This window comes from Triturus cristatus, chromosome 2_2, assembly GCF_964204655.1.
Source record: "Triturus cristatus chromosome 2_2, aTriCri1.1, whole genome shotgun sequence".
NCBI lineage: Eukaryota > Metazoa > Chordata > Amphibia > Caudata > Salamandridae > Triturus > Triturus cristatus.
The window spans coordinates 476,123,117-477,276,549 of record NC_140582.1 but is presented as its reverse complement, the minus strand read 5'-3'; the positions used below and the strand labels follow the sequence as shown (position 1 = coordinate 477,276,549).

The window sequence follows — 1,153,433 nt, the reverse complement described above, 5'->3', positions numbered from 1 at the left end:
CGGAGGAAATCACACTATCTACAATAAATCAGACCATCATGGCCCATCGTGAGGAGACTAGAGCTGAGAGTTCCCGGACTCTGGGTGCGTGTCGTAAACTTCAGAACGCTATACGTAGGATCGCCAAGATGTGCTCTGATTTTTCTACAAGGATTGGGGAAGCAGAGACCAGAATCTTTCAGTTGGAGGTCAAGTTGGCTAAACAGAAAAATCTGACTGAGTCTATGAAATCTACAAAAGATGATACATTGTGGAAATTGACTGACCTTGAAAATCGCTCAAGGAGAAACAATTTGCGGATTCTGGGTATTCCTGAGGGCAAGGAGGGTGCAGATGTCCGCCAGTTTGTGATTTAACTTTTCGTGGAGGCATTTCCAGAACTTCAACATTGGGACTAGAAAACTCAACTGCAGAAGGCTCACCGATTCCCTTTTAATCAGCGCAGAAAAGGGGGTCAAGTCGATAATCGACCACGTGCTATTCTTATTTGCCTCAATAACTTCTTGGCCAGGGAGGCCCTCTACGACTTAGCTAGACCAGATAGGAAAAGGGTTGGTAAAGTCTGTGACTTTTTTGTGCGGTCTGACTACTGCCAGATAACAGTTGAAAAGAGATGGGCATTACATCAATTAATCCTGCTATTTCAGGCTAAGGGAGTTCAGGTTTTCTTGCTTAACCCTGCAAAACTGAAAGTGGTCTTCCAGGGTCAAACACAGTATTTTCAGTCCGAGATTCAAGCAAAACGATTTATGCCTACATTGTAGACATCTAAGGGATACGTGAGCCGAGTGTGTTCTGTATTTCATCTGCCTGGGATGATTAAACAGCCTGATCTGAACATTAAAGATGGCCTCTGGGCACAATGACTTGGCAGTGACTCTTTTTTGTTGTTGATCTTGTTCACAGTTTGGCACAATACCTTATGGAGGGGTAGGTTCAGTCCAGTGGAAGGGATGGAGGGTTAGCTCAGCATCACCAGGGACCGAAGGTTCCCATGCCTCAGGTAGTGGGAGGTTGGGCGGGAGGGGTGGGGGGCTTCTGGTAGAAGGAGTGGGGGGGTTGGGTTTTTGGGGTGGGGAAGAGGGGTGAGGGGGTCCACAATTGTCACTTTTTATGCACAGGCATGGCAATTATTACTATCGAGAAGGGAACATTTTTGTATTATGGTGTGAACTGTTTCGACATATTGGTACCCTACAAGGATGATGGATAGGAAGAGTAAAGTTCGAATTTGCTCCCTGAATTGTTGTGGTCTTAACGATAGGAAAAAAAGAGGCTTACTAGCCAAACTTATTAGGTTTATGCAGATAGATGTAATTTGCTTGCAGGAAATCCACATTCCCTGGAACAATCGTGAATGGTTAAAGGATTTGGGCCTCAATCTTCTTGCATGCTCCTGCCAGGGTACGACTATACGGGGGGTTGATATTTTGGCCAGGCATGGGGTAATAAATTGCAAACGAACCAAGGAGGGCAATCTAGGGTGATGGGTAATAATTGAAGCAGCAATTAAGGGCAATCTGGCCACTATTTGTTCCTTGTATGGATCAAACTTACATGATCCAGAAGCCCTGAACTTGCTAAATATAGAGTTGGCTTTATGGCCATCTCCGCTAGTCCTCTGCTGTGATTTTAACATCCATCTGAGCAGTAGTTTCAATCTTAGCAACTCTCTGTATCAGGGAAGAAAGGGCAACACCTTTAGGGCACTACAGGGACTTGTTAGGGAACATGGGTTGGTTGATATCTGAAACATACATAAGCAGGCTGAGCCAGGGTTTACATACTTTTCAGCTCCTCACTGTAAATTTGTCCAGCTGGACTATTTTTCTGTCTCCGACCAAACCACTGAAAAGGCTAATATTGAGCTTTTTCTGAGGTTAATTTCTGATCACAATCCATTAGGAGTCGAACTCCCACTGATTGGTCTCCTGCAACCTCCTACAACTTGGACGTTTGACAGGAAGCTACTACTCGATCAATCATATTGTTCCCATATGACTAAATGGATTGTAGAATTTTTCAACATGAATAAGGGTACCGCATCTGAAACAATAATCTGTGATGCTTTTAAAGCGTCTGTGCGGGGTGAGACCCTCAGGTTCTCTATTTATCGACAGAGGATGGTAAAAGAAATGATTAGTGTTGGGGGGATCAGCTCCGGAAGGCGGAGGAAGAGCTTATACGGGGAATTGGTGAGCCACAGAAAATTGAAGATTGTCAGCAGCTCATTGAGGTTATAAAAGCCAGAATACACCAACACTATGGGGATGAATTGGCTGTTAAACATATACAACACCGGGCGGACATATACGAATTTGGGGAAAGCTCGGGTAGACTGTTGGCCAAACGTATACAGCAGACGGTAGTTGCTAACAGAATTTGCCGGATTAAGGATCAATCGGGCCAGATTCAGGACTCTCCGGAAGAGCTTCTGAAGGTCTTTCAGGACTTTTATCAGGATCTCTATGCTGATGATAGGATTGATACAGCGTCATCTCTAGAGGAATTTTTCCAGGATTATGAGACCCCAAAGGTCACCCCGGAACAAAATGAGCTGTTGTCCGCCCCGATTACGGGGGACGAAGTTGAGTATGCTATAACTTCATTGGCAGCTGGCAAAGCTGTGGGGCCAGATGCATTACCCCTAGAATTTTACCGGTCATTCCGGCAAGTTCTTCGCAGAGAGTTTGAATCTTTATTCCAACTTGCTCAGAAGGGTCAGAACCCCGACTCCTGGCGGAAAACCACAATAGTAGTTTTTTTTAAAAAAAGGACATACCCGAGCTCAACCCCTCATCTTACAGAGCTATTTCCCTGATTTGTGCTGATAGTAAAATGTATTCTACAATTATGGCCCTAAGGCTGGGCAAGGTCATCACCCCATTGGTCACCATTCGCCAACATGGGTTTATCCCTGGTCAGGATACATCGGACAACATTAGACGTGCTATAGCTCTGTTTGATCGGGCCCAGGCTATGAAGATACCTCTCGGGATGATCCTGTTGGACGCAGAGAAAGCGTTCAACAGGGTCTCCTGGGGGTTTCTCTGGGCAGCCTTACAATCAAAGGGCCTATCCAATGATTTTATCCTGGCACTACAGGCACTCTATGTACACCCTGAGGCTCGTATCCGCATATCCGGGCAGGAATCCAATTTATTTAGCATTAGCAGAGTAGCCCAGCAGGGATGCCCCTGTTCCCCTTTATTATTTCCATTATATATTGACCCTTTTCTTAAACAATTGGATGAAAATGAGAAGAATAAATCTGTTATGGTCAATGGTGTTGCATACAAAACATTACCGTATGCTGATGATATTGCTGTATTTAAGACCATATAAGATCAGCTATTTTGGCAGTAAAAGAATCAGCGGAACAATATGGCTATGTATCGGGGTACAAATTAAATATTGACAAAACCCAGATTTTACACTCGGATATCGCACTTCCGGGATACATTCCTACGGTTGCCATAGCAACTTATTTGGGAATGAAGATTGCGGCCGCAGTTGAGCTTATACCAGAGCTAAACATCCTGCTAATAATCGGGAACATCAATAAAACACTTGAGAGATTAGACCATCTACATTTATCAATGCATGGATGATGCAATGTCATTAAAATGATGATTTTTCCCTAACTTTTGTATCTGTTCCAGACCATACCTCTAAAATTTCCGGCATTTTGTATCTCCAGAGCAGAAAGGGCTTGTGTCAGATTCTTGTGGGGGTACCGCAGATCTAGAAGGGCAGCCAAATGGATAACTTTACCAAGACTCAGGGGGAGATGGGGATTACCCAGCCTTCTCCTCTATCATTGGGCAGCACTTCTACAGCATTTGGCGATATTACTGGTTGGGGCTAAGGCAGAAGTTCTCGTGGCCGCTAGACCAACTATCTACGAAATGGCATTAGGTGAGGATGCTGGGCAGTGTTTAGTTAAAATACTAGACCCGAGCCATTATAAAAAAAAAAAATTTAAATCATGCAGTCAACTTATTCTATCTGAAGAAAGATACGACAGAGACTCGGTATTGCGAATATTAATGCTTATACCCCTTTTTCGGCTCATGGGCTTTTACCACCAATTTTCCAAGATTTAATTACCTCTGAATGGGTGGGTATAGGAATCAAAACCCTGGGGGACGTCTGCTGTGGTGGCCAAATCGTATTGTTTGATTATTTGCAAGAGAAGTTTGGACTCTCTATGAGACATTTCTTTAAGTTTTTACAGATTAGGAGTTTTCTGGGCAAGATCGTGCTACAACCTGGTGACAACCTGGGGAGCATACCCCTGGTTGATATAATTTGGAACAGTTCCCGTAATGGGAAGTTATATCAAACATTAATGGCAGGTCTTCCTGATGATCTGAGTCTGCAGAATGATAGATGGGAGAGAAAATTTGGCGAGGAAGGTATTGACTTAGAGGCTTCTCTGGAAATAGCTAATCAAATCCTAACAACTGGTAGCCTGAGGACTCAACATTTTATGTCCACTTTTGATTATTACTATACTCCGGGGAAGGTTTCTAAATGGACGGGTCCACAAGGTAATTCGTGCAGCAGATGTGGCGCTTGGGCTGCTAACACGATTCATATGTTTTTTGCCTGTCCCAATCTTGCCAAATACCTACAGGATGTCGAATCCTTTTTGAATCAGATCTTTGTCATGCCGGTATCAATAGCATCTGATCTAATCATTCTGGGGATAGAAGAGAATCGGGAGTAATACCCGGACTAACCCCAAGACTAGGCTTTTATTTATTGCAATGGCTATTTTAATATTAGGTATTACTTCCCAGTGGATTAGCCTTGATCCTCCCACATTCATAAGCTAGCGAGCAAGGCTGCTAGCCACAAACAATATGGAATCGGCTGTATGCAAGCTTAAAGGGCGCAGGAGACGAGAAATGGGGAGGACAATGTGGGCTCCAATCATAAGCTGGATCGGCTAAGTATGTTCTGAACCTTGTCTTTGCATGCTACCCAGATTTTCCATGTTCAATGCTACCAATATCCTTGGATGCTAGAAATTTGCTGCTGTCGTGATTTCCTTTTCCTTTATTTTTTAATTTTTTTTAGTGATTATGTATTACGACCTGTCAATTTATGTTAAGCTGTTAATCCTTTGTCGTATTTGACTACTTTTTTCTTCTTGTTGCTTAGTGTAACATGTGTTAAGTCTTCTCAGAACGTGAACGTATTATTCGGTGCTGCATTTGCCATGTCTAACTGTTTTTGATAAATAAAAAATTAAAAAAACAAAAACATAAAAAAAGAGATCGATAGGCCCATGCGTATGCTGGTGCTTATTATGAAATGAAGTTACTCTTAGACAGAGAGGCTCAGTTTCAATGACTGTGGCGGGTGTTACACGAAGTAATCGTCTGGATTTTGTTCTTTCCCCAGCTTGGCGGCCATCACATGGTAATGTTCCTGAAGGTATATTCCCCATCTTTTGATCAACGGGGCAAAAATATTTCTCCTATCCTCTTTGTAAAGCAGAATATATATGTTCAAATGTTTCTCTCTGGCATAGTGTACTTGAGAACTTTTTCTAGAACTTCTGTCCTTATTTAAAGTACTTCATAAACCCCCCCTTGGAATAGTTTGCACTTTATAAAATGAAGAAATATTCTACTGGATCTTAGCGTGACATTCCTTCTTCTTGGTGATGAAAGGGGTAATGAAGAAAAAAGCATTCTTGCAACAGAAATGTATAACACTCAGTATCTGCTTACTTGCAGTGATGGTTGCATGTTTGGCCCATAGCAAGAGCGAGAAAGGCAGAAATTTTAAAAAGAACGAGGAACAGAAAGTCAGGAAATCATGGCAAGGGGTAAGGAGAGGTGAAAAAGAACATGCAAGAGTGGAAGAGAAAGATGGGAGGGTGGATTAAAGAGATCTGAGTTGGAAACAGGAATATGTCAATTTAGGAATGGGTGAACTTCATTCAAGAACGCCAGTAGCAGTTTCTAAGAACCATTTTGGTCCTCTGCACCTGTGTCTTTTTTTTTTTTTTTAAACAAACTTCGGGGCATATCAACAAGGGCTTCATCTCTGCTTTTTTGGCTTTAAAAGCCAAAAAAGCAGAGATAAAACTAGCGCCCTATCAGCAACAGGGTGCTAACACGCAAATTCGCATGTTAGCACCCTTTTACTCTACGCTTCCCCTTGCATCTCTAATGAGAGGGAAAGGGGGCGATCCAGAGTAAAATAATAGGAGAAATGTCGCTAAGCGACATTTCACCTAGTATCAATGATATCGCTAACCCTGTTAGAGATAAAAAAGCAGCGCTAACCGCGGTTAACGCTGCTTTTTTACGTCTGGTATTTTTCTAACTTAGCCATGATATCCTATATAAGGTGGATATCATGGCTAAGTAGGTCTATCCCTATCAGCAAGCTGTCGCCAAACCTAGTGGGATTATCGCTGTATTTCCAGCGATAATCTCACAGTTGACAGCTTGCGCTCTGAATTTTATCGCTTTGTAGCTAAGCGTTGCTAATAGCACGCTATCTCCACGATATAATTCAGAGTTGTCCGGCGATAATTATCCTCACGCTAAGAGCGCTGAGCGATAATTATCGCCGGCCCTTGCTGATATACCCCTATGTATTGTTACTCAATAACCACCCTCTTTAAATGGCCAGTCTTCTTCTGTGGATGTCTATAGATGGTATTTCATAACCACTCTCTTGTGGACAGTGTGTTAATTGAAAATCTCTCAAATTATAACGTTTGGAGCCATACCATGCACATAAATAGGACAGCCTCTCCCAAATCACTCGTTGGTGCTGAGTTTACTTCAGTTTAAGTCCACTGAGACTTTAAATCAACGCATGCAGTTTTCTTTACATCCACAGCTTTTCAAAATCCACGACACACCGAACAGTAATTCAGTTCCCACTAACAGTGGGAACATGTTAGCGCCTAAGTGGACACAGCCTGTTAACTTGAAAACGGGTGACTGTCAAAGACGGTCATTGATGCTGCGGTCTCCCCAGTAAACGTGTGGAGCAGGTCGCCTTTTCCACACGAGCAGCGCAGATGAAAACGAGCAGCCATCCCTAGGTGCCGCCCGCGCGGCCTGCTTCTCAAAAGTCTGCATCCATTACTGTCACTGGTTTGTCAGCGGTGATGCGTGATTAATTAGAGAGATCCCCATTTCTGCATGTCTTCTGTCACACATACCTTTTTTCCCCATCTGTTTTTTAACTGCTACTATAGGCCAAAATGTTCCACTTCACGTAACTTGTCAAAGCCGTGTTTGCCGTTTCATGGCGAGTTCACGCCGGGGAAGGGGCGGCCTTTCACCCCCTCTCCTGCCGCAGCATTACCTAACGTGGAGGAAACACTGACGGAAGAATGAGCCTTTGAGGGAATGACTGAGTGAAAGCGCAAGACGAGAAGGAAGCCGTGGGTGGAATATTGCATGCAATGTTTGTTCTCTGAAATGAAAAACTTGAACAATACACGACAAGGGGCCGCTCTGTCATCGCCGCAATATACTGTAATAACGCGCGCGGGCTTCTGCTCTGAGCGCAAGGAGCTGGTTAATAACCGGATAGATAATGTTGCCAGCGCTCTCTTCAAAATATTAGCACAGCATCTGAACTGTTACATGACAGGCAGTCTTTTTATCTACGTATTTATTTAATTGGGGAATAGGCTGGGTTGACCGGCCAAGTGTGAAGAGCATGTTGGGATGCCTGACAACCATTTTACCAGAAATAGACTTTGATTTGAGGTTTAGTCTTTCTGCTTTTTATTATGTGCTCCTGGCAAACATTTGTAAATACCGGCCTGTTTTTAGATTCTCTGTTTGTGTTCTCCGTTCAACATAAAACAAACAAGAATCAAAACGGTGACCTGTCCAAGGGTGCCCGTATGGACTTCTGGGAGGAACATAGAATGCTTTTGAAGACATCTGGCTGGTCACCTACAACAAAACAGAAACCTTTCCCAGGCATGTTGCTGTTTTGGTAATTTCATTTTGAAGAGGCCATCCAGTGTAGAACAAAAGACAATTCTTTACCAGGTCCTGCAACAATCACTAGCAATAGGCAGTCTGAAATGTTGCTTTGTTTGATGGTGACTGCTTCTGTTTTAATATCTGATCTTGCATAACTTACCATATAGCTCCTGTAAGTAGGGGTTACAGAAATTATATAATTTTTTACTGATATTTCAGGATACTTTTGTGAAACGATGTGAAATTAAACTTTTAGCTGGGAGAAATGTTTTCCCAGAATCTTGGCCGACTCTTTTACGCTAGATCACACTTTAAAGAAAATAGTCATACAAGATACAAGCAGGAGAATGTTTCAACAGAAAATCTCTCAGCATGACATTTTCTGCACAAACCAGTCTCCTGTGGGCGGCGCGTGAAAAGGAAATATAGAGCTGCATGTACTCACCATACCGAAGTACTGGTTTGATACACAGAAAAGGCAGTCCTCTCCCATTTAACAGTATTTGTACCTCTGCTGAGAAGTGCAGGTACTCTGCACTTTCAAATCAAAGAAGTGCAGGTACTAAGTACCTGATACTACCTGGCCATTTAAAGCACTGCTCACAGACGGAAATTAAGTGAAATGGCATAATGCAAAAGTTCGAGAAAACTCACAATTTCCTCAACACCTACGATTTGGCTACTTTGTAAATTTTATTATTTCAGCCTTCCAATACTTTTCAAGAGTAACACATTTTTTACGTCACTTAGAGACCAATGTGCAATGTGGCAGATTTACTAAGGACTTGTGTTGTACTTGTGTGACGCGTGTGCGACTTTGCGTTGTGTAGACGTTACATGGGGGAAGTAAGGCCATCCCCATACATCCTCCCATGTATTTAGACTCAAACCCAGATTTAAAAAGACTCATAAACCCGGGTTTCCGCCAAAATTGTGTGCCTACACAACAGAGGCATAACATGGAGGAAATACCTTTATAAATCCTCTTTGCGTGAGGAATATGCATCTAAGGATTGCTTTTCTGCAGGAAAGCGTCGCTGCACAAAAACAATGCTGCTTGTAACGCAGGCACCCTTGCACTATGGTGCAAGGGTGCCTGCGTTGATGCTAGGCAGCCTCAAGTGCTCCAGCGCAGGGAGAGAGCTGGAGAGTGTCAAATCTTAGATATGGCGCTTTTCAGCACTCTCCCATCCATGCAACGCAGCACAGCACAGCAACTTGCCTTGCTGCACTGCATTGCATGAATTCTAACTAAATCTACCCCTTAATGTTCACAGGTTGCATCTCAGTCTCAATTTGTGTGCAGCATTTGCAGGTGACTGGAAGATATTTTTTCACTGCACCAGATGAACTAGACCATTACCGAACAAAAATTACATATTGTGGGAATCGGGGAATCTCTTCCCTATCAATGAGCCAGGATTCCATTGGAGAATACTACAGTATGACTGCAAATAGAGGCTGGAGACCTGCAAGGGAAATCAGACATTCAGCATTGAATTTGCATTAGCAGAATTTCAACATGACAATTCCTGTACCTTTAAGAGACAGGTGCCACAATGTTTTAAAACACTGGCACAATGAAATGTTTTTTTGCGTTTGGGGCGAGCATGCAGTGGCTCTCTGGACTGCCCTCTAATTTCCCCAATGCTGACATGTCACATTCACAACGTGGAAGTTGTACACCATGGGCTGCTTCCGCATTACAAATGGATACCACTCCTTTAGAGTAGTTGATATCCAATCTATAGTTTGTGACTGCAATTACAATTGCAAAACTAGGAAGGGGGCACGCTCCTTTAATTTCTGTACTCCCTACGAATCGGAAAGAGTTGCAGTGTGGACATTGTTAGAAATATCTGACTCCACAGAAGTCCTAGTTCACTACCTGTATTACCACCTTTCATACTTAATCTGGTTCTCAAACTCACTTGAGTTGTGAAATAGAAGCAGCGTGACATGTTGGAGTGTTACGAAGTAATGGATTCCATGAATTGACAGGTGCTCACTAAAACCCCAGATTCCTATTCTATTGCAGAGGTGAATCTCCAACATTTCTGAATAAGTATTTGAGACAATAAAACAGGAAATTTGCCAACCTGACAGAAAACAGATAGTGCTCAGAAATCTTCGACTTCTATGCACATTCCTGACTACACCCTCAGTATTCAGAGATCTACTAATGTCACATAACTTCCCACTTCTCCTTGATGCTCCACTTGCTCATCAAATGACCGTGATTATACGGTCCTCTCCTCAGAGGCACCTGGCATAAATTGTTTTCACACTAGTGGACTGATTCAGTAGGTCGACCACGAAACGCACCAGCCTGCTGTACTAACCCAGACCTCACAATTGCAGAGCAACACAGCACTTCTCATAATCCAGAAAAGTGCCTTTAGCTCATATGTAAACAGAAACTAATACATATGTGCCGATTCCGATCCTGGAAAAACCGGGTACGGGTACGGTTCGTACCCGGTCGGTCGGAGGGTTTTCTCCATCTGACTCGTACCCGGTAAAATAACCCTACAAACTTGCAAGTACGATTCGTACGGAAACACCATTTCCGTACGAGTCGGAAAAAACACCGACCGACTGTAAAAACACATACCAATGTGATCCGGGACAGCGCCGACGTGACGTCGGGACGCATGCAGGCTGCATTTCACGAACCAGGAAGTACGAATCGTACCAACACCAGTCCGGACGGCAATATTTTTACGGCACCCAAAAAGTGCCGGAAAAGCGAAGTACGGCGCGATGCGAGCGGAATTGGGGGCCCGGTACGCGCCGATCCCCCCCAGACCCCGCGGATGTACGTGCCGTACCCCCACCTGTGTATGTATGAGTCGTACCCCCACCCGTGTATGTACGAGACGTACCCCCACCCGTGTATGTACGAGACGTACCCCCACCCGTGTATGTACGAGACGTACCCCCACCCGTGTATGTACGAGTCGTACCCCCACCCGTGTATGTACGAGACGTACCCCCACCCGTGTACCCCCACCCGTGTATGTACGAGATGTACCCCCACCCGTGTATGTACGAGACGTACCCCCACCCGTGTATGTACAAGTCGTACCCCCACCCGTGTACCCCCACCCGTGTATGTACGAGTCGTACCCCCACCCGTGTATGTACGAGTCGTACCCCCACCCCTGTACCCCCACCCGTGTATGTACGAGTCGTACCCCCACCCGTGTACCCCCACCCGTGTATGTACGAGATGTACCCCCACCCGTGTATGTACGAGTCGTACCCCCACCCGTGTATGTACGAGTCGTACCCCCACCCGTGTACCCCCACCCGTGTATGTACGAGATGTACGCGCTGGGGGTCCGCACCGTACATACACGGGTGGGGGTACGTCTCGTACATACACGGGTGGGGGTACGACTCGTACATACACGGGTGGGGGTACACGGGTGGGGGTACAACTCGTACATACACGGGTGGGGGTACGTCTCGTACATACACGGGTGGGGGTACGACTCATACATACACGGGTGGGGGTACGTCTCGTACATACACGGGCGGGGGTACACTGGTGGGGGTACGACTCGTACATACACTACACGGGTGGGGGTACGTCTCGTACTTATGCGGGCACATGTCTCCATGGTTGGTATTGAAGTTCGCTCCGGACGGTCTTTTTTCCATACGGGTGTACATTCGGACGGACGGGACAGATCGTACTTGCGCGCTCGGACTTCATTTTTCCGATTCGTACGGATAATCGTCCGGGGACGTGTCGGACACTTTTTCCGACCCGAGGACGTGTGGGGGAATTTTCCCAATGCGATTCGTATGGACTTTTTCCCATGCAAATCGTACTTGCCAGTTTGTACGGTACTTGTACGATTCGTACGGAACAAAATTCGGATACGATTCGTACGCGGAAATTTTTTTCCAGGATCGGAATCGGCCCCTTAATGTCGATTTTATTGAAAGACACCCAATTCTTGCTAGAATCCCCCCTCGGATCTCGTTGTTTAAGGAATCCAGAGATTTTTTAGCCCCAGCTTATAAAGTCTGGCAAGAGCTATCATACAAACTGTGCGGCGATCATAACATTTCTCTAAAAAAAGCCACTCACCCAATATGATATCACTTCCCAGGTCTGAAGAGCTCCATTTCATACTGAGCACTTCCAAATTGTACAGAGGCAGATAGCAGACAAGCAGGTGTACCACCACAAGAAGACAGTCAAAGGCACCCCAACCAAGAAGGTACCTCTGTTTAACATAGCCTCACAATGACCATGACATATGTATTTGATATAACAACTATGCCATCCCAACCATAAAGTATGCCTCTCCACTTGATTTTAGAATTTCCCACTTCCACTTAGCACCTAAAGACCCACTTCCTGACTGATAAGATGGAGGACTGTAACCACCGTTCCACCTGCACTTTACAAACATAGTACACAAGGTATACCATACTTCCTACCTTTTACCCCAAAAAATGGAGGACAGTGACTCTTTCTGGCATTTGCCCCTGTCTACTAAGGGTGGGCGGAATTTGCAAAATTGACTTTCGCAAATTATCATGAAATTGCGCAAAATCTCCACGAGCATGCAAAACTTTCGCGAAGATGCGGAGATTGCTTTTCCCGCCCGTTCGCGATGTGTTTTTGCGTGCTCGCGGGGAAATATATCTCCAACTTGCCCATGCGGTCGCTAATGGGCGCGGCCATCTTGCTCTCGATGCTTATTTCCTGTTCGCAATCGCAATGACGTGTTCGCGATCGCAAATTCTCGCTGGATAGCGCAACCGGCTACCAACAATCCAACAATGTTGTGGCGCGCGCGAATGGATAGGAAAACTCATCGGCGAACGCAGGGACCCGGTAAGTCGCGACCGTGCGCGCGAGAATGCATTTTTAAAGCACGAACAAGAAAAATGGAACGCGAAAATGTCAAAATATCGCAAATTCCGCGAGCGGAACGAAATTTACCACCCAGGCCTACTGTCTACATGTTCCTTGCTCATGAATGGGTCAGTCTTATCATTTATTTAAAGAATTTGTGAAAGTTTGCTGACAACTGCAGCTTATGGATACAGGCTATACCAGCCAAAATAACAAACCACTCGACTGTAACCAGACAGGCATGCAAAGACCAGAGAGTTCTGGCACACATCGCTAATTATGGGAGGACTCTAGCACAATACACCTTGCTGGTCCAGAGATGTCACATGGTCTGATCCCTTAAATTCTATATTATCAATGATAAAATGAATGAATATAATATAGTGCCTATTAGCAACCTACTTGATTGATGTCTCAAAATCGAAATCATATGGAGAATGACTTTCTAATTTTCCTCACTCCCTCTCTACTCCTGCTACCTCCCCCAGATCCATAATATCTCAGAGTGGATGACCTCTTGTCACAGCCCACACAGTATACAAAAAAGCAATGCATGAAAAGCTTCAATTTATGTCAACCACCGGTAAATATTCAAGCTGCATACTAATCCATTATTATGAGGTGGCATGGTGGGCAAAAAAATATGAATTGGAATCCAGCCCGAGAACCTGCCAGTGGCTGAGATTAAATCAAGCATTCCATCCATTGCCTTGTTGGTTTGGATTGAATCACTTAAGTGCACCGGGTATGCCCATATGTTGGTCCAGGGCTCACTGTGCCACTGGAACTAAGCTATACCCAACTGAAGAGCCTATAATTAGGGGGAAAACAGTCCTGTGCTGCTTGTGTTCTGGTTCAGGGAGGACCTGGCCTGGCATTTTGGACTGGACTGTTACCATGAGGAACAGTGTCAACACTGATTTGCATATATCATGGTGTAAACTGAGGTGGCATGGTGGGCAAAAATTGATGGATTGGGATGCGGCCCAAGCAATTTTCAGTGGCTGAGATTAATTCAGGCATTCCATCCATCACCTTGTTGTTTTTGCATTTGGTCTCAGCCAGAATGGGAAATCGGATTGAGAACATAAAAGAAAAAATACCAACAAACTAAAGAGACAGGCAGAGCTAATCAGAGATACCAACATATCAAAATTAATGAAACTATAGGTCTATCTCTCACAAGAACTTTTTTCCCATTACTCTATAACCACACTACTGTGGTTCTTGCACACAAATGCAAACACTTCCCAGGAGCACTGACAAAATATCAAAATCAAAAAATATCATGATATAGAAATTTTATGTCAAAAATATCGCTCACAAAAGTATAATTTTTTAATACATATAATGGTGCAAATACATAAAAACAAATATTGTTTTACACTAATATTGATAACAATATTGTTTTTAATAAAATTGTTTTAAAGTATATAGATATATGTAAATATATATATATATATTTAAGTACAGTAAATATTAAATATTTTAACATAGAACAATTAATATAATGTAAATTTGATATGTTTAAGTAACATTTAAATATATATATATATATATATATATATATATATATATATATATATATATTACCTACTGGCGGTCGCCAGTAGGTAGATATAGTTAGGACCCTGTTTCCATAGGAAATCCGCAACATTCTATTTGGAATAACTTTGGCGCCGGTCGACGAATCCTCGCGGAATTTTCAAAATAGGTGGGGCGCTACGCTCCGCTCCTACCCTGAAAGTCTCGGGGGGATTCGTCAAGCAGGGGCCGAGAAAAAAGGGGGGTCCCAAAACGCGTTTTCCCCATGCATTTTTCCATAGGACCTTTAGACACAGCTACAGCCCGAACGGCTGAACAGAATTACTTGACATTTGGCAGAGAGGTAGCCATAAGGTCAAGGAAGTGCCTTTTGCAGGTCTGGTGTAAATCTGTTCAGTATTTCCTGAGAAAATAGCATTTAAAAGCATATATATATGTGGGCGGAGCCTAACCACACATCTCATCCTGAGATCTGATTGGCTGTCAGCACTTCATCCAAGAAGTGTTGGCAGCCATCTTGGGACCAATATACATGATAGCACCTCATTAAAAAGCATTGCAGTTAATAGAAGGTTTTAAGACTTTAGTTACATTATAAATCATTTGTTGATGGTACCATACTCATTTTAGGAATTGTGGTATGTTCTAAGGTGATTTCACCATGTGAAAAAGCCTTCTGCTGGGATATCATGATTGAGAGAAAAATATTTTCTCATGCTTTTACCACAGAGGTTTGGAAGGTGATCTATAGGCTAAACTGAGAGCTTATTTTCTGTAAATTCACATTATCTTTCTCAGTCATGTGAGAATGAAGTCTGACATTCTCAGTAAAACATGTACATCCAACAAGGGCAGAGACTGTCAGTTGATTCCTTTGTGTTCTACTGCAGCTTCCCAGAGTGTTCCAAAGAACTACTAGAGCGCTAACAGTCCTACTTATGATAAACGTATGGCACACCTGAAGCCATCTTGCTTGGATTAAAGTGGTAACTCTTAAAACATTTAATTTAAAAAGGAACAAAATGAGGGGGTTCATTTTTCCATAAAAAGTATGATTAGTGCTGCAGAAAGAAAAATTAGGGCACATTTTGAGTGACTTCTCAAATCCTCTTCTATTTCATTAAAAAATTCTGACATGCAGACTGAAACATGCACTTTCAATACCAGCAGCAGTTTTCCCTGGTGAGCAGTAGCTTTACTACAGTGATCTAATGAGCAAAAAGAGTGCTAACATTCTGAATTTATGGCAAATGTGTGACACATCTGAATGCCTTCTTGATGGAATCAAAGTAAAAAACTGAAAGTATTTCCTACTGAGGAGACTGCAGTAAATGAGGAAATTAGGAAACTTCATAACAAATAAGTCTCCCAAGATGGCCACCAGAGACAAAAGAGCCCAAATGTAGCCCAAATATCACCCAGATGTAGCCCAAGTATAGCCCAATGACAGAATGTCCCAGAATGTTCTTAAAAACAACTAGAGCGCTTACTGTCTTCATTATGACAAAAGTAAGGCACACCTGAAGCCATCTTGATTGGAATAAACTGGTAACACTTAAAACATTTAATTTAAAAAGGAACACAATGAGGAGGTTCATTTTGCCATAGAAATTATGATTAATGCTGAAGAAAGAAAATGAGGGCACATTTTGAGTGACTTCTCAAATCCTCTTCTATTTCATTAAAAAATTCTGACATGCAGACTGAAACATGCACTTTTAATACCAGGAGCAGACTTCCATGGTGCAGTAGTTTTACTACAGTGATCTAATGAGCAACTAGAGTGCTAACATTCAGAATTTATGGCAAATGTGTGACATATCTGAATACCTTCATGATGGAATCAAAGTAAAAAACTGAAAGCATTTCCTACTGAGGAGACTGCAGTACATGAGGAAATTAGGAAACTTCATAACAAATAAATCTCCCAAGATGGCCACCGGAGACAAAAGAGCCCAAATGTAGCCCAAAATCACCCAGATGTAGCCCAAATATAGCCCAATGACAGAAGTGTGCAAAACACTTATTATTTTGTGTTTTTGCAGTGTTATATAGTGCAGACTTGTCAGGTATTGGAGTGCTTTACATGAGCATTGGTTACATCACACAAGAACAAATTCATTTTGGTTGTAGACATGGGGAGACTAAGTGATTTGACCAGAATCACAGAATGTCGAGCTGAAGCAGAAACTTCAACCTGGTTCCCCAGTTGCAAAGTCTGCAGTTCTGGAAGTAACACCACATCCTCTCCCCTAAGTGCAACATTTAATCAAGTGGTCAACTGGATAAAAAAACATAAAGATAACAAATAATTTAAAAGTGCTTTGTCGCTATTTGAAAACTCAGAAAATATGTCCTTATTTTAGTCTTTTAGAGCACTAACCATAATTTTGATGCCAATAAGACCCTCTCATATATGTAATTTCTAAAGGAAATGCTCTAGGTATTACAGTTTTGATTACATCAAGATGATGTCAGGCGTTCCACACTTTTGTAATAAATATAGAATGTTAGCAATCTAGTTGTTCATTAGGATACTGTTGAGAGGCAGAGGCCAGGGGCACGGACTCTGAAAATTGAAGGCAGGTAGGAGGGTGCAAAGGCAACAATTTAACCACACTGAGCAGGCAGGAAGGGCCGTGGAAGCACAACAGACTATGGAGGGCAGTGGAAAGGGGGGCAGGGGCAACAAACCAACAATACAGGACTTGCAAGAGAGGCTGTTGGAGGGAAGATCTATTACGGGTCAAGGAAGCTAGGGGCGGTCCCCAGATCCCCGGGAGCCACCACAGAACTGAGCAGGAGAGTGAGTCAGGGACAAAAGGGGCACCTTAATTTGAGCCGGGGTGCCTAGGAACGCTTGCTCCAAAAATGAAGAAAACAGACATATGAGACATGGAATTGGAGGCAGAATACAATGGCAGTTTAATGAGAAGATGCAACTTCAAAGAAACCGCAGAATAGAGACATAAAGTACAAAATACAGAATCCAGATAATCATACAGCTGTCATAATATTCTCTGTATCTCAATTAATGTACTGACAGAGAGAGAGAGAAAACACATCTATAAATGCATCATGAGAAACAAGTTACACCAAGGAAAATGTTACCTAGGAACACTCACGTTTACTCTTAGAGCAAGCATTCCTGCAATTACAATACAAAATCTTTTAAATGCAAAAGTAAAGAGAACAATGGTTAAACATAACATGACATTTCATATAGGTAAAATAGAATAAGATACTTCAAGCAAAGCAGAGCAAGACATTTTAAGCAAAGGAAGACAAGAGCTCCCAGCTCTTGGGGAAAACCTGCACTGCCTGTTAACCTACATACAGACGGCGAGGTAGTCCGTCGATATCTGTGGGTGCTCCCTTTTTATATCATTTTGTGGGCTCCTTTGCACGCTACATCTACCTACGTATGCTACCCAAAAGCTTCGTCTGCAGATTTTACCAGACATTTCGTCATTTACCCACTTAATGCTGACAATGGACTGGGTGAAAAGGTCAGTCTCTCAGGCCAATCGCTTATCGTAAGTTCCATAGAGCAAGCAGAAAATAATGGGTATTGTACGGGAATTCAATATATTCATGTATAAAATCTCCTCAGTTCTCCTAACTTGACGCTCTGCGGTTGCCACTTCCTTAAAAGCGGGAAACCTGCCCAGGAAGCAAGTACCAGTCCAGGATGCAGCCTACTGTATGTCGACAGCTTCAGGGGGATGTTGAACTTTGATACCGAGCACGGAGCACTCGGGTAGGGTGGGGGCTACTAGTTTGGATCAGAAGGCCTCGCAGACCTGCCTTCAGACTGCTATACACTAAAATTGCAGAGCTATGGTCAATTTAACAAAGAGGCCTACATATTGAACAGAAGGGCCTACACAGGGGTTTTATGCTGGCTGAGTGGTAAGGATGTCTCAGGATAATTATATAGCAACACAGGACCCGCTGGTCAATTTAATACGGCCTACAAATGCAGCTGGCAGGGCAAGGACAAGGGTCTCATACTTCAGGTGTGGACAGAACGGGCCAGGGGCCCCCTGTGATACAAAATCTACCCTCCTTCAAGGCTGTGGCAATGTAATAGACCATTGTGGGCAGAAGGAAGAGGCAATGGTAGTACAACCATACATGCCAACAGACCCGATTCAGCCAGGAAATGTCCAATGTTTTTAAGCTCAAATGGGCTTTATTTGATCTGTCTCCTGTCTACAATATCCTCTTTTTCAATGTAACTCAAAGGGGAAAATCAATACCCCAGTTTTTTTTCAAAATCTCCCTCTTACCAAGTTCAAAATGTTCGCAAGTATGGTACATTGGATCATGGAAGGAAATGGGATAGGGACATGGACTTGGATAACAGAGGACAGGAGGGACATGGAGAGGTGCACCAAACTGACCCTGCAGGGCAGGCATCAGGGTTTGCAGCAGCACAATACACCACACAGGGCATGCAGGACGGGAGTGCAGCACAACAATCCATAGAAAGCAAGAGGGAGGGGACAGGACCATGCACATGGACAACAGAGAACAGAGGGGCAAGAGGCAATGGTAGCTAGCTGACCATAATGGACAGACAGGAGAGAAAGCTGCAATATAACAGACCATAAAGGGCAGGAGGGACAGATCAGGGGCATTACAATGGAACAGACAAGCCAGGAGGGAGGGAGTAGGGCTGGGGGCAAGGGGGCAGGGCAGGAGCAGCAAGATAGCCATGGAGGTCAGGCAGGATGGGCACTAGAAGCAAGACACACCATGAAGAGCAACAGTGAGACTGTGATGGCATACACACAGACCATGGAGGGAAGGTGGGAGGGGGTCAGGGGCAGCTAACTGACCACACAGGGAAGGTGGGAGGGGCCATGGCAGCACAGAAGACCATGCATGGCAAGTGGGAGGGTTAGTGGCAGCACAATGGCTATGATGGGCAAGAAGGAGGGTGGAGGGGCATGCACAAAGGACGATGGAGGATAGAAGGAAGGGTCAGGACCTGTGCACAGACAAGAAAGTTCAGGGGAAGGGACCTCACAACAGACCACACGGGGCAGGCAGGAGGAGCAGTTGCAGCACAACAGACCAGGGAGGGCAGAAGGGTGTGGCAGTACAATGGACCATGTAGGACAGGAGGAAGAGGATAGGGGCATGGCATGTGGACAGGCAGGGTGGAGGTGGCAGGGACAGGTTACAGTCATCTGACAATGCTAGGCAGGTGGGAGGGGAGTGGCAGCTCAACAGAACACTCAGAGTAGATAGGAGTGGCAGGTCCATGGGACATGGTGGGCAAAAAGGATGGAGCAGGGGCATGCACAAAGACATCGGAGGGCAGGGGGAAGGAGAATAGGGGCAGCAAGCTAAGCACAGAGTTTAAGCAGGAGGTCAATGATGGGGCATAGAATTGGGCAATGGAGGGCAGGAGGAGTGGACTGGTACATCATACTAAATTGAGGGCAGTGGCAGCACATCAGACCATGCATGGCAGGAGGGAGGAGGCTAGTCCATGGATTCACACAACAGAGGATAGGGAGGAAGGGGATGGGGCAGCAAGCTAACTGTTCAGAGAAGGCGGGTATTAGGAACTTTATTGTTTTTAAAACATTGTGTCTGTGCGAACTACTTAAAATATGAACAAGTATGCAGCATAATCTCACTTTTATTCAGGAAGAAGAGGACGTTTGTGACTGTGACTCCGGGCTCACTTGGCAGAAACACCCCCTGACCCTCCACCCCCTATCGCAAAATGTAATGCCCGTGAAAAGGGTAGGTGAACACAGTGTTATATAGAACATAGTCCTGAGAGCACGATTGAAAATGAAAACTAGATATAGTGTATGGTATAAACTATGCACCAAAAAGTGTGATATAAGATGAACCGGGCGTGAAATATAATATGCAATACATTGTGCGCAATGACAGATTCATGGGAGAGCGCGAGATAGCACAGGCACTAGCGCGTGCTACGCGATATGCGCCTTGGAGTGTAATATGCACAGGGCAGTGTTGTGTAACCTAACTAGTCTCTAAAGTTGTAATATAAAATATGTGCTGGGGAGTGTAACGTTGCATATGCACTGTGACAAAGATATGGATCCCAGATTGTAATATGTATGGCATAGCACTGTGCGTTATAACATAGGCATCGAGAAAGGCACGTTAGATGGGGCAATATAACCCGTGCGAAGACAAGTGTGGCATGACATATTCACGGGGTGGTGTTACAGTGCACATGGGCTAGAGAGTGTCATAGCATATGCACTAGCTAGTGGAATACAACACAGAGGTGTGTGGCACTCGGCAGGCAATGGTGGGTGTAACACAGCATTGGGCTCTGTCAGGAGCACGCTGTGACTCTCAAGTGATGTTCGTCCCCTTTCCAGAGAGTAAAATAAAAAGTATTACACATCCGGCAGTGGATGTGTGTTTTATTAACCGTGAGGGGGGTTTCTTGCATAGTTTTGGTCGAATTTTTGTCGAATCCCCTTTGAATGGCTTGGTGTGCATGTGTATTAAATGTGCCCGTCAATAGCTACCCATGTTTGTATAAATAAACGACAAGGGTGTCTACCAGGATTAGGCACGGTAGGGCATCAGACATGTCAGAGCTTCACTAGTGGTGTAAATACATTCCACGTGGATTCATTGCATGCATAGTCGCCTTTTAATGAATATCACGCAAATCGTCATGGTGATAGGTACGTACGGTTTGTCCAGCATGTCCTAGGTGTGTCTATAAATATATATTTTTTAAAAATAATAAAAAACAGTGGCCGGCCCTGGGGATTGGGGTCAAAAAAATATACTTAGGAGACTGGCCCTGGGGGATGGGGTCATCAGGGCCAATAAATTAGAATAAGAAGGGGAACCAAACAGCCCCCCTTCTTAAAAAACTAAAATAAATAAAAGACTGGCATCGTGCCGGAGGCCATGCCCCCTCCGTGCAGCACTCTGCAAACGCGCCCCCAACAGGCATCTCCAGTATGCGCCAGGGAGCTGCGCTGCAGCCAGGTGTTCTGAGGCCGAGCCCCTTTTTACACCTCTCTGCAACGCAGCTCTGTGGCGCTTACTGGAGGTACCTAGTGGTCTAGTTTGACCCTAGGGACCCTTAGGATTCAGGGGGACTTAATCTCTCAACTTAGAACAGCCACAGGGCGCGTTTACACAGTGGTGAAGGGAGGGGACGGGGCCTGAGGTGACGTGTGCAAACACGCACTATGGCACGTTTTAAATTGGGGATATAATTTCCCTTCAATACTGAGGGCCCCTGGGGGCTAACTAGCCCACCAAGTGCTTCCAGTAAGCGCCACTGAGCTGCATTGCAGAGAGGTGGTCCAGGCCGTGCCACTTTTTACACCTCTCTGCAACGCAGCTCTGTGGCACTTACTGGAGGTACCTAGTGGGCTAGTTGGACCCTAGGGACCCTCAGGATTCAAATGAACTTAATCTCCCAACTAAAAATGGACACAGGGCGTGTTTACACAGTGGTGAAGGGAGGGGACGGGGCCTGAGTTAACGTGTGCAAAAACGCCCTGTGGCCTGTTTTAAGAGGTAGTTTTAATCCCCATGCCCTATTATACACTAGGGGCTTACAGAGGAGGTCATGCTAATCACAGGGGGACCCCAACGCATAATGTTCCCTAGTGTATGTAGGTGTTTTCACTGTATTCTAAGTGTCTTTTAACATAGCACTGGCTCTAGGACTGGTTAGTCAGACTCAGTTACCACCAGTATCCGTCTGAAAAAGTTGAGGGTACAGGATGATTTTGCAACAAGGCTTCTTTCTGCTCTTCTTTTTGTTCTTTCTGCACGTTATCCTTCTTCCTGCACTTATCTTCGTATTTGAGGACTTCTGTTGCTTCTTTCTGCACTTCTTTTGTTTCTTTCTGTGCATTTTTTCTTCTTTCTTCACATGTCCTATCTCTGTAGGCATAGTTAGAAATTAGCATTTAAAAAACCTTTGAAATTCACAGAAAAAACCATAGGTTTCAGGCACGTTATAGTTAGGAATTAGCATTTAAAAAACCTCAGAAATTCACTGAAAAAACCATAGGTTTCAGGGGTGTTATAGTTAGCTGGACTTTTCACTTGTACAAAACCATTGAAATTCCCCCGTTATAGTTAGTTCAGCTAACTATAACTCGCGCGCCCGCAATGCACTGCTGATGACGTCACATATTACATCACTCATGACATGGTCAGTGACATCACTCATGACATCACTGATGACATCTCAAATGACATCACTGATGACATCACTGATGACATCATCCTTGTGATAGAGTGGCAGACCTCCTCTCACCCTAATATAACCTTTGATACACACATTCAAAAATAGAGACTAAAATTTTCAAAACAATGGACATACCAATACCAGTTACAACAACCTCTTCAGTAATTCTAAGATCCACATACACATCCACTCATTCACCAACAGTCCTATACAGTCACTCATACATGTACTCACTCATCATATGTACTCATACACCTATACATCCTGTTACACAATGCCACTCATCCATAGAGTTACTCACACACATAGTCACTCATGCTAATAAAGAATCAAACATACATTTACTTGCATATACAGTTATACACACACCACCATACTTACTTCTACGGAAACTTACACATACTTAGTCTTTTAAACAATCACTTATAGAAACACATACTTATTCATACAGGAACTCTTTCAATCTCTCACTCTCACATATACTCACATATATACACCAATAGTCACATATACTAGTTTAAAACATATGTAGTTACTCATAAAGACACTATTGAGACAGTCATTCACTCACTAGCACACCCATACACACACTCATCCACCCATACAGTCCTGCACACATGCTGTGTTCAACACATACAAACAGTGAGTCACTCATTCATGCACCTATGCACTACGTAATACCCCCCACCGAACCATGCAGACACTCAGACTGATACTCAAAAAAACAACTAATAACCTATATAGACACCCATGTAGCTACTCACCAACCCATGCAGCCACTTATACACAAAGTGAGAGACTGATACAGATATTTACATATTTAAACATTACTCACTAAGCCATGTATTCACTACGATACACTTAATCAGTCAGTTACACAATCAATTTTTCAAAAACAAATCATCCATTTAGACACTTATATACCCATTTATTCTTCCATCGACCTTGAGATATACATATATAAAACATATTTAATTTTCAGAAAAACACACATTCACTGGATGATGTCATCAGTGATGTCATCAGTGATGTCATTTGAGATGTCATCAGTGATGTCATGAGTGATGTCACTGACCATGTCATGAGTGATATAATATGTGACGTCATCAGCAGTGCATTGCGGGCGCGCGAGTTATAGTTAGCTGAACTAACTATAACGGGGGAATTTCAATGGTTTTGTACAAGTGAAAAGTCCAGCTAACTATAACACCCCTGAAACCTATGGTTTTTTCAGTGAATATATATATATATAAAGATAGATAGATAGATAGATAGATAGATAGATAGATAGATAGATAGATAGATAGATAGATAGATAGATAGATAGATAGATAGATAGATAGATAGATAGATAGATCGATCGATCGATCGATCGATCGATCGATCGATCGATCGATCGATCGATCGATCGATAGATCGATAGATAGATAGATAGATAGATAGATAGATATTTGTTTATATATATATTCACTGAAAAAACCATGGGTTTCACACACGTTATAGTTAGGAATTAGCATTTAAAAAACCTTAGAAATTCAATGAAAAAACCAAAGGTTTCACACATGTTATAGTTAGCTGGACATTTCACTCGTAAAAAACCATTGAAATTCCCCCGTTATAGTTAGTTCAGCTAACTATAACTCGCGCGCCCGCAATGCACTACTGATGACGTCACATATTACATCACTCATGACATGGTCAGTGACATCACTCATGACATCACTGATGACATCTCAAATGACATCACTGATGACATCATCCAGTGAATGTGTGTTTTTCTGAAAATTAAATATGTTTAATATATGTATATCTCAAGGTCGATGGAAGAATAAATGAGTATATAAGTGTCTAAATTGATGATTTGTTTTTGAAAAATTGATTGTATTACTGACTGATTAAGTGTATCTTTTTGAATACATGGCTAAGTGAGTAATGTTTAAATGTGTAAATACCTGTATCAGTCTCTCACTTTGTGTATAAGTGTCTGCATGGGTTGGTGAGTAGCTACATGGGTGTTTATATAGGTTATTATTTGGTTTTTTGAGTCTCAGTATGAGTGTCTGAGTGTCTGAGTGTCTTCATGGTGCGGTGGGGGGTATTACGTAGTGCATAGATGCATGAATGAGTGACTCACTGTTTGTATGTGTTGAAGACAGCATGTGTGCAGGACTGTATGGGTAGATGAGTGTGTGCATGGGTGTGTTAGTGAGTGAATGACTGTCTCAATAGTGTCTTCATAAGTAACTACATATGTTTTAAACTAGTATATGTGACTATTGGTGTTTATAAGTGAGTATATGTGAGAGTGAGAGATTGGAAGAGTTCCTGTATGAATAAGTATGTGTTTCTATAATTGATTGTTTAAAAGACTAAGTATGTGTAAGTTTCTGTAAAAGTAAGTGTGGTGGTGTGTGTATAACTGTATATGCAAGTAAATGGATGTTTGATTCTTTATTAGCATGAGTGACTATGTGTGAGTAACTCTATGGATGAGTGGCATTGTGTTACAGGATGTTTAGGTGTATGAGTACATATGATGTGTGAGTACATGTATGAGTGACTGTATAGGACTGTTGGTGGATGAGTGGATGTGTATGTGGATCTTAGAATTACTGAATGGGTTGTTGTAACTGGTATTGGTATTTCCATTTTTTTAAAAATTTCAGTCTCTTTTTTTGAATGTTTGTATCAAAGGTTATATTAGGGTGAGAGGAGGTCTACCACTCTGTCACAAGGATGATGTCATCAGTGATGTCATTTGAGATGTCATCAGTGATGTCATGAGTTATGTCACTGACCATGTCATGAGTGATGTAATATGTGACGTCATCAGTAGTGCATTGCGGGCGCGCGAGTTATAGTTAGCTGAACTAACTATAACAGGGGAATTTCAATGGTTTTTTACGAGTGAAATGTCCAGCTAACTATAACATGTGTGAAACCTTTGGTTTTTTCATTGAATTTCTAAGGTTTTTTAAATGCTAATTCCTAACTATAACGTGTGTGAAACCCATGGTTTTTTCAGTGAATATATATATATATATATATATATATATATATTCACTGAAAAAACCATGGGTTTCACTCACGTTATAGTTAGGAATTAACATTTAAAAAACCTTGCAAATTCACTGAAAAAACCATGGGTTTCACACACGTTATAGTTAGGAATTAGCGTTTAAAAAACCTTAGAAATTCAATGAAAAAACCAAAGGTTTCACACATGTTATAGTTAGCTGGACATTTCACTCGTAAAAAACCATTGAAATTCCCCCGTTATAGTTAGTTCAGCTAACTATAACTCGCGCGCCCGCAATGCACTACTGATGACGTCACATATTACATCACTCATGACATGGTCAGTGACATCACTCATGACATCACTGATGACATCTCAAATGACATCACTGATGACATCATCCAGTGAATGTGTGTTTTTCTGAAAATTAAATATGTTTAATATATGTATATCTCAAGGTCGATGGAAGAATAAATGGGTATATAAGTGTCTAAATGGATGCTTTGTTTTTGAAAAATTTATTGTGTAACTGACTGATTAAGTGTATCTTAGTGAATACATGGGTTAGTGAGTAATGTTTAAATATGTAAATATCTGTATCAATCTCTCACTTTGTGTATAAGTGGCTGCGTGGGTTGGTGAGTAGCTACATGAGTGTTTATATGGGTTATTAGTTGTTTTTTTGAGTATCAGTCTGAGTGTCTGTATGGTTCGGTGGGGGGTATTACGTAGTGCATAGGTGCATGAATGAGTGACTCACTGTTTGTATGTGTTGAAGACAGCATGTGTGCAGGACTGTATGGGTAGATGAGTGTGTGCATGGGTGTGTTAGTGAGTGATAGACTGTCTCAATAGTGTCTTTATGAGTAACTACATATGTTTTAAACTAGTATATGTGACTATTGGTGTTTATAAGTGAGTATATGTGAGAGTGAGAGATTGGAAGAGTTCCTGTATGAATAAGTATGTGTTTCTATAAGTGATTGTTTAAAAGACTAAGTATGTGTAAGTTTCTGTAAAAGTAAGTGTGGTGGTGTGTGTATAACTGTATATGCAAGTAAATGGATGTTTGATTCTTTATTAGCATGAGTGACTATGTGTGAGTAACTCTATGGATGAGTGGCATTGTGTTACAGGATGTTTAGGTGTATGAGTACATATGATGTGTGAGTACATGTATGAGTGACTGTATAGGACTGTTGGTGAATGAGTGGATGTTTATGTGGATCTTAGAAATATTGAAGAGGATGTTGTAATTGGTATTGGTATGTCCATTTTTTTGAAAATTTCAGTCTCTTTTTTTGAATGTTTGTATCAAAGGTTATATTAGGGTGAGAGGAGGTCCACCACTCTGTCACAAGGATGATGTCATCAGTGATGTCATTTGAGATGTCATCAGTGATGTCATGAGTGATGTCACTGACCATGTCATGAGTGATGTAATATGTGACGTCATCAGTAGTGCATTGCGGGCGCGCGAGTTATAGTTAGCTGAACTAACTATAACGGGGGAATTTCAATGGTTTTTTACGAGTGAAATGTCCAGCTAACTATAACATGTGTGAAACCTTTGGTTTTTTCATTGAATTTCTAAGGTTTTTTAAATGCTAATTCCTAACTATAACGTGTGTGAAACCCATGGTTTTTTCAGTGAATTTGCAAGGTTTTTTAAATGCTAATTCCTAACTATAACGTGAGTGAAACCCATGGTTTTTTCAGTGAATTTGCAAGGTTTTTTAAATGCTAATTTTTTTTTTTTTCTTCTTTTTTTTTTTACATATTTTTATTTTAATTTTTTATCCTTTTTTAAAGACTATGGTTAAATTTTAAAAATTCTACAATATGTTTTTATTTTACCATTTTTTTAAATAAACAGGTAAAATTTATTAGTATTACATATTTTTTTTTTCCTTTTTTTTTTTTTTTTTACCGTGCGCGTACGGTAAGCGCACGTCTTGCTGTAATTACGTTAGATTTCTACGCTGTTTGCGTTCATTCACGCAATTTGCGTAGACGCACGTCACGCGCGCACAGCGCGTAACGCGTACGCTGCACGCGCACGTTACGCGGAAGTGAAGGGGCGTGCCTGTTTTGCGCATGCGCGCGTGTGCGTGTCTTTTTTACGCGCATGCGTACTTTTGCCGTAAGCGCACCGTAAGCGTACGGTGGCTCATGTGATCATGAAACACAACTTTTGATTGGTTGAAACTACTTTCAGTTCTAGAACTCTCCTACACCACACCCATTCCCCTCATTTCTGCTTGTGATCCCTTAGGAGAAGGAGCTGGGTTGTCTTTGTGATACAATGGCAGAACAGCAGAGCCCTTCTGAGAGTGAGGCTAGCAGCACTACCTTGAGGCAGAGAACGAGGAAACAAAAGACCTCTTTCATATGGGAGTATTTTTCTTTTCCAGAGGGCCAGCAAAAGGTAAATGCACCCTTAGTGACTTGTAAGCTGTGTGGCCGTGTACTTTCAAGAGGGAATCCCGACAGGAAGTATTCCTTCGGGAATCACACCATGTTGAGACACCTTAAGGATGTACACAAAAGGACACATGCTCGACATACTGAAGGTAACCCTTCAGTAAGTCAACCAAGCACATCCACAGCAGCTCAGCCTGGACCATCATCTGCAGGGCCGAGTCCTTCTTCTGCAGGTCAGGTGAGCCCTTCATCTGTGGGGGGAGCATCTCTTTTTTCTCGTCCTCAGGAAACCAACCCTCGGTTTCTGAGGGTTGAAATACGGTGCGCCACTTGTCATGGAGACCAGTATTTCCCTAGTGAACAATAAAATAGATCAGCACACGTGTCGTACCGTCTAATATTCCCATTCTTTCTTTCCTCTGTCCCTGCATGAACACAACGGCTCTTTTAAGAGCCACCTTACCTTTCATCTATTTTTTATATATGTTTTTAAAACTTTTTTTTGATTTTTTTTTTACCGTACGCGTACGGTACACGTAATTATTATTTTTTTTTTTTTAAAACACTAAAAATCAATTATCACATTACAAGGTCCTTGAGAGACTACAATGAAAAACTGAAAATGTGATTGTGGAGAAGTGGAAAAAAGGGACCATGATATTTTTGACTTACCATACCCACTCAAAAAAATATTTATTCATTAAAAAATTTTTTTAATTGCTTTAAAAATGGTTCTAGTTTTCGAAAATTTTCTATCTCAATCAAAAAAAAGAAAAAAGTATTAATATTTAATAAAACATTTTATAATACAGTACACATATTTACATATTTTTCAAAAAAAATGTTTGCCTTTTTTTTGCTGTTTTCAGAATATATTGCATTTCACTATAAATTGTGAAAGCAATTGCATTCATCATTTAACAGCGGGCAAAAAAAAAATTAACAATCTCAAAGATTGTTTTAAAAAAGCCCACAATCTCTTTTTGCATAAACATAACTTTATAGAAATGCATAATATTCTTAAAAAATATCATCTAATATCAATACTTATTTCTTTAAAATACCGTCTGATATTTTTGTTTCAGAAGTATAATCACAAAAATATATCTCAAATAACTCCACAATACATCTGGTTCCATTTCCTTTAGGCCAAAATAGTAATTTTAAAATTCTTTTTTGATTAAATTTCCAATGTTAATCCAATAAAAATCTAAAGTTTAAATTTTACAGATCTCACCGATTCTCTGTAACATTTTGGTTTCCGAAAGATTTATTAATAATTAAATAAGTCCACAATAGAATTGTTTACCTTTCCGCATGGCCAAATAGTAATTTTAAAAATCTTTTTTGAATAAATTTCCAATGGCAATCCAATAACATTCCAAAATTTAAATTGTGCAGATGTTACCGAGTTTTTCTAAATTTTTGGTTTTCCAAAGTTTTATTAAAAATTGAAAAAGTCCACATTACAATTGGTTACATTTCCATTAGGCCAAATGGTAATTTGTAAAATCATTTTTTTTGAAAATTCCAATGGTAATCCAATAAAATGGTAAAATTGTTTTGTCCAGATGTTGCCAAATCTCTCTAAAATTTAGGTTTCAGGAAGATTAGATAGGAATTTGCTAAATCAAAAGGCAAACGTTGCTTAAAAATCAATTGGGAATCATTACACAGTGTCCAGCCTTTTTCACATTTAAGATAAACTGTGTAATGACCAGAAGTTACAGTAGGTCCATCATGGAAAATTATTGCAACTGTTACAAAAGTTTTTCCTGAAATTGATAATTGCTGTCCTGTAAACTTCTTTATTAAAGTATCTAATTTTGAACCATCAGCTTTACAGCGTTGCATCATTAAAATTACATACTGTCCGTATTCCTTTAAAATTAACGTTGAAAACATGTCAGATTGACACTCACTGCATTCCATGTTATGATTAGCATCTTTAACTAATTTAGCAAAAGTGACTGTTTTACTTTCTGGCAATGTTAAATAAATAAACCTTTCAGAATCAACATTAGAGCTACATATATTATAACAGTTTTCACAACTATGTTCCCATTTATAAGAGAGACCAAATAAATTTTTAATGGGAACCCCTTCTTCTTCCAGTACCTGAAGAAAAAACATCAAGAATTCCTGTGCGTCTTGCTGTACATTTTGAGAAAACTGTGTTCGTCCTGAAGATACATCTAAAAGTTTTCTAATTTCAGTAGCACTTTCTATTTGAGTTTTATCATTACTCAGCTTTTGAAAAAGGAGACTCAACTCAGAACAGAATCTTTTTCCCTGATTTACTATTATCTGCTCTTGCACACTTGCCAGATAAAATGCAACATTCAGCACTACATTAGCGTAGCAATTGACACCAGAGCTATTTTCAAAATGACATCCTACAACCTGTTCTTCATTTTCCTTTTTCTTTTTGCTTGCAATTACATCACTCCTCTTTTTTTTCCTCCTCTCTACATCTTCATTACAGATATTCTCATTTCTCCTTTTACGAGAAACTACACGTTTCTCCAACACAGGATACTGACCTAAATGAGGAGCATAGCTTCTTCTTAATCTATTATACTCCTTTACACAATTTGCATCAGCACTAACTTTTGAGTCATCAAAGTCTATCATGAATAAACCTGATAATGTTTTCACTCGTGACAACGCAACATATGCCATACCTTCTTTGAACACAGTTGAACCAATGTTCACAAAAGCACAATCTACAGTCAATCCTTGAGACTTGTGAATAGTTACAGCATATGCTAGAGAAAACGGAAACTGCTTCCTACGTACATATAAATCTTTCACAAGCATGAAACGAACTGAACAACGACAAATGTCTTTAACTTCTTCTATCTGATCAAATTTTATTTTTAAACATTCAATTCCATCTTTTTTCTGATAATTAATAAAACCCACAACTCTTCCCATAGCTCCATTAACTAAACCTTTTTCAACATCCAAATTTCTCCTTAAAAATACTCTACAGTTCATGCAAACATATAGATTTTTTTCTAATCCAGCTGTTTTGGAAATGTTCTTCTCTAGTGAATCCAATTTATTTTTCAGTGTGCCTGTTAATGTGACAGTAATTCTTCCATCCTCAATTTTGTCCACTGCTTCCAATTTCCTGATATCTTCCTTTTCCAATTTCAAAAGCTCCTCATTGAATATTGAGCATTCACGTAGAGTTGGCATTAAGCAGATGACACTTTTCTTTTCTGCAATGTTCTTGTATATCTTCTCTGCAACTATTTCTTCCTTTGGAAATAAATTATGTAGCAGCCGACTCTGTAATGCTTTTGTGCCAGCTTCAGTGAGTAGTCCAATTCTGATATCTTTCAGAATACTTCCATATTCTTCATCGTTTGCTTGCCTCATATTAGTAGTAAGTTCCTTGTACTCAAAGAAGGACCAAATATTTGCATTACCGATGCTTCCCAATGACTTCTTCGTGTCTTCATGTGTCACAGTATTAAACACTGGTTGTCCTTTAACTGGAGTAAGTTGCAAAAGATCTCCAAAAACTATGACGTGTTTTCCTCCAAATAACACGTCATAGTCTGTCTTCAGAATTTGCTGCATTCTTAAATGCACAAAGGCAAGCATTAAGTTTGATACCATGCTCACCTCATCAATAATGAGAACTTGCATCTTCTTCAATACTCTTGAAACTTCCAAGCATGCTTCTCCAGTTAGCTTGTTGTATTGTATTTTGTTCTCATGCTCCACTGGTAACATTAGCAAACGATGTAAAGTGATTCCTTTTATGTTATATGCTGCTAACCCAGTTGGAGCAGTAACCACACAAGACAAAGTAGAATCCGTTTTTTGCTGTAGGTAGCTTCTGATGACTTTTATAAGGAAACTTTTTCCAGTTCCAGCTTGTCCGCTTACATACATCCTGATTGGATGAAATGATGTGCATGAGCACTCTTTTTTTTCATGTAGAAATCCGTGATCAATTTTGTTTCTGATCTCTTCATAAATTTGTTGCTGCTCTTCGTTCAGTTGTCTTTCCAAATTTTGTAAGTCTATAAATTCTTCTTGAGCTTGATTCATAGCCGTTTCCACTTCATTCATGGCTATTGATGCTTCATTTTCAACGATTGGTTGTCCTAGGGGATCTTGACTGAGTGTTCCTGAACTTTGGCTGTCCTGAGAACTGTCTCTAGCTATTTCTGCTGCAATTGTAGTTTCCTGTTCAATTTCTTCATTTAACATTTGCAGATAAGTTGAGAATGTACTGCATTGTATGCTGTCTTTGCAAGCATTAAAGGAATCTTCATAGCTTTGAAATTCTCCCAGTAGTTCATCTTCTGTACGCTATGGTAGTAAAATTCCTTTTTGTCAGTAGTGTCGCAACTCAGCTTCCTGTGATTTATCAAACTTCCTTTTGTTTGCTTCACCAAACATCCTTCCTCACCAATGACTTTATATTTTCCATTGTTGATGTCTTCTGTGGCTCTCCGTGAATAAATGTAGTTCTGCAGCACTTCATAGAGACACATGTTCTCCAGATGATGACTTCTCTTGGGATAATATGTGTCCAACATGTTTGATTTCAAAATATCTGTACTTTCTGGGTCATTCTCGGCCAAATATTCAATTTCTCCAACAGATTTCAGTACCCGATTTCTCATTGCTGCAAGGCCTAAACTTGCCCAAATTATTCTTCTTGATTTCGAGTAGAGACTTGCAGAAGATAACCTATCTGAACATTCGTAGGATCCAATTTCTCGATGCGATAACATCTTCAAACTGAAACTGTACAGCTTCTTACTGACAGTCTTCTCGTGAGAAATCTCTTCCCACATTTCCTTCAATTCTGTTTTTTCTGATTTCGTAATGTAAGACGTTACATATCGAGCAACAGCAATGGAATTGTCAGCTACATACTGTATATCCATGTTAGCATTCCACATGGATAAAATGACTGGGTTGTAGTCATTTATATTTTTTGATTCTTCTTTTCTTTTAAGGTTGTAGGTATTCTTAGGTGATTTTCTTGTGATAGTATGTCTCACAGATGACATAAAACTGTTTACTCTTCCATTTGAAAGAACAGGTCTTGGAAATCCAAATCGACATTTAGTGTAGTATTTATCTTTGCTCTTGTATTTCCGTCGACAGTATTTTCCACACCGATGACTTTGGAAACGTAAAACTTGCTCCTTTAACTTTTTCTCTTCTGTGCTTTTTGGTATAGCACATGTTGCATATTCTTCAATGTAAGATAACACTGCTTCATCAGTATCTGTTCCAAACTTTGGGGCATCCTTGATCCACAACAGCATATGAATATGAGGAGCACCTCTTGCCTGGTACTCTTTTCTCCAAAAGAAATCCACTACTTCTCCTAGAGGTGGATTTTTTTTATTGCAGATGAAGGACATCATAGCCTCAAATCTATGATTGAAATATCTGCAAACATTAACCGGATCCAATGAGCATAGTTCTCCTGCTGTCTTGTATTCGATGTTTTTAATGTTTGAATTTGCCTCTCGTAGAAAATCCAGTAAATCATCCCAAGCGTACTCAGCACAGCTTAGGGTAAGGAACCATGTTGGTGTTCCTAAATTTCGTAACATGCATTTTAATTCACCATGGCGTCGGTACCAATATTCATTTGTCCCACGCTGACAAGCCATCAGATTGATCAGTTGTGTTTCCAAATGATCATCTCGGTGCTGCACTTTCTCCATAAAATCCTTAGCAGACACATTTTGTAAATGTACTCCACTTTTTAAAATGTGATTTACTGCATAAGACAGTGCAGACAAGTCGCTTTCAAATAAAAGATGGAACAAATAAGGAATACTTTGTCGAAATCTGGGATCTTCAGCATATAGTCTTGTAGTCCGATACTCAGAAGCTGGAATCTGTTCCGGACGTTCATCATATCGTCCTCCTTTTCCTTTAGGAAACAGCTGGGGAAAACATCGAGCTTCCAAGCTCTCCTCCCATACACTCACGGGAGTTCCTTTTGCTTTCTTCATCTGAAACAGATCAATATTGTCTCCCATAACTTCTTTTGAATGAAGAGGATGTATGCTAAAATGTTCATAAATTTCTTCTTCCTTTGACTTGTCCACTTTTTCAATTTGTCCAGTTGGTGTTTCTGTGTCTTCTTGTAAATCTTCTTCTTCTTCTTCTTCTTCTTCTATATAAATTGATTCATACCATTTGTTATTCCTTTTCAAATACAAATTTGCTCTTTGTACTTTCCGTACATCTACCAGCTCCTGCCAAATCTTCTTATTCTTTGTAGGTACACCATTAACCAGAATAATTAATGGTTCAGTTTCCAAAGTATCCGCATCAATAGTTTCCATATTTTTTTTCAAATCCAAGGGCAAATACACCACTCTACCTTTTAAACCTCTCAGTAAATCTGAAGGAGGTAATTTACCAGTTTTGGGCTCCATACGTACTATGGTCTGGAACGGATGAACACATTGAATGAGTATAGACTCATATGTATTTAATTCAGAAAGTTCAGCAGGAATAGCATCCAATTCTAAATTATTATGTACAGCTCTGGTCGGCATTCTATTTTCTTCTAACTTATTATAACAGTATTTACAAATACGCTGAACTTCACCCAATTCAAAACAATTTTCAAGAAATATATATGTGGCAAAATCCTTCCACTTATAATTATCTTCATTTTCACTTTTTCTATAGAGATCAACATACCTGGTTTGTTTTCTATAATGAGTTCTGCGGCAACAAATACAAGTAATATTTGGTCTTTCATTAGAGATTTTTTCAAATTTTGTTATGTGATCATTAAATGTCTTACTTACAAATGGTTGTACATTCTCTTCCACTTCTTCCTCATTTACTGTGTCCTTTTCTGCACTGTTTTGTTCAGGACCAAAGTAACAAAACTGAATTTCATCAACAACCTTCTCTACATCTGATACTGACCCACGGAACAGAGCCCTATTCAATTCATCTAACTTTATTGCTGGACTTTTAGCAAAATACAACCGTCTCACAAACTTTCTCATTTCAGTATGATGAACAGCCAGCATTCTAAAATGATGGAAAACACTAATACACACTTTTCTAGATAGACAAGCCAGAGAATGACCCTGCAAACCAGTATTCTCTCTCACTCTGCATGGATCTAGACTTTGAAGCACCTTAATCTTCTGTTTTACACTTTTTTTACTATATTCTCTTAGAAACTCACGAAATTTATCAATAGATTCCTGACGCACAGTGCAAATACTACTACAATTCCAAGTGTACACTGGGGCTTTAGGACGTCTCCCCATAGCCTCATCCGCCATCACTTGTACCTCATCTCTTGGAACCATTATCTCCTTCTCCATTATGCAACCATTTTTCACTTCGTAAGCACGACCTCTGGTGTCAACTGCATGCAGCAAACTATTACTTTGAAAATAGCTCTCTTCATTAAAAAAAGGTTCACTACTTGAACTATGCATCCATTATCCTAAAAACACTTTACAAAAGTTTGTTCTGTTCACTACTCTTTTCCTTTTACTTTGTGATTTCAGTACATTAACCATTTTATCTAATGTACGCATCCTATTCAAAATTAAAATGAATAGTTTCCTTTTTAATTCTAATGCCTTTGCTGCAATGGCTTCAATTTCTTTTTTTCTCTTATAAAACTTAGCCTTTTGCTTATATTTCTTCACATCCTTTATCAAATTGGACATAACTCTTCTCTGAATCATTTTTCTACGTATCTCTTTAAACGCTGTTTTTCTGTTTAAGTTAATCTTTTTAGTTGCAGAAGGTATATTTGCATTATCTAAATGCTCAATTTTTTCCTCTCCTTTTCTATTGAAAACATTCTTTCCAGTACAGACATTTTGTAAATTTTTCCTTTTTTTGAATATGTTCTTTAAAAAATCTTTTGTTTGCTTACCAGAAGATTTTTTCTTTTTCCCAACATGAGCATCTCCAACTAACTTAGGTCCTCCAGTTGTCTTCAAATATAGGTTTTTTTGTGGTCTTTCTTTACTCTGGATTTTGTAGGCATCTTAAATTTTGTTCACTGCTCTTCAGCAATACCTGAAAAAAACTAAAAAAAAATTCCTTTATTTAATTTAAATATATTACTACATTTTTTATGTTCTTTAGAAATCTTAAAATACTATAAACCCCTTTCCTATAAATGAAAATCACAATAACACCTTCACAAATTAAATTTCTAAAAAGAATTCCTGTGTGCACACAAAGTCATGCTTTGAAATTAGGCAGAAAACGAAATTTCTTTGCCAATTGCAAAGCATACTTTCTACTACTTTTTAGGCAAGTGAAAAGTACTTTTACAGACTGACACATTATGAATCCACTTTTCAGATTCTGATAAAAGCACATGTCCAAACTGCTTTTTCAGACCAGCACCATGTGTAACCTGGGTAACTGCCTACACTCAAGCAAGGGCAACCAGCCTTAGTGATGCTGAATGTATTTCCATTACTGACTGAAACCTCAAACCCCACTCGCTTGTGAATACTGTGCATGATTCCACAGGGTAAGCAGCTGGGTGTGTGCTAAGAGTCTGCTTCTGCACCAAAAAATGTCTCCCCCTTTCCATCTAATGCAACTGTGAAATCCCCAGAGCAATACGCAATAAATCTCTGCCTGTAATTCCTATTTGCACACAGAGTCATGTTTTCACATTAGTCACAAAACGAAATTTCTTTGCCATTTTGAAAGCACACTTACTACTCTTTTTTTTGGCAAGTGATAAACACTTTTACAGTCTGTCACATTTTGAATCCACTTTTCAGATTCTTAAAAAAGCACATGTCCAAACTGCTTTTTCAGACCAGCACCATGTGTAACCTGGGTGACTGCCTACACTCCAGCAAGGGCAACCAGCCTTAGTGATGCTGAATGTATTTGCATTACTGACTGAAACCTCAAACCCCACTCGCTTGTGAATACTGTGCATGATTCCATAGGGTAAGCAGCTGGGTGTGTGCTAAGAGTCTGCTTCTGCACCAAAAAATGGCTCCCCCTTTCCATCTAATGCAACTGTGAAATCACCAGAGCAATACGCAATAAATCTCTGCCTGTAATTCCTATATGCACACAGAGTCATGTTTTCACATTAGTCACAAAACAAAATTTCTTTGCCATTTTGAAAGCACACTTACTACTCTTTTTTTTGGCAAGTGATAAACACTTTTACAGTCTGTCACATTTTGAATCCACTTTTCAGATTCTTAAAAAAGCACATGTCCAAACTGTTTTTTCAGACCAGCACCATGTGTAACCTGGGTGACTGCCTACACTCCAGCAAGGGCAACCAGCCTTAGTGATGCTGAATGTATTTGCATTACTGACTGAAACCTCAAACCCCACTCGCTTGTGAATACTGTGCATGATTCCACAGGGTAAGCAGCTGGGTGTGTGCTAAGAGTCTGCTTCTGCACCAAAAAATGGCTCCCCCTTTCCATCTAATGCAACTGTGAAATCACCAGAGAAATACGCAATAAATCTCTGCCTGTAATTCCTATATGCACACAGAGTCATGTTTTCACATTAGTCACAAAACGAAATTTCTTTGCCATTTTGAAAGCACACTTACTACTCTTTTTTTGGCAAGTGATAAACACTTTTACAGTCTGTCACATTTTGAATCCACTTTTCAGATTCTTAAAAAAGCACATGTCCAAACTGCTTTTTCAGACCAGCACCATGTGTAACCTGGGTAACTGCCTACACTCAAGCAAGGGCAACCAGCCTTAGTGATGCTGAATGTATTTGCATTACTGACTGAAACCTCAAACCCCACACGCTTGTGAATACTGTGCATGATTCCACAGGGTAAGCAGCTGGGTGTGTGCTAAGAGTCTGCTTCTGCACCAAAAAATGGCTCCCCCTTTCCATCTAATGCAACTGTGAAATCACCAGAGCAATACGCAATAAATCTCTGCCTGTAATTCCTATATGCACACAGAGTCATGTTTTACATTAGTCACAAAACGAAATGTCTTTGCCATTTTGAAAGCACACTTACTACTCTTTTTTTTGGCAAGTGATAAACACTTTTACAGTCTGTCACATTTTGAATCCACTTTTCAGATTCTTAAAAAAGCACATGTCCAAACTGCTTTTTCAGACCAGCACCATGTGTAACTTGGGTAACTGCCTACACTCAAGCAAGGGCAACCAGCCTTAGTGATGCTGAATGTATTTGCATTACTGACTGAAACCTCAAACCCCACTCGCTTGTGAATACTGTGCATGATTCCACAGGGTAAGCAGCTGGGTGTGTGCTAAGAGTCTGCTTCTGCACCAAAAAATGGCTCCCCCTTTCCATCTAATGCAACTGTGAAATCACCAGAGCAATACGCAATAAATCTCTGCCTGTAATTCCTATATGCACACAGAGTCATGTTTTCACATTAGTCACAAAACAAAATTTCTTTGCCATTTTGAAAGCACACTTACTACTCTTTTTTTTGGCAAGTGATAAACACTTTTACAGTCTGTCACATTTTGAATCCACTTTTCAGATTCTTAAAAAAGCACATGTCCAAACTGCTTTTTCAGACCAGCACCATGTGTAACCTGGGTAACTGCCTACACTCCAGCAAGGGCAACCAGCCTTAGTGATGCTGAATGTATTTGCATTACTGACTGAAACCTCAAACCCCACTCGCTTGTGAATACTGTGCATGATTCCACAGGGTAAGCAGCTGGGTGTGTGCTAAGAGTCTGCTTCTGCACCAAAAAATGGCTCCCCCTTTCCATCTAATGCAACTGTGAAATCACCAGAGCAATACGCAATAAATCTCTGCCTGTAATTCCTATTTGCACACAGATTCATGTTTTCACATTAGTCACAAAACGAAATTTCTTTGCCAATTTGAAAGCACACTTACTACTCTTTTTTTTGGCAAGTGATAAACACTTTTACAGACTGACACATTATGAATCCACTTTTCAGATTCTTAAAAAAGCACATGTCCAAACTGCTTTTTCAGACCAGCACCATGTGTAACCTGGGTGACTGCCTACACTCCAGCAAGGGCAACCAGCCTTACTGATGCTGTATGTATTTGCATTACTGAGTCCAACCTCAAACCCTTAAAGTATTCTTTATTTTTACCAGTACACCTTAATTTATGGTGAAAACATAGTCCATATTATTTTACATGTTCCACACATTTAAATTTCTCCCAAAACAAAAAATAATAAACACAACTTCAACAAAAGGAATTCCATTTCTATTATTCATTTCTTAATTTACCATATACATCCCCTCTCAAACTCTAAACTCACCTTTAAAATTAGTTAGCTGTGAAAGAAATGTGGCACTCAAACAGCAGATTATCAGAGCCAGGATCTCTGTTCTTTACACCTCTCTCCTCTCAGCAGAACCAGATAATGGCAAAGTTTCCCTCTCTTTTTCCACACATATACATGTAAGTTTCAAATCTCAGTGCTTCCCCCTTTTTTTCAAATGTAATCACACATTTCTATTGGTTGAAAACCAACCCTTTTCCAAAAGTACCCTTCCCCCAACTTGACTTCTGCCTAGTACCCTTCCCCCAACTTGACTTCTGCCTGCTACCATAGCAACAGCTCATGGAACACTGCTGTGTGGAGTTAGGTCAGAAGTTCACCAAACAATGTTTCAATTCCACAGAGCAAGAGTGCTTGACTTTTCAAACCTAACAGCAAATCCATAGTACTGTTCTTTGGTAACACATTTTTCTGTACCAATACAAAACATGCTTCTATTAATTTACACATACAGCCTAGTTTTTATTCTAGAATGGTATGAAACAGCCAATCAGTTCATTTTTTTATGAAAAAAATATGCATGCCTCCATTTCCAAACTGTCTTTCATTTCTTTTTACCATTCTACTGAATTACACCTCCTGAGTGCATCCAGTTCTCCTTTGAAGATGTTCACAGTGTGGATTGTAGGGCACAGCTATGTCTTCTGGAGTGAAAAGTATGCAGAGAAAACAGGTATGGTGAGAGACCTTGCTTTACCAAATGTAGACATTAAATGGATTGGTCAGAGAGGGTTAAAGTGGCACCAATTGATGCCATTGGTGAAATCCTTCATGCAAATCCAACACCCTGACCTCATAATAGTGCACTGTGGTGGCAATGACCTAGGCACTTTGACTGGGGTAGGTCTGGAAATGCTTATGAAGGAGACCTTTGCACAACTGTTTTCACTTTTCCCAAAAACTGCCTTTGTGTTTTCTAACATATGCCAAAGGCAAAAATGGAACTGGTCCAATCATTTCTGTCCGCAGATTGACAAAGCAAGAAAGCACGTCAACAAATCTGTTTCTGCTTTCCTCCGTGACTATGGTATGGGTTCCATTTACCACAACAACTTGCGTTACGACATGCAAGACATTTATAGAGGAGATGGTGTACACTTCAGTGATGAAGGGAACAGAGTCTTCCTCTTGAACCTTAGACTCTGCATCGGTACTTACTTGTAGGTACCACTAAAAAATAAACACAACGGCTCTTTTTAGAGCCCCCTAATATCTAAACACTTAAATCTGCATTTAATTTCATTTTTAATTTTTTTTTTTACCGTACGCGTACGGTAAGCTTACCGTACGCGTACCCCGCGATTTTTTTTTAAATCAATAAATGTTTTCTTTGTACTTTTCTGTCCTTCTTTGACCCCCTTACAAATGTTAGGGGGTCTGTAACTCTCCTCCTTGCCCCCTTTTCAAGATATCACTCTTTTTTTTCTGAGTGAAACACACGAAATGGCGGCCGCCGCTTCCTGGTTTCGACCGATTCGAATGTTTACTAAGATCTAAGAGCCAATCAGAATCGCGCTCGCGCACGCCACCGTACGCGTACGGTAAGCGCACCGTAAGCGCACCGTAAGCTGGCTCAGATATATATATTGATTTAAAGGCTATTTTCTCAGAATCTACTGAACAGATTTACACCAAACCTACAAAAGGCACTTCCTTGACCTGAGGACTACCTCTCTGCCAAATTTCTAGTAATTCTGTTCAGCCGTTCGGGCTGTAGCTGTGTCTAAAGGTCCTATGGAAAAATGCATGGGAAAAACGCGATTTGGGACCCCCTTTTATCTCAGCCCCCGCTTGACGAATCCCCCCGAGACTTTCAGGGTAGGAGCGGAGCGTAGCGCCCCACCTATTTTGAAATATTCGCGAGGATTCGTCGACCGGCGCCAAAGTTATTCAAAATAGAATGTTGCGGATTTCCTATGGAAACAGGGTCCTAACTATAACTACCTACTGGCGACCGCCAGTAGGTAATATATATATGTATATATATATATATATATAAATACAAACCTTTTAAACACACACACATACACATACACACTCATATATATGAATATGTGTATATTTATATACACATATATAATATAAAACTATAAAAAAAATAGTAATTATAATCTATATTTTAATTATCTAATGTTTTTTAACTATACCAATATAACATATATAAAAACCACAGGTTTCAGGGAAGTTACAGTTAGTTGGACATTTCACTCGCACAAAACCAGAGAAATTCGGCGATTATAGTTAGTTGAGCTAACTGTAAATTGCACCCCCGCAATGCACTGCTGATGACGTCACATATTACATCACTCATGACATGGTCAGTGACATCACTGATGACATCTCAAATGACATCATCCAGTGACCAGGTGATTTTTAAAAGTTTAAGGATGTTAATTATAGATACGAAAAGGTGTATTGAAGAATGAGTGGGAGTTTGAGTGTCTGAATGGATGATTTAGTGGGTGCGTGACTGACTGTTTAAGTGAGAGATTAAACGTGTTTTAGTGAATGCATGGGTGAATGACTAATCTGTGTGAATGTCTGTGTCAGTCTGTCAAGTGGGGTGTAAGTGGCTGCACGGGGTGGTGAGTAGCTACATGAGTGCCTATATGGGATAAAAAACTTGTTGTCTGATTACCTGTATGGGCGCCTGAGTGTCTGTGTGGGTGGGTGGGTAGGGTGTGTGTGTGACTTCCTCCATGGATGTGTGAGTGGGTGATTCAGTGGGTGTATGGGTTCATGCGTGTGTCTGTGAGGGGCTGTATGGGTGAGTGAGTGTGTGTATGGCTGTGTTGGTGAGTGAATGGATGTCTCAGTGGTATATGTGTGAGTAACTACATATTTAAAAAGGCAGTATATGTGAATTTTGGAGTATATACGTGACTATATGTAAGAGTGAGTGATTGTGAGAGCGGCTGTATGGATGTGTATGTGCTTGTGTCAGTGATTGTGTAAGAGAGTAAGTATGTGTTAGTATCTGTATGAATAAGTGAGGTAGTGTGTGTATAACTATATTGGTGAGTAAATGGCAGTGTGATTGAGTTTTGGGTGACTGACTGGGTGTGTGAGTATCTCTGTGGATGAGTGGCAGTATGTGATTGTCTGAATGGGTGTATGAGTGCATATATCAGAGGCAGTATTGATGAGTGACTGTGTGTATGAGTGACTGTATCTATGAGTGAGTGGATGTGTGTAGACCTATACATCAGTGAGTATGTATGTACTAATTGGTATTAGTGTGTGTTAGAAATGGGGGTCTCTAGTTGGCAATGGTTTGCCCCTTTGTCCAAATAGGGACCTTTGGTTCTAGTCAGGGAAAGGGGGATACACTCCTAAAATAACCCCTGCTCACCCCCTTGGAAGTTTGGCACGAGCAGACAGGCTTATCTTAGAAGCAGTGTGTAAAGCATTTTTGAACACATACAGTAACACAGTGAAAACACTACAAATGGAAACCACACCAGTTTAGAAAAATAAGTATCTTTATCTAATCCACAATACAGTATCAAAAACAGGCTCTTCAATGGTAGAAATAGTTCAGTTCAATGCAAGTTGTAAATGCGACACTTTTCCAACAAAGTACCTTAGATGCATCACGCAAAACAAACAAAAGGATCGAAGGGAAGGCAAAGCGTCAGTTCCTTGCTTCGGGGGAGGCGGCGCACCTGTTCCTTACTGCAGCGCAGGGGAGGCGATGAATCAGTTTATTACCGGAGAGGAAGGGATGTGTCAGTTTCTGACTGCGTTCCGGTTACGATGCGACAAGATGGCGCCTCCATATGGCAGTCCCAGACTGCACGAAGGCTCTGCAATGGCAGGACTGAGCTACATTTTGCATGCTGCTTCTGTAGGTCACACAATCAGTGCTGCAAGCCCACCAGCAGCATTTGATTTACAGGCCCTGGGCACACATGGTGCACTGTACTGGGGTCTGACAAGTAAATAAAATAACCAATCATGGAATCACTATTCCATACAACAATTTACAATAGGGAGCACTTGTACTTTGGCACTGAACAGCAGTGGCAAAGTGCCCAAAGCATCTAGACCAGCAAAAACAGATGAGGCAACAGCAAAAAGTGGAAGGGAGACTTACTCCAATGGTGCCAAGTCTAACAGTGTGTCTATGGTTTCGAGAATGGTAGTCTGTATTTTAGAGTTTGTGTATGAAAGGTTATATTAGGGTATGAGGAGGTACATCAGATATTAAAGTGGATGATGTCATCAATGATGTCCTTTGAGATGTCATCAGTGATGTCACTGACTATGTCATGAGTGATGTAATATGTGACGTTATCAGCAGTGCATTGCGTGGGCGCGAGTTATAGTTAGCTCAACTAACTATAACGACCAAATTTCTCTGGTTTTGTATAAAAGAGTGAAATGTCCAACTAACTATAACGTCCTTGAAACCTGTGATTTTTCAGTGAATTTGTAAGGCTTTTTAAATGCTAATTTCTAACTACAACGTCCCTGAAACATATGGTTTTTTAAGTGAATTTCAAAGGTTTTTAAATGCTAATTCCTGATTGTAACGTCCCTGAAACCTCAGTTTTTTTCGGTGAATTTCTAAGGTTTTTTAAATGCTAATTTCTAAATATGCCTACATAGGTAGGACGTGCAGAAAGAGGAAGAAAGGTGCAGAAAGAAGCTAGAGAAGTGCAGAAAGAGACAACATGAGTCCAGAAAGAGGAAGAATGGTACAGAAAGAACAAAGAGAAGTGCAGAAAGAACCAACAGAGGTGCAGAAAGAGGCCTACTGTGACAGTACCTTACAATAGACTCATACAAAGTAGCCTAATCACTAATCCTTCTCCCAAGATGTCTTAAACCTCACTTTTCTCTTGAAGGTTCACATTATTCGACTGCTCAGAATGTTAGGCCTACCTACCAAATATAAAACAGCAATCCTAAGCATATTCCTGTTGTAAGTCTGACAAAGTTTGTGGAGTTATGCATGCATGTCTCTGCTTTTACCAAATGACATGTTACATAAAAATAAACATAGAAATACGTGAATACCTCTGTTTCAAACAGCATACTCTGTAAATATGTATACCAAAAGGTGTATGTATTTCTTTCTGCTCATAATACAGGGCACATGGGTAGTCAATAGTATATTTGAGGGGCTCTATAACACCTATATGCATAAGACATGTCTGCCTGTGCAACTGAATGACAGAGCAGAACCGAGAACATTTAACCACCCATAGAAGAAGCTACCCACTTTTTAAGCTACCATCTTCAGATGCATAATACATGTGAGAATAAATATACAGGTGGACATAAACCTCAGTTACAAGAGTACGCAGACCCTTAAACTTGACAGCTTGCACTTCCCTATATGAGTACATCAAGAGGCAAGAGGAGTACAGAAAGAATCAAGCGATTTGCAGAAATAAACAAAAGAAGTGCACAAAGAAGGGATAGAGGCACAGAAAGAGGCAACAGGGGTGCAGAAAGTGGGAAGAGGGAAGAGAGGTAGAGAAAGAGGCAAGGGGCTGCAGAAAGAAGCAGGAAAGCTGCAGAAAGAAACAAAAGAAGTGCAGAAAGAAGGAACAGAGGTGCAGAAAGAGGCAGGAGGGGTGCAGGAAGAGAGGGGTGCAGAAAGAGGTAAAAGGGGTGCAGAAAGAGGCAAGAGAAGTACAGAAAGAAACAAAAGAAGTACAGAAAGATGGAGCAGAGGTGCAGTAAGAGACAAGAGGAGCACAGAAAGAGGGAAGAGGGGTGCAGAAAGAGGCACATGAGGGGCAGAAATAAGCAAGAGAAGTGCAGAAAGAAGCAACAGAGGTGCAAAAAGACAGATGAGGGGCAGAGAAAGAGGCAAGCGAAGTGCAAAAAGAAGCAACAGAGATTAAAAAGGGGGAAGAGGGGTGGAGAAATTGGAAAGAGGCGTGCAGAAAGAAGCAAGAGAGGTGCGTAAAGAACCAAGAGTAGTGCAGAAATAAGCAACAGAGGTATAGAAAGAGGCAGGTGGGGTGCAAAAAGTGGGAAGAGGGGTGCAGAAAGAGGCACAAGGGGTGCAGAAAGAAGCAAGAGATGTGCAAAAAGAAACAAAAAAGTGCCGAAGATGGAACAGAGGTGCAGAAAGAGGCGACAGGGGTGAAGAAAGAGGGAAGAGGGGTGGAGAAAGAGGCAAGCGGGTACAGAAAGAAGCAAGAGAGCTGCAGAAAGAAACAAAAGAGGTCCAGCAAGAAGGAACAGAGGTGAAGAAAGAGGTAAGAGGGGTAGAGAAAGAAATACAAGTGGTGCAGAAAGAAGCAAGAGGTGCAGAAAGAAACAAAAGAAGTGCAGAAAGAAGGAACAGAGGTGCAGAAAGATACAAGAGGATTGCAGAAAAGGGAAGAGGGGTACAAAAAGAGCTACAAGGGGTGCCAAAAGAGGGAGGACGGGTGCAGAAGAGGCACAAAGGGTACAGAAAGAAGCAAGAGAGATACAGAAACAAGCAAGAGAAGTGCATAAAGAAGCGACAGAGATACAGAAAGGGGGCAGTGGGTTGGAGAAAAAGGCAAGAGTGAGACAGAAAGAAAAAAGAGAGGTGCAGAAAGAAACAAAAGAAGTACAGAAAGAAGGAACAGAGGTGCAGAAAGAGGCCAGATGGGTGCAGAAAGAGGGTAGAGGGGTGTGAAAGAGGCATGAGGGGTACAGAAATAAGCAAGAGGGGTGCAGAAAGAAGCAAGAAAAGTGCATAAAGGAACAACAGAGATGCAGAAAGGGGAAGTGGGTGGACAAAAAAGCAAGAGGGATAAAGAAAGAAACCAGAGAGGTGCAGAAAGAAACAAAAGAAGTGCAGAAATACGGAACAGAGGTGCAGCAAGAGGGAAGAGGGGTGCAGAAAGAGGCACAAGGGGTGCAGAAAGAAGCAAGAGAGGTGCAGAAAGAAGCAAGAGAAGTGCATAAAGAAGCAACAGAGATGCAAAGAGGGAGAACAGGGGTGGAGGAAGTGCATGAAGGGTGCAGAAAGAAGAAAGAGAGGTGCAGAAAGAAACAAAGGAAGTGCAGAAATAAGGAACAGAGGTGCAGAAAGAGGCAAGAGGGGTGCAGAAAGAGGGGTGCAGAAAGATGCATGAGTGGTGCAGAAAGAAGCAAGAGAGGTATAGAAAGAAGGAAGAGGAGTGTAGAAGGAAGCAACATAGGTACATAAAGAGGCAAGAGGGGTGCAAAAAGAGGGAAGGGGTGTAGAAAGAGGCACAAGGGGTACAGAAAGAAGCAAGAGATGTGAAGAAAGAATCAAGAGAGATGCAGAAAGGAGCAAGAGAAGTGCAGAAAGAAGCAACAGAGATGCAGAAAGGGGGAAGTGAGGTAGAGAAAGAGGCAGAGCGGATACATAAAGAAACAAGAGAAGTGCATAAAGAAGCAAAAGAATTGCAGAAAGCGGGAACAGAGGTGTGGAAAGAAGCAACAGGAGTGAAGAAAGAGGGAAAAGGGGTGGAGAAAGACACAAGGTGGTGCAGAAAGAAGCACAGAGGTGCAGAAAGAAAGAGTAGTGCAGAAAGAAGCAACAGAGGTACAACAAGAGGTAAAAGGGGTGAAAAAAGAGAAGAGGGGTACAGAAAGAGGCACAAGGGGCACAGAAAAAAGCAAGAGATGTGCAGAAAGAAACAAAAGAAGTGCAGAAAGAATGAACAGAGGTACAGAAAGAGGCAACAGGGATGAAGAAGGGGGAGAGGGGTAGAGAAAGAGGCAAGGGGTGGAGAAAGAAGCAAGATAGCTGCAGAAAGAAACAAAAGAAGTCCAGAAAGAAGGAACAGAGGTGCATAAAGAGGCAAGAGGGGTGCAGAAAGAAACAAAAGAAGTGCAGAAAGAAGCAACAGAGGTGCAGAAAGAGGCAAGAGTAGGGTAGAAAATGGAAGAGAGGTACAAAAAGAGCCACAAGATGTGCAAAAAGAGGGAGGGTGCAGACAGAGGCACAATGGGTACAGAAAGAAGCAAGAGATGTGCAGAAAGATGCAAGAGAAGTGCAGAAGGAAGCAAGAGAAGAGCACAAAGAAGCAATAGAGATGCTGAAAGGGGGAAGTGGGGTGGAGAAAGAGGAAAGAGGGATACTGAAAGAAACAAGGGAGAAACAAAAGTTTAGAAAGAGGGAAAAGAGGTGCAGAAAGAGGCAAGAATGATGCAGAAAGAGAGAAGAGGGATGTGAAAGAGGTATGAGGGGTGCAGAAAGAAGCAAGTTGGGTACAGAAAGAAGCAAGAGAGCTGCAGAAAGAAACAAAAGAAGTTCAGAAAGAAGGAACAGAGACGCCAAAAGTGGCAAGAGGGGTGCAGAAAGAGGAAATACGTGTGCAGAATGAGGAAAAGGGTTTCAGAAAGCAGGGACAGGGGTGCAGAAAGAATCAAGAGAAGTGCAGAAAGAAGCAACAGAGGTGGAGAAAGATGGAGTGGAGAAAGAGGCAAGAAAAGTATAGAAAGTAGCAATAGAGATGCAAAGAGGGGGAACAGGGGTGGCGAAAGTGGCAAGAGGGCTGCAGAAAGAAGCAAGAGAGGTGTAGAAAGAAACAAAAGATGTGCAGAAAGAAGGCAGAGGTGCAGAAAGAGCCAAGAGAGGTGCAGAAAGAGGGCTGAAGAAAGAAGCATGAGTGGTGCAGAAAGAAGCAAGAGAGGTATAGAAAGAAACAAGAGGAGTGCAGAAAGAAGCAACAGAGGTGCAGAAAGAGGCAAGAGGGGTACAAAAAGCAGAAGAGGGGTGCAGAAAGAGGCACAAAGGGTACATAAAGAAGTGAGAGATGTGCAGAAAGAAACAAGAGAGATGCAGAAAGAAGCAAGAGAAGTGCATAAAGAAGCAACAGAGATGCAGACAGGGGGAAGTGTGGTGGAGTAAGAGGCAAGAGGGATACAGAACGAAACAAGAGAGGTACAGAAAGAAACAAGAGAGGTACATAAAGAAACAAAAGAAGTGTAGAAAGAAGGAATAGAGGTGCAGCAAAAGGCAAGAGGGGTGCAGAAAGAGGGAAGAGGGGTGTGAAAGAGGCACAAGAGGTGCAGAAAGAAGCAAGAGGGGTACAGAAAGAAGCAAGAGAGTTACAGAAAGAAACAAAATATGTGCAGATAAAAGGAACAGAGGTGCTTAAAGAGGCAAGAGGGGTGTAGAAAGAGGGAAGAGGGGTGCAGAAAGAGGCACAGAGTTGCAGAAAAAAGGGACTGAGGTGAGGAAGGCAGCAACAGAGGTGCCGAAAGAGGGATGAGGGGTGTATAAAGAGGCAAGAGAAGTGTAGAAAGAAGCAACAGAGATGCAACAGGGTAAAACAGGGGTGTAGAAAGTGACAAGAAGAGTGCAGAAATAAGTAAGAGAGGATGAGGACGAAACAAATGAAGTGCAGAAAGAAGGATCAGAGGTGCAGGAAGAAGCAAGAGGGGTACAGAAAGAGGAAAGAGGGGTGCATGAGGAAGCATTTGTTGTGCAGAAAGAAGCCAGAGAGGTGTAGAAAGAAGCAAGAGGAGTACAGAAAGAAGCAACAGAGGTGCAGAAAGGGGAAACAGGGGTGCAGAAAGAGGGAAGAGGGGTGGAGAAAGAGGCAAGGGGGTGCAGAAAGAGGCATGAGCGCTGCAGACAGAAGCAAAAGAAGTGCAGAAAGGAACAGAGGAGGAGGGGTGTAGAAAGAGGGAAGAGGGGTGCAGAAAGGAACACAAGTGGTGCAGAAAGTAGCGAAGGGTGCAGAAAGAAGGAACAGAGGTGCAGAAAGAGGCAAGAGGCATGCAGAAAGAGGGAAGAGGGGAGTGAAAGAGGCACAAAGAGTGCAGAAAGAAGCAAGAGGAGTGCAGAAAGAAGCAACAGAGGTGCAGAAAGAGGAAAGAGGGATGCAAAAAGAGGGAATAGAGGTGCAGTGGCATGTGGGGTGCAGAAAGAAGCAAGAGATTTTCAGAAGAAGAAAAAAGAAATGCAGAGAGAAAGAACAGAGGTGCAGAAAGAGGCAACAGGGGTGCAGAAAGAGGATGAATGGGTAGAGAAAGAAACAAAAGAAGTGCAGAAAGAAGGACTAGAGGTGCAGAAATAGGCAATAGGGGTGCAGAAAGAGGGAAGAGGGGTACAGAAAGAGGCAAAGGGGTGCAGAAAGAATTGAGAGGTGCAGAAAGAAACAAAAGAAGTAGAGAAATAAGGAAAAAAGGTGCAGAAAGAGGCAAGAGAGGTGCGGGAAGAGGGGTGTGAAAGATGCATGAGGGATGCAGAAAGAAGCAAGAGAAGTGCAGAAAGAAGGAACAGAGGTGCAGAAAGAGGAAAGAGGGGTGCAGAAAGAGGCACAAGGGTTGCAGAAAGAAGGGACAATGTTGCAGAAAAAAGCAAGAGAAGTGCAGAAAGAAGCAACAGAGGTGCAGAAAGAAGGACGAGTGGTGGGTAAAGAGGCAAGAGAAGTGCAGAAAGAATCAACAGAGATGCAAAAAGGGGGAACAGGGGTGGAGAAAGTGGCAAGAGGGGTGCAGAAAGAAGCAAGAGAGGTGCGGAAAGAAACAAAAGAAGAGCAGAAAAAAGGAACGGAGGTGCAGAAAGAGGCAAGAGGGGTGCAGAAAGAGAGAAGAGGGGTGCAGAAAGAAGCACAAGTGGTGCAGAAACAAGCAAAGAGGTGCAGAAAGAAAGAATAGTGCAGAAAGAGGCACAAAAAGAGGCCTAGGGCTATTCCTCTTTTTTTTTATGGGGAACCCATCCCCGGGGCATGGCCTCTTTGTTGGGGAGCCCCAATGCCCCCGTGGTCCGAGCTGGATCCCTGCCTCCTGCGGGAGCCAGCATTGCTTTTGGACAAGGGGAGCTGCTGACATGCAGCTCCCCTTGTCCAAAAGCAATGTGCTTCGCTTCATGCAAGAAAGAGCAGTTTTTCTGCTCTCGCTTCCATGAGGCAAAGCAGGAGTTTGCAATGACAGGACAGGAGCTATGCTCCCGCCCTGCCATTGCAAATTGCAATGTCCCAGGGTGGGCACCCCGGGAGCACCCCGGGACATTGCTGGAGCCGGCCCTGGGAAGTGGTGGTTCCCAGGGCCATGAAGGGCTCCTTGAGGGGGCCACGCGGCCCCCCTCCAAACATATATGGCCCCGGCGGGTGATGGTACCCGGGGCCGGGGCTCTGCAATAATTAGTGCCCAGGGAGTTGGTGGTCCCTGGAGCAGTGTGGGGCAGGAGCCCCCCCACACTTCTGTAATTGTATTGAAGCCCCGGGGAGGTGCGGTCCCTGGGATTGGGGGACCCACGAGTCCCTACGCCCTATTTCATTTGAAGCCCCAGAGAGGGGGTGGTCTCTGGGGCTGAGTGGGGGAGAAGAAGCCCCCACACATTTCAATAGGAAAGCACTATCATTAAAGCCACAGGGAGGTGGTGGTCCCCTCTGCCCCTAATTTTAGTGTGCATCGGGGAGGTGGTGGTCCCCGGGGCAGTGCACTAATTTACATTATTGAAGCCCCAGGGAGGTCGCGGTCCCTGGGGCTTGGGGAGGCCCGCAAGACACCCCGCCCTATTTAATTTGAAGCCCCAGAGAGGTGGCAGTCCCTGGGGCTGCTTGGGGGGGAAGGAGCCCCCCGCACATTTCAATAAGAAAGCCCTGGGGAGGTGACGGTCCCCGGGGCTGTGGGGGCCCCAAACCATAATAAGACATTGCCCACGGGACCTGACCAACCCGGAGGCTTAAAGAAACAAAGCTTTGGTTTTTTTAGGCCAGATTCGTGCACCCAGCATGAATCCCGCTGAAAATATTGTTTAAAAAAATGCTTTTTTTGGCTCTGGGGGTCCCTGTGGGTTCACCTGAGCAGGCCTAGGGGATCCAGGTATTTCTACCCTGCCCATTTTTCTTGATTTTCAATGTTTTTTTTCCTTTTTTCATGTGACTCAGTTAAACCAAGTCACAAGATGGCTGCCAACACTTTCTGGTTTGGAGTGTTGGCACCCAATCAGAATCAAGCTCGAGCTCGGGAGGGTTTTTGGATCCCCCGCGGTCACCAGATATCAATATTTATTATTTATGAATCTCTCAGGAACTGCTGAGTGGATTTACCCCATTTTTTAAAAAAAGAACGCTTTCTGAACCAAGAGCTACCGTTTTGCCAAATTTGGTGTAATTCTGTTCAGCAGTTCGGGCTGTAGCTTTGTCTAAAGTTTCCTATGTGAATTAAGATGGAGAAAACGTTTTTTTCAGCCTCTGCTTCACAAATCACCCCGAAACTTTCAAGTCAGGAGCTGACCATAGCGCCCCATTAGTTTTGAAATTTTTGCGAAGATTCATCAAATGGCGCCAGAGATATTGGCAAAAGAAAAAACGCTTTTTGAATAGAAAAGAGGTCCTAACACTAACTATCGCCAGTAGGTGAAATATATATGTATATATTCACGAGAGCGGTCTTGCGCTCCAAAAAGGACCATTGTGCACTCTGAAGTCAATTTTAGAGAATTTATTGTATTGAACTGCAATCAGTAACTGACAGACGCGTTCCGGCCCTACCGACCTTTGTCAATGTCAGCATCTCTTGTTTTATGCATGCTTATGTAAAATTACCAATAAAATTGGCAGCAATTTTTTTTTTTAAACAAATGATCAGTCAATCAATCAATCAGGGGCTTGTAAAGTGCATATACTCACCCATGAGGGTTTGAAGGCACTGGGGAGGAAGGTTGCTGGTCCCTCTGGGTATAGGATCATTTGAGCAAGGTCTTGAGGTCCTTCTTGAGTTGGGTCATCAACGCGGATTGCCTGAGGTGGAGGGGCAGGGTGTTCCAGGTCTTGATGGTGAGGTAAGAGAATTAACTTCCACAGGTTCTGGTCTTGTGGATCCTGGGGACGGAGGCTAGGGTGAGTTGGGCAGAACAGAGTTCCCTGGCGGGTATGTGGAATGTGAGGCAGTGGTTCAGGTATGCTTGTCCTTCATTGTGAAGAGCTTTGTAGGCATGTGTGAGGAGCTTGAAGGTAATTCTCTGGTTGACTGGAAGCCCGTGGATTTGTCGGAGGTGTTGCATGATGTGGCTGTGACGGGGATGTCGAAGACCAGTCTGGCTGCGGCGTTTTTAACATTCTGTAGTTTCTTGAACTGTTTCTGGGTGACTCCGGCATAGAGTGCTTAGCCATTGTTGAGTATGCTGGTGATGAGTGCGTGGGTAACTGTCTTTCTGGATTCTGTGGGGATATGGTTGAATGTCTTTCAAAGGAGGCGAACCGTGTGGAAGCAGGCTGAGGAAACTGCATTGATTTGGCGGTTCATTGTGAGTGATGAGTCCAGTATGCTGCAGAGGTTGAGAGCGTGGTCCATCAGGGTGGGCGGGGGATCCAGGGTGGCTGGCCACCAAGAGTCATCCCAGGCTGAATGGAGGGTCCCAGGATGAGCACTTTGATCTTGTCTGAGTTGGACTTGAGTCAGCTATCATTCATCCAGGTGGCAATGGCCTTCATTCCACTGTGGAAGTTGGTTCTGGCAGTTGTGGGTTTATTGTTGAGGGAGAGGATCAGCTGGGTGTTGTCGGCGTAGGAGACGATGTTGAGTCCGTGGCTTCTGATGATGGCTGCAAGGGGGGCCATGTAGACGTTGAAGAGGGTGGGGCTCAGGGAGTAGCCCTGGGGCACCCCTCAGCTGATCTCTGTAGGTTCTGAGAGGAACGGGGTAGTCGAACTCGCTGAGTCCGGCCGGTGAGGAAGGAGTAGATCCAGTCGAGTGCCTTGTTGCAGATCCTGGTGTCGTGTAGTCTCATGATTAGGGTGCGGTGGGAGATGGTGTCCAAGGCAGCTGATAGGTCAAGTAGGATGAGGGCTGCGGTCTCACCCCAGTCTAGGAGGGAGCGGATGTTGTCTGTGTCGGCGATCAGTTAGGTCTCCCTGCTGTGGTTGCTTCGGAAGCTGGATTGGGAGGTGTCCAGGATGTGGCTCACTTCTATGACCGCAGACAGTTGGGTGCTGATGGCCTTCTCAATTACCTTGGCTGGGAAGGGGGGAGTTGAGTCTGAAGTTCTTGAGGTCTGTTGGGTCTGAGGACTGCTTTTTCTACAGGGGATTGATCTTGGTGTGTTTCCAGTCATCAGGGAAGGTGGCAGTTTTGAAGGGGCAGTCGATGGTGCAGGAAAGCTGGGGGGGATGGCGGAAGCTGCCCTGTGGAAGGATCCAACAGAGCTCCTGATTGGATGCTCTTCATGGTCTTGAGTGTATCCTCTGTTGTGAGCGGAGTCCAGCAGAGCACAGTCTGTTTGGGTGCAGCATGGTTGCATGCGGTGGTGGCGGACGTAGTGGCAGGGTCTGAGGTGTTGAAGCTGTTGTAGATCTGTCTGATCTTGGGGCGGAAGAAGGTGCTGTTGTGACCTGGGCACAAGGGCTCTAGGACCCTGTACCCGACCGGTGGGGAGGCGATGAGAACCGGACACCATTTCCGGTCAGGGTAGTGGGGAGGAACTCATACTGCGAGGGTCAGGGGATGAGACCAGACGTGGACCACTGATGGAGTGATCAGCAAAGAATAATAAAGGAATCATATATATCTGCATACCTATCTCCTGTGTATCCCGGGTTAGAAGAACACAACAACTGGCGACGAGTGCGGGATTACGAAGGCAACGCGTGTGCCGCCGATCCCTCATGTTCAAGAAACGGAGCCAGGAGCCCACCTTGGTCCGCCGGCGATCGCAAGAAGAAACGACGCGGGAGCCCACCCCGGCTGCATCAGACACGCGGTAAGAGGCCCCGAACTCTAAGAGGTGTGCACCCATCTGAGCGCATAGGTGTTGCGCGTGAGGAAAAACAAAAGAGGTGCACCAGGTTTCCAATGAAAGCAGCCCGCCACATCAAAGTAAGCATGTGGCATCCGATGCATCAGTGCAAGTGCGGGACATCAAATTCAAACCGCCCGCCACAGAGTGCGAGAGGAAGGCAGCCATTTTGGGGCAAGGCAGGTACAACCAATAAGCATCCCGAACGGTTCGGTGGCCATCTTGGGGTCAGGCAAAGTCAAGTCACCAGAAGACCCGTGATCTCGCGAGACTTGGCGGCCATCTTAGAATCAGGCAGATACAGCCTATAAGCATTGTGGGAGGCCCGGCGGCCATTTTGAAGTCAGGCAACTTCAAGGAAAAAACAAAAGAGCATTGAATAAAGGGATTGCAACACAACCAATGAACAAAAAGTGAAAACTACACCAAAGATAGTAAATAAAGCAAAAACTAAAAGTAAATAAAAGCAAAGAAAAGAAGATAAATAAAAGTAAAGCGACAAATAGATCAAGAGCATACGAGTACACACCAGCACGGTGGTACCAAGAAAAGAAGTACGTCATAACGAGAGATTTGCGCCAGTGCTGCACGCAAAATAATGGCTGACCCCACAAATGACAAGAACAGCACACAAGCAGTATTCCGCAGGCCCCTTCCATTCAAATTTTCTGAGCCACAGCCAGGTATCAGATGGGAATGATGGATTTGCAAGTTTGAAAGATACATGCGTGCCACAGATGTCGCAGAGACCAAGCACATAGATCTTTTTTTAACCCACGTTGGGGATGAAGTGGAAGTCTTACTAGTAACATTTCCTCAAGACCAAACGGCAACCTACAAGGGACTGATCAAGTGCCTCACAGACAAGTTTGACCCGCAAAGAAACATTGATTTCGAAAGATACACCTTCACCATCGCATGCCAACAACCAGAGGAGTCTCTCGATGATTTTGCAACTCGACTGCGGAAACTAGTCACCCACTGCGGATTTGACAACGAACAAGCAATTAGACTGCGCATCATTGAAGGCTGTCAGTCCGTGGAATTTCGCACAAGAATTCTGAAAGAACCGACCTCGTTGGAGAAAATTCTTACCATAGCCCGGGCAGAAGCGAGAGCAACCAAGCAAGCAAAGCAGATGGAACTGGGAAAAGAAAGAAGAATAGAACAAGCCAACCGCATGACCGGAAGTAGCCGCACGACTGTAAGCAACCGGAAGAAAGAAAATACTGAGCACCCACCAAGAAAGCCACATGAAAGAACATGCTACAGATGTGGACTCGAGTTTCCACACGTTGGTGCCTGCCCAGCAATGGGTCAGAGGTGCAGAAAATGTAACAGGGACAGCCATTTTGCCAGTGCCTGCATGGGCGCGCAATTCAAAAGGGAGAGAGGACGACTCGGACGACCATGAACAGCAACAAACAGATATGCCAGACACATGAAGACGGCAATTCGCAGCTCTTCAGCTGAGTCAGATGGGGAGGTGGCACAGGAAGAAGTGGAGCGACTGTATCTGATGTCCGATGCCCCTGCGTAAGACAGAGAGCGCATCCATCTAATGGAAAAGCACCAAGTAAAGAAAACGGCGACCGTGGACATTGATGTGGGAAGACACAGCACACGATTCGTGCTGGACAGCGGTGCCACATGCAACTTAATGTTTGTATCGGAATACGAGAAGATGAGAATCAAGCCAACGTTATCGCCATCAACTGTTGATGTATTCGCCTGGGGCTCGAAGAAACCAGTGATCAACATGGGGAAGTTTACAGAGACACCAATATACAAAGCTCGATCAAGCCAAGAAGAAATACATGTACTGCAGGGTGACATTCTGGCACCATGTCTACTGAGCAACGTCACAGCGCAGGTGATGGGTCTCCTCGCAATGACATACCACATGTCAGAAAAACAGCACATGTCAGAAAAACAGCACATCCTGCGAGAATATCCAGCGATACTACAAGGACTAGGAAAACTAAAAGGATGACAAGTAACACTGCACATCAATGAAGCAGTAAAGCCCAGCATCACCGAAGAGTGCTGATACACCTGCAGCCACAGGTAAAAGAGGAAATACAAAGCCTTTTGAACCAGGACATCATAGACCCTGCGGATGGACCGACCCCATGGGTGTCACCAATAGTGGCGGTTCCAAAGAAGAAAACATCAAAAATTCGCATTTGTGTAGATATGAGGATACCGAATACAGCAATTGAAAGGGAAAGACACCCTGGACCGCACCTAAATTATATGATCAGCTGCCTCACTGGCACCTGCCGGTTTTCAAAGCTGGACCTGTGTAAAGGGTACCATCAGCTGGAGCTTGACCCACAATCAAGATACATTACCACATTTTCCACTGACATGGGTCTGTTTCGCTACAAACGACTGAGTTTTAGTATTTCATCGGCAGCTGAGATATTTCAGGAAACAATACGGCAGGTCATAAGGCCTGTAAAGAACAGCCTAAACTACAGTGACGACATTCTGGTATTTGGTCAATCAGATGAGGAGCATGACAGGGCTCTGCGGGAAATATGTTTGCATCTGGAACAAGCAGGCCTAACACTAAATGAAGACAAGTGCGAAATAGGGAGAAATGAACTGGTATTTTTCGGACACATCTTGTCCAGAAAAGGAATGAGACCGGACCACAGCAAGGTGGAGACGCTGAAAAAAGCGAGTCCTCCAGCAGACGTTGCAGAGGTGAGGTCCTTTCTTGGGCTTGCCAGCTACTGTGCTCAATACATAAAAGACTTTGCCACAGTGAGTACACTGCACAGGGAACTAACGAAGCAGGGTCAAAGATTCAGCTGGACACAAGAATGTAACAAAACATTTGAGGCCAACAGACATGCTGCGATAGCGGTGGACCATCTTGCCTATTTCGATCCACTGCTATGCACGGAACTGACGGTGGATGCCAGCCCGGGAGGACTAGGAGCAATCCTAGCACAACACATGCCAGGAAAGGATTCTCCAAGGAAAATAGTGGCATATGCAAGCAAAAACCTGTCCGACATTGAGAGGGCATACACGCAGCCAGAAAAAGAAAGCCTAGCAGTAGTATGGGTGTGTGAACACTATCACATGTTCATCTATGGGAAACAATTCACCATTATCACAGACCATCAAGCACTAGTAACAATCTATGGAAATCCAAATGTCAAAATACCGCCCCGCATTGAGCGACGGGGCATACGACTGATGTACTATGATTTCAAGATCGTGCACAAACCGGGAAAAGAACATATCCCGGCGGATTACATCACGACATCCCTTATCGCAGACATCTCAGGGAACATCAATAGTGGAGGAATATCTAAACTTTGTGCTAAAACAAAACACTCCGGCATCAATAACAATAGCAGAACTTGAGCAAGAAACGGGGTGGGATGCCACGATGCAAGCGTTGAAAATGGTGATGAGACAACAGAGATGGAGGCATGTCAACAACAACAGCATCATGGAAGAAGGAGTGAGCAGGGAAGAGATGCTGGCATTCAAGAAGATTAATGAAGAACTATCAGAGACTGTAAACGGAATAGTAATGAGAGGAACACGTATAGTCATGCCAAGGGCTCTACGCATACAAACTGTGAATTTGGCACACGAATCCCATAGACGAATGGTCGCGACGAAGAAGCTGCTCCGGGAAAAAGTACGGTTCCCTGGTTTGGACAACATGGTGGAGAATACTATCATAAATTGTCACATCTGCCAAACAACAGGGCAGCCAGCAAAACCTGCACCACTACAAATGTCAGAACTCCCAAGAGCAGTGTGGACAGAACTTGCAGAAGACTTCTATGGACCTCTAGACGGGGGCAACTATTTGCTCGTGGTCATTGGCGAATAATCAAGATTTCCCATTGTGCGCCACGTCTCATCGACATCAGCAAATGCAACACTGCCAATACTAGATGACATATTTGCAGCCTGGGGCTCCCCACAAACACTGAAAACGGACAACGGTCTGCCATTCTCAGGGGAGAAGTTTTGAAAGTTCATGGACTACCTAGGCATTCATCACAGGAAGATAACACCCCTGTGGCCACAAGCGAATGGCATGCTAGAAAGATTCATGAGGAACATAAAAAAGGCTGTTCAAAGAGCAAAATTGGCGCAGATATCAATAGGACAGGCCCTTTGTCAAGTACTAAGCGACTATTGAAACACCCCTCACAGTTCCACGGGAAGATGCCCCGCTGAGCTGGTCCTGGGCAGAACAAGCAGGACAAGGCTACCACAGCTAGAAGCAACGGCGCCACCAGAGCGTAGCAACATTGCTGTCAGAGACCACGAAGTCAAGGAAAAAAATTAAGGCGTCTGCCGACGACTGGAGACATGCCACTCCATCGCACCTCAAGCAAGGGGACGAGGTGTTGGTGGGACAGCGACAGCTGAGGAAATCGGACAGTCCATTCTCAAAGGAACCATTAACGGTGACACAAGTGAAGGGGCCCATGATAACAGCGACAGCAGGCCCCTACCGGATAACAAGGAACAACTCTCCCTTCAAGGGAGTGAAGAGCATGGAGGAGACATAGACACAGACGAGAGACAGGACGAGGAATGGCAGAAGAATAAGGGAGAGTCACATCCAAGAAGACCAAAAAGACTGATCGAAGAAATGTGATGGTGGGGTCAACAAAACGTCTTGTCTACATATCTCTCTCTCTCTCTCTCTCTCTCTCTCTCTCTCTCTCTCTCTCTCTCTCTCTCTCTCTCTCTCTCTCTCTCTGTACCTCTATACCTCTCACCATGTTTTTCAGTCATTTCCCAGCAACAAAGGGGGAGATATCGTGACCTGGGCACTAGGACCCTGTACCTGTGGGGAGGAACTCATACTGTGTGGGTCAGAGGATGAGACCAGACGTGGGCCACTGACGGAGTGATCAGCAAAGAATAATAAAGGAAACATATATATCTGCCTACCTGTCTCCTGTGTATCCCTGGTCAGAAGAACACGACAGGTGCCAAGGTTGTTGCAGAGGTATTGGGAGGGAGGGATGTCTTTGGTCTCACAGTTGGGCCTGACAAACTGCTTGACGATGGCGAAGATTTCTTTGCTGTTGGGTGCATTGGCACTAAATCTGTCTTGGAGGGCCATTTTCTTTGTGGCTTTGAGGAGGAGGTGGTGTGCTTTGATGGCCGATTTGAAGGTAGCAAGGGAGTCTGGGGTTTTATTGTTCCTCCATCTCTTCTTGAGTCGTCTGCAGGTGCATCTGGACTCGTGGAGGGCGGGAGTGAACCAGCTGGCTTTCTTGGAGTGTTGCTTGCCTGGTCTTTCCTTGAGGGGTGCCAGAGTATTGGTGCAGCTGGATATCCATTGGTGGAGGTTGTGTGCTGCAGTGTTGGCATTGGTTGGCATTGTTAGAGTGGTTGTGCTGAGGGAGTCGACGAGCAGTTCTTTGGTGGCCTTGATCCAGCTGTGATGGGAGGAGGTAAGGGTTGTGGTGTACGGTGGGAGTGGCAAAGGCGAAATGCACCACAGTGGTGGTCAGTCCAGGCGAGTTCAGTAGTGTGGCTGTAGCTGATGTTTCCACTGGCAGAGAAGACAGGGTCGAGCATGTGTCCTGCTGTATGATTTGGTGCAGTGACTAGCTGCTTGAGTCCGATGTTGGACTCTAGTGTTAATAAATATTAAAATGCCAGACACCTGTGCAGCCATCTTGGAATGTGTTTGAATACAACAATTGAACCTTTAAAGCATTTTACACATATCATATCATACTCATTCCTTGGTACTGACCATGTCATGAGTGATGTAATATGTGAGTTCATACACAGTGCATTGCAGGTGCGGAAGTAACACTTAGCTCAGGTAACTATAATTGCTGGATTTCACTGGTTTTGTAAGAGTGAAATCTGAGTCTAACTATAATGGCCCTGTAACGTTTGTTTTTTCAGTGAATTTCTAAGGTTTTTTAAATTCTATTTCCTAACTATAACCTCCCTGTAGCCGTTGATTTTTTTAAGTACATTTTAATGGTTTTTTAACTAGCAGTTGCATTTTCAGAGTGGTGGACGAAGGGGGTGGGACCTCAGACCAGCTCTCAGTAGAATTCTGCTCTGTAGGACTTACTGGAGGCAACAGGAGGGCTTCTTGTCCCCCAAGAACCCTCAGCATCCAAGGGGACTGCACCCCCCAACCAGTAGTGCACCAGGAGGTGCATTTGTAGAGTGGTGGAAAAGGGGGTGGTGACTCCAACCAACTCTCATCAATCACAATGTGTGTGACTTACTGGAGGTAACAGGAGGGCTTGTTGGCCCCCAAGGACCCTAAGCAGCCAAGAGGATTTCATACCCCAAACAGTAGTGAGCCAGGAGGTGCGTCTGAAGAGTGGTGGAGAAAGGAGGCATGGGTCCAATGACTTCTCAGCAATCACGCTATTTGGGAATTACTGGGGGTAACAGGAGGGCTTGTTGCCCCCAAGGACCCTCAGCATCCAAGGGGACCACATCCCCCAACCAGCACTATGCCAGGAGTCGTCTTTGCAGAGTGGTGGAGAAAGGGGTGTGGACTCTGAAGTTTGCTCAGAAATCCTGCTGTGTGGGACTTAGTGGAGGCAACAGGAGGGCTTCTTGTCCCCCAAGAACCCTCAGCATCCAAGAGGACTGCACCCCCAATCAGTAGTGCACCAGGAGGTGCATTTGTAGAGAGGGGGAAAAGGGGATTGGGACTCCAACCAACTCTCATCAATCAAGCTGTGTGTGACTTACTGGAGGTAACAGGAGGGCTTGTTGGCCCCCAAGGACCCTAAGTAACCAAGAGGACTTCATCCCCCAAACAGTAGTGAGCCAGGAGGTGCATCTGCAGAGTGGTGGAGAAAGGAGGCGTGGCCTCCAATGACTTCTTACCAATCCCGCTATTTGGGACTTACTGGAGGTAACAGGAGGGCTTGTTGCCCCCAAGGACCCTCAGCATCCATACCCCAACCAGCACTGTGCCAGGAGGAGTGTTTGCAGAGTGGTGGAGAAAGGGGTGTGGCCTGTGAAGTCCGCTCAGAAATCCTGCTGTGTGGGACTTACTGGAGGTAAAAGGAGGGCTTTTTGGCCCCCAAGGACCCTCTGGACCTTAGGGGACTTCATCCCAAAACCAGCGGTGCAACAGGAGGTGCATTTGCAGAGTGGTGGAGAATGGAGGTGGATCCCCCAGTGGCTTAAATGTTTTTTTTTATTTATTGTTTTTTTAAAATTTATTCTGGAAGGATGGCCACGTGCCCCCCCCCCCCTTCACTGGGCCACTTTCGGCCCTGGGGACCCCATCCACAGGACCAGGTCTTTCTTAAACGGGGAAGGTGGCCATGTGGCCCTCTTCCTGAAGCCTGGCTCTTTTAAAAAAAACTGTAGTTTTATTCAGAGAAGGGGGCTATGCGACCTCCTCCCTAGGCTGATTTCAGCCCTGGGGTCCCCATCCCCAGGGGTCCAGCCTACTAGTCATAAGGAAGGGGGCTACTGAAAGGGGTGCCACGTGGCCCCCCTCCATGGGCCGATTTGGACCCCAGGGACCCTATCCCTTAGGGCCAGGCCTTTATTTTCTTTTTGAACCAAGTTACAGAAAAAAGATTTTAAAAAATGAAAAAGGGGGAGGGTAGAAACACCTGATCCCCAAGGCCTCTTGGGGGGGCGGTCCCATAGGGATTCCTCCAGGGCCTAAACAGGACGTGGCACCCCTCCCTTTCATTTTATAAAAAAAATAGGAAAACATTGAAAGGCTGAGTCCCAGGAGATGGTCCCCCTCCCCATTCTTAAAATGCCTGCATGGGGTCCCTGAGGACAAAATCAGCCCCGGGAAGGGGCTACACACCTCTTTCCATAAAAAAAAGTAAAATAAAAAAACTCGTCGGAGGCCCCCTTCCTCCAACACTCTGCAAACGTGACTCCTGAAGCACTACTGGTAGGGGGACAAAGTCCACTTTAATCCTGAGTCCCTCAGGAGAGTAAAGTAGAATTCATCTCCTAACCAGGTGGAGAAAGAGTGTGTACTCTCTAAAGAACTCTCAGCAATCCCCCTGTGTGGAATTTACTGGAGGTAACAGGAAGGCGTGTTGCCCCCAAGGACCCTCTGGAGCCAAGGGCACTTCACCTCCAACTAGCAGTGCACCAGGAGGTGCATTTGCAGAGTGGTGGAGAAAGGGGTGCGTAGCCACCGAAAACCTCTCAGCAAACTCATTGTGTGGGACTTATTATTAGAGGTAACAGGAGAAGTAGTTGGCCCCCAAGGACCCTCAATAGCCAGGAGGACTTCATCCCCCTTATAGTAGTGTACCAGATGGTGTGTTTGCAGAGTGGTGGAGAAAGAGGGCATGCCCTCCGACAACCTCTCAGCAATCCTGCTGTGTCAGACTTACTGGATGTAACAGTATGGGTAGTTGGCCACCAACTATCCCTTCTGTTTCCTCCAGTAAGTCCCACACATGCAGGATTGCTAAGAGGTCTTCAGAGGCTATGCCCCATATCTCCACCACTCTGCAAATGCGCCTCCAGGCAAACTACTGGCTGGGGGATGACGTCCACTTTACTCACGAGGGACCTTGGGGGCCAAGGAGCCCTCCTGATATCTCCTGCAAGTCGTACACAGCGGGATTCCTGAGAGCTGGTAGGAGGCCCAGCCCCCTTTCTCTGAAAACTATGGGAAGGGTAATCTTAGGAAGGCTAGAATCCTGGGCCCAGGAAAAATGCATACTGAAGGAATCACAATATGGGTTCAGGAAAGAAATTGGCACTGTGGAGCAGGGCATAAGCCTGCACCTCATAATTAGAAAATACACAACGGTACGTGAGAGGCACATTTTCCTTTATTTTGCAGATTTAAGTAGCGCATTCGATTTAGTGAATCATGCAAAACTGTGGCAGTCGCTAATTGATTTGGGTGCTCCAACAGATACTGTATGTCATCTTTCACAGCTGTACACCACTCTAACAGCTTGCGTACATTTCATAAAGAATTTCAGGTTACACATGGTATAAGGCAGGGATGTGCCCTTGCACCACTTTTGTTTTCACTGTATATAAATGGAGTGGATAGCCTCCTGCAGAGTATAAAAGTCAATGCCTAGAGTGCGCACCAGTGTTACCTTGATCCTACTATATGCACTTGATGCATTTCTTCTATCTAGCATGGCAAATGGTCTCCAGCAACTGATAAATGACTTTGTAGCTTTTATGGAGCACAGAGACCTAAAACTAAACTTAATCAAAACTTATATCATGGTCTGCGGCAGAAGAATAAAGAAGGGGGAAGCTTCTATGCCCAGGGCCAAAAGTTAGAAGAAGTAAAGACTTTTAGCTATTTAGGAATACTGTTATCACAGAGAGGAGACTGGACATCACATCTGAAAACTGCTAAATAAAAATGTATTAGGGCCATCAATGTAGATTTTAGTTTTGCCAATAAAATAGGCAGCAAACCCATAAGAGAAATGATGGAATTATATAAAAGTAAATGCCTTCCAGTTGCATTATATCGATTCCCAGTTTAGGGTAGGATAAACTGCAACCCATTACAGATACAGAAGAATATATTCTTATGTAGGTTTCTGGCAGTGCCAAGCTCCACCCCTGTCTATATTGTACATATAGAACTTGACATCATGTATATGTAACATGCAATCAATCTTAACTCACTGATTAGGTGGCACAGTATCTGGACCAAAGAAGACACTAAGTTCACTAGGTATATTATAAATGATTGCCTGGCCCTCGATCATCACTAATAAATTCCATGGCTCCAGTATGTGAATGATTAGTACAAGAACTGGGGGAAAGCCTTACCATTTTAGACCCATAAAGTATTTTACCATTTAGTAAAAAGGAAATAAGATGTGTTTTGTAGTTAAAAGGGAGGCCACTAGAGAGTTCCAGGAAAGAATTAATCCCACAGTAGAGAGATACTGCATGGGTCCACTTCAACAAGGGATTCAAAGATACCTGGTAAATGTGAATAACATTCAAGACAGATTCCTGTTAACTAGATTATGCTTAGAGCTGCTCCGCCATCTAGTGGAATTACTCAAATCAGATTTGTGGCTTTTGAATCTACCAAGGTGCCCATGCAATGGAAAGGCCAGACAAACAACAATGAATTTTGTGTTATTTTATAAAGATATTAGATCCAGTATACTACATCCTCTTTTACTGACACACAACCTTATTTGCCATCAGGAGGCCTTCAACAGCTTGAAAAATTTGTCAAACCCCAAATATGTCATACCATTCTTACTTATATAAAAACGACGATCCAAAATGCGTAAATCACTGACACACCTAGAATGCCTACATTAATGAAGAAAGTTGTACTAGAGACTGAAATGCCTTAGCGATTGACTCTGAACTGTATTATTTAGAGCACATTATAGAGCAAATTAATGAAATGTATACTATGAATTTTTAGGAATGCTTCTGTACATGAGATCTTGTGATGTCCCCCTTTCCGCACTTAAGTGCTCCAAATATATGCTGAGTGCCTTTCTTTGAAATCTAATGTGTTTTAATAGAAGGAGATTTTTAATTGGTGCAAAAGGAAAAAGTGGTGATTATATTGTAATATTTACATTGTACTTCTGTACTGCGACTTAGCACTGAACGGTTTGAATATTTCTTTTTAACTGTTTTTATGTGGATATCTGTACTGTAATCCTTTGCACTGAATATATTGGCTGTATGTAAATTACTGTATGTGGATATATTATAAGATTTTCAGCTTTTTTATTTTTGCTTTTATGGAATTGTATATAATGCCAAATAAAGATTTTGAATCGCATCGAATAAGCAAGTCGGGTCTAGTGATTTGTGGGGCAGCATCATATATGAAAAAAGAGCACATGAATAATAGAGAAAGGCCTGAAGGAAAAAACAAAGGACAAAGAATAGATGACCAAAGGGAAAGCGAAAAAAGAAAAAGAATACATTCTATGGTCTCACCTATAGATACTTTAATAATCAAATAAATCATTGAGAGCCAAAAAGGTGCATGCATGTGAATCCTAAAAATGCAAAACAGCATGAGACTTACCAAGAAGATATAGCTAATCAAAAATATGTTGCCAAACTAGTACGTTAATTGATTCCATTTTATATCAGGCGTTGATTTATTTGATTATTAAAGTATCTATAAGTGAGACCACGGAATTTATTTTCCTTTGGTTATCTATTCTTTGTTCTTTGTCTTCTCTTTCTGTCCCTTCCTCATTATTCATGGGCTCTTTTTCATATATAGTGCGGTCTCACAGATCACTGAACTTGACTTGCTTGTTCTGTATTTGCAACCTTAGGTTATAAGCCCATTAAAGTTCTTCACTGAGTATGAATTTCTACTTTCCACAAAAAACCCTTAAGATAAAAATGCATATATATGTTTTTAAATACTCTAAAAATGATAAAATCATAAAATAGAATGTTTATTCTGTCATAAGAATGATTTCATTTAGAATCATATGAGTGGTTTAAAATCAAGTTTTTTGTAATACCATGCACTTTGGTGGATGTTAAATCATAATTGTAAATTTTTGTATTTATATTTTTTGTTTTCAGCCCTGAAGAAGCAGATTCTAATCCGCGAAACACGCGTTGGCAACTTCAGTCTCTGCACAATTTTTAGATTTTTTAACATATTATACCTTACAGACTATATCAATATGTCGTTGAATTGTAATAATTTCTTTGAATTTTACATCACTGAACTGATGAAGTATCTGTTTATATGTTTTAATACATCCTGCTGCTTTTCTGCTCAGGGGCATGGGCATCATTTTGATCCCCGCTAGGTGTGATTATTTTATCTAGGCCTGTCATTTATTTCCATCCTGATACTGGAAGTTTTAATTTCCAGGGATTGAGATAATAGAATTCAAATGGAAAAACAAGGGGTGGGAAGAGCTACCAGAGCTTGAAAAGGGGATATACAGTTTATTGTACACTTGTTTAACTACCCTATGTTTATGTAGACCCTTCTCAGAAGACATATTTTCTCAGTTGAGGAGCGGCCCCGTTGCAACATATGATAATATTTTGCTTGTAAAGCTGAAAGTTAATTTACATACCAAGGACCGGGAACAAACAGTCCTGATTTGGGTGATGAGAGAAAATAACAGAGGTGCAGATGACCTATTAACAAATGATGCTACCAAGAAACTTTCAGATTGATGTGCCATTATCGAGAAGTATTAGCGATGCCAATAGGTCTAGCTTCAAGGGAAGTAAATAACATGGGAATTAATATGTATTTGTCTGTATAACAATTTTTGTGTAGATTAGGTCAGATGAGAGTTGCACTGTCAAGCCAGACTTAAAAATTCATGTAGGTTAATGACTGCCCTCCTCCCATCTCTGCTGCTGCCAGGGAAAGATAAATAGCATAAATGATCTGGGTATCTAAGACGCTTTTATAGGATTACAATGTCATGTGTGTGCCACCGAAAGTAAAATCTCAGCCATCTGGATAAATAAACAAACCAATCCCAGCTGGTGGAGGACAAGCACTTTTTATGTGGAAGTACACAACTTCTGCCTGATCAAAACATGTACTCCTGACTACCAACATGTGGGCAAAGCCAAATCCCCTCTCTAGTGCTGCTCACATAATTGTCTGGCTACAGCTGCGCTGTAATGCCAGACCGTAACAAGGCTAAATGAACAAGAAGCAAACCAATAATTAATTGATTCTCTCATTGCTGTCTAATGGTTTCGAGTCATGCGTCATCCCTGTAGTCAGTTCTTTGGTTTTAGTCAACATTAGCTTGCTGGCATTTCCAGCCCCTACGAATATAAAAAGCATTGGTAAAATCAGTAATGCTGGCCTTGGTAAGCTTGTGCTTTGATGATTATTTTATTTTTTATTTTTTTATTGGGTGCATAAGCCTAAAAAAAAGTTGAAAAAAGTAACAAACGGCCACCTAAACAAGACTGCCATGTGCTTGCTAAAACAATTTAAAATTAAAAACAATTCACTGAAGCAGCTGTTTTACTAATGATTTGGTTTTTTCAATAACTAGTCCATCAGTTGTGTGCCATAAACTTTATCATTATTTGTGAAGGAGACAAAAATATATCAACACCTAAACACAAACACTCAACTGACAGGTAACTTAAACATTTCAATGTCAGTTAAAGACTTTATGACAGCATCTGTGAAAAGAATATTTAAAAAAATCACCATCAAACTGGAGACATGAAATGTTTGCAAAAAAATAACCTATATTAAAAAAAACACAATTTGAACTAGATTTGTCACTGATGAGAAAGTAACTATTTTTAGGTGATGTGTACAATGCGTAAATACTTTGTGCAGACACTGAAAGTGAATGGGGCAAATGAGTAAAGTAGGATGACCCCCTGCCCCATGCTGTGTGTGCATTTATAGATGGACACAAATTATAAATAAAAATTGCTCAGACAAATGGATGAAGATTGCTGACCAAAAGCTCCCCTCTGTGTTTATATAATTGATATAACATGTTTGTGATAAACGACTATTTGTAAAAAACTGAAAGCTGTTGCAAGGGGCAAGGCATACAAAGGGAATTACAAGTCAACAAATGTAAAGTGAATAGACTGCAAATGCTAGGTATTGTCACAAGTAACTTAGGGGCATATTATCAAGCCAGGCGATAAAATTATCGCCGCTTTAGCGGCAGAAAACTACCGCTAAAACGGCGATAATGGGCTTGATAATATGCTCTATGGAATTCCAATTGAAGCCCATGTTAGATGTGAAGGACATCTAACATGGGCTTCAATTGGAATTCCATAGAGCATATTATCAAGCCCATTATCGCCGTTTTAGCTGCAGTTTTCTGCCGCTAAAGCGGCAATAATTTTATCGCCTGGCTTGATAATATGCCCCATAGTGTCATCTGGATTTTCCAGAGTACTCCTTTGTAGCAATTGAACTACAAATGCTTTTCCACATGCCTCTGCTGTAATAAACTATAAGATCAGCCAATAGAGATTAATTTTATTGATGTTGTTTCCTCAAAAAAACGATTTTAAAACGATCCCATTTGTAACAAAATAGGTATGGAAATGGAGCATGATAGCATGTGCTCAAGGATTGCTACTGACACCATGGGCCACCAGATGAGACTGAGCTGTGAAGTGCAAGCCATGTGCCAGAAAGTGGTGACTGCAGAGTGGATAAACAGTGAAATGGAGAAGCTCTTGAGCTCTGAACGCACTGTTGCAGGGTGTTCGAGGCCCTCCTCCACCTGCAGGCTCCTGCCTGCGCCTCATCCCTGGTTGTCCAGTGGGAGAGCACTCTGCCTCTCTTGCCTCTTTCCTCTTGTTCCTCTTTCTATTTTTATTCTCCCTTCTCTTTCTGTCTCCTTTTCTTCAGTTTTGTTTGTGCCTGAGACTTTTTTTACCTGCACTTTTTCCCCGCCGCTGCTGCCCTCAAGGCCCTACCCCCTCCAGTGTGTCCTTCCTGCCTACCAGCTGACCCACCCTCCCCGATCCCTACTTAATGGCGGCCGCTGCATGGTAAGAAGAATCCAGGTGCAAAAACTTAGAAAAGTCTTGGCGTAAATCCCAGTTGGAGACTCACAAATTAAGATTTAAACTGGCCCTTACTAACTATCATAGAAACCTAAAAAAGGCACGTAAAGACCATTATATAACCAAACTTGACCAGGCAGGCAATACGTCAAAAGACCTTTATAAAATTCTTAAAACCCTTACCCATCCTACTGCATGTGTACAGTTGAGCATCCCTTTGCAGGGGCTTTGTGACAATCTAGCCACATATTTTGATGACAAAATCAACTTGATCTATAAACAATTCCCCCAAGAAATGGATCATGGGCTACCGGTCAATTCCGAATTAGTACTGAGATTGGACTCAGGAGATTGTTTGAAACAGCTTAAATATATTGACGTTTCACAAGTGGAAGCCATGCTAAAAAAGGCTAAATCTGGTTCTCCTCTGGATATTATGCCTGCACATAAGTTTGCTCTTTTAGCTTCTTCTCTGGCTGCTCCCATTGCTGAGATCTTAAACTCATCACTATATGAAGGCAGTGTGCCTTTAGACTGGAAGGCCGCTCAAGTAATGCCCATTAAGAAGAAAGATCAGGTGTCCACTGAAGTGCTCCCCAACTACCATCCTATTTCGCTTCTTCCGTTAATTGGTAAGATGGCAGAGAAGTTGCCGGAAAACCCGGACGCACACGAAGTCAGAAACCCACCTAGTAAATATTTCATCTACAGAACTCACCCCACATCAAGTTAGAGATCTTAACAAAGGATTGGGCTTCGTCCCTACATATGATACAAATGTTTTGGAATGTGAAGTATCACTTTTCAAGTTTATGAGAGTCCTACGACTGAGACACTTTTTTACGAATGGTCTACCCACCAGGCCTGACACAGAAGAAACTGAGTTTTTTTTGTGATTCGACCGAAATCCAAATATCAAGCACCCATATCTCACAAAGTACTAGATTCATTCGAACATTTGGTTCGTAAAGATTTTCTCAACATGAATCTAAGAAGAACTAAGACGAAAAATGTATCGAAACAGGATTTAAATTCTCTCTACTCAATTCAGAACAACAATGATATTTGCATTCAAAAAGCTGATAAAGGAGGAGCTATCGTCGTCATGGATCAAACTTTCTATACACTAACAGTTCAAGAACATGTGGCAGATCCTCGAACGTATTTACCTTTGGATACCGATCCTACCAGTGAATTAAAAGCCACTCTTAAGAGTATTTTAGAACATGCACAAGACATGGGTTGGATCTCAGTATCCACTAAACAATTCTTGACTGTTGTTTACCCCAGGAGACCTTTATTTTACATGCTCCCTAAAATACACAAAAATTTACAAAAACCACCAATGCAGCCAATTGTGACAGGTTGTGGTACCATCTTTGAACCTTTAGGGCAATATATTGATCATTTTTTGCAACCATTTGTCCAACAATGGACTTCATATGTGAAAGACACAGAAGACTTTTTTATTAAAATTGGATTCAGTTACACCTACAAGTGAATTTCTATTGCGTACAGTGGACGTCAAGTCGTTATACACTTCTATTCCACATACAGCTGGCATGGAAGCAGTGGAATGGGCACTGCTGCGCCAAACCTCTATCAGAGCAGACAACATTTTCATTCTGGAGATTTTACACTTTTGTTTGTATCACAGTAACTTCTATTGGAACGACCGTTTTTATTTTCAACAACAAGATACTTCTATGTGCTTTGCGGGGGCACCCGCCTATGCCAATACATTTATGGCAAAATTCGAGTCAGAATTTATTTACAGTGATCAAGAATGGACTGACAATCTCCTGCTTTACTGCAGGTATATTGATGACATATTCATGCTTTGGAGTAACACCAAAAAGCAATTAGAACATAAAATTTAACAACTTAATAGGTATGATGATCATATTCAGTTCACTCACATGATTGATGATAGGAAGATCTCATTTTTAGATGTGTCTATCATGATCGAAGAAGGTAAAATTAGAACAGAAGTGCACAGAAAGGCAACTGATGTCGACAATGCTCTTCACTTTTGGAGTTTTCATCCCAAAAAACTGAAACAAAATCTACCTTTTTCTCAGTTTTTAGATATCAAAAGGATATGTTCTGATCAAAGTAGTTTAGAAGAACATCTGAAGCTTCAACAGCAAATGTATTTAGACAGAGGGTATCCTGAAGAAGTCATTGATCAGGCCAAAGAACGGATTTCCAAACATGTACGTAGCAATTTGCTACAATGCACACCAAAAAAGAGTACATCTAGACAAGTGTTCATCTCCAAATTTTCAACAAGCTCACAGAAGATTAAGAGAATTATCGTTAATGGCTGGGAAATGTTACGAAATGAGTCGGATTTCAATGGACTCTTTAATGAGCAACCTTTGTTCGCTTTCACCAGATCTAAAAATCTAAAAGAGATCATAAGGACCCGGAAAAAAAAAAAAACAAGATTAATTTTAAAGGCATGAACAGGTGCTCCAACTGTGTACATTGCAATAATGTCATAATTAGGAATATTTTATATCACCCATTAACTGGAGAAACCATTAAGTTATTTCATGACTCAGATTGTAACTACAACAAATTAATCTATTACATTAAATGCCCATGTGGTATGTTATACGTGGGTAAAACTGAGCAAAAAATTAAAACACGCATATCTGAACATAAAAGTACAATTAGGACTCAAAACAAAAACAGCAGTTTAGCTGCACACTGGATAGAGGCAAGGCACAGCATAGCGCAAATGAAATTTGCGGTTCTAGAAAGAGTTAACCATTACCCTGACATTGATCTTACTAGATCCCTGTTACAAAGGGAAACATTTTGGATTAAACGCCTTGACACTTTAGTGTCAAAAGGAATGAATGACAAAATTGATTACTCATGTTACCTTTAATGTATTTATAATTATGGTATTGTACATACTGTTGTATGCACTATTGACATCAAAGTGATCATGGTGTTGTGTCTTTAAATTACCTTTTAAGTTCGAGCACTTTTTCCTTTTCACGTTTGTGTTAACACTTCTTTTTCCCTGTGCACTAAAAAGAAGTAGGTGTTTTCAGCAGAGCTACGTATGTCTAACGAGACTGCAGTCTAACGTATTCAAAGAGCCATTTAGTACAGTATCTGCTATGTTCATTTTCATGGACAACAGTCGCTTTGCACTTTAATCGGCTAGTTGTTCTAGCAGTTTTTGTGGTATAGGTCGGGATTTCTAGTATCGTGCTCATTCTTCTCAAACATGGCGGCCGTTCTCTTTGAAAGCTCGGTAGTCCTTCGTTTATGTTACCCACGCCGTTCTCGACCTCCGCTCACGGCGTGTTTGGATGTTTAGCGTTTTTATAATCGCCCTGTCTTGGTAGTGCGTTGAGAACAGTGGCAACTGTTTTAGAGAGACTTGGTGTGAACGTAAGGTTTTCAGTCAAGGTAAGCGAGCATTACTGAATAGGCAACTTTCATCCCCAGGCGCTAGAGAATTGTTTGGTGTTCAACTGAAGTCTGGCTTTCTTTGTAGGATTGTTCGTCCATTTTCCGGTGTTTGAGCCACGTTCGTTCAGTAGAAGGTACGAGTGTTTCTATTTAGCTAGCAAGTTGATTTTCATTTTTCGGACTGTGTCTGATAGATTTGTGTGTTTTTTTTCTGTAGATTATTAATCTTGAAGGATTGCGAAGTAAGTATTTTTTTTAGTTCGGTCACGAAGGTGGAGGGTCTCTTTCACTCTTAATTTTTTGAGTTTTACCATGAATCACAAAACAAACTTGGATGGTTTGACAAACAAATATGCAGTTTTACCCTGGTCTGTAACTATGCTTTTCTGAGTGTGGATATTCATCAATTCTCTAAAAAATTGTAATTTTGTTTATTTTCATAGAGTTTTAGTCCCTGAAGAAGGGCCAAGTCAGGCCCGAAATGCATTGGGCGGGTGCTTCAAAAGCAATCGGATTGAATTTTTGAATTGTACTTGATGTGTTTACTCTCTTGGAATGCATTGAATTCCCCCATTACATTTATGTTTTGTGTCCACAATAATGGATGTTCAAGAATAAATCATTGAAATAATGTGAAATCAAATCATAATGTTGCGTGATACTATTGATTTTGAATGTGTTTTAAACTAATGTGTTGACCCAAATACTTGTACCTATGGTAATCTTACCCTAGCAACAGTGCACAGAGGTTTGAGTCGTAGAGACTCTTGATATTGTTAAGATGGCAGAGAGCCATGTTAACACGCAGTTAACGGAATACTTGGAGATTAATGGCATTCTTGACCCTTCGCAGTCAGGATTTAGATCTAACCACTCAACAGAGACAACCCTCATTGGGGTTACGGACTATATTAAAATGGCCTCAGATGAAAATAAAGGAGTGATGCTGGTCCTATTGGACTTAACCGCAGCCTTTGACACAGTCTCTCATCAGAAATTGATACTACGACTGAGAGAGACCGGTCTACAGGAGCTGGCGCTTAAATGGCTTGTTAGTTTTTTGGACCAGCGTATGCAAACTGTCAATCTGGGCCCACTCCGCTCACGTACTGTGAAGCTTAGTAAGGGGGTGCCCCATGGCTCTTGTTTGAGCCCGACTTTATTTAATATCTACATGGCCCCCCTTGCTAAAGTCATCCGAAAGTGTGGCTTCATGCCATTTTCTTATGCAGACGATACTTAATTACTCCTATCCTTTGAAAAAGATAGGGAGTCAGTTGATCAGCATTTTGCTGAAGGCATGTCTGCCATAGCGGAATGGATGACGGATCATTTCCTGCAGTTGAATGCGGCCAAAACCGAAATCCTGTTGTTTAGTCCTGCACTTACCTCCTGGTCGCCTGCATGGTGGCCGACGGTGTTAGGCACCGCCCCCTCTCCTACTTTGGTGGCAAAAAATCTAGGAGTCCAGTAGGATACATGGCTATCAATGAAAGATCAAATAATGACCACCGTTGGGGCCTGTTATCTCACCCTGAGCCTTTTGCGCAGTGTTCATCTGGCTGCCTCTAACAGTATGTAGAACCCTAGTTCAGGCTCTGATAATAGGTCGCCTTGACTATTATAATGCCCTACTGGCATCTGCAAATGAGGCCCTTCTTAGCAGATTAGAGATTGTTGAAAATGTGGCCGCACGCTTAGTCCTTAATAAACCACCTTGTACCACCTCCGGGCCACTTTTGAAGTCGCTTCATTGGCTTCCTATTCACCAGAGAATAAAGTTTAAGCTCTGCTGCTTTGCTCATAGAGCTGTTTTTGACAAATGTCCGAGTTATGTGGCAGATAAGTTTAAATTGTATCGCCCCAACCGGTGTCTTAGATCAGAGAGCAAAAGGTTGCTGGTGGTCCCACGTTTTAAGAAAATTCGACATGGAGGTAAATCAGTTGCCTTCCTGGCCTGTAAACATTGGAACTCCTTGCCAGAGGAGCTTCGAAAATGCTCTAGCTTCACGCGCTTCAGAAAACTCCTGAAGATGGAATTATTCAAGATCTGAGCTACGGAAAGCTATGTCAGTCTGCTCTGTTTTCTATGTTAGCGCGGAGATAGCCCTGTGGGGGTGATTCCTGCACTTTATAAATTCCCTACATACATACATACATACAAGAGCAAGAACACTGACTGGTTATTGCGACTGCTCTCCCCATGCAGCTCCACCACTGAGATCTGCCCTTGAGCCCTGAACGCAATACTGCAGGGTGTTCCAGGCCCTCCTCCACCAGCAGGCTCCTGCCTGCACCTCATTTCTGGTAGTCCAGTGGGAGAGCACTCTGCTCTTATGCTGTTCTGCCTCTCTTCCCCCTTTCTTGCCTCTTTCCCCTTTTTCATCTTTCTATTTTTATTCTTCCTTCTCTTTCTGTCTCCTTTTCTTTGGTTTCCTTTTTGCTTAAGCTGTTTTTCCCCAGTGCTGTTTACCCACTGCTGCTGCCCCCGCGACCCCTCCCCCTTCAGTGTGTCCTTCCCACCAGCCAGCTGACCCGCCCTCTCCCCGAACCCCACTTAATGGCAGCCGCACCACGGCGCGCAAAATGCAAGCCCATCTGCACCTGTCTGTGACCCGCCGAGCAACACCCAAGGACTGCTCTCCAGTCTACACTGCCGCTGCACCTTCACCCACCCCCAGCATCAGCCCCAGCCGCTCACAAACCAGTCAACTGCATCCTCCTCAATGTGCACTCCATACATAAGCACACAACAGAAATCTGCAACCTCTTCAACACCTACTCGCCTGACATCGCCTTCCTCACAGAAACCTGGACCAGCGCCAGCTCTGCGCCGGACATCGCCACCAAAATTCCTGACGGATACAAAATCCTGCACAAGGACTGTCCCATTTGCCTAGGAGGAGGCATCACCATCGTTCACAAAAGCACCCTCCGCATAACGACTACCGACCCAGAAGACATTATGACCCTCATGGAGCAGCTCCACTTCTGGATCGAGACCAACCCTCAAATGGCTATTCGCAAAACCCTCATCTACACTCCGCCCAGGCTGTGCTCCTTTCACCAACACCATCACCGACTTCATTGCACCCCATGCCTCCACAGACTTCACCCTACTCATAGACCTAAACTTCCACCTGAACAACTGGCTACTAGTCACTCCCCTATGCACACAGTGGGGTACACACTATACCCTGTCTTCACAGAAGGAAACAGCATCTTCTACAGCCACATCACAGAGCTCCTCTGGATAGATCACCACTGCATCCACTTCTCCTTCATAAAACCCACTGCAACACAAGCACGCCCACCGCCTCCCCTGAAGAAACTGGAACAAAGTCACCGAAGACCAGCTCACTTCTGCCCTAATCAGCACCCCACCACCAATTACACCTGACGCAAGCACTGCAGCATGCAACCTCCACCTCTGGATCACGTACTACACCAACACACTCGCCGCCCTCAAGAAAGCCACAGGAAGACAAATTAAGAAAGCAAGCTGGTTAACCCCTACACTCCAAGAATCCAAACACTCCTGCAGACGACTCAAAAAGACATGGAGGAACAAGAAAACCTCAGAAATGCACCGCCTGCAGATCAGCCACAACAACACACCACCAACTCATCAAATCCACAAAGAAGAAATCCCCCAAGACAGAATCCTCACCAGTGCTCAGAATACCAATGAACTCTTCTCCATCATCAGGGAATTTGCCAAACCCTGCAGGAAACAACAGATGTCCCACCCTTCCAAGACCTCTGCAACAGACTGAGCACCTTTTTCCACCTCAAGATTAAGAGGATCTATGACAACCAAGACTACCGCACCGCTTCAGGTCCCCCTCCTAGCGAAGCCACCTAACATACCCTGCTCAATTGGACCCCACTCACGACAGAAGACACCTTAAAGACTACGAAGAGCATCCACTCCGGAGCACCCTCAGACCCTTTCCTACCCCACATCCTCCACAGAGCAGCCGCAGCCATCGCACCTGAACTAAGTTGGATAGTCAACTGCTCCCTCGAGACCGCTACATTCCCCAATGTCTGGAAATATGCCAAACTCAACCCCTCCTGAAGAAACCCTCCACAGACCCGAGGGATCTCAAAAACATCAGACCCTTCTCCCTGCTCCCATTTGCAACCAAAGTCATCGAAAAGGCCATCAACACCCAGCTAGCAAACTTCATCAAAGTTAACAATGTCCTGGACATCTCCTAATCTGGATTCCGCAGCAACCACAGCACCGAGACCACCCTACTCGTCGCCAACGAGGACATCGCTCCCTCCTCAACCAGGGCCAAATGGCAGCCCAAATCCTCCTGGACCTCTCGACTTACTTCGACACCACCTCCCACTGCACACCGGCCACCAGACTCCATAACGATGCCATCTGCGGAAAGGCCCTCAACTGGATATGCTCATTTCTCACTGGCAGAACCCAGCGAGTCAGACCTCCACCCTACCTCTCGGAACCAACAGAGACCAACTGTGGAGTGCCCCAGGGATTCTCCCTCAGCCCCATCCTCTTGAACATCTACAAGGCTCCCCTTTCAACCATTGTTAGAAACCACAGGCTCAATACTGTCTCCTATGCAGACGACACCCACCAAACACAACTTCCAAGAAGGGGTGAAAGCAGTCACCACTTGGATGAAGAACAGCTGCCTGAAACTCAACTCCCAAAAAACAGAAGTCCTCATCCTTGGCTCCACCCCCTTCGCATTGGATGACTCCTGGTGGCCCCCCACCCTCAGAAACCCCCCGACCCTGACAGACGAAGCACAAAACCTCGGCATCATACTACACTCCTCGCCCACAATGAACTGCCAGATCAACGCTGTATCCTCAGCCTGCTTCAACACCCTCCACATACTCTGAAAGACGTCCAGATGGATCCCCTCTGAATCCAGAAAAACTGCTACGCATGCTGTTATCAGTAGCATATTGGACTACCGCAACACTCTCTATGCTGGAATCAACAAGCCACTACTTCGCACTAGAACACCACAGCCAGACTGATCCTAGCCATCCCCCGTCGCACCCACATCACCCAAGACCTCCGCAATCTCCACTGGCTCCCAATCGAAAAAAGACTAATCTTCAAACTCCTCCCTCAAGCATACAAAGCCCTCCAGAAAACACCGGACCAATATACCTGAACAACCGCCTCTCCTTCCATGTACCCAAAAGAAACCTCTGATCAGCTGACCTTTCCCTGGCCACCGTTCCACACATCTACAAGACCACAACGAGTGGAAAGCCCTTCTCTTATCTCGCAGTCAAGGCCTGGAATGACCTCCCCCCTCGGCAAGCTCCCACACTGCTCCAGTTCATGGAAGGACCTCAAGACCTGGCTCTTCGGATGACTCTAGCACTTAACAGATCCTCTCCCCCTTCCCCCTGTGCCTTGAGCCCCTCACGGGTGACTAGTTGCACTTTACCAACCCCTTATTGATTGATTGATTGATTGATTGATTGATTAGCAGGGGAGTCTATGGGGAGTGTTGTATAGAGGATATGGCTGATGCTCTCAGGGATGTATGACGATAGAACGCAAACAAAAACAACAAATGCCATTACATCGCATTTTTTACACTGCATGCATTTACCATGCAAACCATGACCTCGCATTCCCCTTCACATTTATGCAAAATACCTCTTCAACGCACACAAATACCACGCATTCAATTATATCACAAAATTCCCCCTAACGACCCCCTAAACACTAATATAGGAACCTACCAAACACAGTACGCCCCCTGACACTACCCTCAACCTTAAGCCTTAAGCCCTAAACACTAAAGCCTACAAAACAACCCTACACTACGATCTCAACCCTAAGCCCTAAACCCTAAAGCCAAAAACAGTACCCTACACCACTCTTAACCCTAAGCCCTAACCCATAAAGCCAAAAACAGTACCCTACACCACTCTTAACCCTAAGCCCTAAAGCCTAAAACACTACCATATACTACTTCCTCAACCCTAACCCCTAAGCCCTAATGCCTAAAGCCTAAAACACTACCATATACTATTTCCTCAACCCTAAGCCCTAAACCCTAATCCCTAAAGCCTAAAATACTGCCCTCCACTACACTCCCCATCAACTACCCTTAACCCTAAAACACTACGAGTCGGGTGTCGTCCTTGCCTGTCTCTCGTCGTGGTTCCAGCGTTGTCTCCCCATCCCGGCGCACGACCTTCCCGAAGCCCGTTCCGGCTCATGACCGGTCGGTGTAAAAGCATGCGATGTAATGTCGCATGCGATGTAATGGCGTGTGTAGTGAACGCACGCGCCGTAACGTCGCGTGCATTGTGACGGCACGCGACATAAATGCATGCGTTGTAACACATGCGTTGAGATGGTTGTTCGCTGCTCTCAGTGCCTTTGGTGAGATCTTTTTTGCAGTTCCCTGTACATGTTTAACCCTCAACAGTCCCAGTCCCCCAGACTCTGACCCCAGCTGCCTGATTCTCTGTCATGATGTTACTATGTCTTGACTTTCCTGGATCTCCTTTGCACATTCCTGATTTTTTGTGCATACTACGTATTATATTTGCATTATTACTGTGGGTATTCCTCTTCATATGAATTGTGGGACAGTGAAAATCATTGTGAGAAGGTCAAAACTCTGCCAGTGGAAGATTAAATGCCTAAGGGAGCTGGGGGTTCTACTAAGGACGCTGCTAATGATTTTACAGCTGGTCTACATATGCTTCATGGTTAAAGTTTCAGCCAGTCATGTGAATCTAGAAATTATTGGGGATCTTAGTAAAACAGGTTAAGCTCCCCAGAGCCCATGCTAAGACTGCCTTCATCTAAGCATAGTTTGACTGCTTCCCAACAACTGATAAAGTGCGCTCTCAGGAGCAGACAGCTAGCTAAGGGCCAAATTTGTAGTTTGGTATATGTTGTACTCTGTTGCAAATGCAATGGAGACCTCTGCCTCCCAAACGTGTGGTCCATCTGCCTCATTGGGAGTCAGGTGGACCTTAAGTATTCCGTTAACAGAGTCCCGTTTGCTCCATCAATGGAATACTTCCTCCAAGGGCACAACAGAGCACGAGCCGTCAGAGGAATGGCATTGCACTGCCTGTACTATTTTGGGTGGCCAGTGCAAAATCTTTTCTTTTTATCTCCATCACCAAAAGGAAAAACCTGGCAGTGAGGGACAGGAACAAAACAATAAAAAGGAAAGCTCTCAGTGTGTGGGGGTCATTTGTTTTTTGTTTTTTTAGACAGTGTGGTTGACAACCGTCAAAACCAATGGAGGTTCACCAACAAACCTCTAGTACATTGAAAGCAACTGCTGTGAACAGTGGTTTCTTTCAATGTGCAGAAATGACCTCTAGTCCGACGATCATCTCTCCAGTTAGCTGAATGAGCATCCTCTGCCCTACCGACAGACACGGCTACATTTGTCAAACACTAAATCAGACTCTCCATTTGAAACTGGTCTGAGTCTGGTCTCTACATACTGTGAGTCCAAGAGACTCACTCCTATGATCTGATAAAGCAGGAATCAAAACACCTGATATGGTAGTATCTGCCCATATTGTGCAGTGCCTGCAGAAAACTAACTTTGACCTCTATGGAAGTCGAATGACAGTCATTGACTCTGACTCCTATGATGGTACTAATGGCAAAGGGACACAGTGGATCTTACGGCAACAGCTGAAGCATTATGCTGTACCCATAGCAAGCTCAGTGGTTGCAGCCCTTACAGCTGAAGAGTTTCATTGGGTTTTGTGATGCTTCACTCTATCAGATTATATGTCAGATGCATGCAGCAGAAGTAAATCATCAAAAATAGACACTCAGTGATATAAAAGCAATGTGGCACCAAATCTGCAGAAGACAAGACCAATGTTGAAAAAGTAAATTAGGTTATCCACTAATCAGGCTGCTACAACCGGTAACATGCAGTTCCAGTTGGATAATGTATGCCTCAGAGCTTCAGGTCAGTCAGTCTTCAAATAAAAAGTTGACTGACTGCATATATGATACCTTATGACATGAATATGGATACAGGTCACTGTTGAAGCGGGGTCAAATGTAGGAGGAATGACCTGCCATATGCAGAACATTATTTCTGTAAATTAGTAATCTGGACAACTGTCAAACTTTTTGCTTTTCAGATTGTTCAGCCTTATCGAAGAATGATCAATCGATTTTAGACAATGAAGCCCTAAACATATTGGCAGATTACAATCATTAATACCAGTGACAAATACGGCATGAAACTGCAACCTTAGGGACCCTTTAACTATATTTTGATGCACTGCAGTGCAGTAAGCCTTCCTGTTGTGCTGCCTAAAAAGGCAGGAATGTACTGTATCTACAAGATACAGTGCATTCCTGTCCTTCTCCCCTGCACCAGCGCACAAACAGCAGCTGTGCGCCAACACAGACACTCGTGCAGCATGGTGCAAAGGTGCCTGCGTTGCAGGGATGATTGCTATTGTGCAGCAAGGTATACCTTGCAGCACAAAAACAATCATTAATGGTGTTTTGCTCCTTCTATGTTTGCTTCAGAAAAATTTCACTTCTCCAGTTTTACTAAGGACACCTTTCCATACAGAACCTTCTGTTAGGACATGCTTTCTCAATCCCCACTCAAAATGTGTCAGATTACTAAAGCACAATAAGACACTGTTCAAGAGCCGTTTTTAATAAATATTATAACCCGCATTCAAGCTTTGGAGGGAGAAAGTTCTTTTTGGATGGGCAACCAATAATGGTCTCTAATTTTGTTTATTTGGGCATACACATAACCAGTAGCAACAAATGGGACAAGCATATAGAGGTAGCCGCCCTGAAGCTTAGGCAAATCTCGGGAACATTAACTAGAGAGCGCAAAACATCTTTTACTAAGCCCATAAAACCTGTGCTCCAAGTTTATGAGGCAAATGCTCTAGGTTCATCTCTGTATGGGGCAGAACTATGGGGGTTCAACCGGCTGGTTCCTTTAACTTCAGCCGAAAATTCATTCCTCCGTAGTATAACAGGCCTCCCCCAGAGCTCCCCTATGGTTCCAGTAAGGTATGAGCTTGGTAGGAAGGCCATCGTGGACATTGCCAGACTTCGCCCGATTTTATACTGGCGAAGGCTCTGGACTACTCCCGAGCTCTCCCTGTATGCCAAAGGGCTTATGGATGTCATAGATTTAGACGTTTTTCACAAGATTGACTGGCTGAGGCAACTCCGCCAGAACTTGACAGTTTTGGGCATGGTGGGGTTATGGAGCCACCCAGCAACTGCACAGTTTCCCTCTAAGAAAACTATAAAAGCTACTTATTGGGAACGAGTTGATCACCAGGTATGGAGTGGAGCAAACTCCAATGGGATGACTGGTCGCTACCTAGAGGTGAAGACCACGCCTGTCCTTGAGCTATATTGGGACTTGATCACGAAACCCAGAGACAGGAAGCTCTACTTCCAGCTTAGAGCAGGTTCATTACCACTCAAATCTCTTACAGGCAGGTGGTCTAGTGTTCGAGAGGAAATTTGCCCTGCTTGTGGGTTACAGACAGAATCTATAGCTCATTTCCTGTTTGTTTGCCCAGTATTAGTCACTCCTAGACGAGTGTGGTTGTCACCTCTGTGTAGAAATTTGGGCACCAGGAGCAGTGCTGTTGCCTTAAGAATCTTATGCACTAGCACTTTGCCAACTGTTTCATTACCTATAGCTAAATGTTTGGGCTGGGCATGGACCCTAAGGGCGCAAGCCTGTGGTAAACACCAGAAACATCCCCTCCATCCAGCCCAAATTGTTGCAACACAGTATGAAATTTCATCAACTGATTCTCCATAACTCTGTTGTTGTTGGGGGTTTATTAATCATGTATTATTAATTTTGATTGTTATCTTGACTTGTTCAATGCTTTTTTAAAAAATGTTTAACGTATTTATTGATGGTTTTCAAAGTTTTAATGGATTTTACATGTTTTGTTTGGACTTATTTTTGTGTCTTTTATGATTTTTTCTTAAATCGAATAAAGACTAATGATGATGATGATGATGATGATGATTACTTTAGTTTCAAACACTGAAGTTTTTGTGGCTTTCTTTCTCAAAGGACAGGCATCTCTTAGGACACAAGATTAAATCATTGATGGCCAGATTTATCATAGTGTTGCTTCGCCCTTGCACCACGCAAGGTGGCGCAAGGGCGACACAACACTAAAGTCATATGTATCAAGCCAATCAAGGCCATCCTGCATGGCCCTGCATGGCTTGATAAATCTGGAGTAATGCAAGGCAGTTCAAATTGCTGTATTCCGTTACTCTGTTCCAGGGAGGCATTCCATGGGTCGAGCATGGGTATTGCCATGCATCCACCCATGGATTTTGGCGCATTCCCAGATTTACCATTAGTGGTAGAACTGAGAATGTATCAAAATGCTACGTCTCCCCAGGGGAGGTGTAAAGAGAAGTATTTTTATTTCTCCTTGTTTTTTCCTCTCTCTACATGTGCTGCATTCTACAGCACAAATAGAAAGATGAAAATGCCTCTGAAGATTATTTTTGTGCAAGAAGATGTCTTTTCCTAACCAGAAACATTCCTCCCTACAACGCAGGCACCCTTGAACAATGACACAAGGGTGGCAGCATTCGCGATAGGCAGCCAAAAGTGCGCCAGTGCAAGAAAAGGACAGGAATGCACTCTACAATGTTAAATACTGCACATTACTGCCCTTTCACTCAGCACAGCAGAGTGGCTTGCACCATTGCGCTGTGAAAGTTTGATAAATGTGGCCCTACATTTCTACCTCTTACTCATGTGGAATCTCTCTTTGTACAGTTTACTCCCAATCTACAGTGGATGCAGGGTTTCCCTACACATTTCTGAAAGTGTGGATGCAAATGTTACCATTATGCAGTCCAGTGTGAAGATATGGAGCCCATGGGATGGTAAAAATGTAGTGGGTTAATGTTCCAAGTTTACAGTAATGGGAGTTGGAGTTCCACTCGGGCAGTTTAGTGAGTTAGTATCTCTAAGTTTTAGTACAGTATAGTTCTTATTAGGAATCAATGTAGTGTATCAAGTCATTGCTTGTAAATGGCATTAGGACTCAGTGCATTGCAACAAGTTAATGATTGTAGGATTCAGTGCAGTATAGTGTATAATGTGTCACTATTAGTAGGATGAAGACCTTTCTCGTGACTTTGGGTCCTTACCTTGTAGTGTAATGTTTCAAGTTAATTTCCATGAGTTCAATAGGTTATAATGGGATAATCTGCAAAAAGTAGAATGCAGTGCGATAAGTAGCTGTTATTTGGATATAGTGGGTTGTAGTCTGGAATATTGAGTAGGGAATATCATTATACCTTAATATTGTAGCCAAAAGATGAAGGCCACAAATATAGAAAGGTAAATACATATTGGGATTTGGGGGACATCTCACAAAAAATGGTCCTTTCTTACATGCGTGAATAATGTTTTGCAATATTTTGCCCTCTGCAATTGATGTGTACTATTTAGCTATGTGACGTGATTACAGTGTTTTTTTAAGTAAAGGCAACAGCTGGATGACGAATTATTGGTTTGATTACTTCTGGTAATGAAGATCATTGGTAAGTAATAGGGCCAGTACTTCTATGCACCTTGTCCTAATGAGGAATAGCGAAACTCACAATGGACTTCCTTCACACAAATGAATAAGCAAACAATATAAAATTTTAAAGCACAACCAGTGATTTCTTGATATCTACAACAAAATATGACAAAGCAGAGCTTAACACGCAAGCATCAAAACTCTTGACTTAGTCTGGTGTCCATGAAGTCTATAATGTTGAGAAAAGGTGTGAGAAATTACCCAGGTAGCATCTCTGCAAATTTAAAAAAGAGTGAATTTTTAAAACTCTGCCAAGAACATTCTAAAAGGCCTGACCTACACTGGGTACTCATGGAGAGATGAATATCAACATTAAAATATGCCATAGGTATAGTAGTTCTGATCAAATGACTAATAATCAAAGAGGAAGCTTTCCTCCTTTGATCCAATCAAGTTTTGTTGACTGATAACCAATGCCAAAGACTTTGTTTCTCTCAATGGTGCCTCTTCGATACCTTGAGCAGCTGCATTTGTTAAAGTTTTCATATTTTTATTTGTGCTTACGGATGTACCGGTGTTTGTAGCTGGTTTTCTACATTATATTTAAAAGACTTCCATTTATCTTGTATCATTCATTGAACTTATAAATTTAAATCACAATAAAAAATGGTGACGGTCTTCTTTTATTCTGTATAACCTATTCCTTACTGCTTCTAGGCTGACAAAGCCAACGTATTCAGAGCTGTAAATGCAAGGAAAGAAGCAGAGAAGGACAAGGGAGGAATGCTCTAAAGAACCTGAGCTACCATGTGATTTCAACAGAGGAAACCCCCCCTTGAACAAAATGGAAGCACCATTATCATCTTCTTTTCCTACACTATAGTAAGGCTAACACCTTTGTAATAAGAGGAAATAAAGGAAAGTCATAGGGACGAGTAAGCGGACAAACTATAAACATAGCATACACCCCCATAAGCATCCCGCATCTGGCTTTTTGCACAGAAGAGGTGAACCTGAGAGCTCAACTTGGTGGCAAAAAAGGTCTATCTCTGCATTCCCAAACCTTCTGCAAATCTTGTGAAAAATGTGGAAAGACAGAACTAAATCCTGGAAGGAGAGTCATTTCCTTCTTTTAGAGTTATACAAAAAATTATCCACTCCCCTGATATGGCCACCTTCAATGAAAGCTGTCCAGAAACCCAGCATCTGTTCCTCTACTCCCAGGAATAATGACCTCAGTCCCCTCAGGTGATTGACATAGGAGAATGTTACTACATTGTTCAATTTTATCATGTTTTGGACAAATCTTTTCATTTTCTTGAACGACTTGAAAACTGCCATCAACTCTCTCCAATAAGAGGAATAGTAGTTTTCTAAGGAGGACCATCGACCCTCTACTAGCCCCTCCCCCAACATTACCCCCATCCAAGACACTGGCATCTCTAGTTATGCTATTTAGGGGATCTGGTTGAAGAGGAAACGTTCTGTTAAGATTATCCTGAAATAAACCACCACATCAAAAGTATTTGGTCGACTGGGAAACTGGAATCATGATATCACAACTCTGGCAGCTGGGGTCCAGAACTTTTTGATTTGATTCATAAGAAGCAACAAATAAAGACAATCAAAAAGAACCTTTAAAATTTGCAATGTCACGTACCCCTGTATTTTCGAACAATAGCTTGCCGGTGCATGATCCATTCCACGCAACATCATCAGCAAATGCTGCATCTTGACAGCCTTTGATTGATTCTAGTAAAAGTACCAAGGGGACATCTGTTCTGAACATTGCAGATGTAAAAGTCATGTCTTTTGATGGAAACAACTGGCATTTTGAAACATTTAGGAGGAATCTGTACTTCATCACAGTTGCACACAGCTTCTAGTCTTTCCTCCATATTGAACTTTGTTGGTGCATTCAGGAGGCAGTCGTCCAAGTCCGGAAAATGAGACCAGCCTTTTAGATGTCCAACAGCGAGTAGGGGTGCCACCATCTTTGTGAACACCTTGGGTGCAGCCCTCAGGGTGAAAGAAAGAACCTGAAGTTGAAAGTGATCCCACGGACACAGAATCTTTGGGAAGGCTGGTGCTTTTTCAGTATCAGAACATGAATGTAGGTATCTCTCAAGCCCAATGTGATCATGAAGCCCCCCCACCCCACTGGATTCAGAGGAATGATCCTCTGTAATGTCTCTAATTAAAAGTGATTTTGCTTACATACTGATTTACTTGTTTCAAGTCTCTAACCATGTGGAAGCCCCTGAAACCTTTGGGAGTAGAAACATCCTTGAGTAAGATCCTTACCCTGCTCATGAAAGGGAACAGGCACTATTGCCTTCTTCTCCATCAGATCATGGATTGCCCGAACAAAGGAAATCGTCTTCTCTGGATCTATTGGCAAGGGAGTTTGTTTGAATCCTAAATCTGGAGTGAGAGAAAGAAATCATATAATAACCTTGATTAATTAACTGGAGAACCCAATATTCAGAAGTGGGTTCCTCCCAGGATTGTTTTAAGAATTATATTCTCCCTCAAACTAGTCACTGGGGGCACCTCTGGAAAAGTCAGGATTTTTGCTCCTTCCTTGATTTTTTGAGGAACTGGGCTCTGGAATCCTTTACCTTCTGATTTAAAGGAGGATTGAATTTGATGCTTTGAAGGTTGGCGATAAGGATAACAAGCATCCAAAACCAACGGAGTAATTTGTTTGACAAAGCAAAAAGATGAGGAATTTTCTTCTCCTTGACTTTTGAGAACAGTCTGTATGCCAGTCTCTTAGGAACACATTATGCCGGGCTGCCATGGAGGTGCAATGCCCTTACAATGTCACATGAAATAACATACAAAAATGTAATCTGTCTCTCCATATTCTACAGGAGTGCTGAGCATTCTGCACCCGTTCCACTTCCAGAAACACATTTTTGTAGTTTGAGATGAGAGACTGGGGCATGAAAGTATCATAAATACCTTCCCTAAAGCCAAATGTGATACAGAATAAAACTTCTTTGGTGAACAATCTATTTTATCTTACAAGCAACATGTCAATTTGATAATGTTTTATTGTCTTATTTTCATTAGGATGCCATCAGTATCGAGATGAATCACATATAGTTCGATAAGTTTTGAATACCTTCTAAGGTATATGTGGTAAACTGAGTAAAGACTTGCCAGAAAATACAGATTTTTAACTGTTGGGAATGAAAGTCTTAATTTCATTAAAGCCATCGGTAAAGATATTATTCATCTCCGGTGTACTTCATTTTTACCAGATCCATTTCATTTTTTCTGCTCTTTGATGTCCCAATTGCTTTACACTTGATTTGAATCGAGTATAGTAGGGGTGTGAGAAATTCAAATAACTTGCTTTCGCGTAATTATGCAAATTTTCTGGAAATGTTCTCAAAATTACACGTAATTTATTCCAATCCGTCAGTTAGCACTATATTTTAACATGAAATACGTTCTTGCATCAATTTTTGATGTGTGCATGTAATCCGTGCTACAAAATTGCATGAAACACCTTACATAAGTTACTGCAATTCTGGTTGTTCGTGTTCCCAAACCCCTGCGCTAAAATCACCCAACTTGATATAATGCAACAACTTCAGGAATTTCGTTTAATGTGAAATTTCCCAAATTGCTAAAATGACATCTTTGTAAATTAAATTTAGTCCAGGTCCAGAGTGGACGAGATCTGGGTAACTGGCTGTTGTTGTCAGAAAATGTTTTTGTACTCTTCCTTTCGACACCAGTGTTGCAGTGAACACAACAGTTTCTGCATCTGACATAGAAGAACATTTAACAGCTACTGATCAGTTTGTTTCATGAGAGACACTGGTTGACTATGTTGACTGTATTTAGTGGTGTGCTCGTATGAAATTTACTGATTAGATACATTGCTGCAATTTCAGTTAAAGAGATGAGGGACCTGCAACACTCTGCCCCTACCTTTAATAAAACAACATGCAGGACTCTCCATTACGGTTTATGAGAAAATCCAAATACACTTCATACTTCAAAATACATTTTCATAGTGCAACAGATATACTATCATATAAACATTTACCATGACTGGCACATGTTCTACAGCAGTGTCACAAAAAGTGATGCAACGGTGGCGTAAGGGCTTCATAAATAAGGCCCACAATCCAGTGACCTGTACAGAAGGCATTGCCTGCTGAAGCCAACTCTGGCTCAAACTGCTGAGCCTTTCGTGTAGGTGGTTTAGTTTCTTCTTTTGGGAGCAACAACACATGCTTGTTTCTTTGCATGTAAGGCAGAGGATTTGTAAAAAGAACCTACTCAGTATCCAGTTCAAGATCAAGTTTCTGGAAGTGCTTTTAAACATTTAAACAAGATGAAACCTAATTCGCGACCCACGTTGGACTTTCTGATGTTTCACCGAAGGTCCAAACAAAGAGAAGTGGCATTACAGTATAATTATAGTGGTTTACTGCCATACAAGGAATTGTTTCTGTTGACTGGTAATCGGGTAAACAGAACCTGATTACAAGGTGCATGCTGCATCATTTAGAGAACTGATGTACGAGCATGATACATTTCCTGTTCAGAAACCTTTGGCCAATTACCTACATCTGAACCTAGGCACTGCTGATGTTTTTGGTTTTCCACTGTTTAATGTTTGTAGAAAGAGTCCAGGTGTGTGGATTTAGGCTTAGAGGACTGGTTCTGCCAGACATACAAACATGCAAAATTAACTCAGTTTACTGTAAAAGCATAATTCCTTAGTTACTCCTGCAAATTGAGATCTGCTGAGACACAATCAATCAATCAATCAATCAGTATTTGGTAAGTGCGACTACTCACCTGCTAGGGTCTGAAGGCTCTGAGGGGGGCTGCAGGTCCTGCTGGGCGCTGAGGTTCAGTAGAAGAGCCAGGTCTTGAGATTCTTCCTGAACTGGGTTAGCGAAGGGGACAGCCTGAGGTGGAGAGGCAGGTTGTTCCAGGTCTTAGTGACAAAGTAGGAGAAGGATCTTCCTCTGGTCCTGGTCTTACATATCTGAGCAGCGGTGGCGAGGGCCAGTTCGGTGGAACGGAGGTGTCTGGTGGCTACGTGGAATGAGAGGTGGTGGTTCAGGTATGCTGGTCCAATGTCGTGAAGGGCTTTGTAGGTGTGTGTGAGTATCTTGAACGTGACTCTTTTGATGACTGGGAGACAGTGTTCTCATAGGTGTTCGGAGATGTGGCTGCAGTGGGAAATGTTGCATACCAGTCTGGCTGCTGTGTTTTGATGGTTTTGTGAGGAGTTTCTGGGTGATGCCTATGTAGAGGGCGTTTCTGTAGTCTTGTCTGCTACTGATAAGTGCATGGATGACCGTCTTTCTGGCCTCAGTGTGGATTCATCTGAAGGTATTTCGGAGCAGGCGCAGGGTGTGGAAGCAAGCATGATGAGGAGATGGTATTGATCTGGTAGTTCATCGAGAGCGCAGAGTCCAGTATGATGCAGAGGTTTCATGCGTGGTCTGTGGGTGTAGGGGGGTGTTCCTAACAGGCATGCCACCAGGTGTCTTCCCAGGCGAAGGTGTTGGGCCCCAGGATGAGTACTTCGGTCTTGTCCGAGTTGAGCTTGAGGCAGCTGTCTCTCATCCAGGTAGTGACGGCCTTCATCCCATCATGGAAGTAGTTCTGTCAATTGTGCGTTCATTGGTGAGGGAGACGATCAGCTTGGTGTCGTCGGCATAGGAGACAATGTTGAGTCAGTGGTTCCTGACTATGTTTGCGAGTGGGCCATGCAGATGTTGAAGAGGGTGGGGCTGAGGGAGGTGCCTTGAGGGACTCTGCAGCTGATCTCCATGGGTTCTGAGAGGAAGGGTGGAAGTCTGACTCACTGTGTTCTACTGGTGAGGTAGGAGCGGATGCAGTCCAGGGCTTTGTCGCGGATACCGGTGTCATGAAGTCTCACGCTTAGGGTGCAGTGGGAGACAGTGTTGAAGGCTGCCGAGAGATCCAGGAGGATGAGGGTTTGCTGTTTCCCCCTGGGTGAGGAGTGAGTGGATGTTGTCGGTGGTGGTGAGGAGGGTGGTCTCAGTGCTATGGTTGCTTCGGAAGACGGATTATAAGGAGTCCAGGACATGGTTGACTTTGAGACTTTGATGAACTCAGAGAGTTGAGAATTGATGGCAGGGGAACAAGTGTTCAAATAAGGTGCATCTGTTTTTTGTTGAGGTGGTAGTTGGCTTTTATGTTCATCAGTTTAATGTAGAGGCCACTCATTAGAGAACTCAGAGGTGCAGAATCTCAGTTTGGTGAGTATTCTCACTGCAGTCTGATAGCATTATAGTTTACTGCTGAGGGCTATATTGGTTGTTAAATGCTCTCCACCCAATTATAGGACTGAGTCACAGGTTAGGGGCAATAATGAGGGCAAGGGCCTTTAACAACTATTAGAACATTGGAATGTTGAGAGCTCAGTTGAAGACAATGGAGTGGCTCAGGGCTTATAATGTCTGGTATAATCCCTCTGCTCCAACATTCCAATGTTTCTCTTTCTGTTTCTCTCTTTTTAATTTAGAACATTCTATCCCAAGTGTGTAAAATATTCTAATTGCCTTATAGTCCTTCTGCTTTGGCTATCTGGTTGTTAAAGGCCCTCTCCCTCATTATAGACCTTTGCCCCAACTCGGGTTTTGGGCAGTGAGCTACAAGGCTATAGTATAGCTTGAGCAGAAGGGCAATGATACTATTTGAAAATTCCAGTCACAGGGGACACTGTGGAGGTGGTCGTAAAAGGCTATTTACCATTGCGGTTGAGCAGCGGCCCAGGAAAATGGTCGCAGCACAAGCTGTCATGGTAAAGAGCATTTTTCAAACATCCATGCACTGTGTGCCAAGCACCATGTGGTGCTTGGATGTTTATGGGGGCACCACCCCAGAACCACATGGCAGAGGCCCACAGTGGACGGGTGCCCTGCAAGGGGCTCACAAATTCCCTTAACAAAACTTTCCATGGCGGCCGGACTGCTCTGGAACGGCTTTCGGAAAGGGACATCTTAATCACTATGGCAGTGCCTATGCAGGCACCACCTTAATTGTAGAAATTACGATCTGACCAACACCCCAACGGGCTCCTTGAGTCTGTTGGAAGCATCAGTCGGTCCCCTCATAATGTGGCAATCGGACCAATATACTGGATGTCGGTGGGACAGCCACCCACGGCCTGTCGGTGGTGGTCCCACCAACATCATAATCAGGCCCAGAGTGTTGAATGTACTAAATTTGAATGGGGAGAAGCATCATGATAAACACTGCTGTGTAGAAGCAGAAGGCCTGTACCAAGCACTATTGATCCTTCATCATTGACAAATCAATGGAAGAGTGCCAAACATTCACATAGTTGAATATAGCCTTGAAGCCTGCTGCATCAGGCTTTTAAGGCTATTACACCCTGTCTAAGAGATAATTGTCAGAGTCTAAATTGAGGACCAATAAAAATGGAGCAGAACTTTAATGACTGGTATAGCCAGCTGCTTTGGGCTAAAAGGCACTTAGAACATTTCACACTAAAAGAGCAGAAGGTTGCAATTGTAAAAAGGCTCAAGGGAGACACAAGTGATTTAACACCCTTGTGCCTCTCAGCTGCTTGTCCCTACCTTCTTGTACAGCTCATGCTGTCCATATTTATCAGTTTCTATGGGGCCCTGGCTATGACGATTTTATTGTAGTATCAAAAGTGTAAACATGTTTATCAATATTTATTTTCAGTGGTAGGGCATTAATGGCTCTTTGACTACTCCGGACTATAAAAGCCATTTTGTACTACACCATATTCGATTAGCTAGAGTACAATGTTGGCTGCAATATTTTTGCTCTACAGTGAGATCATTATATTTTATATGATGAGTCACAGGGGCCTGTGTTATGCCCCATGAAGAGGCCCATGTATGTAAGACTATAAGGCCTGTAATAGAAGCAACCTGTAAACAGCTGTGAGGGCTACAGTTTGTATTGTAAAAAGCTATTTAAGGGAAACAACTGAAATGCTTGCCTTTATAGTTGCAAAGTATACTGTTTACACAAAAGCATGTGCATTACAATGTACCTCCTTCTGAGTGCTGGTCTGGCCTGAAGGGTGCTGAGTCACTCCGGTACTGTCAGATGTGCCAGCTTGAAAGGGACAGTCTGTGGGCTGTTTTATTTACGACAGGCTACCCCAACATGACTTGCTTCCCTTGTACTACATTATTAAATCTAACCTGGAGTGTGAAGATTTGAGCCACCCAAAAGAAACAAACTTTCAAAGTTCACAACCCTGTCCTTGAGTCTATCCATATCAGCATGTGAGAGTTTTTGTGCGTCTCCTTATAGACAATGGACAATCCAAGGAAATGAACCACTGATGAGCTTGAGCTTTGATTCAGGAGGCAATCAAACATTGTACTAGATGAATGCTAGTGTAAAGCTATGAGTGGTAAGACTCTCTGTTGGAGTATGTCATGATACCGCTACAGGAGATTAAGGGCCTGATTACAATATTGGTAGGAAAGCTTCCAACAACCTCCAACTGCAGGTCGGATGCTTTCCAACCGACATTGTAGATTTCATTACAAGACCGGTGGCTACCATTATGCATTAATCTTTTAATGCAACTTCAAGTACAGCCACTTAAAAGTTACATCATAAAGCAAAGCTCTAGAATAAACAAGTGTAACTTGGCAACAGCAGCACAGAGATCTGCCTCTTTTAAATGCGGCTTCAAGACAGATAAATTTTGTTCTTCCTATGCTCTGTCACTGTATCGTTGTTATGTGCTATGTATATATTTATATTCCTGTTTTAAGTGCTTTTTTGCCAATTGTACCCTTACATTTCGTTTTCACGCTCTATTTCCCTGACTTTGCTGAACCTTTTAATTCCTTTTCTTCATTTCAACCACGCTCATACGCGCGACCCCACTCAAGCCCTCCGTGCCTCTCCAACACTTCTCTTATAACACCGCTTCCCCTACCTTTTCTTTCTGGGTCAAGTCTCACCACCACCTGCGTCACGCTCGTCTTTAATCCTTGAGAGACGCCTCTCTCTTGCCTTTGCTGCCGTACGACCACGATCGCCTCAGGTTAAATTTCAACTCGCATCCCGGGTGCGGCGCGGCCGCCCTCGTAGCTCCAATTTACGGATTGCCGCATCACCGTCCTACCTCCGTTATTTTTCCTTCTTGCACATCTCATAACTAATTAAAAGAAATCAATCATCAATAAAAAAATAAATTTAAAAAAAAGTGAGGAACCAACGAGGAAGTCATCGAAGGACTTTCCCACATTAGAGGAAATGGCCTTAGCAATTAGCTATCACGCTAAGACACGTCCTCAACAGCTGATTGCCCGACGGTTGGAAACTCCTTGGCATTTCCTCTGTCCTGGCTTTAATTTATTTTCTCAATCACAGATTCCTGACTCCATTATCTATTACTAACTATCTTAACATTTTAATATAAATTATATATATATATATATATATATATATATATATATATATATACACATACACACATCTTATTCTACTTAACCACCAATTCAAGTTGGAATAAATCCCATTTTTTCTTCTGTAATTCTAATCTACCTAGTGGTCCCTTCCTAAACACTCATCATGTCTGATGCTGAGTCCGATGACTCTCAGGCCCAGGTACCCGCTCCTAATACCCACGAGGAGCTTATAAAGAAAATAATACACAAGGAACTACATTCCTGCATGAGGGAGACCATAAGTAAGATTGTTGCCGGTAAGAGATCTCTTTCCGACCCCACTAACCCATCCGCACTCCTCGGAAGACACTCTGATGACATGAACAAAAGTGGGGGTAAAAAATGAAGAAATGCAACAACTTAGAAAATGAAAGCACTATGGGAGGTCCAAGCACCTCGAATGTATTGGGAGGTCTACGCGCCTCAACAACTGAAGGAGGACTAAGCTCCTCAAATTATACAGGAGGCCTACGCGCCCCAAAAAGACTACGTCTCCACAATGGCACATCCCATTTGGATGCCCTAAGCAGCTCACAATATCAAAGTGCTGATACAGATCCCCTCTTATCCAATGATACTTCTAATGACTTCTTAGGTGAGTACATTTTGGACCTAGACAAAATTGACGATGATATTGACTTTGACTTTGACCTCTCACAGGAGGAACTCCCCTCCTCCTCAAAGGAGATTACATTTGACCCCCTTGGTGGGGAATGTTCTCCCCTGACAACATACAACTTCCCAAGGAGCTCGCAGTGGTGGGCCCAAAAACATGTGGCCAAGTTTATTAAAAGATGGGTCAAGCACCCCCTCAAAAGAGAAGCAAGAAACATCCTGAAGGCAGAATGCCTACGTCCCGTCATCCAGGACAAATACTGCCTTACACCTAACCTGGACCCTGAACTCATCAAGTTTCTTTTCAAATTGGGCAGGAATCCCAGGAAAGGTATGGAACCGTCCCTTAGGTGCTGTCAAGACCGCATGCTTGATATGCTCGGCCCATTGTGCCACATGATTGATTTAATTGAGGAGGGCTGTCTCAAAGGTTTGCATCCCAACATTGACCTCCTACATGGATGGAGCCAGAGGACTCTTATCCGCCTTGGTAATGCCAACGCTTCTCTAAATACCGAGAGAAGGAAAGTGGTACGGTCCAAAATTGACCCCCTAGCTCTGCTACATGACAGAAAAGGAATCTGTAAAGATTCACGTACTCTTTATTCTAGAAGTTCAAGTGAGGTTTATTAATCAACAGCTTACAATCAGAGCATCTCCAGCTAAGCAGTGCTCACTTGCTGTTGTTCTTCAGACTCCCAGATTCTATCCCATGTCATCAATGACCTCATACATTCTATGCTCAGCTTCAAGTCCTTACATATCTTTCCCCTTTTAAAATATTAACACAATTTGAAATAACATAAGGAACAATAATATGGATTAGATAAATACATTTATACTAATAATAAAGGTTCACAAGACTAAGAATAATAACACAACATATTAACCCTGGATCTTGCAGACATCAACCATACTTCTTGTGGCACCATTCTCTAAAACCACCACATTGCGCTTAACTTCTTTGACTTTGTAAGGAGCAGAATATTTACTCTGACTCTTACAAACAAATTCTCTAAACTTCACAACCACCCAATCTCCAGGTTTAAGACAACATCGCTTCACAGCTTTTTTCCATTGTAATACATCATATTTTTGATTTGCGACCTCAAAACATTCTTCTGAATCTCTTCTCCATCAACCTTAACACTAGTCACAACTCCTTTTAGCCATACCGGACACTCTTTTACTCCAGGATTTCTTCCCTTTAAGGAAACAAAAGGAGAAATTCCCGTCACTGAATGGGGAGTTGTTCTATGCGCCCACATCATCCTTCTCAACTCTCTCTTCCATGGAAGATGATTAGCAAGAGACAGTTGTATGTTATCCATAACCAATCGGTTTACTCTTTCTACCAACCCATTGGCTTGAGGTCAGAATAGAGCCACTTTATCATGCACTATCCCCATTCCAGAGAGATAATCATTCAGGGGCATATTAACAACGGCCAGCGATAATCATCGCTGGCCGTACTTAGCGATTATTATATTATCGCAGGCTATCTCTGGCATTTATCGCCCTGGTAACGCGTTATTAACAACGCGTTTCTCCAGGGCGATAAAAATTCCAGAGATAGCGAGGTTATCGCCCTTTTGCAGGGAACATCGCTGGTTTTCCAGCGATGTTCCCTGCAAAAGGGCAATAACCTTGCTGATACCACCCACAGGGTCGTATCAGCATAATCCACCCCCTATGTTAGGGATGGCTAAGTCAGGATTTTAGCAGACGTTAGGTTTTGGCAAAAACTGCCGTTTTCGCCAAAATCTAATGTGTGCTAAAATTTTTGTAAATATCGCAATGTAAACATCAGCGATATTTGCAAGGTAGTCCATCTTGGGTACGCCCAGTAATGCCCACTTTGCATCTCATTGGAGATGCAATGTGAGGTGCTGGGAAAAAGGGTGCTAACATGTGATAATGCATGTAAATAGGGCGCTGGTTTTATCTCCGCTTTTTTGGCTTTGTAAGCCAAGAAAGCGGACATAAAGCCCTTGTAAATATGCCCCTCATTTCACTAGATACAAATTGTACCCCATTATCTGATACAATTTTCTTGGGTATTCCTTCTTCCATAAAAGCTTCTTCCAAGTGTTCACTTCACCAACATCTTTAAACATTAACCACTTCGTATGATAATCTACTAAGACTAAAATAAATCTGCTGTTTGATCCTAACTTAGATACAGGTCCTAAAATATCGGTGGCTAACTTTTCCCAGGGCCTCTCTGGAAAAGTCATGATACCCAAAGGAGGCTCCCTAACTACTTTGATTACTATTGGCACATATCGAGCAATTCTTCATCTTTTCCTCAACATCCCGACCTATGCCAGGCCACCAGTATGATTTCCTGACTTTCCTTTTCATGATACCATGTCCCAGATGACCCTCATGGACAATATTGAGAATTCTAGAGCGAATACCTTTAGGAGGCACAAGCTGATTTCTTCTCATTAACCTTCCATCAATTATTCCTAACTCTTCCTTGACTGTAAAATTCTCACGTAATTCATCATTCATTTCACAACTTTCATTCCAACCATGTACAACTTTCTCTTCAACTTCATCCATTCCAACATCTTCTTCCCTCGCAGCCATCCACTCCTCAGCATTTATAGCCATCTCTCCATTAGTAATCATTCCAATTCTGGAAACTTCTGCAACTTCATCCTCATCGTTTTCAGGTAGTCTTGATAAAAAATCCGCAACCACAGTCTTACTACCTCTCACAAACTCTACCTCAAAGTTATAATCCATTACTGATAGCAACCACCTAGAGATGCGCGGTGTAACATTTCCCTCCAATCCTTTTCCACCTTTAAAAATGAATGTCAACGGTTTGTGATCCGTTCTTAATCTGAAAGGAATTCCCATACATAAAATCTGAACCTATTGATTCCCCAACAACAAGCCAAAGCTTCTCTTTCAATTACAGAATATGTAGATTCCGCTCCTTGCAGTCTCCTAGATGCAAAACCAATTATATTTTCAACGCCATCTTTAACATGTGTGAGTACCGCACCAATTCCGACTTTGCTAGCATCCGTTGTGATATATGTCTTTGCTGTCACCTCAAAATGTCCTAGTGTTGGAGCATGACTAATACCCATTTTTATAAGCAATAACGCATCTTCACATTCTGTACTGCACACAAATTCAACTCCCTTTTTTCACAATTTCCTTAAAGGCTCCACAATTTCTGTGAATCCCTTTACAAATTTAGCACAATATTCTGCTAGACCCAAGAACGATTTTAATGTATCCTTGGTATGTGGTCTATTAGCCCTTTCAATTGCAGTCACAATGCTTTTCTTCTGAGTTATACCTTTAGCACTTATAGGATGTCCCAGATAAGGTACCTCATCCTTTCTGATTTAAAATTTTTCTTTTTTTACTGTCATACCATGTTTGCGTAATCTCAACATCACCTCATCAAACAATCTATCATGTTCACAAAGACTTTTTCCTACAATCAATATATCATCCTGAAAACATAACACATGATTGAGATCCCCAAATATATTTTTCATTATCCTCTGGAATACTGTGGATGCCGATGCTAGGCCAAATCAGACCCCCCAGGATATAGCTGCATGGTTTGGCAAATTTAGCAGCACAAATATGGAAATTTAGCGGCACAAATATGGAAATTTAGCTGCATTTTTGCTGCACTTTATTTTACTCATAATCATTCATTCTCAGCCTTATATCAATGGAAACTGTTTTAGCAGAGTATTCTGCTTTGAAATAGGCAACATGGGATATGGAACAGAGGAATCAGCCCATTGGTGAAGTCTGTTATCCCTTGGAAATGCATTCCTCCATTTGCTTTAGTATAGGTTCTGAGAAGCCCATAAAAGATGGGCTGGTAGCATCCCATGGGAAATGGTATTCCAGAACCTACCTTAGTGAAATACATTTTTTGCCTAAGATCACACAATTTCAGCATGGAAGCCACGATTTTATCCAGATTTTCTGGTTTCTCTCTGTAGTGCGGTGAGAGTCAGTGCCCCCTTTGTGGTGGGGCCAGGGGCCCTGTTGTGCGGTGAGAGGACCCCAGGCTGTGACAGTCAGTGTCTCCTTTGGGGTGGGACCAGGGGCCCTGGTATGCGGTGAGAGGCCCTCTGACCGCCCTTGCAGTGCGACCTTTGTGATTCCGGCTTGCAGGGTTTACTGATCTGTTACTGTTTGTCTTCGAAGATCATTGCACCCCCATGGGCTCGTGCCCGTTTTGCTACCTCCGCTCTTCATGACGCAACCAGGTAGGTTTTGTGGCATGAATATTTCTTCCTAAGGTGGACTCATTGGAGAATGAAGCACTGTGTAGGAGGCATTCAAGGACGTAATCCGAGGAACAAACAAAGCTAGACAATCGGGTATCCTGAAAACTCTCTGAGGCCATTGTGCTATCTTCAAAAAAAGATCCTTTCACATGAATAAACCTTTTTTTGTGGAGCAAGACACAGTGGTGCTGGCTGCGATTCACACTAATCTTGGGGGAAAGAGAGAAATAACGGAAGGAGAGCTCTGTTATTTGGGCATGGGGGCTAGAGCCAGACGATATGGAGAGGGTACGGACAGAGCAGAACCTTGGCACGCTTACTATGCCACTCATGGACCAAGTCTGACGTTATTGAAATGCCCCAGGAAGACAACACCACTGCACATGATGCTGAGGAGATTTTCAACTGGTCTCTCCCCTATATACTGACCTTTACCAATATAAGTCTGACCTCAGGCAGGCACACATCACCTTCCATTTTGACACTATTGTTGAGGGGGCTCACTGTCATTATCTTGACAAGCCCATATCGATTGAGGAGATTGTACAGGTGAATCGGAGCCTTCCCTCTGGCAAGGCCCCGAGGGCAAATGGTTTGATTGTGAAATTCTGGCTCCACAACTCCTAGCAGTCTGTGAGGAATCCAGGGAAACAATCTTTCTGTCTCCCCCCTTGCACTACAAGAAGCGCCAATGGTGACAATTTTGAAGCCTGATAACTGACCCCCCGTCAGCTGTGATCATTTTCATCCTCACTCAATAATTAAAATAGACAATACCATTTTGACTGAAGTGTTAGTGAACAGAATTCTTCCATTAATTCTTAAATTAAGCCGTCTGGATCAATCGGGATTCATCCCAGGGCTCTACCACTCATACACCCCACAAACTATATTCACTCTCCGGCACTAGATAAACCCTCATTTAGACAGTGTGGTGTATTGCTTGACACCACCAAAACTTTTTATTCACTTGAATAGTGCAACCTTTTCAGGGTATTGGAGTGCACAGGCTTCAGCAGGTGAGGGTGATCTATAAAGGGCTGCTTCCTCAACTATTGGGATTACTTGGGAAGCAAGGCAGGGTTTCCTATTGGTACCCACACTATTTGCTTTAGCCATGGAACTCCTGGTGGCTTGGCTCCATCAACATCACTCGGCTACATCAACATCACTCAGAAAGGGGATATAGCGTCATGGCTCAAGCACTTGTGGTGTCATTTTACACTGATGTGTGAAGCTGTATATCTGAGACCGCATCTGGTATCCCTCAAGGATCAGTTACTTATCAGGTATCACTATTAATCGGACATAGTTATTTAAATTTCCCTTCATTGCTGCTGTAGCTAAATGAACTCTGGACTACCTTGTTAAATGGTGCACATCCTCGGTGACAGACCTTGGGATATGGGTGAGCAGAGATATAGAAACCCTGTCACAAAAGTGCCGATTCCGCAGGCACGTTTGTAAAAATCTCGGCATTTTTACAAAAGTGCCGATTTCACGGCAAACTGCGAAATCGTGAAATCGCGAAATCCTGGATGGTCTGCCAAATGGTATCCTTTTGTAACGAAATGTACCTAAGGGCGTCACAAAAGATGTCAAATGCCTTGATTGTGCATGCAAGTCCACCTGGTGATAAGCAGACGACATATCGAGAACACTGAATGAATACGACTCCACCACCAATACTCATTGTCAACATTTCGGATATATTAGGAAGTGGCTGTCTATCCACCCAGATGGATTTGTTTAAATCGCGGAGATCAATACACAGACACATTTTTCCTTCAGGTTTAAGTGCTTCCACAATTGGCGCCAGCCACTCAGAAGCTTCGATGGATTCGATAATTTGTTGTTCTAATAGCTTATCTAATTCTAATTTTAAGAGATCCCTCATGACATTAGGAACATTCCTCACTTTATGTACTACAGGTTTCGCTCCTTCCTTCAATATGATTTTATGTGAAAATCCTTTTAATAATCCCAATTTATCAGAAAATACATCAGGGTACTTTTCAATGAGATTCTCACAATTGGTAATATTCACCTCTTTCACTTCTTCATGTTCAGCTTACATTACAGGTTCAGAAGCATTAGGATTGATGATTATGCCTAAATCACGTTGATGACGCCATCCCAAAAAATTGGAGCCATAGTCAGTAAAGTACGCCCTACCATATACCTCCATACCCTTGAAGTTGATAGTTAACCACTTCATTCCCAAAATCTCAATCTTCGTTCCAGCATACCCCACAGCTTTTATATCTGATTTAAGTAAAGAATTGATATCCCAGCTACTTTCAAACACTACTTTTGACATCAAAGTAAACAAACTTCCAGAGTCTACTAAGACTCGTACAGGCACTCCTTCAAGAAGTACTTGTCAATGGGGATTCTCCAATTTGTCAGTACTCTCAACCTTCACGCCACCTTGACCAGGACTTTTCACGTCCTTTCCCACTTGCATTTCACCATCCACCACGGAAACAATTTCTACAGTAGAAATCAATTCTTGAACATCATCACATAAATCATCCAATTGTGATTCAACCTGTTGAACTCTTTTTGTATTTGTAAACTGTATCCTTGTCTTACACATCTTTGTGAGATGACCTATTTTTCCACACTTCCTACAGATTGAACTTCTAGCACTATATCTTGTACTGGATGCGATATGCCCCGGAGCACCACAACAATAGCATTTTATCTCTCTCCAATCACCGCTAGTGTATTTAACCTGCATTTCTTTTTGCTTCCGTTGTCTCTTTCAAATCACATTTTCCTTTACTATGTACCTTTCCCACTTCAGCAATAAGAGCCTCTTTTTTATCACTGCTTGAATTGTCAATTTCTTTTAACCATACTGCTGTGTGCTCCATCCCTTTTGTAATTTTAATAGTCTCATCTAAATTAGGATCTTTCATTAACAATCTCTCTTTAATTCTTTTGTTATTTGTACACCTGACTATTTGATCTCTGATCAAAGAATCAGTTAACTGCTCAAATTGACATGACAATGCCAAACCCCTTAAGGTAGCGACATAAGATGCTATGTTTTCATCTTGCTTTTGCACTCTAGAGAAGAACTTATGTCGCTCTAATGCTAAATTTGTTGTAGGAGTGAACTGAATATCAAGCATTTGCATAGACATATCATATACATTGTTTGGTTGTCCATCACCCATACCCAAAGATACTTCTGTTAAGTCCTCATATATCCTCCTCCATTCGATCCCAAGATGGTGAAGTAATATAGCCTGTCTTCTAAGAGGTCCATAACGATCACCACCAATAGCTAATAAATAAGTTTTAAAAAGTTTTTTCCATTGTTTCCACCATACAGGTGGTTCCCCAGGCGATGATAAGAAAGATGGAGGTGAAGACATGGACTGATCTCCCATGGTGAAATATAACACAATAAACTAAAATAATAATTTAAAATAAGAATCAATATAATTAACTAACATAATAAATTACAACAAGAAATCCAAGCTCTTATATATTTCTTGTATAATGTTTATGCTTTTGTACAACTTTACTTCCTTGAAATGTTCTTCTCCTCTTTATATTTTTGCACAGCTTTATTTCTTGAATGTTCTTTTCCTCTTTAAGCTTTTGTACAACTTTATTGAAAGAACAAGGTTCTTTCCTCTAATGTTTCCACTTGTTTTGCTGACATCACAGGATAAGGAAATGAAGGAACAGACTTATCGAGAAGATTAAGGTTATTTCCTCTAATGATTCCACTCACGTTGCGAGGAGCTGTCACCGATCAACAATGGTAAATATTTTCTTTCTTCATATGAATCAAGTCCTAATATACGTGCCGGTAAGCTTAATTAGTGAAGCTTTTGTGCATCGATATACGTGCCGGTAACAAGCTTTAGATCATTACAGACGCGCTGAACACATTTGAGGCTATGCGCGCCGATATACGCGCCATCCCACCCTCGTCGCCAATGTAAAGATTCACGTACTCTTTATTCTTGAAGTTCAAGTGAGGTTTATTAATCAACAGCTTACAATCAGAGCATCTCCAGCTGAGCAGTGCTCACTTGCTGTTGTTCTTCAAACTCCCAGATTCTATCCCGTCATCAATGACCTCATACATTCTATGCTCAACATCAAGTCCTTACATAATCCTCATCTTACTCCAATGGCCTCCTCTTCGGGGAGGATATGATTAAAGGCTTGGGAAAATATGTAGCAACTTTTACTGCTCTGGATAAAGCGCAAGCCAACATGGGTAGAGTCTTCCACCCAAGTGTTTTTGCCAGGGCCGGCAGAAGGGGTCGTTCTGCCAGCAGCCTCTTCCAGAGACCCTTCTCAAGACAAAGAGGTTTCAGTCGCCCATTCCAGCCCAACACTTCATTCTTCCCTCAACAAGGTTGATCCTCTCGCTCCAGAGGCTTCAGGACCAGAGGCGCCAACCCCTTCAACACCTCAAGTAAGTATCCTTCCTCCTCATTCTTCCTTTTCAACACAGAGAGTAGGGGGTCACCTAAAACATTTCCTACGTTAGAGACTGTTCAGGGTTTCAGAATAGATTTCATGGAAAAACCCATTCAAGTTTCAACTCCCAAAGTGTTAAACCTGACACTAGAGCAGCAATCTATCGTGGCAGAGGAGGTAAATTCAATGTTAAAAAGGGCGCAATCATAGAAGTCCCTTGGGAACTCAAGAATTTCCTCTGCAACTTTTTCCTAGTGGAAAAAAAGGACAAAGGGTGGAGACCAGTAATAAATCTAAGAGATTTGAACAAGTATCTCACCTACAATCACTTCAAGATGGAAGGTATCCATCTTCTCAGGGACATGCTCTTAGAAAAAGATTGGCTAGTGAAACTAGATTTAAAAGACACCTACTTCATGATTCCAATGGCAGAGGAATAGCAATCCTTCCTTCAATTTGTGTGGAACAACCATCTATATCAGTTCCAAGCTCTTCCCTTCACCAAAGTAATGATGCCCATTACCACGGTCCTGAGAGAAAGCGGTGTCCGCCTCATAATTTATTTAGAAGCAAATTCTGAAAGATTTAAAACACTACTATGGATTTAATGGAGAGTACAGGTTTTATTATAAACAAAGAGAAATCCATCATGACTCCCTCGAGGTCTCTAGAGTTCCTGGGCTTTACGGTAGACACTGTGAAGTCTATGCTCTTACTTCCCATGAAGAAGATATCCAAGATTTGGAAAGAAATACGTCATGTTCTGAAGCTGGATCTCCTAACCTTAAGGGAACTAGCCAGACTTCTGGGCCTCTTATCTTCCATCCAAGCTATCTTTCCGGGCCCTCTACATCACAAGCCCTTCAAAGACTCAAGGGCAGGGCCCTCTGTTCCGGCCATTCACCTAGACACAGAGGCCAAGGCAGAACTGACTTGGTGGTTGGAGAATCTAGATGCATGGAACGGGAAAGCCATTTTTGGGATTACGTAGTGGAATTGGATGACAGCCTTCATGGCTGGGGTGCTTGTTTTCAAAACCAGAACACGGGAGGTTTATGGTCCTATTTGGAGAGTTTGCATCACATAAACTTTCTGGAGTTAACCGCAGGACTTTATGCCCTAATGAGTTTCAAGCAATCCCTTCAGGGGAGGTCGGTCCTCCTCAAGATGGACAACATGTCAGCTGTCGCCTATATTGTGGATGTTCTGTTTGGAACACCAAATTTCGCTGTGAGCAGAATACCTTCTGAGGCTAAAGAATGTCTGTGCGGATTGGAATTCAAGGTTCCTCGTAGATCACACCGATTGGAAATTAAACGCACACGTGTTCAAGAGTCTAGACTGTCTTTGGGGTCCCCTAGAAGTAGACCTCTTTGCGAGCAGACTCACGTCCCAACTTCCCAGATACTTCAGCTGGATGCCAGACTCCTGGTGCTCTGGCAGTGAACGCCTTTCTCCAGCATTGGAAAGACATTCTGGGATATGCTTTTACCTCCCTTGCGATGATCCAATGCGTCCTTCAGAAGTTGAGGACAGAACGATATTCATTAGTCCTAGTAACTCCGTTTTGGCTGTCCCAAGCCTGGTTCCCAACGACTTTGGAATTAGCTTACAAAATACCCTTTCTACTTCCAGCTTCACCAGGCCTCCTAAGAGACATAGACGGTCTGGATCACCCACTTGTTCTGAACGGAACTTTGAATCTTCTTGCCTGGAAAGTGTCAGGCGAGCCAATGAAATCTCTGGGCTTTCAGATCAGGCTTCTTCTCTCCTCCAAGAATCTTGGGCCCCCAGTACACATTATAGATACATACAACTGCATCTGGAAAAGATGGGTTTGTTGGTGCCTGGAAAGGAACCTAGATTCCGTGGAGGCTGCTATTGTGCATGTAGCCAATTTCCTTGTCGAACAATTTGAAAGAGGTCTTTCCTATAGGTCAATTAACTGTTATAGATCTGCCATTTCTGTGGGTCACTCCCTTCTTAATGTTAGAACTATTGGGAAAACCCTATAATTTGCAGAATTATGAAGAGTATCAGGCGTAAAAGACCTCCAGAACCTAAATATGAAACCCTTTGAGGCGTTAAATTGCTTCTTGATCTATTTTGTAACTGGCCGAATAATAACTTGTTAGATAATAAGAGACTCTCCATCAAACTAGCTTCTCTCCATTGCCTAATATCATGCCGTAGAGTTTCGGATGCTAAAGTGTTGGAAAAATCCAACAGATCCTATGAAGCGTTCGGAGTTAGATTTGAAATTATGATTTTTTACCCTAGGTTTGACGCTTGTAAAAAATTATTTGTGGTGGATTGCATGAAGGAATATGATTCAAGGATGGACCCTCGTCGCACCGCTGGAGTAAACCAACTCCTTATATTCTTTGTTAAGCCCTTCAAACCTGTCACTTCTTCTTCCATAGCTAAATGGGTTAACTGGCTATGCAATTGGCAGGCATCGATCTCCTTAGATTTCAGGCACATTCCTTAAGAGGGGCTATGGCTAGCCAGTCTTTTTGGAAAGGAGGTAAGTTGGATGATATCCTCAAAGCAGCAGACTGGTCAAGTTCCTATACCTTTGCAAAACATTACTGCAAACCTGTCGAACACATGTTGGACATAGTTCTACTCAGTGCTTTAAATGGGCCGGTACTCACCGGTACTGAGTACCGGCACTTCTTATTTTTACCGATCTGAGTACCGGCACTTCTCCACTGCCAAGGAGAGTACCGGTTCTCATGACGGTAAGGTCACTGATGCTGGTGCTGCTGAGCTCGAGGGTATCGTAGCGGAGCAGATCTGTACAGCATTCTAACAACCAAAGCGCCTCCCTAGCTCTGAGCTTAGTCACTGTGGAAACATTCAGCAGCGGTTCATTTGCGTTATGCAAGGGATGCCCGGGTGTTGAAAATGTCACCGTCCTGCTGTGTTTGATAGAGCAGGCCCATTCAGGCCCTGCTTTCTCAAGCACATTCACACTGTCCTTGCTGTGAAGTAATGCAGGAATAACCTCAACTGAAACGTTTTTGAAAGTATCTGTGTGCGTGCGTTTGGAGCTCAGACAGGAAGAGAATCAGGACACTCAGGAGGTAGTTTAAAAGAAATGCGTGGAATGCTTTTGTATGTGCATTTCGGCTTGTAATGTGTGAATGTGTGTGTGCACTCTAGAATATATAGGTATTGTGCCAAAATGCAACCAAGTAAGAACAGTATGGTAGTAAGAAGCTGCAAATATTGCAAAACAAGGAAAGATTAACATATTGTGTTTGGCCTTCATTTTGTGCAATGAGTTAACACGTTTTGTGTATATTGAAACATTACTCACATGTTTTGATATGTCCTGCTACTGGTGTAGAACTCATTAGTAATGCTGCTATTCTAAAGTCTCTGTTGTTCTGAGGCACACTGAATTTTAGCCTGAATAGTGCTGTTGATGGTTTGCTTTCATTTAAACGCTCCTTCTATTATGATTTAGGGCCTGTTCCCAGCAGATCTTCACACCACCCTCTATTAGCATATCCAGATGTTAATCTGCAGATATGGGAAGCTTAAAACTACTATCAACAGAAATGTAAGGGCAAAATGAATACTCCATAGGAATGTCTATCACCATGTTTCGTCCTGCCTCTAGCCCCGCCCACTAGTCACGCCCCCTGGCTCAATTTAATGAGTACCTGCACTTATTTTTCCCCATTTAAAGCACTGGTTCTACTTGACTACCAACATGCATAATGGTAGCCTCCGGTCTTGTAATGATGGTGGTTAGAGTTTAAACCAGCTGGGGAATCAGACTCAGTTTTGACGGGCTCAAGGCCCTTCGGCCAGTTGGAATGGCCTCATAATCCCTTAAGGACGGCTTTTCCGCCATCGGGTCTATGATTTTGGTTTCTGACAGCTTTTCCATGTTGGCGGTTCTGACCAGGAAAGGCTGTTGGAAAGGGACTTTGAGCACCCCTCTGCTTGTGAAATTGGGGGGCACCTGCTAAAAACTCCATGCACTGTGTGGCAGGCACCAGTGCAGGGATATTCATAAAATCCCATTTCTCACTAGGAGCTTGTGCTGTGGGTGGCTTCTGCCCGCTGCACAAGCTCCCACTGAGAAATGGGAGTTTGCAACCACACCATGTGCAGTCGCATTGTATTAAGGTGTGCGGAACTGTTGACTTATGGTTGGGCGGTCACACACCGAAACGGTGTCGGACATCGAAATCAGGCCCTGAAACACTGTGTGGTGTTGGACTCTAAACTATGGGACACCACTTCTCTGAAATTTCGCAGCAGCTTGTAAGGTGACATTGTCAATCTCTACATGAGAGTCACCTTTTTTCTTTATCACAGTATGATATTTTATACATTTCTACTATGTAATTGAGTCCTGATGTATCAAGCACACTAGACAAACACTAATGTAAGTGTATGGTATATTTAACCTACTATTACGTATTTTGTATGGGCTCTGTCTTGATGGACTCTTCGCCTAGCTGGGAAAGAATCTGTTAGCATTCTGTAGTGATAGCTCAATGAGATGAACAATTATCACCTGAACAAAATGGTAAGTGCTGTTCACAAGTTGGAGTAAGGCAGACTCGGCTTTCCACTCTGTGAATAAGAAAAGCTGGTTGGTAAGTTTAGAGGCATGCGAACACCCTTTGGCATCAAGTAATAGATGAACCAATCTACCTCTGATTCAAGAAATGTTTCAAAATGTTACTTTCCTGAGTATCAGAACATGTGCAGGTAGTTTTTACCTCATCCTGTTTTACCACAATGATACACTCTTATAATGTATATTGTATCACCTTTCTATGATGTCACCAGAAAGAGTGCTACAAAGTTATTCCAAATGGAACCTATATAAATGAATAAAATGATTTCTAGTGTTGAAGAGAGCCAAGAAGTCAGATTCGCCAAAAGAACTGTTTACCTGATATCTACTGTACAGTGTAGTCCAACCACAATTTAAATTGAGCTGCCTCTTGGATTAGGTAAAACCTGAAACTGCATTGGATGAAACAGTCCATATTGCCAGGAGTAAGGCTCATTGAGAAAAATCATTGCTGCTGTGACAGATCACCAGTTGAATTTCTGGAGATGGAGACAAAACTTTACATTTAAAGTCAGTAAAGTGAGTACCATTAAAATGTTATAGTAACTACTCTTATGTACAACATTTAGACATGGAAAAAGTGTGGTACGCAGGGCCACTGACAAATACGTTTCTACAAATATCTTTGTAGTCTGTTTGCCTACAACTTTGACAAAATCAAAGTGGTAGCTGGTGAACTTTTAAAATAATAGGATGAAAATGTCTGCTTAGATCTGTTAGAAAAATGAAGCGAGTTTGGTCACAACCCCAGTTCCACATTCCCACCAGGTGAGTATAAGGACTGAAATACATTTTGTGAAAATTAAAAGATTTTATAGAGAGTTCTGAAGGACAGACTTGAATTATTTGAATAGTTCATGCTCTGCCAAACAACTCAGATATATCCTAGAGCTTTTTCAGGTGGTTCTCTTACACTAATATTTTGAGAACATTTAAATGAGCTGTTTTTTGCATTTTACATAAGAGAATCCTACAAGATTGGCTCAAATCCATTAGTTCAAAGAAGTTTAAATTAGCAAGATAAAAAATATTTATATGACCAAATATTTTTCAAAATGTACAAGCACCCATCTCCATTTGTACCTTCCACCACCTTACATTTTATGATAATGTCCCTTCCATGTATATTATTGGTAACATAATAAGAAAGTGGGCTTACTTGGAATGAGGAAATAGAAGAATTAAAAAAAACACGCACACATCTCTCTTACTATTTGGACACAACGTTTTTGCATCCAGTAAATACTTTACCAAGCAGACTATGCACAAGTAGGTCAGAATAGAAATTTCAGATGCAAAGTGGATTCCAATTCTACCTTCCTCATAAAGAATCATGAGGTAGGTCGCAAATTGCGACTCACTCCAATTCGAGGTAATCACAAGGATGACAGCCTGCTGGCCGGTGATTGCCTTTCAATAAAGTAAACTTTTTTTTTTTCAAATGTAGCTCATTGTCTGTAGAGAAACCAGGACCACATTTAAAAAGAAAAGTTGCATACTTCCAAACAAACTTTTTTTAATAACATTCACAAGTGAGAATGAGGTCCCAAATAGAACCCTTCCATTTGCAAATGGGTTACTCCAGGAGCATGGGAGTCAGCAACTTTTAAATGTTTTACAACTGCTACTTTGGTCCTAAGCCAACGATGCATAAAGAAAGGAATCACTATTCACTTATTCATTTCAAATCCCATTTTAGGAGTCAGAAAGAAATTTCTAACTCTAAAATGGGTTTAGTACATTGCAAAATGCATTGTTGTGGTTGCCAACTCTACACTGGAGCTTTTGAGACCACATAAAAGCTTTGTACAGCTATCCCGTAATTATCTCTTATGATAGAAAGATTTTACAAGTGTAGAAATCAGAGTTACCATGGCTTCGGAAAACCTTACTCATTCATACCATATACTCTTGTCTTCAGTTGTTCTAATCGTATACGGTCAGCCCTTAGAGAGTAAATATATGTAATGATATTAATCTCATAAAAGGTTGTCAAAATAAATCATGAAATGGCTCCACAAAAGTCGTGAAAAGTTTGCTATCACAGCAGTTATGCGCCTTCTGCCAACACGAAAATGACGTAATAACTCCAGCAATCAGTGACCCCAAATCGACAGTTACTTCTGAGTCTATTTATATGTATTTTAGAGACACAACAATTTTGACCCCAAAGATCCCCTGTCATTTTATGAAAATATATGACATTGGGCCTGACGGACCTGAATTTTCAAAATCTGCAGAGGTGGAGGTAATCTCACTAATAGTGTCCACAGCAGTTTAATCTTCTAACATTGAACCAGATGCATAGGCTACCTGAGGTAAGATGCCATGGGTAAGCGGCTGAGAATGAGATGACTCTGATTGGTTCCAACAACCTGGAAATGCTATCCAGAGAGAAGTCATGAGAGGAATGCATTAAACATAAACAAGACAAATGTAAATCACCACACTTGTACCCTTTCCTTTTTACACTGGTCTATATGTATTATTCTTTTATGTATTTCTCTAGCGGAGACCTAGTGACAAGAGCAGAAGAACACTTTACAGATGACATAAAACATTAAACCATGAAAGAGGGTACATAAATAGTTAATCAGGTAGATAGAGACTGATTGGGTGAGTTGTTATGTGCTTTTGAATACAAGGGGATTGGCATAATTGCCTGATTTAGTGTTTGGAAGAGAGGGTACTCCAACACAGTACTCCTCTTCACCAAACCACCAGCCCTGTTTACAGGTGAGCGGACCTTAAATATTAATAAACAACAAGAGAGGGAGGGTGAGGAACAGGAGCCACTTTTAGACCTCTAGTAAGTAGTACCAAAACAACAAAAGAGTGGGGCCTGAGTTAATGACAACATGTCAAAAAAGGTCACTCTTCTTTGTAAAAAAGAACCCTCACTCACCAACCCAGTTGGTGACATGCTTCATCATTGGGTTCCCACCAGAGAGGCCGAATGCCTCTCTGGTGTGCTTCAATGCCTGGTTACAGCGGAGCAGGTTTTTTGATGATAGTGACAGTGCAAGATGTGAACATGTGATCAGCTAAAACTGTCTTTACCAATCCTAAAGACTTTAATTAGTGGGGTGGTAAGACAAGGTTAAAAAGTGAGGTGGATGCTAGACCGGGTAGATTGGCTAGTCACATCAGTAAATGGTAGTTAGAATGGTCTACATATTTCAGCCTCTAAAATGCCAGTACCGAGGCTTTCTTCAGGACCTTATGCCACGGCGATATGCACTCGCCAAGGTGCACCCTAACCTGGCGGGTGAAAATGACCGCACAACGTACGGTTACAGGACCACCTTCAGAATTGCTGAAAGCGTCGTTACTCTGAAAAACAAAACACACAAGAGACAAATTTGCCAACACACAGAGTACATCTAGACAACAATTTAAATAAACTGTAGTTCGAGTGACACTCTTCATGCCGCTATTAAGTGCTCTTCACCATATAGTCAGAGGAAATAGCTTGCTATCCTGTGGTTTATGGTGCTCAATAATACGTACAAATGGTTGTTTGGAATGCATGTATCTTAATAATGTAAGAGAAAAAAGTTATGCCAGTATAATTGCGTCTTATCGCGTAAATATAACAAAATTATAAATCGCGTAAACGTGTGACTAGTGGCATCTGAATCAAAAGTGCAAAAAAGGGGACTGCCGATGGAGAGCAGCTGAGCTTAGATGCTGGGTGGAATGAACTCACCCAATGAATCCTAGTGGGGGGCCGTGGCTTATAGTCACACACTAGAATAAGAAGTGAAAGTCTTTTAGGGATAAGGCACAAGCTTGAGAATTAACAAAACATCCCCCCTATTCCCCCAACTACTTACTACTCCAAAGTCAAACGCTGTGTGGCACCTGACTAATCCCAACGAAAGGATCCCGAAGAAACCTCGGTCTTGTTCCTGGCTGCTTAAGAAGCAAAGCTCACCGCTACGAGGACGCGGAACCCGTGGCGCCGGGTTGATGACATCACGGCGTTCTCGTCTGCGCCCTCGGCGAGCCTTGAAAAAGCTGAACTGCTAACCGCAGTGGCACCGCGGCTGGTAGTTGACAAAAGAAAACTTTATGTGTCCGGATGGGACCGAGCACACAAGTATACATGCCGCCTACACAACCATGGCCACAGACATTGGCAATATATGGGAAGCAGATTGTCTATTAAAGAAAATCAGTATTACAAAACGTATCTGTGCATTCTAATAAATTCAGACACCCAAGTTCAGACGGTGACCCACTGAAAATCTACCATTGTATGGTGCAGAGAACTACCCATCTGTCTCACAAAGCCTAGAAAAAGGAGGACAAGGATGTGTCACATCGTATTAGCTGTAGTTGAAAATAGGGACTGGTCCTACAACAGGTGACCCTGGTGTACCTTCGATCTCTACCACTCCCATAGCTCGAGGGGCATTGAGAATTGGCACAGTAAAACAGTACATACGCTGTTTGAAGAGTTGGAAATCCCACCTAAATCACAAGGTTACTAGTCTGTTGTTGGGAAATCACTATCACCGAGAGAGGGGACTTATTGGAGTGGAATAATCAGCTCCCCCCAAATTCATCATTTTTAATACAGAACCCCAAGGGATGTTATCATTAAGGCTATGCCTATGTGTAGAGAGGCGGTAGATCCACCAATGCTCTTTCTCAAACAGCACTCTTTGGGTGTTGCTACTTGGTTTTATTTGTTCAATGACCGTACAATGCAAATCATTCATTGTATGATTCATCTGAAGGAAGTGCTCTATCATCTTGGTGATACTTTTCTTGCACCTGATGGTGCTCCTCTGTTCACATATGATCTGTTTAATCTTCCTAGTTGTCATTCACAAATAGCGCAAGCCACATGGGCATGTGATCAAGTAGATCACGTTACTAGAGTTGCAATTTGTATGCGATCTCTGCACCCATGTCTTGTTTGGTTCCAACGCCAAAGTTTTTGTCATGGAGGTCAGGTGGCAAACACTACAATCAGTACAAGGAAAATGGCCTATTATGTTGGGGAAATAGGGGCGATGGTTTGGTTAATTCTCAAGCTTGTGTCTTATCCCTAATAGACTATTACTTCTTATTCTAGTGTGTGACTATAAGCCTCCACTCCCCAACAGGATACATGGTGTGAGTTCATCCCACGCATCATGTAAGCTCAGCTGCTCTCCATCTGCAGTCCCCTTTTTTTCCCCTTTTTTTCGCACTTTTGTTACAGATGCCACTAATCACACGTTTACGTGTGTTTATTTTAATAGTCATTTTCAATTTTGTTATAGTTACGCAATAAGACGCTTCTATACCGGCATAATTCACCATTTTTCTAATACATTATTAAGATATATGCGTTCCAAAAAACCATTTGTACGTATTATTGAGCACCATAACCCACAGGATAGCAAGCTAATTCCTATGGCTACATGGTGAAGAGCACTTAATAGCGGCATGAAGAGTGTCAATCGAACTACAGTTTATTTAAATTGTTGTCTAGATGTACTCTGTGTGTTGACAAATTTGTCTCTATGTGTGTTTTGTTTTTCAGAGTAACAACGCTTTCAGCAATTCTGAAGGTGGTCCTGTAACCGTAAGTGGTGAGGTCATTTTCACGCCACAGGTTAGGGTGCACCTTGGCGAGTGCATACCGCCGTGGCACAAGGTCCTGAAGAAAGCCTCGCTACTGGCATTTTAGAGGCTGAAACATGTAGACCATTCTACCTACCATGTAGTGATGTGACTGGCCAATCTACCCGGTCTAGCATCCACCTCACTTTTTATCCTTGTCTTACCACCCCACTAATTAAAGTCTTTAGGATTGGTAAAGACAATTTTAGCTTATCATATTTTCACATCTTGCACTGTCACTATCATCAAAAAACTCGCTCCGCTGTAACCAGGCATTGAAGCACACCAGAGAGGCATTTGGCCTCTCTGGTGGGATCCCAATGGTGAAGCATGTCACCAACTAGGTTGGTGAGTGAGGGTTCTTTTTTACAAATAAGAGTGACCTTTTCTGCCATTTTGTCATTAACTCAGGCCCTTAAATATGTCAGCGACTGAGCCTACTCCGGCTTGGTTGCTGACATACTCCTCTGACGATCTGACTGCGTGTCGGCCGTCAGAGGTTTACCTGTAACAATAATCGCCTTATTTAGAGTGGATGGGGTTATACTTTTTTGCTGTTTGTCATTGCCAGGTAAAATCTAGTGGTAAGGGACAATAAAAAATAAAAATATCATCCCACACCATGAGAGACAACTGATGGTGGTGGTTGCCATACGTTGTACGTTTTTCAATAACAAACTTCCACTCTGGGAGGTTTTTATGGAAAAATGTAAAACTTTGTAAAAGTTTAAAGGATGGCTATCATCTTTGATGGAGACGTCCTTTTCTTAACATTGACAGGAACCGCCCGCGTGATGGGTGCTCTTGCCAATGTTTACCGTGGTCTGCTTCAGAGACGGTCAACTCTAAATTTGGTGGCTGAAGGATCCTTGGTATGGCAGGGTTAAAGTCATCAGCCATATTGATGGACTTACCTCCACCTTCCAAACTCTAAATCCGTCCCTAAATCTAATTTGTCCACACAACATTTGACCATGTACCAGTGGTCAAAGTTGTGGAGTGTTTCTCTTTTTTTCTATATTATGTAGTTGGGGAATCTAAACATCTCCATGGCATTAAACTGCAATTCTTATTAGAAACCTAAAGTTGTTATGTGTAGGTTTGCCTTTTACATTTTAATCCTTCCTTAGCACAGCCCTTTTCCTTAGTGTTGTAGCATCTTTGCAATCTTGGTTCAAGCATTATTCAATCATGGGCCTTTGATATAAACATACATTATTTGTTTTCTAAGCATGCTAGATGTTTTCCCTTGTCACTGTATCTTTCTTTTTTCTGTCTGTTTTTGTCTTTGACCTAGTTAACCATTACAGTACCTGTAGATAAACTGCTGTTCGCAAACTGTTGAGCCACATTGTTTTTGCATTTTTTTCGTTATGCAGCAGTTTCTCGGAGATTTGGGATCAAACGAAAATCAGATTTGAGAACTGAGAGGCAATGCTAGAGGTCTTCAGCATATAACAATGCACGTGTGAACCACCACTGAGGCAAAGCCTCAGAAGAACTCTCAGTGCAAAACAATACAAGTGAGGTATGTACGAATTTTTAAACTGGGCCATTCTCATCAGTGTTGGTGTACCAGCAACATGTAGGAAGCACTTCTCCCAGACTAAGCCCAGGAAGATTGGGACCATTGACAGGAAGACACCCCTTGGGCCCCACCATTGTTATGGGATTTATATGGATGGCTCTCTTGGCTATGATGGACTTTTTCTTCTTGTATATCTTTTCAGGTTCTTGTGGGCTAAGTCAGATGAGTGCATGTGATTGCCAGGGTCTGGGGCGATTATACAGGGAGTGCATTCTGACAGTCTGCCAGTTTCTCATTTACAGATTATAAATTTATATCGTCCAGATACATTAGCTTTAAGATTACTAAAAAGAAAAATAACAATATTGTCTCAAATTGACAACTTAGAGACTACCATCTGGCAATTTCTAAAAATGTACTTTTGGTCCCCAAATTACAGCTTTTCGTTTATAGCAAATAAACCCTTTTGCCATATGTATAATCTTGTAATTTTCTGAAACATACTAGTGTTCCCCCCAGATAAAATATTTTCCTCTTTGGTAATCAAATACATCTGGCGGTCAAATATCAGCTTGTCATTCAGAAAAATAACTATTTTTTACAAACCAAAGCATTTAATTTTCAGTGATTATGTTTCTTGCATCTTAAATTATCGTTTTCCTTCCTTCTATGACATATTTTCCCCCGAATAACATGTTTGATTTTTTGGTTAACATTCTTGATTTATTTCTACTACCAACACATTTCCATTTTCAGAAAATTCACCAATGTTGTCTAAAAAGACAGCTGTTTGTTTTTGGGAACGTAAACCATTTTGTTCCCAAACATCACCTTTTCTTTCTCTGAGAAAGACTACTATTTTAAGTGTCGAGGCTAGAGTTAAGGGTTAGTATATATCCTTATCTTGTTCCCAAACACCACCTGTTATTTCCTGAAAAAGCACTCTTTGTGGCCAAAAGTGGACGCTGTTCCTATTTTGCGAATACATCAGTTATGTTCCCAAACATCAGGCCGTCATCTTGGGTTCAGACAGTAATCTTGTCAGTTCAGTTTTAGTAAAAAAAAATATATATATATATCTAGAAACCTAATCTAGTAATTTTCTAAAAGTACAGTTATGGCCTCCTCGTGGCATATTTAAAATTTGAGTAAATACACTAATTTTCTACTAAATAGTCTGCAAATTCATGCATTTTCCCTAAATATCTACTATGATTCTCTATAATAAACGTATCTCCGTCCACACCACCTTCTAACTGTCCTCAATTTACAACGTTTCATTTTTTAGTGAATAAAGTATTTTGTTCCTGAACAATTACCTTTCCATCTTCTAGAAAATAAACATTTGTGCCCCAGTACCACACTTTCATTTTGGGTGAATTTTCATATATATTATCCACAAATTTCAAATTGTGATCTTCTAGTAGTATGCCTAATTTGTTCCCAAATCCAAGCTTTTTGGAATTCATTCTATCTCCAAACATTGGCTGGAAATTCACTGATAAAAGACTCATTTAAGGTTAACACCACTTTCATGGTAGTAGATATAGCGTTTGTTTCTGAAAATTCTGTATCATGCCCACAAATGGCAGTTCACTTTTGGTAAATAAATGTATGTTGATTACAAACCCCTGCTCCTACTCCTATTACAAAATGCACGCTTGTCTTTCATTTTTAGTAAATTATTGCAGACTGTTACTTTTTGAAAATTTATTTATTTTATTCCCAAATACCATTGTTTCTTTTTTAGTGAATAAATAATGTATTTCTGTTCTCAAACACCAGATTGTCACTTTTGCAATAAGATACATTTTTACGTGCAAAATAAAATGTCATTATTAGCCAATTTGCTTAAACATCACATTGCTGTTTTGAGACAATAGCTCTCTTCTACCTAAATACTACAATTCGAACATATTTATTAGATCAGTTTGTCACCAAAAAGAAGCTTGTTGTGCATTTGTAAAAATGCACTAATTAGTCCTACATTCCATTTTATTAAAAATAAATGAATAATAGCCTTAAACGTCAGTTTGTCATTTGTTGATAACATCCTCCTCATGTCACAAATGCCTGCTGTTCATGTTCATTGCATACATCATAAGAGGGACAGATTCAATGTCCAGGTTCTGCCTTGCACAACATGTACTAATATTCAAATATGCATTTTATCATTCTGATATTTCCATATCATACACCAGGAACGTCATCACACCTTATGCACATTTATATTTATTGGTTTGTATGGTGCGCACTGCAGAACTGCACTGTTCGTACATACACACACACATATATACACATGACTATTCAAATATACGCCCACAGAGATACAAAAACATCCAAACACATTCACATACACAAACACATATGGACATGTTCAGTACTCTAAGTAATGGGGTTAAAACTTGTGCAAGATGTGAGTCTTGCACAATTAATAGGTCCATAATTGTCTCCATACTGGGAACCAAGTACCCTTTGTAGTACATGACTTTCTCAGGGTAGTGAATCAAAGCAGTCCAAGTCCTACTCCGGAGAGGTGGTGGTGACTAGTAATCTCCATCTACTGGCACACAACAACAACATTCAATAAGTCATTGTACAGTCAGGGCCTTTTCTTTGAAAAAGGAAACATACATGCATTGCACACACACAAACTTCTTAAAATTATGCATTAATTTACAAAATATATATAAGGTACATGGAAAAAACGTAAGTGACATTCTGAAATCCTATTTGACCCCTACTGTGTCATGACCCCCTTAATCAAAATAGCCCACACCTATACCAGATGTAACAGCACAATATAATATGGTTTCCTTTGACATTAAGCAGGCCTATTGTCTTTGTCAAAGGGTCACAAAGTCAAAATATAAAGCAAGCTTATTGACTTTGTCAAGGGGTTATCACAGTATAAGAAAAATAATCACAGTTTAGAAGTCAGCATTATATCAATAGAATAAATAACTATATTTTAATATAATCATTACATTAATAAACGCATTGTAATGTTCATGAGCAAAATTGTCCAAAAAAAAGTTGCATTCAAAACATCATTATACATGTGTTCGAGTTCCTCATTTACCTTTTCAGGCCACATAGTGCAGACATAGGACCAACCACTAGGGATCCCTGCATTGCCAAGCTGAAAGGCACCAAGGCCTAGATCAGGGAGTGATTGAATAATGTTGCAAAGCCTCCCCAGGTCATGTTTCCTATGACATGGGAGGCAAGGGTGAGGGCCTTATACAGATTCCAGTGAGGGTTGCTGTACTTCCTGCAGCCCCCATAACACTCCAAAAGTGGATTGGTGGTGACCCTGCCCCTTCTTGGGGTAACACAATGAAACAAACCTATGTAAAACAGGTGCTTCCTGGACCGGAGTCATGAAAATCTAAGCAGCGGGCCTCCTGCTGCCTTGTTTTTGTTGTGCAGACTCGCATTGCCTGTTTTTTCCCTTTTTTCACATTGGATGGCCAGGTCCCTCCTGGGGCACTCACATCCTTCCATAACCTTGGTACAGTGCGAGGAGCCCACTCCCGGTTGCCCTGCTGATTCCCCATCCAGCTGATCTTGTCTCAGGCTGGCACGAGAGCCGGCATGCTCACTCTCGCATCTGTGTCCTGCGGGAAGGGCTGCTAGTGCTGTGCCTTCCCACTCCCCCAGTCATGACTATAGGGAACAAGTGTCAGCACTGAGACATGGGGGAGAGTGGTGTTACCCTGTCCCCATTTTTCCACAGTGTGTCTACCACAGGGTTTGGTGTCCCTGCGTTAGAAGATAATGTTGAGCTGGCAATGGGGTCAGGAATAGAGTCCCAGGCCACATTCAAAGTTGCGCCAGCCCCCAGGGGTAAGGGGGACCCCAGGTGGGGCAAGTTAGAGTTGGGAAAGGGCCCCCACGAATGCCCACTTCCCAGATGAAAATATTAATCAATTCTGTGCTCACCACCAGGCGCTGCAAAACCTTGGTGTGATGGGAAGAATCATAGCAGAGCCCCATGCACTCTATTTATCTCCATGCATGTTTAAATAGCCATCTTCAAAGGTGCATAAACTGGTAATTCATCTTCGGCTCATTTTACTCCTGAGGTAACCTCTTGGCCTCTAAATTAGCATATTCTGCAGCTAGATAGTTTCAATGGCTGCCTGAGACAGCCATGTCTTCTGCTTTGATCTCAACAGGCCCCATGGCCTTGTGATCATCTTGCAGAGCACCTGGAGCTGTTGGATTCCAAGTCGTCCCACAATGGTCCTCAGGAGCATAAGATGGCCAGCACCATGGGCCATGAAGAGTTCCATATAACCCTGTGGTTCACCAAAGTCCTTAGTCCATCTGCTAATTCAGGCTCTTTTCCATCCAGCTGTCCACGATTCTGGTGTTGTCACTTCCAGACCAGTCTTGCTCTTTGCTGATCCCTTGTGCAGAGGTTTATAACTGTGGGTGGAACATTCAAGTTGGCAGGCACCCCTTGCCAATCCTCGGCTGCCACATCATCTCTCCACCCCTGCCCCAACACACCTGCACAGTATTCCGGGAAAATCCAGTATGGCAGAACCCTTCTTCTCCAGTGCAATACTCCTGTGTCCACCCAGTGGTGAGATTGTGATAATGAACAAACCCTGCCATGTGGTCACCCTAAAAGCAGTTTTGGGACAGTTCCTCCTCCCACTGGCCATGGAATCAGCCTGCCTAGCAGGACAATAGAGTGGGTAGGCCTAGGTGTTAACTACATCTGCTTGTGATGGGAAAGGCCTCTGAATTTAATCTAGTTACTGGGTCCAGCCCCAAGGCCATCGTGTCAAGGATGGAAACTCCATCCCCACACCCAGGGCCCTTTGTCCACTGTCAGGGAGCAATCCGCATCTCATCTCAGGGGAGCCATCCATCTGCTAGTTGACAGTTGAATGCGTACATGCAATGTACGCATCTAGCCTTGCTACAGTGAAAATAGGCACCTTAGTGGACATCAATATTAACACTTATATCCTTCTGTCTTATTTCTTGCTTCTGGAATTCTAGAATAAGGCAAGAATAGTACAAAAGTAAGTCACATCTGCACCCATCCAAATGTTTGTGAATCAGGCTCATAATATTATCAGGTTGTACCCAAATCCAAAATGCTTTTTACATACTGGTGCATAAAAGTGCACCCTATAAATTGCTCACACTGTGGCGCTAGTTTTAACCAGGTCTAATATTACCTCCTTAGGTTTACTGGACTTGATATGAGCCCCAAACAAGGAAATTGAATGGTGTGATATTCCAACCTTCAAAGTAATCAGAAACTAAGTAAGTACTGCATCCCAAAGGAAAGACATGAACTAAGCCTTAAAAAATATGATCAGAGATAAATATCTCTAGAATTTGCCGAGGCACTCACATTGTGATGCTGGTATAACCTACCTGGTGAGCCATCCATATATTGTGCATAGACCACAAGGGCAAGGAAAGGGTTATTGAACATATATGATTCCCAGTCATAAATTGCATGTTAGAAAATGAGGTCTCACATTGCCTCGCGTCAAATGACTGACCAATAAAATAGGCCCAATGCTATCATCTGCAAAGACTATACAGCCAGTTGTATACGATTGGGAATAGTGATTTCCAAATTTTGATTATCTCTAAAGCACACTTAGGAAATCACTATTCCCAATGCATGAAACGTTTCTTTTTTAATTACCGATTCCTAGTGGGCTGAAAATACTAATGAGGGAAGGTCGCAGTTTGTGACCCATGAGGAATGATAGCCATTACAGGGACGGCCACCAGACCACCTAGTCTGTGATTGCTTTAAAATTAATTCAACTTTTTTTACTTAATTCACTTAAAGGAATTGGGCAGTTGACAACCTCAAAAATCCTTTGTACATTTGGCCCTTAATGATCAACCTTCGCTATAGATTCTTCCAGCGCATGGATGGAGGATGCTTTTTGGTGTTCATCTATGAACACTCCTGAAACAAAGTGGATAATAGGGTACAATTCCAAGGGTGACAATTCCCAGGGTATGGTAGCAACCTAGTCATTCAGCATCATCAAGCCATAACAGGGTGACTTCAGTCACATACTGCAGTAAGGGAATTTATTAGAACACTAGACAAAGTACTAGGCATTGCCCAAAAAGAGTGAACTGCTGTAGAACTTGCAATGCTCTGATTCTTGTGGTTATATTATAAATTCCCACCATTTTTTGGACTATTGGTGCTAGAGCTGCAGTTGTAATGGGTAGATCATCATGTAAACCATTGTTGATAATTTGAGGTGGACACCCCAGAACAAGATCTTGATTTTGGGTACAGGCATCACGTTCTGAAAAAGAAAATACGATCATCTGAGGCTGGCATTTCCTCTGACATCCAGTTAGGGACTACATATTCATGAGGGAATTTCATTCAGGCTGTACTTTGGGAATCCTATTTGAGCCATAGCCTCTCTTAGCTACTCACACAGAGGGTACAATGATCAGAGTAGAGCAAAGCCACCTCATGGTTACATACATGGCCTCAGGTGTCAAAAATACAGGGATGTCATGCAAGTTGAGCGGACGGGGGCTGCTGGACCGTTCTGAGAAGGAGGTCAGGAGCTTCTGCTGTCCCTTGGGATCCCACGCCTCTAGTAGAGCCATATCATGGCCCACCTCTTTGTGGAGCAGACTGTTTATCTCGGAGATACCAACTTCACCTGAACTGAAAGAAGAAAAATTAACAGAATATGATATTTCCTGAATTCAAATTTACAATGTTTAATTAAATGTTATCCTAAATATGATTTCTTTTCAAATGTTGAGCAAGCATTGAGCAAGGGCTGATAAGTATCAATTTTAGGTAAAATGTCAAAAGTAGTGTAGTCAAGAAACATTTAATTTCAACCTATAATAACAGTTAGTTTAATAAGAAATGCTCAATATTGTTCTAAACTTTTAACCGAAACAAACATATTCTCCTGTTTCTCTCATTTTTTTGGTACTTTCCATCTTAGATCAATTCTAGATTTTAATCTTAACAATTTATTTTGTAGCTTAGGGGTAAGCATACATCGAAGACGCATTAAAATTGCTCTATCTTCCAGACAGCCTTGAAATAACCTACTCCGTTTTGGAGATAGTTATGCATTTAGGATTATTTAATACAGCCAAATGCTTCAGAAATGGTAAGTTAAATTATATTTAGAAATAGTAACTCAGACATTAGCTCTGAGGAGGTGAGCCCTAACTCAGCATATAGGCTTGTAGCACTTCACTGCGTGAAAGAGCAAGGCCTTGCATTAAACAGTTGCCATTAGGTAAATCATCTAATTTTCAGAGACATGTACACCACAGCTGTAATGCATGAGTGTGATAATATTCCCTTAAAAGGTATGGTGCAGTGTTTCCGATTGTATTTTATACAACGCAACATGACAGCTATAGCATGTAAAGCTAGACATTCTAATGACAGCATTCTACTAAACTCAATACCCAAGTACCATGATTTTACTTTAGTCTATGTTTACCAGCTACTATCACAGCTGTTATACCTGGCCCTCTCAGCCCACAAACCTTTAGCCTTCACCACTCCTGTTTTCTGAACCAGTTTATTTTGGCTTTTAGGACCTTGTGCACTTTACTACTGCTAACCAGTGCTAAAGTACTTGTGCTCTCTCCTTTAAACTTGGTAAAATTGGCCAACACCCAATCGGCACATTTAATTTACTTGTAAGTTCCTCGTACAGTGGTACTACATGTATCCAGGGCCTGTAAGTTGAATGCTACTAGTGGCCCTAAAATACTTATTGTGCCTTCCACTTGAGTAGCCTTTTTTTAACACGTTTCAGGTCTGCAATTGTGTCTGTGTGTGCAGTTTTAATCTACCATTTTCACATGACAAAATACACCTTTTGAAAAGCCTACAACCCCCTTTTTAGTCCAATAGGTCACCCCTAAGGTAGGCCCTAAACAGGCAATAGGGCAGGGTGTATTTGATTTAAAAAGCTGGACCTGTATTTGTAGTTTTTTTTATATCCTGATAGGCAAAAACTTCCAAATTCTTTTTTCCACTAATGTGAGGCCAACCTAGCCCATAGGGCAACATTGGATTACCTTATTAAAATTAATAAGTGATAACTTGTGTTTGGGAGCAGGTAGAAATATAATTTTTGGGGTCTGAGGAACTGTAATTTACATTTGGATTTTAAGTCACAATTCTGAAAATTCCACTTTTAGAAAGTTGTCATTTTCTTGTCCTTACCATTTGATGCCTGCAGCCTGTTTCTTGGGTCACGTGACTAGGTGTAGCTGGCAATTGGCCTTTATGTATTCCTCCCAGACAGCACCAAAATAGAGGGTTTGGATGTTGGCAGAATGGGCCATTGCGGATTTAGGAGAGGGGTGGAGCTGACACCTTTCTTACTTGTATTTCAAAGAAACTTTCTTAGCTCGTACAAAAAGAACTTCACTACAGCCTATTTTGATTGCAGACAGACTGAGACAAGGGCAGAGAAGCAGTACATTTCAGACACCTCTGTGGGAGAAAAACTCCAGAAGCTTCTCCTACTTCAATGCTGGTATCAGGTATAAAGATATGACCCTTAGACTCACTCTTCAATACACTTCTGGACTGTGGATACTACAGAAGAATAACGTCCCTGCTGCCAGAAGACTGTCCTGCTGCCTGAGACCTGCCTTGCTGTCTAAAAAAGAAGACTGAACCTGCTCCCTTCATCCAAGGCTACCTGAATGTCTCCAAGGGCTAGTTAGCTGGCCTCCTGTTCTGAGCTACAAGAACACAACAAGCTCCAGGGGGTCCCTGCAAATGCCCAGCTGACCTGCTTCACTGGAACAGCAACTAGAGCCTGAGCCCTGCTGGCCTCTGCTAGTGTGAGTTCCTAATCCCCAAGAGCTGTCCCCCCAGGTCCTAGACCCTTGGTGTGGCATCACCGGAGCTCCTCTGAGAAAAAAAGTAGAAATTCTGAACTTTTGTGCTCTTCACAACTGTGATTGGGTGCGATCATGCCAAGATTTTGTCACCCATGCCGACCACAAACTCAAGGCTCTGGTGAACCTGACTCTTTGCGGTACATTGATCATCAGCAAAGACCAGCAGTATAAGATCTGTACTTTACGCTACAGCATCTACAGTCTGTAGTGACGACCAACACGAATCTTCAGCAACGACCATCCGTGAAGTACAACAGAATTTGTGTGCTGCATAGATGCTTTACACATTGTCTCTAAATTAAGTTTTACTATTTTGTGGTTCACCCTGACAAAGATTGTGGCTTTTGATGAGAAGGACTCACCCCCCTCCCCCAACAAACTACCAAACTTCTCACAACAGCAGTATTTTCTGAAAAGCTATAATTGTAACCTTGCGAATGCCGAAAGGGCCAAACACATACATTAATGTTTCTGTGTGATGAAACAGCATCTATGAAGCAACATCCTTAGGCTCCCTCAAATGACACTGTAAAGCTGCTAATAAAATACTGACAAGGATCAGTGATTAAAACTATGCGACCTATTTTCAAATTGAGGTAAAGTGTCCCCCTTCCTCTCGTATCTCCTATTTAGGTGATCTCCTATGGAAACTTAGGGGAAGGGAGTCAGCTAAGCACCAGAATTACCTCTGTTGCCAGCAGAAATTCCCAGGCTTTTTAGAGGGCCCTGTGGCCTGTAGGCACTGCCAATTTCAAGGGCCCATGATAATAGGGGACCCTGGGATTAGGAACAACCTTATGGAGCAAAAGGCTAGTGGGCTAAAGTGTATACTATGCAACGTGAGATCACTTGCGAAGCACCCTTTTGAAATCTGGGATATGATTGCATCGCACACCCCAGATATATGCTTTTTCACGGAAACATGGTTAAACCCCACTAATTATCCACTGATAGTAATGGCCATTCCAGAGACGTATACTCTGTTGCATCTGGACAGAGATGGAAAGATAGGTGGTGGGATTGCTATAGCATACAAAAAACACCTTAAAATAAATTGGATAGCCATACTAAGAAATGACAGCATGGAAATAGGTATTTTTTAAATTGTCACCTCCCCCGCCAATAGCTGGAATGGAGCCCTATTATATCATCCACCGGGCTCTAAGACTGGTTTTGCAGACAAATTGATTGAAGTAATTGCTATGCATGTGCTCGCTGCAAACAAGTTCCTCCTATTGGGAGATTTTCATTTCCATGGGGAAGACCTCAAGAGTCAGGAGGTGAATCACCTCATGTCCCCCTTGATTTGCTTGGCCTGACCCATAGAGTGACTGGTCCGACTCACAGTGCTGGTCACATGTTAGATCTTATTTTTGCTAACATAAATAATCTAGCCTGTAGCCCTCCAGAGCCGCTTACATGGTCAGACCACGCGATGGTTAGTTTTGCTGTTGAGCTGTGCTGCCCTAAGCCTACTACCCCTAGCTTGGCGAAGAAACAAATAATGCTTAGATCTTGGCGTAATCTCACAGTTGAACGCTTTGAGGTGGACTTTCACCTAGAGAAAGGGAAATTGGAGATGGGAAATGAGCTAACGTTGGAGGATTTCAACAAGGCGTTTTCTACTGCCTTGGATGCAGTCATTCCCAAAAAGAACATGCTCCAGCAGCCAAACCGCCCATCAGCCCCCTGGTACACCAGCGAGCTTAGGACGGAAAAGTCTAAATGTAAAAGATTAGAGAGAGTTTGGCGTGTCAGCAAATAAATGCAGGATAGAAGGCTGTACAAACATTCCTTGACCTCTTACCATCTCAATTTAAAACTGTCAAGACGCCAATTTATCTTCAATCAAATTGAAGGTGCGGCGAATACCCCTAAGGCGGTTTTTAGTATAGTAAAAGAATTTGTATCTCCTCAGGCCTGCAGGCAATCCCCTGTGGAAACACAGGATTTTTGTAACCAGTTAGCCAGTTATTTTCAAGACAAGATTACTAGAATTTATGCACATTTTCCATCTAAAAATGAGCTACCCCTGATGTTCTCAGTTATAGGGAGCTGGAAAAAAGGACAGGCAGTTCTTTGGAGTGTTTCGCTCCAATTACTCTTGAGGAAGTTTCCAAAGCACTCGCCTCAGCTAAATCTGGCTCACCAACTGATCTATGCCCTCCCAAAACGATGGCTCTTTTAGCTACCACTTGTGCGCCAGTTATTCTCCAACTATATAACTCATCTATTAAATCTGGGAATATTCCAAGAACATGGAAGGAAGCATATGTGCGTCCTATCCTGAAGAAACCAACGGCAGACCCGCAAGAACTTGGTAATTACCGCCCGATCTCTCTTTTACCTTTATTGGGAAAAGCGCTGGAAGGCATGGTAAATAAACAACTAAGCCAATATTTATAATTAAACGAAATATTGGATCCATCACAATCAGGGTTCCGACCGGGCTACAGCACTGAGACTGCAATTTTAGCAGTCACGGATTCGCTTAGGCTACAAATGGATGTAGGGGGCTCAGCAATATTGATTCTGCTGGATCTCTCCGCAGCTTTCGATACCATCTCCCACGAAGTGCTAGTGGAGAGATTGGAATCCTGTGGTATCCAGGGAAGACCCTTAAAATGGTTACGTAACTTTATGACTGGAAGATCTCAGACAGTCATGCTCGGGCCACACTTGTCAGACTCAATCCCTCTAGATAAAGGCGTACCCCAGGGCTCGTGCCTAAGTCCGACGCTATTTAATATCTATATGACCCCGTTAGCGGGGATAGTGGAAAAATTGGGCTTTGAAATCATCTCCTATGCTGATAATACTCAGCTCATATTCCCAGTTGGCTCGGACCTAATAGCAGAGAAAGCTCGGTTTGCCGGAGGAATGCTTGAAATCTCAAATTGGATGACGCGGAACTGCCTCCAGTTAAACCCCGGCAAAACCGAGCTAATGCTGATAGGTAAAGCAACTGTCAGCTGGTCAGATGACTGGTAGCCGACCCAATTGGGAGTTGCCCCTACTCCGACTCTATGTGTTAAAAATCTGGGTCTAAAACTAGATCAGTCTCTATCTATGAGAGACCATACAGCTGCGACAACGAGCTCTTGCTATTATAGCCTGCGTCTGTTGCGTAAAATTCTCCCCTTTCTGCCCACAACCCATCATAAAACCTTGGTTCAGGCAATGGTTATCAGTCGCCTGGACTATGGTAATGCTCTACTGGCTGAGGTAGGAGAGACCTTGTTGAGTAAACTCCAGGTGATCCAAAACACGGCAGCTAGGATGGTAATGAACCACCCAGAAGGCTCTGCATCGGTTCCCTTGTTGCGAAAACTCCACTGGTTGTCAGTGAGGAAAAGATCGTTTTTTAAGATCTGCTGTCTCACGTATTCGGCACTCAGTGGTAGAGGCCCCAAATATCTCCAAAAGAGACTTGTTAAACATGTCCCTATTAGAAATCTGCGGTCCGGTGCGCGGGCTCTCCTACAAGTGCCACGTATCAGGCTATGCCGTTCTGGAGGAAAATCCTTTTCATACTTGGCACCTAAATGAGCTTCCAGACTCTCTTCGCAGAATCACATTGTATAGCACCTTTAGGAAACAGTTAAAAGCCTTCCTTTTTTAAAATGCCCTGTTCCTTCCAGTCTTAGGATAACTAGCAAAGCGCCAAGATGCCCCGGGTGAGTCGCGCGCTATAGAAGCTCAACTAACATAACATTATCTAACATAACAAAGTTAAATAAACACGTGTAAATCTACCACTGGACCTAGGTTTGTATTCACCATTTCTAAATGTAGATTTACACCTGAGTGTAAACTTTCATGTCTTCACACCCTTGTGAAGCCTCCTACAATATTTACTACTTGTAACTTTTCTCACTTAGGTTTGGATCACCACCACCAGAGCAGAGCTCTGCCTTTGGAAAATTCTAAGGAAAATATTGAATTTTATTACTTTTCAAAAACAATTTAACATTTTGTTGATAAAAAATATGAATGTAAAATAATTTAAAATAATTACCATGAACATAGACCAAATGAAATTAAATGTTACAGTACATTTAAGACTTAAATGTTTATTGAAGAATTAATTAATATTCTTATATAATTTATAAATAATATTTCTTAAAGATTAATTTTGAAAAATCCTACCCACAGTACATTTTTATTTTTATTTAATATGGGTTATGTGTAGAATACATTCCCATTGCTTTTCATTTTTAAACAAAGGTTTAAACATTAAATTAAATATTATTTTATTTTTACCTTCAATTTATTATTAACATTTCAATCAATCAATCAGGGGGTTTAAAGCGCGCTGCTCACCAGTGAGGGTCTGAAGGCGCGGGGGCGGGGTGCAGCTCCGAGTCTGCCGAAAAGCCAGGTCTTGAGGCACTTCCTGAAGGTGTGCAGGGTAGGAGAGCGTCTGATGTTGACCGGGAGCTCGTTCTAGTCTTTGGCTGCAGTGTTGGAGAAGGCTCTTCCACCTTCTCTAGTTCTGCGGAAGCTCGGGGTTTCAGCTAGGGCGAGGTCAGAGGAGCGGAGATTTCTTTTGGGTACGTGGAAGGAGACTCTTTTGTTGAGGTATTTGGATCCAGTGTTTTGGTGAGGGCTTTGTAGGCGTGGGTTAGTAGCTTGAGGGTTACTCACTTCTCAACGGGGAGCCAGTGGAGGTCTCGCAGGTGTTGGACGATGTGCTCATGTCGTTGGATGCCGAGGACGGGTCTGGCTGTGGTGTTCTGGATGGTCTTGAGTTTGTGTAGCAGGGAATTGTTGTTTCCAGCGTAAAGGGAATTTCCGTAGTCCAGTCTGCTTGTTATGAGTGCATGGGTGACGGTCTTTCTAGTTTCATTGGGAATCAACTTGAATGTCTTGCAGAGGATGCGGAGGGTGTTGAAGCAGGTGGAGGTGATGGCTTTGATCTGTCGGGTCATGTTGAGGGAGGAGTGGAGTATGATGCCTTGGTTCCAGGCGTGGTCCATGGGGGTGGTGGGGTGCGGGGGGTGGTGGGCCACCAGGTGTTGTCCCATGATGAGACGGTGGGTCCAAGAACAAGGACTTCTGTCTTCTCTAAGTTGAGCTTCAGACAGCTGCTGTTCATCCAAGCTGTGACGTCTTTCATCCGTTCCTGGAAGTTGAGTCTGGTGGTTTTGGGTCCTTCGTGAGGGAGAGGATGAGCCGGGAGATGTTGGTGTAGGATACAATGCTGAGTCCATGCTGTTTAACGATAGCGGCGAGGGGGTCATTTAGATGTTGAAGAGTGTGGGACTGAGCGATGATCCTAGTGGTACTCCACAGTTGATCTCTGTGGGTTCAGAGAGGAAAGGCGGGAGTCTGATCCTTTGGGTTCTGCTGGCGAGGAAGGAGCAGAGCCAGTCGAGGGTGGTTCCCTGTATTCCGGCATCATGGAGTCTGGCTGCGAGGATGCGGTGGGTGACGGTGGTGAAGGCTGCGGAGAGGTCGAGTAGGATGAGGGCTGTGGTGTGGGCTTGGTCTAGAAGCGTGCGGATGCCGTTTGTGGCGGCAAGGATGACCGTGTCAGTGCTGTGGTTGTTGCAGAATCCGGATTGGGAGGGGTTGTGGTTGGAGTTCTCTTTGATGAAGTTTGTCAGCTGGGTGTTGATTATCTTCTCAGTGACATTAGCTGTGAAGGGAAGGAGAGAGATAGGTTGGTAGTTATTCAGGTCCATCGGGTTTGCAGAGGGTTTCTTGAGGAGGAGCTTGACTTCTGGGCGTTTCCACCCGTCGGGGAAAGTGCCGAATTTGAAGGTTTCAAAATAATAAAATAGTTATTGAATATTTATATTATCTTTTTTTTAAATTAAATATATATTTTATAAGTCGAAAATGTTTTATTTATTTAATATTATTTCCTAAAGGGTGTCCCTGCCACTGTTATTTTCTATGGGAGTGTGTTGCTATACCTTTTGAGTGGTCTTGTGTAGTCCTTGACTTACTTAAGTTTATTTACTACCGTTTTGTCACATTTAGGGCTGTAGCAAATTAAAAGTGTCATTTCTGAATAGCAGTGGGTTTACTCTTTTGTGGGCGGGTGTTTGTAGTAGCCTGATCCCCCTTACGCTCCTCTTTAAACCACTCCCATTTTGTAATAAGTATTTTGCCATTTTCCATCAACTCCCTCATGTGTCTCACTCATTTGCTACTAAAATGTAGTATTACAAGTGCAGTAATCTCTGTCCCTGAGGCAGTGATTTCAGCAGAGAAAAGATAGGAGAGACATAGTTGGAGGTCTCCGTCAGTAGGTTAGTAAATAGCTTTTTGTAGTGCTACTGTCAGACTGCTTTATGTGCTATAAAATGCAGTTTGTGAAAAGGCCCTAATTTGCTCCATATTTGTTCCTCCTCAAATACAAACAGTCCATGTGGAGATTTATATCACTGTCTGAATACATTTTTCCATTTATTTGTAGTTTACAAGCTAAATCTCTACCTATACATTTATGTTTTGTTCATGAGTTATGCTCTGTGTGCCGTACGTTGGCCACAAGTTTGCCTCAGTGTACTATATGAATCAAGTTGCACCCTACACACCAGGCTGAAAATGGTCTGTCGCTGCTTGTGTTCAGAGAAGACCTGGCCTGGCAGATCTGTCTGAACTGTTTCTATTGGAAGAGGACAATGACTAATTTGCATATGGCTTGTTCCTGTCTGAGGTAGCTCAATGAGCAAAATACAATGGGCATGATTGGGGCCCAGAGTAATTAACAGTGGCTGTGATTAATTCAAGCAATCCACCCATCACTTTTTTGTTGTCCTCAGGGCGATGCCCTGACTGTGATGGGTTGCCTTGATGTGTGTCCCGTGCTCACTGTGCCATCGGACTCTTACTGCACCCTATTGATAAGGCCTAAATACATCACAACCAGTCTGGTTGCACCTGTGTTCTCATTCAGAGAGGACCTGGACCTGGATGGGCAGTTTGGGTGGGATTGCACCTATTAGCAAGGGACGAAGGCTGATTGCATATGGCTGGTTGAATCGTTGGCTTTACCTTTTAAACATTTCTCAGGCCTGCCATTGCAGCCTGTCTGTGCAGTTTTAAACTGCCATTTCAACCTGGCAAAATGAATCTTTTGCGAGGCCTAAACCTTCCTTTTTTATAGAGATACATTACCTCTAGGATAGGGTCTAAACAGCCCCTAACACAGGGGTGTGCCATGTTATTTTGATTTTTACATGTCCTAGTAGTGAAAACTCTAAAATGTGTTTTTCACTACTGTAAGGCCCATAGGATAGCATTGGGTTACATTATTACATTAAATATGTGATAACTACTGATTGGGAGCAGGTAGAAAAGTCATGTTTGGTGTCTGAGGAACTGCAATTAAAAACCATGTTTAATTCTTGGCCTTCCCACTCAGATTTATACAGCTCAGAAAGGGCCCAGTTATATTCAATAAACATTTTATCTAGTTCTGCTGCATCCTTTGAGTCCTTCTATACCTGAATATTGATGATTCCTCAAATTTGCAAAGCTCGCAAAGGCTCCTTTCATTCCTTTCAGCCATATGTAGGAACCTATTATCTTCTGACTTATAACCAACAAAGGTTTAAGAATTTACTTCAGACTTGATTTTTTACTAGGGGTGGTCAGAACTTGCGGAGTTACCAAAAAACTTAGCGAGGTTCCACGGAGTTCCGTGAGCGGTGGAATTCCGGTCCACACAAAGAAGCAATTTTGTCTGTGTAGCTCCTAGCTATAAGATGTTTCATGAATTACAATAGATAATTGCTCCCCAGAGCTGATTCCGCACATATTGCAAACCTGACTGGTGAAGTCAGCCTCTCGTCCTTCCAGAATGAGAAAATGATCACCAGGGCTTCAGTTCGCACAGTGCCATGAAGCTACCACATCTTAGAAGCACCACATAAAAGCATGTGTTGCTGCTTCATCGAATGTGCTTATTCTGTGTTTTGTGTGATAATCACATTTCTTATATGTAGTGCTGTACCACAGTCAAATTAAGCAAGAATGTATAAATTACAGTGGACCACTACTTGTCCATGATGATACTGAAAAAAAGATAAAGGTATATAGTTGGCTGAAGAAGTAAAACACAATATATACAATACGGTTTGTACTTATAGTGTCTTCTGAATACACTGATTATTAGAAGGAGTGATCAATTAATACATATTAGTACCCTTCTTACATATTTTTTTTATGGGTATATTATTAATGAGAATATATAGTACAATGTCTAGAGGATTGGTCTTTAACGTACTTTCATTTAATTTTGAGGTTTAAAAAGAGTGCCATTTCTCAAGGGACCAGGTGGCACAGCATCAGGAGTCTATGTACCTCTAGGTGATAGCTCTAAAACCGCCTACGTCAGCAAGGAGTGTTTCTATAAAGGTGCTGTAAGAGCAACTCTCACGCATGCATTTGTTGTTTCTGATGTTATCTTTAGCACCCAGAGGCCACTTTGCATGGTTACAAAAGTTAGTGGGCACTAAGTGTTCATGCAAGGAGCAGGACAGTATGGGTGGTGGCAGGATAGAACAAAAGGTAAAGTTTGGAGGTACAGCACTCCTAACTGCTGCCCCACCATAAACACACATGACAATAGCACATGTGGCACCAAAGGGCACATTTCCTTTCTAGAACTTGCGTGAGAGGTCACGTCAAGTTCACAATAATCTCCCATCTTCTGCCGTTCCTCCAGAGCAGGCAGGGGTCAATCCACCAGGCAGCATATAGAAACTCAGAAAGCCCTTTCCACAGTTCACTGCTCATCTTCAAATGCGTGCTATGTGAACGTGCAACTGTCAACAACTTCGATTCTCAGCGTATATCCAGTACTTCACACACTGGGAAATTCAAATCACATGGAAGTGTAGGAAACACAGTTCTGCCAGTGTTAGGTTTATCCTGATTACGTTTTGGGCTGGAAAATGCTTTTTTTCAACATATAATTGTTTCAGTCACTTGCATAATTGTCGATGAATTCTAGATTTCTGTTGAGGGCATTCAGTTCACTTTGAAATATAGCTTCACCGAGATCAATGTTAATACTGCCAGCAGGACAGTATTTTGTTGCACCTTGCTGTTTGAGAGTTCATTCAACAACAGCAAACCTTTTGAACATAAGTTTCATGGACATTTACCAACAATTAATAACACAAACCATGTTGTCACTGCAGAAATATTTGAAATGGAGATTGCGTAGAACTCCAACACACTGGTCTTTCCTCTTATTTCCCCCCACTTTAAACCAGCAACGGTCACTTTTCGGGGACCACACTCCAGGCATCTGTTATGATAACACTAAACATTGCAACAAGGGATTTTGTTGTGATTACTATTTTGTAACGTAGCAGTAGTTCTTTAGTCGTGGATTTTAGCATTCACGATCACTACTTCGAATAAATGCTTTGGTGATGTTTAACTTTGTGGTGCTGGGTAGTTCTCACAAAAGCCTGATTTCTGAGCTGTGTTCTAACACACTGAGTAACACAAAGCTTTTCTAATCGGTTATGGCACATTCCTTATACAGCAAAATAACAATGGCTAACAAAAAAAGCTTATTAAAATTCAAATAACTAAAGCATTTAGGTACTTGAGGTTAATGCTTATGGTCTTGATAGTAAATAAAAATGGTATGATATTTATGTAAGGTAAGATATATTAGCTCGGAGGGTTGAGCGCCTGCTGCTAAACTAATGTAATGTAAAATCTAAAGTTTTGGGGCCCAGCTTTTAATCCTCCCATGGCTGCAACCGTCAGTGCTTGTGACAGGTGATAACATTGCCTGCTTCCCCAGGAAACTCCAAGGGGCTGTCCTATTTGTGACATGACCTAAACAAGAGTCTGCTATTTCTACTGCACTCTGCCATGCTTGCATTTTTGTACTGATAAAAATAAAACATTTCTAAAAGACATTGATGTGTCTGTGTGAATGATTGGCCAAGGTGTAGCTCCTTATGTCTACGTTACTATAACACAAGTCGGCAGCAGTGCATTACTCTTTTTATACAGCAGGATTCTCTTTTCTGGTCTCTGACTTAGGGCGGGGTGGGAGGTAGACTCCTCCACTCGCCCGTTGGTGGCGTTTTGTGCCGAACTCTGCACTCCAAGAGGAGCTTAGAGTGGCAAAACTCCAACGGCAGAGCGGAGTTTACTGGCCACCCATCGTTTTTACCAATACTGGGTAGTCCTCTCCTTTTGTATAGTCATCATTAGTGTCAGCACACCCTGCTTAGTGATCACACACTGTATACATTTGCTTCACTCCGTCAGTCATTCAATCAATAAACAATAAACAAATGTATTCTAACCTCACCAGTCAACAAAGATCCTGGAATTATCAATAAAGTACTACAAGACAAAACAAATGGTAAAATAGCGATATATGAATGCACAAGGCATAGCATAGCATACAAGTAGCATGCGTTGGAATATTTAGCCGATCTAGACTGAGGGGCCTTTTTATGAAAAAGTCACACAGCGCAGTGCAGCAAGTCACCTTCCTGTGCTGCAATACAGTGAAAGGGTAGGAATGCACCGTATTTAACATAATATGGTGCATTCCTGCCTTTTCCCAGTGCTGGGCCACAATGTATTACCTAGTACCAACACAGGCACTCTTGCACCATGGTGCAAGGGTGCCTGCATTGATAGCAGGATTGATTTATTGCAGGAAGAGGCACCTTCTTCCGCACAAAAAAATCCCGAGAAAAAACCTAGGAGAAATAAACATATTACTTCTCATTAAGCCTCACCTGGAGAGAAGTGGCAGTTTTGGCTCATTCACAGGTCTACCACTTAGGTTAAATCTAGGAATGCTTTGAAAGGTGTTGCATGGGAACACCCACGCACCACCCATGGAAAACCTTGTTGGGGCAGAGGAACGCAATGCAGTGATTTGCATTGCATTGCTTTACTCTGGATTTATCAAGCCACTCAGAGCAACACAAGGTAGTCTTGCATGGCTTAATAAATCGCATTTAGTTGTTGCATCGCGCTTGCACGCCATTGTGTTGTGCAAAAAGCGATGCAGCTACATGATAAATATGGCCTTGAATTTCTTAGTGCATGGGATATAGTGGGGCATATTTACAAGCCCCTTTGTGCAATTTCAAATTGAGATTTATCAAGCCACGCAAGGCCACCTGGCATGGCACTACGTGGCTTCATCAATGTAAGTAATGCAACACAGCGTAAATCACTGTGTTGCATTACTCTGCACCAGGAACATGTTTCAATGGGTGTTGCATTGGTGGTCCCAAGCAACAACCATGGATTTTGATGCATACCCAAATTTAACAGAAGTGCTTGACCTGGGAATGCATCAAAAACCTACACTTCCCACTGTGAGGCAGAACAAGGAGAAATAACTTTATTTCTCCTAGTTTTTTTCCTGTTTCTATGTGTGCTGCATTCTGCTGCCCACATAGAACTGCACACATAGACAGAGGAAAAAGCCACAGGGGATTGCTTTTGTGCTGGAAGGTGCCCCTTCCTGCACTAAAACACTCCTCCTTATGATGCAGACACCCTTGCACTGCAGTGCAAGGGTGCCTGTTTTGGCACTAGGCACTAGGCAGCCAAAAGGGCGCCAGCACAGGGCAAATGGCAAGAATGCACAGTATTACCTTAAATATGGGACGGCAATGCCCTTTCCCTGTCACGCAGTGCAGCGCAGCAAGGTGACTTTTCTGCGCTACATCGTGTGACAGTCTTGTAAATATGCCCCCTAGTGTCTCTAACAGAAACAGTTTAACCCAGTATATCGATTTGATTTCCTGCCTGAAATTATTGTTGTAGTTAAAGAGTTATTATTAGTGGTTCAGTGGTGAAGAAAAATTCCGGCTCCAATGTTGTCCTGCTGAAAGTTATTTAAAGCCATTGTGACCACAACTCGAACTTAAATATGATAGATGCATGTGTGTTGTCACCCTACCCAACTTGAACCTTATCTTTATATCATACTGTTTAAAATAGGTTACCTTTGCTGACATGGCGTTGCTAGGCAACTCACTGCATGGCGACCTCATTTCTGTCAGCCTCTCACATGGAGTGATGGAACCTCGCTTTCTAAAAGCTGATCTCTTTGAGTGAAAAAAAAACATCGTTAGATGTCCTTAGTAAAGTCTTCAAAAGATTCAGACAGATCACATATCCACCAACAACTCTTACCATCACCACACAAAAGCGAAATGTATTCTACCTCTTCGCCATTAAGATGTGCTACCTTACAAAGGAAGCCACCAGCTCTCCCTCAGTGCTACAGCTAGTTCAAATCAGGGTGTTAAGGTTAAACCCCAGTGTCAAACATCAAATTAAGGTTGTTTTTGTTTTCATTGCTGCCTCCCTTGAAAAAGGCCAAACTCTTGGCGGGTCCTTTTCCAGTCCTTTGCTTTTGGTGGTGGCTTACCCGGGAAGGGGGGAGGTAGGAGAGGCCCCATGCTGTGTGCAGTAGCCTGGGCTTGTGCCTTAGAATCCTTTCCTCCTGTCGACCACCTCCGGGTGAGAGTGGGAGCATCTGTTCCCTGCAGTCGAGGAAACGAGCTGCCCTTCTCTGTTTTTCTTGCTGGTCTCTTTCGTCATTTGCGCTGTGATGACAGGTTGCCAGTCACTGGGGACGCCTCATCTCACTGTCTGTTGTAACTCGAGCTTTGACCAAGGGTTAAGTGTCAGATTTGGTAGTTTCAAAGATAAATACCACCTGAACAGGAAGGATAAGAGGGTAGTAAAAGCGACAGTAGGGGTGTCAGTTAACACGCTTGCGCCATGATAGCTGTCTGGAAGCTCAATGAATGGGCAAAACGGGAGTGCCAGGGATCACACAATGCTTTACATCCTGAGCACAAGTCCAGATGCTTAGAGCCTTAGTTAGAAAACAATATGACCCCACAAGTACCCTCTTTGCACCTTTCAATAAAATGTCAAACACTTTGAGGGGCATATTTATGAAACAGCGGCACACTGCAGCGCAGCAAGTCACGTCGCTGCGCTGCATTGCTGGGAAAGGGCAGGAATGCAACGAATTTAAGGCATACGGTGCATGCCTGACTATTGCCCCTATGCTGGCGCACAATGGGCTGACTAGTGGCAATGCAGACACCCTTGCACCATGGTGCCAGGCTGCCTGCGTTGGATGCAGGATTGTTTTTCTGCAGGAAGGGACTCCTTTGAATCCTTCATTAAATCACTGCCCTTATTAACTTACAGGGCCCAACGCATCAGATTGATTGTTATGCCCTGCCAATGCCAGCATTGGCTGTCCAGTGGACAAATTGGTATCAATAGACCACTTTCTCTAACCACCAGTATATACCATTCCTTTTAAACCTTATTTTTAACTATTCTGTGTCCAGAATAGTAATTTAAACAATTTTCCCTATATCTCCAGGTCTATTTCTGTCCTGAGGAGACCCTGATGTTGGAAAAATGGTCGAAATGCCATTGGCACCAATAAAGACGAACCATGCTCCTGTGAGAAATTAACACTGGGATTTTACGAGCTGTGTTAGAAATGTATGTAATGCATTTGTCTTGTCACTTTTTTCTCTTTGATGGCTTTGGTTCTTAACACTTGGAGTCCTTACTCAATATCTCTTCACCACTCATTTTACTATTTGTTTTATGACAGCATTTGTTCCTGATGGAATAATAAACTTGGGTTGGGCTAGATCGAATTTACTCTGACATACTGGTTGTTTTTCTCTTTAGGATTGAGCAGTGACAGAATGAATTCTCTTTAAAAAGTTTAGTATTTTGGTACAAGATTAAGTCTATCGAGGATTTCCTGGACTATCATATTTTTGGGTTTAGTAAATGAGTTTCATGTCAACGCCTGTCCCAAGTTATACAATTTCTTCAATTAGGCTCGTTCCCCAGAATCTGTGAATTGGGCACTTAAGAGAACTTTGCACACCCAAATTCTGAAAGGACATGTTTGTCATTGGGGGGTCACCTGGGGTCACAACTGCAACCCTAGACTTGCCCCTTGTCATCCCAGTTACCGGCTTTTTGCGACCTCTGGCCTCACAGGTGGCACAATCAGTGCCAAGAACACTTCATATCTTAAGAATGTTTTACTTTATACCAATGGTGAATAATATTCTATTAGATTCACTATTAAATACGGTGCACAATTTTCCGGGGGGAGGAGCCAAGATGGCGACCGGGACGGCAGCGTAGGCTCCCGGCTCCGTGAACCTCCGCATCCCGCACAGATATCCTGCATGAGATCCTTAGCCTGCGCTATATGCCCGTGTTGGTGAATGAGAGCGGCAACCGATCGTGTGACTCCGAAGTTTCTGGCGGCGGTATCGCCGGAGAAATGTCCATTTAAAGTTTGCGGCCTGTGCAACCCTGGAACCGGGACCTCGAGTGGATAACATGGCCGGGTGGCAGTTCAACAACAGCGGCCTTTGGTGACTGGGTGGAGTCGGACTAACCGGAGCGGTGAGAATATCGGCCTACATTTCGCCGTGGTCGTTCCTACCACTAAGCATAGCGGAACGAGTGCATGCCCGAGGTGGCTAATCCAAGATTCCCCGGTGATTGCCTCAGCCTTCGCCGGTGAGCTGCCCGGCCGCCGCCCGCAACTCGCCCTGATTCTTGCGGACTGCTCCCGGATTTTCGCGGGCGCAGATCCGTGGTGGGGATGACTGCTGCCCGTGACCACACACCGGGTATATTTTTTGCCTGCCCCCGAAACCCTGATTCCAGTGACATGGAACCTGAGGCACTTGTCCCTGAGTCCTGGTCCCAATCTGGGTTGGACCTACCCAGCGGCCATCTTGACAGGACGAAGTCTACCATCCTGTACACTGGGTCGCAGCACGATTGGAAGTGTGCGACTATGAGGAGCGTAGCGGAGCGAGCGCCGAGAGCTGTGCTGGGGTATGGTGATCTTCTCGAGGCTCTCGGTGCCCTTCATTCCACCTTGGTTCACGGCGCCTGGGTAATGGGGAGTAAGCTTGATGGGGTGGCATCAGCGTCGGAACAGTTGCTGCCTGCCTGTCCCCAGGTACACGGGGACTTCCTACACCGCACACAGGAGGACAGTGTTGTGGCCGCCCCTGTGGATAGTGACCAGCTGGAACCTCCGGACAGTATCTTAACGTGTGATCGGCTGGCTGTGGGTCTGGTCTGTTCCGGAGGTCTTGGACCTGAGTGGGGGGTGGTGGCCTTGTCCCGTGCGCGGCCTCCGGCAACCCAGGCAACATTCCAGCAACGGTCGCCTGCTCTGTCTGATTTCGCCTTCTTGGACCTTGTGTGCAGTGCAGATCCTGGGGCAGCACTGGGAAAGACGACTCTCCATACTGCTGACTGTGTTGGTGATCAGAGACTTCCACCCTACCTGTGTGTGTCGCTTCCTGTTCTTTTTTGGACGCCCCTCTTCTTTGTAGCATTGGACATGGCACTGGGTCGATGGGTATGCATGGGTAGATTCGCAAAGAGTGGCCAAGGATAAGGCTGATCCTTCAGAGGTGGTCATCTAATAGGCGGGCGGGCTCAGGGGTTGCGTGCTCTCACGGCATAACTGTTAGTGTAATAGGCGCATAATGCTCCCCATTCTTCTTTGATTTGGTCGATTCTGTGTTGCTTATTGTTTGCTTTGGGGGAAAACAAATTGTGCGGGAGGGAGAAGCCGGGGGCATGTTTTGAAGGCCCTCCTCCAGTTTATTAATATTCTCTCTACCCCCCCGTCTGGTGGGGTTCTTTTCTTACTCCTTTTTCTCTGTTTCTTCTATATTTCGGGTCTGGTTCCGGGGCGACAGGCACGCTGCTGGGGGGGGGGCCGTACTCATCTGCAGAGGTGCAGGGTGGGGGGTTGGGGGAGGGGATCCTTTAGTCTTTAACCCCTTTTTTTCCATGGCCTCCTTTTTCTTCTCTTATACTTCTTTGTCCTTTTTTCTGGGATCAGCGTGGTAGAACTCCTTCGTCGTTAATCGCTGCGTTTTCATGTGTGCCACAATTTCCGTGGTGTTCTCTGGGTTTTAGGGCAGGGGACTGCAGGCGCAAATGGCCGTGATATTCCTCCACATCCTGAACTTTTTGTTTCAGCGCCATTGACTAGATAAATTGCTGTTTATTGTTGACGTTTATTATTCTACCTGCCATTTCTTGCTGCCGGGACACTGTTTGGCACCTGATCCTTCCATCCTCCCTTATTATAAAATGAAAACCTTTTGTATCCTGGTCTCCTACTTGGGCTGTTCAGTGGCCGAGAGTATACCAGCATGGAGATTCTGCTCCCCGAGGTGCTGCATGTGATAAATATTGATTTCTGTTACTCTGACTGCTTAGCGGCCGGCCCCGGGGGTTGTAGGCCCATACTTGTTATTGGTTGAAATGTCAATAAAGGTTTTTCAAAAAAAAAAAAAAAAAAATACGGTGCACACTTATCTGGCTCAGAACCTTTGGTGGCAGCTGTAGTTAGTACAAATATTTTTAAGTGTATGTTGTGTATGTGCTTGCAGGTGAGAGTGTGATTATGTGAGATAAGAGTGTGTGTATGTGTGAGCATGTGTCTGCATGTGTGTGTGAGTCAAAGTGAGTGAGAGTCAGTGACAGGTGGTGAGTGAAACTGTGTGAAATTAGGGCCCAAATTTACTATTCTTTGCCAGAAGGCATATTCTGAATCAAAGATGCTGTGCTGCATTGCATCAAAGGGAAAGAACAGTCCTGTGCACACATACAATTATACAGTCATTGGTCGATACAGGTCAAAGCAATACAACAAAGAAAACATTCATAAGGATTAGAAATTTCCTTTTTTAATGAGCATAACCAGCCGACACGTGTTTCATCGTGGGGAGTGTGAACCACGAATCTTCAGGGCTGGAAAAGATACAAAACGATTTGTGCTAAGACAAGTGCCAAGAACAAGGCGACACTACACAATAATGGTTATTACAAACATGATATGTGAAATCAGTGTGGAAATAACAGAAAGAAAACACCACAACTCCAAAAAGGTGCTGAAGTAGTAATAAGAAAAATATGTCAGAATATTTGCCTAAACCACCAATCGGTGTGAAGTCAAAAAAGAAAAAGGAAGAAAGGAAAGAGCAAATTAGAAATCACCCTGCACCCGAAAATGTGGAGCGACTCAGAACATAGAGTCCCTTAATCATAAAGGAGTACCAAGCAAAAAACCACAAACAACCATACCTGAAGCTAATGCCAAACTAACAGTGGATGCTGTAAGGTAAAACAATACAAACAGCAAATAAACAAAAGGTCTCAGAATAACTAGACAATGGAAAGCGAGGCGTGAGGCACATAAAAAACGGATATCTTACCCCACTACCGGTGATAATTCCAACCCGGTAGGGTCAATACAGGGTCAGGGGAATTTTTAAGAGCACGACGTAACTGTAGTGATGATTTGGAGTTTACTAACTGCATCAAAGATATGAAACATAGGTTTCAAAAAAGAGGCTATCCACCATCAATTCTCAAGAAATCAGAGAATAGAATAGCCAGGGTAAAACGTGCCAACACTTTACTACCTAAGACCACCGCCAGGACTACTACAGAGCGCAACACACGCATGATTACCGAATATAATGCATTAAGTCCAGTCATGAGGAAGAGCCTCAATAAACACTGGGGTATTCTCCATACAGACTCCTCCCTTCGGGAATTTTTGACCAGCCACCCCCAGATTACGTATAGAAGAGGCTTCAATCTTCGTAGTAGACTTAGTCCCACGGTTCCAAAAACACAAAGGAGACAGTCCTGGTTTACACCACTGACATTGGGTTTTCATAAATGTGGCTGTTGTGGAGTTTGTAGATGGGCGAAACACAAGACCACAACTTTCTTTGGACACAATGGTGACACTTACACCATCAAATCCAACATTAATTGCACTACCAAGTTTGTGGTATACATTATAGAGTGTAAGTGTGGTAAACAATATGTGGGTAGTACTATCAGAGCACTCAAGGAGAGAATTGGAGAACACACCAGGGCAATTCATCAAATGGATGCCAGATACCCAGTAGCACTTCACACTGCTAGCTGCTCTGCTCAGGACAGCCGAGTAGGTTTTGAATTCTTTGGGATAGAAACCATTGATGTGGGGGCACGAGGGGGCAACAGAGAACTTCGCCTAAGACAGTGTGAGGCCATGTGGATTATGCGCTTACAAACGGTTGAGCATGGGCTCAATTACGACTCAGAAATGCAATATTTCTTGGGTTGATATTTATAGGTTTCGTATTTTGATGTATCAGTGATTTATTCTGTTGATGTTTCATTTTGCTCTCTGAGCCAGTGCCTTACATGTTTTTTTGTTATCTTGTGTCACACTAATTATGATGTTGTCACAGAATAATGAATCAGGCTTTATCAAATGCCATACTGATGTGGGTCGAATTATGCCTACTAGCTTTTTATATTTCTGCTAGTTGGTGTTCGGGACAAGTACTGTATTTATATTTTTGTCCGGTCCCCACTTCACTATACTTGCCTTTTCCGTTTGGCTTTGAGTCTGTTAAATCGAACCCTCATGTATATTACTGCAAACAATGTATTCTTCAAATATCATTTGTTATTATTATGTATTTCGACATATCTTGACAATTACGTATGTCGAATTCTTCAGTGCTCTACCTTTAGTACACATTCTCTGTGTTGGCGGTCTAACTCATGCAGAGCTTGTAAATGTGATTTTCACATTCTTATACTATCTATAAGTTGTAACTGCTTCCGTCCCTCAGTATTGTCTGATCAAATGTGCTATATACACTAATAATATGAATCACACTAATGTATTAATATACGGTTATCCGCCTTATACTAGGATGACTATTGGACATTTTTTTAACATTTTCTGATCCATTGTGCTAGACTCCTCTTTATTGCATTTATGGATTGACCTGATGTCAGTGAGGACACGTATATTTACTGACCCACCCCCTTCCCTCTTTACGCTGTCGCTCCCTTTTCTTCTTTTTTCCTGTTGCTCTACTATTTACACCTTATTTAGGGGATTAATATTTATATTGTGTTTCTTTTACTTGATAGATTGCTATTTACACCGATAAATTATTAGAGCACACCGTGGTAACGTCAGGTAGCAACACGCATCACTCGCATCTTTCCTAGGCGGGCGTTGACGACAATTTGTTTTTTTTCACTTTCCGTTTCCACGTTTTGTATTGAGGGATTGTTTAACTTGGCGCTTTAACAATGGATTGTTTTTTAGCGAGGGCTTATCGATTTTGTATGCTTAGACTCTTTCTGTGATCACTTTCAATTACGGGACGTCGTCGTGATCGCTGCGAAGTCTGTCTTCTTTGGGTACTTTTCCTTGTATGTTGTCGGTCTAGTGCTCCGGTATTATCCGGCTATTTAAGCACTTCCGGGTCGGGCTTCTGTGACACACCTACACACGCTATTGATGCCGCCAGGCCGCTCGGACAATTTGTCTCCACTGTAAGTACTTAGTCAGTTGATTTTAATACGCGTTTTACATAGGACTTGAGAGAGTACATTTCATTTTGTTATTACCTTCGAGTATATATAATGGTTAATACACGAGTTCGCCTTACGCGTTTGCCGTTGTGATTTACATTGTAGATAATGGATGTCACTTATTTGCCTTGACGTACACGCTGAGTCAGTTGATTTAATTTTGCGTTGTACATAGGACTTGAGAGAATACTTTTCACTTTGTTATTACCTTCGAGTTTATACATTGGGTAATATAGGAGTTCGCCTAACACGATTGCCGTTGTGTTTTATATTGTAGATAATGGATTTCACTTATTTGCCTTGACGTACACGTTGAAAAACTGATTATAACGGGATTCTCCCCCATAAAGATAATTTCCATGCATCTTGGATTTTCACGCGACTGGCGGTACGAGGTTACTCTTTGTACTTGGCTGTTTTTATTTTGAAGGTATGTTTGGTTGATGTGCTATTTCAACAGTGGTTCTTTTGACCCGTAATTACTCGTCCATGCTTCTACTTCATGTCTACATTAGGCACTTTATCACTTTTTATTTACAGAGAGACAATACTTTTCTGTGCATTCCGACTGACCCTGTATTGACCCTACCGGGTTGGAATTATCACCGGTAGTGGGGTAAGATATCCGTTTTTTATGTGCCTCACGCCTCGCTTTCCATTGTCTAGTTATTCTGAGACCTTTTGTTTATTTGCTGTTTGTATTGTTTTACCTTACAGCATCCACTGTTAGTTTGGCATTAGCTTCAGGTATGGTTGTTTGTGGTTTTTTGCTTGGTACTCCTTTATGATTAAGGGACTCTATGTTCTGAGTCGCTCCACATTTTCGGGTGCAGGGTGATTTCTAATTTGCTCTTTCCTTTCTTCCTTTTTCTTTTTTGACTTCACACCGATTGGTGGTTTAGGCAAATATTCTGACATATTTTTCTTATTACTACTTCAGCACCTTTTTGGAGTTGTGGTGTTTTCTTTCTGTTATTTCCACACTGATTTCACATATCATGTTTGTAATAACCATTATTGTGTAGTGTCGCCTTGTTCTTGGCACTTGTCTTAGCACAAATCGTTTTGTATCTTTTCCAGCCCTGAAGATTCGTGGTTCACACTCCCCACGATGAAACACGTGTCGGCTGGTTATGCTCATTAAAAAAGGAAATTTCTAATCCTTATGAATGTTTTCTTTGTTGTATTGCTTTGACCTGTATCGACCAATGACTGTATAATTGTATGTGTGCACAGGACTGTTCTTTTGCTCAGTTTGAGGTCAAAATTCTTTGGCCTTTACATTTTGAGGGGTTTAGGGGTTTCCCCTCCCTGTTTTGCACCATACGGATACTATAACTCAAGATACTTACGTTTACCAGCAGAGCGCCAGTACTTCCTAAACATCTGAATACCCTGTTCTTTAAATTTTGCGATTGCATCAAAGGGAGAACAGAAAAATGTGCCATATCTACTATGACATGAAGCAATGTTTCTCTCAGTGTGCGTTGGGGCACTTTTGTCAGCCATCTGCCAATGCATACACAGTTGCGCTATAATGCAAGGATGTGTGCGTTCTCTGAAGCATAGGTTTTGTATTGGAAGGGATACATTCCAGTACAAAAACTTTGCTTCAAGGCTTTTTCCCCTTTATATGTGTGCTGTACAATGCAGAACACATGCAAAGTTGGAAAAACTAGGGGAAACTTCTCCTCATTATGCCTGCCTTGAGCGGTCATACAATTTTGGTGCAAATTGCTCTCTGCCAATATTTGTAGATATGGATTTACGCAAAAACTATAAGTGGTGACATGGGAATGTCCACACAACATCTATAGAATTGCCACTTAATGCAAAATAATGCAAAGCAGTGCATAGGATAATTTTGCGTTAATTTGGGATACTATCCAGGGCGAATCAGGATTTGTGTTGAATAGTACATCCCACACTAACACTTTGCACCGGGTTTACATCATAAAAGCAATGTAAACATGGTACAAAACGTTAGTAAAGCTGGTCCTGAGTGTCAGTAAGTGTGTATGAGTGATATTAAGAGCAAATGCCCGTGAGTTAATGAGAGTTCATAAGAATGAGTGTAAGTGGGTGTAAGACAGCGTGAGTGTGATTTTGGGGTCATGTGACTTGTGTCCTAGAAACAAATCTGGGTCAAGGGTCATATGATGTCACTTCCTATGATGTCATTAAGGTCAAGGGTGTGTGATGTCACTTCCACTACCCCAGGCATTTTGGTGAACCAGCCTCCATGTGAAACGAAGATGAAAATTTCCTGTCTAATATTTTGCATTCTGGGGGACCCTCTCAAGGTAACGTTCTCTAAAGTCTAATCAGCTATCTATTTATGTCCGGGCCTTCATCAGGAAAATGCTTCTTGTTGTTACATTTTTCTCGAACATTCATCAAGCGTCAATTATAGGATACAGGCGGCATGTTCTGAAGAACGTCATTGTTTGGTAAGATAAAAACATACACGTTTCTCTAAATATTTATTCCCGGTGTATACAAAATTCTCCTACAGGAATAAGGTTAATTCCATCCTGATAGCTTTTTAGTGTTTTTACTGAGAAACATGAGGGAGTACAAAGCAATGACTGTAACTCGACTTCTTAGCCGGATTTCTGGAAAGCATAAGTGCGTTTTCGCTTCCAAAGTGTACATTCCAATGTCAAAAGTAATCAGAACTTTAAAAAACGCAGCGATCCCACCTTGTCTCTTGTAGCAATCCCACATTTGACTGAAGCAAGACAGACCAGGTTTCCTGAATGAGTGATAACCACCCACAAAGAGCGAGGACACCTCCATCAAGTACACCACAGAAAGGCTTTTTTGTGAATTTCCAAGTCCATGATCATCTTCCTTCCCCATTGGGAGTCGACTCGTGTCCAGGGGCAAAGGAGATTGAATTTTCAGTGCAACAAAAATCCATAACCTCACAGACAAGGAGTACTCACAGTCCTCTCTGCGAGAAGGCCCACCAAATACTGAGGCTCAATACAGTGGCGCACCTTTAAAAAATCTGATACCATGAGGATTGAAATTTAAAAGATGCGATAATTATCGCCTAATATAAATTGCACCCTTTAAAATTCGGCATAACATCCAGATGTTGGTGCTTTGCTCACCAAAATCCGCATGTACCTGTATTTACCTGGCATTTTCCTCATAACTTGTAATTCCAATTCCTGTGCAAGCCGCAGTTTGCACGGGGATCGGAAAAGAACGGCCAATCCTAATGAAGTCCTGAGGGTCCAATCGCGAAAAAAATCATGAAAGTTTGAGAACATCATGAACTTTGGAACTAAGGAACAACCGAACTTCCATAAACACACCATTTAGACTACTTTACCAAACAAAAATGCACACTCATGCACACATGGGCGAACATCAAAGGCTCTAAGGCCAACATTTATGGGGATTTGGCAGGGCAGGAATGCACTGTATTTATCCAATATGGTACATTCCTGTCCTCAACCCCTGCGCTGGTGCAGTTTCAGGAGCCTAGCGCCAACACAGGCACCATCACCATGGTTCAAGGGTGCCTGTGTTGTCAACAGGATTGTTTTTGTGCAGGAAGGGGCACCTTCCTGCACCAAAAAGTCTTTGGAGGCGTTTTCCTCTTTCCATTTGTGCTGCAGAATACAGCACACATGGAAAGAGGAAAAAACAATGAGAAATAGAGATATTTATCCTTGTTACGCCTCACCTTGGGAGGCATACAATTTTGATGTATTCCCAGATTTACAAGTCCTGGTAAATCTGGGAATGCATAAAAAAAACATTGGTGTTGCGTGGGAACACCCATCCAAATGCCCACGGAACGCCTCCCTTGCTCAGATTAAGGTGACGCAGCGATTTGACCTGCTTTACCTCACTCAAGATTTATGCGCATGCAAGGTGACTTTGCATGGATTCATAAATCTGACTCAGAGTCTTGCGTCATGCATGTACCACTTTATGTGGTGCAAACGTGACACACAGTACTCGAGGAAGCCGGCATGAGGGGTCTGCACGTTGCACAAAAGGATTTGACATTTTCACAACCATATACTGGAGAGCAAACATCGTAATTTGAACCCTATCACTTTTATTTCCCCACGCCGAAGGACCGTGTGGGTTGGACATATCACCACACATTAACAAATGCATATTGAAGACGATTGAGCCTTGAAAAAGTCACGTGTATATGTCACAGAAGCGACGAAACACCTGTTGGCTCTCGATTTGTCACAGAACTTACGCATGAGAAGAATCTACGTAAAAAATAAAAGATAGATTGCAGAATCTATTTTGACTTGTGTATATACTTGTGTGGACATACAATAGCTACTGCTGTCATTTTTTGTGCTTCTGTAACTTTTACGTGTGCTAGGGACTTCGTAAATACTAGAGTTGCAGCTGAGGCCGCAGAATCTGGGGAGGCAGGTGGTTCTCTCCACCTTTTAGTACCGTACCAATATATGATAAAAATACATACATACAGTGAATATACCCTGTGGCGCTTGTCCTTATGAATAATACCACCAGTCTTTCTTTAGTACACAGCTCTTATAAATATGCCACTCAAACTGATAAGGAAGTGCAAATGCAAATAAAAAACATAGACACCAACATAATCACAGTGCACTTCCAAAGCAGCTGTGAAAACATGCCAACATCCAACTATCCAACGGCATGGCGCAGTTATAAAGAAAAACAAATACCTTTTACAAAGTGAGAACACAATATATAATGTGTCAGATACATACGCTGTGGTAAAATTGGAAAACATCTGATATAGCACATAAATCTCAGTAAGACAGTGCAATACAGAAAGGGTAGAGGATGTGGTATAACGGCCAGAGCTGGCGACTGTGGAACTGGGGGACGAGGTTCTAGTATCAGCGACGGCTCCTCATCCTGTGATCTGAGGCAAATCACTTAATCTCCCAGTGCCTATCAAAAACAAGCATTTGCAATGCAATAGGTCTCGCATTACTGATAGTTTGAGGTATTGGTGTTGCAAATAATAAGGCGACGCCAATAGATCATACTTTCAGTAAAGTGAGACTGAGTGCATTGCAAATGCTTGAGTAGTGAGCCAGGAACCAGCATTGTATGCCTCAGTACAGAACCGCAAGCTGCTCCCAGAGGTCCCTAGTGAGCAAGGCACCAGCACTGCATGTCTAGGTGCAGTACCGCAAGCTGCTCCTAGAGGTCTCTAGCGAGCAAGGCACCAGCACTGCATGTCTACGTGCAGTACCGCAAGCTTCTCCTAGAAGTCTCTAGTGAGCAAGGAACCAGCACTGCATGTCTATGTGCAGTACTGCAAGCTACTCCTAGTGGTTCCTATTATGCAAAGGAACCAGCACCGCACGTCTAGGTGCAGTACCGCAAGCTGCTTCTAGAGGTCCCTAGTGAGGATCATAAACTACCTAAACGAAACAGTACACAGCTGCTTGAAATATGAGCAATTATATGTTTAAAGTCATACAGCCCTGGTGACATCAATGTACAGCTGACGATCCACTATAACAAAACAAGCACACCCATGTTCAGGTAAAAGAAAAGCACGTCCGCCATTATCCCATCTGAGGCGGCCGTGCTGCTTACAGTTTTAAAAAGCGTTGTGCAAGAGAGAGAGCATGTCCTACCTGCAACAGCATTGAGAAATTAGTGCTCCCAGGCTCTAATTAAAGCATACTTGTAACAACCGAAGTAAAAGGACAGTACTCATGGAAGATGACAAATGAAGACAAGGCGGTACTAAGGAGGGACTAAGAAGCTTTTTAATGAATCAGAAGCCAACATTTATGAAGGATAATGACACAAGGCAATTACAAGTATGGGCGGAGAGTGGGCAGGGCTTCAGGTACATACTGCAATAAAGCATGCCTCGCAGCGCATGCGCGTTGACTCTAGGCTCGACCTAATGAATGTGTCCTTGTGTAATGTAACTGGTACTCCTGTAAAGTGCCCCAATACCTACAGGTCCAGGTTGCACAAAAAACAAAATGGAAAATAGAACCTCAATCACTACAAAATATCAGGGAAATAACAACCTAGGCACTATTGGTCCAAGTATACCAGCTATAGATACCGGAGAATGGCGTGTTAATACTCCTATATGTAACATCCCCTGTTTAACACATGATGTCTGTACAACTGACAGCAGGAGACATGCACAAAAGAAAATATACCTTCACAATTTATACACCCAGAATCTGGACTAACCTTCCTAAATCCATCCACACTGTGCCAAACCCAGTCCAATTTAGGTAACAGCGCTAAAGATCACTACATCCGTGTTCTGAATGGTTTCTAGAGCTATGGTTTCTATTGGACAGAGGGCCTAGGGCTAGGGTTCTGATTGGCTTATAGAGCTAGGGTTCTGATTTTTTTTCTAGGGCTAGGCTTTCTATTGGATTTAGGGCTTAGGGTTCTGATTGGCTGATGGAGCTAGAGTTCTAATTGGTTTCTAGGGCTAGGGTTTCTATTGGATTAGGGCATATGGTTCTTATTGGTTGATAGAGCTAGGGTTTTGATTGGTTAATAGGGTCAGGGCTCCCACTGGCTCTAGTGCTTAGGGCTAGGGTTTTGCTTGCTAGTACTAGGGTTTCCATTGGTTTAAGGTCATCTAATCTCTCAGGTTATTTAAATTTAGGGCCCAGGGTGACTCAGCTCGGGTGACGAGGCAAATGGTGGGGAGGACAAGAGCAGTTGCCTGTGTATTCCTGTTCAAACCAGGTTGGGCCTAGGGCCAGAGATGCTACCGCTTTTCATTTATCAGCCACCACCTTAAGTCATCCACTTCTGCAAACAAAATAACACAATCTCAGCAGACACACACTGCTCATTTACAACAAATAAACTCTATCCATATTTCAATGTCTCAACAACGACTACTAAACCCCACAAACCACATTTATATACTCTTCTACCCCTACTTCCACACAATGGCACCTTCACTCTCACACAAACCACCACTTTGTCCTATTTCAGCATCAAATCGCCACATCACCAACACAACAGAAACACACATAAAACATAACTTTAATCCCTTCACACACACACTCTCTGTTCACCTAAAACACTCTACTTACTTCTAACATAACTTACTACCTATTCCTTCCATAACCACTAACCCAATACTCAATTCTCTTTTCTATCATCCACTAACACCACCCTAGTCCACTTTTTTCCAAAAACACACAACCAAACAATCCTTCCACTCCACTCCACCACACATATTTCCTGTTTCTACTACCAAATCTAATACAAACACTCATAACCCCCGTACCTCTGCTCTCATGCACCACATATACTCTCATCCAACTCACATCACCACCCTCTTACCATTCAACTTCCACTCACCAACAGTCCTTCACAGAAATTCACTACATCAATATCTCATCTTACTACACCACAAAAGCAAAACATAACATACACACCAGCACATAAAAATCTCACAAACACACAATGTCATACTACATTCTGTCACAAAATAGAAACAAACACCCACTCCCTCCATCATGACTGCACAAATAATATACATCCTAAACCAACTTTAATCCCAAATCTTCTGTTCTCATCAACACCTACCACAAGCACTCCACACTCATTGACCCGCCTCTCACCCTTTGCACAATTTAGAGCCTTAAAACATGACCCACATGATCCACCACCACCCCTACCCCATGCACCTTCATTCCTAAACAGCCACAAACACAATAAATAACATGCCACTCTTCACAACTTCACATCTCCTTGTCAATTGCACAAGACTACTCAACAAAAACAAAACAGCCCACCAACTCACTCTCAACCACTATATCTACCACCTACATACACAGACCCAAGACAACGCCCTCTAAGCCTGCTGGATGAGGATTACAATATACACAAACAACATTATTGCTATCCTGATAAAGTTAATACCAACACTAATAATACACCTGCTACAAGTTCAAAGAATACTACTCTTCTAGAAAACAAAGTCTTACCACCACCAAAACACAATCTATAGACTGCCTACTAACAAATGTTCGATCACACTCTGAAAATAGACATCACATCTACAGCCTTCTCACTGAAACACTACCTGAATTACTTTTCATAAATTAATCATGGTTGTGAGATGACATGGCTCCAGTGTTGCACCTCCAGGCTATCAAACTGTCACACAAAAATGCATAGGCAAAAGAGGAGGTGGGCTAGCTGTTATATTCAAGAAAACAAAAAATCTCACTAGAGCTGATGACATTTCCATACAAGGTTTTTAGGCACTCATCACTAGATGCAACCTTATGCCAACTTCCTCCTGTAACTTCCCCCTTTTTTACAGACTACCACCTAGCAATACAACATTCCCAGATACATTTCTAGACACAGTTTCAAACTTTATGACACTACACTCCAACCTAAGCATCCTTAGTGACCTAAACATATGGTTTGACAAACCCAATATGCCCCATCCAAGAACTATCATCACTGGCTTAAACACACTGGGCCTCATTCACAAGGAATGTATGCAGCGTGGGGCCGCAAGCCATTTGGCTGCGCCGCGCTGCATTAATTGTAAAGCACAAGGATGCGTCATATATGATATGACGGATCCCTTTGCTCTCCCCTGCGCTGGCACACAATTTGCTGCCAAGTGCTGACACAGGTACACGGTGCCTGCATAGAGGTGAAATATTGATTATGTGCAGGAAGGTGTCCCTTCCTGTACATAAACATCTGAAATGGTGATTTTAAACTTCATGCTTAATGCAGCACAAAGAAGTTGAAAAAATGCATTTATTTCTATGATTGTTTATGTGCCGGAAGGGAAACCTTCCTACACATAAACAATCACAAGGGGGTGATTTCCTCGTTCTTTGTGTGCTGCAGAATGCAGTACACATAGGAAGAGGAAAACAACGGGGAGAAATGAAAACATTTCTCCTCGTTGCGCCTCCTTGCACGGAGGGCGTAGTATTCTTATGCATTTCCAGGTGTACAATTTCTCGTAAATCTGGAAATTTGGCGGAAGGCATGGGTGTTGCGTGGGAGCAGCCACAGCAACACCCTTGGCACGCCCCTTTCACCAAAGTATTGTGTGTACAGGGGCCATATTTACAAGGACAAGAAAAGCAACGCAGGGTAGCTTTACGTGTCCTTGTAAATATGGGGCAGCATGTAGAGCCGCCAGTGCATCACAAAAAGTGACACACCAGCGGCGCAAGGGGCTTGTAAATAAACCCCACTGATCCTACATTAGATCATCCAAAAAACCACACACATTGCTGGACACATCCTAGATGTCATTGTTGCAAATCCAGAACTAGTTACCATTCAAAGAACTACTCCAGGCACATGGTCACGCCAACTTGCATGCAACCACATTTCAACCGTGAAACAAACTCAATTCAGTTCAGTAGTTCTTTATTCGGTTGTTAAAAACACCATAAAAGGATATATATACACAATTCATCATTTAAAAAACAATTAAATCAATATCATAAGAACTCTGATAAGAATGGGAACATATTCACAAAAGTGGTACACGAATTCATAACAATCACAATTTAAATCTGACCTCTGGTTGCTCTTAATCTCAATGCAACTTTGATAAAATTCAATATACAACACAAAGTCAATGGGTCAGCCGTCCGTTGTAAAAAAAATAGCCCAGGTTTAATTTGAGTCAAATTGGCCCTTTTCATAATGTCAATTAAGAATCTCCGTCTCGGCATTGAATAAAAGGAACATAAGAATACAAAATGAAGGGTATCCTGCGGAGACATGTTGTCGCAGCCGCAGGCACCCTTCTGCTCAATCGATACAGTATGGCCTAATGGATCAGCTAATAAATATGGTAAAAGATTGAGCCTAAAACGAGATATTAAAAATCTGTCCTGAGCATTATGCATAAGATAGAGATAAGGTTCCATTCCCTCGGTAGTCTTGACGGAACTATGCGCATTCACTGATCCCTTACTTCCTTCTTTTGTCATTCTGTTTGTGTTTCTTTGGGCCAGGAACAATCTTTTTAACTTTAATTTATCCTGAACTCTAATCACTGATGGTTTATCAAACAAATCTGTATGGCCCAGGTTCTCCAAACTGATCTTGACATACTTGTGCCATGGTATATTCATCCATCTTTCTCTCCCTAAGCAATCTCTCACTATTTGCCTACTTATCTCTGCTTCAGGGTTTGTCCATATATTAAGCCAAGTTAGTATCGGTCTGAGCTTGGCCGTATCTATGATATATGGGCTCCCTAGCTCTCTGTGGGCAATAACAGCTGGAGTACTCTGGGGAATTTTAAGTACTGAGCGCACAATTTTATTTTCCTCCCGCTGCAATTGTTCCATGTCTACGAAGCCCCAGACTTCGGCACCATACAGAGCTTTAGATCAACAAATGGAGCTATAGGGGTTCATTGCTTGTTCTGGGGACCAACGCCCTAACCTCCGCCCATAGCTAGTTATTGCCCCGTTTGATGATATCAATTTCCCACATCTCTCTTCTACCAAGGGGGTACATTTTAACCTCTCATCAAACAGTATACCCAAATAGGAAAAGGTCTGCACCTTTTCCAATATGTGGGTCCCAATTCTGTAGGTAAACTTGGTCCGGGGTTTGTTGCCTGCCATCATAACAAATGATTTGTCAAGATTGACAGAAATATCTAGAGTTCCCATAAACTTCACAAAACCATTGATTAGAGTCTGCAAGCTTTTCGGCGTGCGGGCCAACAGAACCGCATCGTCTGCATAAAGCAGAACTGGAATGTGACGCGTACCAAGTTTTGGGCAATTAGTGTTTAAATTAATCAGGGTTTGCTCTAAATTATTGATGTATAGTGAAAATAAAAAGGGCGCAAGAATGCACCCCTGTCTCACCCTGCTAGAGCATACAAAAGAATCGGTGAGTCCCCCTTCAGTGTTGTAGCGTACCCTGGCTGTGGTGTCCCTGTGCAATTCCCTAAGTATGGTGATCAGGCCTTGGTCAATACCAAGCTGGTTCATCATTAGCCACAGCTTGTCCCTATTTACGTGATCGAAAGCAGCCGCCAAGTCCATGAACCCTAAATGAATGGCTTCATTAGTTGTTTTAGTGTACTTTGCGACTAACATATATAGATTCAAACATTGAGCACTAGTTGACCTCCCTGATCTAAAACCATATTGAATGTCCGATATGATGTTTTTTTCATCGGTCCATTCAATTAATCTATTAAGGATTACCCTTCCCAAAATCTTGGCCGAGACGTCAATCAGTGAAATGGGCCAATAACACTGGGGGTTATCCCTATTGCCCTTCTTAAAGATGGTAACAATGATGGTAGTTGACCAAGATCGTGGTAAACCAAACGCAATTGCTGCGTTTATCACCCTAGTCATAATTGGGGCCCATAACTCCACATTACTAAGAAACAGATCGGGTGGAAACCCGTCTGCGCCGGGTGCCTTGTTTTTAGATAATCCCTCAATGCCCTCTGTTATTTCCGCTAGGGTGAACTCAACCAACTGCGCCTGCAAGGCAGCGCCTTCCTCCGGGTCAGTGGTCTCGGTCCCATGGTTGTACAAGCTCTTGAAGTGGGAGACCCACTGCTCTGGTAGGATATTTACGCCCACCTCCGGGGTGCGGCTATCATGAAAGCAGGGCTTATTAATTATACTCCAAAATTTTGTAAGATCCTTTCTTTCTGCTGCCTCCCTTAAGTCTGCCCATACTTCCCCCTGTAGTGCTTGTTTCCTCCTTTTGACCTCTGCCTTATAGTTTGCTCTACACTGAATTACCCTATTTGGGTCCCGGGGCTTCTGCTTAAGGCAACTTTTTAACTCCCTAAGAGCCCGTGAGCAGTCCCTATCAAACCATCTTGGTTGGTTTGAGATTCTTTTTGGAGTATATGTTGTCAAAAACCCTTCAACCAGGCTAGTTATTCTCCCAAATGCATTAAGTAATTGTGGCCCCTCAATTCCGAGATCTAAACATTCTTCGATGGGCTGCTTCCCTTGCTCCATCAGGGCTCTATAAAATGCAGCACTCTCAATTTTGGCCCATTTAAGTCGCCTTCCTTGATCTGTCGCCCTCTCGACAATGCCCCCCACAGTACATGTCCTAGAAGGTACCTGATACTGGAGTTCCATTATTAGGGGGTTGTGGTCACTAAATGGGCTCCACTCGATCCCAACTCCCACAATCCTACGTTTGAGAGGCCTAGAGACTAAAATATAGTCAATGGTTGACGAACACCCTCTCCCTTTAAAAGACGGGGGGAGGGTCCCATCACTCCCCAAGGCCATCATGTCTATAGTATGTTCCATATCGTGGTTAATCAGGATCTTACTCAGGTCCCTTCCTACTGACGTATGGGCAAAATGAGGACCCTTTTTAGAGGGGCAAAGTGACCAATCTGAATTAATTGGGAGGAGAAAAGGACATAGGTGGGTATTTAAATCACCCATGATTATATTAAATGGGAACATTGCCCCATTTGTATATGGGTATTCTTTCCTCAAACTAGAGTCTAATACCCCCAAAGTGTAATTTTCCTCCCTACCAACTCCCGTGTTGTAAACATTATATAAGATCATTCCAAGACCTTTCCCCGCGAACCTTACAATCTGTACACTGCGGGATGGGCTTGCTATATTAGACCATTTGCCCTGCACCCTTAAATCCACATACAAGGACAAACCACCCATAGCTCTGCCTGAGCTAATTTTTAGGGCTGGAATAAAAAAACATTTATAACCCTGTATGTGGAAGGAGCTGTTGTCAGTCACCCAGGTTTCCTGGAGACTAATTACCTCAAATTGTTCAATCTTTTCCCTCCACTCCTGGTTATTAAATTTGCTTGCTAAGCCTGCTATATTCCAGGAGATCAAATTTAAACCACCTTCTAACTTCTTTGCCTGACCCATACTTTGGGTGTTTTCCTGCACCCCGTTTGACTCTCCTAGAATACTTGACACCCTCCTCATTCCCTCATAGCCCTGGGCAGTGTCACTTCTCTCCATCTCCCTTACCACCCCAGTAGGGTACAAAGTGTCACCAGTAGCTGCAATTAGCTGAACAGCGGTCTCTTCCATTCTTAGACCCCTTGATGTTGCTAATGTCTCTGTATTAACCGTGGGCCGGTAAACTGACGGTGAGAGAGCCTGTGATGGACTCATCCCTCCCTCCCTCAGGGCCGCCTCCTTTTTGATCTTCCCCTTCTTTCTTTGCTGTGACAATGGGGCGGGGTAATGAGTTAGTCAATCATTATCCTCTAGGGATGACAGGGGGGAAAACCTATTTCTCCAACTAGTCGAGCCTCCTTCCCACATCCCTAACCTTTCTCCATAATGTCTCTGGTTTGTGTGAGAGCTTTTGTGGGTTTTCTCCCTTCGTCCTACCTGATGGCATGTTTCCTCATTTTGAGCAAGCTGGCGAGGATAAAAATATTCCAGAGGCAGGGGTTTTATGTGCCCAGTGTAGTTTACTAAATCTTCTCTAAGAATATGTTGGACTACACTACTGTCCCTGAAATTAATAATAACACAGTTTCCTGTAATATGTTTATGCCTATTTCCAAGCCAGTTCACCCTTCTGACCAGGAGGATCTCCCCATCTTTCCCATTTGGCAGTGGTTTGTTATAACTCAACCAGTGTGTAATTTTATTTTTTAATTCCTGATGGGACTCCTTTTGTTCACCTTTTAGTTCTGGGACCCCAGCAAGAATCACCACTAGTGGGCATGCCTCTGGGGGTAAGTTAATCGTTGGAAGGGGAGCAATGGGTGCTACCCTAGGCATACTTGCCGAATGATGAGTCACTTGATTTATCTGGGGTATATTCGAGGTACTTAGTTGAACCCTTGATATTATGAACGGGTCCTGTCCTTGTCCTCCTTTGTGCGGTTCCCTCTCCCTTATGCTGATAGTCTCGGTCTGCTGCATTATATGAGCCTCTTGAGTTAAAATCTGTGGGCCCGATTCACAGAACTAACTTAAGACAAAATCCTAAATTTACTACCATTTTGGTATTCACAGAAGGCACTTACTCATTTTGGTATTCACAGAAGGCACTTACTCATTTCGGTATTCACAGAAGTTAGGAGTCCTAACTTTAGGACTCCTAAATGCCTTCTGTGAATACCGAAAGTCTTAAAATTAGGATTTTTCTCAGTTTAGTAGTAGTATAGTTAGGACTCCTAACTTTAGGACTCCTAAATGCCTTCTGTGAATAGGACTACTAAATTGAGAAAAATCCTAATTTTAAGACTTTCGGTCTTCACAGAAGGCATTTAGGAGTCCTAAAGTTAGGAGTCCTAACTATACTACTACTAAACTGAGAAAAATCCTAATTTTAAGACTTTCGGTATTCACAGAAGGCCTTTAGGAGTCCTAAAGTTAGGAGTCCTAAATTTAGGACTACTAAATTGAGAAAAATCCTAATTTTAAGACTTTCGGTATTCACAGAAGGCATTTAGGAGTCCTAAAGTTAGGAGTCCTAACTATACTACTACTAAACTGAGAAAAATCCTAATTTTAAGACTTTCGGTATTCACAGAAGGCATTTAGGAGTCCTAAAGTTAGGACTCCTAACTTCTGTGAATACCGAAATGAGTAAGTGCCTTCTGTGAATACCAAAATGAGTAAGTGCCATCTGTGAATACCAAAATGGTAGTAAGTTTAGGATTTTGTCTTAAGTTAGTTCTGTGAATCGGGCCCTGTGTGACTGGAACTTGTCCCTCCTCTGAATTACTAGTTTGCCCTACTACTACGGTGCTTGATTATGTCCAGTGACATTAGTTATAGTAGTGTTATCTGTCACTGGCCTGTTGCCCTATCCCTGTTTTTCACTTCATTAATTATTTTATCCAGTCTGCTTACAAGTGGTTTAAACTGACTTACTATAAAAGTTTCTAAGTGTGATTGTAGGTCAGCCACTATTTGCGACATCCAGATAGGTGGGATTGCGTGTTGTTTTAGCTCGCCTTCCCTCCCTACCCCAGATTTGGTTTTTATGGTAGACGGGGCACTGCCGGTTCTAGATCTCTTTGGTCTAGCTTTCGTTGGGCCGGCTTTGCGATTCCTACATACCACTGGTAATGTACCCGTGGTATGAGCCCCCATTTCCCCCTCAGGGTTCTGCTAGGCACAAGGTAGATCCAAGGCACTAGAATCCTGAGCAGGAGAAGTGGAAATATCCACAATATCACAATCGAGCGCCTGAGTTGCAATTGCTGGTTCAATTATTGGGGTAAGAGATAAACGTCTCTCTGCTCTTTCAATTTCACTAGAGACTGCCCCAATAGCTTTTTGTAGCATGCGATCGATTGCCGTTGGTTGTGCAATCTGTGGGGGGTTATACCATCTTCGTGTGGGAACAACTTTAACTGAGTGGGCAGCCTAGATTTGGATTTAGTGGAGCGTGTTATGACTGTGCCTGCCATCCTTTCTATAATTTGACCGCAGGTCTTCAGGCAATATTCAGTTGCTTGTCTTCCCGCCACCCACTCACCACAACCCCAACGGAGAGTTTTTTAATTACGCCCGTGTGGCCCTTCAACACCCCCTCTAGTCGCCGCCTACTTATGATTCACCCAATATCTTTGCCTTCAAGGCCACTTCAACCACGTTCACAGTTGACCTGGAGTCCAAGCCTCCTCTATTGAACCTAGAGGGATTGCCCGACCCAGCCACCGTCGACCCGCCTTATCCTTGCCAGAGACTCAAAGTACAATAGGTGAAACAAGGGGATCATTAATTGCCTAAAGTTTTTGTGCAATTACCGCAAAGGCGTTTGCAAGTCACAGCATGAGTATGAAGATAATGCTTACTGTCAATGGTAGCAGGCAGGGTCCGTTCATCCTTTGTGTACGCACACGATATGTCGAAATTAGGGGGGTGGCCCAGCCCTGCCTCTTCCTGTCGATGACGGGCAAGGACGGGCCCGCCCTTGGCCCGGGCGCTGCCCGCGTGCGTCCCGCGCTGCGGGAGGCTGCAATGGTTTTTAAAGCGCCTCCGGGCGCGCTTGACCTCGTCACTGCTGGCGACCTGCTGGGGCGTCTGGGGGCTGTGGTATCGCTGGCCGTTGCCCTCATGGCGAGATGTGGATTCCCCCTGCTGCTGCCGAGTTAAGGTGAGAGATTTGTCCCGCGCTGCGGGAGGCTGCAATGGTTTTTAAAGCGCCTCCGGGCGCGCTTGACCTCGTCACTGCTGGCGACCTGCTGGGGCGTCTGGGGGCTGTGGTCTCGCTGGCCGTTGCCCTCACGGTGAGATGTGGATTCCCCCTGTTGCTGCCGAGTTAAGGTGAGAGATTTGTCCCGCGCTGCGGGAGGCTGCAATGGTTTTTAAAGTGCCTCTGGGCGCGCTTGACCTCGTCACTGCTGGCGACCTGCTGGGGCGTCTGGGGGCTGTGGTCTCGCTGGCCGTTGCCCTCATGGCGAGATGTGGATTCCCCCTGCTGCTGCCGAGTTAAGGTGAGAGATTTGTCCCGCGCTGCGGGAGGCTGCAATGGTTTTTAAAGCGCCTCCGGGCGCGCTTGACCTCGTCACTGCTGGCGACCTGCTGGGGCGTCTGGGGGCTGTGGTCTCGCTGGCCGTTGCCCTCACGGCGAGATGTGGATTCCCCCTGCTGCTGCCGAGTTAAGGTGAGAGATTTGAATACTCAATATTGAATACTTAGAAACACAACTAACATCAAAAACAGATTTTTACACAATACATTTAGTTCAAACAATTTATGAGTTGCTCCAGGAAGCTTTTGATAATCTAATATCACGAAGAACAACAAAACAGGACAGAAGTTAACAAGCACCTAGGATGAATGCAGAACTAAAATAGATAAAAGAAAAAATTGCAAAGCTGCAATGCACCTGGCTCAAAACAAATAACAATTAAGACGCACTCCACCTACACAAACTTACCAGAATATACAAGTCAGCTATAAAAAAGCACAAAAAAGTAAAATGTTAAATGAGTGAAAGAGAATTTTATAAAATTCTCACATAATTTCATAAACTTAAATGCACGGAAGGAAATGATCTAATTTCTCAACAATTTTCTGACAAACTGGAAAATCCGTACACAACCAAACCAGACATATTGTACTCCTATTTAAAACAAAGGACAACCAACAGCACCAACCCATTCCCAAAATTACCCTCCGGGGGGGGTGCTAATCCAGCATCTACAGTCCTTCAAATTAATATCAGAAACTGAATTTCTGGATCTTGTCAAAGCAAGCAGGCTAGCTGACTCCTCTTCTGACCCTTGTCCACCACAAATCTTAAAGAACCTTCTTTTAACTACCTCTGCTGCCACACCAGACAGTACAATCATCAATAAGTCTTTAACTATAGGAATCTTTCAGAAGACTTAAATAGGCATATATACACCCATTATTAAAGAAAACAAACCTAAACCCACATGACCCAAACAACTACAGACAGATTGCAAATGGACCTTTCCCAGGTAGACTATGAGAAAGAGCAGCATTCACCTAGATGTTTCAATTCAATAAAGATAACGCCATACTTTCCGACTTCCAAACAGGATTCTGTCCAGGAGTATGCGCTAATCTGCCCTCATCGTCATATGGGATGACATTAAAAGCATAGTACACTGGAATGGGCTCACTGCATTTCGTTTCGTGGACCTTTCAGCTGCCTTCAACACAGTTGATCATGACACTCTAGTCCAAAGACTCTACAAAGCTGACATAGAGGGGACCGCTCTCAACTAGATCACATCTTACCTCCAAAACTGAACAAATGTCATCCATACTCCCCCTTTCTCATTCAAACCATACTTCACAAAAACAGGGGTCCCTCAAGGCTCTATGATCTCATCCGTGCTTTTCAATATCTACATGTAGTCATTACCAGCAATGATCAATGAATTTCAGCTTATATGCTATAACTGCCCAGATGACACACAAACACTTCTTAAGCTGGAAAGCCCTAAAAACATCGGAAACTCAAATATTTTCAGTTGCCTCAGAGCTGTTGACCAGTGGATGACATGAAATCATCTCAAGCTGAATGCATCCAAAACTGAAATACTCACATGTGCCTATTGGAAAACTTATTACCCACTCTGCACCTGAACAATGTCCCCATCACACGTAAACAGTATTATATTGGTTAAAATTGCACGTGTGAGAATCAAGTAAAACAAAGTGCGATGATTCTTGTGATTTTCTTTCTTTCATTCCTTTGTTCATCCAAAAGCCGACATGTGTGTCGTCGCACATGGGTAATAAACCCGCCACTTTATCAAGGCTATGTTCTACTTGTAGTCAAATTTGATTTGTGTTGATAATTCCAACCCACAAATAAGGGGTTGCTACGAAGACGACATCTGCAGTCATTCAGTTTATGGGGCTCCAGTAGCGTCCCAAAATTTCTCAGTATCCCTTCCGATCTATTGTATATCCTGGGTCAAGACGTCGCCTCCCGTGCCTTTACGAGTACAAGACACAAACTGCACATGGCTTGACAACCTGGGACCACTTCCTAAAGTATCCAAGGAAGTAAGAAACCTTGGAATTACCATAGACTCCAAGCTGTCAACGAATGCCCCAGCAGATTAATGAGTAAGATCAAGCCTCATTACTATGAAAACTCTGTGACCTCTCATCCCACACCTATGATTTCCACACAAGATCCAAGCTACTATCTCACTTGTACTGTCTAAATTTGATTGCGCCAATGGCCTCTACCATGCATAATCTTTATCAACTATGAAAGACTACAACAAATTCAGAACTCTGCTGCCAGCCTACTCTTACATGTTTAGCCACAAGCCCACGTCTCCCCTGTCTTGATGGCCCTACATTGGTTACCAGTTGTATAGTATCCCCCTTCAAGCTGCTTTGTATTCCCCACAAAGCACTACATGGAACAGGACCACTTTTCATGAGGAACAAAATCACCAAATACACACAACAAAGGAACCTCCACTCCAGAGTGGCAGCTCACCTCAAAACTTTACATACAAGAAAAAACATGAGTGGTACATATTTCTCTGTTCAAGCTGATCAACGATGGAATTCATTACCCCAAACATAAGGTCCACAGATAACTATCTTATCTTCAGAAGGTTACTCAAGAGTTGGCTGTTTCTACATGACCACCATACTCAAAACACACATTTAAAGCATATGCTTGTGTATGTAAACATGTATAATTTGATTATACATATGTATTTAGATATGTGCATTTCTTTGTACAAATATATATACTACTTATGATTTGAAAATATATAGCTATTCGTATAGGTCTGCTTAACAAAGGTATATATTACTTACTGTAAAATAATATATATATATATTATTTATGCATAACATGTATAGAGGTTACTACATAGTTTACAGATAAGTCATTTGATCTAATGCTTATGGGTCTCTGCTTTATTAATTGTATCTATCGCAATGATCGATAAGTTATATAAGTTTTTTTATTAGATGCCTATGGGTCTCTATTTTATTTTATTTTACCTATCATAATATGTAAATATAATCATAACAATTGTACCTATAAGTGCTTCACTATTGAAATATTGGGGAAAATATAAAACATAAATAATAAAGCAAGAAAACGCATAAAATCACCCCCCAGAAAAGCTAAGAGAAATACACAAAAAATGTAACTTTATGTACGGCAACACTTGAAGTCTGAGTTTTTAATTATTTATCTATACATGCACATACGGGACTTTATACAATACAACTTTGCATCTCTTTATTACTTTCCATATACATTTGTACTGTTCTATGTAGGTATGTATCTATATATTTATTGCTTTATTCTTATTGTAGAAATAAAAAAGGCCTCTAACTCTCCAATGCACAGCTCTATTACTCATCCGAAACCTCGATATAACCTCTACCTCCACTCTGACTCAACCCAAACATCATTGTACTACTAAGATCTCCCAAATAACCCTTTCCTGACTCTTCCCTCCTCCATCTTGCCTTTGACTCATCCCATTCCTCCTTTTACTTCAATGATCTTCCAAATTAACACATTTCTACATTCTTCCCTCTTCTATCCCTCCTTTAGCCTACTAAATCCAACAAACAGACTCAGATGGACACCGCTCAAATTAGCAACTTATATTTCTCTATACTAATCCACCACTAATTCATTTTGGGTTTCGGAGTACCGTGCTACTTGTGGAAAAGCACTTCAATGCCTTGTCGGGGGTAATAAGCACTATATAAATACAATTACAAATTACATCACAACAAATAAACAGTCTACATCCACTCTCAGAACCCAGCGTCCCCTGCCTTTGAACCTATACAGACTGAGCTGACTTTTAGCAAGGTTCCTGCTGCACAAATACCACATACATACAAACATACATACAGCCACAATATTTTCAAATAGCAGAGGACGTCATCCTGTCCATAACCATACCACCATGGAAGCATGGCAAGATGAATGCAATTTTTCACAGATCTGTAGGGTAACAATAACAGTGAGGGCCTGATTATGATTTGAGGTGTTATTTATCGCCATTGATAAATAATGATACCACAAGTATGTTATTTATCGGGTGTGATAAATAACACCTAATGCGAGTTTATGGGGAAAAATATGTGGATTTTGGTGATTAATGCAAAAGAAATGGCATGATACAGTAAATACTTTATGCTTCCCCCTGTTAAATTTTGGCAGTTGGACCGGCCGCAGTTTAATGAGGGTTGAGTTATTCAACACATTAGATAATTATGGGATGCATTAAATAACAAACCTATAATTCCGACCCAAGCACAAACAAGGGGTTAATCCATGGGTCAGAATATTACGCAAAACTTATAATCAAGGAATATGGCTGTTATCCACTAAAGTCTCAACCTGAAAAATGTAGCAGAAGGTATATTTGAATCCAGACTGAAAAAGATTCCACCTCAAACTCACAGGAAGTTCTGCCTGCAATTTAACAACCCAAAAAGCTCTTCTAAATTTCAAGTGAAAAGCAAGTTTGGTTTTGTGATAGGCCATTTTGATGTCGCCTCACTACGTTTTGGGCCCTTGCCTGCCGCGGGTACTTGGGCCTCCCACACAAGTGAGGCACCATTTTTACCGGGAGACCTGGGGGAACGCTGGGTGGTGGTAAATTTGTGTAAGCCCAGTGATGCCACAACTTTCCCACACCAAAATGTGTGAAAAAAAGTGATTTTTTCAGCTAAAATTGAGGGTTGCAGGGGATTCTGGGTAAGGAAACGTTGGGGGATCAACGCAAGCCATACCTCCCTGGAAGCCGCCGGGTGTCTAGTTTTCAGAAATGTGTGGGTTTGGTAGGTTTCCCTAGATGGCCGCCGAGCACTGGGCCAAAAAACCCAAGTGACTCCCTTGCAAAACCAGGTGGTTTTGCGATAGGCCATTTTGATGTCGCCTCACTACGTTTTGGGCCCTTGCCTGCCGCGGGCACTTGGGCCTCCCACACAAGTGAGGCACCATTTTTACCGGGAGACCTGGGGGAACGCTGGGTGGTGGTAAATTTGTGTGAGCCCGGTGATGCCACAACTTTCCCACACCAAAATGTGTGAAAAAGGTGATTTTTACAGCTAAAAATGAGGTTTGCAGGGGTTTCTGGGTAAGGAAACGTTGGGGGATCCACGCAAGCCATACCTCTCTGGAAGCCGCCGGGTGTCTAGTTTTCAGAAATGTGTGGGTTTGGTAGTTTTCCCTAGATGGCCGTCGAGCACCGGGCAAAAAACCAAAGTGACCCCCCTTGCAAAACCAGATTGTTTAAACATAACTATTGCTTTGTTCCTACAGCGTGAGAATTTTGGAACAATATTGCAATGAAAATGTGGCAGACATTTTGAGGTTTGCAGGACATTGGGGATAAAAAAACTTTTTGAATTCACAAGAGAGACATCACCATGAACTCCCATGGGTTTTCGACAATATCTACAGTTGGTGGGTTATTCTTACATGGAAAGAACACCTTGGCAGAGAAACTAAAGACAAAGATTCCTGCACAACCATCTATTCCTCAAACACACACACATACTGGTTGGATTTGGCACGAGGGCGAGTCATGGTTCAGTGTATTGAAATTTTATTAACAAGAGATTTCACAAAAATGAAATGCACTGTCAATAATTAAATTCACAAAAAACCAAACCAATGACTCGCAGCTCGTGAGCTGTAAAGCCACGTCAAGGCACCAACCACTTTACAGGCCATTCACACACCTTTCATACGTGATACAAACAAGACCATTCGCACCACCAGGCACAAAAGCAACACATTACAAAATTCACAAAAAGGGACAAGGTACACCCTGCTTCAGAAAGACAAATATTACTGCACAGCCATCTAATCCTCAAGCACACACACATACTGGTTGGATTTGGCACGAGGGTGAGTGATGGTTCAGTAGATACAATTGTATTAGCAAGTGATTTCACAAAAATGAAATGCACTGTTAATAATTGAAAGGGCGAGAAACTGAACCATTGACTCACAGCTCGTGAGCTGTAAAGCCACGACAAGGCACCAACCTCTTTACAGGCCATTCATACATCTTTCATATGCGTGAGACATACAAAACCATTCACACCGCCAGCCGCGGACCCATCACATAACAAAACTCACACCAGCACACAGCGCCATTCAAGGGCCCATCACTTTCACACGCCCACAATCCTGACACAGCAACTACACAGGCTGATGGATTGCGTGGAGTGGCACTCAGCTAGCAGTGTGTGTAGTGACCAGCAGAAAGTCACTACTCACACACAGCCAGCCGAGCGCCAGTCCACACACACACCGCTAGCAGAGCACCAGTCCGCGCACACCGCTAGCCAAACACCAGTTCACGCACACCGCTAGCCAAGCGCCAGTCCAGGCACACCGCCAGCCAATCGCCAGTCCAGGCACACCGGCAGCCAATCGCCAATCCACGCAAACCACCAGCCAAGCTCCAGTCCACGGACACCACCAGCCAAGCACCAGTCCGCACACACCACCAGTCCACGCACACCACCAGCCAAGTACCAGTCCACACACACCGCCAGCCAAGCACCATTCCACGCACACCACCAGCCAAGCTCCAGTCCACGCACACCACCAGCCAAGCACCAGTCCACGCACACCGCCAGTCCATGCACACTGCCAGTCCACGCACACCGCCAGCCAAGCAGCATTCCACGCACACCACCAACCAAGTGCCAGTCCACACACACCAACAGCCAAGCGCCAGCCTACACACACCGCCATCACATTTAGGATTTTTTTAGAAAAAAATAAAAACACAAACAAATCGCAAATAGATACAAATCTTCAAACACAACATCTGCTACTAAATACATTGCACTAACACCAACCTTGAAACAGAATCAAATTATCCAAAGAATACAGACCAGGCAGTTCACTTTACCACTCATGAATGCTCCCAAAAATTATTTTGCGTGTGGTACGCTCTAAAACAAGCAGGGACACACAGTGCAGGTTGAGAAGGACAGTTGGGGCAGTACATACGACTCTCCTTCCGCGTACCTCTTCGCCAACAGACTCTACATCTCCTACTGGGAAAATCTTTTTGCGGGTGTGGGAGGAATGTGATCAGGAAAGTGGCGATCTTTCAATCTAGCAACATCCTCCACCACTCCGACTCTAGGAACACTTGCCTGTTCCACTACAACAAGGCTGCCTATTACAGACTCCTGAAACTTAGCAAAAGTCATCTTTGACTCAGGGCAAGAATCCTGGAACACAACAAAAGCATTAAACATTGCCAAGTGGAAAAGATGGATAGCCAACTTCTTGTACCAAATGTAAGCCTTACGAAGAGCAGTGTAAGGTTCCAACCTCTGATCTACTCTGTCAACACCACCCATGTGCCTATTATAGTCTAAAATGCACACAGGTTTGCGCGCTTCAGCGACCTGACCCCAAACAGTCACAGGTGCAGTGCTTTCATCATGGATGGTAGTCAGCATGTAGACATCTCTCCTGTCTGAAAACTTCACAGCAAGAAGCTCCTCGCAACGCAACGAACTTCACTGTCCCCGCACAAGCTTTTGACAAACAATTTCTTTCGGGAAACCTTTACGGTTAGAGCGGATTGTGCCACAAACAAGAGTGTCCACTTTGGCCAATTCCCTGAACAACCGCACACCAGTGTAGAAGTTATCTACATATAAATGGTGGCTTTTGTTAAAAAATCCTCTACCAAGTTCCCAAACAATTTTCTCAGTCACTCCAAAAGTGGACGGACAACCAGGGAGGTTAATCCTGGATTCCTTACCGGTGTACACCCTGAAATTAGAGACATATCCAGTCCTACTGTCACACAGCATATACAGCTTTATTCCATAGCGTGCCCTCTTACTAGGAATGTATTGCCGAAAAACAAAGCGGCCCTTGAACAACACCAAAGACTCATCCACTGCAATTTCTTTCCCAGGAGCATAAATCTCAGAAAATCGATCAACAAAGTGATCAAGGACAGGCCTAATCTTAAAAAGACGGTCACACTCAGGGTGATCTTGTGGCAACGCTAAACCATTATCAACAAAATGCATCATTCGAAGCAGAAGCCTGTCACGACTCATGACTGCCGGAAAAATAGACATTGCCATCAAGGGACTGCTAGACCAATATGAAGACATTGATGGCTTCCTTAGCAAGCCCATCAAAAAAGTTAAACCCAAGAACTTCTTCATCTCTTCAAGATTTGTGGGAGTCCACCGGGTAGCTCTAGAGTGTGGCTTAAGACTGGCACTGTTGTCCCTCAAAAACTGTTCGGCATACAAATTAGTCTGCTCAACAATCTCTGCCAAAAACACATTGTCCATAAACAACTGAAAAAAGTTTATCGGTAAAATATTTTCAGTATTCACTCTACACCCTGGAACACCAGTAAACTCTGGCAATGCTGGCTGCACCATGCCAGGGGCAACCCAGAGGTCATCACTTTCAAAGGGAAGCCTTGCAGCCCCAGCCTGCAGCCCAGATGCCTCTTGCCGCACTACACCAACGGGAAGCCATGCAGCCGCAGGCTGCAGCCCAGAGGCCTCTTGCCGCACTACACCAACGGGAAGCCTTGCAGTCCCAGGCTGCAGCCCAGATGCCTCTTGCCGCATTATCGGCACATCAGCCTCCTCCTCTAACACAGGCACTTCATCCGCACTAAGAGTATCTTCATCATCCGATGACTCCAAATGGAGAGAAAACTCACTGCCAGAATCGTCCCCTGCCTCCTCTCCCTCAGATGCAGACTCAGTCTCTGAACCATGGTCAGAGGAAGACTCAAACAGCAAACCAACAACCTGCTGAGCAGTAATCCTGCGGCTAGCCATTATACTTACTAAGATAGAAGACTGCACAAACAAGTCAACAACAACCAACAATGTGCAAACCAAGTAAGTAAAGAAATGTGTACCTTTTTCACAAAGATCAATGTACTCAAAAACTATACAATTCAATTACAAGAGACAGCTGCACTCACCAGAACCTACTCTGCAGTGACACAGCAAAAACCAATGATATCCAACTAGAAAGATGAAAAAAAAACAAATTACTCACAAGACAACAAAATACACATCGAGCACCAATGCAAAAAGTTTTTGACACTCAAAAATCAAACATACTGCTATTATTACACCATTTGCAAAAAAAAAAATCATGCAGAGAAATCAAACACATTTACATTGTAAAAAAAAGGCTAATCTGTCGTGGGCGGGGGGTCCAAATACATCATATAAAAAATTGCCCGCTGGAAGCAACCCTTGCCCAAGGGGTCACTTCCATTTTTAATTAAACTAATTCCCTGGTGTCTAGTGGGCTTTTCAGCCCCCCCTGGGACCAGAAACGGCTACACACAAGACCGATCTGCCCCCAGGGGGGGCAGAAAAGTCTTGATAAATAATTGTGCTCCCAGGAAGCGACTCCTGCCCAATGGATCGCTTCCTTTACTCAAAAAATAACATCCCTGGTGTCTAGTGGGCTTTTCTGCCCCCCCCCCCTGTGAGCAGAAATGGCTACATAATCAACCGATCTGCCCCCGGGGGAGCAGAAAAGTCTTAATAAAATGTTTGGCCCCCAGGAAGCGACCCTTGCCCAAGGGGTCACTGCCTAACACTAAAAAATACATCCCTGGTGTCTAGTGGGCTTTTCTGCCCCCCCCCCCCCTGGGAGCAGAAACGGCTAAATAAAAAAATGATCTGCCCCCAGGGGGGGCAGAAAAGTCTATAAAACAAAAGTCACCCCCAGGAAGAGACCCTTGACCAAGGGGTCGCTTCCTAATACTAAAAAAGACATCCCTGGTGTCTAGTGGGCTTTTCTGCCCCCCCCCTGGGAGCAGAAACGGCAAATTATAAGACCGATCTGCCCCCAGGGGGGGCAGAAAAGTCTTAAAAACAAAAATCACCCCCAGGAAGCGACCCTTGCCTAAGGGGTCGCTTCCTAATACTAAAAAATACATCCCTGGTGTCTAGTGGGCTTTTCTGCCCCCCCTGGGAGCAGAAACGGCAAATTATAAGACCGATCTGCCCCTAGGGGGGGGCAGAAAAGTCTTATAAAAAAAAATCACCCCCAGGAAGCGACCCTTGCCTAAGGGGTCGCTTCCGAAAACACAAAAACACATCCCTGGTGTCTAGTGGGGCATCCCTGCTCCACGATCACGACGCTGTGCGCGATCGTGGAGCAGGAATGCCCAGCATTGAGACATCAGGGGAGAGGAAATACTCTTTCCTCTCCCCCAATGCCTCAAGGCATCTCAATTCCCCCCCCCCCCGCCACACCGGAGCGAAAAACCTACCTGCTCCATTGGACGCGCTGGAAGAAATGAATTCCAGCTCGTCCAACGCTTCCCGATGACGTCTGCGCGCACTGTGCGCGCTGACGTCATGGGGAAGCGTGGGGGGGCTTGGGGGTGGCAGCGGAAACTCTTCCGCTGCCATCCCCCTCTGTGGGGGCAGGATCGATGCCCCAGGGGGGGAGCGCCAGCGCTTCCCCCAGGGGCTGTGCTCATGACGGAGCGGTTCCGTCATAAGCACAGCCCAACCGATGCTCATGACGGAACCGTTCCGTCATGAGCATCGAAGGGGTTAAGACAGTGCGGTGGCGCTGACTTCAAGAGGTTAAACACATTGGTTATCGATTCAGTGATGATACGGTTGAGGCCCTGGTGGTATAAGTTGGGGCAGTACATTGTGCTGTTCACAAACGCTTCCCTCAACTGTGATACAGACAGCAGCGTGGCATCGGTGTGAAGCACTGTCTTTGGAGAGGTCAGGGCTGCGGTGCAAGTCGGGCCGGTGCACTGTGCACTTCACAAGCAGTCCCCTTGGCTCCGGTGCAAGCAGTGGCCTCGATGAAAAAGTAGGCCTCGAAAAGCTGCTGTCGTCGGCAACACCTGGGATGCTGTGGAAGTCAAGGCTGTGCGTCATGCTTTTGAGGAACGATGCCCTCAGCTTTGGTGCAGGCAGCAGTTTTGAAGCTGCTTTACTTGAGTTGTAGCACCAGTCACACAATTTGAAAGGACCAGGACCTGGAGTTGGCACCACTTGGCAATCAGGACTGCCAGAGCAGAAGTCTAGGTGCTGTTAGCAAGATGAAATCTTTGATGGCCCTGAGACTTTTTAACAGGAGGCAAACATGCACAATCCCTTGGAGAACATTGGAAGCAGGATTCGGAAAGCAAAGTTCAGTCCTTTCACTCCCAGAATATAAGCGGCAGCCACAGGCCAGTCCAGCAAAGCACCCAGCAAAGTGGCAGAATCTCCTGACAGCATCCAGCTCTTCTTCCTGGCAGAATGCCCTCAGTCCAGAAGTGTTCTGCTGCTGGGGTGTCAGAGGTCCAATACCGATACTCCTTTCTTCCTTTTTAGTAGGCAAACTTCAAAGAAAACGCTTTCTGGTGTACAAGACCCTGACTTTCCCTGAACTGGCTCCAGAAACACTACACGGGGTGGAGACAGCATTGTATGAGGACAGGCACAGCCCTAGTCACGTGTCAGTAACAACCCCTACCACCAGTCTAGCTCAGGAAGGCTCATGAGCCTGGTGATAGCCCAGTAGGATATAAAATACACACCTCAGCTCCTTTTGTGAGACTGTCTAGAGTGAATGCACAATTGCCCAACTGTCAGCCAACCCAGTTGTGGATTCTACAGGCAGGCAGAGGCACAGAATGGTTAAGCAAGACAATGTCCACTTTCTAAAATTGGCATTTTCAAACAAGAAATTTAAAAACCAACTTCTCCAAAAGATGTACTTTTAAATTGTGAGTTCAGACACCAAAAACTCCAAATCTCTATCTGTTCCCAATGGGAAATTACACTTAAAATATAATTCAAGGCAATCCCCATGGAATTGCCTTGAAATTTATTTTATGGGAGAGATGGTTTTTGCACTAGTGAAAAACTAAACTAGCAGTATTTTCGTATTAGGACATGTAAATCACAACAGCACATTTTCTACTTTTTAACTACACTGCACCTTGCCCATTGTGCTGCCTTGGGACTACCTTAGGGGTGACTTACATGTAGCAAACTTGAAGGTTTGAGCCTGGCAAGTGGATGTACATGCCAGGTCGAAATGGCAGTTTAAAACTGCACAAACAAACTCTGCAGTGGCAGGTCTGGGACAGGTTTGCAGGGCTATTCATGCGGGCGGCACAATCAGTGATGCAGGCCCACTAGTGGCATTTGATTTACATGCGCTGGGCATACCAGGTACAGTTTACTAGGTACTTACAAGTAAATCAAATATGCCAATCATGGATAAACCACTCACAATGACAATTTACACAGGTAGCATTTGCACTTTAGCACTGCCCAGCAGTGGTTAAGTGTCCAGAGTCCTAAAACCAGCAAAAATGAAATGCAGCACACAGTAAAAACAAGCATTGAAAATGCAATAGGTCTCGCCCTCATTTAAGTTAAAGCAATTCTGTTTGTAATTAGGTGGCTTTTTAGCTTAGCTTTTATTACCGTTTTTCAAACGTTCATATACATAACATGCATATGTATGCAACGGAAAGAGAAACCACATCCGGAGCTTCGGCAAAGGAAACACGAGTGAAGTCCGGAGGGACTAGGAGTGTCTGACCCCCCTTCAACGAACGATTCAAGTCAAGCCGGAACCGAGCTGTGATCGGTGAAAGCCGGGTCGGAGGACACGACGGAAACCGTGAAACGCAAGGTAGGCGAGACTGCAAGCGGAACGTAAATAAGGGGTTAGCGGTTTTTGCCACGAACGCGAATGGGATCAGACTAACCAAAACAAAGTAAAAGGTACAATCCCAAAACGCGTGATCTAAAATATAAAAATCATGATGTCCGGTGACACGCTCAAGCATAGAGAAGCGGCAGCTTTAAATATGTTCACCGATACAGCAGCTACGGAAGCAATGCCACAAACTAACAATGCAGAAAGTAACAGAAGTGGAAACACTCTCAATGAAAAGTACAGACAACTACAAAAATGTATGCGCCAGGAGCAAAGCAAGTGGTGGGAATCAAAATCTTTACAAGGTTACATCGATGTGGGTCGTATACCACGCGGCCTCAGAATCTTTATTGCTCCAAGTTACGAGAACCCAAACCCAAAAATGATGCCGAAATTGACCGCGCCGTATTATTGGAACAGATTGACAAACTAAATGAGGAGATTTCAAATTACGAGAAAACTGAGGCAAACCAATTACAAATTGATAAATTACGCAAGGAAATGCTGACACGCTTGAAGAAGGAGGAGGACAAAATAAAGGAAAGGAAAGCCTATAAATTCATAAGAGATAAGAAAGACTATGAATTGGGACAGATCTTCACCTTCTCTAGAAAATACGATTCTTTGAGACGTACCAGAGCAAACCAAAAGGAAAATCAAAGGAAAGATACATCAACAAGAGACAAATTGGTTACCCCAACATACAACTCAGATCTAAGCTCCGCAATGGACAGTGGTTCGGACTCCGAATTAAGAGACAAAACAGTGGGATTATCGGAACCGGTACCAGAGCCAGGTGATGAGATCAATTTTTTATGTATGGACAGACGGCAAACCCTGCGCCCACGAGTTCAAACGACAGAAAGTCAAGAAATTACAAACGAAGGCAGAGGCGCAAGGCGAGAATTCGGGCCATCAAATCCCAGAAGGAGAGGCAGGGGAAGATGGATGAGAAAGTGAGTTCAAGCAATGAAACCAAGCAAACAATCATCAATCTATCCGACATTGATCTAACCAAAGCGGAAGAACAAATTCTAAGCCTAGGCCTATCTTTCTGTCCGGAAAGCAACTTTAACTATTCAAGAACCAGGATGGATATATACAGGAGTATAAGAAAATTAAAACTAAAAAAACATTTTTTATTACAAGAAAAAGACAAAACAAAAACAAAAAAAGTGAATCCTGGAAATCCAACAATGACAATAGTAACAGGGGCAACTGTGGCTAATCAAGAAAATGTACTACTGGATACTCTCAATGATCTATGGTGCGAAGGCAATATACAACTCGACAACGAACCAATGATAGAGCCGAACATTAACATCAGAATGGAAGGAGCAGAAATTCCATCACCCTTCAAGCCAAAATCCACATTCGTATCAATCAGTCAAAGAGACTCCATTGATGTTTTCAATGAACACTTAACTGGAGCCATCAAGAAGCTACATCATAGGGTACGAAATGAAAAAATTAGATACAACAAAAGATCAGCGGATTACAATAAACTAATGTCAAAATTGAGTAATGATCGCTCCATAGTCATACGAAATTCGGACAAGGGGGGCAATATTGTTATCTGGAAGAAAACGGAGTACCTTAAGGAAGCATTATCACAACTAAACGATGGTAAATGTTATACAAAAATGAATGGAGCAGATCTAAAAACAATATACCAGCAGTACAATGTCAAATTACTAAATTGGAGAATTAAAGACCTTATAACCAAGGAAGAATATAATTTCCTAAAAAATGATAGCCCAACAACAGCATCCATGTACTTTATTCCCAAGATCCATAAGAATAGAACCCAACCACCTGGCAGACCAATCATATCGGCACGTGGGAGTTTACTAGAACATACCTCGCAATATGTGGACTATTACTTGCAAAGTCATGTACAAGGTTTGAAATCATATGTAAGAGATACAAGTGATTTCCTTCACAAACTCAAAGATATCCAATGGCAGGAGGACTATCTAATGATGGCATTAGATGTAACATTGCTCTATACGAGCATTAAACACTGTGATGGACTACAAGCACTTCGACATTATTTAAGCTGGGGGACGTCAAAATTAACACACCACAGCAAAATGTTAATAGACATGGTTGAATTTTGTTTAAATAACAATGTCTTTATGTTCAATAACATGCATTATCAACAGTTAACGGGAGTGGCTATGGGAGCCAGCTTCTCCCCCAGCTACGCGTGTCTCCACATGGGTTGGTGGGAGGAGCTGGTTCTAGCCAGTGAATTCAAAGAAACCATGAAGAACAACATTATTATCTGGTTAAGATTTATTGATGATCTTTTTATAATATGGAAGGGAGAACAACGGGAGGCAGAAAATTTCCTAACCTCTATCAACAATAACAATTTAAATCTCAAATTTACTGGTACCATTAGCAACTCATCTGTTAACTTTCTTGACACTACCATATACATTGACAAAAACAAAATTGAAACCAAACTTTATCGTAAAAAGACAGCAGGTAATTCAACTCTGCATAATTCTAGTGCCCATCCTCGACACTTAATCAACAGCATTCCCTACGGGGAAATGCTCAGATTAAGACGTATAAACAGTGACGAGATAGTCCTTAAACAGGAACAAAAACTAGCCAAAAATAGATTCCTTGCCAGGGGATATTCTCATAAAACCATAGATGGAGCAATAGCCAAATCCATGAACAGGGATCGCTTAGACTTAATAAAACCTAAATCAAAGTCTTCAGCAGCAAATGCTACGGAGGACAGTGCCAAAAGTGAATTTCGCTTCATTATAGACTACAACAACCAACATAAAGACCTACGTAAAATCATAATGAGTAATTGGCCACTTATCCTAAGCGATCCAGTCCTAGGAGAATCTTTGCCCAACAAAGCATCTATTACGTACAGGAGAGGATTATCCATGAGGGATAAACTTGTATCTACAACCCCCGAAGTAATTGAATCTTGTAGTTGGCTCAAAACACATTATGGTTTTTATAGATGTAAAACATGCAAGGCATGCCAGTTGGGCATAAACAGAACTACATACTCAACACCATTTTGTAAGGAGGAAATCAAAATAAAAAGGCTACTTACTTGCAAGACGGAATAGGTTATTTATGTTCTAATATGTCCTTGTGGGTTACAATACATCGGTAGCACTAAGCTACAAGCACACAAACGGATCCTACAACATATTAGAGCTATCAACAATCATGACAACACATACCCGGTAGCCAGACATTTCCGTGAATACCATAACTCAAAAAGTCAGGATTTAAGATTCTTCCTAATAGACTGTATCCCACAAAGTAGACGGGGTGGAAACAGAGAGGTTAAACTGAGAAAACTAGAAACACAGTACATTTTAAACCTCGACACAAAGACCCCAGGTGGTCTCAATATCACGGAAGATCTATATACTTGCATATGAATAACCTCCTGTCTGTCTAGCATGTAATCTTGGAAACCGAACAATAGTGGTAAAGTTTTATGGAATTTTATGGAATTTTATGAGAAATTTAAAAATATGACATATTTGGAAATTTTAAATATTGGTGTATTTATGTGCTTATTTATATATTTATATATTTATATATTTATTTATGTATTTATATATATGTGAGCATGATTTTGCACCACATATTTGGGATGTATGGTCAAGTACTACTACAATACCCTTTATATGATCCATTATGCATATATACCCATACATTTTTCTAGTCTGTCGATACCTGATACTACTCTGGACAAGATCAGAGAAAAAACAGTTCATGAATATAATATCTTTAAAAGGCAATGCCTTCCAACAGCAATATCGGTGTGGCAATGAGAAATACACATATATTGTCAATTTTTTAAACGCACTTACATATTTTACTTCATATCAATGTAGCACTTTATAGCACTATTTGCACAATTTTGGATACAGGTGTTCTTTAGTTAAATTGTGGGTAATTTATACGACGAATACATTCTGACAAAATACATTTCTAGTATGATTATAAAATACACAGAAACCGCATTCAAGCATGTATTATTTTATAGCATACCATGACAAAATACGTTACTATGATGAGCATTGAAAAATTGTAAATCATAAAAACATCTAAAAACGCAAATTGTTATTGTTAAGAAATGTATATGATTATAGGATAAACGTGACAAAACCACGCAGAATACCTCTACTATGTCCATTGATTTGTGTGAACCAATCACAGAGCACGTTATTACTTTAAAAATGCTTCTGCCGCTAAGAAACGTTACCATGTGAACAAGACTCGAAGGAGTTGAAACGCGTTATGGCGGCATCTGAATAAAGACGATTATTGGCACAAATCTGTGGTCCGTGTCCCTGTGTGGCTGTGAAAAGGCTGAGACGCTGTGGAATCGCAGATGTATGCATATATGTAAATGTATAAGCATGCATTAATTTATATTCCTATTTATATAGATATGCAGATGTATATATATATGGTTATTTTTATTTTATTTTTTTTTTTTTTTACTGCCAATGATGCGGCACACAGGGATTCAGTTTATATGGTTATATGTATGTATATACATACACATACATATATATAAATATATATATATATATTTGCACCGCCGATAAGAGCGCCTATATACTGCCCGAAATTGGACCAAAATCTTTCGCAGCGCAAGCACAAGGGCAGTTGGCAGCCACCAAGGACCGGACTTTGGTCGGATCCCAGCAGAAAGAAAAAATGGTCTGTTGGGACTTACGGCAATAGGGAAGCATAAGACATCGCCCACCGAAGGGTAACAACTGTGAGACTGGCAACGCACTACATGACCCAGCATGCCTGAATTCCATCTATTGAGACGCCCACCAGGGGGCAAACACCTTCAAAAGCTGCAAGTGAGTGCGGGTGTGTTGTTCGGCCTCAAGATGCCTTGGCTCCTCCTCTGAAGAAGGTCAATGTGACCGAAATATATTAGGTAAATGCCAGAATTGCTTCTCTCGCCGCAAGGAGTGCAACTCGTACCCTTCTGTTGCAGAGAGGGTTTGGAGACATATATATATATATATATATATATATATTCACTGAAAAAGACATAGGTTTCAGGGGTGTTATAGTTAGCTGGACATTTCCCTCGTACAAAACCCTAGAAATTCCCCCGTTATAGTTAGTTCAGCTAACTTTAACTCGCGTGCCCCCGCAATGCACTGCTGATGACGTCACATATTACATCACTCATGACATGGCCAGTGACATCACTGATGATGACATCACTGATGACGTCATCCAGTGAGTCTGTGTTTCTGTAGAGTTTTAATATGCTTAATATATATAGGGAAAGACCTATGGAAGAATGAGTGGGTGTATAAGTGTGTGAATGGATGATTTTCTAGGTGTGTGACTGACTCTATAAGTGAGTCATTAAATGTATCTTACTGCAGACTAGTGACTAAACTCTGTGAATGTCTGTATCTGTCTGCCTGTTGGTGTATAACTGGCTGCATGGGTTTGTGAATAGCTATATGAGTGTCTATATGGGTTATTGATTGGTTGTCTGAGTATCTGTATGGATGCCTGGTGTTTGTGTGGGTAGGGTGTGTGTGACTGTGCATAGATGTGTGAGTGGGTGATTCTATGGGTGCATGGTTTTAAGAGTGTATCTGTGATGGACTGTATGGTTGGGTGAGTGTATGTATGGGTGTGTTAGTGATTGAATGTATATCTCAATGGTACATGTGTGAGTAACTACATATGTGAAAGGCAGGGTATATGTGTGTAAGAGTATATAACTGGGTATATGTGAGAGTGTGTAATTGTGAGAGTGGCTGTATGGATGAGTGTGTGCTTGTATCAGTAATTGTATAAGAGCGTAAGAATGTGGTAGTATGTTTATGAGTATGTGAACTTGTGTGTGTATAACTGTATAGGTGAGTAAATTGGAGTGTGATTAATTATTTGCATGATTGACTAGGTGTGTGAGTATGTCTATGGATGATTGGCGGTATCTATATAGGTGTATAAATGCATATGATAGTCCTGTACTGAGTGACTGTAAGTATGAGTGACTCTACAGGTGAGTGAGTGGAGGTGTGTGTAGACCTAAGACTCACTCTACTACTCACTCTCTACTACTCTCTACTTCTCACTCTCTACTACTCACTCTCTTACTACTCGCTATCTACTGCTCACTCTCTACTACTCTCTACTCCTCACTCTCTACTACTCACTCTCTACTACTCACACTCACTCTCTACTACTCACTCTCTGCTACTCTACTACTCACTCTCTACTACTCACTCTCTACTACTCTCTCTCTACACTCTCTACTACTCACTCTCTTCTACTTTCTACTACTCTCTACTACTCTCGACTACTCACTATCTACTACTCTCTACTACTCTCTACTACGCTCTACTACTCACTCCCTACAACTCTCTAATACTCACTCTCCTACTCTCTACTACTAACTACTACTAACTCTCTTCTACTCTCTACTGCTCACTCTCTACTACTCACTCTCTACTACTCTCTACTACTCACTCTACTACTCACTTTCTTCTACTACTCACTCTGTACTTCTCACTCTCTACTACTCTCTACTCTCTACTCCTCACTCTCTACTCCTCACTCTCTACTACTCACACTCACTCTCTACAACTCACTCTCTACTACTCTTCTACTCACTCTCTACTACTCACTCTCTACTACTCTCTACTACTCACTCTCTACACTCTCTACTAATCACTCTCTACTACTCTCTACTAATATATTTACAAGGAATCGTAAACCTGGAAATGCGTCAGTATGCTACGCCACCCGAGGGGTGGCGTAGCGAGGCACAATGAGGAGAAATGTTTTCATTTCTCTTCGTTTTGTTCCTCTTTCAATGCATGCTGCATTGTACAGCACGCATTGAAAGAGAAAAATGCCTGTAGTGATTGTTTTCATGCAGAAAGGTTCCCCTTCCTGCACATATTCAATCTCCCCATGACGCAGGCATCCTTGCAGCATGGCACCTGTTTGTGCATCAGTGCAGGTGAGAGCACAGGAATGCGACATATCATTGTAAATATGTCGCATTCCTGTGCTCTGAAAGTGCAGCAGCGTGGGGCAGCCAAAGCCTTGAAGTTCCGCGCTGCGGCACTTTTTGTAAATCTGCCCCTCAATCGCTCACAAATTTGAAAACTTCAGGACTTTTAATAAACTAATGTTGGGTAATCCCCAAGGACCCGTCGCACCACTTTATTCTATTGATCTGTGTGATTGTGGAACAAACACTTCCAGACCGTTCCCCAACTCAGCACATTATCTGTTATTTATTCGAACACCTGATCTCTCGTTAAACATCAAATGGAAATCTTCCATTTGTAAGATTTGGATAATCCTGACATACTGGGCCTGATTCACAAATAAACTTAGAACAAAAGTCTAAGTTGACGATTTTCGGTATTCACAAAGTTACGTTACTAGTAGTATCTTTACGTCCGCACTCTGGCTGGAATCCTTGCCCCGAGTGTGGAGATTCCACTCTGCCCCTGGAGTGTACTCTCCGCACGCAGAGAGTAAACTCCCAGTGCGGAGTGGACTCTCCACACTCGGGGAGGAGATTCCGGCCCGAGTACAGACGTAAAGATACTGAGCCTGATTCACAAAGGGCCTCTACACTCGTGTTTGAGGCTCTGCAGTCATGGGGGAGTCTCTGCACTCGGGCAGAATCGCCGCAGTGAGAATTCTTATTACAGAGATACAACCCCAAGTACGGAGGCTCCCCCACCACTGTGAGGCCTTCACCGTGACTGCAGAGGCCATTTGTGAATGAGGCCCACAACTCGTAACTTACCTTTGTGAATACCGAAAGTGGTAAACTTAGGGGCATATTATCAAGAATGGCGTTAAAATTATCGCTTCATAATATGCCCTTGAAAATTCCAATAGAAGCCCAGGTTCACACCAGAACACACCAGAACATGGGCTTCTATTGGAATTTTCAAGGGCATATTATCAAGTCCATTATCACCGCTTCTGCTGCAGTTTCCTGCCGCTAAAGCGGCGATAATTTTAACGCTGTTCTTGATAATATGCCCCTAAGACTTTTGGTATAAGTTTTCCTTTGTGAATCGGGCTCCTTGTTTGTGTCAGAAACCTGGCCCACATATGAGTACACCTCCGATATTTTATCTTCTTCCCCGAGGAATACTACCAACTCCACGCTAATATGCAGGTTGGAACATGTAGAGGAGGAGAAGCAGCTATTGTAAAGAAAACATATTTTTTTCTAAATTAACCTGCCACAATATCCCTGGAACTGACACTGGAGTTCACACTTCTGCCCCAAATCTGTATTCTTACTTACTGGCCCGCCAGACTACATGCCTTCCTTCCCCCAAGAATTGTATGTACTAATCTCACCTATTTTAATAGATGACACTAAAATACTGATTTTAGGCTACTTTTATTACTGGGTCAATGACAAGAATAACTGTCAGAAGTCTCTGGACTTCACCAATGATCTAAGCTACCTTAATTTAGAACAACTCTTGTCTGCTTCTACTCACGATAAGGGCCACTCACTAGACCGAGGGGCAAATTTACAAGAACTAATGCATCCGCATCAATGCATCAGATTTTTAATACCTGTCACAAATACCCTTTACAATACAGTGCTCCATGGCGCAAGGATTCACGGATACATCAGAAATTCTGATGCATCTTTAGGCGCAAAAGTGATGCATTGCTGGACATTGATGCAACTCTTTAGCAATGCTTAAGAACACAGAGGTGGGACTCATGTTAAAAGCCCTGTGTCAATCCATACGCCTGGCCTGAGACGACGTGGGGATTTTGATGCAGTCAAGTTGTAGAGTGACGCAGTAAAAAGTTGTAAATTTCACTGTGTCATTTATAAGTGGCTTTTGACGTGGGAAAGCATACCCTGTATACATTATACCAGGCGCAAGTATAATGTGATACAGGTCATTACAAACTGATGCTTTAGGTCCAATGTCTCAATCTGTAAATATTGAGCAGTGTGGAGCTCTGATTGTGCCTCCGTTGCATCAAAAAAAGTTTTGCTGCGGCAGCGTTAGCTCCTTGTAAATATGCCTCCAAATGTAGTCAACTGATCTCCAACTGACCAACCAAATTGTAATTCCCTGTGTCTGGTCACACCATTTTTTCATCTTATTTACTCTTGATGGGTTATTTTATCAACTGAGTGGACCACGGCTGACAAAACCCTTACATAGTTGGTCCTGTGTAGACATGGGACATTACTGTGACTTTCTTGCAGCCTCCACGCTATGCTTGAATCAAGATGCTCATGCTATTGAAAAGGAGCTGGCCCTCAGGTTACGTGCGACCAGCAGCACTCTTGCCCCCTTATGGATGTACAGAGTGGTCAGATAATACAAATCTGCCAAATGGTTTCCTGAGGAATTGAAATCAGCTAAATTAGAATTACATAAAGGTGCATGGAAATGGCAAAAAAGTATGTGCCCTGGAAAAGAGAGAACTTTTTAAAAAGCATATTAATGACAATAAAGCCCTGCTATCACAGTAAAAGTCATCCTTTTTCAAGATTCTTCAATCTACAAATGAATCAAAGAAAATTCTAAAAATGGTGTCAGAATCATCAAATCTTGACAGACTGTCCTTCCCCTTTTCCCTTTCCCAGAATTTCAGTGACACACTCACTGCTTTTTTCATTGATAAGATTAAAACCATAAAGGATGGGATCCCTGCAGACAAAGATAAGAATTTCATCAGCTCGGAGAATAGGAAACCTGTTGCTTTAGCCATACCTTTCCTTCTATAAGTGAAGATCGCCTTTCTGAAATACTGTCTCATAGACCCTTATCCACCCAGGGTTCCTAAAACAGTTTTTTCATTCATTCCTGACCCTGCATTGGTCTTACACAACTCTTTTCTATCTCACAGATGTGTGCAGACATCTTTTAATGATGCAGTTGTGATGGCTCACCAGAGGAAATCTGGTGAAGCTCCCTTTTTGTCAAACAATTATTGTGCCATCTCTCTCTTGCCTATTTTGGCAAATGTTTTAGAAACTCATGTAGCACAGTGTCTTTGCTCTCACTTAGAGGTGACACAATGCTTAGGTCTTTGTCAAGCTGGTTTTAGACCTGCACATTCCACTGAGACAGTCATCTTGTCAGTGGTAGATGATATGTGGCAGGAGTGTGATGAAGGCTCTACTTTGGAGTTGGTTCTCCTGGATTTGTCGGCGGTTTTCCCATGGTCAACCATTATTTATTGGTGGAACGCATCGAAGCTGCTGGGCTTTTCAACTCAGTATTATGCTGGATCAAGTCCTTTCTGGAAAATCAGGTCCAGTCAGTCTGGCTAGCTCCTTTTAGGCCACCAGAAGTACATATGGATTGCAAGGTACCACAAGGCTCCTCTTTATTCCCAAATCTTTTCAACATCTATATCCATCACCTCCTCCAAGCCTCAAGAAACATGACTTGAACAATTTATAACTATGCCTATGATTTGCAGCTACTTTCTAGGCTTCATGGCTCCATGACCTCTAAGAATAACTTTCAAAATACAATGCATTTCATCCGTGATTGGATAAGTGGCAATTATCTCAAACTCAATGCGGATAAAACAGAGATTGTCATCACGAGCAGTAAAGTGGACTACTAGAGTGCCTCCTTTTGGCCCAATGACATGGGGATCCACTGTCCCCAAAGAAGATGGCCAAATGTTTGGGAATTTACATTGACAATAAGCTATCCCTAAGATTTCAGTTAGGAGCAGTATATTGCTTCCTATCTCTGTGAAGGATGGAAAAATTGCTATATTCCTCACCTTCATAGCCCTGACCCAAGTAGTCATGGCATTGGTTATATCTCATCTTGACTTTGCCAACTCTCTCTATATTAGACTACCCAAAACTTGACTTTCTAGACTATAGATTGTTCAGAACCAAGCAGCACATCTTACTGACAAACAGCCTAGACATTGTCACACCACTCCTTTTTCGTGCGACCTCCACTGGCTCCCTATAAAGCAAAGGATTATCCTTAAAAAAGGTTGCATCATTTTCAAGGCTTTTGCTGAGGAAGCTTCCTCTGCAATAAACTCTAGAGTTAAGAAATACATCCCGAGTGGGAGACTCCACTCTTCATCCCAGAATCTTACAAAAAAAAAAGGATGGGTGGTATCTCTGTGTTAGCTCCTCATATCTGGAACTCATTTCTTCTCACAATATGGATACTCCAAACTATTGGAAGTTTAGACAGGCACTAAAGACCTGGTGATTTCGGCAAGCACATAATTAATGCAATCTCACAATGTAGCTCTATTTCATCTCGTTCTTAATAAGCTCTGTTCCATCTCCTTCTTAACAAGTCTCGTTAAAGTAACGTAACATAGGGATCGCTGCTTCTTTCTACACCATGGTGTATCTTTAAATGAGTGCACCTGACATAGAAAAAAGGTCACGGTGCCCTTTTACAAATAATGCATTGCCCCCAGGGACCAGTGCATTTGAAAAAAGACAGATTGGCTTTTTGAAGCCGCCAGTCGATCTTTCACTTTGCAAGTGGCAACTCTGCATGCTATTGAAAGGGGGACGTAGAGACTCATGCAGGTGGTGCAGTGAGGGACTGCACCAACATAGAGGGAGATGTCTGGAGGGGTCAATGGGACCTACTTTTTCACCTTTTAAGGATTCTCCCTTGGGGGAGGGCATGCTGACTGTGCACCGCCTATTTGTGGCACACAGTCAGTACAACCCATGCTAGTTCCTTTGCTTGGCAATGCATCCCATAATGTAGCATGGATACAGAGTGAAAGTATTGAGCCCCCTTGAGATTGTGCCTGCTCATATGTCATGCCTGCACGATCTGCATTACAGAAGGAGCCATTCAACAAGTATCCTCAGGCCGTTCTGAAAAATCCAACTAGGCTGGAGGGTGCAGAATTGGGGCCGTATAAGCAGAGATGTTTCTCACTGCAACAATATCATTTACCAAATAATCATAGAATTTTAGATGTACAGATCAGTGCTTCATTAAAAAAATAGGGCAAAAGAGACAATTCAACAATAGTATAACACTGGACGAGTACATAAGAAGACAAGATATATTAAAAATTGTCTAAAATATTTTATTGAAATAAACACGTGCATTGTTGTTAAGGCACTGTTTTCATTATAAAACTTTTTCTAAGAAAACCTTTTTTTAAATACATGGTATAATTCATTTAAAGTTGTTTTAAAATTCAATATAAACAATGAAAGCACTTTCTACCCAAGTTAAAGTAAGATGTTGTTTTGCATAGTCTCAAGACAATGTGCAGAAAAGAAGTGCTACTGTGCATTTTGTGCAGGTGTTTTCAAAGTTATTGTTCAGTCTCCACTTAGAATATAAAACTTCATATAAACTCCCTACAGGTACACAGAAAAAATAAATTTTAATTACAAATTCAAACATGTACAAAAGAAAGATTTTAATTACGCATATTGCATCAACATTGAAAATATGTGTTTTGTGTTCAATATAAACAATATATATATATATATATATATATATATATATATATATATATATATATATATATATAATGAAAGAGAGAGAGAGTATATTTGCAGCTGTGCAGAGTGTGACATGCTATTTATTATCATTGCTGAGTGTGGGGAGAGTCCATGAGTCCATGTCTCACGAGAGTCCATCCCAGACAACACTATTAACCTCTGCCAGATGATGGGTGTAATGAATTAGATTTATAACGAGATGCTATAGATGAAGGGGCTGCTCACTATTGGTCTCTGTCCAGGTGCTGACACAAATAGAAGTACTGTCTCAGATGCCTCATAAATCTCTGTGGTGATAAGACAAGACATAACAAGACAGTCTTACCTCAGTTACATCACTGTCAGTACCATGTCTGAGCAGAGGTAAATTTGCACTATATCTAGAACTTCCGTGTACTAAGGACATCATTTGAGTGTAAACCCAAATCAGGCATCAACATAACCGGGGACAGCTGTGCCTTTTTTTGTAATTAGTTTGCGTTGTTTTCAGTGTTGTAAAACAAAAGTGAGAGAAAGCTTCAACAAGGTTACATTACGTAAGCTAGGGTAATAGGTTTGTACTTTATCAGAAGAGAAAACCAAAGTGTGAATTATGTTAAACGCATGGCATCTGAGTATGGGATAAGTAGTTGGTTTGCTGCTGGATTTGTATATTTTATATTGAAGTCTTATAAATATAAGAAAGATTAATTTAGAGATCGTCCACCTGAAGGGTACAGTTCTGATGAGGAAAGATCAGAAAACTAACTTCACATTAGAACATTTGTTTTCTTTAGTGAAAACATTGTAGTTTGTCACCTTAACATTTAGGTTCCCCAGAAATTCAGGAAGGTGGTGGAGACCTGGCTATATCCAAGCAGGTTACTCAGTGAGAACTGCAGAATCGACTTCACACAACAATGGAGAAATTTGTTACACACACAAAAGATGGCAGATAATTAGATAAAATATTCAACTGTATCTTTCACTCCTCTTTGCTTCATACCATTCTTAGCTCACCTACAAGACCTGCCACAATCTGAGCACCCTCCAGCCCACACACAACACGAAGACTCTTACACTATAGGGCACAGTTTCAATCCTGCACAATGAATAGATAAATTAGAGAGTGTCTTCAGAGAATGACTATCTAAAATTCCTATTGACTTGTAAAGACGCGATGTAAAAGAGAAATACCTGCAAAAAATGAATGGCTAATGATCCAAGCTTAATTGTGTATCTAGAGTGCATATAATGACTGTGAGGTGCATCTAACCCGGCGTTGGTGCTATCTTGTGGATGTCATGTGACAAAAGGACATTTTTGTTGATAACTGTGGGTCAGCCTGTACAAAACCATGCAGTCTTTTGCCATATCCATCAGGTTCCCATTTCAGAAGAAGCGTTGTATTAATCATACAATGTATCAACTATTCAGCAAATGCAGAGTGGATGGTAAATTACAATGTATGATTGTGCATCAAAGTAAAGCAGAGATGGTTAAGAAACTCGTGTTGTCCTTTCTCACAGTATTGCTTTCTTGAAATGGTTCGAATATTTGTCGCGTAAACATCAATGATGCTTTGAAGAGTCTCTTTGCAAGCGCTCTGCAACTGCACATGGTAAGTCCACACCACTGGAGTTAGCATTATCGAAGACCCCGTTAATTCGGTAGGTGGAGTTTGAAGATATTCTGAGAAGTAGATCGTTACTGCGTGAATTTGTAATTCCGGTCTGATTCGTCCAGTAATTCACAATTGCTCTCTGTAGTTCTCCTTGCTGGTTTTGGTTGTTTTAACAGCCCAAAGTTCCAGTGGAAACAAGACGGATCTGAGATGTTTTCATGGACTTCATTATTTCCAATGGGGTGGTTAACTGGCTACTGGCGACTTTGGAAATCCCCAAGCAGTTGTGATGAGACTCCAAATGTACATTTTGTACACAAAGAAACGATAATAGAAATCAAGTTTTGACACCTTATCTCTGGTTTTATATTTGTGTTGATGGAGTTCACCTGTGCAGCACTCAGCTGTGACATCTACGTGCCTTGATTATTCAAGTATCTACAGAGGAACAGGCTCTAGATGCTGTCTTGATTTCAACCGGATCAGAAAATGCAAACAGAGACATTTTCAGAAATCACTAGTCAGAAAACAATTGTTTTTGCTTACGATTTCTTCTTCTTCTTCTTCTTCTTCTGCTTGAAATTAATATTTGAGAGCAATGCTCAGGCATACAGTAATTCAATGCATGCTTGGCATGTGAATTCCAATATGTATCATTATCGGGAAGTCCATGCTCGATGTGCCAATCTACTAACTCGACCCATTGGAGAAGATGACAGACCATGTCCCGCCAGGCGTCAGCTGTCTGTTTCTCCATGCACGTTCTCCATGTGCACCTTGAGGTAGTCATTCCTTGTAAACTTCTTGTGGCACAACTGGCACTCGGCCATGGGACGATTGGGATTGTGAGTGAGCTTGTGTCGAATAAGCATTTTCTTAAGGCTGAAGGTAAGATCACAGACCTAAAGGGTGACAAAGAAAGAAAACAATATCCATATCACTTTAAGAATGCACAAGCTGGACGGTATGTTTTGTTTTTGGAAAACAAAATTGACATCATGCACTTTTTTTTAAGGAAACACCATGAAACCCTTTATGAGCATTCTTGATTGTTTTGTTATATACCTGGTTTAATTCACAGATACAAACAGCTTACACATAAGTCTAAGGCCTAGCTTCAGAAAGTTAAATTAGATTGAAACTGAATTTTTGACCAATATACTTATTTTATTCTTGCAAGGAATTCTCAAAGCGATTCGTGATAAGTGTAAACTTCTATACTTGTGCAGAGATTCCTGCCATGGGTGCTGTGTTCTCCACTCCCATAAATCCTATCCAAGGGTTGAGAAAATCTGCATTGCAAGGAGTGGTTAGCCTTGGAAGTTTGTGAACCCCCACATGTTCACCAGAATTCACGAGCCCTTGTCCTTCTCCTTTCCAATCTAGAATGGGTCAGAATTGTATTCAAGCCAAGAGATGGTGTAAATCCCTTTCAAATGTGTGAAGTGTAATGGATCACCCCCAGACCTGTTGGGTGTAGGGAAAAGGGTTTATCCATGGGCAAAAAACATATATCTTTTATGAAAAAAACTATGGTCTTCGTAGGAAAAAAAAGATTCATAGAGGGTCCTATTTTACCTATATATTGAACCCCGTTAAGGCGATCTCTGGAAAGCAGGAATAAGATCCTGATGAGAATGTTACATGACCTTTACAGTGCTACACCTTGGATATATTTCTAGGCTTACTTCTGTGAAAGTTTAAGAATTTCAGAAATTCAGAAAATTACAGCGAGGTGGAGATCTCTGCTCATACATTCTTGGTGATTTGGACCTCATATATTAGAGTATTAACTTGCCAAGACCTAGGGCCCGATTATGATATTAGAGGTCTGACCGCCATACCACCATTGTGGTGGTTGGGAGTACGCCACCAAGCAAGCAGCATCCCGACCACTGAATTACGATTTTACTGCTGGGCAGGCAGTGATGTGTTGGCGGTGTCAGGTGGGGGCATGATTTGGCTAAAAGAGTCTGCAGCACATTCCGCCGCCGTTGCACTGCTACTTGCATGTTGGTGCATTGTGTGCTATGCTGAATACACAATATGTGTCCCCATTCATACACCACCCTGGGCATATTTGCCCTGGGGCCCTGTTTCGGCTCCATCCCTGCCTTTCCGCCGACCTTGTCATGGGAGGATCTATACCGTGAAAACCTCAGCGGAAAGGCCTGGTCGTGATCTGCACGGTGTTGCCAGCATCAGCACCGCCACCATAGATCACTGCTTTCCCCACCACTGACACAGTGTGATCCAAGATCCTGGTGGTGTCAGCGGTCTTGCGGTGGTCCGACCACCACGGTCGTGATCGGGTGATCAGATCGCCGAGGAGGAGGCGGTCGGACCGCCACCGCGGGTACAGTGGTCTTGGAACTGCTGTACTCGTAATGAGGCCCATTAGTGTCAAATTAACTTTCCAATATCTGGAAGATCTGGAAATATTCAGAAATCTACATCTCAACTTTGGCCTTCATTAAAAGGGGCCTCTTAATTCCAATTCCAACCAGTTACCAGTCTAATTGGAATTTATGAAATCCACTTGAATTCAACTGATCTGTTGTTTTCACACAGACATTTCACTGCTCAAACCCAGAATTACTGATTCCCCAAAAACATTCTGGATTTTTCACTTGTAATACCCTGGTAACTCTGCTCTGCAGGTGATACCAGTACCTTCAATACTGGTAACTCCTTGAGGCTGCAGTTATCAAGAAACTCAGAATTAAGGCATTAAAAGGGATTCATAATAATTCCCAGGTGTATACATTAAAATGTATATACATCATAAATGTGCTTGCTTACTACTGCAGTCTTACACTTACTCCTGATGATTGTCCTGAGGCAGACAATTCTAAGGATTAATTCTGCCATACATCTGCATTTGAACATTTAACCAATGTCTTTCCTTTCTCCAATTGCAAACTGTCGGTCTGTGTGGGGAAATTCCTCTTGGGTAACCCCAGAAAATACGGGGTTGTTTGCTTTTTTATTACAATAAATGTGCACACCTAAACTAACATTTCTGATAACAACTCAGACCCTCAAAACGAGTTACATGTAATTCATGAGTCAGGAGGAAATGTAAATGTCCGCCCAATGAGCATCAGATGTTCTGTGATAATTCAGCTCCTTTGGGGATTTCCCTGGACATATCCAGCTTGCTAAAGCTGGTGAAATATTGAGGGAAAATGCTCAGACTGTGGAGAAACATGTGTAGGTGTTGTACAAACACACACTTCTGTGTTTATTCCCCACACCATGGCCCAAAATTGATAATGGTGATGTAATCCTGCATCTAGTAAAACCTGCACCCAACAGTATTGTGAATTCTAGGAGCTGTATTACTGCATCAGGATTTATGAGTAGCTCTTAATGAAAGACTTAGCATGGGTTTGGAAATGGGGTGTGAACAAATGGTACTGAGATAGGTACCTGTCCTATTCCTGTTCCTCTACAGCTCACGGTCTCACATAACATCTTAGTGGACCGTTTGGCTGCTGAAGGAGTGGATGGGGTGGTTCTGGCTTGGCTTAGAAATTTCCTTAGGGACAGACGCCAAATCACAGTGCTGGGTCATTACCAATCTGAAGCTAAGGTCCTCAGCTCCGGAGTCCCCCAGGGATCGAGTCTAAGCCCTATACTTTTTAATCTGTATATGGTTCCCCTGGTAAAACTGATCGCTTCTTTTCAGATCAGTACAATCTCATATGCTGACGATACTCAGCTTATCCTAGTACTGGACAGGGAGCGGGCTGGCGCTGAGGAAAATCTTAAAAAGTGCCTAGCAGCAACATTTAATTGGATGACTGACAATCACCTTAAATGTACTGCTGGAGAAACGGAAATTTGTTTTCCCCGAAAATCTGTTGGCCTGATGATGCAGAAGCCCCCCCTAATACCATCACATCGGCCCGTAATTTGAGCATCAAGTTTGATAACCAACTGTCCTTTAAACAACAAGCGGTTGCCGTAGCTGGCACATGTTTCTACATAATAAAAGCTTTAAGGAAGTGTTTTGATCTTCTTCCGTTGCCAGCTAGGAAAACGGTCGCAGTGGCCCTAATCACTTCCAGGTTGGACTATTGTAATAGCTTATATGCTGGAGCCAATAAATCGGTACTTCACAGATTACAAATGGTCCAATATGCAGCGGCCCGCCTAGTACTAAGTTGGCCCCGTAAGTCATCAGCCTCAGCAGCGCTGAATGCGCTTCATTGGCTTTCAATTGGTAAAAGGATTCTTTTTAAGATCCTTTTAATCACTTTCAGGGCTTGCCATCATCAAGGACCTAAATACCTATGTAATGGCTTTAGACGATACCACCCGGTATATTGCCTAAGGTCTGTGGGTCAGAATCTGCTTGTAATCCCTAGATTCAAGCTAACAACTAAAGGCGGCAAATCCCTTTTTGTGTTGGGTGCCAATGCCTGGAATAAGCTTCCTCTCTCCTTACGATCCTTGTCTCATGAAACCCAGTACAGGAAGGCATTAAAAACGTGGGTATTTTCCCTTACCGATGCAGCTTGCACAGCAATGGTGTAAATATGTAGTGTTCAGCGTGAACTGTGTCTATTCCCTCCAACTCGTCCATCTGGGTTGGGTGAGCGCCAAGATACTCCCTGGAGTGATAGTAGCGCTATAGAAGTACATTTTACATTACATTACATTACATTACCTGAGTGTACATTTTGTGTCAGGGCATATGTGGATTTGAAAACAGTAATGTGCCTCCAGTTCATTTAACAAGCAGACACTTGGGAAATAATCTTTAAGGACCAGCTTTGCTGTTTCGACCACTTCTGGGATGTCTAGTGGTACCTGACTTCTACTTTTGACTTCAGCTGGACTATCTATGTGGCTGCTGGCACCAAGCCCTTAATTATACCACATTAATTATGGTGGATTGGCTATGCTTTGTCATGGTATAGGTCTTCAAGACTGGCCATGAAGAACAGGCACTATGGGCACGTTCCACGGCATTCGAATACCCGAAACCCATCTGCAAGCCTGGCTGGTTATGAAGTGCTGCCACTCAATATATTCTTCTGCTAAGGGTCTCTGTGGTACTGATATGGAGCTGGATTTGCACCAGGTCAGGAGACCTCCAGGGTTGGCCAGGAGAGTTGACCCAGAGCCCTTAGAGAAGCTTTTGTTGCCAGGATGAGGAGGTCATGGAGCAGGTGCTGTGAATGGCTGGAGACATCCTCTAACACATAGGTCTGGGAGAAAGTACAGGGGCCTCCCTAGGCTATGGTACGCCCACTTTACTCTTGGTCTTAGAGACCTCTAGCTACTATCCCTGGTGGCTATAAGAGGTTTTCTGTAGCCAAAAACTCCAAACTGTGCAAAGCCAAACAGCAGGGACCATGTTGTGCATTTGGAATCTGTTGCTCAATTGTGGCTTTGTTTCTTTTCCCTACGGGTTCCCCGTTTTTGGAGTCACTTGACAGGGCTGAATCTTCAACATGATTGTGAAGAGGGCTACACCAAAAATTTTCTTATCACTATCATGTGCTGGTCAAATAAGGTTTCAAGGAGCTCAGCCTTGACAAAGAAACCTAAGTGGCGTTGTGCACTAGAGCGAAGCTGTCCTTCTGAACTCTATATCTTCCCATCTTCCAGTGGTGTAACACATGCCCCCGCAGCTCCCGTGTTGTGAGGGGGCCCCCAAGCAGCAGGGGGCACCCTCAGCACAGTACTCTCGCCTGACAGCTCTAGATTAAGTCCAGAGCGGGGGCCCCTCCATGTAACTTGCAGGGGGGCCCCCTCAAGTTTCATTACGCCACTGCCAGCTTGCCAACACTGACGGACTCAACTTTGGATCTCCATCGGCAACCAGTGGCCACAATGGCCTTTCTGCCCTTGAACAGATGGTTGGGGAGATGGGCACACAGTCTCCAGCAGAAACACTGATGGTCAATCTAATCATGAGGTGTGTTAGCATGCTGGGTTATTTATATGTTTCAAATGGATAAAGAAGGCATGCTTCAATGTGCATATCTTTCCACCTGGCTAAAATCAGATAGCGAGATTCAAAAAGGTAAATATACAATTGCAGATTAACTTACATGTATATTTAATACTACTCCTTGGTGTAAATCTAAACTTTTTGCGCTATTCACCATTTCTGAGTAGATTTCCACCTAAGTGAGTAGGGGGTAGGGACATATAATACAGAATTTACGAGTGTGAACAAACTTTTCACACATAGGTAGACATCTGGAAATAAAGTGTATTAATACTTTAAATTATTCAAAGTAACATAAAAAAGTGAACTAAGTCAAAATAAATACTTTAATACTTTAACTAATAAAGACTGCACCACATTAACTTATCTAATTTAATGTTAATAAATAATTAAAATAAATTAATTGAAAAATATATTTGTGTCAAAATTAAAAAAACACCATTACTAGGATTTTACTATGTTATTAATATTTACCAAATGTAATTTAAAGTTATGCAGTTTTGCAATAATGTAATGAATGTTTAAACGTTTAATCACTCTTTCAAAATAAATGAATTATAAATTTCTAAACATATAAACTATATATATATATTTATATATAGCGCTAGCACTTCTCCCCATTAAAAGGAAAATGCTGATGGCAACAACTGGAGTTTTGGTGATATGAAAATAATTTATTTGGCAAAACTAAGCATACTATAAAATCAGGCCCAATGCCTTCAAGAAAGGATCTGCATTATCATCTTGTTAATTGAATCATCAGATTTCATTATTGGTCTACCTGGTCAATCTTATCTATTTTCTGCATGCATTCTGTTTGCATTCTAGTTAATCACTGCTTTGAAAGCTACTGCATTAGGTGTGCTACAAATGTTATACCATATGGAGTAGGAAAGAACAATTTAATTCATCCTGGTGTGAAGCTATAAAGGAAGTCGGCGACAGTAAAGGAAGTACTGGGATAACAATAAGTGAATATATGCTTATTGCCAGATGCTAACATTTTTGCAGCCCTGAATGAAACGTTTTACATGTCTAAATTATAATTCTCTTGATACTTACATGGAAGACTATAAACTTGAGAGTGTAGGAAGGAAATGTCAGCTGTTCATAATGTACTCACTAAGTAACATCTCTTAATAGGATTCGAAGATTTTGCAATAAATGTCTCACATTAGGTGCCGGAGAGGACACATTTCTGTAACACATTATGAGAAAATATGGGAATCATTTCCTACTAATCAATAGACGTCAACGCAATAATATGCAGACTGTCCTTCCACTTTAACTACCAGTTCTGAAATATGTTTGATCTAACATACGGATCCATATCAAGGGGCTAATTTAAATCTTGGTGGCTGGAGTAATTGCCGTCACCATAGCAGAGTACTTTACACCCACCATGGTGTGGATATTCCACCTGCAGGATTTAGAGATGTCTGCTGCCCCTGAGGACATCTCTTGCATGTCCTTGAACGGACACATGGCCAAACCTCCAATGGTCCTTACTTTGTCGGGCCATTGGAGGTGTATGTAGGTGGCAAAGACGGAGTAGTCTCTCGTCTACACACCGAAGGACTGCCTGGCTCTAAATGAAGCAGGCGGACCTTCAAATTTGGCATAAAGGGTCCTCCATCTCTAACGTCTAAATCAGGGCGTAAGAATTTTTCGCTGCTAAGTTGCCTTGATAATTAAGCATGATACAGCAAATTGAAAAATTAATATCATCTCAGCGAGTTCATATTAGAATTTCTAAATACTAGATTACAAAAAATAAAGTCGCCTATCAAAGTCAACTAATAATTCACGCATCCCATCTATTTTTATTGACTGACTGGTTAAACAAGGAATAGTCATGGAGGATTAATACTGCTATAGTATGAAACATGGCTTCGCTTCCATTTTCTGTAACACTGATGATGTCGTTTTTCAGCTGAGCCCCGGATTCCCACTCTACAATGGATGATTTTAGCTCACTAAGTAAAACCCCTGTTTCATTTGTAAAAAAAAATAAAAATAGGAGCAGGGGCCCACGTTTTTCTTAAAGGCTGCCAGCAGCACTGCTGAAGGATGAGGTTTGTGAATACTAAGGCTGTCTTGTTTTGAATCCACTTCATGCCATTTTCCCCCATAACCCTACACCTCCAATCTCTTTATCTTCCTCTTCCTAGTCCTTTTTCATCCCTTCTATCTACTTTTGTGACAATTTTTCCATCTTTTTGTTCCTCCTTATTTCTTCCTCTTCGGTTTTTTAAATCTATTTCTATGGGTCAAAGACTGCTGATGAGAAATACGCCTTGGGCCCCAAAAAAGAGTGCTGCTGCCCAACACCTGCAACCTCCAGATCAAATTAAGCTCTGAATGTGTGCGAATTTAGAAAATATCCCAAAAACAAGGAAACGTTCTTTTATCCGCTGAAACTGAAGCCCAGGGCGACTCTTTGTTACTTCATCTATACAGTTAATTACTTAAGGCACTGCACAAATAATATATATTTCAAAATAAGGGAAAGGGAGTATGGCAGAGAGTTACTAAATTATTCCTGGTCCACAGAGTTATGTTGTGCATGATTTGCAGAGTTATTGTGGCCAAAAACATACCAAAAAGAGCTACTTGTTGATGTTCCTTGAATGAAAATTGTTGGGCTATAATACAAAGAATAAGGTTTGCAAAAAAACATTAACCTTGCACAAAATGTCGGCACTATCTTGTCTTGCAATTACAATTGCAAATAATTCTATTCGACAATCAAGTGGTTACAAATTCATCTACATTGGCACACTGAATTCCCATGTTTAGTCGTTAACCTGTCATAGGGTGGGACACACACAAGACCTGCGGCAAAATATTCATAGCGCACTAAAACCGTGCAAATGACTCTTTCGGGAGTGCAAACATTAAACTGAAATGCATTCGGTAATCTCAGTGGTAAAACAGTAACATAAAATAACCTGAATGAAATCTCATTACGTTTAGTACAGGTTACAAAGCAGCACAAGTCTGCTATAGAACGTAACCACAAATGGGAGCAAAATAACATGTCCACAGCTGCCAAGAAAACCAAATGCCTGTCTGGATATCATTTAAATGTTGAAAATTATAGGAGCTCCAACTTACGTCACACTGGAAGGGTTTTTCTCCGGTGTGGGTCCGCATGTGCTCATCCAGGCCTCGCTTCTGGCTGAAGGCCTTGTTACACTCGGAACACTGGTATGGCTTTTCCTGCAGAAATGACACAGTAAGTGAAAGTGAGTCAACACAGAACACAGGGCCATTTATAGACTGGAATTCCATGCGTATAAGTGCAAATGTTATATTATCTCAAGGGGAATTAGAAAAGTGAAAACAAACATAGTGGTCAATTAAATTGCAGATGGAAAATGCCACTGTTGCAATGCTGACCAAAGTCTTTGCGATATGTTAAATGAGAGAGTAACAGAGAGAGAGAGAGAGAGAGAGAGAGAGAGAGAGAGAGAGAGAGAGAGAGAGAGAGAGAGAAAGAGGGAGAGAGAGACATAGGGGGAGTATTCCTGATTTAACTAAATGAAAAGTGAATTTATTGGAGAATTCTATGGATGGTATAGAATAAACATTGGATCATTGAATTTACATCATTGTTCCTAGTTTATTCTCTTTTACACTCCTGATCAAATATTACATTCGGAAGAGTATGGTTCAAAACGTCTTCTGATGCATATAGCAAGACAGATGAGAATTAATTATTTACTACAAATATTTTAGCACAAAATGTTTGCAGTTATATACACTATTGTACAGATCCATTTCTTCCAAATCACACTTAAATTCTATTTGAGCTGAAGAAAACTGAATTAAAATCTTCCCTGGATTAGATCAATGGCCAAGGATACTCTATTTTTGTTGCAAGCTGTTGACTGATTAGACAGGGCACCTGGCAGGGTTGCCCATTATCCCCACTTCTGTTTTCTCTTTTTATTGAGCCTCTCGCAATTAAAATCCATCCTAATACTTCATTCTTAGCCCCTATAAGGGGGATGGCAAAAATTAAACTTTTAGCGGATGATATAATTTTATACCTTTAGGCCCAGTGTGCAAATATACAGACAGCGCGGGGTGAAATTAAGGCTTTCACAGACTTAGGTGGGTACAAAGTCAACCAGTCAAAAACAGAGCAGCTCTTAATTAACGCTATCAATCATAGTACAACGCTACAGATGCCCAGCTCCCATTAGGGCTGCAAATTTCACCACAACGACCCATAAGATTTCTTGGGTTCTGTATAAAAAGCAATTGTACGCAATTGCTCCATTTAAACTACGGTTATACCCTCACAAAATTAAAAAGGTTATTAGAGAGCTGGACGCTTTTACCTCTGTCATTGGTGGGCCGAGTTTCTTTAGTCAAATTGTCAGTACTCCCCCTGTTTGTATTTTTGTTTCTGAATCTGCCTCCAAGAATGCCGAATACATACTTTAGGGAACTAGATAAAATTGTTTGCCAGTTTATAAGGGCAAAAAACACAAGCTCAGGTAAAACTTTCCACCCTCCAACTAGACACAGAGCATGGGGGATTAGCCCTACCACATTTTCCCACATATTATCAGGCGGCTCTTGTCAATCAGTCAATACAATTAGCAGTAACACCTTCAAAGTATGATAATTTTCTTTTAAATCATATGCTAAAAGAAAGCACAATTAAACTAACTGTTTTTTTTCAGACAATAAAACTGCCTAAGAAAACAAGATATAGGTTTTTAACTACATTAGTTTCACGCACCCAATTGTTTTTCAAGGCATACAATGTACCGGTTATTTTCTCCAAGACTCTTGGTCCTGGGGTCTACAGCTCTCTCAAGGGATCCTTCAGGCCTGGAGCGATCTAGGCTTTCAAAAGCTAGGGGACTTTTATAATCTTAACAACCTGATAACATGGGAACTGCTATTAGAGCAATTTGGGAGCCAAATACAAGCTTTATGGCTAAGTTTTATCCAAATAACCAGTTTAGCGAGAACCATAGACCATAAGATTTTCCAAGATATGGGCTGCAGGTTTAATCTTAAAGAATGGGAGAGAGTTTGGGCACAAAGCCCTAATAGCAGCCAACTTTAAAACAATGTCATTTTTATCTAGATGGTCGGCATATTACACACCTAATAGTCTTCATAAAATGTTTCCTTCATATCTGGATAAATGTTTTCAATGCAAGGCGTATGAAGCGGGTGGATGGGTACAAATATTTTTTTCATGCCCTACCATACAGCATTTTTGGGAGGAGGTTTTAGGAGTATTGGCCACTGCATATCATTACTTATCCTTCCATCAACATCCTTGGTTTTATTTGGTGTTTTGCATATGAGGCCCCAGATATCGAAATATCAGCAGTACTTTATCTATATTGCAATAGCAGTAGCCAGGTCTTCAGTACTGCAGATCTAGAAGTCATCAAAGGTTCCGTCAACAGATCAGTGGCTTACTAAGTTGGCCGGACCTACCAGTTTGAGGAGGCATACGCAAAGAGGGTAGGAGCGTTTAATAGATTTAAGGCTAAGCGGGCGGATTATTCGCCCAACTCTCTTTCTATGTAAGATATAGACTATTAGGTATTAGGTGTTGTATTGTAAGGTAAATATTTTACCTTTGGTGTAAGAAGGTAATGTGCCTCGTTAGTGCTTAGTGCTGGATCTATTCATACTCACTGCAGACAAAAATATTATTGTTTATTGATGCTATGAGGAAGAGGTGGTATATGATATTTGTAAATGTATGAATTAGATGAATATATATTTTTTATAGCTGCCCTATACCTGAGTATTTATTACAAATGTATGAATTTATTGTACTGTCTGTCTTTTTCTCTTGCTCGTAATAAAAAGGGAAAAAAAAATCATCCCTGGATTAACTTTAATAGTGGTATCGATACTGCATATTGTAATAGCTTCATTGAGGGCCAAATTCAGAAACAGGAAATGGGACAAGTCAGAAATTTGCCCTTTTAGGACTTTTCCTATATATATCTATTTTAGAGATTCACAAATAATCAGAGGAGTTCCAGAGAAAATCTACTTTTGTGACTCTTTGGTTTCTTGGAGTATTCTGAAGAATATCTTCTGCGCATCTTGGACTTGCACTAGGCATGGGCAGAATTTCAATTACAATGGAGTAATCGGAGTAATTTCAGTAATTCTGCATTACTCTTTGTCACAAAACTTTCCGATAATCATGAGATTATAAGAGTCATTTGAGGGAAAAAATCCTACAGTGAGAGCACATTTAGTGAGAGCGAGTGGTTGCTCATGCTCGCTATTTATGTTCTGCTGCATTTAGCGCTGTTTCTTAGTGCAAAATACATCCATGCAACCATGTTGTATGCGAGTGTGCATTTTGCACTAAGAAAATAGCACTTAATGGCAGTAATAATTTTGAGAAGAATCCTACCCCAGGAGCACGAGTAGCTGCATTTTACACACAAGAAGGCTTTTGTGCACCGAGATGTAGCGCTAAATGCAGAATTACTCTTCTCACGTAATTAAAGCACCATGTTGTGGAGCTCTTAGGTAATTCCATGTGATTACGCTTTCACCTCTAATCTGCACCAAGTGGGAAATTCGCAATGCATAAACCTCAGACAAATGTGATGCTATACATTTTTGTTTTTTTACTGTTATGTTATGTTAGTAGTGTTTTGTGAAGCGCTCGTTCACCGGTTGGTTTCTTGTCGCTGGATCTAGGAAGTGCCGGAAGGTATGACAGTTCAATTGTAAGCCTGAATGTACAACCAAGTTTTAAGCAATTTTCTGAATTTCAGTAGATCAGTAGAGGACCTGATTTCCAGAGAGATCGAATTCCATAACTTGGGGGCCAGGGCTGCAAACCTGGCTCCTCCTTGCCGCTTTAACTTAAAGGTAGGTGTTGACAGTAGCTGGAGGTGGGCCGAGCGAAGGTTCCGTGAGGGAGTGTATCTGGAAATGAGACTGTCTATGAATCCAGGACCCTGACCGTGCAATGACTTTAATACCAGGCAACCAATCTTGAACACACAGCGTTGGGGCATGGGGAGCCAGTGCAGTTCCCTCAAAAGGGGGGAGACATGATGCCACCTAGGTTGCCGGTAGACCAGTCTAGCCGCCTGGTTTTGGACTATCTGTAGCCATTTCATAAAACCAGCTGGTAATCCAAAGTAGAATACATTGGAAAAATCTAGGCGCGATAAAACCATAGCCATTACAACCAGTACCAGCGCGGCTTGGGTCAACAATCTAATTATCTTTCTGATTTTACGCTGCTGGTAGGCACAAGAAGAGATAACAGATGCCACATGCCTTTTTAGAGACAGGTCATTGGATATTATAACTCCGAGGCTCTTGGCAGATGAAGAAGGCATGGGAGGGGGTCCCAGTTCTCCTGGCCAATAGTGGGAGCCCCAGAATTTCTGTCTGCCACCTGTCAGGATTGATTCAGTTTTTCCTGGGTTTAGTTTTAGATGATTTCTGTCCATCCAGTGACTGATAAACTGCAAGGTTGACTGAAAAACCGAGACTGAATGGGGTGGATTATCAACGGTGAAGAGCAGCTGCAGATCATCAGCATAATTGAAAGTAACCATTTTTCTTTCCTTCAATGACCTGATCAATGGAAGGAGATATAGGTTAAATAAAAGTGGGGAGAGCGAAGATCCCTGTGGCACCCCATACGTGGTTCTTTGCTTGGGAGCCATAAACTGGGCTAGGCGAACTGCCTGGAAGCGATCCTCCAAAAAGGAACATATCCAGCTTAAGGCTGGCCCCTGGATGCCTGCTTCCTTGACACGGTCCACCAGGATGCCATGGTCGACCGTGAAAACTAATTTCGCCTGTGAAGTAATGCCGGATGTTATATTGCTATAATATAAGGAGTCGTCCTCATCCCACAACCATCTGTAAGCACACTTACCCCTGACCTTGACTGGAGAAAATTAACATATGATTACATGGTGGAAAATGTCTTCATAAAGGTATGTGAGTAACCACAAAGTCGCATAATCTTTGGGTATTCCACTGATTCTGTAAATCTGGATTGGGCTTTACAGTTGAAAACAGTCACTTTGTGCACTTAACCTCTACATATACGAGCAAAATGCTATAGGAATTTGTCCTTTTGGGATGAAAGTGCATAGTGTTTTAGACTGATTAATTAATCGTAATGATTTTTAAAAAAATTATATCCTTATGAGGGTTCCATGAAAAGACTTGAATCTGTCCCCATCGGCAAATTTTTGATGGAATTGAAATCACTAACATTAAGCTCAAAGTCTTAAGCTTAGAGAACTGATGTGCATGTTTATGCCAACTTAGTATCTGTTTTCATTACATAAATGTTTGGAATTTGTTCAACTTGATAAGAATTGGAACTGTAAATGAGATTGATAGTAGTTTATGTTTGGGCAGATAAATGTATTTGATTCACACTTTCGGGAATTGAATACAGCCTAGTTGCAATCATTTATAAAGAGGACTGCAAAAAAGGTATTTGAACATTCATAAAGTGCCAAGAGTGTAGAGGATAGATCTATATTCGGTTTAAGACCCTTATGTGAATTCATCATCCTTGTCGGGTGTTAGACAACGTCAAGATCATTAAAGCGTGTTTTGAAACAATTAGATATATATAAAGGGAATACGGTCTTGGGTACCTTGCCTGGACATTTGCACATGTGGTACTGGGCCTTGCTATGAAAAATGTTAGAACCAAGGATTTCAAAGATAATAATTGTATGCACTTTTGAAGAAATCCTTTCACATATGGCCACAGTAATTCTTAATTTAAAACTACTATCTTCTTAATGCAATACTGCAGAAGAAAAAAATAATATTACAGAAAGAGCAAATAAAACCCTAACATACAGTTTCAAAAGCTGTTTTTACCTAATTAATGGTCAAGGAATCAGTCCTTATGAGTTTAGATTAAGAAGTTGGATTTATGAGGAGGAATTTTATAATTCACAGACGTTCAATTTTCTCAAATTTATGCAGGAATTGAGCTCAGAGATCTTTCATTAAGCCGATGCCTATTGAGCTGAAGATTTGTTATCAGTTGCTGGGTGGGTGAAGTACTGACAGTAAAAGTTATAACCAACTGCAATGCCTTCTATGAAACTGAATCGTAAAGCCCAATCATCCAGTTCTTTTGTATTCCATTGCTCTGATTAGGAAGTACATGTAAATATAGAATACATGGTTGAATTAAGATCAGTACAGCAGCCTTTATCTCCATTTTAGTAACCCAGACCCCTATAGAGGGTTACAACAAGCAGAACTGTAGTTATTTGTACTGCTTCCACGCCCTTCCTCTGGCAGCAAAGTGTTACTAGGAATGGCATCATTATTTACTAGGAAATGTGCAGTATTATCATTTCACCTCCTTGTAATTTAAAGACATGTTTGTAATAGTATATGAATGTCAGGTTGTCAGGTTCCAGTTGAAAAGGTAAGGTTGAAATGTTATAATTTTTACAAATATGTTGGAAATACATGAAATTATTCCTCAGTTTAATGGGAATGACAACATTTATAACATTAAAATTAAAGTTTAGTTTCAGGATTCAAGATTAGTGTTCCTATTAGGTTTGAGGTACATGGTTTTGATTTAAGTTTACAATTAAGCTCAGGATCAGAACTGGTGTTATATATAGAATTAGTGTTATCCTGAGGTTTGGCATTAGGTTTAAGGTTGGACTTAAAGTTCAGGATTAAGGGTGAGCATTATGCTTGAGTTTAGTATTAGTTAATTGGCTTTTGTTCATCTGCTTTGTGGTCTGTTTTGTGCAGAAAGCATCTTTACTAGTTGCCATTTTTCCGCTATCTCATTGTCCCACATTAGAGTGATTATCTTGGTTAGTGTGCGCTCTACAATCATGTTCAGACCGCACTCACTTTATTTAAGGAGGGCTGCTTTGTGTACATGCAGCGGATATGTGCAATGAGCAAATCAAAGGTGTGCCAAAGGTAAGTCCATCTACACATGTACGTGTCTTCTCAGTGCCCAGGGACCATTACTCTGCCCATTTTAATCCACATGTATTCAACAAGACATAAGCTGGTATTTCTTTATATCTTTGAGGCACTCATGGCTAAGAAATGTGATGTCACTTTGCCTTAGTATTCTTCCAGATGCTTTGGCCAAAAGAAGCATTATTCTAACTAAACAGAAAAAATGAGCTGCAGTAATACGCTCTGTAATGGGCCTTCACTAACATCTTTTGTCATTTATATCCTAGCTGGGAATATGTTTCAAAAGGGAAAGGACTGCAAATATTCTTCAAACCTTCCACCCTCATTTCTAATATTTTCACTGTGAATAACTTTATAGGTTAGTCCAGCCGGCCTGACTAGAATAGTATGTGTGGCAATCATGTATTTGATTGCATTTTTAAAACGATAACAAAACTTAACTTAACTGCAATGTTTAAATGAGTCTAGACATATTTAAGCATTGCCTATTTAATAGAATAATTGTAAAAAATTCTAAGGGTGGCCCTGATGATTTTTCCACTGGTGAGGCACAGCATTAAAAAGTTTGAAGACCACTCCTCTAGAGGGACATAGGCCTGTAAAACCTACATCCATAATAAAAGTTCATTATTGTGCATGGTCAAAGTCTGCTGCTCAGACACAAAACAATCTTTTGGAAGCAACCGATCATGCTGTGCAGGATGACATCAATGCCTCAACTGACCACTATAACAATTAGATAACGCATGCTCTTAATGACATCCTTCCTATGAAAACTTATAAATTACGTCACTTAACTCCTTTTATCCCCTGGTACTCGTTTACCTGATTATAGACAAACAAATAAGTAAAAAGTTGGAAAGGGCTTGGGGGCTTATGACAATATGGGGAAGTTTTCTATAAACATGAACATAAGGTCAATAAGGTACTTGTTTGGACTGCTCGTTCTAACTATTACCAACACTAAATCATATCTTCTAACCACCATACAGAGAACTATTTGTAGTCTCTAATTCCCTGGCCAGTGGTGATGATTACACACCTAAAACGCTACCCACTCAGAAACTATGTTATGATTTAGCAGGTTTTTTCCATAGCAAATTCTCTCATCTTGTATCTTCTTCTCTGCCTACTTCCCCAAGGTATCTTACCCTGGATACTGGCAATAGTTCTACAGTACCCAGAACCAATTCCGGTTCTCCATTAGACCCTTGTTCTGCTAAGATTTTTAAGATGATAGCTCTCTTTGTTGACCCATGATCACATCTATTTGTAATTATTCCTGAGAAAATGGCTGAGTTCCTTCATTTTTCAAAATCACATTAGTTGTTCGACTCTTGCAGAAGCCTTCTTTGGATCCTGGCAATCTTGCAAACCCGTGATCACAAAGCTATTGGAGAGCTGAGCCAATTCTCAGATATCCCAGCAAATTGAAAACAATAACTTACTCAACTCTTCTCAATAGCCCTTCAGACTGACCTTGAGCACTAAGACCATGTTGACTGTCAACCATATTGACATTCAGATGATTTTAGACAAAGAGATTTTGCGACCATCATGCTTCTTGATATGTTTGCAGCTTGTGACATGGTAATTCACAATACCCTCTTAGATACGGTCCGTCAGGTCGATCTTCAGGGAAAGGTTCTTGCTCCAGATCGCAAGCTGTTCAACTGACACTTTTGTTCTGCTTCCAAAGATTTGGGATGTGGAGTGCTGCAAGAGTCTTCTCTTAGCCCTAATCTTTTTAATTAGTATGTGGCCCATCTACTTGACTAGACTGCCTCCTTTGGCTTCAAATTCTATGCATATGTTGATGACATTCAGATCATCCTGCATTTGGAAGGTGTTTTAAACTAGTCCCAACATCTGTTTTAATGTTGTCTTGCCGCTGTTGCTAAACAGATGAATGCCAATTCGCTTGGACTTAATTTTAACAAAAACCAGGTCCTGGGGTTTGGAACTCCTCATGCTGGTCTCTAAATGGGTGTCCACTCTTCAGAACCTGCCCTATTCCCTCCTCCTCAAATGCATGCAATTTTTGAGTCATTTTTTACTCCCAAATTGTCTCGTCATGGTCATATTCGTAAACCTACTTCTACCTGTAGTATGAAATGTCTAAAAAAGCTTACCACTCATCCCAGAACCTCCAGACCACTTTTGATCCAGTCCTTGATAATTAGCAGACGGTATTATTGTAATGCCTTATTTGTCGGTCTCCACTCCTATCTTCTACAGAAACTGCAACTTATTCAGAACACAGCTGATAGGCTGGTACTGAATATTACCAACCTTGCCAGCATTGCCACACATCTCAAAGACCTGCACTGGCATCTGGCTCATAAGAGATGTATCTTTAAGGAGCTCTGTTTCTGTTACAAGGCATTCTCAACCAGTCGCATAAACTAGATATTTCTGATGTTTTCAAATCAGACCGCTTCGCTCATTGACTTTAAATCTGGTATATGTTCCAAAGCTCCATAAGTCTTGTCTCAGAGGACGTGCGTTCTCCGTGATTACTGCCTAGGCATGGAACAGCCTTTCTCTTGTCATCCGTTCTGAACATAGTCTTTTTAGATTTTCTAACTTTCTTGTTCCAATAATTTCTGTGCTTGGTAACATACAGCTTGTAGTGGCAAGACGCCCACGGGTATTTGTGCACTTTACAAAATTACTATCATTATTGTCAACTTTGTTTTTGTTCTTGTTTCCTAAGGCTTTCTAGATTGTATTTTCAGGATTACTTCAAAAACCATTGGAATCCTAATCTTAAAGTATTTAAAATCCATATGTATTAATCTCAGGTCACAAAACAGTCACTGTTTTTACTCAAGAATTAATTTGTGACCCTTGAATTGTTCAGGCTGTGATGGGTAAAAGAATGCAGGACAAAGCAAAACCTGACATTCATTAGGATTCACAAAAATCTGGCTTCCTTGATGAATGAGCAGGATTCCCTTTGTGAATCTCACAGGATGCCTGCTAATTCAGGGATGGAGTATTGCAGGGATAGTTGATCCGCACTCCTGCACTGACATTCGCAAAGTGCTGAAATTACAACCCCTGACAGTAAAAGACAGAGTAGTTGCAGTATGCTCCCCTAATGCCTGCAGACCACATTCACAAAGATGAAGCTGCCCTATCATGGACAGTTTCCATTTTGCAAATGCATACAATTATCCTTCGGGGTATCAGTATCCAGTCAATGTTTTGTGGCCACAATTACAGTCACAAAACTTTGATGCATGTAATTTCACATTGCTAAGAGGGATAAACGCTCAGTTCACGCCCTATTTTGCTACTGATCCCAAAGGAGTCAAAGTGGCTGCAAGCCACAAAGACATTTGCATCTCATAATGTACCATCATTATTTTGAAACTAAGGCTTTTGTGGTCGCAGAACCGGCAAATTTGCTAAATGTAGGATTTGCAACCATAAAAAAAGTTCATAATATGGACCCTCCAATACTGTATTATTTTTCCAAACAATTGTTTCCGTGCCCTAACAGCCCTTTTTTGCTCTCCGGCAAATAAAAATGACAATGATGATGAGGATGGCACAGGATGTCAAATACATAAATGAAAAGGCAGTCCTGTACATTGCACACTCACTCATTCACTCAAGTACTCACTTCCTCACACTCACTTAATATTCAAACACTCAGTCACACAAATCAAAAACAAGGCGCAATCACATAAGGAGGGTAACAGCTGACCTGTTATCACTCCAGGATGTGCAACTCTGACAGCATGCAGCACACCAGAAATCTATACTTCTCAAGGATCGGAAACAGAGTAATCAGCTAATGCTGAAAAAATAAATACTTATGTCTGATTGGTTCAACTCAGAGGCACAGTGTTTGAAGAAAATGAAGGGATGCATGGCATAGGGAGATTATCAGGTAAATAGTAAGAACCGCAAGATGACTAAAACCTTGCAATTTCTTTTGAAGACTGTGTGTCTTTGTATGCGCTTATCCAGCGGACAGGAATAGAACACGGGAACTGATTGCAAAAAAAAAATGAGTAGATTAGAGGCGTGATAAAATAGTGGAATTTGAGGGCCCAGTCTTAACTAAGCAAGCCTCGGCTTTCTAAAAAGCAAAACAAAAAAAGCGACCAAAGCGGCTTCAAAGATGCCAAAGTTTATGTAGCATCAAATTCAATGTTGTTTGCAAAAGCGCACAAAACCTGGGTGCTTGAAAGCCATAAATAGCTGGAAAAAAATAATAATACAGCAGCCTAAAAAATGCCAGCCTAAGATTAAAGAAAACAAAGATTGATGATGGCTCTCCAAGGTTCAGGGGAAAGTCCAGAGTTTCACGGTTCATGTATGGAACGCCTTGGAACCCTTTGCTCGGTACTTCAAGCAATCAAGTAGGGGCTAAACATGAACTTATTTAAAGAGATTTTAAACTAGCAGCCATGTGGCACCAGAGCGACTTTTCGAGCAATGCCTGGGATCCTCACCCAGTTTCACACCCCACACAAATGTCCTCTTAGGTCGCACAGGAGGCACTCCCCTGATGGTGTGACCAACAGCCGTAGCTGATGCACTCGTTGAGTCCACACTGGGAACTTCGGTGCTTTGTTGTGACATTTGGCAACATGAACGAAAATAATAGCTTACCTCCTGTAGGTGTGCTGTGTACCTTGCCAGGTTGCTACCGAAGCTCCTATAGAACTGACCAGTGTCTCGAGAGTTGCACAGTGTGCTGCTAGACTGATAACAAATATGAAAAGAGTGCTGCTCATTTTGCCATGATGCTGTACAATGTGCCCAGATGTTGTTTCAATGTGTAGCGTGCTTCCCAGTATGCCAGGGTGCTTCCTTATGTGTCACATTGTCTGTAAATGGGCCACACTCTTGTTCATTACGCTGCTGTTCCCATAGACCTTACTGTCTCTCAGTGCTTCAACCTCCATCAACTATGGCTGAGCGTCTACCCATGGGATATGCTCATGATGCCTCCTCTTGGAGCAGGAGTCGGGCTAATTTGCATATGGCTGGTTCTTGTCTGAGGCAGCATGATAGGGAAAAAAATATAGACTTGTTTGCAGAACAGGGAAGTTGCCGATAACGGAGATGATTCGAGCAATCTACCAATCATTTTTTTGTTTTCCTCAGTGTGATAACCTAACTGCCAAAAGTATGCCCAGATGTGGACTCCATGCTTACTCAGCCATAAAACTCAAGCTGTACCCTACTGAAGAGCTCCAAATAGTCCAACAATAGTCTGTGCTTGTTTGTGTTCCTGTTCAGAGAGTACCTGGACTGGAAATTGGTGCTAGATTATTCCTATGTGACTAGGACCAAAACGGATTTGCATATAGCTGTTTCCTGCCTGGGGTCACACAGGGTGCAAAAAAAAAGCAATGGGCTAAATTGTGGTCCAATGTAATTAGTGGCTGGGATTAATTCAAGCTATCCACCCATCTCTTTTTTCTGTTTTCTTACTGTGGCAGGACTCGAGTGTTTATGCAAAGTGCCTATCAATATGCCAGTTTGTTTTAATATGCCACAATACTGTTCAGTCTATCATGGCTCTTTACAAAAACGTGACGTGACTTTATATTTATTTCATTTATTAGTGAGTTTTGGTAAAGCACTAGGAGTATCTTGACACTGAAAAAACACAAAGCAAAAAAATGAAACACAACTGCTGCAAGTAATGACATGTAAGAGATTTGTTATTAGGGAAGTAGCCACGTTTTTAGCATGTTGCAGAACCTGACAGGTTTTCTTGTATGCATAGATACAATGGCAGTCGATTCGAACACCTTGCCACAGCCATTGAAAACGCATGTCCATCCATGGTCTTTAGAAGGAACTTTAGAATCTTAAATAGAAATGTGTCCTATGGGCAGAGGTTTCAGGTAGCAATGTACCATTAAAAGTGCTTTGTGAGAGAAAATGATGAAAATTGAACATTGCCTTATGAATGCAGAACACAGACTTAAAACGAATAATTTATTTACACAAATAGATGCATGCACTCATGCACAGTTGTTTACCCCTGTGGTAATGCTTCCACTGGAATTCCATAGGCAATTCACAAGTTCACCACCTTTGTATAGTGTTATCATGCAGCCGTTAGAGACCTCAGGTGAGATTTACAAGCCCATTGCAACACTTTTGTGCCGTCGTTGCTTCACTTTTGTGACACTGCAGCAGCATAAACAATGCGACCAATTTACAACTTGACGCATCTAGGGAGATGCGTCACATTGGAATGCCCTGCGTCAGAATATACCTTCGTCCGATATAATGTATGCAGGGTGGGCGTTCCCACGGAAAAAGCCATGTAGAACTAACACAGTGAAATTTACAACATATCACTACGTAACTCTCCGTCAAAATCTCTGTGCTTGCTCAGACCAGGCGTAAGGAATGACGCAGGACTTTTTGAATGGAACTCACCTATCTGTTGTGGCGCCTTGCTGGAGTTGTGTCATTTTTATGAGCAACTCCAGAAATGCTTCACTTTTGGGCCAACAGATGCATCGGAATTTCTGACACATCTGTTAATCCATGCATCATGGACCACTGTATTGCAAATACAGCGTATCTATGTTGGTGCAAGGACATTTGGCGCAACGAAACTGACGCCTCTATGCAGAAGCGTCAGTTCCTTGTAAATCTGCCCCTCTATAAGATTGGTGTAACCGGTCTGCACTCACTCATTCTTCCCCCTACTTATCTCACATTCACCCGTTCGTCCATTCAAACTCGATAAATCAGTGAAGATTCACTTTCACTTTCACCTATAAAGTTGTCAGGTTTATCGGATTTGCCAATGCTTGTTTCTCAGGTCTTCACTTGAATCTGTTTACAACATTCGCCAAATCACTAACTGCATGGTAGAGATATTTTCCAGTTAACTGAATGGTAACTCTATGACTTCTGTGACTGGTAATTAGTTAATTCAAGTGGAAAAGCATTTCTTCTTTGAATTCTGAAATTGTGGCATCATGCTCAGCGTTTGTTGCTTATGCCTGCAATTCCCACAGTACATTTGACAGGACTAGCTAAAGAGGGAAAAAAACTCATTCTCTTTTGCCATTATAGATAATCTAAATGATCATTTAGTTTAAAATGTCCAGCTGCACACAATCAAACCGTGGTATACCAAGAACCTGCCACTAATGAGCTGCTTTGCATAAAACCCGGGCTTGGCATGTGTGTTTATAGCTTTTGTGGTACTTTTAATCATTGCCTTATTTTGAAACTGGCGTGATCTTTCAGCATATGATGAAACGAAGCCGCTCCTTTGTAAACAATGCTTTTGAAAGCACATATAATTTCCAAGGAGGGCTATGAATAGCTTTGTGCTATATCCATTTCCTCGGCGCACACCCTCAATAGCGATTATGTGGCATAGTAGCTAATGAAAACCGCCTCTTCCGCCTCAGAATCTGCAAACGAGCTCCACATTCGTGAAACAAGATTTTCGCGTAGAATGATGAAATAATCTAAGTTGTTTACTTATTTAACATTAATCAAAATTCCAGGGTACTTTTTAAATTACCAATACTTTCATTTGTTAAGAGTATTAATCTCGGAGTGGCTTACATTACTAAAAATGACAGCTAGGAATACTACTATTATCAATGACATACACCAGCGATTTTCAAGAGTTCCTTGAAAGCTGCTGCTCAGCTATCTGCATAGGCATGAATACTGCGATACGATGTAAATAAAATGTCCTGGTGGGCTAGATTTGCATTTAGGTGCTTTTTCTCAACAGAGGCAAAATCCAGAGGATTTTAGCTCTATACGTCGGGTTTTAGCGGCGCTCTTCAAAGGTGTGGGATCCAGTCTTATGCTAAGACCGAAACACGTTGATCAGTTGCCTTCACCCTGGCTATGAGTTAAAATAAAATAAAATAAAATAAAAATTGCATAACACCTACGGGAGTGCAACTCTTTTTCCTTCCTACTGGGAAGGATTTGTGACTAATATATATATATATATATATATAGATATATACCTCCTCTAACAGAAAGAGCAGAGGCCGCGATGGGGAAAACTACGGGGACACCTTTATTCACAATAGCTGCGGCGAATGCATTTCGGCCTAGTCGGCCTTCATCAGCGCCCAAGGTGTTCAGGAGGCATTACAAACATCGCTTAAAATGAGTCCCGCCTCATGATGATTGGTCATGGCTCGCTCCACCCCCAGCGTGATCGCTCACCCAAAGCAGGTCACATAATACTCGTGAACTGCAAGTCCCAGAATTCAGTTCAATCCAGGTAGGTAATGCGGGGGCGTTGGTCATACCTTGTGGTTATGCAGGTTTTGGCAGGACAGTTCATGATGTTTGAAGCCATTTCCCTGTGTGACTGCTTGAATTTTGGTGCCTCCTCTGGTCCCCACACCGCATCAACCCCCAGGCTCGGAAATCCTTTCGGCGGGGGCAGAAATGGCAATTCATCCCGCCCAGGGTGAAGTTGGTCACTTCAACACCGCCCCATCTCCTTCCGAACACAGAGGTGTGCCTGGGACCATCCAATACCTTGGAAAATACACAGTCTCTGCCGTAGCAAAAGCCAGTAAAGCCCAGGCCAGCTTGTGATACGGGGGGCTCTGAAACGCGCCCCTGGCCGGCGCGTGCAATATCACCAAGAAACTCCTCCAACAGAAAGAGCAGAGGCCGCGATGGGGAAAACTATGGGGACACCTTTATTCACAATAGCTGCGGCGAATGCATTTCGGCCTAGTCGGCCTTCATCAGCGCCCAAGGTGTTCAGGAGGCATTACAAACATCGCTTAAAATGAATCCCGCCTCATATATATACACACATATCCTTCAATTATGCAAAAAAGCCGAGAACTCTAGGTAGTTCTCAAGTTTAGGTGGAAAACAGCTCCTGCATATAGCACCCTCAAAACCAGCAACACTCTAAATTTGCTCACCTCAAGTGTCTGCTTTTCTATCAAAGTGTTTAAGCATAGGATTAGCACAATGCCATCCATGCCAAGATAGATAGGGACAAGGTCTTTTGCCATTGGTGCAGCAAAGTCTTTCAGCATAGGATTAGCACAATGTTATCCATGTCGAGCTGTATAATGGCCAAAGCCTTTTACCACTCCAGGCACAGTATTACAGCTTTGGATTGGTAAAATACCATCCAAGCCAACCTGAAATGATTAAACGCAACCCCTGGCACATGTTTTGTTCTCATTAGAGCTCTTTAGAGAGGTATAGCCTGGTCCAGACACAATGGAGCACCCAGTATAAGTCAAAAACGTTCCTGTAACCTTCGTTTTTGTCAGTGAATTTCTATGGTTTTTTTAAGTAGTAATGACGTTTATAGGGTGGTGGAGAATGGGGGCGGGGCCTCTGACCAGCTCTCATGAATCCTGCTGTATAGGACTTACAGAAAGTATCAGCAGGGCTTCTTGGCCCCAAAGTCCCTCAGCATCCAAGAGGACTTTATTCACCAGCCAGAAGTGCGCCAGGAGGCACGTTTGCAGAATGGTGGAGAAAGGGGATGTGGCCTCCAAAGACCTCTTAGCAATTCCGCCTTATGGGACTTAGTGAGATAACAGGGGGGGTTGTTCGCCCCCAAGGACGGTCTGCAGCCAAGGGAATTCATCCTCCAACTAGTTGTGCACCAGGAGGTGTGTTTGCAGAGTGGTAGGGAAAGGGGGCGGGCCACGAAACCTGCAGTGTGGAACTTACTGAAGGTAACAGGAGGGGTAGTTGACGTCCTTGGGGGCCCACTACCCCTTCTGCTGAGAGGTTTTTGGTGACCATGCCCCCTTTCTCCAACACTCTGCAAACATGACTCCTAGCACACTAATAGTAGGGGGATGAACCCCCTTGGCTCCTCAGGGTCCTTGGGGGCCAACTACCCGTCCTGTTACCTCCAGTTACACCCATACAGTTGGATGCTGAGAGGTCATCAGAGGCCACACCGCCTTTCTCCACCACTCTGCAAACACTCCTCTTGCTGCACTACTGGTTGGGGGAAGAAGTCCACGTTAGTCCTGAGGCCCTCAGGAGTAAAGTGGAATTCATTTTACAACAAGTAGTATGCAAGAAAGCACATTTGCAGAGTGGTGTAGAAAGGTGGCATTGCCTCCAAAGACCTCTCAGCAATCCCCTTTTGTGGGGCTTACTAGAGGCTTGTTGGCCCCCAAGGACCCTCTGTAGCAAAGTGGACTTCATCCACCAACCAGCAGCGCCCCAGGTGGCACGTTTGCAGAGTGTTGGAGAAAGGGGGCGAGGCCTCCAGGGAGGTACCGGACTTATTTAAAAAACTATTTTTTTTATAGGAAAGGGGGGGCTGCCTAGCCCACCTTCCCTGGGTCGATTTCGGCCCGAGGACCCCATTCCCCAGTGCCTGCTCCTTTATTTATTTATTTTTACTTTTAAAGGAAGGTGGCCACACGGCCCCCCCATCTGGCCGATTTCGGCCCCAGGGATCCCATTCCCTGTGGTCAGGCCTCTACTGTGGGTCCCCTAGTCCCACCCAGGGCAACCACTCTCATCTGTTGGGGCCCGCTGGGGAAGCCCGAAGGCTCCCAACGTCCCTGCTAGCTCCCCGCCACCTGCGATAGCCTGCATTGCTTTTGGACAGAGGGAGCTGCTAAACATGCAACTCCCTCTGTTCAAATGCAATTCTGCTCCGCTTTCAGCAAGCAAGAGCATTTTTAATGATCTCGCTTCCTGAAAGTGGAGAAGAGTTTGCTATGGCTTGGCAGAAACAGTTTTGCTTCCGCCAAGCTATAACAAACTGTAGTTTTCCAGGGTTGGGCCCCCTGGGACATTGCAGAAGCTGGTACTTGGGGATGGTGGTCCTCGGGCCATTTTGACTCAAGGAGTGGGGGCATGCAGCCCCCCTCCATTGCTAGCCACAGCACCAGTGAGGTGGTGGTCCCTGGGCCTATGGGGCCGTGCGGTCCCATCTGTTATTGTTTTATTTGCCCCAGGGAGGTGACTGTCCTCGGGGCTGAGCGGGTGCCAGAGCCCCCATGCATTAATTTTACATTTATCCCCGGGTTAAGCAGGAACCTCCTCATTAATGCATTTGCCCTGGGGAGGTGGCTGTCCCTAGGGAAACCCCTGCATAACTTGTATTGAGTGCTCTGGGAAGCCAGTGGTCCCTTGGGCTGCGTTCTGGGCTGCGCAGACCCCAGAATTAATTTTGACGAAAACCTTGGGGTGGTGAAGGTCCCCAGGGCTGTGGGGGGTATGCAACGCCTCCCTGCATTATTTTTTAAATATTTTGCAGGAAATCTGCGGATTTGTGGCAAATTAAGAAAAAAATGGCTTAATCCCCCGTCGGGGTCCCTGTGGGACCTCCCCAGCATATCTGGAGGGTTAGGGTATTCCTACCATGTCCCTTTTCGCTTTTTTTGTGGGACTCTGCTTCACGCCGAGTCCCAAGGTGACTGCCAACACTTCCTGATTGAATTGTTGACAGCTAATCAACTTTTTGTGGGATCTGCAAGTCCACTGCAAGTACTCGCGTACCAGATATCTATATTTTTTAAACCTAAATATCTTTAAAACTATTGAATGGATTTACAACAGATTACAAAAAGCACACTTTTTGGACCAACATCTATCTTTCTGCCAAATCTGGTGCAATTCAGTTTATTGAGCTGTCGTCGTGTTCAAAAAAAGAAAAATCCTCATAGAGATAATCTGAGGAAAATATGTTTTGGGCCCCCATTTTTTCTCGGCCCCCACTTGACAGATCTCCCCAAAATTTTCAACACAGCACCTGAACGAAAAAGGGGATGTTTTTGAAAAGTTTGTGACGATAAATATATGCCTGGGCATAGAGAAAAGAGCAGCAGACGAACAAGGTGTTGAGGTTTCTTTTTTATTAGTTTTTCCATCCAATAATCACCATAATGTGCAAGTAAAAGACGGCCGACGTGTTTCAGCTGGAGCAACATTTATTTTCATCACAGTTGTTATGCCTTAGAGATCTCCTCTCCAAATCTAGGGGGACAGCATGCCTTTCGGCTGTCCCCTTGTATATCTTTTTTACTTCATTTCCACAACAGGAACTTGCAAGCCCAGCTACCAACTGCCAACTTCCCAACTGCTTACATACAAAATTATTTTTGACCCTTAATATCTCAAAAACTACTGAACAGATTTACAACAAATCACAAAAAACACAATCTGCAGAGTCTAGCCTCCTGCCAAATTTGGTGTAATTCTGTTAGGTAACTTTTGCTAAAACCTGTCTTAAAGAAGTCTATGGAAAATGCATGGTGATTTAAGGTTTTGGGAGCCCCCCACCCCTGTTTCTCTCAGCCCCTGCCTGGCAGATCCCCCTGAAACTTTGCAGGAAGGAGCTGAGGTGGAGGATTTTTTTTTGTGAAGTTTCGTGACTATTCGTCAAATGGAGCTAAAGTTATATTAGCAGACCAAAAAACGCTCAGTCTTTGGCAATGCAGACATAATTATACTTACATATATATATTTATATGAAAACACACCAGTACTGGAGCTCCATGGCCAATTGTTTAGGAAGTCTGAGCAGGGGTTTGTTAGCCCGTAATGTATACACACTGCACACCAGCATAAAGGGCTGGCTCAGAACAATCCTGTGTTCGGCAAAAGCAATATTTATTACATGTCAGGTTTTCCACTTAACTATAACTCATGCCCTAATGTAACTATAACTCGCACTCTTGCCATGTGCTGCTAATTACCCCATATGGTACATCACTCATGACATCTTCTATGACATCATTGATATTATCACTGCAGTATTTTCTGTAAAATTATTGATAAGAAAACTGTGCATGGTAGGAGTGCAAGTTATAGTTATAGTTATGTTAGGGCATGAATTATAGTTACTTGCGATCATTCTAACTATAACTGCTGAATTTCTATGGTTTTGTGTGTGCAAAAATCTGAACCTAATTATAAGGTCCCTATAACCTTTGTTTTTTTAATGAATTGTTAAGGTCTTTTTAATTCTATTTCCTAACTATAATGTCCCCGTAACCTTTGTTTTTTTTATTGAATTTCTACAGTTTTATTGCTATTTCTTAACTATATATATATATATAATGTGATCAAGACCGCGCTGGAGCGGTCGAAATGCGTCATGGACCGCATTTTGCCCTGACAATTTGTTTCATTGGAGAAACTCTGCCTGAATAAAAATCACTTTCAGCATTAATTGGGGTGGAGTGGCTCGTACCCGTCTGGATGCAGCAGTGATCTGTGGGAAGCCAGGAGCGTGGTTCTTATATATATATATATATATATATATATATATATGAAATAGCAATAAAAACAGTAGACATTCACTGAAAAAAACGAAGGTTACACGGACATTATAGGTAGGAAATATATATATATTTGGAGAAGGAGAGAGCATGAGTGAGTGAGAGAGAGAGAGAGATAGATAGGTAGGTAGATATTTTGTTTTCAATGTCAAAGTTAGTTTTATACAGTTGTAGTTAAGCTATTTTAATTCCCTGACCACATTTACTACTGACACGTAGACCTACATGTGCTAAAACCTCCAGTCAGAAATCATAGGAGTGGCAAACGTGGCGATCTCCACCCACAGGCTAGTGAACAGTATTTTGCAGTACATACATTTTTTATGAGTTGTACTATTATAGTAATACTCATGTACTGCAAAATGCAGTTTGTGCACGTATCAACCCATATCGGGGTGAGGAAAATCTGCCCTTATCAGTGTGGTAGGCATGAGCACCGTCTTTCACGTACAAGGTGCAGCTAAAGTCTTGTTGCAGCATGAGATGATGAGATATGACTGTGTTCCAGAGATGTCCGGTTCACATGGGCAACATTTAGTGGGATGTTTTGGGAGAAACTACTCATAATGTAATAGCTTTGGCTGGCCTGGGTGGGTGAGCAAGCAATAGGCCCTTGTTACACATTCATAGTTGGTGTCAATTAAGGTTTGTTATAGTGTAGGGTGTAGGGAATACAGTGAGCAGAACAAGCATTAAAAAATGCAATAGGTCTCGCCTTTGATTAAGTTAAAGCCATTTGCTTTGCTAATGGTATTGTATAGCAAAGCACATGGCTTTAACTTAATTTAAACTTAAGAAAATGCGAGACCTATTGCATTTTTACTGCTTGTTTATATATACACATATATATTTGTGCACATATATACACATAAATCAATGTATATATGTGCATATATATATGTATATGTGTAACCATATATGCATCTGTAAGCATATATATGCATATCTATGCATGTTTTATATGTGCATTTATATTAAAATGCAGATTAATATACATGTATATATATATGTATATATGTGTGTATATTATCTACTGGCGGTCGCCAGTAGATAGTTATAGTTACAACCTAGTTTCCATAGGAAATCTCAAAATTCTATTTTGAATAACTTTGGCGCCGGTTGACGAATCCTCGCGAAATTTTCAAAACTAATGGGGCGCTCCGTTTAGCTCCTACCCTGAAAGTCTCGGGGTGATTCGTCAAGCGGGGGCCGAGAAAAAGGGGGGGTCCCAAAACGCGTTTTCCCCATGCATTTTTCCATAGGACCTTTAGTCGCAGCTACAGCCCGAACGGCTGAACAGAATTACGTGAAATTTGGCAGAGAGGTAGCCATAAGGTCAAGGAAGTGCCTTCTGGTGTAAATCTGTTCAGTATTTCCTGAGAAAATAGCATTTAAAAGCATATCAATATCTATACGCGCGCACCGTGCGCGCACCCTGCCGTGCGCGAGCGCAATTCTGATTGGTTGTTAGATGTCGGTAAACATTCGAATCGGTCGAAACCAGGAAGTGTCTGCCGCCATTTTGTCTCTTGCAGTCTGAGGGGGTGAAAAAAAAATGGTGGAGAACGTGAAAAGGGGGCAGAGTGGACAGTTCGCGAGGTGCGCGCACGGAGCGCGCACGGCGAACCATGGGTGCTCAGTGCGTGAAGCGCACGGAGCGCCCACAGAGTGCGCACGGTGCGCGCACGGTGAAAAACCTGAAAAAAAATAAAAATAATAAATACATAACTTAGGATTTAAAAAAACGTACAAATTCACTGAAAAAACCATAGGTTTCACACACGTTATAGTTACGAATTAGCATTTAAAAAACCTTGCAAATTCACTTAAAAAACCATAGGTTTCACACATGTTATAGTTAGCTGGACATTTCACTCGTAAAAAACCAATGAAATTCCCCCGTTATAGTTAGTGCAGGCAACTATAACTCACGCGACCGCAATCCTCTGCTGATGACGTCAGATATTACATCACTGATGACATATGTGTCTTTATGAAAAATAAATATTTGTAATGTATGTATAGCTAAAGATTAATGGAAGAAGACATGGGTAAATAAGTGTCTAAATACAGTGATGTAATATCTGACGTCATTAGCAGAGGATTGCGGTCGCGTGAGTTATAGTTGCCTGCACTAACTATAACGGGGGAATTTCATTGGTTTTTTACGAGTGAAATGTCCAGCTAACTATAACATGTGTGAAACCTATGGTTTTTTAAGTGAATATAGATATATACATATATAAATGCTATACCAATGCTTTTTTTGTTTTGTTTCTGGCTTATGTGAAAACCTGTGTTAGTTGGTACGTTTGAAACTTGCTGCAAAAAGTTGTGTCGAAGAACAACATCTTGAATAAAAAAGTTAGTTATTTTCTCCTACGCACTCAAAATGTGTATTAAAAGTCCAAATTGCAAAAGTTTATCGCCGGTGCCAGTGTACTGTTAAGAAAATAATCACGCGTATCTAGTTTGAGAAGTGCTTTCAGCTGCAGGTGCTCTCTATGCTGGACAGTATCACCCGCTAAAATAGTCTTGCTAGATTATGGGTTTATTTATTTTGCTTGTGTGAAGTTGAGTAAACATTTTTGCGGAGGACAAAAAATATGGTTGTTTGTCTTTATCGGTGCTTTTTGGTATATATCAATATATCCCCTTTAAATAGGGTTATCGTTGACACTATATTCCAAACTAAGCTTTCTGATCACAAACCTTTAGATTTTTGAACTCGAATCAAATTGCTTCTGCTGAGATGAACCTGAACTACAACTCCCAGAATACAGTCCGTTAAACAAGTGTGTGATGGCACGGTGTTTCCGGGACACTGTGTATCTGAATACCTTCGTTTGTGTAATGTAAGCTTGGCCATGCCTGGCGGAATCCAGCCTCTGCAGTGAGTGGGGCGGTGGATGAAAGCCTCGGTGGCTGGTGTGCTTTTCCAGGCCCTGAGGCACTCCCGGCGTGGGCTGTGGCGGTAGGTACACGCTCTTCTAGTTTTACTCCTTGACGATGGGGGTGAGCGGGCTGTCTGTCGGGTGACATGACAGCTCAGCTTTCTTCTCAGCGGGTGCTCTCGCGGCGCCCGTATTACGCATGCTGCATGGACCTTCTGTGTAACTTTGTGCAGCATCTCTGGTAAGAATGCTTCTGCTCTTCTTGCAACTAAGAAAAAGGTCTGTACAGTGAACAGTAAGAGAAGCGGCTGAGTGGAAAGGGACTATGTACTGGAGACTGGTACACCATCACTTCCTTTCTTTAGTTTTCTTGGAGATTAACGACACACACAGTCACTGAGTCAATAAGAAGTGACAATCGAAGATGAGGTATAGTCAAGGACCAATGGAAATGTAAGAGCTGGAGTTTGAGTGGCATTGCAAAAGCATCTCCCTACAGAGCTGTGGGTCAAATGGGGACATTAGCGAGAGGCTAGGACTGAAAGGTGAGGCCTTCACGTCAAACTTAAGTTGTGACCAGGTGGTATCGAGCCCCTCACAGGTTCAAACAAAACAGGGTAGTTGTGCCACCCTCATCAAATTAACTTCCACCGAAATACTTCACATGACTTTTCAGATACATATTATCTGAGTATGGTAACCTTCCCCAAACATTGAAAAGAAAACAGAAAATCACTCTCAGTATTTCAGAGCTTTACACCAGCACTCCACAACAATATGCATCAGAAAACGAATAAACAGAACTCATAGCATCTCCTCTACACAGTCTGTTAAGCAGGTAAATGGACATCATGCTCACCAACACCAGCCCGAGTTAATACATTCCCGTATCAACCGACTGGCCAATACCCAATCCAAATAACCCATGCAACAGGATGTTACCTACCACGGCTGACAGGCACACCCAGTCAACAGAATGATCAACATCACACACAAACGATAAACTGCCAGGGCCACAAACACACCGATGCTCACAACTACAACTCAGAAATGACTAATCTGTGGTGCAATCCTCAAAACAAGACTCAGTTACTGTTGCAGGGCCATATTAAAGACCGAATATGCATTCAAAGAGAAGCATAACATCTGCAGCCACACCACACATCAGAGGACCACCAAGCCTGAAACTTCCACCCCATCCCAAACAATCTCAAATGCTCTCAAAACGTCAATGTCATTAAAGCAACAGCTGGTCTCCAGCCTTTAAAATGTGTGGAAATGAAACAGATGAAATTCCAAATGTAACATTTAAAGCACTTATAGGAAAAGGTTTTCAAACAGTTGCTTTTTAAATGGCACATAAAATACAATCACGGACATTCTCAATATAGCTGGAGAGGGTCACGTCCCTGTCATTACACAAAGAAAATGGCATATCTCGTCAAGAATTCGGTCCAAAACTAGGATAACGAAGAGAGAAGCGAGGGTGTTCCAAAGCCTTCCACCTCAACCAGCACCAAGAGAAAGAGAAAGTGCAATTTAGCAACCAACCAAGCACCTCAAAATTGAATTAAAACAATCAAGTCAAAAACGCAACACTTGCATTGGTCATTTGGTGCAAATGCCAGGCGGGCAAGTCCATTTAAACCAGAGAGGAAACATCACAGGAGTGCAGGAACAATGTTCGGGGGAGGTCTTTAAAAATATCAAATGTTTCCCAACAGCCGTGCGGTGTTGGGGGAGAGGGGGTATTCAAATTGCACATCCTGGCTCTGGTTTGCACTATAAAAACATCTGCAAATAATGTAAGAAAAAATACTTGAGGAGCCAGTTAAGTATACGCTACTTCACTGTCTGCTTACAGACTGAGAGGAGGCTTCTTTATTGAGCAATATTTCAAATACTATACAGGAGTGTGAGGGAAGCTTGCCCGTAAGGCCATGGAAGAAAATGAAAAAATGATATGAATTTACTAAATCCAAATGGACTGAAATATATGAGCATTAATGATCTGTTTCGATCAACATCAGTTTAAAAATGGGTGTATAGATGTCACCAGGAGTTACATCTTCCCATGGTTTGATTGACATGAGAACCTAAGATGATTATTCTCATGCTATTTTCTAAAAAATAAAAACTTTTCATCGCTACCTACACACAGGCACACACACATAAGCGCAAGCACACAGGCACGCGCAAACCCCAAACAAAGACAGTCACTTAAAGTTAAACACAGAAACACGAACAGATAATCACACGCACACACAGACAAAAGAGCGTACTAAGAAGGACCCCCCCCACACACACAAACACATGCACACAACGCACTAGAACATATGGATACATATACAAACACCTTTATTGTACACGGACAACCAAACATACACATACGCTCACACAGACGTATGCACATATAAAATAACAAACACACACATAGGCACATACAAAGAATCACAGCGACATAGACACACACATGCCACACACCAAAACATGATGACAAGCAGAGATAAACACAGAAACACACACACATCGCCCACATAGAAACAATTTCACAGATAAACACACAACGACGCACGGACATAAAAATATATCACTTGCATACAGCACACAGATAAACACAGACACACAAACACACCCGCATAAAAACATGCTCACAGATTGTTACACACCAAGACTCGCGGGCACTTGGAAACAAAAACACGCATTCGACACACTCAAACATACAGACACACAGGTAAACACAAAACAATTCACAACTAGCGTACACACAAAAGCACAAGCCACACACAAGCCTGGAAGCAAGTTGGCTGTTCGTTCGTGCACATTTGTTCTATAAGATGCTCACAGGACGCATTGGATATATATATAACTGTATGGGGGATCTAATGAGTATTAATGTTCCTTACAGAAAATTCCAGCCCTACCCTCTTCGAACACGGATGCACACTTCCGACTCACATGAAAACAAGATGGCGGCGGACTGTTCACTGTCCCAGTGCCGGCTTCCTTCAACTCTGGGTCCGTCACGCACGCGTGTGCACTGTTTAAAGTGAAAGCACGCCGGAGCCAGAGTTGAAGGAAGCCGGTGTGAACAAGATGACGGCGGACTGTCCACTGTCCCACAGACACGCGCATGCTGTCTGCTTTGGAAAAATGGCGAGAGCAGCCATCTTTGTCCATGCAGGCGCGAGCATGAGACCCCGGGGAGAATCGATTCCAAAATTTCGTCTCTAACGAGTTCAGCGCATGCGCTGCTTTCACCAAGCGAGACCTAAAAAAGCATGTGGTGGACAGTAGGTTGAAAAAGGCATTCTTTTAGGGGGCGGAGCTTGCCTGGCTCTAAGATGGCTCCACGTTAGAATCTCTCTGTTGAATCTGGTCTTATATCCTTCACAATCCTGCTCATTACAGAGTAAATCTTACCGCAAAGTTCAGGGAACTGAAGTTTAAATAAGGGGGAGACCCCAGACCTGGCTACAATGTGCTGCAGTTCCTCGAAGTGCTGAAGAGGTGGGAAGATCAGAACGGGGCCTCCGTGTCTTGCGTCCGGCGACATAAAACACATGACATCATAGTGTGACCTGCCTGTGCACAGGAGTTAATTGTGGGCAGAGAGGTGTTCTGCCGATTTGGGCGTGTCTGCTGCTGCTGGTCGTGAGCGAAGTTCTCCGGGACTGGGTCTGGACAGATAGATGGTCTCTGGTGCCCCTGCGGAGCATCATCACCCAGTCTGGGCCTGTGCGGCTGCTGATAGAAAGAGCACTGGCCGAGACTCTGAGCGCTGGGTGTACTGCCGGGCGCCGTCCTCCCGCAGGGTCGTGGCAATTATCCAGGTGAGAGCAGCGGTCATATTAAGAGTCCCGGCTGAGGCCCTGGTGCCTGTCGCCGCGACCGGAGACTAGAGTGCCCTTTTCCCTCTTCTGGATGGCTGTGTGTGATGGATTTCTACTGCTTGGGAGTCAATCGTGCTTCTGGCCCTATTGGAGTGCTTGGAGAGTACTTGTGGCCCCGCATTCAGGGTTACTGGAGAGCCCCCATGCTGACCCAGCTTCCCCTGTGAAGTGAGGTCCTTTTTATACTTGCTTTCTCAGCCACACGGGGAGACACCTATAGTTGAAGCTGCTGAAAGCACCTTCCTGCCCCATACCACCACTGGGGTTGTTCCGTGAGCGAGCGGGGACCACACATGAAGTTTCCACCTCTATCACCAGAATCAGGTTGAGTTTGATTGTAGCAAGGTTCAGATAGGTGGGAGTGGCCCTCTGCTATTGTCGCACCAGCAAAGTCTACAGCATACTGTGAGGCTACAGCATGGGGAAAACCAAAAAAATCGCATACAAAGCTACAGTTTGAACCAAGAAAACGCAAAGGCAGAATGATCATGAAAAAAATGCCTCAGAATCAGGCTCGGAGTCTGGCGATTCTCCCTCGGTCTTTGATTTAAAACAAATACTTTTAACTATGCAGCACAGTCTGAACAAGATTGATGAGAAAATTGATGCGCTAACTTTCCGGATGGACAGGATGTCTGAAAGGCTAGACAAACATACAGAGCACCTAGACACTGTAGAAAAAAGGGTATCTGACGCCGAGGATGCCTCTCTTTCACACTCCACCATTGACAAACAACTTTGTCTTGTTCAAGCCAGGGCGGAGTGTTTTGAGGCCCACTCAAGATGGAATAACTTGCGCGTGGTGGGTATTGCAGAGTCTATCAAGCCATCGAGCCACTGGTACATCTCGCATAAGCGGAGCACCAATTGGGCATATGTAGAGTCTGCCAAACTTGTGGAATCTGCCGAATTTGTCAATAGCGGGACCCGCATCGGGGGAACGTCCCGCATTTGTTTGAGATCTCCCTTTCACGTTTGAGTGACTATTTTTATTGGGAGCACAGTGCTCTATACCGGCACGATTGGAACGAAATAACATCTCATGAAGGGACCACGCAAAGACGACTTAGACTTGCCCGCTTGAGACTCCGTCGGCCGGAAACACATAGCCATAGTGCAGCAATTATACATAGTCCAGCAATATACTGCATTTCGAATACTCCTTACCAAATGAATGGCATAACGTGCTAATACAGAGAGGGGCTGGCATTTTTCATCTACTCCAGTACATCATACTGTGCATTAATTAAGGTGTTATTCATCATGGCTTCCTGATGAAGGCTGTAGAGCAGAAACGCGCATAGGTCACTATTGGTCACATTTATTAGCCATGCTGTATTTGAACATGTTACAACTTTATTACTCAAGCAGAATTGTATTCACCCCATCTGATTGTGACAAACAACAAAACTGAGAACGTTTGGCTAGCAATACAAAATGAAATAAATTAGTTCTTAAATGGGTTATTGTAATCCAATCCATGAGAAAGTGGATTTGTACATAATATTGTTTATTTAAAAATTTTTTTTTTTTAAATGAAGAAGGATATATATACTTCATAGGTTTGTTTTCCATACAAATTTACAAACCCGTTGTACCCATTCTAGAAGGATGAATGTGGAAGTGTGATTGTATATTTAGGCCCGTTCTATAATTTTTTGGATGGAGGAATATATTGCTCTTTTAAGAATATTCATAACTATAAAATATTTCTTTTGGGTTATGTAATTATTTATGTACATCAATCATGTGTTTTGCGTATTACTTGTCTTTTTGATACCATCAAATTGTTTTTGATACAGATTTGGATCTGGGTTTACATTTTCTTATCTGAATTTCCTTATTTGGTTGCCTAATTTTCCAACAGTTGCCTAAGTATCTATTTATACATTTGTTGGGTATTGCAGAGTCTACAGACATTCCTAACATGGAGTTTTTCGTGGAAAAATTACTCATCACACTGCTGGGGAGGGACTGCTTTTCCTCTATATTTGTGGTGGAGAGGGCACATCGTTTGCTTGCCCCCAGACCGGAACCAGGGGCTCCGCCAGGCCCTATCATAGCAAGGCTTAATAATTATAGGTATTAAGACAGTGCTCTCGCAGAGCCAGAGAATTGCAAGAACTTCCTTATGAGGGAATGTCAGTCTCTCTTTATCCAGACTTTATGCAACAAGTGCAAGACGCAAGACGACTCTTTTCACCAGTCAAGAGGAAGCTTCCCGAGCTGCAACTGGACTACAACATGATGTATCCTGCAAAGTAGCAAGTCAAAGCGGATGGCAAGAGGCACATCTTTACGGATCCAATGCAGGTGATGCAATTTCTTAAATGGAGAGTCCTAACTTTACTACTCCTAAACTGAGAAAAATCCTAACTTTAAGAGTTTCGGTATTCACAGAAGGCATTTAGGAGTCCTAAAGTTAGGAGTTCTAACTTTACTACTCCTAAACTGAGAAAAATCCTAACTTTAAGACTTTTGGTATTCACAGAAGGCATTTAGGAGTCCTAAAGTTAGGACTCCTAACTTCTGTGAATACCGAAATGAGTAAGTGCCTTCTGTGAATACCAAAATGGTAGTAAGCTTAGGATTTTGTCTGAAGTTAGTTCTGTGAACCGGGCCCTACATGCTACCCAAGAGTTATTGCGGGTGAGGACATTTAATAGTCATTTAACTATTCTTAGATCATGAGCTATTATGTATTCCGGAGTGAGGAGAGAATTTAGCTGGGCAACATTTGCCCTAGAGTGTGAACCACAAGGATAGTGAATCATTTGTTGTTTTCTTGATTTAGAATATATTTCTTTTGTGTTATTCATTGTACAAGGGAAATTTAGGGGGTGGGGCAGGGAGTTATCGACTATGCGCAGTTGGGATTCGCATAGCGTGGTTGGGGGAGGGCGGTTGTTTGCTTGGCGAGACAGCAACAGGTTGTGGCGTTCATGTAATTCCATGGTTTCCCTGGATGTATTTAGTCTATGTAGAACGCCAGATGGGGTCAGTAGTCAACTCGACATAACCTGTAGCAATTTCAATAATGGCTAATACAGTGCGTTATTTAACATGGAATGTCAGGGGGCTGAACGATCACACAAAGGTTAACAAGGTTGTTGCATAACTCAAGAGACACCTAATAGATGTGGCTTCATTACAGGAGACTCACCTACCTCTCCAGAGTAATATGCTTACGCAGAAGCTTCTTCAGGGTGTGTTCTATGCATCAGGATTTACGCCGCATTCTAGAGGTGTATTGGTATGGGTGAGCCTACGTTTAGGGATCTCATTACAAGAAATAGAGGTGGATCCAAATGGGAGATATGTCAGTGTGAGATGCCAAAAAGGTGGGTTAATGGTTAAACTGGTGAATGTGTATGGTCCCAACTATGCCGACCTGCAATTCTATCATAGGCTGAGGGTTCATTTGATGCATGATAGGAACACCCCATTAATGTTAGGCGGGGATTTGAATTGTATCCTAGATTCAAGGGCCCCACCCGCTGCTGCCCTGCTACAGCTGGAGCCATCCTTGATCTAATGGAAGAATTGGATCTGTCAGATGTTTGGAGGCAGCTTTTTCCTGACATTGCATGGTTTACCCACTATTAAGCGCCTCAAGACACGCATACACAAATTGATTATTAGTTAATTTCCAAAAGCCTATTCTCCCAGGTTGAAGTGTGCGCCCTCCTCCCGTGCACCTACTCTGACCATGCACCTGTACAACTTGACGTAAAATGCCCCTTTAGACAGGCAATGGTATTTCTCTGGAGGTTTACCCCGTATTCTTTAATGGACCCGATGTTCACTGCTGAAATTGCAACAGCAATAGATGTCTTCTTCGAAAAGAACATACGATCGGTAGAACGTTTTTCCATTATATGTGAGACTTGTAAAGTCTATTTCAGAGGAATAGTAAATTCTAAACATTCGGGGGTGCTTCGGTCACTGAAGAACTGATTATCAAAGCTGGAGAGGGAAATTTCAGCAGTAGAAAAGACCTTCTTAATGACAGGCGATGCAAACACTCTGGGTGATCTAAAAATAGCACTTAAAGAATTTCATGACACTGCAGACAGAGAAGTAAAGCACCTCGGTGAATATGCCACTGCAAGCGTCTATGGTGAGGGGGAGCGAGCAGGGGCCACGTTAGCTGCAGTATTATGTCCCAAACGGGAAGTAGACACAATAACAGAAATACAAAATTAAGATGGGCTCTCCTTGCATGATCACCAAGATATTGCAGATCGATTCCATAGATATTATTCCCAACTGCGCAATCTCTCCCAAATGGCGATGCTATTCAAGACTATTTGGAACACATTCAAATGACATGGTTGTTCAAAACTCACAGAGAATACCTTATGGCCCCACTTACCCCAGGAGAAAGTCAGGGCAGCACTAAAGGCCTTGTTCACTGGAGGGGCCCCGGCAACGGATGGGCTCACAGTTTCTTTTTACAAGGCTTTCCCAGACAAGCTGGTTCCTTACCTAATGCCACTGCACGAGGACATGGTCCAAGTCGGAGTAATACCCCCCTCCAGGAGAGAAGCTTTGATAATTATGCTTCTGAAGCCGGAGACCACCCTAAGCCTGCTCGTCTTACAGACCTCTTTCGTTATTGAATGTTGACAGCAAGATTTTTGCTAAAGTTCTAGGTAATTGTTTAGCCCCACTGGTACCACTTGTAGTTCACCCAGAACAAGCAGGGTTTGTGCGAGGTCGAAATTTGACTTTAAATCTAAGAAATATTTTTGGTACAATTCAAAGACTTGATCCAGAAGTCAAGGCAGCAGCGTTTTTTATAGTCGCTGAAAAGGCGTTTGACTCCGTGGAGGGGGCATTCATGAAGGGGGATGAGGAGGATTGGAGTTGGAGAGGTATTCCTAAAACTAGTCATGACACTGTACATGCTGCCTACTGCTAGGATTTGTCTGGGGAGAACGGTCATAGCCCCTATAACTATTTCAGGAGGAACTCACCAAGGCTGCCCTCGGTAAATTAATAATTTCGGTTTACACTGAAGACACCCTACTATACGTCTGTGATCCTGCTATATACCTTAATCCCATATTATCCAAAGTAGTACAGTTTGGGAGATTATCAGGTCTTAGAATACATTGGACTAAATCAATAGTCTTCCCTCTAATGCCCACGACGACCCCAGTTAGGATAGATTATCTTATTTTTATTTTTTATTTTTTTTAAATCTCTTTTATTGTTTTTACATATTGAACAAATATTAAACTTCGCATCAGGAGTTACATATAATCTAAAAGTGCCAGTCAACTTCAATGTGGAAAAGAAAAAAGATAAATAAAACAACATGTGTATAATATAATGCATCACTTCGTCTAGTCTGTGCAGTACAGTATAACAACCAATTATACTCCACATAGTGCATGCTGTTCGTTGTCCCATGCAGTTTGCACAAGGTTGCCAAAGGTGTATGTTATCTCATGCTGTCTAGTCTGAACAGAGTTCGAGTGAGCCCTACTCTTTATGTCATCTACAAATAAATCACCAGTATAAGTTTCATACATGAGTGAAAAGGAGGGAGCGGGGACAACTGGGATTTTTTTTATATTAAACTGCCTCCGAACAAAGGCAAGATTATCTTATGCAGTGAACTGTAGATCCTGTTCACTACCTTGGAATACGAATTCACACTGATCCTGCCATTGCGCTTGCAGAGAACTATGGGACAGCCATCTCAAGTTAACAGTAAGATATTAATAGGTGGATAAGACTACCTCTCTCCTTGATAGGACGTATCTCCCTGATGAAGATGGTGGTCCTTCCCAGACTCTTATTTCTTTTTTTGAACATTCCATTATACTATCACTACTTGTGTTTGACACCCTGCAAACACTTCTGATTAAGTTAGCTTGGTCTGAGAAGAAGCAGAGGGTCCGATGGGAAATACTGACTGTACTGTACTCGGCAGGGGGCCTGGGGGTGCCTGATCTTGAGTTGTACTACCGGGTGGCACAGGCCTCCCACGCATATAATTGGATACATGGACCACATGACTCAACCAATATAAACATAGAGAGAGCTTCCACAGATCCTATTTAAGCCCCCAACACGACGACGTGGTGTCCAGGACTTCTTCAATTCCACTATACATGCATGGTGTAAACTTCTGGAGACCCAGGCTGGCGCTCTCATGTACTCAAGTGCAGAGCGATTAAGAAAAGTGAATCACTATGTTTTTAAAAGAACCCTCACTCACCAACCTAGTTGGTGACATGCTTCATCATTGGGTTCCCACCGGAGAGACCGAATGTCTCCCCGGTGTGCTGCGATGCCTGAATTACAGCGGAGTATGTAAATATTAAAACATCGTAAAATCCGTTGAAAAAGCCACTCCAGCCGAAAAAGTTGTCACATACACCCGCTTAGCAGGCGGTACGCATAACTCGCACAATGTGATAAGCCTCCCTTCCGTCACATTGAAACCCCCGCCCCCTTTTTTGGCACCAAAACCTCTAAGAGTTGTGCGATTTTCCCGGAAGTCGACCAAGCTTACTGTATTGCCTGACAGGCAGCAGTCTAGCTGTTTCCTCCCACGGTAACGTCTCACGTGACAAGCGCGATGACGTTACGCCTTCTGATTGGTAAACGCCTACTATTTTTTCTTCTCGGCTGCTCCGGACGTCAATATCCGAGTCCGCAGGAGGGCCGAATAGGTGTTGCAGAGGGCTGGTGACTTTGGAGTAGTAAGTAAAGGTTCTGCAGTACGGATTCCCATACCTTTACTCCAACCGTGTAAGTTTTTAACTCTTTTTATTCTTTTCGCTCCCCGTCCAGAGTGTGACTACAAGTCCCGCCTCCCACCCGGACTCATGTAGCGAAACTGAATTGAACATCACGTAAGCACTGTGATCAGCTTTCTCGATGTTCACGAATCCATACGACAGGATAACCCTTCGAAACTCCATCACAAACCAAGCATTTTATTTTCCTTTCGCCTCCTAGAAGCCGGCCAGAGTGCAGTGCTGACCATCAGTGTGAAGGCGATACACTTATGCCGCTTTGCCGTATCACCCCCTAAAAAAAAGGGTGTAGCACTTTCTCCGGCACGATCAGTTATAGCGCTAATGAGCACCACATGATTTTACATTTTGATCACGGGTAAATACTAGTGAATTTTTCCCGTAGGCTCAGAGCAATGGACAATTCCCACCATGTGTGTGCATGAAATACTTCCACAACACTTGTGTGATTAGCCCAAGTCCGTTTTCTTGTGAAAATATATATGTATTATGTGAATCATTGTATGTTTGTTCTGTGTTGTTTCTTTTTACTTTGCCTCAACAGAACTAAAGCTCTCAGAAATTGCTGAAGGGTAATCTTGACCGTAAGTCTCAAGCGGTATCTGACCCCACAGGTTAGGGTACGCCTTAGCGCGCGTATACTGCCGTGGTGGTCTCACTTTAGGTCCTGACGAATGCTTCGTGTATTGACGCCAGAAGCAGAAACATGTTGACCACTTTTATCACTTTGCACTTGATTTAGGACGTAGCTGGCCTAATTATCACCAGTTTCTAACGTCCGCCACACCAATTTTAATTGTGTCCGGTTTACCACTATTAAAATTCCTTATTGGTTGAAACTGTGGCATATTTTAACTTACACTATCACCCTTTGCACTGCATCCACACACAAAAAACCAGCTCCGCTGTAATTCAGGCGTCGCAGCACACCGGGGAGACATTCGGTCTCTCCGGTGGGAACCCAATGATGAAGCATGTCACCAACTAGGTTGGTGAGTGAGGGTTCTTTTAAAAACATAGTGATTCACTTTTCTTAATCGCTCTGCACTTGTTCACATCTGATGGACACACTCTTCTGTTGTTGATCTATACTAGCCCTGGGGGACTAAGAGTGGCTCCAAAAAACTCCCTCTCTCTCCTGTTGTTAATTTATAGCTCTCATGTACTCGCCATTAATGCCACTGGACTGGTGCACTTGGTTGCCAATGGGCAGGGAGAGGGATATGCTTCGTACAATTACACTGTTAGGCATACTCAAGTTGGGCGATTTCTTTCAGGATGAGGTAGTACACAAGTGGGAAGATTTAACTAAAGACAAGCCGAAGCTCTTCCCATTGGATCAGTTTCAGTATTTCAGGGTCCTGCTTGCATGGCATGAATTACTTGGCGATGACATGCAGGAGCCAGCTGCAATGCCCATGCTTACACGCATTATACGTGCAGATTCCCCAGTGAAGGTAGTAACTATACTGTATTCCATGGTGCAATTTTCCAGAAAAACACAATTTATTAAGGCCCGGAAGGAATGGCAGAGAGACCTAGATTTACTTGTAGATGATATGTGCTGGTCATATTGCTGCGAGGTCACGAAATGTATTTCCCTCAATGGCAGACACCGCTTAAACCATTTTAAGTATATCAACAGGGTTTACTACATTCCCAACAGGCTGTTTCGCTATGGGCTATGAGACACTGCCCGATGCGACCGCTGCACCGAGCAGAATGCTGGGTTCCTTCACGTGGCATGGCACTGCCCAGACATTTTGACGTTCTATGATAAGTTCTTCTCTGTACCGGGGGAAGTTACAGGTCAGTGCTTGAAGCCGAGTCCACTGGTCGCACTATTGAGTTATGATAGGGATTATAGAAGCCAGCTGTAGGAGATTACTGGCGATGGGCCTGTTGCTTGCTAAGCGCAGAGTGGCTATGCACTGGGCCAACGGTCCAATTCCTTTGATCACGGATTAGAATGCAAACATGCTTTATTGCAACACCCAGTCAGATACATACAACGAGCTGCTCCCGCCACAATGTTGACCTAAAGGCTTCTGGGGCTTATACCAGAAATATCTGATCGGAAAAGAGACAGGAAAGCCTGAGAGGGGGTGGGGGAGGTTGCACTTAAACTGGATATTTAATGGTATTCTTTGGCTTGCTAAGTCCTCATTTTGCATGACAAGGTCCTCTACCAGTGCCTAATGTAGCGGCCCCTAACGTTAATGTTTGTTTATTCTATAATCTGATTGCCCTAAGATTAATACAGAGTGCACTGAGTCCAATATACATGCCATAATCAGTTTGTGATTAGAAGATGTTGTAACACGTCCAGACAATGATGTTGCGATTACCTTGCCTTGTTAGGTTTTGAATGTTTTTTGTATAAATTCATATTTGAGCACTCATTGTGACACTGCATAATATGCCTTGTAATATGCGATAAACAAATAATTAAAATTCAAAAAAATTAAAAAAGGCATTCTTCATGTTTTGGTTGAAGCGCCTCTTTTTTTGTTAGACCTCGTTGAGAAAGATAATGTTGACATGATCTATGAAACGTTTGAGATGAAGTTGGAGAATTCGGAACCGAATGCTGGTAGTCAATATATGAGACAGAATGCAGTGGTCATGGAGACTGATAGCGTAACATGCCAGGAAAGAAGTTTGGTGGTAATCAATTTTCCATTCCTGGCGGGTTTGACTGGTTAATGTGCTGGATGTGGTTGTCTTGTGGTACTAGGACATCATAGATGTGAGGACGGGGGTGATCCAGATTTCTGTGTCAAGGTAGCATCCAGGATTTTTATTAGTGATAAATAAAGGTTAGGTGGAGCAGCTACCCCATGCACCTGAAGTCTATCTGCCTTAATTTGAGGATATTACTCTGTTTTCAACAGCAAAGACTTAACTGGCTGTGTAATTTGTCACCTATGAGCCAGTGGCCCATTCGCCATTGTGCTGTTGGATCAATGTATTGGAAGGCTTGCCCATTTAGAGTGGAGCTTGCAAAGAAAAGTCTCTCATGCCAAGGACTGCCATGCGAGGAGTGGCAATCTCCATCAGTAAAATGGTCAATGGCCTCCATGTGCAGTGTGAAAATCCCCAGTGTGTCAGGGTCATTAGTTGCTTGTTTATTAGAAAAATGCCAATGATTTGGGGGGTGTTTCTTTGAAAACTTTACGTTCAATATGTTTGCAATCCATGGAGAATAAGGTGTTTTGTGTAGTCTCTTGAGTAGAAGGACTACAGTGAAGGAGAAGGGGAAGGCATAGGTGGTTGGACCAATCTACTAGCATCTGCACTATCTCTTGGCTAGGAATTTACGAGGCTGAGGATGGAGGGAGGCTTTTGTATGAGTCCAAATTTCAATATTTTAAATGGGATGGTACTTGTTCTAAAATAGATACCTGAATTAGTAGAGCTCGTAAATCAACAGAAATAAGTACCAATACATTTGTAACTCTGTGGATATTCACAAACATTTGTAATGCATTTCTTACATTTATCTGGATTTATAAATTTGAAAACAATTGGCTTAAGTGTTGCAAAAAGTGTTAGAATGTGCATCATTTTACTCCAGTCTAACATGGTGGTCTAGCACGATAAGACATGCTGTGGAAAATTATTTGTATGAAGGAAAAAGAAAGTGGTAGGATATTTTTTGAACTTCAGTGCAGTCTTACACTTGAGAATCTCCTCAATGCATTTAGGGAAAAGAGGCCCATGTGAATCTGAAAATGGTGTAATTTGAGGTCAACATTCATCAGTCTCGCTAATGCATAGGCATAGTTCTACACATTCTGGGATGTTTGAGGACCTTGGCAAATTTGGCGCTGGCGGTCTCTTATCTCATTTCACGGTGACTCTAGGTAACAGAACGCTTTCTTAACTAGATGCAGCTTCTTTAGGAAAACGGAGACATCTATCACATCAGTAACAGTACTTCCTTCAGTCTTGACTGTCTGAGCAGCGTGTGTCTCAGGTGAAGCCTAGCCTTGAGTGAAAGGGTCAGGGGCATCTCATACATCTACAGAATATTCCTTTACCTAGGTTTCCTAAGCTCGAGACAAGTGGAAGGTGTATCAGGGGTGCCTGTATCACATATTAGCCTCAGGACTCATCTAGGAGATTGACCGACGTGGTTTTATGACCTTTACCTTCATTAGCATAGGTGAGATGTTCTTGCTTGAAAGGAGGTATCAGAAGCCAACTTAGTTTAAAAAGAATGGGTCTTAGAAGAGTGAAGAAATTTACCAGATCAACCAAAGAGCATGCATTTAGTATAAAGTTCCAGAAGACTATAATTACTGACCTATATCAACAGTGTTTATGGTGTCAAGGGTCCACTATGTGTCATGCTACAGTGAGGGCCAAGGCCCCACTATAGCATAACCAATGGACAACAGCAATATAACTCTAAGCATTGTGGGACAGATTTACTAACACTCAACCAGCACTGTGTCAAACAAAATGATGCAAAAGAGTGCAAAGTCATGGAAGGGTATTTTCTTTTCAGTGGCAAAAGTATTTGGTACTGGAACGGTGCCCTTTTGCCCATGCATATAGCACTTTGACCTACTATGCGGTACTTTTTTTCTATTTCTCCAAACATTTCATATATTGCATGTGTGCTGCACATGTGGGATGCATTCGAATTTGTCTAGGCATAGGATTTTGTACTAGAAGGATATGATACCACTACAAATCTTATACTACACATTGGGTACACACTGCTGCACCATGGAGCAAAGGTTGTGTGTGATGCTAGTCAGCGTATTTGGGTGCCAGTGAAGGGAATAACAGCAGCAGCAGACCTTGTTTAATAAACTTGTGTCTGCACTGCTTTCTGCCCCTTGCACAAGGCAGCACAGCAGCTTTGAAGTTTGAAGTTCCAAATGTCAGCAAATATTTGCTTGATTGATCGACATTCTTAATTTCAACTGCTAAACTCTGAAACTCCCTCCCATCCTGCTTTAAGAATGTTTACTGTCACACTGCCCTTCCTATGCTTAATAAGACCTGGTTATGCCCCTTACACTTAACATTCAGCATCACTCTTAATCTTAAGAACAGTGCAGCTTGTACCCCATATGCACTAGTTATAGCAATATAGTTCTCCCCTAAAATGCCTTAACCTTAGAGCTTTAGCTGAGGATAGATCATTTATTTTTTCATTTATAGACCTGAATACTATTTGTTGCTCTCTTTCACTCTTATGTATCTGGTGCAACCCATCTCATTTAACCTAGCTTTCATTGTTCTCTCTTCCAAACCACCACCTTGGCAATCATTTCAAACACAATGCAAAATATACACACTTGCATCCCTCTGGAAGAATTCCAAATCCACCATTCCATACACACAAACTATTGTCTCACTGTGACCTAATAGGTTGATGGGGCACTGCCAACTATTTACTAATCTCTAGTATCATTATTTAACAGATGCCTCTGGATGGAGACTTTGCCTAATGACCCATTGTCAAATGTAACCTTAATCTTCAGTGAGGTTCAGAAGAAGGCTCACAATTCTCTGTCTCATTGCTCTACACTGGTACTCTATGCACTTAACTAACGTCATTGCCATATTTAAGTACTTTTCACTACTCCATAACTCAGGTACATATGGTGTGACACTTGCTACCTCACACACTCATTGCTGTTCCTAACTTGGTGTGGCATGTCCAAGGCACATCTATTGTCCTAATGCATGACACCTACACACATTTAGCAACCATCTCCAAATTCTTGTAATTGAATGGTAACCGTATCCATTGGTATGTTCTGGATCTACGTGCTCTGATTAGTACTCCTCTCAAAACTTCTTCATGTAATAGCTGTCACCTTCTGTTGTGTAAAAGCCACTGTGATAGTGCTTGAGGGTGTCTTGAATTCTTACAGATATAAATTCTTACAGATATACAGATAATTCTTACAGATATATGGGGCTTCTCAGCTAATCCAATTTCCATCCGTACATGTATATGTCTGTTTACTCTTCCCAGACATGATAACACCCCTATAAAGGCACAATAGTGCCAAAAGTCCACAACATAAATTCGATGAAAATACATCATTTTAAGAGAAAAGTAATATTATACTTTGCTATTTATAGTAGATCCTAGACACCCAAGGCCGTCAGGGGAAAATGCCTCAGGTACCTTCAAAGATTCATTACACACTAATAGGATCTTGCATTCTGCCTCTGCACCTTCAATTACCCAGAAAGTCATCAAGCACATCAAACACATAGTGATCACCCTGGACATTCAGGGCTCTAAACTGTTTAGAGTTTTCTATAGCGCGAACTAGACCTGAGACATTGGGTATCAGAGCACTTTACATGAGCACCAGTTTCGTTACAGATGGACACATTCATTTTTGTTAGGCTCAGGGAGATTAAGTGATTTGCCCAGAATCACAGGATGTCGAGCGTCGTTGCCGAGACTCGAACCCGGGTTCACCAGCTCCGAGGTCGACCGCTCTAGCCGGCTTCATCCTCTCCCTCCAAGCCTGACTTGCAAAGCCAATCCGTTTCCCTAATCAATGAACAAATGAATGCAGACAAGTGGGAGGCACTTGGTTTGAAAATGTTACTGTCGGGAAGATGTTTCAATATTAAAGTGCAACTAGTTACATTTGCATTCCTGTAATGCTTGTGTATAATTAGATTTTATGTTTCAAATTAGAAACACCGTGAGCCCAATGTAGAGTTTGGCGGGCAGAGTACTCAATTTAAAACGAGATGGAGTACCCTGTCCACCAAATCCTTGGTCTGCCCAACTCAATTAAAGGGGGGCAGACCATAGGTTTTCCCTGAACAGAGGGCCCGTTGACGGAAAACTTCCTCTGTCCTAACTAAATAGGGGCCTTCAGAGGAAGGGTATTACACTGCCCGCCCTATTTAGGGTGGACTGTGTAATGTCTGTCACCACCAGAAACAAAATGTGGCAGAGAGACAGAAAATAAATAATGACCCCCCCCATATCTGAGGAGCAATCTCCCAGGATGTGGAAGTCGTTATCTTTTTTGTTTCTCTGAAGCAAACTCCCACTTTGGAAGCTTGTTTCTAAAAAACAAGCAAAATGTTAAACGTTTTGTAAACGGCTATCAAAACTGACAGTGGCAGGTCACCAAATGTTTTGCCACCTGTGATGGTAGTTCCTTTCAATGTACAGCGATAACTGATGGGCTGGTGGTCATTTCTAAGTCTGACGGACAATAGTCCATTAGGATGGCAGGGGTAATGTAGGATGGCAGGGGTAATGTTCCCTGCCACCCTGATGGATGAAATGACGTTCTTCAAACTCTAAAGGCACTTTATTTCTAATATGAAATGGCCAAAGCTTAAGTGATGTGTTAGTATCACGAGAACCCAGAGATTATAATATCTGAGGCCATACTACGTCACCCGTTACATATTTTTTTAGTTACATCTTTATTTTGGGGCAGTTAGCATGCAAAAGGTATTTTTTTCAAACACAGAATACTGGACTATACAGTTTGGTTGACTGTAGAAAAAAAGGTGAGCATGTGTTTGTGTTTATATATGATATATATTCTACATTGGAATACAATCACAGCAGAGTCAGAAATTGACACATCAAATTTAATCAGTATGTCTTTATTCATCCAAAATTTTGAAGAAATGCACGTCTACATTTTTGTAGGTGAGAGCACATATGGCAAACACCCATTCTCTATAATCCTAAATTCCAATTGTGTTTATGTCTCCTGATTAGGAAGCCTACGTACTAAAAGTTCACAGCAGGGGAGGAAATTGAAACAGACGTTTTCCTGCTTCTGGTGAGGTTGCAATAGTTTACCGGCAGTTCACTTAATTTCTTTTCTTTTCTCAGATATGATCACAGTCATTCTCAGATAACTTGCTTCACTTACAAGCCAGAATAATCTGCATAATATGGCTGTCATTCACCCACTGGAGAAACACTTCAACCCCCTCACGACTGAACACTTCCAGCAGGACGTGCCCCCCAGCTGCGAACTGAGCGCTGCTACCCCCGGGAACTAGAAGTTGCAGTCCTGGTTGCAGCCGGGTGAGGGGTGACCGCTCTCTCCTGGCGGCTGATGCCCGTCGGATTCCGGTTGCCGTGCCAGCTTGCGTGTGAGGCTCTCGCCTTCCCTTGTCCTAGGCGTGGACACAGAGCAGCACCCTTCTGCTGACATCCTGCTGCCGTCGCAGCCCCCACGCCACTGTACCTGCCATCAGCCGCAACGCGAGGGGGAAGAAGGGACTGACCGGACCTCGCTCGTCGGAGCCAGGAACCACAAGCCCCAGGATTCCCGGTGCGAGGGCGCCAGGTAGTGAGGTCACCACGTGCCAGGAGGCGCATAAATGGCGGCCCGGTCCCTCGCCCCGGGAGGACGCGTGCGGGACGCGCCGGGAGAAGCCCGGGACAAGGGCGGGACCGTCTGTGGCCGTCAGGGGCAGGCAGAGGCTGGGCTGGGCCCCCTCCCTTCCGCCAGGTAGGGCGTGTGAGCAAGTGTGACTACCTATAGTAGTTTGTTGCTGACAGTTTAGTCACCTAAGGATTAGACTATATATCATTGCCTTCACTACCATATTCGCGCTGTGACTTGTGTTACTTTGGTGGCCAGCTTCCAAGGGGTTTGAAGACAGTGCTTTCCGTTATGCTTCTGTGCACAACTGTGCGTCTGAGTGTCTAGCTCCCCACAAAACAACGTGGCCCTGCTTACGCCTGTTTTCTCTTACATTGACTTTGGGTTGAAAGTCGTAGGAGATATTTTGTGTGTTGAGCTTTTTACCTTACGTTGGATGGAAGGCGAGGGGCGGGGATGCTTGTTGCTCATTCTTCTGAGATAGCTAAGTTCGATTAGTTGTATTGTTTAATTGTGCTTGGCTGCATAAATAATATTTCTTTGTGTTTTATCTAGAACAACAGGGTGATTAATTAACAAATATTAGTATTGGTGAAAGCTGACTCCTGCTGGTTGCACTTTTGCCTAGAGTCACACCGTGTATCATAAGTATATCTATGGCAAAAAATAAATCAACTATGGATAACTACCTTGTGAGGGTAGTAAGTAAAATCAATAACGACAGAAGAAAATCTTTGGGCCGTGATAATAGCACGGAATTAATTTCCCAGTTTAATGATGCAAACACCACCCCAGATATCGTTGTACCCACAGTTATTGACTGTTCACTAACAGAGTCCCCTACACTAATGGTTGCAGACCAGAATGTATTAGACCTGAATCCACTGGACGAATCCAGGGTCGCCCCTACAGCTCGCTCTCCTGTAAAGAGAGCGGTAAGGAAGTGTAGGAAAACACTACCTAAGCGGGGGGTGCAAAGCATAAGTTACTATCCGATTCAGCTCAGAAAAACTCTATTGGTCATAAGGGAATTATGACCAGTAACTGTGGTATTAACACAGATATGAGCATAGAAATTTTGGCCCATATTACCAAGGTATTGGAGGATAAATTGGAAGCTGTCGTTAAACCACTTGTTGAAAAAATAGATCTACTAAAAGCTGAAGTGCTTAGATTGGGTGGCTCTTTACCTAAAATAATTGATGTCCAGAATAATTTACAGAGTGGGATAGTGGAACAACACGGAAATATTGTACAGCTTCCGCTGATAGAGAGTGCTCCCTCACTCAACTTTAGGGTAGGTAGCCAGATGGCGGATACAATTATTCCATCTAAAATGGCTCCAACTAGTCCAGAATGGACGTCGGCTCGAGCAAGGAAAATCCGCCCTATTAACCTACCCCCGGAGTGCGAGCCATATGTTGTTGTTCTTTCAAACGTTCCACCCATAGACTCCTCACAGCCTAGTGCACAAAATGAATCACACGATTCTCTCAAACGGAAAACAGTGTCCTGGTTGAATAAAAATTGTGGGTTCTCCGTTAACTATTCGGATCAGATACTATCGACTAGACGGGTTCCCTGGATTGGGAGTGCCAGGAAAACCTGTAGAGGCGATTGTATAATCATAAACTTCAAACATCCCCAACATGTTGCGACTGTGTTACTTAGAGCAGCATCGTTGGTACTGGGAGAGAATAATGTGGGTGTGCATCCCTTGGGATACTTCTATAGTCATTTAGCCAGGGTTTCCCAGGTCAACATTCCAAGTAGGTCTCAAAATCCCAATCAATGTTCAACATTCCAGATTATTACAAATAATAGGTATCTGGCATTAAGTACACTGGAACAGAATGATTGACTTTTTCCGGTCGATAATTCTGATGCAGGGGCTGTCGTAGCCACTCGGGTTGGGGACGTGAATTCGAGCATTGTAGAGCCTATTGCAGAATCTGAACAAACAAAGATGGAGGCGTCTACATTGCTCCATGGTAATCCGACTGTTAAAGCTGTGGCAATTGCTGAGCTACAAAATAATACGGGAGCTACTAATGCTAGTTTGGGTGAGGCTGGACAATGTGGCACCGGGAATACTGAGAAAGTGGGGATCAACACTGTAATACCCCCAGTTGAGGGAATTATCATCCCAAGTAGCCCTGTAGACGGTGTAGCAAGACTCTCACTTATTAGATTAACATCATGGAACATAGCAGGGCTAGCCAGGAATCTACGGGATGAAGCCTGGTGTTCCTACATTGAGGAGTATGATATTGTTCTCCTACAGGAGACTTGGGCTATAGGAATTCCGCATAGACTGGGATACAAAACATTTTGCTGCAGCGCAATTCCGTCAGTAAGAGGAAGAGCGTCTGGGGGGTTGGTGATATGGGTAAGGGTCACTTTGGAATTAGACATCACCCAATTGACGATCTCTTCCCCCGATCTACTGGGACTAAAAATAGTGACAAGAGGGAAAGAAACTATATATCTGTTAAATATATATAATAGACCACACCCTCTTAACAAGGAATCGAAGGTGGTAGAGCTCTTGGATTCCTTTTTATTATTATGTGTTCTTATATAGCGCTCAACTACCCTTGGGCATCTTGGCGCTTGCCTTGGGAACCCGTCCTGGTTTTTCCCTGTGAGATAACCCGTACTGGGCATCCCCAAGGTGAAAGCCAGGCATCCCGCCGCGGGGGGGGCATTGTGGAGATTAAGCAAGCTATTGCCCAGAGTTGCAGCGTGAGACCCATGATTAGAATAGGCACTGAGGCGAGAATATCCAGTCCGCGGAATTTATAGCCCGAGACCCTGCCGCGACGGGAATCGAACCCTGGTCCCGGACCAGTGCTCTGCATTGAGGTCTGCCGCTCTAACCATTGAGCCACACTTCTCATCTAGACACAGTAAGTCCAGATGAACAGATAATTGTCGGAGGAGATTTTAACTGCAAATATGAACCAGTGTCGGGCTTGGAGATCCTATTTGATGATCAGGATGCTGCTAATAATGTCCTGCCTTTGGAGTCCACTGGGCCAGCTAAAAACTCCATAGCTGCTATGCAGATTTTACAAATGTCAGCGACTCACGAATTAAGGGCGTGTAATGGCCTTTTCCAGTCCGATAGACCATCGGCTCCAACATTTTGCAAAGGAAACTACAGGTCACATATAGACTTTATATTGGTTTCCATGAGCCTATGGTATCTAATAATTGATTTTAAAATAGACCATAGGATAGAGAGTGATCATTTCCCTCTTCAACTATGGTTATACTCAGAGCCTTTTATATCTAACATAACTAAAGAAGCTATGTTAAGCAGCCCCATTGGGGAACTCCAGGTAACAAACAATAGACGTGCTATAAAATGGCCTTATATTCTGGCCAAGGAAGAGACGATGTTAAATATTTATAATACCTTTGCAGATACCATTGAAGCATGCCAGATGCCCCTTTTAGGCACTCAGGATGTTTTAGACCTGCATCTTAAATTAGTGGATGCATTAACTCCTCATTTAAGTAAAATTTATAAAAAGGATTCGAGCCAGAAAGAAAATCATCTAGAGGTAGATAATCAATGGTATAATAAGGATTGCCGTGTAGCCAAGACTAATCTGATTCAGGCTGTTAAATTAAAGAACTCCCAGGGTTTAAAAGATAGTAGACAGGTATACAACAGAAAACTGACCCAAGCAAAAGAAGCATGGGACGATGCCCTATGGGATGATCTCTTAAATGCGGCCAATCGGAAAGATCAGGGTGCATTTTGGAATCTAATCTCAAAAGGAAATAAAAAAGGTAGATCTTCCAGAGATAATTATCTAGACGAAAAAACTTGGTGTGACCATTTTTCCAAATTATATTCTAACATCAATGAGGGGCTGACCATGGGGGATCAGGAGATTAATATAACATCGGATAATCCTCCCTTGTGTTTTAGTCTAGAAGAAACCATTGAGGCGTTACAAGTAGGCCTGGGCGAAGCACTACGCTACGCTCGCGTAGTTTGCGAAGTTCGCGCTACTTCGCGCTACGCGAACTGCACGTAGCACAGTGCGAACACGCGTAGCGTAGTGTTGCGTAGTGCTGCGGTCATTTTTTGCTTGCTCGCGGTCCTCAACGTCAAGTTGGCGACCGCGAGCAAGCAAAATGACATCCTGGCGAGACTTTTTCCTTGTTCGCGATCGCGAGCATGGAAAATAAACCTCCTGGCGAGATTCCCAACGCGAGAAGGTCAGGTTTCTCATTGCGAGGGGTCGCGTATGCTCGCGACCGCTCGCGATGAGAAACTACCAGTTCGCGTTGAGAAAGCTGCAGCTCGAGTAAAAATCTACTCGAGCAGCAGAAAACTACAGCTCGCACTGTGCAAGATGCCATTTTCAATGATTGCACAGTGCCGGTTGCTTGTCCGCACTGTGCAATCATTGAAAACAACATCTTGCACAGTGCGAACATGTTACTTCGCAGTTCGCGAAGTGCTACGCGTAGCTCGCGTAGTGCGAACTTCACTTTGCGTAGCTTCGCGAAGTGCTACTTCGCGAACTACGCCCACCCTTAGTTACAAGCCATTAAAATGGGTAAAGCCCCCGGTCCTGACAAAATCCCTGGTGATTTACTAAAGCACGATGTGGAAGTTTGGGGGCCCTATATTAATTTTCTCTGTAATTCTATAGTGGCCGGAACGCCTATTCCCGAAACCTGGAAATGGGCTGAAATCGTAACAATTTTTAAGAAAGGGGACCGTTATGATCCGGCCAACTACCGCCCTATAAATTTAATAGACCTTTTCCAAAAAGTTTTTGCCAGACATATTTTAAATAGACTTTTAATATGGCTAGAGGGGACCCAGATTTTATCTAAATACCAGGCAGGGTTTAGGTTAAAAACCAGCACGGTTGATCAAGTATTTAGATTTACGTGTATCTGCTGGAAATATATCAACATAAGGAAGGGTAGTTTATACGTAGCATTTATTGACTTGAGGGCCGCCTTTGATCTTGTACCACGCAAATTGCTGTGGTCCACTCTTGAGAATATGGCGGTCCCTAGTGAGTTACTAAAGGAACTCAGTAGGCTACACACAGGGAATTATGCTAAAGTAAGATGGGGTAAGGGAGGCGAAATTTCAAAAGCTATTCCAGTAGGTCGGGGTGTACGTCAAGGCTGTGTGCTGGCGCCTACCCTCTTTTCATTATATGTTAATGATATACCTACCTATCTAAGTGATTGCAAACACGACTCCCCTAAATTAGGAGATGAGGCGATCACGGCATTACTCTTTGCCGATGATACAATTCTCATCTCACAAACCCCACGGGGTCTGCAAAACTTAGTAAACACCTTTAACAACTGCTGTGTGGGGAAGGGGCTAGAAATAAATCTATCTAAAACAAAATACATGTCCATAAATCCCCAGATGTCTTTTAGGAAGAACTTGGCCTTAAACAACCAAAAATTGGAGTATGTGGAGAGTTTTAACTATCTAGGAATTACGCTGGATAGTACGCCTTTTTGGAAGGGGCAGTTGGAAAAAAGTAAATTAATCCTAAAACAAAATTCGATGCCTATCCTAAAGGTGCATGGCAGTAGTTATTCTAAAGCTATTACGCCGGCACTCGAATTATTTAAAGCAAAGGCTCAGTCAGCGGCATTATATGGCGCTGAAGTATGGGGACATTCTTGTAAAAGCAACTTCAAGAAGGAAGAAAATCATTTCATACGCAGGTTGCTCAAAATACCTACAAGAACCCCGATAGTCCCAGTGTTTATGGACAGACCATCAAGCAATACTAAGACCACTATTGTACTGGGTTAGATTATGGACAACTCCTGAGCTGAGCGACTACAAGAATGGTTTGATAGAAATAATCCGAATTGATGGGTTTAAAAAGATTGCGTGGTTGAAGCACATCTCCCAGTGGTTTACCAGGTTAGGGCTCTCCCACTTTTGGGAAGAACCCCAGAACATGTCATCGTTCTCCAAAAAGCTTGTGAAGTCTGCTTTTTGGACATACATTAATGATGAACCACTTTCTAGTTCCTCATTAGGCACATTAACCCAGAGATTTTTGATTATAAAGGATACTCCGGTACTCGAACAATTCATGGACGAGATAAGACCACCCCTAGCAAAAACATTATATTTGCAGTTCAGATATGGGGTCTTGCAGACTTCTGCAGTCACTTGCAGCTGGGGGGGTAAGGAGGCTAGTGGGTTGTGTACCCTTTGTTCGCAAAAAGCAAAAGAAGATGATGCCCACTTATTGTTTTTCTGCCCAGTTTATAAAAAATCAAGGGACCGTTGGATCAAACCCTTATGTAAAAACATGGGGACTGGGTCCTATAAAGAGGCAGAACGCATACTCAAGTCAAACACCTCGCAACCAGTAGTGTTTAGTATAAGCCGATTTTTATTCAATGTGTATCTTATAAGGAAACAGACAGGTTGCAAGTTGTAATGTATCATGCTGGTTGCACCATTTCTGGGCCTGGTTAATTATCATGAATTGTACTGATTCCCCCTTTTTTTTTTTTCTTTTAATATGTATCTAGGAAAAGTTTTAAAACAAAATCTGGCTTTTTAAACTAATTTATAATGTATGTCTTTGTTTTTTAAAGCTGCATACAGCATAAATGAGACGTGATTAATTGTGGTTTTGACCTCCATATGTATTATCTTGAAGATTGGACTGTGTATCTGTATTTGTATATTGGAAATGTTTTATGCATGTTTGCTTATATGGCCATACAAGCCGAAATAAAGCTTAAATAAAGAATAAAGACTGTGTCCATAGATTAACTAGTAATGTGATATTTTCCAAAAGGGTACTATTTTTACCTATAGAATCACCCTACCATCCAATCACCTTTAAAACATCTTACTTTTTGGGAAGATGTAGGTGAAATAATAAGGTACTTTGTATATCTTTGTCTATATATTACATCAAATATGTTGGAAGACGGCTTCCTTTTGTTTGATAATTGCTAACTCTGAACAGGTAAGAGAGTTAGTACGAGTTGAGGTCCTCACCATAATTGCTCTTGTATCATTTGCCTGGCACCCCACTACCTTTGGCCTGGTGCAGTTTTGTCAATGATAAATGAAAAACAAGGTGAAATTCCAGTAAAGTAGACTATTCAGAAAGCAAATTGAAATGTCTGTCTGATTCCCTTAGGTCAGGTCATTATTAATATATCTTCGTAAATAATCCAATGCAAATCAATCTTGCCTTCACAACTGAAGGATAAGTATTGCAAGAGCTGCTAGGTTTTTGTGCCTTGAGTCAAACACTAAGGTCCGAACCAGACTGCACGCAATTCAGATTTGCCTTTAACTAAACTCATGTCTCATTTGAGCTGTAATGAGGTACATAAGAATGGGTCCTGACTCCGTGGCAGCTCCTCGTGGGAGTGCTGCGTGGCAGTGAGGCGGGGCGGGGAAGGGCAGGGTGGGGGGCAGTAAACTCCAGGATACGGCCGAATGGAGTTGAGTAACTAACTAAATAAATACAACAAATTACATTGCGTGTGCTGCAACGCCAAATCGGCGATGCAGGCGCAATATAATTTGTTTTATATACAGCCGCGGCCCGTGGAGGGAGTTCCGTGGGGTGGTAAGGCGGGGCGGGGGAGGGGCAGGGTGGGGGGTTCTAAAAACCGGAATATGGATAATTACAGGTAAGTAAACAATTAAATAAATAAAACGAATTTCGTAGCGTGCGCTGCATCGCATTTTGTGATGCAGCGCGCGCTACGAAATTCGTTTTATTTATTTAATTGTTTACTTACCTGCAATTATCCATATTCCGGTTTTTAGATCCCCCCACCCTGCCCCTCCCCCGCCCCGCCTTACCGCCCCACGGAACTCCCTCCACGGGCCGCAGCTGTTTATATATTTATTTAGTTACTCAACTCCGCTCGGCCGAATTCCAGAGTTTACTACCCCCCATCCTGCCCCTCCCCCGCCTCACTGCCCCGCGGCACTCCCTCGAGGAGCCGCCACTGGTTCCGATTGGATTCAAAACTCCAATTACACCAATTTTACTGTTTTCTGGTCCATCCAAGCGCTCTGAAGTAGCCTCAAGTATACACGCTGAACTTTGGAATACTGTAAACTATAAATAATGCACAATGTCAGGCTCTCATGAAAAAGATATGGACTGGTCTACGAGATTCTTTCTCACCAACCTTGACATAACTGCTGATACAAAAAAGTGTCACCCCTAAAACACACTTAGGTTTATTGACACGATAGTTTGACATGACTTGATCCCGCTAATTACATACGCTGCTGGTGTCTCTGATGCACTCCGGAAAGCAAGATTTTACCATCTGAGCTGAAGAAAAATGTGCTGTATTTTTGTATCCCTCAAAGACACACACTCTTTTTACAACACACCTTTCACAGTAACAGAATTCTTTATAGGAAAACAAATCCTATTTATGGAGTAGTAAGGATCAGTTTTTTTTTTTTATTGGATACACTTTACAGAAATGAAGGCAAAGCTGTCTGAGCATTTTGCATCAATAATTTTCATCCCAAAAAACAAATATTGAATTTTTATTGCACGTCTTCGACAGATATCCTCAAACGGAAGAGATCTTAAAAAAAATGTGTTGAAAGCAGTCTTTGGCTAATTAAAAAAAATAACTCCTGCTTAGCGCTTTCTGCTGGTCCCCACTGCTGTAATCTGTAAACGGCCCTGTTTACAAACTCTGTGTCACTGTCACACATTTTGTAATGTGTACGATATAATCTGTAAACAATGATGTCCCAAAGTGCGCTTTTTTTTTTTTGACTGAAAGTGGAATGAGAGCTGCAGTAGGGCATCCAAATCATCATTTAACATGTTATTGCTTGTGGCAGCGTCTATAATGGGTGTTATGGGGACTTGGAGATATTTTGTAAATGAGATATTTGAGGTCAACACCTAGCACAGCGTGAGAGGGCGAGGGGTGATATTAGGCAAGAATTAACAGCGGTAGCTCCAATTGCACAGCTTCCTTCCTGCATTCTTTCAATTTAGGCGATTGATTTGTCTGCTTCTTAAGTCAAAGCTACTGCACACAATAACCCTTTACTTCAAGAGTTTAAATACAATTCTACCCTCAGTTTAGGACCCTATAGAGTACATGGAACTAATCAAGGCTAACTATGATAAGAAAAAATAAGCCTTTTCTAGCTCTAGCTGTTAAAATTGTGACTACTGTGTCATAATTTTGTCAATTCTTAAATCATAGCTAATCATATACTTGGGGCTATGGCAGCATGCAGCACCATAACATTATACCTATGTTTTGCTGAGGAATGGCTCCTGAATAGTACGAAAAAAATATTACCCGACCACACTATTATAGTCAAAACATCGCCCATGCCTAAATATTGCAGGAAAGAATATAGAGGAAAAGTCGTTGTTTTATTGTTTGAAAATAACACGAATGATAAAATCTAGCAAACTAAAATATATTTCTATGTAATTGTTGTTTATGTATTGTTATTTGTGTATAATATATATAAATATCTGTTTAAATATTGTAATTGTATGTTATCATTTATTTTAATTTGAGTTGTAATATTAGTTTAAAAATATTGTAGAAATATAGTTAAACGTTTAACATTAACCACTTTTAAATTCATAGCTAAAATTTATATTGAATACAAATAAAAAACGTAGGATAGTCAAAACAATTGTTAATGAAATACATATATTCAATCTTTACAACTTTGCTTATTTTGGGTTATGACTGAGAACCAGAAGTCCCCTCTCTTAATATCTGTGTTATCCCTAATGAATGACACAAAGGAGTTAGAAAAGTCTCTACATACTCTTTTCCCAGTGGTAAAAGTATCGGACATAAAATACTAATTTGTCACCTTCCCTCCCTAAAATATAAGCATTTTCCCCAAGGTTTGTGTACTTGAGTTAGAACAGCAAATCGCCCCCAACACAATATATTTTATATAATATGATATTGTACTTCGGATATATATATATTTTGGATATATATATATATATATATATTTGAAGTACAATAGAACGTTAGAAACACACTCTCAGGACGCTGAAGAACTTGCAGCAGCAGAAAGTTTAAATCATCTACCCAGCCGAAACGCGTACTGGGAAGATGAATTAAACTTTCTGCTGTTACAACTTCTTTCACATCCTCTAACATTTGTTTGTACTTCGGAGATTTAATTGTGGTGTGCTCCCCTGACACACGCACCACCTCTTTCAGGTCTGTGGTCGCAGAAGGAATTCTCTTCTGTGTGTGTGTGTGTGTGTGTGTGTGTATATATATATATATGTCAGTGATGTCATTTGAGATGTCATCAGTGATGTCATCAGTGATGTCACTGACCATGTCATGAGTGATGTAATATGTGACATCATCAGCAGTGCATTGTGGGCGCGCGAGTTATAGTTAGCTCAACTAACTAAATTTCTCTGCTTTATATGAGTCAAATGTTCAACTAACTATAACGTCCCTGAAACCTATGTTTTTTTTACTGAATTTCAAAGGTTTTTTAAATGCTAATTCCTAACTATAACACCTGTAAAACCTATGGTTTTTTCAGTGAATTTCAAAGGTTTTTTAAATGTTAATTTCATATATTAATGTTTAAAAAACCTATATTTTTTCTATTATATTTTTAAATATTTTGGAACTCTATTATACTTCTTGTTTTTAACTTTAAAAATCATGTAATGTTTTATATCTTCCCCAAAAAATATGTGTTTTTTTGGGGGGGAGAAAACTGCACTCCCATACCGATAGCGTACTAAGCTCCATCACCACACAAATCCTATCCGCCATATAGCTTAGCTCATAAATGATGCGCATTTTGTATCCGACGAGTTTGTGGCACCGCATCCCGCATAACATCATATACGCATGAAGTCACCCCAGGTACTTCTTTGGTATCCGACGGGTACGCAGTACCAAGCAATGCATTACGTTATGTACGTATTGGGTCGCGCCTCCTGCGCGTTGCGTATTCGACGAGTACACGCTGCCAGGCCCTGTGTTACGTCACAGACGTATAGTATCGCGCCGGGTACGCCATTCCCTTTTTTTTTCGTCTCAAAAGTATATCTAAATAACTTTAAACAGTATATGAGAGCACGCAAAAATCTAAATTATTTTAAACATTTATATATTTCTAACTGTAATAAACTTATATTATGATAAATATATTTTGTCAAAATCGTGTCGGGTGCGGCCTCCTTGCGCGCTCGGTGCGCGATTGCCATGTGACCTTAAAAAAAAGCATTTGATTGGTTCATAACATTTCCCATTGTAACAGTTGTGCGACCCCGCCTATTTTACTCATTCTCTCTACAGCGTTTGATGAGAGACACCTCTTCTGCTGAGAAAGCTTTTTTGAAAAGTGTTTTACTGTTTACACATATCTTATACTACACACAACATGCAATGATCATCTTGATCAATATTCATGCTTTGTACATTAGCCTTCCACGTGAGATTGCCATGCATCTCAAACGTTCCATCAGAAAACAAATATGTGTTACACAATGCCCCTGGTGTGTGTGTCTGCACATTATTGTGCTGCCTTTCGGCCTGGGTATTGCTGGCTCTAAGGAGCATCATCAGCCACGGGCAGACTGCACATCCTAGATCACATGCCATCTCATTAACGATAGTTTCCGCCCTCCTGACACATGCTACACTAATCTAAATTGCACACTCTGCGAGGTCAAAAATACAAAAGAAACACACATAAGAACACTTTCTGGCCAGGCAGGAACTGAACAACGCCCAAGTCCCCGGAATAATTATTCACACCCCTACACTGGCCTGGCATACGCAAGCAGCCCACTTTGCGTACGTATAAATAGGATAACCACAACGTCACACGTCCCTCTTCTTCCACACTTCCTCAAATGATTTGCCACATCCACCTCGCATATCACAATGCGCAATAAAAAAAAGAAATGGATCCATGAGGTGTACTCCATCCTGGCAATCAACACGGGCTCTAAATTGTGACCCCTACTGCCCGTCGTCTATGAAAGGGTTCCATGATGTGTACACTCTCCTGCAATCAACACTCCATCTGAATTGTGAGCACTGCTGCCTGTAGTGTTTGCTCACACAACAATGACAGCAGGTAAGCAGAGCGGCCTGGGTGCACAGGACCTCCAATTGAACGCGCTGCGTCGAGAGGGGTGGGGTGCTTCAGCCTAGCTGTGCAGGACCGAACAAACGATATTACCATGTGTTATGATGTGATCTTTGACCTCATTCAGTCACATCTCTGTCTCATTTTAAAGACCTGCTGGACTGTACTGTAGGCCTGAGCCAGTGGGCAGCGCTGCCCTACAGACACCTCTTCAGCACGGTGCTGCAGGAGGTATGGGATGCATCAGCCAGACTGCGCACGTGTGAATTAGCGATATTGACATGAGTTATGATGTGATCTTTGACCTCATTCAGTCACATCGCTGTCTCATTTTAAATACCTGCTATGCCATAAAGTAGGCCTGAACCTACGGGCAGCGCTGCCCTACAGACACCTGTTGAGGACGGTTCTGAGGGAGGGAAGGGGTGCATCACCCTGAGTGCGCACGTGCAAAAAAGCGATGTTGCAGTGCGTAATGATGTGATCTCTGACCTCATTCAGTCACATCGGTCTAATTTTAAGGACCTGCTGGACCGTACTGTAGGCCTGAGCCAGCGGGCAGTGCTGCCCTACAGACACGTGGCGTTGGCTTTTAGGACACTGTAGTGAGCTCCTTACTAAGTGTACATGCACACAGGCTCCAACCACTGCATTACACGTGCACATTATGCTTCTAGCATGCGCTCTGTTCCTTTGTAAGTGAACGCTGGCATAACATATTATTACTTAACTTTTTGTATTCTTGTGCACTCAAACTCCTCTTTGAACCATGATTACCACTAACAGTTGGTAGATCGTACTTCAAAAACGAAGGATGCACTCAACTCTTATTTTCTATCAAGCTTGAAATAAACCTTCATTTACCTCCAGACGTTTCCACCATTAAATTATTTCTCCCTTTCCAGACATTCCATTGATTGCCACAAGAAGGGCGGAGCGGGAGCTGACCCCGCAATGATGCCCTGGCATTCTGACACCTTCCATCGTGGTATCAAGACACCGTCCCCTACCGGAGACCTGGTCTATCGGACAAACATACCCCGGACTAGGAGCTTGCACCAACACGTCGTGGGACACACCAGTGGTGGCAGGTGAGCAGTGAAGCCTCGGTGTGCAAGACCTACAATTGAGCACAGTGCGGAGGAAGGGGTTGGGGTGCAGCACCCTGGGTGCACAGGTGCATGCAAGCGATTTTCCCGTAGCTAATAATGTAGGACTATATTCTCAAACAACGGCGGTAACATTATCACCACTTTAGCGACAGGAAACTGCCGCTAAAGCGACGATAAGGGGTTGATAATATGCCCTTGTGAATTCCCTTAGAAGAGAACCTGGTCTTCTAAGGGAATTCACAAGGGCATATTATCAACCCCTTATCGCCGCTTTAGCGGCAGTTTCCTGCCGCTAAAGCGGCAATAATGTTATCGCCCTTCCTTCATAATATGGCCCATAATCTCTGGCCTCATGTATTTAATTTTAAGGACTTGCTGAACCACACTCTTTCTCGCAGACCCCAGCGTCCTAGACAAACGGGTGACGGAGGGTAAACACTAAGGGCTGGGTGCAATAGGCTGACGCTCTGTCTCCTCCTCCCTCTCTTCTTTTGACTCTCCCTCCCCTTCTCCCTTCCACCCACTCCCCCTCCCTTCCATTCTCACTATGGTCATTTCATTCGGAATACCTTTCTTTACCTCTTCCACATAGCACACATACTTATGTTTCATTTTTGTCTTGGAGGTTTCCTACGCTGCTTCCACTGGAGTCCAACCCACGTTTTTTTATTATACTGTTCTATTAAAGTTACATTTCTATTTATTTCTGTTTTAATAAAGGTTACTTATTTTTTCAAATAAATAACTGAGTGTATAGGTCTTCTTTTTCTGACAACAGTTGTCTATTGTTTATTGTGAAAATCATCTGTTTATAGGAGATTTTAAGGACAACATTATATAATATTAGAGTACACCTACCAAACATAATCTAACTGACTATTAGACAAATGAAGCCTGGGTAATTGTACAACTGCACGAGTTCTAGGAGTGTATCAATGTATAACATGATAAGTACTGCCCATGAGATTACAGAACAAATAAGGCACTGCCTAGGACAACCGAGGCTTGAGGGACTGCCGAGGCCCAACCTGCATATTTAAATAAAGACCCGGAGTGTGGCGATCCCCGGACTTCAGTTGGCCTCGAACCCCCCGAACAATTAAAGTATTTGTTATCACAGGGTGGAAGCCATGCACCACCCTCTAATAGCAAACACAAATGTCCAGCGAATACACACCCCGGGACATTGTATGAGCTGCACCTGAGAGGTCGCCCTCCCCACTACCATGATGCATTTGTTAGTATAAACGCATACTAACACTACTTACACATGTGTAGTATAGCGACCAGAATGTAGTGAAGAAGCAGAGGAAGTGCAAAATCTAAAAATATAAATCCTACCAGAAGTCGGATGACTTAGTTCAATGAGCCGACGACCCTGGCATGAGTAGAAAGAGCTACACGAACAAAGCGGGTCTTCAGCACAACGCAAACAATTTTGAAATATTGCTGAGTGGTGCCTTCTTTTTGCCTTCCCCCACTCGTCGCCAAATTTATGTAGTGAAGAGGCAGACAGCAGTGAATCCAATACGTAGATTTATTACAAGAAAACAAGACACCTGAAACAACCACCAACAGGAGCAGACAGCAAAGCAACCGTCTAATCCAGCACTGTGTACAAACTCCACAAGGTTCCCCTCATGACAGCCCTACATTCTAACATTACATACTGAGGGTCATATTAGCAAGGAACGGCGTTAAAATTATCGCCGCTTTAGCTGCAGGAAACTGCCGCTAAAACGGTGATAATGGGCTTGATAATATGCCGTAGAGAATTCCAATAGAAGCCCATGTTCTCGTGTTAACATGGGCTTCTATTTGAATTCTCTATGGCATATTATCAAGCCCATTATCGCCGTTTTAGCGGCAGTTTCCTGCTGCTAAAGCGGTGATAATTTTAACGCCGTTCATTGATAATATGCCCCTTAGATTCTAGTAGAATTACATACTAACATTCTACTATGACTTACAATGGAATACTACAAAGAGCACATGACTTTACAGCAATGAGCTCATAGTTTCATCCACAAGTTTTGACACTGGTAGGGTTAAGACTTTCGCTTTCCACTCCCTATATTGTATAAACGTAAACTAACCCTTCTTGCACAAGTATGCTACAGCGCCCAGAGCACATGACTTTACAGCAATGAGCTCACAATTTAGGCTCATGGTTTAATCCCTGAGTCTTCACACCAGTAGGGAAGAGTAGTTCGCTTCTCACTCCCTATATACTATAAACGCATACTAACACTACTTACACACTTAAAACACAGCGGCTACTATTCTACACTTCCCAGAGCCTATCACTTTACAGCAATCAGCTTGGTTTCATCCCGAGTCTTCACACCGGTAGGCGTAACTACTTCGCTTCCCACTTCCGGTATATTATCAACACACAGTAGTGGTCAGTAGTTCGCTTCCCACTCCCTGTATGGTATAAACGCCTACTAACACTACTTGCACAGGTATGTTACAAACACCAGACCATATCACTTTACAGCAATGACCTCACGGTTTAGACTCTCGGTTTCATACCCGAGTGTAGCACCATATCATATCACCACCATGCCACTCTGAGCAACACCACACTTTCAGACCGTTAACAGTGATAACTACCTACTTTCGACCGCCAGTAGGTAATCAAGAACAAATTACAATAGTTCCTTGATTCTTTTAGCTTTCAAAAATTCTCTCTATTACTGTCTTTCTACTTTTCCATATAAATAGTTTTTTTAATATTCAAGTACACATCGAAGTCAGAAATGCAACGTATTCTATCAACACACTTTCTAGAAAATTCTACAACACGTGGAGGTTAAAAGTTCATCATTTTTTTTAAACCTAACGATATTTTTTTGCAACATTTTCTCGAACATTTAACGGCTTGTGCAGGTTAAAAGTTCACGATTGTTTTAAGTTTGAACAGTGCCTTCCAATTGCAAGTAGCAGGTGTGGTTGAGTTGAGAAAATTTTATTCTGTAATATGTGCTATAATATGTACGTGCAAACTGCTTTTTCTTAACCAATCACAAACATACTTTTCCACAAAACGAATGTGCACCCTACTTTTGAAAAGCAATGCTTTTCATCTCCCAATCAGGTACCGTTTTGTATGCGAAAAGAAACTAGTTCCCCATCTTTAAACATATCTCTTATTCTACGAAGGAACTGCATGAGCTACAGACATCTTTCCATACCTTCCAGCCATACCTTCAAAATGCTAGTGTGGATCGTAGGTCATAGCTATGTTTTCTGGTGCAAGAGGTATGCAGAACAGAGACGTATTGACTTAGACCTAGGTTTACTAGGTTTACAAAATGTGGACATTAAATGGTTTGGACAGAGAGGATTGAAGTGGCACCAATTGTTGCCTTTGGTTAAAACCTTTTTGCATCGCCAACACCCTGACCTCATGATTGTGCACTGTGGTGAAAATGACCTAGGCACATTGACTGGGGTAGATTTGGATATGCTTATGAAGGACACCTTTGGACAATTGATGTTACTTTTGCCTCAAACTGTCTTTGTATATTCCAATATATGCCAAAGACAGAAATGGAAATGGTCCAAACAATTTTGTCCTCAGATTGAAAAACCTCGGAAAAAAGTCGACAAAGCTGTCTCTGCATACCTCAGAGACCACAAAATGGGGTCCATATACAACAACAACATACGTTTTGATATGGCGGATATATACAGAAGTGATGGAGTACACTTCACAGATCAGGGAAACCGAGTTTTCCTGAATAACTTGAAGCTGTGCATCCGCACTTATATGTAGCTCCAACTAATGAACACAAGGGCTCTTTTTAGAGCCACCCTATAAATTACAACTTAAGCCCCCTATTTTAGGGCCATATAACGCCAACTCCCACACCCTCGCCAAAATTTTCTCCACACAGCTGTGGCGCAGTGGCCAGACCATCTCACTTTGCAGCACAGACCCATAGGGGCGAGTAGTTTGCGCTCTACAAATACCATTTTGATTTACCTTCGCACTCCCTATACAACACCACCTAAGTACCATACACAAGCTACAATGTTCTAAACAAAAGTTCATCCAAGTACCTATAACTACATGCTGACACTACTTGCACAGATGTGGCACAGCGGCCAGAGCACATGACTTCACAGCATATGACACACAGTTTGGGCTCACGCTTTAATCCCGATTCCGGCAGCAGGTCAGCTTAGCAACATGAGACTCTAGACAATACCTCACATATATTCCGTACCCCAAGACTTTCATACCAGTACGGGTCAGTAATTCATCCTAGTAGTTATAAACACATCCGGACACTACTTCCACAACTGTAGTGCAGTGGCCACGGCACATGACTTCACAGCATAAGACACACAATTTGGGCTCATGCTTTAATCCCCAAGTCCCGCACCAGCTCCCCTTACCCGCATCAGACTCTACCCAATACCTCACTTAATTTCCATAGCCCACCACTTACACACCAGTAGGGGTAAATACTTCGCTTCACACCCCCTCTATAGCACACTCTAAACACCCCCAAAGAGGTTACAGTGCTCCTACCCTCCTATTTCCCACTGTTTCCCCCCTTTTTCCCCCTGTTTTTTCACCTTACTCGCTTCAACAGAATCACAAAATGGCGGCCAACACTTCCTAGTTACAACCACTCGCACTGCTTGCAGCCAATCAGCAACAAGCTTGTGCTTGTAACGCCTCAGCCAATCAGATGGCAGAATTCCCAAATATCGATATCTGTAAAAAACTACTGAACAAATTTACACCAAATAAACAAAAGTGTGTTTTCTAGACCAAGACCCTTCTCCCTGCCAAATTTGGGGTAGTTCCGTTCACCCGTTCGGCCTGTAGCCTTGTCTAAAGTTTCCTATGGAAATTAACATGGAGAAACATGTTTTGGGACCCCCTTTTTTCTCAGCCCCCCCTTGGCGAATTACCCCCAAACTTTCAACATAGGAGCTGATCTCAACAAAGAATTAGTTTTTAAAATGTCATGAAGATTCATCAATCGGCGCCAAAGTTATTGCGAATAGAATGTTACCATTTTCCTTTAGTAACTAGGTCCTAACTATAACTACCTACTGGCAACCGCCAGTAGGTAATAAATATATTACCTACTGGCGGTCGCCAGTAGGTAGTTATAGTTAGAACCTAGTTTCCATAGGGAAAGCGGTTTTTGATTTGCTAACAACTTTGGCTTTGTTTGACGAATATTCGTGAAATTCTCTGAAAACAAGTTCTATCCAGGTCAGCTCCTATCCTGAAAGTTTGGGGGTAATTTGTCAAGCGGAGGCTGAAAAAAGGGGGGTTGCATAAAGTGTTTTCTCCATGTTAATTTCCATAGAAAAGTTTATTACAGGCTACAGCAAGAACTGCTGAACGGAATTACACCAAATTTTGCAAAAAGGTAGAGCTTGGTTCAGAAAGTGACCTTTTTTTTAAATGGTGTAAATCCGCTCAGTAGTTGTTGAGAAATTCAAAAAATAAAAGTCAAAAAATAAATTTCCCATAGGAAACTTTAGCCAAGGCTACAGCCCGAATCACTGAACGGAATTACACCAAATTTGGCAAAAAGGTAGTGCTTGATTCAGAAAGCAACTTTTTTTAAAGGGTGTAAATCCATTCAGTAGTTGCTGAGAAATTCAAAAAATAAAAGTTTCGATATCTGGGGCAGCGGTGGGTTCATGCACCCTCCCGACCACGAGCTTCACTGTGATTGGCTGCCACGACCACGAGCTTCACTGTGATTGGCTGCCAACACTCCAAACCAGGAAGTGTTGTCAGCCATCTTGTGACTCAGTAAATATATATTTTCACTTTCCACAGTGTTTGTGCGACTGGAGCTCGAATAGTAAACTTGATATTCTTCAAATATGATCCCTTTCCCCAATTATTTAGGGAATTGAGTTACAACAGGCACTCAGACTGCCCCCCCCCCCCGAATATATGCAGTTACCCACACTTGGGCTGCATACAGAATCTTAAATCTGACCTCACCCAATATATGTATTTTCCCCAATGTTAGTTGCACTGATATTAGAAAAGTAAAGTTGAACTCCTCAAACATGCATGCCCATTCTAGAATGTTTATTGAATTGAAGTTCAAATAGTAAATCTGTCACCTTTCACAGCAAATAAGCACTTCCTCAATGTTAGTTGGACTGGAGTTAGAATAGTAAATGCCTTCCCATCATATACATTCATGTTCCTCAATTTCTGTTGAGCTGGAGTCTGAATAGTAAATTTGACTACAGCACCCGTTTCCCCAAATGTATGCACTTTCCCCAATTTAAGTAGGACTGCAGTTAAAATAGTGAATCTGATTCTTCAAATAAATGCACTTTCCCCGATTTAAATTTAGATTTAGCTGGAGTTAAAATAATGGATCTGACCCCCCACCACTCCCATACATGTACACTTCCACTTTAATAGCAGGACCGAAGTTTGAATAGTAAATCTGGCAACCAAAATATAGGCACTTTCACCAATTTATTTTGGGTTGCAGTTAGAATAGCGACTTTAACCCTTAGCATAAACACTTTCCTCAGTGTTTTTGGGACTGGAGTAGGTAATGTAAATTTAAAAACAACGCCTCAACAAATATTTCCATTTTCCGCAATTAGTAAGACTGGATTAATAGTACTAAATCTATCCTCCAATAAATATATACACGTTCCTCAATTTATATTGGACTGAACTTAGAATAGTAAATTTGACCCCTCTCATATATATATGCTTTCCCTAATCGCAGTAGCAGAGTTTTCCCCAGATTTATGTTGGTCTGTAGTTGGAATAGTAACTTTCACCCCTCAATATGTATTTTCTCCCCAATATTACTCATTTTGTCTCATTTTTAATAGAGATTTTGGAACTTACTGTACTTCGACTCTCAATATTGTTGCACTCAATCTCTTCATACTTTACATTGGAAGTATGTAAAGCTGTTGGTATTCTATTTGCTATTTTAACAAAATAAAATCCTGATGTGGCAGCACAACCTTTGACACAATCATTTCCAAGCTGAGAACTGACAAGCACTTTAGGTAAACTTTGATTTCACAATAATTTACTTTAGTTGATAGCACCATTTTCCTAACAAGGGCTTTCTTAAAACACTGTACTCATAGGTGCTGAAGTGAAATCAGTATGCTTTATGGAACACATTATCATTTATAACTGGACTAGTAAAGCAGGTTTAGGTTGAATTGGGATCTTTAAAACTCAGTATTATTATAAGGCACAAAACAGATTGGTATTGCATAGTATGGGATAATACGGTACGGTACGGTATGGTATGTAAGAGTGTTTATATTGCTTACTCCCATTGTTAAGGAACTGAAGCATTTTGGATGGGTAGTATGGTACCCTGTGGGATACATGGGGCAAACAATACTTGCACCAGGGCAGTGTTGAAACCAGCCACAAACCACACTGAGGCATATTACGTTTGAACCATAACTTGGGTATCATTCAGAAAAGTTGGTACATTGAGACCTTGGATTTTGCAGTCACAAAGTCAGTGATTTTGTGAATCTATGTCCTTTAATGCTCCCCACAATGTAACATAGTATACCGTTTTATAAAGATTACCACTTGAGCTAAGAGAACAGCTTAGATTTATAATGCATTACATTTGTGAATTATCTGAGGAGACTCATATTCACTTGCTCATTGCATCACAGGAAATAATCTTGTTTATTGGAGCCAGTATCTGGAGGTTGGCCTACATTGTTTTTCCAGATTTCACACTTCTTTGACAGCAGACTGGGAAGGAAAAATACAACATGCAGATGGTGTCATAAGTTTCACATTAAATGATTTAGTTTCATTTGGAAATCAGAGGCACTGGTAGAAAGCCAGGGTTAAACAAAAAATAAACTTCTTTAAATTTGTTTTAATATTTCCCAATCAAGACAGAATTCATTTTCTTGAAACGTTGCAGAGCAAGAGTGGTAGCGGGAATAGCTGGTATCAACATTTTAAAGTTTTCACTTATACCCTCTGGCCATTACCAGCCACGTTTGACCAAGGTCTTCAGGGTTGCTAGTCAATGTTCCTTGCAACATGAGAAAGGAAAGTGGTCTAATCCAATGGTAGGCATGAACTGGTTGGCAGATAGCAGATTTATATTCATCAAGCCCAACACACAGACAGTTTTGAAGTTTCATGGTACGGACCCATGGACTCCGTACATTCAAGTTTTAAACATTAAAGGTGGAGTTAAAATAATCAGAAAGAAACTAGCATGTTTTCAAACATTCACTGTGTTCCTTAAGGACAGCATCCACCCTGCACACAATGTCCAATCCGCACATGTGAAATGCAAAACACACAGCTCAAAATTCAGCACACTGCATTTCTGGACCTGAGAGGATAGAATTGCTTAGCAATACAATGCAATCAACCTTTCTTGTCATCTGTTTGTCTCTCATGACGTTTGAGGTAAGCATCATGTGTGTCTGAGCTATCTTCTTCTTTGCTTGCTCAACATCTGGACCAGCGAAAAATGTTGTCTATTATATATACCAGTCAATGAATTTCTTCTTAAGGTGGAAGCCACCTTCTTTGACAATCATATATATTTCCAACCCTCTCATTAAGGTTCTCAGGGTGTGGATCCTTTTAAAATGAAATTGTGAGGATACAGAAACCCTGATGCCTAATTATGGGGAGCAGAGTTTTTGGTTTATGTTCGATGAATTTGCTATTTTATAGTTTGATTTAATAATAGAAAATAATTTAGTAAAATTCGCAACTCATGTTAAACTTTTGAATAATTTCATGGGGCTGGATCTCCATGATTATTGCTAAAAATCTGTTTTATCAGCTTCTGACTCATTGGACCGAATTAAATAGTCTCTCCATTACACAAGTTGTTTTCTCACACTGTCTCAAAATTTACTGAAGAAATCTTCAGCGGGGGCATTGCCAGACAGCGTAAGATGGCAGCTGTGTTCTAAAAGAGCTTTTTGCCAGCCACAGTGAACTATGTCAGAAACGTGTCCCTACAAAGCAGTAGGCACTCTTGAGAGGCATTATGGAGACAGGATGGGTCCCATAGTGGCTGAACGCTGTATCCACTCACTGTAGACAAAGGAAGCAGGTGACCGCAGGTTTACAAGGTTGACCTGAATGCGCCACACTTGGTGGCCCAGGGAAAAGTGTTGCCATTGGAATCAAATGGAGCACAGTGGCTTGAGGAGGCTGGTGATGGGCTGCCAACCAAGTAATTTGGTGGGTCAAAACGGGCCCATGATATATTCCACTAGCTCCATGACGGAGACGGTGGGGTGCCAGATTGGGAGCAGCCTATGACAAGAAATGGGTGCTGCCGTGTTTGGGCCCATGCAGTACGATTGGGCGTCTATGGGAGATTATTGAACTGAAACTCATTAAACAAATTCTGATATATATGTTAACTAGAGTCCATGCAGCCGGAGAAAGAAGCCTCTGCATGCCTGCCAGACCTACATTCCAGAGGTGCACCTCTCCAACAGCAATATGGGCTCTCTCTTTCACATGATTTCACTAAATGAGGGAAAATGACATGGTTGAAAGAGCAGAAGGTCTTGGGAAGTTCACCTACCCCACCTCAGAGATTAGTCGGGGTCTTATTGCTGCACATCTTTGCTGGATCCCGAGAGGGAAAATCCTATGCCCCAGGCTATTGTTCTCTTGCATGAGCCCAGCCTTCTTCTGTTTTGGTGTTTGAGTTTTCATCCTTGCTGTGGTCACCCAGGGTTCACAACCCTCTCTTTCTGGGTCATTATCTCTGCTTGTGATCTGGGGAGTGATTTATTTTTCACTACCCATTCCCTCACTTACTTAGGGTTCTCATTGAAGAGGGACCTCCCTTGAAACATGCCTTTTAACTTGGCATGGGAAAGCAGCAATCATTGAACTTGCATAGTTCTGGCTTCTTGCTTTACCCAAGGAAGGATTTGAATGGCGCTGCACGTTGTCTGGCAGTATCAGAACATCTGGGTGTTGGCTCGCTATCAGGATAGTGCATCTGTCTGCATAATTTAGTACCTTTATCATTACTGGCGGACAGTGGTGAGTTGGGGGCCCCTAGGGGTCGATGCCCTGGGGGCCAACTCTACAACAAAACATGATGATTGCTCCATAAATAGTAGACATGATTTGAACCAGTTGGTGAAGAATTTCTCATGCCAGTGGCCCTCAGCATCCTCAGGCAACCCACCAGGAAAAGGTTATTTTGGCGCCCTTGGCACATTGCTCAAGGAGATGTTTTAGGTTGCGCATTCTTTTAATTTTATTTGGAGAAGCACCCACCTCTTCCTCCAGCACTGAGATTCTCTGTTCTGCTTCGCTCATGCAGGAGGATACATTGCTCAGTCCTTGGTGGATGAGAAACCCCTCCAACCCCACACCAAAAATGTTCTCATCCAAGTCTTTGTGAGTATCTTTAATAGCTTGAAGTATTTTGTAGAAATAAAATACAAGTATACCTTTTTTTATACTTATCCAATTGGTCTGGATTCAGTCCCTGAGTATGGGTATCAGTCTTGATTGAGTGAATACAATATATGCTTAACACACCCTCTGGATAAGCCTAACTGCTCGGCCACACTACCACAAAGAGCGCTGTTGGTACTTATCTAATTTAGCCTCTGCTATACCTCTGAGGACTCTCTAGACTCTGTGCACACTATACCTTACTTTGGTATAGTATATACAGAGCCAGCTTCCTACAAGGTGACACATACTTCATGTTTGAAAGTGTGAGGAGGCGGGAGTTGGGTATTGGTGGTTCACATCATTTCAAACCACAAAGTACATGCACTTCACACCTTTTTGGGGCTTACTATTCTTCCAGGGAATTTCATCATAAAACACTGACGGAGCAATCCCATCTTATAAACTGGTTTCTTGACATGTAAATTAGTTTAACAACAAAGTCAAGAGGGGCATGATACTGTATCATGTCAGTAACATGGCCCTGACTCCTTCTTCAGTAGACACACATGCTGGGTAGTAGCTGTTACTTTCTGGGATGTTACAGTTTTAACAGAGTATATCACGTGAAATACACACGTGGTTCCAAAGGGTTCGCTATACTGCGGCATAAATCATTAACCCTTGGTGGTCTCAGATGAGAAGGCCAATAGACTGTGCCAATTTGTACAAATAACAGGTTTATTGGGAGGGAAAGTCTTGACGAATCTAAGCATATATGTCCCCCTGCTGTTAATAGAAACCGCAATGACTGAATATACAAAGGTGACTGTAGAGGCTCAGGAAGGCAGAATAATAGTTGGGGGAGACATTAATAATTTGATTACACTTAGAAGCAGACTCCAAAGATGTATCTGAACCCCCTCCCCAGAACTGCGGTCCTTGAGCAAAAACACTGGGGCTCAGTGATGTCTGGAGGGAACCCCACCCTGAGGTATGGGAATTTACATACTTCTCACAGTTCCACAGGTCCTACTCATGACTGGACTACTTTTTTGTCCCAGCCACTAATCTCAAAATTAGGGTCCAAAATACTACCATAGGTACTATCAGATCATTCGCAAGTGAAGCCAGCCCTGAGGAAGCCAGGAGGTGGGCCATGTAAACAATGGAGTCTACACCTCAGTTTGTTATGAGAAGATAAGATCCATGATTACATCAAAGAATATGTAGACGAGTACATCAAAGTAAACACCTTCCCTGAAATATCTCATACAGTATTCTGGGAAGCCATGAAAGCTGTTGTTCGGTTGAAAATTATATCATGCCTGGGAGAACGAAAGAGGAACAGAGAGCGATAAATCGTATCCCCAAGCGGTTGATAATTACTCTTCAACAACGAAAATTAAAACTCTAGGATGAGGAGGGATGGGGGCAACTGAATGCCACCAGGATCAGCCTCAAATAATGATTGATGGACGACACCAACTGGACGTTGTCTGCAGCGCAACATTGGATTTACAAGCTAATGGACCAATCAGGAAAGCTGATCTACTGGTTAGTCAATAAGGAACTAGAATCCAGATTCATATCAAAGATTAGTAGACTGGAAAGCTCTGTAAGAAGCCCAAGACATAGCACTGATATATTGCTCCCTGTGGGCAGGAATCCGGGTAAACCGTGCAGTGAAACAGAACTTCATGATATGCAAGGCACCCATCTGTGATGTTTTCTTTACCCCTTGCTCTTTGCTGTCACTACAGAACCTTTGGCCCAATGAATATGGAGGGATGCACAGATATGCAACTGCCATGGGACAACAACCCTGGATACCATATCATCCTAAATGCTAACAATGCCTTAATATATCCAACACAACAAGATGATGGACGGAGTGCTGAAACTTTTCAACCACCCACCCCCAGTCAAGAGATCTGGGTTTACTCCATCGTTATTTTGCTCACTATGCCACCACAGTTTGGACCCAGCCATTTGCAAATCAGACTTGACCCTGCTCCTCATGGGAACAGTCCAGCCTGAACTGCCAGGCCAGGTCCTCCCTGGACTGGAAACAAGCATCCTGATACCATTTTGAGGGTATCACCCCTCATCAGCCAGGCTAGCTTGAATCCAGTGGCACAGCTAGCAAGGGACCCATGTCTGGGCATAAGAAAAGCTGAAACATCTTATCTTCTGAATATGTTTCCAGTCTGTTCTCTACACCTTCTCACTTGTGCTATAATTTTCTCCTCCAGTCTTCCATACTATTGTCTCATCCCATATTGTTTCCCAACTGCTGCTGCCTCACCTAAAACTACTTAGAGCTATTATCTTGTCATGATCCCTGCTTTGATTATCTTCTTTTGTCCTCCTTTCCAAAATGTTACTTGTTTTATGCTAGCAAGTGTTCCTGTTATTTGAATTCCATTTTGTTACCTTCTGATATTTATTGGTTGACTTCTGTGTACAGTTTTCATTGTTATTGGTGTTGCTGATTGGCTTTCCAATGTAACTGTGTACTTCAGTCTAGCAAAGCAATGTAAAGACTTAAGGCAATGTTCATGCCAAATAAAACTGAAAAAAATCAAATGCTCACGTTTGCAGGCCGAAATGTTCACATCCAGCGCACTAACTTGCGAGTGGGGAGGATGTGAATGTTTCATCCTTCAACTTAAGAGAGAAAATACTTCTAGTACTTGTACCAGAGAGATTTCCTTTTTCTTGACTTCTTTATTCGGCAAATGCTGCCATAAAAGTTCACCTTTTTATAAATATAACTCGACCTGCGAAGGAAAATCTTTCACAGCCCAAAATATATATATATTTTTAAGCAGGGATGCTTAGTGAGCCATGTGCGCGGACATTGTAACTTCAAAAAGGCTCTGGTTGTTTTCACTGTAATCAGTGCTCGGAGGCATATCTCAGTCCCCTGAGCACTGGTCACCAAGGGAGGGCAGATTGTGAGATTTACCCCTCTCTGCTATCACCAGTGGGGAGGTGGGCCAGAGGAGCAGATAGCCCACTAGATACTAGGGCTGTTTTTATTATGGTAACAAAATGGAGTCAGGACCAGTTTGTTCCGGCGTTAAGCCATGCCCCCCACTACTAAAGGCCAAACAGTATTCCTGCCCTTCAGTGGTAGATTGGAGGATTAACTCCCAATTTTCCTCCACGGTAGGAATTCAACTGTATGTCAGAGATTTCTTTCTTTAAAACAGGGGAGGGTGGAGGGTGGCTTGCCCTGCAAACCGGCCATACTGACACCCCTAAAGCCCGAGCAGCCTTTCTAGCTTCCATGGGGCAGAAAACCCTCTGGATACCAGGGACAGATTTGAAAAAAAAATGGGTTGGGAACCTGTCCTGGAACGTGGCCATACCATCAATTCATTTAATCCCCAGCAGTCTTTTTCCTTCCTTGGAAAAAACTGGGGATTTGCCCCCAATCTGAACCCTGGAATACAAACACCCCACTGGATGCCAGTGCTAGTTATTGTCTAAAAAATGGATTTGGAGCCATATATCACACCTCAAAACCCCAACAGTCTTTCTGCCCCACCATGGGGCAGATTGGGGACTTTACCCAATCTGTCCTCTGGAAAAAATGCCCACTATATGGCAGGGAAATATATTTATTTTTTCAACGGTGTGGGGGCTAGCCCGTCTTATCATTGGGCCAATATTTCCACCCTTAAAGCCCTAACAACATCTTTGTTCTATGGGGTACAGAAAGTGCCCTAGATTCTGTGGATGGATTGAAAAAAATAGGGTGGGGTTGGCTCACGATGGCAACAGGATGCCATCAGCCCAAAAGTCTTTCTGTTCTCTGTGGTGGCAGAATGTCCATCTGATGAAGAATGGAACGGGGGCCGTAAAGCCTCAACGGTCTTTCTGCCACGCTGGGGCCTATAGCCTAACACTGCAGGCAGCTCCATGGCAAAGAGAGGAAATGAACATTCTTTCGGGCCTACTTTTGATATATGTACATATGAGCGGACAGAGAAGGTGTAAACTGCTTCAATCTGCCTGAACCCGAGTGGCAAAAAGACTCCTTGGTGGGATCTACAGTGATGTGCCAGAATGGGCAAGCTTTCATTGCATTGTTTCCCACTTTTTTCGCTGATGGACTGTTGGGTTTCTGACCTTCATGGAATGGATAGATAGTTGGTAAACACCCTAGTCTGCCTACCTGGGAAGGGGAGAGCAGAAAGCCCATTAGACTACCAGAACAAAAAGTGAGATAAGTGAGGAGCTGGACCACCTTGGCATCAAGTCCAATTCCTGGGCACCAGATAGTATTTATGCCACCAGCATGAGGCCAGTTGAGGGGGTCTCCCTGTGCCTAAAAGTATGAATGTGACCTTGTGTAATGCAACTGATGCTCTTATAAAGCACTCCCATACATTGGGGTCGAGTTTGCACCATTAAAACTGCAAATAAATGCGCATTACATTAAACTACTAATATAAATAACAACTCTCACATCTATTACTGATGTCCCACTTTACCAGCTTTAATCTCCGCCCTTCCACCTTCCCACTTTCCTAAATAAGACAAGGCCATAACGGCAGGCAATCGCGGGCGATAAGCAGAAATGAAAATGACCATGGTACTGAGGTGAATTAAGAAATCAATTCTGTGCGCATCCTTTACAGTGCAATTTGCATGTATATAGCACTTACTACCCCTGATAAGGCGTTGAAGCTTCAAATAGAAAAGGAAAAAAGTAATACATATGTTTTCTGCTAACCGTAATAAACAGTCTCCTTGGAGAAAGTTATCCTCACATGTGCCAGGCAACAGATGGTGTGCTATCACTTAAATCTTTAAGCACAGCTCAGATTCCTTTTGGATAGGCAACATTAAAATACTAAATGACTGTCAAATGCCGGGGCTGCTTTCTGTTAGACCCCCATCGCCAGTGTAACCTCCCCTGCTGGGAAGAGTAGCCTCGCTGCAGAGCTCGCAGCTGCCAGAGGTCAAGGGGGGGCAAGTTTCACATCCAAGTGTGAAAATTTCAAAAGGACCCAACAACATCCCTCTTTCGCTGATAAGGGGTTGTTTACAGGAGCGCACACGGGCCACCCTACTGGAAACATGGCTGGCATTCTTGCGTCCATTTCACAACATCATGATATACGCGTGGTCGCAAAGCAGCAGGGCGAGCAGAACTAAACAAACGAGCTGTGACCTTCTATAAGTTCTTGATTTTCAACAGAAACATTCTCTAACCTATAGACTGACGTTTCTCTGTCTTTTTGGACGAGGGTGGTTAGAACCACATCCCGCTGCTCTAAGGTGTTTCAAACAATTTACATAAACAAATAACTTATTTTAGATAACACATGGAAGCCTGCATCCCTGTATTAAAGCGTATCCCTAATAACCACTGATTTGTGACATCTTTAGTGACATGTAATCAGAAAACGGGTAGTTGGTTGAATGGGAAAGCTTGTTCCAGTCGAGTTTTGAGGTCATAATGTCTGCAGCCAGAGCCCACAGTCAGGGTGAAAGGCAGCTCATGGAACATTAGCAAAGCTGCACTTTAAACACTTTTTGTTCTTCTGATCTGTTTTTCTAAATGGAAAGTGATGAACGCAAAGGAGAGATGAATATCAACATGTTTATTTTGTGCACCCAGTAGATCATTACAGGAAAAAAGTACCTATGAGAGTTACTACTTACTCATCCGGAGCTATAGTCATTTTTAATCTGCATTACATTAAACTGATTGTATTAATGTTTTTCCAACAAATTACTTGGGGCCTGATAGAAACTGAGGCCCTTATTTACAAGAGGCCTGCGCCGCCAGAGCATCACTTTTTATGACGAAACGGCAGCGCAGACCTCTCAATCATATCTGTGAGGAGACACAAAGCCACCCTGTGGGTCTTTGCATGGCCTCATAGATATGGAGTAAGGCAAGGCAGTGCATCGTGCTGCCCTGCCTTACTCTATGTCAAGGAAGTTTTCCATGGGCGTTGCTGTGGGTGTTACCACTTGGCACCCGTGAATTTTGACACTGCCCCAGATTTACAACATCAAGTAAACCTAGGGCAGCGCCAAAAACGTACGCCTCCCCAGAATAAGAGTAACAAGGAGAAATGTTTACATTTCTCCTCGTTTTTTCCACTTTCCATGTGTGCTGCAGAATGAGGAAAACTCCTCTCATGTTTCTTCCAGGCCCGGCTCTAGGATTCTTGAACAGGGATGGCCATGAACAAGATTGGGTGGGCCACAAAAATGACAATGGGCAGTGGTAAAAAGTATTGCAGAGATCTGATAATTTAGGTACAGACATTGTCGACCTTTGACGTCTTAACACCATAACAACCAACGAGGTTCCTACTTCCCTTTCCCCCTGCGTTTCCGCCTTTGTAGAAAGGGAGAGATGCAACATGTATTTGTTTTTTATTTTTTTATTGTCAGTTTTGCAGTTTGCAAAGCATTGAAGTTTAATAATGTGATGCAGTAAGCCCTATGACAATGTTGCACACCCCTACCTAATACAATAATGCAGACTTCACCATTATTTATCCTCCCTTTCTATGCACATGCTCATTAAACAAAAACACAGTTAAAACTGAGCAATGGTTTTGACAAATGTGCAAAACCAACTCAATTGGGCCTGGGTCCTTCTCCCATCTGTTGTGAGACCATACAAGTTTTTTCTGAAATATTGATGTTTTTGCCCATTGTGGCCTCTAGCAGTCTTCCCTGTGGTGGCAATACTTCCAGCATTCATATCTCCCCCTTAATGAAAGAAGTAACATCATGATTGAACTGCTAGTATTGCATTGTCTGGTTGTTTTGTAGTGTGTATTTGCTTTGCAATGTGTAAATGATAATTAACATGTACCTGAGGAAAAGTGTCCTTCTTGTCGGCACTCATTTTGTGTCAGACTCCCTTATTTTAGCGTTGCCATTTCGTGTCAAACACCTCTGCATGACCCTCCTGGTCGTTTCTGCTGATGCTTGCCAAAGTTCTAACTGTCACGTCCGCCCTGCCCTTCCTGCTCCTTGCGGTTAAGCCAATTCCAAACAGGGAACAGAAAATTGGCCTCTCACCGCCCTCGGACTGGACTCCTGCATGCACCCATCCTGCTTCGCAAGACTTGGTCACGACACTGTCCCAGAACTTGTTTCTTTCACATATCCTGTTTGTCAAGATCTGTTTGATTCTTTCACATACATATCCCGTTTGGCAAGATCTGTCCTAATCGATTGCACCATCTGTTGCAGCACCAGTCCTGCCTGAACGAAGAATGGCGTAACTACAGCCCCATCCGAACTGGTTCCTTAGGGTGGGGAAATATGTATATAAGGCCTGTAAGCTGCGGAGTAAAGCAGCAGCCTCCTCTGTCTTGTCACCGACGAGCTTGGGACTCTGTTCCATAGCCCAGGCAATTCGAATAAAACTTTGTTCCTCCTGCAGATGAAGGCTCCTGTGTCTCCTTTTTACGATATAAGGAGGGTATGGTAGACTTGGGCGGTTCTCCCTCCACCGAGGCCCAGTAAGTGGGTATACCCGGCTCTACAAATGGCACCCGAACAGGGACCCCACGAGCACGAAAGTCAGGCCCGGTGGATGTGAGGAGGTGCACGGAGAGACTCCAACGGAGGTACCCTACCCGGGGGATTCTTGCAGTCCGGTAGCTGAACGACACGCCCGCTGGTCCTCCCCTCTCGGTCTGGGCCACATGACCGCATCCTCGCTGGGGTCCCCTAACAGTGATTTCTGGAACAGGACACGGCCCTACGTCTGCAGAAGAGAACTACCCCTGTCAGGTAAGGGTGGGCTGATCACCCACCGAGTCCGTATGATTGCGCTCTTATTGACTTTTGCAAAAGCCAAGCCAGCGAGGTGAGTTTTTTAAGGCCAGCTGTTGTTTGCATCCTCTGTTTTCGGTCGTTTTCAGTATGCCGGCGAATAGTAAGTTTAAGAAATTATGTTGTTGTATGTGTACGCAGGACTCCCAGCTGGAGGCGGCTTGCTCGCTTCCTCCAGAAGGGACGCCTGGTCACACTATGTACACAAAACACGGCCCATCTGCCATGTTTTCCTCCCTTTGGACTAAGTATACCAAACGAGCCGTTCCCGATTTACAATGGCCCCCTTATGGGTCCTTTGATCCACAGGTTCTTGCAAATCTAGAGGAACAGCTATTTAAACGGAAGGTTCGTCCCTCGATGTTTGAGTCTGTCAGGCTGTGGAGGAAGGAAATTGAGCAGAGAGCAAAGAAGGAAAAGGCACTAGAAAGGAAACGAGAGCGGATGTCAATGGCTGACCATGCTAGGGAGCACTTACAGGACCGAATGGAAAAATCTGTACAGATAGTTGATAGGGAACATAGGGCGCGGGTGCAGAAGTGCTACCCGGCCCGTGAAGAGAAAGGGAAAGGTTTTATGGAAGGGGAGAAGAGGGCGATTTCCTGCTCAATACCATGTTGGAAAGTCCTCCTGCTTATGCCCCCATGTACCCTGCGCTGACCCCCCCTGCCCCGCATGCAGCTGCACCAGCAGTGCTACACACTCCTGCCCCCACGGCCCCTCCTACTGTTCCCCCCGTCACGCCAACCCCCCCTATTTTGACGCCTATAACACCGACTGCGCACGCTACTCCTGCCCTCGCCGCGGGAAGGACAACGAGTCCCCATCCACCCAATACCTGCAGCTTTACCCCTGCCCGCCCCCTACCTTCTTCCCCGTGGTCTACGGTTAAGCTCGATTTATATAGATTATTGAATTCCCCCCGATTGGCTTCCTTGCGCTCTGCAGTCAGCTTTTCGTCCCTTCGAGAAGATGACCTGCAAAGGCAACAATGTGAATGCTGGATAAATAGCAGGAATATTTATCCATTTAAAGAAATATGGTCCAGCTTTTCCCAGTGGATGATTATGGAACAGACCACCTGGGCTGAATACATGTGTACCTTGGTTATACAGAGATTCGAGCAGATACCCGCCGGATTGGTGGACCTCAGGTCACAAATAAAAAGGTGGGGGGTACTAAACACCGGAACATGGATAATTGGAGGTAAGTAAACAATTAAATAAATAAAATGAATTTCGTAGCGCGCCCTGCATCACAAAATGCGGTGCAGCGCGCACTACGAAATTCGTTTTATTTATTTAATTGTTTACTTACCTCCAATTATCCATATTCCGGTGTTTAGTACCCCCCACCCTGCCCCTCCCCCGCCCCGCCTTTCCGCCCCACGGAACTCCCTCCACGGACCGCTGCTGCATGGAAGGTAATAGAGTGGGAGGGACAAAACCGAACGCCGCCATCACAGCCTTGCCTGGCAAAATCATAACATTCATGTAGACGCTGTTGCCAGAAACAGTCATCAATTGGGATAAAATTAACGCCTGTAGAAAGCGTAGGGATGAGAGTGTGGCGGATTTCTTCACCCGTTTTGAAACTGAATACAAGGGACACAGCGGCCTGGACCCTCGGGTCCCAGGAGCCGGCCCGGTATTCGTTGACAAATTTGTCAGCAATTTGCTCCCTGACATTTCTGCCAGACTCAAGAAGGTTGAGAGTACATGGTCCGCTCAGACTATGACAGGTATCTTGGCCATGGCCCAATACCATGAGAATAGGGAAAACGAGGATAAGGAGAAAGAGGTCAAGAGAAATAAAGACCTTAAAACGAAAGTACTTCTGCAATAGGCCTTTTCTCCCAAAGGCCCTAACGCCCGTGGCAATTTCCGGCCGCCCCTCAGCGGCCGCCAAGAGCACGCCAGTCGACTCCCTCCGGCTCCTCCGGGCCTCTCCAGACAGATCAATGTGCCTATTGTAAGGGTTATGGCCACTGGGTGGATGAGTGTACTGTTTTGACAGAAAACATACGGACTGGTAAAACATGGCCTCGTGTTCACAGGGATGGGGTGATTGCTAAAGACCAAAGACAAAACCGCCCTAGTGACCGAGAGTTGCAGTCATTACCTTCCTCCCTCTGGGCATCATCAGACACTGATGTGGGGTGTCTCAACATACCCCCTCATGTGGTACGCATTCAGCCAGGTGCCCTTCTCCCCCGCCTCTGGCAGTATCGACTACCCGCGGAAGGAGAAGTCGCCCTTTTAACAATAATATCTGAATTGAAGGACAAGGGCGTAGTGGAGGAGACACTTGGTAATATCTGTAACAGTACCATTATTCTGGTTCTTAAGAAGACCAATGGAGATGCTCTCTCCCCTAAAATATACAGATTTGTGATTGACCCGAGAGCCCTTAACAAAATAACGATCTCCCAATAACCTGTTGTCCCCGACATTACAGCCCTCTTGACGATGGTCCCTTCTGACGCCACGCACTTTTCTGTCATAGACATGAAAAATGCTTTTTTCAGTATTCCTATACATCCTGACAGCAGACATTTTTTGGGTTTCTCCCTTGGTGAGCGGAGCTTTAGATTTTGCCGCGCCCCTCAAGGCTTCACCGAGAGCCCCAGTATCTATAGTCAAGCTCTCAAAAGTCAACTAGATTCCTTGGAACTCCCTGATAATTCCACACTGCTGCAGTATGTTGATGACCTCCTCATTGCTGCAAATTCTGCCCCGACATGTAAAGAGGCTACTCTCTGTTTGTTACGCCACCTTGCCCTCCATAACAACAAGGTCTCTTTAAAAAAGCTTCAGTTTTGTCAAGAGAAGGTGACCTATTTAGGTCATCTCTCTCGAAGGAGGGAAGGCAGCTCACCGCTGATCGTGTAGCCGTTATCAATGCTATGGCGGACCCACGAACACAAAAGCAGGTACGAGCCTTAATAGGCCTAACCTCATACTGCAGACAGTGGATTTCCAATTTTTCGGCCATGGTCAAACCTCTTCTTGCCCTCACCACTAAAGACATATCAGACAGTTCCTTTCCATGGACTAGAGAGCATACGCAGGCCTTCCAGGATTTAAAAAGAGCTCTGTGTACTGCTCCAGTCCTCGGTACTCCTGATTATAACAAACAATTTTTTATTTTTGTACATGAGACAGACGGTTGTGCATGTGCTGTCTTGATCCAGATGTTCGGAGATCACCTTCGGCCATGTGCCTACTTTTCAGATACCTTAGACCCTGTTGCGAGGGCTCTCCCAGGATGCCTACGGGCGACAGCTGCGGCGGCACTCATGGTCCGTCAGAGTGCGGGGATCGTCATGAACTCCCCCTTAACTCTGATGGTTCCCCATTCTGTGGATACCCTCCTTAATAACACACGGTACCTCACTAGCGCACAACTCACAGGATATGAATTGACACTCTTTTCCAGCCACATTAACATCAAGAGATGCACTGTACTGAATCCCGCCACATTACTCCCACTGGATACTCAGAATGTCCGTTTAGATCCACATGACTGTATATTGAGGACAGAGGAGGAGAGGAAGGGACGGGTTGACTTACAGGATACCCCGATAACAGTTCCAGATGGTACACTGTATGTGGACGGATCATGTCTCAGAGGGCCAGATGGTAACACATCAGCCGCCTACGCCCTCATGACATTGGAGCAAGTAGTAGAAACAGCTCAGATTCTGCCTTGCTCTGCTCAGGCTGCAGAATTAGTGGCCCTCACTAGAGTCTGTGAGTTAAGCAAAGGAATAACGGTTAATATCTACACTGACAGTCAGTATGCTTTTGGGGTGGCTCACAACTTCGAAAGACTGTGGAGAGAAAGGAATTTCCTTACTTCACATGGGATGAAAATTCAACATGGCCCCCTAATTCACCGATTATTAGACTCCCTGACTTTTCACAAAAAGGTAGCCATTATAAAATGTAAAGCGCATAAGAAAGGGACGGATGATGTTGGAAAAGGCAATGCCTTTGCTGACCAGACAGCCAGACAGTCAGCTCTTAAGAAAAAGGAAGGAATGTAAGTGGGAGGTCCCGCCAGGTGGGTGGCAGAAGGGGGCATGGTTGAAGACACAGTACAGAGTGTGATTGATATTCAGTCCCATGCTACCCCTGAGTAGCTGAGGATGTGGACGGAGCATTTGGCGGTAAAGGAAATAGATGGTTGTTGGGCCCGTATCACTATGGAGAGACAATGGATGTTGCCTGACAGTCATGTGCTACCGGTAGTTACAATGGCCCACGGCCCTGCTCACATTAGTACAAAAGGGATATGTAAGCTGTTGGAACCTACCTGGTATAACTCAAAGATACAAGCGTATGCTGAGAAGTTGGTCAAAACATGCATGATTTGCCTTATGTACAACCCGGGTAAAAGTACAGTAACTCCTGAAGGAGGATTCTCTCCTCCTACCTTTCCTTTTGAAGCCCTCCAGATGGATTACATCCAGATGGACAGATGTAACAATTTAAAATATGTCCTGGTGGTGGTCTGTACCTTCAGCCGATGGGTGGAGGCATACCCTCTCAAAGACTGCAACGCTATCACTACCGCCAAAATACTATTGAAAAAATACTTCCCACGATTTGGTTTGCCCTGTTTGATCTGGAGTGACAACGGGACACACTTTATGGCTCAAATAAGTATGTCTGTTCAGCACTGGGTATGAAACAAAAAACTGCCAACCACCCCCAGTCAGCAGGTCTAGTGGAGGTGTACAATGGCATCCTAAAGACTAAAATGGCCAAAATTGTAGCCAAGCCGGGTGTCACTTGGGTTGATGCTCTACCCCTGGCTCTACTGTCTGTCAGGACAACGGCCCATACCAGGATAGGATTATCTCCCCATGAGATTGTGTTTGGGAGGCCTGCCAATGTGTGGGGTGTCCCGCGCCCTAAGAAACTGTCTGATGTTGAATACCCTGTGTTGACTGATTGTCTGTACAGTTTGACTAACACCTTTCGTACTCTTCACCACCAGGTGCATGAGGCCATACCTGATAAAAGCGAGGGCCCAGGACACGCTATCCAACCTGGCGACTGGGTTCTGATTCGCAACTTTCAACGTACTAAGAGCCTCGAGCCCCGCTGGACACAGCCCCGCCAGGTGTTACTGGCCACCTGCACTGCCGTGAACATTGAAGGTCGGAAGAACTGGATACATGCAACACACTGTAAAAGAGTGCCTCTGCCCCTCCCGTATGACCAGTGGGTGAAAGAAGGACTGCCGGACACAGAGACGGAGATAGTACCCACTTTTGTTCCCATCAGTGACGCCCGGCTGCATTCCACCGCCACTGAGGAGGAAAGTTACATGCTACTCAGGGGAACAGCCATTCCTGTGCAGGACTTGGCGGGATAACAAGAGAAGCTGTTTTCAGACCATTCTGTCCCTTCCTCTACTCGTTACAACCTGCGATCCAGGAAAAAGCTTGGCCCTTGACTTCACCTGGCGTCTATAGGCTGTGATCTCTCCGGCTGAGACCGGTGCTGGCATGTCGGACCAGGGCACGTCTTTTGGGCTCTTGGTATCCGCACCTAGTGAAGCAACCACCAATCACAGACAGCCGCTAGTGGCCCAGACTTAGTACAATGGCAGCCATACAGAACTCTCGAGTACACAAGACATATGTCAAGTTGCTGCATAGCCAATGTTTTCTGACAACAGTAGTTGCTCTGTTTTGTTCTCTTATACTACTTGTCATCGGATGGATTCTGTTACTCGCCTATCCACCTGTCACGCCTACACCCATCCCTACTCCAGAGGAATATCAACACTTCACGTTGCCTAGTCATGAATTACCTCGTCGCCGAGAATTCTTTAATAATACCTTTATTTAAATGCTGCATCAACATCAGCTAGTGGTGAATAACTCCGACTGTTGGGTGTGTGGATTACTGCCGCACTCAATGGCATATTCTGTTCCATTTTTTCCTTATCCCTTTTCAATTTCCAGCTCTTGTTTAGCATGGATGATGCTGATACCGTGAATGGAAGTACTAATACAGTCATCGGAGAGTTTAACAAGGTCTTCTGGCGGAACAAGATAAATGACACCAATTACCCCTTTTGCCCGACTAGTGAATCGTCTATACGGTTGTCTCCAGGTGACCTTGAAGAAATGACTTTGTTCAACTCCTCTGCGAGGATTACGTTCTCTAGGTTCCGAGCATGGCGGCAAGTGCCTAATAAAAGATGGCCCTTCAGTGTTATTGCCGCTCAGGGCCGTGTCTGTATCAAGGGTATGGGTAACAAGCCAGTTGGCATCAGTCAATGTAACATGACCAGGTCAATCAATTCTGCATCTCCACCAGCATTGGTTGCATCCCCGAATACGTATTGTGTTTGTGGCACATCTGCTTACACTTGGCTCCCTGGTAACTGGTCCAGCACCAGCTATCTGGCCTTCCTCCTCCCCCCTACATACACTGCTTCTGAGGACCATCACTTATGGGATCACCGTGTCCCATGCCGCCAGCATAGAGGAGTCATTTCTGTGGACTACAATGTTGGCCAGGAGGCTGGGGACTTCTTCAAAGGTTTCCTCCCCCTTTGGGGTCCTGTGGTTAACAGCAGAGCCATACGTGGTCTGACCAGAGTACTGGAGGCAACTATCATTGAGACTATTGGGGCATTGGCTAATATCACTGCAGAGCTTCAAGCGGACCGTCTTGCAACACTTCAATATCGTATGGTCCTTGACATCATCCTCGCTGATCGTGGTGGTGTGTGTAAATTGATTGGCTCCAGCTGCTGTGTGTATATTCCAGATAACGCACCTACAGTATATGATGCCATCCAATGTCTGCATCACCTTTCCTCTGAAATTCATCAGGATGAAGGCAACTGGTCCCTTACAGGCTGGATCTGTGGCTTCCTTTCCCAATGGGGATAGACGGTTCTCATCTTCCTTGCCTTGGGAGTGGCTGTCCTAGTCTCCTGTTTGTGTGTTCAGTGCCTGCCAATGCTCTGTGTAAAGTGTGTCCAGGCTCTTAAGCTCCACCCTCAAATATTCACGACACCAATATGAAGATGATGCTCCAACAAGAAACAGATGATCTCATGAATACAGACATTTCGTAATGGTTTTGCCACTCAATGGCAAAAGTAGGGTCTGAGGAAAAGTGTCCTTCTTGTCGGCATCCATTTTGTGTCAGACTCCATTATTTTAGCATTGCCATTTCGTGTCAAACACTTCTGCATGACCCTCCTGGTCGTTTCTGCTGATGCTTGCCAAAGTTCTAACTGTCACGTCCGCCCTGCCCTTCCTGCTCCTTGTGGTTAAGCCAATTCCAAAAAGGGAACAGAGAATTGGCCTCTCACCGCCCTCGGATTGGAATCCTGCACGCACTCATCTTGTTTCGCGAGACTTGGTCACGACACTGTCCCAGAACTTGTTTCTTTCACATATCCTGTTTGTCAAGATCTGTTTGATTCTTTCACGTACATATCCCGTTTGGCAAGATCTGTCCTAATCGATTGCACCATCTGTTGCAGCACCAGTCCTGCCTGAACGAAGAATGGCGTAACTACAGCCCTATCCGAACCGGTTCCTTAGGGTGGGGAAATATGTATATAAGGTCTGTTAGCTGCGGAGTAAAGCAGCAGCCTCCTCTGTCTTGTCACCGACGAGCTTAGGACTCTGATCCATAGCCCGGGCTATTCGAATATAACTTTGTTCCTCCTGCAGACGAAGGCTCCAGTGTCTCCTTTTTACGATATAAAGAGGGTATGGTAGACTTGGGCGGTTGCGCCGCCACCAAGACCCAGTAAGTGGGTATACCCGGCTCTACATACCGAGTAATAAAATAAGCTTTTTTCAGGATAAAAATACTGCAGTGCCCTATATTAAACAAACATGCTCAGAATTGACAACACTACACTATGCAATACAGAGCTCTGCTTAGCCATTCATATAATAAAAAAAGACTTCCACAGGGGTTAAGGGTACAAAGGGTGTGCACTAGGAATCTTAAAACACCTATCTTTAAGACACTGAAATACATCAGGTGAGGTGCCTTTCAAAAAAATCATAGTGCTATGATGCAAAATAGATTAATTTGGAGCATTTTCCTCATCTGTGAGACAACGTGAGAGTGTTCAGGATATCTGTGCTGTTCATCTGTGTATGCAGCAGCTACCATCAAGGCTGGCATCACACTTGTCCCCGAGCCTGAAAGTAGCCTATGTCCAGGGGTGAATCAGGGCCAAAATAGGCCCGGGCACCCAAAAACAAGTGGCCCACCTTTGCAGATCATAACCTTTCATGAAACATTGCTTGGTGAGTATCATGGAGCTAATCTGGGGACCCATTTGTGGTAAATTAAACTTTTCAAATGTTCTAGGACCATTAACATTACTCATTGCTGGAAACACTGTTATTTCTCTGCAGCACACTCACAAGTCTTTCAACGAATATGTTTCCAAATCAGTTGCTCACTCTTTGATCCTCTAAACCCTTACTCATCCTCCAATTTCTGAATTCTCTGTCAGCAATCCGGTCCTAAAACTCCTAGGAATTCTTATGGATCCTTGCTTGGCCCTGACGCACATGACCCTAGAAGCTCATGTGGATCCTCTTGACTGTAGGATTCTGTTCACACATAAAGTAGGGACTTTAAAGAGCACAGAGGTACTTCCTTCCTGTCCTGGCTTCAGAATCACTACAGAGGTTTAAGCACTCCTTTGTGTGGAGACAGGCCACAGCCTATTCAGGGGTAAGTGTGAGGCTGTGCCCAGCTCCTCCCTCCCATCCTCCCCAGGATGGACCATCAGAATGTGGATGGCACATTGGTCACGCCTAAGCCCCCTTTGTATATGGCTGTCTAGAGGGAATGCACAAGGCCCAGCTATCACTTACACCAGGCATGTATTGTAGACAGGCAGCAGGCACACAGGGCTAAGAGCAGACAAATGAAATCTTTCTAAAAGTGGCATTTTCAGAATTGTAACGATAAATTTGTCTTTACCATTAAAGAAGATTGATCAATATAGTTCCATAAATACTAAACATGACCCCTCTACCTTATTCCAATTGGGAATTACACTTATTAGATGAAACAAGGAATCTCCAATGTTACCCTATTGGAGCGGTAGGCCTCACAGTAGTGAAAAACACATTTGGTAGTTTTTCACTACCAGTACATGCAAAACCTTAACTTTTACTTAACCAGCACCCTGCCCTATGGGATACCTAGGGCCTACCTTATGGATGGCTTATATGTGAGAAACGGGGAGGTTAATGCTTGGTAAAGGGTTTTAAATGCTAATTCGACATGGCAGTGGAAATTGCACACGTGCTGCAGTGCCAAGCCTGATATATGTTTTAACCCCTTCAGTGCCCGCCCCTTTCCCCGCCCTGTGCCGGCCGTTGCATTAGCGGGCGGGGTCTATGACGAGCTGGACTCGTCATGGGCACAGCGCCACCGCGGCCCATGACGAGTCCAGCTCGTCATGGGCACTGAAGGGGTTAAAGGGCTACTTAAGTGTGTGGCACAATCAGTGCTGCAGGCCCAATAGTAGCATTTAATTTATAGGCACTGGACACAGGTAGTGCACTTTAGGAGGGACTTATAAGTAAATTATATATGCCAATTGTGGATGAGTCAATCAAACCATGTTCAGGGGGAATGCACATGCACTGTATCACTGGTTAGCAGTGGTAAAGTACCTAGAGTCCTAAGACAAACAAAACAATATCAGCAAAATTGGAGGCAAGCCGGCAAACGTTTGGGGGAAGACCTCTCTAAGGCTCACACTTCACAAATGTGATGGACAGCCTGTCTGATATTTTACAAGTGCTATAAGATATAATGCATGTGGAATACAGCAGAGGGGATATCCATCACTTTTGTGATGTAGTATCCAATCTACCAAACTCTAAATCTGGCCCTTATTGTTTTTTGGTATATTTAACTTTGAACTACAGGTTACACCTCTTTTTTCATGTGTGGAACTATACCTTTTTTCATATAAAAGAGCAAGACAACAAGGACCAGATTTATCAAGGCTTTGAGCTTAAGCAGAGTCACAAAAAATGATGCAAACCTGCGCAAAGTCTTGCAATGGCATTTACTTTCTAGAGCAAATCGGGATTTGCATTAGAAAGCGCCCCTAAAATAATGCAAAGTAGCACCTTGTGTAAATTTGCACTACTTTGAATCTAGGGGTGTCTCATTGGTGGTACATTGATATTCCCATACAACCACCAATGGTTTAGACACAAAGCCCTAACTACCCAAAAATGTATACATGGCTTTGGCCCAAAAATGTACACCTGCTCTAGGCAGGTGTTTCATTTGAGAAACATTTTATAAAATGTTTTGTTTTTTAAACCTAATTGTATTGGCGTTTACAAAAACCTATACTCTCACAGCTATCATGCAAGCGCACAGCGTTCTATAAGCTTGACTATCAATTAGAGTATTTTAGGGTACCGAATTAAGAAATCCATTTTCAACAAAACAGGGGAGAGGAGTTGGCCTTACGGCTAGGGCGCTCGACCTCGGACCTGGGGAACTGGGTTCGAGTCTCGGTAATGACGCTGAACATCCTGTGATTCTGGGCAAATCACTTAATCTCCCCGTGCCTAACAATGAATGTGTGTCCTCATGTAACGTAACTGGTGCAATGTAAAGCTCTCTGATACCTGATTGGATCGGGCCAAGTTCGTGCTATATAAAACTCTGCAAAAAAAAACAACAACAAAAATAATAATTTCAAATCAAAACTCACCTCCTTTACCCTGCCTTTACCCTTCCAATGTAGTGGAGTCTGAACATCAACTTTCATTGATATACATCATCTCAGTGTTTTAGAGTCCCTAGGACCTCATGCAATACACCTCAACAAATTTTTAACTTTTCATGTGTGCTGCAATGTACAGCACACATACAAGGTTAAACAAGCATTAGTAAATCCAATTGGTCTCACCTATTAGAGCTGGCTATTTAAAAAAAACCACAATGATGCGGCCACTGTATGGTTTTGTAGGCAGGCACACACATGGCCCTAACATGCATGAGGCCACCTCCAAGATGATGTGTGCATTCTTTTGACTTTGTATTTACCGATCCAAGATGAATTGGCTGCATTAAAAAGGAGCACTGTTTTAAAATGCAGCACTAAACCACATACAAAATTTGCAAAAACTTTAAAAGAATGTCAGTGTTGGGGCAGATGAGATGAGTAACATCATGGTGGGTGGGGAAAGAAGCATGGTGAGAGAAAGAGAGCAAAGTGGACCATGGGAAGGAGAAGGGAGCACAACCATAGTATGGGCGGGGGAGATAAGCCTGTGGGGAAAAGAGAGTAATGAGGTTGGGGGAAAAACACACAGCTGGAAAACACATACATCCCATGGGGTGCTTAAACTAAAAGAAAAAAGTAGTTTCCTAAAAGCTCGCAGTGGAAGCATAAAAGTCATCCATTCAACTATGCTGCATGGGAGGAAATAAACACATTATTGACAAACTGTGACACAAATAAGAAGCAGTCAAATAAGAGAGAAAATAAAACCAAATAATGGTAAACAATGGGCCAGCGTCAGGCCCGCATAAGTTCTTAATAAGTGCACAACATGTCTTTCTCAACCAGACAGCTTGCTGGCATGCAGTCCTACAAACGTTTTAAACTATACCTAAGCATGACTATAACTGGTGAATTATTTCAGTGGTTTGTATGTTTAAAATGCCATGTTTAACTGACATTTTCACCTAACTATAACGTCACTACAAAATTTAGCTTTGTCAGTGAACATATGTATATATATTCACTGAAAAAAACTTGGGGCTGATTACGATGGCGGGCAGACTGCCACCGCCGGCCCGGCGGTGGCGACCGTTAAGCCATCGTAGCCTGAAATACCCTCTTCCATATTACGATGGCAGGGATATCGCGGCAGATGGAAAGTCCATCCAACGCTTTTCTGCCAGTCGGCAATCGTTCCGATTGTCGGCTGGGCCGACTAGGACCACTAATATGGTGGCGGTGCCTAGCAGGCACTGCCATCATATTATGATGTGTGCGGAGAAAGGCCTTTCCATGGCAGCGATGTCGCCATGGAAAGGCTGGTGGGGAGTTGCTTTGGGGGCCTGTTGCGGTCCCCTGGGGCATGGGGGGCTGCACTTGGGGGGTACCCCCCTACATTACCATGCACAAGGTGGCAGGTACCGCGCGGTGCCTGCCACTTTGTGCATGGCAATGCACAACATGAAATTTTACCATTGTGGTGGGTGGTGCAACCAGCAGCACCCGCCGCAATGTTAGAATGCGAGATGCGACTGCCGCGGTGGCAGTCGCATCATGATTGGAGTGCCGGGACCGCCGCATGGCAGGTGGGCGGTCCCGTTACAGCTAGAGTGACGGGCGGACTCATCCTAATCACCCCATAAGTTTACAGGGATGTTATACTTAGGCTCAGATTTCACTCGTCCAAAACCAGTTAAATTCAGCAGTTATAGCTAACTATAACTTACACTCCCACAATGAACTGCTTATGACCTCACATATTACATCACTCATGACATGGCCAGTGACATCACTGATGACATCATCCAGTGAGTTTGTTTCGTAAACCTTTCATAGACTTAAAGATATATACTAAGCGACAGCCGAAGGTAAATTACTAGTCTTTCTGCACTAATAGTGAGTGATATTGGTTCTAACATCTGTCATCTGATTGGCCTTGTGAATGTCTTTATCAGTGTGTGAGTGGCTGTATGGGTGTGTGAGTGGCTGTATGGATCTGCCAGTGGGTGTGTGAGTGGCTATTTGGATTTGTGAGTGGTTTGTGTGAGTGGTTTCATAGGTGTGTGACTGGGTGTGTGACTGGTTGTATGGGTGTCTGAGTAGATGTGTGAGTATTTAAGATTGGTGGACAGTCCAGGTCTGCAACTTTACACATGAGCACTGTTTTCAAACTAGGGTGGTGTGTCAGTTCAAGAATGACATCAAAATGGAGTAGCAAGAAGCGAAAATGCTGCTCCATGTTTCCATGCTGTACTGTTGGCAACGCTCATCTGACATGCAGAGTTGGAGAGTTAGCACAGGTACAGGTGACAGAGCAGATTGAATGATGAACCCACTAACAGCCCGGATCGATGCCAGGTGTACCTATGTATAGGAGCAGGCCACGACTGACCTGTGGTCTCTTCTGCCACATTGCATGCAGCAAATAGCAAAGGTAGTATTCAGGCAGCACCATATATATTTACTTTAGTTTGCAATAGATAACGAAGTCCAAACCAGCAGCATACTTACTAAAGGTTTTATACTTATAACCATAAAAGTCATTTTAGCACTACTGATTTGCAGCATCCTCTATTTGAATTTGAAATGTGAAATTCTCTGAATCGGTGACAGATGATGAGTCAAAATCTTCTGTGCAAGGTAGCTTAGGAAGCTAAGGGCTCACTGCTGACAACTGATGTGACTCTCGTTTCAAGAGTTTAAATTGTGGAAATGACAAATTCGCTTTTCATCCTTACCCATAGATAAACCGAGTATTAACACTTGTTATTTACAGCAGGTAGAAATGCCAAAAGTTGTGCTATTAAGCTATCTTTTAAAGTATGGTCTATTTAAAAGGAACAATAGGTGTGCCTAGCAAACTTGAGGACATCGCTCATTCATGCCAGTCTGAGCATGCTGTACAAGGTAATTTAACAGTATGAAGAGACCTTAATTTTCTTGGACGGGAACCTGATCCTTTATTTCCAGTAACTTATTAGATATAAGGTGTCCCTAAATATTTTACACACTGAAGAATGTTTATGTGCTTAAAAACATATTGTAAATGTAAATTAAAATTCAAAGAATCGGGATTGGTTGAACTTTATTTTGGGATAACGTTCTTATGATTGCAGGCATTATCCTCGTATAGCAAAACTGCCCCATTCTTCAGTTTAGGATATGGTATGGGATTGCCAATGTATTTGGGGCGTTGTCAGGTTCGGATTGGGAAGGCGTGCAATTGGCCGGAGCCCGAGGGGCCTGTGGCTGAGAAGAGCTAGTGGGCTGTTTTTTTGTCTGTGGATAAAGCAGCCTCTCATACCTGGGCTGGTGTTTCTAACTAATATGAACACAAAAAAAGACCGGAATACCGGAATAAGAACCTAACTATGGGGGAAAAGAGAGACTTCCACTCATGTGGAGTAGTAAAGTCTACTGACTTGAAAGAAGAATTTATTTCTAGAGTCCCCTCACTTACCAGGGTTTCCCCTTGGTGACATGCTTCATCATAGGGGTCCTCTCAATCCGCCACGGATTGAGGCGTGCTACGACTTGCAAAGTGACATAGGAGCACTTATGTGAAATAAATGTGTAGTGCAGTGGTGTGGAGTGGGAGAAAAGACATCCCTATTATTAGTCGACATGTTTCGAGCCTCCCAAAGCTCTTCCTCAGGACCACACAGGGGCCAGCCCTGTGCGTACCACTCTTAGGTGACCTATAAATCAGGTAAATAGAGAAATATAGTTAGGTTCTAATTCCGGTTTTCCGGTCTTTTTTGTGTTCATAACTGATTAAGGAGGGTGAACCTAGCTGAAACCTCTACCTCCCCCCCATTATTACGGGGTTTAGAAAGCTACCCACATGCTCGTGCTTGTGGTTTTGCTCTTCCCGCCTGGCATTGGCTTGCGCGTGTTTTTTTTTTTTGAAATGGCACGCGATTGGGCAAAGGCGGGACAATGTCCCGCCTTTGAAACGCCCATTCCCGACGGTGGCCAGCACACGCAGCAGCGCGCGTTTCCCTTGCTGTCACTGCCGTGCTCCCCCCCCCTCCTCTGTGGTGCGCGCGCACCACTAGTTGTTGACAATAGCAATCGCGATGCGATCGCTTTCAGTGCCGCTTGTTTTCTTTACTTTTGGTATAATCTCGGCACCCGCGCTTTACTTTTGATGTTATAAGTAAAGCGTGGGTGCCGCAATTATACCAAAAGTAAAGAAATAGAAAAAAACATCTATTTCTTTACTTTCGCTTTAATCGCGGCACCCGCGCTTTACTTTTAACATTAAAAGTAAAGCGCGGGTGCCGTGATTATACCAAAAGTAAAGAAATAGATTTTGTTTTCTATTTCCTTACTTTTGGTATAAGCGCGGCACCCGCGCTTTACTTTTAGTGTTATAAGTAAAGCGCGGGTGCCGCGATTATATCAAAAGTAAAGAAATAGAAAACAAATCTATTTCTTTACTTTTGGTATAATCGCGGCACCCGCGCTTTACTTTTAACACTAAAAGTAAAGTGTCGGTGCTTGTTATTTATGTTTTTGATACAAGGCCTAAATCAGGCGGAGGGGCTGTAACATAGGCAGCAATTTAGCCTTTGTTAGAATGTGTGTTCTTTTAATCTGCCATCGCTTCAGAGTAACAGTGTAGTAACAAAAGCTTGCTGCGCCAGCACTGCCACTGTCACTGTTGGGCCTTAAACTCAGGGCAAACTGCCACGGTCCCTAACCGTGTGAACCGCACGCTCCAGCTTTGCATAACCGCCTCATTTCGGAGGTCTCCCATTAGAGGGAAAACAGTCATCGTCATCACCTCTCCTCAGGCACGCCCCTATCACTTCCGGTATCTCACTGGTCTCTCACCTCAGAACTAGAACAAACTGCTTGTGGCTCTGCTCATGACACCATTACACACTATTACACAATCAGTCAGAACCAGAAGCCTTTCAGGAAGGGATGAGGTGTCATTTTGTCAATGCAACAAAGAAACCGATAGCCTCTCTGGTCAATGTGGCTACCGGTAGAGAGATAAAACATGTCCGCCGTTCGACTTTGGAACAAATAGTGCAGATTGGAGTTAAAAAATATCTGGGAATAACTAATATGAATAGACTTTTAAGATTTAGGCCTTATTACGAAGGGTCCGTTGATTGGGCTGACATTTATCAAACCCGATCAGTGATGAAAGGGGAGAGAGAGAGAGAGAGAGAGAGAGAGAGAGAGAGTGAGAGAGAGAGTGTGAGAGAGAGAGAGAGAGAGAGAGAGAGAGAGAGAGAGATAATGTAATGAGAGACAGGGAGGGGTCTGGAAGAAAAACGGAGGGAGAGGAAAGGTTGAATGTCGGCAAGGGTTGAATGAGGGATTGGTTTAGACAGTGAAGGATGGGAAAGAAAAAATAGAGAGAATGAGATGCCAAATGGAGAAAAATAGTCCACAGCGAATGAGGAAACAAAGCATTGATAAAGAAGAGGGTGTCAGAAATGTCCTGGTTAGTGAGAGTAAGGAACGTGTGGATTAGTGCCTCACACACACTTATTAGTTCTCTGCTGGTCCAGTAGTCTATGACTTGATTTAGAAGCTGGCTGACATCTAGAGGAAGTGCTGCATCCACATTAGAACCCACCAATGGTTCCTTAAAAAACTTGGATAGTATGATAAAGGAAACACCACTAGTCGATTCTCCTCTGGTTTTAACTCTTCCTTCAGAAATAAGTGGCTTTTTTATTACCACCCAAGTCAAAATTAGGCTCTTGGTCTGTTCACTACCAGAGCCAGCACAAAGTCCCTCCACTTCACCGAATCACCTTTGGAACACTGCAGAAACAAAGTACTCACTAAGACCGAAAACCATTCAATTTCTATGGGGAATGGTGGTCTTCTGAAAGTGTTTCGGTTGGCTAAAGCAGGTAGCGACTGACTGCAGGAGCTGTTGGTGCAAACATTTAAGACCTGAAAGTGAGCAAGGTGTAGTGATCAAGTCCACTCAGTTTAGATGTTTCAAAGAGATTTATTTAAAGTTGGTAAAAGATCACAGGTAGATTATAAGTAGATCAAATTAAGACCAAGTCTAGATCAGATAAAGACCCCACCAGGAGCAGCCAGCAGGCAGCTCAGCCCAGTCAACTGTCCCTTCTCTGACAGACTCCCCAACATTCTGTTAGCATCATCACCTTAACATTCCACTTGTGATTGAATAACATTGGATTGACATTAGCAGGATATAACATATCTCCCTTTCTTATACGGGAAACAAAAAAACTAGAAATATCAGAAAACCCCGATAAAGTGAAAACAGAATGATTATACAAACAAAAGGAACAACAATAAAAGAACATCAATCAAAAGAAGAGCAATGTGAGAACAACCATAGAAAGGAGAGCAACCAAGAAACAGAAAATAAATGAAACATACAAACCATCCTCCCTTCTCACACAACACCGAAGAAAAACAACAACGTTAGAGGATATAAGAAAGTACAAAAGACTTCCCCAAAACGCACCCACTGGCCAGAACAGGAATGAAATGGGGCTGAAAACGGAAGACCAACAAGGTAAACTGCCAATTTCGGAGTGTGGTTGGCAGAAACAAAAGGAGGTGAAGAGTCATGTGCCTCAGCCAAACACAAGATGGCGGAACATTTTGCAGGTAGTGTCGGGTGGATCACGACACGTTTATACATCCAAACATCAAGCAGGAGCCGGCGGTCGCGGAGACCTCCCCACATAGAAGACTCCAAAAGAATGACGTCACAAGGGATGCACGGGGTTTCGCTGGAACAGGTAAGACTCAAGGTGCAGAGGCTTTAGCGATGCATCTTTTGAAACAAGGAACGCTCAAGGAGAATGCGCAACAGGTGGCTCGTGAAGAGTTTTCAAACAGGCAGTTGAGCTCCCAAAATGTCGAGAGAACGGCCGGGCCCCCCCAAAAAAAAAAAAAAAAAAAAAATAGGCTTACCCGAAAGCCGTATTGAGACATTCGTAATGTTGTGCGAAGTCACTTCATGTTAAACCGAAACACTGGAAAACCCGTCTCTGGTGTTGTGCATGCCGGTCCGACACTGCACATGAACAGCTGTCCACACTTGTTCGAGGCAAAACAGGACATGTCGCAAAGTGTGACCCTGGTCACACTTCGAACCATAAAGTTCCCATCAAACATTTGACACCGTGCAAAGCAGTTGACATCTTATGGAAACACAGTTTGTGGATTGCCAGAAAATATTGAGTGAAACAAAAAAAAAATCCTAGGCAACACTTCCCCAGTTGTTTTGATGCATAGTAAAACACAGTCCCACCACATACAGCAAAGCTGACAGATTTGTTGATTCTAGGGAAGCACTTTGAGTCAGGCTACCCTCTGGAAGGTGGTAGAAAAGTTGTCTACGATTCCCTTTGATCTTGAATATTTTGGGAACACACTTGAGTTGAAAAATCTGTTATGTACAGGTTAGGGGCGACCAATATAGTGTTTACAAAAACAAAATATTGCCATTTCTTCAGACCGTTTGAACTTGCAAAATGTTGAGGGGATGACTGGGGCCACAATTGAGTAAAAATAAGTTCATAACTGGATAACTGCTTGATTAGAAGTATCAACGTTGTTATTGTGCACAGCTCTGTTACATGCGATGTTTTCCTCGTAGAATATGTTCACAGTTGACAGTATTTTGACAGGTCCGTTTTATTGCAGGACCCTATGTAGAGATTTCTGCTCCTACTGTAGATGCAAGGAGCACTTGAAAACATCATGTAAACACCCCTTTGTAGCGCCCACATCTAGACGTCGTGGCAGCAGGAACTGTCAACCCTTGATTCTTGAAGCAGTTTAACATCGTAGTAAAAGTGAACTTGACTGTGTGCAGACAAAGCTTGTCCAAAAGGTATTGATCACAAACACAGGCAGAGTTATTACCTTGCTTGTGGAGGTAGAAGTTGAGGTACTGTGAGCGCAGCAGGAGGGTGGCAGGAAATAGCAAGAAACAGGAACTGGCAGGTTGAGCAGAAGTCCATTAGTGTAGTGCCGAGACACTGGAGAAATGCCGCTCTGTTGTTGAACACAACTCTTGCCCACACCACTCCAGCACTGCACATAAACAATTTACCACACTTGCTTGGTTGAAGTTGATATGCGCAGAACTTGAACACCTTACTACGCACGGGAGACACACTCAGGCAACCACCAGTTACCTTCCTTGTTGAGGTGGTGCTGTTGTAATGTTGAGGTTATACTACTGGAAATACTACTGGAATGCATGCAACTCGATAAGTGAACTTAGGTACCCATTTCCTACTAAGGAATACATGTACATTGAAATAATTGAGTAATTGAACACATGCAAGTACATTGATAATTGCATAATTTAAATATTGAGAGCTTGAAACTAGGGTCGTATATACCCCTTTAAACTGAATAGAAAGACATAACATGCCATATAGCAAATGTTTGAGCACAAGGTCATGTAATGGTTAACCTTAAACTGCCCTTTTAAAAGAAAAACTGCACTGGACAAACTATGCCCAAGCAGAAAAAATATATATAGCATTTAAAATTGAGCATATTGAACTAAATGAAAGAGAACACAGCGAAGCTCGGTCTTTGACATAGTGCTAGAAACATGAGAAACGCGAGAAAAACTTCCCTTTGAAAAGCACATGAGGAGAGGTTGTGCTCAGGTAAACACGTGTGATCACTAGCTTGAATAAGCACAAGAAAGACATTGAGCTAGAACAGCACGCTCCTTGAAAACCTAGATGACACAGCGCTAGAGCTGTCTTAACACAAAAACACATGAGGAGACCCTGAACAGTTCCAACGATTGCGTAGCATTCAAAATGGAAAAAAGTACCTTCACCGCATAGAAATATTGAAGTAATGAAGTATTGAAATTGGTCGACATGTGTCATGACTGGAGCGCGTCCAAACCAAAGAAAGAGACATGGGGTCCACAAGTATTGACACGTTGTCTGCAGTGATGTAACCATTGCCATCCTTGTCAAATGCTCTAAGGGCCTCACGCATTTCTTCTTTATTGTCCGTGTCTTCATTTTCATTGCCATAAGTCACCGCGATCAGCGAGACAGGCGTCCAGGAACCAAGAGCACTTTGTTGTAAAGAGTAGAATCCACCGACCTAAAATCACTTGGAATAGAAAAGTTCACTCATAGACCAATGCAGGAGGGACAGAACGTTTACCAAAATGAAAAAAAAAGTACCTGCAGTGAAACACGAAGATCTTCTGCACCGATCTAAAGTCATTGAAAGTAATGATAACTTTATTGAAACACCAAGATACGAAGGTGGTTGGCAGAGAACTCTTTAAAACCCATGAAACAGTGTGGCTCCAGGGAATTGGTGGTACCTCCAAACCCAAGATGGTGCCACGTTTGTGACGCTGAGCCGGGTGGCTCACAGCACGTCTTGGCATGTAGACGTCCATAAGCAGCAATGGACATGGAAGAAGAAGAAGAAGGTGCGGGAAACCAACGCTGAGCCGGGTGGCTCACAGCACGTCATGGCATGTAGACGTCCAGAAGCAGCAATGGACATCGAAGAAGAAGAAGAAGGTGCGGGAAACCATGGAGACATCAGAGAACTCTACGAAGAAGGTAAGGCTGCACGCGCTCTGCTTGTAAGCTCGAGGCAAATTTGAAAAGCCAGGCAGCGGTTCAACTGCGATTGAAAAGTTAGAGGCAGAGGCGCAAATGTAAAAAATGGGAAAGTACTGAAGGAATAAATCCATGACACAGGCATGAGTCCTCCCCATATTGAATAAAAGAACCAGATCACCTGGTGGGTTGATTGTGATCCCGTCGAAAGGGGCAACTGGGGAACCCAAAATCAATAAAAATAAATCTACCCCAGAAATCCACAAATACACTTGTAGAAGGTGTAATGATGTTAATTGAGACAATGTCTTTGATGCCGCTGGGACATTGATAACCGCACTTTCCAAAAGTTAGCAGGTTGTAGTAAGTTCACTTGCCTCTACACTGTGAAAACAGGAAAACAGCTTGTGTGCCCTTCAGGATCCCTGGGTTGAAGCAGACCAATTACATTGAAGGGACAGCAAAAACAGACCTTTTAAGAGTTGAGTGGACACTGTTGCTCACTGCATACCTCACTGCTAGCTTATTCCAAAAGTAGAAGTATGTCCACTAGCCTCTGGCACTGTGAAAATAGTCAAAACAGCTTGTGTACGAGTGCACTTCGAATTACACTGCGTAGTGTGAGGCACAGGCAGCAGCTGATTACCTTGCTTGTAGAGGCTCTGTAGACACAGAAGCTTGAATATTGAATGGCGCTTGAAAGTTAGTGGATGACTTGGTTCTTGAGGTGTTTCCGTTGTAGTGCTGAGGTTGAGGAGTAAATGCTTGGAAGAACTCAGCTCTGCTTGATGTTGAAAAAGTTGAGCACAAACTTGAATTGAAGAAAATAGAAAATAGATCTGGCATGGTACCAGAGTTTGTATTTGAAGTTGGATGCAGTGCCAGAGTCTTTGAAGTTGGATGCGGTGCCAGAGTCTTTGAAGTTTGAGGATTGATGAAGCTTTTGAATATCTTCCCTTCTTGAAGATTGAACTTGAGTTGAGCACGTAGAGGGTAAGATCAAATCATCGCACCCTGTGTTATATAGAGTGGAACTGGCACTTTGATTAGAAGACACTCTGTGCTGTGCAGACTGGAAGAGGCACTTTGATTTGAAGACACTCTGCGCTGTGCAGACAGAAACTGGTACATTGGGTTGAAAGCACTCTGTGCTGTGTAAACTGGAACAGGCACTTTGATTTGAAGGCAGCCTGTGTTGTGCAGACAGGAACTGGTACATTGAGTTGAAGTCACTCTGTGCTGTGTAGACTGGAACAGGCACTTTGATTTGAAGGCACTCTGCGCTGTGCAGACAGAAACTGGTACATTGAGTTGAAAGCACTCTGTGCTGTGTAGACTGGAACAGGCACTTTGATTTGAAGGCAGTCTGTGTTGTGCAGACAGGAACTGGTACATTGAGTTGAAGGCAGTCTGTGCTGAGTAGACTGGAACAGGCACTTTGATTGAAGATTGATAATAGACTTGAACTGGCACTTAGCATGGAGGGCGACCGATGGGGGGGTCACTGGTGGGGTCTAGAATGAGAGAATAGAGTGGTGCCAGCTTGAGTTGATTGAAGATTGATGAGGTTGAAGTAGCAGGTTCTTTAAGTTCAAATCGTCGCCAAAATTCTGTAGTGATCAAGTCCACTCAGTTTAGATGTTTCAAAGAGATTTATTTAAAGTTGGTAAAAGATCACAGGTAGATTATAAGTAGATCAAATTAAGACCAAGTCTAGATCAGATAAAGAGCCCACCAGGAGCAGCCAGCAGGCAGCTCAGCCCAGTCAACTGTCCCTTCTCTGACAGACTCCCCAACATTCTGATAGCATCATCACCTTAACATTCCACTTGTGATTGAATAACATTGGATTGACATTAGCAGGATATAACACAAGGCTTTGGGTAACTGTGAGTGAGCATGAACCCCAGAAAGCTGAAAGTGAGTTGCAGGCTGAGTCCTAAATGAAGCAATACCCTTAAGCAAATTATACCCCCCGATGACCAATAAGAGTAAACAGGAGCTCTGGAGATCTGGTGGTAACTATGTGCCAAGCAGTAAGAGAACTACACAGAAATATAAGATATGCAAAATTTCCAGGTAAACATGGTTTTCAGTGAACTGAGGGTATCCTGAAGCTTTTAGGTTTCAGTGAGCAAGAGCTACTGGGCCTAATGGTAAACAGGGAAATAAAGTGGCCAGAAGATAAGCAAAACCAAAAGCTCCTGAGAGTGAGCTGGAGCTTAGGATCCTCAGGGGCCCAAAGAGTGGAAATTAGCTTAAGGGCCCTATTGTAAGTGGGTAGTTTAGGGACCAAATGATAGGAAACATGTCCTTAGGTTTGGTAGAATCCATTGGTCCTTGAGGTGAGCAGAAACATAAAGACTTGAGGATGAGTGTGAACCTCTGAGGCAATGTTGGTTAGACATATGTAAGAATCCCTAAGGATGGACAGACGTTTTAGGTCCTAACGGGGGATCCAGAGATCCAAGGGTGAGCAAGGGCTTGGGGATCTAAGATAGAGCAATACGTTCAGGAACATGATGGTGAGAGCTTTATTGATCTGAAGGTATGTGTCAGAAGATGGTTGTGGTCTGTAATGGAATAACGGTATATCCAGTATTGGCTGATGCTACTGTCGTTTGAAATTTTAAAAAGCATAATTTACCACACATTTCCCCCCAAATAAGCCCCTATCACTAACCACACAATGATTCATGAAAGGTTGCGATCAGCAAATGTGGGCCACTTTTCTTTGGGTGCCCGGGCCAATTTTTAGCCCCAACCCGACCATAGGTGCTGGTGCTTACTGCAGAATTAAATAACCACCCACAATTTCACTATTTTGTAGGTCTTGACAGATCTCTTTCACTTAATTGTCCACCATGGAAAACACAAATTTGCTCCTATAAAGGGAGCAGTAAGAGTGTCTTTATGGTCAGAATTGGGAGGGATATCTCCACTTGGAGAAAATATTTCATGCACAAAAATAAACATTTATATGTAGCCGAAGTTTCAACTCAGTGGATAATCCTTATGAGCAAATTACATCCATTTGAATATTTCAAGAAATGTAATACTCTTATAGTTGTCCTTGAGTAGTTCTGGAGCCCAGTTGAATCTCAAAAAAGCAAAAAAGTCAAAAATCTCCCATCGCAGGAGTAAGAAACAGGAGTAGATTTAGGCATTACTAGCCTAAAGATTTCAGAACTAATCTGTGGGATTGTGGTGAAGCCTGTTTAATCCTGTAAAGATATTTAGAGAGCAACAAATAGGGCAACATTTGCATACTTCTCTATATTCATTGCACACATTAGCCAGCATTATGTCTCATTAATGTGGGTTCTAACAATTGTGCTTTTCCTGAATGGTCGAAGTTTGCATCTCAGTATGGACAGCTCATTATTTCAGCTTTCTGAGGTTGAAAAGCTTATTATGATTTAACTGGAGAATTTGTAGCCATTACAAAAGACTTCCTATTACCTGATATAGATGGGATAAAGTACCCCCTCCATAACCATATAGAGGAACAAAGCTGAAGGCCGAGTTTCTTCATAAGGACATACAACTCCTCTGTGAATTGCAATACCCTTTTATGGTACAGCAGAGTGTATTTTATTGCTCACAACACATGGTCTCACATCACCATTCCCATAAATTGTTTAAGTTCCTGATGTCTTTCTTTTGTGAAGATTAAGTCACTTAGCCTAGGAAGCAAACATTTCGTTAGACAGATACATTTATTTTAACATAACATAATATATTTATTCATAAACACATTTTAACCATTGGGGATATCTTGGTGCAGTATGGCAGATGTTTATTCATACACAAAACCATGCCAATCATTCCATTTGCCTCTGAAGGATGAAAAGCTGAGTGGATCTGCCAGGATAAAAGTCACATTTGCAATCATTGGTAATTTTTGTTAGCATCCTCTGCAACGAAATATATATACCAAGAGTTTAATGCAACAATATGTATGTTGTTACTGAAGAATACCTAGGTAACTAGTTAGATACACTACTGTTTATGAATATGATTTTTTATTTATCTTTAACTTAAACCCAAAAGACCTAGTCCAAAAATGTAGTTTCAGTTTTAAACAACACCAACAAAAAGTGTTCTTAGTGCACATTTTGTTCAAAAGTAGTACAAGCTACGCCACCGTTATCAGAAGAAATGTCAACTTTTTTTGTTAATAATAATGAATACCTGAATCTCATTTAAGGCATTAGATAAATCTCTGGATTGTAAATCGCAAACTAATTTCCAGTATATGTAATGATTACAAGTATTTAAAATAATACAAAGGGTTGCATTCATGAGAAAGTAATCCTACTGTAACTAACTGGTTGATGTCATCACTGATATGTGCACACAATTATTTTACAATGACATGTGATGTTATGAGAAAGTAATTATATTATGACTATCTACCTAGCTGATATCATGACTGATGTCATGTGCTCACATTGATATCACATAAAGTCATGTGATGTCATGGTGCGCACTAAGCCTTTTACCGAATTCTGTAAACTTATGCAACAGCATTTTTGAAAAGGTGTAAAACTATGGCTTCAATCCTCAATGCTCAACATTACAGCATATCAAATATGTTGGTGCATCCTACTGGCCCTTTGTCTCCTTTCCTAGTTCACAGAAAAATATGTGATTGGCCTGCATTACATGTGGAAGCCACAGGGATTTTAGGATTCATAATTGGGTTTGCCAAGAGGTAGCACAAGAGTCACTTATTGATTCATATTTTGATATCTCATGAAAGTACAGTTTGAAGACCATGAGCTTTGTTGAGGCACTATGGCCCCAGGGACTATGGTATCAAGAAGAGTTTTGAAGGATAATGAGATATTTGGACTCACCAGAGTTGCAATTAAGCAACAGTATCACTGAAAGTCTCAGCTTGTTTGTTTGAGATCTGAACATGACAGAATCATCTTGCACTGCTATTGTACAGGCACACGCTCACTATCCCATCTTCTAATGAGGATAGTGAATCTAGCACTTGGATTTGCTGATAGGTTTTAACTTCTTTCTTGTTATTTACAACGAAAAGCAACATAGGTCATTTTCAGAGAGATCTCAAGGAATGAGGTTCTTTACTATCGAATAAGGACTATGCCTTTGCAGTATGTGTAATGAAAAATGATTTGGTGGCAAACAATTCTGCTCTGGATTTCTTGTGATCAGTGGACTGATGCCCTGAGGGTAATGGAATTCAATGATGTCTGTTTCCTGTACAATTATTCTGGTTTTTGCATGAGAACATCACAAGCCTTGGTATTGAAACTGTGTGGCTGCTGCCCCAATGACTTCAAATAATAATATCACAGTACATTGACATCCTTTTGCTTGACAGAGCTTATACTTCTAAAAGTAGTCGTGGTCAAAAGTCATATAAAAGAAGGCTTTTCACTATTTAAAAATAATTTTCTAGAAAAGTGATGGCAATTCATATGTTCCGTTACAAATGTGGGAGCAATGGAGAAAAGAGTTACTGTTGTATGAATTATATGAATTCAAGCAATGGTGCTACAATGGTAAATAACTGAAAGCCACTGAGATCCAAGCTATGTAATTTTTATAGTGATTTGTCAAAGCTACACCCGCCTTCCATCCTTCTGAAGTCATTAAATTGAGTACCATTACATTTGTTTTTTACAGTTCACAAAAGTGACAAAAGTGTGGTGCAAAAAATATGCAATTCTTAATCTTAAAGATAACCAGAATAAGAGGACGTTTAAAAGTGAAAACCCTGTTACTATACATTAGAACCAAGCATCACTGTTTCCTGGTGAATTGTTTTAAAGATTAGAAGCAAAATTTTGTTGCGATCATTGTTTCAATGTGTGATGTGGGAAGATGTTGCAACAATAAATTCAATCCTGAAAAAGTGATTTAAGCCTCGGAAAAATATCAACTGTGAGGAGTTCACACAGAAGGAAGGCACCCATCACCCTGTGTTTTCTTTCAGGCAGAATAACTGTCGAACTGAAAGAGAAAGAAAAAAGTACAGTGCATATAGGGGTTTTCCAGACCCCTGAAGCAGACTTTGTGTTGGAGCTAATGGTAGTGAGCTAATAAACCTAATTTACAGTATCATGCTTCTAGGATTATTTTCAATGAGCGATATGGACATTGCAATTAAAAAAAGCGCAGCACCACCCTTGAGGGACTTTTGGTGTTGGGGGAGGGGGTCTAGGAATAAACACTTAACAAGACTCTTTTGAGGGTGTGATATCTAATTCTACACCAAAATGTATACAAATCATAAAACTGCGCATCATATTCTCAAATAACTCAGGCTTCTGCAGGAAATCACACCAAACCCTAGAAAATCTGTAAACTGTGCAGTCAGCATGCTTACACATGGATTGTCAGCCGTGACACGTTGAAATATACAGCACATTACCTAAAATGTGCACCATTTTCTCTTTACTAAATTAACTAAAAAGTGAAGTTTAAATATATAGGGGTGATACTTTGCATGAAAGGGGGATAAATACATTCCTCGAAATATATTTCCTGTACTTATTTGCCAAATGAATAACATTTCACGAAAATGAATAGCAACTCAACAATATTAATACGCAATAATATTCTTTATGAAAGTGCCAGCATTCTGTTTTTCGGCCTGCCTATGTTAGGTTAGAAGTTAATCACAACAGTGTTCCTGTGTTTGAGTATGGTATGTAAAATTATTAATTTTTTTATTTAATGGAACGTAAATCACAAGAGCATAAATACCCCCAAATTTGCTAAAGAGTAAAATTTAAAATTTCGAAGTGTTCTTAAAGTTGGAGTCTGCCTGAATTTGCAAAGAATGTGTTTCTGATCATGTAAACAAGGAAAAGGTCAAAGCCTAAGATAATTAGATTTTACTTAATTTTCTCCTACCTTGCAAAACCCAAATACTTTCAGCAACAAATGAAGTCTTTGTATGTTCAGGCAGCAGAAGCAAAAAATAACTGCTAGTTTAGTTAGTGTGGAAGTAGCACGTCCGTAGCCCTGGCTAGGACCTTCAGACCTTTGGAACAGGAAAACAGATTGTCTTGGGATAAGGTCAACCATATTGAACCCAGAAGTTATCGCAACAGCTCAGATAATTAAACCCAAACCCAAACATTTGAAGGGCATTATTGTTTTTCATTTTGCATGGCTTCTCATTTGGCATGTGCTTCTTGTTCCTTGCGTATCCGTAACGAACCTCTGAAATCAAAATTGGTCTTTCGTCTACCAATATTTGGAGCAACTGATTGAATTAAAGGTAAATAGGCCTTAATTCCATTATAGAGAAGCATCGGGAATGCATGGGTGCATTGGTTCCATTTCATGAAGGACCAGGGGGTGCTTGGGTAGGAGCACTGTGATGACATCAGGAAACCAATTTGTTTTGATATTTCTCCATCACATATTATTAAGCGCTACTCATTAGATAAAAACTTGCATAGTAAGGTAAGGATTTATTTTTTCAAATATGTCACCATAGGGTAACCTTTTTTTTACAATTTATTTTGTTCAAAAGAGAGTTGTTCATAATCTAATTTTTTTTAAATATCGGATTGGGAGCAATTCATATGTATCATGTTTGTGTTTCAGTGGCATTTCAAGTTACACCCTTCCCAAAGCACTTTTGAGAGTGATTAATTTGTTAAAAGCAACCCCATTCTCATTACCCCAATTTAATGCGGTCAAGTTTTTTCAGTAAGTATGTCAAACATGATTCCATGTTCAGATTCCAAATCTTCGCTTACCCAAGAATCAATATCAGATATGCCACTTTTGCTAAATATCTTTTCTACTTTTGAGAAAAACTGATATAGTTTTTTTTAGGGGAGTGTGTTGAGAAAATAAATGTTTCGTGTTCTCTAGGCTTTAAACACGGAAATGTACCATTTTTTAGGTAGACATGCATTTTCTTATTATATCCAGTTTGGTCTGGCAAATGTTTGACTTTATTTTCTTTATTTACTCATGTCAACTCGCTTTAAGAGCTCCACAACATGAGTGATGTCAAGGTACTTAAGTTACATTACATGTTTTCTTCCTTATTAGCTCCACAACATGAGTGATGTCAAGGTACTTAAGTTACATTACATGTTTTCTTCCTTACTTGCTCACGGCAACGCTTGTTAACACGTGTTATTTCTATAGCCACCCTTCACTTGATTGTTGTCAACACCACTCTGACAGGTATCAACACATGCTGACACTGAAATCAGGGTTCAGTTTGGAGGGCGGGCTTTTGAGAGGTAGAAATAACATTTGACGTGAAATGGTGTGTTTCTAGCACTTGTGCTTTGTTGCCAATGACGCAGTGTGAAGTTTGTCTCAATGTTTAAAGGGAAACTTTCCATTTTCTCTCATAGGCCTATGAGGTTTTACGAAGGTGCATTACTATTAGAGTGATAGGTTTCTATCGCATGAATCATGATAGATGCTGAACGTGCTTTCTTCAAAAACAGTAAACGTCACTGCACTTTAATGAAGTCACAGTAGTATTTTGTGTAGGTAGAGAAACATAGTAGTGTAGAGGGAGACACAGCAAGACAAGTGCTTACAGTGCACAGTTTCCATTCAACTGGTGGATGTGTGCTGTGTTTGAGTGTAAAGTTGAGATCGGGCAGTCACAGGAGTGTTACAAGTTATCCAACGCTACTTATATGGTTGAATTCTTTGAAGAAGAGGATGACATTATGACAAAGAAAAGGTAGTTTGAAGCTACCTGTAGACAGCTGAGTAAACTAAATATTTAAATTTGTAACACATGAATTAAATAGCCATCTGGGCAACTGGAATTTCTCCTGGAACCTGTACAAGGGTTTTAGTTTTTTTCACTGTAGTGCTGAGAAGAGAGCAAAGTCTGTCAGGGGATTTTTGATAACATACGCCAAATGTGGGTTTTTGAGGTTGCAAACCTCCTATTTCGTAAAATACAGGTTTGTGATAATAAAATACCTTTTACATATGAGCTAACCTCATTTTGTGATTAGAAAACCTTTTTCAAATTGCAAAAGGTGTTTAGAAGCCATTAACAAATCCCCATTTGGAAGGTGAATATTAGGGGGGTTCCTTCCAAATTTCGATTTGGTAACCTATGCATAAATGGCTTTCGACTATAATTCCAGTTGCAAACCATTGATCAGTTACTTGCTCCCTAGATGGAGTGGTGACCGATTCAAAAAGAGAAAGGAGTCCATTTTGTGAATCAAGGTGCCAACTTCAAGTGGGTAGGCAGTGGACCCATGGACCACTGCATGCTCTGACTAAACGTTTCTAAAATGTATTATTTTTAAAGTAGAGACAGTTCCTTTAACAAACTTTATATTATTTTTAAAAAGGTTTCCATTTTGGAAAGCGAAACACAGGAATGGTGCTCTGCAGTCTCCTGTAGATCACCATCCCTGTGATTATATCCAATCACAAGAGGTCAGAAATTGTAGCCTACTTAATGAATCTTTATTAGGCAGGTCATTCTGTGACCCCCTGTTATTTCTTTATTTTGCTGAACAGTCTTATTATTGCATAGGTCGTTTCATAAAATAAAGGGGTCACAAAAAGTTGGTGCACAATTTGCAACTACTTTTTGCAAATACTTTTATAGTGCATCTGGCCCTAAATGACTATCCAAGCAGATCCCACACTTCGGTACAGCACCTAAGTGAAAGGATGGGAGAGAAGATTAGAGGTTGCTGAGTTGTTGAACACTAAGGGACAGATTTACAAGCCCCGTGTGCCACCAGTACGTCACTTTTTGTGACGTACTGGAGGCGCATTTCACTTCTCCATATTTACAAGGAGAGGAAAAGCCACCCTGCGTGGCTTTTCCTCTTCTTGTAAATATGGCCCCTTCACACTCAACACTTTGCATGGAAGGGGCGTTCCATGGGTGTTGCTATGGGTGCTCTCACGCAACACCCATGGAACGAGACACATTTCCAGATTTACGAGGAATCGTGAATCTGGAAATGCGTGTCATTGCTACACCTCCCCAGGGGACGCGTAGTGAGGCACAACGAGGAGAAATGTTTTAATTTCTCCTCATTTTTTCCTCTTTTAAAGCGTTCTGCATTCTACAGCACACATTGATAGAGGAAAATGCCAGGAGTGATTGTTTTTGTGCAGGAAGTTGCCCCTTCCTGCACAAAAACAATCTCCCCCATGATGCAGGCATCCTTGCACTATCGTGCAAGGTTGCCTGTGCTGGAGCATTGCTGCAGTTTGTGCGCTAGCACAGGGGGAAGCACAGGAACGCTACATATTATTGTAAATATGTCGCATTTCTGTGCTTTGGAAGTGCCGCACCGTGGCACAGCCAAAGGGCTTGCGTTGCAGCACTTCCTTGTAGATCTGCCCCTAAGTACCAGGGGCGGCTCCTCCACAATGGCAGAATAGAGATGCTCCACTGGGAGAACCAGTAGCTAAAAAGTAAAACAATATTTGATTATTGTTTTATTTTTAAGCAGCCGGCTCAGTCAGCTTGTGCAGTCAGGGGTGAGGCGGGGCATGGGAGGAGTAGGAGGAGTGCTATGTGCACTCTCTAAGTGCACATGTGTGTTCGGCCGGCAATACCAGGATGACCAAAGCACCCAAGCGCTCTTAGGTTTCTTATGCAGCTACGCTAGAGAAACCCCACAGACTCCCTGGTCTGAGCAGGGCATCCTTCTAGCCTGCTCAAGCAGCGCGGGTATTGGACAGTGAGTCTGATGTAGCCACAGTGCCTGCTGAGACACAGAAGAAGAAGCATTCAGAGTGACATGGGATGCGGCCGTCAACTCAAGGTACATTTTTTTCCTTTCTTTTATTCTTCCCCCATGCGCTCCCCTCCCGAGCCCCCTTCCTCCCCACCCCACTACCTTCTGAATGTGGCGGCCGCCACTGTAAATAACCAGGGGTGACTCCAGTCCAGCTTATTTAATAATAAATATCACAGTAGTGAAATATCCTATAAAGGCCAAGGGGTGGGAGGGGGTGTTAGGAGAAGGGACCATCAAGAACTGGGCCGCTGAAAGCTTCTGATGTCAGATCAAGAAACTGCCAAACTCCTCAAAGACATTTGGGTTCACCATGTTTCCTTGATGCCATCTGACACTTTCTCATGTGGTTGTTTGTTAGAATATCATGTACAAAAATATCATCTGTCATAAATATTGAATGTTAAATATTGTTTACTTAAATATCGTCCCTTTGAGTTTAGATTTTCTTTTGAGAACTCAAAAGGGAGATATTTTTGTAGACCATATTTAGTTCACAACAAAGATTTCAGAAGAAATTCCAACTATGATAGTTCCACTCCCCTCATACACGTCCACGGTTAGATAACACGACTGCAAAAGTAGAGACAGAACTTTCCCCAAGTCTTGCAAAAAATCAAAAGTCTTTACAAAATACATTAAAAAACCTGCAGATAGCAAGGTTTAAAACTCATCTGAATAATAGTCCTGGAAAATGTATTGTTTCTTTGAGAGCTATGGATGACTATTTTTTTAAAATAAATGATTAGATGATTTTATATAGGTTGATGATTAGAATGTATATTGAACAGAGGTATGTGTGAAAATGATATTTGAGCTCATTATGGACCCGATTCACAAAGGTAAACTTACACTTTTGTGTAAATTTATGATTTTTTCCTATTCACAAAGGTCTTTAACGAGTAGCATCTATACGACTGCAGAGTCTCTGCACTGCTGGTAAATACTGTGCACATAAAAAGACATGACAGTCTTATCTGTATATGTGGAGTCTACGTCACAAGTGCAGAGCCTCCGCAGTCGTAAAGATACTACTTGTAAAAATACCTTTGTGAATAAGAGAAATTCGTAAACTACGTGTAAGTTTATCTTTGTGAATCGGTCCCGAGTGTTTTGATGCAAATGTTGCAGTATTGACAGCAGATTAAGAGATGGGCAAACTGTGCACACGATGCATTCAGTCCTGAGTCTATAAATGAATTTGAGGAGCGCGGGGATGTGTGGGAAAAGTTAAACGAGCAAACAGACTTAAAAAATCCGTACGGTTGTCTGTGAAGACTGACAATAAACAAATACTTAATGACAAATCATGAAACTAAGACAAAAACATGGTGTCCGCAAACCTAAATGATTAGAAATGAGTGCACATAAGGAGGCGGCATGCGCCATGTCTACAGCAGACCAAGGAAGGAGTAATGGAGGGAGCCTGGCAGGATGGATGTTCAGAAGGCAATCAGTGTCTACTGGCACTGAAGGGGGCAGCAGTAATCACAGTGCTAAACATGTCACGCTCGGGTACTGAGCCCCACTCCAGAGAAATGACAGATTACACCCAAGGGTGCTGTTGCAAACATGCCACTGAGCCATAAACAACCGTGGCTGTTGCTCTATGAAATCACAGCACACTCTGGGAAATATATAAACATACTGACAGCCCGCCAAGTAGAAGTTCAAGTGGATTAGAAGGGCCTGCACACGGCTTCATTGATTTATTTTACTCTGTTAGCAATTATTCATTTATGAAATGTATTTCTGCTGCCCTGCTACATTTACAAATGCAGATGTGCTTAACTGCGCATGTACAACTATGGGATAATTTCTACATACATGCAATAAAAATCCATGTGCACTTCACAAAGTACACCTGTTCATACAAAACCCTACAACAGCCAACTAGTTAAAACACATCAAACAACCAGCATTTATATAATAAGGCTGTAAAGCACAGTTAGAGTCAGCTGACAGTCTGTGAAACCTGTGCGTTTTCCTCCCAGCTGGCACAGCGAATAAATGAGATGCAGTTTTCGGAGATGTGATTCTGTCAGAGCAGATCTTCCATGCTCTCAGTTTTCACCCAGACTCCTATTAATCTGAGCTCTTAGCCTCTCTTTCATTCGGCTCTAGTTTATACAAGAGCTTCAAAGCCGGCTGGCAGGTCTCATAGGTGTTAATGGTGTTTTGCTTCCACTTCACAGTGGCAATATGGAAAGACATGTGGGAAGTCAGTGTCAGCAATGACTTGTGGTATTTTTGAAGGGCCTGCCCAGCTATGTTCTGGAAAAATACATGCAGTACACAACAAAGGACTCCTATGACAGCACACTCGGTGTGCTTGCGGGCACAGGCACAGGGCACGCCATGCTGGAGGCGGGCAGCTCTGTCAAAAGTTCAGGGGTGCATTACAATCACTCCATTCATGAAAAGGTCTCCCAGCTTCAGCCAAGTAGCTAATTGGTGATGTCATTACTTAAATGACACAACAACAAATGCGTTCTGGCATTAATTCAGAGATGGCCAATTTTTAGACATGCAAAGCATTTTGTGGAAACTTACCATTGCCTTCAGTTTCCTTGCTCAAGAATACTTTACAGACCAAAAAGAAAGAAATATACAAACTATGTGGTCAAGCTGAGGTAATAGTACCGTCTGAGATGGAACAGTAGTGCCGTGTGCATCCATGTCCGGTTTTTAGGATGTGAGCGTTTTTGTTTAAACCAGGTTACCAGGTGTTAATACATGAAAAACAAACACAAATTGCGGTCCTGTTCCACTAGGACCCCAATCATGCTTTGAAAAAGCAGCTAAAACTCACTACTGTCACTCTCTATGTACCAAGGGTGTAGGAACATTGGTTGCAACTGTGCACCGGACTTAAACAATGCACTCTCTCTCAGTAGTGTTAATTGTTAAAATTACTTTTCCACAGTTTGGCAGATCAAGGTCCTACAACAAATTGGCAGTGCCAAGTTGGTGGAGGATTCTTCACCAATCTAGCTTCTCTGAATTGAGACAAGCCACTTGGGGGAAGGGGGTGCAGTGGAAATTCCACCAATAATCATGTTGGTTATGGATTTTTCACCACCTATTGTGGACAGTGAAAAATGATTCTACCCAAAGTGGAATTACTTTGTCACTCTCCATCTATCTTGTCTCTCTAATATATGAGGGTGGTGGGAGACGAGGAAGGGACTGATTCCCAGCATATTGTGGACACAAGAATGTTTTGCCAGAAAGTCTGTCACATTTTCCCCCACAGTCTTTGAAGGTGCTAACTCTATCAACAGGGTAGCAGGTCTACTACTGTATATGGTGCAGCTGAACTGCCACCACACGCTGTTGGCCTCAGTGGCAGAGACAGCTGTGTATCCACTGATGAGTTACAAGCTAGTACAAATGTGCAGGTTCCTTCACTATTTTCTAGATCCACTATTACTCAGAGTTTTCAGTTAGGGCCTTCAATTCCCTAGTATGGAAGGGGAGTTATATTCACCTTGCAGATCTCTTAAACTTCTTCCTCCTTTAGACGGTTCAACATCGCCCCCCACTCCAAATGGAATTTATTTATTTGCAGCTTTAAATAGCACAAACAAGACCAATGGATATCTGATCAAGTTACATAAGAACAGTTACGTCCTGGAAAAAACAGTTTACATACCAACGTTTTAAGATTAAGCTTACAGTAGAATTGAGCAAATAGATCAATCAAAGTCTAGACGGTGAAGGCATCTTCCTTCACTAATATGGCTGACCTTGCAAGGTTTGGAGCGAGGTGGAGGTGATGTACAGCGAGATCATCTGATGGGGACAGATTTGAAGAGCAGAGCTACAATGTGGGTAAAATGTATCCCATCAACATCTTGCCATCAATGTCCTGGAGGTCAACGCTCCTGTACGTTACCTCTTGATATGTCTTGTCATATTGCAGGATCAGGTGCATCTGAAGAAGACCAAAGTACATAACGTATGTCAGCATTCCTCCCATGCTGGCCACCACCACATTCTTGATCAGGAGAAAGAACTTGCCTCAATAGTACTTTCACTCCTCATTGTATTTTGGGTTGGGCCCCGGAAGTCTTCACTCTGAGCCTCAGCTCCATCCAGAACGGAGGCCTTGTTCTGTATCCCCAGGCCATTGCCACTATTGACACTATGAATGAATCTTTATTGTTCAATTAACTAAAATTGTTACAATATTCCATCAATAAAACAAAACTTGTTTAAAATCTCACACAGTTAGTTAAGAATAAAAAAGACATTTAAAAGAGATCAAAATAGTAGAAAGAACCATTGCTGAAAATATTGTCCTATCTAGCAGTGAGGTGTTGAATATTGGATTTGATAAAAAGTTTTATCGTAGACTCTCATTGCTTGATGGCCGGCTGAATGCTGTTATGACTCCGTTTTCAGTTTCAGTGTGGCTCGGATTGCATCTGTGAATTTTCCTAGTCGGGCCGCAATTTGAGGTGTTTTAGCGGAGTAGCACAGGTTGGAAACTTCCCTGCAACTTTGTAGGCCATGCAACCTACAGATGGGGAAAACCAAGCGCTGCCGCTCACTGACTAACTTTGGGCAACAGCACAACGGATGGAGCCAGGATTCACGATGGTAGCTGCAGAGTCGGCAAGCCTCTGAATTGTCCTGCCGGGCCCAAGTTGAGTTAAAATCCGTGATAGGCAGAGCAAGAAGTCTCATGTAGGTGATTCTACCCCGAGCCAGGACTGTCAGGGCTTGCTCAAGGTAGGGCTGTGGTTTTCTCATGATATATGAGGAGTCCAGTGAGGAAAGATTGAATTGGTGATGCAGGCTTTCCAGGTCCTTTTCAACAGATATTCTAATGGCCTGAGTATTCACTGTTTTCCTCCAGGCTATTAGTGGAATGTCAGAGTTGTGCAGATTTTGGACATTAATGTCCAATAATCTAGTGCCTGCTGCCAAGTACACCTGCCATGGGGAGCCCTCCTCTTCAAAAAGCATTTTAATTTGTCTTTTTAGTGACAGTTCTGGTGCTCGCGTAGTCCTGATATAGTATTTTATTAAATCACCAAAGCAAGTAATATCCGGACTGGTGAGACCCAACTCCAGCCTTACTCTTGCTCTCCTTGCCTGTCTGGGGAGAGCTAGGACCTTTTTGTAAGCCATCATTTGATAGTTTGCAAGGAATTTGTTGAAGGCACCGGGAAAAACTAAGTGACCATAATTAAGAGAGGGCACTAATTTTGCCTTAAGAACTTTCAAAATGGGTTCAGCAGTTGGACTATGAAGCCGCAGGTTAAGGCTTTATTAAGAAAAAATGATACCTGCCGCTTTCCTTCTCAAATGTTTCAGGTGGGCTAAGGGTTTTGCCCCTTCCGATAGCCAGAAGCCCAGATAGTTGTAGCTCATACTTGTTTTGATTTGCAGGGCCCCAAGTTGCCAATGTGTGGTCTTCTTACGTGGGTACTTCCCGAATATAAGTATCCTAGCTTTCTCCTGGTTCACCAGGAGTTTATTCTGTTGGTTATATCCGTGTAAAGCTTTTAGAGCCTTCTGTAAGCCAATTCTCGTGTGGTCCATTATTACGATATCGTCCACATACTGGAGTATTTGAAGCCGCGTGTTCCCCAGTTTAGAAACAGAAGACTTGCCCCCTCCAGAGCTTTCCCCGGGTCAGCTGTGTATAGATTAAAAAGTATTGGGGCAAGTACGCACCCTTGTTTTAGACCATTTTCAGTTGGTACCTTGGCGGTGACTAATGTTTGACTGATTTTGATACGGACCCAGGTCCCCTGATATAAAGAGATTATGGCCTTTAACTGCTGTTGGGGAATTCCCCAGGAATGCAATTTCTTCCCCAGTTTCCCACGATCGACCCAATCAAAAGCTGCACTATAGTCCACAAAGCAGCAAAAACGTGGTAACTTAGATGTCTGGGTAGCACGGTTAGTCAGGTGGTCCAGTAATAAGATGTTATCTATAGTAGAGCTCTGGGCCCTGAATCCTGTTTGAAAAAGGGGAAGAATGTTGTTATTTGTTGCCCAGGCTTCCAGTTCTTTCAAAAGTATTCTGGCATCTGCCTTCACTTCAACATCTAGTAAGACAATAAGCCGTTAATTTTCGGGTTTTGTGCTGTCCACTTTTTTATAAATTGGGGAAAGTATTGAGCCTTTCCATGATGATGGAACATTAGAAGTAGCAAAAGTATGCTTAAAAAGTGTTGTTAACTGCTCTGCCCAGTATCGCTGCGAAGCTTTAAACACAGATGCGGGAACTACTTTGGGTCCTGGAGCACCTCATATTTTTGATAAGGGTAGTTACCTCGGCCACAGAGATGTTAGTAGTGTTGATGACTTTATCTTTTATTGGAGATTGTTGATGGGAGTAGATTTGAATGATATCCTGTTGGGTAGGGAACAGCTGAGTTGCATGTTTAACCCACTCCAAGGCTGCCACTCAGTTTTCTTTTATCTGACCGTTGTAAGTGAGTTGCTTAATATATCTCCAGAGTTGGATGTGCCCCTTTTCTTTGAGAAAGGTAAATATTTTCAGCCATTCTGTCTCGATTTTCTTGGAGTGTATTTCCCAGGCTTTCTTCCTGTGCGCTGCACGGAGAGCTGTTATTTCCTGAGTTTGAGGATTTTTTATGCCTTTCCTTCTTGCCTTCAGGGCCCTTGAAAGGCTACGTTTTGTGTGAATTAGATCCCTTGATTTTATTCATTGAGGGGGTCCCAGAGAGTGGGTATCCTGCACTTGGGTGCCTCCAGTCCTTACCCCTAGGGCTGATTTTAATTCTACTAGGAGTGCTTCCCAGTGCACCAGGGGAGAGACTAGACTCATGTCTATGAAATTTAATTATTTGTAAGTTATCCACTCCAGGAGTTTGGGGCTAAGGTTAGTGGTCCATTTTATTCTCCTCAGGACTTCGTAACGTTCTTCGCCGGTTGAAACCCCCAGTGTTTCCAGTTGTGTTGCAGATTCCCCATTTAGCTGGATGGTTATCCTCAGTGGCCTGTGATCACTCTCATCCCTGTTGTCCACTTCAAAGTTGTTAAAGTATGGTACTAGATGATCCGAGATAAAGATGTAGTCTATTGTAGACTTATCCCTAAAGGTGGGAAGTGGGAGCCAGAGAGGATCCACGGCTGTTTGGATGGTGTGAACAGATACCAGACTGTGATTTAGAAAAAGCTGATGCAGTAAGGCACCATCAATGTGCGGTAGAACGTGCACTTTCGACTTCCCTAACTCCCGAGTGTTCAGATCACCAGCAATAACGGGGAGGTGTGAAGCATATTTGTTTATAAGCTGGTCCATTTTGTTGCCAGTGTTTTTAGGACATTTTCTTTTGCTGGGAGGCAGGGTTTACATGGCAGTTGATTACCGAGAGACAAATTGGGTTATTATTAATTTTCAGTCCGCTTACTAGGACCGCTTGCATGTCTGGGACGTTGGTTACAATAAAAGTTGTCTCAAGTCTGCGTGCTTGGTTTATGTAAATTGACAGCCCTCCAGAGGCTCTCCCGAAGATGTTATGTTTTATAGCTGTGGTGTGTAATTCATAGAAGCCGTGAAGAATTAATGGTTCGGTGGACCAGGTCTCTTGTAGACACAAGATGTCATTTCCACGGAAGTAATTACTCACTAAGCTGTGCTCAAGAAGTCTTTTTAAGTCAGCTACATTCCAGGAGGTCATGGACAGCTGAGTGTTATTTCTCGGAGTTCTGGTGCTATACGGATGGCGTGCAGGGTTTTTGATGTTAGAGGTGCCATCGTAGTTGTTGCTCTGCTGGACGAGACCTAATACCCATCCAGGGGAATGGTTTGACCTACTTGCGTGCACTGTCCTATGTTCAGAGGTACTTGTAATCCTTAATGTATGGTACGGAATTGACTCTGTGGGTAATTATTTTGCTTGTGGGTTGCACTCTGTCCCCCTTAGGACTGAGTAGACTCCCTTAGTAGGTGATGGTGCCGCTAAAACATGCGGATATTTCTCCTTGACGGGATAAGCAATATCAATGCCCCCATTCTGCCATTTGCGATATTTCTTCTGGAGTTAACCCCACACTGGTGTGACGACTCAGCCCTATCGAGGTTGATTCCCCATGGGTGTCACTAGTAAGACGAAGGAACTTAACCCAGACTAATTCATCAGAGTGTGTTCCTGACAGCGTCGGAATGTGTTTGAATAGACAAAGTATATTGCCCCTGTTTAAGATGTCATGTTGGCCTTTGATGAGGTATCTAGGCATGAGGATTACCTCATGAGTTTTTTTGCAGACTTTTCTTGGATTACTAACTTGCTCTGCGTTATGGTTGGTGTTTAGACCAGTATATAAAGTACTTTGGTTGGCACTTAAGCCTATATCACTTTGAGTGGTCTCTGAGCTGATCCTAGGATTTTGTGTTGGCAGACTGGTCCTCAGAGAAGCCAGTGGGAGAGGGCCCTGGGGGCGCAGATCCCAAGATCAGATCCTTGTTCGTAGGACGGACTTAGTTGATCATTGTGCTCCGACTTCTTGATGTCGATGTTTGGTGAGGGAACTAGTTGAGTATTTATTGCCGGACCTAGTAAACTATGCGAATCCCCCTTTCTGGGAGTTGACTGTGAAGATCTTTCAGTCACTTGCTTTGCTTCTGATGGAATTGATACTGTAGGTTATTCCTCACTCAGAGCGTGTTTTATAGTGAAAATTTGAACATTCTGGGTTTTCCCGTTGTCGGCTTGTGATATTTGTTTACAGGTTGACACGGAGCAGGCAACTTTTTTAATAGCCTTTGTTTTTTTCTCTAATTTCCTTAGGTTTTTTTTTGGCCCTCCTTGAGAGAGGTGCGTCCGTTCTTCCCTGGATGAGAGCCTTGCTCTCAAGTTCTTTGGCTTGGTGTATGGAGCCAGGGCTGGAATTGAAACCTAGTGAGCTGATGTGAACTTTGGTGGATGTGGGTAAAACTTGATTGTCGGACTTTATTAAGGGATTACTTGCGGAAGTTGTAACCAGATTGGCTTGAAGCTCTTCACTGTTTGTTGTAAATGCTGTGCCACTGTTATTTGATTGGCAAGTAATTCCTTCTTTTTGTTCCTTCAATGAGGCTACCAAAGCTGTTAGAATTTTTGGGAGGCTTGCCCATTTATTGATGAGTTCAGCACACGTGCAATACAGTGTAGGTTGTCCTGTGTGTCACTAAGCTTTTTTTCTGTAAAGTTCACCTTGTTGTTTAGCTATACCAAACACTGTGCAATTGTAAATAGCAAATCAATTTGCAGCTCCATTTTATTGGACTGCCATAGTAGTGTCCTTGCCGTTGATTGGTTCGTTTCACTAGTTGAGGTAGGATCAGGGTCTTTTATGAAGCTGCTACTATGTGGACTTTGGCTTTGAAAGCTCTGGGTTGGTGAAGAAGAGAGCCGAGTATCGTTGGGCGTCCTGAGGAGTTTTGGGGGAAGCTCCAAAGTTCTTTGTATCTTTGTTTCCAGATTCTGTAAAAATATAGGTGATAGGAACCCACAGTTTCCTTGTTGTACTGGCGTTTCAGTCTTAGTTGAGCCAAGTCCTAATGGCTCTAGAGAGGACATCAGAATGGGGGACTGCAGGATTGCTTGTTGGTGACAGTGTATTTGAACTGGGACAGCCTGCTCATGTTTTCCAAGAATTTGAGCAGAAGAGGTCCCAGGTTAATCGGATAGATCAGTTGCTTGTTTGTACTCATTTCCTGGCCAAGTACAGGATTTGCACCGGCGTCTCCCAGTTTGAGTGCTCTGGCCTGATATTGGATAGGGTTGAATGTTATGAGATCTCTCCAAGAGGGGGTTCGTGACATTGCTGGATTTAGACCTTACTGGTAGATCGATCAGGAAGAGGGGAGTCCTGTCATTAAAATGGTGTTTATGAAAAAAATTAAGTAATAAGGCCTACTTCAGGTGACTTTAGAAATGACTTCGGATCAGGGACTTTGTTCCGTGAGCTCCTTAAGTATCTGGGTGAGACTTGAGTCGAGGGGTTTGATTTTACAAGGATATTTCTTTGGCGTTGAGAAGCTATTTTTCTTTTAGGTATCCTGTAGTTGAGGTTCAGCTGCCAGGCTTCAGGAAATCAGCAGGTCACCTCACACCCAGGGAGCCAAAGGAAGTCACCCCTCCTTGCCTCGGGCGTACCTTCCTGCAGCCTCCCTGAGTCTCTGCTGCACACAGGGCCCAGCGAGGCACTTCGCTACCTTCGGCGATGAGTCGCACGACCAGGGAGAGTCTCAACGACTAGCAGCATGCCGATTCCCCGCCGATGAGTTGCCTGGGAGCTGGAATGCAGGCAGCCAGGCTCAACGCAACCCCTGGCTCCACCGGCTCAGTCTGCAGCTGCTTGCAAGGGTCACTGGGGTGAAAATGCGGGTCCTGGTTGGTGCCCCAAAAGGGAAACCACTCAAAAAAACCTGGACCATGCAGAAGACCACCAGCAATCCCCGCAGTGGCGATCCTCCAAAAGACATAGCTGCCCCGCAGTTCACCGTGGTTTACAGCGACACCACGACCCAACCGCACCCCCGCAGCTCTCACCTCCGCTCCAGAGTCCACTCCAGGAGAAGAAGCAGTAGAAGGCAGGCAGCAAGCGACAGTGGCGGCGTGTGGCTGCCCTTCTTCCTCCCGCCGGACAACAGGCAACTGGCAGCACAACGGCAGCAAAGTCCTTCTGGGCCAAGAGGCAGCAGTACCGGCAGAACTACCTGCAGAAAGCGATCCGCGGCTCCCACCGTGCTCCACAGGCCCCCTCGCCAATAGGCATCACAGCAGGCAGCATCGTGCACCGCCTCCCTCTCAGAGCCCAGTTCAGGTGAGGAAAGGCCCGGGGAGGGGAGGAGGTTAAGGGGCAACCGGCTCGCAGCCTACGGCTCTCTGGCTTCCTTCTTTCTGTTCTCCAGCGGCTCCCAGCTGCAGCAGTATCCAGCCTTCTTGGCTGAAGCTCCAAACCTGCAGCCTCCGAGGTCTCCCACAGCAACGAGGCTTAGCGACAGCGCAGCAGCACGGGTTCAAACCCACCTTGGGTCAAGCACCGCCGCTGCTGCTCCCGCTCTCTCTCAGTGCTCTCAGCTGGACTGACTCCAGGTGAAACAGTCAGCTTTCCTACTTTTTTCCTCTCTTTTCCTCTCCAAGAGTCATCAAGTGAGAATAGTAGTGTGTGGCAGGGGGTGGCAGGGGGTTGATCTGAGCGGGGGATAAGCAGAGCAAGTTTGAGCAGAGGCTGGTATGTGAAGGGAGGGGTGGTTAGCGTTTGCTATAACTGCTCCGTAGGTTTTCTCCGCAATCACTCTCCCAGGCAGCGGGGCGCCGCACAACAACCCCCTCACCTCTCGTCTATAATCCAGTGTTTTTGGCGTTTAATCCAGTGTTTTTGGCGTTTCAGTCCTGTTCCCCGCGGCTCGCTGCTCCTGCGGCTCCCGCAGCTCGGCTACTCCGTTACTCCGCCTGCTGCTGACACTATTCTACTCACACTGTTTCATATTGTTGGCCCTTACAGCGGCTGTGGCAGGAATTTGGCCCAGAGGAGAGGACAGGGAAGACCCTAAACACGGCTGTCATATATTGTGTACAGCAGGATCCACCTCAGAGGGATGAGTTGAGAAAATAAACCACCCAGAGGAAATAAAACTTGGTAACAGCAAAGGAGCCCAACTTCTCTCTGCACGGACAGCATGAACAACAAACAGCTGTAGCTAAACACGTGGAGAATGTACAGCACTGTCTTTGCAGCTTATGCGGTCTATCTAATGCCAAGGAGAGCACAACTTTGCTGCAGGTACAATCTGCTTGAGACCGCATGCCACCCACACGTGCGGATATGCGAGCATCTTGTTAGTAGGAAGAAGACAAGGCTTTCACTATGATTTCATAATTTAAAATACACTTTATATCATCTTTTTTAGCCGTTGACTTATAATGCATTAATTCAATTTCACCTATTTGGACAATGGTTACCAATCCCACGACAAGCAGTTAGAATAACTATCGTTCAAAAGTCTCAACTCCTCTGATGTTTTGTGTAATATTTGGTATTTGTAACACATATATTGTGAACTGAATTACGTAGAGTTCAGTGAAGCTATTTTGGTCATGCGTGCACAGGGCCATGAATGAACAGCTGCCAATTGAATAGAAATAATGCCTTATATTATTTAGTGCCACCAGCCACAATTGTATGGTCAATGAATTACAGAAATTAAAATCACGAAATTAGTAATATTTGATTTCTTACCGGCGGGGTGGTGAAGGGCTGGGTCAACACTGCCAGTGCAAAGGGTTAGTTTGCTGAGCTCATTTGCGATTTTGCAATACTATCGAAAAAGTGGGTGAGTAAATATTTCATATAGGTTTGATGATCATACCAAAATGTATGTGCTTCATGTGTAAAGTTTCTATCAATGCTCGCATACTTCCACGATGGCACTTTTTTTAGAAGTGTCTGGTGAAGAGTGTGGCCCTGTGTGGCCCCGTGAGGGGTTCAAACTAATATGCCCCACACAGAAACCCCTCACCAGGGAAAGAGTGCGATTCATGAGCCAATGCATTACAATACAATGCATTGTCACATTTTCTAGTGGTACGAAGCATCCAATAAATGTCAAAGCACGCGTCGTTTTCTTGTGTGCATAAGGAATTGCACAATAAATCTGATTCAGATGCATACTGAATGACAAAGGGCAACCCTTATACATGACTAAATCACCAACACTGCTCCGAGGGAGGAACAGGCATCTGCAAAGTGCTTCAGCTCCTCGTCAAGTGTAGTAAGCACTATGTACAGACTCTCACCACACCACACCATGTTGCTACAGTGATTTGTGGGGGCGATATGAGAGGCAGTTGAATGTGCAGAGGAAACTATGGACTTGAGTTTTTAGGTCTCACGCCTAGCGATGCAGTGCGCAGCACTGCTCACGCAGGCGAGAGTCCTATTGTAAGGGATTCCGAAACGGACCCTGGAATCGCAGACGCTCGTGCGTGTGCGATTCCTTTTGGTCCACGGTATTGGCGTTTGCGGTCGTCTTTTTCAGAAAGACAGCACGCAATAGGCCAAAGGCGGTCACGTTGCTGCGCCCATGGCCTATTGGTGTCTGTTACCCGCACGTCGACATCTGTTTTCAATTATCGTGCCCAGACAAGGGCACTATAATTGAAAATAGATCGCTCGATGTGGCGCGAGCGCACCGCTCATTCTGCTTGTGTTAGTCGTGCAACCGAAACGAAAACATTTTAATGGTTGATCTCCGAGTATTTTTAAGTTAATGTGCAACTTTGCTGGGAAGCTATGTAAGTGGCGGTATCAGTTGCTTTTCGGCGCGCTTCCAACTCTGAGGGCCGATCCTGAGGAGACCTGGTGGATTTTAGAAATGTGGAAGTGGACCCTGCCTATAACGTGGTGTCCGCGGAGACAAAAATGACAACAGCGAAAAGCGATTAGACTCGTACTTGCATACGTCACATGAAAAATATTAAACATTTTGCGCACAGCTGGGCAGAAAGGCCCAAATGACAGCAGTAAGTAATTCATCAAATTCGTTCTTTCAGTTGTCCAAAACTCGACATGGTTATCCATCACAACATTTCAACTGATGAGGCGAAAGAGAGTTCTCACGCTCCCTAACCCCATCTTCGGGCGAAAGTCATCGGAGTTCTGCTGCTGGCCGGACGAGACTGGTACATCAGAGTCGACTTGTTTTGATGTTCCAAGTATTTCCAAAGAAGCAGGGATAGGGGATTTAAACAAAACACTCTGTTTTGTTTTAATATCTTTTGAAAGCTCCTGGTTCAAACAGGAGGGCGAAAGATATCTTCCCTTTTTAATGGTTTTATAAAACGTTATTTATTTCATATTTCAGAGAACTGAAAACATCAAGATTAATATCCAAAAAGCGCAAATCTCAGTATTGAGTGTTGGCATGTGTGGTGAGCAGTGTTGCAATGCAATAGTTCTCGCATTTACGAGAGTTTAAGCTATTGACATTGTAAATGACAATGCCTTTTATTTATGTTTTAAAAACCAGCATGTAAATAAAAGGCATTGCCATTTACAAAAATCTCACAACTGCGAGACCTATTGCATTGCAAATGCTTGTTTACTTTACAGACTGCTAGAGTAGTTTCACTGGCCTGCACAGAAATGACTTTTGGGCAGTCTGTAACACTTGCAGATGCTTTAGTAGCTGCTGGCGCACGCCAACATTCAATGCATTTGAGGAGTTCAAATTTGAGGCACAGGTCGGTGGGGCCAATTTACGGAAGGGTTCACAACATGTTTCATGAGAAGGAAGAAGAGCTTATTTTTCACCTGTGCTGATTTGAATTTTTCAATTGAAGGTGCTGCCAAGGTAGACTCTCGTTTTTTTGTGCTAATTATGCAAACAGGAACGTAACCGAAGGAGGAACTGATGGAAAGTCATGTTTTCAGATTAGAATACAAGATGCAAAAGGTTTGCGAATACTCACATGCCTTTTTATGACCACTTTTTGCAGTAGTCCTCACACCATATTGCCTGCAACCTGCCCTGTGAGCATATTTACTTGCGCATATAATTCCACCATACTGCATGGGCGTAAATACATTCACAAGGGCAAAATCCCACCATTCGAGATTCATTGACTCAGGAACAGGATCTTGCCTTCATAATTGATATTATTTTTATACATAAGCAGAAAGCTCAAATATCAGCCCACGTTTGAACTGACCACAGAAATTAAGAGCTATCCTCAGCCCATCACAAGCTGTACACATCTTGGAGTACCACAAAAATCTATCCTTTCACCATGAAATATCTGCTGTTGTAAAAATACCATTCCTTACCTCGGCTAATGAGAAAGACACACACCTGCTGCTTCATTTGTGTTATTACACGAAGGCTACCAGGGTCCAGGTGATGTCGAGACTGGATTTGATAGTATTTTTTGGAGGAAGCCCAAGGAACGAAAGAGATCATGAATCTTCAGAGTCTACAAAACTAGACAGACTATGCATCAAGCATAAGAATTCGAAGCACAGCTCCCCGGCACTCCATCGGCTTGTTTCTCCTGGTGGCTCAGAGAATTACTGTTTTCAAAGGACAGGAGGGAAATGGCCCTATATCCTTAGGGCCACTTTTCCAGAATTATACACCAATGCGTATTCTGAGTTCTATAAATGCCAACATCATCACTCGCGTCAGGTTCAAGAGCAAATAACATGGAGCCAATTCTACTTGACTGCTAGGAGTACAGTTCTGGAATGGAATGCAACCTGATATGAGGTGGCGACTGAATCTGGTTGCTTTCAAGAAAATTTGAAAAATCATAATCAAGAAAAGTCTTTCCTTCCCACTACAATATCACCAGTATAACACCACGCCAAAGAGGGAAAGGGTCCAAATGATTTCAGCTATATCCCAACCGATACCTGAATCTGAAGAACCCTTGCAGACATGGTATTCGTAGAGCCTGGTTTTACTTGTTAATAGTGATCCATCTCTACTACCATTGTTGTAAAGTGGCTTTAGAATTTGTCTCGTTGCAAAATAATTTACATTTTGGTGCATTAGTCATTTGATGAATTTAACACAAGGTTCCATGTAACGAGAAAGGATCTAGAATACTATATGCAACTGGTGGTTTTTATATCCATTGCTTTTTCTCTAGTGTGCTTCTACCCCCCAGCTCCACGTTGTTCTCTCTCACACAAACTTATCTTAAACATGCTCTTATCTCTCTCAACTGTATTATGTACTTCCCTCCCTCATGGGCATCAATTTACCAGAATATCAGGGGTAGTGGAAGTGACATCATATGTTTTGACCCCAATGACATCACAGGAAGTGGTCATATGACTTTTGACAGGCTGTCATTTTCCCCTCAGCTGTTTGTGATGTCTAATTTCTATACTGTCACATGTCTTTCTCACCTGTTGCTGACTCTTGTTCACCCCCTGTTTATCTTAACTGTGTACTTCTCACTTATCTCCTTATAATACACGTTGTCCCTCTCTCACCTAACTTTCTCAACTCTTCTCTCTCTTTTTCCACTCTATTTCATCTTTTCCCCGTCTCTCCTACTTCCTTATCTGTCCTTTCTCACCTGTCTATGTCAAAGTATTATTGGTGTCTCTTTTATTCCTCCTTATCTCTCTCAAACAGACATCCTCCTGTCTTTGTCTCTTGATCTCTCACCCTTCTCGCTGTAGTGTCTTCTTCCTTTCATTTTTTACCCTTATTTAACCTCAAAGTCTTTTACCTTTGCCTCCTCTCTCTCTTTCTCTCTCTCGTTCTCTTCCCTGTATTTCTTTCTGACTCCCTCCACAAGCTCAGGGGCAGCTGGAGGCACGGAGACGATCCACACCACTCGCAACAATCTCCTCCTTCGAGGTCAGGGAGTCTCGGTGACAGTGATGGGGCTTGCAGGAGGAAAGCCAGGTGTCACAGTTGCCAACCCTAAATGACGTCTAAGCTCTCCCTGCCATCCGTGTTGCTCTGGCCACCCTCCATGTTAATTCCTCTACCTGTACCCTTCATGTTGCTTCCCAACACCAGTGCCCTCTCTGTTGCTTCCCCCCACCATTACTCTCCATGTTGCTTTCCCCACCCGCACCCTCTGTTTTGCTTCCTGTCTCAGCTTTTGGAAAAAAAAAGGCTTTCACCCTAATTATTTTTATTTACTGATGCAACTCAGATCAGTAAATAAAATGAAAAAAGTGACTGCATCATTATGCAGGCATGCATGCATGGTAAGCGCACCTATAAAAGGATGCAGCTGCAGCATCATACCACCATTTTCGGACTCGGCTGTAGACAGTGCATGCTCTGTCTCGAAGAGACATGCTGTATCTACTCTGTGAGCTTTAGCCCTCCAATAGGCTTCCCATTTGCTGGCTCCGTCATCATTCTCCTATTCTTTCTTACCATTTGTCAATGGCATGCATTTGTCATGCCTCTTCCTGTGTTTACTCCTCCCGAGAGCAGGAAACAAGGACACTATCGCTCTACTATCCCTCATGTTATGACCAAGTTAGGAACTTAATTTTTCTTGGTTTACAAACCCTACTCAGGAGAGCTGGTGTTTTCATTCGCTTTGAACAGCGTTTTCTTTCTTATTCCATCTCACTTTTCATTCGCTCCGAGCGCCGTATCACTTCCCCCTTATTTTCTTGGTTTACGAGCCTTCTTCAGGAGCACTGCTGTTTTCATTCGCTCCGAGGGCCACTTTTTCTTCTTTTCCCATCCCCCTTTTCATTCATCCAAGTACAGTATCACTTCCCCTTTATTTTCATGGCTTACGAGGCATTCTCAGGAGCACTGCTGTTTCTGGAATTGTTGCTAAGAGGTGGGGAAGTTTGCCAGCAGAGTATCAAGTTTATTACACAACGAGGAAACTGCAATCCTGACAAGGTGAAAGCCCCACCCTGCTTCCAGGCTGTGTGGTTTAATGACGGACTTGCACCCCCTCATAGGCATCTGAGGCACTCTAGTGAGAGTGCGGTCTCTGTGCCCATGGGTGGTGTGTTCAGCGACACTGGCCCCGCCCCTATACACGAGCAGTATTAAATATCGGTCCTTAGCTGCATGGCACTAAATGGGTTCTTTGCTGCCTGTTTGTTAAAAATACAGCAAGATTCACTAAGTCAGTGCTTCAAAAAAAAGAGCCTCACAAGCAAATGTAAGGCGTATCTCATTCTGCAAATCACAATCTTTTCTCACCAATGCACACATCCATTAATTAAAAATCAGAAATAGAAAATCGGCTATGCATAACTAAAATTTCTCTGTGTTGGCTAACTTTTGTTTCCATACATTTTTTAAAATCCAGCTTGACAAGGTAAAAAATAAAGAGAACAAACTATGCTCAGCTACTTACAATTGTAATAAGAGTTGCTAAGTATGTTGACATCATGAGTGACATCTTCTGCTTGTTCCACCTTTTCAATCAAAAGTACACTGCATTCTCGGGCATGCATTTTTCCGTTCTAACTGCACATATAGGTTCAAAACAGCATGCAGGATAATGGCTGGCATACTATAGAGGTGAGTGTTTCCACCTCAATTCTGTGGTATTTGATGACACTTCTAAGCTGTTGAATAAACAACTTAATCAACCTCAGTAATAAATTGATTATACTATACATGATTGCATCAGACCTCAATTAAACTGTAGGAGTGAGCAGACCTTGCGGAGAGAATTCCGAGGAGTTATTAAAAAACTCCCAGAAATTCTGTGCAATTCCGTGAGCGGAAAAAGTATTGCTCGGCCACCCCTAATGAAGCTGAGAGTAGTTGGAGGCCAAGAACCCCTATTGTTGTCACAAGTCCCCAACAGCAGGATTGCTGAGACCTTGTCGGAGGCCCTACCCCCTTTCTCAGCCACTGTGCAAAGGGGCCCCCTGGTGCACTACTGGTTGGGAATGAAGTCCCCTTGGCTGCTAAGGGTCTTTGGGGCCAAGTACCCATATCGGAGCCACTTGTAAGTCTCCCACACCAGGATTGCTGAGCCCTTGTCAGAGGCCCAACCTCATTCTCAAGCACTCTGCAAATGCACTTCCTGGCGCACTAACAGTTGGTGGAAGAACTCCCCTTGGCTTCTGATGTCCGTTAGGGGCCAAGAACCCCTATCACTGCCACAATTAAGTCCCCAGCAGTGGGATTGCTATGACCTCATTGGAGGCCCCGCCCCCTTTCTCAACCAGTCCACAAACACGGCTCCTGGTGCATTACTGGTTGGTAGATCAAGTCATTTTGGTTGCGGAGGGTTGTTGGGTGCCAAGAATCCCTATTTTTGCCACAAGTAAGTCCCCTACAGTGGGGTTGCTGAGACCTCGTTCGAGGCCCCCACCCCCTTTCTCAACATGCCTTCTGGTGTAGTACTGGCTGAAGGATGAACTCCCCTTGGCTGTTGAGGGTCATTGGGGGCCAAGAACCCCTATTGTTACCACAAGTACGTAAGTCCTTCACAGCGAGATTGCTGAGATCTCATCAGAGGCCCTGCCCCCTTTCTCAACCGTACTTCAAACATCCTCATGGAGCACTACTCTTGGGGGATAAAGTTTAGGGGTGAAGGCACCGGTAAACTCCACTTCGCCATCGGTTGGTAGAGTTTTTGTCAACTCCTCGTTCCAAGTGTAATGCGGAGTGGCAAAACTCCAAACTCTGCCGGCGGGGCAGAGTTTAACGCCCACCCTTACTAAACTGTTGATGCTCTTTCCTGATGCTTTCTTCTCAAGAGCGATTTGTAGAGTTGCGAGTTATCAGATGGTGAACTTTCTCTAAACAAGACAGTAATCTTGAGAGTGTAAAACTGATGACTATAGATTAAAAATGCTATTATGTGTTTATACTTTCCATTGAAAGAAAAGGAGCAAGGCCAAAGTACACGTCTAGTATCTACTAGCTACTCTGAAGAGGACTACGTCACTTTCATCCGTTGAATACTTTTTAAAAATGCATTCTAAGGCAATAATCTCATAAACTGTGTAGGGATATGTGTAGACTTTAAGGGGTGAGAGTGGTCAAGGACATGAGGGGATGGCATAACGAAAATGTGTGCATCTTTCTTCATCCATGTTTACTCTCTACACCCCCCCCCAATTCTTGGTTTTACCTCTTTGTGTTGCAAACGTGTTTTGTTTCTATTGTGTTTCTGTCCCTCCTTGGCTGTCATTCGCAGCATGTCATGTGCAGTTTTGTCAGATGGGCAGCTGTGTGTGGTTGTGGAGAGCAGTTTGAAACTGTTTCATCTTATCCATGGGGATATTGGTAGGGTTTCCATTTGCAGTTAGTTATTTTTCCACCTCCCTTCTCCCCATGGCTCACTCCTCTCTCCTATGGCCACTTTATTCCTTCTTCTTGTTGTTTACACTTCCAACTAAAAACGTTTTCAAGGTTCCAGGTTAAGAAAAAACAGCACTCATCCATTGCAGCGTACAATTTTTTAAAAATTATTGTAACATATTTACTAGCCTTTGTCCACAGCATGCATGCTAATTGGTTGATTTCCCGCTAAAATGGCCCTTTTACAGTCTCTGTAATTAGGCACTCCCATTGCCAAGACCTATTGGCTATGCCAATGCTTGTTCTTTTTTGTTCCCCTTTAGCTATGTTGCACACCATCAGTGATGCTGCACAGCGTCGCAAAAAAAATGGAGTAAACCAATGGGTCCCAAATGCGAGAATTTTATGGCATTACCAATACTTGTTTACTGCTGTATAGAATAAATATTCTTATCCAGAATAAAAATGTTGTATGTGAAACTATCAATGTCAAGAATATCAACCTGCATATGTACGAACTCCACAATATTTACTGAAACAATATTGTTTGAGTAAGCATGCATAGGGAAGTATAGTTTTACTCTTCTTAACCTCTTAATTTACTTACTTTGACAGTACTTTCGTAGTCGATATTGAAGATTTGATGTAAGTGTTGCCAGTATTCTAACATCAAATTTGTGACTCCATACCAAAAAGAAACCTGTTTATTGCTACCTATTCTCAATTACATTTATTACATTTATATAATTGTAGTGAAAAAATATGAGCGGTTTTCATGTTCAGGGCAGTTCTAAGACTTTTATAATGGTCAATGTCCTAAACAGTCACCGTCATAATTAGGCCTGGGCGGTGAACTTCGCTCCGTTTGCGGAGTTTGCAGAGTTTTCTGCACTCCGCACTCTGCACCCCGAGGAGCTCGCAGAGTGCAGAAAATTCCGCTTTGCGATGTGCAGCAGAGTTTTTTCCCTGCTCGCGATCGCGAACAGTAAGTTTGTGATCGTGAACAGTAAGTTCATGAGCGCAAACTGCCCCTCGGGTAGAATTTCTACCCGAGCAGCAGGAATACCAGCACACGCCTCTCGCGGAACGTCACAGAGTTTTTTTTTAATTTCGCGGAGTTCCACGTAGCAAAACTACGCGAACTACCGTCAGGCCTAGTCATAATACAGTACTTTCAAACAAACTTATCTCCAACTAAACGCTTGCAGCCTAACCAACAGTTTGACCCTGGTATTAATGAAGCCAACACCCAAATCATCACCCAGATATCTATCACATCCTAGTGAATTCTTCTTCTTCCACCAAGCAGCCTCACCTTCTACAGATCATCAAATTCATAATGGCGAGCGTCCTGAGGTGGCAGAAAACCAATCCAGAAGGACTATTGAAAAATGAAATAACAAATCGGCCAGTGGACCAGGTGATATTCTGTGACTTTGAATGTGTCCCTATGGTGCCCCACAGTTCCTCCTATCTCCCAATCTACTGCAGCCACGTTATCCATCCTCTGTGACATCCCACACTTCCAACATAGTAAGGTGCATATTTAGAAAATGGCATCAGTGTACCAAAACGTTATGCTAAATGGATTCAAAGAAATCGTAGACTGTTGGTTACTCGTTAAACATTCTACTAAAAGGCAAATAGTTTTTTGGGTACTTGGCATTAGCCACTGGGTCTGTACCTGGCAAGCATATAAAAAAATACCCCTTTCACACCTGACATAAATGTGTGCTCTCATTGGTTTGAATACACTGAATGGCAGACCACGCCTTTGTTTGAAAACTGTATTTCACTGTTTTCAGTATATGCAACATTCAGTGCAAGCAAACTCACCATGAAATGACAGGTCAAAACAGTTTCCTCAGCATGCTTCCACAGTCTCTTCATGCTCTGAAGAATCTCAAATGGCTCCCCACAAGCACCAGAAAAACAGTCATGCAAGCCCTAATCACCTGCTGTCTTCACTACGGCAACGCACTGTAAGCAGGAACTACAATGAAACTCATGAGAAGGCTCCAGATACAGAATTACGCAGCCAGACTGATCCTCACCCTTCTCAAAACAGACCCACATCACCTAGCTGCTGAGGAACCTCCACTGGCGCCTCATCCAGAAAAGGGGCAATTCAAACTACTGACACATGCATAAAATGCCCTGGAACAATAATACATGAACCATCACCTGAACTTCCACCATCCATCCAGAAAACTTCGCTCCACCTCCCTCGCCCTGGTACAGACACCGAGCATCCACCGTAGCCACAGCAGAGGACATTCCTTCTCCCAACTCGCCGCCAAGTTCTGGAACACCCTCCACGTCTGAACATCACCCTCGCTGACCAACTTCAGGAAGAAACTCAAGACCTGGCTCTTTGACTAAGCCCAGCAACCCAGGGTCTGGATACCCTTGTGTGTGATCAGTCACGCTTTACAAGTACTGATTGATTGATTGATTGATGCATAAGACAGAATGTTTTTCCCTGATCAGTCCAAGACAAGGTTCTGTGCTACTTTTCAGCATCCCACTCTCATTATTATTGGGATGTCTACCACGTTTTCTATGTTTCATTTAGAAAGTAGAGGTAACTTGCTTTGATACTTTTCTGTGCCCAAGCTAAGCCCAGTTACAAGGTCGTCCCTCCAGAGAGGACATTCACAAGAAGTGGCCCCTCCCTACCTCTCCGCACTGTTGAAGACCCACAGGAGAATGCTTTGGCAATCAAGACGACTAGTACAAGTCTATAACGCTGTTTTAGAACCCCGTCTTCATTTCCTGGAAAATGGGGGAAACTTGGTTAAAGCAAGTTGCTGTTATTGGTTGTAAAACTATATTTTTGTGTCAGCCTGAGATTTCCAAAATATAGACGTCAAATTTTGATCTCATGAAAGGACACTATAAAAAAACGAAATATTTTTCTTTAAAAAGTATCTCAAAAGAGACAAGTCTTATCTAGTGCCAGGAAAAGCCCCCTTGTAACCACATATTTGCACTGGGACAAACGCCAAGCAAACAGCCATAACACAGCAAGCGAAAACATTAACTTGGTGGGAGGGGGAAACCTGTAAAAGCAGGCACTTTTCCAAAGCCCTTTGAACCTTGCAAAGGGATGTAGTTTGATGGAGCTCCTGGGAGTGTCGGATCCAGATGCAGAGAAGGTTTCTCAATTTAAAGTCCACATAACGGAATTTATTTATTCAATAATATGACATTTCGACTAAAATGAGTCAAGGATTATGGAAGAAAGCAGGAAGACTGGTGTTAAGATAATTACCTGAGTATTGAACTATACCACTGTAATCAAAAAAGTGATTTATGGAGCACTAAAGCACGCAGGAAAATTAAAATAAGGTGTTTAATGTAAATGCGAAAAATGCAGTGCTGAGAAAAACTCCCTGTTAAGGCACTAATTATCTCCCACTCACAGCGGTTGCTATTGTAGCCATATGCCAATAAACTTGCTCATCAATGTTTTCACGCGTCCTCAAAATGTTTCCTAGTGATGTTGGCATAGTTTTATGCTTGGAATTAATCATACGGGAGGGGGAAACCGAGCAAAGAAATAAAATGTTGTGCAAACCGGACAGAAAAGTTATTTCACTAAGCTCAGTATTTTCATTCCTGATCTCCCGTGTTACCATAAGGAGTTCTCCAGAGATCAATAAGTAATAATTGCTAGACTTCTATATTTACACTTTGCAATTTTTCTGGTCTCTAGATTCTTTCTTTGTTTCAAGCTGTCTCTGCTCTTTCCATAAAAGCTCCTTTCCTGATATTATTCCTCAACGCCTCACTGCCTGTCTTGAAATGACACTCTGTTTCTGTGAGTTCCGCTCTTCTGAACCCTTATTTCCTCCTGTATGGGGGTTTATTTTTGGTAGGCACGGGTATAATATATTGGGCCTTGAGGGTCCGATCCTTGCCACTTTTTAGACTCATCGATAATTATTTAAATGAGGTTGTTTTAGATGTATTGTTTTGCACTCAGGGCATATCCATGAAACGCACAGTAAGATAAGGATTAATATAGTTAAGATAAGGAATGCCATATCAATCCATGCCCTAATGATATGTTTATGTACCTATTCACCCTAACAGTACATTGCATTGGACACATTTACACATGACATTGACACTACGTGCAGAAATCCTATTTTCCTCTTTGTATTGGTGGCTGTGTGATTTGTGTCATAGTTATAAAGAAGTGTTTTTATCAGAGTAGTGTGCACGTTTGTAAATAACATCGTCATGTGTTAGAAATATTTAATGTAATAGTCCTGAATACATGTGTTAACATGACAGGTCAAGCTTCCTATTGAGGCATTAGTAGCACACAACACTGGTGCTAACCAGCAGAGTGATAAACACGCCTTTACCATGCTGCTGGTACTTTAAATCACCCAATAACAGCCGTGTGACGAAATATGTCTGCCAGCCAAATCTCAGGTCTCAATCTATCAGGATTTGTATAGCGCAGCTGCTTCACCCATGACAGTCTTGAGGCGCTGTGGGGTCCTGCTGCAGGAATGCGCTGCCTGTTTCTAATGGTTGAACATCCAGGTCTTAAGGTACTTCCTGAACTGTTGAAGCAACGGAGCCGCTCTAAGGTGTAGGGGAAGGGTGTTCCAGGTCTTAGCCGCCAGGTGGGAGAAGGAGCAGCCTTCACTGTTCGCCTGGAAGATGCACTGGGTAGCTACTAGGGAGGGGGATCTGGAACGGAATTCCCTGGTAGATTAATGGAAATTCACTCGTTTGTTGATGTTCACTGGTCCTTCGTTGTTTGGTGCCTTGTAAGTGCGGGTGAACAGTTTGAACAGGCATCTCTTCACGACTGGTAGCCAATGGGGTTTCCTGAGGTGAGGGGTGATGTGCGTTTGTCTGGGGAGATCGGGGTGAGTCTGGCTGCTGTGTTGTGAATGGTCTGGAGTTTCCCCAAGAGTTAGGCAGTGATTCCTACAGAGAGTAAGTTGCCATAGTCGAGTCTGCTAGTGACAAGAGCTTACATGACAGCTCGCCTGGTGTTGGGTGGGAGCCACCTGAAGACCTTCCTGAGCATTCGTAGTGTGAGGAAGAATGTGGAGGAGATGCCACTTACTTGCTTTTTCATGGATAGCTGGCTGTTGAGGATGATGCTGAGGTTGCGAATGTGTTTGGTGGGTTTTGGGGTAGGGCCCAGTTTAGGTGGCCACCATTCGTTGTTCCACAGGGTGTCCTTGCCTTTCTCAAAGATGAGAGTTTCTGTCTTGTCTGTGTTGAGTTTGAGTCAGTTGTTGTTCATCCAGATGGGCACATCTTTCATGAATCTTTGAAACCTGCCTTTGATGGTCATTGCGTTGTTTGTCAGGGAGAGGATGAGTTGGATGTCATTGGCACATAGGAGTTGGTGTTGAGTCCGTTGCACCTGACGATGTTGGCCAGTTGTGTCATGCATACATTAAATAGGGTTGGATTGAGGGATGAGGCTTGAGGTACACAGCAGGTGATGTTCTTAGAGAGTTAGGAGTACAGAGGAATGATGATCTTCTGCATCCTTCCTGTGAGGTGGGGCAATCCACTTGAGGGCCGCTCTTTGGATTCCAATGTGGTGGAGAATGTTGATCAGTGTGTGGCGGGAAACTGTGTCAAAGGCTTCTGAGAGGTCGAGCAAGATGAGCGCTGCTGTTTCTCTGTGGTCTAGCAGCATTATGATTTCATCCGTGGCTGCGATTAGAGCTGTCTCAGTGCTGTGGTCTGCTCTGAAGCCAGCTTGGGAGGGGTCCAGAAGGTTGTAGTTCTCCAGATGTCTGGTTAGCTGGATGTTTATAGATTTCTCGATGACCTTGCTGGGTAGGGGAGCAGGGGGATTGGTTGGTAGTTCTTGAGTACTCCCCGGTCCGAGGACGATTTCTTCAGCAACAGCTTCATGTCGGCATGTTTTCTTTTATGGGGGAATTGGACCATGGTGATTGAGGAATTGAGGACCTTGGTAAGTTCTTTGCTGATGGGTTGATTGCTGATGTTGATGGTGTGGTGGGCAGGAGTCTCCTGGAGCTCCAGAGTGATTGGCTCTCATGATGGACGCCGTTTCCTTCTCAATAGGGTGTTCCACGAGGTGAGCTGGTGTGGGGGGGTGTCAGCTGGTGGAGGAGGTTGATGTCCTCGGTGGGTGGCTGAGGTGCAAAGTCTTGGTAGATGGTGTTGATTTGGGTGTGGAGAAAGTCCTAGAGCATGTTGCAGATGGCTTGCAAGGGTGTGATGGTGTTTTTCGTCGCCGATGGGTTGATAAACTCCTTCCAATGTTGAACAGTTCTATGCTGGTGTTGAAGTAGTCATTGATGCAGGTAACTAGGGTGGCCTTCTTACTGTCTTTGAGGAGGTGGTGGTAGTGGTTGAAGGCATCTCTGAATTGTTTTCGCTCCTCAACGGTCTTACTGGCGCACCATCTTCTTTCCTTCTGTCTACAGTTACGTTTCTGGGTTTTCAGTTCTGCCGTGAACCACTTGGGGTGTCATGTTTGTTTCTTGGGTATGGTGGGTTTCCTAAGTGTAACTTTGTCACCACATTCCGTGATCCGGTTCGCAAATTTTACGTCGCTTGTTCTACGTCTCTGGTAGTGGTGGGTAGGTGAGAGTTAAGGGTGTTGGTCCATTTTTGCTCTGATACCTTTGACCAGTTGTACCTTGTTTCGCTGGCAGTGGAGGCAGGGGGTTTGTGGGGTGGTCCGAGATGATGAAATTGACGCATTGATGATCGGTCCAGGTTAGCTGCCTGGTGTGGGTGTATGCTACTCTGTTACTGACTGAGAAGGTTGGGTTGAGCACATGTCCTGTGGAGTGGGTGTGGTCGGTGACAAACAGTTTGAGTCCGAGGTTAGCCATGCTTTCTAGGAGGTTGGCCGTGTTAACATCATTGGTGTTCTCAAGGTGAAAGTTGAGATCTCCTAGGAATATGTACAGATTTGAGTCGATGGCAAAAGGGGCGATAAAGTCAGGGATTGCGTTGCATAAGGCAGAGCGGGGTCCCGGAGGTCTGTAGATGAGGGTGCCACTGATAGTGTATTGCTGTTTGTGCGGAGTAGGAAGTGGAGGTGCTCCATGAAAGGGTTGGAGTCATCTGTGGTGGTAGAGCATTTGAGGTTCTCTTTGTAGATTATGGTGATACCTCTGCCGTTTCTGTTGGATTGGTCCTGGTATACAATCTTGTATCGTTCGGAGGTGGCTGTGGCAATGTCTGGAGCGGCTGCATGGTTCAGCCAAGTTTCTGTGATGAAGGGGTGTGGATCATGATGGTGTCCCAGATTTCTGTGGTGTGTTTTCTGAGTGAGCATCCGTTAATCAGCAGGCAGTTGATCTTTCCAGAGGTGGTGGCATCAACCTTTTTGGTTGGTGGGTGTGATGTAGTGTAGCTGTTTGGAGAGGCATTGGTAGTTTCCTCGGTAACGCAGGTGAAGCTGCAATTCCGCTGGGAGGAAGGGCCGTTGGTGGTCCTGGGGGAGGCAAGTGAGGAGTTGTTGTTGTGGCATCAGGGTTTTGGGGCTCTAAGTTCGTCTGGGGTAAAGCAGGAGGCAACTCGCGGGGACCTCTTCCCCATAGGGTAATGGTGGGGGGGCAGGTGGATTTAAGGGCAGGAGACAGGATCGGGGTCAGAGGCTGGCTGGGCCTGCCCAGGGGATGAGCAGGCTTGGATAAATATGCTTAGTGGGACAGGCTGCCAGGGGTCGGGGGTGCACTGCAGATAGACTAGCAGCTGGGAAAAGAACAGGTGCTGGGGGCAGGCGCTTGGCACGGGTACAGCAAAGGAGGAGTGAGGTAGTGATGAGGGGACTTACCTGAAGGAGTGTGGCAAAGGAGGGGTGGCGCAGCCCATCCTCTTCCGGGCTCTGACAGGCACGGACGGGTCTGCCCTTTGCCCGGGCTTGGCCCATGCGCCTCCCTCACACGCAGTAGCGGCTCGTGGAAGGAGTGCTGTGGGGCGGTGAGGCAGGGCGGGGGAGGAGCAGGGTGGGGGGTAGTAAAGTACGGCATACTGCCGAACAGCGGTAAGTAGACAAATAAATAATTAAAACTAATTTAATTGTGCGCGCTGCATTGCCAAATGCGATGCAGCGTGTGCAACGAAATTCGTTTTATTTATTTATTTGCTTACTTACCTCCGTCCGGCCATATTTTGCAGTTTACTACCCCCACCCTGCTCCTCCAAGCCCCGCCCACCGCTCCGCAGCACTCCCTCCATGAGCCGCTACTGCTCCCACGTCCTGCAATGCGGGAGGAGGTGCCCAGTTAAATGGGCTGCTGGAGAGGACAATCTGGAAAACTGTGGTGAATGGTAGCAGGGCTACTCCCAGTAGCAGAGGATGCTGGTAGTTGTGGTCTTCCAGGGTGAAGGGTCTCTGGCAGTCCCGTGATGCAGGAGGAGGCGCCCAGTTAAGTGGGCTGCTGGAGAGGAAAAGTGGGAAAACGTGGAAAATGGCAGCAGGACTACTCTCAGTAGCTAAGGCTGCTGGGAGTTGTGGTCTTGAGGAGGTGGAGGGTCTCTGGCAGTCCCACGATGCAGGAGGAGGCCCCCAGTTAAATAGGCTTCTAAGAGAACAAGCATTTTCAATGCAATAGGTCTTGCATTTACGCGAGTTTAAGTTATTGGCATTGTAAATAACAATGCCTTTTATTTATGTTTTAAAAACAGAAACAAAAATAAAAGGCATTGTCATTTGCAATGTTAATAGCTCAAACTCACGTCAAAGCGAGACCTATTGCATTGCAAATGCTTTTTTTATTTGTCATCGCCTGGAGGCCAAATCTCCACTGATCTGGCTCTACCTGAGGTGAGAATGTGTGCTTTGTCCTTTGGCAAAACGTAAATTGCTTAAATGTCTTTTGTATTTTGTAAACTAAGGTGGGAATCCCTGCTTCGAAGCCCCAGTTGGACACCAGAGCTAGAAGTCAAACAAAAGCAGCTTTCCCAGGATCAAACAATGTTGTTAAAATGAAAAGCTTGTATCAAAACGTTGGTCTTGTATCCCCAGAATGGCCAAAGTAGCCTCTGGGCTATAACTTGTGCATGCTGAAAACAGCAGTATTTTAACACTGTGTCACTGTTAAAAGACTGAGCACAGGAAGCGTGACATAGTAGCCTGAGGAAGTAGCATGACCTGGGTAGTGGTAAGACAAGGACCTAGACACATTGTCAGAAAGTGATAGGTCTAATGGTCTGCCTAGGTTACTCTGTCTCCCCACAGTGACATGTGGTGCTCGGAGGCGCTGCTTCCGGGAGATTCTGCTCTAGAAGAGGCACTGATCTGCTAAAGATTAGTGTGTGTGATCTAGAAAGCAGGACTCCAAATTGAAATCTCTAGAAAACGAACCAGGGATTTAGGCCACTGGGTGGACCTGCCTAGTCCTTCCCAAATGTTATAATTGTCCTTTCTTTCCACTCAGAAGCACATTCCACCAGTGCCAGCCAATGGGAGGTCAAGAAATCTCTCCCAAATATCCTGTTTTATGGCTGTCAAGTACTGAAGAGGAAGTGATATTGGAGGGGGCAGGTATGCGAGAGCAGAACTCAATAGTGCCCTGTGACCTCACCACCACTCCAGGGCTGTAATGGACCTCCAGGCTCCAGGTAGCTAATATCCTGGTCCTGAAGAATAAACAGGCAAGAAACATGTTGACCTTTTCAGCACATACCCTCATACACTTAAGAGTGAGATCGTGCGTTTCACTTTGGTTTTAATCAGGGTAGTGACCACAATTCATTAAAATAGTTTTGAGTGGATCAGTTACTCCTGTTTTATTTCACCCACCCTACACATCACCTTCACCTACACTAGTTATTATAAGGGCCCTCACACGCACTACACCCATCGGCATTGGAAAAAAGATCTCCGCAAAGAGGACCCCGTCTGGGTGCCTGATCGGGTATTGCACCGCCGACCCGATAAGGAGCTAGACCCGATGATGAAGCAAGACAGTGTATCCTTCTCCTGCTTGCCCCCTGACTTACAACCCGGCACCTCTTGTTTACTAATCACAACCTGCGACACTATTAGGAACTGCATACAAACTCTGTTTCACTGTCTTTTGGGCATGTATGCTGGACCTTAATAATAATTAACATTTATTATTTAAAAGCCCACGATTCCCCCACTTGATTTGGATACACAGGCCACAGGTGCCAGCTCTGGAGCACAGAGGCACACGATGGCTGGCACAATCAGCTGTTTGTCACTTCGCCCTTCTGCGGTTTATGAAGGTGGAACTGGATAATGCTATGGAACAATCGCAAGGTGAACAATAGATAGATAGCTCTGGTGTCTACCACCAAGTGAAGGTCTGTCAACAAGCCACATGTTTTAAAGGCACACATAATTCTACCACCTACTTGTGTTGGTCACTCTCAGCAAACCATACGTGTCATACTCCAAGATATCTGTGCTGTCCAACGAAAAGTGAAACTCCTTGAACAGCTGCTATGCCGCTAAGTGAAGTTTCTCAGAATAGCCCCCAGTGTCACACACCAAGATAGTTTAATCCTCCAATAACAAGTCATAGGTGTTGCATATGTTAAAATGCCGCCTTCCTGGGTGGCAAGCATCTCTCAATAGTCAGGCACATACCCTGACTCTCTCACCAGCCTTAAATGCTTATTTGGTTTCCTCCCTCATTGGTTTCTACATCCTCCCAAAGCCTTGCCCCTTTCCACTGTTTTGCCCCACCCCCCCTTCCATTAGGCTGACTAGACCCATAGTGACAGATTTTCAAAGAGTTTGTGTTGGGTTTGACAAAACCTCAAATCTGTGAGCAATTACATTTTCACTTGGAAACACTTTTTTTGTACTTCACAGCCAAACCAAAAGTTCTGAAAAATGTAATTATTACTGAGGGCATCTCTACTTTGCGTAGAAACCATAGCTGCCGCCTTTGGAATTGGGGAACCGGATTCGAATCTCGGCATTGGCTTAACATCCTGTGACTCTGGACAAATCACTTAATCTCCTGTGCCTACAAAAAATGAATGTGTCCTTGTGTAATGTAACTGGTGCTCATGTAAAGCACTCCAATACCGTTGGGTCAAGTTTGCACTATATAAAGCAGCAAAAAAAAGAATTCCGAGACTGGTTTGAACTGTTTGGGGCTCATCATAGGTATGTTGCAGTTGCCATGCTATGTGATGAAGAATGCGCTAATGTTAAATTACTTCAATCGAGGGAAAACTGGAAAAAATACGAACTTTGTGCAGTACGAAAATATTAATTTCCTTTGACAATTCCCGCTCCTCGAATGTGTTTCAACGCTCTCGTGAAAAATTACAGCACTAAATGAAGGAGCATTGAACTTCGGGTTTAATAACTTTCAAAATCTAAACTACAGACGAATCCTGAAGGCTGAGACTTGCACTGCTGCTATCAAAGAAATCCGTTTAGCAGAGGAAATAAAAGGGATGAAAAAGAAAGTAGGCTACCTGTCCAAGGGGAAGCAGCATCAATAACTGGAAATTCGAATAAAAATGCCACATGAAACATGAGGTGAAAGCGATCATCTCAGCAATCACAGAGAACTGTTTTTAAAAAAAACATTTTGTAACATATTGGCAAAACCTGATCCTGGCGAGGCTTTTATCCTGCAAGTAAGAATCTTTGGCTCCTGCTGACAGGGTGGCAGGCCATTACTTAACTCTTATATTATGGTCAAGGGGCCTGGGCGAACAGCGATAGGGCTGAGACTGCTGCTGGTGGTGTGTTACAGAAGATGATCTCAGTTTGCAGTCAGCAAATATCTGCAGTATCAAAGCTAAAAGTTAAGGCAGCAGGGCCTGTTGTTGGATACGGGTCTAAATAAAAAGCAAATCAAGACGAACAGCATGAGGGCGAGCTTGCCTTCCCTCACCTCCCTGCCATTTGTTTAATGTTTGCAGAGAGAGCGGTGGACGTAGGGAGACCTGCTGGTGGGGCATGGATACGAAAAGAACTTGCTTGACCAGTCGCAGAGGGTGTGGCCTCTCTGAAAAACAAGTCCGGTGAAAGCGTTTAAAACAAACTGGTGGTGTTAACTACCAAAAACAAACCAGCCTAAAGTCCCCATCTTAACGGTAGGTAAGCTAATAGTGTGCTGCACGGTGCCCTTCCCCCTCTGACTCTAGTTCTGACCTCACTCCGCAGCTGCATGTCTCCTTGCTGGATTTCATAGATCTGTGGTACGCCAATGCCCCACGAGTAGTTGCCCAAACAAAACGAGCGGTGCGCGCGCGCGACTGGAAACAGAAGACACATCAGGTAGGGACACGAGTGGTGTGCGTGCGCGGGCGAAGGGAAAAGTGAAAGCAGGCTGACGAGTGGTGTGCGATGTGCGCGCACCATGACGAGAGAGGAAAGCCAGATGGCGCCTCAGCTCGTCATTGTGCAAGTAACCGCATGCTCTATGCCACCCGGTCGGACTTTTGAAAGCCCACTCACTAAATGTCTCGCTAGAGTAGCGCATGCGCTGGCTCAGGCGAGACCTAAAAAGGGGGAAAACTGCAGCGAATGGCAGCAGGACAACTCCCAGTGATAGAGGCTGCTAGATGTTGTGGTCTTGCGGGGGTAGAGGGTCTTTGGCAGCCACTCTACCAGCCACTCCTAAAATCACCCCTGGGTGATAAGTGACGACCATTTGCCACAGGTGAAGGTGTTTTCCACCAAAGGTTTTATGCTAAGTAAGAGTTTGCCTATGAGCGCTCCAAAACTGCAATACCTTCTGGGCCTTAAGACAGTCTGACTTTCATTGTTCTTAGATTAAACTGTGCCATGGTTTGCTTTCCACTGCAGTGTTAACGTGCCTTTGCATCTTTAGGGGGATCTGTGGGTTCCGTAATGCACCGCTGCATGCCCAAAGTTACCATTATCATGAGGTGTGCCTCGTTTGAATGTTTTCATCTGTACTCTTGTGGAGGGCACTAACATCAAAACTTGTATTTTGAGGGTCAGGGGTAAGTGTGCTAATTCTATTTATGTCACTCATGACAAGCTGTCTTTGTTCGAATGTGCTCCTATTTTATGCAAATGTTATATACAGAAAGCTACACGTTTATATTAAAGTACCTATAGGGTTGAAAACAACTTTATTTGATGACAAAGGAAATATATTTGTAAAAACGTTCATTACATACTCATACCCCCATTCTGATGGTTTCTGAGATTATAAAACTTTCCAAACGTTTCTGTAAACTCCACCCTAAATTCTCAGATAAGTCACTTTTTTTAAGCCCAGGAGGGGAGGGGAGCCGAATCCATGATAGGACAGTGCAGCTATTTTTACTCCCTGAGTGGAAATGCAGGACCTTACATTCTCTTCAGTTCGATGAGCGATCATTTTCGAAAATCCTTCCCACTTTCTTTGATATTAGGCAAATCACAGTCTTTCTGTTATGTTTAGAGCAAATCATGCTGTTCTGCTATAGACATAGACTGGTTATTCTCGCAAATCTATTGGTGCAGAGAATATTTAAGGACAGGAGGCTTCACTGCTCTGTGAGGGACTGCTGTAGGGCTTCAAACATTTCAGTGCAATGTAGGGGCCTATCCTTCAAGGTAAATGCTCGAAAAATAAAAAAATTAAGTGGGTGAGAAGGATTTTTTAGTCCTGTCATAAGATTGTGAAAATATTGTGAAGTCCACAATATATTTATGGGTTAATTCTGAGCAACTACTCCAAGGCCTAGTAAAGACCACCACATGGAAGCCCCCTGGTGTGCTGATGAACTCTCTGAATGAACCAATATCTAATTATTTCTCAGAACGAGAGCGAATCCCTTTGACATCCACTGGAGTCTTCTTGATGGATAACCGGTGAAAGCAACTTTATGAATTTTAACCTAAAAAAAGAGCCCATCTGGGCGGATGTTAAAATTCATTATTGAGGGAAGCTATTGCGTTCCCCAAAATACCTCCAGACAAATAAATGCTGTTGAAAGTAAATAATCAAAAGTAAAAACGTTCCTTCTGTGGTCCAATTTTCTACAGCAAATAATCAGTGGAAGAACTTTGGCTACCCCAGGATTACAGCTGGCAAAAGAATTAGTGGTGTTTGCAGGATGCAGATATTTTGAAAATATTGGATTCCTACAGCGAGTCTCTTTTCAACGGAACTCATAGGAAGGTGGTGATTTACTCCATGACATCTGTTGCGTTCATAAAAGAGGATTACACATACTCTGAGTTTTTAATATTCAAAGATCAAACATGCTTTCGAGTCTGAAGATGACAGATTACTTCCAGAAAGGGGCATTTCACTGTTCCTCTTTAAAAAAAACATCACCTTTAAACACTGCTCTGACAATCAAAGCTGTAAATTGCTTCCAAACGGGCCAGCCAGGCCTTACCCTTGTGTGAGTCCGAATGTGCATCTTTAATCCGTCATTCTTGCTGAAAGCCTTGTCACAGTACGGGCACTGGTAGGGGCGCTCACCTGCAAAAGAGATAAGCATCGGAGTCAACACGTGCAGCTGAGAGGAAGGGAGCCCTGCATCTGTGCATCAAGGCTGGAGAGCAGGACCAGGGCAGGGGAGACACATTCTTCTGGCCTCTTGATAGCTTAGGTGTGTTACATCAACCCAAGCCATCCCGGGCCCTACAACCAACCATACACACGCTCCTACTTCTAAATGCTGGAAAAACTCTGCCTATGGATAACGTGCAAATGTCTCCCAACTTTTTAGGTCTCGCCTAGACAGCAAATGCACTATCGCTTCAAGACCTTTTGTAGCTCAGGGGTCACCATTGTGTACAGTTGGTTGGCTGCATTATCAGTCTCATTTCCTTGCTTTTTAGTGGTCAGCTACCATAGGCTTCCATCTTCTTTCAGTATTTGTCCCTCTACTGGTGCATGTATGCATTACTTGTGTCCTTCCACTGTTCATTTCTTTTAGGCACTATTTTTTATTTGTCTTTAAGAACTCTATGAGAGAACATTATTCTTATCTATCTCCTCTGTGTACTTGTCTCCCAGGTGTCTGACCCTCCGCTGTCTGTCTACATGCCCCAGCCCCTCCCTCCCACCCTCTGTTGTTGTTAGTTTGCCACTTGATTTAGGTGGGTTAAAGTGGTGACTAAATCCATTTGAAACGTTGGTGATAACCAGGGGACCTGGAATTATGGAGCAATGAAGGACCAAAGTATGCAGCAAAGACGACTAATTTATGCAGGCAGAAAAAGCAAACAATGTGCCACAGCAAGCGGTATTCGTTAATACAGGTTTATTGCCTCAGTGCATCAAACAGCAACTACAAGCTGACCAGTTACCCTTAACATCATGGACTGTGACTGCATGACACTAGTATAGTGCTTTACATTTTTAATAGCGTTTGATCTATTTGGCAATAAAACCAAAATTGTTTCTTTATTTGCAAATCATGTAGAAAGTGGTGGATATGTGAGTGTGATAAATACATAATTATGTGGAAAAAAGAGCAGCCACAATTCCTGTGTCCATGTTACAACCACACAGTTATGCTAATGAGATAGCAGTTACCCATAAATACACACCAATAGCCCAATAATTACGATGGAAGAAAATCGACCATACAGGATAATATTCTGTTTCAAAAGTGCAATTGACATATGTGAAATTCCACTCATTTAAGTCTGGGAATCACAATCTGACATTTGCAAATAATGATTCATTTTTTTGTGCGCCCAAAAATGTGCATGAATATTTGTTAATAAAGCCACAGGATGACTATACTTTGGAGCTCTGAATTCTTGTGTAGATTTTGTGGTTTGAAATATAACACAACAAAATGAAAATAGTTCCAGCACTGACAATCCAAGGCAGGAAATGACATAGCACTATGTGACCTTCCGTGAAACTGTACGCAGAGAACAAAAGAATGTGTGCTGGTAGCATGCAGTGTTGGATCAAAGCACAATTTTCCAGCTTCTTGATGTTTTCATAACAAGATGTGAATGCATGGCGGAAGATCTTCAGTAAAAATGACAGGCCAAGCAACAACACTTGTTATCAATTCAACCGAAGCCAGGCAAAGTGAGGCCCACTGCATTGTCACTCGCGGCTCTCAAAGCGTGTGAACATCCCTATTCACTACACATCTGTTCGCCATTGCAGTCATCTGGCTGCCTACTTCATACAAAATCACCAAAAATGCATTTCGCCTCGTGTACTGCATGTACCGATGGGGGTACATTTCCAAGCCACTGAAAGGTCATTGTTGAAAAAAATTACAACGTTTATGTTTGAAGGGTTTGTTTCTAGATTGATTTCAACATTTTACTTTATCAGTCAAATTCGTTGCCCTTCCGAAAATGGAGCATGATGCAAAGCTATCAAATCTATTTTCAGTAGCCCAGATATTTTTTTAGTTATCCGTTTTTTAAATTTCGTTCGTACATTAACTGTAAACCAACAATGCAGAGGTTCATCTAATCAGTCTTACATTTCATAGTAAAATACATGCTACCTGTTCATCTAGGACATTTTAAACTTAATCAAACAATGCACATTGGGGGGCGGGGGCTGGTCAAGTGTCTAAAATGGCGGATGCATAACTTGGAGGCTCCCGGACCGGGCCCCGTAATCTGCAACAATAATCTCCTTATTTGCCGCATCGGGCCATGCAACTGCAGCGCTGATGACCCCGGTAGGCTGGTGGACTCAGGTTCATGGTCAGTGCACAGCGGACAGTCTGGCGTGCTGATCTATGCTCCCCCAGGACCCGGGACGAAGATGGCGGCCAGAGGTGTGTGAGGTCCCAGCCTGCAGACAGAGCAGCGGGCTGGGCGCGATACCTACGAGGGCCACCCGGCAATCCGGCAATCTGGCCCCTGCAAGGAGTTGGGACGTGGTCCATACACCCAGATGCTTGTGCCCCCTGTGTCAGCTAAGTTGATGAGTGCTCGGACCCTGCCGGGTAGTGCACGGCTGAGGCCTGGTGGGGTGCCGCTGCGCCCGTCGGCCTGAAGATGCCTTGCAGACACTGTTGAGGAACCGATTGGAGGAGAGAGGAGGCCCTGGATAAGGCCTGCAATTCCTGTATGACCATGAGGCATAAGACCACACAGGCTGAGGGGAGAACAGTGGCAAGTGGGCCCATGAGGCTCGGTGAACTACATTAGCATGTGGGGCACGCCGAGCCCGGGGACGCTGTGACCCATTGACAGTCCGGGAGACCAGTTACACCAGTAGCAAATAAGCAGCGCTTCCACTGGGCACCATCAGAACCCGGGGTCCCAACATCTGGACTCTTGAACTCTATAGGGCCTGAAGGTGCCCCACCAAACAAATCAGTGGTGTCATAGCGATGAATAGAGGGAGGTGCCACTGGAATACTAAGGTGCCCCTGCGGTGCAGATCTGGGTGACAGGAAGCAGCAGCAACCTTTATGAGTCCTGCAATTGTTCTCTTTACAGCAAGGGCTGTCTTGGGGGACTAAACTTGGCTGTGACAACTACACTGGTGCCCTTGGCAGAAGGAGTTCACCTGCTAGCTGCCTAATAAGGGCACACTTGTGTGCAATGTAGAAGATGATGGGGCCAACTGGATGCAACCTTTAAGTCTTGAATTGGGCACCTGTCTCAAGCGTTGTTCACAGGACTAGTTGCAATATAGTGCCACACTATGGCCTGGTAGGTGCGCTCATTTCCCCTCGCTGTGCAGAGTACCTGTGGTCGGAGACTCTGGCGAGTATGGGGGAGCAATGACAGTCGGCCAGTTCGCCACTTGTGGGGCCTGGAGCACAGCCCTTGGCCTGATCCACATTCCTGTTAAGCTGTTCCCCACTGCTCCCTACCCCACAACAAGGTGATTTATGCTACTGCTGAGGACCGTGTCCCCTAACAGCCCAAGGGCCCTCTAGGACTACCTGCGACCCCCACGAACGGCGGTGAAAGCGGAGAGGGGTGTGTGTCTCCCCCTAGGTATTGAGACTGAGGAGCACTGGCAGCAACCATGGGACCCACCAGGAATAAAACTAATAAACCAGTTATCCACTCTCTCTCCCGATCCACCTCCTTGGAGATCTCATTGACTCAGACACCAGAGGACTGTGTTCCCCCCACCATAGTGGCACCCCAAATGGACAAACTGGATGATATTCTTCAGGAAATCCACGATTCTTGCGTGGCTATTGAACAATGTTTGGTGGTCATCACAACTGATATCAGCCTTCTCAAGGATGACCAGCACAAGTTAGCTGATTGGGTCAAAATTAATGAACTGACACTCTCCACCTATCTCCAAGCCAAGTCACAAATTACCCACCTGCACCAACAAGTAGAGCAGCACCAGGGCCGTGTGGATGATGCAGAAGGGAGTGCTTGAACAAATAATTTTGAGTTGCCGGTGTCCTGGAGGACGCGGAGGGTCTCCACGCCACCTGATTCTGAAAGGACTGGCTCCGGGCTGTGGTTGCCCCATGGGGCTTGTCTGACCTGTTTACAGTAGAGAGAGTGCACCGGGTCCCCACAAGGTAGCCTATCCTAGGAGCACCACTGTGTCCCATGGTGGCCAAGATTCTTAACTTTAAAGACTGGGATCCCCTACTATGTGCCATGCATGAACAGGCACCCATTTCTCTGCTCCTGGACTGTATGTTCACTGTTCAACTGCACACTGTTCAATGCAAGCACTCCTCTTTCCAAGAGGGCAAAAAACACCTGTGCACAGCTGGCCACAAGTATGCACTATTATTTCCAACCAGACTCCAGGTGCTCCATGAGCAATGTACTATTTTTTTGACGCTCCAGAAAGAGTGTGGGACAGGCTGGAACACCACATCCTGGAAACCCGAGACAGAGGCCACTCAGACCCGTGCCACCCAAGGCTCAATGAGCTCCACGGCACCCATGACTAGGGGAATCCACTCGAGACGGCTCAGAGGCAGCTTCCTCCCCACAGCAGGCTCAGGAGGGTCAGCAAGAAGTAATTCAATCGGGTGTCACTCTGCGACTAACCAAGAAACCCATCAATTCCAGCTCATCACAGGGCAGTGCCTCAGACCTGGACTCTATTGGCAGCATGGCACTGTTCCCTTCAATTACACTGCGCATGACACATGACCTGTTGGGTTGAATGTCATGAGTAATAAATATATAATGATGTTTTAATTTCAGGTTAATATCTGCAGTTCCGGTATGTTGGATCAATCCTGGCTGCTTGTGTGCTGAACTGGGCTGCTGGTTGAGATGTATGCAACACAATTGTTTGCTTATTATCTCGGATATGGCCCTTATGCATAGATTATTCACTGCTCCTGTTAATGATGTACAAAGTTTTATGATTATGTTTCTTCATCGTGCACTGTACTGGGGGCCTGGGTCCCAATGACCCATAACTGTAGGCACAATTCCACCATCTAATTCCAACATACCCAAATGGTTTGGAACTGCATGTCCCTTCAGCAAAGGCAATTGTTTTTCAATGGTTGATATGCTATTGCTGGTTATATTGTTTGGTCCAACAACAAAATATCACTGGACCGAGTATTCTGGGATGAGGGCTCACTGTTTGACACACACACCTGACTTACCCTTTGGGGGCACTAGAATGTGTGACGTGGGGATGGACTCTGTTAGAGGGGGTGAGGTTTCGCTACAGACAGAATGATAAATGCTTGTAACATCATCACTTGGAATGTGCGGGGCATGAGTTCTGTATATAAGAGACATAGGGTACTGGCACAACTGCATAAATGTATTCAATTCTCCATATTACATAGAGTATAACTCACACCACACAGAATTAATACAATGTTCTCTACTGTCTCCTCCACATCTCCCTGTTGTAAAGCTTTAGATGCTGACCTCCTGCATATGTTATGGACTTCTCCACCTATTGGGAAGGCATCTCAGTCTCACTGTCAGAACTAACCTGCTTAGATCAATGGACCACACCAGCTCAATGTCTTCTGGGTCTGCATCCCTGTCCAAAGGGCTCTACGTTCTAAGGTAATTCTACGTTTTTCCGACTTGGCCGTGCTGCTGGTGAACAGGCTCATAAAGAAATACTGGAAATCTCATAAGGCTCCACAGGTGGATCAATGGCGAGAGTAGATGGCTCACTGGGGGCTCAGCAAAAACAGGGCTCTACGGCAAGAGTATAGGGGTCTATGCAGAAAACTCATATCACTTGAGTGAGATGCCCTAGAGAAGGGATTTAAAGTGCAAGATATGGTGACAGACAGAGGAGACTAAAAACACTTCCTTCTGTCAGGTGCCTTGGAGCACGACCTCTTACTGCAGACCTCAATCATTTCACTTTTCTTTCTCTGCCAAAGACACTGGAGATACCATATTTGTGATCATGGCACATGGGACACAGAGCTCAGACCCCCACACCACAGTAAGAATACCAACACATCTGCATCCCCGCAGTCCTTTTACATGCGCTGCTTTACACATGCGACTTCCCCATTAGGTGACACAGTCAGTTTGTTAGGGTTGGGATGGGTGGGTAATGCTCAAACTGTTTGCTTCTCAAATAATGTTTTTTTGTGGGGCATATTATCAAGCACATGCGATAATTATCGCAAATCGCGCATAGCGCTATTTTCATTATCGCCGTCTATCGCTGGATTTCAGCGCCAGGTTAGCGACGTATTATTAATTCTTTTCACCCATGCGATTTGAAATCCAGCGATAGAGGGTGATAACATGCATTAGCGTGAGAAAAGCAGCGAAAAATTACCTGCGATAATGTAAACCTTGATAATAGGCAGGTGTGGTCTTAGCCCTGAGATCCACCTCCCATGTTACAGATGGCTAAGTCGGATTAATAGCAGGAGTTAAAATCCTGCGATAAAGGCGCCTTAGCGCGACTTAGATCATTGATTCGCGGGTCTGGGGCATCCTTGTAAATATCGCAATGTAGTTTTAGCGATGTTTACCCATGTTGTTCTGTGAGGAATGCCCACTTTGCATGTCATTAGCGATAATAATCGCTGACATGCAAAGTGGAGGAAAGACGGCTGCTAACTCAAGGAAACACGCGTTAGCGTGTCCTTGATAATAGAGCGATATTTAAATCGCCACTTTTTGGCCAAAAACGGCTGATAAAGCGGCAAAATTGGGCTTGATAATATGCCCCTGTATGTTATGATTCATGCATGTTATTTTATGCTATGTTAATACATTTTGTAAAGCACGCATATACCCTAAGAGGCATCTTGGCGCTGTGTCTAGAAACAGAGTCTCATAGCAACCAAAGATGAAAGGACCTAGTTAATGAACAGCAGGGAGCAGCCAAGTCCTTAGGTGCTTTCTTAAGCTAAGCAGGCTGAACTGGGCCCTCAGGTGGTCTGGCAGAGCATGACATAATTTACAGGAAGTATAGGAAAATCTTCTTCCTCCCCAGAGAGCTTTCTCTATCCTGGGAACCACTACCTTGTTGGCAGTAAAGGATCCTAGATTGCACAAAGGTATGTACCATTTGAACATCGATTGAAGGAAGAGAGGGGCAACCTTGTGGAGTGCCTAATGGGACCAACTCAGGGCTTTGAATTTTATCTGCTCTCTAATGCAAAGCCAAGGCAGATTGCGAATACTTTGAAAGATTGGCCTGAATTTAGGGAGATTCGGACAGCCGCATTTTGCAGAATTTGATGTTTATTAAATACATTCTGCAGGGAGCCCGCATTTAATGTGTTACAGTAATCCACCCTTGAGATTACTAGATCAGAGATTACTGTTTTCTTTAGCTCGGGAGGAAGAAATGGAAGGATTTTTTTCAGTGTCTTTAAGGTGAATACGCAGGTTGAGGCTACCTGGTTCACATGATCAACAAGCACTATCTTAGTGTCAAAAGACACCCCTAGATTCCTCACTTTGCGGACTGGTACTAGAAGGGAGCCCAGATTTGAGGTCCACCAGGCTGTGCTCCAGAAAGAAGTATCGTTGCTGAAAAGCATTACCTCTGCTTATTCTGAGTTTATTTTTAGGCAGTATTTCTGCATCCATTCTACAAAATTCGTCATGTAAAGATTAAATCTGCAAGCAACAGTCTCGGGGTTAGAGGAGATCGACACCACAATCTGGGTGTCGTCCGCATATGAGAGGACTGTGAACCCATGAGATCTGATCAGTTTAATAAGGGGGGTGATATAAACATTGAAAAGGGTTGAACTCAGAGAGGTCCCCTGAGGGACCCTGCAAGTGCAAATGGATCAGAGGAAACATTTCCAAGAGCCACCTCCTTCTCCTGATTAGACAAAAATTGATTTGAGTACATTTAGAGCTTGATCCCTGAGGCCAATCTGTATGAGACTGTTGACCAACAACAGCAACAACAATGCATGTAACATCACATCAAAATGTGCCGTAATGCTTTTTCATATGATGTATAATTTCTTGCCCTCATGTTCAAGTGAGCTGGATGTATCGCATATTGATAAAATGCAATCAAGTTTGTGTTAAAAAAAATCGAACAATGCACATTGAAACATATTGCTCCAAGATGTGCCAAAGCAGCAAAGCACACTTGTATTAATTAAAACATGTTCTTTCAGTTAGTTGTATATATTCAGCCTGATCATGCTAATTCCTAAAACAAAGCTTGCTAAAATATGCCTACAGGAAGGAGCATGCATTAATGTTCTTCTAAGGACTTAGCTGATTCAATTTAATGATTTTTCTAATGCTTTGGCTTATTAAAATATGTGTTTATGCATGTAATAATTAAGATATCAAATACACCAGGCTTATCCAGTGAAAGCTGTGTTACAAAGGGGCTCCATTAGAAGATCATAACAGCATACACTGGACTTCTTTCCGCAGATCTGGAAAATATCTGAGGGATTATAAATATTTTTGGAAATGTCAAGTAAGAGAAGAGAGATTAAGTCATCCTAAATGCATAAATGTGCTACTCCTAACAAAATACAGATTATGGGAAGAACGGCCCAACTGAAGCCCCATTCCTTCCTCATCTGGTCACTACTGTGCGGGTTAGAAAGTACTGTCTGGTGGTGGCAATTCGATACTGTCACAGCAATATTACGGCTATATTTGGAGTAGCCCTTAACCAATCTGTGCAAGTCTGTCACCTTGAGTGTAAATAAATATAAGTGTTTACTGCTCTTCATACCACAACTCTGCCATTTCTAAGAGCTGTAACCAGCAGTAGTAAGATACTTCCACTAATGTAGGCCCTTAATACACAATGCAGAGAGTGGTATCCCCTAGTCAGCTCTGACAAGTACTAAGCCTCAGGGATTAGTCTAACGCATTTTAGTGCTGGTGTGTGCATCACCGCACTGGGACCACCAAGTACGAGGTGGGGTGAACTAGGCAGCATTTGATAAAAACAGCCAGCGTGCTAAAAGGGGCTAGCTCTGGATGGTGCCTGCGCTGCTGCTGCTCCGAGCCACTGACAATTTTGTCTCACATTCACAGGAAGCCTTGGAAGAGTGAGAACTGACATCTATTGTTTCTTACGATACTAAATAAGGCTGAGGCTTCTTTTGATCACTCAAGCCTGGCTAGAATATCTCCAGACAGACCACATGGTCAGCATGTGTGGTTGGATAGACATAGATAACAACCTGGCCAGATCATGAATATGCGGATGGCATTGTCTATGCAGCCATAGCGTCTATCCCAGTCAATGGTGACCAAGCAGCAGAGGATTGGCCCTGGCAGACTGAGGGGGCGGGCGGCAGCTTTGTTTTATTTCCTTGCTGCGCCTGCAGCCACAGCATACCAGTGGTGCCTCTGCAGACAAGTGGTGCCTCACACATGCAACCCTCACAGTGCTCTGTAGCAGGATGTTGTTTACTCCTGCTCCTCGTTCCAGTCCAGAGTTCTTCATGAACAAGGATGGACGTACTCGAAGAGCTTCTGTAATCCAAGACTGGTGTCTGTCCAACAGTCGGTATCTGGTAAACATAACCGGAAGTATGGAAACTTGCTGAGAGCTCTGAAAAAAATCACGCCTACTCTGGGCGTGCTCAAACATGCAAACTATAAGTAATCACATGGTAAGGAGGAATGTCCTTTAGATGAGCTCAGAAAATGTTCCTTGATGCAGAAAGAAACAAATCTTTATTGCTTCATTCTTCTCATGAGAAATCCATTTAGTAGAATCCCAAAATTAATGTCCTCTTCAGTGTTCTCGGTGCTCCGAAAACACTGAAAAGGACACACTCTGAGAGAACGAGTTTGCTTACTTCGGGGACCGAACTGATTGCCACTTGGCTGCACTTGGAGCTTAAAGGCCTTCTCTCCACCACTAGCATTGTTTATGGAAGATTTGGTCTTAATATGTAATTGCCCTGGAAAAATACAAGAAATATACAGAATATGGTAATACCACTACACTGCTAATTCAGAACAATCTGAAGAAGTCCCAAGAGGACAAAACGCAGTGGCTTTCTGTTTAGATAATTCTTGTAACATGAGACCGGATTACAGTAACTGAAAGACTGCATGTTGAATGAACCCAGAAAAGGTTAAATCTGCACATCAGATAGATTAATGGTTGCCATCAAAATTTCTTTTTGATCAAGATATGAAACAAACTGAGCTATTGGTTACAGAACAGAGCTTGATGCCTGCTTATGCTATTTTGTCTTGCTACTAGAACTCTCTAGTCTGATCTGAGATTCCTGTGGAACCTTGCTAGAGCTCAATAGTTGTGTTTTGTAGAATACTGTAGCTAGACACCCATTAAAGTGTGTATCATTTCATCTAGCTGTGATAATAACACTCATCTCCTTTTAGTAAGGCAAGCAATGTGCTGGACAATGCATTAGTGTTTCAAGGTGGAATATTATGTAGTATGGATGGGAGGCCTTACCATGCAATATTCCCACAATACACAGAGATGATCCTTGGATTCAACAATAATAATCCTTAGCTCAGTCCTGGTAGTGTGGCAGGGAGCATTCAGGCATTATTGGAGGAGCATATGTATAGCATTTTACAGTATCATTATGGTGCATAAGTAATTGAGACGACTCAAAAGAAATCCAACACCAATTTATGTATTTTTTCTCAATGTAGACACCAAAAGTAACTTTCTATCTTACATATAACTGGATTTATGGTCTTACATATAACTGGAGTTATAGGTTTTCAAACATTAGAAAATAAATACATTAAATACTTTAGACATTTACCATTACAGTCAATGGGAAATGCTAGTGACAAACGGTCACTTAGGGGTCTAATTACCTTTTACACTCTCAAGGTAAAGCTCTTTGGGGGCCCAGGATCAGGTTTCCACAGTCAGATTACTTGTACTCTGATCAGGGACCCCGGGTGAAGAAGTAACTTCTGAACTGTCAGTGGGCTTTAAATTGGGGCTTTTAACATTGAGGTCAATAGGAAAAAGCTCTCTTGTGACAAACAGTCACTTCTCGTGGAATTACTTCTCACCCTCGCAGGGTAGAAGGGTCTTTCGAGTCCCAGGGTTCAACAGCCAGTTCACTTTTACCATGCTTCTTGGTAAGTCCTGGTGCATAGGTAGCTTCGAGCAGTCAATCACTATGAACTGGAGCCACGGGAGCTGTCAATAATGCAGCACTTGACAATCCGTCACTTGGGAGTTGAATTACAGTCTACCTCACAGAGAAGAGGTCTTTGGCGTCCCAGGCTCAGCAGCTGGATTTCTACTATCTTGCTCGGGGATTCTAGGTGCAGAGGTGGCTTCAGCTGTCAATCACCGGTGATGGGTCACGCCAAAGATGTTTTTATCACAATGTTGACATCACCAGTTTAAGGAAGCCTAAACACAGAAGCGGGGTCATTACAGACGTCAGTCGCAGGTGCTGAGTAGTGCCCACTTGCTGAAGATGTAACTTAAGGGGTCAGTTACCGGCCTAGTCACCAACAAGCCTTGATTGCAGAATAGGTAATCCAAGGTTAATTCGGGTGCTGGAGGTTCAAAGGAGTGCAGAAGCAGCACAAAACTTTGTGTGAGCTCAAATAAAACTCCCAGCCTGCATTTCAACACATTTCTTTGGGCTATCTCTCGGCTGGTCCATTAGAGGACAATTCTTCTCGATCAGCATGTCGATTTACCTGCAGTTTGCAGGGGACTGGTCCCACTAATCCAGGGGAGTCTGAATTGATTTCTAGCATCCACAGGATTCCCTCTTGCAGGGAGAGTTGAGTTTCAGCAATGGACCCAAGTTGTGCATGCAGTTCCAGTATATGGTGCCACAAAGACTTAAATATCCCTTCTCGGGCATTGCTGTAGAGCCCAAATCCTGTTGTTGGTGATCACTTGCTTCTTGGCATCCTTCCTCGTAATCTTGGGCAAAACTGAGGTTCTGGTGCCAGAGCAGCCCCTTAAATCCTAGTTTAGGGTGCGTTAAGGGTGTGAGGGACAGTGTCCAATGGGCTACTAGACCCTGTGGCTCTTCCACGCCTGACCAACATCCTGTTGGCGTACATCACCATTCTACCCAGAAGTCTCTACTTTCAGGGTTTTTCTAAATGGCAAACCCGTTCTTTGTCTGTACAGACCTCCTAGCCCACCCTAAAGATGTAGCTAGCCTTTTGGGAGTGTACGCCTCCTGACTGCCTACTTTTTCAGCCAGCCTGCATGCTAATCTGCCTGAGGCAAAGGAAGGGCTTTGTCCTCCATGGGTGGACAAGTTAATTACATATCAAGGGCAGTGAAGATTTTCAGACCACTTTGATTACTGTAAGCACTAGCCATCCTGGAAGGGAGGCGGCGTGAACTCCTTTTTGCCCAGGCCTTTGTCTATGTCCTGGGAAAATGTGTCAATACAACATACCAGGAGGGAAGACTCTTGTCTTGGTGGCAAACGACTCGGGGAAGCCTGCCAAGGCAATGGGTTACTGTTTCCTAAGGAGGCATCCACTCAGGTTGGCACCCCTGTGCATGCCAGCTCACCTTGCAAAAAAAACAATTGATGGACAGAATACAGAACAATGTCATACATTCTCCCCAGTACAGAGATCTGGGCCTAAATCCATAGTTCTTTTGCTCACCATGCCATTCCAGTTTGGACCCAGGCATATGCAAATCAGTCTTGACCCTGCACCCAATGGGGAACAGTCCAGCCGGAACTGCCAGGCCGGGTCCTCCCTGGACTGGAAACAAGCATCCTAGGACCGGTTTTGGGATTTCAGCCCTCATCAGCCAGGATAGCTTGACTCCAGTGGCATGGAGAGCACGGGACCCACGCCTGGGCATACCCGTCCCACTCGGGGGGACAATTGCAAAAAGAACAATTGATGGGCAGAATGCAGAACAATGTCATACATTCACCCCAGTGCATAGATCTGGGCCTAAAACCATTGTTTTTTTTGCTCACCATGCCATTTCAGTTTGGACCCAGCCATATGCAAATCACTCTTGACTCTGCGCCCAATGGGAACAATCCAGCCCGAACTGCCAGGCCAGGTCCTCCCTGGACTGGAAACAAGCATCCTAGGACCAAACACAATCAGGCAGACCTATGGAGATATATCAAAAACAAAACAAGCCAAGAACTTATAAGGAGCAACTCCATCACCGAAGCAATGTGGTCTTTGCATGTAAATAACCTTTATGTAGTTGATCAACCAGGAGTCTCTCAGCTTGAACACTCAGATCTTTCTGATGACTCAGAGGATTGTGCCCCCATATTTACGACCAATAGCATTCAAAAAGTACTAAGCAAAATAAGATCTTCAGGTGCAACTGGTCCAAATGGCCTCCCGGCCCAACTGTTCAAAGAAGACTTGTCATTATGGTCCGCAATACTTTCCTCACTGTTTACAACCTGCGCTAAACTCCATCAAGTGCCCGGCAGCTGGAGAGGTTCAATATTGCACCCAATTTTTAAAAAGGGCGACAGACAGAATCCCTGTAACTATCGGCTGATAGCCTTACTGGACATCGAGGCTAAGACCTACGCAGCTGCACTCCTAAAAGATCTAGAGGCTTGGGCAACAACAAACGCAATAATTCCTTTCTGCCAAACTGGCTTTAGACCCAATTCCTCCACACTGGATAACATAATCACCTTGTCCACCAGGTAAAAAACCAGAAGACATCAGCGCTTTACGCATGCTTTGTGGACTATTCATCTGCTTTCGATCTGGTGGACAAAGGTATCCTCTGGAGAAAACTGCAGGCGTGGGGTATTCCCAGCAGCCTCCTCAACGCCATCATATTGCTATATACAACTACCTGGGTGAGGGTCAAGTTGTCAGACACCTCGCTAACCAAGAAGATTAACCCCACCCAAGGGCTAAAGCAAGGGTGCGTCCTTGCTCCAATGTTGTTTAATTTATATACAGCAGATATGTCCCAGGCACTTATCAACGCTAATCTAATCTCCCCAAATATCGGCAATACAAAGATCACAATATTGCAATACGCGGATGACATTGTCCTCCTAGACAACTCAAAAATAGGACTCCAGTGAGCATTAAATTCCCTTCAATCATACAATAGCATAAACAAGATGAAAGTAAATGAAGCCATAACAAAGGTTTTATCCTTTGGAAGGACGCTACAAAAAATAAATAGTAATTGGTCCCTGGGTCCCTTAAAAATCTCTGGAGCCAAATCTTATAACTATCTGGGCACATGGCTTTCTGCAAACGGCTCATCAACAATACACAAGCATCACTTAAAGAACAAGGCACATTATTAACTACAAGACTTTGTCAACTATATACAGCCCTTGAAAGCCCCTCCTCAGCGCCAATTAGAAAGGTGCTCAGGGCAGTATTACCATCCGCAATTATCTACGGCAGCGAGGCCTTTCCAGGTCAACTCACCAAAACCTTCGAAAAATTACATCTAAAAATATATAAAAGAGTGTTTAAATTGCCCTATCACACCAGGGGACCCTTGGTGAGACTTGAATTTGGCCTGGACGGCATCGTATGGTCTAGTATGGGATCTTTTATAAAGTACTACCACAGATGCATTGCGGCAATGCCGGGTACCCTGAAATACATTTTGCAAGACATTTTCAAATATAAAATCAACCCATGGTCCACTTACTTAAAGACGGCGGTAAAAACTCTACAAATCGACCTGACCACTCTAAACACCTCTTCACTTACGTCCACTGCAATATAAAGCATAATGAAAAAACAGACTAAACTACTTTCCAAGACCACGGACCTGCAAAAAATGAATTCTACATCGCCACTAAGGGCCCTGGCAGCGTCATACAACAATGACAGCCAAGTTGGACTTAGGGCACAACCTTACCTTAACTGCATGATAGGGAAAGCTTGCCTGACTAAAATCTTGGCAGTAAGGATGCTGGCATTACAAATGAAAGATTTTAATCCTAACTGGCCGCTGCTCTCTAAAGTAGTCAAGTGTAGACTCTGCGGCTGCACATCGGAAACTCTTTTACATCTACTGTGCAGCTGTCCGACGTTGCTCGATTGCCGCCGAACCTTATTAAAGCCACTCTTCTTAATTCATGGTATAAAAGCATGCAACCATGCAATGAACTGGATTTTTAGCACCATGGTCCCCCTCAAATTGGCAAGAATAGGCAAAAATGTTAAAGCAGTGCAGGACTTCCTTAAAAACTTCCAATAAAGCACTGAGATGATCATGAACCGTTAACTCTTAGCTCTTGGATCACGGACATTGATGCACAGTAGTTTGAGTTCCCTTTTTAGTTGTAACTTTTTATCCATTTTATGGTGGATTTTTTACTTATTTCTATTTGTTATTCGTAGAAAGCCTGAACACCAAGAGTTTTCTTTTTTCTGGCACAACAAGCCATCTACACTATATGGTCTAGTAAGGAACCATTATTCTCCTCTGCCTTTGAATAATCATGTTTCTTCTTTTTAAATGTTTTCTATTGTCATGGCTTTAAGTAATCTACACAATAAACTTCGTATTGACCATCAGTCCAGCCCGAACTGCCAGGCCAGGTCCTCCCTGGACTGGAAACAAGCATCCTAAGGCCAGTTTCGGGCTTTCAGCTCTCATCAGCCAAGATAGCTTGACTCCAGTGACATAGAGAGCACAGGACCTACGTCTGGGCATACCCAACTCAGGGTGGCAATTACAAAAAGAACAATTGATGGACAGAATGCAGAACAATGTCGTACATTCACCCCAGTACAGAGATCTAGGCCTAAATCCATTGTTTATTTGCTCACCACCATGCCATTCCAGTTTGGACCCAGCCATATGCAAATCAGTCTTCACCCTGCACCCAATTTGAACAATCCAGCTTGAACTACCAGGTCAGGTCCTCCCTGGACTGGAAACAAGCATCCTATTACCAATTTCGGGCTTTCAGCCCTTATTAGTCAGGATAGCTTGACTTCAGTGGCATGAAGAGCACGGGACCCACTGAGTGGGACCTACCTGTCCCACTCGGGGTGACAAATGCAAAAAGAACAATTGATGGACAGAATGCAGAACAATGTCGTACATTCACTTTGGTTTGACTTGTTCTGAATTCCTTCCATCAATTGTGTGTCTTTTGCTTTCTCGCCCTAAGTGCGCCAGGTATGCCCAGACGTCGGTCCTGGGCTCACTGTGCCACTGGAATCAAGCTATCCTGGCTGATGAGGGGTGAAACCCCGAAACCGGTCCTAGGATGCTTGTTTCCGGTCCAGGAAGGACCTGGCTTGGCAGTTCTGACTGGACTGTTCCCATGAGGCACAGGGCCAAGACTGATTTGCTTATGGCCAGGTCTGAATTGGGGTGGCATGGTGAGCAACAGAATGATGGATTTAACCCAGATCTCCTGACTGGGGGTGAATGTTTTGATTTGTTCTGCATTCTGGCCATCAATTGTGTGTCTATTGCTTTCTCGCCCTAAGTGCTCCAGGTATGTCCAGATGTGGGTCATGGGCTCACTGTGCCACTGGAATCAAGCTATCCTGGCGGATGAGAGGTGAAACCCCAAAACTGGTCCTAGGATGCTTGTTTCTGGTCAAGGGAGGACCTGGCTTGGCAGTTCAGGCCAGACTGTTCCCATGAGGCACAGGGTCAAGACTGATTTGCATATGGCCAGGCCTAAACTGGGGTGGCATGGTGAGCAAAAGAATGATGGCTTTAACCCAGATCTCTTGACTGGGGGTGAATGTGTTTTGATTTGTTCTGCATTCCGTCCATCAACTATGTTTCTTTTGCTTTCTCGCCCTAAGTGCTCCAGGTATGTCCAGATGTGGGTCATGGGCTCACTGTGCCACTGGAATCAAGCTATCCTGGCTGAAGAGGGGTGAAACCCCGAAACCGGTCCTAGGATGCTTGTTTTCAGTCCAGGGAGGACCCGGCTTGGCAGTTCGGGCTGGAATGTCCCCATGAGGCACAGGGTCAAGACTGATTTGCATATGGCCAGGTCTAAACTGGGGTGGCACGGTGAGCAAAAGAATGATGGATTTAACCCAGATATCTTGACTGGGGGTGAATGGTTTCATTTGTTCTGCATTCCGTCCATCAATTGTGTGTCTTTTGCTTTCTCGCCCTAAGTGCACCAGGTATGCCCAGACATGGGTCCTGCGCTCACTGTGCCACTGGAATCAAGCTATGCTGGCTGAAGAGGGGTGAAACCCCCGAAACCGGTCCTAGGATGCTTGTTTTCAGTCCAGGGAGGACCTGGCTTGGCAGTTCGGGATGGACTGTTCCCATGAGGCACAAGGTCAAGACTGATTTGCATATGGCCAGGTCTAAATTGGGGTGGCATGGTGAGCAAAAGAATGATGGATTTAACCCAGATCTCTTGACAGGGGGTGAATGGTTTGATTTGTTCTGCATTCTGTCCATCAATTGTGTGTCATTTGGCAGCTCACCCTTGGTGCGAGAATCATGTCAAGGATGAAAAAGCATGGTGTTTGAGGCCAAAAATAACACAATTCGGTGGTAACATAATGAGCTGGCTATCTCGAGTTTGCTTGGTAGCCAGCCCATGCTGTTCTATAGAACACCAGTCACGCACAGTAAATCCAGGCTTTCCAGGGTTACTGTGTGGATATATATGGGTATAAATATATATCCACACCATTAATATAATGCACCCTATCTTCTGGGATAGAGAAGGTTCACCTTAGGGTGACTTATTTATATTAAGGCAGTGGTGTGGCTCTGAGTCACATGGTGTTTGCAGAGCTCTTATTGGGCAGACAGGCTGCTCGTGCAGGGCTTCAGTGGCAGTCCTGCAGCCGTACTTTTACTTGGGTCACACGGGGAGGCACAATAAAATACTGTAGCCCTGGTGACCCCTCGTATTACCCTTGCCTTGGGTACCACTGGTATCATATACTAGGAACTTACAATGAGTGATAAGTGCCTTGCCAATTGGGTATACTAATTCACAGTTACCTTTTGGGGAAAGAGCACTGGCACGGGCCTGGTTAGCAGGTCCCTGTGCACAACCAGAGTCAGAAACCAGCATCTAGCAGGTCGAAACAGGGCAAAAAGTGTGGAGAGGCATCTACAAAGAAGCCCAGTTTCCAACAGTTAGTTTGTCTATTGTTTCACTATTTGAGTTCTGAGTCTCATCCTCCAAAACTACCTTCTTGGGATACCTCTAGCTGCTTTCCCTTTCTACCTGAGAAATAAGTGAGGAAGAAATGTACTTGGCCTTATTTGCAGAGCCACAGTAGGACGAATCCCAGGATATCAGAGGCAAGTGTCCCCTAACCCCTATGGTTTTAGTAATTCAGCCGGAGTGCAATGATATTGTGGCCCCATGACACCAGTGGTTAACAACAATTGTCACAAATGGTGAGTTTTCTATAACTGCCAATGGGTCTCAAGAAAATGCCTTGCAGATACATCAGATATTCACTGGGAAAGCAGTGAATATGGAATATGGAAAGGTGTGTGTGTATGCCCTAATCATCTAATGCCATTTAAAGTAGATTATGGATATAAGTAGGGCCACTGGAATTATGCAGCAGGGGAGCACCAAATCATGTGGCACTGTAGACTAAGTAATGAGGCAAGAAAAAACAAATGATGTGCCGTAATGCAGCAGTTTGTTTATAGGATTACTTCATTATTTTTGTAACTTTTACACTTGGTAATACTGTCTGGGCAAATATTTTGCCTCATTAGCACCAGTTTAACAACCAAAAACAGAAATAAGCAAATGAAAGGTGATCAGTTAACCCTTGCAAGTGGCTTCTCACTGCGTGTGAACACATGTTGCAACGTTGCTACGTTTTGAGTAACTTTTAAACCGTTTGGGCTGGGAACTTTTCGGTTAAAACCTGCAGATTACGCAGGTGACGCTAGATTATGTGGCAAATGCGACAAATCCAACATCATGCAGAAGGATGCAGCAGCTGCGGCACTCCAGTGACCCTTGGTATAAGCCACAATTATATGTCATTTTATCGAGAAATTCCACGCCAAAAAACAAATCATGTCAGCATGTTTAGTGAGCATCAGTGAGGGAAGCCAATCTTTACTTTAAAAAGTCACGTTTTAATTGACTCTCTCCTTAGATTGGATAATTAGTCTCGGCCCTTGCTTGGAGTCAATGCAACCGGTACATTGGCATTCAGATTGATGCACACCCAGCTGGACCTCTTCAGAGTAACAGACCGCGTTCTACAAGTGCACTCATCTCAAGAACTCACCAGCTTCACCTCAATCACCCGCCAGCTTCACCTCAATCACCCGCCAGCTTCACCTCAATCACCCACCAGCTTCCCTCACCTCGTTCACTCACACTTTCCGTCTATGACCTGTTGCTGGATACAAACCTTCCATACAGTGTTTCTATTCTGCTGCGAATATGAGTTCAAATCACTCGGTTTTTGTGGCATCTCACTCTGAGCAGTAGAAGATCAAAGATACGAAACTTTATTAATAACTACGATGTTCGGAGACTTAGGTAATGGCTGTATGGATTGAAGCACTTTGCTTAAAAACACAATCTTAAATTTACATTTTAGAACTTTACAAGTTGGATGCAAGAAGATTTGAGGCCTTCCTCAGTTCAAGCTTAGCAATAGCCATTATTTATTCGGATGCAGTTTATGTTAAATTAGTTGAGAATATTCTGTCCTTTCAGGCAGATGCTACCATTGCAGGAAATGTTTGGACATGCCCCCCCTCTGCTAATTGTAAAGATGATTATTTTCCCAACTTTAAACGTGACACACCCCAGGCTAACCCCATAAACCTGGCGGTTGACTCCAATGAAACCGAATAGTCGCAAACAGCTTCAATTTGTGGCAGAGTATTGCTCACCACAAGAATGGCACTGCTGAAAACTGCAGTTAATAGGGGTTTAGCTGGATGTCCTGTTGTGTTTTAGAGTTTTATGGAGCAGCTCAAACAAAAACCCATATTTGGAACTCTTAAAAAGAAAAACTGTTCACACTCCGAGACATCCTCACCGCAGGTATTACAAAGCAATTACACCTCGAAGAAACGCAAAATAAAAGAAATAACTAACATTTAAAAAATACATTCCTACTCTCTACTGTTCGCTACACGGAAACATGTAAGTGCCGCGTTGGCTGAAAGCGCGGACTTACTTTTATTCCAGATGATCCAGGAAGACACATATGAGCACTTTCAATTGAAAAGATACAGATAATTGTGTGTCATTCACTAGTATAAGTAAAATATCCTTTGATACCAAGTCAATCTCTGTGCCGACGTGCCATGTTGGAGGCTGTGACGGAGTTATACACCACCCGAGGAGTATGACAAAAGGAAACAAGCATTGGCAAATGTTAAATAGCAGCTATACTTTAATGGAGGAGTAAGGGTGCATACACAGATAAAGTAATGGCTGGACTAAATGGATGAATAAACAAAACATATGAGCAGATTGAGGAATAAGTGTGCTGGTCGGTGGATAGCTGTATGATAGTGGGTGTGCAAAAGTGGATAAGTAAATGCATGAGGGTGGATTGTGAATGGACAACTATTATTATTATTATTTATTATTAATGGCATTTGTTAAGCGCATGGTTGCACACGGAACAGTGCGTCCCCGCGCTGACAGTTCCACTAACATCACACAAGCAACAATCATGGCGGTGGAGTGAAGAGCAGGAGAACTATACTAAATTAGGTTTTGGGAAAAAGACGGGTTTTCAGCCTTTGTCTAAACCTCGTTTCAGACGGTTCCATTCTCAGTTCGATGGGAAGGTCATTCCAGCCCTTACTGGCAAGGTATCGGAAGGACCGTCCTCCCATCCTAGCTCTGTGAATCCGTGGAGCAACTAACAACATATTGCCCATTGACCTAAGAGAGCGTGAAGGTCGATAGACTGGAAGCAGTGCTTGTAGATAAGAGGGAGCTTTTAGATGAGCAATGCGATGGGCAATGCACAACATTTTGAATGTAATTCGTTCCCTTATCGGGAGCCAATGTAAGGAATGCAGGGCATTTTTCCCGGAGGCCCTTCTAGGAAGGTTCAGAACAAGCCTAGCAGCTGCACTTTGAACGCGCTGCAACTGCATTAGACCTTTGTTACTTAGTCCGCATAGGAGGGAGTTCCCATAGTCTAAGTGGGAAGTGACCAAGGCATGTATCATTGTTTTTCTGGCGCTAGGAGGCAATAGGTCAAGAATCTTCCTCAGGACCTTTAGAATACCATAGCATTTACCAGCCACATTACCCACATGGTTAGTGTAGGCAAGATTGGAATCAAGGAGTATGCCGAGGTTCTTGACTGTTTCAACCGGGACCGGAACAGAACCCAGTTCTAAGGGCCACCAAGCGGATGTCCAGATGGATGGACAAGGACCAACAATAAGGACTTCCGTCTTATTGCCGTTGAGGCGGAGGTAGTTCAGCTTCATCCACCCATCAAGTGCTACCAAGCATGCCGAAAATTTCTCAGCCTCCACAACTGGGTCACGAGACAGATTGATCACCAGTTGTGTATCGTCTGCGTAAGAAACTATGGCAACACCATATGACTCCACCAGTTTAGCAAGAGGTTCCATGTACAGATTGAATAATGTGGGGCTCAGAATCGAGCCTTGTGAAGTGATTGAAATGGATGGAGGCATGCATGTACGTTAGATGACCACATGGGTGTGGGTGGGTTGTGAGGTACTGGACTCATTTTACAGGAAGCAGTTTGAATGGCGGAATGCTTGTGGTCGAGAGATGAATGCCATGGTGTGGGTAGATGAATTAATGAGGTGAATGGACAACTACATGGGTGGCTCCATGAAAAAATGAGCAAACGGTTTGGGTGGAAGATTTAACATATATATTAACGTTCAGAGGTGTTTACCCTCTTTTTATATTATTCTTCTCCTATTTTTTCAATTTTTCTTTCCTCTCTCCCACACTGACAGGAGCTCCAGAGCCCCTAGGAAGAACATGCATTGGAAAAGCTAATACGTCTTGCCTTTATAATGCGAGTGCTGCACTACTTGCTATGCTAATGTTTGTCTGTAAAATATTGCTTGAAAAATAAAAGAAAAATATTCAAAAATGCAGCAGGAAAAGTAAACACATCCTCTGAACTTTACTTTGACAGCAGTATCGGCAATTTTTAGAAAAGCAATGGCTTATTTTTCAAATACATTTATCTTTGGAAACACTGAAGAGAATTTAAAACAAATAAGGAAGTGTCCTAATATGAAGAGACATTTTTGCCAAGGCCTCATTACCTTCTCACAGATTTCAGCCATTTGAGTCTTTTGGGGGAACCCAGAGAGATGATATATGGGCCTCCTTAAGAAGTTTCATGCTAAGTACACCTTCACCAGTTGAGTGAGTGCAGCAGATGGCCCTTCACCCAGCGCCATAATAGCCTTTGTGTGCCAAAGCTTCTGCTTTCAAGCAATATGTGTAATACAAGAGATTTTAAAAAACAACCCTTAAAGTATGTTCCTCGCCATACCGTTACAAATTTGGGGTATAGATTTTTGAGTGGGTGAAGCGGGACAATAGGGGGAAAGCTAGAAAACACAAGCACTCTCATGGAGTGCAGAATGAAAATTAAAATAGTGGTTGCCTACATGTGAGTGGTGGAAGGATATAAGTCAGCCAATCAAAAGGATGCTAAAGAGGCTATGCCCCAGGAGAGGGACAAACACAAGAACAGGAAGTTAAGCCATCGAAGTAAGTAAGTAATACATTTATTGTATATAGTTGGTTAAAACCTTTACAATTTTTTTGTGCTAACATCTTCCAATTGACATATATATATAAAAAAATAAAAAATGCACAGGCATATTATACAGTCATATTTTAAAAAAAAGATTTATCTTTAGATTCTAAACTATTGTTTGCCCCTCGGTCATTTAATTTTAAAGATTTTGTTCTCATATGCTATTTTTCGATTTTCTGTATTAAGAAACTGACTTTCTGCAAAAATCTGGTGGCCCTGCATGCTACCTGTAATATGTTGCTATTCAATGCTAACATGACTGCTGGCCGACATGATCTAATCTGAAATGTACGGAATGCATGTGATAGATAAAAACGTCTCAAATTATTCAGGGATGGACAAATACACAATAAATGAGTCAGAGTTTCTTCTACTTGACCACATAGTCTGCAGATTGATGTTAGCCATGTTTGTTTCCATGCTGGAACCTGATCTTTTGAGATAAAAGCCCCCATCTGAATTCGAAGTAGCAGTTGTTGGATAGCTGTTGTGATGTGGTTGACTAAATATGGTTGTGGGGAGCATCTCTCATATGTGGCTAATACCGTCCAGCCATGTTTAGGTCTCGCCTGACCCAGCGCGTGCGCTGGTCTGGCGAGACTTATTGAGAGGGCTCCAAAAAGTGCTACCAGGCCAGCCTAGAGCTACAGTGCATGTGCGCGGGCGCACGCCGCACTTTACCGCGATTACTTTCACTTTCGAGGCCGCACGGCCGCTTGTTGATGTTTCTTGGTTGACCTTCATTTAATTTAAGAATGAGCTGTTTGTGTGTTTCCTGTATGTGGCCTAGTATGTATATTATGAAAACTGCCCTGCCTCTCTTGTGGTTTGATTTCTATAAATCCTCTGGCCTTCGTTTTGACGGGAGATAAACAGTACTGCTGTATCGAGTATACTGAATGTTGCTTTTTGTCTGTACCTTCGTGTGTCTGAGGCCAGTTTCAGGTCGAGTTCTGGAGGGTGGTGGCGGTCAAGTTTCTTGTTTTCCATTTTGTCACTGTCCATTGTTTCGCATTTCACTGTTTATTTTCGAAAATAGACATGGCTTTAAATTAGCAGTGTGTGAAATTTGAATAATTTGCTTTTGTCTAAATATTAGAAATTTCTGCACAATTACACATAATTACGTGTAATGCAAATCCGTCATTTCATGCTACGTTTAGGATGAAATGTATCCTTGTACCAATTTGTGACTCAAGATGCATTTAGTGCTAAAACATTGTTCAAATACCAAAATCACCACGAGCAACGGCCTCTCACATTCTGTAATTCTTGTGCTTTCAAAGTAAATTTTTACAGCTGAATGGTGCGTAATTACGCAATGTGGCATAATAGCATTTCAGGAATTTTGAATAAGAGCATTACCTGGAATTCTCAAAATTAGGCAAATTACACCAGTGCAGTGTAAATTTCGTCCAGACCTTCTTTAATGGAAATTGCAAGAAGTGGATGGAAATTTGGGAGTCGTTTGTCGATGTTCCAAAATAGTTTATGCAGAAGTGGGCAAAATTGTGCATAGTTTTGCAGGACAGATTAATAAAAGTATTTACCAAATTCTCTCATGCCCCCCACACAGTATCTTTCAAAACGTAATAATATACACCTCGTTGTCGTTGGTGTCCCGTAATAGTACTGAGGACGTTGGAGATAGCAGACTACTGGAGATAGTGGAGAAAATCGACACTCATACCAGTAGGCAAAGGCCTTAACAGCTGTCTGGCAATAACATTTTGAATCCATAAACATTGTGACTCAAAGCATGATACCTCTCCCCCAAACCTTTTTGTCCAGCTTCTCGCCTGCTCCTTTTTACCATTCACTAATGTGCCCAAATCATTACTATAAACTTCGCTCCCCCCACCGGCATGTGCACCGTTTCTCTCCACCTGCCTTCTCTTTTGTATTTCTCTTGTTATCCTCCATATGTTCTTTGTATAAAATTGTATACATCTCCTGTACGGTGCTCTGTAGTTAGGTTCATACGCACTTACAGATGGTCATCCAGAGGAATTTCTTTGAGTTCTCTGACACTGATTAATTATACTTTGCTGAGATGAAAATATGCAGCTCGTTCTCCATTTATTAAACAAACCACTGAATGCACGGTAGCATTGTTGTCTATGCATCGATCTTATCCTCTTATGTTCATCATAACAGTGTGCGCCTTTGATTTCCCTTTTGTATTACTAATTTATGTTCTTGAAAAATAAAAACACAAATATGGTTGTCTTTCACACTGAAGGAATTTTACATTTACTTCGGATCTCGTAAAAATGCCTTCTACCCATGCATGGATCAAAGAAATGCAGATGGCTAATTTACTACAATTTATGATGTCAATGAACATCCCACCAGTTCTAAAAACTGACGGCTGAAGAACCAATCGTGATGAGGCAATCGTCTTGAGAAACCACACTGTGCATGTATCTCCACTGTTCAATTCCACTGGCTTCCAGTTGCTTATTTTGCATATGTGTTTGCAGGTGGTGGGCACTAGGGGTGGGCGGAATTTGCGGAATTGCATTACGCAAATCTCCGCGAAACGGTAAAAAATCTCCGCGAACACGCAGAAATTCCGCGAACACGCGGAATTGCTTGTTCGCGATGCTTTTTTCCTGTTCGCAATTGCTGTTTGCGTGCTCGAGGAGAAATATCTCGCGAACATGCATTTTTAGAACGCGAACAAGCAAAAATTTCGCGAAATCGCAGAAAGCAGACTTCTGGGCAATTTCGCGTTCTCCGCGGAACGCGAAATTCCGCAAATTCCGCAAATTCCGCGAGCGGAACGGAATTTGCCGCCCAGGCCTAGTGGGCACCTGCACTCATTTTTGGGGACCCGGCTTTCTTGTCATCATCAGAAAGACAAAGGCACGAAAGGTAGATAGAAGGAGAAAGAGAAATGTAGGAAAACAGTGACAAAGGAAACAAGCATTGTCATAGCCAATAGGTCTCGCCTTTTGGGCCTTATAAGTATTTAGTTTTGCAGCACAATATCCTTCCTGCAACAGCATAAACTGTTGCATGGCTAAACACTTATAAGGTCTCAAAGGCGAGACCTATTGGCTATGCCAATGCTTGTTTTTCTTTGCTAATGCGGCTTTATCTGTAATCCAAGCTATTTGTTTTGCCGCATTATTAGCTATTTTTTTTAAAGTTGCAAAGGTGTAATTGGTGTTTCATGCTTCTTGCATTTTGAGGTTTGTCAATGCTTCTTCTAGGGCTGTATTCCAGGCGTTTTTTCCTTTTGTTTGATTCTTTATTTCAATGCAACAGTACCCCATCAACGAATCCTCATGTGCTACTTTTAATTTCCAACACATTTTTACTATTGCTGCTTGTCTTGGTGGGTGCTGATTTAGTAACCCAAATTCCAGACGTACTTGTGCTTGTGATACAAACTTCGGGACCTGAAAAATATATTTCAATAATTCTGATTGTTGAAGATTCAGGAAGTTTGCGTCTTGTCCTCTAAATAATTCCGAGCCGTACGTAAGGGTAGGAAGAAATTTGGCTGTAATTACTTTTAGCAGATATAAGTTAGATGGACACTTCAATTTTGTTTTTAGTAAATTTAGAGCAAAGCGTAGTTTGTTAGCCTGGGCTTTTCTGTACAATAGATGATCTTTTAAAGTCAACCTTGAGTCTACCACTACTCCTAAGTACTTGTATGTAACGCTTTGCTCTATGATGTTTCCTGCCACGTGCCATTTAAATTTTTGCCTCCCTGAACGTGATGCAAAACAGATGACCTTCGTTTTTTTGTAATTGATGAGCAAACCATGTTCCCTGGTGTATTCGTGCAACCTTGTGATGGAGCGCTGTAGGCCCATTGGGGTCTGGCTGCATAGGACGATGTCATCTGCATACTGCATACTGCTTATTATCCGGTGTGCTAGCTTTGGGGGATCACTCTGAATTTCCGATATCCTCTTCTCCAGGTCTGCTGTAAAAATGTTAAAAAGAGTGGGGGCCAGTACACATCCCTGCTTTAGGCCATCGAATAAGAATCAAGCAAATGAGAGTGACAATAAAGCTACTGAATGGCAAGTTCACAATAGGTCTTTCTCAACCAGACAGCTTTTGCTGTTGGTAGGCTCCACCTAAAAAGCGGAAAGAATAGTTGAAACAAATGCCTGAGAGTGGGATGAAAGGGAACCATTGCAATAAATAATAATAAAGCATAAAGATGGAGCCAATGTAAGGTGTGTACCAAGTTAAGCAGCATAGTGAAAGACTGCATTGACCTGGTGCCCGTTGTCTGCAGCCAAGTCTTGATTTTATGTTCCACTCCAATGACCACATCTCCCCTGATCACAAAAAGGTACACATAGTAGTAATCTAAAGTTGGAACTTAGAAATGAAAAGAAAACAAAGCTGAGAGAGGTTTTGACAGACAGATCGTTCGTTCTGAAAACAAGAAGTAGGGTAACTACTAATCACTATTTGTAGAGATAACACGACAAGAAGTTTATTTCGGGTACGAGGTTCCTGAATCTGCCACCCACCATCTGACTCCAAACATAGGGGCAGATTTACAAGGCCCTTGCGCCTCTTTTGCGTCACTTTCCCCATGTTATAAGTGATGCAAAAGTGGCGTAAGGGGCTTGTAAATCTGCCCCATAGGGTCTTTCTTGCGCTCTGCCTTGTTTTTGACTCAGCATTGCATACAAGTCTGAAGACTGGAGGGCTATGAAACATGAGAGTAGGGAGATTACAAAATGGGCAACGAGTCAAAGTACAAAAGACATGGAAACACAAGAAAAACAACAAAAAAGAAAGACAGCCAAGATAAAGGTAAAATAGGAAAGAGTAAAAGGAAAACAGTTTTTACAAAATAACAAACAGCACCGGGATCTCCTTTAACCCCTTGGGTGCCCCGCCCTTTCCACGCCCTGTGCCGGGCGTTTCATTAGCGGGCGGGGCTCATGACGAGATAGTCTCGTCATGGGCACAGCGCAACCGCGGCCCATGACGAGACCATCTCGTCATGGGCACTCAAGGGGTTAAGGTAACATCACTTTTCACATATGTGCATAAAAACACTGATACTTATCATTTGGAGTTCATAAAAAATCTTGAATAAAAAAGAAAACTGATGAAGAAACCAGCGTGTTTCATCGTATATCAAGTGCGCCCTTGTTAGTGAGAAGATTTTCTTTCTTACAACACATTTGCATTGATAAAGACACGCCGGGACTTCGTGTTTCACAAGGTGCGCCGAAACTACATAGTTAAATCGCCCATATACCTTCGAGTGCACGGGGATCACACAGTTATAATTTCATAAAAACACTGTGCCACAAAAAGTTCTGAACTGATTTATAGTTTTAATCATTTCATGAAGGTATGTAAATTCTGTATTTTCTGATTTTGCAAGACTTTGACGTTGTCATCCTTACAGATATCGCTTTCCTTAATTCAGAATCCCTGCAGTGCCGGTTAACAAAAACAGTCCTCGTAAATAAGGATTTATTTAGTATGACGAGAACCCACTTTAGGCTTTCATCAGTTCTTACTCTATTTATTTCAATAGATTTGCCTGAATGAAAGTAACTTTTCTTACTCATACAATTTTATGTAAAAAGAAAATAAGGGCATTTCTCCTCCCCTGCAAGCAATGACAAAGCTAATCATTTTAACTTTTGTATACTTAAACAATTTCTACCAGGGTTCACTAAGAGAGTGCGCAGGCACCACATGGGAAGGTGTTGTGTAGACTTCCTGATACAAAGATCAGGTACAGTACCAACGGACTCTATGTGGATGTAGGAGCTATTGTGGTACCAGCTTCTTCTTTTCCCTGCCGTATCATAGCATTGAGGGGAGGGTATTGGCACTCAAGGGTCACTGAAATGATGAGGGGTTGTTGTGTGGCTCCAAGATATGCCAACTCAAAGCACTACTGGAAAGGATGAAGGCTCAAGAGACAGTGCTGGCATTAGGTGGGCAAAGAGATGGGCAGCACTGCTTGACTCCGGTGGAGGCTGATGTCACCTGAAGCTGGCTGGGACTGGTGAGGTCCATGGATGGAGCAATTAAAGTAAGACAGTATCTGGGCAATGAAGCCCTGAAACATTTATATGAAGATATACTGCCTCAAATTAGTCCATTCAACATTTCCTCTAAAGTTGCCAATGAAGATTGTTTTCCTATAGAAAAGAGCAGTTTGTCCCAAAGTAGCATTTCAATCAATCAAATTGCTTAAAGACGAAGTAATATAACATTTGGTGTCTTCTTGGCTATTGTTGATCTACTAAAGGAGATTTGTAAGTGAAAAAAATATTATATAGTCTCTTCTCAGGTTTGTGTTTTTATTTTAATAAATTTGAAACATGCACAGTCACCTCCAGGGCTGGGAAGAAAGGAGAACTGCTGCAATAACTGCAACTCCGTGGCCTCAGGGACGGTAAACATCGTTTACTGCGCACACAATACAACGCGGTCATTACAACGACTGTGTTGTTACATTGCATACCATTACAATGCAAGTCGTTACAATGACTTGCTGTAGGGGGCGGAAGGTGTTGGATTTAAAAACCAACACCTTCTCTACTGTTGCACAGGCTGCAGTTGGAATAGTAAATTATGCTATTCCAAAATCCAGCGCCCCCCCCCCTACAGCAAGTCATTGTAATAACTTGTGTTGTAATGGAATGGGATGTAACAACGTGGTCATTTTAAGACCGTGCTGTAATAGCACGCGCTGTAAACACATGCAATGTATCGTGGCCTATTCCTCAGGGACATATGAAGTCTCAGATTGATACAACAAGATTCCTTGATTCCCAGAATGGCATTTTCACTGCTGCAGGGTTGGCTGTTCCATAGGATAGCACTGAGATGCAATATTTTAGTTTAATATATGTTATCTCCGCCTAGGAAACAGCTTGCGAAATACTTTAAGGACTCTTATTTTTAAACAAAATCCAATTTAATTGTAAAGTCAAATTGTGTCTAGCTATTAAAAAAGGTTTCCTTATAAAATTTAGTTGCCTGCAGCTTCTAAGGCCTCTTGGTGCTTTCCACCCTGTGGTGAGGTGTGTACTGCTCCCAGGAGTAAATAATAGACTGACTTCAGTGGGCAGAGATGACCATTCTGAACCTGAAAGAATATGAAAGGGAGGCTGGGAGATTCTTTTTGGCATTAAAGTGCCAAGCCCTGATTGACTCTGATTTCCTGCTTGACAGACCTAAGAGGGTATTTCATATTGAAAATGTGGAACACTTCAAAAAATGCCTCCCTAGTCACAGGGAAATGTTAGCAAACACATTGGGATAGGCGCCGTCCTTTTTTGTGGCAGGCAGCCAGGCCTCAATCACATTGGGACTCTCTTTGGTATCACAGTGTGACAGCCTGTTTAACAGGTCTTCTGGGTTCTCATATAACATTTGGGGCACACTTTAAAGGAGGGAAACAGAATGCCAAAACACTTTGAGTGTATCCACTGTCAGATCGCTGAAAGCTCAGCATTGATTTTTATCAGACTTCTGTCTCTGAGTTTGTTGGGACTAAAAGGACTGCCAAAAACTTGATTTTATTATTTGATTTGGGGGGACACGAGGATTACCATAGTGCACCCCCCACACACACAGCTCTCAGAGCTCAAATTTAGTGTGGGTGAAGAAGTCAGACACCCTAAAAATGTCCAAAGTTGGTAGATTTTGTCACGGGAACCTTGCCTTATTTATTGGGGTGTTCCCGGGGGCAATTCCCACCCATTAGCTCATGTCAAGCAGGAATGTGGCACATCCAGGCACCCACCTCAGAACACTCCTGGACCTGAAAAAAGTTCAGAAGAGGACTGAACCTGCTGTCTGCAACCCGAGAAGAGCCCTGGAGGACTGAACCTGCTCTGTCTCTTGTACACAGTACAAAAAAGTGGACACCAAGGGTCATATGGTTGACCTCCAGTTAAAGTTACAGAGGCACAACGAGTCACAAGAGACCTTTTCCGGCAACTCCCAGCTGACCAAAGGCAAGTGGACCTGTACTGGACTCTCCTGTTGGCTTCTGCTTGTCACCTGGTGAATCTCTAAGTACCTCCTCTGGAGAGCTTAGAAATGTACTCCTGTGGTAGACTGAACTTAAAGGACTAAAGTCAGAAGGTAAAATCCTTGACCAGTATGAACAGGGTTAATGTGTTCGATCTGTACACATAGACACTGGATGTAGAGGTGCGGGCTGCTTGAGCACCCCCAAAATAACCATACTAGAGTTCAGAAGGTGAATGAGCTATTAAAGATGCCTTTAAATGTTTTTATCTTTTCATATTTGCTGTGCTTCAAAGACAGAGGTCAAATGTCAGGCTAGGTCATCTGATAAATTGCTGCTTGTTCTTTTAACATGGAGACTGGTATTTACTTTCTCTGAAAGGAGAAGATTTTGTAAAATGAACTATGTGTCAATCTTGCTGATGTACATGGAGTATTTTCTCTAACACATAAGAAAATTTAAATACATATAAATTAACTGTACAATTTCAGAATATCAAATATCAGTAGTTAGGAAAGCACAAATGAAGCAATTCTGAAGTGTGATGGAAACAAATATTTTAGTATGATCGAAGCAAATCAAGGCAATTTACTTGGTATTGCGCAAAAGATAAATACTCGCAGAAACTCAATTTCCACGTAATATTGTTTGTGGGCTATATCATTTAATTAGTAAAACTGTATGCCTGTGCAAATGTTGTGGCCATTTCAATGGAAAGTGTTCCGTTTGTAAATGACACTGCATGACTACACCATGCTTTGGTAATATAAGTGAGATATGGGTATTCCAAGTTCATGCTTGGTGCTAGGCTCCTTAAATTACCCTAGTTACCCCCTACGGGGATTAATGTACAATACAAATAGAACACTCGAGCTGGTGATCAGATATACACACTCAATGTCTTCTTACATTTAACCAAATGTATTATCTAAATCATAGTCCATGTCATATGGATAACAGTATATCAATCAGTCACAGCACACATCAATTGGTGCACAGTAACATTATTTTATTCAATTCACAAAAAAGATACAGCCAACAGGTGTTTCACAGCCTCCATCCAATAACCTTCACATTCTGGAACTTCATTTCAACTAAATGATTATTGATTATAACAGCAACCTCCTCATAAGGATCTGGTCCTCCCAACTGAGATCAAAACTAAATGTTGTCTTATGTTCAATAAGTATCTCTTATCTTATGTTCAATAAGTATTTTTCATCTTATTCAAACATTTAAACCACCATCCTGAATGAGGACCGCCTTTCAACAAGTGCCATTTCCAAACAGCAATAGTAATATATTTGCAACCGTTTTCTCTAAAATGGACAACCAGCTACATACTACACCCTTACCGCTCTCTAGATGAATACAAAAACACTGCTTTTTCTTTGTTTGATACTTAGATTTTTCACAATCCCTCTTGCTTCTGCGTTGTAATATTTATGGCAGCACCGCCACCTTGAAAATTGTTCCAGCACCACTGCCTGCACTCCAATGCAGTCTGTATCAAATTGGTCCTGTCATACAGCGACCCTTGACTATAATTGGAACTTTGTGCTTCTTGGCGCTATATCTAAATAAAAATTTAAAAATCATACCTCTGGTTTCCCCTCATTGGATTTTTGTCATTTTGGTGTCATTTTATTTCTGAAATGTTACTCTAGTTTTCAATTCGTTGTCAGATTTTTATTGTTTTGTATATCGCTTTTATTCCTGTTTAAGTACTACATAAATACTTCACACATTGCCTCTAAGTCAAGCCTGTGAGCTCTGTGTCTTAGCTACCACGGGGGTGAGCTCAGATTTATTTACTGACTTTATTGGTGCACCCTGACAAAGATTGTGATTATTACTTGAGCTGGAAACTTATCACCCTCAACTTATAACCCAGTGTCTTACAGCTGATAATGATAGGTCTCCCTGTCTGCAGTGAAAACTCAAAGGCAATGATGCCACACCAAAGTAAAGCTTGCAAATGAACTTTCTCTTTTAAGATGATGGTGTAATTTCACTAAACGCAAAAGTGAAACCGTGCTCTCATAAAATAAATAAAGGGAAACAAATACCAGCAAACACTTAACATTTTCGGATGCCTCCTGTCCGGAGAGTTACAAGTCCAAGGCACACCAGAGGGGTCCATCCTGGGGAGAGGCTTAACAGCAGGACGTTTGTGATGCAGGAGCAATTGCTGCTCTTACATATCATAAACTCAAACATTTAAAAGCAGCAGATTGTGTAATGTTTTAACAGCCGAAGATTCCTTGCCCATGACTTACTGGTAAATGTCACGAGTCAATGGGGGCTGAGACCTCATCTCAAGTGATGGCGTCAAGCAGCTTAATGACCATCATCCTTCTCTCTCTGGAACTGATCTCAGAGTAATGACTGCTGCGTGTGGTTAGCTTACCAGCATTCTTCTAGGTTCCTGCTTGAGGATCGGTGTATTTTTGTTCAGGGTAACTTGAGTGGAAAGTTAGATGCCAAGAGCATCATTTAGGGGCAGTAAATTAACCCACTGGAATGAAATGTGGGCCCATTTTCAAGTTAAGGCATCCAAAGGTTTAAACATTACTTGGTTCCAGGCGCGGCCGGCACAGGTAACAGTGGTAGGTCGGTGGGGCAGGCCAGGTATCTCCTTCACATAAAATATTGGACGTGCGTTTCAGGCCTCAATATCAATCAGCTCTCTGAGGAGGTTCTCCTTCGTACAGACATCCCACGTTATTAATAATTTGCCTTTATCATACACTTGTATTTGAGAGGTGAGGAATGAAGCTACATTCTAAAGAAGCTCCCTTTGTACAGTAACTGTAAAGCAAACTTAATTAGAGATTGTGGTGCTCTTTTATTTATGGCTTTTTCAAATTTATTGTTGCACGAATGCAGTTCTCTTTCGTGAGTGTGTAGGTACTTCAATACGTTAGTAAGAGAGCTACTACAAACCAAAACAAAGATGGTCTGATCAGTTTATCAATGTCGGAAGGATGAAATTCTGAGTCAGAACACACATGATTCAAATGGGTGGCCTACAAGGAGGCAAGGACGAAGGAATCAGGTGCATTTGCTCACTGAGGCACCTCTCTGATTAAGTAGATTATAATGCCACAACAAAGACTCTCTGAGATTTCAGTCAATGGTAATATGAATGCCAAACTGTGAGCATACCACAAAAAACGGAAACCCTCGGTTTAATGCCAGATGAGATCCCAACAAATATTTTATCACAGTAAACCAGGTGTTGCCGACTTCAACTTCGCCTAAAAATAATTTTTTTAATTGTCAGGCATTCATTAACAGATATGGAGATTCCTACATGCCCTCTAACAGTATTTCCTATTCTCCCCTAACTGGGTAACAGATAGGCCTGGGCAGTACATTTTGTTCCGCTCGCGGAATTTGCGATATTTTGACATTTTCGCGTTCCGCGGAGAGCGCAAAAATGTCAAAACTTTCGCAACCTGCTGCGAAACGGAAGTATTTTTCTTGTTCGCGCATAAAAAATGCATTCTCGCACGCGCGGTCGCAACTTACCGGGTCCCTGCATTCGCCGACGAGTTTGCCTATCCGTTCGCGCGCGCCACAAGATGTTGGATTGTTGGTAGCCTGTCGCGCTATCCCGCGAGGGTTTGTGATAGCGAACACGTCATTGCGATCGCGAGCAGGAAATAAGCATCGCGAGCAAGATGGCCGCGCCCATTAGCGACCGCATGGGCAAGTTGGAGATATATTTCCCAACGTGCACGCAAAAACTCATCGCGAACGGGCGGGAAAAGCAATCTCCGAATGTTTCGCATGCTCGAGGAGAATTTGTGCAATTTCACGATAATTTGCGAAAGTCAATTTCGCAAATTCAGCCCACCCTTAGTAACAGATAGTCGATTCCGTAAGCCTATTAACATAACGTGCTAGAAGTCAATTTGCCCACTAACAGACATTGCCAGCTTTCCATGTCCAATGTGTAGATGGCGTTAGTTTGCAGCTGCCTACCATGCTGGTATTGACAGTTTCCGCGTGAGCGCTACATATGCTGGTTATGTAAACGTTCTCAGTTTCAACGTTCTGCTTATGCAGATTTTGGCAATGTTCAGAAGCCGAACAACCAGAATGTGCAATGCACTTATGACCAGTAACCGCCGTTGCCACACTCCACATGCCCTGGATTGTGGTATTGACAGTTTCCAAGTGAGGTCATTGCCTATTTTAAAAATGCCAATGACCATGTGCCCCACAAAGCATGCTGTCTGCCATGCCTGTGGTCATGTGCCCAGAAAAACATTGCCAGTAATTACAAGACTAGTAAAAGGAATACCATGTTGCCAGTTTTCATATTTTCTGTAACATATATTGGCAGTTTCCACATGCCATGTACAAATATATTCAACTTTTATATACACACTGACCGGCATTGTAAGTATCTCTTTGCTACTAAGAGTCGGTCCCACTTTCCACATACAATATGTTTTACTAATCACACACCTTATACAGTTAACACAAAAAAGATATTATTTTGACATTATGTTTTATGATACGCCTTGTTTATTTGTAGTTGTAGTTTATTTATTTGCCTTCATCCTGTGTTCATTTCTTTGCTGTGAAGGACACGTACACATGTTGGCACAGACTCTCACTGAGCTCAGATTGCAGGCACCCAACAGCAGAGAGGGCCAGCACTCTCACTGCCCACTGTAGGGTTTCACACGCACTGGTAATCTGGCGCTCATCTTCCAGGGCCATGGTACTTCTTGCTTGTATTTGTAGGGGGGAACAACCTTTACAACGCAACTTTTACAACGCACTACACTTACAACGCAATTTTTACAACGCATTCCATTACATCGCATGACACTACAACGCATTTTTAAAAACTACCTTTACAACGCATTCCATTACATTGCATACTACCTTTACAACGCATACCATTACAACGCATAATATTACATTGCATTTAAGGTAAGTATTGGATAGTATAGGGGTAAAACCCCTACACTATCCAACACTTACCCTAATGTTGCACCCCCTGGAGTTAGAATAGTAATTTTTACCCCTACACTATCCAACACTTACCCTACTGTTGCACCCCCTGGAGTTAGAATAGTAATTTTTACCCCTATACTATCCAACACTTACCCTACTGTTGCACCCCCTGGAGTTAGAATAGTAATTTTTACCCCTATACTATCCAACACTTACCCTACTATTGCACCCCCTGGAGTTAGAATAGTAATTTTTACCCCTACACTATCCAACACTTACCCTACTGTTGCACCCCCTGGAGTTAGAATAGTAATGTTTACCCCTATACTATCCAACACTTACCCTACTGTTGCACCCCCTGGAGTTAGAATAGTAATTTTTACCCCTACACTATCCAACACTTACCCTACTGTTGCACCCCCTGGAGTTAGAATAGTCATTTTTACCCCTATACTATCCAACACTTACCCTACTGTTGCACCCCCTGGAGTTAGAATAGTAATTTTTACCCCTATACTATCCAACACTTACCCTACTGTTGCACCCCCTGGAGTTAGAATAGTAATTTTTACCCCTATACTATCCAACACTTACCCTACTGTTGCACCCCCTGGAGTGAGAATAGTAATTTTTACCCCTATACTATCCAACACTTACCTTAAATGCAATGTAATATTATGCGTTGTAATGGTATGCGTTGTAAAGGTAGTATGCGATGTAATGGAATGCGTTGTAAAGGTAGTTTTTAAAAATGCGTTGTAGTGTCATGCGATGTAATGGGATGCGTTGTAGTGGATGTTGCGTTGTAAAAATTGCGTTGTAAGTGCATGCGTTGTAAAAGTATGCGTTGTAACGTCATACATCCATTTGTAGGAGGTGTGTTACTGAGATGATAAAGCCTGACAGCCAAGCAACACCTGAGGTAGTCAGTTCTTAATTATTTCCTGCCTGAGTAAAAAAGAGTCACTCAGGCTCAGGTATAATGTACCACGTGATGAGCACAGATCACGCATCAGTGCTGGGGTAGCCTGTCCTCAAGCAAGAGGGGAGAGAACCCTGAACCCACTGCAGTGCTGCACACCCACACCCATGCCACTGCCTTACATTAGCTTGGTTCAGCTGGCTGATCCGTCTGGGGTGGGTGGGCCATTCACATGATCGGTGCACAGTACCTCTGTCGCCTTACTGCATCACTCCCTGTGCGATATATGGCCATCCCATTCACCCAATCCTGCCTGATCCCAAACTTACCTCAGGAATCAGGATCATTGTCCCTTACCTCGACCGCTCTAAATCAGGTGCTTCTGACCAGTAACCACAGCTGACTAGGCCCAAACCCAGTGGTCAGCAGCATATGTGGTGCTAGTCCAGTGAACTGCAGCTTCGCATGACAATGTTCTATTGCAATTCCGCATTGTTTGCACCGGTTCGGTAAAAGAATGCTATGGGTGGTGTGGCGACACAGCATTGGATGGCTTTGGACCAGTGAAATTCAGTGGCCAGTCTCATGTTCCTAGTTGACCATGGCACATTTGGCTGCAGAGGCAAGCTATAGTGGCAGTGGGCGCCTTTCTTAAACCTTCAAGATACTTTTGTTTTCCAATTCTTCCACGTTACATTGAGTTACATTTCAAACACGTTATACAGGTACCTTTGCACATCTTCCGTTGCATGGCATTTGCTTGTCACCAGGGCTGTCTTTAGCATCAGTGGCTCCCCATGCAACAATGTTTGCTGGCGTCCCCCAATGGCGTCCTTCTTGGCGGATTCTCTCGGACCTCCTTCTCCGTGGATTCCCACACTACCACCCTTTTGCAGTGCCCCTTAAGTCTCCTTAATCACTCTCTCCAACATGCATTTTATTTTGTTTTATAGCGTCACTCGTACGAGTGTAGGGTGTCAGACCACTTTGCATCATACACACATTACACAGAGACAATGAATCATACGTGTGTAAAGCAGTGTATAGGAAATGTTACATAATACAGAGGACTGTAAGGTGTAGGAGTCACACGTAATCCATGCTGGTAGACAGTATGGTTTAAGAGTGCTTGGTTTGAAGAAGCATAAACTCAGAATTTAAAACTAACACCATGGTTGGGGGTTGTCTTTACTAATAAGAATTGATTTCACATTGCTCCATATTAGGATTTTAACCTATAAACTGCAAGTAACAAAAGGATCTCTCAGACAACAACAGTAGCCCTCTGAACTAGCTTCATTATGTGCACTTTGTGATCTGCATGGAACACGCTCTTTGCAGGGAGCATTTGAACCCTCTGCCCTACCTTACCATGAGTTAAAACTCCCGCTACACAAAACTCTGAGCTCTCTCCAGGAAGAACATTCATCACTGGAGTTATCTTGCCATTTTTTTTTGCTGCCAGCAAGGAACACAGCAGCAGGTGCTTTTAAAATCATATTGTACTTAAAAACACAGCGCCTCCTGAAGGCAGCGCCCGGTGCGGTGGAACCGGCCGCACTGCCGAGAGCCGGCCCTGCTTGTCCCTCACATAAGAAGTCAAAAGCAGCTTTAAGCAACAGATACGACAGTATAAAAATAACCCAAATGAACTGAAATTCCCTAGCTGCAGTCCTACTGTGAGCAGGCAGTGATAGCACAGGCTCTTAATGATGAGGGGCCACTTCCCAACAGTGCTGCTGCAGTTGTTCAGGGACATGAGCAGCACTTTTCAGCAGACCTGCTATGATTACACTGGAGGGTAACCAGCAATCCGGATGAGCGATTCTCAGCAGGGCTGCCAGACTCACACCGGGCAGGACCAGCCCTTGTCAGCAGTGATGATGTAAAAGGTAAGATCAGCACTTCTCACTCAGGCTAGTAGAGTTCTAGTGAGTGTAACACACTGCACAGAGGCAAAAGAGACAGAGACAACGAAAAGGTGGAGGGCACAGCTTTCAGCGCAGCAAGGAGCATACCTGGAATATCAAACCCACAGTATTGTGGGGCAGCATATCGAGGAGAAAATTTCAAGAACAATATCAACAGGTAAGTAAGTCTAGATTTGTGTGCCTAGCTCCACATATATGCACCTACGCAGCACATATATATTCAGGTGTGCAGAAATGGAGCTAGGGGTATTAAATCTATGATTCCCTATATGAATTACCTTTCAATATTTGGTCCCTCAATAGTCTGGCCTCGATACTGTGCTACCACGATATTGTTGGTGTCGATATTAGGAAGTACAACCTTGCAGAGCACTGGACCCAGGGGCGTGGGGACCCATTTGACACCAAGTAGTGGTTTTGGTTTACTACCAAACCGAGAGGTCAGGGGCCCAATATCTAGGTTGTATTAGGACCCACTGCGTCCTTGCTACGCCACTGGACCAAGTGTAGCGCCATTACCGACCACTGGCCAGTCACCTATTGACCCTGGGAAGCCAGAGCCGGCGTCGAATTTTGGCCCGCGAGACGTATTTCTCAACAAATTAGCACTTTATCTTACTGTTAAAAGCAAAGTGACCTTAGATTCACTTATGGGTGAAAAGAGAAACTGATGTCTGAGGGGTAGCGTGCTCCCCTCTCTCAGGCACCCCCAAAGCGATGTCCCGCAGCTCCTAAAAAGAACGTTCCTCGCCTCTCCCGTCACTTGCATCAGAGGCCCACCGCCATATTATCACCCCTGCGACTGCCGCACGGAGTTAGCGTGGGTCAGGCTACATATTTCTTAAACAGACTGTAATGCTGAGCTGTATGTTTCGAATTAGCAGTTCCACATCCGTTTGATATACGACACCTCATCCTCCGACCCCATGTTGCCTCGTAATCCCTACCGTCACCCGTGGGGACCCGAGCGGAGACGATGCGGCTCGAGCATTTCATTCAGGCAGTTGACACTTTTACGTTTGCGTGCCTTTGCGCCGTGAAGGCGGGGTTCGGTGCGGTTTGTCAAGCAGGTGATTGGTGCCTACCGAGAGAGCCTTCTTTCTTCCGAGAGCCCTGTCGGGAGGGTCTGGAGCAGCGCGGTCTGAAACCTATTACCAGACCACCGCCTATCAGGACGGTGATGCCAGCTCTTGTAACACTACCGCGGCTTTCAGCAGATTCACGGGAGTGTGCTGCAGTAATCCTGTCTCAGTGCGCCATGTTTGATGAGGCCGACTGTGGTCAACAATCGCAACCACTTGCACGAAAACCACCTCTGCCTGGCACCACCCAGTGCAAAAATATACGAGAAAACACGTACCTGGTCAAACTACAGCAAGGTGTCTATGGGCCCAGAGGTACGCACTGGGCCATGGTACCACTGCACCTGCTGCACTATTGATATGTATGGCCAATTTCATTATTGAAAAACATTCATCTTTAGTACTCGGATTTACTGAATCCTGTGTTTAATCGTTTTAGACAAATGCTTAAAAACCTTCTTAGATGTGAGATGATTTAAAAATAACACATATAGTGAACTAGTGTAATTAAAGCAAGGCAATGAGCCTGGTCGCTGCGACCGGGCGCTGCGCCCATCCCCTGTGCAATGTGTGACGCACACACAAAGTACATTCAGAGAAGTGCATCCCGGTGCAGGTACAGTAGCTCTGATGAGAACTGTCCCGCAGGCAGGAGTGATGGATACATATGTCCTAGAATAATGACTTCCTTTTACCACCGGCGCCTATAGACAAACCAGTTTGTAGAGCGCCATAAAAATAAATAAATGAAGAAGAATAAACAGCGGTGCTCATCCACAAACATTTTGCGATTTACGGATTTAAAACAATTAAATCCTTATACCATATGTTTCTAACTTATAACAAGTGTAGGCATTCAAATGTAGACTTCTGGTTCTATTATGAACAGTATTTCAATGTAAAGATGGATGGCTCATATGTCTGACTGTCAGCTATTCCACCGAAGGGCTCCACATCGGATCCAGCTAGAGCAACCCAGGCAGCAAGCCAACATACAGCAAGCCCAATAAATGCCTCACGCTGTGCAGATTTTGCACATTCGTGTTAAGTAAATCCTGTCAAATGTTGAAAGTAACCCATTATTTCAGTTGCTACATTTGAAACTTTGCACATGACTGATGTAATATGCCATAAAAGACACCTGGATCCCACCACTCTGCAGAAAATAATACAAGCAGAGATTGAATGCTGCACGTGCTCTGCTTTTCCAGTTTGAGTTTAAGATATAGCAATGTAAGTTACATATAAGTGACTTCAGCACTGCCATGCGATTTTTGTGGGACACTCTGGTTTCAACATAAAGAGCCCGATTCCAAGTGCTTAGCAAAATGCCTTCCATTGCACAGGGCTCGGAATCCCTAGTTGTACGGAGTTTATGGCACCCAGTAATTACGGGATGCTATAATTTACGCAATTTATGAGAAATTTCGACAGGTCAAACCTGTTAGAATTTAAGGTCCTTTATTTTTCATAACATGCAGATTTGTGCGCAATAAGCAGTATAATCTGACAAACAATGGACCAAAATGCATGTTTAAGACTCTGTCCATTGGGATTAGTACTTCACAAACTCGACCCAGAAAATATACATATTTTCATAAATTAGAACCAAATAAAATTATCAAGAAGACTTTCTTCCCTTCAGCATTTAATAATTCGAAAGTATGTGGCAATTATCACGAAAAGAGCTTGACTAATTCCAATAAAATTTTCCCTTTTCTCATTTATCAATACTAAATAGTGTGTGGCTATTTAAGAAAAAAAAAAATTGATGTATTTTCCTGGGGGTGAAATACCTGGCAGGATCGTTGAACGCCATGAAAGACAAACTCAGAGGATGGCAAATAGCAGTTAAACCTGAAGGTGGTACAGGGCACTTTCCAGCAATAAGGAGAACCCTGGCTAGATCTTTTCACCACCACTGAGAATGCACAATCTCAAAATGTTTGCACGTTAAGTTCTCAGAGACGCATTTTGGAGTGGAGCCCGGGAATCCTATATGCATTTCTGCTGCTGTGTCTCCTACCCTGAGTTCTGAAGAAATTTAGGAACACCTGGGTCCTAGTCATCATAGTGGATCTGTATTGGGCTAGGAGAGTGTGCTAACTGGAATTTCTGGACACATGTCTTCTGAACAGGCTACTTCTGTGAGAGGATCTCCTGTCACAGCAGCAGCGCAGGGTTCTGCACCTGAACGTGTGTGATCTCCACCTCCATGTGTATAGACTGAGCAGCAACAGTTGACTGCGTACGATCCTCCTCCTGAAGTTGTGGATGTCATCCTTGCTGTCAGGTTTCCCTCTCAAAGTCTGTCTATGCAGGGACCTGGGACGAGTTTGTAGTCTGGCGTGGCACCCACAATACTGACCACTACAGGCAAACCATCAGATGTCTTGATATTTTCAATGGGAATTGATGAAGGTTATTTGTAAGCCCTATTTTGCTTTTTACCCTTACCAGACCAGCTGTCCTTGTTCAAATCACCTGTTGTAATGCAGTTTCTGAATGGTTTCAGTCATTTGTTTTCTCCCAGCCCCTTTGTGATGCCACATGGAATCTTAATTTGATCCATCTGATGTATACACCGTTCGAATCCATGCATAGCTGTCCATCACTCTGAAGACTGTGTTTCTGTTAAAGGCAAGTTTGGCCCATCACATGAGTGAACTCAAAGCTCTCTCGGTTCACCTGCCTTACAACTCCTTTTTCCCAGACAAATTGGTGCTGAGGACCAAAGTGGCCTATTTTCCGAAAGCCGTGGCTGCTTTTCACGTTGGGCAACCCATCACTCTCCCAACTTACTTTTCTCCATCTTATCCTTTGAAAAAGTAGGAGGCTCCATCAGCTGGACCTTAAGAGATCTTTGAGCTTTTACATCAATCATACCAAAGACAAAAAGGGTGGATAATCAGCTCTTTGTGGGGTTCTCTTAGACAAAGAAAGGCAAGGTAGTGCAGAAAAAGGACTTGGTCAAGAACTGCTACACACTGACCAAGAAACAGCTGCCAGAGTTGTTGAGGTTCCAAGAGGTCTACCAGGGTTCATCAGATCCAAGGCAGATACACTGCACAGGCATGCAGAGAGCCTCTCCTTGATATCTATCATGCTTCGAAGTGGGCATCAGTACGCACATCCACAAAGCACTACTGTCTTGACAGCCAGGTTCGACAATAATGGCATTTCTCCCATTCGGTCCTGCAGGATATTTTTGTATGAATCATTGCATATACCCACAACCTTGGGATGTACTATTTTGGTATATAATCTAAAGGTGTGGAATCCGCAGCTAAAAGTATCCATCAGAAGAACAAGTTGCTTACATTCGAAAATGGTCTTTTTGGTTCATACTCTATCTAACTGTAGATTCCTCACTGAGCTTCCTTCTCTTTGTTATGTGGAATGCTGTCTATTTCCTATCTAAAATGGAACCAAATTAGAGACCTGCCTCCTGGAATCTCTGATTATAGTTGAGTTCTGCGTTCTAGGGTGCAGAGTTATGAAAGAAGCTGATGTTGATGCCCGGGTGTGGCACTTATGTGCTGCTCCATTGTCACTTCGCGGGTGGTGCAAAGTCAAGCAAAGACACATGGCACCACCTTCTGGCTTGCTAGAGAATTGCTCTTTGGAGTCTACTGGATCACGTCTGGTGCATGGGGATGTTCTAAGGGTGAGGAATCAGTGGCTAGAGGTTCCACCAGAAAGAGTGTTACTGAAGGTAAGCAACTTGTTTACTTGGCGGAGCCTCAGTTTGGCAGCTTTAGAACTCTTACTCATTTGCACTCCTTGAAACTTGGCCCAACGTCCATCTGTTGGTCTGTTAATTTTTTGATGAATATCTTCTTCTTTTACTGTAGGTTCCCAGCTAGAGCTTTTTGGAGCCTCCTGCAGTACTTTCCTCTCCCCTCCCTTCTACTTGGATCTGAGCTCTATTAGTTAGGGTAACCATAAATTCACACTCATGCACACACATCATTCATTACAAACTAAATACCACAACAAAACTCATAATGCACTAAACCATTTTCCTGCTAGTAGTATGTGGGTGAGGTCAATATGGAGTCCTGTTGAGGATCCACAGTTTCTCTTTACAGTGGGGTGTTGGCTGGGTGTCTGGATTTAGTGTGTTATGAGTTGTGTCTCTTGCCTATTGTAGAAGCCTAAATGCTGGAATCCATAAAATGATTTCCCCAGCTTACAAAATGTTGAGATTAGAAGTTTTTAGAAACAAATAGAACCCATTTTCTTCTACCAAGATATCACTTCACTGGCTTTGTGACGCAGCCCACACAGGTGTAAGGTTGTATAATGTCAGATAATTGATTGGATATGGTGATGCAGAACTATGAGGCTTCACACAGCAGGACAGTCCTTTAGGATACGCATTCACAGGCTCTGGGTTTAGATAGCTGAACTGACACTCAAAGACACAGAACTTTCAGGTGCAGGCTTCACCACAGAGCAATCCTTATCATTACACTGAACTTACAGCCTTTGGCACTAGACATCAGATCTATTTCCTTCCCTACACAGAATTAAAAGAATCAGGCCTTTACACAGAAGACTGACCCCTCTGATGACACTGAGCTGGCAAGCGCAGGACTCAGAGAGCAGAGCTCTTCCAAAAGCTCTAATTTCTCACAGCAGTGTTCTCCCTTAAGTGACTTGCAGCATATATTCGGACATTTTTAACAGCCGAGATATTTATAACACTGCTTGTTTCTTAATGGCTTTTGCTAATAGGTTTAAACATTTTAGCCACAGACAATATAGCAATCTTGGAGGCCACGTGGAATGTACATGCTGGGGCTGTTGCCAGGAGGTCTATATCAAAGGTACCTAGAACATAAATGCTCAGGTCTCAGCAAAGCAATCAAATGCTCAGGTCTCAGATAGCAGAGCTTTCTGACCAATTCAGGCCTCATGTTGATTTAGATACCAGAGCTATCTTTAATAGATATTTTCTTGAGCTAGCTGAGATATACCTCAGGTGACACTGATTTTACAGACTTTAGCAACAAACATCACAGAGATCTCACAGGCTTTAAATAAATTACAACTTCAAGCCACGGATACCAGAACTATCCCTCAGGTGACACAGATTCTGCAAGCTCAGGCCTCTGATAGTAAAGCTACTATACTGGCTCAGGTTTCACACAATAGAGATATGCTTGAACTGGTACATGTCATGTAGACATTCAATATAAACAAGACGACAGTTCTTATGGTACATAAATCAAATAGGAATTTCATTTAGACAGTAAGGGTATGACCAAAGTTACTGTGAACTTTTGGACTTTGGCATTATACAGCACATCTTTCGCTCTTGCTACAAACAATTTATGGGTTCAGTGGTGAGTGGAGCTACCCCTTGGTTGCAACCGCTTTTAGTGAGTCGAGTTACTTCTCTCTCTCTTAATAACAGTCTCTCTCTTTCATCACTTGCTCAGTCTCTTAGTTTCACTCCATTACTCCCTGACTGTCACACTAATCCCGAAATGGTTCATTATAAGATGCTCTTTTCTTTGCAACTGGACCCATTCTCACGCTGGCGGAGAACGCGAAATGGTGGGGGTAGAATGGTGTATGAATATTGTCAATTGCAGATTCCTGGAAGTATTAGGGGTGGTACTTTTTATGCTGTCACTATGGCTGGTGCCTCTGACTTAGAGGGTCTCTCCAAAAAATTCAAATGCAACTATCACTTCCTTGAACTATCCCGAAATATACATACATTTCATCTAAAAAAAAGTCTGATTCCAGATGACTACATCTAGAACATTGCTTATACACATTAATTTCTGCTAACATTAAGTCATGTTTTATTTCTGGTGGGTCTTGAACAGTTCAATGTTGGTCACAATATATTGAGCAGTTGCATCAGAGAGCTTCACTGGGTGATATTGAAGTGGCTGTTTAGGAGTGACCCCAATTCATTGGTAGCTTGATGATACAGTTTAATTATTTTGTAGGTACTCATAGTCTAATCGCATAATATTTAACGGATGTGCATCCATCTCAGCCTTGTGTGGATATCCTGAATGGCATTAATGGCCAAAGCTTATACAATTCCCAACAAGAGGTTAGGATTTACAGCTAAAAAAACTTGCCCAAGAATGATCTAAATAGTTCCACATGAACACAGTGTCAGTACAAGGAGAGTTATCTGTGAGTGGTTTTCATTTCAATACCCCAGCCAGTGAGACTTAGCAATTTATCAGCCATCTACACTGAGCTTCCAGAATTGACTCCTGATTACTAGCTGCTCCCTCTTCATGCCCCGGTGCTGTTGACATTCAGCTGTGTCAGAGTTGGCTTAAGTCGGGAATTCCAGAGGCTAAAGATATGTGTAAAGAACAGTGTGTCTGTAAATTAAATCCATCCTTTTCCATGTACTTGGTCATCAAAGGAACTCAAATCTTAATGTATGGACACATGTGTGGCCAGCATCTGATTGCTGTGAAGTGTTTGTCACTCAGGATTCATACTTAGGCTATCTCTTGAATACATTTCAATACCTATACAAAAATGTCAATACAATTAGGAAGGGTTTGATTACAATCTCTTTTATGAGAAGAGTGGTGTCTGTTGGGTATACAGGTAGATGCTCCAGTACAAGCGACAATGGACAATGGAAGTGCTTTTTTTCTCATGGACCATGTTGTATCTCATTGCATGAACCTGCTTTTCTCATTTTCTACATATGCATCACATGACAAAATATTTGTGGACAGCAGATCAGTTGATAGGAAAAATTCATTTCTGTTACTTATGGTATAAATAAGGGCTATCACTCAGACTTTGCACCACACAAACAGTAATGGTCTTGTTTACCCACAGTAGGAATGGATGTTAATTGGTAGACTGTTTCACCAAAACGCCTAGTGTGTGCTTGAAATAATGTATCTGAATGTTCCATTTTGTCCATTTGTCTATTTCTTCAATTAAGCCTGCAGCTCATGCTAGTAATTTTCATGAAGTTTGAAGTCTTATCCAACCTTTACAATGCACTACCCTATTTCTCATCCTATACCTCTATCAATATATACACTACCTCTACTCTCTCATTCCTCCCAAACCGCATACCACTTCTATGATCCCCAAAATATCCCTTTCTAGACTCTTCCCTACTCTACCCCTCCTTGCATCATCTCATACCTCTTTTACTATTCCGATCTCCCAAAACAAGCCTTTCTAAACCCTTCCCTCTGACTCTTCCCCCTTACTCATGTCAAACCTCCTCCTAACGCTATGAGCTCAAAAAAAAAATCGAAATCCTTCCCTCTTTTATCCCTCCACTATCCTTTTTAATCTAAATAACAGGCTAACGTCCACCACTCAAATTAATTTCCTATTTCACTATACTAATTCATCACTAATCCTTCATGGGTTCCGGAGTAGCGTGGTACTCGCCGAAAAAACCCTTCAACACCTCATCAGGGGTAGCAAGCACTATATAAATGCAAACCTTTTTCCCTCTTCTATCCCTCCACTATGCTTCTCAATCCAAATAACTGACAAACATATCCGCCATTCAAATTACTTTCATATTTCACTATACTAATTTACCACTAATCCTTTACGGATTACGGAGTAGCCTGCTACTCTCTGAAAAAGCGATTTGACACCTCATCAGGGGTAGTAAGCACTATATAAATGCAATTACTATACAATACAATGTCCTAATCCGTAATATCACAGTTTACTAAATGTTTGTTTTATTCTGCTTTATTTCTATAATTTAAGCCCACTTGTAAAGCTTTTACCGACATACTTGCTACAACCAACTCTGTTTCTATGTTAATCTTGCTTCTTTATGTAACAACCAGTCCTGTTCTCCTGATAAAGTTGTGCACTCATTGCATAATCATCAGCCTTGTTGGGCAGCGCATGTATTACATAGACATATTAAGTTGAGTCTTATGCATTTGATCAATAACCCTCTCTTCTTCACAGCCCTAACTTTAAAGGTCCAAACTATCAGTCTAAGGTGTACTTTATGTTAGGCACTGACGTAAGCAGGAAGGGGTTCCAAACTTACAGGGGGGCTGAGAGGAAATATAGGGAGAAGTACACCCTCCCAGGTTATACACTGTTCTACCAGAAGTACTCCCCACCAGCAACTCAAAAATGAGATTGTGAGTTGTATTCGAACAGACCTAGAATTTTCAGATGTTAAGGTCCCTAAATGAAGATGGAAATAAACACCACTACTCAGTGGGAAAGGAGGCAACTCCTTTTGTTTTATATTCCCTCACACACCCTAGTGGTGTCATGCTTCATCATCGGGACACCTCGACGCCTACAAGTCGAGGTGGGCTCGACCATATCTCAGGGAGCTCTTATGAAGATGTTTTTGGCCAGGGGGATAAAGATTAAAAGCCACAGCAGTTCCCAGTATCCCTTTTATTCTTGGAACTGTCAGTGGTGATAATAAAATGAAGTTTAAGGGTCAAATTGGGATATTATGGTCCTAAGACCCTATAGCCAACATGTTTCAGTCCTGCTGGGCCCCATAAAGGGTGCTGGACTTTCTTCAGGGCGGAAAAAATGCCCCCTGGATTGGGTTAGGCAGAAGAATTCCCTGCACTATTTGGGATAAGGGCGACTAACGCTCCTTATCAATTGTCATGGACTAATTAGTCTTGTATGTCACTCCATCTAGGTAGAGAAACAAGGAGACAAAAGAAAAAAAGGAAAGAAAGAGACACCACATATAATTATATATGGAGATGCAGGAAGGTTCATGTCTACAGACGTGCGTCTCAACTCATTCAAGGTGAAGATAACAGACATTTCCGGGTGGCGGGTGAAAAAACACTCTGATTTTCTCACAAGCTCTTATTTGTGTGTTGCCCGGTTTTTGTGGCGGCTGTATGCCGCATCCTATCTCCTTTTATTCATAGGTGTAAGTCTATACATAATGTTCTGACACCCGTGTAATTCTCTTGTGATAAAACACTATAAAATGCTAATAATCGCCGTGGTTTTTTATATATATACACCTGTACATGTAACATGATCACGTGATAACATGCTCACATTTCGCGCTCTTACATACATCTATATTTTCTCTCTCTCTCATACATGCATTCTTACCCCGTTTTGAGAGGGGTATCGACTCCAAGTGGAAGACTACCGTTAGTGGGGTAGCCCTGTAGTCAAACACTTCATAATCGTAAGCGTAAGTATCATCAACCCCATGAGATGTGAGTATCCCGATTTGTCATGGAGTGGGCCATCAAGTAAGCATACACATAAAGAGACACACAAAGACATAAACGAAGGACAAAGTCTGTTAGAGTTATGTTCGGTGCTGGATCCCGCGAGGGGACCAGCTTTCTCCTCATACCTTAGAGTTGTAATCACTCGGCAGCATTTACTCACGCCATCAAGGGTCCTGCCCCTCGTGTCAACCTATTCGGTGGTGGTTCCACTGCTTGGGGTGCTGTTCCGTTTCCTTGTGACGCTTTAAACACACCATTTGCTATTGGTTACTGCCCCGCATACTTCCGCATCCTGTCTCCGACTCTGACGACTGCCAGTGAGAATCATGGGAATTGTAGTGTTGGGCTTAGTGCGTGTCTATTGACGCTTTCTTTAAAAGGTTTTTTTATGCAAACAAAGCTTTATCAATTTACAGACGCATATTTATGGATTCTAAATCCGTGTATATATGCATATCGATCTCACGCCAGTCCGTCAAAAATGACCAATACGATGCTGATACAGACAGCGCATTGATTGGTATAACTTCAGGCTGTCAGTATTGTTCCGTCGCCTACGGACGGTCTGGATGGCGAGAGTGTGTGATCTCTAATGTGTCCTTAGCCACTCGGTTTTAGAGTCTAGTCCTTAAATAGAAAATGTATCTCATGGGACGTACCCACTGGGGAACGCAATTTGTATTTCAGACACTCGGTTCTAGAGACTGGTTACTGAATAACTACTGTAATTTTTGGGACAAACCCACCGCGGAACGAAATCTGTTTGCGTTGTTGGAGGGTCAGAAGCTATTGGTGTTAGAATAAAAATCAAAGTTTCCAAGACATTGCTTACCCTGAAAAAAATCACACCCAATCTCTAGTTTCAATAGTTTTTGGTTTTTAGTTAAGGTATGACCATATCTACGAGACTTGATTGTGGGGTTATGTTTCAGTTGTATTATTCATAATGAGAGTTATCTCTGATTAAGTTGGTTCCATGGTATTGAATCGTTTAATCCAATGATGTGGGTTTTGAGTCTATATACCCATCGTTGTTCGCGTTCCAATAGGGTTTTAGACAGATCGCCCTCCCCACTCACTTTCTCAATAATTGTCCACCACAAATCTGAATCTGTGTGTTTTTGTTCAATGTAGTATGCTGTCAATTTAGTAGATGTAATAGCCCTTCTGATCGTACTTCTATGCTCACATATACGCACTTTGATTCTTCTTCCTGTCATTCCTACATACATAAGTTGACAGGGACATTTAATCAGATAGATGACATTATCTGTATTGCAATTCGTGTGTGATCGCTGTTCCCACGGGTATCGCATTCCCAGATCTATTTCCTTAGTCTGTTCTGTAAACGGACAAACCACGCAAGTCCCGCATGGGTAATGTCCAGTGACCATTGGTAGATTCCATAGCGTTGTTTGATTTCTGGATTGTGTTTTTGGTTTCATGAAATCAGTATGAATGAGAGAATCCCTCAGACTTCTGTTTCGTTTAAAAGAGAACATCGGTTTCTCATATTTCAGTTGATTGGACGTGAGAACTGTCCACTTTTTATTGATAATTTTCTTAATCACATTTGATGATGTGTTATAGGTGGTAACACATATGAGAGCGTCTGGTTCTTCTTTTTGGTGTGTTTCAAGTAGAGCCTCTCTGGGTGTGTTACGAGATCGTTTTTTTGCATTTTCAATAATCCTTCTTGGGTACGATCTTTCATGTAACTTCTTGGCCAGATTCTCTGCTTCTATTCTGTATTCTGCCAGATCAGCACAATTCCTGCGTATGCGCAAAAATTGGCCTATTGGGAGATTTTCCCTGAGTGACCGGGGATGGGCGCCGTTGAAGTGCAGTAAACTGTTTTTATCAGTAGGTTTGGAAAATAAAGAACTGGTAATCCCCCCGTTATTTGCGCTCAATTTTACATCTAGAAATGATATCTGATTTTGGTTAGATGTCATGGTGATTTTCAAATGTGGGTTGAGTTGATTGACCCATGTGTGGAAGTTGGTCAATGTGCCTGTATCACCTTCCCAAATAACCAGGATATCATCTATATACCGCCACCACCCTTTGATATTATTGGTATATGGGTTGGTGGCCCATATGTGTTCTTCCTCTAGATATCCTACATAGAGACATGCTATGCTGGAAGCAAATGTGCTCCCCATAGATGTACCGTGTGTTTGCAGGTATAGTTGGTCCTCGAATCTGAAAAAGTTATCTTTCAATGCCAGACTCATAAGTGTAATAACCCAGCTTATTGGTGCGTCCCAGGTCCATTCTCCTTGCTGTAGATATGTTTCAATCACTCTGATGCTCTCATCTTGTGGGATGCTGGTGTATAGTGCTTCAACATCCAGACATACCAAAATATTCTGTGTTGGATCGTATGTAACATCCCGAAGGACGTTAAGTAGATGTTTGGTGTCTTGGATGTAGGACTTGATTTGAGACACCAGAGGGCGGAGAAACCAATCTGTATACTTAGACAGTGGTTCCAAAAGGGAACCTATCCCCGACACAATGGGTCTTCCTGGTGGTGGTATTCTTCCTTTGTGGATTTTGGGTATTGTATAGAATATTGGTGTTCTAGGATCTTTACAGTTCAGGAAATCCTGCTCCTTCTTATTTATCCACTTCTGTTCCAGTGCCTCTATTGTTAGAGTGTTTATGGTTTTCTTGAGTCGCGCTGTAGGGTCTCTGTGGATGGGTTTGTAGAATTTGGTATCTGCTAGTAGATTGATACAGGCTGATCTATATGCTGAAACGCTCTGTATCACTGTTGCTCCACCCTTGTCAGCTGGTTTAATAACCACATCGGGTCTTGTACTTAGTTCTTTTAGAGCCATACGTTCTTTCTTGCTCATGTTATCGAAACCTCCACACCGCGTGGGTAGATTTTTAATCTCGTTTGACACTGCATCTTCAAAGGCTAATACTTCCGGGGGCATCATTGAGGATGGAGGGAAGAAACTGGACTTCGTCCGTAACGATGTGTACTTATGATCTTCAATTGGTCTGTCAGTTGCCGCAAAGAACGTTTTCAATCTTATTTTTCGAAAGAATTCGCTTAATTCGCATCTTATCTTGAATTTATCAAGATTTGTGGTGGGTACAAATCCCAGGCCTTTATTCAAGACTTCGCTTTCTTCTGTCGTCAAGGTGATGTCGGTGAGGTTCACTACTAATCCCGGGATGTGCTTGTCCCTGCCGTCGGTGCCTTCGTCATGCTGCGTGTGTTCATTGTCGAGCTGCTGTCTTCCCATTGTACCTGTTTCGCTCCATTGTTCCGTCTGCCACGTTTCCCTCTTCTTCCGCCCTGACCTAAAAAACGGTTCTGGTTGAAATTAGGTTGGAAGTAGGGTCCCATCTGGAAGTGTTGTGGTCCCTGGTATGGTGGTGGTCCTTGATACGGCATTGGGCCATAGGTACCTAGCCATGGGTACATCGGTGGGGGTTGGAAGCCTTGGTTATATCTTCCCCTTCTTGGTCTTCTTGCTCTGCCTCTCCAACTTCTATTTGAGTCGTCACTGGACCAGCCTTCTTGATCAGTATCTGGGTTGCTGGAGTCCCCCTGATATGAGGAACCTGAATCCGAATTGTCTTGATTCGTGTAATCCTCTTTCAAATATGGGTAGACTTTTTCATGTGAAAATTTCTTCAGATCTTTTTGTAACTTATTCACCTTGCTTTGCATTAGGAACTCCTTGTGTTCACTGATTTCTTTATTTACTTCTTCCAGTTTCTTTTTATACAGGGTAATCTTAATCTCTGTTATCAATGCATCTTCGCTTGTTTTGATTTTCACAAGAATTGCTTCTGACAACCGTTTGGCGGTGTTGATAATCAGTATCAACCAATCGCGGGTGCACCGCCACGCGATTAGTGACCATTCTTTTTTGAATTGTTGGTCATCAAGAAAGATTCTTGGGGCGTTAGTTACTATAAGTCCCCTGGGTGCCGCATTTCCCCGCAGATATTCTGTACAGAAGGTCTACTTTAGTTATCATTTGATTTGTTTAAGAAGATAAACACTAGCGAATCAGAGGAATTGTGTTTGCCTCAGATTTATATTAACCTCTTTCCACCCCTTGCTGACAAGTCTACTCTTCCCCAGTATAATGTCTCTTTCTTCATCTTCATTCTTCATAGCTCCCTCTTAATGCCCAAACTAAATCTACCTGGACCCTCAAAACTACTTTCTCTGGTGCTCTCTTCTATATTGTCCTCTTATGTAAACTTCCCTATAGAATGAAAGATGTATATACGGAATAAAGTACACTCTGCTGTACATTATAAATATATTGCAATGACCATATTGAAGAATGAAGCAGCAGGCTGAGTACCTCTAATTCCTCTATAAGGGCATAGAAAGTCAAGGTGACTTACAATATCCTTAAAATCTATAAGCAGAAGATATTTTACTTCTTATATACATGGTCACCCCCACCCCCAACCCTTTGGTTCTGTGAAGGGTGTCTTTCTCTTTATTATGAAAGGGACAGTATAGTTGCAGATATGAAGAATACAAACGGAATCAAGTGTGAAATAAACACATCAAAAAGCAGTTAGTAATTTGCTGCAAAAAGATATTAGAACAACTTTAATGTAAGTCAGATTAAAAAATAAGGGGACTAACAATGTTTACAAAATGCAGAGATATTCTATTTTTCCTATAACCACCTCGAATTTTTTTCCTCTATAAATATCTAATTTCTGCTCATCACTGCTACTATGAGAAAAAAAATCACACCTACGAAAAGCCAGTTTTAGTTTTTTCTGCTTTGTTTAAACAGCAGCTGTATTGATGCTTTGTGAACCGCCTTTCTATTGGCAGCTGAATGCAGGCATTGTGACACCACAAATAGGCTGTAAACATGTATTACAGTAGAGAAGCTACGTCATTTTGTTATTACAGGCGAGTAGGGATGTCACAAGTCGCCTATGATACGGAAATGAAAGACAGGACGTTATAGACTGATAGCATGCCTCAATGTATTATATTCTATTATTCGTCATAAATGTAATCCTCTCTGGAAATTGGAAATTTGACAGTCACTCCTAGTTTCAAATACTGATCAAATTGTTGGCACATTTAACATCTGCCGTGCTCTATTTCAATACTGAAATCTGACATGGCAACTTGTCGTTATTTTCTTTTACTGATTGGTTTCTTGTCGTTATTGAAAGGTACTATTTCACCCAGAGCTTTGAATTCCATTGTTTTAATATACTCTAAACGACTGGGGGGCATATTTGCAAAATATGGTGGAGCACAGCATTAAGCCAAAATAGCTAAAGCTGCGCTCCGCCATTCTGAAAACACAGGGATGCACTGTATTTACAACAATGCGATGCATCCTGCGTTTTCCCTAGCGCCAAACTCAGCTGCCTAGCACCAACGCAGGCATCTTTGCACCATGGTGCAAGAGTGCCTGAGTTTAGGGAATTATCGTTTATGTGCAGGAAGGTGTCCTTTCCTGCACATAAACAATCCAGATTGGTGATTTATAACTTCTATGTGAGCTGCATTGTGCAGCACACATAGAAGTTGCAAATCTTCATTTTTTAAATGATTGTTTATGTGCAGGAAGGGACACCTTCCTCCACATAAGCAATCATTCATAACGTTTTGCTGTTTCTATGTGTGCTGCACAATGCAGCACACTTAGAAACAGCAAAAAAGTGGACAAATAATTAATTTCTCCTCGTTTTGCCATGTTAAGACCAGGTTTTCCCTACAGCAAGTGTATCCCTCGATGCACCCGTCAAGCTTTGAAAACACCTATATGGCCTTACTTCAGTGCTTTCCTGTCGCTGCACTCCAGTTACCAAGCCCTTGCCTGCGAGGTTCATGCTGTTTGTAAACCTCCTGCTCCCTGCATGCCCTCTGTGAAGTCCCTCCGCCTTCCTGCAAGTCTCACACATGCTGGGCTGACCCTACCTTACCGCTCTGGTTTTTTTTGTTGCCGTTTTAATACTGCGAACTCGACCCGAAGGTATCAGGAAGCTTTACTTACATGAGCACCAGTTGCATTACAGACTGACTGCCTGACACATTCATTTCTAGGCACGGAGAGATTAAGTGGTTTGCACAGGATGCTTGAGCATCCCACTGAGATTCCGATTGACCCGCAGCCGGACATTGATTGATTGCCTCCAGGGTGATTGGGTGGATGGCTGCGAGATGATCAGGGTAGTGATTGGAAGGGGCCTAGTAATGTCAGAGGTTAGTCGAGATGGAAGAAGAGTGAGGGGAGTTTGTGGAATGGAATGAAGGAGTGTGGCGGGGCAGCAGGTTCTTAATTGTCTGGAAGTTTCATATTACACAGGGAACGATGCATGCTATAGAGCCCCGGACACATTTTAAACCACAAGTGCCCGTGCTGATTTATGCAGCCAGTCCCTTTACCCACTGTCGGCTCTGCATCTGAACGGTGAGGGCCAACCTATTCAGAAACAGATTGAATAATGACGAGTGTGCAAATAAGTATTTATCTGTTAATGAATTTGCCAATGATAAGCAAATACATTTGTAGTTTCTGGAACAAAAGCATCCAACCATAAGATAATCTTGCAGCGGACGCCGCGACTGCAGGCTATACTGTAACAAAGCCCGGCGGGAGGCGCCGACTGTGAAAAACAGCACTGTAAAAACAAGCACGTGAGTGGTGCGCGCGCGCGCCACAATTAGACATCTGGTTTCAATTATCGCGCCCGTGTCTGGGCACGATAATTGAAACCACATGGCGGCCGTGCGGGTAACCGCCACCAATAGGCCATGGGCGAAGCAATGCGCCCGCCTTTGGCCAATTGCATGCTGTCTTTGTTAAAAAGACGCACGCAAAGGCTAATAGCGTTGGCCAAAACAAAAAGCACACGCACAAGTGTGTGCGATTCTTAGGTTACTTTTCTAAAGCCCCTTCATGAAGTCTTTGCCAGAACAGCGCATGCGCGCTGTTAGAGGCTCGACCTAAAAAGAATGTGCCTTCAGTTTCTTAGCAAGCTGTGCCTCTAATTAGCAAAGTGTCCAACACATAAATGTATTTTGCATTGAATTCAGATTGCGGAATCATCTAGTGCTGTTTCCCCAACAGAGAACCAGCAAAACAAAATAAGTGCTATCAATATTACTTAAATCAACAGCAGCAGTTTAAACCTATGAAGCAAAATGACACAGCAAACGTGCAGCAGCACATTTCCCGTGACACCAGCAGTTGTAATGGGGACATATAGGAATATTCTGGGAAAAGTTTCACTCACCAAGCAATTGTAAAATGCTTGTAAATCCTTTCAAAGAATAGCAAAGGCGATGTGCTGATTCTGACCTTTGGCGAGGGAGACTGAATGACAAGGAAGTCTTCAACCTGCCAGCTCTAATAGTCCTGAACTTTAGGCCCAATGTCCACCAAGGGTTAAACTGAGATCAGGACCTTCCGATCTGACATGCAGAACTGTACGGGAGCACTCATTCATCGAGCGAGGAGTATCTTCACTTCAGGCTGCCGTGCTGTAACTAACTGCCGAACTCCCCCTACCATCCCCAAGCCAGTCACTCCCACACTGCCCCACAGATAGAACTGCCCCAGCCCTTTATCCTCATGTCATTCATCTGCCTCTTCTATGGTCCCCAGCAATCTGTGTCTCAAAGCATACATATGCAGAGCTTCTAAGTCAGACCACGCTTGTCACCCTGACGCCATTGTGCAGAAATCTGCCTTGAGGGCAATGAAAACCTTCCTGTAGCCCAGCAAATGCACAGCTGAACCCCAACTCGATTCCAAAAGAAAAACATAACATTGACTGATTCATGGGAGGCTCAATATCTTCCTTGTGCTCCTGCTTCTTCCTCGTGAGTGGTGGGGCAATGCACCTCGAGCCCCTTAGCACTAGCCACTACTATTGTAATTGCATTTATGTAGTGCTTCTTACCTCTCACGAGGCACTTTCGATTAGCAACCTTCTCCATTGGAGAGTTATGGATGGGAAGAATGTGTCTGTCTTAAAGCCTATATGGGTAATGTAGATATCTTGTATGCGGATCTAGTTGCATTCTCATTTTCCTATTGTCTCTTGTCTCCGTGCCTATGCAGTCGGTCTAGCAATAATGGTACAGCTCTGTTCAGAAAAGAGAATGGGCGGTTCAACCTAGACGTTGTCCAATGGCATCAAGAAGAAATCTCTTATACCAAACCCTAGAATACAATTGCTTTTTAAGTTTTTTAATTTGTAAGATGCATAATGATAATTCTGTAGCTTCATATGAGCTAAAAAAGTAATTCGAATTAAAAGCCAGGCTGTCAGACAAAAACGTATTGACGATGGTGAATAATAAACCGCGCAACCAAGTCTTAAAAAGGTGTCCCCGAATAACCCATGTTAGCAGTGATTTCACAGGACAACGAATTGACACGACAGCGTTAACATAGTTTTCTCAACTGAGAACAATGCCATTTTAGCCCTAAGGAAATCAGTTGCCGCTTTAAAAAAAATACATATTTTTTCTGCTTGATGAAGTGAGTGCCTCAGATCTTCACAGTGAAGTAAGTGATCAGTGAGAACATGTTCAAGTGGCGCACAGTGGAATCAAACACAGCTGTCAGAATGGTGTTTGAACATGCTATTAATACAGATTCTTGTCAGGCGATAAAAGGTGCTTGTGTAAACACTGCTATCCTTTCAGACTTTGCTATAACAACAACATTTCTGATTGTATTTAACCAAGGGAATCAGGATTACAGGCAAAATGTCTACTAACTGCCCCATATCTCAGGAGCTGGCATTGTTTGGGATACTAGAAGCAAAGTGTATTTTCAAGATACTAGAGATTGTTTTATGCGTAAAACGAACATCATTCCCCCCAATCTACAACCGGGTGGTAATAAGTCACCTATCTTCACATATCAACTAAATAAAAAATGGTGAGAGGGAACGAGTGAGAGGACGAGAGCAAGAGAGAGAGAGAGAGAGAGGGAGGGTGAAAAATACAACTTGAGAAGCCAAAACATCTGTCACTTGATCAAATAATTGTGTACTATCACACATACTAAGATTTCACCAGCGTTAATCGATGGACTTTCTAATGGATATAGTTACAGACATATCCACTAACAGCCCTTTATAATATGTAGATAACTAGGTCTACACTAACTCTTTGCCAGAGTTTCAAAACTCAACAGAACTCTACTAGTTCCTTACCTCAAACCTGCCCAATTATGATTTAAACCACCTGTCATGCGTGTTATTCAAAGAGAGGCTGCTAAGCAAAAACTGAAATAATAATTTATCTAGGACCTCCTGGTGGACCTCAAATGTGATCTTGTTTTCATCATAGGAACTTGGTCTGATGAAGATATGAGTGCAGTTCTAGATAAGTAATACCAGATTGATACCTAACCTTCAGAAATCACCTTCATTTAAAGACCGGTGGAGAGCTAATAATTCACAAAAAGACCCAACCAATATCCAATAAAAGCATGTTTCATAATGTGCATCAAATCGAGTGTGCTGATCTCCATCTGCTGTCTTGTCATTCATCTTTCGACCTCCATCACACAACGTTGCATCTGCAAGCACCCTTCTGGACTCAGTACTTGATACCAGCATGAATCGCAAGAAACTGCAATTAAAGGGAACAACAACATCTGGCTCAAGCAGTCCGCCAGGCCTCATGCCTTCTGTCGAACAATGAAAAATTTAGCTCCCACCTATCATCATGAGTCCCATCCATTCAGCTGATCATAACCTTGATGCTGTAGTTTCCTTGATAATTCTAACCTCATACACGCGGCTCAGCTGATGGAGCTTTTTATATTCCCTATAATATGGCATTTTATGCAACGGAAATATTTATTTTCTCCGTTCGCCGAACTGTTCTGGGCCCTTCTACAATTAGAGTGAATTCTCATGTAGTTCAATATCTCTAAGCTCCTGGTCCATAAACCAACTACATAATTTCTTCTTGATGAATCTTTTTCAGAGGATAGGAGAGGTGATTCTAGAATTTCTCAAATCTCACCATCAATTAACAGCTTAGAACCAAATCCCACCCAATTGCACAGTTTCAATGAAGAAACATACACAAATAAAAGTCTCAATCGATTCAGAATTTAAAAGTTATTGCATTAAAGAATTAAAAAAATTAGTTTAAGCAACCTCTTTAGCCTTTCAGTAAGAAATATACCAGTTTTAATAAGAGCACTCAGCATATGTGCATAAATAGCTTAAAACCACTTACAGAGTTAAAAAGTCCTGCAACCCATAAGATAGTAGGATGGATCTTCAACTAACTATAACCTATTCTGATCCAGGAAAGGGAGATTTAAAGCCTCGAGGGGGATTGTCCATAAAGCTGAGAAAGACAAAGTTCTAGTTGAAGTTCAGGTTGGGAAACAAAAGTTCTCAGTCCACCTGCTACTGACTGTAGCATTGAACCATCAATCCAAAGGAAATAAATCAAAATATCTTCAGAGTTCAGTCGGCATAGGAAATAAAAGAACAGAGTGCGCTGTGCACCCCATAAGAAAGAAAATCAATTGGGAGTGTGTGGGCCCAAAGAAAAATAATTTGAGAGAGTTGCCCCTCTTCCGGAGTGGCTTCTATTATAAATCCATAATCAAAAGTCTGTGTCATGTGGAGTCACACTACCATTGAAAGATCACCACCAGCTTGGATGTACATGAAGTCATTTAACCCCTTCCCCGCTCATGACGGAACCACTCCGTCATGAGCCACGGTTGAGCTGTGCTCATGACGGAGCGGTTCCGTCATGCCGCGACCGTTGGCGGCCGCTCCGCCCACGCGGCGCTGTTTCCCCGCCTGTGCGGGGGGACAATGCAACTGGGCGGAGTCATGACGGAACCACTCCGTCATGAGCACAGCTCAACCGTGGCTCATGACGGAGTGGCTCCGTCATGAGCACAGCGCCACCGCGCTGCCCCCCCGCACCCCCCAGCGCTGCGGCGGAATTCCCGCCGCAGCGAAGGGGTTAAAGAATAGAAACATTAGCAACATTTCCCATGTTCACCATGAGACCAGAAAGATTCGCAAGTTCACATCAGCTGGCCAAAAGAAACAGAATAAGAACAAGCAGTATTTTAGGTAACTCAGTTCACGGTCTCACCATTCTCATGGTAATATAATTTTGCAGACAACACATGTTGTGCAGTTATAATAAGAAAAGGCAACATTATTCATAGTCACTAAGACATTGTTAAAACTGTAGAGTAAAGGTCACAGCTAATATGCCCTAACATGAAGCCTTTAACTTGATTTCACATTTTACTCTATTTAATGCTTTAACAATCATTACTAAATTATATAAATTCATAATAGTTCACATTAATCAGTATTATTATTCATATACTATCATCATATTGCATTACTTCAGCTTAGGTATGCTTGATTACTGCAAAATTAATCAGTTCTAAGAAACCTCACGTTTTTCTAATTTGAATATATAAAATTACTTAAAAAATGTTTGTAATCTATATCATTTGTAATATCATTCCCTAAAATTACAAGCTTCTAGCATCTTGCTTAGTATCAATACCACCACTTTTTCTACCTCACGTTCTTTCCCCATAGCACTTCAATGTCACAAGGCCATGTTTTCTCTTCCACGTATTATAAGTGTATACTTTTGCATGAATATTTATCTCTTATGTTTTAAAGCACTAATTTACGGTGCTTCTACTACTCTAAACGTCTCTTTTCATAATGATTTCTATCTGTGCAACGTGTAATTTCCAAATTTGTGTTTTTCATTTTGCCTGCTAATGAATATGTTTTCAAGATTTACACTCTATCACAGCCCTATTACATGAAGCATTCATCCATTTCTCATTGAACATTTCCATGTCACCAAACCATTTGCAAGCTATAATACAACCATAGTCATCAAACACTGGAAAGAATATGATGTAAACTCATTCCAAGAATCCATTTCCACCTCCCAACAACTGGGCTCTGAAAGGTCTGTAAAACAGTTCCACTATTAGATAGAAGGGGCTTTTGACAAGGTGGCCCTGTCTGAAAACCATGAATGTGCAACCTAGCAGAGGAAGAGTAGCTGGTGCATTTCAAATGTAAACTACAAAAAAGACAAACCAAACAAGTCAAAAGAATTTGTAGGAAAACATTCTACCTCAAAGAAATAAGCATCTCAAAAAGCAACATAGAATCTACTAACCCCTGACAAAAGACCTGGATACCTCACTATGCACAATACATTTCAGAGGATACATGCCCACACAGAGCACTCTTCAGAATCGTCAATGAATTTTATAACCCTACCATCACTTTGGGGGGGGGGGGGGGGGGGGTATTGGAATCGGACATACGCCAATGTGAAAACTTACAAAATGAATAAATAAAAGCACTTACCTTGCGCTCGCCGCATCGCTGAAGTCTGCGATGCGGTGCGCGCAAGGTAAGTGCTTTTATTTATTTCTTTTGTTAGTTTTCACATTGCCGTCGTATGTCCGATTCCGCTACCCCACAGCCCGCCCCGCCCTCGCCCCGCCTCACCGCCCCACAGCATTTACCTGTGCGAGTCGTGGCTGCTAAGCCCTCAACCTTGATGGTGCTTACTCATCCTACTGACACAAGAAACAACATCAACCTTGTTAAAGGCATGGTTGGATCCTTACCCACAAACATTTTCAAATTACTGTTATTCAAGACCTATGCTGACACGCCGTTGAGAGAGATCATCAAATCCTCACTACCAACTGGTTAATTCCCCAGTGACCTTAGGGCATCATTTACTAAACCCTTACTGGATAAGCAGGGACTCGACCAGGCTGACGCAGCTAACTGAAACCAATAACTAAAGGAACCTTCTTTGGCACTACCTACTATGAATGTTGGTGTGTGTTTTTTTTAAGAAGCACAGGGTCGGTACGAGAAAAACACATATGAATGACATTTCCCAGAATTCTGTATCAAAAAATGGTGAAAAGACTATTTATAACCTGTACAACCAGGAAATGTTGTAGACGTGAGCAAGGCCCTGGTTGAAACCTGTTTGTGAAGCACCTTTGATGCAATAAAAGACAAAAACTAAGCACCCAGGGGCACAACGGGCATTGGCACCCACTTTGAGTGCCCTTGGTACACTATGGTATTACAGAAGGAGCTGCAGACACATTTGTGCACCTCCGTCTGTAATACTGTGTATTCATTGTAATAGGGAGCACCTCCATGTTTCTGACTGGAGCATCTGTTTAAAGGTGTACAGTGGTGCAAACAGGGACAGTGAGCCCCATCTGTAATACTGGTCCTGGTGTGCCACCTGTTCTTGATCGTTACCAGAAGGGTAAACCCAATTATTGTCACTGGGACCTGGATATGCACAGTACAATATGAGAATGGTCCCAGTACACAATTATTCAGCCTAGAAACAACAGAAAAAAATAAAGGAAAATATAGAACAAACACATCTTATATTTAGACAGTTCAATGTTAATTAATCACAATGAACAAACAAAAGGATCAAGACATTGGTATAAATACGTGCCCCAAAAGAAAAGGAAAGGGGTGTTGGTGATTGAAGTGAAGGAAAAAGGGTGTATAGGAGAAGTAAGGTACAAATCACGTAATTCTCAATATGAAACAAAAAATGGCTCAAACTTAAGCCACATGAATTGAAACAATCTCTATATAGTGCATAAACATGCTTCAAATGCTATCACAGTAAAGAATCGCTGTTGATTGAGCTGGCGAGCAGTAGTATGTCGACGTTTCGACCCCAAAATACAATACGTTTCTAAATGCCTTACGGGGGGTCTTCCTCAGGACAGAAAGGAGTGGGAAGGTAGGGCACCCTAAATTATCCCACGGTTGGGAAAGATCATGAAGGTAGTGGGCGCGTAGGCTCCAAGCATAAGAGAACAGAAACCAGCACTTAGATAGGGTAAATAACTATCATGTCCCTTCCAAATACATCTTTAAGAAGCCACCTTGATTGGCCCGACCTCGAGAATTACTCACAATGGTTAGAATTATCTTGGGAAAAGAAGTAATTAGTATGCCGTCCGTTCACGGTAGTGATCGGAGCTCTGCGGGAGTGCCAAATGCGTTTCAGCGCACGCATTGAAATTAGTTTTATTTATTTATTTAGTTACATTACTCCGGTCGGCCGTGAGCTGGAGTTTACTACCCCCCCCCCTGCCCCTCCCCCGCCTTACCGCCCGTGGCACTCCCTCCACGAGCCGCTACAGATACACAAATAATGCACACATACCTCTTAAGGTCAGTACTCTAGTGTTCGAAAGGAAGGTCCCTGAATCTCACTTCCCTCTTTCTAATGGTAGTGGAAATTCCCCATTCATGGCAGGCAACATTCAGGTTAGGGACACTAGAGATCTGAGACCTAAGCCTCCCACTCTGACTTTCAAAAGTTAAAAGTGTTCCCTCACCCACAGCGATTCAAGGCAAAACAAGTTCACCTAGGCCCTTTAGCACTGTGACCAGTCTTACCAACTTCCTTGAAACTGCTCTGTTGGAGTCCCCAGCAGTGTTCTACTCACAGACATTGAGAAGGTCTGCCTAGAATGCTGGTGGTAAGCAGCACTCTCAGCTTTGCAGGGACAGAGGCTGGTTATCAACGTTGCTTCCCATGATGACTTAGAAAGTTACTCTGATCCTTTTCAAAGGTAGGCGGGACAATCACTCGAGTTGTGATGCCTCAGTCGGGGCTCGGGTACTCACAGATCACCACAGCATACCTTCTTCTCAGCATCGACGAAACCAGGTAACAACTTCTGCTCCGCACTGAGGCTCCCGTTGGTATATAAGGTTGCTGACTTTAATCTGTACACGGGCAATGGCCCAATCAGCATGATAGTAATGCAATCTTCTTTGTAGCCCACTCTGGCATACAGGGTCGCTGACTTTACTCCACACACGGGCAACGGCCCAATCGACACAGCATTAAGGCAATCTTCACAGCAGCCTCCCCTCTAGAATATGGGGTCGCCAACTTTACTCCGCACATGCTGTCATATGCTGGTCATGTGGAATGCTTCTTTGGCCGAAATGTTCTGGATTTGAAGACAGGGTGATCTCCTGATGAAGCTATTGTGCCAGCCAGTGAGTGAGTAACACCCATCTGAGGTAGTGCCCTTCGAAGAAAGACAGCAGGAGGAAAAAGCCAGTGATATAAAAAACCTTAAGAGGATGCGGGCGATAATAGGACACAAAATACAACTGGAAACAGGAGAATGGAAACAGGAAAATTTCAGAGGATGACCCTATCCTAAACCTGAGAGGATTTTGATGCATGAAGGAGATAATGGGCCTGATCTAGATTTTTTCAGATGGGTTACTCCATCTCAACAGTGATGGAAAGCCGGTCTATCTATATATAAATCCCATTATATCCTTTGGGATTTATATTTTGGCGGACTGTATATCCATCTACGTTGTGACAGAGTGATACATCCACCAAGAGCTAAATCAGGCCCACAGTGCTGAGTTTAAGTAATGTGCCTAAAGTTGGAAAGGAAACTGTGACCTTGGAAAGTGTAACCCATCATCTTGCTTTGGCCAGAAAACACTCACTAAAGAAGCCCAAAAGGCAGGATGGTCTGGAGAAAATATGTCCAACCCACCATGGTGCCCCACATCTCTCTGCAATCCCCAATGGTGTTAACATGGAGGCAAGCCTTGGCTCCTCTATTTTCTAAACTACAGCATATGCTATGGCCAGAGGCAATGAGATTCCACTGCAAAAGAGTGCTTATATTACAGTTATTGCCTTGTGGGAAGCTTATGTTAAATACGGTAGGCCTGAATTGGATATGGTTACAAGCCAATGGTGGCACTTGTCAGAATAACAGCGTTTTATCTGATCACATGTGCACATTTCACTGAAATTGCGTGAGCTTCAGTACCATAACCAGAGCACTTCATTTCTGTTTTGCATTTTCTCCTTTTATAGGTCCCTCTTTTTTAATTTCCTTGTGTTTTCTATTTATTTATTAATTTGTTAGCACCTGACAGATTTCTAGACAATGCACCCAGGCCACTAATTTACTACTCATTTCACTTTCAGTGCACTGCATTCTGCTTGGCCACTGCTAGGGTTCCAAGATGACTGCCACATTTGGTAGCAACATGTCAACCATCCTAGATCAGTACAGCAAATAATCACTATACGCAATACCATTCTAAGGTGGCCACTCACTGCTATGTTTAATGTGTTACTTGTTCTTAACTGCAAGCACAAGCCTGCTAGGCTGATGCAGAAGGGTTTTTCTTCTTTATATTCTTTACGTTTCTCTTGCATATGGTTTTTGAGTATTGTAGATGGATGATGGAAGAATTTAAGAATGTGTCAGTGGCCGGATCCATAGATTCAAGGATGAGTGATAGAGGGCATGCATTGTGAGGCGTTGAGTACCTAAACTCAACAATTTCTAAAGAGGTATTCATAAGCCAGAGGTATAGGCATTGCCAGTGGTTATTTGTATTTGTTGCAGATCTGACCAATTAAAAGAGCGCTTTCAGAGATTTTGCATTATTTAATAATTTGGTGATTTACCGCCCACTTTAAAAGAACTAGTAGCAGAGAGATGAAACCAGCATTCCATGCGATTTAGGTAAAGTATCAATTAACCTTCTGGCCCATGCTCCCCCAAAACAGGTCTTCCTGCACATTTGTATAAACATGGCCATGACATTCATGTCACTTTGAGAAGTTTTTTTTTTCCCGAATGAATTCCGTTTTGCTGGTCTTTAACAGCCATAAACCAACAAGATGTAGTTGATGTGTGTTGGGGTTCCAGCCGACCCAGAGAGACAGCCATCTCTGCTCCCATCCGACTGGAACCGGAAATGATAAACTGAGAACCACATGCCAAATTAGAGTATAAAATACCTGGAAATATATGCAGTCACATCTTCATTCAACCTTAGCAACCACACTTTATTTTTTTATAAAAGTTTACAACTCTCTCTAATCTTAATTCAAATACAGCTATTTCAGCTAACTAGAATAAAGAGAAAACTGCAGCCCAGGCATTATGAAAGAACCATTGTGAGTTCTTGTTTTCGGTTGTATCTAGTCAATAAAGTGAAAGAGTAATGTTTCACAGAATAATTACTGCATGGGGCAAATTTAATACAACACAGCAAGTAAAGTTGCTGCGCTGTGCTGCGTTGCCTGAACTGACGAGAGCAGAAGAGTACCATATTTTCTAAGACGTGGCGCAGTTCAACTCTCTCCCTGCACTCGAGCACTTTTGGCAGTCATGCGCCAACGCAGGCACTCTTGCCCTGTAGTGCAAGGGTGTCTGCATTGTGGACAGCATAGTTTTCACACAGGAAGACGTTCCTCCCTGTACATAAAATATCTTTTAAGGTATTTTCCTCTTTGTATGTGTGCTGTTGAATGCAGCACACACGCAAACAGCAAAAAACAAGGAGAAATAAAAATGTTCTCCTCTTTACACCTGTCTCAGGGAGGTGCAGGATTTTGGCGTAAATCCCTGTCTACAAATCTTTGTACATTGAGAACACCTTCAAAACTCTTGGGTGGTTGCAATGGAACATCCACGCACCACCTATGTAACGCTCCCTTGAAGCAAAGTAACACAGGGCAGCGCATTGTGCTGCCATGCGTTACTTTTAGTTACAATCCACACAAATCATGATTTGTATTTGAATTGTAAATCCTTCCAGTAGAATTTGTGTTGGGACTGCATTAAAATTGCAACAAAAACCTGATGCAAAGTCTTTGTTAATCTGTGACCCTGTTTCTTAATCGTCAAAAACAACAAGGGCACCCATTGCTTTCTAGACGTATCCAAAGTTTCTCGAGCCCTTATCAATGCCCTTCCCACCTACGTCTGATAAATACAAAATGTTATAGTTATGTGCACAAAATCTTTTATATTCCATTGTTGCATGCTATTTTCACGAGTTGGTGTACAGTGAACAAGCCGGTTGCCATGCACTTGGGGCAAAAGTGGAGCTTTGCATTTGAAATATTGTGTTTACTGTGTGAGAAGGGATGGGGACATCAGATTGGACCTAAACTGCATGTGAAATTAGTCACTGGGCAAAATAAATGGAAATAAGAGGCAGTCTTGGATGTTGATGTACCTTAGCCCCACTGATGGATTTCTCCTACATTATATTTGACTCTGGTAGAGAATGGGTATCCATTGGTATGACAGGCAGTCTGCAGTAGAAGATTTAGGGGCTGATTACAATCTTGTTAGGATACTCTTCCGACCAAATCGGTTTCGGAATCGTTCGTGACCGAATCGGTTCTGACAGTCCGACCGACCGATAACGATGTTTCCTTACATCGTTTGGTCGGACTCCCTTTGACTTCAATGGGAGCCTGTGTTTCTAACGAGAACACAGGCTCCCATTGAAAAAAGGGTTTGTTGGGGGAAACCATGCACCCTGTGACAGGCTCCCCATGGTGTCTGCCACACTGTGCATGGTGGTAAGGAGGGGTCCCATGGGTACCCCCATGGGCCCCAACTGGAGGCCTCTGGGTGAAGGGGGGGCTGCTACAGGCCCCCAAAGTCAGTTTCCGTCAGCTGTTTCATGCTAGGCAGTACGAATAGGAACACTGTCCGAACCAGTCATCGTAATTGCTCGTTCGGAAACAATATCCATAGAGCTGTACGATTCGGCTCCGAACGACTTGTGCTGTCCAAATGCAATTGGGAACTGATTTGGTTTCCTTGCATTGTAATCGGTCGTTGGGAAATGTGTCCTATTCGGTCAGAAACATAGATTCCGAATTGGATTCCCCGAATCCAAATCCCGTTCGGATCCTTTCCGGACGGCATCATAATTGCCCCCTTAGTGTTAAAGTGAGGAACAGTAATGTACCACGACTAAACAAAACAATTAGGCGAACTTGCACAAACCATCACATTTGTGAGGACTCACATGTACTGTGGAAGCGCAGTCACAAACTGAAATTAAAGAACTGCATTAAAAGGTGGTGTAAGTGCATTCCCACCCTGGAAGACGGACAGTATTGCACATATTTTTTTTTGCAGAGTTTTATATAGCACAAACTTGACCCAAATCCAATAAGGAATCAGAGCGCTTTACATAGCACCAGTTACGTTACATGAGGACACACATTCATTTTTTGCTAGGCATGGGGAGATTAAGTGATTTACCCATAATCACAGGATGTTTAGCATCATTACCGAGACTCGAACCGAGTTCCCCTAGTTCCGAGGTCGAGTGCCCTAACCGTTAGGACAACTCCTCTCCATTTTGTAAACGTGTATCGGAAAAGGTTTCTCCTGAGGAAAAAATAATTTCCTCCGTGGATATAAAAGATGCTTCTTTCGTGAAATTGTTGCTCATGTGTCTAAGCTTAGAGGAAGATTTCACGTTAGAATCCATAATTTGCACACAATTCCACGTGAGCTCTGGTGGATATTTTTGAAGCCCTAAATAATAAAATATCTATTGGACAGATACTCGGACCATAAGTAGCTTGTTGAAAAGTAGGTTTCCTGTGCAGAACAGGTAGATGGAAAATGGTATGATGAGTAGGCCTGGGAAATGGTGTAATTTGTGTAATAGCAGGAATTGTTTGTTAAGCTTGTTAAGCAAAATTCACAAAATTAAGCCATTATGTCACTTTAGTAGTTGCATGCTGTTTTTAATTGCAAATGGTGCCGTGAACTGAAAAAATGTACTGTGAACGCACAGCAACAACAGAACACACCAAAAAGTGACACAAGGAAGCGTGAAATGACAGATTTGTATTTTGCATAATCTTGCAACATTTTGTTCAGTTTTTGCATAATGACGCAAAAGCAAATTAAGCGAATCTCACACACCTCTAATGGCGAGGCATAGGACTGACAGCAAGTAGCAACTTTTCCTGGTTAAAATAAGCTGAAAGCCAAAGCTGATCTGGGTAATAGAATGGGGAGATTATCTTTAATGGATGCAGTTTTATTTGCAGACGGAATCGTGAACAAAGCTGAGATATCGGAAGAGGGATTGTCTCATACTGGCAGCTATTTTTATATTTAGATCATACTTAAACACTGAACTAACTTCATTTACAAGTGGAAAGAAATTAGCCAGTGCATTTCCAAAAACATTTGCAAGATTACATCTGGAAAGATATGACTGGCACAAGTGTACAGGTGTCACCTGGAAAAGTTTTAAGCGTTCCAGATATGAGTAACTCTACGCTCATGGTCCAATTTTAACCTTCTGGTGCAAAATATCTCATTTATTTCAGTGTGAGGCCCTATAAGTGTTTTTTGGCCAATGGATTTAGGTAAAGTTAGTGAATGTGATCCCATTGTCTGGCTTCTCTGGCAATCTCATTGAGATAATATTTACTATATGTAAATAGTGGAGCTTAGTCTCCTTAAAATATACGTTGAAGGAAATGCATTTGTTTAGATATGTGGTAAAGACACATGTGATGGTGGAAAATGTTTCTTGAAAATAGTTTTTTTAATCGTTATTTGTATTATTGCAAAGAGTGCACACCAAAGGTTAAAAGAAGAGAAAAGCTTCTTGTTGATTAAATTATTTATCTTCAAACATGACATCAGCATCGAACACCGTATAACGGGCAGCTTCTTTATCAAACCTGATTTAGGATAATTTCATCACAAAAAGTATTCCAGATTGCCTCAAATGTTCTTTTAGCATTGATTCACATATAATAGAAAAAAGCCGACCTGTTGCACTTCATAAGCCATTACAAACCAAGCACCCCTTTACATTTTACTGTGTTCAGGGAACATGTCCTATCATGCCTATAAAAAATGCAGAAATATACAATGTCATGGGGGGAGTTCTAATAATTCAGTTGTAAGCTTAACTTAAGGAGGCTTCCAATTTCTAAACTAAAGTGCAAATTGAAAAAAGGGCTTCAAATGAGGCAGCTCCCACACATGTGACACCAGTCTCCAATTTGCAAACCAGCATAGCTAAAACAATCAGTGGAAGGGCTGAATTAAACTTGTTCAGAGTATTTGGGGATATAATACATCAGCCATGAGCTAAAAAACTTCAATTGTCTGAAATTACTGGGCCAGACAAAAATATATGACAGTGGGTGCAATTCACAAATCAAATGTTGTACTATGCAAAGTAGTACTATATTAGTAGCACGTTGACACTGCAAAATGCAGTTCACAATCCTATGACCAGCTCGCTTGTCTTTTCTGTGCCAACATCTACAACATAGTGGTGGAGATCTCCACAAACATTGGTATACAAATCAGTAGTTTATGTGGCAGAGAAAAGAGGGTGTGGTAGGACAATGGTGAATAATTACTACTGAATAGGAGGGGTTTAGAGAAATCTAAAGATAGGTTTGGTAGGGACACGCTAATAAAACATGCACACCCTGAAAAGAATAAGAATTGCAATTCACTAAAACACTTCTACAGTTACTACAGTCTTAAGGTGTTAAAACAGGCTCAAATGTACTCCATTGCAACTGTGGAGCAAGTCAAACACCACACATGGCCAACCACTGGTACTGCAACATACTTACAAATATATTATTGTATTAAGAAAAGAAAATAACAACCGATTGAAACTTGTGTTAAATAAATAAAATTAGTTCAACAACAAAGTAATAGGTTGACATGGCTACATGTCTAATTTCTCCAAGGTTTTCAGAAAACAATGTTTTTTGTGTTCTCTATTTAACATTTGCACTAGAAAGGATATTTGGCCTGTGACAATGAAAATTACAATGATCACAGTGCTATAAATGTCAAATAAAGACTGCATGCTGACAATACATTACTTGTTATTACAAATCCAGAAATGTTCGAGTAACTTGAGGCAAAATAATAAAGTTTTGAACGGTAAGATAAAATACGAAAACCATTGTTGAGAAAGAGTTAATAAACCTAACAAATTTGAAAGACCAGCCCCGAAAGAGACATGGAGACCAACGCCCACCAATAGGGAACTAGAGAGAGGTATACAAATATACTGCCTTCTAACTTCAGGGTTTTAGTTGTTCCCCTGAAAAAGTGAGAAGTTAGTGTCAGAACCCTGTCAGCTAGACTGCTTTCCCTAATTGCAACAAATTCTTCCACAAGTGATTGAAACGTGTGAGCTTCCATCGGACCCATTGTAGCTGCCCTGCAAAGTCTCCTAATAGAACCTTCTTGGAAACTATTTGTTGGTATGTCCCTCTGTCATCATATACGGTATCCCACACTACCTGACTTTTGTCTGAATATAATTGTAAGTGAGTTTGAAAATTTTAATTTGTTTCCTGAACCACATACAATTTGCTTTGGCTCTCAAGTTTAGTATCAAGGCAATGTTTTAACTCCAAGTGTATGTTGAACTAGAGGCCCTTTTCTAGTAATGTTTCATCTACCAATATCTACCAGCACATATTTTAATGACATGATAAAATATTAATTGAGAACAAAATAGTGTCGTACCACTGTATGGTTTTTGAAATATCGTCTTACTTACACATCTTGTACCACATAGGGTCTATAAAAATCTCACTTCGTTGGAGCTAATAATACTAGAAAATCTACACCTGATGCGTTTGAAAACAAATATTTAAAACACAATATTTGTATCAGGCGCTATTTCTGTATGCCATATCCTGACACATGCACATTTTCCTCTGTAATTGATTTTCCTAAGTAAAATAAATGTAACAAAACTCTGTTGCACCAGGCATACAGAACCTATTGCTGCGCCAAAGCTGTGGGTTCCTTCATCATCTTGCTGTACCTGATGCCTCTAGAGTTGCGTATGCCCATTTGAAACAGCCCGTCTGAAAAAACTACATGAACAGCCTTATTTATTGACACACATTATTTGAGATTTGTGAATGGATGAAAATCACATTTCAAGTTCTCCTATAGATTTGCAAAGGAACCCTTTTTACTGTGCACCTTTAACTGGGTTACACGTTATTCTTCTGAAGTGCTGTTTTAAAGGGGTAATGCACTACTTATAACCGAATTCTCACAAAAAGTAGATCATGTATTCAGAGATTGTTTCTTGCCAGACTTGCCATTTCTCAAAAGACTGACTTTCTTTTTATTGTCACTTGTATGTAAGTTTTCGCTCTTAAATTTTCAACTTTTCTAACAAGTATATCTATCTGTCTTAACATTTAAATACTTTGCTCTCTCGCTGAACGAAACAAACACATTAACACAATCACCTTAACACAAACTGTTGTTTCTGTATAGTTTGTGTTAATGTTATCTATTCTACAGTGTCCTTAGCAACACTCTTCAGCTAACACCAGCTGGTGATCCACTATGATGCTTGCAATATTACCTTCAATATTAGTACACACTACACAGTTTGAATGAAGGCACCATTGTCCAGGAGCAGTCACTGGTTCAGTTAATAGCACGCTGGATTTAACCTTTCTTTCATCCGTACCATAAATGTTGGTATGTTTGGTGTAATTGCTCAATGAATGCTTATACCCGAAGGGACTCTCAGTGAGTTTGAAGTCTTAGAATTAAGATAAAACCATGATGATGAAACCTATGTATACACACTGACAACACATCTCAAAGACTTGGTTTCAATTTAAGACTGTACGATGACCCCAAAAAACAAAAAAACTGTACATAGTTTGTCCATTTTATTAAGTGGAAACAAGGCTAAAGCCGACACTAATTCTTTGTAAACTACAGCAAGTGCTCAACGAATGTGTACAAGTTGGGAAATATATTTCATACAGTGCAAATCATGTTTTGATTTGCCACAGATACTAAGAGGTTCTGTCAGCAAAGAGTCAAGTACTTCTCAGAGGACACATAGGAAAACATTAATGTCCAGAACTATTGAGACGAAGGTCCTTATTTAGAGTTTTCCGGATGGGATTCTTAAACAAATGTGACCGTATTAAAAGTGCCATAGGCCATAATGCACTTATAAAATGATGGCTGGTACATCCTCCAAATTCGCAACAATGTGTCCTGTCCACCAAACTTTAAACAAAGCCATTAATCAACGGTCCGAAGAAATGTACTCTTTTCATGCCCATGTCTTAAAAGCTAGGGTCCTCCATGGAAAGGGAGGCTGCTAGACAAGTTCTTCCTATAGCTACTTTTATTCAATACATATGAGATAAAAATAGAAAACGTTGTGTCTTGATGTTCTTAAAATATTCAAAGCCCAGTCATTTCATTTGATAGCATGGCAGTATTAGTTAAATATAACTATTAAACTACACTTTGACAGAGTCTCAATCAATCAATCAGGGGTTTTAAAGCACGCTACTCACCCACAAGGGTTTCAAGGTGCAGGGGGCGGGGTGCGAGCAGCTCCATTGGTCATTCGGAGTTCCAAAAGACTCATGCAGTTTGGCCATTGCTTTTCTGTTCCTGAAACCTCAGACTCCTACCCCACCCCACTTTTCCAACTGTACTCTTGAATTTTCATTAATATTCACATTCACTGGAATTATGCAATTCTGTGATCCCTGTGCTTTCTGTGTAATTATGGAATTGAGGCATAGTCCACCATCTCCTATATAATGTACAAAGTTCACCCAAATAGTTTTTACCTTAAAGAGATCACAATAAATAAAAGGCTGCATACTATTTAAAATGTATCCAATCGTATTTCTGTTGCTGATTGTTATATTCAAACATTGAAGTGGTGTTCACTTTGACTTGATGTGGATTCTATTGCAAACAATGTTTAATTTGCTAGAAAATAATTATTAATTTAGGCATGCTTCAGGGGGATAGCCACTTTTAAAAGGATATGCAGGACCTGCCACCAGGACTACAGTCTGTGGAGGGAGGCTTTAAATATCTGGGGGTGTATCTTTCTATCTTTCACTGGATGTGCAGTGGTCATGGTAAAAAAATATCGAAAACGATGGGGGTTCAGACAAAAGAGGAGGTGGGAATATGGTCACTTCTTCCGCTATCCTTGATGGGTAAATCGGACAAATTTGGTACGGTCACTCTGCCCAGACTGGTGTATCAGCTACAAAATTATCCTTATACACTCCCAGAGGCTGGTTCGGACGGATCAACTCTATCCCTTCGTGGTTCGTCTGGAATGGAGGTACACCCTGTATTGCACTCACCAAGTGCTTTTAATCTAACTACAGTGGCGGCATCGCAGCGGCGGATGTATACTCTAATTATTCCACCTCGCAATTAATGATGATCAATGAGTGGTGGTATGATATCCATGGGGATCCGGCATATGCGGCTGAAAAATGGGCAATGGGTGCTACCCCCTTGTTGGACTACCTCTATGGGAAAGCAGGGTGGGTTCTCTCCCCCCAGCGACATGGGTGGTTCTGAATATCTGGCAAAGTTCCCTGCGGTGCATGGGGTGGTGGGGCAAGCTAACGGAGTGGACACCACTGTGGCATGAAACAGCGTTACAGCAGGTGACTCCTTGAAACACTCCCAGAATTCTTCCACCTGGAACGCAAACTAATTTTAGGAGATCTTGCGTCTCATAAGATCACCAAGATATATCACCCACTGGTGTTGCACAGCACACACACTCTCTGCCCTTAGAAGTTCATGGGAGGCAGATATATTGATGACTGGTCTGACGCTCTATGTGCACCCCAAGAGGTGGCCATTTCAGCTCAGCTCCATCTTATCCAACTTTGATATCTTCATTGCGGCTACTACCCAAGATATTATTTATGGCGCATAGGGTTGAAAGCTCTCCATTATGTCTTTATTGTCGAACAGAAGATGGCACGTTTCTACACACAGTTTGAGGTTGTACAGCATTGAATCACTTTTGGCGGGGGTGACCTCCTGTCTGAGAGAGAGGTTCTCTCCTGGACCGTTCCACTGGACCCAAAACGGATTCTTTTACATATTACAGACGGGCTTGGTGGTAATAGATACAAATGCACCTTCCTGTTCTTGGGGTTAACATTGGCGAAGAGGGATATAGCCAAATCATGGAAGGCACACCTCGCTCATTCCCTGACAATGTGGAAACAGGGCTTAGACTATTGCAAAAGGCTTGGGGTTGTGGTGTACCAGGCAATGGGATGTTGCTAAAAACGCACCAAAATCTGGCAAAGGTGGGCAAAATATAGGGGTATAATTCTGGAGCCTGCGTGCTCCCTTAAATCATTGAGTACTGAAGAAGAAATTTGAACCTATGCAAATGTTGGAGGTGGACAAAGGAAGCAGATTTGAACTCTCGTTCAGTGAGAATTCTGGGTCCAACTAGTGGGAGGGCAGGGAGGATATGTGGAATGTTCTGTGCATGCTTCATGTTACTGTTCATGATCAGTTTCTATGCTTTATGTTTCTCTTACACATCGGCCTACAGACAGTGTTATCTTGGCAAAACCTAATAAAATCTGTTATAAAAAAACCAATATAGGGACTGAATAGAACCCTGTTTCATGATGCCTTCAAAAAACCAGAACATATAGGGTCCTAGGTCCATTTTCAATAAATCTGTTATAACATTGTTACCGAAGACTAAGAAGGATCTTTTGAAATGTGAGATTTATAGATCAATTCACCATATAGATATGAACATTAATATTCTGTTCACAATACTAGTGACAAGATTGCAAAAGGTCATTATATCTATTATACATCATGCTCAAGTGGGTGTTGATAGGGAAGGTGCATTAGGAATCATTTTGAGATGCTTTATTATCAATTTTTCGACCATAGAGATATAGGTGAAGAGATACTAACCATTTTCATAGACAAAGAAAAAACATTTGACCATGTGGAATGGAAGGTACCTCTTCAAAACACTGCAAATGTTTGGAATGGGATTAGACTTCATTTTGAAGGTCAAATGCTTACAAGAATCCTACTGTAAGTATAGCTTGTGGAGGATTCCCAACTTTCACCCTGAGATTTTGGCATCTACAAGCATCTGAAACTTTGTGGTGAAAGTCTGTCTCCAAAGTGGTAATTACTGGGGGAATCAGACCCGGCCTCACCAATTCCCTCAATAATTTATTATTTCTTAGTGAACCGTAAGTGTTCAACTTGTAATGGTTTGAATTTTCACCTCTCCCAGACTTTCCTCTTCCCCTGAAACTGGTAATTCAAGGGGTGTGGAATACCTGGCAAATTTACTAGCCTACTCATAACAATGGCCTAAGTATTCATTATGTCCCGTCGGTGGTTAATATGTCGATTTTGACTGAGATAGATGCATGCATAAAGAATTTGGGAGGAGCACAGATTACAACTTGGCAAATAATATCTTCAAACACAATCAGGGGGTTGAGGTTAACTTACATGACCTTGTACCACTTGACATATCACCTATCTCAATTGCCGCAGATGTAGCCAGCTTAGACCAATCCCCCATAATGGGTCAACACAGGAGATGCTAGGACACAATAGAGGTTTAGAGGGATTGTGTAAGCATAAAACAATTGGCAAGGTGACAGATAACCCCAATCTATTGGGAATTTTTACAAGTTGGAAACTATCTCAGACTTTATTAAAGGTTGATGTATGGCTTAATACCTCTGCAAAGTTATGGGGCAATGCCGGCTTATAAGTTAGTTGTCCCTATACACATAGGGAGAAATACCCCATAATACATCATTATTGGGAGAGTTGGTTAACCTGGCAACTGTGGAATATATTGTGTACAAGTTACCTTGCACTTCTTCATGACATGTCTGAAATAACTGTCACATCTAATCAATTACAACGGTGGATGGCCATGCCCTTGGCTGTTGCCAAGATTTGTATTTTGTGCCACTGAGAAAACGCCACAATCCCAATCTTAGATCAATGGCGGTCAGAGGAGCATTAGGCAGCTGCAAGAGAAGGAGTTTTTATACATTTATTGATCTGGGTACCTACTTCAAACTGGTTTGGGAGCCATATGTTAGAGCCAGATTACTTAATGATGAATTGGGGTAGCTGTTAGTGATGTTGTCTACTGATAAAATGTTTACACGATTGGTTGTCAAACTTTCAATAAACATTGTTTTTTGAGAAGTTTGAATACTGTTGATTGGAAAAGTCCTCATTGGTATTGTCATGTATCAATTATAATGAAAAATATGTGCACTCCTGTGCAGTCAGGATATGGAGTGATGTGCATCTAGAAAACCTGGAAGAGGAATGTAAACTCTGTGATCTGGTGGGGAGCGGCTCAGACTGTATAATAGGGACATTCCAAACCAGTGACAAATATGTAAAGGTTTTTTTGCAGTGCATCCTAGATTATACAGGAGGGCTTTGTTATGAGACACGGAGAATATGCAAAATACTGATACATAATTATTGGGAAAAAATGAAGTATATTCTTCAATCACATCCGTCATTCCATCTTAATCTATTTCTGTATTCACCCAGTGAAAAATATCAATAACATGTGTAGATCATGACTTGTGTTATCTTTTATCTATCTCTATGAAATTCACCCTAGAAAAATGATTTATAACATTTATTTTCGAACATGACAAATGCGTGTTAGGTTACCACATTTAAGAAAACACACACAAAACCTTATTAAGGCACTGCACCGTAAAAGCATGCAGAATGTTAGATGTAGGATTGTGATGACATTTAACTGTAAACAAACTAATGAAAAGTTTAACAAGTGTATTAAGATGATTCACTCTAAGTGTAAATGAATGTAATAAACAAACAATAACATAGAAACATCTATGAAGAGAATAAAAACTGTAATGTGTTCTGACCATGGTTGTTAACCTTAGAACATCAAATAATGAAAACTGACAATGAAGAGAAATAGATTTTATAAGGATTTGTATTACGAAGAGACTATTCTAAATGTGATTTTGAATCTTGGGTGATGCATTAAGCTATAACGTGAAATAGAAAACTGCTGAATAGAATGTGAAATGAAAATGGAGTGTTCCCCAACATTTTTAAGGGGTACTTTATACTTACATGGTGTAGATGTGAATCATTAATTTGCCTAAAGTAAAGAACTAATGCATGGTTTCTAATAACATGAAAATCATATTTAACATAAATTCATCATGCACAAGCAGTGTTTCATGAAGGCCCAAAACTTGCTTTCCTTTCCTAGTATGAACTTATCAACTGAATAGTCTGAAGCCTATGGAAACCTTTCATAAAGTTTCTACTTGTGCTGTAACAATCAATGATTCCTTTCACGCTTGTAGCTCATTCTATTGGACTTGCAACAAAATTGTTACTTCCTAGAGCACATGCCTGGGAAAAAACTGACAAAAGGATGAGAGTATGGACTCGCCCATTACCTAAATGACACAACCAATTGTATGACTAAGGACAGTGGTCTTAAGGAAATGCAAAGAAATGGATTACATAATTCTTACGGATTTGTATACTTTTTGCTCACTACATCATTCTACTGAAACTGACCATTGGGACAAAGAGGTCCGAACAAATTGGTGATGTCATGAGGTGTAAACCAGAAATCGATGGAGTATAATTGCCTAACGTGTGGACAGGGGTGGTTCCTATCTTGTACACTTTCTCAACCCATCTTGTGGTACGGAGAATGATGAGTTGGACTTCCAGAAACGAACAAGAACAGTGACGAATTACTGCGTTTGTCGCCGGAAGGTATGCTTGCGTAGTGGAATCTTCACGGCTGGAAGGTTTCCGACAACAGCTGTGCCATTGACACTGCAGAGCGAACAGGGAAGGCAAACCATGTCCATAAACTAGAATTGGTCATTTGGTGATTACTGAACATTCATCTATAGGACTTGTATGAGGGTTATTAGCTTTAAAGGACTCATTTCTCATGATATACTCACACTCGGCTGAGGAAGATATTTCCCTTCCAACATTTATTCTCACAGCTTTGTTAATGCTTATTAAATCCTTTTGACATAAATTAAATTGGCTTGAACATTTATTTAAATGCAATAAAGATACAAACTGAGAGAACTATTCTGCTGATTCTGTTTCATTCATTTGTTTTGATCAGTTTATCTGTTTCCAAATTCACTGACCTAAAGAAACATGTTGCCTAATCAAATCCATTTGGTAATGAATAAATGCTAACTATTATTTTATTCCAGGTCCCCATTTGATAATAGTTCATCCCCTAAATATCCTAGTCACTTTAACCACAGAACAAGAACCATCGGAGGACCTAGTGAGGTAAGTGTGGTAGCTGAGGTTATTCTGGGGTAAAATATTTTGAAGTAGAGATTTATTGAGGCCCAACACATTTACGCTACAACACTAGCATCCTGTGAACCATGATGCTGCAATTTCTCTAATCTGCTGCTTTCAAGACACTGAACTGTTTGTGAAATAATTTCCTTATGGCTGAAGTCCAACTCCCTGGCTCAGGGTTGAGAACCTCATATTAATTAAAATTTTAATAATTGGGAATCTAGCATTTACAATACGGATCTCATTTAGAGGTGTGTGGTAAGAAGAGATCTGACAAACGTTGGCCGATGACACATCCACCTTTCTCCTGTCACCCTAGCCTAATGTAGAGGATTGGGAATGTGGTTTTCCTGATGGAATAAGGGTTTTGGGCACTATTGCCAAGAAAGACTTGCAAGGATGAAACCCGAAGGAATGTATTAACATAATTCTGGCCCTTCCATAGTCATATGCACAGGTGTATTTTATAGCCAGGACCACTAGGCAAACCATGTAAATGATGATGGTCGTAGACATGAAGGCCCATATGTACAAACACATTTTATCAAAGACACAAAATGGGTAAAACCGTTTGATACATAATGCAAGACATTCATATATGTCCCCCATTAGCTAGAAGTCAACTGTCAGCTAGCGTCAGACTTTGATTATGTAATTTATAAAGATTACCCTATCTCTCTTCAGAAATGAATTAATTGTTGGTGGACCTGCCTCACAGGACTTGTTCTCTTTTAACACAAACCAGCTACCACCATTAACTTGGGTAGAGCTGAGTGAGTGCATGGATGGACTTCTAGATGAAAGGGTCAATACATGAATGGATGAATGGATGACAGGGCATGGGCAGTTTGAGCAGGGCAAGGGCAAGGGCAGCTTGTGAGTGTGAGGATAGAGTAGTCAGCCTGGAGCAGTGATGTGAGCAGAGCAGGAGAAGGTAGAAGGTATGGTGTAGGGACTGTGAATAGGTAAGTGCATGGAGAATGGATGGACTGGCAAGTGAGTCCATGGATGGATGTCTAGAAAACGCTGAGTGCATGAATGGACGAACGGGGCAAGGGCAATGTTTTGGTAAAATGTAGAGTATGTAGACAAAGGCAGTAGGAGTAATGTCAGGGTTGTAAGGGGAGCAGTGTAGGAGAAGAGGCATTGTATGCAGTAGGCACAGTGAATGAGTGAGTGACTAGGTGGATACAAGGACTAGTGAGTTTTGAAATAGAAAAAAGATTAATGGGTTTGTGAATGGATGGATGGTTGGATAGATGTGTGAGAGCACAGACAGCTCAATGAATGGGCAAGGACATGAATTGATGAAGGGCTGTAGGGTTGTGTGTGGGTAAGTTCATTAGGGGGCACTTGTTCACACAAACAGTGTGAGGTTGCAGAGTTGAGTGGAGCGGGGTGAGGAAGGGTAGTGTATGGCGTAAGTACAGTGAATGAGTGTTTGAATGGAAGAAGAAGTATGTTAATTGCTGTTTGGATGGTTAAATGAATGAATTTTTGCAGGTATCGATAAAGGGAAAAGAAAAATGTCTATGGTGAAGTGCCGTATGGGGAAGTGTATGGCAGTAAGGCTGCAGCAGCAAGGTGATTAATGTGGAAGAAGTGGTAGGATAAGGTGTAGCTATACTGAATGGTCAAATGATTATGTCCAAGCATCACAGAGCAAATGGATAGAAGAATGGAACTATGTGTGAATGAATGCACTGATAGATGGCTTTATTAATGAGTTAGCGCTGGAATGGCTGAAGGGCAGTAGATGGGGCATAGGCAGTGTGTGGGGCAACAGTGGTAGTATCGCTGAAGAAGATGCAGCCTATGATCTAGGGATAGTGAAAGCTTGTTTGCTTAAATGCATGGATGGGTGTGCGAGGGCCTGGATAGATAACTGAATAACTGAGAGAGTGAGTGGATGGATTCAACACGAGTGGGTGCCTGAGTGATCCAAAAACAGCATCAAGATGCACAATGAGTAAAGTTTGAGCTTGGCAATGCAGATATACAAAGAAGGGCAGTGAAAAGGCCTCTTTGAAATACTCAGCACCCCATAGAATATTCTAATTGCAGCAATGAGGAAAGAGCACATTCCACAGTAAGTGTCAGAAAGCGATCCCTCCAAGTCCCCAGCCATCACTCACATGGACCTACAGGAAATGTCTGCTCTGTAGGAAGCACCCTGGCATGTCCTAACAGAGGACTTGCAGCGTCTACCTCTAAAGGAGTGTGCGAGCAGGAAATAGATACTCCCTTCCCTAAGTCTTCTACTTGAAAAAATATTATGAAATGTGGTGGAGGCAAAAGCAAGTACCCACGAGTCTCACTGGATGTGCAGGTCTTCTCTCTTGCCATAGGCAGCAAACAGCAGCAGCTCCTTTCTAGAACCTAACTTGTTTATTCAAGCATTTCTATATAGAATTTAAACCAGTGCATGTGGCAGAGCCCTTCTCCTTGTAGTGATCCTTGCAGGGTGGCTACATTTGTGCTTCTTTAATCCACCACCAGAGTGTTATTATTGCCACTGTTGGAGTAAGTGGCACTCATGCACCAGTCTTTGTGAATCGCGCCTCTGTTGTTCTGGACTTCATGATTACACTTATTGCTAGTAATTTCAGTTCGGACTCCATCAAAACAGTATGACACCAATTATGAAACAGTTTCAGACAGTGAGTGTAAAGCACTGAGCCAGATAAGTATGTTAGGTTTGAAAGCATGGACGACGAATCCCTATATTCCTTGTGCAACAGAGGTGGTATGAAACACATTTTGACCACGGGTAACAGCGCAAGGTTGACCCATAGTCACACACATAGCTCCTCAATAGCCTCCGAGGTAGGTTCAGGAAAAAGAGTGAGAACTACAGCGAGTAAATTAGGGTCACAGAGCCATGTTTACTTTCTATTGCTGATGTTGCGTTCATGGCGCTGAGTACAACCCCAGCAATGGCAGTGCAAGGGGTCCCTATTAACAAGCAGGGGGCAGGGGCTTGACTTCAGAGGGGATTTTTGGGGTGTTACACCCCCCCCCCCAATAAATGTATTTATTTAGTAAAGAGTTGGGTACAGGAGCTATTAGTCGGGTATGGTAAGGTGTCTGTCAGATTTTACCTGGGATTTTTAAATACTCACTCAGACAAAAAACATACATACATTCTTCTGTTTCGAAGGTGTTAACATGGGTATTTTACAAAATAAAGTGTATTTTTAAGTAACCCTCACAATTCACACTCCTTTCCCTTTCCACTGGCCCTGAAGACCCCCTCAAGCGCTGCTTCTCCTGCAATATTTAACATGATATCCCAGCGTGATTGTCAGAAAATCTGAAGCTCACCCCAACCCCATCAAGTCTTACTGACCAAGCTACGCTCCTAGTCTGGGGTAGCACCCCAACCTTGGTTATCCCTAAGAAGCATCTGTGTTTGAAAGCATTCAGCAAGATGGAAGATCTGCTCCTGCCCACATCAATACAATGTTACAATGTCTACACTTCAACCGTATAAAAAGTCTAGAAAGCTATCCTCCTGAAATTGTGCCATAAAATATTTGTGTGAAAGCTTAATAACAATACCAGGGTGAAATCTAAATGTAAAGTCAAAAATAGGTTACTCCAAAAGTTACTTTCATCTTACATATATTTTCTCCTACCTGTATGACTCCGGATATGCACTCTGAGGGTTCCATTGCTTGCAAACTTCTGACCACAATATGGGCAAATCTTCTCCTTCTCCCCAGTGTGTGTCTGCAAGTAGAGAATGCACGTGAGCAGGGATTTCAACCTATTAAAAGCAGCTGTAAATAACTGAAGACGGACTATGCTGCATTAATCATATTTACAGTACTCATTTTAATATGGAATCCATTATATGATGTCTTTACTATTATTTCGAGAAACATGCATTATGGATTTGACATTCTGAAGTCACATGGAGAATTTAAAGTATTCAGCAAACATATCCTGCGGCTTGCAAAACCGTGCAGATATAATTTTTGCTGTATTTCTGAAAAGTCAAGATATTTTTTGTATAAGATTTGCAGCTGACCTGTGCATAATGGGTATCATCAAATATCAGTCAATGCTCTTCAGCTGTATTTAATCAGATGATAGGGAACAGGCCAGAGGCTTCTGTCCTGCTAAAAATGCCCTTGCTACATTTTATGCAGGATCATAAAATAACCTTTCTATGGCACTGACCCTAATGATTATACCACTTTTTTCAAGCACAATTGTTCACTCCGTAAACATTAGCCTCATAATCCGGTATATTATACTTTTCGGTTTTTACCTAATATCTTGAACAAATCGATACCCAGAACGATAATAAAGTCTATGTTAAAGTCTAAAATGTTAGGATAGTAATTTACCGCAGGGAACAAAAATGCCAAGGTAGGTGCTACTACTGGGAACGGGTTTATTATCCAAGGACTGTAAGACTCTGAATCATGATTTTTTTCCACAACAAAATTCAATCCAGGTGCTCAATTAATCCTATGTATAATCATAATCCCTCGCCTCGGTTCAAACAATCAAACACTTGGAGACTCTGGAATGTATGACTGGAGAAATATGCAGAAAGAAATGTGCAGGTATTGTGATTTTTAGCATTTACAAATCTAGGGCTAAGAGCGGGACCATGCATGTTTCCAACAACAAGGTAGGAGTGACGTGGTCATCACCCACAAGCTCTACCAATTTCTATATATTTGCAAACCAATTCGAAAGTTACCTTCACTACACCTGGACATCTAAGTTTACTCCCAAAAACTGGTTTAGGTGTGCCTAAGGCATAGAGAGGTCTCCAAAACACTGCAATTTTTCCTGAGGCGTACGGTAGGTGATTTCATGGTGGGGCACTAAACAAAATGTTTGATGTGCTAACGACTATTTCTGCCACTGTTACTCTTGTAGATTTTCGAATGTAATGACAGTTTGCAAGAGTACGCGTAGGGGCATTGGAGTATCTTTGATATGTACGACTTGTATACGTTTCCATGAGTACCTCTGGGGTTTCCTTTTATCCTCTGTAGATGTGAAATCGAGGCAAACCTTGGACCTGGATCAATATTGAGTAGATTGCCTTATATTTGAAAGACTTTTGTGAACTGACCAATAAGAGCAATTTGCTTGTTGGATCCAGACATGGAATTATTAGTCCACTGTGTTGGAATGAGTTGGCCAGGAGGGTGCTTTGATTGCAACAATTTCCTTCCATAAGAGAACGGAGCTACAACTAGTACACAACACTGAAGTTCACAGACTGTGAGTAGACTCTCACGCTGGGCTTGAAATCTCAATTGATATCAATCAATACGGGTTACTTGTGACCCCCATGACGGTTGGCCATAACGTTTTGTCATAAGGATTTGTAAAGTTCTGCAGGACTCTGGGTGCAAACAATATATCTGGCTGCTAAATTATGGTATATCCTCTGAGGGTTTTCACCTATTTATGCATAGGGTTTTTCTTAAGGCAGTGAGTGGGCTGGTATTGTCAAATATTGTCACAGAGGTATAGTAAACCTTCTTTCTAAGACATTAGATGTGCCCGTCCCTCTTGGTATACAGGTGCTAAGAGCAAGACTTTTTTTCCACTTGGCTTTTGTAATGATATTTTTGATTATTACTTACAATTGTAGTATCCCATGTTTATTTGTTGATTTCGTTGTATGCTGTTGCACTTTGCGGTGAAATTAGTTTATACTTAAACTAGCTAATGAATAAAAGAAGGATGATGTTGCTAAAAAGGAATCCTATATACAAAGGAGCTCAGAAACAGCAAAGCCATTGGACCTAAAAGGTGTGATCCAGAAAGGCCAGCATTTATGACATACAAAACAATAATTAGCAGATGTGCATTGCTAAAGCTCAGGAAGCTAAAATGGGAGCCTGAGTAAAGACGCAAAACATGTCACAGTGAAAGTATCACGTAGAGAGGAAACAAATCATTAGCGAGAAAGAGAGGCGCACATTCAAACACACTGTATTAATTATCTAAATACCGGGGGAGCTGTGACATTGGCGAGGCTTGAGCACTGCTAATTTACAGCGTTCCACCAAACTCTAAGTGACCCCCTACATAGCATAAACTAGTACGTCAAACTGTTAACATTTACTCTATGTCATTTTCATTTGGCGTTTCTTGCTTTCTCACTTTGCTTTATCGATGGCAGATGTTTCGGCCATTTAAGACCTAACGTCTGTGTCGCACATTGATTAAGTGACCCTACAGTTGGATTGCAATTAATTAAGGCTAAACAGCAAAATGTGAGGGTAAAACAGGGTGTACTGTAACATAACAAAATAATATGGTGATTGCAGATACATATGTATCAATACATCACATGTACAGTTTATGAGGACCACAAAAAATGATTGTACCATGTAGGACACATTTGAAGCATGTTCGCAGCTCATTGGAAACTAAGATGCCCTTATGTCATGTTTTGCATCTATACATAAAACTGTGCTAAACCTCGACTTGGCACTTTAACCTTTAACCCCTTCGCTGCTAGGCCTGACCCCCCCTGCTAAGCCTTTTTTTGGCTATTTGGGGTAGTTTGAGCTTAGGCCCTTGTAACTTTTTGACCACATAAGGGATCCGCACCAAACTTGCGTCCTTTTCTTCCAACATCCTGTGGATTCTAAAGGTACCCAGGGTTTGTGGATTCCCCTGGAGGAGACACAGAAATTAGCCAAAATACAGCAAAATAATATTTTTTTTTGGGAAAAATGGGAAAAAGTCCTGCAAATGAAAGCGTCTGTTTTTTTTTCCTGCAAATGGTATCAAATAAGGGTTTGTGGGGCTAAATTACTATTTTGCCTGTTTTTAGAGAATGACAGACTTTTGTCAGTAAACCAAACGTTTTTACACAGTTTTGGCATTTTTCCGGGACATAGCCTATTTTTGCTATTTTTTGTGCTTTCAACCTCCTTCCCGTTATTGGTAGAAATGGGTATGAAAGCAATAATGGATCCTGGAAAGCTATACATTTTAGAAAAGTAGACAACATTCTGAATTCAGCAAGGGGTCATTTGTGTAGATCCTTCAAGGTTTCTTTATAGAAACTAACAGTTAAATATAGGAAAAATTGAAAATTGTTGAAAAAAATAGCCTTTTGTGTCAACGTTTTCCTCTGTAACTTCTTCTAATTATGCCAGCTCTTTAAAGGCAAAATACCGTTACATCCGCTAGACCTTACTGGTTGTGGCATATATAGGATTTGAAGGTTCACCAAGAACCCGACGAACCCAGAGCCAAAAACTGAGCAGCGACTTGCAATGGTTTTTTATTATGTACTGTATATAGCAATTATTTTGGGAAAATGTAAACATGGAAGAATCGGTATGAAAGACACCTATGTATTTCTGAAATCGGAACAAAATATAGAGTTTAGAAACAGTAGATATTTGCACATTTACAAATTTGGGAATACTCATACTAGCATGAGAATTATCGGTCATTTTTCAAAATGACTTCTTTTTTACACATTGTCTTTCATTTGGAAGGCAGAAATGCATTGAAAGTCATTAGGTAATAACAGTTGATTTACAAATCTGAATTACCCTATGTCTCCCGATAAAAATGGTACCTCACTTGTGTGGGTAGGCATAGAGCCCACGACAGGAAACGGCTCAAAACGCAACTTGAACACACCACATTTTCACAATGAAAAATTACCCTTTTTTGCAAAATGCCTAGCTGTAGTTTTTGAACCCTAGCTCTGCCTGCACCTAGGGAATCCTAGCAAACCTATACATTTTTTGAAAACTAGACACCCAGGGAAATCCAGGATGGGGTGACTTGACTAGCTCTCACCTGGTTCTGTTACCCAGAATCCCTTGCAAACCTAAGAAATTGTAAAAAAAAAAAAAACACATTTTCCTCACATTTCTGTGGTGAAATGTTCTGGAATCTGCGTGGATCCACAAATTTCCATCCACCCGGTGTTCCCCAAAGTCTTCCTAGAAAAATGGCACATCACTTGTGTGGGTAGGACTAGTGCCCACGACAGGAAACGGTGCAAAACGCAACGTGGACACACCACAATTTCACAGTGAAAAATGACCCTTTTTGGGCAAAGTGCCTAGCTGTAGTTTTTGAACCCTAGCTCTGCCGGCACCTAGGGAAACCTAGCAAACCAATAAAGAAATTTAGACTAGATACCCAGGGGAATCCAGGATGGGTGACTTGACTGGCTCTCACCAGGTTCTGTTACCCAGAATCCCTTGCAAACCTAAAAAATTGCCAAAAAAAACACATTTTCCTCACATTTCTGTGGTGGAAAATTCTGGAATCTGTGTGAATCCACAAAATTCCACCCACCCCACGTTCCCCAAAGTCGTCTGAGAAAAATGGTACCTCACTTGTGTGGGTAGGCCTAGTGCCCGTTTCAGGAAACGGCCCAAAACACAAGGTTTTGACAGAGAAAAATGACCCTTTTTTTGCAAAGTGCCTAGCTGTAGTTTTTGAACCCTAGCTCTGCCGGCACCTCGGAAAACCCAGCAAACCTATACATTTTTGTAAACTAGACAACGGAGGGATGCTAGGGAGGTATGGCTTGTGTGGATCTCCCAATGTTTTCCTACCCAGAATCTCCTGCAAACCTCAAATTTAGCTGAAAAAAATCACTTTATTCCACACATTTTTGTGTGAGAAAGTTGTGGCATCACCGAGCTGACACAAATTTCCTACCACCGGGGCCTTCCCCCGTGTCTCCTGATAAGAATGGTGCCTCACTCGTGTAGGAGGCCCAAGTACCCGCAACAGGCAAGGGCCCAAAACATATTGGGGCAACATCACAATTGCCCATCACAAAACGACCAGGTTTTGCAAGGGGGATCACCTGGGTTTTTGGCCCCGTGCTCGGCAGCCATCTAGAGAAACCTACCAAACCCACACATTTCTTAAAAATAGACATTCGGGGGATTCCAGGAAGGTATGGCTTGCATGGATCCCCCAACCATTTCTTACCCAGAATCCCCTGCAAACCTCAAATTTAGCTGAAAAAATCACTTTTTCCACACATTTTTGAGTGGGAAAGTTGTGGCATCACCGGGCTCACATAAATTTCCTTCCACCCAGCATTCCCCCGTGTTTGCTGATAAAAATGGTGCCTCACTCGTGTTGGAGGCTCAAGTACCCGCGACAGATTTGTATAAAGATAATAATGCCTAGGGATGGATACAATGTACAATAGGATGAAGAGATAGTTCAATTATCCCTTCCTAAAAATCTTATTCTTTCTGAAGAATCTATACTACATTTAAATCAAAAGTCAAATGCAATTCAACAAAGAATATATACTGATTTGTGTAAAGCAATTTATTTTTTGTATTTATTATGCACTTTTCATAGTTTGTATAATTATATATTCGTCTTATTTGGTATGTCTTTTTTGATATACATATATACAAACATTTATATCACAAACACTTTATATATAATATTTAAATTTTACACCTTTCTCCTTGCCCTACTAATCAATAAGGATGCTCCCAATAATATTTCACACAAGCATTCCTTTACACCGAAGATCACTCTTCTAAAGAAACTCAGAGGTCTATTACTTCAACCTCAACCTTATTGAGTATTCATTACTTGTTTGACAATGTTTTTAAATTCATACGAGGTGTCTTCATTTTAACTGTTGACACGTTTCAGCCTCAAATATTCTCAGGCCTCCTCAGGACTAGGGCAGTTAAATGTGTAACTTTTCAACATTCAACCTGGGAAATCAAATACACCTTTTAATCCATATATACAATATATCTACTCATATATATATTCACTGAAAAAACCATAGGTTTCACACATGTTATAGTTAGCGGAAATTTTACTGATAAAAAAACAGTGAAATTCCCCCGTTATAGTTAGTGCAGGCAACTATAACTCACGCGACCGCAATCCTCTGCTGATGCTAATACTGTATTTAGACACTTATTTGCCCATGTCTTCTTCCATACATTTTTAGCTATACATATATTACAAATATTTTTTTTTCATAAAGACACATATGTCATCAGCAGAAGATTGCGGTCGCGTGAGTTATAGTTGCCTGCACTAACTATAACGGGGGAATTTCACTGGTTTTTTATCAGTAAAATTTCCGCTAACTATAACATGTGTGAAACCTATGGTTTTTTCAGTGAATTTGCAAGGTTTTTTAAATGCTAATTCCTAACTATAACGTGTGTGAAACCTATGGTTTTTTCAGTGAATTTGTACGGTTTTTTAAATGCTAAGTTACTTTACGCCATTCGTGGCGTGCGCGCCCACTTAACGCAGTTCGTTCCGTGCGCGCACGGTGTGCGAAAGCATGCGGTGCTTACTGTGCTTACGGTGCTTATAAGCCATGCACAAATGGTGCCCTTCGGGCACCATTTGCACACGGGGTGGAGAGAGTGTGGATAATTTTTTCTTTTATTATTTTTGTTAAAAATATTGTGGTTTTTCACAATACTAATAAGCCCTGCACATTTGGTGGCCTGCGGACACCAAAAGCACAGGGGGTGGGGAGAGTGTGGATAGTGTTTTTTTTTTACATTTTTTACCGTACGCGTACGGTAAGCGTAAACGGCGAAATTAGCGAAAAAAAAAAAATGCCATTTTTGGCCTTGGGGGGTCTTGGGGGACTCCCTCAACATGGCTATGTGTGTGTGAGCTGTCAAAACAGCTCCTTTACATGTGTATTGGTTTTATTTAACAACCTAACTCTCAGTGCGAGAGAGAAAATGGCGGACGCCGCTTCCTGGTTTCGGCCGATTCGAATGTTTACTAAGATCTAAGAGCCAATCAGAATCGCGCTCGCGCACGCCACCGTACGCGTACGGTAAGCTTACGGTAAGCGTACCGTAAGCTGGCTCAGATATATATATTGATTTAAAGGCTATTTTCTCAGAATCTACTGAACAGATTTACACCAAACCTACAAAAGGCACTTCCTTGACCTGAGGACTACCTCTCTGCCAAATTTCAAGTAATTCTGTTCAGCCGTTCGGGCTGTAGCCCTGTCTAAAGGTCCTATGGAAAAATGCATGGGAAAAACGCGTTTTGGGACCCCCCTTTTATCTCAGCCCCCGCTTGACGAATCCTCCCGAGACTTTCAGGGTAGGAGCGGAGCGTAGCGCCCCACCTATTTTGAGAAATTTGCGAGGATTCGTCGACCGGCGCCAAAGTTATTCAAAATAGAATGTTGCGGATTTCCTATGGAAAAGGGGTCCTAACTATAACTACCTACTGGCGACCGCCAGTAGGTAATATATATACACACACATAGGAACATCAGACTCAAAAGTCTTAAAAGGATTCCATTCCGTTATAATTTCTGGACTGGCGGACCACAAAGGATTAATTAATAAACACACCCAAATGTGCATTTAAAAAGCTCTTTGATCGTGCTATACATCGCAAAGAAAGTGAAGTGTGTTTAGAAAAGCCTCTACCAACACCACTCGTTCTTATTCTCTTATCAAATTTAAAAACTTGGCTCCATATCGACAGAACTCAGAAAATGGCAATAATATATACCAATTCTCAGCGGTTTCTATCGGACTGTATAGATATCCACTTTCTTTTGTCCTATATCTTGGAGTGCTAAAAACGCATAACCAAAAGTGCTGTATTAGCCATGATATTTGTTACTCAGTGACCCAACAGGGATTGGTCATTCTCCTCACTTACTGGTAAGGGGCGGTATGTTTTTACCACCACAGCATCTTTGGAACTTTTCTTTCCAGAGTTCTTTAGGACCAATTCTCATTAACTTCAACCTCCACTTTAACACTACAGCGGAAACATAAAATATTAGTCGAAATGTTTCCTTTAGTTTTCAGTATATATATTCTTTGCGATTAATCCGTCGCAATTCATACCTTCTGTTTATCGAATCCCCAGTTAGTGTCTCAATTCGTCATCAATACCACTCTCTCCACTTGTATATCAGGCAAAGTCCTTTTAGTATCACCACTAGGTGGGAAAAACAGGAAATAAAAACGAATCTAAGTATTTCATTTCGTTTTCAAAATATTTTCCTCTAACCTATTACACAGAGTATCATACCTTCTGTATCTCTGCTATCCGGACTCGTCTCTCTCCGTCTCTAAACCGCGTACTCTACACAAGAGAACTCACGTGACGTGGAAGAACGTCTAAATACTGAAGCTGGATCCCTCGACACTAAAGAGGGACCTGGTTTTTAATGAAAAACGAGAAAAGACTAATAAAAGGGAAGGAAGACTCCCGGTTTCTACATGGCCCGTTGCTCTATCAGAGAAATGAGCTCACAATTACTGAATATTTTCACAAGTGGTTACAAAAAGAGTTTCTACAAGGCCCATTGCTCTAACATAAAACTGTGCTTACGATTACTGCATATCTCCAACAAGTAATTGCAAACGGGTGACTATATTAAAAACACAAAACCTAATATATAGAAAACAAGTGTGTATGATTGAAACACCTTATAACCCACTATTGTGTTGCCACTCCTAACAATCCAGATGCCAGAGGGTTATTTGGGTTAACCTCCTTTTTTTGAAGAGGTTTTGATTACACTTAGTGAAGTGTGAGGGTACCATGAGAGAGAGATATATCTTTAGCGAGTATACAGTAATAATTAGGAAATAGGAATATCTCCAGTCAAATGTCAATTCAGTTTAAGTAATATACAGTAGTATACACATAGGAGAACTTTATAGAACATCTATAGATATTCATTGACATGTCAGAGCCTGCAGTAGTGAGCTATACTGAAGAAGAAATTAGTGCCTTATGTAATATTCCCTCATTATTGAGTGGTGACCAAGCAGTGGCACAAGTCATAAATGTGGATAAAATAGAGAGACTAAAACAACTGAAAAAGAAAAATATAAGAACTCAACTACATGCACAAGTATTGTTAGAACATTTAAAAAACAATACTATTCGACAACAACTTGTGAGGGCAGCCAGACATATTGAGTCATCGAAAAAAGATCTGAGAAACCTACTAAGTCTACCTCCTGTGGTGGGCCATTTTCAATGTCAAAACTGTTTAGCATGCAGTTTAACAGAAGCTTCCAAACAGTTAATATTAATGGTCAGATACATTATCAAAAAGTGTTTTCCAACTGCAATTCTAAGAACGCAGTATATTGCGTAAAATGCCCATGTAATAAATATTACATTGGCCTAACCACACAAGTCGTAAAGAAACGCATTTTACAACATAAATCAAGGGGGCTCCTTTAGTCCATCATTTTCAAAATTACAACCATTCCGAAAATGACATAAAGTGGTCAATCTTGTGTGTATCGGAAATGTGAGAAGAGAAGAATTGCAAATGAAACTCAACAGATTAGAGGCCAGATTAATTGAAAAATACCATACCGCTGCAATGGGCCTCAATGATAAAGATGAAATTTGGGCACTTCTGCAATAATACGTTTACCATCAGATCAGATTGGATGCAATGTGATATGTATATATACAGGCCTGAATTAAATAATTCTATATACTAGTCAACTGGTTATATAAAAGTACTATGGATGTCAAGATTGTAAGGAGTGGCGACACAATAGTGGGTTATAAGGTGGTTCAATCATACACACTTGTTTTCTATATATAATTTTTTATTTTATTAATATATTCACCCGTTTGCAATTACTTGTTGAGATATGCAGTAATCGTAAGCGCAGTTTCATGTTAGAGCATTGGGCCTTGTAGAAACTCTTTTTGTAACCACTTGTGGAAATATTCAGTAATTGGGAGCTCGTTTCTCTGATAGAGCAACGGGCCATGTAGAAACCGGGAGTCTTCCTTCCCTCTTTTTTCTAATTTTTCATTAAAAACCAGGTCCCTCTTTAGTGTCGAGGGCTCCAGCTTCCGTATTTAGACGTTCTTCCGCGTCACGTGATTTCTCTTGTGTAGAGTACGCGGTTTAGAGACAGGGTGAGACGAGTCCGGATAGCAGAGATAAGAAGGTATGATACGCTGTGTAATAGGCTAGACATAAATATTTTGAAAACGAAATGAAATATTTAGATTCATTTTCATTTCCTGTTTTTCCCACCTAGTGGTGATACTAAAAGGACTTTGCCTGATATTCAAGTGGAGAGAGTGGTATTGATGACGAATTGAGACACTAACTGGGGATTCGATAAACAGAAGGCATGAATTGCGACAGATTAATCGCGAAGAATATATATACTCAAAACGAAAGGAAACATTTAGACTAATTGTTGTATGTTTCCGCTGTAGTGTTAAAGTGGAGGTTGAAGTTAATGAGAAATGGCCCTAAAGATCTCTGGAGAGAAAAGTTCCAAAGATGTTGTGGTGGTAAAAACATACCGCCCCTTACCACTAAGTGAGGAGAATGACCAATCCCTGTTGGGTCACTGAGTAACAAATATCATGGCTAATATAGCACTTTTGGTTTTTGGTTTTTAGTACTCCAAGATATAGGACAAAAGAAAGAGGATATCCGTACAGTCCGATAGAAAACGCTGAGAATTGGTATATATTATTGGCATTTTCTGAGTTCTGTCGATATGGAGCCAAGTTTTTAAATTTGATAAGAGATTAAGAACGAGTGGTGTTGGTAGAGGCTTTTCTAAACACACTTCACTTCCTTTGCGATGTATAGCACGATCAAAGAGGTTTTTAAATGCACATTTGGGTGTGTTTATTAATTAATCCTTTGTGGTCCGCCACTCCAGAAATTATAATGGAATGGAATCCTTTTAAGACTTTTGAGTCTGATGTTCCTATGTGTGTGTATGTATATATATATAAATAAGAGTAGATATATTGTATATATGGATTAAAAGGTGTATTTGATTTCGAAGGTTGAATTTTGAACAGTTACACATTCAACTGCCCTAGTCCTGAGGAGGCCAGAGAATATTTGAGGCTGAATCGCGTCGACAGTTAAAATGAAGACACTCGTATGAATTTAAAAACATTGTCAAACAAGTAATGAATACTCAAGAAGGTTGAGGTTGAAGTAATAGACCTCTGAGTTTCTTTAGAAGAGTGATCTTCGGTGTAAAGGAATGCTTGTGTGAATTATTATTGGGAGCATCCTTATTGATTAGTAGGGCAAGGAGAAAGGTGTAAAATTTAAATATTATATATAAAGTGTTTGTGATATAAATGTTTGTATATATGTATATCAAAAAAGACATACCAAATAAGACGAATATATAATTATACAAAGTATGAAAAGTCCATAATAAATACAAAAACAATTTGCTTTACACAAATCAGTATATATTCTTTGTTGAATTGCATTTGACTTTTGATTTAAATGTAGTATAGATTCTTCAGAAAGAATAAGATTTTTAGGAAGGGGTAATTGAACTATCTCTTCATCCTATTGTACATTGTATCCATCCCGAGGCATTATTATCTTTATACAATTCTGTTTATTTACCCAGATGCCAGAGGGTTATTTGGGTTAACCCCCTTTTTTTGAACAAGTACCCGCGACACGCAATGGCCCAAAACGTATTGAGGCGACATCAAAATTGCCTATCACAAAACTACCTGGTTTTGCACGGGGGGTCACCTGGGTTTTTAGCCCCGACCCCCTTTTCAAAACCAGGTCGTTTTGTGATGGGCAATTGTGATGTTGTCTCAATAGGTTTTGGGCCCTTGCCTGACGCGGGTACTTGGGCCTCCTACACGAGTGAGACACCATTTATATCGGGAGACCCGGGGGAACGCTGGGTGGTAGGAAATTTGTGTCAGCCCAGTGATACCACAACTTTCCCACACAAAAATGTGTGAAAAAGTGATTTTCTTCAGCTAAAATTGAGGATTGCAGGGGATTCTGGGTAAGAAAACTTTGGAGGATCCATGCAAGCCATGCCTCCCTGGAATCCCCTGGGTGTCTAGTTTTCAGAAATGTGTGTGTTTTGTAGGTTTCCCTAGATGGCCGCTGAGCCCGGGGCCAAAAACCCAGGTGACCCCCAGTGCAAAACCAGTTTGGTTTGTGATAGGTAATTTTGATGTCGCCTCACATGGTTTTGGCACTTGCCTGTCGCGGGTACTTGACCCACCCACACAAGTGAGGTACCATTGTTCTCAGAATACTTTGGGGAATGCGGGGTGTGTGGAATTTTGTGGATCCACGCAGATTCCAGAACTTTCTACCACAGAAATGCGAGGAAAATGTGTTTTTTTTACAAATGTTGAGGTTTGCAAGGGTTTCTGGTTAATAGAACATGGTGGGAGCCATACAAGTCACCCCATCCTGGATTCCCCTGGGCATCTAGCTTTGAAAAATATATAGATTTACTATGTTACCCTGGGTGCCGGCTGCGCTACAACCCGAAATCCACAGGTAGACACATTCCCAAAAAAAAGTCAGTGCCTAGTGGGCTTTCCGCCGCCCTGGGGAGGGGGTAAATCAGGGTCTATTGCCCCGATATGCCCCAGAGGGGTGCAGAAAGACTGTGGCTATTCTTTTGGGGGGTTGGGGCATTGGGATGCCCATTCTGGTCAGCCCCCACCCTTGCATATAATAAAGCATGCATATTTGCTGGCGCATAGTGGACTTTCTGCCCCCATCTGCCTCCTGGGAGTGGCAGAAAGACTGTGGCATCTTATTTGGGGTGGGTGGGGGCATTGGCATGTCCATTCTTGGCAGCCCCGACCCCGAAATTTGGAGAAAAAAAATCCTTGGTGGCTAGTGGGCTTTTTGCTCCTCCGGGGGGTGCAGGTAAGGTGCTATTGCCCCATCTGCCTCCCAGGGGGGTGCAGAAAGACTGTAGGATTTTTTATTTGGGTGGGTCATTGACATGCCCATTCTGGGCAGCCCTCACCCATACCTATATATATAAAAAAAAAACTGGCGCTTAGTGGGCTTTCTGCCCCCCCTTGAGGGGGCAGATCAGGGGTTATTGCCCCATCTTCCTCCTGGGGGGGGCAAAAAGTCTTTTGTTTTCTTTGGGGGGTAGGGTGGGGGCATTTTCATGCGCATTCTGGGCAGCCCCCACCCCGGGCCTATAGAAAAATGATGCCTGGCATCTAGGGTACTTTCTGTCCCCCTGGAGGAGGCAGATTGGGGGCTACTGCCCCTATCTGCTCCCCAGGGGGCAGAAAGACTGGAATTTTGTGGGGGGGAGGGGGCATTGGCATAGCCATATTGGGCAGCCCCCACCCCTAAATTTATCAGGGAAAAAAACCTGGTGTCTAGTGGGCTTTCTGCCCCCCGGGGGGGGGCAGATTGGGGACTACTATTGTGATCTTTCCCCCGGGGGGGGGGCAAAAAGACTGTAACTTTGCGGCGGGGTGGGGACATTGGCATAGCCATATTGGGCAGCACCACCCCTAATTATATATTTTTTTAAAAACCCTGTTATCTAGTGGGCTTTCTGCCCCCCCGGGGGCATAAAGACTGTCCCTTTGCGGCAAGGGATGGGGGCATTGGCATGCCCATATTGGGCAGGCCCCGCCCCTAATTATATATATTTTTGAAAACCCTGGTATCTAGTGGGCTTTCTGCCCTCCCCGGGGGGCAGAAAGACTGTACCTTTGCGTCACGGGATCGGGGCATTGGCATGCCCATATTGGGCAGCCCCCATCCCTAATTATATATATTTTTTAATTCCCCAGCTCTCCGCCAGCTCCCGAGGCTTTGGGGAGAAAAAGAAATCCCTCTGCTGTTTGCAGCAGAGGGATTTCCTGCCCCTGTCCTGAGCACAGGAGCACCGATGCTCATGACGGAACCATTCCGTCATGAGCATCGGAGGGGTTAAAGTACTGCAATACAGTGCACACTAACAAAGAGTACTTTCTGCTAATGCACATTATGGGTTAAACGGAGTTCTGACTATTTGGACAGCTGTTTAGAAATTAAAAGTCTGGCATTGCATGTAATCCCTTCAATCCTGGTAGATATTTTTCCTTTTACCCCTGCTATTCGATCCTCTGTAGTGAATGACTTCAATTTGCCAATTTGTTTGAAAAATCCTCAGTTCTTTCCAAGAATGCTATACATTCTTCCTACCTTAAGGAAAATTCGAGTGCACCTGGTCCGCATTATAGAATCTATTATACTGTTTCATGTCAGAGAACTAAGTCAATTTTCTTCCTGGCTAAAAGTCTAACCAGATTGGATGACATGTTCACTGGTAGCCATAGGAATACGTTTACTGATGTGAGTTGTGAATTCTGGCATCTGTGTAGTCTGTTTTGTCACATATGGTTACTATTCTTCAACTTTACACATATTCCACTCATGAGTTATGAGACAAGAATAGCGGACACTTTGGACACATAGCTCCACTCCACATAATGTTATGTACACCCAGTGCTCAGACACTGCCGGGAGTCCACATAGTCTTTCTTCAGTGCTTGTTCCGCTCATCCGGAGCAGAGTTCCAGCAGAAGTTGACTTACTAAATATACATATATTCTTGACCAGCAGCAGTCCGTGGAGGGAGTTCCGTGGGGCGGAAAGGCGGGGCGGGGGAGGAGCAGGGTGGGGGTACTAAACACCGGAATATGAATAATTGGAGGTAAGTAAACAATTACATAAATAAAACTAATTTTGTAGCGTGCGCTGCACCGCATTTTGTGATGCAGGGCGCACTACGAAATAAATTCGTTTTATTTATTTAATTGTTTACTTACCTCCAATTATCCATGTTCCGGTGTTTAGTACCCCCCACCCTGCCCCTCCCCTGCCCCGCCTTTCCGCCCCACGGAACTCCCTCCATGGACCGCTGCTGTTCGTGACCTATATCTCACGAGCTTCATGTTATAGTTTGGACACGTAACTCCATTTAACATAACTTTATTGACACAGAGTTCTTAACACTCTAACTGAAGCCCACGTAGTCCTTCTTCAGTCCCCAATCAGAGAGGACGCTACTCACAGAGACACCTGACCGCAATGAAGGACACGCCCTTTCTGATACGCGGCACCTTGCGAAACCATACGGTATTTAAACCGCCTCCCAGCTACCGGTCCACATCTTCGGAATCCCGGTAACAGGCCGCCGATGTTATGGAGCGTGGGCTAGAGATCTTGATGAAATAAGTGGGGCTCTGGGGGTCTCGTTTCCCAGCTGGTGGATACAAGTCCACACGCTGCTTGGGAACTAAGCTGCAAAGCATTTTTTCGTTTCTCTCTCCCTCCACACACATAGTGTGTGACTACAGGTCCGGCCCCCTCACGGGATACATGTTGCTCGCTCTGAAAATCTCAGTGTATGCATTCGTTCATCCTGTGCACATTTTACCTTATTACTCATACTATGAGCAGGTTTTAAACCTGACGCTATTTATTCAAGGCACAGTAGAGCATAATTAAGGGCATTTATATACAGCCACTTTTTCATGAGTGTCACGATCCGTTTCACTTCCACCCATTTTTTCCGCACAGTGTACGGACATGACGCTCATCCAGTCACACTACCATGTGTGATAAAGAGAAGCTATCACTATTTAAATGTTTATGTCTGTCCGTTTTTTGCCTTTCTCTTTTTTTCCCAACAGGACTTGAGCAACCTGAGGAACACCTCCTCTCTCAATAAACGCACCTAAGCGCGTGCGACACATATTGGTCTAACAAACTATTCTTGTCCACCACCAATTCACCACACACATAGGTCCTGACGAAAGCCAGCACACTTAGTAGCCTGGCTGAAACATGTAGACCTCATAGGATATTGGAGACATAACCAAACCTTCACATATATCCACCCTTTTGTTTTAATGCTGCCAAGGGTCCGAGATTAAATTTCCCCAATTGTTCAGGACCCATTGGACAGTTTTTAACCTACATTCATTCACTTCACTGCACAAAACCCACTCTGCTGTAGTCAGGCGTTGAAGCACACCCGAGGTGCACTCGGCACCTTGGGTGGGACCCGATCATGAAGCATGCCACCAACTAGGTTGGTGGGTGAGGGTCTTCATAAAAAAAAAAAAAAATTCTCCCAGACATGAACATCTAGCTTCCACACATTAGCTAGTTCTCATTGATATTTACTTTAGTCTGTGTTGTCATCAACTGCAAAAAGGGGCCTTTATCAAGAGTTGGTTGGGCACCACTTCTCACAATCCACCTACACTGCCTAAATTTGTGTATATCTTGAAATTCTACAGAACTTGACACACAATTATATTTGCTGGTATGTTTATATAATAACTACGCAGAGGAGGCTTAGGCATCTCTTTTATTAGCATATGCTAAAGGACTGAGAGAGGACAACATCATTCATAACTAGTGCTGGATGCCATATAAACTGCAGAAGACAGTTTACCCGGAGGCCTTTAGGTAAAAATGTTGGCAACCGCCTTCAACTTACTACACGTCCTGTCATCATCTCCCACTCTTCACTGTCCTGAACAGCAGTGTTCCAGTGTTCGCCATCACTTAATTATCATGAAAAGTTTATCGGTTGTAGATCTAGTGGCCCTGATTTATCGCTTTGTATTATTGTGTTACTCTTTTTTTGGGCTTTATAATTTGTGTGCTTGCTGCTATTTGATATCTGCTCATACTGTCAATACATCTGTGTTGTACTTCACACTCCTTCATCTGGGCACCACTTCCTTTGAGCTAATCCTTGACTGCTTATCCACGTTCAACACGGAGAGTATAGGAGGCTTGGGAGACCTAATTTGCATTGTAGGAAAAGTCCCAATACCCTCCCCTATGACAGTGTGTGGTTAACACTGTGGCTGCAAAGACTAAGGACAAGCATACCTGGAAACTAATTGGTTAATTGCAATAACATAGAAGAAAAGCACACACAGCCCAAGTCACAGAGATTGGTTTAGAGCATATGTGACTTCTTCTTCTAGTACTCCTGGCTTACTCATGAAATTCAGAAGCGAAACAGAAACAGTCCTGGCTTACTCCTAGACTTCAAAAGCGCTACAAGAGTAAGTCACATTGAAATCTTTGTGAATCGACACCACAGAATTTCGACTATGAAAACACTGTCAAATGGAATTAATCCAGAATTTGTTTACAGAAAACTATTTAGAAAGTTAAAATCATTATATTTAATCCTTGCTATTAGGTGCACATAGCTCTAATTCTTCATTCTTACTAGGTGCTATATCCTATAAAGTGATTTAGTGATGAGAAAAAGGAAGGACATCTACCTCTCTCACACCATGAGGGTAAGTAACTTGAGCAAACACAAGGAGATGATGGACGGGGCGCTGAAACTTTACAGACACTCACCCCCAGTCACAGATCTGGGTTTAATCCATTATCGTTCTTTAGCTCACTTCATCACCTCAGTTCAGACTCTGCTATCTGCAAATCAGCCTTGACCCTGTGCCTCATGGGAACAACCCAGCCCAAACTGCCAAGCCAGGTCTTCCTTGACCCGGAAACAAGCATCCTGGGACCGGTTTTGGGGTAACACCCCTCATCAGCCAAACTAGCTTGAATCCATCATCAATCTTAAGCTCACTTTTACTCACTTTGCCACCTCAGTTCATACCCAAAAGTTCGGGCTGGACTGTTCCCATTGGGCGCAGGGCCAAGACTGATTTGCATGTGGCTGTGTCCAAACTGGAATGGCATGGTGAGCAAAAAAAACTATGGACTTAGGCCCAGATCTTTGTACCGGGGTGAATGTATGACATTGTTCTGGATTCTGTCCATCAATTGTTCTTTTTGCATTTGTCACCCCGAGTGGGACAGGTATGCCCAGACGTGGGTCCCATGCTCTCCATGCCACTGAAGTCAAGCTATCCTGGCTTTTGATGGGTGAAACCCCGAAACCGGTCCTAGGATGCTTGTTTCCAGTCCAGGGAGGACCTGGCCTGGCAGTTCGTGCTAGACAGTTCGCATTGGGCGCAGGGTCAAGACTGATTTGTATATGGCTGGGTCCAAACTGGAATGGCATGGTGAGCAACAAAACTATGGATTTAGTTCCAGATCTCTGTACTGGGGTGAATGTATGACATTGTTCTGCATTCTGTCCATCAATTGTTCTTTTTGCATTTGTCCCCCCGAGTGGGACAGGTATGCCCAGACGTGGGTCCCGTGCTCTCCATGCCACTGAAGTCAAGCTATCCTGGCTGATGAGGGGTGAAACCCCGAAACCGGTCCTAGGATGCTTGTTTCCAGTCCAGTGAGGACCTGGCCTGACAGTTTGGGCTGGACTGCTCCTGTTGGGCGTAGGGTCAAGACTGATTTGCATATGGCTGATTCCCAACTGGAATGGCATGGTGAGCAAAAAAACGATGGATTTATGCCTAGATCTCTGTACTGGGGTGAATGTATGACATTGTTCTGAATTCTGTCCATCAATTGTTCTTTTTGCATTTGTCATCCCGAGTGAGGCGGGTATGCCCAGACGTGCATCCCATGTTCTCCATGCCACTGGAGTCAAGCTATCGTGGCTGATGAGGGGTGAAGCCCCGAATCCAGTCCTATAGGGCTTGTTTCCAGTCCAGGGAGGACCTGGCATGGCAGTTCCGGCTGGACTGTTCCCATTGGGCACAGAATCAAGACTGGTTTGCATATGGCTGGGTCCGAACTGGAATGGCATGGTGACCCAAAAAAAGATGGATTTAGGCCCAGATCTCTGTACTGGGGTGAATGTATGACATTGTTCTGGATTCTGTCCATCAATTTTTCTTTTTGCATTTGTCACCCTGAGTGGGACGGGTATGCTCAGACGTGGGTCCCGTGCTCTCCATGCTACTGGAGTCAAGCTATTCTGGTTGATGTGTGGTGAAACCCTGAAACCGGTCCTAGGATGCTTCTTTCCAGTCCAGGGAGGACCTGGCCTGGCAGTTCGGGCTGGACTGTTCCCATTAGGCGCAGAGTCAAGAATGATTTGCATATGGCTGGGTCCAAACTGGAATGGCATGGTGAGCAACAAAACGATGGATTTAGGCCCAGATCTTTCTACTGTGGTGAATGTATGGCATTGTTCTGCATTCTGTCCATCAATTGTTCTTTTAGATATGTATCTTGAGATCATTAGTTGAACAACCCTGATCACCTGGAAAAAAAACTATCATTTTGGTGTATTTTTAAAAATCTGTTACCCAGAGCATAACATAATGCAACAGTACTACAGTTCAGTTAATAGCTACTTCATTATATTGTTTTTTTAATATCAGCGCCATATTACACCTCTCATGTCTGACCAAGCTGATTCCACATTTTCTTCAAAGAACTTCTTTGTGTAAACCTTATATGGGTCTGTAGGCTCTGTTGGCAATATAAATTGAAACCACGCCTACATAAACTTTTATCTGATATAGGGGGCCACCAAGATATAACCTATATGGTTATCCTAAAACCGAAAGACATTGTATTCACATGCAAGGTGATAAAGGAAATAGAAACATGTCTGCATTGGCATCTCCTCTATGGTTGTATCCTGCAGGTATATGACACGGCTAAAGAGCCCTGCAAGTCCTATTGCCTTCCCAATCAATCATCAATTGCAACTTTCAGTCATCAAGATCTACTTTCACTAAACATTTTACGATGACAGCACAGCATAACCAGATGATGTCGCCTGTTCCAGTGAATATTAGGTCCATACATACACATGCATGTGCATCGGAGTAAGATTTTATGTGGTACAGTTACAACTTATCTGCAAAATAAATACAAACACCGAAAAAGGGTTTCCAATAAAAATAAATAACAGTGAGACTGCATATGAGTCAATACTAGACAGTGCTGAAAGGGAAAGAAGGCCCTCTAAATATTTGCAATAATATGTCTTGAAATGTTGCCATTTTGCAAACACATTATGAAAATATCCGTGTGGCTCCAAATACATAGTGAAGAAATCTTTTGTATAATTACAAAGATATTTGCCTGAAGCAGAAATTCTTCTAAGGGAATATGGGAAGTGAGTGAATGTGTGAATTTTCAGGACTCACAACTTCTATTTCTGTTTTGATAAAACTTCAGTTTGCAACTTTTAAATATAAATACCCCAAAGAAAAGTAAAATAACATAGAAAAACTATCTCTGGCGTTCTTTTTGGTAACAAGCCTAGTATACTGAACATCTCACAATTATTTTTGTCACTCTGTTCTACGTAGGCTTCTTTGCCCACACTATGATGATCATGCTGGCCCATGGCTGCTCTATATATACTATGAAATTCACTTTGCAAATATGGCTGCTATACTCACTAAACATGTATTATGCAATTGACACACACTTAATCAGGTAGAAGCATATGCTTATGAATTGCAGAGACTTTTGGCATTTTCCCAAACATATAAACTGATGCATGCCACAAGAAAAACTACAATTGTATAGTTTAACATAGAATATATAAATCTGTGCTTCCGCAAGTGGTCTGCAGTGGTATCACTATTTAAGGAATTGCTGGGTATGATGAAAGGTAGTCTTACTCGGATGAACAAAGCCATAACACAACATCAAGGATTGAGTTGAAAAAAGTGTCTGCCATTGCGTCGATTAATGTTCCATAAATCTATTAGGCATTTATACCCCCATTCTATCAAACTTTACCAAGCTTCATGAAAATTGTAAACTGCTAGAGCCATTTAAAACTGTCTCTAAAAAGTACCACCTCAGAGTAGGTGGTCAGTAGTCCTGGTCAAAATAATAATGTTTCTCTTCACAAGAAATTCCATGAAAGGTGATCACCGTTTGTATTCTATGCAAAACCGCTGCATAGGATATTGATAAAAAAACCTTCTGCAGTACATTATAAAGATATTAAAAGTCACTGAGGAGTTTCTATGACCATATAGAGGAACGAGGGCGAAGGGCGAGTTCCTTTATAATGTTATGCAAATCTGAGGTGACTTGCAATTTTCTTATCATGTACGATGGGGTGTGCTTGTCCCATATAATACATTGTCATTCCATCCTTTTCCCACAGACCACTTAACTCCTTGGTGCATAAGTCTTTCATATGAAAGAGAGAGCATATTTTCAAAGATAAAGAATAAAAATGGCATCTCGAGTACAATATTGAACATCAACAAAGATGTTAGATATTTGTTGCAAAACGATTTTAGAATACGTTTAATACATTTGTTTTATAATAAAAGCTGCAGTAGCTTGGAATTTGTAGAAAGATGCAGGAGGTTTCTAACTTTTCAAAAATTACTTAAGGAGTACAAGAAATAAGCTTGTTGATATCAAATTCTACTTTCTGCTTGTCACTGTATGCTAATAAAAAACCGAGCAAAAGAAAGAAATGCAACATTTAATTTTTCTATAAACAGCTGCTTTAACTGACCGGCCTTACCTAGTTGCTAGCTCTGGCAGCAGCATTGTCTCATCAAAGCTCAACTGCAACAGGATATTTCAGTTGAGTTCTGACGTCATTTCTATATAATAGGCAACAGGGAGCGTCACAAGCCGCCTATTATGAAGAAACTAGAGACTGATTTTTACCCACGGATTGCAGAATCTCATGTATTATGAAAGAGAGAAATGAATACCAAAAGTTTAATGTGGAACACTCTGGAGTTGTTCAGCAACATTTCCTTAAAAGTATCTGAAACTTCACCTTGTCAGGTCTCCCCAGCTACAGTAACCATAGGCACAATTCCCGAAATGGAGAAATCAATGGTTTTGCAATTTTTGTCCCTGGGATAAATTCTTGTTCACAGCATATTCGTAGCCTGACCTGGGCATTCATATGATGTTACTGTCTAATCAGTGGTGGCTACCACAGATCTGGGGTGGTGAGGCAGGGGGGCTAGGGAGTAGGAGGTATAATAGTTTCACTCACCTCCTCGCTGCTCTGTCCCACGTTATCTCTCCTCCAAACAGGAAGCAGACATGCTCCACTGAGCCAATCACAATGCTGCAATGCAATGCAATGCAATAGTGCTTGATGATGATTTAGATGACAATGACAATCAACTTCGTTTAGTGTTGATTTGTTTTAACTGATGTCGCTGCTTGGCCTTGTAGGTGCACTTCGAACGTTGATTCTGGAACATTCCAGAGGTCATTTTGTCTTTGCATCATGACACACTTACTTTTTCCTTTGCTCTGCAAACCATCACAAAATGGTCCTCTTTTCCACAGCATTACATATCTGTCCAATGGCAGGACATTTACCTTTGTGTGGAAATGAAAATCTAAAACACAACCTCTTTTTAAGTGTAGACATCACCTTGTGTCTTTCAGACTTGGGCTTTGGTTTACTTTTCACACTCATGACTGATTCATTAGGGGCACCTCTGACCTACATGTCGGCTTGTCTGTTAGCATGCTCTTCAGCTCTGGCAGCTATTTACACTCGCTGCAGAAAAGAGTTTCTCTCAACATTTGTCATCTGATTGAATCTGGAAAGCATCCATCAGTAACTAGAATGCATAGCTTCTTTATCATTGAACTTACAGTGTTTGATGAGTGAGTCAAGTCTCTCCACAAATTCAACAATGGTTTCACCAACTTTCTGTCATTCTTGACTAGGAAAATGTATCTGTCATAATCTACACTGTGCATTAGATTGAACTTGTGATTCAAAATTTCTTTAATCTGACTTTATGTGATTTCTTTGTCAGTTCATGGCATTTTCCTTATGACTTCTTTTACACCATCACCAGCAAGATTTTTGAGGTATTTGATAATCTTTTTTATGCAGTCTCTTCAAGTGCATTAATAAAATCTTCAAATGTCTTTATCCAAACGATCCATCTATCACCAATATTTTGCTTTTTGGTGTTATCAAAAGGTGGTGATGGTCTCAGGAACATAGCAGTGGTGTAAACCAGTAAAAAACTTACTGACACCACTGGTGAATAACTGTGACTTGGTTTAGGCAACTCATCTGTGAGACCTTGTGATGTGCTACCCTTTGGATCCTCTTTAATGAGGGCTAAAAGCGTGACTTTCTTTGCTGTCATTTGAAACATTTCACTATTCCAAAAGTCATTCTTGACTTTTTAGTTTTCAAAAACCTGTGAAGTTGTTCTAAGCCCCACTCAGCAGTTTTGGTGGATGGTCGCTTCGGGTATGGACGGATTGGTAAGCACAACCTGGGGCACACCTCCTTGAGCCATTGCTTAAATTGAGCTGGCGATTTCTGGTGCTCGGCACCGGCACTTAATTGTTTTCCATTGCTCCGCACCAGCACTTAATTGTGAACACCGCCTGTATGACTGTCTGCCATATGATGGCGCTGTTCATCTAGTTTAGAGGTGAGCCGAACAACGGTTGTTTATGAATACAATATGCATTAAAAATGACTATTACCTGCTTCCCCAGCCATTCCTTTCACTTTGCGAACCTTGAATAATCTGAACTGTTGCCCTTGCAGGAGAGAGATGGTTAGTAGTTGTTCTAGTATTATCACTGGCAGTGATGACAGGAGCAATGGGTGGTGCAAACTTTAGTGACCTCCAGGTTAGTTCCCTGGCATTTATAATTTTACAAATTTAGCACTGCCTCGAGCCACTTCACCCCATGAAGCAGTACGATGACTCTCTCTAATGGACTTGGAAAGTCACTTATTTCTTCCTTTTTTAATGTCACTTTGCACTTTCTGACACCTAGTTGGTTTCCACTTTGCAGCGCTCTTTTTCGATGTGTTATTTTGCAACATCTGATTATCAATGACGGCTCTTTGACAATCTGGTTATATCTGCCTTTAGCATAGACACTCCATATAACAAATGACTTTATCTTGCATGGCAGTGCAGTACATTAATGTATGGCCTGACCAGTGGGTTCTCAGCCAATGACCTGTTGATTCTCTGCAATGATTTTGTTATCGTCAACTGCTTCATAGCGACTGTAGCTGCTCTATGACTCCATAAGCATTAAACATTGATTCCATACTTCGACAACAGCACACGTGACACGCACGGGAAGTTTGCATGGTCACAGCAAATTCTCTGGGAGAGCACTGTCAATCTTTAGGTTACTTATATCATCCTCATCTCCATCAGTAGCGTCTTCCCCAGCTTGGTACCCGGCAATGTCTATGCCACAAACGGACCTTAGTATTACACGTCTTTATTCGACTGCGTGTAACTGCGAATTCTACATTCTAAATCAGCCTTAATTGCATTCCACTCGAATACCTACATCATAGCTCTACGGAGTGCATCAGGAGCCAAAAGGGTTCCTTCCTTGCTAAATCTCAAGACACTACAGGTAAGACCCAAATACTGTGTGATCTTGGGAGTATTGTCGCCAGTGTCTAAAGAATTGTTTCATATGTTAGAGAGTAGTGGTTCACTCGCCTCAGAAGCAGACACACTGCCAGCTAGTACATTCTGCATAGACCCACAGAGAGTGAAGAACACTTAAAAGGGTTATGTAGTCTAAGTTTGAAACTTGTATGCGAGAAACAAGAAGCACATCTACTTCTACTTGTTCAGTAATCTTGACTTGTCGAATATCACTGCAGCTTTCCATTCATTACTTTAAAGTGTAGGCACCACTGTCATTCAAAACTCCCCTTCTGCTGTGGGACTCCTAACTGGTGTTCAAACCCCATTTCTCTGTCCCTCTTAGTATTGCCACAGTTAAGTATACGTCTTAGCCATCATCACTGCTCTCTTCAGTCTGTTGCCAGTATAGTCAAATCTCATTGTGTAAGCATCAACAAGATCTGTTCTAGCTTTAGTCCATAGGCTATACTATTTTCTAGCCCTTGCAGGTAGGCTTTGTGTTTTCCTATTCATATGAATGCCACACTGGCACCCCAACTAATTTATTTCATAATCTAGGTAGAGCTAAAATACGTTTTTAAGGGCATGTCATCACACCAATCGGGGATGACCATAATACACAGGCCTTTCTTCCAACAAGACGGAGAGGATTCTCATCATTTCTATCACGAAAGCATTAAATAGAGAGAACTCAGATTACTCTGATCTTTGAGTGTACTATACCTCAAAGGTGCTTACCTAGCACTTAGATTTTGGTTAGATACATATTTAACAAGAACATGCTTAATCTCTCACAGCACTGTCATTTTTTTCCAGAACATTATAACATCAACCTCTAAACAATACCTTCCACGCACTGTAACAAAAACTGACAGCCTCTATGACTGGAGAGACAGAGTGAAAAGACACAACAGGTTTCGTGAAAATACTTTAACAGCGACAGATGACCCATATCTGGAAAACGTGTTTCATATTACTGAAAGTCAATTGAATGAAACAGCACTATATATGATCACAGCTATAACAACTGAAGAAAAAGAATTGTACAGAATTCTACCAAAAAAAGACAGTCCAGTGAGTTGTGTCTATGCCATACTGATGCAATGTTTTGCTGTTATGTTCAATAAACAGATTTTTTAAAAAGACAGTGATCGCTCTTAAAGTATATAAGGGCTGATTGTGTTCATCAAAGACATTCACTGAGGAAGTAAACAGGTTCTGAGTTTGTTGTTCACTAATAGAAAAGAAGCAGAGTAGGTGTGGGACTTGTTTATGGCAGGTGAAAGGAGTTGTGGCATGGCTGAATAGGGAATGTATGTAATTAAAATAAATGCTTAAAGAAGCGTCAGTGGAGCCAAATTCCAATGGGTAGGCTCTTTTCGCTGAAACCCCCATGCAGTTAATAGTTTTATCATGGGAAAGAGTTTAGGAAGAGCAGCATTTGCAGAATGGATATATAATACACCAAACAAATGTAGATGAACATCAAAGCTACTTACTTTTTTATGGCTTTTGAGAACCGAGGGTGTTACAAATGCTTTGTCACATAAATCACATCTGTACTTCTTGCGTCCATCATGCACAACCTGGATGTGAACATTCAGAGTGTCCTTCCTTTTAAAAGTGGCATCACATTGATCACACTTGAAGGTTCGCTCACCTTGAAAAAAAGAAAGTATAGAATTAACGCATTGTTACTAAAAACATAAATTATATCAGTAGGCCTTACAATAAGCATACCTTAAATTTGGCATAAGCTTATTTATATATTTGGTTGCTTAGTCAGTAGCTTCCAGTTGTCAGAGGGTGGTGAATGCCAGTATTTGTGAGAGGTAGCAGCATGACAGAGAATGTTGAAAAGAGAGTAAGTTGTTGCAGTGACCCGGCTTGCTCATCACTAGGAGACCTTGCAGGAGAGGTGGAGGACATTTTTTAACCATAAATTAGCTACAGCCTACAAGCTGTGGGGGTAGAGGATATAAAGAATTAAAGCAGCGCATGTACATGTTCTTACCAACACCGGAGGGTCACTCTTTTGACGCTCTCGTGGCGGTATGCCCTGCACCATATTTACAAAGTGGTGATAAGCCACTTTTTGTGGCTTAACTCTGTTTTGTAAATAAGCTACCCTTTCGCTCCGGTATCTGCGTGAAAGGGGTGTGCAATGGGTGTTGCTGTGGGCGCTCCACTGCAACACTCATTGCTTTTGATGCTGCCCCAGATTTTCAAGGAGGTGTAGTGTAGCAAGATCAGGCGTTAGAATGGCGATACAAGGAGAAATACTTTTATTTCTCCTTGTTTTTGCTTTTTCTATGTGTGCTGCATTCTGCACTACACATAGAAAAAACAAAATGCCATTAATGATTGTTGATGTGCAGGAAGGTATCCTTCCTGCACATAAACAATCATTAAATAATGGAGATTTGCTACTGCTATGTGTCCTGCAAAATGCTGCACACATTGAAGTAATATGTAAGTCGCCATTATTGATTGTTTACTGCACATAAACAATTATTCCTTGCAATGCAGGTACCCCTGCACTATGTGCCAGCACTAGGGATAACCCAGGGGTGCAGAATAATATTATAAATACGACGCATCCCTGCGTTTTGGAAATGTCAGAGCGCAACACTGCTAAATTTGGTGCGGCTCCAAGCTCTGACATGTCTTTGTAAATATTCCCCAAAGTTTCATGAGTTAGATACACTGTAAACACTTGTTTCTGTTTGAAGTGGAGGACAACCAGGTAGGGCTGGAGACAGGAAGATATAAAGAAGAGATGGGAAAGCAAATAGTTTGTTTTTGAAAAATCGAGAACTAGAGAGCAAAGGGTAATCCAATGTCTTAATGCTGTGATTCAGTCAAAGATGTTGATTTGAGAATGGAGTATAACGGGAGGAAAAGAGAAGATGGAGGTAGCATCAGTTTTGAAGTAATGATATGAGAAACTGAATGAAGAGATGTATCACTGACCAATTACTATAAACGAATTGTAAGAGATGGCCTAGGGCCGGTTTGTGGGACATGGATACCAGTAGGGTTGTTAAAACATATAGCGACGAACACTCAAAACCAGATAATGAGGGATTGTAGAGATAGTGTGCAAAGCATTTATTGTTGTACCCACAATGGAGATGAATCACCCCATACTTAAGAGAAGGGAGTTATAATCATGTTATCAATTTCAAACACCCTCACCGTCCCAAATACAAAATACATCTCACATGCAAATACCACTGACTGAAAAAATTGAGAAAAATTCCTCCTCCAAAGCTGAGATCTACACCTGCCCAGCATTTTGAATTTCTCTCTGTGAAGGAAGGAGTTGAACATTTGAAAATTCAGAATAAGCTAAGGCGTCTTCCCTGCTTTGGGACCAAAAAGTAGGGGGGGAAAGGATCTAAGGCATATCCCATGTCTTGAAAATCAACTCAATAGCTCCCTTGCACAGCTGGGTAAAATATTACTAAGCCATATTTTGGCCATGGGTGGCAAAAACCACCACATAGACAGACATAAACAGGAAGAATGAGAGGGAGAGGGCCTGAAATGGTAGAGTGTGACCATTTTTCACAATTTGGAGGAACCAATGATCTGAGGTGATGGCTCACCAAATCTCAATAAAATGACACATGCACCCCCTCACTAGATGCTCATGCTTGCCTGCAGGAGAATGGAAGTGGTTTTGTAGCCTGAGAAAGAGATAAGAAAATAGAGGACTGCTGCTCCTGGTGTCTGCTCTTCGGCCCACCATGACCTCTGAAGCCACATAAAATGCAGTTGCTGCTGGATTGGCTGAAAGGACTAGACCCAATACAGCCCAAGACATACATGTGTTTCTGATGAAAGTGGCCCACCAGGGACGTAGGACCCAACAAGTGTTCCATAGCACATCCACATCTGTGCTTAAAGTGCTATGATGCCGAACAGCTTTATTGACAAAAGCCATTCATTGTCAAACAGCATGCCGAATAATGATGACAACTGTACCCATAGACCAAGCCACACAGTCAGAAGTATTCATTTTGGTTCACAAAATTTGTTTGGCTAAATTCCATCCATCTTTGACCAATTGCTGAAAGAAACCATGCATTGGCTCTGAGAGGTTGGCTGCAGCCTGTTGGGCCATCTCACACAGTGTGCCGAGAGTAATGCACCAATATTGAGGTGGCATTATAAGAGCACAAGGAGAAAATGACTTTGAATACCCTTTTCGACATATTGCTGATGTACTAATCCTTTTGATCAAGAGAAGCTGTCGGTGATGCATTTGGATTTGGCCAATCACAGTGAGAGACATGAGAGGCGGAGCCTGTGAGGGTGCGAGCAAGCTGAGGCGAGAGGCGAGCCAGCGGTCAGCATTTCTCCTGAGCCTGAAACCTTTCCGTAACACCACCTGAGACTTGGACCCGACCTGCGCCAGTGCCTTCCCTTGCGGGTTGGAGGGTCGTGTTGCTTCCGCCGACCCCGAGATTTCAGCAGATCGAGGACGAGGACCTGCGCGGCCTCCGATAGTTAGTGGCCACGGAGAGAGAGTTATAGATGGTCCACGGAGGCAGTTCACTGGGGTCGGATGTGGGTGTGGTCTGCGGTCCCGTCGGAAAGGCAGGTTTTAACTCGTCCATCCTCCCAACCCATTGCAGGAGCCAAAAGATCCCTCCAACCAGCAAAGAGACCAGCAACAGGAAAAAAAGAAGAAATAAAGGCGAAATATTAGTGCAGCCAGAGACTTAGTGCAAACTTCAGAGGTCTCCTCAACTAGAGTTTTAACTACATTTTCTGTCACATTCCTGCAGCATTTCTGCTACTCCAGCCAAGTCTCTCTGCATTTGGATGAATAAGCCTGCATAACCAGGCTCCTGGTCAACAGGGGGGCAGAAAGGATGTTGAAGTTGTGAGAAAATAGGTCTGTAGCAGAGGAGGATCACTGAAGTGGGATAGGAGAGCTTGCTCTATATGGCCAGCATCAGGTCTAGGAGAGCATCATTGACGTGAAGCAGGTGCTATGGAGAAGAAGATGGCAGCACTACAACCTCAGTCAGGAAGATAGTTTCAGTAAGTTAGCTATTGTCAAGATGCACTAAAAGGGCGATATAGACCCACAGGGAGCAAAGAAATATTCTACTCTTCAATAAGCCCAAAGTCATTCTTATGCTATCGCTGTATAGGTTAGAAGTAAAGCCAGGGAAAGGGAAATGGGATAAAAGGGAGAGAAACAACGACATTGGATATAGTCAGACACTGCCTTGTTGCACAACTGAACCACATCTGCAGTACAGGAGTGTTAAGGAGTTGACTTTGCCAGTTAATTTTTGAGATTATATATGATGTACTTGCTGACACCCTCTGCATTACGCATTAGCAGCACTGAAATGAAACTCAATATTTCTTTTGAGATGTAGCATAATTAAAGTTGATATTATAACAGTAAAAATACTCTGAGTTAACATATGCTGTTTGCTAGACAGAGCAATCAATGTTATGTAATATTGTTCCACGGCTCTGCTTGCATTCAATGTAAAAGGTTGATAATTGCAATGTGAAAAACATTAATTAAAATCATAGGATTTGCCTATTCCCATGTTAATCATCTAGATATTTGCTATAATCAATATCTTCATACCATACTTGTCTAACAACAACAAGTCTGTAACAATGTGATTCCACTGCCTTCTCCTATGAAAGCAATGTAATATAATCCCAATGGACAACTCCTTGAGGAAAAAACACACAGGGCCTGATTATGATGTCGGTTGGAGTTTCCTTGGTGGAGGAACCGCCCCACCATAGGTCAGCGGTTACTCACACTGAATTACGATCCAACCAAAACTCCCATCTCTCAATGGGAGCTTGTGTGGAGGGCTGAAACTGCCCACACCTCAAGCTCCCATTGAGAAGTGGAAGTTTGTGAACAGCCCTGCACCGTGTGGCAGGCACCCTGAGCCTCCCTGCACCGCATGGCAGGCACCCATTGGTGCCTGCCACACCATGCAGGGATGTTCAGGGGGCATCATAGGTGCCCCCACGCCCAGATACTGAGGGCTAGGGGGAATCGGTCCCTGATAGGGGCTCCCAGTGTCGCTTTCTAACAGCCTTTTCATGTCAGAAACGCCGGCATGGAAAGGCTGTCGGAAACCGACATCATAATTCCGATGGCGGAAACACCGTCTTTAAGGAATTATGATGGGTTTCTGACTGACGGGCTCCATGAGCCCGTCTGAAAGTGTTGGTCGGTCCCTCCGATTGCTGCCTCCGACTGCACGCATCATAAAGCATCGGTCGGACCGCAGCAGTAGATGCGGTTCAGACCGTAACCGACAAGCCGTCAGTTGCAGTCTGAACGGCACCGTAATCAGGCCCAGAGTGTAAAAAGAGTTTGTAATCCTAATGGAGGACTCACTGTGAAAACAACTAAGGAATACTTCTCTGAATCCGATTATGTCTTTTGTCCACTTTCCAGGATAACAAGTTACACCGATTCTAATTGCAAATGTCAGATGCAACAGCTATGAATCACATCTGTCTACAGTGATCTTTTGCTCTAGGCATTCAAGGTGACTACCACAATTTGCAAGCACAAGCCTTGCTGAAGGCCTGTGGCTCCATAAGACATGGAGATCATCTTGTATTTGCATAGGTCTTCACCATAGCGTGCTTATCGGAGATGTAAGGCTCCTGTCCATATGGCCCTCACACTGTGTGCACCTCTCCCGCATCTTCTGCTCCTGAAGACATGCATGTTGAGGAGCTTCCGTCATGCAGGACGAGTGCATGCAGATTAAGATGTCCTGTAGGGTATCTTGAAAGAAGTAGCCAGAACCAGAAAAGGCACATTCAGGACTGTAGAGGCAGCAGTTTTTAGATGACAACAATAATGTATACCTCTTCTTTAGTGGGTAGGATTGGGGGATATCTCAACTCCAGCCAAATTGATGTTTCTAGGCCACTGGTGTTCTGTTGGTAAATATTTTGACCTGCATTGCTATAGTGAGGGTGAGTAGAGTATCTGCCTCTCTATAGTCATCTTATATGTGATGCATTTTGGAAGATACCTGAGGCATCCAAATTAGGGCCAAAGAGGGCCTCCATCCTCGAGATCCTCTGAGCACAATACAGAGGTTTACAAGGAGGGGAATCCTCAAAAGCAGTCTGTTTATTTATTTATTGAGCCATGATGGACAATTATTGAGGCCTTCAATAGAACAGCGACCTGACCTGTGTCACCCTTGTGACATTAGGTCAGCTCCAAGTAGTTAGATTAGTGCTTAGGCTGAATTCACTGATGGCAACACAGTAAATGGCTTCCTGAGGATCAAAGACACACCAGGGGAAGGCAGAGAGTCATAAAAGATTTGGAGACTGGTTTGAGTAAAGGCCACAAACTGTGTCTGGTCTGCAGACAGCAATAGAAACTTTATGAGCAACTTCTAGAAGACGGGCACTGGTTTTGATGAGCATGTTGAGGCAAGGGGCTGGGTGTGTTGTTGCAAACTTCTCAATCTACCCCAAGAGAGGGAAAGATGTCTATGGAAGAAGGACTGGAATTTGTGATACTTTTTTGTGTGTCTTGTGGAAGAATTTCTCCTAGGATCTCCACTTCTTGCAGAACTTACCTGAAGAATAGGACCAGGCATGGCAAAGGTGCAGTCTTTTGTGAGCATCACCGGCACTAGTCATTCTTGGGACCTACACGCCGGAGCAGACACTGTGAGGTTCTGAGAGTGACAGCTGCTAATGACAGGTACAAAAGGTTCAAAGGCTGATACTTGGAGTGTCACATGATTCAAATAAAGTTTATGTACACTGCCAAAATAGTTTTTGTGCAATTTATTTCAGTAAATACTAAAGCGGAAGATTTAAGTTGAAGGGTGAAGACAAAAAGTAACAAGCTTTGTCTAGTCATGTCTGGGGAGTGATCTGAGCTCAGTGGAACAACTTCCTGGTACTGTGGAGCTACTTCAAGTTTCTTGTTTGTTTCCTGACCTTCAAAGCTCCTATAGCTTGAGGATGAAAGATTTCTCCTGAGCTTTGCTACTTTTCAGGCAATATCAATGCAGGTCCATCTTTAATATATGTGCACTCTTGTACCCTTCCTTAATTTAAATTATGTCTGCACCAACGATATACTTACCATTAGATTATCAGCATGGCTGGTGTGTCTAATGCATGTCAACCTTTTTATCTCACTAATTTATATGCCTGTGAATCACTGTTATGATTTTCACTTATTATTATGTCTACCTTGCTATGTCATGCAAACACTCACATGCACAGAGGCATTATGGCTGTGTTTATAAATGTACCTTGTTTTTCTGTAGGATTCAGTTGAATCTCATAATTACTCTCAGGTAAGATTTGGTGAAAGGACTTCTCCCACACTGTCAATTCAGTGAAAGGCTGCGGCACTGTGCAGTTCTGCAAACCCTTGCATGTCTTTATGGAGTATCACATCTTGTAGTAGTTAATACTCAATTGGGCAGCCGGCTTTCTGTTTTAGAATTATTTACAGTATTATCCTTATACAAAGATCCACATTTCTCTCTGTAGTTTCTTATGTACCTTCACAGACTAGTAGAAAGCTTCTTATTTGGTAAAGATTGGCATTTAGTGATATTTATTTCTTTGACAGCTGCCTCTTGACTATCTCTTTAGGTGGAACTGGCATAACTTTGCAACAGCCTGTGTTCTTTTTTACCTGCTGTTTTTTTCATTGTTTCCCCAGTTATGAAACAGCGGGCAGCTGCTGTAGTACTTTCTGGCTAGTTGCTCTGTCATGAATGTACTATCTAAGGTGAACTGTCTACAATTGTGTGCATGCTCATAACATGCCATGCACCCCAATAGCTTCTACCTGTGTCAAGGTGTAAGAGCTCAATTTTTTTGTTTTGCAAATACTCTTCAGTTGTCTCTCAACTGGTGCTCTTTGAGTGGGCAGGCTCTTGTCATTTTAGCCAAGATAAGTTTATATAGCTTGTAATGCATGTGCTGATTTACACTTGATTATGCCTTGCAACTTGTGTGTGTAGCTGGCATACTTCTTGCTGTGTGATTTGAAGTTTGGGCATATTGCTATTGAAGCACTGCTTCTAAGCAGGTGTTGCTTGGCTCATCTTGATTCTATGTGGACCATGAACATTCCATTACACCTTACAGGCTGATATGAGTAAGCAAGGGAGTCTAGAGTGACACAACCTGGAAACACTTAGATATTCTTGGCAGGGGTTGAGAAAGGGGGGTTATAGAGGAACTAGGGTGGATTAATTTCATTCATCTGGCCAGGAGGCCCTGTGGCAGATGACAGTGTTGTCAGTTGTCATAAAGATAAGAAGCCTGTCAGAGCAGGCACTCTTTCAGGGCTTTCGTGAACCTCTAAAACTGGAGAAAGTTGTATCTTTCACTATAGGCTAATGTTTTCATTGTTCTTGCCAATGACATCAACTACATCAGTAGCAGAATCTGAAGTGCAGATGGCTGATTTATGATTTTGTTAAACAAACGTAATAATGGTAAAACATTTTTACAAATTCATATCACACTGTTGCCATTTCAAGGGAATGTAAAAACAGAGATGCCACTATTACTAATTTTATTGGCTCTCGGTCTTGGAACCTCAGATGGGGAAAGGCTGAGAGGACCTTCCCTTATTAGAACTCATAACTCTCATATCACAGGAGATGCCAACAAGTGTCTAAATTATTGAGTGACCTTGCCAACTCCTTAGGCCAGGCACTGAAGTATGATATAAGGGACGGAGGAAAGGTTCTTTGAGATTGTTGCTATACTGATGGCCAGTGTACAGTATGGGAACCTGGTTGAATGTGTCATCAAACAATGCTACTAGATGTATCAAATTACAGGTATATCAGATTGGACTTGGTTATCTCCAGATAGCTATCCTTTGTAATGGTATACTTTGTTAACTATTGAGTTGGTCAAGTGGACATGTTGAAAGCAAATGATCAACTATGTTTAGCTAACTGTTTGGTCCATATCAGTTGGCCATTGGCTACATTAGTTAAAATGCGGTGTACTAAGGGCATTCTGCCTTACACCCATAGTATTAATGCACTGTATTAATTTTGATCCCTTATGACACAAATATATAATCACATAATCAAGACTATGTGGCAACTGTGGAGGCAGGCCATGATTTAGTAAAAGTTAATCCCTAGATCCACACATGCGATAACACAGTTGCCAAGGTGTATGACTCTGTGTTGGAATGTTCCCCCTCTGATACAAAGAGTAAACAGACTGTGGACCAACTGATAAGCAAAGGTATGCTTACATTTTTAAAGGATCTCCAGACGGAATATGGACTGTAGCAGTCCCAGAAATTGCAGTAGTTATGGCTATTCCATTACCTCATAGACAGATTTGGCATGCACCTAAACTACTACATCTTTCATTCATATGGTCATAGCTGGAGACATGGGCCATCGACAACGGCTTGGTTGCAAGTAAATATGGACTATTGATGAATCCATTCACTCAAATCCCAGTTTAAGTGTGACTAGACAGAACTAGCAAATGCTCTTAGGGTATGATTAGGCCACTGAAGATTGGTCGGCCCTGATGTAGTCACGTAAATCACTTCTTAGGAAATCAATACTGGAATTTTCACACTTTAACCTCCTGCATAATTGGCACTGGTTGCTTGTCAGGTTACATACAGCTGGTCCTTTGCAACATACAATCTGCTCAAGGTGTAGGACAGAAGATTGGGATATAGCCCATATCTTATGGCATTGGTCTACAATTTCCTGAGGTCTGATGTATGATCGAACCTGTAGGATTCTGACTGTGTGACCATTACTCCTTTTATGAGGTTGACACGTCTACATGACCAGTCTGACTGTGTAGTACCTACAGAACACAGGCAACAGTGACTGGGAACAGTACTGGAAGGTGCAAAACTATGTATCCATAGACTCTGAAGCAAACCATTACTCCCATCAAGTGCAGATTTGTTATCTGAGTTGGCCATGATTGCAGACATGTGGAATCATTTGCCTCGATATGAGAACCCAGGGGCACGACCTGCTGAGCTCTCTGACTTCATAAGAAGCGGAATTCTCCAGGTGGTTTACTGACTCAATAGTAAAACGTTGGAACACTTTCTGAATGTTTACAAGTCTCATAAATGGATATGAATCAGTTTAACGTGGGTGGAAAGAGAATGTTTTTTTCTTTTGGAAGGGCTTAGTATTTTAAGTGAATACTGTTGTGCCTAGAATGGGAAGCTGACACTGAGCCCTCATTCTCATCTCTTCCTACACCTTGTTTATATTTAGATTTGCCTGTAAAAACTCGATTTTTCCTTTACCCATTACCTAGTTTGAGAAAAAATCATCAGTGGGCCCAAGCCGATATTGGTTCCTTAACTAAAGAATGAAAACCGAGGTTTCACGATGAATTTGACTGTTACTTTTATTGTGAGATGTAGGAGACGGTTGAGACACTCTTATGCAGTAGAAGATGAAAGATCGTACACATTTCTGATATGCATACACCCTGACTGATGCTATGCCCTACAGAGTTATTACTGAAACAGTGAGGAGAGATTGGGGCTGAGAAGTCAGACATTTTCTGAAAGAATGTTGCTTTTGGAGATGAATGGACTCTTTTCTCATGAGTCATTGACTCATTCATCGATAATTATGATAGATTCTGAAAGGAAAGTCAATAGCCCCAAAACGTTCTCAATTCCAGCAGCTCCACTTTGATACACTCCACAGAAACAATTAAAACATATAAAAACCCTACACAAATTTGGACAGCAGGTTGTAAAACACTCCTCCTCCCCAATTATTGAAAACATCACAGGGAAAACACGTCATTTATTCCACACAACATTTCTTTATAAATCAAGGACATATTCACGGTCATCCCTCCATGGAGCCCATGCCCCATGGTCAACCCACAACAGCAGTTCTGTACTGAAGCACTAAGAGGATTTATGAACATGCACCATATATAATTTGTGTTACATTAGGTCAAGTTAGTATGAAAAAATGCATGTATTGCAGATGCCAGTGGCCTAAATGGTCTTAGCAAAACATGTTACCTCTGTCACCATAAATCAGCTTTTCAACTTTTTGAAGTAGATTTCTATTTTCCACTAATTGCGTGTATTATACAAATACTGCATTTCATATTCTTACATCAAGACCTGTTGATTCTGTGCAACTGTTACTAAAACAAAAACAAGATTGTTTCTGGAAACTTAAAAATATTAAATAACAAATAAACACAACATCATATACTTTGACAATCTTCACATAAAAGACAACAACAATTCTATATAATGGATACAAAGAATCTCCTTATACTATTTTAGACAACTATGTGTAGAATGTTGTACATATAGGGAAAGTCCTACGTTGTTCACATAGAGTTCCAGGGACTCCTATTCTTCTGGTCCTCACAAGATGATAATCTATTGGAGCGCCAAAGGGAGGTAGCCTACAGGCTTTAGGAAACCGGGTTTGCGACACTATTTTGAATTCTTTTCAAGTATTGTCGAAGACTTGCCGTCGTTCTGTTTCCTTAGTTCTTTAAGGCTTGCCTCATCAAAGAACCAACGCGTTTCGACCTTCAGCGTGGCGCTTATTATTGAAGGTCTTCATCAGGGTGGACAGGTGTTATACAGAGGACTGGAGGTATCACAGGCGTATTTGAAGATGTAAGGTTCCTGATTCTTGTATCTCCAAGTGGAAATCTTTTAAACTAGCTCAACCGGAGTGCGAGCATTCGTGTTCTTTAGCGGCTCGCTTACATCAAAACTGGCCTTACACAAATTGATTGCGTTACGGCTCGGGATTATGTTCCGGGGCGATGGGTCGTGCAGTCTGCTTCAGCAGCTCAACTCCAACACTCTTCTTCGCATGCAGCATACTCGCATTCGCACGAGGCACTAAGAGGATTTATGAACATGCACCATATATAATTTGTGTTACATTAGGTCAAGTTACTATGAAAAAATGCATATATTGCAGATGCCAGTGGCCTAAATGGTGTCAGATGTTGATGGATGGACCACATACATGAGTGCAAAAATCCTTTCAATTACTTTTCCTAAAGAAAAAGAAGTCAATTTACAATGACTGTCTTGGACACCCAACCTTCCCACAAGATGAGCCCTGAGTTCCCTTAATAAACATGGCAGGCAGCACATGCCAGTATAGACCCTCAAATCAACATCAGGAACCTGATACAAGAATTGTGGTTAAGATGAACTGTGCATACAATTGTGGATGTGGAATAAAGCAATTGCTCTCACACAGTCCTTAATTTGAGCCAGTGGTTGCCAGTGAGGGCCACTGGGAATCCTCATCATCATCAAATCTATATCTGATTGTAAAACCATAAGATAATCTATACATAAAATCATTGCACTACAATATATCACTATGTTTAGATTTTTTTAAACAAATAAATACAAAGATAAAAAATATCCTTGAGAGAAAATAATTAGTGTTTCAGTCATCCCAGCGGCCCAATTCAACAATTAAGGTCATAAAGTAACTTGTACAGAGGTAAACAGAGAGATAACAAAATACTCAGGTTCTCCACAAGTAAGTCACCATTAAGAAAGCTCAGTACCTCACCAAATTCCTTCACTCTTATAGCTTTGGAGATACACTTATAAACCATCATACAAATGTATTCTCTTTGTAGTAGCTTTAGGACAAGTAGGGCAGAACTACACCTTCTTATATTCATGAGTCTCAGCAATGGAGTGAAAAAGAATTCCTAGGTGCAGCATACACATTCTTTTTTTAAATGGAGCGTAGTTTGAACTGAGCACGAGTCACAAGGACATGGTCCGAGGTCAGAATCACGGTATGAATTGCTGTGATAAGAAACCAAGAATTGAGCGATATTGAGTCTCCATCTCATTATATAAAATATCTGAGGGTGTTGAAGCAGGAACAGAAGATAGGGCTCCATGGAGTCTTTAGTTATTAATGGAAGACATGCAGCCACACTTTTCTTTACCATCACTAGACATTTGTCTGCGCCGACTGCAAACATCTTGCTTTAATTGATTTTTAGAGATATTCCGGGGGCTGAGGAAATAATCCGGTCTTCCTAACAAGTCAAATTGTTTTCTGGTCTTCCTAACAAGTCAAATTGTTCTCTTATATATCTCATCCATGGAATGCTGCGGGTATCAAGTTGTAGCAAACATTGATTATCTCCTGATTTAGGAGAGATTCGTATTTGGACCAGATTGAATGCCACAGCATAAGCGGTGCTAGCTTTATTCTGGCTTCCAGATTCAGTAGGTCTAACTTAGTGTGGTCAAGAAATAGAGGTAGGCTCTTGGGTACAGATGGCAGCCTTCTCAGAAATACATATTCGGTAATCTGGAGGTGAGAGGTATCACAGTATGCCCATAAATCGTTATGGAGCAGCAACGTGCTAAATAAATATTAATCATGGCATCCAATGGTTAAGAACCCAGCTTCCCAGCAAACCTAAAGAGAGCCTGTATGGTTTGATCAGACAAGAACATTTTGTCTTTAATTACATGTGACCAGGTTCTTTTACAATCAAAAGGCATTCCCGGATAGGTAAAGGTTTGAACACAAAGAAGCTTTTCACCATGAATGAAGTGTGGTCTCGTGTTAGTATATGTATGCCCAACAACCTTTTGTGTGTGACTTGGCAATATTTGTCATTAATCCCAGATCACTCATGAACAGGATGAATCTATTCAACAAAATTTGTGTTGGCAACATGTTTCCACCCTCTGCTAGGATAGCTATATATTGAGCATTTACCAGGGTTTATCTGAGAATCACTAATTGGTTGTTTCTGAAATAGGGGGAGTTAACTGTTTTTCTAAACAGGCGGACATCGTTCTTTAAACTACCTTCATGCAAATTCTCCCGGGCTTCTTGCCTTATCGCTGCCTTCCTGTTCAAGATCGCTTGCTTGTAGTTCTGTTTGCAGAGGCATACCACCTAACCCTTCCTGGGACCCTCTTTGAAGGCAGAAATAATGTCTCTATGGGCCTTCGAGCACACTATGTCAAATCACCTTTGTGGTCTGACCTCACTGACCATTTAAACAGATGTTAGAAGCTCAGTGTGGTATGCCAGATCCCAGTGAATTCCCAAAACATACGCTTAGGGTCCAGTTCACTTTCCAAGCAGGCCGTTATCTGCTCCCCATTTCTCGCTGTGAGGTCTGTTAGCAGGTGACCCGAGTTTTCTATAACCCACTTGCGGAGAATGTCCTTGTTTCTGTTTGCTGCTTTTGGCATGGTAATAAGCTAGCCCTGCTGCTTCTCATTACCCAGGTCAAAAAAGATGGCCAAGTGATTGTGATCGCTCAAATAATTCTGTAATATCAAAAAAAAATTTAGATGCAGCAGATTGTAAGGCAACATCTGAAGTTAGCCCAGAACAGGTAAACATATTTTATGCCAAAACAGAGTTAGTACTACAAACAGTTATCGCCTCAACTACCAGAGAGGCTGCTTCTTGTGTTTCAAAATTCAATTGGTTTGCAAGACTAGGTCCAGTGGTGGCATTGAGTCCAACAGTCAATCTACCTGTTCAAGAGAAGTGAAGCGATTATATGTTGGTGTCACAAATGATCTACATACAGGGACCGGGTAGAGGAGAGGTTTCGGGAGTCCTGTACTGATTGGTCTATAAAAATAACTCAAGGGCACTGCCTTGGTACACCTGTGAATTGAACAAAAGACAGCCTGTTAAATAGGCACCCCACAACATGTGCATTCACAACATTTATTGCTACACAATCCCCCAATTCCTTTTTGGGGGTATTTCCTACCTGGGAGACTTGCTGCACATTGTTAATAATGTAAAATAGAGCTTTATGTCTGTATAAGTCTGTTAATTTGGCCAGCCAGTGCACAAGTTTGTGTTTTAATTGAAAATTCTTCTCAGCTTGGCAATGGTTTAGAGCAGGAACATTTTTGAGAACTATCTCAAGCAAAGTGGCATCTGGCGGCAGCTGAAGGACCGTATTGGTTACTCTAGGATATGAGCTCATTCTCATATAGCCATGTCCCACTTTGGCCTGTGGCTGGAGGACCACAAACATTTCCCAACTGCTGCAGAAATATTGTCATAGAGGAGACATCATTACACAAAACGTTGGGGGTTGTGTATTTGGTGTGCACCTTTTTACCCAAATTGCCACTTCCTGGATCAATGTTAATCCCAACATGGGCAGACTCAGTATGAGGGATCTGTGTGGCTTTGACAGTACAACAGGTCCTAAGCCTAAGCCTTTGCCTGCCACCTTGATTGCTCTGTGGGCTATTAGCTGTTTTAGAGAAGAGCCTATGTTCTTAAGTGTGGCAAGTACCGCATCAAAAAATACAGCCATGGGTGTCTCATTAGGATTGATAAACATAGTTTACCATGACTCCTCTTCATGGGCTTCCTTCCTACAGCTACTCAAAGAGTCTGAATTAGGCCCTGGAGCAGCTGTAACTTTGACAGTTTTTGGGGGGCTTTTTGGCACATGTGTTGGTTGAACGAGCATTACTTTTTGCCTTTTTAGGGGGGGAGTTCATGTGTTTTCTTTAGTATCTGTTTGGGCATTGCTAGTGTCACTCACAAGATTACCATTAAAAACACATGGGTTAGGATCTTCTCTAGTGCTTTCATTATTAACATTAGGGCCTGAGGTGGAAGGACCCACTATGGCATCAATGAGAGAGCTTTTTTGAGCCCCCAGCATCTTTTCCATGCACTCAATTTCAATGTTAATCGCACCCATAGCATAAGTAGGGAAGTTCAGAATTGTTGCGATTTAAGGGAAGACACCACTATGGATTTCCTCTTCCCATTATGCCTTACCTTCAGCGATTGAATGTCCCCGACAGTGTCAGAAGGTGAAGAATACAGTTGATCAAGAGAGCCAAGGGGGGTGGCCCTGCCCAGCCTTGATCGGTCGTGGACAGGTGCAGATAGGCCCACTCTTAGCCTGGTCTTCACCTGGGTACACCCCACGTGCGTCTCGTGCCATGCCTCGGGAAGCAGTGCTCACTTAAATAACGCTCGCCGGTGCTTCTGGTCTCCTCCCTTCCTTGTCTCATGGAAATTCTGGCCCTTTAAGTCGCAGCACCACCACAGCACCATACCGCAGGAAGCAGCACTCACTTAAATATTGCTTGCCGGCACTCCTGGTCTCCTCCACCGCCTTGCCTCGGGGTAATTTTGGTCCTTGAATTCCTGGGGTCGCGCAGAACCGCCACAACACTGGCACTCAGTTTTAGGGACCAGCTTTTATTTTTCTGCATTGAACATTTTCCGAGAGTAAGAAAGGAAAACACAGGGGTCCTGATTCACAAAGGTAAACTTTTGTAAAAGTTTACTCTTATTTGGTACTTACAAACAAATTATTCAATAGTAAGTTTACAACTAAGGAGACTCCGCAGTCGGGATGGAGAACTCCGCACATCACAAAAAAAGGACAGGCCCATCTTTTTGTGCTGAATTTTCAACCTGGACTACAGAATCTCTGCTGCCATAAACTAACTATTGAATTCTTTGATTGTGAATACTGAAAAAGAGTAAACCTACACAAAAGTGTAAGTTTGCCTTCATAAATGGGGCCCACAAACGGGAAAGAAGAAGGAAGAGAAAGATGGAAAAACCGTCAACAAGAGAGAAAGCAGAAAGCTAAAGAGTGAGATAAAGGGGAGAGAGGTATCTGGCTGTGGATTAATGAGTAGCGGCGCTCTGGGGACCAGAACTCAATATTTTACAAACTAAGCACTGCCCTCACATTACTTTTCACATCACTTGTGGACACTCACAACCTATTTGACTTCCCTATATCATTAGTTAGTTCAAATATATGGGTCTCACAGTTTATACAGCTTGCTAATTTCATATTTCATGTTTTTTCGCATTCCATCATTTCATGCATCAAAGCATTGCACATTCTTCAGCGTTTCTCTTTTTAATTGTTTTTATTGCTAGTAGCTGTGTAGGCAAATAGTGGCTAATGCATGGAACAAATAATAAACAGTTGCTCCTTTAAGGGTCGATTTTTTTATGATTTTCATTGAAACTAAAAAGATTTGCTCAGAAGTTTTCAAAGTCTTCCAGGCTTCCTTTTCATTTGTCAGTCTGGTTGTACTCCGTTCTATTACGCACACTTCAACTAGAGGCCGATGCTTACAAAAAAGTCAACCCCGTTTTTAGGTCTCGCGTGGCGTTGCAGAGATTTATTGTAAACGAGGAGTTTCAGAAAAGGGCTTGAAGCTCCGCCCCTCATTTCCATTGGCTGGTGTCACCGTTTATGCTAAACGGGAGCCTGCCATTCGAAATTAGGGTTTTTGGTTGACGCCCTTTCGCCTCCGAGCCTGACTGGGTCGCCTGCATTGCTGCTGTCACAAAGCACTTTCTTATCTTTATGGGGCCATGTGTTTCTAATTAGAAAGTAATCCAAAAAGGGGGGACCAGGGGTTTTGTTTAAGGAGGTCCAGTGTACATACCCCAAGAGACTATCACCGAAAAGGGTACAAAGTTCCTCGTGTACAGGAGGGAAGAGATAAGGAAGGCCTGACTGGGTCGCCTGCATTGCTGCTGTCACAAAGCACTTTCTTATCTTTATGGGGCCATGTGTTTCTAATTAGAAACACATGGCCCCATAAAGACAAGAGATTGATGCTTGTTTCTTTATGCAACAGAAATTTAATTTCAATGCGATGGTTTGTTGCGCCTGTGACAACCACTGTGTATACACCAATGTAATTATTTTAAAGCGTTTATTTTGTGAAACTTGTAATTGCTTCTATGACCTTATGCAAGTGACAGAAATGTTATTGCAATGCGATGGTTTGCTGTGCCTGTGACAACCACTGTGTATACACCAATGTAATTATTTTAAAGCGTTAATTTTGTGAAACTTGTAATTGTTTCTATGACTGTATGCAAGTGACAGAAATTTTATTGCAATGCGATGGTTTGCTGTGCCTGTGACAACCACTGTGTATACACCAATGTAATTATTTTAAAGCGTTAATTTTGCGAAACTTGTTATCGCTTTCATGACCGTGTGCTTTTAGCCGTGAAAAAGTCCAAGGTGCTATCCCAACAAGTGCAAAATATATGTTGGATGATGCTTGCAATATGTTTGGTGGAAGCGTACCCGAATCGCCTACCTGAGTTCTCCGACACTGTACTGGTTCCACAGCAGTAGTGGTCTGTCTGCCCAGGGGTAACCCAGTATGTTCAGAACTCCAACGTTTCTTCGGATAAACCCTTTCTCTGTCAGTACCTCTTGCATCAACGTTTTACCCACAGGCCCTAAATCACATCCAAATCGCCTCCTGCTCAACCACTGCCTTCAAGTTTTTCAGGTCCAAGCACCAGCTCGCAGGCTAAATGGTTGCTTTGCATTCTGGGATTTTCAGTCTTAATGCACTACACTTATCAGAATGTGAGGCAACCAAAACTGAAATGGACGTGATACTCGAGCATAGACCGGGGATAATGGACTAATCTGGTTAGAACTACTGCTACCATGCGACTGTGCCATGCGCACCGAGCCTTTCCCCATCATAAGCATACAGCAGGATCTTTAGCTTTTAATCGCAGGACAGCTTTGACAAAAGACCTTCCGCTGACAGGGGGCTTAAAAATACTGATTACTTAATAGACAAATGAAATAACATTCAGAAAAAAGGGAAAACATAAAGAGTGAGGAGCTGGAGTAAAAAGGTAAAATGAAAGGGGAAGTGAGCTGAGAGCTGCGGGCGGTAAGAGGACAGAAATAAAGTGCAGGATTGAAACTCTAACTATGAGCTTTGTCTCACCAAAATCGCCAATTATCAGCAGCTTGAAAATTTGGTCATAGTCCTTCCCGGTCGCCGTCCCCACTCCCTGCTTCTCCAGTACTAAGAGTCAGCGCCATTTGCTGTGCCATTCGACATACCCTATGTAAATCTGTCACTTCTGTCCTTACTTGGAGAACACATAATACTCCAGTATGGCGACCCACACAAATAGGCCGGTAAATCTCACTCATTAAGCTTCAGTGCCGACGCCCTTCAGTACAGTGATATCACATATCATTCTATTAAAACAACTATCCCGACCTTCAGCACCTTGAGGAAAAGGGAATCGGATTTTTTCTGTTTGCCAGAGCCCTTTAGTGGAGTTGCATTAATTCAGGCAAGATGTTGACCTATTCTGTGTCTTTGAGAAGCACATTTCTGTGGGACAATATTGTTGGCCTGCCTCTATCCGCAACCGTCTATGGCTTGCAACAGAAACCAGAGCATATCACACAACTTAAGAGGCGGGGTGAATTCCTTAGTCATGTGCAGTAATGGAACACCCCCGGGAATCCTAAGAGTGAATGCCGGAGGTGGTGTAATGAATACATTTCACTGCCTTACCTGAGCAGTGCGGGGCAGCGGGAGGCACGCTGCTTTCCGTTGGAATTGGAGGACCAGTGGAGTGGCCACTGAACATGTAAGCTGAGGGGATTTAGTAAACTCGGCGCTTCAGAGAAATTTGTCACTTTTCCACATTGTCTGTGCGTGACACTAATTTGTGCCTATGACCTGCTGCACATTCAAACTGCCAGCAAATTACATCACAGAAATCAGCCCTGAGCCTATCACCAGGGTGCATTTTCATCGCAGCCAATGGCAAAGGACGCTTGGGGGCGGGGTTGTGCTTCCATTTGTTTGGCAGACTGACGCTTATCACAGGTGTGCGGGGTAGTAGTGCTGGAATGGAAGTGCCGAAAGACTTAGGGAAATAGGTCAAGTGCTTGCTTCTGGAAGATCATGGTGCTCTGGGTGTCAACTCTCATTTTTCTGAGTGGGTCTAACCTTAGTCCAAAATTGGGTGCAGGGATGCTGGAAGGCCTTTAAGCTGCCAACTCTGGAGGTGGGGAACCAGGTATGAGTCTCGGCGTCGGCATAACATCCTGTGATTCTGGGCAACTCACTTATTCTCCCATGTCTACCAAAAATGAATGTTTGCTTGTGTAACGTAACTGGTGATTGTGTAAAGAGCTCCAATACCTTCAGATCGAGTTTGCGCTAAAAAAAACTGCAGGAATAAACAAGCATTAAAAATGCAATAGGGCTCTCCTTTCATTAAGTTAAAGCCATTTGCTTTGCTATACAATACCATTAGCAAAGCAAATGGCTTTAACTTAATCAAAGACGAGACCTATTGCATTTCAATGCTTGTTTTCTGTGCTTACCAGATATCAGAATTCTCTGCACAAAAATATGTTGGTATTCATTTGGTGACGTTTGCAAACATATCGCTGTAATCTTGGAAAGTATTAGGGTACCATGTTAAGTCCATTCCATATTCTGACGCTAACGTGTCAGACTGTCAAACTCCACGCAGCTTTGGTGGGAACAGGTTGTGAAGACAAGAGGCTGAGAGAATCATGTCGTTGTATATGCACTGAGGAATGCCCATTCATTCTTTTTCTAAAGAACTGTTTTTCGTCAGTTCCACCAATCACCTCCCTGTGTGACGGGCCTAGACACCCCTTTCCCATCACAAAACAGGAAACGACGGATGTAAGCTGAGCGGGCTGTTTGTCCCCCTCGGAATGAGCACTTACTGTTGTGTATGAGCAGGTGCCGCTGCAGGGAGAACGGGGTGCGGAACAATGCCTTGCAGTCCTCGCACTGGAAGGGCCTCTCTTCGGAGTGCGTCTGGAGATGAAAGACAATGCGTCAGGGTGAAAGAGCGGAGACAGCAATTAGGAACCATTTGCATAATTACAGCTAACATCCTAAGGAGGTCCAATGGGGGTACTGCATCGGAAACCAGAGAATAGACAGCGACAAAACACTTTACACAGAGAGGCAAAGCATGAAGGAAAGCACACACGTGGCAAGTCCACAACACATTTTATATGCGAGAGCAAAACTATAAAGCATACATTAGGGGTAACTGTGAATTATCGACTTTAAATCCAGGATAGAGTTCTTGTGATATGCTACTAGTGAAATCTTAAAGCCAAAGTGTAACTGTTTTTAGGTGTGGTCTAGAGATGGCTTTCTTTAGCTGTCAGCTAATAAAGTAGCTAATAAAAATCATAAATGAAAAATGCACACATATATGCATACACTGAGGGACTTCGGGTCTACCCTCTTTTTGAGACAAAGGGTCAGACTACTGCAGGCATTGCCTGTCTTGCACTGTGAATGAAATAATTGTTTTCTTTTCACATGTGCATATCCGCCGAAAAAGAAGCACGCTTAAGTATGAAGGATTGTGAGCTAACACTTTTCCAATTAATTGTTCTTGTTTTTTCTACTTTTCATTCGTCCTTGCAAGTTTAAACTACATCTTTAGGTTACAGTAACTCAAAACCAATTGACATTTTCTCTGCATCAATAACTATCATTTGTCTGTGGAGCGAATTAAAACTAAAGTTTTTTTTAAAGTGTAGCTTTTTATCGCGAGCATATGATGGCCACTTTATTCTTCTTTTTGCTTTAATGGCATATGCTTGCAATAAAATATAGCAACAATTTGCACATTCATCAGATTGCCAAGGCCAGACCTATAAGCTTTGCCAATGTTTGTTTTTAATTTAGAGAACTATAGGTTAATTAATGCTAATTAATGCTATAAACACATATGTACAATATAGATAGTACAGAAGAAGATAGGTAGGGTGATGGTAATAACTGGATTGTTTAAATACTGAATTTTCAAATATCATTCTCTGTGGCATATGGCCAAAGTACAATTATATCAATTATTCCGGTTTAGGGCTGATTGGTTTTACAGAGTTTGAACTTCCAATATTTCTTTCCACCAGTTTTTAAAGCTGAGTGCGTCAGATCACAAGCAATGATTACCACAGCAATACTCAGAATTAAAAATGCAATCTTATTTGAGCATGTGCAGTTGGAGCTGAAAAAGAATAATAATCCATACATATGGTACTATCAGGCAATCTAAATCCTGTTAGGTGACCGCCAGCCTGCCTGGTTGGTGGAGACCGTAGCCTCCACATCTCTCGGAGAGTACTGCCTTTTTCATGTTGAGAAGGCAGCTCCTTCCTGGTGGCAATCAGTCTTCCTTAAGTGCATCGATGGGTGAGGTGGATGCACAGAATGAACAGATCAATGCCAAGTGGGCACCATGTATTTTCACCAGATTGGCATTTATTTTTGGGATTTCAAAAACAAACTCCCAAGGTGTGTGTGTGTTTGGAAACACAAAATAAACAATGGCATTGACAGACAGGAAGTTTTTTTTAACCTCTGCATCTGAGTCATTGATAGTTTTTAGCAACCTTGAGACAGAAGGACTACTGGGCTGAGGACTTCCTCCCACTGAGGACCTCTGGCAGATAGCTGTGGTCCCTCCACTTGCGAATGGAAAGATGGGATGAAAAGGTTGTTGAATGGAACATCTGCCATTTTTTGGCAGATGCCCTGCATCCACCACCCGCTAAATGACCTCCTGAGTCAAGATGTAGCAGCTAAAACAGATATTTAAAAATTACAGAGCAATAATTTTTATGTTGCACACAGGTAGCTAACTGTGAATTCAATCCACCACAGGCACTCCTCATCTGGAATAGTCTCTCTTCCTCCAAACCAAAAACATATTCTATAAGGTGGTGGCAGATGCTACACAATTTTGTATTGTAATTTGAATTTCGATGCCATGGTAATAGAAAGAGTTTCAGAGAATGACATGCTGATTATTTCAGAAGTAACTCAAAAGTTGGTCCAAAGCAACCTTATCACAGCCCAATGCTGAGAGATTGACTTCCTACTTCTTGGTATAATAAGAATGGAAGGTGGAGACAGAGGCAACAGTGGATGCAAGAAGAATGAGTAACAACTTAGATATCTTTATAGTGGTAGAAATATTACTACTATAGTCAGTAATTTAAAGATAGTTGAAACACCCTATAACTAGAATACCAAACTCAGACTTTAATTGTGTGAGTTTTTAATTTAGCCTCATCAAACAGCTGATGCAATTTGATCAGCAATGTGGATTTTCAAGTTGCAAAGTTTGAATCGTGTAGGAGATTGTTCCAGACAGGGACATAGCTTCAAAGGGGGTGTTTGGGGTGTGGCACTACCCCCCAAAAAGCATTCTTGGCTTGGTAGTTGGGCCTGGGGGCCCTGAGTCGGGTATGCTACATTTGTGTTGATTTCTCTTTTTATTATTTCATGGAGAGTTTTCAAATTCTTCATTTTTGTATTGGGAACTTTAATATATATAGTGACTGGCTTACTGAAAAAGTAGTAAATCTGCCCCCATAAAAGTATATATTGAATGGGTGCAAATTTACTCCTTTTTGGAATTCATAAAAGTTTGCAGGGCTAAGCATGGAAAGCTGTGCCATTCTCAGGGTTCCAGGCATATTACTGGCAATAAAACACCCTAAAGGTGATGGGATGAATGCTTGGTAATCATTTAGCCACTGGCAATTGCTCGTGGTAGTCTTCTAACTAGGCTTGGGTGAAAGTTTGTAATAAATTGTGTAGTTTTGGGAATTTTGTGTTACTCTTGTTACAGGCTATTCCAAAAATGATGCTAATACACCACTTTGGGTAATCATGCGCCATTTTGGATAAACATTTACAGCGAAAGCACAGGAACATCAGAACGTAAGTGGCTGTTGTTCACAATGCTCTTGTTTAAATGCATCCATGTACCAAAAATTGAATTGAAGATGCATAAAATATAGCACAAAAAGATGCATTTCATGTAATTATGTGAAAAGAAATTATGCGAAATTCACACACCCCTAATTCCAACCCATTGTTTTTCACATACTATGCTACTTTAGACAGAGTGATACATGCACTTTTTTACTAGAACATAGGGTCCAGCACTGTATTCTTTTATTGCGGTTAGGAATCCTCCCATTAAAAGTATATACATCCAAATGGAATAATCTAGAAGACACAACAGAGATCTGTGATTTGTGTAATGGAGGAGTGCAAGATCTACCTCATGTATTTGTTAGTCTATTCAAAATTCGATCCTGGTAGAGGCCCTGCGTCTGTATATAAAGCCCATTTGTTTTAGATATAATGTCTCTTCTGCACAAGGTCTAATTATGTTATGCAAATCGCCACCTGATGAATTTGTCCGTTACAATTTGTGCAAAATATTAAAGCGTTTTTTAAAGATGTTTTGAAGCTGTATCATAATAACTGTTTTACATCTATGTGTTTTGTATTTGTTGACCTCAGTAAAGGCCTAAATCAAATGAAATAGAAACCTTGACAGAGGTCCAGTTAATGCAAAACAGTACTGACACTGTTCATCATGTGAACAGTCTAGTCAGAACCTTGATCATCTCAACTCTCCATATTGGGACCCTTTGCTTTTTTTGGTTGGGAAATTTGAGATTCATAGGTCCCGAATCTCACTTACTAAGCTACGTCCCTGATCCCAGATAGTCAAGGGGCCAAGCAAAACGGCTTCTCAATATTTGATACAACCTGCTGGAACGAGATGAGTTTCGACGTGTACTTCCTTGAACTAAATATTGCCACCCTATTTGGCTACCATGATATCGAGAAGAAAAATGAAATAAATTGAAACAGGTGGATCTATTGGGTGCACTTTCACTGAGGTGTAAATAACTTTCATCCATGATTTAGAAATGTTGCCACAACTCCTACATGTTATTATTTGACATAAAGTAAATGATTCTATTTTCATGTAGTGCCTATATTTTGCACGCAACACAAACAAAACACAACTTATTTCAAGTCTTCTCACTGGTTTCGATCTATTATTCACTGGATTTATGCAGATAATGAAAAACAGGTTTGAAAGTGAGAGGCATTTTCACCTGCATTGTGAAATTAACAACATTTCAGACACTGAGAGAAGAGAGAGATGACTGAACTAGTTAGCAGATATATCGCATCCTCTCACGACCCTAGACTTGAAACACGAGTTCGAGCCTGGCTACCCCAATAAATGTAAGTGTGATAAAACAATAAAGGGCACTAGATGTGTGTTATGGCAGCAATGGTATAAATGTGTATGCTTATACGTTTCTGAGATGAATGATGTGATTGACACAATTTTGTGTAAATTGTGTCTTTGGAAGTAAACTGTGTGTGCGCATTAACAACAGTAAAGAATGCCATGCATACATAAGCAAACATGAATCGGATATATCTTCTAGGAATACGTTTTAATAAGGTTGTTTCCAATCCTGCATGCTGTAAGAGATATGTCCTTAAATCAGCTAAACAGCCATTTCTGGACCAGTGGCATTAACCTACGGCTCTTTCCAACTCCAGAATCACTGCCTTAGAATATAGTGCAAACAATACACCATGAAGCCGCGAAAGTATGCAAGCAATTCATTAATCAGGAAGTTCCCAGCTCTTTGCATCATCTAACGAGGAGACAATGTTATCACTGCTGAGATGCTCATGACCCGCGCAGTTGAAATAACATTTTCGGTGCCATAAAAAAGAGAAGAAATCCACAAACGGTTGCGTCAAATTAAGCAAGCGGCACAGCTGTTGGAGGCGTCCCTGAGCCAGCTTTATCTGCCTCTTATACATTTCAAAGGACTTCCGGTTTCTATTGTGATCCCGAGCCACGCCCTCTCACGTGGAACACAAAGCAGTGCAACGCACACCTGGCCATCCTCCTATAATCTTGAGATAAGTGAGGGGAAGGGGTATTTGCACATCGTTTCTGGGTTTAATTCCTTGGAATCTTGTGTTCTAAGGTCCCCCGTGGGAAATAGCAGTGAGGAGGCGCATTTTAAGAACATGGCATTTCCTTTATTAATCTGTCTTTGGTTCCCTAACTCAGAACCACTCCTTGAACAGCGGGACGGGTCACTTGGTTGTTGTTAATACTGTTAACTCTAGTGGCAGTGGGTGATAATTAAGCCAGTCTCAGCCTACTTTGAGAACAGTTTTCCGTTCATTTTCAGTCATTATTACATTTTTTTCAATGTATTTTAGTTTAGGGGGTCATATAGTACTTAAGCCACTTAAAGGCCACTCCAAAGCACGTTAAAGGGCTGGGAACGATGTGGAGAAAAACGAAGGGAATAATGCATTCGGTCACTAGATGTCTTTAGCTTAGGTCAGGGCTATTGTCGGGAACGAAATGGGCGCTTTTTAACCTGCAGTGGTTCATAAACTTCAAGTCTGGGTTGGAGTGGAAGGTGATTTCAGACTCACAAGCCTTGTAAAGGAAGCAACCTTCCTCTCTCATAGCTTGATTTGCAAAAAAAAGAAAGAAAAAGAAAAAACTGGGGCCCTATCATGATTTTTTCTCACTCCATTTCTCAACACTATTTGCATTCTAAAACGTTATGACATTTGGCTACACTGTCTCTATCGTGAAAGGCAACATGTATTTGCCAAACTTCTTTCAAAAACTAAATATTCTCTCTGGCCATCCACATCGTTCCTTAAACAAACGGACTGATTTCCTAATGCAGGAGAAGGTCCATGGAACGCCATTAAGAGGGTATAACCGTTTGTGTCCTTGTGGTAATTTTTTCCGTCTTCTATGTTCATCTTAGAATTGTCCTCCCTTTCCATACATCAAAAAACAACCAGCAAATGTGACTTGTCCCAACGGGACAAAGGAACTCATTCCTAGGGAATTACCCATTTCTTTGGGAGCCCTTTAAACCTGTGTTATGTCTCTGTACAGGACAGAGGGATTCACAAAATATTAATAGGCGTGGCATCACTCACTTCCCTTTCAGGCTGTCAAGCTTCATCATTGGCCAAATTTCCTTCACTAGAGAAAGTCAAGCAGTGAATTGGCTCTCCGTTTGTTATGAGGAGTTCTTTCAGTGTACATTGTTCCTCTTGGGACTCTTTGAATCGTAATTGTAATGTATCCTGAGACTCAACTAGGTTTTTAACTGGAAAGACTTATAACCTCTGGTCAAAATATCAATTTTTCCAGTGTCACATAATTTCACAGGCAGGTGGATATTTGCACGATTAAGGCACCATTGCTACATTATTTCACCCCGTTGCTCACTTGTGTCAGTATAGTTAGCACAGGAATTTCCAAACCATCTGAAGCAGAGTGAGTTTCATCAAACACAACTGTATGCCTATCTTATAGGGGACTCTAGAGGGCTCCTTTTATGGAATAACTACAGCAGATACAGTGAACTAGTGTGAAACACCCTGCATGCAAAACTACCTTCCTAGACACTTTATACACTGCTACAGCTACTTGTGTGAATTTTTAAATAACTTAAGTAATTTTTTTTATACACTTATGTACAGTACACACTTTGAGTAGCAGTGGCATCCATGTGGTAGAAAGGTCCTGATATAGCTGTGCATACTTGTTAGCTAGGTATCCTGTAAATAAGACTTAAATCAAAAGAATGAGGCATCTTTAATGTTTCCTTCAAAAGGAGAACCAGTCACTGAGTAGTGACGTTTAAAAAAGAGGTTACAAACAAATCCTTTGCCGCGTAGGATATGGTTCTCTAAGACAACTTGCAGTTTTGAGTAAGATACTATTTTAAGTCAAATTACAACTTTTTAGCTATCCACAAAATCCACTCCCAGGGCCTGATTCACAAAGCCTCACTCATAGCGGAGGCTCCGCAGTTGTCGGGGTGTCCACTTTCGGGGAGGAATCTCTACAATTAGATTTCTCATCGCGGATATTCTGCCCCGAGTGCGGAGACTCCCCCATGACTGCAAGTCCTCCGCCATGAGTGGGGATGACCTTCGTGAATCAGGTTCCCAAAGTATAACCTACGCTCTCATTTTGTAAAAAGGTTAAATTTAGTAAACTTCTTCAAAAGTTTAAATTCCTCAAAAGTGTAGGGCCACCTCCGCCACAGTGTTAATGGAGTAGGAACCTCCATGACACCATTGGCAGAGAGGAAACTCGTGGAGCAATGTCAGTCTGACCACCCTCATCCTAATAGGGCAGTCGGGAGACCACAACCACTGGGCCCCCATGAGTCTGGCGGTCTGTTGGCCACCAGACTCGTAATAGAGTCTGTATAGTAAATGGATGACCTGCAGAGATACCCATGGAATGCTAAACTGCCCTAACAGCCATTTTGGATTATACCCTCCACAAAACCAACAAGTGTCCTCAGAGTGTGAAGAGTAGCTCACCACCATGGGTACTTGGAATCATGTTGCAACAGTGATTGTAAATATGGAACAACCTAGATGTACCTACAACTGGTTGCAAAATATTGGTCGCAATTTGAGACCAATATTTTTGTGGCTAGTGTGGTAATTTGCAAAGCGCCCTATTACCTAATAGGTTATTTTGGGGATTATCAATCCAACCCACCTCATAAATGTTAATGAGGTAGGTCGCATATGAAATATGAATAGTATTTACAAGGGACGCCCTGATCACAATTCTTCCAAATACCGAATAGGTATTAGTGCGCAAACCCAAATTGTGATTCGGTAATGTGTTACTGACTCACAACTAGTGTTCGATAAATCAAAAAAAAAGTTTTTTTGTGCTTGGAAACAGCCCAAATCTGCAAATAGGGCTGTTTGCATTTGAAAAAAGGCTTCATACATCTATTCCCATGTGTTTTATTATTTTTTTATTTAATAAAATAGGGCATTCACACAGTATATAACCAGGCCCCATACCCAGCAGTGAAGGCAATGTGCAGTGAGTTTTGCCAATAGAGGCTCATTGCAAGGCTTAGGGGAAGGCCAGACTCTGCTCCCAAATTTGAAGAACAAACAGGTGTGCAGGTGACTTCGCCAAAGACCTGGCCAACAAGCCAACACCTTCTGTGCACAATTGAGGGCCCAATTCAATGGGTTACATTTATGTGGGGTGGTGCACAGGGCCTGTAAGAAGGCCTGTTCTTGCACTTATTGCCCACTGCACCTGGCTTAAAATTGGTTATGTTCTTGCAGAGCACAACACAGGCCTTTGGTAACACCGTGGGTGTAGGGCATGACTGAAAGCAGTCTATGTTCCTGTTGCTGATTTGCCTATAACGAAGGTCTTCAAGGGCTCTCTTGCTGTGGAAATTTCCACAGACAATGACAATCCACTGACTATTACTTTCCTATGAGATTCAGTTTCAGCACAATCACTGAATTATTATTGTTAGCCCCTTCTGTAACATGAGGTGATTTTAACCACTAAACAAATTGAGATAACTTACATTGCTGTTGTGAGAAATCAAGTTGCTGATTGAAGAAAGTGGGAGGGTGACCTCAATTGAAGCAACAGCCACATTCCCCATCAAGGTGAATCACAAAATTGAATAAATTAACCTGTGCTTAACCCTCTGGTAGCTTGGCACAAAAGCAGTCAGCCTTAACTTAGAGGCAATGTATAAAGTATTTATACAGCACACAGAAAATATGAAAGTGACAACACAACATAAGAAAAATCCCACAGCAATCTGGAAAAATAGAGTAAAATGTAATAAATTATTTGACACCAAAATGACCAAAATGTAATTAGTAGAACCTGAATTACAAATTTTCAAGGTTTTTAATAAAGCCTAGCGCCTAAAAGATCAAAGCGCAAACTGTGGACATGATCGAAAAATATGGCCGACCGCGATGGAAAGCGAGTGGGATACAAAAAGTGGATTGGGCCAGGTCAGCCCATAGCTTCAGATTTAGAAGAAAGTCTTCAAAATTGTTTCGGAGAATGTATAGTTCAGTGGGGCAAGCTTGCTGGTGGTGTCTGAGGAGGGAGCATTTTTGTCGGGGTGACGCTGGGTAAAGTCACAGTGAAGATTCGCACATTCTAACATTAGTGGAAGTCAAAAATCTCCAGCGGGATGAGGGAAAAGTCTTTGAGGATAGGATTAGCAAGTGCACGAAACAACAACCTAAACAAGCATTTGCAATGCAATAGGTCTTGCATTTGCGAGAGTTTGAGCTACTGGCATTGTAAATGGCTGTGCCTTTTATTTATGTGTTTTGAAAACCTGCAAGCGGTGCGTAAATACGCACTTTGCACTCCTAGTCCTTCCGTACGAGAAGCAAGGCTGGCAGTAAAAGAGGCGCAGTTACTGCCAGCCTTGCTTCTCACAAGCGGCGACTATAAGCACAAAGTGTGTGTTCACGTACTACTTGCAGGTTTTCAAAACACATAAATAAAATGCTTTGTCATTTACAATGTCAATAGCTCAAACTCTCGCAATTGAGAGACCTATTGCATTGTAAATGCTTGTTTTTTAAAGGCAGAAAGCTTTGAAAAAGTGGTGAGATAACAGTCTGTTGTGACTGTACGGCCAACAAAATAGGTATATATAGGACACTTGCATATTTCTTAAGAAAGACAAACTTTCTCTAGCTGGTTGGCATGATGAGGATGCAACACTGGTGCAGTGGTATTGGGACTGAAAATTCCCTTCATAGTTCTCGAGAGCGCAAGACCTCTCTACCATGTGCTCCATGTTGGCGAGCCTCTGCACGTCTTTGATTTTTCACACTCACGTGCACACCATCACACATTTGTGGCCTGTAACATGAAACCCAGGAGCATGACTTTGAAATAGGAGGGATTCCCAAGGGGCAACACTCCTTTCGATTATGACTTCTGCCTTCTCGCTATTCTGAGGGTGGCCTGGATGTGGGGGCAGTCAATCAATATAGTTTAAGGGATAGGCCCTTATTTGCCTGTCACATTCAGGGAGAGTTGCTCACTGGTCCATCTTCTCTCTTACCTTTTAAAAGGCCTACCTAGTCACACACAGCCAGATCCTGTGTAGGTCTGTAGTACACGGACCAGGAAAATCCAGGAGCTTCGCTGAAAGTGCTGTTGACTCTAGCCATGAAAACTGTCCAGAAAAGGAGAGTGTAGCTTTGCAATAGGAATCAAATCAAAACGATACTGCAAAACCCAGAAAGGATTCGCATCCACCATGATTAGCACATTCCTATCCTGAGTCTTCAGAGTCTGGATGCAAAGATCCGAGAGCCTAGATTTGACTTAGCTCACCCCCCAAGGCTTGAACTCGTCCTGGGGTTGCTAGTGGGCATGAACCTTGACTGTGCAGACCGTAACTAAATTACGGGGCGGCTGCCAAAATATTGTAGCGAAAGCCTCCAATTCATCGGAGGTATGCGGCCAATTTTGGCTGCTGCGACTCCATGTTTGTGGCCTTGTGAGCAGAAGAACCTGGCTGTATTAGGCAACTTAAGGAACTGACCTCCACCCCCTAAAATGAGAGTGGCTTTCCACATCTGAGCCTGATGGAGATTCAGGCTCATGTCACCTCGTGGCAGATTCTAAGTCTTATGCCCCTACAGATTTTAGTGTACGGGCACAGGGACCAGATTTAGTCCCACTTTTCATAGGACCCTTCCTTTGGTGATTGTCCCCTGTTCTATCCCTTCGGGGCACAACTCGTGTATAAGGGTGGTATAGTGCCTTTGTTTGTTTTTGTTTGGTGGGCATTAGGATAACTGTAACTCACAGGATTCGATTACAAGGGAACTAGAATCACACAAGACCTCTAAGAGAGACCATGGCGAGATCACTTTTGACCTAAATGTCCACCAGCTGCACTGAAATGGTGCATGCACGGGTCAGGATTCCCCAGCAGCGGGGTGACCAAGACAAATCAAGGGAACTGTCAGTGATATTACACTGCTTGAAGCTAGCCGCTCAAACAAAATAGATGGAAAAAAAAGTAGGGCAGCTAATTGTCCATCTAAACTACTAATGAGCCTGCTTGCCTTATTTTGGTACATAGGTTGCTTCCTTGTATTTTGTATGTTTGTGCATAGTATTTAGCAGTGTGTAGGAATTAAAATACTTTCTTTTTAAAAGATAAATCACTGACTGGACATTCAGAAATGCTACTTGCTAATGGTGTGTTCAAAGTTCTGAGTTTCTGACCCAACACCTTAATTTAGAACGCCTTAGATCACTTTACTTCATCTCGAGTCATTGCCCCCTTCCCACACACTCAATAGTAATAATAAGCGTATTCCACCCTGCGTATCAGCATTTATACTATATAAATGTGCAAAAAGTGCTTTGGGATACTGCACATGGACGGGACAATTAAGAGCTTAAGACTAATAAAGATACCCTGGAGGAAAAAGCAAAATAATTACAGCTTGATCTCAGAGTTTAGCTATGCTTCTCTCGTTGAGGATATTTGCACCACGAATAGGAAAGAAAAAAAAATCAGCCATGGGGCAGCCAGTTCTCCAGCAAGTGAGTAGAGAGTTTCAAGTTGACTTCTAAAATGAGGACCTGGCTATGCTCAGGAGCTCAGATGAACCTACAGAAAGTTATGGACTTCGCGCCAACCACCTAGAAAGGAATATGAATAAGGGAAGTCTAAGAGAATGGCTAACTGTTGTAGAGGACAGTGCTTGTTTCATTGGGACAACGAGGGAGGGCAAGGATGTAACATGTTTAATGTTGAAAGGGTTGTGTACCGAGTTTGCAGCATCATTCCCATGCATAAACTTAAGTCAAAATAGGTAGTGATGGTTCCTTGCACATCACAGTATCTGTCTCCTATATTACTTCCTGATTTCACCACAGTGGTTGCAACAGGGGAAAGGCAGCTACAATGAAGAGGAATACCGTGTGTGGGGGTGAGAAGCACACGAGAAAGACGTTCACGCAGTATGGTACAACTTGGAACAGGAACGAGTGCAAGGAGATAAGCACAAGCCTACACAGTTAGAAAACACATGCACTCTCATGGAGTGCTGAGCCACAAAGAAAAAATAGTTCCCAAAAGTGGAAGTATACAAGTCAGAGAATCAAAAAGAGAGCAAAGAGGCTATGGTCCATGGGAAGATAAAAAACGAGAGGAAGGCAAGACACTGAATAAGAAGCAAGCAAATGAGAGTTGAATAAGGCCAACCAATGATAAGGAATGGATGGGCTCTAAGCTCACTAAGTTTTTGGTGTGTCCCCAAAAGAAGTTGCATTGTATGGTATACAAGACCTAATTACATAAAATAACCTGAAGTCTGCGAATGTGATCATGGATGAAGATGTGCAGAGGGTCACATCAAGCCAAATCATGATACCGTTGATGTCTGCTGTCATTTTACTAATTGTAATATTAATTCAGCCAGCAGACTGTTAACAGTGCTAAGGTTCATGCTCTCCAATGAGTTAAGGAAAAGCGTGACAAGTGATTTCAAATGAGGGCCATTTTTATGGCCCTTCATTGAAAGTAGACTCTGATATGAAAGTAAGTAGACAGTGAGCAATGCCAGCAGGTCATCTTTACCCAGTGGGTCACTACTCAACCCTTGAGGCTGGAAACTATCCTACAACTATAAATACGTCATATGGATGGGTACCACAGTCTGTATAAATAGCAAATAGCTGCCAACTACAAATAAGATAGCACATTAAATATCTTTAGCAGTTCATCTCCTGCAGAGCTGAAAATCTATGACCCTTTCTATTCACCTAGTCTAGGCACCCTTTGTTAGATACTGAGCCATCAAGAGAAAACAGGCAAATGCAGAATCCTCTCTAGATACTAATCACAACCTTGGGACATATCAAAGAGGACTGTTTAGTGGAATTCAACTTTCCTTTTAAGCGTAAACATGAAATGGGGTGGCCATGATTTATGTGGAGAATAGACTTCATAGAACAACTTTCAGTTGCCCAGGACCACGGACTGTGAAACTGTGAAGTATTACCACAGACTACAACAAAGTCAATGTTGATACAGAAAATATGTTAAGTTGCTGCCTGGGTCCCTGCTCTCGTAGTACCCTGCAAGTCCTCCACTCACCGATTTCTCGCTGGTTGCTCTCCGGCTCTCTTAGGTGGGGACAGAAGAAGTCCACACCTGGCGAATGTCCTGAAAGTGACAAAACTCCAACAGGGAGCTGGACATGGCACCGTCTCACCAAGCCAAGGCAGCTCAGCCCTCGACTCCCTGCAGCTTGGTCCCACCGAGGTCCCGTTGTATCATAGCTTGCTGCCTCCCTGGTAGTCTGCCGCTGCCTTGGTTCCAGCAAAACGAAACCAGAAGCTGTCACATCCCCCAGCATCAGCTCCTCTGCGGCGCGCGTGGCCGAGCCGCCACGTCATCTTTCAGACTTGGTCGGCTGCGTCACCAAGGTTCCGAGTGTCTCTCTCGATCGCGTGCTTCGTGCCAATCACAATATGTCTCTTTCCCGTGTGTATGTTGACAACCACGCGAACAACAAGCGCTCGGCAAAATAATTAAACAAGCAATAATTACATCAAGAATGCTTCATCAAAAGCACAAGCAAGGTGGGCGGGGCTTAAAGGAGACAGGGCGGACACCAACAAATGCCGAGAATGCTTCCTGAAAGGCCCGAGAAAGTCTAGCAACATATGCAGTCAGGGTGGGCGAGGCCTAATGCCGACAGGGCGGACACCAACCCCACTTCCAGAGAAGCCGGACACAAAAGCAACGACAATAGGTCTCGCCAAGGCGAAGGAGCGCATGCGCTGCAACGTAGGCAAGACCTCAAAATTACAAGTATTTTACCACTGCAAGCACAGTATTACACGTTTGGATTGGTAAAACACTAACCAAGCCAACCTGGAATAAATAAAGCAACCCCTGCACATGCATTTCGCTCTAGTTAGAGCTCATCACAGAGGGATGGCTTTGTCCAGACACAAGAGAGCACTCAATGTTTGTCAAGATAATACCCTTTCAGGCTTAGGGTGCCACATAAAGTATGCAAAAGAGGAAGCAGGGAAGTCAGGATAGGTCCAAAGTTTAGTTGGAGAGCAGCTCCTTTACATGGAACACCCTACAACACCACAGACAATCTGATTCTGCTCACCTCAAATGCCCTTTTTTCTTGCAGTTTTGAAGCATATGATTAGCACAGTGCCATGCATGCTAAGCTAGAATGTGACAAAGGCTTCTGCCTTTTTCACAGCAAAGACTTTAAGCATAGGATGAGCAAGTGCCATCCACGCTGAGCTGAAAATGACAAAAGACTTGTACAACTCCTGGCACAGTATAATAGCTTTGGACTGGTAAAATACCAGCCAAGCCAACCGGTAATGAATAAAAGCAACCTCTAACACATGTTTTGCTCTAGTTAGAGATCATCAGAAAGGTACACTTTTATCGAGAAATAACGAAGCACCCAGTATAAGTCAAGACAGTACCCTTTCATGCTTAGAGTGTCTCATAAAGTACGCAAAGAGGAAGTAGGGAACTCTGGGTAGTTCCTAAGTTTAGGAGTAAAGCAGCTCCTTTATATCCTACAACACCACTGACAAAGCATAAGAAAGTACAACTTCTCATGTGAACTACAGAGGGGAACTGATACAACCCATCAATAATCATCTTAATGAAAACAGTAGACTTATTTTTTGTCTCCCCCATGATGATGTGTATGGTTGTTATTAGTAAGAAACACTTGAGGGACCTAGTGTGGAATCTAGTAGGGAAAAGGGGTATTATTTTGGGTAGAGGTCTAAAAAGGACTGTTAAACTATGGACCTCGAGGGACACTGTCATATGAGATTTCAAAGATAACTGCTAGCTATGTGAAAATTGCCATTTGAATAAACTATAAGCCAATGTATCTGAAGGACATATCTTAAAAATCAGGCACAGCTCAAGGCCAGAGCTCCCCAAATGCCAATTGACCACAAAAAAAGAACTACCTCTGACACAAGTATATTTTCAACCATATGTCTTGATAATTCTGATAATCTTTGATCTGTTATGACGGAATAAAACATGAAGTTATTGAGTGAACATTAATTTTCTAGTCGCTGCAAACTTACATTTTGTTTATTATTTATTAACCTGCAGGTTGAACAGAAGTCCTGACTACAGGAACGCCTTCTCTTGTTTTGTTAAGAAAATTGTTGAGGGAGTAACGCAGCAATGCTCTTCTTAGGTGTGTGATATAGCACACCTCATATGATCTCCTAAGTAACACAAGGTTGAGCACTGCATTGACGAACACCGTACTGTTTATTCTCATCGAAAAAGCAACAGTCAGAATCAAGGTTTGTATATCAGAATATCTCTTGACTAAATATTGTCTGACAAAAATATGGAGGCCTAAATATGGTTTACAAAGATATCACTGCACCAGGTGTAGATTTTCTGCTATTTACTCCAAAGGGGTGATACTTGTGTGAACGATATTGAGGACACAATATTTTTGGAAACCCGAATTTATGCAAAAATATTTGGTTACCATACCTAATCAACATTTCATAGAAACCTGCTTGAAGCAATAAGGTGAAAAGGCCCAATAGGACCGGTTATAAAACATTATACAACAGATAATTATTAATTTCCAAAAGCCCAACAGATTACAGCTTAATTTTAGGGCAGCACAGAGGACATGTATGTGTATTATGAAAGCAAAACCATGAAATACAGCAATAGAAATAGAAATTAAATGAAACAATCCAAATCTGGAAAGCAGCTAAACGTTAAATGAAACATTGTTCAAAACAACTGTAAGGTGCAGAAAAAGTAAACAGACTAAACTTAGATTGTTAATAAACCCCTAGTAAAAGCATAAAAATGTATTTAAAATACAAGAAATTGAGTCAGCAGCACATGCAAGAGCAAGTAACAGCACTGTGAAGCAAAGATACACAATTCGAAATCCATGCAATGCAGTGAGGAAAACACCCACACGTAAACGCAAATTTAAGAAGACCCCAGCTAACCATTATTAGTGTGAATAGAAAATAACTAACCTGTGCAGGGTGAGTGAGATGTGCCTAGATGGAGAAAGGTAGGAAAGAGTCAGTGCACAAACCAAAACAAAAAAGATATATTTTATCAAATGAAATTAAAACACAGCCGTTATTCCATTGCACCCCATTCTAGCTTTGCTCCCTGCCTCCCCTTAAAGATGTCAAGAAGGCCTCTAGACAAGCCAGCAGATTGTAAGAGGTAGAAATAAATTCAGCATGCATTACAGAGGGTGAACAGATGCAAGGCAATCAGGTAAGCATCATTCTCATAAACAAAATAATACAGTGGGTGTTTATCGTCTCGCTCCCAAGTGAAAATGCAACCAATATTCGAAGCCAATTGACGCTGCCATTCAGGGCCGGATCTAGGGCAGAGCGATCGGTGCCTCCACACCGGGTGCGGACGTGGGGTGGGGGCGTCATTTTTGCAAGATGTGTTCTATGCAAATAACACAGTGCATAAATAGGTCAGAAGGTTACTGCTTCTGTAAGAGAGCTCCTTTTGTAACTTGTCGTTTATAAGTCAAAATCCTAATATAGAACATTGAGCGATTAACTGTCATCAAAGAGCTGCATGCAAACTGTCAGGTCTATGTTAGAGCTATATGTTTTTTGCCCAGTCTTTCATCATCCTAATCTTGTTAAAAGGGTTCATTTGGGTAGAAAACAATTCTTATTATTAAAGAGAACCCCTAACAATTATGTTACTTTTTAAATTCTGAATTTGTGCTTTTCAAGAATAAGAACTCTTAACCTATATTGCCTACCAGTATTGATGACATGTCACTCCTATACTATGAATTGTAGTCCTGTCTGATGTAACATTTTCTATACACTGATTTGCACATGCATGATTGATGGTCTCTTTGTAATGTGGGTGTGATGTAAAATGCTCTTACACCTTACACTGGTATGAGTGGTGCTATAAAATGAAATGAATCTGAGAGACAGTGGTTATGGAGACTTGAGGGGCACTGTTAAAGGGTGCTAGTGAGGGAATCTGTGGCAGAGGTGGTCACGGGGGGGGCGTCAACAGACTTTGTCGCACAGGGCACCATCAGTGTGAAAGCTGCCCTGCTGCCATTATCCCGCCATTCTCAGATTCACACTGCATGTCCAAGCCATGAAGATAGCCAATAGGATCATGGACTTCTGTAGAATACTTTGTAGAAAATCAGTGGGTACAAGATATTGCAACACACCAGCTCAATCGTTCACCTTTGAGTGCCATAAATGCTTCATGGAAATAAATTTAGCAAATTCACCAAATTTTTACCTAGTGCTTAGTGGCATCAGATGACACAGGAGGGTTTGCACCCGGTTTCTCTCCTCTAACAATGGTTCACAATTAGTGTTGTGCTGAATAGGACAACATTAACATTGTGGCGTTTATCGATATTGAGGTGGAAGCTAGGACTGAGAATACCTTTGGCAAAGGCAATTTCAGGTGAACACAGACATGATGGGCCAGAAATTAAAATGCGTCAATACAATTAGATGCAGCATAATCAGAGTGAACCCTCACTGGTTAGGCTGCTCTAGTTACTTGCAAGCTGCTCAAGTTGAAAGGAGAAGCATGGTAATCACATGATTATCCAGGACCAGATGTGGTCCAAAAATCATTAAATTCGGAGAACATAGCAATGCGTTGTGATATCTGCTAGTCTGAACAGCAGACGTTTTATGCCACAGAAGACACTATTCCATTGACACTGCAATCACCCCAGAACAATCTCCTTTTCCCCTGAATTTCCAGAAGCAGTGAACAACACACCCAGCATCAAAGCCATAGAGTTTATCAAGAATGCAATAATCCTTCATTGTGAGAGGCATCAACTAGAATGGAAGAATCCTGATAATGATGTCTGCTGGTCAGGAGATGTTTGGAGTGGGCGGAGCTAACCTGGCTGCACTAGTCTTTTAGAGAGTCAATGATTTATTTTGATTGGTCTACCCTATGCAGCAACAAACAATATATTTTGAAATAAAAAGAGAACTAAAGTGCACTTACCCACCCCTTTGTTTCCCAAGCACAATTCATTAAAATCACCATTCTTTGCTGTGCAATCTCCCTACTGACAGGAACTTCCGCAAATATGACAGCTAAGTGCGAGCATGCAAATGATCATTCATGCTAATAGTGAAACAAGGGCCTATTCAGGGTACTTATTGGTTTGGCATATAATGGTAAGCAAATGAAAATGAAAATACACAGACAGTTTTCTTCCTAACTGTGCAAATGGTCCTGACAACTTAACATTTGAAGTAGTCCAGTTCGATAAAGCACTGAGCAAACAACCACTGCTAGTGAGCCTGACCTTCTCTAAAGAGGTTTCAGGATTATTCCCTTGAGAATGGGTTTCTAAAATGTTCTTCAACTATGTATGTTGCTGCTGCAAACTTTTCCAAATATACTGGCTACATATCAAAGATATTACAAGATGTTGTGATTAGAGAGTCCAATACTTTAGTATTTTGTAGGTAGCAGTTGTCCAGAACATTATCAAATTGAGCAGTTTAAATTCCTACAGAAAAGCGTATGCTACCTTCTGAGAGCTCTCTTTCAGTGAAGAATAGCCTATGGATTCTCAGCAACATGCAACTAATGGCTTGAGTAGTTAGACTATTGCAGTTTCATACATGGGTTTTCTTCTTTTCAAGTGGCTGTGCTGAAAAGGGAGTGTGTTGCTAATAACTGGTAAGAGCTATGATGGTGTCATGAGTGGGCTGCAGACATACGTTCAATATCTCTCACAAATAATTTTAATACGAGTCATACATCATATAATTTAATTTTGCTTGACATTGACAGTTGTATAGTAGGGTCCTGGTGGGTTTGTGTTTATGAACTTGGTAGTTTGGTGAAGGAGTGCGGGGAGATACACATAAGCAGAGATTATGTTTATCTAATGTCAACACTGTTCATGTAATGCTTTCTACTTCTTCAGATATGGGCTTTAAACCATCTGCCTGCGGACATTGATGAGCTTCTTCGCATGCCAAGAACTAGTCAAGGATGGTTACCGGCTTGAGTAAATGCCTTGTGTGTTTCATCGATTTCTGGGTCTGCCTCAGGGTTAGAGAGGGCTCGGTTTTTGCAGTATTACCCAACATCTTGACTCAAGTGATGTTGGCAATCCTATTCTTTAGTTCTGACCATGCCCAAGGCAGTAGTGAGAACAAATTCATGTCTTTCACAATGTACGGTCAGACTCTGCTTTATTACCATGTACCTGCTATCTTTTGGAATTAAAATTTTGTCGTGGTGAGCATAATATTTAAGTTATATCAGCAATGTTTAGTTATGTTCCTATCTCTCTAAGACTGATAAATCATTCATTTTCTGATGCAGATTTCAAGATCTTTCCAATTAGCTTTCATGATGCCCAATGAGACTTTAGTAAATCTCTACTAAAAATAACAAAGTACAATATATACCTCTTAAGCTGTTGAGGGACGTAAGATTCTATTTAAATATGTATGTGAATTGCAATATTTACCTTTTGAATTACTCTTTTCAGCCCGGTACAACTCTGGTAATAAGTGTAAAAAACAAACATTCGATTAAACTATTTCCAAATAAGAATTTTTGGGTGCCCCAAGTTGGCCTTTAAAAAAGGCTTTAGAACAACAAAACAGAAGTGAATGTGGTGCCTTTTGAAGTATACTAATGTTCCTGATCTTGTCTGCTGACTTGTAAAAACAAAACACCTTCGTTCATTCGGTCAGCCACTCTGGCTTTCTTGGATGGTCAAGAAACCAAGAAGATCACGTACAGAAATAGAGAATTTTTTAGTTGCCATGATGATTACATGAAAAACCATCCCCATATCCCGCTACTGAAAAATAAACTTGATGAGGTTCTTTAAAGTATTGAAAACTTAACTATTCAGTTAGTAGTTTATAGTTTGTCACTTCTCTCTTGTTTGCTAGGCTTAGTGGCCTTTATTGTTTTAGGTTTTTCATTGTTGTGTTATCATTTACCGTCACAATTCATTGTAGGTGTACAGTCTACAAAACAATATAGCATAACATAGTAACATAAGCTTGAAACAAAAAAAACAGAGTTCTGAAGAATATTATTGGACTGAGCAAACGACTGGGGAAGAAATAATAACTTTGAAGGAACAGTATAAAAGTGTGAGAAATGGCCGGTTGGAACCCTGCTCACAAAAGTGTCTAAGACACCAACAGAGGAAAGTGAGTGCTGCTGAGCAGAGAAATCAGCAGTATCAAAAATAACAATTAAATCCCACATGATAAAGACAGGTGAGAATTAATATTGATGAGCCTAGGGAAACGGATTAAAGAAAGCAGAATAATGTGGATTGTGTGCCCTGGGCCAAAACTTGATTGGATGATAATAGAGGATTGTTAGATAGAATGAAAGTAGATAACTGAGAATAAACTATCCTTTTGAAATGTTTTTAGTGGTGCACAAAAAGATTTTGGCAAAGGATGAATAGGAGATAACTGTCACTTTAAAGAGAACTAACATCACATTTCCTAAATTTAATTCAAAGTTCTCAATCAGGTTCCTAAATTGCTATAGAATTAATCTTTCTAGATCCTGGCACTAAAAAGCGCATACTCAAGAGTAATGAGTGAACAGATACATTTCAAATGATCACTTGAAAACTATAGGACAAAACACCACATGGAATATAAAAGGAAATCTCCTACAGGGAAAATATTCCAGTTCCAAGAGACAACGAATAATATTATCTTGATTTACTTAGGAGCTTCTTTTAAACACTGAATGTACTGTATCCAAAGAAACAAAGCATTGGTTACAATTCAGAAGCAATAGGTGCACCGAAAAGAGCCACAGATTCTACATCTCCAACATGGCATCCCAAAAGATCCCAGAAGATATTTACTAAAACGTGCTCATTGTGATAGAATACAAAAATAATGTGCATCCACAGAAAATCAACAAAAAGTGAATAATAAGATGAGCCACCCATTTCAAATGTGGCATCCACTAATAGAATTGTGTTAAACGGTAAAATAACTCCTAGGTTGGTAAATACCCAAGAGTTATTGGGTTACAATTCCCAGAAGCAAAACACAATTGCATCGTTAGAACATGACAGAACTTGATAAGACTGAAGTTTTGGATATGTTTAGCACGGGATGTAATGGACAAGCAATAACTATGACCGATAATAGGTTTGGACAGATTCAGCTCTCATTTACATGTGGCATCTATGTGGTCAAAGCATTTTTGAAGAAATAGGCAATCAGACTTGATGGTCATGGAAGATGGCGTGCATACTTATTTTACAAAAAAGAACACATAAGACTTTCTGAAGTCTTTCTTGTGACTTTGTTAGCTGGCCTCTGGAAGTTCGCTCTAAACTTAGGGAACAAATCAATTAAATAAAGGCTAGAAATCTACTCTGCAAAGAGGCTAGCTATGGTGACCTACGGTGCTGCAGTCTGTGGCATAGCACAAGTTGACTCCCTTCAAGCTACAGAGGATATAAAAATATTATTGGCTATTCCAGGTTCTTGCCCAAATATTATAGTCCACAAGGAATTAGGCATCCCGTTTACATCTGACATCATAAAATTGGCCCCGCTGATGGCGTGGCTCATGATCTGGAAAAGGGAAGCATTTATTTTACACCAAACTGTGCTAAAGGATATTCTATCCATGGACTGAGCGTCCTCAATCACATGGCTAGCCTACATGAAACTTTCTCTCAGGGAGTTGAATCAAGAGATTTTGTATGATTCACTGTCCCTCTGCACATATTTCCCTAAAACTCAGTTGAAAAACGTTTTATTGCCAAACGCACCTAAGATAGATGGCAAAACAATCAAACCAAAATTTCAGTAATCGCAAATGGAGTATCACCAACTGTGGCAACTGGGCACCGATATTATCTCTCTATTGTTACCAATATTAGACACCACTTTGTTCTAGCGAGATTCAGATTGAATTATAGCCCTCTAATGGCTGGTTAGCCTACTAAATCCTATTTAGTAAACCAGCTGTCTTTATGTCCCTGTGATGGTTTCTCTAAGCAATCTATTTCGCACCTTCTTTTCTTTTTGCTCATTTTACGAGGCTGAGAGGGGTAAATTCATAATCCCACTATTGAAAAAACATAGTTTACGCAGGCACAATCAGACTTTGGCAGCATTACAAGTATTGGAAACCCAATTTGTATATTGTATGATCGCTTTCTATTTATTAGCCATTTTAAGGATCAGAAAGGTGTATATTATTCGTTAAGGGGCATGCCCTAAGACTTTGTAAATTCTGCATCTGTAACCGCTTATGCTTTTTAAAGCCTGTCTAATTTTATTATTGGTATCCAAACCGTAATGAATGACTCAATTTTTAGCATAAAGAGACTAGTATAACTCTGTCAACCAACAGCTATTTCAACACTAAAAACAGTTTTTTTATTATCATTAACCATGTTCTTTTGGGGTGCCTTAATTGTTCCAACGAGTAGACTGATACAACCTTGTTTCTGAAACAGCTTCTTTTTCATTTCTAGATAGTTTTACTTTTATTAACTATGTATTTCTCTGGTGTTTTTAAATGGATTATAACACCAGAGAAATGGATTATCAAACCAACGAGTTGTTGTAGATTAATTTTCTGGATGCAAGGATGCTTTTATCAGATGTATTTTTTATGTACTTTTTATTCATTCCTTTAAATGCGAAATAACGAAATGATGATGACTTTGTTGTTAGGCAGATGCAATTATGTTTACCAACTTCCAAAACTAAGGAAGCTGTGATTGACTTTTGCATTTTTTGCATGCCAGTTTGCTTTTCAAATAATCGAATTATTTAAAGTAAATGTTATCCCAACTTTTTATTATGATCAACAATGTTTTTTATGATGCTGCACACACTTATGAAGGGAGCGGTACTATGATTCCCGAATACATTATGAACTAAGTGATGATAAGAAGAATAACTGTATTTAAATCAAATTCTACGTGAAATATATCTGCATTAGAAAATGCTAAAGCGAATTGAATTTGTATTAATAGACACACATTTTATATATGCACAGGTCTTTTTGGCTATCTTTAACAAAAAAATACTGTAAGTTTGAGGAAATATGTTTGATGAGGATGCAGATTTTTGGGTGATACAATGAACAAATCAACTGATAAGTGAAACATAAAATATAGTGTGATGGGGTGTATGAAGAGTTGAATCAAAATATGTATATGGGTAATGATAAGTTAAGTTATCTTACATTATTATTCTGGCAAAAATAATATATTTTGTCAAACCTGCTCCTATAATTTCTGCATTTCCAAGGTTCACCTTAACTGTTGGGATAGGAAGACATATGTTGTGTGCAAAACCATTTGTTCAAGTCAGATAAAACTACTCCACATTTGGTACTTACAATGTGTATGGTTCTAATGAGATCAGTTTGCATTGATGTTGCTTCTTAAAATATTAAGGCTTTTATGCAGGAATTACCAGTTCACCATTTTATTACAAAACCTTCACATCAGAGTGTGAGTTGAATGTTTATTATGGATTTGTCTCAGTTGAGGACACCCTCACTCGTGTCAGAAAGAGGATATGGCCTCACAAAACAGAAAATCTACCTGGTGCTTCAGGATATTGTGGATATTACTAGATAACAACTACTTCGTGAAAACTGTAATATAGAGATAACCTTTAATGCACCCACAGTGACTTAATCAATGTATATCTATTTTTTACTGGAAAGAGCAGCAAAAAACATAAGGGGTTTTCAAAAAGAAATGGTGTGTCTTCCTTATCTAATTATGTAAACTTGAACACCCCTTTATTGCACAAACCCTCTTTTGTATAATGGAACATGACTGTGATAAATATTATGAATGAAGATCAGAGTGGTTTCAAAATAGCGAATAGATGATACCATGACCATGCCATTTTTCCCCAGCATATGGAAGCATAAATATTTTATGGAACAGAAACTAAGATTTAAATGTACGGATTTTTTAGGCTAAAATCTTAAAAAGCCATTCCCGCATTCCCCGGTGTTTCCGAAATGGAAAAAATCTGTCTCCTGATCTTGCCCCTACAAGAGAACACACACAGTGCTAAAGCTGGGCATTACGTTGAATAGAGAAGAACCACAAGAGTGCATCTTGTGCACTGTCCAGAAGACGTTTATGGGTTGTTGTTCTTGTGCACATCTAATTGGAATGTACGTAGCCAAGCTTTTAGATCCTCTGATGTTGTCTCAGCTGTGGTGTCAAAATGTAGATTAAGAAGAGTGGGAGGAAGAGCACTCAAAGTGGAAGCTGAAAATGTTATAATACTGTACTATTTTCACTTAGCAGCGCACATCAGTTTCTAAAATTACAAAAAGAACTGACAATAGGGTTTCTTCACTGTAGCCTGGCCATCTGACATAGAAATCTGGAACATTTTAGTTACATTTACCTGTGACAGAGGGATGAACATCCCCTAGTTTCACTATGTAAAGACCATGTTTGAGGTCCTGGGGGAGGAGCAATATTTTCATATTCCAAAATTATGACCAAGCAAGATGTGACTTGAGTTAAATCCTTGTTTTAAGTAAATAGATATAACATTAGAGCTTTCCAAAACCACTGTCAGAGAGTACATAGCCCTGAACATCACCCAAGGCATGGCCTCATATCTGGGGTGCAATGACTCCTTCCGGGATCGAATGTTAATAACACACTTCCGCCTAGGTTTTGTAAGATGGCATCTGAATTTTCCCTTGGGCCAGCATAATGTGTCCAGTATTGTAATATGCCCGTTTGATGACGTTTCATCCCAAAAGTTTGCTATATTTTGGGGGGTTTTCAGCAAATTTGCCCAAGATCTAAGCAAAATGTTTTTACTTCCTATTGTTAGGACGCGGAGCATTCATTGTTCCAGGATACCTTTGGAATTCCTCCAAGCTCTGGAGACCCCTACGACTTGTGTTCAAAAGGTGCCATCAAAAAAAGGAATTCATTGCTCTTTTTATCTATTTTTATCCAGTTTGATCAGTTTTTATCTTTTTCTAGAGTAGTTTTTAAATATTGATAGTCGTGCCATGATATTACTTATTTATCTTGCACCAAATTAGCAATTGCACTTTACCTGCCCATTTGGGCAAGTGTTTATTGGGCGGGGGGATTCCCCCCTTTTTTTCTCTTCTGTATATTGATTTGATGATAATAGCTTAAGAATTGCACATTTCTGCTAGAACGTTTTATCTTGAAAACATTTAAAATTATTGTGAGAATTGATATGTGATGAACTCCTGTCATATAATGTGATGTACTCTGGCTGTACATTTATGGCGATGGCTGTGGTCGAAATAAAGGTTTGATAAAATCTAATTGTATATTTACCTCTCTACATTGTGTTAAGAAACTTTGTTAAACACATGCTCTATTAGCAATGCTAACACAATTTAAACAATATTCAAGGTTATCAGAGAGTACCACAAATAATTGCTATGAATTGCTATTGTCCAGTCTCAAGTTCCTGTAACAACAGGAATCTTTTTTACCTGCAATGTTTACTATCAATACTTACATAGAGAAGACTTCTCAGATCAGGCCATTGCTTGTGGAAGTTGTTTCAATGGCCAAAATTGATTAACTATGCTATGTTTAAAACTGGTGTGAATACTCCAATTATTGATGCACATCCCGTCACAGGTGCTGCCAGTAACAAGGTGTTAGCTGAAGGAGGAAGGGCCAACTGGGCACAATTTTGTAAACTATAAAGACATTACCACAGATTTTGGAATGCATTCTACATCAAATAAGAGTGCCTTGTTGCTTGTTATCTTTAAAGATGGAGTTGAAATAGAACATTTGCAAGCAAAATTCCAAGTGGTGGATGGATTGTGAATAATGTGCTGCCACAAATGATTGACACCGTTTTGGCCTTAAATGCCTTTCCATTGAATGCCTTCGAGAAGTACCATTGAATTCTGAACATGCTTAAATTTCAAATGTTTCTAAGTAATCTCCCATTCCTACTGTGATTCCTAGGTTTGACAAGAAAACCACCCCTGTATTTCTCCATAGATTACTCTGGCATCTTACCACATCTGCTTCCTAGACTGCAGAAATAGTCACTCAAATGAAAACCTCATATAGATGCATTATGCTCTAGAAGAATAAATATGCCATCATTCAGCTCAAGAGTATCTTCATTTTACAACAGCTCATAGCATTGGGCTTTGAATGCTTGGGGCGTGAAACATTTCATCTCCCCTCTCAGCGTATAGGTTAGTTTCATTCAGCTTCATACTTGCTCTGAATGACCTACCATACTTCTAGCAATATCTTTCCTCCTGACAAGAAGTTTATTTTACAATGGCAGAAGTAGAGCAGAAGTTTGTTCAGCAACTTTAAGAACGATGATGGCTAACGTTTGAGCTACTGCTTGGCTGTGTTGCTGATCAACTCCACAGCTAAGTTATTTTCTACTGTAGCCTTGTCAAACTCACACTGAAATAACGTAATTATTTTACATCTATGAACTGACTGTACCCAGGAAGAGGGTACTACTGAGCAGGGCTTAAGTGCTTTTAAGAAGAATGTTCACTCATTTCTGAGCAACTACTAGATGATATTGATGATCACCTTTGGGATGAAGATCATTTGAAAAGTGACCAACTCTGGCATGACTCTTACATCACTATTTGCTGGTGCAAGCTGGTTTTAGGCTGAGGGTTGGTACTATTGCAAATGGTTTAAGGTTTGCCATTTTTCTTGAAAAATATGCCCACTTGGAAAAGGAGCATCCAATAATGGGTTCCAGTGACCTGAAAAACAACATTCAATGGGATTAATCATAGCCTTCTGTGGTCTGTCCTGTGAAAAGTAGGCCTAAACCTCCCAATGTTAAACTGGAGCCAGTACCGTTAAACTGTTAACTATGCTTATGTCCACTGTGGTCAGAAAGGTGAACATACAGAAGCTTTTGTAGTCGATAGTGGGATTCGGAGTCACCACAGTTATTAGCAAGTAGAAACATTTTTAGGTCTCGCGCCTGCGTTGCAGTGCGTAACCCTGCTCGCGCAGCGCGAGACCTCTTGTACAGGGTTTAGAAAGCTACCCACATGCTTGTGCGTGTGGGTTTGCTTTCCCCATCTGGCACTGGCTTGTGCGTGCTTTTTTTCTAAAAAAACGGCACACGATTGGGCAAAGGCAGGACAATGTCTCGCCTTTGAAACGCCCATTCCCGATGGTGGCCAGCACGCGCAGCAGCACGCGTTTGCCTCGCTGCCGCTCTCCCTACCCCCCCGCTCCTCTGTAGTGCGCGCACACCACTGGTTAGCAGTGCCGTAGAAACCTAGGCGGCCGGCTTGGATTGGGACCAGCTATTTCATAATTAAGTCCCAGGTATTCCTGTCCAGCCCAAGGCATCTAAAAGGTTAATTTGATCGATTATGTCTGGGTTTCAAGGCCCAATTATCAATTTGACCGGAAAGAACCGCCAGGAAACTGTTATGTACATTCTGCTTTTTATTTTTTACATGTGTGTCTGTAAACAATATATTTCTAGTGCTAGGAGGCACCCTCCCGGGGGGTTTCAGTTCTTCAATCTAGTTAAAACACGTGCTTTATTCCATCTAGTGGGCCAATCTCAAACCACGTGTTTTCATTCACTGCTGGCTGGACAGCTAAGTTGGCAAAAGCTTCTGTGCACGTGTCTAGCGCCCACGATAAACATGTCTTGTCTTTTAGTATCTAGGAGTTCATGTGTGCCACAACTGTCCCTCCCCATGTAGATTTTAAAACGCTGCAGACCGCTGAGTTAAGTGTAAAGCGCATGAAAGAGTTTGCCCTCCCGAAGGGATAGCCCACCACTCCCCGCGAAACTATCCACTCCGGTTGAATGTGAGTAGCATCCCACCAACCCCACCCCCTCTCCCTTGATGAACCACTGTACCTTTCGGCAGAAAATCTAAAATAACCTGTCCCATTTCAAATCGGTTCACTACCACGCCTAGCGCCTTCTCACGAGGCCGTTGCTCTCCCACACCCCCGGTGGCTTGCGACAGATAGGGGGAGGAGGAGGCGGAGGAAGGAGCGATGGAGGTGCTGCCCAGAGATAGGTTAGACGCACACAGCACGTTTATCTCCCGTGCCAAAAGCCCCACGGTTGCCACTGTGTGAGCTTCCCGTGGCCCGGAACTCCATCAGGTCGCACCAGCTGCCACCGCCATGGCTCTCTGCAACGGAGACACCTCCAAGGTCAGTCAGGAAGCGGGAGCACGGGGCAAGAGATTCACACGCACTGTTTAGGAGCCGGGCCTGATGACTCCTTAATGCCCGGATAAGGCCTGTCAACCAAGATTGGCTTTTTATTAATGTGGCGCATTTAGGGGAGGTGTTGTGCTGCATTCTGGGACTTGTAGTCCCGCTTGGTTTAATAATTGACTCAAGAGCACAACAAACCCCAGAACTGAGGGAAACGGCTGAACTGGGTGAGCCACTTACTGACAAATGTAGGAACTCACTCACAGCCCCAGACAGACAGAGAAACACACTGACAGAACCCCCGATATGCATGGATGACACACACAATGATAAGAAACACATGCTGCTAATCACACTGATAGACACGGGTATAGTGACACACACACACACACACTGATAGACATACACTGATAGAGAAACAAGTGGATAGTAATACACACTGATAGACACACAAACACACACACTCACACACCACACACCCCTCTCCCTCCCCACACACACCACACACACACTGATGGACAGCCACAGTGATAGACACACACACTGATGCAGACACACTGATTGAGAGACACGCGGATAGTAACTCACACTGAGAGAGACCCTCACAGATGCACTCACACTAATGGCAGTCTCAGTGAATGACACACACACTGATAGACATTCAGCGATAGAGAGGTACGTGGATAGTAACACACTGACGGGCAGTCACACTGATGGGCAGTCACACTAATAGGCAGTCATACTGATAGACACACACACTGATAGACATTCAGCGATAGAGAGGCACGTGGATAGTAAAACACTGATGGGCAGTCACACTGAAAGGCAGTCACACTGACGGGCAGTCACACTGACAGGCAAACACACTGATAGAGACACACATGGATAGAAATGGTAGTCCCTCATCACATTCTGCAGGGGGGCCCATCATCATGCGCCACTGGTGAAACAGCACTAAATTATGTGGCAGGGTCGCCAAAGGCATGCAACGAGGAAACGTGAATTATTTGGGAACTATTGAGGCAGTGTGTCACATAATATGCCAATGCAGGTCGAGTATGCAGCACGTTCTGAGGCGTTGGTGTCTTTTTGACATTTCATCACTCACATGGGTGCAAACGTAGGATTGCCGCCTCACTCCATGGCCTCAGGCTGCTGTTTTCAGTACTAGGCGTTCATTTTACAACGTAATGCATTATGGACATTGTAGTCCAGGCTTTCCACCAAACACTGACTTAAACCGGAAAAGCCTCACCGTGGAAATGGGGTGTGTTCATGACACGGAGCGAGGGGAGCGCCCCAGACAACATAAAGCAAAACATTACAAAAAATGAATATTTCTTAAATCTCAAACGCTGCATATTCAGCAAATGGCAAATGAAACTATTTTCCCCAGCAATTAATGTTTTTCTCTTGCATAGAAGGACAGCAGCAACACTGTGTATTAACAGATTCCCAGAGTAAAGCACACGCCATGTGACCCTCTGCAGAGAACAGACCTATGTCTGCACACTTCTAGTGATAATAAAAGGTGTGCCTCTTTTATTCTGCCTGCGGCGGGGTTTTACACCGTGACTGTTGATAATTTTTTTCTTTTGCAAACACAAGCGATTGCAAATGCCTTATAGAAATGATAAGATTAGCCCCAGATAAAGTGCGGAAAGCCCCTGGTAGGGCGGCATTGGCACTGCCGAGCTGGGAGCAGCACTCAAGCCGCTCTCCAGTGAGTCACCACAGGGCTCTGCACCCCAACAAACTCATTTTTTTTTTTTTTACTTTATTATGCGCAGCACCGTCTTCACGGACACCGCGCTATGCAATGCAATAGGTGTTGCCTTTCGTATTGTAAATAACAATGCCTTTTAATTTTTTTAAAGACATTACCATTTACAGTGTCAATAGCTCAAAATAATGTCATTGCGAGACCTATTGCATTGTAAATGCTTGTTTCTCCTGTTATTTTTGCACCCACCTTTACAGGTTTGGCCAAATCTTGACATATACCGAACTAAGCTACATATTCTAAATGTGCAAATTTTAAACAGTTATGCTAACAAATGCCTTTGGTATAACAATTTTTAACAAAAGACGTTTCACTAGGAACTACAACTAAATTTTCATGTTCAAAATAGCAGCCTAAATCAGCGGGCTTAAAATCTTTTTTTCTCAAAACAAAAGGAAATTTCCATTCCTTTCGGATCAGCCCTTTCTTCCACTGTTCATCAACAATGCCCATGCCTCCTATTTGCCCGATTACAAAACATTCTAGAAACCAAAGTCATAAATTTCACAAAATTTGTGAATTCAAGATGGTGGGAAAAACAAATAATAATCTCTTAATCAAACAATCACATCAATAAATAAATAAATATTCGAAATTCGGAAGTCTAATGTTTCAAACTTATGAAGACAGCTGACAAGATGTACAAAAAACAACCATCCACAGCCAACAAGACAACTTTTTTCAAATGCAAATATTTAAAAAACTACTGAAGGGATGTGCACCAAAGCACAAGAACCAACCACTCTTTCTGAATGAAGTTGTACTTTTATGCCAGGTTTTTTGTATATTGTTAGCAGTTTTTGCTCAATTCTATTTGGGATTTAAAATAGGCAACATTTCTTTTTATTTTGTCCTCCCTAACTTTTACACCTCTAGACAGATCATCCGAAGTATACCTTTATCACCAATTAATCAAAATGTTTGAAATGAAAAAAAGTATATTGGACACTTCACTTGACTCTCCAAGTGCATGCGGATTGGCTAAGCATTGCTAAAGTAATTAGCAAATTAAAAAAAAAAATTTCGATTAAAACTGTAAATTAGCCATGCGTACAGGATTGCTAACGCCCTCAGATATGTATAGGTACATAGGATTTCTGAAATGTAAAAGATGTGGCACATGCTCTGCCTCTCTGAAATGAAAGATAAATCATTATATGGTAACAAAGAAACACATGGCATTCATCATATGTTATTTAAAGAAGTTTCATTGGCAAAGTAAGCAGACAGGTTTTTTCTAAGCCTAAAAATTTAGCAAAAGGTTTAGTTTTGATTGTTTTTGCAACCACTAATGTTAATATATCCACTGCGAAATTAGAGGAATGTTTTCTGGAATTCAAGATGAAAGCACTGCTAATACGATGTATATAACCCTAAATGCCTCACATGATACTTTCGTCTGCTTTCTGTTTCAGAAATTATCACAAACATCGCTGTTTCCTTCTCCACCAGGAACTGTTACTTTTATATGATTCATGACTTAAAGTATAAGAATCGATGGAAGCTTGTGCCTAATTCCCAGATGCTTACCATATAACATGAGCCGCACTGAAAAACTCAAGAGGTATTTGTGGCTATCAGGTTCATCAAAGGAGAAAAGAGGAAACAGGGCAAGTAATATAACATCATTTTTTCAGAATTCTAAATTAAAAGTCGTGCAGGGGTGCAATACTTCTAAAAGTGCAGACCGAGGGCACAAAGAATTTAGGTGCGGTGGAAAATCTTGGCTAGGCCGATGTACTCCTAACTAAATACAAGCAGACGCAGCAGGTTACAGTTTCAGGGTAGTGTTGTTTCTTTTGGTCTCAGAAGATACAGTTTCAACACCACTGAAGCAAATGGTGTGCAGGAGTTCTTTTATGTTGGTGGATATATAAACTTAATAAGCCGTAATCTCATTGAACATGAGTTTTGTTTGAAATACTTTTCCTAAAGCAAAAAAAAATAAAAATTCATCGTATAGACCAGGCACTTGCCATACAATTTAAAAACGTACCTCATTTCCAAAGCTACAGTTTATCAGATGATTGCAGCAATTTTATAATACTCTTCTATACCATAGCTGTCTATAAATAGGAAATAATTAAAAAAATAACCTCCACAGGCCCCCAGTCAACAAAAGAATCACCTTCAAACTCCTCACACACACCACATACAAAGCTCTACATATAGCGGGACCTGCGTACCTTAACCACCACCTTGGTTCCACGCACTCGTCAGTGGCCTCTGCTCTGCCCAACTGGCCCTGGTTACCATCCCACGTATCCGCAAGACAACGGCAGGAGGAAAATCCTTCTCCTACCTCACATCAAAGATCTAGAACACCCTGCCTCTCCACCATAGGCAATCACCGTCACTAACTCAATACAGGAAGTACCTCAAGACCTGGCTCTTCGACTGAACCTCGGCAACGTCGGCAGACTTGCTGCTTCCACCCCAGCGCCTTGAGTTGTCGCGCTTTACTAGTCCCTGATTGATGTTGTCTTTGTTTTGATCATGTGTGGGATGTGTTTACATGTAGTGCATGATGACCACGAGATGTGATTATCGTGAACACAGTGCTTAGCACTGTGATGGATGAAGACCTGTAAAAGAGGTGAGCAGTTTATGGTTTTTAGTGACCTGGCAGATTTGACCTGCTTTGCTCTGCTCAAAGCGGAGCAAATTTCTTATTTCATAGTCCACTTAGCTGTTTACTATACTGGGTTGTCCATTCTGAGATATCTTGTGGAAAGTTTATGGCCCTGAGCAGGTATAGGATGGAGGAAGACATAGATCAGAGATTTTTTGGTATGGATTTTGTTACTATCATCCCATATGTGTTTGCCTTTTTGAACTGTCAGAAGTGGTCATAGTATGTAGCTAGTTGGGACCCGCAGTTGTAACCTAAGGTAAATTCCTCCATTGGCCAATGGCACATGGCAGATCTCTTCAGTTATTCCATGCCTGTTCAGTTGATGATGAATGGTTTATTACTGTGGACTGGTACACGATTGGGTGATGGATATGACCCATAGCAGTTTTGTCTTTCTGTGAGCCTGAGAGAGTTGTCAGTTCATTTGTTGAATACATGCTTGTGGCAAGGAGCAATATGAGGAAGAATGATCTGCACAGCCAGCAAAATGATGACAGCAAAATGATCACAGCAATAAGATGTATGCCACCAGAATCCAGCTAGCTTGGCTGGAGATGGGTGATACCCTGAAACCAGTCCAGGGATGCTTGTGATGACCTGTCGGGAGTTTAGACTGGATTGTTCCCATGGGGAGCAGGATCAAGACTGATTTGCATATGGCTGTGTCCAAACTGGAACGGCGAGCAAAAAAACGATGGATTTAGGCCCAGATCTGTGACTGGGATTAATATTTGACAATGTACAGCATTCCGTCCATCATCCTTTTGTGTTGCAAATTTTGCCCAAGTGGGATGGGTATGCCCAGACATGGGTCCGATGCTCGCTAAGCCACCAGAATCAAACTAGCCTGGTTCATGAGAGGGATACTATTGGAATGGGTTAATACAATGTCAAAGAATACCATGATATGAGCAGGCTCGGCAATGGCAATACCAATAAATGCAATGTCAACCTATGCCATTACCTGTTCCTGCATAACAATGAAAATGCCCTTAAATGCAATGTCAATGTATGCCATAACCTGTGTACGCACAACAGTGTTGATACCAGCAGTAACAATGTCAATGTATGCCATAATCCATCCATGAATGATAATGTTGCTACCAGTAGAAACAATGTTGATGTACGCTATGACCTAGACAAGCATAATTGTGTCATTATCAGTAAAGACAATGTTAATATACTCTATGACAGTTGTACGCACAACGTTGAAAATGTCGATACAAATGATACCAGTCCAGTGACTGCCATATTCTTTTCAGGAGTTCCAATGAACTCGTATCATTACTTACCCAAGGTGACCTCTCCGTCAACCCAGAGTCAGAGATAAGTGGTCTGGCAGGTATTGCGACCCACAGCCACACCTTTCGGGTAACAGGTTACAGGCAGGGTCTCTCTAAGCCCAAAGACAAATGCACACCCAGGGAAAACCCTGATCAATCAAACAAATAGATAGTTGCACCACGAACAGGTCAGAGAAAATTGGCTACAATAAAACATGTTTGGCCACAGGCTTGCGTTCTCCACAAATACCACAAAGAGATAGAAACACTCAGCCAATCAGGACACAACATGCACACCACACGTAGTGATCATGTGCTCCTCATGCCAGACATCTGGGCACATACACACTGGCCTATACTAGCTCTCCCTGAGGTTGAGAGCCATATGGGTCCTTATCAGATGCCCAAACGTGTTAATTTATTACTGAGATGCTTTTCAGGAATTCAGAAATGACTTTATTGTACCTCACAAGATGAATATAATTAATTCAAAATGGTCGCACACTGCTGACCTACCTGCGTGTTACCCCAAAGAACTGTGGTCCCTGTAGTCAGCGTCGGCGGATACACCTATGCTCGTGTCGTGAGTGCAAGTGTGAATAGCGTTAGCCATCCCTGGACACGTGTTTCGAGGTAGTTGCCTCTCGTCAGCAGGGAGTAGGAAAGAGTGTGGGGTTGCGTGTAAGCTGCTAAAATCATTATCAGGTAAAGTACCTCTCGTAGCAACGCAGGTGCGTAAGCTGAGTCCGTCGACTCCCCGGCTCAGAGAGCCACTAAATTATTAATTCAAAATGGTCGCACACTGCTGACCTACCTGCGTGTTACCCCAAAGAACTGTGGTCCCTGTAGTCAGCGTCGGCGGATACACCTATGCTCGTGTCGTGAGTGCAAGTGTGAATAGCGTTAGCCATCCATGGACACGTGTTTCGAGGTAGTTGCCTCTCGTCAGCAGGGAGTAGGAAAGAGTGTGGGGTTGCGTGTAAGCTGCTAAAATCATTATCAGGTAAAGTACCTCTCGTAGCAACGCAGGTGCGTAACCTGAGTCCGTCGACTCCCCGGCTCAGAGAGCCACTAAATTATTAATTCAAAATGGTCGCACACTGCTGACCTACCTGCGTGTTACCCCAAAGAACTGTGGTCCCTGTAGTCAGCGTCGGCGGATACACCTATGCTCGTGTCGTGAGTGCAAGTGTGAATAGCGTTAGACATCCCAGGACACGTGTTTCGAGGTAGTTGCCTCTCGTCAGCAGGGAGTAGGAAAGAGTGTGGGGTTGCGTGTAAGCTGCTAAAATCATTATCAGGTAAAGTACCTCTCGTAGCAACGCAGGTGCGTAACCTGAGTCCGTCGACTCCCCGGCTCAGAGAGCCACTAAATTATTAATTCAAAATGGTCGCACACTGCTGACCTACCTGCGTGTTACCCCAAAGAACTGTGGTCCCTGTAGTCAGCGTCAGTGGATACACCTATGCTCGTGTCGTGAGTGCAAGTGTGAATAGCGTTAGCCATCCCTGGACACGTGTTTCGAGGTAGATGCCTCTTTGGGGTAACACGCTGGTAGGATTAGCAGAGTGCGGCCAATCGGATTTTTGTTTACATTCAGGCTCCCTTGAGCCGGTGGGGCTGACGAGCCCATGGCTACGCACCTGCGCGCCTTGAGTGGTACTTTACCTGAGAATATTTTTTGGCAGCCTACGCAGCAACCCTACACACATACCTACTCCCTGCTGACGAGAGGCAACTACCTCGAAACACGTGTCCAGGGATGGCTAACGCGACACTTATTTTCATTTTAAACTTTTGGCATAGGCGTACCCGCCGACGCTACTTCATGGACCACAATTCTTTGGGGTAACACGCTGGTAGGATTAGCAGAGTGCGGCCAATCGGATTTTTGTTTACATTCAGGCTCCCTTGAGCCGGTGGGGCTGACGAGCCCATGGCTACGCACCTGCGCGCCTTGAGTGGTACTTTACCTGAGAATATTTTTTGGCAGCCTACGCAGCAACCCTACACACATACCTACTCCCTGCTGGCGAGAGGCAACTACCTCGAAACACGTGTCCAGGGATGGCTAACGCGACACTTATTTTCATTTTAAACTTTTGGCATAGGCGTACCCGCCGACGCTACTTCATGGACCACAATTCTTTGGGGTAACACGCTGGTAGGATTAGCAGAGTGCGGCCAATCGGATTTTTGTTTACATTCAGGCTCCCTTGAGCCGGTGGGGCTGACGAGCCCATGGCTATGCACCTGCGCGCCTTGAGTGGTACTTTACCTGAGAATATTTTTTGGCAGCCTACGCAGCAACCCTACACACATACCTACTCCCTGCTGACGAGAGGCAACTACCTCGAAACACGTGTCCAGGGATGGCTAACGCGACACTTATTTTCATTTTAAACTTTTGGCATAGGCGTACCCGCCGACGCTACTTCATGGACCACAATTCTTTGGGGTAACACGCTGGTAGGATTAGCAGAGTGCGGCCAATCGGATTTTTGTTTACATTCAGGCTCCCTTGAGCCGGTGGGGCTGACGAGCCCATGGCTACGCACCTGCGCGCCTTGAGTGGTACTTTACCTGAGAATATTTTTTGGCAGCCTACGCAGCAACCCTACACAAATACCTACTCCCTGCTGACGAGAGGCAACTACCTCGAAACACGTGTCCAGGGATGGCTAACGCGACACTTATTTTCATTTTAAACTTTTGGCATAGGCGTACCCGCCGACGCTACTTCATGGACCACAATTCTTTGGGGTAACACGCTGGTAGGATTAGCAGAGTGCGGCCAATCGGATTTTTGTTTACATTCAGGCTCCCTTGAGCCGGTGGGGCTGACGAGCCCATGGCTACGCACCTGCGCGCCTTGAGTGGTACTTTACCTGAGAATATTTTTTGGCAGCCTACGCAGCAACCCTACACACATACCTACTCCCTGCTGACGAGAGGCAACTACCTCGAAACACGTGTCCAGGGATGGCTAACGCGACACTTATTTTCATTTTAAACTTTTGGCATAGGCGTACCCGCCGACGCTACTTCATGGACCACAATTCTTTGGGGTAACACGCTGGTAGGATTAGCAGAGTGCGGCAAATCGGATTTTTTTTTTTAAGATGTATATAATGTCAGCCAAAACTTAGTACACAGAGAGACTTTCCTCAGATGCATTCTGTCGAGACTTTCCCAGCCGCTGCGGTTTATTAAACCAACTTGTTCCTGTTTTGCCAAACGCCTCTTGTCTTTTCATTTCTTTGAGTTAAATTCATACCCGAGCAACAATATGCCGAAACCGGTCCCAGAATGCTTGTTTTCCTGTCCAGGAAGGACCTGGCCTAGCAGTTTGGGATAGACTGGTCCTATGGGGAGCAGGATCAAGACTGATTTGCATATGACTGGATCCACACTTGAATGGTGTGGCGAGCAAAAAAACAATGAATTTAGGCCCAGATCTGTGCCTGGGGGTGAATGTTTGACAATGTTCATCCTTTCGTCCCTAATCTGTTGCAATTTTTGCCCAAACCTCATGTCTCTTGTATCCACTAGCAGACACTCCCTGTTCCATATCTCACTCTAGCAGGGTCCGGCATCCTCCCTTTGTGATGTTTTTTCTGTCTTTCGCTTTCTCCTTCTCCTGGAACCCAGATTGTTTTTCACCCAGAAGGCTATTTTTGAGAAAGTCCATTGCTGTGAGACGACACAGTTTTCTAGCAGTTTAAAGATAAATGATAGCATTTAGATGGTGCAATCATTTACTGCTTGGCTCGTATTTGCACTGTTTTACATTTTTAAGGAGGGGTTTTCATTAACACTAATTTTAGATCATTAGCTATATTATCTATATATAACAAGAAGTTTTTAACAGTCACCAGATTAGGGTAGGATGGGAATTGATTTGTTTTGGTAGGTGATGGCAGGTCAGATCATTCTATGAATTTGAGGGTTTAGTGCAAAATATGATTTTTTGAGGGCAGTTTGGAAGGTGGCTTAAACTCCTCACCCAATAAATATTCTCTGTTCTTATGTGGAGGTCTGGACTAGGGTGGCTCTACAAGAGTTTTTTTTACATATTTTGTTACGATTTTTATACTTCAAGAATGCAGCAAATCCTGCAAACCTTTTTTCTAGGATGGAGAAAATGTCAGTCGGGTTGCATGATTTCTTTAATTGGTCAAATAGTTTTGTTGACATCTTGATATGTTGATCCGAAATTGAAAGATTTTGGTCTTGGTTTTGAAAATGTTTCTCTTGCAATAACATCTACTTTGATTTAAGGCATCTTTGAGTTGTGGTACAATTCTTCCTCCCTTCTTTTTGAGTATGTCTGGGTATCCCTTTACTAAAAAATAATGAAGAAAAAATCCTTTTAGGTAACAGGGGAACCAATTTTGTAGTGTATTGTAATGTATTGTAGATTATTATGGCGCTTACTACTCCTATTGAGGTGTTAAAGTGCTTTACAGATGGGTAGTGTGCTCCACTGTGTAGCTCAGAATTAGTTCAATATATTAGATGTAAGTGCTTCAGTTAATTGTATATTATGCAATATTCTTAGTGGAGACGTGGGGTGCAGCGGCCAGGGCAGCTGACTGTGGAGCACAGGGCTTACGGTTCGATCCCCGGCTCTGGTGGTAGCTCAGCTCAGCACCATGTGACTCTGGGCAATAGCTCACTTAATTTCCACAACGGCCATAAGGGTGAGTAGTTTGCGCTTTACAAATACGGATTTTATGAGGTGTTATACTGAGTTACTGCAAGAGTTTCTATCCGAGCAGAATATTACTTGTTAATTCATTTTATTGTTGTAGAGGCTTGAGCTATGTAGTGGTTTACATTCCTAATTGTCTCAGTGTGATTATTGGGAATGGAAGGCATGCATTAGGCATGTGTCTATTTCTATTATTTGATTGCCCTAGTACATTGGGTGGCAATGGAGTTGTTACTGTACATTTCTACAGTTTGATTACCCTAGTACATTGGGTGGCAATAGAGTTGTTACAGAATACGGTTGCTTGTTCTCTTTGCTCTTTCCTCTGTCTTTTTAGGAGTTTACATTATTCATAATGTTGATTAATTTTGGTCGAAGAAGAACAGGAAAAGCAATGCCATGTTAGCAGAGTTAGAGTTATAAGTGGTTGTTTCTTTTTCGATGTCCAACTTGGGATTGACCAACTTCTCAAACCCTGCTTGTCCATATTCTGCAGCGTTTTATACCATTATATCACAATTACATTGGAGATTTTGAAAATATGAGATGAAATTGACAGCAAGAAGAAAAGAAATGCATGGCTAGATCAATCTATTCACTGGGAAGCACCCATTTGTACTATGTTCTTTTTGGAAATAATAATGGGATTTGGGATGCCACCTTTTTTGTCGGTGGGGATATTTGAGTGTTTGGTAAAACCATGATTATCCAGTAGATATGAAACACGGGACATATCTGTGTCTCTTTTTGTCATCAAGTTCACATTAAAATATTCTCGAATTAAGTTTCTTGGGTTTGTCACATAGTTTGTGAGGTTATCAGAGAGGTTTAGTATTTCCTGGAGCAGGGAAAGCAAGTTGTCTGTAAGTAGGCTTTGTAGGTGGAGTTTACCATGGAGAAGTCAAGTATTGATACTCTTCCTTAAGTAATTCCTACCCAGTCTTCTCATCCAATGTTAAAGCATGGCTAGGACTGCCAAGCAAGATGGTCTCACTGCAGCTGAGTTCCAGCGGCCTACGGGATAAATATGTCGGATCGCAGCATGCCGACTGATTAATTTAATGCAGATCCAGGAATTGGTTGACATATGGAGAGCGAGCACTGACACTAAGGTGCCATGTAAATTCTATTCAATGGCCTATGGCTCTGTCTCCGTGTTGGACTTTTGGTTGGGCACCAAAGACATATTGGGCTGGACCCAAGAAGTCCCACACATGCCCTAAAAACAATCTGATCATTCCCTGGTGCTACTTACCTTGCGCTTGCTAACCCCAGACTGCACACAATGAATAGGGTGCCTGCAGCCAGCTATGCTTCTAAATATGGTGTTTAGAGACAAGATAAGACAGGTCATAGTGAATTATTTTGATGCCAACAAGGAATCAGTGCAGCGGTGGGGGAGAGTATGGGAGGACTTAAAGAAGAGTGCATAACGAAGGAACATGGTATCCTTAAATTGATTAGAGACAGTCTCAGCCACATAGTGGGTCTCCTGATACAGCTAGGGGCCAGGTATGAAATGACAGAGGAACAGGACTCAGTTAGGCAAATCCATTTGAAACCGAGGGAATTTTGAGAGGAACCGAACCATGAGCCCAAATACTTGGGGAAATATGCTGCCGCCCAGACCCACAGGGAGGGCGAGAAACCTGGGCATGCATTGGCTAGGTTGATTAAACCTAAATGGGCATCAGTCTATATTACTACTATAATCACTGTTGAAGGAGATGAAAAATCCTACTCGCCACACATCATAATGGAATTTACAGCTTATTATCAAACCCTATATGCTTCCATGTACCAAGAGGATGAGAAGGGGCTCACAGACTTAAGCACTTAAAGCAGGTCATGCTAGCATGGGTGGAAAGGGTGGAGAGAGAATTGATGTGCTCCCCAATTCCCACAGAGGATGTGAGACAGTGCCATTAGAGACTTCACAAATGGTAAGGCACCGGGCAGTGATGGTATATCTGGATAATTTATAAAGAATAAAGTGAACTCCTTACTCCCATTTTCAATGACATGTATAATGAAGCCCTTCAGAATGGTGAGCTCCCGCCCACTGTGCTGAAAGTGGTGGTAATCACTCTTTTAGACTTGGGAGACCTGTGCACAACTGTGGGTCATATAGATCACTATTTCTAATAAATATTGATAATAAGATCCTGCCAAACATCTTTGTGGCCCGATTGGTGCCACTGTTGCATGACTTGGTTTTGTCAGAGCAATCGGGAATCATACCGCAACGATCTGCAACTGACAATCTTCATACCCTTTTTGCGGTTCTTCACCAGATCAATCCTGAGCTTCGGGTAGTGGCGGTGTTCTTGGATGCCACCAAGGTGTTTGACTATACAGAATGGGCAAATCTCATAGTGGTGTTGAGGAAAATGGGTCTAGGTGCAGGAATGATAAAATGGATCAACTTACTTTATACAGACTCAATGGCACAACTACGTATGAATGACTGCTTTTTTGCCCCAGTTGAAACACAAGGAGAGACCAGGAAGGAATATCCCCTGTCTTCAATAACCTTTGCTCTGGCATTAGATCCCTTGGTTAGTGTGCTTCGAGATCTGCACAAGCTTGGGGCATTCAATTTAGGATGTACAGAGTGCTGGTGTCACTCTGAACTGATGACATCTTGCTTCTTTTTAGAGACACCAGCAGGAACTTATACCTCATCCAAGCTGAGATCTCCAACTTTGGTTGTTGGTCAGACCTTACCTTAAATTGGTCCAAATCACTAATGATGCCATTCACGGACAGTATGGTCACACCACAACTTAAATATCCCCTGCATTGGCAAGTGGAATTTGTCTGCTATCTCGGAATAGGAATCCAGAGGGATTCGACGGTCATTCTATGTGAGAATTAAGGTACTCTAATAAACACCATCAAAACTAATACTGATAAGAATATCAAACTACCCACAATGATGGTGGGCTGTGCCACCCTCATAAAGATGATGATGTTTCCACAACTCTTGTATCTGTTCCAAAATATTCTACCCCCACTGACCTGGGTATTCTTTTTTTTTTTTTTTGAAACCGTTTATTACAAAACTCAAAAAATATACAAAGATGGGCCTACAATCTTCCGGCCGGCCGCTAGTAAACAAAAGGAGCATATGATACACATTGTAGAGCGCGCGTTGCGGCTAAGGAAGATGCACAGGAGTTAGCAGCGTTGATAGCCACACCATCCGGACCCCACTGTACGGTTTCATTTTAAACTGAAATAACAACCAGAAAAAACAAAAACCACAAGGCAATCTACAATCAGAAATAGCAGCATGTGCTCCCCTGAGAGGGGGACCCTACCAATCCATAGGAGTATCAAGAAGGGGAAGAGATCAGGATTAGGGCTGGGTAAAACTCAATGCCCGGAACAGGGAAGATGGGTCGGCTACGGGGATGGGGCAGGCGACGGATCGGGCAATAACGGTGGGGTACAGATTCCCCCGCGGTAGGCGTTCCAGGGGCCCCAGACTTTCACCCATGTCCCAGGCTTACCTCTCGCAACATACACCACCTTTTCCCGAAACATGCACCAATCCATATGTTCCTTCCAGGCCGAGACAGTCGGGGACCTCTGAGATCCCCACAGTTGAGCAATATCACGCTTGGCCACCATATATCCCAGAGTCACCCACCACGTCTGTGGCGCCGAGTAGTCGGTAGGTTCCCACACATTCAACAGGCATCTCCTCGCTTCGGGTAGCAGCACCACATGCGTAACCACACGCAGGACCTCATGCACACCACGCCAGAATCGCTCCACCTCCGGGCATTCCCACAATATATGCAGAAAGGTCCCCAAAGTGCCACACCCACGCTTACACAACCCGTCCACAGCATAGCCCATACGCAGAAGCCTCGGCCCCGTCATGTAGACTCTGTGGAGTATCTTGAGCTGGACGAAGCGAAGGCGGGCCGGTATGGCCACCTCTTTCGGGGAGGCCACCGCAAGGGTCCAGTCCTCGTCGTCCAGCTCCAGTCCATCGGCAACCCAAGCCTCACGAAGGGCAATCAGCAATCCCGTGCGGTCATTGATCAGTTTTTTGTAGATCAGTGAGATCGTGCTGTCCGGAACGTGTCCATCCAGCACTCTATCCTCAAGGGGGGAACACTCCGGGATGGATGCAACGTCCGGGAAGACGGAGCCCAGTGCATGACGGATCTGCAGATACCGAAAGTACTCCCTGCCATGCAAGTGGAACTCCGTCTGCAGCATCTCGAACGTTTTAAATCCTCCCCTCGTCCAGAGATCCCCCACCTTGCTAATGCCTATCATGTCCCACTTCTCGAAGCCCTTCGAGGTCCACAGGGAGCCCAACTGCTCGGACGCGTATAGTGGTGACGCCCGGGTCAGACGATCCTTCCACCCCATCGCCACATTAGCCGCGTGCCACACTCGCACCATGACACGCGTGGGGCCGGTCAGCCGAGCGTCGGGCGTGCTGGAGTAGAGCGCTCGATTATAGTCCCCACCCGGGAGTAGCATCTTATCCATTTCAAATGCCGGGTTTAAAGCGGGCCCATACAGGCCGTGATTAATCGCAGCCAGCTGGGAGGCCCAATAGTATCGTTTGATATCCGGGAGGGCAATCCCGCCGTCATACCATGGGAGCGTCAGCTTCGCCAGGGCGATACGCGGCCTCCCGTCCCAGAACAGGCGGCGCTGCAAACTCTCCACCTCACGGAAGTAGCGCGCTGGGACGGGGTCCATAGTATTCTGCAAAGCGTAGAGGAAGCGCGGCAGAGACATCATCTTAAACAATGCCGCCCGGCCGAGCGGCGAGAGCGGCAAGCGCCGCCAGCGCGTGACATCTTCCTTCAGGCGCTGGAGGGGGGGAAGCAAGTTCCGATCATACCGGGCCTCCGGGTCCAGAGTAATGAAGGCACCCAGGTATCGAAATCCCTGCGGGGCGATCTGGATCGGACAGCCCCGCGGGAGAATGGGCGCCTCCCCAGAGAGAACATACACGCACGATTTAGCCCAGTTGATGACAAGGCCGGAGTTACGACCAAATGAATGCAAAACATCAACCAGTACTATAAGTGAGTTACGTGGGGAAGCTAGGTACAAGAGGATGTCATCGGCGTATAGGGATACGCGGTCCTCATGCTCGGGGGTCCAACGGAGACCACGGATGGAAGGCTCCCACCGCAGCCACTCTGCCAGGGGCTCCAAGGCAAGCGCAAAAAGGAGCGGCGATAAGGGGCAGCCCTGCCGCGTGCCCCGGCCCAGCTCAAACGGAGCCGATACTCTACCGTTCACCACCACCTGCGCCAATGGGCCCGAATACAGCAATTTGACCCAACTGATGAACCCTGCGCCAAAGCCAAACTTCGCAAGCATCGCCCAGATGTATGGCCATTCAAGCGTATCAAACGCCATGGTGGCGTCCAGGGATGCCAAAATGGCCGGCTCCCGTATGTACTGAACACGTGCAAGCACCCCATGCAAACGCCGCAAGTTAAGAGCTGTGTTACGATGGGGAATAAAGCCGGACTGATCCTGGTGAACCAGTTCGCCCACCACGCCGACCAGCCGATTGGCCAGGACCTTGGCGAGAATTTTAGGCTCCGCGTTCAGTAGCGAAATGGGCCGATAGGATGTAACCCGGTCCCGAGGTCTCCCCTCCTTGTGGATAACCACGATTGTAGCCAGACGCTGGTCCAGCGGGAGGGAGCCCACCGAATGGGCCTCCAGGAACATCGATCGGAGATGTGGTGCCAGCGTATCCGGTCTCAATTTGTACAACTCGATGGGGAGACCATTAGGACCCATGGCCTTGCCGGAAGCGACCGAACGTATGGCGAGGGCGATTTCGTCGGAGGTTGGAGCGGCGTCCAACGACACTCTGTCCTCCTCCGAAAGGGAAGGCAGCGCGATATCCCTGAGCAGGGTACGGGAATCCTCTTCAGAGAAGGAAGACACCGGGGAATACACCCCACGGAAATAGTCCGCGAAGCAGGAGACAATTTCTTCCGGCTCAGTAACACACACACCGTCTGTTTTCTCAATCAGCGGGACTACACGACTCGCTCTCTCCTTTTTCTCCAGCCACGCAATCAATTTACCAGCCTTATCACCCACATCATACAATCTCCCCTGTTGCTCTCTACTGAGGCCCCTGGCTGCCTCCGTGACGAGGGCCCTATAGGCCGCTTGCTTGAGTTGGAGGACATGCAATACGGCATCCGTCACCCCACTTTCTAGATTACCCTCCAACTCGGCTATCTCAGCTTCCACCCGGGTCACCTCCTCCCGCTCGCGCCTCCGGGTGTGGGAAATGAGGGACAGGGCCTCTCCTCGTAGTACTGTCTTGAATGCCTCCCACAGTGAGACAGCCGAAGGCACGGACCCCACATTCTCGTCAAAGTAGCGCTGGAGGGATTTAATCAATTCAGCGTGAATATTGGGGTCGCGCAAGTACCAGGGATTGATCGGGACCACCCTACCCTCACCCCTCGGAAAAAGGTCCAGGTGTAACAGGAGCGGGGAATGGTCCGAGATACCCCGTGCCAAATGGCGCACCTCTCCCACCCTCCCAACATAGGCCGCCGGGACCAGGACATAATCTAGTCGTGAGAGACTACCATGGGCCCCCGAATGGAAGGTATACTGTAACTGCGTGGGATGTTTTAAACGCCAGCAATCCACCAATCCCAAAGTGTCCAATAGACCAGAGAGCCACGCTTGGGCCCGGGGGAGGTCCCTAGGGGGGTGACGATCCACAGTCCCGGAAACCACCACATTGAAATCCCCCCCCACCACCAGAATCCCCCCCGGAAGGCCAAGGAGGAGGCGCCCCAGGTCCGCAAAGGTAGTCGACTGTAGCCCCGGTGGGACGTATACTGACACAAAAACCACCACTTTGCCCTCCATCCTTTCCACCAAGACCGCGTAACGTCCCCTGTCGTCATGGAGCACCTCATCAATCTCCAGCGGAAGCGAGTTCTTAACCATGATGCCCACACCCCTTGAGCCAGACGTAAAGCCCGAATGGGCCACTAGGCGATAGCCACGCCGATTCATGGCGCAGAAGGAGTTGCCAATGAGGTGTGTCTCCTGCAGAAAAACTACATCGGGCGAGATTCGCTTCAAGAACTGCAGGACCACCCCACGTTTAATCCTGTCCCCCAGTCCATTCACGTTCCAGGACAAAAGAGTTAGTTCCCTACCCCCCATCATAGACAAGAGCCACCATTCGTCCCCCCGAGAGCACTATAGAGCTAGCACAATGATACGTTTGCCTTGTGGTGAAAACGAACAACACCCCCCCATCCCTACCCACCCACCCCAACAAAACTCCCCCCTCCCTGCACCCCTGCATGAGCCCGAACAGCCCCCCCAACGTGCAGTGTGCCTGTCGCCCCATATATATAATAAAAACTAGCTAAGCCCCCTAGAGGAGGAGGGAGAACCCCCAAGAGACCCCACACAACCTCCATAGGAGGGGAAATTATACAGACAGATGCTTAATCGAGAGTGGCAACATTTTTGTCGAGAGTGAAGCCCAACATCACCCCCTCAGTCCCGATCCAGTGCGCCGTCTCCCCCCGCCGCCCCCCCCGCCCCCCAGATCACGATCCCCAGACAGAGTGTCCAGCCAGTCTCCGGCCGCTTCGGGGCGATCAAAAAAGTGCGTGCGACCCTCTACCTCCACTCGCAGCTTGGCTGGGAAGAGCATTGCGTATTTAAGGTTCAAGTCCCGAAGACGGCGCTTGACGCCTTGGAAGCTCAGTCTCTGCTTCTGGACCGCTGGGGTGAAATCCGGATAAAAGTTCACCTCCATGTTGTCAAGCTTAACCGGCCCCAACAGTCTGGAGGCTTGGAGGATAGCGTCTCTGTCCAGAAAGTTGAAAATCCGGGCAATGAGGGGCCGCGGAGGGGCTCCGACCTTCGGCCTTCCCCCGGGAACCCTGTGGGCCCGCTCCACCGCGAAGAATTTACTCAGCCCCCGTGGCTGGAGATGGGTAGCGATCAGGTCCTCCACAAATAGGTCCGCCGCCGCTTCCTCCCGTCCCTCGGGTACTCCGATGATGCGGATGTTGTTTCTCCGGGCCCGACTCTCGGAGTCCTCCAGGCGCCGATCCAGAAGCGCGCTCGCCTGACTAAGCCGGCGCACCTCTGTTTGTAGCGCCGCCACATCAGTAGTAAGGCCCGATGCAGTGTGGGCCAAAGAATCAACTCGGTCGTTGGTCTTGGAAAGATCGTCCCTCACCAGGCCAACATCCACGAGGACCGAGTCGATCTTCTGTGCCAGTGTGTCGAACCGCTGGCCTACCGAGGCCTTCATCTCGGCAATGGCGCCCATGACATCCCGCAGAGTCAGATCCGTGGGCAGGTCCGGGGCATCAGGAGGGTCCTCAGGGGATTTGTGCGGTCCGCCGGGAGATCCCTTCTGGAGGGTATAGCGGTCCATACTGTTGGCCTGATGGGTGGTGCCACGCCGGGTCGGCTTGGTCTTTGCCCGGTCTCCATCTTGTTTGGTGGCCATGGCCACTAGTCTCCCGGTCGCACCAGTCACGTCGTGAAGGGGAGGCAATCAGGGCCACAAGCTCCGGGGGGGGCCACCCCCGATCGGCGGGGTGGGTCACAGCCGGCGGGCAGGCCAAGTCTCCCAGCGAGACCACACCAACACAAGGAGCCCCGCGACCCAACCCTGCAGTGATTGCAAGGGGGTGCGAAAGCGAAAGCGCGGGGTGCGCGACTCGCCAGGCCCGGCCCGCCGCTGTTGTTCACTTTGTCACTGGGTCACCCCTCAGCGCAAATCCGGGGTCTGGCGAGGAGAAGGCCGCAGACTTCAATCGGTGCTCACTCCGGTGTCCGAGGTCCGATTTGACAACGGGAAACGGGTGCCACCTCAGCTCAGGCTCACCAACACATTCCCCTCATCCGAGACAGGATAAATTCAGGATAGTCGTGGGAGGTTGCGGAGGTCATCGGGAGCCTCGCACCTACGCGGCCATCTTGGTTGCGCGCTAGGCTCCTCCTCCGACCTGGGTATTCTTTAATCGACTACAATCCTCCTTAACCAAGTTCATTTGGGTGGGCAAACAACCACAATTGTTAGGAGGCTATTGAAGAGGGTAGCTTTGCTGTTCCACATTTAGAGCTGTAACACTACATTGCATCAGCTCAATTTTCCACAAAATGGTTTCATGACTGTCAACAGGTGCCACACCAGGATCTGGAACTGGGCCTGGTGGTACCCCATAGGCGAACCTATGTCAATCTGAAGACCCCCAAATGGACAAGATCTAACATACAGGTAGTGAACTGCACACCATAGGCATGGGCATGCCTGGCCCTGGTCTCTGGTGTGGATGTCATATGCTCTCCACATATAAATAGATACACAACCCCAAATTACCCTTCACTAGGAACCCTTGGTAATTAGTCATCTATGGGACAAACAACTCCTCATGCTGGGGAACCTATATGAGAGGGGGACATTTCTCCCCCTAAATGAAATTCGAAAAAAGGGTAGCTCTACACTACTAGCAATATTCCAATATATAAGGCTGCAGGAGGCAATGAAGATGACAGGAACTAGCAGATTGGAGACTGCTGAGTCTTGCTGCCACTGGCTCATTGAGTAACAAAAACACTACTGTGATGTACACCGCTACATTTAAAGACATGCCCAAAGTAGACCACCAGTCTAGGTGGATCTAAGCATCCAATTAACAGATGCACAATGGGAATATTGCTGTTGTCACGCTAGGGAGGTCTCTATGAATGGATGGCAAAGGCTGCTGCATTATAATTTACTCCATCAAAGCTATTACACTCCAGTTAAACTACATATAGAATGCAAGACAGCGATACATGTGAGAGAAATAATAAAACAGCGGCAGACTTTATACATCTGGCATTGAACTGTGCAGTGATTACAAATTATTGGTCCCGGTTGTTCCAAGTACTAAGCAGCATTGTGCACCTGACACTTCAGCCTTAGGCCCTGATAGCACTTCTGGGCCATATTAATGGGCAACCCAAACTCTATAGAAAACTTGTTTGCCTGGCCCTACTGCTGGGAAAAAGATGTGTGGCTATATCATAGGGGAGGGGAACGCCACCTACCATTTATAAATGAGTCACAGATCATGCATCATGTAATGAAATCTCAGAAACATATTGCACAGTGCTGTCCGGGGGCTCACGTCCCAGGGACATTTGGGGCCCGCTGAGAACCTATGTTGCTGGCAGAAGATAGAAGATTAGTAACAGGACAGCACTGGCCATAGGGGGCACCTGATGTTTCCCCGTGGGGCCTCCAGGGTGGGGGCCCGTTTTAGACCCCTGGAGGCCGTTTTTGTTACCAGGGCCACAATATGCGACCACAGCAACAAAAGCTGCACAAAGCTTTTGTTCTGCTAGCACCTCCCCCCAACCCCCTGGGGCCAGCCGAGCTCTTTGCCAGGGCCGGGTTTTGTTCCCAGTCCGGCCTTGATTAGCAATGTGCAAGAGCCTGTATGAAAGTAACAAAATGTCCGTGACTGTCAGGGAGGTGAAGGTGAGCTTCACAATACAGAGAGTTGGATTAAGGGACATATGGTGATATGATCGGCGGTGCAGAGGTAATTATGTCTTATTATATAATGTAGAACCAGGTTTTTTCTGTATTTTTTGGAATGTATATGATGCATACCATGAAGGTCACAGGGTGTTTTTTTCTTTGTTGTACCATTCAAAACTTAAATAAAGCTTTGTAAAAAAACAAATTAATTGGATTACATGAACATCCACCTGTTAAAAAAGTGACTGCTTTCTTTGACCCACATACAAAACCTTGATCTTTTTTTAATCACTCTATTGATATGCATGCCAAAGGGGCTGCTGCTGAGAAGAAAAGCCTGTAACAAAGCCTCGTAGTAATGTGTCCTCCTTTTTAAATAGCATACCTAAACATGTTAGTTCACTACTTTAAGGTGAAGCAACCCAACTTTGAGGATTTATTCAAAAAATTCTAGTGCTTTACTCGCAAGTTCTAGCTAATGAGAAACAGTGCTGCGCTTAGGATCAAGTAGCGCTATAAAGGTTACTTTAGGTCGCGTTGGACTAGGGCAAAGTCAAAGTTCATGTGGACCGTGATGGAGCACTGGCCGGCTATATGATCCTCACAGGTCCCAGAGAACAAAGTACCTTTCCTGGTCACAAACAGCAAAATGCGTTGATGTCGAGCGCAGGATACATCAATCTTCTCCATGCAGTGAAGGTGATGTTTAAGTTCCACAGACGGGTGTCGGGGTCGAGAGGCCTCGTACGATGCACCAAGTGATGCACCAGATTCTGACACGCAGTCGAGGGGATGCGTTGATCTCACCAAACTGCAGCGGCAGCGATACGCTGTCCAATTAATCAATTTCTGGAAGCAAAGCGCTGGTTCCAATGTGATGTACCGATTTTACTCTCGCAACTGGGTTGATGCGCTGGTTCTGCTACACACAAACAGGAAATGCATCAAAATCAGTGTAGCAAGTATCTGTTTCACTTCCAGTGAGTCAGGCCCAGGAGCAGGTGTAAAGACTTTGAATTCCCTGAGTCTCAAGCAACAGAAGGCAAGCCAACAAGCCCTTGGAGATCACATGGAGTGAAGGCAGAGTACAGCTCTCCTTCAGCAGAATCAGAGAGCAGAAGGCAACAGGGCAGCAAACAGAAAAGTAGGCCTTCCAGAGCAGCAGTCCAGTTACATCCTTTGAGCAGTTTAGCAGTTCTTCTGGCAGAGCTTTACTTACAAGTCCAGTACTGTCTGATCTTAGGGGGTTAGAGACTCAGTACTTATACCCAAAAGTGCCTTTGAAGTGGGGGGTGTCTTCAAAGCAGCTCTCTGAAGTGCACAATTATCCCTTTCAATCCAGTCTTGTCTGCCAGGCTATCTGGGAGGGGTGTAATCCGCCATTTGTGGACAGACAGAACACTGCCTATACAAGTGAAGTGTTAGCCCCTACTTTCCATCCTACCCAGGCAAGACCATCAAAATGCACATGTATGTAGATGGGTACTCAGACACACCTATTTTTCCTGTGTTGTGGCTGTCTAGAGGGAATACACAAAGTGTAGCTGTCACCCACCCCAAACATGCATTGAAGACAGGCATTCAGGCACACAGAGCAGTAAGTGCAGAGAAATGTCCACTTTCTAAAAGTGGCATTTCAAAAACAGTCATGTTAAATCCAATTCTACCAGTAAGGAGGATTTATCATTAACATTTCCAACAAATGAAACATTAAAAAGGTACTTCTGTCAGATAAGGAATTATAGCTTAAAAGTGTATTAAGGAGTTCCCAATGCTCGCCTATAAGAGGAGCAGGCCTCAAAGTGGTGAAAAACAAAATAGGCTGTTTGTCACTACCAGGATATGTGAAACATGAAGGTACATGTCCTACCTTTTACTTACATAGCACCCTGCCCTTAGGGTTACTTAGGTTCTATCTTAGGGGTGAGACAGGTTTGAAAGGCTATTTTTGTGAGTGGCACAATCAGTGCTGCAACCCACTAGTAGCATTTGTATTACAGGCCCTGGGTATATGTTATACCACTTTACAAGGGAGTTATCAGTAAATCAAATATACCAATCAGGTATACACCAATGCCACCATGTTTAGGGGAGAAGCTTGTGTACTTTAGCACTGGTTAGCATTGGTAGGTAAAGTGCTCAGAGGCCTGAGGCCAAACAAAAGAATCATCAAAAACAGGAGGTAAGAGGCAAAAGGTCTGGGAAAAGACCACGCAAAGGGTGACAGTTCTAACAGAGTCCCAAGCCAAACTCTGTTGCCAGGGCAAACAGGGCTACAACCTGCCCCCACACCTGCAAGGAGGGCTCAGATGATAAGGAGGCCCAGGCACACCTCAGACCATTCCACCCACCCCTGAGGAGGGTGAGTCCCAAGCCAACAACCGAGCCTGTGGCTGAATGACCCCGCCCCCTTTCTCCGACCAGTAAAAAACTGCTTCCCTGCTCACATTTTTCCACCTGCTCTGAACAGGCATAAATGTCAGTGAATTTGACCCCAGCATATGGTTTAAACACATAAAAAAGGAACCATTATTCCTGGGTCTATGTAGTTGTTTCCCATTCCAGGGATAGAAAATAAAATTGCCACAATGTGGTGTAGTGGAACCCACTAAAATCAGAGATTCTTGGACCTTGGGAACCTCTCTCCAAACTACAACAAACTTGTAATCAGGCTCTAAGTCAAGTAAAGTCAGCAAAATACCGCCACAATTGTATAACTAGTCTCACCACTAAAGACAAACATTGCAATCAAGAAAAACGGAAATTAGATTATTTTGTACAATGTATTGGATCATGTTGGTATGCATAGGGTGGAAAAACTTGCAAAACACAAATCATGCCCCCCCCAAAAAAATCCAGCTGTTCTGTATAGGGGTAGCATACACGGTAATACATGCCAGGTAGCTGCGTCAAATAGAAATGTAAATTCAATGCCAGAAGGGGGCAATAACAGAATTAAAATAAGGCAAACAGTGTGACAAACAAGTGAATAATAGGAAAAGAGTTCATCCATCCAGAAGCAAATCTCCTACCACACTGCAATTTGACTACAGGAAGCTAAAACCTCATAAACTCCATAAATACTACCTCTTCAGCTAACCTATGTAAATAAAGACAATACAATAGGGTACCCACTTACTACAATTATAGATTGAGTGAAAACGCCCATTAGGAATATTGTGATTGAGTCAAGAGGACCTGGACCATACTGCAGTAATAATAAAGCTAGTACACATTCTTATTGTCCATGCTGGAAGACCATAGCATAGTAATTAAGAAAAACAATGCAGGACATTATTGTGTCTGACATATCAAGGTATACTCTCTAACAAAGGACTTTATCAAGAAAACATTTCCTTGATCAAACAACACCTCACTTCCAAAAAGTGAACATAGAGGGACAATGTTGAACATGCCATCCGACGCCTTTAGTGATAAGTTCAAAGAACTGGAAAAATACATTGAGTCTAAAATCAAAGAGGGACTGGAGCAAAACATAGATATCTCATTGACCTTGCAACCTATTCCTCATTGACTAGTTTCCTTTAAATCCCTATTTACTGATGAGGTCAGCAATCACACAAAAGCCTGTGGCACATCAGCATCATTGGTGGACCATTGTCCAACTTACATATTCAAACACATCCACAACCAAAGAGGGGATGCCATCCTGCCCCGAGCTATAATTCAAAATTCGCTAGACCGGCAGACTTGAAGAAAGGGCTTAGGTTGCTACCCCAGCACTACAGCAGTTGCATACCTCCTTGTCAGAATGGAATAAAATCATCAAATCCAAATAAGCAACATCATGCCAGTAATTAGTCTGGTCACATATAAATGCCTCCTAGGCTCTCTGTTGCACTCATTCCCATGTATATGTCAGAGTGCTGCCCTTACTAGACTTGACCTCAAAAAACCAGCTTTAATTTCAAATCTATGTGAAAGACATAGAGTTTCAAATGCCACCTGGGAACAATAAAGACTACTATTGGGAAAAAGAGAATTATATTTACCTAAATTGTGCCTAAGCTTGAATCCTGTTGATTCTCATTTCTGAGACCCTCCGTAGTAAAGAAATAGGTTCCTTTCCCACAACAGCGATTATGTTAATACGCTGTCTTTTACTACCATCCCCATTTTATACTCTGTGCTCTGTTGTAAACAATACATACCTTTGTAAAGCACTCTGTTACCCGATTTGGTATGGATCACGTCATATAAATAATAAACCCACTAAATAAATAATAAACAAATAAATAAGGGTCTGGTTCAATACAAGTCCTATCCTTCATACAACAGATTGTGGTGGTGACGAAGAGAATCAACTTTCGGTTTATGATTTTGCAGCAGATCCTCACATTTCTTCAGGTGGAACAATGAATTTACATTACTGTGGTTATTGTAATATTCTGTTTAGACTGTTCCTCAGAAAGTTCAGAACCTCTAAAGGATCACATATAAAACAGTCAGGTGCCGATTACGATCCGTTAAAAACCGCGTACGAACCGTCGGTCGGAGCGAATTCCCCGTCCGACTCGTACCCGGTTGTAAAACTTTACAAACATGGAATTACGATTCGCACGGAAACACCATTTCCGTACGAATCGTAAAAAACACCGACCGACGAAAATATACATACGAATGTGATCCGGGAATGCTGCGACGTGACGTCGGGACGCTTTCAGGCAGCGTTTCACGAACCAGGAATTACGATTCGAACCGACAGCAGTCCGGACGGCAATATTTCCACGGCACCCAAAAAGTGCCGCAAAAGCGAAGTACGGCGCGAATCGACCAGAGTAGGTGGCCCGGTACGCGCCGACCCCCCCCCAGCCCCCGTAGGTACGCGCCGACCCCCCCCCAGCCCCCGTAGGTACGGGCCGACCCCCCCCAGCCCCCGTAGGTACGGGCCGACCCCCCCCCCAGCCCCCGTAGGTACGCGCCGACCCCCCCCCAGCCCCCGTAGGTACGCGCCGACCCCCCCCCAGCCCCCGTAGGTACACGCCGACCCCCCCTGTGTGTACACCCGTGTACGGTGCGTACCCCCCGTGTACGCTCGAGTCGGACCCCCCCGTGTACGCTCGAGTCGGACCCCCCCGTGTACGCTCGAGTCGGACCCCCCCGTGTACGCTCGAGTCGGACCCCCCCGTGTACGCTCGAGTCGGACCCCCCGTGTACGCTCGAGTTGGACCCCCCCGTGTACGCTCGAGTCGGACCCCCCCGTGTACGCTCGAGTCGTACCCCCACCCGTGTATGGACGGTGCGTACCCCCAGCGCTACGCGCTGGGGGTACGCACCGTACATACACGGGTGGGGGTACGACTCGAGCGTACACGGGGGGGTCCGACTCGAGCGTACACGGGGGGGTACGCACCGTACATACACGGGTGGGGGTACGACTCGAGCGTACACGGGGGGTACGCACCGTACATACACGGGTGGGGGTACGACTCGAGCGTACACGGGGGGGTCCGACTCGAGCGTACACGGGGGGTACGCACCGTACATACACGGGTGGGGGTACGACTCGAGCGTACACGGGGCGGTCCGACTCGAGCGTACACGGGGGGGTACGCACCGTACATACACGGGTGGGGGTACGACTCGAGCGTACACGGGGGGGTCCGACTCGAGCGTACACGGGGGGTACGCACCGTACATACACGGGTGGGGGTACGACTCGAGCGTACACGGGGGGTACGCACCGTACATACACGGGTGGGGGTACGACTCGAGCGTACACGGGGGGGTCCGACTCGAGCGTACACGGGGGGTACGCACCGTACATACACGGGTGGGGGTACGACTCGAGCGTACACGGGGGGGTCCGACTCGAGCGTACACGGGGGGGTACGCACCGTACATACACGGGTGGGGGTACGACTCGAGCGTACACGGGGGGGTACGCACTGTACACGGGTGTACACACAGGGGGGGTCGGCGTGTACCTACGGGGGCTGGGGGGGGGTCGGCCCGTACCTACGGGGGCTGGGGGGGGTACGGCACGTACCGGGCACCTGTTTGGACGTCTCCATGGTTGTTATGGGAGTTCGGACGGTCTTTTCACCATACGGTTGTACATTCGGACGCCCGGGATGGATCGTGATTCCCCGGTCGGAGTTCACCTTTCACGTTTGTACGGTGAATCGTACGAGGACGTGTCGGACACATTTTCCGACCCGAGGACGTGTGGGGAAATATTCCCAGTGCGGTTCGTATGGACTTTTTACCGTGCGAATCGTGATTGCCAGTTCGTACGGCACTTGTACGATTCGTACGGTAAAAAGACCCGATACGAGTCGTACGGGGACATTTTTTACCGGATCGTGATCGGCACCTATGTCTTCATCTGAACTTAAATAGGTATGAATTTGCCACCCCAGGCATGAGAGAGCTTAAGTGGATTCACGTAGGGAAAAAAGTCATCTTCAGCATTGTGTTCATTGTTTACAGAGAACTGAACACAATACTGGATATGACTTTTGAGCACGCATACAGGTCAGTGAATTTGACTCCATGATCTGGTTTAAATAAATACAAAAGGGCCCAGTACTCTTGGGTCTATGTAGGTATTTCCCATTCCATGGACAGAAAATAAAATCGCCAGAATTTGATGTAGGGGCATCGGCTGAAATAAGAAAACCTATGGAAAACAGTACTCAAATACACACATGATTGCAGGTTCTGACCCAGGAGGATCCAAGCTATCTTCAAAGGTAAAAAATATGAAAGAAAATCAGAGTACTGGGAATGTGACTCTGGAGCAAAATGTAATCCTTAACCCCTTCCATGCGCACGCCGGCCGGGAGCCGTCGTGCACAACGGTGCTCGTGTGCGCATGACGGCCCCCGGCCGTCATGGCACATGGCCCCGGAAATCCCTCTGGTGCAGGCACCAGAGGGATTTCTATTTCTCTCCTGTAGCCACGGGAGCTGGGAAAGAGCTTCCCCAGCTCCCGAGCCCCCCCCCCCCGTTTCAGTGAAATGCCGATCAGCGCGCACGTCGCGCTGACGTCATTTCACTGAAACCGAAACTGAAATGAGCCTTTAGGTTCATTTCAGTTTCACTTTCTACGTGCTCAGGGGGCTATCTCAGCCCAGTGGATCCTTGCTAGATGATTGCCCCAGGAGGGCGATCCCCAAGCAGGGATCGACCCACTAGACACCAGGGAGGGGGGAGCGGCCCCTTGGGCAAGGGCCTTCGCTCCCCCCATAAAATATTGGCATAATAGTAGCCCCCAATCTGCCCCCCGGGGGGGCAGAAAGCCCACTAAATACCAGGGATTTTTTTTTTGGGTGCATTTCTTTTCAGGGTGGGGGCTGCCAGAAACAACACGCGAATGCTCCCACCCCCCTGCCACAATTACCGCCTTTCTGCACCCCCTGGGTGGCAGAAAGCCCACTAAACGGCAGAGATTTTTTTTGGCGCATTTGTTTTTAGGGTGGGGGCTGCCCGAATCGGGCACGCCAATGCCTCCATCCCCCCTGCCACCATTACAGCCTTTCGGCCCCTCCAGGGAGGGCAGATAGCCCACTTGACGCCAGGGATTTTTCATAGCCATATGTAATTTGGGTGGGGGCTGCCCAAAACGGGCATGCCAATGCCCCCACCACCATTACAGCCTTTCTGCCCCCCTAGCGGGCAGAAAGCCAACTAAACGCCAGGGATATTTTTTGCGTATTTGTTTTTAGGGTGGGGCTGCCCGAAACGGGCACACCAATGCCCCCACCCCCGCCACCATTACAGCCTTTCTGCCCCCCCAAGGGGGCAGACAGATCACTTGACGCCAGGGATTTTTCGTTGCCATATATAATTAGGGTGGGGGCTGTCCAAAACGGGCATGCCAATGCCCCTACCCCCCCACCACATTACAGCCTTTCTGCCCCCACTGGAGGGCAGATGGGGGAAGTAGCCCCCAATCTGCCCCCCCGGGGGGGGCAGAAAGCCCTCTTGACGCCAGGGATTTTTTTGTTGCCATATGTAATTGGGGTGGGGCTGCCCAAAACGGGCATGCCAATGCCTCCATCCCCCCGCCACCATTACAGTCTTTCGGCCCCCGGGGGCAGATGGGGGCAGAAGCCCCCAATCTGCTCCCCCGGGGAGGGCAGATAGCCCACTTGACACCAGGGATTTTTCATTGCCATATGTAATTAGGGTGGGGGCTGCCCTATACGGGCATGCCAATGCCCCCACCACCATTACAGCCTTTCTGCCCCCCTAGCGGGCAGAAGGCCAACTAAACGCCAGGGATTTTTTTTGCGTATTTGTTTTTAGGGTGGGGACTGCCCAAAACGGGCATGCCAATGCCCCCACCCCCGCCACCATTACAGCCTTTCTGCCCCCCCAAGGGGGCAGACAGATCACTTGACGCCAGGGATTTTTCTTTGCCATATATAATTAGGGTGGGGGCTGTCCAAAACGGGCATGCCAATGCCCCTACCCCCCCCCACCACATTACAGCCTTTCTGCCCCCACTGTAGGGAAGATGGGGCAATAGCCCCCAATCTGCCCCCCCCGGGGGGGCAGAAAGCTCTCTTGATGCCAGGGATATTTTTGTTGCCATATGTAATTGGGGTGGGGCTGCCCAAAACAGGCATGCCAATGCCCCACCCCCACCACAATTACAGCCTTTCTACCCCACCTGGGGGGCATATGGGGGCAGAAAGCCCACTAGACGCCAGGGATTTTTTGGGGGGCAATTTTAATTAGGGTAGGGTCTGCCCAAAACAGGCATGCCAATGCCCCCACCCCACACAAAAATTACAGTCTTTCTGCCCCCCAGAGGCAGATGGGAGCTGTAGCCCCCAATCTGCCCCCCGGGGGGCAGAAATCCCACTAGAAACCAGGGATTTTTTAAAATTCCTGTAGGAGTAGGGGCTGCCCATAATGGGCATGAAAATACCCCCAAGCGCCTGAGAGAAATTCCAGTCTTTCTGCCCCCCGGGTGGGTTGAAGGGGGCAGTGGCCCCTGACCTGCCCCCTGGGGGGGGCAGAAAGCCTACTAGGCACCAGCGATTACGCTGGCTTTTTTTATGCGTGGGGGTGGGGGCTGCCCAAGATGGGCATACCAATGCCCCCACCCCCATAAAAAACCAGCCACAGTCATTCTGCCCCCTCCCCCTCACTCGTGTGGTAGGCCCAAGTACCCACCTGTGGCAGGTACTTGGGCCTCCCTCACGAGTGGGGCACCATTTTTAGCGGGAGACCTGAAGGAACGCTGGGTGGTAGGAAATTTGTGTCAGCCTGGTGATGCCACAACTTTCCCACACAAAAATGTGTGGAAAAAGTGATTTTTTCAGCAAAATTTGAGGTTTGCATTAGATTCTGGGTAAGAAAACGTTGGGGGATCCACGCAAGCCATACCTCCCTGGAATCCCCCGCGTGTCTAGTTTTCAGAAATGTGTAGGTTTGGTAGGTTTCCCTAGCTGGCAGCCGAGCATGGGGCATAAAATCCCAGGTGACCCCCCTTGCAAAACTAGGTTGTTTTGTCATAGGCAATTTTGATGTCGCCTCAATACGTTTTGGGCCCTTGCCTGTCGCGGGTACTTGGGCCTCCCACACGAGTGAGGCACCATTTTTATCAGGAGACCCGGGGGAACACTGGGTGGTAGGAAATTTGTGTCAGCCCGGCGATGCCACAACTTTCCCGCACAAAAATGTCTGGGAAAAGTGATTATTTTCAGGTAAATTTGAGGTTTGCAGGGGGTTCTGGGTAATAAAACGTTGTGGGATCCACACAAGCCATACCTCTATGGATTCCCCCGGATGTCTAGTTTTTATAAATGTGTGGGTTTGGTAGGTTTCTCTAGGTTGCCGCCGAGCACACGGCCAAAAACCCAGGTGACCCCCCTTGCAAAACCAGGTTGCTTGATAGGCAATTTTGATGTTGTCTCAATATGTTTTGGGGTCTTGCCTGTCGCGGGTACTTGGGCCTCCCACACGAGTGAGGCACCATTTTTATTGGGAGACCCGGGTGAATGCTGAGTGGTAGGAAATTTGTGTCAGCCCAGTGATGCCACAACTTTACCACACAAAAATGTGTGAAAAAAGTGATTTTTTTCAGCTACATTTGAGGTTTGCAGGGGATTCTGGGTAAGAAAACGTTGGGGGATCCACGCAAGCCATACATCCCTGGAATCCCCTGAGTGTCTAGTTTTCAGAAATGTGTGGGTTTGGTAGGTCTCCCTAGGTGGCCACCGAGCACAGGGCCAAAAACCCAGGAGACCCCCCTTGCAAAACCAGGTCACTTTGTGATAAGCAATTTTGATATCGCCTCAATACGTTTTGGGCCCTTGCCTGTCATGGGTACTTGGGCCTCCCAAACGAGTGAGACACCATTTTTATTGGGAGACCTGGGGGAACGCTCGGTGGTAGGAAACTTGTATCAGCCCAGTGATGCCACAACTTTCCCTCACAAAAATGTGTGGAAAAAGTTATTTTTCCAGCTAAATTTGAGGTTTGCAGGGGATTCTGGGTAAGAAAACGTTGGGGGATCCACGCAAGCCATACCTCCCTGGAATCCCCCGGGTGTCTAGTTTTCAGAAATGTGTAGGTTTGATAGGTTTCCCTAGCTGGCAGCCGAGCATGGGGCATAAAAACCCAGGTGACCCCCTTTGCAAAACCAGGTCGTTTAGTGATAGGTCATTTTGATGTCGCCTCAATACGTTTTGGGCCCTTGCCTGTCGCGGGCACTTGGGCCTCCCACACAAATGAGTCACCATTTTTATGGGGAGACTTTGGAAATGTGTGTCAGTTCGGTGATGCCACAACTTTCCCACACACAAATTTGTGGAGTAAGTTTGAGGTTTGCAGGGGATTCTGGGTAAGAAAACATTGGGGGATCAACGCAAGCCATACCCCCCTAGCATCCCCCGGGTGTCTAGTTTTCAAAAATGTATAGGTTTGCTAGGTTTCCGGAGGTGGGGTGGGTGGAATCGTGTGGATCCACGCAGATTACAGAAGTTTCCACCACAGAAATGTGAGGAAAATGTGTTTTTTTGACAATTGTTTAGGTTTGCAAGGGATTCTAGGTAACAGAGCCTGGTGAGCGCCAGTCAAGTCACCCCATCCTGGATTCCCCTGGGAGTCTATCTTTCAAAAATGTATAGGTTTGCTAGGTTTCCCTAGGTGCCGGCAGATCTAGGGTTAAAAACACTACAGCTAGGCAGTTTGAAGAAAAAAAGGGTAATTTTTCGCTGTGAAAATGTGGTGTGTCCACCTTGTGTTTTGGGCCGTTTCCTGTCGCGGGCACTAGGCCTACCCACACAAGTGAGGTACCATCTTTTGCGGAAGACTTTGGGGGACGCGGGGTGGGTGGAATTTTGTGGATCCACGCAGATTCCAGAACTTTCCACCACAGAAATGTGAGGAAAATGTTTTTTTGTGACAATTTTTCAGGTTTGCAAGGGATTCTGGGTAAGAGAACCTGGTGAGAGCCAGTCAAGTCACACCATCCTGGATTCCCCTGGGTGTCTAGTTTTAAAAAATGTATGGGTTTGCTAGGTTTCCCTAGGTGCCGGCAGAGCTAGGGTTCAAAAACTACAGCTAGGCACGTTGCAAAAAAAGGGTCAGTTTTCACTGTGAAAATGTGGTGTGTCCCCCTTGTGTTTTGGGCCGCTTCCTGTCGCGGGCACTAGGCCTACCCACACAAGTGAGGTACCATCTTTCTCGGAAGTCTTTGGGGAACGCGGGGTGGGTGGAATTTTGTGGATCCACACAGATTCCAGAACTTTCAGCCACAGACATATGAGGAAAATGTGTTTTTTTTACAATTTTTCAGGTTTGCAAGGGATTCTAGGTAACAAAACCTGGTGAGAGCCAGTCAAGTCACCCCATGCTGGATTCCCCTGGGTGTCAATTTTTTAAAAATGTAAGGGTTTGCTAGGTTTCCCTAGGTGCCGGCAGAGCTAGTGTTAAAAAACTACAGCTGGGCACTTTTTTTCAAAAAGGGTCATTTTTCGCTGTGAAAATGAGGTGTGTCCACCTTGCGTTTTGGGCTGTTTCCTGTCGTGGGCACTAGGCCTACCCACACAAGTGAGGTACAATTTTTCTCTGAAGACTTTGGGGAACGGGGTGGGTGGAATTTTGTGGATCCAAGCAGATTACAGAACTTTTCACCACAGAAATATGAAGAAAATGGTTTGCAAGGGATTCTGGGTAACAGAACCTGGTGAGAGCCAGTCAAGTCACCCCATCCTGGATTCCCCTGGGTGTCTAGTGTTCAAAAATGTAAAGGTATGCTAGATTTACCTAGGTGCCGGCAGAGCTAGGGATAAAAAGCTACAGCTAGGCACTTTGCAAAAAAAGGGTCATTTTGCACTCTGAAAATGTGGTGTGTCCACCTTGCGTTTTGGGCCGTTTCCTGTCACGGGCACTAGGCCTACCCACACAAGTGAGGTACCATCTTTCTCGGAAGACTTTGGAGAACGCGGGGTGGGTGGAATTTTGTGGATCCCCGCAGATTCCAGAACTTTCCGCCACAGAAATGTGAGGAAAATGTGTTTTGTTTTACAAATTTTCAGGTTTGCAAGGGATTCTGGGTAACAGAACCTGGTGAGAGCCAGTCAAGTCACCCCATCCTGGATTCCCCTGGGTGTCTAGGTTTCAAAAATGTATAGGTTTGCTAGGTTTCCCTAGATGCCGGCAGAGCCAGGGTTCAAAAACTACAGCTAGGCACTTTGCGTAAAAAGGGTAATTTTTCACTGTGAAAATGTGGTGTGTCCACATTACGTTTTGGGCCGTGTCCTGTCGCGGGCACTAGGCCTACCCACACAAGTGAGGTGCCATTTTTCTCGGGCGACTTAGGGTAACACAGAATTGTAGAGCAACTGTTATTACCTATTGACTTTCAATGCATTTCTGCCTTCCAAATGAAAGACAATGTGCAAAAAAGAAGTCATTTTGAAAAATGACCTATAATGCTCATGCTAGTATGGGTACTCCCAATTTGGGAAATGTGCAAATATCTACTGTTTCTAAACTCTATATTTTGTTCCCATTTCAGAAATACATAGGTGTCTTTCATACCTATTTTTCCATGTATACATTTTCCCAAAATAATTGCTATATACCTGGTACATATATAAAAAACCATTGCAAGACACAGCTCAGTTATTGGCTCTGGGTTCGTCGGGTTCTTGGTGGACCTACAGGTCCTATATATCCCCACAACCAGAATGATCCAGCAAATGTAAAGGTATATTGCTTTCATACAGCTGTCATAATTAGAAGAAGTTACAGGTGAAAACGTTGACATAAATGGCTGTTTTTTTCAACTAATTTTCAATTTTTCGTATATTTAACTGTTAGTTTCTATGAAGAAACCTTGAAGGATCTACACAAATGACCCCTTGCTGAATTCAGAATTTTGTCTACTTTTTTAAAATGTATAGATTTCTGGGATCCATTATTGCTTTCATACCCATTTCTACCATTAACTGGAAGGAGGTTGAAAGCACAAAAAATAGCAAAAATAGGCTATGTCCTAGAAAAATGCCAAAACTGTGTAAAAAATGTTGGTTTTCTGACAAAAGTCTGCTTGTCCCTGAAAGCTGGGAAGATGGTGATTTCAGCACCACAACCCCTTTTTGATACCATTTGCAGGGAAAAAAACAGACGCTTTCATCTGTAGCTCTTTTTTCCCATTTTTCCCAAAAAAACAAATTTAGCTGTATTTTGGCTAATTTCTGGGTCCCCGCCAGGGGAATCCACAAACCCTGGGTACCTTTAGAATCCCCATGATGTTGGAAAAAAAGGACGCAAATTTGGCGTGGATACGTTATGTGGTCAAAAAGTTACAGGGGCCTAAGCACGCACTACCCCAAATTGCCAAAAAAAGGCTTAGCACATGGGGAAAAGGCCTAGCAGCAAAGGGGTTAAATGAGTAACACTCCTGATCGCCGTGGCTCAAGAGAGACTTGAAGCCATAGAGGATTCCATTGACAGCCATTTTTTTTTTTACAGAGTTCTATATAGCGCGAACTTGACCCAAATTGGGTATCAGAGCACTTTACATGGCAGCAGTTGCATTACATGAGGACACATTCATTTTTGTTAGGGAGATTAAGTGATTTGCCCAGAATCACAGGATGTTCAGCGTCATTACCGAGACTCGAACCCATTTCTCCAGATTCAAGGTCGACCGCCCTAGCCGTTAGTCCAACTCCTCTCCCCACTAAATGGCCCACTCTACCCATCAAGATGAGACCGGACCCCAAACCGAAGGGCACAGAAATCAAAAATACCGCGCCAATCTGACCACACTTGACAAACCGTTAATGTGGTAACTCGAGTAACTCCTACTTCATCAGAAATTAGCCATGATTTATGCGTGTTTTGACTCCCAATGCTATGAAGAGATCATAGGGTAACATACTAATGTGGTGCCAACAAAATTAAATAAATGAATAAATTATTAATCTATTGCAAAACTAATGGTTATGCACGGTGCTGTTGTTTCTGCATGCGCTTGGGCAAAAAATCTAACTGCTCCAGAAGTTACAATAGATCCCAAAATGTTCAATTTTGCGCTATATTTATGTCCCTCAGCCTACAATTAGAAAATCTCTATGGAACCATCCTTTACTCAGTGCCTTTAGACAGAGCCACTGTCCATGGGAGTTCGTAGGAATGGCTGCACTGAAACGTGTTTACATACGGTGCTGAACATATGGCATCTGCTCCATGACGGCCAGTCCGGAAGCACAATTCCGTCGGCATGGTAGGTGTCAAATGGGTACTGACCTTTCCAGCGCAAAGGTCAAAGGTTTTCGTAGGCTTTATTCCCATTCATAACTGTCCTGTTCAAGCAGAGGCTAACAAAGGCGTTCGATGCTTTCCTTCACAGCCTGCTTATATGGCCTAGAGTTTCAAGTACATGACATACATTTAGGCGAAAATCCGCCTCTCAACGCAGTGCTTTCATGTTATGAAAAAATGAATTCTACAGGGACTTTACCTTCTTGTGGTTCTTGTAAACATTTCTGTGGGCAAAGCCCTTTCCGCATAGCTTGCACTTGTACGGTTTATCTTCACAGTGAATTATTTTGTGTGCCGCCACTTGATCAAGCCGTTTGAAGGATTTAGTGCAAACCTCGCAGGTGTAGGGCCTCTTTTCTGCAGGAAAACCGTGCGGACATTTAATCTCAGGCAATTAGGTCAAGCCAATTAAGATTAAAACAATCAGACAGACTTTTCATGCCCTTCATGTTAAAACAGTTACATGGCATTATGGAAGACAAGTAGTGTTGTATCCCAAGATACCGGCGCATTCTTTTCCATGATCAGTTCTAATGCCAACCTCTGATTAATTAGCTGAAATCAAAGGAGGATGGCTTCAAAGGGAGAACGCCTGGTTCCAGATGACTTAAATGCAAGCAGGCATGACAATTTAAAACGTTTAAAACTTCATTATCACAATACACAGCTGGTGATTTGTTTCACACATACCTAGAAATTATTGGAGGGTTCACTGTGCAGTAGCATCTTGCAACGCAAAATGATTCTCACACGCTCAGTGAAATATGATTCACACCAAGGGGCCGATTTATCATTGTACTGTGTAGCCTTTGCACCACGCGTGGGAACGCAAGGGCAACGCAAAACTTAAGTCAGATTTACCAAGCAATGCAAGATGACCTTTCGTGACCATGCATTGCTTGGTAACTGTAGAGTGATCAAACAGTGCAAGTCACTGCCTTACGTTACTCTGCCTCGGGGAGGTTTTCCACCGGTGGAGCCTGGGTGTTTCCACGCAACTACCCATGGATTTCGGCACATTCCCAGATTTACCAAGACTGGTAAACCTGGGAATGCGTCAAAATGCTAGGCCTTCCCAAGGGAGGGTTACCATTATTTCTCCTCGTTTGTTTCCTCTTTCTAAGTGTGCTGCATACTGCACCTTGGAATGAGCCAGGGTTTGCATATGGATAACTAGGAGCAGCGAATTAAAACTCTAGGTGATGGCTCCTCAACAAACATGCAGCACTTGCTCATGCTTTGGGAACACCATGTCAAAACAAAAAAAAATATGAGGAAGTGGTGCTAGCACTTGCTAATTCCTTGAAACAATTATTGTTGGTGCAGAAAATGTAATTACCTTACAATTAATCAACAGGATCTAGATTTCTAAATACGTGATTAAATATATTTAAGGGCTCAGAAAAGACTTGATTGACCACACTGCTTAAGGGACATACATACATGGATGAGGGATGCCTATAAGGAACTAAGGGGCTCATTGCAATGGTGGGCGGACATCAGTCCGCCCGCCATCGTAGTGGTGCTGGGACCTCCCGCCAGATGTGGCGGTCCCACCACACATATTAGGATGCGCCTGCCATTCTGGGCTTTTAACATTGCGGACGGTGCTGCTGGCTGCAGCACCGTACGCAATGTTAAAAGTGCTTACACTGCATTTTCCTGCACTACGTTGCAGGCACCACTCCCACACACTCAGGGGCCCACGACGGGCCCCTGAATCCATCCTCCGCCTGTCTTTTTGCGGTGGGATGACCGCCACAAAAAGACAGGCGGTAAAGGATTTCATAATCCCTATGGCAGTGCCTGCAAGGCACCGCCGCAATGCTGCCCTGTGTCTTGGTTCCGCAAAGTGGGCGGAAAAGGACCGCCTTGCGGAACCATGGCGGGCAGACTTTCCGTCCCCCACGGACAGATTGGGATTCCCACCACCATCCTAATTTGGCGGTGGGAATTTCGCGTATGATGGCAGTGGCCCCTAAATTACAGAACAAGACGTCTTGGATTCCATGGGCCTTTACATAATAAGTTCAGTCCTTTTCCTTCTGCAGCCAGTCAGAAGCAAGTAAAGTCACAAGACTGCACATGAAAGAAAAATGGACAAAGTTTGCATTTTTGTAATTTTTTACCAAACTTGTCTCCTGCACTGCTTAATCACATGCAGCCCCTTCGTGTCATTTCTAGATGAAACTGTGATGCCTCATGTAGTCTCATGCTGTACACAGTGCTTGACCTAGTTCAAAATTAATGTTCGTTTGCAGTAACTCACTCAGCAGTAATGGTATGCTTACCCCAGATTAGCTACTTAAAACCACTATGCTGGATTCGAGTGAAAGAGTGAATTGTTGACAAGAAAACTCCCCTTGTTCATACTATTACTGGGGCTGCTGGATGGTGTTACACCTAAGGTTCCTATATGCCCTTAATACTGTGCATACCACTATTATATTAAACTCTTCCTTATCTTAACATGTATTTTTTGGCAGGACATTTTCTGCAGAGGAAGAACTTGTTTTGAATACTGTGGCATGTATTCTTCCAAGTTAAACAATAGCCCAAGCCTGCACTATTTGATCCAGGGAGCAGTCTCTGCAGTGTCTGTAGTGTTTGAAGTGTAGGTTAATGAGAATAGGCAGTCGGAACTATACAGAAACATCCCAGACAGGTTCGGGTGAAATGTATCATCTAAGAGTATCTGAACCCTGCTTATTCAAAAATACATATTAAGGCTTTGAATATGGTGTGATATCAAAAACCCCGATTATGAAGAAACCCCCAGCTTTTTAAGATCTCCTGAGAGATGCAATTATGTTCAGGTAGTGTGCTTACATCGTAAGGATTGGACCCATCATGAAACCGATTTGCAAAAATGGATCATTCAGTTCGTTCATCTGCAGAAACTGCCTCTGGTAATGCTGGGTCGTGTTGTGGGGGAACGAGTTGTAACTCATCCTTCATTCACTCATTCTCTTGCTCACTTATGCACTCACTCTCATACTCATTCATTCACTTATGCTCTAAAAGGCTTCTGTGATTCCCCGGATAGAGGCCTCCACCACACTTTTCTACCCCACAGACACACTTCACTACACTCACCCATGCATTTGACCCTAGCAGTCCAAGATCCCGAAATCCTAGAATAAAACAGACAGGGGTCTGTACTAGGGATGGACATAACTCGCTTACTTTGCCATGGCATAATTAAGAAAAAGTACAGCATTATTATGCAACATTATGCAAAATTAGGTGAAGAGCATAACCTAGCATTTAACACCATTTTCTTAGTGCAAAATGCATCCTCACATTCAAAATGGACATGAGGATACATTTTGCGCCAAGAAAATAGCGCTAAATGCAACAGAGCATGTACAGCATCAGATGCTCAGCCACACTAAGTTTGTTGTACTTGTGCTCTTGCAGTAGGATTTTTGCACAAAATTACTTATAATTATGAGAACCAGCATAATCCCGTAATTTGGGGTAATTATGTGCCAAATAGAGTAACACAAAATACTGGAATTACTGCGGTGTAATTCAAATTTCGCCCAGGTCTAGTCTGTACTGTGAAACGCTTAACCTTACATTTGCCTGGATGCTCCCAAATGTGGGCCTATCAGCTCCTAGCTCATTAGGTCATGAGCTTAGAGGCACCACCACAGCAGTCATCTAGGCAACATATGGTGACGTCCTACTCTTTGGTCACCTAGTCCAGGCCAATTTAAGATAGGCTGAGTGCAAGGACAAGGTATCCATCCTTCTCTAACCCGAGGAAAAGAACAGAAATCTACCTGTCGGTCTCAGATGTCATCCTCTTGCCTTTACCTGACTCGTATATAAATGTACTGATCTGGAAGTGACAGCCTTTTGATTCTGAGGGGAGACACTGGAATAGTGGAAGAGATGACATCCTTCTATTTCTTCTGACCAAAGCTATTTGTCATCGAAACAAACTCATGCATGCACAATCATAAACACACACTGAGTGGTGTTATTTCTCTCTCTCTCTCTCTCTCTCTCTCTTTCGCTCTCTGTCTCCCTGTCTCCCTGTCTTTCTGATGGCCATGCCATTAATTCATGCCCTGCGAACTTGATAACTCAGATCAGAGTACATTAGTATGAATCACAGCTCTTACCACCCACCCCAGCACACTCCACACATGCAACATCAGACTGCCATCAGACTACCATAACAGACTACCATGAGGGCACCTTACACCCAAGAAATCTCACTTTTCCATCTTTACCTAAAATTAGATTTTCTCAAACAAAACATACTAGATAAACACCCTAACACACCTTCAGCTGCAGAACGTACCATAAATGTCAAATAGCTTATATAGCAATGCCACACCATTACACCTTCATGTGCAGAACGTACTATAAATGTCAAATAGCTTATATAGCAATGCCACACCATTACACCTTCATGTGCAGAACGTACCATAAATGTCATATAGCTTACAAGAGCAATGCCAACCTAACAAAATTCCCTATCACCACACCACTTCAAACCATTCAGGTAACATTCGTTTAAACAGACCTCACCCTCTTATTCAGAACAAGGCGCTAAAGCTATATAGTTTTCAAAGCACAGAAAACTCAACAGTACTTCTCTCTTCAAAATTTCACTAGCATGTATCTTAGAAACATTCAGATAATGTTATCCAAAACAAAATCACATCATAATCATTTTCCTGGGTAGCAAAGCTGTCTAGAAAACAATCTGCATAAGGTAGGCGTTGGGGAGCAAACCACTTATCTCAACATAAAATGGCTGCGTTCTTCAACACACCCATCAATACACAAAACACAATACAAAGATCTCTTGTAGAATCAAATGTGTGTGAATTTCACACCAATAAACTCTACAATTTTAAATCGCAATAAATAAACTAGAATGTTAACAAATCTGTACTAAAAACATAAACCAAAACAATAAAACAACTGCAAAACAGATCAATGGAAATTTCAGAACTTTACAAAAAGGGAACTAATTAAGATTAATTGTGTCACACTATTGGCAAAAATCTATACATAGTTGCTGAACACTAATATAACATAAGAGAAACAAGAACTCATGTGAAAGGATTTAGTGTGATCTTGACCATATTTTCAGTTAAGAAAGGATTTTGACTGAGTCTCACCAAACCTTTTGACTAGTTTGACTGTTGCCAGCTGAACCTCAGGTTGACACACTACCATGAGGAACTCCAGTCCCTGCTATGTACCTCGTAATAATGTCTGACATGTAAGACATCCAGCAGTGGTACGGAATCTTTTTCTGATGCAATTTCTCTCTAAACGATGGCCAAAGATTTTCCTTTGACTTACAGGGAGTCTGGTCATAATAGCAAGGCAAGGTCTTCTCTCCAAAACTACAAATCCCTTTAACCTATATTAGGGTACCAAAATAGTCAATGTGACCACTGAACACAATGTCTGCAGCCTGGCCTGGAAATGGATCTCGACCGTGCATCAGCTTCAGTTTACTTAAAATGAAACCCTAGTTTTTTCATGCCTAACCGGCAGGAGCTGAGTTAGGGCCCTAGGGCACACCCTCTACCCACTAGAGGCAATCCATGTAAAACCAGCAGTAGGACTCTGTCTTTAACCCACTGTTCGCCCCTATAAGCCAACCAAGTTGGGCATTAATAAGACCATAAGGAAAAAATATGCTTACTGAAATAGATATGGTGAACTGCCACAACAATTGAGCAATGAAGACAGGCGTATCATTCTCTGTTGTTAGTGGAAACGAGAGTAACGCGAGGTACTTGACTTCAACAATGACCACAGGTCTACATATCTGTGCCCATACTGCCTCATTTAAGTTTTAAAATGTATACACAATTTACAGACCTTTTGTTGTCTAAAAGAAAAATATTAACAGTTAGCAACGCAGAGGCAAATGACAGAGTACTCATTGCATTTGGATGGTGACCTAGAAGTTTAAAAAACTATGTTTCCCAGTGACTAGAAATTAACTATTTTTGTAAATTGTACTATACAATCAACATTTTGCAGAAAAATAACACAGTCTACTCACCTTATCCTTCCCTAAAGTAGAACATTAATACAAGCCAGGTCTTAAAAAGAGAATAATGTCATACCTGAGTGGGTTATCATGTGGCGCTTTAGCTGGTTAGCGGAAATAAATTTCTTTTCACAGTCCTGGCAATCAAAGATCTCGTGAACCTGCAAAATGAGTGTTTAGTGTTAATTAATTATGTGCCTTCCACGGGATCACACATCCACACTGAGCAGAGCAACTTCTTCAGCAGCGGGTAATTATTTCTTATCCCGAAGCTCTGCCAGTTTTCACAGACGAGTTGTGATTTCTTCCTTAATAATGCCTTTCTGAATAGAATGTGTTTCAGAAAAGAAATGTAAATATATTTAAATACAGAGAGAATACTTATAAATGCATGCATTCAAAGCAGCCAGGCTTGCATAAAGGAACATTGGAAATGTTATCCAAAGTATTTAGCAAAATAAAATCAGTAATGTATTGAACAGTTTGTTAGCGGCATTTATCTTTTCCCTAAAACCATAGTGTATCATAAGCCGTGTGATATATATGAAAGAAACTTAAAAAATTGTGCAACAATCATCTTCCAACGATGTTCTTTATTGCATATAATGAACGTATATTTTTATTTCTTTTATTGTTCCTCTCTTTGATTTACTTTGCTACATTGTCAATGGAAATCTAATATAATAAGAACTTATTTTGTCTGTCAAAATTGACTTAACATAAAAGCATGCTCAGCATAAACATAGGCAAAACCATTAATTCTGAACACAAAATACAAATACAAATTCAGAGAAAGTAAGAAATAAAAGAACTTTGGGGGAATCACTTCTTGGAAAACCTAAAATACACTATGTTTATTTAGAATAGATTGAAATATTTTTTTGAGAAATAATAAAGGATTCTTCTGACTGTAAATAACACATTACAAAAAGGTCTCTAAAAAGGGGAAAGGAATTATGCTAACTTGACATTAACGATCAGAGGAGGTCTATCAACTGTCTGTCACTAGCTGTCACATCACAGTGGACGTAGCTGAATAATACAGTTCAAGGGTTTCCTAATACGAAGATATTGCTTTTATATGTGAGTTTTTCTTTGATTGTAAAGGCTCCTCCAATCCCATTCCAGCACTATAATGCATTTCTTCATTCACTGTTCCACAATACTTAGCAGAAAGGATGAACAGAATATGAATATAATACTTTTCTTTTATTTCATTCAAAATATTCAGTAAAGAACAGTTCCCTGAGTTGCATTAAATGGAATATTTAATTATATTTTTTATTTATCCTACAAATGTATTCTATTTGACCGCAAGCACAATAAATGTGCAATCTTTTCACCTTAGGAGACTGGCTCAATAGGCACAGATATAAAATAAAGATCAACTTGACGTCACCATTCCGATTTTCTTGTAAACTGTACATTTCACAGGCTCATTAAAAGTTTTCCAGAATTTTTTTGCTAATATTACGCCAGTGATTGCATTATTATCACATGGGATAATTGTGGTATTATCATAAGATCAACTTTGAATAGGAAACAATACTTTTCATTAATTTGTCACATTTAAAGCTCAATCTTAGAGCAAAGGTTTTGTTTGTGATACAGTTAAGTGGTATTGACGTATTTGTAATGCGGTAATCCAACTATATGCAAAATTTCAAAATGATGTTAGATGCGAGATCAATCACTAAAAGTGCATTGAACTTGCGTTTTGCACCTCCTGACCAGCTCTAAACGCAAGTCTATGTATCTTATTAGTAGTTACGTCTTCCAGAGCCCAGGTAAGTGTCTTTGCAAAAAAAGATGCAGGTACAGAATTGAGGAAATGCTCAATTGACGAATTATGTTTTTGAAGCCTCAAAAGTGTCCTTCGGCAACTATGAAATACAATGTTGCTGAGAAATGAAAAATTCCACACAATAATTCATTAAGGTACAGATGTACAAACATTAGGAATGCTGATTTCCTAATTGTGATTATCTCTGAATCGCAATTATGTAATCGGTATTCCTAATGTATACATTGTTGTATTCCCAAATAGGGATTCCTAATAGGTCACAAATTGTTCAGCCTCTTGAATATTAATTCGCAATTTGTGACCCATTAGGAATTGCCACCATGACAGGGAAGGTGGCCTGTTGGGGTCACCAGACCACTATGTGTGTAATTGCTTTTTAATACAGCATTATTTTTTTGTTTTTAAATGCAGCCCATTTTACTTAAGGGAAAATGGGATGCATTTAAAAAAGAAAATGAAACATTTAAGTTACATATTTTTATTAGCAGGCAGTGGACCACTGCCTGCTCTTGAAAAACATAGTGTTTTTTAAATTCTCAAAGGGGGGCACTACCCATATGCAAATGAATAATCACCACTTTTAAACTGGTGGCAAATTATAACTGTTTGGTGACCGGAATTCTGTAGCTAATCAGTAATACATACCATAACAGTTCGGTATTTGGAAACAACGCCCTAAATACACCCTTTCCAAATACCAAATCACAAATGTAAATGTGATTTGGTAACAAGTTACCTAATCACATTTTGCCTTTTGCACATTTTAAAAAGCATTTAGTGGTTGCAAACAGCCTGTATCTGCGAATCGGGCCATTTGCAACAGCAAAAATGCTTTGTACATCTGTCCCTTAATGTCTAGTGAATATTTAGTTGATGATGGAGTAAATAAGCCACTATATAGGATTTTAAAGACAGAATGTGTCATTCAAAGTCAGCTAGAGTTGATGGAACCACTTCTGATGGGCAGGCAAATCAATGCACAACTGCCATGGCCATGTCATTGTTGATGTTTCCTGTTTGCAACTGCCGTGCAAGACATAAGGTGATCAACAAAATGAATACAAAGCAAAATTGTCCCCAGCATGCTAGATGAAAACTCCCAAATTTATTTGCAAATTTAAAAGCACACCCAAGCTTCGGAGGTTTGCTCTAAAATCGAAAAAGCTGACTAAGCTACCATAATATGGTGGCCAAGCCTGCCATGTAGTTTTCTAAAGGTACTCGTGTTGCATTGGTAGAAGCACATTTGGAGAAAATTCTACATCAGCATGGCAGAAAATACTAAATCTGGAGGGTGAGTTGCAACAGGATGGAGGAGGCGATGCCTCCTCCTCCTCCTGCCCAACGGTTTGGTAGTCTATCCGCCAAATTTTAACTCAGGCTGTAATTACCTCATTTAAAGTAAGGTCTTCATGGTTAACCCACTGAAAATTGTCAGGGTTCACGAAAGCTCAACACATAGTTTCCAGACCTCATTTAGAACTTTTTACAAACAAACCCTTGATATTGATGTTTCATTCTAAACCATAAACAGAATGATGATCTGGCACCATGGCATTGTTAGTCAGGCATTGCATTCTTCTCTAAAGTGCTCCTTCAGTATCATCTGAAGTCCTTTTGTTGGAAATCACCCATCACACTTATGGCAATCTCTAAATTTTGTGGGTGGCCTGGTGCAATTGGACCCCAGCCACACATTAAATAACCCCCTAATCACTCACAATACATTGCAATGCCATATTATTAGGCCCTCTTTACAAGTTGCTTTAACACACCTGGTAATTAACTTTAACAGGGGAGAGGTATTTACTGTGTGGTAAATTCTTCCTATTCTGAGTTTTCAACTTGAAAATGAGGTATAACATGAAGAATAGATATCTTACTCACCAGTTTCCACATGCTTTCTTATTTTTAGAGCCTTCTTTCCCAATATATTCCAACAGTGATTAATAGACTGTGGGGTATTCAAAATCAGCGCGAGGTGAGCAGGATACAGGCTACTGGCTGAGTATGCCGTAATCAACCCCCCCCCCTTTCTCTTCCTCTTCTGACATCAGACGTGGGATGCAGCTGGACCGCTGAGCTGCTGAGCTCCGTGAACACGCCAGCGTGAGACGGGGAACTGGAGCCACACAGGAGCGAAGCGGAGCAGCGCGAGTACCGGTGTGCCTTTCTGCTTGTTTGAATAGCTCTGATTTATCAACTTTGAAGTGCCTATCCTGCTTACACTGCCTACACTGCTATAACGGGCTTTCAACATGCTGACATCATTTTGGCTCCATATTTACCTGAGGCGGTTTATCGGCTAATCTTCATGCTCCACGAGCCTGGATACTTCCTGCGGTGCAGGAGCCTGTGCTCCTCGTAGTTGCATCTTTCTTCTTCCTTTTTGTCTTCACTTATGCCATTGGGACCACCAGGTTTCTCTCCAAGAGGGGTTAAGTGCACGCATTCTCCTAACCCGCCAGTGTATGGGAGCTCCCTATGCCACTTGGTTGAGGGTCGCTGGGGAGGGTCCCAGGTATTAAATTTAGCTGCCTTGTTAGTGGATCTGCGCAATATATTCCAACAGTGATTAATAGACTGTGGGATATTTAAAATCAGCACAGACCATGAATTTGGAGGGATTTAGCAAGAACAGACCCATTCACCTACATGACCCACCTAAAATAATACTAGATCCGAGGCTGCATTTCTCTTTCAGCAATAGGGAAAGCTACATTGATGTATTCATATAGGGATATTTTCCCATTTTCATGTACAAATCTGTGTACAAAGAGAGACCATTATACACCAGCACCAGGTCAAGTACCTTCTGAAAGGAGCAGAATGTTTACCACAAGCATGTGGTCTATATTTTGGACCTTTGATAGCCTTAGTGAGTAGGCAAGAAGCTCCCTCTGGGGAGTCCAAGGGCAAGAAGCTCCCTCTGGGGAGTCCAAGGGAATTTTGGGCATGGGAAATCCTCTTTAACAGGGCTCTGTCCCCTCTCCAAAAGCAGATAGCATGACCAAGGGATTGCTGCATCGATTAAGGATAGGGAATCCCTGCATCCTGAATCACTCATGGAAAGTGGGTCCTTGGGCCCACGTTAATTGATTGGTCAGCTACTGTTCGCTATGGAAAAGGGGGGGAATGTAGTAGATCTTTTGGGATAGGGCGTGGAGTATGCCAGGGCTGTGTCCTGGCCCCTTTCCTTTTCCTGATCTACATAAATGGGTTGAAGTGTCGCCTACTGCAGGAGTGCAGAGATGTGCCTGTTGTTTGTACTCGGCGTATCCCTGCGCTCCTGTATGCGGACGATGCTGTCTTAATGGCGAGAACACCAATTGCCCTACAAAATTTAATAGTATCCTTCAATAAGTCAATGCACAGTTTGGATTTAAAAATCAACTGTACTAAAACTTTTACCATGAACTGTGGAACACGATCCAAGAAGAAGAGGAAAACTATGCAAATAAATAATGTTTGCTTAGAAAACACGCCCACCTTTTCTTACTTAGGCATCTTGTTTCATGAGACTGGCTCATGGACAAGTGCGATTAGGACAAGAACACTTTTGTTCTCAAAGACAATAATGGCTTTAAAAAGCTTTATACAGAAACTGGGAAAGAAGCCCCTTAGGGAAATTTTAACTGTGTATAATGCAACGTGTATATCGGTGGCTGTGTATGGAGCAGGACTCTGGGGGTATGCCAATATAAACGCTATGCAATTAATTGAAAATAAGTTTATGCGGTACATGCTGTCTGTACCCGATAGTATTGCAACCCTTAATTGTCATGAAGAGCTGGGGCAGCCGTATATCTCAGATATAATAAGAATTCAGCCCATTTTACTATGGCACAGGGTTTGGACTGTCAATGAGTGTGTTGTAAATCGTGCTATACTTCAGGATGTGCTACAACTTGAAAAAGAAAAATGTTTTCAAATGGTTAAAGTATGTGAAGACCTTTCTGACAGAAACTCACTGTCAACAATATTTTGAGGATCCACTTTCAATGGTACACATCTCTAGAAAATTACTGAAAAAACTATGCATGGAACACCTCAGGGAAAAAAGATTGTTAGAGGAAATAAAGAAAAAGACAGTGTGTTCTCATCAGATGATACTGAGTGGTGCTAAATTACAACCATACTTATGCCTCTCTATGTCAAACTATGATAGATTTTGCCTTACACGTTTTAGATTTAATATTGTTTTTAGATTATTAACTTTCCCAGAAATGAACTCTTGGTCCAAGGAACTGTGTTTATGCCCATGTGATGAACTATCTTCGCAATCTGACATTCATGTGCTGTTTTTCTGCAGATTTTATACCTTGCCCCGTAGGAAATTTATTGTCCCAATTCTTAAAGAGATGATGGCAAAAAGATGCCGTCCAGTGTTTTTAGATTTGCAAAGAATGGACACTGTATTTATTGTTGCTTCTTTGACAGAATTTTTTAAATATGTTTTTAAACTGCGTAAATCGATGGATGGATAATTTTTAACCGTCCATATAGAAAATTTGCACTTCTCCCCTGTAATAGCAACTATGTATTGAGTTAATTTTAATTGTATTTGTATTTTTGTTGCTTTTATGGTTACTGTTTGTTAACCGGATAAAGTACATTTTGACTTTGATTGGTGAGTGACATTTCTACTTTATTGTGAATTACACTGCCACTCTAGTGTGAAGATGAACATTGTGTATCTGCACAGAAATATAGTTTTCTGTGCTCCCAAACTGGACAAAAGTTTTAAAAATATGTTGGATAATCCAGCAGAAATCTATTACCTAATGTGGCTCCTGTGCCTTGGAAGTACTAATCCAAAAACATAGTAATATTTTTGGTAGTTCAAAAAACAGAATAAAGCTGGCTGCAAATATGATCAGATAGAGCAATAATTGCCATGCCCCAACTGCAGAGGCAAGAACCATTTTTTGAGACTCCCTCCTTGAAGAAATTAACCCAGTGAACCAAAAATGTGCTCTCTTTCGGATGGTTACGGCAATGGATGAAACCATTGATTTATAATATTGAAAGTTATTGCTGCCTTGAGTTGAACATGTAGCTTCATTATCAACTACATTTCATTGAAAAGCAAAGGAAGAACTTCTGTTGCTGATTTATTTTTAGAACTGTGGTACGCTAACTAAGAGAAATGTTATTTGTTAATTTTTTTTCAGAAAGTTGATACAGAAAGATAAAATTCAAGAGTAAAATAGATAAGCACAGAGACAGTCCACTTTCCAGATATATCATAAAACAGATTATATTTCAGAAAATTGAGCAGTCTGTCAGACGTAATTAAGAAATATAATAATAACATAAATACATTCTCAGTAGCCATATAAGGACAAAATCTAGTAAACCTATAAATTCCTGATCTTGAGAGTACATAATAACTTTGATATGATTTTTTTGCTCTTGCCAAGATATGGTGCATGTCCCCCATACAACAGCCCTGACCATGTTCCAGTTTATAGAGGGAGAAGTAGATTCTTGATTTCCATTAAAAATAATGTCAGTATGATGGGTATATACGTGACAAACTTTGCATTATACAAAAGAGTTTGATCAAAAGTGTACTTATGTGTAGAAGGCATAAGGTACAGGGTTCTTCTGCTAAGGGGGAGGAGCTATTCAGCAGTGTAAGAAGAGAAGAAAATGATAATAACTCTATGTTACTATCATTTTATTTTTTCTTATTGTGGGCATGGCATCTTTGGGAAGTGGAGCGGGCTGCTCTGCTGAAGGAGCAGGGGAGGTGAGGAGTGGCATTCACTCCCTACATGTGCATGAATGTTTGGCCGGTCATCTCAGGCCGTCCAAACATTCATACGCACAGAGCATGATCTCCAGTGGAGAAAATGACCAGGCCCCCATTCCCTGCCCATTCCCTGCCTGAGCGCTGAACCATGACGCTCAGACCAATCACAACACTGCATTGCAGCGTTGTGATTGGCTCAAAGCCCTGAAATTCAGAAGCTTTGTAGTGTAGCGCACAAAGCTTACCATAACTCACTTGCGCGCCATGCACAGTACACACCTTAGTCAATAACATGTAAAAACAAAATGACTATCAGATTTATAGGGAGCTAAATTTAGATAGATCCATTTATATCACTAAAAAACACAGTTAAAGTGAGTTGCTGTTTCAGCAAACATTTTCTTGGTTATATAAAACAACCATACCTTCGGTCCCATCATGCACTGCTTTAGCTATGGCCTCTCACATATATCATCACTCATTACTGGTTAAATGACATCAATGAAGGCATTCCAGATAACATGTGAAATTACATAATTGATGACGTCATCCAACAGTGCTGCTGCTGACCTTACTTTTTGTTTATTTAATGATGTGAATAATTGATGTATTTAATGGAAGAAACCATATATTGCAGTAGATATTTTGGCATCTGGCCATTCGTTTAATCCCGCTATGAGACTCTCTCTGTATTGAATGATTTAGCATTAATGTAAGAGGTAAGAGTGATAACTAAATATGCAGTTGTTACCATTCAGAAATAGGATTCTCCCATCTGCGTAATATACAGTGATCCATCCTCATACATTTTGATGATGTTAAAGCCTGATGTGGTCACAACTTACCTTTCGATGTTCTCGAAGGTTCGCTGAGGAAGAACATTTCTTATTGCACACAGTACACTGCAGCCTTTTTCTAGAGTTTCCTGAAAAAGAAACAAAACGCAATCAATAACTTATTAAGGAGGGTCAGGAAAAAACCTTTGCAATTAATATTGGGATAATGATTCTCAAACGTTTTGGCAAAGCAAAATTATTGCAAGGGAGAAACCCTGCCACTCGTTTAGCAAATAAGCAAAGGTGTTTATTTAACCTTTCAAATGGAATGTGCTCAGGTGTCTGGCCGAATTTACATGTGAACAATTTAAATAAGAGGGGCATTTTCTTGAGGATGGTCCACTACTAAAGGTTGGGGAATACCCACAAACCTGTGTGTATTCAATAAGAATTTGTACTTTGTTTCTCAATCTGAGGTTGCTCATAAATGCACTCCCGCCAATGGAAATATTGCATGCATTTTTGGCTAAGAAGAGGAAGGGAACAGTCTAAATGTTAGGGAGCGCAGGTAAAGAGATTTCTTCACAAGAAAAAGTAAATATCTGATGGTGGAGAAACTTTTTTACATCTTACCTTAGTTGCGTAGCTATTGTTCTCATAGGCCATAGTGCAAGGAAGGAAATGCCCTCCGCAGGTTATGAATTATGAAAAACAGCAATAATCAGGGTTCACTGGGCCCAGGTGCAACTGCACCTGCTGAACCAATGGAATCTACACTCATGTCTTACCTACGGACAGCTGTAGCTGTCCAAGACCTTATGTTACCGATTCAGTTCAACATAATAACACATGCATACAGTACAGTGCCCTTCAGCCATTGACTGTTGACAATGTCTGAGTGGGCTGTACTTAAATCCCTGGCATTTCGTGGAAGGTCAAATGTTTCTTTACATAGTCCTCTATAGTACTTTCTTCACTGCTGCTGAAATCTTTCTGCTCATCCCCTCGCTGTTTCTGTGCCATACCTTCCCAAATGCAGGAAGTGGACCAGCTACCATCTGTTGACACCCACTGCCATCTGCTACAAGGTTCTAGCTCTGCTCATGCTTTGGGCTTTACCAATGCTTGCTGAATTGTGTCACAAGCATTGCCAAACCCATTAGATTTGTCCAGACAATTCAAATGAAGAGAACCCATTCCAAAGGGGTTACAGTGCATTCACTTAAGAACAGCCCCTATGTTGCAACTGACTTTCTAATTTATTTATTTATTTATTTTAGAAAACGTTATTAATATGCTGCTGTGCATGCAGGAATGTGCACGGCTGCCATCTTGTAAAGGATTTTCAATAAATATAAAATAATTAATTACAAGATGACTACCATGCATGCACAAGCACGGACAGAGGCCATCTTGTAATAGGTTTTCTTTTGCTTTATAAAAAATCACTACAAGATGAACACTATGCATGCATGTGCATAAACAATGGCCATCTTTCACTGCTTTTAAAACAAGCATTGGCATAGCCAATAGGTCTCGCCTTTGGGAACTTATAAGTGTTTAGCCAGAGATATTGACTTTATCTATGTATTTAAGCTGTGCTGTACAGAAGTTTGCAGCATGCTGAAAAGTTATAATAAAGAAGTGTCAGAAGCATTTTTGTTACCTTAGATATGACCAAAAAAGCATTATGTACAACTAAACGACCATATTAAAAAAGTATTAAAAATAATGTCTTGAGTTTTTTTTGTTCTTTCAATGCTGGCAACTTGTATCTGCCTGTCCCAATGGTTGCTTGTCATGTTTCTTTTTGTTATGGGGGCATAAATAACAGGAGGGTGAAGGTAAGTCAGTCAGTCAGTGAGAGTGAGAGCGTTAGTCAGTTAGTGAGAGAGTGAGAGTCAGTGAGAGTCAGTCAGTGAGAGTGAGAGTCAGTCAGTGAGAGTGAATGAGAGGGAGAGAGTGAGTCAGTCAGTGAGTGAAAGAGAGTGAGTCAGTGAGATAGTCAGTGAGAGTGAGTCAGTCTTTTAGCGAGAGTCAGTCTATTAGCAAGAGTCAGTCTTTTAGCGAGAGTCAGTCAGTCACTGAGAGAGAGTCAGTCAGTGAGAGAGAGTCAGTGAGGAAGTCCGTGAAAGAGAGTTCGTGAGAGAGAGAGTCTGTGAGAGAGAGAGTCAGTGAGAGAGAGTCAGTCAGTGAGAGAGAGGGAGTCAGTCAGTGAGAGGGAGTCAGTCAGTGAGAGAGAGTGAGTCAGTCAGTGAGAGTGAGTCACTCAGTGAGAGAGAGTGGGAGAGTGAGTCTGTGAGAGTGAGCCTGTGAGAGGGAGTCTGTGAGAGGGAGTCTGTGAGAGCTTGTGAGAGAGTGTCTGTGAGAGTGTGTCTGTGAGAGAGTGTCTGTGAGAGTGTCTGTGAGAGTGTGTCTGTGAGCGAGTGTCTGTTAGAGCTTGTGAGAGAGTGTCTGTTAGAGTCTGAGAGAGTGTCTGTGAGAGTCTGAGAGAGTGTGTGATTCTGAGAGAGTGTCTGTGAGACTCTGTGAGAGAGTGTATGTCAGAGGCTGTGAGAGAGTGTCTGTGAGAGAGTGTCTGTGAGAGAGTCTGTGAGAGAGAGTCTGTGAGAGAGTCTGTGAGAGAGGGTCTGTGAGAGAGTGTCTGTGAGAGAGTGTCTGTGAGAGTCTGTGAGAGAGTGTCTGTGAGAGAGTGTCTGTAAGAGAGTGTGAGAGTGTCTGTGAGAGTCTGTGAGAGAGTGTCTAGTAGAGTCTGTGAGAGAGTGTCTGTGAGAGAGTCTATGAGAGAGTCTGTGAGAGAGTGTCTGTGAGAGAGTGTCTGTGAGAGTCTGTGAGAAAGTGTCTGGTAGAGTCTGTGAGAAAGTGTCTGTGAGAGAGTCTGTGAGAGTGTCTGTGAGAGTGTCTGTGAGAGAGTGTCTGTGAGAGAGTGTCTGTGATAGTGTCTGTGAGAGAGTGTCTGTGAGAGAGTGTCTGTGAGAGTGTCTGTGAGAGTGCCTGTGAGAGTGCCTGTGAGAGAGTGTCTGTGAGAGAGTGTCTGTGAGAGAGTGTGAGAGAGTGTCTGTGAGAGAGTGTGAGAGAGTGTCTGTGAGAGAGTGTCTGTGAGAGAGTGTCTGTGAGAGTCTGTGAGAGAGTGTCTGTGAGAGTGTCTGTGAGAGAGTGTCTGTGAGAGAGTGTCTGTGAGAGAGTGTCTGTGAGAGAGTCTGTGAGAGAGTGTCTGTGAGAGAGTGTCTGTGAGAGAGTGTCTGTGATCGAGTGTCTGTGAGAGTGTCTGTGAGAGTGTCTGTGAGAGAGTCTGTGTGAGAGTCTGTGAGAGAGGCTGTGAGAGTGTCTGTGAGAGCATCTGTGAGAGTGTCTGTGAGAGTGTGAGAGTCTGTGAGAGAGTGTCTGTGAGAGTGTCTGTGAGAGTCTGTGAGAGAGAGTCTGTGAGAGAGTGTCTGTGAGAGAGTGTCTGAGAGAGTGTCTGAGAGAGTGTCTGTGTGAGTGTCTGTGAGAGTGTCTGTGAGAATGAGTCCGGCATCAACCACCTGTCTACATCAGATTAGTGTATAGTTAAAATCTTTTTCATATGGTGTGATATAAAATGTTGCTACAAAGTGTAAGCATGGCAAACCATTGCAAGAGTACACTGCACGTGTGAGCATGCACATTGCAACACTCCAAAAACCATGCGGGTACAGTCACACATCCTACCCTAATTGCGAGTGGTTCGGGAATCATACGCATCAGACAGGGGGCACGTTACTGTAGTCATACACTTATGGCAGAAGCATACCATGATTAATGGTACTGACCACTTCTTGGAGCTACATTATCTATGCATTGAAAACACAAGTTCCTGGTCTGGAGCCTTTACAGCAACCCATGGTATATTATTTAAGGAGATGATCCAGAGGGTTTGCGTGAGTGAGTGGACGCTGGGGCCTCCCCTCATGTATGAGAACATAATACACTGGATGTGGGTATAAACCAGTGATGGAGGATAGTGGGTTGTTGAAATCTCTTATTAAAGTTAGAGTGCTGTGCATAATCCATATTAATCCCGGTAAAGGATTTTTCACAATCACCCAGTAGTCATGTTAGCCTTAAAAGGCCATAATGCTAAAATCACGGTATATGGCCAACCTCCGTGATGCACTGTCTAAATGTTGCTCCATGAGGCAGAAGCCTCTTATATATAGTAGTAATTGAGCCAGTCCCCAAGGTTCCTACCCATAATGAACAGCATCAAAATAGTTTTCTGGTAGAAAAAATACCTCATGGCGAGTGAAAGGAACACCCCAAGGGGATGGGGCATATATGCATTATCGTCGCCACATACATCTTCAAGGAATCAGTGCCCGCTTATGGCTGCTGAACAACAAGTGTTTTGGTGTGAGTGTCTTAAGAACAAGACTGGGAAGCAGGGATTGGTCCGTGAGCCATGCGGGTGAGTGATGCAACTGCTGATGCAGTTCTGGGTGCTGCTAGACGATCATATGATTGGTAGTTTTTACTGAAGTCACTGTACCATGAGCCATCTATGCGACAAGTACAATGGCTACAAGACTTGCATCTGAACGTATTATGCGTTTCTTAAGAGGGTTGATACAGCAGAAAGAAACGTTTGTTTCTTTTGTTCTCAGAATAGCCATCATTCATATAGCAATGTAACCCAAACAGGGGTCTAGTAGTCTTATAAATGGAGCCCAGTGCAGTAATACACATTACATGACAAACAAGCATTGGCCGCGCGGCCGTAAAAGTAACGCCGCACGGCCTCGAAATGAAATTTAAAAAAAAAAGTAAAACGTGAGTGGTGACGCGAGTTGTGCGCACGTCCGCATGCGACGGGAAAAAGTGCTGTGCACGTCGCGTGCGCTTGTGCGCGTAATAGCAAACTGGTGGCCGGCCTGAGTAGCACTTTTAAACCACCAACTAAATTTCTCGCAAGAGCAGCGCATGCGCTGACTCTAGCGAGACATAAAAAGAAAACATAAGAAATCCCACAACAGATCTGCCATACATGCACATGCTTGCTCAGTGACAATCTGGGGGGGAACAGGCAAAGCAAGATTTTGACACTGGGTATCAAAGACAAGATCTTTTAGGTTTGCCAGCACTTGAGCCCTGTTTTTAAATATTTGCAGGTACAATAGCATGTTTGCATTATGTTTCTACATGCAGACAGTTACATTTATACCATTTCCATATACAGAAAAACAAGGCATGTGAGTTCACGCAGTTGTCATCAAATTCACTTGACTTCTAGTAAAGGAAGTGATAAAAGGGTCATCAGAGTTGAAAAAAATGAGAACAGCTAGATAATAAAAAATATGATAAACATGCAGATAAATAAAGGAGATACTAAGAATGAGTGGAAAGGATGAAAGTAAAAGAGAAGGGTAGACACATAGACCAATATGTAGTTATTCCACATAAGATCTTCCAGGTCCCTCCACAGTGCTTAATTTGAGCCTGTGGTTTCCGGTGCTCAACACCGGCAATTTCATGAGCACCAGTTAAGGACACATTCATTTAAGTGATTTGCCCAGAATAAGAGAATGTTGAGCTGACGCCGAGACTCAAACCTGGTTCCCCAGCTCCGAAGTCGCAGCTCAAGCCATTATGCAACATCCTCTACCAAATTTCATGATTAGTAGTTGGTTCATTTTTAGGCGACGCTATCGGGAGAAATGGGCTGGTGCAAGCTGCCTCCTGAGGAGAGTCCCGGCACTTATTTTGTTACAAATTAACCACTGCCCCTCCAGTTGATCAATTATCCAGCTCAACATACAACCACACATCAAACGTTATCTCCCACTCTGTCTTAGTCCAAAAGATGTGATTGCCATCTAGTGCCTGTCACAGCGTGTATTTAATTCTGTGTTTTTTACTGTAAGCCCATTCCTCCTGAAATACTTTTTATCCTTTTTCTGCTTCTTTTGTGAAGGTGACTTTTGCTCCAAGAAGAAGGTATGTCTTGTGGACTTTTATTCTATAACTACGCCTACTCTGAAAGATGCTCAGTTCCACTGCTATATTTAAAACACTCTGGGGCATATGTACAATCCCTAAGTTGCTCTGGTGGTATTTTACCATTCCCATATTCACAACATGGCTGAACACCACCTTGTTAATATGTCCTTTTCCGCAGCAGTCCACTGGGAAAAGGGGTGGGCAATGTGTGTTGCTGTGAGTGTTCCACAGCAACACCCAATGCTGCCCTAGATTTACATGGCTGGTGCAGCGCCAAAAACTAAGGCCAAGTAATACCTGGTCTTAGGATATTGATGTTTTTTGCTCTTTCTATGTGTTCTGCATTCTACAGCATACAAAGACAAAGCAAATCAGCATTATTGATTGTTTATGTGCAGGAGCTGTCCCTTCCTGCACATCAACAATCGCTCCTGCAGTGCAGGCACCCTTGCAACATGGCACAAGGGTGCCTGCGCTGACGCTAGGAAGCTTTTTTAGCACCAGCACTAGGGGAAACGCAGGGGTGCGCCATATTTTTGTAAATACTTCGCATCCCTGTGGTTTGAAAATGGCGGAGTGTGGCTTTGCCAAATTTGGCGTAAACCGCACTGTGCCATTTTCTTGTAAATATCCCCAAAATGTCAATGTCATTTCAATTTCCCTATTCAACAGATAATGCAAATGCAATTTGTTATGGCTGTGCTTGTCGGATGTTTGTTAAATTATCTTGGTAGTCTTCCCCTGGATAATTTCTAGTATATATGTATCCTTTTAGAATGTAGTTCTTCAAAGAAACTATTGTAATACATAAAAAACGGACTTCCTGCAGGTGTATTTTGGCAAAATTATTTTCAGAATTCAAAATGTACTGCAATACATTGATATGTAATTAAGTCTCATTGCTCATCGGGCAAACTATCTTTCCCTAAAGTTCACTTTATTTCTTTCTGTTGCTGCAAACTTCCGCCTTCTTATGTTGTACTGAATATTCTGTCTATGTTTTTAGGTCTCGCCTAGCGATGCAGCACCATGCGGTGCTCGCGTAGGCGAGATCTATTGTTGCCGACTTTCTTTGCGATGCAGGACAGGACAGGTGCACGCGTACGGCAAGTCCCGGACAGGAGATGTGCACGCGTATGGTGTGAGCAGGAGTTGTAATAACGCCGCAAGCCGTACGCGTGCACATCGACTGTCTGTGCCGAAGCTTAACAGACAGGAGATGTACACGCGTATGGGTCGCGGCGTTATCACAACTCCTGCTCGCACCATACGCGTGCACATCTCCTGTCCAGGCGCGGCGTGCATACCACGTCCAGTATGCCTCACCCCACTCACCGGCTCTTGTAGGGTCACTATGCTGCTCCCCGGCTGGTCTTGCGTCTTCAGCCGGTCACTGCAGCAACACGCGGGGCTCCGTCTTGCTCACAGGAGCCCCGCCTGAAATCCTGCTTTGGCCGCACCATGCAGCATTCACGAAGGCGGGGTGGGCTCCCGCCGGACTTCCTCTACTGTTTTTTTTTTTTTGCTTTGGGCGCTTTGGCACTTATTCAAGTTCGGCGAAGTCCGCAGACGCCGCCACTGGGCACAAGCCGCAGGCCACGCTGATGTGCACGTTCACGGCGTGCCTACAAAGCGCGCATGGCGCTCTTTCACTTTCCCTTGTCATTCCTGCCACTGTAAAACAATGCGAGCAGTATAGCAAAGTCTGGAGGCTGCAAACAGAGATGGCTGAACCACGCTGGGTGCCCTTCGTCAGTCTTCCTGCCACCCAGGTGGTTATTGTGGACGATGAGGTGAAGGGACAGGTCGGACAAGTGCTAGAAAAGCAGCGTCAGCTCTTCGTGACGTGTGCAGTGCCCTTGCTGGGACACGAGGTGGATTAAAGACGTCAGGGTCCGCTGCAGCAGCTCGAGGCCCCCCAGTGCCAGCTCGACATAGGCTTGACAACACTGCCAGCAAAGGAGGCACCGCAAGAGGTGTCACAACAGGCTGCCATAGCGCGAGTCAGACACGCATCACAATGAGCAAGATTTGGCACAGGTACGCGAGCAGGAGGTACGTCATAAGGAGCAAGCATGGTTAACTGAAGTTCTAGGTAAGGAGCAGATAGATAGTCACCTTCGTGCCTGGGAAATTAACTCTTCAGCAGCTAAATTATATCAAAAACACTGCCCTACCCTGTATGCATTACATCTACATTATTTAGAAAAGAATACTGTACCAGCATGTTGGGAGATGCCTTAGCATGCAGTCCACAACATGTCTAAAGTTCACTAGCTGTCGAAGTGGACTTGCAAAATTTGAGGTAGAATTCAGAAGACAAAAACGACAGGCAAATACTTCCACAACATTATAATCTCCTTTGGATACCCAGAAACATTTGTGGAAACATCTTTAGTCAATTATACAGATTTACCTATACACATCCATTATTACACCACCCTCTGAACAAGATCCCTCTGTAGGCTCTTAAGAGTTTCAACATAACTAACACTCTTTGGATGTGACTCATAGAGAGAATATCCTGTATGATTACACCAGAGAAAACATTTTACAAGTAAGTTGTTTTTAATCAATTTGATATAAGAGATATGCTTGTTTCTCGCTTGCTTACTCAATTGTCAATGTTTTCTAACTCAATAGATAATATTTTACATACTATTTTGTGGAATTGGAGAACTTTTTTTTATCCTACATTAACGTCTATTTTCATATTATGACACCGTCTTGTTTTCCTTTCAAACTAACAATGAAATTGTGAAAAGCAGAACACATATTCCTAAATCACTGATATTCTACAGTAACCTAAGTATCACTGGCTTCTTGATAGCAAAGTATTGGTTCCAATAATCTAATTAAAAAGCAAATGGAATTAGACAGAAATCACTTAAAACACCAGCAGGATAATTACTTTTGACACGTTTCTAAGTTGAATGAAAGGAAACAGCCATTTTTTTGCTGAGGTTTGAATCACATTCGTTATATTGGTTTGGCATTGTAATGAAACAGGTGTGTAACACTCATGTAAAAGTTATTGAAGCTGTCAATCCACAATAGAGCGTTCAGAGCAAGTAGGAAGTATACCCTAATTGGGTTTAAAAAGAGTAAAGCTCAACACAGACATTCGGAAGAAATCCTTGGTGTGGTTTTCTTAATTAGCACTCACTTTATCGGTGCAATAAAAAGTTGAGTTGCATGTTGAGGCTGCACATTCTTTAATACAAACTGCCCAGGCTTCATCTGCCTATGGGGATGCAATTTAAGAATAAGCACTGAGCCAAAGATGGAGCTCTTGGCTGATCCCATGTTCTCCAGAGGTCGCAGCGAAGACGCAGCTTACAACAAAGACATTAGAAATGAGAACAGACTTTTGCAATTAAAAGCTGACGGCGAAAGAAGAAAAATACAACCTTTCTGCTCCTCAACTGTTCCCCGTTATTTGCACATCCAGGTTTGTCATTAACCAGATGATTGCATCAAAATCAATTGTAAGGCGTTAATACAATGTGACTGCCAGTTAACTTGCCCAAATGAGATGGGATCTCTAATAACATCCAAAATGTAAGCACTTTATTCAAGCAGGAAATGTTCAGACTGGAAAAAAGCTATCAAAGACAAAAAGTGCAAAATCATAAAATTAAAGCAGTAGGCCCCCTCTCTCATTATGTTCTGGAGAACATTTTGTGAGTGTTCTCTTTACACATTTACTTGTCACCTTTTGGATTTTAGCCGGCGCGGTGTTTTCATATCTGCTAGCGCTAGACAGGAGCCCTCAAGGTGGAACAAAGAGCAATTACTCTTTCAAGCAATGTCTGCTTTGAATCAAAGATCCAAGCTAATCAGTCAAAAATTGGCTCTATGTCGTTGAAACAGTGTAAAAGCTCTTAAGAGTTCTGACAAATGATGCTTGTTCTAAAGCCAACGGGTGATCCCCAATCACCAGCTCTTTTTGTGCTTCAAGCACAGATCCAGAGCCAAACCCTCAGAGCATTTGGGAACTCGTATGCTGGTTTTCCTTAATCCCTTGCCTGCTCATGACGGAACCACTCCGTCATGAGCCACGGGCGCCGTGTGCTCATGATGGAGTGGTTCCGTCATGCTGCGGCCGTTGCGGCCGCTCCGCCCACGCGGCACTGATTCCCCGCCTGTGCGGGCGAACAATGCAAGTGGGCGGAGTCGTGACGGAACCACTCCGTCATGAGCACAGCGCGCCCGTGGCTCATGACGGAGTGGTTCCGTCACAAGCATGGTGACGCCACTAACACCCCGAACCCCCCCAGCGCCGCGGCAAAATTCGTGCCACAGCGAAGGGGTTAATGGCCACTCAGATTGTTGATAAAGTCTATCCTTTCCATCATGAAATAGGCTCAGGATTTACAGCTGCCAGGCACTGATGGACAGGGGCTTGAGTGCTCTTAGAAGAGCAGTTCCCAAGGCCCTAATGTAGAAGCATAGGTTGTCCGCTATTCGTGTGATTATGTTAAAGAACAGGAAAACAAGTCGGTACTTCAACCATACTCTAAGACCGGTACTAAGCCTGTTGTTAAATAGGAACATTTCTATCATTGATATGGTGAAATTCCTAGCACCTAAAATGACCAATTGGCATTCCTAAAAACTGACAGGCCCTTCACTCATTTGACAGTGACATAAGAAGGAATTCCCATGGCATGTGCCTTACAACAATCCAAAAAGCATGTCCAGTTTAATTCCAGAAGCCAGGTATGGTGTGGGTTATTTGCACAAAACATGAGCTAGAGACAAATCTGTGCCAATAAGTATCAATGCACAGCTGTAAAAGGGGACACATATTAACATAACACGTACTTCATTTTCATAAAACAGGAGCGATTGGTAAAAAATATACAGGTGAAAGGCTAAGTGGAGATAAAAACATGAATGCTCAGAAAACAAAACAAAGGGATCATGGTTTCCAATCGGAAGTAGATGGATTTTCTGTAGGGAAATAAACACTCACACACTTTGTTGATTCACTACCTCCTTTGCCCAGGTGCAAGTCTATGGGTTTATTGTAAATGTAGCGAACACAAGGAGATGATGGACGGAGCGCTGAAACTTTTCAGACACTCACCCCCAGTCACAGATCTGGGTTGAATCCATCATCATTCTTTAGCTCACTTCACCACCCCAGTTCAGACCCAGCTATATGCAAATCAGTCTTGACCCTGTGCCTCATGGGAACTGTCCAGACCGAACTGCCAAGCCAGGTCTTCCCTGTACTGGAAACAAGCATCCTGGGACCGGTTTCAGGGTAACAGCCCTCATCAGTCAGGCTAACTTGAATCCAGTGGCAAAGTGAGCAAGGGACCCACGTCTGGGCATGCCCTGCCAACTTAGGGAGAACAAAGCAAACACAAGGACATGATGGAAGGAGAGCTGAATCTTTTCAGACACTCATCCCCAGTCACAGATCTGGGTGGAATTCATCATTGTTCTTTAGCTGACTTCGCCACCCCAGTTCAGACCCACCTATATCCAAATCAGTCTTGAGCCTTGGCCCAAACGTAGGTCCCTTGCTCACTTTGCCACTGGATTCAAGCTAGCCTGGCTGATGAGGGGTGTTACCCTGAAACCGGTCCCAGGATGCTTGTTTCCGATCCAGGGAAGACATGGCTTGGCAGTACGGGCTGGACTGTTCCCATGAGGCACAGGGTCGTGACTGATTTGCATATGGCTGGGTCTAAACTGGTGTGGCATGGTGAGCAAAAGAACGATGGATTTAACCCAGATCTCTTGACTGGGGGTGAATGTATGATTTATTCAGCATTCCGTCCATCATTTATTTGCGCGCACTTTTCACCCTAAGTGGGATGGTTCAAGGCTGATTTGCATATAGCTGGGTCTGAAGTGGGATGGCGAAGTGATCTAAAGAACGATAATGGATTCAACCCAGATCTGTGACTGGGGGTGAGTGTCTGAAAAGTTTCAGCTCCCCGTCCCTCATCTCCTTGTTTTTGCTTTATTTAAAATATAACACTCAGCTAGCTGTGCTGCACTGACATTTTCATATGGCTTTGCATGGTGACATATCTATAGAATGCTCTGAGGATTTGGATTGTGGAAGCTGAAGAGCATGGATAGAGTGCTGAATAAAGTACATTATCAAAACTACCCATTCTTGGTGAATCATTATTTGATCCCCACACCAGTCTTATCTTTTACTACAAACATACAGTGAGAGTACTTTAAACTAAGATGAGGACAGAAGTTAAACAGGCAGCTTCATGATTACATGGATTGCAGAATCTTTTGTCAGGGCAAACTTAACTTGGTACAAAGGAGGACATCCATGTTGTTCTCTGCTGCAAAGCTATTAGTTTATCCAGCATGTGCCTGCATTCCTAATGCTCAGTGAGTAGCAAGTGCTTTCATATTAAGGCACTTTGTCTGATATATCATTCTATTCATGGTCTTGAACGATACGGTTTCAGCTAACTTAAATGATGAAAGCTCTCCTAAGGCTTCATCATCTAGTTAAGGGAAGTACACCTTCTGACCAACAGTCTGGGGCTGAATCACCTAGAAAGTATTTTAGCATGAGCACTGGATGCTTTATGAATTGTCAGATGTTTGCAATCCCTCTAAGAACAACCTGTCAGAAAATGTCACACTGAAATAAGGAGTGGAATTGTGCAGAGAAATTACAGAACATCTTGACAATGTTTCCCTGCTTGCTGCAGTCTAAGTCCTGATTTCAACTGCAAAGGGTTGATGTTATTCCAAATAAACTGATATCAAACAAAAACATCTTAATCCATTTAGCAAGTGTTTACATCAATTATGTTCAATGTATCTGGAAAAGTGCATTATTTACATTTCCCATTCAATAACAACACAATCTCTTCTAAGGCAAGTTATTATTTTATTCCTGTAGAGCGATACCTAAGACATATGTTTCTAACTTAGTCAAAAACAACGTTTACATATTCAGCATCACTGAAGAATCATAACCAGAAAACAGCGATAGACTGTAATATTTTGGGAGAGCTCCTACCACTTTGGACTACATCTGTGCCCATTAGTCTAACACTTAATAAGCAAAAGTGTGAAATTATCCTGTATGAGTATAAAATATTGACTTATATCATAAATCAAACCTGAGTAAAACACCTTTCAATAAAAGCTTGGGAAATACTTTATGTCCTATTGGCGCAAGCACAGATGGATTTCATAAGAACATTTTCAGTATTCTGCTACAACATTAACAAAGTCTACAGCAATAGAGCAGACTTCATAATGAGCATCTTTCTAGCTGCCAAAAACAATTTGATTGGGCCTGTTGGGATATCATTATTCGTATTTTTGTAGAATTATACATTTGGTCCCATTATCTCATCCAAACAATTAGGAACCATCACTAGATAAAGAAATGAGCAGCAGTTCCCATGACTCGGATGTCTCTTCATCTGTTTCCAGCTGCTCAAAGTACAAGGCAGAGCATGCCATCACAATCTCTTTGCTGGTATATTTCCACACATGCCTTCACTGCATGAAACATGATGTGATCCACTTCTCTCTGATATCATACTTTTCTCTAGCATCACATAAAGTGTAAGCCACAGACTTAGAAATCTTGCAAACACCTGGAATTGCTTATATTCAAGCATTCTACAGCAATCACAGGTCCACTTAGACAAAAAAGAAATGTGCTGATTTAGCTGGACATTTTGTGAATTAAATGACACCCATTAGCCATGTTAAATTATCAAGACAATTGTTCATGGTAGTTTAATTAATATGTACATTGCTGTGCATTGTCTATCCTTCATGTCTTCAGCGGGGCATACAAAATGCAGCTGAACCAGACTCTTTGAGACAAGCTGCAAAGGCTGACATATTTTCTTTTATGAAAGACAAAGGGATGAATTTAAAATACTTGGATTTATGAAGGTTCATTTGCTCTAATCCGGATCTAATTTCACTAAACTACATACACGTATTTAATGCACAATAGTAATGTGTAGGATCATATTTGCATGTGTGCTTCCAAAACTTTGCTTCGATGGTATTTACAACTTTACACACATATATTGACAACCAAAGTTTATATATAGCAATGCTCGAGCAATGAATGTGTGGCATTTGTGCATTCCTGCTGCAGATTTCAATACGTTGGTGCAATTTAAGCCTTGGATCAAGGAGTGCTTAACTATGACTGCAATTTGAACGGCAGAGCTATCCTCAATACAGCAGCAGACGTACAATTATTCTTGTCCCTACAGGGGTAAAACAATGAATCGATATATGAGCTGTCTCATTAGGGGTGTTTTTATTGTTAAAGAATTTTATAATACGTTTTTTAAATTGTACAGTATTTATTCTGTGTTTTCTTTTATTACCTAATTTAGGTCGAATAAAGACTATTTTTCTTTCTTCTTTCTTGTCCCTACATCAAGGATGGTTATTAATTGAATCAGTAACCCATTGCATCAGGATGCGCATATGATCCACGCAAGCCCAATGACTTTATGGAGTAGTAATGATATCATTTTTCAACGAAAACCCATTTACTAGCAACACCTTTAGCTCATTTATACAGCTTGGTCAGTGTCTGCAACAGTCACAAAGAGATGATAGACATCAAAAGCACCACAGGCACATTCCATGATAACACTAATTTTCCTTCTCCAGTGCTCAGTAGTACATTAAAAAATCAGATCCCATAAAAAACTATTTTGAAAAAGTGATCTAACCAGCTTGAGGGATCACCCTGAAACTTGCAAGGAAGGAGCTGAGGTGGATGAACTTATATTATGGAAAGTTTGGAAGATTTGTCAAACTGCGCCAAAGTAGTTAGCCAAACAAAAAAAGCTCTTCTGTGGGAAAAGTTTGACATTATAAAACTACACAGTTGTGACTGCCAGAAAGGATACAAAATGTGTAATATGATCTAAAATGAAACAGTATGAACTAGATTATAATAAGTGAATTTTATCGGCCAAAACCGAGTTCCTTCTCAAATGTCCTGCACCTCTGATCCCCACTTATGAATACATATTAATGTATCCTCTTCGGCTGAGGCCCACCTCTTGATATAATTAAGCCACCTTCTATTTGGAGCCAGTGCTGCTTTCCAGGCCATTCGTCTTTTTGCCAGAATTAAGGCAAGATCCATAAACCATAACATGTTTAGTTTGTTTGTAGATTCCATTACTATTTTGACCATATCCTCCCAGTACCTCATGATCACAGGGCATTCCCCTATCTTTTGGTAGAAATCAGCAACTGGTATTTGACATCTGGAGAAACTGGTACTAGCCCCCACTTACACGTTGTCAATGTGTTTAGTAGAAAAGTGTGTTTGTTGAATGTAGTTAAATTGTGTATACTCTAAGGGCCTGATTCACAAAGACAGACTTACATTTTTGTGTAAGTTTACTTTTTTTTGGTATTCACAAACTACAAGTTCAATTTTACTAACAGTAATTAATTTTTACGACTGTGGACACTCTGCACTCATGGTGGCGACTTTGCACATAAAAAGATATGCCTGCCTTACATTTGCATGTGCAGAGTTCTCCTCCCAGACTGCGGAGTCTACGCAGTTGTAGAATTGGTAAAATTATACTCGTAGTTTGCGAATACTAATAAACATACACAAAAGTGTATGTTTACCTTTGTTAATCAGGCCCTGTGTGTAGGTTTCTAGAGACAATTTTAGTGTATTCCAAATATTGCACCCAATAGGTTATCTGAGATCATGGATCTATCCCAGGTTTTCACTTCAACTTCAAGCCTGTGTTCTCATGTAGGCATTGTGAAAAAAACATATTATACAAACAATAAGGTGATGGCTTTTTTGCCCCATCTGTGAGTGAGTAGGCGGTGGAATGTCGCCGATTTGGGAGTTTTCATCTCCTCCAACTAGCATGTCTGTGAGAGGGCTCTGATGAGTGCATTGTATGTCAAGAAGTGGACTCTGGGTGCCTAAAACATCTTCCTAATGTGCAGAGCAGTTCATGTACATCTCCCACCGCTGTGAGACCTGCTCCTAGCCACGGCCTACTGTATTGCATGCTTGGTATCTCTTGGAATGTTGGCAAACACCACAACAGGATAGCCAGCGAATAAAGCCTCCGTCCCTTCAGTAACTATTTGTCGCATTGCCAACAGTTCCTACCAACCTGTAGCATTATCAGGAAAGTAGATGGTGGTCTCAGGGTACCCAGCAACCCACTTAATACTGTGTCATTGGGTAATACTGCCTGTAGGTCATCCCTCTCTAAGTTGCTGTGGGTGGTGATTTACTTATTTACCTGCTGCAATTGTCCGGCTAGATAATAAGACTAGTAGTGTGGGCCTCCACCCTCCTATGTGGGTGGACCATTGTGCCTTGCTAATAGCCACACACATACTGCCTGTTAGATAAATCCTGTCAGTACCCCCTACAGTTTGAGAAAAAAGGCTCCACTCGATGGGCAAAAAGTAGAACAATCTGGGTAGTACTAGCATTTTAGCTATTGTCCATCCAGGACAACAGCAGTTTGTTTCAGAATGGAAACAATTTTCACGTTGAGGTGATCACAAACCGAGGTTTCTCCTAATAAGGTATTCAAACAAGTGTTAAATATGAGCAACCAAAGGCTTAAAGATACTGAACCTACATTCAAATCTGGCAGGTAACACAGGTAACTGCTCAGCTTTGAGCCTCGGATAATGGTGAAGCGTAAAAAGGCAAGTTTTTGACCAGTTTCAAACTTCAATCTTTACATCATGCCGAACTTGCCCAGTAAGCACATCACATCATTCAAACAAAATTTCCCTCACACAAGTATAACAGAGCATGGCCCATATTCAACAAAATAATGATTGCACAGTCTTATCCCTCACTGCAGGCTTCTGTGACATAATATATGACATAATATACATAATATATAGGCTAGAGGCTCCATGGCCAACAGTATAGAAGACAGGGGGCATCGCTGTCTGGTTCCCAGATGTATGGCCCATTGCTTGGAAAACTTCTACCATTTATGCACTTAGGCTGTTAAGTCTGTGTACAATATTGATACCCTTTTTGGGAAATCTGGGCCTCTGCCCCGCTTTCTCAGTACTTCCAGATTAGGGCCAGCTGAATGCATCAAAGACTTCTCTTTGTCCAGGGAGGCCCCCAAAGGTGTGTGGTTTTGGGAGACTGTCAATGACATGAAATTCACCTTCTCAGGTTGCGGAATATGTTCCTCTTCAGCATAAAACCATTCTATTAAGGGGGGATTACCCTTGCCACAACAGGCAAAACCCATTAACCAACCCCTTCCCTAAAACCTTATAGTCTAAGTTTAAGAGGGAGAAGAGGTGATAGGACTTCATGTCCAGAGGATTATGACCCTGATAAGAGAAAAACTATCCTCACCTCTCTCACAGACTGTGGCAAGACTTTCTTTTGTATGGCTGTCTCAATACATTTTAATAGTTACAGGGGTAGCCAGGTTTTTTACATAGAATAAAACACTCTCTGAAACCCGTCCATAACTGGTGTTTTCCCCCTTGACTGTTATTTGACTGCCAAGTTAATTTCATGGATGTGCATCATTTTGCACATAATTTACTACCATATGTGTGAATTTCTCAAAAATGAGGTTTCTGACTTAAATGTATGAAACTAATACTGCCTGAAATGTGCCACATAATTTGCATTTTTACCACATAATTTCGATAACTTTGCGCCATAATTTAGATAACCTTGCTGCATAATCCTAGATGCCCTGACAATGGTAAAGATCCAAAGAGTGTTTTTTGGACTGCTATTACAACAATGACTCTCGTGTTTCACAGGGAACGATTAAATGTTTCCCAGCTTCCACGGTTCGTTGTCAAATATGGGTTTTTATACCACTGCAGTTTGTGCAATAAATTAACCCAAGCATGAAAGATTTGTTATATAAATAAATATATATGAAGATAGCAACTAAAACATTAGGGATCCAGGAGAATCATAAAGAGGAGCACAGAACACAAGATAGAGTTCATTTACTAGTGCTAAATAATACTATGAACAAATAGTGAAAAGGTTTACACTATTCAGGACCTGGTTTCTGGTTACCCACATGAAATATTAAAATTATACTCTACCTTAAGCAGAACATATAATCAACCATTAATCACAAACACCTACCACATGGAACTTCCTGATAAAACAGATTTATTTAGCATACGCTGATTGTTGCATCTGACTTTTGACCTAGGTTTGGTGACCATGCTCATCCTAAAATAATAATCTTCAGTTAAAAAGTTCAAAGGAACTAATAATAAAACTTGTGTATGATGAGGAGCAATATAAGAAAACAACTGAATATCATTGTAGTAAGACTTATGCTGTCCACATTATAAAAGAAGCAGTGGCAAAGCCAATAGATCTGGCCTTGGCTGCCAGCCTTTTAAATATGTCAATGCTTGTTTTGTCATGGATTGTATTGAACTATATCGGTTTGGGATGCTGCTATGCTGCCTAAGGGTCGCGAGACAAATAAAAGACTCAACAGCTAAATGAGATTTTAAGATCTTGTTGCTTCAGAAATTTGTCAAGCAAGGAATTAATAATAAAAACATTTTTTGCATTGGGTTTTTAACACATTTGTGGCATTTGGTAAAACTGAAAAACAAAGGTTTTATATTTTTAGGAGAGAACAACGCTTACCCGAAATACTGTTTAACTGACCCCGAATAATATTTCCATTGCTGCTGTTTTGGTGATCTGAAATACAGGTAGAATAAAAAGTGTCAGACGACTTACATATAAAACACAAAGTAAAATATGCTATTAACTTGCTGCTGCCTGCATTACTTTTTGACTTATGCACACACTCCTTCTTAGTAACAAAAGGTTGGAAACCTAGAAAATTATTTTATTTTTTATGTGTTAGTTTTCTATTTGAAGCATTCATGGTATATATGTGATTTGATACTTGATATCTCATAATAAATAAAAATAAACTAAAGGCTTTAGCATACAAGATCTGGTTGACAAGTGCAAATATGGAAAAAAACCTAGAGATCCGTGTTGGTCACAAAAATCCAAGTAACTCATAAACGGATTAGTGAGTAATTGTTGGCAGTAAAGCAAATATGCTATGATCAGTGTGATTAAATCGCAGCCAAATGCAGAGACGATGGTATGCTATCACATGGCGTAGAAAGAAAAGTGATAGAGGTAAATAACCTGTAAGCATGTGATAGAAGTAAGTATTGGGAATTGCTGTGTTTCAAGTGAAAAGAAGCAATTTTCATCAGTATGTAAGCTTCTCAAAGAGCAATATTTCTTTGCAAAATTGACAGCTGGTTGTAAGAAAGACTGCATATAGGAAGCACACCAAATTCGGAACTCATATTTACTTCCTCAAATCTATTAAAATATATCAATCATCTTGAACAGCAGTTCTTAACTTTTATACTTATGGGGATCCCCAATGCCTCACTACTGGAAGCTAGGGACCACAGCCTAAGCAATTTTGATGATTTGAACCTCAAAACAATATACAAAAATGGTATACATCGAACAAAAATGTAAACAATCACTTTTTTATTTAATTCAAAAATACAAAATAAACTAAGGTCCAAATTGTTAGTTGAATGGATTTTTTTTCCCGAAAATACAAAGCGAAAAGCAAGACTCTAGCATATCACCATGTCTTTTTTTTACTCCTACATCATTCTCTCTTGTTTGCTATCATAAACCAGTGCTTCAATTGAGGCCACCAATCCTCCAAGCTAGATTCTGTTTGCTGTACTTGCTCTGCTCCCATTTAATCAAACTAAGGATGTCAACTTCATTTTTAGCCTCCAGTTTTGAATTCCTCTACATTTACAAGGTGTTATGAAATTCTCCATGTTCCTTATTTTAGTATAAACACTTAATTAATCTGATAATAATATTTAATTTACTAAACAGCTGTGGACTCCATGAATAGTTGTCGTGGACCACCAGGGGTCTGTGGATCCTAGGTAAAGAATTGCTGATCTGGAAAATATACCATAAAAATATTTCCATCAGTTTTCTACCTCATGGCTGGACTTTCTCAAATGGCAGATCAGCATACAGAACAAATAATTTACGAACATAAAAACAAATACATGAAGAGCCGAAAAAATTAAAACATTTATATAAAAAGAAATGAATTAATTGAAATATTCTGTACATAATGAGAAAGAAAGAAAATGTGAGAACAAACATAAATCAATTGTTCTGATTGTGTCATCGCGTAGTTGAATTATGAAGAGATAAGATCCTACTTTCTCCTGACTGATTGTTAGTACAATGAAAAAACACAAAAATAAAAGTAATGAATTGCAAGGGTCATTTTTATCAAGCATATCCAAAGGACTTTCAAATGAGACGTGTTTGTAGGCTGGATTGTAGACTATGCTCTCCAATTCACGAATTTCAGTAAATATTGTTATCAGCTGCTTTGGAATGCAATTGGCAATATCACGGATTGGCTGAACTCCAAGAATCTGATATGGTTCTTGCATCTCTGCATTGGAGACAAGTACTTCCCAGTTATTTCACTCAAATGGGAAATTAAAATTCATTCATTCATGAAAATGCAACATTCTCCAACTTTAACAATAATAAGGTTTTCTCGGCCTGTTATTCGAAGTATGGGGTTTCTGTTGTCAAATTCCCATTTTGAAATCTGCTACATAGCTCTACCTTTAACACTAATGCCACCACACTTAATGATAACCTATAGCCAAGGAAATGTACAGGCTTTTCCAGCTTCTCTGTTCACCTCACTAAGTCTTGGCCACTGAAACTGACAGTTAAGTGATAATTAGGATGCACTTCTGGAACTGGGGCTGAATTCCCTTCCAACTATGAGGTTTGATGTCTCACCTGTACAATGTAGGGCTGAGCGAAAAATTCACCACATAAAAGAGGAAATCTGTCCCTTTTCACATTTCACCTGGTCAGTCATATCTAGGTCAGAATTTGCTTCGCAGGCAAATTTCAGATGTAGTATTATTTTTCTTCTATCATCAGTAGTGACATAAGAAAATTAACACCTCAGACTTCCCATGTTACAGTCTTCAGCCAAGGTAGAAAATTAATAATGAAAGCGCTGTGGGGGGGGGGGGGGGGGAGTTGGGGAATTTGGTATTACATTATTGAAATCTGTCTTAACTTGTGACTCCCTGGGATGCTAGCCTGCTGTGGTCAGCAGACCACCATGTCTGCGATTGAAATTATGAAAAGCTATTTTTTAATGCAGCTCATTTTCCTTAAAAGAAACAGTGCTTCATTTAAAAAGAAAAGTTTATTTTTTAAGTTTGAGATTTGCCAGTGGTGTCTTGGACCACCGAATACTTCACAACAAGCTTATTTTTTTGAACTCGCAAAGGGAAGAGCTGTCAGAGGAACACCTTTTCCTTTTTGCAAAATGTATTATTGCCCGAACTTGGGAGTCAGTAATTTTTCATTGTTTTGTGACTTTATTACAGTCATGAAAAATTATTTCATATCATAAAACATAGCGATTTGGAAGGGATGACCTAAACACTGCCCTTACAAACAGCAATTTGTTATGCCTTTCTATAACCCGTTTTGTGAGTCAGTAGCATGCTACTGATTTGCAAAATAGGTTTAGTATATTTGAAAAGGCCATTTTGCAATTGCAAATGCTGAGTTTGTACTTCACGCTTATTATGCTTTAATACTTTGTCTTCCTCATCCCTCACAGCACTTTATATCAGCTTTCTCAGTTTGGGGCTCAAGGCTTTACCACACACTTTTTCAGCAGCTGCATTTAAAAGGCTGCCACTGGAGAAGCACAGCAGGAGCCATTGCTGAGTTCCTGGCATGGGGGGACAGTCAGTGGTAACTACAAGGCAGATGACCATCAATCAATCAGGATTTGTAAAGCACAGCTTTTCACTCAATAGGGTATCTAGGTGCCTGAAGGTCCCGAAGACTGCTTCGATCAGCCAGGTCTTGACGTCAATTCGAAAACTTGGAAGTGAGGTAATGGTTCACAGTTGCATAAGGAGACTGTTCCAGGTCATTGCTGTGATGTGGGGGAAGGAGTGCCTTCCACCTCTGTTTTGGTAGGTGGAGGGAGAACGAACAAGTGAGAGGGAGGCAAATAGTTGTATTCTCAACAGTTGGTGGAAGTTCAGGATGTGAATAATGTAGGCGGGTCCTTGGTTGTGTAGAGCCTTGTGTGCATGAGTCAGCAACTTGAATTGGCATCTCTTCTGAGGGAGGAGCCAGTGGAGTTGCTTGAGGTGGGGCATGATGTGAGTTTGTCGGGGAAGGCCGAGGATAAGTCTGACAGTGGCGTTCTGTATGGTATGAAGTCTCTTTAGGAGGTGTGTGGTGATTTCCACATAGAGGGCGTTGCCATTGTCCAGTTTGATGGTGATGAGAGCCTGTGCCATGGAGTTCCTTGTGTGTAGGGGCAGCCACTTGAAGATCTTACGTAGTATATGCATAGTGATGAAGCAGGCAGAGAAGACGGCATTGATCTGTGATTAATGGTAATCTTGTTGTCAATGATGATTCTGACATTTCTGGTGTGGTCAGAGGGAGTGGGTGCGGGTCCTAGGACTAAGGGCCACCAGGAGTCAATTCATATGTTGATTCCAATCAGTCCCAAACCATCCAACTCACTCGCCAACCTCTTTCCTTTTTCTTTCCTGTTTATACTTTTCATTACCAATATCACAGGCATTATGAGATAATGCTTACCGATACAATACACTTTGACATTTCTTGAAATAATATCTGCTACATACTTCACTTAAAACAACACAGTGTTCTATATGTGATATTAGGAAAGTTACTATTAGTGACAACATAGAATAAAAAAGAAACAAGACAACACTCAAAGCCACTATTCTCTAGTCCTATATCAATCAGAAGCAGGGTCAGATCAATACAAATTATAAAGATGAAGAAAAAAAGGCCAGTGGGAGCCCAGGAAATAGAGCTAGAACATTAATGTAAGACCATCATGGAAAATCAAGGCTAAGGCTTTGTAATACAAACTTCCAAAACAGAAAGGTCGACACCTAATGATCCTCTGTCAAATATAGTCCCTTGATATCATCATAGATATGAAGGTGATACTTAATTGTGTATATTAGTCTCTCATAGGCAGCCATTTCTGCAAGAGGTCAGATTTTAATTTCCATTTCCACAGAACGCATAGTTTGGCAACTGCTAACACAGGGCCTGATTCACAGAACTAACTTAAGACAAAATCCTAAACTTACAACCATTTTGGTATTCACAGAAGGCACTTACTCATTTTGTTATTCACAGAAGGCACTTACTCATTTTGGTATTCACAGAAGGCACTTACTCATTTCGGTATTCACAGAAGTTAGGACTCCTAACTTTAGGACTCCTAAATACCTTCTGTGAATACCGAAAGTCTTAAAGTTAGGATTTTTCTCAGTTTAGGAGTAGTAAAGTTAGGAGTCCTAACTTTACTACTCCTAAACGGAGAAAAATCCTAGCTTTAAGACTTTCGGTATTCACAGAAGGCATTTATGAGTCTTAAAGTTAGGAGTCCTAACTTTACTACTCCTAAACTGAGAAAAATCCTAACTTTAAGACTTTCTGTATTCACAGAAGGCATTTAGGAGTCCTAAAGTTAGGAGTCCTAACTTCTGTGAATACCAAAATGAGTAAGTGCCTTCTGTGAATACCAAAATGAGCAAGTGCCTTCTGTGAATACCAAAATGGTAGTAAGTTTAGGATTTTGTCTTAAGTTAGTTCTGTGAATCGAGCCCACAGTGTCAAACAACCTCTTTTTATGATTACCCATACCGGGTATTGCCATAGTATTATAAAGAAATGCCAAATCCAGGAAAAAGGAGTGATCTTAAAATCACTCTTACTGGACATAAAAGAACAAACACTATCTCAATAAGGTTGACGAGCCTAACAGCTCCAGAGTGTAAGAGCAATATCGCCCGCTGGTTGGCGGCATCTACAGCAGTGTGAAGTGTATGCCCTGTTCGCTCTGTGCAATATATGTGGGACCAGTGCCATCCTGAAGTATTGCAAAGTATTAGAATTTTGATCATACTTTTCTCAGACTCTTATCATGTGTTTGCAGCAAATCCTTCCGCTGTACTCTTCTTCTGTAATTCTGTTTGCCATATGTGTTTTACGAATGTGTTCTGCAGATATGGAGTAACATTCTATTATAATAGTTTCATAACTGCCTGATATCAGCTTTCTATAGTGTCCCCATTTTAATGAGCAACCTTGTAACAGATATTTCTCCATAGTGAATGGCATTGGTTTCAGTTTGATTGTTAGACAATTCCTTAGGTGTAGATATGTCAGAAACTGTTCATTATCCAGGTGGAAATTTGTCACTAAATTCATCAAGGATAATTTCTGAGAATATGGTCAGGAGTGTGAACACTTTGGGTCTTGCCAATAAAACAGATTGTCCTTCATCAGTAGTTCGCCACTGTTCCAGATGGGATCCTCAGTGTGTAGGAATCCATTTATTATCCCCATCATTCTGTGTACCTTTTTCCACATATTATACATTTCTATAAATAGAGGGTTTTAGATGTTAGGGTCTGTTGAGTGTTTTAATTGAGCATAACAAGTAAACGAGTGATTTGCATCACTTTGAAGATACTGTTCCAATATAACCCAGTCTCAGGATTTCATATTAGGGTTTAGGTGACAAGCCATTTGAGAGAGGTGGTGGGTCCAGTAACACGTTGTCATGTTAGATAATTGCAATTGCATATCTCCAGATGTAGTAGCAGGATAGAGCTTTGACATAGCCTTACTAGGAGAAACTGACCCCATGCATATTTTTTATCAGTTTTTCAATTACTGTAATATCATACGCTGGATTCTAAACAGTAATATATAACGGAGATACTTGAACCATCTGTAATCTCTCCCATTTAACAAAGAGACTGAGGGCCAGATTTATAATTTGACAGTGGGTCCATCCCCCAGAAGGGTGATATAATAAATTACTCCAGAGGTCCCAACAAACACATTTTGAAATATTAATTGGGCCAGTGTATATTTTGAGCATTGATAGGATCCACCATCAAGGCAGTTCCTGCTAATTTATTGTAACTTTGTCATATAACTCCATCAAACAAGACTGAATTGTACAGTGAATGCACATTTTAGTTTTTTTATTTTAAAAACAAAACACCAAAGAGGGATTTTGTTTTTGAAAGTAAAATAAAAATAATTCTCCACTCATCAAAGTTTTAGTGAGGAGGGCATTTTTCAGTTTTCACTGCTCCTTGACTGGCAGTGACAGGCAGTAAAAACTGACCTGTGTGTCCACCCATCTATATTAGGTGATGGACATACAGGTCAACCTCTGATGGCTCTTTCTACTTGTTTTGACCATTGGAGGGGGTAACACAGCAGTGACGGAGTAGTCTCCACCGTGTCAAACCGTTTTCTTAAAGCATGGGTACTCTGTTGCCAACTTATAAATCATCCGCTGAATACGTTGTTGTAACCATTTTGGAGACATCTCTATCATTCCGTATTCCAAGATATTTTAATTAGTGTCAATCCAGACAGGGCCCTTTCCATGATAACTGGTGTCATCAGAATGGCTTCACTTTATGACCAATTTATTTTGTATCCAGTGAAACTGAAAAAGTTCGAAAGGAGTTCGATCATCTTAATTATTGATGTGCAAGGGTCACTGATTGTTAAGATTACATCAGCATATAAAATCAAGAATCCCTTTAATTGTGTCAATCCTCTTGATGGATATTGCAAAGGCTCTAATATAGCAGAAAAACAAAATTAGACAAATTCCATCCTTGACTATTGGACCTGTTAATTCTAATACTACCTGACATTATAGCGTTACAGTTGATCTGTGCTATTGAGTGTTGATATGGTTTTTGGATCACTAAAATAAAGGGCCTTCGGAGAAAAAGTAGCCCCACTCAACTTCATTAAATATTTTTTCATCGTGAAGGGAAAGGGCCAATTTTACATCATCATCATGCAAAGTCACTGTTCAATTTTTTAATCACAGTCTAAAAACCCTTTGCAATTCTAGGAAAGAGAGAATTACACCTCAAGAAGCATGGATATATATGTGCATTCTGTTGACTCCAGTAGGCCAGATATTCTCATATTGTCTCTCCTACTGTGATCTTCTAGACTCACCACATGTTGGTGCAGGTTCCTAAGAGTTCAACACCTAAATCAAGTGATTCAAAAAATGTAGGGCCTCATTTACAATTTATTGGCATTGGGCAGCTCTACAAGCCTTCCTGCTGCGCTGCCCTACGTCAAAAGGCAAGGGCAGGAATGCGCCGTATCTATAAGATAGGGCGCATTCCTGACCTTTCTCCATGCGCGAGCTCTCAAAGGGCAGCCTTGCGCCAGCACAGGCCCTATTGCACCATGGTGCAAGCTTGTCTGCATTGCTGGGATGATTGTTTTTCTGCAAAAAGGGACACTTTCCTGCACAAAAACAACCAATTGAGGCAATTTACTCTGTCTATGACTAAGTCTATGTTCAAGAGGAGAAAATGAGGAAAAATAATGTCATGTCTCCCTGTTGCCTCTCCCCTATGCTTCCTCTGAGGAGGCATAGACTGTTGAAGCATTCCCAGGTTTACAGTTTGTTGTAAATCTGGGAATGTGTCAAATGCCATGGGTGTTACATGAAAACACCCACTGTAAAGCCCATTTTACACCTCCCCATCATAGTGTGAGGCAATGCAGTGACTTGCGCTGAGTAGCCTCACTCCATATCTACAAGGCCATGAAAAGTCACGCATGGTGGCTTTACATGGCCTTGTAGATATGGCTAAGACCTGTGCGCCACTGGAAGGGCAGAAAAAGAGAAGTCCAGGTGAGGCACAGGGCTTGTAAATGAGCCTGCTCGTTTCCAACTCTTCTGGTCTTCTTTCACATTTGTCCAACTGTACCCTAAGTTTGGTAAGTTCCCTGAAGAACATCTTGAGTTCCTTGTTGGTTTCCGTCATGGATAGTTCCATGGTAGTTATGAGGATTGTACTGCTCTTCAGCTAAGCCATAATGTTTTCCAATGTAATGGTACCCATTTTGGGATCACTGTCTCATGCAGGTTGTTTCTTATTACTATCTGCTTCCATAAAAATAAGTTTTTATGAGGTCTGAGGGATGATCAAATGCCTCTTGTTTTGTAAGAAAACTGTAGAACTTTAAGTCCCAGTCTCAGACGTCTAATAGTACCACAATTAAATAGTACCATATATCATTCAGCCTCTCTGTAGTGATTCAGAAATGAATATACAAGCACCGTTTCAGGACAGCAGCTCTAAAGGTTCCCATGTATTTGATACACACCTCTCCCTCCCTCTCAATGCCACAGTAGGTCTTCTCTGCTGTCCCTTGGGCCCATTTCACACACTGTTTCCTCTCTTCTCACCTTCTTGGGCTTTCTGGCAATACCTCCTCATCCAGGGTGGGCCCTGCAGATCCCCAGAGGAGGAGCAGCTCACAAGTCCATGAATCCCTGGCAGTACCAGCACACCCCACTAAGAAGCTGCCACTGACCTCTGCATTCAGGTGATGCTACAGGCAATTCTGGAGATTCATAGGCAGGGTCAGTGTCATAGCAACACAGCCCAGGGCAGTTTCAAGCCATGCGCGAGCACCCAGATCGACCTCCACAATGTTCAATCTAACATTGGCCAACTCAGTCAAGCTGCCAATTCTCACCAGCACATATGAGAAAGATACATACCATGCAACCATTTCAGACTAACCTCAGACAATTTGGAGCAATGTTGGACCACCCACTAGATTGAATAAGGCAACTTTGAAGAGAAGCGAGCACTCTTTTCTCAGAGAGTAGAAACTAGGATCTGAAGATTGCTGGCACATAAAGAACCTCCAGACAAGGATCTTGGTCTTACAAGCTAAGAAGAACTTGGGGAACCAACATGAAAGGAAAGTCTACTTTCAGACTGTTTTTATTCTCTTCAGCTTTTGCTTCCTCTATGACCATCCGCTGCTAAGCAAATATGTGTGCTCTACAATTTCGCTCAGACATCTCCTCAACAGGATAGCTAGGTTCCAATTTGAGAATGGGAACCAAAGCTATCTTGGATATACGTTCTGAGATGGCGATGGCACAAATTATTACGTTTACCCTAACAGTGACACAGTAATGAAATGAGAACTGTACTCAATCTTCCACAGCCTGTGCACTGAGGTGGTGAGGTCTCACCTTAATAGTTTGTCATTTGTATTAATCTAAACATCAAAATACTTCCTTGCTAGAAAAACTATTTACAGTTTTACTTAGTCAAATAAAACACATTTATCATTGTTTATTCTAGTGAACCCTGAACATTCCAGAAAAGCCCTGTGCATACCAATAAATTGCTTTCACTTATCCTGAAAAGAAATACCTTACACTTTTTTGCATTGTTTCATGTCTTCCCAGTTTATGCTGCATGTTCCACAGTTTGCTTTTTTTTCTGACTATATTCTTTCGAAGCATGAGTTGATGATGTTAAATGTAATACTTGGGATTTCTTTTTGGAGTCTCATATTTGAAAAGTTCAGGTACATCAGGGTTCTCCCAGGTTTGCTCTTATTTTATGTAGTCTACATTTTGAATGACCTCGGCACCACTGAAGTAATTCAAGATGGTGTAATGTTGTAAAAAGAACCAATGAATGATAAGCAATGTGATAATTAGTGGGAGAAAGATGTTTCTTTACGACTGAGTCCAGGATGGAGCTCAAGGTTCACACTGTTGCCAGGTGTTGTAAAATGTTGCAAAACAGCAACATAAAACAAATATTTCGTTTACAAGGGAAGCAATGTGAAACACAGGCCTATAAAAACATCTTGAGTGGAATAAGATGAGGAATTCTGAAAAGCGCAGACCATAAAACCTGCTGTTCAATCAGATGTTCAACGAGACTGAAGCCTAAATGCTGTGAAAAATTATAAAGCAGGGTGAAAGGTTAGCCGCCAGATGTGTTTTCTTCCCCTTTTCACAGTTGGATTAAAAAGTGACAGAGCATTTAATTAAGTTAGCCCGTTTACAATGGTTTCAAATTCATTTTAATAGCCCATGAAGCTGTTTTATTAAGGGGCCCAATTAGTGCAGGAATACACCCTTTATTTGTGTCAGATTGTGCACACCCCCAGCAGGACAGATAGTAATTATGGGTTTATGATAACAGGGTGAACAACTATTCTGCCACGGAAGAAGTACTTATTCGGAAAGTCCGAGCAGGCAGGAGGGAAAATGTCAATGTTTACATTCTTTTACTTATGATATGTCCGGGGCAAGTGTCCTCCCAACACTCTAATAATACTCGAATATGTTATGGCGTCATTAATTAACATATATATTTGCTTAAAAGCATTATTTGTCTTAATTCTACTTAGAGAAGGACACACTACACGAACAAACTCTGAATTCTACGGTGGATAAATGAGTTGAAATATCGGGTTGTTACCCACGCTAGATGGCAGACTCTACAAACTTCAAAATATGAACTTAAAAGAATTGATGGTGGCACATTGCAGAATTCATGTCCATGACTCTATTTCTGATTTCGTGTATTGCGTTTTGTGTCTTAATAATTCCTTAGATCTTATGTCGCGTTTCATTACAATTCCATAGATACACATAGGGTCAGATTGGTAAGGCGGGCACTCGGGAAATGGCCGATGGGCCGGAAGGCGAGTTCTAGCTGTGGGCTGCTTTTTTGGGCAGCCTGGGGGCTGTCTGTGCTGTTAGGATCCCGCCAGCGGCCCAGTGGGTGGCTGAGTGGCCTTTCTAGAGGCAGATGGGCGGAGGTATCACTCCCTTTCTCTTGCTGGGCGGCCATTAATGTATGCAGATTGAGCGGGGGCAGGGGGTCAGCAGAAGTGGTCTCACTTGCATTCATGTGTGGCTCAGCGGTGTGAACTAATCTGTGCATTTTTTTTTATCTAAGTGAAGTTAATAAAACATACCCCCACCCCCTTTTTTTTCATTAAACTTCGCAGAAGCAGTGTTTTGCAGAAAGGCAATACGCAAATGTGGGACACTTTTTTTGGTGTGCCCGGGCCTATTTTGTATCCCAATCCAACCCTGGATACACAGCAGCCATAACATGTTTAACACTAACTAGCTGGATACTTTTTCAACCCTGCTGATATAAGTTGGGAGAGTAGTAATAAGGAAGCACCTACACTGTGTTGGAGATTGTATTAATTAAACCCCCATAATGTTAGTGTTTTTTTAGGTCTGGCTTAACAGGTTGCTTTTGTCGGATTTCATGACAATACCGCAACAATAACAACAACAACAACAACATAAAGAAATGGGCTGTAGGTCGGTACCCTTCAACCATTAGCTTCTTTGCTTAATCATTCAGGTTTTAGGACAACCCTCAGAATTACGCAAATTTTCAAATTTTGATGCTACATTTTATATAGGTTTTGGTCAAAGAAAAGAGACTTTGATGTTGCCCAGCTGTTCGCCACTACTGCCAAGGCATTCGCCGGTAGCAACTGACAGGCGCATGTGGCACTGCAATTCAGTGCTCAGCAAAGGCAGAGAATGGAAATAGAGCCTGGACAATGAGAGTCACTCTCTCACCAAAAGCCTGTCAGTTTCATTGCCTAGTCTAGGCTTGTATTTTTGAATGCGCTATACAAAAACTACTAGACTAGTTTCATTGCCTGGGCTGTGGCTCGGCAGCACGGTGCCACATCTTCTCTGAAAGCAAATGGTCTGGTGGAAGGTTATTGTGTAGCAAGGCTGGATTGACCATCAATTCCATTTAACATTTCCACAGGGGGCGAAGGCCATTGGAGGACAGTTTTTGATGGCAGAAGGCCTCTGCTGGTGCCTCTTCCACTTTCTCCGTCTCTCACAAGTTAATTACAGCAGACACAGAGGGTGCTTTAGGAGAGAGAGGAGAAAGACAGAGGACAGCGAGAGTGGCAATACAGAGGAAAGGTTTACGAGAGAGAGAGAGAAAGAATGACAGAGAGTGTGAGAGAGAGAAAGAGAGAGAGAGAAAGAAAGAAAGAGAAAGAAAGAGAAAGAAAGAAAGAGAGAGTGTTGAGCGGGGGCGCAGGGATTGGGGCTAGTTTCAACATTTTTGCCGGGACTGGTTTTAGTTTCTATTCTGGCCCTGTTAAGAAGAGCTACAAATGTATGCTTATGAGCAGGAAGGTGTGAAGGGAAGGTGTCTAGCACTATTTTGAGACATGGAAGAGGCTGATTTGTTGACGATCAAGCTGAACAAGCCGTTTCTGTATCAATGAATGAAGTTCATTAACAGCAAGTTCACCAACATCTACAACAATTTCAACCTACAACCCACCATCCTCAACCCCAACGACCTGAACCAACCAGCAAACACCAGCCAAACCATTATCACTTGGTCTCCACTCAGTGCTCTGACCACCTCCGTCATTATGCCTTCCATCTACTCTAAGGCGCCCACCGACCCCTGCCTCCACCACCTCTACAACCTTGCAACCAAACCCAATCAGAACGCAACTCACCAGCATCCTCAACATCCATCTCCACAGTTACCTTCCAGGAGAAATGGAAACACGCAGTCATCAGACCCCTCCTAAAGAAAGCCTCCGCCGACCACAGTGATCTATAAAATTATCGTCCGATCTCCCTGCTCCCCTACTCAGCCAAAGTACTAGAGAAAGCCATCAACCAGCAGCTCACAGAATTCCTGGAACAGAACATCCTACTGGATGCCTCACAATCAGGATTCTGTGCCAACCACAGCACTGAGACCATGCTGATTGCCACCACAGATCAGAACAATCCTCAACCGTGAAGAAACTGTGGCTTTTTGACCTCTCCGCTGTGTTCAACACCATCTCACACAACACCCTCCTCGACACACTCTACAACATAGGCATACAGCAAGATGCCCAAAAGTGGATAACCTCCTTCCTTGCAGGACGCACAGGGATCTCCAAACTGCCTCCCTTCACCTCCGGTCCCTAAGACTTCATATACTGCATACCACAAAGATCTTCCCTCAGCCCCACCCTTTTCAATACCTACATCACCGCCCTCGCAGACGTTGTCTGATCCCACAGACTTCACATAATCTTTTACACAGACGGCACTCAACTGATACTCTCACTCACCGAGGATCCCTCAAAAGCCAGGAGCAACCTCTGCCATGACCAACATAGGAAAATGGATGAGTTACAACAGCCTCCAGCTCAACTCCAACAAAACTGAAGTACTTATCTTCAGGAAGAACACCTCCGCATGGGACCACAGCTGGTGGCCTGCAGAACTCGGACCCACACACATACCGACCATTCATGCATGCAACCTTAGTACCATTCTCAACAGCCAACTGACCATGAAATGACAAGCCAACGCAGTCGCCTCCTCCTTCTTCCACACACTTTGCATGCCCTGCAGAATCTTTAGATGGGTTCAAACCAACACCAGTATGACAGTCACTCATGCTTTCACCACCAGCTGCCTCAGCTATGGCAACGCCCTCTACACCAGTATCTCCAACCAGTTCCTCAGAAGACTCCAGACCACACAGAACGTTGCAGCCAGACTCATCCTGGACATCCCCAAATGAACCCACATTGCCACCCACCTGAGAAACTTCCATTGGCTACCCATCCAGAAGCGATGCCAGTTTAGGATCCTCATGCATGCCTACAAAGACCTCCATGACCTAGGACCTGCCTATCTGAACCATCGATTGAACTTCCATCAACCCTCTAGTCACCTGCCCCACTTAACTTGCCCTCACACACATTACCCGCATCCATCACAGCTGCAGCAGTGGCTCCTCTTTTTCCTACTTCGCTGCCAAGACCTGGAACGACCTTTCCCTCCAGTTCCATACAGCCCCCTCTCTGGCAGACTACAGAAAGAGACTCACGTCTGGGCAGTGAACTCCGCTCCGCTTGCGGAGTTTGCAGAGCTCCGCACTCATCTTGACGTGGAGCCCACGGAGTTGCAAACAAATCTTTTTTTCCTCACTCGCGTTTGTTAACATCAAGTTGGCGAGCGCAAGCATGGAAAATCCACCTCCCGGTGAGATTTTGCCACATTCGCAATCGTCAACATCAAGTTGGTGAGCGCAAGTGTGGGAAATCAACCTCCCAGCGAGATTTCTCAACGTGGGCGGTCAAATTTCTCATTGTGCGTGGTCGCGTACGCTTGCTACCGCTCGCATTGAGAAACCGTCCGTTCACAGTGTGGACAAGCATCTGGCACTGAAAATCACTGTGCACAGCATTTATTTAACGCACTCCGCCGCTTGCGGAGCTCCTTGTAGCGCGGCAGAGGTTTTTTTGCATTTCGTGGCGTTCTGCATGGTGGAACTCCGTGGCTTAGTCAGGACATATAGCAAAGTCATTTGACTTTTGTTTTGGTGGTTTTTGGATCAGAGACCAAGAGCCTGCCCATAACATACTGTGAGATAATGGGCCTCAGTGTCCCAGCCCTTTTTGTGGTTTGGTGGGATAGGAACGCTGGCGATGCGAGGGAAAGGTTGTTGTACACTGCCTACAGAACTGGTGGTAAATAATCAATCTGATGACTTTTGGAGGCAAGAGAAGAGAAAAAAGGAAGTTGGTAACTGGTCTATGAATTAAAAAATTATGTTTCAGAGAACTGATTTTCATAATAACTACACTCTGGTCATCTCAAAGTGTGCTAGCAATGCTACCCTACTGCAATTCACAGGCCCCTCATAAGCCCAAACCCCTGAATGTTCAATGGGAAAAAGAATAATCAGACACATGTGAGAGAGACTGATTCTCTCCTAACCCACCTGGCCTTTCACAGGAACTAGCATGTCAATAAATGGCAATTTTCTTCTGTAGGACAGATCATTCCTGCACTGGAACTGTGTAGCATGAGCGTTCACTCACCGTGCTTTCAGAGAAATCAAAACTTTTGTAACTTTGTCGCTGCCTCATAAAGACCGAAACAGCATCACTTGATCAATTAATTAATGTCTTGCACACTTGAGCAAAAATATACCACTTACACCTCTGTGAGAAAAAGAGGTCTGCTGTCATCAGGATCAGTGTAAAGATTCAAGGATAAGAATCCCATATTAGAAAAAGCTAAATATACATGTAAGGATGAAAGCCCTGAGTCAGTCCATTAGCAATGACATCCATTTTAATTGTTTCCGCATTGGTTCTCTGTATTCCTTTTGAGTCATTTAGAAGGGACATAAAAACTGTAGCTGGCGAACCCTAGGAACACCACTGATGTATTCTGGGACCAGAGAGACACTAAATTGGTCTCTGATCCCCATTGTCTTCAGAGTATATGTCCATTGATCAGCTGCCCTAGCAGCTATTGTAAAATCTACAGTCGCTGTTTCCAGGGCTAATGCCTATTAGAACCCTAAACCTTCATAAGTACTGTGACCTTTATTAAAAAGGACCCCACTGCCACAGCTGATGCACTTTCTGAAGTGTGAATACTTAGTGAGCCAGCATGTTGTTGTTGCCCGCTCATTTTTATTTTTTGCTTTGCAGATTTGTTTTGGAAACAATAAGACCAGCAATAAATGACATCACATGCATGGAGTTTTCTCTCTGTTCATCAGAGACGTGCCTCACATTGCAGTTCCAGACAGGAAAAAAGATGGTGCCCTAGGTAAGGCAGGGTTTATGTCACGTGACCTAGATCTCTGTGACGGAAGGACTCCAGTGTCAAGGGAGTTTGACTGGTGAGTTAACTGTGGTCAGCAACCCACCAGTTCCCCTATCTCTATTTGTGACTCGGCTGGGAAAATGCAGGTTTGATGGAGCGGAATACCCTCCAATTTTGACAGATCTACAGCTCTCCCAAACCCTAACTAGCCTTCCCAAGTACCCAACATTCTGGTCAATTAGGAACACATGCAATTTCACTTTGCTATTGTTAGGTGGTCAACCCAAAGTCCTGGGTCTCCAAACATTCCTGACAATAAAATAGTAAACCTTTAACTGGGAGATAAAAATAATGACTAACATAAGATTATGACATCACAGATCTTTTTGCGCTGAAAACAGATTATGGTTACAACTTCAAATTACTTTTGGGTTTCATCAAAAGTTAAGGTCTCATTTGGGCAAAATAAAATTTCACAATTCGTGAACTATAGTTATTCGACTAGGCACACATTCCAATATTACATTGGATTCCCAATTTGGCTCAATGCTAATGATGGGAAATAAAGGAGAAAGCTGCAGGGTTCCCAATTGTGATGTGCTCAAGGCCAAGATGTATCAACATTGCATTTTGTGATTCTATAATAGCTAATTTTATCGATACGCTATTTTGGAATCGCAAAATGCAATGTATGTAGGTTTCACAAAAAAAATAGCGATTCCCACATATTCCTTAATTGCGAATGGCAAATTGTGATTCGTTATTAGGGAATGCATTCCCATTCATTCCTAAGGGCCTAGAGGCCCATAGGAATGAATGGGAAGGCATTCACAATTTGCCAACACCAAATAGGTCATCACAAATTGCAAATGCAATTGCAAGGTTGCCAGGGGAACATAAGGCCCCCCGGATGCACCCCCAAAAAAGGTAAGTGTGCACATGTGGCACACACACATGCCCTAAGGCACTTCAAAAATGCAATTTTGTGCATTTTTCTAAGGATTTGCAAATTACCACCAACTTGAATTTGGTGGGAATTTGCGATTCCTTAATACAAATTTGTATTTGGTGATTGCTTCATGCATTGCACTTACGGAATCACAAATTGTGATTCCCTAACTGCATTCGCACTTTAGGTAATTGCAAAAAATTGCAATTACCCATTTGCATATGCCAAAAGTTTCATACATTGCAAAAGGCATTTTTCCGTTCGCTAACAGGCCGATTCTGCGAATGAGGCCGTTTGTGAACGTAAAAACCCTTAATACATCTGGCCCTAAGTAATCATGCTGAGAAATGTTGGGCACACATTATTTTTCAATAATTTATCAAAACTATCAAGGGGCACCCCACATTACATGTGCATCATTTTTACTGCTTGTGCCATTAGAAATCAGATAGACCGAATGTTTGCGTGCCCCCAGCCCTCACCTGTTGCTGAGCATTGCCATTATTTATATGTGTCTTTGCTGCTGAGACCATTGCATAGTCATCTATACAAACTAATTACTTGAGAATGTTAAAAGTTTCTATTTGAATTTCATATGAGTACAATGTGTTTTGCATAAATATTTACAAAAGGTTGAAATACAGCTTCACACTACCAACATACTGTATGGCATCTGTTTGAGGTTCTTGATCCACTAATATGCCACATTTGGAAAATATGCTGTTTTACTCATCAAATGAGAAGAGCAGAGCATGCTAAGAGTGTAGAAATAATGTTCTACCTCATGCAATGACATCCCTATATTCCTGTATCTCTATGGTAGATGAGGAGAACAATAGACGTTGCCTTCTTTAAATATGCTTCGTATATGGACCCCTGCACCTGTGTCCACCTGCCCTCTATTGCACAGAGATCTCCCACCAAAACAAGGCTGTGTGTCAAGGTATCATGGCCAATAATATCGACCCACAATTCTACTGATAGCACATTATTGGCTACCAATACACTGTCAAGGTACTCCTACATAGGAAAGTAAACATTTACTAGTCTCAACTCCACATCTACTTACCTTGGCATTATTTTAGCTGTAGATATCATGCATTCAGGATAAGTATAGGTCAGTTATAAAACAACTGAAATTTTAGTAGCACAACAAAAAAATTCAATTTGCTATTTCAGTAGAGTTACATAGTTGTCCTTGCTGCAAGGTGGGGTGTGTGGAATTAAGATGTGGTTGGTTTGGCAGTGTAAAGTTCACAGTTTTGCACATGTTTTCCTGCACTCATATTAACATGTTTTAAGGACATATGTCCTGTTGCACAAAAACCGCAATTTAGCAGAAGAATGATAATATAAGTATGCTTGCAGTGTTTTTCTCCCACAAAACATACCGTAAGGAGGCTAATTTGCTGACTTTTAACTACATTTGTGAATTTAATAATGTTAACCTTTTCAGAAGCTGTCTGTAGTCATTATACTAAATATTCAGGGGCTTATTTACAAGCCCCTTGCGCCATCCGTATGTCAATTTTCCCATGTTAAAAATGACGCAAAAGTGGCGCAAGGGGCTTGTAAATAAGCCCCTCAATTTTTATGACCTCTGACCATTCAGTGGCCTATGTGTATCCCATTGATTCCTTTACCCATTCTTTATCATCCAGACGTTGCAATGTCCACTCATCACAACAGTGGCAAGAGAAATGAAAGAGGCATTTCCACAAAATTGTAAATAACAACTGAAATTGCAACCAACTAGAAGTAAGACATGAGGCTGAGTTTATCCATAAAGGTATGCCTCTACACCTGGAAAAGCTTTGTGCAGTGGCAGTTCCAAAGGCGATGCATCGGTCCCAAGATGAGGGAGTCTTTTGCGATTGGTCCAATTCACGCAGCAGCAACAGCGATGCATCGATTCTGCTCTGGGATGAGCCGCTGAGCCGAGGAGATGTGTCTGATCTGCTCAGGGATGCATCACTCAGCACAGAAGATGCATCAGTGCCGCTGGCAAGTACCTTCGGCCCACTTCCAAGAGTCCAAGACTAGGGTGGCTAAAGAAAGAAAATGCCAACTTTCTAAAAGTGGCATTTTCAGAAATGTAATTTAAAATTCGACTTCACCAGAAGTGAGGATTTTAAATTGTGATTACAGAGATACCAAACTTGAATCAGTTATCGCTTTCCATTTAGAAATTACATTTGTAAAATATAATAAGGTAATCCCAATGCTATCCTACGGGAGAGTAAAGTCTTTCAGCAGTGAAAAGCGAATTTAAGAGTTTTTTAATACCAGAACATGTCAAGCTAAACAGTGCATGTTCTGCTTTTTAGATACAGTGCACCCTGCCCTCGGGTTGCCCAGGGCCTGCCTTGTGGGTGCCTTACATGTATAAAAAGGGAAGGTTTGGGCCTGGCAAAGGTTTATTTTGTCAGGTCAAAATGGATGTGTATACACAGTCTCTGCAAAGGCAGGCCTGAGACATGGTTAGAGGGCTACCTAGGAGGGTGGTACAAGCAGTGCTGTGGGCTTACCAATACATTTAATTAGAGGCTCTGGGCACATGTAGGGCACTTTCCTAGGGACTTATAAGAACATTAAGTGGGTATGAGCCAATATTATCATGTTTAGGGGAGAGAGCACAAACACTTTAGCACTGGTTATCAGTGGGAAAGTGCCTGATACCAGCAGAAATGAGGCCAGGAAAGTGGAGGAGGTAGTCAAAACGTTGGGGGGGAGGGAGACCACCCTTAGGCTGTCAAGTCTAATAATCCTGATTAAGAGTGTGTGATATGTACTCCACAAAAGGACATGCCCAGAAAAATATTAACACCTGAGTCAATAAATCTGCCACCAAAAGTGTACAATGTATCTAATAAATTATAGTATTTGAAACGCCCTATTGCATTCTACAACTGACATACAAATTAAAAACATCTTGAGTGTTGACTCTGAACAAGTATGTAAGAGTACAAAGGCACAGTAAAAATACACATAAACTTATTTCTTACCGGTGTGAGAGTTTTCTTTGTGTTTTTTCATTGCATGTTTGCTTCTGTATTTCTTCACACCACAGTCTGCTTTACAAATAACACTGGCTTCACTTTTACAGACCTCTTTGTGCTGTTTAAAACTATATAAAAGAAATGATTTTAAAAAAGTGAACCTTAAAAGAAAAATCAAACCAATCAAAATAACCCTCATTGAAGCTACTAAGATTTAGCCTTTAAATGAAATACCCCTTGCCAAATCCTAAACAATTGCAATTTTGTTTACCATATGTTGAACATGAGGGGTATTAAACGCTATATAAAAGAAATTACAGATTAATCCATACAATAAATCACTGAAACATGAACCACTGCTCAAGTATACCTCCGTTTCTACAATTGGGAAATATGAAAATGATATTATGAAACGTAATGTTCTTTCATGGATTTAGCTGAGTGTTGATTGTGTATGTACAAAGGTCAGATGGTTTAGATGGAAAAGGCTCAACTAAGGCTCATTAGGACAGACACATTGAAGGCTTTACTTCAGTTTGTGAGTGAAAATATCTAACAGTGTTTTCATTCATCCTTCATATTTAATGCTTGTGGGTCAGCACTCTATTAACTTTTGATATTTATGTTTTCTTAAGACTGGCTCACACTTTACTCATGGACATTTGTGAGCAACAACAACAGTAGACTCAGAATGCTCTGCTACTGTTCTCACCTAATTTAAGTTGGGCATTATTTATGATGGGGAAATAGTCACTCATACACAGTTCCCCACTGCTGCATATTGAAAATGTTAGAACTATACACTCATTATTGAGGTATCCAACTAATAGGTCTGATTTACACACAAAAAATGATTATTCTATTTAATGATTATTCTAACATACAGAAAGAATGTTTTCCTTGTCTTCTCTCTCCTCTTACCAATGCATGGAAATGTCTGTTGGATACAAAGACTTTCCCACATGGTATATAGGACAACTGCAAGTATATGGTAGTACTGTGACTTGCATATGTTGCACGCTAAAGAATCGTGTCTGATGTGGTCACTATTATAACACTACTAATATTAGTAGCTCTGGATCATTATCATTAAACATCAGTAGCTCATATTACTGAAATGTATGGAGACCATGCAGTACATTATCAAGTTAAGTATATATTTTCCATCCTAAACTTCACACCCTCTTACTTAGATGTAGTGGTAAAGTTAGTAATTTGCAATTTAGCACCCACCTTCAATTTTTATGGCTCATATGGCTGTTACCAAAATGATCTTTTATAGAGAGTGGATAAGAAGCTGGTTGTGATCCTTATAAAATTAGGTTGGGCTGTATTTTCACTGTGAGCTCTTGCAGGTTTGTGGAGGCTGCTGGAACGCTGTGTGTTCTTCAGTGAAGAGAACAGAACTGTGGCAAATTCTCCTTGTATCAGATAATCCTAATCTTTAAATGGTCTTGCTTTAATTAGTGATTTGGGGCTTTGGTGTTGATTACTAAGACTGACATGGGCTTTGGAAAATACTTGTCTGAACAATCGGTAACAACCTGTTGAAATAGTCTTCTTTCTTTAATGCTTAATGGGACTATGGCACTTAGGCCTTTATTACATGTTTGGTGTTCTTCCAATGGGACAGCCACCACTGCAGTACCAGGAAGACCGCCAAGCCTGTGATTAGCCCGTCTGCCAGATTACGACTTGAATCCAGGACGGGCAGGCAGGCTGATGATGGTGTCACAGCGGCAGTCTGTTAGGTTCATAGGAGAGCCCAACAAGCAGACAGTTGCAGTTAGATGTCTACTGCATGTTCCTGCATGGTGTGGCATGCACCATGTCATGCATGCCATACTGTGCAAGAACAAGGGTACAATTCCATGGGGGTACAACTTGTGCCCCCCGCGTGCATCCCCAGGCCCAGATTCAGCTGGGACCCCTGTGGTGGCCCCCTTACCTGTATGTCTGCCACCCTTTTCATGACGGGATCCCCACCATGAAATGGCAGTGTATATGCAGGTTGTAATATGCTTAGCACCACCAGCATATTCACTCTATTTGCAGACCATAGCCGCAGCAGGATCCATGATTCTAGCATAGGCAGCGGTCTCGTGGCAGTCCCACTGCCACACTCATAATATGGCAGTGGACCTGCAGTGGTGGTGGTTATCGGACCACCACCGTGTGTACGGCGGTCCTAGGACAGCCATACTCATAATAAGCCCTTGGTCTATTCCCGGTGTTTCACCAATGTATTGGTGGTGGCTTTGGGAATCAATTCATCATTGAGTAGAAATTATCCACTGTTATGAGGCTGGAACCTGTTTCCCAAGAACAATTATTTGCAGCTGCCTGCTGCTTGCATTAGCCTTTCTTTGTGAAGAGAAGCATGTATATGAAATTTTATTTAGCCCTCACCCTTTGAGGTCAGTTACAAGCATTAAGTTGGTTGTTCGCATGAAACATGAATCTTAAAATTGTCTCTACAAACCCAGGAAACAGTGACACATTTTATCTTAGTCTATCCCATTGTGAGATGTATGAGATGCCTCGGATGTCCTGGCTTATCTTATCGCTCTAATAGGGGAGAATGACATTTAGAAGACAGTGAACAACAATAATGATACTGGGCTTGACTCTGCAGTGTTCTGTGCACCCAAAGGCATAATCTATTGCTAGTGAATAGAAACTAGCAGCATGTTGCTTTAAAAATTGGCTAATGGAACTTTTTATGATTGATGATCGTGTTCTTATATATGTATATGTTTTCTTTATTGTTGGAAAGTTGTTTGTTTTATAGATTTATTATTTTGTTTCAAAGATAACAAAATCAGTACCTTAAGTCAAACAAGGAAGCATTAATTCTAAGACAAATAATTGAAGAGCATAGTCTGGTATACAGTTTGAACATAGAACAACAATGCTAATATCAGAAAGTATACATCACAGATATTAATGAGAAGAATGCTGCTTACCAACAAGATTTTTACATCAAGGCAGTCTCCAGAACATGTAACTCATCTCCGGCATAAATTAATGTGAAATTGAGTTTCTGCCTACACTACTGTTCCATGCACAATCTCTCTATTTCTTTCAATAAGTGATCCCTCTTTATTCACTGTGCTAATGTATTAGCGAAATATGCGTAGTCAGGTGAGACTGCACAGGCACCCAGATATTCCCGGCCTAGCACTGAATCAGCTGTGCTGTGTACAGGTCTGCATTGTCTTGCAGTATATTATATCATGTATTAGTCCATTATTTGTGGGAGTTGGGCTCCTTCCCCAATTTAGCACCACACATCCATTTGTTAGCAGTAATGCAATTGCAGTAAATTTACAAGCTTGCTAGGTATGTCCCAGGAATAGACCATCAGGGCCTCTAGTTTTGAGAGTTCCAGATCAATGCCTATCATCACAGACATTTCCTAAAATATTTTGATCAGTGTATCCACACAGCTCCAGGACAAGTGGACAAAATCAACATCCTCCATAATGCATCTGTGACAACAGGAGTCAGTTTTGAAGGAGAAATGTTAATGTACTGTGTGTTTATATTTATTGTCTGTAACGTGTTTGGATGTGTATATCACGATAAGTTAATACAATTTTGGTTTGCATTTGTCATTGTTAATTTGGCTTTCATTTTGCATTGTTCCTTTTCTATAAACCACCAGTAGCAAATTGTATTCTTGTATTTGTGGGTTTGCCTAAATCATCCTTAGGATTAGTGAGAGAGTTTTGATAATGAACTTCTTGTGCCCCTATTTCCTTCACTACTCTTCTTAAAAGTAGCACTGCTACATTGGCTTAAAACCCCTCCTTCAATGTTTTGGCCTATGACAGGCATGCTCTACAGCTTGTCTGCCATATCACAGTGTCTCGGGTGAGGACAGGAGGGTTTCCTCATTTTTTCTGTCCTTTTTCAGTGATAAATATCCACAATGAGAGGCAAAGGGTAACCTTTCACTGAGCCAATTTTGTTTTACATTTTATGGCTGTTAATGACATGATAATCTTTCGGCAAATTATTACCAATCAATTAGGATCTGCTTTACAAAGGTACATTCATGTATTGTCTTCTGTTTGTCTGGTACCTTTCATTATCTATGTGTCTCTTGTCTTTTTGTATTGAGGGGACAGTATCTTGAGGCACCACACCTGTTTCATGTATTCTTTTCTATATCTTTTCTTCAACTGTCTTCTGCCTTCAAGTTTCTTCTACAACTGCCTGCCATTGCTATATTTTGTTTAGAGTAGGTTTGTTCTTTCAGTGTTAATGCTTTTTGTTGTATCAGTGATCCATATCTTGCTCTGTACCTAATGACAGTGTCAACATGTAATATCCTTAAAGAGGACATCTATGCAGAGAAGAAAAAACACAGTTCTTTTTGCCCAGTTCCGCTTTCTGTTTTTCCTCACTATCTCCTCTCTGCATTTATCAGACGTATGCATTTTTAAATGCTCAATCTTCTCTAACTTAAGGCTATTACATTCTGCTCTCTTTTTACAATGTTTCTTGTTTGTTTAAATTATGTAAAAGAAAAAGAATTCTAATGTAATTTGTTCATAGTCATATATGTTGAGCCGTGGGTCATTTACTGATGAAATCAGTGGTTTAATATCATAAACAAAGTCTTCTATGGCAGGTTTGTACTCCAGAGAATAGCATATTACAGAAGTCCAGGGTTCCTTCTTAGAATGTGGATAGACTAAACATATTAGATGTGTTTCTTTCTTCAGGTGTTAATATCACATAAACAAGTTACACAAATATAAGGTCAATGCAAAATAGAAGTGGGTCAGTAAATTAAACACAAAACCTGGACTCTGAGCTGAAGGATGCACTGCAAACAGGACACTGATAACTTTTTGAGGAATCTCCTGGACTGATGTTCTCTGAACAGTGAAGTGCACTACAGAAGAGAAAAGAAAAAGAGACCCATTATGGGTAAGCGTTAGATTAAAAATGAATCAAATATCAAGGCTTTAATGATTCCAAGTGTAACAGCTTAATTTAATTCTAGGTTTTCTTTCTTTGTCCACCACTCCAAATTGTTCACACATTTCAATGTCAAAGCCCCAAAGCTATATATATATTGATAAGCATGAAACAGAAAGATAACTAGTCCAGGACATGTCTTTAAAAAGATATATTAAATGCATCTGCTTAACGTTGTCTGTTGCTTGATATTGCATTACAAATCAATGTGCTATATTATATAATATCTGACAGAGGCAGCATACACTGTACACACTTCCTTGATGGCAAGAGATAGGACAGGCATGCAACGACTGGCAGAACAAAGTGATCTGCAATGATAATGCTCTTGCTGTAACTTACATAATAATATTCATGATGTCTTACAGCTGCAAAACCTTGTACTAACTGAAAAGCGGTGAAAATGAACTCCCCTAGATTGAATATAATTGGCCAGGACACTGCTGTAGATACTGAACAGAAAGGTCCTGGGGACTTCTTGCCTCTGTACAACCCCATTGGAATGTTCTGAATAGGAAATAATTTATTATTATAAAAGAATTTCTAATGTTTTTGAGGAAGAACTAATATTCATCCCAGTTAACCAGTCCAGAAACCTGAAAATCAGCAACTCTCTGGAGTCTATGATGATGAAGTTAAGCTTGCAAGCACTCTCTAAAGTAAGTTGCTGATCCTAGACCATTGCCAGGTTAACAACAGACTGAAAATATCAAAGTCTAATTTATTTACAACTCATTAAACACTAAAGATTGTGATGTAAAAGAACAGTAAGATTCATGAGAAGATTTACCATATGAATGACCTAACATTAGGTCCCCACCCTGCTTGAGGAATCAAAACTACCTCACTGGACATCAGAGATGGGATCCTTTGTCAAGAAAAGGACTTGAGTATTGAGTAGTAAACATCGTGCTAGAAAAAGAGTGTACCAAAAATATAAATTACCAAAATATCAACAAGGTATGTAGGTATAATAAGAATAAATTTACTATACATAACTCTACATGCATGTACCTTGATAATAAATACATGTATCATCAAGGCTCATGGCACAATATTCTTGTAGACAATATTCTGACATATAATATTTGTGCAATATAGACATTTCCATGTTGATCCAAATAGACTTTTCTTTGGTTTTGACACCACAGATACCACTATAAGTATGAAGCTGATTGGCTTGGCTTTGGTTGGCTCCAAAGTTTATCTTTGATAGTCTGAGTTTTAGAGGAATATTAATAATAGTAACAGTTTGGTCTTGAACAATCTATAAGGTTGGATGAGATTATCTCCATCCTTATCTCTATTTGTTGACCAAACTCATTCATTTGAAGTGTTATTCTGATAGTTTCATCTGCAGCATTTATGAATTCCTGAGTCAATCAAGCATATTTTCCCATTCAGCTTTTATGAAAGGATCATCAGCGAGTGAATCAATACATCAGGAGTGCACTGTAAACAGAGTTACTTTTCTCATGCTGTGTATGGTTTAGGGCTGGGTCACCTGCTCTCAAGACTCTTTTCTCAGTCAGCTTTTTCTTCAGCCTTTCTATACCAAAGATGTTTGATTAGAAACGTTTGGAATATGAAGATAGTTAGAGAGCTGCAGCAAAATATCAATCATGCATCAGGCTATGAGAGAATGACAGCCACAAAATGCTGAGCATTTAGGAATGGGTACACAAATAAACTGCAGTCTCAATAATATGCGTTCTACGCGAGATTTGCATGAACGTTTTTTTGAACAATAATAATTAGAAATGCATTATATTTCAACACACAAAAATATTTTATTCCAGAAATATATGTGGTGTGAAGATACATGTTTTTGATGGGTGCATTAATTTACTGCTGTCATTCAGACATAACACTATCCAGAACAGTTTTGCAAATGTAAAACATTTATTCCAGGATCCCATAAATTGAGGAACAAAAGGTGGCAACAAAAATTGTCGATGTTACAAGAGGCAGAGCTATGTACAGAAAAGAATGATAGTAAAGTTATATATACGGACATTGAAAACAAAGGCATACTTAACTGGTCAAAAACATAGTGCCTTTTAAAATATCATATGGGGTTAAGGCACAATCTTCAGAAACATTTTGGTATCCACTACTCAGCATGTTCGAAGGATTAATAGTGGTAACATAGCTCCGTTGGTTAATGCACTTGCTGGAGAAATGTGTGTTCTACTCACATGTTTGACATATCATGAAATAGCATAGCGTGTTAATGTTCTTGTTGCAAATCACTGCTTGTAAATGCAAGTCACATACTTTTATTTTATGTAGATAGCTCAATAGGTTACTTTTTTGTTGCCAGATATGAACTGGCATCAAGTAGCTGCATACAAACTGAAAGAAATGCATTTAGAACCTTTCTGTTTTTTTCTCTGTCTTTTGCTATTTTAAAATGTGTTTGGGTAGTAATAAACATGAATTACAATAGTTTCTGTTATTTAAATTGTTATTGGTGTAACTACTCATGTAGACAGATACACCTAACAGTCTTACAGTGCATGTATATCTCCTTCCTACAGAGACATGGGATAGTCAAATACCTATACCCAAATCATAATTTATCCCTTTCAAGGAGTTGGTAATTGTTTTGTTGTTTGCCACCAGAATTGTGATTGCGAACTAATGATACATTCAATACTGAATTTCAATTTGAAATGAACACCCCTTAATGCCCCTTTCAAATTGGGATTCGATATGGCTTGCAGAACCCATTTTATGAGTTGGAAAATTGCCCTTTTGCAGTCCCAAACCTTGCTATTTTGCGAGCTGCAGCATTTGCTTAGTATATTCGGCCCTTAGCCCTAGGCCCTGAATAAACAAACTGTGAGGAGTAGTTTTTAAATGTAAGTTTTTATTATGCGTGATTAATTAAAACCATTGCATACAGTGCATTAGCAATAAAATCAAGGCACATTACATTAGTACAAAAAATTAAAGTTTAAAATGAGGCGCATTTTTGCTGTACATAAAACTTTTAGAATAATTTGGGGAATGCATATGTCCCTAGCACTGTTGATACTAAATCTGTTAAAAGACAGTTCGGTGTGGGATATCTATTTAAACTGACAAAATGTTCCCCTGCGACAAGTAAGAGTCCCCGTAACAGCTGTTTTTAGCGTCCTGATGCCATTGTAAGGCCGGTGTATGGGATTGCAGCCTGGCTCAAGTAGTACCCAAGACCGTGGCTGCTGAAGATTGGTTTTTCAGTTTTGTTGCGGTCAAAACAAGAAATTTTATGAGGCGACAGTTTAGCTGTACTAGAGTAGGATTGAAGCACAGCATCACTGCCAGCCTACAGGACCTAACACCATGCTGGTTGAAGAATGGTTTTAACAACGTTATCCGTATGTCCTTTAGCTTCTTACAGATGCATATAATGTGGATTAGGTTCTACATGCCACTGGCACACAGATGACAAGACTGCTCTCCATCCCTTCTTTCCCAAGGTTGTAAGAGCGAGTTGATTGAACCAACTCCCATACGAAGCCTCAAGAATTTTTCCTTGGTCGCAATCTTTGTTCCTGCCTTGAGGTAGGATTGGGGTTTAAGGACTTCATAGTTGTTAAGCACAACCCAGCCATGAGCATGTTTGGATAGTGCTTTCTTGTCCTCTTTAGCTGATATTAGTCTTGTTGACTTGGTTACTCGTTTTTTAAAAGCTGAGTGGCCCATTTATATGTTCCAGGCGTCTGTCAAGCCTAGAGTGTTAATGGACTCCTGAAGGTACACGCTGGCTTGCAGCTTTCCAGTGCAAGAGAGCTCTACCCAGAGATGATTGTTCAACAACCCTATTTCTGCTGCTCTTATTTTATGCCAGCTTTTTTCAGTCACCTGGTTTTGGAGGCCGAATTCCAACCTAATTTGGGCTGGTGAAATGTATTTAGAAAGCTGGAAAATTGCTCGATAGGCAGTTGCTATTACACTGTCAAGAAATGCTGTGTCTCTTCCAGTCAGCGATTCACTCCCATAAGTGATTGTAGGCTGCAATTTTGCTCGCAGAACTTTTAAAAAGTGGTCAAGCGTTAGGTCCGGTAACATCTTTTTCAGAGGTTTTAGTGCTAAGTAAGTCATGGCTCCCTTCCTTCGCAGGGATTCCAGATGCGGCTTGAAGGAGTTTTTATGATCTAGCAACACGCCCAGATATTTATAATTTGTTACTTGGTCAAGACGTTTACCGGCCAGATACCAGTTAGGGTCTGCCTTCTTGTGATGATTTACTGCCAAAATGTTAGATTTTTTAAATTTTAGTTTTAGAGCACTCCGTTGCGAGAAATGTGTGGAGTAGGGTTTTGTGTTTATCACACCTATTGCATAGCAATAATGTGGTGAGAAGTATTAAACAGGTGATCCTGAATACCCTCTGCTACAAGTTTTCAACTTGAAAACGAGGCATAACATTCAGAATCTGTATGTAACACATAGAATACCACTTTGTGCCCTTTTTCCGTGCCTTTTCAATGATGGCAAAAGTGGTGCTACTCCCCAAACCAGCCTGACACTCTCACGATGGCAGTTCCTACAAACCATTCTCACCAACAAATGTGGACTATATGATATTGTCGATGGACCCACCATCCTAATATGATGCTGAATCTCATGAAATTATTTCTGCTTATGAGTGATCACCAGCTGGGTCAGGGAACCAAAGATTTTGCTAATGTTGATGCGGTCGACTTCAAAAAGAACAATTGATGGACAGAATGCAGAACAATGTCATACATTCACCCCAGTACAGAGATCTGGGCCTAAATCCATTGTTTTTTTGCTCACCATGCCATTCCAGTTTGGACCCAGCCATATGCAAATCAGTCTTGACCCTGCACCCAATGGGAACAGTCCAGCCCGAACTGCCAGGCTACCTCCTCACTGGACTGGAAATAAGCATCCTAGGACCGGTTTCGGGCATTCAGCCCTCATCAGCCAGGATAGCTTGACTCCAGTGGCATGGAGAGCACGGGACCCACATCTGGACATACCCGTCCCACTCAGGGTGCCAAATACAAAAAGAACAATTGATGGACAGAATGCAGAACAATGTCATACATTCACCCCAGTACAGAGATCTGGGCCTAAATCCACCGTTGTTGATACGGTCAGAATTTGTGGGTTGGGACCCATGCTCATTAAACCAGGTCAGTTTGTTAAACCCTGTCGCGACTGCATGTATCTATACCAACAAGTTGGCATTGGTGGTGATTCTAATAAAGACATTCCAAGGAAGAATGCCCCCTTGCTCCAATAATTTCACCATTGGCATGTAGTGTGAGCCATATTTCAATACATAAATGTTGTATTATTGAACACAGTTAACTTCACAAGCACTTTCCCTTCAATTCAAGAGTTGATAGAGGGGTTCTCAGTGAGTCAATTGGGAAAATTACTCATGTATATTTAATGGAATAGTGGTCCTACTACAGCATTGCTAACAGTATTTTGACTCCTGTATTCGGAACTGATACACAGTGGTCCAAAGATATATTTTAAGGTAAGGCATTTTAAAGCGACCTAGGCAGAACAGTTAAAAGGAACAAAAAAAGACAACTTGTAGGACTGAGATAATTTTGGAGGTGGTCAGGTGGGATTGCTGGCACAGGTTATAGTCAGTCTCTTTGTTTCTACAATTAGAAAAAACAGGGTGGCAAGATGGCAGTTGCGTGACCGCTGTGAAAAGTCGCTCTCTTCGCCGCAGTGAAAATCTACTACAATTGAACCCTTAATGGATTAAAATTGACTTTACAGCACTGGATAGTCATGTAAAGTTAGGGGAAGAACACTTCTAATACATCCTGGAGAGACATACTGTAGTGTATATCTGTATTTTTGTCCTTACGAGCTCGTGCATAAGTATCTATAATAGAATGTATGTATGTCATCTGTAGAGGTTTGTTGTTCTAGAGTTCTAGAGTGTGGGACATTGCATAAACTGGACTGCAGAGTAGTAGTCGTGTTCCCTGGCACTCGCTTGTTCCTGTATTTCATTTAACTTGCTGAATAAACCTTTCTTGCATATCGATCCTGCATCCGATCTTCACTACAAACTGGCGACGAGGATGGGATTCGGAGGAGTGTTTCAGTGTGAAGATTTGTGAAGACCGTGTTCATGTGAGTTAGAGTTCAGCGGACATTTTGCGAAACACACATCGGCGTGCGGACTGATCGCAAACCATTGGGACTCAAAAAAGAAAAAAAAAAGGAAAAGAGGCAAGAAGGATCAATAAGGTAGGATCCCCTTACCAGCGTCTGATTGAAAAACGGTTGTTAACCATCATTGGACGCATCATTCAGGCGGCGGTGGAGTTCTAGTGCCGAACGCGGGCTGAACTCTGTTCATGCAGTGACCGAGCGTTGGTAACACCAACGTATGACGTTTGCACGCAAGTTCACGCTTAATGACCGTGCGTGGCGGCCATTTTGATTGGGGCTGCGCTAGTCTTCGGTACGTGTTTGACAGATATAATATGGTGATCAGCGCTACGAGCAAGAGGATTTAGCTCGCAAGCTTAACTAAGAACTGTTATTTATCGGATACAAACAGGAACAGGTGAGACTGTCGGGGCACGTGTATACTTATATATCTTTTCTTCCTTTCTTCACTTTGTCAATAATAGATTTGGATAGTGAATGGTGAGAAGAACATTAATATAACAGTCTGGTTAAGTTAGCAATTGTATGGATCAAGGAGATCAAAGTGAGAGTTCAACTGAAGGAACAATGGCACAACAAAGTTTTAGTATCAGCTCACCTCATCCATTTTGGGTTAATGGTCCACAGCCTGATATGAAATGGCTTGAGTGGAAGGAGTATTTTATAAACTATGTGTGTGCAATTGATGAGGCTAGTAAAATGAAGCCTGAACAGAAAAAAAGGATTCTTTTTCATTCATTAGGACCTATGGGAATAAAAACGTATTCTCGCATGACAAAAGTGACTGTGGCTGAATTAGATGTTTTTGAATGTGCACTTAAGGATATGGACAGATATTTCCAAAAGGGGTGATGAAAGCAGTCAACTTTCTTGATTGCGGTTCCAGTACGACCTGATGGTAAGCTTTTGAAAGATCTATAGTGGAAAACCATGTCGCCCCTTTTAATGATGATACCATCTCATTGATTCTTGGGAGCGGAAATTTCTGTACCACAATATTATTATTTAGATGGCGCAAATCAATGCACAGACTGATTTTTCCATTCGATTTTTCTGCTACAACAGACGGGGAAGGGTCTTCCGTCATTCCTGAAATAGTTCAAGACTCTTGTGTTTCTGATACTGAGAATGTAAATGTTTCCAAAAGGAATAGAGTCCCTTCAGTGTGGTTAAAGGATTATGTGATATGATGTTGTTGTAGAATTATTTTGATGTATTTTGTTTTTTTTGTTTTCTCTCTTTTTATTTTATGTTTCCTTATACACGTTTCTCTTTTGTATCCTGGTTTCTTCTTTATGTTATTAAGGGAGGGAGATGTGTAGTGTATATCTGTATTTTGGTTCCGTACGAGCTCGTGCGTAATTATCTATAATAGAATGTATGTATGTCATCTGTAGAGGTTTGTTGTTCTAGAGTGCTAGAGTGTGGGACATTGCACGAACTGGGCTGCAGAGTAGTAGTCGTGTTCCCTGGCACTCGCTTGTTCCTGTATTTCATTTAACTTGCTGAATAAACCTTTCTTGCATATCGATCCTGCATCCGATCTTCACTATACATACCAATACTGGATGAAGCCAGAGCGGAAAATCAGAGCTCTGATTATTCAGACGGTGAAAGACTTTTGCTCGGCGCTCTTAGACTAAAGCGAAAAGCGTGTCTGTGGCCCCGGAGTGCTCTGCGGACTCTGACTGGCATACGGAGGAGCACGGCAAGCTTAAAGCATATTAAAATGCCCCCAAATGCGAAACCGCCACCGAAAGAAACTGCAACGGCTTTGAGCAAAAGGGATCCTGGCAGTCCGGAAGACGACTGCGGAGATGTGTGGAGACGCTGGTCACACGGTCGGCTTGGAGGGCGAGGAGATTGACGGCAGGATGCCCAGCGGAGAGCAGCGTCCTGTCGACCCGGCAACCAGGTCTAAAAAGCAAACTGTTCCCGGGATGTTTTTCGGCCGTGGGCTTAGCAGAACACAGGAAAAATCTTCAACCAAAGGTAAAACTAACACTAAGACATTGAAAGGCAGTAAAGACTTAGAAAATATTGAAGGGGGCATGGCTGACAAACCATCAATAGCAGTAAGACCCCCTCCTGGGATAACACTAACAGAAGTACCTGTCACAAATCTGTGTAACGTAAGCATAACTAATATTGAGCCAAATATTGACATGGAGATAAGGAAGGAGGAGAAGAACTGCCTTCAAGTAAGCGCTACTATGCCAGAGGCGCAAAGTGGGATAAGCTTCTCTGATCCTAATATTGCTGTTACCGCCTATATGTATAGCAAGACCGCAGGGACTCCAGATGGAGACAAATATTATTCTTTGACAGATGAGTCTGAACTCAACAATGCCAGTGAAGTCGAGGGTACAGATCCTGAAGTCACAGGAGAGGATATTGGTAGACCCCCCGAGACTTGATACTCAAAGGCGCGTACCTAATCGTACTAAAAGGAGAAGCACTAGAGACACAGGGAAAGACAAGGGCTCAAACTCCGATAACAGCCAGACAAGTCAGCTAAAATGGGACTATTCCTTCACCCATTTTGGGGTAGAGACCGAGGAGAAAGATGGGACTGATGTCCAGTTCAATGCTCCTAATTCTTCTGTAGAGTCCGAAAGCAAGACGGAATCTCCTCCATCCATGGGATTCATTTATTCTACGCTTAAGCAGATTCAGGAGGAAACCTGTCATGAGCACAAAAGGGCTTATATGGCAAAGAAGAAACTTCAGGGGGCAATTCACAAAGTTACTAAAGTGTGTTCAGAAATCTCAGAGCGTACTACTGTCCTAGAGGAACATGTTGTGGGGCTGGAGGCCAGGGCTGAGAGTACAGGACAGCAAATCGCGGCAAATGAGGCCAGAATGGTTGACGTACTCTGGAAACTGGAGGATTTTAAAAACAGGCAACTTAGAAATAACCTGCGACTACCAGGCATAGAGAAAAACGCAGAAGGGGATTATATACGCGGATTTGTTCTAAGACAATTTAAGGGGGCCTTTCCGGAACTTGCACATTGGACCTGGGAATCAGAAGTGCAGATTCAAACTGATGAGGAAGAAGAGAGCAGGACAAAACGAGAAACCCATAGCTATCCTCATAATCTTTGGAAATTTCCTCTTACGCCAGGCAATATTTGAGAAAGCCAGACCTGATGCAAAGCGAGTAGTCGAGGGGCACTCCTTCTTTGTACGACTGGACTTTTCCAATACGACGGTGGAAAGAAGATGGAGGCTCCGACAGCTGATCACTCCCTTCCAGAAATTGGGTTGTGAGGTCTTTTTAATGAATTCTGCCTGACTCAAAGTCATCTGCAAGGGCACAACCAGGGTATTTACCTCAGAGACACAAGCCCAGGAGTATATGCAGGAACTTTCACGTGGATAAGAGAACAGTATAAGGACTAAACTTTTCGGTTTCTTTATGCCTTTCGCATATAGTATGTTTGGGGGACACATGTTTCATTAGGATGTTTTATTAGGATTATCTTTTCTATTTTCTGGATTCTTTTCTTTTTCTATTTAAACTTAGGTGGGTGGCGACTAGGGGAACAGAGGAATGCAGGAGGCATCACAAGGGTCTTTGGACCTTTTTGGCCTTTTTGAGTGGGTTGGGGAGGGTGGGGAGGGAGGGATCCAAAAGAAAATAAATGGGCAGGCTTCTGTGATAATTGTGGGAAGTATATGGAAATTGGTATGGTTATGCCACATGGTGCTCAAACCTCATTCACTTACTAATGGGTAAGCTTAGAATAGCTTCAATTAACATCTGCGGATCAAATAACCCTCAAAAGAGACAGAGAGTTAGTTTGGACATCCAATTCCTGAAGGCAGATACTATCTGCCTTCAGAAAACACATATTGAAGCCTGTAGGATGGATACTGGAGTTGGTAGGCTACCCATTGATCTCCAGCACTATGCAGGACACAAGGACAAGAAGGGTGGCAGTAATGGCAAGGAAAAGTCTAGCCAGGTTTTCACAATCTAGCTCCGATAAAATGAAAAGATGGGTAACTACGCAATGTTGTCTAGATAATAATGTGTTTACACTATGCTCAGTCTATGGCTCGGTACTTGATGATCCAGCATTGTTGGAGTGGCTGAATAGTGGAATTCGTCGGGTGGCCCCTTCCACTCATCTTTTGCTGGGATTTTAATATCAATATGAGCTGTCAGACCTCTAACCAAAAGGGGGCAGTGTATCAGGGTCGTAAACTCAAAGTCTTCAAGTCTCTGTTACAGCTAAGGCTCCTCCATTGGCTGTCGGATGTCTGGGCAAAGCAAGAATCTAACGACCCGGGTTTCACATATTTTTCTGCTCCACATCAAACACACGCAAGATTGGACTATTTCTTTGTGTCACAGGAGCTGCTGCAAGCATGTAGAATATATAAATACCCCAGAGTTATGTCCGATCACAACCCTTTGGTGCCGGAAATAAATATTCAGTTTAAATCTCTACCGGCACGTTGGACATTTAACAGAGCTTTACTCAGCGAGGAAGGCTATGTATAGCACATGAAGATGTGGATTCCCAGGTTTATTGAAGAGAACCTAGGGAGCACCAGCACTCATATAGTCTGGGACACTCTCAAGGCTAGCGTTAGGGGGGAAACATCTAAGTATGGCTGGGAGAGTCAAAAGAAAGAAAATAATTTGTTACACGCATTGTATGATGAACTGGGAAGGGCAAAAACACATCTGATATATGTTATCTCTAATGGGGGAGACTCCAAGGCAGCCCAATCAAGGATTTTACTCGCTAGGTCAGCAATTACAGAGATCTCAATCAAGAAAGCCGCAGGCAGGTACATGGCTTGGCGTAACAGTGCATATGAGAGCAATGAAAGGGTAGGTCACAACCGAAGCATATGCACTGAACCCGTGCCAAATATCCAGCTATGAGGCAAATAATGGGGGATATCCTTTCACATAAGATAGTGCAAGAGTCGGTAACACAACCCCTCCAGGGCCCTATTAGGGGCTCACAACACATAAGCAGAGACACCACAAGTCACGTGCAACAGCTTGGATTGCGGATGGCAAAATGAGATCACAGATGGAAAAACTGTAAAAGAGTCCAACACAAGGCACACATACCCCCACCAGACGTTACACTGGACTAGTTTCTGTCACTGTTGGACAGAGTTAAGATGGACATCTCCGTAGAGTTCGCCTCATATCGTTACGTATGTTAATGTTTAAGTTGAAGTTTGGGTATGTACGGCAACCTACAGACCCTCCACCCGCACCACATACCACAATGTACGCTGCTCGACTTGCTCCCCTACCAACAGACATAAATGCCAGATAAGACACACACTAATATACTCACATGGAATATACGAGGCATGCACACACCCGTGCGTCGATACTCGATATTCACTTACCTGCAGCGCCACTCGGTTGTCGTAGCTCTACTACAAGAGACACACGTGACATACACAGAACTAGACAAGCTGCGTAGAAGATGGCAAGGTCAGGTTTTTGGTACTACACACTCGGCGCATGCACGAGGCACATTGATATGGGTGAGGGCAGGAGTCCCGTTTGTGCAAGAGGAACACTCCACGGATGTTGAAGGCCGATACACATTTGTCAAAGGGCGCCTCAATGGTCAGTCATTGCTCCTGGGTTCTATATACGCACCCAACGTTGACCAAACATCTTTCCTGGTGAGACTCCCACAGAAACTAGCACCATGGGCCGGACTCCCCTGGTTGATAGGAGGAGATTTTAATTCGGTACTCGATGTGGACCTCGATAGGTCATTTCCGCCTTTGCATAGAGCACAAGCCACATCCTATGCCAAGGCACTCACGAACTGGCTCACACACTGGACACTCGTAGACCTTTGGTGCACCATTAACCCAGCTGCAAGAACCTACTCGTATTACTCAGCTGTCCATGGGTTACATGTACGCCACAATAGGATCGTAGGCTCACCCTCCTAACTTCCGCTAATCAAGAAGGCAGACTACTTAGGTCAGACTCACTCCGATCATAATCCACTGGAGATGCAACTTGGATGGGAGGCAGTACCGACATGGCGCCTTCAGACAAGCGCGCTGGAAGACCCAGAGTTTTGCTCATCACTAGAACGGCAACACACACATATTTTGAGCTGAATGAGGGCACAGCAATTAGTGTCGCAATAGAATGGGAAGCATTTAAGACGACGATTAGGGGGCACTATATGGGAGCCACATGGAACATTCACAAACAACTATCCACCTCCCTTAAGAAAATAGAATCCCAACTGCTGCGTCAGGAACAAGAGAGTGAGGAATGTGGTAAGGACCCGCGACACTTAGAACAGCTGCGAACTGAACATGCTGAATTACTAGAACGCCTGAAATGCCACAATTATGCAGCACATACAGCCCGCATGCATGCCTCAGCAGACCGGGCTGGCCAGCTCCTCGCCTGGCTGATCAAACATTGGGGACATACGTGTAGACACAGGACAGATGTGCTACACCCAACAGGAAATACACCAAGCACTGGCGCAGCACTACGCGCAGCTCTACCGAGCTCGTGGGTGGGGAGATAGACGAAGATTGGAGGAGTTTCTCCAGTCCATACAACTACCCACACCAACGGACGAGCACCAGGAGGCGCTTAATGAACAGCTCTCGCTGGAAGAGATAGGAGAGGCCATTAATACACTAGCCACCGGGAAAACACCCGGGCCCGACGGCCTGCCATCGGAATTTTATAAGGCGAATAAAGATCTGCTTGTGCAGCACCTGCTTGCCCTATATAACACAGCTTTGGAAGAGCGAAGACTACCTCTCTCAATGCGAGAGGCATACCTGGTATCCCTACTAAAGCCAGAAAGAGACCCTGTGGAACTGGGCTCCTATAGGCCCCTCACCCTGCTAAACACGGACTACAAAATCCTAGCAAAGGTATTGGCGGAGCGACTGACACCAATAGTCCCCTCGTTGGTCCACACTGACCAAAATGGTTTTGTACCATCCAGGAACACTTCCCTCAACCTGAGACGTTTTTTTAGGGTAGCGACAGACGCCGTGCAACACTGGCCGCGAGCAGGTTGACTCATGCTAGACCTGGAGAAGGCCTTCAATTCCCTAGAGTGGAGATACCTGGCAGAGGCGTTGCAGAAGTATGATCTGGGCTTGGGGTTCTTGCAAATCGTCAATCTGCTGTACATCGACCCCACTGTTAGGGTCAGGATGGGTACTTACGTATCGGAAACCATTCAGGTGCAAAGAGGTACCAGGCAGGGGTGCCCCTTGTCCCCACTTCTATTCGCGCTTGCTATAGAGCCATTGGCAGAAACATTGCGCGCCACATTGGGAAACGATATACCTCTAGGAGTTGCAGTGCTCCAGGTGTCCCTTTACGCTGATGATCTCTTGGTCTATATCAGGGATATAGAAAAGGTCCAGCTAGCACCCATACTGCAGAATTTCGCAGCCATCTCTGGACTCCAGGTCAATGTCGGAAAGTCCTGCATATATGCATTCAATGAAGGATGTCGCGACCTAGGCCTCACCATTAATGGCAAAGTAGTGCAATGGAAAGAGGGCTCCTTTTGTTACTTGGGCATCCGGATCTACCGACAGCCACAGGATCTGTTTGATAGGAACCTGGGGAGGGCAATGACGGCCATCCGTTCGCAAATGCAGTTCTGGGGTACACTCCCACTTACCTTAACCGGAAGAGCAGCATTGGCCGAGATGGTTGTCCTCCCACGGCTCCTGTATTACTTCGCAAACTTGCCTCTGTATATCCCAGCCTTCTTCTTTACTACACTGGAGAGGCAGGTTTGAGATTTCATATGGGGCAGGCCATGACACAGAATGCAGCTGCGAAAGCTTTACTTGCCAACGGATCAGGGGGGCTTAGCTGCACCCTGCTTCACGCACTACTATTTACCTGCTCAATTGCAGTGGATAGCTCGGTGGCTAGCTAATAGACATCTCACGGATACAGCAACTACACAGCCTCCATATACACTGCATCAAATCATAGGGCTCTTTCACCCCAACGCCAAAGCGAAGGCACCTAAGCCACTGTTGCTAGCCATGGCATACAAATGTTTCCGCAGAAGTTTATATATCACACGGGCCGTGACCTTTATGCACCAGCAATGCCACTGGTTGGAACTCCTAATGGCCACACAGCACTGACAACACAAGTAACAGAGTTATGGCAGGAGAAAGGTGTCCAAACTCTAGGGGACCTATATCGAGACGGGGAGCTTACAACATACACAACCCTGGTAGAGGAGGAAGGGTTACCACCAGGACAGTTTCTCACACACCGCTCACTGATAACCACACTAACAATTAAATAGGGTGACATGGCTAGGGAACCACCGACACACCTTGTGATGCAATACATGCACGTCATGGGGCGTGGTAGGCATATTATATGTTGGTTCGCCGCGTCCATGCAGCGATTAGTTTGTACCCCCTCCACCAAAAATGGGAGACAGACCTGGGGCGCTCACTCACTGACAAAGAATGGTGCACAGATGTTGGAAAGCCCGACACACATACCCAGAAACATGCGGTTCAGACAAATACAACTGTACATAATACACAGGGCCTACCTCACACCTGCCAACATCAACAGATATTTTAATAGAATAGATGTGGTGTGCCCAAGATGCGCAGATTTGGGAGCCGAAATAATGAACATGCTGTGGAGTTGCCCCCATATTGGCGCATATTGGAGCGCAGTGGCCAACCAACTGCACACCTGCACAGGGCGCGAGTTACCCTTCACTTGGCCAGTATACCTACTACACAAGTTCCGGAGAACAGCGGCCACCAAAGTGACTCCCAGGTTTTTAGACCTGGGAATAGTAGTAGCTAAGAGACTACTCACAAAAAGATGGAAAGCAGCAGATCCACCACATGCGCAGGCATGGTGGCATTCCATGCTTGCATGGGCTAAAGCAGAGGGTATTGCTATCAGGCGAGAGTAAACGTTGCGTTTAAGACAAACCCCCATAGCTGCACAATGCAACATATGCCTATCCGAACTACAACACACGAGCAAGGACTCAGGGGACCGCGCAATCCAAGAAACGCACGGGTTGTAGCCGAGTGTTGGGCGTAGTGTGTGCACATGTTCCATTTTCACACCTTAGTCAATAAATGCCTGTCGTGATCCACACTGAACAACACGTCACAGCAGGGTATAGTGGAAACGGGTGTTAACAGAACAGCTAGACACAGGTACGTAGATAGAGCAGTGGAGGGGGGTTGCGGGAGAGTTAATGTTTCTTTTCATTAAAGTTTGTTTTACTCTTTTCTGATATTCGCTAACACCGAAAGAATTATGCCATAATTTGTAGTTGGCTGAACACATTCCTATAAGCACTGATCTGTAAACGTAATAAGAAATGAACAACAACTAATAGTTATGCAAGTCAATGATCTCAACTCTATAGTTATGGCAACTGAAACTCCAGACACAGAGACTAAGCCGTTCACTATAATCCAGTGCTACATGAATGTTCAGTTGAGCTGTTGACATGTTCTTTCCTGCATTTGTAATTACTGTGACATCATGTAAACATGTAACAACGAACAGAAATGCAAAAAATTTATTAAAAGAGGTTTTATAAAATGAAAGGGTAGGTCACATGCTGGCAGTCCGCACTAGAGAAAAAGTGGTACAAGCCCGGATCGCTGAAATTAGAGACCCTAGTATCGGTTTGGTTACTGAGCCAGCAGCTGTCCTCTCTGAGTTCCCAAATTTTTAACAGAGGTTATATACAGAGGACCTCTATGTAAAGGATAGAGAAATAGAGGAATATTCAAATGGGCACATTTTGGAACAGCTTTTCCCTGAAAAGAAAGAAATCTTAGAAACACCTATAAAAGCCGAAGAGGTAAAAATGCAATCAAATCTCTACCATCAGGTAAAGCTGTTGGTACTGATTTGATACCGGGGGAATTTTATAAGAAATGTATGGTACAGCTAATGGAAACTATGCAAGAGATATTTTTTAGGGCACAATCAGGTGAGGAGGCCCCCGAATCTTGGAAACTAGCTAATATTGTCTTCTTCCGAAAAAAGGCAAACCCATCAATGAACTGGGTTCACATCGACCAATTACATTAGTCAATAGTGACACAAATATTTATGCTAAAATTCTTGCCAATAGGCTAGCCTCAGTTATTAAGAAACTAGTCTCTCCCTACCAACATGGATTTGTCCCGGGCCGGGGTATGACACAACATATCCGATGGACCATTGCCCTATTTGATTTCACCAAGGTTACTGGAGACCCTATGGCTTTAATACTTTTAGATGCAGAAAAAACTTTTGATAGGGTCTCCTGTTCTTTCTTATGGGCAATTATGGAGAGAAAGGACCTGGGTAAGGGGCTTATTGGAGCTATTAAGATTTTGTATAGGGAGCCTACTGCCAGAATAGCTATGATGGGCTCTACAACCGATATAATCAAGATCACATGAGGGATGTGACAGAGCTGTCCCTGTTCTCCTCTATTGCTTGCCCTTTACATCAATCCCTTAATCAGCAAAATAGAGGAGAACCAAAAGATCCATGCTATACATACCAAAGGAGGAGATACTAAGATCAGATCAGATGACCTGGCAATAGTTACACCTAACCATCGAGATGCCCTTGTCGAGATAGAAAGGAAGGCAAATCCCTTTGGCAATATTTCAGGGTACAACCTTAACGACAGTAAACACAAATTGTTAAGAACGATAAAATAGACCTGGGAGATGTCTGAGTAATCCAGAATGCTAGATATCTAGGGGTCGAGATTAGTGCTAACATTGATAATATTGTTAATATTAATCTGGAGCCATTGATGCTGAAATTTAAGACGGATTTTACTAGAATAATCTACATCTCACACTGTTAGGTAGGAGCAATGTTATTAAAATGTAATTTCTGCCAAAAATCCTATATTTCTTTAGAGCCATCCCAGTGGAAATACATAAATCATGGTTTTTAGCGTTAAATCAGCTGATCTCTAGATTTTTGCGGGCTGGGCAAAGTCCTCAGAGAGCCTTAAATACATGACTCTGCCAAGAGATCGCGGAGGTTGGTCAGTTCCAAACTTTCAATTGTATTATTGGGCTGCAGCTATACAGCAGATGGCCGATCTGTTGGGAAGAGATAACAGCAAGATGAGGGAAGTATCAAACATTTCTATATGTGAGTTAATATATGGGATAGAGGCTAGAGGCTGTCTTATGTGACATATTGATTTTGCTTATTTTAAAAGGGTTACATTTAAGATATTGTTAGGAGCTTTCAGGGTCTGGACCGCAGTCCGAAAGAAGTTGAATATGGGAAAAGTTCACAGATATACCCCCTTGGTTAACAATGATTTACTTCCAGCCATATTTCACGACAGATATATGAGATGCTGAGCTGAAAGAGGAGTGAGACATTTGGGAGATCTAATGGAAGACAAGGAGATTTGTCTGTTTGATACAATTAAAGAGAAATTTGGGATAGGGAATAATCACTTTCTTAAATATTTACAGTTAAGGGATTTGCTGACTAAGAAAGTAATTAGATGTAGTAAAGATCCTTTATTGGACACTGTATTGGGGGCTCAGCCAACATTGTCTACAATGTATAAACTACTTAATAAAGAAATGGGATGCGATTTATCAAAACACACAACTCGTTGGCAGGATCTTCTACAAGCAGGGGCAGGGGAGAGAAAGATGGCCGCTGGGCAGGAGCTCCTCTAGTGAGCTCTGGGTTGGGGATCACCAAAACGGTTGATATCCCCATATAACCCTATCGCTCATTGCCCTGCTCTCCATCCTCACTCCACATCAACATACTGGGACCCGCTGAACATTTTCACGGACACCACTTACCTTCCATCGGTCCATCTGCCACTGGACTGACGCCTCACCCCAGCCGACTGACGACAGGGAGCCTCCATTGTCCGACGATCTTCAGGACGAGGTCCCTGCATAACCAGCATTTACACGGCATCTCGGGGTCCTGGTCACTGATGCCAATTCTCCGCTTGGGGCCCTCGCACAGGCTGACGGCAGAAGACGACCATCGGAGACGTGACGGGTTCCCTGGGAATGGGAATTAGAACCGGGAATTCTTCAATAGGGCCCCCGCGCCTGTTGACCGCAGGGGGCTGACCACCGGAGCGGCGAAATCGGGATCCAACAACCTCAACACCTGTGAGTCCCCCGAGCACTGCCCGAGTAATGCCTGCCACTTGTAGGGGGCCGAATCCGGGGAACGGCTCTGGGACAGGACGCCTGTCTTCGAGAGTGTCCTCCCAGACGCTGATGGCATTGGTACAATGACTGCCGATCGAAAAGATGATTTATCGTCCCATGGAGACGGAGAGCGCACCGTTCAGGGGAGCCTAGCTACTGGCAGTGTGCTTCTGCAGCAGATACTCTCCAGCGCTTGCCCAGGGGAGTCATGCATCGCAGCTGACTCCGAGGTTGGGACTTTATCGTCTTAAATGGACCGCTCACGGCCAAACAGGTTAAGCTGCAATAATTTTCCTCTCGGCTGCGTTCTTTTGCCTATGAGGGCACAGTTACTTTAACTATTTTTTATGGCTGTTTCTGGGCTCTTTCCGTAGCCCTGACGCCACAGGAGAGTTTCTCCATTATGATTCTCTTAGCTCATAACTATCGACCAGTTAATTACAAAATGGTGCCTATCCTGTTGCCCTGAGGGAAAGACCAACCAGGGCTCATCACCCTGTATTTCAAAACTTTGCCCTTAGGCTTCGCCATGGAATTAGGACTCGGTTTGTGGATGTGGCATTAAAAACTAAAAAAAGACTACTAATACTAGAGGAGCAAGTCTCGACCTATTTGGCGGCCATCTTGGAAAGGCTTTTTTCCATTTACTTTGCCCACTGAAAGACCAGATGGCTGGGGATGAGTACAGGAAATTATTTATTAATCATTCGCCCTTGACAAAGTATGAGTGACCAGATTCGTACCTTGCCTCCACTGTCTCCTCGGTTTGTGCCCACCATGGATGCCTATACCATCAGCCCGATTGAAGGATCACTCTTTCAAGTTGGCCTCAGTGCCTTTAAGATCACTCATCCCCCTAACCTCACTAAGAATGCATAAAAAAAAATCAAGCACAACGTAATCAAAAGAAACCCGGAAACACTTATATCAGATACATATTTCTGTATGTCTAATTTCAACATCATGCCTGACCTAATCTTCTTCACGAATAGGAGAGCCCAATGGAGAAAAACTCTCATATTATTTTTGCAGTGCAAACAGATAAGGAAAACACCCCATGGATTTAGTCTTTCTATTACTTCCTCTCTCATCCACAAAGTACATCACACCATTACTATCTACAACAATGGGATCGTTCTCATTCAAGCTTCCAATCGAAACCTAGAGCAGTTCGACAAATTCTTTGTGAAGATCAAAAGCTCTGTAGTTAACAATTCAACCCAAGTGCGACAAGATCTAGCACTAATCACCTCAAGGCCACTCCAAATCGATGTTCCCATTTCCTCCTCAGATTTACCTCCCTCCTCACCCACCACCTTTCCCTTGCCCCTGCCAGGTACTGAACTGTTCGAACCACATATTTCGTGGCCATTAACCCTATCACCACTACCAACCCCCTTGTCAATGCTTCCTGGAACACCGCTAATACTCAGTGACCAACCCACTCCTCTGGAATCTCCCATTACCGTCTCTGACCCCTCCAAAACACCTCTCCAGATCTCCACACTCAATCAACCTCCTGGTCAATGCTTCCTGGAACACCGCTAATACTCAGGGCCCGATTCACAGAACTAACTTAAGACAAAATCCTAAACTTACTACTTTTGGTATTCACAGAAGGCATTTAGTAGTAGTAAAGTTAGGATTTTTTCTTAAGTTTGACTTAAGACAAACTTAAGACAGACTTAAGACAGACTTAAGACAAACTTAAGACAAACTTAAGGCAGACTTAAGACAGACTTAAGACAGACTTAAGTTAGGATTTTGTCTTAGGTTTGTCTTAAGTTTGTCTTAAGTCTGTCTTAAGTCTGTCTTAAGTTTGTCTCAAGTCTGTCCTAAGTCTGTCTTAAGTCTGTCTTAAGTCTGTCTTAAGTCTGTCTTAAGTTTGTCTTACGTCTGTCGTAAGTCTGTCTTAAGTTTGTCTTAAGTCAAACTTAAGACAAAATCCTAACTTTACTACTACTAAATGTCTTCTGTGAATACCAAAAGTAGTAAGTTTAGGATTTTGTCTTAAATTAGTTCTGTGAATCGGCCCCATAGTGACCAACCCCCTCCCAGGGAATCTCCCATTACCGCCTCAGACCCCTCTAACACACTTAGACATACTCCCCCTCTCCTGATCTCCACACTCAACTTCCTCCCCTTTCCCAACACCCAGACTTGTTGGCATGCTTGGACGATATCTCCCTCCAGCTGCACCTTCTCTCCCTCGAACTCCACGGTTTGAAAGCCCTCTCACTTGAATATCTCCACTTGTTAAGCCCCCTCCTCTCTCGTCTGAACCGGCCCAGAGTCCCCGCTAGCGCCAGCGACACAGCTAACCGTGACCAACCCTCTTCCCCTACTATCTCCAAACCGTACCCCTACCTAACGCAGCCTCTCGCCCAAGAAGCTCATTGACCTTTCTTGCACTCAACAAAATTGACAGCCTCCTCAAGTTTTATTCGTCCAGCATGGACATCAACATGATTCCAAAGGGAAAAATTCAAACCATTCATTCTAACCCGAACAGAGAACCCTACCACAAACTCAGAGTCATAAACAATGACAACCTCACGAGAGTGAACATCATTCAGACTCCTCCCCTCCATACTCCGGCTCCACTCAAATGCATACTACTCAATTGTAGGTCTGCCAACAAAAACGCCTCCGATATCTTCGACCTCATACAACATAATGAGATAGATATCATTATCCTTACAGAAACTTGGCTCAACCCCTCGTCCACTCCGATTTTAGACCTCTTGGTGCCCCCACCCATGACATAATTCGTCTGGACAGAGTTAAGAAGCTGGGAGGTGGCCTAGCTTGTATACATCGGAGCACACTCGCGGTCTCCCTCTCAGAGTCCTCTTCGCCAGTAACTTGCGAATACCTTTGTCTCAACCTTTCTAGTAACAAACGTCTGGTTTGCAAACTACACACATTCTATCACCCCCCAGGCGACAACCTCCCCTTCATCAAACAATGAATGGAAATCATGTCTGGCAATGTGGATTCAGTGCAGTCCCACATCTACCTTGGGGACTTTAACCTTCATCGGTCGAACCCTAATGACCAAGCAGTATCATGCCTCAATTCTTTCTTGAATGATCCCGAATTGATTCAACATTGTGATCAGCCTACTCATATTAAAGGGGAAACTCTAGACCTCATTCTCTCCAAAGGACACACCATCACATTGGACTCCATCATCCCCTGCGATTGCTCGGACCATAACATCATTTCCTTCCATATCAACTTTTTGGTATCTCCGAATAAGGCTCAAACAACTAAAACAAAGATTTGGAAAAGGAACATCAGAGATATCAATACAGTTGACATAGCAACCCGCTGTAAATGTGCCCTCTCTTCCCAAGTGGACATACACGAAGTCCATGCACTCACAGACTTCTACAACTCTTCGATTTCTAGCATCATGGATTCTATGGCTCCACTCCAACAAAAAAATGCACCTAGAAAAATATCCAAAACTTGGTTCAACGGCAACCTAAACTCGGAACGTCACAATCTAAGGGCCATCGAACGATCCTGGAGATCCACTCCATCTGCGGACCATCTCAATATCTTTAGATCAGCAAGAAGCTCTTATAACAAACAAATCAAGTCTGCTAAGGTGGAATATTTCAGATCCCAACTTAACCAAGCAGCTAATCGCCCCAAGAAACAGTTTGAACTGGTTAAACAACAATCGGTGGTAGCCCCTAACCGATCAGCTTCGGAAGTCAGCCCTCCCTCATGTGATGATCTGGCTGCTTTTTTTACTGATAAAACTAGAATATTAACATTGATCTAGAAACCAGGAGGGCTCTATTGCTACCCAATGGACCAGCACCACACCTGGCCTTACTAGACAAGGTTGCACCATGTAGCTGGGGTATCAAGAACAACGCTTCCTGGGACACCTTTACCTCCTCAATGAAAGTGATATCAAAAAGGTTCTTCGGAGTATCAATCCATGTAATCACTTCAGTGACCCATTACCACCCACCATCTTCAAAGTAATTAAGGATGCCATCTCCCCCATCTGGACAAAGATCGTCAATGCATCTTTGTCACAAGGCACGATCCCAGAATGCCTAAAAGAGGCTCAGGTAACACCTATATTAAAAAAACCTACAGAAGACAGCGCAGATCTTAACAACTTCCGCCCTATCTCCAGCATCCCCACACTAGCCAAACTCCTTGAAAAATGCATCCAGTCACAACTATGTGCGCACATCAAAAATTTCCATCTCCTGGACCAACACCAATCTGGCTTTTATAGTGGGCACAGCACTGAATCGGCTCTCACTCACGTGATGGATGACATTTTAATAATGCTTGATCGAAATTAATCCTGCCTCCTTATCCTACTTGACCTTTCCTCCGCATTTGACACTGTCAATTATGGCAACCTCCTAGTAATTCTGGAGCATAGGATGGGCCTCTCTGGTCAGGTGCTGCATTGGTTCTCGTCCTTCCTCCAGCACAGGTCCCAAAGAGTTAAGGTGAACCAATCACTCTCCCAGCCATCCCCAGTCACCATGGAGGTTCCCCAAGGGTCCTCTTTATCTCCAATTCTCTTCAATTTGTTCCTGGAACCATTAGCTAATGTACTAAAGTCCATTTGCTTCTATATGTATGCAGATGACACCCAACTCTATCTGAAAATCTCCTCCCCGGATAACGTCACTTCACTCAACTCCACCCTACTGACTACTCAAAACTGGCTAACTGAGAACCACTTCCTGCTAAACAACTCCAAAACAGAATTCCTCCTCATTTCTCCACCGAAACACACTCCTAAAATCGACCTCTGGATGAACCAACTCACCACCTTCAACGGCTCCCCCCACATTATTGACTCAGCTAAATCTCTAGGTATCACCCTGGACAAGCATCTGAATATGAAGACTCATATTAGCAATGTGTGCAAGGGATCTAACCACCTTCTGAGAACACTCATGAATCTCAAACCTTTCCTACCTCAAGCAGATTTCAAGCAAGTGGGCCAAGCGCTAGTTTTGCCGAGGCTTGACTATGGCAGCGCTATGCTTTGTGGCCTCCCCAAATACACTTTGGCCCCTCTAAAGGCTTCGTTGAACATGGCGGCCAGATTGATTACGGGCACCAAGCCAAATGCCCACATCTCCCCGGTCTTAAAATCTCTAAACTGGCTGCCCTACGAAGCTAGAATTCAACTAAAGATTGCCTGACTTTCGCACAAAGCCCTCCACTTCAAAACCTCCAACTACCTTGCGCAAAAGCTAGAACTATCCGGAGGGGGTAGACCGCCTAGGAGTGCTAATTCCCTCCTCTTGAAATCTAAGATCTTCCGCAAAAAGAGAACATGCCAACGAGCCTTCTCTGGCTCTGCACCAAAAATCTGGAACTCTCTTCCACCGGAAAATCGTAGAATCTCTTCCAAAGTTGCTTTCAAACTGGAAGCAAAAAGATTCCTCATGAATAAGTTCTTACCTTAACAAGAGGGGCGACTGTCAGCTCTAATCGCATAGGACATACTCCAGTATTTGTTGTTAATCTTGTATTTTATTATTATTTGCTCCCCTTAGGTCATTATGTTTCATCGACTAGCCCATTCTTCGCTTGCCTCAGGTTTGTAAACGGTCTGTTATGTGAGCACTATTTGATTCAATGCCTATGTAGATTCCCCATTTGACTCATGTACTGAACTGTTACCTTCCTTTCCCTCAAATTGTAAAGCGCTCTGATATCCTTCGGGATCAAGTTTGTGCTATATAAAGCTTTATAAATAAATAAAATAAATAAATGTGAGGACTCTCTCCTGTTAAGCCAAACAGCATTTATTTTGGCTAATTTGCAATTACAATGTTTTAAAACTTGGCTCCATTTATATATTACACCAGCACGAATTTTTAGGTGGGGGGTCTCAGGTGTAGACTTGCTTCTCTTCAGACTGAGATTGGTAATCGTTTCAGAAATATGTTGGGATATGGGGTGGATTTTACTCCCCAAGTGATTATTCTCGGGGTGAGCAATCAGGAAATGGCTGAACCAAATCGGATTATGGTATTCATAGCCATGGCAGTGCTCAGGCTATGCTTGGCCAGTGCCTGGCTAGATCAAGATCCTCCTTCTGTACACTGTTGACTTGGGAAATTGTTAGCAGTATACCGGTGGCCATTAGCGGTCTATAAATGGAGGGGACAATGGGCAGCAAAAAAGGTTTTGAAATCTTGGTGCCAGTAATCAGATGGATTAATGAGGACACTGATTCAATGGAAATTAGTTTAGTTTAGGATAGCACAATGATTGTGGGAAGTCTTGTGGCATTTTTTTTCTATATTTATTTGCACTTAAATTGAAGGTTAAGGTGTGCTTCAAAGAAACGCTAAGTTCAAATTTCTTTTGGATCATGAGGGAGAGGGGAGGGGTAGTGCAGGGGGGAGGGATAGAAAACGAGCAAGAGAAAGCGAGAGAAAAATGTGACATTGTTAGACCTGTCCGCCCTAGGGTGGTCTTTCCTGGTTTTTTTTTTTCACCCTTGCCTCATTTTTTCCACCCTCTTTTTGGTTGGCCCTAGGTCTCCGGGCACCTTACCATTGCTAGCCAATGCTAAGGTGCAGGTGCTCTCTACTATTATCGTGGCTGCCACAGACCCCTGCTACTGCAGAGCGGTCTTTCTAGTAGCGCTCTAGTTGTCAGGAGCTGGCTAGAACCTCTTAGTATTGTGACATCACCAGCCTGACTCCCCTGACCACAGTTAGAATGTAGAAGCCCCTGGAACCTTCCGGAATAGGGAGAGGTCACATGACCTGGGGGTATATATAGAAAGGGCGGAAAACCTTCTAGTCAGTTGTTGAGGTACCACTGGCCTGGGGGGGACCCTGTGCTGGAGATTTAGGCGGAAGGGGGAGGGGGCACCTATACCACTAGGGGTGACTAGGTCTAGGCCTTGCCCTCTAAGTTGTGTGAGGAAACCTGACCAAACCCACTGACCTGGCCCAGTGTGAGGGAATCCCCAGGGGACCATCCAGGGAGGCCTGACTGATAGCAGCCTCCAACTCAAACCCCCCCCGATCTGTCTAACCAACCCCTTGACAGGAAAAAGGGCTGCGTACCATCAGCGCCTCAAGAAACCACCATCTAAGCTAAGAACTGTAGGGGACTCCCCAGAGCCCCCCTCATTGATTCTGTCAGTACTGATCCCCCTCCAGACCCCAGCGCTATGCGCTAGAAGCACTAAACTGGATGGACGCTGTCCTGCCCCTGAAGAACTGAGTCCTAAAGCGCTGTGTCTGTGAAGCGCCATTTATTCCCAATTCACCGCCGCTGCCCGGGTTCCTGTCAGCGTGATATCGGGGAGACTGAAAATTATCCCAACTCACCGCCGCTGCCCGAGTTCCTGTCAGCGCGGTAGCAGAGAAATATTAATTTGCCCCAAACTCACCACCGCTGCCCGAAGGAGCTGCAACTGTCTGGGGGAGCTGGCCGTCCAGGTCGTGTCCCTCGCATCAGCTGAGGAGAATCCCCTCCGTGGAGGCACCGGCGGCCGCAGCAGAGTCAAGGAAATTCCTTCCCATCACGTGACGGGGGCGCCGGCCGTGTCATAGGCCTCGCCCCCGCCCTCGTCCTGCCTCCTTCGCCCTTGACCAGCCTCCTCTGCCCCTCGTCATCACTCCCCGCGAGCTGTGCCGCTCTAGCGGGAGTGAAGCGGCTTCGGGACTTTCCGGGCATCGGCGAGACCAGCGCAAGGGCCCCGGAGGGCCGAAGAGCACAGGTAAAATCCCCGGGGAGGGGGGCGGAGAACTCATCAGCACGTGAGGGCTGCCGAGAAGTCTCCAGTCTCTCCGGAGGCAGCCCCGCATCCGCCCCTCTTCGGGAAAGACTGGGACTGGGCCGCGAGTGCCCGAGGAGACGCCGGGAGGAGTGGGACATTGATGGCCTTAACGCCACCGAGCGTGTGAGGCGGGGAAGAGCCATAAGGCAATCGCTAAAGACCCACAAGGAACCCCCCTCCGATTGCATTATCTGGAAGCCATACGCCAGGTTGCTCCACTCACAAGGGGGATAAAGCCCCAGTTGCAGTGTCCCTATTAAAGCGGGTTAATGTCATGCTAAGTGAATCCTAATGACATGTTCGTACTATAATGAATTCATACCAAATTATACTTAATGATATGCTCGTACAATGAGGAATTCATGCTAAGATATTCCTAATGTCATGCTCGTACTAGGATGAATTCATGCCAGGTTATATTGAATGAAATGCTCGTGCTATGATGAATTCATGCTAAGTAATTTCTAATGACATGTTCGTACTATGATGAATTCATGCCAAGTTAGACTTAATGTTCTACTCATACAGTGATGAATCTATGCTAAATTACTTCTAATGTTATGTTGATTCATGGTAAGAAGAGAAATGAATGTAGGCTGAAATAATCCTCTTCCTCCAATCAAAAGCTACATAAAGAGTCTTGATTTTAAGCATAAGTGGTGTGGTGTCAGGTCATTGCGTGCGTGACTCTGCCTAGGTGGATGCGTGTGCTGCACAGCTACTCTACACAGAATGCCTTTGGATGTCTTTCTGCCGCTAGCCAGGCTACCCTTGTGAATTGGCAAACCCAGTCCCAACATAATTTGGTGCTCAGCGGTGGGATCCGAATCTGTGGTTGTGCAGCACCCTCCAGTGAGGCAGAGTTTGTCGCAATTGGACACCTATTATTCAGCAAGCATAGCCAGGTGGCCCCTACTGTCTAACGGTGTGCTCAGAGGATTGCCCTAAGTTGTTGCCTACGTCCTAATATTCACTCATATTGTCTGGGTCCCCACCTGTCGAAATGGAGTTCCAGCTGGCCAACATAGAGGAGTACTCGGTGGTTCAGCTGAGGAGTTTCTGTCAGGGGATGGGGGTGGCAGTTGGGAAGAGAGCCAAAGGAGAAGAGCTCCGTAAAGCCCTACAAGCATGGGTATTAGCCCACCCAGAGAGGAAAGGGGACGAGGAACCGGAGGGGCAGGGGGCACTAGGGGAGGCGGGCACATCAGGAGAACTAGACCTGCTGCACATTGATGCCAGTGAAAACCGGTCGCCAGGGAGACGTTCTGGGGCAGGCAGCAGTGTATCTAGAAGGAGTGCCTCGCCGGAGGAGTATGAGGACAGGAGGGAGGAGAGGCTACTAAGGTGGGAGCTTGCAAAGTTGTAGAAGGAAAAGGAAGATAAGAGGATAGCAATGGAGGAAAGGAAGCTTGCGCATGAGCTCCAGCTTAAAGAATTGGAGTTGAGGGCATTGCAGATCAGTGCGCAAGGGAATGTAAATGGTGGCAGCGTACCAGAGGTTCCACGGGAGCCTAAATTCTACCTCCCAAAGGATGTGATTGCTAGTTACGGGGTGGGGGACGACATCAACCGGTGGTTGGAGGCGTACGAAGTATCCCTGAAGGTCCATGGGGTGCCCACAAGCTACTGGGGGGGTGGCCTGTACCGATATATACCCCCCGTAGTGAGGGACACCCTCCTGTATTTAGAGAAGGTAGACCAAACCAACTATCCGGTGATGAAGGAGGCCCTGCTTAAGAAGTTTGGCCTCACCCCTGAGAGATACCGTCAGAGATTCCGTAGCAGTCACAAGTTAAACACGCAGAACTGGGTGGATTTCTATGATTATGCCCGGAAGGCTTTAGATGGATGGGTGCATGGCAGCGAGGTGCAGGATTTCGAGGGTCTGTACAACCTATTTCTGAGAGAGCACCTCTTGGATAAGTGTTTTCCGGAGCTGCGCCAACATCTGGTGGACGGCAAGTTGACCGACCCCCGGACACTTGCGGAAGAGGCGGATACTTGGGTTAGCACCCGAGTGACCCTCAGGGGACCCGGGGGAGATGGCCTGAAGGGTGGACAGAGCGCCCCCCAGAAGAAAGAGGGGGGAGATAAAAAGAAGGAGCTCTTCCGAGGCCCACCAAACAGGCAGTTTGGGAAAGTTGTAGGAACCCCCTCTCAGTCCAGTTTCCCAAAGCCCACTCACCCTGACAAGGGTCAACAGCCAAGAACAGTCAAGTGTTATGAATGTGGGGAGGTGGGACACTATAAGGGGGATGTCCAGTGTCGCAAAAGAACTCCCGCCCCTGCAGGAGGCAAGCCCCCCGGGGTGGCTAGTGTAGCGCTTGGGGTGGAGTTGCCCCTAGATAGGGAGGGGGAGTGGACAGGCCTGACCCTTGTCTCACTGGGGGATAGGGAAGAGGTCCCAGTGATTTCCTTACCATCGAATACTGCCAAGTACCGGCAGAGGGTGCGGGTGAATGGACAGGAGGTGGAGGTTCTGAGGGACACAGGTGCCAGCATGACCACCGTAGTAAGGCGGCTGGTGTCCCCGGAGCAGTTGATCCCTGACGTGTTCCATCCGGCCGTATTGGCTGATGGCAGCCTGAGTCATTACCCGGTGGCTCAGGTTCCATTTGAGTGGGAAGGAGTCAAAGGCCCCTTGAAAGTTGCCGTGAGCCCCGCCTTGCCAGTGGACTGTCTGCTCGGGAACGACTTGGAGACCAACATCTGGAAGGAAGTGGAGCTACGAGCCCACACAGAAATGCTGGGGTTACCAGGATGGGCCTGTGTGGTCACGAGGTCCATGGCTGCCCGGCAAGGAACTCACACCGGGTTGGAGCCGGAAATAACAGCCCAACCCGAGGTTGGACCAGAAGAGGAGGTGGAAACCCTCCGTGTGATGGAAGGGGAGCCGGCGGTTGTGGCCCCAGAGTCCGCGGAGGTGGATGTTGTACCTGTGGGGGACCTGCCTATCCCGGCCGAGTGGTGTGTGGAAGGAGGGCCTACCCGGGAGGAATTTTGCCGGAGCCAGAGAGAGTGCCCCACGCTTGAAGGCATACGGCGACAGGCCACAGCCCAAGCGACCAATAAGGAATCCGGTAGTTACCACGTGTACTGGGAGGATGGCCTCCTTTATAGTGAGCCGAAGGTTCCAGTGCATGGATCTTCAAGGGCCTTAGTAGTTCCACAATGCTACCGGACCTTTTTGCTGGAATTAGCCCATGAGATACCTCTAGCTGGACATCTGGGCCAGGACAAGACTTTCGCGCGGTTAGTCCCGCATTTTTATTGGCCCAGAATGAGAGTTGCCTCTGACACCTATTGCAAGACCTGCAAGACTTGCCAGGCAAGTGGCAAGACAGGAACCAAGGTGAAGGTCCCCTTGGAACCGCTTCCGGTGGTCGGGACCCCTTTTGAGCGGGTCGGGATCGACATTGTGGGACCATTGAACCCTCCGACCTCTTCGGGACACCGGTTCATCTTGGTGTTAGTGGACCACGCCACCCGGTACCCTGAGGCCATTCCTCTGAGGACCATCACTGCACCCGTAGTGGCGCGGGCACTAATGGGGATTTTTACCCGAGTGGGATTCCCCAAGGTCGTGGTGTCGGATAGGGGCACGAATTTTATGTCAGCCTATATGCAGGCCATGTGGAAGGAGTGCGGGGTGACCTATCGGCTCTCCACTCCTTACCACCACCAGACTAACGGGCTCGTAGAGCGCTTTAACAAGACCTTAAAGGGGATGATCCGGAGCCTGCCAGAGGACTTGAGGCGGAAATGGGACATCCTCCTCCCTTGCTTGCTATTTTCGTACCGCGAGGTGCCGCAGAAGGGAGTCGGGTTCAGCCCCTTTGAGCTGCTCTACGGCCATCCCGTTAGGGGGCCCCTCAGCGTTGTCAAGGAGGGATGGGAGAAGACTTCAATGAAGCTTCCCCGGGATGTTGTCAACTATATGCTGGCATTCCGCAGCCAGATGGCCAAGCTGTGGAAGAAGGCCTCAGCCAATCTGGAGGCCAGTCAAGCCGTCATGAAGGAGTGGTATGACCGCAAAGCTCGGACGGTGGAGTTGGATGCTGGACAGAAGGTGTGGGTCATGGAGCCTGGGGAGCTGAGCGCCCTCCAGGACCGGTGGACTGGTCCGTTCGAGATTGTGGAGCGACGAGGCCAGACCACCTACGTAGTAGACTTGAAGACCCCCCGGCAGCCCCATCGGGTGTTCCACGCCAACCGCCTGAAGCCGCACCATGAGAGATCGGAGATGACCCTCCTCATGGTGACGGATGGGAGCGAGGAGGAAGAGAGCGAGCCTCTTCCTGACCTTCTGGCGGCCCAAGAGAAGGATGGTTCGGTAGAGGGAGTGGTCCTCTCCCCATCCTTGACCCCGGAACAACGGAGGGACTGCCGCCAGGTATTGGGGCAGTACGCCTCGTTGTTCTCCCTCACGCCTGGAATCACGCATCTGTGTACCCATGATGTGGACACAGGGGACAGCCCACCGGTCAAAGCCAAGTCTTATCGGCTGTCCGACAAAGCGAAGAATAGCATCCAGGGTGAGGTGACCAAGATGCTGGAGCTAGGAGTTATTGAGCCCTCCAGCAGCCCTTGGGGAAGTCCGGTAGTGTTGGTGCCGAAAGCGGCCCCACCGGGCACCACACCAGAACTTCGGTTCTGTGTGGATTATCGGGGTTTGAATTCCGTCACCAAGACGGACGCTCATCAGATCCCTCGGGCGGATGAGCTGATTGACCGGCTGGGAGCAGCCCGGTACCTTAGTACCATTGACTTGACGTCAGGGTACTGGCAGATTGCCATGGCGGACGGAGCACGGGAGAAAACGGCGTTCTCCACCCTCGAGGGCCACTTTCAATTTAAAGTGATGCCCTTTGGGCTCAAGAATGCTCCGGCCACGTTCCAGCGGTTGTTGAACCAGGTACTATCTGGCATGGAGTCCTTCTCAGCGGCCTACCTGGACGACATAGCTGTCTTCAGTAGCGGCTGGGAGGACCATCTGCAGCATCTCCAGGAGGTGCTGCGGGCTCTGCAACAAGCTGGTCTAACCATCAAAGCCAGCAAGTGCCAGATCGGACAAGGATCTGTCGTTTACCTGGGGCACCTGATTTGTGGGGGTAAGGTGCAGCCCCTCCAGGCCAAGATTGAGGCCATATTGGCCTGGGAGCCCCCCAAGACCCAAACGGAGGTCCGAGCTTTTCTCGGCCTCACTGGATATTACCGCCGGTTTGTCAGGGGGTATGGAACCATCGTTGCCCCCCTGACTGAATTGACATCTAAAAAGCAACCACGGAAAGTCAACTGGACAGCTGCTTGCCAGGAGGCATTTGACACCTTGAAGCATGCGATGTGCACCGCTCCGGTGCTTAGGACTCCTGATTATACCAAGGAATTCATCGTGCAGACAGACGCCTCTGAGCATGACGTAGGTGCTGTGCTCTCGCAACTGAACCAGGATGGCCAAGACCAACCGGTGGCCTTTATATCCAGAAGGCTCCTTCCCAGGGAACAACGGTGGAGCACCATTGAACGTGAAGCCTTTGCGGTGGTCTGGGCCCTGAAGAGGTTGAGACCATATCTTTTTGGTTCTCACTTCCTCATTCAGACCGACCACCGCCCCCTTCGCTGGCTCATGCAAATGAGAGGCGAGAACCCAAAGTTGCTAAGGTGGTCCATTTCCCTACAGGGGATGGACTTTCGGGTGGAACATCGGCCCGGAGTTGACCACGCCAACGCGGACGGTCTCTCCCGGTTTTTCCGCCTTAGCGAGGAGAGCTCCCTAGAGGTTGGGTAGGTCTCCCCACTTTCGGCTGGGGGGGACGCCTGTTAGACCTGTCCGCCCTAGGGTGGTCTTTCCTGGTTTTTTTTTTTCACCCTTGCCTCATTTTTTCCACCCTCTTTTTGGTTGGCCCTAGGTCCGGGACCTTACCATTGCTAGCCAATGCTAAGGTGCAGGTGCTCTCTACTATTATCATGGCTGCCACAGACCCCTGCTACTGCAGAGCGGTCTTTCTAGTAGCGCTCTAGTTGTCAGGAGCTGGCTAGAACCTCTTAGTATTGTGACATCACCAGCCTGACTCCCCTGACCACAGTTAGAATGTAGAAGCCCCTGGAACCTTCCGGAATAGGGAGAGGTCACATGACCTGGGGGTATATATAGAAAGGGCGGGAAACCTTCTAGTCAGTTGTTGAGGTACCACTGGCCTGGGGAGGACCCTGTGCTGGAGATTTAGGCGGAAGGGGGAGGGGGCACCTATACCACTAGGGGTGACTAGGTCTAGGCCTTGCCCTCTAAGATGTGTGAGGAAACCTGACCAAACCCACTAACCTGGCCCAGTGTGAGGGAATCCCCAGGGGACCATCCAGGGAGGCCTGACTGATAGCAGCCTCCAACTCAAAACCCCTCCCGATCTGTCTAACCAACCCCTTGACAGGAAAAAGGGCTGCGTACCATCAGCGCCTCTAGAAACCACCATCTAAGCTAAGAACTGTAGGGGACTCCCCAGAGCCCCCCTCATTGATTCTGTCAGTACTGATCCCCCTCCAGACCCCAGCGCTATGCGCTAGAAGCACTAAACTAGATGGACGCTGTCCTGCCCCTGAAGAACTGAGTCCTAAAGCGCTGTGTCTGTGAAGCGCCATTTATTCCCAATTCACCGCCGCTGCCCGGGTTCCTGTCAGCGTGATATCGGGGAGACTGAAAATTATCCCAACTCACCGCCGCTGCCCGAGTTCCTGTCAGCACGGTAGCAGAGAAATATTAATTTGCTCCAAACTCACCGTCGCTGCCCGAAGGAGCTGCAACTGTCTGGGGGAGCTGGCCGTCCCGGTCGTGTCCCTCGCATCAGCTGAGGAGAATCCCCTCCGTGGAGGCACCGGCGGCCGCAGCAGAGTCAAGGAAATTCCTTCCCATCACGTGACGGGGGCGCCGGCCGTGTCATAGGCCTCGCCCCTGCCCTCGTCCTGCCTCCTTCGCCCTAGACCAGCCTCCTCCGCCCCTCGTCATCACTCCCCGCGAGCTGTGCCGCTCTAGCGGGAGTGAAGCGGCTTCGGGACTTTCCTTGCATCGGCGAGACAAGCGCAAGGGCCCCGGAGGGCCGAAGAGCACAGGTAAAATCCCCGGGGAGGGGGGCGGACAATTCATCAGCGCGGGAATGCTGCCGAGAAGTCTCCAGTCTCTCCGGAGGCAGCCCCGCATCCGCCCCTCCCCGGGAAAGACTGGGACTGGGCCGCGAGTGCCCGAGGAGACGCCGGGAGGAGTGGGACATTGATGGCCTTAACGCCACCGAGCGTGTGAGGCGGGGAAGAGCCATAAGGCAATCGCTAAAGCCCCACAAGGAACCCCCCTCCGATTGCATTATCTGGAAGCCATACGCCAGGTTGCTCCCCTCACAAGGGGGATAAAGCCCCAGTTGCAGTGTCCCTATTAAAGCGGGTTAATGTCATGCTAAGTGAATCCTAATGACATGTTCGTACTATAATGAATTCATACCAAATTATACTTAATGATATGCTCGTACAATGAGGAATTCATGCTAAGATATTCCTAATGTCATGCTCGTACTAGGATGAATTCATGCCAGGTTATATTGAATGAAATGCTCGTGCTATGATGAATTCATGCTAAGTAATTTCTAATGACATGTTCGTACTATGATGAATTCATGCCAAGTTAGACTTAATGTTCTACTCATACAGTGATGAATCTATGCTAAATTACTTCTAATGTTATGTTGATTCATGGTAAGAAGAGAAATGAATGTAGGCTGAAATAATCCTCTTCCTCCAATCAAAAGCTACATAAAGAGTCTTGATTTTAAGCATAAGTGGTGTGGTGTCAGGTCATTGCGTGCGTGACTCTGCCTAGGTGGATGCGTGTGCTGCACAGCTACTCTACACAGAATGCCTTTGGATGTCTTTCTGCCGCTAGCCAGGCTACCCTTGTGAATTGGCAAACCCAGTTCCAACAGACATCTAATGTATTTTTTCTTTTGGTTTATTTTATCTTTTTTTCTTTCTGCTCCTTTGTATGTTGAATATATGTATGTCTAAAATAAACATTTTAAATTTAAAAAAAACAGTTCGAAAAAACAGGTTGTTCCAGGCCAGGAATGTAAACCTCGCCCACACTGAAAGTCAAAGAAGATAATTTTAGGCAGATGCCATGTTTAGGTTGAGGCTCAACTTGGTCATCGGCTGCTCTATCAACTGCAAACTGATTAGGAATATTTCACGAGGCAGGTGTAGAATATGTTGCAATAACCCAGCAACATCATCAACAATGATCTTTGCTAAAGTTGGTGTGAGGTTCTTATGGACATTACAATCTTTCTTGTAATCGAATGATTAAAGTCAGAGATTTTTGGCAACTCCTTTATTTGAAGGGTTATGTTCAAGCCTAGGTCAAAAATGTATATAGTTGAGAGATGGGTTTGAAAAATATTTCTATTTATTCTCACATCACTACTGGTGCTATTACTTAAAAATAATTTAGGCCAAAAACAATCTAAAACATTGCCAGGAGAGCACTCAATATGTATCCATTAAAGTAAACAAAAAGTGAGGGGATTTGTTTTGGGGCTATGTAGCAACTACTCCTTTTCAAGGAAAAGAAATAGAAGCCAAGTGAATAAACCTCCCAGAAATGTTGAAATAAAGGAGACTGCCCAAAAGTGTCAATTCAAAGTCACTTCCACTGTCCAAAGAACATTAAGGAAAGCACATCATGGAACTGGAAACACATCAGTGTGGCTGGTTCAAATTTAGCTCAATCCATTTACTCAAATGCTTTTAGCCAATGGTGACATTCACAACTATCTTTATTCATCAAATAGAGCAGATTGTTTATGAAATCAAGATACGATTCTCTCACTGTAAAAAGAATCTGAAAAATAGAGGACAGCAGGACAATGACATATTCAACTTTAGCAATAATATGATGGATACTCTTCTGTATGTGCTTTTCTTATGCCTCAGGTACAAAATAGGGAATAGAGAAGCCTCCAAGAACTGTTGAGAAGCAAGGCTGTATGTTATGTTATGAAGATGGTGCACATCAGGATGATAAAGTAGAAGTAGCAAGCTTTCTAAGAGCATTATGGAAAGTCAAACAAAATATTAATTTTGCTTTGAATTTGAACTCAAGATAGCCAGATGTGCTCACAGTTTCCTTCCCAAAATAAAGCACAAAAATAGTTGAATGTTAAACAAGTTCAAACCCAAGAATGTCAAGATCAGGAACTATATCAAATGCCAGAGACAACAAGCTTTAATTACAGAGTCAGCAGAACTTGCCTAGGATTCCATTTGGTTATTCTGCTTCAGACAGCCACCAAATGTTTGAAATGACAAATATTTTAATGTCTTTCATCTTTGTGTAGGCACGCTCCACATATGTATGACCCACATGTAGCATCTTACCCTGGATCAATTTAAAAATAGGCCATTGTGCTTCCTGCACTGTGTTAAAGAGTGAAGAGGCTTTTTATTCCACCTGGAAAGCTCTCCCTTTTGTTGGCAAATGTCAAGCTGATTGCTGTCTGAATACATCTGGAATTGACTGCTGTGGTACATGATTGCTTGAGCTAATGAGTGAATATAAATGTTGAGCAGATGAAGAGTTCAGATCCATGTGTTACCCCACAAAGGACATCACAGCTAATGGACTCCACCAATGTGGTTCTTGTTTTTGGCTATAGTATGGAGATAGAATTATATCCAATCTGAAGATGTTCCTCACATCCCCATCCCCTCTTTTGACTTTAATTGAGAATACGGTGACAGTATTCTTTTCATTACTGATTGATTGTCTTCAACAAAAGTGATGAGAACACCTTCTTTAGCGCCAACCAATGTGAGTTTGTCTCTTTCTGTCAGTCAGAATCATAACCAGGGCACAGGAACATCTTTTTACTTCACAGTGAATATGGTTACAGTATCCCATTCAGTGCTTATTAATTGTCTTCAAAAAAAGTGATGAGGATACATTCTATAATACCATCCAATGTGATCTTAGCCCTTTCTGTCAGTCAGAATCTTAACCCGGGAACATGAACATATTTTCTCTTCACATACATGTGTAGTTGCCTAGTCACATCAGTTTCCAATATTTTGCTTGAGTATGGTTCGTTTGGGACAAGTTTGCAGTTTCCAAGTATTTATGGGCCTTTGTGTTTTATAAGCAAATAAAAAAAAGTATGGCATGATTCAGAAGTCTGAGAACGGCGTCCTTAGTGTTGAAATCAATGATAAATGTCGTCACTATAGTCTTCTAGCAATGGTCCCATGAGACTTGACAGCATTTAAAAAATAACCAAAATACTGCCCAACCATATGTTGGATGGATTTTCAATACACATGATACATTGTCAGCAAATACAGGAGTTGTTCTGCTACACTGTATCTAGCTCCTGTATGTGGTGGCTGTATTCTCAATAAAGGTTTTCACACAAAGGAGCGAGTGAGGACAACAATGATTAATATATGTTCTCCCAACAAGACACTAACAAGAATGTACATTAGAATATCATGGTCAAAATATCTTCTGCTATAAATACTTTGTCCTAAATATCATTAAGAAAAACATCACCCCATTGGGTGTACATTTTACATTATTAAGTCCAATGTGACGCAGTCCTGATACTAATGACAGAATGTGAACTGTAACTGTCATCATTGGAAAGAGAGTAGCCAGTAAACCAAATGTGCATTAATAATGTTTTTTACAAAACATTAATATATATAAGTGGAATAAAGGATATAATGTAATCCCAAAATATAAATTTTACTGGTACATACTGTCTTTGTAGGGCTTGTTTAACTGGGAATTTCTTCTCACAATTCCTGCATTTGAACTCCTTCTCCTCCCTAGGTTTCCGGTGAAGTGCCTGTAGGTGTTCAGCAAGAATCTCTTCGCTTGGGAAATTTGACTCACAGTGCAAACATGCATGGTCCTCCTTAAAGCTAGGATATTCTGTGAACAAAGATCACAAATGCATAAACTATTTTACTGTCCTGTGTCAACACAAATCAATACAATTCATTAAAGAAGAAACAATTGCAGATGAAACTGTTTCTTTTTGAAAAGTTGTTATGAATTAACAATGGCCAAAATGACAAATGAATAAGCATTGTCTAAATAATTCAAAGCATAGCACTATTATGTAAGACATTGTTCTAATAACCAATGCTCCTTATTAAGAGACTGAGGTGCCAATTCCGATCCGGTAAAAAAATTCCCCGTCCGACTCGTATCCGGATTTTTTTCCGTCCGAATCGTCAAAGTAGCGTACAAACTGCCAAGTACGATTCGAACGGAAAAAAGTCCATACGAATCGCATTGGGAAGATTTCCCCACACGTCCTCGGGTCGGGAAAAGTCACCGACACGTCCCCGGGCGAGAAACCCACCGTGCGGAAAAATAAAGTCCGACTGCGCAAGTACGATCCCTCCCGTCCTCCCCATTTCACAACCGTACGCAAAAAACACCGTCCGAACCGAACTCCCATAGCAACCATGGAGACATGTGCCCGCATACGCGCCGAACACCCCACCACCCCCCGCCCGCGTATGTACGCCCCGAACCCCCACCCGTGTATGTACGCACCGAACCACCAGCCGTGTATGTACGCACCAAACCCCCCCCCCAGCCCTGTATGTACGCACCGAACCACCAGCCGTGTATGTACGCCCCCGAACCCCCCCCAGCCGTGTATGTACGGACCGAACCACCAGCCGTGTATGTACGCACCAAACACCCACCCGTGTATGTACGCCCCCGAACCCCCCCCAGCCGTGTATGTACGCACCGAACCACCAGCCGTGTATGTACGCACCAAACACCCACCCGTGTATGTACGCCCCCGAACCCCCCCCCAGCCGTGTATGTACGCACCGAACCACCAGCCGTGTATGTACGCCCCCGAACCCCCCCCCAGCCGTGTATGTACGCACCGAACCACCAGCCGTGTATGTACGCACCAAACCCCCACCCCAGCCGTGTATGTACGCACCGAACCACCAGCCGTGTATGTACGCACCAAACACCCACCCATGTATGTACGCCCCCGAACCCCCCCCCCAGCCGTGTATGTACGCACCGAACCACCAGCCGTGTATGTACGCCCCCGAACCCCCCCCCAGCCGTGTATGTACGCACCGAACCACCAGCCGTGTATGTACGCACCAAACACCCACCCGTGTATGTACGCCCCCGAACCCCCCCCCAGCCGTGTATGTACGCACCGAACCACCAGCCGTGTATGTACGCACCAAACACCCACCCGTGTATGTACGCCCCCGAACCCCCCCCCAGCCGTGTATGTACGCACCGAACCACCAGCCGTGTATGTACGCACCGAACCACCAGCCGTGTATGTACGCCCCCGAACCCCCCCCAGCCGTGTATGTACGCACCGAACCACCAGCCGTGTATGTACGCACCAAACCCCCACCCCAGCCGTGTATGTACGCACCGAACCACCAGCCGTGTATGTACGCACCAAACACCCACCCATGTATGTACGCCCCCGAACCCCCCCCCCAGCCGTGTATGTACGCACCGAACCACCAGCCGTGTATGTACGCCCCCGAACCCCCCCCCAGCCGTGTATGTACGCACCGAACCACCAGCCGTGTATGTACGCACCAAACACCCACCCGTGTATGTACGCCCCCGAACCCCCCCCCAGCCGTGTATGTACGCACCGAACCACCAGCCGTGTATGTACGCCCCCGAACCCCCCCCAGCCGTGTATGTACGCACCGAACCACCAGCCGTGTATGTACGCACCAAACCCCCACCCCAGCCGTGTATGTACGCACCGAACCACCAGCCGTGTATGTACGCACCAAACACCCACCCGTGTATGTACGCCCCCGAACCCCCCCCAGCCGTGTATGTACGCACCGAACCACCAGCCGTGTATGTACGCCCCCGAACCCCCCCCCAGCCGTGTATGTACGCACCAAACACCCACCCATGTATGTACGCCCCCGAACCCCCCCCCCAGCCGTGTATGTACGCACCGAACCACCAGCCGTGTATGTACGCCCCCGAACCCCCCCCCAGCCGTGTATGTACGCACCGAACCACCAGCCGTGTATGTACGCACCAAACACCCACCCGTGTATGTACGCCCCCGAACCCCCCCCCAGCCGTGTATGTACGCACCGAACCACCAGCCGTGTATGTACGCACCAAACACCCACCCGTGTATGTACGCCCCCGAACCCCCCCCCAGCCGTGTATGTACGCACCGAACCACCAGCCGTGTATGTACGCACCGAACCACCAGCCGTGTATGTACGCCCCCGAACCCCCCCCAGCCGTGTATGTACGCACCGAACCACCAGCCGTGTATGTACGCCCCCGAACCCCCCCCAGCCGTGTATGTACGCACCGAACCACCAGCCGTGTATGTACGCACCAAACCCCCACCCCAGCCGTGTATGTACGCACCGAACCACCACCCCACCAGGGAATGTACGGACCGCACCCCCACCAGTGCATGTACGGACCGTACTGACGCCAAAAAAACACGTACTGAACCCGGACAAACCATATTTACACAAGGAGAGTCAAGTAGAGTTTCCCCACACCACCAAACAGGCCCAACAACCCCACAAACATCACATACACTCACCTGCAACTGCCAAACTGCCAAACAGAGGCCCAAAACTCAATCACTCCTCATAACACACCCACACAAATTTCAAACACAGCCACACCCACAAATGGACCAATAAAAATGGACCACACACACAAACCATGAGCCTTTGCAACAGACCCACTGCTGCCAGAGCCCACAGACGACCCACACCACCATACTTGAACCTCACACTTGCATACCTTCACACAACCACCTACACAAACACCCCCTCATCACATTCACACACACACCTCCACTACCACACCCACACACCCACAGCCATCCACACCCACACCCCCACAACCACACCCCACGCCATGTCCACCACCAAGAATCCAAAGTTCACAAAGGAGGAGCTGGAGATCCTTGTCGACGAAATCCTCAGAGTCGAGCCACAGCTCTTTGGGACATTGGTCAGACAGACCAGCATATCCGAAAAAACCGCCATGTGGCAGAGGATCGTCGATTCTGTGAATGCTGTTGGGACAACCAGAAGGACCAGGCACGAGTGCCAATCCAGGTGGTACGATCTGCGGAGGACGGTCAAGAGGAAGATGACTGACAATCACAACCAGGGGAACATCACTGGAGGAGGGCCGCCCCCCAGACCGGTACAATACCATCCCTGGGAGGAGAAGGTGATGTCCACGCTGGCGGTGGAGGGACTACACGGACTGCCAGGACTCCCAGACCCTGGTGAGTACACAAACAACTCACCTCACATGGGGGGGATGCCATACACAATCAATCATGCATGCCACCCCCCCCAAGCCACCACCGGACACAACAACACTCCACAAACACACACATGCCACTGGCACCTCCATGCCCCATGCATCAATCAGGGCCATGCCAAGTCACAGGCCACACAATACACCAACACAACACAGGATGTGGTCGATGCTGGGAGTGGGGGCAGCAAAACTAACATTGAGCAACTCACAAGCACACAACAATGCCCTCAGCCCATATGGCCCAGGGCACAGCCATACAAACTGTGTGTACCCACACAGTACTGTCTTGCCTGCAAATGATGGCTGCCATGCAGGATGCCATGGGTCTGAAGGCACAATTTGCACATAACAGCAGACAATGAAGATGCATCGCTCTGATAGAGTCTCAGCACACACCGCCACAGCAGCAGCCTACACTCAGACACACTGCCCAATGGGTGCCCGGAGAACAGGGACTAACTCACATGAACAAGCCAATGGCCATTCAAAGACCGGCTAACTGTGTGTGCCCAGGAAGCTGGCCTGAGGTGACAGAGAGTGACAAAGAGAGGGAGGGAGAGGGGGAATGAGAGGGAAGGAGACAGAGGGGGGACACAGGGAGACAGACAGAGGGAGGGAGTAGGGTGACAGAGGGAGACCGACAGAGGGAGGGAGGAGGGTGACAGAGGGAGGGAGGAAGGGAGACACAGGGAGACTAAATCACCCTTGGGTGGTGTGGCCATGTCCACTCGTCAGCCGGTGGACTGTGTGCATGCAGACCAGGTCTGGCAGTGCCTCAACCCCCCCTTCCGTAGATGAAGACCGGTCCATGTGTCAATCTGTGCACGAGTCCATCCGTGCTGCAGGCACAGACCTAACCACACACCCAGTATACCCACCCACCGTGTCGGTAAGAACCCTGTCACAAATGCTTCAGTCCCCTACCTGCAACATCAAATTGCCTTGCCAAAACACCATTTGGCCACGTACAGTGCAACACGTAAGGCGCCTCTGCATGGCTCGCTACGCCCGCACACCACACTGCTGACTGTGTACCCAAATAGATGCATCAACTAAGATTGTGTCTCACACATGCGTAAAGCCCTGACAGCTGTGGCCAAGGGACATAGCCATGCACAAGTGCACTGTGAGAGGAATGCAGGACAGATCCAACTACCCAGAGGAAGAGTGCCAAATCAGAAATGCATGCAACATGGATGCCACATGTGACACTGTCAACATTGTCTCTCTCACACACAGGTCAACGTCGACGAACACCCCCCAACACTGGGGGGGAAGTCACACAGGACCAGGCTCCGCGGGATGATGACCCCACCGCCAGCGATGACTCTCACCACTCCGTGGATGACCCAGACCAACCTGGCCCCTCTGGTGTCCAACCACCTGCAGCACCTGCGTCAGGTACAACTGTGCCAACCACCACCCCCATTCCTGCCACATCCCAGGAGACGTCCAGGAGCCCTGCCCGCACACGACCACCCAGCCAGTCTGCCCAGGAGGGACACGGTCCTCCGGGCACCCAGGAGGAGGCAGGCGGCAACGCAGATGCCATCCCTCAGGGGTCCCGGAGACCCGATGCACCCACAACGGCAGGCCAGGTGCACGTGGGCAGGGGTGGCGGGAGTGGAGGACGGCGGAGGCGCGAACCTGACCAGGCAGCTCAGGACCCGGTAGTGTCCCAGGTCAGCAACATCCTGGATACATACCGGCGTGACACCAGGGGCATGGACCAGATTGCGTCCACCCTCAATGACATCAAGGGGACCCTCCAGGAGATGAAGACCCTGCAGTCCCAGCAACATGCCTGTCAACTGCAACACCAAGGAAGGATGGAGGATAGACAGGCTGAGCTCGTGGCGGTGCAAACCCAAATGACCGGTGTACTCCGTCGGATTGCCGACAACATGGGCAACCCTCCCTGTGGCACCAGGCGAAGGCCATTACCAGACACAGGGAGGGATCAGGAGGAGGAGGATTCATCCGACGGAGCGTCACAGACATCGTCACGGACTGCTTCCGAGGGTCCCCGCAGGAAGGTGGGTCGTCCACGAAAAAGACTGTGAGAGTCAGCAGAACATCACCATCTCCCAGGTCACCTGGCCTGGCACCTGGCCCTCTGGCCCAATAGCAGCACATGACATTGTCTGCCACATGGACTTGCTGGTCACTGTCTGACCTATGTTGACGAAGACTGTGGCATGGACTCTGACAGTTTGCTACGACAAGGATACCAACTCCCCCAGTGAACTTTGGATTCTACACTCCCGCTGTGCACCTCTTGTCATCCCCACAAACCCGTACCCCACCACAAATAAATTAATCACACTTACAAGATGATGCCGTGATTCTACATTATTACAATACATGTGTGTGTCGTACAGTCAAAGCATGCCTGATCTCAGAATTAACTCCAACCATCCAAACCGTGGGGTCGCAGTCTTGCACAGGACACACATGGGTCCCAATGTCTCATCTGATACAGACATGGAGTACCAAACTCACCTGTGCTGGGCCCAACCAGCTGAGTGGTTCCCGCACAACTGTGGCTACAGACACATTCAGGGGAGCAACAGTCATGCGCAGAGGTCAGGGATCATGTGGAGTGACCTGGCTTGCCGCTCCCAGGTATGTCTAGACATGTGTCCCTACAATGTGCAGCATGCTTGCGTCAGGCGGATGTTGAGAATGGTGGCTAGGCCAAGGTTGGATGCATGGAGATGCCAGAATGCAGTTTAGGATCACTGTGCCACATGGTTGTGTTGGGGTTGTGGGCTGCATCATGAGTGTGGGCGTGGATCTAGAAGGTCATCCTGCAGCTGGCTGTGAAACATTCCCCCCATCCCGTTAGGACGTTGATGTGGCCTGGTTGCCCGACGCAGTAGCAGAGCTGTGCAGATGCACTCCGGATATGGACAAGTACCATGGGAGTCGTGAGGCACATGTCCGTAGACTGCAGGGTAGGATTCTACACAGATGTTGTAGTTTCCCTGGGGGATGGTCTCTCTTGCCTTGAGGTGGATGGAACTGTGCATCTTGTGCATAATACAGTTCCCACTCCCTGACAAACCCCTAGCATCTTGTCACTCTACACATAGACACATATGCACCACCTATGAAAACTATGCCAGACCTGCGGCACGCACAGTGGCAACAGGGCACCATTGACAGGGAAGAGGCACCTTGGAGACAGAGGGACAAATTTATTAGTCATGTGTGTTGGAATGACAATGATACTCTGTCAACACATACACAGGTCATGTGGATGTACATGTGGGAGCAACACTGGCACCCCCCATTGCAACACAGATGCTGGCATCCCATTGACCTGGCACACAAGTGACGGATAACAGCTAAACACCCCCTGCTGCCACGGAGAGGCCGCTATACACCATTGAGGCCCTGATGGGGCAATCACACACCATGTCAACCCGGTGCAACCTGTATGTTTCCGAGGCCAGTGTTACACACAATGATGGCCTCATCACAATCCCCAATCCCCTGCCACATGACAGTCACCAAGTCTGAGCATGGCTCCAGGTGAAGCCTGCCCCATGTCATGTTCCCCATGTAGGATCACCATGTATGCAAATGGAACACACATGAACCGGAGAAGTGCACACAGACTACAAACAATTCACACACCCAAAACGACGTGAGGCATCCCTTACCCTGAGGAGATTTCAACACTTGCCCGTGCATGTGACGCTGAATCAGCACATGTCGCTGTGTTCATGAGGAGTAGCAGGAGCACAACAATGCCACCAGCAGACAGCATGCACATGGACCTGTGGAAGAGAGACACACAAGGATTCAGCACAAAGGAGCACATCCGCAAGCATGTACTTAACACGTATCATGTTGTTAACATGACAGGTGACAATGATGACCCTCAGACAACATCCTTCCATTGCGCCATCACTTGAGTGACACTTCAATACACACCACTGACTCACTTGGCAGACATGCAGATGGACACACACATTGCAACACATGCCACACACGGCCCAATGCGTGCACACTCAGACACTGGAACTCACCACTAAGCAAAGAAGTTGCGTATGAGCCGACTCCGCATGTCCTCCACAGCCTCCTCCTCCTCCACATCACTTGCCCCGTCACCAAGCCCTTCATCCTCCACGGGTGGATGGTCCTGGTCATCTTGATCCAGTATGAGTGGAACAGCTTCCTCCACTGCCATGTTGTGCAGCATGCAGCAGACGATGATGATCTTGCACACCTTCACCGGGGCATATGGGAGTGCTCCGCCGGTCTTGTGGAGGCACCGGAATCGGCTCTTCAGAAGTCCAAACGTCCTCTCAATGACTCTCCTGGTCCGCCCATGTGCGTTGTTGTAGAGGTGCTCGGCAGCCGTGCTGGGGTTGCGGACAGGCGTCATCAGCCATGGCATGTTGGGATAGCCAGCGTCCCCTACAAGGAAACATCATGGACAGAAGTGTGTCAGCACAGGCAGTGAGATTGGAAGATGACGCCAAACACAGAACTGCCAGAGTCTACCCACCAACAATACATGCTCGCTCGTTCCGCAGCTGCAGCATCATTTCTGGCACCCTGCTACGCCTCATGATGAAGGCATCGTGTGCTGATCCTGGAAAGCGAACACAGACATGTGAAATCACCATGTTGGACAGACACACCACAAGGGCATTAATGGAGTGATAATGTTTGCGATTCCTATACACCACCTCCTGTGCCTGTGGTGGTACCAACGCAACATGTGTCCCATCTATGGACCCAATGACATGGGGCATCCCTCCCAGGGCATAGAACTCACGCTTGACATCTGTCAACTGCTCACGATTTGGGAATTTAATGTACTCATCCAGGTGAACCAACATGGCCTCTAAGAAATCATGCAGAACACGGCTGAACATCGTCTGGGACATGCCCCCGACATCAGCAATGGTATGTTGGAACGTACCCGTGGCAAGGAAATGTAGGGCTGCCATCACCTTCAACTTGGGTGTCAGTGCACTTGGATACCTGTGGCGCGGGAGGAGTTGTGCTTCCAGCCGGCCAGTCAACTCATCAATCAACCGTTGGCTGAATCTGTAGCGGCGTATACAGTCCCGTTCATGCAGGGCAGCAATGTCTGGCATACGTCGAGGGAGAGGCGGAGCCCTGCAGTGAAATGGAAGGAACACCTAAGAGTGAGCACTGTACAACAACATCGTCAATGCACTGAGCACATGTTACACAGCCAATACACATATGCCACGTTGTGAGTCAGGTCTGTGCCACAGTTCCTGGACACGAACGCCAGTCAGGTTACACTCCTACCAAGGGACAGCCACTAACGGAGGGGGGCAAGATCACGATGACATGGCATGAGACTAGCTGTGGGCCAGTGTAAGTGAACATGCACACGCATCACAGGATTCACAGACATCCACACATGTGCAGAGGTAGTATGCGTATGGTACAGACAGGTAGTTGGATGCGATATGCACTGGTCACATGTCATAGGAATAGGACAGGCCACACACATTGCCTTTGAGGAGTACATGTCGAGACAGAACATACATAGGGAGCATGTGGATATGTACTTGTGTTGATACTCCGTGTAGTTGGATACATACACACCTCATGGCAAATCACATATGTGGGCTGGTGTGCGGAACAGTGTGCCATGCCCATCGACACACAGACACATGTTGGCAGCAGCAACTGCTGACACATTGAATCACACACCTACAGCAAAATCATGGAAAGACATGCCACACACATGACATGGTTGCAGCATGCAACGCAGCCATACACGTGTCATATGTAATATTCCGTGTACCTGGCATCAGGGGACAGGTGCGGGTGTCCGTGACTGGGACATGCAAGTGACTCATGGCTCCACTAGTGTGTACGACATGCACACATGTCAAAGGAGTGCAGGGGATGTGTGGTACAATGCGCACCATCACACACGACATGTGTACACAGCTCATCGTACATGTGCTTTGCCCACACCTCAGGGGTAAAGTGCCACATCACATCCTGACACACCTGTGTCACACACAGGTGGTATTGCACAGACAATGCATTGGTGTCCACCCTTGGCAATACCTGTCCGCTCCATTCCTGTCTGTGTGCCGCCTGTCACCACTGACAGTTGTTATACGCACCGTACATACGCTCGGAGCGCGTGTATAGGGTCCCTGGGCCAATATTGCCGCTGGCGTATGCGTACGCCACAGTAGTACGGACTGTACACGCGCTTGTACGGTCCGGATCACAATATGTGCGCTGGCGTATGCGTACGCCACAGTAGTACGGACTGTACACGCGCTTGTACGGTCCGGATCACAATATGTGCGCTGGCGTATGCGTACGCCACAGTAGTACGGACTGTACACGCGCTTGTACGGTCCGGATCACAATATGGGCGCTGGCGTATGCGTACGCCACAGTAGTACGGACTGTACACGCGCTTGTACGGTCCGGATCACAATATGGGCGCTGGCGTATGCGTACGCCACAGTAGTACGGACTGTACACGCGCTTGTACGGTCCGGGTCACAATATGGGCGCTGGCGTATGCGTACGCCACAGTAGTACGGACTGTACACGCGCTTGTACGGTCCGGATCACAATATGGGCGCTGGCGTATGCGTACGCCACAGTAGTACGGACTGTACACGCGCTTGTACGGTCCGGATCACAATATGGGCGCTGGCGTATGCGTACGCCACAGTAGTACGGACTGTACACGCGCTTGTACGGTCCGTACTACTGTGGCGTACGCATACGCCAGCGCCCATATTGTGATCCGGACCGTACAAGCGCGTGTACAGTCCGTACTACTGTGGCGTACGCATACGCCAGCGCCCATATTGTGATCCGGACCGTACAAGCGCGTGTACAGTCCGTACTACTGTGGCGTACGCATACGCCAGCGCCCATATTGTGATCCGGACCGTACAAGCGCGTGTACAGTCCGTACTACTGTGGCGTACGCATACGCCAGCGCCCATATTGTGATCCGGACCGTACAAGCGCGTGTACAGTCCGTACTACTGTGGCGTACGCATACGCCAGCGCCCATATTGTGATCCGGACCGTACAAGCGCGTGTACAGTCCGTACTACTGTGGCGTACGCATACGCCAGCGCCCATATTGTGATCCGGACCGTACAAGCGCGTGTACAGTCCGTACTACTGTGGCGTACGCATACGCCAGCGCCCATATTGTGATCCGGACCGTACAAGCGCATGTACGGTCGGTATCACTGCTTGTGGGGTGCCCTAGGGCGTGGAACGCACCGTACCTGTGTGTAAATGTATGAAAACACATAGGGGACACATGAGGGACAAGTATAAGGGCCTAAATGCCTGATGGTTGCCATGGAGACTGAGTTAAATTTTTGAATTTGAGCACCAGGTGCACAGCAGAAGTCAGTTTGAAAGAATCTACATTGTTGCAATGTGGATGTTGACTTGACATCATTATCAAAACTGAAACCATGCAAAGCCACACACTGGGGTAGGTTTGAAGGGATTGGATGAAACGTAGGATGCTAATGTGACTGACCAATCAATCTGTACTCCTATACATGAACAGGCCAGCCAGGCATATATAAGGCAGCCAGGTCCCATGAGAGAGCACTTGCCTGCACATCCATTCATCCCTGACCACTGCTGCTGATAGTGATTCCTCTGGCACCATGTCCAGGACTGTGGAGAGGTCACAGCCATTCACCCAGGAGGAGAACCTTGCCCTGATAGATGTGATCCTCCCACAGTTCCAGAGCCTGTATGGTCGACCAGGGGTTCAGGTGAGTGCAGACTCCACTAGCTTAGACTGTGCCCCTTTTGTGTGACAGTGACTTCTGGCATTGTGTCCATGTGTGACAGACATGCACTGTTGTTTGGAGTGGGTCCCAGGGTGTGGAAGGCCTCATGTCACCCATGCAGAGCATGCTGTGTTTCCTGTGTGCACTCCTCACTTGCATAGTGCCTACTGTGACAATGAATGCAAGGTGCATGCCACATTCTGCCTGCATACTCCTCCTGGGGATGTTGTTTCCACAGTCCTGATGTGATCCTGTGTTCCCCCCAGTGTGACAGGTGTCAGTACCCATGGATGTGTGTTTGTTCAGTGTACCTGTGCTGTGAGTGTCCAAAGGCCGTGTTCGTCCCCTGCACATTGGTGTGTGTGTTAGTCCCCTGTCATGTGGGTGAGTGCATATGGGGAGTGTTGCACACAAGCAGCATGAGGGATGGATATGGCCTGGCCATCGGATGTGAGCAGGGAGCAGTGCTGTGTGCATGCCGTGCTGAGCCAGCCCCACACCTGTGACACCCCCGTCTACTGGCACATGGGCAGAGTGAGGTGTGTACCCGCAGTTGGCAATGCCATGTGATTGTCCTGTACCTGTGTGTGTCTGTGTACTCTGCTGAGGTAGCATCAGTGTGCTGGGGCAGGTGACTGCTGTGAGGTGCTGTACATAATCCTGGTGTAGCCTGTGAGGCACAGTGTGATCCCTGGTCAGTGAGTGTGTGGTACCCCTCATGCCACCCGTGTGCTTCCACTGGCACGTAGTGCATTTGGCCTTCCACAGTGGATAATGTCCCTATGACAAAGGTGCAATTAGTTGCATGCATACCATGGCCTGTTCATAATGAGGATTGTTCTATATGTGTGTCTCTGTGTCTTTGCTCATGTGGATTAATGTATTCTCTCTTTTGCATCCTCACAGGTAGGCGCCATTGCCAAGGGGGAGATCTGGAGGGAAGCCGTCAGTGCCGTGAGGGGTACAGAGGGTCGGAGGCGGAGCCTGTCTCAGGTGAGGAAACGCTGGCAGGACATCCGGTGCTGGACGAGGAGGATTGCACGGCTCCTGCTGGGGGACTCACCTGAGAGCCGTAAGAACCGTGGCCGCCGTCGTCTGACCCACATCCAGAAGCGTGTGCTGGCGGTGGTCTTCCCCGATATGGACAGGCGCCTACAGGAGAGGCAGCAGCAGGAAGGGGGTAGGTACATGTGTGTCAGTTGTGTGTCCCCAGCCAATGTAAGTGTGCAGTTGCATGGATACACTGCCAGGGTTTGATTGTGCAGTGCGTCAACTTCTCCACAAAGTAGCACAGTGCTGTTCTCACTCCCTCCCTTCCCCTCCTTGCAATGTGTTCCCTGGTCTGTCGCCACTCTTGCACAAGGTTATTTATGCAGGCAGTTCATGCAGGTGCCCTATGCTATCAGCATCATGTGTGGGGGTGATGTGCCACAGGTATGGGGACCTTGCGTGTGCCATGGCCAATTTCAGTCATTGTGGTGTCCATGTCACTTGGCACTGATTGTGAATCACGACATAGGGGTGTGTCTCCAAAATGTACAGCCTTCCAGCATGCATGTCCAATTGTGTGCCCTCTGACATGATGTGCCTGAGTGGGAGGCCTGCTAAGTGCAGGGACGGTTGCTTAATTTGCAGTCATGTCCATCCTGGACCATGGAGGAGTGTGGGCACTACTGTGCCCTGGGGCACCTCTTCCTAGGTATCATGTGCGTCATCCAACAATATGGCCATTCACTGTGTCTTTGCCATGGGTTGCGTAGGGTGGCATTGTACCCTGGGCTCAACTGTTAGGACCTACAGGTTGCTACATGTGTCCACTGTACAGGGGGACCCATTTTGCTTGTGCATACTCACAGTGGGCATTACCTGTGTGTGTTGTTGAGACAATCTGATGATGTTTGCCTGTCAATGATGTGTGGACATGGCCACCAGGGGCTGTGTGTTTACAGTCATGAATTAGTGGAGGCCATGTGTTTCCATCCCAGAGTAAGAGGTGTACATACTTTCTCCGTCTCAATGAGATTGTCTCAGGTGTGGGTGGTTTGTGCGTACAAGGCCTACATGTCAGAAGCTTCATCCTCCTTGCTGGGTTTAGCCTGTGTGTGATGTTTGACTGGACATACGCTCAAGGTGCAGTGACCCTGTCATGTGTGGCCTGGTTTCATGTATTGCCTTTGCAGCATGCGGCAAGAGTAAATGGATATGATTCATGCTCATCCCTTTTTGACGACGCAGTGTGGTGCAGGTGCTGTGCACATTTGTCCCCAGAGGCTGACTCCTCTCTAAAATTTCAGGTGCAGTGATTTGCTGTTGTGTCATGATCTCCATTGTGTCTCAGTGGCATGGTGGGTAGAAAAACTGTGTGTTCCATGGCCTACATGTGTACATTGTTTTGTAGGTGTTACTCCTGTTGCTTTTCAGGCTATGCAATGTGACCTATGTATATTTGACTCATGTGACATAAGTGTACAGGTGTCTGATTTTCTCCTGTCTCTTCACCTTGCCCACAGCATCGCCGGGGGACACGGAAGGAGACACTAGCACGGACCGGGAGGAGAGATTGAGCACCAGTACCAGCAGTGCTGTCCTGTCTGGCACATGGAGTGGCACGGAGGCCGAAGGGAGTGAGGCGGAGGACCTGTTGACTGCCAACACAGACTATGACGCAGACGGGTCCGAGGCTGAGCTCCCAGAGGTGGCGGAGTCTGCCCCCCCAGCTGATGGCAGCCCTCCACATCCCCCCGCCACCTCAGGTTCCATCACCGGCCTCCCACATGCTCGTGGCCCTTCCCTCCGTGCTCGGTCCCCACATGTCTCCTTCCTGCCAGGCACCGCACCCCCTGCCCCTGTCACCACTGCTGCGGTGAGTGCGGAGTCTGTGGACATCCTGAGGCAGTTGCAGGTTGGTCAGACTGCGATGCTAAATGTCCTCCATGCCCACACCCAGGTGCTGACCCAGATGGAGGCATACATGGAGGGCATGTCGGCTGCGCAGTCTGACCAACGGCAGTTGCTGAGGTCCATAGACTCCACACTGACTGCAGCACTGGATCTCCTGCAGCGCTGCGTAACACCCCCTACCCCTGCCCCATCCACAATTCCCACTCCCGTGCCTGTCCCACGCACATCCAGACGTCAGCGTGCACGCACCCCAACAGACACAGGCACCACACCACCAGGGAAGTCGAAGCGCACACCTCCTGTCACGCACACACAGGGTGAGGAAGGCACACCCACTGGGTCGGGGGGGAAACGTAGAACACGCAGCCACAGTGGGAGTCCGCATTCCACACAACCCACTCCCTCCAAATCCACTCCCCTTAGCTCTCCTGGCCAACAGTCAGTGACAGCATCATCCACTGCGAGTGTGCCCCCCAGCCCCAGGATGACACCACCCCGCAAGCGGTGGAGGCGGGACCCGGCCAGGGGAGTTGAGTCCCCCACCCTGTCCACACCCTCCCCCAGTGGCGCTGCGACCCATCCCTTTGCCCCCCCCCCCTCCTTGGGGCCTGTGGTTGGATTGGGTACGGGGGAGTCGCTGGGGGAACTTGCCGACGTGTGCAGCGCCATTCTGTCCTCCACCTTTGGCGCTGGCACCCCCCCTGTGGCAGATTCATCCCTCCCTGCACCCACAACACCTACCCTTTCCCCTCCTGTCCCTGCGGTGCCTGTTTCCACCCTCCCCCCTGATGCCCCCTCTTCTGTGGATGAAATGGACTTGTGAACTGTGCAGGCAAGCTAGGGGACACACGTCCCGATGTGTACCCCCCCCCCGGACATTGCTGCTGGGCTGGCCCATGGCCCTTGTACATAGTGGACATTTTCTCTGATATATTTTCCTGCTGAATAAAGCCTTTTCTTTTTGTTTTGCACACTGATGCTTTCCTGGACTTGCTGTTGGTGCTGGTGCTCCCTGCGTTGGGGTGGTGATAATGTGTTAGGGGTCTGTGAAATGTTGGAGTGTGCTGCTCATGGGGTGTACCCTGCCATCTGCGTGCCATCACAAAGGTCTCTGCAAATGGTATTTGGTCATGTTTGCTCTCACTGTATGGTGACATTGTCCCAAGGTGTGTTCCGTCCTCTGTGGCCCAGGCCATTTTTCCTGCAGGGTGTCTCCCAAATGCTGTGCTGTGCTGTGTCTACATTTCCTGGATGTGTGAGGGTTGCCTTTCAATATAGCCATGCTGGCTCAGCGATGGCTCCGCCTGCATCTGGGGTATCACCCTTGTAGGTCACTGAACTTGTTGATGGGGTATATTGTCCGATGTCTGGGCACTGCTGGGAGTGATAGGTACACACCCCTCCTGTGTCTGGGCACTGCTGGGAGTGATAGGCACACACCCCTCCTGTGTCTGGGCACTGCTGGGAGGACCCTGCACCCACCCCTCCTGTGTCTGGGCACTGCTGGGAGGACCCTGCACCCACCCCTCCTGTGTCTGGGCACTGCTGGGAGTGATAGGTACACACCCCTCCTGTGTCTGGGCACTGCTGGGAGGACCCTGCACCCACCCCTCCTGTGTCTGGGCACTGCTGGGAGGACCCTGCACCCACCCCTCCTGTGTCTGGGCACTGCTGGGGGTGTTTTGCACACCCCATTCTTATAGCAGGTTCGGTGCGTACATGCACGGGTGGGGGTTTGGTGCGTACATACACGGGTGGGGGTTCGGTCCGTACATACACGGGTGGGGGTTCGGGGCGTACATACTCTGCTGGGGTGGGGGTTCGGTGCGTACATACACGGGTGGTGGTTCGGTGCGTACATACACGGCTGGGGTGGGGGTTTGGTGCGTACATACACGGCTGGTGTGGTGGTTTGGTGCGTACATACACGGGTGGGCGTTTGGTGCGTACATACACGGGTGGTGGTTTGGTGCGTACATACACGGGTGGGGGTTTGGTGCGTACATACACGGCTGGTGGTTCGGTGCGTACATACACGGCTGGGGGGGGTTAGGGGGCGTACATACACGGGTGGTGGTTTGGTGCGTACATACACGGCTGGGGTGGGGGTTCGGTCCGTACATACACGGGTGGGGGTTCGGGGCGTACATACTCTGCTGGGGTGGGGGTTCGGGGGCGTACATACACGGGTGGTGGTTCGGTGCGTACATACACGGGTGGTGGTTCGGTGCGTACATACACGGCTGGGGTGGGGGTTTGGTGCGTACATACACGGCTGGTGTGGTGGTTTGGTGCGTACATACACGGGTGGGGGTTTGGTGCGTACATACACGGCTGGGGGTTCGGGGCGTACATACCAGGGTGGGGTGGGGGTTCGGGGCGTACATGCACGGGTGGCGCTTGGGTGCGTACATACACGGGTGGGGGTTCGGGGCGTACATACCAGGGTGGGGTGGGGGTTCGGGGCGTACATACACGGGTGGCGCTTGGGTGCGTACATACACGGGTGGCGGTTCGGGGCGTACATACACGGGTGGGGGTTCGGGGCGTACATACACGAGTGGGGGTTCGGGGCGTACATGCACGGGTGGGGGTACGGGCCGTACTTCCACGGGTGGGGGTACGGTCCGTACATACCCCTGCCCACGCTCTGCGTGCCTGGGTACGGGCCGTACCCATGCCTTTGGTGTGTGGGTACGGTGCGTCCCACCATTGTTGCGGGCCGTGGGGTCCGCACCGTACACAGCCCTTGGGGGCGTGGCTACGGGTCGTACCACGCGTACCCCTACATGACCCCAGCAATGCTGGTACGAGCTGTACCAAGGCCTTTCTGACGTGGGTACGGGCCGTACCGCTATTGTTGGAGTGACGTAGGGGGACGCGTGGTACGTTCCGTACCCACGCTCTTGCGGCCTGGGTAGGGTACGTACCGGTTCGCGTGACCATCCACTTCCGTTGTGGCGGACGCTTGCGTTGCTGGCCTTGCCCCCACCCCCTGGAAGTGACCAGGCCCTGATGGTCAGGTATGTCCAGGCCATGTGTGATTTGGTACCATGTGTTGGTGTTGTGTGTCCTGCCCCTGCCCCCCCCTTTGCCCCTGGTTGTTGTGCTGACCTTCTGCGGCGTCTGCGTCGGTTCCTGTACGCCAGGTGGACTGCTAGGAGGGCAGGGATGGCACGTAGGTTCGGGTCCATGTCTGTTCGTCGCGTCCAGCTGCTCCTTGCGTGTGTCGTCCTGATTTCCCGGCAGTTTTTGGCAGCCGGTAAATATTTTCCGTGCGGGATGACGTCGGTTCGAATCGTACTTCCTGGTTCGTGAAACGTAGGCTGGATGCGTACCGACGTCACGTCGGCTCCTTTCAGGATCGGAATTGTGTTTAGTTTCTGTTCGGTCGGTGTTTTGTTCGAATCGTACGGAAATGGTGTTTCCGTATGAATCGTACTTGCATTTTCGGATGGATTTCGCACCGGGTACGAGTCGGACGGAGAAAAGGCTCCGTCCGACGGTTCGTACCCGGTTTTTACCGGATCGGAATTGGCACCTGAGTGTATCCACATAATTGTTTTACAATACAAATTTGTAATTATTAAAGACTACACTTTTTCCAAAAGAGAACTGTAGAATAAGAAGCAAAATTCAGAAAGCTGAATGTTATCAGTTTAATTTTTTTTTTTTATTAAGCCACAAGTAAGCCAAACATTATATATATGACATTAAAAGAGTAGACACATTCAAATATTCACTTTTACAACAGCAAATAGCAAGGAAACAATATTAGGATCAATTAAAAAAAGAAGAAAGGGAAACAGAGAACCAATCATAACCACATTTTTTTTTTAAAGAGACGAACAGAAGAAGGATAAAAAAGAAGAAAGAACTTATGCGATAGGGCCGTGTGTAAGAACCATGAGAGAAAACATCATCATAGGTAAACAACATCTTATTGCTCCCATAGTCGATCAGTCCAAATCCGATTATATTAAAGCCAAGATCACGGTCTTCTGGCTTGAGCCAAAGTGAGTTCCATCACGTAAACCTTTCTAAGTAGAACCCATAATTCATTAACACTGGGACTGATATTATCTACCCAAGCTCTAGCAATACATAGACGGGCACAAGCAATAACAATAGTTGCCAGAAGGCTCCAGTCGCCAACAGCCTCACTTCTAAGCCCGAGAAAGATTTATTTTTCGGTTAGGTGGTATTTAAGACCAAGAAGTGAACTGAGAATACTGAAGACCCCCTCCAGAATCCGTCGAGCTTTGGAAAGTCAATGAACATATGCCTAAGGTCTGCAGCATATAGCTGACATTTTGGACAAAATTATTTTTCCGAATTACAAGAAGCCCACTTAGATATGACCGCCAGAGTGTAGTACAGCATATATACAGTCTGATGCTGTTGCAGCTTTAAGTTAACCAATGTTACCCCTTGATCAAGTACTTCCATACACTCCTGGATGTCCTCAATGGCTATTTCAGCCCAAAAAACCCGGCTAAGTTTAGCCTCAACCAGTAAGCTATCATCATTAGCACGAGCCAGGAATTTCTGAAAGACTGAGCCGATTACCCCTCTGCCGGTACGTGTATATATTCCGGCCAATATTTCCGATGAGTTTGACATTGTTAATAGCTTTTTGCCACATATGAAATAATCCCTCACCTGTAGGTATTTAAAAAATGTTTTTTGCGAAAGGCCAAACTCGTCCTTAAGTGCAGTAAAAGAACGGAACCCCTGTCCATCATAGAGTTGGCCCAGTCGGGTGATACCCTTATATTGCCAGTCCTTTCCCATACAGTCCTGTAATATGTTGGGCACCACTGGATTGGCCCATAGCACCATGCATTGATGCTGTGCCGGGATAGAGTATATTTTCACAAATGTCCAACCAAAATATGTCTATGATTACCTTAAACTTTAGTATTCAAATATCAAAGAGAGAGAGAGGACTAGAAAGCTAGTCCGTATCCCCAGGGCAAATATCAAAGAGAGAGAGAGGACTAGAGAGCTAGTCCGTATCCCCAGGCATTGAAGCACGCCCGGGACACATTCGGTGTCACTGGGTGGGCCCGATGATGAAGCATACCACCAACTCGGTTGGTGGGTGAGGGCTTCATAAGGAAACCAAACAGTTTCCCTGTCTTTCTTTCCCATACAGTCCTGAGTCCTGTATCACGCACTAAATAGGCTAGTTCTCTTTTGATTACATATACCTTAAACTTTACCCATTTAAAGTATTTAGGTCAGCAGTTTTATACAGCATAAACCCCACTGTTGGACCACAGGCAAGCTGATAACATAGCAATGTCGGACCAGCATCCAGTCCGCAGAGAAAGCCGCAGAGAATACCGGCAAAGGAAGCCCAAAAGTAGAGCTGAAAGTCTGGGAGCTTAAATCCCCCTGTGCATATGTTAATCTCATAAACTTGAGAGTCCGCCAGGCACGCTTGTATGCCGATATGAAGCTACCTATGACACTATTCAGTTTCTTAAAGAATGACAAAGGGATGTGTAGTGGTATAGAATGAAATAGATATAGACATTTGGGGAGGATACTCATTCTTATAACGTTACACCTCCCATAATAAACCAATGCCAACTACGCAGTTTAGCCGCAACAGTTTTCAAGAGGGAATCATAGTTTAGTGTGACAATATCATTGACCTGACTACAGACACATACCCCAAGATAAATTGCGCTCCGGGTGACCCCCAATGTTGAAGGGAAAACATCAGATTGAAAGTTAACGATTGTCTGAGTCTTGGCGACATTCAACTTATAACCTGAGAAGAAACCAAATAACTCAGCCTCTTGCATAATGTGCGTAATGGCTTCACCCGTTTTAGTAGAGAGGACCGCAATATTGTTGGCATACCCCAAGACCTTAAGTTCCATACCATTGAAGCATACAGGGAGATCCTTCCATTAAGCAGCAATTGTCTTATATATGGCTCAATGTAAAGAACAAATAACAAAGGTGACAAGGGGCATCCCTGCCATGTCCCTCGTTGTACATCAAGAGTGGCAGATGTCAAGCCATTCAATTTGATTTTGGCAACTGGCTTTTTGTACAACTTCTGTACTGCAGAGATGAACCTGGGGCAAAAGCCGAACGACTTCACAGTAAGCCATAGGGCCTCCCAGGCCACTCTATCAAACACCTTTCCCGCTTCAAGCATGATCATGCCCATCTGTATATTAAGTTTACATGAGACATTGAAAGCCCCTATAGCGGCTTGATATGACAGGAGAATTGGAAAGCAGTTAATGTTCTTACAAAACTTTTGAAATAATTGCAGTCTAATGATAAAGAGTAATTATCTGATATTGAATGTCCTCAAATTCAGATTATTTTAATGTTTACATGGATGTGAATAATAAAACATAAAAGTTAAGTTACAGCACCTCAATCATAAACCAATCAGACAGACATCTCAAAGTGCATGCTTACCTAACAAACAATCTGTTTATATAAGCACAGTGACACATACCTACATCAGTCACCCATTTCGACTAACATTTATTTCCGGCAAATATTCAAGAGTTCAAAATCTGAAAAATCTGCGGATTCTTCTCACTGAAAACTGAGTGAAGTTGATTGCTGAAATTGATGTGCAAGTTTCTATTCACAAATTGATCAGTGGCTGTTACAAATACGTTATTTTCCCCATCGATACGTGTGATGTTTTTGTTCCAAATCCAGTTTTTCATGAAACTACTTGTTTCTGCCACAAATCAATTTGTTTAAGAAACAAATTGATAAGTCGTGACCATTCAACATTTCTTGGTGGGATAGTGGTGAAGGTGACTTGTCATTCACTGCACATCGAACTCGTTTGCCGAAAGCTGCTTGATTTGCCCTGGAGAGATTCAGTTTTCCCAGGCCCGAGGAGTGTTTATGAAAACAGACGCTCAGTCTCGTGACTCGTACTCTCCTCTGTCTCAGAGCCCAGCAACTGGCATGCAGTTGTATTTGCATAAAGTATTTGTAGCTACACGTTGCCTGGAATCCAAACACACACAACTCCGCTTACACAGTCATACAAATACTTGTGCACCACATAGTGGTACAGCTGAATAACACTGTGCCTGATAAAGTCATACACATAGATACACTCCACCCGTAGAAACACACACACAGCCATACAACTCAAAGACATAACACAAACAGCCCCAAGAACACATGACGCTATTTGAGCAGAGGCCACCAATACGTGGTGCAGAGAAAGGTGGCGCCATTCCTGTGTGTGCCACAACCCGATCCTGTGTTCAGCGCATTTTCTAAAAATAGGCTGACTCCGTGCACTACTCAAGAAAACACCCCCCAAGACGTTTTTATTAGGTCTCGCGAGCCAAAGGCTCGAAAGAGACATTTTATAACTGGGTTTTCAAAGTGCTGCCGTGGCCTAAAGCTACAGTGCACGTGAACGTGCACGCGCGCAGCCGCCAATCACTGCTGCGCGCGCACCACTCGCGTGCTTGCCACACAGCGCTCCCGTCCAAGCGATCGCGATCACTTTCGCTTTGATCGCGATCGCTATTACTTTCGTTTTCGGCCGCGCGGCCGAATGCTTGTTTTGTTTCCGCTCGCCACATTAGAATGGATATTTCTCAGCGGTTTACGCTACAGTTTCCTCATCATTAAGAGAGGGCCATGTTAATACAAGATCCATGAATACTGTTAGTTTATAATATTTTCCTTGTGGACTCCCTATAGGCAGCATTCTGCTGTGGCATAGTGGGACTTGACTCGACACAGCTGTGCTGCCGAGCTGTAAGCCTTAGCAGACACTGCCTGCCACCCAGGAGTCTCCTCCCCCGGATCTCCGCCGCTATCAAGTATCCAGCTTCAGTGCCACGGATGGCACAGGCTGGACCCCTGGAGTCCCACACGAGAAGCCGGGTCCGTGGAGCCATGACATAGTACAGTAGGGCTCATGCAAGAGCAAAAGGCCAGAGCGGGGCACGAGCCCACCTGGCAGATTCCGCCGTCTCGAGCGCACACAGCTAACAGCAAGGAGAAGCTGCAGTAGTGTTTCTCCCTGTTCACAGCGTTTACACGTGCAGCGCGGAGACAATGGGGCATTTTATGAAGCAATTTTACTTTGTATTATCTTACTGTGTCATATGCCTTTTTTAGAAGAAAAAAAATCGGCAGGACACGAGTAAAAATTATTACCACCATCACTTTCCCAACTATCAAACATGAATGAGTACCGACAGTACCGCCAGTGCCATACCCACCACCATACCAGCATTTGTGAATGCCATTGTTTGCATGCTAGTGTGCATGAAAGCCAGATGATTTGGCTTTGCAAGTGCTTTTCGATTAGCGAGACAAGCCGGCATTATGCCTAACACATAAACCAGGGCAGATCGCCTGCTTGTCTACCCTCAATGTGCACAGACAGGAAACTGTTCCTCTCAAGCTGTTATTAAGGTTGCCCAGCAGACTGCGTGCTGGCTGCAGAGATATATTTGTTATCTCCGGAACAAGGATTTGAGTCTTGCCAGAGGAGATTAAACCTTAATCCTTCCGAGGGGAATAAAATGAGCACGTTTGCGTTGATTTAGACACACCTTCTGTGCAAGTGCCAGGAGACACTTCTATGCGTGATGAGTGCTTTTGCATAAAAGCTCAGAGAAGCTTTTGTATATGCAGGGGACAAACCACGAGGTGCACAGACGGGAATTACGAGAGATTTGCTAGAGGAGGAATAGATTACATATTTAAACTGGGTTACCTTTTAAACTCCTAGGACTCTTGACATTAAGTGGATATAGTTGGTGTAGTCTAGTTCATTTTTGCATTACTGAGCAACATTAATATACGTCATTTTCACCTTACTTTCCGTATACTTCTTTCTCACTGCCACAGGTTTGACCTTTTACCTCACACCACCGTGAAACAAGCATTGGCATAGCCAATAGGTCCATTAGATGCATGAGTTTTTTTGCTCTCTCCCTTGTTTGCTGCTTCTCCCCTCAAAATCCTGCCCCCGTCCTACTTGTGTGCTCTGTGTTGCTGCCTTCTGCCCCCAGCTCATCTATTGCTTCCCTCAACACGGATTTTTTGTTTTTCATTTTTTTTCTCCACCATCTGCTTCAAGCTTCTGCCAATAGGTCTCGCTTTTGGGACCTTATAAGTATTTAGTTATGCAGCACAATATCCTTGATGCAACAACATCAACTGTTGCATGGCCAAACACTTATAAGGTCCCAAAGGCGAGACCTATTGGCTATGCCAATGCTTGTTTTTATTTTCCTCAATTTGGTGTAGACGACGTATTGTTAAAAGCTCACTGCAAACCGCCGTGGGCTGTTCTAAAATACAAGTTTAAAAAAAAGCGCCTGCACCACTTGCATGATGCATCCACTTCATTCATAAAACAAGCATTGGCATAGCCAAGAGGTCTCGACCTTATAAGTGTTTAGCTATGCAACAGTTGATGTTGCACCAAGGATATTGTACTGCCTAATTAAATACTTATAAGGTCCCAAAGGCGAGACCTATTGGCTATGCCAATGCTTGTTTTAGTTTTAGCCTGGGCAGCGCATGTGCTGCTCTTCGAGGCATGATGTAATCTAGACTGTGGCTTGAAGCACCTCCCATCTTTTCCATTCGTTCCTGTTCATGCCCCTCATAAATGCCTCCTTTTACTTGGTAGCAAAAGACACATATGTGGGTCCCGTGCTCACTGCGCCACTGGATACAAGCTAGCCTGGCTGATGAGGAGTGAAGCCCTTAACCGGACCCAGGATGCTTGTTTCTGGTCCAGGGAGGACCTGACTTGGCAGTACGGGCTAGACTGTTCCCATGAGGAACAGAGTCAAGACTGATTTGCATATGGCTGGGTCCAAACTGGGGTGGGGTGGTGAGCAAAAGAATGATGGATTCAACCCAGATCTTTGTGACTGGGGGTAAGTGTTTGCATTGCTCAGCATTCCGTCCATCATTTGTTCCTTTTGCTTTTGCCACCCTAAGTGGGAAGGGTATGCCCAATACTTGGGTTCTATGCTTACTACACCACTGGATACAAGCTAGCCTGGCTGTTGAGGGATGATGCCCTGTAACCAGTCTCGGGATGCTTGTTTCCGGTCCAGGGAGGACCTGGCTTGGCGGATCAGACTAGACTGTTCCCATGAGGAACAGCGTCAAGACTGATTTGCATATTGCTGGGTCCAAACTAGATTGGCATGGTGAGGAAAAGAACGATGGATTAAACCCAGATCTTTGTGACTGGGGGTGAATGTTTGCCTTACTCAGCATTCCATCCATCATTTGTTCCTTTTTATTTTGCCGCCCTAAGTGGGAAGGGTATGCCCAGACATGGGTCTCATGCACACTGCGCCACTGGATACAAGCTAGCCTGGCTGATGAGGGGTGATGCCCTGTAACCGGTCCCAGGATGCTTGTTTACGGTCCAGGGAGGACCTGGCTTGGCAGTTCGGGCTAGACAGTTCCCATGAGGAACAGGTCCAAGACTGTTTTGCACATGGCTGGGTCCAAACTGGGGCGGCATGGTGAGCAAACGAACGATGGATTAAACCCATATCTTTCTGACTGGGGGTGAAGGTTTGCATTGCTCAGCATTCCATTCATCATTTGTTCCATTTGCTTTTGCTTTTGTTTGGTCAGCATGCTTAATTAGTCCCGCCTTTTGGTGTTTCGGACCCCCCAGTATTCTGCTCCAGCTACATGTGGTCTTACATTTTTTCCTTAATTTACTTTCTTTCAAGTGCTTCACGAACGACACACTTGTTTTTAAAAAGATGTTATGATTTAAAAAAGCACGTTTCTGCTACTACTTTATTTACACACTGAGCACGTTTAAGCTGCTTCAGCCCTTATGCCCTCTCTGCCAGCTTATCAGTGACCCAATAGCTGCCCGTTATATTTAGCATTCAGAGAGGATAAGTCTGGACTCACTGTACATGTTGCAGAGGAGCTGTGTGTGTGTCAGCTGGCCCAAGTTATTTGTTTGTTTGAGTTTCCTGTAATATGTTGTCCATATTCTGGTCACTCCATTTCTGGATCGAAGAGGCAGCCGGCATGTGCACCATAATTACAATGATCCTCCTAAAGGGTGCGACCGCATGTTTGCCCCGTAGAGCCCTGATGTTATCAGAGTGCCTCAGACAGCACGGGGCTCAAAAAAGGTGCTTCTCTGCCTATAGCTAGGATATAACAGCCCCTAGGGCTCTGTGTTGCTCCCCCTACCCAGCTCATCCAGTGGTCCACGGTTTTCTTTTAATAGCACTGATGATTGTTTCCTGCAGATCCTCTCAGGACTGAGTTTCTATGTTTTTATTAGTGCCCTGCACAGATCTGCAGCTTCTGTCTCTTAGATACTATACTTAGTGCCTTTAACGGAATTCCCTCCACGTAGGCACTTTATACCCTGCCTCACACTGAGAAGGACACAAAGGGGCCCATTAGGATGGTGGGCGGACTTCAGTCCGCCCACCATCCTCACGGTGCTCGGACCAGCCGCCAGACGTGCGCCAGATGTGCAGCGGTCCTGCAACACTGAATAGGATGCGACCGCCTCCCTGGCGGTCGCATTTCGCATATTTGACATTTCGCATATTTGATATTGCGGCTGGTGCTGCTTACAGCAGCACCCGCCGCAATGCCAAATTGACATGTTGTGCATTCCCATCTTTTATCTATGTCTTTTATAAATTGTGAATGTAAGTACTTTCATGATCTTATGTGTAAGATCGAATAAAGGATTTTGACTTGACTTGACATGTTGTGCATTCCCATGCACCACGTGGCAGGCACCGCGTGGCCCTGCCACCTTGTGCATAGGAATGCAGGGGGGTACCATGGGTACCCCCCAAGTACACCCCCCAGCCCTCCTGGGGGCCCACAATGGGCCCCCAAAGCACATTCCCGCCAGCCTTTCCAAGGCGGCATCGCCGCCATGGAAAAGGCCAGTTACTGCACCCATCCTAATATGGATGGCAGCATATTAGTGGCCAAGTTCGCCCGGCCGGCAATCATAACAATTGCCGACCGGCAGAAAAGCAGCATCGCGATACCCCCCACCATAATATGATGGCCGGGTAAATCAAGTTGGGATGGCGGGCGGATCACCACCGCCGAGCCTGCGGTGGCGAGCAGCCTGCCATCTTAATGACCCCAAAAGTTCCTAGCACTCTGTTGGTTCCTCGATCACAAGAAGTCTCTGTGCAAAAGTGAACAACCTGTTGGGGCGCTCTTGTTCGTAAAGCACAGGGCGTGGGCACATGGACTAGATGTACATATATTGCACTTATTTCACAGTTCCTCTGATGTCATGTTTGCACTAAACCTGAACTTCAGCATTACTTCAGATGCACACCCCTGCAGCACTGTCTTTCACACATCGTTCTGGGATCATGGATTTACAGTGCACCACGCTTCTACATCTGCATTAACTCAAACATTTAATTTACCAAGAACAAAGCAGTAAATTGGTCTCGTGTTTCATGCATGTCTCTTGCGGACAGCGTGTCTGCATTTAGTTCTCTGTTTTCCTGTTTATTCCATACTTGTTTGTGTACTCATAAGTCAGTAAGGCAGGTGCTTCTATTGTGTGCCTTTGCCATGATGTTCCCTATCACAACAAAAAACAAATCACTTAAAGATCCTAAACATATAGGAACTTTCACAGTTTATTTTGTAATGTATATATTTTACTGATACACCCCCTTTTTAGATCTCGACTAAGCAGCGCGCATGCGCTGCATAGGAGGGCATTTAGCCGTCGCAATTGGTCATTTTCAAGCACTGCACTCGTTCTTGTGGCGGCATCCGCCTTGCGGGAGTGCGCAGTGGCGCGCCACAAGCATGAGTGCAGTGCTTGAAAATGAGCAGACTGCTCTCGCAAGCGCGCTCGCGTCACTCGCCGGCTCACCTCCTGCCCCCCCACCCCCTCAGGACACATTCTTGTTTTAAGTGCAAGTTTTACTCTGCTGATCATCTGATGACTGTACTTCCATATCTTGCTCCCATTTTGCCAAATCAAGCATAATGATACTTTTATGCTCCCCTACAGCAATCAATGGATGTTGGAACCCCTTGCTGTTATATACTGCTCTCCTAAGCATGCACGCCTCTCTCCTTGCCCAAACGTCCCAGCCACTCACTCGCTCCGCCCTCTCCGACTCCTTTTTATGCTCGTCAGTTGAATGCAATGGATGCACTTCCTGCTACCCTAATTGAATGTGTGTGACTGCAAGCAAGACCTCCCCACTTCTTCTTGGTTGCTACCTGTATCACTTTTTGGAAACTTTCTGTCCACACCTGTTCATAGAGCCTGTGCCCCCTGCACCCGGACGCCATGCTCGCCTCTCCAGCCCACTTGAAGATGACCCGGGCCTACGAATATTTCTAGGGACAGAACGACTCGTCCCTGGCACTGCCATCGGACAAGAAGCTTATAAATGGCATGTCAGGGGACCAGCGGGTCAACGAGCAAGTCCTGATGACCGTCAGGAGGCAGAAGCCCCGCTCCTTGGCGTCCTGAACTCTGGGCACCTCCTACCGAGGTAAGAACAAGAGAGCGTCTATCTGCATAGCACCCACTGCCAGCTGGAACTCCTCTAGGCGTTCGCCGCGTGCCCCAGGGTTTGCATTATGGCGCTTGCTCAGGCTGATGAGCACGGATGACTAAAATGCTCCATAGCAGTGTGGCTCCCCACACTGTCAACTAGTGAATGCCAAAGCTTCTCAATAGGGGACAGTGCCCATTCAGTTCATGGACTCTCTGCTGAGCCTGCCACAAATGTTTGACAATACTGAGTAGCTAGCCTGGTTGTAGGTGCTACTGATATCTCGCACATAGATTAATTAAAGGTGGAGTTACCGTTTATTACACCACACCCACTACTTTTGAATGAATTAATGAGTGTTCTAAAGTAGTCCACTTTGTGAACTGAGGCACAGAAAAGGAAATTAAGTTACCCTTGACCGCGCCAGTCTTCTGCTTCCAAAGTATGCTGCAGGGAACTCGATTGCATCTTATATCATCTTCATCTTGCTTATTTTCAAACCTTATGCCTGCTTACTTCCTGCCCTTTCTTGAAAAGTACATAACAGCAAGTCATGCGTAGGATCCCGCAATCCAGTCAAGTGAGGGCAGTCAGCTGCTGGTGCCAGCACAACAACAGGGGTCTTCTTAATCCTACAGGTGACATATCCACTATGTCACCTGAGGGTCACTCGTGTGAACTGCGCTGAGACACCCACCGCTAAATGTATTTCACTCATGCTGCAACACACAACATACTCACGCCAGTGAAAGCACAGGCAGTGATGGGGCAAGCGCCTGTCCTGTAGGGAGCAGGTATAACACACGCAGCAGTAATGCAAGCGTCACACGCATGTACACTCGCCTGGCAGCATGTGCATGTGCAGTGGCAGTGCGCGCTTCTCTCACACAGTACATGTTCAGCACAACAGTACAGGCTCAGCACAACAGTACAGGCTCAGCACAGACAGAGGCACTGTAGGCTTCATTCACACATGTATGTACACCCAGGGTCACCTCAGGCAGCCTGTGACAGTGTTATGTTTCCTTCGCACCCTACAGGTTCTGCACAGTCAGTGGCAGCCTAATGCTTCTCTGACACATGTGCGCCCATGCACACAATAATACACACCAGCTATTGTGTTGTATTGTAATTGCATTTATATAGCGCTTACTATCCCTGATGAAGCGCTTTTTCGGCGAGTAGCAAGCTACTCCCGAACCCATAAAGGATTAGTGTTGAATTAGTATAGTGAAATATGAAAGTGATTTAAGTGGTAGATAGGTTAGTCAATTATTTGGATCAGAAGGATAGCGAAAGGATATTAGAGGGAAACAAGCATTGACATAGCCAATGGGTCTCGCCTTTGGGATCTTATAAGTGTTTAGCCATGCAACAGTTGATGTTGTTGCACCAAGGATATTGTGCCGAATTACTAAAAACTTATAAGGTCCCAAAGGCGAGACGTATTGGCTATGCCAATGCTTGTCTGAGTGTGTTTTCATCCTGCCTAGTAAATCACACAAGAGTATCTACTTATAAAATTATTTTGGAAAACAAAGGTGTTAATCAGCTATAAGCGTGTTCAATGAGTGATCTTGGACAATTTCACTCGCAGTGTAATCGCTTGCCTTCACAAGGCTCTCTTCGTGTGCAGTTTGTCGCTTCTTTCCTGCTGCCCTTGAATAGACCTTCCACACAGCATTGGAGGGTCACAAAGTTAATGGAATCTTTGCTTTTTAAACAATGGCTGGCAGCATTGTATCAATCACGGATACATATTGTCCACCCACTGGCCGCAACTAGGGATTCATACCTTGAAGGATACAAAAATATATCCACAGTAGGCACTTGACCTACTGGGCTATCTTCTTTGCATCCTCTCTCTCTATGCAACGGCCTACCTTTGGTAGGCCGGGGCTGTACTCTTACTGTGTCAGTCATGCCTAGAGCTGTTTTGATACTTCAGTCCTGGGTAGACAAATTATTAGAGATTGTATCAGTAGGGATAAAGGGATGCGCATCCCGTGGCTCAAATATGTAAAATTGACATTGGAAGGAATAGAATGCCTTGACCTTTTTACTAACCCAACCATAATCATACCCCAAGACAAGAACAGAATTAAGAGCTTGCTCCTAAGGAAAGCTGCAGATTGCAGATTCGATTCTGAAGGTAGGAAGACTCTAGCTTGTGCGCACAGCACTACTAAAACAGTAGGTGGTATGGAACCATATCTTAGTCTGATACATAATGCAGAAGTTAGGTTTTTATTTACTCGTTTTAGGCTCAACCTTATACATCATTTGTTGGCAGATCCCGTGGGTTATACCGCCACGGTTGAGCAGAAAGGACCCTGCGACTGCGATAGTAAATCTCCGCAGGATTCCCTTCATTTTGTACTGTTATGCCCTTTTTATTCTTTTCCCAGGCGTTATTACTTAGTAAGAATTTTAAAAAATGGCAAGTTCAGACAAGCCAGGGCCGCTCTATTATATTTACAAAGGGCTGAAGACCCATTGACCCTGGCATGTATAACAAGTTTTCTGAAAGTTGCACTGAAAATAAGAAATACCAGAGGGCAACCAGGACCAAATAATGGCTGAAGGCATTTTATTGAAATGTTTCATATTTTAATGCACTGATCTGTATGTGGATAACCTTGTAATATTGGTATTTGTGTGGTATTTTAACTATATTTTTTAAAGACATGACACCAGCACTCTTGGGAGTTGTTACATAATTTTATTTGTTAAAAATTATATCTGCAGGATAGTACGTTCTGGTCACTGTATTTGTAAATATGTACCCTATGGCCTGTATAGCCATTACAAATGTATTTTTAAACTGTGTCAATGTTGTGGTATGCATGTTTTTTATAATAATTGTTTTGCTTTTATGGTGACATGTATTGCACCGAATAAAGCTGATTTAAATTAATTAATTACTTCAGTCCTAGTGCATTAAAGGGTGTCTCTCCTTGTAATAATTCATGTGGTCACTTTACAGTTTACAGGTCTTTGGCCAGTATCATCTCACTCAGTTCTGTGGTCACTTCCCCTCCCCCACAAGGGTGGTCTTAAATTTCTTTAATTGTACCCCATCTGCATACAAAACAAATGAAGAAAATTGTTTTTTTAAGTCGAGCCAAGGCAGCGCTCACCTGGGAACACTGTCTAGGGGGAAAAATTACTTAAGGCCTTATTGCGACTTCCCCGAACCCGTGGTGGCAGTCCGACTACTGCCACACTGCGGAACTGCCCTCAGTATTAGGACTGCAGTGGTCGGGGCCAAGGATCCCGCTGAGCTGGTGGTCTGCAACTGGCTGTAATATGCTGGAGGTGCCACTGCTGAGCATATTATGAGTTGCATTTTTGTCGCCCTTTTCATGGAGGTGATCCCGCCCTGTAAAGGGTGGCAGATAGGCAACAAAGGGGTCTCTAACAGGGCCCCCTGCCGGATTTCAGCTGGGGGGTGCATATGTGTCCCCTGTATTTTCACCCCTACATTCTGCACGGTGTGGCACGTATGGCACACCTTGCAGGAAGGTGCAGTCGGTGGTCTGACTGTGGTGGTCTGCATTATAGGCTCTTCCATGATCCTTGCAGACAGGTGCAGTCAGGCCACCGTAACATCACATGCTAGACCAGGATTTAACTCCTGATCTGGCAGGTGGTCACACCATGGGTTTGGCAGTCCTAAAGCGCATGGTGAAGGAATGCCGCTGCCGTAGGACTGCTAAACTCATGATCAGGCACGTAGTACCAGTTAAACGCCCCAATGCAGTAATAAGAAACTCAAAGAATTTATCCACCTTTGAGAACCACTACATGCCACTTCACAACACAAAATACCATTCTACATAATTTCAGGACACTCAATTACACATAATTACTTCCCACATAATTCCACTGTTGTGACTTGTTTACGTTACTTTATTATTATTTTTCTTTAATCCTTTTATTGCCAGGGCTGGTATACTATTATAATATGGCCACCAATCTCACTCATCACACATGGAGAAGTGTAGCTCACTGGTTAGAGGAGGCATACCCTGAAGCAGAGGTCAGACCCGGGACCAGGGTTCGATTCCTGACGCGGCAGGGTCTGGAGCCCAATTGTCTGCAGACTCGATAATTCTCGCTTCGGTGCCTACTCTAAGCACGAGTTCACACTATGCAGCTCTGGGCAACAAGCTTGCTTAATCTCCACAACGGCCCCCCGCGGCGGGATGCCTGGCTTTCACCTTGGGGATGCCCAGTACGGGTTATCTCACGGGTTATCTCACAGGGAAAAACCAGGACAGGTTCCCAATGCAAGCGCCGAGATGCCCAAGGGTAATTTGAGCGCTATATAAGACCGCACATACATACATACCCTTCCCAGTGCTCCCCTGCCTAGGCCTTTCTTTATCTCGATGCACCATCACAGACTGCGTTCGAACCCACTGCTGTTGAAGGAGCACACATCCACAAATCATTCTTCAGGCTCCTGCCATTCTCTTGGCATCTGGCCCCTCGCAGTGGGATATTTGAATTCAGATATGGCTTTAACATCCCCTCCCCTTAAATTTAGGGCAATATTACCTTATTAACTTTACCAATTCTTCAATATTTGGCATTTTTCAAACATCTGGTTCTTAATTGGGGACACACTGTTTCCCTTCCCTGCATCCCAGTGGAACAGCTACTGGGCCCCAGCTGCAGACAATGTGCTGAATAGATAAATACTTATATACCCCCAAAGGCAAGACCGATTGCATTGCAAATGCTTGTTACTGATCGGTCACTAAAATTACAAAGCCATTACTCTGTCTGAGGATACCTGGAATTTCCACACTGTTTCCTTGAAGCAAAGATAGTTATGTTTATCTAGTTAACAATATTAATGTACACATACCTATATTTACTGGGAAACATTGTTTACATCACGGTATTTACACTGCAATACCTTTAAAACGCAGGTATTACAACGCAAGTCATTACAATGACTTGCGCTGGATGGCGCTCTAACCTAAGAAATAGTATGATTTACTATTCCAACACCTTCCCTACTGTACGTAGACTGGAGTTGGAATAGTAAATCATTCTATTCCTAAATCCAGCACCCTCCAGTGCAAGTCGTTATAACGACTTGCGTTGTAATGCCTGCGTTGTAAAGGCATCGCGGTGTAAACACCGCGATATAACGTCATATATTCATATTTACTTACCTTGACCGTATTGTTGTAGGACTAAGGTTTGTCGCTTAATAGTGAGGTATACATTCTTCACAAAAAGGAGATAACAATGGATGTTTACACGCCATTAGCAAGCATATTCCTAAACAAGGAGACATTTCCTACTAACCGTTTGAAAATTCCTGCTTCAACTTAGTGTCACATGATGCATATTGCTCACCAGCCTTGGCATGTAAGCTTCTAAAGAGTGACATACTTCACTTTTTCCACTAGAGGAAGTCAGGATTTCAAGCAGGGGGAAATGAGAACTATAAGGTACATTGGGTTGCAGCTTTTGTTTTCCCTGCTGTCATTTGGGGCAGGCAGCCCTCTCTTACAGTGGTGAAATTAATTCTAAGCTTCCAGTTGACCTGTGGAACTTCAGGATGCAGGGAATTAGACTAAGGTGATGTGAAATGCTGTCGCGGATGAAACCGGATAACTGTGCAACCCTTTGTTAAGGGTAAGGTTTTTGAAGTTAGAGAACCAGTGGGTGAATAAATGTTTTTCTGCTTCTAACAGTAGGAACCCAATTGCAGCAGGTCTCCAGCTGCAGGACTGCCAGCTAGGGCAGCTCTATCTTCAGGGCAGGGCTCCAGAGGCTGCTTTTTCATTTCCGTGGTGTGCCAGGGGCAGGAGAAACCTGACACTCTCTGATTTGGTGAGTGGCATTGATCTATTGGTTTTCCAAAAGAAACCTTCACTTTGAAAGCTTGTCTTCTTGAAAATGAACAAAATGGCAACTGCACAGCATTCAGCACTGAGCATGTATGGCTGAAAGTGATCCCATGTAGACAGGAGAACATTTTTTGAAACGTCTCCCTTCCAGTCCTGGTGGAGATTTATATATATGGCTGATGGGTCACTTCAGGCCAAGAAGAGGCAGGTTTGTAGCTCACCTGCCTTGGTCTAAATGAGCTGTGATGTCTACTATGACCTAAAAATGCCTAAAACACCATCAATACTTTTCACACCCAAGAGAAAGAAGAATGAACCAATAATGGCATTGTTGCTCTACGATATATATTTATTAACAAGCATTGGCGTAGCCAATAGGTCTCGCTTTTGAGACCTTTTAAGTATTTAGTTATGCAGCACAATATCCTTGGTGCAACAACATCAACTGTTGCATGGCTAAACACTTATAAGGTCCAAAGGCGAGACCTATTGCTATGCCAATGCTTGTTATCTAGTGTGATGTAATAGTTCTGTCTTATCTGCTGAAAATGCACCAATTGAAACTTCCAGTGCTTTGTGGTGGAGGTTGGTCAATGAGGTGGACTCAATTTAACTGTTAGTAGGCAGGCATGCAAGGCCCCATCTGCGGGCACTCCAAAACAGATACCCAAGCTTCTTCCAGTGAATCCTGAGCATGCTCTTCAGCACGTCTGTGCTCTTGACCATTAAGTAAAACTTTGCAATCAGCTTGCCCACACCTGCATGAGAGTAGATCCTTTCCTAGTGAGAAGTAACTTGGAAAGAACTCACTGTGAGCGGTTCGCCTAACTTTAATCACTAGTAATGCATCACACTTAAAGGGAAGAGCAGGGAGCATCCCTGATTCCAACCAAACAAGCCCTGAAACTCAAGCGAGCACATATGGAATGAGAATGTGCTTGAGTTATCAAGAAATAAGGCTCAGTGGTTCTCCTTTATACATTTATGACTCTGCATTTAGAATCAAATAGAACATGCTGGCAAGATGGTGCAGTCAGTGACTTAGATGCTCCCCGCTAACATCTCCAGGGAGCTACCGATCACAAGTGTAAATTCTGCAAGGCCAAGTCAGCATTGCATTCCAGAGAACTCTGTCCAGCGAGCAACATTACTTTGAGAAACAGTAACACTGATCATTTGCAGTGCTTTTTATAAATGTATTTGGAAAGAGCTCATTCCCCGGAGCTTCTTGGCACTGCATAAGACAATAACTAAAATAAAATTCTAAGATTACACACGTTTAAAGAGGAATGGTTCAAAATAAAGCTCTTTAACAGTGCAAAACAGCAGAAGTGTTGTGTGAAGCGCTAAGGTATGGATTTCCAAACTCTCAAACCACAAAGCAAGTTCATCGACATGTCATGACACAATTGTTGGATTTCACTCACGAGCGTAACTACAACTGAAGCAGGCAATAATAGTGTTATTATTATCTCTTCTAGTTGGGTTATTTGGGTGACAATTCAATTATTTCTAATATAACAAGTCTTAAAGCGGCCGCAAGACGTGCTCTGTGGTGGTGCACGCGCATGCGAGCAGCAGGCCGAAGTGGATGCCTGCTTGTGCCCCAGGGGGACTCCTGAGGGCGAGCGGTGAACGCGCACTTGCGAGATCGCGAGCTGTAAGGTTGCACGCGAGATGGCGCCTGTGCTCGTAAACGCGTGCCCGCGCGCGTAACCGCACGCTCGTAGCCACAATCAAAAGCATGTGGTAGCATTTTCAAATGCCCACTCTCTAAATGTCACGCCAGAGCAGCACATGCGCTGGCTCAGGAGAGACCTACAAATATAGAAATAGGCAATAGAGGCAATATAATTAACTGAACTGCACCATGTATGTGTAGCCTATCATGCAATAAGTGCCTCTGAGAAAATATATCCTCATCTATGTCTATTTTTTATCATATTAAATTTCAACCATTGACATTGCAAGTGAAATAAGATAACCTAGAAAGGTGAATATCTTACATTCCTTTGTATCCTATGTATTATTGCTGTTAAACTCACCTTTTCCAGGGTACAGCCTGAAATAAGGTCACCTCTGGTATTACATTGAACACAATAGATCGTGAACAAAGTAAGAAAGAGTATTTCTTTGTGAAGAGCTGGGCAAACTGTATCCACAAGTATTGAAAAGTATCATTTTATACTGAATAAATGTTAATTTGATTGTACATCCCCAACATTCACTAAACTTCATGATTCTGTTATTTCATAATGACCTTAACAGTTCTCTTTTCTATTGTATAGTCAAGTTATTGTGTGCTGCCTGCCGTTCACTAAGATCTAAGCTCCTCTATAAAATATTTATGTTTCTCAGTAGTCTAACATGTGCTGCATACCTTTTTCAACAACTTGTGGGACTTCTTCTGTGTTGTCTTCATCTTCTTTGTTAATTACTACATGTGCAACGTCATTCTCTTCCTCATTGCCTTCTTCCATGTCACTGTCAAGGTAGCCAATCAGCAACTCTGTGTCAGTTTCTATGTCTTCAACAGCCAGATAGAAAATATTTTCTCCTTCCTGAATTAAAACAAAAATGTGCATTTAAAAAACAAGCAGAACATTTATATTTTTCTTTTGTTTTTAGGAAAGATGAAATCAAAAGCCTAAGAGTTTTATGGCCAGATTTATAAAGCTTTTTTTGGGTCTCAAACGGCCTTATTTGCAGAATTGGGACATTTGCAACTGCAAAAAACGCTTCTTACAATGTACAAAAGGCAAACTGCAATTCAGTAACTTGTTCCTAAATTGCAATTTACGTTTGCTACCAAATATTGATTCGGTATTTGGAAGGGGTGTCCCTTGCAAGTACTGAATTAGAATGGTATGTATTCATATTTTGCAACCAAATTCCGCTCGCAAAACTGTAATACTTTACCACCAGTTTAAAACTGGTGGTAACTCATTCTCAAAGATGAAGGGGTCGCAAATGATGCCAAGCAGGACCCCAGTAGGTATTTCAGCAGGCAGGTGACCTTGACGAAAGTGTGACTATAGCCATTGCATCCCCCCGGGATCCATGTTGCTTGATTTTTAGCAAAACTAATACTATTAAAGATTAAACATAATTAATTAAAAAATATTATGATTTTAAATTAACAAAAACATAATATGTAATGCATTTACTATTATAACTACAATTTATACAAAACTACGCAACTTATTATAGTAAATATATAAAATTTACAACTCCCACTTTACACAAATCAAAAATAATAAAACTAAGAACAACCTACAAATCTCCCTTCAGTAAATACAACATTAATGAAATTGTTGGATTGCAGGTAGGTAGTATTTACTATACCCATTCCAGCCAGTACAACAGTAAACAAAATATTGGAGTGCAGAGAGAAAATGTACTATTCCTACTCCAATCAGTATGACATTGGGGAAAGTGTTGGATTGCGGAGGGAAAAAATTTACTATTCCCACTCCAATCAATGCAACAGTAGGAAAAGTGTTGGATTGCGGAGGAGTACAATTTCTATTCCCACTCCAGTGAGTACAAAATTAGGGAAAGTGTTGGATAGCGGAGGAGTACAATTTGCTATTCTCACTCCAGTCAGTACAACAGTAGGGAAAGTGTTGGATAGGGGAAGGGTGAAATTTACTATTCCCACTCCAGTTAGTACAACAGTAGGGAAACTATTGGATGGCGTATGGGTAAAATCTACTATTCCCAATCAGTGCAACAGTAGGGAAAGTGTTGGATAGTAAAGGGGTAAAATTTACTATTCCCACTCGAGCCAGTACAACAGTAGGGAAGTGTTGGATTACGGACAAGTATAATTTACTATTCCCACTCAAGTCCATGTAGCGTTAAAAAGAAACAAAATATCTTGAGCAAAACAAAATTATTTATAAAATCAAAGTAAATAATAAAAAACTATAAATATGTTGTGAAAAAATACTAATATATTTAATATTAAAAATGCTAAAAAAGAAAAACATATTACAATGTTTAATACATATCACAAATACCTACTAATGTTTTTATAAGTTGAATACAGAAATCCTTTTATATGAATAATTATTTGTTTTTTAGTTATTTATTAACCCAAAAAATATATTACATAATGATAATTTGATAACTTCCCAACCTATAGCCTCACAAGACTTACAACCTGCACATCAAATTAAACTTTTAAAAACAAATTATTTACACTATTAATATACAAATATATTTATAATTAATTATAATTAATTAAATATTAATTATTAATTCATTACAGTTAATGTACTTCAAGGAATATACAGCCAAAAACACACAACACACATAAAGTTTAACAAAAATAACTTTACACAATTAACATAATTAATAATCACACTAAAAATTAATATACATTTTTAAAAAGTATTAATTATTTAACATTAATTTACTCCTCACCCTTTACCCCAATAAACTCCACGACCCTTACCTAACAAAATTGAATTAAACAATTGACATAAGTATCAATGAATTAGTTAATATTAATTAAAAACTAATTATAAATCAATTAAAAATAAATCACTTCCCACCCATTACACTAATAACCCCAAAACCCTTACCTAAAAAAATTAAACAATTAACATAATTATTTTTGAATTAATTAATGTTAATGACCTAATTATTAATTAATTAAAAATAAATTACTTCTTACCCTTTATTCCTTTATCCCCACAACCCACATCTAAAAACAAAATTACACAATTGACATATTTAATTATTAATTAATTAATGGTAATTAACTAATCATCATTTAATTAAAAATAAATCACTTCCCACCGGGAAGGTGTTGTTGGTCAGATTATCACAATGGATTGACGAAACCAATATCCTTTCCGACTACCAGGCAGGATTTAGAACAGGCACTGGTACTATTGAACAGACATTTAGATTGCTACTAGTGTATTGGAAGGTGGTGGTCCTAGGCAAGGGCAGTCTTTATCTCGCATTTATCGATTTAAAGACTGCCTTTGATTTGGTACCCAGGGAGACCCTCTGGAGAGTTCTTGCTGACATGGGGGTGCCCCACTACTTACTCTTGTTAATTGCAAGGTTGCATGAAAACAACTTTGCCCAGATTAGATGGGGCAGGGATGGAGAGAGAACTAGTAGAATCCCGGTAGAGAGAGGGGTCCGCCAGGGATGTGTTCTAGCCCCCACCCTTTTTTCTTTATATGTGAACGGTGTGGTTGAGCATCTGCTGAACGATCCTTCAGATGAACCATCCCTGGCAGGGGAACGTATCCCTACCCTCCTCTTCGCGGACGACACTCTTTTACTCTCCAAATCCCCTATGGGCCTCCAAAAACTATTAAATAACTTCCAACTCTTTTGCGCTAAACGGGGCCTGGTAATCAACACTGACAAAACGAAATATCTTGTGATGAACCCCCCCAAAAAACTTGTGCGCCCTTTGAAATTAAATGCCGTACCTTTGGGGAGGGTGGATGTGTTTGATTACCTAGGGATTCGCTTATCTCATAATATGCAATGGGCCCCCCACTTATGCAAGATGTTGCTAGCCCACAAGAGAGTAACAGGGGCCCTACTGAAGGAACAGCGCTCCTGTGCTATTAGACCTATAGCCCCTGTTATGGAAATTTATGCAGCAAGGGCAGTCAGCTCTGCTCTTTACGGGGCTGAGCTGTGGGGTTCATGCAATACTAGTGAGTTGTCAAGAGCTGAGAGAAAGTTTTGTAGGGCCATCATGTCACTCCCTCAAGGTACTCCAACGACCCCACTGATGCTCGACCTAGGTTGTCGTCCTATTGATGACCTGGCGAAACTTCGCCCTCTACTGCTATGGGCCCGTCTATGGCGTGTCCCGGAACTAGCTAAATATGCCAAAGGCCTTTCAGAAGTTATGTCACTCCCGGGATGGCACAAGATAAAGTGGCTGAGCGACATGAAAATCCTCTTGTGCAATCTTGGGCTAAGCGCAGCATGGGAAAACAGGTCTTCCCCCCCGAAAGCTACGCTTAAGTCTCTATATTGGAATTGGATTGCGACCCAAAGAAAAACGAACTGTACATTGGGTAGACTTACGGAGGACTTTCTGGAATTCAAGGAACAGCCGATCCGGGAACTGTACCTCGACATTATTGAGAGACCTCATGATAGATCTCTTTACTTCAAATTTAGGACCGGGACTCTCCCACTTTATGTTTTTACTTCCCGGTGGAATCCCCCTGCCCAGACCACTGAATTTTGTCCTTTTTGTATATCCAGACAAGAGTCTGTGGCCCACTTTTTATTTGAATGCCCACAGTATGTTTACCCAAGAAGAAGATGGCTCAAGCAATTGTGCCGTTCCTTAGGCACTAGGCACTACATTGAGGCGTTACGTATTTTAATGTCTGACTCCCGCCCTCTGTATGCTTGCGCCCTATCAAAATTTCTATCTTGGGCATGGCGCATTAGAAGCAAAAGGCTTAAAGAAATTGTTTAATCCGTTCTTAACATCTATTTATGATATGTCTTATTCTTATTGTAATATTTGGATTTTAACCTAAATGAATTTAAACTCTTTTTTAATTGTAAAGCTTTTATGATATGTTTTTATCGAAATAAAGCCTTTGACTGACTGACTGACAAATCACTTCCCACCCTTTATCCATACTAACCCCATATCCTGCACTTACATTTACATAAAAATATTAATAGCACCATTAACATAAATACATATCAATTAAATAAATAATAGAACATAGAAATATTCATTAATGTATTATACTTATATTACTTCCCACTCTATATCCCTATAAACTCACAACGCGCTACAGAACAAAAAATCCCGAAATGTAATTAAATTAAATTTAGCACCTGCTAAAAAATGTACAAATATGTAAAATAAGATAACAATATTTATACTAAAAATGAACATCATATACATTTAAAGAATATACTAAAATACATAATAATAAAAAACGATATTTTAAACAACTATATTATTGCAAACGATATAAATAACTTCAATATTTTAAAAATCGATATTACTTACCTTCAAATCGATATTCTTGACATCGTTATTCTTGCTGACGATATTTGCATGTCGCGATATTCTAAACTCAATATTTCTGTAGGACGATATTTTAAACTCTATATTTTGTCTGAATGCCCTCTTAGATTGCCTTCAACAGGTTGAGTTCCAGTTAAAGGAGTGTGTGTGGATTGTTTCCTATGAACATGAGAATTACAAGACCATAAACATTTCTCCTTTTAAATCTACATTTAAACATTTGGGTGCCGATCACGATCCAGTAAAAAAATTCCCCGTACGACTCGTATCCGGTCTTTTTACCGTACGAATCGTACAAGTGCCGTACAAACTGCCAATTACGATTCGCATGGGAAAAAGTCCATACGAATCGCATTGGGAATTATTCCCCACACGTCCTCGGGTCGGAAAATGTGTCCGACACGTCCACGGACGATTTACCGTACAAATGTGAAAAGTGAAGTCCGACCGCGGAATCACGATCCATCCTGTGCGTCCGATGTTACAACCTTATGGAAAAAACACCGTCCGCACCGAACTCCCATAGCAACCATGGAGAAATGTGCCCGCATACGCGCCGAACACCCCCCCCAGCCCCCGTATGTACGCGCCGACCCCCCCAGCCCCCGTACGTTCGAGTCGTACCCCCACCCGTGTATGTACACCCGTGTACGTGTCGAACCCCCCCGTGTATGTACACCCGTGTACGTGTCGAACCCCCCCGTGTATGTACACCCGTGTACATGTCGAACCCCCCATGTATGTACACCCGTGTACGTGTCGAACCCCCCGTGTATGTACACCCGTGTACGTGTCGAACCCCCCGTGTATGTACACCCGTGTTCGTGTCGAACCCCCGTGTATGTACACCTGTGTACGTTCGAGTCGTACCCCCACCCGTGCATGTACGGTGCGTACCCCCAGCGCGTAGCACTGGGGGTACGCACCGTATATACACGGGTGGGGGTACGACTCGAACGTACAGGGGTGTACATACACGGGGGGTTTGACACGTACACGGGTGTACATACACGGGTGGGGGTACGACTCGAGCGTACGGGGGCTGGGGGGGGTCGGCGCGTACCGGGCCACCTACTCTGGTCGTTTCGCGCCGTACTTCGCTTTTCCGGCACTTTTTGGGTGCCGTGAAAATATTGCCGTCCGGACTGCTGTCGGTTCGAATCGTACTTCCTGGGTCGTGAAACGCTGCCTGAAAGCGTCCCGACGTCACGTTGCAGCATTCCCGGATCACATTCGTACGTATATTTTCGTCGGTCGGTGTTTTTTACGATTCGTACGGAAATGGTGTTTCCGTGCGAATCGTAATTCCATGTTTGTAAAGTTTTACAACCGGGTACGAGTCGGACGGAGAAAACGCTCCGACCGACGGTTCTTACCCGGTTTTTACCGGATCGTAATCGGCACCTTGGTCTGCAGAGTCCATCAGCATTCCTCCATTATCCTAAAACTGTTGAACATCTACTATTGCCCTTTGAACAGCTTATCTGCTTCTTTGTTTTTTCCATTTCTTGTTGCCCTCAGATTCCTTTGTGATATCATTGATTAATTCATATCTTTAGCAATAAGACTTTTACTGCCATTCCAGAAACATTCTCTTGCACTTACTGTCAATAGCCTAGAAGTATTTAAAATTCATGCTCCTAATTGTTTTAATGCTTGTTCTCCTTGGCTCATAAAAATTCTTTAACTGCAGGCATTGCAGTTTCAACATGATAGGTTCTTGCAATTGCTTATACAGGTTTAGGTTTGTTATGGATTATGTTGTGAATCTCTTGCTCAGAGAAGCATTCCTTAATATTGCAAATTCACTGCACTCTCAAATAAGATATGTCAAAAACTCACTACATCCTTTCCCTATGGGGTTCCAAATAGTGTGCTATTATTCCTTGAGGGCAAATCAGTTTTCTTCCTAACCACAAACAGGATTCTTTCAACGTCCCTTCAGAACTCAATTCCTAGTAAAATAAAAGTCTATATCTCTGATTCAATGGCTAACCTGGATGCCCCCGGGTAGCAATGCGCTCAATAAATGTATTTTTCATTTCATTTAATTAAATTGTATGCGCCCATAGTATTCCTTTACTATAGCAGAAACATTATAAAGATCCTATGTAATAAAACTCATCTTTGGGCCTCATTACGATGTCGGTCGGAAAGCATTCCGACTGACTCCTTGTTGGAATCGTTTTCGACCGACTCGGGTTCGGGGAGTTCGACCGACCAATTTCAGTGGTTCCGAACACCGTTCGGTCGGACTCCCATTGACTTCAATGGGAGCCTGTGTTTCGACCGACAAGACAGGCTCCTATTGGAAAAAGGGGTGGTTGCAGAAAACCTTGCACCCTGTCGCATGCACCCTATGGTGCCAGCCACACTGTGCATGGTTGTAAAGAGAAGTCCCATGGAAACCCCCACGTGCCCCAACCGGAGGCCTCCAGGTGAAGGGGGGCCTGCTACGAGACCCCAAAGTCAGTTTCCCACAACCATTTCATGTTGGACAGACCGATTCGGGAAGGCTGTCCAAATCTGACATCGTAATACGTCGGTTGGAAGTGCGGTCCATAGACCTGTATGATTCAGGAACCGAGTTGGAAAGACCAAACAGTTACCTTCTATCCTAATCGGTCGGTTGGAAATGTTTCAGAGTCAGTCGGAAACATGGGTTTCGTCTAGGCCTGGACGGTGAACTCCACTCCATTCGCAGAGTTTGCAGAGTTTTCTGGCTCCCACCAGGCTTCCTTGTCCCACAGCTCTGCAAGATGGAGCACTCCACACCCCGAAGCAGTTGGACGCCATTAGCTCACTACAAACAAACTAACAGGTAGGTAGCCATCTTGCCATGGATGCTGTTTGGGGTTAGGAGGCCTGCACTACAACACCCACCATGCCCCCTGTCCCACTCCTGAGCAGGATGTAGCACTCCACACCACCCAGAAGCATTTGGAAGCCATTGTCCCACTACCAACAAACTAACAGGTAGGTAGCCATCTTGCCATGGAGGCTGTTTGGGGTTAGGAGGCCTGCACTACAACAAGGTTGGAGCACTGCCCCCCAACCAGAAGCTGTTTTGAAACCATTGTCTCACTAGAAACAAACTAACAGGTAGGTAGCCAGCTTCACAGGGAGGGGTGTATGTGGGTGGGAAGACTGCAGTAATACTCCCACCAGGCCCCCCGGCACACACCTGAGCAGGATGGAGCACTCCACACCCAGAAGCAGTTGGAAGCCATTGTCTCACTACAGACAAACTAACAGGTAGGTAGACCACATCCCTGGGAGGGCTGTTTGGGGGGTGGGAGGCCTATACAAAAACTCACACCAGGTCCCCTCGTCCACCAGACCATCAAGATGGAGCATCTTCTCCCACCCAGATGCATGTGTCAGCCATTGTATCATTACAAACAAACTAACAGGTAGGTAGACATATCATGCTTGGTTGTCACACCCCTGAGCAGGATGCAAGCCTCCACCACACACACACACACACACAGATGTATCAAGTCAAAGCCGAATGGGAAAACATAACAGGTAAGTAGCCAGTTTGTGCACACAGCCATTCTCCTAAAAAAAGCATGGTGCCACATGACAACACCAGCCCTTTCACTGCACACACATACACACAGATCCTATTGCCACTCACAGTGTGCACACAGCTAAGCAAATGAAACTGTCACAGCAACCAAAGTGTGACACACCAATGCACATGTAGCAGAAAGTCTGGGCACAATCATGCACAGCACTGAATTCCATGTGTAAGTGCCATGGGGCCAGAGCAGCAAGGACCAAATGAGAATCAAGAAAACATGGTTGGTGGTACAAATCCAGATATGCACATGACAAGACATAGGTATGCAGGAGATGACAATGGCCAGTTCATGCCCAGATGTAGCCAAAAATAGTCCTCACTGACATTTTTAGTTGCACTAGTCCCTAGATGGCAACATGTCCCTGTACTCACAAATTATGCATGTTGCGCATGGTAGGTATTGACAACTCACACCATGGACAACTAATTCATGTACCACAGCATCATGTCAGGAGGCACAGTAGTGCACATGGAAAAAAATGTGATGATTAGTCAACTGTGTGGTATACAAACAGTGAATGATATACAGCTAACACAAAGCTTTTGGGCTGCACTACAATGACCATCTCCCATCTGACCCACCGGTGATCAAGAACTCACTGCAGAGGACAACACCAGCAACCTGCAGAGCCAGTCTCCCTCCCGGTACATAGACTCTCGGATGTTGACTCCTGGGATTCTCTGGACGATGAGCTCGAAGCCGGCCCATCTTGTGTGCCAGGGCTCAACAGGTCCTAGGACCCCATCGTCCCCCCCACCACATCTGCTGCAATACCAACGTTTCTGCAGACCCCTGCTCTTACAGCCTGTGAAACCACCACCACCATCACCACCACCAGTGCTGCTTGCAACACTCCCCCTGTCCCAGAGGATGACCAGCCCACACCACCAACTGAGGAGGGCAGGGAGAGGATGCGGGTGCCTACAGTGGTGAGGCAACAGGTCCGTGGCAGCAGGGAAGGTGGGAGGGGCAAGGTTGCTCACAGACACCAAGAGGCTGGGACCCAATCCCTAGACCACATTAACAGAGTCCTTGCGGCATATGAACGTGCCCAGGGACAAACTGGCCAGTCGGAAGAAGTGTTCCGCTAGCTCATACTGCTGATGAGGTCCATCGACACCCGCATGGGACAAATTGTGGACCTCTTGGGCCAGCAAGTGGCGGTACTGAGGGACAGGCCTGCGCCACAACCAACACCTCCATTTACCTCTGGTGGTCTGCAGGATGACAGTTCACCATCCTCCCCTGAGGCCACAGAGAGGGGTGAGTCCTCAGACCCCACTGGCCCTACAGCAGGGCCCCCTCTTGCCAAGCGACGAAGGGGCCGTCCTAAGAAAACCCTGGGAGTAACTGGAGGCAAAGCACCTGCCAAACACCAGTCACAGAGCCAACCATGATGGCAACCCTCTTCACCACTGCATTGACTTTTTGGACTGTCCTTCCCCACACTGCCTTGTGAATGGCATCTGTCTGTTGGCCTGGGTCACCACATCAATGTGGTGACTACTCGATTATCTAATTTACCACAACTGTCAACTCACTGCTCCACTAATCACCTCAATGTAAAGGTTCACCCCTCACATGTCACCATTGTAAATAAAATATCCTTACACACATGTTATTGTGTCTGCTCCGTCTTTATTCCAGGATGTACAGTCTTCAACATGAGTACAATATACCAGGAGTATGGAAGATATGTAGGCAAGGAGAGGTTGAAGGTACCTAGGAAAACACAACATAACAACATTCACTAGTCTGGGTGTGGCATCACAGACATCACACAATACCTAACATCAAGATAATCCAACATGCACACATCACAATGGGCAACAAGTGTCAACATACACATCCTGTAGATGTTCCAAAAGGACCTGTCCCAGAAACATTGTCAGCCACCATTGAGTCAACAACCGGCTGCAGTCACAAAAGCCACATACACCTTCACAACAACAGCAACATCATCAGACAATGGATCCATTGTACATTGTCACTCACCTTCAAGTGAAGTAGTGGGTGATGAGCTGTTGACGCAGGGCAACACCTTCCTCCTCTCCACTGTCCTCATCACTGGACACAGGTTGGTTTGCAGCCGGAGGCCTTTGCTGCTCATCATCATCCTGGATCAGGGGGATCTCCTTGCGAATGTCTAGGTTGTGGAGCATGCAGCATGCCATCTGACACACCTTCCTGGGTGAGTACATCAGTGCACCTCCGGTCTTGTCCAGGCAGCGGAAAGGTGACTTCAGCAGACCAAAAGTATGCTCCACCACATGATGTGTCCTCCCATGGGCATCATTGTAGCGGACATCAGATGGTATCCTGGGATTCCTCAGTGGGCTCAGCAACCAAGGACGGTTGGGAAATGCAGAGTCACCTATGTGTGACAAACACAGATACACATTGCAATGTTACTGGGTCAGAGGACAGCATGTCACACACACAGCACGCTATTTGACTAGGCATACTCACCCACAATCCATGCACGCTCGGGAAGCAGATTAGCCATCAGCTGTGGTACAATGCTGTTCCGCAGGATGTATGAGTCATGGCCCGAGCCTGGAAATTTGGCACAGACGTGCGAGATAATCATATCTGCCTGGCACACCACCTGCACACTTATAGAGTGGAAATCTTTCCGATTCCTGTAGATGTGCTCACGTGCCTGTGGTGGTACAAGCCCAACATGGGTGCAATCAATGGCAACAACAACATGGGGGATGTGAAATAAAGCTAGACAGTGGTATTGATTATAGGTATGGGCGCCACAGAGATTATTTGCACATATCAATTTGAATAAACACTATCTATCACGGTGCTATAAGGTGAGGAGAACCACCCTACTCCTCAGGATAGGCCTCAGCCTTCTGCAACAAAATGACACTCCTTAGCACTCGTGTCGTATATGAAAATAGAATAAATGTATGGCGTGTTTCCACAAATGATAAACAAATTCATGCACAAGCAGTAATATATAAAGAATATTCCTTCTTCTTTATCCTTGTCTTTATTTAGTACACATCTTCACAGTATTGTTCTACAGCCACAGCCAACACGTGTTTCGCCGCAATTGGGGAAGTCGTCCCGCGACTTTTTCAAGGCTATATCCCGTATGTGTGTTGAATTTAGTAAGCGGTGATAATTCCAAACCGCAGATGTTTCTGGTGTGGCAGCGTCCGTATTTCGGAATAAAAATATATAACTGGTTTCTATTTGTCCAGAACGATTCTCTCCATGCTGTATCGTGCAGTGTAGATATCCTCCGTGACGCCGCCGCCGCCGCTTATCTTGACTTTCGAGTGTGCTCATGCGTAAAAGTAATTCCCTCGTCCACCCACAATCCATGCACGCTCGGGAAGCAGATTAGCCATCAGCTGTGGTACAATGCTGTTCCGCAGCATGTATGAGTCATGGGCCGAGCCTGGAAATTTGGCACAGACGTGCGAGATAATCATATTTGCCTGGCACACCACCTGCACATTTAGGGAGTGGAAATATTTCCGATTCCTGTAGATGTGCTCACGTGCCTGTGGTGGTACAAGCCCAACATGGGTGCAATCAATGGCACCAATAACATGGGGGATGTGTCCAATGGGATACACATTTCTCTTCACAGCAGCCAATTCATGCCCCCTGGGGAAATGGATATATGTGTCCTTGTAGTTCATCATAGCGGACAGAACATCACGCAGCACCATTCTAAACATAGGTTGTGACATCCCACCTGCGCTGGACACCGTGTGCTGGAATGATCCAGTGGCAAAAAAATGCAGGGCCGCCATCACATTAAACGTGGGGGTGAAAGCTGTTGGATATGTTCGGCGAGGCTGCAGGTCGGGCTCCAACTGAGCACAAAGGGTCTGTAGGGTGGCTCTATCCAGATCGAATTTCCAGATGATCTCCTCATCCTCCATGTCTGCCAGCACTGTGAAGGGATGATGCAGATTTGGTCTCCTCCTAGTAAGATGAAAGTGGACACATGTCAATGCAATAGATCATGAGATGGGCACAGCATCTCACGTTTTGGTGGACACAACGCCAACAATGACTGTCATCAAAATGGTGTTACAGACCAGCTGACATGTAGGGACTCCTTCAGCTACACTAATCGTACACCTGTCAACTGACACACAGCAAGTACCTCCAAATCATCCTCGCCATATGAAAATGCACATAGGGATATGGCCAGCGTTTGTGTAAAAATTCAACACCACTGTGTAATATCCTCAGTTCTTGTTATTATGTTCCCTTTCATCCTGTACCTAGCTGCTCAGCCAGTGTGAGTGTTCCGGTTAGAATTTTAGTGTGAGTGGAATGCTTGGGTGCCGGGTGTATGAGTGTAGTCAGTTGGAAGATGGGCTGAGCAGCTAGGTGGCTGCTCCTGGTGGGGCTTGTTGTAACTTCTTCCTAAGAACTTAATAAACATCATCTACTTCTACCTGGCCACGTCAACAGCGTCTACTTGTACCTCCTGAACATGTGGGACAATCCCACTACATTTATGGTGACGATCTACATGGGATTTTATTCAACTCAACGTGCCAAGTAAGAGGACTTAAGCTAAAGCTGATGGACTTAAGTTGTAAGGAGTTTGAAACAAAGAGTAACAAGTGTCATGGAATTCAAGCTAAAGAAACCAGTCAAGCACATCTTGGAGCCCCACCAGTGTCCTCTACAATGGACAGCCCCAGCCCAGACGTGCTGCGAGGTCATCTATGCGTTTTCATCAAACGCTATTTCATCATCAAAGGTGCCTATGTATCGCAGAAACACCTACATTTCTACTTGGTTCTATTTTGCCACAATCAAAGTCAAGGCAGCAACAACTAATGCTTACTGCGCATATGAAAACAATGTATTCAGTGTCTGCATGTGCTTTTGCCCTAGTGCGAAGTTCATTGACTCTACCTTACATAAGGATGTTTGTTTCATGACTATCTTCGTGTGCTCATCTATATTAGCATTTTGGTGGTGCGAGATTTACCTGTGCCTGACAAATTTATCGAACTGGCGGTTTTACAGTTGTAACGTTTGTCATTCATTTATCGCCTCGTCAAACTGAGGGCTGAGGAGGAGAATGACTTTGTGATCAAAGATTGATTTTATTACTAAATTTTATGGTTTTCATACTTTGCTGCAAGGACTGTTTGTGATTACAGCTGCGCTTCGCTTTTAAATTCAAAATTGCCTCGCGCTACTCACCTTTTTCTCCATGTCACGCGGATCCTCTTGTCAAGCTTCAATGACGTCTTGAGCTTTTCTGGTATTCGGAGCTGCATATGGGCGTTTTGAAGCAGGAGCGCTCAGAGATCCTCCCGGCATACGTCTCCTGTACGTCCCGCCATTTTGGAGTTGACGTCTCGCGCCCTACATGCAGTATCTACCATTAGTGATGTACGTTTTCTTATGGTTTTTGCCAACCACGTTTTTGCTTATTTAATAAAGTTATCCTGCTATTGAAGTCTACTTCAATCTCGGAGTGTGTGGATCTCTTCACGTCTTCTCCTCACATGAATTTCGCTGCCGCAGTCTGAGGAATGGTCCACTCATAACGAATTCTCCTGTAGATTGCACACGACAGGCCCTGTGAGAAGGGTGTGTGTTTGTGAGATCATGTCCCTCAATGTGACATCCATGACACAGTGAGCTATTCACAGGGCATGGTCGTTGAGGCGTACGCAGTGTTTGACAACAGGAGTCTCCCCCCAAACACATGTTGATATGTGATGTATGTCTTGCTGTACCTAGACATGGACAGTAGATGTGGGCAGACTACACATGGCTTTCTGTGCTGGCATCCTGCTTGTATATGAGATGTGCAGGTACTGTGTCCCCCCTCACACCTGCATGCATTTACATATCCTTCTCACATGCAGATGTGCCATGTGAGATGCATTCCTGTCTCTGCCAGACATATCTGTGGATTTGGGATGAATCAGTTTTATGCTACTGTCCTGAGTGATTTTGTTACATGTCACTGTGTCACTGATGTTTTCCCCCTCTTGTCTCCCAAAGAGACAGCTCAAAGTACACCAGCGTAAGGCCATGTGGAGGGCCATTACGAGCAAGGTGCCAGTTCTATGTGTCTCAAACCAATGGTGCACCCACTGCCACAAGAGGTGGGACCACATCTCACAGCTGACAAAGAACGTTGAGGAGATGACACTGGGGCTGCTCCCTCGCACTGGCACGTGCAGGTTGACACGGGGACTCTGCATCATCTTCCACCACACAGTGAACAGTGCCCACCTTCCTAGTGACTTCCTCTGGTACTGTCTGTGTTCACACCAGTAAGAGGGGAAGAGTGTTCTTCACCCTGGCACCGCTGCCCCTGCCCCTGTGCCCCCTGCTGCCATCAGTGCTGAGTCTGTGGACCTTTTGTGCCAGCTGTGTGTAGGCCAGACAGCTCTCCTCAATGCATTCATAGACCACGACAACAAAATTGGCTCAGGTGGTTGCTTTCATGGAGGGCAGACATTCAGATGTGGGTGGGCTGCACCGGACGGTCCAGTCTTTGTCCTCCACAGTGACGGCAGCCCGTCAACTGGCACAATATCGTAGTCCAGCTCCAGTCCCTTTGTCCACCCCCATGGCAGTGGCCACGTCTGATGATAGTGACCACGCTCCACAGACCTCAAGGTCACGATACAGCACACGAAGCACACAGTAGCATCAGCAGCCGAAGCGGTCCAGGGCACAGACACCATCCCCACAGAAAACCAAACCCACCCAAGAGCGCAAAGACAAAATCCCATCAGGTGACACCAGGGGCAAAAAGCAAAGAAGCAGACCTCAGGGTCACATGTCTCAGAGGCATCCCCGGCCAAGGACTCTCCTGTCCCCAAAGCGTCTCGCAAAGACAAGCAGACAATTTCTGTGCCCACTGAGAAGGTGGTGCCTACCAAGCGTACACATAAGAAGGGCTCCAAGACAGATTCACCCACTACCCCGACTCCCATTCCAAGGCCAGTGAAGCAGGGAACGGATGGCACTGTAGGGGGAACACCTGGTAGTCAGGGGATGGAGGGGCAAAGGCAAGGCCATGCGAAGCGTACCGCTGGATCCAGCACATCCCCAGAGGGAGGCCCAGCGTCTGCACCTGCTGCAGCCTTGGTGTTGAGTGTGCCTCTTGTGTCCACACCACTTACCACTGATCCAAAGTCAGGCAAGCCATTTAGAATCCCCAAGAAGTGGAAAGGCACCCCTCCACAATCTCCCACCCACACTGTGTCTCACGTCCGCATGACTCCAAATCCATGTGCCACTACACCACCTGGTCCAAGCAGCCCTCCGGCTTGCCAAGCCACTGATAGCTCTACCTCAGCTCGGTCTCTCTCTCCCCAGTCAAGTGTTCCAACTGTGCCCGACACACAGCCAGCTCCCAGTCCGACTGACTGCCAAGTCTGAATGTTTGTCACCCTCACACACCTGTCTCTCCCACAGCGGGGCCTGCACTGATCATCGTGACACCCCTGACTGTGTTGCTGACCATGGCAGGGTATAGTCGCACACATTCCCTGTGCAGCGTCTCATGGACTCACTCTGCACTTTGTCCTGCCCACTGGCCTTGTCGTTCACTGCTGTGTGCCCCCTGCCTGTGCAGCTTCTCATGGACTCATTCTGCACTTTGTCATGCCCACTGGCCTTGTCGTGCACTGCTGTTTGCCCCCTGCCTGTGCAGCTTCTCATGGACTCAGTCTGCACCTTGGACTGACCACTGGCCTTACTGTTTGCCCCCTGCCTGTGCAGCTTCTCATGGACAAGCTCTGCATTTTGTGCCTTGCTCTTCTCTAATGGGGCCTATCTGTGCAATTTGTGAATACAGTTGCTCCTGTTGTCTGTTTTATCAGTGTCCTTACTGAATAAAGTGTTTCCTGTGTGTATATGGTTTACTGTGCCACATGACCTGTGTGCCACTTCAACATTACCAATGGCTTGTCTGACTTGTTCAATTTTGTACTGGGGTGACAGGCACTTCAGTTCTTCCTGACTGTGATACTTGTGGGTGCAATGATGTTGTTTTTAGATGGTATGCCCTTGTCATTTTCATACTTTGTTCATGTTGGCTATATTTTACACATGTCAGGTTTGGGGGCACTGCCAGCACAGTTTGGGATTCTTTCCACAGGCTTGCAGGCAGGCTGGCCAGGGTCATCATGTATGTGTGTTCTTACTTTCTGTGTGCCCAGCAGTGTATGTGTATGGTCATGTTGTGATGGTCAGTTATCCTAGGCACATGGGTTACTTTCAATGTGTGCACTTGGGTGGTCAAGAAGTGAGCAGTGTGAAGGGGGTGAGTTTGTCGTGAGTGTTGATTTGTGTGTGTGCCCATGCAATGTCAACTACACACATGTGTCACCAAGGAGTAGAGTGCTGTTTGTGTGAATGGGCAGGCCTGTGATTGTGATTGTGTGCACATGTGTGAGTTGTATGTTGTGCACTGTGCAGTGTGTTGGTGTGTTCCTGCAGTTCTGGCTGACTCCTACTTGTTGCTTTTGTCAATTGTGAGTATGCAGAGTGTGTGACTGGCAAGTCAGGGTTGTGTGTTGTTGATCAGCCGTGTGTCTTGATACTGTTTGTACTCACTGTGCATACCTTCTCAACCACACTGACATTCTGGGTGTGATGTTCTCATGCACTGCTCTCACATGGTGCTTTATTGCCTCCAGTGTGGCATGTGGTGTGCGGTGTCATACCATCCCCTATCTGTGCTTCAGATGCCTTGACATTGTGAGTCTGCACTCCCCTCTATTTGTGTATGGTACACTCCTGCCATGTCCACCACTGATGTGCACACCACTTCACTTTGATGTCAGCTGTCCCCTTGTGTTGCCTGAGTGTGTGCCTCCCCATCAATTCATATGTGACACTGTGCTTTGTGGTGCTGATCTTTGCCCAGGAGCAATGTGCCACTCGGGACATTTCCCCAAATTAGTTATCTGTGTTGTTCTTGTACTGTTCAGCAGTCATGGTTGGTCATGTGCAGTTCAACTGTGTGTGCTGCCCAGTCATCTGCTCAAGTTGTTTCCACTTTTGTGTCCCAGACTTTTGCATCTGTGGGTGTTGTGTTAGGTGTATGTTTGTATGCTGGGGTACTGCTTGACTTCCTGAGTGTGATTTTGTCAGTGTGCTGTTTTGATTGTTGTTGTGGGTGTTCATGGTGTGTAACTCATGGCTGTGTGGGACTGTTATGTTTTGTGTGCACACACTGCTTGTTGTGCATGCAGTGCTGTGGATGTATGTTGCCTTGTCCTGGCCTGGTGTGCATCCCCTGATGTACTGCTGTGTTTGCTATGTGATTTATTGGCATGTGCATCTGTTGTATTTTTGATGGGGCTGTGTTGTTCTGTGATGGTGCACTTCTTGTCTGTGTTGTGGTATGTTGTCTGTGCATTGTTCCTGGCTGATGAGGTTGTGCACTCCTGTTCTGTCTATGCTCCCATTGCCTTTCCACAGTTTTGCTGCTCAGGTCATGTCTGGCCTTGTTGTTGTTCTGTGTGTGTTTCTGTTGAGTTATGTGTTTGGCAGTTGTTTTGTGCAGCCATTTGTTCTGGCATCCCTGTGTGTGTGTGTGATGTTTGTGTATACCTCCAGGGAGTGTGATTGTTTGTCTGTGTATTGACTGGACATTATTGACACCCTTTTGTGTGTCTGACACTGGGGTTGTGTGCTGCAGGTGTGAGGGGGTAATTGTGAAGATTCCTACTTGTGTTTGACAGTCATGGAGTGTGTCAATGTGCCCTGTGTGTTGTGCTGCTGGAATACTCCTGTGAAGTAGTTGTGTACATATGTGTGGCTGTTCACAGTTTGACTTCAGGGCCTTCCTTTCATCCCTGTGCCTATACATGGGTTGCCTTGCTGTCTCCCTGAGTTGTTGCACTGAGGTGACAGTGGTTTGACTTCACTCACTGTGCCAGTCATGTGTGCTTTGATGGGGTGAGGGTGTTGTTCTCTGTTCCTTGTCTTGCATGTGATGTACACATGCTTGTTGGTTATCTCATTGGCCTTCCATTTGTGTGCACCTCACTTTGGCTTTCCTATCTGTTGTGCTGCATTGCTGGTGGCATGTGGTATGTGTATATGGCTGTGTGTCAGTGTGGGGTATGTCTGTGTGACTTGGCAGGCTGTGTGTCCAGTTGGATGTTTGTTCATTGTATATGTGTGTGTTCATTCTGTGCTTGTACTCAGTTTTCTTGCCATGAATGTGGTATTGTTGTGGTGTGTGGGTTACCTTGGGCCTGTGCTTCTGTGCTGTGTGTTCCTCTGCAGCCTCTCCTGCTATTGCTGTCTCCCTAGTAGTTTGTTGTGTGGTACAGGGTGTGGATTCACCTAGCTTGTTGTGGTGCATGGGGGTGCACGGAGGGGCACATGGCATATCACTTCATGTTGGGGGGGCTAGTGTGTGGAGGGTGGAGGTGTGGTCCTGTGTACTTTATGGCCTGCCCATGCCTGGCGCTGGCCCTGCCTTCTGCATTGTGCACATGTTTTCCCTTGTCTTCACCGCTGCGGTGATATGACCGGGACATTACTTGGAGATCGCGGAAATATGTGACCTGGCTGCGGAGGGGTGACTTGGTGGCAGGTAGGATATGTGTGGGTACACTTGTGGATGTGTTCCTGTCCCCACCAGGGTGTCTGGTGTGGTCAGGGACCCTGTATCAGCCCATGAGTTGTGTGTTGTGGTTGTGTGCTGGATTGTGTTATTGCGTACCTGCGGCGACGTCCACGACGGTCCATGAGTTGCTGGTGATGTATCAGGTAGAGCACCGGAAAGACGTGAAGAGCTGGATCCATTGCGGTCAGGACCGGGAATCAGGTTTCCGCTTCGCTGTTGAGCTTCCGCCGTCTCTGGTTGGGCGGTTTCTCCGCTGAAGTGTTACTGGCTTTTTGGGGCATCCTGATTTGTACAGCGGACGGGACGTCATTCCGTACGTCGGTGAATCTCCATTGGCTCCCACTGCCGTGGTGGCGGGTGCACTTTGATGGCAGTGCACATCGCACCACGGCAGACGGGAAATGGGCTGTGTTTGGCCATACTAATATGGCGTGCGTGTGGTCCGCTGCTGGTGTGCGGAAAAAGGCATTTTCCGCCACCTCAGGCACTGCGGTGGTACCACCGCCCGCCTTCCTAATAGACCCCTAAGTAGGTGCAAAGTTCTAATAACACTAACAACTACGCTGCAAGTGCGTGGATTGGCTTACCAAACATAAGAGATTCAGGCCCTCATTGATCGGGAACATAATCATGGTACGACGAGTAGGCTGGTTGGGGACTTCACCCAAAGATATCGATGGTGACTGCATTATCATCAATTTTCGACGACAATCAGTGGCTAAAACTATTTTGACACCCCAGATGGAACAGATGGGTCAAGATACTAATATCTGGGCCCTACCTTTAGGTTATTTCTATAAACCTGTATTTGAAGTGCCACCCCGTAATATACATGATTACACTACAACTTATAACAGATTTACCCCGTTGTCGGGCTTGGACTGTCAAGATTGACTGCGTACTCAGTCAGTGAATGCTCCAAGAACTAACGCTACAATCCTAGTACCAACCCAAGATAGTCCCCATGCTCCCATAATGGATATATTAGACACCAGGGAAAATAATCAGACACTTAAAATCTTAAGTTGGAATATAGCTGGTTTGTCATCCAAGCTAAATTTAGTGGATTGGCAAGCATTAATTAATCAGCAGGATGTTGTTATGTTCCAGGAGACTTGGGCAACCCAGGATTTGTATATGGAGGGGTTTGAATGTTTTAATATCTTGTCCCCCATCCCCACATCAGGCAGACCTGCTGGAGGTCTGTCAATTTGGATTAATATTAAGGCAGGTGGTCGTTTCAGAATCATACCTACGAACAGCGACAAATTTCATGCAGTTCTTTATACTAGGGGAGTTTCAATTTATTTGATAAATTTTTACAATGATGATTTTAAAACTGTGCCCAATATGAACTTTTCATCTCTGTTTAATTTTGTTTTACAATTACAATCTAGTACGTGCGATGACCAAATTATGGGTATATGTTTGGGCGGTGATTTTAATGTTAAGATTCACAAAGACATTTTTTCTGCTATCCGACTTGACAAACAAGTTCCTCTGAGTCAACGAGGGGAACAACTAGTGAATCTTTTAAGTTCCCATAATTTCCGGAATGTTATGCAGATTGCCGATCCCTCCCCCCCTGACAGTAGCGCAATTCCTACCTATAGAAGCAGAGGCTCCACTTCTATTATTGACTATATATTTGTAACTGCCTCTTTAGAAAGTTATGTGTTAAAGGCAGAGGTGATACAAACTATGCAAAGCGACCATAATCCGATTAGTACTACTCTAAGCTTTTCACGTCGCCCTGCGCATGATTTTGCGCTCGGTGCACGAGATCTGGTGGCATCAAATGACAAACTCAGAGTAGTTTGGCGCAATATTGACAACAACACTTTATTTGAAAAAATGATTAAACACCATTCAAATCTGGTGGACATTTGTTTAACGCCCTGCCTTTATAATATAAATGTAGTTAACGGCTTTTCAGGGCTATGCTCTGGCATTAAAAATATACTGTCTAAACCAATAAGGGAGCCGAATTATGAGCTTGGTTGGTTTAATGCTGAATGCTCTGCGGCTAATAGAGCATTAAGAAAGGCCCTTGTAAGCAAACCCAGAGTGGCGTCCGCTATATCATCGCTCAGGGCAAACTATAAAAAAGTTATAAAACGCAGAAAGGAAGAGCTTACTAATAACAACTGGGCAAATCTTGTGCAGGCTAATGTGTTAAAAAACAGCAAGAATTTTTGGAAGGCAGTTAAGGATATGAAATCTATGGGTAATATCCCCACACCAATTGCATGTAACATTATGAGTGAATCTTGGGAAGATCATTTTAGTAAGATTTATGCTGCCCCAATTTCCAATAATCCCAAAAAAGAATACATATACACTGGTGGGATATTGATTGAACTGTATGAGGTCGAAGAAGCAATAACTCAAAGCCTGGGGGGCAAAGCCCCCGGACCAGACGGTCTCCCTATCGACCTTATTAAAAGTAAACCTAATTTTTGGGCGCCACTTCTTACGAATGTTTTTAACAATCTCACCAACTCATCTATCCCAGACACTTGGTCAGTTAGCACTATTGTCCCAATTTTTAAGAAAGGAGACCGATCCAACCCGAGCTGTTATAGGCCAATCTCATTGATTGATAACACCCTAAAAATCCTGGGACGGGTGTTATTTAACAGAATTAATTTATGGGCTGAGGATAACAAGGTCCTGCATCGGTCTCAATTGGGTTTTAGGAGTAGGGTCGGCACTGTTGAACAATGCCTGAATCTTCACCTGATTGTCAGTAAATACACCGTAGCTAAGAAAACACCAATGTATCTGGCATTCATGGACCTTACCTCAGCTTTTGATTTTGTAAACAGATCCCAGCTGTGGAAAACCCTTTTAATTCTCGGCCTTGACGACTCATTAGTCTCCTTTTTAGCATATATACACAGAGACCTGAAAGCCAGGGTTCGCATTGGAAGGAACGGCGAGGTCTCTAAGCCAATTGAAATTGGTAGGGGGGTCAGACAGGGCTGTGTCTTGGCCCCCCTCCTATTCATTTTATACATCAATGACCTATCTAAATCTCTACTGCCCCTAACTGAGGACGTCCCTAGCATCGACGGGAATAAAATCCCCGCGCTGCTTTATGCAGATGATGCTGTGCTAATGGGGCGTACCCCTAATGCCCTGAGAGCTTTGGTCAACGGTTTTGTGGAATTTATGGCAACATTAGATCTGTGTACTAATTTTAAGAAATCATTTCTAATGTCATGTGGGACTAAGAAGTATTTTAACCTTTCTATTGTATCTAACTCTACCAGATTGTCTAGCACCAGCACTTTTCCGTATCTGGGCCAGGTTTTTGCATCTAACGGTTTGTGGAATGATCACATTGCCCATTGCAATAGGAAATTTATTAATTCTATTAATACAATTCTCAGGCTACCCAAACCCAAAAACATAGAGGTAGTACCTGCTATTGTCAAAATCTACAGACAACAATGCATTCCAACCGTTACGTACGGTGCAGAGGTATGGGGGAACACTGCCAGCTCACCTATCCAACGAGAAGAGAACAGGTTTTGTCGCAAAATATTGGGTGCCCCATTTTCCTCATCTACATATGCTTGTCACGGCGAGCTTCTCTTATCCTATATAGAGGATTTTATTAAGGCACGCCCGACATTATTCTGGCTTAGGATTTGGAAAAACCCGGCCGCACAACTGACTAGGGAAATTATCCTGGATTGTTTAAAATGTGACAGAGGGCTGGTCATATCATGGTTGGCCGGAGTCCACAAAAGCTTAATTAGCCTGAATTTGGAACATCTTTTTATAAACCCTTTAGCCCACAACCCCCCAAGCATTAAAACTGTGGAAAAACTACTCTATGCATCGTATAAAGAAACTAGGCTAGCAGCTGAACGTAATAAAACCTCCGTTGCTAGATATATGCGAATAGAGCATGTATCCACAGTAATGCCTACATATCTCTTAAAACCTGTTGGCTGTTGGGAACGGGGTCTATTCTTCAGGCTAAGGACCGACACCATGAAATACTTACTGTCTTTTCCAACTGGCTATTCTCTGAACCTTGATCACACCCCCTGTCCATGTACCCACAATCTGAAACAATCAATGTTACATTTCTCATTCTTTTGTTCCTTCTATTTACCGCTCACGAAAAAATTTCTGATTCCGTACTTTAAATCCCGATGCGTAACTGATTATAAAATAGCCTATGAGTTGATGCTTGCAATTGATAATGATGAATTATGTTTCCGAGTTGGATCCTTTTTAAAAATGGCTGTACGTTTTCGTAATTCTATGATTTCGGACTAATTTCTTCTATGTCCAACTGTAAATAATGTTTTTTAACTGCACTTTTATGGATACGTTGTTTTTATCCGAATAAAGTTCATATTGATTGATTGATAATAACACTACAGTCCATCAGGCCACTGCACAGAGTATTAACCTTTGTTAATTGCTTGCCCTGCAATAATGAGACCAATCCAAAGAAATCACATATTGAAAGGAAGGAAAAAAACAACCTCTAACACCCAAAAGAATGTAAGGAAAAGGGCCGTTAACACCCATCACTCATGATCTCACCCAATACAGGGAGATACAGGCATTGGAAATGCAATAGGTCTCGCCCTCGTTTAAGTTAAAGCAATTCTGTTTGTAATTAGGTGGTTTTCTAGCTTTGCTTTTATTAAGTGTTTTTCAAACTGTCATGTATATATCATGCATATGTATGAGAGTAGTAGAGTGAGTAGTAGAGAGTGTGTAGTAGAGAGTGTGTAGTAGAGAGTGAGTAGTAGAGAGTGTGTAGTAGTGTGTGTAGTAGAGTAGTAGAGTGTGTAGTAGAGTAGTGAGTGTGTAGTAGAGATTGTGTAGTATAGAGTGAGTAGTAGAGAATAGTAGAGAGTAGTGAGTGTGTAGTAGTGAGTGTGTAGTAGTGTGTGTGTAGTAGAGAGTAGTAGAGTGAGTAGCAGAGAGTGAGTTGTAGAGTAGTAGAGAGTGTGTAGTAGAGAGTAGTAGAGTGTGTAGTATTGTGTAGTAGAGAGGGTGTAGTAGAGAATGTGTAGTAGAGAGGGAGTAGTAAAGAGTAGTAGTGTAGTAGAGTGTGTAGTAGAGAGTGTGTAGTAGAGAGTGTGTAGTAGAGAGTGAGTAGTAGAGAGTGTGTAGTAGAGAGTAGTGAGTGTGTAGTAGAGAGTAGAAGAGTGAGTAGTAGAGAGTGAGTAGTAGAGTAGTAGAGTGTGTAGTAGAGAGTAGTAGTGTGTGTAGTATTGTGTAGTATTGTGTAGTAGAGAGTGTGTAGTAGAGAGTGAGTAGTAGAGAGTGTGTAGGTGAGAGTAGTGAGTGTGTAGTAGAGAGTGTGTAGTAGAGATTGAGTAGTAGAGAATAGTAGAGAGTAGTGAGTGTGTAGTAGCTTCCAACAGACACAGGCACAACATTGGCTACTTGACATCCCATAACTTCCAGACAGGAGCAGCACAGCTCTTCCAGGCACACAGAGCACAGAAGGTCAAGACACAACAAATACACCATTGATTGACAGTTAATACGTTTTAATATGTTCTTACACAGCAGATTCATATGGCAGAAAGCCCGTGGTTAATTAGGCGTCCTATAAAGAGCTCTTATTAATCATGTATTGCTTTTGATTTCACATGGACTTGTTATACAGTTTCGTGCAGGGCTTGTCTCCAGACTCGAAGCATAGTTTATTCACAAAGGCAAGCGAAGCGTTGTGCTGCCAGCCCCTTCTCCCTCTTGGCTTGCTTTATGGCCAGTGAGTAACAGGTGACTGGTATGTAGCAGGGCGCTCAAACCCTACCATGGCTCGTCTTGGGTACACCTGTCATGAAGTCAGCCCTGCTCCACCTGGCTAAAACCAACCCGCAGAGTTGTACCTTAGAAAGCAACATTTTTCGCTCAAACATTTGGCAAATTTTACTAAAATGGGACACACACCACCGGCAAAAGTGCTGAGACAGTTTTGCCAAGTTCTCATTTTTTGCAGTTTACCTTGGCTCGAGCAAAGATATCTTCTGTGTATCAGATTTATTTTTCAGAGCTTTTCAATGCTCAATGGCAATTGCATGCAGATTTTTTAAAATGCAGGTTTGACTTTTGCTGACATTTTTCTGTATGAGGGCATTGCATGGGCGAAGAACACAAAGGATCCGATTCAAAAACATTTTGCTATGACGTTCCCTTTCAGTATTTCAGGCTCGCTCCTTGACCTCAGAATTAGACCGCGAGTATATTGTTCATAACTCGAGGGTGCTTGGATTTCAAAGTGCTGCACTGCATCTTCTCATAAGCCTGATGAAAATGATTTAGTACAAGCCTTGTCTGGTCATTTGCTTAGTATCATAGCAAATAAAGGTAGTGCATTTTTTATTTTGTGCAATATATGAATTACTCTAAACCATCAACAATGAATATGCCATTTCTAACTTAATTATATGTTGATTTGAAATACGATAAAACATTCTTATCTACTCTCCACAAAAAAACAATATGATAAACTAGACATGAACATCTGCATTCCAGGGCCAGGAATGATATTCTTCTAAGGCCAGTTGTGGGATTTCATATTAAAAATATTATTACACATTTATCAAGCATCCATATTTAATTTACTCCTCCAAATGTTTATCAAGATATAACGCATGATCCAAGCAAAAATGAATTCACCTCCCTTAATGAAAAATACATTGAAATGTACTTTGATTAAAAACTAAACGACACATAACTCATCTTGAGTACGGACATGTACACTCACGTGTGTGCTTAAAGAAGAACATAGCCCACGTCTACACCCTAACATCCATGCAACAAAAATCACACCATGTACATCCTGTTTTGAGGTCTGATGTTAGCCAAGACGGTGCGATTTTACTAAAATAAAAAAAAAAAGGAAAAATAATTGTAGAGGCTTTTAGCTAACCCTCTTGATCCATTGGACTGCAATTATGTCGTTCACATTTTTCTTCCGCCCTCTACAGCACGCAGCATGATGCGATGGGTCAGCCCTCTTCAGCTACTGGCTAATTTCAGAAGAAGCACCTGTCTGCAGGGGGACTACTATGGCAATGGGTGCATTAGCAAATGTTTTTTTTACTGACAAAGCACATATACCAACAATAACATTTTGTAAAAAACATGATAAAACAAAACAAGCATTGAAAATGTCAAAGCCAAAGGGCTGCGTGAAAATGTCAGACCTACTGACTTGGCGAATGCTTGTTAAAAAATACTATTCGAATATTTTGGGGCTGTAGATGATGCCAAAGTAGCTTTTCAAATTCTAATGTCTCAAGTGCACAATGAGTCCAATTGCTCATTTATGGCTTACTTGTACATCAGCCAGCAGACTGTAAGTGTACTACTCCAGACTAGAACAAGCATTTGCAAGCAATAGGTCTCGCATTTGCGAGAGTTTGAGCTATTTTCATTGTAAATGACATTGCCTTTTATTTATGTTTTGGTTTTTGAAACATAAATAAAAGCCATTGTCATTTACAATGCAAATAGGTCAAACTCTCGTAAATGTGAGATCTATTGCATTGCAAATGCTTGTTGTTACCGAAAATCCCTTTCTACAGCGCATACTGGCTCTTTTAACATTATTCACAAAAACGAACAAGTACAGGAAAAGCACGAGATGGCTTCGTGTTACCAAAAGCACAATGCTCCAGCACTGGAATTATAATCAACATTGTGGCAGAACTTAAATCCCAATGGCAGGTGTTAGGAGGCCTCACAAGGAACATATTAACCTGTAATAATGTGCTAGAAACTGTTGGAGGAATATGGTTAAAGACCAGTGTGCACACTGATGAGAGGCATGTGAGTCTAGGACAGTGTCTCCTATGAATGAGCAGTGCGGACCCTGAGTAACAGTCTCATAATCTGCACTAGTCCTGTTATCATCACCCCTATTCTTATTGATGTCATCGGCAATAGTCTTGTTGTCATCAGCACTAGTCTTGTTGTCATTGGCACTAGTCTCATTGTTATCATCAGTGCTATTTTTGTTGTTGTCATTAGTGTTGTCATCAGCATTAGTCTCATTGTTATCATCAGCGCTATTCTTACTGTTCTCCTTAGCACTAGTCCCACTGTTATCATGAGAGCTATAGTCATTGTTATCATCAGTGCTATTCTCACTGTTGTCATGGGCACTAGTCCCATTGTTATCATCAGTGCTATTCTCATTGTTGGCATCGGCACTAGTCTCATTGTTATCAATAGAGCTTATTTCATTGTTGTCATGGGCACTAGTCCCATTGTTATCATCAGTGCTATTCTCATTGTTGTCATGGGCAATAGTCCCATTGTTATCATCAGTGCTATTTTCATTGTTGGCATCAGCATTAGTCCCATTGTTATCATCAGTGCTATTCTCATTGTTGTCATGGGAACTAGTCCCATTGTTATCATCAGTGCTATTCTCATTGTTGGCATCACCACTAGTCCCATTGTTATCATCAGGGCTATTCTCATTGTTGTCATGGGCACTAGTCCTATTGTTATCATCAGTGCTACTCTCATTGTTGGCATCAGCATTAGTCCCATTGATATCATCAGTGCTATTCTCATTGTTGTCATGGGCACTAGTCCCATTGTTATCATCAGTGCTATTCTCATTGTTGGCATCACCACTAGTCCCATTGTTATCATCAGGGCTATTCTCATTGTTGTCATGGGCACTAGTCCCATTGTTATCATCAGTGCTATTCTCATTGTTGGCATCACCACTAGTCCCATTGTTATCATCAGGGCTATTCTCATTGTTGTCATGGGCACTAGTCCCATTGTTATCATCAGTGCTATTCTCATTGTTGTCATGGGCACTAGTCCCATTGTTATCATCAGTGCTATTCTCATTGTTGGCATCAGCACTAGTCCCATTGTTATCATCAGTGCTATTCTCATTGTTGGCATAGGCACTGGTCCCATTGTTATCAGAGCTATTTTCATTGTTATCATCACCACTAGTCCCGTTGTTATCATCAGGTCTATTCTCATTGTTGTCATGGGCACTAGTCCCATGGTTATCAGTGCTATTCTAATTGCTGTCATGAGCAATAGTCCCATTGTTATCATCAGTTCTATTCTCTTTGTTGGCATCAGCATTAGTCCCATTGTTATCATCAGTGCTATTCTCATTGTTGGCATCGGCACTAGTCTCATAGTTATCATTAGTGCTATTCCCATTGTTGGCATTGGCACTAGTTCCATTGTTATCATCAGTGTTATTCTCATTGTTGGCATCGGCACTAGTCCCATTGGTATCATCAGCGCTATTCTCATTGTTGTCATGGGTACTAGTCATGTGGTTATCAGTGCTATTCTCATTGTTGGCATCAGCACTAGTCCCATTGGTATCATCAGTGCTATTCTCCTTGTTGGCATCGGCACTAGTCCCATTGGTATCATCAGCGCTATACTCATTGTTGTTGTGGGCACTAATCCCATGGTTATCAGTACTATTCTCAATGTTGGCATCGGCACTAGTCCCATTGTTATCATCAGTGCTATTCTCACTGTTGGCATCGGCACTAGTCCCATTGAAATCATCAGCGCTATTCTCATTGTTTTCATGGGTACTAGTCCCATGGTTATCAGTGCTATTCTCATTCCTGTCATGAGCAATAGTCCCATTGTTATCATCAGTGCTATTCTCATTGTTGGCATCGGCACTAGTCTCATGGTTATCATCAGTGCTATTCTCATTGTTGGCATCAGCACTAGTCCCATTGTTATCATCAGTGCTATTCTCCTTGTTGTCATGGGCACTTGCCCCATTGGTATCTTCAGCGCTATTCTCATTGTTGTCACGGGCACTAGTCCCATGGTTATCAGTGCTATTCTCATTGTTGGCATCGGCACAAGTCTCATTGGTATCATCAGCGCTATTCTCATTGTTGGCATCGGCACCAGTCCCATTGTTATCATCAGTGCTATTCTCATTGTTGGCATCGGCACTAGTCCCATTGGTATCATCAGTGCTATTCTCATTGTTGTCATGGGCACCTGTCCCATGGTCATCAGTGCTATTCTCATTGTTGGCATAGGCACTAGTCCCATTGCTATCATCAGTGCTATTCTCATTTTTGGCATCAGCACCAGTCCCATGGGTATCATCAGCACTATTCTCATTGTTGTCATGGGCACTAGTCCCATTGTTATCATCAGTGCTATTCTCATTGTTGGCATCGGCTCTAGTCCCATTGTTATCATCAGTGCTATTCTCATTGTTGTCATCGGCACTGGTCCCATTGTTATCATCAGTGCTATTCTCATTGTTGGCATCGGCACTAGTCCCATTGTTATCATCAGCACTAATCTCATTGTTCTCGTTAGCACTAGTCCCACTGTTATCATCATATCTATAGTCATTGTTATCATCAGTGATATTCTCATTGTTGTCATGGGCACTAGGTCCATGGTTATCAGTGCTATTCTCATTGTTGGCTTCGGCACTAGTCCCATTGTTATCATCAGTGCTATTCTCATTGTTGGCATCGGCACTAGTCCCATTGGTATCATCAGCGCTATTCTCTTTGTTGGCATCGGCACTAGTCCCATTGTTATCATCAGTGCTATTCTCATTGTTGTCATGGGCACTAGTCCCATTGTTATCATCAGCGATGTTCTCATTGTTGGCATTGGCACTAGTCCCATTGTTATCATCAGCGCTATTCTCATTGTTTGCATCGGCACTAGTCCCATTGATATAATCAGTGCTATTCTCATTGTTGTCAGGAGCACTAGTCCCATTGTTATCATCAGCGCTATTCTCACTGCTGGCATCAGCACTATTCTCATTGTTATCATCAGGACTATTCTCATTGTTGTCAGGAGCACTAGTACCATTGTTATCATCAGCGCTATTTTCATTGTTGTCAGGGGCACTAGTCCCATTGTTATCATCAGCCTTATTCTCAATGTTGGTATCGGCACTAGTCCCATTGTTTTCATCAGCACTATTCTCATTGTTGTCATGGGCACTAGTCCCATTGGTATCATCAGCGCTATTCTCATTGTTGGCATGGGTACTAGTCCCATTAGTAGCATCAGTGCTATTCTCATTGTTGGCATCGGCACTAGTCCCATGGGTATCATCAGCGCTATTCTCATTGTTGTCATGGGCACTAGTCCATTGGTATTATCTGTGCTATTCTCATTGTTGGCATCGGCACTAGTCCCATTGTTATCATCAGTGCTATTCTCATTGTTGTCATCGGCACTGGTCCCATTGTTATCATCAGTGCTATTCTTATTGTTGGCATCAGCACTGGTCTAATTGTTATCATCAGTGCTATTCTCATTGTTGGCATCGGCACTAGTTCCATTGTTATCATCAGCACTATTCTCATTGTTCTTGTTAGCACTGGTCTCACTGTTATCATTAGAGCTATAGTCATTGTTATCTTCAGTGATATTCTCATTGTTGTCATGGGAACTAGTCCCATGGTTATCAGTGCTATTCTCATTGTTGGCATCGGCACTAGTCTCATTGTTATCATCAGTGCTATTCTCATTGTTGTCTTCGGCACTAGTCCCATTGGTATCATCAGCGCTATTCTCATTGTTGGCATCAGCACTAGTCCCATTGTTATCATCAGCGCTATTTTCATTGTTGGCATCGGCACTAATCCCATTATTATCATCAATGCTATTCTCATTGTTGGCATCGGCACTAGTCCCATTGTTATCATCAGTGCTATTCTCATTGTTCTCATGAGTACTAGTCCCATTGTTATCATCAGCGCTATTCTCATTGTTGTCAGGGGCACTAGTCACATTGTTATCATCGGCGCTATTCTCACTGTTGGCATCGGCACTAGTCCCATTGTTATCATCAGTGCTATTCTCATTGTTGGCATCGGCACTAGTCCCATTGTTATCATCAGCACTATTCTCATTGTTGTCATGGGCACTAGTCCCATTGTTATCATCAGTGCTATTCTCATTGTTGACATCAGCACTAGTCTCATTGTTATCATCAGTGCTATTCTCATTGTTGTCAGGAGCACTAGTCCCATTGTTATCATCATCGCTATTCTCATTGTTGTCAGGGGCACTAGTCCCATTGTTATCATCAGCGCTATTCTCATTGTTGGCATGGGCACTAGTCCCATTGTTATCATCAGCCTTATTCTCATTGTTGGTATCGGCACTAGTCCCATTGTTATCATCAGCGCTATTCTCATTGTTGTCATGGGTACTAGTCCCATTGGTATCATCTGTGCTATTCTCCTGGTTGACATGGGTACAAGTCCCATTGGTATCATCAGCATTATTCTCATTTTTGGCATGGGCACTAGTCCCATTGGTATCATCAGCGCTATTCTCATTGTTGTCATGGAGACTAGTCCCATTGTTATCATCAGCGCTATTGTAATTGTTGTCATGGGCACTAGTCCCATGCTTATCAGTGCTATTCTCATTGTTGGCCTCGGTGCTAGTCCCATTGGTATCATCAGTGCTATTCTCATTGTTGTCATGGGCACTAGTCCCATTGGTATCATCAGCGCTATTCTCATTGTTGGCATCAGCATTAGTCCTATTGTTATCGTCAGGTCTATTCTCTTTGTTGGCATCTGAACTAGTCCCATTGTTATCATCAGTGCTATTCTCATTGTTGGCATCGGCTCTAGTCCCATTGGTATCATCAGCGATATACTAATTGTTGTCATGGGCACTAGTCCAATGGTTATCAGTGCTATTCTCATTGTTGGCATCGGCACTAGTCCCATTGGTATAATCAGTGCTATTCTCATTGTTGCCATCGGCACTAGTCCCATTGGTATCATCAGCGCTATTCTCATTGTTGTCATGGGCACTAGTCCCATGGATATCAGTGCTATTCTCATTGTTGGCATCGGCAGTAGTTCCATTGTTATCATCAGTAATATTCTCATTGTTGGCATCGGCACTAGTCCCATTGTTATCATCAGTGCTATTCTCATTGTTGTCATGGGCACTAGTCCCAGGGTTATCACTGCTATTCTCATTGCTGTCATGAGCAATAGTCCCATTGTTATCATCAGTGCTATTCTCACTGTTGGCATCAGCACTAGTCCCATTGTTATCATCAGTGCTATTCTCATTGTTGGCATCGGCACTAGTCCCATTGTGATCAGCAGTGCTATTCTCATTGTTGGCATCAGCACTAGTTCCATTGTTAACATCAGTGCTTTTCCTATTGTTGGCATCGGCACTAGTTCCTTTGGTATCATCAGTGTTATTCTCATTGTTGTCATCGGCACTAGTCCCATTGGTATCATCAGCGCTATTCTCATTGTTGTCATGGTGACTAGTCCCATTGTTATCATCAGCGCTATTGTCATTGTTGTCATGGGCACAAGTCCCATGCTTATCAGTGCTATTCTCATTGTTGGCCTCGGTACTAGTCCCATTGGTATCATCAGTGCTATTCTCATTGTTGTCATGGGCACTAGTCCCAATGGTATCATCAGCGCTATTCTCATTGTTGGCATCAGCAGTAGTCCTATTGTTATCGTCAGTTCTACTCTCTTTGTTGGCATCGGAACTAGTCGCATTGTTATCATCAGTGCTGTTCTCATTGTTGGCAATGGCACCAGTCCCATTGTTATCATCTGTGCCATTCTCATTGTTGCATCGGCACTTGTTCCATTGTTATCATCAGTGCTATTCTCATTGTTGGCATCGGCACTAGTCCCATTGGTATCATCAGCGCTATACTATTTGTTGTCATGGGTACTAGTCCAATGGTAATCAGTGCTATTCTCATTGTTGGCATCGGCACTAGTCCCATTGGTATCATCAGTGCTATTCTCATTGTTGGCATCGGCACTAGTCCCATTGGTATCATCAGCGCTATTCTCATTGTTGTAATGGGTACTAGTCCCATGGTTATCAGTGCTATTCTCATTGTTGGCATCGGCACTAGTCCCATTGTTATCATCAGTGCTATTCTCATTGTTGGCATCGTCACTATTCCCATTGTTATCATCAGTGCTATTCTCATTGTTGTCATGGGCACTAGTCCCAGGGTTATAACTGCTATTCTCATTGCTGGCATGAGCAATAGTCCCATTGTTATCATCAGTGCTATTCTCATTGTTGGCATCAGCACTAGTCCCATTGTTATCATCAGTGCTATTCTCATTGTTGGCATCAGCACTAGTCCCATTGTGATCAGCAGTGCTATTCTCATTGTTGGCATCAGCACTAGTCCCATTGTTAACATCAGTGCTTTTCCTATTGTTGGCATCGGCACTAGTTCCATTGTTATCATCAGTGCTATTCTCATTGTTGGCGTCGGCACTAGTCTCATTGATATCATCAGCGCTGTGAGAAGTTGGCCTGGTATATGATGTTCACTAGTTAAAATGACCACCTTGTACCATGCCAAGCAACCCTTATGGTGTGGTTGTAAGTCAACCTTTTCGGACTAGCTGCCCTAGTGGTAGCGTAGGCTAAGCAGTCTTTGAGGCTAAACTCGTTAAAGCGTGTGAAGCAGGCTGTTTTACCAAATGTAACCCCCTTTTATACCAATGAAAGGACACCACACAGATATATATTCAAAATATATATGTATTTATTTCTCAAAGTAACCCCTAGACTCTTTATGAGCACAGGAGCACAAATCGTTAAACAAGAATACGTTAGAATACACAGAAGTTGCACTTTATATGGATAGGCCCAGGTGGCCACTCGAACCATATACTAAAATAGTGGTATAAGTACCACGAACAGAAAAGGGAAAAGGCCTAGGGCCTCTAGAATCGCTGGGCCTACAAGGAGCTAACTTTAGTTAGTGACCAGGAGGTCCACGGGTTACGTGTGCAGAGCAAATAGTCACACGCGAGCTCCCATAGGTTTTCAATGGGTGCGTAAAAGTTACAAAGTTACTGCAAAAAGGATCTTCCGGATGGACTATGAACTCAAGATTGGAAACACAGACACTAGAGATGATACTCTACACTTGGGCACCGGAGTGCCAGCTTTACCTCACCCACTGGAAGCGGGTGCATAGGTCTCGAAGTGCGTCTGGTTTCTTCTATATGTTCAATGGAGCCTGAAGACAAAGGTGCTGCAGGCGGTCGGCCCGGAAGAGATGCGGTGGATCCAAGGGTGGATCGGAGTTGTAGAAGACCTGTAAGCAGAGGGGACATTGTTCACAGTCACTAGCCAGTGACCAGCGTGGCACCAGGTGGGTACCAGGTGATGTCGGGTGCAAACAGGAGGAAAGGCACAGCTTGTCTCTGCAGCCACGTGGTCCCTGAAGGTCGACGACATCCAGGAGTCGGGTCACGAGCTGTCCCACGCAGGCTCTCGCTGTCGGCGGTGTCGGCGACTTGATCGAAGCAAACAAGCCTTGGCAAAAGCAAGTGTTGTGGAAAACGAAATAAGCTGATGACTCTGACCAGCAAGGTCAGAGGGACTGCTCCTTTGGAGGGGAGCAGGGGCCAGTCTGGAGCAACCAGACCAGCGGTATAGTTCTTGAAGTTCGTCGCCGAGATGGCCACTAGCCAACGGGCCAGCAACCGGTTAGGCGCGTCGAGGGGCAAAATGCAGAGGGGCCCCACGCAGATCATGGAGATGCTGGAGGGCTCACCTTTGGTGCAGGTGCTGCTCGGGTGTTGGGCTTCTCAGGACCCAAAGCACAACTTGGAGGGAGCCTTGGTTGTTGCGCTTGCAGCTTGTCGTGGTCTTTTCAAGATGGCTGGCTCCACGTGTCTCGGTGCATCCACGGGTTCCTTCTTTTCAGGGACTGTGGATCGGGCGGTGAGAGGTCTGGAGGTCCAGGTCTTGTCAGTCTCTGGGCTCGGGCTCCGGCGGGAGGCGGCGGCAAAGCAGACGTTGAATCGCTGGATGGTGCTTGCGTTAGCAAGGTGGTCACTCCCTGACCACAGGGGAGATTTCCTTCAGTCCTCTGTGCGGCAGAGCGTCGAAGTTCCCGTCTTCTTCTTGTAGCTAAGTTGATTCCAGGATGTCTAAAGTCTTAGGACACAGCTCCTACCTTTAAGCGGATTCTAGGGGCCGGACTACCTGCTAGGTCCCTCCCTAAGGGTGGGACCAGGAAGGGGGGTGGTTACACCCCCAATCCTTTGTCCAGCTCGCCCCAGGTCCGGGCTGGTGTGCCCCAGGACCGGTTTGAACTGGCATATGCACCGAGGCTCCTTGTGAGCCTCAGGCATGTCTGGTTTCTTTCAAGCCCTACCTGACCAATACACAAAATCCTGTCTGGGGTGGGGCACGCACCTCCCCTGGCAGGAAACCCTTTGTCCACGTCTCCCAAGCTGGAAGGACTCCCAGCAGCAGGAGGGCAGACTTGTGTCTGTGGTGGCAGCATCCATTTTGTGGAGCTGAGGCTATGTCTGATTTTACCCGGGTTTCAGGTACTGTACATGTCGTGTCCCTCTAGAAGGGTGGAATGCTAACCCCGTCGCCAGAATTGGCGAGGGGTTAGTATTCCAATTCGTATGACACCTTACTCCACATGTTTTGATAAAGCCAAACCAAAGATAGCATTTAACCGCGAGGTTCATAATGCACTTAAGAGTATATGGTATGACGATATCTGGAAACGGTAGAAGGAAGTTGTTCCGACCACTGCAGACAGGCTCAGCTCATGCCAGAGCACCATCTCACATGGAACCAAGCACTCTGCCTTCAGGATTGTTAAGGCCTGCCATAGGAGTGACTTATAGGTTACCAGGTGTCCCATTTAAGGTTAGGTATAGGTATACTACACCTAAGTAAGAGGTGGTTACACCAACTTACCCCAGCTGAGTGATCAGCCAGTTGTGTCAAATTTGTTAGGCCAGGCCAGGGGTGGCACAATACATGCTTCAGGCCTTGGTGGCCTTAGATACATCAATGCCCTGGGTACCTAGTGTACACTGGTACAGGGGCTCACAGGGTGATCTAGTTTCAAAGGGTTATGCACCTAGGGTACATGGAGTCCATTTTAAAGAGAGAGCAGATGGGCTGAGGTCCTGAATGGCAGGATCTCAGGCCAACTAAGTCGAAAAACCAGCTAGACACTAGGCAAAAATTTGGGGGTAACCATAGTCAGATATCCACCTTCCTACACAAGCGCTATTCTGATTGTTTTCATGGGCAATAGTCCCATGGTAATCAGTGCTATTCTCATTGCTGTCATGATCAATAGTCCCATTGTTATCATCAGTTCTATTCTCTTTGATGGCATCGGCACTAGTCCCATTGTTATCATCAGTGCTATTCCCATTGTTGTCATGGGCACTAGTCCCATGGTTATCAGTGCTATTCTCATTGTTGGCATCGGCACTAGTCCCATTGGTATCTTCAGTGCTATTCTCATTGTTGTCATGGGCACTAGTCCCATTGTTATCATCACTGCTATTCTAATTGTTGTCATGGGCACTAGTCCCATTGTTATCATCAGTGCTATTCTCATTGTTGGCATCGGCACTAGTCCCATGGTTATCATCAGTGCTATTTTCATTGTTGTCATGGGCACTAGTTCCATTGATATCATCACTGCTATTCTCATTGTTGGCATTGGCACTAGTCCCATTGTTATCAGAGCTATTTTTATTGTTATCATCACCACTAGTCCTATTGTTCTCATCAGGGCTATTCTCATTGTTGTCATGGGCACTAGTCCCATGGTAATCAGTGCTATTCTCATTGCTGTCATGAGCAATAGTCCCATTGTTATCATCAGTTCTATTCTCTTTGATGGCATCAGCACTAGTCCCATTGTTATCATCAGTGCTATTCTCATTGTTGTCATGGGCACTAGTCCCATTGGTATCATCAGTGCTATTCTCATTTTTGGCATCGGCACTAGTTCCATTGTTATCATCAGTGCTATTCTCATTGTTGGCATCGGCACTAGTCCCATTGGTATCATCAGCGCTATACTCATTGTTGTCATGGGCACTAGTCCCATGGATATCAGTGCTATTCTCATTGTTGGCAGCGGCACTAGTCCCATTGGTATCATCATTGCTATTCTCATTGTTGGCATCGGCACTAGTCCCATTGGTATCATCAGCGCTATTCTCATTGTTGTCATGGCCCTTAGTCCCATGGTTATCAGTGCTAATCTCATTGTTGGCATCGACACTAGTCCCATGGTGTTCATAAGTGCTATTCTCATTGTTGGCATCGGCACTAATCCCATTGTTATCATCAGTGCTATTCTCATTGTTGTCATGGGCACTTGTCCCATGGTTATCAGTGCTATTCTCATTGCTGTCATTAGCAATAGTCCCAATGTTATCATCAGTGCTATTCTCATTGTTGGCATCGGCACTAGTCCCATTGTTATGATCAGTGCTATTCTCATTGTTGGCAGCGGCACTAGTCCCATTGGTATCATCATTGCTATTCTCATTGTTGGCATCGGCACTAGTCCCATTCGTATCATCAGCGCTATTCTCATTGCTGTCATTAGCAATAGTCCCAATGTTATCATCAGTGCTATTCTCATTGTTGGCATCAGCACTTGTCCCATTGTTATGATCAGTGCTATTCTCATTGTTGGCATCGGCACTAGTCCCATTGTTATCAGCAGTGCTATTCTCATTGTTTGCATCGGCACTAGTCCCATCGTTAACATCAGTGCTTTTCCTACTGTTGGCATCGGCAATAGTTCCATTGTTATCATCAGCGCTATTCTGATTGTTGGCATCGGCACTAGTCCAATGGTTATGAGTGCTATTCTCCTTGTTGGCATCGGCACTAGTCTCATTGTTATCATCAGTGCTATTGTCATTGTTGGCATTGGCACTAGTCCCATTGTTATCATCAGTGCTATTCTCATTGTTGTCATGGGCACTAGTCCCATTGTTATCATCAGTGCTATTCTCATTGTTGTCATGGGCACTAGTCCCAGGGTTATAACTGCTATTCTCATTGCTGGCATGAGCAATAGTCCCATTGTTATCATCAGTGCTATTCTCATTGTTGGCATCAGCACTAGTCCCATTGTTATCATCAGTGCTATTCTCATTGTTGGCATCAGCACTAGTCCCATTGTGATCAGCAGTGCTATTCTCATTGTTGGCATCAGCACTAGTCCCATTGTTAACATCAGTGCTTTTCCTATTGTTGGCATCGGCACTAGTTCCATTGTTATCATCAGTGCTATTCTCATTGTTGGCGTCGGCACTAGTCTCATTGGTATCATCAGCGCTGTGAGAAGTTGGCCTGGTATATGATGTTCACTAGTTAAAGTGACCACCTTGTACCATGCCAAGCAACCCTTATGGTGTGGTTGTAAGTCAACCTTTTCGGACTAACTGCCCTAGTGGTAGCGTAGGCTAAGCAGTCTTTGAGGCTAAACTCGTTAAAGCGTGTGAAGCAGGCTGTTTTACCAAATGTAACCCCCTTTTATACCAATGAAAGGACACCACACAGATATATATTCAAAATATATATGTATTTATTTCTCAAAGTGACCCCTAGACTCTTAATGAGCACAGGAGCACAAATCGTTAAACAAGAATACGTTAGAATACACAGAAGTTGCACTTTATATGGATAGGCCCTGGTGGCCACTCGAACCATATACTAAAATAGTGGTATAAGTACCACGAACAGAAAAGGGAAAAGGCCTAGGGCCTCTAGAATCGCTGGGCCTACAAGGAGCTAACTTTAGTTAGTGACCAGGAGGTCCACGGGTTACGTGTGCAGAGCAAATAGTCACACGCGAGCTCCCATAGGTTTTCAATGGGTGCGTAAAAGTTACAAAGTTACTGCAAAAAGGATCTTCCGGATGGACTATGAACTCAAGATTGGAAACACAGACACTAGAGATGATACTCTACACTTGGGCACCGGAGTGCCAGCTTTACCTCACCCACAGGAAGCGGGTGCATAGGTCTCGAAGTGCGTCGGGTTTCTTCTATATGTTCAATGGAGCCTGAAGACAAAGGTGCTGCAGGCGGTCGGCCCGGAAGAGATGCGGTGGATCCAAGGGTGGATCGGAGTTGTAGAAGACCTGTAAGCAGAGGGGACATTGTTCACAGTCACTAGCCAGTGACCAGCGTGGCACCAGGTGGGTACCAGGTGATGTCGGGTGCAAACAGGAGGAAAGGCACAGCTTGTCTCTGCAGCCACGTGGTCCCTGAAGGTCGACGACGTCCAGGAGTCGGGTCACGAGCTGTCCCACGCAGGCTCTCGCTGTCGGCGGTGTCGGCGACTTGATCGAAGCAAACAAGCCTTGGCAAAAGCAATTGTTGTGGAAAACGAAATAAGCTGATGACTCTGACCAGCAAGGTCAGAGGGACTGCTCCTTTGGAGGGGAGCAGGGGCCAGTCTGGAGCAACCAGACCAGCGGTATAGTTCTTGAAGTTCGTCGCCAAGATGGCCACTAGCCAACGGGCCAGCAACTGGTTAGGCGCGTCGAGGGGCAAAATGCAGAGGGGCCCCACGCAGATCGTGGAGATGCTGGAGGGCTCAGCTTTGGTGCAGGTGCTGCTCGGGTGTTGGGCTTCTCAGGACCCAAAGCACAACTTGGAGGGAGCCTCGGTTGTCGCGCTTGCAGCTTGTCGTGGTCTTTTCAAGATGGCTGACTCCACGTGTCTCGGTGCCTCCACGGGTTCCTTCTTTTCAGGGACTGTGGATCGGGCGGTGAGAGGTCTGGAGGTCCAGGTCTTGTCAGTCTCTGGGCTCGGGCTCTGGCGGGAGGCGGCGGCAAAGCAGACGTTGAATCGCTGGATGGTGCTTGCGTTAGCAAGGTGGTCACTCCCTGACCACAGGGGAGATTTCCTTCAGTCCTCTGTGCGGCAGAGCGTCGAAGTTCCCGTCTTCTTCTTGTAGCTAAGTTGATTCCAGGATGTCTAAAGTCTTAGGACACAGCTCCTACCTTTAAGCGGATTCTAGGGGCCGGACTACCTGCTAGGTCCCTCCCTAAGGGTGGGACCAGGAAGGGGGGTGGTTACACCCCCAATCCTTTGTCCAGCTCGCCCCAGGTCCGGGCTGGTGTGCCCCAGGACCGGTTTGAACTGGCATATGCACCGAGGCTCCTTGTGAGCCTCAGGCATGTCTGGTTTCTTTCAAGCCCTACCTGACCAATACACAAAATCCTGTCTGGGGTGGGGCACGCACCTCCCCTGGCAGGAAACCCTTTGTCCACGTCTCCCAAGCTGGAAGGACTCCCAGCAGCAGGAGGGCAGACTTGTGTCTGTGGTGGCAGCATCCATTTTGTGGAGCTGAGGCTATGTCTGATTTTACCCGGGTTTCAGGTACTGTACATGTCGTGTCCCTCTAGAAGGGTGGAATGCTAACCCCGTCGCCAGAATTGGCGAGGGGTTAGTATTCCAATTCGTATGACACCTTACTCCACATGTTTTGATAAAGCCAAACCAAAGATAGCATTTAACCGCGAGGTTCATAATGCACTTAAGAGTATATGGTATGACGATATCTGGAAACGGTAGAAGGAAGTTGTTCCGACCACTGCAGACAGGCTCAGCTCATGCCAGAGCACCATCTCACATGGAACCAAGCACTCTGCCTTCAGGATTGTTAAGGCCTGCCATAGGAGTGACTTATAGGTTACCAGGTGTCCCATTTAAGGTTAGGTATAGGAATACTACACCTAAGTAAGAGGTGGTTACACCAACTTACCCCAGCTGAGTGATCAGCCAGTTGTGTCAAATTTGTTAGGCCAGGCCAGGGGTGGCACAATACATGCTTCAGCCCTTGGTGGCCTTAGATACACCAATGCCCTGGGTACCTAGTGTACACTGGTACAGGGGCTCACAGGGTGATCTAGTTCCAATGGGTTATGCACCTAGGGTACATGGAGTCCATTTTAAAGAGAGAGCAGATGGGCTGAGGTCCTGAATGGCAGGATCTCAGGCCAACTAAGTCGAAAAACCAGCTAGACACTAGGCAAAAATTTGGGGGTAACCATAGTCAGATATCCACCTTCCTACACAAGCGCTATTCTGATTGTTTTCATGGGCAATAGTCCCATGGTAATCAGTGCTATTCTCATTGCTGTCATGATCAATAGTCCCATAGTTATCATCAGTTCTATTCTCTTTGATGGCATCGGCACTAGTCCCCTTGTTATCATCAGTGCTATTCCCATTGTTGTCATGGGCACTAGTCCCATGGTTATCAGTGCTATTCTCATTGTTGGCATCGGCACTAGCTCCATTGGTATCTTCAGTGCTATTCTCATTGTTGTCATGGGCACTAGTCCCATTCTTATCATCACTGCTATTCTAATTGTTGTCATGGGCACTAGTCCCATTGTTATCATCAGTGCTATTCTCATTGTTGGCATCGGCACTAGTCCCATGGTTATCATCAGTGCTATTTTCATTGTTGTCATGGGCACTAGTTCCATTGATATCATCACTGCTATTCTCTTTTTTTTTTTTTTTTTTTTTTTTAAATATTTTATTAGAGAGTAACATGACACTGGTATCATCCATCAACATAAAATATCATAAAGAAAGAAGAGATACAAGAACATGTATCATCTAAATCATCAGCATCATGACTCTGTATTTTACAATTTTCAACCCATACCCCCCCGCGACGCCCACCCAACCACCCCAGAGAGGCTGAGAATTGGAGATAGTTATGGAAAATCAATTAAACATTGAACCAGTTATCCCGATAGATTAATATCTTCAGAGCACAATATATACAATATATACAAGAAATATACACCAGTATCACTCTAGACTTAATTCAAACATCATAATTTGCACCATCCAGCCAATTCATTAAAGGTGCCCAAACTGATTCCCCATTTCTGCAGGCCTTTGGGCCTCTCTTTCTGTAAACCAAAAGCTCCCATTTCCCAACATTTATAAATTTACTGAACCACTCATATTCTGACGGAGGTGTGGGATCTAGCCAGACAGATGCTAAACATAATCTGAGTGTAGCCATAGAGATAAAAAATAATTTCTGCTCTGACAACGTCATGTTCACATCGACTACTCCCAATATAATGGCCTGAGATGATAATTGAAGCGTACAATGAAACAATACCTCTAGCCGTTGTTTGACTTTGTTTAACAGAGGAGTTAGAATAGGACAAGAGGAAAACATATGAATAATATCAACGGCGAACTCCCCACATCTGGGACAGTTAACTCCCGAGATCCCACCCCATTGATGTATACGCTGTGGAGTTATATACAAATTATGCCAGGTTTTAAAACATTGGACCTGGAGATTTGACGATAAAGTAGCAATATAACTAAGCCGTAATGACTCTTCGCAGACCTCCTGTCCGGCATGCAATCCAATATACCATCGACCAAAATGTTTATGCAGATCATCTTTCCTTTTTTCATTAATTATTTTATAGATTGAGGATATAGTGGAGTGCCCACCTATAAGAACCTCCAATAATGGGAAAGAGATCCAGCTAACAGTTTTCCGAGAAAAAAAGTCCCGGATCTGTAAAAACTTAAAAAAATGTTTATTATTAAGCTTAAATTTCTGTTTTAAATAGTCAAATGTCCTTACCCCACTGTCCGAAACTAAATCCCCCAGTTTGCTAACTCCTTGGGTCCTCCATTCTTCGAAAAACCCATCAGAAAAAATTTGAGGTAAGAGAGTATTTCTATTGACTGGTGTATATATATGTATTCTTCCTATATTAAATAGTTTCCGGATAGCTGTCCAAACTTTAAAGGCAGCAAGTAAACCCTTAAACCTCACACGTTTGAAATAAGCAAAATCTATGTACCTCAATAAAACCCCTAGAACTTCTTCTCCATACACTAATTTATAGATTGATTGTTCCGAATCTTCGAAATCTGGACAGTCGAGCAGTACAGAGATATGTCTCAAAGTAATAGCCCAATAATACATCTGGAAACTGGGAACAGACCAGCCTCCCCTTTCTCTTGGTAGTGTCATAAATTTAAAAGCTCGTCTAGGTCTTTTCCCTGCCCATAAAAACCATGAGACTATACGTTCTATTTTTTTAAACCATATCGGTTCGAACAGTACAGGGATAGCTCTAAAAAGATACAATATCTTCGGTAGAAAGAGCATTTTAACAACATTGCATCTCCCCATAAGAGTTAAATGAAGATTATTCATCCTACGGCTATCTTTTTCTATCTTGCACAAGATCGGCTTGAGATTAATCTCAACGGTCTCTTCTGGATTTGAGCTTATCAGAATTCCGAGATATTTTGCAGTATCAGTGACCCTAGGATCCGCCAATAAAATCTTGTCGTTACAGACAATCTGGGTTTTCGAGTCATTAAGATGATAACCTGACAGTCTGCCAAATTGAATTGTTAGTTTTTGTATTTCTAGCAATGCCTGTTCAGGAAAATCTGTTAGAATGGCCAAATCATCTGCATAGCCCAGTATTTTGGATTCGCCACCCTTGGATCTAACTGGGCTAATCAGATTATTTAAAAGAATTTTTTTTATTAAAGGGTCAATATAAATGGCAAATAATAAAGGGGAACAGGGACAACCTTGTCGAGTACCTCTGGAGATCTTGATAGTTCCTGACTGGCTTCCTAGGATTGATATTTGAGCTGTAGGTTGTCTATACATGATCTGTATTGCTGCAATAAATCCTTCTCCAAATCCATAATGTCTCAAAACCGCCCATAAAAAGGGCCAGGAGACCCTATCAAAGGCCTTCTCCGCATCCAGCAGGATTAAGGCCATAGGGTCCCCTGAAACCTTTGTAAAATCAAACAACGTAATTGTGCGCCGAATATGATTGATTGTTTCCCGTCCTGGGACAAAACCATGTTGATTTACTGAAACCAGTGTCTTAATCACCCCAGAAAACCTCCTTGCCAACACTTTTGCGTAAATTTTTATGTCACTATTAATAAGCGTAATTGGGCGGTATGATCCCATATCCGTTGGGTTTTTATCCTTCTTTAAAAATGTAATGATTCGGGCTCTCTGCCAGGACTCAGGAGACGATTCTCCCTTCTGTACTATCCTGAATAGAGCCAACATAACCGGAGTGAGTTGAGGCCGGAATATCTTATAAAATTCTCCTGGCAAATAATCAGGGCCAACAGCTTTCCCCGCCGGGATAGAATCTATAGCTTGGAAAAGCTCTTCCATACTGATTTCGGCATCTAATAGATCACGCTTTTCTGGTGATAGTGTATCAACACCTATCCCCCGCAGATATTCTTGTATATCCAGCTGAAGCATGTCATTATTGCTGATGTCTTCACTATACAGTCGTTGATAGAACTTTTGGAAAGCACGCAGAATGTCCCCATCACCAGACACCAGACCAACATCTGGATCCTGGATATTTTTGATACGTGTAGCAGTTTCCTTCTCCTTAATTCTAGAGGCTAACAGATGCCCTACCCGCTCACTATTTTCAAACATTTTAGATTTCCAAATTAAAAATTTACTAGCTGCCTTAGCCTGAGAGAACTCAATTATAGCTGATTTAACTAAAATAATCCGAGTTTGAGCAGAATCACAATCTCCACCCATCTGAATCTGAGTAACTAAATTCTGCTCAGCTTCTGCCAGTTCTATATATAGTTGTTGCAGTTTCACCTTTTCCTTCCTTTGAGATTCCCAACCGAACCGAGTAGTCTCACCCCTCACCCCTGCCTTTAGCGTATCCCATACATTCTGAATACCTGTGCTGCCCATATTTTCTTCCAGGAATCTAGTGATCCATAAAGACATATTATCAATATACTCCCTATCTTGAAGCAAAGCACGATTAAACGTCCATATATGAGTTTGAGTCTTACGGATTAGTGTATCTAATTCAAACAGAAGAGGATTGTGATCCGACATTACTCGCGGGAATTTGATAACTCCAGAACCATACAGTAAAACAGGTGAGACAAAAAAATAATCCAGTCTTGAGCACATTTTGTGTGGTGCAGAATAGTATGTAAAGCCAGGGTCATCCGGATTAAAAAAGGCCCAAGCATCCATTAGACCATGCAGATCTATTAGGTGCTGTAAAGCACGGAAAACCCTTGGCTTTCTCCCAGCATATTCAACCCCTGTTTTGTTTAATGTCCCGCACTGTATATTAATGTTCAGATCTCCACATATAATAAGCGGGGATGGCCATGCCACTAACTCTAAGCTCAGCCAGTTAACTAAATCAGGGTCATCCAGCACTGGGCCATAGATAGAACAGAGTGTAAATTTTTTGCCCTGAAAATTACCATAAACTATTACCCAGCGACCCAGATTATCCGCTGAGGAACGGATAATATTAACCTTTCCTGGTTTAGCTAAAATTGCAACACCCCTAGTCTTGGCCTCAAATTTAGTCCAGGATAGAAGCTGGAATCCCTCCATCTCCAAAATTTTGTGCCGGGTGGCTTCAACATGCGTTTCCTGTAGGCAGAGAACATCAGCCTGCAGGAAGCGGAGATCCTCCCTAATCCGGCGTCGTTTAGACGGATTATTCAGTCCACATATATTTATTGATACAATTCTCAGGTTAGCCATACCAAATAAAGTACTTTCCAATAGCCATTTATTAACTCTTTATATAAATTCAAATTCAAATTTAATTGATTTATCAAAAAAAAAGTTTCTACCTTGTCCCCAACCAAATCTCCATCCGCAGCCCCTCCCTCTACAACCCGCCCCCCCCAAAATAAAGGCAAATAGGTCAATAGACCCATGTGATGGCTTCCAATCCCACAGTGCCCACAGGTCGCTCCCGATCTCTAAGGTAATCCAATAAGCAGAAAGGAAAAACCCACCAAACCTAGCTATCTGATAGGATCCTACCCCTCCCCAAGCTCCTTGAGATATTCTTCAGCCTTTATCTCCGATATAAATACCCGTGTTCTGCCAGAAAAAATTACTTTTAATCGTGCAGGATTCATTAAGAACACCGTGCACCCTTTCTTTTGGAAAGGAGTGATCAATAAGCGAAGTCGCCACCTCCTTTCTACTGTCGTGTGACAGAAATCTGGGCGAACAAAAAAGGTGTGCCCTTCTGCGGATCTTTTAGCATCCGGACGAGCCTTCTCAAAAATAGCTTGTCTCAGGAGAAAATTACCAAAAAAAATCAAAATTGCTCTTGGTTTAGCTCCCAATTCTGTGTTTTTTTTCAACATAAGGGGGAACCGGTGAGCTCTCTGTATTTCTATGTCCCATGACCAATGTGATAATTCAGGGAAGGCAGCGTTAAACAATTTTACAACAAAACCTCTAATATCCCCTCCCTCCGAATTCTCCTCAATTCCTAACAGTCTAAGGTTATTTCTTCGAAGTCTGTTCTCGGAGTCTTCCAGTTTCCACATTATATCATCAAGTCTGCCATCATTTGTTGTGATTTTCAAATCAGTCTTTTGTAACCCCGCCTCAAGATCAACAATTCTCTCCTCTAGCACCGTTGTCCTGGCAATAGCCTCAGAACATGCTTTTGTATTTCTTCGAATTGCACCCTGGATCTTCATCATAGCAAGTTGAGCCCTTTTATGCTCTTGTCGGGCTTCCCCTTGTATAGATTTGAGCAAGGCATAAATCGCGGCATTAGACGGAGGGGAAGATTCACCTTGATCTTCTCTTTTTTCCTTTCTGTGAGCAGAGGGTGCTTCTAGCCCAGCTAGACTCATAGCTGCTTGTGTATAATCCCATTGGAGATTACTACCGGCTTCAGAGCCATCACTGACATCAACCTCTAGGTCTTGCTTGAGAGCAGTCTTAGAGTTATTGCACCGAATAGAGGCCTTCTTTGATGTGCCCGCTGTACTTGGAGGGCTGCCTAACTCACTGCTTGAGGTTGAGTTATCACTTACAGACCCTCTCTCAGATCCCAAATCCGAATCCGACTCTTCTGGTACGGAAAAAAAGCTATCCCCATCCATCAGTTCTAACAAGGAGTCCTTATTTTTTCCTTGCCTCCCTCCAATGGGGGTTTGAAAAATATTAGAAGTCACAGCTAAGTCGCTTAAGCCGGTTGGCTTCCCTCCACTTACATCATCATTTATCTGAGGGGAAATAGCCTTTGATACTTCCAATGAAAATCCAGAGTTGGGCAAATCTACCAAATCTACCAAATCTACCTCCGTCTCTGCCACCCTTTCACTGTTTTCAGCCTCCTGATCAATAGAACCTTCTTTAGCCTCTATTAAGACGCCCGCGGGGTCAATTACAGATACTGATGGAATCTGTATCTGTATCTGTTTTTTAGCCACCGTATTTTTCCCCGCAAACATCCCGGGTACTATAAGCGTTTTCACATGATCAAGATGGTCTGTAGCGGAGGGTGTCGTTCCCACCTGATTCGGAGCTTTAGCCTTAGAATTGCCGTAAGGAGGTTTCTCAGCAGTTTTGTCCACTATATCTCCCTGCTTCCCCCTACACGGGGCGGTTTTGCTGCCACTCACCGCTGACGTCCTTCCAGCTGATCCGCTTGATCCGGTTAATTTTCCCGGCTTCTCCACCTTGTCCGTGGACTCCGCTCTATCAGCGGCCGGAGCTCTCCTTCCCCCATTGGGAGCGCCGGTCGGCTGAAGCTCTCCTGTCTTCTTCACCGCTGAGGAACCTCCACCCTTGCGAGCAGGCATCCCGATAATCAAGGCAGCCTCGTCCCTCGCCTCTGCTGCGAGCCACACCCGCCAAGCCCTCAGGTGTGCGCGGCCCAAGAAGGCAGACACCGCCCGCAACCAGGACCGTCGGACGCCGAAAACGGTAAGCATATGTCTTTTGCCCACCTAGTTTTTTTCCTATTCGGCTCTGGAGTGATATATTTTTCCCGAAGGTCCGAAAGTCGGGGTTGAGCGTTATAAATATAAATCCAACCGGCTTGTTTTCTTTAAATCAAATACCGGTATCTGCTATTCAGCATCAGCATCAGCAGACTGGGAGCGACCTGCACTCGGCACCTAACCGGTCGCCATCTTGCCTCCATCACTGCTATTCTCATTGTTGGCATTGGCACTAGTCCCATTGTTATCAGAGCTATTTTTATTGTTATCATCACCACTAGTCCTATTGTTCTCATCAGGGCTATTCTCATTGTTGTCATGGGCACTAGTCCCATGGCAATCAGTGCTATTCTCATTGCTGTCATGAGCAATAGTCCCATTGTTATCATCAGTTCTATTCTCTTTGATGGCATCAGCACTAGTCCCATTGTTATCATCAGTGCTATTCTCATTGTTGTCATGGGCACTAGTCCCATTGGTATCATCAGTGCTATTCTCATTTTTGGCATCGGCACTAGTTCCATTGTTATCATCAGTGCTATTCTCATTGTTGGCATCGGCACTAGTCCCATTGGTATCATCAGCGCTATACTCATTGTTGTCATGGGCACTAGTCCCATGGATATCAGTGCTATTCTCATTGTTGGCAGCGGCACTAGTCCCATTGGTATCATCATTGCTATTCTCATTGTTGGCATCGGCACTAGTCCCATTGGTATCATCAGCGCTATTCTCATTGTTGTCATGGGCCCTAGTCCCATGGTTATCAGTGCTAATCTCATTGTTGGCATCGACACTAGTCCCATGGTGTTCATAAGTGCTATTCTCATTGTTGGCATCGGCACTAATCCCATTGTTATCATCAGTGCTATTCTCATTGTTGTCATGGGCACTTGTCCCATGGTTATCAGTGCTATTCTCATTGCTGTCATTAGCAATAGTCCCAATGTTATCATCAGTGCTATTCTCATTGTTGGCATCGGCACTAGTCCCATTGTTATGATCAGTGCTATTCTCATTGTTGGCAGCGGCACTAGTCCCATTGGTATCATCATTGCTATTCTCATTGTTGGCATCGGCACTAGTCCCATTGGTATCATCAGCGCTATTCTCATTGCTGTCATTAGCAATAGTCCCAATGTTATCATCAGTGCTATTCTCATTGTTGGCATCGGCACTAGTCCCATTGTTATGATCAGTGCTATTCTCATTGATGGCATCGGCACTAGTCCCATTGTTATCAGCAGTGCTATTCTCATTGTTGGCATCGGCACTAGTCCCATCGTTAACATCAGTGCTTTTCCTATTGTTGGCATCGGCAATAGTTCCATTGTTATCATCAGCGCTATTCTGATTGTTGGCATCGGCACTAGTCCAATGGTTATGAGTGCTATTCTCATTGTTGGCATCGGCACTAGTCTCATTGTTATCATCAGTGCTATTGTCATTGTTGGCATTGGCACTAGTCCCATTGTTATCATCAGTGCTATTCTCATTGTTGTCATGGGCACTAGTCCCATTGTTATCATCAGTGCTATTCTCATTGTTGTCAGGAGCACTAGTCCCATGGTTATCAGTGCTATTCTCATTGCTGTCATGAGCAATAGTCCCATTGTTATCATCAGTGCTATTCTCTTTGTTGGCATCGGCCCTAGTCCCATTGGTATCATCAGCGCTATTCTCATTGTTTTCATGAACAGTAGTCCCATGGTTATCAGTTCTATTCTCATTGTTGGGCATCAGCACTAGTCCCATTGGTATCATCAGCGCTATTCTCATTGTTGGCATCGGCACTAGTCCCATTGTTATCATCAGTGCTATTCTCCTTGTTGGCATCGGCTCTAATGCCATTGGTATCATCAGTGCTATTCTCATTGTTGTCATGGGCACTAGTCCCATGGTTATCAGTGCTATTCTCATTGTTGGCATCGGTACTAGTCCCATTGTTATCATCAGCGCTATTCTCATTGTTGTCATGGGCACTAGTCCCATGTTTATCAGTGCCATTCTTATTGTTGGCATCGGCACTGGTCTCATTATTATCATCAGTGCTATTCTCATTGTTGGCATCGGCACTAGTCCCATTGTTATCATCAGTGCTATTCTCATTGTTGGCATTGTCACTGGTCTCATTGTTCTCATCAGTGCTATTCTCATTGTTGGCATCTGCACTAGTCCCATTGTTATCATCAGCACTATTCTCATTGTTCTCGTTCGCACTAGTCCCCCTGTTATCATCAGAGCAATAGTTATTGTTATCATCCGTGCTATTCTGACTGTTGTCATGGGCAATAGTCCCATGGTTATCAGTGCTATTCTCATTGTTGGCATCAGCACTAGTCCCATTGGTATTATCAGTGCTATTCTCATTGTTGTCATGGGCACTAGTCCCATTGTTATCATCAGTGCTATTCTCATTGTTGTCATGGGCACTAGTCCCATTGTTATCATCAGCGCTATTCTCATTGTTGGCATCGCCACTAGTCCCATTGTTATCATCAGTGCTATTCTCATTGTTGTCATTGGCACTAGTCCCATTGTTATCATCAGTGCTGTTCTCATTGTTGGCATTGGCACTAGTCCCATTGTTATCAGAGCTATTTTTATTGTTATCATCACCAATGGTCCTATTGTTCTCATCAGGGCTATTCTTATTGTTGTCATGGGCACTAGTCCCATGGTAATCAGTGCTATTCTCATTGCTGTCATGAGCAATAGTCCCATTGTTATCATCAGTTCTATTCTCTTTGATGGCATCGGCACTAGTCCCATTGTTATCATCAGTGCTATTGTCATTGTTGTCATGGGCACTATTCCCATTGGTATCATCAGCGCTATTCTCATTGTTGTCATGGGCACTAGTCACATTGTTAGCATCAGTGCTATTCTCATTGTTGGTATCGGCACTAGTTCTATTGTTATCATCGGTGATATTCTCATTGTTGGCATTGGCACTAGTCCCATTGGTATCATCAGCGCTATACTCATTGTTATCATGGAAACTAGTCCCATGGTTATCAGTGCTATTCTCTTTGTTGGCATGGGCAATAGTCCCATTGGTATCATCAGTGCTATTCTCATAGTTGGCATCAGCACTAGTCCCATTGGCATCATCAGCGCTATTCTCATTGTTGGCATGGGCACTAGTCCCATGGTTATCAGTGCTATCTCATTGTTGACATCGACACTAGTCCCATTGTTATCATCAGTGCTATTCTCATTGTTGGCATCGGCAGTAATCCCATTGTTATCATCAGTGCTATTATCATTGTTGTCATGGGCACTTGTCCCATGGTTATCAGTGCTATTCTCATTGCTGTCATTAGCAATAGTCCCATTGTTATCATCAGTGCTGTTCTCTATGTTGGCATCGGCACTAGTCCCATTGTTACGATCAGTGCTATTCTCATTGTTGGCATCAGCACTAGTTCCATTGTTATCATCAGGGCTATTCTGATTGTTGGCATCGGCACTGGTCCAATGGTTATGAGTGCTATTCTCATTGTTGGCATCGGCACTAGTCCCATTGGTATCATCAGTGCTATTCTCATTTTTGGCATCGGCACTAGTTCCATTGCTATCATTAGCGCTATTCTCATTGTTGTCATGGGTACTAGTCCCATTCGGATCATCAGCGCTATTCTCATTGTTTACAGAAAGAGGCGTGGGTGGTGCACTGCATAAGCTAAGTGAAAGGTATTTTCGTTCAATAAGGTCTGGGTGCGCAATCAGGGTGGTGTTATCCGTCCTAACACCATCAATGAACAGCTGAGTAGTGTCTTGCAGAGATCTGCAAGTACATCCCCTGGGTAGGCACTCCAATGGGTAATCAAACTAAGTTGATTCATGCAAAAGTAAATCCTTTTAAGATGCGTGTTTTTAAATGCTTTTATTCAGCAAGTTAGTTCAATTCGATATTGTTTGGCATATCAAATGTTCATTTGTACTCCATACTAGCAGATCTATGAATCTTGATCTCCTATGCATTTCGGGCTGGGACGCCCTTGGTCACGGAGCACTGTTGAGGAAGGGAGGGAGGGATGAGTCAGTGAGGATATACCGCCTGGATTTACACGTGCTTAATGTGACTAAGTGCAACAATGACTAAAACGGGTGTGTTTGCTAACGTTTTAGTGACTAAGTGAAGGTACTGGGTAGTGCAATGGAAATTACTGCGTGTGTTGGTTGAACGCGCGCTGCGCAATGACATGCTGGGTTCTGTAGCGCTGTGGGCGAAGAACACTTACTTCATAGATACCGGTGGCAGAGCGTGCCGTCCATCGCTTAGTCGAGGGGTCTGCGTGTGGTGCGGGCGGGTGCTCATTATGTTTAAACACTCGGTGATGTGACGTGAAGAAACGTAAACATAAACAAAGGACTACTCGGAAGTATGCACGGTGGCGGCCATCTTAAAATATGGGGAGATAGAGTACAGGTAATGCAAACTGGGGAGAATGCAGAGAGACAATGTAAAAAACAGAAGTAGTATTACATGAATAAACGGTAACATAATAAGAAATGCATCATATTAGTATTACAGGTAACAACTATACTCAATACGGTCATTAAGACCATGCGGCTTCAGAGTCTGTAACAGATAAATCCATTCAAGTTCTCTTTTTAACAAGAGTTTATGATTGTCAATCCCTTCTCGTTTGGTGAGGGTTTCAAGTACTATGAATTTTAATTGGGCGATGGAATGCCGAGCCTCAGCAAAATGCATGGCGATGTTGGATTTCTCAACTTTCAGCCTGATGTTAGATTTATGCTCGTTGAGGCGAGTTTTAATTTTCCGTTCGGTTTTACCGATGTACAGCTTTCCACAGGGACATTTCAAAGCATATATCAAATTCATCGAGTCACAGGTAGCATCAACTTGAAGTTTAATGTTGTGACCTTTCATTGGGTGCTGGATACTGTTGCCTTTGATGACACTATTGCAGTGATTGCAATTGAAGCAAGGTATGGTGCCACGGTGTCGTGTGTGGGTTTCAGTGGGTTTAGACAAAATTTCCTTGAAATTTCTGCTTCTTGTGTGTGCAAAAATTGGTGGTTTCTCAAAAATGCCCTTGAAGTCGGGTTCACTTTGTAAGATGGGCCAGTGCTTCCGTATAATCTTCTTGTATGTAGGGCTGGCTGTGGAGTATTTGGATACTATCACCATGCGTTGTTCTTGCACTCTATTGCTTTTCAAAAGGCTATCTTCTCTGGTGATGAGATCAACTCTAGATTGTGCTTCATTCAGAGTATGTTCAGGATATCCTCTAGCACGGAATCGTTCACGCATCTCATTAATGCGCATGATGTATATCTGTTCGTCTGAAACGATGCGTTTAACACGCAACATTTGCGAATATGGCAGGTGTTGCTTCAGGGACCCTTGGTGGAAGCTGGAAAAATGTAAGGTATTGTTTCTGTCTGTGTTTTTTCTGTGTAAGTCGGTAATGAATCCCTCTGGTGTGATCTTGATATTGACGTCAAGGAAGGAGATATCTGTGTCACTTATGTGCCATGTTAGTTTTATTCTTGGATCTTTGCTGTTGATTTCTGTTAACAGATCCTGGAGAGACTCTTTGGTGTTGGACCACATGAAAAACAGGTCATCTATGTATCTGACGTACATTTTGGCATGATCTTTGAACTTAGAGTTGGTATATATGTACTGTTTTTCAAAGTTCTCCATGTACACATTTGCATACGTTGGGGCAGCACAATTTCCCATCGCCATTCCGGATAGCTGTAAAAACCATTGATTGTCTAGCTTGAAGTAACTGTGATAGAGAATAAATATCATCAGTTCCATGAGGAAGGCCTGCATGGATGTCTTTATCTCACTGTTAAGCAAAATTTGTTCGATGGCTTCAATGCCTCCAAGGTGAGGTATAGATGTATAGAGAGAACTCACGTCTGCAGTGCATAAGATCAGTGGTGGCATATTGTTGACTTGGATGGATGATAGTTTCACAAGGAAGTCTGTAGTGTCTTTGATATAACTAGCTGTGTTAACAATGAGAGGTTGGAGGTACTTGTCGAGAAATTTGCCTGTATTCTCATGTATGGATCCTTTTGTTGACACTATTGGTCTACAGGGTGGGTCTGTAAGATTCTTGTGTATTTTGGGACACATGTGGATCGTTGGACTTCTTGGATGTTCTGTTATCAAGTAATTTTTAGTTCGGTCTTCAATTGTACCAGCTTCATGGGCTCGATTAATGATTTCTTTAAGTAGATTCTGGAACTCAATGGTGGGATTATTGTCCAGTGCCTGGTAGGTCTCCGTGTCTTGTATATGTTCCCATAATTTTTGTGTGTACATACTTGAGTTCATAATTACTAATGCACCTCCCTTGTCAGCCTTGGTACATTTTATTTTGGGGTTGTTGGCCAGTGCTTTAAGTGTGTCACGATCCTTGTTGGTAAGGTTGAATGCTCTCCTTGGTGCTTTGTAATTGATCGTCTGTAGATCGTTGCGTACTAGTGTTTCAAATAAATCAATACATTTATGACTACATGGAGCCTGGTAGGTGCTGGGGGGTCTTAAGCCTTTAAGCTCATCCTCTCTTGTGCTAGTTGTGGTGTTTGTTACTGGTAAGACATTGTCAAAGAAATGTCTAAGTCTTAATTTCCTTGTGAACTTAAAGGTACTGACCTCTAGTTCAAGCAAATTAGTCACAGTGGTTGGAATGAACAAGGTACCTCGTTCAAGCAGGTTCATTTCATGGCTCGAGATTTGTATGTCAGAGATGTTAATCACTAGACTGTCTTTTTTGGTTTCAAGTCCTTTTTGGCTACCATGCTTCGGGTGTTGGGTGGGCTTTTTTCTTTGTCTTTTGGCCTGGCTGCGCCTGAGTCTTCGAATTCGGTGGTGTCCACCTCTAAAAAATGACTCGTCGATGTTTGCTCATGACTAGTGGTTGAGGTGCTAGCTCTTTCAGAACTTGGTGCTGGTCTTGGGCCAGTGGTGGATTTTCTTGAAGTGCGGCTAGTGGAATCGGAGTCAGAGGATGATGTGTCAGTTTGAGCATTAAAGGGTTTGTTGCGTCGCCTTTGGGCGTACACGTCGGCCCAGGAGTAAACCTCATCAAGCTTGTAATCAAGCGTGTCCCGTCGGAACTTTCTAATTTTGCGTTCATTGATGTCTTTTTGGTGTTTATCCAGAATACCTTTGATGTCTTCTAAGGTAGACGATAGTTCCTCGGATGTGAGAAGATTTTTCATTTCATTGTCAATTTCTTTCATCTCTATTTCCAACTCTTTTAAAATGCCGGCTAGTTCCTCCACTATCAAGAGTATTAAGTCCAAGCTGCACTTATTCAATATTCCATTCCATTTTTCTAGGAAAGGTTTCGAATTTTTGCAAAGGGAAGGCTTCAATGCTATGCGCAATCCACGTGGGATTCTGAGTGCCCGGTGGTATCTCAGTAATGTGCTCGCGTGGAGCTTTTGGTTGATATGACGCTTGGATAGGTATAACAACTGTTTAATGCATTGCTCCTTGTTACGACTGGTAGGAGCAGGGGTGATGTCTTCCTCAATCAGTGAATATATTCGTTGTCTCTCAGTTTCATCATATGCTAATGTATGGGCTCTCGCTTCGGTGCTTTTACTAATTTCCTCGAATTGCATTGTGCTTGAAGTGCGTGCTAAACCACCCGGGGCGGACAAACGTAGAATACAGAAAGAGGCGTGGGTGGTGCACTGCATAAGCTAAGTGAAAGGTATTTTCGTTCAATAAGGTCTGGGTGCGCAATCAGGGTGGTGTTATCCGTCCTAACACCATCAATGAACAGCTGAGTAGTGTCTTGCAGAGATCTGCAAGTACATCCCCTGGGTAGGCACTCCAATGGGTAATCAAACTAAGTTGATTCATGCAAAAGTAAATCCTTTTAAGATGCGTGTTTTTAAATGCTTTTATTCAGCAAGTTAGTTCAATTCGATATTGTTTGGCATATCAAATGTTCATTTGTACTCCATACTAGCAGATCTATGAATCTTGATCTCCTATGCATTTCGGGCTGGGACGCCCTTGGTCACGGAGCACTGTTGAGGAAGGGAGGGAGGGATGAGTCAGTGAGGATATACCGCCTGGATTTACACGTGCTTAATGTGACTAAGTGCAACAATGACTAAAACGGGTGTGTTTGCTAACGTTTTAGTGACTAAGTGAAGGTACTGGGTAGTGCAATGGAAATTACTGCGTGTGTTGGTTGAACGCGCGCTGCGCAATGACATGCTGGGTTCTGTAGCGCTGTGGGCGAAGAACACTTACTTCATAGATACCGGTGGCAGAGCGTGCCGTCCATCGCTTAGTCGAGGGGTCTGCGTGTGGTGCGGGCGGGTGCTCATTATGTTTAAACACTCGGTGATGTGACGTGAAGAAACGTAAACATAAACAAAGGACTACTCGGAAGTATGCACGGTGGCGGCCATCTTAAAATATGGGGAGATAGAGTACAGGTAATGCAAACTGGGGAGAATGCAGAGAGACAATGTAAAAAACAGAAGTAGTATTACATGAATAAACGGTAACATAATAAGAAATGCATCATATTAGTATTACAGGTAACAACTATACTCAATACGGTCATTAAGACCATGCGGCTTCAGAGTCTGTAACAGATAAATCCATTCAAGTTCTCTTTTTAACAAGAGTTTATGATTGTCAATCCCTTCTCGTTTGGTGAGGGTTTCAAGTACTATGAATTTTAATTGGGCGATGGAATGCCGAGCCTCAGCAAAATGCATGGCGATGTTGGATTTCTCAACTTTCAGCCTGATGTTAGATTTATGCTCGTTGAGGCGAGTTTTAATTTTCCGTTCGGTTTTACCGATGTACAGATTTCCACAGGGACATTTCAAAGCATATGTCAAATTCATCGAGTCACAGGTAGCATCAACTTGAAGTTTAATGTTGTGACCTTTCATTGGATGCTGGATACTGTTGCCTTTGATGACACTATTGCAGTGATTGCAATTGAAGCAAGGTATGGTGCCACGGTGTCGTGTGTGGGTTTCAGTGGGTTTAGACAAAATTTCCTGTGGAAAGCTGTACATCGGTAAAACCGAACGGAAAATTAAAACTCGCCTCAACGAGCATAAATCTAACATCAGGCTGAAAGTTGAGAAATCCAACATCGCCATGCATTTTGCTGAGGCTCGGCATTCCATCGCCCAATTAAAATTCATAGTACTTGAAACCCTCACCAAACGAGAAGGGATTGACAATCATAAACTCTTGTTAAAAAGAGAACTTGAATGGATTTATCTGTTACAGACTCTGAAGCCGCATGGTCTTAATGACCGTATTGAGTATAGTTGTTACCTGTAATACTAATATGATGCATTTCTTATTATGTTACCGTTTATTCATGTAATACTACTTCTGTTTTTTACATTGTCTCTCTGCATTCTCCCCAGTTTGCATTACCTGTACTCTATCTCCCCATATTTTAAGATGGCCGCCACCGTGCATACTTCCGAGTAGTCCTTTGTTTATGTTTACGTTTCTTCACGTCACATCACCGAGTGTTTAAACATAATGAGCACCCGCCCGCACCACACGCAGACCCCTCGACTAAGCGATGGACGGCACGCTCTGCCACCGGTATCTATGAAGTAAGTGTTCTTCGCCCACAGCGCTACAGAACCCAGCATGTCATTGCGCAGCGCGCGTTCAACCAACACACGCAGTAATTTCCATTGCACTACCCAGTACCTTCACTTAGTCACTAAAACGTTAGCAAACACACCCGTTTTAGTCATTGTTGCACTTAGTCACATTAAGCACGTGTAAATCCAGGCGGTATATCCTCACTGACTCATCCCTCCCTCCCTTCCTCAACAGTGCTCCGTGACCAAGGGCGTCCCAGCCCGAAATGCATAGGAGATCAAGATTCATAGATCTGCTAGTATGGAGTACAAATGAACATTTGATATGCCAAACAATATCGAATTGAACTAACTTGCTGAATAAAAGCATTTAAAAACACGCATCTTAAAAGGATTTACTTTTGCATGAATCAACTTAGTTTGATTACCCATTGGAGTGCCTACCCAGGGGATGTACTTGCAGATCTCTGCAAGACACTACTCAGCTGTTCATTGATGGTGTTAGGACGGATAACACCACCCTGATTGCGCACCCAGACCTTATTGAACGAAAATACCTTTCACTTAGCTTATGCAGTGCACTACCCACGCCTCTTTCTGTATTCTACGTTTGTCCGCCCCGGGTGGTTTAGCACGCACTTCAAGCACAATGCAATTCGAGGAAATTAGTAAAAGCACCGAAGCGAGAGCCCATACATTAGCATATGATGAAACTGAGAGACAACGAATATATTCACTGATTGAGGAAGACATCACCCCTGCTCCTACCAGTCGTAACAAGGAGCAATGCATTAAACAGTTGTTATACCTATCCAAGCGTCATATCAACCAAAAGCTCCACGCGAGCACATTACTGAGATACCACCGGGCACTCAGAATCCCACGTGGATTGCGCATAGCATTGAAGCCTTCCCTTTGCAAAAATTCGAAACCTTTCCTAGAAAAATGGAATGGAATATTGAATAAGTGCAGCTTGGACTTAATACTCTTGATAGTGGAGGAACTAGCCGGCATTTTAAAAGAGTTGGAAATAGAGATGAAAGAAATTGACAATGAAATGAAAAATCTTCTCACATCCGAGGAACTATCGTCTACCTTAGAAGACATCAAAGGTATTCTGGATAAACACCAAAAAGACATCAATGAACGCAAAATTAGAAAGTTCCGACGGGACACGCTTGATTACAAGCTTGATGAGGTTTACTCCTGGGCCGACGTGTACGCCCAAAGGCGACGCAACAAACCCTTTAATGCTCAAACTGACACATCATCCTCTGACTCCGATTCCACTAGCCGCACTTCAAGAAAATCCACCACTGGCCCAAGACCAGCACCAAGTTCTGAAAGAGCTAGCACCTCAACCACTAGTCATGAGCAAACATCGACGAGTCATTTTTTAGAGGTGGACACCACCGAACTCGAAGACTCAGGCGCAGCCAGGCCAAAAGACAAAGAAAAAAGCCCACCCAACACCCGAAGCATGGTAGCCAAAAAGGACTTGAAACCAAAAAAGACAGTCTAGTGATTAACATCTCTGACATACAAATCTCGAGCCATGAAATGAACCTGCTTGAACGAGGTACCTTGTTCATTCCAACCACTGTGACTAATTTGCTTGAACTAGAGGTCAGTACCTTTAAGTTCACAAGGAAATTAAGACTTAGACATTTCTTTGACAATGTCTTACCAGTAACAAACACCACAACTAGCACAAGAGAGGATGAGCTTAAAGGCTTAAGACCCCCCAGCACCTACCAGGCTCCATGTAGTCATAAATGTATTGATTTATTTGAAACACTAGTACGCAACGATCTACAGACGATCAATTACAAAGCACCAAGGAGAGCATTCAACCTTACCAACAAGGATCGTGACACACTTAAAGCACTGGCCAACAACCCCAAAATAAAATGTACCAAGGCTGACAAGGGAGGTGCATTAGTAATTATGAACTCAAGTATGTACACACAAAAATTATGGGAACATATACAAGACACGGAGACCTACCAGGCACTGGACAATAATCCCACCATTGAGTTCCAGAATCTACTTAAAGAAATCATTAATCGAGCCCATGAAGCTGGTACAATTGAAGACCGAACTAAAAATTACTTGATAACAGAACATCCAAGAAGTCCAACGATCCACATGTGTCCCAAAATACACAAGAATCTTACAGACCCACCCTGTAGACCAATAGTGTCAACAAAAGGATCCATACATGAGAATACAGGCAAATTTCTCGACAAGTACCTCCAACCTCTCATTGTTAACACAGCTAGTTATATCAAAGACACTACAGACTTCCTTGTGAAACTATCATCCATCCAAGTCAACAATATGCCACCACTGATCTTATGCACTGCAGACGTGAGTTCTCTCTATACATCTATACCTCACCTTGGAGGCATTGAAGCCATCGAACAAATTTTGCTTAACAGTGAGATAAAGACATCCATGCAGGCCTTCCTCATGGAACTGATGATATTTATTCTCTATCACAGTTACTTCAAGCTAGACAATCAATGGTTTTTACAGCTATCCGGAATGGCGATGGGAAATTGTGCTGCCCCAACGTATGCAAATGTGTACATGGAGAACTTTGAAAAACAGTACATATATACCAACTCTAAGTTCAAAGATCATGCCAAAATGTACGTCAGATACATAGATGACCTGTTTTTCATGTGGTCCAACACCAAAGAGTCTCTCCAGGATCTGTTAACAGAAATCAACAGCAAAGATCCAAGAATAAAACTAACATGGCACATAAGTGACACAGATATCTCCTTCCTTGACGTCAATATCAAGATCACACCAGAGGGATTCATTACCGACTTACACAGAAAAAACACAGACAGAAACAATACCTTACATTTTTCCAGCTTCCACCAAGGGTCCCTGAAGCAACACCTGCCATATTCGCAAATGTTGCGTGTTAAACGCATCGTTTCAGACGAACAGATATACATCATGCGCATTAATGAGATGCGTGAACGATTCCGTGCTAGAGGATATCCTGAACATACTCTGAATGAAGCACAATCTAGAGTTGATCTCATCACCAGAGAAGATAGCCTTTTGAAAAGCAATAGAGTGCAAGAACAACGCATGGTGATAGTATCCAAATACTCCACAGCCAGCCCTACATACAAGAAGATTATACGGAAGCACTGGCCCATCTTACAAAGTGAACCCGACTTCAAGGGCATTTTTGAGAAACCACCAATTTTTGCACACACAAGAAGCAGAAATTTCAAGGAAATTTTGTCTAAACCCACTGAAACCCACACACGACACCGTGGCACCATACCTTGCTTCAATTGCAATCACTGCAATAGTGTCATCAAAGGCAACAGTATCCAGCACCCAATGAAAGGTCACAACATTAAACTTCAAGTTGATGCTACCTGTGACTCGATGAATTTGATATATGCTTTGAAATGTCCCTGTGGAAAGCTGTACATCGGTAAAACCGAACGGAAAATTAAAACTCGCCTCAACGAGCATAAATCTAACATCAGGCTGAAAGTTGAGAAATCCAACATCGCCATGCATTTTGCTGAGGCTCGGCATTCCATCGCCCAATTAAAATTCATAGTACTTGAAACCCTCACCAAACGAGAAGGGATTGACAATCATAAACTCTTGTTAAAAAGAGAACTTGAATGGATTTATCTGTTACAGACTCTGAAGCCGCATGGTCTTAATGACCGTATTGAGTATAGTTGTTACCTGTAATACTAATATGATGCATTTCTTATTATGTTACCGTTTATTCATGTAATACTACTTCTGTTTTTTACATTGTCTCTCTGCATTCTCCCCAGTTTGCATTACCTGTACTCTATCTCCCCATATTTTAAGATGGCCGCCACCGTGCATACTTCCGAGTAGTCCTTTGTTTATGTTTACGTTTCTTCACGTCACATCACCGAGTGTTTAAACATAATGAGCACCCGCCCGCACCACACGCAGACCCCTCGACTAAGCGATGGACGGCACGCTCTGCCACCGGTATCTATGAAGTAAGTGTTCTTCGCCCACAGCGCTACAGAACCCAGCATGTCATTGCGCAGCGCGCGTTCAACCAACACACGCAGTAATTTCCATTGCACTACCCAGTACCTTCACTTAGTCACTAAAACGTTAGCAAACACACCCGTTTTAGTCATTGTTGCACTTAGTCACATTAAGCACGTGTAAATCCAGGCGGTATATCCTCACTGACTCATCCCTCCCTCCCTTCCTCAACAGTGCTCCGTGACCAAGGGCGTCCCAGCCCGAAATGCATAGGAGATCAAGATTCATAGATCTGCTAGTATGGAGTACAAATGAACATTTGATATGCCAAACAATATCGAATTGAACTAACTTGCTGAATAAAAGCATTTAAAAACACGCATCTTAAAAGGATTTACTTTTGCATGAATCAACTTAGTTTGATTACCCATTGGAGTGCCTACCCAGGGGATGTACTTGCAGATCTCTGCAAGACACTACTCAGCTGTTCATTGATGGTGTTAGGACGGATAACACCACCCTGATTGCGCACCCAGACCTTATTGAACGAAAATACCTTTCACTTAGCTTATGCAGTGCACTACCCACGCCTCTTTCTGTATTCTACGTTTGTCCGCCCCGGGTGGTTTAGCACGCACTTCAAGCACAATGCAATTCGAGGAAATTAGTAAAAGCACCGAAGCGAGAGCCCATACATTAGCATATGATGAAACTGAGAGACAACGAATATATTCACTGATTGAGGAAGACATCACCCCTGCTCCTACCAGTCGTAACAAGGAGCAATGCATTAAACAGTTGTTATACCTATCCAAGCGTCATATCAACCAAAAGCTCCACGCGAGCACATTACTGAGATACCACCGGGCACTCAGAATCCCACGTGGATTGCGCATAGCATTGAAGCCTTCCCTTTGCAAAAATTCGAAACCTTTCCTAGAAAAATGGAATGGAATATTGAATAAGTGCAGCTTGGACTTAATACTCTTGATAGTGGAGGAACTAGCCGGCATTTTAAAAGAGTTGGAAATAGAGATGAAAGAAATTGACAATGAAATGAAAAATCTTCTCACATCCGAGGAACTATCGTCTACCTTAGAAGACATCAAAGGTATTCTGGATAAACACCAAAAAGACATCAATGAACGCAAAATTAGAAAGTTCCGACGGGACACGCTTGATTACAAGCTTGATGAGGTTTACTCCTGGGCCGACGTGTACGCCCAAAGGCGACGCAACAAACCCTTTAATGCTCAAACTGACACATCATCCTCTGACTCCGATTCCACTAGCCGCACTTCAAGAAAATCCACCACTGGCCCAAGACCAGCACCAAGTTCTGAAAGAGCTAGCACCTCAACCACTAGTCATGAGCAAACATCGACGAGTCATTTTTTAGAGGTGGACACCACCGAACTCGAAGACTCAGGCGCAGCCAGGCCAAAAGACAAAGAAAAAAGCCCACCCAACACCCGAAGCATGGTAGCCAAAAAGGACTTGAAACCAAAAAAGACAGTCTAGTGATTAACATCTCTGACATACAAATCTCGAGCCATGAAATGAACCTGCTTGAACGAGGTACCTTGTTCATTCCAACCACTGTGACTAATTTGCTTGAACTAGAGGTCAGTACCTTTAAGTTCACAAGGAAATTAAGACTTAGACATTTCTTTGACAATGTCTTACCAGTAACAAACACCACAACTAGCACAAGAGAGGATGAGCTTAAAGGCTTAAGACCCCCCAGCACCTACCAGGCTCCATGTAGTCATAAATGTATTGATTTATTTGAAACACTAGTACGCAACGATCTACAGACGATCAATTACAAAGCACCAAGGAGAGCATTCAACCTTACCAACAAGGATCGTGACACACTTAAAGCACTGGCCAACAACCCCAAAATAAAATGTACCAAGGCTGACAAGGGAGGTGCATTAGTAATTATGAACTCAAGTATGTACACACAAAAATTATGGGAACATATACAAGACACGGAGACCTACCAGGCACTGGACAATAATCCCACCATTGAGTTCCAGAATCTACTTAAAGAAATCATTAATCGAGCCCATGAAGCTGGTACAATTGAAGACCGAACTAAAAATTACTTGATAACAGAACATCCAAGAAGTCCAACGATCCACATGTGTCCCAAAATACACAAGAATCTTACAGACCCACCCTGTAGACCAATAGTGTCAACAAAAGGATCCATACATGAGAATACAGGCAAATTTCTCGACAAGTACCTCCAACCTCTCATTGTTAACACAGCTAGTTATATCAAAGACACTACAGACTTCCTTGTGAAACTATCATCCATCCAAGTCAACAATATGCCACCACTGATCTTATGCACTGCAGACGTGAGTTCTCTCTATACATCTATACCTCACCTTGGAGGCATTGAAGCCATCGAACAAATTTTGCTTAACAGTGAGATAAAGACATCCATGCAGGCCTTCCTCATGGAACTGATGATATTTATTCTCTATCACAGTTACTTCAAGCTAGACAATCAATGGTTTTTACAGCTATCCGGAATGGCGATGGGAAATTGTGCTGCCCCAACGTATGCAAATGTGTACATGGAGAACTTTGAAAAACAGTACATATATACCAACTCTAAGTTCAAAGATCATGCCAAAATGTACGTCAGATACATAGATGACCTGTTTTTCATGTGGTCCAACACCAAAGAGTCTCTCCAGGATCTGTTAACAGAAATCAACAGCAAAGATCCAAGAATAAAACTAACATGGCACATAAGTGACACAGATATCTCCTTCCTTGACGTCAATATCAAGATCACACCAGAGGGATTCATTACCGACTTACACAGAAAAAACACAGACAGAAACAATACCTTACATTTTTCCAGCTTCCACCAAGGGTCCCTGAAGCAACACCTGCCATATTCGCAAATGTTGCGTGTTAAACGCATCGTTTCAGACGAACAGATATACATCATGCGCATTAATGAGATGCGTGAACGATTCCGTGCTAGAGGATATCCTGAACATACTCTGAATGAAGCACAATCTAGAGTTGATCTCATCACCAGAGAAGATAGCCTTTTGAAAAGCAATAGAGTGCAAGAACAACGCATGGTGATAGTATCCAAATACTCCACAGCCAGCCCTACATACAAGAAGATTATACGGAAGCACTGGCCCATCTTACAAAGTGAACCCGACTTCAAGGGCATTTTTGAGAAACCACCAATTTTTGCACACACAAGAAGCAGAAATTTCAAGGAAATTTTGTCTAAACCCACTGAAACCCACACACGACACCGTGGCACCATACCTTGCTTCAATTGCAATCACTGCAATAGTGTCATCAAAGGCAACAGTATCCAGCACCCAATGAAAGGTCACAACATTAAACTTCAAGTTGATGCTACCTGTGACTCGATGAATTTGATATATGCTTTGAAATGTCCCTGTGGAAAGCTGTACATCGGTAAAACTGAACGGAAAATTAAAACTCGCCTCAACGAGCATAAATCTAACATCAGGCTGAAAGTTGAGAAATCCAACATCGCCATGCATTTTGCTGAGGCTCGGCATTCCATCGCCCAATTAAAATTCATAGTACTTGAAACCCTCACCAAACGAGAAGGGATTGACAATCATAAACTCTTGTTAAAAAGAGAACTTGAATGGATTTATCTGTTACAGACTCTGAAGCCGCATGGTCTTAATGACCGTATTGAGTATAGTTGTTACCTGTAATACTAATATGATGCATTTCTTATTATGTTACCGTTTATTCATGTAATACTACTTCTGTTTTTTACATTGTCTCTCTGCATTCTCCCCAGTTTGCATTACCTGTACTCTATCTCCCCATATTTTAAGATGGCCGCCACCGTGCATACTTCCGAGTAGTCCTTTGTTTATGTTTACGTTTCTTCACGTCACATCACCGAGTGTTTAAACATAATGAGCACCCGCCCGCACCACACGCAGACCCCTCGACTAAGCGATGGACGGCACGCTCTGCCACCGGTATCTATGAAGTAAGTGTTCTTCGCCCACAGCGCTACAGAACCCAGCATGTCATTGCGCAGCGCGCGTTCAACCAACACACGCAGTAATTTCCATTGCACTACCCAGTACCTTCACTTAGTCACTAAAACGTTAGCAAACACACCCGTTTTAGTCATTGTTGCACTTAGTCACATTAAGCACGTGTAAATCCAGGCGGTATATCCTCACTGACTCATCCCTCCCTCCCTTCCTCAACAGTGCTCCGTGACCAAGGGCGTCCCAGCCCGAAATGCATAGGAGATCAAGATTCATAGATCTGCTAGTATGGAGTACAAATGAACATTTGATATGCCAAACAATATCGAATTGAACTAACTTGCTGAATAAAAGCATTTAAAAACACGCATCTTAAAAGGATTTACTTTTGCATGAATCAACTTAGTTTGATTACCCATTGGAGTGCCTACCCAGGGGATGTACTTGCAGATCTCTGCAAGACACTACTCAGCTATTCTCATTGTTGGCATCAGCACTAGTCCCATTGTTATCATCAGTGCTATTCTCATTGTTGGCATCGGCACTAGTCCCATTGGTATCATCAGCGCTATTCTCATTGTTGTCATGGGCACTAGCCCCATGGTTATCACTGCTATTCTCATTGTTGGCACCCACACTAGTCCCATTGTTATCATCAGTGCTATTCTCATTGTTGTCAGGAGCACTAGTCCCATTGTTATCAGTGCTATTCTCATTACTGTCATGAGCAATAGTCCCATTGTTATCATCAGTGCTATTCTCTTTGTTGGCATCGGCACTAGTCCCATTGTTATCATCAGTGCTTTTGTCATTGTTGTCATGGGCACTAGCCCCATTGGTATCATCAGCGCTATTCTCATTTTTTCATGGGCAGTAGTCCCATGGTAATCACTACTATTCTCATTGTTGGCATCGGCACTAGTCCCATTGGTATCATCAGTGCTATTCTCATTGTTGGCATCGGCACTAGTCCCATTGTTATCATTAGTGCTATTCTCATTGTTGTCATCGGCACTCATCCCATTGGTATCATCAGTGCGATTCTCATTGTTGTCATGGGCACGAGTCCCATGGTTATCAGTGCAATTCTCATTGTTGGCATCGGCACTAGTCCCATTGTTTTCATCAGCGCTATTCTCATTGTTGTCATGGGCACTAGTCCCATGTTTATCAGTGCTATTCTCATTGTTGGCATCAGCACTAATCTCATTGTTACCATCAGTGCTATTCTTATTGTTGGCATCGGCACTAGTCCTATTGGTATCATCAGCGCTATTCTCGTTGTTGTCATGGGCACTAGTCCCATTGGTATCATCGGTGCTATTCTCATTGTTGTCATCGGCACTTGTCCCATTGTTATCATCAGTGCTATTCTCATTGTTGGCATCGGCACTGGTCTCATTGTTATCATCAGCACTATTCTCATTGTTGGCATCGACACTAGTCTCATTGTTATCATCAGTGCTATTCTCATTGTTGGCATTGCCACTAGTCCTATGGGTATCATCAGCGCTATTCTCATTGTTATCATGGGCACTAGTCCCATTGTTATCATCAGTGCTATTCTCATTGTTGGCATTGGCACTAGTCCCATTGTTATCATCAGCACTATTCTCATTGTTGGCATCAGCACTATTCCCATGGGTATCATCAGTGCTATTCTCATTGTTGTCATGGGCACTAGTCCCATTGGTATCATCAGTGCTATTCTCATTGTTGTCATCGGCACTAGTCCCATTGTTATCATCAGTGCTATTCTCATTGTTGGCATTGGCACTGGTCTCATTGTTATCATCAGTGCTTTTCTCATTGTTGGCATCTGCACTAGTCCCATTGTTATCATCAGCACTATTCTCATTGTTCTCGTTAGCACTAGTCCCACTGTTATCATCAGAGCTATAGGTATTGTTATCATCAGTGCTACTCTCATTGTTGTCATGGGCACTAGTCCCATAGTTATCAGTGCTATTCTCATGGTTGGCATCGGCACTAGTCCCATTGGTATCATCAGCGGTATTCTCATTGTTGTCATGGGCACTAGTCCCATGGTTATCAAGGCTAGTCTCATTGTTGGCATCGGCACTAGTCCCATTGTTCTCATCAGTGATATTCTCATTGTTGTCATGGGCACTAGTCCCATTGTTATCATCAGCGTTATTCTCATTGTTGGCATCCGCACTTGTCCCATTGTTATCATCAGCGCTATTTTTATTGTTGGCATCTGCACTAGTTTCATTGTTATCATCAGTGCTATTCTCATTGTTGGCATAGGCACTAGTCCCATTGTTATCGTCAGTGCTATTCTCATTGTTGGCATCGGCACTAGTCCCATTGTTATCATCAGTGCTATTCTCATTGTTGGCATCGGCACTAGTCCCATGGTTATCATCAGTGCTATTCTCATTGTTGTCAGGAGCACTAGTCCCATTGTTATCATCAACCCTATCATCATTGTTGGCATTGGCACTAGTCCTATTGTTATCATCAGTGCTATTCTCATTGTTGGCATTGGCACTAGTCCCATTGTTATCATCAGTGCTATTCTCATTGTTGTCATGGGCACTAGTCCCATTGTTATCATCAGTGCTATTCTCATTGTTGGCATCAGCACTAGTCTCATTGTTATCATCAGTGCTATTCTCTTTGTTGTCAAGAGCACTAGTCCCATTGTTATCATCAGCGCTATTCTCATTGTTGTCAGGGGCACTAGTCCCATTGTTATCATCAGCGCTATTCTCATTGTTGGCATGGGCACCAGTCCCATTGGTATCATCAGCGCTATTCTCATTGTTGGCATCGGCACTAGTCCTATCGTTATCATCGGCACTATTCTCATTGTTGTCATCGGCACTAGTCCCATTGGTATCATCAGCACTATTCTCATTGTTGTCATGGGCACTAGTCCCATGGTTATCAGTGCTATTCTCATTATTTCCATTCACACTAGTCCCATTGTTATCATCAGTGCTCTTCTCATTGTTGTCATGGGCACTAGTCTCATTGTTATCATCAGTGCTATTCACATTGTTGTCATGGGCACTAGTCCCATAGTTATCCGTACTATTCTCATTGTTGGCATCGGCACTAGTCCCATTGGTATCATCAGCGCTATTCTTATTGTTGTCATGGACACTAATCCCATTGGCATCATCAGCGCTATTCACATTGTCATGGGCACTAGTCCCATTGGTATCATCAGCGCTAATCTCATTTTTGTCATGGGCACTAGTCCCATTTGTATCGTCAGCGCTATTCTCATTGTTGGCATCAGCACAAGTCCCATTGTTATCATCAGTGCTATTCTCATTGTTGGCATTGTCACTGGTCTCATTGTTCTCATCAGTGCTATTCTCATTGTTGGCATCTGCACTAGTCCCATTGTTATCATCAGCACTATTCTCATTGTTCTCGTTAGCACTAGTCCCACTGTTATCATCAGAGCTATAGTTATTGTTATCATCAGTGCTATTCTGACTGGTGTCATGGGCAATAGTCCCATGGTTATCAGTGCTTTTCTCATTGTTGGCATCAGCACTAGTCCCATTGGTATTATCAGTGCTATTCTCATTGTTGTCATGGGCAGTAGTCCCATTGTTATCATCAGTGCTATTCTCATTGTTGTCATGGGCACTAGTCCCATTGTTATCATCAGCGCTATTCTCATTGTTGGCATCGCCACTAGTCCCATTGTTATCATCAGTGCTATTCTCATTGTTGTCATTGGCACTAGTCCCATTGTTATCATCAGTGCTGTTCTCATTGTTGGCATTGGCACTAGTCCCATTGTTATCAGAGCTATTTTTATTGTTATCATCACCAATGGTCCTATTGTTCTCATCAGGGCTATTCTTATTGTTGTCATGGGCACTAGTCCCATGGTAATCAGTGCTATTCTCATTGCTGTCATGAGCAATAGTCCCATTGTTATCATCAGTTCTATTCTCTTTGATGGCATCGGCACTAGTCCCATTGTTATCATCAGTGCTATTGTCATTGTTGTCATGGGCACTAGGCCCATTGGTATCATCAGCGCTATTCTCATTGTTGTCATGGGCACTAGTCCCATTGTTAGCATCAGTGCTATTCTCATTGTTGGTATCGGCACTAGTTCTATTGTTATCATCGGTGATATTCTCATTGTTGGCATTGGCACTAGTCCCATTGGTATCATCAGCGCTATACTCATTGTTATCATGGGCACTAGTCCCATGGTTATCAGTGCTATTCTCTTTGTTGGCATGGGCAATAGTCCCATTGGTATCATCAGTGCTATTCTCATTGTTGGCATCAGCACTAGTCCCATTGGCATCATCAGCGCTATTCTCATTGTTGGCATGGGCACTAGTCCCATGGTTATCAGTGCTATCTCATTGTTGACATCGACACTAGTCCCATTGATATCATCAGTGCTATTCTCATTATTGGCATCGGCAGTAATCCCATTGTTATCATCAGTGCTATTCTCATTGTTGTCATGGGCACTTGTCCCATGGTTATCAGTGCTATTCTCATTGCTGTCATTAGCAATAGTTCCATTGTTATCATCAGTGCTGTTCTCTATGTTGGCATCGGCACTAGTCCCATTGTTCTGATCAGTGCTATTCTCATTGTTGGCATCAGCACTAGTTCCATTGTTATCATCAGGGCTATTCTGATTGTTGGCATCGGCACTGGTCCAATGGTTATGAGTGCTATTCTCATTGTTGGCATCGGCACTAGTCCCATTGGTATCATCAGTGCTATTCTCATTTTTGGCATCGGCACTAGTCCCATTGCTATCATCAGCGCTATTCTCATTGTTGTCATGGGTACTAGTCCCATTCGTATCATCAGCGCTATTCTCATTGTTGTCATGGGTACTAGTCCCATTCGTATCATCAGTGCTATTCTCATTGTTGGCATCAGCACTAGTCCCATTGTTATCATCAGTGCTATTCTCATTGATGGCATCGGCACTAGTCCCATTGGTATCATCAGCGCTATTCTCATTGTTGTCATGGGCACTAGTCCCATGGTTATCAGTGCTATTCTCATTGTTGGCACCCACACTAGTCTCATTGTTATCATCAGTGCTATTCTCATTGTTGTCAGGAGCACTAGTCCCATTGTTATCAGTGCTATTCTCATTACTGTCATGAGCAATAGTCCCATTGTTATCATCATTGCTATTCTCTTTGTTGGCATCGGCACTAGTCCCATTGTTATCATCAGTGCTATTGTCATTGTTGTCATGGGCACTAGCCCCATTGGTATCATCAGCGCTATTCTCATTTTTTCATGGGCAGTAGTCCCATGGTGATCAGTACTATTCTCATTGTTGGTATCGGCACTAGTCCCATTGGTATCATCAGTGCTATTCTTATTGTTGGCATCGGCACTAGTCCCATTGTTATCATTAGTGCTATTCTCATTGTTGTCATCGGCACTCATCCCATTGGTATCATCAGTGCGATTCTCATTGTTGTCATGGGCACGAGTCCCATGGTTATCAGTGCAATTCTCATTGTTGGCATCGGCACTAGTCCCATTGTTTTCATCCGCGCTATTCTCATTGTTTTCATGGGCACTAGTCCCATGTTTATCAGTGCTATTCTCATTGTTGGCATCAGCACTAATCTCATTGTTACCATCAGTGCTATTCTCATTGTTGGCATCGGCACTAGTCCTATTGGTATCATCAGCGCTATTCTTGTTGTTGTCATGGGCACTAGTCCCATTGGTATCATCGGTGCTATTCTCATTGTTGTCATCCGCACTTGTCCCATTGTTATCATCAGTGCTATTCTCATTGTTGGCATCGGCACTGGTCTCATTGTTATCATCAGCACTATTCTCATTGTTGGCATCGACACCAGTCCCATTGTTATCATCAGTGCTATTCTCATTGTTGTCATGGGCACTAGTCCCATGTTTATCAGTGCTATTCTCATTGTTGGCATCGGCACTAGTCTCATTGTTATCAACAGTGCTATTCTCATTGTTGGCATTGCCACTAGTCCTATGGGTATCATCAGCGCTATTCTCATTGTTATAATGGGCACTAGTCCCATTGTTATCATCAGTGCTATTCTCATTGTTGGCATTGGCACTAGTCCCATTGTTATCATCAGCACTATTCTCATTGTTGGCATCAGCACTATTCCCATGGGTATCATCAGTGCTATTCTCATTGTTGTCATGGGCACTAGTCCCATTGGTATCATCAGTGCTATTCTCATTGTTGTCATCGGCACTAGTCCCATTGTTATCATCAGTGCTATTCTCATTGTTGGCATTGGCACTGGTCTCATTGTTATCATCAGTGCTATTCTCATTGTTGGCATCTGCACTAGTCCCATTGTTCTCGTTAGCACTAGTCCCACTGTTATCATCAGAGCTATAGGTATTGTTATCATCAGTGCTACTCTCATTGTTGTCATGGGCACTAGTCCCATAGTTATCAGTGCTATTCTCATTGTTGGCATCGGCACTAGTCCCATTGGTATCATCAGCGGTATTCTAATTGTTGTCATGGGCACTAGTCCCATGGTTATCATGGCTAGTCTCATTGTTGGCATCGGCACTAGTCCCATTGTTATCATCAGTGCTATTCTCATTGTTGGCATCGGCACTAGTCCCATTGGTATTATCAGCGCTATTCTCATTGTTGTCATGGGCACTAGTCCCATTGTTCTGATCAGCGCTATTCTCATTGTTGTCATGGGCACTAGTCCCATTGTTATCATCAGTGTTATTCTCATTGTTGGCTTCCGCACTTGTCCCATTGTTATCATCAGCGCTATTTTTATTGTTGGCATCTGCACTAGTTTCATTGTTATCATCAGTGCTATTCTCATTGTTGGCATAGGCACTAGTCCCATTGTTATCGTCAGTGCTATTCTCATTGTTGGCATCGGCACTAGTCCCATTGTTATCATCAGTGCTATTCTCATTGTTGGCATCGGCACTAGTCCCATGGTTATCATCAGTGCTATTCTCATTGTTGTCAGGAGCACTAGTCCCATTGTTATCATCAACCCTATCATCATTGTTGGCATCGGCACTAGTCCTATTGTTATCATCAGTGCTATTCTCATTGTTGGCATTGGCACTAGTCCCATTGTTATCATCAGTGCTATTCTCATTGTTGTCATGGGCACTAGTCCCATTGTTATCATCAGTGCTATTCTCATTGTTGGCATCAGCACTAGTCTCATTGTTATCATCAGTGCTATTCTCTTTGTTGTCAAGAGCACTAGTCCCATTGTTATCATCAGCGCTATTCTCATTGTTGTCAGGGGCACTAGTCCCATTGTTATCATCAGCGCTATTCTCATTGTTGGCATGGGCACTAGTCCCATTGGTATCATCGGCGCTATTCTCATTGTTGGCATCGGCACTAGTCCTATCGTTATCATCAGCACTATTCTCATTGTTGTCATCGGCACTAGTCCCATTGGTATCATCAGCACTATTCTCATTGTTGTCATGGGCACTAGTCCCATGGTTATCAGTGCTATTCTCATTATTTCCATTCGCACTAGTCCCATTGTTATCATACGTGCTCTTCTCATTGTTGTCATGGGCACTAGTCTCATTGTTATCATCAGTGCTATTCACATTGTTGTCATGGGCACTAGTCCCATAGTTATCCGTACTATTCTCATTGTTGGCATCGGCACTAGTCCCATTGGTATCATCAGCGCTATTCTCATTGTTGTCATGGACACTAATCCCATTGGCATCATCAGCGCTATTCACATTGTCATGGGCACTAGTCCCATTGGTATCATCAGCGCTAATCTCATTTTTGTCATGGGCACTAGTCCCATTTGTATCGTCAGCGCTATTCTCATTGTTGGCATCAGCACTAGTCTCATTGTTATCATCAGTGCTATTCTCTTTGTTGTCAAGAGCACTAGTCCCATTGTTATCATCAGCGCTATTCTCATTGTTGTCAGGGGCACTAGTCCCATTGTTATCATCAGCGCTATTCTCATTGTAGGCATGGGCACTAGTCCCATTGGTATCATCGGCGCTATTCTCATTGTTGGCATCGGCACTAGTCCTATCGTTATCATCGGCACTATTCTCATTGTTGTCATCGGCACTAGTCCCATTGGTATCATCAGCACTATTCTCATTGTTGTCATGGGCACTAGTCCCATGGTTATCAGTGCTATTCTCATTATTTCCATTCGCACTAGTCCCATTGTTATCATCAGTGCTCTTCTCATTGTTGTCATGGGCACTAGTCTCATTGTTATCATCAGTGCAATTCACATTGTTGTCATGGGCACTAGTCCCATAGTTATCCGTACTATTCTCATTGTTGGCATCGGCACTAGTCCCATTGGTATCATCAGCACTATTCTCATTGTTGTCATGGGCACTAGTCCCATAGTTATCAGTGCTATTCTCATTGTTGGCATCGGCACTAGTCCCATTGTTATCATCAGCGCTATTCTCATTGTTGTCATGGGCACTAGTCCCATTGTTCTCATCAGCGCTATTCTCATTGTTGTCATGGGCACTAGTCCCATTGTTATCATCAGCGTTATTCTCATTGTTGGCATCCGCACTTGTCCCATTGTTATCATCAGCGCTATTTTTATTGCTTGCATCTGCACTAGTTTCATTGTTATCATCAGTGCTATTCTCATTGTTGGCATAGGCACTAGTCCCATTGTTATCGTCAGTGCTATTCTCATTGTTGGCATCGGCACTAGTCCCATTGTTATCATCAGTGCTATTCTCATTGTTGGCATCGGCACTAGTTCCATGGTTATCATCAGTGCTATTCTCATTGTTGTCAGGAGCACTAGTCCCATTGTTATCATCAACCCTATCATCATTGTTGGCATCGGCACTAGTCCTATTGTTATCATCAGTGCTATTCTCATTGTTGGCATTGGCACTAGTCCCATTGTTATCATCAGTGCTATTCTCATTGTTGTCATGGGCACTAGTCCCATTGTTATCATCAGTGCTATTCTCATTGTTGGCATCAGCACTAGTCTCATTGTTATCATCAGTGCTATTCTCTTTGTTGTCAAGAGCACTAGTCCCATTGTTATCATCAGCGCTATTCTCATTGTTGTCAGGGGCACTAGTCCCATTGTTATCATCAGCGCTATTCTCATTGTTGGCATGGGCACTAGTCCCATTGGTATCATCGGCGCTATTCTCATTGTTGGCATCGGCACTAGTCCTATCGTTATCATCGGCACTATTCTCATTGTTGTCATCGGCACTAGTCCCATTGGTATCATCAGCACTATTCTCATTGTTGTCATGGGCACTAGTCCCATGGTTATCAGTGCTATTCTCATTATTTCCATTCGCACTAGTCCCATTGTTATCATCAGTGCTCTTCTCATTGTTGTCATGGGCACTAGTCTCATTGTTATCATCAGTGCTATTCACATTGTTGTCATGGGCACTAGTCCCATAGTTATCCGTACTATTCTCATTGTTGGCATCGGCACTAGTCCCATTGGTATCATCAGTGCTATTCTCATTGTTGTCATGGACACTAATCCCATTGGCATCATCAGCGCTATTCACATTGTCATGGGCACTAGTCCCATTGGTATCATCAGCGCTATTCTCATTTTTGTCATGGGCACTAGTCCCATTTGTATCGTCAGCGCTATTCTCATTGTTGGCATCAGCACTAGTCTCATTGTTATCATCAGTGCTATTCTCTTTGTTGTCAAGAGCACTAGTCCCATTGTTATCATCAGCGCTATTCTCATTGTTGTCAGGGGCACTAGTCCCATTGTTATCATCAGCGCTATTCTCATTGTTGGCATGGGCACTAGTCCCATTGGTATCATCGGCGCTATTCTCATTGTTGGCATCGGCACTAGTCCTATCGTTATCATCGGCACTATTCTCATTGTTGTCATCGGCACTAGTCCCATTGGTATCATCAGCACTATTCTCATTGTTGTCATGGGCACTAGTCCCATGGTTATCAGTGCTATTCTCATTATTTCCATTCGCACTAGTCCCATTGTTATCATCAGTGCTCTTCTCATTGTTGTCATGGGCACTAGTCTCATTGTTATCATCAGTGCTATTCACATTGTTGTCATGGGCACTAGTCCCATAGTTATCCGTACTATTCTCATTGTTGGCATCGGCACTAGTCCCATTGGTATCATCAGCACTATTCTCATTGTTGTCATGGGCACTAGTCCCATGGTTATCAGTGCTATTCTCATTATTCCCATTCGCACTAGTCCCATTGTTATCATCAGTGCTCTTCTCATTGTTGTCATGGGCACTAGTCTCATTGTTATCATCAGTGCTATTCACATTGTTGTCATGGGCACTAGTCCCATAGTTATCCGTACTATTCTCATTGTTGGCATCGGCACTAGTCCCATTGGTATCATCAGCGCTATTCTCATTGTTGTCATGGACACTAATCCCATTGGCATCATCAGCGCTATTCACATTGTCATGGGCACTAGTCCCATTGGTATCATCAGCGCTATTCTCATTTTTGTCATGGGCACTAGTCCCATTTGTATCGTCAGCGCTATTCTCATTGTTGGCATCAGCACTAGTCTCATTGTTATCATCAGTGCTATTCTCTTTGTTGTCAAGAGCACTAGTCCCATTGTTATCATCAGCGCTATTCTCATTGTTGTCAGGGGCACTAGTCCCATTGTTATCATCAGCGCTATTCTCATTGTTGGCATGGGCACTAGTCCCATTGGTATCATCAGCGCTATTCTCATTGTTGGCATCGGCACTAGTCCTATCGTTATCATCGGCACTATTCTCATTGTTGTCATCGGCACGAGTCCCATTGGTATCATCAGCACTATTCTCATTGTTGTCATGGGCACTAGTCCCATGGTTATCAGTGCTATTCTCATTATTTCCATTCGCACTAGTCCCATTGTTATCATCAGTGCTCTTCTCATTGTTGTCATGGGCACTAGTCTCATTGTTATCATCAGTGCTATTCACATTGTTGTCATGGGCACTAGTCCCATAGTTATCCGTACTATTCTCATTGTTGGCATCCGCACTAGTCCCATTGGTATCATCAGCGCTATTCTCATTGTTGTCATGGACACTAATCCCATTGGCATCATCAGCGCTATTCACATTGTCATGGGCACTAGTCCCATTGGTATCATCAGCGCTATTCTCATTTTTGTCATGGGCACTAGTCCCATTTGTATCGTCAGCGCTATTCTCATTGTTGGCATCAGCACTAGTCTCATTGTTATCATCAGTGCTATTCTCTTTGTTGTCAAGAGCACTAGTCCCATTGTTATCATCAGCGCTATTCTCATTGTTGTCAGGGGCACTAGTCCCATTGTTATCATCAGCGCTATTCTCATTGTTGGCATGGGCACTAGTCCCATTGGTATCATCGGCGCTATTCTCATTGTTGGCATCGGCACTAGTCCTATCGTTATCATCGGCACTATTCTCATTGTTGTCATCGGCACTAGTCCCATTGGTATCATCAGCACTATTCTCATTGTTGTCATGGGCACTAGTCCCATGGTTATCAGTGCTATTCTCATTATTTCCATTCGCACTAGTCCCATTGTTATCATCAGTGCTCTTCTCATTGTTGTCATGGGCACTAGTCTCATTGTTATCATCAGTGCTATTCACATTGTTTTCATGGGCACTAGTCCCATAGTTATCCGTACTATTCTCATTGTTGGCATCGGCACTAGTCCCATTGGTATCATCAGCACTATTCTCATTGTTGTCATGGGCACTAGTCCCATGGTTATCAGTGCTATTCTCATTATTTCCATTCGCACTAGTCCCATTGTTATCATCAGTGCTCTTCTCATTGTTGTGATGGGCACTAGTCTCATTTTTATCATCAGTGCTATTCACATTGTTGTCATGGGCACTAGTCCCATAGTTATCCGTACTATTCTCATTGTTGGCATCGGCACTAGTCCCATTGGTATCATCAGCGCTATTCTCATTGTTGTCATGGACACTAATCCCATTGGCATCATCAGCGCTATTCACATTGTCATGGGCACTAGTCCCATTGGTATCATCAGCGCTATTCTCATTCTTGTCATGGGCACTAGTCCCATTTGTATCGTCAGCGCTATTCTCATTGTTGGCATCAGCACTAGTCTCATTGTTATCATCAGTGCTATTCTCTTTGTTGTCAAGAGCACTAGTCCCATTGTTATCATCAGCGCTATTCTCATTGTTGTCAGGGGCACTAGTCCCATTGTTATCATCAGCGCTATTCTCATTGTTGGCATGGGCACTAGTCCCATTGGTATCATCGGCGCTATTCTCATTGTTGGCATCGTCACTAGTCCTATCGTTATCATCGGCACTATTCTCATTGTTGTCATCGGCACTAGTCCCATTGGTATCATCAGCACTATTCTCATTGTTGTCATGGGCACTAGTCCCATGGTTATCAGTGCTATTCTCATTATTTCCATTCGCACTAGTCCCATTGTTATCATCAGTGCTCTTCTCATTGTTGTCATGGGCACTAGTCTCATTGTTATCATCAGTGCTATTCACATTGTTGTCATGGGCACTAGTCCCATAGTTATCCGTACTATTCTCATTGTTGGCATCGGCACTGGTCCCATTGGTATCATCAGCGCTATTCTCATTGTTGTCATGGACACTAATCCCATTGGCATCATCAGCGCTATTCACATTGTCATGGGCACTAGTCCCATTGGTATCATCAGCGCTATTCTCATTTTTGTCATGGGCACTAGTCCCATTTGTATCGTCAGCGCTATTCTCATTGTTGTCATGGGAACTAGTCCCATTGCTGTCATCAAGGTTACTCCCATTCACTTAGAACAGGTCTTGAAAACACTGAACTGTGGTGCCTGTTGCGGTTTCTGTTGTCTTCCTGCAGATTTTGAAAAGCCCTTGCTGTTGACTTTACTTAAAGAGCAGATCTGCCTTCCGAGTGGACACAGTCTGGGTATATGCTACAGGTGATTCTGGAAGGAAGCCAGGTGCTGACCAAAGCGACCTCCATGGGTGACAATGTATATGCTATGAATGTTGTCTGCTGCTAAACTTAACGATTTCACCGTCTGCCAACCAAATAAAAATAGGTAGACTTTCTTTAATAAACATCGCTATCCTGGGAGGTGTGAAAGTGGCGCCAAACAAAACACGGCTTCTTTCATTTAGTTGCTTCCCTGAGAAATGGATCCCATAAAAAAGAACAAGCCAGCGAGTGGTGTGTGCGCGCGTGCCACTTCGAGCCATATGGTTTCAATTATCTTGCCCGTGTCTGGGCATGATAATTGAAACCACATGACGGCCAGTGCGCGTAATAGACACCAATAGGCCATGGGCGGAGCAATGCGCCCACCTTTGGCCTATTGCGTGCCGTCTTTGTGAAAACCACGCACGCAAAGGCCAATCGCAGAAGCCAAAAGGAAAATCACACGCACGAGCGTGTGCGATTCCAGGCTCCGTTTTGAAACCCCAGACAAAAGGACTCTTGCTGCGCGAGCAAAACTGCACACTGCATCGCTAGGCGCGAGACCTAAAAAACAGAAAGGAAAAAGAGTAATTTCAACAGGTTTTCCATAGAGAGCATTCAAATGTCAAAATTGTGAGGATTTTGCATTTGGATTTCTGGTTAGGGTGCATGCCAATGAGAGTTGTACACTCATCTATGGCACAGTGTGGCAAATATTTTGCAGCGGAACGCACAAGAGGTTATTAGGTCTCACCTGTGACCAAAACGCTGTGCTCGCAAAACATTTTGTTTACTTTACTTACATGGGGTTTAGACTTTGCCCATTGCTTACTATTGTTGGTTTCATCATAACCCTCATTTTTTGCTTCTGTCTGGTCAGCACGCACCAGCTTCACTTCCTTTTCATGTGTTTGTCCTTACCCTGGCTGAAGTACTGCTTCCTTGCCCAGTGTGTGTCATTTTACTGGTTGTGTTTTTGGAGGGAATTTTTCCTTTACAAACAGTTGATGTGGTTTAATGGTGTGCCTTTGTTATTTTTTAAAGTAAACACAAGGACATGATGGACGGAGCGCTGAAACTTTTCCGACACTCAGCCCAAGTCAAATATCTGGGTTGAATCCATCATCGTTCTTTAGCTCACTTCGCCACCTCAGTTTAGACCGAGCCATATACTAATTAGTCTTGACCCTGTCCCTCATGGGAACAGTCCAGCCCGAACTGCCACGCCAGGTCTTCCCTGGACCAGAAACAAGCATCCTGGGACCATTTTTGGGGTAATACCCCTAATCAGCCAGTATAGCTTGAATCCAGTGAAAAATTGAGCAAAGGACCCATGTCTGGGCATACATACCCTGCCAACTTAGGGCGAACAAAGCAAACATGGAGATGATGGACGGAGCACTGAAACTTTTCAGACACTCGCCCTCAGTCACAGATCTGGGTTGAATCCATCTTAGTTCATCTACATGAGTTATTAGCTTTGCCAATATTTTTTAGCGAGGCCTGATTGCCATCCAGATGCTGCCCATTGCTGTTCAAATTACAGAAAACATATACTGCACAGTGATCATTTCATGCTCTTTTATCCTGCACCGTAGAAAAGCATGTTAACTTGTGGAGGTTTCAGACTTAGAAAAACAAGGGTTGACAAAGATGATAGGTCTCATCTACAATGCTATTGGTTTTACAATGTTTTTTTAGTGCGGCTGCTGTGCAATTTTTGAAACTTTCAGTCTTGTTGCACAGCAGCTGTACAACATTGCCAACGATTGTTATGAAAGTTAGAAAATAAAGTGTTATGACATGAAGCTCTGCCAAGTCACCAGGCTTTTTTTAACTTGCAGCCCGATAGTTGCTATCTCATTTTGCTGAATGTGAAACCACTCTCAGGGCCGTGGTTAACAGTGGAGTAGCACGTGCAGTGGTACCAGGTCCAGGACGCCTGAGGAGCCCACTGAACCTTGATAATATTGCATTTTCCCACCTGACCAGTGGAGATAGGGTCCAATATCCATGCCTGCACTAAAGTCTATGGAACCCTTTCTATGCCACTGACCACTGTTTCAGAAATATAGTATCAGATGCAAATGGAAGCTGAACAGGACATCTGCATTTGCCAAAGCAATTTCTCAAGTTTAGCTGGTAGAAGCTGGATTTGACCATCCAATACTAATTCCGGTCGGTATGGGTTATGCAACAGGTACTCTCTTGTTTTAGGTTTGAGTTTGATGTCTCTTTATAGGTTCCATTAGACACTCCAAAATATATACGAATATATAATGCAATATGTTGGAATGTATGTGAAAGCTCAGAAGGGATATTGCTGCAATTGAATTGTCCCACAGTGTTGGAGTGGGACCGAAAGAGCCCCTGGCAAAAATGTTCAAAGCAGCTACGCTCCCTTCCTCTTCTCTCATTTCTCTCTCTCCTTTTCTCTGTCTATCTCTTTTTCATCTCTCTCTCTCTCTCTCTCTTTCTCTCTCTGTCTCTCATGTACGCCACCCAGTGTGCCTGCTGTAATTACTTGGGTGATCTGGAGAACCTGGCAGAGGTGCCAACAATGGCCCTCACCCTTCAGAGTGGGAAACGTCCTTTAGGACGAAGCTGGAATCACGTTGTGCCTTCACAGCAATGGCAACAGGACAAATGCGTCTTTAGCACGCAATCCTTTGACACGCAAGTCGTAACAATGACTTGCTTTTGGGGGGTGGAGTGGTGTTCGAATTAAAGTCCAACACTTTCCCTACTGTTGCACACACTGGAGTTGGAATAGTAAATTAAACTATTCCTATGTCCCGAGCCCCCCTAAGGCAAGTCATTAAAATGACTTGTGCACAGAACAAATACTTGCTAAAGAAGCAGTTGTTTAAATGACGGTGTTCCTATGGCATGCATGAAAAACGCATGTGGAATTCCATCATACATTCTTCAGAGCCTGGTCTCCATTGAATGCAGCCCTTTGGGGAAATGCCTGATGGAATAAATGGACTGTCCGTGCCTGGTCCCACAGAAAATAAGTGTGCCACTCTTGACTCCTGAAATGGATGCTAGTGGTGCCACTCTCAACAAGCATTGGCATAGCCAATAAGTCTTGCCTTTGGGGCCTTGTAAGTGTTTAGCCAGAGCTATTGACTTTGCCAATGTCTTTAAGCTGTGCTGTAGAGAAGTGTGGCTGCTGTGCAGCATGCTGAAAAGTTATAATAAAAAAGTGTCAGAAGCACTTTTGTTACCTTATATATGACCAAGAAGGCATTATGTACCACTGAACGACCATATTAAAAAAAGTATTTACGATAAAAAATTTCCTCAGTTTTCTTTTGTTCTTGCAATGCTGGCAACTTGTTTCTGCCTATACCAATGGTTGTTTGTTAAAGCATTTTTTTGAGTGGGCATAAACAATCGGAGGGTGAAGGTTGGGAACTAATACCTGTATTATAACACTAGCAGCGGCCAGACGCTAGGGGAGAATCAACAGATGCCAGACTCTGAGAGCAGGCTGAGGTGGTGCTGAGTGATGCTGAGGTGGTAGTGGTGGTAGTGGTGGTGGTGGTGGTTACTAGTGTGGAGACGATGCTGAGGTGATGCTGAATGATACTCAGGTCTTGCTGAGTGATGATGATGTGGTGGTGTACTAGTGCAAAGGCGATGCTGAGTGATGCTGTGGTGGCGCTGAGTGATGCTGTGGTGGTGCTGTGTTGGAGCTGGCCTCGTGGCGTGGTCCTGTTCCCCCTCGCCAAGCCGCACGGGGTCCCCTGCACCTTGGGGATCCTCCATTTTGGATTGTACGTGACTCTGCGCACCCGCCTACGTGACCCCGCTCAACCCGGCCTCGGCCCCAGCAAGCCCCGACATCAAGGCACCAACAACTGGCCAGGGGGTACCACGTGAACACTTCCCCACTCCCGGCGGAGGGCAGTATCGATGGGACCCCCAACTGTCCTCCCACACCTAAGTGCGATCGCCCCACAGCTCTCCTGGGCCTGGCGCCTCTCCTGCTGAGCGTCTGGCCGCTCCCGGCCTCTCCGTCCCCCCGGGCGCAAGGGTCCGGACATCAAAGGGCTCCAGACCTATATCTGGGGCGACCCTGCAACAGGACAGCAGTTGTATCCCGGAGTCAAGAGCCCTGCTGATCGGATCGCGGCTGACCCTACGGAGAAAGACTCATCCTGGAACCACGCTCTGAGCCCTGCTGACTACGTCGCGGCTCCACCGTGCTTAAAGACCTTCACGAACCTTTGGGGCCCTGCTGACGCTGTCGCGGCCCGACCTTGTTGAACTTGCCATCAGAGCCCTGCTGACGCTGTCGCGGCTCGAGCGAAGCGGACCTACCACCGGAGCCCTGCTGACTGTGTCGCGGCTCGACCCAAGCGGAACTACCACCCGAGCCCTGCAGACACCGTCGCGGCTCTCCACGTCCGAGCTGCTTTGAGACCAGCACCTGCCGCTCCGATTCCCGGAGCCACCTTCGGCCTAACGCAAGGTCTGGCGCAGAGCTTCCCCGTACCAGGCTGGTACTAAGACTGTCCCGCTACCCTGTCCCTACAAAGACATTGAGACTCTTTCTGGATCTCTCGATCCCCCTGTAAATATTTCAAATGTGCTACTATTGATAAAGTACCTAGATAAGCAACTGATACGGAGTCCTGTGTGGTGGTGTTACTGGGCCTAGTACGATCATAGGAGAAAGACCTCTCCTAGGAGGCTTCTCAGCGGCGCTCGGCTATAACTTTGCGGTAGGGAGGTGCCCCGGAGTGGGCCCCCTGACTCCCCGGTGGTCCTCCCTCCAACATTTGGTGGCCAGCGACGGGATCCGAGCCAGACGCAATCGTACAGGCAAGTAACGCACCCGCTGCCTAACCAGACGGAAAAAGAAAGAGAACCATGAGCAGCCAAGAAACAACCGTGGCCGCAACCTTCCAGCAAGAAAGGTTGGAAGAATACACCCACTAAGAATTGAAACAATTCGGCAAGGACAAAGGGATCCCAACCACAGGATTGGGCACCAAGGAAGAAATGCAGAAAGCCCTGAAAGCCTGGGCAGAATCCGAGGCCACTCCACCCCAAGGCGAAGGGACCTCGGCCCGGGACGAAAACCTGCCGCCGACCATGACCCCGGCAGATTGGGGACGAAGCATCCCGGAAGCCGGCCTATCCCATGAAGAAATGCGAGAACGGGAAAGGGTCCGGACACACGAATTGGAACTCGCACGACTCCGGCTGGACGGTGAACTCCTGCTGGCGGAGAAAAAGTTGGCCTTGGAGCAACTACGGCTGCAGGAGGAAATCGAAGAAAAGAAACGGCATCGAGAACTAGAAGAGAAACGGCTAACCCTCGAGCACGAGAGGGGCCTCAAGGAACTCGAACTGAAATCCAAAACGGGGAGGCCAGCACTCCCGGATCCCGGGACGCTCTGCCACTGACCGAGCCAAAGGTTCATATCCCCAAGGATGTCGTCAAGGAGTACTATAAAAACGACGACATCCAGCAATGGTTCCGAGCATACGAGGTAGCCATGACCTCCCATCAGGTACCCCGGAAGGATTGGGGTGCCGGCCTATGGGGGAGGTTCCTCAGCGAGGGCCGGGGTACCCTGCTGCAACTCCCCGATGAGGTGATGACCTCGTACGACCACATGAAAGAGGCCCTACTCACCCGCTACGGACTATCAGCCGAGATGTACCGGCAGCGCTTCCGGGACTGCAAGAAGCTCCCCGGTACCACATGGGTCGAATACGTGGACTTTTTCAGCAGAGCCTTTGAAGGGTGGATAAGAGGGAGCAAGGTCACCTCGTACAACGAACTGTTCGACCTCATTGTCTGGGAGCACCTCGCCAACAACTGCTTTGTCGAACTAAGGCAACACCTCCTTGACAGCAAACTGACCGAGCCCCGGAAGCTCGCCGCCGAAGCCGACCGATGGGTCAACACCCGGGTCCACCGGAACCCCGTGGGGGACTACCAACGGAGTACCACGGGACCTCCTCGCCAGCGGGGCGGAGGAGGAGGGTCCCACCGTAGTCGAGAATTCCCGGTCGGGCCACCCCGAAGCCCGCCATGAGGCCAAGCCGCCAACCACACGTCCCCGACCCTGGTCCGTAGGGGGACCCCCATCGCCAGGCCTGGACCCCGACCAACAGTGACCTGCTTCAGCTGCAAACAGACAGGCCACTATGCGAGCGACCCGGCCTGCCCCATGAACCGACGAAACGGGACCGCTGGGCCCCCTCCCTGACAAATAGACGCCGCAGCCCTGGGGGAAGGAGAAGAAGAGGAGGAAAACCGCGACGTCGGGTCCCCCGAGTGGGAACCGGCTGCCATGTCACTCGTATGCCTGGGCACCCGAGAACTGGTGCCCCGAGCCCCCATCCCGAGCAACACCCAGAAGTACCAGCAGTGGGTCACCATCAATGGGCAACGGGCCGAAGCCCTCCGTGACACTGGGGCCAGTGTGACCGCTGTCCGCTGCCACCTGGTGACCCCCGAACAGATCCTGCCGCATGTCCTATGCCCTGTCCGGACCGCGGACAACACCGAAAGCATGTGCCGGATGGCCCGGATCCCCTTCGAGTGGGGAGGAGTGTCAGGCACCCTGAAAGTAACTGTCCGCGACGACGCTCCAGTGGACTGCCTCCTGGGGAACGACCTGGAGAGCTCCCCCTGGGCCCAGGTGGAGCGCCGAGAGCATCTGGGGATGCTAGGGCTGCCCGAATGGGCCTGCGCCACCACCCGGTCCATGACCGCCCAACCAGCCGCTGCAGCGGCCCCCGTCGAGCCTGCGGGTCCAGAACTGCCACCCTCCTCCGGCACGGAGGAGCCTGACGATGAGGCCGGGCCATCCGAACTTTCCCCCGACGAGGCCGCCTCCCTCAGCGAGATCCCCGAGCTGGCCCAGTGGCGCCACAACGGGGGCCCCACCCGCGAACAGTTCCAACAAGAACAGAAGGCCTGCCCGTCCCTCGAGGGGGCCAGACAGCAAGCGGCCGCCCAGGCCACGGGGGACCCCACGGGAACCCACTGGATCTATTGGGACAATGACTTGTTATATAGCAAACAGAAAGTCGCCGAACTAGGAGCCGGCCGTGTGTTGGTGGTTCCCCTCCGATTCTGTTGTGGCACTGAGTGATGCTGTGGTGGCGCTGAGTGATGCTGCTGTTGAGCTGAGTGATGCTGCGGTTTCACTGAGTGATGCTGTGGTCGCGCTGAGTGATGCTGTGGTGCTGCTGAGTGATGTTGTGGTGGTGCTCTTAGTCACAATTTTGAGGGCAGAAGATCCTGCTAGGAATTCAGAACGCCAATTTGGTAAGGTACATCATCAGAAGCTACTTGCCTGTGACAAGGTCAACACTTCGGTGAGTGATCAATGGGGGAAATAATTTTTCGAACTGTTTTCATTTTTAAATTGATGGAGATCCTCCCTTCTCCCAGTGACTTGGTGTATTTACTTCACATGGATTTGAGTAGGACTCACGTGGTTATCTGTAATGCGTTGCTATTATCTTAGGCTCACTTTCATTAAGGCAGAGTAAAAGTGGGTGGGTGTTACTCTTACCAGTACTCCAGAGGGCAGGTTGGGCAGATGTTATGTGTCACTGAAAAGTAGGGTAGTCGAGAGGGAAAATGGTGGGGATGCGGAGCAGGTGGGGGTGCCTTTAGCCTGAAGCAAGCTAAGGGTTCGAGGAAAGAAGTTGGAGGAGAGAGAAAGGTCCTTTAAGCAGTTAGGCAGCATCAGTTTATATCTTTTTGATTACAGTATTGAAAGCCTGTGGTAGAATGGTAGCAAATGGTGGGCACCATTCATCAATTGCAGAAGGGGTAGTGATAGCCTGGAATTGTAGATTTTGATTTCGAGTTACCTTCCATACTAACATTGCCATGTATGTGAAGCAAGATAGCCAAAGACTCCTCAGGGTTTTTTTTTCGAAACTGATACCTGTATTGTGCACAGGCTTCTGTTACTTAGTTTCTAAATCATAGACTTTTTGCGTTCCTAAATTCAAAAGTGGGAATGATTTCCCAAATCCCGATTCACAGAATCGAGAACTGAAGGTATATGCTCCAGTAGGGGGAGATTGTGAAAGGAGAATCCACTAGTATAACTGATTCTCTGAAGTTTGGAATTTTAGGACCGGGAAAAGAGGGTCGTCCTAGTTGCAAGGGGTGGGGGTTGAGTTTTCATGCAAAATTCTTGGAAAATCCACAAAGTTAGGTTTTGTGACCATTCACAAACATTTGGCTTAACCATTCTCCACCTGTATGTGCTCTTTAATCTACTCAAAAAAAAGATTGAAAATTGCATGTTTCTGAAGAGGAAATGCGAAGGGGTACGCCCCCAGTGTATTAACGGTTAGATCAAGTCGCTTAATCAGAAACTCTGTTCTGCATCTGTTTCTACTTAATGCATTTCTGTGGATTGCCTGCACAGCTGACAGTAGGTTGGAGTATGTTTAGTGGATGCATTGAAATATACAGCCTCCATAGATTTATGCGGCTATTCCTGTACAATAGCCTAAGTAGTAGGAATGTATTGAAATCGTAAGTTTATGTCTAGGATTCATAGATTTTCGACTATTAAGAAACCTAAAATTTGCTCTGAATGGGGATTGTTGAACCCTCGTTGAGAATTAGAAAACTAGATACGCTCTAATTTGACAACTGCCTCTTTCCTTATGTGACCAGATGGTTGAGGGTAAGTGGAGAGTGCTATCGACTGTTAAAGGAAACAGGCCAGGCATGTTGCATTGTTTTAATTATGCTCCACGTGTGTGGTTAGGAGATCTTTGGTTGAGGCCCGGGTTCTCATTAATGTTACTTCGGCCACATCCTGACAGAGTGATCATTGGCTCTAATCCACTGCCTTACAAGGGAGGGGGCAGGGTGCGGGGCTGCCCACACCACTACAAGAGGAAACATGATAGCTATGCCCTGTCTTTACTCTTCTCCCTGCTAATTGTGAAATACTTCCGTCGTAACTGTCTGATCACAGTGTTTATTTCCTGTTTTAGTAGCACCCTCATAGCACCTTATTGTATCACACATTACTGTAAAAAGTCCACTTCTATACACAGAAGGTGACAGTAAGGTTAACAAGGTCTCGTGACTGTTGTGCTGCCATGGGTTTCTCACGGCATCCCTTTCTCCCTTGTTTTGATTACTCTGGCCGCCAGCGGTGGTAGACGGCTCGCGGGGAGGAGCCTTTCCTGGTACCCAGCAATGGCGCGAGGCAAAGTGGCGGGATCACCTAAGAAGTGTGACCTTCTCACAGCCTCTCAGGGGGGGGGCGTGGGGGGGTGGTCCTACATGCAGGAGCCTTGGGAACTAACAGGCTGAGGTGATAGGAGGGTGCAATATACACACAGAGCCTCGGCCCAGGGTGCAAGGCAGGAGACGCAGAACTGACTGCACGAAGGGCCGGAGGCAGGTAACACAAACCGAGAGTACCGAGACAGAGAGAGAGGGGGACAGGTAGTTCCAGGGAGACAGGGGCAGAAGACACAGAAATTCACTGAAAGTAGGGACGGGAGACAGTTAAAATAAATAGTACCAGGGTCACAGGGACAGTAGACAAGAGAAGCGGATGGGTCAATAGATAACACAGTGCTCGGGAAACTGGGACAAAAGATGTGGGTGCTGACTGGAAGAGAGGGCAGGTGATACAGAGACATTAAAAAAAGACCGTGCCAGGGGCACAGAGACAGGAACTGCCTGGGTGGGGGCAGGAGATCAGTATAACAGGCAGTGCCAGGGGAACAGGAACCGGACACCTGAGGGACAAACTGGAAGAGGAGGCATGAAATGGATAACACTGACGGTGCAAAGGGTACCGGGGCAAGAGACATGGGATAAAGAAAAGAAAACAAGCACTGTAATATTGGTACTGGGGCAGGAGAGAAGACAAGAGGAAGGACAGTAGATGATACAGATAGTAATGGGGCAGTCAGAAGACACAGTAACTGACTGGGGCAGGGGCAAGAGATAGTGCAGGGTCTGGAGACAGGGACACTAACTGAAGGTCGCAGGGGGTGGGGGCGCTCGTGAGATGTGTTGCACAAGCACACATCAACAAGCATTGGCCGTGCGGCCATGAAAGTGATGCGGCCGCGCGGGCGTCAAAGCGAAAGTGATCACGATCGCGGGCTGTAAGGGTGCCCGCGAGCGATGCACTTAATGAGCCATGACAAGAGAGGAAAGCCAGATGGCGCCTCTGCTCGTAACTGTGCACGTAACCGCACGCTCTAGGCCATACAAAAAGCTGTGGTCGGCTTTTTTAAAGCCCACTCACTAAATGTCTCGCCAGAGCAGCACATGCTCTAGCACAGGCGAGACCTAATAATGTTTCTGGACATACACAAGATGCTTTGTTGATGTTTGTTCTTAGTCAGTGGCTTTCAACGTTTTCCCTATCGTATTGTTCACATGAAGAAGACAGGTATCAGGATGCCAGAATGAATAATCATCACCTCCTCTGGGTCTGGGGCAGCTTCTCTCCAATGAGTTCATTGGATCACAATGGTGACCAAAGTAACTGTGGAACTTTTTTGAGTGGTCACCTGCTTCAAATTTCAAAAAGAGGGAGGGTCAGCATAAATAACCTGCAGTTATTGCCATGGTTTTTTACTCCCTTAACAGTTTTCAGGTTTTCAACAAACTAGGCTGCAGCACCCATGCACATGTATGTAACCCATCAAAGCATTTTGCTCCCCAAATTTACAAATTCCAGTACTATTATGCTTAAAAACAGGTTGCATGCAATACAACTCCAGCTTTACATACTAAAGCATTTATCGCCAAAACCATCAACTTTACATTTTAGCCCTGACCACATCATTAGTAAAACCAAAGTCAACATTTTCAGGAATATATTATTTCAGTTTTCAACATTTCGTCGTTTTTACAAGTTCACAACATTATTTTTCTTTTTACGTTCCAGCAAACAACAAGCATTTGCAATGCAATAGGTCTTGCATTTACGTGAGTTTGAGCTATTGACATTGCAAATAACAATGCCTTTAATTTCGGTTTTCGTTTTAAAAACCATAAATAAAAGGCATTGTCATTTACAATGCCAATAGCTTTAACTCGTGTAACTGCGAGACCTATTGCATTGCATATGCTTTTTTTGGTAGGCACAGGGAAAATACATGATTTTTTCAGCACCCACATTTTGTTCATAGCTTGTCATTCCTTCAACCACCTCACTCCCATTGATTTTCATTGTGTGCTTAGAAGGCATGTTCTTTTGATTCTCACACATCCCATTCATGTGTTTCGTGGCCTCACAACGCATAGACAAAGGGCGTTGGTATCTGTCCATGCAGCAATTGTATTCAATGCATGCGGACGATGTGATATGGCTGTGTTTATATGCACACTTTCAGCATGTCTTGGGGCGGGCTCAAGATGGACATGTGTGTTTTTACATGCACACCCTTCACATGACTTCACTGTATGCTTGAGTTACTTTGACTTTTGTAGACACCGAGTATATTCCATTATCACAGGCTACTACTGAATTCAGCGCAATTACGCGTACTGGAAAAAATATGCATTCTTGGCCTGACCAGTCCAATAAATGATACATGCCGCCGCCCGATGAACACAATTGACAGTAAACTGAAGTCTACCAGGGCACAGAGAAATTACATTACTAAGAAGCCAACACAATTATTTTATAAAACCCGGCTATTACTGGGAAACATGCTGCATGTGCTTGTTTTTGGTAGGCACAGGGAAATTACGTGATTTTTTCAGCACCCACATTTTGTTCATAGCTTGTCATTCCTTCAACCACCTCACTCCCATTGATTTTCATTGTGTGCTTAGAAGGCATGTTCTTTCGATTCTCACACATGCCATTCATGTGTTTCGTGGCCTCACAACGCATAGACAAAGGGCGTTGGTATCTGTCCATGCAGCAATTGTATTCAATGCATGCGGACGATGTGATATGGCTGTGTTTATATGCACACTTTCAGCATGTCTTGGGGCGGGCTCAAGATGGACATGTGTGTTTTTACATGCACACCCTTCACATGACTTCACTGTATGCTTGAGTTACTTTGACTTTTGTAGACACCAAGTATATTCCGTTATCACCGGCTACTACTGAATTCAGTGCAAATACGCGTACTGGAAAGAATGTGCATTCTTGGCCTGACCAGTCCAATAAATGATACATGCCGCCGCCCGATGAACACAATTGACAGTAAACTGTAGTCTACCAGGGCACAGAGAAGTTACATTACTAAGAAGCCAACACAATTATTTTATAAAACCCGGCTATCACTGGGAAACATGCTGCATGTTGTCACAAGCATTGGCATAGCCAATAGGTCTCGCCTTTGGCACCTTATAAGCGAGACCTATTGGCTATGCAAAGCGAAAGTGAAAGTAATCATTTCGCGGCCGCTTTGATGTTCTCAGTGGCCGCGAGGCTCACTGAGAACATCAAAGCGGCAGCAAAATGATCACGCAGGCTGCCAAATGGTGCGCGCACCCGGCGCACATGCACTGTAGTTGGCGGCCTGAAAGCACTGGTTTGCACTTTCAAATCCCCTTTTACAAAAGCTCTCGCGAGAGCAACGCTAAAGCGCTGGCTCAGGCGAGACCTAAAAAACTGCCATGAAGTCAGAACTGCTTGGTTATTCAACCATCTTTCATCTCTAACCCTTTGGAAGACAAACTGTGAGGACCAGGGAACCGATGATTTATAGTGTTTACACATGTTGTGCCTATGCTTTATGATTTTACGAGTAAGATGGGGAATTCTTAACTGTACAGTTTATAACTATCCGAGCACACTCATGAATTCGCTTCTTGAGCCATATATTTGATGTCGCTTTTTCAGGTAGGTCAGAACAAACGTTAACAAGAAACATGATTAAGACATGTTGAGCTTCATTCAACTTCTTGGAGTCACATAAGACTGCCATGGCAAGCACAACGTAGATCTGCCCAAATTGTGTTATTTGACTTTCTACACTTTTAAGAGGGCATTAAATTAAATATTCACCTCTTAGAACCCAGCTATCCATGTTGTAAAGCTACACCGCATAGTTTGTAAACAGACATAAATGAAGGCTTCCTAACGACCTTCGGAGCATTAACATTCATCTTTCCACGCCGCGTATTAAAACATCAAGCAGACAGGCGAATTGTTTCCCCGGGGCATCCCGGGTGTTAGTGGTATCTACATTTTATTACTTGTATGGCATGACAAGATAATCTCCCTTTTGTAATAGCTCAGACCCAGTGGGGCTTAGGCCTTCACAAAACTGTTGTGATATGTAAATCCACTAAGCATCTTATCGCAGTTTGTCCTTGCTCCCTTTAGGGATTTGTCATCTGCTCCTGCTTATTCGGCTGGCAGTGTCATGCAGTGCTCTAATTATTGCAACACTGACTGATTCACATATAATGATCACCTATTATCTTTGCTAATTGTGGCGAGTACAAGCATCTGCCTAACTAAACAATGTGTAACTGTTTCTCTGCCTCATTTTACCATTGCTACAGATTGTTTATTTAGTACGCCAAGATCCTAAAGCTGTCCACTAAGTTAATAAATATTGATTAGATATGATTAAATATGAAATTATTGTTTCACATGAGGTGGGATTGCAGCATTACCTTTCGCAGGATCTTAAAATTGCCCTCCAATTTGGCTGATTGTGGATTTCAGTGGGCTATTCCTTGCCTAATGTAGTGAGTGAGGGTGTAAGTTGCTCAATTTGTGCAGAGCCAGTATGCTCCCTAGTGCAAAGAGCCACTGATGTAACCCAAAAGCAGGGGACGGGCTGGAACCAGAGAGGAAGTGATTAATAATGAAGTAGATGGGCTTTCGGTGTGTTCCTGAGTACAGGATGGCAAAAGCCCAAGGGCAGAGAAGCATTGGGTCAATTGCAAAGTTATAACCAAGGACATAGGGCACTGTCCCCTCATATCTCAATGTGTGCAGTAGTATAAATAAGGACTATGGGTCAGGTATACATACTAGTTGCAAAAACTGTTCACAATTTACAACCAATATTTTTCGAACAGTGTGGAATTTTGCGAACTGACCTATGTACAAATAAGTCGGTTCACAAAATTCAGAGTGAAAATCTGACCTATCTAATTAATATTCATTAGGTAGGTTCGTACATTGCGGCTGATTGGTCACAGGCATAGTATCATGCAAGAGTTTGGAGATCACCATGTCTGTGATTGCTTTTAAATAAATAAGCTTTTTTTAAAGCAGCCTGTAGGAGGCTGGCTTAGTACATGGTGCACATTAATTTAAGCAAAGCACCCTGCACTAATCCAGACAACCCTTATGGTAATTTTAGTGGTCTTAAACAACCTTAGAAAGCTCTCTGAGTGGTAGCTGTGGAGAGCAGCCTTCAGGCTTGGTCCAGAAGGAGTGTAAAGCAGCTTGTTTTACCAGAACTTAATCATATGGTATAGGTTAAGTGAAAAAGAACCACACAGTGTAGTTATGTAAATATGTATTTATTACAAACACTCACTAACCCATTGCAATATCTCCTACATGGAGATATAACCACAATACACACAATACTTTGAACAGAGAACATGAAAATAGCACAAATACACAGTGGTCTCCAGGGGAAGACCAAACCATATACTAAAATAGTGGAATGCGAACCACGACCTAAGTCGAGAATAGACCCAGAAAATGTTGACGAGTCGGGGACCCAAGGAACCACCCAAGGCGAGTACCTAGGAACCCCACGGAGGAAGTTTGCAGAGTGGGAACACAACCGGGTGCTCAATACAAGTCAACAGGTAAGTTGCAGTTGCAGTTTTATAGGAAAAGGACCCTTCCCATCGGTCCCTGAACAAACCCAGTGGAAGATGGAAGGTTGGAGAGTCACCTCACCCGTGGATACCCCAGAAACCAGGATACCTACACCAGGGAAGCCGGATGCATAGGTGTGAAGTGACTTTGGAAACCGCTGTAGACCACAATGGAGGACTTCAGTGAAGATGCCGCTGGCAAAGAAGGCAAAAGAGTCTATGCCACTCAGGAGTGACCAGGAGGCTTTGAAGACTAATGCCCACTGATGTCGGAGATGCAGGAGAGATGACGGTGCCCTTGAAGTTGCAGGTGAGTGGACCAGATAATGCTGAGAAAGACCAGGAGCTGTTCACAAGCTGAACCACGTCGGATGTCAAGAGCCAAGGGGTCCGTGTCTGGCAGAAGCACCAACAAGCCTTGGCAACGGCAACCACCGTAGTGCAGTGTCGGGACCAGCAAGGTCCAAGTGACTCACCACGAGCAGGTGAGTCAGAGTAGGCCCCGAGCAAGCAGGGGAGTCCACTGGAGCCAAAGAAGACCCTCAAGAGAACTCACAGGCCAGAGGCACAAGAGGCGCAAGAGGGGCTCGAGCAGCTCACCAAAGGATGAAGGACAGGGTGCAAAGGATGCGGTTCTGGTGAAGATCTTGGCTGCAAAAGATGCTTGAGGCTGGAGCTTCTTGGAGCCTGAAAATCACTAGAGGAGAGAGTCAACAAACCTTGGCAACGGCAAGTAAACACTGTGCACATGGGTTCTGTTCCAGCGGTTCAGACGAGGAATACTGGCCACAAACTCGGTGAGAAGACAGTACAGGCCTTGAGGGAGTTGCAGAACCACCACCTGTGTTGCTGAGCCTTTCAGAGGCCGTGGGATCCCAGGATCAGCAGGCCAGTCAGCTTCTTTGTGGTGCCTGCAGATGCAGGGGAGTGACCCGTTCACTCCAATGGAGATTCCTACAGGTGTCTTGGATGTCTACAGGCCTTGTGAAGAACTTGCATGGAGAACAGGCACAGATGTTGCAGCAGACTTGTAGGACGGCGACACCCGGAGCAGCAGGAGTCTTCCCAGTTGCAGTCTCGGTTCCCACAGCAAAGTCCAAAGTGCCCAGACGGTTGAAGTCGAAGAGGGTTTCGAATCTGCATCTTGTCCCACGATGAATCTAGTGACCCACACACAGATAAGTCCTTAAGTACCCTAAGGAAAGGGTTGGGACGATTAAGGGGTCCGTCCCAGAGGAGGGGCTGGACAGTGGGGAGGATACTCCCATGTCCTTTGTTCAGTTTCACACCAGAGCAGGAGCCAACAGCTCCCTAAACTGCTTTCAACTGGCATATGCAAGTGGGGCACCAAATGTGCCCTGCAAAGCAGTCTAGTGGCGCTGGCAAGTGGCCCCATCCAATCACAATACACTAAGTCCTGTCGGAGAGGTGGTCACACCTCCTTGTGACAGGAAACCTATTGCCCTGGCCTCCCCTGCTCGAGTTTGGCTCAGCAACAGGAGGACAGAATCGTGTCTCTGGTCGGCAGCAGCCATAGTTTGCTGTCCGGGTCTAGACGACTGGTACCGGGAGCACTGAGGGCCTCCCGGAGAAGCTTTACAGTGCATGGAATCATACCTTACACACCGTTTACGATGTGGGGGTATGATTCCAACATGTTTGATACCAAACACGACCAGATTTGTTACAGCCAGTTTAGAGATAGCTTTGCGTAATGACGCATGGCCAATCTATGTATCTTAATGGCTGATGCACTTACGACCCAGGAGAATGGATTTTAAAGGTTGTAGGGATGTCCTGCTCATCCAGGGACACCCTCACATTTATAACCGAGTATTCTGCCTTCAGGATTGAAAGGCCTGCCTTAGGGGTGACTTATAGGTTTTAAGTGCAGTGACCTCAGATATAAGGAAACCTATATCTGTCATAAGTGGTGCTAGTTCCAGCTTACCCAGGCTGCAGTGGCAGGCCTGTGGTCACAATTTGAGTGGTCTCTCATGGGTGGCATAATACGTGCTTCAGCCCATGGGAGACCCCTGGTGTACCTATGCCCTGGGTACCTTAGTGCCATATACTAGGGACTACACAGGGTACACCAGTAGCCAATCTGGAGTGTACCTAAGTACTCACCATGTCCAATTTAGGGAGAAAGCACAGAGACTGGGGTCCTGTTTAGCAGGAGTTCAGTCAGACTAGTCAGTAAAACATAATGACACCAGCAAAAAGTGGGGGTGACCATGAAAGCAGATCCTACTTTCCTTCACAGACCCTTTTCCTTAAAGGAAAAGGGGCTGCTTTCAAAAATAGGTTTTTGTTTTTAAAAGTTTGCTTGAGAGTGCCTATGTACATAAGAAAAACTTATTTTGTGGTCAAAAAATCGTTTATTTTGCGATTCGGAGCATTGCCACTTCACAATTGGGTAGTACATCTTGTGTTATGTTGTTTTTCAATGTTAATAAAGAAAAAGGTCAATAGAGCTTTATTCAGCTCATAATCATTTTTTTCACATACCACAAATTTCCTTGAGTACCAAAAGGGGATTAACAAATTATGTCAGCATGAATTTTGTTAATGGACCTTAAGAATAGGCACAATTCAGGCGTTATAGTTGGGTCTAAGAAAACCTCAAATAATGCCAACCCCTACTAAGATTGCACAGTGATGTTGACTACTCTGTAAGGGGGTTAAACAAAAAATAAAAATATACAAGAAATTGCATATGTGGTATAAGTAGCTGCTCCCATGTGCTACCCATGACTAGATGGATACTAGGTTTCACTTACCCTAGATACATCCTGGTCTTTCATATTTAACATTGCAGTTAGCAATGACTTTTTGTTGGTGTAGCATCTAGCTTTCATTCCGAAATAGTTCTCGCCCCACTAACCATGTTTGTGCATCGTACAGAGTCTCAAAGTAGCAACTACTGATTGTAGAGATCAGGGTTTGGTAGAGCAATTTGGAAGATGCGTTTCATACATGTAATCGCCACACAGCAATAGTCACATAATTCACTGAACAATCATTTACCTAATTCATCAGCTCAACTACAAAGCACATGTGTAGCCCAAACAAATACCTGCTATATGATGGCACAACTTTTACAAGTCGGTATCTTGGCGACAGTCAATTAAACCTTGGTAGGCTTTCATGATTGTATCTTGGATGGAGCATATTTTGCAGTGTTTTTCATTGTTAACTAATTTTTAGGATCATACATAAAACAATCCGTTTTTTAATGTAGGTGTCACATCCTTGCATTTTTATGGCTAATATAAAATCATTCGACTGAAACATCTGACAAATTATGTTTCGAAACATAAATAGTTTACTTGTAGTAGACATACTACTCCATTTATTAATACATTTTTTTTCAGATAGAAAGGGGCATTTATATAATACACTACGCATAAACTTATTTGATAGCAAAATTAATGTAACCTCACTGTTACTACACACATTTGGGACAAAAGTGTATAAAAATTCATCCAACGTCATCAAGTGACATTGTGTGGCAATGGCATTTTTAACATGAGAAATATAGAGACAACTTGCTTCAATCTATTTTTAGATCGAAGTCTGTCAGACAGTGCAGCTGCCTGCTTGAAAAATACTTCTTGGGGACATGTCGATAGGTGGCATGGAAAACAAATCCTTCAATTGCTTTAATTTTTTGGAGGTTTGTCACTCCTAGGGCCCAATTACGCAGTTGGACGAACTGCCAACGACAACAGCCTGTCAGTCCGTCCAACATCTGGTGCTGCTGTCTGACCACCGCATTATGGTGTGGGTGGTCGGAGGCAGCAGGTGGAGCATAATACCCTACATTAGAGGTGGTGCCGTAGGGATGATGATGTCCCTTCCCGACAGCCTTCCCATGGAGGTCTGACCACCATAGAAAGACATTCAGAAAGGGACTTTAGGGGCCCCTAGCAGGCTCCCTCGTCCACCCTGGGGCTCCGCTATGGTGCCCGGGGGGACCCATGATGCCCCCTGAAACATGTGTCCCTTTTCTGGCCCATAGCACAAGCCTCAACGCAAAAAGGCATGTTTCGACCACCTACACAGTAGGTCGGATCATAATTTGGAGGTCAGGACTGCTGCCTACTTGTCATTGCGGTCTCGTTCCTGAAACAATATCTGTCGGACGGTGGTCTGACCAGTATCGTGATGTGGGCCTTAGTGTCTTGCTTATTTATATTAGCCCATCAATTTAGTCTTTCTCCGTCCCATGGAGCATAACCAACTTAGCATCTCCCCGATTGGCTCCTTTTATCCTTCCACAGCCGTCTGCCTTTTGGGATACTTTTCTTAGGTCTCACCTAGCGTTGCTGCGCACATGCGCAGCACGCTTAGTGAGATTTATTGCATACGAGTACTTTTAGAAAAGGGCTTTAAGCCCCGCCCCTCATTTCCATTGAGGAGCATCAGCGTTTATGGTAAACACTGGCTTCCCATTGGAAAGGAGGGTTTTTTGTTGCTTCCCTTTGGCTTTTTGCTCCGGCCCACCCGGACTGGCTCGCCTGCTTCACGGCTGTCATGAAGACTTTTCTTATCTGCTTGTTTATTTAACAAGCAGATAAGAAAAGTCTTCAAGAAAGCTGTGAAGCACACGAGCCAGTGCTACGGGCTTCCTGTAAACATGCTCCCTACACCCCGAGAGCATGCACCAGTCGGCTCTGTGATTGGTTGGCGGCAGGCAGGCACAGAACTCAGAGGCGCAAGGGGTCACAGGGAGGACACGGATATTCCGGCTACTTCTCCTTCTACGCGTCGGCCCTGGTGACCCCTCCAATTTGTATCAGCGCGGCGCCCTTTCACAAGCGCCACGCGGGTTGTGGTTTAATTGTTGTGTGTTTTGCTTATCCCACTCTCACTGCTCTCAACCCACCCTCCTTTCTCCCCTTCCCTCCTCCCTTCCAGTCACCGGGCTCCAGCTTTTATTTTTTGTTTTGAACTCTTTGTGAGTATTACGTGAAAGTCATTCAAGTGGTTCTGTCAAGATTAATAAAAAAAATAACGGGATATAGGAGAGAACAATATGCATTCAAAGTTACACCACATTCAGTTGCGGGAAGAATTTGACTTGATTCAGTTGGCAGCCGCTTGTTTTACATCACCTTTAGGCCCTTCACATTACTTTGTGGTCCCAGAGAATGGGGTACATAATTTGGGGTGAGTAATGGTTAGAAATGCTTTCACTAAATGTACAAATAGTTAATTCAGGCACCGTTATTTATTAAAATAAGCCTAATGCTTTTCACAGTGTCTTTTATTAATTTATGCATATTAGTAAAAAAAAAAAAAAATCGCAGGAGGCACACTCATAATTTCCCCTTACTGGAGTGCCCGACGGAGGGTGAGTGTATGGGGCATTCTGGAAGGGCCCGCCTCCATTGCTCATACCTCCCGGCCCCTGAGTGCATTGTTTTTATCTTGGACATAACTGAGTGAATAGCTGAGGATTTGCTACACGAGAGTGGATTTAGTCAGATCCGGTCTGGACCTGATTGGGTTTTCCTTAGGAAGCAGGCACGGTCGGGCTGGCAGGTCACCAGGTCATGTGCACAGAGAGAGAGTACAGCGCCACGGGACCCCACCGTTAGAGCGCAGCGCTGGCTTTCCAGAGCCACGCGCTGCTCCGTTATATGGCACCGACCTTACCGTGGTTCACCAGCAACAGAGTGCATCTCTGGGAGTGCAGCCTCGGCCATGCAGGAACAAGTCTGCCATTACAGTGCAGCACTGCACTACATGAACCATGCTACCGCTGCCCTGCAAGGCCTGGATGTGCAGTGCGCCTGGTCTCGCATTTGTTGTCTGCCACCACAGCATGCCCCACCCCCACCGGATTCATGATAGCTGAAGCCAGGGCTCTTAAGTTGGATGAAAGAACTAGAGGGTCTCTCCAAGGGGCGTGGCCGATGTCATTAGGGCGTGGCTTAAAAAGTAATCTAAAAGTCTGTGCTGGTGACTGGTAATTTGCTGCTTCTGTCATTGCATCCAGATATATAATACATGTGACATTCCACCTACAGCAAGACAGGACTATTGTCTTTGCCAGTGGTTGTTAGTTGCATGAGATAAATACGCAAACTTTATCTTCGTTGTATAGAATATTGAAAATGTGTCAGTGCTGAAATGATGAGACTGTAAAAGAACTATAACGAGTCTCATTGCTGCAGAGTTCAGATTTATTTGTTCGGTAAGGGCTAAACGGGAGAGCCCGATAGGGATCCGTCTCAGCATCTTAGCATAGGCAGGACCTGGCCCACTTAAAACCCTGGCTGAAGCCCAGTACTCTAGGGCACCTATGGTTTTTGCCCCAGCTTCACAATGCAGTAATTCAGTTCCTCGCGGCTGCGCCACTGCTGTGAAGCACTGTTCAAATACACAGTGCAGTACTGTTCACGGGAACTTGCACACATTCTCTGCACTCAAACATGAAAAGCGAAGGACTTAATTCAGGCACCGTTATTTATTAAAACAGGCCTAATGCATTTCATAGTGTCTTTTATAACTTTATGCGTTTTATTAAAAAAAACAAATCGCAGGAGGCGCACTCATAATTTCCCCTCACTGGAGTGCCCATCGGGGGGTGAGTGTATGGGGCATTCTGGAAGGGCCTGCCTCCATTGCTCATCCCTCCCGGCCCCTAAGTGCGTTGTTCTTATCTTGGACATAACTGAGTGAATAGCTGAGGATTTGCTACGCGAGAGTGAATTTATTCAGATCTGTTCTGGATGTGATTGTGTTTGTTTTCCTCAGGAAGCAGGAAAGGTTGGGCTGGCAGGTCACCAGGCCATGATTTGGGAAAAAGGGGGTGGTGATGGACAGAGTTTCTCAATGATGCAGAATACTCTTACCAAGTCAAGAGATCATGGTTTTAATCCATCACCGTTTTTTAGCTCACTGCACCATCCCAGCTCAGAACCTGGCTACATGCAAATTAGTCTGTACCTGTCCCAGTGCATGATGGGAGCAGGGCAAACGAAACTACCAAGCCAATTCTTATACTGGGAAGGAAACAAGCTTCCGGGGACCGGTTTCTGGCATCACAGCCTTCGTCGGCCCGGCTTGCCTGAATCCTGATGGTGCAATGAGCAAGGGACTCACGTCTGAGCATACCCTCCCACACTGAGTGTGGATAAAATCGATTTGGGAAAAAGGGGGTGGTGATGGACAGATTTTCTGAATGATGCAGAATACTCTTACCAAGTCAAGAGATCATGGTGGTTACAACCATGATCTCTTGACTTGGTAAGAGTATTCTGCATCATTCAGAAACTCTGTCCATCACCACCCCCTTTTTCCCAAATAGGTCACCAGGCCATGTGCACAGAGCTAGAGTACAGCACCACATGTCCCCGCCGTTACAGCACAGTGCTGGCCTTGCAGAGCCACGCACTGCTCCGTTATATGGCACCGACCTTACCGTGGTTCACCAGCAACTGAGTGCATCTCTGGGAGTGCAGCCTCAGCCATGCAGGAACACGTCCACCATTACAGTGCAGCCCTGCACTACATGAGCCGTGCTACCACTGCCCTGCAAGGCCTGGATGTGCAGTGCGCCTGGTCTCGCATTTGTTGGCTGCCACCACAGCACGCCCCACCCCCACCGGATTCTTGATAGCTATTCACTGTTGTTATTCTTGTTTGAGGTCCCGCCTGCAGACCGCTTCAATTGGATCTTGTTGAAAGGCCTGTTTTGTACAATCCCAACACATACTTGGGTCAACCTGCTGCTTCTCACATTGCGAGTATATCGGTGTTTTGTATCAGTGGCGTATGTCTTTGTTGGTGGCACTTTTAGTGTTGTGTATCTCTCCGTCTTTTCTGTCAGTGACTCTGTGTGTTGGTGGTTTTATGTGTGTATGTATGAGTGACACCACAGGTGTCAATGCAGTTCTATAATATGCCTAATAAATATGTTAGCTTTCACCCACGATAATGTAAAGCATAAGTAAATAAGCATTAAAAATGCAATAGATCTCGCCTTTCATTAAGTTAAAGCCATTTGCTTTGCTATACAATACCATTAGCAAAGAAATGGCTTTAAATTAATCAAAGGCGAGACCTATTGCATTTTCAATGCTTGTTTCTAAAAGCATTCCATGCATTCTATAGTTGTTGCACAGTGTAACAAAGTAAGTAGTACTGTTCTTAGGTACCCCTAGATGTCTTTCCAGGGGTCTCTTCTTCAAAAAAGCTCTATTAACTGTGGCCTGTCTTTATGCCTGCACTGACAATGAGACTGATAATCTGTACACTTACCTGTATGGCAGCCAAGTTTTTTTGGTTCTGTGATGGTGCTTCATGGACAAATCGAAGCCAGTTTGAATGACGGGGGTTGCTGGCATCGAGCACGTACAACACCTCTCCTTTACTACCGCGGACCTGGAACACAAAGTAAAAGGAAACTAAAACATTGATATCAACTGCTACTTACAGATAGAGATGAAACACAGAAATTGAACATTGATATTTTATGTGCCCGTTTTCTTTCTCAATATATTAGTTTTATCTGTGATCTACGGCCAGATTGGAAAAACATCGCATTAAGTGCCTGATTTAGCACATGATGGGTGGCCATTAGCTTGACACGTCACCAGACACCCTGGCTTCTGCTTGCCTGCTGGATGATGGCTCACCATATTCAGAAGTCTCTGTCTGTGTATCTGGATTTCTGTGCTTCAGCGCATCCACTGGTGGGATAGATCACTGAAGGCTCAGATGGATGCTAAGCAGCGTCCTGGATTTTTGCACCTACACTCCATTTATTATTGTGGATTTTTTTTTATGTAAATGAAAAATCAAGAGTTTTATCCCAGCGTTAGTCTGGTTTTTCCCTGCCCATTTTTATCATGCTTCCCATGGCGAATCCAGGGAAAATTAGAGCTAGCCATACTCCCTTGAATTGGATGGGATAACCGTTTCTGTGACCTGGTGGTTCAGTCCCAACAAGGCTATCAGGCCAAGGGTTTCCGTTGAGAGAGACAGTTTATTCTCCAAAAGCAGAACAAGCACTGGCAAAGCCAATAGGTCTCGGCAATGCCCGAGATATTGGCCATATCAATGTGAATGTCTCTAGCCATGTTGTCTACCAACACATCTGCTGTTCAGCATGGCTGAAAGTCACTGAAACCCAGAATCACAGGATCTTGAGCCAACACCCAGTCTCTTCAACTCCATGTTGAGTTTATTGTCCTTCCCCTCCGAATACAAAAAAACGATATGACATTGCCTGCGCTGGCTGCATCATAGATCTGTTTTCATTGACTTTCAGCCATGCTGTACAACAGATGTGCTGCTAGACAACATGATAAAAGTATCTTTTATGGATGTGATTACCTAAGAATAATTATTATTAATATTATTATTATTGTTATTAACATGATGAAAGACATTGACATTGACAAAGTCAATAGCCCAGGCATTGTCGAGATCTATTGGCTTTGACAAATGCTTTTTCTGTGAAGACGGGTGTTAGACTGGCCACCATTGGCATGAGTCTCCCTTCCACTTTTTGCTGTTGCCTCATCTGTTTTTGTTGGTCTAGCTGATTTGGGCACTTTGCCACTGCTGATCAGTGCCAAAGTGCAAGTGCTCCCTATTGTAAAATTATGTAATGGATTAGTGATTCCATGATTGGTTATTTGATTTACTTGTCAGACCCTAGTACAGTGCACCATGTGTGACCAGGGCCTGTAAAGCAAATGCTGCTGGTGGGCTTGCAGCACTGATTGTGCCACCCACAGAAGCAGCTTGTAAAATATGGCTCAGGCCTACCATTGCAGAGCCTGTGTGCAGTCTGGGACTGCCATGTCGACTTGGAAAGTGCAACCAATTGCCAGTCCCTAAACCTTTTATTTTCTACATATTAGTCACCCCTATTGTAGGCCCAAGGGCAGGGTGCATTGTATGTAAAAGTTAGGACATGCCCTGATGTGTGTGGAATGTCCTGGTAGTGAATTACAGCCAATTTCGTTTTTCACTATTACAAGGCTACCTGTTCCTATAGGCCTGAATGGGCAGTTTGACTATAACATCTTATAATCCTAACTGACCCAGGGAACAAGGTAGAAATTTGAGTTTAGTATGCCTGAACTCAGAATGTTAACATACATCTTTTAGTGAGGGTGATTTTTACATTCTGTGTTTGAAAGTACCACTTTTAGAAAGTAGGTATTTTCTTGCCTAACCATTCAGCATGCCTCTGCTAGGTTTGTGTATTCCATGTCAAGTTTGTGAGTGACAGGAGGCTGAAGAGGGCCTTGGCTACAGCAGTCTGATGGGTCAGGGCTCGGCTGAATAGGACCTGCATTGAATAGAGAATGGGTGGGGCGGAGATTTTCTTTCACTGACCTGAGCCCTCATAGAATAGAGAGTAGGGGGAGATTTCCTTTCAGCTACCTGGGCCACATCTGCTCTCAGACAATGCTGTCTCCACCTCCTGCCAGGAAGCTGCACCCAGGAGGACAGAACTGGTTTGGACTAGATACAGACACTCTCTGCCTTCAGAGACAAAGTATTTGTGTGTTTAAAACGGGGGACCCAGACCCCAGAATTTTAGATCACTTCTGGGAAATCAAGAGGAAACCTGTGCCAAGGAGAAGAGCCAGATAAACTAAGGAGGAATACTGCCCCTGTGCTGTTTGCAATCTGGGGTTGGCCTGCAGTGGCTGCTTGCTGCCAAAGAAAGGAGAAAAAGGACTTTGCTGTTTTGCTTTATCACCTGCTTGAAGTAAAGATCTCCAAGTGCTTGAAACTGAGCTTGCCTCCTGTTCTGAAGTCTCAGGAATACAAAGACGTCACCCCTTCTGTCTGCCTGCATCTAGAACTGCTGTTTTAGCTGCTACAGAAGGAAATTGCAACACCAATGCCGGCGAGCGATGCCGTAACCTGCACCGAAGCCATGAGCGCTGCTCCGTCTTGCGACGTAGGCACAACGACCCGCTGCCGTGCCTCATCGACTCCGAAGCCGACTTCATCATCGCGGTGCCGATCCTCGACATGGGTGATCGCGAATCCATCGACCTCGTGCCATCGTAAGGGACAGTGGTTTCGGCGCCATCGTGACGTCACCTCCCCGATGCAGTAAGGAACCGTCGCCTCGCCTCCCCAGCGCTGCAGTAAGGAACAGAGGCTGCACCTCCCTTGGGGTCATAAGGAACTGACACCGCGCAGCGTCTACGTAGCCGCACCTCCCCGACGCAATGAACTATCTTTGTTTTCATCAATTCCAAGGTACTGTTCTTTGTGGGTCTGTTTGACTCCATGCCCGATGCCGTGCTCCTCTCGGTCGGCGCCGTGCTTTGGGATTTCCACCGACCACGACGTCGTTATAACTTCAAGTGGAGTTATTTGTTGCTAGAAGCTTGATTTAAGTGAATGACCTATTTTTGAAGATAACTGATAACTGTATTGTGGATTTTTGTCATATTGGTCTTGTTTAAGAATATATCAAGATTATTTATTTTTCTAAACTGGGGTGGTGTCCATTTGTAGTGTTTTCACTGTATTACTGTATGTGTTCACAAATGCTTTACACACTGCTTCTGAGATAAGCCTGTCTGCTCGTGCCAAGCTACCAAGGGGGTGAGCAGGGGTTATTCAGGAGTGTATCCCCCTTTCCCTGACTACAAGCAAGGGTACCTATTTGGACAAAGGTGTATACCATTGCCAACTAGAGACCCCCATTTCTAACAACGGGGTTTTGCTGAACAAATGTGGAAATGATCGTGAGAAACAGTTGAGCTTTAAAGTGAAGCGAAGATGTGGTGTAATGGCCAGTGCTGCTGACAGGGGAACTGGGAACCTGGCTCAAATATCAGGGTCAGCTAAAAGATTTGTCATTCTAGGCAAATCACTTATGCTCCCTCCTGCCTACGACAATGAATGTGCCATTGTGTAATGTAACTGGAGAGCCCTCATAGCACTCCAATACCATCGGCTGATATTAGCACTATGGCAAGATGGAGGACGGAACAAGCGCTCCAATACCATTGGATCATGCAAAAAGAGAAAAATAAACAAGCAATGTTTGTGTTTCAACAACATTTTAAGAAATGCATTTATTTATGTACATAAGCATGAATTTTAGTGCTTTGTGTACGTGTACAAGGGAGATGGACTGAAACCACAAGTACTCCCATGGAGTCCTTAAAAGCAAAGAACAAGATGGAGGACGGAACAAGCTCTCCAATACCATTGGATCAGGCAAAAAAACTAAATAAGTGCTGTTCGTGTTTTAACAACTTTTTAAGAAATACATTTGCTTATGTACACATGCATTCATTTTAGTGGAATGTGTGTATGTGTACGAGGGAGACGACCAGAACACACGTACTCCTACAGAGTGCTTGTAAACTAAGCAAAAAATAGCTCCGCAAACTAGGAGCAGTGTAAGTAAACATGTACTTGGTCCATGCGCTATGGGAGGGCCAAACAGAAGAAGAGAGCATGACGCCGGCATGCCATGATGAATGGCATCATAGAAAATGAGAGCGACTCCGAAGTTTACCAACGAAATTAAATGGGTGGTCTGGAATCCCACAGATAGAACACACCATGTCTCTTCGAGACAGTGTATGCATAGTCTAGCCGAGACCTAAAAACTGCGGTTCCACCACCTCTATTTGAGGAGAGAGGTGAAAGTGAAAATGGCAGCAAAGCATATGCCAACCTCTAAATGAGGTCCTATGGCCACACCAGTAGATTTACATGTACATTTGAAGTAGATTTATTTTGTGGGTCTTGGAAACTTACAAATATTGCGGATGTTCCAAAGTAATACATTTATTGTTAGTGGTGTGAACACTGGTGTTCTCAGGAGGATAGCGGTGTTGGCCAAATAAAGGTAGTGAACACACTCAAACTTTCCTAAATGGTTTTCCAAATCAATTTACAAATGGCTATACAAGGTAATTATATGATGAAAGAGGTACCGATTGACATTAAATAAAATGAACGTTTTTCTTTGAAGGAAAAACAGTGCATGGTGATGCAACCATATTGCTAACCATACAGTTGACTGAAATTGTCATATGATAAATGCAAATAAACAGGACATGCATAGCTTCTTATAAACTCGGCCAGATTCTTCTAAATTATGAGGCTCTGTCCTCTGTTCTTAAACTTTGTGACTGTAAAATATGTTAGAACTAATCTAGAACTGTAGTACTCGTGCATCCGCTGACAGCAGGGAGCCTTCCTGCAATTGTTCTTATCGTATGCAAACATTACATTCCTACAGTGCCGTTCGTCTTTTTCTCCAAAACATAACAATGCTTTAATAAAATAATGCAAGGCAGAACAAAAGTCTGTTTTGTCAGCACGCTTAAGATCCACAAAAACTAAAGCAAAATAAACAACTCAAAAGCGAATTTATCATCTTAAGCTTGCATAGACTGGCAGGGTCTACTGTGGGCATTTTGTCGGCAGTAGTTGCAAAAAAAAAACGAGCTTTCTTGAGGAGTAAACCTTTTTTTTATTTTTATATAGAACAAAAGCAGCAATACAGCCAATATTCCTTATAAAAAAGGATTTTCTCCACAGCTGTTGACCTTTCTCTAATTCAGTGATGGAATGTAGAAGCTTCGAACAGCTCTTTCAATGTGTCAGTCCACAGTTACCCATCAAGCTAAGGTGTTGTGCTGCTGGCTCATTAAAAATTACACACTGAATGTGATTAAACTAGATTATTATGTGGGAGTGCATAAAAAACAGAGCACAGAAAATTAATTCACAATGTGATTTTGCTAAATATTTTGGGGCAGATTTACAACCCCTTGCTTCACTTTTGCACCGTCGCTGATTCACTTTTGTGACGCAGCGGCAGCGTAAAAGTTGCGGCCCATTTACAACGTGACGCATCTAGGGAGATGCGTCACGTTGTGAAGCCCTGCGCCACATTAAACCTGCATCAGGTTTAATGTATGCAGGGTGGGCGTTCTGTCGCAGGAAGCCCCGTAAAAGTGACGCAGTGAAATCTACAAGATTTCACTGAGTCACTTTTACGTCCATGCTGCATCAAAACCCTGCACCTGCTTGAAGCAGGCGTAAGAATTGACGCAGCATGTTAGGCATAGGGCGGCCCTGAGCATTGCTGGAGTTGCGTCGAGCTTGCGACACAACTCCAGCAATGCGTGACTTTTCCTTCAACAGAAGCATCAGAATTTCTGACTCATCTGTCAATCGTTGCGCCATGGTGCGCCGTATTGTAAATACGGCGCATCCATGGTGACGCAAGGATTTGGCATGTTGGCGCAGAGAAAGTGACGCATCTCTACAGATGCGTCACTTTCTTGTAAATCTCCCCCTTTGAATTGGAGGAATTTCCTTGGTATCCCCATTGGGTAAAATCCTCATATCACTTTCGGGTGTTTTCTCCATTAAACCTCTCCAGATGTTGCTACCATGGAAAGCCTGTATAAGGTCTGCCACAGTCTATCCAAGCAGAGCAGGTTCATCTTGCTCCTGGACGTGCCTCACCTCCACCAACCAGTTGTCAGAAGTGTGTGTATTATTGAATATCGTACAGCATTGCACTACCAAATTGCTTCATTTTGATTAGCTTTTAGTTGGTAGATATCTCCACAGTAGTTTAATAACTAGTAGCTGAGACAAGTGTTATTAGAGCATTGACCCACATATCGCTATGTCTTTGTCCTGTGAAGATTGCAGAGTTGTTTAGAAAATAGAATAATCACCTGGCTAACAGACTGAGCCTCCAGTGGGAGACATGTTGCTGAAGACAACAGCATTAGAATCATTGTATTACATATTTATATAGTTCCAAGCCTGTGAAAATTGAGAAGTTCACCACAGGTTTATAATAGTAATCTGATTGATCAGTCTGATTTGAAATGTTACTATATGTACTAAGGTATTACCTTCTATTGTAGTTGTTTATAAAGTATATAGAGCAATATGTTATAGACAATCATTATATAAACATACTTATTTATTAAGTCGCACACCTCCATATACAATCTTGTCATCTCATTTGCTACACTATATTAACTACAAGTCGCCACTCTACCATACACTTTGTTCTTAGAAATAATGTCATTTGATGTTTTAAGTGGTGTTATGAATGCCATGATTTCACAAGTTATAAGTCATTTCATATCACCAGGACATGAAGAAAGGGTGAATTGTAGTTAATGTAGTGTGATGAGTGAGGTCATTAGATTGTTTCCGGAGGTGTGTGACTTATACTAAATTGAAGGTTGTGTGTCATTATAAATTTAAGTTATAATTTGTAGTAAGTGAATTATATATTTAAGTTGGAACTATAACTTTAGAATTTCTAAAGTTTTAATAGTTTAAGTTTGGTTTGTATAGAAAGAATAACGTTCTGTAACTATAACTTAGCTTTAACCTTTTGTTTTTTAATTAAATGTAAATGGTTTTTATTTTTTAATAATAGTATGTTTCAAATCGTAGTGTCGAGTATAATGTAGTTGAGTGGTGTTAAGTGGAGTGTCGCTGAGTATAGTGAAAGAGAGTGTCATAGAGTGTAGTGTTGTAAGGTCTAGTGTTGTGCAGTGAAATACAGTGTAGTGGAGAAGAGACGAGTGACGTAGTATACAGTAGAGTAAAATGATATACAGTGTAGTGGCGTGGTGTGTCCTATAGTGGATTGGAGTTTTGTACAGTGGAGTGGTGTTTGGAAGAGTGGAGGAACATTTCGTACAGTACAATTGACTGTTGTACAGTGGAGTGTGGTAGAGTCGAGTGTTGTAGAGTGTCATCAAGTAAAGTGTTGTACAATGGTATAGAGAGGAATAGAGTTTTGTACAATGTAGTGGCATAGGGCTCGATTCACAAAGGTAAACCTGGATCAACAGTCTAAGTTTATGACTTTTGGTATTCATAACGGTAAACTTAGACCAAAAGTCTAAGTTTACAATTTTCGGTATTCACCAAGGTAATCTTAGACCAAAAGTCTAAGTTTACTACTTTTGGTATTCACAAAGGTAAGTTACGAGTACTATGATTATGTCCACACTCGGGCCGGATTCTCCGCCCAGAGTGTGAAGATCCCACTCCACACCCAAAGTGTACTCTCTGAGTGCAGAGAGTACACTCCGATTGCGGAGTGGAATTTTCACACTTGGGCAGAGCTTCCAGGCCGAGTGCAGATGTAAATATATTATTTGTAACTTACCTTTGTGAATACCAACAGTTGTAAACTTAGACTTTTGATCTAAATTCACCTTTGGGAATACCGAACGTCATAAACGTAGACTTTTGGTTTAAGTTTAAGATAAGGGTACCCAAGCACACGTTAAATCAAAGTTAATACGGTCAGTATATACATAAACAAATAACACAACATAGATCTTCGTTTCTTTCTTTTGGGTTTCTTCGGTTTATTGTTCTTTTCTCAAAGTGTATTTCATAGTCTTCAAAACGTTCCCAAGCCAACACGTGTTTCGTCGCCTTTAGTAGTTTTTTACATGCGACTTGTTCACGGCTGAATACGGTTTAGTATGCAAAGTGTCTAGTATGACGATAATTCCAGGTCATACAATCCGACGACGAGGGAGGGGGTATTTGGTCAGTTATATCCGAATGGATTGTTATCCCATGTCCGCATGTGCCCCAAATCTGAGCACCACGTCTCTCGTTCTGTAAAATCGTATCTCCCCCCACAACCGCGTCTGGCTCCAAATTTTGGTTTAAGTTTACCTTTGTGAATCGGGCCCATATAGTGGAGTACAGTGTAGTATAGTTCAGTGTTGTCGTTTGAACTCTCATATAGTAGAGTCTTGTACATTGTAGTGTCGTATAGTGGAGTGCCGTAGAGTTGTTTGTTAAAACAGAGGACTGTGGTACAGTGTTGCACAGTGGAGGAGAATGTCATACAGTGGAGTACTGTGTCATACAGTGGAGTGGCATGTCGTAGAGAGGAGTGGAGTGGTGTGTTCTACAGTGTTACAGTGTAGTACAGTGGTGTAGATTAGAAGGGTATAGAGTGGAGAAGAGTGTCATACATTTCATACAGTGTAGTAGAGTCTTGTAGATTAAAGATGAATTGAGTACAGTAAGGTGTCATACAGTGGAGCGGTGTACAGTTGATTGTCGTAGAGTGAGGTACAGTGGCATGCAGTGTAGTAGACTGGAGTGGAGTCAAGAGGAGTGGAGCAACATTGTGTGGAGTGAAATATAATAGAGAGGATTTTCATGTCATAATGTAGAGTGGCATTAGTGGAGTAGAGTCGAGTGGTGTAGAGAAGAGTCATAAACTGGAGTGGCATCTAGTACAGTAGAGTCGAGTGCTGTGTCGTGGACTGTTGGAAAATCTTGATTGGTGTAGAGTGTTGTACAGTGCATTGTATGGGCATAGAGTTGAGTACAGTGCTGTATATTGGTATTCTGTGTAGTACAGTGTTGTAGAGCGGAATTGTAAAGAGGAGAGTGTTGTAGAGTAGAGCAGTGTAGAGTGGAGTGGCATATAGTGGTGTAGAGTGGGATAAAAGGTAGTCATACAGTAAAGTGCCATAGAGTGCACTAGAGTGGAGAGGCATGGCATACACTGGAGTGAACTTTCTTAGAGTGGAATGGCTTGTTATACAGTGGAGTGGCATAGACTGGAGCACTGTAGAATGGAGTGACATAGAGTGTAACAGCATAGAGTAGAGTGGTGTAGAGTGGAGAGTCATACAGTGGTGTGTCATAGAATATGGGAAACTGTTGTAGAGTGGAGTGGCATAGAGTGGAGTGCAATGTTGTAGAGAGGAGTGAGTTAGAGTACAGTAGAGTCTGGTACAGTGGAGCTGCATACAGTGCTTTGAAGAATTTAATGGCATACACTGCCATTGAGTGGAGTGGAGTAGAGTGGAGGAGTAGAGTACAGTGGAGTTGTGTAGAGTAGTGTGTTATAGAGAAGAGTGGAGTAAATTGTGGTGAAGTGTCATAGAGGGTGTTGTGTAGAGTGTCCTAGAGTGGAGTAGAGAGGAGGAGAGTGGTGTAGAGTGGAGTAGAGTGGTGTACAGTATTGTACAGTGGAGTAGCATAGAGTGCAGTAGAGTATGGAATAATAGAGGGGTCGTAGAATGTCTTAGAGTGGAGTAGAAGGTCATAGAGAGGAGTATACTCAAGTGGCATAGACTGGAGGAGCGTACAGTGCAGTGTTGTAGAGTGTCATATTGTAGTGTACTGTGGCATAGAGTGTGATGTCATAGAGGGCTGTGGCATAGAGTGGAGTGGCGTACAGTGTAGTAGTGTAGAGTGGAGTAGGGCACAGTGGAGTGGCGTAGAGTGGAGTGGCCTAAACTAGAGGAGCAGACAGTGGGGTAGGTTAAAGTGTAATTCCATACAGTGGAGTGGAATACAGTGTAGCAGAGTAGAGTTGAGTGACATACACTGGAGTGGCATATAGTGGAATACCATACAGTGCAGTGGCGTATGTTGAAGTGGTGTAGACTGGAGTTGAATACATTAGGCTTGAGTAGAGTGGAGCAGCATACAGTGGCTTGGCATAGAGAGGAGTTGCGTACAGAGGAATAGCGTAAAGTTGATTGATGTAGAGTGGAGTAGCGTACATTGAAGTGGCTTAGGGTGGAGTGGTGCAGTGTGGAGTGGCGTACAGTGGAGTGGCGTAGATAAGAGGAGCACACAGTGGAGTGACATACAGTGGAATAGCGTACAGTGGAATGACGTGTTGTGGAGTGGCATAGAGTGGAATAGTGTAGAATGGAGTATTATAGGAGTGGTATAGAGTGGAGTGGCATAGACTGGAGTGACATACAGTGGAGTGCTGTAGAGTGAAGTGATGTACAGTAGAATAGCATATAATGGAGTGGTGTACAATGGAGTTGCGTAGAGTGGAGGATGGTACAGTGGAGTGGCATAGACTGGAGTAATGTAGAATGGAGTGACGTAGACTGTAATAGCATAGAGTGGAGTGGTGTAGAGTGGAGAGTCATACAGTGGAGTAACATACAGCTGATAAGAATGCAGTGAAATGGAATAGGTTAGAATAACATTGAGTGTACTGGGATACTGTGGAATGATGCAGAGTGAACTGTCAAATAATGGAATAGTGTAGGGTGGAGTAGCATTGAGTTGAGTGTTGTACAGTGGAATAGTGTAAATAGTGTAGAGTGTTGGACAGTGCATTGTATGGGCATAGACTGGAGTACAGTGTCTTATAGTGGTATACAGTGTAGTACAGTGTTGTAGAGCATACTTGTAGAGAGAAGAGTGTTGTAGAGTAGAGCAGCATAGAGTGGAGTGTCATATATTAGCGTAGAGTGGGGTAAAATGTTGTACAGCAGAGTTGAGTGGAGTGGCATAGTGTACAGTGGAGTAAAGTCATGTCATACTGTACAGAGCCATGGAGTGGAGTAGAGTGGAGTGGCGTAGCATAAACTAGAGTGAAGTTTCATAGAGTGGAATGGACTGTCGCTCAGTGGAGTAGTATGTTGTGTCATAGAATATGGGAAACTGTTGTAGAGTAGAGTAGAGTAGAGTGGAGTGGTATAGAGTGGAGTACAGTGTTATAGAGTGGGGTGCAGGAAACCTGGCTGATAGACCTTCTGCACTTTCATGGATACCTGTGCTTTTTCACTCCAGCTGTCAGGGGCAAAAATATGGTCACCTCCAAGGCAGCCTTGCAACCTAAGTCTCCAACACAAGCACATTCTCAGCCCGCGCAACCGGCCAGGTTTCACCAGCAACTATGGCAATAAAAATATCCACCCCCTCCACAACATCCATAAAAAAGAGCACAGTCATTGTAATAAATGCTTACATACACCCAAAAAGGAAAATCAAGGCAGCAAGGCATCTAACTGATTTATTGGAGGCATGCCTAAGCGAAGGGGCCACAACAGACATCATTCTTACCGGGGATTTAAATCTTCATCTAATAGACTCCTCGACTGCAGATGAAGTGTCCAGTCAAAATTCGATCTGGAATATCCCACCGCAGGGAAAAAGTGGGCCGCCCAACTAAAACACGGCAGCGCCTACTAGAGGACCTCAAACACCTCAAGCTTAGAGCAATCAATGGTAGATCTGCTGGCAATAACCCTCCTGCAATCACCCACTACTCTTCAACTGTAAACACCATATTAGTTTACACCTTTGCCTTTCTATCCCTATTTAACTAAATCGCCTCATTTCAGCTGGGCGACAAAGCTGATAGTGACCACTGCCCTCAAGAAATCATACGCCAAATGAACATGCCTATGCGCGAATGGTCTTGGACCCTCCAAGGAACAAATCTCTCTATTAATTAAAGAAGAATCAAATTCGTACATGCACCAGGCAGGAGTTTCTTGCAAACCGCAACACTCCCCTTTGAGTAACGAGCCGGATGAAGCGAATGTGCCAAATGGGAGAACTTCACTACCACAATGGCAGAATCCATTGCCGTCCCAACCAAATCAAGGGCACAACACTGCCACAGTAGTTTGAAGCACATATCAAAAGCACAAAAAATCTAATTCAAGTTCACAATAATCTTCATTTACCGCACATTGAGACACCTTCAATATATTCCAACTGATAAAGTGCACTCAGCAATGCTACGACAGAAAAAGTTCAGTTAAGGAGACAAAAATGGGCAGTCAGCAGATCTATAGAGGACGAGAAATGAGCGAAAGTGTATGCCGATACCAAACAGAACAACAGCGCAAGATTTTGGAGAACAATAGACCGCTTTATTTGTCCCACACACACAAGGGAAATCATCCAACATCTCAGAAGAAGACTGGGCAAGCTATCTGTGAGACCACTTCCACCAAGATAACAACCCCCTAGCCACAGGATCAAAAATCATAACACACTCAGGAGGATCCCCCCCAGAGATCCATCGGGAGAAAGGGAGCGCCTCAGAATCCGAAGCAGCAGGGGGAAACTCACCAATGTTAGCATTCTCAAGTTACAAAACCATGGCAATTATATGGCAAATAGGAAAGGCAAGGAGAGAGGAGGCCCCAGGCCCCAAAGGAATTCCACGGGTTCTGTATAAACAAGATGCAGACTTCTGGGCCAAGGCCCTCTAATCTCTCTTCACTGAAATAAGGCAACTGGGCATACTCCTACGCTTCTGGAGGAGCTCGATAATCTCCCCAATTTCTAAGTTAGGAGACAAGTCCCTGCCAAAAAACTACCGCTTAGTGGCTTTCCTGGACAAAAAGTCAAATATGCTTGCGGGAACACTCTTAGAAGAGCTCCATTCCTTGGCCAACGAGAAATCAATAATTCCCCTAAACCAGACTGGCTTTGCAAAGTCTGTCGGAACAACAAACATCTTGGCCATGGCAATGCTGATTGCTAAGGCAGAATCAACAAAAATGCCATTACATCTATGCTTTATTGAATACAGGGCCTTTTTGATCATGTAACTCGCAACAGGGTGTGGGCCAAACTTGCAAGCTGGAGTGCTGGAGCAGAGTTTTCAGTTTGAAAATTCGTTGGCTTTTGAAGCTCTGGCATGTCTATTCGTTATATTAATTTATTAATCACTAATTATTAATTATTTGTCTTGTGCAAGTGTGTTTATACTAATCAATCTGTTTGTCTTAAACATAAGAGAGAGTTACACGTGGGTACGCATAAATGTGCTGTTTAACAATAACGTGCGAGTTTTCATGTTTAAACGTTGCTGTGTGCTGTTTATTTTCGAGCACAAAACGCTTTCCGAATTAATGCTTTTCTATGTTGCAAGAGCTAGATAAATACATACACATAAGGGTATTAGTGGGGTTAACACTGTTTAATCACTATGCTGTAGTAACGTTGTTTTTGTTTCTTTTAATTAAGATGGTCTATTGTGGCCTATGGAGGCCTAGATAAAGATGGCCGATTTTGTAAGCCTGGCCTCGATTTATAATATGAAAAAACCGTGATGGGAGAGAGCCCTGCTGAATATGGTCCTGAAGTCAGCTGACCACAGTCCTTGCTTGCCTTGTCAAAATTTCCATGAGGACATCAGCAGCCTGGGCAATCTTCGAGTGAAATGGAACGTCCTTGGCAGTCTTGGGAAACAAAGGAGCCTTAGAGAAAACTCTGAACTGTGGCTCGATTGCTGAGGAGAAGTAGAACTAACAAGATACATTTTGTTTCTTGGTTCCTGTTCCGTAGTCTTTATTTTGTGAACTTTTCCTGAGCGGAGATTTTCAAATGTAGCGATGCTACATCCTTTCCTTCTCGCTCTGCTCAGCAGGTCCGGCGGACATTACAACTTTTTCATGTTTCCAATGTATCTTTCCTTTGTTAGGGTTGCTATAAGAATTGTTAGCCTAGAGAGGGTTTTTGCCACTTGCCATTTGCCTTTGCCGCGTACCGAATCTGCGTTGGTGAGGATCGATGCTGGAGGGACTTCGTCTTGAGAGACTTTACCGAGAGACTTGTCCTGACCCGTTCTGACATTTAGCTAGAATAGGTAACTATGAGAAAAATGATTTATTCTGATTTACTTTCCTTGACTAATTTAGATAAAGTACCATACTTTTGAATACGGTGTTGGTTATCATTTCTTGTCAATTATTGTGTACACTATTTGATTATTGTTGTATAGATTGTTTAGATTATGTATCAGGACAGTCATAATAATCAGGTCTTATCGACCTCGATACAGATGCAGGGTGTTTAGGAGTTTTCCTTCCACAGGTTTAGTGCTGGTAGAGTATTTGAGCGTATGTTAGTGAAATGGGCCCTAGCGTATGATGAATGTATGTGCGTGTAACTGTGAGATTACTCTATCTGTGGTGGCGGGAATATTATACACATCCTGATCTCTATCAATTTCCTGGTAGCAGAGGATGGTTATTGATGGTTGTCTTGATCTGATAAGATTGCTTGTACATTAGCTTATTGATTATTGATTATTGGTTCATGTTGGAATATGTACTAATATTATATGTTGGAGTCATCTTGTTGAGTTATATGTAGTGCTTCTGGAATTTGGGAGCTAGTAGCAGTTCCGTAGTAGGGCAGAGGGAAGTGTATGCTGCTCTCGGGAAAGACGGGATTGTAAGGAATAACGTGTGACAATTGAAGTTGCGCGTCACATTGTCTGGGTTCGGAATTAGTGACATTATCGTATGTTACTATTAGATATATTTCTGGTATATTAGGAGTGTGTATGGTAGTGAAGGTTATCTGTGAAACTCTGGTCTTAAGTCCCAGGGATCCGTAAGGTTTACCGTTAAAGCTTATCGCAGGAGGAGTAATAGGTATTCTCTGAGCTTGTTTGAGGAACTGGCAGAGGTAAGCTGCTTAGTTGTTGTGAGTTATAATTCTGTTGTGGGACAGATTGTTCGCTGTTCTCGGGAAGCAGGATTCTGTGTGTATGTACTATATTTTCTTGTATGAATGTGCGTGAATGCATATACATTTAATTGATTGTAAGACTCTTTGGACAAGTCCTAGAGGAAACAGTTAAGGAATGTATGAAAGTTTGTCGATTCTTGTGAAATAGATTTTCTTTACTATTCTGTGGTTAGCGAAGCAGACAATGGAGATGTTTATATGTTGTAACTAATAGATTTTGTAGAAGTTTTGACACGAAGTCTACAGAGATTTTGTAAAGGAGGGGTAGACGAGTGACAGAAGACAGGAGACAAGCGACTGCAGCGACTGTTGACGTCAGAAAGACCGCGCTCTGATTGGATAGTGATCAGAATAGTGTTCGCGCTGGGATTGGTGCGTTGGTGTGAGCCGCGCAAGGATTGGAAGAGCTATTTAGTGACGTAAACGCTCCAGGATTGGTGTGTTAGTGTGAGTCGCGCTGTTATAGGTTGAAAATTCGTATTGTATATTTATAATACGGAAAAGAGTAGAAAGTTTTGGTAAACGCTAAAATGTATTACCAAGAAGAGAAAAAGAAGAAGACATTCTTTGGAAGAATTAAAAGGTGGTTTAACAAGGATAAAGATGTTAAGACGAGAGAGGGTGAATTATTACCTCCAGCGAAAACACCTGCATCCTTCATGGCTGCGAAATATGGGTTTCATACCTGTATATGGTTGGAGAATTGGGTTAGGTATACTAAAGAAGATGGTGTTCTAGCATTTCCAGAACATGGTTCATTTAATTTGGCCGTGTTGAGAAATTTACGGGAAAAGATGTTATGTCTAGACCCGAAACCAAGACCTACACAGTTTGAGGCTTTAGTGGAATGGGAAGAGGAAGTTCATGAGCGAGAAAAACAGAGATCTGGAGGTCATTACAGGTACATGTTCGGGAGGAGACATGATCGTGAGACTCATCATGATCGAATGAAAAGATGGCGAGATGCTAGTATGTCAGAGGGATTATATCTGATGAGAACAGTTGAAGGAGGAGCAGAAAGGGTTCCTGAGTCAGAAATGAGAAGATATGGAGAGTATGAGGATGAGGTCTTGAATGACATGATTTACAAGAGACCACCTCCATATAGACCAGAACCAGATGAAAGTACACCAGTTGTTTCTCCGATAAGAGATACAGTCTGTATCATTGAGAGAGAAAAAGTGACACCTGAATCAAGAGGTAGTAATTCTTTCAGGGAGAAAGAGAATCGAGGTAGTGACGAAGATGCCAGACAATTAGCCAGAACCACAACAGAACTGACTGAGAAGATTAGAGAGTTAACGAAGAATCTAGAAGCTGTTACGGTGCCTGTAACAATAGGTCCGGTTATTCCTGTGTTTGACAAACAGAGGACAGGTGAGAATGGATTGGTGGTTCCATATGTTGGGAATAATTTGACAAATTCAGTTGGTCCTTCAGGAGATTCGAGTAAAAGAACAGAGAGAAGTGACCTGAGACAATCCAGACATGACATATGCAGTAGTGAAATACTGGATGCTAGTGAAGCTAGTTGTTCAGGGATGCCAATTTTAGAACCGCAGAAAAGAGTGGTTCCAGTGAGAAAAACTGCTGAAATAACAGTTGAAGATTTGAATGATTGGATGAAAGTTCTTCAGAAAAAAGATAAGGATTCACAAGCAATTGATGTGGCTAGGTTATGTGTAGATTTAGAAGAGCTTGTTACAGGAACAGTTCCAACAGAAATTCTGAAGAGTCATCATGATGGTGAGTTAATGTTTATGTGTAAAAGCATCACCTGGAGAGCAAGAAATACACATGACAGGCTAAGAGCAATAGCGAATGAGCAGGGAGTTGACATTGATAAAGTGAAAGCTTTACAAAAAACCTACAGGATAGACTTTACAGAGAAAGATATTGAGAATTTGAATGCTACTGGTAGAACAGGACACATTAAAGAAATGGTGGCATTATTGCGAAGATGGGGTGATGTAGAAAAGTGGAAGGATAGGTGGTATAAGAAAAGAGAGGAATCTGAAGACAGAACGACTTATTCAGCATTTCCAGTGAGAGAAAAAGAGAAACCAGTGGATAATTATCCTATGAGAGAAATACCTGGAGGAGGATATGTACATGTTCCATGGACCAGACAGGATATTTTATCATTTACAAATGATTTCCCTCGATTGAGAGAAAAGCCCGTCGAGCGGTATAGGCAGGTAGATAGGTTTGTGAAATTGTCAAAAGTGCTGTGGATTGACCTGAATAGCCTGTTTGATATAATTGTTCCAGCAGACTTGTGGACTGAGTGTAAAATAGTTGTGAGTTGGCCTACTGAGGAATATCCAAGAGATCCAAGAACAGGGGCACCAGATCCAGAAGTAATGAGAAAGTATGATCAGGTGATGGTATACCTGAAGAGTAAAGTACCTGCAAAAGAGACAGACTGGGTTAAGATAGATCGAACACAACAGGAAGCAAAAGAATCAGTTCATGCTTTTTACGAAAGGCTGATACTGGCATTTAAACAATTCAGTGGAGATGAACACCTGGGTGATAAAGATTTGAGTCATTTTGTATACAGATTTGTATATGGCCTTAGACCTGAAATTGGTGAGAGAATTCGTGAACACACAGTGGATTGGCAGAGTAAGAAAATAGATGAGATTCTGAGACATGCAAAATACTTCAGTGATGAAATTGAAGCAAAACAAAGAAAGCTGAAAGAGAAAGCAATGTGGGCACAAGTGAAAGTTGCGGAAAGACAGGAAGCACAGTTGGTAGAACAGGCGAATAATCCAGGAAACAATGCGGGGAATAGACCTAGATATGCAGGGAAAGGAAAGGGGAATCTTGAGGAAGCAAAGAAAAAGTTCCCGTGTCACAACTGTGGCCAACTGGGACATTGGAGGTCTGAATGCACTAATCCACCATTAGTGAATAATGAGGGTAAACCCTTAAATCAACAGGTGCAGAACGAAGGAAATAATCAACAGCAGCAACAACAGAAAGTTGTGAGACAGCAGAGCCAAGAGCCAAAACCGCCCTTGCCGCAGAATAGAGGGTCACAAAAGTATAATCAGGATTCAGGATTCTACAATGATGAACAGGTAAACAAACCAAGACGTTCTAACCAGGTACAACAGTACTTGTTAAAGAATGAAGGGAGTGAGTCTGAGGGTGATTATTGACGGTGCCGAAGAGAGGAGGAAGAGTGCATACTTGGTGCAACTCTAAAAATAGACCAGGCAGGACCATTTGTGGATGGGAAAATAAATGAAGAGAGTGTTACTTTTTTGGTAGACACAGGTGCGACAAGATCAACTGTCAGGTCAACAGATGTTAGAAATCTTCCTCTCTCGGATGAAGCAATCCAAGTAGTTGGTGTAGCCAATACACAAATCAGAACACGTCTTACTGAACCAGTAAGAGTACAGATAGGGAAATTTTCAGACATGCACAGGTTTATTGTTTGTGACACAAGTCCAGTGAACCTGTTAGGTAGGGACCTATTGTGTAAGATGAACTGCACAATTTTCTGTACACCGGATGGAATAGCTTTTGAGACACCAGATGAGGATGTTTTGTACCGAGTGACTCTAGAGAATAGAGAAAGTGAGTTAATTGGTGCATTTGCTGTGTTTAATCCAGAGGATTTGCCTCGTGAACTGAGAGACACAGTGAAAAGAACAGTTTGGGATTTTACTGGAGAGGATGTGGGATTGATGAATAATGTAGATCCTGTGAAAATTTCAGTGAAAGAGGGAATTACATATCCTAACATTCCTCAGTACAAAATGACACCAGAAATAATTGAAGGAATAACTCCTATAATTGAGAAAATGATTCAGCAGGGAGTTCTGAGAGAACTACTGAGTAGCCCGTGTAATTCACCGATAATGGGGCTAAAGAAGCCTAATGGCAAATTTAGGATTGTGCAGGATTTGAGAAAAATTAATCAAATTGTGGTGGCATGTTGTCCTATCGTGCCAAATCCATCAGTGATTTTGTATCAGATTCCACATGATGCTGAGTGGTATACAGTGATTGATTTGTGTCATGCGTTCTTTTCAATTCCATTGCATCATGATAGCCAGCCGATTTTTGCATTTAGGTTTGGCCAGCGTATTTTAGCATGGTGTCGTATCCCACAGGGGTATACAGAAAGTCCTTCGATATTCAATCAGTTATTGAAAAAATCGTTGGAAAGTTTGATCATGCCCGAGAACTCAGTACTAGTTCAGTATATTGATGACCTACTTGTGGCATCAAAGACACGTGAAGCTTGTGAAGTAGATACCATAGCTTTACTGAATCATCTGGCAGATGGAGGGTTAAAGGTATCACCAGCCAAATTGCAATTTTGCAAAAAAGAGGTGCATTATCTTGGACATAATATTGAAAAAGGTCTGAGGAAAGTGACTGATGACAGGATCAAAATCATCAGGGGAATGAAAGCCCCGAAAACCCAGAGGGAAGTGAGAATGTTCCTGGGTATGGTGGGTTATTGTCGTCAGTGGATAATTAATGTTTCGCTGATAGCAAAGCCACTGATTAAGCTGACAAAAAGTGAAATGACAGACCCATTGGAACTAGATGCAGAACAAATGGCAGCATTCGAAGAGCTGAAAAGCAGAATGTGTGAGGCTCCAGCTTTGGGTATGCCTGACTATGAAAAAGAATTTGAATTGTACTGCAGTGAGAGAAATGGATGTGCACTCTCAGTGTTAATCCAGAAGCATGGACAGTTGAGAAGGCCTATTGCGTACTTCTCATCGACACTTGACCCTGTAGCTGTGGGTTTACCAGGTTGTCTGAAATCTGTGGCTGCAACATGCAGAAGTTTGGAACAAAGTGAGGGAATCATAATGGGATATCCTGTAAGGGTATTCGTACCTCACAATGTGGCAATTCTTTTGACAAGAAGCAGAACTCAGTACATGTCACATAGTCGGTTGACTAAGTATGAAAAAGTGATTTTGGGAGCATCAAATGTGACTCTTGAGAGATGTGTGAATGTGAATCCAGCGACACTCTTGCCGGATATTGAAAACGTGGGTGTGAAAATGGAAGATGATCATGATTGTTTGGATGTGCTTGAGTACTGTACAAAACCGAGACCAGACATAAGGGATCTTCCCTTACATGAGAGTGATCATGTGTTGTTTGTGGATGGATCATGCCTGAGAAATGATAATGGTGTGCTATGTGCAGCATATGCGGTGTGCAAAGTTTCAGAGGTTATGGAAGCATCACCATTGAAAGGAGAGAAATCTGCGCTAGTTGCTGAATTAGTGGCATTGACAAAAGCTTGTGAAATTGGGAAAGATTTGAGAACGACTGTGATGACTGATAGTCAGTATGGATTTGGAGTTGTGCATGATTTTGGCCAGCTTTGGCTACAAAGAGGTTTCTTGACATCGAGTGGAACTCCAATAAAGAATGCTGAAATGATTGGTAAATTACTTGAGGCGATACAGCTGCCTAAGGAGTTAGCGGTTGTAAAGTGTGCTGCCCATGGACAAGGAGAGGATTTTATAACGGTCGGAAACCGTTATGCAAATGATGTTGCACAATACTGTGCTAAGACGAATCAGTCTATTAATCGGGACCGAGAGGGTGAAATGTCTTTTCTCTCTGTGATGTTTACTAATGTCTTAGAGACATGGGATGAAGTGAAACAGTTGCAAGATGAGGCAGGAGAAGAAGAGAAGAAAGATTGGATTAAGGCAGGATGTGCTCCAAGAGAAACAGACCATGTTTGGGTCTACAGAGATGGCAGACCAGTAATGCCGAACTCCATACTGTCGTCAATGGCAAGAATGTATCATGGCCAGGGACATTTGGGGAGGGACGCGATGGTTAGGTCATTTAAACAAACCTGGTATAATGCAAAATTCAGGACAATTGCAGAAAGCATCTGTCAAAGGTGTTTGGTTTGTCAGCAATTTAACACTGGGAAAAAGACAGTGGTGAGTCTGGGAACAATAGGCAGAGAAGGAGGTCCTTTTACAAGAATGCAGATTGATTTCATTGAAATGCCCCAAGTGAACAGACTGAGGTATGTTCTAGTGGTAGTCTGTTTGTTTTCAAGATGGGTGGAGGCCTATCCGACTAGGAGGAATGATGGAATAACGGTGGCAAAATTACTGTTAAGGGAGTTGATTCCTAGGTACGGGTTTCCAGTAACGATTGAGTCTGATAGAGGTGGACACTTTCAAAATGAACTGATGGGTTTGATTTGTGAAGCATTGAAAATACAGCAGAAGCTACATTGTGCATACCGACCAGAGGCTTCTGGTGTGGTTGAGCAGATTAATGGCACAATCAAGAATAGGATTGGAAAAATGTGCTTAGCCACTGGCATGAAATGGCCAGATGTTTTACCTCTAGTACTGATGACTATTAGATCTACTCCAGATAGAACTACTGGCTTGAGTCCGCACGAAATAATCATGGGACGTGCAATGCGCCATGCATTTGTGCCTGTCAATAAGTTGATGACAGTAACTGATGACATGATTTTGGATTACTGTAAAGGCCTGGCTGACGCAGTTCATTCTGTGTTTCACCAGGTTGGAGAAGAAGCTACCACACTTGAGAAGAAGCAAGCTCATGATCTGAGTCCAGGGGACTGGGTGAGGATTAAGGTGCACAGAAGAAGAAATTGCTTGGTTCCAAGGTGGGGAAGGCCGAGACAAGTCATTCTGACTACGACAACTGCAGTAAAGTGTGCTGGAGTGAAACACTGGGTACATGCGAGTCATACTCTGAGAGTTCTAACCCAAAAGAAGGGACTGGTAAAGAGTATTTTGAAGAGTCAGATTCCAGTGATGAAGAAGATACAGAATCAGTGAGGAGAGAAGCAGAAAAAGCTTCAAGTGAACCACTGCGAGTATCAGAGAAGAGATCAGATTCTGTGAGAGAGCCTGAAGTTTCAAAAAGCAGCAGTGAAGGAAAAAGAAAAGAAAAGAGAAATTTCACAGAGACTACTCCTGAATCAGAAGAGGAGGAGATTGAAGAACCACTTGAGATTATACTTGAAGAAGTAGGGTCAGAAGAAGATAGAGAGGGACAGATTGCGGAAGACCCCCGAGGAGGTGTAGGGAACATTCTTGATGAGCTAGGTGAAGGGACAAGTAGACAGCAAGAAGATTGCGTGTCGGAGACCCGAGGAGGGACAGATGTAGGGAAGTCTCAAACAGTGGTGAAAGAATCTGTGGAAAAAAAGAAAGCTGCTAGAAAACGAAAACAGGAGGCACTTGAAACAGAATTGGATGAGAGTGAAAATGAACAAACAGAGGGTCGAGTTCTGAGAAAGAGAACTTGGATTGGAGAGAGAAGTAATAAAGAGATAAAGCCTAAAAAGGTTGTGAAAGGAGATCGTTGGCCTAACAACAGAGTTAAGAGGCTGAGATACAGAATAATAAGAGCAAATTCATCAAAAGCTGAACAAGTGAATGAGATATCGAGTCAAAGTTTAAAGACAAAAGAAGAAGAATCAAAAGAATCAAAGGAACCAGAGGAGATCAAACGGATAAGAAAACCTAACCAGAAGTATAGGTCACCAGAATGGATGTATGTGACACTGCCTGAAGGTGAAGAGGTGGAAAGTCAAGGAAATCCAGAGGAGACCGTACGAGAAGTGGTTGAGAATGATACTGGTGAAATCCTGAAAGTACTATTGACTGACATTGGTGAAGAGTCAGATACTGAGGATTTTGATGTTGGAGATCTAATACAATTTGACGTTGAAGAGAAGAATGACAAGTATCCAAACTGAATGAAAGAAAGATTCACTTGGATTAAGTGAACAAAAGAGTCATTTTGAAGAAACTGAAGAGACTTCAGTAGTGGAGTAGTAGAAGCTAAGTCAAGAGATAAGGTCAACGTAGTAAAATGGCTAACATAGAGGATAATCAAAATAGATGTGCCTTCCTAAAAAGGTGGTGTAGGATGTGCTGCTGCTGTACTGGATTATTAATGCTTCTATGGGGTGTTTTAATTTTGTTAGTTACTTTTAAAGTTGAATTTGAGATGCATACAGAGAATGTGACAAATGTAGAAGAGAATTCGCAAAAAGTAGTTCCGATTAGAATTAGTAACACTTACATACACAAAGATAGGTCAATTAATAATTTTTCTAGTAATGTTTTTTCAAAGTTGTTATATGAATATGTGAAAACAATGGAAGTCAGGGATTGCTATGTCTGTATGCAGTTACCTGCATCCGTTTCAGAGGGTGTTACTTATCACCATTTGCCAGCTACATATGGTATTTCTTGTAGTGTTTTAAGTAGTGTTTTTTATCTGTTAGGGAAAATAGATTATAAGATGTCTAACAGAGATAGTATTTTTGGGCACTTGCCAATGAACAAAGAGCTGAATCCGGCTAAAGAAGCTAACACTTTAGGTGAGATTTTTATTGAAGAAAAAGGATTAACATTAGATTACATTTTTAAGAATAATTTAACTTGCAATCTGAAAGAAGAGGAGAAAGTTTTCCTGGATATGGTAGAGGAAAGGAGATTAAACATGCATGAGAAAGTAGGGAAATATAAAGTGAGTGAGACAATTTGGGACATTGAGATGGGAGAAAAGTTGAAAAATGGGGCTAGTCCGACTTTAGCTCTAGATGCACCACAAAAGGGTAAATTGTGCATTACCAGAAGGAAATCCCAATATGATACATACTTTGTTGGGACTAGTGAGTGTCATGATACATACTTCATTGCAACAGGATGGGGTTTCAGAGGTGGAGAAGATACAGTTTTTCCAGGAGTGTATTATGTTTGTGGGAACAAGGCTTATTACAAGTTGCCTGACCATTGGTATGGCACGTGTTATGTGGGCCTGGTCTTTCCAAAGATCTTTCATGTAGATAAGATAAGAGATGTAGAGCATATTAATTTACTAATGCGTTTTAAGAGAGAAACTTGGTCTGAAATAGTGGGTGATATTTTTGGGGTTTTGATTCCAGCAGTGGGAATTTCTTTGAATGCTTATGGGATTCGGAAACTGTCGACAGTGGTTGATCGTTTATCGACAAATACCGCTGGAGGGTTTCTTTTGGTGAATACGGAATTAAGTGCCGTACGTGCCATGTCTATGCAAAATCGACTTGCCCTTGATATTCTATTGGCCAAGGAGGGTGGAGTCTGTGGAATGCTGAAAGTTCAACATTGTTGCACTTACATTCCAGACGAAAGTAAAGACCTGAAGGTCTATATCAAAAATATTACTGATTTGCATAAAGAATTAGTACCACTTGAAGCTGAAGGGTTGTGGACTAAAATAGCTAATAAGATGATAGCTGTTAAGGATTTTATTGCAAAAATAGGTAGTACTATTATAGGTAGAATATTGTTTCCTTTAACTTGTATAATTGTTGCTCTTTTGATACTGAGATTAGTGTGTGTGTGTTGTAAAAACAGGAGAGGGAAAAAGAAATTGAATAGAGAAAAGAGAAACAAGAGGTTGAAAAGGGAACCACAAGAAATTGAATTGGAAGAATTGAGGGAGAGTGTTTACTTAGAGACAAAGAAGGATGACGAAAGAGTGACTGGTGTGTAATGTTGTGTAAGGAGAAAAAGACATTTCCGATTTCTCCTAAAATGGGACTAAAATTTTCACTAATTTTTTTTTTGGGTTTATTTGGTGATAAAATCACCAAAGGGGGGATTGCTGGAGCAGAGTTTTCAGTTTGAAAATTCGTTGGCTTTTGAAGCTCTGGCATGTCTATTCGTTATATTAATTTATTAATCACTAATTATTAATTATTTGTCTTGTGCAAGTGTGTTTATACTAATCAATCTGTTTGTCTTAAACATAAGAGAGAGTTACACGTGGGTACGCATAAATGTGCTGTTTAACAATAACGTGCGAGTTTTCATGTTTAAACGTTGCTGTGTGCTGTTTATTTTCGAGCACAAAACGCTTTCCGAATTAATGCTTTTCTATGTTGCAAGAGCTAGATAAATACATACACATAAGGGTATTAGTGGGGTTAACACTGTTTAATCACTATGCTGTAGTAACGTTGTTTTTGTTTCTTTTAATTAAGATGGTCTATTTTGGCCTATGGAGGCCTAGATAAAGATGGCCGATTTTGTAAGCCTGGCCTCGATTTATAATATGAAAAACCGTGATGGGAGAGAGCCCTGCTGAATATGGTCCTGAAGTCAGCTGACCACAGTCCTTGCTTGCCTTGTCAAAATTTCCATGAGGACATCAGCAGCCTGGGCAATCTTCGAGTGAAATGGAACGTCCTTGGCAGTCTTGGGAAACAAAGGAGCCTTAGAGAAAACTCTGAACTGTGGCTCGATTGCCGAGGAGAAGTAGAACTAACAAGATACATTTTGTTTCTTGGTTCCTGTTCCGTAGTCTTTATTTTGTGAACTTTTCCTGAGCGGAGATTTTCAAATGTAGCGATGCTACATCCTTTCCTTCTCGCTCTGCTCAGCAGGTCCGGCGGACATTACAACTTTTTCATGTTTCCAATGTATCTTTCCTTTGTTAGGGTTGCTATAAGAATTGTTAGCCTAGAGAGGGTTTTTGCCACTTGCCATTTGCCTTTGCCGCGTACCGAATCTGCGTTGGTGAGGATCGATGCTGGAGGGACTTCGTCTTGAGAGACTTTACCGAGAGACTTGTCCTGACCCGTTCTGACATTTAGCTAGAATAGGTAACTATGAGAAAAATGATTTATTCTGATTTACTTTCCTTGACTAATTTAGATAAAGTACCATACTTTTGAATACGGTGTTGGTTATCATTTCTTGTCAATTATTGTGTACACTATTTGATTATTGTTGTATAGATTGTTTAGATTATGTATCAGGACAGTCATAATAATCAGGTCTTATCGACCTCGATACAGATGCAGGGTGTTTAGGAGTTTTCCTTCCACAGGTTTAGTGCTGGTAGAGTATTTGAGCGTATGTTAGTGAAATGGGCCCTAGCGTATGATGAATGTATGTGCGTGTAACTGTGAGATTACTCTATCTGTGGTGGCGGGAATATTATACACATCCTGATCTCTATCAGGAGCATACCACAGACTTTGCTGAACTTGATAATCAATCTGCACACAGATACATGGGTCCAGATAAAGCTGGGTGATGGATCCGTCCTGTCAAGACGCATACCAACTGAGAAGGGACTTAAACAGGGTTGTGTATAACCTGTTCTTAGCAGACCTAGTACCGGCACTGAATGCCTGCAACTCACACACATCAAGATTAGGAGGTTTAGTGCTGCCATGCCTCCTTTACGCGGACGACATAGTCCTGATCAGCCACACACAGGTGGGCCTACAACATCTTCTTACCACCATGCAGGAATACTCCGAAGCTAATGGCCTAACCATCAACCTGGAGAAAACAAGGACCATGACGATCAGGAAAACCTAAAGAAATCCCCGGCTTGATTCTGGGGCAGCACACATATTGAATCTGCATCAGAATATAAATATCTAGGTGTGATTATCGACAAGGGCGGTCACTTCATTGTCCAGAAAAATTCAATCAGAAGGAAGGGCCTCACCCTGGCAGTCTCACTAAGGTATCTTAACTCCAAACTGAGTGGTCCATCAATACTCCCCCTGGCTCAAGTTGTACGCGCCAAACCTTTACCAACAATTGCCTACGGCAGTGAAGCACAGAGGGGTAGGGACTCAAAAGAATTGAACAACACAGTTATAACAGCGTAGAGGCTCATCCTCGTCCTGCCAAAATACACCTCGCCTGCACAGATCAAGTTGGAGTTCGGCCTACAGAAACAGTCCCTGGCAAGCCAAAGAGTGTATATCACCTGGGACAAAGTCCAGAACCTCTGTGGAAGAACTACACAGGCACACTGCATCACCTGCTTCAAAATCTATCTATCTGTCTATCTATCTGTCTATCTATCTGTCTATCTATCTGTCTATCTATCTGTCTATCTATCTATCTGTCTATCTATCTGTCTATCTATCCATCTATCTATCTATCTATCTATCTATCTATCTATCTATCTATCTATCTATTTACCTCTATATATCTCTATCTCTCTCTAGATCGATAGATAGATAGATAGATAGATAGATAGATAGATAGATAGATAGATAGACAGACAGACAGACAGACAGCCAGACAGACAGACAGACAGACAGACAGACAGACAGACAGACAGAGAGATAGATAGATAGATAGATAGATAGATAGATAGATAGATAGATAGATAGATAGATAGATAGATAGATAGATAGATAGATAGATAGATAGACAGACAGACAGACAGACAGACAGACAGACAGACAGACAGACAGACAGACAGACAGACAGACAGACAGACAGACAGATAGATAGATAGATAGATAGATAGATAGATAGATAGATAGATAGATAGATAGATAGATAGATAGATAGATAGATAGATAGAATAGATAGATAGATAGATATTCCATGAAAAAAAAAAGGATAAAGTAACATTATTTTATAGTTAGGTGTGATAAAAAGATCTGTTTTTGTTAAAAAAACTTAGAAATTCACTGAAAAAAACAAAAGTTAAAGTAATGTTAAAGTTAGGTGAATATGTCAGTGACAACATTAATGTTTTAAACTAAAAACAAAACGCAGAAATTCCCCAGTTTCAGTTAGCAGAGCTAACTATAACTCGCATCCCCGCCATGCACTGCTTAAAACCTTGCATATTACATCACTCAAGACATGTTCTATGACATCATTTATGACATCACTGATGAACACTCAAATGACTTCCTTAAAGTGTTGTATACAGGAGCTGCACTCCACCTAACCTTGGGATTCTTATATTTACACTGAAGCCAGAGCACATTCATTCAGCAAGAGAGAACTACTGTCAAAGAGAAGTGGAAAAAAGGAAAATTGAAAATGAACTTCCGAAAAAGCAATTCACATGGAGGGTCTCACTACCTAAAGAATCTCAATTGTACTGATTTTAATTGTAAGATATGTCTTTATACAGATTCCTGCTTCTCTGAAAAAAATCTAATCAGATGATTTTAAATTAAACATTAAAAAATCAATGTCCATCAACATGCTACTAATTTCAAACTAAGGAGTTAATAAACGACAGGGAGAAGGAGAAGTTTAAGGAAACTGATGTGCCCTTAAGCAATTATGTTAAGCCACTGGTGACTAAAAACCCATACTTCACCTCCTATCACATCCTAGTTTTTAATCAGCTATTGTTTTTTATCTGCATAGCACCTCAATCCTAAAATACTCCAGCCTGCTTTAGGGGAACGATTTCAAGTTCAACTGCTTGTATTCCAGTAATATAGCAACCAGTATTATCTCATTTTTGTCATTGATATACAATGTTAGCATTCAAATTGTTCATTACATTTGTTCATTAAAACTCTGTTATGAAGTTATAGTAGTAATTTCACTCAGTATGCAAGACATTTTTTCACACATGGATGAGGTAAACATTTGAAAATGGATGGAAAATGTGTTCTTATTTTAGCTTTCTGGAACACTAACCATAATTTTTCACGACAACATGAACATCCTCATTTTGCCTAAGTCTGTTTATTTACTGTAGTGTCCTCCATAGGAAACGTTTTCAATTCTACAGATGATGTTTCAGAAACATGGCATGGATCAATATAGAATATTAGTACTCTAGTTATATTTAAACTCTGTGGAAATCTGTTGAAGCTGCAGTAGAACACTGGGGATCGACTGACAGATTGCTTCACATGACATACTTTTTTCTCACATATATGGGGAAGATATTTGCGATTTTATTGTATGTCTCTGTCCTTGTTTTAGCTTCTCGACCTACTAATCATGCTGTACAAGACATAATAAGAGAAAATAATGTTCTCTCAAAGATACTTCATCAAATCTCTGCCAAGGTTCATGATTTCTCCCAGTAAAAAATTGCTATTTTTTGTGACCCTAAACACCAGACATTCACTACAATGCATTTCAGTAAACATATCACTAAAAAAATTCCAGCAGGCATGGTTATTGCATGTAACCTTCTACCTAACTTGTCTCATTAAAAAACATTGTCTACCAAAACATTTTTTGCATAACATCCTAAATTTAAAGGGTCTCATTTACAACAGCGATACTGTCCAAGAGTAAGGACACTCCCAGATAGTAATCGATCAAGATGGATTAGGGCCCTCTGCATCGCCTCAAGCCCTGTCACACCACCCTGCTCAATAACTACCTAAAGGCACCCCGCCCCGCAGACTATATTGTTTGAATTGTTTATATTTTCTATTCACCAATTCAGTACTGTTTAATCTCAAAGAGCAGAGCAATAGAGAAGATTCCAGGAGGGCTGAAAACAAAATACTACCAGCATCTTTTGGTAGGTAATGGAGTAGTTCCTCTAATCTACACTATTCTTCTTCTTGAACTTTTAACCTCTTCCTCTTCCCCTCCTCTGTTCCCTGATCTCCCTTTTCTCTTTTCTCCATCCCCCTTTGTTTCAACATTTTCTCACCCATTTATATGACTATCCGTTTCTAACTGTCTTTTCTTGCTTTTTTGAGGTGTTGGTTGGACACCATTGAATAAGGTGGCGCAATTCTGCACCAAATCCATTCAATGTGCACCTGCAACATTGGCACACATGCTATGATGACAGAGAAGAGCAAAACTCTATTGACCACCACCAGCAGTCATACTGATCCTTCAGAGTCTTCAAAAGGCAAATCCATTGCAGCCGAGGACATCTTCTATGGATTATTTAGCCTGGTACTTCCACTGCCACAGAAAAAACTATAATATCAGCGTGAGGAAGAGGAACAACAAATTACTCTCCTGCATGGGGTCATCCAGTCTACATTTAATTTGCAAAGCTTGATCTACAATATTTTCCATGCAGGGCACTGGCCAGGTCTTGATAAAAACTGAAAATGACAAAGCAAGTAACAACTCTGTAGTCGTGGTGTAGATTGAATCAATGACCAAAGACAGAGTTGCCATCTGGAGAGTAAACAGCCAGGAATTAAGAACAGTAACCGTTTCTAAGACATGCAGAAGATTAGAGGTTTTGCAGCACCACCGCAAGCCCCCTTACATCAGCAGGGCCAATAGCACTGCGACTAGCATCTCAAGCAACACCACTATCTACTGCAGCACAAGCAATACAATACATTTCTCTAATAGTAATAACATTAGAAATTAGCGGTTAATATGGAAAGAGGAGTTCTTCTCTCTGCTGCTAAGATTTCTGGTGAGGGAGCTAAACATTTTGACATGCAGCCAGTGAAGCATGTCTGTCCGGGGGGAAACACCGTGAATGACATTTTCCCTTGGAAATCTGACTCTTTCTTTCCAGCTCAGAATGGATCAGACCATCATTGCAGTGTCACAGCTCTGTAGAACTACCTTCCACAGCCACTCTTCCAGATCAAGAACAACTCCCAATGTTGGAACATAAAGAGGAACAGCAGTAGATGCCACCCCATTGGTGACATATACAGGTGGCTTGGTGTGACAACTGACTGCAAACATATCCAGCTGTCCGTCTAAACTGAACCTGGATCTTGAGGACAATGTTGACCACTGAACGTTCGAAAGAAACAATACTACTATTGTTGCTTGTTTGCGCAGAGGAACAAGCCCTCTGCCGCAATCAAGGAACCGCCATGACCATAACATGTGACATGTCTACTGTAAACATCACGCTCATCATCTCTGCCATGCCTGCAATGGTTACCACTTCTGCAGAGGCCTAAGAAGACATTGAAAATGCAACTGCAGCCACTGGGCACCGAGAGACAACACTCACATATTAAATCAGCAGAACTAGCAATGTTTGTCTTTCTTTCTAGCTCTTGCTTTCCTTCTCTCGCCTTATGCCCACTACTGCCACTCTCTCACTTTCACACTCTCTCTCATTTACCCCGCTCTTATTCTGCTTCTCACCTATGCCCCCTCTCTTTTCTTACACCATCTCTTTCTGTCATCCCCTCTCTCTTTTTTGCTTTTTCCCCTCTTGGTTTTCGATCTCTCTCCCAATGCCTGCCAGTACATTTCCCTCTCACTTCTTCCTTTCTCACTGTTTTCACACTATCTCTTTCTGTCATCCCCTTTCTCTCTCTCTTTCGCTTTATCTTTCTTTTTCTCTCTTGCCCTCACTCTTTTTTCCTCATCTATGTCTTCCCTACTCTTCCTCTCTATCATTTCCCTCTGCCTCACTCTTTTGCTCTATCTCTTTTGCTAAGCCTCTTGCACTTGCCTGTGTATTTCACCACTCAGTTTAATAGTTTCTTAGGAATATATGTGCTTTGAAAACAAAAGATACGGGCCAATTCACAAAAGTAATCTGAGACAAAATCCTAAATGTACTTCTTTTGGTATTCACAAAAGGCATTTAGTAGTAGTAAAGTTAGGATTCCAAACTTTACTACTACTAAACTGAGACAAAGTCCTAAACATGCTACTTTTGGTATTCACAAAAGGCATTTAGTAGTAGTAAAGTTAGAAATCCTAACTTTACTACTACTAAATGCCTTCTGTGAATACCAAAAGTAGCAAGTTTAGGACTTTGTCTCAATATAGTTCTGTGAATCGGCCCCACAGAGTTTAACTCGATCAAACTAAAATTTCTCTAGTTCATCCTACCTTTGTCAAAATATAACAAAATTACCAACGATATTTCGAAATGGTACTGAGAGATACATGGAAGATCTTGAAATGATACTCTGAATTTATGCAACCAAGCCTTCTAATCTCAATAATTCCAAGGAATGTAAATTGTAAATGTGAACGTAAACACTGAAAATAAATAAGACAGAGACGGACAAATGTCAAAAGTCAGAAAAAGAGAGGGTGAAAGATGATGGGAAAGAGAGACAAGGGAGATAGAGCAAGAAAGTAACAGAGAGAGAGAGTAACAATTGCCTCACTTGACAGGTTGCACTCATTTTATCATCAGCAGCATGAAGACCTCCAATCCTTGTGTCACCCTCCAAACTGCAATCTAGGTGTACTACCAAAGACACGGATCCCTCTCCACCTCTACATAGGGCAAGGCTGAAACCCAGAGAACAACTAGCCACTCTTCGGCCTTTAATGAAGAGAAAGGCACCTTAGACAGTTTGTATTTTGTTCAATATGAACTAAAGAGTGACACCCAAAATAGTGATCTATCTAGTGCAGTGGACAGGTGGAAGTGCAGCCCCCCTCATCCCAAATAGCACTGATAATATAGAACCCAAGTATTGTGTATACAGCGATGGAACTGTCCAGCAAACTCAGGCTGTCTTGCGGTAGGTATTCGGCCCCCGGCCTACTGCATTTGCACTGGCTTCGCCACACCAACCTCTGCCGAAATGCCCAACTCCATAACAGTACATAGGTGTAATCATGGGACCACTCGTTTTACTTGTACCTACAAACCGGTCCTCCTGGAGAAATCAGCCCATATCTCATCCGTCCCACCAGGAATGCTTTCCATATTTTGACGCAAAGTCCAGTGCACCACTTTTATGCAGTCTGTTGGAGAGGGAGGTGATGGATCTGTCCACCATTCGGAGATCTCCTTTCTAGCAAGTAGTATTAGATAAAACAACAATCCCCGCAATGATCTCCTCAACAGGCTGCGTGATGCCATGTCCACTCTCATCAGAATCAGCATAGAGCTCAGATTAATTCTGACACCCAAGATCACTGCTTTGATATTACCCACAGTCTCCCAATATCTGCTGATCGTGAGGCAGGTAAAAAACTTATGTTCATCATTAGCTTCAAGGTGACACAAATCTTGCAATCTTTTGGGGAGTCCAATATATTTTATTGAGGGTGAAATAATTGTTTCACTTCAGATTAGCTGGTTTTTAACCATAGAGTACAACAATTTCAAAGATGTATGCCACAAAAGTTGTATGTAACTCAGGCCCCTGGATCCTCTCCTCCCATACCATCTGCGGTACCATCATATTCTATCCTCGGCATCCAGGAGCTTCCAACACCAGATGGCAACCTCTTTGCTCATAGGTCTCATATCCTGCAGTAATGACATGATATTTAAATCTTCCCCAAAACCTGGCTTTTAGGACTTCCCAAGACAATATCCCCTGTACACTTAACAAGTGCCCTCCAAGTGCCTATCCTGGCCTTCACCAAGGGGAGACTCAGTCCATCCAGCAGGCACTCTGGGGTACCCGGAGAGTCTCAGATTGGAGAAAAGTCTGAGAAATACCCAGTGCCCAAGGTCATCCTGACTCTGAACCACAGACTCAATGCAGTTTTTAAGACTTTTATTCGTACTTTTTTTTAAAGAAATGTGGGCACCAAACTTGTATAGGAAACCTGGGGAATCCAGGTCCCTAGTCATCCCTGCTAAGATCACACCCCAGGGTGAACTGTACGGGGTTCCTAACTTCATCCTGCAATTTTTTATTTGCAAAGTCATACAGTACGAATTCAGGTCCGGAAGAGCTAGGGGCCCTTTCAACAAACTGCGCATCAATTATTTGCAAGCAGGCCTAACCCCACCTGAGTCCCTATAAAACTTTTTATTTTCCCCTGAATCTTGGCTATGGCCGATCTTGGAAATGTAAGTGCGATACAATGAAAAAGGCACAGCAGCTTGCCAAGTATTGAAAATGTAATCAGATTCACTCGCCCATAAAGTGTAGGTGGCAAACTCTTTCATCTGGCAAGTAACAAATCAACCTCCTTTGCCAGCCTCTCCATGTTGTGCAATGGGACTGCCTCCAGCAGATGGACTATTACAATACCTAAGTATCTAATCTCAGTCTTAGTCTCCTCGACCCAATTAGTGTCATTTCATTACATGACCTCAGACCTGTAGTTATTCACTAGATACCCTGATGGGGCCCCAAATTCCTCCAACCTTTCTCCCCTGGAATAGTCTGAACAGGGTATGATGTATAAACTATAAGATGACTGCCATGAATCACTATCTTATTACCGTAGTATGGGGAATGGAAGGGAATTTCTTGCATGTCCCTTCCAAGTAACTGAGCAAATGGTTCAATGTATATGCCAAAGAGAAGAGAAGAGAAGAGGATACAGGGGACAACCCTGTCTTGTGCCACTGCAGATTCCACAACATTTGGTCAGTGATCCATTGAACAAAATTCGGGCTAACAAATTCTTGTACAGCCTCGGAAGGGTCGAAATGAAGCAAGAGCTGAAACCCATTACTGCCAAGACCTCCCATATATAGACCTAACATACTCAGTCAAAAGCTTTGGCAGCATCTATTGTGACCACTGCCAAGGGTATCGAACAGGTGGTGGACAGATGAATAGATTCAATCAGTTGCTGAGTGAGCATATGAATCTGTTGCTTCAGTACAAAGCCCTTCTGATTGAGATGAATTAACTGAGGGGCTAATTTAGCCAACTTTCTGGCCAGAATGCTCAAAAAAACCTCTTCTGTAAGGAGCTTGTAAACCTCTGAGGGAATGGTGTCAGGACCTGCTGGCTTCCAATTCTTGATCTGTGATAGATGCTCCAAGATTTTCTTGTCAGTAATATCTGCCTCCAGGCACTCCTTGCTTGGCTCCACAAGTCGGGGAGTTCTCTGTCTTTCAACCGTTCCCTAAGCATATCCACTTCCAGATATACCTCTTTTATATACAATGCCGTATAAAACAGTATGTCTCCCTGGGAGTTGATAACCATCTCCTTGATTGTATTCCTGGACTTCTTGTCTCTCGCCTTCCATGCCAGAAGTGCGCCCCATTGTTCCACATACTCAAACTGATTCATACACTTGGCCTGTCATCTTTCCCTATATTTGATATCAAGCTTGATTTTGAAGTTCAGCTTTGCCTCTTCCAGCTTCTTAAGTGCTTTTCCCTTTCTTAGTGAGGAGTTTTGTGTCTGCAAGACAGCATCAAATGCCCCAACTTCTTAAACTAATCTAGCTTCTGCCCTCTCTCACTAGTTTTTAAAATGCACTCAACTTTTCAACCCCCCGTATAAAAGCTTTAAGAGTATCCCAGATTATAGTAAGTGAAGCTGAACCACACTGTCCCAAAAAAAAAATAGCCCTGGCTTTTTTCAAGGCAGATGGAACTCCAACATCCAGGAAGAGAGCATGATTTACCATACACCTTGAGTTGAGCCTGCTTACTGGACATTGAAGAAGCATGGTAACAGCCAAATGGTCAGAGATATGCCCCTGTAGATGACTGACCTCTTTTTATTATCACCTAGGGCTCTATCAACAAAGAGGTAGACAAGCCTTGAAAAATGACCACATTCTTTGATGTGAAATGTATATCCTCTCATCAGCTGCTCTAAATAATGCCACATGTCAATCAACCCTAGATCTTGTAACATACTCCTCAAGGGCTGCCTGGTCCGAGGTGCATGAATGAAGTCTCTTCTGGTGGATCTATCTAAGGTGGTATCCATTAAGATGTTAAAATCGCCCCCCAGTATCACCGGTAATGAGGACTCCACAAGGGTCCACTCCAGATTTGATAAATGTTGGGGATCATCAGCGTTAGAGCCATTATATACTACACACAGAAATTCATATGCAGCACATCTCATACCTACTAAGATCCACCTGCCTGAACTATCTGTCCTTGAGGATAAAATCTTCACTTTGGCTCCCTTCCTCAACAAGATTGCAAACCCCTTGAAATGCTTAGCTTGCTCTGAAACAAAATAGATATTCAACCACCTGAATTTTGAAAAGAGGGCTCTGCTCTCAATTGCAGTTAGATGGGTCTCTTGCAATAACATGCCTAAGCTCTCCTCAAGGTACCGCAGCACCAACCTCTGCCTTCCCCTGGACCTGAGGGCATTCATGCTCCAAGTTGAAAAAATTATCTCCTAACCACCCCCCATTGACTCTAGCAATTTTCCCCATCCTCATCCTAGAGTATGTCAGGAGCCTATGCTCATAAAGGACCGCGACTTGGTGAAACTGAGGACCTTTTCTTTATATTTGTCCCCGCTGGTCCCCACCCAGTGCCCATTCCCTTAACCTTTCCCAGACCTCACCCTGGGGAACCCTCCCAATACCTGTAGGCATAATAATGCCTAAGAGGATCCCCTTGTGGTGCAAAAGTAAACAATATCTAGATATTCGACTGCTGTGTGAACCCCCCTTTCCTCCGCCACCCCTGGCCACCAGAAGCTCAAACTTTAGAGTTTCAAAGATTGAGAGATACAAAGATTTGCCCATCTTTTGATGGAGTCAATCAATGCATATTCGTCTTCCAAGGCAGGGTAATTGAACATCTGTTTGTTCCACATTATGAGCAACATTGCCGGGAATTTCAGTTGTGCCTTGGCTCCCAACTTTTGGAGTTCTCTTACCAAGCTCCCACTGCCACTGGTCTGTTGCCTTGCACACATCGGAGCAGATGACATTGGAGAAACTTTTAGTAGAGAAGGACCAACACTTCAGGGCAATACCCAGAAGGACCTCCTTCTCTTCATATTAGAGGACATTTACCAAGATCTTCCTTGAGTTTGGATGTTGCAGATTCCTTTTAAAAGTATCACTGTGCACTCTCTGTATTTCCTGCTCAAGGTTGATGTCTGTCCTGTCCTTAAGAACTCTATCATGCAATAGGGCAATTATGAGAGGCTTCATGTCCCCACCTTCCTCAGCCTCTGGATCAGCCTCAGCCTAAGAATCAGAGGTTGTTCCTATGGCAGTGCTTCTCAGTCTTCTCGAGATCCTCCCTCAGACCCTGATTTTGTTTAGTGAGCAAACTTATCTCAGTAGTACATCCTGTTTGATCAGGACGACCTCCTCCTCTAATGCTCTAGTCCAAGCAGCCACTTTATCAAGTTTTTGGGACAAAGTGGAACAAGAAGCTTGAATCCCCAACTGATTAGTTTCAGATACCTCGAACCTGCTTTCAAACTCCTCTTTTAGAGCCAGGAGGATAGCTGCCAATGATTCATTAGACTGCACACCAGCTGCCTCAGCCCCTTCCAGTCAAACGACTCCCCCAGAATGCAGAGTCTTCTCTGTTGATCACTCTGGCAGGGCTTGCCTGCCTACCCAGGCGTCTCTATTGTGGGTAGGACCTCAAACCTGTTCCTGGTAGCTACTTGAGAAACATTCTGAGTAGCACTGTTCATCCCTAGGTTGCTTTCTGCAACAATTATATGAGCGTTATTCCCCCTGATTAAACCAGCAGGAGCAACAGGAGCAAGGGATGCCTCCACATTCTGGATCTGCCTTCACATATCGCCCTCCAAAGCCTCCTAAGCACTCTGGGGGGCAGATGAGGCCATAACTTTAAAACACAATTCAGGATGGTGTTACTCTTATCTGGTACGCTGATATTTTCCTCCCCCTACCTCCGGGGGTCTTATTGGATGGCTTTACAGTTTTGCTAGATTTAGTGACTGAAACTCCGAGGCCCCCCAGCAATACAACGTTGGGCCTTCTCCGCAACTTCCGGGGCAATAGAAGAAAAATCCTGCACAGGACTTACCCTTGCACTGGTTATGTGTGAGCGCGTACTGTGTACCTCAAGCTCTTCACCACAATCGGACCTCTCTTATCCATGAGAGTAGAGCGTTGAGTCCTCTTAACCTCCTCCACCACATCCTGCCACATCTGCCTCTGCCTTGTTGTCCCCGGGGGTTGGAGACTGCTGCACACATCTGTGGTCGCTTCTTTGTGCTGACACTGCCTACTCCCAGCACATTATCCCCACATTGGTCTCTGTGTCGGGAGACAGTGCATCAATCATAGCTACAGACAGAGGCACAGAGGCACGGTTGCTGGCACTAACTAATGCTGGAACTACTCATGCCAGATAAGTGTTCAGCGGAGTGACAGGGGTGCGCACAGCCGCTTAGTGCAAGGCCGCCATGTTCCCTCCTCAATGTCCCTTCCAAAGGTCTGCACAGGTGCCGCGATAGAACGCTCCAAAAAATAATGTTTCCACTGTAGAGGAAAATTAGTCATCCTCCCCAATACCAAGCGGGTCTCACATATTCTAAGTGCGATTAATATGCACACCACCAAACGTTCATCAATTTACTTAAAAAACAGTTACAAGAAGGCAACAAGTAGCAGAGCTAGACAATCCGCAATTTCAATCTGAAAGTGACACCTTCAGCCAACTTTTAAATAAGTAGTTTATTGTAGCACATTTTTTGCCATTATACACCTTCTCACATTTAGTTTTTTTTTTCGACAGTCTTTTACATTATGTATAAAATGTGAGCAAGAACTGGACAATCATATGAACAACGTTTAGATACAGTGATCTTTCTTATTTTCCTTTTCTATGTACTCGTGGTTCCTTGTTTAAATCAAAGCTTGAATTCTCAGCAATTTCCTATAGAAATGCAGTCTTACGACCTGGAAGCTGTTTGATCATGACCTTGCTCCTATTAAAATGTATTTATAGAGTGACACTTGTCCCTTTCCATTGTGAGCCATGTTTCTTGCACCTGAAGGCAACGCATGCTCCAAAAACATGTATGAAATACTACGAGAGTGGTTATTATCCAATAAATGCACAGGCTTCGATTTTTTTACTCATCTTTGAAAAACATCATATCCACCATGGATTTGAAAATAAATCTAAGAAATGCATAACCCCTTTTTCTCAGTTCAGTATGCACAATGTTGTTTTAAAAGGTACAACCCCATCTTTACCAGTCTATATCAGTCAGGCGCTAATGCACCTTGCCACCTTGCCACCAAGTGAAAGTAATATACTCTGAACTGAAACTTGTTGAAAATATTAATGCGATAATTTGCTCCCTGCCCTCCTCTTTGAGCCAGAGCCGTGAGATTTTAGCTTAAAATATTCTACTCAATACATTATTTACAACTATTAACATTAACTGATTTTCTACCTAATCATTTAGGGCTTTTTTTTATCTCCCCTGTTTTTCTACTCTTTGTCTGCTCTTTTACATGATTATTATCATTACATATTATATTTTAGTGCCATCTAATTACATTTTGTAATGACATTTGTGGAAAGAAAGCACAAAAATAAATTACATTTTTGAATGCCTAGCACATACTAAGATTAATTTTACAGTTACTTTCCACTTTGCACTTCATGTCTATACCAATGCTTTCATGTTAGCATATGTGCATGCATTTACTGTTGCACTGGTACTTATATGGTGGACACCAGCCTAGTAAGCAGCAAAGCTTTCCTCATTTTATTGGGCAAGTTTTAGATAATCATACGTGTCTACTTAAAATGGGTATTGCACACATTTGATTCACCACAACTACATTTAGATTTCAACACATTAAATTCAACATATTTTACCACTAGGAGGCACGGGGAGAATAAGTGATCGTCCCCAAATCACAATAGTCCAGTCATGTGCCAAAGCCAAGATTAGAAACGTCGCCTATTCACTTCAATAGCATAATAAAAAGGGACATATTTGGAGCGAATTTAGAGAATCAATTTCCTATACTCTCAGAAATAAACATATTATAGAGGTAAACTGGCAATCGTCCAGAAGTCATTTTGTTAAAAGGATAAGAAACGTCATGCTCATAGAATACACTGCATAACTTTGGCATTTTGTTACAAGCAATGTGGTCAACTAAACCCCATGAAACAAGAAAGAGTCTGCAAAATATTTTGTAGAACATATTGACCTTACTCCTCCATGCTAAATCATGAGGCATGTAGTGAACAAATAATATTTTGTCTACATTTTAATAAAAGTTTTTTGATTTTTATATAGACCTTTGTTCTCCTTCACAAAATAGGGAAGTAGATATTGGAAAACTAGTTGCAGCAGGCAGTAAATATTTTTCTAAATCTCAACTTTAGTAGTTAACAAACACTCATAGCAACACATGCCAATTAATTGAGGAAAAGTACTGGGCTAAAGTTTAAGGTATCCAAAATCAGCCAGTCAGTCAAATCACTTTATTTGATTCTTCTATAATAAGATCATGAAAGTACAAATATAAAAATATTCAAAAATAGAAAATACTTCCATCATAGTATAACGTGGTGAGACAACCAGTTAAAAACATTGTGCAAAATATCAAAAGGACAAGTAAAAGCATCAGTTTAAAACAAAGAAAAACACATCATTCATAGATGATTATTGTGTAATCGCCTGGTCTTCCAGGAAAGGAGTAAAAAAGACCCCAAGGAGTAGCAGACTAGGTGATCAGGCAGTGATTGTAAAAAATGCATTCATAAAAAATGCATTCCTGGGCGACAATGTGTGAAAATATGTTTGTGCATAAGTGTCAGAATGAATCTCTTACGGTGTTCCACATAAAATTTGTCGAAGAAACAAATTTGTAAATTTGATTGTGTGGAAACACCATCACGTGGACAGGGAGGAAGATTGTGTATGGAATAGATTCCCGATGGATGGACCAACATGCAGGGTATAAAGGTCAGACGGAACCTTAATAAGAACAAGCATTTGCAATGCAATAGGTCTCGCATTATTAAAGTTTGAGCTATTGGTGTTGCATTATTTAGCAATGCTAATAGCTCAAAATGAGCTCAAAATAGCTTTAAAATGATAAATACACAGTGCTCCTGAAAATAAATATTATTACTATCCTCTACATTTTTTGCTCCCCTAAAGGTCCACCCCTATCCTCAAATCATTATCAATCCATTCCCCTTGGACGGTACCCCATCACATTCAACCTCTGCAACCTAAAAGCCAAATAAAGCCATGTGACTCTCACCGACCAGTTCCCAGATAGGCTAATCTAGGCTAATGTACCACAACTTCAATAGCAATGATGCATCCTTCGGTTCAATTACGAATTTGCAATTCCCTCTCACATTTTGTATGGCAGTAACACATCTCACAAAGCAATGGCACATCCTGCATTGCCATGACAATCTCTTGCCAAACAACACATCTCTCATGGCTAAAGCACATCTCAAAGGGCAATGGCGCCGTTCCTCCTCAATGGTGGGTCTCAGCAACTGATGATGTTCGCTGTCAGTGGCGCGTCTACAAGGCTGCTACACAGCCTTCTCCTTTGGCAATAGTGCATCTTTCATAGCAGTGGCACGTCTCTTTGGCAACTGTGCATTTCATACAGCTATTAGTCAATCGCCACATATTTCAGGTAAATGGCACCATTTTAGCACGTTAGCACATCTCCTGAGGTAAAACCACATTTACAACGGTTATGGCGCCTCTTTTATGGTTGTGGGGCATCTTCCAAGAAAATAAGGGTTCTTCTGTTAATGGAACATCCCCATATCAATGAGCCTGCTCCTCAATCCCTGAGGAGCATGTTATGGAACCTTCTAGATTCCGGCATGCACACCTACAGAGATTGGTGTGTAGAAAAGGTGGAATAAGGGGAAACTGCAAGGGCGCTGAAACTTGTATTCAATGGTGTCTCTGCAGCTGGCAAAGGTCAAGTTCATGGCACACATGTCCTCTTTCTACTCTGCCTCGGGTTGCCGGCTCTCAGGTATCATTGGGGAGCGGGAGCCCGTTCCTTTGATGCAATTGTTTCCACGAGCAGGTGCTGCTTTCAGTCCAACTGGTTCCTCCAGAACGCCCCTCGAGGAACTGAGCTGCGGGCAGAGGAATCGCACGTGATGGCAGGGCATTCTTGTTCCTTCGGCACAACACAGGCGTGTGACAGGCCCTTGCGGGGCTTGGCCTGGAATTCCAAGGATGGCATGCGTCACGAGACCTCCCTATATATCCATGGCCTCGATGCTGGACCGCACTACAGTCCTGCGCCCCGGCTCGAGCCCTCGGAACTGTAGACAGCGCCTCCTGCAGCCTTGGGCCCCAGACGCTCACCTGTGGTCAGACAGCACCCCAGAGCCCCGCCTCCTCCTCGCAGGATGACACTCCTGGTCCAATGTGCCCTCCTTTCTCTGGCTCTTGCTCACGGGGGCGGGGAACGCGGCCGAGAGGGTGAGCCTGAAGGGAACGGTATTGAGACCTAACCACCTTTACTGGGGGGGGGGATATGAGTGAGTGGGTAAGTGGATGGTTGGATGGGGGTGAGTGGAAGGATGGATGGGCAGAACGGAGGCAAAAGCAACAATGCCTTAGACCGATGGCATAGATGAAGGAGTAGACCGATTGGTGTGGGTGAGCGGATGGTTCTGTGTGGACGAAGTAACCCAGCTTCCAACTTGTATTATTATCTTCGGAACCAGCCACGTGCAGTGCACACCCAGAGGTCTGCAGCAGGCGCTGCACAAGTCTGTACTTTTAGGTGCCTGTGCAATGATGATTTAGCGAGTAAGTACATTCACGATTCCAGCCTGTAAACCTCCCTGAAATATATGTCACTGGATCAGGTGCATTGACCCCTGCGCTGTCTTGCCAGAGAAACTGGCTTTAGCATCCTGCTTTAACAAGTTATACCAAAAGATATTGTTACCTGTGTAGCGCCCAACTAGTAATGGAATGAAAGGCCTCGTAGCGCTGTGGGCTATCTGAAATGTACTCTGGGTTTTGGTCCGTGCGGATTCTGGATTGTGTTAATTATTGTGACTCGTGTGAGGGGTTTAATTTGCCACTCCCTCTTTGCGTGCTGTGGCCAAGCACAGACTGCTGTGTGCACATTAGTCGTGAAGTGTATACTGTTATTTGGTCGCATTTTTCTTGGTGCTGTAGTTTTTGCTATGGGCGTGATCAAAATTTCATAAAGGATCTGAATTGGAAGAACACAACTTTTTTGACTCTCCCTGCCCCCCCCACCCCCATGTCATTTTTTTCTCCCTGCACGGATATTCTGGAAAGGTATGGTTCAGACGTGCCTTCCATTATAAAGGCATTCGTTTATTTGCTCATAACTTTTGACCATGTAGTCACATCAGTTAAAATGATTGGTGCGCGCACGCGCCCGCCTCAGCGAGCGATCTGTTTTCAATTATCGCGCCTGTGCCTGGGCACGATAATTGAAAACAGATGTCGGCGTGTGGGTAACAGCCACCAATAGGCCATGGGCGGAGCAACGCGACCGCCTTTGGTCTATTGCGTGCTGTCTTTCTAAAAAAGACAACTGCAAACGCCAATACCGTTGCCTAAAAGGAATCGCACATGCACGAGCATGTGCGATTCCAGGGTTCGTTTTGGAACCCTCCACAAAAGGGCTCTCGCCTGCACGAACAGTGTTGCGCACTGCATCGCTGCTAGGCGCGAGCCCTAAAAATCTATGGTGTGGGTTTGTCACAGTAAATAAATATGGGGCTATGCTTTCCTGGTCAATCGGACCCTCTAGATAAGTTTTTACTGAAATTTTTGGAGTTGGCTTTAAATCTCTCAGTTGCCCTTTGTCCAAAGAACCGGGTGTTTATCTAGTTTTTTGAGATGTTAGAGCAATTTGATGGTGCAGTGAATAAGTGCTCCAGACCAAGGGAAGAGAGACTAATTTTAATGTGTGTAATCCATGGGATCTGAAGACCATATTCAAGAGAGAGACAGTATTCTATTAACTTCTGTGTGAGGTTAACAGAGTCGCTTCTCCAACTAGAATGCCATAGCGTAATTGGAGCTAAATTAATTATGTCATTAATATATGGAACAATTCTGTGTGACAAATGAAGCTAGAGCAACTTGTGGGAGGACAACTAGTTTTTCCAGAAAATATCCTCAATGGTCTGGAGAGCTGATGAATTAGAAAATCCCGTGATGCCTCCCCCGTAGGTTGCTACTGAGACAGATTTTGCAGTATAAACTTTTTTAACCATATCAAGGGGTTTCGATCCCAGTTATTTTGTAAAAGATATCAGAGTAACAATACTTATTTCCATCGATAAACCCCTTGTGGCAATCATATTGGACCAATTTAGTTGACTATCAATAGTTGCCTCAAGATAAGAAAAGGTGTCAATTTGGGCTATTTTCTGACCTGCTATGTAAAAGTTTGAAACCTACCTATCTTTACGGCCAGTGATTAAAATAAAGGACTTTGCCTCTTTGATTTTTAGATCCAGACTGCTTATGTAATTTACGTAGACCTGTAATAATTTCTGTAGGGCTAAGCCCGTATGGGCAGTTAACACTGCATTGTCTGTGTAAAGAAGAATTGGGGTGCGCTCATTTTTAATCTTAGGAACATCCGAGGTTGAGTTTGACAGGGGTGTTTCCACCCCATTAGTATAGATGGAAAAAAGAAATGGGGCGAGTACACAACCCTCTCAAACTCCCCTGTTGATTGGAAACAACCTAGTGCTCCCTGTCTCCCGTAACGGACACAGGCCGAAGCCAAGGAATAAAGCTGCCTGCTAAAAACAATAATGGCATCATCAATGCCCATTTCTTGCATTATCCTCCACAGGTGGCGATGGGCAATACAGTCAAAAGCTGCGGATAAGTCCATTAAATAGCAAGTGTAACTTGCCTTGCTTGGCTTGAGTATACTTAGCAATTAACTGATTTAAATTGAGGCATTGGTCCTGGGTACCTTTTACCTTTCTAAACCCATACTGCACCGGAATCAAGACATTGTTACGGATGGCCCATTCCTCTAATCTATTTAATAAAACTCAACTCATAAATTCAGCTGTGCTATCCAGGAGTGAAATTGGTCTGTAGTTTTTGACCTCAGATTTATTTCCTTTCCTATAGATAGAAATTAAAATGGATTTCAGCCATGAGTCCGGTGGGCCCGTAATGACAACTGCATTAAAACATTTGTCAGCACTGGTCTCCATAGGTCTGGCTGCTCCATATAGAAATCTATTGCACTGCATAAGAGCCTCTCTAATCTCGTAAAGATTAAAAAGGAGAGATGTGGAAGGAGCGATAGAGGCTACTTGCTGTGTAGCCGCTCCCTCAGCATTTGGGTCGAATATTGAGGAGAAGTGTGCGACCCAAGATTCCTCGTCCATGTGACTGTCTAAGCTCAAGTTTAGGGATGGTTTGAGAATTAGAGCATTGATAACTCTCCAAAAATCACTGGCGTTATTTGAAATGGCTGCTTGATACAGTTGTTCCCAAGTTTCTTCCTTAAGAGTTTTGGTTCTGGCTTTCCTTGCCTCTTTATATCGGAGACGCAGAAGCTTAACCAGTTCCACATCTCTAGCGGTGGATCTAAGGGCCTGATGTAGGTCTGATAGGGACTTGGTACATACTTGGTCAAACCATCTTGGACCTAACATGTTGGCGATGGGTCTTTTCCTAGTTAGAACACTTTTAATCTCCCATGATATCTGTTCAATGGCCATAATCCTAAATGCAAATTTAATAGTAACAGCACAGGTTGTTGACACAAGCCTTTATCTAAGGACAGCTAGAGTAGAGACAGAGGAATACTCCAACAACTCCTAGTATACAAATATAGGGGTCAAATTAAAATTAGAAGAGGGTACTCTGTGGCAATGGAGTACTCTCTCTACCGAACTCAGGTTCCATCCTTCCAATTTAGAGGTGGGTGGAATGAAGCCTACTCCAGCTCTGTCGCTGACATATTCCTCCAATGTCCTGATGAAGTAGTGGTTATCGTAGGATAGCCCTCCGACCGTCCGCCAATATTATAGTGGGTAGGGTTGGGTTGTACATCAGTAAAAATATAAAGAATGACCCCAGACCCTATGAGAAAACTCCCATGGTGTGGGGGTCATTACCGTTACGTTTTCAAAAACAAACTCCTGCTTTGAAAGTTTGTTTAGAAAAAAAAAAAAAACTAAGTAAAAATTTGACGGATGTCCATTCTGTTTGATGGAGCCATCCATTAAACCTTTACAGCATTGACTAGAACTGCCATGACAGTGGTTCTTTCCAATTTTAAGAGATGTTCCTGGGACCAGGGGACGTCCCTAGATTTGGGGGGGTAGGATGTCAATTAGGGCGACAAAGTGATTTAGTCCATTCCTTTGACAAATATAACTCCATCTTGCAAACTGTAAATCATCTGAAAGCTCTCCTATGAGCTGTCACATAGCAGATCATACCAGATGATATACATACAATAACCAAAGCAGTAAATTTGACTGAATTGTTTCTTTGTTAATGCTGATAAATTTGCAGTTTCAATTAATGTCCATAAATACTGCTTCATTATTCTAAACAAGCATTGGCAAAACCAATAGATCTCGCCGCTTGTGGGCACCACTGGTATTTCAATGTCCAGGCCGGTATAAAAATAAGCAAAATCCCCTAAAGCCGGTATTTTTAGCCCTTATGTGTGCATACATCAAACAACAAATATAAACAGAAAGCACTTTCAAATGTGTTCTATAGCTGCGTTAACAATTCCTGAAAAATAAAGAAAACAAAGGCAGAAAAGTATACTTAGAAATTAATACATATGATTTTGTTTAAAGCCCTATTTTGTATCATCGTCCGGCCTTTGCAAACTCTTAAAACAACATATGGCCTGTATTTTTCTCCTGGAAAGGTGGCGACCCAAGGCGTCAGTAATGTTAAATTCACTGTCTCAGATTTTCAGAATTGAAACATGTTCAATGTTCTTTACAACAAAATCATTGTTAGTCATTTATTAGGTCTCGCCTGGCTATCGCGTAAGCGATCGCCAGGCGAGACTTATGTAGAGGCTTCAGAAAATGCTCCCAAAGGCTTCCCAGGCGGATCGGGTGGCGGTTACGCGCTCAACCATGCGCATTCCATTTGCCACCAGCTACTTCCTGCGCGTGCGCCGCCTCACGCATTCAGAGAGATTTAGTAAGGGGCACAAGACCTTAGGAATGCGGTTTATGACCAGTGCATGTGAGGCATTCAAGCGCGAAGCTGGCATCTGGCATCGGACTTGAAAGCAGCAGACTGCTTTCGCCAGCGCGCACTCGGCCTCACTTCCTGCATCCCCTCTTACAACAATTAACTTTCGTTATACCTCACACCGCATATGCTCGTTCCCTCCCACCCTTCCTTTGATGTCCGCTTTTCTTGTTGTTTACAAACCACGCCACACACTGGTGCACGCTGCACACTGCTGCACACCGCACACTACCGCACGCCACACACTGCTGCGTACACTTCTGCATTACACACTGCTGCATTACACACTGCTGCACGCCGCACACTGCTGCACGCCGCACACTGCTGCACGCCTCACACTGCTACACTGCTACACGAAACACTGCATTCTGCATTACACACTGCTGCATTACACACTGCTGCACACCACACACTGCTGCACGCCACACACTGCTGCACGCCACACACTGCTGCATGCCTCACACTGCTGCACGCCTCACACTGCTGCATGCCGCACACTGCTGCACGCCACACACTGCTGCATGCCGCACACTGCTACACGCCACACACTGCTGCACGCCACACACTGCTGCACGCCACACACTGCTGCACACCACACACTGCTGCATGCCATACACTATCGCACACCACACACTGCTGCGCACACTGCTGCATTACACACTGCTGCATTACACACTGCTGCACGCCGAACACTGCTGCATGCCTCACACTGCTACACGAAACACTGCTGCACGCCTCACACTGCTGCGCGCCTCACACTGCTGCACGCCACACACTGCTGCACGCCACACACTGCTGCACGCCACACACTGCTGCACGCCACACACTGCTACACGCCTCACACTGCTGCACGCCGCACACTGCTGCACGCCTCACACTGCTGTACGCCACACACTGCTGCACGCCGCACACTGCTGCACGCCGCACACTGCTACCCGCCACACACTGCTGCACGCCACACACTGCTGCACGCCACACACTGCTGCACGCCACACACTGCTGCACGCCGCACACTGCTGCACGCCACACACTGCTGCACGTCCCACACTGCTGCATGCCGCACACTGCTGCACGCCTCACACTGCTGCACGCCTCACACTCCTGCACGCCGCACACTGCTGCACGCCTCACACTGCTGCACGCCACACACTGCTACACGCCGCACACTGCTACATGCCGCACACTGCTGCACGCCACACACTGCTGCACGCCACACACTGCTGCACGCCACACACTGCGGCATGCCGCTGCACGCCACACACTGCTGCACGCCACACACTGCTGCACGCCACACGCTGCTGCATGCAGCATACTGCTGCACGCCGCACACTGCTGCACGCCGCACACTGCTGCACGCCGCACACTGCTGCACGCCGCACACTGCTACACGAAACACTGCTGCATGCCACACACTGCTGCACGCCACACACTGCTGCACGCCACACACTGCTGCACGCCACACACTGCTGTATGCCGCACAATGCTATACGAAACACTGCTGCACGCCACACACTGCTGCACGCCACACACTGTTGCACGCCGCACACTGCTGCACGCCAAACACTGCTGCACACTACTGCATTACTCACTGCTGCATGCTGCACGACACTGCTGCACGCAGCACACTGCTGCACTCCGCACATTGCTACACGAAACACTGCTGCACGCCACATACTGCTGCACACCACACACTGCTGCACGCCACACACTGCTGCATGCCGCTGCACGCCACACACTGCTGCACGCCACACACTGCTGCACGCCACACACTGCTGCATGCAGCTTACTGCTGCATGCCACACACTGCTGCACGCCACACACTGCTGCACGCCGCACACTGCTACACGAAACACTGCTGCACGCCACACACTGCTGCACGCCACACACTGCTGCACGCCACACACTGCTGCACGCCACACACTGCTACACGAAACACTGCTGCACGCCACACACTGCTGCACGCCACACACTGCTGCACGCCGCACACTGCTGCACGCCAAACACTGCTCCACACTACTGCATTACTCACTGCTGCATGCTGCACGACACTGCTGCACGCAGCACACTGCTGCACACCGCACACTGCTGCACGCCGCACACTGCTGCATGCCGCTGCACGCCACACAGTGCTGCATGCCTCACACTGCTACACGAAACACTGCTGCACGCCACACACTGCTGCACGCTGCACACTGCTGCACGCCGCACACTGCTGCACGCCTCACACTGCTGCACGCCTCACACTGCTGCACTCCACACACTGCTTTTATGCGAGGTTATGCTACTGACATTGTAAATGACGATGCCTTTTATTTGTTTTAAAACCAAAACATAAATAAAAGGCATTGTAATTTTCAATGCCAATAGCTCAAACTCTTATAAATGCGAGACCTATTGCATTGCAAATGCTTGTCTTAAATAGCTAACAACCATTCACAAAATCAATAGTCCTGGCTGGTTTTAGGTGTATGTCAATTGTTGCTCTATGTATCTGGATCCAATAACAGAAAGCTCAGAGAGGAACCAAACGGATGGCATACTGTGGGAATCACAGAAATTGAGTTTACGTCCTTAATTCCAAAACCACATCACCACTGGAGAACTGGGTCTGGTAGCTTAGTGGATTAATGTGTCCACTGCAGGGGCCTGTATTTGACCTCATGGTTACAGGTGGGCGGAATTTGCGAAATCCACTTCCACAAATTATCGTGAAAATGTTTAAAATTATCGCAAACAAGCGGAAATATCGCGAAGATGCGGAAGTTTTTTTCCAGCATGTTCGCAAGATTTTCTGCATGGTTGCGGGTCGCCAACTTACCCATGTGGTTGCTCGCAGGCGCGGCCATCTTGTTTTGAGTTGTCTCGCGGTGCATGATCGCGAGAAGAAAGACGTGAACGCGCGACGCATGACGTCACTGCGGGCGCGAACTGTCGCGAGACAGCGCAAATGGCTAAAAACAATACAACATCTCATGGAGAACGCGACCGGATCAAGAAAACTTGTCGGCGAATGCAGGGATTCAGGTAAGGCGATCGCACGCGCACGAGAATGTATTACTTTACACCGCGAACAAGAAACAAATTATTGCCAAGCTGCGGAAAGCAGAAATTTTGACATTTTCGCTCTCTCCGCGGAACGCGAAAATGTCAAATTATCGCAATTTCCGCGAACGGAACGAAATTTTCGCCCAGGCCTAGTTCAAATCCTGGTAGGTCAACTCAGCCTTTCATCCTTCTGAGGTCTATAAAATTAATACCATTGAGTTGAGTAACAATAAACATCTGTTATTCAGTGCCAAGAAGTCCATCTGGATGAATGTGCGCTTTACAAATACATGTGTTATCTTATGTTTGGGGACCCACCCTACTTTACATCCCTTTTAAAGCCCCAGCTGACGTGCAGTATCGACAGTCAACTATAGCTTATGAACCAATAGCACTTTGCATACAGGGAATTTTAAATTCATACTCCACATTATGTACATTTTTCAAGGAACATCACCTTCAGGGTGGAAACTTTGTGTCATTAAATAAACTGACTTAATGCCAGAGTCAGATCCCCCTAAAGTGTGGGGCGGAAGGGGGCTAAACAGAAGACATTAAACCATGTGGGGCAGATTTATGTTGGACTTGCGCCACTTTTACGCCGCCGTTGCGTCACTTTTGTGACGCAGCGGTGCCGTAAACCCTGCGCCACGTTGTGCCCTATTTACATCGTGACGCATCTATGGAGATGCATCACGGTGTAAAGCCCTGCGCCACATCAAACCTGCGTCAGGTTTCATGTGGGCGTTTCTACGCAGGGGGGGCGTTCTGTCACAGGAACCCCCCTGAAAAGTGACTCAGTGAAATCTATAAGATTTCACTGAGTCACTTTTCCAACGCTGATGCGTCAAAACCCTGCGCCCGCTTGAAGCAGGCGTAAGGCTTGACGCACCACGTTACAGATAGGGCAAGTTGGAAGAGTGCTGGAGTTGCGTGTCGCACGCAACACTACTTCAGCACTGCGCAAACTTTACGCCCCAGATGCGACACGCATCTGTTTATTCCTGCGCCATGATGCTCTGCATTGTAAATGCGGCGCATCATGGGTGCCGCAAGGGTAAACTTGCTTGCCGCATCTTTCTTGGCGCATACCTGCTGATTTGCAGAGATGCGCCAGGCAACATAAATCTGCCCCAGAGTCTCCTATTGTGACTTAGCGCAATATATGCGTCTTTACATTCTACACCAATGAAAAATTCAAATTACACGTCCTACGTGGACGCTAGAGCCCTGACTGACCGGTACAATTGCTGCTTGTAAGCACTACAGCCCAAGTCTATCACTTTCAGCAGAGTTCAGGTTTCCGAAGTTTATTCTCCACGTCTCACCGCCATACCAAGATCAGATCCAATTAAAAAGCCTTGCAGTTGATCAGCTTTAAAGAGATCCTGGGCACGCGACCTTCAAACAATGTTTTCATTCGGAGGCTTACTGGGAGTTCAAACAAAATATATGCTCAGCAAAATCTTTCCGGAACGCGTGTTTTTGTTTGTTTTACAAATAAACGTATGCCCCTATATGTGAATTAAAGCACGTTTTAGCATAGCTTCTCTTGTAAAAATCCTCGGTCAGACCCTTTCAGACATGTCTCAAGATAAAGTAAACATGTTAGTTCGGGTTCACCAGACCAGTTCATTAAAGTGCAAATAACAAGCTAAAAATACTTTAGTCATCAAAAATATATTTCTCATCATGACCCAGAAATATATCCATGTTGGGAAATTTAATTCGCGCCGTAGCTCGGTTTTATATAAAGTATGTCACAGAGATTCACTCAAAAAAGGCTTAGTGGGCTGTTGAATGGCACAACTGTTAGGGATGTTGCTGTTTCGATTGCATATAAAGAGGAAAGGCAAGTATTTTTGACACATAAAAATGTATGCTTGGATGTCCTCAAAATTTAGAAAAAAACCAACGTTTTTCTTAAACCAGTATCCGACTTCTGTTCTCCTGGACCATATTACACAACTCGACTTTGAAAAAACAATTATGTTATGGTTTTTAATCCTATGCATTGAGCTCACATTTGCTGATTTTGTGCACTTCTGGTCGCACGCGCAGAGAGAGGGAGTGAGTTGAGGGATAACATTCACACATATTAGAACACATTTTCACATAGGAAATAACAACCAACACAAGCGTGTCCATGAAAGAGAAAGCGACCGCGCTGTGTTTATTTAGTAGCCGGATCCACGATGCGATCAGGAATGCAGCTGCACCCTGCGCGCCGCTGCTCGCTCCCGAGACCCAAATGCCGTAGGAGTGAACATTTAAAGAAGACATGCACCCGCCTTTGGCCATTTGCATGCTTTCATTATTGAAAGCCACAGGCAAAGGCCAATCAAATGTGTGGGCGGAGTCACACCCACACAGAGAAGTTTCGGGGAAGTTTGGAGTTGCTCACAAGAAGCCTCCCATAGGGCAGCGCAAGCGCTCGGCACTAGGCTCGACCTAAAAACTAAGGCCCTTATTACACGTTGCGTTATTTCACTCGGAGGGATAACTATAGGTAAAATAAAAATCAAATACAAGTGTGTCTGAGACAGAAGTATCAAGGATTAAAACTTCAGTCCCCATAATTTCGGAGCTGTGAGATTTACCTCAGGGCAAACGCTGCATGTAGAAGCATTGATCGGCTCCCGTCTGCGCCCTGCAGCAGTCCTGGGGAAGCAGCTAATATTCCCCCTGAACAGGCTCAAGTATGCCCTTCAATCCTAATTTCCCCCAATGCCTTTATTGTCTCTGTTCTTTTCTCTGAAAAGGTGAAACGCTTCTTGGTAAAGCACCTAGTAAATCCAGGTCTGAATATTTATTCCCCATTTTGGGGTAAAACTTATAATGCTCAGAGTTTGCTCTGGAGATACCAACTGAAAAATGTAAGTTGGGCCCTCGGTATCTCCACAGCAAAGTATGGCTAACACATATCGAGGCCCATGATGGCAGTGCTGGAATCAGTGAATAGTTGTGTTGTGTCTAATTGCGCTACCTACTTAGTAACAAGTCGATAGTGAACATTTACTTAATTAACATATCTCTTATTTTCCTCGAATATGAGACTAGATAGATTTTGGTAAATAAAAATGCAAACTTAAACAGTCTGTAAAGAGCAGTCCAAGCTCCCATCAAATGGATTCAAGTAAAGGCCTCAAAGCTCCTAAAATCCTCTACCCAGAGAACTAATAAATGGCACTTGAAAAATGAAGGGACAACTACATTCGGACACAATAGGATAGGGTAGGGAGTCCTTTATCATAGTACTTTGAAAAAAGATCCCTGTGTTTTTTGTTAAATCTAATTAACAAGTTCGAGAGCTTCATTTGGAACTCAGCATATGAGATTTGAGGTAATCAAAGATAACTGTATTCTTTAAACACCACTAGCTTCGCCCCCTATTGCTTAGTCCCATGCATGCAAATGACCTTGTTGAGGGGTTCTATCATAGGTAAGAACAGGAGTTATAACTTAAATAAATAATATTATGTTGAAAACAAATGTCCAAATGCCATATCATCTATCCTTTGGGGCTGAATAGGTAAGAGTGCTCTGATTTTCAAGTAAATTAGCTGCAAAATATAGAATGGTTTTCTGCTCAGTGAGCAGCCTTGGCGGATTTAGTCATGCTTCGTTAAATCAAGTATTCTGGCCCTTAAATATACATTTTAAATCCTTAAATATACATTTTAAATTAAGAGAGTTAAAATGCATGCCGTGAATGACAGGTGATTCTACAAATACTAGTAAAATTCTGATCAATATAAAGGGTTTGCAAGATGTTTCAAGAAAGCTCACTAAAGATGAATACTAATGAATAGCAGGCACCCCCTATCAGTTGAACTACAAAAGGCAACAACATTTGATACAAAGCTCAACAGGTTACTAAATCCACCATATACAATGAGACCACATAAAACCAGCATTAAAAGCACTTCACTGATTCTCGATGGAAGCAAGGAATATGTTCAAGGTCCTATGCCCTGCCCACAAAGCCTACTGGGCAAATGCCCATTTTCGTAAACACATTATGCCTCTATTATGCACCACCCAGCAATCTCCAGTCAATAACTGCTCATCATATCACCCAAAGATCCTTCAAATGCTTAAACATGGAGGAAGATCCTTGTGTGCTCAAGGTGCTGAACATTAGAACATCGAGAACCTAAACCTGCTTTATGGTTAACAAAACAGCTGAAAACAGAACATGCCTACAGTTGAGGTTTATGAAGTAGCTGCAGATAAAGAACACTGAACAAGGTTCCTATCTCACTATGGAACTCTAATGACCCTCACAAACACTAGAGCTAACTTTCGATCTTCAAGGCTTTCCAGTGCGCTGAAGAAACCCAAGGAGACACACTGTGCATTTTAAAACTTAAAAATAGATGAATATATGAGCTTGCTATAGCAGTTCTCAGAAGCACTATACAGCGGCACAGCACGGGTGCATTTAGGACAGCTGGTGGTCACTTACATTTATTTTCTAAAGAACAGACTAACTCCAATTTTCTTTTTTTAAACCAAATGTTATAACATTATCATCACAGTCCTAGGCACAGTAGAGCATGAGTATTTGTGGTCATATACACAGTACAACAATTGTGTAACGGGTCCAAACCTAATATACCAAGGTAGGGCATCAATGTACATAGTGCAATAGCATTGAGACCCTTCCCAACTACAGAGAAACCTACCTACCACCCTAATCCCTCCCAACCCACACCTCACACCTCACGCCATGCAGTCCTATGTAAATTCCAACAATGGAAGTCTGGTGGCTGCCTAGTCCCCCAGCAGAGATAAAAGCCTCAGAGAGCCTGTAAGGTCCAGAATCGATGGAACCTAGGCAGGGTCCCCATCCAATCCATTCCCAGGTATTGGAGAACCCTCTAGGGTGTCCAGCTCAGGGTCCCTGAGACAATCCACCAGATGCTCCGTGGCACGGGCTCTATCAATCAAACCACGTCCCCTTTTCACTTCTCAAAGCAAGATGGCGCTCTCAGAATTCTCCCACTTGACGTGCTCTTCCCTTCATTTATCTATTTTAGGACCCCTTGTGGACTTCCAATGCATTTTTATCTCTTGCTTCGCAAGGAGCAGAGCCAGGTCCGTAAATCTCATAGCAGTTTTATGCTTGCTCGGGCACAGAAGTCCACCAAGTAAGCAGACCATAGGAGTACAAGGAACTGTACGCTGTGTAATGTCCTTAATACAATTTATCACGTCTGCCCAAAACTCTGATAGGGAGGGGCAAGACCATACCATATGTAACATCTCAGGCCCGTGTTCGGTGCATCTGGGACAGGTCGCTACAGCTGAATGGTAAAACCTATTGACTTTGCCAGGCGTGAGATAAGCTCTGCACAAACAATAGAAATTTATTAATTTGCATCTGGCAATTCGAGAAACAGCAGGGATGATTTTTAGGATTTCTGCACAGTATGCATCTGCAATCTGGAGTTCTAAGTCTTCCTCCCGTTTCCCCAAGAGGTCCGACAGAGGGGTGCAATAAGAATTAGCACACAGGTAGGTCAGACTCTGCAGTTAAATCTTCAAGACTTTAGTCACCCAATACGCAGCCTATTCTGACAGCCCATGCAACACATCACTTTGAGCCACCACTTCCAGCCACTGATACAGTAGGTCAGGTGAGTAAGGCGCTAGAGTATGGGTTCCCTGCAGGCAGCGCTGCAAACAGCGCCTACCAACCAGCAACTCCTGGGAAGCACCCTGAATGCGCTGATCGGGGTCAAGAGAACTCGGAACAGGGCACGAGAATCTGGGGTGCAATTAGTGTGCCTCCTCAATCGGGTTTAACCAGGACTATATCCTTTGATTGAACCACTGCATCTCTGCTGCCACGTAATAAACTTCTAAGTCAGGGGTGCTTATCCCCCCTACATAACTGGCCGCTGTAATTTGGACATTGCCACTCGTCATCTGCCCTTCCCCCACACTGGCTCAATCATCAGTGTCTCAAGGTCTCGGAAAAGTCAGGGGGGACAAACAGAGGCGACATTAAAAAAAGTAAAGTAGCTAGGGGGTGTCACCATTTCAGCCACAGTGATACTACCAGCAACAGACAGCGGAAAAGTTGTCTAAAAGTACACACTGGTATGTAGTGCCCTCTAATAGCTGCACCCATATTACCATCCAGAGGGTCTCGAGGGTCATGGTAAATCTTGACCTCTAGATAGTTCAGGCAGGTACCCTTCCACGTCATGCAGTGCTAATCTCATGGTGGAGGTGCATCGCCACAAAATGGGAATACGTTGGATTTCTGCCAGTTGATGCACAAGCCTGATACCCTCCCAAAGTCCTATCACTCCTGAGAAATCCATGTCAGCATCATAGAGGAACAACAACATGTCATCAGCATACAAGCCCGCGAAATGAGAAGTGCCTCACATCTCCACCCCTTTATAAAATTCTCCAGTGCATGCACTGCTCGCTTAGAATTCCACTTCAATGTCAAAATGTAAAAGGCAGAGCGGAAACAACATCTATCCATCTAGTCCCACGTCAGACTACACTAGAAGTCAGATATTGATCTACTACTGATCCAAACCCGTGCCGTAGACCTGAATATAGGAGCGGAGTCCATTTTATGAAGCCCTGCCCAGACCCATCTGTGACATGACTTGATACAGGAAGTCCCAACGTAGGCTGTCATAAGCTTCTTTTTCTATATCTATCACCATGACCGCCGCCCCTTGTTTGTCTACAGTCATCAGCCAAGAGCGATAAAAGCCTACAGATATTGAGTGTCATATTGCGTCCAGGTATAAAACCTGCCTGATCGAGATGGATCAGGTTGGTATGTGGGATAAAAGGTGGTTAGCCAATATCTGACTAAGTATATTATAGTCGACATTTAGCTTGGACAACAGGCGGTAAGCCCTAGCATCATGTGGGGGGCCGTCAGATTCAGTAATGGAATCACCAGCACTTACATGTGGACACAGCTAAGTGGCCTTATGGCCTAAGGCCTGAACAGCAGCATAGAGATCGACTATCCTAGGCGCAAATTCCACCATATAGGTGTCGTAAAATTCCGCCCCCAGTATCCTGCCCTGTGACATGGCCTTAATGGCAGCCCTCACATCCTGGACTGTAATGGCACCACCCAGCTCCTCAGCCTGCTCTGTCGTAAGGACCGGAAGAGTCACCTGGGCCAAGAACTTATCAAGAATTAGGGGCCGGAAGGCAGGCGATGGGGCATAAAGGGACGTATAATACTCCTTAAAGCGATTGTTGATGTAATCCTGACTATATAAGCGCTCACTTGTTTCCGATTCCACCTCCAATATGTTCAGGACTCTTCAGGACAGGGGGCGCCGCAATCCCTGATGCCCACCTTCAATCGCCATTTGCTACAGTGGCAGCCCACAACTCCAGCAGCAGCGGGATCTCCATAGTCTCCTGCCAGTGATTCGAGGCTTCCCAGTGCTCTTTGGGGGCCTCTGACAGGCTGCACCCAAACCAATGCCTGGAGCCACAGGAGAGCCCAGACCTCGCACACCAGGGCATGTCACACCATTTTACTTATCATGAAAGGCTATCTATGGTCTTTGTGCGCCACTGAGGGTCCTTGGGGGACTGCGGGCCGTCCGACCAGCAGCTGGCAATTCTTTTTAGCCTGTCTCCCTCTGCTCTGCACCCCAGGTGTTCCACTCGCAGTACTGGGGGCAGCGGCGCTGACGTCACTCACCCTGCAAGGCGCCTGGTTTTCTGTTCGCCTGACCCCCGATTGGGGCTGGTTCTGTGCAGAGTGCAATCATGGATGTAGCTCTTGCAGGACGCACCTTTTACAATGAAGGTGCGCCGTAATTTTGCATGATGCCCACGTGGTCCTCCTGATCCTCACAAACAGCAGGATGACACCACAATAACCCTCCTGGGGCACCGCAATAAGTCCCCACTGGGAAGGGGAACCCTGTACCGTGCAGCATGGGGTCAGATGGGGAAAATATGAGTCAGGATACCAGCGGATGGTGGAGTTTAGAGTCGCAACCCAAAATGTTGTTTATTAACTTTTATAATGCTGGGGATTGTGCTCCTGTGAACGGGAATCTTAGTTTTTTATTACATTTCTTGGAATCTTATAGGACACGTCAGACCACTTTGGTACAAATTGTTTTTATGGGTGATTTTAATATTCATCTTTGTATAGATAACTGTAAGATTGTTGATTTACATGGCCCCCCGCACGCTGTATCCCCTCATTTTGAACACTCTATTAAGGGTGAAGCCCTCGAAGAGCTTCTTCAATCGGCGGATTTGTATGAGCCCTGTCTTTTATCCAAGAGTCAACGGGTTGCGACGTTTGAAGCGGGGGAAAGTGAATCAATTATCGATTATATTTTTTTATCGCCAGCTCTTTTAAGGTGGGTCTTTAGGTATTTTGTTTTCCGGTCCCCATTTAGTGATCATAACCCTGTAATTCTAGTTCTAGTTAAGGGTTTTTGTCCCAAGGATGTAACCCTGGCCCTACCTCCACCTGTTACGTTAGTCTCCTGTGATCATGGAAGGAAATTAAAATGGGCCAAAGTAGTCCCAGAGGATTTTATGGAAAACTTACTGGTAAACAACAGTCTTGCGTTTGGGAAGTGTCTGGACCCCTCCTCTACGGGGGGAGAAATTATCTCTGCTTATGACTCCATCTGTTCCCAGGTTGCTTCTGACCTTACTATTAACAGCAAACCGCGCCCATCACAGGGGAAAAAGTGGTTTGATTCCAGCTGTTCTAGGGCCCATCAAACCTTATTAATTGCGCTGAAAAAACAACCTCGGGATAAGGCCCTAATCTCTAACCTAAGGAAAAATTATAAACTAACTACCCAGAGGCGTAAAAACGAATTTAAGAAAGAGGCCTGGGAAGCCCTAATCTCGGTAGAGGTCCTCAAGGATAGTGCCAAGTTTTGGAACATTGTCAATAGCCCACTCCTAACAGGTGAAGAAAATGCCCCATTGGATATAAATATCCCAGAGGAGGAGTGGCTGGCGCACTTTGAACAAATTTATGCTAGTAATATAACCTTGGTCAACCCTGAGGCCTCTGAAACACCGTCCGCCATTAACCACCTAACCTTTAATAAACATGAAGTCTGTAAGGCAATAAAAGATTCGGCCTCAAATAAAGCCCCAGGACCAGACGGTGTCCCTTGGATCTTTACAAAGGTGACTTCGAGCTCTGGAGTATCATCTTAACCAACGTTTTTAATGCTAGTGTGGCGAATGGGTTCCCGGAGTCCTGGTCCAAATCGATCATTGTACCGGTTTTTAAAAAGGGAGAGAGGGGGGACCCGAGATGTTACCGGCCCATCTCGCTAATTGACTCAGCGGTGAAAATCCTGGGCAAAGTGATTTTGCACAAAATTTCAGACTGGGTATCGGAGAGGGGGATTTTATCAGAGGCCCAATATGGTTTTAGATCTGGTAGAGGTACCATGGACCAATGTCTTAATTTGTACATGCTAATCAACAAGTACACTAAATCAATTAAAGGTCCCATATATTTGGCATGTATGGATCTGTCCACAGCTTTTGATCTGGTTAACAGATCAAAGCTGTGGACGATCCTATTGGAAATGGGCATTGATCCTTGCTTGGTCCTTTTTCTTGCGGATTTGCACCAAGACCTACATGCTGCTATAAGGGTGTCTCATGAGGGGAAATGCACACAACATTTTAAATCATCTAGAGGGGTTCGCCAGGGTTGCATTCTTGCCCCCATACTCTTCACTTTATATATCAATAGATTAGATATTACCCTAGGTAAGGCCTCCCTGGACACTCCGCGTATAGGGAACAGTGGTTTACCTGTTCTCCTGTACGCGGATGATTCCGTGTTGTTGGCACGTACCCCTCTGGGTTTGCAGCGACTACTGAACTCCTTTGGGGAGTTCATGAACTCTTTGGATTTAGTGGTAAATAGCACTAAGTCACATGTTATGTCCCTGGGTATGTGTAAAAACAGAGGAAAAACCTTTTATTGCAATGGAGTTGAGGTTACAAAGGTAAAGGTATTTACATACCTGGGGGTCCTGTTTGATGATAGGTGTTCATGGACCCCCCAGCTTTTAGCTAAGAAGAATAGCGTAGGTAGAGCCTCCTCAGCTATATTAAGTTTTGCTCGACGGTTGGGTGGCAAACCATGTGAGGCAGTTCTTGCCATCTACAGGGCGAAATGTCTGGCCTTAGCGACCTACGGAGCTGCCATCTGGGGGTACAAAAAAGCGGAGGGCGTACAAACTGTGAAAATAAATGTTTTCGCTCTATCCTCTCCGTCCCCCAGTCCTCCCCGACCTTTTCAATACATCAAGAATTGGGAATGGATTATGTTTCTGACCGTATTAGTCTGGCCCCTCTGGTATTCTGGTTGAAAATATGGCTGAACCCTGAACCCTCTCTAAATCGACTGATTTTAAAAGACTGTATGGGTCTAGATAGAGCTCTAGATATTCCGTGGCTCCTGCATATTAAGAAAACATTTTACAATTTAGGGCGCCCTGAGCTCTATGACAACCAGGAAACAATTGCTAAGGGGGATGTTAAGCAGATTAAAGCCCAATTCTTGATTCTAAGGTCTTTAGAGCGGGAGGGGGAGGAACTCAATAAAGTATCAGTAAGGGCCCATTTTTTATTATTAACTTCCCCCCAGACTGAGCCTTATCTCAAGATAGTCTCGAACCATTTTCACCGCTGGCTGCTGACAAGATTCCGTTTTAATCTAATACATTTTAATTTAGGTAGCTTTCAAGGTTGGTGCAAACCAGAAGATGCCGCTTTGTGTAATTGCGATGACAGTTCAATCCAAGACACTGCGCACTTTATCCTATTCTGTAATCATTACACAGTAAAAGTATATTTTACCTTTGTTACAAGGGAGAGGTTTTTACCAAGTAAAACCAGCACTGATGTACCTTCAATTACTTGACTCCCCATGGATAATTTTTAATATTGCTAACTTTTTGGTAACTGCGGTAAGGATAAGGAAAAAACTTGATGCTCAGTTTGTATGCTGCTGTTAGGGGCACATTTATTGGCTTGGTCGACCCCTATGTGAACTATTTTATACTGTATTTTGTAATGTTTTTATGTGTATGAATTATTGTGATGTACTTTTATGATTTTAATTAATCGATTAAAGTGGTTATGACTGACTGACTGACTGGTGGAGTTTGGCTGGGAGTGTCTCGGTCTACATCCTACTCCATCAGCACTTGGCTACGTCCCCCAGACCAACTGCAATACTAGACTCTTCCACCCATTTCAATATGTATTTCAATGTTATCCGTATAAATATCTGATTGAAAGTATTCAGTTCATCTTTCTTCCAACTGAAACCTACCCATTGGAAATAAGAGCACAGCCATCATTGAGGTTCAGTATTACTACTATGTCAGACCAACTGTAAGAGGCGAAAACTCTGGATGACGCACAGATCTTAACTAATGTGATGCACTTAAAAAAATGAATGTGACTATCAAAAATTGAGACCACTTCTACCGAATCCAAACAAGAAATCGCAAATTACAACTCGGTATTCGGTGAAATTAATAATTTTTTATTTTGAATTTTAATTCATGAGGGTCCCAATAATCTTTTTTCAAATCAAACTTAATTATCCATTTATTAATCCATTAGGTATGAAACGAACATCAACTTAATCATCTTAAAAACCTTCAAATTTCTGCTGGGAGTTTCATTCATTGGCTGAAAAAGCGACAACTATCTCTCCCTTCCTGAACACCCTATATTGGCTTACCATTTTTTAGTATCCTGGCTTTGATGTTATTCATGTCAACTCATGCTCTGCCAGTAGAATGTTCCATGGATAATGCGTTACAGAATGTTGTGAGTCAGTAATGTCAGTTCAGAAGGGCTGAGCAGCATGCTGGCTGCTCCTGGTGGGGTTTTGTACTGGACTTAACTGCATGACCTGTAACTATCTACAAATAAACATCTGAAGATCCTCAACACGTCTGGACTCAGTTACTACTTTGAACTGATCTTAGATTAAAATCCTATTCTTAATTTATTTATAATATACACTTAGCAATATTTTACAGGCAATATCCCTTCCCACCAACATGCCTTGACTTTGAGGCATGGCTCTAAAGACAGATGACAACTTCTCTTTCTGACTTCTAATCTGTGAAGCCAGTTCTAACTCTGAATGAGATCGCTACCTTCATTGCAGCTTCCACGAAGGAACTAGTAATTCTTTTCTGTACCTAATTTACTTCATCAGTAGCTGGTTCACTATTTGTTGATGAGTCTGCGTCCACGCCATTGCATGAGTTAAATAACCCATAAAGCAAATACCATGGAGGATAAATGTCAAAAAACATATACCAGAGTTGAAAATGTGCATTCATGATACAGTGCTCGATTTATATCTTGGTGGTATAGATACTCCGCTGCAATGACGACGGAGTTCCTATACCACTAAGATAATGGTCCAGTGCTGGATTTTGATGCAGGTGGACCATAGGTTTGGCTAGGGTGGTGATTACTCCATCACCACCGTAGCCAAATCTCTCCAAAGGCCGGACCGAGTATGGGACGTCAAAGAAACGGCTAAATGTCTGCCCACCCAATTAGGATGGGCAGACATATAGCCATTTTTTACTGTGCATCACCCTCAGGAAAACCCTGCCAATTAGGGACAGTAAAATAGAAATAATGTCTCCCTCGCCATGGGATATGACTCCAAAGCGAGGGGGGGCATTTTATTTTTTATTTTCAAAAAGAAAATCCCATTTCGGGATTCGGGAAAACAGTTTGGTGGAGGGCTCTGACCTGCTGACGGAGCCCTGTACCAAACAGCGAAATGCATTGTACGCAAACGCTGTGACGGCAGTTCCTATCAATCCATTATAAATGACCACCTGCTTGGCGGTTGATTTACTAATATACGAACTCTAGCACTGAGTCTAAATTGACCAACAAGTGATTATTATACAACTAACAGAACAATGCCTTCGATCCCTAGCAAATGAAAAAACAAACCTTTAGATAATATATGCACTGGATGTGTACTATTACAATATACTTAAATCTATATCTCTTCCAAGTTCAATGAACTAATGTTAGATAAAATATACTGTGCTTACTTCCCACATTAGTCTGGGGTCCATATTTTGTTCCAATTCCGTGGGAATTCGTTTTTCTCCAGCAAATGGCCCGAATCGTTCTCCCTAGTAAAAAAAAGTAAAATAATTGTTTTTAATTTGATACAGATGGATACATATGCATGTGTAGTACCTTTCCACCATGTGTTCTTTGTGTATACATTTCAGAAGTCGTTCTGACCTTGTACTGCCACAAGGAAGGTTAACAATTGTTTAATTTTCTGCTGATAAAACGAACTTGACATTATGTATGATTTATTGTTTCTGTAAAAGACTATCCATTTTCAACCACTGCCAGATATTACGCAACAGCCTGGCAAAAACTCAGGTTTAGGATTAGTCAATACAAAGAAGCACCAAAATATTCTGAGGCACTTAAAACATTCACTTTCACATCTCTGAATATTTACGCTGCAAATTCCAATTTATGCATAGTTTTCTTGCCTGCAGAAGCTTCCTTTGATCTTTGGTTAAGTATTAAGGAAGGCTATCTAGAAGCACCACACAGTTTTAAAATGTGTCTAAATATATATCTTCTTAAGAGCCATAAATAATTTGACTAAATTAGCATACTACAAAAGAGTCGATATACCTTCAGCTTGATTATCTTTTGTTCATCGATCAACTTAACATTGATATTGACAGATTCTTATGGGAAAGCATCAAAGTGCAGATCTTTTTGACCATTCGGTGATCACCAATGAATCTATCAATATTGGCTTTCAACCCAGTCATCTTGTACTTTTAAATATTTCAAAGATGATTATCTTGTGGAAGGAGAGGGATTAATTAAAGATATAATTTACTTATTCAAAGATATAAAGCCATATTTGCCATCTTGGCGTAAGCATTTGAGAATGTCTGGTGTACAGCTAATGAATAAAAGGGCATGTTTGCATTCCACATTTGTCATTCTATGATATCATTGCAGAGTCAGTTTGGTGAACCAGCACAAGATGGAAAAATAGAATGTATAAATATATGTGAAATTTGAGATAATATCAAATTTAACTACAAACAGCCTTTACAGTGAGGCATTACAACAGAATGCCTGTACCACACATCCATTACTACACAATGCCTTTACCACGCATTACCCTTACAGTAGAAGCCTTTACCACGAATACTTTACCATGAATATGCCTTAACAGCACATGCTTTACATCACAAGGTAAGTATATATAAGGTAAGAGTGTGTCTTTGTGTAATATATATATATTACCTACTGACGGTAGCCAGTAGGTAGTTATAGTTAGAACCTAGTTTCCAAAGGAAAAGCGTTTTTTGTTTTGCTAATAACTTTGGTGCAGTTTGACAAAGATTCATGAAATTTTCAAAACTAGTTTGCCACTCACTTTAGATGCTGTCTGGAAAGTTTCAGGTGATTCGTCAAGTGGGGCTGAGAAAAAGGGTGGGTCCCAAAATGCATTTTACCCATGTAATTTCCCATAGGGATCTTAGACACGACAACAGCCCGAACCGCTGAACGGTATTACACCAAACTTGGAAGAAACCTAGATCTTGGTTCAGAAAGAGTACTTTCTAGGGTTGAGTCTGTGAGTGCATGTGCTAGTGCATGCATCTTGCTTGTGAGACACTATTGCTTACAATTTGTTGGCTGCACTTCACTCTTCTTTACTGCTGCTGGTCCATTCGGAGCTGTTGCAGCTGTGTATGTCTTACCCCCCTCTCGTTGCTTGTACTACTATGAATAGAAACTTATAGGGGGCTCCTTTTTACCAGCCTTGGAAGGATGAGACGCTGGGTCAGGGCCTTTGCCTATTTACATTTCACACTTTTGTGCAACAGATGCACTCTGCTTTCCTGTGCCCTGTCCTAGCTGCAAACCTGGTTGCTTCTTTCCTGATTTGACAAGGAAATCCAAGAGCCACTGACCATGGAACGACTGAAATTACAGAAATATTAAATGAGAGCTGAGGGATTTCATGCAGGGTCTGACCTTTTTAAGCAACCTTTAAACTCTAAAGTAAACCACAAAATATTCCTCCTGAACAGACCTTACTGTCAAACCCAGGGGCTTGGCAGAGTTTCACACAAGTGTTGTTAACAACCTAAATGCAAATCCTTTTGGATTGGTCCAGGAAGGATGAAATGCCAGGTTGATCTTTCCTACCAGTTAGGAAAGAGCTTGTGAGCCCTGCACTGAACGTACTGCTGGTGCAGCACCACGGGGTTTTCTCAATGTATGTACACAATTATACCACCTTCTCATCAATTCTAGGGTTTGGTAGTGCTTTAAGTGTCTGTTATTAGCAACCCAAATGGAGCATATTTTTATTGGCTTCAGAATGATGAGTGGCTGGGTTGGTGCTTGTTTCCAGTCGTAAAAGTGTGTGTGATTTGTGTGCAGGGTGCAAGCACCACAGGGCTGTCCTAATGTGCATGTACGAATCATGCGGTCCAGTGTTTGCAGCCGGACCGTTTTCTAGTGCCAAGCTGACAGTTGGAGGGTATGTTAATAGCCTCTTGCAAAGCAATTCTTACCATTTTTAGGACTTGGTAGCACTTCAGATGTCTGCTGTTAGCAAGCTAAATGAAGCTTCTTTTATTGGCTTGAGAAGGATGACAGCCTAGTGTGCTGCATTTGCTTTATAGATTCTTCACATTTCTTCAACAGATGCACACTGCTCTTATCATTAGCATCCCATCTCCAAGCCGGGCTACTGATTTTCTAGGTTGCCAGTAAATTCCAAGTGCGGATTGTCAGTAAACCACAGAAAAAACATAAATGTTCAAAACAAGTTGAGGCATTTCAAGCTGAGTCTGATATTTCAAAGCAATATTTATATCCTAAAATAAAACCCATTGAAATGCTTTTTGTGCAGAACTTGTTAGTTTTAGGGTTTGGTAGCACTTCAAACGTTTGCAATTACCAATCTAAATGGAGCTCCATTTTATCGACCTGGAAAAGATGTGAGGCGTAAATAAATGTAGAAATTCACTGCAAAAAAAACAAAGGTTACAGAGAAGTTATAGTTAGGAAATAGAAGTAAAAAAACTTTATAAATTCACTAAAAAACAAAGGTTACATGGACGTTATAGTTAATTCAGATTTTACACACACAAAACCATAGAAATTCAGCAGTTATAGAACTTGTGCACTAAGGTAACCTTAGCTCGCATCCTCGCCATGCACTGCTATTTGCCCCACATATTACATCACTCATGACATCTTCTAAGACATCATAGATAATATCACTGCAACATTTGCAGTGAAATTAATTATGAGAAAACTGTGCATTGCGAGGTCACAAGTCATAGTTACCTTAGGGCATGAGTTAATTTTGGTTTTAGGGGTGGGTAGGGGTATTGGGTAGTAAGGGTGTTTTTAGGGTTTAGGGGTGATTAGGTGCATTCAGTGGTAACAGTGTTTTTAGGGTTTAGGGGTGGGTAGGGGTACTGGATAATAAGGGTGTTTTTTAGGGTTTAAGGGTGTGTAGGGGTATTGTGTTCTCAGGGTGTTTTGAATTTTAGAGGTCAGTGAGGGCATTGTGTTCTCGGAGGAGTGTTTTTATGGTTTAGGGGTGTGTAGGGGTAGTTTGTGGCATGGGTGCTTTTCGGCTTTAGCGGTGGGTAGGGGTATTGGGCAGTAAGGATGTTTTTAGGGTTTAGAGTTGGGTAAGGGTCTTGGGTGGTAAGGGTGTTGATTATGTAACTCTCAGTTAAATGCATATATCTAATTTACTCCAAGATGGCTATGCCACACAATGTTTTTGGTGGAAGAATATACATATTTTTGGGATGAGGATTCATCAGAAATTAGGCCTGGGCGAAAATTTCCATTCTGCTCGAGGAAGGTGTGAAGTTTTGGCATTTGCGCGTTCTGCGGAGAACGCGGAGATGTCGAAACTTCCACGATCCGCTGCGAAAGCGGAAGTATTTTCTTGTTTGCGCTTTAAAAATGCATTCTTGCACACGCGGTAGCGACTTACCGGATCCCTACGTTCGCTGACAAGTTTTCCTATCAGTTCGTGTGTGCCACGAGATGTTGGATTGTTAATAGCTGGTCGCGCTATCCCAGCGAGAGTTTGCGATCGCGAACCAGTCATTCAACCCGAAACAGGAAATAAGCATTGTGAGCAAGCTGGCCGCGCATATTAGCGACCGCATGGGCAAGTTAGAGATATATTTCCACATGAACAAGCAAAAACACATCGCGAATGGGTGGGAAAAGCAATCTCCGCGTCTTCGCAAATGTTCCGCATGATCGCAGAGATTTAAAGCAATGTTGCGATAATTTGCGTAGGGCAACTACGCAAATTCCACCCACCCCTAATCAGAGAATCTTTGCAGTCAAATTAAAGTTACTTAAGTATTGATATCTTATCCTATTTATTGCTAAATATTTTGTGATGTTGTATTATATTCTAGCTTATAGTTCAATAGAATTTTCTAAACCAACAACAATGACTAGATTAACTGCAATTGGGATCACAGTATTTCTCACATATTTCTGGTGAGTGTAGGAAGCTCCTCCAACCAGGCATTAGTGTGTATCCCAATGATCCATGAGAACAGGCTAGAATGATGGTCCTTCTCCTATTTGGCAGCAAAATACTGGAATTCACTCCCGAAAGTATTGAGAGATATAGATGTGGAGAAGGCTTATAAAATGACATAAAAAACACACCCTTTTCAGGAAATGCTAAAGCTTTACTCAGCTCTACAGACTTTATTTAGCACCAGGATGCTTCTTGGGAAGCAGGTGTGTGCTTTAAAAATGACATTCATTCACTCATTCAAGCCTAAATTAATAGCTTAAACATCAGCAGGGCTCCTCTCCAACATCATTCGACTAAAGGAGGAGTCGAATAGTGCTACCTGAGCAGCATGTCATAAGCTGGGTGAGGAATCCCTTGTGGTCCCAGCATTTTTATACACTGTGAATCCTTACTCCAACGTCTGACTGCTTTACATCATCGTCACCATCTGTGTATTCGACATTGCCACATCCAAATCCTCTCCAATGGCTACGCCATACCTGGACCTTAGTATTAGACGTCTTTATTCATCTACATGTAACTGGGAACTCTACATTCATAGCCTTCACTGCATTCCACTCTAGCATGTGCCTCACAGCTCTACGGAGTCCATCACGTGCCAAAAGAGTTCCGTCATTGCTAACTTGCAAGTCACTACATCTCCTCTGTTAGATGAAAATATAAAATGTTTAATATCTATCTATCTATCTATCTATCTATCTATCTATCTATCTATCTATCTATCTATCTATCTATCTATCTATCTATCTATCTATCTATCTATCTATCTATCTATCTATCTATCTATCTATCTATCCTGAAAAAACCATAGGTTTCACACACGTTATAGTTAGGAATTAGCATTTAAAAAACCTTGCAAATTCACTTAAAAAACCATAGGTTTCACACATGTTATAGTTAGCTGGCCATTTCACTCGTGAAAAACCAATGAAATTCCCCCGTTATAGTTAGGTCAGATAACTATAACTCGCGCGACCGCCACTCTATCACAAGGATGATGTCATCGGTGATGTCATGAGTAATGCCACTGACCATGTCATGAGTGATGTAATATGTGACATCATGAGCACTGGATTGCGGGCGCGCGAGTTATAGTTATCTGACCTAACTATAACGGAGGAATTTCATTGGTTTTTCATGAGTGAAATGCCCAGCTAACTATAACATGTGTGAAACCTATGGTTTTTTAAGTGAATTTGCAAGGTTTTTTAAATGCTAATTCCTAACTATAACGTGTGTGAAACCTATGGTTTTTTCAGTGAATTTGTACGGTTTTTTAAATGCTAATTTATGTATTTATTTATTTATTTATTTTTTTAAAGTTTTTTCACCGTGCGCGCGCCCCCGTTACGTAGTTCGCGGAATTTTTCCGTTTCTACCGTGCCCGTACGCTACGCGCACACCGCGATTTTTCGTAAAAAAATTAAAATACATTTTTGCCCTTGGGGGTCCTTCTGGGACCCCCTGACCAAGGCTAGGGGGTCAGGAACTGTCCAGCCTGCCCCCTTTTCACATTATCCACCTTTGTTTTTCACCCCCTCAGACTGCGAGAGACAAAATGGCGGCCAACACTTCCTGGTTTCGACCGATTCGAATGTTTACTAAGATCTAACAACCAATCAGAATCGCGCTCGCGCACGGCAGCGTGCGCGTACGGTAAGCTTACGGTACGCGCTCGAAGCGCGCCTATAGATATATATATTGATTTAAATGCTATTTTCTCAGGAAATACTGAACAGATTTACACCAGACCTGCAAAAGGCACATCCCTGACCTGAGGGCTACCTCTCTGCCAAATTTCAAGTAATTCTGTTCAGCCGTTCGGACTGCAGCTTGGACTAAAGGTCCTATGGAAAAATTCCTTGGGGAAACGCGTTTTGGGACCCCCCCTTTTTCTCAGCCCCCGCTTGACGAATCCCCCCGAGACTTTCAGGGAAGGAGCGGAGCGGAGCGCCCCACCTATTTTGAAAATTTCGCGAGGATTCGTCAATCGGCGAAAAAGGTATTCAAAATAGAATGTTGCGGATTTCCTATGGAAACACGGTCCTAACTATAACTATCTACTGGCGACCGCCAGTAGATAATATATATATATCCAAATCTAAAATCCACTAACGTACGCTCTCGGGCAAACAGGCAGGGCACCAATGTACAGTCCAAGTTTATTTACACAATGCTTTTCAGCAGGAAGCCTTGATCACGTGTAAAGGTGCACATTACAAACAGTAATTGATAAAGTTTTACACGAGCAGCAAAATAATGAAAGGACTTTGCCTACTAACAAAGAACCATGGCGGCCATTATGTAATGGTAAAATCCATGTATAATTCTAATATTTTGCAGAAATACCACAATATTATGCAGAAATAATGTACAGTAACTGTGCCCTACTAACATCAACGTCTAATGCGTTTTAGCACATATAAGCAAATGTACGATGTTAAATAGTAAAAGTCTACTATCTATAGAAAAGTCACAGCAGAATGTGCCCCTAATGGCTATAATTGTTACTTTCAAAATCAAGAGTGCCATGAAAGTCCTGCAAGAATATAATATCCGCTGGAAAAGGAAGACACTGCACATGGTTTCATAAACAGCAAGAAAGACGTGGGCAACCCAGGAGCTTTAATATATATATATATATATAATATATATAATATATATATATATTTAAATCTCTTCAATCAGACCTTTTGGTGCCTTAATTGTTCGACCTGATCTTCTCTCTTCTCATTGGAAACTGGAAAATGTCACCATCAATGTCCAGGATTTTCATTGACGGGGAGGCAACAGTAGTCACTGGTGCATCAGAATCTGCCTCTCCTTCAACATGTAGATCTGAAGAACGATGATTCAACCGCCAAAAGTGATAAGAGTCTCTGGCAATAGATTTCACAGGGTGCTGGACAGTCATCATGTGTCCCTTGCTAGACACCACTTCAAAAGGTTCTGCATCAAATGGAGCATAAGATTGTCTTTTCGCATCTAGCATTCGAGCACTTGATCCCCTCTCTTAAAAACAATGTTCTTCGCATGTTGTCTTTTGTGAGCAAACACTTTCATCTTTTGTTTATCAACCAAGACCTTCCCACGAGTTGCGTTCTCATCTTTCTCTCTCTGATTGGTCCACTGAGGTATCTTGGTTGTCATTGCTCTCCAGAACATCAATGTTGCAGGACTTTCACCTGTGTTCGAGTGAGATGTTGAAAGATAAACTCTTAGGGTAGAATTCAACACAGTTTTTAGATTGAGCTTCTCAAGAGTAGCATGCTGCACTGCTTTCTTTAGAGCATTCATAAAGCGCTCAACAAGTCCGTTGGCATGCGGGAACAGAGGTGTGCTCTTCTGATGCTTTATATTCAGATGCTCTAAGAATTCTTTGAATTCGCTAATGTTGAAAGGTGGGCCATTGTCATATTTCAATCTGGCTGGAACATCCCATGTCGCAAATAGCGCCATCTAGTCTCTTAATGACTCGGTCCTAAGTGGTAGATGAGAGATCCTCAATTAATGGAAATCATGAGTATTCTTCCTCAATCACCATCAGGTGATGTCTTTTGTCAAGTGGAACGAAAAAGTCAATGGCTATTCCCTCTCAGGCATGCTTTGGTTGTTATGACATGTTCAAGGGATGTTGAGTAACTTTTGTAGAAAGGGACTTGCATAGATTAAGTTCTTTAACTCCTTCAACCCACTCTTCAAGATACCGAAACAAGACTCGATCTAGGACAGCTTGTTTTGTGGCAACGATTCCACAATGTTCTTCGTGGGCCACTTCAAACATTTTCGGCTGCAGACTTTCCGGAATCAGGATTCTTGACAATTGCAGTATAATTCCGTCCTGAGTTATGGACAGTACATGTTTGTCACTTTTGTATTTTTAATATTTACCACCACTGGTGAGAGGTTGAGGGAGTTGATTCAATGACTGATCTGATGTGTGATTATATCTTTCTACTTTAGCATGTCACTATCATAGCACATTGCTGTGATAATCTGTACTAATGAAATGGCAGCTTGTGTGTTAGCTTTTGCAGTAAAATTGATATAGGTTTCAGCCGTCTTGGATGGAGTACCATGACCTTGTGTAGCCACTCTGGAAAGGTAGTCAGTAGGGTTCTGATACTTATCTAGATGATGCATAATGTTATAATTTCACCCTTGTAACCGTAGTCCCCATCATTCAATGCAAGGAGGCATCTTGGCCTTTGGATTGCCAATTGACAAAGATAGTTAGTTAAGCTTGATGATCAGTTACCAGCATAAAAAGCTTTCCATGCAGGAATACATGGAAATATCCACAAGCCCATACCACGGCTAAAGTTTATTTTTCAGTTTATGAATAAGCATGTTCTGTTTGAGACAAACTCCTACTTGCATATTCCACAACATGCCTTTGAGCATACAGCTGTCCACTGTCCTGGGAAAGGATAGCTCCTAACCCCACTGGGCTAAACACACAGTCATAAAATTAGAATGGTATACAAAATTACAATTGTCTGAACAAAATACTATCCCTCCTAAGACTGCCTAACAAGGAGTAAATCTTCTATATCCAATATTTGTCATATTGGGTGACCAACACCAAAACCATTGCCTACTACGACACTCTGTGAGATTCCATATAACAAAATACCTATCTGTAGGCTTTAATAAGGTGTCATAATAATACAAAACTTAAATGCGACTTTAACATATATTTTTCACAATCAGTATGTCAGGCCTAGTGCCTTTATCATAACATTTCGTAAAAAGTAGATCAGGTCTTTAGCCAAGATCATCAGTTTGCCACCATAACCACTCAGTTCTGCTGTGTCGAGTATAACTTTCCTGCAAGTCAAAACAGTCTTTTTAGTGGAAGCACAAAAACTCAGCCTACTCAAATCCTGTACTCAAAGAAACCAACATGTGGGAGAGCCATCTCTTGGTAGGACTTTGAAAGCTCGTTTTGGTTGATCACATAAGAGCAAGTGACATATGTACTGTAAAGCCAGACCTAGTATTACTCGTAGATATAGCTTTCAAACAGAAAACTGTTCTCTGAAGTCTAAAGCCAATGACCCCCATGACATATGTGCTGCTGCCAGTGCAAATCAAAAATATAAAAAAGTGGAGGAAAGAATGCTTGAATTAATCTCAGCCACTGGTCATTACTCAGGGCCGCATGCCAGTCCATTATTATTTTGTGCATCATGCCATCTCAGTTTGGACCCAGCCATATGCAAATTACCCTGATCCAGTGGGAACAGTTCAGCCTGAACTGCCAGGCCTACTGGAATACAAGCACCTCAGAACCGGTTTTGTCCCAGTTAAGGACTCATCAACCAGATATCGCTTGGTTCCAGTGACGCAATTTCACGGACCGACATCTGGGCATACCCATTCCACTAAGGGTGACACACAAAGTATACAAAAAGTAATGGATAGAAGACTTGAATTAATCTCAGCAACTGGTAATTACTCAGGGCCGTTACCGGACAATTGTTCGTTTTTTGCACAGCATGACACTCCAGATTGGACACAGTCATATGCAGATTAGCCTTGACCCGGCTCCAATGATAACAGTCCAAACTGAACTGCCAGGTCAGGTCGTCCCTGAACCAGAACTCAAGCAAACCAAGACCCGCTTCTCCCTGATTGGTGCTCTTCAGATGGGTATAACCTTGTTCCAGAGGCACACAGAGCACACCTAGTCTATCGTTCTTTTGCACTCCATGCCACCTCAGTTTGGACCCAGCTACATGCAAATCAGACTTGACCCTGTTCTAATGGAAACAGTCCAGCTCGAAACTGCCAGGCCAGGCAAATTGGGGCTATTCAGTCTAGCCTAGCTTGGTTTCAGTGGCACAGTGAATTTCATATAGAGAAAGAATTGTGAGGTGAAAAAAGAAAAATTTATTCTCAAAAAAATGTTTTGTCCAGGCACAAATCGACACTGTTTCATGATCAGGGGATATTCCCATCCGATGTAGCTGCAACGGGGTACAATATACGCGATGTAGGAATTTAAAATGTATTAGTCGATGGCGATAGTTCAGGGAAAGCTGTTCAAGTTGGCCGCAGCAAAACGACTATTGTGCCTCTGTAAAGGGGGAGTTCAGTTCAGCGGCACAAGACTCTAGAGATCTGGGAGTGGTCACCCGGAAGGTACCTTGAGTAGTGGAATAAATACGTGTTAATAAATTACAGGCAGAAGAGTCTGTACATATATGCTCTAGAGCAGGTAAGGGCGGAGTGCAGATAGGTATGTGTTGTGGAGAGCGCGGCAAGTGGCACACAGCTGATAGTGTAGTAGTGTGTCCAGGAACATTATTTGGGGAGACTCCTCAATCTGCAGTGGGGGTAGGAACTGGTAATTTTCTGCCACACCTCTGTCTAATAGCAGGGGGATTCGCTGATTGTTAGCTAGTGGAATTCCCGGTGCCTATATAAGGACAAGAATCACCCTTTTTTGAAGCCCCTCCCACACCCATCAGAGGGTTTCAACCATGTCGATCTCAAGTCTGGGGTTCTGATAATCATTAATCATTGTAAAGGGCGGTGGTTAATGGGTAAGGAGCAGCCCGGTCCATCTCAGTTGAAACCCGGGTTTGGAATGGTGTCGGATATAGCCAGAAGTGTAAAAATTGGGCTTGTGTACAGTATGCATATAGTGTGAGGTCCGGGGCGCCCATCCCGCCTTGTGCCAGCAGGAGGGTGAGGAGGTCCCAGCACACTCTGGACCCGATTCACAAAGGTAAAGTTAGGCTTAAGTCTAACTTTACAACTTTCAGTATACACAAAGGGCATTTACTACTCATAAATGCCCTTTGTGAATACTGAAAGTCGAACTTTAGAACTTTCAGTATTCACAAAGGACATTTATGAGTAGTAAATGCCCTTTGAGAATACCGAAATTCATAAAGTTAGACTTTCATCTCACTTAACCTTTGTGAATCGGGCCCTCTGGGTTGTTTGCCTTCCCATACGAAACTGATTATGGCAAATTTGACATGGCTGAAGAAAAGTAGGGTGAGTGGCATAGGGATGTTAGCAAATAGGTACAGCAGCTTGGCAGTATTATCATTTTTGTGATCGCTAGTCGATTAGTAAGCGTTAGGGGCAGTTTAGTCCAGATGCGCAGTTTCTCCTCTATCCATGCCATCACCCTGCCAAGATTTGCGTTCCATAGTTCCTGTGTGTCCCTACTAATCCAGATGCCCAGGTAGCGTTACAGGCGATCCGGCTATTCAAATGGATATTCAGTATCAAATTTGTATTTGCCCTCAGTGAGCAGGAATAAGGTGGATTTAGACCAGATTATTTGAATTCCCGATTCAAGAGTTCCATCACGATGACAAACAAGAGGCGCGACAGAGGACAGCCCTGACGAGTGCCATGGGAGTCAGGGATAGGGTCAGAGATCAGCTTGTTAACCACACTCTGGCAGTTGGAGAAGAATGTAATAGTCATATTTGTCGGATGAAGGTGGGGCTGAGTCCCAGCCAGGCTAGGAGTGTGAAGAGAAATCTTGACTCCAGGGAGTCAAATTCGTTTGTGACATCTAACATAGCGGCAACCGCTGGGACCTGATGAGCAAGGTGATACATTAGAGCTAATATGGTGCTTAAGTTATGTGATGTAGAGCAACTAGGTATGACTTCTGATTTGTTCGGCCTTACAATAGGTGAGAGTAGCCTATTTGCCAGCAGTTTGGCGAATATTTTATTGTCAGTGTTTATTAGTGACAGCGGGCGATAGGAGTCGCATAGTGTGGGAGGGTTGCCCGGTTTCAGTAATGTTATAATAGCAGCTTCCCTAATCGGTGGCGGTAATGCCACGGACTCCAGCGACTCTTGGTATACAGCCAGGAGATGAGGGGTCTGTATAGTAGCATATTCTTTGTAAAAGGACATGGTGAGCCCGTCTAGCTTTGGAGCCTCGTCCCCTGGCAAACTTTGTATGACCTGAATAATCTCTTCAGCTGTGAATGGCTCATTTAGGTAGGTGCAGTGTGCACTTTCCAGCCACAGCAATGGAATTGTGTCTAAATATTCGAATAGCTCTAACTCCGTGGGTTGCACTGAGGAGGTACACAGCTGAGCATAGAATGCTGTCATTGTATCTAGTAGGGTGGTTGGAGAATATACCAGTGAGGCGTCTGCGTTCTGTAGTTCAGTAATGTATCAGGATATTCTGGGGGGCCGAAGCAGATTAGCCAATGTTTTGCTAGGGCTATCACCCTCACCATATGGAAAGGCTTGGGCTTGACGATGGAGGAATCTCTCTTCTCAATCAACCCCCTCCTGAAATTCTGAGAGTTTTTCTCTGATGTTGGCTAACATAGTGGGAACTTGAGATTGGAAATATTGGCATTCCAGATTTCGGAGGTCAATCAATCAGGGAATTGTAAGCGCGCTACTCACCCATGAGGGTCTCAAGGCACTGCGTGGGAGGGGGCGTGCAGATCTGTTCAGCCAAAGAGCCAGGTCTTAAGGGTCTTCCTGAAGGTGTTCAGGTTGGGGGCGAGTCTGATATTTGCTGGTAGCTTGTTCCAGGTTCTGGCTGCAATGTGGGAGAATGATCTTCCGCCTGCTCTCGCTCTGTGGATGTGAGGGGTTTCAGCCAGTGCGAGGTTGGCAGACCGGAGGTTTCTTTTGGGTAAGCGGAAGTTTATTCTGTCGTTGAGGTATTTGGGTCCGTTGTTTTGTAGGCATTTGTAGGCATGGGTGAGGATCTTGAAGGTGATTCTTTTCTCCACGGGGAGCTAGTGGAGTCTCCGCAGGTGTTGGCTGATGTGTTAATTTCATGGGATGTCCAGGACGAGTCTGACTGCAGTGTTCTGTATGGTCTGAAGTTTGCAGAGAAGGGACTTGTTGATGCCGGCGTAGAGCGCGTTTCCATAGTCCAGTCTGCTGGTGATGAACGACTGGGTGACTGTCTTCCTTGACTCTGGGGGGATCCATTTGAAGGTCTTTCGAAGGATGTGGAGGGTGTTGAAGCAGCTGGAGGTGACGGCGTTGACTTGTGTGTTCATGGTGAGCGATGAGTTGAGTATGATGCCGAAGTTTTTGGCGTGGTCTGAGGGGGTAGGTGGGCTTCCGAGGGCGGTAGGCCACCAGGTGTCATCCCATGCTGAGGGGGTGGTTCTGAGGACGGGGACTTCTGTTGTCTCGATGTTGAGTTTTAGGCAGCTGTTGGTCATCCAGACTACGACGTCTTGCATTCCATTTTGGAAGTTTAGTTTTGTGGTGGTGGGGTCTCTGGTGAGGGAGAGGATGAGCTGGGTGTCGTCGGTGTAGGATACAATGTTGAGGCCATGTTGTCAGACAATGGCAGCGAGGGGGGCCATGTAGAAGTTGAAGAGGGTCGGGCTCAGCGATGACACCTGGGGGACTCCGCAGGTGATCTCTGTGGGGGCGGAGAGGAAGGGCGGTGGTCTGGTCCTTTGACTTCTTCCGGTGAGGAACGATCGGATCCAGTCCAGGGTAGTCCTTTGTATGCCGGCTTCGTGTAGTCTGGCGACTAGAGTGCGGTGAAAGACAGTGTTGAAATCTGCAGACAGGTCGAGGAGGATGAGGGCTGCTGAGTGGCCTTGGTCCAGGAGGGTGCGGATGTCATTTGGGGCGGCAAGGAGGGTGGTTTCAGTGCTGTGGTTGCTCCGGAATCCAGATTGGGATGGGTCGAGGATGGCGGTTTCTTTGGTGAACCGTGTCAGTTCCCTGTTGACAACTTTCTCTGCTACTTTGGCTGTGTAGGGGAGGAGCGAGATGGGACGGTAGTTCTTGAGGTCGGTAGGGTCAGCCTTGGGCTTCTTGAGCAGGGGCCTGACTTATGCGTGCTTCCAGCTGTCTGGGAAGGTGCCTGTTGTGAAGGTGGTGTTGATGGTCCGTTGTATTCCAGGCACAATGGTGTCAGCGGCTCTGTGGTAGATGTGTGGTGGGCAGGGGTCGGTGGGGGCTCGTGAGTGGATGCTTTTCATGGTCGCGGTGGTGTCCTCGGTTGTGATTGGAGTCCAGTCGGTGATGGTGGGCTGGGTGGTGTCTCTGGGGGAGCAGGGAGCTGGCAGCTGGCAGTGGTGTCTTTTCACGGTCAATGAAGTTGTCGTAGAGTTTTCTGATTTTGAGGTGGAAGTCACTCCCAAGCTAGTCGTAGAGGTCTTGGAATGTGGTAATGTCTGTGGCTTCGCTGCGTGGAATGGTTAATTCCTGGATGACGGTGAAGAGCTCCTTGGAGTTGGTGGCGTTGGTGAGGATTTTGATGTGGAGGTCACCCTCCAAACACCCCAGATTGATTGGCAATGCATGCGCCGCAAATCACCACCTTAAAGGCCTGCCACAGCATTATGGATTATTTCACTGAAGGTGTGTTAAACTTGAAGTATTTAAGTATACTCTTGCAAATTTTGGCTCTGAATGCAGCATCTAGCAATGCCGCTGGCAGAAGGAACCAGCTGAAGGAAAGTGTGCATGGTAGATGTTTAGCTGCTGTGGCCCATGCATGTATATCGCGAAATGTCAGCCAAAAGTCCAATCTGGACCAGGCCCCATGTTGCGTTGCCACACAGGTGCCCTCTTTTTTGGTGGGGTGTAGTTGTCACCAGGTATCAACTAGATAGTTATCTCGTGTAAGGGCTCAGAGCATGGCTGTTGCTTGGGGATGATGGCTGCAGGAGGCACCCACCCTGTCCGTATGTTTCTCCATGACTGTATTAAAATTCTACCCCAGATTATCGTGGATTCGCCCAGAGATTGTATCTTTGACCAAGTGTGTGTATGAAAATCAGGATCGTCAATGTTGGGACCGTAAACAGTTGCAATAGTAATCTGTTGCCCATGTAGTGTTCCCCTAGTAGGATAAATCTCCCCTCTGGATCTGATAAGACCTGGGATGTTTTCCGTGGAAGTCCTCTGCGAAGTAATACTGCCACCCCTCTCAAATAGTTGGAATAGGCAGATGTATAGGTATCCCCCCACCAGTGGACACATAGCTTAGATGTTGAATTATTATTTAGGTGTGTCTCCTGTAGGAGGCTCACATCAACTTTGTGTCTGGCTAGGTATGAATGAACAAGGCGTGCTTTGCTACAGTTGTTGAGTCTGTAGATATTCCAGGTTATGCATGTCACTGTCGTCATGTTACGTGTCAGGGAGATGCATGGTGTGACACCTCATATTAAGGGGAGCTCAGAGCCATGCCATGCTAATAAGACAGCGTGGACAAAATTGTATGCAGTGACGATATGACATTGCATGTGGTGACTCGTTCCAGCTAGTGTTACGTATCTCAGTTGGTGCAAGCTTAATATCAGCATCGTACGTTTCAACAAACAGAAACAGTTTTCAAAAACTCCTGCCACCCACACCTGCCCCCCAATCAGGTTGTGTCATATAACCACACATTAAAACCCCAACAGAGAAAGTTAGATCTGAGAACCTGGAGGCTATGAGATAATTATCCCTGAGGGATTAGGAGTCACCGGTGTACAACCCTGTCTGATTCAGCTGGGTGGCTGAGATTTGAAGTTTGTGAGGGCACTTAGCAAAGTGATATACAGTGTAACAGGTATATAGTGCTGGCTGTAGTAAGGTTTGCACCCATCTATCCAGTTACCGTAAACAGTGGACTGAGCAACAGCAGCAAGAGGGCAATGGGCCTATAATCTAGGAGACTTACTGGTCTCTAACATTTATATCATGTCCCCTTGGTGACACAATTAGCCATTGTCACTCAGGCTGGCCCCATCTGGGGACCGTCCAGTGGCTGCTAGAGACCTGCGGGGGCCTACTATATGTTTGGCAAACTTGAGTGCAGACTTGGCATCTGTGAAAAAAACACGTGGGTGACTTAGCCGGTAGAGGAGGCCGTAAGATATGCCAGCTTGCTGCAGTATATGCTTTGCCGGGATAAAGTCTCTCCGCACTGCCTGGACCAGCTGGGTGAAATCCGGGTAGAAGGAGGTAGTGTTTCCTTGGTGCTCTATTGAGCCTTGTTCACGAGCCAATTTCAGAACCGAGTCATGGTCTCTGTATTTCTGCAGGCAAGCCCCGAAAGGATGCGGTGTAGCTCCTAATGGAGGTGTGGGACCCAGGGAGGGATGAGCGCGATCCACTATAAATACAGCTGAAAGATCTTTACCAAAGAGGTCATGTAGGAGAGTTTCTACAAAGTCCTCCATTTTAGATATGAAAGTGGTTTCAGGAATTCCTAGCCTCCAGATCCTCAATTTTAGCCTTGATTATGTTAAGTGCCTTGTCCATCTGTGGTAGCCGTTCCTTGGATTCTGCTTGTAGGTTGTCGATGTCAGAGACTCTATTTTCAAGAACATCTAGCCAAGTTTCATATTTCTCCACGCGTTGCTCTTAATCTCCTCCCTCCTGTTTGCGGTTGGAAAATTCATCGCCAGAGGCCAGTATCCCTCCCAGCAGGTGTGTACGGCCTTGGAATGAACTTATCATGAGCAGTCAGCTCTGTCCCCCATTCTCGCTGCCAGCCTCTCACCTCAGCTATTCCTCCTGCTTAGTAGGTCCGATCTCTGCCCACAGAAGACTGATGTGCAGTATGCCCCCTCAACGCTTGCAGATGTCTCCCGCTTCTGCCTCAAGGGCCAGCAATTATGCCTTTTCATAGACTCCTCTTAGATTCCGCTTGTGCATGGGCGAGTTCACTTTCTTTCAAGGCAGGGTCCTCCATGTCTGGAGTACAACCGGGTGCCCAAAGCGCAAGTTCACGGTGGGGTGTCTCGCTCAGGGATATCAGCCCAGCTCTATGCAGTCCCAGAGCCGGCCTGCTTCTATTCACCCCAGGCAGAGGCCTTCACAGAAGTCAGTCACGTCACTCTAGGCTCAGCCTTACACTGCAGTGGCGCCGGCGCCCGCCCCGGCCCCAATAGAGCCGGCCCAGCGGCGTGCGTCCCCTTCATGCCCTACCCAGCAGGGCCGAACCCTGGAGCAGGGCTGCAGTCAGGATATGCAGCAGGTCAATGCTGTGGTGCTGGTCTCAGGCCTTCTTCATTCCCTTGCTTGCAATTGCACGCAGTGACATGTGGTCTGGGTTTAGTTGTGGCTGGACCGTCACAGGATCCGACGATGGACGTAATTACAGGAACACGCCCGGGTCCTTTGCGCTCAGTTCTCTGACGGGGAGCCCTGTGCGAGACGTCAGCCTGACTCCAGCTGTCCTTGTGCTAGCCTCACCCCAGTTCACACCAGGTAGCAGCCTCCACAGGAGCAGGGTGTGTCATTCCAGGCCTGGACTCACAATACTTTTGCGCAGGCCCAAGTAGAGCCGGCCGAGCAGTGTAGTCCTCCACTGCACAATGAGCAGCAGGATTGGGACAGGGACCGTGTTGCGGCATTTCACGAAGCTACCTCTGATTCCCCACCTGTAGCTGCTTCACAGCGATGTGTGGCCTCGGTTGGCTGCATCTGATTCAGCCCGAGATCCGTCGGTGGGCCCGGGTACCTGATCTCTGACTGAGGGCTGCCTAGGTGCACACAACCACGCTCCAGGGCCCGCAGTTCTGGAGACAGACAGGCCTGATTCAGGGAGCCATGGCACGAGGCTAGCCCAGGGCCCAGCAGAGCGTCCCGCACTGTCTTTGCATGGCCGATGCAGGCCCGGTCTGTCCTAGCCACAAGTCGACGATCGGTGATCTTCTAGGGTCCCAGATCAGAGCCAGCCAGCACCCGCAGGTTTAATGCAAGTATAGTGCCATTTTCAATGGTGAGTGGGCCCTCAATATAGCTGATTAATGCTGGATTTTGTGCTTGGCCAGCAGAGCTCACTTAGTGAGCGCCCATTTTGCTGCACGGCGAAGCCACGCTCCCCCTGGAGAGGCAATGGTTGGTGCAAGCTACATTGGCCTCCAGACGAGGGACCTGACACCTAATTATTATACTACAAATTAAGCCCTGGAGAAACTCCAGTTTTACTCATCAATATCTGAACCAGCCACTCTTTTAAACGAATCTTCCCAACATGTGCTGCCCCTAATTTTAGTAAACAAAAGACCTACTTCCAGAAATAATTCTAATCTAAGCATCTACTAGTATTTGGAGACAGCAAGTGTGCAGATCCCCACCAACAAGAGAAACATTTGGATTACATCCGATTTTGAAAAAATTAGACCCACAATCTGCTAAACAGTGATACGAAATGGAGCAGAAAGCAACCATATAAAGTGCATATAAATAATATCTTTGATTTATTTTTCTCGTGTACTTCTTACAAGAATAGCTTTTAATTAGTGCTTTGCCACCAACACATGAAAAAAAGATAGAAAATTGTGATATTTCATGCACTCTTTTCAACGTGTATTCTTACAAATTGCATTGCAATAAGGCACGAGCGAGCCTTCCTGTTTAAAAAACATAAACTTGCCATAACCTATAATATTGTAGCGTTGCTTACAGAGACGACAGAGCCAGCTAATAATTAAACATCTGTGTGATAGGTTCGTGACACTAATGACTGTATTTTATTGTGCGCCTCCACAAACTCCACATTTTAAATATGCAGTCCCACTAGCCTTCAAGCTTTGGTGCTGTACAATGGCAATCTATTGACTTTTTAAAAATGATACCTCTTCCTAAAAAATCGATCTAAATACATTATTATGTATACTGCTATCTGCACATGCATGAAACGCCCTAAAATGTGCATATGTGTGTCTATTTTGCTTTTTAAATTGTCTTCCACAGCTCTATCTTAAAGAAGGATAACTAAAGACGTAAATATTTATCTTTAAGTAAGCATATGCACGTCAGAACATTCCTACTGAGAATTGAGAAACAAGACATGAAAAAAGGATGAGCCCTACAGAAAGGGATGACTAAAAGGCCTGAAATCACTTGAACAATTTCAAAGGGACCAAAGAGACCAAAGGGTCAGAGGAAAGGCCTTGTTTTCAGTGCTGCTTCATACAGGTTACTGTAGATTTTGCATCCAAGGAAACTGGTTTGTCACGACCCTGATCGCTCCTCAAGACTGATATTGAACACTTCCTCACCCATGGTATAGTAGCTGGTGAAATATAGGAGTGAAAAAAAATCTAGGGTCACAATTTGTTTACAAAACTTGTAATGAGGACTCGGCTGGAAACTATTGACAATGGTCGAACCCGGCTTCATTCTCAACTTAAAGTGACAACCTTAATGACTAGCTTTATTTCCTGAGACCAAATGTATTGCCGTTTATATTAACAACACAATCTTAGCTACTTTTCTGCTAGCCAGAGTAAACTATGTTATTGAAGCAAATTATCATTCGGTTTACATCTAATATTGTTAATTTCTGTTATGTATGTTATACTTAAAAAATATAATCAAACTATGCCCAACATCTAGCTTCTTGGAGATTGTAATAAGCCCAGTTTCTTTTTTTTAATTTCTTTTTTTATCCACTATATCAGAGGTTTTGGATTGATAACATCCTTTTTTCAAAGTAAATCACATATTAGCCAAGATCATAAGAGCACTCTATAACGGTCCCATGCACTAGTACTATCTAAGCATGACATAATAAGGCTCAATGTAAACAAGAAGCCTACTCACAGATTCCAGGAAAAAGATTGAGGATTTTAGTTCGACAGCCCTTTTAGTTGTTAGCACAACTGTGTATAAATGCCCCTTTGAATGGGCTAGGGGTAGAGAGCTGGATGTATGTCAGCAACACTACACAGAAATATCGCCTGAATCAAATATTGTGTTCTAAAATATTGTTTTAAAAAATGTCCCATTCGGACCATATTTTCTGTTTTTTATTCCAATGGGACAAAAAAAATTGTTTTTGTAAATGATATTAAGGACATAATATTTATGTTAGACAATATTCTATGATAGTCTATTACCACACTGGAGAGCGAGTCAGCGTAGGAACACAAGAGTGGACAAAACGGACTTCCACATTAATTTGATTTAGTTAGCGTGTATGTCAAACTGAAGCCAATACTTAATGTAATTGGTCACTGTTTGATCTTGGAAACTCTTCACGTACATTTTTGCTGCATTCACCTGTGTGAACATCTACGTCTCCCATCCAATAGTATTCAAGGTATGGCTTGAAATAGTAGCCTAGCTTTGACCAAATGTCCAATGGATGATTTTTGCACCTCCTGAAAGTGTCTTTCTTCCTGATGGCACACTGCAGTACTCCGTTTGTTGGAGATTCATTCTGTATTACCACCAGGACAGCGCCAAAACCCTTCCTTCTCCTTCTCCTTGAACTTCAGTTGTGGCAGCCGACATGCTTTCTTTACTTTTATGGGCATCATCTCATTATTCAGGTCAATTTCTGAAGTGAGAAAAGACTCAGAGAGCCCTTCAGCTGTTTGTATTCTACCATATCGGGCCAGTCTAACAGCCAAAGTGTGGGCATCCTCCTCCTGCTCTCTAAACGTTCAAGCCTGCCAACTATTTGTGTGATGAAGATTGCTGCACACTGCTGAAATTAAGAAAATCTATCACTGGTTAACGTTTGCTTTGGAAACATCTTTGTCCATTGTGGGTAATCTAGTCTCCACCTTCAAGATGACAATCTCAAACACGGTAACCCGTATCTCCATGGACTTCAGCCTTGCCTAAATAATGTTGAGTTTAGATTCTCCTTTGTTGATCTTCTTGTGCATCCAGTTGAATGATGCCTAAATTCCCTCTCTACTCTTGTCAGACCCACAGCAGAATAGTCTTATCCCCGGTTTTCCGTTATCACCCACCATACCATATTGGGTTTGAAGGTGAAGAGGTAAATAGTCCATCAGGGCTGCTTCACTTGTTTGTTTCATGGGCTTGCCTTGGATGTGTCCACTGATCCTTTTATGACTTCTATATGATTTTTTTACAATGTCTAGTCACCCACACCTGAAACAGAGGGCAAGAAGATCCTTCCTATATTGTCACATACCAGGTCCTCCCCTCTAGGACCTTAAAGTTCTGGCTGTTTTAAGGTGAAAACAGCCTAATCTTCCTACTCAGGAAGGATAAGCCCTAAGTCAAACCATTCACCTTAGCCGCAATAAGAATGTGAGCCCGTAAATCCAGCCATTTTCTCTATGGCTGTTGCACAGGCTGCAGAGTTATCTGTCTCTTCCACTCCTCCCTTTGTTGCCTATGTGTACACATTCAGGAGGGCTCTCACCTCCTTCATTCTGCTGCTGCCGCCTTGTGCTCAACATCGGTGGGGGGTTGAGCATGACATCAAGATCATTCTTCAATTCATCTCCTATTTTTATAAGTTTTCAAGGGGAAACACAAAAGAGCAGAAAGGACAAAATGGAATGAACCGCAATGTTAACTTCTTAGGTCTTCTCTTATCTATTTGCCATGTTTTATCAAACTATTCCAAAAACATGGAAATAAAAGAGACCTCAACAAGTGCCTACACTTAAAGCTGATAATACTCAGCAGATCTTCGATTACACCCACACAGTTGAGGCCACAGAAGTGTCAATGCAGCCATTCATCCTAAAAACTGACGTTCAGTTGTGTGTTAGCAGATGTCAGTCAACTTTATAAAATGCAACCCTGCAAAGAAGGAGCTTCAAATTACCAAAAATGCTCTCTCAAACTCGAACTCTGTTCTCTAGTCAACTATTATGGGATCCCTCATTAGCCTTCAAAATTCATACAAAAACGTCACGTTTTTTGATGAGTTTAAAACAATGCCTATATTTTTTGTGGACTGGTGTTGCTGGTTTATGAACTATGCTCACTGGAGCACTGCTGTTTAGGCCCCAGTGTATGTGCGCCACTCATAAAACACGATAAATTGGCTAAACCCAAATTTGCATGTTTACTTTTTAAGTAAGGCCATAGTATATGGTGCTGGAAGTACACCAATGGCAAGGAAGTTAAATGTCACTGGTGGACTACATCATGTATTACTCCATCTGCCAGACTGACTGGGAAATCTGGCTTCAGGTCTACATGTGCAGTCTGACTGCTGAAACAAAAACACCCGCAGTCCGACCTGTCAAAATAAACCCTTTTTGAAAGAAGAAAACCCTACTTTTAATACCTAGGTAGGGCTTGCAGTCCAATGGGAAAGTTGTCTAGTATTTAGAAGTAGAAAGTGTAGAAATTACTGTCTGTAATGTTACTATGGTGACTAGCCCCCCAAAAGCTATTTTCTCTTTTTAGGTGTGGTGGCTTAATGTGAAAAGTTAAAATGCAGTTAAAATGCTAATTTTGAAACTTTTGTTTGGAAAAAGCTACAGGGTTCATTCAACCAGTGTTTTTATTACTTTATTAAAAATGCACTTCTATAATGAAGTAGGAGTTTTGATAAATATGAAGGAAAATGACTTTTAAAAAGTTATACTTTTCCTGCATAAAGCTCCAGTAGGCCAATGAATCTTACCCTACTGGCTGCCCTCCCTGCCAGTGTTTCACCCTCTGAGTAGGTGTGAAGCTTCTCCTAGAGGGAGACAATGGCATCAGACTTTTGGCAGGATGGTCTGGGTGTCAGGAAGGCAACCCCGATGATCTCAGGAATCAGCATTTGTGAATAAGGGGGTTCAGGAACTTCATTAACTTGAAGGAGAGAAGGGTGAAGTCTCCCAATTCACAGTTTAGTATAAGGTAATACCGGGAAGAAGGACATTTTGATGCAAGGGTGTACTTCAGTCATGCTGGTTCCATTCACAGTGGGGAGGAAGCTGATCCCAGAGCCAGTTTGGTATGCATAGGTAGAAGGGGACTATTCATTACCATGGAAACACCCCTGGGTAGGCCACTAGCCTCCTCCTTGGGAGAAAGGTTCTGCCATCTTGATTTTCCCTGAGAATGGTGCGCTGTGGGATAGTTTTCGGTAAGACAAGCACAGTGTTCAGAAAAAGGTAGAAAGTCTGCCCTTGTGAACTTCTCACTCTTTAGTAAAGGAGCTATCTTCCCCCACCAGCTGCACAAAAGTGGCTCCTCAACCCCAGCTCCTCATTGCATTACCAGAAGAGGAAGAAGCCTTCTGTCTGACCTGTGAGGTGACCTGAAAGGCTGCACATACTTGAATTTGTACCCAGGACTGAGAAGTGGACTCCTAGGGTCAGTTGGCTTCTCTCCTGTATGGCTACAGGGGCACTAGAAGCCTTTGTTGGAAGCAACCAAATGACCAGTTACAAATAGACCCTGAATGGACCCTAAAGGTGGCCACAGCTGAAATAAGTTCTGGTATCTATATTCTGTCCCAGGGGGTCCCGAAAGCCTTTTAATGACCTCGAGGAGTTCCTCCAAAAAGAAAAAAGCTGGGACTTAGAATATTTTTGACTTCTGGTGGACCAGGACCTGCTGCTGATAAGGCTATCTGAAATAAATGCAAGCTATCTGAAATAAAAGCAGGAAGAAAACTAGATTTGCGCCAGTTGGACCTTTTGTCACCAAGAAGAAGGCTTCAGACTCCCTCATGGCTAAGGTATCCAACTTCAATTCACCCTGCCCAGTTACAACTTCCCAGATTCTACTGCTGTTGAAAATTGAGCTCCAAAAACTAGATAAGCCCAAACATAGAAATCAGGACCAGTCAGAGGCACTCTAGGTATCCAGTCTACAAGAGGACTTCAGCAGGCCCAAAATTTGCATTTGCCCACTCTGAACTTTTTCCATCAAAACCAATCACTTCAACTGGACTTCATCCAACATGCATCAGAATTTGAGAGGACTTTGTAAGACACGGCATTCAGCTTAGCCCCACTGTTGGATCTTGAACTCCAGAAGAAAGTCTAAAGGCCTTATTTAGAGGTTTGCAGACAGATTACCAATTTCCGAAATGTGATGGATAGACTGTCCATCTTATTTCAAGTGCATTATATTGTCTGGTATTTGTAATAAGGCACACAGGATATCTGTCATGTTCTGACAGATGAACCCATCTACCAAACTCTAAATCAAGCCCTTAGTACGAAGGTAAAATCTTTGGCCGGGTCAAACTACTGGGCATAGCTGGCACCCAGTGCACCATAACTTGTGCATAGATCCTGGCCAAATGAACATATGGACAGTATAGCATTTATTTAAACTTTTTGGTGTAAAGTAAATTTACATCTATATCTCCACTTATCATGATTAGATTGTAATCAATTTTGTGTAATTTGTCTGATTACTTTTATCTTGATTTTTCTAAATTGATTTTGAGTTTTTTATTGTGTTGTGTTTGACTTTTTAACTGTTTTGGTACTGCTTAATACTTAACATCTTTCCATAGGGTAAGCCTGGCTGCTCTGTGCCAAAGCTACCAAGGGTTGACCTGACAAGAGTTTGGGCATATAACTTGAGAAGGTCACACATACCACTCAATCAATAACCCATTTTCTTACAAGAAGGATCTATACCTGTAAACCTAGGGGGCCAAACTGTCCAGCAGTTGCTTCCTGCAAATATAAACTGTAAAGGTTCCTTGATGTCTTTACACCATCAAACAACAGAGCTATCGTCCTGATGGATTCTGACAAGTCTCTTTGTCCGAGTTATATTGTAAAGGTACTTGCCTGTTTACAACTGGTGCAAAATGCAGCAGCTCAGCTTCTTCTTTACCAATTGACCCTGGATTTTGTGAAGGCTATCTTTTGATTGCATAGATAGCAACAATAGCTGCAGGCTTACCATTTTTATTGTTTTAGGGGACCCGAAAACCAGAACCGATACTTTAGGTGATAGGGCAGGCTCTGCAGTGGTGCTCAAGATATGGAATGGGTTTCATTCTTCCTTGCATTGAGATGCTTGTTAAGGTTTCATAAGTTTCTAAAACATTATCTTTTCAGCCAGTAAACTCTAGTTCTTGTTTATTTCTTCTGTATCCCGGCTTATATATTGGGTTAGGCTTTATTTGTGGCTATCGTGATTGGTTGTAGCTTTTTTTGTTCTATCAGTTGTGTTATTTTACAGCACCAAGAAGCCTCTGCTTCCTTTGTGCCATATACATAAAATTATACTAAAGCAACAAAATAATGATTTCTAAATGAATAGGCAATCCAACCAGAAAAATGCACACAATACAGTCTGTCAGAAAAGTCTGCCAGCACAACACACGTATATATAATGCACTATAGACATTTATGACAGGATCTAGACAGTTATTATCCAGTATGAGTCACTGCCAAGCAATGTAACGGACAATCAAATACGATGCCCACAAACTATCTTGACTCATGTCAACAAGAATTTAAAAGAGCTAAAGGAGAAAAATTCACTAAACAAATGCTTATAACACAACATTCATAAATGAACTATGCAATTAAAGAATGGTGAAATATAGGCTTATGAGGCAGAATTACAAATGGGACAAACAGGTGGAAGAAGAGAAAATGCTGAAATGGTGAAACAAATATTTTGCTCAATATTCACAAAACAGAAATGGAAGCCTCTAACTGAGCTGTAGTATAATAGATGTTGATATGGTGAATATTAGAACATTCATACTTTGCACTGAAATATGATAATGATTTCTCTTTCTTGACTCCACCTACACCTTCACCGGGCGGCACCACTAGCTTCTCCAATATGCTATTATATTACTCGATCAAGGGAACATGCCGTGCATTACACAACACATTCCCAACCCCACCCCCCTCGCTCCCAGCCCTATACTGGCGAACACATTCCCGGACAAGCTGATCACTAAAGTTTACAGTAGCATGCAGCGCTCCTCACAGATCACACACCCACAGGCATTGGTCAGATGGAACGAAGATCTAGCCGACCCACTAACCGAGGCTCAGTGGCAGTTCTGCTGCGGGCAGTTGGAGATGCTGTCTCCTAATTACAGGCTCCGCCTTATACATTTTAAATATTTACATTGCATCTATAGATCACCAGCACAGCTTAGGCGGATGGGTCTCCGCCCAGAGGTGAATTGCTGGAGGTGTGCGGTGCCAAATGCCTCCTTTTTAGGTCTCGCCTGGTGTAGGCTGCGCACATACGCAGTCTCGCTGGCGAGATTTAATGATTTCGGGACTTTTCTGTAAAGGGCATTAAGCCCCGCCCCTCTTTTCCATTGGCTGACGTCACCGTTTATGCTAAACGGTGGCCAGCCAATGGAAAAGAGCTGTTGGTGACGTTTTTGTTCTGCCTTTTGAGACGTCTCATTTGGACGGGCTCGTCTGCCTTCCGTGCGTCGTGAAAGCTTTCTTATCTTTATGAGGCCATGTGTTTCAAACACGTGGCCCCATAAAGACAAGAAAGCTTTCACAATGGACGAAAGTGAAAGCGGACCGTGCTTGTTTTTATTGTTCTGTGGGTTTGGGAACCACAGCTGCTTTCTGGGTCTGCATTCTTTCCTGATTCCGCGACTCCAGCAACTGCCATGACGTCTGAAGGAGCCTGCGCCGAGGGAAATAAAGACACAGAAAGTAGGCCTTCATTAAGAGGCGTGTACATGGCAACCGCGTGGCCGAGAACCTGCCCGTCTGGCAGCCAGTAATAGGAAGGCGTGCAGAGAGGAGCGCGAGCATCCATCACCTCCCCGAGTCTGAGCCGAGGAGCACATCCTGTTCCACGGGCCAGCGAACCCGCGAGAGCGGAAACATTGACAACAATTAGCATCACTCTCCTGCCACGGTTCTGAAAATAATAAAAAACGCTTCCCTTTTGTTGTTTCCCTTCAGAAGGCTGCACGATATTTAAGACTTTTGAACTGACACCACTAGGCAAAGCTATGTTTGCCAATGCATAAGTTAAGGCTCTCAGTAAAAGCACTTTTCAAAAGTTACAGTTGGCACCCTATAAATACCACTGTCACATTATTACTTGCGGTACTTTTCGAATGATTAGTAACAAATATTTAATAAGGGTTAAATCGCCAAAAGGCAAGCTTCGATTTTACTTGAATAAAATCTATCATGCAACATGTCTTCTTTCCCCTTATGATCAGTGCTTTAAATGGAAAAAAATAAGTGCAGGTACTCACCAAAAAGAGCGGTGGACTAGGGGGTGGAGTGTGGGCGGGACTAGGGGCGGAGCCAGGGGCGGGGCTAGGTTTTAAACCTTTCCAAGCTTCATATGCATGAAATCCAAGTGCAAAGAGAAAAGAAGCATTGGCATAGCCAATAGGTCTCGCCTTTGGAACCTTATAAGTGTTTAGTTATTCAGCCCAATATCCTTGGTGCAACAACATTAACTGTTGCATGGCTAAACACTTATAAGGTCCCAAAGGCGAGACCTATTGGCTATTTCAATGCTTGTCACACATTGCTTGGAGCTGTCCCGGGGTTGAACACTACTGGACCAAAATTCTTAAGTTTATCAATGAGATTCTGGATACACAGTTGTCCCCATCCCCTAAACTATGTCTTTTGGGCGACGTACAGGATGTTGCACCAGGGCGTCGCAGGCTTCTAGCCATGTTGCTCCTACTGGCCAAGCGCCGGATTGCAATGCACTGGGGTAAACGGGGTCCACCTACCACTGAACTCTAGGTACTAGATGTCACATTCTGTCAAGAGCAGCTTAATACATATTGGGAGCTCCTGCCCCAGGCATCCCGACCTAAAGATATTTGGAGCCCCTTCCTTGCTTGGCTATCCTCTCGCAACACAGACACTACACAAGCCCCAGAAGCTTCCTCCACAACCCACTGAAGGTCTCCCAATACATATTTTCCTGCTGGCCACATATTACCACCTGTTCATACGATATACTAGTGTACCACTATTTGATTTCCCGGTTTCAGTCCTCAGTCATGTACACAGCCGTCCAATATTTTGATCCTTCTCTGCGATTTCGTTTCTAGCATTTTTTGCAATTGATTAGATGCCTCTGTGTTGGATTGTTGTGTTTCTTTAGATGCAAATGTCTATGCTCTTTTTTTTAGCAATTCTGATATGCAATATGTATTGCCTATTTCAAATGCCAATTAACAAATAACAAAAAAAAAGATTTCCACTACCTTGATAGTATTCCAACTCGATTCCTTTCTGAAGCCTGGGTTATCAATAATGCTCTGAATTGTATTTCCACCAGCCAGATTTGTAGTAAGTTCTTAACATCAGTAAAACTGTCACAAGCTGTTCTTGATTCGAAAGCACTATAAGTGATTGTCCTCTATACCTTGGCATTGAGAAATCTTGACCCGGGCCCCCAGGTTGCTTTTATACTCTATCGACAGAATGTTATTTACTATCTTGATGAGACATTTGCTAATAACCTTAAAATTGGAGTGTGCCGTGTTTATACTCGATCGTAAAAATGTAATGTTTCCTCCTGGAATCCTGCCATCAATCCAACGCTTTTAGTATTGATTGTGTAATGAATACTAATGCCATTTATTGTGTTTTTTAACTAATATGCTTATATATCGCCACATTTAAAATTTTATTATAAGTCTAAACTTAGGACTACTGAATTGAGAAAAATCCTAATTTTAAGACTTTCGGTATTCACAGAAGGCATTTAGGAGTCCTAAAGTTAGGAGTCCTAACTATACTACTACTAAACTGAGAAAAATCCTAATTTTAAGGCTTTCGGTATTCACAGAAGGCATTTAGGAGTCCTAAAGTTAGGACTCCTAACTTCTGTGAATACCGAAATGAGTAAGTGCCTTCTGTGAATACCAAAATGAGTAAGTGCCTTCTGTGAATACCAAAATGGTAGTAAGTTTAGGATTTTGTCTTAAGTTAGTTCTGTGAATCAGGCCCCCTGTCTTGAGAGATTTTCAATGTTTACCTTTTTGATTGAGTTCTTAGTAAGAACGGAAGAAAACTCAAAGCTTTATCACCAGGAGAGGATATAGTTTCTTAAAACAAACATCTTGATACACACATATAAAAAAAGTTGTAAATGCTTGCTGAGTTAAGTCAATGCCCTCCATTTTCATGGAAGCATTGATGACACTGTCTACCAGACATTCTCTCATGATAGGGTGCCGGTGCAGGGTTATCGATGAACATCACAATAACAAGGAAAGTTGGAAGACCCTGGGGAACTGTCATGTATGGTTTAAGCCTAATGGATGAATGCAAATGTTGAATATTAAAGCATTTGGATGAGGTGAGAGCTTCTGCATTGCTATTATTGAATCTATCAATAGTAATTGACATATTGGTCAAATGTCAGTAAAAATGATTCTGCAGATAGATTTATTAAGAATGACTAAAACCTTGAGCTGATTTTTCCCTAACTTGCAAATTCAATTTCTCCGGAGACAAATATTGGACCCTGTGGAGTGTCCTGTGGTTTAGGTTGGTTCCTGTGTAGCTTATGTTAATTTACCTCAGTTCAGGTGATGTATCAAATGTATCTAGGTAGTACCTAAACAAAACTTTACAAGGGCTTGATTGATTGACTTGGATAGCGAAAATACTGATGCATTTCAATTGGCTACACCTTCTTGGTACTAAGCATAGCTTTTGCTCTGGAGATGCCTAGATAAACTGTCAGTCCCATTTGAAAGCCCGGGATCCTTGGAAAGATCCTTAACTTTAGTAAATGGAGTGTGGAACCTTGGGGTCATAATCATTATACAAATTATATTTAAACTGTGCTGCAGAGCAACCAAAGAAGCACACTTAAACCACTATGGTTTCATGGATAACACTTTCCTCATCCAAAGTTAATGAACTATTCTGATTCTAGCAGTGGTCGTGCCTCACGATCATCTTAATTTTAAAAACATGTTCCACATGTAACAGAATGTAGAAACAGAACTCTAAGAGTTACAGTTGGACTGATAAAGGCAGTCTGCCATACTTTTGTCAGAGGATCATGCAGACAATTGTCAGGACTGTGGTAGGGGCAACATTTGATTATGGCAAAGAGGTTGAGATTTTACAAATGTGCCTTCACAATCCGCAAGTGATATAAATTCTGGCATAAAACATTGCATAGAGTCAGAATCATTAGCATCAGCTCATGCCTCCCTTATAAAAGAAAAGACATGGCTCCATATTAAAATCAATGCCTCAGAGTGTCCAATTGCCTGCAGGTTCCCAGTAAAGGGAGGATACAGATAAGGGCATTGCCTGTTTAGGCCTGCTGGGAATAGGAAGGGCCTTGGGCCAGAACCCATGTTCCACTGAAACCTACAAAGTAAGATCTAATAATGTGCCTCACCCAGCACCTCGTACTGACAATCCGCACAATCATACCCCGACATATATTAACCAAACCCTCACAAGACATTTGCACAGCACAAAGACCCAATCTTGAAACCAGCATATTGTACTACCAATCCCCACAATCATACCCCGATCTATATGACCCAAACACTCAGAAAGAATTCACACACCACAATGACACAATCTTGCAAACATATCGCTAACTACCACAAACCCTCAAACTACTGAACACACATAACAACTCATGCTTATTACTGTGTGCTCTGTAGTACTCCATGCACCAGACATTGCAGACCTCATCACATCTAACTTTATGGCCTCTTCATCAGAGAATCATGGCCTTCTGATATTGTTGGACCCCTCATCTGATGGTGTTAACCATCCCACCTTAATCCACACCTGGAGTCTCGAATTTGATTCACTGCAATGTACTTCACTGGATTCTCTTTCTACCTGTACAACCAGCAAAAGTCCATTCACATGGGTATCTACAGGTCCAAAATGAGCTCAATCACCTGAAAAGTCCCCAAAGGCACCATACTGTCTGCTGACATCTTCAAATGCTAATCTGAGCCTCTTGCATCAAAATCTACCAATATGCTGATGATGCAACTTAATTGAAAGACTCTTCTGCTTCAGACACCCAAAACCTTGAATTGTCAATAACAAAAATATTGATTCCAGAATATCATGTGACATGAATATCGTAGCAAAATTATCGACTCTACAAAAACATAGTGGAAAAGGTAAGAAAATTGTTTATTTTTGTAAACAATATCATTTTTAAGAGTGTTGTTTTATTTAAAATTATTTACTTTAATAAAGTTGTAATAAATAACACTTTTTTATTATTTTAATATATATTAGTATTATTAATTTTAGAAGGTAGTTTTATTAGTATAATCATTATACATAATTGTAAGCATAGTTTGGAATTTTAAATGTGCAACTTAATTTCCTTTAAATTTAGTTAGCAATTTATAATGTAGTGGCAGTTTGTTGAGTTTATAGGCCAAATAAGGTGAGAACTATAATTTAATGATTTTTAATACTCATTAATTTCTGTTTGTAAATTAAATATTTAATTTGTGAATAATCATGTAAATTATTTTATTTGAGAATAATTGTGTGATTTTAATGCATGTTTTATTTTTATAATTTAATTAGTAATTCATATTTTACTAGAAGTTAATTGGGTTTGTCGGAGAATAAGTCTAAAGTTATTTCAAGCTGAAATTGTGTTTCAATTAATATTTTAGTGAATTAAATATTTAATTGATAATTAATACATGGACTATTTATTTGTTTTGAAGTGTAGTTAATAATGATATTTGTAAAATGCATTTTATATTTGTTGTTTTCATTATATTTGTTTAATTTAAGCAGTAAATGTTATTGTTATTTTACTGATTATCTCAAATATTTTTGGTGCTTGTTTTATTTTAGGTAGTAGAAAGGGATGCAAATTGTATTTATATTGATTTTTAATGTTTGAATCATTAAAAAAAATATTTTGTATTTTTTTAATGTGTATTCTTTCTTTTTTCTTGTTTTAATATTTATGTATTGAAATGCTTGTTACAAAATGATTATGAGTTGAGGTGGTATATGTAACCCCTTCGAAGTCCAATATTTTCCCTAATGTTGCTTAGACTGTAGTGGGAATAGTAAATTAAATCCCTCTGAAGTTCAACACTTTCCCTACTGTTGCTTAAACTGGAGTGGGAATAGTAAATGTAACCCCTCTGAGCCCAATGCTTTCCCTACTGTTGTTTAGACTAGAGTAGGATCAGTAAATGTCACCCTCTGAAGTCCAACACTTTCACTACTGTTGCCTAGACTGGAGTAGGAATAGTAAATCTAACCCCTATAAAGTCCAGCATTTTCCCTGCTGTTTTGTAGTTTGGAGTAGGAATAGTAAATCTAACCTCTCTAAAGTCCAACACTTTCATTACTGTCGCTTAGACTAGAGTGGGAATAGTACATCTAAACCTTCCGAATTCCACCACCTTCCCTACTGTTTCTTAGACGTGAGTGGGTTTAGTAAATCTAACCCCTCTGAAGTCCAACACCTTTCCTATTATAGATTATATTGGAGTGGGAATAGTAAACCTAACACCTTTAAAGTCTAACACCTTAATTATCATTAATTAAACTAGAGTGGGTATAGCAAATCAAACCCCTCAGAAGTCTAACACTTTCCCTATTGTCGGTTAGGCTGAAAAAGGAACAGTAAATTTTCAGAACTCCAAAGTCCTAGGGCCCAATTCACAAAGGTAAACTTAGACCTGAAGTCTAAGTTTAGAGCTGAAGTCTAAGCTTAGACCTGAAGTCCAAGGGCCCAATTCAGAAAGGTAAAATTAGAATTCAGGTCTAAGTTTACCTTTGTGAATTTTAGCCAGAGACTTCAGGTCTAAGCTTAGACTACAGGTCTAGATTTACCTTTGTGAATCTGGCCCCAATAGTTTCCCTAGTTTTCTGTACATTGGAGTGATATTAGTAAATGTAATACATGCAAGGTATAACACGTTTTTTTTCTTAACTGGAGTTATATTAGCTATTTTTCCAATAGTTGGTTAACCGTAATTTATATTTTTTCAATATTATGTTTTTTAAAAGTTTGTATTTTTTCTAAAACTATATATTCGTATTTAAAATGATTTTTCTATTAATGCTATTAATTTAATTAGTTTCTATTTATTTTTAATATATATATATGTGTGCATATATAAATACATAAATATATATTATTTGTACATTTACATTACAACATTAAATAAAACTATTTGCATATCATCATTGTAATATTTAAATTAGTTTAGATGTTTTTGTTTATTTTATGTATGTAGGTTAATTTTAACTTTATGTTACTGTTAATATTTTAAATTAAATATATTTTAAATGGTTTACAAAATATATATTTAGATTTTTTGTGTGTGTGTGTATATGAACACTCATGATTCCAGCTGCAGAGATTTCCTTAGGATTATTGATGATATCACATGGGAAAGTGACTAAACTGGATGTCAATAGCTTGCACACAATCACAAAACATGATTTGGGCATTGCAGTATGCAGACATTTTTTTAAGCGCAAGGTCGCGGTCATACCTGTTCCATGCTGAAATGCTACTTGGCCTGATTGCTTTTTGTCAGAAAAATAAGTTATTTATGGTTAACAATATGTATACGGGCAAGTCCATGGTACACACCGTGGGGACCTACTTCTTCTTGAGCTGTGCTAATTTATTCCTGGGCTGATGGGAGGAGCAGGTTGCGAGTACTCCGGACCTATATGACAATCATGTTGTAATGTGGATTCATTACATAGATGATCTTTTGGTCATCTGGAAGAGCTCACAAGAGCTTTCCGAAATATTATTTGAAGGACTAAATGATAACAATCTGAACTTACATCTAACCTACAACATTAGCAAAGAAGAGGCAGAATTCGTAGACCTCAAATTCCATACCACTGGCAAATAACTTTGCACTATTCTTTTCAGAACAAGTACAGCATGCAATTCTTTACTGCATTCCTGCAGTAGTCACCCACCAACCCCAATACTTTTTGGGGAATTATTGTGAGCCAAATGTAATTGCAGAATTGACCTCACATTTCAGAAAGAAAAACAGGATATGGTAGCCAGGTTCAGAGAAAGGGCTTATACACAAAAACAATTACAAACAGCAGTTACACTTATAGACTCTGCATTAAGATTGGACTGACTAAATTCTCCTAAGACCACTCTCAAATTATCAAGCACATTCGATTCATTAGCAGCTGCAGCAATAATGTCAGCAATATCAGTGATTGGTACTTGGTCCGCCTTTATCAATTCCATAGTTTTGGTTGGAGGATAGAGTACATTTGTCCCACCTTGTGGCTGTTTTGTTTATGCCCTGGTGTTTGCCCCTGCTGCATGGATCCTTTCGATACGGGCTATATGTTTTGGTACCCACAGTACTTTTTCAGTAGCCTCTGCTTCTTTAGTACATTTTTGTTGTCTTTTTATTTCCTCCCACCCCCTCCCATTGTCCTTGTTCTCTTTGCTCCCGCCCCTTCCATTTTCAGTATTCGCTTTGCCTACGCCCTCACCCCCGTTGTTGTGTTGTCTTTTTCCCGCCCCCTCCATTATCCCTATTCCCTTTGTTACTACCCCCTCCAGTTGTACCTATTCCCTTTGCTCTCGCCTGCTCCCTGTTGTCCGTGTTGTCTTTCTTCTCGCCCCTCCAGTTATTCCAATTCCCTTTGTTCCCGTCCTCATTATCCATGTTGTCTTTTTTTATGCCCCCCTCCTGTTGTCCTCATTCCTTTTGCTCCGGCCCCCCTACCCCATTGTCCATGTTGTCTCCCTTTGTGCCCCCCTGTTGTGCTCACCTGTGACCTGCACAGTCGTAACTGCCTGTGGAAGAGGTGCAGCATCTGCGCTGGACACTATAAGGGCTTTGACATCTTTCCCCTTTTCACCACTAATGCACACCATTTTATTTTATTTTAATTTTTATGTTTCCAGTAGTGGTTGCGAAGGCTGAAATGGGTGGCCACATCGACATGCCAATTTGGGCATGACTGCATTTAAAAAGTAGCAATAAATCTCTATTACACACAGCTAGAACTGTTGATTGCTAGTGATCTATGTGAGAGTAGCACAACATAGTTTGTACAATTATTGAGGATACTACTAAACCTGGAGACATGATTTTAAAGGGCTATGAATGTTTCACTGTTATCCTGAGAGCAAATAAAAGACTTGAGATGTAGCAAGCCATTGACCCTGTCTAGGACGGCGCCCTAGAAATGTGTACATTGAGATATATTTGGCATTTTGCTTATTATGTTTATGCCAAATGAACTTTGTCACCTATATTGCATCCCTCTTGGGCAAGATGGACTAGACAGTCATACCACTCACCAATATATATTGAATTTGGTGCCAAGCAAATGTATGCATCGGAATGTATGTATAGAACAGTTATAAAAGTATTTATGACACAGGTATCGTTATCTGGAGGGGATGACACTAAAACAATCTTAACAGACAGACAAGATGCTTGATAAAGTTTAAACAAACTACATACTACCAGAAAACTGTTACATTAAAAAATTGGGATTCATCCCCTTTCATAATGGCACTATAGATACATGGATAATGAAATGTGCTGTTTTGATCCTTATTGCTTGTTTACATGGTCTGACAACAGTCTCTTGTGAAGTAGTGCTATATAGAATGCTCACTGTGGCAAGATGGACTAAGCTGAGAGGTTTATCTCCAAGTGGAATCATGAGGGTTCAGTGGATTAATTAGAACATTGGAACAAAACCGCACAACAATATGGCATAGCCAAAAATACCAACATGGTGCATCTCTTGTGATCCTTCTTTTCTGTTTGCACTGAGCACCTTAAATGTTGATTTGCCATGACATTCTCCACCCCTGAACAAGCCTAGTTGTAGCCAAAACGTGTCAGGATGATGTTTTACAGAAGAAATCTAGGAAGAGGCTTCATTTCCCATCATTAATCAGCACAGGAAATGACATCACGGCAGCCTGCACTCCTCCCACTTCCCAGGACATACTTAGTGGCAACTGCAACACGAATGTGCAGCAGGCACGCCAAAGGCAAGCACATGTGCACCCATCTGTGCCTGGACCGCACCCAGTGCCAGGAATCCTGGTCTGATCACCCCCAGCGATAGTCCACAGGTCGCTAGACTCCAGAAGCTGTTCCCCCAACTGCTGCCAAAAGACAGTAGGAGCTTTTACCTACACCCACTGCCAGTTCTTCAGCAGCCACCCATCCACACAAATATTTATAATGCCCTCAACACCCCCACCCAACACACCCACCACAGCAAACCAACACATCAACACCCATTCACATGCATGCTTCTCAATACACAATCCCTCAGCAAACACACAGCCAAAATATGGGATCTGTTGAGTAGGGATGCACCCGTCATCCTCTTCATCACAGAGACCTGGCTCAACCTCTCATCCACTCCCGACATTGTCACAGCAATCCCAGCGGGCTACAAGATCATTCAACAGGGCTGCCTTCACAAGCCAGGAAGAGGACTTGCTATCATCTACTAGGAAACTATCAAATGCACAACATTCACAGAGAATGCCACCCCATGCATGGAACACCTGGACTTCAAGCTGCAAATCTTGGAAAACTTCACCCTTAACAGAACCCTCGCCTACTGGCCACCCGGACCACGAGCCGCCTTTATCAACCTCATCACCAACTTCATCGTTCCACTGACCATCAACTTTAGAGCCTGCATTCTCCTTGGTGACATCAACTTTCATCAAAACGACCCCTACTCCACAGCACTCCTCGAACGTTTGAACAAAACTGAACTCATCCAGCTCATCTCAGAACCCACACACACTGTAGGACACACACTTGACCCATCTTCACCACAAGCGACAGTATCAGCTACCACCACCACACCGCTCACATGGACTGACCTCTCCATCATCCACTTCCAAATTAACACAGCTCAAGTCAATACCCCTAACAGGTTCAGCATTCCAAGCCACAGCTGGGGCAAAATCACAGAAGCAGACTGGCTCAGCACCCTCAGAAAGGATCACCCTAGACCAGAGGTCTTCAAACTTTTGGATGCCGAGACCCTCCTGTCAAAATTTCCAGGCGTAAGGACCCCCTCCTGACAAAAATTTCTAGAACTTGGTACTCCTCATCACCGACAACCACAAACGCCCCCAGTTCCCATGGCAAATCATTTTTACAGTGGGGAAATATTATTAAAAAATGGGACCGCCCGCTATGTGTGTGACGGTCCCGCAGGTACAATTAGGATGCGCCCGCCACGTTGGCGGGCGCATTCTGCATTTTTTGCATTGCGGCGGGTGGTGCTGTCAGCAGCACCCGCCGCAATGCAAAAAAGGCATCTGTGCATTTGCATGCACAACGTGGCAGGCACCGCACGGCGCCTGCCATGTCGTCCATGCAAATGCAGGGGGGTACCATAGGTACCCCCATGTACCTCCCCCACTGCCCCGACATCCTGGGGGCCCGCAACGGGCCCCCAACTGAGGAATCCACATGCCTTTCTGTGGCGGCAACACTGCCACTGAAAGGCTGCTTCCCGCTGACATTGTAATATGGATGGCGGTGTCTAGCAGACACTGCCACCATATTCAACCCTTTTCGGCCCGGTCCTCACGGTCTTCCCGTTGGCCGCGGTACCCCCGCCATCATAATATGGCGGAGGGGAAATGGGAGGCCAGCGGGGAATGATGTCGGGCGGATCGCCACCGCCATGCGGGCGGTGGCGATCCACCCGACATCATAATAGACCCCATAGCGTTTTTCTTACATTTAACTTGACTCTCTTGGGAATGCATTTGACCCCCTTCAACCATTGCCAATCCCTTTATTCTCTGTGAGGTTTCTTCCATCTGAGTGCAATCTATCTCCACCACTATGTCTAATGTTAAATTTATTGTGAAATATGAGTAATTATTTTTCCTGCACCTTTTTGTTATTTGTTTGCTGAAGTAACACGTTTTTTAATAACTGGTCAGTAAGTAATTACATCTTTAAACATTCTCAATGCTGCCATGTGGCCATCGACTGGTTCCCCCACAATTTATCTTCTGTTTATAAACTTGTGCCGCTCTACAACGTATTTTTCTTTTGCAATAATTGAAATATTTTTGATATACAGCTAACTATAGGCGATAAAGTTCCTCATTTGTTCTCTATCAGTTAAGGAGGTAATTGTTTGAAATTGATTGCTTTCTCTTTTTTTGTAAACATACCTACATTAACTATTACATACACATCAAAACAGTCCCTCCATTCCTTACAAATAAGTGCAAACGGTAAAATGTTGGTGGTGCCACCGTACTTTACAGCATGACACTGTGTGGATCCCCAGTGAGGTATAGTTTTCAGCCCCTCCTGCCTCCAATACCTTTCTCCCAGTTTTCAGTTTGATATTAATGGTCATCCTTTTTCTTAAGTTAATTCCAAGGTTCACTATCTCAAGAAAGTGCAGTCTCTGTGTGATGCGCAACACTATGCTTTCCTCACTATGGCAAACATAAGGACACCTTTTCTTAAATCATCACCGGGTAATTCAAATGCCATAAAACTATGCACCAAATTGCCACAAGCCTGCGTAGATCGCTCTTCAGGTTGCTATTTTCACAAATGATGTGTGTGCAGCAGCTTGCTAGAAATCCCATAACTTCAAAAAATGTCTCCACCACAGCATCATGTTGTACATTTGCACTTTTGGAATCAAAAAAGAAAGTGCGTGTGTGTGTCTGTGTGTGTGTGTCTGTGTGTGTCTGAGGGGTTAAAAGCCAGCTTGGAAGGTGGGGAAAGAGGCAGCTTTACTTACAAGTTTTGTGAAGCTCCGGTTGCCTTGGAAACCAGGAAACAGCCGGGAGATCGGGTTTCAGAGGCAGCCACAAGGAAGAAGCGCGAAGAGGACACCAGATAGAACAACGCAGCAGCAACGAGGAAGTCCAGGAAAGGTAACAGGAATAAACAAATACTGAAGCACTCCAGAGCCTTTCACACTCCGCAGGTGCATATTTATGGCCCCAGTTCCCGGCATTTCCTGGTGTGCACCCTGCAGTTTCTCTGATTGGAGGACAGTCGCCTGTCTGCCAATCAGAGAGCTCCTTGTGATTCACTGTTTGGAATCCAAACGAAGGGTAAACGTTTTGGATTCCAAAGTCAGGCAGTTCCAAGCAGAAGTGCGGCCGGAAGGCGCGACCCCCTTCCCCCGACTCCACGCCCCCCCTGGGGGTCGCGCCCCACAGATTGAAGACCCCTGCCCTAGACCCACAGACAACCTTGACAAGGACTTCACCAACTTCAACAACTGCATCAAGAACTGCATAAACTCCCTTGCACCCATCAACCCAACAAGCATGGTAGATCAAACAAGCAGGCCTGCTCACATTGAAGGAAGCTCCAACAAGGAGATCCTCGTGATCATTAAGGAATTCACCTCGACCTCAGCCACTATCAACAACATCTCTGCCTCCCAACAACTATTCAACTTCTTCCACACCAAAATTGCAAATATCTACAACAATTCTGCAAACCAAACCAAACCAAGCTAACTTTTTGCTAATCTACCCACCACCAACCAAGACGGCCACCGGACCTATAGTTTCCCCCACCACATCTTCAGCCTGGTAATATCACCAATCATCACCACCCTGGCCCACATCATCAACACCTCCATCACATCTGCCACTTTCCTGGATGAATGGAAAATCACAGAAATCAGCACCCTTCTCAGGAAGCCCACAGCCAACCGGAATCAACTGAGCAGCTTTCAACACATCTCCCTGTTCCCCTATCCAGAAATAATTGAGAAGGCCATCAAAAAGCAACTCACAACCCACCTCGAACTTCACCATATTCTAGACAACACTCAGTCGATATTCAGAAAGAACCACAGCACCGAGAAGGCACTCATCGTGGCCAACAACATTCGAATCATCCTGGACCAAGGAAAAACAGTGGCCCTCCTCCTGCTCGACTTCCCCGCAATCTTCCACACAGTCTCCAATTACACCCTTATCAGAAAAGTCCACGAGATTGGCATAAAAGGATCTGCTCTCAAATGGATCTGTACCTTCCTCACAGGAAGAACTCAAAGGTTCAGGCTTCCACCCTTCAGATCAGAGACCAAGAAACTGATATGCTGAGTCTCACAGGGACCGTCCCTCAGCCCCACCCTTTTCAACATTTCCATGGCACCTGTTGCCAACATCATCCGATCACAAGACATCACCGTCATCTCCTACGCCGATGACACCCAATTCATCCGCTCCCTGACAGGCAAGTCAACCAGAACTAACTTCACCATCTGCATGACCATGGTAGCGGACTGGAAGTGAACCAACTGCCTGAGCTCAACTCCGACAAGACGGAAGTACTGGTCTTCAACAACAAGACTTCCCCATTGGACTTCACCTGATGGCAGTTGGAGCTAGGACCAACACACACAGACCAGGAAAGAAATCTGGGGATCATCCTAGACGACAAGCTTAACATAATGGCTCAAGTCAATGCAGTGTGCACCTCCTACTTCCATGTCCTACACATGCTGGAAACGATCTTCAAATGGTTGCCTCAGAATACCAGACGGACCGTCATGCAAGCACTCACCACCAGTAGGCTAGACTATTGCAACACTCACTAAGCTTGAATCTCCAAACAACTCCCACACAGAGTTCCACATATTGCAATATCCATACATATCCAATAGAGCAAATTCAAATGAATCCAGCTCTTCAGGAGTCTTGTATTTGTGTTCAAATCCAACTTTATTGATTCTTTTTATCAAACAAAAGGCAATTGGCCTAGCCAATGCATTTCGTCCTGTAGGCAGGCTGATTTCCCACGTATTGGTTGCTGTACACGGGTGAGGAAGAAGGAATAGGGGGTACTATGCCACCCGGTATTAAGATTTTTCCTATGAAGACACTTGATATGGGAGAACATCTTACACAATGTTGGGATAATTGATTCATGGATTGTCCAACCCTGATGAAGTCCTAAGGGACGAAACGCATTGGCTGGGCTGATTGATATTTGTTTGATAAAAAGAATCAATTAAAGTTGAATGCGAACACATATACAAGCTTCCCGGAGATCTGAATTCACTTGAACTGGCTCTAGTGACTATTTATGAATATTGTAATATATGGAACTTTTCCAATGCTCAAATTGAGTGATACTTATGTTACACTGTATGCTCCTTTTTCAGTTGTTGTACTAATGTTCAGATTGAGCATGGCTCCTAAGCAGTGGGGCTACTAAAAGTTGAGCGTAACAGTCTATATAGCAGTGGAACAATACACTAGTGCGACACCGGCGGGCCACACTGCTGATGTTAAGTTTTCTTAAACACCTACACAGACTCCAGACCATCCAGAATACCACCGAAAGAGTTGTTCTCGACCCCACTCTGCACTCATATCACACCGCACCTCAGGAAGCTTCACTGGCTCTCCATTCACAAGCGCAGCCAATTGAAACTTCTCACATGCACATACTAAGCCCTACACAACACAGGCCCAGAATCCCTGAATAGTCACTTACACTTTCAACAATCTACCAGACACCTATGCTCTGCCTCACTCTCACTTGCACACATTCCCAACATCGAGGATGCTCATTCTCATACATCATACCCAAGACATGGAATGACCTGCCTCAACATCAGAACCTCCTCCTCACTTCTTGAGTTCCATTAGAAGCTGAAGACCTGTCTCTTTGCATAAGCACCATGGGAACCATACACCTTCACACCTGCCCAAGCACTTGGAGACACTCTCGGCTGATTAGTGCGGAACACAAATCAACATAACATTACATAACATAACCAGATGTTGTGATGTAACATTTAAAGAAAGTGAAACCCCACACACATGCACACAATTGATACATGGAATCAATATGGTCTCAAAAGCCCAGAGAACATGTACTGCACATACAGGGGCAGTATAACAAGTACATTAAGGCAGCAAAGGTGGAAGCTTCTGTAACTCACACACACACACACACATACACACCACATTGTGCAGGGGGAGAGCAGGTGGCTAGATGTGGTGTAGGGGAGATGCAAAGAAATCCTTTACACACAAGCATGGGAAATCATTGACAGGGAAGGGTGGGTGGAGCTACAGGTAAGTAGTCAGAAATAATCTCCTCAAAGGAAGGAAATAAAGGTCATGAGGATGTAAGAAGTATTTTTTCAGAACAGTTACAACAAAGGCCATAGAGGTGCAAGATTACTCTCACCACAAATGCTCCTCACAGTATCTGGAATACATGTGGCTCTACTCCACCCCAGTATCCAATACTTTATGTTACCATCCCGTTTATACTTCATGTGAATATGTGCTGCCTGCAGTTCTCAGTCATGCACCACCTGTGGCATGGAATAGCCAATAGAGGTGAATATAGTACAGTTTAGAAGAATGGTTTGTGTCTGGTTTGTGTCTATATCCCAGCCTGCTGAACGCCCCTGCTTAGCACAATTCTGTACACATGTGGGCTCAGTACAAAGAGGCACCAGATACAACAAGGACAACCGAAGGACTGTAGGTCTGCTAACCCTGATTGTCAGCAGCCAGGCAGCCAGGCAGACAGCAGGGTGGATGCTTCATTGAAAGCAGCAATGAGCTGCATTGTTTTAAATTAATGGTTTGCATAAAATAGATTCAGTGCACTTTGCATCCCTCAATGCACAATGTTGTATAATGCACAGCAATAGCAGTGCAAGAAAATGGGAAGCAATTTTTTACTACCTGACCTAGACCTTTCTCTTCATGTTCTAGTAATAAATCATTTCCCCTAGTGACAACAAAGTATGTTAAAATAATATCCGTCAATCCTTTCTCCTGAACAGACCTGCCAAAATCACCTTTTTGACAGGTAGGAGTACCTGACTTTACATATTTAACAAGAACCCCATAAGCACACCTTGGTACCCACAGGGGAGAGTGCATAATATTTAAGAATAAAGCAAAACCAAAGGAAATGATGGACGGAGCGTTGAACATTGCAAGTACTCACCCCCAGTCAACTGATCTGGGTTTAATCCACCACCGTTCTTTAGCCCACTCTGCCACCCCAGTTCAGACATGGCCATATGCAAATCAGTCTGACCCTGTGCCTCATGGGAACAGTCCAGCCCGAACTGCCAAGCCATGTCCCTGGACCGGAAACAAGCTTCCTAGGACCGGTTTCTGGCATTTCAGCCGTTTTCAGCCAGGCTTGCTTGAATCCAGTGGCAAAGTGAGCAAGGGACTCACGTCTGAGCATACCCTGCCAACTTATGGCGAACAAAGCAAAACCAAAGGAAATGATGGACGGAGCGTTGAACATTGCAAGCACTCACCCCCAGTCAACTGATCTGGGTTTAATCCACCACCGTTCTTTAGCCCACTCTGCCACCCCAGTTCAGACATGGCCATATGCAAATCAGTCTGACCCTGTGCCTCATGGGAACAGTCCAGCCCGAACTGCCAAGCCATGTCTTCCCTGGACCGGAAACAAGCTTCCTAGGACCGGTTTCTGGCATTTCAGCCGTCTTCAGCCAGGCTTGCTTGAATCCAGTGGCAAAGTGAGCAAGGGACTCACGTCTGAGCATACCCCGCCAACTTATGTCGAACAAAGCAAAACCAAAGGAAATGATGGACGGAGCGTTGAACATTGCAAGCACTCACCCCCAGTCAACTGATCTGGGTTTAATCCATCACCATTCTTTAGCCCACTCTGCCACCCCAGTTCAGACATGGCCATATGCAAATCAGTCTGACCCTGTGCCTCATGGGAACAGTCCAGCCCGTACTGCCAAGCCATGTCTTCCCTGGACCGGAAACAAGCTTCCTAGGACCGGTTTCTGGCATTTCAGCCGTCTTCAGCCAGGCTTGCTTGAATCCAGTGGCAAAGTGAGCAAGGGACTCACGTCTGAGCATACCCTGCCAACTTATGGCAAACAAAGCAAAACCAAAGGAAATGATGGACGGAGCGTTGAACATTGCAAGCACTCACCCCCAGTCAACTGATCTGGGTTTAATCCACCACCGTTCTTTAGCCCACTCTGCCACCCCAGTTCAGACATGGCCATATGCAAATCAGTCTGACCCTGTGCCTCATGGGAACAGTCCAGCCCGAACTGCCAAGCGATGTCTTCCCTGGACCGGAAACAAGCTTCCTAGGACCGGTTTCTGGCATTTCACCCCCTGGTGTGGCAGAGTGGGCTAAAGAACGGTGGTGGATTAAACCCAGATCAGTTGACTGGGGGTGAGTGCTTGCAATGTTCAACACTCCGTCCATCATTTCCTTTGGTTTTGCTTTGTTCGCCATAAGTTGGCAGGGTATGCTCAGACGTGAGTCCCTTGCTCACTTTGCCACTGGATTCAAGCAAGCCTGGCTGAAGACGGGTGAAATGCCAGAAACCGGTCCTAGGAAGCTTGTTTCCGGTCCAGAGAAGACATGGCTTGGCAATTCGGGCTGGACTGTTCCCATGAGGCACAGGGTCAGACTGATTTGCATATGACCATGTCTGAACTGGGGTGGCAGAGTGGGCTAAAGAACGGTGGTGGATTAAACCCAGATCAGTTGACTGGGGGTGAGTGCTTGCAATGTTCAACACTCCGTCCATCATTTCCTTTGGTTTTAATATTTAAGAATGAAACATGTATTACCTAACAAATGGCATTGTCCCTCGGTGATTAGGACCAAAACACATTTGTCACAGCACTGTCACGTCCAGGCATTTCACAAGTATCAACACTTGCTGTATGTGATCAGGGATTCATCACAGCTGGCATCAAAATGTGCCCATGTACCTATCTACCGATCCCATAGACTATCATTGAGCTTTTGGGACTATTTCTATCTAAAAATGAATTTCACCAGTCCGCCTTATTGCATGTTTGAAATTTTGGTGTCATTTTCTTTATTAAATGTTACTTTATTTTTCTAAATGTGTTTCGCATTTTTATTGCTTTGTGTTTTTACTTTATTACGGTTTGTTTGGGCCTTTTGCCTCTCTGCTCTGTGCCATAGGTACACTGGGTTGATCTCAGGTTAATTTAGTAGCTTTGAAGATTCACCCTGATAAGAAGTGTTACTATTCTGGAATACTAATCCATTTTCTATCATATTCTATAAAACTGCCCTTCCCAAAATGAGCCAGTCATTTGCTTTCTATGTGAATGGCAAGCAGAAATATTTCTAGCTGATGCAGGTGAGATACGGATCGAGGTTCTGTCATTAAGGCTGCCTTACTCCAAAGCAGAGTGCATCATAAACAGCATGCTCCACACACTCATAGACAGGCATTGATTTCTTCAAAAGCATAGAAGTAGCAGAGATGGTGGGATACTGCCATGTTGAAGCCCTGCTAGAGCCATGGTATGTGGAATCCTTCATAGCTACATTTTCTCAGCCTTACCAGCAATGAGATTCTATTAAGACAAAGGCTACCTCACTGTGTGGGTGCTGTACTGTCCTGTCTTTTTACTGGGTCTTCCAGTACTTTTCATGTCTAAAGCTTTAAATCCGTGAGCACTCTTGAGGGCCAGCTCTTATTTTGCTAAACGACCACAGTTCTGGACTCTAGTGGAATTGGCGGCATACAAAAAAGTCCCTTTACTAGTCATGAGGGGATGCTCCACTTTGTACACAGGACTGACTGTGGTTTGATGGTGCCTGCTCCACTAAATATTCAATGTGCAGCCTTTTTACTAGACTGGTGAGGGAAGAGGTATAATGCCCCCATATGTGGACTCTTTGTTATCCCTGAAGTGTGTGGTGCACATTGTGTGCATGTAGCATAGCTCTCTGCTGGATATCTTTGTGTGTATCCTGGTTGAGAGTACACTGCATGTTAGGTGCCCTACTATGGGGTTTAGTATGTATAGAAAAATGGTGTTTACTGACACCTGGGTCAGTGCCTACAGATGTGTCCCTTGCATGGTGAGCCATTTTCTGACTTCCCTTCTTTCCTCTGAAATGCTGCAGATGTCTGACTTAAGGCTCCCAGCATACATCTGAGCATTCCACACATCACATCCTACTGATGTAACCTCTGCGTCAGTCCAGAAAGCCAGTAAAGTAATCCAAGAAAATGCACTCAGCACTAATTGGCTGAATCTTCCACATTTGTAGCATTCACTCCAGGTTTGGTGATGGACCGCTGTCCAGCTGTTCAACCTTGCCAGAAACATTGGCCCATTTCCAGCCAGCACATTGAATGACTTTGTACTCCTTTTCAAAAGTTCAACATGAATATTTATAGTGTGTTATGTACAGCAACATATAAAACTGAAATCAAACCTTAACCACGTCCTAGGGTAAACCATGAATGCACTACTATGCAAACTTACGTTTATGAACAAACTAGCTGTTTCTGTCTCCCAGGAATTCACAAAGGGTTTCCTGGCAGGTGTAAGTCCATTTGAGGGAGCAAAGGTCTAAGCAGCTACAAATTCACTAAAGGTGTCGGAGAAATCAGCCTTTCAAGGTGTGGTTTGTCTTGAAAGTTTGGCAACAACCACAAATACAGAAGTATGTCAGAATTCCCAAACACCAATCTGACCCCTTCCCCCCCTGAAAACGATAGGAGATTCACTCCAGCATAGGGAAGGTGTAGCTCCCTTCCTAGGTGGGAAGAAAGACAGATCATGTAGGGTTGTAAGGAAAGGGCTCTCTCCATTGTGAAAAAATTTCCAGCTGACTATTTTTTGCTCAAGTCCTGAGCCAACGCGCAAGCCCATTTTTTTCATTGGCTTGTGTCTTTGTCGTTCCTAAATGCTGCCTTCCGATTGGTTTATAGGTTTGTTAGTCCCTCCTTATGACGGCCATGTCATCATTTGTATCCTTCCAAGGCTACTGGCCCCTTTACTTCGAGTTTTGCACAGTACTATTTTCTTCCCGTGCCTTCTCCCCCCCGCAGTCTGTGCCTTCTCCCCCCAACTGCCATTGTTCATGCCTTCTCACCCCCTGCCTGCACTCCCGTTTGCAATGCAATAGGACTCGCATGCGGACAATTTTTTTAAAATGCGTTTGCACAAGGACATCCATTTCCTCCGAACAGAGTAAGAAATAAAGTAATTCTCAATGGAATCTGCATGGATACCTGTGCCAGGCTCAGCTATCCATACTTATTCCAATCGGAATTGGTGAGTTTCATAAAGTAGTCAATCTGCACTTGTATGTAGAAGTAAATCTGAAGGAGCAGATTTACTTCTTTTTCGTGAATAGAACCTCACATTGGCATAAATAACAACCTATTTAATTCTAAGGAAACCAGTTCATGTAATAAGACTATTTAACAGTAACTAAAGTAAACAAAGTTTCAAAATCTGAGAACAGCCTCAGAAAGTCCATTTACAGCAGTGTTCTACTTGAGCAACCTGAACTCTCCACAGTAGGTTACCTGCCAGCTGATCTGGAATATCTTTCTACCTGTGCTGCACATCAGGTTCTCTTGGATAAATCCAAAAAAGGTATTAGGATGTTTGTTCCAGCAGGTTTTACCAGCTCCTGTGATCTGCTACATTATTGTACTCTTGTGAGGAATCCGGCTGATCCCACTAGGTTACTCACAGCCACTCCCAAACATACCCTAGGAGGACATGAAGCTTTCTAATTCCACGAAGACTCCTTCAGACCAGGCCACAAAACCACACCTACTCTAGAAAGCAAAAGCATAAAGACACCTTTCTGTGTAGTCAGCATCAGAAGCAAGATGTTAAGTACAGTAAGGTAAATGCAGTAAGCTATATTCAAACACGCTCTATCTCGCCTAGATATCTGCACAACGCCATGCTTAAATGCAGCCACAAGATCACTGGGGCATGATTTGAGGACACCTCTGGACTTCGTGCCTGACAGCAAAATTCTTCAAACATCGACTACCTTATAAAATATACACTCTACATGTCTACACCACCCACTGAGCACATGCATGATCAAAGAGCTACAAAAAGTGCACTGAGGCATAATTGGGGATGGAAGAGATGTACACATGCTTCAAAGCAATGCAGTACGATCACACAACGATTTTTCTGGTAGCTGTACAGAAGCTAGAATTCTGCTCCTGTATTCGAGGAGGAATTGTGTTTTTTTTCTATTAATTTTTATCAGCACTCCATAGAAAGTGAAAGTCCTATTGCAGACAGATAAAAGGGAGCAAAGAAACTCAGTTCTTAACGCAACACATCTTCATTTGATTTTAAACTCCTGACAGCATGAGAAGCAGAAAGAGAAGGTCAGCAACTGCTCTTTCCTAAACTATAATGTGGTCGGTATAGAATGCCCCATTTCGATTTATTTCCAAAGTAACTACTTCAGCATGAAAATATAGGTGTATTTAGTTTAATGTGCCAAAAACTAATTTGGTCTGAACATTAATGAGGCCAATGCATGTTTCCAGGAAATTGAAATGAGTGGTTGGTCACTATTGCAAAAAGCCAACCCACTTCTAAGGACCAAAGTGTTCAAAAGATATAGAACAGCAAAGCAGGCTAATAACAACACAGCCCAGGCTCTATGATTCTCCCTCGGCTCAGTCTCTTATGAACTGTAGCAAATTTGCATTCTTTTTATTGACACCACACATTTTTTACTTTTCTTTTACCATATTAGCATTTCTAAACAATAGTAAAGTGTGTGTGCTTAACCTCCAAATGATGTGCTCTCCATTTGGACTTACTTTATTTGCCTATTTAGCTTCCCATAAGCCCATTGTAAATGGTGTCTTCTGTGCACCTATAACATGGAATGTTGGATGTGGGTTGCAGTTTGTATTTAAACCATACACATGTATGACAAACATATGTTTACCCCAGAAGCATTATTGTGCTCTGGCTAGGCTACAGTTTAAATCCACTGCAGTGATAGATGGCAAGGAAAATGTATTTGCCATGTAGGAAACACCTATTTTTATATATTCCTGAGTCACCCGTAAAGTATGCCTTGTAAGCCCACTGGCAGGGTGCTAATATATAAAAGCAGGGTGCACTACATATTGAGGTAATGTGCTCTCACAGTAAAATAAAACCCAAAAGCTATTACAATATTATGGCCTGGCTAGACGTTTTAGCCTTAGATGGGATTCAAATCTTTATTTTCCCATTCTGCTTAGGAAGGGGATAGAATAAGGTTTCTAAGTTACTTCCTGCTTACGTTTTTTAATCTGACTTGATGGTAAAATCCAATTTTTTATGACAAAAGCAGAAAAGTATCTTTGTATATTTGTACTTTAGGCTGCCTGAGTCTGAACTGGCTTAAAAAGTGTTCTTCCACTCATCACACATCCAGGGCTGGAATAAACATCCTTGGCTTGGAAAGTTCACAGCTCTATTTCAGAGGACTAAGGCTTTCCTCTGGAATACACATATGTGCCTGGGAGAGTAAACTATCCTAGCTCTGGGCCCAGGGAAGGACAATGGGTGTTACTGCAGACAATTTAGCAGGGATTAGCTATCTGGGAGTAACATAACATGTGTATTTGTAAAGCGTACGTTCACCTGAAGGGTATCTTGACGCTGAATAACAGATGTTTATTGTTACCCAACTCAATGGCACTCATTTTATCGACCTCAGAAGAATGAAAGGCTGAGTGGATTCACCAAGATTTTAACCTGTGACCATGAAGTCGAACAAGGCCCCTACAGTGGACGCATTAATCCACTAAGCCACCAGACCCGGAAGTGGACAGCAACAGTTGGCAGAACAAAGGGCAGCTTTACCACTGCCTCTCTTGACTTGGAGATGCCAAAGAGAGTTTCTTCTTTTCATCCACAGGACCATCTTAGACAATTAGGTTCAAACCACAGTATGAGGGAAAACCGGTTTTGACCTTGTCAGGTAAGTGAGTGGTCAAAAATCTGAAGACAGGCCTGCCTAGTGGTAGCTGGGACCTGCCTTCTTGAAACAGGGGCTCCTGGGTAATTTTACAGTAAGGCAAAGAGGGAGTGCTACAAAAGGAGGTGACTGGGGACTGTACGAAAATGTTAGGATTGGAGGTAAAAGTCTTCCAGTAACTGGCTAGTACAAAAGATAAATCAGGCCCTTCCACTACCTCTTCTTCAGAACATTCTTGGACTTTGGAAGACTCCATCTGAAAATAAAGGGCCTCCTGGAAGAAAAATCCTGACTCCTGATTACTGCTGCAAGGGCTCAAGGATTCTACTTGCACCAAGTGAATAGAACTGCTCCACAAAGGTCAACTAGTTGGCCTCCTGTTTACTTGTGTCAGTGACACAAAAAACAGACATACTCCTGACTCAAAGAGGACCCAAATAACTAAAGAGGAGTAGGCCATGCATGAGGACTGGCAGAAGCAAGACCTGATGCCCAGAATCCTGCCCTGGGGAACCTGACCAAAAGCCTTCCCAGCAATTGGAGATTAAGCCCAGGTAAAACCTTTGGTGGGGACAGGGTTCAGGCTTGCCTATAGGGCAATCAGGCAGTGCCCAATGGGCTGGTCTCATAGATCAGTGTTTGGGCTGCCTCTTAGCAGTTTGTGGGCCTGTCTTATGGCCAGGTGGGCTCGTTTTTACTGTTGATTTCCCTAATGTTACCACGAACAATGACTGCAACAAACACAAATGCATGCAGACTCCCGTACCTTGCAAAATACCTATACAGTGTCTCTTTACAAGTTTAAAACTTGCCTGATTTACAAATGTGAGACACTTATTTAGCTATCTGGTTTGCTACAAGGGGCCACTTTTATTTTGGTGCCGGATCTATTTTGTGTCCTAGTCAGACCCTAATGGGGACGGCTTATTAGGGGCTTCCAACCTCGGTTCCATCACAGTCAGCCTAAAACTGTGCCGAGGTCCTGCACACAGCCAATTGTTGCTTTACAATAGTGCTTTGTGCCTTATAATTAAACAAGTACATAACTCTGATTACCCTTGACCTGTTTTGGTGATAGTGGTGAGCTTTTGCCTGGGACGTTTCTCTATTTTTCGAAATTGGTTTGAGACTTTCATTGTCTTATGTTCTTTCCTTTAACATTGTTGGTACTGCTCGAACTTAGCATGCTATTGTTGGTGGATTGCCTGCTGCTTGTGCCATATCTACTAGTGGCTGAACAGAGATATGTTTTTTCAGAACTGTGTGTTCACTTAACCATAGTAGGTTTATTAAGCTGGCAAGGGTACCTCCCCCTAAAATGAATAACATAATTTCTGGCATAAACAAAACCGGGTAAGAGGTATGGAACAATATCTGCATATTCACTGATACAGTTCAGAAAAGGCTTAGAATGGGCGGCCCTGCATCTCCAATTACACACAACAATAGAACGCGCACTCCCCTGATCAGCTTGAGTGACAGCATTCACCAAAGCTGCGCGCGGCGACTGCGTGGATTTCTGACAGAGGTCATGTCTCCAGCCTCAGTCTCCGTCTCCCCTTAACAACATGTATTCAGCCACGGAGTTCTCCTTCTTACAAACTCTCGGGCTGGAAAAGTTAGAGGAAGGTGATGCACAAGACTCTACGCAAAAGTGATGACGGTTTCAACATCTCGGTGTAGAAACAATCTCTTCTCATCATGTCATGTTGAAGTGAAAAGAGCCGTTTTAGAAAAGCAGAATCGTCAGTGGCTGTGAAACTATACGGGAAACTAAAATAAACGCAGCAGCCTCCGGTCTCTCTTTCACCTCTGCTAGTAATTCAAATCAATGAAGTGGGCCGATTACGCGCAATATTTCTCTTATCTGATGACAATTAAACAAAATTAGTTCACACATAAGAGGAAACGTTTACTTCGCGGAAGAGTAATGACCGTCACCGGTAAACCAAATCTACGAAGTTTTGCCCCCGTTAGGCTGCAACTCCCAGACTGTCAGTGTAATAGGGCGGTGTAAGCATTCTCGCACGGTCCACAGCCGGGGCTCGCCGGCGCACGGGCCAGGGGATTAGTTTACACTCGCCCTCGTGTAGATACGTGGCACATCCCTCCCCGCCTCCGCGCCGCAAGCCCGTCTGGGAAAGCAGACACAAACCTCCCTCCTCTACAACATCTGGAAACGGCGCCCACAAACACCCAGCATCTTACAAGAGGCGGCGCCCCAGTGCTTCCCCCCCGCATCCAGCGGCGTTGTGCCCTGCACCCTGCCAGCACCCACCTTCCTCACTCGCCGGGCGGTGTAGAGCCCCATCCCGTCCTGGACAAGGGAGGACTTCAGGGCGAACCTATCGGGCACGTACATGCCAAGCATGGTGCTGCGCGGCGCCCTGGAGGTTGCAGGGGGCGACGGAGGCTCACCCCTCACCGGGGCCGAGAGAAGATGCCGAGGCTCGGGGACCGGGGGCTCTGAAGGAAAGTGTTAGAGTCTCCCATGTTTGTTTCCCCTCCTGCTGCTGCTAGCTCCCGGGGCAGGGGGAGGCTCAGCGGCTTAGGAATGAGGCTGTGCTTCCAGCCCATTGGAGGAAAGTTTACTGTCTTTCCCAAAACGAATGGGAACCGCGCATGGCACGCACTGTCCAGGGAGGGAGGTGTGTTACCTGTGTGGGGGATGCCACACCACCTGCACACCATGCCCAAGATGACAAGCCCTGCACCCCAGACTCCACAACTGCCATCTTCATCCCCCGTGCTCGCCATGCATGTTGCTAGATAAAAAGTGATGCGTTTCTATGTATTTTTTCAAATTATTGTGCACAAAAGTACTGCTAACTACGAAGTTGCCGAATGTAGTGCTTCTAAGCACATGGCTACCATGCACCCACCGGTTTCATTTTATTTGTTCTACTTAAAACTGTTGACAATTCTCTTTTCCTTGGCACTTATGCATTTTATATATTTTTTTCTTCTCTGTGGGGCATTTGATCTTACATTTTAGTCAAACTCATAAACGTTGTGGCATGTCTGTGGATTAAAACAAAGAGCTGGAATAACACATTCAGAATGTGAACAGCCTTGTATCATCCTGTTTCTTCTTAATAAAGACCTTGCGAAAGATGTTCCCCTTTATCACGCCAGAGTTACGCAAGACTGTCGTGGTGGCGCTTGTGCTGTCCAAGCTGAACTATTGTAATGCCTTATTGTTAGGGATAAATAAGGCACAGCTTAATAGGCTGCAGGCTTTGCAAAATGCCGCGGCGAGACTACTTCTGGACATTCCCAGAGATCAATCGGTCTCTGCGGGAATTAAAACCTTACATTCGCTCCCCGTCCACAAACGGATAGAATTTAAGGCCCTATGCCTGGTCCACAAAGCTGTTTTTGGGGGCGGAGCCAAGGACATCCAGAAAATATTGACCCCTTATACTCCCAGCCATGTGCTAAGGTCCAGTACTCGGAGCCTCATCCAGGTTAGTAGGATTAGGAAAGCCAGATGGGGAGGTAGAGCCTTTTCGAATCGTGCTGCAGGACTCTGGAATGGGCTTCCCTGTTCGTTAAAATCAGTAGATAACCATCAACGCTTTAGGAAAGTTTTAAAAACCTGGCTTTTTCAGGGAGCTTATATTTGAAGAATGTTTGTCCCTCTCTATACTTACCAGCGCCAAGACGCTTCGGCATTCGAGCGCTTTAAAAGAGTTATATCCTATCCTATCCCATCCTATGATGTGCTTCACTGGGTCCTGTCAAAAGATTGCAAGCGGCGCTTTGACACCTTCTGCGGTTTATCTTTGAACCTACTCTCTATCCATTCAGGCCCCAGCACATGACAATGAACATAACCACGTTCTTCCATCTGTGAAAACTACACAATCTAGTTAAAAACGTCATCATTCACTTTACATTATGCATAACGAATTCCTGTTATTGGGTATCTGTACCTTACACGTTTTCCCTAATCAGATTTTTTTCATATATTTCGCAAAGTGAACTCCCCGAATATCTGTGTATCATGAATATCATATGTTTTTCCAAATCAAGAATTCCTCCTAATATCATTATACCTAATGCGTTATGTGTTTGTATACTTTATCAATGCATATGTAACAGCACGAATTAACCATTTTGCGTGATTCATATTTCTAACAACGGAAATTCTTCCGGTGTGAACATTCCATAGCCCCTTCTAACGAGTGCATAATCAGAATACACTAGCATTTCGCATTATCACCTCCACCTGTCCGCCTGCTGTAGAGTGACCACCATGTCTCGTGTACATGAACATCTCTGTGGTGTCGTCGCTTTGTCTCCTAGATGTTAGGATGGGGGTCCTCATAGGGTGTGGAAATGCACCAGCGTGCCACTCGGTGCCACCGGGCATGTCACTTCCTTATTCAAGGTGCTGTGAAACCCGGACACCTGTGAGTACCGAAGCTCCACCCACTGACCTGCAAGGGATGGGTAGATGGGATTTGTCACCATGAACCAGATACAGTGGTAAGTGAGGTTTGCTGAGGGCGCAGGGCCGGACAGGCCTGTGATTCCAACGGGCATTTTCCCAGTGGGCTGGAGCCACTGGAGTTCAGTTTTGAAAGCCCAGGGCTGGTGCTGGGAACTCTGGCTTTTTCCCAGCAGCCTGAGGTTAATATGTAGCAGACACAGGGGGCTTCGAAAGGAAGGTAGAGAGAAAGCGATCAGAGAGGGAGGAGAGCAGTGGGTGATAAAACTTGAGGATCTCATCCCTGCAAAGTACATGGAGGGGCCCCCACGCTCCAGACCCTGTCAGGGGCTCTAAGGACAGGGGACCGCCATATGTGCACAGCGTCAGCGGGCCCCCTGGAGCTGGGGCCCCACATCAGGGGGGCTGCAGGGGCTTTTGTTATTCCACTGGAGGAGAGAGGGAGTAGAGGAGAGGCGATTAGATTAGATGGAAAGTGAAAGATTGTGGGAAGATTAAAAGGGGGGGAGGGGGGCTGGTTTGAGCATTGTTGCCAGGACTGCTTTTGGTTCCCCAGTCTGGCCTGTTGAGGGGAGGGAGAGTTGGTGATTCGGGCATGCTACAGAGGCGCAGTTACAAGCCCTAATCTGCTAATCATTTCTTGATTCCTTTCTACAGACCAGTGACAGTTAGATCAAGTTAGATCTGTGATTAATCTGCAAGTTAGCTGGATAATGACCAGAACCATAAAATAGAGATTCGAAAGAAACTATGATTCTGTTCTTTGGATCATTTTTATCATATTGGTACTTTTGACGCATTGCATTGCCACATGCAACAGGATACAGGCATAGGAGAACCAGAAGGTGTTTGATTTTGTATTGAGACTTGGATCGAATAAATGTTAGATTTGTTGTATATTAGGGTTTAGATTTAAAAACCACATGTGGGCACATTTACCTCCTGAGGAAGGAGGGTCTATTCCATGGACAGCACAATGGTTGATGCAGATGGCCTTGAAGGAGACTCTTCTCGCTGATGGAAGCTAGTGTTGGGCACATGCAGCTGGGCTGATGTGTTCCATTTGATGCTGGTGTAGGATGAGACTTGCTGCATTGTTTTGAATCTATTTTAGTTAGCGAGGCAGATATTAGTGTGCACAAAGGCAAAAAACATTAGCGTTGTCTAAATGCAAGAAACAAGGTCAATAGTTACTTGCACCAAATGGGACAATCCCTGGCAAGGAAAGATTGTCTGGATAGTTTTCAATTGTTGGCACTAAATTTTTGATCCTTGATGGCCAGCAGTCCAAGGATGAGATTAGAGTCTAGAGTCAATTCCAGACGTTTAACTTTGGGCACTGATGTTGGTGTGGTGTCTGCTGTATGTGCTACCAATCTGCAGGGATTGTGTTACTAATTTACAAATGAAGATTTCTGTATTCGTTCCATTCATTTTTATATTTTTTTCTGGTCTTCCCGTTGAAAATAGCAGAAAGACTGAGTAACGCTCTACCCATCCTCTTGTGCATACTCTACATTATTTAAGGAGTTCACAAGCAAAAGAAAGAAGGGGGCGGTGTCTATTGAGAGAGATATTGTGCCCTAGAGGGTAAATTCATGGTACATTGCATGTAAGGCAGACAGTGGTATTAGTGATGGGAGATTGGGTATGATAGTTGGAAGGGGGAACAACCTTTACAACGCAACTTTTACAACGCACTACCTTTACAACGCATTTTTTACAACGCACAATCCATTACAACGCATGACATTACAACGCAGGACACTACAACGCATTTCTAAATACTACCTTTACAACGCATTCCATTACAACGCATACTACCATTACAACGCATACCATTACAACGCATAATATAGTAATATACTATCCAACACTTACCCTACTGTTGCACCCCCTGGAGTTAGAATAGTAATTTTTACCCCTATACTATCCAACACTTACCCTACTGTTGCACCCCCTGGAGTTAGAATAGTAATTTTTACCCCTATACTATCCAACACTTACCCTACTGTTGCACCCCCTGGAGTTAGAATAGTAATTTTTACCCCTATACTATCCAACACTTACCCTACTGTTGCACCCCCTGGAGTTAGAATAGTAATTTTTACCCCTATACTATCCAACACTTTCCCTACTGTTGCACCCCCTGGAGTTAGAATAGTAATTTTTACCCCTATACTATCCAACACTTACCCTACTGTTGCACCCCCTGGAGTTAGAATAGTAATTTTTACCCCTATACTATCCAACACTTACCCTACTGTTGCACCCCCTGGAGTTAGAATAGTAATTTTTACCCCTATACTATCCAACACTTACCCTACTGTTGCACCCCCTGGAGTTAGAATAGTAATTTTTACCCCTATACTATCCAACACTTACCCTACTGTTGCACCCCCTGGAGTTAGAATAGTAATTTTTACCCCTATACTATCCAACACTTACCCTACTGTTGCACCCCCTGGAGTTAGAATAGTAATTTTTACCCCTATACTATCCAACACTTACCCTACTGTTGCACCCCCTGGAGTTAGAATAGTAATTTTTACCCCTATACTATCCAACACTTACCCTACTGTTGCACCCCCTGGAGTTAGAATAGTAATTTTTACCCCTATACTATCCAACACTTACCCTACTGTTGCACCCCCTGGAGTTAGAATAGTAATTTCTACCCCTATACTATCCAACACTTACCCTACTGTTGCACCCCCTGGAGTTAGAATAGTAATTTTTACCCCTATACTATCCAACACTTACCCTACTGTTGCACCCCCTGGAGTTAGAATAGTAATTTTTACCCCTATGCTATCCAACACTTACCCTACTGTTGCACCCCCTGGAGTTAGAATAGTAATTTTTAACCCTATACTATCTAATACTTACCTTAAATGCAATTTTATATTATGCGTTGTAATGGTATGCGTTGTAAAGGTAGTATGCGTTGTAATGGATATGCGTTGTAAAGGTAGTTTTTAAAAATGCGTTGTAGTGTACTGCGTTGTAATGTCATGCGTTGTAATGGATTGTGCGTTGTAAAAAATGCGTTGTAAAGGTATGCGTTGTAATAGTATGCGTTGTAACGTCATACATCCAGTTGGAAGGCATGCTGTAAGATGAGACTGTGTTTAGGGAGCTCTTAAGTCTGCGGTCTGTTTGCAAAGACCTGAGGACTGATGTCTGAGTGCAAAGTAATAAGGAATAATTGTCAGAAGAATGTCATCTGCATGGTTGTAGCAGGTTGAGCCACAGGATTTAATTTAATATGGCAGTGACTTAAAGTACCAATTTAAGAAGATAGGAGCAGTCAGATAACCTATGGTACACTGCAATTGATTGCAATGGGAGCTGAGGGACAGGTGGAGTTCAGATGACCTTTTTGCAGTTCAATGTCAGACCGTGACGTCAGTCCCAGTGTCCTGAGAAGCACTAAGAGAGTTGGGTGGTGAGTGAACCATATCAAATGTTGTGCACAGAGCCAGAAATATTAGGGTGACAGCTCTGTTCTTGACAACTTCGTATTTATGGTCACACCATTTTGCAGGGATGGATAATGCGTTCCCATGCCATTGGCTGGACACCCACCTGAGTGTCTTCCGGAAGTTTCTTGTCCTCAAAGCGGCCTGAGTTTGCTGAATTCCTCTTTTCAATCATTTTTTTTAGGAAAGACCTGTTGGTGATGTAGTTCTTCAAATTGGTTGGATCATGGATGAGCCTATTTAAGAAGGATTTGATGTAAAAGAGCTTCAGATCCTCTTTGTATGTTCAATCAAGGAAGGAGGCATTCAGAATGTTTCCAGCCACAGAAAGACTGGGAAAATGGGAAAAACATCTTTAAAAAGGTTCTTAGGCAGCATTCAGCTGGGGATTCTGATTAGCATCCGGCAGTCGCAATACCTAAGAACTCTTTGCTTGAAATCTGTGAAGCGTTGCAAAATATAGCCAGAGGAAGTGGAGGACAGGAAAGAAGAGAGTTTCTTTGATATGTCTAGTCTGGTGAGTGCTCCCGCAAGAATTTCAAAAGTCATCCTGAAACCCTCCTATTCAGAGGAGACACCCAGCTTATTCCAGAATTGTTGAGCCATGATGAGTTTGGCTCTGTTTGCTTCTAGGGTTATGTAATTCTGTGAGGATCTTCAAAATTTTATGAGAGAAACAATCATAGTCGGGGAGACGGGTGGTGTAGTACTTGTCTTACACATTCTTGATGGACATGTACTGTTCCAAGTATTGCTCATCTAGAAGTTTGTTGGCAGTTTCCATGTTCATCTTTAAATTACGTTCCAATATGCAGTTCAATTTTTTTTATTTGATTGTGGAGAGATGCTTTGTAAACAAATTATTCTCTTGATGGTAGAAGCATTTCAGCTGTGGTTTGATCAGTATCAAGGAATTTGCAAATTTTAGAGATTCAGTAGTTGAAGTGAGAGACTCAGTGTTGTACTGTGGCACTAACTTGTAACAGTGTTCACCATTTCCACGCTGGTCTTTCTTCTGGTAGTCCACCCTTCTCATTTTGTGGCCTGATTGCCTGTGGTGGTAATAGTGTACTAGGCGTGTCTGCAAAGTGTTTTGATGTGGAAAGGCATGACAAAGTGATCCAAGCATGTAGTAGAATAGAGATAGTCTCTCAATTGGATCATAGGTTCTGAGGTAAACGTGTTCACAATGAGCAGCAATTAAAGAGGCTTGGTTTAAACATTCGCGTGGATCAATTAGATTCTCTTATTCTGCATTGTGCTCCTGAATCACATATACACCTGCTGAGACCTCACATCACATTCTGAATCTTTTTTGCAATAACTTTTCCTGATTTGAATGGTTTTGATTAGTGCACATTGTTGTTGCTGTTGCTCGTGTTAATAGTCTAGGGTCCAGATTCAGAAGACATTGGTAATGTAGATTCCACAGTCAAAATGCCAGATTCACTGGCTATGCCTATGGATGCATACACACCATATTAATAATGAAGCAAAGGGAAGATATTCTGATGGGGAAAATCTTCTACTTCCACCAGATATACTGCTAGTGTGTTGAGGTAAGTCCACCAGAAATTGTGTTAAATAAGCCATTTATTCTAGACAGGGACATACTCTACAATGTATGTCCCAGTTAGCCCCGTGAACATCTTCCATGGAGAGGGTGGCAGACTCTCAGGAAATGGTGAGTGTTGTATCACTAACAACTCCTCAACTTGTTACACAGATAATTTCTGTAGGCATTGCAGTGTGTCCCAACGTTAGGGGTACATTTCAAGTTTCTAGATTTGATTGCATTAATATTCCCATTTGACAGAGTCATTGGTGGCTTTGCCAATATTTCCACTCTGAAAGTGGTTGTTCCCAATGGTGATACAGCTTTTTTGGTGGAGAAAATTCTGCTGTCTTGTTTCAGAGCTCTATATGTGTCAGGCTGTCCCCTGCTCCTTGATGGGAAACAAGGTCATGTGCCGTATTGGCAGATGGAAAAGCCACCTTCAAAGGTCTAAATCAAGCCATTAATCATGTGCAGTGACATTTTTTAGGAGGGCAGTGCCAAACCAGCACGAGGAACATTCTATCCACCCTGATCTACATACTTTCTACAATGTTTAAGGAGTACACAAGCCAAAGAAAGAAGGGGGAGGGGCCCATTGAGAGAGACATTGTGCCCTTGAGGATATAGTGATGGTTCATTGCATGTATAGCAGGCAGAGGTGTCAGTGATGAGAAATTGGGTATGACAGAGATAAACTGTGCAGTGAGATGAGGCTGTGATTAGGTAGGATAGGTGCTACCAGGGAAGGCTTTAATGTACAAGAGGGAGAATGTGAGGTCAATGGATATTGTATGTGAAACTTTAGGAGAGTGCCATGAGGAGAGATCTTGTGCAAGAGAGTGGGAGAAATCGATAAAGGAATATAGTGTATGAGCAAACAAGTTAATTCAGTGTGGGGAAAATATGTGTCAAAGAGGAGACAGTGCAATTCCAATTTATCATACTACAAGGGTGATTCTTTATAAGCTACCATTAAGTGTCCTTAATAATCTGCTTGTGGTATGGCCATTCATTATTTATCTGAGTAGAAAAAGAAGTGCCCTCTCCACCAAAATGGATCTCCAGTCATTTTTGCATCCAAATGGCTGATAGAAAATGCTTCTATTTTCACCTTGTTTTAAATTTATAGACAGCTGGGCATTTCGAGAAACAAAAATAATTAGTCCTTTAAACACATTCTCATCCTTTCATATTCCTTCAGCAATTCACCGATAGGTTATTTTTGGGATCAATTTGATTATCGCTATGAAAGTTCAGATTCCGGGTGCGTTGGAGGAGTAGGTGCTATTTATTGCAATTGATGAAATATGACACAGTGAGGTTGAGAATTTATTGGGTATGACAAATAGCACCTGCTGGGCCTGGCCCTTTGTGTAGTTTTATCCTGAACCTTTTTGCCTTCTTCCTCCTTTTTTTCTGACCTGTTTTTGTTAGCTTTAGTTCTCTGGGCTCTTTACCCCTGCTAATCAGTGCTAAAGTGCATATGCTCTCTGTCTAAAATGCATTGGTGATTGGTTTATCCATGAATGGCATATTTGACTTTCTAGTATGTCCCTCGTAAAAGTGCGCCAGGGCCTGCAAATCAAATGCTATCTCTGGGCCTGCATCACTGATTGTGCCACTCAAATGAATAGCCCTGTAAACATGGCTCAGACCTGCCATTGCAGTGTATGTGAGTGTAGGATTAAACTGCCATTTGGGCATGGCAAGTGCACCCACTTACCAGGCCCAAACCTTCTCTTTTGCTACATGTAAATCACCCCTAAGCTAGGCCCAAGGCAGCCCTATGGACAGGATGTAGTGTATTTAAAAGGTAGGGCATGTACTGGTGTGTTTTACATGTCCTTATAGTGAAATACTGCTAATTCAGTTTTTCAATATTGCAAGGACTATCTCTCCCACAGGGTAACATGAGGATTGCCTTTAAGTATCTTTTAAGTGTAATTTCCCATTGAGAGTAGATAGAGATTGGAGTTTGGAGTCTCTGAACTCGCAATTTAAAAATATATCTTTTGGTGAAGTTAATTTTAAATTGGGTGTTTGAAAAGTTAAGCAAGAAAATGCCCACTTTTAGAAAGTGGGCATTTTCTTGCTTAACCATTCTGTGCCTCTGCCTGCCTGTAGAAAACATGTCTGGGTTGGATGACAGTTGGACTCTTGTGCATTCCCTCTAGACATTCACACAAAGGAAGCTGAGGTGTCCTATCTATAACCTGATGGCCCATCACCAGGCTGATGGGCCTTCCTGAGCTAGATTGGTGGAAGGATTTGTAGCTGAATAGGGTTGTGCCGGTCATCACAGAAAGCAGTCTCTACCCCCCTGTATTTTGTCTGGAGCCAGGGCAGGGAAAGGTAGGGTCTTTTGCACTACAAAGACTTTTCTTCGAAGTTTGCTTACTTCAAAGGCAGAAAGGGGTATAAGTATTGGAACTCCGACATCCCAAAATCCGAACACTTCTGGACTGAGGACATTCGACCAGGAAGAAGAGCTGGATGCTGTAAGGGGGCTACCACTCTGCCTGTTGCGTTGGTGTGCCGGCCTGCTGCTTCTGTTTTTGGAGTAAAAGGACTGGAGTTTGCTTTCTACATCCTGCTTCCAAGGTCCTCCAAGGGCTTCTGTGTGCTTGCCTCTCGTTAAGAAGTCTCAGAGCCATCAAAGACTTCACCTACCAGTGTCTGGGCTCTTCTGCTGAGAGTTCTGACTTGCCAAGTGGTGCCAAATCCAGTTTCTGGGCCCTTCGAAGTGTAACCTGGTGATCTTAAGGAGAAAATCCAAGCATCAACTCCCAGCGTCTGTTTTCTCGACACACCGTTACAAAAGATTGATGCATTGCTGTTGCCTGCCACGAAGTGTGGTTCCCTCCTTGAATCATCGACCACAGCTTTCAACACAAGTCTCAGCTCGCTGTTGCAGTGTGTCAGAAGAATCGCTGCAGTGTGGGTCTCGAGCCCCGGGTTGCCAACATCCGCGGCACCTCCTCTAACGCGGCACCTGTTTCGTGGCTGTGGAATTGAGCTGGGCCTGCTTCGTGCCTATGAAATCGACGCAGTGCCTGCATCGCCACTCTCACACCAAGAAAGCGCATCTGGAATTTCGACACATCGTCCCTCGAGGCCGAATCATCATCAACACCGCACCGCAGTAAGGAACCGACGCTGAGTGTCCAGAAATCAAGGCATCACCTCCCCTGCCAGTAAGGAACTGACACATTACCTCCTATACCTAGCAGGAAGGAACCAACGTATCACCTCCCCTGCGTAGCAGTAAGGAACAAATGCATCACTTCCCCTGCCAGTAAGGAACCAACACATCACCTCCCTTGTGTAGTAAGGAACCAACACATCTCTTTGCTTTTCCATCACCTCAACTCCCCTGCGCCTTGCACCATCTTTGATATTTGACACATTGCTTCACTGAGCTGCATGACAGCAAAAGAGCAGAAGGTAGCACACATAGAAAGAGGAAGTAACAAAGAGAAATACAGATATTTCTCCTCGTTAAGCCTCCCCTACGAAGGTGTAACTTTGGGCATTCCCAGGTCTACCACTTTTGGTAAATCTGGCAATGCGTCAAAATCCCATGGGAGTTGCGTGGGAACATCCACCCATCGCCCATGGAATGCCTTCCCAGGGCAGAGTAACGCAACACAGTGATTTGCGCTGCATTGCGTTACTCCAGATTTATGAAGCCACTCAGGGCCACGCAAGGTGGCCTTGCATGGCTTTCTAAATCACATTTTGGGCTTGAGTCACACTTGTACAATGTTGCATGGTGCAAGAGCGAAGCAACTCTCCTTGTAAATATGCCCCTTTGTTTCAAATAAAGTACGTATTTTACAATAATATGTTTCAGAGACATACATTTCTCCATTGCTAACACAGGCTTAAGCTGTTATCCTTAAACGTAGTCACTCTTTTATATGTTTGGTGCATTTATTACCCACTGTTTCACTTTTTCTTAGATTTGATTTAAATTTAAATTGATTCAAGCCATTCTGTAATACAAAGCTTGACAAATTGCCAACATTCAGCCACAGTGGATGTATTATTTTGGCACTACAAATTAATTGAAACCCATTTATATGTTGGTATTGTGGAACTCTCTTATACATTATGAAGGTATGGCATTTTTGCTTCACTTTTTGAGAGGTCAACATTGTTTTGGACCCGCAAGCATTAATGTTGATAACTTTTCTCTGTAAAATGAATTCGTAAAATTATTTTTGCTGCCACAGATCAGCACTGACTACTACGAAAAGAATTGGAGCACCATCGGGCACACATACAACATGTAAAATGGTGGCAGCTTGCTGCAAATTGCTACCAACAGAACAATGTATCTAATCGGTGTCTTAATACAGGTATTTGAAAGTAAATAGTTCAGGGTACATGGGTTTGACAGACAGGAGATTGATGGGAGGATGAGGGAAAGAGAATTGATGATTGGATGGTGCAATTTTAAAATATTTTGCTACTTCTCCCTTCCAATTCCCTCCCAAGCAGTGGAAGAATACATAATGGTTTTGAGTAGTGACCGTCTAAGTGTTCTGATCCAGTTGCAGAGCTCCATTTATCTAGTGTAGTGTTACGCATTCCTCCAGTGAATCAAGGTAGTGTATTATGTAGCGTGACAAATAGGTTTATGTCTAATTAATTTTAAATGAACTGGAGCTTACAGTGCGCCTTTTCTGTGTATTTGTTCTGGCTTCCAGTTTCATGGCTAATTCAATTAATGTATTTCTCCCTTTAAAACGAAAAGAAAACATCATTTCTTTGTTGTTCCTAGAGTTGCTGAATCACGCTGTCCTCTGTGTCTGCCTGTAATGTAATGGGACGAGGAATGGAGTTTAGTAAGGAGCAGAACGCTGTGTGGTATTTGATAATTAGCTGTACGTCAGAAGAGCTATGCACATTGGGAATAAAATAATTACTTCTGCCTCCAAAGGGAAATTAAGGATTAGGCGCTTGTTTCTTTTGTTAAATCGTTTAGCTTTTATTCTTAAATAGATTTGCCTTTCCAAAACAGTCGCACCTGATGAGTGCATACTTTGAATTAGATGCATTAGTTTTTCTCCTAAATTGACTTGGTATTCATAAATCATATTTGCAGCTTGATGGTTTCATGTTTTGGTCTGTAGTCAATTTACAGGATCTTTGTCGTCCTTTCCTCGCTGCAGTTTCTTTAATTGGTTATTTTCGGTGAACCCTTTACCTACAAGACTACTCCAGGTTGACCTGTGTCACTATAGAGATTTTCCAGCTTCTTCGCCAGGGGTGAGATTTTTTTAATCAGGCTCCTGGTTGCAGCAGTTAAGATACAAAGACTGGTCACCAGAAAGTTGTGATTTGATGTCCTGGCCAGACACTCGTGTGTCTGATAATACATTCTCTAAATATTCCTTTTGGCAAATCAGGTTGCATTTTCAAACTAGTTCTGTTGAAAGAAATGCATATTCAATAAAGGCAAATATGCTGTCCCTGTAAGGCCCCTATTTATTATGCTGCTATACCAGGAGAAAAGGGCAGAACACAGATCCCTCCCACTGTTCTGCTAATTTAGAGCAACCCACTACTGCCACATTCCATCACAGAAATTCTGCTACAGTTTACCACCAAGAAAAGGCTAGTGGAAATGGCCCTGTAGTTGAATCTGAATGCAAGAGGGAAGCTTTCACTCATTTAGCAGCAATAATGCTCTTGGCACAGTTATGACCAATGGCCTGGCTGTTGTACAACATTTCTGGCACCCTAAACTAACTGCTAGTTTCCAGTTTTTGTGTTCATTGTTTGCTTTCTACTTTGCATCATGTGAAAGGCAACTGTCAAAAGCACTAATAAATAATTGAGAATTGGATCGAGATTTAACATGGCTTGCTAAAAGAATGTCTTAGAAAGAATCCTGAGAGTGAAGGAGTGGCGGCTCCTCCGCTAAGGCAGAGGAGCGTCGCCCCACTGTGTCAGCTAAAAGCCGAATGTAGAAAAAAAAATGATAATAACGTTTGTTATGATCATTTTGCTTTTTGCATTCAGCTTGCAGCTGAAGGGGCTGGGCTCACCACGCATCACAGGGCTAGCCCCTGTCTGAGCACCAAAAACGGCGCTCAGACCAATCACCCTGCTACTAAGGCAGCTTTGTAATTGGCCAGAGGACTCTGGGAGGCTGTGTGCTTCCTGACATGCAGAGAGGAGGACAGAGAAAAAAGAGGCGGCGGTGGACGGTAAAAAGTTAAGTCCTTTAAAAAAAATCCTTTCCCCCCTCCCTCCCTCCCTCCCCAAGGCCCCCCCACCCCACCTACTGGTGTGAAGGCCATCCTAGTCATGCCAAGAAGTGCACCACTACATTTATACTATGCGAAGAAAGGCCCAAAGCCCTCTGACAGCTTCTTCCATGCAAAATGTAATAGGGCCTATAACATTAAGTGGAGCAGACAGAAGTAGCGGTGGATAAAAAGGTGTGTGTATGTGATTTCTCTGGCACTGTGAAATAAAGTGTGGTATACCTTCCACATGCATGTGTTTTTCTTGGCATAGATAAAGAAACACCTATAAACAACTCATATAAAAAAATGCATTCCATTGGTAAAGCAGAGAGGTCTGTCTTTATTGTGATAATGCATAGAAATATAGAGATTCATACATTATACTTGCATGCAATAATACATTAAAGGAAGATGTTCCAATTCTGACCCACTTTGACCCACTTTAAACAGGTTTGAAAATGTGCATCGTAATGTTAGCAAAATGCAGTAACAAAATTCACTATGTGCCAGATGTACAAAGACCTTTTGTATTTCTTAACGGGCTGAATCGCAATGCACAACATCCTTTGCCAATGTACAGAGGCCTTTAGGGAATCGCAAAATGCAATTTCCACCCAGTAGAAATCGAATTTTGCGATTTCCTAAACAGGAAATTGCAAATAGGGATTTCCTATTTACGATTTCTTAGCACATGTACAAAGCATTTCCTAAATGTAAAATGATTATTTAGGACATTTAATTACCTTAGACTAAAAGTCGATGGTAACAATGTGCAATTAAAAAAAAAGCACCCCAAGATGCTTTTTTAAAAGTGTAGTAGAGCCCACACATGCCCCTAGGGCTTACATGTGCTTTACATGTGCACCACTAGTTTTGGGGTGCATTACAGGGGGCCTTATGCCCATGAACTTCCTTGGTTAAGCATTTCCTAAATAGCGATTTCCTAATTGGAAATCGCTATTTAGGAAATTAAAGAATGGCCCATTGGTATGAATGGTGTGGGATTTCCAAAACTGCGATTTCCTAATAGCGATTCCTACTCTGTAGGAATCGCTAGTGGGAAATCTGTAATTTCATACATATCATTTTGCATACCCTAAATAATGATTCCTATGGAGTCGCAATTCAGGAAATGCAAAATTGCATTTTCGTACATCTTTCCTATTAAAAAGATAAAAACATTAACAGACCCCTGTTCTTCTGCCTACAAAGTTCTATTGATCCATTGACACTGCCTTTGAATACATAGTGGCATTCATAATGCACCATGATCATCCTGTCTGTCTTACACCAGTGTTTTCCTTTCCCCTAAAGCTACTTTTCACCTCTTTTGTCCCCCTCAATGTTTTAGCAACTGTGCCATCTTATTCTAGATTTGAAAATGTGATTGTTAGAAATGTTGTCTCTAGTTGGCAGAGCTATGCACAGTGTCCCAGTAGGGACCACAATCCTAGTCAGAGTAAGTCAGGTAGACCCCCTAAATTAACCTGTGCTCACGCTCTGGTAGCTTGGCACTGAGCAGTCAACCTTCGTAAGAGGCAATGTGTAAAGTACTTTTGCAACATCTTAATTACGGTAAAACAGTGAAAACACCACAAAAAGACTCCACTCTAGTTTAGACAAGCATTGGCAAAGCCGATCGGTCTCGGCAATCCAAGAGCTATTGGTGTTGCCAATTTCAATGTCTTTTAGCCATGTTGAATAGCAGCACAGCTGCTGTTTAGCATAGCTAAATTTCATATAAAAAAGTGCTATGACTCACTCTACGCTGTATACTGAACTCAGATATTTGATAGTGCTTTAATGTGTGAATAATGAAAAAAAGTTGTGCGCAAAAATGAAGAAAAAAGTTTTGGTGAAATAAAATATTTGGTCAAGAGCACACTCCACTGTATTCTGAACTCACATATTTGAATGCTCTTTTATGCATAATAATGAAAAAAAAGTTTTGGTGAAATGAAATATTTCGTCAAGAACACACTCCACTGTATTCTGAACTCACATATTTGAATGCTGTTTTATGCATAGTAATGAAGTAAAAAGTTTTGTTGAAATAAAATATTTGGGCAAGAGCGCATCGCCCTGTATTCTGAACTTACGTTTTTGGAAGCGCTTTCATATGTGATAATGAAGTAAAGAATTTAAGAACCCTTTCCTCACGGTGCAGAAACTGGCAACCATGACCTCACCTCCATGAAGGAAAAGCTCACTTTCAGACTGCAAGAATTATTTGAACAGACATAAAGATCATTTCAAATGGAGATGGATTTATCAAGTAAACTCCTCTAGTCTTTCAACAGAAACAACGGACAGGATGCAACCGGAAATTGTATTGTGTCACTCTGCTTGCTTTAAAGATTGACCTAGCATTTGGATTTTCTCGTCATTTGCACCCTTCCCCAAAAGCACTCTGCTGACAATATTGCAGGTACAAAGAAGAAGTGAAAGCAAGCTGTTGGCTACACATCTCCCCTGTCTCCACTCCGGTAAGTCGTGACATCAGACAACAAGAATCCCTCAGCCAGTCGCAAGCCCACGTAGTTCTGCAAGGGCGCAAACATTTGACTTCTTTGACTGGAAGCTTTGGTCTTTTCTCTGCAGAGCCCTGGTTTACAATAAATAGAAACTGCAAGTAGGGTAGTGGGTGGGGCCGAGCCCCAATGAGGCAGGGCCTTTGGGAGGAGTAGGAGACAACAGGAGGGATTAAAGCATCAGGGGTAACTATTTACTATTCAAGTTTGTCAAAACTAAAGCCATCTTGGAAAGACTACAAAAGCAGAAAAAAAGTTCTGGAGAAACAAAGAGACAAATGCTCTGGAGAACCAAGTATATAATTGACGTATGCTTTAAATGCATAGGTCATTTTATTTGTAAATATTTAGTGCTTGTTTTTGAAGAAAGTACCTTGTTTTTAGTTTTTTTAGCAATTTTGTTTTACATCAGAAGAAAAAAAATCGATATATCAACAGCTATATCCTAATTTATTTTACTGTGTTCACCCCCTGGCTTGAACTTCATGGTATGAGAATGCTCATAATGAAATGGCTGTCCATGGCTATGCTGGTCTGACAGAACCATTTCATGTCCCTGTGATGTAAGATGAGGGTTGAGCTGGAGGGACACTTAAAAAGAAAAGTAAACAGGAGCCCTCGGAAAGCAGCATCTGACATTTGATCTTGGTCTTTGAATACACAGCAAATGTCAGGAGATGAGAAAACGATTTACAGACCTATTTACAGAGGAGCTTGGACCAAAACATGAGCACTCAACAGATGCTAAAATGAGACCAGTGGATTGAAATAGTAATTGGTCCATGCTCTTTGGGAAGGATAAACACAAGAAAAGTTATGACGCATGCATGTTAGGACAAATGGGGAGAAATAATATAAGAGCGATGATGGAGCCAGCAAATAGGAAGCCTATGGGCGGGCTGAAGCCCACAAAGTATATACAACATGTCTGAAGAGACAGCGCAAGCACTGTCTAGTCAAGAACTAAAAAAAATAAAAAATAGAATATTTCTCTGAGTAAAACAAGATAACAAATTTAAAAATCCAATAAGTGGAACTTGAGTTATGAATTTTCTAAAGAATAAACTGCAATATGGTACTTAAAAGCCAATAGCGCTTAGGGGTTACTTGAGGCCTTGACCAGGGGTAAGTCCAAAATTCAGGTCAACTGCAATGGAGGACAGGCCGACTCCAGGACCCACTCAGGACCTGCTGAAAAAGTACCTTGGACAGAGCAAGCATTGGCATCGAAGACTCAATGCGTCGGTTCTGATTCGCGTAGTCAGGCCGATGCTTCATAGTCAAGCCTCGCAGTCGGGTCCTGCATCATCATTGAACTCTTTACAATGCAGACGCTGTGCCATCGTTGAGCCTCACAGTCAGGTCCCGCATTGTCGTCGACCCCCTAAAGATGCAGGCGCTGCGTCGATATCAAACCTTGCTGTCGGATCTCCCGTCATTATTGAGCCATGCAAGGATGTCCCCGAAGCAGCTCTGCGGCAGCATTGAAGGGCACTACATCACGTCCGATCAGGGTGAAGTCATTGCTTCGCAGATCTAGAATCCTAACTTTAGTACTCCTAAAGGCCTTCTGTGAATACCGAAAGTCGTAAAGTTAGGATTTTTCTCTGTTTAGGAGTAGTAAAGGTAGTGATCCTAACTTTAGTACTCCTAAATGCCTTCTGTGAATACCGAAAGTCAGGATTTTGTCTCAGATTAGTTCTGTGAATCGGCTCCTTTGGTTTTTGGCTATTGAGTTTTTTAGGGCAGCCAGTGAATACACTATAGCAATAGTGAAGGTGAGAAAATAGATGATAAAGAACTGGAAAATGTTTCTCTTCCACTAAACACTAGAGTGTAGTTTTCAAAGCATTTCAATACTGTGGTTAGAGAAAAAAGAAAATACTTGTCAAGGAAGTTAGGGCCAGATGTGTAGGCCATCTTGACCGGGAAAATGTTTTTTCGGATGTACAAAATGCCGAATCGCATTTTCCATTTGTGATTCAGTATTTGAAAGGGGCGTGTTTAGTGCGTCCCTTACAAATACAGAATCGGTATGGTATCTATTACGGTTTTGCGACTGAATTCCGGCCAGAAAACAGTAATATTTTACCACCAGTTTAAAACTGGTGGTAACCCATTTGCAACAGGGAAGGGGTCCCCTCTGACAATGTAAATAAAAATATTTTTAGGAATGGGCAGTGCTCCCAAGGACAAGGGCCTACTTTGAAAAACATGATACTTCAAAGTTTTTTTTTTTTCTTTTTAAACACATCCCATTTTCCTTTCAGGAAAATAGGCTGAATTTAAAAAAAAAGATTGCTTTATTAAACAAGCAATCACAGACATAGTGGTCTGCTAACCTCAGCAGGCAACCATCCCTGTGATGGTTGTGATTCCTAATGGGTCACAAACTGCAATCTACCTCATCAATATTCATGAGGTAGGTCGATTTGTGACCTACAAGGAATACCTAAATGAGACTCACTGAGTTTCAAACATTGGGACTACCGGTTTCCTAATTGCGATTCCGAAAGAATTGTAATGAGGAAATTGGTATTCCTAATGTTTGTACATCTGACCCTTGGAGTGTGAACAGGAGTCTGCACATTAGAAGGAAGAAGGATGTAGCATTGCCTTTTGTACTTTTTTCCTTTGGTGGTTCCAAAGATTTTGTGAGGCTGGTACTTCAGGGACAGAAACATTTTGTCCAATGTGGACAACATTGTGGTGATTCACATTGTGAACAGGCAATCTGCAGGGGATGTGAGTGTATTAAACTTGCCAAGAGTCCTTGTTTTGGGTTGTTTCTAACATATGACTGCCTTCAAAGCAAGCCATGTCTAGGGTTGAACAATGAAATTGTGGATACATTATCTCTTTCACAATGGAAAAGGTTCGCTGGCTTGGTATCAAAGGCTGAATTGTACTGGTTAGAATTGCTGTCCAGTTCAGTATTGAAAATGGCTTTGTTCAAGGTATGGTTGCAGGACAGTGAGTTTAAGACACATCATTCTTGTTGCAGAGCAGCAACAGATGCCAGTATTAGGGGTTGTTCAGCAGGCGTTATCATTTGTTTGGGGAGGTGGAATGTAACTGCTATCAGAGGCCTGTGTTGCCAGATTGGCTATTGATGTAATTTTTTTGGTAAAATCATTGAACATGTTTTGATTGAATTGCTGGGCCCTGTGTGGAGGCAATACCACTGTGGATAAGTGGTCATTCATTAAATGGGTATCAAGACAAGCAGAGACAAGGATATGCGGATAACAGCTTGGTTTTGATTTGGGGGGCAGCTGTTACCAAATTGGAGGATTTTTTAAAGGTAGGGATTGCCCTTATGTCTTGATTGCGCACTGAGGTGAAAACTATTTGGTTTAGCTCAGACAGTTGGCTTTAATATATAGAGAGATTTAATGGAGATTAAGCTTTAATGGTCAGGGATGATGGTTTTATGGAGTGAGTTGATGGTGATACCCAGGAAAGCTTGGAGGGGAATTTTAAAGCTGACACCCAAAATGAGGCCAATAGGAAGGTGAATTGTGAAAAAAGAAGAATTTCTGTCGAGGAAGGGTTTGGTAGAGTGCGACACAGTGGAATTTTCATTGAGGACAAGCATTATTTCAAGGACAATGGAGTACACTTGCCCTTCATGGGCATACAACTTTACCTTAAGAAACTATTAAATAGGCTGGCCGCATTGTTGGGTGAGAAATGTTGGGTGTGGAAGACAGCAAAACTCCTTGGTGAGGTTGTTCTTAGTAGAAGGTTGGTAGGTTTTAGTTTTTAGCTACATTCATTGGTTGATCTCGCTACCGGTCAGGCAATGCAGCTCAAGGGAAGGAAAGGAAAGTAGGGTTGAGTGGAGTTGTAATTATGCTATGAGTTTAAGCACAATTGGTGTAGAAATGGTTTGGCCATGGGACCTCATTTATGGAAGGATTTTTGAGAAGGAGGGATTATTACAGAATGTCACTTAGGACAATGATTGTTGGGGTGTTAAAGGATTGGAGATTGGTAGGATTACCTTGATGTATAATGAGGTTGTTGGTCTGTAAAACATTTGCCAGGACTTGTTATGTGATATGCACCTCTATCATTAAATCAGCTTTTTTCATTCGAAAGATGGTGGAGTTCTTCATGTAGAGCTCCATCTCCCAGAGAATGCAAGAGCACATGGGCTGATCCCAGGAGCACACCTATCTTGTGCAAAGGGACAGAGGGCGTGGTTTTAGGAGAGTGAGGCTTTGCCAAAGAGTGGAAGAAACACTGGGTGGGATATGCCCTTAAAATTCAGAGGAAATATTGTAAATTACTCATGTTGTTTTTTCCCAGTCCATGCCATATGACTTAATCAAATTTGTACCCAAGTCACAACTCTGAATGCCTTCATAGTGCAGCGTGCTGCATGGTGTCTTAGGATGAGGGGCAGGCAGTATTGGTATCAGCAGAGTGTGGTAAAATGTCCACTGTAACGCTCATACTAGTCATATTCAGAGCAACAAGTGGCATATTCCAAGCTGCAGCCAGGTAATAGCTCACATTTAAAACAGTGCTGAATGTCAGCTGCTGATTGTTTGCAGCACAGCAAGAACCACAAGAGCATGTTGTTGTGGTGAATGTAAAGGTGTGACAGTAAATGCCTAGTAAGCGTATGGTGGGTCAGGGGACCTCCTAAAAAAAATACAATTAACAACAATGTGTTTGGACTACTTTTTGAGATTGTACACATCTGCATAATGCGATGGATTGATACCAATATTGATGAGCAACCCCAAAATGCAATGTCTAAAGCCAGTTGAACCACTGTAGCAAATGGCTGAAAGGGGCTGTGCAAAAGCCCCTTCTGTGTCTTCATGCAATAGTATATGTCTATTGTGTTTTGTGTGGTGTGTGTTGTGTGGGATAACATAAGCTATCACAAGACAGCTAAAGGTATCAGTAGGCAAAACCTAAAAGCAGGATTGGTTCATCACTTTTTAAACTATGAACATGTTGGCTTTGGTTGGTTTACAGTTATGAAATAAAGTATACTTTACTACTCGATTATGCTTATTTTAAACACGTACTCCTATTTTGCATGAAGCATAAAAGACATTTGCAGATTGTGTGATGACCCTCTGAGACTTTTTTTAATAACTTTTGACAGATAAAACATAGGTATGTCAATGTTATTCAAAAGGTTTATAGGTTGATCAAACATATAAGGAGTCAAATCTATGACTGTGGGATCAATCTCTGCGATATCAGTCTGTAGTGAACAAACTAGTTCACTGGCCCACCAGAACTACCATAATAAACAGATACACTCCACTCATTTAGTTACTCCAATGCAGGTTCTATGTCAAAAATGAGGAAATAAAAATATAGTGTGAAATAAATATTGTGTATAGTTTACAAAAATATCATCCTATTGTGTGTAGGTTTTTCTATTATTAATTCCAATGAGGCAATATTTTTGTAAGTGATATGTCGGAAACAATTTTATTGTCAGATGAGATTTAGCCAATCATATTCGGATACCATACCCTCATGCAAATCTGTAAAAATAAGCAAACCTAACTTGAAATAATTCCTTTTAAAATAGGTATATAATGCTTGCATTAAAAATAAGTATTCAGAATCAAGGGTCAGTTGTATATGTGTTTAGAATAATGATTTCCAAATAGCGTTTATCTCTGAATAGATATTTGGTAATTGCTATACTTAATATATGAAACTATTATTTTTAAATTAAAGATTCTTAGTGGTTCGCAGATTGACCTACCTCATGAATATTAATGAAATAGATTGCAATTTGTGACCCTTTAGGAATGATAGCCATCACATGGATGGTGACCTGATGATGTCAGCAGTCTACCATGTCTATGATTGCTTTTAAATAAAGGATTTTTTTTTGAACGGCAATCAATTTTCTTCTAAATGTATTTCTATTTTTTTAACATTCTCAAAGGAGAAGGGGTCCCTCAGGGACATCTTCCCATTTGCGAATGGAGGAGGTGGTAAAGTATTACTGTTTTGAAACTGGAATTTGGTTGCAAAACATTAATACATACTATATTCACCCTAAACACACCCCTTCCAAATAGGGATTCCTTATAATTTCCTAAAACCATTTATCAATTCGGTAACATGTTACTCAATCACTAAATGGGTTTAGTACATTTTTTACAAGCCATTTTGTGGTCGCAAATCCTGTTATTTAGCTAATCACAGGCTTTGCAATCACTAAATGGCTTAGTACATCTGGCCCCAAGTCTTCACCTTTTCCCACTTTGCAGATCTCTGTCAGAACCACATTGAAATGTCATGCTAGCATCAGAAATTGTGCGAATTTCCCAATCAAATCGTTTTTAAAGAATAATCATGCCCCAGTACAAATCTCAAGACCCTTTTGGAGAAAATATTAATTTGAAAACTCATGAATAGTGTATACATTATATGCTACGTTTGAAATATGTGTAATTGCATACACATACATTAAATATGCACATGTTTAGTGTACACACACCATGAATATGCTACACATTCCTAATTGTACTTAGTTTAAACCGTTGACCAAGACCCAAAGTAGAGTCAGATGAGTAGTTAAGGATTTACATTGCAAATGAGATGAACAGCTCTAGAGTTGTAAATCTGTGGTATTCACAAGTAGTTTGCAATGTATTTTAAACAGCTATCGGTATATATCTGCTATCAAGATGGATCGATAAGGTAAGTGCTTGCTGCTGGCTTCTTTGTGATCTTTCCTTAATGAATTAAATTCCAGGCAAGTCTAACTCACTCTTCCATATTTCAGAGCTTAGTAAATTGAGCGCCATTGAATTGGGTAGCAGTAACAATTGATATTTGCAAAACTTAGAAGTGGCAGAAGTGAAAGTTGTTGTTATTATGCAACATGAACTAAAAATGCCCCAGTGTCTGGACTGGAGTACGTGTTGAAAATTATATGGAACTGAACAAATCACTGGATGGGTGCGGAGATACAACACGGATTACCAAAAGAAAACAACGTATTCACAATTCTAAACCTAGCCATGTGTACTGGGTGCATGCAACACAACCAGGCTGTAGTACGAAATAAGCAGGCCAAAGTGTGCATTATTAGTGAATACAGATCAGTAACTTTTGCAATATGTAGCATATGTTTTCCATATTGGTAATCATAATTGACCACACTAATCTAAGTATTATAGGAAACCTCAAAACCTGGTTTGACAAACCTTATCACGACCAGACCACAGGCCTACTCAACAACTCAGAAGTGCTTACACATGATGCAGACCATATCCTGGATGCCATATACATCGCTAAGGATGTTTCTCAGTCAGGCGAATACAGACAATCTTCTTGAGTGGTCAACATATCACTTACTTAAATTTAAACCTCCCATCTGCTCCACCAGTACCAACAAATGCTCCTTTAACAGACCATGGGAGACTTTCAACACTGACAGATTCCACACAGAATTCGAGAAGATGCTGCTAATGAACCCTTTGATCTCCATCAACCACTTCTACAACTGTTTTTGACCAAATGGGTCCTCTTAAAGCATTAAGTCTCAGGTAACCACACACAGGTTGATTCATTTTGAATGTCAAATTTAAAAAAATGAAATTCAGAATTTGATAACGACAGTGTAGAAAGAACAAAAAATGGTACAAATAAAATATATACTGGACAAGGCAACCATTTAAAAGCTGAAACATGTAACTGCTTCCAGTGCATTTGTGAAGCTATAACCTCAATCTAAGAACCACTCAAAGAGCCTTATGTTCAAAGCTACTTTGCAGCCACAAAGGCTCCTATATGCAAAATTGGAGCCTTTGCAACTGCAAAAAAGTTTTGGGGTATGTTCAAAACCCAAATTGTGAAACAGGTTTGCGAATATATACTGAATTGCAAATTGAAAGGGGCATGTTTAGGGGGTCCTTCCAATTTGTGATGTCTAATGGTATGTACCAATGGTTTGCACCTGCAATTATGGTCGGAAATCATTGATAGGTAACCGACACCCAACATTACTGACATTAACCCAGTATCTGTTGCTATCATGACATTTCTATGTGGTTCTGCAAGAAGTAGGTAGAGTATTTAAAGGTGACGATTTGGGGCAAGATGTACAAAGCTATATAGCGGTTGCAAAACATGTGATTCACTATTGTGACCGCTAAATAGTTTGTACAAATGTACTAAACCCAGTTAGTTATTTGGTAACATGTTACTGAATCAATAAATGGGTTTAAGAAATCCTAAATAATTGCTATTTTAAAGGGGAGTGTTTACTGCATCCCTCTCCAGTAGCCGCCCATGTGCAGCTATTCAACTTCGCCCAGACTTTCATCTGGAACAAGTAAGTCTCTTATTGAGGTAGCGCTCTGTGGTGTTCAGAAAATGTGTACTTTTTCCAATGTGTTGTATTCAATTATGTGGGGTACAGTATTGCATACTGGATTCCGACTTGCCACAGCTGATGCTTGAAAGGCATGTACTCCTGGTGCACCTTCTGGACAACCAGAGTAAAATCTGTGCAGAGGTGTCATTACCCTCTTGTGTTAATGTTTGTGCCTCTTGTGATATCCAGAGTTCGGTATCCCGAACTCTATAGTTAAAGTGCGTAGCAAGGACTGGGCTCAGTAGGGTCACTGGTGGGCCCTTAGGTTCCAGTGACATATGAGCATGTTCCAACTTGTACTGAGTTGAGAAGCTGTCAACCCCAAGCAAGGACTTGAGCAAGACTTCACATAATCCATCATGTTTACAATGTTGGCAGATGTGAGAATTCCCACCACGCACAGGCTGGTATGCCTGGCTCTGGCTTCCAGGTCTTCGTTCTTTGCTTCTGTTACATCCAGTACTTTGGCCATATGTGATAGTTTTTTTCTGCGTCATCCTCAAGGGTGGAAATTTGGCTTACTGCAGCTGTAAACCTCTTCTCATACTTGTCAAGTGTGGTGGTAATTTCTTTCCACCCTAGCTGTGAGCAAATTCAGCTTACCTTCAATAGAGTTGAGGCATCTCTGCATGTTGAGCAGGGGCAACTTGATTTCCACATCATTAGCTCCACATGAGGTTCTCTGCCTTGCCTCTGATCTGTCCTGAGAGGATAGCCTACTGGCCTGTTTTGTCTCAAATGGTGTTTAGCCTGTTTTTGGTCTCCCATGCCCATCTCGGTAAAGACGCCAACCCCAGTAACAGCAAGCAGGGGTGTCGTAATAAACCGCAAAGCCTGGGTCGTGGATTAGACCGCCACCCAAACCATCTGAGAGAGCAGTGGCCCAGTGTTTACTTCAAACTGTGCCTCCGCTCATAGTCATGGCAAGAATATGGCTTGCACCAGGCTGTGCGAATGGAGGGCGGTGACAAAACAGCATCCCCAGGCCACCAACCCACCCCAACCGTACTGTCCAGTGACAGGGCAGGGGGCGATATGATCCGTACCATGTATTAGCGATTATAAGTGTGGGACTAGTCAGCCAGTCCATTACATCATAGCTCGCTCCGGGATGTGGGCCACTATATTTGCTATGTCCATCAATGATTACTTCCTGGGGGTCAACTGGATCAAGCAACAAGCAAGAAGTCTGGCATCCAGGCAGCAGGGGCCTCCATCTGGACACCAGGCTGCCATCCAGGCCCTCTAAATTTGTGGAGGTGCCAGAGAAAGCAGGCCAGATGCCCCCAAAACCCCTGGGGCACCAAAGAGTTTGTGCAGGCCACCACGTCCATGGTCCCTCACCTGCCATATAACTGGCTGATTATAATGGTGAAGCTGGCCTTGCCTTTCTTGTGTTTCGGTTCAGGGATGACCTGGCCTGGCAGTATGGGCTGGACTGTTCCTTGTGGAGACTGATAGCATATGGCTGGGTCTAAACTGAGGTGGCATGGACTGCAAAAGAACCTTAGAGTTTGATGCAGCCCAGAGCCATTACCAGTGTCTGCTGTTAATTTAAACAATCCATCCATCAACTCAGAATTGGGCAGGTGCTTGCACATTGAGTCTTAACCCTCTCTGTCCGCTTGAAATTCGAGTTTTTTAAATAGCTAATCAGGGGTGGGTGTGCGCATAGTTTTGTGAACGTTTTATGTGGTGAAACAGGCAATATACGAAGATGCATTTCTGGTGTTATAACTTGCTTTTTATGTAGCACTTTTTACCACAGCTCTGCTACTTCCAAACTCTGAAGATATCATGTTTACTATCATCCAATTTGATGGTATTCAGTTTACAGACCTGGGGGTGTGGGGTAACTCAGAGTTGAACATTTCTGGATTCACTTGTGACATACAGAAGTCAGGGAACATGTTTAACTCACTAAGACAACTTTCATCACAAGATATATGGGTGTTTGGACTTATGTCAAAGACTGACATCTAAGCAATTATTTCAGCGAGCAATTGGGCACAAACAACTTCCATGGTAGCAGGCATTAGTCTATGCTTACAATGTTCTAACATTTTACCTTAACATATTACTAGCAAACTGAGTTTGAAATAATTTAATGAAACTCTGGCATCTGATGAAACGTGTAATTTACTACTTTACTGTGGGAAACTGAAATCATGACCAGATGTGAATACTGGTATTAAAGTTGTGTTTCCCTGAGTTTGTTAACTATTCCATGCATGGCACTGTCAGTGGTAAAGGACAGGTTTCAAAGAGGGAAGGCAAGTGCCACAGCTTCGGGAGAGGTCAAAAGGGCAGAGAGAACAACTCTGACAAAGCAGGTGACTCTTTGATTGTCTGTTTGAGTTTCAGCTGTGAGTTCAAGTCATGGGGCTGGGAGGCAATGCGGCCATTTCAGAGTAATTGGTACTGACAGTTCTTGGTGTCTTTCTAATTGTATGTGATGAGGGCTGCACATTCACAAGGCCTACAGTAAGGGTATTGAATCTCCGCAGGGCACAGTCCATGAGGGTCAAAACCAGGGGCTTTAGTATTGCCAGACCACATATTAGGTCACCGTAGGGTCTGGGCTCTTCCCCACTCCCCTTTAAGGAGGTCTGGTGTTGATAGGGGATAGGACAATTGTAACCCACGAGACCCGGAACAAATCACGTTGACGTGCACCCAACGCAAACCACATGTTGCACTACCGATTCTGAACTCTGAGTGCCTTGGAAGAAATCAAAGACATAATCTACTTTCCTAAACAATTAAACCGGCCTTTTGTCAGTACCAAAAGCAGCTCTTTCTTCCCTAAGGGGAACTACTTCAACTTTTCAGAAATTCGCTGTTGTTTGCTTTCTCTACATTTTTGGCAATTGAAGAACATGTGTTTTTCCGTCTGAGATGCACTTTGATTTGTTGAACGCCAGTGCCTTACAAATATGAGCAGAAGGACCGGTAAAGCGTGCTCTGTTTGATGTATTTTATCCAAATGATCTTGGCTTTAATCAACCTTTTAATCCAGAACGTCAATAAACATCACGATCACGAAAGATGGCCAAGATGCTCTGTCTCAGCCCCCACTGCCCTGCTATAGGCTTGATGTACCCACTGGGGGGGCTCAGGAGGGAGATGGCGTGATATAATGCGTTTACCTCGGGTAACTTCTCAGACAAATTAGTCCTGGATTTGTTTCTAAAGATTTCCTCCCCGATAGCAGTAATTTCGTTTGCAGGAGAAAACAGCTACTGCTTTGTACAATTACAAAGCCTGCATCTGAGGGGCATGTGTGGTCTTCACAAAGCTCGCGCTCTGCACTATCTTTGTACATCTTTAGCTGGTTCAATGCATTTTAGAAAAACACAGAATTAAACCACGGGCTGGCCAGATGGTGCACAACCGATTTACACATATTACAGATGGTCCGGGTGACAATCAGTGTGTTCAATGCTATGTGTACATGCAGCAACACAAGAAAAAACATTAATTGTGGGCAGCAATCTAGGATTGCATTTAAACATAACAATAATGTTAAATAACCCAGTTGCTGATTCTGACGTACCTTTTTGATATTGCATGCTATTGACTAAATTCACTCATTCTTAGAAAGGTTCTCAATGAGATGGAAATATAAAGAAATATCATCCCATTGATCATAGAGATTAATGGGCTTAACCAACTCAGATGCTAATTCCTGATTTGGTTTTGAGGCTGTATCTAACTATAAACAGATGTACCTAGTATGTGCAAATGTTGGAAATATGTGCAACCTTTAAAATATTTAACACACAAAAAGCAAACAATTATCTTGAAAAAGACATCAATAAATCGAATAATACACATCAACAACCCATACACTAGAGCGATTATAAGAGGCTACCTGACCTTCTGTAACCAAGAAATAGTCAAATTCTGTCACAAAATGGCTGGTCCTTGATTTTGATAAAGTATGCATTCAGGGACTAATTGTTTTGCAAAAAAAGTAAAGAAAAACACAAGGGACATAAGACTATGATTTTACGTTCACCATCCACCTTTTACTGTGCGGGGATATATATATTTTTTGATTTGAAGATTTACATTCATTTGGATGCAGGACCATGCAAATAATATGACATGAATCCAAAACCAATTATGCCAGTCGCACAAAAGTGTTTTCCTAATTAATATTTTCTATTTATTTTATAAGTTTCACATTTCTAATCAGCTTTTTTTTCAACTAATATTCAGTTCACTGTTTTAAATGCAACACCAGAAACTTCAACCTTTTGTCAGGAAAATTGTAAATCCTATGTACTAGCCTAAAAAAACATCGAACATCATATGTTAATCAATTTACAATAACAATAGGCGTTTCCCATCCACTCTGATGTCCATTTCAACTCAAGGTCTGTCTTACATGCACTCAATATTACTTATACCATAGTACATTGCACACACAGTCAATGCAATCTATAACAGTGTGATGAGTTTCGGTCAGTGATCCACTAGAGTCTTTGCCACAAGGAAACATGACAATTAGATGTTAGGATGAAGTGTATGACACAGAGGAGTGCCAAAGGTAAGTGATGGTATTAAACATGCAAGACTCCATGCAGTTTTAATGGTGAAATATGATAGGCCTCGATAATAATACATTTCTGAATGTGTAGCAACAGCCCTGTGGAAAGTGACAGACTTTAGGATCACTGATATAATATTGATTCATACATTAGCAATACACAAAAATATAGTAAAAGAAATATCGATAACAAAAATAACGATTTCCTATACTTAACTAGTAACACAACAAATATCGAGAACACAAATATTGTTGTTAAAAATATTGTTTTATACTTTTATCAAAAACACAAATTTCCGAAACAAAATTATTTTCACCTTTAAATAAACGTAATATATGTCAGAAATATTGATTCACCCAAAACCGACTAAAATAATATCAGCATAACAATTAAATTGGCATTAGTAAATGTAAAGAAAAATCACTATTTCTGTACAACAGCTATTAGAAATAAACCTAAAGCATCTTATAAATTGTTAAATGAAATATAAATATAGTACATCACAAAAATATTTACCATTCACCCTAATAAATGATATACCTAAAATCATAACAATACAACCCAAACAAAAATGGTATAAACTACAAACACACAACAACCTAAATGTTAATAAATATATATACAAATAAAGTTACATTCAAAACTATCAAACTATATATCAGACATTACAAATAAAACCTAAATTAATCTCCCCGTGCCTAACAAAATAATGAAAGTGTCCTCATGTAATGCAACTGGTGCTATGTAAGGCGCTCTGATAACCTGATTCGGGTCAAGTTCGCGCTATATAAAACTCTGTAGAAAAAAACGTTTCAGAAGGACATAACTGATAAAAAAAATCAAAATAAGCAATCAATAAAATCAAAGAATAAACAACTTTATCCAATTAAATCAAACAAATGATTAAATCAACAATGTTAAAGGCACACGATTTGAAACAACTAAATACTTCAAAAACAACAAATGCTGCAAGACGTGGAAACTATGCCAGATTCTCTGACCAGACAAATAAAGGCAAAATATTTACATCTCATCTCTTCAACTACCTAACCAAGTAAGCAAAATTTATTAAAACTAAAACTTGTTAATATACATAAAATATTAAGATAAAAAATAATTAATAAAACATCCCCCAACTTTTAATTATTTACATAGATGTCCTAAAAGAAAACACTACGACCTGGAAAAGTGATAAACTGCCAGAAAAAAATAACTATCAGAAACCAACAAAAAGATATAAGAAAGTATGCATAAATTAATAAAAAACGATAAACTCACCCAAATAGCGAGTGAAAAAAAAACCAACAACCTGAACATCTCCAAACTATCAACAAATTAACATTCAAAATTAAACTAACATTATTATTTTATCCAACAGAAAAGAAAGCACCTGGTACACATTATACACCACCAATAGAAAAGCTGTAAAACTGCGTGAAACATCTCAACAGAACATCCACGTAAATATTCAAAATAGAAGTAGTGGCATAATTTTACATGTAAAAAACAAACATTCAAACGTTAAAATATTACTTTAAGATACAATGATAGAGGCGGCAAGAGGCATAATCTCACAGAAAGGAAAGCAGTTAACTAGAATCACATGAACTACACCTACAGCCGAGAAAGTGCATCAACATAGAATATAAATTGGAAGTGAAAAAAATATTTTTCTAATGCGTGCTAAGGGAGGGCAACTACAAAAGATGTTGTTGTATTTCATTTAAGGCAGCACAACCCCCACAAATGTGATGGATATGGAAGTAAGGGAGGTATTGTTTGATGTAAGAGAGGCACGTACTTGCTCCAAGGGAAGCCATAGCCAAAGTCCTTAAAGATATACACTGACTAAAGGCCCTAAACACATCACAGGCCAACTGCCACCTATACCCACTTAAAAAGTTTAACTGCATGAACTAAAAAAAAACACCAGCAATACTCCTCCTGTCCTAGAAGGTACAAAGACATAGACATACCTGAATATTTAACAATGATACAGAATAAAGAACCTTTTTTTTAAATGATAACCTAAACAATGAGAAACAAATCCTAATATTCTCTACAGCAAATAGCTTCCTAAAACTAAGCCATTGTCAAACCTTAATGATGAATGGGACCTTCAAACTGTGTCCCAATTCATTTACTCATCTGGTGAATATCAAAACACAAGTATACTTTTATATATGTCCTACTGCCAAATAACCAAAGCAGCACTTACTAAGACCTCTTAAGCCACGTTAAACATTAAACAAATACTTCTATCCCCCCAAAATAATCACAAACTTTGAGCAAGTCATGATTCAAACCATTTAAAAAATATACCCCCACACTGCCATACAAGGCTGTTACTATAATTTTATTCAAAGCATATGGAGACACCTCCAACAATCTACACTAAGGGCCAAATTATGATGTTGGGCGGATCACCACTGACAGACCGTCCGTGGCATTCCCTCTGACATCTGAGGTTGCAGTCTGACCGCTGGATTAGGATACCGGCGGTCGAAGCGCATGGGCGTGGGGAAAGTCCGCTGCCTCCGACAGGCTCTAAGAGCCCATTGGAGTGGCGGTCGGAGCCTTTAATGGAGTTGGTGCCTTCAGAGGCACTGCCATAGGGATTAGGATGTCAGTTCCGACAGCCTTCTCATGGTGGTCTGCTCATCCAACTTCTATCGTAATGAGTGCTGTCAGAGGGATGGGTGGAAATAGAAACTAGGAGGCTTTATGTGATCCATAATTTTGCCTTTTATTCACTGCTCAGAGGTTTCTAACAAAAAAATGAAGAACTCAGTTCTCTGTCTCCTCTTTTCTTCTAATGTGCTGTCTCTCTTTTCCTCTCTTTCTCCCTCTCTCTCTCTGGTCCCAAATTCTTCAACTTCTTCACTTTTTCCTCTTTTGTCTTTTCCACAGGTTCTCTCTTCCAGATGGGAGACTCTAGGACACTCCAGGTCGGTGTGTACCTTAGCTTTATTTATTGTTGGGTTAGGATAGTGCACTTCACCATAGCCAAGAAGGTGTTGCATGGGGTTTCCACACTCTCTAGAAAGAGGAGTGATTGTTGAATACCGTTGGGGTGGGTTGATTATTTGCTTCACAGTCACTCAGTAGGACAAAAGGTTTCACAGACAGACTAATAGATAATGGAGCAGAGTTCAATTGTTGGTAGGAGACTCTCTTACTCTCTTTTCTTCCCACCCCTTCCTTTAGCTTCAATTACACAATGTCCATAAATAAAACAAAAAAGAAGAAGAAAAGAAAAGAAAACTCAACCCATATCAACTAGAGAGAATCCCTAAGGCTTACTCCTCTATACTCCGGCTCAGTGGCTTGATTAGGTTACACTACCTCTTTTCGCCTCCTGTCTTCCACCCTCTCCCTCTCCTTTTCCTTTTCCCTGAACTGTGTACGGTCACTCACCGTCTGTGCTGCAACTCTCCAGAGTTGTGGTGGCGGTTGCGCTCCTCCTGGGGGGAATCCACCAGTCTTCACTTCACTTCTTGTCCGGTTCTTCGGCCAGTTTTCGTCTCGTTCCACTCCTTTCGCCACAAAGGCCCTGCTGTAGTCTTCCTTGGCATATTCCTGTCCACCCTGGTCCCACCTCTTGACCTTCGCCTTTGTTGACGCTAGTTCTGGGACACAGTCCTTTTCTCCTCACAGCAAGCTTGGGGATTGGTGTGCTCCGGAGGAGGGACCTCCTTCTTCCTGCGTGAAAAAAGTGAGGAATCTTTAAACTCTTTTGTCCCTCTCCTGCACTCGGGACGCTCTCCGGGTCGTCAGCGGCAAAGCTGCCACGCGAGGCATGCTGTGAGCAAAGCCACGAGCAATGGTCGGTTCCATCTCACACGGGCCTAAGTGTAGAATATTCTACAAACAGACCATTTACCAGTGAAATTAAAGCAATGGTAGAACTAGCCTATGTCACTGTCACAGAGGTAGCTAAACACTACTATCTACTAATAGAAAGCCATTTCTACCAACTAAATGAAGGCAAACTAGGCCCCCTAATGAACTATTTTGAGGACACTTGACACTTGGCTTGGCAGACCGCATCGCTCTGTGCACAGATGAAAACTCAAATTCCAAACACAATGGTGGAATGTCTATGACAGCACATTGGCTCAGAAAGCCAGAACAAACAATACAGTGGAAGGATGGCACAATGCCTTTAAATCCATACTACGCAGAACTCAATCTACACTCTAGAAATGTAAGGAATCATTACAAAAAGAGCAAGGCTGCCAACTACTACAAATGTTCCGCCTAAATGTAGCAAACAAATGAATGAGAAGCTGCAATTTGAAGTCAAACTCTTCATACAGAACAAAAGAGTAGATTATTGTGAAATAATAGCCAAAAGCATATTATAAAAAACTATCACAAATTCAGATTTAAAAAAAACATAATAAATATAATATTTCATTCAGTCTAAAAATTAAATAAATGTTCAATGTTGTTGAAGTCTGAGAAAATTAAATAATATATAATTAAACCATCATCAACTAAAAACAAACTCAATCTACCACATGAAACAATTACAACACATAAACTACACATTTCCAAATGATTATCACATAATATTTACACAAACATGAAAATATTTAATTTCCTACCCAAATGAAATTTTAAAAAAAGACTTAGGAGCCGATTACGTTGGCGGTCTGTTGAACAGCCACCCACTATTGCAGGTATCAGGAGACTGCCCGACAAGCAGGTGGCAGTCTGACCACCGCATTGCGATACCACCGAAGGAAAAGGTAAGGGCCGCAGCACAAGCTGCCGTGATAAGGAGCACTTCCTGCACATCCATGGACCGTGTGCCATGCGCCATGTCATACATGGCACACGGTGCATGGAGTTGAGTGGGGGAACTACATGTGCCCCAGGCACATGATGGATGGGGGCCCTGTTTCTGGCACCCCAAATTCAGTTTCCGGCAGCCTTTTCATGGCGGTCTTCCTGACATGAAAAGGCTGTCGGAAAGGGATATCGTAATACCGACGGTGGTGCCTGCCTCAGTACTGCCACCATTTGGGAAAATGATTCCGACCCCTGCCCCATCAGAATCTCTGATCCTGGTGAAAGTGACAGTCTTCTCCCTGACCACTGTAGATCCAATTTTAATCTGGCGGTCGGCCTGAAGGGCTGTCTGTGGTTGGACTTCCACCAATGGCCTGTCACTGTGCCACCCAACCGCCATCATAATCGGCACCTTACTGTTGTGTAGATGAATATCTTCCTCATAATTGACATAGTCAAAAATAGTAGTCAAACAAAAACAAGAAAAATATTATCAAAAAAGCACCCAAAATAATGAAAAAATAGAACAAATCAAATAAAGATCCCTTGAAAGAATCCAAACTATCTAGGAATCATAAATTACACCAAAAAGTGTCCAGGATACCCAAACAAATAGAAATCAGAGTAGAAAGCTTTGTTTTTTAATAAACAAAATTGGTTTCCTTTAGGAAGAAAACACAAACTCCCAATGCCCATAGGACACGTTTGTAGACAAAAACCTGTTAAGTAAATACGGAAACCCACCCGCAAAACACAGTACAATCCCAAAAATACATATACATCACGCTTATATATCAAATTACATTTAACAGAACAGAATTTAGCATAACTTAACAATACATTAGTAAAAAAGTGAACAAAAATCGAAAACTACCAACTAGTGAGAATACAGCAAAACTCAAACAACACTATAACTACCTTTTAACCCCGCTATCCTCAAAACCCTTAAAACCCCTTAAAAGGGACTTATCTGTTCCGACCAACAGCAGCACCTTACCGTGACCCGGTTCTAGGAAAATAGACAAAAATAGCACAAACAGATTACAAAATTTACTGTTCCCGCTCTTGTCTATATCAATTTGGAGAAGGTGTTGGACACCAAAGGAGTGACATTTACTATCCCCATCCCAATCTAACCATATTAGGGGAAGTTCTGGGACACCAAAGGGGTGACATTTACTATTACCATTACATTCTAACCATATTGGGGGAAGGAGTTAGACACTAAAGTGGTGACATTAACTATTCCCACTTTAATCTAAGCATATTTGAAGAAGCTGTTGGATGCTAAAGAAGTGAAATGAACTTTCCCACTCCATCTAAAACATTTTATAAAGGGTAATGCAAATTAAACATTTTATATACACAATCAATACTCCAAACTCATGCACAATTTTTTAACTATAAAATAAACTAAAATGTAATCTAAAATATTATCACATTTTTAATATTTACTACCATTCCTAAATTTTAAACCATAAAATAAAATAAAAAAATTCCAAAATTAACAATCATAAAATTTGAAATTTTTGGATGGGCTATCGGTGGCGTCCCACCGTCATCGTAATCGACCCCTAAGTCACCCAGCCTGGACAACTTCTGGGGCCCACTGTCAGGAGCACTAATATTCAGTACAAGTGTGCCAGTAAAGATCAGTGAGGCCACACTGAGGAACTGACAAGCAGGCCACCCGCACACATCACCACCAGGCCTGGTGGGAAGCACATCTCCGCTGCAGAGGTCGATAGGCCTGCAGTCCCTGGGCCATCGCTCCTCGAATTAGAGCACCCAAGTCAAGCCAGCATGCGCTTGGCCCGTCCCACCATCCACCTCAGCCCCCAGCCGGGAGCCCAGGTCTCCTCTCTATTCTAACATGGCAGGGGAGAGACCACCAGCATGGCTCACACCCAGGCACCTGCCCGGGCCTCTCCCAGACCTGCTCAGGATTGCAGAGTTCCAATTGCCGCTAATGGTGCGGCTCTGCGGCCATTGCAGCCCTGGGCGAGTCACTGCAGATTATTGCACCTGAAATAAGACATTCTGCGGGGAGAGGGGGCAGCAAGCCAGCCCACGTCCCATGACCACCACACCATCCACTCAGCTGCTTCTTCAAGCTCACAAGCGTGGGGCGCCACATTGGAAAGTAGACTGGCAGCCCACTTCCACATTTCAATTGACGCCACCCAATGGCAGCTCCGTTCCATAACACATCAATGTGTCCCTGGAGGCAGCCATGTCTGAGTGAGGGTTCACACAATGGCTATTTAGTATGGATGTCGGCTGATATATGAGGAGTTAGGGAGCAATGCTAAATCATGACAGCCATCTTGGCCTCACTGGCTACGCTCACAAATCATACATTATTTAAGTCATATGTTAAATGTATGCATTTTAGTTTTATGCATAAAAGCAGGCATTTAGTTGTGCAATTGATTATGATATGTTCAAGGTTGGGATGTAAAGATTTTTCATGTATCCAGGGCTTTTTATTCAATTAATCCAAAAATTATATTCTGCTAGAGATTTACACAGGACATACATAAAACTAAGATAAGTGACTGATACACACACACACACACACACACACCAGAAATCAAAGCACTCTACGGCATGACGGTCACATTAGTAGCAAGCAAACTCATGCTTAACTACATTCAAAGCAAATTCCCTTCACACTCATGTGACAAATTACCTCGTCCAGTATGCACGCTCTCTCTTTAACTGTTTACATAAGAACATAGCAACCACAAGGTTATGGACATTGGTCCTAGTGTGTAGTGACCCCCAGAAACCTCACTCAATGACATAACCAATCATCACAGACGAAATTGCCAGTAATATTACTTGTGATATCACTGCACACATCATGGACAGAGCATACACAATCAAATCCCGGAAAATCTACACAGCAGTATGGGCCATTTATCCAAGCATGCAATGTTGTGCATGTCTAGAAACAGGATAATTTGGCCAATATGATTGATCATAAAGCAAAGAGGTGCAATCCTATTATATTTGGTTAGGGTGTTCTTCTTCTAGCTTCCATTTTAATGCAGAACAGGGCGACATACCAGTACACCATTGTATTTCTCTGCTGGGCTCCACGGAATGGATCAGTGGAGTTCCTCTGGCCTCAAATCGAAACCACAATTTGTTGTGCACGCTGCAACAAAATAATAAGTGTACCTTAGCGTCCAGGGTACACAAGGTACGTGTAACTTCCACCAACAAGATACGGGCAGGTATTTATGTTCTTTAGACGTTCAATGTGTGTGTGCCTTATTATTTGCATCTTACAATGACTTAGTGGAATGAATGTTGACTACTCTATGTAACTGCTAAACCTAGTTAGCTATTAATCTAATTTCCAAAGAGATATGTCTAAGGATAGATTTAGTGTGCCAAATACATTTTACTTTAACCTGTATTGATGTTTTAGAACACAACTTTATAATGAAAAAGCAGAAAATGATATACATAGTTCTAAAATAATTAGTTTATTGGTTTGTTTTAATCAATATGTGTGTACTACCAAATATCAAAGATGGCATCTTTTCTGCCCCCAAAATTCCATCAGTGAAGCAAAGACAGGACAGTACAAACAATAACTTAAAATGGGCACAATCCAGGGGTGTAATACAGGCCCGCATACCCCGCAGTGCGGGGGGCCCCAAGCTCCAGGGGGCCCCCTCAGCACTGCACTTTGGCCGGGGAGCTCCTGATAGAGTCCGGAGGGGGCCCCTCCACGTACCTTGCAGGGGGGCCCCCTCAATTTTCGTTACGCCACTGGCACAATCAATGGTTCTTGTTTGTCGTTGTCAATGTTTGCTTCGGTCAGAAAGATAAATAAATTGTGGCTATCTAATCATGAACTTAAATGCTGCGCTCTTCCCTGCTTCAAAATGCCTAAATACTACCACAAAACCATCATATAGCCACTAAAAAAAGCATCATGAAATCCCAACATTTTAGAAAGAATACTGTGAATTGTACTCAAAATGTCAGAGAAATAAACAACCTGAAGAACACTCTCAGGTAGTTATTGACTGTGTGTTCTAAGTAGGGAGTCCAGCTCTCAGACAATAACTTCTTGGTGTCCTCACATTATAAAACAGGCTAAAAAAGAGAAATGATAGAAATATCTAATCCTAATTATTTCCACCAGCAGCACACAAGGTGATTCTGTGCTAAGGCTCCTTTGTTAAATATTGGCACAATGACAACATCATAGCATAAATGGAGGCGAAGATGCATAAAATATCAGACGACTCTAAAAACCACGGGCTTGGACATCTGTATGTCCATTTATCTTCCCTAAAGCAGTATTCCCATGTGCAGACAAGGATGCATTCTTAAGTGCCTAGTAATGAAGGTAGCAGGTTCATGTTACAACTCCATTGCTTATCTCATTATGAGGCCTACTAATTGCAATACAATCCATTAATTTGTTTGATATACAGCTAGTTAATTTAATTTGCAATGGCAGTAGCACCATTATCTTGGCAATTTACACTGTAATAAGGATGAGCTGCTTGCCTCAATTTATCATCCTGTCATGATAAAAACAAAAAGCCGCTCAATGACTTGTAACCTTATGTTACTTGGGTGGGTTCAGTTCTCCCTGTCAAGTATCACAATCACCAAGGATGAAGTACGAAGGTGAGAAATAGAAAACACCAGTAGAGGGATGTTTTCCCCAAGCACACAGAGTTCACTTAAAACTTAATTACTTGAAATTGAATTCTTTTTAATCTTTAATGATATTTTTTTTGGTAAATTGTTATTTTTATACTGAATGGTCAGTGCTACATTATTATTGTGTATCTTCTGTTTATAATTTATCTCTTAAGTACATTTTCTTTCTAAATATGCAATTTATGTTTATATACATACATACATACATGTATACTTTCAAAGAAATTCAAATTGGCTCGCAGGCTCAATGACTTTCACTTGCATTTTTTGAATTCGGTTTATTCATTTAAGCATTGTAGTCTTCTATCAAGTGCAATATTGGTTGTTAAATGCCCTCTGCCACGGGCAGTCCCAAACTCAGCTGCAAAAGGAGGAGGGTTATGCATGGGGCTAGCTACCCCATCATGCACAAAATCTGAGCTCTAGTAACATCAACCAAAAGACATTCCGGCCTTTGGGAGAGAGGAATATCCTTCACGGAGGGCTTTGACACCCTGTGGTGAAAGCCAGAGAGCTCTGGAAGAAACAAAGCTGATCCACCTGCTTTTGACTAAGACCATCAACATCAGAACATGGAACATGAAGACAATTTACGAGACAGGCAAGGCAGCCCAAGTGGCAGTGAAAATGAAAGAATACAATCTTGCTCTGCTTGGCATCAGCGAGACCAGATGGATATAATTCAGACAGAAACGACTGGCACCAGGAGGAAAGGTGCTGTGTTCTGGACACAAGGAAGAGAATTCCCGACATACTCAGGGACTGGACTGATGCTAATGCCAGAAGCCAAAAGAGCTCTGATTGGATGGAAAGACCATGGTCCCAGAATCATCACAGCGACCTTACTCACAAAGAAAAAGAGAATCAACAGGAATGTTATCCAGTGCTATGCACCTACAAATGACAGCACAGAAGAGGAAAAAAAAACATTTTCAACAGACCAGTCTATCCTAGAGAAATGCCTTTAGAGAGACATCTCCAAACTGATTGGGGACCTCAATTACAAAATTTGAAGTGACAACACTGGGTACGAAGAAGTCATGGGCAAGAATGTCCTTGGCGACATGAATGAGAATGGTGAAATGCTTGCAGATCTTTGTGCTCTGAAAGTCTGGTGATAGGCAGTAGTGTAGTCCACACAAAAGAATAGACAAGGCAGCATGGGTGTCACCAGACCATTCAACAGAATGTCTGCATTGTCAAGAAGTTCCATAGGCCTCTGCAGGATGTAAGAGTGATGAGCGGAGTGGGTGTGGCATTAGACCATCACCTTGTCTTGGACAGGCTAAAGCTGAAGAAAGCATGGATGAAACAGTCAAACGAACGCCAGTGACATGACACTACCATCCTCACACATGCACAGAAACAGAATGAATATTCAATTACCCTCAGAAACAAGTTTCAAGTCCTGCAAGACCGAGAGGACGACATGGACCCAGTAGAAAGTTAGTGGGCTTGAAGCAAAGAAACAGTGACAGCAACCTGCCAGGAGGTACTGGGTCCCAAGAGTGATGAGCGGAGCGGGTGTGGCATTAGACCATCACCTCACGGACAGGCTAAAGCTAAAGCTGAAGAAAGCATGGATGGAACAGTCAAACGAACGCCAGTGACATGACACTACCATCCTCAAAAATGCACAGAAACAGAGTGAATATTCAATTACCCTCAGAAACAAGTTTCAAGTCCTGCAAGAACTTGAGGAAGACATGGACCCAGTAGAAAGTCAGTGAGCTAGAAGCAAAGAAACAGTGACAGCAACCTGCCAGGAGGTACTGGGTCCCAAGAAACACCAGCATACAGAATGGATCTTCACAGAGACTCTCCGTAAAATCCAAAAGAGAAAGGAAAAGAAAGCTACAATCATCACCAGACGAACAAAAGCAGAAAAAGCAAAAGCTCAAGGTGAATACACCAAAACCAACAAGGAAGCAAACAGAAGTTTATGATCAGAAAAGCGAAGATTCATCAATGTTCTGGTCACAGAAGCCCAGAAAGCAGCAAGTCATGGAAACATGAAAGAACTCTACAACATAACAAGGTAACTCTCCGGTAGATAAATAAAGCCAACGAAAACTGTTAAAGACAGAGCTGGGAAGACATTCATGGCTAATAAAGGCCAACAATGAAGATGGCTGGAGCACATGGAAGAAGTGCTGAACCAGCCCGTGCTGCAGTCTCCACAAGAAATGCAGCCAGCAACAAGGACTTGCCGATCGACTGCAGCAGAAAAACCAAGAAAGAAATACGTCAAGCCCTCAAACATCTGAGAAATGAGAAAGTAGCAGGACCAGATAACATTCCTACAGAAGTACCGAAGGCAGACATTGAAACATTAGTAAGCATGCGCTATCCCATGTTTGGAAGGATCTGGGAAGAGGAAAAGGCACCGTCAGATTTGAGGAAGGGATATCTCATCAAGATCCCCTAGAAAGGTGACCAAATTAACTGTGCAAACTACAGAGGGATAACTCTTCTATCACCCTAGGCTAAGTGTTCAACCGAGTGAGCCTGATTAGAATGAAGAAACAAGTTGATGCTCAGTTGTGAGATCAGCAAGCTGGCTTCAACAAAGATAGATCCTGTGCAGACCACATTGCAGCATTGTGCATCATCATTGAGCAGTCGATGAAATGGAACTCCCCCCTCTATTTAAACATCTTTGACTATGAGTAGGTTTTCAACAGCGTGGACAGGGAGACCCCTTGGAAACTTTACCACCACTACAGTGATCCAGATAAACTTGCAAGAATAATCAGGAACTATTATAAGGAAATGACCTGCAGGTAGTCCATGCAGGACATCTCAAGGAAGTCTTCCATGTGAGGAAAGGAGTCCACCAGGGTTGTTTGCTCTCACCCTTTTTCTTCCTCTTACTCATGGACTGGATCATGATGACATCCACAGCAAGGAGAAGAAATAGGATCCAATGGACACCTTGGAAGCTACTCGACGACCTGGACTTTTCAGATGACATAGCACTACTCTCCCATACCCATTGGTAGATGCAAGAGAAAACCAACAAAGTGGCAGTCACATCAGAACAACTTGGCCTCAACATTCACACCGGGGAAAACCAAGATCCTGGAGGCTAACATGGCCAGCACAACTGCAGTCATTCTTGCAGGCGATGCACTGAATGAGGTTGAGGCCTTCACCTACCTAGCAGTGTCGGAGACAAGTGGGGCAGCACAACCTCCAATATCAAGGCAAGAATTTACAAAGCAAGGGCTGCCTTCATTCAGCTAAAGAAGATCTGGAGCTCCAAGGTTCTGATGCTGCAAACTAAGATCAGGCTTTTTAACAACAACGTAAAATCGGTCCTTGTGTATGGAACAGAAACTTGGAGGACACCAGTGACCACCACCAACAGAGTCCAGACCTTCATCAACACCTGCCTGAGGGAAATCCTCCAAATATGCTGGCCAAACACTACCAGCAACAATGACCCATGTCATCAGACATTCCAACTTCCTGCTCTTGAAGAAACCATGAAAAGATGCTGGGGCTGGACAGGTCACACAACTATGCAAGCCTGCATCAGACATCACCAGCCAAGCCCTGACCTGGAACCCTCAAGCAAAAAAGGGATATAAGAAGGCCAAGAAACACATGGCGCCGAGGCCTCAAGGCTGACTGCATGAGTTACACCTGGTGTCAGATTGAAAGGAAAGCCCAGGTAGATGGCCTATAGCCTAGGAGAGGTAGTAGGTGTAAGTAAGTAAGTAAGTAATTAAATGTCCTCTGGCTTGGTCTTTGGACTGATCTACTGACAACAACCTATAAGGTGGGTGAGGGCTTTAAGAATCAGTATACCCCGAGGCCAAATGGCTATAAAGTTATGAGATCATTCCACCCACTGGGAGTATAAATATCATAACTAAAAACTCAGAAATTCAAATTTTGTAACTTAGGAGCAGATAGGTGTGTACCAACTATTATTGGCTCTGAGTCACTCCACTGTCTTCTGTGACTCTCTCAACTTTCCAATGTTTTAATTAACCAATATCCAAGTATTAAGTCCTTTGTATGTAGTTCTTAATGAGGTTGGAGTCAGGGGGCCAGAGGCAAAGCCAAGAGCCCTACTCAACCCTGGTCAATAACTGAGTGGAAGGGCCTTCCTTCTTAGTTGAAAGTACTATTTTGTAAATCAGACTCTTAAAACTTAGGGGCCCTTTATGATGGCAGGTGGAGGCACCACTGCAGTGCTTGCCGTGGCAGAAAATGCTTTTTCCCTCTCACCCGCCATATTAGTATGGCCAAACATAGCCCATTTCCAGTCCGCCCGGTGCGACGCGAGCCGCCATCAAAGTGCGCCCACCACCACGGCGGTGTGAGCCAATCGAGACTCACCGCCATGCGGAATGACGTCCCGTCCGTTGTACAAATCAGGACGCCCCAAACAGCCAGTCGCACAGCAGTGGAGAAACCGCCCAGCCAGAGACAGCGGAAGCATGTCAGCGAAGAGCGAAACCAGAGTTTCGGTCCCATCCACCCAGTCCCGACCGCAATGGATCCAGCTCTACATGTCTTCCCGGTGCTGTACCTGATACACTACCAGCAACTCATGCACCATTGCGGACGACGCTGCAGGTATGCAAACACACAACTCCGCACACAACCACAACACACAACTCCAGGGCTGATATAGGGTTCCTGTCCACAGACACCCTGGTGGGGACAGGAACACATCCACAAGTCTTACCTGTCACAAAATCACATCTCCGCATCCAGGTCACCCACCATCTGCGATATTGATGCAATGTCCCGGTCACATCACCGCAGAGGTGAAGACGCGGGAAAACATGCGCACAATGCAGAAGGCAGGGCCAGCGCCAGGCATGGGCAGTGCACAAAGTTCATAGGTCCACACCTCCACCCTCCACACACTAGCCGCCTCCACATGAAGGGACATGCCATGTGCCTCTCATGCTACCCCATGTACAACAACCACCCAGGTGAACCCACACTCTGCACCACGCACCAAACAACTAGGCAGACAGCCTCAGCAGGTGGGGCTGCAGAGGAACACACAGCACAGAACCACAGGGCCAGGGCAACCCTCACACCACACCTACACTACACTCATGGCAACAAAACTGAGTCCAAGCAAAAAATGAGCACACATACATCACAAGAACAATCACTCAACTGGACACACAGCCTGTCAAGTCACACAGACACATCCCACACTGACACACAGCCACAGACTCAGACCAGATGTCAGCGGCAATGGAGGACAACAAATAGGAAAGCTAAAGTGAGGTGCACACAAATGGAAGGCCAAGGAGACAACCACTAAGCATGTGTACATCACATGCAAGAGAAGGAGCATACAACAACACCCTGAGCCCATCAAATCACACATGGTTGGCACAGTGAGTGAAATTAAACCACAGTCACCCCTGTGCAATAACTCAGGGAGACAGCAAGGCAAACCGTGTATAGGCCCAGGAATGAAAGGAAGTCTCTGAAGTCAAACAGTGAACAGCCACACATCTGCACACAACTACTTGACAGGTGTGTGTCAGCAGCACAACACACAGGGCCCATTGTTACCCTCCATAACTGTCAAACACAAGTAGGATTCTTCACACATACCCCCCACCCCCCAACTCACACCTGGAGCACACAACACCAGTGTCAAACACAGAGAAGGGTGCCACTAATGTCCAGTCAATACACTGACAAACAATCACACTCCCTGGGGGGCATACACAAACATCACACATACACTCAGGGATGCCTGAACCAATGCAGGCACCAAAACAACAGCCAAACACCAAACTCAATAACAACATACACAGGATTACAACAAGACCAGACCTGACCTATGCAGCAAAACTTTAGAAAGGCAATGGGAGCACAGACAGAGCAGGAGAACACAACATCATCACTCAGCAACAATGCACAGACAACATATCCCAATCCAGACAAGGAGTGCATCATCTCAAAACATTCATGGACACAAACTGGGACCAATGGGCCTACATTGAAAGACAGAGAGACATATCACACCACCCATCAAGTCAACATGGTTTCATAGTGTACCACATGCATGCACATGCACAATCCTGACAAATGACAGCTCACACATGAGAGGAGAAACCCCCAAGGATGCATGCAAAACAAACCCAGGAACAAGAATAGCCCTAAGTGCATGTGACAGACACACAAGTAATGCACACTACACTGGAAACAAACATCTGAATGAATCCCAACACACTAACAAAACACACACACTGACATGCAAATAGAACATAAGACACAGAGCATCTGTCAGCTGCAAGAGACAACACAGCCCAAACACTGCACACACCCACATCAAACACACAACAGATGCACATGCCAATACATCACATTGAAAACACAGCAGGACATCAGGGGATGCACACCAGGCAAGGACAAGGCAATATACACTCACAGCACTGCATGCACGACAAGCAGTGTGTGCACACCAAACGTACCAGTCTCACACACATATATGAGTGACACAACATGAACCCACACAACACTAATGAGCACACTCAGGAAGTGAAGCAGTACCACAGCAGACACCCATACAGCTAACCCAACACCCACAGATGCACAAGTCTGGGACTCCCAGATGACAACAACATGACTGGAGGACTGTGCAGCACAAACAGTAGAACTGCATATGAGCAACCATGTCTGCAAATCAATACATGAAAATCAAATATAACCAATTGGTCAACTGTCCTGAGTGGTACATTGGTCCTGTGCACAGATCAGCACCACAACGCATAGAACTAATAAACTGATGGGGAGGCACACACACTGGCAACCCAAGGAGACAGCTGACATGAGAGTGAAGTGGTGTGTACACCAGTAGTGGACAGGTGAGGAGTGCCCCATACAAAAATAGATGGAGGGCAGACTCACAATGGGTAGGCATCAGAAGCACAGATAGGGAATGGTATGACTCCACACCAAGCATGCCATAATGGAGCCAAAAAAGCCCCAAGTGACAGCAATGCATGAGAAAACATACCCACAATGTCAGTGTGGCTGAGCAGGGCTGCACAGTGAGAACAAACAGTATCAAGACACATGGTTGATCAACAAAACACAACACTGACTTGCCAGTCACACACTCTGCATACTCACAATTGCCAACAACAAGTAGGTGTCCCCCAGAAGTGCAAGGACACACCAAAACACGGCACAGTGCACAACCTACAACTCCCACATGTGCAGACAGTCACAAGCACAGGGCTGACCGATCCAAACAACAGGCACTCAACTCCTGGGTGACACATGTATGCAGTTGACATTGCAGGGGCACACACACAACAATACTACTGACAAAGTCACCCCCTACACACTGGACACTACATGAACACCCAAGTGCACACATTGAATTTAACCCATGTGACTAGGATGCCTGGCCATCACTAGATGAGCATACACCAACACCGCTGTGCACATATCAAGAAAGCTCACACAGACATGATGACCCTGGCCAGCCAGCCTGCAATACTGTTGATAGAATCCCACTTTGTGCTGGCACTGCATACAAACATGACATGTGTACAATATAGCAAATCTGACCAAAGAGTGATTATGATAACAGTAGTTCATCACAAACCAACATCATAGCACCCCAAGCCTCAGAGTCAAGAAGAACTGAAGTGTCTCTCACCTCTGTAAAACACTGAAAAAATGAACCAGGCCATTGGCAATGCTGAAGTGGTCTATAGAACATGTGTCACAGCAAACCATACCCACACAGACACCGCTTTATTTAGCAAGGACACTGACAATGCAGACAACAGGAGTAACTGTTTCTATTCACATATCACACAGATAGGCACCAAAAGTAGACAAGAGCAAGGCCAGTGGTCAGGACAAAGTGCAGAGTGTGTCCATGAGATCCTGCACAGGGAAGGGGTAAACAGCAGTGAACATCAAGGCCAGTGGCCAGTCCAAGGTGCAGAGTAAGTACATGAGAAGCTGCACAGGGAAGGGGCAAATAGCAAGGCCAGTGGCCAGTCCAAGGTGCAGAGTATGTCCATGAGATCCTGCACAGAAAATAGTTAATACACCAAGGAGCAACAAGGCCAGTGGCCAGTCCAAGGTGCAGAGTATGTCCATGAGATCCTGCACAGGGAAGGGGTAAACAGCAGTGAACATCAAGGCCAGTGGCCAGTCCAAGGGCAGAGTAGGTACATGAGAAGCTGCCCAGGGAAGGAGCAAACAACAAGGCCAGTGGCCAGTCCAAGGTGCAGAGTATGTCCATGAGATCCTGCACAGGAAAGGGGTAAACAGCAGTGAACATCAAGACCAGTGGCCAGTCCAAGGTGCAGAGTAAGTACATGAGATCCTGCACAGGGAATAGTTAACACAGCAAAAAGCAACAAGGTCAGTGGCCAGTACAAGGTGCAGAGTATGTCCATGAGAAGCTGCACAGGGAAGGGGCAAACAGCAAGGCCAGTGGCCAGCCCAAGGTGCAGAGTATGTCCATGGGATCCTGCACAGGGAAGGGGTAAACAGCAGTGAACATCAAGGCCAGTGGGCAGTCCAAGGTGCAGAGTAAGTACATGAGATCCTGCACAAGGAATAGTTAACACAACAAGGAGCAACAAGGGCAGTGGCCAGTCAAAATTGCAGAGTAAGTACATGAGATCCTGCACAGGGAATAGTTAACACAGCAAGGAGCAACACGAGAAGTGGCCAGTCCAAGGTGCAGAGTAAGTACATGAGATCCTACACATGGAAGAGGTAAACAGCAGTGAACATCAAAGCCAGTGGCCAGTCCAAGGTGCAGAGTAAGTACATGAGATCTTGCATGGGGAATGGGTGGTACTGTACCCTGCCATGGTCAGCAACACAGTCATGGGGGTAACAATGGGCAGTCAGGGCACCTCCTTGGGAGAGACAGGTGAGTGAGGGGGACTAACACTCAGACTTGGCTCTCAGTCAGACTGGGAGGTGGCTGAGTGTCGGGGACAGTTGGAAGACTGGACCGGGGAGAGAGAGGCCCAGCTGAGGTAGTGGTATCAGTGGCTTTGGAAGCCAGAGGGCTACTTGGACCAGGTGGTGTGGTGGCACGTGGAGGTGGAGTCATGCTGCGGTGAATCACAGTGTGGGTGGGAGATTGTGGAGGGGTGTCTTTCCACTTCTTGGAGAGTCGAAATGGCTTCCCTGTCTTGGGATTAATGGTAAGTGGTGCGAACACAACAGGCACACCGGCCACCAAAGCTGTATCAGGTGCAGACTGTAGCCCTCCTTCTGGGGACATGCTGGATCCAGTGGTGCGCTTGGCCTGGCCTTGCCTCTGCCCCATCCCCTGTTTACCAGGTGTACCCCCTACAGTAGAATTGGGGTTGGGAGCACACTGCCTCACAGTCCCAGCACAGTTTGCCCCTTTGCATCCTGGTAAATGCAGTACACTGTTCAAACTTACTTCAAAATTAGTTGGAGTTTTTCACCAAAGTTGGTGCAGACATTGCTGTATATCTCTAGACACGTGTTTCTGCGTTGAGCCCGTCATCAGTAGAGAGCAGCATAAGAGAGTAAAGAAAAATAATCTGGGGTTGCTGGAAATGCTGCCAAGTTCCTCTCAGGTCACAGTACCACTCACAGGCACACAGGTGCATCTCCAAAGCTCGTCAGCTTGCTGGCTCAAGGGAGCCTTTTAAACAGAATGGGGGTTGGGAGCACACTGCCTCACAGTCCCAGCACAGTTCGCCCCTTTGCATTCTGGTAAATGCAGTACACAGTTAAAACTTACTTCAAAATTAGATGGAGTTTTTCACCAAAGTTGGTGCAGACATTGCTGTATTTCTCTAGACACGTGTTTCTGAGTTGAGCCCGTACCCTACAGTGGCCTCCTTTCTCTGCTTCACAGGGCTCTGGATGGAGGTTGATGTTGTGGGTGAATCTGCCTTGGAGCTCTTTTTATGTGTACTCTTAGCAGGCACCTGCTTCTCAGCTGGCACGGAAACTGTCTGCTTGTCTTTGCGAGATGCTTTTCGGACAGGTTAGTCCTTGGCTGGGGATGCCTCTGAGGCATGTGAGCCTGAGGCCTGATTGTTGGCTATCTGGCCCTGGGTGTCGCCTGAAGGGCTTTTGCCTCTGCGCTCTGGGGTGGGTTTAGCTTTCTGTGGGGATGGTGTCTGCACCCTGGACTGCTTGGGTTGCTGCTGTTGTGTGCTGCGTGTGCTGTATCTTACCCTTGATGTCTGTGGTGTGTGGTCACTATCGTCAGATGTAGCCACTGACAGGGGGTGGACAAAGGGACTGGAGCTGGACTCTGAGATTGTGCCAGTTGAATGGCTGCCATCACAAAGACTGGACAGTCCGGTTTAGCCCACCCACGTCTGAATAAATTCCCTCCATGAAAGCAACCACCTGTCCCAACTTTTTGTCGTGGTCTAGGAAGGCATTGAGGAGAGTTGTCTGGCCCACACACAGCTGGTGCAAAAGGTCCACAGACTCAGCACTGTTGGCAGCCGGGGGGACAGGGGCAGGGGTGCCTGGGGTGAAAGACACTCTTCCCTTCTTACTGTTGCGAACAGGGGCAACAACAGTGGAAGAAGCTGGGAGGGGGGGCACTGGACGATGTGCGGTGGAAGAGTAGGCAGAGTCCCCGTTCCTTGTGCCCGCCAACATAGATGCATCACCGCTGGCGTCAGATGACATTGAGGTTTGCGTCTCTGGCTGTGATTGCTCAAGCAGACTCCTGTCCCCCTCCAAGGCAAATCACATCTGTGTCACTGGGCTCGTGTGTAGCAGTCGTGCTTGATGCCTCACCACTGGTGTCCGTCCCCTGTCCTTCCATGCCCACGGGAGATGCTGCAAGAGATAGATACGTAGGGTAAGGTCAGTGGCATCAACACAAACATCATATGCAAGCAATGCACCAAACAAGATGATAATATCCCCATGTTGCACACCACCCTGTGCAGTAACAATGTGGAACCTCAATTCAAAACTCAAATTTTGTGTGTCATCATTCAAACGTGGCATACGTGAGCCATGTGATGACCACACAGCCAAACAGCCTGACGGTGGCTCCATTTAACTAGACACACAAATCACTCTAACCCCACCTAGGGCCCTGAGGGGGGCAAAGATTTACCTTAAAAAATGTTTCCACTGTCACATCTGGAGGGAGCAGAAGGGGACAACACAGATACAGACTCCAACATAACAGTCCACAAGGGCAATGAGCTCATGCCATCCACCAGGTAGTTCTTTGGGGCACAACTCCAGTTGCACATTGGTGTCAGACGTCTAGTCCTCACAATTCTGACGTCAGGCAATGCACACATTGAGGAACGCACACTCAGATGATGCACACTGCTGTTCCCTTCCATGGGATTTCCCTGACTACCCCAATGCAGAAGATGCCAGAATCCCATGCCTCAGAATGCAATGTCAAGGCCCATTACTCCAATGACATGAGAAAGTACAGGTAGGGAAAATGCATTACAGCTGTACCAAACACAGAGGCCACTTACAAGCCACTGCATCACACTACCAACATCACGGAGGCCAGTGCTGGCCCAGGCTGTGAACACATGCAGCCTCTAACAAGCAAAGTCACCCTTCCCAGAATACTCACCCCCAGCTTGCTGCTGATGCTCCTTCAAACATGCATCCATCTCAGGCTGTGTCACAGCTAAGATGCGGGCCATTAGTGGTGTCCTACTCCGGCACGCCAACCTGCCAGCCTGAGGGAGCCGCCCCAGTGTCATCTCTGCCACGTTCTTGCTCAGCCGGCAGATGTCATCCCACCTCTTGTGACAGTGTGTTTGCCGTCGGTTGGAGACACCCAGAGCCTGCACTTTGCATGCAATGGCCCTCCACATGGCCTTATGCTGGTGGACTTTGAGCTACAGGCATGGGAGACAAGAGGGTGAAAAAAATCAGTCAAACAGTTTAATGTCCTACCAATATCTCCCAGTACAGGAGTATGATACTGACTCATCCCAACTTCACTGATATGTCTAGCAAAGACAATAATGCATCTCACATGGTACATCAGCATGGGAGAATCATACATAAATGCATGCAGGTATGAGGGTGGGCACAGTACCTGCCCATCTCATGCACATGCAGGATGCCAGCACAGAAAGCTATGTGTAGGCTGACCACATCTACTGTCCATTTTTTGGGTGACCAAGACATACATTACATCTCAATATATGTTTGTGGGAAGACTCACTGTGTCCGACACTACGCAGCCCTCAATGTCCTTGCCCTGTGAATGGCTCACTGTATCATTGAGGTCACATTGAGGGACATGATCTTACAAACCCATACCCTTCTCACAAGGTCTGTCGTGTGCAATCTATAGGGCTGAGATGGCTCATTGATGGAGAGTCCCGAAAAAAACACGCATGTAACACTCTGTACATTCAGTGATGTGTCCTTGTCAGATTGGGCAGTGACTGTGCAGGCCAGGTGGGGTCACACTGAGATCCAACGTGGGGCATCAGAAATGTTACATGAACGGACAATTTGAGAGCGTAAACAGTGCCTACACATGCAAGTCTGTACACATGCTGGTGGAAATAGAAGGGTCTGCGCACAATAGTACGGCAATCTGCTGTGTCATAGGTGAATGACCAGCAAGAGTGTCACCTTCGGGTATTGAGGTCCTGAGCATAGTGCTGAACTGGAGATGAGGCACATTTTGAGTCAGACACAATTCCATCACTACCCTCTGGACGACAACCCTATCTAAGGCCACAGATGGGCCTGTGAAGGACATCAGGGATCCACACAGCCATTCACACAAGCAACCACTTTCCTGACTCCTACCTTACCAACCTACTGTGTCACTGTATGGCTGACAAGACAATACATGTCCCTCCAATCTTGATCTGCAGGCAGGCAAATGTGTGAAATAGGCTACACACCCCTTTCCCCTGGAAACAGCATGCTAGGCAGTGAATGGCACAACCCCACACTCTCAGGCACATACTGCAGCAGATCAACTTCATGTGTGTCCCCCATGCACTCTCACTCCGACTCCAGAAGACTTACCATGACATTTGGTGCACCATATAGCTTTAGAAACTGTGTGAGCACCTCGTCCACTAGGACCTTCAGATCCTCGGTGGTGAAGGGACTGGCCCAGATCGTCTCAGTCCTCGCCATCACTGTGGCCAGGTGACAGCAACAGCAGCAGTTAGTGTTGAGGGGTGGCAGGCAGCAGTCCCTGGAGACAGCAGCAGCAGCAGTTGGTGTTGAGGGGTAGCAGGCAGCAGTCCCTGGAGACAGCAGCAGCAGCAGTTGATGTTGAGGGGTGGCAGGCAGCAGTCCCTGGAGACAGCAGCAGTTGGTGGTGACGGGTGGCAGGCAGCAGTCCCTGGAGACAGCAGCAGCAGCAGTTGGTCTTGAGGGGTGGAAGGCAGCAGTCCCTGGAGACAGCAGCAGCAGCAGTTGATGTTGAGGGGTGGCAGGAAGCAGTCCCTGGAGACAGCAGCAGTTGGTGGTGAAGGATGGCAGGCAGCAGGCTCTGTGTGCTGTGGAAACGTGAGGCTCTTCCCCACACATATATAGCCCCCTGGGTTAGTTTCAGTGGTTCTAAGCTGCTGCAATTGGTGTTCCAGGTCAGCCTTTTTCAAATGCATCCAATGACCGGCTCCGCGGTTGCGGAGCATGCCTACCGGGATTTTCAAAATTGTGTTAGGCTACTGCGATTGCGGTTCCCATTGGCTGTGAGGGCATGGTCCATGGCGGTGACACACTGCAGGGGACAGGCGGGCGCTACCACGGTAGTGCATCTTTCAATTGCATCCAATGACTGGCTCCGCGGTGGCAGAGCACGCCTACCACGATTTTCAAAATTGCATTAGGCTTCTGCGATTGCGGTTCCCATTGGCTGTAGGGGCATGGTCCATGGCGGTGACACACCGCAGGGGCCGGGAGGTGGCTACCGCAATTTGTGTGCCATACATTGATATGAGTGACCGTGATTTGGGTGGAGGAGCATGCCAACCGCCATTTGACCACGTGTATATGCCTATCACTACCGCAATTGTGTGCTGGGCATTGGCGGTGACACACCGCAGAGGCCAGGCAGTAGCTATCATGATTTGGGTGCCATTCATTGCTATGAGTGACTGTGATTTGGGTGGCGGAGCATGCCAACCACCATTTGACCATGTGTATATGCCTATCACTACCGCGATTGTGTGTTGAGCATTGGCGGTGACACACCGCAGCGTCCAGGTGGTAGCTACCGCGATTTGGGTGTCGTTCATTGCTATGAGTGACCGTGATTTGGGTGGCGGAGCATGCCAACCACCATTTGGCAATACTCATATGCCTATCAGTACCGCAAGTGTGGTTTTGGCATTGGCAGTGACACACCGCAGGGGCCAGGTGGTAGCTATCGCAATTTGGGTGCCATTCATTGCTATGAGTGACTGTGATTTGGGTGGCGTAGCATGCCAAACGCCATATTGGCAATCCTCATATGCCTATCAGTACCACGAGTGTGGCTTTGGCATTGGCGGTGACACACCGCAGGGGCCAGGCGGTAGCTACCATGATTTGGGTGCCATTTATTGCTAGGAGGGACCGTGATTTGGGTGACGGAGCACTTTGACAGCACCTATGGACACATCATGCAGTGTCAACGGCCAATGGGCAGTTATCAACAGTGCACAGTGGCCACATGATTAATGGCACATCATTGTGCACACAATGCCAATGTAACATTTACCCCACTGCTGACTGCACATGCCATGTTTGTATATGGGATTTTGAACATTGGCATGTACTCCCTCACATGTCAATTGTGATGTTGATGGCCATGTACACAGAACAGTGTTGTGATAGACTCTCCAATGGGTACACATGTCAATGTGTGAAAGGGCTGAGAAAATCACAGTGATGTATGTCTTAATGAACAATGTGAAGATTTGACTGTCTACTTTTCTTGTCTCATGCACACATTTGTTTTTTACGCACAGACTGTGCTCATTGTGTTGTTGATGTGTGCCCTGTTCAACTTACGCCTGAAGATGTGGCAGGTAGAGCAGCTAGGTATGAGACAGTAGTGTTGCAGTTTCACACATATGCTGTAAGAAATACTCTCAGGGCTGCTCATGCTAGATGTGGCAATATCCCTTTGTGTATTCGCATAGTCAGATATTGTTTTGGAGGTACTTGTTGTGTGAAAGGGGAAAAGTGTACGAATAGTGTAGCTGAAGGTGTCCCTACATGTAAGGTGGTCTGTAACTCAACTGTGATGACAGTCATTGTTGGCAACGTTAGTCAGTCAAAACAAAAGATGTTGTACACATCTCATGAAGTTTTGCATTGACATGTGTCCCCTTTCATCTCACCTAGGAGGAGACCAAATCTGCATCGTCCCTTCACAGTGCTGGCAGACATGGAGAATGAGGAGGTCATCCGGAAATTCTGTCTGGATAGAGTCACCCTACAAGACCTATGTACTATGTTGGAGCCCCACCTGCAGCCTTGCAGAACATATCTGGGTGCTTTCACCCCAATGTTTAAGGTGATGGTAGCCCTGCATTTTTTTGCCACTGGATCATTCCAGCACACGGTGTCCAGCGCAGGTGGGATGTTGCAACCTATGTTCAGCATGGTGCTACGGGATGTCCTGTCCGCTATGATGATATACAAGAACAGATATATCCATTTCCCCAGGAGGCATGAATTGGCGGGTGTAAAGGGTAATTTTTATTCCCTTGGGCACATCCCCCATGTTGTTGGTGCCGTTGTTTGTTCACATGTTGGGCTTGTCCCACCACATGCACGTGAGCACATCTACAGGAATGGCAAACATTTCCACTCCATAAATGTGCAAGTACTGTGCCAGGTGGATATGATCATCTCGCGCATGTGTGCCAAATTTCCAGGCTCGGCCCAAGACTCATACATCATGCATTACAGCTTTATACCACAGTTGATGGATAATCTGCTTCCTGAGCATGCATGGATTATGGATGAGTATGCAGAGTCAATTAGTGTGCTGTGTGTGTGACATGCTGTCCCCTGCCACAGTTACTTTACAAGGTTTCTCTGTGTTCCTCACACCTAGGTGACTAAGCATATCCCAACCGTCCTTGCTTGCTGGGCCCACTGCGGAATCCCAGGACACCAGCTGAAGTCCACTACAATGATGCCCATGGGAGGACACGTCGTGTGGTGGAGCGTACTTTCGGTCTCCTGAAGTCACGATTTCACTGCCAGAACAAGACCGGAGGTGCACTGATGTACTCGCCCAGGAAGGTGTGTCAGATTGTAGTTCCATGCTGCATACTCCACAACTTGGCCTTGTGCAAGGAGATCCCCCTGCTCCTGGATGCTGAGGAGCAGCCGAGGCCTCTGCCTGCAAACCAACCCATGTCCAGTGAAGAGGATAGTGGAGAGTCGGAAGGTGTCAACATGCGTCAACAGCTCATCAACCGCTACTTCACTTGAAGGTGAGTGACAATGTACAACAGACCCATTGGCTGCTGATGTCGCTGTTGTTGTCAAGGTGTATGTTCGCTTTGTGACTGCACCAGGTTGTTGACTCTGGTGGCTGAAAATGTTTCTGGGACAGGGTAGTTTGACACATCTACAGGATGTTTATGCCAGCACTATTGCTCCTTGTAATGTGTGCATATTGGAGTAGCTTGATGGGAAGTGTTGTGTGATTTCTGTGATGCCAACCCCTGACTAGTGAATATTGTTCTGTTGTGTCTTCCTAGGTTCCTTCAGCCTCTCCTTGCCTACATACATTCCATACTCCAGGGACATTGTAATCATGGTGAACACTGCACATCCTGGAATAAACACGGAGCAGACACAACGACATGTGTGTGTAGGGAGTGCTTATTTGCAATGGTGACGTGTGTGGGGGTGAATATTTACCATAAGGTGATTAGTGAAGCTGTGAGTTGTCAGTTATGGTACATGAGACAATCGAGTAGTCACCACATTGATGTGGAGACCCAGTCCAACAGATAGATGTCATTCACAAGGCAGTGTGGGTAATGACAGTCCAAAACAGTCAATGCAGTATTGAAGAGGGTTGCCATCATGGCTGGCTCTGTGACTGGTGTTTGGCAGGTGCTTTGCCAAGGGGTACTCCCACGGATTTCTTAGAACAGCCCCTTCGTTGTTTGGCAGGGGGGCCTCTGCTGCAGGGCCAGTGGGGTCTGAGGACTCGCCCCTCTCTGTGTCCGTAGGGGAGGATGGTGAACTGTCATCCTGCGGCACACCAGAGGGAGGTGGAGATGTTGGTTGTGGCGCAGGCCTGTACCTCAGTACCGCCACCAGCTGGCCCAAGAGGTCCTCAATTTGGCCCATGCGGGTGTCCATGGACCTCATCAGCAGGAGGAGCTCACGTGAATCTTCCTCAATCCGGCCCCTTCGTCCCTGGGCCTGTTCATAAACCCCCGCGGATTCTGTTGATGTTGTCCAGGGCTTCGGTCCCAGTTTCCGGTTGTCTTTGATATAACCTTTCCCTCCCACCTGCCCTGCTGCCACGGACCTGTTGCTTCACCACTGTAGGCACCTGCATCCTCTCCCTGCCCTCCTCAGTTGGTGGTGTGGGGTGACCATCCTCTGGGACAGGGAGGGTGTTGCAGGCATCAGTGGTGGTGGTGGTTGTGGAGGACGCACAGGCCGTTACAGCAGGGATCTGCGGATGAGGTGGTGTTGCTGCAGATGTGGTAGGGGGACGATAGGGTCCTGGGACCTGTTGCGCCCTGGCACACCAGATGGGCCAACTTCGAGCTCCTCGTCCTCAGAATCCCGGGAGTCAACATCCGGGAGTCCATGTTCCGGGGGGCGGGGGGCTGGCTCTGCAGGTTGCTGTTGTTGTCCTCTGCAGTCACTTCTTGGTCACCTGGGGGACAGATGGAAAATGGTCATTGAAGTGCACCCCTCAAGCTTGGTGTTAGACGTATCTAATTCACTGTTTATACACCACGCAGTTGACTAGTTATCACATTGTTTGTATGCACACTAGTGTGCATCCTGACATGATGTTGAGGTACATGCATTAATTGTCCATGGTGTGATGTGTCAATACATGCCATGCGCCACCTGCATATTTTGTGATTACAAGGACATGTTGTCATCTAATGACTAGCACAATGACAAATGTATGTGTAGCCTCTTTGTTGATTACTCTGCCTGGCTGACATTTCAGCTGAGCATGAACTGGCCATTGTTGTCTCAGGCATACCTTTGTCATGTCTTGTGCAAATCTCAATTTGTACTACCGACCATGCTTGCTTTGTTTTCCTATGGTCCTTGCTGCTCTGGCCCCATGGCACTTACACATGGCATTCAGTGCTGTGCATGATTGTGCACAGACTTTCTTCAACATGTGAATTGGTGTGTCACACTTTGGTTGCTGTAACAGTCCCATTCGCTTAGCTGTCTGCACACTATAAGTGGCATTAGGATCTGTGTGTATTTTTGTGTGATGAGAGGGCCGGTGTTGTCATTTGGCACCATGCTTTTTTAGAGGGATGGCTGTGTGCATGTACTGTCTACTTACCTGTTCTGTTCTCACATTTGGGTGGAATTTGTGACACATCTGTGTGTGTGTGTGTGGTGGAGGGCTCCATCATGCTCAGAGGTGGGACACAAAAGCATAAGATGGCTACAAACCTGTTAGGTGAGGGTGAACTTTACAATGGCTTCCAACTGCTTCTGGGTGGGGGGAGTGTTACATCCTGCTCAGGGGTGGGATAGGGGGCATGGTGGGAGTTGTAGTGCAGACCTTCCACCCACAGACAGACCCCCTGGGAAGATGGCTACCTACCTGTTAGGTGACGGTGAACCATACAATGGCTTCCAAATGCTTATGGGTGGGGGGAAGTGCTACATCCTGCTCAGGTGTGGAACAGGTGGCATGGTAGGAGTAGTAGTGCAGGCCTCCCACACACAAACAGAACAACCTTGGTAAATGTCTACCTACCTGTTAGTTTGAAGTGTACAATGCAATGGCTGATACATGCATCTGGGTGGGAGGGAGTGTTCATCTCGATGAGCTGAGGAACAAGGGGGCCTGTTGGGAGTTGTGGTGCTGGTTGCCTGGACACATACAATCCTGAAATGTTGGCTACCTTTGGGGTGATTTAGATGGAGTGGATGTTACATCTGTGGGACCTGTGTTTGGTATTGTGGTGCATATGAATGTACTTGGGCCTAGGATGTGTAGCTTTGTAGTTGTGCAAGACAGTACATGGCAATGTGATGGTTTACATTTGTTTGTCCTTAACCGCCTGCACTCCCACGGCTATTCCTGTGAGACTCTCTGGATGCAGTATGGCAAGCACCTTCTCCTCCCATGCAGTGAATGTTTTGGGTGCAATGGGAGGACCATCGCCAGTCCTCTGTGCCAGCTCACGGTTCTTGTTCCTCTTTTCTTTCACAACCCTCTTCAAGCTCATGCCACCGCTTCATGATTTCATTTCTGGAGCGTGGGGTGGTCCCTACTGCATTGACCTTGTCGACTATCCTTGGCCACATCTGTGCTCTTGTGGCTAATGGTGTCTGTTGGACCAGGCTACCAAACACTTGTGGTTCCACTCTGATTATCTCATCTACCATGACCGACAGCTCACTCTCTGTGAATTTAGGCCTTTTCTGTGGTGCCATGGTATGTGATGTGCTAATGTTTTGGGGTGCAGTTCTGAGGGTGGTGTAGGTGGTGTGTGTTGTGCTGGTGTGATGTGTGCAGGTTTGCCTCTCCTTTGTGCTCTGGTGTTGGGCCCTTCGGGTGCTGAGTATTGCAAAGGATTCTGGTCAGGGACGGGGCTGGTTTTATGCTCAGCTATGTGGGTGTGTCAAGATGTGGTATGGCTGTCAGGTGTGTTGTGTCGGTTGTCCTGGGATTTGTACTTTTTGACTTTGCCATGGGGGGGTGTCTTTGGGATGTGTAGGGTGTTTTGGGGGTAGGACTAGTTTGCTGTGTGCACTTGGTGGCCTTGTTGTGTATTTTTTTAGTCGACCAAAAAATGTTTCACGGAGCGTCCACAGCGATGGCTATGCTACAGCCCTTCTGCCAGATCTCCCATTCATCACTTTTTGCGATTGTGGCGGTCGGAAACAGCGGAACGTACCGCGGTCACATCGGGGATATCCTAATTTTCCGTGTGGTGTCTCCACTGTCCTGGCGAAAGTTTGGTGTGTTTCTGCCATGAATGCGACCGCCGCGGATGGATTTTCGCCTTCTCTGCTCGCTACGGGTGGTTTAGCGTGGCCTCGTTCCACGCGGTTGTATTTTTTGGGTGGTTGATCCTAATCGGACCGCCGGTCTTGCCGTGGGACCAGGGGGTGGTTGTTTTCCGCTACCATGGCGGTCGGGTTCGTTTTCTGACCGTCATCCTAATAAACCCCCTAGTGTGAAATTCACAAAACTGTTTGATTGATGGTGTGTTTTTCATGTGACTATTTATGTGGAAGGTTACAGAAAGCATACTTGTTTGATTTTTTGTCTTTTTGTACTAATGCTCTACCATTCTTGTCCATTAAAATGAAATTACACTGAATGCATCAATTTGAGGGAACAAAAATGACCAAATAGAAAGAGTGACAGATTGTTGTCACAATATAAATAATTGGATAGTGGTATTATACTAAATTAAGGAATTGTTTTGACGTGTACTATAATTTTAACCTGTGAAAAATGCTGACCCTCTGAGCAATTTACTTAACCATGCTTGACATGAAATCTTTTTTTGTGGTATCTAGGGTCAACGGTATAGCTGTGCCCTGAGAATTCTTGCCTTGTTTGATTTTATTGCTCTGAGCATGTTTATTGATGAGGCCAGGTGGAACTTCTATGGATCTTAATTTATTTGCATGCCTTTTTGCTTGTGCTCCTCAGCATCCACATTTCAAAGACACATGGCCAGCTTAGTTCCTGGTATGTGTGTGGTACAATTTTTCAAAGAAAGTGTCTTGAAATTTCGCATTAGACTTGAGCAACATCTAGACAGGGTTAGAAGTGTCCTGAAAGCATTTGATGAAAAGTAATTAAATCTTAGAGTGAGTGAACACAAATTTGCTAAGTCAGAAACAAATTATCCAGGCCATATCATTTGAGAGAAAGGTGGTAAGACTAAAATGGACTTAGTAAAAGCCACCCAAAACATTCAGAGCTCAACTGAGAAAGAAATGGTACAGCGTTTTCCATGAGTGCCAGAATTCTACTCGTACCACACCTTGCAAGTAAAACTACTGCAATCTGAAAAACTATTGAGGAAGGGAGCACAATTTCACTTGAATGAAAACTGTGTGAAAGTTTGTTCATTTAAAAAGTTGTCTGAAGGAGGCACCCAAAATGCAAAGTTTTGAACCAGGTATACATTGATATTTAATCAGAGATGACAGTGAGAAAGGATTAGTTGCTCTATTGAAACAGAAGAAAAAGAGCATTAAGTTTACTGTTGCACAGTTTTTCTCAGTTTAGGAGTAGTAAAGTTAGGACTCCTAACTTTAGGACTCCTAAACTGAGAAAAATCCTAACTTTAAGACTTTCGGTATTCACAGAAGGCATTTAGGAGTCCTAAAGTTAGGAGTCCTAACTTTACTACTCCTAAAATGAGAAAAATCCTAACTTTAAGACTTTCGGCATTCACAGAAGGCATTTAGGAGTCCTAAATTAAGGACTCCTAACTTCTGTGAATATCGAAATGAGTAAGTGCCTTCTGTGAATACCAAAATGAGTAAGTGCCTTCTGTGAATACCAAGATGGTAGTAAGTTTAGAATTTTGTCTTAAGTTAGTTCTGTGAATTGGGCCCACAATCTGTCATTGAGGGCTCCTATATGCTGTGGGGCTTTGCACAACAGCTACCTGACATCTCCCTGAGGGGTGTCCAATTCATGATCAAGATAGGATCCTACATTCTCTCCTGCCAGGTCATGGGGTTCGATCATCCCATGGGGGGATACATGGCTCTATACCTACACACACTTAAGAAATACACAGATTAGAGATTGCATAGTAGGAGTACGCCAGATTACTACCTTGTTTTATATGCCTGCATACATAAATTGTCTTAGCACCATGGTGGAACTGTGTCTGCTTTTTACTCTTTTGGTGCTTGCAATCACCTTCATCTGCTTCTGTCTACGGATTATCAAAGCGCATGTGTTCTCTGCATGAATAATGTTGGTTCAGTAAATATATTGAAAATGTCCCATTGTGTATTCTCTGTATATTTCTCTGAGAATAAGAGTGCACGACTGACTGAGCAAACGAGTTCTTGATCTGTTACCACGATCCCTGAGGGGTCAGGGATGTCATGTTCAGTGGTTGCCAGAAACCATTCGCTCTTTGTTTGGTTAGGGGGTGTTAGAAACGGGGTCTCTAGTTGGCAGGGTACGCACCCTAGTCCAAGTAGGGACCACCGGTTCCAGCAAGGTAAGTCCAAAAACACCCTGGACCACCCTCTGGTAGCTTGGCGCAGAGGGGAAAAGCCTAACTCTCGAGGCAATGCGTAAAGTACTTGTGTAACACCCACCCACAGTGCCACAGTGAAAATACCACAAAAAGGACTCTACACCGGTTATTTATAAAAAATAAAAATATCTTTATCTACGTTTTAGGCAAGACCAAATCAAATGGAATTTCACATATACCATGAGCTCTCCGTTGCAATATTTTCTAAGTGTTCTGTGTAAGAGGAAACAAACTTGCAGGGTCTGTTAGTCTTTTAGGCCAACGTTTGTGGAATTACCAGTTCAGTCTCAGGACTATATATAAAAAAAGTATGCAGGAACTGTATCCCTCCTAGCCCCCAGACAAGAATCACTCAGCGCCGGACTCCCACGCACCTACGCCGTCTGGTCATCACCCATGGAGTGTCCCCGGCTGGTTAGGGGCTCCGTGAGCAGCAGTTGTAAGGTGGCGGTGCCCCTTTAAATACTCTGCGCACTACACAAGTTCCGATGTGTGTCAAAGACCAGGGGAACCCTCAGCTCTGGGTAAACCCCTTGTGCAGCTTGTCACAGTACAGACGTCTTTATTGGTGGTGGGAAGTACTATGCCTGTATCGGATCAAGCCCCCAGCCGCACGACCAGCAGTCCCACCGACCCCCCAGCCCGCCCAGGTAACACGACAAGCGGCAGTGCAGGTCGAGCATTACCTGGGAAGCTGGTCTGTTTCTGCGGTCCGCTCTGGGGCGATCCTCCGTCCGGAGCCTCTCTCCCCTCTTGTTGGAACCTCCCGGGGGAAACGGAGCAGCTTTCCGGGATCCAGCCATGTACAGTCAATTGGGAGGCAAGAAGGGCAAAGTTGTAGGGGGAGACCGCCCTAAGGCTGACAGATCCAACACGTGTCCCCCCCAGCTGAAAGTGGGGAAAATTACCCAACCTCTAGGGAGTTCCTGTCACTAAGGCGGAAGAACTGAGACAGATCGTCAGCATTGGGGTGGGTCTACTCTGGGTCGGTGTTCCACCCTGAAGTCCATACCCTGTAAAGAATTGGACCACCTCAACAATGTGGGATTTTCGCCCCTCATTTGCATGAGCCACCTGAGGGGCGGTCTGAATCAGGAAGTGGGAGCCAAACAGGTATGGCCTCAGCTTCTTCAGAGCCCAGACCACCGCGAAAGCTTCTCTCTCTATTGCACTCCACCGCTGTTCCCTGGGAAGTAGCCTCCTGGAGATGTAGGCCACCAGTTGGTCCAGGCCCTCCTCATTGAGTTGCAAAAGTACCGCCCCTATGCCATGTTCTGAGGCATCTGTTTGGACAATGAAATCTTTGGAGAAGTCAGGGGCGCTGAGCACAGGAGCTGTGCACATGGCCTGTTTTAGGGAGTCAAAGGTTTTCTGGCAAGCCTCGGACCAGATCACTTTTCTGGGTTGTTTCTTGGAGGTTAGCTCAGTCAAGGGGACCACAATGGTGCCCTAACCATTGACAAAACTTTGGTAATATCCTGTGAGGCCCAAGAAAGCCCTGACCTCAGTTTGTGTTTTGGGGGGCTCCCAGGCCAGGATGGTCTCTAACTTGGCCTGCAGGGGCTGGACCTTACCTCCGCCCACCAAATGTCCTAAGTACGCTACCGACCCCTGCCCTATTTGGCACTTGCTGGCTTTGATAGTCACGCCTGCCTGCTGCAAGGCCTGAAGCATGACACAGGTGGTCTTCCCAGTTGCTGCTGAAGACGGCTATGTCGTCCAGGTAGGCAGCAGAGAAGGCCTCTAAACCGGAGAGGACCTGATTCACCAGCCGCTGGAAGGTGGTAAAAGGTTTTTTTAGTCCAAAGGGCATCACCATAAACTGGTAGTGGCCCTCTGGGGTGGAGAAGGCGGCCCTCTCCTTAGCTCCGTCCGTTAGGGCAATCTGCCAGTACCTTGACTTGAGGTCAAAGGTGCTCAGGTATTGGGCAGCCCCTAGCCGGTCAATGAGCTCATCCACCCTAGGGATGGGATGAGCATCAGTCTTGGTCACAGAATTTAGCCCTCTGTAGTCCACACAGAACCTAAGTTCAGGTGTGGTGCCCGGTGGGACAGCTTTTGGTACCAGAACCAACGGACTGGACCAGGGGCTGTTGGAGGGCTCTATCACCCCCAACTCCAGCATCTTAGTGACTTCACTCTGGATGCTGGCCTTCACCTTATCCGACAGCCTGTAAGACTTGGTCTTGACAGGGAGGCTGTCTCCTGCGTCCACATCATGGGTAGACAGGTGGGTAATACCAGGGATGAGGGAGAATATAGAGGAGTACTGCCCCAGGACCTGACGGCAGTCCCTCTGTTGGTCTGGAGTCAAGGATGAGGAGAGGACCACTCCCTCCACCGATCTGTCCTTCTCTTGGGAAGCAAAGAGGTCAGGGAGAGGTTCGCTCTCCTCTTCCTCTGCCCCATCAGTTACCATCAGTAAGGTGAGCTCAGACATCTCATGGTGGGGTTTGAGGAGGTTGGCATGTAATACCCTGTGGGGTTGCCTGGGGGTCTTAAGATCCACCACATAAGTGGCCTTGCCTTTCTTCTCAACCACCTCGTAGGGGCCCGTCCAGCAGTCCTGGAGGGCACTGAGCTCTCCATGCTCCATGACCCACACCTTCTGTGCAGGCTCTAGCTCCACAGGGTGAGAATTCTGATCGTACCATTCCTTCATTACTGCCTGACTGACCTCTAAGTTGTCAGAAGCCTGCTTCCACAACTTAGCCATTTGGCTGCTGAAGGCCAGCATGTAGCTTACTACATCTTGGGGAATCCTCCTTGGAGTTTTCTCCCACCCATCCTTCACAAAGCTGAGAGGTGCCCGTAGGAAACCAACAAACAGGGCAAGAGGACGTCCCACTTTCTCCTCAGGCCCTGAGGCAGACTCCTGATCATGCCTTTTAGGGTCTTGTTAAATCTTTCCGTCAGCCCATTTGGCTGGGGGTGGTAAGGGGTGGAGAACTTATAAGTAACCCCACACTCCTTCCACATGGCCTGCCTATATGAAGACATAAAGTTTGTGTCCGTGTCAGACACAACTTCTTTGGGGAAACCCACTCTGGTGAAAATCCCCATCAGGGCCCGGGCCACAGCAGGTGCAGTGATGGTCCTCAGAGGGATGGCCTCTGGGTACTGGGTGGCATGGACAATGTCGATGCTCATCCTTTCAAAGGGGGTGCTAACAACAGGTAGTGGTTCCAGGGGAGCCTTCAGCTTGGTCTCTGTTTACCCACTAGCTTGGCAGGTCACACAGATCCTGCAGAAGGCATCTGAGGAGATCCTCATCTGGGGCCAATAGAAATGTCTTGGCCCAAGTGTCTTGCCAAGGGAATCTCATGAGCCAACTCCAAAAGAAAGGTCCTTTAGCACTGGGGGACCACCAAGGCCCCAGACGACCCATGCACAGGAGCCTTGGGCTCACTGTAAAGGAGGCCGTCCTCCCAGTAAATGTGATAGTTCCCGGAGGCATTGCCTGCTGCCAAGACTTTGGACTGTCGCCTCATGCCCTCAAGGGTGGGTCACTCCTTCTGTGCCTGACAAAACTCCTCCCTGGTGGGTCCTCCTTCCGCCTACCACTCCGCAGGGTTAGGCAAGTCCCCCAGGGGAGCAACATCCCCTGCGTGGACTCCGATGCGACCGCCGCAGGTGCCCCATCCATCTCATGGGGTGTGCATTCCGGGGTGGGTTTCCCACACCCTCGGGCTTTTTCCTTTTTAGCAGCTGGCTGGGCCATTGTTCCAGGCTCCAGCCCTGGTAGCCTCCCTTTGCGGGCAGCCATGGACCGTGTGGTAGCACAGATCCACTCTGGAAACCCCAACATCTCCACATGCGCTTTGAGCTTTACCTCCTTCCAGACAGTGTGCTCAAGGTCATTCCCCAACAGACAGTCGTCTGGCATGGCAGGGCTCACACCAACTCTTAGAAGGCCTGAAACCCCTCCCCACTCAAATGGAACCTGGGCCACGGGATACTGACCCTTCCTGTTGTCAGCCATCACAACTGGGTCGAATACATTGGAAATTACTTGCTCTGGGGACACCAGCTGACTCCTTACCATAGTCATGCTGGCGCCTGTGTCCCTCAGGGCCTCCATCCCCTGGCCAATGATGGTGACCACTGCCTAAACTAGGTAGGATTCGAGGGCACCTGGATCTTCGGAACCATCGCACTGTCTCCTAGGGACACTAGGGTCAGCCCTGACCACTCACCCCCATAATCTAGGGACAGCTCCTCCCCCAGCGCTACACTAGCCACCCCAGGGTTTTTACCTCCAGTGGGAGGGTGTGCTCTATTTCGACACTTGGGATCCCCCTTGTAGTGTCCGATTTCACCACACTCTTAGCACCGGACAGTTCTAGGCTGCTGACCTTTGTCAGGATAAGTAGGCTTTTGGTGGCCAGATTGGGGCTGGGACCCAGACCCTTTCCGTTGTGAATTGTTTTTGGGGCCTTTGGAGAACTCCTTATTTTTATCTCCCCCCTCTTTCTTCTGGTTGGAACCCTAACCACCCTTTTGGGATTCCCCCAGATCCCTTGGTGGACACCCTGGTACTGACTCAGGTGTCCGCCTCCTCCGCAAGCTTACTAGGATTGGTCAACTTGCGGTCAACCAGGTGTTGGCGCAGCTCTGTAAAACATTTCTCTAGCAGGTGCTCTCTCAAGAACAAGTCATACAACCCTTCATAATTATTTACATTGCTGCCCCTCACCCAGCCTTCCAATGCTTTACTAGCATAATCCAGGAAATCTACCAAGTTCTGTGTGGGAAGTTTGTGGCTATTCCTAAAGTTCTGCCTATACCTCTCAGGGGTAAGACCAAACTTTCTGACTAACTCTACCTTCATGACAGGATAGTTGGTCTGATCTGCCTTGTCTATTGTAAGGAGTGTGTCCCTCCCCACCGGAGGCATGTACTTGTGTAGGCCACCCCCCCCAGCAACTCTCGGGGACCCCATGGGCTCTTAAAGACACCTCATAGGCTGCTAGCCATTTATCAATATCATACCCCACATTAAAACTGGTCACCACATCTTTAGTCATATAGACCCTGGACTCACATAAAGCTTCAGTAGGTACGCTGCCACCATTCGTGTTGCTGTTGGCCCCTATATGAGGGCTTGGATTTCCAGCTCCTTCAGGTTGAGCTCATGGGCAAGTTTCCTTTCCTCCATGGCCGATCGCTTTTCTTCACGATCCTACTCCATGGCCAACCTCTTTTCTTCACGCTCTTTCTCCAACTTGGCAAGCTCCAGCTCAAGCTGTCTCTCCTCTCTCCTGTCCGCAAATTCCTCTGAGTACAGGCTCCTTGCTGAAACACTACTGCCTGCCCTTGAAGGTACTCTTGACCCTGGTGGTAAATTGTCGGTTTCATCCGTAGGCAGTAGGTCCAGATCCCCTATGGCGTCTTGTTCTTATCCCTCCTCATCCCCTTCTCCTTCTGGGTGGGCCAGTGCCCATGCTCTCAAGGTTTTTTGAAGCTCTGCCTTCTTGGCGCTTCGCTTGAAGAACACCCCTTTCTCCTGGCAGAAATCCTTGAGCTGCGCCACCGTGTAAGCTTCCAGGTTTGCCAGCTCGAATTCCATCTTGCTAGGTAGCACCTCAGACGTTCGCAGAGAAAACCAATGGGACTTAGGTAAAAAGGACTTTGAAAAAGAGCTGCTCACAATCGCCAGTCAGGGAGAATTTTGGAAAGACCAAAAGATGCCAATTGGAGAGGACAGACAACAATTCTCCAGTCAGAGAAGAAAAAAAGTTTAAGTTGCGTCAGATGTAGGACTGTGGCGCACACTGAGTCACTGTGTGGTGTTACACAGGCACAAGTCCTATCACACCACTGCTCACCAGTGTTAGAAACGGGGTCTCTAGTTTGCAGGGGTACGCACCCTAGTCCAAGTAGGGACCACCGGTTCCAGCAAGGTAAGTCCAAAAACACCCTGGACCACCCTCTTGTAGCTTGGCGCAGAGCGGGAAAGCCTAACTCACGAGGCAATGTGTAAAGTAGTTGTGTAACACCCACCCAAAGTGCCACAGTGAAAATATCACAAAAAGGACACTTATTATGTCCCAGTTAGTAGTTATTCCATAAGGGGGGTTCCCAATGTTAGCCTATGGAGGGGCATGCCCCACTGCGGTAGCAGGGGCCTGTGGCAGGTATGTCAATGTCACCATGTTTTTAGGAGAGAGCACCTGCACCTTAGCACTGTTTAGCAGTGGTAAGGTGCCCAGAGTCCTATGTCCAACAAAAATGTACGGTCAAGTGGGAGGCAAGAAGGGCAAAAATGTAGGGTGAGACTGCCCTGAGGCTGACAGGTCTAAAATGGGGGCTTATGGTGGCACTATGAGCTAGCTGGTCTCTAGGCCAACATATCCTGCGGGGGTGCTTGCACCTCACCCAAAGTTTATGTTGTCCACAAACATGCAGGCCCTGCAGATTAGTGGGAACTACACAACAGTGTTATTACTTCACAATTGAGAAAGAGTCTGTGTCTGTGTTTTGGTACTACAGGGAGTTTAGAACCTTTTTGTGAGGATTTAAAATCAAGGGGGCATATTTACAAAGAAGTGATTGAGCGCAGCATTAGGCTTCTTGGCTTAATGCTGTGCTACGCTACTTCTGAAATGCAGAACTGCACCGTATTTACAACAATAGGTTACAGCTCTGCGTTTTCCCCTGTTAAGACCAGGTTTTCCCTGGTCTTAATTTTGGCACTGGCCCATATTTACACCACTCTTGTAAATATGGGACAGCATCAAAATCAATGGGTGTTGCAGCGGAATGCCCACTGCAACACCCATTGCCCACCCCTTTCAAGTGTGAAAGGGTGCCTTATTTACAAATCAGTGTTAAGCCAGGTTAAGTGGCTTAACCTCATGGATGCACAGGGCGGCTCCCGTCCGTCATGAGTCACGGTAGTCGTGTGCTCATGACGACCGGGAGCCGTCCGACCGTTGCCGCTCCACCCACACGCGGCTAATTCCCTGCCTGTGCGGGAGAATTAATTGGTGGGCGGAGTTCGGACGGCTCCCGGCCGTCATGATCATACGCCCACCGTGATTTATGACGGCCGGGAGCCGTCCTGGGTACCTGAGCGCCACGTCCATCCCCGCCCCCCTCGCACCGCGGCGGAATTTGCCGCGCGGTGAAGGGGTTAACGCTGCCTTGTAAATAAGGCGATGCCAGTATCGCCACCACAGTGTGAAAAAAGTGGTGTTCTGATGGCGATAGGGGCTGGTAAATATGCCCCAATGACTTTTTGGATCCTAAACCATGTAAGATGTTTTGGGGGATAAAGGAATAGATTCCATTTCTTTCATGATTTGTAGATGGGCGGTATTATTTTGCATTTATTATTAATTGTTATGTATATTAAAAATGTATCCTGTAGATTAGTGTATTATTACAAAAGCTTACATGGTTTAAAATGCCCTTTACCTTACTTAGGAGTCCACGTTTCATTTCGATTACGGTCCCGTTGGAATCTGCAATTTCTTCAGGGCACAACACAAATATTTCATGTGATACTTACAGTACATGACCAAGATTTTAAATTTTAATTTTGGTCGACTGGAGTCTGCTAGATCACAATGTAGGTGTTTTCAGCCTTTTCCTCTACCTCTTACATTGGCCTCACTTTGGGAAATTGGCAGTCACAGAACTGTTACTAGTTCTACAAACCAGAGCAAACGTTTCTGCTCCACTGAGGCCAAATGGGAGTCCAGCAGCAAACGTTTGTGGCTGCAAGTGGAGTTAAGCTAACCACTGGCAGTTCAAATGGAGCTGGGCGAGTTTTTATTGGCCTGTGGGCCAGCAACTTGTGACTCCTAATCTGATATGTTAGTGTTTCTCAGCCCTTGACTTTGCCTCAATGGTTCAATTGCTGCGCACATATATTGTGTCACAATTATACACCAGCATGCTAAATAGAGTATTTTTAGCCTTGAAATGTGCTTTACGTGACACCTAAAAGCTGATCTCTGTTTTGATTTGAATAAAATACACAAGTGCTATATCCGTTTGTGTCATATTAGACGATATTTCAAAACTCAACTATTGTTTATTTTCTACAGTTTATTCTTTTGCTTGTTTTTGTTGAATGGAGCGGTTTGCTAGTAGCATATAGCAAACACTAATATTACTAGGTTTTTTTTTGGGGGGGGGGGTTGGGCTGCAAAATCGTACAATCTTTGCCACTGCTGCTTCTGCGCCTTTTGTACTTAAGGAACGTATGTATGCCTTTCTGGCAAGCGAAATAAATCTCAGCATTGCTCTTTCCTATTTTAGGAATGTCTGGTTATTGGATTAGTAACGTTAATACTGCTTAATTCCAGCTTCCATGACGTCAACGGCGCTGAAGGGCGTGTTCTGTGGCACTGGTAATATCCCCTTCGAAGATTACTGTTTGGAATCAGCATTGCAAATCTTAAGAAACGTTTTTCGACAGAACATATATATATATATATTATAAGGAAGGCATTGGGAAACAATGGCGATTTCTACCCAATGCTGTGATCCATGTTTACTTTGACAAATGCGAAAAGGTGAAACTGAAAAAATGGATTTATCTATTTGCTATGACTAATTATGGTTTCTAACATCTGCAATGAGTTGTTTAATTATCAACACATTTTTCGCCAAAGCACATGTAATCAGAGACCCTGGAAGTTTGGTCCCCACATAGCTTCCGATTTCATACAATATGCCCCGTGGAAAGAGGTGACTAATGGCCGTCTTGCATGTCATTCGATATTCGAACCAGGGTCCTCGGAATTCTGTGTTCCCTCCGGTGGTGTCACCCAGGGCGGGCTGACCATTAGGTCAACTGGGGTACTGCAAGACGGGCCCGGCTTCTTAAAAGGCTTTGGGACCGCTAGAATGCTACTTCTGGCCCCTTCCCTGAACTGCTCACATTCCATATTAGCCTTGATAACAAAGACGTGCTCCTCGGAGGCACCTATGCAGAGCTCATATTTACAGCCAGCGACACCTAGAGTTCTTGAAGGTAGTCGAAGCAAAATACGCACTGGTTCAACAGTCGGCCAAGGTCAGTTTTTCCATGCAGTGTGACTATTCCTTAAAAAGAACCATAGTTCAGGCACAAGCAGTTGCAGTCTTCCACACACACCATGGATATTGTAGCGTTCCTGACGCTATGGATTGCATGATTGCGCAGCAGCGCTAAATAATACACAGGAGCCGGTACTTCGTAGTTAACACACGCGGCTCCGACTGCCTCTTTATTTATATTAGCTAGCGTCTGACGTCACGCATCAGCGCTAGCGCACCCCGGCAGCTAGAACGCCTCGCGCGCGCCGGACATTACATTCCTTTCAACCTTTATAAAACATTAAGCAAAACATAAACTCAGAAACCAACGATGAGTCTGTTACCAGTCTGCCAGTCCTTACAGGTTACACCATATAGTCCGCCAGCTGGGATGACGGTGCCGGGTTCTTCCTCAGGTTGTAGCGGGATGGGCCGCCTCTGGAGAGGGCCACATCGGGGGTCCTGCGCCTTGGGGTGTTAGGCTCTTCCCGGGATGGGGAGCAGCCGGGCAGGTTACCCCCAGGGGTGGCTGGGATGGACTGGGAACCACCATCCTCACTCCGACCGTCCTCCCCCTCCTGATCTCCGCTCGGCTGGTCGGGGCCCGGCCCCTCTGGTGCGGCCCCGGGACGTGAAGGTGTTCCTGGATGGACTTTTTTGAAGAAGGATACATCTCGGGTGACCGTTTCAGCTCCTCTTTGGGCGGTCACCATCGTGCCTGTCCGGCGGATGACGACCCACGGTTGTGGTTCAAAAGGAAGTCTGAACTTGCTGCCTGTGTAGCGGTCCTTCACGTACACTCGATCCTGCCGTTGTATCGTGGACTCCTTAGCTCCCCTTCGTCGGCTGGCATGGTCATTCGAGCGCATCCGATTGGCTAGAGTCTTTTCATTTGTGGCTTGTGCCGGAGCCCAAGTAGGGTGGTGTGGGATCGTGTCACTTACGACTCTTCCCATGGTGGCTGTTCCTGGCGCTGCCTCTGTTGTGACGTGGGGGGTCATCCGGTATTCCCTCAGGAAACTGTATATCGCCCTCTCCAGTGGAGATCCGTCAGCCATGGCTATGCGAATGGTTTTGTTGAGTGTCCTCATAAACCTCTCCACCTCTCCATTGGCTTGGGGCCACCGTGGTGTTATTTTGCGGTGATGGATCCCCCAGCTCTTGAGATATTCTGCAAACTCCTGCCCCTGGAAAGGCGGTCAATTGTCGATCTTGACCACCCCGAATATGCCATGAGTGGCGATGGTTTTCTCGAACTTCGCTATTACTTCAGTGGCTGTCTGGCTCCCCACGATTTCGACCTCTGGATATTTGGTGAAGTCATCAATAATGACTAACGCATACCGTCCGTCCGGGAGATGTCCGAAATCGGCGCTCACACACTCCCACGGTCTCAGGGGATTCTCTTCGGTCGCCACCGGGTGAGGGCATTCCGGCTGTCCTGCTGCTTGGCACCACGTGCAGGTTCTCACCGCCTGCTCAACCATCGCGTCCATGCCTGGGAACCATACTTTGGCTCAGAGCCGGCCCTTCGTCTTCACCATTCCTTGATGTCCCCTGTGGGCGAGGTCTACCGCCTGTTGAGCGAGGCTGGCCGGCATGACTAGCCTCGGGCCCCGCAGAAGACATCCTTGGGCGTCAACGGACAGCTCACTTTTCACTCTCAAGATGGATTCCAGTGCCAGCTTGGCTTGGGGAGTCCTCCTGTTTAGCGATTCTTGGATTGTCCTCCAATCTCCCGACCTGACAGCCTCCGCCGCTGCTCTCAAGCATTCATCGCCTTTTGATGCTTCTATGATTGCGGCCAGGCTCATCGGGAGGGGTCGTGACCGCTCTGTCACATACCGGACGTACTCCTCGGTATCCTTGGCCTCCTCTTTCTCTTCCGTTGTAGCTTTCCGCGGGTGCCTTGACAGATAGTCCGCCGGGTTCGTGGCCCCTGGTTTGTACTCCACCCGGTAGTCGTACCCTTGTAGTTGGAGTATCCACTTTTCAATCCGGGGTGGCGGCTTCGAGGATGACCCTTGGAATAGAGGTATGAGGGGCTTGTGATCAGTTGTTACCGTGAAGTGATGGCCAAACACATACACATAAAAATCCCGGCAGGCCCAGTGGATGGCGATGGCTTCTCTCTCGATTTGCGAGTAACGCTGCTCCGTTTCGGTCAGGGACCTGCTGGCGTAGGCGATGGGGGCCCACTCTTCGTTGTTCTGGAGTTGGGTCAATACCGCTCCCAACCCAAAAGGGCTTGCGTCGACCGCCACGTTGGTGGGCTTCGCCGAGTCGAAGTACGAGAGGGTAGTGTCCGCAGACAGGGCCACCTTCATTGCTTGGAACGCTTGCTCCTGTTCCGGGCCCCACTGCCACGTGGTCGACGACTTGGTCAGCTCCCTGAGGTGTTTGGTGAGGTTGGAGAGATCCGGAATGAAGCGGCCGCAGAAGTTGACCATGCCCAGGAAACTCCGGGCCTCCGAGATGTTCGTCGGGGCTGGGGCGTCTTGGACATCCTTTACCTTGTCCGGGTCTGGGGCCACCCCTTGGTCCGAGAAGGTGTATCCGAAGAAGCTGATCTTGTTCTGCAGGAACTGACACTTCTCCCGGTGCAGGGTCAAGCCTGACTCCTGAATCCTTTTGAAGACCCCTCTCAACCGCTGGTGGTGTTCCTCTATGGTTGTCGCATATATCAGCAGGTCGTCGCTCACATTAAGCACGCCGGGGAGCCCACTGAGGACTTCTCTGATGGTATTTTGGAATACCTCGGCGGCACTCGAGATGCCGAAGTTGAGGCGCTGATACCGTCTGAGGCCCACATGTGTGGAGAACGTGGTAATGTACCTCGAGTCCGGATGAAGTGGTAGCTGGTGATAACCTGATCGTAGGTCCATCTTCGAAAACCACCTGGCCCCGTTCAGCTCTCCCAGGATGTCATCAATGGTGGGCGTCAGGTGTCGCTCCCTCTTGACCGCGGCGTTAGGGAGGCGCATGTCCACACAGATGCGGACTTGTCCTGGCTGCTTCGGCTTCCTGGCGATGACGATCGGGGATACCCACGGGGTTGGCCCGCTGACCTTTTCGATGATGCCTTGTCTCTCCAGGGCCTCCAGCTCCTCCTCGACCTTTTGCCTCAGGTGGAAAGCGATTCGCCTGTGCCTCAGCGCCACTGGTTGGACCGACGGGTCAATGTGTAAGGATACTTCCTTTCCCTTCAGGCACCTGATGCCTTTAAAAACTTCTCCGAACTCTTCCATGATGGTATCCAGTTCTTCCTCTAGGACTGCCATGGCAAACGAGATCAGTCTCAGCTCTTCGGTTGATTGCCCGCTCAGCAGCATCCCGCTGCCCTCTTCCGTGACATAGACGGTGGTGTTGATGCTCCTCTCCCCATGTTGTAGCTCTGTCTTGAAGCACCCGATGAGGGGAATGGGTGTCTTCTGGCCGTACGCGAACACCCGGATCTTTGCCTCTCGCAACGGGGGCTTGGTGCGCAGTTGGTGGTAGACATTGGCGGCCATCAACTCAATGGATGCCCCGGTGTCAATTGTCGCCTTTACCTCTTGTTGCTGGACTAAGATGCGACATTTTGGACGTCTGCGCTTCTTCTTCTGCGGCTGGTGGATCACAAACACATAATGGACTGGGTACTCTTCGGTGTCATCGTCCATGTCCTCGCTGTCTGCCTCTTCCTGTACCGCATGGGCCGCCTCCTTCTTGACTCTGGTGGACCGGCACACTGCCGCAAAGTGATTCATCCACCCGCAGGCGCTGCACTTTTTCCCTCTGGCCGGGCAGTCTTGCATGCGGTGGGGCTGGCCGCCACAGTACCCGCATTCTTTCTTCTTCGTCTCCGGTTGCCTTTTCCCTCCGGCTGGTCTCCCTTTGGGCCGCACTACGTTCACCGCTTCCGCCACCTGCACTTGCTCCGCCTTCACGGGACGATGTAGGGCTGCTTCCATGTGCAAGGCCCTCGCCTGCAAGAGCTCCTTCGACCGTCCGAGGGTGAGGATGTCTGCGAGGGGCTTTCCTTCTTCCTGGAGGACCGTGACTCGGAGCTTGGACGAGTAACACCCCTGTATGATTTGTCCTCGGATCTCCTCTTGCTCGTCACGGAACCCACACGTGCTGGCTAACTCCTTCAGCCTGCCATGGAATGCATCCAGAGACTCGTCCGCCTCCTGTTTGGCTTGACGAAAAATGAACCGTTCATAGTCTCTATTCGCCATGGGTTCGAAATGGGCGTTGAGTGCGTTTAGCAGCGTGTGGTATGTTTTCGGCGTGGCTTCCACAAGAGTTTTGTAGATGCGGTGGATGTCTTTGCCTCCTAGATGGAGCAGCAGTGCTCTGCGCCTTTCCCTCGCGATGCCAGCCCCTTCGAAGTAGATTTGTAGGCGATCCGTCCAATCCCTCCAGCACGAGGCAAGGGACGACGGGGCACCGTCAACGGCAAACGGCTCAATGGCGGGAATCGACGCCATCTTGGCACGTGCGCAGCACGCGGTGGAAGCTGGCTCCCTCTCCTCTGCATCGAAGCCGATAGGTGTGCACCCCCTATGGGCGTTGCGCGTGGACTTCACTCGTGCTTCTACACCAAACAGTGGGCGCGCATACCTCCAGACAGCATCCGCGGGACTCCTCAGGTGCTCAGGGGCTTAGGCGATCCCACCGGGCGTGGGCCTGCTCTGGTGGAGGGTGCGGCCGTCGTCAGGCACCTCTTGGCAGCAGGCGTGGTACCACCCGGGCGAGACATACCCCTCACAGGCTGCGGGATGGGGCTCCAGGGCTCTCACAGAGTCACCACCGATGGCAGGATGGGCCTTCAGGGCACTTTCAGCATCCCTCACCTGACCTAACAGCAGGCACAGCCGGGTCACTATGAGGTGGGGACTTCAAACCCAGGCTCAGAACACATGGGTGGCCGATGCACACACTGTGGGGCACAAAGGCAGCAAAATAGGGCTCAGTACACCCCTCGTCGCCAGTGTAGCGTTCCGAACGCTATGGATTGCATGATTGCGCAGCAGCGCTAAATAATACACAGGAGCCGGTACTTCGTAGTTAACACACGCGGCTCTGACTGCCGTGCCGAGGCCACGCCTCTTTATTTATATTAGCTAGCGTCTGACGTCATGCGTCAGCGCTAGCGCACCCCGGCGCGCGGAAGGCTAGAACGCCTTGCGCGCCGGACATTACAGATATGTTATGCACGGAAACAGATACGCAGCATCAGTGTTTGAAAAAACAGCGTCTCAATCACAGAGGTTGGTAGGGGCGTAGACATCAAGAGTGTAGCATGTGCAGTGGAACCAAGACATAGAAGTCCCGAGGAGCCCTCTCTCAGTAGCGCATAGAACTTGAACGTCATGTCTTCACCCTTCGGCAGGGATTCTCTCGGGTGCTATCAGCAGAGTGAACCCCAACCAGAGTAGCAAGAAAAGAGCTTCCCAACGAGCTAGACGTGTGTGTGTGTGCGTGTGTGTGTGTGTATGCGTGTGTGTATAAACATATATATATATATATATATATTACCTACTGGCAGTCGCCAGTAGGTAGTTATAGTCAGGACCTATTTTCCATAGGAAATCCGCAACATTCTATTTGGAATAACGTTGGCGTCGATTGATGAATCTTTCGTGAAATTTTCCAAACTTTTGGCCAGCTCCGGTCCGCTCCTATCCTTTAAATTTCACGGTGATTCGTCAAGCAGGGGCCGAGAAAAAAGGGGGGTCCCAAAATGCATTGTCCCCATGCATTTTCCCATAGGACCTGTTGACGCAGCTACAGCCCGAAGTGCTGAACGGAATTACACCAAATTTGGCAAAGAGGTAGTCAGTTCAGACTCGTGCCTTTTGCTTAAATGGTGTAAATCCGTTCAGTAGTTCCTGAGAAAATCAAAAGTAAAATCACATATATATCTGGGCGGAGCTTAACCACACATCTCATTGTGAGATCTGATTGGCTTTCAGCACTTCATCCAAGAAGTGTTGGCAGCCATCTTGGGACCCATTTACATGATAGCACCTCATTAAAAAGCATTGCAGTTAATAGAAGGTTTTAAGACTTTAGTTACATTATAAATCATTTGTTGATGTTACCATACTCATTTTAGGAACTGTGGTGTGTTCTAAGGTGATTTTACCATGTGAAAAAGCCTTCTGCTGTGATATCATGAATCATGTTTGAGAGAAAACTATTTTCTCATGCTTTCCCACAGAGGTTTGGAAGGTGATCTATAAGCTAAACTGAGAGCATATTTTCTGTAAATTCACATTATCTTTCTCAGTCATGTGAGAATGAAGTCTGACATTCTCAGTAAAACATGTACATCCAACAAGGGCAGAGACTGTCAGTTGATTCCTTTGTGTTCTACTGCAGCTTCCCAGAATGTTCTAAAGAACAACTAGAGCGCTAACAGTCCTACTTATGACAAACATATGGCACACCTGAAGCCATCTTGGTTGGAATAAAGTGGTAACTCTTAAAACATTTAATTTAAAAAGGAACAAAATGAGGGGGTTCATTTTGCCATAGAAAGTAGGATTACTGCTGCAGAAAGAAAAATTAGGGCACATTTTGAGTGACTTCTCAAATCCTCTTCTATTTCATTAAACAATTCTGACATGCAGACTGAAACATGGACTTTCAATACCAGCAGCAGACTTCCCTGGAGAGCAGTAGCTTTACTACAGTGATCTAATAAGCAACTAGAGTGCTAACATTCTGAATTTATGGCAAATGTGTGACACATCTGAATGCCTTCTTGATGGAACCAAAGTAAAAAACTGAAAGTATTTCCTACTGAGGAAACTGCAGTAAATGAGGAAATTAGGAAACTTCATAACAAATAAATCTCCCAAGATGGCCACCAGAGACAAAAGAGCCCAAATGTAGCCCAAATATCACCCAGATGTAGCCCAAGTATAGCCCAATGACAGAATGTCCCAGAGTGTTCTAACGAACAACTAGAGCGCTAACAGTCTTACTTATGACAAAAGTATGGCACACCTGAAGCCATCTTGATTGGAATAAAGTGGTAACACTTAAAATATTTAATTTACAAAGGAACAAAATGAGGGGGTTCATTTTGCCATAGAAATTATGATTAGTTCTGCAGAAAGAAAAATTAGGGCACATTTTGACTTCTCAAATCCTCTTCTATTTCATAAAACAATTCTGACATGCAGACTGAAACATGCACTTTGAATACCAGCAGCAGACTTCCCTGGTGAGCAGTAGTTTTACTACAGTGATCTAATGAGCAACTAGAGTACTAACATTCAGAATTTATGGCAAATGTGTGACACATCTGAAAGCCTTCTTGATGCCACCAAAATAAAAAAACTGAAAGTTTTCCCACTGAGGAGACTGCAGTAAAGGAGGAAATTAGGAAACTTCATAACAAATAAATCTCCCAAGATGGCCACCAGAGACAAAAGAGCCCAAATGTAGACCAAAACATCACCCAGATGTAGCCCAAGTATAGCCCAATGACAGAATGTCCCAGAGTGTTCTTAAGAACAACTAGAGCGCTTACTGTCTTACTTATGACAAAAGTGTGGCACACCTGAAGCCATCTTGATTGGAATAAACTGGTAACACTTAAAACATTTAATTTAAAAAGGAACACAATGAGGGGGTTCATTTTGCCATAGAAATTATGATTAGTGCTGAAGAAAGAAAAATTAGGGCACATTTTGAGTGACTTCTCAAATCCTCTTCTATTTCATTAAAAAATTCTGATATGCAGACTGAAACATGCACTTTTAATACCTGCAGCAGACTTCCGTGGTGAGAAGTAGCTTTACTACAGTGATCTAATGAGCAACTAGAGTGCTAACATTCAGAATTTATGGCAAATGTGTGACACATCTGAAGGCCTTCTTGATGGAACCAAAGTAAAAAACTGAAAGTATTTCCTACTGAGGAGACTGCTGTAAATGAGGAAATTAGGCAACTTCATAACAAATAAATCTCCCAAGATGGCCACCAGAGACAAAAGAGCCCAAATGTAGCCCAAATATCACCCAGATATAGCCCAATGACAGAATGTCCCAGAGTGTTCTAACGAACAACTGGAGCGCTAACAGTCTACTTATGACAAAAGTATGGCACACCTGCAGCCATCTTGATTGGAATAAAGTGGTAACACTTAAAACCTTTAATTTACAAAGGAACAAAATGAGGGGGTTCATTTTGCCATAGAAATTATGATTAGTTCTGCAGAAAGAAAAATTAGAGCACATTTTGACTTCTCAAATCCTCTTCTATTTCATAAAAAAATTCTGACATGCAGACTGAAACATGCACTTTGAATACCAGCAGCAGACTTCCCTGGTGAGCAGTAGTTTTACTACAGTGATCTAATGAGCAACTAGAGTGCTAACATTCAGAATATATGGCAAATGTGTGACACATCTGAATGCCTTCTTGATGGAACCAAAATAAAAAAACTTAAAGTTTTCCCACTGAGGAGACTGCAGTAAATGAGGAAATTAGGAAACTTCATAACAAATAAATCTCCCAAGATGGCCACCAGAGACAAAAGAGCCCAAATGTAGCCCAAATATCATCCAGATGTAGCCCAAGTATAGCCCAATGACAGAATGTCCCAGAGTGTTCTTAAGAACAACTAGAGCGCTTACTGTCTTACTTATGACAAAAGTATGGCACACCTGAAGCCATCTTGATTGGAATAAACTGGTAACACTTAAAACATTTAATTTAAAAATGAACACAATGAGGGGGTTCATTTTGCCATAGAAATTATGATTACTGCTGAAGAAAGAAAAATTAGGGCACATTTCGAGTGACTTCTCAAATCCTCTTCTATTTCATTAAAAAATTCTGATATGCAGACTGAAACATGCACTTTTAATACCAGCAGCAGACTTCCGTGGTGAGAAGTAGCTTTACTACAGTGATCTAATGAGCAACTAGAGTGCTAACATTCAGAATTTATGGCAAATGTGTGACATATCTGAATACCTTCTTGATGGAATCAAAGTAAAAAACTGAAAGCATTTCCTACTGAGGAGACTGCAGTAAATGAGGAAAATACGAACTTCATAACAAATAAATCTCCCAAGATGGCCACCAGAGACAAAGGAGCCCAAATGCAGCACAAATATCACCCAGATGTAGCCCACATGTAGCCCAATGACAGAAGTGTGCAAAACACTTATTTTTTGTGTATTTGCAGTTTTATATAGTGCAGACTTGTCAGGTATTGCAGTGCTTTACATGAGCATTGGTTACATCACACAAGATCAAATTCATTTTGGTTGTAGACATGGGGAGATTAAGTGATTTGACCAGAATCACAGAATGTTGAGCTGAAGCAGAAACTCCAACCTGGTTCCCCAGTTGCAAAGTCTGCAGCTCTGGAAGTAACACCACATCCTCTCCCCTAGGTGCAACATTTAATCAAGTGGTCAACCGGATAAAAAAAATAAAGATTACAAATAATTTAAAAGTTCTTTGTCGCTATTTAAAAACTCAGAAAATATGTCCTCATTTTAGTTTTTTAGAGCACTAACCATAATTTTGATGCAAATAAGGCCCTCTCATATATGTAATTTCTAAAGGAAATACTCTAGGTATTACAGTTTTGATTACATCAAGATGACGTCAGGCGTTCCACACTTTTGTAATAAATATAGGATGTTAGCAATCTAGTTGTTCATTGGGATATTGTTGAGAGGCAGAGGCCAGGGGCACGGACTCTGAAAACTGAAGGCAGGTAGGAGAGTGCAGATGCAACAATTTGACCACACTGGGCAGGCAGGAAGGGCAGTGGCAGCACAACAGACTATGGAGGGCAGTGGAAAGGGAGGCAGGGGCAACAAACGAACAATACAGGACTGGCAAGAGAGGCTGTGGCAATATAATAGACCATTGTGGGCAGAAGGAAGAGGCAGTGGTAGTACAACCATACATGCCAACAGACCCGTTTCAGCCAGGAAACGTCCAATGTTTTTAAGCTCAAATGGGCTTTATTTGATCTGTCTACTATCTACAATCTCCTCTTTTTCAATGTAACTCAGAGGGGAAACTCAATTCCCCAGTTTTTTTTCAAAATCTCCCTATTACCACGTTCAAGATGTTCGCAAGTATGGTACATTGGATCATGGAAGGCAGGAGTAATTGGGGTAGGGACATGGACTCGGATAACAGAGGACAGGAGGGACATGGAGAGGTGCACCAAACTGACCCTACAGAGCAGGCATCAGGGTTTGCAGCAGCACAATACACCACACAGCGCATGCGGGACAGGAGTGCAGCACAACAATCCATAGAAAGGAATAGGGAGGGGACAGCACCATGCACATGGACAACAGAGAACAGAGGGGAAAGAGGCAATGGTAGCTAGCTGACCATAATGGACAGACAGGAGAGAAATCTGCAGCATAACAGACCATAAAGGGCAGGAGGGACGGATCAGGGGCATTACAATGGAACAGACAAGTACCAAGTTTTAGGAGGGAGGGAATAGGGGTCTGCACATGGAAACAGAGGGCTGGGGGTAAGGGGGCAGGGCAGGAGCAGCAAGATGACCATGGAGGTCAGGCAGGATGGGCACTAGAAACAGACACACCATGAAGAGCAAAAATGAGACTATGATGGCATACGCACAGACCATGGAGGGAAGGTGGGAGGGGGTCAGGGGCAGCTATCTGACCACACAGGGAATGTGGGAGGGGCCATGGCAGCACAGAAGACCATGCATGGCAAGCGGGAGGGTTAGTGGCAGCACAATGGCTATGATGGGCAAGAAGGAGGGTGCAGGGGCATGCACAAAGGACCATGGAGGATAGAAGGGAGGGTCAGGACCTGGGCACAGACAAGAGAGTTCAGGGGAAGGGCCTCACAACAGACCATGCAGGGCAGGCAGGAGGAGCAATTGCAGCACAACAGACCAGGGAGGGCAGAAGGGTGTGGCAGTAAAATGGACCATGGAGGACAGGAGGAAGGGGGTAGGGGCATGGCATGTGGATAGGCAGGGTGGAGGTGGCAGGGACAGGTTACAGTCATCTGACAATGCTAGGCAGGTGAGAGGGGAGTGGCATCTCAACAGAACACTCAGAGTAGATAGGAGTGGCAGGTCCATGGAACATGGTGGGCAAAAAGGATGGAGCAGGGGCATGCACAAAGACATCGGAGGGCAGGGGGAAGGATAATAGGGGCAGCAAGCTAAGCACAGAGGCTAAGCAGGAGGTCAATGATGGGCAAGAGAATTGGGCAATGGAGGGCAGGAGGAGTGGACTGGTACATCATGCTAAATGGAGGGCAGTGGCAGCACATCAGACCATGCATGGCAGGAGGGAGGAGGCTAGTCCATGGATTCAGACAACAGAGGATAGGGAGGAGGTGGATGGGGCAGCAAGCTAACTGTTCAGAGAAGGTGGGTATTAGGAACTTTATTGTTTTTAGAATGTGTGTCTGTGCGAAGTACTTAAAATATGAACAAGTATGCAGCATAATCTCACTTTTATTCAGGAAGAAGAGGACGTTTGTGACTGTGACTCCGGGCTCACTTGGCAGAAACACCCCCTGACCCTCCACCCCCCATCGCAAAATGTAATGCCCGTGAAAAGGGTAGGTGGACGCAGTGTTATATAGAACATAGTCCTGAGAGCACGATTGAAAATGAAAACTAGATATAGTATATGGTATAAACTATGCACCAAAAAGTGTGATATAAGATGAACCGGGGCGTGAAATATAATATGCAATACATTGTGCGCAGTGACAGATTCATTGGAGAGCACGAGATAGTACAGGTACTAGCGTGTGCTATGCGATATGCGCCTTGGAGTGTAATATGCACAGGGCAGTGTTGTGTAACCTAACTAGTCTCTAAAGTTGTAATATAAAATATGTGCTGGGGAGTGTAACGTTGCATATGCACTGTGACAAAGATATGGATCCCAGATTGTAATATGTATGGCATAGCGCTGTGCGTTATAACATAGGCATTGAGGAAGTCACGTTAGATGGGGCAAACCCGTGCGAAGGAAAGTGTGGCATGACATATTCACGGGGTGGTGTTACAGTGCAGATGGGCTAGAGAGTGTCATAGCATACGCACTAGCTGGTGGAATACAACACAGAGGTGTGAGGCACTCGGCAGGCACTGGTTGGTGTAACACAGCATTGGGTTCAGCCAGGAGCACGCTGTGACTCTCAAGTGAGGTTCGTCTCCTTTCCAGAGAGTAAAATAAAAAGCATTACACATCCGGTGGTGGATGTGTGTTTTATTAACCGTGAGGGGGGTTTCTTGCATAGTTTGGTCGGATTTTTGTCAAATCGCCTTTGAATGGCTTGGTGTGCGTGTATATTAAATGTGCCTGTCAATAGCTACCCTTGCTTGTATAAATAAACGACAAGGGTGTCTACTTGGAGAGTACTCACCAGCGGGGGCCCCGGGATTAGGCACGGTAGGGCGTCAGACACGTCAGAGCTTCACTAGCGGTGTAAATACATTCCATGTGGATTCATTCTATGCATAGTCGCCTTTTAATGAATATCACGCAAATCGTCATGGTGATAGGTACATACGGTTTGTCCAGCATGTCCTAGGTTTTTCTATAAATATATATATAGTAAATAAAAAAAAGAAGGGGGGCTACACAGCCCTCCTTCTTAAAAAAATAAAATAAATAAAAGACTGGCATCGCGCCGGAGGCCACGCCCCCTCCTTACAGCACTGTGCAAATGCGCCCCCTTGCCAGTTGAAAGTTGGGGAATGAATTCCCCTTCAGTACTGAGGGTCCCTGAGGGCCAACTAGCCCAACAGGTATCTCCAGTATGCGCCAGGGAGCTGCGTTGCAGACAGGTGTTCTGAGGCCACGCCCCTTTTTACACCTCTATGCAACGCAGCACGGTGGCGCTTACTGGACGTACCTAGTGGGCTATTTTGCCCCTAGGGATCCTCAGGATTCAAGGGGACTTAATCTCCCAACTTAAAAAACGGCCACAGGGCGTGTTTACACAGTGGGGAAGGGAGGGGACGGGGCCTGAGGTGACATGTGCAAGCACGCCCTATGGTGAGTTTTAAGTTGGGGAAATAATTCCCCTTCAATCCTGAAGGCCCCTGGGGGCTAACTAGCCCACCAGGTGCTTCCAGTAAGCGCCACTGAGCTGCGTTGCAGAGAAGTGGTCCAGGCCGTGCTACTTTTTACACCTCTCTGCAATGCAGCTCTGTGGCGCTTACTGGAGGTACCTAGTGGGCTCGTTGGACCCTAGGGACCCTCAGGATTCAAATGAACTTAATCGCCCAACTAAAAACGGCCACAGGGCGTGTTTACACAGTGGTGAAGGGAGGGGAGAGTGCCTGAGTTAACGTGTGCAAACAAGCCCTGTGGCGCGTTTTAAGTTGGGAAAATAATTCCCCTTCAATCCTGAGGGACCCTGGGGGCCAACTAGCCCACCAGGTGCTTCCAGTAAGCGCCACTGCGCTGCGTTGCAGAGAGGTGGTCTAGGCCGTGCCCCTTTTTACATCTCTCTGCAACGCAGCTCTGTGGCGCTTACTGGAGGTACCTAGTGGTCTAGTTGGACCTTAGGGACCCTCAGGATTCAAGGGGACTTAATCTCCCAACTTAAAACGGCCACAGGGCGTGTTTACACAGTGGGGAAGTGAGGGGACGGGGCCTGAAGTGACGTGTGCAAACACGCCCTGTGGCGCGTTTTAAGAGGTAGTTTTAATCCCCTGCCCTATTATATACTAGGGGCTTACAGAGGAAGTCATGCTGAGCACAGGGGGATCCCAACGCATAGTGTTCCCTAGTGTATGTAGGTGTTTTCACTGTATTCTGAGTGTCTTTTAACATAGCACTGGCTCTAGGACTGGTTAGTCAGACTCAATCACCACCAGTATCCGTCTGAAAAAGTTGAGGGTACAGGATGATTTTGCAACAAGGCTTCTTTCTGCGCTTCTGTTTGTTCTTTCTGCACGTTATCCTTCTTCCTGCACTCTTCTTCGTCTTTGAGGACTTCTGTTGCTTTTTTCTGCATTGCTTTTTTTTCTTTCTGTACGTTTTTTCTTCTTTCTTCACATGTCCTATCTCTGTAGGCATAGTTAGAAATTAGCATTTAAAAACCCTTTGAAATTAACTGAAAAACCATAGGTTTCAGGCACGTTATAGTTAGGAATTAGCATTTAAAAAACCTTAGAAATTCACTGAAAAAACCATAGGTTTAAGGGGCGTTATAGTTAGCTGGTCTTTTCACTCGTACAAAACCATTGAAATTCCCCCGTTATAGTAAGTTCATCTAACTATAACTCGCGCGCCCGCAATGCACTGCTGATGATGTCACATATTAGATCACTCATGACATGGTCAGTGACATCACTCATGACATCACTGATGACATCTCAAATAACTTCACTGATGACATCATCCTTGTGATAGAGTGGCAGACCTCCTCTCCCCCTAATATAACCTTTGATACACACATTCAAAAATAGAAACTAAAATTTTCAAAACAATGGACATACCAATATCAGTTACAACAACCTATTCAGTAATTCTAAGATCCACATACACATCCACTCATTCACCAACAGCCCTATACAGTCACTCATACATGTACTCACTCATCATATGTACTCATACACCTATACATCCTGTTACACAACGCCACTCATCCATAGAGTTATCCACACACATAGTCACTCATGCTAATAAAGAATCAAACATCCATTTACTTGCATATACAGTTATACACACCCCACCACACTTACTTCTACAGAAACTTACACATACTTAGCCTTTTAAACAATCACTTATAGAAACACATACTTATTCATACAGGAACTCTTTCAATCTCTCACTCTCACATATACTCACTTATATACACCAATAGTCACATATACTAGTTTAAAACATATGTAGTTACTCATAAAGACACTATTGAGTCAGTCATTCACTCACTAACACACCCATGCACACACTCATCCACCCATACAGTCCTGCACACATGCTGTCTTCAACACATACAAACAGTGAGTCACTCATTCATGCACCTATGCACTACGTAATACCCCCCCACCGAACCATACAGACACTCAGACACTCATACTGATACTCAAAAAACCAACTAATAACCTATATAGACACTCATGTACCTACTCACCAACTCATGCAGCCACTTATACACAAAGTGAGAGACTGATACAGATATTTACATATTTAAACATTACTCACTAAGCCATGTATTCACTAAGATACACTTAATCAGTCAGTTTCACAATCAATATTTCAAAAATAAATCATCCATTTAGACACTTATATACCCATTAATTCTTCCATCGACCTTGAGATATACATATATAAAACATATGTAATTTTCAGAAAAACACACATTCACTGGATGATGTCATTGGTGATGTCATCAGTGATGTCATTTGAGATGTCATCAGTGATGTCATGAGAGATGTCACTGACCATGTCATGAGTGATGTAATATGTGACGTCATCAGCAGTGCATTGCGGGCGCGCGTGTTATAGTTAGCTGAACTAACTATAACGGGGGAATTTCAATGTCCAGCTAACTATAACGCCCCTGAAACCTATGGTTTTTTCAGTGAATTTCTAAGGTTTTTTAAATGCTAATTCCTAACTATAACGTGCCTGAAACCTATGGTTTTTTCAGTGAATATATATATACACGTAAATATATATGCATTTTTTTTATTTCATAGAGGATTCAGTGCAGTTTGCATTTTGATACCACTAAATATAAAACAGAAAGTAGGCGGAACCTAAATTCTCATACTGCTTTCAGTTTGTACAATTCGTAGAGGCACAGAATGGAATCAGACTAGCCTTTTATTTTATTGGGTATTTCCCCAGTGAGCTGGAGCTATTGAAGGCCATTTTGAAAGCTCAGCACTTCTGCTGGGGCCTCTCGTCACATCCCCAGAGCCCTGTCATTAACTGCAGCTCTTCAGGCAGGAGGAGGGGGGGGGGCTTCTGGAGAGAAACAGAAAGAAAGGAAGAGGGGGTGAGAGAGATGGTGAGAGAGTAAGAAATCAGACAGGGAGGGGAGAGTAGATGGATGTAAAGAGAGAGAGGAGAAAGATAAAGCGGCGAGAGGAAGAGAGTGGGTCTGGTTTGAGCTTTTTTGCCAGGGCTCATTTTGGTTCCCCAGTCCGGCCCTCAGCATAGTTTAGCCCTTAAGCAGTGATCTCAATGCTAGAAATACAATTGGAAAGTGAAGATTCTCCCCTTCCCAAAGCTACCTGTTCCTAGTGGAGCCCTGCTCGGGGATCTCTACAGGAGGGTGATACCCATGTAAGGATTCACACTACTAGACCACCAATGCCAAATCTCAAACAAAGTTTCTAAAACAATGAAACTTTTATTTTTAAATGCTGCCCTATTTATTTAAAGGAAAATGGACAGCAATAAAAAAAAAAATATTTACTTAATTGAAATGGGATCACAAACTTAGGGGCATATTAGCAAGGGCTGGTGATATAATTATCACCGCTTTAGCGTCCATTTTTGGGCGAAAAGTGGCGATAATTATATCGCAATATCATCAAGGACACGCTAGCGCATGTTTCCTTGATGTAGAGCCCGTTTTTTCACAGCCTCGCCTCGCATCGCTAATGAGATGCAAAAGAGGTGTGGCTGTGAAAACAACACATGTTAATATCGTGAAAGCAGCTTCGCGATATTAACAAGGAGGTGCAGCGATAAAAAAAATCGTGCTACCTCAGCCTTAACTCAGGAATTTAACACCTGTTAAATTCCTGACTAAGGCATACTTTTAATGGGATATGGATGGATTATGCTGATAGGACCACAGGGTCCTATCAGCAATGCTATCGCTGTTTTCAATAGAACATCGCTGGAAAACCAGCGATGTTCCATTGAAAACACCGCTATCGCTGAAATATTATTGCCATAGCGCTATGCGTTGTAAATATAGCGTTATCAGGGCGATAATATTCAGCGATAGCTGGCGATAATTTTTCTATCGCTATGAACGGCCAGCGATAATTATCGCTGGCCGTTGATAATATGCCCCATGGTTCTCTGTTGAACTCAGCAGGCAACCTGTGATGGTATTGAATCAGAGTTAGTTGCAATTTGGGAACTACTTCTTTAATAGTAATGAGGTACTTTGGTTTATGATTAATTCTGAATGGTGATTTTGTAAACCAACCAAATAGTGTACGGTTGAATCCCAATTTGCAAATTCAAAGTTAGCATGTCTGGTCTTAAGTGCCCTAATTATCTCAAATGAACTCAGCACAATGGGGGATGGGGAATCCTCGGCACTTAAGGAGTTAAAGAAAGAGTGTTAGAAATGGGATTTCTGATTAGCTAGGGCATTCGCCTAAGCCAGGCAGAAACCACCTCTCTAGTCAGGGCAAGGGAGTTACACACCGAAGATAACCCTTGCTCACCCCCTTGGTAGCTTGGCAGAGCATTCAGGCTTATCCCAGAGGCAATGTGTAAAGCGTTTGCGCGACACATACACAGCAGCGACACACTAGGCACACCACAAAAGAAACTCCACACAAGGTTATATTAAAAATATCATTTGTATTACTCATTAATCACATTAGAATGCAATCACAATATATACACTGTGCCACCTGGCACTAGGTATTACTTTACAGGGATTATATACACTTACAGGGCCAATCAGGCCACTGTTGTCACCATCAGAATACACAGTTAGAGAAAGCAACCAGAAACTACTGGTGAGGGCACACTTAGCACCAAGCATGAAGCTTGCACATCATAGCATTATATAGGATAGCATATTATGCATACATCATAATCACATCAGCCCCACCTTCAACCTAAACCTCATCAGCAGCAATGTACCATATCATTATCACTGCCCACCTGGATAATCAGCGTAACACATTATGCCTTAGCATTAGGAATCATGCACCACAGTAAACACTTGCAAAGTGCACACATTTTAATTCCATCAACCTGTGATGAGGAAATCCTCTAGCAATATGCGATACCTTAGGCCAACATCCGCCTCAGGGCACTACAGTAAACACTTCGCTGATGACAGGATGCCCAACATTACCATTTGTGCTATCAATCTAATGCCCATTAGTTGCACATGTTGCCACTAGTGTCAGCATCCCCAGTCTAGCAATGTGCAGGAGGCACCGAGGCGCACTAGGGGCACCAATAAGGCAAACGGGTTCCCACCTGCACGACGAGGCGAGCACAACGTCCCTGGGTGCTCGCGCTAGCTACTGCAATGGATTTGCCAGCCCACGCTCTTTATCACCATGCGGCCACCGGAAGGAGGGCCCCATGTCCCTGGTGCGACTCAGTAATGTAGCACAGGCACAAAGAACTCTATGTTCTGCAGCCGGTGGCCTGGGGCAACACCTGTGCCCTGACCTGAAATGCAGCGAGGGGCCCACGTCGGCCCAGTGCAGAGCGGGAGGTTTCCTTCTCCGGTTCTCGGTCCCGTTGGGACTCCCAACTAACAGCCCTTCTTCACGGGCAGCGGCAGCCGTCTTTCATGCAGTCTACTTTTTGCGGCTGGCGCACAGAGCCAGAGAGGTTCCGGCTTGATTGGGTTGCCGGCTCCACCCACAAACAGGCACAGACTTTGCCTGACTTCCGGCGGCCTCTTCTGGTGAGCTCCTGTTGGCTCACTGTGCACGGCAATGGCCCCGCCCACAACCAGGCTCAGCCTAGCTTCCGCCTGCTTCCTCCCTCGGACTGGCACTCTTCACCGCGTGGCTGGAAGCTATCCCCAAGGCTCAGGGACATGGTAGCATAGGCGCGCTCCACACGCTGTGTTACACAGGTGCCCATACCTTTGGGCAGATCCGTCTTCCAGCACGTTCAAAACGTGCTTAGATTAGAGATAAAACCAAAAAAAAGGTCAAGCGCTCTGCCTGCACTCTTCACAAGGGGAGCCTCCAAAGGGCTTTACCACGTGGTAGAGGCAGAGTCTCCTTTCAGTTCGATCAGACTAGGCAGGCCAGAACACCGGGGCTCTTCAACTGGGCAGCAGCTTCATCCCATGAGTAGGGAGCCCCAGATGGTGGTTTCTCACTGGACCACCTTCATGGGGTCACAGCCCCAATACTCATACCAGTAAGTGTCTTTGTTCTCCCCCTGGCACAGGACTCTGCGCCCGGTCCAAACCAGTTCTGGGGGGTACTTGCATACATCTTTTCATGTGCACCACCACCCTTATTCTTAGTGTAGGCTCTGGCCCCAGATACACCACAGGGGGGCAAAGCCAGCATTGTGTAAGGCAGGTATGGTCCTCTTCAGGCCCAGGTGCTACTCTGCCCACTACTCCAAATGCAGATCGGCCTATTCAGCCTAGCGCTGACTCGCCCAGCCCCTCTGGAGCCACTGCACCTCCCTAGCCCCTGTCATCCAGAGCCAGATTTGTAATACACAACAGGCAGGCACAAAGACACATGGCCCACAGAAATGCCCATTTCTAAAAGTGGCATTTCTAAAATAGTGATAAAAAATCTGCATACACCATTACGCAGCATTTATTGCCACTATTCCAAACATACCAAACTTGATCACGCCACCACTCTCATGTCAGGAATTACCATTGAAACACATATCAGTGAATCCCCAATGCATTCCTATGAGAGGGCAGCCTGACAGTAGTGAAAAACCAAAATGGCCGTTTGTCACTACCAGGACATGCCACACAGTTAAGGCACATGTCCTACCTTTTACCTACATTGCACCCTGCCCAAAGGCCTAACTTAGGGGTGACCGATATGTAGTAAAAGGGTAGTCACAGACGTGGCAACCACTTTATGTGCCACGACACAGTGGCAGCAAACTGCGCATGCAGGCCCTGCAATGGAAGAGGCCTGAGAGAGGTCTGAAAGGCTACTTTGGTGGGTGGCACAAGCAGCGCTGCAAGCCCATCAGTAGCATTTAATTTACTGGCCCTGGGTATATGAGATACCACTTTACAAGGGACTGATAGGTAAATTAAATACGCCAAACAGGTGTTGACCAATCTTGCCAAGTTTACCATAGAGAGCCCATGCACTTTAACACTGAACAGCAGTGACAACGTACCCAGAGTCCTAAAACCACCAACAACAGGTCAGAAAAATACCAGTACGAAGGCAAAATGTTCTGGAATGACCCGGAAAATAGGACAAAGCCTAACAAAGAGATTAATAATGTTAATCTCAACGGAACAGACCTATGAACTGCTAAAAAAATAAAACAAAAATAGTAGACCTAGTGCAAGTGACATGACCAACTATGCACTCATTACAGTGTGAACTATGTGGATCAGTGAACACATTTTTTAGCTCCTGTAGACGCAATTTATAATTGGGAAATCTTTATGATGCGGAAGCCCCTATATGTTATTTATGTTTTTATTTTTTATTTATCGTCTATACCTCAAACCCGACCTGTCTAGGTTTCGGAGCACTGTACAAAACATTAAAAATAAACATGATTAGAGCAAATCAACTGAGATGAGCAATAGGCTGATGAGTGCTGAAAGAAACTGCAATACGCCATTTGATACAGAGCTCACAGGGAAATAAAGTTGGGTGCAACGTAAGTAAAAGCCCAATTAAAGTTTTCGTAGATGTTAAATAAGCCATAGCTGTGAGCGTAGCATAGATTTGCTATGAAGTTTAGCATCACCAGAAACAATGTGCCCTTGGTTTATTTGTAAATATGCTTTTTAAACATGGGAACCAAAACTTTACAAATGATATTTGTCTGTCGTGAATCGGAGTTATATACGTAATTTATGGCTTGTGTTTTCCTAATTTCTACCTCTTTATTAGATCTCCTTTTAAGGACCTCTGTGACTGAAAATGGCTCTAATGTTTTCAATCAAAGGCCATCAGGGTTAACATATAATTTACTTGAGAAACAGGTTTGCAAATGTTCCTCTTACCTTCAGCTGTAAAATAATATACTCCTATTACATCTTGCCAAATGTGAATTCTCAGTGTTAGTTGATTCTGCCTTTAAAAGCCAAGTGCTGTTTTATTTGTTAACTTATAACAATTTGTTTTCTAACGTGTGTACATTGTGAACGTGTAAGTAAGACCTATAGCATTTCTTAAATTGCACTGCTCTTGTTTATCAATTTTGGTGGTAATTCGTTGTTAATTGCATGCTTTTTTATCAGAAACTTTGTTTTTGTATGGTGCTTAAATGCTGCTAGTGTTTGGGTAGTATTTTTTCGGGTTCTATTACTGCCACCTTTGACGGATGATTGGAAAATGAATTTTGCAGTCTAGTGGATGAGGCCATGTGTTGAGCGGCAGGTGTTATTTAGAGGCACAGCACTAGAATTCATTTGAGATTGTGAGTTTGATGTCTGTTAGTAGGCTTTGCCATTGCAAGTCAAGTGCTGGTTAGTTGATCACTTTACAAAAATGTTTTTTATGCGTCTGAAAAATTGTTTTTCATGTGTGTAAACTCTTACTTAGGACATATACAATTTCCTTATTTTGTATTGCTCCTTTTTATTCTTTTTGTTGCTGGCAATTTGTTGTTACCTACCTGGACCCCTTTTTTATCAGAACATTTGGTCTTGTCTGGGGCTTTTAATGTTGCTAGTGCTTTCGAAGCATTTTGTTCTATTTTTACCCAGTGCCATCTTGGAAGGTGGATTGGAAAAACATTATTGTGGTCTTGTGGATAGACCTTGTTTTCCTTGCTGCATACATATTTGGAGATGGACGCCTTGCAGCTGTTCCAGCAGTGCATCAAGACATGCCAAAAGCAAGCTGGTCTATACCCATCTGCTTGTCTGGAGGAAAATGCTTCCAGTTAGACTATGATGCCTTAATGCTATGTGACCTAAGGTATGTATATTGCCAGATCTAGCCTAAGGGTGTGATAAGATTAGCGAGTTGGGCCTCACTAAATAAAATCTATCATTACAAGATATAACTAGGACACAGACACATCACATACTCTCATTCAAAGCAATCTTATTTAAAGGAAGTCTCTAAAACTAAAGATGAAATGTATCTCATACCAGAAGACACCCATCTATGTATGCTTTGTATGACTGAGACTTGGCTACAAAATGTATCAGGGCTAAACATTGCACAAGCCTCAGCTGCTTAGATCTGTTATACCTTGATACAAAAAGGGGCGTGGGAGTTGAAGTCACAGTAGTGCTTATATCAAACTTAAATACAGGACTCACCTGTGGGTTGGAGGGGGTACAGACATGTCGGGAATCATCATAAACAACTTGCTTCATTTGTAATCTACAGCTTTTTTACCTCATTCTGATCCTGCCTTATTTCTGGAAAAAAGAGCAGAAGTAGTCAGGTATATAGCTATTAATTCTGTAAATATGATTTGACTTGAGGAATGCATTTTGTGGTATTATGACCATGTGAACTACAGCACCCAGACCTTACTTACATTCATCTCAGGTCAGGGTCTTACACAGGGCGTTAAGGAGACCACACACTAAAAGGGGCATATTGTAGCTCTTACTTTGGCTTATCCAATTTAATTGGAGTTACCTCAAATACCCCCATTCCCTAGACAGCTTATCTTCTGATTTAGTTTTCCATCATATGTGGCTTCTATACTGCCATCTTGACACCATAGATTAGCTCCCCTCAATCATGTCACTGCTCCAAAATTAACATTGAGTAAACTATTTTGAATCTTGTCTCTTGATTCAGCCAACCTACAAGACAGAAGAGCTCTCGCTGGCACTCAACAACTGCCTAAACATAGTATGTGAACATACACTGCCTTGTTTCAATAACTGTATGCTTTCAACTAGACCAGCCAATTTGTGGTAAACCACTGTACCGAGGCCAGAAGATCTTCAGACACAGCAGGCTGGGAGGAATTGGCATGTGACCTACTCTCAGGATGCCCTTTAAGAAACCTATAATAAACAACTGTATCAGGCATATTATAGACAGCTGATCAAAGGTATTACCAATGCAACCCGCTCACTTATCAAGAGAGTTAGAAAGCATGGCAACCCTGCCAGTTAGTTCTTCACTGTCCATCCCTCAGAAAAGAATGCTTTCTTTACTGAGAGGATTCACTTTTTACATGTCGGCATCACAGGCAATGTATGCCATTCAACTTAGGTAGTGGAAAACCCCTGTACTGTCCATAAAGAGGCTCTATTCAAGAATACAAAACTCACCATATTTTGCTGTCTATCACATCTGCATCCCTTGATGATATCTGTCATACCCTATCTATAAGAAATGGGGTTACTGGTTGAGGGGCGTAAAACCCTTCTCAATCAGCAACCACAATTCTTCTCAGGGTAAAGTCACAGGCAAACCCACAATTATCCGGGTGCTAAACCCTCAGATTGCTTGGCACAGAGCAGTCAGGCTTAACTCAGAGGATAAGTGTAAAGTATGTGTGCAACACTTCAAACAGTAAAACAGTGAAAAGGCACCACAAAAGGAGCTCACATAATGATTAGAACCAGAAATATTTAATTTTAAAGTTTTTAAGGAGAATAGCACCAAAGATGACAAAGCAACAACTTTGGATATCTGGTTGCACCTGACCGGGACAAAGTCACAAGTTGAGATGACTGTGATGGAGTGCGGGCCAGCTACAGGGAACCAGTCCGGCCAGATGAACAAAAGTACCTTCAGACCTGATTTGCAGAGTGTTGTGTGGATCTGCGTCTAAGATGGTCACACAGCTGGAGCGATGCATTTTTTCCAAGATGTGGTGAGGCTGTGGTGTGAGGTCCTGTTGTGTTGATGTAGAGGATCCCATCGATACAGGTTCTTAGGAGCTGCAAAGCTGCAATGTGGAGTCTGGTGTCATTGCCAAGGCTGCCGTCAATGAGAGATGCAGGGGCCTGCGCTGAGGATGGATAGAGCAGTGGTGGATCCGAAGGAGATGTGGGCAGCGGCAGCGATGTCGGTGTGTGTGACAGGTCCAACCCATGCAGTCGTGGATTTATGTCGGTTCTGCTCGGGGGTTCGCCGTGCAGCAGAGAAGATGGGTCAGTTCTGCTGGATCCACAGAGGCTGGCAAAGCCCTTTTTGTCCACTTCCATTGGTCCAGAGCTGGGGTGTCATCACTTGGCAGGGTAGACTCACAGATGGCATAGTCCAGATGCAGATGCAAGTTTGTTGGAAGCCTGTTATGTCCCTGAGAGTTGAGATCGAGGCCAGCCAGCTAGTCATAGAAGTCAATCTGGTTTCTGGGTTCAAGAGATGCAGGTCCAGTCCTTCTCACCCAGGGAGAGGGCAGCAGGCAGCAGGTCAGCACAGCAAAGCAGAAGTCCAGCAGAGTCACAACCCTTCAGCAGCACAGCAGTACTTCTTCCTGACAGAGTATCCACTGGTTCTGAAGTGTACTGAAGACTTGGGGCCCGATTCACAGAACTAACTTAAGACAAAATCCTAAACTTACTACCATTTTGGTATTCACAGAAGGCACTTACTCATTTTGGTATTCACAGAAGGCACTTACTCATTTCGGTATTCACAGAAGTTAGGAGTCCTAACTTTAGGACTCCTAAATGCCTTCTGTGAATACCGAAAGTCTTAAAATTTGGATTTTTCGCAGTTTAGTAGTAGTATAGTTAGGACTCCTAACTTTAGGACTCTTAAATGCCTTCTGTGAATACCGAAAGTCTTAAAATTAGGATTTTTCTCAATTTAGTAGTCCTAAGTTTAGACTTAGGACTACTAAATTGAGAAAAATCCTAATTTTAAGACTTTCGGTATTCACAGAAGGCATTTAGGAGTCCTAAAGTTAGGAGTCCTAACTATACTACTACTAAACTGAGAAAAATCCTAATTTTAAGGCTTTCGGTAGTCACAGAAGGCATTTAGGAGTCCTAAAGTTAGGAGTCCTAAATTTAGGACTACTAAATTGAGAAAAATCCTAATTTTAAGAATTTCGGTATTCACAGAAGGCATTTAGGAGTCCTAAAGTTAGGAGTCCTAACTATACTACTACTAAACTGAGAAAAATCCTAATTTTAAGACTTTCGGTATTCACAGAAGGCATTTAGGAGTCCTAAAGTTAGGACTCCTAACTTCTGTGAATACCGAAATGAGTAAGTGCCTTCTGTGAATACCAAAATGAGTAAGTGCCTTCTGTGAATACCAAAATGGTAGTAAGTTTAGGATTTTGTCTTAAGTTAGTTCTGTGAATCGGGCCCTTGATGTCTAAGGTCAAGTATTTATACCCAGTTGTGTCTTTGAAGTGGGGGAGAAGCTTCTAGAGGTTTCCCTTTGGAGTCCCCAGGCATCCTGACTTCCGTGTCCTGGCTCCAGACTAAGTACAGGCTGTATGCAGCCCTTTGTGTGGAGGCAGGACAAGGAGTATTCAGGTGTAACAGAGGTTGTGACCAGCTCCTGTTACGAGGCACTCACCTGTGCTCCAGATTGTTTCACCTTGATGACGATGTGAACGATGAGAGGACAGGTCCCCAATCCCTCTAGAAACTAGCAGCGTGATACCAAGATATAACTTAGGATCAGTCCGGTAGTGTCAGGGGGGAAAAGGGGTTGGGATGACAAGAGAAGAGAAACAAGAAGATTCCAGCGGTCTTCTTTTAGGGGGACCAGGGCTTCTGGGGGCTTGAGGTATTCACAGGATACAATAAACAGGAATGTAACTGGATAGTGGCTTGAGTTTTCTACTAGACTCCTAAGTACAAAACACAGAAGATAAACAATGTGTATATCTGAGAGGCAGTATCTTCTTACAGTTACCATAAACTTGTAACCAAAAGTCTCCAATAATTCTTACCTACAGACTACGTAGGTTTCAACAGAATTTTGGGTTGATCTAACAATCTACTTGTCGATTTATGCAATCTGCAATAAACAATACAATCATTAACATACTGTCAAATAAGTTTAACAATCGTGATAGCATTTAGTTATGTTCATCAGCATAGGTACCTGAATCCTTATATGCCCAGCTTAGGATCAGATGCCTTGAGTGCACAGAAGTTCAAAGGCTGCCAAAACAACCTTCTGCCATAAAGGAACAAAATACTGCATACAAAATAATAGTAGTCAAAACCACATCTGTGCTGTTGTGATTTTTAAGGCTAACTTTGCTTTGCGATAACTATTTTCACACTTTTAAAAAGGCACAATCTTCTTTGTTTTATAAATGTCAATAGTTTCTGGGTACTACGGAAAACTAGCCGTAACACTCGAGATGAAGTGTTTTCCTTCTGTCCAAGAAATATAGTTCTAATAATATGCGCAGTTCAAAGAGCAATGTTCCAAGTTCTAAAACAAATGTTCCAAGTTCTAATGTAAGCAGACTCACCGTGGGATAGTTGTCTTCCAAAAAATACCTTAAAGCATGTTTTCTCTGTGCGCTTCTTTTCAGGGAACACGACACGGAAGAAGACGTCGGACCGGAGACTCAGCCCGGAACCAGGAAGCCAGGAAATTGCTGATGCAAGGCTGTCAAGCAGGAGATGCCGATCGGGAAAGCTGGAGCCACGTAAGTGTGTTGAAGCAACGAGGCCAAGCACTGTATAGTGAAGGGGAGTGGTTTAAATAGGCTCCTAAGCAGGTGCTGGGTGTGGTCCTGGGTATGACCCAACTGTCTTTCAGGCCCAGGGTTTGTGGCTAACTGGGTGTAACTTCCAACTGTCTTTCAGGCCCAGGGATTTCTTGGTGTGGTCCTGTGTGTGGCCCAACTGTCTTTCAGGCCCAGGGTTTGCACAGAATAACTACACATTATTCTATTACTTATGGCATGATAGAGCCACAGTTTAAAAACATGACATAATACATGAACATAATTTACAGTAAACACATATATGAACAGGATGGTATTCCATGAGTTGAAATGGAAGAAATCCATACATTAACAGGATGCCTTCTACAAGATACCAGTGTTATATTACCATTTACTTCTGCTGATATGTGTTCAAATCAAGGGGGACAGGGAAGGAGACGTGCATGGGACAATGCACCTGTAACAGCTCCTCCCTCCCATCCTGCCAGTGATTGCCCACCCAGGTAGACATAAGCTTCCTCTTGTGTGTGGCTGTCTATGAGGAATACACAAAGCTCAGCTGTCAGCTACACCCAGTCATGTGACCAGAGACAGGCTACAGGAACTACATGGCTAAGGCAAGAAAGAGTCAACTTTCTAAAAGTGGCATTTTCAGAATTGAAATTTAAAATCTGACTTCACCATAAATTAGGATTTTAAATTAGGATTCCAGAAACACCAAATGTGAACTGGTCATCTTTTCCCATTTGAAAATTACACTTATAAAATGTAAGAAGGTAATTCTGGTGTTATCCTATGGAACAGATAGGCCTTCCAGGAGTGAAAAACAAATTCAAGAGTTTTTCACTACCAGGCATGTAAAACTTAAAGATGTATGTCCTGCTTTGCAAATACATTTCACCCTGCCATCCGGACTGTTCATGCCTACCCCAGACGTGACTTATATGTATTAAAAAGCAAGGTTTGGGCATGGCAAAAGGTTTATCTTCCAGGTCAACATGGCAGTTTAAAACTCCACACACAGGCTCTGCAATGGCAGACCTGGGACATAATTAAAGGGTTGTCACAACCAGTGTTGCAGGCCCACTAATGGCATTTCACTTACAGGTCTTGCGTACATATAGTACCACTTTACTAGGAACTTATAAGCAAATTAAATATGCCCATTGGGGATAAGCCAATTTTACCACGTTCAGAGGAGGGAGCACAAGCGCTTTAGCATTGGTTAGCAGAGGTAGTGTTCAGAGTCCTAATGCCAGTGAAAACTAGATCAGAAAAAATGGAGGAGGGAGTCAAAAAGTTCCCCAGCTGTCCCTATTATTTGGAAAAGCATTGTGGTAAAACTTTTACTGACAAATGATACGCTCGACCCCAGGATTGAGATTAACTATAGACCAGGGGTGGCTGGTCTTAATGGGTGAAAGGGGTGCTGCCCTACTAGCATCGGGTAGAAGAGAGAAAGAGAATGTGTACACCATGTGGAGCAGCTTTAAATTAAGCACTCACTCACTGCTTCGTTCTAATTCCAAAACAAATTCTAATTTGTTTTTTTAAAGGAAGGGGTGAGGTCAGAGACGAGTCCTCCTGTGCATGTGCTGGCCGGGGGCGGGAGTGAGGGCTATTGCTCGCCCTCGAGGCACACACAAGGCGAGTGATGTCAGCATGATGGGAGTGGCCGGAGGAAGCAACAATTATTAACTTTTAAATAGGGCGCTTATGCTGTAGCCCAGGCATTTTTTAGCAGAGCGCCATTGAACTAAATGGTAAGGGGCAGGGCTGGCCTACATCAACAAAGTGAAGTGGTTCGCAACAACTGAAGCATTCCCTTCATGTGTGCACTACTGTTTAGGCCTCCTGATTGGACAATGGAAGTTGGGGGAGTGAGCTGTGGAAGAGATCGTCTACGCAGCTCCGGTTTCATTTTTGTGATAATCAGCACGCAGCAGGCTGTTTGTCATTCAGGAGGTGTACACCATTGAATTCTCCCTCTGTCTCGGATGAATCGATGCATTCAAACACGCGCACGTAACATTATCTCTCTGGCGCTACGTCATCATACTTCACGGCAGTAACTTTCTAAAGTGGGAGCCAGCATGTCTTGTTTACCTAGAGTTTAAGAACTGAAAATCCACTTCCAGATCGGCATGTCACAGTTTGAACCCTATGTGTATAAATAGAACAGGAGGGCATGACGGGGTTATGCGGTTACCCTGTCCGGAGCTCGCACTTGGCGTTGTTGCAGCCTGAGTGCAACTGATATTCACCTAAGACATACATGCAGGCTGCAGGAGATGCAGGCGGTCAAGCCCCGGCCCACCATGGACGACACCGCGGGCAGCACTTGTGTAGCAGCGGATAAGATTCTGAGGAAACAATTCCTGCAGGCCCTGCAGTGCAATGACTTTGCCTGCTTGGAAGGTCATTTGGCCCTCCAGCACGCAGACGGATGCTGTCATGATGATCTCACGGTGGATGGACCCGCACTAATGGAACTCTATTCATTTAAAGGACTCTTGATAATTGAAGAGAAATGCAGACAGACTTTATCTGTCGGATGCATGCACGCAAACATTGAATGTATAACAAAGGCACCGTAATTAGGTTACAGATTCCCGCATCCGAGATACACAGATCAGCGCAACAACACATCCTGGTTAACAGATGCTATACTCAGAGTTCCGAGTCATACTACCAGCCTACACACGCTACAGTGTGTCTTTGCTTCATTCCAAAGTACTTTGCTTTCCATTGATTGGCAGCCCCTCCCCACCCTCACTTGGAGACCCGGCTGGGTTCCCTTGTGAGTATCTTTTCTTTTATTTTCACTCACTTGTGGCACATACTTGAGACGCGGCTGCGCAGTCTACTTAGCAGATGTCCCTACATCCCTAGGTCCTGATGAGACCCTAGACTGCATAAGGATCGAAACGTCGTCGACACAAAGAAAAAGCCAACCATTAAACCAGCGCGTATCACTGTATATAGTCGCGGTTCATTCTGTATATATTTTTCAATGGTCGACTTTTATAACTTTTTGGAAACCTTGTACAAATTGTCACAAAAATGTCACCAATACTTTAGGTTCCTGTTTTCACTGGGGGCACTATGCACAATTATTCTCCTTGTTTTCATTTTTGTTTATATCTTTATGTGAATTATAAAACACAACTGTGTCAAACTAAACCAAGGGTGTATGTGGTTTCTTCGCTCCCTGACATTATTCTAACCCTTCCTATTGCGATTGCACATCCCATTACCAATATACGGTCTTATTATTCCACAGGAACCATTGTTTCTGATAATTTAACTACCCTTTTTTGTACAGTGTGGTGGTGAGGGTGCCATCGAGTCAACACTACAAAAAACCCACTGACCGCAATAGTCTACTGCGTTATGACAGCCACCATCCGAAAACACTGAGGGACAATTTGCCCTTTGGGCAATTCTTACACATTAGACGTAATTGCACTAGGGTATCTGACTACAACACAGAGGCTAGGGTGCTATCAACTAACCTGACGGCCAGGGGCTATCCCACTAGATGTGTCCACAACTCTATGAAAAGGGCTAAGAATAACCCACGTGAGGCACTCCTAGAAACACACACCAAACCTGAAACTGACATCTTGACCTGTGTCACTTCCTTTACATCTGATTCCACTAGGATTAGAAAGATCATCCTGAGGAACTGGAGTATTCTAGACACGGGTAATCTTAACATACCCAAACCTAGATTTGCCTACAAACGCACACAGAATATCAAGGACCTACTGGTTCACACTAGACCTAGATTGAATACGATTGGTTCACAAAGGACAATGTGGGAGTTACCCCCAGTCAGAGGCCACTTCCCTTGTGGCTCCTGTGTAGTGTGCAAATTGACTATCACCTGCAAGGACATCACTTTCAAGAATGACTTCCATTGGACACTGACCAGACATACCAATTGCAACACTAAAAACTGCATCTATATGATCAAATGTCCCTGCAATTTGGTTTACATTGGCATGACTACCCGCATTGTTAAGACTAGGATAACGGAACACAAGAGCAGCATACGTTGTCAGAGAGTTACAACTAAACTCTACACTCACTTCAAAGAAATGCAACATCATACCGATGCTATCAGCTGGGTGGTTTTAGAAGCGCACCCCCAGATCTCTCAGAATGCATTGTTCAAACTAGAACAAAGATGGGTCCTCAGATTATCTTCACATTTGACTGGCTTGAATGATGATATCCCATGGTCTGCACTCATTGGATGAGATCCTCCCTGATACTGCTTGAGGCTTCTCTATAACTGTGTGTGATTTACATCTCACACAATCGTCCAGCTAGGTCATGTGACCTTTGCCCCTTACCACTCCCGCTTGCACGTTCTCGTGACATTGCTGCACCTCTTATAAGTAGCCCAGATCCTATATAGATCCGTTTGGTGTTTTTATCCGCCTGTACTGCACAGGTATGTTCACTTGCACCCCCTGCTTTAAAACGTAATATTTTAATTTTTAATTTGTTCTCTTTATTCTTCATTTTTCATTGTTTCCCCAAGCGGATTATTACCGTTTTGGTTTCTTATTTATATTCACGGTTGACATCCCCCTAGGTTACATCCTATCTTCCCGTTGCATCATGGCCCCTGTGACTGCTCCCTCTACCCCAGTCTCCACCTCGATCTCACCCGGGTTGATGGCTGTCATTTACCACTTCCCGGATACCGCTTACTTCATTTTCACTTTATTTCCCTGTTCTATCATGGCCACTCGTACTGAAACCCCTCCACCTATGGGGAACTGTTCCCGCGGTCACGGGTTGGGCCCGGATGCTGGTAGTTGGATTCCCTGCCTGCTCCAAAATGGCCACACGGAAAACAACTCTTCCTCCAATGGGGATGGGCTCCCGTGGTCATGTGACGCCACTCATGGCTTCCGGGTTCCTTATCTGGCCCGCACTCGTTTACTCCTTTACCATCCCAGGTCCGGCGGCAGGGGTAGGTCTATGAGCACACGCGTCAACCGACGCAGGTGAGTGGAGCACGCTCTTTACTTTCCTGACATCCGGATACCTTCCGAGGTGAGTCTCCTTCTACGGAGGGGTCTTTTGCCGCCATTCCAGCTTCTATGACACCATGGGCGCCACCGTCCTTGCACTGACCCATCCGCTGCCAGGGGTTACGGCGGTCTCCGCTATGTCTATGAGGATTCCATCATGTTATGGAAATTTTGCCCTCTAACCATTTGGGCGGTGACACGCCTGAGCCCCTGGGCATGAGGGCCACCATGGCTGCACACCACACCGCCCATGGGAGTGCATTACGAGGTATTAGGCTGCCTTTACCTTCCTGAACTATACTCACCCCCTTGGGGTCATGGGATGACTTCGTCACGCACGGGTTTTGAGTTTCATGTCTTTTAATATCTTCCCCCTCCCCGGTTTTTACCTCAGGACCCACGTTGGAGTCCTTTTACCCGCCGGTCACTGCTGCAAGATTGCCTTGTCAGTATCATAGGTGAGTTTTTCACCTTTTTTTTCCCCCTGGTTCTACCCATAGTCCTGTCACTGGTTTCGCCTCCTCACAAGTGACTATTCACTACCCACTTGGGAGTATGTTCCCACCAGTCTCTTGATGATTTTAGCTTACTTTATCTTGTGAGTGCAATTTATTATGTGCTATATTGTCATGTGCTGTCTTTTTTTCTCCTATTTTCTTAGGTTACTTCTGAGCACCTATTAGGTATGTAGAATCCACACACCTTTGCTGTAGATAGTTCATATTTTTGATCCTGATGAATTGCCGTGACCATTTATTGGCTATCTAGGCATGAAACATGTTGATCTTCTTGAGCGTAGGGCATACATAACTAGCAACATAACCACTAGTGGCTATACCCACCTCAATTTTCATTTATTTTAATTAGGCTGTTCACCACTCTAATAAATATTCATCCGTGGACAAACAGTACCTATTTTAATACTTCCACTACATCTACACACTCTAGGGCCCCTTACCCCCACAGCACCCTTCGGCAGGAACAAAAGATCCCCGCTAAAGAGCCCCATTACTGGGAGCCCGTCAGGAATTGCAGCGCCGACCTGACGAGGGGCAGGCTCAAATGATGAAGCATGACACCTAGCTTGCTGGGTGTGTGAGAGCCCTAGTTCCAACAAGGGTTTCTCCCCCTCCGTGACACATGACAGTCCTACTGACAACATAACCCTCCCCCCCCCTTATGTTTTTCTTCGACCAGAGGAACTTTGTACCCTTTTTGCATTACTAGTTGTCAGGGTATGTACACTGGACCTCTTTAAACTTACCCTCCTGTCCCTTATTTTGTTGACATAAAAAGTTGGACCTCAGAAGCCTGCATCTGGCAATGTACAATGCCGGACAACACCATAACACATGTACCAGCAACTCTTTTTTGTAATCGCACAATCTGCATCGAACAATGCTAATAAGAGATTTCAAGCTAACGCTCAACTCTTTTATTGGGAGTGGCACCAATCTGGTCCAAAGTATTAGGGCCAGATGTACGACCATTGTGATTTGCGACTCACAAATTGCGACTCCAAATTGCAAGTCGCAATTTGCAAGTCGCAAATCACAATGCACAATCTCTCAGACACTGTTCGCGATTCCCAATGTGGTCGCAAATTGCATGCCTCATGAATATTAATGAGGCACTCACAATTTGGGCACCCATTGGGTATGGCTGACCCTCCCTCCTTAAAGGAAAAGAGGATGAATAAAAAAAAAAAAAATGAAACGTTTTCATTTTTTAAGGGCAAGTAGTGGTCCCTGGGACCACTGCCCGCCCCTGAAAAATATTTTCTTCTGCAGTCACAAAGGGGAAGGGGTCTCCTGGGGAACCCTTCCAGTTTGCGAGTGCTTTACCACCCTTCTGAGAAGGGTAGTAATCTGCGTCTGTTTTGCGACCGCAATTGCAGTCGCCAAACAGTCTTACATAGGGCTCTGACTCGCTATTAGGAAGGGACGCCTTGGAATGCCCCTTCCTAAAAGGGAGTCGCTAACCCTATTTTATCGAGTCGCAAAAAAATTGCGACTCTCTAAATAGGTTTAGTACGTGGCCCATTTGTATTTTGCATGCACAAATGGACAAATGGACAAATGGGTCGCAAACCCGTTAAAAGAAAGCCCCGGTGACAGCTGGTTACCCCATGGTACAGTAAGTCCCATATCATGTATAGGACATAGCTGAGAGATAACCTGAACCTCAGCCGGTCTCCAGAAAACCCCAAGGTCCGTTGATTGAATCGCTGTGCCTCCTATTCCCGTTGTGAGCCGTGTTCCATTGGGTGTCTCCATCCGTCCAGCCATTCGGAGGCCTCCTCCGGAGTCTCAAAGAACCTGGTCTTTCCCCCGGTCTCCACCCTGAGTCACGCTGGGAATAACATGGCGTACTTGAGGCCTTTGTCTCTCAGATGTTTTTTGACTCTCAGGAACGATCTGCGCTGTTTTTGAACTACTTGGGTGAAGTCCGTAAAGAAGCTGATTTCCGAGTTTTCCAGGTGTATTGGGGGAGCTACTCTGGCAGTTTGCAATATTAGGTCCCTGTCCCTATAGTTCAGGAGTCTGGCCAGTATGGGGTGGGGCGGGGCCCCTGGCTGCGGTCGTCCTCCCGGTACTCGATGGGCTCTCTCCACGATGAAGATATTAGACAGGACTTTGGGTTGGAGGTGTTTGGTAATCAGGCTTTCCACAAAGAGGTCTGCCGCCGGTACCTCCGCCCGTTCCGGAACTCCAATGATGCGCACTTTATTGCGCCTACTGCGGCCTTCGTAATCATCCAGCTTTCCTTCTGCAAATTTCCGAAATGCTTGGAGGTCACGTATCTCTATCTGGAGCTGGTTAGTGTCATCTTCAAGGCTTGCCGTTGTGATTTCCAATTGCTGGACTTTCTCCCTATTTGTGGCCAAATCCGCCCTGATTAGAATGACTTCCGAGGAGATCGAGTCCATTCTCTGCTCCAGTGATGTGCAAATCCCTCCAATGGCGTCCAGCACATCCTTTAATGTGTGTTCCGGGGTTCCTGCATCTGGGTCTTCTCCCGCTTTAGGTGGTTGATGCGTGGCCATGGCCGACCTGGGACAGGTGTATTTGTCCAATTTATTACTCTGGATGGATTATGGGCCCCTCGATCCTGACATGGCTATCAGCCGGGCCTCTGCCCCCGGGTATGGGGGGGTGTACTTCGATTTCCCGGTGGTGATGGATCCGCCTGTTTGCTTCTCTCCAGGACTTTGGTGCACCCCCCGCTGTATGTTGAGGTCTTTCAATGGGCGTTTTGCTTCCCTGCCCTGGAGCATCCGGAAGCAGTGCCCCGGCCTGTGCGGAAGTCCAGCAGCGGTCGTGTAAGGGATACGTGGCCCCGGACAACACCACTCCGCCAGAGGGCCCCGGCCGCCACCCGCACAGAAGGCCGCAGGAGAAGTTCACACGGGGGGCCCTTGCATCAAAGTCAAGTTCTTGGTCAGGGTTTACGCATGCTGCCCGTTATCTGCTCCTCCACTGCCCCCCGAATGGCCACTGCCTTCACTGGTGGGTCTGCACCATTGGTCCCCGTGGGTAGTCTTTGGGGGCTCACTGGGATCACGCTCCCTCCAATTGCGTTTCCCCGCACCACCCGGCTGCCGTGCTGCCTGCGTTGCGTCCGCCCCCACCGGATCTCCGGCCACCTCACCAGAGTCAGCTGTCCCCGGGGTCCCAGACGCCCAACAGTTACATCTGCTCCCTGTAGTATGTGCATGGGTAGGGCTCACTTCGTCTCTGCTGATGGGCCCGGGCGAATCTGGCTGTCTCCTCCAGCCTCCCCCAGGGCCTCTGGGTTTACTGCTGCAATGAGGGCTGGGGCTGAATGCCTCGACAGCCACCAGGAGAGGAGGGGAGGCAGGCGGAGGGGGGCCTGCTATCCTGGATGGGCCGCTCCCACAATGTGCCCAATCACGCCCCCGGATATGCTTCTGGAGCCGCCGCCAGCCGAAACCCGTCCAGCAAGGCGTCCGCCCGGGGCAGTCGAGCACTTCAGGTCTCGGCTTTCCTCGCGCTGCAGGCCGCCACTCTGTGTGCCCGTATCTTCGGCTCCACTGGTCCGATTCCGCCGAAGGAGGGCTCGATCAGTGATACCGAGCCTTCGGCGGCTGATGCTGGGTTGCGGATTCGTGGGACGGATGTATGCGGGGGAGAGGGTGAGTATGGGAGAGCTCCTACTACGCGGCCATTTTGCTTCGCTGCTAGGCCACGCCCCCCATCTTGGGTTTCTTGAATGAATCGATGACAGCACTCTAAGGGGTATATTCTCAAGAACGTGTGATAACCACCGCAAGAGTAGCTTATCGCAACTCCCATCATCGCAGTCTATCGTGGGAAAATTACGCGGTGTCAACTAAGTATTCACAACACGGCGGTACCATGCGATAGTCACAAGATAACGCGTCAAATGGCCACGTTAAAATTAACGCCACAGAAATGAGAAACAACAATGCGAAAAAAGCTGCAATGAGGCCAATCGCGATACAAAAATCTGCGAAAACCAGCGGCAGGCCTGCAATTCACACGCGCCAGGCGGGAAAATCACCATAAAAGCAGAAAAAAACCACACAAACAAATGCCATACAACAGCGAAGCACAATGGATGCCGCTGGAGCAAGTACGGAGGAGAACCAGGTCCCCACAAGACCCCCGAAGGACCTGCCTGGGACCTCGGGGTCAGGGAAGGCCAAGGAGAAGAAGAGTAGGAATAAAAGATTCAGTCCGCAGGAGAACAGGATCCTGATCACGGAGGTGGTAGAACACCATCAACAACTGTTCGTCACCTCCACTGTGTCATTGGCAACCAAAAATGCACTCTGGCAGTCCATCGTGGACAAGGTGAATGCAGTCGGAGTGCTGAAGAGGACAATGGATGAGGTCAAGAGGCACTGGAATGATGTCAAACGCAAAACTAAGCTGAAACTCACCAACAACCGGGAGGCAGCAATGTAGACTGGAGGTGGGAGTCCTGCGCCACAGGAGGAGTTGGATGAGATGGGGGAAATGGTGTCCACAGTCATCAGTGGGGAGACGGTGGCAGGAATTGGGGGCCCGGACACTGCTCATCAGGACCGGACACAACAGCAACAGGGTGAGTAACGAACAGGGACGGGGGAGATGGGCAAAATGGCACACATGCATAAGGAAGCATAGCACATCTGCGGACAAACCATGCCCCAGACCCCCAACTCCCACCAAGAGACCAATGCACCCAAGTATGCAATATTTCAGCACTGTATAAGCACAGAAGTCAAAGGCACACTGCATGAAAGGGATAAGGGGCAGAGAATTCAGAGCTGCAGGGGCGACTCTCCTAAAATGCAACACACACACAGAACATGCAGAGCACATCTACATTGACAACTATGTGGCACAAACCGCAACACGTCCACAACAGAACACAGGACACAACTGATGCCGACTGAGTGTAGACACTGGCCAATCACAATTGGCATTGCAGGGAAATGTGGGTTGATAATGTACAAGTACAAACACACACACGTCTGTTGTCGAAATGTTCACTGTCATGATACACACAGTCATGCAGTCTGTATGTAAACATGTACAATACGACAACATACATGTGAACACATTGTTAAACTGTATCTCCCCCTCACATTGCAGAGGGAGAATCAACACCTCCTGCAGAGCAGATCGAACCTCTCTCCTCTGATGACGAAGAGGACCGCCACAGCTTTGACTCCGACACCCTCCGACTGCTCGTGGACAGCCTCCGCAGCCCACTTCCAGAAGCTGCCCAGCTGCTACGAGGAGACCCCATCCCCTGCACAGACCACACAGCAGGCAGCACCCACCACCATGGCTGCCTCCCAGGGCCCCCACGATGAACACATGGCTTTCCAACGCCATGTGTTGGGGTGCCAGGGGCAGCTAGCTGAACAGGTGCGGGTGGGCTTTGACCACATGACAGACAAACTAGATGCCATACGTGCTTGTCTAAGTCCCATCAGGGACCACTCACGGTCCCTGATGGGCACCCACAGTCCGCTCCATGCTCTCCAATGAACCATGGCTGACATCGCTGGAGCCCTGACTCAGAGAATAGAACAACTGTCTAGTCAGAGTGGCTCACAGAGTGTCACACAGGAGTTGAGAAACATGCAGAGGTTAATGGAGAGCATGGAGCGGGTGAATGCGGAAAGTGCGGCTGCCTCTGCTGCACACCAGCGAGTGGTAGCTGGGTTCCTCAATGGCTGATGCATGCTGCTGCTACCACTACATCCACATCTGCGAGCCCTGAAGGGTCAGTGCCACACAGTGCAGCAGACATTCCACCTCTGGCCCCTGAGGTATCACTAACACACAATTATGGAGAAAGGGCACCACCACCCACAAGTGAGGCACATAAAACAGCAGAGGACGAAAATGCGGATAAATCTGGCTTCGTGTAAGAAGGACGCAGTAGCATTCATCTCTGCCATAGGGCCTGTTTCTGCTTGGTTCTGCCCTCTGCATCATCGCCTTCCACTGTCCCCCGATACACTCTGCGACACTCACCTTGGACCTCGACATGGACTGTCATATACTGTTTGGTCACTAATGACACAGCAATCAGACTGAGGACTGAACACTTCCTCTTCCTTTGGATTTGTCATTTCCTGTAGTACTATGGCTGGCACTCCACGGGCCAACATCATCATGTGGGTTTGCACGGCCCTGTACTGCTCCAGATGCAACACTCCACTGAATGTGCATTAAACATTCATAATCACACAGATGTGTTGTGTCTATGGTCTTTCAAATGTGGGAGTATGGATGAATGAAGGGTCAGTGAATTCCTCTTACGTCCATGTGGCTCATGTTGTTGGACTTGGGTCACAGGGTGACACATTGCTGAATGTTGTCCGGGTGGCGCCGATGCAACTACTGGGACACACACATTTTTACTTCCTTGAACAGCCCCGTACGGAACTACGCACAGAGCCCCGGGGTCATTATTCAAACCCTTACGCTGGACTGGCATACGCCAGGCCAGCCCACTCTGCTTACTCTCGCAGGGGGGGATGGCAACGCAACATGTCCCAGGTCTGCCCTGTAGTTATCTGCTGATCACAGGTCTAGTTGTCAGCATGCCACAGCCACGGCCTCATGGCTGGTAGACACCCACACCACACCCATCCAGCACACGCATCACAGGACATGTGACCCTGCCAATATAAAGGGCCGGGCGCATGTGCTCGACACCATTTCCAGCCTCTCTCTGGGTGTATCCGTGTGGTGTACATGTGGGCATGGGGGCCCAGGGGCCTGCAACATCACATTCTGCCAGCCCGGGGGTGACATGATGGTGTCCGCACCATGATACCCAATCATAGAGGGTCCATGACTTGCGGGGAATAGACTTGGTGGCACCAGATACACTGCGGCTGGCACAGGCACACCGCCACGGGACGGTGACTTTCGGTGCACTGAGGTAGGGGGACCTGAAGTGCTGAGCGGGTGTGCAGCCTGCAATGATGCCCTGTCCCGGCAGTCCGGACTGCTCATGTTTTGTGTGCCCTGCTGGTCTGCAGTGTAGGCCTGAGCCAGCGGACAGTGGGGGCCTACCGCCACATGGCGTCGCCTCCTGGTTCACAGAGTTATTGGCACCTATGAGGCTGAGCGGGTGTTCATATGATGTATGATGTGGAGGGTGCCATGTCCGCAGGCCCCGGGCATGTGACTTCCAGTGGCACATGGTGGGCACTCATCGCTACACGCCAAGGGCGGAAGGTGAGCAGTGAGGCCTGGGTGTGCAGGCGTGGGCATGCACTGCTGGGCGGCGGGAGTGGCTGGGGTGCATCTGCCTGGGTGCGCAGGGGCAGGTATGCACCGCTGGGCGGCAGGAGGGGCTGGGGTGCATCTGCCTGGGTGCGCAGGGGCAGACGCAATAATGTCTTGTGCAATTGTATGTACTTTGCCATTCATGTATCTGGACTCTGTTTCAGATGACGGATCTGTTTCAGATGGGTGACCAAGTGAACTGCACTACATACCGAAACGTGGTTGGGGACACACCAGTGGCAGCAGGAGAGCAGTGTGGCCTGGGTGCGCATTGACGGCACTCTCTCTCTGTACACCTCTTCTGTTATCTGTGTCTCGACCCCCCTCTCAGTCAGTCTATCTCGCCCCCCTCTTTGTCCGTCTTTCTCTCTCCCCCTCTCTCTGTCCATCTTTCTCACTCCCCCTCTCTGTCCCTCTATCTCGCCCCCCTCTCTGTCCATCTTTCTCTCGCTCCCTCTCTTTCTCTCTCTCTCTCCTTCGCTCTCTCTCTGTCCTTTGATGTGCGCAGGACACACCTTCTCATCATGATTTTTGTCTTGCATGCTGTGACCTACGGATTGTCCTGAGGGGAGCCGCCATGTGTCTTCATTTCTGCTCTGTATTTCTTTGAATACATTTTTATTTGTTACATAGAAGGTGAATGTGTGATGCTCATTTTTGTGATGAAACATGCATGTCACCAAATGTGATTGTGCGACATCAGGCGGATTATTTGGTGCATGATTCCGGGTGGTTGATGTAGCATGTCTTTGGCCAGGGGGGGAGTGGTGCTCGGGGAGGGGGGTCCTGGGGGTGGTGGCGGTGGGTGTTGTGGCCCTATTGGGGCTCCAAGCTGCATGATTGGTGGCTCCATGGCATCTGCTGCCCTTCAGGTGTGGCTCTGGGCTGGGCTCCATTTTGTGGTGCAGGCTGTGGTCCGACTTTGCACCAGGTCAGAGCAGTTGTTAGTTTCCTTCTGTTAATGCGTGTTTCGTGATCTTATCCCCAATCTGGCTGGTCGTTGAGAATGTTGCAGAGTGGTGATGTCGCAGCGTTTTGCACGGGAACGCCTACTCTGCATCTCATTAGTGATAGTTGCGGGGGTCATCTGTGATGATGTTTTTTGCGGCTGCTATCGCAGGTAAACAGGTGAAATGGGCTGTTTGCACCAGCTTGTGAATGGGGCGATATGTTTACGCAACTTTGGCTGCGATAAAGTACCGTTAACTCGGCGATACCTCCTTGAGAATATGTCCCTAACTTTCTCAGTCAAGTGCTGGGGAGAGCTTCTTATCTTCTGTGCATTCATGCAGCAGGTATCTTGGCGGAAAGCAAATGGGAACTCTTTCACAACAAGACTGCATGAAATAGCAAGAGATGCTGCCCTCTCCACTATGACTGTGCTACCTTGCTCAAATTTAGGTTTATTTTTCCCTTCCTGGTCACCTCCATCACCTTAATTAGCACAAAACCAAATTTATGCTCACCCTTCTTTTATATCTGCGGAGCACTTCTCCTTGGCAACAAGGACATCAACTCACCAAAATGCCAGGGGTAGCGAAAGTGACATCACATGACATTGACCTTTACTTTGACTCACACACACATGCTTACACATACTAACACATTCACACACTAATGCACACATAAACACACTCTCTCACTCAAGCATGCATACAACATACATTTAATAGCATTTTTTACTTACCTTAGCTTCCATATAGGGTCATATACCAGCTAATGTATTCCATTTTACAATACGCTAATAGTCAGTCGTGGCTCACACGGGTAAACACAGTGGGGCGGTGAGGCAGGGCGGGGACGGGGTGGGTCGAGGGGTAGTGGAATTCAACATACGATGGAATAGTCAAAAGTAAATAAATAAAACCACTTACATTGTGCTCACTGCATCGCAGACTCGGCGAAGCCGCAAGCGCACGGTACATGGTTATATTTATTTACTTCTCACTATCATGTTGTATGTCGAATTCCACAACCCCCACCCCACCCCACCCTGCCCCTGCCTCACCTCACCCCTTTTACCTGTGCCATCCGCCACTGCCAGTAGTGAATAATATTATTCACAATATGTATAATTTAAAAAAAGGGACAGAAACCAGGCAAGTGTAGCTCCAAACAGCATCCATTAGAAAGAGCTGCCCCTGTGGTCCATGCACGGATTGTGCTACCTCTTAGGCCAGGGGTCACAAAAGCAGTGCCCGGGGTAGCAAGGGTCGACCGCTGGTGACCCCTAAATGACATCCATGTTTGGCCATGCTTTCCATTGTGCCAATTCTGATTTGCAGTTGTCTATGCTGCCTACACATGATCCTTCCAGTGCCTTTGTGTCTGCTGATTTAAATAACATTCACTCTGGTACCAAACATCAATGAGAAACCCATCCCTAATTTCAGAGAACTACTACGATTTGACTTTTTGCACCAAAATTAGACTTCAAAAGGCCTCTGGTCCTCCTATTGTGACTGCTGTGCTTCAATGATATTCAACGCTTCACTGTAATAGAAGTTCTTCAAAGGGTGGAGGTTTAATCTTGAATGTCCTGGAAATGTCACTTTGGAGGTGTTAGTCATCCGTTGTTCAATCTCTCAGATTTTTAGCCTTAATATCATTCTGTTATACCAAATTGTGTCTGCCTCTAAGGATTTCCTATATAGCCTACTTTACCTTGTAGGTGTACTAATAAACCTCCTAAAACATTTTCCCTGGGAGATTTTAATATCTGGATGGAAAAATCTCTTTTCAGCCAACCATGCTGATTTTTTGGATGGTGTCAATTCTCGGTTTTACTCAGGAAGTTGTAATTCCTTCATGGGAGGTGAGGTACACAGTTGATCTTATTTTTTCACAACCAGAATAAGTTAAAATGACTAATTTCCTCTCTCTTACTTAGGTAGACCATCAATCGATAGCCTTTGATTTGGTACTTTTGGATGACTGCCAAAAACGAGCGACAGCATCGCATTGTGATGTCAAAATATTGCCTATGATTTTAGCACATGATTGAAGACATATGTAAAAAGATGGACTAAACAGAGAACTAATTTATACAAAGAGTATTGCTGAATAACGTTGAATCTTGTAAAAAGGGCTTTTCCCAATTTTCTTTTTTTAATTACTCATTGTTTTTGACAAATCAATGCTTTTTTGTCACAATTTGTAATGGTTTTAATTAACTATATGCAATAAAATAACTTACTGTGTTGTAAACCCCTTTATGTGGGGAGCAGAGAACCTTTCCTCCTTGGAGTAAACTGGATATTGACCAGGCCAGAGAACAGTTAAGCCATCAATGGAGGCCTGTGATGGCCTCTCTGACCTAGATGAAGTCTGCATCAAATGTAATCAGTGCTTTTCTCAAACCTTTGATCAACTCCTTCCTAAGAGGAGTGAAAATGTAAGACTCAACAGAACTAAAAGCCCTGGGTTGTCTTCTAAACTGAAGAATGAAAGACAAATGGTGTGGTTTTCAGAATGGTTGTGGCATTTTTCTTAGGAGTTATTTGTGTAGTCTATTACAATCATTTGAAGCTCAGTGTCTCTTTTCTGCTAAAGCTATCTTTCTTGGTGATTCTATTATACACATTTCTAACTTCTCTAGAGATTTGTTTCAAGTAGTGGCACAGCTTACATTCCCTGACAGATTTAAAACTACTATTACTGCCTCTCAGAACTTATGTGACAGATAGGCTACTTTTTTCCAGGATACAATTCAATTGATCCATAATAGTATCTCCCAGATGTTCACTAGCCATTGACCCATGCACTGCATTGCTTTTGTGTTTAAAGTATGATTCTTGGGTGATTTTTGTCCAGCTATGAATCTTAAGCCTTTAGCCCCCTAAGTAATACCTGCATTGGTGTTGGACCTTAGTGCAATTTTTCTCCCTAGTCCGATTTCCATTTGCATCATCAAACCCCTTTTGATAAAGCACAGAAAATCTCTCAGGGGAAGCCAGCTATAGGCCTATATGTTTCTCCTCACGATTGCTAATATGACAGCATTAGTTTCTCTCTTGGATGATCTCAGTCTATGCTCAGACTAGTGTATTCCCATTTGCCTAATCTTGCTTGGCATTTGCACTATATTTGATATCTTTACTATTCAAATCTTGTCCAGTGTATTATGGGAGTGGGTCTTCAGGGGACTGACAGAGCCTTTTATCCTCTTTTTTCTGATAGAATCAATCTTTAGCTCCCCCATCTAATCTCTGACACTCACTTTTCATCACACGTGGAGTCTCTCAACTACCTATGATTTCCCCTATGGTTTTTAACATCTGTCCATGCTCTCTTGTCAATATCATTACAGTTTTTTGGGTTAAGGTAGTCTCCAATGCAAATGAGACCCACCTTACTCAGAGATATGACAAGTCTGTTTCCAAATTCATTATATATATTCATATAACTTCCACAAGCTCACAATTCTAAAATGGAAGTGTTACTATGTTTAAGGATTCCTCTTGGACTCCTTTATGTTTCTCTGGTTCTCCGGTCTAGTTGAGGGTCTGTCAACTCTGATCAATCCTCTGGATCTGCATGAAGAACTCAAGGTCCACCTCCAAGCATCTCCAACTTCAATTTGCTTTTAAAGCACAAAATATTAGAGTGGCCAGGTGAGGGAAAGAGTGTTGGGGTAGGAAAGCGAAAACTCTTGGTAAGGCGAAAACTCTTGGTAAGTAATGACTTTAACTCCTTTGCCCATCGCTGTGCACCTCTTCTCCAAAGATGTGTAAACAAACAGGTTGTTACCCTTTGGAGGGGTTTGTTTATATCTTCATTTCTTTTATGGATCATAGTGTAAACATAGGTACTTGCATTTTAGCTGTTAGTTATAAAGACATTCATTGGAGTGGTACTGACTTTAAACAGATTTTACTGAAATATTCAACCTTGGGTCTGTCATGAAAGAGCTCACATACCACAATCTTTCATCTTCGGAAATCCTTACTAAAGAAAAGAAACAATCTGCTCTTCCAAGACTAAAGGTTTCTTTACTCTCAGCATCAGAGAGGGAAAGAACCAAAACAAGTGCCAACTCTAAGTTCAATAACCCTTTGTCAGCTTAAGGAATCATTACTTAGCAGTCATGCTAGGATTGCGATGAGAAACATTAACTGAGTGTTCAAATTCTGGCCAATGCGGTTTAAGATTCTTAATGGTGAGACCTGGCCAATTCATAACACAGGCTTGATTCCTTACGTGTTCATTGCCGAGGGAAGTAAAAATCAAGCCACTGTAAGCAGAACTCAGTCGAGTTCCATTCTTCAAAATAGACTCACTAGAAGCCTTTGCTAAAGCGAGCAGGTTCACCAAATCACTAGAGATCCAAACCATGCTGTGCAGGACTGCCAACAGTATGCATTCTGCAGATGCACTAGAGAATAGTTAGTGAGCGTATCAAGGCAAGGCCGCTTTTTTTAAACAAGCACCACCCTAGATGGCCATCGTGCTTCCTGAAAAAGAACATGGTTAGAAGGGCGAACTAGGAGCAAGAACAACACAAATGGGCAAAAAACTTTAAGGACAGTGAACACCAACATGGTGTCAGAGTAGGCAACAGCACAGAAATCAATGCACAGACCCCATCCTCCAATGCATCCTCCCACACAGCAGAGTCTCAGCACACCATGAGTGACAACATAAACAGGAACAAGAGGAATGTGATACATGGGCTGCAGGGAAGGGCTTTAGAGCACGCATCACTGAAATGAGGACAGGGTCCGCCACTTGTTGACAAGAGCAAAAGCCTTAGCTGCTGGATTGACAAAGAAGTTAACCCCTGTTCTAAACTCAAGGCTTTGGTCTCCTCTTGTTATGATCAGATGAGACTTTGGAAGAAAATTATTTTGGTAATTTCTCTGCATGTTGAAGCTCTTGTTGTCAATGCAGGTATCATCTCTAGGCTGGATTATAAAAATACCTGCTTTCTATGCTTGCAATATTTCTAAACTTCAGGGAGTTCAGAATATGGTGGTTCAACTTGTCTACAATTTTAAGAAATTTGAAAAGGCCTCCAATGCAAACCTAATGTTTCTCTTGCTTCCTATTTCCAAATAGACTCAATTCAAGGTGCTTTGTTTTGCCCTCAAGTCTTTCTGTGTGGCTGGCCAGAATGTCTTTCAGAAACTCATGTTATAATTCAAAACATATGCAAAATTATGCAAAATTACATAAAGTGTGAAACTCTTATTTAGCAGTATATTTTAATGAGAACTGTGTCCTTGCATCCATTTTGGAAACAATGATGCATTTTGTGATAAACAAAAGTACAAAGAAGTGCAGAAAACAACAGCCACTTGCATTCTGGTTGTTAGCAGAGATTCCTTGCTTCCACATTAAAATTGTGGGGAATAATAATACCATGTTGGGTAATCGCCCACTTTCAGGAATTTCCATAAAACGTATAACCTGAAATTCATGAAAGTATGCACGATTAGGCTGGCGTAACAGAAATTTTTGCCCAGGCATAATGCTGACCAGCTATATTCTGAAGCACTCCCTCTGATCAGGTTCCTCCCTTCAACTTGCTGTTTCTTAATTTTCAACAGCACTACAGTGTAGTTGTTTTTTTGTGTGTTCTTACCCAATCTGTCTGGAACAATCTTTCCATCCAAGTATACTGCATCAAGAACCTCCGAGACTTTAAAAGGGTACTCAGAACCCACTTGTTCTGTTGAATTTCCCCCGACTTCAGTGTTAATTCAGTTTTCAGCAACATGATGGCTGTGCACAAAGATTTGAATAAATACTGCATTGATTGATTCATTCATTCATTCATCCTTGAGCCTGGTGACAATTGCTCTTCCATTTACCACCTGCTCTGGGCATTTGGTAAATGGCAGCTGTGAGACTAGTGAAGGTTGCAGGGTTAGGTCAATGGTGTGTAAGCTATCAGGGGGCAGGGCAGACTTTGGGCCAGTTGGAAAGGGTGCTGCACACTTCCTCTGTCTTTTTCGAGGGTGTCGGCTGGGTGTTTGGTGGAACTTCTGCCCTCAGACCCTTTCCAGACCAGTACACAATTTTACAATTTAGCTTTTCTAAACAGCAAAATCCGGCCTGATGTTCCTGCACCTGGTAAATCTGTGTGTGTGGATACCAGATATCCCGTGCTCTACCACATTGATATCCCACTCAAGGATAGTAGTCTGACTCACTTAGAATCAGACCCAAAGAGTTATGGTACTCCTGGTTCTTCCGCTCTGAAAACAGGGAGAGACTTGAACTTGGTGCTTCACAACTATGCCTCTACAGGTTATTAAGTAGCTAGGATAGTTTCTAACCTTTCTACCTCTACTCTTCAACTTTGCTTCCTGTTATTCAGACTACTTCATTCATGCTTTCAATCGTCCCCTGCCTCCAGTAATCCAGCACAATTCTATTGTATTCACTTTTTTTCTAGTTCATTTTTGCAAACTGAAGCTAATAGAACTTTTTGTCTTGCTCTGGGTGCACCTTGCCCCTGTAATCTCTTCTTGGATAATAACATTTTACAACAGGATAAATTATCATATACATGCTTAGTATTAGCTCTAAGCTTAGCATTAGTATCCGTATAAACCTGCTTAGTAGTAAGCCATTCCCACACCACTCCTAAGAGATAGATCTGCATCATAGCTATCAGCAATTTGAGAGATGCTCTCCTCTCTCTAAACTCTGACAATGCTTTTGTTGATCCCTCAACTATTTCTACTTCACACTGTAGCTCTTTGAGAAGCCTACCAATTCCATGACTTTCCCCAGCACCTTCCGTTCTTAGTAATAGTCAATAAACAATGCCTTGTGCTTCTGCTACTATTACCACTGCAGTTAATCTTTAACATCGGCCTTTAGTTTATCCTCACCTGTCTGCTACTGTGCAAACTCTGCCTACCTGGCCAGATGAACAAAGGTCTATAGCCATCCTCTAAAGTTTGTACTAATTATAAATACTCATTTGTAAAGCAAATGACAGAGATTAAGGAAATATTAACACATTTTAAGCTTGATGCATTATTTGCCATAGAATCAAGGACATCTGCGGTGGCCGGCCCTGACATTAAATTCACCTGCCCTCATGGTTTCATCACTAAAGTGGAAATATTTAATCAATAGGTCACCAAAACCTCAGATCTCGACTCACCATCTACTATGTCTACATCCCTTCTCTGTCACCATTCAGCCTCTTGGTACCACACAGATCTCAGGGTGGCTAAATGACAGTGAAAAATGTGTGAGAGGCCCTAACTTCCCACACAGATCTTGCTTTTGTTGCAGTGATGTTCCTGCTGTAAAATATCCCAGAAGGAAGCATTTGGGTGGACTATTCATTTGAGCCATACATCCTTGAACTGTAAGATTAAGGTTATTTCTTGTAATCTCCACTAAATCCAACTCTTGCTCTTAACTTTCCACTCTTGCCTACAAATGTCACTATTTAATGTATATTTAGAAGGGCCCACATAAGAGAAATCGCAAAAGTGCTCATGATCCTGGAACAGGCTTAAAGTGATTGGATTGCGGGACCAAACTCTTGCCACAACCCAATGTTGATCATCATAATGGATTTCAATACCTCCTTTTAACACTGAGGTGCAGATTCCGATCCGGGTCGGAAAGCACTCCGACCGAGCTGGATCCGGAGTGTTTTCTGACCGAGCCGGAGTCCTGCAGTCCGACCGAGCGAGTACGATGCGACCGTATGCTGCCAGACTCGGTTCAGTTGGACTCCCATAGAAGTCAATGGTAGCCAGTCGTACGACGCGTACATGGGCTCCCATTGACTGAATGGGTACATCTCGCGCAAGGGCGCCCCCTATAGTGGGTACGTGTCGGTGCCATCCACACCATTCATGCCTGCGTTGGGGGACCCCTGGGTCTCCCCCTGTGTCTAAGTCGTAGGGCTGCGGGTGACAGGGGGTCCGACGTGGACCCCCAAAGGCAACCACCAGGACGTTTTGCAAGCCGGACACTACGGCTCGCATAGGCTGTCTGACGCGTGCATCGTACTGGCTTGGTCGTAAATCGCATCCATTGCACGCCACGGTTAGCTTACGACCGAGACGTACGGAGCGGTTCAGACCCGGAAACGACTCTGTCGGTGAATTTCACGTAGCTCGCATCGTACTTGCTCGCTCGTACAGCTGTACGAGTCGGGCGGAAAACACGCGTACGGCTCGTAGTTTTTCCGGCCGGATCGCGTTTGGTGCCCTTCCGACCCGGATCGTAATCGACCCCTATGAAATTTAATGTACTGCGATCTGAAATCTGTAATAGAGTGCGACCTTTGGACATATACCGCTTGGATTTTAGACATATACCACTGGGAAATAATGCGCAACACGCACATAGAAATAGAACCAGAAAGGGACCATGATGCATTGTTGCTTTCCTTCATTTTCGAAACCCATTTCCATTCCACCCCTAAAACCATCAATTGCAACAGCCTACTGGCAGTGCAGCTCCATTGGAAACTGAAATGGCATGAAGTACAATCTGCAAAATGCCTTATCATTAAGATAAACTGCCTTAAAATACACTTTAGTCCAAGAAGAAAGCTCTCCTTCTTTTTTTCCATAGCTTCATAGTATTAACTGTGCCACTACTATCTAGGCCTATTCTGAGCCGGCCAAAACCCTCTATCAAATCTGAGTAATGGCTCGGCAAAGCTTGCAGACTGGCAAAGATATCTCCATCAAGATGAGGTCATGTGCAGAGGTCAACGGTGTAAGCCATCATTACAAATCTTTGCTAAAAAATATGAATGGGAAAAAGTGAATTGGAACAAACTCCATGTTACTGTCAGGAACAAGGGTCAATGGAATTTCTGGAAAGCATAGCTTCTGGGCACAAGAAGAAAATCACTTCTACAGAACCTCGTATAATGGAGGATCAATGGTATTTACAAGTCTTTGCTTTATTTTCTCTGAGAGCCATGTCAGCTGGATCACCTGTTTCCAGATGTAATCATGCTGGACCTCATGATCTAATGATCTAATAACTTTTGTTCGTTAAAAGAGGTTATGGAAGACACCAACAAGCAAACATCTGGAAAGACATCAGGTCTTGATTGAATTCCTGCTTATCTCTACAAATGGGACCCCACCTTATGGGACCTCTATATTACCCTCATCAGCAATACACTTCTACAGGGAGCCTCCATCCCGCTTCATGGATGGGAACTGAGATTCTGCCCATTTTTAAGGAAAGCAGTAGGCAAGAACCCGCAAACTTTAGCCCCATTAGCTCATGATAAAATTAAACTAGTATTCTCAAGCCTTCTGCTCTCATGAATCGAGAGCAGGGCTGAAGAGAACAAGGTAATTTTACATCAGCCTGACTCTATTCAGGAACCAAATAGGCCCAACAGACCAAGCATTCAGGTGCTATCTCCTACTGACCAAGTTTGTGGCCCTTAAAAAACAAATTTGTTGACCTACGCTGTTCCTCATCATTCATTGTGGGCTACCCACCTGTCCCCCCTAAAGTCTGTTCTCCATTCAGCAGCTTGTTTCATTTATGGGGCCAAAAGAAGCGACCACATCACACCCATTTTATCCACCCTCCGTTGGCTTCCCATAGAGGCAAGATCTATCTACAAGACTGCCTGTATCACCCACAAAGCCTTGCACTCCTCCTCCCCTCGCTACCTGGCGAATAAACTGAAACTCTCCGGAGGCTCCAGACCTTCACGTAATGCAGAAAATGTATTGCTTGAACCTCCAACTTTCAAGAAGGAAAGATCGATGGCCCAATCCTTTTCAGGCAATGCGGTGAGAATCTGGAACTCTCTTCCGCCTCATCTCCGGACCACCGCCTCCTCTCAGGCCTTCAAATCTGACCTCAAAGCTCTCCTCCTCCAAAGACACTTCCAAATTTAATTTACGCCCTCTATTTTCTGAAGGAAGTCCTGCCGTTATAGGAAATTCTGTTCTCCATGCCTATAGAAGTGCCTTCCCAGTGTGTTTTTGTGTGTTGAGTGTCTGCCATTTAGTGCAGTAGTATACCTCTACTTGTACTTTGTACTCTTGTATAACATGCAGACGTCTCCCTTCCTTTGTAACGTATCGTTTGCCACCTCTTGTATTTTGTTTGCTTTTGATACTTGCACAACGGCCACCACTGCCTCATGTAACGTAACTTTTATTTTAGTGTTTTGAGTGTCTGCCATTTATTGACCTCTGTGTACTTTGTATGCTCTTGTAACCTGCACACGTCACTTTTTTTCCTTTTGTAACGTATCGTTTGCTCCTTCTTGTATTTTATTTGCTCCTGATACTTGCACAAATGCCACTATTGCCTCATGGAACGTAACGTTTGATTCTGTATCATGCTCACTTGTAATTTTTCTCCTTATGTATCATTACTGCTCCTATTGTGAAGCGCTCTGACACCTTCGGGTAAAGTCCGCGCTATATAAAAACGCATTAAATAAAATAAATAATAAATAAAATAAATGTGGAACCTTAACTTTACTAATTAGTCTACATGAAAGAAATTTAGCAAAGATCCATTGGAACACTATTGGTGAACTCACTAGATCATTTTGAATCCAAAGGCAGTCCGATAGGGTTAGAGTTGCTCCCTAGCTCCTATATTATTTTCCCTTTGCATCAACGGAGTGGATGAGTATGTCAAGTCCTGTGTATGCCATGCTCAAACACTGGGCATGACCAAGATGGCGATGCATTTTGTTCACTGACAACACTCTCCTGGTCTCAAATCCCCCCACTGGTCTCAAGATCATAATAAATCGTTTTGGAGAATTTTGTTCTTCCAACGTTTTTTTAATGAATACTGCAAAAATTAAGTTAATGATGTTTTGCTAACACAAGGGCATCAAAAATAACTTCATTTTAAACTCTTCGCCGCTCGACCGGGTGTTCTGTTTTTCATATCTGGGTATACATATTTCTTATGTTGTGAGGTGAAGGCAGCCTCTAAACTACCTAAAAAACCTGAGAACCGGGAGCACCTGGTACTTTGCCTGTTACAAAGGAGGCCACCTGATCCAATCAGCCTTGGAGGTGTACAAAGCATAAGGTCAAAGTGCAACCCTGCATGGTACAGAACTGTGCTTGGTTTTCAACATCCCTTATCCCTATTCAAACAACTGCTGAAATTGCCCTCTAGCACACCAACTATACCTTTACTACTCAACCTTGGCCTAATGGAGATTGTCTCTCTGGCCAGGCTGATACCCTTATTATATCAGGCAAGATCATGGCACACCAGTGAGCTGGAGGTATTGAGTGAGGCCCTGCACAATGTTCTATCTCTGGCTGACTGTGGATCTTTGGATTAATCCAGGCACATTCGGATGGAACTGTCCTCATTGGGCCTGCCCAATTTGTGAAGCTCCCTCCTTCCATCCCAGCTGAGGCTCCAAATATGATTAAATGCAATTATAAGACCCATTTTTCTGAATCGTTTGTCACGAGAGCCACTAGCTGTTCTTTCACTAGTAGTATTATTTTAAGGAATTCAGCATTCATCTATGAGCAATGCTTAGACCCAATCCCTTCTCCTTCTGCCAGACCCCTCTACCTCAAACTAAGATGCAGAATTCTCGCTTTGAACAATCTGAGCCACCGGTGGGACCTAGCAACTACTCAACACTACTGGGCTTCCATCACAGCCTTCGAACACACGTGATCTGGTTGAAGAGTTTTTATCTCTTTCAGTTTTTACAGATATTATGGCAATTCATTAATTAAAATTTCTGAATATTACAGATTTTAAGGCTGATTTTTCTTTTAGTGCTTATATTTGCTTACGCCGAGTATGTTGTATTGTATTTTATACATATGGTTTAATGGGTCTTGTCCAGAAATAAACTATATTTATGAGCAAAAAGTGTGAGCATGCAAGATCTGATTACTTGGTAACTACAAAACCAGAGGTTAACAAAACTTTTACTTTGCAACTAAAGATCTCAATGTATGAAATTCTACAAAAGAAATATTCATTATTTTCAACTCCCTGCATTCTCCAGTGTGCACTTCCTCCACACCATATCCATCTCTGTCCTTATGTAATAACCTCTCTGTTTTCTTTTAAAATAAAACAGAATCTACAGGTTGGATCATTGTTCTTCTAAACCCTGAACCACACAACCCAATATAACTAGTGCCTCTCGCCTCTCTGAATTCAGTCTTTTATTGGTTTCTGATGGCAGGTATCTCTTGAGTTCAGTTGCTTCTCGGTCCCCATTGGACCTTTGTCCCACAATAGTCTTTTGATCAGCACTCCTGCAATCATTTGTTTTGTACTGAATCATTTATCACTGCAACAGCACCTTCCACCTAGAAAAACAGTTTGTTCATACCCTTGTTGAACACTCTTTTAGCAAAGCATTCAGACATGAGTAACTTTCAGCCCATATCCCTTTTACCTTATCCTACAAAGATTCTAGAAGAAGCAATACATAGGCAGAGCTCCAGCTACTTAGAATCGAACAATGACTTTGATGCAGCACAATCAGGATGTTTTTCAGCAAAATGCTCTTAAACTGCACTGGTCGCAATCCTGGATGACCTGAGAATGCTGATGGACCAAAGTAAATCAGAGGCCTTGGCCTTATTTGAGCAGTCCACTGCGTTACATATGGTCTTGCACATTTGCTAATCACACACCACTCAGAAGTAGGGATCAATGACGGTGCATTTGTCTAAATCAAGTCCTATCTTACAAATCACGCAATAAGTGTCTTTGGCTCCATTCTGCTCCAGCTGGAGTCCCACAGGTGTCATGCCTCAGTCTCACTCTTTTTAACCTTTATATACTTTCCCTGGCTCTTTTGATTCTATCCTTTGGGCTGTGGCTGATGTGCTATGCCAAGGACATGGAAATTCTCATTTCCATCAACAAGAAGCTCCAGAAGTCTCTGTGTCAACATTTATGAATGCATGATTGAAATGGCAGACTGAAACAGAAGAAATTCCTCATAGTAGAATATGGACAAAACTGAGCTGCTGCTTTTTCCTGGCCGAAATTCTCCTCACGTTGTGCCAGATCTTCAAGGCCTATCATCATACAGGGCCTATTTATCTCCAGAGAAAGATCTCCCCCAACCAGCCCAACAGTACCTTAATGTTTTCTTCTGCTCACCTTTTGAATGCTTCATGGGACCATCCTTCGAAGTCTGGCATTCAAGCTTTTTCTGTTCTTGCAACCAAGCTGTGTAACTCACTTCTGCATTCTCATTATGGCAACACCTTAAAACCTGCAATTTCCGCATTCTTAATCTTCGGTGCCTGCTTCCATTCCGGTTTTATTCTGATATTTTGCCAGTACACCTTCTAGGTAAACATGCTTTCTAAAAATGGTAGTACAATACCTTAACATAACATATATAACACAAAGTAACATAATGTGACATAATGTAAGGTAACGCATCAGAACATAAAAAATATACTATTATTATCTGTCATTTATAGAGCACAACTTTCACCTGGGCGGCATCTTGGCGCTGTTAGCGAAACCACAGAAGAAAAACCTACTCTAGTGGGGGTCATTCTTGACCTCGTTTATTTATTTTGGGTAAAGCCAGGTTTTTAGGCTTCTCCTAAAACTGAGTAGATTACCATCCAGTCTGAGTAGGGGTGGGCAGCTTGTTCCAAAGTTGTGCTGCCCTAACTTGAAAATACTCCTTCCTATCCTGGCTTTTTAAAATCTTGGTATAGAGACTAGATTAGCCGAGGCCTGGTGCTGGAAGAGAGAATGCAGCCCAGAAATAAATTGGCATAATGGAACCAAATCGGTCAGATGCTTGATGGTCTGTGGTGGACCTAGTGAACCACTCAAACCCTCTGGAAGAAGCATCATAATCCTCCTGCCTAAGGGAGGACACCACACACTCGCCTCTGGACAAGAGAGACACTTCGGCATGGTACTTCATCGGAAGTAGAAGCTGAGCGAATTGAATAGTCAACTTAACATTTACTACTCAATACCAAGACTAAGAAGAGGGATTGCTTTCTTTAATTCAATTCCAACCTGAGTATTGTCACTCCAGAGACAAAAAATATAATCCATCAAGGTGGGCAGTATACCTAATGTAATGAGGCCACATGGGTGAGCCACTTCTATAATAACAAGCATTTGCAATGCAATAGGTCTCGCATTTGCGAGAGTTCTGTGCTATTGGCATTGCAAATGACAATGCCTTTAATTCATGTGTTGATTTTCAAATCATAAATAAAAGGCATTGTCATTTACAATGCCAATTGATTAAACTCTCGCAAATGCGAGTCCTATTGTATTGCAAATACTTGTTTATATGGATGGGAATTGTGAATCCCAAAGCAGCAAAGAGAGGGATTGTGAAGTTTGTGGTAGAGGGGATTGAGCCATCGGGAACTTTAGCACCTGGTTCACTGGGAGAACTCAAATATTCGAATAGCCAGAGAAGGAGGTGGCAATCAACTAGGAGATGAAAATAGGCTGAGATGTGAGTGGGCTGAGAAGAAAGGAGGTGGAATTTTAACGCAGATACATAAAAATGCGAATGATGAGGGGGCTAGAGGAAAGAGGGGTGTGTAAGCGGAGGGATGGAAAGGGAAACAAAGTGGAATAGAGAGATTAGTTAGGAGTGGAAGATGAAGATCAGATGATACAGTAAAGGAGGGAGGTGCCCATGGCAGAGATACGGGGGTGAGAAGAAAGCAGAGAGGGGTTGAAAGAGAAAGCAACAAAACAGAGAAAATGGGAGCCTAGAAGAGGGAGAGTATGAGGTAAAGAGAAGACGTGAGAGGAAAGAAAGGGCAAAGGAGACACCGACCCCAAGCAATGTGATGAGGGACCCCTGGGCCTGCCCTAGCTTACATGTATGCATTGGACTAGGACTGAACGTGGGGCCTCCATTGCTCCGGGGAGTGCCAGTGAATGACTGCAGCGAGACGGAAGAGAAGCACTACATAGAGAGAGGGAGGCGGGGTGGGAGGTCACTGCCTGATTGGGCTAAACCTGGGCAGCCAGGTTTGCAGGGCGCCTCTCGTCGCACCCCAAAGGCTCCTAAGCTTCGCGCCGAACCTCTGGAGGATCGCAGCACACTGGAGGTGCAGGCAGAGGGATGGCAGAAACACTGCGCAGGAGCAGCGCAGCCACCGCGCCCGGAGCAGTCACATTCAAATTGTGTGGTGAGAGAGGGCTCTGAACACACCGGTCTGAAGGAGGCGGCGATTTGAGCTCCACCCGGGGGACCAGGCGCTATCTACCACTGCTGCGCCACCCTCAGACGGAGGGGAGAAAAAGACCTGTGTGCTTTGCTATAGAAAGGAGCAGCTGTCTTTCTGCCTGCAGGCATTATATGAAACTGTTCAGCGTGGCGGTAGTCACAAACTGGCGCTTTAAAAACAATTGCATAGAAAATGGGCAGCACGCGGTACTGTCGAGGAGGGTTCGAGTCCGCGCATCACTATAGCGCCCACTACCCATAACTACCCATAACCAAACTGTCAGATAGGCACACACAAGAATAAATACTTGCAGAACGTAAACAGACACACATACACAGCACAAAGTCAGATGTGGGGCCACGTGCAGCGGTGCAGCTAAGAGCAGCAACAGATGCCACACCAGGGAGACGGTACTACTCCGAGGACCGACCCCCTCACAATACTGGACAAAGAGTGTCAGCAGAGAAAAAGTCACTAGGGCAAAGGAGAGCTGAAGGGGCTCACAGGTGGTGCACCCCGAACCTGCAGGATCATCCCGGAGTGACCTCACACTTGGATTGGAGACCTTCGGCGCATCGTCGGTGTGCACAAGGGAGAGGCGCCTGGAGGCTCTTATCATTGTAGGACTCGTGGCGCTACATACAGAGAAAGCGACTGCACAGAGAAGACATGAGGTCTGCAGTGGGAAGAAACTCGGTCGAGGGAACAGCCGGTACGTTCACACACCTGCAGTTGTTCGTCATGGACTGTAGGCGCAAGCAGGCAGACAGCTGAAAGCTACCCCAAGACACCGGGTGAAAGCTGACAGGTCGCTAGGGCGGCGCTTCAGATGCTTCTACACGATCTGCTACGGGTGGTGCCTTGAAGCCGCAGGTTATGGTGTGGGAACCCGGCCTGTCAAACTTCTGACAATAATAAAATTAGCGGTGCTGGTCTGCAGGTTGCACGGACAATTCCTAAGTAGAACATTTATCCGCGCCGAGCTCTTACCGGAATATTTCTCAGGCCCAGCACGAGGACGCCTCCCTAAAGAGGGCAGAAAGTGACTCAACCCAGATTAGCGAGTCTGAGGTCATCCGGGGGGTCGTGCGCGAGCCAGGTTAGAGTGATAGTGGGCAGGGTATTAGTGATCGAATCGGATGAGATCACACGGTGAGTCGACAAACTAAGAGCTGGGCTCCAGGAGGAGTCGGGATTCAGCTCTGTACCGTCAACTGTAGATACTCAACTCTCACCGAGTTCTGAAAACATTAGAAGGATCCCAGCAGGTAACTTTAGTCCTTTTTAATTCTTCTAGGATTGCTAGATTAGTTGTGTAGCTAAGACTTAATGCGGAGACTGAACTAGATCCCCAACGAACCGGCAAAAGCTAGAAAAACAAGCCCGTGAGTGGTGCGTGCGCACGCCACAGCGAGACATGTGTTTTGAATTATCGCGCACGCAACAGTGCAGGATAATTCAAAACACATGGCGCCCGTGTGGGTAACCGCAACCAGTAGGCCATGGGCGGAGCAATGCGCCCGCCTTTGGTCAATTGCGTGCTGTCTTTGTTAAAAAGACGCACGCAAAGGCCGATAGCGTGGGACAAAACAAAAAGCACACGCACGAGCGTGTGCGATTGTTAGGTCAGTTTTTGAAAGCCCTTACATAAAGTCTTCGCCAGAACAGCGCATGCACGCTGTTAAAGGCTCGACCTAAAAATCAGTCAACAATTGAAAAGAACTGTTGTCAGAAACTCCAAAGTGTAAGCTGTTCACAATATGTGAAGCACAGTGTTAATTCAGCATTACAACGAGAATCCCAATATGAGACACTTGTGGAATTCCTTTTTTAAGGACATTTTTTAAAGTTTTTATTTGCACATAATATGTAAAATAACAAAGTCAGAATGAATTCCATGGTTTGGTTAATCAGAGGACACAAAAATAAAAATTCTATATTTTCAAGCGGAAGTTACAATTTAGAAGAGATTTAAAACAAATATGAATTTACTTACAATTCCTACCACAAGCAACCATAGTATACAGCACTGAAGATGTAGCACCTGTCTGGCTAACAATATGTGTTTTTAACCAGAATTAAAACAAAATGAACACTCCAACGAGGCATGTTCTAAGACAGACCACTTGGGACGTTTGACAGATCTCACTAACATGACTGCCTGGCATTCTACATAGTGCACAACCTGGGGTGATCATGCCCTGGAACTACCAACACCTTGGTGTAACACTCTAAGTGGTTCAGTTCCAAGTCCTTGCTCTGCTGGAAAGTCACTTTTAACGACGCACCGGCAGTGCATTCTGCAGACCCTTATCTATGAAGCCACGTAAAGCCACCCCGCAAACTTTTCTTGGCCTCATAGACATGGTGCGAGGCACCGCAGTGCAAGTCACACAGTGATGGGGAAGTAAGCCATTGGCAATACAGTGGGTTTTCCCACGTAATTCCCATGGCATGTGACACATTTCCAGCTTTACAACATGCTGTAAACCTGGGAATGCATCACAGGCCTACACCTCCGGGGGTGGCATAACAGTTGTTTTCGTGCAGGAAGGTTTTCCTTCCTGCACGAAAATAACATGATTTGAAAGCAGACATGCTTGCACTATGGTGCAAACATGCCTGCATCAGCGCTAGGCAGCCATGTGTGCGCTTGTGCAGTAGAAGAGGACAGGAATGCACTGTATCCCACAAATACGGCACATTCCTACCCTTTTCGTTTGACACAGGGCAGCACAGTAGTAAATGAAAACGCTGTATGGGTGGAAAGTTCTGGACTTCCGGCGCTACAGTTGTCAGGGCCCAAATTTACATGTGGCACAATCCTCGTGAATGGCTACACCCAAGAGCCATTGAAAGGGTAAGGTTGAGAAATGGTGGAGGGTGGTGCCTTCTTAAATGGTCCACGTCAGTGGAAAATCAACATCAAGAACTTTGCTCAAAATGAAAATGCTTGTGGTCCTGAACCTTTCTGACAGCTTTGTTCTCCGAGACCGCAGAGACTCATTTACTTCATCCGCAGGAAGACCTTGCTTTTTACTGAAAACCGCCTTGAAAAAGCCCAAGGCCAATGGGCCACTAGGGCGAAACACGTGTCGGCTTGTTTGCTTTTTCTTTCGCAACTTATATCTGCATTGTCTACTAGTAATAAAAACATCACAAGCATTTTCATTTTGAGCAAAGTTCTTGATGTTGATTTTCCACTGACGTGGACCATTTAAGAAGGCACCACCCTCCACCATTTCTCAGCACAGTAGTAAGGCTTGCGGTGCTGGCTTACGCCAAAAATAAGTAAACGAGGCCCTAAATGTAAAAAGATTACTAGTGCAACTTCGGCGGGTGTAGAAATTCTGCCACGTTGAAGGATGGTTAATACTCCACTCAAACTTAAATTACACAAAAACAAATTTCTAGGGTGGGAAAATGTAGTAAACTTTTACAGTTTTCCACCTGGTGTTTTTTCCGTAGCTGTACATCTGGCACCTTTGAGTACTGCTGGAACGCTATGACTCCTATGCTTTTCCAGAACTACCCCAGGAATTATCTGTGAATTCCCAAAAGTCGGAATTCTAGGTCCAACACTTGAGAAATTAAATGGGAGCAGATCTCTAACGGTTTAATCAAGGGCTTAGTGAATCCATCTACCAAAGAAAACTGTCTGGATGACTTCTCTTTGTCCTGAGCTAGAGTAAGGTTTCATTCAAGTGAAATGTATTCTTAATTGTGAAGGCAATCCAATAACAAAGCCTCGCACTCAAGCCTCCGACCAACCCCACCAACCCCGATGATGGTGCACTCACCCTCGAACGCTGGATGAACGACTGCGCCAACACCGTAGCCCCGCTGAAAAAACCCACAACAGAGACACCAGCAAAAGAGTCAGCTGGTTCACCCCGGAACTCCTCGACTCAAAGCGCACCTGCCGGAAATTGGAGAACATATGGCACAGCGACAAGACGCTGGACAACCGCGCTGCCCACAAAGACGCCATCGGCAACCACCACCACCTCATCAGGACCGCCAAAAGGACCTCCTTCACAGACCGCCTTGACAACAACGCACACAACAGCAAGGAGCTCTTCAACATCGTGAAGGAACTCTCCAACCCCAGTTCCAGCGCCAACAACATCGCACCATCGCAAGCCCTGTGCGACTCCCTCGCCACCTCCTTTCACCAAAAAATCACGGACATCCGTGACAGTTTCAAACCCCGGACAACCCCTGCAGACCTCGTCGCACCGGACCCACCGCATCCCACCGCCCACAACTCCCTGACAACCTGGGCCAACGTGAGCATCGAGGACACCATCAAGACCATGGGCACAATCCACTCCGGATCCCCGTCCGACCCTCCCCCACACCACATCTTCAACAAACCCGGCAATTCCATCGCACCTCACCTGCGTAAAATCATCAACCTCTCCTTCGAGACCACTACCTTTCCTGAGAAGTGGAAGCACGCAGAGATCAAGCCCTACTGAAGAAACCCAAGGCAGATCCGAGCGACCTCAAGAACTTCCGGCCCATCTCCCTGCTTCCGTTCCCAGCAAAGGTCATGGAGAAGATAGTTAACCTCCAGCTCACCCGTCACCTCGAAGACAATAACATCCTGGACCCCTCCCAATCAGGATTCCGCAGCAACCACAGCACCGAGACCGCCCTCATCGCCGCCACAGACGACATGAGGATCCTTCTAGACAACGGCGAGACGGCGGCCCTCATCCTCCTGGATCTCTCCGCCCCCTTCGACACCGTCTGCCACCGCACACTACGCACACGACTCCAAGATGCAGGGATCCGGGAGAAGGCCTTGGACTGGACCACCTCCTTCCTCTCCATCAGAGCTCAGAGAGTCCGCCTCCCCCGTTTCGATTCGAGGCCTCTGAGATCATCTGCGGCGTCCCACAAGGACCCTCCCTCAGCCCAACGCTGTTCAACGTCTACATGGCACCACTAGCACGCATAGCCCGACAGCACAACCTCAACGGCCTCCTACGCTGACGACACGCAGCTGATCCTCTCCCTTACCAAGGACGCTCTCACCGCCAAATCCAACCTCCACCAGGGAATGAAGGCAGTTGCCGACTGGATGAAGGAAAGCCGACTTAAGCTGAACTCAGACAAGACGGAGATCCTCTAACTCGGGTCCAACCCCTCAGCATGGAACGACTCATGTTGGGCCGCATCACTGGGGACCCCCCCGCCCCCCACCGATCACGCATGCAACCTGGGAGTCATCCTCGACTCAAAACTCACCATGACCAAACAAGTCAACGCAGTCTCCTCCACCTGCTTCAACACCCTCTGCATGCTCCGCAAGATCTACAGATGGATCCTGAGGAACACGAGGAAAACAGTCACGCAGGCCCTAGTCAGCAGCAGACTCGACTACGGAAACGCCCTCTATGCCAGAGCCTCGTCCAAGCTCATCAGCAGACTGCAAAGAATCCAGAACGCCTCTGCACGCCTGATCCTCGACGTCCCGCGCCGCGACCACATCACCCCCCACCCGAGGAACCTGCACTGGCTCCCCATCGACAGGAGAATCTCCTTCAAGCTCCTGATCCACGCACACAAGGCACTCCACAAGACCGGACCAGCCTACCTCAACAGTCGACTCTCCTTCTACATACCCAACAGGAAACTCCGCTCTGCTGACCACGCCCTGGCCACTGTCCCGCGCATCCGTAGAACCACTTCCAGAGGCAGGTCCTTCTCCCACCGCGCCGCCAAGACCTGGAACACCCTCCCCCTCCACCTATGACAAACCGAAGACCTGCTGACATTCAGGAGACAACTCAAGACCTGGCTCTTCGACCAGTAGCAGCAGCACCCCGCCCCCTCCCCCCCCCTTATGGGTAAGTAGAGCACTTTACAAATTAAATGATTGATTGATTGATTATTCTTATATAATTAAGTAAACAAACGATTCCTCCTCAATGACATAGTCATCAGTTACAAGTGTGTTATGAAAAAAGTGTCTATTTACTTCAGATAATACAATACAATTAAGTCGTAACTTTTTGATGTAATTACAATCCGAACAAGTCAACAGGTAAATCAGCTGTGCGAGTTTGTGGGACACGTACTTAACTGATGAGTCTCTCAGCAAGCGTTTTGATGTTGCCTTCCAAGTCTGTGAACATATAATTATAATTACATGCATCATTTTAAGGAGCACAAAGCATTTCATGTGTGCAATAAGGATTTAAAGCAAAGTTTCTCCGGGACCAAAACGGCTCCGACGCAGCAATGCGACCCAACCAGCTCATTTGCAAAATGTCTCATTCACGGTCAATAAATGAATCTGGATGGTCTTGGACTGCTACACGGAGCCAAGTGCATTTTTGGTGGATTGGGCAGAAAGCTCAACTCTTATGTGCACAGTGAAATTCGAAGCTTTAAAACACAGTTTCTCATGCTTAACTATAATTACCAGAGTGGCGTGGCTCCTTCCAGACTACAGCTAATTTCAATTTAAAGAGTTTGTGGTGAGCAATGTTTTTAGGCAGGAAGTGAGCTTGCGAAATCAAATATGAATATGTAAATATTCACCAGTAAGAATCATTATTTGCAAATGTATTTTGAATTTTACTTCGATATATCATTTTAAACTCTAAACCAGGAACTTGGATGGATGATGTGCGTTTAGTGCGCACATTCCTCCAATTATGGTAAGTAAAGCTCATGGCAAAACATGTTTTTCGATGCCGTGCATTAAGAATGATATTTAAAGAAATCTACTCATAAATCTGAAAATAACCCGAGAGCAAAGATAAACAGAAGAAGCTTAATTGAAAATGGGGTAAAATGCACAAAGTGAAAGAAAACAGATGAGGGAAGAATTGGTGTCCGTTCTTTATTTCATTTCTTCACAAACTGAGCCTACTAATCCAGAACCTCAGGTTCTTTACCGTTAATCTTTGGGTACGATTTTTGTCAGTTGAAATCAGCACGTGGGTGGAGCTGTAGACTTCAGTACTGTCCAAAATATGCACGAGGTCTGCTGATCAGCTTTGCTATTTTGTGGAAAATCATTCTCAAAATTGAACCCACCTTTTTTCAATCACTTTTAAATGATAATGAGAGAGCTGGACAATTTGGCTATCTTTGGAACTTGAATAACACAGTTTGTTTTCAAGTGTCTCCTGGCAAGAGTATCATTATGTGTTTGTGCCTCATCGGAGATGAAAGAGGGTCATTAGTTTCATGAGCAATAGTGACAAGTATTAGGTACATGAAGATAAGGAACTATTTGATAGAAAGGCTGTGAGGCAATCCTGCTGGAGGAGGTATTGATAATACACCTTGGCCCACATTTAACAGCACAAATCAACACAAACTAATTCAAAACAGCACAGGGCGTTAACTACCCAGAGCAAAAGTGGTTTTCTGCAGAGAAGGTGCCCTTTTCTCAGCACGAAAAACAGTTTGCTTTACGTTACTCTGCGCCAAGGAGTGGAACTGGGTGGACTAGCACCAACACATAGGGCTTGATGCAAAGCCTCAGCTACTTAGATAACCAGCCCAGTCTTTGTGTCAAATACTAATGCCTACATGAAGCAGGAGTATCAAGAGGGCATGTCAATTTCTCAAAAATAAATTACACATTGTATGCGTGTGGCAGTGCATAGCCAACATCAAATGAGTTGGAACCTTGGAACATGAGAATTTGCACTGAAACAATATGCCTCCAGTACAAATCTTATGCTAGACAGTACACACTCATCTCTGTACCATAGTGTGAGCTTGTGAGTGGTGCAAGGCAGCCTGTTTGTGCACTAGCACAGGGGATGACACCAGGAACATCTGTTTCTGAATTTCAGAGGTCAGAATGAAGGATAATCCAAACTCTATGGAGTTTCCCTCGTATGCTCTCTCAAATCCATCCAAGTTGCACCTAAACACATTTTTGCAGGGATGGACACAAGGAGCCCGATTCACAAACTACTTTTAGTGGTTCATAAAGTTGTACAAAGTAGTACTACTCACATACTGTAAAATGCAATTCACAAACCTATGGGCAGAGACCTCCACCTTGCCTATCGTTTCTATATATTGCCCTTTGCCCTGTGTGCAGAGATTTCCACACATGTAAGTATACGCTTTTGCTGTAAATATGATAATGATAATGGAGAGTGGCTGGAAAATGGGAAACACTTGCTGCTAAATGGGAGAAGTTTAGAGAAATTTAAGGTGGAGTTTGGGGGAATAAGACAATTATAGTTCACAAAATATACTTCTAAAATATCTACAGCCCTAATGATATCAAGCAGGTGTAAATGTACTCCACCCAGCCTTAGAGTAACTCATGCACATCACATGGTCAACTGCTTATACTGCAACACACTTCTAAAGAAATCATGAAGTAACGAGTACCATAGATCCTAAGGTTTTATATGAGGTCATAAGCAGTGCATGGTGGGATGCAAGTTATAATTAATTGACAACAATAACTAATATATTACAGTGTTGCTTTTTAAACATTAGTTCTTGTCTCATTTCAAAACCTAACTATAACATAACTTTAACCTATAGTTTTCAATGCATTTCTGAGTTTAACACATACTGTATTATCCTAGCACCAAACCCAACTCCTGCTACACAAGGCATTGGGCTATGTGCAGTGAGGGTTGGTCGCAGGGCCAGGCACTGTGCCCAACACTCCACTGACTCCCAACCCTAACTGTGCATGGCCTTTGGCCATGCACAGTGGGGCTTGACTACTGGGCCTGTGCCCAATCTTCTGCAGGCATCCTTCTATGGGCATCCAACCACCACTGAACTCAAAGGGGCAAATTTATCATAGTGTTGCGTGGCGCAAGGGTGACGCAACACTACAGTAGTTAGATTTATTAAGCCATGCAAGGTCACCTTACGGGGCCCTCAATGGTTTGATAAATCTAGCGCAACACAAACAATGCAGCACAAATCCCTGCAGTGTGTTCCATGGGTGGAAAGTGGGTTGTCCCACCAATCCACCCATGGATTCTGGAGTATTCTGGAAATGCGTAAAAATGCTACACATCCCAAGGGGAGGTGTTATGGAGAAAAATTATTTGATTTCTCCTCGGTTTTTTTCCTCTTTTTATGTGTGCTGCATCCTGCAGCACACATAAATGGAGGAAAATACCTCAGAAAATTGTTTTTGTGCTGGAAGGTGATTATTCCGGCACAAAAACAATCCTGCTTGCAATTGGACGCTGTAACTTACTGTTAATTCAATATTTTGGATAAGGTCCTCCAACTGACTACCGCAATACCATTGTGTATCTGTTTTTTAGGTCTCACCTACGGAGTGCGCATGCGCTGCTTAGGAGGAGACCTCTTGAAATTGATTCGTTTTTCGCCCAAAAATGTGCATGCATTGCATTGCTTTTAATGGCAACACGTGCACGTTTGGCAATTCCCTTGCGGGAGCGAGCTTTGAAACCATCTGTTTGTAATTAACTTGCAAACAGATGATGCCCCTGCTCGTTCCGCAAGGGAAACAGGCACAGGCCCCCTCCTCTCTCCCCTCCCCCTGCTGCCACCTCCTCTCCTCATCAAACTTGTTTCATTTGTCGCTTCTACCTTTTTCCTTCTTTTTCTAAGTCTCCTTTCATTAATTTGTTTTTTTCTTTCTTTCATTATCATTCACCTTCATTTCACTGTTTTCTCCTTTCTTTCATTAAGAGCACTCAGCACCTCAAAGGTATCTTTTCATTCATTAATGTTTTTTCCTTCTTGCCAGACCAGTACAGTAAAGACCATGGATGAGGTGGGGGGGGGCTGCAGAGATATGGTTACCTTTAGACTTTAACTTACTTTCTGCACTCAGTGACCTCAGGTAAGGAAGTCACCTGAGAAAAGTTACAGGAAATTGAGCAACGGGAGCGGCTGCGTGAGCCAGGTGCAGCCCGGGTGGTGCAACTAGATCAGGACCGTGGAGGAAGGGTGCAGCGACTGTCCGCCTCCGTGCTCTGGCACGAGGTTTTCACAGGTCAGGTGCCCTCGTGCTGCAACCAGCCGACACTGAGTGGAGGGAGCAGAGATAACACCCCAGGCCCCGTGGATCATTGCATTCAGACCTCTAGCCGCTTTGCTGTATTGAGGGGTGCAGGGACCAGTGCCCCAAGGATCCACGGAGGAGTGTGCACAGACCAACACCACCGGGGCTCTGTAGGGGGTGCCTCTGTGCTGATGGGCCTCTGATGCGTGTCAAAGGATGTATGACATTACAACGCGTGTCGTTACAACGCGTGCAGTTACATCGCATGCGTTACAACGCATGCGATGTTACAACGCTATGCCATTACAACGCAAGTCTTTACATCGACTTGCACTAGATGGCGTGCTAACATTAGAAAAGTGTAATTTACTATTCCAACTCCAGTCCACGTAACAGTAGGGAAGGTGTTGGGATAGTAAACTACACTATTTGTAATGTTAGCACACCATCTAGCGCAAGTCGATATAAAGACTTGCGTTGTAATGGCATTGCGTTGTAACATCGCATGCGTTGTAACGCATGCGATGTAAAAGCTGCGCGTGGTAAAAACCGCGTTGTAATGGCTGTTCCCCGTGTCAAATGATGCAGCTAGCCAAAGCAGGTGGCGTGTGAGCCATCACAGATTGACGGTCGCGTGTGAGTAGCTCATCTGTCTCGTCTTTTATTTCATTTAGCATTTTGCTGTCAGCGTTCGTTTACTTGTTGAAACTGCAAAACATAGTCCATACGGTGCTGCTCTATCGTAAGCGTCACCCCATGCCCTAGGACTCCTCCTCCCCCCAACTGTTACTGGAAGAGACCCCTGCAACAGTCCCGGCCACTGACTCTCCCCTCACTTATGATTGTTAGGTCTTGGGGCCTTTCCCCTCCTTGAGTGTGTGCACCGGGGCGGCCTAATTCCTCCCTTCCTCCTATGGATATGCACTGGGACCGGAAGCAGACAGCCCCCCACCCCCGAATAGTTAGCAGCCCCAATGCACACATAAGAGCGCTAGGCCTGAAAACAATAGTGGTGGATGCATACGCTGGCTGCATTTCCCCTCTCGTGTGCACTGGGGTGGCCGTTACCTCCCAAAACACACATGCAAGCCACATTGGATGAGCACTGATTTGAGGGGTGACTGAATCCCCCCTCCCTTCAATTACTTGTGTAATTGGATGTGCACCAGCAGTGCTAAGAATCCCCTTCTTGCTCGTAGGTGTATCCTACAACTCCCCCCTCCTATATAGAGCACACATGCTGCTCTCCCTCCCCCACCCCACCCTTCACACTTGTGCCTCTTCCCCTACCCACACAAGCAGCCTGTCCGGGTGGGCACAGTGGGGGAAGGCTTGCCTCGCTTCTTTTGCTCTGTCTTGTGTGTAGGGGATGGGGCTTCATTGAGGTCTTGCTGCCATGGAGGGGGTGGGAGTTTCCAGCTCCTTTCTTTCTTTAATCACCCCGGGCCCCACCCTCATTGTTCGACGGGATTGTCATGTGGGTGCGTTGGAGTTCCCTGTCTGTGGGGGCGCTGATGAGATTGAACTGTAAGGGGCATCAGACAGGTGGGAAACCGGATGTAGATGTGACTCAAAAGGCGCGATAGGTGTCTGTCAGGTGTCACCGAGAAGCCGGGGACCAGAATAACAAGGGGGTGTCTGAGAGCTTTGGCGAGTCCACGGTGGGGGTGTGAGGCATCATAAACTAATAATGGTAGAGGTGTCTGTAGCAGGGGAAGCAAGCATTCTCATAGCCAATAGGTCTTTGGGACCTTATAAGTGTTTAGCCATGCAACAGTTGATATTGTTGCACCAAGGATATTGTGCTGCATAACTAAATACTTATAAGGTCCCAAAAGCGAGACCTATTGGCTATGCCAATGCTTGTTTTATTTTATTCATGTACCCTCACGGTAATTTCGAACATGGCCAATCAGATGTATGCAAAGGAATTCCCCAATTGTGTTTTTCTAAATCCCGTACCACAATAGACATGTATCGGCTCCTCCCCTTTAGATTCATCTGTTCCCCAAAGTAGATTAGATCTGGCACCATGATCACAGCACTACAGATAGGATCCACAGACAATGGTCACCAGCTTGGTCTGTCTATCCTCACTGTTTTTGGTGGGTAAACGTACCTATAATGCCTGCACGAGTGCCGCCCCTGTCATTCACCAAAGGAGACAGACTCGCCGGTCTTCTTCCCTGATGCGTAGCAGCTGACGCGTCTCTGGAATCACTCCTGCTGCCATTATGCTGCTTCCACGGTAAGCGTTACAACAAACAAATGATTGACGGAATGCTGACAATGCAGACATTCTCCCACAGTCAAGAGATCTGGATTAAATCCATTGTTCTTTTGCCCACTACACCACCCCAGTTTAGACATGGCCATATGCAAATCAGTCTTGACCCTGTGCCTCATGGGAACAGTCCAGCCCGAACTGCCAAGCCATGTCTTCCCTGGACCGGAATCAAGCATCCTAGGACCGGTTTCTGGCTATCAGCCGTCATCAGCCAGGATAGCTTGACTCCAGTGGCGTAGTGAGCACGGGTCCCACGTCTGGGAATACCCATCCCACTTAGGTCGAAAAGCGTTAAAACAAACAAATGATGGACGGAATGCTGACAATGCAGACATTCTCCCCCAGTCAAGAGATCTGGGTTAAATCCATCGTTCTTTTGCCCACTACACCACCCCAGTTTAGACATGGCCATATGCAAATCAGTCTTGACCCTGTGCCTCATGGGAACAGTCCAGCCCGAACTGCCAAGCCATGTCTTCCCTGGACCGGAATCAAGCATCCTAGGACCGGTTTCTGGCTATCAGCCGTCATCAGCCAGGATAGCTTGACTCCAGTGGCGTAGTGAGCACGGGTCCCACGTCTGGGAATACCCATCCCACTTAGGGCGAAAAGCGTTACAACAAACAAATGATGGACGGAATGCTGACAATGCAGACATTCTCCCCCAGTCAAGAGATCTGGGTTAAATCCATCGTTCTTTTGCCCACTACACCACCCCAGCTTCCACGGTAAGAGCACAGCTCGCTTGCTCCCAATCACTACCCTGCTTGCGCGGCTACAATCCTGGTTACAGTTGCCTTTTCTCCCCTTACAGACACACGCTGACACAACACTCATCGGTTGTGTTTCTTCTGTGTTCCACTATCCTCTAAGACTGCCTCGTCATCAGAATCAAGAAGCAAATCATTGCATTTAGCCCTGTTTGAAGAGTGCCATCCCCTCTCTGGGGTAAGTCTGTCTCCTTCCTAACCATGTGATTGATTATGTGCACACAACCGATTCCACAGTGTAATGTACATGATTTTTCCATACAATTGTAACACACTTTTTCGTATTCTCCTAGTTCCCCGCTGGGATCCCATGTGAGTACCCTTTCCTTTCCTTCACTTCCCTGGATAGCACACACATCACCTTGATAGTCCTATCCTTCCTCAGGTTCCTTTCCACCTTAGTTGGTTGCATATAATTCGAGCGCCCTTGCTGGTTTTGGCCCACTTTGACTCATTTCTATCTGTTATCATCTGTTATCAATCCACAGATGTCCCTGCATTGATAGGTCCTGAAGAGACCCCTCACAGCGAACGGGGTCAGAAGCGAACCAGTCACCAGTCTTGATTATCAGAGTACTGCGTTCATCCTGTAGTAAACCAATGGTTGACTTTGTCATTATGGAAACTTGTGTTCTTCTTCCTAGTCAGGATAAGGGAGTTACACTCGTAAAATAACCCCTGCTCACTCCCTTAGTAGCTTGGCAATATTTTTATATACTTAAGACAAGACCAAAAATGATAAAAATCCACAATACAGTACTTAGAAATCTTCAGTAATCACAATATACTTGAAAAACAGTTCCTTGATATTGATAGCTCCATCTGGGGCTATCACGGCGTCGTGAACAAACAAATCCACCAGTTTTGACTGACTGCGGCGTCGCGGGTCAGTTACGGTGTCGGGAAGACCCGCAAACAGTACCTTTAGAGATGCAGGGCGTCGGCGACCTCTCGTTGCGCTTCCGAAGCACGGCGTCCATTCCGGAAGTCGGTGCAGGAGTCATCGGGCCCTCGAAGTCACACGTGTTGCAGATCGAACTTCTCTCTGTTGAAGTCAGCAGCTCTGGTGTCGGCAGACGTCATGTGCTGTGGTGCGAAGTGCAGCGGTGTGGTGTGTGGTGCCCTCAGGTCGCGATGTGAGCAGCGGCCCGGTGGTGGCCCCAGATGGGGTCGTCGATGAAACCAGGGTCGCGATGCGAGGTGAATGCGGTGCTTGTCGTGGTGCTGGCAGGTCGCGATGCAAGCAGCGGCGTTGTCGTTGCTGAAGCGCTGTCGTTGGATGATGAACTGGAATCGATGGCGCCAGCGTCAGTAGGCCAACGCTGAGGTGCGGGATCAGGACGGTGCACCATGTAACTTTACGAGCTGTGCCTTCGAACCACGGTGCAAGTAGTGGCATAGATTTTGACCTGGAGCAGCATCGTTGGGGATACCAAGGTGTCGTCGTGAAGCGAGGCGGTGCGGAGTTCGGTGCCCACAGGTCATGGGGTGAGCAGCGGCTTGGTGGCGGCGTCAGCAGGCGTCATCGGTGAGATCAGGGTCGCGGTGCGGCGTTGCGGCAGTGCTGTCAGGACACAGAGTCGGCAGCATTGTCGTCGATGTCGACGTCGTAGGGTTGCTTCTTCTTTTTGTTGCAGCACAAAACATACAGTTCCCATTACTGATGGCAGAAGAGCTTGAAGTCTTTGCTGTTCCTGAGACTTCTTGAACAGGGGGGGCAAGCTCTATCTCAAGCCCTTGGAGAAACTCACAAAAGTAGATTGCAGAAAGTTCAGTCCAGTCCTTTCACTGTCCAAGACAGAAGCAGCCACTGCAGGCCAACACAGTAAAGCACCCAGCAGTGTGGTAGTTCCTCCTCACAGCTTCTCCAGCTCTTCTTCTTGGCAGTCTTCTTGGTCCAAACAAGTTCTAAAGTTCAGGGGTCAGGGCCCCAATATTTATATCCCAAAATCCTTTGATCTCTTAGGCAGTCAGTGTATGTGCCCAGCCAAAACCAGTTCTGCCTTCTCTGGTGTGGCTTCCTGGCAGGAGGTGGGGTGGCATTGTCAGAGGCAGACCAGGCCTATTCAGGTGCAAGGAAATCTCCTCCCCTACTCTAAATGCAGCCCAGGTCTATTCAGTCCTTTCCTGACCCACCTAGACTATCTAGAGCCACTCCTGCTCCCCAGCCCCTGTCATCCAAAACCCAGACAGTCAATTCACAAACCCAGAAGAGGCACACTGGATGGTTAGGCAAAAAAAAGACCTACTTTCTAAAAGTGGTATTTTCACACACAGAATATAAAAATCACCTTCACTTAAAGATGCATCTTTAGATTCTGATTTCAGGCATACCATCTTCCTACCTAGTTCCCAGGGCCAGTCATGTTTATAAGATGTTATAAACAAACTCCCCATTCTGTCCTATGGGGAACAGGTAGCCTTGCAATAGTGAAAAACGAAATTGGCAGTAATTTACTATCAGCACATGCCACACACACCAGGGCATATCCTACCTTTCACATACACTGCACCCTGCCCACAGGGGTACCTTGTGCCTACCTTAGGGGTGACTGACATGTAAGAAAAGGGAAGGTTAGGGCCTGGCAAGTGGGTTCACTTGCCAAGTCGACATGGCAGTACCAGACTGCACCCAGGCTCTGCAATGGCAGGCCAGAGTTACATTTACGGGCTGTTTGGGTGGGTGTCACAATCCAGTGCTGCAGCCCACCAACACCATTTGATTTATGGGCCCTGGCACATGCAGTGCACTTTACTAGGGACTGACACATAAATCGAACAGGCCAATCATGGAAACACCAATCCACAATACATTTTACCACAGGAGCACTTGCACTTTACCACTGGTCAGTAGTGAGAAAAGTGTGCAGAAACACTAAGCCAGCACAAACAGAGTAAAAACCGGGAGGTCAGAAAGCAAAAACTCAGGGGAAACATGGCAAAAGATGTCAAGTCTAACAGCATCTTTATGTAAACTCAAAAGTCCTACCTTATATATAACTATGTGCAAGCACCAAAACCATATCTCACCATCTAAGCACATGCAATTCGGTCATATAAGTTAAAAACCACATTGACAAACACTTCCCAATACATACCTAACAAGTATTACTTGGCAGAAAACATGCTCTCCCAGAATGCAAACAACAGATGTATTTATTCTGCACATAATGTTTAGACATTAAAAACATTCTTAGTTCCTCATTGCAACTTTCCACAAGACTATACTGTTATTCTTCAATAAAATACACAGGGGCATATGTACAAGGGGCTAACGCCGCCTTAGCTGCACTTTTCCGACGGTTTTGCAGCAATATTTTTATCACCATATATACAAGCTGTGGCTAACCTCTGTTAGCGGCAGTTTTCTGGCGAAAACATCCATTATAAAGATCGCCCCTTCTGTTAGCGATAATGACATGCAAGGGAGGCGTTACCGTGCAAAAAGAGCCACTAACCCCACTTTGCGATATTTACAAGGGTATTCTTTAAGTTTGGAGGACCAAAAAAACAACTGTCTCTAACTGGAGTTAGAGGCAGTTTTTTAAGACCAGAAAATAGCTGGTCATAAAAATGGAGATAACCCTTGGGGCCTCATTTCAGCATGTTTTGTTGCTGGACCGCGCTACAAGCAATGTTGCTGCGTTTGGCCTGCGACAAAAATACAGGGCAGGACTGCACACCATCAATAAGATAGTGTGCATTCCTGGGCCTCACTCATGAAAAGTGTTGCAGCGCTGCGACAAGACAGCGTTGCAACATTTTTCACAACCCCCTTCTTGTGACACCACGGATGCGCTGTATTCACTAGACAGCACTCCATGACGCAAGTAATGACAGATACGTCTGGAATCCTGACCTATCTGTCTGGGCTAAAGTCCCTTATTGCTGCAGTCGTGTCACAACCATGACACAACTTCAGCAATGCATAGTGCCAGCCTATCCCTGTGGCACTGTGTCACCACAAATCCTGCCTGCAATGCAGGCAGCCTGGCTCAACAGTGGCTGAATTGGTGCTAGGCTGCACATTGTGCGCCAGTGCAAGGAAAAGAAAGAAATGTGCTGTATAATGTTAAATACAGTGCACTCCTGCCCTTTTCCTTTCACTCAGTACAGGACTTCAAGGTGGTATTTCCACACAAATTTTCTCTAACAAATTATTTCTATTTTAAAATTGGGGAGCTGTTGAGAAGATGAGTAGGATGAGAAAGCACGTGCAGAATGGGGATGCTGTACTTATGCTGAAACCTTCCACATTAGTTGTTCTTGGCCCCTTTATAAATACACTATGCCTTAAATGACTAAAAACCCATACCTCTCGTAAAATGTTTAACCCACTGGCTTCATACTTGCATTAACATCTTAAGGCTCATCTACTTTAGTCTGCTCCTGAGGAAAAGTTTCAAATTTAACAGCTCATATTCCATCAAAACAGCATAATTGAGTGCCCTCTTTTGTATTGAATACAAAATATTAGCACTCTTGCTTAATTAATACTCTTTGGTGAAACTGCAATAGAGCATTAGAAAATTAATGGATAGACAGCTGCTTGTATTGGGAGTACATTTTTCACTCTGCATGTCAGATTGCTTTATTGAAATGAATGAGGAAGATATTTGAGAATTTATAGAAAATTTGCCTTGATTTTAGCTTTGCAGAGCACTAAACCCAATTTCTTTATCAAAAAGAAATCCCTAATTTCTTCATTTACTACAGTATACTCTGTAGCAAATGTTTTCAATTTTACAGCTTTTATTTCATCAAGATGTTGTTCAGGCATGCCATATGTTTGTGATAGATTCAGAATTTTATTATTGTAGTTGTTCATTAGAACACTGTGGTGAAGCTGCAGCAAAACACTGGGGAATCAGCTGACAAGCTGCTGCTACTGTTGAAAGTACTCAGTATATCAGACTTTGTTATCACAAAGCTGAGGAATACAGAGTGAAGTAAGAAAAAATGTGTTTGCATTTTAGTTTCTGGAGCACGTTCCATAACCTGTAATAGAAAATCATGGGAGAAAACAGTTTTCTTCCAAACATGGCTCATCAATCCGCTGCAGAGTATTGGCATTTTTTTCACAGGGTAAAATCACCTTCTAATACACCACAATTCCTAAAATTAGTGTTGTAACACTGACAAATTATTCATATTGTGATTAAAGCCTATTTTCACCCTTCATGTATGTTCATGTTTAGGGCCCTCAAAAACAACCTTTCACTACAATGCATTTCAATGCAGATCGTGTCATGAAGTCTTGTAATGGCTGCCACAACATGTTGCCCATGTTGAGGCCAGCCAACCAAGGGGGAGCCCATCAAATGGCTCTCAGTTTCAGGGTGGACTCACGCTGCACCCTTGTATGCTTCTTTAAATTCATTGACAGGATGCAAGGACCATGTCCCTGAGTCCTTTAATGGCTGCAACAACATATTCTTCAGGTTGTGGCTAGCCAATCAGGATTCACCAATCCCTTTATATTGGGCAATCAAAGCAACCTTGGACACAAACAGTCCAGGTAGCACAAACCTTTTCTGATGGTTAACCATTCATACCCACCCAGAGCACCTTTTTGATTGCTAAACGAATTTACTCATTCCAAATTATGAAAAGCATGCTTTCTGAGTAAAGTTCTAACTTTCTGATAAATGAGTTGGAATTCTATTCAGCTGTTCTTTCTGTATCAGAGACCAAACATTTCTTTGGGAATACAAATGGGCAATCTGTGTTTTAGGAATTCCCCTTTTCTTAGCCCCTGCTTGATTGATCAATCAGTGTGAAGCTTTTCATAACGGACACAAAGTGGATTAACCTTTATTTTTTAGAAACTTTTGTGCAGATTCGTAGAACAGCACCAAAGTTATTAAGAACACAACAAATGTCTTTCCTAGGGATGGTCTGACCAGTCTATAACTACTCTGGCGCTATTGTAATACATTACCTACTGGCGGTCGCCAGAAGGTAGTTATAGTTAGGACCCTGTTTCCATAGGAAAACCGCAACATTCTATTTGGAATAACTTTGGCGCCGGTCGAAGAATCCTCGTGAAATTTTCAAAATAGGTGGGGCGCTCCGCTCCGCTCATACCCTGAAAGTCTCGGGGGGATTCGTCAAGCGGGGGCTGAGAAAAAAGGGGGGTCCCAAAACGCGTTTTTCCCATGCATTTTTCCATAGGACCTTTAGACACAGCTACAGCCCGAACGGCTGAACAGAGTTACTTGAAATTTGGCAGAGAGGTAGTCCTCAGGTCAAGGAAGTGCCTTTTGTAGGTCTGGTGTAAATCTGTTCAGTAGTTCCTGAGAAAATAGCATTTAAATCAATATACATATCTGTGGCAGCTTACGGTGCGCTTACCGTGCGCTTACGGTAAGCTTACCGTACGCATACGGTGCCGTGCGCGAGCGCGAATCTGATTGGCTGTTAGATCTTAGTAAACATTCGAATCGGTCGAAACCAGGAAGCGGCGGCCGCCATTTTCTCTCTCGCACTCTGAGGGGGGGTGGAAAAACAAAGGCAAAAAACATGTAAAGGGGCTGTTTAGACAGCTCCTAACCACCTAGCCTTGATGAAGGTGTCCCCAAAGACCCCCCAAGGCCAAAAAGTCAATTAAATTTTTTTTAAAAAATTCGCAGATTACGCTTACCGTACGTGTACGGTAAAACATTTTACAAAAAAAAAATTATCCATATTTTCTCCACCCCGTGTGCAAATGGTGCCCGTAGGGCATCATTTGTGCTTGGCATATATATGTAGATGAAAATTTAAAAGATTACCTTTCACAACGAAGCGCATAATATGTCCTCCATGTGCGCACGGTGCGCGAAGCGCATCGTGCGTACATGGCCCATCTAGCGTAACGTGGGCGCGCATGGCACTAACTGCGTAAAGTGGGCGCGCGGTGAGCGAAGCGCACCGCGTGCTCACTGTGCGCACACGGTGTGCGAAGCGCACCGTGCGCGCACGGAACGAACTGCGTTAAGTGGGCGCGCACGCCACGAATGGCGTAAAGTAACTTAGCATTTAAAAAACCGTACAAATTCACTGAAAAAACCATAGGTTTCACACACGTTATAGTTAGGAATTAGCATTTAAAAAACCTTGCAAATTCACTGAAAAAACCATAGGTTTCACACATGTTATAGTTAACTGGACATTTTACTGATAAAAAACCATTGAAATTCCCCCGTTATAGTTAGTGCAGGCAACTATAACTCACGCGACCGCAATCCTCTGCTGATGACATATGTGACTTTATGAAAAAAAAATATTTGTAATATATGTATAGCTAAAATTTAATGGAAGAAGACATGGGCAAATAAGTGTCTAAATACAGTATTAGCATCAGCAGAGGATTGCGGTTGCGTGAGTTATAGTTGCCTGCACTAACTATAACGGGGGAATTTCAATGGTTTTTTATCAGTAAAATGTCCAGCTAACTATAACATGTGTGAAACCTATGGTTTTTTCAGTGAATTTGCAAGGTTTTTTAAATGCTAATTCCTAACTATAACGTGTGTGAAACCTATGTTTTTTTCAGTGAATATATATATAAATATATATATAAATATATATAAATATATATATATATATATATATATATATATATATATATATATATATATATATATATATATATATTATCTACTGGCGGTTGCCAGTAGATAGTTATAGTTAGGATCGTGTTTCCATAGGAAATCTGAAAATTCTATTTTGAATAACTTTTGCGCCGGTTGACGAATCCTCGTGAAATTTTCAAAACTAATGGGGCGCTCCGTTCAGCTCCTACCCTGGAAGTCTCGGGGTGATTCGTCAAGTAGGGGCCCGAGAAAAAAGGGGGGTCCCAAAACGCGTTTTCACCATGCATTTTCCCATTGGACCTTTAGACACAGCTACAGCCCGAACGGCTGAACAGAATTACTTGAAATTTGGCAAAGAGGTAGCCATAAGGTCAAGGAAGTGCCTTTTGCAGGTCTGGTGTAAATCTGTTCAGTATTTCCTGAGAAAATAGCATTTAAAAACATATCAATATCTATACGCGCGCAGAGTGCGCGCACCGTGCACGCACCGTGCGAGAACCGTGCGAGCACCCTAACGTGCGCGAGCGTAATTCTGATTGGTGGTTACATGTTAGTCAACGTTCGAATCGGTCGAAATCAGGAAGTGTCGGCCGCCATTTTGTTTGTTTTCAGTGCGAGAGTGAAAAAGGAAGGTGGCGAACGTGAAAAGGGGGCAGGCTAGAGAGTTCCTGACCCCCTAGCCTTTGTCAGGGGGTCCCTGAAGGACTCCGAAGGCAGAATCTTTTTTTTTTTTTTTTTTTTTAAATCGCGGGGGTGCGCGCACCGTGAAAACCCAAAAATAAATAAATAATTTTAATACGTAGTTTATTGTAAAATAAATATATAAAAAAAATAATAATACATAAATAAATTAGCATTTAAAAAACCGTACAAATTCACTGAAAAAACCATAGGTTTCACACACGTTATAGTTAGGAATTAGCATTTAAAAAACCTTGCAAATTCACTTAAAAAACCATAGGTTTCACACATGTTATAGTTAGGTGGATATTTCACTCATAAAAAACCAATGAAATTCCCCCGTTATAGTTAGTTCAGATAACTATAACTCGCGCGACCGCCACTCTATCACAAGGATGATGTCATCAGTGATGTCAAGAGTGATGCCACTGACCATGTAATGAGTGATGTAATATGTGACGTCATGAGCAGTGGATTGCGGGCGCGCGAGTTATAGTTGTCTGAACTAACTATAACGGGGGAATTTCATTGGTTTTTTACGAGTGAAATATCCACCTAACTATAACATGTGTGAAACCTATGGTTTTTTAAGTGAATATTTATATATATATGTTTTCGATCCTGACAGCGTCCAACAAACAGGCACCGACACCGTGAGTATATTCAGCAAAGAAGGATTTATTTCCAGATGTGGCACAGACGCGTTTCGGCGGGAACAGCCGCCTTGTTCACTGCATCCAATTCACAAGTGGTCAAACATGATTATTTATACATAAATGTCTCGTCACTCAACTGCGGTTGTCACAGCAACCAAACAAAAAAATCATAGACATAGTGAAGGTCATGTTAGAGTTGTTACTATGGCAACCACAAGAAACCGACCTGACGGGTTTATCGTGTCAGAACCAAATTGAAAATAGAGTTTCTTTTGAAAAAAATAAGGAAAACACTGTAACATTCGTTTATAATTGCATGATAACAGTGAAAATTAAGAAAAACCAAATTGGTAAAAAGACCAGACGGTGTAAAATTATTTTGTATAATACATATTATAGATGTAAATGTCGGTTGTTGGTATACACCTACTCAAAGGGATTCCTCACGGAGAAATGTATACGTTTAGAATCTACTACAGTTATGACTTCTTTGTTATTGAAACATATGTATATGCTTGTAACAAAAACAGTCTACTTAACGGAATGGTTTACATAATAAATAACCAAAACGAAAATACTTGAACCTTTATGCGTAAGGCAAGGAGTATGTATACTAAGTGTGTGCGTGTATAAGGTATCATACCAGAGACTGTTTTTTTAGTGGTAATAGAGCCCAAGTGGGCCTAAATTAACAAGCGATTATTTTAGAAACAAGAAAAGTCAAAACTAAAAGGTTTGAGGTAGAGAGTAGGTATTGACAAAAGGTTATTATATTAATAAGAAACAGAGAAGATGTGTTATGTGTGAACTGAACGCTCCCGAGGGGGGACACAGGGAGGAGCGGGGAGGCGGCAGAATGTAGAGGTGTTTCTAAAGATGGACACTAAGTGCTTCATCAGCATTCATCCCATGTGGGATTTTAGAGTTGAGGAGAATAATATATCTCGACTCAAGTCTCCTTAGGGCCAATTGTCTATTTCCACCACGTGGGTTTTTTTGGACACTGTCAATGACAAAATAGGATAGTTCCTGAGATCTGCCATTGTGTAATGAATTTATGTGTCGGGCCACAGGGTATGATTGATCATTATTTACGATGGCTCTAAGATGTTGCAGGATACGGACATGTGCTGGGTGAATGGTGCTTCCAACGTATTTTTTACCACACGTGCACTGGAGAACATATATTGCAAAATCAGTTTTGCAGTTGAAACTACCTCTTATTTCATAGGGTTTGTTTCTGAAAGGCATGTGTACAGATTTGATGTTAATACCATGTTTACATGCCTTACATTTGCTGCATTTGGTGAATCCCTTGGGAGTCTGCAACCAATTAGTTTTTTTGGTAATTGAGGGTGCATTGCGTACTAGCTCTTGGCGCATCGATTTGGCGCGTCTAAAGCTAATCAAAGGGATTTTGGTACATGCTGGTCCTATGATAGGGTCATTTCTTACATTGTTCCAGTGTCTGTACAGGATTTTGCGTAGGGCAGCATGATATGCATTGAATCCTGTAATCATTCTAGGCATATCTGTTTCGGCAGGCACGTGTTTGATTGAGTTGTCTTTTTTGTTGGGGAATAAAAGTTCCTCTCTAGTAATCGTCTTGCTTCTTACTTTGGCATTGTTAAGGCATTTGGTTTCATAACCCCTAGTTTGTAGTCTATTGAAAAGATCGCTGGTAGACTTGTGTAGACTATCTTCGGTGCTGCAGTTACGCTTCATACGAATGCACTCTGCATAGGGGATGCCTTTCTTGACACTGTCAGAGTGAAAACTGTTAGCATGCAGGATGGAGTTGCCTGCCGTGGGTTTTCTGTACGTTCTTGTTTGGATTTTGCTGTTTTCTATGTACATTTCTATATCCAGGAATTGAATACACTCTTTGCTCACATGGCTAGTGAAGGAAAGGTTGAGGGTATTGTCATTAAGTTTTTGTGCAAATAATTCAGCACTTTCTTGACTACCTCTCCATAGGACAAAAATGTCGTCAATATACCTGACATATATAATCACATTTTCATTCATGATTGCATTGTGTGTTTTCATGAGCACTTGCTCCTCCCACCAGCCCATATGCAAATTAGCATAGCTGGGGGCGAAGCAAGTACCCATGGCTGTGCCCTGCAGTTGTTTATAAAACAATTTGTCGAATAGAAAAATATTATTATCAAGGCACCATTCCGCCATTTGTAAAAGCATGAAAGTGTGTTTATGCAGATGTATCGGTCTTTTGTTAAGATAGTGCTCTAATGCATGTAACCCATCTTTATGTCTGATGCTCGTATATAGCGAACATACGTCCAGTGTCATGAGTACATAATCTTCTTGCCATTTTACATCATACATTTTGGTCAAAAAATCACCTGTGTCTTTAATGTATGATGGTAAGCCGCAGACAAACGGCTGAAGGAAAAAGTCAATGTAACGAGATGTGTTTTCAAATAGTCCACCTATGGCAGATATGATCGGTCTGCCCGGTGGATTGTCAGCATTTTTATGAATTTTCGGGATTAAGTACAACTGTGGCGTTGTTGGGTAATCGTTTTTAAGAAAATCGAATTCTGGTTTGGTAAGCAGGCCTTGACTTCTCCATTCATAGAGGACTTTATGATATTTTTCTTTTACTCCTATATGAGTGGTTGGTGCAATACGACTGTAGCACTCTTTTTCATTTAGTTGGTTGTGAGCTTCAGCATTATAATTTGTAAGTGGCCACAGAACCACGTTACCGCCTTTGTCGGACCACCTTACTACAATGTCTTGTCTTTCTTTGATTTTGTTGATGACAATGTTGTAATCTCTCCTGCTTGCATCGAAAGTTCGATTGAATTCTTGGCTGCTTTTTAGAGCTAGGGTTTTGAGGTCTTTTATGACATTATCTGCAAATATGTCGAGGCCATCTCTTGGCATTACAGGAGTGAAAATTGATTTTGGTTTGAAAGGGGTTTGTTCCAAAGGGAAACTTTCAAAATTGCTGTTGTTTGCTGATGCTGATGTTGAGTAGTTTTGTTCTACATTTCCTAATTGGATCATATCTTGGAGGAGTTCCATATCAGCTACTGTGAGACCGCTGTTCATCTCACCACTGGGCATCTCATAAGTGTCTTTCTTTGATACGTAGAAAAAGTGTTTTTGGAGTTTTAATTTTCTAACAAACTGGAACAGATCAATTCGTGTTTGGGAATAGTCGAAATTGGTCTTGTCACAAAACGACAGTCCTAGTGAAAGGATATTTTTCTCTTTTTGTGTGAGCTCCATATTGGTGAGGTTTATTACTGTGTTGGCGTTGTCTGTTTCTGAGTTTATCTGCGCTTGTTTCTTCTGTAAGGCTGTTTGTTTGTATATTGCACTTTTTTTGCCCCATCGTCTGTTTTTGCGCCGCCTTGATCTCGTTGTTCTGTGTTTGTGTTCATGTGTCTGTTCTCTTGGCGTGGGGGTCGTGGGCGCAGATTCATTGTCCTTTCTATACGTAAAAAACCCAGCTCTTGGATAACTGTTGGCGTTATACGCGGTTGGGTGGTGTTTGAAATGGACTCAGTTTCAGATTCTAACTCAGAACTAAGTTCTGATGCGCTTGGTTCTGTGTTCAAAGGTTGTGTCCCTGCTGCAGTTGACAATTGTTGTCTGCGTATGTTTTCGAATTTTTTTGAGAAAGTATATATCCTCCCTTGTAAATAATCGTTTCTGTCTCTTTGAAACTTTATTGCTTTTCTTGTTTTGATAGATTCTTCGTGTTTTGCCAGTCTTGTTTTTATTTCATTCAACTTTTTTTGTATCTCTTCTTGATTGTCACATTGTTCTAGGTCTTTTAGTATTGTTTCAATCCTAGTTAGCATGGATTTGCGGTCACTGTCAGCGTATTTAATTAATATTTGTAGCATTCTCCGTGACGATTCCGCACTGTTGTCAGCCCAGTCTTTCAGCATTTCTGGATTTGGATTCTCATATGTGGGGGCAACAAGAATTCTCCTGAAGGACTCCGAAGGCAGAATCTTTTTTTTTTTTTTTTTTTTTTAAATCGCGGGGGTGCGCGCACCGTGAAAACCCAAAAATAAATAAATAATTTTAATACGTAGTTTATTGTAAAATAAATATATAAAAAAAATAATAATACATAAATAAATTAGCATTTAAAAAACCGTACAAATTCACTGAAAAAACCATAGGTTTCACACACGTTATAGTTAGGAATTAGCATTTAAAAAACCTTGCAAATTCACTTAAAAAACCATAGGTTTCACACATGTTATAGTTAGGTGGATATTTCACTCATAAAAAACCAATGAAATTCCCCCGTTATAGTTAGTTCAGATAACTATAACTCGCGCGACCGCCACTCTATCACAAGGATGATGTCATCAGTGATGTCAAGAGTGATGCCACTGACCATGTAATGAGTGATGTAATATGTGACGTCATGAGCAGTGGATTGCGGGCGCGCGAGTTATAGTTATCTGAACTAACTATAACGGGGGAATTTCATTGGTTTTTTACGAGTGAAATATCCACCTAACTATAACATGTGTGAAACCTATGGTTTTTTAAGTGAATATATATATATATATATATATGAAAGAAAGAGTTTGCCCCTCGGTGGGACCGCACTTGCAGGTAGGATAAATGCCATAGCACAGGCAGTCTGTTGAAAACTGCAACCTTTATTTTCTTCCTGCTATACGCGTTTCGGGCCACCGCCCTCCTCAGTAGCAGATAGTGTGTGTTTGGCAGCGCACGAGTAACCGCCAGTTCATCCCCAGTTCATATTCCACAGGTGCAACTGCTCGCAAAGATTCTTGGGACTGGTAGTTCATCAAACCCATGTGGGTCGTTGCTGCAAAACACAATTTCAAAGTTCAACACAAGGCACGGCAAAGTTCATTCAGGCGCCCATGCACATAAACAGCACCTCCTGCTCCGCTTAAACACTGCATTCCTTTGCTCAGTAGCGGACCCACAAATATTTCGCAGTAGTGCAGTCCCGCGGCCGGGCCGACCGCTATGTATGAAAGAAAGAGTTTGCCCCTCGGTGGGACCGCACTTGCAGGTAGGATAAATGCCATAGCACAGGCAGTCTGTTGAAAACTGCAACCTTTATTTTCTTCCTGCTATACGCGTTTCGGGCCACCGCCCTCCTCAGTAGCAGATAGTGTGTGTTTGGCAGCGCACGAGTAACCGCCAGTTCATCCCCAGTTCATATATATATTTTTTTTTTTTTTCTTTTTTTAAACTGTCAAAACTCCACAACAATGACACACTCACTGCCAGGCTTGGAGTGCAAGTGTCAGTTTATTAGCAACAATGGACCAGAGACATTTCAACTTGTCAAGCAAGTCTTTCTCATAGTGGCCGCCATTTGGTAAACATTGCACCATTATCTTTATCGCCCATGACCAGTGTGGAAAGTGAAGATAATAAAAAAAAACGTAAGAGTTAAACTGAGATATTTACACTCATCTTTCCCTTACATTAATACTTATAACCTTGTGTCACAATTAGTAATCAATTTATACTTTTCTATTGATACATTGTACTATTATTAATGTTAAGTCCAATTGAAAAGTTTGTTTCTCAGTAATTCATAATTTTTTCGGTCTACGTAAAAGGAGTTTGTCATTATCTGCAGTTATCAATCTTTATAGGTAAAAGTCCCAGTTTTACTTGACCGAAGTCAGCAATTTCATCGCCATTGGTTGCTTCAAGATCTCTGTATACATTAAGTTCATTACAATACCAAATATATTAGATATCATAGGTTTTCTTTTTTTCTGGTAGCTACAGTGTTAAAACCACTGATTGGATAGGTTTTGTTGATGGATTTTGGCCAGAAGAGACATTTCTACTTGGATGGATTCACTGGAAGGTGCAATTATTCATTGATTGCTTATATGGTATGCCAGTCTGTGACACTAGGCTACCAACAGTTCTAATTATATTTTGCTTTTCTAAATAAGGCTAGAGGTGTTGAATCTTTTCTTAAATGTATGGGTCATGGAGTAGAGAGTCATTGTTCCATGCTTGGAGTTAATCCAAGTGTATGAAAGCTCTACCACAATAGGAAATGTTCTTATCTTTGTGACAATAGCGGCAGACAACATATGTGACCTGCTTCCAGGGTGTGCATTTAAAATCAATTTGGTTTGAAGGAAGGATATGCTGATCATTCAACATTTAGCTGCTCTTCATCTTAATATTTACTGGGTATGCCTCAAATGTATTCTCATTTGAGTATTTTATTGAAGACCAGTCAAAAAAGTGAAACAACTAAAACAACACAGAAAATGTTAGAATTTAACTCGTTGGATTATGCACACAATTGAAGCCCATGTTAGATGTGAAGGACATCTAAACTGAGCTTCCACTGGAATTCAATAGAGCATATTATCAAGCCCATTATCGCCATTCTAGCGGCAGTTTTCTGCCGCTAAAGCGGCGATAATTTTATCGCCTGGCTTGATAATATGCCCCTTAGTACTTTTTATGCTACCTATGTTATAAATATTGAAATAAACTGATTTGCCGCAAATTATCAAGCCAGGCGATAAAATTGGAAGGCCCATGAGTTTGGATGCATCCCTGCTCTAACATCATCATGCAAGCAGGCGCCAGTGGAAAGACGTGACCATGAGCACCTGCTTTTTTTTTACAGTTTTCTTTTACAATGCTTTACAGCATTGCAATAAAGTGAAGTAAGTTACAATAATCACTAACAGGCAGTGGCAAAGCCTATAGGTCCAAAGGTGAGACCTATTGGCTTGACTTATTCTTGTTGGGATCGAAGCACATGGATTCTAGGTGAACTCATTATCAGTCAGCACAGATCTAATTTCTAGAAACAATCTGAAATATTCAACCCTTTCCTGCTAGGCCTCCACCACAAGTGCTAAGCCTTTATTTGGCTATTTGGCATAGTTTGTGCTTAGGCCTCCATAACTTTTTTCCCACCTAAGGTATTCATGATTTTCCAATTTCCTGGAGATTCCAACAGTATCCAGCGTTTGTGGATTCCCTTGAAGGGGACAGAGAAAATAGACACAATAAAATTGCTGCAGAAGAAATTGTCTGTTTCTTGTCCTGCAAATGGCATCATCAGAAGACTGGCAGTGCTAAAATTACCATCTTCCCAGCTTTCATGACTAGGGAGACTTGATTCAGAAAAACACATTTTTTACCACAGTTTTTGCATTTTATTGGGAGAACCTATTTTTAATTTCTTTTGTGTTTTCAACCTCCTTTCAGTTTTTGTTGGAAACGAGTTTCAAACCCATGGTGGATCCCCCCAGAAGGCTGTACATTTCTGAAAACTAGAAAACATTTTGAATTCAGGAAGGGTTGATTTGTGTAGATCCTTCAAGGTTTTCCCATAGAAAGTAACAGTCCAAATTAAATAAGAAAATTGAAATTGAGGTGAAAACAAAACAGCCATTTATGACCACGTTTTCATCTGTAACTTCTTGTTACTTTCACACATTTTCAAACACAATATACTGTTACATCCGCTGGACCCTTCTGGTTGGGGAGATGAATAGGATTTGTAGGTTCTCTAAGAATCCGAGGTACCCAGAGCCAACAACCGAGCTGCACCTTACAATGGTTTTTCATCAAGTACCGAATCTACATCAATTCTTATGGTAAATTATAAAGAATGAAAAAAGGGTATGAAGGAAACTTTATATTTCTGAAATGTACACCAGATACTGAGTTTAGGAGACGTGGTTGTTTGTACATCTATGAATTTATGGGTATCCATACTGGCATGTGTTTCAAAGGGCATTTTATAAAATGTCTTCTTTGTACACACTCACTTACATTTGAAAGGCACAAACGTAGAGATATTCAATTGGTTTAATAACAAATGTTCTACTATTCTGTATTTCCATATGTCTCCTGATACAAAATTGTACCCCACTTGTGAAGCTGATACCTGCGCCTGTGACACAAACCATCCCGAAACATGACCTAGGAGACATCATATTTCACCCAGCAGAAAACATGTTTTTAACTAAGTGGCTAGTTGTGGATTTTAGACCCCAACTCAGACAGCGCCAAGAGAATCCTAGGAAAACAGCACTTATTTTAAAACTAGACACCTGTAAATGTCCAGGGTGGGGTAACATAAGGCTCTCATCAGGTTTTTATTACCCAGAGCCCTTTGCAAATCTCGAACATCGCCTAAAAACCACACATTTTCCTTGCATTTATGAGAGAAAAACTCTTAGAATCTGCAGGGTCCCACACATTTCCTACTACCCAGAGTTACCCAAAGTCTCCAGAGAAAACCAATTCCTCCTTTGTGTTGGTAGGCGAAGAGCCCGCACCAGGTAAGGGAGAAAACGCAACGTAGACACATCACATTTTTCCAGTGAAAAATAATGCATTTTTAAATGTGGGGAGCTGTGGATTTTGGGCCACATTTCAGCCAGCACCTAGGGAAACTTACTAAGCCAGCACATTTCTGAATACTAGACACCCAGGGGAGTCCAGGGTGGGGTAAAAAATAGGTGTCTCTCAACATGTTTTTTTAGCCAGAATCATTGTCAAAAGCTCAAACTTTGCTTAAAAATACACATTTTCATTGAATTTCTGTGAGGAAAAGTCCTGGGATCTGCAGGCAGCTACAAATTTACTACCACCCAGCATTCTCCCAAGTCTTTTGAGAAACATGGTACCTCACTTGTGTGGGTGGGCCAAGTGCCCTCTACAGGGAAGGGACCAAAACATATTGTAGAGACATCAAAATTATCTATTTCACTACTACCTGCTTTTGCAAAAAGGCACCTTCGTTTTTTGGTCTCCGGCTCACCGGTCATCTAAGGAAACTTACCAAACCTAGACATTTCTAAAACTAGACACCTAGAGGAGTCCAGGGAGGTGTGGCTTGTATGGATCCCACAACGTTTTTTCACTGAGAATCCGTTACAAACCTCACATTTAACCAAAACGTCACATTTTCCTCACATTTCTGTGTGGGAAGGTTATGGGATCACCGGGCTGGCACAAATTTCCTTCCACCCAGCGTTCTCCCAGATCTCCCTATCAACAAGGTACCTCACTTGTATGGGTGGGCAAGCGTCCGTGACAGAGAAGGGCTCAAAATATATTATGGCGCAAATGATCACTGTGGTAGGTGTAATAATTAGTCCTGGGGTTGGTAACCATGTAGGGAATCCTATCAAACCCAGACACATCCGAAAAGTAGACACCAGTGGTAGTCCTGGGAGGTATGGCTTGTGTGGAACCCCCAACATTTTGTTACCCAGGATACCATGCAAATATGAAACGTTGAATAAAAACAATAATTTTCCTGTCATTTCTGTGATGTAAACTACGGGAACGTGCATGAATCCACAAACGTCGTACCACTCAACGTTCCCCCATTTGCCCCGATAAAACCACTACCCCACTTGTGTGCCTGAGCCTAGTGCCTGCAAAAGGAATGGATCACAAGAGTGTCAACGATAGTTCTTGCATGAGGGCAAACCAATTTAAAGGAGATGAAAAACCAACTATGACTACAAACACAGTTCTAACTAAATACATCAAACAACTGCAAAGCGTGAAACTGAACAAAAACTATAAAACAATATAGACCAAGCAGTTTACTTTTACTCTCATGGTTACTCCCAATACTTGAGTTGCGTGGGTACAATTTAAATCATGCTGGCACATATAGCCCAGTATTCGAAGGACATTCTGGGCAATATATACGACCCTCCTTCGCACGCCTCTCCAGACACAGACTCTACATCTCTTATAGGGAAAGTTTTTCTGGGGTGTGGCAGGAATGTAATCAGGAAAATGGCAATCTCTCAATCTAGCCACATCCTCCACCACTCCAACTCCAGGAACACTTGCCTGCTCAACTACAACAAGTCTGTCTATTGCTGACTGCTGAAATTGAACAAAGTAATCTTTGAATCTGGAGAACAACCCTTAAATACAACAAAATCATTGAAGTTTGCCAAATGGAACAAATGAACAGCCAACTTCCTATACAAAAGGTATGACTTACAAACTGCACTGTAAGGCTCCAACCTTTGATCTTCTCTGTCTATACTACCCAAGTGCTTATTGTAGTCTAAACTGCACATAGGTTTGTGCACTTCAATAACCTGACCCCAAACGGTCACAGGTGAAGTACTTTCATCATGAATGGCTGTCAGCATGTGGACAACTCTCGTGTCCCAGTTCATCGCTACGCAAGGCACTACACTGTCCTCTCTGAAGTTTTTTACTTACAAGCTCTTTAGGGTAACCTTTACGGTTAGAGTGGATTGTGCCACATGCAAGAGTGTTCACTTTGAACAATTCCTTGAACAATTGCTCACCAGTGTAGAAGTTATCTATGTACAAATGGTGGCCTTTGTTGAAAAGTCCTCTACCAAGTTCCCACTCAATTTTCTCATTGATCCAAAAGTGGACATACAGCCAGGGCCGTCAATAGGAGAATCTATACCAGTGTATACCCTGGACATATCCAGTACTACTCTCAGACAGCATATACATTTTAATTCCATAACGTGCCTTCTTGCTAGGAATGTGCTGCCTATAAAACAAAATGGCCCTTGAGCAGGGCCAAAGACTCATCTAAAGTTATGTCTTTCCTTGGAACATAAATCTCTGAAAAACGATCTACAAAATGATCAAGGACAGGCCGAATCTTAAAATGACAGTCACAATCAGGGTTATATGGTGGCAATGCTGAAGCATTATCAACAAAATGCAGCATCTGAAACAGAAGCACATACTGATCATGACTCATGGTTGCAAGAAACATAGCAGTTTCCTTCAAGGGACTAGTAGACCAATATGAAGACAGCGGTGTGTTCCTTATCAATCCCATCAATAAGTTAAACCCAATAACTTCTTCAACTCATCTAGATGTGTGGCAGTGCACCAGCTAGCTCTAGGGTGGGACTTAAGTCTGGCAACGTTGCCCCTCAAACACTGTTCAGGATACAAATTAGTTTGGTCAGCAATCTCATCCAAAAATACAACGTACATAAACAACTGAAAAAAATTCAAAGGCAAAATGTTTTCACTATTGACTGTACACCTTGCAATACCAATTAAAACCAGCAACACAGGCTGCACCATGTTTGGGGCAACCCAGAGTTCATCACTTCCAATGGGAAGCCTTTCAGCCCAGGTTGCAATCCAGATTCCTCTTGCTGCACTATTGGCATATCAGTGTCCTCCTCTAAAAGAGTCACTTCCTCCACTCTGATAGTGGCTTTATCATCAGAAGATTCCTCTCAGACAGCAAATTCTCTGCTGCCAGAATCTTGGACTTCATCCTCTGCGTCAGATGCTGGGTCAGTCACAGAACCATGGACAGAGAAAGATTTGAACAGCAAATGAACAACTTGCTGAGTGGTCAGAAGTTGGAACACACTGTCTCACACTCCAGCACTCAATTTGCTCCAACTGCACCCTTGCAATGACTGTACCAACAAGGATGAAAAACTAAAGACTGCCACTGAAGTAAGTTTTATCATGCACTGGATTTACCATGATGCATTGGGGCCTATTGAGTACTGGGATGTGAGGCAGCGTGCTCCCACCCTCTTTTTATTTGAAAAGGCTCCCTTGAGCTAATGAGCTGATAAGCTCTGGCTGATGCACCTGTGCCCAGTGAGTGGTACGGCGACCTGAGAAGACTTTGGGCAGCATTTCCAGAACCCCAAAAAGAATGTGTTGCGCTCTACTGAAGAAGGACAACAGCACTGACTGCACCAACAAGGGTGAAAATCTAAAGGTTGTCACTGAAGTAAGTGTTGCTATGCACTGCATTAACCATGATGCATTGGGGCAAACCGAGTGCTGGAATGTGAGACAGTGTGCTCTCACCTTCTTTCTGCTGAGTAGTGAACCTGTGGTTAGTCATAATCATTACTAATAAAAGTAATACAAAAAATAAGTCAACAATGACCAACACTGTGTAAGATAAGTACTAAACAAATTGTGGCTTTTTCAAACAGAAAGTAAAACTACTGGCATATAGTAATCTGAAAGGAAAAGTCAATCAATACAAAGCACACAAAGACCTATATGCGCAAACACAATACTACTCACTTGCTAGAAACAACAAGATTGAGGATCAACTGCACCTACTGTGAACAGACACAGCAAGCACCGAAGAAGTACTACTGCAAAGGAAAGAACAACACAAATTACATATTTCACATGGCAATATAGAATGTGCACAAATCAAAACATTACTGTGAAAGACAATCACACAAAAAGCTAAAGATTCAAACAGTAGTACAGCAATCAAAAATAATTTAACAAACAGGCAACGGATACACATTAGAAAAGATTACAAAATGAGTTGCTTACAAACCACAACTCCACAAACTACAGATCTTCCAAAGCTGCACCTGAAAATAGGATTCACCACCAAGATAAAGGAAACAATTGGCTCTACAATAAAAAAATAAAAAATTAAAGCACATATTAAAATGATAACAAAATATAAATCAAAAGACACTGATATTCCCCTGAAAGGAGGTGTGAAAAAGGCAAAAAAGACACCACCAAATGGAAGCACACCTTACCTTAGAAGCAGATCCCTCATCACATGTATAACCTTATTCCCATGTGACTCAAGTGGGATAGATTGCTGCTCCATGATCGTGGCCCCACCTGTGATTGTGGATCAGGAATCCACTACAGACAAAACACAGGTGAAAGGAAAAACACTTTCCTTTCCCCATGTCTGTCAGGCTAACAACCCCCCCCCCCCCCCCCCCCTCCCAGTGCAGGACTTCCCAAAAACGAGTCTACTCTCCTGGATGCATTGGAAGCAAATGTCTTCCAGCATGTCCCTGGCACTATCAGATTACATCAGTGTGCCGTGCATGCGCTGACATCATCAGGTCACCATGGGGAGGTCGGGTGACAGTGGAAGTGCTTCTGCTGCCACCCCCAATGGAGGCATGCCATGGGGAGCTCGTGTGGGGAGCGCCAGTGCTCCCAACTTGGGTGGGAGCTAGGGTAGCCTGGAGCCATCCTCAGCACATGAGCACTGGTGCTGAGGATGGCTCCAGGCAATCTTCAGCACCCAAGGGGTTAAAGCACTGTCCGAATGTGTGTAAACACATACTCATCGTATTTGCTAATGCCATAAACAAATCCACTTGCAAGTGTTCCTAGAGAAACTCAAATAAAAAATTGGAAGGCCATTTTCAACCCATCACAAGAGGAATTGTCTCTATCATGAATATTAATAAAGTATTTTAAATATAAGATTTGCAATTGACACCTTCGGTCTCCAAATCTATGTGGCACATGCTATGCTTGCAACATTCTCTTTCTCAACCGAAGGTGTAAAAGTCACAAGTATACCTCGCAATGATTATGCCAATCAAGTTTCTGATATGACAGACAGCCCCGAGCGGACAGCGTAGATGTCTTGGTTTGAAAAATGCGAACACTTCAGGTTGCAGATGCAGACAATTTGCTGCTCTTTCCTCTTGAAGGTCAAATATCAAACCAAGGAAAAAGGAGAGGCTATCTGTTTTCCCAACCAATATAAAGGAAAAAAGGCTACTTCTATGTCATGGTGGAAGCGTATGCTACATAATCTACCTGCCATTATGTAAATTCAAGTGTCCGATTATCATCCTAGAGGCTACAGAATTAAACAAGCTTCCTTCTGAATGAATTCATGATCAAAGTCCATACAACGAAATAACAAGTTTAAAACCAGATACCGGATAACTCACCTGACAATGAGCCAATGCATTTTGTGCTGGCAAAAAAGACTCATTTATTATGAGGGGAGCATATTTCCAAGTGGAGAAATAATTTCCCTCCCATCACCCAAAAATGCAGAGGTGTTTGGATGTGGGCAAACCAAGAGTGAAAACCATTGGCAAGTTTCTGAATGTCCACAAAGTTATGCATTTGGCTTGGATTACCAACATTCCCAATAACCACTGCCTTACCCGCCACAAGGCAGCCCCATTTTGAAAATCCCGGACCAGATTTTCTTATGTCAGAGGTTCTGTGTGTGGAAAGCGAGCAGCCCACTGGACAAAAAGACAGTATTACAACCAGACGTTACACTAGTGGTATGTTTTGCTGCTTTGCAGTCATCTAGTTATAAAATTCTTTGACGTTACGTTATTCATGTCCAAGATCCATTCTAAAGCATTTGGCACTGTTAAACTGAATAAATGCAAGGTGATTAAAACTTCACTGCAAAGTGATACACAATCCAGAGGTTGCCAATTTACAGAAACAACTGGGGATAAATAATAATTTTGTTTTACAAATAGAATTAGCACTGCTGCCATGCAAGAAAATACTAATTTCTGTACATTGCGGTGTTCGCTCAGCTACAATCAGCTTCCTGGATTTCATTTAAGTATTTAATAAACTGTGAGACATTAGGAGCATGCAGCTTAAAATCAAATCATACTAGAAAAATCGGGTTTTATAGTGACAAACAATGAATTATCGAAATTAGATTTTGCAACAAGGGGAAATTAACCATAACTAACATTTGAATACTGTTGCACCAGGTATAGTTACCCGGAGGGTCTCCTGTTATTCAACCATGCAGTACAAGCGGGATATAATGAGTCTGCCCAATCTAGGAGTATTAGACCTGTTATCCTTGGCATGGCTTGCCAACCGCTTTCTGCTTCCTGGCCTCCTATTTTTCTGACTCTCTTTATGCTGGGTTTAGGATTATGGGCACTTTATCACTGCTAATCCGTGCTAAAGTGCATATGCTCTGTCCTCTAAACATGGTAACATAAAGTTATCAAAGATTGCCATACTAAATTTACTTGTTAAAGAGCACTATGTGTGACAAGGCCCTGTAAATGAAATACTACTAGGGGGTCTGCAGCACTGATTGTGCCACCCACTCAGTAGTCCTTTAAGCATGGCCTAGGCCTGCCATTCCAGATCCTGTGTGGGCAGTTTTAAACTGTCATTTCAACCTGGCAAGTTAAACTACTTGCCTGGTCCAAACCTTCCCTTTTATTACATATAAGTCACCCATAAGGTAGGCCCAAGAGCAGGATGCAGTGTACTTAAAAGGTAGGACATGTACTTTTGGGTTTTGCATGTCCTGAGAGTGACTAACTGCTAAAGTCATTATTCACTACTGCAAGGCCTATCTTTCCCATAGGTTAACATTGGATTGCTTTAAAACATCTTTTAAATGCAACTTCCCATTGAGAGCAGATAGACAATTGGAGTTTGGTGTCTTTGGACTCACAATGTAAAAGCACATTTTCTAGTGAAGTTGAATTTTAAATGGCAGGTCTGAAAATGTCACTTTTAGAAAGTTGGCATTTTGTTACTTTCACCATTCTGTGCCTCTGGCTGTCTGAATACACATCTGGGTTAGGGTGACAGCTGGGCTTTGTCCATTCCCTCTAGACAGTCACACCAAGGGAGTTGCGGTGTGACAACTGAGTCCTAATGGCCCATCATCAGGATGATGGGCCTTCCTGCAGTAGTTTTAGGTGGGAGGGGCTGACACCTACACTGGAGGGTGTCACCACCACGCTGCTTGGGTGATCACGCAGCGTAAGCAGCCTGCCCATGTCCAGTGATACTGCTCCTGAGGGTATCGCTGATGTTGCTGAAAACTTCTCCCTTGTCGGAGTAAACCAATGAGAGAGACCGCTGCACCCGGAAACCCCAAGGTACCAATGTAGCCTTCAATCAGGGGAAGGACTTCGCCGGTTCGCCCACCTCCCAGCATTAGAGGCTGCAGTAGTGCGAGATGTGCCCCTGCAGGTACGGTCACAGAACAAGGTACTGGGGTTAGCGGGGCCACAGTCACCATCTGGGCTGTTCCGGGTCCTTCTGGTCCCGTAACGGCATCACAACACTCTCCTGCACTGTGGAGTCTTGGGGCACCCTAGTTTATACACACAATAAGACTGCCCACTCATTGAGCACTATTAGCACTGGGGCACCATAATTCCGTATCGACAACGGGCTATACACCCAGGAAACGTTCCTGTTGTGTATGCGAGATGCACGCTAGCATGGCTAGCATTTGTGCACACTAATATACTCCTGACAGCGTGGGGCTCAACAATTATGCTTTTCTATGTGCTAGTGCTGCTGGCTTGGATACCACTGAACTAATCACTTGTCGACTATCTTGAGAAGATTACAGTATTTACCTCAAAAAAATTGATTGGATTCTTGGCGCTTTGGTCCAATACTGCTTTTTAACCTGATTTATTTAAAATTGCATATCTCTTGATTTACTAATTATATTTTTGTTATTTTGTTCTTATTTTTCCAAGTTAAGTAATCTTTATTTTTATAACACTGTGTGTAATCTTTTTGAAAATTTCCCAGTGAACTACTGTGTGTGTGTGTGTGTGTGTGTGTGTGTGTGTGTGTTGCACAAATACATTACACATTGCCTTTGATAAGCCTGCCTGCTCTGTGCCAAGCTATCAAAGGTTGAGCACAGACTATCTTATGTTTGTATCTGACTTACCCTGACTAGAGTGGTGGTGTCTGCCTGGCTTAGGTACATACATTCCCCATCCAGAAGCCCCATATCTAACAAGGAGTAAGCATTTTTTTTTCCAAAACCTTTATTGACCATATGGAGCACATACACAGCATCTCGCCTACAACCATACATGGCCGGCAGCAGTCAATGATGTGGAAAAGAAGGTGAAGCAAGCATACGCAGCGTGGTGCCAACAACCCACACGGGCAGGCCACGTCAGTGAGCAAGAACAAAGATCTCCAGACTAGGAGCCAGAGGGACCCTCACCTTCCCACCTTAGAGTAAAGCAACAACGAAAGCCACACCAAGGGGACACAAACAGAGGCAGCCAGGCGAGGGCAGCTCAAGAGAATCAGGCCCAGCGGCAGACGCGCGACTGGACTCGCCCACAGGCACGCCAGCGCAGCAGGGGGCATCCCCCTCCCACAAACCATGCCCGCCTCTCCCGTCCCGACCGCAGCCAGAGGGCCATACCATCCACCACCGGCGCGCCCGCCCCAAGCCACTCCACACAGCGCCAGTCCGCACCAGGGTGCAAAAGGTCAGTGCCAGGACACCACTCTCCGTCTAGCTGGGAAGGGCAGAAGGGGGGACAGCATCAGGGGTCAGCGGGTTGCGCAGTAGATAACTTTTCAGGGGCCCCCATATGTCTTGAGGGCGGGAGGCCGCTGGGAGTAGGTAAGAGTACAGGGCCAGCTGTTCCTGCGAAAGTATCATTGTCTAAAGCCATTCCTTAAACTTAGGTGCCCTCCCCCTGCCCCACCTGCAAGCCACCCTCCACCTGGCCAGGAGAAAACTAAATGAGGCAAATCTCCTGTGCGCCACCGGGAGCAGCTCCGTATAGCCCAATATACCCATCAACGGGGTCGGCATCAATGTCGTATCAAGCATGTTCCCAACCGCGGCAAATATCTGACTCCAAAAGTCCTGTAGGGCTGGGCAGCTCCAGGCCAAATGCAGTACATCAGCAGCATCAGCGCGGCACCTATCGCATCTAGCATCCCTCCTCAGCCCAAACCTATGCAGGCGGGCAGGCGTATAATAATATCGCTGTAAATATTTAAAATCCGTGATTCGCAGTCTGCTGCTAGCCGACACCTTCTCCGTCTGCATGCAGCAGTATAGCCACTCGCGATCAGAGATCTCCCTGCCTAACTCTCCCTCCCACTTGGCTCGAGCGTCGCCATGCGTTGGGCTCAAGTCCGCGTAGAGGGACCGATAAAGGGTGGACACCAGATGGGACGCCGTCTTTGCGCCTAGCAGTGTGTGCAGCTGGGGAAGCAGCGGTGGTCCCTGCGGGTAATCCGGGGTGCAGGCCCGCACTCCCTCCCTCAGCCGGGTATAAAGGAACATGTCCATGACCGTCGGCGGGGGGTCCTCGCACAGCTGTTGCAGCGTGCCAAATTTCCCAAGTCGGTAGAGATCTCCCCACGTTTGTATGCCCCGCTGCCGTTTACATTTTTTGAAGATGCCTTCCTGTAAGAGGGTCAGCCCGGGGTGATAAACAAGTGGCAGTCGGGGGGAATAGATCATGGGGGCCTGCGTTCTGCTCGCAATCCACCGCCACGCACGCACCGTGCAGTCTATTGTTGTGGGGTCTCTATCTCGCTGCGGCACCGTCTGGAACACCGTCCCCTCTATCGGGATGGGGTCCGCCTGCCAGTGTTCTGTAGCAACATGCGCGGTGTATTTTGGGCCACGAAACCAATAATGCGCATAGTGCGCCTGCGCGCACATGTAGTACAGTTCGAAGTTAGGGAGCTCAAGGCCCCCCATCGCGTACGGCCTGGCCAGAGTCTCCCATTTTATGCGAGGCTGTTTACCGCCCCATACTAATCTCAGAAATTCTGTCCGCAGGGTGGTGAAGAAATAGCGCCCCGGGTGATCGGGGATATTCAGAAAAAAATAGAGGAACTTGGGCAGCACCACCATTTTAACGAGGGAGATCCTATCCGCCATGGACAGTGGCATTGCTATCCACCTCGTGATCGTGTCGCGAAGCTTATCAATGGCGCACCCGTAGTTGTCCCTAATCAGTTCCTCTCTGTCAAGGGCGACGGCTATCCCCAGGTATCGAACAGAAGTGTCGCACCATTCCAGCGGGTAGTCCACCGCGCATGGGGTGGCAACAGGAGTGAGAGAGAGTATCCGAGACTTCGTCCAATTAATCTGCACCCCAGAGAGCCACCTAAACCGCACAAACTCCCGCAATAACGGGTTGAGATTGCACCGCGGGTCCTTAACGTACAGGGTGACGTCGTCCGCATATAGCGATATCAGGATGGGGCGCAGCAGACATCGCAGCGCCCTTTCCTGGTGATACTGGCGCACCTTGGCCGCTAATGGCTCCATCGCCAGGGTGAATAGCAGCGGCGAAAGCGGACATCCTTGTCTAGTGTCCCGGACGTACTGCCGTTAATGTGCACACGGGCCCTCGGATTAGTGTATAGTAATGTGATCCAGGCCGAAAAACCGACCGGGAACCCCATACAGCGGAGCACTGCGTGCAGGTACTCCCACTCAATCGAATCGAAGGCTTTGGTGGCATCAAGGAACACCGCCGCCAGAGGAATTCGCAGATCCACCTGTTGGACAATCGAAAAAAGGGTGCGGAGGTTATGCGACGTGGACCTGCCAGGGATGAAGCCCGCCTGATCCGGCAAAACCAGCTTGTCCATGAGGAGGTTCAGCCGGTTGGCCAGCAATTTAGTGAGTATTTTGCTGTCCACATTGATGAGGGACAGGGGCCGGTATGAATCGCACTTATTGGCCGGTTTCCCGGGCTTCAGGATGGAAATGATGAGGGCTTCCCGCATCGTGGGTGGCAGGGACTGCGACTCCAGAGCCTCAGCATATACCGCTTGTAAAACAGGGGCTAGCTGATCCAGATACAGCTTATAGAAGTCACTCGGGAGGCCATCCGGTCCCGGCGCCTTCCCAGACCGCAGCTGAAACACCGCTTCCCGGAGTTCGTCGCCAGAAAACGGCTCACAGAGAAACGCTCTCTGGTTATCGCTCAGATACCCCAGAGTGATGTCTCTAAAGAAAGACGAAAAGTCAGCTGTGTTGGCCCCCTTGGATCTGTATAGCTCCGTGTAGAAGTCGGTGAAGGCCTGCAATATCCTGTCGCTGTCTTTATGACAGTTGCCTTCCCCGTCCTCCACCTCGAGGATGTAATTAGCGAAGCAGGGCAGTCAAATATCCTGGGCCAGCGCCTTCCCAGGTCTACCCCTCTCTCCATATCTCCTCGCCTGGGCATACTTCCCTCTGAATCTCGTCTCGCGATCCGCTGTCTCGACGTAGTCTGACATCGCCTCCCGCAGCCTAGCTCTGTCCTCCCCCACTTCAGCCCGCCATATGTTCGCTTGTAAGCCTCCAATTTCCTCTTCCAGCCTGTGCAGCCGTCCCCGTATGTCCCTCAATACACCGAAGCTCTTAGAGATGCATATGCCCCGCATTGTCACGCCTCCCAGATTGTCCCCACCTGCGCAACCGAGCCTCTGTTCCGCTCAAAAAAATCTGAGATAGCCTCGCCCAGCTCAGTCTTAAACACTTCATCAAGCAGGGCCTCGGGGATCAGTCGCCAGCCCCCAAGGTCCGAATGGGCGCCAGGGACCGCCAGGCCGAGGCACACCGGAGCGTGGTCCGAGAGCGTTCGCGCCAAGTGCTCAATGTCCCGCACCCATGGGCAAATCCCCCGGGACCCCAACCAGTAGTCAAGTCTCACCCAGGACGCGTGAACCGAGGAGTAAAAGGTGTCATCCCGCCTGTCAGCATGGCGGTGCCACCATATGTCAATTAACCCGTCGCCCTCTACCAGCCCCCTCAGCGTCCCCTGGCTGCGCGTGTAGTGGTGAGGCAAGTGCGCAGAGCGGTCCCTGGTGGGGTCGCAGACTGTGTTAAAATCCCCCGCCCAGAGTACGTGTGTGGCTCTGATCTCTAGGATCTGTCCCCATAGCGCAGTTAAGCCTTCAGGGCTATCTGTGTTGGGGCCATAATAGCTGACGATGGCCACCGAATGTGCGCCTAGTGATCCCCAAATAATACAGAATCTGCCTTCTCCGTCACTACGCGTCCCCACACACCTAAAGGGGATGCCCCTCTTGACCAGAATGCCCGTGCCTCTGGCATATGTAGAGTACGACGAGAAAACCCTGCAGGAAGCCCAACGGCTGCCAAAGGTCGGGACAGAGTCCGGCCCTGTATGCGTCTCCTGCAGCGCCGCTATGCCTATGCCGTGCCTGTCCAGGTAAGATAGTATTTGGCGTTTCTTTCTGGGATCCCTCAATCCTCACACATTCCATGATAGAAGCTTCAATACGCGCTGCCTAGACCCCTCCATGTGCCTAATTCGCTAACAAGCCTGGTCGCCCCCACATATCCTCCTCTCCTCTGGTGTGTCCCACCTCGCGCAACATGTGGTGCTTCAGTAAAGGGCTCCTGCCGGAGCTGGGGTGTTATCAAAGCTTTCAGCGAGCGATGCATGCCGTGGTGCCTTCCCCACAGGGCTTGAATCCTTCCCACAACAGTCTCCCCCTCCCCCCCTCGCACATCAGCGCCCCAATTGCGTCGGCATCCCAAGTACCCCCCATCTTCCCTTCGAACCTGAACATAGCCCAATGACTGAACAGAAGCCCTGATCCGCAAAGGAAGAAGAAGAAAAACAAAAAGAAAGAAACAGTCTTAGTAGACAACAGTCTATTCAGTAATGCTTAACAGCGAACAAGGGGGACCGCCCGTGATGGGGTGCTGGCGTGCCTCTAAAACCCTCCTGTCCCGTCCGTCAGCGGAATTCCCTGTGCCCTCCCCAGTGGATCTGAGGCGGCAGAGGGCCAGGGCGGAGGGCGCCCAACCCCTATTCAGAAGGTTGCTACATCTCCGGACCCGTAATGGACGCCCATAATCCCCATGAGAGGTGAGTCACAGTTTGCCACCCGGGCATAGCCTCCCACCAGCCACCAATAATCAGTAAATCAGCACAGTCCATGCCGTATCACTCATCTGTTCAGGGGGCAGCATCGCAGTTCCTCGATGTCGCCGCCAGCGCCTGCCCGCATCCAATGGCATGGCGAAGCCACGCAACAGTTCGAAACACTCTATCCCAGTCGCAGGGCATGTCGAGGTTCCACCCCCAGCAGCGCCCCAGGGGCTAAAGAATGATGCAGCCGGGGCTCCTGCCCACTCAGTCCCCCTTACTCAGTCTCTGTCCGCCGGTGATTGGGAATCGGAGCGCCCAGCACCGCCGCCATGGTTCGAGGAGGTCCGTCTCGTCGCCCTGAGGAATTCCTCCGCCTGCTGCGGACTAGTGCAGATGACCGTACGATCGCAGTGCCGAATCCTCAGCTTGGCAGGGTAAAGGAGGGCGTACTCTATATTGGCGGCGCGCAGTTTCTGCTTAATCTGGACGTACTTCTTCCGTGCCTCCTGGACAGCCAGCGTGAAGTCCGGGTAGATAGAGAAGGCATTTCCTTCGTACTGCAAGTTAGGCGTATCTCGAGCTTTTCGCAGGGCGACATCTCGATCGCGGTAATTCAGTAATCTGGCCACTATCGGACGAGGTGGCGGGCCCACCGGGGGCCTCGGGCCGAGGGATCTATGCACCCACTCAACTGTCAGGTGCGCGGAGAATGAGTCAGCTCCGAGCGTGCTAGTCAGGAGTCGCTCCACGTAATCCTCCATCCGTCCTGGGGCTGTGGTCTCCGGAATACCTATCAGGCGAATGTTGTTCCTTCGGCTACGCGCCTCCAAGTCCTCATTTTTTGCCGCAATTACCTTGGGCAACTTGTCCATAGTAGTCAGTTGCTTGGCCATGGTTGAGGTAGCGTCTTCGGTGTTCGAGATTCTCTGTTCGGCTTCTTTGAGCTGCTCCTCATGTTTATCTACCTTAAGCACCAGGAAGTCAAGGCGCGTATTCATCGTGTCCATCTTCCCCGAGAGGGCGTTCAGGCTGTGCTGCATGACCGTAAGCATGGCCTTCAACTCCCCGCTTGGGGAGGCTTCGCGAGTGGTTTGTGGCGTCAGATCCGGCACGGGCGGCTCCTCGGCGGCAGATCGCGTTGTCGTTTTCTTCCCCTCAAAGGGCAATTTAGATTGCCGCCCATCTGTCTTCCCCATGATGCGCTCAGGTCAAGGGTCAGAACAGCACAGTCAGCCAGTGTCCCACGAGGCAGCGCCACTCCTCCTCAGTCCGCGGTCCGCGGCACAGTCAGCACTCAGCAATCGCCCAAAGCGCCGGTCAGCCACTCCGCACTCTTATCATACAGCTCAATAATGTAAGCATCTAAGTGCAAAGTCTGTAGGAATACGTGTACGTTAGGGATGTATTGAGCCTTCGAATTTTCACCCTCTCAGGCAGTGTCAATAATGGAGATGTGAGAGTCGCCCAGGCTGCAGTGATCAAGGCGAATCACTCTGGTGTCAGGCATCTACCCTGCAGTTGGCGCTCCGTAGCCTCCTTCAGGCAGGATCACTCATGTGCGTGTCCTCTGCAAGCCCGCGCAGCACGCTCCGTCTGCGGCCCTCCTGCCGGTCCTGCAGGCCGCGGGGCCGGGCCTCCCAGCAGCGTCGCTCAGCCTTGGCATAGGGTCGCCGGGGGGTAGACACGGGAATAGCAGCCTCGCAGCCCTTCAGGGCCGCCCGCAAAGCCGTCTCCCCAGGGTCGTCCCGCCTTTCGCCGCCTCCTCACCCAGCCGACAGGGCGACCTCCGCAGCTCCGCACGGACCCACAGTACACTGCGCTGTCCTCAGCTCTCAATCTGACAGCGCTCAGGAGCCACGCCACTCTCCTCCCGCCGGGAGGCCTACCGCTGCATGGCCGCACTAGGTCTTGCGCAGCGGCTGCAGCCGGCCTCCGCCTCCAAGAGCAATGGGCGCGATCTCCCCGCGCCAACTGCCGGGCTCAATATCTCCGGGGCCAGGCAGCGAAAAGACACCAAATTTGGAGCGAGGCCTCCCTCTCACTCGGGGCACATATTTCCGGCGCGTTTGTCTCGGGCCAGGACGATTAGCAGCAGATAACTGGTGGATCTCCGGGTCGGGCGGCCAGAGCCTCACGTAAGTGCGGCCATCTTGGTTCGGCGCCACCTAGCGCCCCCCAACAAGGAGTAAGCATTAAGTCTGGCTGCGGAGTTTGCAGAATTTTCTGCACTCAGCGCTAAGTGGAGCTCACAGAGATCTTTGATCCATTTAAAAAAGTTCTTAAAAAACATTTCATCTCATATTCCCAAGTGCCAGATTCCCATTTAGGAGTAGAATCTAGGTCCTTGTAGAAGAAATGGTGGATAAATTGCTGCAGCAAACACCTAAAACTTCATTTTTTTGTTTCCTAGTTTTTTAAATAAAGAACAAGACAGGACTTGATTTTGATATTAACCTTCATTGGATTACTGGAGGATTGACGGTAATTAAAATAAAAATTCAGAATTTCCTATTATATTACTGATCTATGGTGAAAAGAATTTAAAATTATTCTAAGCTAGACAAACTCTAAATCAGAATCTATAAAATCTGATTGAGGTGGACACCCACGATGCTCACCCATCAGCTTACCTCTGACAAGAGACCATATTGACTGTGTGTCCAAATGTTTTATTTTGTTACCTGTACACAATAACCAACATTAACATTTGAAGTACATAATCAAATTCTTATCCTTATTTGAATTCATTTTCACGTTAAAAAACCCTCAGCAGGTTGTTATCAAAAAACAGACGAGGGATATCTGTCAGTATATGACCATCAACATCAAAGATTTTTTATACCATAAACCACTCCAGAAAAATGTAACTTCCAATAAAACTTGAAACCACTCAATAAGAAAATGTGAAGTTCATATTAACCACCCCTATTTACTTGCAAATGAGGAATCAGAATATATATACATTTTCCACGTGATCGGGCTGGTGAACACGTTGCAATTCCCTATCACCACTCCATCTGGAGGGCTCACTAGTAGCCCAGCACCTCACACTCCCTGGTGGCTGGCCAGCAAGTATGTTGGAAGCAGCCCTGCAACACTTGTGATTTCTGAGAATCTACACTCTCCCAAGTAAAATCCCACCGATTTTGTACTGGTGTACAAATCCTAAAACTTCTGTTTTTCTACAGATAGTCATTAAATTACAACAAATTACTATTATTGTCCTGTAGCTATTTCGAATACAAAAATAGTTAAGAGTTTTCTTTCAACAAAATAGTCCCTATTCATTAAAAAACGTAAAGTTGTAGATGGCGATCGCCCCCAGTATGTAAATTAGTTTTTGGGTATTCATTAACATTCATTACTACCACAGCTGTAATCTTGAGCTTGGCTCAGGTTTCAAGCGTATTACAAGTACGGTCATGTAACTATTACAACGGGCTCTTATTCCTGCTCTTTGGAGTTCTATATAAGCTAGAAATCGGCAAACGTGGACTGTAACCGGCTGTACAAATGCATTTTGTTTTCTTTTTTTTTTTGACTGAGAGAAAATATTTTTCCTACTGACAAATGTCTTCCACAACACCACAAGCAAATCTGGGGTGATTTGTTACCCTTCCCATTGTTGATTAGGAGCAAATACATCACCATTTTATAAGGTGCAAAAATGGTTGGAGAGGAATTTGGGAATCCTAACATATGTACATATTTGGGACTTTCACAGACTTCAAAGGCAAAACATGCCTTGGAGTGGCCCCTTTCCATGCTTAACTGGGATACACTACTGTGGGTTTCTTCACATTTGTGGCACTTGATGCCTTAGTAGTTTTTCAGCAAGTGACTAGATAACAATATGCTTCCTGTTTTCCTGACCAATGTATATTGCTATTTCGAGTGCTTGTACTTGTGTTCACTATATCCCTCATGACATAATATGAACGATTAACCAACACAAGTCTTGGGCAAGACGTACATATTTATATACTGCAAATCAGCATAACTTTATGAAAGAAAACACTGAAATGTTAGTACATGTTTTTTTGTAAAGGTATCTTCATAGCGGATTCCTTATAGTTCTCGTTTGATGGTTTAACAGCCCTTCTAGTAGATGAGCCCTGTGCCGCTCTCGAATGAATTCCATATAGTATGCCCTTGGTGGTTTAACAGAGCCTCCAATGGGTGAGTACTTAGTAGCACCAGAGTGGCCTCTATATTCTACTCCTAAGGAAAATTAACAGTGACTCCATTGATTTGTGTCTCTAATGCTACAAGTAGATACCCTCCATCCTAGTGGACCTAATTGATGACTGTCAAAACTAGGTTTTACATTTGATACTGTTGGGGCGGCAATGTCTGCTGCCTGCTATGCAGGTGTGTACTTCTGCACTGCCATGAATGACAAACTGCATGTGAAACTGTGACGCTGACTTTTCATTGGCCCTGCTAGCACACTAATCTAGCTTGTGAGCTGTGGCCCAGGTCTGTTCAGGATAACACACAGGTCCAAACCTATCGTGAGGGGCATACAAAGCATTGCATCTTTTGTCTACATGGGACTCTCTCTGTGTCCTGGGTTGTTGACATGAAGAGTTGGTGGCTTTGTAATGATTTATGTGAATTACTAGTCATGAGGAGACCTTCTTACTGTCTCAGAGAGGAGTGTGGCTTACTTGCCCCACTCATGTAAATTTCTGCTTCCATGTAACACCCAAACCCTTGATATAACATTTTGCATGTGTTTTATGAGTGGGTGCTTGGGGGAAGTGTGGAACACATATGGTTGCCACAGTCCCTGTGAGAGGTGAGATGTGAGTTTCTGGCAGCAATGTGATCCATTTTGGTTTGCCCTTTGTTTTCCTTGGCACACGATGCAACCTTGAAATAGCTTCCTGAGACAGTGTAAGTGTGTTGCCTGCTTTCCTATGGTCAGAGGTTTGAATTCCAGACATTGATGCTCAGAGCATAGACACAGCATCATCACAACCTGCTGCTAAAGGCATCATCTTGAATGAAGGCTGTATCAGTACTACAGTAAGAAAATGGCACCTGAAATGTAAACAAATCCGTCCCAGGTCCAAGGACAGTGGATTGACATCCCCTGTCTGGAAAATGAGAATAAAAGTGGGCCACTCCACTTTGTTCATGTTCCAAGTTCTGCTTGACCAAGGAAGAGAAGGTTCCGCAGAGTACTAGAAGTTCTACTGTGGAACCAGGGCTGTTTTCTTCATGGCAGCCAGTCTTCCAGAGGTAAGGGAACATCATCCAAAGTCTGAAATATTTACTGGAGAAACTGTACTTATACTAGCACCTTGAAGCCTGCCTGGCTGCTGAGAGAGGGAACACCTGCATTTGTGAAAACATCTAATCTCACACTATCTACGATATCTCATTTTTATGCGCATCAGCACCAGAGGCACTATGCTTCTACCACACCATTTAAACCTAATGACCTCACCCAAAATGTCCCACCTAGGCCAGTCTTCAAACAGCACCCTTTCAGCTGTGCACCCAAAGGGCTCCCAAGGACCTGACACAAGCAAGAGTGCTTGGTGACTTCACAAATTGAATGAAGCTCTACTTAAATAGTGCAATAGGACCATCTGGAAAGCATTTTAATCTTCTCAATGGACATGGAAAGTGCTATATAAATACAAATAGAATACAACAAAGTCTTCTCATTTATTAATTTATGTTTCATCATTGCCTGACATCTGATAGCTACAAGCATCAGCTGGCTGCAGAGACATGTTTACCAGAATAGAGACGTGAAGTCCGAGCGTCCCTCCCAAACTCCATTACTGATCAGGTTCCTAGTTAGGAGTTCAGTTAATATGTTAAAAATGAATTTTATGATAAGCCAAGAGAAGGTTAATTATGAATGTGTTTGGAATCCTTCCTCCAGATTTCCGAGTAGCGTCATATATGTCAGGCAGGCTCAAGCTTCCGCAACTCTTTAAAGGTTTCTGAGCAATAGGGTGACTGGTCAAGTTAAAGAATCTTCTCAAGCGACTTCAGTAGGCTGAGAGTCGCACATTTTAAAGTGTCTTGTTTTGTTTTTAAAAGTACATTCATACATTTCAAAGACTATTTCACCTGCTTTTAAATGCATCCAATTGTTCAGATAGGGGCCCAGAGAGATGTGAGGATGTAGTAATGTGTCTATATGTAGTTTCCGGGAAATGTATAAATCCCATTTTCTTTACAACAGATAGAAAAAGTAGATATGTAGTATAGAGTGTCGTGCCTACCGATTCTGAATTGGAAGTCTGTATAAGTGGATAACGTTTACGTTATATCAGATGGATGTTTTGAATAAGTGAGTATGGGATTTCTGTTAATATGATAGTTGTCAGAGTGCACTTTCAACCTTGAACTGCCCAATGGCTGAGGTAAGTGTACTACAGGAACTGTCATTCTCATGCCTTTTACCCCAGACCACTAGAGATGCTCTTTAGAGAGAGGTGTACACCCATTTGCAGCTCTGTGGGGCAGCGAGCAAATGGTGGAACTGCACAGAAGGCATGAGTTGTGATCCAACATAGAACAATGTGCACCAGGAGTCTCTACTGCAACATTTCAATCAGTAACACAGCAGATATTGTGACATCAAAGGCAACAGTGCCAGGCAACAACAGGGTGGTTGTCAATGCACACCTGCAATTCTGGTGCAAGCAGTGAACATTGAAAGATAATCTAGTAATTCACTGCACACCTAACACACGTGGTTTTTTGCTGTTTGGATAGACATGGAAATATTCAGTATCTGAATTGTAGGACATTTGGGAGAGTTAGAAACTCTAAAGAATGGCTTGGGTGGTAAATACAAAATACACTCTTAAGAGTCACAGTGAAAAGTATGTAATGCAGGTTAAACATGGAAGGATAATGGATTGAGAGCATATCATTACATGCTAAACAGCTTGTTGGTTCACAGTTTGCAATATGGTAGTGATTCATACAAACGTCTTAGGATCTTTTGTGCTAAGTTTCTTAAAGACGTCCTGTCAAGCAAATACCCCTCTTACCTGCTGGAACCTACATGAGCTACCTTACAGGGAACTATTGGATAAAACTGTAACTAACCTCTAAAGCGCTAGCATCCTATGGTACATATTCGATACTTTTGAATGCAACACAATACACCAAACAAATTTGCTGTACTGCTTTGTGGAAGGTGGAAAACACAGAGCAGCGCCTTATCAACTAAGATTGGTCTGCTTCTGCTCTCTTCCCCTGTGCTGGCCTACTTTAAGTTTGCCTTTCATGACACATAGCCTCACAGAGGTGATTGTGTGCTGTCTAGAAGAATCCTGTCCGTTCAGTACACATTCCTAAGTCTAGACAGACAAAGAAGGATCCCACACACTAGATTAGTGCTGTGATCTTCGGCACACATGCAATGCATGGGGTCTTGTGGGAAATGAAAATGTTCTCATTGTTAGCACCTGCTGCAAGGAGGTGTTAGTTTTTGATGCAGAGTTCAGTCTGGCTATTTTAGCAGATTGTGCTTTACATCAAAAACTATGGGTGTTTGCACTGTAAATCTCCAGTAACACCCCCTTGACTCATAGTGACACAATGCAGTGCAAAGTGTTTTTGTGCTGCCAAATTATATCTTCCTGTTCCAAATACCTTTTGCTGTCAAAAGAAAATACCAATATGTTGCACCAATTTGCATGACTTTGCAATGGTGCATAGTGTTAGTATATCTGGGCCTTATATATCAAAGTGAAAAGGGAAAGGAACAAACAGATACCTTTTCACACATACTGGCTTATGGATTCAGAGACCCTGAAGCCTGTTTATGGCAGATGTAAGATATATGTAAATTAGCTGGACTCCTAAATGGATCTGTCATCATTTCCCATAATGTGACAAATTCACAAGATTGTTTTTGGGCATTTTTGACCTGGCAGCCTGCCGCAAGAAACTGCATCCAAACACAATGCAATCAGGCATGTGTCATTTGTTGCAAGACACTGCTGGGCAAGTGAATAGTTTCATCCTGCAGATTCTGGATCTCGGAATCAGATGTGTTTGGCTTTGTCAAGGTTTACATAAATTATTAGTGTGCAATATGTATGGTGGTGTTTTATATCTCAATCTTGTTATGTTTTGCTCCAGCATGTTGACTGAGCAGAATGAACTGAGAGGGGAGTTTAGTTGGACCTCTCTGCCTTTGATGTCAATGGGTATGTTGACCTTATTTTGATCTTCAGATCTCAATATGACAATAAGGTCATGAACCTCTTTTCTCAGAATGCCAATACCAAAAAATGGTTTATGTGGGAGTGTGACCTGCTTTCCCTTAATCCAGTTAAATTGAGGTAACTTCAATAAATAGTGTTGGTGTAACTTAAACCCCCATAACTATCAAAGGTCATCAAATGCTCCCTTAATTAACAAGACAGTTTCCTCATGTGAACATATTAGAAAACAAAGGTGTGAATTACCCCAAAGTGGCAAAGTCAGGGCTGGATGTGGACTAAACTAAGTCCTTCAGGTGTTGGTCTACTTCAAATAAATTAGACATCTAATAAGTTATCTTTGGATTGCAGAGAATCTCAAACATGGTATTCCTGAGGGGGGATTCTAAATGTGATTATCATGCAGGAGGGCTCTGGACTACAATGGTGTAGTCAGTTGCAGTGTATAATCCAGATGAGACAACCAGAGTGTGCTGGTTTTTCTAGGAAAAGTTGAACATTTTAAAATGGGGTGTGTAGGAGCGCGCCTAAGACATCAATCAAAGATGGACACCTAATCTCAGAGCTCTGCACTGCGCTGAACCAGCAATAAAATAAATGCAATTTATGGCATGTTGAGTTCGTGTAACTGCTTTCTTCAAGCAGCGGAACATCTCCTGACCTACATTCTCCACATTTCAACGCTCCAAATGGCAGTTTGGAGTTGTTAGACATCATTTGGAGCATTGTGAATGCCATTTTAAATTTACAGTGATAAACATATTCTCCTCAGCGCTTTACTTGTTCCTGAGGTACTTGCATGTTAAAAACATCAAAGATGTTTCTTTATTTTTAACCCCACCCAGGGTGTTTTAACATAGCTCTTCTCTGCCTCACGGTCTTTTCATGGCAATATCCTGGGTAGTCATTGCTTCATACTTACAAGGTTTCTAAAATACCTGCGTTCCAAATATAATCTTGGAGGGATTCGCTGAGCCTTTTGAATGTGTTATTTTGTCAGACTTTGTTTTATTTTTGTGTATGACCAAGTTGTATAAGAGCAGAATTAAGAACCCTTTATTTTCAAGTAAAGGTCATTCTATTGGCATACTGGCCTCTGGCCCTTTTTCTACAGTGACCTCAATGGATAGTGCATGCGCCTCTTTTGACATAGCTCAGTCTGCCACTTCTCGCTAAACAGTTTCAGTGCTTGCACCATTGAAATTGCACTAGCCCACCTCTACTAAAATGCTCAAACAGGATCCCCCTTCTCCACCAAAGTCAGCATCTTCTGTATGTTTAGAAAGTGTATTCAAAGCAATTTGTGTCTTAAGACCTTTTATTGAAGAAACCAATTGTACATTCAAACCCTTGATAACATATGATCAACTATGGAGTCAATAATTGCACTGGTAGAGCATGTAAGTGACATACAGGATGTCTCTACTAAAACCACAGCTTTGCAAAAAGAAGTTATATGGCTGAAGAAACACCGGGAAGACCTAGAAAATAGAAACAAATGTAATAACCTTCATTTATATGGTCTTCCTGAAGGGATTGAAGGCCTATTTCCTTCTTCACCTCATTTCTGCTGAAACTTCTAGACTTACCTTCTTCTGTTAGTTTAAGTATTCAGTTTGCTCACAGAGTGGACCCCTACTTGTTTTCTTCAGCTGTTCTGACCAAACCCTGTGGTGTGATCATTTTATTTTTGGAATTCATGGATCTCCTGAACATTAGGAATGCAGCCAAATCAAAAAAGCAAGTTACATGGTCTGGCACAAAAAGAATCTGTCACAAGATGTCTCTACAGCTATGGCTAAATGACAAAAAGGCTTCCTCTATCTTTGTCCAGCGCAGAGAGCTTTAGCTGCACACTATGGTTTATTTTATCTGTGCACATTCAAAGTCACATTTCGGGACAAGATTATCACCTTTGATGATCCAGCTGATCTCAGGAATTTTCTTAACTCTCACTATATAGTTTTGCAGGGCACCACTGATCACCCTCTCTCCTTATGCTGATTTTAATGCTAAAACTTATTGTGTTCTCAGGGGCATATTCTCAAGGAGCTATCGCCGAGTTATCTGCACTTTATCTCAGTCAAAGTTGCGATAAAAATACCGTCCTATTTACAAGCTGGTGCTACCAGCCATTACCACCAGTTTTCAGGCGATAGCATTCTCAGTAAGCGTTCCCGAGTAAAAACCCGCGACAACATCACACCTCAACATTCTCAACAACCAGCCAGGTCGGCGATGACAACACAAAACAGGCGATAAGGCAAGTTAGCAGCAGGAAATGAACACCTGCTGTGACCTGGTGTAAAGTCGGACTACGCCCTGCACCATCAAAGGGAGCCCAGACCACAGCCACACATGAAGAACAACAGATGCCATGGAGCCTACACCTTGCATCCCGGAGCCACGAGAGGGCAACAACACCCACCGCCACCCGCCCCCCCGGGCCACACCCCGCGCAACCCCCACCTCCCCCTGACCAAGAGAATGCACATCAACGTCACAAAACATGCACAAAATCATTTGCCTGATGCCACAGAATCACAACAACAGCCATGTGAGTACAGAAAAAGCAGAATCAATCATCCACCATTGATAGTCCAAACAAAACATCACAATCAAATTCTACACCTAACAACAATTTGGTAGAGTCATGGTGGGTCATCCCTGGACAATCTGCAAGTGACAGCCTGTAAAAGAATATCCCAGATAAGAAGGTGTGTCAGGCACCCATCAAAGTACAGAGAGAGAGAGAGAAAGAGAGAGAGAGAGAGAGAGAGAGAGAGAGAGAGAGAGAGGGAGAGAGAGACTAAACAAGGAGCGCAAGGACAATTATGCACTTGGCTCATGCATGCCAACTGTTGCGTGTGTCTCGCAATTGGTGCACCCAAAATCTAAGGCCTGGCAACAATTTCAGCCTGAAGGCCACATCACGTTTCAGAAATGCAAGCAGTAATCAGACCAAAATTAGGCATGAAAGCTCCTTTGTCTCAATACACAAGGCGGAAGGACATCCGAACCTCTGACCTTGGTCTCCAATGTGCCCGGGACCCCCTGAGTGAGATACCATACCAGACTCTGCCGACTCCAACACCACAAACTGTGCTAATGAAAGAGCGACTTGTCCACACCCCACACACACTTGTCCCTGCTCGAGATACACCTGCATGGCATGCCCCCAACACATCGGTAAAAAAGACAACCCATACGTCCAAACGTTGAACACAGATACGATGCATTACTCCGAGCTGTGGCATATCGTTCACCGAACTGCCGCCGGTCTGACGAGTGCCGGTGGTACGAGAACAACTAACCCAATGGCAAGCAATTCCAGGCACATACACAACCACAGTCACGTGGAACTGTACCGTGCACGAATGCTGCATCTGTTGGGAGCTCTGCCAATGGCAGTTTGTCAAATCAGTTACTATCTGAGTTTCCGGCAGGCGTACGTCACATGCGTCCAGCCATGGTTCCACTGTCGATCATGCACATTCGAGTGGCCCATGGAGGTCTGCCTATCCAACACAACGGTAGATGAACTGGATTACGACTTGTGTGTGTGCCCCCTGTTGGCCCACAAACAGGAGTGCAATGCCTTGATATGTGGCGTCTGTGCTGGCAGCAGTGGATGGGAGATTGCGCAACTCATCGTGTGCAGCGACCAAATCGAGGCGCTTCCCTATTGGGCGGTGTTGCGGATTGGTGAAAATGCGTGGTCGGAGCACATCTGTCCGGACCAGTCAATGGATTGGCTCTTCCTCGTGTTCCTTGAATTCGAGAACGACACACTTCTGGAACTGATTGCCTATGAAGCAGCGCTCGCATTCATGGACGAGTAACTACCTTCCTGCAGCCACAACTGATTGACACCCAGAGCACAGGTCCCAACACCGTGTTGCATCCTGGAGGATGGGTTCCATAAGCCAGTACATGTCTGCATTCGCTCAGACTCAGAATGCATGTGCGTGCACCTACGCGTGTTGCCACACACCTGTGCAAGGTGCTGCAGCCACGTGGGTGGAGCTTCACAGCGTTGTTTGGCAAAGTTCCTAAATCTGACATACTGCTGGAGGGAGACTGCACACATGGCAATGTAGCATGACATTTGACCTTGTTGGTCCCTTTCACCTGCTCACTGTCAGCATAGCACACAGTCGGCACAGTCCGGTGGTACAGCTCCATGCAGATCCCATGGGATGTGAGTCATGTCTCCTGACACGGGGCAATGAGCAGATGCCAAACAACACATGACTCGACCAGCAAGGCAAGGTGGGCTGAGACCGCTGCCAACCATGAGGATATGTGTACATTTTTGCCACCCCATTCCTTGAACCTCGACACGTTCCCAATCTGCCTGTAAGTGCCTTCAGCATTTGTCTGCCTGTTGTGGCCCATCAACTGCCCCCACTGACACGCACATGCTAATAAAGCCTACACAGCTTCACTAGTGTACAACTGTGATGAGTGTTGATTAGTATGACCAATCGTGTGCCTCAATGAACATTGTCCGTACACAGGGAGGGACAGACTGCCTCTGTACATAGGTGGCGAATCCCTATTGGCAGCTCCACCTCTGTGAGCCACACATTGTGTTTGGGATAGTTGCTGGTAGACCTGTGCTCTTACGTGTCTTCAGCAATGTGAGTATGGTGTCCAACTTCTTGCCATGTGGATCAATATGATCCATTAAAACAGACTGTGTACACACTGATGTGTGTGAGTGCATCATGCAAACAGAAGTCCCGTAGCCACATTCGATGGGGGACACTACTTCAGGCGAGCTACCGATTCTGACATTGACACACACAGCCCTTTATGATACATGGATGTGGGGCTACGTTGGGGGATGCGAGATTGTTGTGCATGTGCAATGAGGCCATAGCTAGTTCACACCTTCACAGTCATCTAATTGGCCATGTGGGTCAGGCTCAAACATGCGCATTGATGACATTTACAAGGGTGTACCTTTTTGTGCAATCAACGTCCCTACATTCATCGATACTTGTACACGTGGGTAAACATGGACATGACACATCTGTGTGATTTGGAATGTTTTATTCACATTCTGGGGAGTCTCAGAGATGGAGGGGTACATGGCCAGTTCAAGTCCACATTACTTGGTTGCCCAGTGGTGGGCCAACCAGAATCCTTGGGGCAATGCAAAGTTAATCTGAAGAGGAAGAGTACAGTCCTCAGCCGGATTGTTGTGTCATTGGTACAAGAATAGATTTGGCAGTCCATGTCAGGGTCCTGGTGAATGTCGCAGAGTGCTCCGGGGGACAGTGGGAGGTGTTGTTCCAGGGCATGATGCGTAGGGCTGAACCATGCAGGGACTGGCCATGTGGCGGGTATGGATGCTACTGCCTTCTTCCTCACACAGTTATTGCACTCCACATCTTACTCCTCTGAGACATCTTCTGTGTCCGGTGTGTCAGGTGTGTGTGGTGGTTTTATGGCTGCATCACTGTGGGCCACTGAGAAATCAGGGTGTGGAAGTGTAATGGCAGCAACACTGTGTGCCAATGACACATCAGGGGGCGGAGATGTGTGTGTCGGAGTTCCTGCAGAAGTCATCTGGTACAGGCTCTGTGGCAGCAATGGCAAGATGAGGATCAGCAAGGGCTGGAAGATTCCAGCTACATGTCGCTGGTGTTCAGCCATGGCAGCCCTACTTCCAGCCTGCATCCGCTCCATGGTCTCCATTGTCCTCCGCATTTGTGCCAACTCTGTGCTGTCATTGCTGGAGCCTGTCTGACTAGACAGTTCTTGTATCCGAGTAATGGCCCCAGCGAGTTCAGCCAAGAATTGTCGGTGAGCATGGTGCGGACAGGGGGTGACCATGAGGGACTGTACGTGGTCCCTGATGGGAGTCAGACACTCACATATGGAATTGAGTTTGGCTGCCACACGGTCGAAACTCCCCCGCAGCTGATCTGCCTACTCCTCCTGGCACGCTAACACACGACGTTGGAATTCATAGTGTCAGTCGTGGGGGTCCTGTGGGCCAGCCGTGGTGGTATGTGCTTCCTGCTGTGTGCTCTGTGCAGGGTGTGGGCTCACCACGATGCTGCTGGACTGCCCTGCTACTGGGGATGGTGTGCGGAGGCTTTCCACGAGCCGTTGGAGGGTGTCTGGGCAAATGTGCAGGGTGTCCTCTTCATCATCACGGTAGAGATGTGTGGTCTGCTCTTCAGGGGGTGTTGATTGTCCCTCTGCAATGTAAAGGGGATATGCAGGTTAATAGTGTGCTCCATGTATGCTCACGCATTGTACATGCTTACATACAGACTGCATGACTATGTACATTGTGACTGTTTTGGTGGAGCTGGCTATTTGCTGGGAAACAGTGAACATTTGGACTACATGACGTATGTGAGGTTGTACTCTTAATCATCATCTCACAGTGTCATGCAATGCCAGATGTTATTGGCCATTTTCTACGCCCGAGCAGTACCAGTTGTGACCTCTGTCCTGTAGTGGGAGGTGTTGCACTTTGTACCACATTGTCCTCAATGTTGATGTGCTGTGATTGCTATGTGTGTGTGCTCCATTGTTGGCAAGTCGGCCCTGTACTTCTGATTTGGCGGCCCCTCATCCCTTTGAGTCGATGTGCCTTTGACTTGTGTGGTTTTCGGGTGCTGTGATGTTTGTGACTTGGGTCCTTTGTGCTCTTATACATATTTTGTACTCTTGTGAATTGTTTGTCTGCAGATGTGTTTTTGACGTCATGGGTTGTAGGTGCACGTGTCAGAGTGTGACCTGCTCTTTTACGGATGTTGTCCACACTCAACCACCTCAAAGTCGTCTCGTGCACCATGTCATGTATTGTGACTGCAGCCATGCTATCTGTCTTGCAGTGTCACTTGCATAGTCCGTGTGGCTCAGTGAGCCGCAGCATTTCTGGATTCAGCACATGTGCATGGGTAGGTTGTGGCATTGGTGATATGGAGGGGGGCCCATTTGTGCACATTGTATGTTGCAGTGTGCCAAGGGTTTCAGGGACATGTTCCTCACTCATTGTGGGTGTGCAGTGTGCTGTGCATTATTGTGCATGTGTGTCATTGTGCCTATCTCTCTCCATCCCCCCAGGCCCTGGTCGTTACTCACTCTGTTGCTGTTGGGTCCGGTCATATCGAGCTGTGTCCAGACCCCCAACTCCTTGCACTGTCTCCGCACTGATGACTGTGGCCACCATTTCCTCCAGCTCATCCAGCTCCTCCTGTGGCACAGGAGTCCCACCTCCAGTCGCCTTTGCTGCCTTCCTGTTGGCAGTGAGTTTCTCCTTGGTTAGGCTGCGCACGTCATGCCAGTGCTTCTTGACCTCCTCCATTGACCTCCTCGACACTCCAACTGCATTCACGTTGTTGACGATGGACTGCCATATTTCCGTTTGTGTTGCCAATGACGTAGTGGAGGTGACAAACAGTTGTTGGTAGTGTTCTGTCACCTCTATGACGATGATTCGGTCTTCCTGCGGCCTGAACCCCGTCTTCCTCTTCATCTTCTCCTTGCCCTTCCCCGAGCAGGGGGTTCCTGGCTGGTCCTCCGTGGGTCTTGTGGGGTTCGGGTTGTCCTCTGCACTTGGTCCGTGTGCATCCATGGTTCTACGCAGTTTGATTGGGTTTTGGTGTGGTTTTTTTTCCTTTTATAGTGCATTTTCCCGCATGATGCGTGGGATTTGCAGGCCTATGGCTGGTTTTCGCAGATTTTTGTATCGCACTGTGCCTCATCGCAGCTTCTTTTGCGTTCGTGTTTTGCATTTTTGCGGCGTCGCGTTGACTTCATCGCGGACATTTGACGCGTTATCGTGAGCCTATCGTATGGTGCAGCCGGCTTGGGAATGTCGCATTACCAAGGTGTTATTTTCCGGCAATGGACTGCGATATGAAGAGTTGCGTTAAGCTACTTTTACGGTAGTTATCGCACGTTCTTGAGAATATCCCCCTCAGTTGTAATTGACTCCAGCATAGGCTATGCAGTGCTGACTGTTTGTCAGTTGTTCAACTCACTTCTTTTTTACTTCCCCTGCAGGTCATCGAGATTCTTCCAATGTCTGTTTTCTACTTGTTCTATGTTACGTTCTGGTAGGATGCGTTGCCCCTTGTTGGTTGTGCCGTCGTTAAATGTGTGTCACCACCCCATTTTTCTTCCTGTTCCTTAATAAGGTGTGTACCTCAGTCATCAGTTTTGACATGCATGGTCTTGTATTGTTCTTTTTGTTTCTTTTCCTTGTTCTTCCCCTTTTTCTGCTGATGTCCCTTTCTCCCCCTTTAGTCATCAACTCATATTCCTATTTCCTTCCTGCATTCTCCCTTCTATCTATTTCCACTATTTTTAATATAGTCGAGTAATTTTCTATTTATTTGCTGGTTGTTACATATATACTGGAGTGTAAAAGGTTTTGTTAACCCTATTAAACGGCAGAGAATCTTATCTCACTTAGCTTCCTACAATCCTGACATTGTTTTTCTCCAAGAAGCACGCATCACAGAGGTATATGCTTTAAAGCTTGATCGTAATTGGGTGAGTTTGTTTCTTGTCTCTCCCACATCTAATAAACAAAATGGAGTGATTATTTTGTGTCATAAATAATTTAAATGTACTGTTATTACTCATGAAATGGACTCAGAAGGCAGATGGTTGATTGTTAAATTGCTGATCAATAATATTCCACTAAATGTTTTCAATGTAAAAGGCCCAACTCAACCAGAATGCTATTTCTGGCCTAATAAACTATGAAATGTTTTCAGTTTAAAGATTACTTTTTTATTTTAGGTGGTGATTGTAATCAGATTATTGACCGATTTAACCAATTTATAGACCTAAAATCTCACGCTCATTTTATTCCCCACAAGATACATAAACTATTTCATTCCGCTATTTCCCTGAATCACCTGCAAGATGCATGGAGTTTGTGTAACCCTACTGCAAAAGTCTTCTCTTTTCATTATTTTTCACATGGTTCCCTCACTTATTTGGATTATGTTATTTTTAGAAAACTACTAGCACAAAATCTCATTGCCTCTACTATTGAACCTATTGTTATCTCTGACAATGCCCCAGTTGTTGCACATCTGCATCTACTCCTGACATATCTCAAATCGAATAGAAGGAGGTTTAACAGTTGTCTTTTACTTGACCCTCGTTTCTTTATTTCATTCACTACTTTTCCCAACAAATTGTTTGCACTTATTTCAGGTTCAGATACTACTCCTCAATTATTATGGGCTACCTTTAAAGCCATAGCCTGTAGGTTTATCATTGACTTTGTTTCAAAAAGAAGAAGCACTTTGCCAAACAACATAAATTCCTAACATCTCCTATTAAACGCCTAGAACATCAACTCTATACTCCAGTCTCAGATTCTATTTTACAAGATTTGTTCACATTAACCTAAACTTTGATAAAATAACTACTGACAATGCCACTTCCCTATTGCTATGTTGAAGGACCAGGTTCGGCGGTTCGAAGCTGCAGTAATTATCATAGTGATAAAAAGGTTATAAAAATGAGTGGATCATACTGAGACGTACAGAAAATATTAAAGGATCGATATTATATTACCATGTAATTTACATCACCATCTGCCCATGCAATAAAATCTACGTAGGCAGAACCAACCAGAATTCTAGAACACTACCGTAACATTCACGAAAGGGAAACGGGACCACCGCTAAAGGAACATTTTCAGGAACACCACCCGCTCAACAAAACTTTCAAATTCTTCGGATTGGAACATGTGAAGCAACAACCTAGAGGTGGAAACTGAGAACTCCGTATGATGCAAAAAGAGAGTGAACTCATTTTACGCATGGACACTGTCAATACCGGACTTAACAAGGATGCAGAAATGCACTATTGGCTATATAAGTGAATGAACTAATAATCATCATGTGTATTTCACTGCTTGCACCATATAACATCTCTAACCACATTGTACTATGGCTCTGAGACCACTGCTGTTCACGGGAGGACCACCACTTTAGACCTGACTTAGTTTCTTCGCGTCTGCCTTTGTAATCCTAGTTATAAATCCTCCCACCACAAATCTTTCTGAATGCTGCCGTTTTTCCCTGCAAATATGCCATCGTATTATCGGCCCTTTTTCAGACCTGAATGCATTTCCTGAGCACCCAGGTTGCTCTTCTTCTATTCCCCACACCAAGGGTGTACCTCCATAATCTGTGACCTTCCATGTGTTTACCCCTTCCCTGTTCATCTCTACCATATGCTTAGCCCATGCTATTTTGAGATACAATTATTTGCCTTCCTCCCAACCCACACCTTCAACCACCTTCTCCCCATCCTTTTCTACACCAATGCTGTAATATAATATCTATCCTTTAATATTTTCCGTACGTCTCTGTATGATTCACACACCAGGTCCAATGATCTGACACTTTTACTGCAATTAGCCGTCACAGTTCACCAGTTTCCGGCATCCCTCAGTGATTTAATGTGCTGGCGCAAGCCGCTGCTAGCTCACTGAGACCGCAGACACCTACATCACAGAAGTCGCTCGCATCTGTTACTTCGGATTTAAATTTGATAAGTGAGTGTTCGGACCTCTTTCACCATTACACAGCGTTGCCCCTCATGCTATGTTTTAGACCCATCTATCCTGCAGATGCCTTCACGCAGTTCTCAACTATCTCTGATCTTATCACCGCCGCTTTTTGCCTTTCTAACCTACAAGGTTACACGAACCGCATTGTTTTTGTGCTACACCACTTCTCTCTACCACTAAACCAAACAAGGCTAGGTCCGTCTATGTTACTTCTACCTGTTCTTTCAGCCTTCTTTGGCATTTCTGCTCCCAGGGTAAATCTTGCCCCACCTACTTCGATCCGATCCCGCTACAACTACCTTCTGGTGTTTTGGCTTTTCCCGCTCACACTTTGATCTTCACACTTCACAGATAACAAACACCAACCACAAAAGATTGATCCGGTAAGTTGAACTCGACTGATGCCTAGAATAACTAAAGGAATACTTCCATTATTTGTATTTGTACTGTGCGATAGCATGCAAGGTACCACACTGCGCATTGCACCTAATATGTATACACTACACATGGTACTCAGTTCCCGTGTTGCACGCTAATTGTCCCTTGCTCCTATGTACCTACTTGAGCATAAGCTGTGTCAACTAATAATAATAATATTTTATCCTATGCTAGGTACCACACAACTTTTTGCAACTATTTTATTTACGCTAAACATGCCACTTAGCATGTACCTAGCTGGGTTCAATCTGTGTAAGCAATTTAAGTTTTGCTTTATCTACTGTGTTACCGTTCTGGAACATAACTGGACATGACTTGAATGTGGCTCTATGCACCTGTGACAGAACTGGTCATGCCTCCAATGTCGCTCTGTTTCTCTGTGTTCATGTGCCCACTTGAGGGTTATTTTTGGTATTTGTCATTATTTTTGCTTTTCCTTTGTATCTATGTACCTATTGGCTTGCCCGTTTATGACTTATGTTGAAATTACTTAATTATCTCTATTTGTATTTTATTCTATTCCTGTATTTTCTCTTCCTTTCGACTTATTTTTTCTCCCATTTTCAACATATCTCTATACACACTAGGTTCTATTGGGTATCACTTACCATCTTTCAAACCTTCACTGTTTCAAACTTTTCTTTCTCCCTCTTTTTTTAACCTCTCCCTCTTTCTCTCCGTGTTATTTCATCATTTTACTTTTTTCCTCTTCTCTCCCCTCTTTTTCATCCTGCGAATGACCTACCATTTGTCCTTGTTTTTCTCTCCATTCACTACCCAATAATATGCCTATTTCTTCAATTTGTATCACTTCCTTCTATTAATCAGCCTTGAGAAAGCCCTGGCCTGATGGCCCCTGGGCAAAACATGTGTCGGCTGTTTCTCTGTCTCTGCACATGTCTTTAAATAAAGAAGAAAAGAACATTGCAAATGAGTACTTAACCTTTCTGTGTATATGACTGTTATGTACTTGGGCAAGGTTTGCTGTCTGGAAAACTACTCGAAATACAATTTCATTCTCCAAGAACTAAGCTAAACTTGTTAACATTTGATGGCAGAAAGAGATACCAAGCGTTCGGCTGAATTGCACATTGGGCAACTGTAAAGTCTAGGTATAATCCTAGCTTTCCAGCTCGATCAAAATGTGTGATCCTTGGCAATACTTGATTTCACAAAGCATCCTTTTCCATTATCACATATTAGAACACCTTAAAATACTTAGGTGCATGATCTCCTCCACTAGACAAAAAACTCAGGTGTTTTATTTGGTAGCAATAAAGTTGCTGAATCTTTAAGGAATCAATCAATCAATCACTCATTTCTAGAGCGCACTAATCACCCGTGAGGGTCTCAAGGTGCTGAGGGGTGCTACTGCTCGAACAGCCAGGTCTTGAGAAGTCTCGTGAAGATCAGCAGGTCCTGGGTCTGTCACAGATGAGTGGGGAGGGTGTTCCATGTCTTAGCGGCGAGGTAGGAAAAAGATGTGCCACCGCTGGTTGTCCTATGGAGGCGTGGAATGGTGGTGAGGGCGAGGTCAGCGGAGCGAAGCTGGCGGTTCGGTGTGTAGAAGGTGAGTCGTTTGTTGAGGTATGCTGGGCAGGCATTGTGGAGTGCTTTGTGAGCGTGGGTGAGGAGCTTGAAGGTGATCCTCTTGTTGACAGGTTTCTCAGGTGGGCTGTGATGTGAGTGTGGCGGGGGATGTCGAGGATGAGACATGCAGAGGCGTTCTGTATGCATTGTAGTCTTTTCTGGAGTTTGGCAGTGGTTCCTGCATAGAGGGCATTGCCGTAGTCCAGTCTGCTGCTGACGAGGGCCTGGGTGACCGTCCTTCTGGTTTTGGTGGGGATCCATCTATAGATCTTGCGAAGCAGACGGAGGGTGTTGAAGCAGGAGGAGGAGACGGCGTTGACTTGCTGGGTCATTGAGAGCGATGAGTCCAGGATGAATCCCAGGTTGCGTGCGTGGTCGGTGGGCTGCGGTGTGGTTCCCAGAGCGGCCGGCCACCAAGAGTCATCCCAGGTGGAAGGGGTGCAGCCGAGGATGAGGACCTCTGTCTTGTCTGAGTTAAGCTTCAAGCGACTGTTCTTCATTCAGTCGGCGACGGCCTTCATTCCTTCGTGGAAGTTGGTTTTGGTGGTGACGAATGAGAGGGTAGGTGCTCTGCAGGAGCTGAACAATGAGTGAGGGAAGGGGTGTAAATGGTGACCCTGACATGATTCTGTATAGGATCCTGTATGGGGCAAACGCAGTTTTAGCAGCAGAGGTCACTGTCCAGCCTCCATTGGTCCAGCAGCAGGGTGGTGGGCTGCCAGCCTGGAGTGAAGTACACAAGAGCCTTGACCCTGGCTAGGAATGGGTGGTGAGTTACCCGGATCACCCCTGGCTTCCTGCTCCCCTCCCTGCCCAGTCTGGACATCAACCCCTGGCTGCACCAGGTCTGCTCCATGGGGAAGGAGAAGTATAAAGACATCAACAACAAGTTTGTCTCCTTTATCAACAAGATGGCATATAGCTTGTGGGTCCTGGAGGATACAGTCAAATGTAAACCTAATGCATTGCATAGGCTAGTAGGACATGAGGACTGGAATAGAGCAGGCCATATGTATACCTGGTGATTCAGAAAGACCAATAAGGCTGGATTTGGGTCATTCATGTCATGTGTAAACTTTATGCACCAGGAAGGACAGTACGGAAGGGTATACAAGGTGTACAACTGTTTTGTTTTTTTAAGGCAGGTAGGGTTATAGGATTAGTTAACTAACTCCCACATTGCTGCTATTCAAGGCCCTTCTCATTAGCTGTATCAGCAGGCGGGTCACAAAAACAAGTGGAAACCTCCAAGCTTCAGCCAGGGAGATATTACATGAAGTATTGCTTTAAATGCACAGGGCCAATTGCCACATATAACACCAATGGGGCCAGTCACACTAGAGTGTGGCAAATATTGTTTATTAATGTAGGCCCTTTACGTTTAGAGGCTATATTCAGGCCTATGATTGTTGCACAATTGTAAAGCTTTCTGGTCCTTCATTCATTTTTGTGCAGACAGTTATCACCACCCATCCCACTAGTCCAAACTCTGGGCTCTAAGCGGCTTGGGGTCTTGGATTGTTGTTATTATGAAAATCCCAGCAAATTTGGAGCACATACTTCTGTCCATCAGAGTACAGAAACAATCTGGTTATATTATGGTGTTAGGAAATACCATGACATCTCACTGCACACAATAAAGAAGAGAGTCAAGATAAACAGTGCAGTGTGCATTTCATTCACTGCACCTACTCTGTAAAAGGTTGTGTGCTCAAAATGTCCTTGACATTTCACCCACAAAATATATCTATATAACTGGACATCAATATTTTTTTTCAACTGTGACTGTAAAACTACACATTTTACTTTCTGCAGAGACTACAACTCATGCACTTGGTGACCTTAGCATCATGAATGCAGGGAAGGTTGTCAGAGATGCTACGGATTAAGCTCAGCAAGGGAAGAGGACCAGTGTCAAGTTGTGTGCTTTTCCCTTTTTTTTCCTTTTCTCCTGCACAATTCTGTGGTGCCATTTATGTATTGATAAGGAAATCCTAATTCATTTTCAGAATACCTAACTAAGGGCAACCTTTCTCATACTACGAAAAGCCACATATCAATCCCGGCCTTGTCCTTTTAAATTTTTCATTGCCTTTTGTATTAGCTTGCTCTATAAAATTCAAAATCATTAATTTCCACCCCCTCAACCTGAATTAAATTATTTTGCCAATCAAACCCAAATTTACTTAAGCATTTTGGATGACTGAAAAACATGTCATTGTTGTGGTGTAGCATTTTCACTTCAGAATAAACTCTCTTCACCGCAAGTGCATCATTTGTCTAATGCAACAGAAACAGTTTGGGGATGGTCCGCCTTTCAAAAGACTCAACCATCCAGCCCCTTACCTCTAATCTTGTGTTCTTACCTTTCTTTCAAGTGTTCCTCTCCATGTCTCTGTTTGTAGAATGACTTTGAATCTGAGCATTTTCATTGAGAAGGAGAATAATCTTCAGGTACCTGAATAATGTTTATTTTCAACAGCTGTGCCCCGACCTGCTTCATTAGCACTGAAATATTCTTGTCTTTACAGAACTTGAAGAACCATATAGCTCTTTGTCATTACTCACAGCTAAGGCAAAACATGTTCATTGTACCATATGTATTTTCATATCTGAACCTTATGAGTCCTATTAATCTTTTTTGTTTTGCTGATTCTGAATGGACCTTGTAGGAATGTAGGATCTGACTGCATGGTTACCCCCACTTTTTGCCTGGTGTTTTGCTAGTTTGCAAGTCTCTCTGCTTTCTCCCTAAATTGTTATGCATGTACTTTGGTACACTCCAGATTGGATACTGGGGTACCCTTATAAGTCCCTAGTAAATGGTACCCATGTACCATGGGCATTTGGCCTGTGGGTCCTCCTGAGGGTCATCTTGATCTATCATGGGCTTTCCTGGTTGCTCCAGACATGCAATGACTCCCCATTGCTTGGTGAGTCCCTGGACCTTGCTGGTCCACACCGTAACCTGCTTGACCTTCTTGCGTGGGTTGCTTTGGCCTAGGCTTGTTGGTGCTCCTGCCGGACACCGACCCCTCAGCACTCAACATCTTTCGTGGGACAGCACGCATCTGGCTCCTGGTCATTCTCGATATCTACTGGTCCTTGTGGCTGCAGAGTCAAGCATCCCTTCTTCGCACCTGAAGCACCCGACATCGGTGGGCATTCGTCTACTGAGCCCCTGGTCACTCTGAAGTGACCCAGGCTCTCTCCCCTCTGCTTCCAGGTTCCTTCCTTCCAGAATCCAGGCTTTGATTCCACTGGGCCCTTTTTACCTTCATGGCAGCAGTGCTTCTTTGCAGCACTCCATTAAGAACGACGACGGTTTCTGACACCACTCCAGACCTATGCATCCGGCTCCTCTGGGATAGGTACCTCAGGTACTATGGTATCCATGGGTGGGGTGGCTCTCCAACCTCTTAAGTTCCAAAGGGTTTCCTCAAAGTCCTCCTAGAAGGGTCCTTAAACTGTGAAATTGCAACTGCGACTTCCCCATAGAATTGTACGGAGCCTGCGGTCATGTTAGCACACTGCACCCGTCATCCGTGGGGTCCCTATCTACTCACCTTGGGTGGTTCCTTGGGGTCCCAGCAATTGTACGTGCTCCAGACCTTTTCTTGACCCGAGTCGTGGTTGTTATACCACTATTTTAGTATATGGGTTGGTATCCCCCTGGAGCCCACTGTGTATTGTGCTACTTACAATTGTTCTATTGATCTCGTATTGTGTGCTTTTGTGTTCTATCATCGTGTAGAGGATACTAGAGAGTGTTATATTAATAAATACATATTTTCACATAACTACTGTTTGGTTCTCCTTTCATTTAGTCAATATAGGAGGTGATATTCTGGTAAAGATTAAGCCTGAAGGCTGCTCTCCGCAGCTCCCACTAGGATATCTTTCTAAAGGTTATCTGACCTCAGACATCATAATGGTCGTTTGGATTGGTGCAAGGTGCCCACTTCAATTAGTGGACAGCATATACCAGGCCATCTTCTCACAGACCTTATGTTCAAGTGTTTAATCATATACAATAGAAAGAAGATTTAGATTTTTTGCACATTATGAATGCTTCTGATATATTTGTTAATACCTAATTTTTAAGTGAAGCATCCTTACAGTGTTCATCTTCTGGAGACATTTAATGCCTTATGCTTTTAATTCATTTTCAAAGCGTGATCTCCTTCCACCATACCAATGGCCATAATCCTATCTTTCCTACTTCTATGCCCTATATTTCCTAAACCAGAAGATTTATGCGGTCTACCACACTATCCACTTATCCACATTGCCATTCCACTTCACTAACACTCAGCAATTCTATAACCAATCACAAAAATACCTCATTTTAGCCCAGCACTAGCAATCTCATTTATCTACTGAGACACTCCTCCAAACCATTGTGTTTTCATCTCTAAAGAGCTCTCGGTCTCTTTGGCTGAGTGGGCTCCAACTTTCAAGAAATATCCATACCATTGGCTATTTTCATTCCCACAACTCCCACTCCATATCTGTGCCATCAAGAAATCTGGGTCTATTACAAGGATTCAACTACACTTGCCAAAATGCATAGAAACCTTAAAACATTAACAACTGCAAAGGTGGAGGAGTTGGTATCCTCCTAATTTTTATTCTTGAAACCATCCCCACTCTCATACAAGCCACCTCTCGATCTTCCTTTGAATAGCATTCTATATTTCCTTTTAAAACAAACATTATACATGTTCATCACCATTCCCCTTCCAGACACAATAATATCAAATCATCCATTTTGTCAAGTTCAATATTACACTCAATAATAAACTACGTTGCAGCAATTTTTCATAACTTATCTCTGACCACTTGCTCATTAACTCTCACTAGTATTTTCCTGGGGTAACATCAATATCCCATACTGGTATCAATATGTGTGAAATGCACCTGTTTTCACTCTGGTTGTAAACAAATGTTTTCAGAGGAAATTGCCACAGATTTATATAGCTGAGCACAACGCTCGCATTTGTGATCAGTTCCTTGGTGTACACAGCCTTGGCCGAAGCGCACAGAGATAATTCACTGCCCACACTGAGAATAACAGTTAGAGGGAACATTGCTCCTGAATCCCCTGCTCATTCTTCTCTCATCAAGTCTTATCTTAAAGCCATTAATTCGCCTTCCCATGATACTCTTAACTTCACATCTCATGAAATGGAGTTGTCAGTCTCGGAAATACTCAAAGAGCTCAGATCACTTAAGAAAGGCAAAACTTCTGGCACAGATGGTTTTACTGTAGAATTTTACTTTGACTTTTAAATTATACTACTTCCTAAACTTATACAACGCTTTAAATTTGTTCACACTACTGGTACAGCGGGCAGTACATTCTAGGAAGCAATGATTTGCAGTTTAAAAACTCTTGACCTATCTCCCTCGTAAATGTAGATTATAAAATATTCGCCAAATTACAGGCTTCATGGCTTGAACCGTTTCTACCCAAATTGATAGGTAAGGAACAGTTTGGCTTTGAAAAGGGTCAACTGAACTCAGACAATTCTAGGCTGTTTTTTAGTGCACTAAATAAAGCTTCTTTTCCATATTCCTTAGCTGCCTACGCTATAGATGCATAAAAGGCATTTGATAGAGTATATTACAAATTCAGTTACAATGAATATGAAAGAAGGTTCAGAATAGAATTAATAAACTTCTTTCTTCTTGGAATCTGTAATTCCTGTCTTGATGGGGTCATGTTGATTCCATCAAAATGATGATTAATCCTCTTCTGTAATATATTTTGTCCATGATCCCTATACATACACCACTTACTTACCTGATTCTCTTCTTTCCAACTTTCTCTGGAACAAGACAAAATCTAGACTCTCCCTATTGCATCTTAAGAAACCCAAAACGGAAATGGGTGCCATTTTTCCGGACATTCGCACTCATAATAAAGCTATCTGTTTGAGACAGGCCTCCAAATGGCTCCTCCCAGTCTCTTCCCAATTTGTGTCTCTGTGGCTTGATATTAAGCATTCTTTACTTTAACCATTCTCTACTAAGAAGTCCTGTCTTTTTCTTCAAAAACATCATTACATCTTCATCATTATTTAAACATACCTGTCTTCTATTAAAGCCTTATTATCAATCGCAGATTTTATCCCAAGATTCTTTTCTACACTCTGCTCTTTGGTACAATCATCTTATCACTATCAATAATAGACCTTTTTATTGAAAGTCTCGGAGACAAAAGAGTATAATATGGGTTCAAGTCTTATTTGATGGTATTGATATATGCTCTTTCCCTTTTAATTGCCCGCAATTGTTTTGGCATGAGTTTTCTATTCTTATAGAAGTAATTTTAGACATTCTTTATTCACTTCCATCAAATTTTACATCCCCTTCTTCTGACAACTCGCTTTTAAAAATACTGACACTCTCTCCCAAGACCTTCCCTATTTATAAAAATGTTTTTCACCCCAGACTCTTCTCGAACTAAAACCAAGATAGAGCTTAGTAGGGAAACAAATTTGGGATGTGCTTGGAACATCTTCTTCTGGAACACAATTTGCTCTAGAACATTAACATTTCCAAAACAGCCTCTACTACTTAATCTATGTTCTTCTTATATCATAGATCATATCATACACCTGCATCTATAGCCAATTTTTCTAATATGAATAATAAAGCGTATTGTCATGTGGACTGTCACACAGAAATCTGATTCACCTTCTGTTTTTATGCCCTCTCTATGCCTCTTTTTGGTTCCAACTCACAAGAAGTTTTAATATCATATTGCTCTATGTCAACGTCCTTACTTTTTTAGTTGTCCAGATGTTGTCACACTAAATTCACATAAAAAGGGATTATTTGACCTCATGTTTGCCTTGGACTTTCAACAAATCACAATTAACTGGAATTGCTCCACTAATGTATCTTTCAAAGCCTGGTGGTATAATGTTTGTCATTATCATTGATTAAATGTAGTCTATACCTCTTTGTACAGACCACATGTTGATAGAGGTTTATATTGGTCACAATTAATAAATAGGTTGTATTTGGTATTTATTTAATGCAATTTTATTCTAAATAAAACTGATCAAACCAACAAAAATAATTGAGTGTAAAAATTCACATCTAATGTTCTTGTTCAATTGAACACATCCAGAAATTCCCATTATCAGTGAGGTACCAACGAGGCATATTGAATGTGTACGTATGAGGAAGTGGCATGTGAATGGACTTCCCTTCCAAGCATATGCTGTAGCCTGTTGTTTATTTTTGAGTTTTAGAAAGGATGACAGTTTTAGTTTCTCTCTTGGAATATAAAACAGAGATGGAAAACGGTTCTGTCTAGACAATCGAAGCAATCCAGCAAAGATTGTTTTAGGAAGGCATCAGCTAATAATGTGGTATTTTAAAAGCATATTCATGAAGTAGCCTAGCACTTATTTATTCTCACATATTCTTTCTGTGCAAAGCTCTCTCTGACACTAATGTGGTAATTCTTTAAATCCACGATCTGCTTTACATGTCTAGACATTGTGCATAGCCTGCAGGAGAATTGCAAGAAAAGGTGAGTCCATGAATATTACTGCTCTTTCTTAGGGTAATACAGGTTTTCAAACATTCATTTTAAATTGTGCGGGAGCAAAAGTGGCTATTATTGCAGTATGTATCGAGAGATTCCTTACAGTGGCAGTGATCTGCTTTGGAGAATTTCTTTCATTTTTGACCCTGTCAGCTGTACTTCTGATAAACTGCCATGAGTTAGTAGATCACAAGGCGCATCTCAATAGATTATCCTAACATGCCCTGACTCAAGAATGAGGCTAAAGCTTGTAATCGCATGTATGCAAAAACATAGCCTCTCTTAGGTGGTTAGAGCAACATACCTCTCCGTATTATTGAATTGCTTAGAGTGAATTTAGAAGATAGGGTATACAACATTATTTATTTATGTTACAGTTTTGTATAGCACAAACCAGGCCCACTTAAGCATCACAAGAAAAAGAATAGAGGTACAGTAGAGTGACACATTAGGAGTGCATAACACACTAAAGAACACACTTGCTTACACATGAGTATCTGGGTGCAGGGACAATAGAGTTCTTTATATTTACCCATTAAAAAGAGGATTTAGCAATAGGTAATAAACATGAGTTCATTTTGTCTAACGAATTAGTATAGATTGGAGAACACTCCCTCGAGGGAGGCTGTTAGACATTGGGGCATTTGATGTCTTTCTTTAAATAATAATTGGTATGTGTGATATGTATGTATTACATTTAAACTGAAATAGAATTTGTATAGCACTTGCTAACCCTCTCGTTGATTGGAAATTCAGACGGCCAGAGCATTTCCTGTGAAATTATGCATTAAACAATTTACTGGCACATGCATCAACGTAGGCTTTTGCGATTCCTTAATTGCGATTATTAAGGAATCGCAATTAAGGAATTGCAAAAGCCTATGCGTGTAGGAATCGCAAACAAAATAGCGATTCCTACACATTCCTTAATTGCGACTCGCAATTTGCGAGTCGCAATTAAGGAATGCCGTCCCATTCATTCCTATGGGCCTCCAGGACCATAGGAATGAATAGGAGATTGCATGAGCAATTTGCGAGTACCAGTAGGTACTCGCAAATTGCTCATGCAATTTCAAGGGTGCAAGGGTGTCAAAATGACACCCTATTGCACCCCTGAAATTGATATGTGCACATATGTTGCACACACACATGCCCTAAGGGCATGTGTGTACGCAACATGAAACTTTGAAAAATGCACAAAAGTGCATTTTTCAAAGTTTTTGCAAATTACCATGAAGTTCAACTTCATGGTAATTTGCTCCCACTATTAGCGAAATCGCACATTTATTTTCTTTAATGCATTTCATTTAAGGAATCTCAATTTGGGATTCCTTAAATGCAATCGCAATTTAAGTAATCGCAATTTAGAGATTCCTTAAATTGCGATTTTTGTATTTGGGATGATGCATCCCAAATGCAAAAATACCGGTCGCAAAGTGGCAGATTCTGAGAATCTGCCCGTTTGCGACCGGTTTTTCCTTTGATGCATGTGCCTGATTGTTTTTTTGTGCACACACAAAAATGACCCTTTCAAATAAGAGGACAGCAAGTGTCTCCTTTGCCAACATGAGAAGTTAGAGTAAGGGGGTCTGCTATTTTCATAGTCTCTGAGCCTGATTTTGAGTGTGGTGACAGAGTACCCTTCCCGCTGTACTGAAGATACGCTCACCTCATTAAGAGCTGGGTGGACCTTCAGTATGACAGCCTTTGCCACTGACATACACCTTTGTCGACTCGACGAATTAAGGGCTGTAGACGTTTTGCCATTTGTCTGTCCACCCTATTTAAAGTGGAGGAACAAATGGCAAGCTTTTCCTTACACTTACCCTCACCCGAAACGTAGCAGTAAGCGAAAGTAAAAACATTTAAATGACCCCCACATCATGAGACAAGACTTCCATGGCAAAGGGTCATTGTTTTTTTATTTACAAAAAGAAAATCCCACTTAGAGATTTTCTTTTGAAAATAAAAAGATTTATTGAAAGTTTGCCGAGCGACTGCGTCATGATAACCAAGCAGTATGGCACACTTTCAAGGCATTGACAGGAACCGCTGTGAAGCAGTTTCTGCCAAGGTGGAAGATATCCACTTGGGCAGTGGACATCTCTAAATTTGGAGTGTGGTTACTCCATCAGTGAGACAGCGTAAAATACTCTATCACCGGGATTAGGCCCTCTGCTCTTAATAAATCATCTTAGATTTCAGAACTGTAAGTTTATGTATATGTGAAATCCACACCCATTGAAGAGATCTTTCAATACTGAATATCATGAGATAGTGTGAGGTAGGCCTTTTATGTATGATTTAAGTCAATCAATCATACTATACAGAGCCATACAGAGGCAACCATGCTGTGAGATGCACACTGGGCGTATGCATATGTGTGAAAACTGACAATTTCCACCCATGTTTACTTTTGTTTATCTACAAGAGCTATGGTTGACAGTGTCATCCAGCCATACTTCCCACTGTCATAAGAGCCTAATCAAAGCAATGCAGGGAGTGGAGCTAATTGGCTGCCACCCTGGATTTTGTGCTTTGAGCCCTGCAACCTCTCTTGAGGAAAGTTTGGATTTGCCCTGCCTTGCCTTCCACCTTCAACACTACCTAGCCAGCTGCATCCCATAGGCCCCCACCCTGCACAATGCATGCCCCTGCTTAACTCCTACCCTATCTATCACCTAGCATTGATGGGAGGAGGGTGCTGCCTGTGCCTGCCACCATTTCTTGCTTTAGTATATCCCACCCATTAAACAGTAAACAGTCATGGTGAGGTGAGGTTGTAGTTTTAAGTTTCATCTACAGACATATACATAGAGTGGGTAATATCATGTACTTAGAGAGGACTTTGGGCCAGTCTCTTGCTGCTGATTCGATGGCTATGTTGTCCATGTTCTGTTATCTGCTTTTGTTTCCTTCCCTATTCTTGTGTTTGTCCCACCCAGGAGCATTTCAGTTCTTATAGGATGAGTTGCATACTGTCACTACATCCTTGAGGGATTTGTTTTTGTTTTTTGTTGTTGATATTTTTTGTATCAGCATTCCAGGGAAGTGCATGTCTTTCCATGCTGTCCTCAACTTCTTTTTTATTTATTTGTTTACAAGGTCCTGGCAGCTTCAAAGATATACCAGGCACTTGAGCCATTTGTTCTCATTACTCTACTCCTCTTTATATAAACGCTTTCATCTCATTCCTCACTTAATATCTTTTTTTTTTAGTTATTCATTTTTTTTGAGGGCCTGGATTCTGCGATGTGTATGCATCAAAAAGCAGTCAGACTCATTCATAACAACACAAAGGGGGCCATGCGACATGTCGTACTCATACACATAAGCAGCCATCATGAAAAGGGTTTTCATTGACAATAAACCCATTGCAAATATGACATGTGCGTCTGCATCCCAGTGGTAAAAATCAACCTCATAGTCAATAGCTCACCTTTATAAGACGAGATATAATGACTTTGCCTGTGCTTGCATTGATATATCTCAAAAGGTTTGGTGAAGTCAGAACTCTTCCTTCACTTACTACCTTTAGAATGAAACCTTTTGATTTTTCCCAACTGTGTGGTCGTAAAAAAAGGGCACCGCTCCTACATGCCAATAATTGATGTGATCATTTTTCACCTGAACATGGCATTTCATTCAAGTATTAGTAGCTGAGCAACGTTATTTCATGCTATGACACCAGTGAGGTTGCCAGCATTTGTAAGTTGCATGATTGAGTCCAGTTGTCGTGTATGGGTGGCAGTACGATTTAAAACACATGTAGATTGGAGAGCATTTTAAATCATGAAACAAAATGGCTTCAGGCTCTGGCTCTGGGTATTGTCTCGTCTGCTTTTATTCTTCAAGAGGTCTCGGCCTAATTCACTGCAGAAGTTTACTTTTGCCTAGTCTTCCAGAAGGGTGGAGCTCTGAGGCCAATTCACAAAGGCATAGAAGATTTTATGAATTGACCTCGGAGCGCCACCCTTCTGACTACCATCATAGAAAAGCAGTTGCAACAAATGCCTACATGCATCCAAAGAAAGAGTAACAGGCATTGGTAAAGCCAATAGCTCTCGCCTTTCTAATTGAAGTGCCCAGCTGTTGGCTTTGCTAATGTTTCTCTGTATTATTTAAAACACATAAAACACAAAAAATTAAGTAGAAGGAAAACCTAACACATATCTTATCATGCATCAAAACTGCAACTTGAATTCAATGTTTTCAAACTTTATAAAAGGTATGGTTCATTTTACAAATGTTTTTCACTCATGAAACTGAATAGAAGTTAAATGGGATAAGAAAGTAAAGGGGACTGCCAAAGCCGAATATACTTACCATAAGATTCAGCCATTTGGTTTTCTGGAATAACCCAGGCAGCGAATGTATGGGCCTTTAGTGAAGTGTCATGCTATGTTCTACTTCTTCCTCGGACGCCAACTGAATGAGTGCAGCAGATGGCCCTTCCCTCAGTGACAAAAGAATTTACATGCCAACGTGTGTTCTTTCAAGAAATATGTGGAATGGAGGAGATCAAACAAAAACAACCCTTAAGGTCTGCTCTTCAGCTATACCCCAGAAAAAGATATCCATTGCTGTCCTTTTATAGACAATCTGGGAGGTGTGGTGAGCAACACAGCATGGGAATATGTGTTTGTAGGGGGAAGCACCACACTCTCTAAGAGTGCTGAATGAAAAAGAAAAAAGTACTTCCCTAAATGTGAGCAATGGAAGGAAGGCAAGCCATCAAATAAGAAGCAAGCAAGTGAAAGTGGCAATAAAGTCAACCATTGGCAATTAATAGCCAGGCTGTAAGCCCACTAGAAGTTCACAATAAGTCTTTCACAACCAGACAAGTTTTCTGGTAGGAGAGACCTACAAACTTTATAGAAGCCTGACGTTACTATCAAAGAAAGGGTAAAATCCACAGTGAGGACCCTTACTCAACACCACTTCCAGTCTGCATGCTGCAACTAGACAAATCCCCAGATGTGCTGCATAAAAATAACCTTCGTTTTAGATACTTAAAACTAATCACCCATCAACAGCATGTGCTGTGGCTCGCAGGCAGCGCCGTGTGGGAGAAAAGGAGCGCATACTGCAGGCTTTGTCACATTGTATTGGGGGGATTATGGTGGATCACAGCAAGATGCAACTGAGCTCTAGTTAGGAAAGCAAACAGTGTGCTTGATGGCTTCCTGCAGACTTTAAGATCTCATTAGAAGACTGTTTGAATCTGCAGGAATTACATCCCAGCATCCTGCCTGCCACCCTCATTCTGAACACATAGCCTCACTGATGGGGGGCTTCTTTTTGTAACTGTCCGCTACTTTTGCTTTGTGATTGTACAGCTGAAGTCATATGTTTGTATACATAAACAGGTATGATTTTTCATTTTCTCCTGTGATGAGTGGATTGCTGCTATTTGCAATGACTGGGTGAAATTAAATGGCACAGTCACATTCTGCTTGACTTTCAGTTGATTTATTGCTTTAAAGTATAGCATTTATGGATGGTTGGTTGCACACCAAGATGTCCTGTTACCTACACAGCACGTGCCTCGTTAATGTCGTCTATGTTACTTTCCACGTTTTTTTCAAACAAATGTATTTCAAGTCTTTACGTTCTTATTTTTCTTACAGACTTGAATATGACACCTCACAATCATTTTAAACGTCTCTCTGAAGAAGTCCTTCCAGATAAACACAAAGAGACAAAGTACAGACTCCCACACATCTGCAACCAGTGTTTGCTTTCAATTACCGGCGGTTTAAGTACAACAACTGTTTTGTTCAACTTCAAACGAAGATGTTTGAATCCAGTTTAATTCTTGCGTTATGGAATATACCAACATGATGGAGATATTTAGGGAATCTGTGTTATGTCGCTGATCAGTAGGTTTAAGGCATCGAGCTGTGTAAGATTTGTGAATTACTCACCATTATGTCGCTAATGGCTGTGCCTAACTGTATTACGTTTTCTCACGATCTAACCGTTCCAGGCGATGTAGTCCATTCTTTAGAGAATGTTCTTTATCCAATTTATACTGTGTAGAGGGTGTTATAAATATTAAACAACCTAGAAATTAGAATAATTTTGTTTTGGGTATTTCTTGAGATTTTAATGGAAAAACTAAATGAGCAGTTTGCCTATGGCCCCTGTAAATATTTGTCCATAAAATGAATACTGTGAAATATCTTAAAAATAAGTAAAAATGGAATATTACTACTCATGAATATAATTCTAAGGAATTATTATTACAGCAAAACATTTATTGCGATGAGTGACTAATGAGTGGAAGTGCCTCCTATTCAAGTTCGAAAAGGAAGGCATATTGTGAGTTACTTACATTGGGCCAAATCATGGCACCCCATTCAAGTACTGTAATGCTGGGCCGGCTTTAGCACTAGTGGCGGCCAGTGCTTGAATCTTTTTTCGGGCCCCGTCAGTTACCTCTTTCGCCACGTATTCCCTCACTACCAGCCTCGAACAGTGCACCTTATCGCTCCATAGCCCTCTCTCACATGCATTTCATTTGTTTTATAGCGCTACTCATACCAGTGTAGGGTGTCAGAGCACTTTACATCACACACACATCATACAGATATGATGAATTTTACACGTGTCAACCAGTGTGTAGGAAAATTACATAAAACAAGGTTTAGGGACCACGTCATCTATGCTAGTGAGCAGTATATTTTAAGAGTGTTTGGTCTGGAGAATCACAAATTCAGGAGTTAAAACGTACAACTATTGTTGGGGTTGGCTTTACTAATAGACATGTATTTCTACCCTCGGGAAAAAAAACTTAATGTTTTACCCTATACAGACAGATTGCATGCAGTTCTTTGAAGACAGTTCAGTTCATTCACTGTATTATATTAGGTTTTTAACTTAAGAACTGCAAGTAACAAAAGGATCTCTGTGGCAAAAGCAATAACCCACTGAGCTATCCACATAAAATACAGTTCTGTGAGATGCATGGTAGACGTCTTTGCAGCAGCCATCTTAACCATCTGTGATGCTTGATGGTGAGTCAAAACAGTCACTTAGCAAAGCTCCAACTCTCTCCAGGAGAAACATTAATCACTAGAGTTATCTTTACATTTTTATACTTGCCTGAAACCTGCTGGACACACAAGGAACTCTGCCGCAGGTGCTTTTAAACCCATAAGTTATTTCCAAACACTGTGCCCCCAATTTCAGTGCCAGGTGCGGCTGCAGCGGTCACAACACCCTAAAACAGGCTCTTCTGTAATGTTACTTTTCTATAGACATGTATGTAGCAAACCTGCACATGAATCATAAACAACCTGAGTTTTGAGGTAAAAGAACCTAGCTCCAAATATTTAGGGTGTCAGAAATCAGTATGCGGTCCGTTGAAGGGAATCGCCCAAACAGGTGAACAAGAGTGTGGTTGTCCATATACAAGTGTACGAGATATCCACACCCCCTCCGAGACCATGGGGCACAATTTTGCTTCCTAAGATATACTACCTGATATTGATCAAACGTATGTATTTCCTAACGCATGCTTATTAGTTGCAGCGTCTCACATTGGATTTTCTTGCACCTTAATCAGGTCGACTAGGAGTGTTTTTTTTGCACAGGGCTGGTCCCTGTGTAGTCCTGAGGAAGAGCTAGGGGAAGCTCAAAACTGGTTGACAATATGCTAGGTACACCTATCTCATTATAGCTAGGGCCTTCAGCATATTACCCCGTTTTTAATTTTATTAGCTAGGAGCAAGAATAAAATTATTTGGCCCACTAGTTAATTATTTTAAATACACACAATATCCCACTCCACTACACTTTCCTGCACTACACATAATTGGTACTACAGTGCTCCTACGTAATCCGCAAGTCGCAGCACGCCTCAGTGTTGAAAACTAAAACAGCGATATGATTAAGCATTCACTAAAGACATTAACTCTCCTGTCTTAGAAAATGTCTGTTGTCTTATGTTGACTAATGTCTGGACTCCATTTTGTATTGTCATGTCTCCACGTGCCGTGCACGAGAAGAGTCCTACCATCTCGCTAGTTGCTCTTGTAATCTGCCTAGTAACAGTCTATAAATAGCTCCTTTGTCCGTCTGGCGCATGCCCAGACTTGACCACATCTGTTATCAGTTAGTCCTTGCTTGACCATGTTTTCGCGGGCTCAGGAAATTGGTTACTCCGCCCACATATTGGTTCTGTATCGAAAATGTCCATAAAAGGTAAAAGAACTTTGCCTCATGATGTATCCACCCACTTATGAGCCCCTCCGTTATGTATAAAAGGGGACCGTGTACGCAAGTTCTTTGTACTACTCTGTGCAATGCTGAAGAGTGTTGTATAGGTTGTAGGACCACCCTTAAGGGTTAATAAACTTTGTCTTTGTATTTGCAGCTTCCGTGCCAACTTCCTTCTAACCTTTGTTACAGGAGAGCGAACCCTTGTATTCTGCGGGCCTAGCTGGGGCTTGTATTCTTCAATTGGCGCCCGTCACGTGCGGCTCATCGACGACTCGGATGCTCGAAGGATTGGTCGTGACGAAGGTGAGGAATTTGGCCGGGGATGTGATCACTGCCAGCGGCGGTTTTAGTCCTGGCATCCCGAGGTTTCTTCCTTCCCTTCCGAACTGACCTTCTGGGTGGCGCCGGTCCTCAACTGAGACCTCTTCTGTCGGTTTGCTGTGATAGCCGTTTGGGCGAATTTTGGAACTTGGCAGTTGGAATCTGGACACTCTTGATTGGTAAGAACCGTTGTACGGTACTTGCTCCGAGTTTTGAAGCCTGAGTTGGCTATTTGAGTTTGATTTGTGATGACCGGTCATATTTTGTATTGATTACTGTGAGAATATATGCGTTGCAACACATATAGGCAGGTAATGTGGAGAGATTTCTCCGGAACTGTGACAATTTGAGCGGCACAAAGTTTAAGTGCCATTTTTTTGATAATACTGCATATTCTGCATTATTTTTGAGCATGCCTGCTTTCAGCGCACTCCGTAAGTGGTGCTGCTGTTTTGGAAACCGGTTAAATCTCGAGGAATCTGCTCCAGCCCCCCCAGAGGGGACTCCTAATAGGGATATGTATGTGAAGCATGGTCTTTCCTCTATAATGTACAGCACAGTGTGGAGGAAATACACCAAAAAGGATCCTGAGTTGCGCTGGCCTTTGTATGGATCGTTTGATATGCGTAAGATTGAGGATGTGGAACAGTGTATGTGTAAACGGCGTGCTCGGCAAGACATGTTTGAATGTGTACGGTTATGGGTGAAGGAATTGCGTGAACGAGAGAAACGTGAGAAAGCACTGTTTGACAAAGAACAACGAAAAATGATCATTTGAGAGCGCAGGAAGCGAAGCGCCGGGAGGAAAGAGAATTGGCGGAGAGACAAGAGAAAGAGCGTAGGTTGCAAGTCTCGGGTCAATATGCTGTCCGCCAGCCACTTTATCCTGTCCTTACTAATCTTGAAGATGATTTTTATTTATTAGATCGCTCTCCGCCCCCTTATGCTGGCGCGTCCGCCCCGAGATCGCAGGATTCTGGAGTGGTTTCGGATAAGGTAGACACGCGGTCTATGTTATCAGTTGATCGTATGGGTGAGCTTCGGAAAATTTCTCTTCGTGCATTTAAGGGCAAGTTATCCCTTACTGAGTTATTGGATTCTTTGGAACAGTGGCAGGACAGGGAGAAGTTGTATTTTTTGGGCGCCTTTTCTGATGAAGTGATTTCTGCCTTTCGGAAGTATTCAGACGTTTTTGAGCCTGATGATGTAGTATTAGATGCTAAAGCATTGCGTAACGGTGTTTTTTCTCCCTCTAAGGCACCTGATGCGGTTCGACGGCTGTTTGCATTACGGGACGCGGCGAGTGACCTTAAAGAGAGAGCGCGCCTACAGGCAGGGGAACAGGAGCAGTCGAATCCACGCATCAGCGATGACCAGTCATCTACCTCCCACTCAGATAAGAGCGAACTAGTGCATGCTAAACCGATGCGAGAGGCAGCACCTTTGTATGTTCCTCCTAAAGGAGCGGGAACTACTTCGGATATTACTTCCGCCGATGCTAAAGGATATTTTGTGTATAATTGGGTCTATACTCCCTGGCATAGGGCTGATGTTATGGCATTAAAGAATGCATTGCCTGACCCCCGCAAGAACCCAGCGGCCTTTTATGAAGAAGTCGAAGGGGCCTTGAATTCTTGTACTATGACTTTAGCAGATGTAGATTTGTTCTTTGGACTCATATTACCACCTGATATGTGGAGATCTGTGCGAAAGGTGGATGATGTTCCCGCTTTTAAGGCTAGGTGGTCTGAGATTGAGGATGAGGATAGGGAAAGAAAACCCGCGCAAAAACCACCGCGGATTATTTTAGATCTTCCTGCTGCTATCTTGACTAAGTTGAAAATGATTATTCCCCCTAAAAAGATTGATTGGAATATGTTAGCATCATGTAAACAGAAGGTTGATGAATCAGTCTCAGATTTCTTTACGCGCTTTGAGGAGACGTTTCATGATTTCAGTGCTCAGTCACTTACAGATGATACGGGTCGCCATCTTTTTGTGGATAAATATGTGGCAAATTTATTACCGGGAATAGCAGCTCGTTTAAAAGCGAGTGAAAGTTCTTGGTCCACCTCGTCTCCGGCATCCCTCTTGACTATGGCTCAGTATTATGAGCGTCAAGAACAAGAAGCGAAGGGGCAGGAGGAGAAGAAATCGAAAGATTTGAAAACAAAGGTGATGTTAGCACAAGTGTATGGTCCGCCTCGTCGAGGTGTCGACAGAGGTAGAGGGGGATCTTATGGTCCCCCTTCTGGTCGACCAGATGTTAATAGAAATCAATGTGCGTATTGTAAGCAGGCGGGCCATTGGGCCAGAGAATGTCCGGTATTATATGCATCTCGTCAGGGACGTGGCCAGGGACCACCGCGAGGTAGAGGGGGCTTTTCGAACTTCAGAGGACATTCCAGTGATCGTGCTCGTTTTGAGCCTAGCGTGCAGCAACGAGATAGACCTAACGTATTTGATCGGCAAAATCAGTATCAGATGACCGGGAATGACCGCCCTGGGTACTATGATTCACAGCATGCATAGGATTGCGTTGGATGGGGGTTGGAATCAGTTGAAGTACCAGTTGATCAGCAGGGTCCTTATGTTTCAGCAAGTGTTTTGGGGTCTACTGATTGGTTCCTAGTTGATACCGGAGCTACTCGTAGTGCACTATCTAAACAATTGGTTCCGAGGGCTCCCCCATCTGGCTTAATGGTTACATCGGTAGGGTTTGATGGTACACTCTCTCGAAGCCCTCTTTCTCGACCCCTTCCCTTCCATGTTGATCACTTTTCTGCACCCTGTCCGATTTTGCTTGCCCCTAACACACCTGATAACATTATGGGTCTCGACATGCTTAAGCACTTCAGAGCTACGATCCGCTGCTCCCCTACTGGAGTACGTGTGATTTTGAATGATAATCACCCCCTGACAGACCGGATGTGTATGGTTGCGGAGGATGCTGCATTAGCCTCTCTTCCCCATTCTTTGTGGGCCGTTTCAGATACTGATGTGGGACAGATGGTGATTCCACCGGTCCATATTAGTGTCCAGGAGGGTGCGGTGTTACCGCGCCTCCCTCAGTATCGCATTTCCCAGGAGGGGGAGGAGGCACTCATTCAGATTGTGCAGGATTTGATTAAAGTGGGGGTAGTGGAAGAAGTTCCCTATAATGTTTGCAACAGTCCTATTTTGCCCATTTTGAAGAAAGATACTGACACCAGGGTTTATCGTTTTATCATTGATTTAAGAGAGGTGAATAAGATAGTGATACCTCAGTATCCAGTGGTTTCTGATATCCCTATTCACCCTGATAGTCGATATCTCTTCGGTTTCACTTTGAATAATAGGTCTTATAGGTTTTGCAGAGTCCCTCAGGGCTACACAGAGAGTCCCAGTATTTACAGTCAAGCATTGAAAAGGCAATTGGATTCTTTTGTTCTGCCTGACGGTGTCGCCCTCATACAATATGTCGATGACATCTTGTTGGCGGCTGACACTTCTGAGCTGTGTGAGCAGACTACGTTATCCTTGCTTTCCTTTTTGGCATCTCACAATCACAAAGTGTCGAGGAAGAAATTGCAATTCTGTAGACCAAAGGTGACTTATTTGGGTCACCTTTTGTCTAAGGAGGGGCGTGCACTTACACCAGATCGTATTCAAGCAATTTTGGACACACCAGCACCTTCCACACAGAAGGATGTGCGTGCATTTTTGGGTTTGGCCTCTTTCTATAGGCAATGGATATTGGGGTTCTCACACATAGCTAAGCCATTGTTAGCACTCTTGACAAAAGACACTCCGATTCCTCTTCCCTGGTCCAATGAGTGTGACATCGCCTTTCAGCAATTACGGCAAGCCCTTTGTTCAGCACCAGTGTTAGGTACCCCTGATTATACGAAGCCCTTTTCACTGTATGTGCATGAGAAAGATGGATGTGCATTATCAGTTCTAGTGCAGATGCACGGCGACAAGCAGCGCCCGTGTGCATATTTTTCGGCTGTACTTGATCCTGTTGCCCGAGCATTACCAGGGTGTTTTCGCTCGGTTGCGGCTGCAGCTGTGTCAATACGCCAAAGTGAGGGAATTGTGTTATCCCACAAGCTGCTGGTATTAGTTCCCCATGCTGTGGATGCCCTGCTTAATCAGACAAAGACGCAGCATCTGACCAGTGCCCGTTTAACGGGATATGAGTTGACGCTTTTGGCTCCTCATATTACGTTAAAGAGGTGTGTAACGTTAAACCCAGCCACATTGTTGCCATTTCCGGAAACTCAGCCTGAAGCACGAGAAACACATGACTGTATTCTTGTGACTGAGGAACAGACAAAGGGTCGTATTGATCTCCAGGATACGCCCTTTACAGATGTAGATGGAGAACTGTGGGTGGACGGATCATGCCTGAAGCTACCAGATGGTACGACTTCAGCAGCGTATGCAATTACCACATTACAAACAATAGTGGAGACAGCACGCATACCGCAGAAATCAGCTCAAGCAGCGGAACTGATAGCATTAACACGAGCGTGTGAGCTCAGTGCAGGATTGCGTGTGAATGTTTATACAGATAGCCGCTATGCCTTCGGAGTATCGCACGATTTTGGCTTACTCTGGAAGGAGAGAGGGTTTCTAACGTCACATGGAACCCAGATAATGTATGGGGAGTTAGTTCACAACCTCTTGACTGCACTAACATATCCAAAGAAGATTGCTATAGTTAAATGCAGTGCCCATAAGAAGGTGGTTGATAAAGTTGGAGAAGGGAATGCTTTAGCAGACCGGGTGGCGTGAGAGACTGCGATGCAGCCTGGTGCTACTGCAATGTATGTTGTGAAGTCACAGACAGAACGATGGCACGATGCCAGGAGAGAAGTGCTGGAGATACAGAGGACTGCTTCCGATAAGGAACGGGAACAATGGGCCAATGATGGAGAATTAGATGATGAAGGGTGTTGGAGAAGTAAGCAGATGGATAAATGGAAGTTACCCACTGCTTTCGTACAACCTATGGTCCAGATGGCACATGGACTAGCGCATGTCGGAGCTTCCGCAATTGTCAAATTACTCACACAAGTTTGGGAGCATCCGGAGATCGCTAGTACGGCAAAAAGGGTAGTGCAGACCTGTATGATTTGCCTGAGGTATAACCCAGGAAAGGGTACACGAACTCCAGCAGGAGGGTTTGCAACACCCACTGCACCCTTTGAGGTTCTGCAGATGGATTACATTCAGCTAGAACGCTGTAACAATCTGAAGTATGTTCTAGTAGTGGTTTGTGCCTTCAGTAAATGGGTGGAGGCCTACCCTACGAAAGACAATACTGCAATGACTACAGCAAAGATGCTATTGAAGGAGTTTTTCCCTCGATATGGGGCTTGCAGATTGCTGTGGAGTGATAACGGGCCCCATTTTGTGGCAGATGTCATCAAGTATGTCCTGAAAGGACTAGGCATTACCCAGAAGTTCCATGCAGTATTTCACCCTCAGTCTGCAGGATTGGTTGAGAAGTATAACGGTACTCTGAAGCTCAAGATCGCTAAAATCCAAGCTTCGACTTCTTTGACTTGGCCAGACGCTTTGCCGCTGGCGTTATTGTCAATTAGATCGATACCGCATTCTCAAACCGGTCTCACACCTTATGAGATCGTCTTTGGACGCCCAATGAATATTTGGGGTCCACCAAAACCTAAGTCCGTGTATGATGTACCTTGTGTAATGATGAATGATTATCTGGCACAGTTAACGGATAATTTGGTTTCTATTCATCAACAGGTTCGAGAGGCGCTCCCTGATCGGTCCACCGGTGAAGGCCATAATCTCCGACCTGGTGACCAGGTGATGATCAAAGTCTTCGAAAGAACGAACAGTTTGGAGCCGAGATGGGTTGGTCCTGAGCAAGTCTTGCTCGCAACGAGGACAGCTGTGCGGGTTTCCAATCGGAAGAACTGGATCCACTCCTTGCACTGCCGCAAAGTGCCGTCTGGATTGGTGGAGCCTGCTGTGTTGACCGACCATCGAGAAATCCTGACTGCGGAGAAAGGCCGTGCCGTGGAACCAAACGACACTGCGGAGCTCTTCCCGGACCAGGTGATTCCTGAAAGAAGGAGATATCACCTCAGAGCAAGAAAGTGATTGCTGTATCCAAAGTTGTCAGAACGGCCCTTAGGTTAGTGAAACGGAGAGCCAATGTGGCAAGGGGGGGGGGATCAGCCCTGCATTAGTGTAGCGACACCCGTCTTGGCCCGCTGGTGAAGAAATCAACCACTGCCTAAGGGGAAGAGTTCTGACAACCTTTTAGTTTCAGGAAGATATTGACTTTTTACTCTAAGATGGAGAAGAAGAAGATTCTTTGCGCAACAGGCTTTTTTATTACAGTAGCTATTGTTGGTATAGCTACATGGTTTGTTGAGGATGTGACTCCTGCCCGGGAGTTGCTTGTTTTGACTACTCCAGTGCCTGAGGAGCACTACTTTTATACACTTCCGTATCAAGAACTGAAGCATCGTCAGTCTTATTTGAATAACACTTTCATCCAGATGTTGCATCATACCCACGTTGCCACGAATGCTACGAACTGTTGGATATGTGGTATGATGCCAGCTCATCAGAAGAAAGGAGGAACGCCATTCATACCTCTTCCTTTTTCTCATAATGGCTCCTGTAGAGCATGGTACACTTTGCTGTTTGCCACACGGAAACCTACAGTGGGACGATTACTTTTCAGACTTAATAGGGAATGTCATCAAGAAAAGGATGGCTATCCACAAGCGAATGGGACAATATGGGAATGGGAAGAATATCGACCGGACAATGAATCGATTCCCTACATCTTCACGAACACCAGAGACACTACAGGACAAGAGCGCTTTGTGATTCAAGTGGCACAAGCTCAAGCGGACCTGTGTGTCCAGAGTGTGGGTCATATTCCTGTCGGTGTTAGTGATTGTATCATCGTGCTGAATATAGATGGGCTAAATAATAGTACTTTCTTAGCCTCCCATAATACATACTTTGTGTGTGGGAATAAGGGTTATTATCGCTTACCGGCAGGCTGGTCCGGAGTATGTTATGTAGCGTTTTTATTACCTCCTGTATTCTTAGCACCTGCATCTTATCATAAAGATTTGAAGCTGATGAACAATGTAACTGTAAATAGGTATAAACGCACTCTATCTATTGATGATGTTGATCAAACTGATACGAGTTTGCAACAGTATATTGATTTTAACTTAGGGTTGTTTTTCTTTGTTGGAGCTGCCCTAAATAGTAGGAAGGTTCGTAGATTGACAAGAGTCGTAGAGGCTGTGACGAATCAAACCGCTGCCGCACTTGGGAATCTTACAGAAGAATTGCAAATTACTAGAATTGTCGCATTACAGAATCGCATGGTATTAGATGTTATGTTAGCTGATAGAGGTGGAGCATGTAAAATTATCGGAAGTAGTTGTTGTGTGTTTATTCCTGATCATACGCCATCAGTTTATAGCGCTATTAACAAACTACATAAAATCGCGGCTGAGATCCATACAGAAAATGGCGCTTGGTCCTTTTCTGGATGGTTTTGGGCATTGATCACTACATGGGGATGGAAGGTTTTAACTGGTCTCTGTATTATTGTAGCAGTTCTGTTTTCCTGTTGCATCTGTGTCCAATGTGGTCCTTTACTCTGTTCTTTATGCGTGTCATTTTGTATTCCTGATAAGAAAACTATCGCCAATGTCGCCCATCAGAAACATTTAACCAAAGAGGTGGAAGAGATGATGAAAATTGACATATTTGATGATTATCCTAATAGGCCGAATGTCTTCAGTAAATGCTGAAAGGGTCGTCTGTTGAAAACTAAAACAGCGATATGATTAAGCATTCACTAAAGACATTAACTCTCCTGTCTTAGAAAATGTCTGTTGTCGTATGTTGACTAATGTCTGGATTCCATTTTGTATTGTCATGTCTCCACGTGCCGTGCACGAGAAGAGTCCTACCTTCTCGCTAGTTGCTCTTGTAATCTGCCTAGTAACAGTCTATAAATAGCTCATTTGTCCGTCTGGCGCATGCCCAGACTTGACCACATCTGTTATCAGTTAGTCCTTGCTTGACCATGTTTTCGCGGGCTCAGGAAATTGGTTACTCCGCCCACATATTGGTTCTGTATCGAAAATGTCCATAAAAGGTAAAAGAACTTTGCCTCATGATGTATCCACCCACTTATGAGCCCCTCCGTTATGTATAAAAGGGGACCGTGTACGCAAGTTCTTTGTACTACTCTGTGCAATGCTGAAGAGTGTTGTATAGGTTGTAGGACCACCCTTAAGGGTTAATAAACTTTGTCTTTGTATTTGCAGCTTCCGTGCCAACTTCCTTCTAACCTTTGTTACAGGAGAGCGAACCCTTGTATTCTGCGGGCCTAGCTGGGGCTTGTATTCTTCATCAGTCCGTAGAGGACTGGGAGGACCCCAATGATGAAGCATGTCACTGTGGGGAAACCCTGGTGAGTGAGGGGACTCAAGAAAGAAAAAAATGTTCTTCTTTCTCTGGTGATTTTCAGAACCCAATTTATTTCTGACACCCTAAATATTTGGAGCTAGGTTCTTTTACCTGAAAACTCGGGTTGTTTATGATTCATGTACATTTGGAGGGTGAACCTAGTCTTTTACCTCTATTTCCCCCTATATATTGATAAGCAAAACTACACATCTCAGGCCCTACTAAAGAGTATGCTGGTTTTAAGTGGTGGTTATTTTCCCAGACCAGACAGTAATGTTGAGGAGTTTGATATTTCCCTCTAGTGAAATTCCTATAGTGTTCTGAGTTTACATCCACAGAATGAGGAATAACCATGGACATTCCTATTTAGAATTCAAGAAGAAACATTAGCACTGAACTCTTATCGATTACTACTGAACTTGTACTGAGGGTCAAAAAGTTTCCATCTAAATGTGGCACACAGGCAATAAAGGAATTGAGTGTAGATTAAACAATGACACCCCCCCTTTCTGATGACAGGATACTTTTGGAACCAAAGACCCATTACATCTTTTCCAGCTATTTTCCATTGTCATATACCTATTTCCCAACACAATGAACACAAACTATTACCTTGCTGTCCAAAGGGAAATGCTTGCCCTTAGACCTGGAAAGAAACCAGGCGCCATATGTACAAAACTTAGGGAGTGAGAGTACCTAATTGCGATTCTTGCAGAATCGCCATTAGGAAATCGCAATTCCCAGTGTACGAAAATGTACAAGTCCTAGATAGCGATTCCACAAATTAACCTACCTCATAAATATCAATGAGGTAGGTGGCAGTTTGCAACCCATTAGGAATTGCAGCCATTGCAGGGATGGTGGCCGGCTGGGGTCAGCAGACCACCATGTCTGTGATTGCTTTTAAATGATGCCTTTTTAGGTCAAACCTGGGCAGCGCATGCTCTGCTGCGAGGCATGCAGTAGTTGAATATGGTTTTGAAGCCCGCTCACTCTCCGCCCATATTTTTAATTGTCTTGTGTCATTGTCCTTCGTAAACTCTGGCTTCCGAGTTGTTAGTAGGCTTGTTAGACCTCCCTTGGTACCGCCTTGTCTGGATTTGTTACCTCCCATAATGACTGAACCTTTTACTGCTGTTGTTACAAGGTCTGCTATATAAGTTGGTGAGCATTATTTTCTTTAATGCTCTTCTCCTATTCCACCCACGACATCGCAGCATGCCACACGCTATGATTACTGTATTTACTTAAATTACTATGCGGTCCGCTTTAACTATAGCAGTGGCGGCTGGTGACATTTGACAGTGGTGTGCGTAAAATTATTGTTGTACTGCACTGCGGCGAGTGAGCATAGCGAGTGAGCCTGAACAACCTACAGGAGGTTCCCCCGCCCCTGAGAAAAGTTTGAAAAAAGAGTCGACAAATGGTGCATTTTCAAGCAAATTTGAGGAAGCAGAAGGTTAATAAAGAAATACGATTGAATTATTTATCATTTAAGAAATTGCCAATTTTTATGAGCTATTTTAGGACATATTTCAGATTTGAAAAAAACCTACTGTAAATAAACCAGGAGACATATTCAAAATGGAACACACCTTCCCAAATTAAATGAAAACGCCTGTACTAGACGGACCATGGTAGCACTGCAGTTATTCTAACTCTAACATTGAAATGACGCACACATTCATAAATCTCTAAGATGCCGGTGTGCGGCAACCCACACTAGAACTGACCGGCGATACCCGATTTACATTCAATTCGTACATAATACTTTTGTAAAGACTACTTAGATGAAATACATGCATTATTCTAACAAACACGAACGACGGCCTCCACGTAGTATTCAAAATAAACAAAATAGCTGGCATGCTCAAATATATTCCGCATCCGCTAAATCATAACTGCCCAAAGCAATGACAGAGAAAGTAGGAGAAATACCGCAATTCTAGTGTGGATGTCACACTTACATGAATGAAAGAAGGAGATAACCGACCAAAGCTTACACTCTCTCTTGGCATCCGTCCTTTTACTTCTAGGATGGGAGTCTCGAGTCCCAGGCTCCCTGGTGACAGGGTAGCCTGAAATGGACGCGCAGAATGGCTTACACTAGTAGGACTTGCCAGAGGCGTGCTGGAACCCACTGTGAGGTGCTCTGCAAAGTCTCTACTGCAACTCTGTGGAGAGGGCCGATGGCAGCCATGTTCTGATAAGTCACGTGCTGACGTGGCAGTGCTTTCTTAGGCGTACATCTGTCTGTCTTTTCACCCACAGTGTTTGAAGACTATTAGCACACTTTGGGGTCTGGATACAAAAAACGGATATCTATTTATCTATTTAATCAGTGATTAACTGCTCCTCTACTAATGGTAGGGATGATGTCTGTACAATGACTGATGACTGAAGACTGCCACTCAACAGAACGGTGAGAATTGACCGGCTTGGATGCAAGGCGTCCTCATTCCCCTAAACTGCCTTCAGTCCTCCAGGTGCCGGGCTCCCTCGTATTCTTCAGACTGACTCACGCCCCTTTTCACCCGAGTCAGACATTTCCTCACACAATGCAATACCCGAGAATGAAGCACGAACTGTAGGTACTGTAACCCCTCTCTGCGTGTGTGTGCGTGCATGCAAGTGTGTTAATGTGGGGGCACTGGACTTTTCGGGGCATCGCCTTTAGTGCAGGCTGAATAACTTCTAACTGCCTGTTGAATTTAGGGTGTGCACTGTTTGCTGGTGAAAGGTGTGGATCTAAGAGAACCGGCGCCTGTATACCTACAGAGCAGCCAACGTTTCACGCAATTCCCATCAATATGCATTAAGCCTACGGAGGTGGCCTCTCTGCTGGGAGCTCGAAGGAAGGTGCCCATGTGTACCACTTGATTATGTGTGTGGCAGGTTACCTCACACTGGCACCACTAGGAAAGGTAGCTTTTATTAACACACAGGGCACTAAACACAGCACAGAAAGGGTGATCTGTGCTCCTTACAGACTTGGATCCTTTTGAAACGTGCCCTGGGAGTAAGAGACTCCACATCCTGGCCAACCCAGAAGCCCATGGTGCCTCTCATGTTATGTAACACTGTGTTTGGTTTGTTCACAATCAGCAAATAATCCTCCGATACGGGACATCATGATATACTTGTTGACACACCTGGACATTTTGTTCTGTAAGTTGTCCTTCTTTAATAACATCCGAATTACTAACAAGTAATCTTCATTACACTAACTCATGTCTTCCTTGATCCAGTCCATAATACATCAGGTTACCCCATCGCAAGGCATGCCCAAGTTACTCACAAACGCTTACTCTAAGGTCAGTTGCAGCCGACAATTACGGGCAGGGAGGTTGCGCAAGTCCGGGGGTTCGCACGGGTTCGCGGGGAGGAAGGAAACGGGATGGTAATTTCAATAAAAAAACGTACCTCCTCCCGGATAATGCGCCAACGCCTCAGCTCCTGCTGCTACCCGGGTCTGCGTCTTCCACCCACATCTTCCCTCCCTCTCCGCACCTATACCAATCACAATACTGCAATGGTTGTTATTGGTGCAGACGGCACCCAGCCGGGCGCTTAATGGGAGGCCATTTTCTCTATGGAGAAAAGGGAGAGTGGGCATGACTGCTTTTGGCCCCAGAGGGCCGACCAAACAGTCAGGGCACACAACAGTGGTCTAGCCACAACTCCCATGCTTGCCAGCAGACCCGCCCGCCCACAACCAGGCACTTCTGCTTTCTCGCAGTGCGAGAAGCAGAGACATGCAATGGTAGTTTTACCATTTTATGTTTCTGCTTCTCGCACTGCGGGAAAGCAGTGGGGCGCAGCCCTTTGCCCGAATGGAGGAGCCGCCCCTGAACTATAGCGGCCACGCTTATTTAATTATTTAATTTACCGCTTGGTCCGCTTTCAGTTTAGCAGCCAAGCTTATTTAATTATTTATTTCCCAGGTGGACGCTTTCACATTAGTGGCCGTGACTATTGCTTTTATTATTTAATAGTGCGGGCCACTGTCACTTTACCAGCTGTACTGCAGAACGTTTCTAAATTAATTATTTTGTTTTTTCTTTGTGTGAAAGTGCATCATATGCGCTTTGCACCATATGCGTTTATTGTCCGTGCCCCTTTGTTTAGACGCTGCTCACTGTAACCTGAATACTGCGCAAGGAGAGTTTGAGCTATTTGCATTAAAAATAACAATGCCTTTTTTTTATATGTGTTGGGTTTAAAACACATAAATAAAAGGCATTTTCATTTACAATGCCAATCGCTTAAAGCGAGACCTATTGCTTTGAAAATGCTTGTTTTGAAATGCAGCCCATTCTTCTTAAAGAAAAATGGGTTGCATTTAAAAAAAGAAAATTAAACTTCTTTTTTTAAGAGAACCCTGCTCTTATTTTATTTTCTTTAATTCTCAAGGATCCGTTGGGGACCCTTTCCCATTTGCAAACGTGTTAACTCCTGCTTCGCGGTATCCGTAAAAAATTAATGGCCGTGGTGTTTTGGCATCAATTTGTAACAACAGTCGTTTCAGTAAATCAGAGATTTGATTGCTAAAGACACCAGAGCTAAGATAAAAATGGCTGTATGTGGAGGTGCGATTCTGGGAACAGTCCAATCCAAAATAGTTGCAGACATTTATTACATTGCAAGACACAGATGGCAACTCTTGGTGGTTGCTGAGTGCAGGAGGAGCGGGGAAAAAAAGGAATGAAGGCTGAATAACTGCCCCACACCACCAAAGCAAGGATTCAGGGTACCAAAGGGCGGGTCATGGCTTCTATCGCTGGTGTGAGCTGTATGTGGTGATGACACGGAGTCAGTTTCAGAGAAACACGTCTTTATTTGATAAAGACAGAGATCACAGAAGTGTGGCCACTCCAACGCCAGCCACAGCACAAACTGTCGTTGGTGGAATCCACGCGCACAGTTGACAGTGAAACAGAACACTGGGGAAGGCTCCAAGAGGAAAGAAGCACTGCTAAAAGCATGTGCAACATTACAACATACCCCCCTTCCTTCTACCCAAAAGTCAAAGAAAACAAATGGAAGAAGAAACAAAAACAACAGAATGAGAAAGAAAGATGTAGAAATCAGGTCTGAACAAAGTCCTCCAAATAATGAGGAGCTCTCCTCAACCGAGGAGGTCGGGAAACACCCCCATCCCCATCAGATGGGAGATCGGAGGAAAAGGAAGAAGAGGCATCCCCGAACCCCTCTCTCTTCTAATCTCAGAACCAGAGGAAGACATTTCTGTATCACTCATCAACATAAAACCATTTAGATGAACATCAGAATTAACAGTGGGAGGTTCTTGTGTGACAGGATCCATTTCAACACCCCTGCGATACAAGGCAATCTTGCGTTTGTTCCATTTGTTTCCATTGTTCAGAAGCACATAGGTGTCGAACACCTGCTTGGCCCTAAAGGGGCCCCAAAACCTAGATAACCCTTTGCAAGGTCTTCCATGCCGCACTTTGACCCAATCTCCCACATGCACACCACCAAGATTGATTTTGTCTTTCGCTACCTGGAAGGTTTGCGGCTTGGGAGATACCAACCAAGATGGAAGAAGTTTGGTACCAGGCTTTCTTCCACGCATCCTTTCAAATAGTGTGACACAAATGACAGAATTCACAGAGTTGCGATGAGCCCAAACCATCTCACCGACCATCACACCCACATCCTTACCACACTGAACAGACATGGCTATAGTCTCTTTTACCATCCTGTTGGCATGCTCCACAATGCCATTGGCTTGAGGATTATAGAGCGCCGTGCGATGATGAACAATACCACACTTTGCCAAAAAATCCTTCATTTCATGTGAAACTAGCTGGGTATCATTATCCGTGATCAGAGTATGAGGAAGACCCTCCTCATGAAAAATTGCTCTCAATTGATCAATAGTGCTCTTTGTAGTTATGTCAGACATGAATTTCACAATGAGCCACTTGGAAAAACATCAACTAATACCAAAGCATTCTTCAAACTCTCCTCCACACCATGCATAGGTCCAATGAAATCCAGACAAACCGAACTCCACGGAACGCCAGGATCCTCAATGTGACATGGGGAGACTTGACAACCAGTCTTGAGCCTCTTCTCACTCTCTATGCACAAATCACACCGTATCACCCAAGAAGTGATTTGTTCATCCATGACAGGCCACCAGAAATCCTCATGGACCCTTTTCTTAGTTAACGTTTGACCAAGGTGGCCTTCATGTGCCAACCCTATAATCCTGGGTCTTAAACCCTCAGGAGGCACAAACTTATCATTCCTCAAAAGAACATTTGCGCTATTCATGCTCATCTCGTCCAAAACCTTAACATACGGTCACACAGAAGGTGCCAGGATGCTCTCTCTATGTTCCCCCTGAACCAACATTCTTTTGACACATTTAAGGGTATCATCCAACTCCATAAAATGACACCAATCTGCAGACGAGAACACAGAAGCAACACACTCCTCAACATCACACAAAGTGGCCACAGCACCATCAGAATCCTTACAAACATCCGGACTGACACCACCTGATGATCTAAGAGACAAACGAGACAAACAATCTGCTTGGGTATTCTTCCATCCAGGAATGTGAGAGACAGTGTACCGATATTCTTGTAATCTAGAAGCAAGCCTGGCCAACCTGGCAGAACCTTTACCAACACCACCCAGACTGAGTATCTTGATCAAAGGTGTGTGGTCCGTACGAATACAGAACTCAACACCCCACAAAAAGGTTCTGAAATGCTCCACCGACCAGGCAGCGGCCTGAGCCTCACGCTCAATCACCGAATAATTGCACTCACACTCAGACAGAGAGCATGAGGCAAAAGCCACAGTTCTCTCACCACCTACATGCATTTGGGTGAGCACCGCACCCAGTCCACAAGCACTGGCATCTACCGTCAAAAAGGTCCTCAAAAGTGTATCAAAGGGGGCCAAAACGTTGGCATCACAGATGTCCTTCCTAATGAGATCAAACGCTCTCTACTGGGCATCTTTCCAAACAAACAAACACCCTTTCCTCAACAAGATCCTAAGAGCTTCAATTTTAGATGCAAAACCTCTCACAAATTTCGAATAGTACTCTATCAATCCCATAAAAGACCTCAATTGATCTTTATCGGACGGGGCAGGAGCACATCTAATAGCTTCTAAAAGATCTAACTTAGGCCTGACACCTTGGCCAGAGATGGTGTGTCCCAAATACTCGATTTCTTCCACCAAAAACTTGCACTTTTCCCTCCTAAGGGTAAGGCCAGCCTCCCTCAATCTACTCAGAACCTCCCTCAACGTTTTGTTGTGTTCATCCACAGACCCACCAAAAACCAGAATGTCATCCTGGAAAAACTTCACATATTCTAAGCCCTTAAAAATACCAGTCATAATGCACTGAAATACACTGGCAGCGGACGAAAGTCCGAAAGGTAGCTTGGTAAAACGAAAAGTAGCCTCCATAGTTATGAAAGCTGTTAGGTTTTTTGAGTCATCATGAAGTTTGATCTGGTGGTAAGCACTCTTCAGATCAAGTTCAGAACAGTACCTACCACCCTTCAACAAAAGTAACAATTCGTTAATGTTTGGGAGGGGAAATGTGTCCGCAACAACATTCTGATTCAAACTGCGAAGGTCCACGCAGAACCTGAGTTTGCCATCACTCTTCTTCGTAATAAGGACCGGAGAGACCCACTCAGACGCCTTAACAGGTTCAATAACTCCTTCAACAAGCATATTATTCAGCAATTTCTTAACATCATCCCTAACGACAACCGGGACCCTCCTCAATTTGTGCTTCACTGGAATGGTTCCCTCTTGCAACACTATATTATGGGTATAACCCTTGAGCACACCCAAGTTTTTTTTAAACACATCTTCCATTTCTGCAAGAATCCTCTCTGTGGCAGACTCATCAGGCACGAACAAGACATGACCAGGAGCATGAGGATCAATAACAATATGAAGATCAAATTGATGACACCAACCTAAAATAGGTGGGCCAGCTTCTGCTACATAAATTTTCCCTTGAACTTGTCTAGACTTGAAAACAATAGTAACAGAAAAAAAAACTAACACAGTTATTCTCTCCCCTTGATAACCCCTAGGATCAATGTCTTTGGGAAGAAGAGAGACCTGGGGCCACTCCTTCTCCAACATCCATTTAGGCACAATGGTATACAAAGACCCACAGTCCACCATCAACTCCACATCTTTGTCTAAGAACGATGCTTTGGGGCGACTCCGCCTCTCCAGGGCTTCAGTGTCCGAAAGGACCATCAAGAGGCGGTCGTCAGAATCTTCATCAATGCTGAAGTCCTCTATTACATTCACACTGGATTTGCTGAAGTCCTTGCACATACGGGCATAATGACCCCTTCGGCCACATTTCCTGCAATCTTGTTTAGAAGCAAAACACCATTTTGCATCACTAGAGTGGAAAGAGCTGCCACACCTAAAACATCCTTTGGACTTTAACGATTTTTGTGGCTTGGTGATCGACTTATTGCTTGAAATTTTGCTGGGTTCATCCTTCTTTCCTATGGCTGCAACGGCACCATCAGAACTTTCCACTTTGTTCACCTCTTTCATGCAGCAGTCAGACTCCTCCACCACTTTTGCGATAGAAATTGCATCTTTTAATGAAGGATTCTTTGCTGCCCATAAACGTTCCTGAGTCTTCTTACTATGACAATAAACAATGAGTTGATCCCTAATTAGTTTGTCTGCCATTTGACCAAACTTGCACTTTATTGATAACTCCCTAAGTACTGAAATGAAATAACCAAGAGATTCTCCCTGCTTTTGAGGCCTTGTATAGAATGTGTACCGTGACATAACTATATTTTCTTCTTTAGCGAATCTCTTCTCCAAACGCAGTTTGCTTCTAAAAAGACATCCTCAATTGGGCTATTATCATTTCCTAACATTTTAGGCGTGTATTTAAAAATGCGTTGGCCTTCTTTCTCTATAGTGTCCAACAACAAGGCTTTCTCCTTTTCCGGTGAAAATTCAAGACCATCCAAAGCTATGATGTAGTTGTCAAAAGCATCAACCCATTCTTCCCAAAGCATTGGGGGCTGACCAGGCTGAGCAAGAAAAGGATGTGGAACAACATTGGCAGACACAGCCATATTGTGTGTGACAAAAAATAAAATGCTTCAAAGACTGTCTTAAATAATGGAATACATCTGCTTACAATCACAAAAGAAGAGCGACTTGTTCAAGAACAGTACGCAACCTCACATAAGGCCAGCAGGGGGTGATCAATGTGAAACAAGCAAACAGGAAGAAGACCCTTCTTCAAAAGGTCACGTGATTCCAGATCAGTCACTGGGAAGCAAGGCAGCAGAACAACTGGCATGGCTTTGAAGGCATGTTAAAACGTTTTTAGGTCTCGCCTGACCCAGCGCATGCGCTGGTCTGACGAGACTTATTGAGAGGGCTCCAAAAAGTGCTACCAGGCCAGCCTAGAGATACAGTGCATGAGCGCGGGCGCGCGCGCAGCGCTTTACCGCAATTACTTTCACTTTCGCGGCCGCTTGGCATAGCCTATAGGTCTCGCTTTTGGGACCTTATAAGTATTTAGTTATGCAACTGTTGCATGGCTAAACACTTATAAGGTCCCAAAGGCGAGACCTATTGGCTATGCCAATGCTTGTTTTTCCTTTAACTGAGTTTTAACATGTGAACGTGAACGCACGACGCTCCCAACGTTCACTTAGCCAAAAATGTGGTGATGACACTGAGTCAGTTTCAGAGAAATATGTCTTTATTTGATAAAGACAGAGCTCATAGAAGCGTGGTGCCTCCAACGCCAGCCACAGCACAAACTGTCGTTCGTGGAATCCACACACACAGTTGACAGTGGAACAGAACACTGGGGAAGGCTCCAAGAGGAAAGAAGCACTGCTAAAAGCAAATGCAACCTTACAACACTGTACTGCACCACAGAGAGGACACAGAGGTACAGGGATGAAGAAGAGAAAAAGATAGGAATGAGGGGAGAAATATCCCCATAAAAACTTTAGTTTGAAAGGAAGTAGTGGAAGAAAAAGCCAGAGGTACTGAGTGGAGTAATAACACAACTGTGTAACGATCGGTATGTTATATCCCTTGTATAATGCAAAATGGGTGAGGGAATGAATGCCTGCAAACATTTCAGATTAACAATCTGAAATTTAACTGATTATAGATTGTGGATTGCTCAATTTATCCCAGTATGCAAGTCTCGATGTATCATATGCCTTCCTACAAGACTGCTAAGTTGAAATGTTAAATAAATTTGTAAAACAGGTTGATTTAGTAACGTGCTACATGTTGCAAAGTGGATTGTTTGTTTAACACACCTTACTGGGCCTATTCACAAAGACAAATTCAGTCATAAATCACTCCTAAAGCTATGTTTACTATGTAATTTACCATACTTAAGCCAGCAGAAATTCAGAAAGTGGTTCCTAGCAGGTGGTTTGCCATGTATTTATGTGTGCAGAGAGCTCTACCAATAGTGTAGAGCTTGGCACACATAAGTTATACTCAACGGGTGGAAATGTACGTGGGCCTTCCAAGGAATGATTAGCCTTGAAAGTATGTGGACGGCAATGGGCACAGGTGTTTGACAGCATTCACAAACTACTCCCTCCCCTTTCCCGTCTGGAAAAGATCGAATTTTCCTCCAGAAAGGCTTGTGTAAATCCCTTTTCAGAACGAAAAAGGGAATCGATCACACCAATTTTAGGTGGTCGTTTAGAGAAAAGAGGTTATCCATGTGTAAAAATATTTTCCATGTAGAGGAAAAAAGTGTGCGCTTGTATGGGGTACTCTTTCCAATCTGCAAAGTTCTCCCCTAGGGTGAATTCTGCACAATAGGAATAGGACTCTATGCGAATGTCACACAACCTTTCCGAAAATACACAAAGAAACTTGCACCTGGCACAGCTTTCATCCCTGTTCCTGAGGAAAAATTCGGATTCCAGAAAGTACTAAATCTACTCTCAGACACAGTTGTAAATCTCCAAGCTTAGATGTGCTACTTTCTTTTTAAACTGGGCCCTGTATTCCTAAACCAACCAGAAAACAGCCTATAAATGTGAAAGGCAGTGTTTGCAAATTAAAGGAAACTACAGTATCTGTTAAAATAGATCTCTTTTCAAGCACTCAGCATAGATCATAATACCTGAACTTGAGCAGGATCTTCCGACTGCCACATCAAATTCAAGAGCTGCATTCATGTTTGTTCTCTATACTATTCATATCCTAGCTGCTCCTAAAGCCATGTATGTCAAAAGAAGCATTTTTTATTTTGCTAATAACTTTGGCATTGCTTGAGGAATCTTCAGAAAATTTTCAAAACTAGTATGCCAATTCAGCTGCTGTTTGGAAAGTTTCAGGGTAATTCGTCAAGCAGGGGCTGAGAAAAAGAGGGGCCCCAAAACACTATTTCCCCATACAATTTCCCATATGGTGTTAGACAGGACTAGAGCTTGAACCAGAAAGATCTCCTTTTGTAATTTGGTGTAAACCCATTCAGTGTTTCTGGAGTTATTAAAGAAAAAAGATGTATATATATATATCTAGGGAAGCAGACCCTTCGTGGATCCAACAGATCTCATGTTGAGATCTGATTGGTTGCCACTATTTCAACCAGGAAGTGGTGGCAGCAATCTCGGGATGCTGACTCGACCGAGTCTGAGGAAAAAAACTTAAAAAAAAAAAAAAAGAGGAGGGAGGGTCCGAATACCCTGACCCCTTAGGCCTGGTGGTTGGGTCCCACTGGGGGCCCAAAACGATTTTTACAAATTTTTGCTGCGAATTCATGATGAATCTATGAATCTGTGGCAAAAATGAAAAATAAAAACAAGCACGGTCTCACACGCTTGTTCTTTCTAAAGCCCCCTGGGTGGTCCAGGTTCCGAAGGAGGTGAATATAGTTACATATTGGGAAGGGGGGCATTCTATCACCCTCCCCCTGCCATTTCCAGCCCCAGGGACAAAACCCTGGGGCCGGGTTGTGCAAAAAAATGAGGGGGGGCTGCATGGCCCCCCCACCTAGAGCCATTTGCTTGGCCGGAGCAATTTTAAAGCTACCACCAAACAAGAAAAACAGTAAGTCCGCTCCCAGCATACAGGAGCATGAAAAATGCTCCAGTCCGCTGGGAGCAGCTTTTCAGCTGTTTCCCTGCCGGCTCTGAAGCGGGCAGGGAAACAGATGAAATAATTGCTCTTGCCAGCAGGGAGAATCTTTTTTAGCTGCTCCCGACAGATAAGAGCAATACTTGCTCCCGCTGGAGTTGGGGAGCCTGCTGGGGTCAGGGGGCATTGGTGGTTTCCCTGGGGCCCCTAACAGACACACAGACACACAGTGGGTACTCTGGATGGGCTCAAGGGTACCCACGATTTAATGACCTGGCCCTGGGGGATGGGGTTCACGGGGTCAATATTGGCCAGGGTAGAGGGGGCTGTGTGCCCCCTCCTTCTTCAGACAATGGGCTTGCCCCAGGAGATGGGACCCCCAGGGCCAATTCATCCCTGGAGAGGTGCAACAAAGCCTACCTCCCTTATTATAAAAATATTAGGCCCCGGGGATGGGGTCCCCTGGGCCACTATTTGCCTGAGGTGGGGAGCTGCATGCCCCCACCTGCTTTTAAATATGGCTGGGCCTTGGGAGTTGGGCTCCCTGGGGCTAGATTTTGGCCCGGGTAGGGGGGCTGCATACCCTCCTCCCCAATTACAGTAAGGCCGGGCCCCAGGAGATGGAGTCCCTGGGGTCCAAATACGGCTTAGGGAAGGGGACCACCTGCCAGCTCTCTCTTCTAAATATGGCTGGGCCCTGAGAGATGATGTCCACGTGGCCAGAAATCAGCCTGGAGGCTGGAGGCCCCTCTCTCCGTTTAGAATTAGGCCAGACCCTGGGAGATTGGGTCAATGGGGCCGAAATACGGCCCGAGGAGGGGGGCCATGTACCAGCCTCTCTAGAATAATGTGGCAGGCCCAGAGGAATGGGGTCCCCATGGCTGAAATCGGCCTAGGGAGGCGGGCTGCAAGGCCACCCACCCAGGTTGGCTGCCTTTGGGGTTGGCCACAGGGCAGGTGTCCTACCACAGCAGCGCAACCCCAAAGGCTGTGTGCGGCATGGAGTTGATTGAATGCAGGGGTAGGTTACAGAGCTTGGCCTGCTGCTAACTCCAGCAGTGCATGGCTAAAGGCAGCATGGGTTGCCTCCATGAAGGGCGTTGCCCGCAGGTGCTGCGGCCACCCACCCACACCTCACAGGCAAAGGCAGTGAGCGGCATGGGGTTGGCTGCATGCAGGCGTGCTTCAACCCCCCCAGAGTAAAAAAACATAGAAATTCACTGAAAAAAACAATGGTTACAGGGACGTTATAGTTGTGCGATAGAGCCTGCCTTAAGGTAACTATAACTTGTGCCCTCGACACGCACTGCTAATTACCCAACAGATTATATCACTCATTACATTTTCTATGATATCATTAATAATATCAGTGCAACATTTGCTGTAAAATTATAGATGATAAAACTGTGCATGGCGTGGTCGCGAGTTATAGTTACCCCAGGGCATGAGTTATAGTTATTTCAGATAGCTCTAACAGCTGAATTTTAATGGTTTTGTGTGTGTAAATTCTGAACCTATCTGTAACGTCCCTGTAACCCCTATTTTTTGTCAAATTTCTAAGGTTTTTTAAATTCTATTTCATAACTATAACTTTCATGTAACCTTTGTTTTTCCTCAGGGAATATATACACCTATACTTCAGTTTGTTATCTAAGTGGGACGGGAATGCCCAGGAGTGGGACTCGTGCAGGCTGTGTCACAGGAACCAAGCTGTACCTGGCTGATGAGGTCTTAACTAGGACAAACCCGTTTCCAGGTTGCTTTCAGTGATGACCTAGCTTCACAGTTCGGGCTGGACTATTCCCACTGGAAAAGGGTCAAGACTGATTTGCGTGTAGCTGAATCCAAACTGAGGTGTCAGGGTGTGCAAAATAATGATGGACTGGGATGTGGCCCGAGTAATTACCAGTGGCTGAGATTAATTCTAGCATTCCACCCATCACTTTTTTGTATACTTTAGAAAATAAGAAAGGCACATACTTTCATGGGTTTTGGGTCCATGAACTTTTCATCACAATAGCTACTGAAATATTTACATATCAATTTACTCTAACATCTTTGATTTTTTTTAATCTGCTTATTTTTATTTCTGCACAATTTTATCTCCAGCCTCTTTGGGTCAAACCAGTCTCTGACATCACAAGGGAAATCCCTTTCTCATACTCATTTCTAATGGACCAAGCTGCTCCTGTAAAATAAGTGGGCAACTTCAGGATTTCTTCAGACAATTATTCTTTCTTGGCAGCAGAGGCCATTCTTGGGAACTAAAAGACTTTGAAGCAGTACTCATTTATTCCCTCCATCTTGTTTTATAGGAAACCCTTTGGCTTTCTCCAGGAATTTTCACTGAGGCTGATAGGACATAAAATTATTTTGTTGCTGCTTGCCAACTCCAGCTTTTACAAGCTGAACGACCATGACCGGAATGGATGTTACTCTGGTTTTCAATTAAAGGGCACTTATCTGAGGTTTATTGAGCCAGAGAATAAATGAAGCATAATTGAAACTTTGTCTGACTTCAGATCTTACTAGTAGGTTGATTGTGACAAATGTCAACTAGTCTTTACCAGTTTTTGTGCAAAGGCGACTTTTCCACCATGTATTTATTTATGTTTTAATGGTATTTTTTCTGCATGTCCTTATCCCTGGTTGTAATTAAGCTTTGTACATAATTTGACTGGAGTCATTGAGCGATGGTTTTAATAGGTGAGTTACGTAGGGTTAGAAGTGGGGTACTTACATAGGATCACTCCTAAATTCTAGATATAAGGTAAAGCTACTGTGTACGTGGTGATGTGTTCACAGCACAGTATTTATGACAGAATATGTTTCACAAGATGTAGAATTTGTTTGGGTGGCATAGGCATCTTGGAGATGAGGTGTGATTTTATTTTCCTTCATGAACCGTCAAAGGCTGAGTGGGTGGGTCTTGGAGTCATAGAGAGCTTGTTCTATTGTGTGGTGTATACAAAAATGAGTGTCTGTTTTCAAGTTATTTATCTGAAATATTTCTGAACTCAGGGTCAGTTTTAATTGCATTGCAGATCTGGTCTCTTTGAATTGTCTTCATTCTTAATAATACGGTCGGCTTTGAATAGGAAGCATACATGCAGCGAGGGATAGTGGATTTCCCTCAGCGTGTCAGAGATATGCTGATAGAGTTCATACCAACAACCTCTAATGCACAACTAACAACTAGTCAACAAATGCACATAATGATTTAAAACTGGGGTGCTTATTTATGAGAGCCTTGAGCCACTTTTGCACCACTGGGATGTATGACGTTACAACGCACACTATTACAACGCATGCACTTACAACGCATTTTTTACAACGCATAATCCATTACAACGCATGACATTACAACGCATGACACTACAACGCATTTAAAAAAAATACCTTTACAACGCACTACCATTACAACGCATACTACCTTTACAACGCATACCATTACAACGCATAATATTAAATTACATTTAAGGTAAGTATTAGATAGTATAGGGGTAAAAATTACTATTCTAACTCCAGGGGGTGCAAAAGTAGGGTAAGTGTTGGATAGTGTAGGGGTAAAAATTACTATTCTAACTCCAGGGGGTGCAACAGTAGGGTAAGTGTTGGATAGTGTAGGGGTAAAAATTACTATTCTAACTCCAGGGGGTGCAACAGTAGGGTAAGTGTTGGATAGTGTAGGGGTAAAAATTACTATTCTAACTCCAGGGGGTGCAACAGTAGGGAAAGTGTTGGATAGTATAGGGGTAAAAATTACTATTCTAACTCCAGGGGGTGCATCAGCAGGGTAAGTGTTGGATAGTATAGGGGTAAAAATTACTATTCTAACTCCAGGGGGTGCATCAGTAGGGTAAGTGTTGGATAGTATAGGGGTAAAAATTACTATTCTAACTCCAGGGGGTGCATCAGTAGGGAAAGTGTTGGATAGTATAGGGGTAAAAATTACTATTCTAACTCCAGGGGGTGCATCAGTAGGGTAAGTGTTGGATAGTATAGGGGTAAAAATTACTATTCTAACTCCAGGGGGTGCATCAGTAGGGTAAGTGTTGGATAGTATAGGGGTAAAAATTACTATTCTAACTCCAGGGGGTGCATCAGTAGGGTAAGTGTTGGATAGTATAGGGGTAAAAATTACTATTCTAACTCCAGGGGGTGCATCAGTAGGGTAAGTGTTGGATAGTATAGGGGTAAAAATTACTATTCTAACTCCAGGGGGTGCATCAGTAGGGTAAGTGTTGGATAGTATAGGGGTAAAAATTACTATTCTAACTCCAGGGGGTGCATCAGTAGGGTAAGTGTTGGATAGTATAGTGTAATATTATGCGTTGTAATGGTATGCGTTGTAATGGTAGTATGCGTTGTAATGGAATGCGTTGTAATGGTAGTTTTTAAAAATGCGTTGTAGTGTCATGCGTTGTAATATCATGCGTTGTAATGGATTATTCGTTGTAAAAAATGCGTTGTAATGGTAGTGCGTTGTAAAAGTTGCGTTGTAAAGGTTGTTCCCCCATAAAGTGGTATGCGCATGATGCAGGGCTGTGAAACAGATTTATGAAGCCACTCAAAGCCTCCTGCATGGCTTTGAGTGGCCTCTTAAATCTTTAGTAAGGCAAAGCAGAGCAAATCGCTGCATCGCCTTACTCTGCACCAGGGAGGCATTGAGGTGGATTTTCCCACGCAACACATATGGATTTTGACGCTGCCCCACATTTACAATAACATGTAAACCTGGGAAAGCACCAAATCCTTACTCCTCCTGAGGTGAGACATAACGTGGAGAAATCTCTTTATTTATCGTCATTTTTTCCTCTTTCAATGTGTGCTGCATTCTGCAGTACACATAGGAAGACGAAAACACCTCCTGCACAAAAACAATACTGCATGCAATGGAGGCACCATTGCACCATTGCAAGGGTGCCTACATTGGCACCTGGCTGCCAAAATAGTGCCAGCGCAAGGTAAAAGAACAAGAATGCACCGTATTGCATTAATACGGTGCAAACCTGTCCTTTTACTTTGGGATAGAGCAGCGCAGCAAGGTGACTTGCTGCAGTGACCTACGCCAAAAACCCATAAATGAGATCAGAGATTCACTACTGCTGTGAATCCAAAGCAGTCACACTGGGTGAACTGCACCAACTGCCTTCCCAACATACGCACAGCGGTCTATAACTTAGCATTCTGTTTTGACATAGAAATCACGAAGGCACCTCAACCATCGCTACTCAGGCAATCTGGAATCATCTTTCCACCGTTCACTGTGATTGTGGAGAGCATACCTTTCACATTAGGGCTTCTGATGGGAACGCTCTGACCTCACAACATGTTCCTTTTCAAGCCTTATTCCTTTTGACACTGCTCTATTGATGCCACAGCCCGCCTCGCGAAACCCTGGAGAAACGGCAGTTTTGGATTCAAATGATCGACTTCAAAGCCATTTCTTTAAAATGTAGATAGTTAATCTGAATCTCTTTTTTTCAATCTCTTACGTTCTTTTGCAAATGTTACACGATGAACAATCTTTTTTTCTGTGAAATTAGAAGGTTCTGATTCCCAGGCAATCTGTGTCTCTCTAACATTTATTACACTTTTCATGCTACGTCCATATGAAGGTATGCGCCACAGTCTCTCTTTACTAAACTTTTAAACGAAAAAAGAAAAAAAAAGGGATCACAGCTATCTACATTTAATAGGTGAATTGTATTTATTATATTGCATGTAAAACTGTAAAAATGAACTGAGCAGCTACAACTTTTTAAAAAATAGACGCATAAACGTTATAGTTCAACACTCTAACTAAAATGATAAAGCAATATAAAAGCACGTGAAAGTTGTTCAGAATTAATCTGCTTGCCACGTGTGCTAAAATTAAATATATGGGGGCAGATTTATGTTTGACTTGCGCCTCATTTACGCCGCCGTTGCGTCACTTTTGTGACGCAGCAGCGGCGCAAATCCTGCGCCATGGTGCGGGGTATTTACAACGTGACGCATCTGGGAGATGCGTCACGTTGTAAAGCCCTGCGCCACATGTAGGCGTTCCAGGGCAGGTGGGGGCGTTCCGGTGTAGGAACGCCTCCTAAAAGTGGCTGAGTGAAATCTACAAGATTTCACTCAGTCACTTTTGAGCCCATGCTGCGTCAAAACCCTGTGCCTGCTTGAAGCAGGCGTAATGATTGACGCAGCATTGTGAAGATAGGTCCCCCCCAGAGCATTGCTGGAGCTGCGTCGCGCTTGCGACGCAACTCCAGCAATGCGCTTTTTTTACGGTACAGATGCGTGACGCATCTGCGCCGTTTTTGCCCCATGGTGCGCCGCATTATAAATGCGGCGCATCCATGGTGGCGGAGCTGGGGCGCAAAATAACTGGCGCATCCCTGCTGATATGCAGGGATGCGTCAGTTATTATAAATATGCCCCATGATTTGGATTAACAAGGCATGGAGATATCTCAATTGCAAAGTGTTTATCACGGATGAAAAACTTGGCAGAGTATTTTGCTTATTTAGAACGTATAGCTAGCTGTACACAAAATCATTCACATAGAGGTCTTTATAAATGAAAGCAGGGCATCGGTTTGAATTAAAACACTTCGCGTTGTGGAAACTTCCCTTTTTTTCTGAAATCCCTTTATACCCAAGCCTGTGATTACTCCCTTCGTCTTATTTTGTAATGATAGCCTTGCTGATACATTTAGGGTGCATGGCTGGTCGTGGTTTCCTTCTCGACAGTGCAAATACCAGAAGGAAAGCTTGAATCCTTGCCCACTGACTTCATCTACATCGTTTAATTCTGTTGTCGGTTTGAGGAAAACACTGACTCCGTTTAGTTCGTTGTATTGATTTTGAGTGGTCATTTATCCTTCTTTAAAGGAGTGAATGCTGAAGCCATAGGAGACCACAAGGACTAGTGACTATAGTAGGACAATATAAAAAAAGACATATAAATTAAAACACGTACTCAATATTCATTCAAACAATATAAATAATTAAAATAATAATTTAAGAAATATAATTTTGAAAAGCATTTTAATAACATTAAAAAATATTCTAATAAGTGATATATCTGGGGGAGTCAAATTTACTATTCTAAGTCCAGTCCTACAACACTAGGCAAAATGCATATATTTGGAGGAGTCAGAATTATTATTTGAAATCCAGTCTCATATACGTTGGAGAAGGTATGAATATTCGCGTGGAGGTCATATTTGATATTGAATTTGCAGTCCTACAAACTGAGGGGATAATGAATAAAACTGGCGGTGGCCATATGAAATATTCTAACTCCATTTATACAAACATTTGGGAAATTGCACACATTTTATATATTATGGGGGTATCAATCAATCAATCAGGGAATTGTAAGCACGCTACTCACCCGTGAGGGTCTCAAGGCACTGAGGGGGAGGGGGGGTCCGCAGGTCTGTTTAGCTGAAGAGCCAGGTCTTGAGAGTCTTCCTGAAGGTGTTCAGAGAGGGGGCGTGTCTGATGTCTGTCGGTAGCTTGTTCCAGGTCTTGGCTGCAATGTGAGAGAAGGGTGAGGGAGAGGATGAGCAAGGTGTCATTGGCATAAGATAGGATGTTGAGGAGTGTTGTCGGACGATGGCTGCAATTGGGCCATGTAGATGTTGAAGAGGGTCGGGCTCAGTGATGATCCCTGTGGGACTCCGCAGGCGATTTTCGTAGGATCGGAAAGGAAGGGTGGTAGTCCGATTCTCAGGCTTCTTCTGGTGAGGAATGATCGGATCCAGTCCAGGGCTGTTCCTTGTATGCCGGTGGCACGCAGTCTGGTGATTAGTGTGTGGTGAGAGATGGTGTTGAAGGCCACTGACAGGTCAAGTAGGATGAGGGCTGCGGAGTGGCCTTGGTCCAGGAGGGTGTGGATGTCATCTGTGGCGGCAAGTAGGGTGGTCTTGGTGCTTTGTTTGCTTTGGAATCCGGATTGGGATGGGTCGAGGATGGCGCTCTCTTCGATGAATCGTGCCAGTTCCCTATTGATCGTTTTCTCTGCAACTTTGGCTGCGAAGGGGAGGAGCCAGATGGGCCGGTAGTTCTTGAGGTCGGTGTGGTCCGCTGTGAGCTTCTTGAGCAGGGGCCTGACTTCTGCACGCTTCCAGTTGTCTGGGAAGGTGCCTGTTTTGAAGGTGGTGTTGATGGTGCGTTGCAGTTTTGGTGCGATGGCGACCGTGGCTCTGTGGTAGATGTGAGGAAGGCAGGGGTCGGTGGGGGCCCCCAAGTGGATGCCTTTCATGGTCGAGGCGGTGTCTTCGGTCGTGATCGGTGTCCAGTTGGAGATGGTGGGTTGGCTGGAGTCCTTGGGGCGCGGAGGGGGCGTCTGTGGCTTCTGGAGGATGGTCAATGAAGTTGTCGTTGAGGGTTTTGATCTGGAGATGGAAGTAGGTTCCAAGCTTGTCGCAGAGGTCTTGCAACGGGGTGATGTCTGTGGCTTCGCTGCGCGGGTTGGTGAATTCCTGAATGGCACTGAAGAGTTCCTTGGAGTTGGTGGAGTTGGCGAGGATTTTGTAGTGGATGAAATTCCTCTTGGTGGTTCTGATTTGGTTGTGGTAGTCCGTCATGGCGTTCTTATAGGTGAAGTAGTTTTCGGTTGTCTTGGTGTTTCTCCAGTTCTTCTCCAGGCGTCTGCAGGTGCGCCTAGCTTCTTGGAGAGCGGTGGTCAACCAGGCGGCTTTCCTGGGGCTGTGTTTGTTGGGGTTGCGTAGCAGGCGTGTTCGTCTGCGCAGTTGGAGATCCAACTACTCTAACTCATGTCCGACTAACATTAGCAAAAGGGCCTTTATTGTGGGAATAGCATATTTACTATTCTAAATATAGTCCTTCAAACACAAGGGAAATCACATATAATGTAGTGGGAGCTAAGAATTACTAATCTAGTGACAATCCTACAATCAGTGTAATAAGTACATATATTTGTGCGTGTCAGATTTACTATTCCAACTTCAGTCCCTCTAACATTGGTGAAAGGACATATATTCGGAGAGAGGACATATTTACAATTCTAACACCTGCCCTACAAACAAAGTGCATATTTACCTTTGTAACTCAGTTCTGCAAATATTGAGGTAAGTTTATATATTTGAGGGAGTCAGAAATACTATTCTAACATCAATCCAACTATCAATGGGGGAAAGTTCATATATTTAGAGGGGAAGTCATATTTACTATTCTAACTCCAGTCCTGCAATCCTTCGGGAAAGGTGCACATAGTTGTGGGGATATATAGTATTCTAACCTCAGTCCCCCAAACATTGGGCAAAGTGCATCTAATTGGACTGATAACAATTAATAATTCCCATTTCTCTCAGGAGGGCCATTATTGTTTTTTTTTCTGTCCCTCACTACCAGGTTTTTCCTTCTGGTGATGGACTCCAAAATAGTATGACACCATCCACCCAAGATAGGGTGGACGGTGCAATGTCCATCCTCCAATGGCCCCTATAGTGTCGGAAGGAGTATTCAGTTGACTGAGCCAATGGGGGCTCTGTTTAAGGAACACTTATAGTCCACCAACCTCTAATTGAGACAGACGGACCAAATGTTTGGTGGGCAGAGTACTCTGGCTTGTTTGCAATAGAATGTCCTGTCTACCAATCTCTAAATCAGGGCCCCGATCCCTTCTCTGGGGCCGATTCCGATCCGGGTCGGAAAGCACTATGACCGAGTTGGATCCGGAGTGTTTTCCGACCGAGCCGGACCCCTACAGTCCGACCGAGCGAGTACGATGCGCACTATGCTGTCGGACTCGGCTCGGTCAGACTCCTATAGAAGTCAATGGGAGCCAGTTGTACGACGCGTACATGCGCTCCCATTGACTGAATAGGTACGTCTCGAACAAGTGCGCCCCCTACAGTGGGTACGCGACGGTGCCATCCGCACCGTACATGCTTGTGTTGGGGAGACCCATAGGTCTCCCCCTGTGTGCGAGCCGTACGGCTGCGGGTGCCGGGGGGTTCGATGCGGACCCCCGAAGTCCGACTCCGGGAGCTTTTGCGAGTCGGACTCTCCGGCTCGCACAGGCTGTCCGACGCGTGCATCGTACTGGCTTGGTCGTGAATCGCATCCATTGCACGCCACGGTTAGCTTATGACCGAGACGAACGGAGTGGTTCGGACCCGGAAATGACTCAGTCGGTGAATTTCATGTAGCTCGCATCGTACTGGCTCGCTCGTACAGCTGTATGAGTCGGCCGGAAATCACGCATACGGCTCGTAGTTTTTCCGGCCGGATCGCGTTCGGTGCCCTTCTGACCCGGATCGGAATCGGCCCTTCTGTAGAAAACCGAAGAACTAGGATGTGAGTCCTCACTTTCTATTCACTATTGGACTCTGCTTCCTGCCATGTAGTGTTTATTGGGGGTATTGGTGAGTAGTGTTTTAGGGAAAATGCATTAACTATTATGAGATGTTTTGTATATGTTTTTGTTAGATATAAAATGCGTATATCTTACTGTTTATTGAATTTTTTAATTTATAGATAAGTTTCCACTTTCTATAATAGGTTGGGGAGCAATTGAGTGATTCGATGGTTCGTCTTTATTAAAAATAATTAATTATTAATGAAAAAGTAATACTTTAAAAAAAAAATTCTTTGTAGTTCTTAAAAAAGTATTATTTCATACGTATGATTTAAAAAAACAATTATATTAGCACTTTTTGATAATTCATTTAATGTTTTTTTTAAATTGTAGTACAATAAATTGAAATATAGGGGCCAATTACGATGACGGTGGGACCACCACCGACAACCCACCGGTGGCGGTCCCACCATCATCAGAACCATGTAATACACCCACCATATTACCAAGGTGGACTGATGGTTGGCGGTTGGACCGCCACACATCTGACGGACTCCTTGAGCCCGCCTGTGCATCGGAGGGACATCTAATCCCTACAATGGTGGCGGGGCCTGGCAGGCACCATCGTAGGCATTATGATATCCCTTTTCGCCCGCCATTAAAAGGCAGGAAGAAAGGGAATTTGGGGGCCTGTATTGGGCTCCCCCTTCCCTTCTTGCCCTAAACTGTGGGTGCCCTCCACCATGTGGCAGGCACTGCATGGCGCCTGCTACGTAATGCAGGGATATGTAATGTATCTCCTTTGTGCACTGTGGTGTGTGCTGCAGCCAGCTGCACCCGCTGAATTGCAAAAGATAGGCATTGCAACCGCCGTGGTGGTGGTCACAACATAATGCCTCTCACGGCCGACAGCCTGTCATGCAGTCCCGTTTACGATAGGGTGGCGGGCAGATGATTGTCTGCCTGCCATCCTAATCAGCCCCATAGTTATTATTAAGTTATTTATTTATTGTGAAAATATGAAAAGGTAGTGTTATGTTTTGTGTGTATTGTTAGCCTATTTTTTACAACAATAAATACTGTATTGTATAAGCTTTCTTTTTTACCATATATAAATCTGACATTTGAATTATGAAAACATTGATCAAAAAAGAATGTTTAGCTATTGAAGTTAATATGTGTATTTTACAAATTATTCTTTTACATTTTTATTGGTTCAAAATTGAAAGATTTTCTGATTAAAGTATTACCATTTTAAAGTTATTTACTTTTTTATGTTTGTGAGACAGTAGTTAGAATTTTAGATATGTCCTCCCTCATGTATGCACTTTCCCCAATGTTTGCTAGTCTGAAGTTAAAATACTACATCTAAACCACACCCACTCTGAATATATAACTTCGGGGCATATCTACAAGGTGGCGATAAAAAATTATCGCCGTTTTTGCTGCCATTTTCGGCCGAAAAGCGGCGATAATTTGATCGCTATATCAGCAAGGTCACGCTATCGCGTGAATCCTTGCCTTAGCGCCTGTTTTCTGAACGCCCAGCTTTGCATCTCTAATGAGATGCAAAGTGGACGTTCCTTCCTGAAATAACTGGAGAAATGTCGCTAACCGACATTTCTCCAATAATCAAGGGAATCGCTAACAAGCATAGCGATAAGAAAAGTAGCGCTAACCTTGGTTATCGCTACTTTCCTTATGCCTGCTTTTGGTTTGACTTAGCCATGATATCCAATGGAAGGTGGATATCATGGTTAAGTATGCCCTGCCCTATCAACAAGCTATCACCAAATGTTGTGCGATTATCGCTGGATTTCCAGCGATAATCGCACATTTGGCAGCTTGCGCCAGGAATTTGATCGCTTTTGAGATAAGCGTTGCTAATACCACGCTATCTCAGCGATAAAATTCGGCGATAGACAGCGATAATTATCCTAGCGCTAAGTGAGCTTAGCGATAATTATCACCGGTTGTTGCTGATATGCCCCTTCTTTCCTTAATGTTTGTTGAGCTGGAGCTAGAACAGTAAATTTAACCCCCCCCCACCCAAAAAAGTATATGCACTTTCCCAAATTTTGTTGGACTGGGGAAAGCAAAACCACCTGCCTTCTACCCCCTCCAAATATATCCAGTGCTTGCTAGACTTAATATAGAATAGTAAATCTATTTGCCCATTTCATTCACTTTCCCAGTGTTTGTTGGACAGGAGTTAGAATAGTATGTCTAACCGCTTCACATTCCCTTAAAAAAATTAATTTTCCCTGATGTTTGTTGGATTGGAGTTAGAATAGTAAATCATTTTTACTTGCTTTAGAATAATAATTTTTAACATACCCACAATATTTGCTCCTTCCCCAATATTTGTTGGACTGGTGTAAAAACAGTCAATCTTCCCCACCGCAAAACATATGCACTTTTCACAAAGTTTGTTGGACTGGAAAAGGAATAGTAAATCTTCTCACCCTCACCTAATGTATTCGAGTATAATTAGAAGAGTTCTTGAAATATTTGTAAGTTAAACTTATTACTTTTTTGACGTGATGAAAGACTAATACATTTAACACCCTCTAGAATATGGTGCATTATTATCATTAGCCATTGCCCTTGAAGCCAATTTAGGAAAGAAATCTGGTTCTCAATAATAACATATGATTTCTGCATAGAGGTCTCAGAAACCATGATGCAAAGCCCTATACATGGAGTAAATCGCAAACAAATGTTCCCCCAGTATTGAAAAGTATTTAAGAAAGCATTGTTAACTGCTACCACAAATGGCTGCCTAAATCTATTGTTCTGTGCACAACTATCTATGTTGATTCCCAAAGTCTTGATCTAATCTTTGTTAAGGGCACTTAGATACTATCTGCAATAATATGTTTAAAGGACTATTTTTGGTCTTTCACTAAAATTGACTTTGGAGAATATGTTTATAACCTGGTTCTGTCCTGTAATGTGGCATAATGAGCCAAAATGTGACCTGAATAATCATACAGCAAATTCTGGGCATAAATCAACGCAGTGAAGAATCCCTCCTGATAGCTAATATTGGGCAGGGTATGCCAGTGTTCAGTCTTTTACTGTATTTGGGAAGACAACGTATTCTCTCCAAACCATCTAGTCTCCTTTATTTCCAACAATGTTCCAGCTGTGGTATTAGAGAAACACTGCCAGAGATGTAACGCACGAAGCCCAGTACCAGAGGAAAGTTCTGTTATCTCCTTCCCCTTTGTGGATCCCACAGACATACACAGTGCACAGCATGGGAGACAATCACACCCCTCCCTGACCAAGCTAGGAAGGGGACCTTGCCAGACTAAAAACAGAAAGAAAACAGGAGTAGACCCTTGCCTCTGATATCCATGTAACTAAACCTCTCTTCAATTGCCCCCATTGCCTTCAATTCAGATTTCCCAACTTTCCACCATCAGCCAACTACACAACACCTCCATACAAAAGTCCATCATCCAACAATTTCATGCAGTTCCCTATCGCCTTTTACGCAAATATGAAAGCAGAGTCTCAGTATTTTAACTTCTTGCTCCACACCTGCCGATCTACAGCCAAATATTGTATTGAAACTGTGGAAGTGATTCTGAATCATAACCTTGACTTTCTATTCCTAACCCTAAACTGACTAACAGACTCTCATTGACTTTTTCTCTTACCAGGCTATTCGATCATTCACCTAGACCAGCAGTCAAATACACGAGTTGCTAATATATTTAGATCCCGCTTACAATGCAAACACCTGAAAATTGACATTTTTCCTCAACCCAATGCATATTCATCTAGGTATAAACCGCTTAACCATGGCCAACACCTTTGCACATCATTTACCATACCCTTATGAAAATCTTCTATTTTACCATTGCAGAAAGAACCAGCTACACATCAAATAACATATTCCTTTGGCAACTTCAACCCACAGTGTAGAAAAGTAAAAGGTCTCACACATCTCCCTCTTTCTGCAAAATAATGATCATTACCAGTTCTGAATATTCCCTGCATATGAAAACTGATCGATTTGGGCCTCCTCATCTCCAAGAAAGTCTCCATAGAATGCAAAATACCCATTCCTGTTGACTGGTCAGACCACTCCCTGGTTTTATTCTCTCTTCTTTGCACCAAATTCTCAACTTGGGGACAAACATTAGAGACTTTAAAGATGCTAAGCTACTGGCTTGCAATTTTATTACCTCCTCCAAACTTCCATTCATGCAAGCTAAGTTGGAATCTAATGTGACTGAAGTGACAGATTAACTTGGCCTATTAAAACTAAAAATGTTCACCAGCAAGAAGTTGACTCAAAGGATCTCTAAAAATTACTAAAGGTTACCGAAAATGTGGTGCTGACACTCATCAAACTAAACCCTTGAATCCCTCTGGTATAAATAAATGAAGCACAGAAACATATGCGCAAGGCCCAAGCCTCTTCCTCTGAGAAGTGGATCTCTGACATATTATCGACAGACACATTATCGAACTACACAAATATCGCATCAAATATATCGACATCAAAAATATCGACATTGTATACTTATTTAAAAAACTACACTAATATCGACACTACAATATCGTAATACAATTATATCGATCACACAAATATCGCACACATTAATATCGCAATACTAAATATCGACATGAGTAAATAAATATGACACATGTCACAAATATCGATAACCAAAATATAGACATCAAGAATATCGTTTTTATAAAAAATATCGACTATTCGAACACTAATAAAACCAATATTTTAAACAACATAAAGACAATATTTTCCCAAAACATACATTTTTCAAATGAGATTCTACTTAAACATAAACATAACATTTATAGCGATCTCAATATTTAACAACATAATAAAAAAACACTTAAATAATTATCACATTGGCATTTCGAACACATTTAAAAAACATTCACTACACATTATAAACAATCTTTTTATATATAATGATTTAAAACTCTCCTCCTTTAAAACTAAATATACTCTTACTTAGCATTTTCTATAAAAGGAAACCAATTAACAAAAAAAAAATCAAACCATCCAATAGAAAGGCAACATACAGAAAACAACCAATAACATGGACATTACAAACGTTAAAGGCAGGGAAGGTCCCCTGGGACTATTTTAATACAACATCTTTATTGCTTCCCTTTAACCTTACTGAAAAACAGCAATTAATGTCCATGAAAGATGCTACATATTCATTGTTACATATTGAAAAATTTGAACCTTTACCTTTCTCTGTAGCGGAATTGGATACAGGCGTGTGATTATTACATGGGTTGATCACTCTCCCATTCGCGCTTTTCAAGTTTACGTCCTGTATAAAAAACTATGCTCTGAGTAGATATGAACAGCTGGACACCGCTTTCATACATGATGTTTGGTCCCTCCCTTTTATGTATGGATGTACAAGGGACGGTACTGAGGTTTTCTCTGACAGGTGAAGAATGTACAACGACACCTGATCATTCTGTAGTATATAGACACATTCAATTACACAGTGCATACAATGTACAAACTCCAAATTTGGCCTGCGTCATGAAAGGTATCCCAGTGCCAGTGATTACGCCATCTTTCACGCTGCTTGCAAACGGTAGTTATTTAATTCTGAACAATGAAGCTTGCTGCGGGATGTTAGTGGGAATCCCTTACATGGTGACTGTATCGCAGAGACTTGTCTGCTGCAATAATGTTCTATTTCCACCCCCGCATGGGCTGCTGGATGTTTCCATCTGGCCTTAGATTCCAACCTTGAAAGCAGAGTTCAACAAAATGAGCAGAATAAAGACGCTATTGTCCAAAAAGGAGGTGCCATTGACTTCCTCCGATGAAACATTTGTCCTTCACGTTGCAAATACGCGTACTGAGGTACAGGCGCTTTTGAATACTGACCTCCCCCTACATTTTGGTGCTTTGATCCAAACAATTTTCAATTCCTCGTCCACGACTGGGCTAGCTCATTTTTTTAAGCTTGTGGGCTCGGGCCTCGTGACCTCTTTCCAAACTATTTGTGGTGTGATTGTGGCATTTTTTCACTCTATTTTCTCGAGCATCTTTGGAGGTGTCCCGCTGATTCTGGCGCTTGTGGCAGGAGTGCTGCTTTTACTTTTCATACTGCGAAATGGCTGCTCTTTCTGTGCCACACGACAACCTGTCCCGTCTGCATCTTCTCCGTGACAGGATGCTTGAATATTATGGTACGCTACCATTGGCGACTTTGAGCCTGGCGTATGGATTATCCTTCCGGTATTCCTACTTCACCTGCGTACAGCCAGTCTTTCACTGCCTAGATTGTCCATTTGAATGGCCTTTGGATTTGTGCTTAACCAACATGGTGTCTCCGATGCCGGATTATGATCGACTGATGAGGCCCTTAGTGTCTCACGAGTTTGCCTGTTCTGGTGTTCGGATTATGGCCTGTGGTGCGGCGCATGGTATCCTGGGTAATTGGGACATCGCAAGAGCAGCCTATAATTTCTTGAATATGAGCTATCTGGAGGAACAATTGGGTTGCCCTCTGATTGTGCTAGAGGCTCCGCTCATTGAAGAACATGTATGTTCCTTTTCTTTGATTAATTGGATGGCTGAAACTTTTCATGGCTCTGCAAACGATTTCTTGTTGGAAACAGTGGCCACGTATGCTGCATATACGTTCATGGATTGAGTAAACTGTGGTCCTCTATGTTTTTTCTCCTGTGCCTTTGGACTGCTGTCCACATAAACAATTTTTAATTTTTCCCATCACATGTTTGTGGTTTTTTTCACCCCTTTTGGATTTTCATGTTTTCGGCTTTTGCCTGAACTATAAATTGTTTATTAATTGAATACACCTTGTTCTGCTCTGTCGAAACTGAACTTTGCATTCTCTTTTTTCTTGCCTACTGTATAGTGCTTCCATCAAGGGGGCATGTAGTGAGGACTCCCTTAATATGTACATACATTGTGAAGTTAGCATAACCGCGTTAGATGTTAGAAATCCATCTTGCCGCTTTTGCGCACGACACTGCGTTTACATGTTATTGCTTAAACAAACTGCTGACTCGAGCTTTGCCTCACACGGAAGCAATCTGTTATTACCATCCCGAGCTCTGCGCAGGGACCTTGGTCTGTATATGGCTTGACAAAACAGTCTAGGTCGTTAGACAAAGCATGTTTTCCACTCCAGGTTGATCGACCCACTATTTAGCCATAACACACAGGCAGCTGCGAATACCTGAAAGTTGGTGCTTTTAATAATGCAGACATCATGTTTAATATTCAGACCGAAGACGAGCCTTCCTGCGAGAAGACTCCTGATGCTCCTGTGATGTGATTTCACTAAGCTGATCTTTGAGGTATGGGGTCCCCTATTAAAGCCTAAGAGACCTTCTATTAGCATAATAATAATATTAGCTTCTTAGTAAAGGGAAGGTGATATTATCCACTGTCATTATAATATGATCACCCCTTTTATATTCTATGGTATTGTAACGAAGCTGATGGTTTTGATTTTAATCATTTGTCTGCTTGTATTAGCCAACCTACTGCATTTTAGGACACGTGGTCTATAAAAATAAACTCTTTTTATTTTCCCCGTGTCTCTGTTGATTCTTCTTGTGGACTGATGTGAGAATAATATACGGACAGGTATTTCGGATTCCCACTCCAGTCTATATTAAAATAAAATAAGTGCTGGACACTGAACTTAATTAATTTACTATTCTCACTCCAACCTATATTTAATTAGAGTATGTGCTGCACACTGAACTGAATTCATTTACTATTCCCACTCTAATCTATATTTAATTAAGATAAGTGCTGGACACTGAACTTAATTAATTAACTATTCTCACTCCAACCTATATTAAATTAGGGTAGGTGCTGGACACTGAACTAAATTAATTTACTATTCCCACTCCAATCTATATTAAATTAAAATAAGTGCTGGACAGTGAACTTAATTAATTTACTATTCTCACTCCAACCTATATTAAATTAGGGTAGGTGCTGGACACTGAACTAAATTAATTTACTATTCCCACTCCAGTCTATATTAAATTAAAATAAGTGCTGGACACTGAACTTAATTAATTTACTATTCTCACTCCAACCTATATTTAATTAGAGTATGTGCTGCACACTGAACTGAAATAATTTACTATTCCCACTCCAATCTATATTTTAGTAAAATAAGTGCTGGACACTGAACTTAATTAATTTACTATTCTCACTCCCAACTATATTAAATTACAGTAGGTGCTGGACAATGAACGTAATTAATTTACTATTCCCACTCCACTCTATATTTAATTAAGATAAGTGCTGGACACTGAACTTAATTAATTTACTATTCTCACTCCAACCTATATTAAATTAGGGTAGGTGCTGGACACTGAACTAAATTAATTTACTATTCCCACTCCAGTCTATATGAAATTAAAATAAGTGCTGGACACTGAACTTAATTAATTTACTATTCTCACTCCAACCTATATTTAATTAGAGTATGTGCTGGACACTGAACTGAATTAATTTACTATTCCCACTCCAATCAATATTTTAGTAAGATAAGTGCTGGACACTGAACTTAATTAATTTACTATTCTCACTCCCAACTATATTAAATTACAGTAGGTGCTGCACAATGAACTTAATTAATTTACTATTCCCACTCCACTCTATATTTAATTAAGATAAGTGCTGGACACTGAACTTTATTAATTTACTATTCTCACTCCAACCTATATTAAATTAGGATAGGTGCTGGACACTGAACTAAATTAATTTACTATTCCCACTCCAGTCTATATTAAATTAAAATAAGTGCTGGACAGTGAACTTAATTAATTTACTATTCTCACTCCAACCTATATTAAATTAGGGTAGGTGCTGGACACTGAACTAAATTAATTTACTATTCCCACTCCAGTCTATATTAAATTAAAATAAGTGCTGGACACTGAACTTAATTAATTTACTATTCTCACTCCAACCTATATTTAATTAGAGTATGTGCTGGACACTGAACTGAATTAATTTACTATTCCCACTCCAATCAATATTTTAGTAAGATAAGTGCTGGACACTGAACTTAATTAATTTACTATTCTCACTCCCAACTATATTAAATTACAGTAGGTGCTGGACAATGAACTTAATTAATTTACTATTCCCACTCCACTCTATATTTAATTAAGATAAGTGCTGGACACTGAACTTAATTAATTTACTATTCTCACTCCAACCTATATTAAATTAGGGTAGGTGCTGGACACTGAACTAAATTAATTTACTATTCCCACTCCAGTCTATATTAAATTAAAATAAGTGCTGGACAGTGAACTTAATTAATTTACTATTCTCACTCCAACCTATATTAAATTAGGGTAGGTGCTGGACACTGAACTAAATTAATTTACTATTCCCACTCCAGTCTATATTAAATTAAAATAAGTGCTGGACACTGAACTTAATTAATTTACTATTCTCACTCCAACCTATATTTAATTAGAGTATGTGCTGGACACTGAACTGAATTCATTTACTATTCCCACTCCAATCTATATTTTAGTAAGATAAGTGCTGGACACTGAACTTAATTAATTTACTATTCTCACTCCCAACTATATTAAATTACAGTAGGTGCTGGACAATGAACTTAATTAATTTACTATTCCCACTCCACTCTATATTTAATTAAGATAAGTGCTGGACACTGAACTAAATTAATTTACTAATCTCACTCCAACCTATATTAAATTAGGGTAGGTGCTGAACACTGAACTAAATTAATTTACTATTCCCACTCCAGTCTATATTAAATTAAAATAAGTGCTGGACAGTGAACTTAATTAATTTACTATTCTCACTCCAACCTATATTTAATTAGAGTATGTGCTGGACACTGAACTAAATTAATATAATATTCCCACTCCAATCTACATTTAATTAAGATAAGTGCTGGACACTGAACTTATTAATTTACTATTCTCAATAAAAACTATATTAAATTACAGTAGGTGCTGGACAATGAACTGAATACATTTACTATTCCCACTCCAATCTATATTTAATTAAGATAAGTGCTGCACACTGAACTTAATTAATTTACTATTCTCACTCCAACCTATATTAAATTAGGGTAGGTGCTGGACACTGAACTAAATTAATTTACTATTCCCACTCAACTCTATATTAAATTCAAATAAGTGCTGGACACTTAACTTAATGAATTTCCTATTCTCACTCCAACCTATATTTAATTACAGTATGTGCTGGACACTGAACTAAATTAATTTACTATTCCCACTCCATTCTATATTAAATTAAAATAAGTGCTGGACAGTGAACTTAATTAATTTAATACTCTGACTGAAATCTATATTTAATTATGGGATTAGTTAAATTCAAAAATAAATTTAAAATTTCTAAATATTAATATTGTATAAATTAACAATATATAAACATGTTAAATTAACTTCCCACCCTTATCCCCTATAACCCAACATTCCGCTCCTACAATTATTTGTAACATTCTACAAAAAAATTACAATTTCTAAATTAATTTTTTTTTAAATTAACAGATATATAAACATTTTTACAACACTTCCCACCCTTATACCCTATCAACCAACATCCCGCAGCGAAATATATTTGTAAAAATCGATAATTTATTTCATATTTTTAATTTTTTTAAAAAAAAAATTAACAAATATATAAAAAATTTATAAAAAAATCCCACCCTTATCCCCTATAAACCAACATCCCGCTCCTAAAATTTTATTTAAAATTCAAAATTTAATTTACAATTTCTAAATTAATGTTTTTTTTTTAAATTAAATAATATATAAACATTTGTAAAACACTTCCCACCCTTATCCCCTATAAACCAACATCCCGCTCCTAAAATTATTTCTAAAATTCTAAATTTAATTTACAAATTCTAAATAAATTTCAAAAAAATTCTAACAATATATAAACATTTTGAATACACTTCCCACCCTTATCCCCGATAAACCAACATCCCGCTCCTAAATTTTTTTTAAAATTTCAAAATATAATTTAGAATTTCTAGAATTTTTTTTTTTTAAATTTACAAATATATAAAATATTTTAAAACACTTCCCACCCTTATCCCCTATAAACCAACATCCCGCTCCTAAAATGTTTTTTAAAATTCTAAATTTAATTTACAATTTCTAAATAATTTTTAAAATAATTCTAACAATATATAAACATTTTTAATACACTTCCCACCCTTATCCCCTATAAACCAACATCCCGCTCCTAAATTTTTTTTAAAAATTCTAAATTTAATTTACAATTTTTAACTAATTTTTCAACAAATTCAAACAATATATAAACATTTTTAATACACTTCCCACCCTTATCCCCTATAAACCAACATCCCGCTCCTAAAATTAAATATACATTTCACATTTTAAATTAAATTTAATAATTAAATTTTACAATATATTAAAAAAAAATATTAACTTTTTTAAAACACTCCCCACCCTTATCCCCTATAACCCAACATCCCGCCCCTAAAACAATATAAATATTTCTCATATTATATACATTTTAAATATTTATACAAACAACTTCAAAATATTTACTAAACACACAATAACGATATTTTCACATGTCGATATTATTACGAACGATATTACTTACATCGACATATAAGAAAAAAAAAAAAACGATATTTTTCACATCGATATTAGCTATTTCGATATTTTGGACATTCGATATTTTTGACTCGATATTTATGTCGCTCGATATTAAAAAGTCGATATATAGACTGCTCACCCTGAGAAGTAATTGCCACAGCAAACAAATTGGCACAGGAAACTTTTCAAAATGGTCAAAAAGTCGATCACCGTTGCTATCACCCACACCAAAGAGAATCGTGAAAAGTCTCCCAATATGTTTAAGAAAAACTAAAGAAGAACAAGTTTACTCTCCTCGTGGGAGCTTAACTCACAATACATTAGAGTAATGATCATCTTTCTTAAAGAGTTAACACATAGCAATCTGGTCAACACAATCACTATAATTAAACTATCATCTCGTATTGCTGACCTGATCCTTACAAAAAATGTAAAAATGTGTATCTATACGTCATCACATTCCTGACAAAGGTTATCAACACCTTACTTACCCAAGGGACTGTTCCTGACTGCCTAAAAGTTGTCAAAGTCACTGCCCGTCTTGGACAATCTTACTTAGTCTTGGAAAACCCTTGTAACCTGTGTGGCGAGACAACAAAACAACAAGTTTGACAGAAACAACCTTCTTGATTACTTCCACCCAGGCTTTCGATCTGTCACCTAGCACAGAGACAGCAGTTCTACAGATAATAGAAGGTGCCCTGCTAACACAAAATTATATTAGGCCTACTTATTCTCCTTGAGCCGTATGTGTGATGTGGTTAACCATGTCTCTCCTCTAGAAATCTTGAAACTCTGAATGGGATCAGTGGAATAGTCCTTAGATGGAACCAATAATCCACAACAGCTAAAACTATCAAATTGTCTCTTCAGTTCCCTCTCTACTTTAACAACCAGTCCCTCAATCCTCTCCCACTGCTCTTGAAGCCCCGCATTTCCCTCTTGAGTTGACCTACTTTTCACCTGTATTCCGAGAAAACTCAGCAGTATTTGAAAAGTCTCAGCTTCAAAGGACACAGTGGATCTAGCTAAACCCCAAGAGGATATACAATCATTAATGACACTTCAGCATTCAAAATTGACCTCTAAAAACCAGATTCCTTCAAATCTCCCCTCCCTACCATGACTTTCCAGCATCTGGCTTGTCTCATCAAAGCTGCTTGACTGCAAGCCCTCCATTGTAGATTTAAATCTGCACTCACGCATAAACTCGCTAGCCAAAGGAGCACATTACCAAATAATAGTCCTCAAAGGGATCAACCTACAGATCTCTGCTAATTCCTTTACAACTGATGATCAGTCTTTAGTTCTTTTGAGGCCTGAACACAATAACTCCCTCTTGTCAGGTATACCCAAAATCTACCATGCTCCCCTACAAGCAGCCTTTGATGAATCAGACATACCACCCAATCATTCTAAATTAGCATCCCCTGTAAGTAAGAAGCTTATTCAAGTTGGCCTATATTGCCCACAGAATACTACATGGTGTGAAAACAAACTACATGACGCAAAGCCTAGTCATCTCTAGAGACTTCTGCTGCATATGAAACGCTGACCCCCTCCAAATAGAAAGACATCTCTGCAAGAAAGAAGAAATCTGAAAGAGTATTTCTCAGGGAGTACACCCAAAATGTAGAACTCCTCCTTCCTACCCTCCAGTTATTATGACTGCCCTCTCATATGTCATTTTGTAGCATGAACTTAAAGTCCCACTCTTCTAGCATTTGTTTCAATCATGACCAGATTAAAACACTTTAATAATTTTACCTACACACCGCCCCATACCGGTGGGCCTTCCTATTGGTCTTTTCACCTATCATACATTTTTTTGCTGATGTGTGATTATACATCCCTTTATATTCTACAATTATATACTATGGGGCCTGTTCAATAACTGCCCTTTGTAGTATGTTTAGTCGAAGTACAATAGTATTACTCATGTATTGCAAAATACAATTCACAAACTTACATGCAGAGATCTCCACCTCTCCATCTTTGCACTCCAGAGAACTTTCCCTTGTGTGCGGAGATCTCAGCACGAATGTGCATAGATTTTTCTTCTCAATGAGGGAGGACCTGAGACATGGCTTGAAAACTGAGAATACTTACTCATAAATGGGAGGGTTTAGGGAAGAGTACGGAAGAATTTAGGGAGGGACAAACACCCACCCACAAAACAGTCAGCCCATTGCTATTCTCAAGCTGCACATATAAAGCTACTGCAGCCACGAAGGACCCAAAACAGTACTAAAACGAATCCAGCTGAGCCTTGCAATATATCTATCACTACACATGGCCATCCACAGATAATGCAAAACACTGACATAGAAAACTAATGGCACCACCAAATAACAATAGAAATATATTAAAAAATAAAGGGAAATTAGTTGTTTTTTAAGATCCAATACATTTGTATCTATATGCATTTCAATTGAATGTTATAACAATTACAATACACATGGTAATGCAATGTGCCATTGATGTCCACATCTTGTAGGGGAAGGAATGCAAAAGTGCTGGAAGAACCTTAGACCTATATTATGACCCAGGACATTGATGGCACCCTTGAGGATATCATTGCACAGTAGGGCCCTGAAAGCAGTCTAGCCAACCATCCACATGCATCTGAAAGGGTTTGAGCAGTAGACTGGCAGTAAGTTCATTTTTGTACAATCACTCAAGAGTGCATGAGTTTTGATAGTGGTGTCTTGTCATGTGTGGTGAATGAGTTTTATTTTAACATTCCATGTTGTATTTAAACTATGTTATTTATGGGTTACGAATGGAATAACAATTTACACATACTAATGTATAGCAATGGAAATGCTTTTGATATTTTATGTTTTGTGACAACATTGTGTTTGAGATATGTACCCTTTCCATTTTGTCAAGTTTTTTGTATGTGATGCTAACATTGTGTACCTTTACCTTACTTTTATACCACCATATTTAAAAAAAATATTATATATATATATATATATTCCAACCAAATCCGACTTCACATGAAAATCAGACACCGACACTGGAGATGCTTTCTGCCATCCGGCTTGGATATTTATTCTTCACGTAACGCGTTTCGGGACAACTCCCTTGATCACACAATTACATGCGAACAAATCAGTTTCTTTTAAAACCAAATGCAGAGTCACATGATTAGTTACTCACTAGACATGGTAAACAGACTACTATATGTTTTTTCAACCATCTTCCCATCTTCGTGAAAAGTTATCTTGACATATATATATATATATATATATATTCAGTGAAAAAACCATAGGTTTCACACATGTTATAGTTAGCTGGACATTTTACTCGTAAAAAACCAATGAAATTGCCCCGTTATAGTTAGTTCAGCTAACTATAACTCGCGCGCCCGCAATGCACTGCTGATGACGTCACATATTACATCACTCATGACATGGTCAGTGACATCACTCATGACATCACTGATGACATCTCAAATGACATCACTGATGACCTCACTGATGACATCATCCAGTGAATGTGTGTTTTTCTGAAAATTAAATATGTTTTATATATGTATATCTCAAGGTCAATGGAAGAATAAATGGGTATATAAGTGTCTAAATGGATGCTTTGTTTTTGAAAAATTTATTGTGTAACTGACTGATTAAGTGTATCATAGTGAATACATGGCTTACTGTGTAATGTTTAAATATGAAAATATCTGTATCACTCTCTCACTTTGTGTATAAGTGGTTGCATGGGTTGGTGAGTAGCTACATGGGTGTCTATATAGGTTATTAGTTGTTTTTTGAGTATCAGTCTGAGTGTCTGTATGGTTCGGTGGGGGGTATTATGTAGTGCATAGGTGCATGAATGAATGATTCACTCTTTGTGTGTGTTGAACACAGCATGTGTGCAGGACTGTATGGGTGGATGAGTGTGTGTATGGGTGTGTTAGTGAGTGAATGACTGTCTCAATAGTGTCTTTATGAGTAACTACATATGTTTAAAACTAGTATATGTGACTATTGGTGTATATATGTGAGTATATGTGAGAGATTGAAAGAGTTCCTGTATGAATAAGTATGTGTTTCTATAAGTGATTGTTTAAAAGACTAAGTATGTGTAAGTTTCTGTAGAAGTAAGTGTGGTGGTGTGTGTATAACTGTATATGCTAGTAAATGTATGTTTGATTCTTTATTAGCATGAGTGACTATGTGTGTGAGTAACTCTGTGGATGAGTGGCATTGTGTAACAGGATGTATAGGTGTATGAGTACATGTGTTGAGTGAGTACATGTATGAGTGACTGTATTGGACTGTTGGTGAATGAGTGGATGTTTATGTAGATCTTAGAATTACTGAATAGGTTGTTGTAACTGGTATTGGTATGTCCATTGTTTTGAAAATTTTAGTCTCTATTTTTGAATGTGTGTATCAAAGGTTATATTAGGGTGAGAGGAGGTCTGCCACTCTATCACAAGGATGATGTCATCAGTGAGGTCATCAGTGATGTCATTTGAGATGTCATCAGTGATGTCATGAGTGATGTCACTGACCATGTCATGAGTGATGTAATATGTGACGTCATCAGCAGTGCATTGCGGGCGCGCGAGTTATAGTTAGCTGAACTAACTATAACGGGGCAATTTCATTGGTTTTTTACGAGTAAAATGTCCAGCTAACTATAACATGTGTGAAACCTATGGTTTTTTCACTGAATTTCTAAGGTTTTTTAAATGCTAATTCCTAACTATAACGTGTGTGAAACCCATGGTTTTTTCAGTGAATTTGTACGGTTTTTTAAATGCTAATTCCTAACTATAACGTGTTTGAAACCCATGGTTTTTTCAGTGAATTTGCAAGGTTTTTTAAATGCTAATTTTTTTTTATTCTTCAATTTTTTCTAACATATTTTTAATTTAATTTTCTTACCTTTTATAAAGACTATGCTTAAATTTTTAAAATTCTTTAATATGTTTTTTTTATATATTTTTTAAAATAAACATGTAAAATTTATTTCCAGTTTTTTTTTTTTTTTTTTAATTTTTTTTAGTACGCGTACCGTAAGCTCACGGTAAGCGTACGGTTTACGCAACGTCCGTAATCTTTCTACGCTGCTTGCGTATAGTTACGCACTTTGCGTAGCCGCGCGTACTGCGCGTGGGACGCGTGCGCGCTTACGCCACGCGCACACGTTACGCGGAAGTGTCGGGGAGTGACTGTTATGCGCATGCGCGCAAGCGCTTGTCTTTTTTACGCGCATGCGCACTTTTGCCGTAAGCGTACCGTAAGCGTACCGTAAGCGTACGGTTGGTCATGTGATCATGAAACACAACTTTTGATTGGTTGAAACTACTTTCAGTTCTAGAACTCTCCTACACCACACCCATTCCCCTCATTTCTGCTTGTGATCCCTTAGGAGAAGGAGCTGGTTTGTCTTTGGGATACGATGGCAGAACAGCAGAGCCCTTCTGAGAGTGAGGCTAGCACCAGCAGCACTGTCTTGAGGCAGAGAGCGAGGAAACAAAAGCCTTCTTATGTTTGGGATTATTTTACTTTTCCTGAAGGCCAGCAAAAGGTGAATGCACCCTTAGTTACTTGCAGGCTGTGTCAGCGTGTACTTTCTAGAGGTAATCCTGACAGGAAGTATTCCTTTGGGAATCACACCATGAAGAGACACCTCCAGGATGTACACAGAAGGACACATGGTCATCTTTTTGGAGGTAACTCTTCAGAAAGACGAGCCAGTACATCCACAGCAGCTCAGCCTGGACCATCATCTGCAGGGCTGACTCCTTCTTCTGCAGGTCAGGTGAGCCCTTCATCTGTGGGGGGAGAATCTCCTTTTGCTGGCCCTCTGGAAATTAACCCTCGGTTTGCGAGGGTTGAAGTACGGTGCGCCACTTGTCACGATCTAATTACTTATAGGGAGACCAGTGTTTCCCTGGTGAACAGTAAAATAGATCAGCACACTTGTCGTACTGTCTAATATTCCCAATCTTTCTTTCCTCTGTCCCTGCATGAACACAACGGTTCTTTTAAGAGCCAACCTTATCTTTCATCTTTTTTTTACATATGTTTTTAAAAACTTTTTTTTATTTTTTTTTACCGTACGTGTACGGTGCGCGTACTTTTTTTTTTTTTTTTTTTTAAAAACACTAAAAATCATTTATGACATTACATTGACCTTGAGAGACTACAATTATTATTATTGACTTACCATACTCACTGAAAAAATATTTATTCATTTCTTTTTTTAAAAAATAGTTTTAAAAATGTTTGTAGTTTTCGTAAATTTTCTATATCTATCTGGAAAAAAAGTAAAAAGTATTAATATTTTTAAAACTTTTTATAATACAGTACACATATTTACATTTTTTCCCAAAAAATATTTTTGCCTTATTTTTGCTGTTTTCAGAATATATTGCATTTCACTATAAATTGTGAAAGCAATTGCATTCATCATTTTACAGCGGGCAAAAAAAAATACCAATCACAAAGATTGTATTAAAAAAGCCCTGATTCTTTTTTTACTTAAACTTAACATTATAGAAATGCATAATATTGTAAAAAAATATCATCTAATACCAATACTTATTCCTTTAAAATACCGTCTGATATGTTTGTTTCAGAAGTATAATCACAATATTATATCTCAAATAACTCCAAAAAACATCTGATTTCATTTCCTTTAGGCCAAATAGTAATTTTAAATTTTTGTTTGGATTAAATTACCAACGGTAATCCAATAAAATTCTAAAGTTTAATTTGTCCAGATCTCACAGATTCTCTGTAACATTTTGGTTCACGAAAATTTTTTGATTAATTTATTTAGTCCACAATAGAATTGGTTACTTTTCCACATGGCCAAATAGTAATTTTTTAAATCATTTTTGAAAAAATTTCCAATGGCAGTCCAATAACATTCCAAAATATAAAATGTGCAGAAGTTACCGATAATCTCAAAATTATTGGTTTTTCAAAATTTCATTAAAAATTAAAAAAGTCCACATTACAATTGGTTATCTTTCCATTAGGCCAAATGATAATTTAAAAAAAATTTTTTTACAAAATTGCAATGGTAATCCAGTAAAATGGTAAAATTGTTTTGTCCAGATCTTGCCAAGTCTCTCTAAAATTTAGGTTTCAGGAAGATTAGATATGAATTTGCTAAATCAAAAGGCAAACGTTGTTTGAAAATCAATTGAGAATCATTACACAGTGTCCAGCCTTTTTCACATTTAAGATAAACTGTGTAATGTCCAGAAGTAACAGTAGGTCCATCATGGAAAATTATTGCAACAGTTACAAAAGTTTTTCCTGAAATTGATAATTGCTGTCCTGTAAACTTCTTTATTAAAGTATCCAATTTTGAACCATCAGCTCTACATCGTTGCATCATTAAAATTACATACTGTCCGTATTCCTTTAAAATTAATGTTGAAAACATGTCAGAATTACACTCACCACATTTCATGCTATGATTAGCATCTTTAACTAATTTTGCAAAAGTGACTGTTTTACTCTCTGGCAATGTCAAATAAATAAACCTTTCATTATCAACAATAGAGCCACTTATATTATAACAATTATCACAACTATGTTCCCATTTATAAGAGAGACCAAAAAAAATGTCAATGGGAACTCCTTCTTCTTCCACTACCTGAAGAAAATACATCAAAAATTCATGTGCATCTTGCTGTTCATTTTGAGAAAACTGTGTTCGTCCTGAACATACATCTAAAAGTTTTCTAATGTCAGTAGCACTTTCTATTTGAGTTTTATCTTTACTCAGCTTTTGAAAAAGGAGACTCAGCTCTGAACAGAATCTTTTTCCCTGATTTACTATTATCTGCTCTTGCAAACTTTCCAGATAAAATGCAACATTCAGCACTACATTTGCGTAGCAGTTGACACCAGAGCTATTTTCAAAATGACATCCTACAACCTGTTCTTCATTTTCCTTTTTCTTTTTGCTTGCAATTACATCACTCCTCTTTTTTTTCCTCTTCTCTACATCTTCACTACAGATATTCTCATTTTTCCTTTTACGAGAAACTACACGTTTCTCCAACACAGGATACTGACCTAAATGAGGCGCATAGCTTCTTCTTAATCTATTATACTCCTTTACACAATTTGTATCAGCACTAACTTTTGATTCTTCAAAGTCTATCATGAATAAACCTGATAATGTTTTGACTCGTGACAAAGCAACATATGCCATACCTTCTTTGAACACAGTTGAACCAATGTTCACAAATGCACAATCTACAGTCAATCCTTGAGACTTGTGAATAGTTACAGCATATGCTAGAGAAAACGGAAACTGCTTCCTACGTACATATAAGTCTTTCACAAGCATAAAACGAACTGTACAACGACAAATATCTTTAACTTCATCTATCTGATCAAATTTTATTTTTAAACATTCAATTCCTTCTTTTTTCTGATAATTAATAAAACCCACAACTCTTCCCATCGCTCCATTAACTAAACCTTTCTCAACATCCAAATTTCTCCTTAAAAACACTCTACAGTTCATGCAAACATATAGATTTTTTTCTAATCCAGCTGTTTTGGAGATGTTCTTCTCTAGTGAGTCCAATTTATTTTTCAGTTTGCCTGTTACTGTGACAGTAATTCTTCCATCCTCAATTTTGTCCACTGCTTCCAATTTCCTGATCTCTTCCTTTTCCAATTTCAAAAGCTCCTCATTGAATATTGAGCATTCACGTAGAGTTGGCATTAAGCAGATGACACTTTTGTTTTCTGCAATATTCTTGTATATTTTCTCTGCAACTATTTCTTCCTTTGGAAATAAATTATGTAGCAGCCGACTCTGTAATGCTTTTTTGCCAACTTCTGTGAGTAGTCCAATTCTGATATCTTTCAGAATACTTCCATATTCTTCATCGTTTGCTTGCCTCATATTAGTTGTAAGTTCCTTGTACTCAAAGAAGGACCAAATATTTGTATTTCCGATGCTTCCCAATGACTTCTTCGTGTCTTCATGTGTCACAGTATTAAACACTGGTTGTCCTTTAACTGGAGTAAGTTGCAAAAGATCTCCAAAAACTATGACGTGTTTTCCACCAAATAACACGTCATAGTCTGTCTTCAAAATTTGCTGCATTCTTAAATGCACAAAGGCAAGCATTAAGTTTGATACCATGCTCACCTCATCAATAATGAGAACTTGCATCTTCTTCAATACTCGTGAAACTTCCAAGGATGCTTCTCCAGTTAGCTTGTTGAATTGTATTTTGTTCTCATGCTCCACTGGTAACATTAGCAAACGATGTAAGGTGATTCCTTTTATGTTATATGCTGCTAACCCAGTTGGAGCAGTAACCACACAAGACAAAGTAGAATCCGTTTTTTGCTTTAGGTAGCTTCTGATGACTTTAATTAGGAAACTTTTTCCAGTGCCAGCTTGTCCGCTTACATACATCCTGATTGGATGAAATGATGTGCATGAGCACTCTTTTTTTACATGTAGAAATCCGTGATCAATTTTGTTTTTGATCTCTTCATAAATTTGTTGCTGCTCTTGATTCAGTTGTCTTTCCAAATTTTCTAAGTCTATAAATTCTTCTTGAGCTTGATTCATAGCCGTTTCCACTTCATTCATGGCTATTGATGCTTCATTTTCAACGATTGGTTGTCCTAGGGGATCTTGACTGTGTGTTCCTGAACTTTGGCTGTCCTGAGAACTGTCTCTAGCTATTTCTGCTGCAATTGTAGTTTCCTGTTCAATTTCTTCATTTAACATTTGCAGATAAGTTGTGAATGTATTGCATTGTATGCTGTCTTTGCAAGCATTAAATGAATCCTCATAGCTTTGAAATTCTCCCAGTAGTTCATCCTCTGTACGCCATGGTTTAAACAACTGTAAAAGAGCCAAGTAGTAAAATTCTTTCTTGTCGGTAGTGTCGCAACTCAGCTTCCGGTGATTTATCAAACTTCCTTTGGTTTGCTTCACCAAACATCCTTCTTCACCAACAACTTTATATTTTCCATTATTAATGTCTTCTGCAGCTTTCCGTGAATAAATGTAGTTCTGCAACACTTCATAGAGACACATGTTCTCCAGATGATGACTTCTCTTGGGATAATATGTGTCCAACATGTTTGTTTTCAATATATCTGTACTTTCTGGGTCATTCTCGGCCAAATATTCAATTTCTCCAACAGATTTCAGTACCCGATTTCTCATTGCTGCAAGGCCTAAACTTGCCCAAATTATTCTTCTTGACTTCGAGTAGAGACTTGCAGAAGATAACCTATCTGAACATTCGTAGGATCCAATTTCTCGATGCGATAACATCTTCAAACTGAAACTGTACAGCTTCTTACTGACAGTCTTCTCGTGAGAAATCTCTTCCCACATTTCCTTCAATTCTGTTTTTTCTGATTTCGTAATGTAAGACGTTACATATCGTGCAACAGCAATGGAATTGTCAGCTACATACTGTATATCCATGTTAGCGTTCCACATGGATAAAATGACTGGGTTGTAGTCATTTATATTTTTTGATTCTTCTTTTCTTTTAAGGTTGTAGGTATTCTTAGGTGATTTTCTTGTGATAGTATGTCTCACAGCTGACATAAAACTGTTTACTCTTCCATTTGAAAGAACAGGTCTAGGAAATCCAAATCGACATTTAGTGTAGTATTTTTCTTTGCTCTTGTATTTCCGTCGACAGTATTTTCCACACCGATGACTTTGGAAACGTAAAACTTGCTCCTTTAACTTGTTCTCTTCTGTGCTTTTTGGTATACCACATGTTGCATATTCTTCAATGTAAGATAACACTGCTTCATCAGTATCTGTTCCAAACTTTGGGGCATCCTTGATCCACAACAGCATATGAATATGAGGAGCACCTCTTGCCTGGTACTCTTTTCTCCAAAAGAAATCCACTACTTCTCCAAGGGGTGGATTTTTTTTATTGCAGATGAAGGACATCATAGCCTCAAATCTATGATTGAAATATCTGCAAACATTAACCGGATCCAATGAGCACAGTTCTCCTGCTGTCTTGTATTCGATGTTTTTAATGTTTGAATTGGCCTCTCGTAGAAAATCCAGTAAATCATCCCAAGCGTACTCGGCACAGCTTAGGGCAAGGAACCATGTTGGTGTTCCTAAATTGCGTAACATGCATTTTAGTTCACCATGGCGTCGGTACCAATATTCATTTGTCCCACGCTGACAAGCCATCAGATTGATCAGTTGTGTTTCGAAATGATCATCTCGGTGCTGCACTTTCTCCATAAAATCCTTAGCAGACACATTTTGTAAATGTACTCCACTTTTTAAAATGTGATTTACTGCATAAGACAGTGCAGACAAGTCGCTTTCAAATAAAAGATGGAACAAATAAGGAATACTTTGTCGAAATCTGGGATCTTCAGCATATAGTCTTGTAGTCCGATACTCTGAAGCTGGAATCTGTTCTGGACGTTCATCGTATCGTCCTCCTTTTCCTGTAGGAAACAGCTGGGGAAAACATCGAGCTTCCAAGCTCTCCTCCCATACACTCACGGGAGTTCCTTTTGCTTTCTTCATCTGAAAGAGATCAATATTGTCTCCCATAACTTCTTTCGAATGAAGAGGATGTATGCTAAAATGTTCATAAATTTCTTCTTCCTTTGTCTTGTCCACTTTTTCAATTTGTCCAGTTGGTGTTTCTGTGTCTTCTTGAAAATCTTCGTCTTCTTCTTCTTCTTCTATATAAATTGATTCATACCATTTGTTATTTTTTTTCAAATACAAATTTGCTCTTTGTACTTTCCGCACATCTACCAGCTCCTGCCAAATCTTCTTATTCTTTGTAGGTACACCATTAACCAGAATAATTAATGGTTCAGTTTCCAAAGTATCCGCATCAATAGTTTCCATATTTTTTTTCAAATCCAAGGGCAAATACACCACTCTACCTTTTAAACCTCTCAGTAAATCTGAAGGAGGTAATTTACCAGTTTTGGGCTCCATACGTACTATGGTCTGGAACGGATGAACACATTGAATGAGTATAGACTCATATGTATTTAATTCAGAAAGTTCAGCAGGAATAGCATCCAATTCTAAATTATTATGTACAGCTCTGGTCGGCATTCTATTTTCCTCTAACTTGTTGTAACAGTATTTACAAATACGCTGATCTTCACCCAATTCAAAACAATTTTCAAGAAATATATATGTGGCAAAATCCTTCCACTTATAATTATCTTCATTTTCACTCTTTCTGTAGAGATCAACATTCCTAGTTTGTTTTCTATAATGAGTTCTGCGGCAACAAATACAAGTAACATTTGGTCTTTCATTAGAGACTATTGCAAATTTTGTTATGTGATCATTAAATGTCTTACTTACAGAAGGTTCTACATTCTCTTCCACTTCTTCCTCATTTACTGTGTCCTTCTCTGCACTGTTTTGTTCAGGACCAAAGTAACAAAACTGAATTTCATCAACAACCTTCTCTACATCTGATACCGTTCCTCGGAACAGAGCCCTATTCAATTCATTTAACTTTATTGCTGGACTTTTGGCAAAATACAACCGTCTCACAAACTTTCTCATTTCAGTATGATGAACAGCCAGCATCCTAAAATGATGGAAAACACTATTGCACACTTTTCTAGATAGACAAGCCAGAGAATGACCCTGCAAACCAGTATTCTCTCTCACTCTGCATGGATCCAGACTTTGAAGCACCTTAATCTTCTGTTTTACACTTTTTTTTACTATATTCTCTTAGAAACTCTCGAAATCTGTCAATAGATTCCTGACGCACAGTGCAAATACTACTACAATTCCAAGTGTACACTGGGGCTTTAGGACGTCTCCCCATTGCCTCATCTGCCATCACTTGTACCTCATCTCTTGGAACCATTATCTCCTTCTCCATTATGCAACCATTTTTTACTTCGTATGAACGACCTCTGGTGTCAACTGCATGCAGCAAACTATTACTTTGAAAATAGCTCTCTTCATTAAAAAAAGGTTCACTACTTGAACTATGCATCCACTTTCCTAAAAACACTTTACAAAAGTTTGTTCTGTTCACTACTCTTTTGCTTTTGCTTTGTGATTTCAGTACATTAACCATTTTATCTAATGTACGCATCCTATTCAAAATTAATATGAATAGTTTCCTTTTTAATTCTAATGCTTTTGCTGCAATGGCTTCAATTTCTTTTTTTCTCTTGTAATATTTTGCCTTTTGCTTATATTTCTTCACATCCTTTATCAAATTGGACATAACTCTTCTCTGAAACATTTTTCTACGTATCTCTTTAAACGCTGTTTTTCTGTTTATGTAAAACTTTTCAGTTGCAGAAGGTATATTTGCATTAACTAAATTCTCAATTTTTTGCTGTTCTCTTCGTTTTGTTACATTCTTTCCAGGACAGACATTTTGTACATTTTTCTTTGTTTTGAATATGTTTTTAAGAAATTGTTTTTTCTGCTTACCAGAAGATTTTTTCTTTTTCCCAACATGAGCATCTTCTACTAACTTTGGTCCTCCAGTTGTCTTCAAATATAGTTTTTTTTTTAGCGTTTTTTGAACTCTAGATTTTGTAGGCATCTTAAATTTTGTTCACTGTTCTTCAGCAATACCTGAAAAAAACTAAAAAAAAATCCTTTATTGTATTTAAATATAATACTACATTTCTTTTCACAATAGTCACAAAACGAAATTTCTTTGCCAATTTGAATGCACACAAACTGCTCTTTTTTTTGGGCAAGTGAAAATCACTTTTACAAACTGTCACATTATGAAACCACTTTTCAGATTTTTTAAAAAGCCCATGTCCAGAGTGCTACACTCCAGCAAGGGCAACCAGCCTTAGTGAAGCTGAATGTATTTGCATTACAGACTGAAACCTGAAAACCCCACTCGCTTGTAAATACTGTGCATGACTATACATGGCAAGCACATGGGTGTGTGCTAAGACTCTGCTTCTTCCCCCAAAAATTCGCTCCCCCTTTCCATCTAATGCAACTGTGAAATCACCAGAGCAAGACGCAATAAATCTCTGCCTATAATTCCTCTATGCACACAGAGTCATGTTTTCACATTAGTCCCAAAACGAAATTTCTTTGCCAATTTGAAAGCACACTTACTGCTCTTTTTTTTTTTCGGCGCAAGTGAAAATCACTTTTTACAATTGGAAATCACTTTTACAGACTGACACATTATGAAACCACTTTTTTTGATTTATTTCAATGCACATGTCCAAGCTGTTTTTTCAGACCACCACCATGTGTATTCTCGGTGACTGCCTACACTCCAGCAAGGGCAACCAGCCTTAGTGAAGCTGAATATATTTGCATTACAGACTGAAACCTGAAAACCCCACTCGCTTGTAAATACTGTGCATGACTATACATGGCAAGCACATGGGTGTGTGCTAAGACTCTGCTTCTTCCCCCAAAAATTCGCTCCCCCTTTCCATCTAATGCAACTGTGAAATCACCAGAGCAAGATGCAATAAATCTCTGCCTATAATTCCTCTCTGCACACAGAGTCATGTTTTCACATTAGTCCCAAAACGAAATTTCTTTGCCAATTTGAAAGCACACTTACTGCTCTTTTTTTTTTCGGCGCAAGTGAAAATCACTTTTTACAATTGGAAATCACTTTTACAGACTGACACATTATGAAACCACTTTTTTTGATTTATTTAAATGCACATGTCCAAGCTGTTTTTTCAGACCACCACCATGTGTATTCTCGGTGACTGCCTACACTCCAGCAAGGGCAACCAGCCTTAGTGATGCTGAATGTATTTGCATTACAGACTTAAACCTGAAAACCCCACTCGCTTGTAAATACTGTGCATGACTATACATGGCAAGCACATGGGTGTGTGCTAAGACTCTGCTTCTTCCCCCAAAAATTCGCTCCCCCTTTCCATCTAATGCAACTGTGAAATCACCAGAGCAAGACGCAATAAATCTCTGCCTATAATTCCTCTATGCACACAGAGTCATGTTTTCACATTAGTCCCAAAACGAAATTTCTTTGCCAATTTGAAAGCACACTTACTGCTCTTTTTTTTTTCGGCGCAAGTGAAAATCACTTTTTACAATTGGAAATCACTTTTACAGACTGACACATTATGAAACCACTTTTTTTGATTTATTTAAATGCACATGTCCAAGCTGTTTTTTCAGACCACCACCATGTGTATTCTCGGTGACTGCCTACACTCCAGCAAGGGCAACCAGCCTTAGTGATGCTGAATGTATTTGCATTACAGACTGAAACCTGAAAACCCCACTCGCTTGTAAATACTGTGCATGACTATACATGGCAAGCACATGGGTGTGTGCTAAGACTCTGCTTCTTCCCCCAAAAATTTGCTCCCCCTTTCCATCTAATGCAACTGTGAAATCACCAGAGCAAGACGCAATAAATCTCTGCCTATAATTCCTCTCTGCACACAGAGTCATGTTTTCACATTAGTCCCAAAACGAAATTTCTTTGCCAATTTGAAAGCACACTTACTGCTCTTTTTTTTTCCGGGCCAAGTGAAAATCACTTTTACAGACTGACACATTATGAAACCTTTTTTTTTAATTTATTTAAATGCACATGTCCAAACTGTTTTTTCAGACCACCACCATGTGTATTCTCGGTGACTGCCTACACTCCAGCAAGGGCAACCAGCCTTAGTGATGCTGAAAGTATTTGCATTACAGACTGAAACCTGAAAACCCCACTCGCTTGTAAATACTGTGCATGACTATACATGGCAAGCACATGGGTGTGTGCTAAGACTCTGCTTCTTCCCCCAAAAATTCGCTCCCCCTTTCCATCTAATGCAACTGTGAAATCACCAGAGCAAGACGCAATAAATCTCTGCCTATAATTCCTCTCTGCACACAGAGTCATGTTTTCACATTAGTCCCAAAACGAAATTTCTTTGCCAATTTGAAAGCACACTTACTGCTCTTTTTTTTTTCGGCGCAAGTGAAAATCACTTTTTACAATTGGAAATCACTTTTACAGACTGACACATTATGAAACTTTTTTTTTTGATTTATTTAAATGCACATGTCCAAGCTGTTTTTTCAGACCACCACCATGTGTATTCTCGGTGACTGCCTACACTCCAGTAAGGGCAACCAGCCTTAGTGATGCTGAATGTATTTGCATTACAGACTGAAACCTGAAAACCCCACTCGCTTGTAAATACTGTGCATGACTATACATGGCAAGCACATGGGTGTGTGCTAAGACTCTGCTTCTTCCCCCAAAAATTCGCTCCCCCTTTCCATCTAATGCAACTGTGAAATCACCAGAGCAAGACGCAATAAATCTCTGCCTATAATTCCTCTATGCACACAGAGTCATGTTTTCACATTAGTCACAAAACGAAATTTCTTTGCCAATTTGAAAGCACACTTACTGCTCTTTTTTTTGGGCAAGTGAAAATCACTTTTACAAACTGTCACATTATGAAACCACTTTTCAGATTTTTTAAAAAGCCCATGTCCAGAGTGCTACACTCCAGCAAGGGCAACCAGCCTTAGTGAAGCTGAATGTATTTGCATTACAGACTGAAACCTGAAAACCCCACTCGCTTGTAAATACTGTGCATGACTATACATGGCAAGCACATGGGTGTGTGCTAAGACTCTGCTTCTTCCCCCAAAAATTCGCTCCCCCTTTCCATCTAATGCAACTGTGAAATCACCAGAGCAAGACGCAATAAATCTCTGCCTATAATTCCTCTATGCACACAGAGTCATGTTTTCACATTAGTCACAAAACGAAATTTCTTTGCCAATTTGAAAGCACACTTACTACTCTTTTTTTTGTGCAAGTGAAAATCACTTTTACAAACTGTCACATTATGAAACCACTTTTCAGATTTTTTAAAAAGCCCATGTCCAGAGTGCTACACTCCAGCAAGGGCAACCAGCCTTAGTGAAGCTGAATGTATTTGCATTACAGACTGAAACCTGAAAACCCCACTCGCTTGTAAATACTGTGCATGACTATACATGGCAAGCACATGGGTGTGTGCTAAGACTCTGCTTCTTCCCCCAAAAATTCGCTCCCCCTTTCCATCTAATGCAACTGTGAAATCACCAGAGCAAGACACAATAAATCTCTGCCTATAATTCCTCTATGCACACAGAGTCATGTTTTCACATTAGTCCCAAAACGAAATTTCTTTGCCAATTTGAAAGCACACTTACTACTCTTTTTTTTTGGCCAAGTGAAAATCACTTTTACAGACTGACACATTATGAAACCACTTTTTTCGATTTTCTTAAATGCACATGTCCAAACTTCTTTTTCAGACCACCACCATGTGTATTCTCGGTGACTGCCTACACTCCAGCAAGGGCAACCAGCCTTAGTGATGCTGAATGTATTTGCATTACTGAGTCCAACCTCAAACCCTTAAACTATTCTTTTATTATACCAGTACACCTTAATTTATTGTGAAAACATAGTCCATAATATTTTACTTGTTCCTCACATTTAAATTTCTCCCAAAACAGAAAATAATAAACACAACTTCAACAAAAAGAATTGCATTTCTATTATTCATTTCTTAATTTACCATATACATCCCCTCTCAAACTCTAAACTCACCTTTAAAATTAGTTAGTTGTGAAAGAAATGTGGCACTCAAACAGCAGATTATCAGAGCCAGGATCTCTGTTGTGTTCACCTCTCTCCTCTCAGCAGAACCAGATAATGGCAAACTTTCCCTCTATTTTTCCACACATATACTTGTAAGTTTCAAATCTCAGTGCTTTCCCCTTTTTTTCAAATGTAATCACACATTTCTATTGGTTGAAAACCAACCCTTTTCCAAAAGTACCCTTCCCCCAACTTGACTTCTGCCTAGTACCCTTCCCCCAACTTGACTTCTGCCTGCTACCATAGCAACAGCTCATGGAACACTGCTGTGTTGAGTTAGGTCAGAAGTTCGCCAAACAATGTTTCAATTCCACAGAGCAAGAGTGCTTGACTTTTCAAACCTAACAGCAAATCCATAGTACTGTTCTTTGGTTACACATTTTTTTTTACCAATACAAAACATGCTTCTATTAATTTACACATACAGCCTAGTTTTTATTCTAGAATGGTATGAAACAGCCAATCAGTTCTTTTTGTTTTGAAAAAAATATGTATGCCTCCATTTCCAAACTGTCTTTCTTTTCATATTGCCATTCTACTGAAAGACACCTCCTGAGTGCATCCAGTTCTCCTTTGAAGATGTTCACAGTGTGGATTGTAGGGCACAGCTATGTCTTCTGGAGTGAAAAGTTTGCAGAGAAAACAGGTATGGTGAGAGACCTTGCTTTGCCAAATGTAGACATTAAATGGATTGGTCAGAGAGGGTTAAAGTGGCACCAATTGATGCCATTGGTGAAATCCTTCATTCAAATCCAACACCCTGACCTCATAATAGTGCACTGCGGTGGCAATGACCTAGGCACTTTGACTGGGGTAGGTCTGGAAATGCTTATGAAGGACACCTTTGCACAACTGTTTTCACTTTTCCCTAAAACTGCCTTTGTGTTTTCTAACATATGCCAAAGGCAAAAATGGAACTGGTCCAATCATTTCTGTCCACAGATTGACAAAGCAAGAAAGCACGTCAACAAATCTGTTTCTGCTTTCCTCCGTGACTATGGTATGGGTGCCATTTACCACAACAACTTGCGTTATGACATGCAAGACATTTATAGAGGAGATGGTGTGCACTTCAATGATGAAGGGAACAGAGTCTTCCTCTTGAACCTTAGACTCTGCATCGGTACTTACTTGTAGGTACCACTAAAAAAATGACTTCATAAACACAACAGCTCTTTTTAGAGCTCCCTAATTTCTAAACTCTTAATTCGTCATTTCATTTATTCATTTTTATTTTTTTTAACCGTACGCTTACCGTAAGCTTACCGTACGCGTACCCCGTGATTTTTTTAAAAATCAATAAATGTTTTTTTTTGTACTTTTCTGTCCTTCTTTGACCCCCTTACAAATGTTAGGGGGTCTGTAACTCTCCTCCTTGCCCCCTTTTCTTGTTTTCACTCTTTTTTTTTCAGAGTGAAACACAGAAAATGGCGGCCGCCGCTTCCTGGTTTCGGCCGATTCGAATGTTTACTAAGATCTAAGAGCCAATCAGAATCGCGCTCGCGCACGCCACCGTACGCTTACGGTAAGCGTACGGTAAGCGTACCGTAAGCGGGCTCAGATATATATATTGATTTAAAGGCTATTTTCTCAGAATCTACTGAACAGATTTACACCAAACCTACAAAAGGCACTTCCTTGACCTAGGGACTACCTCTCTGCCAAATTTTGAGTAATTCTGTTCAGCCGTTCGGGCTGTAGCTCGTTCTAAAGGTCCTATGGAAAAATGCATGGGAAAAACGCGTTTTGGGACCCCCCTTTTATCTCAGCCCCCGCTTGACGGATCCCCCCGAGACTTTCAGGGTAGGAGCGGAGCGTAGCGCCCCACCTATTTTGAGAAATTCGCGAGGATTCATCGACCGGCGCCAAAGTTATTCAAAATAGAATGTTGAGGTTTTCCTATGGAAACGTGGTCCTAACTATAACTACCTACTGGCGACCGCCAGTAGGTAATATATATATATATATATATATATATATATATATATATATATATATATATATATATATATATATATATATATATATATATAATTACAGTAAAAGTTGGGTTACAGGTAAAATGCCCGGTGCTCTAAAGTCTCAGACACTGGTCCCCACCAGTGTTATTCAAAGTATTAAACACAAACACATCTGAGAACAGTATAGATTCACAAATTCAATAATACACAGATGATTGTTCTTCTTATTTGTTCATCTTATGATGTTTTTATTCTTGTTTCTTTTGAAGTCAGGTTAACAAAAGATATCACAATAGTGCCTTGCTTCTTTTGAAGTCAGGTTAACAAAAGATATCACAATAGTGCCAACACGTGTTTCGCGCCCACGGCGCTTCTTCAGGGCTGTCATATAAACAAAATAACAAACTTAGAATTCATGTATACAAACTTATTTCTTGACATATATATATATATATATATATATACTTATAATATTTTATTCTTATTTTGAGTTTGTAAGCTCTATACAAATTATTCTCAAACAAATCATAATTGACATTGGGTACATGAGAAAAGATAAAGAAGAAGAAAAAGAAAAAGGTAAAAAGGAAGAAGAAAAACAAGATAAAGAAAAAGAAAAAGAAAGAGAAAACGGGGCTGACACATTTATACTAGTTTACAAATCTATGCATCTTAATGTTTTGATATCAATATACATTAGTGGTTTATTTAATAATTCCTTTAGGACTGGAGCAAAGTTTACCTCATCTTCCATAGTTAATCTCTTTTCTAAAAAGCTCGAAACAATCTTCCGAAATGATATAGGCTCCCTTATTTTTGAAGCAGTTCCTAAAATGACATTAATTTATTTTTTAATTTTTGACCCTGTTAGTTGAGCTGGATATCTAACCAAAGCTTTAATCTTCTAACTTTATTAGCACCAATATACCTTAGATAATAATCTCACCTTATTGTTGAATCTATTCCACACTGAAAACTTGTCATTAAAATGTTGTTTTATTGATGATTTGGCTAGCGTTCCATGATATGATCTACAAAATAACAGTTGAAAATCTACTTAATTCCACTACACTCACAAATTTAGTGAAAAGTTGGTTGTTTACAAAATTTCGTATTCAGCACTGCTTTTATAGTATAGTGCAGATTAATTAAGAAGAACCTAAACAGAGCATCTCTCAAAATTTAGATGGCAAGGTGAAATCAAATTAAAATTCTAAAACCGATAATACGCCATCAATCTATATACAATTCAGCATCAATTCTACAAGTAACAAATTTCACTGTTAGAGCCTCCTTCTTACCGCTAAGTTAAACGGCGTCCAGCATTCAAAGTTTCCGTCTATTTCCGCGGGTGAAACACCGTAGATTCACTTCCGCTTTATATACTCCTCCCCTAATTGCCCAATTCAAAATTAAGGCGGGAAAATAAGAACATTATCTAACGGCTCTGTACTGTTTGTGAACTGTGTAATTTACCGTATCAATCCAGAAAATTTATTTAGAAAGAATTAAGAATCCCATGCTTTTTTATAAGTTATGAGAATTATCCAGAGTCTTTGTTGGTAACATACAAAATATATAAAATAACACAATTAGTAAAATCTCTTCCACAAAAATTGATACTAATACTGTGATGGAGAAAGCTACATTAATTTAAGGAGACCACCCATGGTGAACAAGGTGGACTTGAACAGGGGAGAACGAAACAAGAAAGTGATGCAAAGGTGTTCTGGATAGAGTGAGAAAGATTGCCAGGAAGAAGTAAAGATGTCATGTCTAGGTCAGAGTGCGTTAAGGTCAGAAAAAGAGATGATGGTGAGAAGGACCACAAAAAGGAAGAGACAACCAAGGAACAGGATTGTGGACAACAGGATGGGAGGTGGAGAGGAGCGAAAAATTGAAAACTGAGCCAATACTGCCAGGAGGAGGGAAGAGGAAGTTTATATTGAGGATGAGTAGAGGGAATGACAGTAGGAGCAGACACCGATGCCAGACTTACAGCCCAGAGATGGGAACTCACCAGATGATGTGGGCACAATGACTTTGAGCAGCTTGAAACTAGCAACAGGAGAAAAGTGCTGTGTTGTCTAGGACCAATAATCAGGACGTGGCTACAGGCAAGTCCTTCAAAATATTACCATACACACAAATCAGTGGTGGCGAACTGATAACACTGACAGTAATTGAGGTTTTGAGCATGAGTGAATTCATGATATTGCACTACTCGGAAAGCATGGGAGAAGAGTAACAGTGAGGCCAATCTTGGTCCTTAGGAGAATGTAACCATTTTTTCATTGGCACTTTCAAAAATATTACAATGTAGTGCAGAATAAACTCCGAGTTGAATTTCTGGGATTACAGCTATTATTAATACAGTTCAAAATGAGTACTGAATCAGTTTTTTAGTTCCACAATTATATATCCCACACTCTACCAGCCGGGGCAAACTAACACCTGCCAGGGATAGAGTTATTTCAGGAGCTCTAAATGACATACAATAATATTAATACACATTTAAAACATACAAAATAAAATATAAACATTAACTGTGTCCATGCATGTCTAAGATTATTATAGGATTACAACAATTGCTGCGGGGTTGGAGGAGCGGGGGGTAAGGGTAGGTAATCCATTCTATCTACAGCAGCATCTATGCACCACCCACCGGGACTCCATCCGACAGCCTACCCTTCCTTAATGTCAACTATTCCCTCATCCCAAGGGAACTCCCATTCATCAACCACTTCCCTCCAAAGAAGAGCAATAGTTCTGTGACATACGTCACTAGCTTCCTCCCTCTGAAGTGCCCTTTCTTCAGCCTACGACCAGCAACTAACATCAGACACCCGTGTCACCACACTAGGTCCCCTGGGTGATTTCCAGGCCATCGACACTCGCCACCTGGCCAAAGCCAAGACCAAGTCCACAAATCTATTCCCCACCTTCTTGTGGCCTGGCCTACAGAAGAGATCAAGTAAACAAACAGCAGGTGCATTAGTGAGTGATCTAGACAGGGTCTTTTTAAGACTCAAAATTACCTCCCCCAGAACCCTACACGTCCAGGACACCCCTGGTAATGTGTACAAATTTTGCTCCTAAAGTAGCGCAGTGAGGGCAGCCCCTTAGCTCCCCGCCATATATTGACTGGATCCTTTGAGGAGTAAGATATTTCCAATGCATATAATTAAATGTGATGTATTTAAGACATGTATTGTGAGAAACCTTCTGTGGACACGCTGGCACCCTCTACCATTCAGCGTGTGTCATATCCCTCCCAAAATCAGCAGACCAACGAGCCTGGAGAGTGCTCAAAGGTTTTATTACCAGCTCATTTAGGGCCTTATATAACCACGAGACCAAAGTAAATCCGAATCCCAGGGTCAAAGGTAACTGAAGGACCGCATGTGTTGTAGGTTCCACTATCGCATCCCCCACAAATACCTTGTAGCACGAGTGAGGGTTTCATAAATAATGAATTGTCCCTCTGGCATGTCTGACTGTTCCAACAGTCCACCAAAGGGAATTAAAAACATATTTGGAAACAGACTCCTAGGGTCACCAACCCTCCACCAATCCAGTAGTCTATCTGCTTTGAACCAAAGAAAGACAATGGCTCGCCATGAAGAAGTCCCACCAATGGAAGTTGAGAGGTTTAAGGGGACACCGTACTAGTGCATTGCAGCCCACATCAACAGCAGATCAGGGCAGAAGACAAAGGATACTCGGTCGTGTGATCCAGATTGCCGGATGTAACAGTTTTGCCAGCAGGAGTACCTGGTTGGGATCATTGGCTACTAGACCAAGATCCGCTAAGCCAACTCCATCTAGCCATATCACAGTCCACTGGAATTGAACTGCTAGAAAGTACAATTCAAAGTCCGGGACTCTCAGGTTACCCTCAAGTGGGTGGCGACAGAGAGCAGCCAATGCAATCCTCCTGCATCCGCCATCCCAAATCAGGTCACAAAGGGGTGTTTTTAGCCTCCGGAACCAGGAACCTGGAATTTTCGCAGGAAGATTTACGAAAAAGTAGAGAAGTCTAGGGAACATGATTATTTGAGAAAGTTAGATACACGCCATGATTGGTAGTTTGAGCAAATGCCAAACAGACACACAGGAGTTCAGTGATCCAATGCCCCCCCCCCAGATTCCCATCCCATAGGTCCTCCAGATCATGGAAGATCTTGATACCAAAATATCTAAAGGTTTGCGGAACCCAGAGTATATCAGATGGATAAGAAACTGGTCGTTACAAACCTGCTACCAGCGGAAACACATTGTCACACTCCTACTAACCCGGAAACTCAAGCACTCCCCAAACATCTCCAGGAGTAGCAGAGCCTGAGGAATATCTGTTGCACCATCCCAAAGGTAAATAAGCAGACCATCTGCAAATAAGAAAAATAATGCAAACATGCATCCTGTTTTGATCTCATTGGGACTATAAACAAACCCTCTTGCTAGTTAAAGAATGAAATGGGGAGATCTAGAGAAGGTAAACCCAAGGGGATGCAAGAGGAAAACAAGGACAACAGCTTTCAAAAAATGTTTGAGGACAGGATTATGCAAATATACCAATCCTCTGTGTACCTGCTTCAAAATTTGTTTTGTTATAAACATTTTATAAAAATGAATGTTTGAAGAAATTGGTAAATGAACATTGGCATGCTAAAAGTTTGGTACCGAATTCCCAATGTCATTTCTTTTACTTAGATTCATAATATCCTTGTTTTAAAAAGGTGTATTGATACGCATTGAACATATGAATTCAAAATGTCCTTTTTTCACCTTCCTTTTTTCAGATTATAGACTACAAATCAGGGACAGGAGATATTTATCAACAGCAAACAGGAAGAAACATACATTAGAGGGGAGAATGTGCCTGCTTGAGGAGATTAGTCATCAAAAATCTCGGCATGGAGACTAGATACCCTGATTGTGGCATGGAGACTGTAGATACAACAATGGGGTTGGAAGACACAGACATCGTCATTTAAGAGGAGGCAGATATTGGCACACCTCCTCGCCTTGAGGGAAAGCCTGCTGTGTCTTAAAAGAAGGCCCGTTGTCAATTGGGTCTGCACTCACCCCCTCCTTACATCAAGAAGCCACTACAGCATTGAGCCCTCCAGCTGCATCGCCTTCACAGCCTTCATCTTCTTCTCTAAGAGCCCAGCCACAACAACAAGAACAGACGAGGGAAACTTTAACCCCCTGGTATTCCAGTGCCCTAATGAGTAGTTTATTCCCTTCCAATCTCAGTATGCCACTTTGTCTGCTCTCAAGAAAGACCTGAGGGCAGCCAAGGAGGTTCAGGGATTGATCACTATGGATAACAAGAACTTAGATGAAGAGGCTGCAAGAGTTGGTCACTGAACAGAGCCAAACCTTAGGTGGCCCCATGAACCCCATGAGAGAAGGTCAAACATGTCCTCCACCTCCCCAACCTGCCACACCGCCTGGTGTATTGTCTCCTAGTTCATTTGTAATACATGTTTCGCCTGCTCCCCCTCTGCTTCCTGCCACAACCAGTAATGTAATGTTCTCATCAGAGAAGCACTTTAACATTGTTGAGGTGAACAGTGAAAAAGATTTTGTCCCCAAACCAGGACCTTGACTCTGACACCCTTTCTGGTTTTGAGATATGGCTGTATTATAGTTTTGGATAGCAAACTTGGCTTATAAACTTTGACTTTTGTTTTTTGTACAATTTTAATTATTTTTACGCACTGATTTGTTTTGGACTCTTTATGGACATTTTGTTATAGATCTGCCCCTTAGTATACAGACTTTTTCCTTTGGCAATTCCTGATATTTTTTTATTTTTCCACCCTTTCCAAGTTTAAGTTTCCCCTCTGAAACAAGACTCCAATGTAGGGGAGCAGAACTATGCCATGGAGCATGGAAAAGACTCTGACACTGGAGACAACCTACCACCACCTCCTATGCTGCAGATACGACCCCCGGTTGCACAGCTGGTGATGGAGTGACAATGAAGGGGGTTCCCAAACGAGCTGGTTTTTGGGGTGCTGATGTCCTGTGCAGGGGAAGGCTCCCCACACCCTAATCCCCACCCTCGCTTACTCGGCCACCCAGAGACTGTGCGATCTGCCTGGTGGAGCACAGGAGTGTACTGCTTCTTGTGCGGCGGCTGCTGGGGTAGCTGCATGAACTGCGACGGTAAAACCTGATCTTCAAGGAACTGCGTATGGCCCAAGAGCAAGGCACTGCCACCCTTAGACCCCGCCTGTGAGGATGGGAGACCCAGCAGCATTTCATGTCATCTACCTGATTCTTCTCGGTTAGCCTTCCATGTTGAAAGCCTCCCTCATTGGGTGCCCTTCCTTACCCCTTGCAGGTTGAGGTGGTGGCCCCTGCACCGCTTGAGGACTGCTCTTCAGTGCCAGTTACATATACTGGTGATGGAAGCAAAGAAGTGCTCGTAGGAGCATCCTCTCATATTTGGACTCAGGAGGCCTCAGGGAGACACCAGCCTGTTATTGTTTGTTCTCAGCCTGCTGCTGTGGTCTATGACTCTCACAAAGGTGCTCCTCCAGAACCGGGGCTTTCCCTGGCACTAATCATTCCATGTTCCAGTTAGTGTCCCCAACTAACTTGATTATCTGCCTTGAACACCTGAACCCCCACCCCAATGCGGCATCTACCCCTGCATGGCAATGCAGTCTCCACCTGCTCCTTGGACAATGATACCGTCCTTGGACTGCTAGCATTTTGATGAGTCTCATGTTGATGGAATGAATCTGGATAGGACTAGTCCTCTACTGCTCTATTGACTCCAGGGATTACATCATCGTCTCCCATCCTACAGGACGCCTGGTCTCGCCCGATACGGCCCTACTGGACAGGCCTATGGTAGCGGGCTTCCTTGTAATCTCTTCCTGCTAGCCCTTGTTTTGCTAGCTGTCATTACTCAGGTGCTTTGGTTGCCTTTTCGACAGTGAGGTGAGGCCCACAACAGTGATCCTTTCTGGAACAGTTTTTAACTGCACTGCTCATCCTCCCTATTAATGGACACACCACAGACGTCCTTGAATGAGAGTGTACCTAAGGGTATCATCTATATTTCATCCTCTCTGTTTATGCCTGGCACAAAGACAACAAGAGAGCGTTCCTTTGCAGAGGCACTATCAGGGGGTGCCTAGCGTATGTCTTTAAGTTTAAGTTTCCCCTCTGAAACAAGACTCCAATGTAGGGGAGCAGAACTATGCCATGGAGCATGGAAAAGACTCTGACACTGGAGACAACCTACCACCACCTCCTATGCTGCAGATACGACCCCCGGTTGCACAGCTGGTGATGGAGTGACAATGAAGGGGGTTCCCAAACGAGCTGGTTTTTGGGGTGCTGATGTCCTGTGCAGGGGAAGGCTCCCCACACCCTAATCCCCACCCTCGCTTACTCGGCCACCCAGAGACTGTGCGATCTGCCTGGTGGAGCACAGGAGTGTACTGCTTCTTGTGCGGCGGCTGCTGGGGTAGCTGCATGAACTGCGACGGTAAAACCTGATCTTCAAGGAACTGCGTATGGCCCAAGAGCAAGGCACTGCCACCCTTAGACCCCGCCTGTGAGGATGGGAGACCCAGCAGCATTTCATCTCATCTACCTGATTCTTCTCGGTTAGCCTTCCATGTTGAAAGCCTCCCTCATTGGGTGCCCTTCCTTACCCCTTGCAGGTTGAGGTGGTGGCCCGTGCACCGCTTGAGGACTGCTCTTCAGTGCCAGTTACATATACTGGTGATGGAAGCAAAGAAGTGCTCGTAGGAGCATCCTCTCATATTTGGACTCAGGAGGCCTCAGGGAGACACCAGCCTGTTATTGTTTGTTCTCAGCCTGCTGCTGTGGTCTATGACTCTCACAAAGGTGCTCCTCCAGAACCGGGGCTTTCCTTGGCAGTAATCATTCCATGTTCCAGTTAGTGTCCCCAACTAACTTGATTATCTGCCTTGAACACCTGAACCCCCACCCCAATGCGGCATCTACCCCTGCATGGCAATGCAGTCTCCACCTGCTCCTTGGACAATGATACCGTTCTTGGACTGCTAGCATTTTGATGAGTCTCATGTTGATGGAATAAATCTGGATAGGACTAGTCCTCTGCTGCTCTATTGACTCCAGGGATTACATCATCGTCTCCCATCCTACAGGACGCCTGGTCTCGCCCGATATGGCCCTACTGGACAGGCCTATGGTAGCGGGCTTCCTTGTAATCTCTTCCTGCTAGCCCTTGTTTTGCTAGCTGTCATTACTCAGGTGCTTTGGTTGCCTTTTCGACAGTGAGGTGAGGCCCACAACAGTGATCCTTTCTGGAACAGTTTTTAACTGCACTGCTCATCCTCCCTATTAATGGACACACCACAGACGTCCTTGAATGAGAGTGTACCTAAGGGTATCATCTATGTTTCATCCTCTCTGTTTATGCCTGGCACAAAGACAACAAGAGAGCGTTCCTTTGCAGAGGCACTATCAGGGGGTGCCTAGCGTATGTCTGTCACTACTGACACCATAGCTGAGACCATGCTGACAATGATTCTCAAGGAGGTCACAACCAAGAGTAACACATTTTCTGCCTTTGATACCACCATTACGTCCATTTCATCTATATTAGGTTTCTGCGCTCTGACCTCACGCAAATACATCTGCAGCTTAATTACATGAACAAGAGGGTGGATGAACAGGACCGGCTCTATGGTCAGCAACTGGACTGGGGTGCTGACATCTAGAGATTGCAACAGATAGTCTTGGACTTGGAAGACTGGGCCCGGAGGGACAATATCCAGCTCTACAGAGTCCCGGAGGGCTTGAAGGGTGGCAATATGCAAGTCTTTCTTGTCACCTTTCTGTCCACTCTGACTTTCAAGGAGTCTTTGAAGTTTCAGCGTGCAAACAGACTGGGAGACCATTTGGGCGATCCTCTGGCACTCCCAGAGCAATTATAGCAGGCCTCTTACGCCATCAACACGTCAGGGCCTTTCTGCAGGGAGCCTGAAAGAATGGAGGACTTTTTCAGTACAGCGGACCCATGATACACATCACAACACAAATTTCTCGCATGAGACGGCGGTCAAACATAAAAAGCAACTGGCATTGAGCTACCCACAGAGAAATGCAGTAATCAAATATGGTCTCTTGGATCAGTTCTTGATGATTATAACTGTACAAGGCCTCCCTACAGAATTCGATGATACGGACCAGCTGGCTTCATACCTTGATACTTCAAAGAACACAATGGGATGGTCTCACAAGCAGAGGGAGGTGACGACTCTAGGCAAGCCTGTGCACCAAATTCTACTCTTCCTCATGGCAAGCCTCACTCACCAACCGCTGTTTGTCAGAGACGGCCAGGTCCGGGTGATCGATGTTCTGAACCAGGGCAGAGGCCAGGAGGAAACCAGATCCCCTCTGAAGGACAGGCCTATGACCTCTTAGGAAGCTGATGCCTGCCCTCTCCTCAGACTCAGTCCCTGGAGCATTCCAGCTCCATTTCTCTAACAAGTTCACCGTGGTCATAGCCATGTTTATATCCTTTGTATTACATTTTCTCTGCTTGGGGTACTGTTTTCTTTATTGCTCAATGCTTGTATTGTAGTTCATTGTCATGTATGGTAATGTCTTGTGGGGGGTTGATTTCATGGTGTCACTGGGGTGGCATTTGGACAAAATATCACATTTTTTATATCGGGAGATAGAAATATTGAACAAAAATATTATTTTGTAGAAATATCACTGTCAAGAACATAGTTTTCTTAGATAAGAAATATTGTTGTCAAGAATATAATTGTCTTTAATACAATTTTTACTCATATAATTGTCAAAAATATTGTTTTTTCATCATTTTAATGTGTTTTACTGCATATATTTATTTTTGTCATTATTGTTTGTATAATTTGTATTAATCATTTTAAATATAGTTTGTAATTGTCAGTAATTTAGATATTTTAATTTAATTGCTAATGGTAATTTAAAGTGTTGTAGCGAGTTGTTTGGTTTATAGGAGGATAGGGTGTGATGTTAATAAAGCAATAATGAATTATTAATTTAGAACTTTTATGTGATTGATATTTATTCTATACATTATGTCATATTGATTTATTTTAGGTGCCATTAACTAGGATTGTAAGGGTAGAGACAGAGAAGGTAATTAATTAATAATGAAATATAATTAGTTAATATTTGCTATTAATATTTTAATTGATTTATAATTATGTATATTGTGTAATAATTATATATTTTAGTTGTATTTTAGGTGTGGGCTATTGGGTTTGTAGGGGTATTGGGTGGGAAATTTATTAAGAAATAATGAATGACTAATACATTCTAAATTGTTAGTTAATAATTTAATTTATTAGAACAATTTGTAAATTGTTTTATACTTATTTAGTTTAGTTATATTTTGGTTGCGGGCTGCTAGGTTTGTAGGGGTATATGGTGGGAAATTAAATAAGTAAAAATTAAATTATTATTATTTTGAATTGATAATTATCAAATTGTTTATTAATTATGTAAATGTTTTAATAGTTTTTTTAATTATGAATGTATATATATTTTATGTAAATGAATATTTTTTATATTAAGAGTTTTATATGTTTTAAAATAAATTATTAGGGTTATTCAAAAATGTAATGTGTTTCAAGTGAAGTACTTTCCCTACTGTTCTACAGACTGAAGTGGGAATAGTACGTTTAACCCTTCCAAATGCCAACCCTTTCATCAGTGTAGTGGGAATAGCAAATCTTAACCCTCCGAATTCCAGCATTTCCCTCATGTTGTACAGACCAGAGTGGGAATTGTAACTTTAACCCCTCTGAAGTCCAACGCTTTACTGACTGTTGCATAGACTGGAGTGGGAATAGTGAATCTTCCCCTCTCAGAAGTCTAATGCTTTCCCTACTGTTGCACAGACTGGATTGGTAATAGTAAATCTTACACCTCTGAAGTCCAATGCTTTTCCTACTGTTGGATAGACTGGAGTGGAAATAGTAATTTTCATCCCTTCAAATTCCAGCGCTTTCCCCAAAGTAGCACAGAATGGAGAGGGAACAGTCAATTTAACCCCTCTGAATTCCAGCGTTTACCATACTGTTGTAATGACTGGAGTGGAAATAGTAAATGTAACCCCTCCAAAGTCCAACACTTTTTATACTCTTTATAGTATCTTTAGTAAATGAGTTTTTGGGGGTTTTAAATGAGTAATATTTAATTTATTGTCAAAATTAAATAATATATTTTTGTTATGGAATTGTTTATAGGTTTTATTTCATTTTAGTGTGTGTGTGTGTTAGTTAGGACCTAGTTTCCATAAGTAAAGCATTTTTTCACTTGCCTATAACTTTGGCGTTGTTTGACTAATCTTGATGACCATGACATACATTTAAGCTGAAAATTGTAGATATATCTCTGGCCATGGGTATTTTGAGGTGGTTATGCGATTAATTATGGCTGCACGTGCCAACAGGAATGCTCTGATTGGCCTGACCCAACCGGAACAAAAAGTTATGGCCGCCATTTTATCATCCAGGAATGGTTCCCGGGGCTGAAAATGTGTGTGAAAGCTAACATAAGAGATATGGGTGGAGATACTCTAACCTCATGTTTGAGAAATGGGTGCATTATTGACACAAGTTATGTGTCCAAAATTGATTTTTGTAATCACCCACAATATTCACAACTATGACGTGACGGCAAGCATGGCCCCCTCTGTACCGCTGTGGGTACATCACAAATATTGTGACATCATTGGGAATATTGAGGAAAATATAAAAAAATATATATTTGTACACACTCACCTGTCACTGTCACACACTCAAGTGCTCAATCACAAGCTCACTCAGACACTTATACATCCAGTCACTTACTCACTCAGATACTCATACACTAACTCACATATCCATTCAGGTACTTATGCACCCACTTACAGACTTACTCAGAGAGTGATGCACCCATGTACAGAGCCAGAATCAAGCACCCACTTCCAGACCCACTCACACACTCATGGATGTTCTCACAGACCCACTGAGACACTCATACACCCACTCAAAGATCCACTAAGACACTCACACACCCACTCACACATCCATACAATCACTCCCACACTTAGTCAAAGGCTGTCTCAGAGACTTATGGACTCAGTCAGTCACCCATACACTCAGAAACTCACACACCCACTCAGAAAGTTACTCACATATACATGCACCCACTCACACACTCACTCACCCAGTCAAGGT

General features: G+C 43.5%; 1 protein-coding gene and 1 pseudogene across 2 annotated transcripts; one reads left to right on the top strand and one right to left on the bottom strand.

The window, feature by feature from the left end:
- Positions 1–186,376: 186,376 nt before the first annotated feature.
- On the bottom strand, positions 186,377–873,626 carry PRDM5 (PR/SET domain 5). Of its 2 annotated transcripts, XM_085641579.1 has the most exons (18): positions 873,369–873,626; positions 821,139–821,222; positions 758,346–758,468; positions 657,141–657,321; positions 621,058–621,232; positions 583,897–583,989; positions 579,090–579,211; positions 559,178–559,234; positions 540,634–540,713; positions 532,303–532,387; positions 526,392–526,549; positions 478,259–478,282; positions 462,198–462,291; positions 442,100–442,260; positions 416,147–416,240; positions 333,607–333,692; positions 194,890–194,994; positions 186,377–186,706 (listed from the first exon to the last, which is right to left on the bottom strand). In XM_085641579.1, exons 1-18 carry the CDS (start codon positions 873,459–873,461, stop codon positions 186,542–186,544), a joined length of 1,980 nt encoding a protein of 659 aa, XP_085497705.1. In that variant the 5' UTR covers positions 873,462–873,626; the 3' UTR covers positions 186,377–186,541. The 2 variants fall into 2 exon arrangements, with proteins under 2 accessions (XP_085497705.1, XP_085497706.1); XM_085641580.1 differs by lacking the exon at positions 478,259–478,282 and having other exon boundaries at positions 186,396–186,706.
- Positions 873,627–911,747: 38,121 nt separating this feature from the next.
- On the top strand, positions 911,748–915,487 carry LOC146862384 (uncharacterized; annotated as a pseudogene).
- Positions 915,488–1,153,433: the final 237,946 nt, after the last annotated feature.

Excerpts from the sequence above, each read along its gene's own strand:
- PRDM5 (XM_085641579.1), bottom strand. The coding sequence starts at position 873,461 with ATGCTTGGCATGTACGTGCCCGATAGGTTCGCCCTGAAGTCCTCCCTT. Across the intron at positions 758,469-821,138 it reads ACCCCAGACTAATGTGGGAA|GTCCGCGGTAGTAAAGGAGA; the intron begins GTAAGCACAGTA and ends TTTGTGTTCCAG. Across the intron at positions 526,550-532,302 it reads CCACATGATAACCCACTCAG|AAAAGAGGCCCTACACCTGC; the intron begins GTATGACATTAT and ends GTTTTCCTGCAG.